The sequence below is a fragment of the Seriola aureovittata genome, chromosome 17 (assembly GCF_021018895.1).
Source record: "Seriola aureovittata isolate HTS-2021-v1 ecotype China chromosome 17, ASM2101889v1, whole genome shotgun sequence".
NCBI lineage: Eukaryota > Metazoa > Chordata > Actinopteri > Carangiformes > Carangidae > Seriola > Seriola aureovittata.
The window spans coordinates 6,411,719-7,531,058 of NC_079380.1; the positions used below are offsets into that span (position 1 = coordinate 6,411,719).

The following is a 1,119,340-nucleotide window of genomic DNA, read 5'->3' on the forward strand; positions in this document are numbered from 1 at the left end:
TGACCCTCATGGTCACATTTGTGGTTTTAATGATAAATTAGATTGCTATGGTCTCCATGGATGTATTAAGGAGAATGATGACACTACAGATATCCATGGAGCCCAGAGGATGAGCCTATAGACTATGGTGATTCCCTGACTTTTACAGTACTAGTACCAGCAGGTCATTGGTTTCACTTATCCTGTGAAATAGTGCAACATTCACTGGATGGATTTTGGCACAGTATTTTTTTTTTTTTTTTTTTAAGTTTTTAGTGATCTCCTGACTTTTCTTTTAGCATCACCACAAGATTGGCTTTTTTGATTTTTAGTAAGATGTCTCAACAGCTGGTGGATGGATAGTCATGAATGCTTGGTGCACATCCATGCCCCCCTCAGGATGAATTATTGTAACCCTGGTGATCCCTAAACTTCAGGTCATCATTAGGCCAAAATTGGAATTTGCTCAATACTTTGGTTAGAAACCAAATATCCGCAAAACTGCTGACATAATTCCCATCAACCTTTGTCTTGTCTTAAGTGCTTTTCAACAAATATGTGCTAACAAGCTAACCTAAGATGTAAAGTTTAGCAATATTACCTACTTAATATCAGCAGTACTGTGAGAATTTTAGCATTTTGTTCAAAACATCTCTGTGCTTCTGTAGTTACAGCCCCAGAAACATTAGCATTAGCATTGTTGTGACGGATGTTTGCAGTGCCTAAGGTTCCGATTTCTTTTCTTTTTTTTTTAGTTCTGCCCTGACGTACACTGACCTTTGGACAAAGTCAACTGCTGTTGACCAGTGAAATGTCAAAACACTTATGTTTCTAATTGTGTTCCTCAATTTCTGTAAGGGTACAGCGATTACCCTCCGTGATGTATTAACTTGGTGAAATATCAGTTTGCAGTGCAAGCTTGAACTGATGAGTTTCTGAATCTACTGTTAGCCTCATAGCACTTTGGATAAAATTTGTGCTGTTTTAGAATTTTTGAGTAGTCACCGTAGACTGTATGGTAGTAACCAACCAAGCTCAAGACCCTTGTTTTTTCTACAGTATTGTGAATTTTCCATCATGTTTTTAATATTCTGACAGTTATTACAATATAATAGTTACATTTGTCTTTTCAAAATATTTCAAAAGAACCTTGTTTTGCTGTAACATAAAATATCCTCATGAATTTATCTGTCATGATGACCAGCACTGATGTCATGCTGCCCTGCCCAACTGTCCTTACGCAAGGCACTTATTTGCACACTCTAAAGATTTAAAATAGATCTAAAATAGATTTAAAATAGATCTTTACTGTGGTGGCTTTCTTCTTCTCTGTACTGTTGGTGACAGGTTTATGGTCAAGCACTGGTCCCTAGGTGGAGGCCGGGGGCAGAGCCAAGCAGCCCCAGCGCAGTAATGATGAGTGACAGCAGCGCCGGTCCAATCAGAGGAGGGACTAAAGCTTTTAATGCTGTCGGAGGCTGCAGCTTCCAGTCTGAGCCACCTGTAGTAGCCTGGTGGACAACACGTCTGTGCTGCACCGTTATATTCACTGTTACAACGTTACACGAGACTTCATCACCGGCTCCCTCAGAAGAACCGGAGACTTGAACCATGTTTCTCAACTGTCTGCGGGTCGCGTGTCTCCTGGCTGCTGTCAGCAGAGGTGAGTGAAGTTTATACTGTGTACTAAGCTGCCAAATCGTTTATAATTGTCTTTCTATCGACACACCACGCGTTTGATTGGGTAATATGACCTGAAGCCTGGAAATACTCTTTTTACTAGTTTAACTGTAGACAACACGGATTAAGTTTTAATTGTACTTTTGCCTCAAACACATTCTAACTACTTATCACTAAATTAATCCATCAAAGTATAAATGTCACTTAAGTAAAAGTAGCCCACAGTTAGTTTTTAATCAGCAAAAGTATACCAAAGTTTAAAAGTAAGTATTCCTTATACAGGAAAATGGACCCTGTGAGGTTTATATATTTTCTACTTATTATATTAATTGAATATCAATATTGATTATTTTTAAACTTATTACTAGCATTTCTATTGCTTCTGTCGTTGCTCAGGTGGAGCTAATTGGAACTACTTTTGGGTATTTTACTCCACACTAGATTTATCTTCATATGTATCATCAACATCATATCTAGCCTATTTTATGTCTGATTTGGCCCCTACACATACCCATCTGTACAACTTAAACCATGGCCCGCAACTCATGAACATATTCTGAAGGTTAATATAGCTTAAGAATTTCTGTAGTGTTTCCTGTAAATAACATAATCATAATATGGAAGTAAATATAGTATATAAAGTAAATTTTACTAGAATTTAATTACTGGCAAAACTATCTATTAGTTTTATTATCTATTATGTTTTAGTTAGTGTCTTATGAGGGGGATGTGGTTTAACAGAAAAGCACACGCAAGAACGTCAGTGCAATTTATTTTATTTAAAAACATTCATAGAAAGTTGATTTGGTTTGTTGATATTATAATGTTGCAACATATCAGACTTTGTCAGGGTTGGGATGATAAAGGGCTGAACTTACTTCCACTAACCTTTATCAAGAAATGGAAAGGCATTCACTGCCTGATATTAACATACTGTACATTATCAAATAAGAACTGAAAACCTAGAAAATGGAATGACATGAACAAAGAATTGATACAAGGTAAAAAAAAAAAAAGAAGAAATAAACAGTTGTGTAAATCATACAAAAACACATCAAGTCATCCACATCCTGTTAGTGAAAACTATCTAGCAGCTATTGTTTAGTCTCTGCCTTACAGGAAAGGGGATTTGCCTTCTGATCCTTAATTAAAGAGGTGTCTTATTCCATTTATTCAAGTTTTTGAAGACACATACATAATTTCTTCTTTTTTTTTCCACTACACATTCGTGGGCGGGGTTTCCCAAGACAGCCTCTACCCCTGACTCACTGGTCCTTCAGTGTGACTCAAAGCTTATGGGCTTGGACAGATGCCAGCAAGGAGGCATTGGTCAAACAACAGTCAGCTCCCTGAAGTGCAGCACACTTCACACACAAAGTTTACTGTGTGTGTGTGTGTGTGTGTGTGTGTGTGTGTGTGTGTGTGTGTGTGTGTGTGTGTGTGTGTGTGTGTGTGTGCATGCGTGTGTGTGCGCATGAGCAGACCCCCTCGACAGCGTGGTGAAGCTGCCTGAGGAATTTTGATGAACCCTCCACTGTACACTGTGTCGCTAAGCTTAGTTGCAGTTAAATCCATTGGTCACCCTTTGGTCACCCTTTGTATTATTTTGTATCATTCTGTTCTCTGCATCTCTTGTGTTTAAGGGAAGATTGAGAGTTGGTCACTGTCATGTGCTGGAGCCTCACTGGAAGCCTGCAGGCTGTTTACATGTTTCCCCTCCTGTCATGTGTCTTGCTTGTATAGAAACACAGAGTCAGAGCTAGATGGAGGAAGGCTGGGAGGTGATGCAGGCTACAGTTTGGGGCATGACTGAGTGTGTCTGAAGTAGCAGTAAAGATTAAAGACCTCTTGAGGGTCGTGATCTTCCTCCCTTGAGTCTGGCGCCACATTTTCTTGTGTACCCTGCAAGAAATCTTCCTGAGAGAAAGGCACAAAGTACATTAAATGCCTGACTCTCTCCTTCCTCTGCTACTGCTTCCCCTCACACCACACACAGTTGTCATATCTCCTCCACATGTCATGTTTTGCTGGCTAGTCATCGTTAGGTCATTATTAGACAATGTAAGATCTGCTAAGGAGTTAACAGACGGTTGTAGGCATGAGAAAGTAGTCAGATTCATGTAGGGCTGCAACTAGGTTTATTTTCATTATCAATTAATCAGATTATTATTTTCTTGATTAATTATTTTTCTCTTCCTCTACCTATACGAAATGTTAAAACCAGTCTAAAATCATAAGATTTTCAATTTACTTCTATATATGACAATGAAAAACTGGCCTATAAACATGAATGTCGTTGACTGACTGAGTGATGAAGTTATGTCATTGGTCAACCGAATGGCATGTGACTGAATGATAAGGTAACACCTTTGATCGGCTGGCCAAGTGTTGGAGTGTCCCCCCTTGGTTGTTGCTCTTTCAAAATGATTTGGCGCAAACAAGTGATGTTCGCAACTTAGCGCCTTTGTTGTTAAATTTACAGACTTTTCAGGCCCCTTCATTGACTTCTTTTCGATAAATCACCTCACGACAAATCTAGCAACTTTTTGTACAAAGCTACTTTCTGTAAAAGAGAGTTGCCAGTATTGCCTCGTGAAAGCGATGTTGGACTTTCCCACCATACCCTCTATGCTGACCGCACGGGATCTGACGTGAATTTTACTTTTTCTGTGAGCGATCATTTTACAAACCAAAATCACAGAACAGCTGCTGGTTTTACTTATTCGTATGGTGATTTTGTCAGATGATGTTGGAGTTATAAAATCAGGATTTTAGTAGTGCAGAGCAGCAGCTTGGAAGTGACTGCTGGTTAACATGTAGACTTAATGGGCCGGGTTTCAGTCATTGATTCATACTTGTTCCTTTGTCTGACAACAGAAGCAGAAAAACATGTAAAAGGGAACAGCTTTATTTGGAAATTCTGCCATATTAAAATACTATATATGTGAGCACAGAGAGTAGGAGAGAATCAAACAGATAAAGGGCAGTAGGAAAGTACTCAAAGAGCTCAGTTTCAATGAAGAGGAGTGCTTGTTTATGTATTACTCAGTTCCACCCCACTGTGTTTCTTTTTGATATTGATTACCGATTTCATCTTCCTCGTTTGACGCCCTCCCATCTGCTGGCACATATTGTTTTGTACATCCACTTTTCATGTACACTTGTTGCTGTTTTTGCTGCCGTTTCTTCCTCTGTCTTTTCTCCTTCTGTCGCTGTGTTCCTGCTCTATCCTGTTGGATTAGACCTGCTCCAGGGCAGTAAATCTCACTCTGTAATTGGAAAGCATGTGCTGGCGGAGCTTTAATTGGATATGATATGTGCAGATGCCCTATGAGTGAGCTCTTGCTCCAGGGAGCCATCTGTTACCTCCGAGTTACAGTATAAGAGCTGTGTTTGCTCAGATACAGAGAGCTCATTTCTGTCAGCTTCCTCCTATTGAGGACGCCCCTTAAATTGGAGACCGTCTGATGACAGAGGAACCAAAGAAACGGACTCACAGTATGACATATAATAGAGAGTGAGATAAGATATATAGTAGCTTCTTTAAATTTGTCTTCTGTGCTACTCTGTGTATCTTCATGTGATTGTAATTGTAAACATCTGTGGTTTTTTTCCCCTGTGCTGAGACGTTTGTGTTGGGCTGCACATGTGTGTGTCAGGCATCACGCCTGTCTCGTCAGCAGCAGGAAGAGCCACAGTCCGGGCCAAGATGATGTTTATGTGACAGTCCAGATGGAAAAGGGCAAAATCCTAGCAGGACAGAGCTTTAATTTTTCTTCATCTTCTTCTTGTATCATTGAGTGATAATATTACTGCGACTAGATGATTGAAGTCAATTTATCAGTTTATCAAACATTTATCAGTCATTCTTTATGCATAATTGCAGATTTTAAAATGTTAATTAAAACTTTCAGAGGGATTGTATCATGAAAATATGATCGTATCATGTTTACTTTTTTATTCACTTTTGCAAGTTAATATTTCCAAGTAAACTGTGATGAAAATAAATAATATCTATTAATAAGTAAAAAATTCATTAATTCTTAAACATGAAGAAATTTGTTTTAACAATGTAATCTAGCTCTACACGTCCACCACAAAAGGCGCGGCTGTGTCCGCAGATCAGGGCTGTTGACATGAGACGCTCAGCCAGATGATGGACTGTTGGTTGATGAAAATAAAAGCTTCCTCTGTGTCCTCACGTGTTGAGCCAACGTAAGATGTGTCTCTTTGATGTGCCAGCCCCCAGGCCAGGTTTCCCCTTAGCAATGGACGCTGTAGGAAACTGAAATGTTTGCATCTCTGTGTGTGTTTGTGTGTGTGTGTGTGTGTGTGTGTGTGTACCGTGAGGTTTGTAATGCAGGGATGGGCACCTTTAAATATTAGGAGCTCATAAAGCAGTATGTTAGAAATGCTCGCTCTCATTAGCTAGCAAGGGGACCCACTGTGTGACCTGTAATTAGCACAGAGCCGTAGTCCAGTATGCCTCCAGCATTCTCTTCTTTGATCAGCGTGTTTCAGATGTCATACTACATGATTTCTGAAACACGGGCACTCCACACAAACACACACACACACACACACACACACACACACATCACTATAGGTCAGCTCTCCACATGACTCCTCTGTCTCCTAATGAGATCCTGCCTTATGCCTCAGGCTCTTCCTGACTGTTGGGTCACAACCTGTCAGCTCACCTCCAGCTCTGTGTGCATTCCTTAATCAGCTCCGTCCTTCTTTCAGTGCTGCTGTCTGTGATAAAGAACTATTACAGGAACATGCTTATAAACTGGAAATATTTCATGGCAGCATTAAGAAACGAGGTGATTGTTTGCCTGCAGGATTCCCTCTGGGAATTAGTATCCTCCAACATGAGTTGTGTCATCAATACAGACAAGGATTTACTCCTAGGGAGTGGCAGCGTGGACAGGAAGTTGAGGATGTGTGTTGGGGGAACTGGATCTGACAGTCACTTCATTAACAGGTACTTCACAGGAGTGCTAGTGTGTTGCATGAATAGAAATCCCCTGAAATGAAGGGCTAGTCTAGCTCTGCCTCTCTCGCTCTCCATTTCTGTTACTCTGTTTCTGTTAGTGATTTGATGTGAGGCAAAGCTTTGACAGGCAGACATCTCCTTGGCAACAGACACACTCCCTCACTGTACTTGTTTGATTTCTACGTCGAGAGAGAAGGGGAACGATAGCAATCGAGAGGCATGGCAGTTTTTAAGTGGCTTCATTACAGTGATAGTTTGTCAAACCAAGTAGCAGTTGTTGAGTAGGACCTAAGAAATAGCTCGCAGTAGGCAAAGCCGGACTTTCTTATCCATATCCTCCTAAGTGTGTGTTCGCAGACCGACCTTAGGCCCACTTGTCACCCTGCCTGACCCAGTCATCCCTTTTGTGTCTGCAGGGGATTATCCGGCTGTAGGTTAAATCCTTAGAGACGAGGCTCCCTGTTAGACATGCATTGCAGAGTGTGCTCTTAATTACGCCACTGTTTCAACTGTCGGTCTGTTTACATTGTTTTATATGGGTTTAATAAACTTTTCCAGCCTCATGGAAACGTCACAATCCCAGGGGACCCACACGCTGTACTAGCTCTGTCAATGTCAAAAAACAAAGGCGTTGTGCTGCTAGCAAACTAAGCATGCTGTGGAAGAAATGCTGTGGTCTGTGGGTAAGCTTAAACACACATTGTTGCAGCTATTGTTGTATCAATCTTTAACTAGGGCATCATAGTTGCTCTGTGAAACTTTGTCGCTGTTGATTCTGTGTGCTTCATTTACGGCTGACATTTCCAAGTAAATGGGAACTGAGAAGCAGCACTGAACTTTTAAGGTGGAAGCACACATTATTTGTGAAAATGGCAGTGGAAGGAGGAACTACAGTGTTCGTTCATGTAAATCAATACACATTTTTCTTTTTTCAAATTTATTAATGAACAAATTGTACAAAATATGTCAAGTACAAAATGTACACATACACATCGATATGAGAGCTGACAACAACAAAGATTCTGAAAAGTATACAAGAAATTATAATTAAAATATTAAATGCACGTCTGAATACATTGATGTATTTATACTTCCAAAAGTATAAAAATAATAAATACCATTACAAAAACATAAAATAGTCAATTTCAAGGGGTTTCGTTGAAAATATTCTTATAATATTCATTATTGTTTATAAGGGACAAGGCTAAATTCCATCAAGAAAAGGGAGAGAGAGAGTTGTGATTTTAAGAATTTCTCTGTATGAATAAAGAATTTTCCAAATAAAATAAAAACTTTACCAACATAGTTAAGAGATTTTTCTCTCTTATTGTCATAATAACATATTATATCTTTTAAAGTCAAACAATGGGACACTTTAGTATTACAAAAATATAAGCATTTAAATCCGACCAAAACTTCATTACAATTTCACATTGTAAAAATGGGTGGGTAAAAGTCTCATCAGCATATTTTCATGGTCTCAGCTGTAACATCCTCTCAGCAACATCAGAACATAAGCAAACCATAATAACTGCTTGTGAAGGCTACATGGAAAGAACTGAGCCTTTACAAGGTCATTGTAGTAGAGTGTAATTGTAAGTGACACTGTAATGCTAACCTCATATTAGAATTTGCATGTAGATGAATCACAAGAATATAGGGAACTTTAGAAATGATATCACACAGAAAACCTCTCAAGTTTGTGTTGCATCGTAGTGGCAGTGCTGACAATATAAGGAATAATTTTGTAATTCCTCCAAACAGCAGCCTCTCTTCCATTGTGTGTTTGCGATGTAAGACTTAATATAGTCTTGGATGTAATAGCCTTATACAAGTTGATATAGATGACATTAGGACCTTTAAAGTGGTAAAAAACTCATCACAATGTCATGGTTATCAAATCTGACATTAACTAATCATCAAGAACCAATGTAACACCTTTAAGTTATCAAATATCTTCCTAAACTTACTGGGGTTTTTTGTAACATGAGGCCTTTATGAACCCTGGGCTTCAATCAATGTTAGCAAGGTTAGTGAGGCTGATTTACCCACATCCTGATTAAAACGATTAAACTGAGATTAGCAAATTAATTACTTCACATTGAATGCTCAGAAATGAATTCAATTCAAGAGCTTTGCATCATGTACCTGCATCTTTCTAAGTAGCTTATTGTTTGAAAGATGTTGCTGGCAGGCTAAAACAAAAGTAGCCTACTTCCATAGGCTACTAGCAGCATTGTAAGGCCATAACCTATAGGCACAGGGATGAATTAAGATAAATGCTAATCTCAACAAGCTAACATGCTCACAATGATAATGCTAACATGTTGATGTTTAGTAGGTCACCATGTTGACTATCTAAGTGTGTTAGCATACTAACATTTGCTAATTAGCACTGAATAATGTAATAATTTACATCTTTAAATCTCCATTTAAATACATTTTGACCTGATGATGGTGCTAAAGAAAAAGTCAGGAGATCAACAAAGAGATTACAGCTCATCTTGACGGGGGCATGGATATTTATACTAAATTTAGTAGTAGTCAACATCTTGATTTTGTGTGTTAGCATGCTACCATTTGCTAAAATTAGAACTAAACACAAAGTACAGGTAAGACTACTGGGGGAAAAATTAAATTTTGAGCACTTGTTTTCAGGATTGGTTTTGAGAGGAAAATAAAATTAATTCATTGGAAAAGCATCCCTCAGATACAACCTATTTTCTCTCTAATTATGATTAGTTTGGGTGTATCACAAACTAGACAAAGAGATAAACTTTCTATTCAGACAGTTATGTGGAGATGAAAGACTTTGATAGGAAAGTGGTTTCTCAACACACACACACAAACACACACACACACACAGAGCTGATAAGGCTCTTTGCCTGAGTTTATGTGTCCACACCATTAGAGTGAATGCTACTCTTGTATGTTGATTGATTGAGTGTATTACAAACTGTATTTTTAAACTGCTGAGGACTTCCACAGGCACAGACACAGGCACCTAGCTACCATAGTAGGCTGGGTCACACACCTCTGATTAATGTACAGGATAGATTGTAAACTGAAACTGGCTGCGCTGTTTCAATACAGCAATAGGAATCTGAGAAATGTGATTTTTGAAATTTTTTGTTAGCTGCAGATAAAACTCATGTGAGATTTTACTTGAATGCAAAGTATGAAGGGATTAAGTGCATGGTGAAACCCTTAACCTTCAGTTCAGTCGTTCATGGGAACACACAAGTCCTTCCAAATGTTAGAGTGGAAAATGTAACTCACAGGGCTAATCAAGGCAGGGTCGACTAGATCTGATTTAAGAGGTTTTTCATTAATCTTGATCTCTGGTCATCCAGTAAGATTAGTCCGTTGGCCTTAAGTCTTAATCTAGATGAGCCAGTCACAAAATGATACATGTGTATTTTACAGCAATGATCTCACGCTATGCTGCTTCACATATAGATGCCTAACTCTGCCACTCCTTTACTTTATGACTGTTAAAAACGTCATCTGAGACTATATGTTTTCCCATCTTCCATTACTTCCTCATGTATCATCGTTGCTTGCTTAATGCCTTGTTCCACTGTCTTAATACAAGGTGGGTATCCATAAAAGTCTGCTGTCACAGGGTGTGTGGAACCTGTGGGGGTTTTTTTATCTCTAAATGAGTCTTGGTTACTAAGTGATAAATACATTAAGTCACACACAGAAAATAATCAAATCATGCTCAGGATCTGATGTTAGTCTTGGTTTTCTCACCACTTCCTTGTGCTATTGAGATGACTTACCGGAGGGAACAGTTTGTGTAAGGCGTCCACTGGCTCTTAGCAGCATGTTCTCTCTCTTCCTGCTGAAAAGGGGCCATGAATGTAATCATTCAATGCATACAGATGAGGAGCTGAGGTAAACAGGCTAAGCCATTATCAAAGACCTCCCACTGTTTGTAGCACTCCTCAAGCTACCCTCTGGCTTCCTCTGTTCCCCTATAAACACAAAGCAGAGAGTGGGAGCAGGCTAAATGGGAACAGGCGTCACGGCAGCACACTGAACAAATAGGAGGCAAATCTTTCTTTCAACGTGGTCAAATTAAGTTCACGGCACTTGTGGCCAACACATCTTGGTGTTGTAAACAGCAGTCACTTACGGTAGCTCTTATCTGCTGAGTCACAGTTCTGTTCTACTTTTTACGCACTTAGGTTTCAATGTTTATTCAAGACACAGCCTTGTTGCCCTCTGTGATAAAGCCTTAAAATCTGTCTTAAAGGTACCTACTAAACCATCAGCCGTTTTACACTTTTATAGAAAATGTTTAACACCAGATGCAAAGTTTGAAATTCACATTTAATTTTATTCACAGTATGCCAATGTAGTCACACAAACTGCTCAAATGAAATGTGTTGATTTTCATAAGATTAGGTGTTCTAAAAAAAACTCTGGAAAAACTAAAGCCAAGGTTTGAAAAGCTGTCATATTGAAAATGAACAACTAACAGCAACATTATCTTATTTGATATCATATTCTTGATATATTTTGTTGAAAAGTGTAAAGAGCCATGTGTATTATAATGGGATAAGTTTGTGGACAGTTTAGTCCACAAACTAAGTTTATTTTCAGAAATGTCATATTACACAACAGACTCACTCTACTTTCCTGTAGAAGGTATGTGATCAAATTGAATTTGAAACATTGAGAACACTTATAATGTAATATAATATTCATGCCTCGAATTTGCTGTGAATGTGAACATATTAAGACAACTACAATGACATGGAATTGCATTGCATAATTAAACTGATAAGCTGTAATGTGGACATTAAACAGCTTCAAGCTGCTATAATCAATACTGAACAGTGGATCAAATGACTGCTTGTATGTGAAAGGTGATTCTTCTAGCGACAGACTCAGAGAATTATCCCTCAGCTCTACAGGGTGTGTTTTAGCATCCTTTAGCTTGTTGTTTCGGTTCACTCTGACTGCTCTCAACAGTGTTATTTCCAGCAGCAACAAGCTCTGATAAAACACTGTACACTACCTGCTTAACACCACAAGGTGGACGGATAAAGTTAGTGATTAGAGGAGCATTTAGCAGCGAAAGAGCCAGATATGTGTCTCTGATGTTGATGGAAGCTAATTATTTTTGTGCTTTTCTTTTGACTGTAGGAACGACAGAAGATAATACCACCACAAATAGTTTCATCAATGAGACATCCACCACTCCTGCAACCTCTTACACAACTGTAACAACAAGCAGCAACACAACAACAACCAGTTTTACATCGCCATTCACTACAGAGAACTTCACAGCTTCAATTACAACTAGAGAAAATGACACGACAGAATATACAACTGCGAAACCATCCATCACCCACGAAGAGACAACTTTCTCCTATTCAAGCACCGACTCCAGGATTACTACAGAAACAGTCAACAGCACCATAACTGACTTCACTGGCAGCTCAACTGAAAATCCATCAGTTCCACCCACTGCTGCAACACCGTCCACCATAAACCCAGAGACAAGCCACCCCACCAACGACAGTGAGACTGCAAATGCCACCACCACACCTGCCCCAGGTCACACACAGACCAGCAATCACACATCAACTACAAGTACACCATTCACACACACTAGCAACGACGCAACTATAAGTACACCGATCACACAAACGAACAACGACGCAACTATAAGTACACCGATCACACAAACGAACAATGACACAACTGTTAGTACACCGATCGCACAAACAAACAACGACACAACTGTTAGTACACCGATCACACAAACGAACAACGACACAACTATTAGTACACCGATCACACAAACAAACAACAACACAACTATATTTACACCGGTCACACAAACGAACAACGACACAACTATTAGTACACCGGTCACACAAACAAACAATGACACAACTGTCAGTACACCGATCGCACAAACAAACAACGACACAACTGTATTTACACCGATCACACAAACAAACAATGACACAACTATATTTACACCGATCACACAAACAAACAATGACACAACTATAAGTACACCGATCGCACAAACAATCAACGACACAACTGTTAGTACACCGATCGCACAAACAAACAACGACACAACTGTCAGTACACCGATCGCACAAACAAACAACGACACAACTGTCAGTACACCGATCGCACAAACAAACAACGACACAACTGTCAGTACACCGATCGCACAAACAAACAACGACACAACTGTCAGTACACCGATCGCACAAACAAACAACGACACAACTGTCAGTACACCGATCGCACAAACAAACAACGACACAACTGTCAGTACACCGATCGCACAAACAAACAACGACACAACTGTTAGTACACCGATCACACAAACAAACGACACAACTGTTAGTACACCGATCACACAAACAAACGACACAACTGTTAGTACACCGATCACACAAACAAACAACGACACAACTGTTAGTACACCGATCACACAAACAAACAACGACACAACTGTTAGTACACCGATCACACAAACAAACAATGACACAACTACTGTTACAGCCATGACACAGCCGAGCAACAGCACAACAGCTCCAGCTCCCACAAACACACAAACCAGCAACAACACAACAACTACAAATCCTGTCACACCAGAAAACTCTACAGCTGTACTAACTACAGCTACACCTACAAACTCTAACTCCACCTCCAGCTCTGTCCCTCCACACACTTTCCCAGGCAGTAGCACCGCACCCCCCACTGGAAATACCACCACCCTTAGTCCCTCAGCAACAACCCCAGGAGGTAGGACTAACAGCATGATGAGTGCTGATGTGTGTTCTTACAAAATTTTATACTATAACATGCAGGTGGGACAGAAATCTGAGTAAAAGTTTTTTTGTGGAAGGTCATAAATGTTAAATCCATCATGTCACATTTATTGTCAAATCTACATTGTTCGCTGTTTTGAAAACTTCTCTATGTTTAGGTGAATAATGGTAATTTTCATCTAATTGTGCTTTATGCATAATATTTTACTGTATTTTACAAGCTATATTGATATTGGCAGTTCTGTCTGTTTAAATGTCCTTGAGCTGATCTTTACATATTTCTTCCTGGTACAGTGACCGGCCACAGTACACAAATCACCACTTTGACTCATTCAACTGAACCAGCTACTGGCAATGGGACCATCCCTTTGACCACCCTGAGGCCAACAGAGATGACCACTCACAACTCCACCACAACAGCCCCACCCACCCCGAGTCCACCAGTCACTGGTCAGTAACTTTCTCTTCAGTGTTTAATCATAGTCCAGTTAAACAATACTGCAGATGATTTATCATCAATCAACTAAATCAGAAAAGCGTAACATGAAAAAAGTAAGTGCTTCATGTTGAAATAGGTGAATTAGTTGCTGAATTTAATTTGGTTTGAATAAAATCCTACGTAAACATGGAGCCATGTTACTAGAGATGATTGTTTTCATCTATTTCATGCTAAAATGGTTAAGAAATGTATTGCACTGGAAGTTAAAGCAGCTATAATCGATATTTTTATAATAACAATGTATCAAATGACAATGCGAAAACAAGGTCACCTACAGAGAATTATCACCTGAATCTGTACTGTTCTCGGCTTTATGGAGCTTTATAGCAAGCTTTAGCTCCTTCTTTAGCTGTCCGGCCCACAGGTTTACTGTTTTGGTTCACTCTCACGAATGAACAAGCTCCAAAAAGCAGAGAGCTGATAGCACACACAGATAGCAGCTAAAAGAGAAGAGAGTGGATATTGGACTTACATTCACCAGGTAGCCAGAAACACAATTCAAAATGAATGATGACGTCGCTTTGTATGCTGAGTGTGTAAATAAATTTAGTTCATCATATAAACTTAAAAAGTAATATGTCAATGTTGTTTGCAACTTTTTTCCACTGCCCCCAGGTGGCCAAAAAAATGGTTATGCCAGGTGTGACAAATGCAGTTCATGTAAGGAAAAAAAAAAACAGTTTGTCGGTTGTTTAATGCATCATTTGACTTTAATCTCTCATCAGTGTGTCCTTTCGTCCCGTGCCCATCTGAAAGCATCTGTCTCAATGGCACTTGTCAGTGTATCTCTGGTAGCTTCCTGCAGGATGGTGCCTGTACAACTGGTAAGAACGTAACAACACTTAATGTCTGGTCAGATGATGAGATCGTAATAGGATGGTGGTATTGAAATCTTTGCTGAAAGACCCTAATTTTCTTCACTCAGCTCAAGTGTTCTCAGGTGATCTTCATTTGACGTCCTTGACATTTCAACCTGAAATGAGCAACAGGTCCTCGGCGATATTCCAGATGACGGCGGCTGACATCTCATCAGCGGTAGGTCCTGAGCTCACAAAGCATGTTGAGTAGTTAAAATAAATGCCCCCTCTCTCACTCATTAAACCACATTTGTCCTGTTTCACAGCTCAAAGATGCCCTCAAAAATCAGCCGGGGTATATACAATCTGATGTTGTGCAACTTCAGTGAGTACTTTCTCTTTCTTTCTCTGCTGCACAAACACATTATGTCACAGGTTACAGAAGATTTTTAATCTCTTTTGGTGCTTCTCTATAATCCTCTAGACCAGGAAGTGTACAAGCAACTGTGAATAACATCTTTAAAAACACCAACGCCACTCAAGAGTCTGTTGATCAAGCCATTGGTGAAGCTATAGCCAACTCAGCCTCCAATGGATTATTGATTAATGCTACATTTAAATGTAAGTGCTGCAAGTACACTAACCAAGTCAAGGGAAGCGTAGCTTGATTTTGGAGGGGAACCTGACATTTATGAGCCACAGGTTATAATATGTTATTTCAAGATGGTTTTAACTCTTACATGTCTTTTATATGCACTCTGTCATAGGTAATAACCTGTGTGAGCAGGAGCCGTTACCTTGTGATGTCTCCACTGCAGTGTGCAAAATTACAGATGGCAAGCCTGTTTGTTCCTGCAAAGATGGCTACATCTCCAACATATATTCAGAGAAAATCTGCAGAGGTAAAATCAACTGTTCAATATTCTTTATTTATCTCCTTTATCACCACTAGTGTAAAGTCTGAGTAATGCTCTAGTAATTATGTCATGCCTTTTACATTTTAAAATTCTTTATTGTGCTCTGCTGCTATAAGAACAGACGACCCACAGCGTCTGATTGAAAATTTCCCAGCTGAGCTACATTCAAGAGAACTGTAACAAAAACCTCTTATCCTGGCTGAAATACTTGAGTGTGAGAATGAGGGGGAGAAACAACAGGGAGCGAGACTGCAAGACAAGGTCAAGAGCTGTAGCCTTTTCTCCACGCCGACCTTGACCCTTACTTCATTTATCTCTTAAATTTATTTCTTTTTAACGGGGTTGTTTCCCTGGAAACGAGTGGAAGAATCACAGCTTTCTCTCTGTGTGGAGGGATGTGGCCAAGGAGATCAGCTGTAGGAATAGCCAATAAAGAATAAGACCTTTAGCGTCAGACATTATAATGTATATAGTTCCTATCCCAGGAAAAATATAATATGTGCTTGTTTGAAAAGGTCATCATGCAGCCTCCATATGAAGAGGCCCTCATTGTGCTCATGTTATATGTGTAATCAGGCATACAGTACGTCTCTCTCTACCGTGACTGAGTCTGAAACTCGAGCTTGTTATGTTCTCATTTCTGTCTCCGGGCGCAGGACGTTTGTTTGTTTCAGTTATTGTGTTTCTGTTTCTAGCTTGTCCAAGTGGGCAGAGGTCGGTGGGAGACACGTGCCAACCGTGAGTACACACATGTTTAATTTGGTGCACAGGGTGAGTTTTAGATGTCAGCTGTGAGGTGTCTGTACATTACTGTGTGTATGGGAAGTTACTGGCTTCCCCAATTAAACTCTGTTAAGATGCTCCAGGTCAACCATAAAAAATAAATCTCATTGTGTTTAACTGCTCTTTTTTTCTTCCAGTTGTGCATTTGGATACAGTGGCTTCAATTGCAATGACTGTGAGTAACAAAACTGTTTTAAAGGCAAAGTTATGTGGCAGCAGTAGTAACAAGTATGAACTGAGTTGCTTAAATTCATTATATGTCTTAAATTATGTCTTTGCAGCATCTCTGCTGGCAGTGGTGGTCATCTCCTGTGTGCTGGGAGGAGTTCTTCTCATCCTGATCCTGGCTTTGCTAATATACTGCTGCTGGTGAGAACATTACCAGCACCAGCCCTAGAGTTTATTTATTTTTAAATGTAAAACTGGGATAGGTTTTGTTGAATTTAGAGGTTAGACACATAGGATCATTTATATACTTCTATTTCAACATGTAGCTCAGACCTGTGAAATATAATCACTGAAATGGTGTTGAAGCAGCTGTTAAATGTGAAAAAGTCACAGTTTTCAACCAGATTCAACCCGGTTTTAACTTAGATATCTTTTCACCTGCAAATCATTAAATTAATACTTAGTGGGAAGTTAAAGAGTAAGGCCAGTGATATTCAATATTTTCTTACTCAATCTCACAAAATATTAAACCAACAATGTATTTGTCCGTCTTTTAGTACTTTACTACTGACCTACCCTGTCTCTGACACTCAGCCCCAAGCCTGTTTGCTCCCACTGATGATGTAAATCTTTAAAAACAGGAGACAAATAGTTTATATTTTATAAAAGGCTCAGTAATTTCTTAACAGCTGGACACTATAGCTTTTAGCAAATGTTACCCAAACATGAGTAAATAGTGCATTTGTTGGAACATGTCACTCAGTTTTAGTTTTTAACTATTGAGCTACAAAAAACAACAACTTTCATTTTCCTCTCTCTGTTGTCTGTATTTCAGGAGGAGATCCTCAAAGAGCAAGCCAGACGACAGCAGCAGTCCGTACTCATCAGGTGACTTAAACCAGCCCTGGCCCACAGGCATCACCCCCATCCCTCGTGCCACCACTAACTGGGAATCAGCTCCTTCCATGGAGATGACAGAGGGGGGCAGCACTCGAACCTTGGTGGACAAAAAGCATCAAAGCAATGGATTGGTGAGTTATCACAGATGTTCTTCTGTTGTCTCAGTCGTCTGATTGACTTACCACTTATCCTCAGACTAACAGTCTTGCATAGTGTTGATTATCCACAAAATTAACCCTTAACTTTCCCAGTGTTTCCCCACCATCTTGATCCAGATTGAACCTGGTTACTAACGTTAAACCCACACTGTAAGCACAGATTTGATAATTTGCAGGGGTAAACATCTAGGTCGAGGTTAAAATCATGCTAAATTAGCTTGAAAAATAGTTTTTTTAGCTTCTGTTTAACTGTTATTTCTATGTAATTTCAATGACTATGTTTCAATGTGTAGGTCGGACTTGCCAAACACTGAAACAGACTTTTAAATGCTTTTCTATCAAATTTAGCTTCGATTTAACCCTCAACAACTAGATGTTTATTGACCTGCAAATCATCAAATCCATGACCATCCTGTATCACTTCAGAGGAGAGTTTAACCCAATCATTCAGAATGTAAATGTAGTGCTAGCACGTAGCTCCCTCCCATGCTCCTGGCTTTGCCTGACTCCCAGTGTGTTGATTTAGGGGTTTCAACCGAAGCAGAGAGGATGGAAAAAGGTAAGGCACGGCTTTGCTTTTTAGATTCTGATTTGCCTTGATACTCCATACTGATGATTTAGACGGGCCACTGTGAAAATCACGCTGGTGGGATTTACAGGTGTTGGGAAGCTTCATGAGAGATCTGTGATTGTTGTGGAAGGCAGCATGCTCTCATCTTCATGTTAAATCTAGTGAGTGACAGTTCAAAGAAACTCAGCTGATGCTAGTTTGGGGATAGTCATGAATAATTCTTCACTGCACATTGATGACTGTGGTTACTGTCGATGCGTACTTGGCTTTTGTCTGTGTTTGTGTGTGAATGTGTGAAGTCCCTACATCTAAAAGACACTAATGCACTGACTGCTTTCACTGACATTTCAGTCCGGATCGTACGATCTCGATCCAGATGCAATGAAGACCTTCAAAGGTAAAAATCCGTCCCGTTACTCCTACCTGGTTCAAGGCCATGAGAACCCCTACTTCTTACCAGGGGATGAGAAGAAAAACTGACATCTGGCCATCTGGGGGTGAAATCCATGTAGTGAGAGTGAGTGAGAAACGATGGATCAAAAAGAAGTCACTGATTGGAAACTCAACCAGGACCAGGTTATTTATACTTTTTTGAACTTGCTTGGATTCACGGCAAATCACAAAGAACATTCCTTAACTGGGAAGCAGCCACCAAAGAGATTCATTCATGAGCAGGAACATTTTTTTTAAAGTGAGATTGTACATCATGTCTGTTCTTGCTCATTATAACCAGTAGATGTCACTGTTGCTCAATATAATCTACATAAATGTCCTCCTGTTTTTTTTCAAAAGTACATTTGACTTTTTTATGCTTTAAAGAAATCATTTTGTAGTCTTTTAAAATGAAGCTTCTTATATTGCTAATTGCACTAAGTGTGTGTTACGTTTACCACCTGTTTCTTCTGAAATCAACAGTAAATTGAATGTGGGCTTTCTGGGGCTACTAGATATTTTTTTTCAGGATATGATTATTTTTACGACGATAAATCTTGAATGACTAACGGGGCTGGATCCCTGGTTCGGGGTATTTTTAAAGGGATTTATATTGTAGCTGTCTGAAGCTGAGTACTTTCTGTATTATTTGAAGCTGTACTTGCAAAATGTGCCTGTTATTATGGTCTGATGACATATAGGAAACATTATGCAAAGCTGGTGATAAAGCCTGCCTCCTGGATGTGCCAATTATCACTTGTATACATTTCTTCTAAGAACATATATATATATATATATATATATATATATATATTTATCCTTGTGTGTCAGAGACTGTGCACTATTTTATAAGTGTGTAAAGTTTTTGTAAATAATTTTGGCAGAGAATGTTTGAGTGTGTGTATGCAATGGAAATAAATTACTTTAAATAAAGCTTTGTGTCAGATCATTGATGGATGCAGTGAGTGTGAATACCTTATATAAGCACTTAAACAGCTTTTTCAGCCAATAATTCAAACTCTTGTGCCTTTCTCAGTGTTTTACAGCTTATTTGTGTCATTAAACAAATGTATGTGGAGGTAATCTGAATTCATATGACTTTTATTGTCATATAAAAACTTAAAAGTGTCTGTAATTCTAAACCAATCTAAATGTGCGAGAGGACTAAGACATTCAGATCCATCACTGATTAATTGCATACTGTGTTATATAGCCCTGCTTAACTAGTGTGGTGACCTAAAAGCTGCTTGAAGATGCAGACACTAAAGACACAGGTTCAGAGGATCTGATCTACATTAGGAAAAGATCACTGTTTAAGCTGTTGAAGATTTTTTTTTCAGTTGAATGCCTTCTGTTCATTCTTTATAGCGTGTGATGTTTTTTGTTTTTTTATTTTTCCTCTTTTTTTAAATTTTTACTTCTGTATTCAGACCTGTTATTCTTGTTTTGTTTTTTTTTTATAATTGGGGCATCTTGTGTTCTCCTCTGAGGACATACTGTACATCATTTAGACTTTTTTGGAAAACTTTCTTTTTTTGCAGGTTTGTTTATATGTCCATCAAAATGTAACTAAAATATATATTCATTTATTTCTCTAGCAGTGACATTAATCAGCATCACTGTAAATGTGCCAGTGTTAGAAAAGATTCATTTTCAGATGGAGTTCCTTGGCCAGATGTGAAATTAGTTTAAAATAATAGTAAAGCATTTGCACATGTAAATCTTTACAGAAATGTTGGCAAAACACGAAGCAGCTGAACAGAAAATAAAAAGCTAAATGGAATAAGACAAGTGACACAGTAGGGACTGTACAATGCAAGCAGTTGCAACAAATACATGTTAAGCAGGTAAAACCCGTATCACAGTAGTAGGAGAAGAACAACAGAGGAGATGTGACAAACACACACAACAAACCAAGCAAATGAGAAAAGAAAAGGCAAGCAGGCAGTCACTAGATATGATGACAGGTCTTTTTAACCATTACATGTAAAGGAACAGAGAGTTACTTTGTGTTCTCTGATTTGATTTGCTGTGTTGATTTTGCAATACACACCAGTATTATTCAAACTGAATAATATCTAAGTATTGGTGCACTTCATTATGCATTCAACAGCTGCAGAAGGCCTTTGGGACTAGCTGCATGGCCACATGAATCACAGTGTTAATGGGATTATTCTTGGAGATGGAGCTGATGTTGATTGTGTGTTCTACCTAGAAACACTCAATCTCCTTGCCCAGTGTGCAGCACTTTTTCACCCTGAGTGACGAGGTGTTTGAAAGCCACAGAAGTTTTATGTTGGTGTTTGGGTAAAACTTGGCTGGCGGCGTTGCCGAGGCATTACGGTTCAAGAGTCTACTCCTCACAGGCTCTTTAAAACTTGGATTTGGTGTGCTCGGAGGATAAATCTGGCTTTGCCAGGCCTTAATCTTGGGCACTGGGTCACTGGAACAGACTGAGACTGGCATACAGGGGGTACAAATCAGATGCATATGTGGCGCGTTGGTTTATATTTGCATGTGTAGAGTAAACATGTCTGTTGCGTGTGTAGCTTCATGATCTGTGGCTTAATATCAATGCCAGTTGCAGGGCTGGATTTTAACTCTCATCTGTCTGTGAGTAAGATAACACACGGGAACATAGACTTGTCTGCATCCAGCCACAACATCTGTGTCAGCTTTTACTTTTACCCTTACCTAGTTTAGGTAATTTGATGAAGAAAATTAAAGCTCATTCTCATCTCTAATTCTTTTCTGTGTTCTGTGTTTGATCAAATCACTTTGTGCTTGCAAACATTTACCATTTATTTAACCCAGTCTGAACGCGTCATTGTATCAGTTTGACTTGAGGGCTGTAGACACTGTCATGGCAGAAGATGTACTGCACCTGTTTTTGTAGACTAGATGTTGATTGTGATGTTGTATCAACACTAATATCTAATGCTAATATCTGGATAAAACTGGATACACCGGATAAACTTAAAACTGCATCATGGTCAAGATAAAAATCAAAACACGGTATTTCCAGTTTTTTGGGGGGATTTTGAAGATACAACGTTTCCATCTGACGACAGTAAAATTCAAATATTCAATGTGTGAGGAGCTGAATTCCCATTAACTTGATTAATATTCTACACTTTACTTTGTACTTTGTCTGTCCTGCACACCTGTCTCTGTTAGCCAAAGCAGTGCTTCTCGTCTGTGGAGGAATGCATCGTATTTTGTACCCATTACCAAGCCTGCCAAGTCCTGACTCTGCCTGCTGCAGCGCATCCCATAAGCCCACAGGCTCAGCTGACTGATCGATAGACCACTTAGCGGCCGTGAGCTACACATCCCAGTCATTTGACCCGCTGGAGCTGTGGGAATGAGCACACAATCAAATGAGCATCGAGCCACTGAGACAAATGTGCTGGACCGCCAACTTGAGGAACTTCCTCTTCCTTGAGAGGCAGGAATACAGATACAGTACTCTGCAGACCAGGCCTGTTTCACTACACGGTTATAAATATGTGTCCTATAAGGACTTACACATAAGTTGGCATTAATGTAGTAAATAAAGTAACATAAGAGAAGGTTCTGGTTCTTTCAAATCTTTCTCTAAACATAATAAATAATCACAAGTCAAAAGAGCACCAATCAAAGTCATAAGAGAAAAGAATCTTCTAAGAGTTTATTCTAGCTTTACCACGACTGTTTAGGTTTTTAATTACATTTGAGTGACAGTGGCCAGGAACAACCAAATCAACCCCCGTGACTGTCTTGAGATTCTGCTATTCAAATATTGTGAAATCCTAATATCCTCCCCATAGAAGAAGAAACCTCTCATTTACTGTAAAATAACCAAAACTGTTAAAAATGGTTTTTAGGGCAATCAAATGTGACAGACACACAGTTCAATACAGGAAAACATGTTACATGTGATGAGCTTCAGCTGTCAAGAACAACTCAAAACCTGAAAGAACTGAACCAATTATATAACTTTATATATAGTCAGTTGGTGACTACTCATAACATCCAATTTAACGAGACAAACTTTATTTCCAAATTCATAAACTTGGCAAGTCTTATCTGGGGATATTATAGTGAAGGTCTGATCTTTAGTTCTGGGACATCACACAGACAGACTGCAGCATATGAGGCAGACTGAGGCAGAGATTAGAGGCGTTTTAACTGCAGCGGATGGAGACAATAGTTTGCAAACACTCAAGTTTACAATCCACGATTGCCAACAAAACAATCTGATAAATTCCTGCCAAAAGTCCCACAAAGGAAGCTGAAGCCACCTGCTCTGGTATTTTATTGCAGTTGAATGAGTAGAAACCCTTCTCTCTTATTCTCTCTGGCTTTCTCTCTCCCTCCCTTCCTCTGTCTCTATTAAGTCACACAGAAGGCTGTAATTCACTTTCACTAATGCAGCTCTGCAGAAGCCAGTGAAGTACATAAAATTCTGAAACATTTCCCAGCAACCTTAGAGGTCTCAGCTAACAGCTGCCAAAAAAAACCTCCTCAGTCCTCCTTGGCCTCACACCTCCTTTATAGAGTTATGGCCGGAGATGTAATGGAGGTTAAAACCATTTCAACTTGGCTCCCCAATCATTTTTATTTGCAAAAAGGGTTTCTGAGGTTTATCTGATTTTTTTTACTGTGAAGAATTAAGAGATTACATGTGATTATTCTGAAATTATATTTAAACTCTAGATAGTTTAAATACCTTTTGATTTTCTACTATAATTTTCCACTTAATACATCTCCATCTTGGGATCTTCTTAAATGCTGTATCGTGTATCACTTTCTGCTTAGCAGCAGCGGCACAGTTTTAAAGTCATAACATAAAGAAAAATATCAAGACTAAAATAAAAGACCTGATATTCTTTGATAATAAATGCAAAATGTTTATTTGGCCTGAATTTATTACATTGAACTTTGCATCTCTTTACAAATATTTTGCATCTTTTCAATTGTTTTGTGTCTCTTTGTTTTTGTGTTTCTTTGTGGTCACTTTGTGGTAATTTTCCATCTTTGTGGTCTTTTTGTGTCTCTTTGTGGTGCTGCCTGACAGTTGTATTAAAAGTAAAATATCATCATTATGATAAGGTAAGAAACAAGCTAAATAGTTCCAAAATATGCAGTCAAGCTTGTTTTCAATCACTTCGCTCCATCAAAGAGACCTAATAATGTGATTGGCTACAACCTGATTTGTTATCCTCCCATCTGCCCTGTCGTTTTCTCAGTCAGTTGAGTGCAGAGCGCAGTTGGAGGCCTTGGAGGAGCCTGAGTGCCAGCAGATAATGCAGAGAAGGCCAGACAGACAGTCATGATGATGACTCTTGGAGGCTGAGAGAACAGTGAGAAAGACGTGGCGCCGGGCAGGCATTAGTCTGAGAGGACATTAAGGCTCCTGCTTCCAGACAAAAGATCTGATGAAAGGGAGAACAGTAAATATGATTACACTTCATATCGTAGAGAGAGGTGATACCTTCATCTCTCTCTCCATTAATCCTCCTCTACTTACAGGTCAAGGGCAAACTAAACTGGAGCCTTAGAAACCAGGTGGACAAAAAAAACAAAAATCTAAACAGAAATACCTTTGTGTTTTCTTATTTTTTTGGCTTGTGGCTCTTTCAAATGAAGCACTGTTTTGTTAGTGTGGATGTGGGTTGTGAGTAGTTTAACCAAACAATGATTTGTCTTTCTTTGATTTTCTCTTTCTTATCCTTCACTTGCATCTTATCCTCATGTCTTAGTCCCTCTGGGTGACTTGAGGAAGAGATGCCATCATCTTCTGTCGACCAAACATCATTTATTACACAACAGTTAGTTCCGACCAAGTAATTTGATTGGACGAGAGTCATTCCATGAGTGCTGATATAGGGGAATTGGGACATTTAACTATATGTATCACTCCGCTTCACACGTGTTCTGTTAACCGTTAATCAGCGTTACCCTAACCATCGCCAGGTATCTTAGAGTCTAACAAACTTTGCAAAGATATTTCCAGAAGTAACCTTTGAATTAAATTGTGTATGGTCATCAGAAGAGGATGAAAGGAAGAAGCCTGGATTCTTCAGCGCACAGGTGTATTCATATAACATCGTCAGGTCAGGAAAATATTTGTGTTACTTAGCAGCAGTTCAGTACCAGTCCAGTTGTGGAACTATTTGTGTTGGCGTAGCCAAATTAATGATAAAATAAACGAACAAATTATCATCTGTTGTTACTTATTTAACTAATATTGCGCTCGTGGAACTGTTGGATAAAAGCAATATTACACGAGAGGGAATGATGTACTGAATATCAGCACGGCTGTGATTGTATTCGGTACTCGTTCTGCGGCTTCGTACATACAACCGAACCACAGCCGTGCTGATATTCAGTACATCACTCCCTCAGTACATCACTCCCTCTCGTGTGATATTGTTTATATATATATATATACACACACACACACACACACACACACACACACACACACACACACACACACACAAATATATATGCATATATGTATACTGGGTTGGGATGAGGAAAACAAACAGTTATAAGCTTAAAAGGTTTGTGTAAAAATGTTTAAAAAACAAGAAATGTATAATGTCTCATTGACATTAACTGACACATTAAAGTACATAAAAAAATTGTAGAACTGATTTAGTAGAATGTATTGTTTAGGGAAAGTGGGAATGATCCCATGTCAGAATATTCTTTCTATGTGACCCACCTCTTATTTCTACCTGATTTTCAACCTTATTGACACCATTAAATAGTTTTTACTGCTGAAAGACAACAGTTACCCTTGATACAGGTTAAAATGGGAAAATAACAGATCATGAAAAGAAAAATCTTTCTGATGCATAGTGAAGATTTCATGTTTTCTTTATCAATCAGACTACACTTAACACAGATCCACGTGAAATAAGATAATGAGAAGCACCCTCTCTCTCCCTCTCCAGCCCCTCTATTGGCTCATGGAGTTTCCCACCTCTACCAGTCACCTGACCTTCTCTCCCCTGATCACCTGATCCTCATTACCTTACTGCCCTCTCCTCCATGTTGACCTGCCTTCGAGTCAAGAAATTGTAAGCCTGTTTGATTTCAGTGAAGTCCTTTAAACTCTGGTTCTTCTTCCTTGTTGCTGTGACATTTTAGACTGCTGTGTGCACACACTGATCTGCCCGCTAATGTTTATTTTATTTATCTGGCTGTTTTTGTGCCTCATGTCTGAGCCAGTAATTCATGCAGCTCTTGGTGGGAGGGGAAGTGGTGCAGATCTGAATCATCTTCAATTTAAGGTAGATTTTTAAGAAGTCATAGATACCAGATTGGGTTTCTTCTGGGCAAATACTAGCATTTAGTTCCTGAAGTCAATCCTGTGAATTACAAAATATAATGTACTTTCATTGATTAACTAAAGCAAAGTTAGTTTATTCCTTAAATACTGTGGACACATTCCTTCTTCACTGTAGTCTAATTATAAACAACTGAAACTTCTTTCCAGGGCAGATTGAGACTTTCACAATCTTGCTCATGGACAGTTTGTTTCTGTGAGATATGAAAATGCGGATGCACTAATTTGTAGTCACTAAGATTAAACTGATAATTTCCTGAGATAGGATAGCCTCCTTAATTACCATGCCAGAGGGAAAAAACATCCTGAGAGTACACAGTATATCCTCTTAAAAGCTATTATCCTTTTCTATCATTTCTATAAATGTCTCAGAGCGAAAATATTTTTTGGCTAAGCAACTGAATTTTGTTTCCGCATTTTGTTGGCCATGAGAAATTGATAGGCATGTTTTCCCTGTTGCAGCTTCACTGCAAAAACTAAAAAAAAGAGAAGAAGAAATATCTTGTCAAACAACAAAAAAGCATATACTGGCTTGATTTGAGATGTTTACTTAGATTAGTCTTTTTTCTGTGTCTTTTGAGAATAAAATGTTCTATCCAAGGTGTTTCACAACATCTCTAACATTGCAGGGAGGTGATTCATTGCAGCCCTCCATTATTTAAAGTATGTGTTTTTATCTGAATTCAGTAATGTCCACTTTTACAAAAATGAATGTTCAGAGTCAAGGGCATAAGTTTGGTCTCAACATTGATAGGGACACAAGGATCCTGCGACTCCTCCAAAACAAAGAGATTGACTTTTTAATGCTGTCAACCAAATGGTTTATTGACATATGAGATTTGAATTTACATTCAGAAATGTCCATACGCAAATGTAATATGTACATGTGTTGAATTTCTATATATGACATATATATGGTATGGTATAAAAGTCACAGTATAGTAAGGCATAACAACGTCATATTAATGATGCATAAAAATTTCATAGTAAAATTAGCTTAACAAAATCATAGTATAGTAAGGCATAAAAATTCATATTATAGTAAGAGATAAAAATGTCATAGTGTAGAAAGGCATAAAACGTCAAAATATGGTAAGGCATAAAAAAGTCATAGTATAGTGAGGCTGAAATGTCATACTATAGTAAGACACACAAAGCCATAGTATAGTAAGGCATAAAAAGTAAAAAAAAACATCCAGTATAGTAAGGCATAAAAATATAGTATAACAAAGCATAGAAGTAAAAAAAAAGTAGGCAAACAGTAAGGCAAAAAAAGTCATAGTATTAAGTTATTTAAACATCATAGTATAGTAAGGCATAAAAACGACATAGTATAGAAATGCATAAAAAGTTATTAAAACGTCATAGTATAGTAAGGCATAGAAACGACATAGTATAGTAAGGCATAGAAACGTCATAGTATAGTAAGGCATAAAAAGTCATTACAACATCATAGTATAGGAAGGCATAAAAACGTCATAATATAGCAAGGCATCAAAACAACATAGTATAGTAAGGCATAAAAAGACCTAAAAATTTAATAGTATAGTAAGGCATAAAAAGTGATAAAAACATCATAGTATAGTAGGGCATAAAAACGACAGTATATTAAGGCATAAAAGGCATAAAAACAACATAGTATAGTAAGGTATAAAACATCATAAAAACATAAGGCATAAAAAGTTATTTAAACATCATAGTATAGTAAGGCATAAAAACAACAGTATGTTAAGGCATGAAAGGCATTATAGTAAGGCATAAAATGCATAAAAATGACATAGTATAGTAAGGCATAAAAGGTTATTAAAACACCATAGTATAGTGAGGAATAAAAAGTCATTAAGACGTCATAATATAGTAAGGCATAAAAATGACATAGTATAGTAAGGCATAAAAGGCAAAAAAAAGGCAGAGTATAGTACGTCATAAAAGGCATAAAAACAACACAGTATAGTAAGGGATAAAGAGTAAAAAAATGACAGAGTATAGTAAGGCATAAAAAGCCATAAAAACAACATTGTATAGTAAGGCATAAAAACTCCTAAAAATGTCATAGTATAGTAAGTCATAAAAACGACATAGTATAGTACTTCATAAAAGTCATAAAAAGGACAAAGTACAGCAAGGCATAAAAAGTCATAAAAATGACATAGTATAGTACGTCATAAAAGGCATAAAAACAACACAGTATAGTAAGGCATAAAAACTCCTAAAAACGTCATAATATAGTAAGTCATAAAAATGACATAGTATAGTAAGGCATAAATACGACATAGTATAGTACGTCATAAAAGGCATAAAGACAAAAAAAAAGGAAATAGTATAGTAAGGCTTAAAAAGTCATAAAAAGAACATAGTACAGCAAGGCATAAAAAGTCATAAAAATGACATAGTATAGTAAGGCATAAAAAGTCATAAAAACAACATGGTATAGTAAGGCATAAAAACGACATAGTATAGTACGTCATAAAAGTCATAAAATTGATATAGTACAGCAAGGCATAAAAAGTCATAAAAATGACATAGTATAGCAAGGCATAAAAAGTCATAAAAACAACATAGTATAGTAAGCCATAAAAAGTCATAAAAACGACATAGTATAGTAAGCCATAAAAGGCATAGAAATGTCATCGTATAGTTAGACATAAAGAGTAAAAAAACCCCCAACATAGTATAGTAAGCCATAAAAGGCATAAAGACGTTATGGTATAGTAAGGCATAAAACGTAACGACAAAACAACATAGTACAGTAAGGAAAAAAAACTCCCAAAACGTCATAGTATAGTCAGGCATAAAAACAACATAGTATAGTAAGCCATAAAAGGCATAAAAACGGCATAGTAGAGTAAGGCATAAAAAGTCATTAAAAAGTCACAGTATAGTAAGGCATAAAAATGTCATAGTATAAAGAGGCAGAAAAGGCCTAAAAAGTAATAGTAATATAATAAAAATGACATAGTATATTAAGGCATAAATGGCATAAAATCGACATAGTATAGTAAGACATAAAAAGTGATAAAAATGACACAATATAGTAAGACATAAAAAGTGTTAAAAACGACATAAAATAGTAAGGCATATAAACGACATAGTATAGTAAGCCATAAAAAGGCATAAAAACGACATAGTATAGAAATGCATAAAAAGTTATTAAAACGTCATAGTATAGTAAGGCATAGAAACGACATAGTATAGTTAGGCATAAAAAGACATAAAACTTCATAGTATAGTAGGCCATAAAAATTACAGTTTATTAAGGCATAAAAGGCATAAAAACAAAATAGTATAGTAAGGTTTAAAACATCATAAAAACGACATAGTATAGTAAATCATAAAAAGTTATTAAAACATCATAGTATAGTAAGGCATAAAAACAACAAAGTATAGCTAGGCATAAAAAGTCATAAAATTGACATAGTATCGTAAGGCATAAAAAGTCAAACAAACAACATAAAAAGTCATAAAAACGTCATAGTATACTACGATGAAGTATAGTAAGACATAACAAGTGATAAAAACGACAATGTAGTAAGGCATGAAAAGTGTTAAAAACGACATAGTATAGTGAAGCATAAAAAGTCATAAAAACGAAATAATATAATAAGGCATAAAAACGACATAGTATAGTACGTCATGAAAAAGCATAAAAATGTCATAGTATTGTAAGGCATACAAACGACATAGTATAGTAAGGAATAAAAACTCACAAAAACGTCATAATATAGTCAGGCATAAAAACAACATAGTATAGGAAGGCATAAAAAGTCATAAAAACGACAGAGTATAGTAAGGCCTAAAAGGCATAAAAACGGCATAGTATAGTAAGGCATAAAAAGTCATTAAAAAGTCACAGTATAGTAAGGCATAAAAATGTCATATTAATGATGCATAAAAATTTCATAGTAAAATTAGCTTAACAAAATCATTGTATAGTAAGGCATAAAATGTCATAGTATAGTAAGGCACACAAAGCCATAGTATAGTAAGGCATAAAAAGTAAAAAAAAACGTCCTAGTATAGTAAGGCATAAAAATATAGTATAACAAAGCATAAAAATAAAAAACAATTAATATACAGTAAGGCAAAAAAAGTCATAGTATAGTAAGGCAAAAAAAGTTATATTGATATATATAACAACGACATAGTATAGTGAGGCATAAAAATTCATAAAAACGTCATAGTATAGTAAGACATCAAAACAACATAGTATAGTAAGGCATAAAAAGACCTAAAAATTTAATAGTATAGTAAGACATAAAAAGTGATAAAAACATCATAGTATAGTAGGGCATAAAAACGAGATAGTATATTAAGGCATAAAAGGCATAAAAACGACATAGTATAGTAAGGCATGCAACTTTATTAAAAAATCATAGTATAGTGAGGAATAAAAAGTCAGTAAGACGTCATAATATAGTAAGGCATAAAAACGACATAGTATAGTAAGGCATAAAAGGCATAAAAATGACAGTATAGTAAGGCATAAAAACGACAGTATAGTAAGGCATAAAAACGACATGTATAGTACGTCATAAAAGGCATAAAAACAACACAGTATAGTAAGGGATAAAGAGTAAAAAAAAAAGACATAGTATAGTAAGGCATAAAAAGTCATAAAAACGACATAGTATAGTAAGGCATAAAAGGCATAAAAACGGCATAGTATAGGAAGCCATAAAAACGTCATAGTTTAGCAAGGCATCAAAACGGCATAGTATAGTAAGGCATAAAAAGTCATAAAAATGACATAGTATAGTAAGGCATAAATGGCATAAAAACATCATAGTATAGTAAGGCATAAAAAATGATAAAAATGTCATAGTATAGTAAGGCATAAAATCGACATTGTATAGTAAGACATAAAAAGTGATAAAAAAATCATAGTATAGTAAGGCATAAAAGGCATAAAAATGACACAGTGTCGTAAGGCATACAAACAACATAGTAAAGTAAGGTTTAAAACATTATAAAAACGACATAGTATAGTAAATCATAAAAAGTTATTAAAACATCATAGTATAATAAGGCATAAAAACAACATAGTATAGGAAGCCATAAAAACGTCATAGTATAGCAAGGCATCAAAACGACATAGTATAGTAAAACATAAAAATTCATAAAAACGTCATAGTATTGTAAGGCATAAAAAGTCATAAAAACGACATAGTATAGTAGGGCATAAAAAATGATAATAATGTCATAGTATAGTAAGGCATAAATAATATAATAAGGCATAAAAACGACATAGTATAGTTAGGCATAAAAGGCATAAAAATGACACAGTGTCGTAAGGCATACAAACGACATATTATAGTAAGGCATAAAAAGTGTTAAAAACAACATAGTATAGTGAGGCATAAAAAGTCATTAAAACGAAATAATGTAATAAGGCATAAAAACGACATAGTATAGTGAGGCATAAAAAGTCATAAAAATGCGAAGTATATTAAGGCATAAATGGCATAAAAACGTCATAGTATAGTAAGGCATAAAAAGTGATTAAAACATCATAGTATAGTAAGGGATAAAAACAACATAGTATAGCTAGGCATAAAAAGTCATAAAAATGACATAGTATATTAAGGCATAAATGGCATAAAAGCGTCACAGTATAGTAAGGCATAAAAAGTTATTAATACATCATAGTAGAGTAAGGCATAAAAGGCATAAAAACGACATAGTATACTAAGGCATAAAAAGTCATAAAAACGTCATAGTATACTACGATGTAGTATAATAAGACATAAAAAGTGATAAAAACGACAATATAGTAAGGCATAAAAAGTGTTAAAAACGACATAGTATAGTGAGGCATAAAAAGTCATTAAAACGAAATAATGTAATAAGGCATGAAAACGACATAGTATAGTGAGGCATAAAAATTCATAAAAATGTCATAGTATAGTAAGGCATAAAAGGCATAAAAATGACACAGTGTCGTAAGGCATACAAACGACATAGTATAGTAAGGCATAAAAGGCATGAAAACGACATAGTATAGTAAGACATAAAGAGTCATAAAAACGTCATAGTATACTACGATGTAGTTTAGTAAGACATAAAAAGTGATAAAAACGACAATATAGTAAGGCATAAAAAGTGTTAAAAACGACATAGTATAGTGAGGCATAAAAAGTCATTAAAACGAAATAATGTAATAAGGCATAAAAACGACATAGTATAGTGAGGCATAAAAAGTCATAAAAATGCGAAGTATATTAAGGCATAAATGGCATAAAAACGTCATAGTATAGTAACGCATAAAAAGTGATAAAAACATCATAGTATAGTAAGGCATAAAAGGCATAAAAATGACACAGTGTCGTAAGGCATACAAACGACATAGTATATTAAGGCATAAAAAGTCATAAAAATGCGAAGTATATTAAGGCATAAATGGCATAAAAACGTCATAGTATAGTAACACATAAAAAGTGATAAAAACGACAATATAGTAAGGCATAAAAGTCATAAAAACGACATAGTATTGTTAGGCATAAAAAGTCATAAAACGACATAGTATAGTAAGCCATAAAAAGTCATAAAAATGACATAGTATAGTAAGGCATAAAAGGCATAAAAACGGCATAGTATAGGAAGCCATAAAAACGTCATAGTATAGCAAGGCATCAAAACGACATAGTATAGTAAGGCATAAAAGGCATAAAAATGACACAGTGTCGTAAGGCATACAAACGACATAGTATAGTAAGGCATAAAAAGTCATAAAATCGTCATAGTATACTACGATGTAGTATAGTAACACATAAAAAGTGATAAAAACGACAATATAGTAAGGCATAAAAGTCATAAAAACGACATAGTATTGTTAGGCATAAAAAGTCATAAAACGACATAGTATAGTAAGCCATAAAAAGTCATAAAAATGACATAGTATAGTAAGGCATAAAAGGCATAAAAACGACATAGTATAGGAAGCCATAAAAACGTCATAGTATAGCAAGGCATCAAAACGGCATAGTATAGTAAGGCATAAAAAGACACAAAAACTTCATAGTATAGTAAGGCATAAAAAGTCAAACAAACAACATATAAAGCCATAAAACTTCATAGTATAGTAAGGCATAAAAAGTCATAAAAACGACATAGTACAGCAAGGCATAAAAAGTCATAAAACGACATAGTATAGTAAGCCATAAAAAGTCATAAAAATGACATAGTATAGTAAGGCATAAAAGGCATAAAAATGTCATAGTATAGCAAGGCATCAAAACGACATAGTATAGTAAGCCATCAAAGGCATAAAGACGTCATAGTATAGTAAGGCATAAAAAGTAACGAAAAAACAATATAGTACAGTAAGGAATAAAAACTCCCAAAACATCATAGTATAGTAAGGCATAAAAAGTGATAAAAACATCATAGTATAGTAGGGCATAAAAATGACAGTTTATTAAGGCATAAAAACAAAATAGTATAGTAAGGTTTAAAACATAATTAAAATGACATAGTATAGTAAATCATAAAAAAGTTATTAAAACATCATAGTATATTAAGGCATAAAAACAACATAGTATAGTACGTGATAAAAGTCATAAGAACGACATAGTACAGCAAGGCATAAAAAGTCATAAAAACAACATAGTATAGTAAGCCATAAAAAGTCATAAAAATGACATAGTATAGTAAGGCATAAAAAGGGCATAGTTTGGTAAGGCATTAAAACGACATAGTAAAGTAAGGCAAAAAAAAGGCATGAAAACAACATAGTATAGCTAGGCATAAAAAGTCATAAAAATGACATAGTATATTAAGGCATAAATGGCATAAAAACATCATAGTACAGTAAGGTATAAAAAGTGATAAAAACATCTTAGTATAGTAAGGCATAAAAGGCATAAAAATGACACAGTGTCGTAAGGCATACAAACGACATAGTATAGTAAGGCATAAAAGGCATAAAAACGACATAGTATAGTAAGGCATAAAAAGTCATAAAAACGTCATAGTATACTATCATGTATTATAGTAAGACATAAGAAGTGATAAAAACGACAATATAGTAAGGCATAAAAAGTCATAAAAACGACATAGTATTGTTAGGCATAAAAAGTCATAAAACGACATAGTATTGTAAGCCATAAAAAGTCATAAAAATGACATAGTATAGTAAGGCATAAAAGGCATAAAAACGGCATAGTATTGGAAGCCATAAAAACGTCATAGTATACTACGATGTATTATAGTAACACATAAAAAGTGATAAAAACGACAATATAGTAAGGCATAAAAAGTCATTAAAACGAAATAATATAATCAGGCATAAAAACGACATAGTATTGTAAGGCATAAAAAGTCATAAAAACGACATAGTATAGTAAGGCATTAAAGGCATAAAAACGGCATAGTATAGGAAGCCATAAAAACGTCATAGTATAGCAAGGCATCAAAACGGCATAGTATTGTTAGGCATAAAAAGTCATAAAACGACATAGTATAGTAAGCCATAAAAAGTCATAAAAATGACATAGTATAGTAAGGCATAAAAGGCATAAAAACGGCATAGTATAGGAAGCCATAAAAACGTCATAGTTTAGCAAGGCATCAAAACGGCATAGTATAGTAAGGCATAAAAAGTCATAAAAATGACATAGTATAGTAAGGCATAAATGGCATAAAAACATCATAGTATAGTAAGGCATAAAAAATGATAAAAATGTCATAGTATAGTAAGGCATAAAATCGACATTGTATAGTAAGACATAAAAAGTGATAAAAAAATCATAGTATAGTAAGGCATAAAAGGCATAAAAATGACACAGTGTCGTAAGGCATACAAACAACATAGTATAGTAAGGCATAAAAGGCATAAAAACAACATAGTATATTAAGGCATAAATGGCATAAAAACGTCATAGTATAGTAAGGCATAAAAAGTGATAAAAACATCATAGTATAGTAAGGCATAAATAGTCATAAAATCGTCATAGTATACTACGATGTAGTATAGTAACACATAAAAAGTGATAAAAACGACAATATAGTAAGGCATAAAAGTCATAAAAACGACATAGTATTGTTAGGCATAAAAAGTCATAAAACGACATAGTATAGTAAGCCATAAAAAGTCATAAAAATGACATAGTATAGTAAGGCATAAAAGGCATAAAAACGACATAGTATAGGAAGCCATAAAAACGTCATAGTATAGCAAGGCATCAAAACGGCATAGTATAGTAAGGCATAAAAAGACACAAAAACTTCATAGTATAGTAAGGCATAAAAAGTCAAACAAACAACATATAAAGCCATAAAAACTTCATAGTATAGTAAGGCATAAAAAGTCATAAAAACGACATAGTACAGCAAGGCATAAAAAGTCATAAAACGACATAGTATAGTAAGCCATAAAAAGTCATAAAAATGACATAGTATAGTAAGGCATAAAAAATGATAAAAATGTCATAGTATAGTAAGGCATAAAATCGACATTGTATAGTAAGACATAAAAAGTGATAAAAAAATCATAGTATAGTAAGGCATAAAAGGCATAAAAATGACACAGTGTCGTAAGGCATACAAACAACATAGTATAGTAAGGCATAAAAGGCATAAAAACAACATAGTATAGTAAGGCATAAAAAGTCATAAAAACGTCATAGTATACTACGATGTATTATAGTAACACATAAAAAGTGATAAAAACGACAATATAGTAAGGCATAAAAAGTCATTAAAACGAAATAATATAATCAGGCATAAAAACGACATAGTATTGTAAGGCATAAAAAGTCATAAAAACGACATAGTATAGTAAGGCATTAAAGGCATAAAAACGGCATAGTATAGGAAGCCATAAAAACCTCATAGTATAGCAAGGCATCAAAACGACATAGTATAGTAAAACATAAAAATTCATAAAAACGTCATAGTATTGTAAGGCATAAAAAGTCATAAAAACGACATAGTATAGTAAAACATAAAAATTCATAAAAACGTCATAGTATTGTAAGGCATAAAAAGTCATAAAAACGACATAGTATAGTAGAGCATAAAAAATGATAACAACGTCATAGTATAGTAAGGCATAAATAATATAATAAGGCATAAAAACGACATAGTATAGTAAGGCATAAAAATTCATAAAAATGTCATAGTATTGTAAGGCATGAAAAGCCATAAAAACGACATAGTATAGTAGGGCATAAAAAGTGATAAAAACATCTTAGTATAGTAAGGCATAAAAGGCATAAAAATGACACAGTGTCGTAAGGCATACAAACGACATAGTATAGTAAGGCATAAAAGGCATAAAAACGACATAGTATAGTAAGGCATAAAGAGTCATAAAGACGTCATAGTATACTACAATGTAGTATAGTAAGACATAAAAAGTGATAAAAAACGACAATATAGTAAGGCATAAAAAGTGATAAAAACATCATAGTATAGTAGGGCATAAAAATGACATTTTATTAAGGCATAAAAGGCATAAAAAGAAAATAGTACAGTAAGGTTTAAAACATCATAAAAACGACATAGTATAGTAAATCATAAAAAGTTATTAAAACATCATAGTATAGTAAGGGATAAAAACAACATAGTATAGCTAGGCATAAAAAGTCATAAAAATGACATAGTATATTAAGGCATAAATGACATAAAAACGTCACAGTATAGTAAGGCATAAAAAGTTATTAATACATCATAGTAGAGTAAGGCATAAAAGGCATAAAAACGACATAGTATAGTAAGGCATAAAGAGTCATAAAGACGTCATAGTATACTACAATGTAGTATAGTAAGACATAAAAAGTGATAAAAAACGACAATATAGTAAGGCATAAAAAGTGATAAAAACATCATAGTATAGTAGGGCATAAAAATGACATTTTATTAAGGCATAAAAGGCATAAAAAGAAAATAGTACAGTAAGGTTTAAAACATCATAAAAACGACATAGTATAGTAAATCATAAAAAGTTATTAAAACATCATAGTATAGTAAGGGATAAAAACAACATAGTATAGCTAGGCATAAAAAGTCATAAAAATGACATAGTATATTAAGGCATAAATGGCATAAAAGCGTCACAGTATAGTAAGGCATAAAAAGTTATTAATACATCATAGTAGAGTAAGGCATAAAAGGCATAAAAACGACATAGTATACTAAGGCATAAAAAGTCATAAAAACGTCATAGTATACTACGATGTAGTATAATAAGACATAAAAAGTGATAAAAACGACAATATAGTAAGGCATAAAAAGTGTTAAAAACGACATAGTATAGTGAGGCATAAAAAGTCATTAAAACGAAATAATGTAATAAGGCATGAAAACGACATAGTATAGTGAGGCATAAAAATTCATAAAAATGTCATAGTATAGTAAGGCATAAAAGGCATAAAAATGACACAGTGTCGTAAGGCATACAAACGACATAGTATAGTAAGGCATAAAAGGCATGAAAACGACATAGTATAGTAAAACATAAAGAATCATAAAAACGTCATAGTATACTATGATGTAGTATAGTAAGACATAAAAAGTGATAAAAACGACAATATAGTAAGGCATAAAAAGTGTTAAAAACGACATAGTATAGTGAAGCATAAAAAGTCATTAAAACGAAATAATGTAATAAGGCATAAAAACGACATAGTATAGTGAGGCATAAAAATTCATAAAAATGTCATAGTATAGTAAGGCATAAAAGGCATAAAAATGACACAGTGTTGTAAGGCATACAAACGACATAGTATAGTAAGGCATAAAAGGCATGAAAACACCATAGTATACTACGATGTAGTATAGTAAGACATAAAAAGTGATAAAAACGACAATATAGTAAGGCATAAAAAGTGTTAAAAACGACATAGTATAGTGAGGCATGAAAAGTCATTAAAACGAAATAATATAATAAGGCATAAAAACGACATAGTATAGTGAGGCATAAAAATTTATAAAAACGTCATAGTATTGTAAGGCATAAAAAGTCATAAAAACGACATAGTATAGTAGGGCATAAAAAATGATAAAAACGTCATAGTATAGTAAGGCATAAAAGGCATAAAAACGACATAGTATAGTAAGGCATAAAGAGTCATAAAAACGTCATAGTATACTACGATGTAGTATAATAAGACATAAAAAGTGATGAAAACGACAATATAGTAAGGCATAAAAATTCATAAAAACGACATAGTATAGTATGGCATAAAAAGTCATTAAAACGACAAAGTACATCAAGGCATAAAAAGTCATAAAACGACATAGTATAGTAAGACATAAAAAGTCATAAAAATGACATAATATAGTAAGGCATAAAAGGCATAAAAATGACATAGTATAAGTAGGGCATAAAAATGACAGTTTATTAAGGCATAAAAGGCATAAAAACAAAATAGTATAGTAAGGTTTAAAACATAATTAAAATGACATAGTATAGTAAATCATAAAAAGTTATTAAAACATCATAGTATATTAAGGCATAAAAACAACATAGTATAGTACGTGATAAAAGTCATAAAAACAACATAGTATAGTAAACCATGAAAAGTCATAAAAATGACATAGTATAGTAAGGCATAAAAACGGCATAGTTTGGTAAGGCATTAAAACGACATAGTAAAGTAACGCAAAAAAAGGCATGAAAACAACATAGTATAGCTAGGCATAAAAAGTCATAAAAATGACATAGTATATTAAGGCATAAAAAGTCATAAAACGACATAGTATAGTAAGCCATAAAGAGTCATAAAAATGACATAGTATAGTAAGGCATAAAAAGCATAAAAACGGCATAGTATAGGAAGCTATAAAAACATCATAGTATAGCAAGGCATCAAAACGACATAGTATAGTAAGGCATAAAAAGACAAAAACTTCATAGTATCGTAAGGCATAAAAAGTCAAACAAACAACATATAAAGCCATAAAAACTTCATAGTATAGTAAGGCATAAAAGGCATAAAAACGTCATAGTATAGTAAGCCATAAAAAGTCATAAAAACGACAAAGTACATCAAGGCATAAAAAGTCATAAAACGACATAGTATAGTAAGCCATATAAAGCCATAAAAACTTCATAGTATAGTAAGCCATAAAAAGTCATAAAAACGACAAAGTACATCAAGGCATAAAAAGTCATAAAACGACATAGTATAGTAAGCCATAAAAAGTCATAAAAATGACATAGTATAGTAAGGCATAAAAGGCATAAAAATGTCATAGTATAGCAAGGCATCAAAACGACAGTATAGTGAGGCATAAAAACAACATAGTATAGGAAGGCATAAAAAGTCATTAAAAAGTCACAGTATAGTAAGGCATAAAAATGTCATAGTATAAAGAGGCAAAAAAGGCATAAAAATGACACGTACAGTAAGGCCTAAAAAGTCATAAAAACGTCATTGTTCGGTAAGGCATTAAAACGACATAGTAAAGTAAGGCAAAAAAAATGCATGAAAACAACATAGTATAGCTAGGCATAAAAAGTCATTAAAACGATATAGTATAGCAAGGCATAAATGGCATAAAAACGTCATATTATAGTAAGGCATAAAAAGTTATTAAAACATCATAGTATAGTAAGCTATAAAAGGAATAAAAATGACACAGTATAGTAAGGCATAAAAAGTTATTAAAACATCATAGTATAGTAAGCTATAAAAGGAATAAAAATGACACAGTATAGTAAGGCATAAAAAGTTATTAAAATGTCATAGTATAGTAAGGCATAAAAGGCATAAAAAGTCAAACAAACAACATAAAAAGTCATAAAAACGTCATAGTATAGTAAGGAAGAAAAAGTTATAAAAAAGTCATAATATCGTAAGTCATAAAAACGACATAGTATATTGAGGCATAAAAAGTCATTAAAACGAAATAATATAATAAGGCATAAAAACGGCATAGTATAGGAAGCTATAAAAACATCATAGTATAGCAAGGCATCAAAACGACATAGTATAGTAAGGCATAAAAAGACACAAAAAGTCAAAAAAATGACTAAGTTTAGTAAGGAATAAAAAATCATAAAAACTTCATATTATATCAAGGCATAAAAGGCATAAAAACAACATTGAATAGTAAGGCATAAAACATCATAAATACAACAGTATAGTAAGGCATAAAAACGACATAGTATAATAAGGCAAAAAAGGCATAAAAATGACATAGTATAGTAAAGCATAAAAACGACGTCGTATTGTAAGACATCAAAAGTCATAAAAACGACATAGTATTGTAAGGTATAAAATCGTCATAATATAGTGAGGAACAAAAAAGTAATAGTATAGTAAGACATAAAAACGTCATAGTATAGTAAGGGATAAAAACGTCATAGTGTAGAAAGGCATAAAAACGTCATAATATAGTAAGGCATTAAAAAGTAATAGTATAGTAAAGCATAAAATGTCATAGTATAGTAAGGCAAAAAAAGGCATAGTATAGTAAGGCTTAAAAATGTCATAGTAAAGAGAGGCATCAATAGTCATAGTACAGTAAGGCATTAAAAAGTTATAGTATAGTATGGCATAAAAACATCATAGTATAGTAAGGCATAAAAAGTCATAGTATTGTAAGTCAAAAGATTTCATAATATAGTAAGGCATAAAATGTCATAGCATAGAAAGTAAAAAAAAAAAGCCATAGTATAGTAAGGTATAAGAAATGTCATAGTACAGTAAGGCATAAGAAAAAGTCACAGTATAATAAGGCATAAAATGTCATAGTGACATTTTCATGGGACTTTACAACAGAATGATAGAAGTGTGAACAAGTTCAGTCAAATATTGGTAGCGACAATTCTGTCCTCCCAAAATATTGCTATGGACATGTCCGTACCATCCATATGCAAACCTATGCCTTGTTCAGAGTATCATATGAGCACAGCAAGAGTGTAAGGTAGAAAAAAACAAACATATTTCAAGCACTAAGTGCACAGGATTCATCACAGGATGAATGAGAGAAGAGATGCCAGAGGGAATGACATGAAACAAAGTGAAAGAGGTGTAGACTTATTTCAGTACAGGCCATGTCTGGCCTCTGCTGCTGTTTGAATAGTAAGTTAACACTTAGTAACTTAACACTTAGTACAGAGTAATGGCCCACAGAGTCTCGTCCGTGTGCCCTATAATCTGATGTCAGTTCTGTGCTGAATGCACGCACAGACGCACGCACGCACACAGATTTTTGGGGTCAGGAGACAGCATGGACCTCCTGCTCATCAGGTCAGCCTTTCCTGCCCCCCACAGGAGGAGGTTAGCAGATGCCTCTGAATCAATTTGGCCAAAGACCCATAACAACCTCTGATGTAATTAATGGGGATGTTTGGAGTGGAGATGCTCCCTCTGTCCAGCTGACCTGCTGTCACTGCTCTGCTATGACTGTAACAGGTCAGGACTCAGTTTTGTAAAATTTATTAATAAGGTTGATTTACAGGTTCGGCATATATTAATTAGCATTTCTATAAATGTGAAAAAATCTCTTAACTGCCCAGATATCACCTGAACATCCTGGGATATGTGAAAATTGATGTAAAATATGTTTACATGTATAAATGCTGTCATAATCTCCACGGTAAAAGATCAGTGACTAAATGTAAAATCCTGACTTAGTAATAGAAATAAAGTGTGTAAAATCTGCAGCTGGTGAATAAATACAATTTTAAACAAAAATCAATGAGATACTGTAAATATTATTGTCAGCAGAAAAGAGCATCTTGCACATTGACTAAATATTTACTCAAATGAGATAAGATAGCTTTCCCTTTGAATGTGACCCTGATCATTACAAATACATTAACATACATTACATTAATTAATACATTACCCACATTAATACATTGTTAAGCTCATATACATAAGGCTTGTTTTGATTTTAGCTTCATGAAAATGGGTGCAACTCATGTTTTGATGCAAAAATGTTTCAAGCAATAATACTTTTTTTCTTCTTTAAATCAATTTCCACAACATAGCAGACTGACTTTTACAATGTTATATTATATTTAGTTATTTGCACGTTTAGTGAAAGTTGATCCTTTTGTTTTAACATGCTTTGACATTTGACCTGTTAATGATAGTATTTATAGGTCCTGGTCACAATTTTGTAACCCACTATCTATAAGAAATAAGCATTATCTGATTAACTGAGCAGTTTGGGGATTCTGATGCTCTTATTCTGCATTTGATTTGACTCTAGCATGTGCACACACATCTCTATGAAGAATAGTAACACGTGGATTGTCTCTGAATTCACTTTAATTAAATGAAATCACATATGTCTGCATGTGTATGGCATGTCTTTGAATCTGGGGGTTTGTGGCACTCCAGAGATGAGGTAAAGGGGGGACACGCAGGCACTGGAAACGCCTACAATTACCATGTGAATGAAGGAGTGGAGTGAAGGGGTGTTTGTCTGTGTGAGGGGGGTTAACTCGTCGTCATTAAGATGTTGTGTGGCCGCTGTGTGCGCTACATGAGGGCAGACAAAGAGCAAGCAGCTGCTCTGGAGCTGGATGTGGGCTGCCACAACCTCAGCTTCAGTCCTGCCCGGCTCAGGGAGGAGGGGGAGGGGAGCGCTGTATCAGAGGCAGCCTATCATATCCAATTAACCACCACAACATGTTAGAGAGGAATCCAGCCAAAATGAAGGACTTAAAAAAAAGAAGATCCTCACTAACAGTGGTCATATCTGTAGCATCTCATAGCTCCAGTTTGTGCCTCTCATCACTAAACTGGAGTCACAGAGGCATCCATTTTTCTGCAAGGTAGATCCCAGATCTGCAGAAAAACCAGGAAGGTCATTCCAACATTTAATCATTTGTCTCAAAAGATAATCTGCTACACAATAAAGACTTTAAGCTGCAACTCCATTCCCTAATGTAAACAAAGATCAAAACCTGAAGGAGTATCTGCGTGTTTGATATGCACAATACAAAAATGCTTGCTTGCTATCATTTGCTAACTAGTTGCTAACTGTGAATGTCATTTGGTGTTCAACATGTAGCGTACGGTGGCTTTAAGGACTTGAAATGTGGTTGAAGCTGAACCAAAACTTAAATAATAAAACTCTAAAAACAAAACAAAAAGATGCTGAAACATTCAGTAAGAAAACATAACTGCATAACTGTAAGCAACTCCTGTCAATCATTTGATGCATTGTAGTTTTGAAACTACTGATTAGTACAGCTTTAATGTGTTTCATATTGTATTTTTTCATGAATGAATGCATGTTGCCATATTTTCTCATGTTGTACTTAAGTAGCAAGTAGATATGTCTTTGTTTGACTTCGAAAAAAGAGTCTGAAGTTTAGAAATGAGTAAAAAATGTTTTTTGGTTTTTTTCATGCAGATAGACAGAAGAGTTTTTGTGGATCCTGGAAACACCTTCTAACCTCCAGTAAGTGATGTTAATGACCCTCTAGGTTTCTACAAGATCGCCCTGGTTTATTTTACAGTAAAATAGATGCTTAGCTCTGTGACTATAGAAGCACAAACTCAGGCTACAGTATAAATGACAAAATCTCAGCCCTTCTTCATCCACTGATGTTGTGGACAGAGAGAGCATCAGAGATGTAAAGGGAGGAGGATGGTAAGGGGAGGGGCTGACAGAGGCACAGAGAGAGAGAAAGAAAGAGAGAGTGGAGGAGGCGGACACTCAGCGGCAGCAGGTTTGTGAGAGCAGCAGCCGGAGGAGGAGGAGGAAGAAGGAAGGAGGAGAAGGAGGAGGAATCAGAGCGAGAGAAACAGTGTGGCTGCAGTCAGGAGGGACACAAACACTGGGAGAGAGACACAGAGAGAGAGAGAGAGAGAGAGAGAGGAGGAGATACAGAGAGAGAAGAGAAGGTAAGAAGGCAGATGTTGCTCATTTTATCTCGGCATTAGTCTTTCTGTTGTGAGTGTGGAGACGGTATCAGCTGGAGGACAGGATGCTCTGCTCTCCACTGTGTGTTTTCCTTTTATTCATCCGTCTGCCAGCTGACGGCATGCTGTACGAGGCGAGCATTGTAGCACTGCAGAGTGATGCGGAGAGATGGAGGAGAGAGGGAGGGAGGGAGGGAGCGAGGGCCGGCATTACGCTCTACAGACATGAGGAAGTAAGAATAGAGAGAATGGGAGAAAGAGGAGTGGAACTAGAAAGAGATAATAGACATCTGCCTCTGCTTTGCTGTGTAGCAGTGAGGGGGTGGGTCTAGGGGGATTTGGGAGAGGGGCTCAGCATTTGAGTGACGGTGTGCAGGAGTGTGTCAGCTGTCAACATCAGTAGTTTCCCTCCATGTTGGAGATGATATAAGTTTCTGTCTGACCACACCCTCTGTTCGCTCCTGTGACATGAAATTAGATAATGGGTGGTTTTGTGGTCGCGTTAGTGTGAGGGTGTAAGTATGGGAAATGTGTGTGTGTGTGTGTGTATGTGTGTGTGAGTGCATCTGCGTGTGAAAGGCATGTTGGATGCTGGCCAAACATGCTTAGTGTTGCCTCCCATTACTGTCAGGGCAGTGGATTAGCTGTGTGTGAGCAGCGTTCATTCTGGAGACAGCGAGTCAAAGAGACGTTTGATCATGTTCTGACCAAGATGTTAAGATGTTGTCACTCAGCTGTGTGTGTAGACACTTGCATAGATATACCACCCATCAGTGTGCGTGTATGTGTGTGTCTGCCTCTGTCTGTACATGCAGAACACATGAAAAATGTTGTGGTACATGAAGCTGCAGCTAAATACTCAGCCTTCTGCTCCTGGCATCAATCCCTAGTTCATATTCTCCACTTTCGCCCTTTGGTGAATGATACAGAAATAATACCCTCCACCATATTGTAAAAGCACGTACTGTAGCTCAGTGTGTGTGTGTGTGTGTGTGTGTGGTCCTGAAGGAGGGACAGGAGCAGGGTTGCCCCTCGTCGTCTGGCAAAGTGAAACAGTCAGCCCTCTAAAAGGCAGCCTGTTTAGAACAGCTTGACCGAGCATTTGTTGTTTTAGTGTCTGGATGCCAAGGCATTTTCTCAGCCTGGTAGACAATACATTTTCATTAAGAGCTGTTACGTTCAAGAGGGTGTTTCTAATGATCCCTATACCCTCACAGGCATCACCATAACTACTCCAGATGGCACATTTTGTGTTGTTACGTCCTCAGACATACGTAAAAGGCTGTGGCATATTCTTTTCACATAAACAATGATAAATAGCACCACAAAATGACGACCTACCTCTGTATGTGATGGAAACACGGAGAGAGGGGACATCTGATGACAGATGACAAAGAGACATGTTTAGTGGTCGTCTGTGTTTCCACCTGTGAGTGTGAATGTACAAGCCCCTTTCTTAACCAATTTGTCACTTAGGACTTTGAATTTGTCAGTACTTTTCAAAAACCTCTCACATGACGTGACTATCCCATTCCAGACTATTCTGCCTCCTCTGTGGTTAAGGTCTAATTAAGCTTAAATCAGCTAAAACTACTTTATGGATAGGAAAGGATCACCATCTTTCAGAGCACAGGATGTGAACCCCAGCTTCTTATACGTCCCAGTCTTTTTTGTGAAAGGTCTTGTGGAGCAACCTAACACTACAGTACTACGTCTTTTCGCATGACCTTAAGAGATCACTGGACTGGAAAATGTCACACTGGTCATTCTAAGTGAAATGTTGTTTTTGTAGTGAGAACAGTTTTGAGACAATACATACAAAATGTTTTATTATGTCATGTCCCAAATTTTCACATAAAATTAGAAATAAAATGGCAGCAGTAGCACAATCAGCTAGGACTGAAACGATCAGTCAGTTGTCAATTGATTTCTCCACTGCATCCCAGCCTCACGTATCCCAGCAGCCCTGTCAGAAGAACTCATCAACACCACCTGTCATTCCCCACGTGTGTTCTAGTGATTATTGTTACAATATTATTTTTATACAGTTAAGCTGTCAATTATTAGGTTGAGTTGGAATTTGCATTTGAACTCACCACTTGGAGGAGGGACAGAAACTGGACATTTCAAGCATTTGTCCAGAACTTTTATCAGTTTCAGCTGCTTAATCATTTTAGCTTTATTCTAGTTTTCACTTAATCTCCACACCTGGTGCTCAGGTGTTAAACCTATCTCAGTGTATGGATTCTTTTTTCTTTTTTCAATGAAATCATAATTTCAATTCTTCATATCACCCTCTAAAAACAGCAGATGCATCTGTGGTTGGGAAACACCAGGTTACTCAACTAACAGAAATTAATCAAACTGTTTTGATAATCAATTAATTGTTTACGTTCTTTATAAAGTAAACGTGTCCAACTTTCTTGGTTTCAGATTCTGTTATGTGAGGATTTGGTACTTTTCTATTTATCATTGTGAACTGAATACCTTTGAGGTGGTTCAAAACAACTAGAAGAAGACTTAGAGGAACGCTGACCTCCACCAAGGCCAATGTAAAACCAAATCGCAAATTGGTTCAGCACAGACATCCTGCTGACACATAAACAGACACATATGAAAACCTAACCGCCATGGTGGAGGAAATTAATCACACAATTAATCAACAAATCAATCGATGATGAAAACAGTCGTTTTCAACATCATTCTTTGAGGAGAGAGGAAAACTCCCACCCTGGAGAGTTTTATAACCCTGTTCAGTGTCATCACATCAGTGGCTGAAGTATCTTTAGAGGCTCTTACTGGCAGAGGATTTACTGGATGAGGCATCAAAGAGACTCTGGGAGACCTGATGAAACTCTTGGCAGTGTGTTGATGGCTGTGAGGGCCAACCACTGTCCTGCTGAACCTGCTGACGTCACACCACCTCCAGGGCTCGTGACAGAAAGCAGGCGAATAAAGGGCTTTCGGACAAGCTGGAGTGTGACGAAGAAAAAGATGAACCAGGAAGAGAAAGAATGTGGACTGAAACAGAGGAGTGGGCTGTAGTAGGAGGAGCACAGAGACAGGATGTCTGAGTGTGTTTGTTCTGTGTTCATTTGAGTTCAGCACTGAGTCCAAACTGCTTATCTATTTATGGGCGAGCGCATCAGTGTCTGGATGAACAACACTGAGAATTATATTCAGTGTTATTATGTTTCTAAATCTCTTATTTAACACTGGATCATGTTATTAATGCAGTAACATTAACAACACGTAATGCATTTTAGCTAAATGTGTCTGGATGGATGTTACATGATGAAGGCTGTTGTCTGATCAGCTGATTTCTGAGCTCTCTGTGACCTCAGCAGGGCTCCATCATGTTTGTGTGATCTGCAGCTAAGCTCTTGACTAGATTTGAACCAAAAACGTCATTTTTGTTGGGACGAAATACAAAAAGCGTGATGTCTATGTCTATTTCTGGGTCTGTGACGTTGGCTGATTTGATGTTTGTGGTCGTGTTTTTGTGGTGACGTGTGACAGCAGGAGTCTGGTGCTCTCTGAAGAACTTGGACATACTGTATTTGTGCAGGTTTTCTGTGAGTCGTAAAACCTTGATGTCAAGTTTAGAACGTGCTGATACAAATTTTGTTAACTTATTTAAAGTGGACATTTCTGCATATACTGGAGCAAAGATGGGGCTGCTATGGCTGTGGGACTAGTTTGCCAACACATTTGTACCAATACATATAGCGGCAGTGCACAATAGTTCTGTGAGCTTGGAGGATCTGCTAATGGTTTTATACCCAGTGAAAACTCTTGGTTGTCAAGCATACAAAGATTAAACTAAAATATTGGGTTGAAAGCTGCAGACCGTGGTGTTGATTCGCTAGTTTTAGCTTAAAATGTGCATTGCTTTAAACATCTTAACCGAACAAAATATTTGACCAAAAGTCAATTATTCAGTGGAACTGGCAAAAACAGTGGATTCACTTGTGGAGGAGAAGTAAATCTGCACTGACCTTCTGCGCTGAGCTCAAGGTTTGATGATGTGCAAATTTGTGCCATTTAACAATTTCAAACTGTTGTGCCATTGCTGACCTTTTGGGCAAAAGGACCATCCACTGTTATGTCTCACCTGACTGCAAATACCTGTACATTATCTCGAATTAACTGGGTTAACATTGTCATAACAGTAAAACTCAGCACAGTCAATATTATCATTAGGCAAAGTGATATTTAGTATTCTGTGTTATATTAGACTATTTTGTGTGTATATACAAATCTTAATGTTAATACATAGATAGGAAACTGAAATTACAGACCAATCCTAAATGCCCCATGGGTGCCACTTAGAGGTGCTCCCATAATACTTCTCTTTGCTGACCTCGCTATGTCGATCTGTGAGAGCAGCTCAGCAGATTATGTCTGAACTGCTGCAGAAGGATGATGTTATGAACCACGCACACTTTTGATTGTCTAAAAGCTGCAATTTCTAAACACATCCATCTCTAGTTTAATTATCCGGAGAAATATCATTTGGCTGCAATTTTCAGTTAATTAATCTTAGACTGATGGACTTGTCTTTTCCTGCTGAATGGCTTTTGTTTCTTCAAGCTGATTTTGACATCATCTGTGATGGGAGTAACAAAGGAGCTGATGATGTGAAGAAGGAGGATGATGATGATGACGATGAAGAGATTTTTCTAATCCTCTAAGAAAGGGACACAGTCATGTTACATATTACATGCCTTTGAAACCATGAGACACTAAAATTCTCAACTCAGTTAAATCTGTCATTTGGGGAAGTTTCTTCTATGAAGTGAAACCCAGAGTCACATAGCGTGGTCCTCATAAGTCATCATCGGCCCTTTCTACAGACAGGCCTCCAGGTCTCCGGTCCATTGATGCAGTTTAATTCTAAATAGACAGATTTATTCTTAAAATTATGACAATTTTGATATTTCCTATTTATTCTGAAGTTAGAGGGAAGGGTGGGTCCCTATATCCCATTACTGGTTTGTGGAAAATGTTGTCATAATTATATATTTATAATTATATATATATGTGTTTACATTTTGGCAAACTGGCAACATAAAAAGTTTGCTGAATTAGCTATTAGCAGTTCCTGTTTGCAGTTTACCCATTGATGAACAGAGAGCTATCACTCAATTACTGAAAAAAACCTAAAATCATAACGATTTTGAGGCAAGTCCTGGAGTTATTAGGAGTGCCTTTTCTTGTCATTTCTAAGTGTGCGTATGGATTTTTAATTGCAACAGACATCGGAGAAAGGTATCCTCTGAAAGTGAATTCACGCTGAACATAAAAATTATATAACTGAGAAAGAGGCTGTAAGTAATCAGTGGCTGCAAACTGTGACTTCATACCTGTTCTGTATGTAAGCTCTTATCAAAAAGTAATACTGTAATTCATAGGTGTCAGAAATTGAAACAAAGAAGGAAAGAATATAAAGAAAGACATTTATTGAAAAGCTCAAATTTGTAATAACCATCTCTGCACTCCCTTTATAGTGAATCCCAGTCCATTAACACCATGTCTTCAATATAAATCAACTCTTTGCACATTACAAAGCGCCATTACATTTTTATTTGCCCATTAATTCTCCTCGTCTACAAGTTATATTAGTCAGAAGAAGGTGGGAGGAAATGAGAGGAAACTTTCAAAGGGTTTCTTTGCTGAAGGTGGTTGTTTGTGATATAAGAAAAAAAATCATCAGTGAAGAGTGAATATTTATCTAAAGTACAGAATGAAGCTCTTTATCATTTCCAAAGACACTGTATTGATAATGATACCCCCCCTGAGTTAAATATAGTGAGGTTATATGAAGAAAATCCCAGCTGACACTTGAGAATAAAGAGCTTGTCTCTTGTGTGTTGATCCGACTGATTCTCCTGTGCTGCCTCCCCCCTCCTGCACGATTTGTTCATCTTCTCCCCATCCTTCTTTCTCCCTCAGTAATATCCTTTCTGTTCATTATTCATGAGCTCATTGCTGTCTCTTTCTGTGTCTCTGCGGTGGTTAATCATATTCTTATTGTGAACCATCAAAGCACACGGATATGTTTGAGAAATGCTTTAGGAAGAGAGAGAAAATTGCAATCTTGCAATGAAGATACATTAGGCTGGAAGCTGAGCTGACACAATGTAGGATTCCTCGTCGATGGGTTCACACAGAGACAAAATAAGAGCTCAGGTTTTTTTTTTTGGCAAGTGTAATAAGTGAAAACCCCTGAATGTGAATAAGAAACCAGGCCTCAAAGACACAAAATGAAAGAAGAACTCTGCAACATGTTGTCAAAATAAAGTCAGCTTTGGTATTTTTGTCCGGAAACAGTAAGATGTGAAGGTGCAGGATGCTGTATATCATTGTAACAACAGCACTGATGAAGACGATCTGATTTTAAGTTGAGGATTCAGACTATACAGTTCGTTCATGTTGCTTCCCCTCTGTCCTCATTCAGGAAGTCTTCACTTGCTGCTGAGCATATCGAGGTTGATGTTTTTAGGTTAGAGATCCTAAGAATACAATTCTGCACTGATAATGCAGTTAACCTAAATCCTATTTAATATCTCCATTAAACAATTCCTAAGACAACCGTTTAATGCTAAATATATGTTAAATTATTATAATTATAATTAATTAAACTATATAATATGCGGGTGGCTTTACTTAACATGCACAGCAGCACTTTGAGCTAAACGCTGACATCAGTATGCTAACATTCTTAAAAAGACAATGTTAATGTACTGATGTTAAGTAGGAATAATGTTTGCCATGTCCACCAAGATAGTTTAGCATGTAAGAACGCTAACATATGCTAATTAGTAGTAAGCACAAATGTCATTGGTTTTGCAGGCATTTGGTCATAAACCAAAGAACTGGATAATGGAGCTGAATGAGACAATTCATCCTGAGGGGATCATGAATGTCTGAATAAAATTTAATAGCAAACCATCTAGTAGCTGAAACTTGTCTGGACTAAATGCATCACAATCATGCCACACTGCTAATTTGGATAAAAAACAGGTGGTTCAAATAATATCTTGATAATTACAATACTGTAGATCTGATTATATTTTAGCTTGTTAATAAATGTTTTATTGCAATTATCAAATTACTTTAAATTTAAAAAAGAAAAAAAAGAAAAAGCTCAGCACAGCCATTTATGTAGGAATTTCTGCTTTCCTCCTACTCAGGAAAGTTCCCTAGTTCCTGTCACTCGACTTTATGGACTGTGTGTGATAATGAAACATTACGAACCATTTTGTTATCAGCTCCATCCATTCCCCCCCCCCCCCTTTGTCATCTTCCACTGTGTAGTCTTTACCTCATTTCTAATCCCAGATCTGCTGTTCCTCACCTGTCCTCTAGCTGCCTCTACAGAGTCTGCTGCTCCTGTACATCACCTGATCCAATCACCTGCCTGCACAGCTGCTTCATATCAGTCATTAGCCCCAAAGTGGACTGGATAGCGTGTCTTAACTTTGCAGCCTTGCTCCTGCTCTGATGAACCCTCTGCCAGTTTGCTGACACCTGCTTTTCTACATTAGCGCTTTAGTCTTCTACCTGCTCTTGCTGCCTTCACGCTGCTGAATGTAAGCTTGACTTTAGCTCCTGGTTGTAATATTGGAAACTGGCTAACATGCTATGCTAACAGTTCAGAGGTCAGTTCAGTGTCTTCATCAGGCGGTGCCAGTGTGGAAAAGTAATTTTGATCTTTTCTTTGCTTTTTTTAGAAAGGATCACTTGTTTCATGTTGAGCTTTATTCTCCTTTTGTAATGAGTCAGTGTGTACAGATTAATTTGAATTGTTCTTGCACAGTGGTTGCTTATAAACCTGCTCAAATATTACCAAAGTAGAAGAAGAAGAACAAGGAAACACTATAAACACCTCTGTGCTCAGGATTTCTGTTGAATGTATGCAGATATTTTTTTTAATATAAACTTTAGAGTCTCTGTGGAAGGTGGTAATACACCAAAAAGATGCATCATCATGGCAGTGTGGACACTGTGAAACAGCCCTGTACTAAATATATCCCTTGTGAAGCTTATGTTTATTTTACATGTACAGTACAAAGCAGACAAGCAAACTACTGCCAGACAAGTTGAGCAATTGGGCCTTTGCCCTTTTTCCAAACACTCTGAATATAATTTCTGTCAATATTTCACCAGAGTAAACAGGTAGGTGTTGGATGATTATATAATACAGTATTTAGATGTCACATTTTTGAAGAATGACTGTAAACCAGCCCATGTTTACTTACTGATTTATTCCATATTTCTTGACACAAACAAGAAAGGGAAATCAAACAGTCTGACACTCCTGCCCCTAAATGTTTACAACATTACAGTAAATCCAAATATGATAATGCTTGATAGAATTCTTGTGAAAATGCTAATACTCCTCATTGCAGCTTATTGTTTTGGCTTTGTTGCTTTGTTACATGATGTAGTCTGTGGTTTATGTTATTGACTCCTGTTTCCAGTGGGAGGATGTATGGAGAATATCGAGTGCAGTGACAGGGATATTGATCTGTAGGGCCTGTGGTAATCCAGCAGTCTGTGCAGTGCTCCTGATGACTGTAGTCACTCAGTCTGTCAGTATATATGAATATACACACTTACCGGCCTTTTTATCAGGTACACCTGTAAAAGCTAATGTGATCCAATACAACAGGTCTGACTTAAATTCCACCTTTGCAAAGATAATGTTCAGCTTTGATTGACACTGTCCTACAGGTATGAATTTAACTACATGTTTATATTGAAGCTGTAGTTCGCAGTGAACTGCATCATACTGAGAAGTGTTTCTAATTTTTGGCCCACTCTATTTTATAAACACGAGGGCTGAAGAATATAAGAAACACATTTCAATATAATTCAATCCAGTTCAACACCACCGCAAACTACAACCTCTATAATAAACACAGCTGAATGAACTCTTCTTGGACAGTTTACAAAAAAAAACTGACCATTATAAGCTGTGTTAGTGTAGAATTAATGTCTGAGCTGTTACTGGATTCCATTATATTGCATTATAAGTGTGTCTGATACAAATCAACTTGTTTAAAATTTTACTAACTAACCTGCATTCTTTCTTGCTACTAGCACTGATCTGCTTGTGTTTCAATATACTGACACTGAAACAAGGAAAAACTCTGCCTTGTATTGAGATATTGTATGTAACATAATCTCACCCCATTGGTTGATGTTTTTTCTTTTTCAAATTGATTGAGTGTAAAAGTCAATATGAATGTTTGTTTGTTTTTTTTTTTGCTACATATTATTCCTTGTATGAGCTCATTGCACAAAACTCAATCACATCAATCAGTCATTAATCCCTTTGAGCATAAATAAGTGAATGCAGCTCAATTATTGAGTAAAGCAGAGAAAAAAGATCAACAACTCAACAAACACTGTGTATACTACATAGTTACATTCACACAGGCTAATGAACAGTCATGTGGAAGGCGGCCTCTGTCCTGTCAGTGCTTTAGTTCTTTCATGCAGGTTTGTGCCAGAGTAGCCCACTCTCCTCTCTCACACACCAACACCAAGCTTAGTGGGCCTGGTGAGAGTCGGTGTGATTAATAGTACCAGCAGTGATTGTTTATCTTACTAGCACGGCTCTATAATGCAAACAGACTTGCTCATACACACCTACACTTTCACAGAGGAGGTAACTGCCCTGCAAAATGGAAAATGCAGCCTGGATTTATGGCATGAAGCGTACAAGGAGATGATATACGGCTGTAATTACTGTACATGGGTCTCTGGATGCCTTTAAATCAGTTCTACACGCTCACAAAAACACACCAGTTCCTTTTCTTCTTTTTTTTTTTTTTTGCTGTTCTTGTGTAGAGGCAATTGTTTTTTAGAAACAGAAAGCATCAGTGAACACGTTGATTGTAATTTGTCTCTTGTCTCCCCATCCCAGGTTTCCCCTCCTCACCTCACTGACCCATGAAAGAAGCCATGCCGGTGCTCACAGCAGGAGCGGGTGAGACGAGTTGGCACAGATGCTTCACACATACTGTTCATACTGCTGGATGATGGTGTGCTCCATCTGCTCGCGTTAATGTACACAATGGTTTTCTTATTCCCCTCCTCTGTAGGGCTTCATGAGACGTTGGCCCTGCTGACCTCTCAGCTGCGGCCCGATGCCAACCACAAAGAGGACATGGTGTTCCTCAAAGATGTCTTCAGTGAGAGGAGCCTGGGATACCTGATGAAGGTGAGGAAATCTTATTACTACTGAAACTGAGTCTTATTCCACAAGTAACCATTAATATTTACATTTAGATGCAGTTTGGATCTTTGCGCTGTTAAATTTTGGAACATTTTTGCTTGAAAAAGAAGGTTCAGATTTGATTGTGCCTCATGTCTTGAAAATCTAAATCTTTTTTTAACCCTCCTGTTATGTTCGTTTCTCAGGAACAGCAAAGATGTTCCCGGGTCAATTTGACCCGGGGCATGTTTAATTATCCAGAAGGGTCAGAAACCAAAAAATCCCAATAAACATTGTTTATATCTCATTATTAACTCCATTACTAACCATTTCAATCAATATTTAGTGTAATGGTGTTCTTTACCTCTCACAGATCATGGTTCAATGAGGATAATTCACTCGTTTTTCATTAAAAATGCAAGTTAAAACTTTTTTTAATGTACTTTGGAAAGACCTACATATAAAATACAAGAGTTTTACGTGACATTAATTTTTTTTAAATTTTATTTTACATTTTTTAATTTTTTTATGGAGTGATGTTGATAAATTAACACGAGACACCTCTTCTGTTCATCCAGTGTGACATTAGGGCCTGTGTTATAGAGTAGTGGAAGTTGCTCTACCCACTTGTCCTACACTGTCCTGATAGCTGCCAGCTTGTCTCTTGTCTCTCTCCCATCTGACAGCCCTTGTCTCTCGATTATCAAATCGGATTACTCTGGAGAAAATATGAAAAGTCTCCAGAGACATTGTGGCAATAATGAAATATAGCCCTGCCTGTCTCTGCATCCCACAGACTGGCTGTTAATTCACCCTTTGACTTATAGACCCCAGCCAGGATGAGGACCCCCAGATATGCATGTAAATGCATTTTATCCTGTTCCTTCCACTTTCATTTCGAGAACGATTTTCTGTATTGAGTTGGGCATGACCAGCTCAAAAGCTGACTTGATGTCTGTCACACGAGTCACTGTCATCCTAGTGGGCCCTGGCACTGTCTTTATTATGTTTTCTGCAGACAGTTTTGCCTGAAGTATATTTGGGGATGAAGACCACTGCATTTCACCATTTTTTGATGTGAATGTCTTGCTTGGAGGAATATGAATAGCAGTTTCCTCATTTGGTTCATAATCAGAATCATCAGACTCAGAATTGACCTCAAGATGGTCTTCATCTTCAGACACATCCTCCTCTATTTCACTGTCATGATCAAAGATGAGTTCCAGAGCCTCCAGGGTTGTCACCTGTTTACCTCTGCTGCTCATTTTGTAAAGCTCTGACAGAGAGTATATCATATGTAGCTGCAGAGTGTAATGTTGGTAGGACTCCCTTGCAGAGAATATTTATATGTTTTGCCCCTCCCCTGCTGAGTGTCCACTCAATGTGGGTGGAGTTTGCCCACGGCAACAGAAAAGGTTCCCGTCAAAAGTCATAACAACACCTGCATTCTCGCACTTTACAGATGAGGTCAAGAGAATAGGGAGAGTGTGTGTGTGTGTGTGTGTGTGTGTGTGTGTGTGTGTGTGTGTGTGTGTGTGTGTGTGTGTGTGTGTGTGTGTGTGAGATTGGGGTGAAATATGTCTTACAGTTGCAAAGAAACAAATAGTATTTGACACTTTTGACCCCTTTTAGCCTCCACTTTGACTGCCGGGTCAAATTGACCCGAACAGTATCTATGTAATATAAACATGCAGGGGGGGGTTGCAAATATTCGAAATGAACCATTTTAATTTTATATGTTGACTACACTTATTAAGCCAAGCAGAAGAAGTTTCATACCCAAAAAATACTTTTAACTATTTTTTTTTTACATCTTTTAACTTTAAAACGGGTCAATTTGACCCGCAACATAACAGGAGGGTTAAAATCTAGCCTGTTTCCTTAAGTGACAGGACAGAAATCAGGTCATTTGAGTTTTCTGGTCTGTTGGCAGGACATCATTTGTCACTGCCATCTAAAACTGTCACAAATGACTGCCACAAAAATGACTCACTGTTTTGATTTTGTTTTCTGAACTGCCACCACCATGATTAAAGTTTGGTAAAGTGTGGGCAAGTAAACTTGGCTATTGCTCAGGAAAGATCAGAGTTGTTGGAATGAAATAGGATGCAAACAACAGTCTGTTTGTGACACAACCATCCATGTCTCAGCCTCATGCTTTTTCAGTCATTATTACAGTCATTATTTTCATGGTAACGAGAGGCTGCTTGCCAGCAAATATAAAAATAAGCCATATGTGATACTGGGCAACTGGCATCATGCAGAAACGTAAGGTTTAGAAATGAAAAACTATCAAAAGAATCTAGCTGCTGGGTTTATTTTAATAAGAACTGTACTGTGTGTCAGGTGAGCAACAATGTATTCATCCTCTGTGCAGTGGATGAAGTGTTGTTGTTGTATATTTCCCTTTGACTCATACCGAAATATTAAATGAAGTCCCTAGTAGATATTTTGAATAGAGAGAATAATCCAGATTGTCTCCATGGGGTACAGAAGATGAATCCTAATGACTTTACTGATTCCCTGATAAAAGTGTCTAGACTTGGATGCATATGTACATTATTCTTTGCTTGACCTTTACAGTTTTCCAGAATGGTGCACTCCTTTATGAAACCGTCTCCCCTAATGAACTAGATTTGTTTTTGTCACAGATCCATGAGAAGCTGAGACAGTATGAGAGACAGAGTCCAACACCTGTCCTCCACAGTGCCTCTTCTCTGGCAGAGGATGTAAGTTCATCACACACACTCACAGTAAATGATTTTTCCACTTGGGCCCAGAAGTCAGTCACAATGAGTTAGCTCCCACAGAGAAGCAGTGCAGGTATCAAAAGTGAATTTTAATGTCCTCAAAGTGCTGAATCATCCCGATGCTCATTTAATGAAACTCCATATCCTGGTGCTCTCTCGCTCCCACCAGTTATCAGTGCGGGAAACTGCTGACCTTAGCTGCTCGCTACTTATCTCCCCCTGCGTGCATGTCTGTGTCTCTCTCTCTGCATTTATTCTAAACTGTAGCTTGCATTCCCGGTATCCACACACACAGGTTCACGTCAGGTCAGGACTCATGGTTCGTGTGTGTCTGTGTGCGTGTGTGTTGTGATCTGTAGGTGGCAGAGGAGCTGCAGAGTGGACCAATGAGCACTGAGGAGAAGGAGCTTCTGCACTTGCTGACATCGCCTCATCTCAAGGTGAACACACTTTGTAGCCGTCAGTCCTACAGTGTTACTTTGTAGGAAAATTTTAAAACATGAAAAACTGCGGGCTATCTGGAATAAGAACCAGAAACAGAGACATATAGCGAACAGCCACAATAAGTTGCCACCAATCCAAAGAACATTCTTGCTCAGAACATGAAGAGCTCGTGTTTCACTAATTCACATTAGAGTGCATCCATGTGGCCGTTTCATTTGCTCTGACATCAGACTGTAAACTCATGTCTGAAGCTGTTTGCAGATTGTGGCAGACGTCAGGGTGCTCTGTCTGCTCCCCGGCAGCCCAACGTCAGCATTGTAATCTCAGCACGTCGCTTTTATGTCCCATCAGGCTGTTCTTTCAGTGCACGACACTGTGGCTCAGAAGAACTTCGACCCCGTGCTGCCGCCGCTGCCGGATGACTTCGAGGACGAGCTGGAGGAGGAGTCGGTGAAGATTGTCAGGCTGGTGAAGAACAAGGAGCCTCTGGTGAGTTGTGACAGAAAGATGAGAGTGGAAATGAAAATTTAGGAGTCTGCAGGAGAACAGGGTGGGAGAGACCGGGATTATGGGACCGAGGCCTTTGTGCTTTTCTGTTAATGATCTTACTCATTTGTCTGTACTCCAGGGAGCCACCATCAGGCGGGATGAAGCCACCGGGGCGGTGATCGTGGCTCGGATCATGAGAGGAGGTGCAGCTGATCGAAGTGGTAAATTGTGCTGCTTCTTGTTTGTTACTCTGTAGTTTTTACAAACCTTGTCACATGGCAAGTCTGCCAGTAGCTGTAGGTGGACTGGAACCTGGGAACTGGAACACAGACAAGTGAAATGAACCAAAAAGGTTGCATGATGATTGCAAGATAAATTCCAGACAAAGCTGTGTTTATTTTTTATCTTTTCATGAATCTTTTATTCATGAAGTACCGTATGATTTTACCTTCCCAGGTCTATAAACATTTTTCAAATAAAGAAGTCGGAGCAGAGACTTTTAATGACCTGCCCTCCTCTCTGTGACCCCACCCCTCTAAGAAGTATTTGCTACTAAATATTTGATAAAATTTTCAGATATTTTTCGTGTTTTAACACTGTAATTTTGTTTGCTAATGCTGTTTAAAATCCTCTCCTCCAATAGCATGGGAATGAGGGCGCTGAGTAAAACGCACTGGCATTGCCTCATTTAATCCCTTGAGGTTTTGCAGAGGAGATGCTGAACAGGAGAAAACATAATTGGCCACATCAAAGTGATGGTGGAGAAAAGAACAGCATATTTAATGACTTATCACAGCACAAACTATTATCATATTACAAATGAACTGAAAAATATGCAATATGTGAATATGCACCATTAATCAAAAGTTTCTCATCATCAAACATTTACTCTTGTCCAGAGGTCAGCAACTTTCTGAGTTGTTGAGTCTTTTGAGCAGGTGTCAGGTGAATTGAAGTGAAGTGAAGTGTCAGTAATGTTTTTAAGCTGAAAACAATGGGTGAGCAAAAAAACCCCCAAAGAAACCACTAACATTTCTACCATGTTTGTGTAACTTGTTTGTGTTCTGTAACTTTGGCTGATTATCTCTTCTACTCATTCTGACTTTTGGTTGTAAAATTTAAAGAGACAATGCACCCTATGATGAGGCATCACAAGTAGATTTTATTTTCAATGAAGTGGTCACAAGAATGTTAATGTTAATTATTATGGTTAAAAATTAGTTTTGGAGACATTTAGCTGTTGTGTAACAGTTTAAAGAAGCAGGAAAGAATCAAGGATGACAAGCAAAAACGTTCCCAGCATGGATATGAGCCAGGACGTTGCAGTAATGTAGCACAGCCCCGAGACAAACTGAGCCACCATGACGCCCTGAGAGACCTCCTGAGTTTTACAGCAGTGTGATGGCATTTGTCTTCTTGCAGCCAGTGAAAATGAGCCAAACTGTTTCCTGAAAAAATACATACGAGTGGGATAACAAATCAAAACCTGATACTCTAATGAAAGTGGGATCAAAGCCTGAGTGTGAGAGAGATGCATTGTGGCAGCAGCAGAAGAAAAATGACAGTAGTGGTGTGGCTGCTGCTGAAACTCAAAGCTCTCAACGAGTTGCCAGAGAGTCAATCAAAATGATATAGACTCCTTTCATGAGCGTTACCATAGAAATATTAGCCACACGCAGGTGTGTGCGTGCCCGTGTGTGTGTGTTATTTGGCAGTAGAAACATGCATGCTGCGAAAGTAAACCAATCACTGTCCGCATCCATTAATCGTTACCATCTCCCTCCATTTTCTTGCTGTGTCAAATGATGGAAAAAGCTCTCGTCCGTGTGGAGACAGAGGCTGTAGACAGATTTGAGAAGTGGCCTCAGGCGTGTGTGTGTGTGTGTCTGGTAGATGCATACATTATATGAATGCACCTATGTGGTTCTCCCTCCTGAAGGAAAAGGCGTATTGATCTCACTCCTCTCAGCCTTTGGTTTCATTGTTGTGGCTGTAGCTAAACGGATCACAGCTGAGGATGGAGGCAGCCTGTATCAGTGGATCAGACAGCAATACTGTTGTTAAGATACGACTGATAAACCCCACAGACCAGGGACGCTTGGTGAAGCCTCTTTGATTGTCATTGATGTCTCTGCCCCACAATCTGTGTCTTCATGCTATCTCCTCTCCTCGCAGGTTTGGTCCATGTTGGAGATGAACTCAGGGAGGTGAACGGAGTCTCGGTAATCCACAAGAGACCAGATGAGATCAGTCAGCTGCTGGTAAGATAGACGTTACTACTGTACACTCTATAATTAGTGACACTGGTGTAATTAGAGAAATACACAAGTACAATTACAATATTTCATATTGCATTTTTGGACTGTTACTTGCTTAAAGTTCAGCCTATAATTATAATTTGAAGAAATGTTATATTGAAATGGAAACGATTACACACTTGCTTACCTGTGCAAAATTTTTTTAAAGACAGTTTTACAGGTTTTATTTCTACATACACAAGAAATATGAACAGTGAAATTCAGTGTGGCACGCTCATTAACTCTGTGCTAAAAGACTAGAGTGAAAAATAAATAGCAGTCCCAGAATTATAAAGGGTAAAAACTCAAAGATAAACCATAAATATAGGTAAAATGTTTACTATTGTAAACTCCTATTTTGTGCCCACACCATTAAAACCTACGTAACATAAATGTCTAAACTCAGTGAACAATTTGCCCCAGTCAGCAGCTGCACACTGGAAGTCTACAACCAAAACCACTGAGATATTCTGAAAAGCACTCTATAATATCTTACATCAACTCTATGATGATGTTCTCATGTACTTTTACACTCACAGCACATGCACAGCCTGTAGGGCTGAAATTAAAACAATTCTCTAGGATGATGATGAGTAGTAGTAGTGAATCCTCACCCAACACGTTCTGTCCATCTTTTTTTAATTTGCAAACAGTCTTCACTGATAGTACATTAAAAGTCAAATCCACGTCAGAGTGCCTTTAATCCAAGAATATCCTGTGTTTGTCTTTAATTTGAGACTCACGACCTCCTCTCTACTAATTCCTCTTGTCTATTTGTGATATAGTCCCAGTCCCAGGGCTCCATCACTCTAAAGATAATCCCTGCCATTAAGGAGGAGGACCGACTGAAGGAGAGCAAGGTGAGATGGAGCAGGAGTGCGACGGGAAAACAATAGATCACAGAGTGGTTGGAGCCTTTCGGGTGTTATTCCAGATTATTTTTTGACATAAACAGCTGATTAAAGATAGCAGTTTAATTTCTGATCATCACCATGTTTATGCAAATCTCCAAGGCAGACAAGACGGATCAACAACTTCACTCCTGTTTATTTACAAAAATAAGTATCTACACAGGGTGCCTTTTTGTTTTCCACAATTCTCACACAGCCAACACATTTGCTTCCAGGTCTATATGAGAGCCTTGTTTGACTACATCCCATTGGAGGACAAGGCCACGCCGTGTCAAGAGGCGGGACTTCCCTTCAAACGGGGAGACATCCTGCAGGTCGTGACCCAGGACGACCCCACATGGTGGCAGGCCAAACGAGTGGGAGACAGCAACCTGCGGGCCGGACTCATCCCCTCCAAACAGTTCCAGGAGAGGTGAGGTCAAATCATGTGCCTGTGCTGTTTAACTGAACTCCCTGTGGTGTAAACTAATCAGCATCAGGACTGAATGATTCACCCATATGCTGCCGATATTTATGTCATCCAGCCATTTGTAATCTTTTAAATCCACATTCATGTGTTCCACTTTGAGGGGTCAACTATGATTAGATGGAGCATCAAAGCAGTGTGGAAAAAAAATAAATCAAAACACAGCCTTGAACAGGCGCACGCTGATACAGTAAGTGTCATAATCCGTTAGTAAGATGATCTCAGCTGGCTGGGAGATCCCTGCCAAACACTGCCGCGCCTGTAGGATTAATACCCACAGTTTGAACACAGAGAGAGACACAGGTCAGAGGAGTAACCGAGCTCTGAGAAGCTTTTTTTATTTGTTAAATTAAGGTTTACGATGAAATAACATAGATAGGGGTTAGGAGAGACACAAAGCTATCACAATGGGGCATAGAATGACGACAAAAAGTCTGTGCGTAGGAGCCCAATGTCTTATAATCCATCCATGTGCGTTTTATGTTCCTCTGAATTTAATGTGTAAATCTTTTATTCTACCTGTCTGTCATTTCCTCCTTACCTTTCACTCACTGTTTATTTCTTTCCTGATGATCCTCTTCCTGCCTTCGTCCTCTCTGGCTCTCTCTGCACATTCCTCCAGGCGACTGGCCTACAGGATGAAAATGGGCACGCTCCCGAATCCAAAATCCCCTAAAAAGCCTGTCTGTAAGTTTCTGCTTCCCAGGATTCCACTGCATCCTAAGCATCATCTCATAATTACAGTTTACTACCTGCAGCATCTCTCACTATCAGCTCTCATTTCTCCACTAATGCACTCAGTCACTCTCATTATAGGACAATAAATCCTCCAGTGGATAAATGCAGCAATGTTTTCATTGACATTTATTGACCTTTTTTGCTGGTAATTGGCGTTCTCGGAGGCATTAGTATTCATTGTCCGTCCTCGCCATACGGCTGTGTAGACGTGTTTTTAAAGGGATGAGAAGGAGAGAGATGGAGGGGCACAGAGACGGAGGGAGGGATCACAAATATGAATTAATCTCTTTCATGTTTAGTCCATCTGGTCAGCGAGTGGGCTGTGAGTTCAGTTTATATAGATCCAGACATCGTTGCAACAGGCGCCCACTGAGAACCAAAGCCTCATCAATACATTACAGCTTCTCACTTTCTCACTTGATACCATAGGGGCGGCGTGTAAACAGTCAGGTGAGTGGCTAATGTGAGTGGTGGCTCTTCGTGGTTCATAAGCTGCAGGCGATCCGATTAGGCCTGAGCCACGGGGCGACAACAAGAGCTTAGCAACATGGCAGCTAGCCCTGCTTTGCCACGCAGCAGCGAGCCTGCGGGGACTATTCTGCCTCCCTCCACGCTCCTCCAGCTCTCTGATTAATTCCCCTGAATCCCAGTGGGGCCTTTAAATGTGGGTCTCCCCCTGTCTCATCAGTGACGTCATTCTGACAACTGCAGAATCTATAAATCCTCGAGCCCAGCTTTCACAAAATTTCCAAATTTCTTATGTCATTTACACAAAATAACTTGTCCTTTAACCTACTGTGATGATAATGTGTCACGCTTTGTTCTTCTTTGTTGCACACGGTGTCAGATGACCAAGGATGTGATAAAGGTGGGTACATGTGCAGCCACAAACAAGCTTCATCCAGAACACACAAAGAAACATCCACACACACTAGAAAAATGTTAATGGAGGCCTGTGTGTGTGTGTGTGTGTGTGTGTGTGTGTGTGTGTGTGTGTGTGTGTGTGTGTGTGTGTGTGTGTGTGTGTGTGTGTGTGTGTGTGTATATAGCTTGCATGTGTGCTAGTGTGGTGTGTGCATTTGGGATTTTTACTGCTTCCAGCTTAATTCCTTCCCTCCTGCTGTTAGTGTACCAGAGCAGAATAGAGATTCTGTGTGTGTCAGTGTGTGTGTGTTATACCTGGTGATGTGCAGGCAGAATAACATCCCTGGGGATTTGAGTCCAACCAAGCAGAGGTTGTTAAAGATAACAATAGCTCCTTTTTCGGTCTGCGTCATCCTCAGTCCATTGTTCTGTTGTTTTTCATCCTCATCTTCCTCTTCTTTTCTGCTGTGTTTTCAGACATCGTTTTAATGTTGTTTTATTCCGTTTCTGTTCTGCGATTTTTTTTCCACCCATGGTTTGTCTGTTTTCTAAAATCAGAACATCGTCACAGTCTTATTTTGTTTTGGAATTATGGATTTGTAGGTTTGTGTATGTGATGCAGTTTCTGTCTCAGCTGTGCAACAACAGGGAGGTCAGGTTTGTTTACATGTGTGTGGGTCACAGAGACTTGGCTCACAGCTGGCTCCCTTCCAGATGGAGAGCCTCGCCGCCTCCTCTCTCCTCTCCTCTTTTATCCTCTCCGATCTTCATCAAGCCTTTGTTAGTGGCTGTTGCCTCCAGCAGCGTTCCTTCATTATCTCTTGGCTGCCTCCCGCTGTCTGCCTGCCTGCTGCCTGCCGGCCCCGCCTGCCCTCTCCAGCGCCCATAGTCCACCCGCCCTGCTCTTTAACTCTTCCACCTCCCCTACTCCTTGACTCTTCCAGGTCTCTTACCCTGTGCTTACCCCCTCTTTTCCCTGCTTGCCTCCCTACAGAGGACTGTGACTGTGAGGGCTATTTCAATGGACAGTACATAGGTGAGAGCGTGAACATCTTTCTCCACCTCCTTCTCCCTATCTGCTATTTGCCTGTTGCAGCCTGGCTATGTGCTGGTTCCCTGGTTGCCCTGGGCGGGGCGTCAAACTGACTGCTTGTAGGGTTGACCCGTCTGGTGCTGGGGTTGAGGGATTAGAGAAAGGGTGAGGGTTTCGAAGGATAAAGAGATGGGATCAAACACAATGCCATAAGAGGGAAATCAGAGAGACGGGTGATGATTCACAATTAACCTGTGCCAGGCGAAGGGAAGACATTCAGATGTAGGGAAAACAAACCTTGTTGCAGTGTTTGTACAAAACGTGAAAGGAAAACGAAGTAGAAAAAACTGTGTAGGAAGTGTCGTCTCACACTTCTGCAGGTGCCAGTAATTAGAGTATAATTAGAGTTAACAGACGAGTTAAAGTGTCAGACATTAAAGTACAGAGGCCATAAAGACTTAGACAGTGTCACATATAAAATGATGATGATTTGGTTAGTAGAGAATTTGTGCTGGTTAAGAGAGTGTAATTTTTTTCTAATTTTCAAGTAAGGAAACAAAGAGACAGTCACACATCAAATAACTGCAAACATGAACACAGCGGGTCAGCTGAACGTGACAAAACTATTCCTATTTTATTACCCAATGAGTTTTTCCCAGGAACTATGGACCTGTAAAATAAATCATTACCAAATCAAATCACAGTGATGGTAAAATGTATTTAGGTAGCCAGGGATTTTATGTCGTGATAACAGGCTGTGCTGAATTCAAATTGGGGTGGAGGGAATATGTTAGTCCCCTTTATCCTCAACCCCTCTCCAGCCTTCCACTGACCTCCCCTTCCTCGCCCTTTTCAGCCCAACCTGACCCCCATTTTTCTCCCTCACATCCTGCGAGCTGCTGGAATGACGATGAGTTCAAGGAACGATCTAAACTCACCGAAAGCTTGACAGCACCTCCTCACTGTAACACAAAATACATTTTTTTAAAAACCGTATTTGTGCTTACTATGTTGCACTCTGCTTGGAGCTGTAAAACCTTTCCCCCTTACCATCCCTCCACCCACCTCCTCCACCCAGCAGTGTTTGGATCCTCCTCAACCTGCCTCTCTCCCGTCCTGCATCTAACTAACTGCCCCTGCTGCTGTGGCCAGTGCACTGCTTCCCCCTTTCCCAAAACACCCCCCTCCTCTCCCCCTCATGAGGGCCCCGCTGCGTTGTTGGACGCATTGCACACTCAACCAGGCACGTTTGCTGCTCGTTCACCCTGTGATGGAGGTGTGAGGCTGGGTTGTGTGATGCTCTAACGCCAGTTATAGTCTCTCCTAAGTGTAAAGCAGTGGCGCCCTCCTGTGGCCAGGTGTTTTCCTGGGAATTTTATTCAGGTACAGTGCCCGGCTCATTCCCGCAGGTACACACCACTGATAAGGGGGGATACAGACAGGCCTGGTCATGGGAGACCCTCATTTGCAGTCACTCTCTGCCATTGATGCGGCGTTTCCCAGGGCCAGGATGCCTGTCTGTCCCGCCTCAGCACTCTAGCCTCGTTTAAAGCAGCATGCCTTGTTTGGAACATAATGTTGGAAAATGTTGTTTATCTTGGGTCACTGAACTTCTGAAATAATCATCACTTAAAAAATTGAATACAAAGTATATTTTGCTTAAAAAGGTTTTAAACATATTTTCTGTCAGCTGCATGTGATCCAGTTTTCGGTTGAAGCATGATGTCTAATGGCTCCAAGTTCAGCTAATATCTGTCACTATCAAGTATTTACAGTTCAAATAAGAGTGAGCTATTTTCATCCATGTGCACTGTTTACAAAGTTTTTTTTTTTAATGCATGATTGTCAATGAGTTGATCTTAACTTTATTAAAACCATGTTCGCTCACTGCAATTATCTAATACATTTTTTAAAAAGTATATCTGCATCCTGGCAGTGAAGTAGTGCACTCCTGTGTTATGTAACCTTGTGTAAATGATTTAATGGCTCATGGCATCTGACCCAACACCTTGGTTTTCTGTTCCTTCTTCCCTCCTTTCTCTGGCCTCACTGTAGCTGGTTTACGGAGGAGTTTCCGGCTGAGTCGTAAGGACAGGCAAGGATCATCAGGAGAGGGCTCTGATCCCGGAGACCCCGACTTCATGACTTACGAAGAGGTGACCCGCTACCAGCAGAGGCCCAATGAGAGGCCTCGCCTGGTGGTTCTGATCGGTAGGACTGAGCCACTGAAACACACAAACGTTCTCCTAAGATCATAGTGACATCTGCTGGATTAAAGCATGTGCTACAAGAAACTGATGATCCAGTATCAACAGCTTTATCAACATGATGATAGACTACATTTATTTCTCTCCTTTAAACACACAACTTGCTCCCATAGGTTCCCTCGGAGCACGAATCAATGAACTCAAACAGCGGGTGATTGCTGAAAACCCACATCGTTATGCAGTAGCTGTACCACGTGAGTCGCTCTTCTCAGCAATAACACACAACGAATCTATCAATTAACCAACATTATTGTAAGCCAGTTTAATCACATACAACTAACTCCTCTTGTACGTTCCCACAGACACCACCAGGCCCAAGAAACCTCATGAGAAAGAAGGCGTGGAGTACCACTTTGTCACAAAACAGCAATTTGATGCAGATGCTTTGAACAACAAGTATGTTAACACTCATACATGTAGATGTTGTGTAAACATCTGATCTGTTTCCTGGTGAAGTTTAGAGGTTTACTGCTTCTCTTCAGGTTCATAGAGCACGGGGAATACAAAGAGAACCAGTACGGCACCAGTATAGAGGCGATCCGCTCCGTACAGGCCAAGAAGATGTGTATAGTGGATGTGCAGCCTGAGGTAGGAGTCATGTAACCCCGCTTTCTTCATATACATCCACTATCTATCATGTCAGAGTACAGATCCTGGAGGCAGTCACATCAGATCTGATCATAATGTGGAGAGTCTGATACATGGCTGTTGGCTTTGTCCTGTCATGTTTGCCTTCTGACTTGTATTTTTCTCTTTCCTCTACTGTGTCACCACTTCAGGCCCTGAGGAGGCTGCGGACAGCAGAGTTTAAGCCCTACGTAATATTTGTCAAACCTCGTGTTCCTGAGAGCAGACGCCGCCGCAGTGCTGCCACTTCGCCAGGAGGGGGAGAGCATGGCCGCGTAACAGTGAGTCCTGTTTTCTCTTATCAGTAATGGCCGTGTCCCAGCTCAAGGCTTTTCTGAATGTGGCCTAGGGGGACACACATCTTTTGCAGCTCTTAATATTCTGCAAGCCATTATCCACTAGTAATTCTTGTTCACTGTTTAATGGAGCAGTCTGACGATTCTTGCCAACTCGTTAAGTATGGAAATATGCAACCACTACATAATGATGAGGTAAATAAGCGCAGCTGGCAGATTATTAGGAACGCCAAGCTAAACCAATGCTGTCGAATACAACAGTCTTCTTCTATTAAGGTTGTAATGTTCAGTTTGTGTTGAAACTGTTTGCATCGATTCAACTGCTGTTGAACTGTATTACATGATACAGAGAGGTAGGTTTGCTATATAGCTTTACCTTTATTGATATAAATGGGGTGGACAAAGTAATAGAAACACTGGTCCGTATAATGCAATACAGTTCAACAAAAAGTCAACATAACTTTCATGAAGGAGGACTTATTGCAGGAGTGTATCAGACTGCATTATTTTTAGCTCGATATACCCAATTATCTGACAACTGGATTTATTACATGAATTTATTACATAGTTTGTTTGTCTAGGACACATTTCACCAATCTTGCAACATGCAAGCTGTGATTTGCAGCTTGAGATAATTTCCCCACATTTATCTAATCAAAACAAACATGTTTCCTGAAACACAGGCTCTGAAATGTATCTGTAATTTGCAGGTGACAATTATTTGTGAAAGCAGCTGGTTGTTTAGTTAGACTCTGATTTGTACAAATGTGAGCACTAAGAAGGGCCACATGATTCACAGGCTGGATCATTGCAGGTTTCTGCCTTCAGGTCCTCCATAGGACTCGATCGAGACAGCCTCAGTATATGTGTGTGTCTCCATATAAATCCCTTCATTTTATTTTTTGCAACAGGACGAGGACCTGCAGGAGATGCGTCAGTCTGCCATTCAGATCGACCAGCAGTATGGACACCTGGTGGACCGGGTCCTGATCAAGGAGGACTCGGCCAGTGCCTGTGCAGAACTGCGAGGTATTCTGGAAAGGCTGGAGCGAGAATCCTTCTGGGTGCCTCTCTGCTGGGTGCGGACCTAAAGATACCTACCTACCTACCCCCACCCCACATGCATCTTCCAGAGGAACTTCACAGCCCACCCACCCAAATCCTGCACAAGTCCCTCTCCTCATGAGCTGACCCCCCTCGTCCCCCCGGAGTCAGACAGCCATTAACTGCAGCACCAAAGGGAGAGGATGATGTCAGAGGAAGACCTCATTGTCTGGGGTGTTGCCGCAGATGGACAGCTCAGTTTATTGTCACTTCCTCAATGATCGCTCCTTTCTCGTGTCATATTTATTCAGGTTTTCTTTGAATTTATTTGACTTCAAACACAGGGAACAGAAGAAAGTTTGTGGTTTAACAAGTGTTTTATTCCTCACACTGTCACGCTCTCGAGCTGCATTGTTCAGAGTGTGTCAGGTTTGGGATCCCACTCACAGGATTGCTCAGTCAGTCAGCTTTATTGTGACTCCTGTTGGAGTACCTTCAGTAGCATGTTTTTTAGTTTTACAGTTTTAATGCCAACTGCAGAATGCTTCCTTGTTAATTCTTACTGCTCATGCATCCTGTACAGTATAAGAACCAATCCAACAGGAGAAATTAACATGAATTTAAGGGAATGCTGTTCAACACAAATGTGTTCTTTTTGCTAAACCATTACTATAATTTCCACACATGGACAGAAAAAAAAAAACAAAAAGATCCAAATAGAATGTGAGAATTTTATTTTCTACAGAACAGTTTGTTTTTAGGAAACGCATGACAACTGGTTATTTAATCTCAGATGTAAATATTGTAAATGTTACTCCTCGTGTGCCAACGAAAGATCTCGTAGCACTTCAATGCAACCTGTTTACCTTCAGTCCCGTGTGTTAAACAATGCTGTGCACAAAGTCTGTGTGGATGGATGTCACAGTGTATGTACACATACACCAACATGTAATGCTACTTTTATGTACAAGAATGGGTTTTGTACAGTTTCCTTGCACATGTGTTTTTTAGACAGAAGAAGATGGTACTAGTTGTTTTCTTCGAGAATCAGGGTTTTGTGTTGTCGAACTGGAGACGTAATATCCACAGATTTCAAATTAGAATTACATGATAAATCTGCAAACTATTTTGATAACTGGTTAATTGTTTATATATTATTAATTGTTCTGGTTACAACTTCTCAATTCTTTTTTTCATTCTTCGCAATAGTAAACTAAAAGTTCTGAAGTGTCACAAAACTATTTATTTGTAGACTCTATTTTCTGACATTGTACAGAGAGAGAAGTAGTAGTAAAATATTTGGTCAAATAATGAAAATAACTTAGTCACAGCCTTATTTCAAATTAAAGACCTGGCCCTGAGATTATATAAATATGATGTCATCTAGCATTAACAGTGGCAAAATACTTTTTAGGTTACAGGATAGGTTTAAATTTGCCACATATGCGAATTGAAAGAGTTCTTGGTTGTAGCTGTCTCTTCTCCCTCCACTGATTGTGAAAAAATCCCTCCCTTGAGAGCAGGAAAAAAAACTGTCTCGCTCCATATTCAGTTTTCTTTTATTAAGACAGATGATGTTTCGAGATTCAAGATTCACTCTTTAAGAAGGCCTCAGGGCCGAAAAGACCATCTGTCTTATACCATAAGAGGGGATTTTGTACTAAAAAGACAGTTACTTTGGAAGAGAATGACTCATTTTTTTGTACTCAGACTGCTCAAGCTGATATTGGCTTCAGCTGAACTTAATCATTTTTACACAGAATGAGGACTGTGGATTTTTGTCTCCCATCACTTATATCAAAATCACTTCACAAAGGAATCTTTCACAACCAGTGTGGAGAGGACAAATGATATGGTACAGCGACCAGAGCTTTGTCTTTGGCCTATTACTATTATATCAGGATAGACTTGGAAAAATGTGAACCTATCCTTTAATGACAAATCACATCAATAAGGAAATACAGGCTTATGTCACAGGTGACTAGAAAACGAGTGATCTATACAGGTTGACCAGATTTTGGATAACCTATCACTCCTACACTGGCATCTGATTGAATATGTGAGTGTGTGTGGTGAAAATTAAGCAGCTTCCAGATCCCTTCTGTTCTTTGTTAAAACATGCAATGTCTTCTTGATCTTTTTATGTGCTGTATGAACCCAGAATGTTGAGTTTGTAATGTGACATGTACAAAGTGCCATAATAAAGCTAGCTGAATCAAACTTGTGTTTCTTGAAAATAATTTTCCCCAAAAAAATCCAAAGGCAATGTTTACTTCTACTTATGAAAGCCAGCAGCTTGCTCTAACATTATGATGTGTGTGTTTACCTCTCAGCTGTTGTTGGCTCCCTTGCAGTTCATTTAAGTGCATCTAAAAACACTGCCAGCAGTCCTCGGCTTTGGTCCACAACAGCACATCACATCTCTATTCCATCAGTGTTGTTTTCCAGATGGTTTGCACTGGGGAGAGATTGTCACAGTGATGGATCAGTTGAAAGCAAATCTAAGTTGTGGAAAAGAATTTAAAAGCACCACAGAGAAATCTGAGAGCTACAACTCAAACTTTAATTTCTTCAGTGGTGGTGGAAAACACTTGCTCTCATAGTAACTGAAGAAGTCAAATATAGTATTTTTGATCAAGTACCTCAAAACTAATGATGTGACTGCAGCGTGAGAATATTTTTAAAACAATTAAAAAACACCAGTAGATAATATAAGATTATGCTGCTGTTCTCTGGTTTACATCACTTTAAACTGAATATCTTTGGGTTTTGACATTTGGTGATGTCACTTTGAAATTTAACAGGCCGAATGATTATTTTTATTAATTTAAATAGATTAATTGACAAGGAAAACAATGTTAGATGCAGCTCTAATTTTTAGGATGATCTTATCTTTTACATATAAAAACTTGTTACTGGTAACCATTGCTTTCTAATAAATCTGAAGTACAATATTTCTTTCTTAAACATAGGGAAGTATAAAGTACAATACATGGAAAATACTCAACCACCTCAAACTTGCACTTAAGTACAGTACTTGAGTACTGAAAGAGTTTTCTTTAAAGATCAATAACAGTCCATTTCCAGCTGATCATGGAAAACATGTAGATCTGTATGACTGCTGCATTCACAGTTATGACTGATGTAACATCACCAGAAAAAAAAGGTTGTTAGTCCCTGTGTTTAAAAACTTGTCACTGATCACAGCTGATTCAAATTGTGTGTTTTGAAATTTACTTTTGGCTCACAGATGTGCGATGCATTTAAGATGAATCCAAATATTACAACAAAAATTGCACAGAGCAAAATAGTAAGAAACATAATTAAAACTGTTCCCTGTGGAGTCGGACAACTTTTTCCTGTTTATGACTTTCCTGTGGCGAACACCTTTTTGGATTCTGCACTAATTCTTCATTACCATCCCCATGTAAGTCTGTAATTGAAAAAAGATAGGAAGCCCATTATTCTGCCTGTGTAGTGCAGGTTTTGGGTAAGTTTTGTGAGGGTTCATCATCAACTCACTCTCTCTCTTGCTCATATGCAATTACCTCTGTGAGCATCCTGCGACTCCTGAGACTGCTGGCACAGCCAATTAAACTGGGTAACAATCATTATAATTAGAGAAGCTGCTCCGCTGAGAAAACAGAACTATGTTAGGGTGAAGGTGTGCTGAGGCTGCACACAGATCCACTGACATTCATTATGGACAAACAAAATATGCTGTTATTCACTGGCTCAGCGGTTAATATGCAGGCCACATAGTCTTATACCTGCCAAAGAGAAACTACCACACACATCTGTGATCTGGTTATAGAAGCTGCCCCACACCGTCAGCCCATTTCTCAAAACAATTATAACAGTTTAAATGCTGATAAAAAAAGATTCGATCTGCTTTTTCCTCAATTATACCACTAAGTCCCAGGAGTCTGGCAGCGCTGGCTCGGTGCTCAAAAAAACAAAATAATTGCATTAATTAATCAATATATGTAATTACTTTCCAAAGCTATATCACAGTTTTAACTTTTGTTTATTTGGTACTAACTTTTTAATGGTGCAACCTATAGTGGAGGCTCTTTATTCTACCTTAAAAGGTATAGTTCAGAATATTTTGGAAATAACAGTTATATTTATTTGCTTTCCTACAAAGATTAAGATAAAAAGATCAATATCAATTTCATGTCACCACTTTAAACACAGAGCCAGAGACAGGATGTGTTTTGCCTAAATGGGGAAACAGATGCTTCTATTTATTGTGAAAAAAATACACCTACCAACAACTATAAAGCCGGCTTCCAGTACTAGCACCATTAATGTTGTTTGTTTCACCTGTACATCAACAGAAATGCTCTGAGAGGGACTAGCCTATACTTAGGCACAGGAGCATTTGAACTAAATGCTAACATCAGCAGGCTGATGGGAATGGCAGTTTCTCAGGTCATAAACCAAAGAACTGAACAAATGAAAATTTTGAACCTGATGATGGCACTGGATGAAAAGTCGAAGGACAGCCGAATCAATACCAAACCAAATGATCATCATCAGTTCACCCTGAAGGGTAACATGAATCTCTGTATCAAATTTCATGGCAATCCATTTAATAGCTACTGGGACCTTTTCATTAAGAATTACTAAAGTGTGGTGCAAAAGAAAAACACCATTGGATCACCATCATCATTAGGGTTCAATGTCTGGGAAGCATCAAGAAATTTGTCAGACGTGAATCTCTAAAATCACAAATTTTACATTTCATACACTTAAGATACAATGAGACAGAGCTGAGCTATGTAGTTGCCCCCCCACTACCTACAGTCTTTAAACAATATAAAGTAGCCTAAACATGCCCTGAATCAAGCTTTGTACTTATCACACAGTCTAGGTTGCGTCTCTTGAGCCAGGGTCGTAACAATGTCAAATCTATAACTACAATTATCTTTTTAGTGAGACTTTAGCTAAAAGAGACTGGGCTAATGCAGCTCAAAAGCACAGACTATTTAACATAGATTTTACGTGATTCATATTCTTAGTCAGTAGAAAATCAGCACTTGCCATCCTTGTGCACACTGAGGTTTATGAAGTAGGTTTGTTCAAGTGACAAGACAGGTGAGGACAAACACAGAAATTGTTAAAGCACAGTGGAACCAGGGACTTGTAATTAGGCTTAAACATAATGATTAATAATCTAAGATTTGGGTTTGGATTCTCTTTGATTGCTTTTTAGAATATTTTAAAACAGTGTAAACCTAATTAACTGAGGGCATAGAGGTTTAACATGTCCATATATTTAATATTTAAGAGAGACTGAAGTAGTGATAGTGTGTGTTTTGAGCCATGGAGAGTAGATAAATAAGAAAAAGTGATAGAACATAAACCTTGTCCGAGAAGAGCCTTTGAACTCATTTGGGCCTTAGAGGCGGCATTAATGATGATGATATATTGAGCTATAATTGAATCTGAATTTAAATTACGGTTATATGGTATTTGGCACAGTAGCAGCTCTGTATGAGCCAGACTGGATTTAAGTCAGGTTTAGGGCTGTAGCTGAAGATACAAGGAATTCAGAGAACAGCTGTCATGCTGGAGATGGATGCGATGACCTTAAGATTATAGAGGATGAACTTCACACTCATTTTCCTATTTGAATTGTGGGGTTGAAATGCAAATCGGAGAGAAAAATGTGTTTGTTAAGTGAAGCGCGAGAGTTAAGAGAAATAACCTTTAACAAAGAGCAGATTAGCGAAAGCTGACCTCTATAAATTATCACAGGAAGGGACAAGGTGATTCTGGTGATGTCTACGAGCAGTGTGCTTCGCATTTCTCATTGCTGGATTTAAAATCCAATTATCTGAAATTATTGTCTGACATTTATACATTTTCTAAAGCACAGAAAACATAACCTACCTGTTATGTTGTTTTTCTCTGTGTGGATGCTTGATTTGTTGAGTAAACAGCAATATTTTGTCATAAGTCAAGCCGACATCCATCTGCTTCCTTTGTTTGTTTGCTCTCTTCGATCTGAAGCTAATGATGACAGGTGTTGCCAATGAGTTGATTAGTCAGCTGCAGAGTGACACACATTAGTCCAGGGATTCACGGATCATGTCTGCTTTGGAGGAAGAACACAAGAGCTGCTGCCAGATTTTGTGATTATATTCACAAGTTAATAATCTGCATATCTTTTTTAATTCCATTTGGAGCCATCAGCTGGTCTAACAGAAAATCAGATAACAAACCCACATGTGCATTCACATGACCACCCTTACATCCTGACACAGTCACATACTGTAAGCAGGGGCTTCAAACTCCTGGATGCCTTACAGTAAAGCACTTATATCCACAATATGGCCAAAAGTATGTGGACATCAATATACTGTTGTGTAATTTTTATGTGGGGCTGTTTTGATCCAATTAAGGGAAATCTTCAACTCCATATTATCCTAAAGATATTCATAATGTAAAACCTAATTTTGGACACTAGTTGTAACTGGTATTTTTTCTGTTGAAGCTATTTAATGTATTTACAGTCATGGATTACGTCTCAATATAATTTTCCTATAACAATTTTTTTCTTCAAAATAAAATGTTATTGTCAGTGGTGGAAAAGAAGGTGAGATGGACTATTTAACTAGTATTTATCTTTTCCAGGATTATATTATATGTATTGTATAATCTGTTGTAGTTAATGAAGGTGTGAAGGTCTGTAAAGGTTGTTCAAGCTAGTACATGCTACACGGTATGCATCATGCTGGTGTCTATGACTCTGCGGACACAGAACAATACAAAGAACTTTGTTCTTGCACCACGGTACTCCATGATCTGATTCAACTTTGGAGCATCTTGCTGCATAAACTTGCATATTAATGAGGGAACACTGGTCTGCCACAAATTGCTATAATTCATTCACACTTAAAACTAACAAGCTCTCACTTTCTCTTTCTCTCTGCAGCTGGTTCAAAATGCAGCAACAGGAATTTGAACTAATTCAAGGAAATATGATCACATCACCCAAATCACAGTCTGCGGTCCTCTGGCACGGATCTCCTGGATGTTGGATTAAGATTGGTAACTATAGGAAACAGAGCTGTTGCTGTCAAAACTCCCAGACTCTGGAACACTCTGCCAGAGGAATTAAGATTCACCACCTCTTCTCACACTACAGACAAGTATTTTCATATTAACAGGCTACAACTTACTGTCATTTAATGTGTTGAGCTCATTTTATACTTATTGTGCCTGCATTTTCCTTTTGAAAACGATAACTCCAGAACAATATACCTAGTAGAAAATTCATATCTACACCACAGGTACCCTATGTGGAGTAGAGTAGATGATGTGGTTAGCTTTTGGTTCCTTGCCACATAAATTTACATATTAATGAGGTAAACAGATTTTTTTTTTTCTGTTAACATTCTTGATGACAAACTAGTCAAGTAAGCAAATGTGTTGTTTTATCATGGAGAGCATGGCGGGATAAAAGTGCCTTTTACTTTTACTTCTTATAGTGTCGTTTGAAAGCGTCTAAAGAGTCTAATTCTGATTTATATAAATTTACGGTGTCCTGTAAGATCATGTGGGCCAGGGATAATTGTATTTTGTGACATTCATCCAATCATCAGTAAAAACCTCCTCCAAGTAAAGACCAGCTCCTGTCTTCAGCCTTGATTGTTTGTTTCGCTGCAGAGCAGAGACAATTTGGGATGAACTTAACCAGCTCTTGTAGCTGAATAGGAGCAAATCCCTGCAGAAGAATGGAAGCTGTTATAGCAGCAGATCAAAGCCTAGAGTTTTAGAATGAGATGTCAAGCAATCACACATGGGTAAATAATTAGAGTGTCTACATATAACATAATCAAACTAGGACATATGCAACTGAGGTGCCAGGTGTATTATGGGTGAATTTTGAATTCTTAGTCCATTAAACTGCATTACTTTTTTTTTATTATTACCAAACTGGACTTGTCATGGCATTAATATAAATGTTTATATAGCCACTTCATACTGTCATCAGAGGTAAGGATGAGACAGTGGAGAACATTAGAGTGGTCATATCAAATGAGTTTGTCTATGACCACTAGATGGCACAAGCAGAACACAACACTGTGCATTGTGGGACAGATATTTTTTGGCAGTTGAAGTTGAAGATGATTTCACCCTAAAAATGTTTCCTGATGATAATGTTAACGTCCTAATTCTAATTGCTCTCAGAGCCATGTCACAGGCGACTTTGTTGTGCTGTGCGATATGAGATGAAATAAAAAGCGGGTAAATACATATTTCTCAGGAGTGATACTGATAAAGGCCAAATGTTATTGAGTCAGACCTCAACATCTGGTCATGATAACACACAGCTCTGGTTTGTGTCTCCACTATCAAGAAATCTAATCCAATCTGTCCCGCCTCTTAGGTACTATACAGCATGAAGGCCACACACTAATCTCCCCAGATGACTTTTTTCATAATGTATCTTGTACTGAGTGGATTTCTCAGTGATGGATGAGCCAGAGAACAAATGATTGCAATCGTGGAAGCTCTTCTCTAAAGGTTTCCCTCACATCCTCAGTTTCATTGCTTTGGCCCAGATCTTCCCCTGCAGATAGTGTTATCTATCACAGTTTAGCACAATAGATTTTACTGAGGAGCACACACACATACAATAATACACAACCAGACAGGAACACACATGCACACACTCATTTCCCAACCTCCTTCAGCATTATGACTGTGATTGCTTCTCTTATTATTCATTTGTCAATTCTAATATAATTCAAAATGTAAAGCCCATGTAAGTTTTTTATTTGCACTGGGAAGATTGAGTTTAGATTCTATTTCTTGAGAAAGTTTTTGTATTTCCTGCTCTACACCTGTTGCATCAGTAGATATGATACACAAGGATTTTCATGGTCTCTTATTGAGGTTTTGATTTTAAAATATAATATTGGATATTTTTTAGCTTTGCAAGCAGCTCTAAGGATGGCCGTGTCAGTCAGTGTTTAAACTGATATATCTCTACAACTATTGAATGGATTGCCGTGAAGCTTACACTTGTTCATGTTCGCCTTAAGATGAATAGTAATAACTTAATACCCAACAACACTGATATGATTCTGTGTTGCTGAACTGGTTGCAGAATGGTGCAGCTCTAAAACCTTGTTTCCATGCTACCTCAATACTATCCATCCACAGGCTGCTGCTATAATCTAAACACATAGCCAAAAAGTGCAGGATGTAGCTCACTATAGAGGAAATAGTAAACACTATGACATGAAATGTTAAATGTTGTTTATTGGCCCAGACCAGATAATCAAACTTTGAGACTGATGTTGTTCCAAGACTGATTCTCTTTATTGATCAGTTCATTGATCTGTCTGTTCTCTGCCGATGAAACGGTGTGCTATTTAGTGAAATCAGATAATCAGTTTCTGTATCGTTTCCGTTGCTGTATAGTTTCTTACCATGGTCACACAGCAAACTGCAGCCACAAGTTGAAGAAGTGGAACTGTCATCAACTCAGATGGCAGTGACAGTTCAGTCTCCTTGTCACTGCTGTTGACCTTGGCGCCGTATTTACACTGTGTCTCGCTGTCTAAACGTATGAGTCTTGTTCTCAGCACTGTAGACTGTAGTTAAACTGGGACCTGATTGGAGATGCAACTGTAATTTTGTTGCCATTAACAATGAAAATAAAACTGTCAATTAACAAACCTTTCTCTGAAAACGTAGGTGTTCATACACTACTCAACTGTTTTCCCAATTACATTGTGGTGGCAACATAATAATTGTGGATTATGTATTATTTTTGAATGAATGAAAAGCAACAGTCAATGTACCATAGACTCTGTGATATCATCCACAGGTTTATGAAGAGCGGTTTTGAAGCTCGGAGTGGGCTCATCTGCGAACACCATCTTGGCGGTGCCTGACTTGGCCTAACCCTATTCCAAAATGGGCAAAGAGGTGGGGCGTGTGTGGAGCTGAGACCTCAGTGCATGCTGGTTTGTGGCAAGCCTACGGTCACGCTCCTGCCACTCAAAGCGACCCACCCTCAATTATAGATAACTTTAATCCTTAATAAAATGTAAACGGGTAAGTTACATAAAAATTCTCCTCCCATGCAGTTGTCATGAAGGAAGAAATTAGCTATAGAGACCAAAACTGCTTCTTGTACCAGGCTGTAAACCTGTGTTTTTCTGCTGTAAAGTTGGACATTTTAACATGGGAGTCTATGGGGACTGACTTGCTTTTGGAGTCAGCCTCAAGTGGTCATTAGAGGAACATTTTGGCACTTCCATGTTGGTTTTATTTCTTAGCCCCAGAGGTTGCCGCTTGGTATATACTGGCTGCAGACCTCTAAATGTATTTCAAGTTTTCCAGTATTGAGTGTTGTGCTCCTCTTGGGCTATAAGAGTTTAGGGCACACTATCATGATATGCCGGTATCAAGTGGAAATCAAAGAAAATGCATCCGAAATTTAAGTAGCAGGCTAGATAATGCTGATACTTCATAAAAACAAGACGTGTTCTTACTAAACTTACTGTGATAATAGTGTTGATGCTACAAGTCTATTTTTACAGTAAAATATACAATAAAACTCTAACTTCTAACTTGGATGCATGTTGTAGCAAAATGCATAGGCAGCAGGAATCCACAGTAATATCCACAGGTTGACAGGCTAACAAGCTTTGAGTCTACTGTCTGACTTTGGTACATGAACAGACCTGGCGAGCCCGGAAGCCCCCAGTTTTTCTCTTCCGCATTCTTTGGTGTAGAGTTTGCAGTTTGACATATACAGGAAGTATTGAGGGCAGCTAGTCTGTATGAGAGGAGGTGTTAGCATCAGCTGAGTCGAGGCAAGTTTTTGCGGCTTTGTAGTAATGAACAGTGTCAGCAGTGAGTGAAAGTCCTGAGGGGAAAACATGATACAGTCAGTCACCACCTGCACTGCTTAAAACTACACTTAGTACTCAAGTGAGTTTTTTAACACTATTTAGGGCTGTAAAACTTTAATTTATGTGGCTGGCAGTTTGGTGACAGATAAAAGAGTATGGAAGAAGGTAAAAGCTTGACGCACCTTAAAGTGCGGGCATATGACTCTTTCCAGGGAACAATATGTACCAATGTAAACTTGATTCATATCAGACTCAAAAATACCAGGAGAAACTATTTGGTTTTTCATTTTAGGTGTGTTCACATCCCAATCTCATCTGTGGTTAGATTTAGGCACTAAGGTTAAGGCTAAGGTTAGGCAAAGATCTTGGTTCTGGTTAAATGTAAGTAAACATGTTGTGTTTGAGGTGAGCTGAGGTGTGGTCTACAAAGTTGGCAATAATTCCATGTGATCTTTAGCAAGGAGTCATGTCGAGATGAGTAATTTAAAATCCGTCACCTCAAAATGCCAGAAGTTTTTAAATCTTAATCTGACCAACCAGATTTTATAAAACATATTCATGAGCCAAGTTTAAGTCAGAATCCGAAAGTAGGCTTCCACTGTGCACATGAACACCGCCCAACCCACACTGCTTTCTAACTTAAGTTTCAAAGTCTTCCTGTAAATCTCTTTAAGGGAATTTGTACGGGGCTTTAGCTCATCAGACCATGATGATTTGTGAGACATGTGGGATGTTACCGCCTTGTTTCAGTAATTATCACGGCACACACTCCCAGAATCCCTGATACGTTTGTGTAACTGTCCTGAAGAACCTCAGGAATGTTGACACACGACTTGTTGAGAGAGCTCTTCAGAATAACACTGATTTCCTGGGGGCTCATTAGGAGCTCATGAAAAGAGCACCCTGATGAGTCTGTGGCTTGTTATTAAATTAGTAATCAACTCTCTTAAGCAATAAACACAGTCAACAGGTAATTAAATGAGATTCAGCCCCAGGTAGAAGCCAGTGAGTGTATATGTAAAATAAATGATGCAGTCATTTTTGATGCTCCGTCATATTGGCTTGGCTGAGCATTTTTAGAGCCCCTGTTACTCTAATGTGGAGAAGAACAAACATAACTATCAAGTACTTTCAAGTTAAATCTAGTAAATAGACTCTCTTCCAGTGCTATCACAGATCATATTCAGTCAGATAAAGTCAACAGCCCATCTCTAAACCTGGGGCCTGTTGAGTTAAAAATTCAATTATGTTCCCAATATTGCTTTTGTGAGATAAAATTTGCACAGGTGTTAATAGCAGATCTCAAGGTTAAATGCATTGTCAACGAATGTGGCCTGATTGAGGTGAAAGTCTCCAGAGACCAAGCTGAAAAGACCCACTGTGAGATTGTACTGAGGATTAAACAAATTTAACGGAAAACCCACTGTTCCTACTTTGTCAATGACTGGAGCAGATGTTGAAAAAAAAAAGAAAATGAAACCCTGGTTTCAATCTCTCTCCTTGTTATGTTCAGTACTTTCTTCATTCAGCTCTCTGTTGGATTCTTACTGTCAATGTACGACTGTGTCTTTGTTCAAATTCCAATTGTCTTTCATTTTGTTTTTAATCTGCTCACTCTGCACTAACTGCCTTTGTCTAACATGAGTGCGAGCGTGTGGTGCCTGATTAACTGTGAATGCTGAGCAGATTAAATCAAGCTGGCTTCAAATCCCGCTTTATGTTCTGTTCTTTTACTGATGAACACAGTGTCTGTATTTATGGGGGGCTGAAATAACTTTATATAACTGAAATTCTAAGTGTAAAAAGACTAAGGTTTAAGCCTGTTTGAAGAAATCCATAATTTGCCAACTAACCATCCAAAATGGTATAGAATATTAAATATCAGATAAATATATTTTCAGGGGCGATCCAAATATTTTTACACAAATATTTTGGTGAAGATTGAATGAAATATGGAGAATTCAAAATGGCCAAAAATAATTTCAAGCAGAAAGTTATAAAAATTTCAATTTAAATCAAGGAAAGGAAACCAGGAAGAAATGGTGTGCTTCTTTGCCCCAAGGCAGTAAAATCTGCTCCATATGTCTTCTTTGGCCCGAGGCCAAACTTTCCAACTTATTTAAATTGAATAAATTATGTTGTTTCTGAGTTAACCTGACATCAAACAAATGATCTGAACAGATAACCTCCTCCATAGCCAACAATGACCTGCCTAACATTTAATAAAAAAGTTGAGCTCATAATGAAATAGTGTTACATTAGAGGGGCTGTATGTATGTCTTCTCTGCCCCCAACTCCTCTGTGAACTTCTGCACGCTACCTGGAAACCCTCACTTCCTCATAGAAACATCTTTTGGTCTGAACCCATGCCCTGTCTCACTCTGATCATCCTCCCAACAAGTTCCAGGGAAGCGACCAGGACACCTGGACACTTCTCTAACATCGGTTTAGATAGTCTTTATAAATCTATATTTGTGCCTTATTGTAGATTTAGTCTCTAACGTAAGCACAGGGGCCGAAAATGAGATAAAGAGATTTTTGTCCATGCCTTCTTCAGCATTTAGCTTCAGACTTGCCACCTCTTCACTTTATCACACAACCACAAAACAACTTGTGAAAAAAGGAGAAAAGGAACAGATAAACCCCTCTCTCCTTTAGAAAGACACGCCAAGCACAAAGCCATCACAAGCACAAATTTAAGTTTAAACTTTTGTGTCAACAGTTGATCCTTTTTAGAAAGAAAATGGAGTGATACAGACTTTCATTGAAGAGCTTCTTTTGTGCTACTGAATCGATGAAGGCAGATTCTGGAGTAGCAAAATTACACCCTTTAAAGTCCTTTGTAGCTATCAACACAAAATTAAAAGGTTAAAAACACTAATGCTAGATGACTGATACACACTGAAAAAGGCAGAGTCAATCTATCTGCATTTTACTCTCCTGTTTTAACACAAAAACTGAAAAAATAAAATTACAAGAGCAGACTCTTTTGCTACTTGCTGGACTATGAAATGAGTACACAGAACAGCTCTGTTTTTGGCACAACATCCTTCTCCTCTTGTTCTTGCATACGAAATTGATTCATGCAGCAGTTAAATGCACTGAAGTATTTGATCTTATTGTTTCTACAATGCTTTTTTAAGTACTTGTGCAACCTCTGCTGTGAGTGACTTTTCACTCTACCAAGGCAATCAGTATGTTTACAATGAGTTGCTGATGCACTATGGCTGACCTGCAGGCAATTTCCAATACCTAAATATCTGTTAAATGAACTGAAACTGAACTGATGTTGAACCCCAGCCTGCAGCAGCTCTCAGATAAGAGTCTCTGGCAATGAGCAGAATATTAATACAAGAAGACCAAATCCAGGGCTCCCTTTACACAACAGTAAACTTAAAAAAATGCTGAAATGCTCTGAAGATACAATAAATTGAAACTCCCTATGAGGATAATCCACACTCAGCCAATAGTGCATCCATTACTACTGTCATTCTTGTTTCTACTTTTAAGGAAATCCTGAAGTTGAATATCATCCGTTTCCTTTAGAGCATTCTTTCATTCACAAGTAATATGAATTGAGAATGTCTGAGCTGGAGGAGAAAGCATTATTAAACTGAATTAATGAAACAATTGTGGAGCCAGAGACAGGGCAGACATAGCACTTTGAGTTCTACCACTAAATGCTACCACTGCTGGATTTTCTTATAAGTAGCAACGCTTAATAAAACCTGACTAGCACACTAAATCAGGTTTCAAGCAGATTTTTCCGCTGCTGTGACATAGCTCCTCTATTGTCCAAACTGCTGTAATCACTTGAGGCTGACTAGGGGAACACTTCAGCCGATATTAAGAGCATGTTGCACGGATGTCAGAGGGAAATTGCACCTTGCCAAGCTACTGTACATTTGATGCAGAATGGCTTGCCATTCTCTTGTTCTTTCTTCAGGAGTTGTCAGGCACTTTCTGGCAACTCATTCTCTGCACTCTTTCCAGCTCCAACTTATAAATGTTGACAATGTCCCAGAGTCAGTTCAGAGGTCACAACACGTCAACTGAGGATGACTGCAAGCCCACGGCCATACTGCATCAGCACACTACCACGAATTCATTTTATAGAAAACATCAAAATATTTTGACTTTGGTAAGATTTACACAAATAAGTTCTGACCTTGAATGGATTATGTTCAGGCCACAAACCAAAGCAATCTTCTAGTAGTCATGGATCTAAAATTGAAAGCAGCTACAATCAATAATTTTATATTAGATCATATCAGATCAATAGATCATATAACTTCTTATATGTAAAAGGGGTCATTTTAATGACTTTGGTGATCCCTTAACTTTTCATCAAGCACCACCACTAAGTTAAAATTTCAATACTTTGGTTTTTGATAAAATACCTGTAACAGTAATGATATACCCATCAGCCTCAGCTTTACTGCGTTTTAGTGCCAGTTAGCAAATGTTAGCATGCTTACATGCTAAACTAAGTGAACATGTCAACATGGTAAATATTATACCTACTAAACATCAGCATAGTCATTGTGAGAATGTTAGCATGGCGGTGTTAGCACTTAGCTCAAAACATGGCTGCTTTTGGCTGTAGACTCACTCCTGCTCAATTGCCTTTTTGTATATCACCTTGTGTTTTTTTTGTTTTTTTTTTAATATCATGTCTAACATGCACGCACTTTGAATTACCGTCGTGTTGAAATGTACAAGTCGACCTGCCTTGCTTAGCCTTGCCACAACAGGACGCCACCGCTGCAAAACAACTTTTTCATTTAATTGTTTCACATTAAAAACACACACTGTATGCTGCATCACAAAATGAGAAAATGCTGTTCTGCTATAACAATTGAAGCCAAAGTAGAGAGAAGAATCAGCCAGTGTTGCTGCCGCTAAGAGAAGTGAGACACGTTTGTCTCACATCCCTGCAGGTTGGCTGAGGATTGTGTTTGTCTGAAGCCACAACATGAGATAGTACACAGAGACAGCAGGTTGAGCCACAGATGGGAAATCATAATTCAAACAGTCTGACAAATCACTTGAATTCATTCCTACCTGTAACGTACATTACCATGATGACAGAGACCATGCTAGGATGATCATGGACTAGAAATAGAAAACTCTGATAACACTATATCATCCAAATGGTCTCACACAAGCTTTTGGTGTAAAGCCATATATATGTAACTGTTGTTTCTGAGGACACTGAAGGTTCAGTTAAACCTGCACTGAAAAGGTGGTGCTCTTAGCAAAGTGTGTCGTTCATTTTTAGCAAGACATTCAACTACCCCAAGACGCTACTGCCTGCTAGATAACATTCTCACCTATAGATTGAGTAACATTATGAAGAAATGTGACAGATATGTAGTCACGTCTGGACCAGGAGTTGATGTTTCACCAAAGTTCTTTTAAATTAGATTTGCTTCAGGCATGTCTGCGTGGTACCCGTTTTTATGAGAAAAAACACTGATATTTACACCATAACACAGCAGACCCTGTATCCTAAAATAAAACAAATAAAAAATGTATCCTGGCTGAACCCTCCTCATGGTGCTTTTGTAGTCATTTTTATAATGAAAATTGTTTAAAATTGTCAAGCCTGGGGATGTTTTGTTGGTGCAGGACAACATAAGGCCATCCTTGATAAAATGATAATATCTGTCCAAACTATCACCCTGAAATTATCTTAATGAAATAATGGGTTAACAACACCATGGGTATATTCATTCACCACAGATTTTTTGTACAAGACTTGTCGTCTGGCAGGCAAATAAATTCAGAATCTTCCCTGACTTAGCTGGGTGCTGTGGTGAGGTGCAGCAGCCAGATGCCAGTCAGTTACTCACATAAATTAACAGTAAGAGTATGACATCCCTTTAAAGATGTCTGCAGAGAACAGCTTAGCACCCTGGGAGTCACGTAGCAAACATGCCTTTAGTAAACTGATTAAACTGAAACCGACAGGTGAAAAAATATGCAAAATGCAAGCTGCAAAATTTTCAGATTTCACTCTGTTTTTTCAATAAACAAAGTAAAATGTTTAGGTATTTTTTTTCCTAAGTAATGCTCACACTTCACCAACCCCTTCTATCCCAAGATAATTAACTAAAAAATGATAAACTGCTCATTAGAATAGATTTTCAAAGATGGATTGGTCACATCTGAACTATGATCTTAAACAACCAATAGTTCAATCTGTACATTCGAAGTTCGATATCTCACCTGGGCCCTTGTTACAGGCCTGTCCTGCAGACAGAGAGACAAATGGCACACATGTACAGTAAAGCAACACTGCAGTCCAGCGTATGCATCAGCAAAGAGAGCAAGATAGATCGACGCATGCAGTTTGGACAGTTCAAAACCAATTTTGTACAGTTCATTTGGCAGTGAGCGACATATGAATGTGTTTGTTACACGGATATGCTGCACAGGGATCAGCCCCCTTTTTGGGTAGTTCCATCACTGAGTCAGATTTTCTGTCTGCGTGTATGTGGAGACTCAGACCCCACTGCAGGTCTGGCACAGTGGAGGCCACCCTCCCACTACAGTACAATGCAGGGTGACAGAGAGGGCCGATAAGTCCAGCCGACAGCTCCTTTATCCCCATTAGTGCCTCAGACAGGGTGGTGTGACAGAGCACAGCGCCGTCCTTAGACCAAGCCCTGTTCTTGTCCTGGTGTCCTCCCCACCCCTGTTAAGTTCCTGCATGGTGCCCCTCAAGGAGGATGTAGCGCCACCCAGTGGAGGAGGCAGCCTCTGGATTTGTGTGGCTCTGAGGGTAAGGGGGAGGGCCTCAGCAGGCAATCTCCTCCAGGGTGCCCAGCGTTGTCTGCAGGGGGACTGTCACAGTGTGGCTGATCGACTCTGAGTGGTTTGCCACCGGGTCACAGGAACTCTGGGAAAAAAGGTTGAAAGAGTTTTAGTACTTGCCACATCTAAGTACTCTTATTTGTGGTGACTGCTTTGGCTGGCAAGCTAGCCACTAACATGCTAAGTAGCACTAAACAAAACAGGTGAATAGTGTGCAGGACAAAGAACATCAACATAGAAAGCTTAAAAAGCTGCCACGTTTTTATCAGTGCCACATTTCGACCTGCAAGGTCTTTGTCAGGTTAAACTGATAATTAATGATAATGTGAATCATCGCTTGCAGCTCGAAATGTTGCACGAATAAAAACTTAGGAGCTTGGAAGTTTCGGTGTGCAGACAGCCTTTCCTTTTCCAACATGCTAGCACTACCAAACCACAATACAAGTTGTTATGGATAATAAGTTAGCAGAGTTTATTCATGGGATGAATTCTCACCACTGACTTTGATGGAGCAGTTTATATTCAGGCCAAACTCAGGTCTGACACAGCTAATATGGTATAGCAGCTTCCTGCATGTTTTTGCATGTTGCATGACTCTGCGCCTCATGCCAGTGCAACAGCTTCATTCACGCTTCATTATCAGTGGCTCATTCATCTGATGCTGCTTCGCTACCAGCTGATTAGCGACGTCCATAATATACGTAAGGTGTAAGCAGTGACCTTTGCAACCTGGCACATATCATTGACTATTCTGCAGATGCTGTCATGCAAATGCAGTTTGCTGCTGCAGTGCCCTGCACCATCCCAGCCACTTCCTTAGACCCCTAGTTTTTGGTTTTGCTGATTTAACTAAGATGTGATGTTCACATGTTCATGTGCTGCTCAGATTCATTGAAAGCCCTCAAAGACCAGAGCTTGGCTATTGGCTGCTGTTGCTCTTAAATTTTTCTAGGGTGCTTGTTCCACATGCTTGTGTGGAGGGGGTACGGATGGGACAAGGTTTGATATGCATGATCAGAGTGAGTGAAATTACACTGAACCTACACACTCCACTTACACAGAGCACTCTATGAAGAAGATTGACAAATGAAAGATTAAAGGCTGCTCTTACCACATCCTCTCCATGACTCTCCTCCTCCTCCTCTCTGCTCAGTAAATCCAGTAGTCTGTCTTTAACCACCTGTGGATCAGGAAATGTCAGAAACTTCATTCAGTCCGTTATAGAAGAAACCCATGAACTCCTCTTGTAATTACTGGCTGTGCAGGAGCATTTGACTTCAAAGTAATAAGTAATTAGGTGGAAAATGTGGCAACAAACTACACCATAATAATTATTTCAGCATGAAAGCTCTTAAAAGTTGCTGTAGAATTGCTTATGTAAGCAACACAAGGTTTTCTTATCCCCATTACTTCACTATTTGCCATTAAAATGGAAAAAAGAATCTAATGAAAATTACTTTTCCTGTGTATTTCTAACACCCCGGAGGGGCGGGGGGCAAACACTATTATGTGCTTGTCAGAATCCTGTGCAGCTGAAAGCAGCATTAGAAGCTCTGAAGAGGGGCACACAGTAGTGGAAAAGTACCATCACACAGTCCTTCATCTCAGTCTGTTCTGCAGTAAATCTAACTCTTTATCTGCCTTTTATATCTGTGACATTATTTCTGTTGCCAGTTTTCATTGTCAGTGCTCTAACTCTTGAGTTAACACTGAAATACCAGATCCAAGAGCTGTTAAAGTTTATTGCACTGAAAACACAGTGAGAGGCTGCAGAGGAGTGATGAGTGGGAGTAATTAGCTGCTGCAACAGCAACTTGAGACTGACCTCATAAGCATAGTCAAACAGCTCGAGGATGGTGAGGATGCTGGCTCCAATGAACAGACCCATCTGACCCCCAATATCACCTGTGGAAGGCCACAGCCAGAGTCACACAAAGAGAAGTAGAAAGAGAAAACCAAGAAAAATATATTTTTACCAAGGTCAAGGAAAATACTTGATTCTGATCAGTGGGAAGGAATCTGTTAAATTTAAATGGCAGTACATCTCAAACATAATTACGGTCTACTACCTAACCCGCATTCAGGGTCAGTGTGCTACATTCAGTAGGAAACTACAGGTAAATGAATTACAATGAATGACAAAAAATGACTATTGATGACTATCCCTATCACTTCCTAGTTTGCCTGTGGTTAGCTGCCATGTAATGCAGTAATAGATCCATAACTTTGAAAAGAGCATCAGATGAAACACAGCACAGTAGTTTATAATATACTGAAACAAGGGAACAAGTGTTGTGTTTATAAGTCATTGTGCTGAAAACAATCCATCTTTTGTTGTATAAAAAATACAGCTTTCACTTCACAAAATAATCCACCAGGAGTCTGTGGTATGCACGTGTTTGATTTGCCAGTGCAAAGCTTTTCTGAATTCATTTTTTTTTTTTTTTTTTACTGGATCAACATTTCCACTCCCCCATCCCCATTAATGGAGAGACCCTATTCAAATGAATGAGGAGTTTGCATTTTTTCCCACCGTGCTAATACAAATCCACCTGAACCTGATTCAAAACTCTCTGCACTTTGCTGAGTTTACTTGGTTCAGGTCAGGCAGAAATCACACACTCGATTTGCATTATTGCTTATTATTACATACATACAGCTTAACAATTACAGGACCCATGAATCACATTTGGCAATTTTCATTTAGCAATGTTGGCAATTTTAGCACATCCATGTCACTCCCAGAAGATTTAAAAACTGCTGCTGCTTGTGGGCATGAGGACATCACTGCTTGTCTCAATGAATCGGTCAATATTAAAACAAGTGACAGCATCAGACTCAAAAATGAAAACAAGCGAATGAAATATCTCTTTATATTTAGTTAAAGCTTGTGTAGAGGCTAATTCCTGCACTTTACCTTTATTTATGCTGTAATCTATAAAGAAGTGTCATATTGAGCTTGTTGCCAGTAAAATCAGTCCATTTCATTAGCGTCAACATTTTGTCGAAGGCTTATCACACACTGTAATGGCATAATCAGTAGGTTACAAAACGTAAATGGCTGTATCTGATATCGACAGAATCCAGGTTTCGAAAATGAAGGATAACAATGAGTAAAACCTACCCAGCAAGCCTGCAACCTCATAGGCTTTCTTCTGTTCAATGGTTTCGTAGTTCAATGCCTCAAAGAACACATCCAACACCAAGATGTTGTCTCTGCAAAAGGCAAAATTGGGCATTTGTATTAATGAATCCCACACTGGGCAGTCAAACTACACAATCAGCACAATCAGTCCATCCATTTCCAACAGAGCGGAGAAACCAGGGAAGCTCGACCACTGTGTGGGAGGACAACACACTTGTTGCAACAGCTCAGCTTTTCACAGCCAACCAGCTCTTTTAAACCATCATTTAATCGACTATAGGAAACAATGTGGGCATTTAAGAGGCTCAGTGGTTTGTGCTGTTGTCTGGCAGAGAGGAGGCTCTGAGCTACAGCAGTCCTCACTGTGTCATGTTTTTCCCTTTCACAGTGTGTTTCCTGTGCTCATCAGGTAGACTGGAAACTCTAAATTGTGGGTTGCTGAAAATGATAAGGCTGATGGCTTGCTGCCTTGGTGTATTGACAATGAATGAATATGATAAGAAAAAAAAGTCTGAAGAGTGGTCAGCTTCTTTCACTGGGTTCGTTCACATGTTTTATCTCTCAAATCTCTTTTTCCTTCTTCTAAAATTTCATTCTAAAAATGAAATAAGAAAAAATAAGAAATGCTATTCTGATTCATGAAATGTGTGCAGGCCACTGATTTGCTTTTACTCACCTCCACAGAGTCTCATTGTGAACTAGGACTGTTCTTAAATTGATCAAGCATTCCAGGTGTACTGTTTTGCACGAACTGAGTATTCTGGTGTTTTACCATCATCACTTGTGGTTATTTTTTGGCCAAGAACATAATGAGAACTTAAAGCAAAATGAGAGTTTTTGCTATGAGTCTATGTGTGGTAGCAAATGGTAATTTTTACCTGCGAACATTTAGGAAAAAAATTATGTATAAAGTCAATTTATTCATTTATTTATGAAGTTGTTTTTATCTTATGTCACAAAAGTAGCACATAGGCCATTTTATTTATAATTCTAACCATGCAAGCAGCACCACAGCATCATCTTCCTGTTCAAGATTTTAATACAGTAACTGTAACTAAATTCAGTGTCTTGCACCGCCTGCTGGTGCAGTCAACATAACGACAAGGAGATGAGGAAAGCCAGCTACTTACGTGATGTACTTCTCCGTCTTGTTGAACTTCTTCTGCAGGTAGCGGGCCGAGGTCTTGCTGGGGATTTTGACCATAGACAGCTCTTTGTTGTAGCGGGTCATGTTGCACGGTGTCCTGCACATGCAGTTACTGCTCTCCACAGCCGACAGTTTAGCTTCACACAGGAATGGGTGATGGAGAGGAGAGGAGCGTAAAATTGGGGGGGGGGGGAATGGAACGACGCGTGGGAGGATGGGTTGAAGATGATGTACACAAGGGAGAAATGCTCTTTTAGATAAAAAGTGAGACTTTTTTTGAGAGTTAAAAGGCAGTAAATAAATGAGCCAAACTTGCTCATAACTACCCACATAGTGTTTATTTTCTGAGTCTCACAAAGTCACTTACAAAATATCCTGTTATAAGTGTGAGTCCTAAGTATTTTGCTCTTACTTGGGTGTGAAGTTCCTGATGTGGTTATGAATATTTGACTGAAAATGTGTTTGACTAAGGCCTTCAGCCCTGTGATAAGTCAGTCTTCCCTTTTATTTGGAGAACCTGCTGCAGTAATGCAGTAATGCAATAAAAAGGGCAGGAGGAGAATCACCTGAGCAAATAAAACAATCCACGTATTAGATTAATACGTAGCTTGTTTAATGTTTGAAGCATAAGATATGAAAAAGATCAAATATGATAAGGTCAGCAGGTATTGAACTACCTGACAAAAATGCATTACTTTGATATTTTTATATATTTACAAATATTACAGTGCTGTCAAAAATTAAATTAAAGAATTCAAAATATGTGAAGGTCATTGCAAAGTCACTATAAGCCTCTAGACACTTTAAATCTGTCTAAAAATGAAAACATAATTAATCAATTAGTCGACTTATGAAGAATTAATCAACTACAATTTTGATAACAAATTGTTTTTTAAATAATTTATGAAGCAAAAATGCTGACGAGTTGCTGGTTTTGGCCTCTCACATGTGAGGATTTGCTGTTTTTCTCTGTTTTATATCATCATATTTTTATTGGTTTTTGGACTGCTGGCCGGAAAAAAAACATTTAAAGAGGTGACTTTGAACTGGAAAGTGCATCTGAGATTTTACATTATTTTCTGACATTTTACGGACTAAATGACCATTCAGAGTTCAAAAATTCTAATTACATTTTTTATAACTTTCTTTTACCCTTTTTCCTTTATTTTTCTCAACAAAGCTAAAACATTATGTTAAATTGTGACAATGGTTCAAGGCACTCACCACATCTACAGTAATTACTACAATTATCTACATTTTTGTGTGCATGTTAGTGCAGGATGTACACTAACACTTATTGCACTCAATCTAAAGTACAGGTCTGAGCCTCTGTGTGCTTAGAGTATTACACTTGCATGTCTTCTGAGAACTGCAGGAAAATGTATCTGGCATCTCTTTTCTTACTCTGACTGAAAACTGAGGTCACACACACTGTACTTACGAACAAGGGTGTGCAAATAACACACACAATTGCTCACATAGCCCCACTCATGCTGCATCTTAAGTAAAGCAGATGTTTACTCTATACAAGCTCTAATGACAGTATAAGTAAATGTCATTGACGCAGAGGAGAGGATGTGAAGCACCAAATACAAACATGGCCCCAAGCAGCATCTGCAAAACAGCCTTTACCCTGACAGAGACAGTCCTGATACAGAAATGCCATGCTCTATTCACAGCTCTGCTTTGGCAGTTTGACTCAGAGGAAAAAAAAACACTGGATGGTTTTTGTTTTAAGCCCACAGCCTCCTACACAGTCTCCTACATCTCTCAGAGTGACGGTAATATTAAGGGACACAAGCTTGTCAAACATAGCTCCATCAAAAGCTTCTCTGACATCGAGGCCGCTCACACGCCTCACAAATCACTTTCTTAAACTAAAATTTTTAAGTTCCAAACTTTAAAATCGATCTGATTTAATTTCACCAGAGATTACCTTATCTACCTTACCTTATATCCTTTCTCACTACCAACAAACTTCTCTCTTTGGACTTAAAAATCTTCTTCACATTTTAAATCTCCCAATGGAGCCAAACTCATAGTCTCAGAATGAAAAGCAAAGGAGAAGTTAATGTTATCAGACTTATTTCTCACTTAGACAGCTCAGTGGCAAACCCGCAGATCACAGAGCATGAGGCAGCTATCCCCAACGGTGCACTAATAGCCGGCAGGGCCACATACTCACGTAATTGCAAGAGGAAATTCAATATGGCTTCTCAGTGGTCTCCTATTTTTATTCAAATGAGATGTTATTTGATATACGGGAGCAAGGACTCATGCATTCAAATGATTGATTTCTTTCTCTAATCCTCTCACCTTTGTCCACCTCCCTCACTCTTTTTCACTTTCACACATTTAAATCTAAAAGACCAAATTAGCATAATACATTTCTTCCTCTTTTCGTATTTTCTAAATGTTAATGCATAGCTAGTTTTTAATACTATGTGATATAAAGTATAAATACATATCTTTCTGACAGAAGGATAACTAATGTAACCGCTTCTTTAATACAGTTTTGGCAGGTTGAATCTCTTGCTCAGCAGCTATAAGAGAAATTGGAAACGATTGTGTTTTCTGTCTGCATGTGTAATTATAAACCATCTTTGTTTCCTCAGAAGAAATCGACTAGATAAGCAAATTGTTCTCAGTCAGCAGATGCAGCTGTCTCCTATTAAGAAATATTTTCAGTGCCGTCTGCAAAACTTGAGTGACACAGTTACAGCGAGAGAAAAACCCAATCAAACTTTGCCGTGTGAAATCTCCTCTGATGGGTATAGCAAATTGGCACTGGATTTAAAACTAGAATTCATTTGCATTCAATGATCCAAGCTGAGTGAGTGTGTGTGTTGGGACTGTGAAAGCCTTACTGTTCCAGAAATGAAGCCAATTACAGGAAAGAGAGAGGTAACAAGCTGTCTGAAATAAGCACCAAAGCTTTCCACACTGCTCATGCATCATACAGTGCAACTTGTGGTTTCAAGTGCATGTTAATGACACATTGGTGAGCTATACTGAATGCTCTTATGGCGTGGAAGAGTGCATCCTTGATGCTGATTGCCTGATTGTTGCCCTTGGCTACATGTTTTTGTACCTTTCTGGCTTTCAAGAAATAACTTTCCTCAGGGTGGGGGAAGAGGGGGCTGAGAAGAGAGACTGGTGTGGGAGGAGAGAAAGTTTTACTGAACTGTAATTCCCACTGGCCAACAGCTGAGGTTGATAAAGGTCATACATTACTTAGTATGCTTTTAAATCAACTTGTTATTTCTGTATTATTTATGTTTTTATTGACTTTGGGCTTTTATTTCTCAAAAATGCTGATTATATTACATTCAGTATTGTTAACAGTGGGTTTACTTATTCACAGTATTGACTATAATTTTTGAATTACTATGCAAGAAAATAAATTCATTTTATGCAGTGCTCTTTAGTTGCAAAACTCTACCACTGCTACCACTTAGGTTGCTAAATGGGTATAATTCTCAAAGGGTTGGTGCACCGAAAGCAAAAAACCTATTTTCTCAATTACCTCACTTAATCTATCAGACGGTTGTGGTTTTATTTGCCAAGACTTTGAGTTGTTCGTTTTTTAAAGTTGTGCCTCCAATGCAATACAATGAAAGTGGATGAAATTTATTTTGTTGTTCACGTGAGCCTGTTTTGATCTGTGAAAAACCTTCCCGGACCTGATGCGCAAAATGAATTCTCAAAGAGAGAACCCACCTGAAAGGAAATAGACCCAGTCTGAAAATATCTGAGGATCATTACAGTTGGATTTCTAGTCGATGCTTAAGAGAGGTAAATTTAAGAGATTATTAAGAGAGTCAAATTTATATACAGTCTATGGTCAATGCGACAGTTGGTTGAACACATACTCATAGTAACCTTGTCTCATTTTTGAATAAAAGACTTTCGCTGTGTTTCTCTGTGACACCAATGTGTTGTTCAATTTCGGAGGAGGTGCACGTGAGCGATGCCCTAATCTACAGGGTAATCTTGGAAATAACTCACATAGCTGCCATAACCATGATGTACCCCCTTTACGCAGACATATACATCCAACTTTAATCTGATCCAAAATGTTTACACCCTTCATAAAACAGATTTTCCTCCTGCAGTTATTATGACACACCCTGTAATCTGAGCTCACAGTAAATCCACTTGACACGTGTAATAGAGCAAACCCAAGCTGATGAGACTGAATATAATTTGGACATTTCTTGTTCTTGTTACTCTAGACATTCATTTCCATATTAGACACTGTAAACAGTCTTTGGCATTTTTATAGAAGGATTTTTTAACATCAAATTTTTAAATGCTTTTTGTGAGCCAACCCTTTTTATGTGTCACTGTCACCCAATGCATGCTGGGATAAGCTCCAGCCTTCCTTATGCCCCTCAACATGACATTGAAATATTCAATAGTGAGAAAACACCTCTTTATGATCTTGCTGCTTTGGAAGGCTAAACTTTTGACTTTTAACCACTTTCCCAGGAATTTAAGCTTGATAAAATCACAATGAATCTGCCTCATCTGACTTTCATGAGTCTCTCAAGTGTTTGGCTACAGCACAAGGTAAATATTGCACTGGTATTACGGCAGTTTCATAAAAAATCAAAACAAAGAAAATCAATTTTATATCTTAAAACAGCACAACCAGCCAACATTTAATACAACTGCCAAAGTTGATATAAAATCTTGAATTTGAAGGAATGAGTCAAGCCTGTATAATTTACCTCTATGCAGGAAATATGACCCATTATATATCTGACCATTCACCCATTAAATTAAACTCTAACAATGCAGTCCCTGTCTGCTCCGATGTTGGTTACTGACTTGATGAGGTCTACTCCCACAAGGGGAAATATTGAGATGAACCCTGTTCTCTTGATGAATCAAAAAGTAAAGTAGTGACACATACATTGAAACTTGACCAGCTGTGTGCCTGCAGAGCCTACATGCTGCATTTTAAATGAAGTCCAATGACAGACAGCGTCTATCACCTGTTACCAAAGTAAAGTTTTTTTCTCACCGCAGTGCTTTGGCATTCATGATAAAATACTTGAAATAAGCTTGAAAGGGCTCTTAAATTGAACCCTTTCAAGCTTAAAATTCTCTCTGGTGTCGATGTTGCTCATCTTTAAAGCAGGTTTAGCAGTAAAGCTCTGAATCAAAAAAAAAAGCAAATCCTTTGCCTAGGCAAATAACGATATGTAAACCAGACTACAGTAAGTATATGTCATCTTGACTCATGCTCATGGGATTGGGTGTATATGCGGACTTACCAAGGGCAGGCTCAGCACAGTCTTTGTACTGCTCAGGCGTGCAGTACGGAGCATCACCTAGGGACAGTTTGAATGAAACACATTAGAGGAGGAAACTGGTCAGTGGCGGTGTTTAAACATTAACACTCTTGGAAGACTCTATAAACAAGTGTTAAAAGTGAGATGAATCAACAAACAATATGTGAGGCGCATCACCAGTTTCCTGCCAGATGCATAATCCCAGGGCTAATTTAAATGCCAACACCTAATCCAGTATTGACTTGTCGTGAGGCCTCTCGATGCTGTTTAATCTCACATAAAATACTGCAACCTTGCTGAAAACTTCTGTTGATAAATGCATGGTCAATACACCACCAAACACTGAAGTCGGACCAGCGGGGATTCTTACCGGGCATGTGCACCATCCTGCAGTTGCAGTTCTCCACAATGTAGCGCGTTTCACAGTCGATCCTACAGGCTGTTACACTGTAGGCCTCGAAAAAGCCAGACTCCAGAGCCTTCGACTCGCACTCTCCCCACGGGGGAGGCAGGTAGGTAAGCTATAGGTGTTACAAAAAGGAGGTGAGGGATTAGTGGGGCCTTGAGGAAGATATTTTCTCTCATACACATTCACACCAAGTTTTCTGCAGTGTCCACAGTGACTTCTTACGACCTTTTAATATCACATAGAAAGTAATCTAATACCTGTTTCACTGTCAAAGGAATGATGGCAGGTATAACAAGCTCCATGTAACAATAATACTGAGTGATTTAATAAATCAACTAACCTGAACAACCAAAAATGGATACATTAACCAATTAGAAAATAATCAACTTAAAATAATTAAAGTTTTTGCTAAAATTGACATATGCCCATTATTAGTTACTAGCAAGATTAAATAGTCTTCTGCGTGGACAATCTGCTGCTGCACAAGTTTACCTTGTATCGCAACAGCCTGCAACTATATTCAAAACAAGTTATTCAGTTGTACACTAATGGTACTGTCTACAGCCCGCACGAAACAAAATCAAGACCTTTGTCTTGTCTTTTTCAGACCTTTTAAGGGCTCATTTTGAGCACACACACATAGAGACAAAATCCATGTACCAAGTTCAAAATGTGGACAGATCCTGACTGCAGCTTTCCAAAACATGTTCCCAAGTCCTTGACACTCAGCCAGTACAGAGAAGAGGAAGAGCCTCACAACAAACCAGGCGGTGCGGAAAACAATTCAACAGATAGCCAGACTCTGTCGGAAAAATCCCATAACACCCAGCAATGGGAGCACAAAAACTCCAAATGTTCACCTCCTGCTCCTGCAGCTCTGAAGACTGGAGCAGCAGATGAGAGACAGGGGATACCAGGCTGAGCAGCGTGGAGGCCCATCTGCTCCACAACACAGGCTGCGCGCTCTACCCGCGCTCTCAGTATCGATCACATGCCACCCTCTGGTCCCCAGATCCCTTCACCGTCATCCCAGTGCATCCCAAGTGAGGCTGCTTTGCTGCCAAAAGAGCATTTCTTTTTGGATGAAGCAAAACAGAACATCTTGCCAGGTGAAATTTGGCCACAGTTTGCTTGTTAGTACTGACAACATTTGAAGCCCTGCCCCTCCTATCAGCTCGTTGTTGTTTCTCTGCTTCGAGGGTGTTCGATGCTCAAGGTCTGTACAGTCACTTCACCAACACTTCAAACAATAAGTTCAAACACAATCCAAACAGAAATCTAGTGTGCTAAACATTTCTGCATCCAAAGACCTCTGGCCATTTTAGCTATAATGTCTCCTGTCACAATTAAGCATGCCATCCCTGATGCCAGCACAAGTGCGAGCAATGAACACTGACACCTGACGCTATTAATTTAATTAGGAACTTATGAAAGGTGCTTCTCTGCAATCCTCAACCTTTAAATTCACCTTCACAATCTCAGCTAATCTTCACCTCTGGTCTAATTAAAGTCAACTGTGGCCAATTCGAGATCTGATTATTTCTCTGTAATCAGATTGAGGTGCTCAATACCACTTTTCACTATGTTGAGACCTGCTGACCTGATTATGTCAGTCTAATAAGAGCAGAGACCTGTGCCCCACTCAGTATGTTATTAATCAGCGTTCCATTTCCCTGTTATACTGAATCAAGGTTAAGCTTTATAATTTGGTCAGCAAGGGACACTGTCAAAAAAAAGTTGGATTTGGGAACAGGGTGCATTTAATAAGGTCACGGTATTAACACTGGTTGGGTGAAATGGAGATTTTGGAGTCAAGGCTGGAGCTGAGCCTCAACATCACATCAGTGCACCCGGGCCCCACTGAGCTAAACTCAAAGACTCTGAGCTTGAATCAAGATGCAGCAACGGAATGACGGTATAATGAAGACTTTTTTTTTTAATCCTTGGGAAGAATGACTCTCAGCTAAGGGAACACCATGCCCCTTTAGCTTCAGTCAAAAGCCCACAGAAGGGCAATTTCAATGTCTGGAGAGCTTAAATTTAAAATTGCCTGCCTGTGTGTGAGGACTGATTCAGCCTTTACCATAGGCTGTGTACTTTGTGCCTTTAGCTCACTTGATTAAGCCGCTTTGATCTGGGCCCAATATTATTAGCCAAAATGAGTTCATTTAAACTCTTTGTCAAAGTCATTTTCACAGGCAGACTGATATGATATGGTATCCATTATAAAGATCCACTAATCACCAGGTTTTTTTTTACACACTCCACAAGGCCCCATCCCAAATCTTCGCCCTAGATACTCTACCCAGTCATCATTATCCTGATTGTTTTTGGACATATTTGAAAGTGCCCTCTGGGTTTCCACAGAGGAGGAAGAAGCTTGAAGAGACAGGTGGGAGCTTCTCACAGTAGGAGGGTTTTTCCCAGACTTTTGGTACAAAGTGCAGTTCTGCATTAATTAGCTGGAGCTAAATTTGCAGCGTCTCCCACTGTGTGAGCTTGTGGAGAGGGGTAGTGTTTTCGCAGCAGGCAGGCAGATGAGGGCCTGTCTTCACCCTGCCAGTCACAGAACAGAGCTGACAGATAAGCAGAGACAGAAACCCTGGAGGCTCATTACCCAGGAGGCCTAACCATCTCTGGATAGATCTCCTCTTCTCCTTCCTGCCAAACGCTGAGGTGACTCTCTGTGTTGAAGCACCACACGGAGCTGTGATGTAGTGAGATGAGGTTTCAGCTGAATTTTGCTGAAAAAAACTTCCTAAAATTCAAATCAAACTCCTTTTTTATTCGCTATTTCAGTCGCTCTGTGTCAGTACATTTGCATGCACCATTACCTAGAAAAACCAGGGAATCTCATCTGTAAGCCATGCTTTTTATTTATTTGACCTATATTAGCAATGACAAACAAACACAACATGTGTCTTTATTTTTTACAAATAGACTTAAAACTTAAACTCCTACAGGCTAATTTATGTAGTTTCAATTTTAGTCTGACTGAACTAATTCAGATTGAATTATTTCAATACGAGGGTGCATCTTTATATGTACTGATCTGTTCTTTCATCCAACGGTCCTGCTGTCATGGTTACAGTCTCCCTTTCTGAAGCATGGTCTGCAGTCTTTGTTATATGCATGCATATCCTACTTATAAAAAGCCAATTTCATGTTTGTAGGTTAGATAAGGAAGAAACTTTAGCAGGAAAGTGGGCATGTGTTTTTTGTTTATATTGAGATTTACAGACAAAAAAAGCAAATTACAGTTGGACCTGAGATCACATGCCCATTATTTTTGCTTCATGTCCCAAAACTCGGCTGTTATGGTTTTACCAGCACCAACTAAAAGCTCTAAAAAACAGACTGTGCTCTACCTTCCCAGCACCAAATGGCAGACAAACACAGTTAGTAACTAGCTGGTGGAGCATCTAGGTTCTAAAAAGCCAGGTATTATTTAGTAGAATTATATTTGCCAGGTGATCAGAAACACAACTCATTGCTCTGTATCTGCTGGACGAGTATGTGTTTGCTGACAAATTCACATAAATCAACTTAAAATGTGATAAAATGCCAGTGCTGCCCTCTAAGCTTGCTTCTGTTGCAAGTGTCAAAAAAATGAGTTACTGCAGGTTGAAGTGCATGTAAACACTGACTGACAGCCATTGGTTACCAAAGAAAAACAAATATCATTGATATTCCAGAAACAGAGGCCATTTTAAAGATGAGACGGCAATGAATTTATCTTGACAGAAATCTGTCTTCCCAGAAAAGAGCAATCCGGTCAACTCCCACTGCTCAGACAGACAATGCATTTTCAAAAGCTTGACTTAGAGGCAGGAAAACAGAAAGAGGTAAAAGAAAAACAAAGAAATATAGAGATGAAAAGTGACAAAGGGAGACAGAACTAATAACCCTTTGTAAAACTGACACGACAGAAAAGGAGTCACAATAAAAAGACATTCAGCTTGGGACTGTGGAAACACCCTCAGTGGTTTGTTCAACTTAAACCAAAATAATGAAAAAGAGAAGAAGTCGAAAAACAGCCTTGTGAAGTGGGAGCCTCTGGGGACAGAGAGAAGGCTATTTGCATCAAATATCTGTTATGACTGTATATATCTATGAGGCCTGCAGCATTTAATATTGGCCTTGTGTGATGGAACAATGCTTCAGTATGATTGAGTGGGCAGAGTTTGAGTGAAGCACCTCTCTACCAGCAAGGTCAAAGCCACTGACAGAGGGAGAAGTTATCATTTGTCAGTCAACAATCACTAAGGGACCACAGAGGCCAATTGAGGGCCCAGAGGGGGCTGAGACACACATGCAGTAACAAAGCCATCCACACACACACTCACACAAATACATGGAGAAAAATCCCACCATGCCTGTTATGGCAACTTATTTATGACAGGTTTTTTTTTCTCTGAGCGATAAGCTGAACATGCGGATTAGAAAAGAAAAACAGCACAAGGAAGAGAAATGAAAAAAAAAAAAAAAAGCTATTAACTGTGTATCGGCGGAAGTCAGGGACACTTACCCTCTGCTCCTGTGTGGCTACAAAAGTCTGGAAGCCGGGGGCCACGCCAAAGCCCAGCTCATGAACAAACGGGGGCTCCGCCTGGCTGTGGATCTGCACCCGCACACCTGCCTCAAAGGCTGTATCCTCTGGAAAGGAGACAAATAGAAAGGCCCAATAAGCTGATTTATTAGGTCAATAAACAAACAGAGATGTGCAAAAAATAAAAAAATGTAAATGTCTTTGGCTTTTTGACTTGTTCTGCCTAGGGAAAGGAGAAGGAAAAAACTCAACACAGAAAAATTTTACATTCAACATTTTACACTCAACACATGCGTTTTTAACTCAACAGAGTTAAAAACTGAGTTTCTTGCTTGAAACAACCATTTAGAAATCAATTTCAGGCTTTTGGCTCAAAGCCTCAGGCTTTTAAGACCGTCTTTGTCATAAGAGACATTCTGTCCCCCATTTGTCTTGACATTAAACACAGGTAGAGATGAAGGCTTGGTGCTGACTCCAGAGATGAAAGGACCTTTTTCCTGTCGGTCATAGCACTTGTATGCACACACATGCACAGGCAAGGACATAAAGAGCCGTAATATTTATGGGAGGAGAGAGAGCTGTCTTTGTAGAAATCGATAGGAGTTCTCTCTCCATGTCTTCACATTCAGTGGTGTGCTCCGGGACATTCAGTCAAGGCTTTCCACTGTCAGTCGACTACCCCAACACCCTGGGGCACTCTGCAGCCAAGACATCAGAGCCTTTCAGCATGGCCAGCCTTGCAAATGAACACGAACACGAACACACACACACACGAACACACGAACACACACACACACACACACACACACACACACACACACACACACACACACACACACACACACACACACACACACACACACACACACACACACACACACACACACACACACACACACACAGTATCCCACTACTATGATACGTTCATCAGTCAAACATCTGCAGTGGCTGATACGGCGACAGCTTGGCTGCATTCACATTAAAGAATAGATGCAGGAATCAAACATGCTTTATTTAGCTGTGTGTGGTTGCTGTGGCTTTGAAAGAACATCACTGTGAAAAAGTACAGTAAGTGTGTGTGTGTGTGTTTGTAAAAGGCAAAAATAGAAAAAAAGGACATTGGCTGCTTGAGGGAGATAATCAGAGTCCATGTCTGTGAGTGTGTCAGAAATAGGAAGTGTATATGCATAAATTTGTATCGTGTTTTTGAGGATGTGTGTGTCAGAGAGAGAGAAACTATGTTTGTGAATAATAATGACACATCGCTGACTCTGTGTTCATATGTGTGTGTGGGGAAGTTAATCATTTTTTGTCCTATGCTGTGCAGTGGCCGTTCTGTCCTGTAATATATAGTATCATGTCCTGTGTAATGAAGGTCTTGTACTGGCATGTGGCTGACAGGTTTTATGTCCTTTATGTCTCATCCTACACTGTCCATCTCTCTAACTTACCATTTGTAGTGTGTCCATTGTACCATTAAGAAGCTATACCTTTTGTGTATATAGGAAATACATATTTTGACTGGATTCACATCATTTACACACAAAAAGGAAACTGCATCACAAAATTTTCCCAAGGTATTATATAGTGTATGGCTAAATATTTCACTGTGTAACACCTTCGTCCAAACTGTGGACATTAACCTGTAGCTATAACAGCTTCCTCTCTTTCCATCTTCTGGATCCTGACTGCAGGGATTTGTTCAGCCACAAGAACATTAGTGAGGTGGCCCAGTGCTGTTGGGTGATAAGGCCTGGCTCACAGTCAGTGTTTATCCCAAAGGTGTGGGATGTGGTTGAGGTAAGGACAGGGTTGTCCACATACTTTTGGCCACAAAGACAGGTTACATCCAATCAAAAAGGCCAGATAAGATCATGTTAGGCTAAAGTTAAGCACTTCCCCCTCAACAAGATTTTAGGCTAAATTCAGATCATAAACCTGCCAATTTGGCTGTACTTTAGTGAAGCAGACTAAAGTGGCCTAAACAGATACAATATAGACAAAATCAGGTTAAATCACACTAGGATTAAAAAAGTCATTTCTTTATGGATGTGGCTTTGTGCTGCTAAAACAGGAAAGGGCCTTCCCCAAACTGTTGCCACATATCTGCAAGCACATTATATTCCAAAGTATCTTTTTATGCAGCAGCATGAAGATTTTCATTAATTTCAATTTATTGCGTTCATCACATACATACAAATGCACATTCCTGGTGGATTACTTTGTAACACGAATGCCACATTTGTACTACTAAAGAAAATATAGTTGCCACCACTGACAACTTTCCATCATTGTATTGAGTATTTACAAACTGCCGTGCAGAGTTTAGGTGTCTGAGAAGCCTTTAAACACATTAATCTGTAACTCAAACTGAACTTCCAGGATTGTATTTTATTGTCTCACTTGTGCCTTAAGCAACATGCCCCCCAACAACGCTGCCCCTAGTGTTGTTTTAACGCAGGGTTGTGTTTGGTCTAAATGCCCACAAAGGGTCTAGACTAAACCACGTAAAAGTGCCCTAGACCAAAAGTACACAAAAATACATGTAGAGGTGCATCCCTCATTTGTCATTTGACGACAATTCCACTGCCATTTGATCATAAGTGGATATAAAATGTGAAATCACAGCTATATGTGTTTATTGTAGTTGTTGGATAAATGCTCCATTAGCAGCCATAGCACAGCTAGATCTTACATAATTAGCCACTGTTATCCAAAAACTATTAAAAACACATTAAAAAAGCAATACCGTTGTGCTGGGTGACATATTCCTTCATTACAATGAACATTAAACAGCATAAACAAGGAACTGCATCCCTGAGCCTGCACAGCACAGCCTGTACATTGTGGAAATAGAGACAGTAACTACACTGGCTGTTCATTGTGATAAAGAAATGTCGCCCAATGCGTCTGTGCGGCTATTTAGTCTGTCTTTAATGGTATTTGTAGGAAAAATGAGTTCTATAACATGGAGGTAAGAGTTATGAGGCTGCGGCTACATGTGCGATACTTATCAGTGGCAGAAATTCACATTGTTGTTTTGGAATGTGTTGGTAATAACAAAAAGACAAAATAACAACAGCTTTAGCATTTAACTTAAAATGTTTGTGTATTTAGGTGAAAGTTCACAATATACAGTTTTCTGTAATTACATTCTTGGTAAACATAGCTTTGCTGCTCTTGGTAACTATTTAACAGCACTAATATGTTTACTGCTTCAACTAACCCTTCTGTGTTGCACATAAATATGTATCTATTTGCTCAGCTGTTGTGTGTTTGTGCATTTATCAACCAAATCACTTGCTGTAACACAAACATCCACTTGCTAAATTATTGGCTGAATATATGTTGGACTTGATGTCAGATGCTTGAGGTGAATATTGATTAGTATTAGAACATCTGAAAAGAGACAGAACATGACTTCAAGCAGAAACATGTCTTTTTTCCAGCCAACATCCGCTGCATTTAAAAGGTTTTTTTTATTAATAATGGCGACATTCAAAAATGGCACAATAATGTGTGAAAATGTATTTTGCAATAAATATGCTTTGAAAATACTATGAACTGTTATTTATACTTAGAACAACACCACATGTGACAGGAAGAAGAACAAGCAACTACAGACAAAACACAACTGGTGTACAGCACAAGATGAAGCAGACAAGAACTCATAGGGGACAAAAGTCAGTACTGGAAGTCTTCACAGGTTCTTCACAAGACTTGATCTGGGTCTTGAACTGGGATGGGTCAAAATTCAGTCTAATCCGACAGGGTAAGATCTAATTCTGTTGTAGTGGGTTTTACAAGAAGTTTCAAGGCGAAACAAACTAGTTTCTACGATGTGTCATTTTACATCAGCGGAGAGCAAAAGTGGTTGTAGGTGTTAGCTGCCACATGGCTACACTCAAAGGCGCCTTTCCTGGGAGGCATTCATAGTGTTGCACTCAGTTGACGAAACATGAACAGACAGAGGTAGGTCTGTACATACGAAGAGCATTTGAGAGAGAAGTTTGCTTGTTTGTTACTGTTTACTTTCTCATCTTCGTACACCTGGACATCTGAGGCGGGCGTCAATGTCGGATTGTTGCTTTTAGAAAGTAACACAAAATGTCAGACAAGGCACCCCGAGGTATTTTGGTCAGAGAGGTGTTGGGGGAAGGGGGTTTCAAATGCTGTTACTGCTGCTTGTTATTTTTCATTGTATCGTGCTGCTGCCAGTGTTAATTTTGTCTCTCTGTTTGGGCCTACTCAGATCGACCATATTTTGGAGTGGCTCTAATAATTCTTGGGTTTATTTTACACATCCTCTGACTATAAATGTATTTTGGATTGTGTCTCTGTTTTTCAAACTTAATGTATGCATGTCAGTAGTTTTTTTTTTTTATGTAAATTTGGGTTGGGAAACGATATTCAGTTTCTTATCACATCAGACAAAGAAAAGCAGCAAATCCTCAGTTGACAAGCTGAAACCAACTGATCAATAATCTACAAATTGTTTCAGCTACATTTTCCCGCATTACACTGGCTTGTTATACTCAAGCCAGATGACCAAATGGATGTTTATACACAGGGGACACATGAGACAATAATCTCTTACTGAGAGTGAAAATGAGATGTGTGTGTGTGTGTGTGTGTGTGTGTTTGCACACTATATCTGTCTGAACAAACAATGAGAATGAGTGTATGTGTGTGTGAGAGAGTTAGAGATCAGATCAAAAGGGGCTCGCTGTGCTTGTTTGCGCTCCAGTCAGTTCAACTTTCCTTATCAAAAAATGATTAAGAAGATTTTGGATAACCATGTTTGTTATATCTGACCAGAGCTGGAGCAGAATCAAAGATAGCTCCATAGATTTGTAGTTACTATGTATTTCATCACCACTATCACACTCATTTAACTTGGAATGACTCAACAATATAAGAGAGGCGGACTAAATTAGGATGCTATCAGCACCCACAATCACAACTTAGATCTCGCTGCTTTGTATAACAGTGAATGAATTCAGGTGGTGTTCTGCTTTCACCTCCATTCTCCTTCAGCATTTCAAGTGATTGCACATTTTGTTCTGGAAAAACATGATAGGGAGAGACAATTGACTGGGGTAAATGAGAAAATGTAGATGCCTTTATATTTAAAATGAAATTGTAAAATAGTCACGTATTATCAGACATTTCTTCGTACTTGTTGGAGAGATAGTGTGAGGTAATGTGCATTCTTGTTTAGGCACCTCTGTGGAGCACATGCACTTCCTCTCCACCTGTCTGCCAACTACATGTCTGTCAATAAAACCACGTCTCCATCTCACATTTGTCCACTTGTTATCACAGTCAGGACGGGGGTGTCAGGCTTCATGAGGGGTCTATATTATCTTTTTAATGTGAGAGTGTAGGGGCAAAACATGTTTAGCAAGCTGAAGGTAAATTTGTTACTACTTTGTTGCTACTTTTTTAAGGTTAGGCTGATGTTAGCATTTAGCTCAAAGAAGCACTGCACCTAAGTACAGCCTCTCATAGCTGCTAACATGTCTGTAAACTCTTAATGTGGATTTCTGTAACTGATCTTTTCACTATAGTATTAACATCCTTTCTTCTGTGCACTTCATTTGTGCACATTTTAGCCAGCTTTCTGCTGTGTTTAACTATTGCTTTATAAAACTACTTATAATATTTTTCACAGAAAACCTTGAGTGTAAGGACTAAACATGCCCACACTTGAGTTTTACGGTTCATTTTTGACCTTATAAAATCTCACAACAAGGTCTCTTCAGTGGCTGGTCTGGAGTTTTTGATCAATATCAGATGATGTTCATCAGCCCATAAGTTTCCCAGTCGTCATGGAAACGTAAATGTTATCATTTCCATGTGTTCTCAGCACTTTAAGGACTTCTCGTCAATACTTATGCTGTCCTGTTTAGTCATTCCCTGATTACTCTGCTTCTCTACACTTCTGCATTGTCCTATTTTAATGTAGCAATTCAGACATTATTCTTCAAACTTACATTAGGCAGAGTTTTTAATCTAAAAGTATACACCAATCTCAGCCTAATTTACAAACTGAGGCAAACTGCAACACAGAAACTGTCCCATCATGCTGAGCTAAAATGTTTTATTTGCCCTGTTTACACAAAATATTATCATTCTAATTTTGCTGTTGGGTGTAAATTTACTTTGTGCAGCCATAGAGAAAAATCACAATTTACAACAAGAATGACAATGAAAGACAATGTCCTCTAAACTGCACTGCAGTCACTCTGATACTGCAGCTGAATCTCCAGCGAAAATGTAACCAACACCAGCAATAATTAAAGAAACATAACGTCTGGATACTGACATACTTGGAAACTACACAGTAAGCAATTACTGCTCTCATTTGTCCTCACCAATGTAAGAACTTTCTGGTGCGACAACTTTAAGTTTTCAAGAAGTGAATGCAAAAGTTTGCCACCTATATACATAGACATGAACATCACACTGACCTACCATTGCAAAGAGAAATGACGTGAAAGTAGAAAAGATAAAAGGATCAAGGACTTTTTCCTCTTCCACTTTGCACTCGGTTTAACCTGTTGCTGAACAAACATCGTTCTGCTCCTTCCGGGCGCTTCTCAGAGTGCTCTTCACCATCGCTCTGATTTAATAACTGCAGACTCAAAGAGTGCAGAGACATGCCGAAATTTTAGCACTGCACTCAAATGCTTATTGTGCTCCACTTGCTTGTTTCCCACATAAAATGGGAGCTAAAATGAGAGATGAGAGATGCTACATTGATGGAAAACAGAAGGATGCAGACAGCACAGACTGGTGACGAGTCCCACTACTGTTTACCTAAACTGCTTTGGCTGCAAATGAAATAAAGCACGACAGCTTTGTTTGAAAGAAAAAAAATACATACAGGTGATGTGAGGATATCAACTGAAAAACTAGAATTACTACCTTGTGGTTGTTTGTCTCTACCAACCAGCCAAGTAGCAGGAAATATGGTCATTATCTCCCTTTGCTGAGTTACAGCATTGAATAATGGCAGGTGTTTTTGCTGAACATTATGATGTCACAGTTGACCTTTGATTATTTGCATATAAAATGATATCACTTCATCATTTTATTCTATTAGACATTTGTGTGAAATTGTGTCATAATAAGTACATGAATTCATGAGTTATGGCCGGAAATGAGATTTGTCAGGTCACAGTGACCTTGACCTTTGACCTTTAACCACCAAATTCTGATCAGTTAATCCAATTGACTCCAACTGAACATTTGCACCAAATTTGAAAAAAATCCCTCAAGGCATTACTGAGATTAAGCAGTAGTAGTTTGCCAGAATGGGACTAACGTACGGACAGGCGGACAACCTGAAAACATAACGCCTACGGCCCTGACTGTCACAGATGCAGAGGTATAATAATTCAGATGAAAATTTAGTGCAAAGTAAAACAGCAATAAACAAGAGAGAAACAACCAAATCTAAGTTAAGTGAGAAATAGACACTTAAAAAAAACTTGATGTAAAATGCTTTTCTCACATTCTCAGAAAGGAGATAAAAAATAGTTCAATAACTCCATAACTCTTTGCATCTCTCCCATTCAGACACAGTGGATGAGCAGAATGTAATTGGTTGCTTACTCTGAAATGTCAGGTTTAGAGTACTGATTCGATCTAAAACAAAACTCTCTGATGTGTATGATTAAAAAAATAAAAAAGATGTTAGTCTCTGATAGAAGAAGAAATGGGACTTGAATGTCATCGCAGTTTCATAGGCTGGGACGTGTTTGAAGGGTTTTTCACCACTGCAAACATTTTGTAGCTCTGCTGCTGAAGGGAAACATGTGGTGGGTGCTGAGTGACTAAACAGACTACTTTGATCCAAGCTGCCTGACGAATCATATATTGCAAAAGGCCTGTCCAACTCTCAAACTTCAGATGACTTTTCAAAAAAAGGTCAATGTGTAGCAGGAGTTGAACTAATTATTCGAAATTGAAGATGTGAAAGTCTGTGTGCCAAGTTCACAGCTGGTAGGAAGAATTCTTAGCTTACATAATAAAAACTGTTTCTCCACCTCCATGTGCTGGCGGCTATTTTTATTTAATTTTAAATTACTATTCTGAGCTTTACTGAATTTAGCAAACACAAAAGCATGAGGATTGTGTCTGCGATTGAAGCTCAGTGAGGCAACATGCTTTCACAAAGATGCAGCAGGCATCTGTGGAACCAAAGCTTACAATTTCCAGCCCTCCTCCATCTTAGTTGCATTCATACAGGAACTGAAAGAAAAAACACTTGTTGGCAAACGATGGTTTGATTCAAAGTCCCCATCACTTAGGTTGATTTCCTGGGGGCCCTCCATGAAAATATCAATTGGTATCCAAGTGTGCTTGATAAAATATCATCAGGTCAGCGAGCATATAGACAGAAATAACAGACAGACACATCCAATCCACTTATTATTTCCATCCGTGAGCAGTTTGGTCAGCAACACAGTGAGGAGGAGGCTGGGTATCCAGGCAACAGGCCATCTGTTTTCTCCCACCACTCAAACTTATATCCATCTTGTCCATTTTTCATACCATGAAACGTGTTGTTTTTTAAATTTTTGTCCATCATGATAAGTGAGGAGGAGTGTCATGGCTGCCCTGCAGCTCCCTGGGCAGAGCAGTGTGCTAATAGAACCCCAGAGACAGACCTGATGGCCTCTGGATGATGGACAATAAGAGAAGCCACAGATGGATAGAGAAAATGTAATTGGTGGAGGGAGATGGGGGAAGAGAGTGTGCAGAGCGTGCCCCTCATGCCTGCACAGTGAAAGAGACCTGGCTCAGTTAAGGAGACAGTGTGCTCCCCACTGAGGCTGACTCAGCTCATCTGGGCTAATTAAACCACACAGGGATAAACAAGGGCACTGGAAACTGGAGCCTGCTGGGAGAGCCTGCTCCACATGCTGTCAGGGTGGTGGCTGGAGAACAGCCTGTTCAAACAGAAATGAAACCAAGAGGTGTTCAGGACAGAGGGCTGTGGGACCTGCTGTCCACAGAAGAACACACGTGGGAGTGATAGGACGCGGGCTTTTTGATGATGGATCTTCTTTAAATTTGAGCCCAGAGTAAATAATGTCCATCTGCTGGGCAGCTCATAGCTTGGCTAGATGCTCTGGGAACTCCCCTGTCTGCCTTCCACTCGGTTCAGACGTGACTCGGCCATTCAATGAGCTTCACTGTGGAACCACTCAGGCAGCCGCCTTCCCTAAAATACTCAATCGAAACCACTAACAAGATCTCTAATACACATCAATATGGGGGATATTTTAGAGTTACGCTACTCTATAACAAAGATCATCAAAGAGGCTTCAGTGCTCGACCTGAAAGGGTTTTGAATATGCATTATGGTCACTGAAACGTCTGTGTTCTCTAAGAATCTCCAAAAATCACAGCCACTCAGAACTGGTTGTGCAGATATTGCCAATTTTCATATCATATTCATCATATTCAGAGTGAATACAACAGTAGAATATACATGAAGTCCACAGTCATTGTAATAAGAAGTGCCTGGAGTGGACTGTAAAAGGTCCCAGTGCTCTAAAAATAAGCATTTTGTTGTGGGCAAATACTTGAGTATTAGACCAAGTATACACTGTGATACTTTACAAAAGATACTACTGGTGGGAGCAGTCATGAAAACACAACACTGCTTTGTAATAGCAGCTGTTACACAGTATTAACAATAGTGTTTCACTGATGATCATCTCGCATATCGTGAAGCGCTACACTCAATTTTCTACAGCTTTATTTATTCAAAATTTAATACGTTTTTCTGGGTGTGAAACTGTCCCCAAAGTGATATCATCAGGGGGGCACTCAATCATTTTTGTGTTAATTATGGCAAAATTAAATAATCTGAATGAAAAATACTCATGGCTCAAAGGCTCAGTGTGGGACACAACTAGGGAAATAAAGTTTTAAATACTTTATTTGATTTTCATCGTCTCAGACTCACTTTGCACTAGATATTTCTTCCCTTTTTCTTAGGATCTATATTTCCTCCACATGCTAATGCACTTAAAATAGGAGGAGGGCAAAAAGAAAGAAGAAGGCGGAAGTGTTTGAAACCACTGTGGTAAATAAGGTTTTGCAGCCGGTGCAATAGTATCTTTCATGTGATATTACATAATAACATAGTATTTGTAGGAATGAGAAAAGGAGGCTCATTGGATTTAAACATTATGCAGCTCTGTATGGATCTACTTGGCGTACTGTATACAATCCACCACCATCAAGTAGTCAAAAACAGTCCCTCTGTGTAGCACAATATTACTGGTACAGGGATCATAAACTGTAGAGAAAGAATACATGTAGTGAAGACTATATTACACTACTACTAGTGAATGGCTTCATAGGAATAAAAAAATGTTTTAATCACGTTTGATCTGTTTAAAGTCAGTCACACAGGTGAGCATGTTGTCAGGCTTACCTGTGTCCCCCCACACTGGCAGGTACTCGTCCTGCTGGATGTCCAGCATTATCTCCAGGCCATTTCCTGTCCCTCCCTTCATGGTGGTGCGGAGCGTCTTCCCCTCCTCTGCAGCGTTGAACACATAGCACTTGCCATACCTGGTGAACACCTGAGAAGAAAGGACAAAATTGTAAAGGTAACATTGCACTAGATACACTTGAAAGCTGCACAATGATCGGACTATAGTTTCATGTTTCCATGTCTTAACCCTTTCTAAATTATATATCAGTGTTCGTCTCTTTTGTATTTTGCTTTTGAACCGAAGCAGTTTTCACTTTATTTTCCCCCATGTGTGATGGTTTTCAAAATGCAGCATAACATATTCATGATGCGTCAGATTCTAGTCTAGTCTAATCTAGTTTACCTGGTTTTTATTGAAACCATGATACAATGACCTGAATTATTTCTGATACTCTAAACTTGATAATTGATAGGAAGGTGCGAGGCCTTTTCCCATCATTTCTAAGCAGATTCCTGGATATTTGTGCTCAGCGGACAGAGAACACAGATATCACTAGAAAAAGTCTGTTGCACTGATTGCTGTAGAATGGGGGTTATGTCTGAGTGCCCAGGTTTGACTGAGTGCTGGCTCTGAAAATAACTTTTGACCCAAATTACTTCAATTGGGTTGAAAGGGTTAAAGTCATTTTCATGTGATCACACTGGCAGTGATGGGAGTTTTTTTTCTTTTATTTCACAAGGCGCACACACACACACACACACACACACACACACACACATACACGGAGAGAGACCCTGATGGGCTGCAGGTTTTTCTGTGAAGTGTGTCTTAAGTCTGGTGATAAATGCAGGCTGCCAGGGAGCCACTCTCTTTCATTCACACATTATCTTACTTTCTTTCTGCAGGAGCCTTCAGCTTCTTAATTGTGCACAGCTTTTATTTGGTAAAGCCAAGCAAGAGTAAAGCCCACAGAAAAGACCAAGTCAAAAAACAGGCAATTTCCCATTTAATCTCTTAAAAGCAGAGAGCACCTTGCCATTACTCTCCCACACTTTAAAAAGGTTATAAGCAAAAACTGCAAACATTCTCTATTCCCTCCGTGCTGTGTTTGTGTTAACAATATATGACACACTCCTATTAGAGGTACAGCATCTTCTTCCACTAATGTCTCTGTCCCACCATCATCTCTCCAAGACTCACCAAATGGCTTTGAGGCATTTACAAACAAAAGTTGACTTAAAATTGCAGAGTGCAGTTTATTTGAGATGTACAGACAGGTGACAAAGGAAAAACCAACACAAAGTATCTCAGGAAGATGTTAAGCTACCACGTGCCTCCAGAACAGCTTCATTGTTCCACATTGATTCTCCAAGTCTACTGGAGGGATGAACACAAATCTTCCAAAAGACGTTCCCTCATTTGGTGATTTGATGATGGTGGTGGAGAGTGCTGTCCAACACGTCAGTCCAAAATCTCCCATTGATGTTCAATTGGGTTGAGATCTGGTGACTGTGAAGGCCTTAGCATATGATTTACATCATTTTCAGACTCATCAAACCATTCAGTTAGCACTGGTGCCCTATGGATGGGGGGATTTGTCATAATAAAGGAGACCACGTCCATCAGGTGATCACTCAGAACAACTCTGTATTGATTTGCAGTGGCCCCTCCCTCTAAGGGGACAAGTGGACCCAAACCATGCCAGCAAAATGCCCCTCACAGCATAACAGAGCCACCGGATCCCCTCACTGTAGGCCATATCACTTTTTCCACATCTCTGACCGAGACCAGTCTCTGCGGTTTATGTACCACTGCACTCTCCAACACTTTCACATTCATCATGAGTGGTATATGCACTGAGATCGTACTATCATATCCCTCTCTGTTGACGGACTGTTCTTGACAGTCTGATTACATCCTGTGTTGACATTCTCAGTCATCTGAGGAAGATATCTCACTCGTGCACGAACATCACGGTCATCCAGTGTGCGCTGCTGAACACAATTTTTGAACCTTTTTTCTGGTGTCTTTCCCATAGATTTAAATACAGATGCTGAAATGTGTTGAAACACCAGCCAGCTGAGCAGCCTTTGTGACTGAAGCTCCTGCCATCCAACAATGAGCCCTCTTTCAAAGTCACTTAGATCTTTTCCTTGGCTGGGTCTGCTCAGCATTTTCATACCTGTTACAGAGCATGATCATGTGGAAGCATCTCCACTCGTTACGTTTCTCCACTTATTTATTCAGGTTTTTCCATTAATTTATCACCAGTGTGTGTAGATGAGACTGTCGTTGTGACTACCATCCACTTTAATGATGTAATGACTGACTGATAGGAAGTGACTGATGGAAACAGTTTAATAAACCAAGAGCAGCAATACTCTCTGGACCCCTATCAGCAACATCAATATGATGTTCTAATATCATTTATAGCTTTCAATCTATGACATATTGTGACTGTATGATCGCTGCGTCACACTGTTGACTGTTAGCGGAAATATACACTAACATTGTGATGCGGTGCTGTAATCTAATCACTTACTCCTGGTAATAATATGATTTACTGTACACCCAGTTGCCAATTCGTTAGATACACCTAGCCAAAATGAAACCAAACTAAAACAACAGTCTCGCAATAAATCTTACCCTCATGAAGCTCATAATGTTGATTAAATTTTATAATAATTTCGGAGGCTGTAATTAGTGGTGTTATTGGGTTGTCTTGCATTGTACTAAGAAGTGTTTGCAATATTTTGTCCTCGATGTTTATACTAAATATTAAAGCTCTTATTATAACCCAATACAGTACAACAGCACTACAAAATGTAGCCTCTTAAATAAACATACCGTTTAATTAAACAAACAGTCTCAATAAAAAATGATCATCATAACCTTAATGAAGGTCAGATTTATTGTAGGACTGCTGTATTAGATTGCATTAGTGTTAGCTAGGTGTATCTAGTAAACTGCCAACTGAGTGTAAATCCTTATATTATTCATGAATGAGGACAAATGCATTTAATGCAAATGTAATTTGATGTAGAATGCTTTGCAATCACAATGTGAATAGATAGATCACATCTGGAAGCGGTCAGCTCACTTGGTAACTGGATCTCCGTCAGGTGAAAATTACATCAGGACAGTTAGAATACTTTCTTAAGAAACAAACGTGCCAACAAGGTGACAGGTTCACCTCTGCCTTTTCCTGCTATCTCAAGCTGCCAGTGGAAAAGCTGCAGATGACCGCATCCTCTACAAAGGAAGAATAAGAAGAGCCCATACAGCAGCTTTGCTTTGGAGGACTCTTGAGGAACAGCTATGAGCTCAGCTACGACTAGCACTCACAAGCGTCTCCAAGCTTCTTACATTGAGTAACATTTACCAAGTTAGCAAAGATACCTGTAGGTAGCCTTTTGCCATCTACGTCAGTGTTTGTTAACCATCAGCCCAGCTTAATCAATATGCACATATAGGTTTGATCACAATGTGGGCAGAATCAACATAATGATAATGCAGAGCAAAGGCATGTGATCATATGTGATTGTCCAGATAACAACCAGATGCAGCCAGCGCTTCAATGTAATTACTACTTTCTGAATTATAAACGACATTCGTGTCAACAAGTCACAATTATGACTTGGGTTTGTCCCACTAAACAATACAACAGTGCACGGAAAAACAAACAATGGATGTCTCATGTCTGTTATTTGAGGTTTTTAAATGCAAATTCAATAGATATGGTGCAATGTACAGCTCAACAAAACCAACTTTACAACCATACAACATTCCTGAGTTGACCGATGATGAGAACGCTCTCAACTCAAAAAAATGTGGATACTTGTCTTCTTCGGTGTTATCAGCATCAGGCTTCTGGGGCTTTAGGCGGGAATGTTTTCTGACTAGCTCCTAATCTTTCTGACAGAGGATAAAATCTACAGCTAATCATCACAAAATATAAGTAATTCCTGATCACCTCCAACCCCTGCTGCTGCCATTGTGTGGATCTAGAGAAAGTGAGGTGCGGTATTGGGTAATGTCCTCTTGTATACAAACTCAGTCAGTCCTCTGCAGCCTTCTTTTGGCATGGAGCGCGCACGCTCCACTGGCACAGCATGCAATCAATGTTGCTTCTGCTCAGCTGTCAGGCTCACACAGCAGCGGTAACAACAAAAGGTAACGTACAAACAAATGTCCCACTAGTGACAGTGCCCCTCAATTTGAGAACCACTGGTTTATTGAGTAATGTTAGAGAAGCAAACCCTGACTGCTGTGGTCTCTGCTGCTGGTCCTGCAACATCTAGAGCCATCCTGAATGTTAGCAATAACACCTGTGTCCTTCCCACTATGACAGGTTGAATTGTCTGCTGTGGAAATGTCTGCTGTGGAAAAGGCCTATGGAATGAAAACATGGTATCCATTGCAGGGACTTTCTGTAACAGTCCCACAATTTGATCTATCATTACTTAAACATGCACAGATGTTTTGTAGATTTACAGATGTGCAACATTATGCCTGTCTGTGATTATGCAAATTAAAGATACGTGTCTGAAATCACAATTTACTGTTCATTTAAACTATTGTCTGACACATCTTGTGTTTATAAGCTTGTAAGCTTTATATAAGAAAAGAAAGATCTTTGACCACTGTCTGTTTTTACAGCATGTTCATTCCTGTAAATGAAACCTCAAAGGTTTTTCACTCATGGATTGTAACAACTGTAATAGCACTGGCATCAGTAAATATGAATGTGAAAGAAGACATGAAATCCAAAGGTTGTGATGTTGAAGTGTGTTTGTGTGTCTTCACCAACTACACGCTGTAACTGCATTGTTCTCATAAATTCAGATATAGTGGAAAAACTGTGTTTGGCTCTAGGTTCAAGCAGCTACTTCCTCTCACATCCAGACAATAGGAACAAAGCAGCAGACAGTATTCTGCTCCTCGTCTCGGGGGTGTGCCACATAGCTGTCATAATTCACCCGCAGTCTGAAGGGCCTGACTGTTATATAACTTATTCTAAATATTAAAAGTCTTTGTGTCTCAGTTTTATCGTTTGTTTACCATGATGAACTCCACAAATTGAAGTTGAAACTCAAGAGTTAAACTCTTGATTTAAATGTCACGAGGATGAATAGTGGGCCAATAAATGCAGTACTTACAGCGTAAGATAATAAACCAAATAATAGTTGTGAAATTCACCAGAGTACTGTATGGATGATTTTGAAATGGAAATACTGCAGCTGGACTTTTCATCTGCTGATTTTGCAAACAGCATTTGATCAAAAGCTTACATGCTATTTACAGACTTATATGCCAAAGCCAAACAGCCACCATACAAGCACTGATTGCTCACGTTAAACCTAAGAGATACAAGGTCTTCAAGGTCACACATATCCATTTGTTACACAGGAGTACTCAAGGCTCATCAGAAGAAAAAAAAAAAGGTGCACGCTCCATGTGCACTGACCTCAGCCCCAGATGGTTTGGGCTTTGCCCCAGACCTTGTCGACTCCTAGAGACACCCCCTGCTTGTCATCTCTCTCCTCATCCCACATGACCTTAACACAGCAGTAGGCTTGTTGAACACAGCTGTTTGTCTCATATGTGAACTGGGTGAGAAATGTTGATTGTGATCATTATAATTATCACTTAAGAAAGATCTTGAGGCACTCCACTCGGCACACAGCAGGATCTGTGCCTCTTACACAAGAAAATACTATCTTATTTTTTGCCTGCACTGCATTGTGGTCTATCAAGGCTAGTGTTAGTGGAGATTATTATTAATCTCTGCCTCTTTTGAACTAAATGTTCTCCCTTGACTGTTCGGGACTCTGAGAAAAGAAAAGAAACATTTTGTCTTCAATTTTGTGGGGAAGGAATCAGACGATGTTTTTTATTGTTGAAAAAGCCAACAAAATGGAAAGGAGCGCAGACTACCAGTAGCTGGTTTTTCTGCTGGAGTGTTTTAAGATGGATTTTTCATTTCATGCTCCTCCTCCTTTATTGACACTGGCCTTCTCATGGATGGTTTACCAACATGATTGATCGACGAGCTAACGCAACACTGCCACAGAGGTGGTGCAAATCGGAAGAATATGAAGTACCACATTACAGGTTCATTCACCTTTGCAAAACAGAGGTGCTCCCGACAGATATGTATCTGCACAAAATAAATGACACACTAGGAGTTGCTGGAGCATAGTGAAGCGAACAGCAGATAAATATTCATGGCACCATCACTCCTCCTTTTTACAGCTATGTGGTGTTCTTTTGTGAATTATTCTGCACTCACACAGACTTCTTAGCACAGAGAGGAGAAACAATACAGAGGTCCCATAAAGTCGTGGTCCAATATACAACACTCATTTCTTAAGATCCAGCAATTGAACTTTTCTTGAATGGAAGCATTTTCAAATGATGCCTCAGATGAACTTCATTTACGCAGCTGTTCAAACCCGCCAGAGATCGAGGTATCCCATTTAACTCTCTTTGGTTAATTGGTCAGAGACTGTAGCATAAGGTGTAGCAGTCATTTGCTGAATATGTTTGTGTGTGTGACGAGAGCACAGATTGAACCTAATATTCTGCCAATGATTGCTGTTTTTTTCTTTCTTTTATTAGCAATTGGCTCCCAACTCTCCACTGTCAGTAGCTCTCTTGCCCCTGGCTTTCTTATATAGGGAAGAATTGCTTTCAGGGGGACAGTGCTCCCCTCTCTTTCACTCCTTTTGTCAAGACTGATGATGTTTGACAGACAGGACTAGGCCGGGTCAACATCCCATTAGACCTCAGCCAGAAAGGCTCCTCTTCAGCCACAGGATGACAAAGACATTAACAAAACCTTGACAGAGGGGCTCTGTTATTTTGCAAATCCTTGCTGCTGACCCTGTCTCTGTCTCCTCCTCTTTCTCACTTCCCTGCTCATCTGCAGCCTCAGGTAGAGCTGTCAGATGGGAAAAGGTAATGAGTTCTCAAGCCTGTCTAGAAATGTAGAGTAGTGCTAGAAACGCTGCCCTATCTGAAAAATGTGTATTGGAGAAAAGATTTATCAGCTCTCATTCAAGAAGTATAGTAATATAATCTATAATCTCCTCTTCTTTTGTTAGAGCTGCACTACTAAATATTTTTATGTGAACAAAAGCTCAGACCACTACACACAGTGCAACTATTGCTTCTAGTTGCATACCCACAAAGAATTATCACCCAACTCTGCAGTAGCAGAGCTGTTTTCAGGAAAAAGAACTCTACAAGCCAACTGTACGCTACCTGCTCAGCACCAAACTGAAGCCAGACAAAGTTAGCAACTAGCTGGTGAACACAGTGGAGCTGGTGTTGCTGGATGTGTAGATGTGCAATTGCTTGCTTAAATGTTAGCATGAATTTTTGGGAATGTATAAATTTATGCTAAAACAAAAATTTAAATTCAAAACAAAACAAAACAAAAATAGTTTAACTTTTCCTGCCTTGTGGCAAAAAAATAAAAAGTTTAAATCCATGTTAGGGCTACTATGTGCTGCTCCTGTCTGTTCTTGTTGTTGCATTTTTAATTGAGTCAGGGTATTGTATAACATGTCAGAGAAGTCAAACTCTCTTGCTGCCAACATCACATTAGCTTCCTCCATCCAAGCCAGAGGCCAGAGAGCCGACCTGCAAACAAGAGCACGTGCAGCCCAGCTGCCAATTAAAATGCCTTTTGACCAACAAAACATGTCTTGTTACTATTCTCGACTGCGAGTGTGAATGTCTGGAAACACAGAGCTGCAAACAAGGCACAACCTTGCCTGTTCCCTGTGTAATGCCTCCCACAGAGTGGGAGTCAAAGATGACATAGCCATTAGCGTGTATTCCTGTCATGATCAAAGGTCAGTTGTTAATGCCAACCGCCCACAATTCAGATCCTTAAGCATGTTCCAGGGTAATGCAATTGAAAATATACAGTATGTTCAAATGAGCTGGGAAAAACTGTGCCCTATCAAGCAATGGTTTTAATCAATGTTCCTCTAGATATCTGACCTTGACTAACGAAAGCTCTTCATTTGGGATTCTCACAGACCATTCTGACTTCATCTTGCTTTCTTGTATACAATCCTATTTTCTTATCACTGCTTTGCAAATGGCTGGCTGACGTGCTGCCAAAAAACAGGCAGATTTTTTGCTCCAGAAAGAGGATGCTATCTCGTCTTTATTTTGTGCTCCCGTTCCCACTGGCCCCTTACTTATCTCCTTCTGCCCATGTAGTGTCCAGGCCATCAAAACACCCTGAAGTGCACCATTATATCTATAAATCCCGCTTTCAGTCTTACTGACACAGCAAAGCTGTATCACCACAAGAATAGCTTTGCCATATCTGCTGTTTTGGCCGCTGTTCAAACATCTTTTTCATTATTTGAGTTGATTCAATGATGCTGACAAAACTGCCTCTTTAAAATAAATAAACAGATGATGGCTGCTTTGCATTTGTAATATTACAGTCTGTTTGAAATTGGACGTAGTCTCCTGAAGAGCTTGTTCATCAGGTACTGCATGCTGACTTGGCTATTACTTTTTGTCAGCTGTGGTGTTCATGCACCGTTATGAAACACTGACATACCTTTCCACAAGACTTAAGGAAGAGGACGTGAAATCTGTGTTCATTTTTTGCTGGATGACATCCACCATCACCCCTCATGTATTTTTCCATTACAGAATAAGCACGTAATAAGACACCTCTCTCCCTCATCCCATTTGCATTGCAGGCAGTCGGTACATAAAGTGAAAAGCGCTGAAGAGTAAATTGAAATGTTAAGCGTAACAGTCAGCCAACCAGTTATATCAGTTCTTATGGAGCGCTTGTGATCTGGTGGTATTGTTTGACAAATCAATATCAATATTCAGGTTTTATCATAGAACCAAAGCAAAATGGGAGGCTATGGGTTAAGGGAGAAGGGAAAGAGAGAGGACTCTTATCCTCAAGGCTTACTGAGAAAAGACGAGAAGAGTAAAGTTTATGAAAAAGGTCTTTGAGTTGCAAGGTGTGCACTTTCTCAGCTGCCTCCTCGGCAGCGGCGGCAGCAGTTAAAATGGTTGTACTGCTGTGGGGATAAATAATGCAGAGGGCTGCTGCGTTAGCGACAGGGTTGGCACTGAGTTTGAGAAAGGAGGGGTTTAAACACACACACACACAAATATATATCCACCTCAGTCGTCATTATGGCTTCATGCACGTCACCCCCCACAACCGACTTCCCATGCAACTTAAACACCCTCACATCCCAAAACATATTTCATGTCACATTAAACAAATTCCAACATTTATGTGACGTGTAAGGAGTTTTATGGATAGTATTTATCATTGCAACCTAATGTAATTTTGCCATGCCAGTCAATAATATTTTATTTACAAGACAGCACATAAGTGTGGCGGGGCTGTGATATGACACAAAGGATTGCAGTCACTGCTGCCAGCAATATATTTATGCTCTGGGTGAGGAGGGAAAAGGGAGAGTGAAAGATGAGGATAAAAAGAGACCAGAGAGAGATTAAAAAAAAAAGAGAGAGAGAGGAGGGACATAGAGAAAGTGAGAAATTAACCAGGAATCAAAAGACCAAAATACCTCTTTAGTGAAAATTCATCCCTGTGGATGAATTCTGACCAGGATTATTCTCTTTAGAGTGGATTGTGTGTTTAAGAATTTAAGAATTGACTTAATGGAGTTTACACGAAGTGCAGTCACAGAAAAAGAGTAGCTTTCACCTCTGCTAGAAAGCCCTGATCGATTACAATGCTGCTTTTGGTCAGTTCAGTTTAGCCTTTCAGTCCGATTTCTTGTCTCATCCCCCATATCTGAGGCTCGTTATCAAAAACCTTTCATCTTTTGCTCTTCACATATCATTTATAATAAAAGAATCTTAAACGAGATATTTCTCAAGTTTACTGGCTTTCAAGAATCAGCTTCTCTTGGGTTTCATGTCGGACCCATTATGAGGCTGTAAGTAGAGGATACTGTCAACCCGAGAACATGCAGCATAAGCTGAGAGGATCAGGGTGTTGCATCGTAATCCATCAGAGGCTCCTAGCTGTCCAACATGCAAAGGCCTTTCCTATCATCTCCAAAGATTCCTTAAAGGAATAGCCCAAATTTCTGGAAGTGTGATTATTTGCTTTTTTCCCAAAAGTAACATGACAGAAGAAGATTTATATAGACCTTATGTCTGAGTGGCACAAGACTCAGGATGAGGTTTGCCTCTCTCAGCATAAAGACTGGAGGCAGGAAAAAGCCTGCTCTCTCTGAGTGAAATAACATGTCTACCAACACCACTAAAACTGTTTTATTGTTATGATGTGTTTTTCAGTTGTAGACCAGGGTGTGTGTAGGAAATAACTGGTCATCACTTACAAAAGGGGACTGGTCTGACTTGTTCTTAGTAGGGATACACTCATCTAACTTTTTCTCTGTCTGCTCGCAGGGGAGATGCTAGGGGAGCAGTGGTACTACACCAAAATGCCCCCAAATGGTAAATGTTATGATTTGTTGTTTTGGACTCTGCAACAATTTGGAACTTTCCAGTTTTTATCAAGAGAAGAACAGCCCATAGCAGGTGAGGTCTACCAGCCAGAATGCTGCTATCACCTCCAGCCCGGTAGGAGGATGACACATCTGGTTGGTGAAACAAAGGGAAACAAATGTCACTCATGAGGAACATACATGACCATTCTCATGTCAAACATGTGTCACGCCAGGCCTGGCTCCTAGGCTGGAGGCCCCTTAGGTGGAATATAATTTCTCGGGTCGGCAGATATGTGGTCAGGCACAAGTTTTGGTGTTGGTCTCCGTGGAACAACGGTGCCAAAGCTGGCCAAACCTGACAACCTCACTGTGATAACACGACTTCAGGATGCTGTGAAGTCAATTCTTTGGACTGTTGTTCACCTAGAAATAGTGGCAACTCATAACTCCCACTAACTCTGTTTATTTATTAAATAAATGAAACAAAACATGTTTATTAGTCAACCTTAAAGGCATCAGTGTGTGTATTTTTTTTTCCCCTCTGATACTAATCCTTAGCCTTGGTGGGAAACCCAATAAACATATGCCCCCAAAACTATTCTTTAAAGCCAAAAATCACCTTGAGCTGGACAATCTTCCCTTTGGTTTGAAAGAAAATTCGTCAGTGTCTTCCTGTTCAGTATTCTACAGCAAATGTTAAAAGTTTGCCGAGTAAGCTCCATAGATTCCAAGGCAGCATGTCTCTGTTGAGAACAGAAATGTGTATTAAAATGTATTTATTTTAGGACTCTGTGCCCTTTGCCATTACATTCCTCTCTTTATTATAGTGTGAGCTCCTCGAGGTCCACAGGTTCAAGCGATGCCTTGGAAAGACATCAAATAGAAGAAAAGTTACTTTGGGTCAAACATCTTGTACTCTCTGAATAATAATTGTATCACTCTCCTTCCCTTCAACCATCCTCTCTTCTTGCAGTTAGTGGAGGAAATTTAAATATTAAAATGACATGTTCTCTCACTCTCCCATCTCTCCAGGCATGTCAGTCATGTCAGTGCGCAGAGTGTGTCCAGATATAGCTATGGCCTACAAGCTGTCACCCCACACTCATCAATCACATCACACACACCCAGTCATTATTTTTAATAAGTCACCTCTCGCTGATGGCCGGTGGGGCTCTATCATACCCGTCACAGTCTGGTTGTCTCTGCCGGGGCTGATGCAAGGCTGAGTAATGGGCCAGATCACCAACAGGAAACCACCTCATTTGACTGGATGACATGTCTCGTCTTCCTCACATTGGTATGTGAAGAGGATGCGAGTTCTGAGAGGCTGCTAAGATGTCCTTAATGCACTGTCAAGATTGTATTTGTTGTGATCCTTGGGAGAGGGTAGTAATTTCAAGATGAATCATCTCAAAGGAGTCTGCAATCAACACAATTTCAAGGCACGCTAGCAGTGGATGGCTATGTTGGTCAGTCTCTCTTCTACACTGAAAAATTTCTCAAATTACTAGATGGATTGCCATTAAAATTTGTACCTAGAGGATGAATCATACAAACTTTGCTGATCCCCTGACTTTTCCTGTAGCGTCACCAGCACGTTCACTTTTGTAACTCAAGAGGAAATGTCTGAACAACTGTTGGATGGGTTTCCATGAAATTTGGTACAGACAGTCATGTCCACCTGGGGATAAACTGTTAAAAAAAAAACAAAAAAACTTTGTGATCCTTTGACTTTCCTCCAGCTCCATAATCAGATTAAATTTCTAATTTGCCCAATCTTTGTTTTATGAGCAAATATCTGCATAACTGATGACATTAATTAATTAATTAATCACCCTCAGTTGTAGCTTGTGTTTATTGCTAAATAGCAAGTGTTAGCATGCTTACATGCTTAACTAAGATTTTGAACATGGTAAACATTATATACACTAAACATCACCATGTTAGCATTGTAATTGTGAGCATGTTAGTATGCTGATGCATTTAGCCCCAAGTACCTCTGAACCCATGTGTAGCCCCTCAGAGCCACTGACATGACTGTGGACTATTACTCTTGTTTAAATGATAAACCAATCTTTTCCCCATAAAGCATTTTACTCTACTAAAATTATTGTTTTCCAGCAAGTATTGAAAATGTCCATATATAAGCTGTAATGACAATGTGCAAAAGATTTTTTCTGCTCCCTTGCTGCATTCATTATTTATAAAATGGAAAACAGGAGAAAGGAAGGAACCATACCTGGGTATCTATAGGTGCTTAAATTAATACTTTTGCCTGTGATAAACCTTGCAGAATTGTGGTAGTAATGTGTAAATTTCACCTTGAATCATTTTGCATTTTGCATTTCCTGTGAAGATACAGGTGAAAAATTGTAATTCCCTGTGGAAAATATCTTACACTTTCTATTTTATCTTATTCATGGTGGAACAGAAATACAGCAGACGCACATGAACAACTGAGAGAGTCAACTTTTTCTATAAGAAGCTTGGGTAGTCGCTCTCTGAAGCAATATTTTATCTTGACATTGTGACAAGGTGGTGTTTTTCACTCAAAAAGTAAAAGATAAAGCAACAGCAGGCCAAAAGAAGATAAATAAAGCCTTTGTTTAGGAAGTAACTCAGTAGCCAAGTTTTGCCCTTGTGTAAGTGACTCTCCCTCATGAATTAGTGATTTTGGCTTAGTGTGTTTGGAAATTAGGTAGAATAACCCTGAGATAATAACACAATGTAATATACTGACCTGACAGCAGCTTGCAGCCATGCTGGGGGCAGCATTTCATATCTGCTGTGCAACAGAGTCACTGGTTCATGAAATAACATCGACAGAAATTAAATAACCACTAATCACAGAGATTGCTAATGATTTTTGGTCCACAGTTTAAAAGCTTGTGTGCATATGACAGTAATCAAGAGAGAAGGACAAGAGAAGGTGTGTGTATCACCAAATTTGTGTTTATCTTTATTATTGCCAGTCAAGAAATAGAATGCATGGAAATAAGTTATCAGAGTTTAAGCTGGAAAAGGGGAATGCCAAATCAGTTTTCAACTACCACACTTCTCTGGTGATGTTTTGACTTTTTGTTTCAGTCAGATTAAATAAACAGGAAGAGCACCAGAAATAGGAGGATTCCCTGGTGTATAGGAGATCATGTTGAATGCCCGCTATGCGAAACTATAATTACCACAACATTAGCAAAAAATAATAATCAACCACACGCCAACACCATCTATTATTTGCAAGTTAGTAGCCAGGCAATTGGGCGTTTCCACATAGCAACTTAATCAGCATGTGAATTAACATAAATATAAAGTTGTCTGGAGGGAAGAGGGGCACTTAAAATGCAGCTGAAAAACAGGGAGGTTTTTTCTTAGATCCTACACAATAAAAATCAACTGAATAAAATGAAGACTAAGTTCTTTGTGATTTCATTCATAATGTCCGGGGCTATGATATAAAGGCTGAAATGTATTATTTCAGCTCTAGAGAGCTTGACATCCACCTTTGTTCATTTACTCTGTATCACAGTCCATCACAGTCCATCACGGATTTGACTTTATTTTGTGATAAATATGAACAGTAGATTTTTGCCACAGCAGCACAGCCTGACTCCCAATGACATGGACCCCAGAAAAGAACTCATCAAATATACAGTAGAGATTTTATACAAGCACTAAGTCCATATACCTGCTTCAAATGTACATGACATGACTGTGAATCACTGAATCTCTTATGTCTCACTCACTAGACTCAGACAACTTGTAGTTCAATTCACAGCTGTCCCCAGAAACAACATATTGAAGAGCAGTATGCTCCTTTGGGATGAAATGAAAAATCTATGTCTTTTGACTCTCACTACTCTGTCTGTAGCCTTTAGAGGTGGCTCTGCCATCTACCCTGAACAGAGGCAGCATTCAGCTCAGATTTTTGGTCGTTACAATGGATTCCAATAGTGGCAGCAGAATACAACACTCCTGCTGCATAATTAAAGTCTGCAGCATAATTAAAACAACTTATTTAAACCAATGGAAAAGCAGGGGGCTCATGGACACAAAACAAAACATGTTTCTGCTACTGAGCTTCACAGGATTGTTCAAAAGGACTGAGAAAGAAAACGCTTGTCTGCCATTCTTTAGTAAAAAATAATTAATGGACAGTGGAGAATTGGATTATGATGCAGGAATGATCTGACAAATTTTGGCACACCAAAGCCTATATATGCTTTTTTAGTGATTTTAAGACGTTTGGTGTGGTCCTCTCTGACACAGCTGAAAACTGCCCAGCCAATCAGAGCTTTGTAGGCAGGATTAAGGACACGGAAAAAAGGCCACAAAAACACAGACAAACATAGACTGTATCAACAAAGCTGTACAGGTTATTGTAAGTTTTCTTACAGAAATAATGACTTAGAAATCTATTTCATTGCAGACATCCGCAGCTTATGTGTGAAAATTACATCAACGGGAAGGATACTCACTAATGATTGGTTGGTGAAAACAGAACAAGGCTAACATGAACACAATGCCAGATTGATCAATGATGTAAATGTATGTAATGTTGAGGCTGAACACAGCCTATGTTTTCCATGAAGGTGCAAACTAAAAACTCTGCAGAGCTACAGTGTGTTTCCAGCTGTACAAAGTGTTTCATGCTCAAACGACAGATTTCAGGTGGAGTTTTATGTTAAGCAAGGCTACTGTCTGCTGGGTAAGCCGTGGATTATCACAAGTCATATACTGCTTTTACTGTCGCAGAGAACTCTTTGATATTCATATAGAAGATCAAAGGAGAAGGACACTCAGAAGATACAGTATGTCTGTCTGTGAGGTTGGTGCTCTTGCTAATCCCTGCACTCATAAATGTGGGGACCTGTGTGTGTTGAGCATAAACCATGCCCTGTTGTTGAGGGCAGGCAGCAAGAGGAGCATGTGATTTGCATAGCAGTGAAATAACAATATGGCAATGGGTCCCCGCTTCTGTACAGATATTATTACAGCAGCAGTGAAATGACAAGTGACATGAGCAGCTAAAGCATAATTGTAGAGCCATCTGCAGAAATGAATATAGCTGATCTTGCATTTCCAATATGTCAAAAGTGTGTGATGTCTCCTTCCATTATGATCCATCACACGGGAGTTCTCACGGTGGAAGCCATGGCTCCCTGTGAATTCATGGCAGAGCAGAGGAAAAAAAAAAATCGGATAATGACTGCATTGTCTCATTCAGCTGCATGAAATTGGTTAAAGTGATAGAAAATAGATGAACAGTAACAGTAGGAATCACTGGGAACAGATATGCCAAATATATAAAAAGACTTTCCCCTCAGTTTGTCAAATTCACATGCAGGGAATAGAGCGAGTGGGCGGAGGAGCACAGAGATGTGAAATCTGATTAAATTATTGCCAGCAGTCTCCATGCGCTGTGTGTGTACATGAGTGTGCGTTTTCTGTATAGAGTATTGGCAATAAGAGCCCCAAATTGCCTAAAAAACATCCAATCAACAGACTACCAGTAATTTTGTGTATTTGAAGAACTCCTGTGTGTGTATATCCTGCCTCATAATTGGATGGAATTACACTGGTTAACGTTAACTTGTATCGCTAATCTCTCTTCTTCCATCAGCTCACAAGATTTCCATCACAGTGTTTTTTTTTAGACTCACATGGGGCTCAAGCCATGGCGCTTCCGCTTAGGTCCAAATCATCCAATTACATCAAATCCATACATGTGTGAAGAGTCCATTGGGTACCTAATCATAAACATGTACTCATGTTTTACCCAACTCACGTTTCAATACCTCTGTCCTACTAAGAAAGAACTTATGTAACTAACTGACCATGAGACACAGGGACACAGGCTGTTTGTTTTGGCTATTTACTCTCTCACCAGGTCACCCTGTCCATCTTATCTCCTGAGGGACCCCACTATAACCTTGGTTGCTGCAGCTACTGCTGATGGGAATGAGCCAGCTGAATTCTATCAGACAGTTATCCTGGAGACAGACAAAAAGCCATTGTTTTTAGGGCCTACTTATAAGACTTATTAGCCTAATATTAACTTAAAACCTAAAGAAAGAAAAATGTTGTTGAGTTAGAAAGCATAATTGCATTTATAGAAAACAGCAATCAAGAGTACAAGTTAGTTTAGTTATGCAGACAATTAGCTGGTTAAATAAGCAATAATGATATGTCCTGATATGTTGCAAGTTAGAAAACTTATTAATATTGAGAACCTGTTTTAAATTAGATTCCAAATTTATAAGAAGGATACAAATATCAATCTGGCTAGCAAGCCAAGAGTAGTGGCTGACACTTCACTAATACAGTAAAATGTAATAACTGCTTTTTGTGAATGTATGGGGATAAGCCTATCTAAAAGTAGAAAAAGTAAAACACATTTAAAATGATCATCTTGCACGCAGTGAGATTCAGCATTTTTTAATTTTCTTTATCTAGACCTGATACACAAAACACCTTGTTATCTATGACAGATCTTTAGATTGTGGGAACCTCAATCTAAAATATGTGGGTTTTTTGAAGTTCTTTCTACCGTTTCCTTCAGGTTTCTATCAAGTGATACCAATCATTGAACTAAAATTTGTTATGAGAAAAACTGTAAGATCTGTTTAAAGAGACATTCAGGTCGAAAATCCTGCTTGTACTCTCACCCAGTTCTTATGCGTCTACACCCTGTAATGTAAAGCGCTTCACTTACTGGGTGGTGATTTCATGGTCTGGAACCAGACTGAAGTCCTCCCACATCAGGAAACCAATTTTAAAGGGAGATATCCAGAGAAATAATTAACCACGACAATGTGAGGCAGCTACATCTGGTCCAATCTGTTCATGCCAGCATGAAAACTATTGGCTCAGTCCACTCCACTGTGATTGATTAGACTGTGCTGTAACAATAATGTCTTCAAAACAACATCAAACAACACTTACAACCACAAAGCTCATGATGTCTATGTTCCTATGTCTGCATGTACCATTGCAGCTTCACCCTGCATCATGGTTTTGTTTTTAGAGCCTTTGGTAACGCTGATCTGTCGTGTAGTTACATCAGGAATAAATCAATATGTCACAATATGTCCTGTGACATTATCAGCTGTTGGACAGAAAAGGACAAGCTCCTACATATCCCATTTTATGAAAAATATAAAAAATCTTATCAGTCCCAGAAAATGTCAACAACTGGGCAAGTACTCCCTTGGCTTGCACCTCCTTCACAAAGGAAGCTGACAAATGTCAGGCCTTCAATCACAAGCTGCTGGCCTTTCCAAAACTTAAGTGGCCAGAACACTGGTTTCACCTCAAAAAGAAAAGAGGATGAAAAAGGAGGAGAATGGAGAGAATCACAGGGACAAACAGTCTGTCACCTTCAGTAAATCACCTTCACTAAATGAAGCAGTCATCACAGAACATTACCTCATTCAAATCAAGGACAAACACTGATTTTTAATGTAATCTGTCTGATTACCTACCCACGCCCTCCCACCCTTATACACACGCACACACGCACACACACACACACACACAAAGGTATTGATTCTCCTCTTTTTGTTTTCCTGATGGCTGAACTTGAGTCAGCGGCTGAGTCCGTACTGCAGCAACAGAAAGTCATAAGGCTTCTCCCCAAAAGACATGTGAATGCTCAGAGGTGGAGAGCAAGTCCATCTGTTCATGTACACGTCCATCTGTTCCACAGATTCATCCTCTCCATCTACATTACCATTTACACCATTTATATCATACACTATACGTGAGCTCCAATAAACAAACCAAAGTAGTCTGTATGCCAAACTGAAAACCTGAGGTCATGGTTTCTCAATGCTTTGGCCTGTGAACTCTATTTTGAAGAGACTGGATTATTTCAGCTGTGGCTTTCCTACCTACAACTCTGGCCTCTTCCTACTTGGACTTTTCCCAGCAGACATTTTGAATAGATGCTGTTGCTGTACACTGATCTGCATCAGCAGTGTAAAAAAGCTTCTACAGTGAAAGTGTATAAAATGATAAAGGTCTGTTTGCATCTCGAGACTTAATGCGCTTGGTGCATTTTCATTTCATCTGTATGATCCCACTAAATGTGGATAGCTCCAAACACTTCTTAAAAGTTGATGTTAAACTTTCTTCTTGACCGTATCTGCTGAGGAAGATCATGTGTGAATTTCCAGCTCCTCAGAAACACTGATGAGTATTGAATTGTGTCTATAAACTATTTTTCACTTGCTTTATGATTTCAAATTTTTTCCTTAAAAACACAAATATAAGCAGAAAAGATTATTGGAAGTATCCCAGTAGTTTACAGCTAAACACCAGCTCATTTTTTTTTTTTAGAAAACTATGAGGAAAGTGTCCAACAAATAACATAACACTAAACAAGAGTGTGGTTTCAACAGAAGATCACATTGCATGAAAAAATAAATCAAGTCAATATGTAAATCATATTACATGTGTTGAAACTGCTGGTGAGTTGCTGCTATCTTTAGCAAGAACATTTGTTAAATGTTATGTCATGAGTAAATACGGAGGCTCTGGGTTTCCATTTCATATAGCCAGTAGATTTTTGATATGCATTGTGAATTGGCCAGTGCAGCATTTGTCAATGGTATGGTATAACACTCCACATATCTTCCCTCCACCGAGCCTTTATCATCATCAGCAGGTGTGCCAGTGGGATTCCTCACACTAACATTCATAATGCCTCTGCAAAGCTCAGGCGAAGCAGGAAAAATGGTTGGCTGTAGCACATAACCAGACGCATTTCTAGAGGGGGAATAATAACAATAAATAAGTAAATAACCTGACAGCTGCTGGCTGATATTGACATATATATTGTTGTCTCATGCATGTGGGCAGACCAGTGGCTCACTGCGAGGAATAATGATCTATTGGAAAAGAAAATGATTAATGACCTTTCCACTACTGACACAGTATGCAGCACAACTGTGGTTGCCTATCTACATTAATTGTAAAATTTAAAGGGTACATGCAGCTGTGTGGGATGAGAGTACTGTATGAATATTTAGTATGGTGTGTCTGTGCATGTGTATGTGTGGATGCAACAAGTCAGCGTGCCATTTGCCTGAGATTACAAATGGAAAACAAGTGTCCAGGCCTTCCTAGTGATAAATGAAAGCGTATGAAACAAGATTTTGGCTCCAACAGAGCAGACTCTCATTTGTAATATAAACACTTAAATAAGTTGATAACGCCAGAGGACAAATTATTCTCACAAGTGAATAGAGTGCTCGAACTGTTCATTTGGCACAACGCACAAATGTGAGCCATGTCTACTGCAGGTCTTAGAGATAATGTCAACTCATTATTTTTTCTTTCTCTGTATTTTTTTCAGTTCATTTCTCTCTGTCTTGCAGTCTTATCATTACTCATTAAAATGGCCCTCATTTAAGGAGCAAACCTGTGTTGTAATGCCTTACACACACCACACACACCACACACACCACACACACACACACACACACACACACACACACACACACACACACACACACACACACACACACACACACACACACACACACACACACACAGAGTGCAGTCCATTTCATTAATCATGTTATCTCTTGGATACTGGCTCATAACTAACAGTAATTACCTGATTGTATGATAAAGGAAACAAAACTGGGTGATGTAAGTGTCAAAATACAAGGTGTTGGGAGAGAGCCTGTAGGAAAACATTAGTGCACCTATTAAATGACTACTGTTTACCGCAATGAAAATCCATCACACATTTTTTTTAGCTAGCTTCTGGGCTGATTGTAAAAGATATATTATAAAGATGGCAGCCAAAGCCTGTAAATTTCCAGCTTTAGGTAGAACAACAAGAGGATAATCATGAGACCAGCACCTGTATAGAAGAATAAAAATAGGGTCAAACTGTTTATTTTATTAGGTTAAAGGCTTAAGGACAGAAGATGGAAGTACTCAATAGAGAACTGTACATGAAGACATGATTCATTTACAACTAGGTTCATGTCGATCTAATAAGGTGTTTTTGCTTTTTTTCAACAAATCCTCCAAATTAAACAATAAAATATGTTGTAAGACGATGCCATATCAAAGAACGCATAGAAGTATCAAAAGGGCCAAACCACTGTTGAAAAATACATTTGTTTGACAGTGTTTTTACAATGATTTGCCATTGTACAAACAACTAATCAAATGGTCACTGTTAACTGCACTGTATAAGTTTAGGGACTGTTCATGGTTTGGGTACTAAGTACTCAGTTAAGGTTAGTGGACCTCTGTCATCATGGTTACAATAATAAACGAACAAGCGCTGACTGATGACGTTGAACAGAAAACAAACAGCGAGCTCAGTGTAACTTTCTGACATTTCTTTTTCTCCCATCCATCCACTCCAACCTCCTCTCTAGAACAACTTTACCAAACTTCCTTCTTTGCTACTGTCACTTGAACATAAACATGTCATTTTCGAGATTGGCTGACGACCTTCAAAGCTTTATACTTAAAGCCAACACAGATTAAAAGTCCTTAAATTATTCCATGACTGATGACAGAGCATCAGAAGAAGCTAATAAATGGACCTTGAGTTGGAATTGTTTTGTATAATATTGTATACAACATGTTTTGAAAGTAGATATACCATTGGATGGTGCAAAATTTGCAACAATACTGCATCTGAAATCTGTATACTCCCTGGCTGAACTATCTGCAACTGAGTTGCATTGTGGGTAATATAGGCACAAGGTTTTGACAAGGAAGCAGAATGAAATGTGGAATAAAAAGACATTATTTTTGGCTCTGCTGCATCAATTTTGATTTTTTTTGTGTTTAACTGTCCATCATGACACCACATTGCTATAGTGCAATGCTAAATATGCCAGAGTACTATTTTACCTAAGTAGTTTCAGCTAAATAATTTAATGTTCAGTAGTCTGTACAGAACAGGTGTTCCTGGAAACAGGAAAAATAATTAATATTACAGCAATGTATTAATAATGCACAGTATATAAAAATGTATACCATCTTCAAAACACCTCATACATTCACAGCACCACCTTCAGCTTCATTAATAAAGAAAAAGTCAAGTAGCTGAATTTGCCTTCAGCTATGTCGTCATTCTCAGCCTCCACTCACTCTCACACTCTGCTGTAACTGCCCAAAGAGAGAGTGCTTGATGAGGCATTTCAGCCTGAGCAAGAGAACCGGCATGTCCCATGGAGCCCAGACAGGATGGGAGGTACACTGAAAGCCTTTTCACAGCCTTTTCAGAAACTCTCCTCCAATAGGTTTTATGCATAAGGAAAACACCCCTCACTAAATGTTCATCTTTGCTAATGTGTACCTGCGGGAAGTTGTGCTGAAGTGAAACCCTGAAGTGATAAGAACTGCTGATCCACTTCTCGCTTCCTTTGCTTGTATCCCATTAGGGAGTGTCCTTCAATTTGCCCAGTTATCTCCGCAGGGACCACACTAACAGCCTGCTTTCAACCTCTGAGAGTGGTAACAGGAAACTCTTAAGCCAGCTCGGATGTTTGGCCTTATTGGAACATGTATCTTACAAGCAGGTAACCCTCCAGTCTAACGCCCCCAGTCCCAAAATTTATGTCCGCATGAGGAAACAAAGCAGACTTTAATGTTGTCCTGCAGATCCCCATTAACATACATTTTTTTGTTATAATCACAACCACTGATTTGCATCGTTTTAAACTGCATTCATGAGGCACTTTATCCATCCTATCCAATCCCATAACACATAAAGAGTTTTTCTACACCTGATTTGCATATTTCTCATCCGACCTTCATCCATGAAAAGAAAATATAAGTCAGTATCATAGAACGCTACATATTCATGGTGTATACTACTCAATGGCAGGAATGCTAAAGCCAATCACTGCACTTTAATAACACAGATGTAGCATCATTTCAATCATTCAATTATTGCCACAAATGCAATCCATCATATTCAGTGTTTGTTTGTTTGTGTTAACATTCAAACCGGCTCATGAAGTGTATGTGTTAAAACAACTTAAAGTGATTTGAGTATTTGAGGTGGATTAATTATCATTTTCTCCTCAATGGAAATCAAAAATGTTTTTGATTCAACAAACATGACTCACCTCACTTTGACATTATGGCAGCATGTAGATTAGAAAAACCTCCTGCATATTTCTAATATCTGCTACAGAGTACACTCATGAAAGATGCTTTAAAGTTGTGCTTTTATTTAAATTGAACAATTAAATACATATTGTGAAATAATATATCTCTATAGCAACACATAATTTCTAAAACTACTGGATGTTGATATTACTTTTATAGCCAATAAGGTCTGAGAGGTATGTCTCTCTCATGCCAAGAAATATGTAATAGAAAAAACATCTACACATTAACAATCTCTTACATTGGTTCCCAGTCTCACGATACTGTAGATGTCAGATTGTCAAGCTCACGGCAGGATTTAGTTACACTTTCTGGACAACTCTCACTGTAGCAGCTGGTAATTACTCACGCTGGAAATTAAATTGCAGTATTAAGTGGTATTATTGTTAGATGGTGGGCAGGATGTTGATGGGATGTTCTAAATTTACCCTGCTACTTCAATAACACTACAACCACCAGACCCAAGCAGGAGGCCATTCAGTTAATCAATCCACCATTGATTGCTTCTCCCAGAAAGGAAGTGCACTCTCCGTTTTTAAGCCGAGGCGAAAAAACAGCTTACGTGTAATTCACCACCATAAAGAGTAAAATGAATGAAACAAGGTAAATCAGGACAGATGTCTGAAGGGACTTTATATGCTTTATTTAAAGGACATGAGAGCCCAGAATAACTTTGTGCTGATGGTTAGTAGCTCCAGATTACATTAAGGTGTATTTCATTTCTTTGAAACACACATTTTTACGTGTGTGATTCAGCTGTGATGATGCCGGGGTGTTTAACATATAGAGTAAAGAAGCGGACAGAGACACAAATGCAGACAGGTGGACAGGCAGTAGGAGCTTGCAGTAAATAGAGGAAGAAGGACAGTGTCGCGGTAAATAATGATCTTGGGGAGCTTTCCACATCCCTGATCCTTCCTGTGTTTAGAGAGGTCAGTCGCCCACTGGGCCGCAGGCTAATTGACTTTTAATTAGCGTCTGATCAAGCACACATGCAGGCAGGCTGATGTACACACAAACTGTGCTGCCTGCATGATGGAGGGGAAATGAGAGGTTATGACTAAACGTCCTTCACCATCAAGTAGGTGAGTTACTGTACTATATCCCCACAACAATCAACTGTGTAAAGCATCTGTAGAGGGTTTGGTGACACTTACAATACAGCCAGTAATTGACAATGTAATTTTGTTTTGTGATTCAGGCACCAATAAAGTTCTACTTTCCTACTGGTATTTAAATGTTAGTAGAGTGGAAGAAAATAGGGCTGTGGGGAACAAAGGAGTAATTGGGCAGTTTAGAGGAAAGACAAAATAATTAATATTAAAATTTGTGGAAAATGGTATTAATAACCTGTTTCTTAATGCGCTATTCAATAGTAAACAGGGGAGAACAACAACACATTTCATTACAGCCTGTGTATCTGGTTCATGTGATGTCAAATACACATTAAAGTTTCACTTACTAACAAACATTATTGCAGTGTTTACAAGAAAATACAATGTATATATATATATATATATATAAAACTATGTCAGAATAACGTCATGAATGAGGCATCTGGCTACAATCACAACATGACTTGATATTTAAATCTTTGTGGAAAATAAATGACCTTGTACAATGTTACTTTTAACAACCATGCACTGTGTTCCAGGAATTCTGGGGATTACTAAAACATGGACTTTGCACCTTGTCACACAGTAACCATTTTTTCTCTTCTCCTTGGCCTCTCAATAGAACGGAAACAGCAAGGATTTTGTCGGCAGGAGTGCAAAATGAACCATCAATTGTTGATAGTCATATATTTAAGAAATCTTGCAGGTTTATGTCGCATTAGAGGCGCCACTTAAATGTTGATGATTTGAATTGTCAATCATGGAGCACCCAGGTTCCAAGCTTGTGTTGTCAGTCACTTTTAATTTCTGTTTTGTTGCTGCACATAAAACTAAAACTAAAAAACCAAACTACAGACCTAGTCTCAAAAAACATAGCTGTCAATATATCTATAAGGTAATTGTACATCTGTACAAAGCTTGTCAGGTGCCTCATGAATCAGAGTGCTATGATGTGAATAGAAAAAATGCCTTCACAAGTATTTGCATGTTCCTTCATCTTATAATGTACATTTATGTCTTATGCATGTGAATGCTTCCATTTTCCGTGTGATATACAGTATATACTGCCATTGCATTTATTACATTTTTGTGACAGTTTTTTCTATAATTGTGTCCACACCATTTCAATCAATGAGGCTAGGTTAAATAACAGAAACACCTTTGTGTTAAAAGGAAACAAAAACCACATCCTCCTGAATATTATAACCTTCATAACAGAGGCTTCATCACAGGACTGCTGTATTAGCCTGCATTAGTTTTTGCTAGGTTTACCTAATAAACTGGCCACTGAGTGTCATTATATATAAAGTAATTAAGAAATTACATCTTTTTTTAAAGCAAACCCTGCCGTGGAGGTGAATAAATACTATTAAACAAAAATGTAAATATAATTCAAAATCAACTCGTGTCATAGATCTGTGTTGCCTCAGGTTTTGAAAATGCTGTTTGTGTCATTTCATGCCTGTTTGATATGAATATAAATTTATGATGTATAAATGTCATAGATGATGTCCAACAGGCAAAGCTGAGATCATTTTGGATTGGGCAGAAAACTAAACTATGCACACATTAAAAACACATTTTTCTCACTATCACTTGCTGCTTCCATTTACCATCCACATCTCCTCACTCCTCCATTTCTCCCTCTTGTCACTCTACCATCTCTGTCTTTACTCTCTCATCTCTCTCTGCCCCCCCCCCCCCCCCCCCCCCCCCCCCCATTTCTACCTAAGGCCTTGAGAGCAGTGCCAGTTCTGTATATTAATGTTTAATGTAAGGATTGTATGGCTTTCTGATGGCAGTGAAAAGCCTGCCTGTCCTACATGTACTGTACGTTCACTAGTGACAGCGCCTCCAGCAACTCCAGCACCAGAGAAAAGACAAAGAGTTAACAAGAGAGTGACATAAAGGGAGGATAGGGTAAATATCTAGTGAAATTATGGACTCAATCTATCCTATAGAAGACAAAACACGGTTCACAATAAAACCAGCCTTGTATAAATATACTCCCATCACAAAATGAGACATTCAAGGAAATAAAAAGAGGGTTAAAGCTCTTGTGTTTGTCTCCTGCAGAACAAAATGAGGGCTCAGTGGTTTACACAAGGAAATTAAATCTGTGAGCGTCTGTCACAGCCAGGTACCTCTGTGGGCGTAGATGAATCTGAGTCTGATGTGTTGTGATTGTACTGTCCTATGAGGTGAATGTCAATAAGCATAGTGGTCTCTCAATGTGAGTGGTGCACCTTGGGCAGCAGTGTCATTGACATTTAGCTTTGACAGGGATAAAAACCCAGCTGCTCGACGACTGATGATACAGGCCTGCAGTGAAGACTGAGAAATCAGTCCAGTCTCCTGTCTGATTGGGCTTATTGTGCACAGAGAGCACATCAGGTGACAGGGCAGTGAGGAGGCACAGCAGATAATATGAGGCAAGATTAATATCTGCTGTGCCACTAAGTCACTATGACCCTAAATTAGTGTGCAGCTCACAGAACTGTGATGTCCATAAATGGTTTGTGTGAATATTTTCAAACAAACTACACGCTGAATGACTCTGATATCAGAAACATCAACATGAAAAACAATTTTTCTCGATTTGACAGAAGTCATTCGAGGTGTAATTTCCACTGGGGATGTATCACCTTTGTCTGCTACAGCATACTAACAGCATAGAATATGAACCGATGCATTAGAAAATACCTGGCTCGTTGATGAAAAGAAAAAATGATAAATAAATAATAACACAAGGACAGAGGTCAGCTATGACTGTTTGAAATTCAATTGCATGCACCACTAACAGTGAGTGGAAGCTAAAGTTTACGCTTTGTAGAAACCCAATAATAGATTCAGCATAATAAACCAGTTCACTTTTGAAATCTGGGTCAATTCTGAATTAATTTGGCAACTATGGTGCATATTTTGTTCCCAATTGCAACCATAAAACATCCGCCATACCAAACTCAAGTTAAAATTAGAGCTGCTACAATTAGTCAATGTAGCAATTTGTCGATCAACAGAAAATGAATTAGCAACTATTTTAATAATTATATATGTATTTTATGCATAAAATATTTCCTGGTTCTTCTCAAATGTGAGGATTTGCAGTTTTTCTTTGTGGCACTTGTTAAAAAACTGAATATTTTTTGAGGTTTCAGGCTGTTGGTTGGATAAAATATGACATTTAAAGATGTTATCTGGAAATAATAACAGACATTTTTCTCTATTTTCAGACATACTACGGACAAAAAAATTGGTTGATTAATTGAGTATCAGATTCAAACATAGAACTAAATGGGAGTCCTCTCAGAAAAAGGACGACAGGTTGTTTTTGCAAGTAGCTTCTTACAAATCATAGTTACATCTTATTGTTGGTATACCTCTAGCAGCTGTAGTAATTATGACGGGAGCAAAGGAGAGTCAGGTGATGTCTTCATATCAGAGATCGGGGACAAAAGACTTTATATGGATGTTAGGGTTGGAAGACCTGTTGGGTTTTGAGAAGGGAGAGTTTTCTGTCACCTTATGATTTAAATGAAACCCTTGTCTAAAAGAATACATTTTTTCCTTTCAGCAATTCAAATGTGATCACTAGTGCAAATTCTAGAATCACTTATACAATTGCTCTGCTATGGTTTGGTTTTCAAATTACTTTCAGATGTTGTACAAGACTTGAATATGATCAAACACATTTCTCATACTCAGCAGACGGGTACCCTGTACTGATTGCAGAATCACCGAAGAAACAAACACCTTTTCTCAATCTCCACATTTATGTGCAAAAGCAATTTTCTCACATCAAACCATCTGCTATTTCACAAGGAGAGCTGATGCAGAGTGAGATAAACTGGAGAGGGGGAAATGAGACAGAAATCTAACACTCTTTTTTTACCTTGAGAAGAAGAAGTGTCTAGGTGTGAGGTCTTTTAAGGAGGAAGTAAAAGTCCTCTGGGGGAGTTGTCAAAATGTGCAACAAAGCCCAAGACAACTCTGCTGAGCTATTCCAATCTAGATATGGGCAATATTCAACACGCATCACGAAACAGCTTTACATGGGTAAACGCAGGGTAAACACAGGTACAGCCTGATGTGAGGAAACAAGCTCCTCTGAATCCCCGCCAACTATGAAGTGGCAGCCTCATATCTTTCAGATAGCCACCTTGGCTCCCAGTGGAATGAATCCTTTGAATGGTCCATTAAATCATTAAAACAACCTCCTATTCAGAGACCCCTGCTGCATATGTTATTAACTACACACTCTCACACACAACACAAAACCTCCCTCACAGGAACACTCGAAACCCATAACAGAAAAATTTGAGAAGATAAAAGGGGCTCCAATGTTACCAAAACACACTGAAAATTCAACCCGAAATTCCCAACTCACATCAAATCATCACATTGCCTCTTTCTTGCAGCATTTCTTTGAACATCCAATAATGAAGTCATCTTTTCATTTCACAGACTGAAGGGATCTGTCAATGCACTTGACATGATGATGCCGCCCTGTGAAATTGATACAATGCAGAATTGACCCATATAGATAAGAGAAAACGGCACACACACACAAAAAGATTCTGCATCTACAGTGAGTCAACCTGAGGCTTTTTGTGTGCAATGCTGTCTTCTGTGCTCAGGCTTCATTCCCTATAAGCAGATGGATGGTCAAAGTCAAAGCAGCTGAATATTGTGGTCTTGCTTTGTCCTCCGGCCTCACATCTGTTCATTTTGTCCCTCCGCTTATTGCATTTCTTTTTAGATTGAGTGCTATTGCTTTACAGTGGCAGTGGGGGTTGTATATATTTTTTTTTTTACTGCTACATGAGCCTCAATAAATGTGGGGATTCCTTTTATATAATCCCAAGAAGACTTTAAACTGCGTTGTAGATTTCTAAAAGTGAAGTGCTATATAACTCCATAACTGTTTGTTTTTGTTTTTTTAGCAGAACTTGCAGTTTTTATGCAGTTTGATCTCTTGCAAGTCATAAGATGTAGTTTGTATATTTTTCAAACAGCGGAAAATGTAACCTAAGGTCTGATTTTTATTCCTCACGTTTCTTTTCTGTGTCTGGCACACACGCCTCCTCTGCCACCACTTCCCTCCTCATGCTTCCCGTCAGTCATGCTGTGTACAACCACACAGAAATCAAATATAAATAAAATATATCCTTTCTCTCCTCAAACCGCTCTGGATGTGTTCTCCTATTTCTCAAGTGTCTGGATGTCTGGGCCTGTTCTGTACCCACAATTCAGCCTGCCTCATTGAATAGCCAAGCAGTCACAAATTGTTCCTCAAATTATGGGTGACAGCAGACTGTTGGCTGGAGGCGACTGGAAACAGTCTGAAGCAGGCTGGATGGAGTTTTACATCCTTCAAACATTAGGATACATGAAGGCCATAACTGAGCATTAAATTATTCAACAAACTTCATTTGGGGATCAAACATTAAGGTTGCATTGAGTCTTCAACGCGTTTTTTACCACAAAGCAAGAGACAGGATGAGAAAATATTGAGTCATTGACATTCAATGACATTCTTTAACTCGATAACAGTGAAGCGACCCACTTTAACTGACAAAACTGCAACTAAGTTTTTTTTTCTTCTTCTGTTTATGTCCTCATTCGGCGACTCAGGACTAAAATGACTTAATAAATCCTGACATGATTTCACAGTGTTTATGTAGATATTGAGGACAAAATATGTCAGGCACATCAGTCTACATACAGAATGTGATCAAAATGCTAAATTACCTCTTTAAAGTCATCTAATTTTTCTTCATCTCAATTATTATTCCAAGTGTTTCTATGTTGCACCCAGAGGGTTCGACTGACAGTTTGAACCGCAGCACTGAGGCCACAGTGTCAGGCAGCTCAGTCTTTCTTGTAACGACAAAACTCTTAAGTTTGATACCCCTGCTGCTCGGGGCGACTGTCATCATGCTGTCATCCACTCCACCACTGTCCTCTGCAATACCTTCTGCATCTCTCCCCTTCTCTTGTCTTTGTTGTGGGGAGGAAGGATTTAAGAAGGTTTGCTGGGTTTTGGAGCTCAGACAGATTTGACATTTGAGAAAGGAAAACAATTCTGAATCCGAAACAACAGATGATGAAAAGCTGGGGGAGCTGAGAGCAGCTCAGTATCAACGTTTACTCTGCAGACACATATACATGGCTGTATGTAAATATATATACTTGCACACTTCATCCAGGGGTTTATGTATAAAGGGATTTGGTATGGCGGCTGGGAGAGCACACAGTGCAACTTTAGAAAACACAATCTAATTAAGAAAACATCTGCAATCTACACGGGTAAAGTAAGAAACACAAATTCAGCAATATGGCAAAACATACACAACATAAAGACGTACAGAAATGCTGCAAGTTACACACAACAGCCTTACAAGAGACAAAACACAACAGAAGTTTTCAGGGGACATTAAAAAACTGATGAACAAGCTAGTACTTAATAGAAAGGCCTTTTTGAATCTGTGTTTTTGTCTGAATTTGGGAAACATCTTTCACAGCGCTGTTCCAGTTCAAAGTCTGCCTCGAGTCAAGTACGGTCCAAATGACTTGCAGTGTTCTTGCTCCACCTGTTTTATGGAGCACACTCTGGTAGCTTGTGTGAACATGGGGAAGCATTTCATGTCAACCAGTGGACATACGCTGCCAGGCTCAAAACTGTTATATATCGAGTAAGAGCGATCTTCTAACTGCACCTCACTGTCTAACTAAGTTATTTTTTCGTTCTGAAAAAATCCATTAGTGGACCTTAGAGTTGAGACTGTTTGGTCACAGTAAATGTAATCACCAGGGCTGGGCTGAGCTGATCCCAATCGCAAATTGATCGGACTGCACCTTCCTGTCCTCAAGCGTTTGGACTCCTGCGTTAAACTTGCCATGTTCAGACTCCCAAGTACACAAGCCTGAACTTGACATACTCTGTATTGATAAATGTCTAAAAGCTAATACTGCCACTAATATCTGAATCATGCATTCAGAATGCTGAAACTACACAAAAAATGTTAGCTGCAACTCTTCTGCTAGAGTTTTTACCTATTTGCAGGTATTTTCTTAAGTAAGTAAGAATTAAATATTACCACATTAGGTAACTGGTAGTAGTCAGTAGTCTATCACAATGTTGTTTATGAGGCTAATAATCAGTCCCTAATGTATCAAACTGGAAGATATTTTGTAATTTCTATGCTCCAAATGACTGAGTTTACAGTGTCAAATGTCCAATTGTTTTTGTCAGGGGTTTTGGAATTAATTGCTGTAAGTAATTTATAAAAATTGAGTTGTAAAAAAACTGTTAGAGGGTATTTCTGTCACAAACAACTAGCCTGAGCATTAGATATCAATGAAGATGAGTATGTGAAGGACTATTTCTCCTGCTAGTCACAATCACACTCCAAGAGTGCAGGTCATAAAGGCGTCATAAAGTGTTATACAGTGGTTCATTGTTTAGCTACAATTATGACAGATGGCGTCCAGCTGGAGCCGTCGTTATTCCATGTTGCTGTGGTAACCAAGGTCAGACAGATAAGGGAAAAAGCACAACTGGCTAAATCCAGCTCCAGACAGGGAGGAATTAAGTGAGGCAAAGGGCATGAAATACGTAGCAGTAGGTAGGTGGGACACGTGACTATGTTCAGGATAAAGTGACCAACAGAATCTTCAAACATACTGTGAGGTTCGGAAATGTGTTGAAACCATGTGATACATCTTCTGAAAATGTATGTGCCATTACTCTGATCTACTTGTAGGTGTTGTACTCCTCATCTTTTTCTCCTTGGTGCGCATCTAGCTTTCAATAAATACTTCTGCCTGAGTCATCTGAATCTGACTGTCTTTTCTTCAGCTCACACAAATTTCCACCACAATTTGATGTCACGAGCAGGATCTTAACAAACAAGGCAGGTAAGTGAAAATTTACAGCTTTCCTTTGCTTTTCCCTTACCAGGTCTGTGTTTGTCGAGATCATAAAGAAATTGTGTATAAGTCCTGCGAGTGGCAATGAACACCTAAGGCTTAGCAGGAAGATTCCTTCACAGAATGCATTTCTGCAACAGTTTTTTTCCCCTCAACTTGGTAACCAAACTGTTTGAGGCTTGATTTTTCCTTGACTTTATAAAAAAAAGGTTCTGAATTGGATTATTTTTATCCCAAGAGTGGTGTTGATTGGTAAATTTGTGAAGCGTTCTTTTAATTTGACCAAAAAAAAGAAGAAATTGTGGGGATTTGAAAGAGGAGGACTTGGAGCCATGCTACAGTTTCTGAGAAAATGGCAAAGTATGGCATAGAAAGGATTGTATTTTTCATATCTCAACAACAGCACTGCTGTTGTGTAACACTGACAAAGAATATCTTACAGCACTCTAACCTTTCAGTCTGAGTTGAGCTTTGAGACAAAAGGTCATGTAGAGTGCATAAGTTCACCTTCACTTACTTTCATGATTATTTTGCTCTTTGACGATACTTTATCTGCTCCCAATCTCCTTTCTCTACTAGGAATTACTTTTGCTTCATGTCACCATTTCACTCCTATCATGTCTGCACTTGTGTACCTCCCTCCATCTTATCTAAACATTTGTTCCAGCGACTGGAAAACACTCACAGTGTAAGAGATGGTGTGTTGATGCAAGTTTGTGTCATTTAAATGATGAGAAAAAAGTAGATGACAAGCGAGCAGTGATGTCTCAGTGGTGAGGGTGGAGCACATGAAGACAAGATGAGGTGAAAAGCTGATGGAAAAGTCACATTAATACCTGAGTGGATTCTGAATCAGAAACTCTGGCAGGGAGATGAAGGGAAGTAGAGCTAAATATAAACCGAAGGATGAGAGGAATCCTATAAAAATGAATAGTATAGGAGGGAGAATGACAGAAGACAGAGGGGCAGAGCTTGAGAGTGACAAAGGCGGGAGTCATGGTGTATAAATAAATGGGTGATTCATTCAGCTGAAGCAGTGTTTAGTCTATTTGATCCAGTCCTCATTAAGGTCGTAATTGATTTTCACTGAAGCACAAAGTCATCGGCTGACCTGTTCATTTACTTGATATAACCACTTTAACCTCAGCAATCTGCATGTGGCTTAAACATAAAAGGTGATGGCGAGTCAATTGTGTGTGGTCTGAGTACACGATGAGGCTGTAGATGCAGTGATTTGAAGTCTGGAGGGTGATGGGCCTATAACAGCTCTGTTTCTCTCTTCACTCTGAACAAACTGAAGATATGTAGCTATCACCATGCTCCCAAACCTCCCCTCAAACCTCTCACCTCTGTGTGACAGCTGATGAAAATAAAGAAATGCAAATATGAAAGAGGAAAAAGGATCAAATCCTTTTTTTTCCCAGCCATTTTCTTCATCATAGCTTCTCTTTGTTTCCTATCACCACTGAATAAGGTTTTCATTGTCTTGTTCTGCTACTCTCACTGCAATAACCTCAACTGCTGAGATAAGTCACGAATGCTCACTTCCATGTTAATTAATGCTTTGCTGCAGCAAATGTTTCCCTTACAAATCACAGATCTGCAATTTCAAATTAATCCATTAGTCAATCAACAGTAAATGAATCAACAACTATTTTGATAATTGAATAATTGTTTTAGTCATTTTTAAGCAAAGCTGAATATAAATGTGAGGGTTTGATGCTTAGTACGTCATACATGCTATTAACTAATCATCAATAAAGTTTCAACACCAAGCCCCAGTCTCAAGAGGACGTCACTTGTCTTCATCATCCAGCAGTAGGCATACAACTGGGCACATATCTGTATTAAATTTATCCAATAAAAAAAAATTGAACCACAGTTTTGATTGTTACTTAGCAAATTACGTGCAGGAGTTTGAACAGGTGAGCACAGTCAACATCTGCTGTTTAAGATTTTGAAAGCGGGCTTAATGTTACACCAGCTACCACTGCTTCTTCAATATCTTTGGTGATAAAATACCTGTCTGTGACTTACAGCTTCCTATAGTATTTAGATGAAATTTCTTTAGCCTCCTGTTACCTCTGATTTTCTTCTGGGAAGTTTGGATATTAAGTATGCCTGAAAACAAGACTGTTCTCACCCAAAGAGTAACACCATTGGTGTTTGGTTGAAATGCTGACACTAATATGTGCCCTATTTCCTGTCAACACACAACTGCTCATGAAAATCAATTGCATGTATTTAATTTTTCCATTTCAAGTATAAAAAATATCAATGCATCACCTTGTCACACTTTTTTGCTGATTTTTGGACTCCATTGTATGTACAGAAGGAGTTATTGTCCATCGGAACACTTGTCTAAATATCCCACTCTCTCAAGTGTCCTTCTCTCACTTTTCTCATACGGCCAATATGAAAGTGCAGCTGTATTCAAAGAGTCAAACCTTTTTCAGCACGTATTCTCTCACAGCTTTTCATCTTCCCTTTATCTGCCCAATTTAATTAGAAGTCTTTCGTCTCTCGTGGTCCTTTCTGCCTCGCCTCTTTCATCTCCTGTCCAACACAGATCAATTCTTCATGGCGCACATCCCCAATCCCTGTTGATGCTGTCAGCCTTTCTCAGAAGCACAGAGGGCCAGAGAGCCACCACGAAGTTCACACATCCCAAAACACCACAAGACCTTGTAACAACCCTCACGATCGATCAGTCACACAGCTTTTTGTGTTTTCTTTAAACACTGTTCTCTCCTGTTTTCTTTTTTTTTTGCTTTTTTTTTTTTTTTTTTGCTTTTAATGTCGTTTCAGTTCAGATGCACCTTCAGAGAAGAGAAACAAAAGAGAATGGCTCTACTCAAAGTCACCACGTTGCCTGTGGCATGTTGCATTACTGATGAATAATTTCTAAATCATATGGAGCAGTTCTCTGCAGAGGAAGTATAATGGTCTTATCCTTAGTAGCAAGGTGAAGGAGGCAATCAGGGAGACAAGAGGCATCAGTGAAGGATGTGTACAGTAAGTCTGGAGAAAAAAAATGAATATGTGATACAGAGAGAGAATACAGGAAAAAGAAAAAAGGAGCTAGTGGGAGATTAATGGAAAGAGGAACATTCAAATCATTAATGCACCATGTGTATAATGTGAATGTGGCTCCCATACTGTTTCTACCCTCGAGCTAAGTGAATCCATTTGTTGGATTTGTATTGTTAAATGTGATTTGAATCCATGTGATTCATGACCACTAGAATCCCACTGGTGATTAACTAGTATGAGCCCTTACAGGTCAGGGTGAGAAAGTGTCTGTTTAAGCCATTAGTTGTATAATTAATCAGGGCACATTCATGTTATCACGGCAGTCTGCATTACAGCACAGGGTCTAACAACCCAGCCACAGGGGGAACATAGTATAATTGCAGTAATCCTTACGTTGTTTCCCTTAATTACTGTAATGTGATTTGATGCAAATCACTGCGTTTCGTCATACCACATTTCAGTAATCAACATACATTGAGCTTTGTTCCTGCAGTCACGCTCGCAAAGTGGCTTGCAATTAAATGTTTCCTTTCCTGGTGAGATTACATTATAAACAGTCCACTCTTTTCCGTCCAGCACCCACAGCGAATAGAGCAAAGCAAAGCGCGGCTATCTATCCATCGATTGCCTCCATCTGTGTCGGAGCCAGCCGCTGAGCCTGGGCTCCAGCTGGAGGGGACGTTGCTAAGCCAGAACAGTGGGAGCAGAGAGTGCAGGCAGCAGCAGCAACCAAAGGCGTAAGTGACCCTGAGAGGCGTGGGGAGAATCGGGTGTGTGCTGTGTGTGAGGGAAGAGAGCTGGCTGCTATTATTCCTGCTGGATTAGCATCTGACAACCAGCACCTTCAGATCCTCTGTCAAAAAAGAGTAGGCCTCCAGCTGAGGCAGAAATGGCCATGACATAAAGTCCAGCCATCGCCGACATCAAAACACACGTAAACACATAGAGGAGTGGAAGGTTATGACAAGACAATCTTAGGGCCCCGAGAGCCTTTCACCACCCTCCACTCTATGACAGTAGAGTGTGTGTGGGTGTGGGTGTGTGTTTGTGTGTACTTTAGGTGTGTGGGCTTTTGCCAGCCAGCATTGAGAGCTCAGCTGCCCACAACACAGGATGAAAAACTAATGATGTCTTAGTCAGACTAAGCCGTAATCCCCATTGACATTTCTGAGTGGAATTGTTTTTGTCGTCCAGCTTTAATGAAAGTGTTGAAGGGGAGGATTTTCTTCCTGGTCGGCTCCAATTACAACTACAAGGACACAACAAGCATGACTAAAACAGAGGTCAGACCTTGCCTGTGAAATTCTGCAGTTTCATTGTAAGTGATTAACAAAAAGAAATGGGTCAGTGTGGAAAAATCTCCCAACCTTTCCTGTACACCAAACACTGCTGACTTGCCAGGAAGTAAAAAATGATTTAAATAGTTCTGACAGTGGTAATTAAAACAAAAGATTTGGACCTTCCAGAGTACACTACAGGCTCATAAATTACCATAGGGCTGAATCTTTGACTTCATGACACTGTCTCAAACAAAAGTTATCGAAAGAAAATTAAAGGTCTGCACACAGTAGCTCCCTTATGCAGTTTTAATGAGATATCCACCAGCTACATGCTCTTCTTCAGCCTGGTCTGAAGTCTGGAGAACATGTATCTCGAAACGTCACTGGTGGATATCTCATTAAAACTGCATAAGGGAGCTACTGTGAGTCCGAATCTTTTGTTTTCCTTCATTTTTATTCACATTGTTTCATTATTTTAGCACCCATTGTGTTTTAAGGAATGTGCACATCTACTATACTAGAATAGTATACTAGAATGCATTGTAGTATTCAAGCTGCACAGCGCATCAATATATGTGATTTGATATGTGACAACAGTAGATATTTTTTGGGGATTTGGTAATTTTCATTTCATGATTTGTGTGTTCTTGATCATAATTACAACATTGTTATTCCTATTTAAGTTACCAGGTCTGCAGTAATAAGGATTTTCTTTTGTCGAAAATGTCTCATGTTTATAAAAGCAGTCTGAAAATAGTAATCCCCAAAATAGCATCATATTACTATTACATACTCTATATACTGTACATGCATTATTAAGGCGTTCGATAAAAAATAAAAATACTGCATTACGGCATTTGATTTTGGCACTGTCATCATGACCTCTGTTTTATTTATTGAGGTCATGTCAAATTTTTCAGTTTATACTGTATGTCTACCCCTATACTTTCTGTAGTCAATAAATGTACACATTGTAGTTGTTTTCAATATTTTAAGGGTAAGAAGAGTTAAAAAAGAATTATATATTTTTTCGAACACCATAATGTACACAAAACTGCTTCTGTTCACGTTCAGGAGGTGCTCTCAGAAAAGATGAGTCTTCAAGAGATTCTTGAAGATAGAGAGGCACGCTCCTGCTCTGATAGGATTGAGTAGCTTGTTTGTCTGAGAAGAGCTGGTCATCAAACATGACACCAAGGTTTTTTGTGACCTCGGCTGGGGTAAGAGATGAAGAGGCGACTTTGATATTGATATCATGATGTAGAGAGTGATTGGCCAGGATGAATAGAAGTTCAGTCTTAGAGAGATTTAGTTGAAGGTGGTGTTCTTTCATCCATGAAGATATGTCAGAGAGGTAGGCCGAGAGCCGTGCAGAGACCATGGTGTCGTCCGGTGGGAACGACAGGTATAGTCAAGTGGATAATTGGACCCAAAGAGGAGAGGTCCCAGTACCGATCCTTGGGGCACTCCTGTGGGGAGGGGATGGTATAAGGATGTTTGTCCTTGCCATGACACACTGAAGGAGTTTGCCCGAAATGCCCAAGATGGAGATAACGGACAGCAGGATGCGGTGGTTCACTGTATCACAGGCTGCTGAGAGGTTCAGTGAGTTAAGAACCGAGGACTGACTGCAGCTTCAGCTGCCCTTAGGGCTTCTGTCACGGAAAACAGAGCCATCTCAGTGGAGTGGCCGCTCTAAAAGCCCGGCTGATTTGGATCAAGGAGGTTATTCCTTTAATTCACACAGCTACCGCATGACACATCATATATAACATTATCATGCCAGAACAAACTGACCAGTCCCAATAGTTTTGATGAATTCAGACAGCTTGTTCATAAAAGCTCTGACTGACTGTGGGCTAACAAAGACAGCATGTCCATTCAGTGTATTTTGTGAAATCATTCTTGACCCACAGAGAGTACTGAAACAAGTGGCAGTGGATTATCCTGACATATATAAAGATACGTTATTGTTAGTCTAGAAACTGCATTCAGTGCTCACATCAGCTTGACGAGAAAATGCTAATTTCACTGCTTCTATTTTAAAACAATGAGTGCAGTTCTGAATAAAGGAATCCATCATTTCAGAAAAATAAAATCTACGTAGTTTGATGAAAAATTACTACTGGAGACAGCTAAATGCAGTCTTCTGCAAAGTCCTTTTCACACAAAATAGCCCTTTTATTGAGGACAGAGCTAACTGTGTTCTTAAATATTGACTGATTAATTTCAAGAAGCCAGAATTTTTTCCTGTGTGGTTATGAAGAAATTTGGAATCAAACTCCTCTCATATTTAGAGTAGTTTGCTAAGCACTGCTTTAAACCAACACAATCTTGTCTGAAATGCTGAGACTGGAGATTGTGGTTTCTGGGCTATTTTATCATTCTTCTTCAAACTCCACTCTATAAAAATGACTGCTGGACTTCCCTACTATGTATATATATATTACATATTACAAATTCCCAGCACCCAAGTACAGAGTTGTGTATCAAATGGCTTCAAGCATAATCACTCTCTCACACACACACTTCCAAAAAGCAGTAATGATATCCACAATTCCTCGTCCTTTTCTTGACTGCTAATACAGAACAGAAACTAATACAAGCCTTTGTAAACAATAATACAGAAAAACTCATTCCTCAACAGTGAGAGAATATTACATACAAACAGTGACATCAGTGTAAGTGTTGTGACTTTTTTTAATGCACAAAGGAGAAAATATCTGCCAGAGCTAATTACTCTTTTTACTGTGCAAGAACTAAAGTCAGAATTTAACTTGAATCAAGAGGAGAAATTACTTTGATTGTTATTAAATTGTTGCGAATATAACACTAACGTTTTAATGATTCAATTCTAATACTGTTCAGTCCTGCAAAATTATGACTACTGTGCTCCTTGGACCAACATAAATTATTTGTGGGACCCTGTGACCACTGGTATTACTGCCAGTGTCCTCAGTGGAAACAAACAAACAAGCTTCTTTTTCATCAGAAAACAACTGGGCACACAGCCTGACACAGTAGGAAACTGCTGGCAGCAACAAAAGAAGAAAATCAAGCTCATTTAGACAAACTCGGCATTGGGAATAATTTTGTCTTTTGTGTTGCTATTGCCACCAAACCCTGTGTAAAGATACAGAACTCTTTTGTCATTATAGGCTCCTGTTTGAATTTTGCTAGTCTTGGAGGTATATGCAGTCAACCTACAGCTTTTAACACCACAGTAAGCTGGAACCTGCTAGTTACAGTACTAGTTATGGGATGAGGCTTGCGTTCGAATGAGTTTTGGATTCGGTTGATAAAATATACAGAGTTGCCAAGCTCTCTTATACAGTCTTTTGTCTCTATTTCCAAATTGTTGAGGCGCTCCTCCCCAGGAGGCACAGGAGAGCTTAGAAGGGAGGCAAAGATACTGCATGGGGTGAAGCTGACAGGTGTATGCCTAGTTACTGTAGTTTGGTCATTGGCATGTTAATCAGTACAGTCAGCAGCTGGAGCAATTTTTGAATCCAAATGAGCAATAAGGGATTTGAAAGAATTCAGAATTAAATGGATTTGATCCTGGTCTCATGTTTACTGGGAGACCAGTGCAAGTGATACTAGTTCCCAGTGTTAAAACCTTTTTTTTTATTTCAAGGCTGAAACTTTCACACAAAGTAATTAAAAAACAATATAAGTCTCTATGAAATGACTCTAAAACTGTCTTCTTGGAGCAAGAGGTTTTATTATTTTGTGAGTGTGCATTAAAGTTGAGGCACCAATATTAATGTATCTTCTGAAAACAAACAGTGTCTAAGCAGCTTATTATTTCAGAGTTTGAGCATAAGAACTCGTTTAAGAAGCAGATAAAGAACCGGAAAATGGACAAAAAACAAGGGGGATATTGATGATAGTTGCCTGCATTGTTGGTCTTTGTTGATAGTGTATACACATATTTATCTTGAGGTGTAATTGAACGGGTCCAAAGCTTGTGTTTTTTCCAGCACAGGGGGTTAAAAGACTGTAGAGAAACCTCTGTGATATACATCAGGAGAAAAAGGGAGCGACATGGTTCTAGCTGGCAGGCAGCAGGAAAGAGAGACAGAATGGAAACACATGAAGGCTGAGTTCCTGCCTCATTCACAGAGCACAGGAGGAGGTCTGTTCACAGGTTTCCTTTCTTTTACTTCTGTGAATCCTCTGAAATAATTCACACTGGATTCGTATATGTAAGGTTTGTGAGAAAAAATACCTTTGCTCAGTAATTTCTAAACTAATGATTTCACCAGCAGCAGCAGCAGCATAACAGCCTCATGTGCATGGATGCAACAATCCAACCTGCAACAGAATCAATGGAGTAGCAAACGAGCTCAGTAATAAATTCTTCTCTACTTGGTAAAAAGAGGTCCTAAAAGACCAAAATACTGCTAAGAAGCAAAGCGGGGGGAAAAGAGAAACAGTCCAGTGCAGATATGAACTACCACATACAGTATATACTGAAATATGACAGAGCAGCCTGCAGCGACTCAGCAGCTCAACATTTGTTGCTCTTTTGTCGCAGACTTTTGTTTTCTTTTCTCTTCAGAGCTCCAGTTCAGCTTTTTTTATTTTGAAGCTGTCAATAGTTCAGCTCTCGTCCTAAATCATTTGTCAAATACAGCTATTACTGACGCACAAACTCTGAAGACACACTCAGAGATGCACTACCGCTCAAACTGACGCCAACAGACACACTTATCAGAATCAAAACAGCTTGATCGTTATATTTGGATTCCTTGTTTTGTCTTTGGAACCTCCCTCAACCCATTTTTATTTGTCTCTTCTCCCATTTTTCTCCACTTCTCTTCCACACTTTTATAACTGCCACGCAGTTTGAAGATTAGAAAATGACGATCATGGGCGCCCTGGTGGCTCACCCGGTGGAGCGTGTACCACATGGGCTTAATCCTAACCGCAGCGGCCATGGGTTCGAGTCTGAATTGTAGCCCTTTGCTGCATGTCATTCTCACTCTCCCTCTCTGACTGTCCTGTCTGTCTCTCACTTCACTATGTGAATAAAAGCAAAAATGCCTGGAAAAATAACTAAAAAAAAAAAGAAAAGAAAATGATGCTTATTATGTCCATGTGTTAGAGGTTCTTCACAAATCCGAACTTTCCACCAGATTCAAAAAAGACCAGTGGAAAACCTACCCAAACCTGATGTTCATTAATCAAGCAAAAATACCAAACATTTCATGATTTCCTGCTTCTTACATGTGAGATTTTGCTTGTTTCTCTTCTCTTAAATGATAATAAATTGAATATTTTTGCATTTTGGATCCCTGGTCAGGCAAAAAAAAAAAAAAAGTCATCTGAAGATGTTGCCATGGAGTCTGGCAAATTGTGATGTGCAGTCTGCATTATTTTCAGACGTTTTATAGATCAAAAAGTCAATAGATTAATTGATGAAATAAACACCAAATGAATTGATGAAAAAAGGTTAGTCGCACCCCCAAACACCAACACAGGAAACAGCACGTCATCAATTAACCAGTAGCTGTGACTGAAAGGATGAGCAGTACATGTACTTTTCCCCTCCACTGCACAGTTCACAGTCTCTGTCTTACCTCAACTAGAATTACTGCTTTGCAGTTATGCACCTCTGCCAACCCACTCAACGAAGCATAAAAACTTTTTTACGATATTTTTAGATCTTATTGAACTGCTGCCGAATCCACAAATTTTTTTAATGAACAAATTAAAAATGCACATAAAAACAAGTTGATGGAATTCCACCTTATGTTAATGCCGTAATTTAATTGCCAAAAAGCCCCAAATGACAATCTATGTAAGCCAGTGTCTGCTCTTAGCCAGAGATTATTAATGCGTTTAGAGAAGCACCAACCTTTAACTCATTGTACTGCAAGTGAGCAGTTTGTTTTTATAGTTCAGCAAGGCCACCAGAGTGGTAAATGGATCATTTGATCCAAATACCACCAGAGTGGTAAATGGATCCATAACTTACAAATAACAAGGTATAAAAAACAAGTAGGTTATACCTCATATTTCAATCTGTCAGACACATATCTAATTAACAAGCCTCATCTATGCTGCCGATTTCATTTTCATGTTGTAGGTACGGATTTTGAACAATTAATAGGCTCCCACTCAAAACTACTTCTGACTTCTCAGCCAACATAAAGTGCAGATCTCAGTTCAATCTTTGACTTATTATTGACCTTTGTTACAATTGCTGGAAGCTGAATCAAAATGAGCAATAGGGGATTTAAAGGAATTCAGAATTGTTAAATGGATTTGATCCTGGTCTCATGTTTACTGGGAGACCAGTGCAAGTGATACTAGTTCCCAGTGTTAAAACCTTTTTTTTTATTTCAAGGCTGAAACTTTCACACAAAGTAATTAAAAAACAATATAAGTCTCTATGAAATGACTCTAAAACTGTCTTCTTGGAGCAAGAGGTTTTATTATTTTGTGAGTGTGCATTAAAGTTGAGGCACCAATATTAATGTATCTTCTGAAAACAAACAGTGTCTAAGCAGCTTATTATTTCAGAGTTTGAGCATAAGAACTCGTTTAAGAAGCAGATTAAGAACCGGAAAATGGACAAAAAACAAGGGGGATATTGATGATAGTTGCCTGCATTGTTGATCTTTGTTGATAGTGTATATACATGTTTATCTTGAGGTGAATTGAACGGGTCCAAAGCTTGTGTTTTTTCCAGCACAGGGGGTTAAAAAACTGTAGAGAAACCTCTGTGATATACATCAGGAGAAAAAGGGAGCGACATGGTTCTAGCTGGCAGGCAGCAGGAAAGAGAGACAGAATGGAAACACATGAAGGCTGAGTTCCTGCCTCATTCACAGAGCACAGGAGGAGGTCTGTTCACAGGTTTCCTTTCTTTTACTTCTGTGAATTCTCTGAAATAATTCACACTGGATTCGTATATGTAAGGTTTGTGAGAAAAAATACCTTTGCTCAGTAATTTCTAAACTAATGATTTCACCAGCAGCAGCAGCAGCATAACACCAGCCTCATGTGCATGGATGCAACAATCCAACCTGCAACAGAATCAATGGAGTAGCAAACGAGCTCAGTAATAAATTCTTCTCTACTTGGTAAAAAGAGGTCCTAAAAGACCAAAATACTGCTAAGAAGCAAAGCGGGGGGAAAAAAGAAACAGTCCAGTGCAGATATGAACTACCACATACAGTATATACTGAAATATGACAGAGCAGCCTGCAGCGACTCAGCAGCTCAACATTTGTTGCTCTTTTGTCGCAGACTTTTGTTTTTTTTTCTCTTCAGTGCTCCAGTTCAGCTTTTTTTATTTTGAAGCTGTCAATAGTTCAGCTCTCGTCCTAAATCATTTGTCAAATACAGCTATTACTGACGCACAAACTCTGAAGACACACTCAGAGATGCACTACCGCTCAAACTGACGCCAACAGACACACTTATCAGAATCAAAACAGCTTGATCGTTATATTTGGATTCCTTGTTTTGTCTTTGGAACCTCCCTCGACCCATTTTTATTTGTCTCTTCTCCCATTTTTCTCCACTTCTCTTCCACACTTTTAAAACTGCCACGCAGTTTGAAGATTAGAAAATTATGATCATTATGTCCATGTGTTAGAGGGTCCCAACTTTCCAGCTGATTCAAAAGAGATCAGTGGAACACCTACCCAAACCTGATGTTCATTAAGTAACACACAAAACAGACCTGATGTACAACAGATTTGAGGAAAGTCAAGACAAATATAAATAGACCCAAGATAATTAGATCCAAAAAGACAGAAAACACCAACACCCCTAAAACAATTAGATTAGAATGATTGAGCTATTGGTCAATCCTTTCACCAAGTGTGGTAAAAATTGGTTCAGTACTTTTGGTGTAATCCTGTTGAAAAACAAGCAATCAAACAAGCCAGAATGCCACACAGTAGATCACATACCTCCACCAAGGCCAAACTATTCTACACATGATTACGATCTGGATCTGCACCAAATTGTATAAAGTCATAGATCTCCACACCATAAATAAATTGTATAATCATGCAGAAAAACAAACAAACGAACCAACAGAGACATGGGTGAAAACATAACCTCCTTGTAAGAGGTGAAAATGGTTAGTTGCACCCCCAAACACCAATACAGGAAACAGCACGTCATCAATTAACCAGCAGCTGTAACTGAAGGGTGAAAGTACATGTACTTTTCCCCTGCACTGCACAGTTCACAGTCTCTGTCTTATCTCAACTAGCATTACCACCTCGTGGTTGTCCTCTGCCAAGCTGCAGTATACATCCATGTCTGTCATATATGTAGTGAAGTAAGTAGGTAAGTAAAACTTTACTTATAGAGCACCTTTTTGAAAACCAGGGTTACAAGGTGCTGTACAGTAAAAACATTTAAGAAATACATAAAAACATGAGATATTTTGTCATAATTAGCATATGAGTTTTTTGGTCATGGCCAAAAATGTGCTTTGTGAGTGACCTTGGCCTTTGAATACTAAATTCTAATCAAGCCATCCTTGTCTTCCAAGCGGACATTTGTGCCGGATGTAATGAAATTCCCTCTGGGTGTTCCTGATAAATCATATTCAAAACAATGGGACAGACACGAGGTCGCAATTATCTCAGTGACCATCAACCACCAGACGGTCCAGGCAACCTGAAAACATAATGGCCCCAGGCAGCTGTTACTGGAGCAGAGGCATAAAAAACACACATTTCTGCTGTGATGATTATGAGGCACCCTGTAGGTTAAGCTGGTCGAGAATCTACCTAGATGAACTGGGGTATTAAAAGTACTGAAACATGGGACAACACAACAATAGCTTACCTGACCTTACTGGGCTAAATATAATTTAGACTTGGCTATGACTTTAGTCCCCGGTCCTGTCTTGATTTATAGGAACTGAAAGGACCCATTGAGATCTCTACCATATGCGAGGAAGGGTTTTATTACTCTGAAATACGCCTCTCAGGCAAGACGTCTTTTTCCTTCTTATAAATTTCTCCTCCATGACCCCGACTTTCTCACTTAAACATTAGTGTTTGTCTGGTGGAGCCTGTTGGGGGCTGTACACAGCCTTGGTATAATTGCTGCCAAAGACGTTCAGTTCAACCTTAACCCTAATGTGATGGGAGACCTGGACTTTGAACCAGCATCTGAAGGCTGCATCTCAGGCTGCTGTGTATATTTAGACCAACTGCATTTGTCTTGTAAAATTCATTGATTCAGCCTGTAGTGAGGCAGTAGGACCTTTCTCTTGATCTCTTAGCATGTTTTTCATGTTGTTGTTGAAAAGCCATTTGGGAAATGTCCTGGCTCTATTTTACTGCTGCAGCTTTCAATTTGACCTTCTCGTGACATTATGAAAATATACAATTTAAAAGGCCTCCACTATAGTAATGACACAACAAACTACTCTCACAGATTTCTTTGTTACATAGCCCCTACACTGGCAGCTTTCCTCCTTTTTCATTTCATTTCGTTGTATAAACAATCAACATCTTTTAATAACTTAGTTCTTCCCTAAATAACATACCTAATTTCACATTTTGCCATTTCCTATATTAATATTAACAAGGTCTTTAAGGAGCTCATATCACCATAAGAAGAAGAAGAAGAAGAAGAGGTCACAACAGGCAGTTCATTAGGCATCAACATGTGCCAGTGTTGGAAACTTCAGCCAGAGAAAAAAGAGATTTCTCCCAACCTGGATTTAATATTCCTGTGCTCATGTACACAAGCGAAATGGGTGACAGTAACGGCTGGTTTGAAAGTAACTAGCCAGGCGTGTGCCATGAATTTTGGTTCCAGAAATGTGGAGGTGTGGAGAGGAGGAGCTGAGGAAAATATCCTGACACAGATGAGGCTGTGTAAAATCTGGAAAGCCTCAACTAGGAGGGAATGTCTCTTCCTCTAAGTGGAGATTAAAGAGGAACAACTAAAAAAATGGTACAAAAAATATAGGGAATCTGAGACAAAAAGGGAGTTTCATGAAAACAGAAGTCAAGTTTGTTAAATCGTAGTTTCCACAGTTCAGGCAGGGATAAGAGAAAATGCTGGCTTGAGGAAATAAGTCCAGCAGCAGGGGACAGGATCTGGCTGGAGCTGGAACAGCAGGGCACACCAGGTCTAATCTTTACTTTGTACAAAATTCAGCACTACTCTCCTAAACCCAGTTTTTTCAGGTCCAGGTGAGCTGAGACAACTTAACTCTAACTCCATATGTTAAAAAGACATAGGAAAAGTAAATCGTAAATTCTAAAGAGAGGCAGAGATCAAATGTAACACCTAAAATAGAACTACAAGACGATTTAACACGAATCTGAATTTGAAATAGCTGAAATGAAGCCCTCTGTACACTCATATCTAAACCAAACATAGAAAAAAAACATAAAAAGTAAAAGGAAGAACAATCACTTTGCATGAAAACAGCCACCTAATTGGCTACTTGTTGAATTCAATTAAATCAAAAGCACCTTTCACCAGCTAAACATACATATAATATGAAGTTTACATGACATGTTAATCACCATATTGTCACCATATGCAGACACAAGCAGGAGAGCAGTAAACCTCTAAATGTACTCCTGCCTTTTTATTCAGTGTTTCACTCGGTGCTTGATTGGACGCTGTAACTGGAAACGGATGGTTTGACATACTTCTGAAACTGAAATTATGCTGGCATGTTTTTTGAAGAAGTATTCTAAAGCTTCGGAGACTACATTATTCCCTTGCAGCGTTGCGTGGTCTGACACTTTTGTATTTGTAGGATGGTGACAGAAAGTGAGACACCGCTGTGCGCTAGCTTGTAGCATTTTAATGAAGCCGGAGAAGACAGCAAGCTCTGAGACGAGTTCGGTGTATCATGGCTGATGTGAGAACCCGTGTCAATCTTTAATTCTATTATCTCATGCAGTTTTAAACATGACAGATCTTTCAGAGTGATCGCTTATTTCTGGTGCCATCTGAGGCCAGGTGAGGTGAAGTGGCAATATGAACTATGAGTGTATGAAAAAAGTGGGGATGCTGTCGCCCAGTCCAGTCCAGTCAGTTATCATACTGTTCAAGTAGTTAGTAATATAATGCAAGTGTACTGTAAGCAATGCGATCTGATGTCTTAGTTTTATCTTGTTCTTGGATACAATTCATCTAATTTCCATTGTTTCATTTTGTGCACAACTATATAAAGAGGAACTGCTTCAAAAAAAACCATAAACTACATAGTGAGCAGCAAGAATAAGTGTTAGAGGCTTTTTTAATTTTCATAATGAAATAGAATATAATGCTACAGCTGAGCAGCCAATTATATACAAAAGAATACAAAAGAGATTATAAGCATAAAAATCAAGGCAGTTGCTTGCAGTTTTAGAAATACTGAGATTATGATTCAAACATCCTCCAGCACAGCCCCTTCCCCTAAAGAAATATTTGATTATTCACCAGAAAATTGAGAATATATTAATTTTTTCACACAATATTTGTCCATTTAATCCCTCTATGATGGTCTAGTAGCTGTCAAAGAAGTCGTGGGGGCGGGGAGAGATACTAAAATTCTTTTATATTTTATTCTAACAGAACTCATTTTTTTTCACATTTAAAGATACTGACACTAATGGTAAAAATACCATGTGTAATTTATACGTTATTATGGATGGTTAACTCCTTCTCTGGCCATTAAAACCTCCAAATCTCTAGAAATAAATGCTCAGGGCATCGCCTCTGTGTCATAAGTGGTAGCTACAACTATGATAATAATTCATTATCTCTTACTCTGGCAAAAAGGTGGAAAGGTGAGAGGAAAGTGTCTGTAGAAATAACTGTGGCAGAATTCAGATATGAAGCCAATACACTGTTGCTTAAATTGTGGTGCTGTGGAAATCATGGAAATTGTGGTTAACTGTCTGCACACCTGCTAATGTCAGATGCCCTGTGCGAGTCACAGTTGTCCATTTAAACTACAAGCCTGTTTGATGCTTTACCTGAGTGTCTGATTTGCATAATCCCGGCCTGAAGAGTGAGGCCAATAAGCTTTTAGGCTGAGGTTGTGAGTTTGTGGCAGTCAGCAGTTTTGTCCCAGAGGCATGCTGGTTATGTTCTGTGGGCAAACATAAAAGCCCAGACAGGACCGATAATGGCTTAACAGGCCTGCTGAGGGACAGTCTTTGCACGCACACTCACTGAAACAAGAGAGGAAGAAAAACAGCAATGAGAATCTGAGTCAAAGTGTATAAAAAGTCAAGATTACTCTGTCTAGTTTCAGAGTGCTGATTCGTCAGTCTGGGAGTATTCGGGCTTATCGGCCCTGCCGTTCACTCAGCGATTTGTCGACACAAACAGCTCCCTTCAAAAGGAAGCAAGCTGCAAACTTTTAAGGAGATGAGATTGTAAAGCTAATAGCCTCAAGCCTCAAGCAGACAAGTGAAGACAGAAGCAGGCAAGATTCCTCAGACAATTTCGCTATCAAATATCTATATGTGTCTGATTCCGTTCTGCTGTTCCTCTAGAAAGTGATCAGAGGCAGGGGATTGCAGTTTCTCTCCCTCTGGTCTCAGTCTCTGGCCTGTCCGAGAGCAGCAGGCCCTGACCTCTGCTGTCAACCAAGTGCTGTGCTGCCAACTGAGGAGGCGGGTAATAAAGTAAACAGCATAGAGAGACTCTCATACATATTGGAACGCACCAGGAATGTCCAATGAACACCTAACTCACACATTTACAGTCAGGAACAAATGCCTAACAAAACCAATAAGCAAATACACCTATGGCTTAATGCTGTTAAAACACCAAGATAGTAGGATCCCCAATAAAAACTAAATATACTTTAATGTCAGGACAGTCATCCAATGCAACAAATGAGGAAATATAATTTACACAATTTATATTAAAACTCAATTTATTCCACTGAAAGATGTTTTGCAAAATTATATATATGCATTTTGCTACATCTCTATTTATATGATACAGTATATGGCCTTAAGTTTGTACCTTTTCTAATGTCTGGGCTCAGCTGCCTAAGCCACTGCCATTGCTAACAGAAGGATAAAAGCAAGCATAATCTTTAATGGCAATAAGTCATACTGTAGACCTCAGTTCCACTGTCACTGGAAGCCATCTTTCCGAGAAGCCCATTTGTTACATTTTTTCTAGTTTTGCCCCTGTCAACTTCAAGGACTGTTATTGTGACGTGGAAATGACTAGGAGCATCAACAGTTAAGCCATGAAGCAGTATGCCACACAAGCTCACAGAACGGAATTGTAGAGTCTTCAAGTCCAAAGCGTGTAAAAAATAATTTGTCCTCAGTTGCAGCACCTACTACCAAGTTCCAAACTGCCTCAAAAAACGATATCAGCACAAAAAGTGCTCGTTGGGAGCCTCACGACCTGGGTTTCCATGACCACGGAGCAGCCAGACAAGCCTAGGACCACTGTAAGCGATGCCAAGTGTTACCATTGGATTGAAGGAGGGAACAGGTGTTTTTTGAAGTTATGAATCAAAATTTCTTATCTGGCTGCCTGATAGACGATTATGGGTTTAGTGGATGCCAGGAGAATACCACCTTTCGTGAAAGAGGAATAATGGTCTGGGGGCTGTTTTTCATGGTTTGGGCTTCCCAGTTTGGTGTTGAAGAATTTATTAAATCTATCCAACAACTTTGAGATTAACTGGAACGCTGATTGTGAGCCAGGCCTTATCCACCAACAACAGGGTTCGACCTTACTAGGGGCGTCGATATTTATCAGTATTATAACTGTGATATTTAAAAAATTAAATATTGATCTCGTGTCAATAATACACATATAATATCATGATGACAGATGTTAAGCATTATGGATCATCTGTTTATCGGTTCATTTAGTTGCTTTTTCACTATCCATTAAGTGTAATTGTTCTTTTTGTTTCTGTTCAGGTGTCCACATACTTTTGGGCATTTATAGATGTTAGAAGAATATTATTATTCAAACCATATTTTGATTTCAATCATATCGTCCCAACAGTACGACTGTAAATTTCTACATTTTCCTAACTTCTCATTGCTTTTGCTATTTGTCAGTATACAGTAGCTCAGAGGGTTTTGCTTCCAAAAAACAGACACACCAGATGAAGAAGAGAAGAATGAGTTGCTACTGACATAGAAAGAAAGAGATAAGGAAGTCCTCAGAGAAAATGGATGATTCAAATTACACAGACAAGCAGGTCTATTAATATGGAAGAAGAGGAGTTTTTTCTGACACTGTGCCCCCACTAAAAATGTTGTATCTATCTGATGCAGCCAGCCAAATTCACACATAAACACACATACAGAATGCGTAGACCTCCCTGGTGATTAGTGGTTGCCATGGTCCTATGTGCATACAAGTCGGTGCGTACTGTAAACACACAGCACATCACTGCATGAAGCCAGGAAGGCCTTTGATGTTTCTGCTGCAGTGGTGCTCAATGTGACCTCAATCCACATCTTTCATTGTAACTGAGGGGAATACTGGGGCATTCATTATCCCCCCGCCTCACCCTTTCTATCTGAAACTACTCACACTACGCAAGTGTGAAAGTGAGAGCAGCGCTTTCTTATGTATCACCTGCACACACACAAAACATGCACTGCCTTCACATACATGCACACACACCGGGATATAAAAAAGTTGAGATGCACCTGAGGGTCTTCAACGTAAGCCCATGGCTCAGCATCTAGCCAGGAGTTATTTTTTCTTCAATTCTGTTTTCTCCACATCAAAAGCTTTAAAATCTGATGACAAGTAGTGTCAAGGCAGTTCCAACTCAGGTGCCTCTCAACTCTCTTAGTCAAAGGATCTCTATCTCACTCATTCCCCCCTTTTTTCTCTTTTACTTTGTAATATAGACTCCACTCTGAAACCATGACAGCTGCAAAAAGGGGAGAAACAAAATAAATCACTGTGTCTCACAGATTTGTAGCTGCAGCACTCATGATAAGGTGACCTGACTATGATTTATTTCATATTTGCTTCCTGGCTAGCATTAAACCAGAAGAAGAGTCACAGTAAAACTGCTCCAGCTCAGGGTGTTTCCTCCACCCGCTGACAGACTGACTGATCATTTTTAACAAACATCTGCTTCGATCTGCTTGAATAATAAAAGACCAAACAGAAAACATTGTACTGCAGGGTATGAATAAATAAAACGTCAGGAAAACTGAGGGGGCAAAATAAAGCCAGAGTGAGTGAAGGGAACGTGAGAGGGGGCCACAAGGCAAAGCAGCTCAGACAGTCAGCGAGGGGAGAGATGATAATGATGAGCCCTGAGACTGGTGACTATTTTAAGACTTCCTAAAAGTGAAATGACAGCTTCAACAGACTGGAATATGATTGGCTTTACATGAGCACAGTTTAATTCACTGGTCTGCTGAACACTGGATGATGCCTGCAACGCCTGCATTTAGAAAATTCATAGACAGTGTTAGGGAAGCAAACAATGATTGTTTTTATTATTAATTTATCTGATCCTTTTTTTTCATAATTCCTCAATTAAACCTTTAAGAAAATGTCTATCCCAGTTTCCATGAGCCCAAGGTGGCATCTTCAAATTGCTTTGTCTGATCCAGACAGATTCAGTTTAATATCGCATAAGACAAATAAAGCTGCTCACGTCTGAGAAGTCTGAAACAGCTCATTTTTGGCAGTTTTGCTTTAAAAAAGGTTAATTTTCTGTCAGTTTACGGGTTAATTAATCAACTAATCATTTCACTTCCAGATTGTACAGTCTGATCACAATCACCTGTTGAAAAAGTGTGTTAATAAAAAGTGAGTTAATAAAATATATTTTATTGGCTGCTGACTCAGCCACTCCTATTTAAGATGGCTCCTTTTCGCTGGAGAACCATTTGCCTGATGAAGGCCTAAGGCCGAAATGTCACAATAAATTGTTTGCTGCAAGTCAGACAGTGTGCGGGACTGAAAACAAATGAATGTACGTGAATGCCCACATACTTTTGGCCATATAGTACATACAAAGCAACGATCCATGATATGAATCTCTGACAGCAGATTTTGTCGTCTCATGAAGGCATGGCTCTGCACATCTAAAATCTTTGGCCTCATTTTTCCAGTGGACGTCACACTTTATGTAATGTGTTCTGACAAGAGCGCCACACCCTCTGGCTTCACACACTATATGCTGCTGAGAGGCATGCCAAGCTTTCGATCCACAACACACATGCACGCATGCACGCACACGCGCACACACACACACACACACACACACACACACACACACACACACACACACACACACACACACACACTCCCATCACTACCAGCAGCAGATCCGGCAATCACGTCACGCCCCGCCAAGGAGGCACGAGCTGAGTGACGACAGACTGAGAATGACAAACAGGCTGTAAAACAGTTTCATCAAAAATAGAACGAGAGGAGATCTGCAACAGATCTTTCAGCACCAAACTCAAGCGAGGATTTACAGCTGCGAACTGAGACTGAGGATTTAACAGTAATGCAAAAGGTTTAAGTCTGGTTGTTTGGTCGAGATGCCCATGTCCATGTTGGTTACATCCAGAAATAAACACAATGTCCCTTTGCTGTTAGTCACATCTCTCTAAGTGGAGAAGACGATGACAAATCATGCAACAACTGTAACTCACAGTGGGAACAGAGAAAGGAAAAGGCTTTGATTTCAGATTGGGTTCCTGTCTGCTCTTTGCCCCCGTCTGGTCTCTGTTATCTGAAAATGTTACTTTAAAGAAGCTGAAAGAAAGTGCTTGACCTGCTTCTAAACCAGACGAAAGGATAACGTGCTTGATGTCTAGAGTGAATACTGAGCTAATCAGAAAAAAACTACTTCTGAGGAGACTAGAGGAGAGCTTGTGCTTGGGAAGAATTCTTTACAAATTTAGACCCTATCATGATGGATTCCCAGCTGCGACTATACTTCATCACCAGCCTTGGGAGTCATGCAGTCATCTCTTGGTTTCATGGTATCATACAACAGAATGGTATTGCTTTCACTGGACCATGTAACCATTTAAAAAATATTATAACCTTTATATTTTATCGTGATAAAAAGAAATCCAATTAAAAAGCAAGCAATGATGTTGCTAGGAAACACACTGCCAACTTCCCCTTTCTCAAGTCCACATAGTGTTAGCAGCCAACCATTTGTGATTTAAGTTGCATGTCCCTATTATTCTACATTTGAGTCCATGATGCTGTTGAGTTTATACTCCACTCAGAAATTGGAAAGTAGATTGTCAAACTTGCTAATGTGAGCACTATATCACTGAATGACTATATGTCACTTTTGATTTATATTATTTCAACACCTGCTGAGTGGGGGTCTATCTAGCGTTGAGTCACAGAGTAATAGAGAAACTGCTAAAGTCAAGGATTTCAGTGATGGGTAATTGCGCGCGAAGCAATTTCTTTGCAAAAATAAATGTTTATTTAAGTTCAAGGTGCTCAACAGCTTGATATTAGAGAAGCTTGTGGCTGAATGCCAACTAACAATATGAGTAAAAATAGATCTGATTATAGTACATCAGTGGGGAGCAAAGGGAGTTTCAGTGAATTAAACCTATGAATGTAAAACTCAAAAGGTTAATACAAGCCATACAGAGGAAAAGGCACCTCATTTTAATATCACAAAAACAAAGCAGCTCCCTCCCTACTTTAACAACCAGGTGCAGAATGAAACTCCTATAAAACCCGCCTGTGCAGCTTTTCTGGGCTGTTACATAAAACCCTGATAAATCACAAATATGGCAGCATGAGTAATAAACTCATCAGCAACTGCTTCTTATTTACCGGGGGGGCTTATTCCCATCCCATAATTAAATTTTTTATGCTGTATGTGTGTGTATGTGGCTGCAGCAGTGAGCTGCACGGTGTCAGTAAACCTTTAAGCCGAGTGGAATCACAAAGGTCCTCTTATTGCAACCGTCATGGTTTTACATTCAAACCAACATTATAGCAGCTGACATGAGGTACAGTTAGTCCACATGGATCAACATCTGAATACACTGGAGACAGATGTGAGTTTGTTGTTCTCTGTGCTCTTTTTTTTTTTTACTCCATCTCAAAAGTTTTGTTGGTGTAACGTAGGTCAAGCTGATGCAGAACTCGTGCTACTGCCAAAAACAAGAGCGAGAGGTGGTTTTGTGCTGCAGTGGACAAGCTGAGCGGAGATAAGTGAATCACAAGGGTGTTGGTCAGGTCTGGCCTGTGGCCTTAGAAGCAGCAGTCATCTCGGTCTGAAGCCTCTGGAGACAAGGACTGTTTGTCCGGCACGCTGCCGCCGACACACACCACGGCCCGCTTGGCTGCCACACAGGAGCACAGTCCCCTCAGTGGATGTTCCTGACAGCTGAGGCTTATCTCCAACTCAAGACAAATGATTAGCCTTTTTATAGCTAATTGGCTTCTGTAGTTTAAAATCCTGCAACACGATAAAGGAGATAAATAGATATGAAAATACAAATCCAAGCAGTTGAAATTAATTGTTGGCATGCTCAGGTTTAGTGAGAGAACTGACTGAGAGCTGATTCAAGCCTCTTGGGAGGAAAGGCAAAGATATCCTGCCGCAGGGGAAATCGCTTTGGGAGGGCTTCTGGAATGGACTTCGCCGTGGGCTGCGAACTATAACACACTAAATTTTACTTCCAACTAAAATTGAGTAGCTGTGGGCACCAGAACTATGCTACCATGAGCTCAGGAACACTGCCACCAGGAGCTGAATTCACAAGTCCAAAATGATTTGCCTCTTCTCTAATTCACTGTACAACTCATTTTATTTTATATTTTCATATTTTTACCCTGCTCTCCTCCCTTATTGTCATCTCCTGGCCTTTTCCTACACTTTTGCAACCGCAGCACTTGTTTCACCATCTTTAATCTAGGGATTTGTTAATTATTAATCTATTATGACAAGGACAATAACCTTGAGCAACATTTGAGATGCTAACAGGAGCACAGTGTTTTTTTTTCTTCTTTTTTTAAAGCAAGAACTATTTTGGATTTAAAAAATGCAAGCAGAGAGGATGAGAGAGGGCGATTGTAACTTGCTTTTTAGACTTTTCAGAGGGTTTCAAAGTGTAATGTATGGCTCAGTGGCTCCATCTTCCCACTTGGCTAGAACAGAGCACTTCAAGCCCAACTGTGATGGAGACAAAGGTCAGTGCTCAGCAGGTCAGGACTGGGTGGCTGGTCAGGGTTGAGAGGGGCACCGAGGAAGAAACAGTCACTTCCCAGCAATACTTTATACAGCTGCAGCTTTATCACACACTAAACAGACGATCAAAAATGAAAAAAGGTATTTGGTTTGAATGGGTTTATAGTGTATGTGATTCAAAATTACTGCAGCGTGAAGGTCTTGGGGGTTTTCCAGATAATCCGGGAAAATCCGGAAATAATAAACAAGACTGACAGCCAAAACAGAAATATCATGCCTGATTTAAAGCAACTGAGTGAAAAATAACAGCAGCATAAAAGTGATAAAAATGCACTGAAGTTTTCAAAATGAGCTTTAGATATATGAAAATAAATTCCCAGCTGCAAAGATAAAGTGGAAAACTTCTAAAGCTACTTAAGTTCTTAGAGGCAGAGAAATAAATCATACATTGCACCTTGTCCCTGAGGACCTGCACTAAAGGAAGGAGACTATGTGCCATTATTATGATTACATCAGTCAAATGTATGAGAGAGGGTCTGTGATTAGCACTTTGGTTACCTCTGGTCTCTAATACAGCTCTTTCATGGAATAAAAAAGAATAGACCAACTTTTATTAGCTTTATATGAAATGTACCTTTGTTACTGTGTTTCTCAACAGAGCTCTTTTATAAATAAGGATGTTTCAAGAAGTTTTTCTGTATCAAATAAAAGTTAATGAATATTTCCTCATTGAATTAATGTAGCTCGTTTCATTCAATCAGTGCAATTTGTTAGAAAAGGAAGCGCCAGAGTCTGATCATTGCAGCACATTGAGGCAAGTCATAACCGTTACTGGGAAACAAGGGCAGGAGCCAATCATTATGACAGTCGTGGACCTGTAGGGTGTGTTGACAAGAAAATCTGAAAAACAGCACGCATGGTATGAAACTGTGTCATGCTCCCTTGTGCTCTGTTCCAGCGTTCACGTCATTGTTTATTAGATTGCAAAGCCGGACATGATACGCACTGCAAATTACCACAGGACCCCTGATAAATCCTACAGATAGGATCACATCGGACACATTGCTGGATGCATAACAATGACTGTTGGTGTATAGGTGCAGTCTATTGACTCAACCTTGAAGCAGCTTGTCTGCTTTCTGCAAATAAGGATGAAAATTCTTTTCCCATGATACTCTGAGCATGTCCTGCTGAATGGCCTAAACAAAAAATTGGTCTGCATATTTATGCTAGAACCCTCAGGAGTTCTTTATTTGTGTTCCCCGGGGAATTGCCAGTTATGATAGGCAGCGCATGACATTATGATGCCTCAAATAGATAATGATTATAAAAGCCTGCTAAAATCACCAGTCCGCAAATGCTTTGCAGTGTGTTTATGGATGTATTTAATTTCTCATGAGACTTTTAAACACTTTTAAGCAAGATTTATATTTCCCGCTGTGTTCAAGCCAATCTTAACATTTGGCTAATTAGAAGTGTGTTTGAGGAATGGCAGGTGGTTGAATAGGAGGTCTGCTGCCAGGTGACTCGACATCTCCCAGGACGACATACTGGGAACGGATCATAAAGGGTAAACATAATAGCTGCTATTTCCCCGGCTGAATAAAACGTGTTATCTGGGCCATTCAGCTTCATACTGCTTCCTTGCGTTTGAGAGGTTGTACGGGTCTGTTGAACAGATGAGTTAAGGCTCTGCATCTGGAAAAGGGGATATAAGTTACAGCAGTAATCAACTTGGAGAGACGGGTTGTTTTCTGTGACGAATGTCTGAACACGTGCCACAGAGTCAGTATATGACTTCCATGTGTCTTGTTAATGAGAGTGGTGAGACAAGAAAGCAGGCCTTCACCAGGAGTTATGGAGACGGATTTCCCAGCCCATCTGCATTAATGGATACAAAAACATAACACTCCACCAAAAATGATTACCTTCCTACACGTCAGCACTGAAAATTAATGCTGCACATACAGATACAGCAATCATTTTAAGCACATTCTATATCTATTTTTGTCGCGAGCTCTTTCCCAAAATAAATCACTGAAATTGTACAAAATCATTATTATAGCTCTATGTGAACAAAGACTGAAATCACTGATGCACCATCTCAACCTTTTATATTATGCAGCCCATCTGTTGCTCGATGGAGCCGGTGATGACATTAGATTAAAGGTTTACTTATTGATATCAGAGGGGGGGGATGTATTCACACCCCCATCCCTGCTTCAACTAGCTGGTGTGTCACTGAATATGACAGAGCGGCACACACACATGAATATGCACACATGTCGAAGTGCACACAATCACACTAGGCTGGTGCATTAATTATACTAAAATCATGGTCTCATTTTTCAAACAGATTTGTTTTATAAACAACACTGATTAATGCGGATTTGCATAAAAACAACATCCTTCTTACTGGCAGGTGCTGGTGTGACAAATAAATGTGACCACACAACATACAGCACATAGGCAACAAGCACACTAGATGTCAGTCGGGGTAATGAGGACAGGCGAAGTAAAACTTTGGAGATACAAATATTAGCATTTTGTAAATAGATGAAAATTTTTTTTTATCAAAACTAACTAACTTGAAATTTTTGGTCTTTTGGGGGGGGTTTCAAGACAGCAGAAAAGAAGCACCACAAATTTCTGTGACTGAAAAAAATCACCAGAAAACACAATATGAGGATGTGTGAAGTCTAACAAAATGGACACCTGCTCATGTAAAGAATCTTAAAGAAATTTTTACTCATCACTTGCTTATAACTTCCCAAAAAACATGGTTAAAAAAGGAAAAAGGATTTGCATATGTTAATGTATATGTGTGTGTATTTTTTTTTTTTTAAAATGGTTTCTAAATCCCAATTGGCTGACTTTAATCTTGATTTTACAAGGAGCAATACTGTATTAACTTTGCTCCACCCATATTGTTCTTGCCAGAGACAAATTACAGGAGCAGTTTCTGTTTACAGGGATCGTGTGAGGTAAAATCATGTAACCTTCATTATTGGCTTTTCAAATTACTTGATTTAATATTACTGCAAATACTCATAAATCACATAAATAAATAATAAAAACAAATGTAACTCACCATACACAAAATCATTTAGGCTTAAAACAGAAAGACACGGCAAGACACAATCACCTGTCAAAAGACCTTACAACAGCCCAATTAATCAGTTTGCAGAATTTTATTCTCATAATGATTTTCTGCTTTTCTTTCTTCATCACATGAGCTGACTGATCTGTTGGCAATACTGAGCTCCTACGTCAGTAGTCACACAGGAGCCAGAAACAAAACTTAGTTCAATGCACAAAACTACAGAACAGAAACACTTTGTGCCTTTCCAAATGAGACTCAAATTATGGCAGGACCAACAAGTGCACTGAAAAACTGTAAGTAGTTGGGCATCTTATTATTACCAACTAGTGCGTGAAAATTCATACACTTAAGTGCTCCAGAAAGGATTAAAATCACCGACCGGCACATGTATTATTAATATCACCAATTCCTACAGAGAAATAAATCCCATCTGAATGGGGCCAAAAAGTCTCGAGTGACATTCATGATCTCAATTCTAAACAAAGAAATTATGAGAACTGTGCAGCACTAACTCATTATATGCAGGGTATGTGGAGAACTATATTCTTTCATATGTGCAAAAATGCTCCTTTTCCATGTTCCATTTCCTTTTCCACAGTCGAGTCTAATGCAACCCAAGGTGAATTATTTACCACCACATTCTTCCAGCCACATCACAAAACCTGATTAATGGCCTAGGTCCTGAGGCACTTATGCACTGCCAATGTAATTATTAAAGAGGAGAGCACCTTGTTAACTACTGACATCCACCAAATTTAATAACTATAACTAAATGAATGAGGTAAAAATATTTAGCAATTTAGTTCAGCATTCTCTGTTGTTTAATGACATCTAACAGATAGGAGCATGTTAGGACACTGTGCCCTTGATTTAAAAACACAAAATAGAGCAAAATTTCTACCTACAAAACAATGTGAAATTCTAGTTTTATGCAGCTGATGATGTCAGGAGATGAAGATAAAAGCACAGTGAACAGTGAAGCAGTGAAACCGTGGCTACAGTTTACCAGCAACCCCTATGAGACTATAAAAAACAGAAACCGAAATGATTGGAATATATAAAATATTCAGAAAAAAATGCACTTTTCTTAAATCCTTCGAGGGGAAAACATTGTCAACTTTGAAAGGATAGAGTCTAAAAACCTGAATCTAAAAACTAAGACTTTAGCCTCCATATAATAGCTATTTCAAAAGCTTGTCAAGCTCAGCTACAATGACCCTTCTCACCTCTGAGCAGTCTAAAGGCTCAATCAGTTCATTTACTGCATCTCTTCTTCACTTCCCCTCAAGTCCATTTGTCTGACATCTCCAGCTCTGTCAGAAGGGATTGAGTTTTGATCTCTGAGTTTTCAAGATCAACTCATAGAAACAATCTTGTCTGGAGTCTCTTGTTTGCCATTGATTTTATATTATATGTCCCACCATCCATGTTTGATATAATACTACACTATCATACTACAAACTGCAGAATTGTTCTGTACTTGGGGTACTGGGGCTCAATGGTAACAGCGTGGTAACAGGCTACATTCTGGCAACATGTTATTGGTCAGTGCTAACATATAGGACTGGAGCATGCTATTTTTACTGAGGCTAAAGTTGGTCTTTTGTTTTGGAGGTATCTTAGCATGAATTGCTAAAGAAGTAAAGAATTTGACCACTTGAATTGCATTATACTGACAAGTGTCTGACTGGTCAATTTACACAATGCAAATAAAGGTAGGCTTTAAATAACAGAAACATCTTTCTGTACAATGTAACACAGCTCAACAGCACCACAAACTAGAACCTCCAAAATGATCATACAGCTGAATCAACACGTTTCTGAAACAGTTTCAAGAAAAACTGAGAATTATCATCTCCATGAAGGTAGAGCTCCACTGCAGGACTGCTGTATCAGGCCACATTAGTTTAAGCTAAGTGTACCTAATAAACTGAGTACATGTAACCATGTATAATGGCAAACTTTTTTACAGTTCTGTTTCTGTACAGAATAAACAAAAAACAAGGCATTGGGTGTTCTAGCTCTTGAGATGCTGGCAGATTTCGTGACCTTCAGAGTTGAGACAGAGCCAGGCTAGCTGTTTTCCCCATGTTTACAGTCTTTGTGCTAAGCTAAGCTACTGGCTGTATGAGAGTGGTATGAATGTTCTCAACTAACAAGCAATTCAGCATACTTCCCAACATGTTTAATACTTTTTAAGTGGTTATGGTTAGTAAAAAGGTGAATGTTAATGCAGGCTTGTTTTGCGAGGTGACCTCAGACAATGCTCAACACCTACTAACCCAACCTCAATACCTTAACTTTCCACCTCGCTAGATATCGTAAAGGGCAAACTGCTTACTGCATTGCTGCGGATCGTTGACATCGGACATATCGCTCTGTATCGCCCACCTTCCCACACCTACACAAGTTGGATCAGCGCAGCCACAATGGGAGGGAGAGAGATTTAGCAGCAGAGTTTCTCTCTGATCACTCTGATGTGGTCCAGAGAGGCTTGAGTGAGGACAGAGGCTTAGCACAGCAATACTGCCCCATGTTACAGCGCCACAGGCCTGCTGGGAGGTCGAAGAGATGCCATGGCCCACAGCTCCACAGGCATGATAGGAAGGCTTGGGGAATACTGTGATGTTTGGACACGACTGACAAAATACCACCTGTCATACATTCACAATCCAGAAACATGCTGACCATTTGTGATGCTAACTCCAGCTGACAGACAGAGGGGAAGAGACACAGGTAACATATGAGAAAGAAAATCAGAATTTAAAAATGGAACTAAAGAGGGAAAAGGTGCGAAAAGTCAGCCTCAAAAGGATTGGAACAGGAACTGAAATACACGCTGCTGTCTTTCTGGCTATAAGGAACTGTGGTTTCTTCTTTCTTATAAGAAAATAATGGATTTATTTTCCTGAAAGCTGTGATTTCAACAGAAATATGACAGATGACACCTTCAATCAGCACGCCTGCTTTTATCATATCATTAAGGATGGGAGGGGAAGTGTTTAATAGTTGGCACAGCTTTCTGACATACCCGTTAATTGTTCGCTCATTTAAGGTATTTTTCATCTGCTTCATTACTGGAAGTAAGTGTCATTTATTCTCTGCTAATTATCAGGCACAGAATACGTTTAATACAGCCCATGTCACCAGCTCTACAGTGAAACACAAATTGGATCAAACTTTAATTTGTTAGCTGCTGATGAATACACATTGCAGAAATAGATTAGTGCTCTGCTGTTGCCAGGGACAATACACAATGGGACCTCAAATTCCACCAGAGAAAGATTTAATCATTTATACTTTTCATTCATAATTAAAAAAGGAAGTTGTGTTATTTTTTATTAAAACACTTATTTTTTTCTTCAATTTAAATGGGGAAAAACAGCTTCAAAATATAGACATAAAAATATAAAGTCACATATTTTAATAAAACATTCTGTTCAAACGAAAAATGGAAAAACTTTTACTTTTCTCTACTTTTAGGTGTGAAACAAGAGCGACAAAAGACAGAGTTTTAACTCCTAAACCATTATTAAAACATCATATGCGTAGTCTTTCATTAAATTATCTTTTGTTATATAGTCAGACAGTATCAGGTCCTGCTGCATGAGAGCAATCAGTGTAAAATGCAATCACGGGCACAGCAAATGATGGATTGTCAAAGCTGCTTTCAGCTGTCATCTGCTAAAGGAGCTGTGAAATCAAGCCAATGTATAATCGTACTGTGTTTTATCTGCTGGTTTAGAATTTATGCAGACTACCCTTTTAATCCTTCGACCAGGGAAATTTATTTCAAAGAGGGAGAGAGAAAAATGTGGAATACACAGCACCATCCGTGCATATATTTTAAAACATGTCTTATCATTTTAAATTTACACCCCCACGCACTAACCCGCTCCCATGCTGATTCAAGTCAAACCTCGAACCATCTGCAGAGTCTACTGGGGTTGATAACCCATCACTTCCCAGCAACTGGCAGAGAGGTGACGTGCAGCAGAATATTTTTGAGAGAATGAGCTGGAAAGAAAATGGCCGTTCTCAGGAGGAGAGTACTTATACACGAACAACCTGAACCACCATGGGCAGGTGCATTACTCACCACAACATTGTACGTTTCCACTGGCAACATCACGGAGTACAGAAAAGTGGAGTAGACAAAACATGAATCCAGTGAGGTTTTCATGTTGCCCAACGGCGATGGTAACATGGCAAAGGGAGATTTTCATTTTGCATGCTTGACTTTGAAAATGTGAATCTTTCCTCTGGTCACCAATGATTACAGAAAAACGTTTGATACAGCTGGGTTAAGCCACTAGAGGCTTTGGCCAGTCCTGTGGCCTCCCTCCAGGACTCATCTCAATGTCATACAGCCTCCGTGATTCGTGCTCCAGGGCGCTCTACTCTTTCTGCCTCTTATTGCGTTTGGTTAAAGTGTTTAAAAAGCTGTCATCATCACTAAGGATGGCTCCAGCTTGTCCTTCCCGTCCTCTATCCAAGCAGATTCCCTAGAGGCCAGAACCACCTGTCCTTCTGAAGGACAGCTAGGCCTCTGCTAAACACTGCTGTCAGGAACCTCGTCCTATTTGCGAATCGCAACGCCTTGGGGGAAGTGAAGAGGTGATGAGGACGAAGGACTGAAATACTGAGTGAAGGAAGGAGATAGTGGTGAACACCGTCCTTCTGCTACAGGAACCAAAAAGGCACAGTAGTAGTTACTAATCACTGCAGGGTTTAAACTGGCCTTTGAAAATGGCCCACTGTGGAGAATTTGGCAGCTTTTCTAGAAAAGTGAAGCTTTAAAACCAGCAAGTAAAGCATGCTTTGAGCAAATGACCAACTACCAATACCAAATACCAGATACACTGTCATTAAAAATATATACAGGTCAGTGGCATTTTTCTATCTGGTTATTTATTACCTGTACAGTTTACAGCATGTGCAACTGACAGGGACAACTTCTATTCTTTTGTGGTTTCAAATCTTAAATATTTCACTTAGCTATACTCAAAATGACAAATGACAATGTGAAAACAATGTGACAATGTGAAAGGGGGTGTTTGTAGTAATGCACCTATAGAAAGTTATCACCTGAATCTGCAGCTTGCCTGAAACTTTAAAGAGTTTCATAGTTATTTTCCACAACTTTACTGTTCTGGTTCACTCTCACTGCTCATATAGCGTCACTTTTCACCCACAACAGGCAGCTTTTTCAAAGCTGTAAAAACCATTGTACACTCACTGCTTCTCACCAAATGTCATTCAGACAGACGCATTTGGAGACCAGCTGGTGAACATATTGGAGAATTTGGCAGTTAAAGAGCAGATATTTTCCTTGCTGAGTCGGTAGAGACCAAAAACGGAGCTAAGGGGCCCAGGATGGTTTTGAATTTGGTATTTTGAGCTACATTTATAAAAATTTAGTTGACTTTGATCTTACAAATGTAGTGGTAGTCAATGTATGATGGGCCAATCCAGGGAGAGAATTTATTACAGTTGGATTTTTCTGGAGCTTGGACTCAAATCAGCAATGGGAAATAGTAGTTGTGCACACACTGCCTGTGTGTGGGCTTAAGTGGAATGATTGATTGAAAGATTCAGACACATAAACTATTTTACTCACAACGCACACCACGAGTCTTAGTTTACTGACTGGTTCGTTGAGGAGTCGCTGGGGCTCAATCAATTCTTCATGTATATTTTACAGATGCTCTTTTAACAAAGACTTACTTGCAGCTACCCGTCGGTGGGTGAAATGAGGCAGAGGAATCTATTTAAATTTTAAATTTTAGGGTTTTTCTGCTGATGTGGATGTATCCACCAGCATTGAGTTGAGTGTTATTAACTTTTCACTCAGGAGCCACGGTATGCTTTGGTTCTGCTGCTGATGAAGATTTAATGCCTTTCAAAGGGTAAAAAACAAAAAATGGATGCCTGAATACCATCTGTTGAGGACAGTAATGATAGCAGAAACGCATTTTGCCACTCTGGCATTGGATAGAGTTTGTGTGAAGAGTACATTGCTTGGAGAGAATGATTACAGCCTGACAACACAGAGACATTGTCATGAATGCCAACAACACCCTGCCTGTGAATCTTTTACATGTTCAGCCGCATCTCTACATTTCACATTATGAGTGTGCACTTGTGCAGTATATAGTCTTGTAATTTATACTGTACTGTGTTTAGCCTGCATAAATGTATTCATAACTAATGGTGGGCCTGACTGTATCCTATGTCTGTGTCTGCAAAAGCGAGACACAGACGGAAAACTGCACAAACACTTCCATCTTGCCAAGTCTGACACCAATCCCTGCCAGTCTAGCGAGCTTCCCCTGCCTTATTTCTGAGCATACAGTATCTACTTTTACCTGTATGCTTGTTTGTTTTTTCCTCACACACTGTACCCTTCTATATTTACACAGTCTGCATAAATCTTGCTCAGGAATGCGGGTGGATAGATGGGTTGCACAACACAGGTTTAATTTATTTAGCTTTGTAACTTTTTTCTGTTTATAATGAGACGAAGGAGAAGGAGATCTCTCCATCCGGAGAACGGAAACCTCAATAAACGGTGAAATCTTTTTACTTCTTCTTTGGAGTTGTTTAGATTTTCTCAGTTATCCTGGCTGCTTTTTTGTCTCCCACACATGTTCTGACCCACACAAATACAGCACGGTACAGCAGGGGATGTGCTAATAACAGTCCATATTTCCCTTTGCCTGTGAAAGAGAGACCATAGGGGTTTGAGTAATGAGCTAGTGCCACCTGTGCCCACAATGCTAGGAGGACGTGGACTATAATGCTGATGAGCTTCTGAGGGCCAGTGTGCTATTGTGCTCCTGTGTTCTCCCCCTTCACATGTCTATCCATCTTGGAAATGCTTCTCACCAGAACTTTGCATTTACCATTTGAATGGACACTGTAAGGGAAAGAGCATTGATGGGAATAGAGGTCCTAGGTCTAATTTACTGAGGAGGGCAGTGTGGGAGCATATTCACCATGCTTCAATGCTAACATGGACTTTCTCACAACATCTTTCAGTCTGGGTCAGTCAGGTTGGGAATGAAAAAAGGCTTTCAAATTGCTGGACTAAGAGAGCAGAAATTAACCTTAGGAGACTGCTGCAACACTTTTAATAAGACCACAAACAAAGTTGCTAGGATGACTCAGGTTTTTACAACCTGGGTACCAGTTTCATAACTGTACAAGTACCCAGCTTTTACAAAACGTCCACTTTCATTCCATGCGTGAAAAATTCTTATGAAAAGACCATATCGAACAAGGAACTGATTCAAAGTACTGCCTATTGTTCAAAACTGATTAAAAACACATCAGCGAGCCACACACTGTTTCACTGGCTGACATCATTAAAATGAACACACACACACACACTGCTGTAAAAACTCAGTAAAGCATCAAATATGTATCAATCTGCTGCTGAAAATAGTTCCCTACAAACGCACTATTTACTCCAGTTTGAGACAGTTGCCCAGCTCTCTTTTAAAAAAAAAAAAAAGGAAAAAGAAAAAGGAAAAAGAAAAAGAAGAAACCAGCTGTTTTCATTTACTTACTTGATGTGAGTGGCACAGACATGGTAGGTATGTCCTGTACTGAGAGAGGGACTAACAGATTGTTGGTTTTGGAATTTATTGACAACAACAAGCCTCTGAGCTGCCTCACACCTTGCTTCTCACTAAAGCATGAAATTCAATAATTACTTAACCTTAGAGATTCCATATGTTCACTCTCATCTTTATAGAACTATATTTAGGTACTATGCAGCTTTTAAAACAGGGTGAAGCTATTAAGCTAAACTCTGTCATTCACATTAAACATTTTACCAACTAATGATTTTATGACTCTTTTAAATGACTTTGAGAATTCATTTTGTTACTTGTTTGTTGTTTATCTCACTTTATGTTTGTTATTTGGTAAACTAAAGGGATCTAAATGGGGCCTTGTGAGAAAGTAAATTGACTAAATGTGAATTAATACTGCTACTGCATTCAGTTTTATTTTATTTCCCAGAAAGTAGTGTTCAGATAATAAGAAATGAGAACTGAAGACAGATTGTCTTAATGTTTGTGTTGCTTGCCCAAATGGACATCATCCTAGCAAAGCCACTGCATCTCCAGATCTTACCAAAAGAGCTGCTGACCACAGAAATGATAGCCAATATTATAAAACTAAGACAACAAAGTTTTATCCCTGCTTTTGCATAGGCTGATACCAATTGCAGTGTTAATATCCACTGACTGCCTAGGCCCTAATAGCACCAACACACTTTACTGAGTTAATAATGTCCTTCTGAGGCAGAACAAACAGAATCAATAAATATATATATATATATATATGTATATATATATACTGTATATTCTCTAGCAAAGTAAGACAGGAGTACAAGGTGATTTCTTAGTAATTAAGTCTGTCTGACATTTTGGGGAAATCTACTGAATATTTAATCTGCCACCCACTGTAGATGTAAACAATGGAAATTATTCACGTTTATATATTTATATATACAACAGCATATGGGTGAGAAGGTAAAGCTGAATTAAAGTGTGCTGTCAGATAGATGGGATGAATTGCCGGGAATTGCTCCTTGTGTTTCCATTATTCATAAAGGTATTCACGTCTGAAGGAGAGGCACAAACAACACAGAGACATTCAGTGTGTTAAATTATTGACAGTACTTCAAGATGTCAAAGAGGTTTCTCTCTTTGATATTGTTCAGGTTAAATCTGGCAAGCCACTGTCTTCTTTGACTCTTGATGCCCTCTCCTTTTCCTGGTTGTTTACCTTTTTTCCTTCCTAAATCCACCTCATCTCCTCTCAGCGTTCCCTCTAACAAGATGGACTTGGCCCCATCTTCCAGAGAGAGGTAAAATAATGAAGGTTCACTGAAGTTGCTAAAGAAAAAAGGGAATTGCATTCTGATTCATATAAGTTACTCTAATTTAATGGCGTGTAAGATGAACAAATACACACTCGTTGCTATGCTCACTTCACAATATATAGCCTGCTGTATTAAACTTCCGTTCCTCTTCAGCTGCTTCAGCTGACGGATCCAAAAGGTGAGGTGAGAATCCAATACTGAGCTCCTGACATGTGGAAAAGCAACAAAATTATGGATTAAGTCAGACATCAATAACATCCAGTTAAACACAACTGACCTACCAACAGGTCAGGAAAGGTCATAGGGGATGCACCATTGGTCTTTGGTTCATAGTGGAAAATGTGGACGTGTATGTGCATGTGTAGTGTGTATGAGTATGAGTATGTGAGTATGGTGCTATGTGCTGGCTAAAACAGTATCAATAGAACCAGGTTTCATCAAAGATGCACAACCTTAAAACAGACTGTCGGGAGAATATGCTTCTGTTGATTCCTCCTTCAAAGCACAGTCTAGTGAGATTCAAGTGAGAACAAACATCTACAGGCTGCTTTAAGTCTGTTTATATTCGCCTCTGCTGTGGTCGGACACTCTCACAGCATTCAGATCTACAGCAACAGTTCTAGGCTAAAGGAAGTTGCACACCTGCTCACGCACACACACCTGTGAGCCGTCGAGCAGCACACAGCCTCGCACAGCTCACCACTGAGCAACTTGATTGAGGTAGCTGGGGATTAAGTGCTTGCTGGAAGGCACAAAGGCAGCAGTAATTGAAAGGGGACAGTGGGTTATGGCTGCACTCTTTCTCTCACCTTAAGACTCTTTCCTAATTTGAAGTTGGAAAAGAAAACTAGTGGCGCGTAAAGGAAATGCTATCTGTTTTCGACAGATAGCACAAGAAAACATAAAAATTCTGCCAGCAGGTACATTTCCTGGGTGAAATAGTAGCAGCATCTCATGCAAGAATCTGATAAAAACATGGAAAATACGATGAAATGGCTGCTTCGTTTTGCTGCGCACTGCCGAGGTGGCTGACACCAGCACCATTAAGACTCACGAGTATTCAGATGCAATCAGCTGCTGCTGTAAATGCATGCCATGCATGTTGGGGAACATAGTGTAATAAAGAAGATGCACAGCAAGGTGAGATTCAAACAGCACAGGTTATATCTATAACATGGCTGAATGTGCTGTTTTTTTGGAGGTAACCTGTGGCTTCTGATGCCGAGCTGTAGTTTGGCCTGAGCTCGACTAATCTCTGCAGACTTCCACCTACGCACCACACTGTATAATGCCTGACCCAGAGAAGGAAGGTCGAAATCAAGTACAGTAAGTTGGTCATACGTCATGTGAGCTCTAATAACCGAAGGGGACTGCAATACCCTGACAATCTTATATGTGAAAACAGAAGTCTAGAAAGTGTGTGGGATGTAATGAATTGTAAAGATGTTCTTGGCCTGTTTCCAGTGCATTAGAAAATGGATTATAACTTTCACCAAAGCCAAATGAATTGCTGTATACTAACCCCTTAATACTTCTGCAAACAAGCTTTTATAGAAGACTGTAGAGTTAGTGCAAATACATGAAAAAAGCATGAAAAAGTGTGATGCTTGGGCTCTTGTAAGTAAGACATCATGTATTGCAGAAGTTGGCGACATCATTTTGTGTGTGTGTGTTTAAGGCTGTGGGCTGATTGCTGTCCTGTCACATGATTAGGGACACCTATGAGGAGAGCCAGACAGAGCCACTATCACACAGTGGGAAGCTCATATTAGTGTCATTGCTGCACCTGCTGGTGACTGATCCTTCAAACAAATCCTGTCGACATAGCCAGTGTTCCCTGCCCCTGTGCTTTCCTTCGAGCATTAACAGGCGGTGCAGTGCTTCTCACACACACAGGCTATTGATGACCACCCAAATACATTTTGAGTAGTTTTAACAAAAGCAGGTTCATAATGATGGCTTGTCATCATTGGGGTGTTCAAGTATATACCATTGTCCAATAAACTGAAAGGCACCAGTGTTTCGACAAACAGTCCAGGCTTTCTGCCAGTGTATTCCATGCTGGGCTTGGAATACACCCCACCCTCCACCAGACCCCCAGGCCTAACAACGTTTGAAGCAGAAACCCTGCAGTGCTGTGATCACTCCACTGTAAAAAACAATAACTTGTAATATAAAAAATATAAGTGGTTTACTGTAAAATTTAGAGTTAACTGAACCAGAACTGAGTAGTTTGTTCAGTTTATTAGTTGCTCTAATGTAACAGTCACTGAGTCAAATTAACTGAATTTAAAATAATTTGGAGCAGGTGTTTTCAAACTGGGAGGGAGACGAGGGGACACGAGGCAAAGATACTGTATGAGGTGAAAGATACAGGTGCATGTGGGTGTTCTAAAAACAACAGGAAGGTAGTTATTTGAGTTGGATGTGACACACAGCCCATGGAGGTAGTTAAGCTACTTTAAGACCTTAGTGCCTTAAAAGCTGCAATTGGTGTTGAAAATCACACTCCATCTCTGAGTCATAACTCAGTCCAAATATACAGACATGATTAAAATATTTTTAGAGTGTCAGACACTTCATGACAATATCATGATCTGAAATATCCAAAGCAAATAGATGAGTCAACAGCAGTGGCGGCTGCTGGTCTTATAATGAGGGGAAGCTCATTTTCGGCCTACATCAAAAAATGTGTCCGTTTATTTATATGTAAATTCGCAGAGTGACAGAAGAGAGTCGCCAAACACAACGCTAGTCGTTTTTAACAAAGACAAAGTCTCTGAGGATCAGTAACGTCTCCAGATCAACTCCGAACAACGGAATGAAAAACTTGAAAACTGCTCCTGTGGATGCTTATACTTCAAGATCGCTGATTCGCTCATTTCGCTGTCAATCAAAAAGGGACTCAGCCTCAGACAGATCATCCAATCATCATGCAGAAGCCGAGCGTCCGGGCCAGCCCACTGTCCCATAGACCCCCAGAGACGCTGAGCGTCCGATGGGCGGGACAAAGCCCAGCATTTATCCAATGACCGTCTAGTTTCGCTGCAGTGGAACAACCCACTCTATGCTTCCCCATTGAAGTCAGTAGACGCTCGGCGTCTACACTGTGTAAAGCTCTGTGGCGCTGCGGAGATGAATGAGAAGAAGTCGTATCGGTTACCTGTGATAAGTAGCTGATTCTGAACAAAAGATGAACGTGTTCTAGCGCATATTTAGTCAATGAAATGTACACAAAACAGTACATATTTGACCACTTATTTTGTTGACATTTTAGGGGAAGCTGAGCTTCCTTTGCAGTCTTAGAGCAATCGCCATTGGTCAACAGGTTATTCCAGTGGCAGTTGTCATTGGTACAGTGCAAACAGGAACTATTAATTTAGCATATTTTTTAATGGAGAGACTGATCTTGCAGGCACAGATCTGACCGTTTGCAGCTGCCTTCACATCAATACCCGTACTTTTGTATGTGTATGATACCTCTGGCTGAAGTGAATTATGAAGAACTGACTAAAGCGCAGTTGTTGAGGTAAAAACCTGCTGTATCTTCATCATGGTTTGCTGTAATTTTGATCAGACAGGGTTCAAATATTAAAAGATTCCACTGAGTAATTTCATTGACATTAGGAAAAAAGGAAGGAACTTATGCTGTATTCATGTCATGTTGGATTTATGCAATTTTCTCAGAGCTTCTCACCTAAAGGGCATTCACGTTTCCAACTCAACATTATTACTGGGAAATAGATTTTTCTGCCTGAAAACCTAACAAATATAGATGCCTTACACCAGATCATATTTCAACATAATTAAACCCCAAATTTAATGGCTGTTGTGTTGTTATGTCTATGCACAATATTTTAAACCCCACACGATCAACTCTATAATTACACAAGTCGTTAACATGGGAATCTTTACAATTGTTCCCACATGACATGCATGCAGCATTGACTCAAATACTATGCATGCTGGAAAGTGTGCTAATGAGCTAACAATATTTTTAAGAGCTAAGTAAATGATATGCTTGATATCTAATCAACTCATTATTTTAAGTTACGAGTGGATGTTTATGGTGACCAAGTTGGCGAAGTGAACATGCAAAAATATGATATAACATTATCATTAGCACAGTTAGCTCTGACAGCAAGCTGGTCACAGTCACATAATGCTTGTGGTGTGGCAATGAGCTGATATGTTCTACTGTGGAGACAGCTCAAAGGACTGGACTGAACTGTCTCTATGAACCTTTTGATTGCACTTTATTTTACACTTCAAAGAACAACTGGAGGTGAGTTTAACAGCAGTGCAATGTAATACAATCAACTACAACCGCCCTGCAACAAATCTTAACTTTGTAAAGCTTACATCTTTTGAGTTTTTGTTGACTTTGTGTATATAATATACAGACTTTTGTTGATTTGTTGAATGTTTTATTGTTGTAGTGTTTGATCAAGTGTACTACACTGAAGGCGGTTTGTTATATTTCAGCCATTAGCATTTACATCCTTGCTCCCTTGATTCCTCACAATACAGAGACAATTCTTCAGGTGGGTGTTTATTGCCCAAAGGTCCTAAGAGTAAAAATAGATTTGTATCGAGGGTCTATTAGTATGCATATCTTCAAAACAGAGTGTGTTTGTATGTGTGTGAGGGAGATGAGATGAAACAGTGTATTTTGAGACTTAAGGTCAAGCAAGCCATACACACACACTTTTCAAATACTGCAGTAATTGCTTCTGTCACCGTCATCACTTGCGTCTTGCAGAAAAACTTAACACACAAATGTTTTTTTTCTTTACAACATTACTGTAACTTATGCATGTCCCTCATAAGAAGCAGGTACAGATTGGATACAGCTTCAGCTAATGGTATTCATGGAAGAGAACAGCATCCATTAGTTTTCTATTTCAAACACTAACCTTTTACGAGTCCTGGGCTTTATGCATTGAGGTGACCTTATGAATACTAACCATGTATAATCTTTTCATCTGCATTCAAGGCTTGCATTACACCAGGATATTAAGGTGACTGTTCGCTATAGCCGACGGCATGCTGTCACACAGCTATCGGATGCAAGCTGCATCCATTGGCTGTGGCATATCAATGACCAGCACCATGGTCATTCACAGTAAGACACAGTACTGTTATGGTTTTTAATATAAGCTGGACGTTGGAGCTGGAGCTCATGGAATCACTTGAGCGATTTGTTCTGATGAGGGAAATTAGATTGGGGATGCGGGGCATGGTTAACACAGGCCACCTGTGTTAATGAGATTGCTTTGGTTGGAGCTGCAGCTTCCACATGACTCCCTCTCGTTTATTTCCAGCAAGATCAATAGATTATGGCCTTCGTTTACAGAATCCTACTGAAAAGGTCAATAACAAACGATAGCACAAGAGACAGGCATTATTACCTGGATGTGCTTAAAACTCAATCAGCAGCACCTCCAGACTTAGTGGGGATTGGCCAGGCTTTGTGGACGGCTTCACAGGGGCATCTGCAAATAAGTCTCAGTCAGTCTCCTCATTGAATTTACAGGGTTGATGCAGAACATAAGATAGAAAGAGTCAGCAGGTGGTGCAGATTTTGCACTTATCCCAAAGCACTGACAGTAAAACTGCAAATGCTTATAGCTGCAGAAGGAAAATAATACCATGAGAAGTGTACGTCTGCTGGATAAACAAAGCATGGAAAAATCTATGATGTTCATACACCAATCATATCCTATAGAGTAGATGGTGCCATTTTTAATTAATTAACCTTTGACCCTAAGCGAGTTACACAGCTAACCGCTCAATAAACAGGTCTTTACCGTTCTTTAGGTAATATGATGTGATTGTAAATTCAAGAGTACAGCAAATATTTGTTTTTTAATCTTGCATTTGAGCAACCTCAACTTTACTTTGCATTTAATTAACTTTTCAGTTAAATGTCATTGTATTAATATATTCCTGCCTGCACAAATTGCCTCTTGGGTTCATGTGATGAACTTGTAAGCCATATCAACGAGCACAGCTTGCATATTTACACATCTGGCAGAGAGAGAACAACATTAGCATTAATTTGGAGTTGGGATTCTGACCACCTCATCAATTAAGTATTTTATTATAATTATATTATATTATAATATTCAATATCCTTTTCACTCCTGGGGGAACTATCTATCTGTTTTGTTGCTGTATCCTCCACTATAGTGTGCTGAGAGTGCACCAGAACAGTAAAGCTGTGGTCTGTAAACCAAAACAATTTGCCAAAAGACACTAGAACACTTTGTAGAGCTGAGGGAAACTGCACAGTCGGATGATAATTCATCAACACAAGCGATTCCTTTCACATACAAGAATCCATTGGTAATATAAAAAATGATTATAGCGGCTTTAATAAAAACCCCAAAGATTAATAACACTAAATCTAACACACGGTATTGTTCCAACATTATTCACAAATTGAAAACATATCTGAACAAACGTGTTCAAGTCAAACCCATGAGAGTGGAGCAGCATTATTGTGCCTCTGCAGTTATGAGATTTCTCTGGAGATAGATTTGATACATTACAGTGGTCAAGCGAAGAGGTTCACAATTTTTTCATCCCGTGCCTGGAGTGTGATTAGGTGCTTCCCTCCAACTCTGAGCACTGTTTAATTTGTCATTGCAGGCGCAGTTATCTAGTCCTCGATAGGGCTCTGAAAAGGTAGGTGGAGATGTGTATCTGCTCCACAGAGAAAGAGGCTTAGAGCTAGCTGTAGTTTGATAAGGTATCACTTACATTTTTACGTGGAAGTTTGGCTTTTGGTGTTTCTCCAGCTCTGTCATCCCCTACAGTTCAGTTGGGACTAGCTGTAGGGCGGCTGAGAGTATATCAGCACTGGAGATGTGGAAGCAAAATAGACCACCATAAACTACAGCACAAAGCTAATAGATTTATTGATTAGACAGCCTTCCCCTAGTTCCCATTCAGTGTGAGACAGTAGATTCAGCGCATGAGATCCTGCTACTGCAGGAGGTTGGCCAGAATTATGGGACCCATTTGTATTCCCAACCAGACCAATGAACCAGATGCCTTGTCTCTATACCATCTCTCACCCCCCACCACTAGCTGTACCTTGCTCTTCCACTCACCTCCAACCACCCGTTGCTTGACATTTCAAAGCATCCTCTGTTATCCTCAGCCTGTAATGAGCAGATTCTACTAAAACTGGATAATTTCTCACTTATTCTCCAAGACAATCATGCATGCAGAGATACAACTTTGAACAAACACACAAGACTAGGATTGCAGTGTTTATTTACTCGCAAATCTATGTGCATGTGTTCCCTATCCCTCCCTTTAATCTGGTTGTTGCTGTTGCATCCTTTTCAGTCTAAGAGTGACAGTGCTCTAAATGCAGTGATAATGAATAGGCCTCAGGGAGTCTTTGCTGGCTAGCAGCAGCAGGCTAATGAGATTAGCAAAACCACTGAGGGCCCGTTAACGGCATGAGGCCCCCTATGAGGTAGAGCAAGATGAGAAAGACGGCAGGACTGGGGCATCAATGTGGCTCTGATCTGCAGAGTAAAGCTGACAACATCCAACACACTGTCCATGTACCAACCAAAATCTAAATTAAAAAATTGGAGAGACTCACTCACCTCAGTCTTTGCCCCCTTTTAAAATGACAATCACAATCAGATTGTAAAAACTGGTTGTTTGAAGTTGGTCTCAGAGGACAATTTTCCCTCCATCAGAAGCAGCTTGAGTCATGCTTACACAATGTCCAGACATATGAAATGCCAGAAAATCATTCAGCTACTACACTCAAATGTACATAAACAGCTTACATGTTCAAACTCATTTCACAATACAAGCTTCACATTCATAGCACTGATTATATGAGTGAATCAAGCCCCCATCAACACATAACCTCAACATAAAACCTGACCTGTGAATAATGAGGCAACAAAGCAGTCACATTAACAAACCTTTCCAACTTTTCAACAAAACTGACTATAAATTCAACAAAGAAGGAATATGTTTCTCTCCGCACTGAAATCAGTCTGCCTGCATCAAAACATAGTTAATGGATACTGCTTTGAGGACATGGTTCTGATCAAGGACTTCATTAGCACAGCAGTGGGCTGATGAATCTTGTCCTGTTTCTGACAGAAAACGGCCAAAGAGACAAAACAAGGTGGACAAAAAGAGCAGCTTCACCAAATAGAGCCGGAAAAACTAATGAAACTCATCCAGTTTGCAAAAAATCATGTACGCATCAACAACTGCGGACCATGAGCTTGCAAGACTAATAAAAACACCAGTATGTGATTTTATACAGGGCAATTTAGGAAAAGAAGGGGAGTGCTTTTATGCTTGGCTGAGTGCTGACTTGTCAGCATTGTAATCATGATCTCTTCAAATGGCAAACCCAAGTTTTTATTTTCAACACTGCAGGTTGTACTGCATATTATGTTGGGCATTCGAGAGGTTAAATTTGATTTGATAAAAGACACCAAAACATATGCAATTCACCTCCGCCTTGTTCACTGTCTCAAAATGGAGAATGATTTTCTGTTTATGCAATTCAAATCCATGAAGAGAAAAGAGACCGGGAAAAAGAGAGAAATGGATAATGCAGGAAAAAGCAGCCTCTTCTGTTTTCGGTGCCACAATCTTTCTACTTGTAGCTATAACTTACCCTTATGAAACTGGGGGTGACTAGAATGGACTTTTCTTTTGATCCCTTTATGAAGCCCCTGCCAATCTGACATTATTGGTGTGTGGTATGACTAAGTGAGTATTAAAGTTATAACACTCCAGATTTCAGTTCTGGTTGATTTGGCTACACCTGTGGTTAATGGCACATGTTCCACTGAAAAGGACGCGTGTTAACCACTCGAGACAGCAAACTGGCATGAGAATAAGAACGCATATCTGTTTACAGCACAGACAAAGGGTTCATTGCAAATAAAGGAGAGTCAATAATGTTGTTTGACAAAGTAATACTGAGCTCTGGTAGAGTACTTGTTTTAACAATGCACTGCTATGACACTGTCGGTCTCACAGTGGACAGTTTGAAAAAAAGGATCAAAATTGATAGAACAGAACCAGAGATATTGTCTTTTTCATTCCACACATTCTTTTTCCTTGTCAAAACTTGGTGCGTACATTTCACACACACAACTCGACCACTGATAATTCGGTCAGAGATTCAGATGTATTAGGCAAGTAGCAACCACTGTAGCACAGAGGCACTAGCATCAGGTGTAGATGAGGAGTGGTTTATAAAGGTCTAGTAAACTCACTTCTTTCTAATTCCACACTGCTCATATTTTTTTTTCATTTTCAAACCTGTAGTCCTCAGCCCCAACCGATGCTGACTCAAGTGACATCACTTGAGCCAGCATTTTAAGGCAACTTATCGGACTTCACACAGCTCCCTGGGGAGCCAAAAATGGCTTTACATTACTTTTTTCACATATGCAGCGGTACTCGACAAGACCTGTAAGCAGGCTTTAATGTGTGGGGAAAAGAGTTCCCCTTTAATGACTTGAACGCATATATTTAGCATGGATTAGCAATTTAAATCCAGTGCGGGAATGACAAACTCCACCACTAACAATGAAGGCAGCAACTAACAATGCAAATACAATGAATGATTAAGGTTGAACAAAGTGTCTATAAATATTATCAAAAGTAGGGTTTTATGAACACTTCAACAAATGTAACTTTAAAAATTGTGAAAAAGGAGGGCAAGAAGCTGCACAGCAGCAACACAAACATAACAAAGAAGTGATACACAAACCACCATGCGCAACCTTTGCACACGAGTACTTGTCTGGCATTTCTCATTTCCCCTCCAGTCAGTCTCTGACTGAGGCCACAGCAGAAAGAGCAAAAAGAACACAAATTAAATAAGAAAAAGAAAAAAGTTTAAAAGACAGTTTGAGCTTCTGCATTACCGCAGAGAAAACATCTGCCACGATTCTGGCGTGCCAAGGGTGTGCACAATGAAGAGTGGGCACACAAATCCCCAAACCCACAACCACCCACCCAGAAAAAAAGACAGATATGAGAGCGATCAGACACAGATGCAGTAAACTCCTCTGGGGGGTTGCACAGTGCTTTAAAAGAAACTTTTTGATATGGGGGGTTGGTAGTTATGCCTAGCCACAAGCTCATATGTAGCCCATTTCACTCATATTATGTTATGACCATGACTGATTTTGATACCATATTTCAAACTGTTCACTACTCAGCAAAAAATGTATGCCTGTGTTATCCTTATTACACCAGCATTCATTTAACAAGGGCTCTGATTGTGATTTAATAATTACTCTGTGCAGTAACAGAGCTACTGAGTGTTAGTAACAGTCAGCTATAACAGGAAGTTATGATAGTGTGTACACCATATTTTTACACTTGTTTTTACAGCCCTATAATGTTGCCATTTAAGCAGATGTGGCACAGGAAAATACCCACCTGGGATATAATGAAATGAAGCAATATGTTTTGGCATGATGCAAATATTTGCAACTTTTACACTGCAGTTGATGTTTAGACCGGGATAATTGACAGTAAAAACAACATGTTAAGAGATGAAAATATGAGAGGAGATACTGTGTTTCTTCTGCTGACAGACTTGGCATAATGCTTCTAGAAAACACAACAGAAGAAGTTGGACTTACAGAGGAGAAGTTGTGAGCTCCGCAGGGCTCTCCTCTGTATTTGCATGAGAGAAGCATGTCATCCAGTTGGTGGCTCAGTCTGTCCATAAACTCCAGGTTGGTTCCCTCAAAGTTTCTGGGAGGCAGAAAGAGCCTGAAGTCTGACAGCTTTCTGAACCAGGCCCGACGGTCTTCCTGAAGCAAGTCCAGTACCATGGGCCTCACTGTCCGGTTAGCCAGCAGTAGGCCCAACCAGTGGCCGGCGAAATACAAGTCACTCTTGGTGAGCTTATAGAGGCGGATAGGGTTGTTGTTACAGATAGTGACTGTGGGGAAGGCTAGTTCTTTGGCCCACTCAGTGTGGACTCGTGTGTATGTGGGGAAGGAAAGCCAGTGGAGTAGACGGTTGGAGGACCAGGATAAAAGCAGCCCCAGGGAGGTGCAGAGAGCCAGCAGCCAGAAGGCCCTGCGGCCCACTGAGCCACCAGGGACACAAACATGCCTCAGGCCGTGCAGGCGTGTCCTTGACAGCAGTGTAGAAGTGACCTGAGCCAGAGTTGGCTTTGTAGGGCGCCGCTGACAACCCTTTCTGATCATGGCTGGAGATCCCCGCCGGAGACAGCGCCCCTCCAGGGCCATAGCTGCCCACACCGCTCCTACAGCCGCGGGAAAGGCTTCATTTCCAGGCCAGGCCTCAAGGGCTGGGGCCCACATGTAGCTCCAGGATAAATCCACTACTGTAATCCACACCTGGATATGTGTTTGGTCTTACGAATACTAATGACTCATGCAGTCTTAACCGTAAATATACTGTACTGTATTCACAAGCAGAGGTCCCCTCGTGGAAAGCAGCTGTTTTGAAATCGTCTTCTCCTGGTGGTGCAGGAGCTCTGATGAACAGCTACTTGTTGGTCATCTCTCCTGGTCTCTTGATCTGAGTGTGCTCCAAAGATCCAACTCAGCAGGGGAGGAAGAAAAAAAAAAAATCAGCTAGGCAAATGTGCTCCAAGCAAGGTGGCTTCTACATGAGCGACTCCAGCATCCACAGTTAGTGTGACAGTGAACAAGAGAGGATGAGACAGAGAGAGCGAAGGCAAGAAGAAGAGGGAGGGGAAGAGAGAGGGAGAGAGGAGGACAGAATACAAAATACCAAGGGCTGAGCAGAGAGGACAAAAAAAAAAAAAAAAAAACACAAGTGAAAGAAAGGAATGTAATTAAAATAATGAGACGACAGTGGAAGGAATTGGTTGGCGTGGTGCAGTCTGTCAGTAGAGAGCTTGCCTTGTTCCAGCGCTGTGGTTTTTCTTCTTCTGAGTTACGTGTGTGTTTTTTGGCTTCACTGCCTTGCAGAGGCATTCGGCAGCCAGAGGCAGCAATCAGTTCCTTGTCAGTATTAAGTGCAAGCTTTAATTGAATTCACAAAAGTCTCCCATGCTCATTTGCTTTCTGTTCCACTTTGCGGTCTCACTTTTGATGCTTTGACTTCCTCGTGATGTCACTGGTCTTCTCCTGGTCTCCCCCCCGACTTGGCTTTAAACAGTGTTATTAGGTCCTGCGGGTAACCACGGGGTAGCTTCATCTTATGGCAGACCTGCTTCTCAGCAGCACAGCCACAGTGAGAAACATGCTACAATACACTTTCACATGGAGAAGGAGGCACTCACGCGCATACACGGACATACACTCTCAGCGGTTTCCTGCGGGAAACCAGACCAGAGATAATCTGTTCTGTCACACTCTGATCTCAACATCTCCTCCCCCCTTTTTCTGTCTCCTGTTATTCTCTTTTCTTCTTCTTCCTCCTCACTTTTTTTCACCACCACTCAAAGACAGCATCTCTAATCTCAATATTTCTCTCATGTCTCCACTCCTCCTTCTAAAAATACTCTCTCCAAATCAAATCCATCCCTTGCCCTCATGCTCCTCCTCCTCCTCCTCTTCGCTTTTGTGTCAGTCAAGATTCATAAGCTCGACCTCCTGTCAGGCTCCTTCTCCTCTTTCTCCTCCTCCTTTTCTTCTTTTCCACTTTGTGCACGCACTCCCTCGCTTCGCTCCTCCGTCAAGGAAGGCTCCTCTGTGCGCTTTCCTCCCCCTGTGTCCTTGTCAGTTTCATCCAGCTTTCTCCCTCTCCCTGCTCCGAGTGACTTCTTTCCCCTCAGAGATCTCTCTCCGTTTCCCCCCCCTCCTCCCTCTCTCGTGGTTTCTCGCGTTTTGCTCCGGTTTTTCAGGCAGCCTGTCCTCCCGTTGCACCTCTTCTTCTCCTCCTCCTGCGCCACAGCTCTGTCCACGCAGCCGGTGAGCCCGTCACTGATGAGAGCGCCTGTCTCTCTCTGTACTAACTCGCACCGTCCTTTGCCCCCCCTCTGTTTGTCTGCTGCTGCTGCCAAGCCACAGCGCTACAGTGCAATGAGAAACTGCTGGGTGCATGTTCGAAAAGGTTTGTGTGCAGCACTGAACAACAGCTCGACATGAGCTCTCCACTGTAGTTTCAACTAGAGTCCAGTTTTGTATCTTGTACTTCTTATCGCCGTAATGGAGATTTGAAATTAGTTTGGGACAAACTGTATGTGAATAAAAGAGGGTGGAGATATTATTGTAAATTAAGGACACTATTCAGATGTAGAGTAATTAATCCAAGCTCCTTTTTTTTTTTAATGAAAATTTAGTTTCCACAGCAAAGAATACAGTGATTTTAATTTTATTCTCAGACAAATTTGACTTATTTGGTTTTTCCTATATTTTAGGCCAGTTTTCGTTTTAGTATCTTTTAGTATCAGTTTGGCCACTTTTGATTTTCTTTCTTTTAATTACCACTTACTTGTAAGCACTAATTGTCCTCCAAGCATTCTTTGATGAGTACCGTTAGCATGTTTACAGGTTTTGTTCTCATCACGTGAAATTATTATTATTCTTTTTTTTTAAATTTCACCTCATTTTTAATTTTGGATGTAGACAAACTGATGTACTGGTTTTTGACTAGCAACCAACCAATAAGTAAACCCAGGCTAATATTATCTGCCTTAACCCATTTATACCGGATGCTGCGTAGCGCCCTTCCCGCCGGTTGGTGCGTAGCGCAGCATTGTTGATTCCTCGTCATTTTCATGATATATTTTTACATATTTTACATATTTATATGCTGCATGCGTCATGAAAATGACGAGGAATCAAAAATGTTGCGCTACGCAGCACCCGGTATAAATGGGTTAAGCATTGTTGCCATTACATAGTAGTTTACACACCAGGGGGCACTGACAAGTTGATTTTGTCGCTTGCTACATTGTAAGTCACAATTACTAACCAAATGTAAACAAATTTAGGGAATCCATCCATCTATTTTTTTTTTCTGTTTTTGTGGTTTATGTGCAAAAAAATCTCAAATATCGATATCACTGAACTGCAAAAATCACATTTGTTGGGCTCAGTGTTTGACAACATTCAACAATATTTTTGAATGTTTTGTTTTTTTAAATTGGTCACAAAAATGATTAATTTGAGAGCATACATTTTTTTTCCCCCCTGCCTGTCCACGCTAACCTCTGGAGACTCATCTCAAAACATCCGGACAACAGATCCATTTTTCCTAAAAACATAAAGACCCTCATTATACTGTGATATACTGTAAAATGTTGTCACTGGAAAGCATTTACTATTCTTCAAGAGAACAATGTTCAAAACACCATCCATTTAAACTATACAAATGTAGAAAAGAAGAAAATTACAAAAAGGAAAGCAGGCAAAAATTACTGCCAGCCACTACAATTTCTCATATTTTATCTTCCCTAAAACGTGGATTAGAGTAGTATTTCAGTCTTGCAATGGTTCTGTGTAAATACATTAAACACCCACACAACAACAACTCTTAGGTAATCTGTGCAAGGACAATAACCTTTTACCTGATTTCTCATTGAAACCCGCTTTTTGCACCATTTTTCGCTGCTTTAATCACACATGGTCTGTCAATATCACATTAGCCAACAATCTGTCCGACACAATCATGTTACATTGGCTTTTTCAGCTTTTTCAACACGAAGCGTCTGAGCCAATCCGACATAAGTGCTCTCGTTCACTCAATAATTTTTAATAGAATTCAAGGTTTCACTCATTAGTGTTTATCAGTGTTCTTCTGCTAGTTACAGAGCAGACCATATTCTCTCAGTATGATGAAGAGGCGTATTTTTTATTTCATTGAATTTTTTTAAATTTCTTAATTGAGGTCCCCTAAGCTGCTCTAAGAGACAGAATAAAACAGAAAATATGAATCCAAACCCAGAATACCTTCCCTGTAATTTCTCACAGGCTGCAGTGTGGCAGCTCTGAATCATTATCACATCATCAGATAATTTTCGCACTTGTACTGTATATGTCATGAGTCACAGAGGCTAACCTAATTATTACACAGTTTTGGGATAACACAGGACGGGATTAATACCTAATTTGCTGCAAGATCAACTCAGAGTGCGGGCTTGACATTACGTTGACTTGAATACACGTTGCTTTTTTTTATTGTTTGGCTGGATGGATGTTCAGCAACGCTGCTTGACAACTCCCTGTGATCTCATCTTTGAATATGTGATGAAAAGACATTTTTATCGTGGGAGCTATAAAGCCCACACACGAGCCCCAAGAAACCTTTCACTCTGTCAAAAGAAATTAACGTTGGAACCCAAAATGGCAAGTGCATGCATGCATTCACATTGTACACACACACACACATACAGACACACACAATGCGACCCATCTTTCACGAACAGCCAAACCAAGACTGTGAAAATGTTGAGAGAGTAAAACTCATCCATGTATAATGCATAACCGGCCAAAATACAAAGAACAGGAGCTCAGTATTGAAATGTCAAATGCATGGCCATACACTTACTCCTCTAACACCTACTGTATTCTACAGTGAGACACACGCACGCACGCACGCACGCACGCACGCACGCACGCACGCACGCACACACACACACACACACACACACACACACACACACACACACACACACACACACACACACACACACACACACACACACACACACACACAGCCTAGAGTCAGAGGCAGTCTTCCAGAGCCTGGATCCACAGGCTGAATAATTAGCTTGGAGCCATAAAAAGGGTTTCTCAGACCAGCAATGCAGTCAGTGTAAAGAACAGCTCAAAGGCTCAACATATCCAATTTGCAATTCTAAAACATAAGGGAAATCACTGATTAATTAGGGACACAGCCAACCCAAAAATCAGATACAATTACACAGCATTGTATAGCTGCAAGGACATGGCATGCATTTCCTATTAAATATTCCTGTACACTTTTATCAACAACATTGTCTGAGATCAAAGGACACGTAGCGGTAAACTGGACGTGACAGAGCAGCCTGTAAATATAACCCACAATTAAACATTCATAGATTCGTGTTAATGAAGCCCAGAATGTTTCGGAGAATGCCAGATTAAAATCGCTTAATAACACAAAAGTGTAAAACTTGCGCTGAGAACACAGAAGAAAGCAGTTGTACATGATTCATAGGGATGCAAGCGTCAAATTGGCCTTGTGTGTGAAAACACAGGTGAGGCCGTGACACTGACAGGCAGATGAAAGATGAGGGAGGTGAACAAAAACAGTGTATCTTGCGGCGGGTTGCCATTTATCAAAGCCCCAGCTTGATTTAAAATGACAGTGATGGCAGGCAAAGCAATCAATGGCTTTTCTCTGCTTTATGAGTTTTCTAATATGACTGCAGTAACACTTGACAACTGGGGGGGGGGGGGGGTTTTACATTGGGGAGGCAGCTTCACCTTCTGCCTTCCCCTTGAACTCATGGGTTTTTAAATGAATAGAAAGGATAAATCCGTGGGCAGCTACTGATTAACTCAAAAGATTGATAGTCTCGTGGAAGCTGCTCATTTAATCGTCATCACATTTAATAGTTGTTATCAGAGTTCATAGAATAATCTAGAGATGGTTTCCTTTGTGATGAGGCAGTGGAGGTTTGCTGGGGCCTGTCTATCATCTTTTCAATCGTTGTCACTGATGAGAACATGTTGAGCTGCGGTGCTCATTTGTGACCAGAACACTGGCTCTGCTGCAATCATTAGCACCTCACCTACTAGTGGGTTTATCAAAGAATGCATATATTCAGGCAAAGACACTGAATACCACACTGTTCACCAGCATTGTTTAAGTTTCTGCTCAAGATTTAACCTTAAATCAACTCCTGGCTTTGCATGAACATAAAAAATCTCTTTGATGTAGCTGATGCAGGCAGAACTGTCCTGCTACATTTTCCCTCTGTCGAAGAGCATGTCTTGAGATTGAAGGCAGTTTAAGGTTAAACCTGCTCAATACTTTTGTTAAGTTTTGTGAAAAAAGACTCTTTATCTATTGTAACCCTTACAGTCCCTCTCTACAAAACAAACAGTTATGTTTACACTCAGTGTTTCCCACCAAAACACTTCCAACAAACCTGCCCAATACTTTTCCTGCCTCATAAAACATTAAGCCAGTTTTTATTAATGCTTTAAAATCTGCATTGTTTATTTACGTCCATGTAGCTAGCAGTCTTCTTCTTCCTTTGCTTTGGTGTGGTGTGTTGCTACATTTTTTGCTCACATTAATGCTACCAGTTGTCAAACGATGGAAAAACAAGGCCACACTCGTAAAAAATATTGCTCCAGAGCACAACTACTGTTCAAAAACACCAGATGGTACCTTCAAAGCACCATTAAATTATTATTTTTTTGCCACTTGGGTGCAGCATAACAAGCTGAATATACAACACTAACATATTATCATCCTATAAAGTTGTTATGATGTATTTGCAAACTATTGCTTTGCGTGTCTGTCAGTTTGACAAATCTAAGTCCAATATTCACTTTCATTCTGCTCTATTTTGGTACCCACCAACTCCTGAGGCAAATGTCTGGCGCATTAGTTTGCTATGCTAGTCGTTAACTTTGCCTCCTGTCTGCTGCTGGGAAGGTTGAGCAGAGTGGATTTTTAGCTTTTTGCTGAAAACAGCTGCCTTTTGGGGCTAAAAATGAGCTTCAGGACTGAAACAAACACTACATTTTCAAGCCAGGAGAATTTTGCTGTAATGCTCCAGAGCTTGATCTGAGAGGAACCTGGGTGATAATTTTCTTTACTGCAGGTGACATCTTTTACATTTGACATAAATAAATAGGCCATTGCTGCTTTACGAACAAAATTAAGCTGCAATGCTGCTGTTTTCATAACAATGAGATTTTAGTGTGCTGCTTATTATCTGTGGGGGAGTTCACATTTCTCAGTCACCTTTCTCATCGAAGTCTCCCACTGCAGCTAGAAAAGGGAGAAAACATGACAAAATCACAGAAATGAAGTTGTATCACAGATCAGATTACAGACATTACCCTTGGTATTCACCTGTGTACTCATTATGATTGTAAAGTTTCTAACACTCTGATTCACACGCACAACAACAAGAGAGTTCATTCTACCTGTAGACTGCAGCGCTGACAATTCTGTTGGGGCAGGAGGTGACATGACTCAAAGGAAATTACTAAAAACCCTCTGCAGGTAGAACTAAACATTTAACCGTGCTCAGCTGAGCTCTAATTTTGCCTCCAGCAGGAAGGGAACAAACCCCCACTGAGGTAAGAAGAAACTGCAGGGGGACTGGTGTACTTAGTTGGAAAGAACACTTTTATTTCATGACTTGATTTGAATGACAGCGGGTGAATGGAGATTTCCTGTCTGTCCTGTGGCTGACCTCAGCAGCTCTCTAAACACAGCTCAACTTGTACAGTAAGGGTCAAGCTACAATTAAATGACATTAAATTACACAAAGCTTTAATGATCTCTGTGGGGATTTGGGATCGAGAGGAGAATATAACTAAGAACTTTGAGGTATATACAGTCTAGAGGGTAATGAATAGAAGCATAATTTAAGAAAAACAAATAAAAAAAATGAAAATGAAAATAATAAAAAAGAATTAATGAAAAACAGTTTTCAATTCAGCTTACAAGTCTAAAATTATTGTCCTCAACAATTAGAGTGACATAATTAAGGGAAATAATTGAGGATTAGTAGCTCATCACCAACTAATAAAGAGCAGATTCACTTTTCAGCCAAATGAATAGAGGTGAAAGGGAAATCACTCCAGCCCTGCTGGCTTGAGGGTCCCTGGAGGCCACACAATGCTGCAGCTGCTGATCCTGCAATATTACCACAACAAACTGTTAAATGTGATATTGACATGTTTCTTTTTAATTAATGTGATTAACAAACACAAAAAGTGGCTCAAGCTCAATAAAAGTGGTTTACTGATATTGTGAAATGTTGACTGCCTTGTCGGGTTACACTTTACATTATGGTATAACAGCACATCGCACTTCACACATGTAGGTTATGGCCTTTAACATTCAATCATGTTGTTTTACTTGGGTATGGAAACATTTTTTTTAAAATTGGAATTCATCTTAATTGACTTCTTCTAAAAAATAATAAAATAATGACTAAAAATGTTACAAAAACAGTAATTTGAGTTTTACGCATGATTAAAAGAGTACTTAATTTCTATAATGTTCTCAGGACTCACGATGGATAATTAAAAAAATTGATGCAGCAGAACTACAGATATCTTTTTCATTCCATGCACTCTTCTTCCTTGTCAAAACCTGATGTGTGCTTTGCCCACAATGCAACTCAAGGGCTGAGAGTCTGATCAGTGATGAATTGTGTAATGGTAGTAGCTAATGAAGCCTCTAGCTGCTAGCCTTAAGCAGAAAGGAGGGGTGGGCTACAGAAAACTGGTTAAGCTCATTTCTTTCTAACCCCACACCAACAAATTTTGAACTTGCAGTCCTCAGCACCAACTGGCACTCACTCGAGTGACATCACTTGAGGCAATTTATCACATTTTGCACAGCTCTCTCTGGAGCCACAAAAAGCGTTATACAAAAGCAAACTGTGTTCTTATAGTTTTTCATCTCTTGCTTTGATACTTCTATTTTATGGTCGACTTAGCATACTGTATGTTCATGCTGCTCCACTTTTTTTTTATCAAACTGCCACCACTTTTATGATTTAAAGACAATAGGGAGCAGCTTTGGATCAGGCCCCACATCTGGCTCAACACAGAAAGAGCAGAAGGCCTTTTAAAGTTTGAAGAGCAACTAATTATGACAAAAAAGGTTTAACATGATGTGTGAATGGAGGCCCAGTGCCCCCAAGTAAGTGTGTCTTTGTTTTGATAACCGAAAAATCAGTGTGTTGTTTATCCAGCTGGATTCCCATCCCTATTATTGTAACATCAGCTCTGGTTAAACTAATAATCTTCCCCAGCTGACACTACCTAAACACTCTCTGACAGTTTGGCAGCGTCCCAGCCACACTCTGCACACACACTCCTGCCCTTTACAGCTCCCCTTGGCCATTTGCTCACTTTCCAAACCCTGGTAACGATTCAGTCAACCAACTGACCTCTGAAAACTAGTGCCACACAATGTATGTTTCAAACATGAAACAGAGATGTTTCAGACCAAAACCTCAGCGCCTTTAACACTAAATATAATAAGAGTTGCCTCCTCGCACATCCAGACAGAGACAGAGCAGATGACCATCCCACTGGAGCTGAAAATTCAATATTCACTGTCATATTTTTGTGAGTGTCCAGTTTTCAGTCTAAAATACTTGACTTCCTCCACCAGATACTGGTTTTATCTGTTTACCATTGTTATTATTTTTCATTTATTTATTAATTTGTTTTACAGCTGAAATGATTAGTCAATTAATTAATTGATCGCTAAAATATGAATCTGCAACTATTTTGCTAATTGTCTAGATGCAGTGCATTCAGAAAGTATTCAGACCCATTCACTTTTCCAGTTTGTTATGTTGCAGTCTTATGCTAAAGTTATTTCAATTCATTTTTTGTCATCAATCTACACTCAATACTCCATAATCACAAAGCAAAAACAGAATTTCAGAGATGTTTGCTAATTTATTAAAAAGGAAAACCTGAAATATGACATTGACATGAATATTAAGACGCTTTGCTCTGACACTCGAAATTAAGCACCGCCTATTTCTCTGGATTATCTTGGAGATGTTTCTACACCTTGACTGAAGTCCACCTGTGGTAAATTTAACTGATATATACAGTCTCACGGCTGAAAATGCATATCAAAACCAAGCCACGAGGAGGAAGGAATCTGCAGAGCTCAGAGACAGGATTGTGTTGAGGCACAGATCTGTGGAAGCTACCAAAGAAATTCTGTTGCACTGAAGGTTCCCAGGAGCACAGTGGCCTCCATCATTCTTAAATGGAAGAAGTTTGGAACAACCAGGACTCTTCTTAGAACTGGCTGCCTGGCCAAAACGAGCAATCGAGGGAGAAGGGCAATGGTAAGAGCGATGACAAAGAGGGGGTCACTCTGGATGAGCTCCAGAGATCCTGGGTGGAGATGGGAGAAACTTCCGGAAGGACAACCATCACTGAAGGACTCCACCAATCAGAGTAGCCAGACGGAGGCCTCTCCTCAGTGCGAGAAACAAGATTCTCTGGTCTGATGAAACCAAGATTAAACTGTTTGGTCTTAGTTCTCGGGGTCATGTCTGGAGGAAATCATGCAGCACTCATCACCTGCCCAATACCATCCCAACAGTGAAGCATGGTGGTGGTAGCATCATGCTGTCGGGGTGTTTTTCAGTGGCAAGGACAGGGAGACTAGTCAGGGTTTAGGGAAACCGGAACAGAGCGAACGTGAGCTTGCAGAGAAGAACGGCAGAAAATTCCCCAATCCAGGTGTGCAAATATTGTTGAATCATACCCAAGAACAATTGAGGTTGTAATTACTGCCAAAGGTGCTTCAACTAAGTACTAATGCCTAAGCGATTTAAGGATAAAGCTGCAACATAAAAAAATGTGAAAAAAGTTTAGGGGTCTGAATACTTTCTTAATGCACTGTAAATGTCATTTTTTAACCACAATACAAAAACTGAATTGTAATGACTTAATCATTTTCTTTGTCTTATGTGTTAACAAACAAATAATTTGGGTTTTTGCTCAAACAAAACAGGCAACTTTAAGACGTCACTTAAAGATTTAGGAAAATGTGACAGACATTTTTCACCATTTTCTGAAATTTAATAGATCAAACTATGGAACGATTCATTGAGAGAATTACTGGCAAATTAATCGCAAATGCAAATGATCGCTGCAAATGAAAATACCGTTTGCTTGTACTACTAACTGTATTCATGAACTCACAGCTGCAGCTTGTCAGCTTTAACAAGCATGAAAACGCCCTTTATGTGAAAAAGCTTCTTACGTTTGTTAGACTCAGTACTTATCAGCTAAATTCTTGTTGTACAAATATAGCACTTGGTAAGGGGCAGCATGTGGATTCTCTTAGCTCAGACGGCTGACTGCTCATGTGAGACATCACTTTACTGCTGCTACACTGGGAAGACTCAGCTCCTGCTGCATCTGAAGATTGAAGATTGTCAGGGAAGCCATTTTGTGCCACTTATAGGACGACACTGGAAGGGTGCAGAGGATTTTGTTCAGTAAATAGAAACTGAAATTTGTAGCGTAGTTCATTTCTGACTGGGATTAATTAATAAACTACATCACAACTAGCTGCTATCACAGTAATGTACATGCAACTGACCAACATGCTCAGTTTTTTTGAAGAAAATTTTCCTGAAAATATGTTTGTGGTTAAATACAATTAGCATCCAGGTGCTAATGTGTCATAATTTGCTAATGTGTGTGTATTTCTGTCATCGCGTTTAGCTTCCTTCTATTATTATTTCTTATTATAGCAAGGTCTCCAAGGAAATAGCAGCTCCAGTTGGACTAACATGCATGTTGTGAAAACCGTGGCTATATTGAAAAGTCTTCACTGTTCTATGATTTACATGCTACTTTGTCTTTATCAAGAATCAGAACTAATTTGACTTAAAATGAACCTGTCCTGATCTACTTTCAGAATAATAAAAGAAAGGCTAAATAAAATCTCAACGAGGGAATAGAAAGCTCAGAGCCGAGACTGCCACAACAGTTCCAGCTAATGATGCTATTAGTGCTTCGGAGCAGCACAATCAATCAGAGAAGTGATTAGCATGAGCATGTACAGAGAGCCGGGCCATTAGTCAGATGTGCTGTATATAACCTTCAAGACTCTACTCAGCCACCGGGCTCGCGCCTGCACACTAGGAAAGAGCGTACCACAGTGTACAGTGAGTCGTTTTGGTGTGGGTGGTAATCTGTGTTCTTTACATTCTTCAGGAGAGAGTAAACCACATCCACATTCAGGTAGAGAGCAGAGAAAGTAAGGAACATAGGTTAAGGTGTTGGAAAAGCATGTGTTTGAATGAAATACATATTTATATGACTCGAGCAATGGGAATGTTTTTCTATCTGCAGTAATATGAGATGGATTAAAGAAGTGTTAACTGCTGAATAAAAGCTTTCTGCTGTATAATGAAGAAACGAAAAAATTGTTCAATGAGAGGATACAATCGGGAAAGAGCAACACACTGAGCTAACGCTGAGCAAGGCCAGACGAGGGTGCTGAGGTGAAGCAAGTGACCGAACAAAGAGGGACAGCCATGAAGCTGCTGTTTAAATGTAACCATGGGAATTTTAACACAGTTTGTCCTGTGCTCTGTCATCTGGGTTTCAGGCTCTCAAAATAAATCATTTTATAATGAGCTGTAACCTCTTTGAGCAAGACGTTCTCTGGATTTAAAGTAAAGGCTCCAAAGGGAACAGTGTCAGGCAGATGACGTGTCTGACAGGGTAAATGTCACTGAGCAGACTTTGTTAATTTTGATCAAATGGGGAATTAATAAATTTCAAAATATTCACAGGCATCATAAAACATTGATTACTTCATTATTAATACAATTTTAATGACGCAGGAATTATGAGACTCAGAAAGATGAAATGTGCCAAAGTCAGCAGGCCATTGGATGAATTTATGTGAAACACAAATGAATCCATCAGACATTCATGTTTCCAGCTATAGTTTACATTCAAAGCTACAGGTGTGTGTACTGAGAGGCAAAACACAGACAAACAGAGAGAGTGTGAAACTAGCATTGCATTCAATTCCCACTTACACACAAGCATCAAAAAAGAATGTGTCTGAATGTAAAATCAGGAGTGGCAAGTGGCAAAAACCTTGTCTGAACAATACTACTTGACCGAGGGAGAATGTACTTGAAGGAACATTTGAAGGGAAGCTTATCCGACAAGAAAATACCAGTGTTGCTTAGGTTTTTGACTCTATTATTGTCTCATTTTGCACCTTCATCAATGTTTAATAGCTATAGTCAATAGATTGTATCAAATTACAAAGCTCAAATTTCAAAGAGCCTCTTAACTGACATTAAATGTAATCACTGAAATAGTTGTTTCTTTGATCTTGAGCTATTATTAGCTATATAAATTAATTTTAAAACTTATGAATTAAGTCACTAGGGCAAGATTGTAATGTCAGTCACGCAGACGTGAACATTTTCCTTCGAGACCGCACTATATAAAAAAAAATGAATTTCTCCTCAAACTGCAACTAGCTTCCATCTTTAAAGTAAAAATGAATGGTGTAAGTTTTTTCTGTCAGCATCTGTCTAATGATCCTCAAAACAGCTGAAGGTTCTTGCATCCTCCTAATCTCTAGACTGGGCTGCAGTAATAGTGTACATCATTACATCACATGCACACTCATGATGAGTGGATGCTTCTCAGAGAGAAGGAGGAAAGGGAACAGGATGAGAACTGTGGAGGACGTCCAATGGGAGGCCTGCGTCTAGATGTTTCCCCGCGGAAATGTTGACCCTTCTGGGAATCTGCTTTTAGCGAGGTGCAAGAAGAAGATTGCCCTGGCACAGCACTGTAAATGCTCCCATGAATTAAAGATGAGCTCAAGTTATTCTTCTGGCTTGGACTGACTGGAACAGATTTCCAATTTGCATTTTATTTGAAAGCCTGTGACCATCACATCCTTTGATTTGCAGGATCATTCATGACAAATCTATGGTTAGGTCTCAGGGCCACTTTGGTAGTAAAATGAGAACCTTTTAAAGTGAAACAAAATTAACATGAAAAAAATGATAAAATAAGGATATGTGGTGCAGAGGGGAACAAACAACCCCTGACATGGTTTAAACTACAGAGGTTTACAAAAGTGATCTCCAATCTCCTTCCATGACAATCTCAGGCAACGCCACTTTACCCCACACCTTTTGCAACAAAACCCATTACAGTCAATTCCCCAGGGTGGGACTTTCCTCACAACAACTCTCCTGTCTTGTGAAGCGATTTGTATGAAAGTTGAGCCAAAGCAAGGTGTTGCCACATTCATTACAAGTGTGCAACCAACACTGCTGTTTGAGCAGCGAATGAGTTTAACGTCAGACGGTCACACGTTTCAAGGCCACCATCTTCTCTCCCTAGTGCAGCTGTCACATATAAAAGGGGGCTGAGCGTGACCTGAGAAAGTATCTAGAAGGCAGATATGGTAAGGTAAGTATGACAAGCAAAAACCTGTTGAATGGGTGTTTACGTAATGCAACTGTTTCTCTGTCGCTATAAAAGAAAGACTAATCCTCGGTGAGCAGATTCATTTATGACACCGAAACCATTTTGTGTATATACTTAAAAGTTGTCCAGCTGAGTAAGTGGTTCACATAATCTGAATAGTCAATCAGGAAATGTTCCATCATCTTACCTTTCAGTGATTAGCCTATAACTACAGTACAATACCTGAAGGCTATGTTGTCCCAAAGTAGACAGAAAATGAGAAGTGCTATTTTAACCTGGAATCTGTCTATTATGCTAAAAGAAACATCAAGAGCTGTTTCAGGTCCAGAGCCTTTAAGCTGAATGTTCTTTATCCGGACCCAGCAGGGGGAAAAAGGAAGCAAACCTGAAAGAAAAATGTGGCTCTCCATGTCGTGCCCAGCCAGGTCCTTTGTTATGCTGACAGTGAAGACACCTTGCAAACCCACGAACTGGCAAGCTCTTTCAGCACACTCCATTCAAACTGGCAGCAACAGTTCCTAACAAGAAACGAAATGTTAGAGCCACTAGGGGTTGCCTAACAATAAAACGTAACCATGAGTCTTAATAAGCTCGGCTTGTTTTTCACGGGACAGTCTCTGTGGCAGTGGAAACAGTCTAGTTGCTTAGGCCAAGAAAAGCAGCCTGCTCCAGTGTGACCAGTTATAAACCGGGACCTGCTGAAGGTTATCATGTCAGTGTCACAGCAGGAGCTTTGGTCATCACGCTTAAAGAGCCCAAGATGCCATATAGCCACATGAATAGGTTTGTCTTGATGACCTGAGCATTGTTTATGTAAAGTTTGGTACACGGTCTTAAAGAAACCTGCCAGAAATCATTGTCACACTGATGTAAGGGTTGTCAAGTTTCTGAATGCACTCAAATTCACATTTTATTTCCACCGCTCCACTACTCACAACCACCATCAAAGTCCCTCAGTGGTGAAAAAATATTTCAACCAGCAGGTGGTGCGTCCTTGCTAACAAGGACATGCTGACACGCAGAGGATTAATACCAACTCCACACCAGCACAGACATACAAGTATGTACTGTATACACAAGTCTCTTGACAGAAAACAGTCTGATGTGTGCTTTTCGGATAAGTGTCTGTGTGTAAACAGTGATTATTGTCTACTCAAAGAGTGCAAAGAGATAGAACATGCAGCTGATGAAAACAGCATCACGAACTCTCAGGCAAACACTCAAGTACCACATCCCTCAATTAATTTACAGATAGAGCAGGCGCTGTGAGATGCATGTTAGAAATATGTAAAATGTTATTTCTCTTTTTATTTTTTCTCCACTTGCCCCCCCGAGCCCTTATCTCTGTTGTTGCCTTGACTTTTACATATACAGTAGAGATTGTTCGATTGGTAGGTCAGACATACTGGCACAGGACATAGCAGTAATGCGATTTGTTGAAGGTTACATTCATTAGATGTACACCACCACATGATCTTTTAAAGTTGAAAATAGAAAGAGGAAATCTGTTGCTGTGAAAGAAAAATGCCCACTGTCTATTGCCTCCATTTCCTCTGACCTTTTATCTAAACAGTTAGTGATCTACAGCATTTTATTTTGCTGCAAAGTTGATGCATCTCAGACAAGTGCACAATTCTGGCAAAGAAGTCTTAACAGTGTTGGAAATTAATAGGCAGTCTGGGTGCTTCATGAAGCAAACAGCTGATGATTTCAACATTAAATACTACATATAACTGGAGGTTGCATGTACATTTATGCATGTATTTAGGACTGAGAAGCAAAAAGGAGGCAGCAAGATAAGAGATAAGCTTCAAGTAAATGTCAACAAAGCTCAATAAAAGACAGCATTTCTTGTAATGACATGTAGTCATGTCAGTAAAGGTCAGTGCTGAGTAAAGCACAAATTATTATCTTTAAAGGTACAATGTGTAAGATCTGGCCAGAGTTTTAGTTAAAAATGTTCAAAAAATGAACGAACACTATCAACAGTACATGAAGGAGCCACAGTGATGATATCATGACCAAATGACCATGCTAACCAACTAGCTGCATCCCGCACCGTGTTGTAATACCACTTTGTGGCACTAGATGCTGTATGAGTCATTGTAGCGTCTAGTCTGCCCTCAGTCCCACGAAGAATAAGAGCTTTCTCTTGAGCTTGAAGTTACACTACAGCAAAGATCCTTTCTCTACTGTCTCTGGCTACAGCTCCCGACTACAAAAAAAAAGCTCACAGAAACACAGTGATGGCCTAAGCTCCTGGAAAAGGATCTTTATCTCCATCCCAAAGGAATGCTCTCAACAAGAAACCACATTCAACGGCAAAGAGAAGAAGCAAAACATGAGTAAATCTTGGTGTGGTTTCCCACCGCTGGAGACAGCTCTGGGCGAGTGAAGAGATGCGGTTTGATGCCAAGCTCGCAACTTTTCTTTTAGACTGATCAGTAACATCTAATGTTGGTCGTTAACGAAAAGTATCATTAGTGCAACTAATGACAAATCGTACCGAAAAACATTTAAAGGGGCATAAATGTATGATATTCATGTTGTCGACAGACGTTTTAGCGGTTTAGTAGAATTTACCCTGTCCCTATCGGCAGCTGTCCAGCTAGTTACGTCAGTAACTTCTTTATTATGACAGTACATTAAGATTGTATGGATCCACTAGACCGAGTGAATACATGTCGACCGGTTCACCATATTGTAACCACTTTACATTGCTGTTACGAGATCAGGCAGGATTGAAAGTTCACTTGGCCTATACATTTCAGAGGAGATTTCAGCACACCTCTATCTCGGCGGGTTCAGTATCTGCTTCTTCCCCTCAGCTGTCACCCTGTACCACTTGTCTATACCACCGTGATTCTATCAGACCTGCTGTGTTTTCCCCTATGTACATTTTGTGGTGGCGGACTGGCCAAAATTGTAGAGGAAACAGTGGAACAATAGCGTATACATGCTGCTGATTCATAATAATGAATATTTATACCAATTATACCACTGCCTATATTGGTTATGTATTTCACAGTATATCCCTATTTGTACTACTCTCTATTGCTTATTGGTTATATAGTGTGTACATTGTATTCTTATCATACCTTTAGTTGTTTACTCTTCATTTCCTTGCATTTACATTTCATAATATTCATACTGTTATTAGTGCACACATTGTGTATATATCAGTATATTCATGCCAATATCAATACTGTAGTTATTTTAGCATATTCATATATATCCTCACTATTTATGACACACACACACAACAGACCTGACATGTTTGAATATGAAGAACTATCACGTTTATCTGTATCAGGACCAGAATTCCAGTCCAGTCATCCCCAGTGAGGGACCAGCACCCTGCTTTTTCTTCTGCGTCTGGCCTCATCAATCATCAACAACCACATTACAGTAACGCCTTGGAGTATTATCCCTGCACAGAACAGATGCTGTCTATACTGTGATCTTTTGCACATCCTGCTCAGCAGAAGTTTTGGCAACACTTTTGTACAAAGCTATAGTCTTTATTGTAGTAACTTTTTCATTGTTTTATTTTTTTTATATGTGTATCTGTGTATATTTATCTTCTTGACTGTTGCAGTTTTTTACATTTTTATTGTTATTTCCAGTAAATACACCAAGCCAAATATCTTGTAAGTAAAAACCTACCTGGCAATAAACCTTATTTTCTGATTCTGCCTTTGTGATGATGTCATCATCCCTTCCGCGTGCTGCTATACCTTGACACCCATGTGTCATGCAGTATCCCCTTGCTTTCATTTTTTTTATAGGTAAATAAAACAACACTGTTTGTATTATAAGTATTCATAATTTGTTTCAGTGCTTTTAACAATTTTAACAATATCAACAATAAATACGCATATAAATAATAAATAATAAGGAACATAGGGAAAACAACAATACGATTAACTGGTCAGTGGTGAAGAAGAAAAATGCTGCCCCCTATGGAGGTGGAGCAAGTAGCACGATCTTACACATTACGTAAGTAACATTACCCGGACCTTCGTTATCACGGTTACAATAAAAAACTCACGGAGTGTACCAGACCTTTGTCGTCATAGTTACAACTAGCAGAAACTTCAAACTGGAAATGAACAGTTGTACCCGTGTCAGAGATCTGTGTTTTGTGGACCCACCCTAACCACCTCCTCCTCACATGGACTTTATCGCTCTATATACATCAACTGACTTCCGCCTCCTTTCAAAATTACTACAATTGGTCTTTGCCTAACAAAAAAATTATAATCATAATAAACTGCTTGCACAGACGACCTTTTTTTTTTTTTTTTTTCAGGAGGACAATCTCAAATTTATAGTTTAACACAGGCAGCAGCTTTATTAATTACAGCGCTAAATAAAATATGAACTTAAAATTTTTTTTGCATTAATCCAGATAAAGCTCAAAATATTTTTTCCCCAACCACATGAGCCTTGAATTTATGACCACTCAGATTGTACACGTAGACTGTACATACCTACATATGGGATGTTGACTCTCACTTTTTTCACAGATAGGTGTCATATAATATATTCAATTCCAGATTGAGTAATCGCACAGAGAAATCTATTATAATGGCCCAAATATTTCACAAGCCTGATTATAAGAAAACATTAACTACTTCCATTAAAGCATAACATAGCAATTCCCATATGCAGTATTTGTAGCTTGTCTATCAGTCACACTCCTCTATCAGACTCTTAGTCTTTTTGAGCTTCTCACAATCTGTGACACCAGCAGTTCTTAGCTGCTTGACAGAAGGTTCGGACCCTGGTGTGTTTCCCCAGTCGATGTAGGGAGACACTTCCAACTCGGTGCCACTCATCAGGAATTGATTTCCTCTGTGGCAGTAAAATGTGATACACAAGCTGCCAGAACCTCCTGTGTGGTTAACTGGACTTTATATGCACTATTCGAGCAAAAGAAACTTTGGATTTGGAGAAACTAGCCTAACAACAATTAGTCAACAAATGACCCGTATCTATCTTTTTCAAATGTACTTTCAAAAAAAAAAATTCTCTTATATTCGGGCAAAGATGGCATTCTACAGTGTTTTCAGAATGCCATCTTGACCATGTAGCTCCATGAATTTTTCATTCACGCATGAAATTCATAGATACTAAATGAAAAAACATGCAGTTTCCAACTATGTCTGTCCAGAGTCGAATATAATATAATATAATGTAATGTTATGTTATTATATATATTATATAATACCGGTATATGATATATTAACCTTTTGGATACAAAATGTCACCATTCTAGAGTTATGGCCAAAACCCTGTTATGTGAGGTAACATTGACCTTGACCACTGACCACCAAAATCGAATCCGTTCATCCTTGAGTCCAAGTGAATGTTTGGACCAAATTGAAAGAAATCCCCTCAAGGTGTCACTGAAATATCGTATTCAAAAGAATGGGATGGACAGATGGGTAACCTGAAAACATAATAACCCTGGCCGTGGCTGTCGTTAGCACGGAGGCATATAAAAGATTGATCATTGACTGTCAGATGAATAATCAATTAAGCTATTACTCATGCCCATTCTTAGTATGGAGATTAATTAACTTTTGTTTATCCATCTATTTATTTGTTGTTTGTTACTGGTCTGATCTACATTTTTTAAGCAACAACCATGACAGACTGTCAAAAACTATGAAGAACATTATTAAGTCACTGCATTCATTTATTTAAAAATAACATTTCAACTCCTACGTACAATGATTATGAAGTAGCTGGGCTGTGGTGCTGCTAGGAGTGAATAATGATGAAATAATTATCTCTGAAGAGGGATATACCTCCGGGTTTCATATAAATGACTACATTAACACTATGGAGTACAGACCACTGCAGGTCCCTCAGCAGATCTAAGCTTTATAACTCTTTGGAATAATCTTTAACAGGCAAGAAACATGCTATGATCTGGAAACATTACCGTACCACAACATAGCCTCAAAGAGCAAAGACATCTCATCAGCATCTAAACAACAGAACACAGGCATGGGGTTTAGAGGAAGCTGTTTCAGCTGCTGTTTGTTTTGTGGCAGGGTGCAAATGACAAACTGCTCGGCAGCTTAGCAGCCTGATTTCTGAACCACTGTGGTTGAGATGATGTTGTCTTGCAGGGGGAATACTGATGGAAAGTTTAAACTATGACTGATGTGCTTTTAAATGTCTGTACAGTTTGTAGGTTTGTATGGAAAAAATATACTGTGTGTACTGCAGACTTGTGAAACAGCTGCATTTATTTTGAAATGTTGAAAATTAAGTAAACTAACTAAAAACTAATTTCCTTTTTTCTCTTTTAAATTTTTGAATTGAAAAATGCATTAAACATCTTCATGAGTCAAATGAGTCCAGAGAGAACTATTTTCAGGGGAGCTAAGTTAAGCTGTTACTGTGCTGAACCAGATGCATGGAGGTGGGGGGCCCATTTTCATTTCTTGTCAGGCGGCTGAGAATCCTTAGTGGCACTCCTGGAAATGGCATAACATAAAACAAAAAAAATCAAAGAAATGGAAGCTCCGAACACACTCAGGCTCTTTCATCTCGGTCCAATAGACCATGTGTAAAAACCAAAAAAATCCTCTCAAAGTCAATTTGAGCACACATGATGGCATTTTAGACATTTAGGTGTAAACGCTGCCAAAGAAGGATTTTCTTTTGTACACAACTTTAGCTTCTGTATATTTTTCCAACTAATTTTAACTGGAACAAAAAAGAATTTTGAGCCAATAATGAAACAAAAAACATGCAGATGAGTTATTGTACATGAAACCGCACATGGTGCCAGAGCATGTGTGAGTGACAATGAACTCAAGCTTAAGTTAATCAGTCTCACTCCTGCACTCTTTTGCAGCTTGCTGGGGCCCTTTCAGAGCTCAAGTGTGGGCGTGTTTGTTCATACCCTAAAGGGTCCTCACCAAACTCGTCAACACACAGAGCACAAAAACATCCCCTGAAATCTGCAGTGATGATGATCAAAGCACGGCATGCAAACAAAATACCACTTCGCTGCCTTTAGTACATCATAAATTCTTTCTTATGGTCCTATCTGCTCTCCAGTTGGACCACAGTGACCCTCAGACTGGCTGCACCTTTCTCAATCCTCTGTGGTCAAGTATGGACCAACAAAACAAAAGGACGATGAGTGCAAATCAAGCAAGGTGCGAGACAATAAATGATGTCATGAGTAAAAAGAAAATACACTCTGAAGCCTCTATTAACCTTCTGGCATTTACTGAAACCACCATTTACAGTTAATTTATTCATGCATTTTAAAGAGAATCCTGCAGAGCAGATAACGTTTTCTAGTGATGCATTGATGATTGATTGATGATTGAAGATAAGATTTCGATTTAAATTAATGAAAAAACAAATCCAGGAGCAGCTGATATGCACAGATGAATGATCAGCAACTGAGACAGGATCAGTTTTTGTTTTTTTTTCATTAATCCTGTGAGGCAGACTGCAAGCGAGCCTTTGTGTGACTATGTTATAACTGAACTGTGTTTAGACTGATTGGTTTTGCCTGTTTCCACCCACAATGACTTGCTATTTATAAGAGGAAATTCACAGCAGCAAAAGATTTTCTCACCTACAACATACTGAAGTGATGTGATGAGATGTGTGTTTCAATTAATGGCCTGATGTTAAGAGAAGACAGTGGCAAATACGTGACATTGTTCTTAACATAATATAATTATATACATCACAAAAAAGGAGCTGAGTTACTCCCTTTTGGCTCCCTTTCCCTCCCTTCTGTTTCATTTGCTTTCCTTTTTTTATTCTTTTGAGCAGCTCAAGTCTCCCATTATGGTCCAAGATTAAAATAAGGTTTATAAGTAACTTTTGTGGAGCACTATATTCCTAAATATAATCTTAATTTTGTTTTTAAATTAAAACCATTACTTTGGAGATGTAGAAAAATGAGGAGGAACACTGGTGTACTACAAAGAAAGCTCAGCAAGAAAGCAAAAACTATTTCGAATGAGATAAATGTATGCTCTTTCAACTTCAATAAAGAGTTTTGTCTTTTTTTTATGTATATCCACCTAACTTGACTTGCTCTAATTTTATTTGTATATTTCCCCTGAGATGATCTGTGTCCTCAAAAACCTTTAGGCGGACTACCTACTTTTAATTCAGCTGGCACGCAATCATGCGACTGCATGCCAGAAAAAACACATAAGTGTTAAAATTTTGTCAGTGAAGTCATTTCCAAGTCTGACAAAAAAACATTGAGTATTCCCAGTGACTAAACTTGAAGTGGGCGTGGAAGAAAAGCTTTTAGTGATCCAACAACCACCTGCTGAGACACATATTTTTAAAACTGCTTCATTCTCTTTCGTCCATGCTCCATCCTCATAATCCTAATGATCTCTAAACGCATGGCAATTTGACGATCTGACTCACATGACCTGTTCTAATCACCATAATGTTAAAAAAATTAGTCATACAAATTCTTTCCTTCATTTTAAGTTTTGTGAGTGTAGACATCTCCCTCCTGTGAGGACAGAGGCAGTAATCTTATCTTTGATCTACTAAAAGCAGTTTTCTCTAATGGGTGCACCATTTTCTGACCCAGACCTCCATTCGCCTCAAAGGAAGCAGATCTGCCTTTCACATGTCTTCTCTTTCAGATATGATGTCACTTTTCATCTCCTGGAACAGCACATAATGAAATGCCTTCAGAAGGGGGATAGAAGGGGGCCTCTGCTAATATGGGGGCACCCAGTGGCTAAAAGGGAGTCTTAATGAGCAGGCCTGTAATCCACACATACACACAGTGGTCCTCCTTGACTTGGTTTTTGTTAGCCTTCACTTCAAATTAGCACCCTTCTTTATCATGGAACAGGCTTGGAGGAAGCTATGGATACAGCCTTCAATCTAAACCTTACAACATAGCCTCATTTGATTCTTTATGTCTCACCACAGTGCTCTATTATAAATACTGACAGTTGGCGCACAAAGATTGTCCAGTGACCCGTTACAGAGGCTGAACCATAAAAGGATAGCCTGCTGTTTAATGTGAATCCACACATCGAGAGAAAACTGCGATCCACCTGTTCCACCAGTATTCATGTTGGTGTCTGTGTTTCAAATGGTAATCTGAGCTCATTTCCTGATTTCAAAAGGACATGTCCACTCTGATGACATTGACACCTGCTGGATGAAAGCAACACGGACTGTTGGACTGACAGAAGCTAATTTTGTGCTCATATACTGTGGGCGTAGATTATAGCTTTACTATTACAGTATTTCTGTGGCAAATATCAATACTGATATTACAGGTGGCCTCTAAGTACAGTGGTCCCAGCCAAAACACATTGAAACCTTTAGTTTTGTGTGTGTCTTATAATCTTCCTCAATCTTCCTCATAAAACATTTGTAAACCAGATTTTTAGGGTTAAATCCAACAATCCACCACTTTAAATCCACCAATGTTTATATTCATGTTTACTAGGTTGCATTATTCTTCTCCTCTGCCTTTGCTGGTGCATTGCTGCATGTCTTGGACCATTAATGCCAACTATAGATCAGTGTAATAGCAGGAAACCGTTGGCAGGAATGTCTAACTTCTCACATGCATGTTCAGCCTCGTGCATGTGCACAAGGCAAACAAAATGTGGACCCTCTCATACAAAATACAGCTCCATAGTGCTACTAGACGTCAAAAACTCCACAGGTTATTTGTACGAGTTAAAAAAGAATCTGAAAGCAATATATCAGGCAATATTCTAAACTGAATGTCTTTATTTTTGATGTGGATGCTTTAAATATGGTTATTAATCATAACTGAAATTCAAACTTGTCAGTGCTCTCTAGTGGACAAACTATGTAATGGCAACACTGTTTCTATCCACCTTTGAGATTTCTGTACAGATTGTTTTGTTCCTGGCAGTCAGACTGATTTAATGGTCTGGCTGTGGTGTGGATAAGAGGAAAGACATAAGGAAGAGTCCCACTTACTTATTTATATATATAAAATATGATCTATTGTAGTTTGTGCTTTTGCAGAGTTTTGGGAGTAAAGCTGAGTTTACTGGGCCACAATTTAATAAACACAAGGTCAAACACCTTTCTACCCTCAGTGTTTCTCACCAAAACACACTATGTGTATCCTTCAGTGCATTCCCTTTATATTTGCAACGCCTGATGTTATGTTTTGAAACTTGGATTACTTACATTGCTTGAGGTCTTTTTCTTCTCCTCTGTTACTGGTACATTATTAGATTTTATAATATATAAATAATAATAACAATGCCAAATGTTGCGATATGTATGTATTTGCATGAAAAGTGAAGGCTGTTACACAGCTTTTCATTTCATTGACCAGTTTTTGAGTTTCCACACTACAAATTTGCATTGCTTCCCTCGGCAGTCACTAGTAAATGTGTATCGGATCAATTACATGCTGTTGCTGTGTATGTGTGTCCTTGTGGAAGTGCTAGTAAGGCATGTGATATGTAGAACGATGCAAGGATGAGCTTATGGAAATATTGCACTAGAGCCCTACTAGAGACACTGCCTTCACATTAAAGTTTTCTTTGACAGCACTTGTAAATAACGAAACAAGAGAGGAGACTGGGGGTGGTGTGTTTTCCCAGGCATACATTTCTGCATTCATTGTCAAGCAGCTGGATCGCAGAATTTCTTTGAATATTGTGACTAAAATCCAATTTTTATTTATTCATTTATTTTTTTTAATCTTTATTAGCTTCTGCTTTGCAGTTGTAAACCCATGGGGGACTATGACATTACTTAAAAAACATTGTCTGCATGGCAATTTCATATAGAGGGAACAGACTTCATCAGGTTAACATCAGAACATTACAGCCTATGTAAACATCTATGCAGCAGTCTCCACCTCGTACCAAATGATAACTGTCACTTTAAATCACTTTAGCTGGACATTTGATAACTCCTCTCCTGCATTTACTTACAAGTGTTTAAGTGATGGTATGATGATGAGAGTGTGTGTGTGTTCAAATACCTCAAAACACACTTCAAACCCAGTACTATCATCACTGTATTACACTGCAAGTAACCACAGCAACAGTCTTGAAGCAATGTCCTATGTACATTAGTTAATGTTAAACCCACTAGTTGCCAATACAATCACACTCCCTGTTTTATCCAAAAGAAGTATACAACGGAATATTCTCAGCTCAGCTGTGTGTAAGTGGCCATGATATAAAGTACTATAATGCACTCTGAGACCTTACATTATATAAAATAATGGATCCCCACTAATGTAATGTATGGCATGTTGTTGGGCATTATCATTTATGAGCCTCTAATGTGTTTCACCACACATAAACAGATGCAGTAAATATGGTTGAAAATCTATTTTGACAAAGAAAAAAGCTTTAGGCAATGGCAACGTCTTATTGGGTTTCACACCAATCAGTCTGTTTGCTTTATCACTCATACCTGCATACTTTCCTCACATAAATGTATTCTCTTACTGAAATTAAATGTCCATTCTTTTTCAGTGTGATATACTGCCCAGAGCGTCCTGCCACTAATCTAAATGAACATTATGCCGATGTAGCATCATCTGTTGAAATGAACATATATTGAACCTCAGTTTAGTGTGATTCCTCTAACCTGGGAAAATGTAATGTGCCCTGTGAAATTAAGCTCCACTGATATTTATTCATGTCCATGTTACTTTGCATATTAAAAGGACAGGTGTTAGATGTTCAACTCTAATTACAAATAGCAATTATGGTCCTATTATGGAAAAGCCACATAGAAGTTCACATATAGTAGTATCAAAGCTAATTATTGCCCTACTTTCCTCACAGAGAATACTAATCCCTCCAATCCTGGGAGGATTTGTGCATCTATACTAAATATTAAGGCTTCACTGGTAATGGAGAACCAGTGAAAGAGAAGATGACAGAAGGAATTTTCCATTTTAGGGCCAAGGTGTTGACTTAATTTAGACTGAGTACAAGTAAAGCTAATTTGAGAAAGGATGTGTCCAGAAGTGCCAGAGCCTACCTGGACTGACTTCAGGCTCTGACCTGGCAAAGTACAAATTCCTCCCAAGAGGTTTGTGTGCAAGACAAGGAGCTTCTCTAAAGTGGAAACTGATGTAAGGTGAAGAAATACAGATGCGTGTTAGGTGCCCTACAAAACATGTTTTATCATCAAACTTCCCCCAAGGGAAAACAAGATCCTCAGAAACAGGAGCTCCATCAGTAGAAAGGTGACAATGATGCAGAATTAATGGTGCAAACGAAGAGAGTATAGCAGAGTCTCTTTCTATCTGCCTATACTGACACACACATAAACACACAGCTGCTGACAGAGCATATGCAGCCATACCTTTCTTGCATTTCAAGTCAATACTGTGAGATTAATAAAGGGAGAGAAATGGTTTAGTCATCAAAGTAAGGTGGCCTCGTTTCCTAAGAGTGCACTGTACAGAATTCTGAATTACTTTCACAAGCAGCGGTCCTGCCTCTTTGATCTCATCGTTACAGGCAGAGGAGCCGAGACTCTGCATTTAATCATCTTTTTTTAATAAAAAAGGAAGAAAATTGATAGGGTGTGCCAGTCACCCCCAAGGGGGAACTCAATTGATTGAGAGAATGTAATCCGTGGTTACATTTACAAGTGTGAAAGGAAAGTATTGCATTGTAGGTGGCAGCGTGTGCTCTACCTTGTGAAAATTACCTTCACCAAGTGGAGGAAAAAAGTAATATGGTGCACAGCGAAAAATATGTTGACTTCTATATGTTGAACATGGGACTGGAGACTCAGGAGAACAAGATTAAAAAGGGTGATTATCTATTCAAGAAGCCCTAATGCTAATGAGGAAGGCTCAGCAATTAAACTGGAAATTTGTTGAGAGCAACTCAAAGGGCAGAGTTAAATGATGCCATATACAGACTGACAGAAGTTTAGTCAAAGAGCTCATGGGTAGCATTTATGTAGAAACTACTGACTAGAATTCTCAAGCAGGCAACACGTAATTTTCCCTAATTGCGGAGTCATCTTCATAATCTCTCAAGCATTTTATTAAATTTTCAAGTTAAAAATTAGTGCCCGGTTATTGTATTTAACTAAAAGAAAAACATACCAAATTGTAATTACATGTCCTGCATTCGAAATTTTATATTAAAGTGTCAATACAGAAAGTACTGAATATGCATTGTGGCTGCATTCATACTGTTATGTTGATATAACAATACTGTTTTGCTCTACCTGATGATTTAATGTGTGAGGACCATTTAATGTTGCAATTGGTTGGGACTAAGCACATTTGAACTATATAATATACTGTTGACTTGTTTGATCTATAACAATGCATTGTACATTTTGTATGTAAATCTTAGTCTGCAAAGAAATGATAAATGTCAAACAAATACAGAAGAGTAAAAAGTTCAATGTCTGCCTCTGAAATATACAGTTGTATAGTCGTAAAGTAGCATAAAATAAATACTCAAGTATGATACAAATAAGAAAACACTGTACTTAAGTACAGTACTTGAAAAGATATTCTTAGACACTTTCACCCACTGTACATGTGGTAACTTCGTCTACGCATTAGGTGATTATTTCCATGTTTTGATTGTGTTTTAGAAATTGTTTTAAATGTGTGACATGAACATCACTGAGCAGAGTCAATGTGGACGCTAACAGGAGGATTCACAGTTTGCTGTCACGCTTGCATTGTGCAGCAAGTGTAGACTTTACTTAAGCATCACCAGAAGACTGAACCATATGTGCCTGCAATCTGTTATTGTTGGCCTACAGCAAACACTATACCAACTTCTGAAAAAAAAAACTTTTTTCTGATAATATTAAAATCTGTCAGTTATACAAGGAGGTCCTGCTGTTGTTGTCTAAAACAATTATACTCAAGTTTTGTGTCTTGGTGCAATTTTTGGTTGTCCAATTAGACACTTTACAGATTCCAATTAATGATTCATCATAAAGTAGAATGCCTGAAAAGAAAAAAGAAAATCTGTGTATAGCTGCATTGCAAAAATTTGAATGAGAAATATTACTCTGCTCTAGGCCTTCAGTACCTGACACTTTTTTTTTTTAAAGCTCACAGGCAAATGAAGACATTCTGATATGTGTTGGAATTATGTGTCAGTCACACACAAAGAAAGAAACAATGGATGACAGTAGGTGGGAGACACAGAGGGAGAACTGAGAACAAGAAAACAGGATTACTTTAAAAAAACATCTCAGTCTGATATTTAGAGCCATTACGCCATCATTCTATCTTTTCCCATCATAATGATTGAGACTGACCAGTTTCTCTTCTTGTCTGAAATGTCAAATTCTTACAACAATTACACCCCAAAAACATCACCCAAAAGCACTCAAATGTCTATTTGACATGAGAAGACATATCATGAAAAATGATAAATGCATGTGAGTCCCTTTGTATTGATTCTGACAAATATTTACTGAAATCCATGATACTGAAATTTACAGTAGCCCATATGTTTTTAGCTGCTAAGAGAGCAAAATGCTCATTGCAGAGGTCTAATATTATTTTTTTAAGCACAACAATGAAAAAAAAACAAACAACAATATTCATTGAATGCCGCCTGAGGACGCCATCAGGCTTCAAATGTGTTTCTGAGCAGCTGCCTACTACTGTCTAATACGCTTTGTGTTTCCTTTGCCTTTTGAGCATATTAAACATATTTTTTCAATTCTCGGCTTCAAACAGCTCCACTCCTCTTTTTCTGTGTGGATCACTGTTGAAACATACAGTAATACTGTAAACTAGACACTGGTGTTTCAAAGAGTTTAGTGCCACCTCATAGTGACATTGCAAATACCTGACTATGACTTGGATGGCCGTAGTGCTCTTTGGAGAATATCCGGAGAACAAATGAAATCTAAAAGCCAGTCGGCTGACAGCCACATGGCTTCCCACTGGCACAGGCAAACTGCTTACCAAGACTTTAGTCAAAATCAATCAATTCAATGCAAAAAGGCAAAAAGATTAGGCCAAGTGGTAGCTTAGAGTGGTATTTTAATCAGTTGAATGATGAATTATGCTGCCATTGTCTGGAGGAAACGTAGCGTAGTGATGAAGAAAATGGGCCACTTTTTCAGCTCACATACTAGCAGTGGTTCCTGATTTGGAGGTCAGAACCCCTTCAACCGGTCACAATATAAATCTGACGGGTTGAGTGATGATTAACGGAGAAAGAATATTAAAAATAATTTCCTGCTACTCAGATTTAGATTCTTTTTTTCCCTGGTGTTTCTCTGACCTTTGCTTTATCTTGGTGAAATCCTGGAGAGACTTATTTCTTCCGGCTTCTAACAGTAATTCAGATGTAACAGTCTCAGAGATTTAGAGGAGATAATCATTCTCTGCTTTGGCCGTGAACAATTCAAAAAAAAGTATGCAGCCTGTGATCAGGGGTCACAAGCCGATACTGCTTCATTTTAAAAGATAAAGCTGGTGATACTCTATATTTCATCTTGTTGTCAACAAATTTCACGCAAACACCAAAACAAGAGGGACTGATTGATCTTTCTAACAAGGACTTCCTGAGGAATTAGAGGCTAATGTAGCTGATATAACATTCACAAGCAATTAAAAACACATCAGTAAACCGCATCGTTGCACTGGCTGACATGTTAGATGTACAACTGAATGTGGGCACACTGTTTATTCTGTAATCCCACATACACCCTCATGCTAGTGTAAAAGCTCACTGGAGCTCAAAATGTGTGTTAATCCGCCACTAAAAATAGTTCCAAACAAAATCACTGTTATGTTTTGAGAAACATTTGGTAAAAACTACCAATCCCAGCTGTATTTGGAAATTACTGAGCCTTTTTTTTTTTTTTTTTTTTTTAAAAAGACTCCCTGAAGCCAGAATTCAGCTCTACAGCATGAATTGATATCTTGTGTAAGTGTAAGGCCTGGGGGCAAATTAGGGAGGAGAAAGAAGGGAGTAAGAGAGAAAAGAAGATACACATATTTCTAATATGGTCTCTGTAATCTTAATCTTCTCTGTATTGTTATCCTCTATGGTATATTAACAAAAAAATCAGCGGCTCACAGGGCAACACCCACGCCATTCCTTATCAACCCAAATCAAGTAACTGAGATCTTGAAGACATTTTCTCCATTAGAGGTCTGGGAGTGTAGGATCGACCAACTGAAGCGAGGCGAGGATCACGGCTGAGCGCAGGGGCATTACCGTGTGGTGGGAGGCACACTGGGAGGCTGTAGTACGGAGCTCTGGAGGACAAATAAGACTGACACGCTTCAGTACCTCTGCTCCCATATGGTCAACTCTGAATGTGTGTGGATAGAGATCATATATATCTGCAAATAATGGCAAGGTCATCAATGACACTCTTCTCCCAATTACAGGATCTGTCTGTTGAAGCTTTAGTATGTTCTACTGCTCATATCAGACCACTTACAGAGAGCATACCAGCCTAAACTAAAAAAGAAAAAAAAACCTAAATAACAAGTCATTTGTGCTTCATATATGAGATCCATTTATGTGTAATTTTCAAAAAGTATCCCAAAGAGTGCTCTTTTGAAAGACTCTGTGGTCTTAGAAAGCTGAAAAGATACAGAAGAGAACAAAATAGTCTACAACGGGAGCATGTAATTCAATGGTTACCATAACGTATTAAATGTATCTTACATTGATTCCATCAGAATTATCCTTTTTTTTAGGGCCATTCCCCTCCATTAAGGGGTATTACTATGTGCATGATGTAAACTCTGCCTCTTTTTAACTCTCCCTGGAACTGGAGCAACCTTAACAGCCTCCCTTGCTGGAAGTATAAGCGTATGGTTCTGATAAAAGGAATTACTGAAAATAAGTGGTAGTTGTTTGTGTGGTTTTTTTAATCTTTTGCCTTACTACAGTCAAAAATAAGCCCCTCATGTAAGACTGAACAATATTATGGCAGATATTGCGATTGCGATATGAGTCACAATTTCAGTTGGAGTGATTGTTTTTGTATTTCATTTTCAATTACATTTTTTTTAAATGATGATGATGTAAATTTTTTTTGGAGTTGGTACCAAACAAACATGTTCCCTTATGTCTGGACAATATGATTTGTAGGCCGGGTTGTCTCTGTAGCACCACAACGCTTATGGTGTTAACAATGCACAACATGTTGTGACATATTTTACCTTTATCAAAAGAATTGCAGCTCCTGCTATTTGGATATTGCACTTGGTCATATTGCGATTTCGATTATATTTCAATCAATCGTGCAGCCCTACCCTCATGTCATCAGGCTGTGGTGGATTTTCAGCTGAAACACTGAATCCAAACACAGGAAAGAAAGCATATACAATACTCACACAAAGTTGGCATATATAGTAGTATAGTATAATGATAGTCAGTCTAACCCTCTTATATATCAGCTTATGTTTACAACCAATAGCAAACAACTACAAGACAGACATATACATATCTACTACTAATTTATATGTCCTAGAAAACAAGAAACCTAAAGTAACATAAAGATTCCATGTGCAGCTCTTAACAACTTTAAACATAAATAGGATCAGAACAGTGGGCTTAACAAAAGCAGCTTCACTTCTAATAATATAATCATCACAATCACAAGAGAAACTCATGACTGAGTGAATAGTCAACTAATGACTCTACTTCCATATATTGGTATTGAAAATGATAAACCAATCACTTAGTCTTCTATTACTTTCACAAGACATTGCCTCCACCTGGGAAATTTAGAGGCCTGCAGGGAAATTTGTAGATGTTGAAAATGCATAGCGGTGAGCAGCAAAGAGCAAAAGAGCTAATGACTGTAACAGCTGTTGGGGCTGCCAGTCCGAGTGGCACTTTTCTGCTCAGTTGGATCCATTTTCAAGTGAAGGGCTCTGGGTGCTCAGTTTTACAATGCCCAGACTCGCTACGCCTGGAGATGATAATGGAGCAACATATGCATACATGCAAATTGTTGTGTAGCGAGATCACCGCCATTAAGCAACAACAGCAGTTGTAATATTTCCAAAATCAAGCTTAGCTCTGAGCAAAGTCACAAATTACAGTCCTAACTTGACATTGACAAGAGAGTATTATCACTGGCTATAGAGGTAAGTCTTTGAATTTATTGTCCTGTCTGTTGTTACCCTTCAAACCACAAGAACGAGGATGTCATTCCAGGGTAGGCAAACACTATCAATTTAGGATACGACAGGGCATAAATCAAAGTAACAGTCCACACGACTCTACTAAATGACAGTACTAAATGTCTACTTTTCTGCTGTATATAATTTAATGGCTTTACATTTTTGTGATTCGAAGAATGACCCATCATTTTAGTTTTATCATTTACTGCTCTGCACACCCACTGACCAGTAGATCTTTCCCACCAAGATTAGTAGCAAAACTGAAGAGCTATCCTAAGCATCTGCTATAAATCCACAATGAAAGAGACATTATTGAACTTATGAGCTGTGGAAGGTACAGTATAAAAACACTGTTTAAGACCACAATGTTACAACTGGTAACAGTAGGGGGCCAAAGGTAATTATCAATAATGTCACTGTAAATGACTTTTACAAGAAATGGAAGAAAACAGGCCATATTGAGGATCTTATGAATCCAATGAATCTAAAACTTGATTTTGTGTCAAAAAGTTCAGACATTATTGATGTAAAACTTTTTATAGCAGTGCCATAATTGTAACATTTAATTAATTGAAGGTTTTAATCCTAGAACCCTAGGTGACATCAATTATTTCTGACACTTTGGGTTGCTTTGAGTTTTATAGCTCCTGAACTCCAAATACAATCAGTGGAGTAGGAATAAGAAGTATTATATAAGGAGTATTGCAAAAATTACAATGGGGACACCTACACAAAACATAGAATCAGGGACTTGCGCAGACATTGCATGACTGAGCACATGTACAGTAGCAATTCCTTCTGAAAGGTGATGGAGCGGCCAGAATAGTCCCTGTTTTCCTGCCCTGGAGTTCTTTGTTTCCTCACTGCAGAGACATGGCATTGTTTGAAGTTGATGGATGAGTCTCTTTGTCCTCTTCATTAAGAGGCTTGGTTCACCCAGCAGCTATGTAAATCACTGGGGTTACCTCACCCCAGCATCTCTATGCTAACTGCTCTAAGGTAAAAATGATTGGTTCATTATTTTGACACATCTACTGCAGCATGTTTCTGTCAATATTGTCTTTTGAACTATTGACCAGGATCAGCATGACTTCAGGCTAGAATGACTTGAGGTCATTCCCCAGATTTGAATTATCATAGGTAATTACACCCAGGCAGTGTTTTGATTACTGTGGACTGGAATACGAAACAAATGTGAAAAGTTGACAATGTAAAGTAGTCTCATATGTTTTGATTTCTAGTCATCTACAGCATAAGTTGTTCCTGTCTTCACACCCAGTAAGATGCCGCTTTTCACAACAGATGCACCAAAATGTATGCAGCCATCCAGCAGAGGAAATTATACATAAAATCCCCAAACTGATATCAGCTCCTGTTTGATTCAATCAGTAGAACTAAACTGTGGGAATGCTGAAATACAAAATGCAGTCAATTTTTTATCAAAGACACAAAACTATAAGGAAAAAGGTGAAGAAAATATATGCTGTGCATGATTAGCTGGCTGGATAGAGTCTTGCTGCAGAATTAGATCCCAGTCATGCAATGTACACATTTAACTCCTTACAGCCACACAGACAAGACAGTTTAACACTTTTGAGAAGTGCCTACCATTGGACAACAGGCCACCACTGAATAGGAGCACCATTTCATGACCTTCAACCTCATTCAACGTAAGTACAAAAGCTGCCACTTTTTATACGTATAGCTGAAAGAAACCATCAAGAAGAAATTAACTACAAAACTTCTCAGTATCTCAAAGTTGCTCAAACCCCTAAGACAGATAGATATACAGATATACAGATATACAGATAGATAGATAGATAGATAGATAGATAGATAGATAGATAGATAGATAGATAGATAGATAGATAGATAGATAGATAGATAGATATTGTATTAATCCCCTAGGGGAAGTTCATGTGTCCAGTAGCTCATTGCTGATAATAATAATAAATAAACAATAATAATTAGATTAGTCCACATCCTTTGGCTGAGGCGTTGTATAGCCTGATGGCAGTAGGAATAAAGGATCTCCTGAACCTCTCTGTTGTGCAGTGCAGTGAGATGAGGCATTTGCCGTAGCTGCTTCTCTGTCAGAACTCTGTCTGCCAGAATGTTGTGGAGAGGATGGTTGGTATTGTCCAAGGTGGCCTCCATCTTACATTGAACACAACCTCCTGAGTGAGGCCAGACTCCTGACAAGCACAGACCCAGACTTTTTTACCAGCTTGTCCAGTCTCTTTGTGTTCATGTTGGACATGCTGCCGCCCCAGCAGACTACAGCGTGAAAAAAGTACACTGGCCACCACTGACTGATAAAACATGTGCAGCATTTCACTGTAGACGTCAAAGGACCTGAGCTTCCTGAGGAAAAAGAGCAGGCTCTGCCCCTTCCGGTAGATGGCATCCGTGTTCAGGGACCAGTCCAGTTTAAATGGATGGTAATGGTCTTGCAGTTATATAGCGCTTTTCTAGTCTTACTGACCACTCAAAGCGCTCTACAATACTTGCCACATTAACCCATTCATTCACACATTCATACATCACACTCATACGCACCACCTTCTAATTAGTGGACGACCTGCTCCACCTCCTGAGCCACACCCACCCCAGTTTATTGTCCCGGTGCACACCTAGGTATCTATAAGTGTGCACCACTTCAATGTCCTTCCCTCTAATGTTGGCTGGCTGGGCCTAGACCTCTGAAAGTCGATGACCATCTCCTTGGTCATGGAGGTGTTCAGAAGGAGGCAGTTCTTGTCGCTCCAATCACTGAAGGCCATCCTCAGATCCCTGTACTCCTCTTCCCGCCCGTTCATGATACACGCCACAATAGCTGTGTCATCCGATTATTTCTGGATGTGGCAGGACTCAGAGTTGTATTTAAAGTCAGCCATATACAGGGTGAACAGGAACAGAGCCAGAACAGTCCCCTGTGCTGCTCATCACTGTCCCTAAGACACAGTTACCCAGCCTGATTTACTGTGGTCGTCTTGTCAGGTAATCAACAATCCAGGACGTGAAGCACAGATCCACCCCCATCTCTTCAGCTTGTCTTTAAGGATGGGGGGGGTTGGATGGTGTTAAATGCAGTTGGAAAATCAAAGAACATAATCCTCATGTAACCACCTGGCTCATCCAACTAAGAATGGGCCCGGTGGAGCATGTGAAGGACGGCATCATCCACTCCAATATGTTAGTGCATATATATATTCTCTAATCACAAAAGCATAAAATCAGTACCAAACTTTAAATACAATACAATACATACAATTCTCCATTTTAAACTGACACATTTAGTTAGTGTCATGCACATGTGCCTAGCCCACATAGAATATATAGAGATGTTCATGAACATTGTAAACAAAAAACTTTGCCTTCTGTCCCAAGAGAATCAGCCACACAAAAAGGTTTCCTTCCAGAAACACAGCTCATGTTTCTTATAATGATTCATTCAGAAGAACTCATCAGAAATTGAGGACATTTTACTAAATTTTGTAACCCTTAAATCATCATAATAAGAGCAATAAAACTGAAAAAGGACTTCATCTTAACTCTTTTCTCTTCAGGGAGACTAATAAACCTGCCGGTTTCTATGGCTAATAGATCTTGAACTTTTGGCCAAACTCTGCTTCATAAGAATCTACATTGTAGTTGATTTTCATCAGACTGTATGTTCTAAATATTTTAAAACCCAATTAGTACAAGTATAGGTCCTTCGTGGAGCTCTTAAAACTCAGAGTAAGACTCACATGGGACTCGCTGATGATAAAAAAAGGCACTCACTGGTCAAACGCAGCGAATGACTATTTTCATATCCTCTGGCTCTGCACTAGTTCAGTCTTTCTTGTCAGAGGTCATGAGTAGGATATCCTTATTCCTTGCTCTCAGCATCCCTCTGTGTGCAAAGATCTCTCTCCTGGGTGACCGTTCTGCTCTTCATATCACACAGCACTCTGAACCATGTATTTCTATAGTACTAACAGTGACTAATAAAGTCATATTGCTCAATTTAAAAGATCCGTCTGAAACAGTTTTCCCCTCAGTATCTCAGGAGCTGACTCCTCATCACCCTAATCACTAGTTTGGACCTTAACAAACATAACACTTGCCATACAATTATCAGCAGCTATCATCTGTCTTATTTCCCTTAATGTCCCTCCTTTTTATTTTTTCATTCTTATTGTCTTGCTGAGCAATACCTACCACTTTGTGTTAAGGCTGTTGCTCTCACTAATGACTCCATAGTGATAATATTAAATATTGCCCTATTCTGATTCACCTACAGGGTTTTTAATGTGTGACTGCTCTCTTAAAGTTTACTGAAAGCGTTTGTTTGAAAACTGCACAGCAAAAAACAAAAACTGAATGTGTAGATAACAGGTTGTAGAATGATAATCAATATCATGTGTGTATTTGAGAAGTGATGTCTGTTGTGTGTGAGGTTGTGAACACAGGGGAGCGGGTCCAGCCAGAAATGAGCTTATTGACTGTCACTGTGGTTGATCTGAAGGAGAGATAACATTCGCTAAGCCCTGAGGTCGCTGCTGCCACCGGGAGGTAGGTGAGAGTGCTCTGGCTGTCAAGATGCCCAGTTCTGTCCTACTGTGTCAGTCAGGTGTGTGTCTGAGACAGGGAGCAGTGTCAGAAATTACCGCTCTAGCTCACCTGCTTAGGGCTGTTGCACTGAAATAAAAAAAAAAACCTGCCATGAAAAAATAATGTACAATAAGTAATGTGAAGTTTGACAGAAATATATTTCACCCACAGAGTTTTTAAATGCAATTTTCTGAATAGAATGAATTCCTTCAACAAAGAAACAACTGAGATCAATTGGTTTCACTGAATACTCAGAATCAAGTATGTAACCTGTCATGAATTTTCTTTTGAAAAGGGAATAACATTGAATTTGAACCAATGTTCAATGTAATCTTCTGTCAGTGGATACAAGGAGAAAATGCTCACACTTGTGTATTTCAAAGCTTTGCAGACTGTATACAACCAAGGGACTCAATGTAAATGTCCCCATCTCACAAAGTCGTCAGATAACCTTTATTGCTCACAGTCTATGTATGTTAGCCATGATACCCACAATCCACTGATTTACATAGCAGAGGGGAAAACCCAAAGAAACAGAGAAAGGCATAAGATTGTTGTTGTCAATTGTGAATTAAATCTGTAATCAGAACAATATCAGCCAAATAAATACCCAATTTGACAGACATAGGAAATATAGAGTGAAAATGAGCATTAGCCATGAATGTTTATGTTGTGTAATTCATCATAGTGGAAAATAAATACATTACTGTCAAATTATTATTGGTTTTCCAGTTAATATAATTTATTTCTATTCATGTTCCATAAAATTTGTGAAAGTAATTTTCTGTGTTGAGGCATTGTCATCTCGACATTTATTACTACAGCTATATAACTACAGCTCGTTTTAAGCTATTCCTCAACCAACACATGTAAATACGGGTCAGGCATCTCACGTACAACAGCGGCTACTGAAAAAGATACTAGGTGAAACATTACATTCAGCTACATTTATAAACAACCACAGATCCAACCCAAAAAGAATGAAATAATAAAATAAATTCTCCCTTTGCACTCCTGTGCCTCAAGCCTGCATGTTAGTGTGTGTGACCCACCCCCTCCTGCAGGCTCACTATGTTCCCCCATCACAAAACTGCATCAAGACATCCACAACATCCCCACTCTGAAAAATGAAAAATGTTGGACGATTATGAAAAGCACTGCCTGACATTTACATTTTATTTGCAGTCTTTAAACTGCACAGTGGTGTCACAACATAGGTAAGTGGTTCCAAAAACCTCACTATTAACATAAGAAGGTAACAGTAACATTATCAGAGTAGAAGCCAAGTTATGCTAGTATTAGAAGCTAATAACAGCTAACTGGCTAGCTCCTCTTGGTTGTAAGGATGTTCCTGAAGCCATGCACTGTTTTATTTCATTTAAGTGTTCATTCAGAGTTAATGACAACTCAGAGAGATGACAATGACCTAGAGGCCAAGGTAAATTATATCCAGCTGGCAGTATTTTAGAGAAAAATGTATTTTCCTAAGGGAATGACTGAAAGGTTCCCTAGCATTTCACTGTTTACTAGTGTTAGTGAAGTACAGGTCACATTTTTAGTCACACTTTCAGTATACAAAAAAGTAAAAATATGAAATATAATTCTGGCTGAATTGAATCACGTCATATCGGCTTTAAACTGCAGTGAATTGTATCAGTTCATGGGCCGTGTACAGTATCTAGATATGCATCAAATCATCGGAGAAGGAGAGGTTCACACCCCTATAGTCTACTGAAATTTAAGGTACTACAATCACCTTATCTGGCATTGTGAGCAAAGCCAGACATACAAAAATAAATGTCACATCTAATCCGACATATGATATCAGTTGGATGTCATGAGGTCAAAAGGGAAAAAAAGTGTTTGTGACAAGACATGCACTCAGTTTTTTTCACTACTTATTTACAACAAACTGCAGAATGACTCCATTCATTTATCCTCTGTTCCTCCGATTCACATATTCTTGTTCATTTGACTCCTCTTTAAACGATTTCCTGCCCAAAAAGTACAAGAACCATTGTTAGAAAATGCCAAGGTGATTTATAATTTTGCATGTCGCAAATGCATTTGGCCTTCTCATTTTATTTGCCTGGGTTGGACTGTAATCACATCATTCCATTCGACCCTATAATCTGCGTATTTTCAAGAGTTGGAGGCTGTGTAATTTAGCTTCTTTGTTATACACACATAGAAGATAATATCTTGGTTTTTAATCACAGACCAAAGTGAGATGTTAAGCCGTCAGTGAAAGACGATGGGCGATAAAACTACACATCCATCGCACGGCAAACCATCACAGTCAAACACAATTAATTTCCAGAATGTGCTGTGTAGTTTGCATTAGTGCTGATATAGTGGGTGGGAGCAACCGAGACGAGCGATTAGACACGGGTAATATTCTCTTCGTAAGTCACGGTGTTAAAAGAGGGTGGTCTGATATCTGTGTCACAGAGAACTGCAGCTGACAGTGGCAACAGAAGAAAGCTAATGAGTGTGGAGATTATGGCGCAATTAATAAACAGCTATTATAAACATGCCACCACAATTAACATATAATTTTATCAATAGCAATAAGAAATTAAGTTTCAGTAAGAGACAACAAAGTCTGAGATTCAAACAGTAATAGTTGTCAGTGATTGAAGGTGGTCATGTCATGGAAGAGAAGTTGTAGTGTATTAATTAAAAAAATAATTAAAAAAAGGTTTTCTGGATAGCAATGAGTTTTTTTTTTAACCATCTCATAAAAGGAAAACAAGAATTTATATGACTTGCAAAGCAACATAATGATAAATAATTTATATGGAAGCAACCATAAAAATATATGAAAGAACCTAGTGAATGATGGATGAGCCAATGTACAGGATATGTCTGGACAGCATGTCAACAGATAAAAAACAGAGACAAACACACCGGCAAACTATGATTTGGTTTCCATATATTTTCAACCTTTTATGACTGACAGATCCTGTGAGTAAAAAATATCAGCCCAACAACCTAAGAAAAGGTTACAGAAAACAGAGGCAGAACAGAGTAGAGAGCATGCAGCAGCATTGTAAATGAAATGGAAACCTACTAAACAGAAGAGAACAGAGGCTGCCTGTCTCACCAGCTGAACACAAATGTAATCATAAGCTTGAATGTAAAATTGACACCAACCATCCAGCAATAACTTAACTATGTCGACTCTAATCACAACACTGCGAAAAATAGTTACATGTTACCTAGTACTACATTGGACAAACTGGGAAATAAATCTACAACTAATTAGTGACAGACATTAAGAGACCAAGATCTGTTGCCTCATTCATTAAACGATTCAATTAAAATATCTGGAAAACATCCATCTTAGTGTAAAAGATTCAGTCAACATCTGCAAGCTTCTGTTACATCCAACTAAATGGGGTCAATGCCAATTCCCATTTCAAGTGAATGCAACATAAAAAACATACAAAGGGATGTAGTCCGTCACAGTTAATGTGCTCCCAATGTAAATACTGAAATAAAAGTCTTCTACCTCTTCTGTCATTAGTCTCTGTCATCTTTCATCCACCAAGACTACTAAGTTACATTTAAACCTACAATAGCTGGTGCAACAGAGTGCAGAGCGTTGTCCAAGGTGCTGATTCTTATGTAACTGCTAGACAAGAGAGCTGTATATGGGTCTGTCACTACATATAACAGAAGTAGTCCACACAACTGTCCAAGGTGCTGATTCTGACACAGCTAAGTACAGCAGACCACACTTTTGTGGTCATTACGTAAGTTTACTATATGTCACACTGTGCAGTGTCCTGGTTCGCACTGAGTCAGGATGTATATCAATTTGAGCCATGTCACATGTTGGAATGATCATCAGCTTTTGTCATTCATCTGTACTATTTATTATTATGTCATATTTCAGTACATCAGAGCCATCTATACTAATGATATACCAAAATAAGCAGCAGAGAATATATGGAGGGATTAATTAACTGACAGTGATTCATTCATTTAAATTGACATTATCGCATTATGAGACGTTGACCTTCCTAGCTGCTGTAGCTAGTAGTAGTTACAGTGTTTGTTACAGGTCTGCCGGTCCAGACTGAAACAAACCAAAAAGGATTTAATAGTCTCCTTCTTGAGCAATCCACTGTTGAAACAATCCCAGTGAGTAATTCCTCCCGATAGCTCGCTATCGGATTCAGAAACATTTACATAACACTTTTTAATATCTTGTATGACCTTTTTTGAGGAAATTGAATTCAATGCTTTTTAAGACTTTTCAAGACCTGCAGATACAATGTTTTGTAACAATCAATAGCATATGCTGAATACTGACAGAGGACAGAGGAAAATGTGGCTCAATTTGTAGTTTCTATCTGAGTTGTAGAGAACAACAAAAAGGAGAAGATGTTTTCGAACAAGCACATTTCTTCCTAATGTCATTTCTCTCATCTGTGAATTTCTCAGGTGAAACATCCCTGTAACTATAATTTCTACAAAAGATATTTCTGCTGGAGGGAACAGAGACACTCTGATTGAACCAGATTCTCAGTCATCTACATTATTCTTAGTTTAAATTCAGCCTCAATCTACTGAGAATACACATGGAATTACTTCTATGTGAGATCGTCCAAAACTACACAGCTTTGGGACCTGATGAAGTAAGACCTATTTGTTAGATCTAAGCCACAGGGAAAGTCTATTTGTGTGAAAAAAGCCCCCGGTGTGGTGGAGGCATGGCTGTCAGCATATAAATCATTCTAGCCTTGTTGTGCTCTGATTGTTTACACCTATTGTGTTACATTTAAAACTGTGTGTAGCGAGAAGGTAAACATGTTTCATTGTTAGTTTAGACTCTGCTATCTGTCATTGTTTCAGTGGTGTAAGAGCGCTATCCATGCTGTTTATTCGTGCCCTGCCCTTTCAGCAGCAGGAGTTGTTGTTCACATTTTCTTGCTGGATACTATAATAACAGGCTTACACAAACTTTTGGCTTTGAATCATCTCTTCTGTTTGGTCCAGAATTTCAAATTCTGCAGAGAGAAAATACTTAGGCAGAAAAACACAGTGAGTGGGAATTCTTTCCATCAGTACTTATTTTGGCCTGAAATTCAGAATATAGAAAGTAACCCAACTGCCACCGAACACGTCAACCCAATATGTAAAATAGTTAAAACACTGTAAAACACTAATGAGGAGTCAGAGGCATATTTAGGTTCAATGTTGAATCTCACACCTTCGAGTCCATAACAGATAGCAGAAAAACATGACATTTTAATTCTTGGACTGACCCCAACAAAGTCTGGGGCAAACAGTCTGTTTTTAAATATTGGGGCAGGACCTGAAGTCTGCAGTTAATGCTCTGAAGTCTACAAACTGAACGTAATCGGTTCTGCTGAAAACATGAGCTATAATTACTTCAGAGAACTCAAGAGAGCTAGATTAATTACTACTGAACACATTTAGTTGCTCTTACTGATGAAGGTGATGTAATTTTGGTTTCTGGTTTGTGGTTAGAGGTGAGCAGGCCATTTTGCATCTGAGAGGAACAAATATGCAGTCCCTCTCGATGCAGTTTATCATTCTGGACTTAGGTTCATAAAAAGTTGGATGGCAGTCATTGGCAGTGAGAAGAGAACAGCACTGCATTCTATTTATTTACAAAGCACTTCTTGGCAAACTTCCTGGGCATCTTACATGTCTTTTTAACTATAGATCAATGTCACACTGCACTAGGTCCCAAGACTTTTTGGTCCTTGAAAATCAGCATGTTAATACTGAGATTGGGAAACTGGGTCTACACTTGAATCAAGTGGAACAATCTGCAGAAGCTTGTAAAATTACACAAGCTAATCCCTTTTAATCAATTTAAATCCCTCTTGACTGACACAGAGCACTGTGAATGCATGTATTTTTCATTGAAGTGATGTTGTCCCTTATGTTCATGTCCTTGGCCTGTTTGCTGTATAATTTGTTAACTTTCCTGTGCTTTAATTGTTTTATATGTACTGTGATCAGGGCGTCCTTGTAAAAGAGAGCTTGTTCTGATTTGGCCCTCCCTGTTCAAACAAGGGTCATAATAATAACAATGTTTCGGTTTAATTCACACTTGTTGACAGGCTGCCTGCAGTGTTAATGCGAGTGTCATGAAATCTGGAAAAATAAAAGCCTGTTTGTAGTTGTAAATTTAAGATATGTAAACATGAAAGATTTTTTTATTTTAGGTAAGACTATCTAACATGAAGTATTTGATTATTCAGCATGTTAACCTTGAACCTTTTCCACTATCGTATTAGATTATTTCGGAGAGGGGTGGAAATGTTTTACATCCTATTTTCAATGATGCTGCAGTCATAATGATGATGACTGTGTCCACGGCAATAAACAGTGAACTAGGAAATTAAGGGAAAGCACTGTGTGTGAAAGTCATACTGCTACAGATCCAGCATAACTGAGGAAAGTCTTCGTGCCTTGAGTTTTTATTTTGACCATACTTCATGCATATACATTCTCACCTTGAATAGAAATACAAAAATACAAAGGTTTAATGGCACACTCAAAAGCTCTGCACTCAGCTCCCTGAGTAGGCAAGAAGCTGAATCTTTCAGCGGCCCTCCTCTGGTGCTACTTTCTTCTTTGAATGAGTCGTCTATGATCTCAGGTTTGTCGCTCAAAAAAAAAAAAAAAAAAAATGGTGTTGCAGCTGTCATTGTATTTGTCGGGAACAACATGTTTCCACCCGGCTTGGGAGGTATCAAGGTGACAGCGAAATCCACATTTACTGAGCTGAGTATATATTAGTTGTCCTGCCCATGTGGCTGCTGTGCATCAGACCAACATTAATTTACCTTTCGATAGTTGTTGCTTTTCAAAACTGAACTCTCAGCAGAGGATTAGAAATTTCATATCAACTGTTATTGTTGTGGTCCATGGTTGTTTAGATGCCCTGTGGTGACTCAGAAACCTCTCAACCGTTTCTCTTTGAAGCTGTATCAAGAGGAGGTTTATCCAACAAACACCGGGAAGACAGACATGATATCCCTCCTCACCTTTATAGCCTGAAATGACCTATTTGTCAGCACCGCCATACAGACATGTTGCTTCCTTGTCATCCTAGCTTCTGATCCCTGGGGTCGGCTGCTTGTGTGTCTGCCTACACGCTTCAGTGATTAACTGTCGAAAGCCTGCCAAATGGATTTAATTACATCCTGCTGACACTATTTTTCAATATCTGCCATCAACCTGCTTCACTGCATAATGCTTTCATACATTCTACAGTGGCAAGAAAGGTATGTGAACCTTTTGGAATTTCATGGTTTTCTGAGTAAATTTGTCATAAAATCTGATCTGATATTCATCTAAGTCAAGGGTATTGACAAATATAATGTGTCTTAAATAATACCACAAAAAAAATTGATCTTTCATGTCTTTATTGAGAATAACCAAAAAATCCTCATAGTGCTTGTGGAAAAAAAATGTGAACCCTTGAATTAATGACCTCAAAAAAGCTAATTGGTGTCAGGTTTTAGCATACCTGGAGTCTCGTTAAGACAATGAGTTTGGGGGTGTGGACTAAAGCTACTTTGACTGATAAAAACCCCTCAAACTTTTGGAGCTTGTTTTGCAAAAGAAGAACACGTTTATGTGAGCCATGCCTCGCCAAAAAGAGCTTTCAGAGGATCTACAATCAAGAATTGTTGATTTACATAAAGCTGGCAAGGGTTACAAAGTGATTTCAAAGACTTTAGAAATTCACCAGTCTACAGTTAGGCAAACAATCTACAAATGGAGACACTTTGGGACTGTTGCTACTCTACCAAGAAGTGGACGCCCAGTCAAAATGACACCAAGAGCACAACGAAGACTCATCAATGAGGTGAAGAAACAACCCCGAATAACAGCCAAAGATTTGAAGGCATCATTAGAACTGGCTAACATCTCTGTTCATGAGTCTACAATACGTAAACATTGAACAAGCAGGGTATCTACGGCATGACACCACGAAGGAAGCCACTGCTTACTAAAAAGAACATTTCTGCACGCCTGAAGTTTGCAAAAGAGCACATTGACACTCCACAGCGGTATTGGCAAAATGTTTTGTGGACTGATGAAACTAAGATTGAACTATTTGGAAAAAACACCCAGCATTACATCTGGCGTAGAAAGGGCTCGGCATATCGTCATGAAAACATCACCCCAACCGTAAAGTATGGTGGAGGAAACCTCATGATTTGGGCCTGCTTTGCTGCATCAGGGCCTGGCCAGCTTGCAATCATTGAGGGGAACATGAATTCCCAAATTTATTAGATTAGATTAGATTAGATTAACTTTATTTATCCCACAACTGGGAAATTCATTTACCACAGCAGAAAATAAACATCTATAGAATAAAACATTTATGGAAATATACAACAAAAATATACCAAATATACACTAATAAATACAATATACACAATACACACGATATGTACATGAAAAAGTGCAAGTTTGCACATGGTCAGGAAGAGCAGGAGTTGTGGAGTCAGACAGCTGCTGGAATAAAGGACCTGTGGAACCTCTCCTTCTTACAGCGAGAATGTAAAAGTCTGCTGCTGAAGAAGCTACTCAGAGACCCTACAGTGTCATGCAGAGAATATCAGAGAATTCTTCAGGATAATCTGAGAATGTCTGTACATCAGCTGAAACTCTCTAGAAAGTGGGTGATGCAACAGGACAACGACCCAAAACACCGGAGCAAGTCCACAACAGAATGGTTCCAGAAAAACAAAATCCGCCTTTTGGAGTGGCCAAGTCAGAGCCCAGACCTCAACCCAACAGAAATGCTATGGATTGACTTGAAGAGAGCCATACACATGAGACGTCCAAAGAATATGGCAGAGCTCAAGCAGTTCTGCCAGGAAGAATGGGCAAAAATTCCTCCTCAATGATGTGCAGTTCTGATCCAGAGCTACAGGAAGCGCCTGGTTGAGGTTATTGCTGCTAAGGGGGGGTCAACCAGTTATTAATTCTAAGGGTTCACTTACTTTTTCCACTGCCATTTTGAATGTTGAATGACTGTGTTCAATAAAGACATAAAAGATCAGATTTTTTCTTGTGTTATTATTTTAGACACATTATATTTGTCAATACCCTCAACTTAGATGAAGATCAGATCAGATTTTATGACAAATTTATTCAGAAAACCATGACATCTTGCCACTGTAAATGAGCTCTCATCAACACAGGCTGTGCCAATGAACAAACACTGCACCACTCGTTGCTACTTGTACTTATTCCTCTGAGCAACTTCAATAATTGAAGGCAAACTAAATATTTTTATCAACTTATCTTTTTTCATCTGGACTACAGTGGCTGGACAGTAACATGTTTCAGTAACAAAATTGGCTTGAGGGGGGCAAAGATTTTGAGTGCAATTGTGCGGCACCATATAACCCTTCCACTACCTCACCTGTGTGGCGGCATGGTGCACTGGCTGCTTGTAAAGTACACTGATCAGCCACAACACTGAAACCAGTTACCTGTTTTAATGTTGTGGCTGATCGGTGTATATCTCATCTTATTTCTATATTTTCACAGGTGTCATTATGATGCACCGGGCACCAGATCAGCTTCAGCACGAGTCTGTGCAGCTCCAGCCTCCAGTGACTACATTCAGTACATAAAAGAAGAGGGCAAGATAGGGCAAGGCCACAGCAGAACCAGACCAGGTTTCATTTCACACATCACTGACCAATACAGCGACACTAAACAAAAAATGTCCATGAGGCTGGAGAAGCTTCAAATTGTCAGTCTATGGCCTTAAAATATAGGACAACTTCTGGAAACAGCAACAAGGGATGATAATACTTAAACAGCTTCACGAGAAAAGTGAATACATTGATGGATGTATACATCTCTGATCAAGGGGAGGACGAAATGTTTACCGGAGCATACAAAGGCAAACCACTGAGGCTATAAATTTTGTGTAATGTGTGTGATAACACATACTTGTCAACTCTGTGTGTTCTTCTGTTTGTTACATTTGAGCCTTGATACAGGGATTTCTGAAGAGAATCTTCTCTTTTTACATTTTGGCTTAATAATACTCTAATAACTACTCTAATACTACTACAATACAAAATTACAAATGTAAAATGCTTCAGTCAAAATATAGTCACAAGAGTCAAATATACTCATGTGGAGAGACAAGATGCTCTCAACTCTACAACAATGACCTCAAGGGTAAATATAATCATATATCGAGGACCTGTCTTTCTAATTTAGTGGTTTTCAAGTTTTACTCTAATTCAACGGTTGTCTGATAAACTGATATGCATTCAGATTTGCTAAGACAGGTTTAAATATTAGTAAGTAACCTGGTATTTTGTATGTGATAACCATTCATAATTTTTCAATTTTTCAAAGTGTCAAATACACAGTGTGTTTAGGAAATCACAGGAAAATGGAAATGTTGAATGTCAAGGTAAACCTTGCCTGCACTCTGCTAACCACTAACAGCAGAACAGACTGTTGTCATACAATATGGGATACTTGTAAGGTGGTGGATTATCACAAGTGATTATTTGCATGTAACTGAAGAAAATTAAACAGCATTTTTTTCCATGCTACAGCATACATATCTGCCCTTTAACTGCATGTCCTGTACTCTCCTTTGAGTAAACAATAGTACTCAAAGATGAAGGTAAGAAACTTGTATGTCATATTTTTGGTTTTGCAATATGTTTTTTTTCTCACCGATCCCCTGCCAGCTCCACAGTCAATCAAACACACACCTCCAGAGACTGAGAGGGAACAAAACATTTCTGAACATTTAACAAAAGACATTATCTTTGTGTTATTAAAAAAAAAAGAAAAAGATTAACAGCACATTTAAATTCAATTTTAGCACTATTCTTCACTGCAAAAAGAATACTGTCTATGGACTAACAATAACCACGCTTTCTCTCATTAAGAAGAAGCAGGAATGAACTTTGAACCTCAACACAATACAGTGCTTTAAGCATTCCCCATGCTGTTAAAATCACTGTGAGTGAAGAATTCCTTCAGTCAAGTGAAAAAAATCTATATAAATATAAGACATCAGTGAAATTATTGTAGCTGATGTGGAGCACCAGAGGTCTGATGTGGAATAATCAGACCCACTTATACACACCAGTTCACAGACAACAGCTACCTCAGAGATGGAGGACAGACAGTGAAATGCTGAGGTCTGTAAATCAAGGAGGTTAGCGTGAAACAGATGGAAGCATGTCTATTATGTTCCCTTAATTGACAGAGGTATTAAAACCACCTTCTGCCAGATGAAAAATTCTTCTTGATGATTTAAATCTCCCTGATTCATTTGGCGAAAGAGAAATCCCATTTTGGGCTTTACAAACACAGATGCACAAATGCAACACACAAACGGACACACACACCTGGATGTGAGCAGCGGAACAACATGAGGGAGGCAGTGACAGAGCTGCGGGTCTGTGGAGCTCCTCAGGGACTCTGATACTGTTCAAACACAAAGACAGATGGGGAGGGATGTGAGGAGGGGTCGTCATTATCAAGCTGCACTCACAGAGCACTCAACAAAACTTTTTAACTCCTACTCAAGAAAATACATTCCTGTTGTGTTAGCTACAAACACACTCCTACATGTTAAAGTGCCATCCCTTGGGAACGCATCCAAGGCATATAGAGAATATTAGCAGCTGAGAGTGCTCATGTTTTACTGCATGAAAGTGAAAGATAAGATAAACCACTGGAGGCAAAGTCATTAACACAAGCCCCTTTAAAACGCTTTTGCTAGCAGATGCTCACCCTCAACTTCAGACGAGCATCTAGTCACCACTGATCTATCTGACACCAGCCAACTAACCACGCTGAAATCCAGTCTTATCCTCAAAGCACTTCAAAGCTGAGCATGAGCGTGTGGTCTGCATTATGCTCGTGCTTTCTACAGATCTCATTTACATTGGTTTTGAAGCATAAAACACTAAATCCAAACATTTGTCTGAGATGATTTGTTTTCAAAAGCTGTCCTCGTTTTGCTTTCATGTTTGATGTAAGTACAGGAATTCTTCTTGATGGATAATACAACCATCCAACTGAGCCCAAGCTAAGCTAAATATCTGAATATTTATTCCTGAAAATTACATTTGAACGTATGAGGGTTATACTATATTCAGGAACATACTGTAAATATATATACGTATGTGTGTATATGTGTATATACTGTACATTGTACAGAATATATTGTATTTGAAAGGCATGGCTACTGGATCTAGTGTTACAGAGTTCGCTTCTTACTATGAGCCACATCATCCTACATGAGCATATGTTCTCCAAAAGTTTAAACAGTAAGAGATTTCTGTATCTTGTTTTCTCTCTCTTTTCTCACTGGTTTGAAGGAGAGATAATAACTAACAATGTTTTTTCCCCACCAAACTTAAACTATGTTGCGTATTTAGTCATTAAAACTTAATGCTATAGACAAACAATGTTTGAAACCAGGTTCTCAGGGTCTTTAAGAGAGGATTGTGTTATGGATTGGTTTTAGCTTTAATGGGACAAACCTGTAGACTAGCTGAAAGCTACAAATATTCATGAAAAAGGCCAGCAGTGACTGGATTAGAATACTTAATATTAGAATCTTTACATATCATACACTATTTGATTTTATTTGCCAACTGTCAACACCAACTGAATCAGACTGGATCAGACCCGGTCCTATCAGTTGTCGCGCTCAAATCATATTCATAATCTAGGCTAGAAAGTTTCTAGCTGTCTGTTTACTGTGTATCTGTTCTATAACCATTTCTAACATCACGTTTTCCAAACAAACTTCTGACACACGTATTTACTGCAGAAATCGATCGGAAAGACTCATCTGTCAAATAGCCAGGAGTTACAGAGTTACATCATGTCATGTGAAAAGATGGCGGGCCCAAAAAGACAAGACTTAAAAATGCTAACAAAGACAGAAAATCTTTCCAAGTTCCCAAAATCGACCAATTTTAAGAGCTTGACATGAGAGTGAGTGTGAGAGACTGAAAACAGACTGAAGGACTGCCTATAACCAGAGCTACTGTACTACTCAACTGAATAACCGGGTCATATTGATTTTTTCTGAAATGGCAACACTGAGTTAAAAAGAATTGCTAATTGTACTGTAGGTTATCATGTTACCTGTATCTTAATTTACAGTTAAATACAGTGGCTGCATGAAGTAGTTTATTTTGCTTGACTGACAAACATTATTTTTATGCCTATCTGACAATACTTTTTGTCCAGGTCATTAAAATTCAAATGAAGTACAATACAGTATTTCTGCCTACCTTGTTACACTTAACGCATCCCTAACCATCAGAAAAACTTTATTCAAAAACAGGTATCACAAAAGGAAAGGTTGTGCTATATTCAGGATTATCTTGTATTCAGACCAAGGACTATGGGTGTAGCTGCTTCAATGCGTACAATATGAACTGTAGTTGTGTAGCTGTTTTGTCAAACAGACATGTCATCTTCTTTTTCCATGCTCAGTGGTTGACTAAAATATATGGAGGTGTGATAGCAGTATGACCACCTGTGTAATGGAAAAAAGAGTTTATGTACAAACCATTCAATTTTAAAAGCATAACTGGAATTCAGCACATTTGTCCTCTGCATGTTTTTTTTTTTTCCCCAGTGAAAAATTATAAACAGTTCCTTGGTGGAAATCTTCTCTCTGTGGTGGTCTTTGTTTAACTTACACTCATTTCACTAAATTACACATTGCCATCTGCTCCCTGGATCCAGGACATACTTTGGTGTGATCGGCTATTCGCTGCACATAGATCAATCTGGAAAAAAATTCTCAGAATGAACACATTAGGAAGGCGCAACACAAAGATCTTCTGTCTCTGTAGCCAAGGAGAAATGAAAGCAAGCCAGTTTAGTCGATCATTTATGCAAGTTTCTGTTGGTTCGTTTCAGTGGGCCGTTAACCCTTCTTGAATAATGTAGCCTACAGTGCCATGCTTTTCTGAAAACTGGCATGAGTCCACTGTCTCCCTCACTGTGAATAAACTGTGTCAGTCTGGCAGACCTCCAAAACTCCTCCACCGAAATGTAAGGGAGTGAACTGGGAGGAAAAAAGGAGGACAAAAAGACGCTAAATTAAGTATAAATAACATAAAATATATCCCGATTCACCTTAGTTAGTTTCGGCATTTCTTAAACAACTCATTCTATTCCCATTGTATTCAGATGTGGTCATGTCCCAGCTGCATATTCTGATTGATACCCAGCCTTGCAGCAGTGAATGAACCCATGCAAAGTAACGGCCATGTCTCAGCTGGGGATACAAGTGTGTCGTGCAGTAGCTCTGACATGTGGAAAAAGAAAAAAGAAAATCCAGCTAACACAACACAGTGCCATAGTTTGGGTATTCATGCTGGCTAACATGATGGCCACTGACCTGACAGTGGATGAAAGCCTTGGGGCTGGAGTCAAGTACACACCCCCACTCGGCCTCATTATGTAGAGCTGTCAGTGTTGACTTCAGCTCGCTAATACAGTACTGCAAAGGAAACAGGGAGCAAACTATTTGTCCTCAGACCTGACCTCAGTAAGATGCGCGAGAAACACCGTTCAATCTTCCAGCCTCCTCTTCTCTCCTTGGGCAGTCTAATTAATTCAGAGTTAGGAATTAATTAAAATGTTCACCCATCTGTGTAGGGAACCGTTACATACAGAACTACACTGGCAATGTCCAAAGCATTCACAAAAATGTCAAACTCAGTTCTTCAAGGACTTAACGTCCATCTACTAAAAAATCTAAGGATGACACCTAACACTGGCTGGGGAGCTAATTAAATCTTAAAATGTTTACAATGCCAAAATAATAAGACTTCTTCCAAAGAATGAAATGGAAAAATAGACCCAATTAAAATGATTATTAAGAAGATATTAGTCTCTTGGTTATTTGGCATATCTTTTTATATTCTGACTTGAGATGTGAGAATAATGACTATAATCAAAGCCAATGTATGTTCAGAGTAAATGTTTGAAGGCAACATCATGTATCCAGGTCAAGTTCATCCACATTGTGAAGAAAACACACATCAGGGATAAAATTGTGTCAGCAAATGTCAGAAATCATTTCAACACTATTAGGTACTCTTTTTAGATCCCCCAAACCTGATTATCATTTCTTTGATTTTCTGACAAGTCTAAATCTTGGAAATAATTATTCTGACGTTGGAACTATACCACCTGAATTTTAAAACCTTTACTAATAATTACTAACAAACCGATGATGGGAGGATATATTTTTCTCAAATGTAAATTTAAACACAAACTGTTCAGCAAAAATAGTCAAAGTCCACTTATTTATCTTTTACTGGAGTTTTATCTGCATCGCATGGGCTTCATAAGCAGATTATTAGTTGAGCCATTTGACCTGTTATCACATAACCAAAGAGCCATACACGCTGTAGATAAACAGGTAGATAGATACATATTTTATTTATCCCCTAGGGGAAATTCATGTAGGTCATATGATGACAACGGGCCATCTCCAGCCACTAATGAAGACAGTGAGATGTGGTTGAAAGCTCCAGAAAAAGCTAGTAAATGTTATGGTAGAAATCTTTTTCCTTTCATGACTAAATGAAATGAAATGTCTTTTAAATCATTTCTTAAAACTGAGCTTTTAAAAAGCCTTTTATTAATGTTTTCCCCAAAGTATTTTTAATGTTCCACTTTGTTTTATTTATGTATTTTACTGTTCTTATTTTATTGTATTAAGGGTGTTTTATTCTACTTTATTCCCCTGCACTTATATTTGTTGGATTTTATATAGTTGTGGTGCAGATTTGTTTTAATTTTGTTTTTGCTAGCTTACATAAAGCACAAATCTTATGTTATGTAATTTTCATCAGCTGATTATCGTGTTGATTTACTGATTAATTATTTGGTCTATAAAATGGTGAAGGTGGCAGATCAGAATCTAAAGGTATTCAGCTTCCAGTCATTTTTGCTTAGAAAAAAATGACAAACCACTCAAACTAATTTTCTGTTGTTCAACTTACTTGCTAATTGACCGCCTATTTAAGCTCTTCAAGATTTTCTGAACAAGAGATAGTTAACAATACATATAACTTGCAAAACAAAGTCATAATTTCACAGGCAGAAAACAGAAAATGGCTCAATCACAATCAAGATAAACCATTAGACAAACATTTCAGACAGCAGTCACTTTCCGTTGAGTGAAGTCCTTTTTAAGGACCGAGCCTGATTTGTATCGAAGAAACTCCCTCAAGTGTCTGCCTCCATGACAAGCCTTCCTCAAAGTGTCAGGCATGAAGCAGCTGAATCTCCTTGGGAAAGGTTTGAAAGGTTTACATACACTGAGAAGAAAAATTATTGGGGGGGTGTGAAAGGGCGTTGGGGGCTGAATTGTGACTGAAATGTGTGTTGTGTGTGTTTGTATGTGTGTGTGTGTGTGTGTGTCACGGCACAAAACGTCCTTGAATTAATCAAAACTATAGTCTTGGCTTTTAACCACTGCTCTGTGCCCACTCAGTGTTAACTGGGTGATTTGGTGATTTGAGAGTGACAGGTTCAAAACTTTGCTTTCTTATGTTGCTTCACTTTGACTCATTGTCAATTACTTTGCGTTTATTTTCTGTTCACTTTGTGCAATTATGTTTATTACTTTCATCTTTGAATTAGCCTTGGTGTCCTTTCTTCTTCCAACACATTTTGTCTGATTTCTTTGTTGTGTGGGTTCCTCCCATCAAAGGAATATCTGTAATTTTCCTCTGAACCAGTGCAAGCTGAGGACATTTCTGTAGGCAGCCTGGGTTCTTTTTATACTCCAGTGTTCCAGTAAATTAGAAAGACATACAGCATGTTTTTAACCAACAACAGTTGTTAGTGTATGTGTGGGTTTGGACATTAAACTGGACCTCACAGGGGTGGATATGGATCAGGAGGCAGAGCACGTCTTACAAAAAATCATAGGGTTGACGGTTCAATCCCTAGCTCCTCCTGTCCAAATGTTGAAGCGTCCATTACATGGCCGCTCACTGCCATCAGTGTGTGTGTGTGTGTGTGTGTGTGTGTGTGTGTGTGTGTGTGTGTGTGTGTGTGTGTGTGTGTGTGTGTGTGTTTGTGTGTGAATTGTAGCACTTTGGATTAATGTACTATGTAAATGCAGCTGTTAACTACTAATTTTAGCCATTTCACAAAGTATGCCATTAAATGTTACAGTTAAAGTTGGTAAAGCTTTGTAAAGATTCAGGGCCTGGGTTAGGTGAAAGCTCCAATGAAATGGTGTCCTTCCTTATGTGATATGATTAGGCTTTAGACTATGAGGATTCACGTTTTGGTCGAAGCAAATGGGCAGTCAATTGCTAAGAGAGAGACGTTGTAATTTCATCTTTTTAAATACACCGTCCCACTCGTGGGATGCTTTGGCCTTGGCAGCACAGTTGTAAGTGTGTTTCAGACTCAGTCTTTACACAACCATGACAAAATATACATTATTAGAAAGACTACTGATTCTATCAGCATTAAGTATTTTAGGGTCACTGCAACAGCTATTGACACAAACCTGGTTCAGAGCAGTGTTCTCCACACAAAAAATACTACACTTCAAGCTTTATATTCACTTTGATTTTTATGCCAAAAAAAGGCAGGGAAAAAAAAGCTAGTGAAGATGCAGTGTATACCAGGAGCGTAGAGTTTTCCAGGATATTCAGGTGTTCAGTTCATGGAATCTTTAAGTTCAGGGTTAGAGTCAGATTAAGGTAAGGATGTTCAGCATGTAGTGGTTAGGGTTAAGTAAGTCCTACAAATTAATTGACAAAATACACTGTTTGTCTGTGCCTCCTACAACATCATATGAAAGTGTTTTTTGATTTGACACCACCATTGACAAGACAACATCTTTTGTCTGTGCCTTATAGAACCATTATTAATCACTCTTGGAAAAATAAATCTGTTTCATGATCCTACTATGGTTAAGGTTTGGTTGAGTTTAGGGACAAAAAAAGAACACATTTAAGTTTAGGGAAAGATCACGGTTTGGTTTAAAATATGTACATTGTTAAGGTTAGAGAACCTTCATCATCATGGTTACAATCATATCCACTCGGTTAGGTGAGGGAGTGATTGAGGTTGTGGTAAGAAGAAACCAATGCTGACTGTCAGTGGGAAACGGAAAACCAACAGCGGTCTCCACCCACTCCCTCCATGGACTTTGTGTCTCTACAATAATATATAACGATAACATTATCTGACTTTCTCTAGACAAGACTCCTATTTCCTCAAGCCACTAGAGGGATGTTTTACTTGAACATAAACATATGTTGTTTTTGTGGACTTGCTGAAATGATTGATGCTGTCATTTTTCTTGGGAGCACAGTCTGAGTTAAGGTTCAAATGAGTCCATAGAGAATGAAGTCGATGTAATGTAAGTAACAAAAACAAGTTTCTGTGTGTGTTCATGAGTCTGTGTGTTTGCATTAGCCCAGTGATTATAATTATGGCAAACACAGTTAACTCTGGCGTAATGGCTTAATTCAAAGCAGCTTCCCGGCAAAATTAAAAAGCCACCATTAAGGTAGACAGTGCAAAAACAAAACTGCCTAGTGTGGCAGAACAGTTAACAGCCTGAACACCGCTGATCAGTGTCATCATACAGTCTGTATGGTAAAGTCTCTGCTATTTTGCAATGTATTTTCACTGCTGTTTTATCATTTGGACACAACATTTTACCCTTGACCTTGAGAGAGCATCCTATAAAAGATAAAATAAAATTCAAAAGGCATTTCAATAGAACAGTATTGTGTGAATTAGTGTATTGCTATAGATTGGAGATGTCAGTTGATTAAGAGCTGCTCTAAAATGCAGAAAAAGACTCTCTTCTGCACCATAAACTCTGGTTTACCTCTTCACAGTGTTATTCTGTCCTCCACCCAAAGCATGCCCCCCCCCCCAATATAATTAAGTAGGCATGAAAAAAGAAAAAGTACATTGCAGTCAACTTTTATAACTTACATAAACTACTGCGATGTATTCATGTGCTACATCTGTGTGACAGATGTACTTGTTCCATATAAACCCACAGGTACTTAGTGTTCACAGGATTACAAGTTGTAAACACAAAATCAGCTTGGGAGTTATTTATAGAGGCTCGTATCCAGAGTTGAGATAAATGGGTGCAGTGGGATTTATCAGCAAAACTGTGCACGTTGACGTTCAGACTTCAGCTGTGGTGCACAGAAGCTTATGTTAGTGCTCAGCAGCTCCCATGGGCAGTGCAGAGTTTCCCAAAGAAGCATTCTTAATGTAAGGTACTTGGATGAAAGCTGTTCTATGATAAAAAATTTTGAATAAAACTTTGGATAAGACCTTACTTGACCTAATTAAACTGACCTGAACATTAACTTTACAACCTCTTAGGGCCCAACTTGTCCAAATTAAACAGGATAAGGTGTTATTCTATGTTTCTTATTGTCAAAGAAAATCTGATGAAAAGACAAAAAACAACAATGTATTTGTCCATCTCTTATTTCTTTTCAACTTCTTTATGCCTGGCGTTTCACAGGCTCAAGAGCACAAAGTGTTCTGGACATTTTCAGGCGAAAACAAACATGAGGAAAAATAAACCCATCAAAATAGCACACTATCGCACAATGAGTAACAACATTTTCAAAGAGCCATCAAACTCAATCTGTGTCAAGCCTATGCATGACTGGCCTCCCCCTACTGGTGTTGTGGAGTTTCTAGTCTAAAAGGCTAACAGTGACTGACAACACCCCCTGATTATTTCATCACTGAGTAAGGTGTGCTGAATATAGCACTGACTACAAAAGCAGCAGCCTCTCAGCAAGTCAGTGGACTAGTTCCCCACTTGTAGCCAAAATATCTCCTAACTCCATCTACAGTGCTCTGAGATAAAGATGAACAAGTTTAGAGACAACGACAAACTCCTGGAGTTTATCAACAGTGTGTCTCTCTTTGTTGGTTTGCTTAAGCTTCGTATTGTCACACAATGAAAAAATTAGGTCATTATGACCAAACAAAAAAATAAATAAATAAAAAAAATAAACAAAACAAAACTTATTAATCATTAATTTCACTGTTGAATAAACAAAGTGAGATTACCATGCCCAAACTGTCAAGACGCGCTGGTGTCTGCAGAGCTGCACATTAGTTTTAATGAATTAACGAGCCAAGAAAGAAGATGTTCCACTCAGACAGCACAACAGTGACTCATGTATAATTGATGAGTGACTCATTGTATGGAGTCTTATGTTGGGGACCGGTTGGTGTTATCAGTTGGGAGTGCCAATGCAAATGTTCAGCAGGGATAAGATGCTCATGTGGTTTGCTCCCACTTTGTGAGTCCTGGGACTGTAAGAGAAACCATGCAGGGATTATGTGCATTTTGGCTCCATGTTTGTTCTGACATTTATGATTGTTGTTTCCTAATAATATCAGTTTCTGGCATCTGAATGAGAGTAGTGCTCTGATGTAATGCTCACTCTGTCATCCCTGGTGCCTAAGGAGCCTTCACACATTGTCAAACCTTTTACACCTACTTCTCTGTATAAATACCACATGCAACTTTAGGGTAAACAGCCGCGGTCCACCTTCGTAAATCAGTTAAAGATGTCACGTAAAGCTGCTGCCAGCCTGTTTTAAAAACAATTTTGGCTTATTCTCAAGGAATTCTGAGTGCAGTGCTGAATGCAAATGCCACTACATCCACTGTGAGTGTTGATCTGTCATTATACAGCAGAAGGTGTAGTTTGAAATAACTGAAATAACACTAACAACAGATCCACCACCAAAGCTTTAATACAGAGGAAATGAGTGCCAGAGGGTTTCCAAAATGAGTGATCACATCCTTTAAAAATATTCCATCCATCATCTCTAAAAGCACTTATCCTCGACAACAACAACAACAGAGTCAGAAAATATTTAATTTTACATTATTCATGTCTCTTTCCCAAATCTATACAACCTCAGTGATAATCGCAGATTCTGACAAAGTATAGCTGCAGTAAATCAGGTCAGTACATGAATAAATGATAATGGTAAATTTTCTTTCCCAATTTACGTGGAAGGGACATAAATACACACATTTATTTTATTTATTTATTTAAGAAGATTATCTATGTTGTGCACATACAGAAAACTGCAATTACCATAATAATTAGTGTTAACATCTTTTATGGATTAACTAAACCTGTATGATATGGAAAAACATTAGCAGGAACATGTGTTTTTTTTAGGTCCTTGTGCAGTCAGGGAGGTGATTCAGAGAATAGATTTATTTCCAAGTGACCTGGAAATGAGTCATCTTGATATCATATTGGTCTATCTAGCCTGGTGTGAAAAGGCAACAACAACAGATAAAGGAGGCAAGTCCACATGTAAAATCTCTAGCTAACCAGATGATGTTGTTAACCAACTCCAGGATATGGAGCAGTACTATTGGGTCACAGAGCTGCCATATTATCTGTGACAACACACCAATGTTGGAACCAACGGTAGCTGCTGTCTGATTTGTAAATCTGCAATATCTTAATTATTCCAGTAGTAACAACTATTTTCTCTGTCTGGATTTCTACGAAAAGCTGTTCTTTCAGAGCTGACTGGGCTTCATTTCTGCAAAGACGTTCTTCCAATGTGTATTCTAATTCCAGAGCCAAATAACATTTTAATTGACTTTTTGGTTTCATTTCACCAATCTATCAAATAGGTTTTTCCTTCTGGATGCTAATCTGGCTTATTATAATAATTTTCTATACTCACTATACATATATATGTATATGTATGAATGTAATAACCATTTCAATAACCATCAATATCCATGTCTTTCAATGGATCCACAGCATATGTTGAATTATGCAACATGCTGCTACAATGACAGAGGGGCTGACTAAGCTGCAACAAGGAAGTTCAAAGTTGAGTGCAACACTGTGCAAAGGTCTGACAGTCTGTCCTGTTAGACAACACTTCAGTCAGTGCTGCACTACTGTAGGCGACAGAGCAGTAAAGGCTAATAGACATCACTTTAACAGTCAAAACAAAACAGGGAAATTTGGACGTCAAAGACAACTGGGTGTTGCACTTGCATGTTCTCTATTATTTTAATGTCTTCAGTTGGTGCAGGTGGTCACACTAAGTTGCACTAAATTGTACTAATCCCTCTAATGTATTTTATGCCGGTTCCACTTTGATTACACATTCTGTAACCACTGCACAAATTTGAATACAGATAAAAAGTTGCCTAATGTGATTAAGGCAATGATTCAGTTGTGATTCAGTTTATACTTGCTAAGGGTTTCTCATGGTTTGTACTAAAAATCTGGGTTCACAGCTACTTTACGGCTAAATGATTTTCATTGTCATTGTCAAATCTGCACAGCAATGTAAAGGCAGACGGACGGACATCTGCAGCTTGTAATTTGAGAAATGTACTGCTCATTTTAGAAGTGCCATGTAGTCATACAATTTCAGTACTAAGATTATTTCTGTGTAGACAGCAGCAGACTGTAGCAAAGTAACAAATCACAAACAAATGTCGTGCTTTCATTCAATAAGGCCACCTAATTGGAGGTTAGGATTGTGTATTTTTCAGTGTCAGTACAAAAGCAAATCCACTCCCCAGTCAAAACTCAAAGCTTATTGGGGTGCAACAACTCCATGACTAGCTCCGCTGCTCAACTCCACTGCTTTTTTTCCCCAAAGAGTCTCCTGAAATTATTTTATTTGATAAATCATTTATTATTTTTTCATGGCATTGGGAAAGGCCATGGACATAATGTAATAATTATGTTATGATGGCCTTCCAGAAATATATTATATTATATATATATTTTTTTTTTTTTCAGGCAGAATTGTTTGTGGATTTAATAGGGAAACAGTTTTAAAACTATTTAGTTATATACTTTATTGGATAAGGTTCATTTGTAGATTCTAACAGCTGTCATCTAGTTGGGAAATAAGGAAAGAATACAGTGCTTATGACTGCCACCTGCCCATCAGGGGATGTGTAAGAAGTCTCCACAGACTTTGGCCTTAATTAATACACACAACATATACATTCCAAAGTTACATTGTCCACTTCAAATTGTTAAACGTGGCTTAATTTGACTTCTGAGAAGCATTATAATGAGTCTCCATCCTTTCTGCTGCACACAGCAATGTCGTGCACTCCAAACAGGCAGGTGGTGCAGAGGAAAAACTGGTGCCTATCACAACATAAAACTGGGTTCAATCATTTTAACTCACTCTTTCACCTCTCAACAAAAGGTAATCTGCTTTTTATATGTGTTGTATTAATATTTTCTTTGGCTCCTTGTTTATTCTAAAAGTTTTTTTGTTTTTTTTAAGCCATGTGTTTATATACATTATTGAATTTTTATCTCACACTATATGTGAGGTCAGACATGCTAATTGAACACCAAATAGTCAAGATGTCTACATGCAAAATACAGTCCGAGCTGGAAAAAGGAGAAAACCATTTCACACCATTCTCTTGAATTAGTTTCAACTGTTAAAGCCTGCCGTCAGTCCTCTCTCCATTGGGCTTAATGGGGAGTTAATCAATTTGTTGACTCCACTATAGCACTGAGAGGAGCCTCATATTTAACAGAACACTGAGCAACTATCAGAGCATGAACAATTATGTACACATCCTGTAGAGAGCACCATAAGTTCTTCAAGCAGTTTCTAAGGAAATCTGCTTATAGCTACAATGAAAAATAATGTGTTTTCTTAAGAAAAATGTCTTACTAGTGATTTATTGCTAAATACTAATCAATGCCAAGCTAAGGACATAAACATAAGCTATTTTGAAGTCATGAACAACCACTGTTTGACAAATCGGGATAAATAGCTGCTGGTGCTCTCATTAAAGAGTAATTTCACCTTTGCTTTTGACCTTTTTAAGACAGTAATTATAACACAAAGTGAAACAACAGAAAAGCCACAGCAGGTTGACTGTTTTGTTAGGCTGATTACACACCAGAACAGAAAATTGTTTGATGGAAGAAACACAGATCGAGATTTAGATTGAGAGTTTATTGTTTCTTGTTTTACTTTATAGCCTTGTGTATAAATTGTCAGATGCTAAACTGTCTTTCTAAAATGCCACTGCAATTTAATATATGTGGGAAGGACAAAGTGACAATTGAAAGTTTGTATTTCAGAACACAAAAGTGCTATTAGAAGACAAGATCTAACTTCAACTGTAACAAAACAAATTTTCAGTATAAACCTTAAAGGCACTAAGGCATTTAATTGCCATAAATGAGGCGGCAATCAGGATACATTGCTTATGAAACAAAAAGCAGTTTAAATACATAAATTAGAGTTTCACTGGAATTTAGTTCATTGTTTGTTCTTTTCTCGTTTGATTTGTTTAGATTTTAACTGTTGTTGTTACAATGGGAAAAGCAAATATGGGTAACAATACAGGTGATGGCCTGATTGGTGAATGATGACATTATCCTATGGAATTCCTTGCATCATGTTGTAAAACATATCTAAATTGGTTTTTGACTCATTATTCCTGTTTGGCCGCTGATGAAGGCGTAAACTGAAACATCAGGCTTTCATTCAGTGTACTGCCGTTTGAACAAAGGAGGTATCTAATAATAGTATGTTTATCCATGTAAATATGTAAAATACAAACACAGATGATTCTGATGGGAATTTAATTTAAGAGGATTTATACAGTGGCTGTGATGACACGTCAGAGAATAAATGTACGTAAAGTATTTAATTCTGGATCAAGACGTTAGACAGACCAACAGGGCTAAAAATGTCAAGGCTAACTGGGGATACGATAGGTAAGTCAGGCCCGTTAGTTAGTCATAAAACAGGGGGGAAAAAAAAGAAAAAACAATAATTAAATGACTATTTATCCACCATTTAAATTGGTCTGGCAAACTTTAAAACTCATGAAACTTTAAATGTAGTATAGAGCAAAGGCTGTTTCTGCAAGATCAAGTGCTGCTGACTTATGTCTTGCAACATGTCTGTAAGGTCTATTAAATGATTGAATCATACAAATAAGAGATCCCTTACGAATATGTCTTGTTATTTCATTGATTGACTGCTTTTGCTTATCATGAACCAGACTTTGTTTGTCTGGCTCTACCTTATCACCACAGCCCTGCCTGACAAGAGTAAGTGTCTGATGTCTGTGAAGATACTGATATAAATATATATAGATATATATGGAATTGATGTTAGGATTTTTTTCCAAATTATAGAAACACTATTTCATCAAATATATGTTGTGTCTCACTGAACATTTTAGAAGGACTTATCACTTTAGCAGAGCACAGCCAAGATAAGTGAGACAAAAACAAAAAAAATGCTTTGGAATACAAATTGACATGGAAGATGGAGTGAACAAAAGCATTCCAACTAAAGAGGGATACAGCCTCAGTTTATGTTTTAAATACCTTTTCTTAATTTTATGAAGAGTCTCATCCCAATCTCTTATTGTGTCACTCCTTTGAAAAATAGCTGGAAAAGAAGCTAAATACAACTCTGTGAATACTTAGGGCCTTTTGTTACAGGAATATGATAAATTTTCAGTCTGAAATATACTGTAGGCGAGCTATGAAACAAAGCTAAGGTAGTGAAAAACAAATGTTGATTGCATGTCCAGAAATTCAAATTACCATTTGCAAATCCAACAAAATCCCTCAATCCACTGCTTTAGACATATTGTATTTAAATCTACAGAACAGCCAGTGCATGAAGTACGTAAGTTAACATCAAAGAACTGAGGATTTGAGTAATGATGTGAGCCACCTTTTTATTTCTCCCCTCATTTAGTTAAATGCTGGCCTGTGCAGTAAACAGAGACCATCCCCCACAGGCTTTTAAGATCATAAAACTGGCACCAACAAAGCCCAGTGTGCTCCATCTGCCTATCAGCTGAAAGCACTCAGTTTGTGAGTCCTAAATGTGGCTTCCATCCAGCAGGATGAATAGAAACAACAGTAGATTAAATTTATGTACGTACACCTTTCAGAATAGGATTAGCTGAAAGACAGTGACAGCCCCCACAGGACACCATCTCAGTTCATTTAAAACTTGTGGAAATCTTTTTTACTATGAATGGATATTGGAATGTGTCAGTGTTCCTTGAATATAAGAACCATGTTGAAGGGACATATTGAACCTTTCTACTGGCAAAAAATATTTGTAACGATGAGGTATAATGAATACTTGTCTTAATTCTTTGTGTTCTATTTGGTGGATAACCATGCTCCAAGTTTCTGAACTACAACTCCGATGTTGCTTTGGGGGATGTAAACAGGAAGTGTTGCCTTGGACTCTGAGTTAGCTGTGGGCTACAACTTGAGTCCTGGGTTGTGGTCGAAAAGTCTTCTTTGCCTAGGGAGGTTCCTAAATGAATGAAATGACCTGGAAGTATCTAAGCAGCAGCAATGATAAGAGCTGGTCCAATTCTCTAAATGATAAAGAAAGGAGCTTATGTGCTTCCTATCTTATCTCCTTTAGCATAGGAAACACTGGACCTTCCTTTACGAAAGGAAAGGAGAAAATGGTGTCCCAAAATTCCTTGCGGTTTGTGGTTTCTGACACAATCCAAAACTTACAAAAATCCTTACATGAGCAACTGAGCTCCAAATACTTAGATATGGATTTCTTCTCTTCAAATCCAGTTAGAAGTCATAATGAAGAACAAGCATATTGGATTTATAGTTAACAATATCATCATCATAACAAAATACTTGTTTCACTAACTCCCCTCCCATTGTGAAAATGAAATACAAATAAATTTTCTCTAATTAAATGTATAAAAATCAGGAAAACTCTACAGTATATACTTATATCTGAATTCTGATCCCTCACTCTCACTCAGTTCCTTGTTTTAATTATCTTAATGGCTCAACTTTCTCTACTTGTGTATTCCTTTCACGTTATCTTATTTTGACATTTAAATCCTGTTTGTTTTGTTTTTGTGATTAGGAAAGGAGTATTTATCATCCATAAATAAAGTCATAAAGTCACTCCTTCTGAATTCTTTCCCTCACATCTTTTCTTGACCTCATGATGTTTTCCATTGAGGTCAAGGAAAAGTGGATAGGAAAGGAGCTGATTTTGAGTGCTCGATTGCAGCCCTGCTTTTATTTCGGCCTGTATTTGTTTACACATTCACAAACTGACATCATTAAAAGTATGCTGAGTTAGCCATTACCAGTTCCTGTTTAATGTGAATAATTTGATACTCGAGAAAACTTAAAAACCCAGGTAAGTTCTGGAACATTAAAGGCATCTTTTTTTCTAAGATTTATGGACGTTTTTTCATAAAACATATTGGATATAATCTATATCCTTGAAAGTATACATCACACTGAATCTAAAGCTATGTGTATGTCTGTGTGTTAAGATTTACTGAATTATGTCTTTGACAAGGAGTGTGACTTTTGATGCAGATAGCAATTGGCAGATGGCAGATGGCAAATCACTAAGGTTCTTTAAAGTATCATCGGCTACGTGTCACACCCTCTGCTGCAGCTCCAACTGCTGCCCATGTTGGTAACTGGGACAAATCAATAGGCAAAATTCAACAACTTTCTGTTTTTAAAACATCGGCATGCACCTATCCCTTTCACCTCATGCAGTATCTTTACCTCACATCCTAAACTCTTGCTTCACACTTTGAATACTTCTGCTATAGATGACAAAAAAGTAAATGCAGAACTAACAAGCAGTTAAATACTTTACATCTTACAACAGGGAAAGTACTAAAGCTCTATTCATTGTAATGCTGCTATGTGATTCAATATGTTTCTATTTTATGACTTTTTGTAGGATATCTATTGTTATAGAATTTTTTTTAGAGGTGGCAAATGAATGGTGCCTTTAAATATGCTTCCATTTGCCTGAGGTATTTAACCCTGAACTTTAGTCTCCATGTAGACTTTGAAAAGAAAACAAGGGCATTAGTTATGAACATTTAAACAGCGCTACAATTAATGTTTTAGTACAAGGGTAAAGCGTAAATTATTGATTTAACTATTGCACAGCACCAAAAGATTCCTTAGCTATTTATTTTGGTCAATTCATAAAAGCCTTTTACTTAAGGTATTTCGTTTACTTGTAAGAACAGTATGTTGTGTTGTGTTGTATGCTATCTGGTGGAGCTTTGGGGTTATCCTTCTGTGTAGCTGGAGAACCAATGTAAGTTTAGATCGTTGTGCTGTACATAATTGGGCCCATTGTGCGTTCTACACTTGTAGTTACTGTGGTTGGTCTATTGTTTATTTGCAACAGACCATCATGCACTGAAAATGGCTTGGCTGGCAAGATCACAAAATACAAATTTATCCAGCTTTTGAAAAGGAGGTGATTACTGACTTACACAATAATTTTATAACAGAAGCAACAGTGTTGTTAAATGTATTAATTCTGCAACTGGACTGCAAATGAATTGCTGGATCACAAAATATGAATTTGTCTAAGATTACTGAAAAGGAGCACTCCATTTCTGTCTTAAAAGGATAGTTTGGGTATTTGACGTGGGTTTGTGTGAGGTCCTCAAAAACATATTTTGGCCACTTTTTAAAAAATGCCAACTGAAAAAAGTTAATATCAGTTGAAGTGGACACAATATTGTGAATATGTTGACCTCTTTATCTTGCCGTCAAACAGCCCTTTCCTTTGGGGACTACATTTTGTGAGCTATTGAACTACATATTCCTACATGTAAGCGCACCTAAGCCACGCAATGTATATACCACAAGCCTTATCCACAGCAGTACATCACTCATGATTCATGTTGTCCTGTTCAAGTCACTTCTGTATCCTCATGCAAACACACCTAACAACAGACACGTTTCCTTCATTTGGCTGGAAACACAGCAGCCATTATAACAATCTCATTATTACAGAGCCTGACAAAACAAAGCACCATTGCACAATATCATAGAACAATTATTGTACAATTCAATTACAAGTGGATACTTGTGCTTAATGCATATTGCACCTCTTAAAATCAAGATTTAACATCAATTAGCACGTTCTAAAACTATAATTCGAATTTTGCTACTTGCTAAAAATTTGTCTTTGATTTTTACATGTATTTATGTTTTAAACAGTACAACCACTTAGAAAAACCTTTCCATGCCTTTCTCTGTCTGGGTTTAGCTGAAAAGTGTAACTCCGGTTCACATTACATCAGAGATGATAGAGCATATTTGTTTTACATTGTTGTTGTTGTTGTTGTAGTGATGATATCACTGACCGAACAGGTAACATCAATGAAAATAACACTGGCACAGTGAGCCAAATAGGTGCAAGCAGATAAAGTCGATCAAAATCAGAGTATGAGGAGCATTTGGAACTGAGATTAGTGGACCATTTTAGTGCAGATCACCAAAAAGAGGTATACATACATTCAAATTCATTAAAGCTAAGTCAAAATAAGATTCAGGAATGTATATAAGACCTTACAAAACCTTACTGACCCTGTAATGTCAGTGCAGGCTGAGATCGGGATCATTGCAGGCATGAGGGTAACCAGCTAAAGCAGCGTAAGATTTTAATGTAAGAGAGGGGCCGCCTGGTCTATCAGAGAGGCAAAGGACCAGTGTTATTGGGATTTGGCACTGTGATGACTCTCTAACCGGATGGCAATTATCAGAATAGAGGCAGGATACAGACAGAAGGGGGACACAAGGGCAAAAGTAAAAGATATAAACATTGCAGATTTATCTGGTCTGTGCTGTCTGCGTTCTGATAAGAGAATGGTATTGATATTTCGGCCTATTCTTATTACCAACTCAAGACTGATGAACAATTACTGACAAGCAAAAGAGCCACATGTCATAATTGCCTTCTCACACAACAAATAACAGTTATTAGCAGTTAGAAAGGAATAGCTTCAGGATGTGCTGGACATAATCATTAGGTTTACTTGACAGCTGCCCTGCTCTGCCTCAGAAAACACACAAAAAAATCAACATAATCTACTTTTTCTGACCACAATATGATTTCCTACATCATCATAAATATTCATATTCTAAACCAATTTGTGACACTTTGATACATCTTATTTGGTTCATTTTGGGAATTGAAGGGAGATTGTAATGGCTGGGCAAGAAACATCTTATTCCTTAATGTCATCGCCGCATGTATAAAGTGATACACACAATTTCAGTGATCAAGAATCTGTTGAAAAACATCAAAGTTAATTAAAGATGTAAAAGATTTGCAAAAAATGTGTCTAAATATATATACACATTTATATATTTTTTTTCCCTCATCAATCCAAAACTAAATTTTGGCAAAAATATTTTTGCACATTTATTTAAAAAGAAAACTGAAATATCCCATTGACATAAGTACTCAGACCCTTTGCTCTGACACTTCAAATGTAGCTGAGGTGCTTACCATTTCTCTGGATCCTCTTTGATATGTTTCTACACCTTGATTGGAGTCTACCTGTGGTAAATTCAATTGATTAGACATGATTTGGAAAGGCAAGCACCTGTCTATACAAGGCCTCAAAGCTGATGATGCAAAAACCAAGTCATGAGAAGGAAGGAACCTGCAGAGCTCAGAGACAGGATTGTGTCAAGGCACAGATCTGGGGAAGGCTACCAAAAAATTCTGCTGCACTAAAGATTCCCAGGAGCACAGTGGCCATAATAAAAAAGAAGTTTGGAACAACCTTCCTATAACTGGCCGCCAGGCCAAAATGAGCAATCGAGGGAGAAGGGCCTTGGTAAGAGTGATGACTAAGAACACGATGGTCACTCTGGATGAGGTCCGGACATCCCATGTGGAGATGGGAGAAACTTCCAGAAGGGTTAGGGTCACTGCAGGACTCCACCTATCTGCGCTTTATGTCAGAGTAGCCAGACAGAAGATTCTCTGGTCTGATGAAACCTAGATTAAACTGTTTGATCAAAATCGGATCGTTCAACTGAAGATCAATTTTAATCGGAGAATCAATTCTTTCAACCCAGCCCTATTGAATACCTATGTCAATGTGATATTTCAGTTATGAGTTATTGAATGTAGATGTATAGATTTATTTACTTTTGCATAAAGCTACAACATAACATAATGTGAAAATGACCCATGTTTATATACACTGCTCAAAAAAATGAAGGGAACACTTAATCATCACAGTATAACACAAAGTCAGTTAAACTTCAGGGATATCAATCTGTCCATTTGCGAAGCACAAGTGATTGTGAATCAATTTCACCTGCTTTGTTGCAAATGAAAGTGACAACAGGTGCAATGGAGAGGCAAGACAACCCCCAAAAAGGGAATTAGTTTACATGTGGTGGCCACAGACAGACTGCTCTCTCCTGATCCTTCCTGACTGATTCTTCTCTAGTTTTGTGTTTTGCTAGTGTCCTTGTCACTGCTGGTAGCATGAGGCGGTACCTGCAGCCCCAATCAGGTTGTACAGGTAGTCCAGCTCCAGGATGGCACATCCATACGTGTGGTCACAAGAAGGTTTGCTGTGTCTCCCGGCACTGTCTCAAGAGCATGGAGGAGATACCCGGAGACCGGCCATAACACGAGGAGAGGTGGCCTTAGACCGGTATCAACCCAGCAGCAGGACCAGTACCTGCTCCCTTGTGCGAGGAGGAATAGGAAGAGCACTGCCAGAGCCCTATAACATGACCTCCAGCAGGCTGTCGGTGTGCATGTTTCTGACCAAACTGTCAGAAACAAATTCATGAGGGTGGCATGAGCGCCCGACGTCCTCCAGTGAGACCTGTGCTCACAGCCCACATTCAGCTCGATTGGCATTCACCATTGGCACCCTGTGCTCTTCACAGATGAGAGTAGGTTCATACTGAGCTCATGTGACAGGCATGAAAGAGTAGGCAAAATCTCCAGTTTGTAACAATAAGACTCTGCCTATTGAGATTGATTTTTTCTTATATATGAAAAGTAACTCCATCAGGAAAAGATTATCACTAAGGTGTGAATCCTGGCCTCTCTGTGCCGTGGATGAACACACACACACACACACACACACACACACACACACACACACACACACATTATATATTATTATATATATATATATATATATATATATATATATATGAAGGGCTGTCCGTAATGTTCTAATACTTCATGTTTAACTATCAGCTCCAAACACTTAAGTATCTCAGGGAGAAAAAGTGTCTAATAAATCTATGAATTAATGTCATTTCTGATATTGTGAGAGAAAGCCTCTGGATCTTTGGGGTTTTAACAACTTGCACTAAATTTCCCACAAAGTTTCAATGTTATTTAGAGCTGCACTTTGAGGAAGCTGTGGATTCAGTTCGCTTAATCTTGCTGTTCATAAACAACCCTTAAATTTGTTTACCAGTGTGTCAGGGGGTATCATCATCTTGGAATGTGGGAACATCAAAAGCGAAGAGTGTTTGTACCTTAGGTGCAATTCTTTCTGTCTGTAAAATGATGTTACATCACCAAGCCGAGCAGCCATCAGATAAAATGATGAGGCACCGCATGCCATTACTGATTTTGCACCATGTTAAACAGTCTGATGCAGATAGTGTGAGTTAAAGGTGTGATTTTACTTTTAATAAAACTCATACAAAAGTCAGTATACTGTGTCTTTCCAATGAGTTTTGAGTCTTGAGTTTTGTGCTACTTATACCAGGGACAATATATTATGGTGTCTATTTTCTGTATATTTAATGACAATTTGTCTATGGCTCATTTGTTACAGTGTTTTTTCTTTTCTTTTTGTTCGTTTTTTTGGCATTTTGGCTATATTTTATGGAAAAAGTAACAATACAGGCATAAAATTGAGACCATTAGGACACTTGACAACCCTTGTGGCTTAGGTTTTAAGGTCTTTTGTGTCTGTTTCTCTTCTCACATTGCAATGCACAGGTTATTCTAAAGCATTGGCCTCTTTGGAGCTCAGATAGCTCTTTCATCTGTGGAACATAAATGCCTGTGCCAAATCTCATGGCAAACCAACTAAATATTGTTGAGATATTTCCGGTAGTATTGCTACAATGCCAATTATTCATCAGATATAATAATATCATGAAATAATCATAAAATGATTATCAGACCTCATTAAACTCAGAAAGATGCTGCTGGCATTCACGCAATGTGACATGAATCACCAGCATAGATACTTTTGAAATTGTAATTTTAAAAAGTAAATTATTTACTAACACACATGACCATCTGAGCTCTGTTTTAGCCTGTCTGCATTGATGTTGAGGTGCACCTCTAGACATTAATATTAATAAGCTTTTTCACAGAGTGAGTACAGTCATCACAAATTCATCAAGGGGACCTAACAAACTGAGATTTTGTTCCCTCCAGCCTTTTGGAGCTGACATTTCCTCTCTGAGGGAGATGTAATCCAGGTCAGCTCACAGCAACTGCCTGAAAATACAGGACACCACTGGGATCCAAAGAGACATTCTCTCCACAGTAATGGGCGAGGGGAGGGGAGCAACATTTCTACCCATCTCTGAACTACACGCCCTGATGAACAAACCATTTCCAACCAACTTATCTATCTGCAAATGTATTTTTCAGCCAAAGAGACGACTAACGCCGCAACACATAATAGCTTGAGACATGTCTGGACAGGACTGGTAAGAGCTCAATGATGGGTGATACTTTGAACATTTAGTACTTCGGAAAGGTCAAAGAAAAATGTGAGAAATGGTGATGTGCACATGTCGTACAGTATATGTAATAAAACTTAACAAAAGATCTTTTCTCCTCCCCCTGCAGAAGATATTCAGACAAGCATACAAACAAGAGTGAAAAACTCCTACTCAGCCTTTTGTTTGCCACTTTTTAATGTGAGGCACTGAATCAAAGACATAATTCTGTGCCAGTGTATTCAGAAGCCTGTTAATATTTTTACCCCGAAAATAAGGGAGCTATTTTTTTTGGTTGCAATTAACATTTCAGTGACTCATTGTAGTGTAATCAATAGCCATTTTTACACAGAGATCCCGCTATGTTGCCATTAAGAAGACCCTCCATTATGCCACCTTTACTTGTTTACATCAAACAAAGCTGACATAATGCTGCCCTCATAAGTGATTTTAGATAACATGCCAGTGTTGCAGAATCAGAGGTGTGACATAACACGATAGAGTGTCAGCATCTGTCCAATGATGCCGGTTCTCCCTTTTACACAGATGTCAATCTGGCTGTGACTTCCTCTGCTGCCAGCATAAAGGTGGAACAACAATCTTTTAGCAGTTACAATTTGATTGATTTATTTTTCTTCCTCATTAGAAATGAAACAGCTGATTCTTACCTTGCTTACTTTATTTACTTCACACCAGGCCTTTATTTTATATGACAGACAGGCCTTTATCTCTCATTCCCCTGTACCCCAGTGAATGCAAACTTAAACTTTCTTTCATGATTACCAACTTCAGTATAATGTCCATTTCCACAACACTAATTTAATAAGTACAGCAAGGGTCAAGTCAGGCGTTCCACTTCACGTTTTTCATTGAATGATGTTAAGCCTCCATGAATTAAAATATATACCTTAATAAGTATGGTGTGTAATAAGTGTGTACATCAGGGAGTGTTGCGTGTTTGTTGATGGTAACTTGAAATTGTTCAGGAGTATGGCAGAGAAGAAATGACTGACATTAACTTCAGTATGACAACATTATTTCTCAAAGCAGAAGAGTGATAAGTATGACATGTCTCTGTTGTTGTACTGATGGAATTAGTGCTGTGGAAATATCCATTATACTTTACCATGTTAGTTGTTGTAGTAGGCTACAGGTAGTATTAACTCCCTCAATGTTTTTTTACCCAGCCTTTACTTATTTGTGCTGGCCACGCTCATGGCTATTATTTGAGAATTTATTTGAATACACATCTTCACATCTTTTCTAAATGTGAATGTTTGCTGTATCCTTCTGACTTCTTCTACCTTTGTCCTCAGGCTCTTGGGACTATACAGGACATTTTTTGAGAACAGGGGCCAGTTTCACAAAGCTATTTTAGACTGGTCTTCTCTCTTAAATTAGTCATATGTAAGTAAGACTGTTTTAGAAAAATAAAGACAGACTTACTTTAAACTAAATGAGGAAAACTGAAAATGAATTAGGAAATCTGTCTGAGAAACACAGACACTGGAGTGTGGAGCAAAGTACTGTTTCACACAACAAAATGACCCACGAGGGGAGAGGCAGCACTGCCAATGTCAGGATGAGGTTAGGCTGAAAGTTTGACTTTTACCAGTTGGTTTATTATACTTTTTATACAGTATATCAGTCTTGTTCAATTAATTCCACCACAGGCTATCATAAGAAATATCAGTGATTAATATTAAAGGTGACAATCCAAACACTAATGAAAAACAAAACCCAAATTAATTCCATATGAAAGAAATTCCAGCCAAATATTCATCATTCATTTCTGACTGCAAATCCCATTTTGGCATTTCATCATTCTTTTGTTTCCAGTGCATGTTTTCCCCTCTCATGCACTCACAAATCCTGCTGTAATGCCAAAATATGAATAGGACGTTACTGGTGTGACAACAGATATTTGGTTATTTAAAAGAAAGCCAAAACAAAAAGTCAGATTTTTAAAAAATAATAATAAAAACATTATTAGAATCTGGGTTTAGCTATTTGAGTCAGGTATAACTGTAGTTCATATGCAGACCTTTAGATAGCTGTTTCAATATTATCTTCCAGCCCTGCAGTCACTGGGGGCGTGGATTGAAACATACTTTGAATGTGACAGTCATTCTAAGTAGCAGGTAAAAGCTGTAGGGCCGAGTAGGTGCAGCTGCTGGAAACATGCATCATAATATGCATCATGAGATGGGAGTGCGTGTATCCCAGATTACCCATTCGACTGGATTAAGTGTTATAGTCATTCCTGCCACTAGAATCTAAAGCAGGAGGCTGTGAGTCTGAGTCCACGAGCTCAGGGTATATTTTTGGAGAACTGATCAAGTAATTGAGCTTTTAATTAACTGTTCTACCACTCTCCAAAATCTGCTGCATTCAAGCTGAATAATGATAGCCTCTGGCCTGACTCTGTCAAAGCCCATACGCACAGTGCCATAAATTCTTAAGCCCTTGTTATTTACATTAACTGCACAGAGGTCTTAATTTGAAACAGACATCTGATTGAAATTATATATTAGAGATGGATGTCTATTCTTTCTCTTTCCTGTTTTATTAGTATACAGTCCTGGTAAAAATTTATTGGACCCCCTGAATTATTTCCAGTACCTAACCCTAGTTCTTCAGAAATAAATGTATAGCCAATTTTGTATAACCAGAATGTTTTAATAAAATAAAATTTAGTTAAAGTTTTTGAAGAAAAAAAAAAAAAAAACTTGCATAATAGTAAAATAATACAAAGACAGAATGTACCCGACACAGTTATTGGCACCCTGTTGATTAATTTAAATTAGTTTCTCAAACAAAGTAAAAAACAAGTAAGACTCATTTTCAGTGCTCCCATGACTCATTCAATGAATGATGGTTATATGCATAAAAAAGGGGGTGATTGTTACCAGTTTCTTTTTATGATGGTGAAGAGAAGAGCGCTGTCTTAGAAAATCAGAGATGATTTTATCAAAAACAAAACAAAAAAACAAAAACAGCATAGATCTTGAAATCCCTATTCCAACAGTTCTTAATGTTATCAAGAAGCTTCACAGTAGGCTGCTTGATTATGGCAGAAATCCTAATCACGATTATTTAGATCAACATTGAGATCACGATTATTCAACACGATTTCTCATTGAGTTTAGAAAAAAACGGGGAAAAAAAACTGATTTCAAAACAAAAAGCGTTGTTAAAGAAGTTAAAGATATCTGGGCGTGGAATACAACCCATTGTTTTCTCTCGATTATCTTGCTTTTATAATCGTTGGAGTCCAAAATCGCAATCGAAAATTAAATTTGATTAATTGCCCACCCCTACTTCACAGTCATTAAGCTGTTAAGACACTTTGAGGGCGTGACACTGAGAAGAAACTCAACGAGATAAGTTTGTGAATATTGTTGCGGATTGTGGAAAAAACACCACACAAGATATTGAAAGAGCTTTGGGTTGGAGCAATCTGGTGTGGTGGTCTGAACCCGTACTATACGTCACACACCAAACCAAGAAGGGCTCCATGGGTGAAAGCCAGGTAGGGCACCACTATATGGGATTATGTTCTATGGACAGATGAAACCAAAGCAGAACTCTTCAGGAATGTAGTGCATGTGTTTGTTTATAAGCAACAGTTACATCCTCTTGATGATGTTATGATGCATAAATTAGTCTTCACTTATGATGTCTTGCTTTAGTAAACAAACTCAATAAGAACTTTAATCTGGCAAACATTGCTCCATTCATTGTGGACTGTGTTTTCTGATTGCCTGTAACAGTCTTAACGTCCATGTGAAGATCCTGTGGGACTCTGCTGCATCACAGTCTTTTATTCTGGAAGCAGTTTTGACATTCATTGGAGAGTCTGCTTTGGGTTCTGATGGTCCAGTGTTAGGTTTTGGCGTGGAAGTTAAAGGTGGGTCTCTGTGTAGAATTTGTGGAGTCTAACCTTGTGTCAGGTGAAGGGATTGTAGGGGTGTGCCCTTGGTTCCCGATTTATACTTTATACTAAACTTCATAATGGGGAATGATTTGGCCCATAATGAAGCCCATAAGGAAAAGAATACCCTTCTCTCAGTAAAACATGATGGAGGTTCTATCATGCTGTGGGCTGCTTTACTGCCTCTGGTAATGAGGCATTGAATGTATCATAAGAATTATGAAATCAGTAGTTTACTATGGCATTTTAGAGCGAAATGTGTTATCCATTGTAAGAAAACTAGGTTTGAAGCAAAAGTCTTGGATCTTTCAGCAGGACAACAACCCAAAGTAGACATTCAGCAGCACAAAAAATGGTTAAAAAGGAAAAGATGGACTGTTTCAAACTGGCCAGCAATGAGTCCTGATGTAAATCTAATTTAAAACATTGGAGAGAGCTGAAATCTGAATTTGCAAAAAGGATTTCTGCAAACTTAAAAGACCTTGAACATATAGCAGTGGAAGAGTGGCATCCTCAGTAGCAAGAGATGCATCTTCACTTTACTTTTAGTAACTAAAACTTTTTACACAGTACTGCACATAGTTGTCATTTAATATGGTAGGTCAATACTTACTGTCAAACTGTCAAACCTCTGTAATCAAAAATATTTGGGTAATATACTATTCCACTCTGGATATTTAATCGATGAAGCTTCATAAAATATTAATAAGTAAGATTAAGAGATGGAATAAATATGAATAGAGTTGTACTGCAGCGTGATTTGGGGTTGCCCATTAGGGAGGAGTAAATGGTGAGAATCCTCTCATTATCCCATTGCCTCCCTCTCCATCTCTGCTCACCGTCAGCATTGTTCAAAAGCCTCCTCTGTTTGAAAACTGGGTTTCTGTGTCTCTTTTTGAAGAGAGGAAGACACATTCCACCACAGAGCTTCCCTTTGAAGATATCTGTTTCATACTGATGTAGTCATTGTACAAGCTCGGCTCTTTCCCTTCACACTTGTTGGACTAATGGTGCCAACTTTCCTTCTCTTCCACAAGAAAATCTGGAGAAGTTCTCTTCTCTTTTTTTGTTTGGATGTCACAGGAGACAGTCTTCCAATTAGATTGCTGACAGCTTCGTAGTGTATGACGGCCCACCAGACTGGTGGTAACAAACGCATTAAGTAAGAATCCCTCCATTTTTTACTTGCATCCCTTTCATTTGTGGTCAGTATAAGCAGGTGAAAAAGGAGAACAGTGACACAAATGTACAAAGAATATTGCTGCATTTGTAAATGCGCTGATAGAAAGTAAACAGAGAGACATCTGTTTATGAATAATGCATGAAGAGATAGATGATACGCATGGCGCACTACACCTACATGTCTTTATTTTTAAAAGCGGAGGCAACTACGCCTTACACATGATTATGCTTGACAAGAAGGTACAATATTGTCTGTGAGTTTACCTCCTGGTAAAACCAGAATCAATTAATCTCTTGAAACAATTACTAATGTCCTATAAATAACATAAGGCTTTTATAGAGTGCAAATTCTTATCAATCCTAGAGAGGTCTAAGCACTGCCTTGGAAAATGAGTCAGTTTCTCATCCCACACAGCTTTAAGGAAGAAAGAAAACATTAGCAGCTATAACATTATCTTACTGTCTACTGCTCTCTCATTATCTGGGTTTAGTAATGTTTGGTCTCACAGCATGTACAGTGTAATATCTGGTTGTGTAATACCACAGGGTAACTAAACACTGGACTAAATGGAAAAAAAAAACAGATATGTAATTTTCACTAAAGGTTTTTTAAGCAAATTTAATACACAAGTAGTCCTACTATTCCTCCAGCTAACATGTGTTTTGTCATAATCTAACTTCGCCCACAAATTTTTCTATTAGCATTTTAATATTAACAGAGTATTACCCTTGCCAGTGAACAATGTCAACAATATTTTCTCAAACATATCACAGACACTTGAGTTTCCTGTCAAGACACATCGGCGAGTAACTCCATTCTGTGTTGGCAAGTCAGGATGCATAAACACTGAAGTGATGTGTAAGGTAATTCGGCGTGAAGTACAGAGCACTCAAGGACACCGACAGTGCACCAATTGGCTTAGTGTCATAACTAGCAGAGGAAAGTCAAAAACAACGTAAAAAATGTTTTCATTTAATCCTCAAAACTTGGCCAAGATCACCGCACCTGATATAAACCTTGTACAACAGATGGCACAAATGTAGAAATGTCACATGCGTATGTTCTATCATCATACTGAATTTCAAACACGTTCTGAGTTCCTGTTAATTAGTTCATGTTAACTGCTTCATTACATGGTTAATATGTTTAGATTTTAACTGCAGAGGTGGGAATCAAGCACAGATGATGTTCAAATAGGTTTTCTATTTTTCTCTCTCCACAAAGGTGACAGTTGTTGAACCTGTTTGACTTGCATGTGTTGACAAACGCTCTAAAATACAGAGCTGACAAGTGACTGTGATTTGCTACCAAATAAGAGCATAACGTTATCTAAGACAAACCGAATGAAAGTAAAGATAACATTGGCATTCATGTTTTAGGCATTCTAGCTGCATGGCTACAGGAATGTCAATGTCAGTCCACACCACTTTGATCCATATTGAAACAACTCAACAACTATTGGATGGATTACCATGAAATGTTCTATGGCTATGGTCTCTGGAGGATCCGGCCTACTGACCTTGGTGATCGCCACCACAATGTTCGGATGGATATCTATGAAATTTCTTTACGATTTTCCATGGGGCCTAATCCCAATGACTTTTGTGCTCCCCTGACTTTTCCTCTAGCAGCAGTTGAAAGTTTACACATTTTCTATAAACAGATTGGCACAACATTTTGCACTCAGTGCCAGCACCACTAGCAAATTTGTCATCACGTCTTGTGTTTCAAGTGTTGGATGAATTGTCGGGGAGACGTTCTGCTTGTTTGTGAATTATGGGGATCCCATGATCCCAATCTCCATTATCAGGTCAACACTTGCCCAATACTTCAGTTTATGACCAAATACCTTCCAAATGAATTATATTTTCATCTTTCCTTCAGCAGTACATTATACTTTGTTTTTACAGTCCTTTACGTAAGCCCTTATATCGATAGACTATTTTTTATAATCTGAATTTGGGGTTGTAACATGTTTATTAGGCATTTTTTTTGTCCTAGCCAATATGGGAAACATACAATATATAGTGTTAGTTATGCTATATGTATGTATATTTACATGATTACACACATGATTTTAATGAGTTTGTGCCTTGGCCCAAAGTAAATTTAGTGGAAAAAAACATGCAACTCACCAACAGTAGCTGCCAATGTAAGCAGCAATGAGGTGAACGGATGTAATCCATGAAAGCGGACATGACGATGGGTGGTACGAGCAGCACCGTGGGCCAATAAAATGCAGATCAAGTTCTGCCCTCTCATGCAACCCAACACATGAACTGAAATATAAGTACTTTGATTTTCTAATTTGCGGTTTGAACAGAACTGATTACCGTTACACAAGCAAGACAACACCCTCTGGCCAATTATTACATAGACAACATGACTGCTAAAAATCAAACACAAACTTTGGCCACAGACTCTTAGTCACTATAAAGCTAAACTTTCTCAGTTTTGATAATCCTCATTTCTTAAACATATCTTCGTGTTTTTAAAAACAACTATTCATAAATATATTTTGTGAATAACTAGGTCATAGCGAATGCCTTAAGCTATCTTCATGTTTTGCCCTGATAATGATCTGTCTTTCACAACTGCCACAAAATGAAGACATGCATACGTCACAGGTGGCCTACAAAATGCAACAAAATGTTTGCTTCTGGAAAATTCACCAGCTTCTCATTGCTGCTGCATAAGCAGGACAGATTTCACTTACAAATTTCATCCACTTCAGTCACACTACAAAAAGTCAATGCTCTCAGCATGATAGCTCCTTAACATTCATTATCCCCTTTATCTCTTTTTGCATTGGAATTCTTTAAACATGAATCAGTACAATACATTCACGAGCTGTGTGAATTTTTGTGTGTAATTGAAAAGCATATCTGAAGCGCTGAAATCTGAACAAAACCAGCTTTGAAAAGCTTGGCTATTGTTTTGAGTAGCATATGTTTTCAGAGTCACAAACAAATAGTTTAGTTGGAATTTAAATGTGTATCTCTATGCAGTAATGCAGCCAGAAAAGCAGCCTTTGAGAGAACAAAGAACAAAGAGATCATGCTGTGAACATGCATAGTGCCATCAGCCAGCAAGGAATTACTCATTTGCTCTCTTTGTACTAAGAGAATTCCCTAATTTTACAGTATTTTGTTGTTTTTTATCATGGATCATTGTCATTTCCGCATCAGAAATAAGTGGTCATGGATTAAGACAATGTTGCCTGTCAGCAGCCAAACCTCACCTGGCAGAGTCTTAACCCCTCTGGTCCACAGTAGAAAAAAACATGTTGCTGGCAGTCTGAGCACAGACGAGGAATCACATACAAATGAAAATGTACATGTAATTTAACACAGAATGAAAACACTTGTCACTGCTGCAGACATCCTCAGTATGCTAGCAGGTATAAACTCTGCACCAGAAATTCTTCTTTCTTTCTTACCTCAGCTTTTCACCAACGGTGAAGTGTGTTTGACAGGTTGCATAATGAAAAGTCACCTGACAGTGGCAAGTGTTTAGACAGATGTAGGTGACGTATTGTCTCAATACTCAGTACTTGCAAACTGTCCTTTACTGGAATGATTCAAAGGTTTTGAAGCTATAAGACATTGCATATTGATGGATTCTGTGCATACACAATACTGGGGCAAACGAGTCTTTGAATGACTGAGGCATTGTTCTTGACCTTGTATTTCAGACTGAACTCCAGCACCAGGCTAAAAACAGCTTTTGTCAACTCTTGTTTTCCCATTGTTTTCTATGCAAATTGCCAGGGGGAAAAACAGCAACAAAGTTGAAAAAAATTAAAATAAAAAAACAACTTGTTTAGCAAATATGATTTCACTTTATAATTAGACTGCATTGCTGTTTCACTTTGCACTACTGTATAGCACAGATTGTAGCCACAACTGTATCACTGTATCACTGTATCAAGAGAGAGTGAGCAAATACCTAAAATTCCTAATATTTTACTGCCTTATGTGCCCATAATATATATAATGTACCATAATATATCACAGAAAATTCACTGCTAAAATTTAAACGGGTAAGAGAAAAAGTATACACATAGATTTGAAAGATGTATTTGAAGTAATTCTTGCATCAAATGCTAATATTAACTTCAGCTTTAAACAACATATATGGCTGGACCGCCTATGGTCAAATGCTTATTTTATAACTTCAACATCATCTGACAAAATCATCAAACACATAAATTAAGACAAAGACTGAGTTGTGATTTCAGCTATATTTACTGTAAAATGATAACTCAGAGAGAAAGTTAGAAGAGACAGAATATCTTTCCTATTTTGTCTATACATAGAGCACAGCCTTCGTCTGGGATCCACAATAGTTTAGCCTTAGTTTACTTCAACTATGTACATGATAGACCTTTACTTAAGGTACGCTTGTATAAGAGGAATGTCTCTATCTCTAACTCCCTTTGTTTAATATGTATAATTGTACAAAGCCTAATTTGTAGTCCCTCCCATTTGTCATGTTAATGCAAAAACCCTTTATTTCTTAACAGGGCTTTTATTGCTGTGCTGCAGTAAGCATATTGTCTAATTTCCGGTTACTGGTGTTTATGTTTTTTTTTTTTACATGTTTTCAGATCTGCTGGCTTCTTTAGCAGTTAGTGATGACTTCTCTCTCTAATGGAGGCAAGGCTCAGTGTATTGGAAGTGCCGCTATGCTTCCCTGCAGTTCCCTGAGCTGCAGGGAAACCAGAGCAGACTACCCATAACAAGAGGTGTAACCTTAAGCTCCCGGTTGACATCCATACACCATCCAGCCATGTACCAGGTTTATATCCAGTCTGTTTGAAAATCTAGTGACAATGCACTAAGTTGACAACACTACAAGCTGTAAACACCCCCCTAATAGAACCTATTTGTGCCAGAAACTCTAACTCAGTGACTTGGCATTTGGCTGACCAATGGTGGAAATATGATCAGTCAGTCAGTCAGATTCTAGATTATAGGGCTGGCCCCACTGTTGTGGTCCAGCTAAAATTTGGTCATGATATTCTGACAACCGACTTGAAGGAATAGTTAAACATTTTGGGAAATATGCTAATCTTTTTTATTTCACTTGATGTGGACATGGCTAGAATCTCTCTTACTGAATGGTTTGTTTGCACAGAGGTTAAACCCACTCAAGTCAGTGATAGAACAACCCAGTGGAATTAGTCAAAAAGTGCTGAATGTGTGATCAGGTGTATGTTTGGAGCTCGACTATGAAGCATGAAGAAGGAGCCTACACAAACACAGCAGGATTATTACTTGTTATATGAGATTTACTGCTTATTCTGCTGAAGAAGACAAAGTAAACCAATAAAAGTAGAAACTGGTCTTTTTGCAGAGATACTCATGACCATAACCTCAGGTACTATAAAACATTATTGCACATATTCCCTCACCGCCACGGAGGCCCGAGAAATAACCAAATATTACACTCATATAACCGGGACACAAATGCCCCAGGACGTGGAACACAATACACTGATGCCATGCTTTAAATGTCCGTGCAGACGGGAATATTACCTTGGGTGCAATGTACCAACAAGCCTGGAAACAGCAATAACAACTCATATGACAGCTTGGGAATTACATCCCATGGATAAATATATGTCATGTTTACTCCTCATCACTGAAATCTTCCTAGTGTTTCCTCCTGTCCATCAAGTCAACACCCAGGAGGTACAAGAAAGGTATGGATGGATGAATATATTCATATCTTAGGTTTTGAACAAACTGTATATCCTCACACATACACACACACAGACAAAAAGGTCTTGGCAGGAACTAGAGAACAGGTGCTTTGCCCAGGGGCAACACTTCCTTCCAAACCCCCGTTGTGATTGTTGTGCTTCTGCTGCCAAAACATCAACCTGGGTAAAAGTGCAAAACAAAAGTTACAATTTTTACTTTTAGGACTACTGATTAGACCTGGTACTGGATTAAATTAACTGTCAAACTAAATTTCTCATTTAGGGTTTCCCCAAAGAAAATGCGTGGCTGAGTTGGTAAACCACCCAAACCATGACCATGAATGAGTTTAATGTGTGAAGTAGCAGCTTTTTGTCCATGAGGGATAATGCTACATTTCATAAAAGTGTATTTATTTTCATATGGTATTAATTCTGCTAATGAATTAAGTTTCTTATCAAATCATACCTCTGGTTCTTGTCATCTTATTTGAGTAAGAATTGAAATTACAATATGATCAAAGCATATCTGCATAGTAAGTTATACAAAAAAAAAGTTAAATTTCAGTGTAGACACTGGAACTAAGAAAGTGCATCAGCACACATATCAAAAAAAATTTAACCAATACCCAGCCCTAGTGTTGATGCATGTGTATGTATTGATATGGGCAGCCAGAAGGTCCAAACTTCACTTTTAGGAATCTAAAGCTTGTAAATTAATCACTGGTACTTGAAATGGGGAACCAATTAAGAACCGTTTCTCAGTATCTAATCTATCTGCACCAATCAGCCTGCGAAAATCTCAAGATCCCCATGGAGAAGCAGGAAGACATGGTTGCAGGTCGGTCTAAGCTACTTTGTTTAGCCTGCTGCTAATGCAACCTACACCTGGATTACAGCACAATGGATGTGAGTATGGTGAATTAACATAAGTAAATATTTGCAACTTTATTATTTTCAAACAATGTTAAAATTACCAAGTGTGCAACATTCAGTTGCCTCCACAAATATGTGTACCCTACAAGCATCAAAAAAGATGGACACATTTCTTTTCCTGGGGCTCCTCATCTATCCATTCTAATGATGTCGTCAGTGTGAGCTGAATCAACATGCAGCCCCGCAGGGCCAAGTCACTTGCTGCTATTCCTCTGCTCCTCATCAGCCTCAATCATCACTGTCACAGTGGGGTTCAACTACAAGCCACACTTTACCAAACAACTTCTCTCAAAAGCCACATTGGCACCAAAGGCATAGCTGTGATGCTTTTAGTGTAAGTGGAAAGCACATAAAGCCTTGGGGCACGGGTAGGCAGGGCTCCTGTTGGAACAGAGGACCAATCTAATCATACCATTTAGTTCAAACGCCAACTCACACTCCTCTTGAGAGTCAGGACGGCAGTGGCTGGAGTATTAGATGCATTTGTTCTCCTTCTCGTGCTCCTCTTCTCTCATTCAGGGCTGTCCCCTGTGGCTCTCTTAATCTACTAAAGAGAAAGCAAGCGATTGGCAGAGCCCCCTACACCTCAGCAAGGATAAGGAAAGAGTGGGATATAGAGTTAGATTTGGAAATTAAAGAGTGGGAGGACAAGAGAGCGAGGAAAACTCATATACGGTCACTGCGGGAGTATGTATTGAATGGCTGCAGTTCCAATGTGCATCACTTCATTAGAGAGCTGATGACTTCTGGAAGCAGCTGAGCTGGAACTTAACCACTTGTGGTTTCATGAGGACCTGGGTTTTTATACAACACACTGGGATCCTTTGAGCACACACACAGCAGCATGCAAATATAAATTTTGTGCAAAACACTTTGTGGTCTGAATGTACTCCTCACATATATTATAATCATTTGAACAACAGCCAGAGCTGAAGCACACTTATTCAGAAATAATTGTTTTCTGGTTTCTGCTCCAAAACACCAGTTTGCAATATGCAAGGACATACAGCATTCAACACTCTGCAGACCAAAACATGGGCTTCTTTATTTTACTCTGCCACAGCTACGAATCTCCATGATTTCTATCCTTTATTTGCTCTAACACCACAGGGAACAGGGAACATTGGACTGGAAGTTTATTTGAGAGAAACAATTTATGGATTTTTTTCGCTCTGTGGCCAAGTTGCAGAACAGTGTGATACCTGTGTAGTTGTGTTTATACGTGTGCTTGTTTGTGGGTTAGAAAGATAGAAGGACAGTAGGTGTTTATGTGTTTAGGTTTGTGTATTTGCATGTTTTAGTGTCCTTTTTTGCATTTAAATAGTAAAACTAAAACAGCTCTGTCCAACTCCTGCTGCTAGAATCATTTCTGAATCACCATCCACCATGACTCATGGTTACATCTCCTCCCAGTATCCCAGCCTCCCCAACTACAGGGCCAGCTATCTGCAGAGATGCTCCTCTAGACTCACTCCAGTTTTCACGACAAATGTGCACCCAGTAAACCAGCAGGCTCTCCATGACACCTACACACACAACTGGATACCACTTTCTAGTCTAAAATGTCTCATGTTTCCTCCTCAGAAAAACATAACAACAATGTGAAGTTTTTCCGTTTTTTTTTCAGCGGCTGCCAGAATGGAAATGCTACCAAATGATTGGACACAGTGCTCCATTTGGTGCAAGCTGCTTTGGTCATGGTAGATAAGGAAGAGTTTAGAGGGAGAGGAGGGAATTTCATCAGCTTCAGGAAGAACACAGACAAAGCATGAATTATTGGAATGATTAATCTTATTAATGTGATTTGATTGTTCTGCACAGTGTAACGTACCAGCGGATCGCTCATGCTCAGACAGACAAATTCTGCTGGCAGAGCAAATGAATTTCCTATGAAAATGAAATCTCTGCAACCACTTCATCAACCAGCGTTGGATCTCATCACAGGAAGTGAAGGAAAACAATAATTGAGACGCAGACAGGCCAAAAATTGCTCATTACTATCTCATTAGCCTCTGGCACAAAGACTGATGTAATGGAAGTCTCACCTGATGCAAGTTAAAGACAATGAGAGTCTGAATGAAGACATTTTATGGAGTATGATATGAAAGACATGAAATGGTCCGAGAAAGACTCATTGCCATTTTTCATTTTAAGAAAAGCTGGACAGAAGCATCAATCCTGATGTAGCACAGATTTTAAAAACCAGTAAAAGAAAATTAGTGGACATTTCAAATTTACTGTAAATGCAAATATTATGAGTAGAAGAAGAAGATGCAAGAAAATTACAAAATTAATAGAGCTGCAGTGAAAGCTCAGATGATGAACAAAGTCAGAAACGTGACAGAAACGTACCATTAACATTTGTCTTGTGTATTAATTTGAGGAACGATAGTATGCTAATCGGATGACAAAGATGTGATGTTTTTGCCACTTTACTGGAATAGAAACTTGAGTGAACAAACATCACATGCTTCATGTACATCATGATTTATTAGTCTGTTTTCATCTCACTTTATTACATTTTCTTTTTCTCCTCCGCCAAGTATAAAAACTATTTGTCATATGTCAACATTTTCAAACTTTGTTTTTCCTGTTTTGTTTTGTTCTTGTTTTTTATACGCAAATTGAAAATGGCATAAAAAAAGGTGGATGGAGATGTGCTTAGTGAAACTTTGAAGTTCACTCATTCAGTATTAGGGTTGGGTTCATGTAGTCGGCTCAATTTTGGATCTGGTTCAGGTCAGAAAAATATCCGGATTCATCTCCGGATTATTAGACCTTTTCTCCTCCCTCTTCACTATTAGTAAAAGAGTAAAAAATATTTAGGTATCATTAGTCTTCTCATTTTAGCCAGCACTGACAGATGTCACTAATTTACATTTATTCTGTAACAGCTTTAATTTTCCTGTTTCTTGCTCTGCAAACTGGTGTGTTTACTCTGCAAAAGATTATTTTTGATTTAAAAGAACACACACACAGTACAACAGCATTAAAACCAGATAATAGAAATAAAACAGATGTTTTAGTAGACAGCAAGAAGGCATAGACTTATACGTGCCCTCTTGACAACTTGAGAAAAAATAAAAGAAGGAAGAAAAGAATTCTACACTAAAATTATAAATAGAACATGTTTTAGCAAATTACAAAGAAAAAAAATGACAATAAAAAAAATAGAACAGAAGTTCACCAAATGAGCAATAATCATGCAAAAAGAAAAAAAATATACAAAAGAAAAGAAAAAATTTGACATAATCAAGAACTAATCAGACAGTAAATTAACACCAACAGTTTCTTAACAATCTGTACTACTTATCTGTGAACAAAAATATCAGAGGAAATACTGGCCAGGTTTTATTTGAAGTGTTTTTAAACTGATCAATTTAATTGCTGTGCAGTGGGATCTTCTGTATTTGAAGCTTTTGAAAAATAGGACACACCTGTTATTTCAATCTGTCAGACACATTTAATCAACACGTCATGTTTTACAATTTGCAGCTACACGATGTCAACATTAATTAGGCTGTCACTGAAACCTGTTCTTTCTAGCTCTGACAGATCAATATGGATCATGAGTTTAAGTTACATATAACTTGAAAATAATGAATTCTTAACATAACTGGATTCAGGGAGAGATTCAAAAGTGGGTGTGGATTTGATGAAATTCTACTGAACAACAACCCTACTCACATATAAATTTGTTGAATCTTTGTTCATGGCTCTAAATTGTCAAAGCCATTAAATTCTCTGCAGTATGAGGAATTATTTATATCTATTGCAGGCTGCACAGCTGAAACTTTTATTACATTCTGTATTATGAGCCTGGGATCAAATTTCTTCCATTTATTTATTTATTAATATTTCAAGTAGTTGTGTCCTTGTACAATGAAAAAGTGAGATTTTGCAGACAGTGGGGTAGAGCACAGCTATCTGCTTTTCAGCCTATAGTAGATCACGATCCTGAGAATGGAGGAGGAGACAGTCAAAGAGAAGAGAAAGAGAGCAAAGGAGGGCATGAGTGGCCTCTTTTCATCTTTGGTTATCTTGAGGCTCCAGAAAACGATAGACAGAAATGAGGCAGGTTTTATGAAACCATATATTTCAAGGGCCGCTCGACATCTAACAGATAGTCTGCTATGCATGAGTAGACAGCGTAATAAAGATAAGGCGTTTTCTTCCAAAGCGGCACAGAGTAACATTTTATTATTTCATCTTTACCTGGATGCCCATTAACTACTGCCAATATGACCGCAGATCTTCTCAAGGTAAATACACAGGATAAACAATTTATATGATAAGAAAGCAAGCACGCAGACACGAAGCAGAGAGGACAAACAGACTTCTTTTTAGAACTATCACCTAAAAAAAAACTTGCCAAGGCACCAAAATGTGAGGTACTCTATCTACTAAACTGTGTTCATCAATAACAAATTCAAGTTGACTGTGTGACTTGGAAAAAAACTTGAACAATTATGAAAATCTAGGACAGGTTAGAGAACAGCTTTGAGAACTTTCCTGTCATCTTTTTTGCAGAACACCGCAGGGATCATCCCTTCTCTTTTCCCCCTTCTGCAAGTAAAGACTAATTCATACTACTGAAATTACTTTGTTTGAAAGGATGTTTTAAATTAGGCTGACTTTGAGGGTATTTAAACATGAACACCTCCAAATATCAGTCTAACCCATCAAGCACAATGCTGGTGAGAGTGAGTTTTCTCCTAGCAGCTCATAAACTCTGCAGACAAGATAACGGCAAAAAAAACCTTTGTCTTTCTTCAGTCCTCAGACAGTATTGTGAAATACTTCAGAAGTTCTTTTTTGCACTTTAGTCGGCAGAATAACAGGAACGAATTGTGTTTGCACAGGAAAATGGTCGAGTTGAGACGAAACGAAGGTTGGCTTTTGTCCCCATGGAGTACACAGACAAAATTAAATGTTCCCACAGCCTCATTCACTGTTCCCCAGTGCACCATCAGTATCACAATATCATCTGATAGGTCGCATTTTTATATTTGTCTGTATGGCTGTACTGTTGTGGGTAAAATCTTTTACTGACACCAAGATTTCCTTTTTAGGCTTTTTACAAAGATTGATTAGTTTGAAGTTTGAGCTGATGAAGTCCTCCTTTTCCTCACCATTTCCAAACTATTGTATACAAAACAGTATAAAACAACACGGTGCCTGACACTGTGTTGTTTTCTGACAGTATTTTCTGACATTTTATAGACTAAACGATTAATTGAGAAAATAATCTACAGATTAATCAATGAAAATAATCATTATTTATTTAGCAGCGATTAACATCACCAATCTATTGTTTTCATATTTTAACTGAAAGCGGCTGGACTGCATCTTTTTGCAGATCAGAAAGTCAACTGAGTGGCAAGTCTGTCTTTGATTAAACAATCTAGCCCAGTGTCACACCATTTTTAGACTAGGAGCTGGCATTCAGCTTGGTAATAGTGGGGTTGAAATAACAAACAGCCGATCTAACTCATTGTGACTGTCTGTTAAGCTCACAAAATTCGAATTGCTTGAGTGTAGAGTGAACAGTGTTCGCTAGTTTCTACTGAATGTGAGAAACATTGCCCGTATTCTCTGTAGGTAAACTGGTTCACTTTGAGCCTGGTTCTATCATTCAGTTTCTTATTTCATCAAGAAGTATTTATAGTAAATACACTACCAATAAAAAGTTTTAGAACACACATTTATATAATTCAGTTTCTCAGTGTTTCTGAAATGTAACCATAGATAGAATTAAAAATTGGAAATTTTAAAAACATGGAATCATGGAATCTTTTAGAACCAAATATAATCTAAATTTCACCCAGTAGCTTGTTCTACAAACAGTACTACTTCCTGCAGTGCAGTATTGTCTGCTGCAGGAAAGCTGTTTACCGTTTTCTTTATTCCTGAAAAAGACCTGTACTCTATGTTTTTTTTTTTTAATAGTGGTACCTATGTACCATTTAAGCTTATTGACCATTTAAGGTTATTCTCTGGACTGGATTGGATTGCTGAAAGTTCAATAAAAGCTGAAAAAATGGGGCGGTTTCTATCCATTTCTATTCTAATTGTCTAGTTTGTTTCTATTCAAGAGTTTACTTTGTATACAAAACATTTAACACGATATTATTGTTTCTGCTGACTGGTTTATAAATAATAAGCCTGGATACTTTTAACACCATATTTAGCTCAGTAAATGTGTTTTTCTAGAAAAGTCCCTGTGAAAGGCCGCACTTCTCCACTGCTTCAGTATGTAATGTTTTCTTAACACAAACAGCTGTCCAAAAGCTCCCTTCAGCTCACCCTGGAGAAACCACAGTAAACCCACCGGTCTGTTACCCACCTGAAGTGAACTTCACAGCTAATAATGAGAGTGCAGCTCTCACTGGTAATGTTACTAGGACTCAATTGCTCAGAGCAATGACCATATGGCCCTGAAATCCCACAGCACCTCCTACAGGAAGCCTTGAGACACAAAGTGCGCGGGTCTTCCAAAATCACAAATCAGGTGAAGAGAGGACTAGCAAAATAGGACTGGTGGAAAGTGGATCATTATACAAAGTGAGATTCAGATGTTGATAATTGTGATCATTGCAAGTTACAGAAAGTGCACCACTTAATGTGCCTTTGATTGGACATGCAGCAAATGCAGACCTTGTAAACAAAAAGCGTTGTGGTGTGTAACCGTTAAATGGTCATTCTGAGATTTGGCAATCAAGGCCATAGTTAGGAACGAGGACAGTGTATTTCTTGTGAATTTGGTGGTTTTAGCACACTGGGAACATTCTATATTTAAAAACTTTAATGTGGTGGGTATTTTATAAGATGATTAGCATATTTTCTAAATGTAACATGTTAAAAGTTTTACTACATTTACTCCAAAATACAATTAATAAATAAACGCATCAGCTCTCCTCCCAAAGAACTCAACCCCTGCCAGTGTGGAGAAGACAGCAATAGCATTTATGGTATATGTTGTAGAAATAAAAATTTACAGAAAGCATAATTTAATAGGTGACTGAATAAATCAAGTATGTAAAATCTATATCATTTAAAAATGAGGCCGTCTTTTTGGTATTCGTCTTCTGCTGTGTTCAATAGTTGCTTCAAGCAAACAAACACTTTAGGTAAGAATATTGTTACATGTAACACAGGTGAAGAACTAAAAACTAACTAAAAAACTGTAACTAACATACTGCCAAGAACTATGAAAAGATAGGTTCACATAAAACAATAATATATATATATATATTTCTTTTTTTTAACTTTTCTCCTGAGAAAGATATCTGCCTCTTCCACTATGTTCCATCTGTTAGTCGCTATCTTTATCTATCTTTGGTTTGGTGCTGGGCAGTTAGTGTACAGTGGGTTTATCAGAGCTTTTTCACTGAAAATAGATGCCTGCTCTGACTGGAAACAAAGAGTGAGAGTGAACTCAAACAGTTGTGGGATGTAAAACCGAAATGATGAGCTGAAAGATGCTAAAATTCTCCATAGAGCTGAGGGGAACTGCAGATTCAGGTGATAAGTCTCCATTGATTTATCACTACGATGTAGGCTATAGGCTAACTTTCCCATTACACTAAGTATTTTTATTATCGAATATTTTTTCTGATTGTTTTCTTGATTAATCAATTAGAAAATTGTGAAAGCTTACCGTTATAATTTCCCGCAGCCCAAGACAATTTTTTACTCAACCTACAGTACAAACTCCAAGGACATTAATGTATCTCTCTCACACACACACACACACACACACACACACACACACACACACACACACACACACACACACACACACACACACACACACAAAAAGAAAATCCTTAAATCCTCATGCGAAAATAGAACTGGTGAATATTTGACATTTTTGCTTTAAAATTTACTAAATGAGTAATCGTTCATCAAAATAGGTGACGGTGAATTTTCTGTCCTTCCACTAACCAATTAATCGAATATTTGTTGCAGCTATAAATATTGTCACTTGTTATTGTAAAAATATTGAGTAGTGCAGCTTTAAAGTAATGCCAAATATTTATAACACAAGATAGGAATAAACATGTGTTTAGTGAAAAAACACTGAATATGATAATCAAAGAGCTATGAAACTACAGAGAAACTGTACAATGTACATTATGTGATACAGTGACTATACTGCTTAAAAACAACATCAGCTACTGTGTCTGTAGAATCTTTTGAATTTCTTTCATATCTGCAGACTAATCGGCTCTCCAGCAGTTGGATCCATTAGAGTAAATGACCTTTAGCAGGCAGAAGCTCTGATACAGGTTCTCATTGTTATTATAATTAGCTCTGACTCTGACAGTGAACATGAGCACTGATTAGACCGAACAACACAGCTTTGAACTCGGTTTAAGGTTTTGTGCAAATTAGCAACCTTGAAAACCTTTAACTTTCTGCCGGGAACACGGGGAATATCACTGAGAGAGAAAGAGAGAGAGACTGTTTTCAATGCCAGAACTTTGCCTCGACTCTGGTATGAAAAAGTTTTCCTGACGCCAATTTAAACTGCTGTCAATTTTTTTTTTTTTTTTTTTACTTTTTTGCACAAGAACAACTATTACTGGATAAACTAAACACAGACATTTATTTAAAACATTATCCAGAAAAACAGAAGTCAACAACAGGTCAGCTCTTAAGGCAAGTGAAGGCCCTGAACCAATTTCAGTTTACAAGCAGTATCCGTTATGCACCATGCGAGCTGGGAAAGAGCAATTACTTCAAACATCTTTGTCGCAGTTCCTCCTGCCGTAATGGTACCCGACATCACGTAGAGGCAGCTGCATGTTGTGACGGGGTTAAACTAATGTCCTGAACGTGATGCAGTCCTACCTGCTGCCAGATTACAACTGACAGAACCGCCTAACAAGTTAATAAACAAGCAGAATTGATCTCCCTGCTTTGCTACTTCAACACTGCTCGACTAATCCAAGGTATCTACATGGTTTAAAATACAACCTTCCCAATTATTTTTTTATGCAGTTAACGAGTCAAGGCCCTGTCAAGTCTTGTTACTGTGCTGCTGTGCTTTGAAACACGTCTCAAGTTCCTTATACCTGACAGTCACTGTCAGAGACTGTTTCAGGAGCATAGCCTCAACAAGGACAATGCCAGCAAACACAGGGGGCACAAAGGCAAATGGCAGGTGTTAATAAGTGGATATCAATACTGACAGGTTCATACACACACAGAGACACATACAAAACTGTTGAGACTCCCCCAACCACCTATGCACCACAGTTGACTTTGAACCAAATTCACCCCTGAGCTATGACAATGAGAGGGATCATGGGGGAGGATTGACAAAAGCAAATGTTTACTCTCCGTCTCCTGAATAAAGAGCTGCTTAATCTGATGAAACCCTAAGACATACAGCACACACACACACACACACACACACACACACACAGAGCATCTCCCTCCTCTCTTCTAGCAGTGAATGTTTCACTCTTGACTATGCTATACCATCTAGTGGAACACTCTGGTAGAGCAAGCGGATGAGCGAGCAGAGCAGCTGAGGATGAGATCTCAGTATCGATCAGAAGCACCACACTGACATCAAGCTGTGACTGTGTGTCTTGGAGAAAACCCTCTCCCCACTGCTCTCTCTTCATGGAGAGGTTAAGGTGGACACAGTGTCTGAGCAGGACGATCGACTGTGAACCTGCTACTGTGAGCAGGATGAAGTCCATTAATGGGCTGCAAGCAAATATCTGCCAGGTTTGACTGAGATGAAATATTGTACTGTGAAAACATCAACACACCATTTAGCAGTGGAGTAAACACAATGTTCAGTTACTGAACACTGCGTTAAATATTAATTCTTATACAGAACACATTAAAGCTAATGCAAGGCCGTCCGTCTGTGTGATTCCTGTCAACAGACACTTCAAACACCACCAGGGGGAGCAGTGATCAGATGTGACATGCTGAAAAAGTGCAAATTCTCGCCATTCTACATAGATTATCTATCCTGTGGAGACATGGGGAGGATAGGAGATGTTTGCTGAGTGCATAAAAGATGTGGGAGTTCAGACAACAGAAGTGCTGGGTCATGTCACAAGAAACTACCAACTGCCTCGACAGTGAAAACCACTTTAAAGGATTGTTTCTCCTAGTCCCAGTAAAACCCAAATTCCATAATCTTACAGTCACACTTGTTTTTCTAGTTTGTGTCACTGCCTCTGAAGTGTGCACTGCATGATAACATACCCCAGTGACATAGCAGCTGACTGCTATGCCAAGATATCAACTGTTTTTCTAATTAATATTAGATTTGTGAGGTTTAAAAAAAAAATGGATCCAGGCATGAGCCATAAAGCTACACCGCTTTAGAAAGAAGATAAAACCCAACTGAATTTGTGAAATCAAATCCAAAGCTTAAAATTGAAGGAACATCAATATTAATCCTCTCTTCAGAGTCTGTCAGTCTGCAAGAAACAGCTATCCCTTCAATTTTGCTCCTAACCCTCTCATTTACTCACATATTTTTCACTTTTAGATCAATTTTCACTTCTGTATAAATGGACAGATTACACATCTCACAAAGGTCTATCTTTTGTCGCAGCCACGATTTGTAACAGCTGCCTCACTGGCAGACCAAGTCTGCTTCAATAAAATATCCAAGCGAGTGAAGTCATGGTGGGATTATTATGTTTTTCATTTTCTTGTTTCTGCCTCTCACAGAGGATGACATGATTATGCCCTGTTGTCATACTAGATTACATCTTATTTATTTTCTGGTGTCCTTAAATGCATTGCTAAAACATGTAGAAACTCATTCATTTCCCCACTACATGAATAAACCAATGACTTATAACCTTGAAGCCCAAACACAGATAGAAAGCATTGTGTTTCCTCAGTGCACTGTACATGTACAAGCATGTTTGAGTGACTGAGTGATAAGGTCTTAGACTGCTCTGGGCTAAGTGTCCAGTCCAGTCCAGTCTAGTCTGGCCTGGCCCAGTTCTAAATATCTGCCCAACCAATGCTGTGAGAGGAAAGCTCTGCTGCTGGAAGAGCATCCCACACAGCTCCACAGCCAGAGGAGGCAGACTGTGAGTAATACTTTAAAACAGAGCACTTACCTAAGACAGGCAGCCAAAAGAGCCGGAGGGGAGGTGGTAGGGCCCAGAGGAAAACCATGATTTGGGAGTGGGCCCACAGGGAAGGTGACCCAGCAGGAAGTAGGGTATGGAGGACAGTCCACCCAGTGGAGAAAGAGAGAAAGAGAGAGAGAGAGAGAGAGAGAGAGAGAGAGAGAGAGAGAGAGGGAGAGAGAGAGAGAGAGAGAGAGGGAGAGAGAAAGAAAGAAAGAAAGAAAGATTTACAATGAATCCAAAAACACATACTATCATTTGTACTAAATATTTAGGTACAAAAGCATCACTAGTACACACATTTTCAGTCAATGAATCAGTTAGTCGATAGACACAAAATCAATTTTGGCTGTTTTCCTCAACAGAAAAACAAGACATTTGAACACAGGCTCTTGGTGTCTGGGGAGTTGTAATGAGCTATTTCCACAATTTGTTGAATTTTTATGGACTAAATGATTAATCTGTTAACTAAAAAGATAACATTATTAATAATGAAGAATATAATTGTCAGCTACAGCCAAATCTGATTCAGTTTAAATTAAAAAATGTAACCACCATGAAAAGCATCCCATTCCCGGTGACTGAAACCTAGTAGATTGATTGAATTTGTTCAAAGGAAATTCTGGTGTAATTTATGAGCACAAATGAAACAACAGAAAATACTAGGACTGCAACTAACAATTACTTTTGTTATCTATTATTCTGATGATTTGTTTGATTAACTGATTAATTGTTTAGACTATGAAACGTTAAAAATGCCCATCACAAATTTGCAGAGCCCAATTGTCTTGTTTTATTTGACCACAACTCCAAATACACAAAAATAATTGGGAGGCTGAAATGAGAGAATATTTGCCATTGTGTCATTATTTTGCTTGTCAATCAACTATTCAATAAATTGACTATTCCCTTCAGCTCTGCAAGATACAAATTGCTTCATAGACAGCAGCAGGTGAGCATCCTGTCCAAAGACAGCTGAACAGGATTATTTTGCCTCTCGATCACAGTTGATGTAATGTTTTCAACACAAAAAATATGCCTCAGTTTATATCAAGTTGAGTCTTAGTCAATTTTTATTTGTATAGCGCAAATTCACAACACATGGTGTTTCTGCCTCTGCATATGTATAAAATAAAACGTGCAAGAAATGAATGTTGTGGCGAGCTGGGAGTCGCAGATAAAAAGAACCACTGAAGTGACAATCAGCTTGAACAGAAAATTGGTACACCATCAAAACCGCAACAATCCCATCTTTGCATTCATATTAGAAAGAACTTAACATGCTAAACATACATAAACTATTTGTTACTTTGAGAGTACGTACTGTAATAGCCAAGGTATTAAAATCATGAGGGACAATGACAAGTTGTACCCTTTAATACTGCAAGCAAAAAAAAATCCAGTGAATTATTCAGGGATTTCATTTTGGTTGGTGCTTTTATTGTGAAGTAATCAAAAAAAAAAAAAAAGGGAATATTGTTTTATAAGAATGTATAAAAGCTGTTTTACAAATCAGCTCAAGGTATAATCATGGCATTTATCAACCATCTGTACTGCACGTTTCTCCATTCGTAATTTTATTTTACAACCACATGAACCACCTCCACAGGAGAAATGCATGAGGCACTATCTTTTATTAATTTACACGAAGCTAACATTCCTGAGCTCTCGGACAGTTTCTGACGTTCATGCCAACAGTATAAGAGCATGCTTTATGGATCCTTAAATTATTATCACTGTGAAAGCATAATACAGGTTCAAATATGTTAAAGGCGAGCTATAGTATCTTGGTTAACAGATAAGGTTCAGAAACCATTTGAGAAAGACCTGGAGATGAAGAGTCAGTGCTTTCAATTTATGCGGCAGCCTTGACTAAAAAGAAACCAGAGTCTCAAAGCAAATCTAGATAGAGAGGGGGGAGATGTGAGACAGTAGGTAACAGAGCATGAATTACATAATCAAACTCCAGGCAATATTTGTTCAAAATCAGTCAGCATCCAGCTCCATTATAATGAAAATTATAAAACAAGATCTAATAAAATGAAAGCTGGACATAAGGGATGCAAAAAAAACTGTTTAATCTATTCCCCAAAACATCGTCATTAAATAATAAAATAAACAAAGTGTTTTCAACTGAATATCGAACCTCTCCTCTGCTTGTGCTAGGACACATCCCTACCTGACCGTGACTGGTTGAGCTCTCTGTCTCCACTTGTATGACTCAGATGCCCAACATCATTATTGAGCAAATACAGCCCAATGCATCATAAAAAAATACATATATATTGGTGTCTGCATATGTGTCGACCAATAAGTAACAACAAATACAGAAATGCCAAAAGATATGCTTAAGGTTATAAAGAGAATGTCTTGTCATTACACAATTATTCCACCAGGGGGCATCTTAAATTCTTAAATAACCCAAGTGAAGAGATTCTTTGCTAATTAGCACAACACACAAGGTACAGCTGAGGCTGACAGGAATGTTAAGTTTGCAGGTATTTGTTCATCAACCCAAATATTAAACACATCAAAATTGGGACCTGATGGTGGCGCTAGATGAGAGGTTAGGGGATCGACAAACTGTTTGCAATTCATTAAACTCAATAAACATATGGCCTCTTTTTCAGTGGAGGTTGCTGATATACTTATACACACAAACACACAGACACATCCTTTTAACAGTGTTGACAAACAGTTGAACCTGAAGTGGTGATAGCTGGGAGAAGATGCCTCAGCAACTTGTAGCTGCAGTGACACAATGGGCCACTTTAAGGAGGACTTTCAAATCTCTGTCCTGAGCCCATAGAGTATGATCTAACAATATTATTAGGTTGTGTTGTTCCCAAGGTAACGGTCCCTGCTTCTCCTGCTGTGTGCTGAGTAGCTGCACCATTTGGCAGAGCAGATTTGGCTGGGGAACAGGACACGAGGAAATGACAGAAATACTTGTCCAACCAAGGCAGAGACGTAGGGGTCCAGATAATTCTTTTAGTGGGAGCAGGACTTTGCAGGGTATTTGACTTACACTGTTGATAAAAAAAAAGTACTTTGCCAGTGCCAGACGGAACAGCTGGACTTTAAAGCTGCAGTGCTTTTGAAACAGTAGAAAAAAGACATACTGACAGAGGCTAATTCTCTTTGTATGAGACAGCGGTGCATAGGGACTAAGTGAGTATTATGATAAATGACAAAAATGTCTTAAAAAATCAAATTAAACAGTGCATCTCTCACGTTTTCAGCCGTGCTCTGAGGCATCACTGTAGAGAGGGAGAGTGATTACAGATGAGAGGGATTGGCTCTCCTTGTCTCGTTTTTAATTGCCTCCCCCAGTTTAATAGGAACCATCTATCACTCTCCGCAGCCTGTGGAAATTCTCACGCCTCTGAGGAAGCGAGCAGTTAATACTTCTCACAGCACAACATCCACTAGTCAGTCATCCCGGAAGCACGCACACATACACAGGTCTGACCTAACTGCTGTCACACAGGATCATCTCTTCCTGCGTTTCAACCGTTTCCCTTCAGATGTGAGAACAGGGGTGATAAAGCAGAGAGGGGAGGGCTGATTTTTAAGAGACATCTTTACTTCTCAAGAGGTTGATGGGAATCTCTGTCACAACCGCACTGCTACCAATCTATTACATACTGCACCCAATACCTCTGTGACAATACAGTGTTTTATCACATATATTAAATGTGTACAAGACCATCAAACAACCTCTGCAGTAACAAGTCCATCCAGATCTGATGTCTGACTTTAAACCCAGCAGTAATTTATTTCTCAAAAGCCTGATGGAGTACACAGACGGGCAGCTAGATGGTTGTATTTTTTTGTTTAATTTTAAATTGTTGTAATGGACCTCAGAGTGCAGAGTGTACTTTTTCAAAATATTCTGAAGATGCTCACATATGACAGAGTCTGAACAATATATCAGGCAATAGTGGCTTCTTACAGATCAATACTGACACATTCTATGTAAGCAGGTATGAAACTTCAAACTGCAGGACGTGTGTGTTTAAATGTTGGTGTCATATTCGCTGGCTTGTGAAAAAGAATGTGTGTTATGTTCATTCAGTTGTTCATTTATAGATTTGTCCCACACAGCACATTACCACATTCTTTGCTGTTAAAATAGCCTTTATTATTATTATTTGTTTTTTAAAAAAATAATAAAAAAAAATTCAAATGTGGAAAGGCTGTGAAGTTGCCTTTTTATTTTTTAAAGTTATAGAGGCAGCATTTTCTGTATATTTGATCCTTTGTTTTCATTCAAGTTAAATGTGTACACATATTTGTTCTTATGTTTTTATTTATAGTTATCTATTTTTATAGTTATTTTATTTAATTTCCAGTGAAGTTTACCGTTTCAGTGCATTGATGTAATTTTAGACAATAAAGTTTAGTGTTAAACTGTAAAATATACTGCTTTCATTACATATCTTTTTCACAAGTGTGATCTGTGCGATATATCAGCAGATATATCGATATCGGAATTTTTTTACTCCCTAATATTTGCATCGGCCCCAACAATCCAATATCGGTCGGGGTCTACGCTGTATGTTATGTTTAATATTTAATATTCTACACACAGTTCCCCTTGAATTAAACTGACATATTTGGTATTTTTGAGAATGTTTAAACTTGAGGAGAAACTTCAGTGGTTTGAACAAATTCCGGCTGGGTTAGGGTTTCTCTGCTAACAAACAAATATCTAATGTCTAACCTGATGGGTGCAGCTTCTGCACACTGAATTACAGTAGGTCTACACTCAACCTGAGTGTTTGTGTGGTGTCTCTGAGTACTCGTCCCTCTGTGGGTTCATGTATGTCCTTGGATTGCTCTCTACATTGATCTGGGGGGCCAGAAGATGTAAAGTCATGCAGCACTGTCGCCAGTGTCAGCAGTGAGTGTTAATACCTATTTACTTCCACTTGTGTGGAACAAATCCCTCTGTACATTCCCGGGCCATTAAGATGAATCACAGACTTGTCCACACAAACAGCAGGTTGTCACAACAGGCTGAGCAATGATGTCCTAACAGGCTATCAAAGCCAGAACAAAGAACAAGCAACGGGGCTGTGAAAACCCCAATTCATTATACAAGAAGCTGCACAATACAGCTGAAGAAAATGGCTACAAGTCAGAACATCTTATAACATGAGACTGAGGGATGGCAGCAGTTTAAAGGACATTTAGGGGGTACAGCCAGTACCAGATCCCTTTGCTTTATCAACACTATTGCCAAACCTCTCTTCAGCCAAGGACATGGTAGTATGAATGATATCAAAGGCTCAGCCTCTTTCATTATCAAAGAAAAGATGCTCTCAAAAAAGTATTGAGTACAGCTACAACATTTCGACATTTAATCTTCATTGCACTCATCACGCTGGGGGGCATAACAACAGAAGAATGATTGCAATAAAAACATCTCCTGGATAAGAAAATTATACTATATAGCGTATACTGTTTTATTATCACTATATAATATTTACTGTCAATAAATTGCTAAGAACCAATTACATCATAAAAACAAAAGTGATTTCTGACCAATCATATAGCAGTCTTTGAGGAACAGAGAAGCCACTTCCTAAATTGGGCACAGTGGGGTTGTTTATGAACGCCTAATATTAAATTATTTACAATGTTTACAACATAAAATCCATACCATTTACAGCTGACAATCAATAAATAGGATGCATTTCAATATAGCAGCCACTAAATAAGCATTTAATATTTAATTGTCTCTTTTATTGCGTTTTTAGAAACTAAGTATATGGGCCACTATATGGGACTATTGCCAGCTTTCTATAACTTACTATAACTATATAGTATATGTTTATACTTACCATAACTATATATATCATATATATCATATAATGAGTAGTACGATACCCACAGTTCTTTTGTAAGTAAAGCAAAGTGAATGTAAATTGTTTGAGAGACAAGAAGTTCACTAAAAAGCACTTTATTAAAAGCCAAGAGACCTTAACTTTAGTTTTGTAGCTGAGATTACTTCTCTCTAAGAGATAGGTTATTATGCTAAACACTATTTTTATTCTCACTTCTGACACTTGGCTGTCCCTGGATGACAACACTGAAATGGAAAATAAACTTTTAAGCATTTTGTGATGAGCCAACGGTTTAATTTGTTTCACCATGAGGTGATGTTAATGATTACGACACACACGAGACTTTACATCTTCCCCAGACACAAACCAAACTTTGTTTACATGAAAGAATGTGCCATACATGAAATTGTAAAAAAAATAAATAAAAAATAAAATACTGGCAGAGGGTTTAGTGCTCTCTGAAGGATGACTTGCATCAATCTAACTCGCATCAAAGTCAAGTAGCAGTTTAGCAAACTCAGCTGCCGCCCACCTCCTCCTACTACAAGCCCAAATTCATGCAGTGACTGATCTCATTTCCTTTAAAATAAACGGGCTGGATGTTAACTGCAGACTGATGCAGGTGTATACTTAACTCTGCATATCAGCTGTGATGACAATGACCAAACATTTTAAATCACCCTGTGGACAAATTGATTGCAGGCTTCCACTATTTGGGGACAGAAGCAATGAATGCTACAGAATATAAACCACAGAGGTACTGAAGTGTCAAAGAGAGATGAAATGGGCTCTGAAACTGCGTCATAACAATATCATTCACAGTCATTTACTGAGGAGAGACTTGACAGCATAATACCACTAATCACACAGCTTATTGCCGACAAATGAATAAAACCTTCCACTCTGCATTCATGCAACCATCACAATATCACCAACCTCCCACCTACTGTAATGCATGCCCATCTACACTCACGCACATACACACGGAATTTACAGCATAAAATGAGAAAAAGTTTGTTTTTTTTTTCCTTTATAGAGACTACCGAACCCTCCGCTCTACTGATCCCATAGATGCAGATGAAAAGGTTTAAGTGAAAATAGTTCCACTTCTTTTTGAATTCTTGCTAATCAAGACTCATTTGTTAAACACATTCACTGGGAATTATACTGTATAATTCATTATGAGAAAAGCCTCTCATCTGCTGGCATGAAAGGCACAGCTCTACATTCTTTCACTGACTGACAGAAAATCAGACAGAAGCTGAATAAAGCTAATTTAAAATAAAAAAAGGGAAAAGTTCAGATCCAGCAAGGACATGCTCAGTCTTTCAGAAGTAACAGCAACACATAATATACACTATTTCTCCTCCACAGGAAGGTTTTGATATTAGTTTTTTTCTTTTTCCTTCCTACCCAAAATCTAGCCACAATCACAGGCAGAGTGAAAAGAGAAGGGCGACAGACAATCCCTGAAAACAGGATCTCTCCTGGAAGTTATTCATAGTGATCCACTTGGTTGTATACACGAAAAGTGACAGAAATTGTTGTTTAAAAAACTGAGACTGATTGTCTGAATGTCGGTTTTTAGATATAGTCCCCCTAGTGCCAATGGTAAATAGGTGTGTGGGAGCAGAGCAGCAGGTGTGCGGATGAGCAGTTCTGAAGAAGCATACTGGCAGCTGCAAAGCTGACACTGCCATATTTGATGGCACCATATAAAAGATTCTGAGGTAGTCTCACCCATATGAGCAATAAATGTTTACATCCTGGCGAAAGAGGCGAAATGTTGCTTCAGATCTTGTGTCTTTCTCAATATATTCAAAAGCCAAAGGATGTGCTTTTAGCTTTGCTACCAGTTTGTCCCAGTGGCCAACTGCAAAACTGCAGAAAAAAAAGACCCCTGTGGCCCACATTCTCTCGGTAGGCTGCCACTAAAAAACATTTGTTGTTAAAATTGTTGGTAGAACACTGCGAACTACAAACATGGTCAATGCTGATAACTTTTTCTATTGTTAATTTTTAAAGATTTGAGATTTAATGTTTGTAAAACTTTCCCAGAGTGTGAAGAAGCTATTTTATGTGTGTGAAGTCATTCCAATGTAAAGTTTATGGGGCATGCTGGTGGCACCAGGGAGAGACACTAATAAACAGGAATACTAATAAACACTGAAGTAAATGTGGGGGAGAAAACACTTTTTGGTGTATGAATGCGATGAGATGTTTTTATTGGAATTGAATGGGAAACATCTCAGAGTCTGGTATCCAGTTCTCATAATGAATCCATGGCTGCCACTGAGCATTGTGCAGAGCGCCCTGCCATACCATCACTTGGACTGCTTGATTTTCAAATGTGTTGGAGAGGTGGGGCCGGCTAAAAGTCAGATTCATTATTCTCTGGATTCTTTAAATCCAAATGTCTAATTTTGTCAAAATATAATAATATTCAGAGTGGCTGTGTTCTCTTTTTTTAGCAAATTTATTTAAAAGAAACAAATTTTGTTCCATTTGGCTTTTAAAACTTCTGGTAAGAAGACAAGAGCCATCATCGCTGAACCTTGTTTAGTTCCTGTTGTTTTCTAGGAAAATAACACTGGTAACTGTGCAGTTTATTTACTTTCGTACCAAAAGGTCACTCTATAAATGACTCATAGGAGAGTTTGAAGGTTTCTGAACATACAGTCGACTGATTTAAGCTATTTGTACAAATGATCGGTGATCATTTTCTCAAGAGGACAGTCTCTTGTCTCTATTGCAGTTATGTGATGACAGAGCCAATTACAGAAAACACATGAAAGAACAGTTGTGTATTGAGCACAAATTACGAATTATTTCCTCTCGAGACCCTACTGTAGTGAACCTTAATAATGTTGCAGACTCTTACCCAGAGCAGTAGATCAGTGTGTGCCGGTGGGAGGATGTTAAGAGGATCCTCTCACCTCTAGACACGCACGCACGCACACGCACATGCACGCGCGCACGCACACGCACACGCACACATGCATACAGCAGCAGTGTGTAGCGAGTTGTGAGCCTCTTTAATCTGTTACTGCATCCTCTCTGGACCACTCTGTCAGCACAGGAGGAGGAAAAGAGCAGGATTACGACTCAGAGCCTCTCAATTTATTAGAGCTCTGCTGACTCCTGATACTTGACTCCGGTATTCCAGTTCACCCCAATGCAAATCGGCTCCCAACGAGACAAGACAAGGCATCAGCTGCTGGGAAAGTGCAGCTTATGATGCACAGCACTCAAAAAGCAATAGAGATGACATGAGGAAAAGTTGATGCAGGGAGGACAGATGCGGAGATTTAAGAGAAAGGTTGACTACAAGAAGGGGGGATGAGGAGGGGAATGGCTGACCAGACAGGTTAGTTATGTTTTCACCTCTGTGTGTGTGTGTTTTGCAGGATTGCACAAAAAGCACTGAATCGATCTGCACCAAACTTTGTGGAGGGATGGAGCATGGGCCAGGGAAGATCCCAATAAATTTTGGTGCTATTTCCAGGCTTTTTTCACTTTCTCACCAACAATGAGACATTGAGCATTTTTGCAACATTTTCATCAGTTTCTCTGGAAATAATGTTTGCATCTTTGTATAAAAAGTCTGACATATTTATGGTGTTGAGATCTATGACTTTTTACAATTTGGTGCAGATCCAGATAATAATCTGGATCTGACAGGTGTGTAGGATTGGCCTTGGCAGAGGTATGTGCTCTACTGAGTGCCATTCTAGTATTTTATGTTACTAAGACATTGTCGGAGTTGTTAGCAGATGTTACTTCATCATTTCAAGCAGGGGCCATTAAGGCTGGGATGATTTTCAGGCCATTCACATGTCACAGTATTGCTTTACAGCTCACTTTGCAGCTGCTTTCTGCTTAAGTTATCTCCTCCTCTGCTCAATCTCTCTGACACACTGTGGAGAGAGAGTCATGTCAAGTGTAAAACACCTTGAGCTGCTCATCTGAATTATGGTGTTTGTAAAAGCTGACTCCGATCCAACAACATAAACCAAGATCCCTCTATCAGTCTACAGCGGGTACAGTCCACCTGTGAAATTTAATTAAACTGTAAACTAGTTGTAGTGACCCCATCAAAGCAGGAAAAGGACATTTAGCTACAAAAGGTACAAACGGAAGAGTTTTGTACTATATCCCAAAGGTTTTCAATAGAGCTAATACTGTCAATCAATTAACAGTTGGCCCTATCACAGATATATCGGTATCGGCTCATATATTCTCCGATATGTGCCGATATGAATAATTTTATTAAGAAGCAATATTGCAGTGGAAATGCTCAGGCTCTAGTTTTCAATGTGTTGTAGATTGAATTCACATTGAATTCACTGATTAAGCAACAAGGGAATTTTTCTTCCATAGACTTTTTTTTAATCATAGTCAAAGTCTGTTTTTTAATATCTAGTGTTACATTCATATTGTACGCTACCTGCCTAGTAGTGTAGTTTATGCATCAATAACAGACAATGTAATCTCTTTGTAGCAGAGAACCACTATTTTGTTCATTGCTCATATTGTCTTTGGTCACATCTAAGTGACATCTTGGCTACCTGGCTACATGTTGCCCGTAGTAAATTCCATTAATCGCAAGCTCTGAAAACAATCTCTAACTTAGTTTGTATAAACATTGAACCATCCTTAAACTAACACTGTTAATCATTCTGAGAGCACCACTCAGCCTGGGAGCAAATGTTACTTGATAGGCTTAAAATGAGAAGAAATGTCCCCAAAAACATCAATGTCCAAGTTAATTATGAATAATCTGTACATGTCCTGACTGTAACAGGATTGTCTAGCAAATGCTCATATATCAACCTAACATACCTGTGCAGGTAATTACAGTGTTGACTGAGAGGAGGGGGTAATTTTGTTAGTTACTGTACATGTTTAGTTTAAATTTTAAACATTACAAACTGATCAAAATAAATGTAATTTTATTAAACATAATTTCACAGTATATTATTCTCGACTAAATTGAAATGTTCAACAGAGAGAAGATGAATGATTTTTCATTAGACTGACTAAAGCGTTAAAAAATAATAAATAAAAATTGAAATTTAAGTGATGAATGCATTTTGGTTTAAGAAAGTAGGAGTATTACACATTTGTATTTCCTTTTATTGCATATCATAATTTAAAAATAACCCTTGTTTGAGCTTATTGCACACAGTTATCTAGTTATCTAGGAGTTCTTTAAATTTCCACTTTTGTTCCCTAAGGACTTGCAAATAAAAAAGCATAAATCTATTGTAAAATTAAACATTTGCTGTTATTTTTCATTCAAACAAGCTTCAGCACATGCCACATATTAGTTGCATTTGCATATACAAATAATGTATAATTGTATTTCTAAATATTAGCACACACATTTTAGCTTAACTTGGATACTGAATAGGTACAATGGCAGATGCCGGTCAGTGCCTTCATTTTACAAATCATGTAGCCATTAGCAGTCCACACAACACTCACTATACATGTAGTGACTGCAACACACACTGTCTGTCTCTACTGCTTCAGGACTGCCTCCCAGGCAATGAATAAGTTCACTTTTAATTATACCAAATGGATTTTTTATAACTTGAATTTATGGGGCCCTTGGATTTAAGTGTTTCATTCCCAGCAGCTTTACTTTACTATTACCCTTCTTTGCTGCTCATCATAAAAACCCAAATCCCTTTTTCTGACTTTAAACCCATTGACTACATATTTCTTCACAATAATTGAGGTAAACATCAGGGTGGTAATTTAAACAGGCACTATAAAGTTTATCTTTATGGTACCATCCTTTCACAACACTGGCAGTCATGAATGCATGTAAGGGAAAATAAAGAACGCATCTTTGAGGATTCAAGGGCATGGTCAAATGGCTGTTAATAGTCAAGAAAGTCAAGAAGCTCCAGATGTGAGCTTGTGGCTGTCAGAAAATAGAAACCTTCAAAGACTTTGTATAACACAGGAGGAAAAGTAACAGTAACTTGACAACCAGAATGCACTGATGAGCACTCTTGAGAAGTCACTCATGTCAGCCTGCAGAAAACCAGTGACAGTTATCCATCCTCCTGTCACTGAGTGGAGGGGTGTTAGGATTGACATACTAACTCAAAGCCTGTGTGCTTTTTGAACACGTTATCGACAAAAATGACACCAGGAGAGATCAGATCAAGTCCTGAGTTGGGCATAATAAAAAAACAGCACAACTGGACAGATAGGGTTAATGGTATACCCAATCCTCAGTCACTGCATCAGCGAGATGTGTCATCATATTGTCTCATTACAGTCTGTTCAGAGGCATTTACCAGGCCAACACGCTTTCAGGGAAAAAAACACTTTAAAAGTCCATTTCAATAGAAAATTAATTAACCAGCATCTTAAAGGCACAATTTGAATTAAATTTAAAACTGTTTTTAAATTAGCAAATTACCCAGGCAGCCTCTATTGAATTATGTAAGTATGACAATGTAACCCCTCAAAATGATTTTCTCCTCAGACAAAAGCAGTACAGACACTTAAACACTTAATCAACAACAACTCTTAAGCAACGTCCAAAAAGCACTCATGTATCAAAGCACCAATCAGTGAGGTCTAGAGAAAGGTTTTGCTTTATGAGAATTCCAATCAGGTTGAGGTCTCTCCCTGGACTATTTTCATTACGCACAGGAGTAAAGTTAAATTTTAAACTTGTTCAGTTCACTTGTCATTATTATTGATTACTGAGTCTGTGAAAAGACTTGTATTATATCATCAGCAGCTAAAGCAAAAAGAAAAATAGTAGTGTCATCAAGGTTAGCTTGGGCTTGGAGGCATGGAATTTGAAAGACATCTCAGCAATATCACACAAGAGGGATTGTTGTTGTACTGAATATCAGCACGGCTGTGATTCTGTCGTACATGTACAAGGCTGCAGGCCGAGTACCGAAGTACCAAACAGTTCTACAAGCACCATATTTAATCAAATAAGCAACAACAGATTATGATTTGTGATTTTATTTTAACATTTATTTGGCCACGCCAACACAAATAGTTCCACAACTGAACTGGCACTGAACTGATGCTAAGCAACACATAAACATTTTCTTGACCTGACAATGTTATATGAGCACACCTGGAGGTGTGCGCCTAAGTATACAGGCATCTTCCTTCCATCCTCTTGATAACCATACATCATTTAATTCAAATGTTATTTCTGGAAATATTTTCATCTTTGCAAAGTTTGTTACAATCTAAGATAAATAATGACCTTTGTAACACTAATTAACGGTTAATAGAACACCTGTGAAGTGGAGTGATACATGTAGCTAAAAGTCCCAATGCTGTTGTACTCTACATCAGCACTCATGGAATGACTCTCATCCAATCAATTAGCTGGGACTAACTGTTGTATAATGGCTATAATGGCTATAACTTACAAAAGATGCTATGGTGGTTGTAATATATAAATACTGAAGCTATACCTACACCAAAGCTCACCTGATAGGGAGCAGTAGATGGCTCTGTTTTGGCCCATAACTGCTTTCTTCTTCAGAAGATGATGGTATAGTATATTCAATATACTTCTAATTCCCCATACTCTGATATACTTGTCTTTTTTTAAACCCCACTTTTGTTTTATTTCAGTCTCATCCACACTTCGGGTTCAGAGGTGTCAAATAAGCAACTGACTGGCTTAACGTAGACTCTCTTGCACCACTGAATCCTGTAAGAACAAACCACTGGTGTCAGCACAAACTTGTTAAGGTCTGAAGCCAAAACCATAAATCACATCTCCATGGCTTCTCGATCTTGGTTTTGTTTAGTTTTTTGCGGTGTTGTGGCCGATGGAAACCAGTCCTGTGTAAACTCAATCAAACTCAGAAGTTCTTTCATTTTTTTTCCACAAGGCTCTCTTTCTCTTCGCTTGTCTAAATTTTAGTCTTAACCCAGGTGGCTTAGTAGAAAGAATACACTCCACTGTTCAATAAACAGAAAATCATATTGATTTGGAAAGGGCTTTTATCTAATCCTCACACAATTGCCTTTAATAAAAGACACCCATTCTTGCGAGCAAAACTGAGGAAGAAAGAAAAGAAGATAGAAAAAGGCGCTGCAGCAGCAAGTAATTTATCACCTCTGCAGCACTTTGTCGGTGAGACGTCTGGTGTCCCTGAATGTTAACTACAACAATACAGTACACAGGCACTAAGGAGAAACGCCAAGGTTACATTAACTTCGGCTTTGTTCACCACTAATCCCGTCTTAACTTGTTTCTAGAGGCAACATGGCACCACTCTCACTCTGAAAGCTGTGATACATCCAGAGGTCAGAGAGTCGAGACTACAGGAGAGGGTGAAAATATGTACGCAGCTTGCAGCCTCCTACAGTCAATTGGCCATGAATGCTTCTTATTGCATTCTGCTCTCTTTCTAAACTACAGCCTGGTTTCACCTGTGCTTGACAGCTGCAGCTTTTCAGGAGATTATTGTGGCACCAAGCAGCTCTGTCAAGAATGTCTTAATGAAGCTCTTAATTAAATCAAAACTCCATGAATATACTGCGATAATTAACATTTTCATGTTAATGGTTTTGCACAGTGAATCTTTGGAGAATCAAAGGATACAAGGGTCACATCAAAAATAGCAGTAACAAGACTGCTGTGAAAAGTGCTCATATACAGTCAATAAACAGTATGTCTTTTTTAAATACACCAATTTATCTTCATGTTTAAAAACTGATATTCTGTAAGAATGAATAAAGAGTTCTATGTCTCTTCTAAAAAAAAAACCCCAAAAAAACAAAATAGAACTGAAAAAATAGATAATTGGGAAAATTAATTAGTAGCTATAATTTGGTTTTAACCAAAACATGACGATAGCACCCTTGAACCTTTTGTCTCACATTTGATAGATTAAAACATTTAACTGATTAATTGAGAAAATAATCTGCAGATTAGTTGATAATGAAAATGAAACCACAAAAACCAAACACAACAATCACAGTTTTGATTGAACTTATCTTCTTTTTGTTTGATAGGTTTTTTAAGTCTACAGGTAGACCCAGTACTTTTATACAATGTTATGTAATGTTTGGCAGAATTTATCATTAATCTAATTTCTTGTTAGTTTTGTGCAAATGACATTTGTAATAGAGATGCATTGTAGGACTGTAGCACAGCCATTGTCTGTTTTCTTGTTGATGCTATTATATTGATTGTTTTGTGTCACTTGGATTAGTTTATTATCATCACTATTATTTATGTATCTATTTTTGTTTAAATTTGTGTTAATTTCAACACTCAAATGAGATGATAAATCTCTTAGGGTTTGTCCTCAAATAAAAAATTTAAATAAATAAAATGAACAAAACTGACAACAAGAAGGAGAGTTTTCCTGTATCAGAGGTGACATTCACTGGTCGGACGTTTGAGCAACCAAATTGACCTATAAATCCAAACAGTAGAGCGCTGGGACTCTGACATCTCATTTCAACATAAATCTACCAATATCAGGTTTTCATTTCACACCAGGAGACAGTGTCAGACCACAGTGGAATGATTACTGTGATCAGCCAATCGGACTTAAAATGATAGTAAACATGCTCACAGATAATAATGACATTCTGACATTTAATAAAAGACCAATATCATCCTGATATTAAAGTAAACTGCTTTTTGATTCTAAAATTGACCCAAGTGTGGTGAAGCTTTTTGTTTTATTAAATGTGATAAAAACATAATTTCACAATCAGTAAGCCCTTATCAAAATTAATATTCAATGCTAATTTTGAAACATTCAGATATGATACAAAAACTGGTTGTCTATACTGGCCTCTCTGAGTTTTTCAGCGCAGCAATTCAAGAAATCTACTTTATAGCACAAATATACAGCGATGAGCCAAAACATTCTGACCATTCACAGATGAGACAAATATCGTTGATTATCTCTTAACAGTGGCACATGTAACAGTCTGGGATATACTGAGCAGTTGATTCTCAAAACCAAAGTGTTGGATGCAAAAGAAATGGGCAGGTGTAAAGATCTGAGTGACTTTGACAAGAGACAAATCTTTATGGTCAGAAGACTGGATCAGAGCATCTCTGAAACGGCAAGGCTTGTGGGGTGCTCCCAGTCAGCAGTGGTGACAGTGGTGACCAACAGCAGTCTGAGGAATAACAAACCACGAACCGGCAACTGGGTGTTGGGCACCCAAGGCTCATTGATGCATGAGGGCAAAGAAGGCTACCACGCTTGGTCCAAACTGACAGAAGGGCTACTATGGCACTAGTTGCAGAAAATTTTAATGACAGTTGTGGGAGGAACGTGTCAACACAACAACACACAGTGCATTGCACACTGCTGCATATGGGGCTATGTAGGCACAGACTGGTCATGATGTTCCAGCTAATCACTGTATTGCCTTATTCTGTGAGTGTTTGGTTTAGAAAGAGTCCTGAATATAGAAAAATTCACTTCCCACACGTTTAACCTCATTGGAAAACCATCTTTGACCAAATGTTTTTTTTCAACATAAGTATTTTTTTTCTTTTTTGGATCAATACCACTATTGTGAGATAAAAGAAATCATCTCAACTATACTTCTGAAATGTTTGCCATTTTTGTGAAGATATCTCAAACTATCAATGCTATACTATATGTTCCAAATTATTAAAACTATTACCCACAGCACCTTGTAATATAGGGATGAGGGTGGCATTGTTACTTTCTTACATTGATACAACCCTACAGTGATATGGTCTCTTCCTGTCAGAGTCAGCCTTGCCTCCAGCTGCTTGACTCAGACTTTCTTCTACACTGCAGGAGAATTGAAAAAAGATGACAAAGAAAGATATTTCAGAATAAAAAAAGGGTACTGGTCAATGTGGCCAGCACCATCTTGGCTCTCGGGTCTGGAAATGACTGGGCATGGTGTCACACACAAAGACAGATAGATGGGGCTCAGATTCTGTATTGTGTGCTCTCAAAGACGACCAGTCAGAGCAGTAAGAGCTGAATCACTAGGCTGGAGCCCAGTTGCCAGACCATCATATATTTCTGTCAGTGTCCAGGACTTTTTTTTTTTTTTCCCCAGAAATTCATGCTTCTACACAGAACAACCAGAGGGCAAAGAATTTGAACACAACTACAAAAACACCAGGATATGTCGAGATGACATGATCTGAAAAGACTGACATGAGCTCGTACTCTAAAATGTTATTTTAAAGCTCATTAGACTTCTGAAAAATTGGTGTCTGTATGTGAACACTTTGTAACTGCAGTTTACAATGATTTTCATTATTAATTAAGCTTCCAATTACTTTCTCCATTAGTCTATAACATGTCAAAACTACAATCACCACCTCATGGTTGTATGCCTCCAGTCCAGTAGTAGTTAGTAAGTGTGTGTGAATTCTTGAGTTATGGCCAAAAATGTGTGTTGTGAGGTCACAGTGACCTTGCCATTTGACATTTTACCACCAAAATGAGATATTGCATTCACAAAAATGTAATGGACGGATGGACAACTCCACAACTAGACATGAAACGGTATAGAAATTTTGGATCACAATTATAGTGACCAAAATTATCACAGTTATCAGTATTATCACGGTCTTGGAAATGTTCAAACAGTAATAAAACACAACCTGAAATCATTTCACCAAGTGAATGTTTGCATTTAAACATTAAAATAACATGTCCAACACATCTATGTCATAAGGGACCAGTAGCAGTACTGGGTTTGCCTGCCGCTTGCCCACTCTGTAAACAAGGGAATACCAAATTTTCATGCTGCCTTCCAGAGACATACACTGTAGACCTGTCACCTGTCCAGCACGGTGTTGTTACACCAGAAACACCACGGCCACACTGCGCTCGGGGATGACACTGAGCTGCAGCCCTTTTCAAAAACTCACTATCACCAACCAAAGCATCTCACACAGAGGCTAAACAGGTACAGCTTGCCATTTCTCTCCTGTGTCTGTGGTCATGTGACATCACTCCGATGTGAAAGGCTCCTTTCAGTCAATCGCCTTTTTAACAGGCTTAGTCGCTTCTGAAAAACCTGCTTATACCCACTAACTGTGGTGTAAAAAGGTTTTAGAAGGCTGAAAAATCTCTGCAGAAGTGCTGTCACTGCCTTCCACCATGTTTTGACTGACACATAACAAACCCGCGTCACTTGAGTGCCTGCTTCTGGGAGGCTGTTGCTGGTTGATGCTGCAGAGAACTAACATGAGTCAAATTAACCACAGTCATTAACCATGTTAATCGGCCTTTGTTATAGTGACTTCTTGGTCCGTTTATCCTGAGCAACAGTCAAAAACCCAAATATTTTATTTACCATCATATATGACAAAGAAAAGCAGCAAATGTTAGTTACTTGTGCTTAAGAAATTACTGAAATGACTTTTTTCAATCAGTGATTAAAATTAAAGATTGAGATTCAAATCCTTTCATATTGACATCTAGGGTTTGATTCTGGCTGTTTATCTCTTATCATCATCCCTTTCTACTCTTCAATAAAGATAAACAGAAATTGCAGCACTAGTATGAGATGTTGTAAACCAACCACAATGATAAGGCTTAGGAAGGCCCATTATATAGGCCTATTCATTCCCTTACATTTTACTGCACTATCTTCTGAGGCACTCCCTCTACTTCCTACACCACTGATGTCACTGAACATAATCCCTGCTTTGCAAATTAGTTAGGTATAATTATCAGCTGTAGTCTTAGAGCTCATCAAATCATCACCATATCATGGTCTGTCGCGCATGTTACTGCAGCTCCTCATGACCCTTGTTTGAACTCTACTTATACACACTCTGCTGAGCCGCCTCCATGCTGGCCATATATAACACCCGCTGGGTTCAATTTGCACTGCGAAATTATGTGACTCACTAGGCTAAAGAAATCAACAACCAATACCGCTCGGGATATCTTTGTCTTTCATTCAGGCGTCCAGGAATAAAGTTAAAAACCAGAAAAATCAGAGAAAATCAAAGTTTGTGGTTTACAAAATATCATTCTGCCCACAGCTCTGTGAACAACCTTTCTAATGACATGAATGATTGTGTTTCTGCTCAATTCAATAGAACATCTCTGACTGTATGCAGACTTATTTCATCAGTACAGCTAAACAGAAAACATTTTTTGGCAGACATTTGCTGCTTGGCATTGACTGGTGGCTAAGTCTATGCACTAGATGCCAACTCTAGCAGCAGCTAAGTCTGGTTGAGCGTCTGTCAGATTTCACCTGCTGTTACCACAGAGACGGAGATGATCTGTGTTCCACTGCAATTAAAACAAGACTAATGGGTTCTTTTCAGCTGTTTGTGACTCTCAATTTACTGTTTTCAGACTGGGTGAGATCAGGTGGACACTTAACAGTGGGGATCACTGATGGACAATAGAAAAAAAATAGCTGAACACCTGCAAAGTGCAAAAGTCTGAGAGCTGCTCTGTGTTCCCACAAAAATTTAAAAAAATTAATGAGAACAGATTAGAAACAAGATCAGAACCAGTCTGTCTGTACAAACAGTTTCCTCCAGAATAGTGAATAAGTGCATATCCAGCTCTCTCATCACAGGTCAGCCATCATTACTAGGAGGCCTGGAACCTGCCCAGGTACTAGGGGAGTTTGGCCTGGCTGCTGTCACTGCAAGGCAAGCAGAATCTGGCAGGGCTTCAGTTACTCCCCCCACCCACAATGTTTCTCCCAGGCAGAGCAATGACACACAGGGATCTGCCGACAATCTGTTGACTGGCTGGCAGGGATCAGTGGAAAACCCAATCACTCCCTGCTGTCCCATCATGCATCAGTACCCGTCAATGGGGGGTTCGGGGACACTCCAAACCTGTGCAGTACCACCAGAGAGTTTGATTCCGCATTGTGGCATCTACAAGGCAGACACCTAGTTTTCTAACAGTATCAATTAGAATGGATCAAACCAAATTATGGATGAAGTAATATACAGAGATTTAAAAGATGAGTCATTTAATTGATTAGTCAACTGACAGATAATTTTAATATAATTTTATATAATTTTCAAGCAATCATGCTAAAATATTCACTGGTTGCAGTTTCTCAAATGTGAATGGTTTCTTCCTCTGTTTGTTAACTAGGGCTTGGGGAACTTATACTGTACACCTTTAAGTAAATTGTTTAGTCTATGACAGTGAAAAATGTTATACACAGTCTCAAACAGTTCAATGTGACATATTCACATTCCTCATTTTGTTCCACTAACTCTCCAAAAGCTATTACATTAACAATGTATAATACAGACAATATACAATAATATATACAATAAAGTATATACAATATACAATAAACAATAATAATATATAAAACAGAGAAACAGCAGCCAGTCCTCACATTTGAGAATCTAACATCAATGAAGTTTTGGTATTGATAAAGCACTTCAATTAATCAATTAAATTGCTAAAAATAGTAAATTTTCTATCAATTAAAAGTCACTGACTATAGTACATTAAAAAAGCTATATACACTACTAGGAACACCGTAGTAATACTGGATGTAGCACATTCACTGAACTCAGTCATTTTCAGAAAACCAATTTGAGACGACCTTTGCTATGTGACATGGTGCATTATCATGTTTTTCTTCTTACCACTTATTCTAGCCTTTCCTTCAGCTCCAAGCAGTGCCCATTGGGTTTTGGTTACTGCTACTTGCAGATGCAGTTGTGGAAGCCTTATGAAAGTTGTCAACAGAGTGGGTGTCGAGAAAGTGAGAAAATATGGGCACAGATAAACCCCCCTCAGCAGATTAATGCAAAAACAGCTTTCTAATGTGAAACTCTGCACAAACTCTACTCTGCAGAGCGAAGGCCAAACATCCAATTGAAGTTCCAAAAACCAAAATACATTTTATTATAGACAAAACATATCTGAGGCACTACCACTATGGCCAACACATTATCATTTTTTCTGTCATAGAAAGAAGAAAAATTAATTATATAGGAAACACAGAGAGAACAACCTCAGTATCAGCATCTAATTTCCCCCACACATCATGTATGAATATATTTTAGGCAAAAAAAAACAAGTCACATAGAAACAACTGCTTTCACATGCATTACCATTTATATTGCATTTGCAAAAATATAGCATTTCCTATTGTTTTATTGTCACAAACTATTACCACAGTTTAAAAAAAGCTTGATGAAATAGCTCTGCATGCACTTCTCGGTAATGACAAATTATCTAGGATAGTAAACTAAGCATTCTGTGTTTCGACCATGTTTACGTGACAGAATATCGTCACCTTCCTAAAATAATGGCCTAAGTCATGTTTTGACAAAAATGTTTTTTTTGCCTAAATCACCCCCTCATGATGCTGGCCACCTCTGGTAAAATCGCCTGAATCCTCAGTTGAGGGGAACATGCAATTCTACCCCCGGTTGTATAATGGCCTATGTCAAAAGTGTGACTCTTTTGTTGAGTTTTTTGTGTTTCCTGAAAAACCTGAAAAAATGACTTAGGCCATTATTTTAAGAGGGTGTCGATATGCAAAGTCAGACAGAACAGCACCAGAGCAGCATGCTCTCTCAGCAATTTAAGTGTGGTGTTAGACACTGTACTTTCCTAATGTGTGCTTCAGTAATTAGGCAATAAAAGAGAAAATATCCTCTGAAGACGGTCGACAGATATGCTCTCAATGTTTCACACATTAAAACCGTTTAGTCTATCTTACTATGTTAGACTTACTTGTACATATTGCATGTGGAATCCACAAATTTGTGTAATGCTACATTTACACATACAGTATGATGTATGCATCACTGCAAATTCAAATTCCCAAATAATCACAGGCAGGCTGTAACATATGTGGTCAGACACACAGAAGAAGAGATAAACCCTCTCACACAGAGCCGATGCCCAAAACAACGCAGCTCCATCTGCTTCAGATTCTGTCAAGCTTTCCTTCTTTCTCTACAGTGACCAGTGTTCATTAAAAATCTCCATCCACATAGCCTTTCTAGGTCCATTACAGGAATGAGGAATAAGGTAATATTGCACAGAAATGAGCATGCAGGCCTTGAGTAAATGACTGCTTCCAGCCACTGGTATTTCAGAATCATATTTCAGACACCCAGCAACGACTCTCTGCCTGTGATGCCCTCTTACTACAACTACACCCTCTAAAAGGTCAATTACCGACACAAGTGCAAAAAGTTGAATGGGCACTCATCACTCACGAAATAAATGAAGTGTTGAAAAGAGAGCTCAACTTTTTTACAGTGCACACCGTTAGGCAACTTTTAATGTTGCCACTAGAATAGGACAGTCACAGTTAATCACATTTTACTGTCAATTTCTATGCAGTATGGCAGCACATTCCAGAAAGGAGACAATAAGAATAAAAGGTTATTTGGGAAATTTTTCTGGGTCATAACAATGAACATAACAATAAAACAGAGCCACTATGAAGGTTGTAACCTCACACAAATAGGTTCACAAAGTTAGCTTTCAATTGTTAAACAAGGAGACAGAACACCTGATTATTTATAACATTTTGAGGAAAATGTGTCTGTGTTTTAAAGCAAACTGTTTGTGTGTTGGGGTTTTATGTCAAAAATATGTATTTTTAATGTCCTTTAAAAAATTTCATCCATGGCAATCCCCATTCATTTGTTGATTAAATTACATGTTATAGTGCACAATCCACACCTGGAGCATAGAAATAAAAACACAGCAATTTGACTGGACAGCGGTAGGCTCAGGTGTGAACAGAGGAGGGAGGTATAGAGGTGAAAGATGTGACACAAACACATGAACAGGTGCAAGAAAATGAGGCCTGTCCAGACAGGAAATACACCAGTTTTAGTTACACAAAATTACATGTGGGATGAAGGAGAAAATGTAGAAATTCAACAGAGATGAGACAAATCAGATAGGAAGAGAATTAGAAGAGAATGGCAGCTTTTAATGAGGGAGAGGAGAGTGAATGAAGACATGCAGAGGAAAAGAAGAATATGGATGTGATAAGAACTGATGTGTTTAATAATGTTGTAACCGGACAATTTCTTAATCTGCCCTTTGCTTTTGATTCCCTGCTCAATTGTGTGCTCCATCACCTCTGAAGTCTTCATTGAAAAAACGAACCTAGCGCTTCATGCTGTACATGATAACCGTATTGTGTGGATTTATACATATTATCCATCATGTCCTGTGTGACAAAACTGTCGATAAAAATAAAGATCACATCTATCAAAGGAATACCAGAATCGGTCGGAACTATGAGACTATGGTGATTTTCAGCTGGGAAAACTAACAACTGGGAAATTATGTGAATTTTTTCATTTCTTATTCATGAAGAGAACTACAGGTGATTATCTTTGCCATACAAAAATGAGTTTAACGTTTTAGCCAGATCACATTGAGTTTGTAGGATTCACAGCATAATTTTATTCCTCTTTTCCTCTCACTTGTTTAACTTAGCGTCAGTCTAATATCACTTAGCCTCTGTTTACACATTCTGACTATAGGACTGGAGAGGCAACAGGAGGCCAGTCAAGTAAATTGAAGCCTGATATGCTTGCTGCCAATGCCCACAAGGAGTGAAAGACTAATCATTAGCTAGGCTTGATTACCAACTAGGCCAAGTGGGCAACTGCTCTTGGGTCCCAGACCTCCAGGGGCCCCAGAGGTACCCTAGGTACACTGTGGTTTGATAATGTCTTTACTTTCAATTAAGTACATTATCTGCATTTTTATATATATCTTTATTATAGCTTTGGTGATGTGTCCAATTCAGATTTCTGACAAAATCATCCCTTTAGTTTACACTGTGCTCACGTTACTTTTTTGTGTAAAAAGCTCAAATAAAACCTCTGAGTTCTGTTCTTTAAGTAAGGAAATGTCATTAAAAATCCCATTGGCCTTAATATTTATGCTCATAACTAAAAATCGAAACTTAGACCACAGCTTTTCTCAACCGTTTGTTGTGTGGCTCACTTCATATATTTAGTAAGGAAGGCAGTTTTTTTGAAAAACAATCGAATATTGTTGCATATTCAATATTTGTTTTTAGTGGCCTAACATACACCATGACTTTGGCTCTCGATTTCATCAAATTACCAAAAACTAACTGATGTACAGGCAAGGTGGTATAATATAGGAGCATAGAGCAGAATAGGAGAGCTGTTTGGTTTCTCGGTCTCTTGGGTCCAACAGCTAAGTTTTGGAATGAAGAAGTTTCATCTTAAAGCCAATAGCCTCTGGTGCATAGGATCAACCAACCAACAGCAGTTATTTTGATACCCACAGAAAATGGAGGCACAAAGTTGTTTTCCACTAATCCACTAATAAATGAGCTTCAACATAACGGAGGGAAAATTGATCAATGCTGCCAACGGCTTCCCAATTCTTTTCAACACAACTTTAACAAGATACCAGGGACTTGGATCAGAAAAACAATTCTTGCAAACAGATAGCTAGGGAAATGAAATACTTCTCTGGCAACAACAACAACAGACGGAAAGTATGTAAATTACATGGCTTAATGCAAGCACGGCCAAAATCTTCAGACTGACAAGGAGAAGAAAAAGTCTACCACTTCTGAATCTGCATTTGTGACCGTATTTTTAGCCAGAAAAACTGTGCAGCTTTGGCTCTGCCCCGATGGCTACCTCTATCATTTTCTTTTTTTTTTTTTTTTTAAGTAGGAGTAGTTCCTGTGGCTGACTAATGTTTGCTCTTTGTAACTCAAAGCTGTTCCTTGTGGTCCAGTGAACAATCTTCCAACCTTCAACAGAACTCATATGAATACTCTGCTGTGATAAAACCTTTTCAAACACAAAGCTCTTGCTGCAAATACTGTCACAAATGTGACACAGGAGCAGCATTACTGTTGTAGCACAGCAGAAAATACTCCTCTCCAGTGTTATTACCATAATAGAGAATATTCGTACATTTTACATTACACCGAGACACTGAAATAACAGCCTTTCTTGTACTATATAGAGTTGGTGGATGCATTGAGATAAAGGTTAGGCTTAAACAACTGTAAATGGAAAAAAGAATAGATAGTTCCTCCTTTGAAAAGTCTCTATGCAGGGGGCGTCGTGTAGCGTAGTGGTTTAAGCAGGCGCCCCATGTGTAGAGGCTACAGTCCTCGCTGCAGTTGGCCCCGGTTCAACGGCCTTTCTCTGCATGTCATTCCCCCTCTCTCTGCCTACCCGTTTCCTGTCACTCTCCACTGTGCTGTCCATTAAAGGCATAAAAAGCCCAAAAAAATATACTTAAAAAAAAAAAGAAAAGTCTCTATGCAGTACCTTCATAATCTGGAAAATACAGTTGCATACACAGTAGACAATGTGCAATGAGGATGAAGCAGAAGTCAGCTTTAGATAAGCTCAGTACACTACAGAGCAAGAACTCTAACAAAGCTGAGAAAAACACTGACAACAGCCATCCCATCAACAAATCTGTCTATGTGTAGGAAGAGGAGTTTTGTATGTGTAGGAGCTTCTGGCAGCAAGAGACCAGTTTTCTGTCATGTTCATGTTGGGAACTCTTTACTGTCTTAGTAGGAACAATCCTCTTATGCTTGGCCAAGGCTTCTTTACAGCTTCTCCCTATGAGAACAAGGAGCTAGTGGGGGATTGCTGAGTCACCTCTAGACCTAGATCTAGACCTCTATCATAGCTCACATGATTGTAGAGCTGTCCAAGGGTGTAACATTATTTTAAATATTGTGAAGGTTGCAATACAAAAGATCTGAAAAGTAGTGCAAAGGTATAAGAAGCCCCAGTGGATCGCTATCTTGAACATTTATTTTATACAGCAGCTATGTTTTCTAAGGTGTCTAAGTTTTTCAGACCACTGTTATATCAATGGAAACATTGAATCATCATCTTTAGCCCTATTTGGACAGGATTTATTTGGAGTGATTTTAACATTACTTGCCCTTGTTGGTGATTTTAATCCTGTCCATAGTGCATATGTGGGTAATAATTAATTACAACTGCAATTACCTGCTGTTTTTTTTAGCAAACTTTCTGGTCCTCATGTAGTTTAAATCCTGTCCAACAGTTTTTTCTTCTACTGTTTTTCTCATTTTAATCAGCTCAATGTGAAATTTGACTTTTTTGTGAAAAGTCAAAAATATTTTTGCTAATGGAAACGTACTAACATCAACATATAGGCATGTTTGGGAATGAATAGGACAATAGAAAAAGTGAAACCCATCAGTAGGGCAAGCTTCTGTGAAAGCTCATCAAATGGGCTATTCTGTGTGTTTTAAGATGACACTTGGACTCACAGACAAGTGTTTGATATGATTAATATAAAAACCATGTTTATTTTGAAAGCTGTAGAAGGAGTGCACAGCTTGCTTGCCTCATTAAGTGCTGTTTTGTGTGAGTTCTTGTTTCCTTGAATCTCTTCAACAGAGATGCCAAAGCAAACTTAGCACAACCCATAGAGTCACATTTGCCACATTAATGGGAAATATGTCAGACTGAAATGAACCAGATTTATCCTTTTAATATCCTGGCCAAGCTTTCTGTTGTGGAATTACAAAGACCAGTTTATTCTACAGATATGTTTATGCTTCATAGGCTTCAGCTGCTGTACGCCTGTCTAAACACAGGTTTGCACGGACCTTCTGACTGGGGAAGATCAGGAACAATGACACAACGACTGCATCAGTGCATAAAAGACAAGCTTGAAGTGAACAGACATGGATTTTCTGTTTTCTCCCATTCTGTATTCAGGAGTTCTACAGACCCTCTGGCCCAAACAAACCTGCATGTTTGATGTCTGGCCCACATTGTAAGACAAATGTGATGAAATGCTGCCTCACAACAATCTATGATGTCTATTAAAAACAGCTCATTATCACTTTACTTTTAAAAACAATCTTAAAGAAGGAAAGACACAGAGAAAGAAAGAAAAACAAAGACCATTGTCCTGGAAACAGGAAAGCTGTCAAATATTTCAAATATCAAACATCATCTCTTTAAAGTGTGTTTATTGTTATGCAACTGTAATATCATTATGTTGCTATGCATCTTCAGGATCAATATTATGATCATTCTGACACACACTGTTTGACACACTGTTTTGCAGCACAGCTCATCAGCTCTGTCACTTACATAAAACTGTTAGATCCTCTCTGATTATTGTATCTGAAATTAAAGGCACATCTATAATAGCAAAATATCAGCAAAATGTCAACTGTTCTTTTACAGATTCACAACAATAAAAAACTGCTTTGTCCTCCACAGGTCAATTTCATGAAATGTATCTGAAAATAAGTCTTGGATGGATTCCTGACAATTATCCTATTCAGCAATTTTTTACACAAACGAAATCAAGTCACTGCTCGTGTGTATTGTATTTATGTAAAAGGGATTATGTTGCCTGCTGATCTTAATATTGTTAATAATAATAATGATCAAACATAAGTAGTACAATAACACTACAAAGGATCGTAAACATGGAGTCATGGATGACATCTATTCTAACATGAAAACTTATAGAAAATGAGCACACACAACACACACGCGACCCACGGCAACTCGATTACAAATGGGAAACAGGTGCCTTGAAACACCTGAATGACACTTTGCCAGATAAATCAACTCATGTCATCATTCATTCACGTCTCATTTGAAAATCAAACAAATGCTGAAAAAATGTCTGCATTATCTGCCCAATTGCAGTTCCTTTTGTTGTTTCTGCTTCCTTCCATACTCAGGCTGCCATCTGTTCGCTGAATCCCTGAAGATTAATATGGATAAATCCATAAATCCACCATAGCACTATGCTCATATTTGTTTACTGTTCATCTCTGTAATTTGCTTGTTTACATTAGGCATAAGTGCTTGAAACGGGCCAGTATGGTGTTGTGGCACATTAGATGCCTCTCTGAGTGGTGTTACTTAGAATTCAATACAGTACAGTTTGTCCATTTATTCATTATATGAGATATCAGTAAATGAGGGGAGAAAGAAGTGGGGAAAGATATGGAGCGAAAGTTCATGTCCAAACATGACCAAATAGTCTCTGCAACCGGAGACGGTGCACCTCCTTGTTGCCACCTTGAACTCTATGCCAACAGGGCTCCCAAGTCTTCTGACTTTCAACTGAATGTAGATGCTAATGGCGTTGTTTTTGTAAATGTCGGCCCAAAGAGGTCTATGGGTCAGTACAGGGCCTGTCAGGTTTGGAGGGAAAGTTTTTTCAAAACCTGTGTCCATGAATAATTGCTTGTGCTTCATATTATCAATTCATATCCTCAAACTGATCATTCTTGTAAATGATGCTCTGAAATGCCATATGTGCTTGTTACACAGGCTGTTGGTTTTGAGTTATTCAGATTCAAGCACTGGGTATCATCAATATCAGTCTATCAGACCGGTAGAGACCACTAAAGAGATCCAGGCTATATATCAAAACATGACCAAATAGTCTCTGTAACTGTTGTGGATTTGGTCACAGTTCTTTGTCGGTCGAGGGCTGTTTCTGTCAGTGTCACAACTAATCCTGCCTCTAAAAAAAAAAAAAAAAATCTCATCCACCTTACATCCAAAGTGTTTTTTCCACCAATAGGACGTCTTGGAACGTACCACTAGAGCCTCTGACCAATCCCATCAGCCTCAGAGGGCCTTGCGTCTCTATGGCTCTGCTGGATCACATTAACATCATACACATCGAGGCTGACAGGTCAGCAGAGCCGGGAGAAAACCAGCAGAGAGTGGAGGGACTTTATGAAGTGTGAGGACACAGATGCACCTTCAGTCCCATCGTGGACACACAGAGAGTTGTGTCCAGTAATGCTGACATTTTTACCAGTGATCCCCCAGTTAGTTCTTCTGCCTTTACTGTCATTTCATCTGAATCTGCTCAAACCTAAAAATGCCTGCTGTGCTTCTTTGTGGTTAAGTGTTCGTATTGTGAGGTCTGTCAGCCCGTCAGTGGCCAAGAATATTTTAAAGTTCAGAGCCAGGCCCTCTCCTGCTCTCTACATATGCAGCTTTCACCGGTTTGAGTCTGGTTTTGCAGCAGTGTGTGGGCATGGAGAGCAGCCTCACAGCGGGTCTTGGATAGTGCTTCCAGCTGCTTTAAACAGTGTGAAAAACCCATCAAGTTTCCATTAACCTCACAGCCCCTCTGTTTGGACTGGGGTGAGGTGGCGAAGACAGAGGGCCACAAAGATCAAACACAAAACACTTTGAAGAAGATCGAAACGGCTGGAGTGCCATTAGTAAGATTATTGTCATTATAATATAATTATCATGAAACATGGTGACTAATTGGTCTTCACAGCATGCCATTTCTGGAAAGTGTGTGTTTGCGTGTGTGTGAGAGAAAATTATTATGCAATTATTACTGCATAAGAATTCTGTGATCACAGAAATGCTGATTGGTCAATATGGCCCTGACTATATCATCCATATTTTTCTGTATATAACAAAAATTTAGTATACAAATGTATATACTGTATAACTGCAAATGTAGGCTTGCACTGGCTTTTTGTTCCCTCCTACTATCCTATGAATATGCGCAATCAAATTTTTAAAAGTTTCCCTCTGTTTTGATGAGAAAAGATTCATATACTGTAGCTAACATTGTGATGATGATGTATCACATCTAAATTGAAGTGAATAAAATGGATATATGTAGCTATAAAAATGTAATATTTTATAAATTTTCTATTATACAACTCAGGGATTTTAGAATCAATTTATAAATCTTGTTCCAATGAATAAAATGAGACAGACAATCTAAAGCAGTTTACTACAAATTTAAAAGGACTGCTTGTGTTATAATAGTTCCCTGACAATATGGCAGAGTTATCTGACAATGCTGCAGGGAAGGAAGCACCATATGGATTCCAAATCTCGTTTCAGCCATTTTCCTAAATGCTATTACAAAAATTATCAAAATTTAGGATTTATAATCCACTTTGAGATTTTCAGATTTCTGAAATAAGACATTTTTTCAAGTGTAATTTGGCAGCATATTTGTGATGTCATATTTCTATCTGTGGTCTTTACCCTTATCTCCGTGGTGTTCTTATTTATTCATTGCTTTTTTGCCATTTAACTGTAAGTGCATGTTCTAACATTTTCTGTAATTCAAGACCTTGTGATTTCCTCACCTTCTAGCAGTCATCCTCAGCTCCTCCTCCTCCCAATGTTCCTGATCATCAACTGATCATCACCCGACTGCACATCACCTATCAGTCACCTAGTATATTTACATGTACTCCAGCAGCTCATCTACAGCCTCTGTGTCCAGCACCACTTTTGCCTGCCTGCCTGCTAATGAGCCCAGCCCTGTTTTGGTTTCTGGCTGCCTGCTCCCTTTCTGGGCTTGTTTTCCTCAACTACATACCTGTTGCTGACCTTGTTTTTAAATATGAAAACAGCCTTTTAACCACAGCTGCTCTGCCTGCGTCTGGCTTTCGAATCCACACAACACTAACCAGATTTGTTACAACTGTTAGCATGGTAATGATTGTCTGGATTTGGTGCCAGCTTTTAATTAACACAGCTGCTGATCATTTTTGATAATGCATTCCACCTTCGCCCACTCTGTATTCCCTGAGTGCATTGCAGTCACACAGAAAATGCACTGTCACTCCTTGTGCACACTCCACACTTGACTGCACTTTGAGTTCAGTGTCTTGATTCATGAAAACGGGGCCCAGAGGATAGATACAATGTCAGATATTGTCCTGTACAATCTTGTAGGTACTGCATTCAGATTCTCTCTCTGTGTTTTGAGTCAGTTTGCTCCCCAACATAGAGCAAACATCTTCCACTCTCTCTCATCTTCTTTGGGTCTATATGGTAATGAAGTGCAGTGCAACACACTCTGACTGTGGGAAGTTGTCAAAGCTCATGCCTTTTCTAAGCTCATTTTAATAACGTCTTACTTGTCTCCGCCACTACTAAATTCTTATTTAGTGCGGCAACTAAAAAGCAGAACATAAATGTGGTTGTCAGTGTGCTGGCATTGCCTCTCACATGTGTCACCTTATCAGCAAGAATATTTCACCTAGACCTACTTCAGCAGTCTGTAAGCCAGTCTGTGTGAGGCAAGGCAACATATTTCAAACCATAAAGAATAGCGCCACTAACAGATAAAGTGCACAATTTTCGTCTGGAATCAGCTTTCCACTGAGTACTGTCACTTCACAGGTATAAAACAAGCAGGCATGAAGGTAACCAATTATTCTCAGTTTTAACAAACAGGAAATAGTGTGTGCTTTGTGTGTGCTTCATGTGCATGTATCTATGAGTACTGACTGAAAATGAGACGTACAAAGGATGAGAATTTGAACAGCCACAGTCAGTTAATTAAGTATTTATGTCCGCTGTCATCTCTGCAAGGATGTGAACCAGGCACATTTACATAACAAGCACACTATGTTGTCAGAGTATGATTACAATAAGAAGAATTAGTCGAGATCACATAGTATTCCTTTTGATGTGTCATATAAAATGGATTCCTTCTTATCTCTGGGACAGGTATGATGTGTTCTGTAATTGACTTGAATAGTTTGGGTTAAATTATGCATGACTGTTGCATCTATGGATACACTAAAAAATGCATGAAAATTGAAATCTAAATTTCTTACCAGGTTAGATGGATATCACCTTATTATGCCTGCCTGAGCTTAAATTAGCTTGCGAGAAATTTTGTTGTGCTTAAAGGAGATTGACACCTTCTGTTAATGCTGGATAAACAATGGAGCACCTGCAGTGAAATCCCAGAGCTAGAGACAGTTTGATAAAATAGGCATGGAGCTCTTTTCTTAAGGTAATGAATTTCACCAAAAGACATTAAAACTCCAGACAGTCCCTATCAGAGGGATTTTTTTTTTCATTTCCAATGTCGCCCTGAGAGAAAAATGGAGGGGAGAGTGACAATAGGAAACAAGTAATGACCGCTGTAAGTGTGTGCCAAAGTGACTGCCAAGAGGGATTTCTCTGGCCTTTATTATTACGAGAAAATTAGCTTCAGCCATTGGTGCCTGTCTCTGGTAGTTATCAAATTTGGGTTACCTTGAAAATCTCCTGTTTTCTAGACATGAAGCAAGCACTGAACAATTACTACATCCCTCATTTCTTACAGTGAAGCTCCTGAAAATAAATACAATAAAACTTCTTCCCTCAACCCAGACAAAACCAAAACATACACATACATTTTCAGAAATATGACAACACGATAAATTGTCAATGATAAATTTAGCCTCATTTTGTTATTCAGTCACTCTAAAAACTGCACAAAATTATTAAAACAAAAACATGCATAACTTCATACACATTGACAGGTTTATTGAAAGCTATATTGCACGCTCTCGAGAGAACTGCACCCTTAATCACATTGTTACCGCGACAAAGACATTTTAATCTTTAGCCCGTCTGTCCCATAATAACTAATGGAACTAAAGATGCATTGCCACAAACAAAATTGCAGTCTGTTGAGGAACTGCAGATAGGTGAGGTGGCAGACAGGATGTACTCGAGATCAACAAACAGGCAGGCGGTTCTTCAGAGAAAAACAGACAAGACAGATATTAAAGGGGAAAAAATCTGACAGAAGCTGATGACAAAGTGCCACTTCAGCCAAGAATAATAGCCAGTTTATGTTTCACTTCATGTTGTGCAGAATATCACCTTTAGTTTAAGCTAATTACCTCCCTCCTGACTTCACTAACGAGCTAACAACAGTAAAACAGCAAGCCTGTGCAGAACAAGGCAATGAGCAAAAAATAAATTATTCATTACTTACATAAAGCACAGGTGATTGGACTGGAGAGTTGAGGCAAAATTTGACAGTTTCCTAAAGTGCTGCTTGTTTTTTTTTTTTAAAGTTAAACAAAGACCAAATGATGCACTCAACCAATCAAGCACAAAATGGGTTCACGCTGATGTTAAATAAATAAGAAGTGTTCATTTAGACTGTACGGCCTATTTGAATTAGCATCTGTCTCTAATAATTGCCAGACCATAATTATTGAAATTAAAAGTGTGGTCTGGCGTTGAGAATTCCTTGAGGCACCATGAAGTTTTTTTCCTTTTCTACATCCTTTTAGTATTTTGTGACTTGATCGAAAAGAGACAAAAGAAAGAAACAAAACAAATATTTTTCTGTACAAAAACATATAGGCTATAGTCACATGGACAGAATTAATATGGGAAACTATTTATTATCAATAGCACTGCTTCATATTGAGAATTGAGATTATTAGAAACAAATTTCAATACAATGTAGTTAGAGCTGAAACGATTAACTGATTAATCAATAAACAACAATCAACTAATCGTTTTGGTTGTTTTTCAAGCAAAAAGTAAAGGCAAAAAAAAGTAAAACATTCTCTACACCTCTTCTCAGGTTCCAGTATGAACATCTTTAGTTTTTGGACTTCTGGTCACACAACAAGATATGTGAAGATGCCATCTGGAAGTTGTGAATGGCATTATTTTTTGATTATTTTTGACATTTCATACAAAAAACAATTAATCAATTATCCATCCATCCGTTAGCTGTACCGCTTATCTGTATAGGGTCGCGGGGGGCTGCAGCCAATCCCAGCTGACAGTGGGCAAGGGCGAGGTACACAGGCGCCAGTCTAGGGGCTGACATATAGATACAAACAACAACTCACACTCATATTCACACCTATGGGCCCTCTAGAGTCACCAATTAACCTAACCTGCATGTCATTGGACTGTGGGAGGAAGGCAGAGTACCCAGAGAGAACCCATGCTGGCCAATTAATCAATAATGAAATGAATAATGAATACTTAAAACTACTTCTTAAAATGTTATTTTAGTGGTGACCAGTCTTAGCCATTGATAAGACTTTTATTTAACACTGCCTTTTCATGGCGGGTTTTCTCAAAATGTGCAGCTTAGTTTAAAGAATCGTTGCTCTGTCTATGGCAAAGTTTGTTTGATTGTCTTTTACCTGTATCCATCAATAAATTATAGAAGGAGAAGAGGCTGAAGAACATGTATAATACAGAAGAAGAAGCAGAAGAAGAAGTGTTTCTTTTCTTTAGCCTTCATTGGACAAAACAATACAACACCTGTCAGTATTAAGCAATACCATTCAACAGCATCACTGCAACCTCCAAAATGATGATGCAGTTGAATCAACACCTCTCTGAAACTGTTACAACAAAAACTGAACATTATAACCTACATCAGGGAGGATTTATTGCAGGACTGTTGTATTAGACTGCATAGTTTTAGCTAAGTGTAACTAATACGCAGGCATCTGAGTGTTTTTTTTTTTTTTATCACAGGCTTACTATTTTTGGGATGACTTAATAATAACCAAAGCTGTCTAGTGTCTAAGGTGAGGTTTTTTGGTTATGGTGGAGAAAGGTGAGAGCGTTTCTCAGTTTAGCAGTTTTATAAAATCCTCCCCATTAATGCAGTGTCCTCCACAGTTCTGATTCGGACATCATACAGAGTGACACACAACAAAAACAGGGCCATCAAAGCCAGTGAATGAAGTGATAGTGAGGATCGGTTTGGGATTATGTGTATAGTTTCCTTTTAATAGGAACCCCATGCACTGCCAGTGTGCCAGACAACAATTACAGCCCCACTAAAGTCCCAGCATGTTCCACTTTAGGCTCTTAAAAACAGCTTTTTTTTTTACTTAACAGTAGATGTTTCTTAATGTAAAATATCTCAGAAAAGTAGCTTAATATAATATATTTAATATATATAAAATAAGTTACTTTTTCTGAGTAGGATGTCAGGTGATTATTTACAGTATCAATCAATCTACAGATTGTTCTCCCAAATAATCCATTTATCACTTGCTATATAATGTCAGAGATTGGTAAAAAGGCACCTGTTGCAATTTCCAAAGTTTGTGTCTTCAAATGTGATGTTTTGTCTAAACAATAAAATCCAGAGGTATCCAGTTTACCATCATATGTGACCAAAAAATATTACGCTTGAGAAGCTGAAATCAGGGAATGTTTGATATTGTTAATCAAAACCTGCTAAAACTGATTAATTTTCTGTTGTGTAGCTTGCAACTTTCACTTGTGTAGTTGTGTAGTACTTCAAAAGTGTAGTGTTTCTAAACTACATCCAAGTAACTTGAGCTGCACTACCTACACTTTCAAAATAGTGCGCACCACCAACAGTGTGGATCTTTGATTGGAGACAAAACCACAAATTATCAAAGCAAGAAGCATAAACACTTACTTGAGCATATGAGATCTTGTCCACTGATCAAACTAACTATACAATCTTCACATCCATATTTGCTTTAATCAATTTTGGTTTTATCTGCATTTATAAGTGCAAAACAGCACAGCGTTTAATTATACTGTACGGCTTGTTTAACATGTGTTGGCAGTAGATGGTGTAAAACTGATCACAATAACAAAGAAAATCTGTTTTTAATGAAAGACCTTGGGAAGGTCCTATTCTGACATTGTGCATCATTTGGGTGCAATGCAGGTGGCACCAGACAAAAGCTCTTATTAAATCATCAAAGTGTGGGACATTTGTTGAGAAGACAAGGGCACAGCCTGCACAAACTACAGCTCTCGGTGGGAAAACAGCTTTTGTAATAATCCAAACACATTTATCTAAAAAGGTCAGGCCCTCGAATACTACAGTGTGGGTGGTTCAGCCCTAAAGAGAAATTAATAATCTTTAAAATACCCTTGATGCGGTCACATTGTTGAAGTAGCATGAACAGAGTAGAACTTGTAAAACCAAGAGTTTACCATTAATACCCTTTAGAAGATAGCAACAGGTAAAGATATCATCAAATTGGTCCAGAGCTGTTAAATGTAAAAGACTTCGCTACATAGAAAATTGTCTTTGTTTCAACCTCCTCCTTTTCATCTAAAAAAATATAACATAAACATAAACTATCAATTCATCTTTTTCAGCGCAGCATCCACAGATGCAGAGCTTTACCCCTTTTCTAAACGTTTGCCCTATAATAAGATAGCTAAAGCTGATGCATGGTGGGGTCAGATAGTTAGGTGAGATCCACGAAAAGGATGAATTAGATAACTACACTGAGCCTTCCCATTTTCTGTTGCACAGTGGAGCTGGCACATTTGCTTGGGAGGGTTTTCTTTTCAGCTGTTACCTCTCAACAAAAAACAAACTGCCAAATCCGCCCACACAGCAGCACAGTCAGAGAGAAAATGAATCTGGGCGAGCCTTTTCCCGCTGCTTTCAGGGCGGTGAGAGCCGGATTTACAGTCAGGCATTAGGAGCACAGACACCTTGACAGGCTGGAGGCGCCGGATAGGGAGCATGCTGCTGATTCCACAGTGTGACTGATGCCCTGCAGTCGCTCAGATCCGCCCCGAGAGTCTCATCTCAAAACGCTCTGCCTGCTGAGAGCCAGTGTTGCACAGGGACTGATCAGGAGGCCCGCCTCATAACAGGTTGTATTATAGCTCTGCCATGTTTGCAGTCTACAAAGGGGGTGAAAACAGCACTTGCCGCAACAAATCCCCACTGAAACAGGTGTGTTTGTGTGTTCTGGGTGTGTGTTGGTGGGGTTAAATTGAGATATCAAAGGACCCAAAGTCTAAGAGGTTTGACATTATCTACCAGCCATACTTTGAAAGAGACAGAATCAAAGAAAAACAGAAACATGAGAGAAAAACAGAGGATGAGAAAAAAATACAGAAACAAGCATTTAGTGGTTAGGGCAGGTCATTCCATCAAGGCTAAGAAAAATAGTTAAATTTTGCTTTTTCAAAGGTTTTGAAACCCCTGGGCAATTTATATATTTCATTGACTTTTGAAGCAAAAATAAGAAAATACAACCTCTGCAGCAAACAAACATTAAAAAGTTTGGGCTCCTTATTAAGTCAAAACTTCACAACCCCCCCCCCCCCTTTTTACCAGCTGTTAAGCATGGGTATGGAAACATTCTGCTTTGGGGTTACGTGGCAGCCAGTGGCACAGGAAACATTGCACAGCGAGAGGAAAGAATAGGTTCTATTAAATATCAGGACATTTTGGATGCCGCGAGGTGTGGGTAACCCACTGAGCCCATGTCAAAGTGTCCTTGGGTAAGATACTGAACCCAAAATCACTCCTGATGTATCATCAGTGTGTGTCTGTGTGTGTGATAGAAAAGCACTGTATGAATGTGGGATCTACAGGAAGAGTCGGTGAAAATTCTTAAATTAAGAATAGAAACACTAGTGGCTGGCTACAGAGTTTGCTTGTTGTGATATTTACTAGAAGGGGGTTACTGAATTAGTAGGCTGTCCAATCGCACAGGCCACAATTACTGTTTAATTCTTTTTATTTTTCTATTTATTTAAGTTCATGAAATAAAAAGTAACAGTGCATTAACATTTGAAGAAATTATCATTTGTGTCTGTTGGCTGCAGGGGTTGTATTTATTTCTCTTCACTTCAAACACCAACAAAATATGTAATTTTTCTGGGGGTTCCCAAACCTTTTCTTACAACTGTATATAGTGGGCTGATGTGAGCATCATCGCACATTGAAAATAAGGATACTGTAGGAACCAAGCACTGGTCTTATCTTAGTACCAGTTCCTGATTAATCCTAACCAAAATATTGAAAAGCTCTTAGGCAGTAATGCTGTCAGTTAGGGGTGGGATCAATATCTACAGTCCAGTACCAATACTGTGAATAGGAGAGATGCATCAGTGTGATCGGCTATGATCAGTGACCGGCTGATCAGTCTCATATATACTGTATATATGATTCTGTGTACAATTGTGTTGTGGATATGTTTATATTCTGTGGACAGATGGTTCAGTTAGATTGCTCAGAAGACTAAGCTCACTTTAGCAAAGACAAATGAAAACACAGCTAACATTTAGTGCATGTAAAAAACAGTTACAAGTTGCTGTTACAAGTAACTAACAAGCCCTTAGTTCTTAGTTTTAAACTACGTAAAAATACTCTGCTCTGATTAATATTTTGTTTAACATGGTTTTCCCACATAAGTGAAAATCAAAAACTGGGGCTGGAAGCTCATCTACTCTTACTTCGTCACTGAGAAATCTGGATCAGGCTGGTCAGGATGATTAGCGGAGGAAATATCAGAGACACTCAGCCACATGTTTGAGCCTCAGTCAGACCCAGACTCAGGAGTTTCTGAGGAGTTTGTTGTGACCAAATCAGCAACTAGAAGACCTATCAGAGTGGTTAGCGTAATTAATTGTTTATGTTGTTTGTTAGTTTGTAACTGGCAGAGGCTGACACACTTTGTTAGTGGATGTTCTTAAGAAAACTCGCCCTCTGTACCAACAAGGTTTCAGTGACCTGTGAAAGAGACGAGAGAGTATCATGATGGTTATTGTTAGAGGAAACATCAGAGAAACTCAGCCACATGTTTGAGCCTCAGACAGACTCATATGAGGACTCTGTTGTGACTAAAATCTGTGACTAACAGACGGTTAGCGTAGTAAGCATCTTTTATTTGTTCATGCTGTTTGTTAGCTCACAACTGGCAGTGGCTGGCCCAGTGTTAGTGGTTGTGCTAAAGTAAACTCTCACTCTCTGTACTGAAAAGGTTTCAGGTTTATTTTGCTCCGTCCCTCATCCCCACAAGTTGACAGGATTGGTTCCATAGTTATATGATGTGTGAATCCCTGGCTGCCTAAATCTGTTTTTATGAGACTGTCATTGGTTCAATGCAGTCCCAAGGTGGAGATATGCAGTCATGGCGTTGACTGCTTATTTCACTCATTATATGTCTTGTATAAAAATAAAAAATTCATATGGACATGTTAACAAGGTTAAACACCTGATTTTCTTCAGAGGGGGTCTTTAATTTAAGGGAGCACCAACCACCCACATCAGAGTAAATACTAAAAAAGCTTCACTAGATACAGAAAAGTACAAAACTGACATCCAACAAACAACATGCACTGTCTTTTCCCAAATATTCCCTATTTAATAAAAGTGGATAGTTAAACATATTCAAATGACTGAATCTGTAGCAGGACCCCAGCCCCATACAAATAATACCAATTCAGAAAATAATTCAGTTACATCTTAGCCTATTAATTGTGTGTGATTAAATGTTGTCATTTATGCAAATTTACTGATTTGAAGCACACAAACCAAAATTATTATTACTTCATTAACATCAGGACAATTTTATTTATTACTTTGACTGAGTTAACAATGGAAAAAATATATGGCCAAACATCAGAGAGGAAATATAAATGCATTCGGTATCTTCACAATTAATACTAGGGGTGCAACTAATGATTATTTTCATTATCAATTATTTTGTATCATTTTCTAAATTAATTGATCTTTTTATCTATAAAATGTCATAATATAGAGAAAAAATCTTCACATTGGAGAAACTGAAAGCAGCTGTTTGGCATTTTTGCTTAAAAACAACTTCTATGAGTAATTGATTATGTTAGTAGTTGCTGATTAATTTACTGTTGATCCACACATTGTTGTAGCTCTAATAAATACAACTAAAATATTTTAACTGTACTATAAATATTTCTGTCTAATAAGTATGAGAATTACACAAAACAGACAGAGAAAATATACACTGCAGATAGATCGCCTAACACAATGGTCAGCTGTAGAACTTTGGAATGCAAAAAAATAGATTTTAGTGAGTTGAAATATTATGATGGAAGTTACATCAGATGTGCTGCCAAGGACTTCTAACAGAACTGTGGAGGACTGGTGCTATCTGGCTGTCTACAGAGGGTGAGGTTGAAATTAGGGGGTTGTGTCTGTGTGGATTGTACTGCTGAGATATTCAGCATCAAAGTGTTAACATCCCAGCCAATACTGGCAAATCAGTTAAATCTATATTTGTTGTTCAACCAGGCCCGTTTCCCCGTGGGATACTGCAAGAAACAAATCCTGAAACAATACAGCAACAATAGCAAGATTAATACTTTTTAAGAGGGCCTCATCTGAGATAAAACATCATGCTTAAATCAGGGCTGGAAGCTCAGTCCTTGGATACACATAATATACGGTATAATTTTAGTGGGCTTTTACCAAAAACATAAAAAAGAAATGACAATAAGCAAAAATCAAGACAATGAAGGATGTCTGTTCCATTATCAGTGCCTATGAATCAGAAGAGGAAGGAAGGAGGAGATTCCAAAACCAAAAATAATCCAAGGTTTACTTTATGGCCACTAGTTTTATTTATTTCAACTTGGTTTCTGAGAAATTACATTTTCTTTCATTTTGACCTCTGCCTCCAGTAATGAATTCTTAAGTAAGTTAAGGTTTGTTGCTTGATAGAGGTATGCACATTCTCAAAGTTAAACATTTGCTGCATTCTTGGAGGACCGACAACACATGGACTGTGTTATTTTGACAGTAATGACCCAGCTTAGTTGCTGTGATTAGTTGCATGGGCACAAATTAATGTATTCTTTTGCCAGTCAGAGGCAAAAATCAGAGCAATAGCAAATTCAAAATACTTCTTAGTTATCATTTGAGAACAAAACCCGATTTAAGATGTGGGTTATGTTGTTTTCTCAACACCATTGTGTTAAGCTTCCACCCACAGTAAGAGATGAACATAACAGAATCGGTGATTGGATGTCTCTTGTTGAAGTGCACCTTAGGAATCGTAGTTAACATCTACCTCACAGTTGTTGTTCATAAGCTATTTTTTTTCCTTTGAATTGTCATCAGAAAAACAGACTTAAATCTGCAATTACTGATTTTTTTTTTGGCCAGTTGCTGGCATTGGAAACTAGTTGTGGGGACAACATTGACATATCGTCACATTTCAAGGCTGATACGTTAAAATTGTTAGCAAACTCTTTCTAATTTACACATTCAGCAGTTGCAGAGTAATATTTGTATTTATCTGAAGTCATGTTTATGTCCTAATGAATGCAAGAATTATCAGGCTCTTACCTGCTAAATGCTCCAACATGTTCACCAGCTTGTCTCTAACTGTGTCTGTTTGCTATTTGGTGCTGAGCAGGTAGTGTACAGTGGGTTGTAAAGCTTCTCTGTAACAGCTGCCTTCTGCAGCCTGAAAACCAGTCTATGAGAGCAGTGAGAGTTAGAGAGAACAGTAAAAATGTGGGACAGACAGCTAAACAATGAGCTGAAACTCATTATAAAGTTCTGTAAAGCTGAGGGGAGCTGTAGATTAGGGTGACAACTCTTTGTAGATTCATCACTACAAGCTGGCTATGTCATATTGTCACATTGTTTTCACTGTGAATAGAATATCAATTATAGCCACTTTAATCTTTTGTACTGATGATTTAATAGGGTTTCTTTCTGATCCAACCTGTGAGTCAAGTAAATTTGTCTGTAGAACAAAATAATGGGACTTCCAGAATCAGGAGCCCTCAAGATAGCTCCTCCCACTTTGCAGTTGCATTGCAGTTAGATTTCATGTAGAATTTGGTCCTAAATGTCTGAAAGTCAGTAATGCAGGCTTTCTTTAGTCAGCGAAGATTGGTGAGCTTACGGTGCCATGTCATGATTCATGGTATCATGATTCTCAACAGCTCTATATCAAAGGGAAGGAAATTCATCACTTACATGACTCCATAAAGATAGAAAGTGCTTTGCTTTGATCCATGGGTGAAAGAGCAGTAGCACAAGTTAAGTTGTGTGATGACTTTGCTTAAAATACTGAATATCAAATACTGAAATATGTTAGATACTTAACACTGACATAATACTACAGACACATTAACTGACAGTGGTGGAGAAAAACAGCATAAATGTAAGCAATACTTAAATAGTAGGACTGATTGATGTCAAAGCACTTTTAGATCATTAATGGCTGAAACTTTGCCAAACTGGACCCAGGCAGCAGCAGTTGATTAGTGTCTGTGCCCTTCATCAAACCAGAGAAATGATTATGGTGAAGCAGCAGACAGAGTGGGGTAGTCACTCTGGAGAATACATTAATTTGTGCCCATGCAACTAATCACAGCAACTAAGCTGGGTCATTACTGTCAAAATAACAGTCCATGTGTTGTCAGTCCTCCAAGAATGCAGCAAATGTTTAAATTTGAGAATGTACACACCTCTATCAAGCTTTAACAAACCTTAACTTACTTAAGAATTTATTAGTGGTTTAATGAATCAGTTAACAATTTAGTCCCCAAAAGTGCCCATCAAAAGTTCTGCGACCCCAAAGAGATAAAATTTATAATGATATAAAGAAGAGAAAAGCAGCAAATCCTCGTATTTTAAAATTTGGGACCAGCTTTTTAATTACATTCAACATTTTTACCCAAACATACACACATCAGAGGAAATTTTGGGTTCTTTCTTAAACACACTGGACAACCAACCCAGCAATTATGAGCATTTTTACTTAAGAAAGAACTGAAAGAATTAATAGATAATAAAAATTCTTGCTGGTTGATTTTCAGGTGATTTATCATTTTAAAAATTATATTACTTCAGGCATGATCAGTTCTCCGACAGGTGGTTTGTGTGTCGTTCTATTTCATACACTGTATGTATTGTGAGTGGCTTTAACTGTCATGTGGACGAATGGATGCAGCAAATATCCATCTAATTAAATACCCAATAAACTGAAGTCAACTCAGGCTGACAATAGAGATTTAATAGTGTGATAGAGATATAAAAAAGAAAGAGAGATTACCATAAGACAGGCGTGAATTTTGCAAGCCATTAATGAGACAGGCTGGAGGACTACTAATGACCCTGACAGCTAGTCCAATTAGCCTCAGATTAATTCACTATTAATTTCCACTGCTCTGTTTGCATGCATATGCATGCATACATGCACTAATGAGAGAGCATGGCTCCCCTTACAACTGCATTATTAATCATCATGTGACAAAGATGGGTAGCAGCACCACGTTGAGGAGAATAGCTGTGCTTTATAATGATCAGTCAAATGTGTCACTGGGGCTCACAGGAATAGCTGCAGCCCCCAACCGGGATTCACAGAAATCTGGCAGTAGCCAGCAAAATGACACACACACACACACACACAGACACACACAGACACACACACACACAGACACACACAGACACACACAGACACACACACACACACACTCTCAGCCTGCTGCTCGTGCTCTTTTTTTCAATATCCCATTTACTAGAGTTGTGTAACCATTTGATGCAATAATCTTTTGTGTTCTGATCTGAGTCATACACCCAGTTGAAACTTGAAACAGCCCTCAAAGATGCTGTCGACAGTCAGTTTCCTGCCACGTCTGGGAAGCTGAATTTCCCCGTAAAGGTCTGAGCTTTCTGTTTGTGTTTCACAAGCTTGAGGCTTTGTATGCCACTTATTATTGTCACAGTAATTTCCGATTGTTTCGAAGATGAAAACAACATAAAGTTAACTACTACTGAGTAAAAGAAGGTGTCATTCTCAAATCTTTAATAAATACCCGTTAAAAGATAGAACCCCTTCATTAGGTTCAAAAGTTCTTGATCACTGCTGCACACTGTTTCTACTTCTTTCTTTATTCTAAACAACTAATTATGTCCTTACTTACAGACTTAAGGTCCGAACATTTATTTATATTCTCTGTAGTCTTATGCCTATTTAGGCTTTATTAAAATCTAATTTGTCAAATTGCTGTTTAATATGTCTTATGGCGATTAATACACTCATTATCCCGGACTGCGATCAAGGGAAATCAAGAAGAGAGCACAATGAATTTAGAGAGATGTGTATTCAAATCTTTAAATCATTCCAAGTTAGTATGTAAATCAACAAACTGTTGTGGCAAGTTGTTGATTGAAATGTAACTCCTCTCATATGCACACCTCATCAGTCACAGTTAGTCAGGAGGGAACATAAACAACATGGATAGAACCAAGTGAACCAAATCAAAAAATATATTTCAGGAGTGGAAAACTGGCAGCCAGCTGCTGAAGAGATGTCACAAGAGCACTGAGAAAAGTGAAAAGATGTGAACACAAAATCAAAGGAGGAAAAAATGAAAAGAAAATGAAAAATATGACAGAACACTGGGGAGAAATATCATCCACCACATGCAGTGACTAGTCAGTCAGAGTCTAGATTGGCTGAACTGCAATGCGCTGCATACTGGGAACTAGAATACTGTGAGTAAAACAAATACTATAACTCTACAGCCACACTGGCATTCAGCATGTAAGCTCATTAGTATGCAAACAGCCTAGAAACAGCCATGACTGAAAGAAATCTGGTCACAACTCTGTAAAGTATTTTGTCATAGATTGAAATGTTAAAAAGTGGAAACTCTGACCTGTTACTAGCAGTAGATGAAAAGTCAGTAAATCACCAAGGTTATTGGGGACCATGTATGTTGTTGCCTCATGACATGTTATTGTGAAAGTTAACTCTGGACCAACAGACAAAATAATTTTCATTTTCACCCCTAGAGCCAAAATTACTGACATGGAAAAAAAGAAGCTGATCAACTCTATTTGGATCATTACACTTCAATGCATAAATGTTGCCAAAATACTGTAAAAGAAACGGTGTATTTTCATGATTTCAGAATTCTGAAAACGTATTTTTTCTTCATTTAACTGAAATTTATGTAACATTTCAGCTGCAACTGCACTCTTGGCTTGAATATTGAATGAATGGTGATGAAAGTTTCAGACAGACATTCTTGGTTCACAGAATGTATCCTAATGACCCTGTCTTTTCCATGCATCATGAGCTTTACATTTTCTTTCCCCATAAGGCAGCAGAGAGAGAGGATGGCCTGCATGCCATACTAGGTTCGCACACACTCTAACAGGTGAGCTACCGGGCCCCCAAAGTGGGTGCTACAGTGAAATATCCTGACAGCTATTGCCTTACAGTCTGGTACAGACATTCTTGTTCTGGACTGGAATAATTTTTATAACTTAAGAGATGATAAAACCTCAAGTGGATAAACATATTAACCTTTGTGCTTGGAGGCAACACTGCCACACACAACTCTTAAACATTTGCTCACAACATGATAAACCCTCTTGATCTGGACCTTTACTCTTACACCAGCACATCACCAACATGTTAAGGAGTTTAGTGTTGAGTAACTACAAATCATGTCTTTGTTGTTTGTAATGAAAGGTCTAAATTCAAGAACCAACTGACCAGATTCCATTGTTTTATTTTTGTAATATTTTGTATGTTCACCTTTATTCTGATGATGTTTAATCCTCTTGGTCATAGATGATACCAGTCTAACATAAATATGTGGAGAGATGTTCTGCCATTATTCACATATGATTTAACATTTTTGTGATATTGCAGAGGCGTGCACTCAGTTTTGTTGAATACTGTCCTTCATTAGAGCCACAGGGGATCAATTCCAAACCTTGGACCTCAACCTTTATTCACCTTTGGTTTTCTCAACAAAAGAACAATAGAACCTCACACAGCTTCTAGCATGGCTGTAGACAGCGTGATGTTTTATATTTTTCTCAGTGCAAAATGCCTTGTAAAATAGCATATTGCTAGATAGGTGGATGTTCACAGTGGGAGGTATTCAATGCCAGCACAAAGTCTGAACATCAATCCCAGTACACAAACATATATACGCACAAACTCATTCACACATTTGCAAACGTAAATCTGTCAGTTTACACTTCCTGGGTGAGTTGGTCCTGACATTAATGCACTCACCACATGCATGGAAACACACATGAAACGTGTTCGGGAGGAGAGAAATCATGGAGTAATTATCTTCCCAACATCGGTGTAGAAAAGGTAATTAAAGCTTGAGAGAGTGTGGCTAAGTAGTCAAAGATGTACAGGTGCTGCACCCACAGAGAGGAGACACTGCTGGAGGAGTGTAGCTGCTGTGTCTCATCACAGCAGGAGACCGACAAGTGGAGGAGAGTCAACTTTCCAAAGTGGAAAAACTTGAAAAGAACCTGTTATTGGTCTCCACATTTGGCCTACCTGTTTATGACAAACACAGCAGTCAGATTTCTATTCACTTTGCTCATGAATGCTCTGATGCATTCAGTGCATACCTCGACAGACTGCCAGGCAGGAGAAGAAGGCAGAATACAGTGCATCACACTGTGAGGAGATGCAGCATTTTTCACAAAACCTCCCTTCAATCACTTGGCTAATAATTTTTTTTTTTTTTTTAACTTTGCCAGCTATTAATTCCACCATCTCAACCCCTCTTCTTCTCCCTTTGATGCTGAAACATCTACTAACATTTCCTCTTAGATATTGTCTCTTTACCAGAAGAGATGTTTCTGCCCGCTGTTCAACTCAAAGACAGATTGTGTCGAGTGCTGGTGTCACAAAAACAGTAGTTAGAACAGCAGCAGCATGTACAGACAGTACATGGAAAGGAGAGAATAGTGGGTGGGTGACCAGACAGATGAGAAAAGACCTTAAGAAGAAGAACAAGAGGTTTCATACACACCTCACACATATACAGTACACAGCCCACGGTGATGGCTTTTTTACTTTTGCTGTTCTGGTTTTCACACACAAGAACCTCAAAGTGACATTAATTAGATATTGGAACATTTAAGCCTGCAGTCAATGCTGCAGCCTCGATTTCTAATTATATGTCTGTCTTTGTAGTATACAGAGATTATGGTTGACATTTCAAAAGACTTGAGAATAATGTATTTTCTGATTATTTCAATATCTCTTCTCTCGGGCAGCTCTGCATGAGAACAGCAGGAAGTCCTGACACTGGCTTCCTGTGTGTCCTCAAGTCATTGTTTATAAAATTACATCTCCAGCATCCAGTTGATATGGTAAATCTTAAGGGGTTTGCTGTTATATAGCGCTTTTAACATTCAAAACACTTTCCCTTTAAAAGAAAAAAAAAAAAAGTTCTTTCCAGTGCATCAGGAGAACCTTGAGGTTCAGTGTCACTTCTACATGCGAACAGGAGGCGCTGGACATCAAATTGCCAACACCGCAATAACTTGATGACCGGCTCTACCTGTCCCCATGTATGCTTGTGTGCTCCACCCAAAAATGCAGTGCCACTTTTGATTTAAACATAAAGGTTTTTATGCATGGGTCACTGCTTTGTTAGTATCATGCAGGCACATGTGGACACATATATAAATTTCACATGATCTCAGATTGTTCCACTCATTGGCAGGTGCTGTCAATGAAAAAAGACATGGAGAAATAAGAAGACAGAAAACTGTCTTTGAAAAAAAATTAATAATTCAAAAAATATAAAAATAAAAACATAATAGCATAAAAAGTGTGTGGTCCAAATATTTATTATATATTTATTATTTATTGAAAGCTTGTTTGTTTAAAAATATTTTTCAGTGCAAATAGAACCTTTTTCTGCAGAAATGTTTCCCTTTCCATTCAGATATTATATTATATATATATATATATATATATATATATATATATATATATAAATTTGATTTAAAGGGGCAAAATATGAATAGTAAAGCACCAAGAAATACAGCAGTGCATCAACAAACATGTATGTAAACAATGCAGGTTTCAAAATGTTTAGAGAACATAGTTTGCAAATGTTTTATGAGGGAGGAAAAACATTAAACAAGTTTGTTAGACCTCCCACAGTCACATAGTCTGGTGTGTAACACTGAATGTAAATGTTTTTTTGCTAAGAGAAAAATTCCACAGGGCATCTTTAATCAAAATAGTTATTTTATTTAGTACCCTGTACTTCAAAAGAATTTAAGAGAAAGAAAACTGAATATTTTACGGAAAATGCTAATATTATGTTAGTATAGTGTAAGCTCTTAAAGGTGTAAATGCTACTGTTTACACAGCACAGCTTATACCTAACTGTTTGATAGTGAAGGTATTCTGAGCTAATGTGAAGTGATGCTGTATTTAGGTGACCTGTCCTGTTTAATTTAAGGCAGCTGGATGTAGTTTGGAACTGCTGTAAATTGCTCTATATGATTATTGGAACCATGAATAATCTATATACAGGTAATAACGTTTACTTTAAAGCTTTAATGCTTAGTGAAGTGCACTGAAATGTGTGATATTGACAGCAATGACTGTATTCTGCGGAGAAATGTAAACGACTGGATAGGAATTACTGTATATGATGATTACTTTATTTTGAGGTAAATACGAAGATGCAACCGGGAAGGCAAACAAAGAAACATGTAGCTCCCTTGCCACTGAACAACTCAACTACTTCATAGGATATCATTGTCATTACAGTGTCAACTGTAGGACCCATAACAGCTATATGTATACATGAGCACACCCGATCTGCTGTATGTTACCAACACCTCTTCCTGTGAATATTAACACCCTTATTTAAACAAATATGCACAGCACGCTCTTGCCTGCAACAAAAAAAAGCTTCCCCCTTTCTGGCCTTGAGTTTGATTGGCAACACCAACAATAATCAGTAATTCCCTCTTATCTTTAGCCCTGACCTAACCTTAAAGGCACTGGGCTTGAAATAAGGCAACATCTGGCTGCAGCTCACAAGGTAGAACTTAGCTTTAATGAACATAGATTTTGAAGTTCACTAAAATAAATCTCTATAATGGGAGAATTACATTTCTATGAAGTAAGCATGCAACTTCTGTGAGCATGTTTAATATTTCATTGCTCAGTGCTTGATCGAGTCAAGTCTAATCTTACAGTGTCTAGGCAACTACACTGCTGAAACTAAATTGATGTAAATGAAAAAGCACTCTGAGAATAATTTAGAAATGACTGGAAGATTTGATTTTTATCTACTGCAGCAAATCAACACCAAAGGTCAGCTTAATTAATGTGGAGAATGAGAACATTTATAAAAATCACTTTAATATTGGCAGCACTGAGAGACTCTCAGCAATGTTGAGAAAGTTACATTATTTTCCAAGGAATCACTTCAGCCCTTTAACCACTGTACATTATCACTGTATTTCCTCAAATAAGATATACAAGAAGCAAGAGCAAAAAGAACACAGTCAAATATAATGTCAATTTAACTTTATCCATCAGCAACATGAATTAAATAAATCTGTGATGTTTTGCATGCATGATGCATTTAATGTCACCTGAAGGTAAACTTGATGCACTGCTGCAGGACACAGAATCTGACAGGTCACAGAATATGTTATAACACCATTGGTAGGCTAAGGCCAAACACTCGTCCTGCCCAAGTTATCGAATATGCGTCAAGTTCTTACTTTAACAGGTTAGACAGTACATATTTAAACAAAAGACCTGTCAGTGCTCCCTTGACAACAGCGTCGCTGCATTATTATGTTTCTGTAAACAGTGTACACTTGTGTCTAATGTTATTATTTGTATGTAATAAGTAAAGAGACCTGTATGACAAGAAACAGAAACAAAACAACAGAGGAAAACCTTATTTAAGTAACACATTTTTAAGACAAATATTAGAGAATATTACACATGTACTATATAATACCTACTCTTATTACTGGATTACTTCAGTTCTTTGAGAAGTCCATTAACCCTTTTACATTGTTATTTTACCAAATTGCAAAACCGCCCCCAATGCCCTTGTCACTTCTGCTCCTCATATAAACCTAATTTATTATGGGACAAAATAAAGAGAGTCAGAGTAAAACTACTCCAGCTCTGAAGTGAGTCAACCTGTGGGTGCATTTCACTTCTAGCTGAGAGAATCTGATCTTATTTAGAAACAGAATTAAGTAAAGACATTGCTATGAAAATAGTAGGCAGGGAAACTGGGACAGGGTGACTTTCAAAATAGCGAGTGAGTCGTTCATATCCAGAAAGGCAGAGGAATGAGAACTTTATTGTTCCAGAAGCACTAAATGTGTGCAATGATGGAGCTCCACAATCAACCACGAATTACAGATGCATTCATCTTAGGTGGCAAAGCTTCAGTTATGACTCATAAAAGTGGGGGAGATTTTCTTCTATGGCACTGAGAGAGCGATTCCAGGTAGAGTCATTTGGCTCTGCACAATATGTTATCAGTCAAAACATTAATCTCTCAAATGAGCTGGAATTAGCATTTGAATTAGCCAAGACGTAATGACTGATGGAGAAGAAAGGAACAGATGGAGAGGGAGGATTTAGAGAAACCAGATAGGATCTTAGAGGAAAAAGAGAAAGGCTGAAAAATGAAACACTGAAGCAGAGATTGGAAAATGAAATATAACAATTAAAGCAAGAGTGCTACAGCTTCCCCAGCATGTAATTAATTCATAACACACATTCATATTTAAATGTGTGGTGCAGGTTTCTGACTTTGAGCATGTTTTGTGGATTTATTTGATTGTATGGATATCTGTCAGTGCTCTCCACCTGCGTTAGAGGAAAAAGATGAAATACTTTGTTTTTATTCACAAAGTCCACTGTCACCCAGTGAGCGATGGGAAACTCTGACTTTCATCTGTCATCAATCTGTCCATCTCTGCTGCACTCTCTCTTCCTCTGATGGTCTGTGAAGGTTTGAAGAAAACCCCTCAGTAACACAATTTCTCTGCAGCCTTTCAGTATAAAGCTCAGTCTCTCAAAAGGACCAAAACCAACAACTGAACCAGCCGCGTGTCTATGTGAAAGTACATTGAAGTCCACAATGCTGTATTTTGGCCATGGCCAGTGAGTTGTTGTTAGTTAAAGCTCAGTCACTTTGGCCAGTCCATCTCTCAGTCTCTACTTTCCTTTCAGCTGCATTTCTGTTGTCTGTAATCCTCCTATTGTTAAAACCTGCTATCATACCATTTCTCTGTTATATTACAGACTAGAATGTGCACGGGTACAAAGCAGACAACAATCTAAAATGTAAAATGTGTTTGGTATGTATTTTTCTATTTACTAGGCTTTTTCTCAATTACAGGCTTCTACACCTATTATTTCTATCACGCCTATTGCTGAGGATTGCCATGACTCATATTACATGCTTAGATTCAGATGCTGAAGATACAGAGGAAATGTATTGCATGCACAACTAAAAGAAAAGCCTTCATGTCCGTATGATCTGTGTGCACGTCTGATCTTAAAAGATTATTTGTTTCTATATGATTCATGGTCATTTGGGAGTTATTCAAAGTCCACTTATAAAGTATTTCCCTGGCTCTAATCTGTTTTGATATACTGCAGGAAGCTTTTAGTCCGTCTTGGCAAAGTTAAATGGGCTATAGCATGAACAATATTTTTATTCATTTCTGATTCATAAGTGTACAATGCGTGTAATGAACTGTGCTCCAAGTTTATGTGGAGTAACCTTTTAAAACCCACAAGGCAATATTTACTTTATTATGTTATAGAATATTTATGTAACTGTTACCATGCCCACTGCTTTTCTCAAAGCATTACTTTTGTAAGTTGTACCAATATTTGGCAATGGGTTCCAATTAGGGGTTGACCGATTATCAAATGCAATATTCAGCATTTTTCTGATTATTGGGATCGTTTTTTTTCTTTTTTTTACCAATAGGTTAAAAAATGTACTTTGGCTTTAATACAGTCGCCTGTCCCTGACTGTAGTCACCACTCTGTGGTCTGGAGCAGTGTCCTGCCCACAGCACCATCTGACTGGTTAGATGTTATGAATAACAGCCTATCAACACCAAGGTAAGACAGCAGACGTCACTGAAGTAGTAATAAACATCACAATCCTCTACACTGAAGTTATAACAACACCACACTCTGATGAGCAAGTTCTTTTGTTGATCCAAAACACACCAAGCAGGACAGAAGGTAAGACAAGCCATCGCTAACTGCTAAGCTAAAGCAACCAGCAGATCTGAACAACTGCTAATTAGTGAAAGTCTCTAAAAGGAGCAGAGAGATCCGAGTGCTGGAGCAGAACTAGTGTAAGTTTAAATGTAAAGCAAGTAGTTAGACACTGAGATGAAGAAAACAACAATGTTAACACAATGTTAAGACAGAGCAGCAATAAACGCTACCAGTTATAGAAAACTCATCAACTGGAGATGAGACACTATACTGACTGCAGCATGTCAGTACATGAATGGCCTCTAACTACTGTTACTGATTATCATATTATTATATTATTATACAGACATTTAAATACAGTAGAAGTAAAATTGTAGTGTAAAAGTGTTCTCAGATAAAAGTATGATCCAATAGTTGGTTCAAATTTGGATCCAGTTGTAAGCTGGTAAAATACCCAGATATGCAAGTATCTACCATTGAACATGTACACTGTATTTGGTGACCATCAAATTCTGAGCGCTGTAGCAAACATCAGTAATTTATTTGACTGATATTCGTAATGATCAAATTTAATATAATTTTCACTGTGTTGGTTTCACTTTAGCTTCTACACTTTTCAAGTGACCAAATGCCATTTTCCATTTACCACAAAAGGAAAAATTAGTGTTGATAGTGTTGATGAATGTCACAGAGCAGTGATAAAAAAAATAAAAATACAGTGAAAGCTTTAGCACAGCAGTGTATCCACTGTTTATATTTGATAGTTAATTACCATAGTTTCTCATCGTGTCAGATACGATAAGTGGATTCATAACTAGATTCAGATTCAACAAAATGCTACAGAACCTCACCCCTACCAATACTAAACTGTATGACAAGTAAGTATTGTATGTTTACATCTGTCACAAAATTGTAATTTTCCTTGTTTCTAAAACAGGGTTAAATACATCACTTTTATTCCTCCTCAGCAGAGAACAATCATAACATTGTACACTGTACCTACAGGGGTTTGATACGGCTATTGATCAATGGCAATGACTATACAATTGCTTCATCAAGTAATTTTTGAAAACTGAATTTCTAACCCATATTCTGTTTTGGAACGAAAGTGTCTCTTGTACTGCAGCGATTTTTACCAGCTCATTGGTGGAGAACAGTGCTACAAGCAACTGGCTTCAAAAGACATTTTGTTCTGAAGCCAACAAAGCAAGTCATGGCCCCAGCAGCAGCTCGAAGGATTGCAGTCTTAATTTTCCTGGTTCCAGACTCCAAGCTTTATCTGGTAAAGAGACGAATTAGAGGTCTCGAGGCCAAAAAATGAGTCTTTGTTGCTACTGCTGGGAACTGAAAGGAATGGATAGAGTCCTCCTGTGAGATTCAGAGAGTACTGATGAGTAAAGTGTAAGGTAAAAGAAATAATGCTGAAAGTTTCATTGAAAAAGGAAAAACTGGCAATGCAAAACTTATTTGCAAAGTTTTTAAATTTTAAAAGATGATGAAATACAAAAGCAAATCTTCAGTTCTGACTGAATGTTTTATGAACTGCTTGAAGTCAGTGTGAATGCTGGAGTAGATTCTAGTATTACTACCTGAAGATGGAAGTGAACCCAGCTGTCCAGGTATGAAATTGTCAGCCCCCACCCTTCACTGAGAACATCCAACAGACTGTGTCCCGAAGGTTTAAGTGGAAAAACATTTCCAGCATCTCAGTACATGTGTGACAACGTTTTGTAGCATTTCTGCCTTCACTGGATACATTGCTGTGTAGATGCATTCAGTAAATATGGGGAGAGAGAGTGGGACATGACATACAACACAGTGGCCAGAATCAGCCAGGGATGTGTCTGTATTTTGTATTGCATATAAAATGAGTGAGAAAATATCTATCCAAATTATCTTCATTAGGTGAATAATCCTCAGCAGTTACACACATAAGCACTGATATTATTCATTATTACTATTATGGCTGTGGCTGAAACACCTTAAGAAAGGGCACACATTGTCATTCAGGCAATAAGGTAAAATGACAATCCCACTCACAAAAGCTTGGACTATGACAAAGGGTAAATGAGGGAAAAAACTGCAGATATGCATCATGAATTGAATCTCTTTTCATTGTACATAAATAACACTTTTCCACAAAATCAATGGGCCAACCCCACACTGCCGTAGGATAAGTAAAAGACAATATTAAATTAATAAAGATAAAAGACTGATATTCATCATTTAATCAATATGATCATTCTGGTGTTATGGTATGTGATGACTGATCATACCAAGTTGGACTGAGTCTGTTTCATTCTGTGTTAGGTGTCTGTAGTTGGCAGATAAAATCATGCTGATAATTAGATTATTGATAATATTACAAATGTGTAATTTGTTCAAATTCATCAGAATGCAACCCAGATTATGGATATATAAATCTAGCACGTGTTGTCTTTTATATCTTCTATTTTTTATTGACAGGTCAAAAAGGCAAAGTGAAGCCTGATCTGACGCACCTGTAAAATGTAAATTTTGAATTCAAAAAGGTTGTTTGAATATATTTATTTTTTATATGAATACATTTTTTCCATATTCAAAGAAAAATTTGAATTTTTAAAAGAAATTCTCTTAAAGGGACAGTTTAGGTGATTTGATGTGGGGTTGTGTGAAGTAGTGATGCATAGTCAGTATATTACCTGCAGTAAATTCGGATCAGTGCGCTGCCAGTTAGGAGAGGCAGCAGAGAAAACAGTACACTAGCAGAGCGATGTAATACTGTGTACGGGGTCAGCAGAAAAAACAGACACTTTTAAAAGACGCCCAACAAAACAACCCAATATCCATTTAAATGTACGCTTCATGTAGAGTATTTTCAGCGCGTTCTCTTCATGTCAAAACAGCATTTTCCTTTGGTGCTACATTTTTCCCAACCATTTTCTTTTTACCAGTGTGTGTCTATGTAGTTATGCAGTTGTTGAGTACGACTGTCATTCTGTCTTTTGTAGGGTTCAGTTACTTTTTCAGGTCTGTCCCCAGCTTAAACCACTAGGACAGTATACCAGGTACCGTATTTTTTTTTCATTTTATAAATAAAATCCTCTGCACTGATGGTTCATCATTAATCAAACAGAAAGCATCCCTACTTTCATACATAGTTAAAGACCATGCAGCTGGCTGATATAACTTATAGTACAGATGGGTTTATTTGTCAGATCTACTATGAGGTTTTTTTGGTGTGTGTGTGTGTGTGTGTGTGTTTGTGTGTGTGTGTGTGTCTGTGTGTGTGTGTGTGTGTGTGTGTGTGTGTTATTATATTTTCAATATTAAACAATATCCTTTGCACCCAACAATCCCCTTAATATTCTTATGCCGTACCAACAGTACAGCAGTGCATAATGTTAATCCTGTAATAAACTACATATGGCAGCATGGCTTTTAACTGTAGTGAAATATGGCATTTAATGATATGGTGGGCTGCGACTTCACCCTCAGGGAACACTGCAAATGGCAAAAAAAAAAATAGATATGGAGATGGAACTGAGTAATGCAGGAGATAGAGTAAAGCTCCAGCACCTTTCATATACTGTATACACATACACACACACACACACACACACACACACACACACACAGACACAGACACACACACACACACACACACACACACACAAACACACACAAATCAAAAGAGACATCTTTATTGAGTCCAAGTGGCCAGCTCTTTGCCAGGCAGTAAACTGCCATCTGTCATGGCTGCTGATCAGCCTGCAGTTGCTCCCTGAGATTGAGACGTGTGATACAGTCATGACAATAAAGGTGAGCAAATTGGTTTGATCTGTTCCTCACCATTTCCCTTTAGACCTTTCTGACTGATAAGATCTACCAGCAGCCTGAACCCAAGAAACGTCAACTTTCAAATCCCCTCAGCAACAGAAAACCTGTGGGAGAAAGAGGCTTCATCCACACTACTGCATTTCAGTTTTAAAATGCATCACTTTGGCTAGGTTTCTGCCTGGCATCCACACTACTCCGTAGTTTCGGACCCATTAAAACTTAGACTTTGAAAACACTGTTTTAATTTGAAACCTCGGGGTTGCATTTTAGTCTGCATGGTCAAAAATTGGTCAGTCGCCATTTTAAAACGTCATTTTAAAATGAAAACAGTTTAGTGTGGACGAGGCCAGAGGCAGGGTGAGTAGGCAGGTTACTGGGTTGTGTAATGTGATAAAATATATAAGACTACATTAAAAACATGTCAGTTATTTCCTATTAAGTTGGCAGGAGTATCATTGGTAGCCTTTGAAAGAAAAGATCAAATTGAAATGAGACTGACACAGTTTTTTAGAAGACAGAAATATTTAGAAAGTAGTGATGTATTTGGTTTCCAGGGTGGAAATCCTTGCAAAATTTTCACTTTTGGTCAACGGACGTACTTTCCAGTCAGTTCATTTTCAACATGTCTCATCTTCTCTGTGACTAAGACGGAATCAGTGATCAGAGACATGCATTGCCTCAGAGACTTAACACTGGGATAAATCTCTCAGGATTAAAACTGAAAAAAAAAAGAAAGAAAAAAAAAAAATCACATCACAATGAAGATACATCTTTGAAAAGAAACAGCTTAAATCTCAGCAAATATTCTGAGAACTAACATTTCTAACCCCTTGGGCAAACACTGCACTGTTCTCATCTCAATGAAGATATGAAGTTATCAGTAATTCCCTCACTCCAGACTTCCAGTCGTTCATCCTTGTACAGTAAACAAATACAACCTCTATCACATTCAAAACAAAACAGAGATTTGGTCCTGTTTGTTTCATTAATACCTGATTATTAATATTGTTCAATTCTACCCACTGTGAGTATCCTGTTAACACACTTAAACAGGTATTTGAGTGTGTTTTTCTTATTTGTTTTTTCTGTTTTTTTTTTTTACTTTGAGTTGGAATAGTGTGATGTATAGCAGATAGAAAACACTGCTCAAACATTGCATAAAAAAAGTATTTCAAAGCTTTCAAAGTCAATAACCAAACAAACTTAAGTAGGGTTAGAAAGGATGGGACAACCTTAAGAGCAGACTTATCACTCAAAGGGTTTGTACTACTGATCAGAGGCTGACATTTTTCTGGAATCCTGTGGGATTCCCATGGGTTTGCGACAGACAGGGAAAAAGTCAGTGGGAGGGGGCAGGACAGGAATTGTTACTTCTGCTAAGGAGGTTATGTATTCCCCCATGTTTGTTTATTTTGTCAGCAGGATTACACAAAATGTACTGAACTATTGTGCACCAGACTTGGTAGAGAGATGGGGCATGGGTCAAGGAAGAATCCATTACATGTTGGGACAGATCCATATCATCAGAGGAGTAATGGAGGTTTTATGAGTTTGTCTATAAGAATGCTAGGACTATTCAGAACATACAGATGAATAATAGTATCCCAAAAATCTTTAATATTGCTAAAACAATTTTAAATTAAATGAAAAGCACTAGCCATGGACCACTTTCCCTATTTGAGAAAAAGCAAGTGGCAACCTGCTCAGAACCCAATATCTTGATACTGCATTGCAGTCTGGTCTGATGAGAACACTACTGGGGGGACATTAGTCTGTCTTCACAATCTTCTTCTCTGTTTGATTACAGAACATCGATACAAAATGGTTTGTCTCGAAATATCACCCTGCTCTTTAGTTCTCCAGCAAGACGCCAAAACTTGACATTTACTCTTGATGTTTTAGATCAATAAACACTGAGCTGCTGCTGCATTCTAACTGCTGGAAATATCCCAAAGTGGAACAATGTCTATATTTGGCCCATTATACACAGCAATAACAAAAGCACACCAAGACACAAATATACGGGGCAAGAAATGTCAGATAGAACCCTATTAACTACTTCATAACAGTGTTTATTGGGTGAATTTTTACTTCCTGCAACATAAATCCCTACTAGAACAGGTCAAAAACAATAATGATGACTCTGAGGAAACATGAGAATGAAATTAAATCTCTTCAAAAACCTGTAAAATCTGTTCTCCTGACCTATTCTGATGTTTTTCTTCTCATCTCTCCTCTGAAAATGTGTAGCTTCCCTTCTGATCTCTTCTGACTTCACTCAGACTAACTGAGATCCGTGCCAGGGACACAAAAAGGGACATGTCCAGAATCGTTCTCTAAAACCATCCATTACAAGCTCTGAGGCCTTGATCTCTAACACACATACAAAGAAAAACACAGACAGAGGGAGGAGACAGTTGATAACCTCTGATCCACTCGTTGCCCTTCTCTATAACCTGGATCAACAACAGGCCACAAGGATAACACAAGAGCAGCACAGCAGCTGAACAACAAAATAAGGAAAATGAAAATCTGTCACAGAAAAAGGAGCACACAAAGCCTGGATACATGGTTTCAGATCGCAGTTACAAACTAAGTATAAAAAACATCTCGAACAAAGCTATCATTGCCATTTCTTTCAGTCCCTGTCCACTTGTGCAAGGGGCAGTGAATATTTTCTTTAAACTCATTCAATATATAATGTGTGATTTATGCCTGTAAAGGTACCTCACTGGTCATTGAGTTTGAGAGTTGCTAAATTGGTCCTCTGAGTCACGTCATCCTGAGGACAATAAGGCTGTACAGCATTAGACGGCTCATTTAAATCACTTGGATGAGAAACAATACATGGCCTAAAACCACAGTGAAGATACTGATAATTCACTAGGGGTGTAATGGTATGTGTATTCGTCTCGAACCATCATGGTACAATTCAGTGAGTGAAACATGTAAACATATAAAGCACAGATAGAAGAAAGATATTCAACATCTACCAACTAAGAGATTACTCAAGTAACAATTGCAAAAATCGGATTTGTTTAAAGGAGGTTCCGCTAAATCAAACTTTCATCATAGGTGAACCAGGTGACCAGCCAGGTGACCAGCTGAGCACCAGCTGATAGTATTGTTTTGCTAACCTTCAGTGGTATAACTTCTCACCTTGCTGCAGTGATGTACAGTAGAAGCGTGCTCCAGGGTGTGTCAGTATACACAGAGACACACTTCTGAACACGTGTAACTACACCCCGTGTCAGGTCAACAGATTTCTAACCACAGAAGGCAGCCTGGTGTTTAGGTACCCTTTTAAATTCAGCACTTTGTTAAGTTGAACCTAATTTCTGTGCCAAATGATCACAAACTTAGCTGAACTGTAGCTAAACTACATCAACAGTTTTATAATAAGTTATCACATGACAAGAGACCATTCCATTTCCCATTCACTTGACCAGTATGAGACTTTTGGATCCCACTGTGTGTGTGTGTGTGTGTGTGTGTGTGTGTGTGTGTGTGTGTGTGTGTGTGTGTGTGTAAAGAAAAGAAAGTAAACTTGCTGAGAAGAAAGATGTGCTTTGAATGAAGAGTCCCACTGAGTGCATTTTAACAGTGTATGACAGGCCGTATGACAAATACACATGCAACGTCTGCTGTGCTCCCCTAAACATACGGCCTGTTAATGTAGCAGACATGGCATATTATTACTTCCTCTTTTCTCCCCCACAGAACACCCTCAACCTCCCATCTGCTCACCAGTTCACTCAGGGATGAGGAGACAGAATAGCAACCAGGGAGGAGATTCAAACACAGCAACAAATATGGTCTGCATAGACAACAACACAGCTTAAACTGCTACATGAGTAAACGCTGCATTTATATCATCAAATTAACTCACTTGTTTACTACTTAATCCTGTGAAAGTCGAACAGACGCAGCACAGCATTTAATCAAAGAGGATAAAAATGTCTGTGTGTATCTTCACAGAGCTGTAAATGTGTTTAAAAAGGGCTGCGAAATGTATGTTAAAACATCCACAAACTTATAGGTTTTGCATTGAACTCTTGTCAGTAAATCAAAAATCTTTCTGGCTAAAAATTTAAAGAAACTTCCACCCTCTGACGGACTCACAGTCTGTAACTTATTTTTGGACCCACTTTCACTTTGTGTTTCCGATGTACTTTCACAGTTGTCAAGTAAAATAACAGTTGTCACATCACCAGAGAGCTCAACGCTGTAACATTCACATATGCTTCACATTTGAAGGAAGTGGACAGCAGCCTTTTTTCGGAACTGCTCTACCAGAACAATCCAAGTGTCTAGGGTCATGATATTGACAGAAACCTCTATACAGTACATTTTATGGAAATTTAGTTGCAGTAAGAACATAAACCAGAGAATTAAACACCTCAAAAATGTACTACACTTAAGCAAAAATCCCTCTGACTCAATGCAATAAATCAATCATACAATGACCTAATCCATCCAAAGACACTAAAGGGATAACAGTAGCACTTCTTCTCTGAAACTGACAGTGCACACATTGCTTCTGTGATATAACCTCTCATTCATAACTTTAAGTTATGAATGAGTGCTATATAAAATAGGGCTGCCGCAATTAGTCGGCATAATCGACGACGTGGACTATGAAAATGCATCAACGTCAATATTTAACGTCGACAAATCGTTTCCCATACATACATTGATTTATTTGTTGCGGCCAGTCACTATTGACCGCCATATACTTATTTTCGAAATCATCCATGGTAACACTGCTTCTCTGTCCTCTGCTCTCTGTGAGAGGCAGGGCTGCAGGTACACAGCGCACACACACAGAGACACGGAGCAGACAGCATGGCAGAGGCTGCACTAGACACAGAACCAGGTGAAATAAAGATAACTGAAGAACTGGACTATCACTGAACTTTACTCTAAGTGCAATAAAAAGTAAAAGGCAAATAAGAATGTTATCCAACCACCTGTTCAACAAGCAACAAACAGAAAAGAGATATTCTCTTCTATTTCCTGCGCAGACCCTTGGTGTCTTTTACACAACAACTTGGCGCTGGTTATGCTAACAGCAAACTGTTAACGCTACAACAAAAGTTGTGTGTCTGTGAGTCTAACTGATTTTCTTAGTTTACCACAGATACCACAGAGATTGTTGTAAACTGAGCAACTGGCTGAGACTAACCAGAACAATCAATTCAAATCCTGTACTGAATTTACAATTTTTTTTTTTTTTAAAGGAACAAGTAATTGTCTGAGCTGGATCAATAAGTGTATGGATAAGATAAAGATCAAGTCAGCTGGTTGTGCGATTGTCTGATTTTGGGAGGATGAGCACATCAAAGTTCAAATCCCTCCACTCTAAGTCTTGTCCAACCAGTACTATTTTGTGAGTATTATTTTTTTGGCACTCACAGTCACAAACATGTGAAGGATTACTTACTATGTAAGTGTTGTCTGTTCCTTAGTAGAGGGAGCTTTTTAATGTATTTGTCGTCGTAGCTGATAAATACTCAGATAAATTTACACTGAACAAGTCTTTGAAAAAACATCTAACCCAGAATCTGGGCTTATTGACCATGGCAGAGTGTTACTTAGATTTTCTGGAGGAAATTTAATCAAAAACTGAAGCACAAGACTGATATTTATCACCTATACTTTAACTGAAGCCACATTTTGTCAATACCATCACATATGATGGATATAATGCATTTACACTTAATTATGTATATGTAAATTATTGATTTTTTTCTATTTGTGGAAGCCAAGAAAATAATTCTGCTGGAAAAACTATTTTTTTGAGAAGTTTGAGTGAAATGAAACACAGATTTGTTCGAGAAAACTTGAATTTGCTGGAGTCCAGCAGATTCAATTAAAAAGTATTAGACTCATGTTGGTATTAAAGTCCTCGCTGATCAAACAGTATCTCAGACAACCCGAATCGAGCACATGCAGAGCAAAGGGGGATGGAGAAGAGAAGCAGACTGGACGAAAATCAAAGGCGAGTGTGCCACAAAAATGAAGAATGAGACTGACAAAATGGGCAGAGGCATTGTTTCATGGAGGAAGACCTGACTCCTCTCTTTGTTGGCCACTGTGCTTGCTAGGTCAGTTATAAATAGTACAAGTCTCTACAATTGAGGCTAATCTTTGCAGATGGGATGTGTGCAGCGCAGCGGTGGTAGCAGCAGGGATGAATGTAGTCTCAGGCCACTGCAACAGAGCGTGTAAACCCCTCCTACACAAACAGTCTTTCCCAGAAATGTCAGCTCCTAACAGTTTTCCTTTGAACGGCTCTGTCTTGATTTATCAGTCAATCATTTTGCACTTTGGTTCATATCTCAGTGTGTTCATGCAGGGGTAAATGGAGTTGCTTAGCAACTTCATGCCACACAGCCACCTTCCTGCCTGTTTCTACCCCGTCCAAAAATACCCCCCCCCCATAACCCCTTTTCCCTGATCTCTAGCCAAGCACACATACACATATTATTTAATATTTAGGACCAGCTTGATTCAGTGGTGTTTAGTTTGAATAATGAAAATATGAGAATACATACAGGTATTTCCCAGGAACTCTGGCCATGGTTTCTACCAAGACAATTACAGATGGAATCCCAACATTTTTCCTGTGTGTTGTGTATCTGTGGGCACCTGTAGATTCATGTACTGAAGACTACTACTATGAAGTATGTAGAAGCTCTTCCAAATTTCATTACACTTCCACACAAGTCAATGCTTAATACCAACAAGTTTTCCAAATTAAAAAATAAGTGTCAATGCTCTCTACCATAACACACACTTTTTCTGATATGACACCACTGTAGTGTACATACCTGGCCTGGCATCAGTCACAAGCCATTAAGGAAGTTCATTATAAGAACATGCAGAGTTACGGACCCACAATTGACACTTTTTGACTCTTCCCACCATCAAACTATCAAATTGATAGGAAACAGAGACAAAGGACCCTTATCTCACAAACAGACCATGCTTTTAGCATGTCCGAACGACACCGAACCAGACCAAAGGTCAAAGGGTCAGCTCCAAGGGATCAACCAATGGACACCAGGCAACAGGAGAATATAAGCAAAATCTCCAGTTTGTAACAATAAGATTCTGTCTAATGATATTTGATTGTTTCTTATATAGGACAAGTAACAACAAAAGGATTGATTAACACTAGGGTGTCAATCCTGGCCTCTCTGTGCCATGCATGAACGCACGCACGCACGCACGCACGCACGCACGCACGCACACACACACACACACACACACACACCCCTCCCTTCCTCTGTCCCTCTCTAGATAAGAGTCATAAACTACAACCCACAGTCCAATCCTGGGTAGTGACCAGCAGAACACTCTTCACAGACACAGATCAAAGGATTAATGTAAAATTAAATATATCTAACTGTTCTGTAACTCATGAGATGTTCCTATGCAATAGTTTAATCCCAAACTTTTGTCCCATAGAATGTTTGAAATGTAAAATGTAGATTTTAAGACAATGTCCTTCATGTGACCATACTGTCAGCATCCTTCACACAAGGTAACACACTACATGAAATCCAGAATGTGCATATTATTATTATTACAGTCGAAGAACTGCTGTGTAATCCATATTTATAGACTATTAGCTTTAGGAAATGTTTATATTGTTGTTTGATTAGCTGACCACTTGTATGTATCAAGTTTTCCTTTTTGAAGATTTTGACAACTCATCTGGTCAACGCCAGTCTCCTCTAAAGTTATCCAACCAAAGTTAGAGTTTATTTTGCATCAACCCGCAAGAGACGCCGGCAGATAACATCTGCACGACCGCCTGCAGAGAAGCCGAGCAGAAATCAAGAGTGCCCGAGACAGAAAGTCTCCTAGCAAACTCCACCAGAGCTGAACCGCTGAGACACCGGCAGAATCCGTCATCATGATAACGGGACACGGCTTCCAGGAGAATCCACCTAGATCCCGCGTCTCTGGGGTTACCATGGCAACCACAGCCACCTGGGTTCCAGCCGAGGTGCTTCAGGTACAGCGCAACTCACAGTAGGCCGGTCTTAACACTCTGCTCATAACTGGGTTGATGTCGAAATATAGCAATATTTAATCATCAAACCTAATTCGTAGATGTAGTATCATTAGCTGTACAGCCACAGTGTATAGCCATAACATATTTTCTCCCACCATTGCCAACTCATCACACTGCTCATTTCCTTATTATTTTCATCTTTATGATTATTACACCTTGCGTTTACTCTGTACATAGAAGTTTAGTTAATAAACACCTGTATTTAAACCCATTGGCAATGAAGTAATTCATTGTTGTCCTCCCAGAGGACTGGTGCCCCACCCATTTCAACGAGAGTAAATTCTAAATTATGGCGTTAACGATACACCACTATCAACATGACAACATCATTTCTCTGTTCTGTTACAAATCAATGATGTCACACGTTGTGGTTACAGTTTGATTAGATTTAGACACAAAAGTAACTTGGTAAGGCTTTGGTAAAGCACATGATTTTTGGTTAAAATAAGTTCTTTAACAAGGTCAGGGAACACAAAGGGCAGACTGGCCATCAGGAGTACCTGGAGTTTTCCTAGTGGGTCGCTGGACAATTGGGCCGGCATTTTTGGGGCCATTTTAATATGATGGACTATGGCCGCCCAAATACTTTCATTTACCCCTACCTCGTAGCCAGTTAAATTGAGTCCGCGTGCATCTGCCCCACCCCCATTCCCATCGCTGTTGTCAATCAATCAGACATGTCACATTCTGTGACGAAACACACACCTAGACCCTAGCCCATGTATCATGCATATCTTGTATTAAAATCCTGGATTAAAATTATGCTATGAAACGCAAGGGTTGTGCTGAAAGGTTGAGGGAGAAGGAAAAAAAGTTTCCTGAGGCAGGTGCAGCAAAGTACCTGAGAATTACTGACTTTTTATTTGGTGACAATGCCAGCGAGGCCTGCCCCAGTACTAGCGGTGACATGGGTGAACATGGGCCCAACAAGACAGACAGCAGAGATGAGGCCAACAGCAAAAAATCCAATCAGACTCAGCACAGCCCCAAGAGCCCAGGCAAAGCACCTGTGACATGGTAAAATTGATGATGACAATGCCTATTTGCCTAGCTTGCTTTTTAGTCATATCAGTCACAATTGAGGTAGCTAGCAGTTAAACAAGTATCAATGACACATCATTATGCTGGCTAACTGATTTTGTTTGATTAGCTTAAAGTCTAACCACAAGTCAGATCTTTGTTCCAGGTTTAATGAAACAAAAAATACTGAAATGTTAAATGTTGGCCATTAAATTTCTCAACCTGCTGTAGCTACTGTCTAGTTGAAAATTAGCCTGTTTTATCTGTTACTACCACTAGCACCATGGGTTTAGGAGCTCGAAGCAAACCCTGTCTTGCTTTATTTGCAACCCTTTTCTGACTAGGAATTAGGGATGGGCACATGAAGAAATTTCCTTGATCGATCATAAGGATAGGATTAATGATCAATTATTGATTCATTATTTTTTTTTTTTTATAGTAAAAAATGCCTATGGCAGAAAATACTAAAGAAATTGTCTTTTTCCTCAATTAAATCTTTATTCCAAGAAGAAATTATAGTCCAACAACAATCCTCTTAAACAAGGCAGTTAAAGTTTAATTGGCCCCTGCTGGTTGCTGCCACGTAGTGAAAGTCATTGCATTGCTTCAAGACATACTACACAACACAACGTCATTGATGCACACGTTAGATCGATCAGATTCCACATGATCGACAAACGATCAATTATCGATAATCAATTAATCATGCCCACCCCTACTAGGAATGTATCAAAAATGTTCTCTTAAGTAAAACTTTTACAGCGTAAAAATACTGCCTATACAGCCACTAGGTTTGTATGTACATTATAAATTATTTGTCGTAACAAAGAGTTCAGGTGAGGTGAGAACTTTACTTGAGGAGAGCTAGATAGGTGTTTCTAATTTTGAACATTTTTTTACTTTTACATTTAATTTCCTTGATTGGCTCAATTATCCTTTCCCTCTTGAGAAGAACAGAGATCTCAAAGACATTTTTATAAAAACAGTGTTACTGTGTGTGTGTGTGTGTGTGTGTGTGTGTGTGTGTGTGTGTGTGTGTGATCATATATGCCTGTATGTATATTTTAAGGTGTTAGGTGCAGCGTTTTTCACATCAATAAAACATTGCCATGTTAATTTTGAGACATTAGTATAATTACTGCATGTAAACAAGAGCATTGCCAAGGAGACTGACAGTTTCTACACTGCATGTTAGATGATGTGACACTGGGTCGGATTTGGCAGCAAATGTGCTGAAGTGCTTCATGGCACCAAACAAAGATGAAACTTTCTCACTGTGTCAGATGGTGCAGGGAGTGAAGGGCTGTTAGGGGAAAAAAAACTTATCCTCTTTGGCAAAAGCAAAGAGAAAACTGTTTAAGTGATGACAAAGCAAAATAGAAAACATTATCTTTGTGAGGATAATGAACAGATTTATGCAAAATATAGTTTTAATTATAAAGAAAAGTCAAATTTTTATGTAATTTGAGACAAATTTTCAGATTTCTGGCCAAAAATGTAATCTGTTATGATTATGATAATGTTGCATTCATCAACACAGTTGCTGAAACCTGGTGATATTGCTAAAAAGAAGGCTGAATTAGACAGGCTTCAAAGAGACAACATTTTAGACGGATTATCTAACAAAGTTGTTCTTTCTCTTATTGACAAGAAGCAATAAGATATGGTGAAAATATGGGCTTAATTTAATCTTTTGAATTTGGTTTAGTTACAACTTGGGTGTAAACAGTGAAGCCAGATTACCTAAAACACTTTATATTGGAGTAAAACAGATAGAGGGAACCCACATTTCAGTAAAAATCTGTCATCGTAAAGTAAAGATTCGTTTGCACACTATGGTTATTATAGTAGATCAAAGTTGATCTTTGAAGGTGGTACTACAGTCTTATTTGTTTGCATTGTTTCTGCACAATAAGGAGCTACAGTTAATGTACCAATAAGGTCTTGATGTTTAACCTTTTACATTTAGGTTTTCTATTTAAATTTACCCTTAAGCAACTGCAGAGTTAGATGAATCATTTACTTCACAATGTTTTTCAATATCACATATGGATTCTGTGTTTGCTTATTCCACAACTATTGAAGCTACATGCAGCTAGTATCCAATGGAATATTTAAACCTAGGAGACCATGTATTTATGTCTGCATAACTATGTCAAATGTAAATATCTAACATGTGCTTCCTTCTGAAATGTTTGGTATCTCTGGAAGCCTTAACATCTTGACTACAATTTAAAACAATCCTGTGTTGGTTTTAACAAAGTTTGGCAGTAGAATTTATTGGATCCAAAGGTGAGTGTGGAGTTAAAAACCTTTTAGTTCATACACCAGTGCCTGTGTGCAAGTAAGAAAATATGTAGTAAGAAATATGTTATGATCCCATCTTATGAAATGTACAGGCTTTTTATTTAACTTCTTATATTTTTACTCTATTTTATATCATAAATGCTCACATCATAAAATTGGACACAACAGCAAATAGGACTATAATGAATTTTAACAATTAAAATGAAATAGTACATTTGCTAAAAAGTTGGAAAGGAGTCATGATGACACATGATGAGCCACTGTAATTCAATAACTTCTACTTCAACAACAGAACAGAGTCATAACAGACCAGTCTGATGTGTGCAGGATTGCACAGGATTAATTTGTAACTGCTTGGTGTCATCTGCATGTGATTCAATAGGTAAACGCAGTGGAGAGCCAATAAACACAAATTTTTAGACCAATCTGAAGTCGTCTGCTGCCTTCAAAGTGATTGTTTTCTGTGAATTTGCTTTGTGCTTTTAATTTGCTCTTATTAATAGAATCACCAAGGTGGCAGCAGACTGATGTTACGCAAGAAACAGATGTGGTTCTGAGACGTCTTCTGTCGGCACAAACTAAAAATAGCCAAACAACAGTCAAAATACCAACAACATGCTTTGCGCTACTTCGTCTAAATGAGCCTCTCGTCTGTTTTTACCCATCCTCCCACCTGTGAACCATGCACTCAGGAACAAATACAACACAGACGGGCAAAGTGAATTTCAAGGTTAGGAAATTACCAAACTGCCATTTACGGTGATTTTTGCACTGCCACAAAAATAAGGCCCATTACACTTTACATTCACTCAGCTTAATTAGTGAAACAGTTGGATGGTTACAGCCCTAGTCAACTCAATTATAATAAATTTAATATGGCTGATTCATAAAAACACCCGTAATATAGCATCTCTCAACATGAGGTCAGAGGATACTGAACATCACCTCTGGTAGAAAATGGTCACAGCTGATATAAATTTACAATAATTATGTTGCTTTGGGGAATATGACTAAAGCTAGCAATTGTGGGGGAGTCTAGTCAGAGGGCATACAGAGAATACAGAGAAGATAAGAACATGTTTATATACGATACACGGTAAACTGAAAAAAATATGATGTTGCTTCAGAGCGCATCCCTTCACTTTCCTCAAATTTATGCAGATCTTTCACTATATAAATGGTTGTCTGCCTCCTTGACTGCAAAAAACAGCAATCATCACTCCATGCCCCATGGGCACAAGTGTGTAATGAGAACAGATCTACAGCAATAACACAAAATCTGTGCCTGAGCACACACAGAGAGCTCTGCATGAAGGTTTTCAGCGGCACTTTTTGGTGTGTTTGTATTCGTCTTCCATTTCTCTCTGTGCCAAATGAGGTCATGCAACGTGTGTGGGGGGGACAAGGGGGGGGTGGGGGGGTGAAGTAAGAAATTCAGGATGCAGAAAGATGCTAGGAGAAAACACAGTTTGTCCTCAAAAGGAGTGACAATTTGAATTTCAGATTCACTGTAAAGAGGCAAGTTTTTGATGGGGTGTTGTTGTCATTTGTCATTTTCCTGAAACCATGTCAAACGACCAAGGTCAAAGGAACTTGACTCATCCTCTACCTGGTTAAAATTCCTCACTGTGCGCCTGTTTACTCAATGCCTTTCAGCAAGCTAAATAGAGAGTGGCATCATGGGAACAGTAGTATTCATGGCTTTTCAGAGCTGCAGGTGAATGAAGCTATGGGAATGGGGATAAAAGGGAGAAAGAAAGAAAAGGAAGGAGGTGGAGAAAATTATGCTCCACAACACCACCATGAAAATCTCACAGGACAGCAGCCCAGGAGAGGAGCATGAGATTTAGAAAACGCCCCTGTGCCACCCACTACTGCTTCAGGCTTAGATAAATGAAGGAGGGAGGAGGAGGAGGAGGAGGAGGAGGAGGAGGACAAAGATGAAGGTTGGAGCAAGATGAAAGATGAAAGCCAAGGCACATACCTCACAGGAAGCTCTGCTATCAGATCAGAAAGTAAGTTAATTTACACCTCAGTAAAGTGTACAGATGGAAAATGATGAATTACTGATAGAGTCCCAAGTTGACAGTACAAACCCATGCCTGCTCTCTGTGTTGGTTTGCTGGAACACAGTCGTTATAGCTATGCATCTAATGTTAGCAGCAGAGCATGTCCTGTGTCAGAGCAGCTTAAATTCAAGCCTGAGGCACTGCAGCTCCACTGGTTGTCTGTCCAACCAGCTAACTGACTGCACTCTGGGTCTGAATCACTCACCACAGAGAGCAAAGGGACGAGAACAGGCAGGCTGCAGACCTAGAGGCTCAGACTGGAGGCTAAGAGACTCTTATATGTGATAAGTTGTGGACACCAGTCTCCTGGGTATGTTCATCAAGCCATTTTTGTGAGGAACTCAGCAAGCCACCGACTAGCACTCCAAACATAAAGACTGGGATGAATCGAGGGATGTAAAGTGAAAAAGTACACGGTTCACCAGCAGCAAGATACAGCATGTCAGTCAACACCCTGCTGACAAAGAGAAGCAGAGTTTCTTTACTGTGCAGGTCTTTGGTGACAAAACAGCCCAGACTGTTGATACCTTTAGAGACTCCTCCAAGTGACGATAAGCTCCTCAAAGCCTGGGATAAACAAGGTTATATCACAGATGCATTCAACAAGCGCTGGCTGGGATTCAAGAGTAAGCCCCTGCCGAATGAGTGAACATTTCATGCTACTACTTGAGGCTCATAAATGATACTTTTAATTAATACATTCAAACTGTTTCTCATCTCAAAACCCCTTAGGGTGACACAGAGGTGTGATGTTTAACCTGAAATCATCAACAGCACCTAGAGAGGAGCTGTATAAATATTCAACCCAACCATAACACTGCTAAAAAGCTCATCATAAACTAGAAATGGCAAAACAGGTTGAATTTTTTCATCTGATGCATCTATCAGCAGAACGACACAGGTTCAACACTGTGAAAAACACCTTATAAATCATATGACTGCTTCTTGATCCGCCTTCTGTGTGGTTGGTATTTGTAACTACTTGGTTGAGGTTAAAGAGGGATCTTGGTCATGTTTAAGAGGAAACCATCAATGACTGTTGGTAGGACAAAGGTCTCCACAGTAAAATCCATGCTCTTTGTGACCACAAACCACTCACTATGTCCTCCTCCCCAAGAAGGTTTGTGGCGCAACTACAGCATGCTACTTGTGTCATTGCATCTCAGAGATAATTATATACACGGCCACAAAAGATTGATAGTCAGGAAAATGTAAAAATAGGTTGTTTCAGGTGTTTGTCCAAACAATCAATACCACTATGTCCCAATGAAGGCAGTGAAAAATACCAGAGATTGAAAGTATTCCAATACTTATATGTGCTATATGACTGAGTTCCGAGAGAAAAGTTTTCCAGATAAGAAGCCATTTGCATCCAAGTCAGGTAGAAAACTACTCGGCCAATACCCAAAAATCACACTTATACATTAAGACCATTTGCTGTCAACCACAGTACAGTCAGGCCAAAACAAAAACCAAAGCAAAGCACACAAATGAGAAAGTTGCGACGTATTGCCACTTTCTTTCCTATTAGTAGTAAATTATGTTTTATGTATCTTATTAAATGTTCAAGGTATAGACAAACTAAGATTAAGGATCCTACATAAACGAAGACAATGAGAGATCCTTCAGTGATCTTTACTGAATAGATTTCAATTTGCTTGATTGCTAATGATTGAGCTTCATTATTCACCAGAGTTATTGTATCATTATCTGGGTACAGATTTCATCCAGAACTCCAGAATTATGATTTAATCAATTAATCATCAGTACAATAGAAAAAAGAATGCAGGTTGTCTTCTTCTTCTTCATTACATAATCTACATAATGATGATTGTTAAATGTTGAAGATTTTTTTGGAATTTCATAAAATATCTTCAAATGAAAGATTCTCGAGAAGGAATCAATTGTTGTTTTGTACATTGTTCTGAAAATTGTTTCTAAGGTATTAAAATATTGAATTCCTCTTCTTTCCTCAACGGGGAAGCAGTTAGGTGAAATTATAAATGATTTATTATATCTTTGCTGGATAGCCATTTCTAGACCTGTCATGATAATTGTGTTATCAACGTACAAGATATGGAAATTACCTTGGTCATTTTTGCTAAACTCGATATTGCCCATTATGTTTACATGTGTGCTGGTTTACTAAGAATGTCACCAACATTTTAGCCACATGACGCCACAATAAACAGCATTTCTGGCCAAAGTGGACTTGGTTTCAAAGCAGAATTCAGTCCCACACAGGTCTGGTGAGGGAGCATTTTGGGTTTAAGCCAAATGAGAGAGGAGAACAAGTGTCTCCCATACATATGTTGAAATTGAGTGATTTTATCTAACTGGGTGGGCCACCCAAATAGAGCCACCTTATAACACCTTATTTCACTCTACCGAAAAAAGGCTTCCCATCTTTGATTTTTCAGATTTTGATATCTTCTGGGGTGTGTAGAGGGTAATACTGGAAACTCAACCACGCCTTCAATGCGTCTTTTAAAAACTCACTAATATTCACTAATATTCCTTTAAACAGCCATTCATTGACTTGCTGCCAAAGAATAAGTACACAGAAGATACGTTTTGGCTTGTTCTCCAGGTACATTTTATTAACCCAAGATGCTTTTTAAGATCAGAACATTGCTGCAATATTAAATAAATTCATTAAATTAATATAAATTTTTCATGTGGATAATATATGTATTGCCTGGCTTATTATTAAGGAATTTAAACATTTCATGAAGAATGCCTCTGGGGAATGAATGCCATTAAAAGATGAATGAACTGAGGAGAGAGTATTAATCAACATAATCTTCCCATGTAAGAGAATTTTTCCTCTCCAAGGTTGTAGGACTTTTTCCAATTGTCTCCATTTTCCTTTCTTAATTTATCTTACCTAGATCTTTTAAATTTCCCATATCCATCGGGCAGTTACTCCACTTGACTGAGGCTCGGCAATGTGGGTTGAAATCTGTACCTCTCAATGGTCCTTTCTCTTCACTCACAATAGTGAATTATCAAAGTTTAGCTTTAACTGAGACATTTTAGAACAAGGATTTAAACCAAATATAAGTGCATCTGGCTGCAGAAAAAAAGTTGCATCATCTGCATTTGAACCTTCTGTACATTAATTCTTTCTTATCCTAATAGCGAGAGCAAAGTGTGATAGTAGTCTCAAGTGTTTCATATATATGGGATCTTTATAATGCCCTTCTGGATCTTGCTTGTTTGATGATATTCTCTGAGTGAGAGAACAGTTAAAAGATGCCATCAGAGGTTTTTCAATTTCTATGAAAAGTCTTATAAACCTCAATGGGAATACCAACATACCATCTCAGATGATTTAGCAAAGGTGAAAGAATTGATGACATCTTGGTCGGTGAGGGTTCATCTAATGTAGTGTTTTCCAAGAGAGAGAGAGATAGAGAGAGAGAGATACGTATGGGATGCGTAGCTTTTTCAGCGCAGTAATTAAAAATCCATACCAGCCCTACCAGTGAGACTCTGTGGTTCTTTCTCAAAAGAGAGTGAAGCTTTAAAATTAAGACGCTGCTCCCACAATATTTCCTGTGAAGATGTAATTATAACACCATTTGTGGGATGCAAGTTCAGAATGTTTTTCTTGCTAGAATTGCTGATTTAATCTTAAGAAGGGAGCAGTACATTTCTCCCCTTTCTCCATCCAAATGGCACAACTAGTGATAATACCATTTACATGCTCATAGCATAAATTCCAATTCCAGTTTTTTTTTTGTTTGTTTTTTTTCTACAGAGGGCAGTTACATTTCCTCAAGCCTTCTTACACAGTTCATTTATCTCTTCCATTAAGCCCAATTTGAAAGTCTCCCAGATGTTGTATGGATCAGATGAATTTTTGTTATTTAAAAAAATAAATAAATAAAAAAATACATAAAACTGAAATATAAAACTGAAATCACACTAGCATAAAAGATTCTTTAGTGCTCCTCACTGAACAGTTTTCAGAAATTAATTTGCTGGATTTCTCATTAAATCAGAATCATAAACAAACAGTCACCAGGCAACACTGCAGCTGCTCACTGAATAAACTTCAGCTCATCTCCTCCAGAAAGAAACCAAGCGGAGATACTATGTGTGCAATACCCTATCCTGATGAACATACTTCGCAAAGATATACTGTTACCCAGAAAGTTCTTCTTCCTCTTCTTCTTCTCATAAAATAATGTAACATATCAGTTTGAAGTCTGAGCTGAATGACACCCAAAACCACCCATACATTTCAATTAAAATTAATTAGCTCATTAGTTTGCTTTCAGCTGAAGGGTACAAGTAATTTGGGAAAATGAATGAAAACAATCGCTGACTGTCACCATGAAAGCTTAATATCTTCGCTGTCTTGTACATAATGGTGTTCTACATAGACAGTAGCTATAGAAAGTAAAGAGAGAGAGAAACAGAAAGAAAGATTTGACCAAAGTGCTGGGCTCGTAACTCTGTCTAACTTTCATCACTCACACCTAATTTCAGAAGTTATGTTATAAGTTTTCTTATTACCCCTTTCAAGAAAATAATTTGTCATTCTGCTTGTTAAATTACATGCACTTAAAACCTCAAAATTATCTCATACCTTCACTTCTGTTTATGATCAGGGAAACCCAAGAATAAATAAGTACAATGTTCGTTCTTCATTTTGCTCAATAAAATTAATTTGGAAAGAATATTTTCACCTTGAAAAACTAAATCTGTCTCTCATTTTCCTTTAGGTCAGTTTATATTGAAAGGAAGACAGCCAAAAGAGACATACAGATCAGTGGATCAAGGTGGTATTATAGTTATTAGACAATGCAGCCAGTCATAGTTGGCCGACTTTTCAGGAGCGACATCATTAATAAGTGTAATAAAGTTTGAGAATACCACAAATAGTGGCTTTTATCTACCTAAACGTTAGAGCAAACCAGGCCCTTATTTGAAGATTATACTAAAGACAGACCTTTACTTCTTAACATGTTTTATTTTTGTATTTTTTTATATTTCATTTTTTTTTAACTGCTCCCATTTGTTTCTTACTGCTTTTATCCCATAATGTCTTTGTTTATTTTAATTCTTTTTATCTCTTTCTGTTGCTTATGTTGTTTTGGTGCCTATACCCCCTTTTTATTATTTCTATCCCCTTTAATTGCTTACATCATCTTACATCTTATTTTGGTCCTCCTGGTCTCAATCAGTGTTGTTGGTTTTCTTGTGTTGCTTGTATTGCTTGCTTGGGTTCTTATGGGTTTATATGTTGCTGTTGTTGTTTGGGTTCTTCTGCCATTGTTCTCTTGTATGTTTGTGTATGTTTTATGTCAAAGCACTTAGTAAACCCTTGCTTTTAAAGATGCTATATAAATAAATTGATTATTATTATTATTACTTATTAATCCCAATGTTTTCTACTTTGCCAGTTTTTTTAACTCAACTCTTCCTTTTTTCACATTAAAAGCCTTCCCAAAGTTCAACAGACATCATTTAGCCACTTCTTGGTAGACCTTTAATGATCATGAAGTGTCAAGTTTCATTCAAAGTAGCTTAAAAACAATTGAAAACAGCAAATTGGAAGAGACAGGAATTAGTCAATGAAAACTGTATTAATCAGAGCCATTATAGCACACCATTCGTGATGTTTTTTGCTCAACTTTTAATAGCTTTATTTGTGAAAGCTGGACATAATTTGAATAGAAATTATGGTTTGGGATAGAACAATTCTTTCACAGTGTAAGTTCACTTATTTTAGCCTGAGTCGGGCAAAGAGAGCAAGAACAATGAAAATGCCACGTCTAAATCGGAATCAAATTGCATTCTCATAATTTTAGATGCTTTTAATGTGCACATGAGACCAGAAATTACACACTTACAAGGCAGCCAGGTAATAACCTTTCCAAGCCATTTAACAATTGTGTAACTGAAACTGAAAAACTAATTTGTTCCATTACTTTGACAGTTCTGTTTGATCATGCATACTTCTCCGCAATGCGCTAACTTAATTCTCACCTCTTTGTGTTCAGATGCAATTAGGATTTCCTCAGCACTTTCACAGGCCCAATCATGCAGCCACTAAATTAGAAGAAGTACCAGAGAGCTCCTGTGGATTCCAGCTGTGCCAGTACCAGCACAAAACTGGGCTAAAGTCTCTCTACATCCACTTCATTCGAGCAGCCCAAGGGTTTAAAACTGCAACACCAGTGGCTGAAAGACCAGGATCCCCAAGGTGCCAGACACCCGCACTCAGCAGCAAACAACTTATTAAGGCTCCAGCAAATCAACTTTGATGGCATAAACGCAGAGCGCTTATTGCTTATTGATATATCACACATGAGAGAGGACCTCATCTTTATTAATGGATGTAGAGATCAATCTGCTCAGTGGCAGAGGGAGGGATGAGTGTGTGTTTGCATTTGTGTGTGAATATGTGGGCAGTGTATTTACTAATCGAAAGAAGAATGCACACCTGTGGGTGTGTGTGGATGTACTTGTGCCAGTGTTTTTCAGTATGCATGTGCTTTACATCAGTAATGACATTTGCAGCATGTGTATTGGTGTGTAAGCTACCACACGTTTGTGAGTGTGTCTGTGCAAGGGCTGGAGATTATAACATCAACACTATGAAAATAAAATGGCAACCAGTGCAACAGCCCTGCAATATGACTTTCATGAAACATATTCATAAACAACTAATTAATCGTATCTACACAACATTTGTTTTTCCTACAATATCAGCTCATACCACCCAACCCAAGCATCTCCTTCAGACTTCTGTGGAGTACAGGGATGTCAAGACAGTAACTGTTTTCTCCAAAACATACTTATTATTAAGTATATTTTGTAGGAGAAAGGGTTGGTTGTTGGTATATGACTTTTGTATAATATTATAAATAGTAGATTGCATTTTGTTGTAGTTACTGGGTATTACAAATGAAAATGACTTAAATGTTTGCAAGTAGTATCATCTAGTATGTACACAAAAGAAGAAGAAGTAGGATGGAACTTTGTGGTGTAACAAAGGTAACTGGAAAAAAATCAGACTACAAAGTAAATAGGAACAATGAGACTGTTTGACATCCTGGACAGGCTTTTTGGTGTATATAGGTTGATGGAATGCAGTTTAATTGACATCTATCAGCAAAGGTATTGTATCACTCCCTTTATGTACAAAAACTGTAAAACCAATAGAAGGTGATAATTGCTAATGGTCCATTGCATTTAACTGCTGTTTGTGGTATTGTGTCCACTTGTATGTGGTTTCTATGTGTATGTATACAAACATCAGTGTCCTCATCACTATACCTGTCATCAGTCACACTGGACTCCAGACGGTTCCTTTACCACCTGAAATATGATTTCAACACACAGCTATGATCACTTATAAATCAAACTGAGGACAGAGCAACAGCAATACATAACGGAAAAAGATAGAAAGAGAAAAAAGGGAGGGAGGAGAAAGCCTGCGATGGCATAAATAAAAGATGAGTGGGCGACAGATGAGGAGGAAACATGTAAGACCAGAAGGAGGTACAACTGCTAACCAGTTCTTGTGGGGACAATGACACTGGAATATGAAGAAACGCTGGTTTGGTGGAGGCTGAGACGAGCATATGTTGTACTGAGAATGATCAGTATTGACCCAATAAATGAATATGAGGAGCAGCACTGAGACAGACTGAAGAGTAATTCATTTATTTATTTAGTTAGTTAGTTATTTTTCCTTTTATCAGGAAATCCCATTGAGATTTTAAAAAAAAAAGAAAATCTTTTACAAGAGAGATACCAGGGCAAGACAGCAGCCATGACTCACTCACGTGAGCTTAGTGCTGTCTGTATCTGGAGTTATACATAAACATTGATACTGCCTAATGACACGTCTAATCAAAGAGAGATGAGCAGGAAACACTGTATAAATACAGACATCTAGATATACTGTATGAATGCACAAGCACACATTTATTACTGCCTAAAGCAGCCTATCCGCCTACTGGCTGGCTCTCATATTCAATGGACTTTTGTGTTATTAAATTCCTTGTGTCAGCTCATTTCCTCAATGGCTGCCCACCTCTCCAGGAAATACTCTGTGCCACCTTTAATCTGTACTTCCTGCCACTCACAGGAAGTTCATTTATCTGGAGGCGGGAGAGGAAGACAACAAGCATGATAAGACTCTGGCAGCAGGGCCAGTGCAACAGTGTGTCAAAGAGTGTTTGAGAGGAGAAAAGAGGACGCAAAGAAAACCTATTGAAAAAGCTGTCGTCATGGAGACAAAGCATCTTGGACATGCTGGGATGTAGCCTCCCAAAGAAGCGGTAAAAACAAAAGCTTGCTTACTGTGCAGGCACTAAACATTAACTCCCCACACTGAGTTAGACATAGTGAAGAAGAAGTGGTGTCACCCAGCACTGCACTGAGCCACAATGAGGTGACAGTGGAGAAATAAAAACATCATCTCTTCTCCATCTCCAGAAATAATGTTGTAAACAGTCACTGGTCCAGAGAGACACCTAATCTCAACACAGCAAATGGCAACACAACTCACACCTGAGCTGCTCCGGTGTCCTCGCCTCCACTCTGGTAAACTCTCTGCTCATCTCAGCCTCCCTTCAGTATTCATCATGTGTAAGTAAGTGTGCATTCAATCAAGCCAAGCATGAGCACAGCAGAGGCCCAGGGGCACAAAAGAATATGTTCATGTTTTCAGCATGCTGTGAATAGAAAACACCTGTAGACAGTTGAACATACACGTGTCTAACTATAGACCTCACAATTTCCAAAACATGATCGAGTAGGTTGCACTGGCGACAAGGGTTGTCACCAGAACCGATACTTCGGTACCAAGTTGATGCCACGTGTTTTTTTCGTCGTATTTGTGGCAATAACAAACGGAAGATGGCGACAAGTTCAGGCACACAACTTGGTGTAGCTGACGCACCTCGGCTCGTCGAAAGCAAAAGCCAGAAGAGTTGCGTATGAAAATATTTTGCTTTCGAGGCGGATGATGAGGGGTTGATTATAGACCCGCAAAAGCCTGTGACTTCACCCTTTCCAAACCACAGTTGAAATGCTGTGCAATAAAAATGTATTGCTTATATTTTAGCAAAGTATTGTTTACTTTAAAAACTTGAAGGCTACATGCCACTGTTCTTTTTTTCAGTGTCAAAAGTTGTTTAATTTTATTATTATATCTATTATATGTCCATATTTTTATGTCTCAGAGTATTAAAATGCACTGCAATAAAAAGTTGACTGACTGTATATTTTAATACTTGAGGGCTACATGCCACTGTTCTTTTTTGCAATGTCAATAGTTGTTTTATTTTATCATATCTATTATTTCCAATTTTTTTTTGTCTCAGGGCACTATAGCTGAAAAGCTGTGCAATAAAAAGTTGATTGTTTATATTTTAGCACAGTACTGGGTATTTTAAAAACAAACGCCAACGCAATACCTCAGTTTTAGTGCTATACTGATTAATTAAAGACCTTGTTTAAAGACCAATTTTGTCAGCAAACAATCACATTTGTGAGGCTGCAAATTTTCTTGCTTGAAAACAAAAAACTTTGATAACTGAATTCTTATCAAGATAGTTGGTGATGGACTTTTTTCTTGCAGAATCATAGTATTTGTTTGACTATTATTGTCCACCTGCAGGTAAGTAGTCTTGCAGCGGGGTCTCTTCCAGTTTAGAGCTTATTTGAGATCAAAGCATTTTTGTGAATATTACTGTGCTAGAAATATAATTTTTCAGTACACACCAATGACTGATATCTCAATGATTCAAAACAAATGTTCAGTATAAACTTTTCGAGGTCAAACAAGACAACAAGGTGCGCTGCCCATTTAAAACTGGCAGGAATGGCCTTTCCATGCATGTCCAACTCATAAAGATGTTGAAATCTGTGGCCTCAAAGACTAAAAGAAGGCCCACTGATCACAATCATCATTATTATCATCATTTACGCTATTGAATAATCTATAAAATTATTTTATCTTGAATCAATAAACAATTTGGTCTTTTAAAAGGTTAGAAAATACTGTAAACTATATATGTCAGTTTTCCAGAACTATTATTTTGTCTGACCAAAGAGACATTTAAACCCAGTAATTCTCAGAACTGTTAATCTTCTGTCAATCCATGTTTCAATTACCTGACAATTCATTTCAGCACAGCATTTTGTTTGTTGGTGTATTTTTCCTGGGATCTAATTCAAACTCATCTCTCTGGATGCATCCAACAATATTTCTGCAATCAAACAGGGAAATTGTGTCGAAGAGACAAGCTGTATTTCACTCTTTTTCACTCTGTTTTTCTAAAGTTTGTTGAAAGTCACTCTGAGAAAAGTAGGAAGTCAATAACTATACAATTTAGTCAATGAGGCAGGTTGAGAGAAAGTGCTAAACAAATGCACTGTGTCTTGAACCACAGAAACATTTCTCACTGACAGCATTAATTTGTGCATCTCCATTGATTTTCTGTCTCTCAGCTTTTCAGTAAAAAAGGACAACACAACCTCTGTCAACCTGGAATCTGAAAAGTCTGCTGCTCATCAGATGCATGACCAGTGCATGTTATTTGTATTACATGAAACTAAGTGTCGTCCACCCCTACAGAAAGAGTAACAAAACAACACAACACATTGCAACAAAAACTGCTGTTGTACATTGTCAGTGGAACTAACAAATGAGCACAAAATGTGAAAACTGTCAACTTCTTACATAATGAGACCTGAATATTTCAAAGTAATTGCTTGGTTTCCTCAGTTTCTGGGTATAGTTGCTGTCAATTTCACAGCCACTCGGGTTCATCCCCTTTCTTTCACCACCCCTCCCCTCTGCAAAGGTTTTCTAACCACAGACCTGCTCATAATACCCGACTGCCTGATGGCTTTTTTCATGACCAGCGCTGTGAATGATTTAACATATGCCCAGTCATGTCCTGGAGCAGGGAAAGGGAAGAGAGTAAAATGCAAGTTTCATTACATTTGTGCTGGGCTGTAGGCAAGTAATTACACTCTGGCAACAGCAGATTTTACCTTCTCCTTTGGACGGCCAGGTTGAATGACCATGGTTCTGCACCTACTCAGCAAAAAAGCCTTTATTGTGGAGCGCCTAAGGTGCCACAATAGGTAAGTCCTTTGACTGAAAGTATATCTTAGAGGCCTTTATTGAAAAGGAACTGCAAGTCACTTCAGTGTGATAGCAGAGTAGAATACATAGTGAAAGTCTAAAAGTGCATTGGTGTGATAGAAGATAATGTATTTTCTTTTTGCTTTTGCACAAGGTCAACATGATATCAAACTTCTCAGAAAGATACATCTGCATCTGTCCAAAAGGTTAAAAAGGTCACACCTTGTGTGGGTCAGAACATGTCCAGAAATCATGAATTGGAGAAGATGAAGAACATGAAGTTCATCCACTTCTCCCTCAAGCTAGCAAAAAAATAGTCACATGGATATGTGTACAGCTATTTACAGCAGAATTTTTTTTAAATTTCAGTTAAGTAATAATCCCTTTGCTACATTCTAAATATTACAGTATAAAAATATTAAACAAAACAGTAATATATCTATTCCATTTCCAAGCTAAAATGCTAATCATCACTTAGTTTCAGCGTCTCAAATATGAGGATTAACCATTTTAACATTTACTGACATTTTATAGACAATATAGCAATTAATCAGTTTAATTGAGAAAGTTTAGCTAATTACGCTTTGGCAGCAACCGTAATCAATGGCTGGATTATGTTCAGTGGTAGCTTTTTTTTTTTTTTTTTTGTTGTTGCTTTATTTTTTTTAGATAAAGCACTACATTTATGTAATGCACCAGTCACCAAAAGGGTACTGGGGGTGTATGGTGGCGTACAAAATGACAAATGTCACACCAGAGACCAGGGTTTGCATCTTTTTCCTTTAGTAATACCACAATCTTTCCCTTACCTTAACCAAGTGCTGCCAGTGTCTAAAAATAACCATAAAAAGTTTAATAATGCTGTAGTCACCGAAGGTGGATACTGCACTGCAGGATCGGCTCTTGTTGCAGAAAATATATATGCTGTCTGTGAACATTTTACTGATATGTTCAGTATTTGTGACTTGCAAAATATGTTGATTAACAACATTTCTTTATTATGTTAATGGAGTTGTCGCTATTGCATTTTCTTCAAAATGCATTTGCTGTTGCATATTAGTTGTATATATTATAGGTAGCAAGGTTGAAGTGCCATTGCTCTACCGTATGCAAGTGATCAACAGCCGAGGACAGGGACCCCCACTGAGGTCACAGTATAAATCTGAGATGATTAATAAAGTTTGCAAAGAAAACCAAAACCATTTTCCTGCTCCATTTATTCATGTTTATTTTTGAGGATATTTACATTGGCTTAATGGATAGTTTTGCCTCTTCAAATTAAACAATTTGAAAAAGTAAACTCTCACTCTTTGCTTGCTCGAAGTGCTTACAAGTCAAAGACATGTGTAACCTTTGATGAGGGGATGTGAGTTGACTTTTTATCGTTTTAAAGGGTCACGAGTCAAAAAGGGTGTCAACACTGGCCAGATCCAATAATATAGATCTTCCAAGTACCATTTTTGTGTGTCTAAAGTTAGTTAATGACTCTACAGCTTCCTACATGGAGCCCTGAAGTGATTGTGAGATTTGCTTGGTACTTTTCTGTAAAGTTACAATTCTTCTATATATTACAATAAACAAGCCAAACATAAAGGTAATCTGGCAATGTTGTATTAGTCTATGATAATTAGCATTTCAATTATTTTGGGTCTTTTTTTTCTTGGTTCCTCCGTTGTGAAAACCAGAGAAGAACCAGGCTTAAATCTATCAAAGCGTATAACTTTTTAAAAATAATAAAATGGTTCAAATGCTTGGCAACATTTGGTTAGGAACCTTTTAATCTTCAACAGGCTCAGTATAAACGTCTTGGGGCTAGCCTGTATTACTTTTCTCAAGGGATAAATCTGGTCTGTAAATTTGAGTTAAACACAGACTTAAACCCCATTCGAAGGGGATTAGGTTTCCAGAGAGAGCTGGGTAATGGATATTTGACATGCTCCACAGTAACTAAACTCATCATTCCTGACGGCATTTTAGCCAGTGACAAATTACAAGAGGAAGGTTATAATTGGCCTGGGTATTTTAGAAGAAAATAATATGACCCATATCACCAGCAGCCCCAGATGTCTCCCGAGATGATGAACTTTAAAATATAAGATGTCTGTCTGGGCGAGACATAGACGACTGAGTCTGAAAAGAAACAGTGGGTATTTGGGACTGTAACTTTTACTGGAGTAAGGGGAAGAAATGCACTTTGGAGAGGTTCTGAATCACTGATCAGAGAATATAATATTGAAATCATCCATCTTTCCCTGGAAGAGTCCTGTCAAATAGTAAATCTGTTTTCCCATGCAAATGTGCCAAACAACACACAAACAAATGGCATAAAGAGATGAGAAAAAAAATCTCAGGAGGCGCCCTTATAATAATAATAATAATCTGGTGTGAAAAAGGCTTTACTTGAATAAAGGGGCTGACACTGTTTGACATACTGTCAGTGGTTCGAAAAGAAGAGGTGTTGGACAACTTTCAGTTCAGAGTGTGGCAACATCCTCACTTTTTAGCCACCTACTGATATTTTGTTTTAAACTGCAGAGATGTAATGAAAACAACACCATACACGCATTCACATTTTATGACAGTTACTGCATGTTGTCTCCATAGTCACAGCCCACCTTGGGTGGTGCTAGCGGTACAGGCAGTACAGGTGGTATAGGAGGTATAGGCAGTATAGGAGGTATAGGAGGTATAGGCAGTATAGGAGGTATAGGCAGTATAGGAGGTATAGGAGGTATATGCAGTATAGGCAATATTGGAGGTATAGGCAGTATAGGAGGTATAGGAGGTATAGGCAGTATAGGAGGTATAGGAGGTATAGGCAGTATAGGCAATATAGGAGGTATAAGCAGTATAGGAGGTATAGGAGGTATAGGCAGTATAGGCAATATTGGAGGTATAGGCAGTATAGGAGGTATAGGAGGTATAGGCAATATTGGAGGTATAGGCAGTATAGGAGGTATAGGAGGTATAGGCAATATTGGAGGTATAGGCAGTATAGGAGGTATAGGAGGTATAGGCAGTATAGGAGGTATAGGAGGTATAGGCAATATTGGAGGTATAGGCAGTATAGGAGGTATAGGCAGTACAGGCGCATCTACTACTGCTGAAGCCAGTTTGTTTGAGCATTTGAAGCAGTTTTATAAACAAACAAGTGAAGACTCAGACAGTATATATAGATTTTAAATGTAACTAATGTCTGATTCTTCAGTGGTGTATAATAATTAATTTAGTTTGGGAGTGGTAATGATTTGGGGCTGGTGATGGATGGGTAGAAGGAGGATCTATTGAAAAACAACAACGTGAACTAGTTAATTTTTGGAACTCTGAACTTAGTTCAAAATGTAAAAAAATGAACTATGAACGTGAACTAGTTCATTTTCATCTGTATGAAATGAACTTTGAACTTATTCTTTTTAAGTGTGAACAGGCACACAACTGGTTTTTAATATATAGCATAAATGTTGGTACGTTGAAGCCAAGAAATTAGAGTGGACAGATTAAAGAGTTTGTCAGTTTGTGCTTAGCTGTAAATGATGCACTCACGAAAAGGAGTTGTCCTTCATTTTCATTAAATATGGTAAAACACCATATAGGAATTTAGTGGAATCAATTAATCTATTCCCATTAATTTTGTTAGTTAGTAAAGTTTTGTTAATGTCACATTAATTCCACTCAAAATTACTAGTTTTTATATTTAAATGTCTTCAGAACTTCAGAAAAAATTCTCCACAGACTCCCCTAATTTTTGTAGTTTGTAGAAAACAGACATGATGGAAGATTGCTGTGCGTCTCTAAAACGAGAGATGAAGGTAGTGCTCACCATGATGAAGTTTATGATTGACTTCGGTCCCTACCCACATACACTTACAGCATTGAATGTTGTCTTTGTACCATCACTGATATAAAATGGCTTCAAGGCTCCTGCTGTAAGTTCTTCATGTCAAATGAGGAATCAACTGTTTATTCTGAGAAAATACAAATGCAAAGCAAATCTGTCTGTAACATTTGTCAATGTGACTGAACACATGTCAATTCAACTTATTATCTTAAGTTTTTATCTTATACTACACCTGCTGTCTCTAGTTGAGCGAACTTAACTTGCTTAGGTTTACTATTTCAAATTTCTATTATTTTCTATTCTATTATTTCATTTGTATTTTCAAACTGAGTTCATTTAACTCACATTTTTAGGGGGGCAGAAGTTTTTAACTTGCAGGAATGATTGTAGTTTAGTTACTTAGCAAAGGTAACCATGTTCTTTAACCCAGCAGGATTTTGAGTTTATCTGTCAGTCTGAGGATGAAGTATTCAAAACCTTAATCCCACACAAAGAGCATTTAGATAGAAAACTTTACCTGATTAAGATGGAAGAAAAAAAAAAGGCAAGAAGATGGACTTTTAAGCTGCTTGGTCTGTCTGATCATTCACACAGAAACTAATAAGGGTGAGTGACTCAGAAATGAGTTATCCAGCTGTCTGATGGTAAGGGAGGATTTGTAAACTGCAACTATAACAAGACAATGAGCAGTGGAAAGAACAAGGCAAGAAATATCTACAAACTGAAAAAAGAAATAATATGTGGATATAACTCTTTTTTCATTACTGGGGTACAAAGGCATAAGCGGTGGAAGGGTTGACTCTGTCCGGTACCAAATTGATGCCAAAATTCAGACGATTCTGCTGGTACTTGTTTTTGTTTGTAAATGTCATAGTTACTTGAGATGTGATTTTTCCAGGACTGACGAGGGCAATATGATAAGCGTCCTAGCCTCAAACAACAAAACTCAAAGAGAAGAGGAAAGAAGGCTCAGTAAACAACAACACGTTGAAGGGTAGCAGCAAGTGTGGCAACACGTTCCCCGTGACTTGTGAAAAAAACAAAAGAACACGTCAAGACTTGAGGATGGAGATATTTTGTATTTAGCATAATATTTCAGCAGGGAGAAGTTATAGACAACCAGAAGCCAGTATGCAAACAGTGTTACAGAGCATTTCAAATGAAATGAGGAAACACCTCAAACTTATCTAAGCAGCTCAAAGACAAGCATCTGGATGTGTGCACAGAATTCAGGGCTAGTGGGTTTCAGTTGTCAACATTATATTAACATATCATCAAAATGTTCATGTCATGAAATGTTTCTGTTTTTGCTTGTGCGTTGCAGCAGCTGGTATCTGTTGAAACAATACTCCACACACAACATTCGCAATGGCTAATGTTAGTTTGTTTAACATGATGACTGGATGACCCAGTTCTGACACAGAGGGATTTTTTTATGTCTGAGGTGAGATGGAGTAAAAGAGTGACGGCAAACATATTGGAGTTATGCAGATGTGGTGGGCAGAGGTCAGTTGGCTGGTGAGAGACTAATTATGGCAGAGTGATTTGGACTAATAGGATCTGAGCCTCTGCACTGAGGTCAATTCCTCCGAGGACAGAACGATGATCAGTTCAGAGACCAGATGATACGTCTCCCCGCAGGCAAGCCCGCGTCTCTAATACCATTGCCCAAATGCTTCTCATTTTGTATCCCTCAGTTATCCTTCACTTTCATCACTCTTCTTGTTCTGCTTTTCCAAACCCTCATCCCGTCTTTCTTTCCCTCTCGTTCCTTCTTTCTCCACTTCTCCTCTTTGTGTTGCCTCTCACGCCAGTGGCTGTTGAATTATTGATGGGATGTTGAGCTGGTGAGATTTCTCCTGCTGCGGACTTGTTTGTTGGTCTGGGTTTGTGTTGCTTTCTCTTTCTGTTGTCATGCTGTGTCTGTGTGTGAATGTTTGTGTGTGAATGTAAGTATGCATTTGCGTTTGGGTAATCAAATCTGCTGGTGCATCACCGCAAGACTTTTTAATCAGTGAGTGCTTGTTCTAAACCATCACTGCATTTTGAGGAGCAGAAATGTATGCAGAACATGCACAGAAACGGACGTTCTCCGAATGTGTGCGCACAATCACACACACACACAGGCCTTTGTGTTAGTCATACTAGTCATACACAAGGACAACAACATGATTTATGGTACATGAATACAAAAAGACTTTGTTCTCCTGTGTCATATCAGTGAGTGAGCATTCCAAGACATAAAATTTCCCTCTACTACAACATCCCTGCATCCAGTTCTCCCTCATAAAGGCGACAATCACCATTATTGGCAGGGTTAGTTATATCAACATTCCTTTTAGTGAGTTATGTAAACTACAAAATTCAACTGTTGGCTGTTATTTGGTAAGTGTGCAAACATGCACTGGCAAAAAAAAAGAATGAACAAAACCTTTTCTATGGGACTTTTTCAGGTTTGGGATGTAACAGGCCTGCAATGGTCAAAAATTAACTCTGGTCAAAATAGATGTATTATAACCTTAGACAGTGCTACAAGTTTACTCAATACTGTCTGACAAAGTTTAGTTTGCTTTCACCAGGACAGGCAGTGACTGGGTTCTGCCTCTGGGATTATCACAGCTGAAATTTTTTATTTATTTATTTAAACAGTTCTTTTTGAGATCGGCCAACGGATAATGCCATTATATACTAAATAACAGCCGGAATCCCTCAGTTATACTTTCTAACACATTAAAATCAACATTTTCATAACACTAATCAGGATCAGGAATTTAGAGCAGCTTATACTGTTAGACTGTGAAACTATAACATAAGATAACTTGCCAGTTATCTTTTTGGGTCAAAAAACAGTGAAAAAAGGCCAATCATAATTTCAAAGAGCCCAAGTGATGCCTTAAATATTTTTTTTGTCTGACCAACTCTGCAAACTCAAAGATAGTTTACCTGTGATATGACAAAAAGATGTCATTTGAGAAGCTAGCTTCTGAGAAAACATAATGTTAGCTCAGCATCCAAGGGGGAGGCTGAGAGGTGTCAAGAAGGTTAATTTAAATATCTGATATAAGATAAGATAAGATTAATGTACTTAGTATTACTAAATGTGATCTATAATAAGCAGGTCTGGTTTTCTAGATACAGATGAGTTTTCAAGTTGACTGAAGTTGACTTTAAGCAGAATACTTTAAATATTTGTCAGTGGCACACTTAAACCCTGGTGGGTTCTCCTCTTTTCATCACCTAATTTTTCATCCATGATTTTTTAACTACCTAAAGACTCATTTGTTTAGATCAATTGAAAATGTGTTACATGTCTAATTTAATACTTCTAAAACCAATTTTCATATCAGGTTTATATTATTAAGTAGAGTTCACTAGTTACACGGTTTTCAGAGTTGTTTAAGGTCCCACTTGGATGGAGTAGTGTCACCAACCCACCCCCCAGAAAGGTACTAATGTGCTGAATTGACCGTCTCCCAGACAATCCTGGCTCAAACACTAGCTACTAATTTACAGAACTGTATGAAAATCCTACTCAGTGTACAGATCCAAGTCACCATACAGCCAGTCCCTGGGAAACACTATATTTAACCAGGCTGAGAAAATCAGCTCAGATGTTATTTCCATAGTTGCATTACAAGATGCTACATTTCCATTTACTAAGAAAAACTCTAAATTCCCTCTCTGAATAAATAATGTTTTTCTCTGGATAATTATAACAGCACACAGCGCAGAATATAGTCACATCTTGCCATCAAAGCACTTTGAGGGTTTAATGAAGAGTTTATACTCAAAGTACTCATTTGTACTAAAAAAAACACCCCACACAAAGCAAGTTAATGTATTCAGTTAGCCAAGCACCCCTCTCACGCTGGAGATTTTCATCTATCAGGGAACCCACCTGCATTGTCAGACGCACATTCAGAGCTCTAGTTGATCCAACTGTTGTTTTTACAGCTAAGGCACTTGACATGAATATGCAAGCAATCTGGTCTAAGCTATTTAATTTTTTTTATATCCACAGAAGAGATTTTTTTTTTTGGAAAGATGCTAAAGGGAACTTCAGCTTGAAAGAGACCTTGAAAAATGACGAAGCTCTTGGGAGCCATTTTCCCTTCAGCTACCACCAACAAATTAATTACTCTACACTCTAAATGAAGAGGGCAATAGTAGAGTCTACAGAAGCTAAGAGATGATGGGCCTTATCTTTGGCTGGTGAAAAGAGTTATTAGTGTATAGTGAGAAATCATACTGAGCAGCTTGAAGCTATTATACACTGATAGAGAGACCAAGAAAGAGCCATACATTAATGATTCCAAACCTGTTTCCATCAGCTTCAGTAAGACATCAAATTTTCATCTCTACTTCTTTAACCCTAAGCAACACACAATACACAATGCAAAGTTCAACTGTCAAAAACAGAAGTTTTATGTTTGTAATACGTTTCTTAAGGATGTCCTCTGAAACGAATTGCAGCCTACTAGGCATGCATAGTGACAGGGAAATAGCTCTATATTAGAAAAATACAGCCTTTATGAAGGCTTTCCTTTACTTTATTTTGCATGTGTGTGTGTGTGTGTGCGGGCACGCGCGCGCGCGTGTGTGTGTGTGTGTGTGTGTGCGTGTGTTTGAGCGCATTAAAGTTCAAATGCAGCTTTCAGCCAACAGCAGCTCTTAACAACCATGACTACCTGTATGATGCAGCTTAAAGGTGCACTATGCATTCCTGCATGGTTTGAGCGCGATTTTATTTTTGTCTCAAATCATAGGCATCTCCCCTTGATCCGCTAGCTGCCTGCCCCCTGAATACACTGTGAAAAAGTGCGGTCTCTGGAGACAACACATGCGTCACAAACAGCAAACGAACACTAGGGGCACAGGCTGTGCCCCAAAACATAATAAAACCACGTTCCAGCCAATCACCGACAAAATGGTTGGGGGACGGGAGGGGGTTAGTGTGCGTGCACATATGGGGGGGGGCAGTGAGCAGAGTTGATAGAGTAGCGTGATTATCTGAGAGTAGATAGCTGGACGGCACCGTGAACTAGGTCTAACAACTCAACGATATATTTTGGGAAATGGCCGAGGCACGGACACGACCAAAGAAAAGACGTTCAGATGAATATATGGCGAGGAGGAGAGAAATGGAGAAGGAACAAACGAAGACCCGCATTTATATTGGGGAATTGATTCAAAGGTGGCGAGAACTCCGCCGGCAGGAGGGCTTCCAGTCCGATGCAAACATGGGGGGGAGGGGCGAGCTTGCTCTGTTTTGTTTGGTATTTACTTTGAACGTCAACAGAAGTGACGTCATGCAGGAATGCATAGTGCACCTTTAAGTGCAGTACATACTAAACAAATCCCAAAAGCTCTGTTGACATGGTGATATTATATCACTGATAGCAACAGCTGGTTGTATTTATTTTCTGCACTCATAAGTTCATGTACAGGTTCACTAACTTTAAACGTTAAGCACAGTGCGTTGTGATATCTTCTGACTGGTTCCCTTAGTGATAACACATTGCATAGAAACAGGTAATCGGCTGATCATTACTTTGTCTCCTGATTATTTTTTTCAATCAATCAAATATTCATTTGGACTATGAAAAGTCAGGAAATAGTGAGAAATAACCACCACAATAAGTGACTAATTTCTTTTATATCATGTGTTTGAGAGCCAGTTTTAACAAGTACTTTTCGGCTAACAGCTGGGTCAGAGAAAAACAATGCAACTCTGACATTTCTAGACACAATTCAGCTGCCAATAAGTCAGTTTTAAAGCCCTCTTTTTCTGTGAAAGGAGCAACATAAATCAGTGACCCAAATTGGTGCTTCATTAGCTTCTGTCCATGTACGACCAGAAAACACACCTTTCAAGGTTGACTGCAAATCATGATGTTGTTCACCTGGAATGTAGAAGGAACCAAACAGTCTGTACTGATTTCTGCAAGTTTCGAGGACACCCTCAGTTATAACAGATTATCAAATAGCAGTAGAGCACCAGATAATTGCTCCGCCCAAATCACACAAAAAAAAAACCTGTCTTCAAACGTGAGATAAATTCCCAGCTCTCCAGTGTTCGAAAAGCAAATCCCTTCTCTTTGCTTTGCTGTGTTAGTGAGCGAAACAGAGATTCCCATCCGTAAATTTTAGTGGGTGGCACTAAACCATCATTAGTCGCATTAGAGAAACTTGTGTCTTGTGTTTGCCTGCACTGGTTTTACCATTAAGCTGATTATACGTAAGGCTTTTGGAGACACGTTTATTAATGCTAATAACGCTGGTTGGATTAGGAAGCAATCCAAATCATCTGCTCCATTCTGCTCTGTTTACAATTCTGGGACAGAGACAGACAGTTAGCACAACAGTCGAATCTTTCTCTCTCAGTTTTATGTATTAGAGGTATTCCACACACATCTGACTCTGCATATCGGCTACTTATAACAGCCCTGCTCTTTCTGTAAACAGCAAACAGAAAACCACTCAACTCCACTCTGCATTCAGACTGAGTGGGTTATGTGAGAAAGATGCTTCATCCATCTGTTCTTTAAAATAGGTATGAAATTGTAATAATGTGATGGTCTTTCGACTTTGCAGGGAAACAGTATTATTGCTTCCTGCCACAGAGTTGCGAGAGGCCAGGGTCAACTACAGCACAACAGGAACTGGGTGGACTTGCATAAAAACATTTGAGTAGACCAATAGATCATTTAAAAAAAAAATCAATATACTACAAGGGCTAGAAATCAGACAATTCACACAGATTCACACAGAGATGAATCTAGGCTATAAGCAAAAGTTGACAACTCACCATTTCTGGTAGCACCTAACTTGTAAACCTGCACTGTGATGTACGTAAAGGAACTTTTTAATTTTAAACTTTAACTTTTTAAGCACTTTGGCAGATAAATATGTCCTGGAGATCCTGTACAACCTGCTGTATGTTGAAAATATAGTCATCAAATGCCATTAAAGTGAATATATATAAGTGAAAGGTTATACCTTAAACTTTTGAACAAAATTTAGTCCAGTTTAAACAGGCAAACTAGACATATTTCTGGCCTGTGCTGCACTAACAATAAACTGAGACTGAGAAAGTCAGTAAATAAAAGCCACAAGTCTGCGCTCCATGATATCAATTTTCCAAAATCTCCATTATTATGATATCCTCATGTTTTGAGCAGCTAGCTGTCAAAGCACAACCCAAACAATCTGGTTATATGTGACAATGGCGAGCTGCCACCCCGCATATCTCCTACAAGCAAATTACAACTCTTCCTGGCCAATATTCCACTTTGACAGTATCATGTCTCAGATTTTTATTAAATGATGGATTTCTTCTGAGAAATCCAGGCAGAAAGATGCAGAGATTCCAACTTCCTCTCAGCAGTCATTTCAAAAGACAGTAATGCATTGCAACCTCAGGGTTTGTGTTTAAATACGTTTATAGCAAGGGATTACCTGAGGATGAAGTTTCAATAAACATCAACTGATTAGTTGATCAGTTTTTCAGCAACAAAAGCTCAGACATTTACCTTTAATTATTAAACAAAGACAAAAGGTACAAAGACGACCTGTGCATCAGCGTGTTTCTCAGCTGTGTGACTCAAGTGCTTTTCCAGTAACATACACAAAGAAAACTTAATTATGTGCTTTTCTATGAAAACTGAACATGTGGGAAAATGGAAAACGTGAAAAGAGACAGAGTGTTGCATCAGCATTGGCACTTGAGAAAACAGAGAACCTGTTTTTTCCAATTTCCTGTAAATATTTATTCAGCCACTCATGTTGGATATTGCTTCTGTGTCATTCTGCAGAAATATACCTCAGAAGAAAAAAAAAAAAAAAATCTCTCCTTCCTCTTCTAAAGCTCTGTTTTTTATGGCTAGCACAGGCTATGAATCACAAAACACCTGCAGGCATTTACATACACACGCACGCACACCCATGAAAAAAGATAATCACTCCATCTTCTGCTCACACACTAGCTACCTTGGTCACCATTCAGGCTAATAATCAGATGTCCCTAGTAAACCGTCGCACTCTAATATGCAACCTCAATTTGGGAGACTGAACCCTGTTTACCTGCTCTTGAGTTTACAGTAGCCCTGCAGCTCTAAAAACTCAACTGGTCTTTGTACAGACTGACCGAGTAGTTCTAGAGCTGACAAGGGATCATTTTGACTGTTGGTAAGGCAAGATGAAAAATCAAAGGGTCCCCAAAGAAGAGCTGCAACTATGACTGGTTGGTGTCAGATAAATACAAATATTGCCTAAACTTTAGAGAGCTTCTCAGACTTTATCTTAGAAACTTAAATTCCTTTTTTTTCCACAAGTAGTAAGTATTCTATTCATTACACTACGACAGAAAATAAAGTTTAAGTGTCATTGTAATAACACTGTTTTCACCATATAGAAGTCATACAAACGTACCTTTACCACAATAACAAGCAACAAGTTTAAAATTCAGAATTTAAATTCAGAAGTGAACTACACTCTAAACCTCACTCTGACAGAGTTAACCACACAGTCTCTCTATCAACAGGGGTCAGGCAATAAAACCCCTGTAGAGTTTATCTGTCCGCTATGATTAAACTAAAAAACTAATTTCCTTTCCCACACATAGATGTAACACAAGGTGCTAGCTAGTGATAGGCCATAACCCTGAGATACAATGTTATTAGAGCAATAGCCAGAGTACATCTATGAATTGGTTGTCCTCTCTATTAGTGATTTATTCTGTTTTTAAATCTTAGAAACAAAACACGTGGTCTGGCTGACTTTCATTCATTTGAAGCCTGAATGTGATAATATACCATGAGAGGTTGGTGGGTTTTAGACCGTGGGTGACTGACAGCGTGAACTAAAAGACAGACATAACAGACTTCATAAAGTCAATGCCATTTAGAACAGTCTGGGCTCAATCAGATATGGCTGCCAGTCTCTTACAGCTTCTCGCACCAGATATTTCTTTAGATACTGCTTTTTCATAACAGAAAACTGTAAATCAAACTTTAAAATACATGGGTTTTTTTCTACAGCGATGATAAAAACAAGTACAAGCAAAAGAAAGAAACTGAGTGTGAGCAGATAAAGTCTCATGCTGCCTTTAGCTGAACTGCTTAGACTTAAGTCCTCAAGTCAAGGTACGGATAATTTTAGACAAAGTAAATTACAACACAGAGCAGTGGAACAAACCATGTATCACAAATATAGTCTGATTAAATCATTACAACAAGCAGGAAAACAACAGTTGAGAGTAAAACCAGTGTGTCCCTCCGAACAACTGTAAATTTTCACAAACCAAGGTTCGACAAAAAAGTGAGGCAGACATCAGCTATGGTCCAAAGACACTGTGGCTTGTTTCATTGTTTTCTGTTTTCATTGCTGATTATTCTGCCAATTGATTTTTAAATTAATCTGTTAATCCTTAGGGCAACACCACATCAGAAAACAATAATAGATAACTACCACAATTTCCTAGAGCCCAAGCTGACGCCATAAAATGTCTTGCTTTATCTAAACAATAGTCCAAAAATCCCAATGTTCTCAACAACGACCTAAACAATTAATAGATAACCAAAATGGCTGACAATTTATTCTCTGCTGATTGACTAATTGATAAATCGTTGCAGCTCTAATTTCAATGTAGTGCTATATGTATTAGTGCTGGAACTATTAATCAACAAATTGACCAACCTATCAACTGAAATACAATCTACAACAATTTCAGTAATTGATTAATTGTTTTAGGTATTTATCACAAAAAAAAAAACAAATATCCACTTGTTCCAGTTTCACAAATGTGAAGATGTGTTGCTTTTCTATATTTTATATCTATTTTATATCATTGTAGATTGAATATCTTTGGGTTTTGGGACATCATTTCAAGATGTCACCTTATGTTCAGAGAGATTGTGATGGGCGTTTTTCATTATTTCCTCATTTTTTTACATTTTTTAACCTAACAACTGGACACATCTATAGTAAAATCAATAATGAAATGAATTATTAGATGCAGTCCTAATTTAATACTGACTTAACATTGGTGCAGACTGTCCGGACCCAAGGTCGGATGTGGACTTTGTATGTTCTCCTTGTTTCCTCCAGGTACTCCAGCTTCCTTCCAAAGTCCAAAGGAACGCAGGTTAGGTTAATTGGCGACTCTACATTGCCTGTAGGTGTTAATGTGAGTGTGAATTATTGTTTGAATGCCTAATGTACCCTGCTCAAACCTTAAAAAAACAAACCCAACCCAAAAGTACATGAGCGTAGGCAGGGGTATTTGCAAATTTTTGATATATATATATATATACATAAAGTGTAGGCTAATCAATTAACAATCTAAAGATTAATGAATAGTTTGCACCCAGTACCAAGCGAGGTCCTTTAATCCATTCATGTCCAAAAAAAAGAAGCTTCCATCCTTCCATCCTTTATTTTCTCCTTATCCCTCATACACTCTCTCCCTCTCTCTCTCTCTCCAAAACACAAACACACACACACACACACACACACACACACACACACACACACACACACACACACACACACACACACACACACACACACACACACACACACACACACACACACACACACACACACACACACACACACACACACACACACACACACTGTAGAAACTGTCTGCTGGTCTCCTCCTGTCCTCATTAGTAGGCAAGGCCCCCGTTCTTGTTTGCACACTCCACTGTTCTGACTAAATGAGAAAATTAATGAGCTGGGGTGAGCTACAGGGAACACCACAACCTTCAGAGCACCCTCCCACACACCCACCCACGCAACTCGCGCCCCAACTCTCTGTCCAGCCCTGTTTTACTCCCTCACCTCCCCACTCAGTCTCCTGTTACTGTCTCCCACGTCCTTGTTTAATTTCACGGCGGTGCTGTTGCTGATACCTGTCTTGGCTCTGTAGATTAGGGTTGCAAGGTATACCGGTACCAGTATAGTACCGCGATACTAGAGTTTTGAAAACGGTACTATACCGGCATTTAAAAACAAACGGTACTTTTATTTCATTTTATTGAATGCAAATGAATTGGTAAATTGGAGCCTGTCTCTTTAAGCACAGCGAGGCCAGCGAGTGTGACGTAGTTGCCCGAGAGGATGTAAGCCGCGTCCCACGCGCACTCGCATGCTTAGACTGAGGAGGAGAGAGAAACGACAAGTTGCGTCTTAGACAGACGGAGCGGGTTGAAGAAAATACCGTAGATAGAGATGGCAGCTGCAGAAAAGCCCGTACTTGTGGTCAAAATAGGGGCCCGAAGTTCGGTGTGGAAATATTTCGGGTTCAAACCGAACGATAAAGGCGAGCCACTGAACCCAGAGGCACCGCAGTGCAAGCGGTGCTACAAAGTGTGTCTCGCAGAAGGAGCCAACACTTCAAACCTGTCGAAACATTTAAAGGACAACCATGCGGACTTGTTCCGAGACTTCAGTCAAGAACGACAGGTGATAATGTTGTTCACCTGTTCACTGCACTGTAATGTCAATGAAAGAAGTACAAAGCCCCTCCCAGCCCAGTAGTAAACCTACAGTAGCCTGCAAACAGAGAGCTAAAACATGTCCATGGTTAATAAATACATTAAAAAATATATTTTTAAAAATTAAATTACATTCTTTAAATATTTAAATAACCCATTAAGGCAATACATAATATAATGAAATATTTTTTATAAAAAGTATCGAAAAGTATCGAAAAGTATCGAAATACATATTGGTATCGGTATCGAAACAGAAATTTGGTATCGTGACAACCCTACTGTAGATGAGCCTTTAGTAAACAAAGAAGATGGTGTAAGACTTGACCCATGATTCGCCCATCATTCTCATCCCTCTCACTGTTTGGCCATAGGAACACTACACAAAATTAAGACAAGGGAAAGGGAATACCAATGATCATGGAAAAAAGTGGTGCAGCTGCAGAATTGCTGTTTGATTATAGCGTGCTTTTAATAAAACAGTAAAAGCCCTACAGGCAAGAAGTGCGCACACACAAAAGAGGAATCTTGAAAAGTTAAAATCCTCGAATGCAACTTTGTAAAGGGACTAATTTCCATAAACACACTAACACAATGCAGGTGCATAGAAGCTGAGTCACCTGAATATCTAGACATTATTTACACATTTATGAATAAAAAGAGACAAAGGATATAAATAAGTAGCCACCTGGCAGGAAAACAAGATTAATAATGGATCTGTCTCGTTTATGGGTGCTTTGAAAACGTACGGATGCATGCGCACAGCCACAAACACGCAGACGGTGGCACAAACATTTGTAAGTGAGCTCAAGGGATGTGGGCAACTGATAGAGTGAATAAAGTCTTGTCTGTACTGTCTGCTGGCTCAGCTGAAGTAGATACTTGATTCATTACCTGCCCAGAGCATGACAGAGAAAAACACTCTGCATCTTAGCAGCAAGAAGTTGTCATTCTTCTTTTCTGCCCTTCTCCATCTTTCTCTCCTTCAGTGGAGTACAAAGAGCATGCTGCTGTGGTGGAGGGCAAGAAGTTCACCAATCATCAACTGATTGATTGTTACACCACACTCCTGCTCCATGAAAAATTAAAAAAAAAAATTAAAAATTAGCACTGCACATATGCACATTTACCACAAAAAAAATCTTAGTCATTTTTTAATTTTTACTTTTTTTGTGTCCTTCATTTCCAGCAAAACTAGACAAATACCAACTTCTCAATTAGCTCGTGGTTAATTTATCATGCTTCATCTGCTTATCATTAGTGTACCTTGTCATATTATATTTTTATCTGCTTGTTATTTCGTCATCTGTCCGCTTGTCATTAATCATTATTGCTCGTTATTATTTTATTAGTAGCAGTATTTTTGTCTTTGATTGTTATTAGTTATTATTGACTTTTCTCTCTTAGTTGTTATTACTTCATTTGTTTCGTTTGCAATTGTTTGTATAGTCTGTACTGAATAAGCTACTGGACGTCTCAATTTTTCTTCAGGAGTAATAAAGTATCCATCTATCCATATATCTATCTATCCATCCATCCATCCATCCAACAACTGTGAGATACTTATTCATAAACTTAGTATAAGGCCAACTTTTTATTGTTTCCTGCTGATTCACGACATAAAAATAAGACCCTTTTGCAGGGCTCTCAAATAGGTATTTCATGGCAACATACGTGATTATTATGCTAATTCAGCAGTTTGTAATGCTGCAAAAGTCTCAGCATAAAGATAGCAGGTGCCAGCCTGGTGAAAAGTCAACTTCCTAATCAGGTGATGAAATTTGTAGCTAGAATTACAGGACAACATTTTAAGAAGAAAAAAAAAAGAAAGATGTAATATCAAAAAGTTGTTTCCATTATAATGATGTTAAGACGTTTACTATAAAATACATAATGAGTTACATGGACAACCCATGGGTTAGATTTAGAGCTAAACTGATATAGACAGTAGCAGCAGAGCCACACGACCCTGAATGTGGCTTTTTCTAACATACCCAGTATGCCCACATAATAATGTAGTTAGTTAATAATGTGCGAATTCTGGACTAGGTCCATGTGATTTAACTTCATCACCTGCCCAAGTCTGTTAAGTTTGCCCAAAGACTTGTGACAGTGCTACAACATTACAAGCACACTACAAAAGCAAACTGGGCACTTCTTTCTGAAATGTATATAGGTATTGTAATCCCAATCCTTATTCTAGTTGAGCACATAAGCCATTTTATGTTTTCTTATTGTTCACCCAACAAACAAAAGCAGCCCTTCTTGTTGGTTGCTGTTAGGGTTGCCATCTTCTCCTCAAGCGCACATGTGGATAGCATTTGCACAACCAGACTCCCAATTGTAGTATGTACAGCATACGTGTACGTCTGCTGTCAATATTTAAGTAAGATTGGGTTATATCTGTACGTAGTAAGCTAGTTAGCCAGACATGGTAGCAGCTAACTTTAGAGCAAATAAACACACTGTTTATACATTCATTACACATCTTCTTTTGTTTTGGTTTTGGAAACCTGATCATTGTGATCACAGTGATTTTATCACTTTTACAGGAGCATTCCTGCAGCCAACAAAACTGAGAAAAAAATATTGAAATTATTACTAGTTAGGGATGCCCTGATTGATCGTCCAATTGCCATTCAAAATACCTATCCGGCAGATCAGCATTAATGCTCCTAGTCACACCTTAAAATCAATCACCTCTGGTTAATACTCCAGTGTCTGCAGCTGTGAGAAACACTGTGTGCTATGCAGTGTAGTCCTGCCTCCCACCTTGTTCAGAGCGCTGGTGCACGACAGGCCACCAAACAAAACAACATGTTGGTTGTGTGGAACTTTTATAAAGTCTGTGATACTGATATAACGTACACCATCTGCAATGCATGCCAAAAAATGATCGGTATCGGCTATGGATCGGCTAATCTCACTTATAGATGATCGGTATTGTCAGCAAAAAAACATGATCCCTATTATGAGTATTATGAATTTGTTTGAATATGAATGTTTTGTGTTTGCAAAAACTTTCCCAGAGCTAAGAAAATATATTTTTATGTGCCTGACAGCGAGTAATTTGCATTCAAATGAATGGGAGCTATGCTGCAGTCCAGTATCCAGTTCATGTTATGCATCTACACGAGAAAACCCCAGCATGTCAGGCCTGCCATACATAGTTACAGTATCTTAGCTATGATTTCACAGTAGCTATGCAATCAAACAGTCAATTATGCATAAACAACATAAGAAATTTTTAGTAGTCACGCAATCAAAATAAAGCTCCAAATCCCTCCCATCTCACTCAGATTCTGTTCTTTCCTTTTTCTTCTTCGTCTTTCTGGACTTTGAGGGCTTTGAACCCTCTGCTGCTCCGTTGTTTTCCACATATGAGATTGTATAAATACAGCAAAAAGGAAAGAGCCAGAAGCAACAGTATTAAAAAGCTCCTGTGGTATTTTTTATATTGGTTCTAATAACTGAATGGGTCCAGAGGGAGGCAATGCACCAATGCCAGAGAGCACACCCAGGGTTTTTAATCTTTAGTCTTTAAAATAAATAAACCATGATTGCATCCCTTGCTGTCTTTCCATACAATACAAATGGCCTACAGAAATTGGATCAACTGATATATTAGCTGAGATAAGGTCCTAATACATTTTAAATGCAGGGAGATGATAGTGCAGGGGGGTGGGTATATATATCACCAAAGAGATGGAAGAAGAAAGCTAACTAACTGCAATAGAGGGGCAGTGAGGCAGAACACGGCGCCAAAGCAAACTCAAATTAACTACATGAAATCGACTGTTTGTCTTACATACAACGATTCCTTTGTTCTGTAGCAGTATCTCATTAACAACAGAACCTGAATCCATATTCTAGTTCTGTATTAAGACATGGCCTCAGGGAAGGAACTTGAGGATGCTCAGAGTTGGTAAATAATAGATGCAGTTTAGGGAGTATGAGACTGACACACAGAGTGGATGTGTCAGGAAGTGAAAGGAAGAAAAATGAAAAGATGGTTTGATCAATCACAGAGGGCTGAAAGATGCACTCTCAGTTTTGGGGGCTGTTTCATATCCCTTCTTGAAGCTACTTTTATTTTCAAAAACTGAACATAAAAAGCATCTCATACTTGTTTATCCAAAACCCTCATGAGGGAATGTCATTTGGAACAATACAAGGTTGAAATTATTGGAAAACACCCTCAACACTGGATCAAAGCTCATGCACAAAGTCTTCAAAATCTCTGCCCTGGAGACAGAGATGTATAGGTTTTTTTTCCTTTCGTTTGAATGAATGGTTCTTTGTCTCCTTTGAATGATTATTCATATCCCAAATGAATTCCAACAAAAGTAATTGATTGCAAGATAAAGACAAAGATTCACTTCACAAGAGTTTTAAGATTGTAACATGATATTGCCACATTATTATTTCATTCTGTCTGTAAATAGTTGATTGCAAGTTGGATTTGAATTTTGTATAGGTCTGGCCAATATGTCCATCCTAATAAAAGATAATACTGTACCCCTAAATTAATTCCTCACATTTGGAAACGCAGTAAAATCACAGTCCAACAGGGCAAAACATGACTGGTTGTAAATATGTCAACAGTTTTGCCAGATTATCTAAATTACTTAATTTTAAAAAGGTAAAACTGATAGTGAGCACACTTGATATGTCTTTAATAATCTCTTATTGCATAGAAAAACTGCGCACACACAGCTATTACACACACAGTACATTACGTCAGTTTGAGTAACAATTTTACTGTTCACTTTTGTTTTCTCAACCAAATAATTTAGACTAAACTAAACTAGGATTTGTTTAAAATGTCTCAGAAATTAACTGAGTAAAATCTTATCACAATTAATAGAAACAATATCCAAATCTATGTTTTCTTTGACCTGTGTTACCTTTTTGCACCTTTATTCCTTCAAATTAGCTTCATAATTTCATTACAAGTAAAGCAGTCACACACAGTCATAATTAGTTGACAGGCCTGACTATAGAATCATAATATTGTTTTGGTAGCAGCTGAAAGGTTTCCATGGTACCGAGTATCAAAAAATGTCAAGTACTGAAGGCGGCTTCTACTGATTTGAATAATCAGTCTGGCATTTTCTAACTGATTTTTTAAGCAATGTTCTTGCAATTAGACAATATCTAGGATTTGGGCTTTGGTTTCTTTTGTTAACTCAAATTTTCAAATGATAGGCACCCCACATTTATCACAACCTGTCGCATCCACAGATTTGAGATTTGGAGTGAAAACACAAAAGATACTCAACTGTAACTTTTAAGCATGATGGACCTCTCTCTGCATTGACTGCATTTTTCCCCTTATTACATATTTTAAAGACCTTCAAGATTGAGCAGCTTGCCGACTGCCAGATGTCACTTTATGTGTAATTGGATCCATAAAACCTTGAATGTTAAGGTTACTTCCTCTAGCTGGTTCAGGTTACAGTGTCACACCTAAGGACTCACTTCAAAGAGGACCTGAATTTTTGGGCCTGAATGTGGCTTTGTGATGCCACCAGTTTTTCTTCATCTGCCCAAACAAACCAAACTGAATGAGTAAACATTGTAAGGCAGGTGCAGGGTGAGAAATCACATTAGTGGGTGAAAGGGTAATACTCAGGACAGGGGTTGAAGGATGCCCGACTCTGCTGCACGCTGCAGGCCTGGATCGATTCTCAGACTCAAGCAAAGAGAGGTACAGAATGAGATGGGGAAGACTTCCAGTCGGGCCCTATATCCCTCAGTCCATCAATAGCATTTGTCACCTGTCATGGCCTTGCCCCCACCAACACCCTGTCTTATCCTGAACCTGTTATTCATTCAGTGGTTTCCATACTGGCAGACAAACCTGTCTGCAGCATCTGCCTCTCAACCCTGAGACAAATCACCTGAGAACGTCTGACTGATTGATGGTTTCCTGAGAGCTGCTGAGAGAAGGATCTCCCAAACCTCGTCAACAGCTCAGTGTCAGTTAATCATAATCAGCATTAATATTAAGAGGCAGTGTGTTTAACAGAAAATGTTAAAAACTGACAACCTAGACAAGACTATTTCAGTATGTATTCACCCTGAAGCCTGGGAACACACATTCATTACTTTCTACCCACTCTCTCCACACTTCACAATCTAACACTGCATGACCTATGTCTGATTAAAAGCTTTTTAGCTGGAGAAAAATAGTCAGCTCCAGGTGAATGTGGTGCATATGCTCACACCAGTACAATACCATTCAGTATTCGTCTCATTTAAGCAGAATGCATAGTTAATATTCAAGCATACCATTTATATTCATGTAGTAATGAGAGCAGTACAGGTAGTCATACTGAATTCCAGCGTTTCAAAGACGTATTCACACATTTTATCTGATATATCAAAGTGAGAGGAGACACAGAGGGCCTGAAATGATGAAATGGACAATGAGAGGTAAGTGTCATGGAAGATATGATGAGAAATTGGGAGAGTAATGAAACTGATATGAAAGGATGTATTGTTATAAAAGTGATGAAAGAGAAGAGAAAATATCAAGAGATCTACCAGGATAAATGCTCTGGATACTCGTAGCATGTATGACTTCAATTTGCTCATTTGAACCATTTCTTCATGGGAGACATTTGAACAAAATCTGTTGTCTTTTTTACCTTTAGTGGGAAGCTACACAGCAACATCAGGTTGACAAACATTAGCTTTCAGAGTGGTTGAAAAAAGCAGCAGCTGCATTCTCCAAACAACTCAACAGTTAAAGTAGCTCCTAACTGCCCAAGTTAAGAGAAACTCCAAAAAATTAGGAGCATGTAACAAACCTTAAGACCCTGAAGTTTTTGGTCAAAGACTAACTCATAGTGCTTGATACTAAATCTGACAAACATTATTCATGATGTACTTGATCCAAATACTAAAGGTCCAGGTTTAAAACCATAAAGTAATGTGAAAGGACCAACTAGAGTGAAAAGGTGTCACCCTGTTGGAACCACAGAAAGACTCAAAATCGTACAGTAGTGTCACAGGGTGATGCTTCCCTTACCTCATAAACTAGCTTAGGGCAGAGTACAGACACTAGCGTGCAGAAATACTGAGGATCAGCTCAGGTCATCTAAAACTGTGACTCTGGAACTTGGAATAGCTCAGTCAACTGTTAGAGTTATTGACCAAACCAAAAAAGTTCTCTCCAGATGCCACTTTGTTCAACCGTTCACCAAGTGTGCATAAATAACATTGTAAAAAATACTCACCAAGTGCATAGTGGTAATATAAAAAATAAAAACCTTGTGAATATGGCCCCAGATGTATTATTACTTAGTTACATTAAAGGAAGTCTGTTTAAGAAAAGCTTTGTCTCACTTGCTTTACAAATTCTGAACAATCCCCACATTCTACAAAACCTCAGCGATGGGTAACACAAACCCCATTTGTACTTGGTATTAATAAACATTCCTAATTATCCCAGTAGGCCTTATTCAAAGACCAGTAAGCAAGATTTAAATTTAAAAATAAAATAAGTTATGGCTGATTTCCATTCAGCCGTTCACTCACTGTCACATTGTCATGACTTACTGGGACACTTGAATATAAAAGAACCATTGTTAATATTATTATCAACATCAGTGCTTTTCCTAGTATAACAAGTCAAAATGTCTGCAGTGAAAAAAGTCTATTCTGCCCACTTAATAATGGGATGTCAATATGCGAATTGGGCAGCCAGAGCTGGCAGAGTTGTCAACAAACTTGTCCGAGGTCAGAGGAAATGAAGCTGTTGTATACACTCCACTTGTTTAAGAGGATGCTGAGGATCATCTGTAACTTTTTGATGTGTGGAGTTAGGTGACCTTATAACATGTTGGGCAGATTCTTTTCTTAGGAATATGGCCAAATCTGAGTTGAGTTATTTCGAACTTAAGTGAAGTGCAAATGATGAAAACTAAACATGAGATTCAAAAATATATTCAAACGGATTTGGATGTGATGAGTAAATTTGATAATGTACTTGAATGTAATAAAATGTATTTGAACCAGAACCCTACATATCAGATACAGATCACATGTTAATACCAGATTTAATCGGTCTTTCAGTGGTATCTATCCGTGTAGTATATTGTATAAGACTAGTATTACTCCAAAAAGAAAGAGGTAATGTGACAGTTCCAGAATCTCAGTTTTACTTTAAAACTATCAAGAGGAGCAGGTAGATTAGTCAGCAAACAACAACAAATAAAAATCAGGTGTGCCAGCTGACTGCTCAGTTGCATTAATTAGGTTGAACATCAACATATGTTAACACCCAATGCTTTCAACAGCATGTTAACTTTCAAGGAAGGGTTATGTCTGTTTCTTCAAATTCTTCTTTAAGGATTTATTTGTTTTTTTTCTGCATTTTACTATGTTGTCCATAAATGATTCTCTTTTTTTATGACTAGTCTCCAACTTGAATTGGCAAATACTGTTTGTTGTATTGTTTGCGTTTTTACAGTGTTTTTATAGTGTTTACGTCATTACGTCATGAGGTGTACAGGTTAACAACCTGGAGTTGCTCAAACTGTATACAATTTTCCCCTTCAATGACAATAAACTGTATCTATCTTGTAAGAAATTCCATTTAACCTGTACTCCACAGAAATTTACACTGAATTAGTTCAAGCACCAAAAATAGCAGCTTATTAGAAAAAGCGGGGACCAAAAATACATTCATACAAATCTGACTGTGCTATAACCACCAGACTAAAAGCTGTCAGGGAGCTGTGGTGTTATTAACTGCTAATGTACAAAGGTGTTTACTTTCTTTTGACATTTTGTGGTAGCCTGTATTTTTGTATGTGCATTCTTTTCTTTGTGTCTGAAATGTCACTCCATGTCTTTTTCTTTAGGAGTTTGTTCAACGGCTGAATATATTATTTTGCAAAGCTTCCATAAATAAATGTTATAAATGCATGACAGATGTCCAAATCATTTTCCAAGTCAGGGTTTAACTGAAGTAAATTATGGTAAATATACTCGTTACTGCATTAATGACTATCTCTACTTTGTGATTTCTTTTCTGATTTTGCTGAGCTCAAACAACTCCTAAATACTGAACTGCTTAAAGCACCAAGGAGGTCGTCCTCATCACTGATTGCATGATGAGTTGCTGCCTCAATAAATCAGACGCTAATTTCACACAGATTGTGAACACAAATTGAATCAAAGTGCAGTGCAAATTTCCCCCATGCTTTCATAAACCTGAGTCTCAGTAAAACATGGGCGGAGGTGGAATTACTATAGCAATTATATCAGACAGTAACAAACAGTAAAAGTAATTTTCAAGAATATGTGTTTAATACAAACAAGTTGATTGTTTAATCATTAAAGAATTTAGAAATAAAGACCAAACACTGAATTAACTTGACAACTCTCAAACGTGCTGCACTTTCAGCCACAACCAATAGTGTCATAGAGAGTTGTCCAACAGGTGTCAAATGTAAAACACCTGTTGTGACATTACTGGTTGATGTTTTCATTATGAATATTTGTTATTATCACTTACTATAATAATGGTATGAGATTCAGAAAAACTTCTACAGATCCAACAGAGACAGATTGTGAGCAGCACTACTACTTGACACTGGTTGTATTTCATTCACACAGGTTTTAAGGAAATTCCTAAAATTTCAGAAGAATAAAAAATAAAATAGGTCTAGTGTTTCCATTTACTACTTTTATGTTGTTATTTTCAAGCGGAAAGGCAAGATTACATAATTAATCAAGCACCAGTAACTCTGATAACTTATGACATTGCACTGCTACTTCTCACCTAAGATGGAATTTGTTTTATTTTATTTTTTCTTGTTTTATGAATACATCCATCTGTTCTGATACATGTGTATGTTGTGGCATTTTTTTTAATTAGGTACTTTGGTGATTGGAAACGGAATGACATGTAAGAGCCCAATCAAATTACAATTACTGAAAATAAAAACATACACTCACAAAGCGCTTTATTAGGAACACCTGTACACCTGCTTATTCATGGCATTATCAGTCAGTCGTATGCCAGCAGTGCAATGCATAAAGTCATGGAGATACAGGTCAGGAGCTGCAGTTAATGTTCAAATCAAACATCAGAATGAGGAAAAATTTAATCTCAACCATGGCATGATTGTTGGTGCCAGATGGGCTGGTTTAAGTATTTCTGAAACTGCGAAATTCCTGGGACTTTCACACACAACACTCTAGACTTAACTCAGAATGGTACAAAAAACAAAAATCATCCAGTGAGCAGCAGTTCTGTGGACAGACACACCTTGGTAATGAGAGAAGTCAGAGGAAAATGGCCAGACTGGTTGGAGCTAACAAAAAGACTACAGTATCTCAAATAACCACCCTTTACCATTGTGGTGAGTAGAAAACCTTCTCAAAATCAACAACACATTGAACCTTGAGGTGGATGGTCTACAACAGCAGAAGACCATGTTGGGTTCCACTCCTGTCAGCCAAAAACAGAAACCTGAGGCTGCAGTGAGCACAGGCTCACCAAAACTGGACAGATGAAGACTTGCAAAACATTGCCTGGTCTGATGAATCTGAATTTCTGCTGAGGCACACAGATGGTAGGGTTTCAATTATATGAATCCATGGACTGTATTTGCCTTGTGTCAACAGACCAGTCTAGTAGTAGTTGTGTCATGGTGTGGGAGATAATTTCTCGCCACACTTTGGGCCCTTAAATACCAGTCAATCATTGTTTGAATGCCATAGCCTATTTGAGTAGCGTTGCTAACATATTTCAATTTTTGTCTCATCAGAGCAGAGAATCATATTTCTCATGCTCTCAGAGTCCTTTAGATGTAGTTTGCCAAACTCCAAGCAGGTTGTCTTATGCCTTTTACTCAAAATGGCTTCTATCTAGCCAGCCATAAAGCCCTCATTGATGGAGTACTGCTGAGACGATCGTCCTTTGGGCAAGTTCTCCCATCTCTGCTTCTGAAGCTCTGTTAGAGTGACCATTGGGTTATTTGCCAACTCCCTGACCAAGGCCCTTCTTGCCCAGACAACCAGCTCTAGATCCTGGTGGTTCCAAACTTCTTCCATTTCACAATTATTCAAGCCACTGTGCTTCTTTTATATGCTTGCCCTGATCTATGCCTCATCATAATTTTATCCTAGAGTCCTAGAGAGAGTTCCTTTGAATTCATGGCTTGGTTTGTGTCCTGACATGCAGCATGAATTGTGGGACCATTTATACAGCGGTGTGTGCCTTTCAAAACTATGTCCAATCAATTCAGTATGCCAAAAGTGAAGTCCAATCAAGCTCTAGACACATCTTATAGGATGATTAAAGCAAACAGGATGCACTTGTCCACAACTTGCAGAGGGGAAACATGTTTTCACTTTGCCATTATTGCCTAATAAATGTAGATTGATGGGTGAAAAATTGCCATTTTAAAGCTGCAGCATAATAAAAATGTGCAAAAAGTGACGGGGTCTGAATACTTTCTGAAGCCACTGTATTACTGACTGAGCAACACAAAAAATGACTTTCAAGTCACTCCAATCCAGAACAACTGAAGAGATTACACTACAGAGCTAGACACATTAGGTCTTTTATTATTATAATTATGAGTATGTCCTCAGTTATGTGTAACACTGTGTATACTTGTACTTTTCACTGTAAATTTTGTGGCACTGACCACAGTGACATACAAAACCCTGAACCAAACACAAGATTATAGGTACTCAGTCCACACACTCTCCATCCCTCTCTCTTTCCTGTGGTTTTCTCCTGCCATCTCCTGCTGTTTCAGGCCTCCAGCCCACCAGAGCTGAGAGTGATTGGATCAGACATCAGCATGCCTGCTTCTCACAGCAAAAACGCAGGAAAACACACAGAGGCGCAATGCAGGGATAATCACATACACAACTACGCGCATACACAAGCTGGGAAAACATGTACATACACACACAACTGTATAATGAAAAAGGCATAAATATCCTGTAGATTTAGAGGCTTTTTAGCTGCTTGGTATCACCCTTGGGTAAATCAGCATTCCAGATTTAAATGGGAGTGTTGCCCAATTTAAAAATTCTCCACTGTATTTATATATCCAAAGATAGCCCAGTCAGTGCGAGCATCAAAGCATAGAACAGAAATCGTCACAGTATGAAAACTCAAAGATACTTACTGTATGTAACATTGAATTAGAGACAGACTTTGAGTTTCATGTTATGTTTGCAAGTTCAGTATCATGTCAGCAATATTAGAAATACCGTAGAATCACTGTATCTGTGGCAGGGCTCCAGACTGCAACCCAAATGGTTGCATATGCGACTATTTTTTAAGAGTGTATAAATAAATAATAAAAATAAAATAAATGGTTGCATTCATGCAATTGTTTGATCATTATTCATTAGGCTGTTTTGGTCCCTGCGTGAGCTGCATTGTAGTTGAAATAAGTTTTTTTTCCTTCACTGGATGAGCCAGTCTAACTACCTGGACTCTTTCTGCCTGCACTTACATACACGTGTATGGCGCACTAATGAAACGCACAAAACAATCAATTTAGCAATCAAGTTACCGCGTTCTATAGATAACACGGTCTACAGATGAATAGATAAAGCAATGGAAAAACTGGGCTGGAGCTCTGTGGAGCTGAGCTCTGACTCCTTCAATATCCTATCGTCATATCACACTTTTTTTTTTTTTCTAAATCTCCCAGTAAACGTAATACCTAATGAGTGGGATACACAGTCTCGAACATTGAGAATAGCATCATTTGTCATTCAGTAAAATCATTTTGCTCCATGGTAAGTTTAAGGTCGCATTTGGTTCTCTCCGCCATCGTTATCTATCTAAAGGTAGGCTAAGAGCTTGAGCTTGTGTGTGTGTGTGTGTGTGTGTGTGTGTGTGTGTGTGTGTGTGTGTGTGTTGTGTGTGTGTGTGTGTGTGTGTCTCACTGGAACAACAGCCCGCCCCCCTGCCCTCCGCTCACACAGACAGCAGGCAGGCAGAGAGAGAGAGCAACAGATCTCTCGTCTTCTGTGAGAATAGAGAAAATATATCATACATAGACGGAGTTGGTGAAATAAATGTGCGAGATAACATTTATCTAGCGGAGAAAAAAAAAAAAAAAAAAAAACATGACTGCTCCAGTACCGATAGCAGAACCATTAAGGTCTGAGCTTATTGATACTGCGGTCTTGAATAATGTAGCCTTGGGGCCCATTCAGTACCGGGGCTCAGTACCCATCCCTAATCATGATTCAATAACAGGTTTTTAGGTTAGTATGCCTTTAGAAATATCATGAATGTAATTGTATCTCAATACTGCAATCTAGTGAAATATTTTTAAATTGTTGGTTATCCTATTTAAAGAAAGAGGACGCCTCAGACCTACTCCTTCATGAATAAATGTAATTGCATATGTTGAACAGGCTTAATGTGCACATGGGACTGTCTGCACACAGGAGTCTGAACATCAGAGTACAGATTGTATGCATTACAATAGTCCCTGATCTGAGATAACGTAGGTTAAATGATCTGCTGTGAAAGTTATGATTAGGGCCAGACCGATTAATCGGCCGGCCGATTTAATCGGCCGATTATAGCCATTACAGAATAATCGGTAATCGGCCAAAAGTTGGCCGATTGATGCCGATGTTTACACTTATTTTTCACTAATAAAATCCAGGTAATATGGTATTTTTCTTAGAAATGATGTCCTTGTGTTACGTATCCAGTAGAGGACGCTCCGACTGCTTTCATGTCACGCTTCACAGTCACACGGCATCAGAGTGAAATAGTGAAGACTTAGCCCGGATTTCCACCGGGGCCGTCAGCGGCACGGAACGTCAGCGTTGCGGTTTTGCTCCGTCCTCAGCCCGGCGTCAATCCCCACCGGATGTGTTACGGCAGCGCAGTGCTGCCTTGCGAGCCAGCCGTATTCACGCGAGAATACGGAACGTACGCGAGATCGTTGCTCTTGATACAGTGCAGAGCGGTTGATATTAACAGAGTGGCGACAGCTTTTGATGTCGACACTCTGTTATATCAACCGCTCTGATACATAATGTTGATGTGAAGTTAGATGACGTGCGTGTTTTTTGAAGGGGGGCGGAAGTGTTTTACTTTGATACTGTGTCTGACTTCCTATCTGGTGTGATCTGCTCTGTTGAGCTTGATGCAATTTAGCAACGGGAGCGTCAAAAATGGAACTCCTACAGATTGATAACGCTGCGGCGCGGTGAGCTGCTGCTTGGACGCTGCTGAGACGTTATGCCCCACATAACAAAATACCTCAATCTTTTGCAGTTACTTTTTTATTGTTTGTTTTTAAAGATGTTTACTAAAAAAGTTGTGCTTTTGCACTATAGCCTACCTCTGTTAGATTGGCAATAATAAGAAGAACTCTGGTACTGAGGGGGCATGTGAAAGTAAATGTCTTAATTCATACAGATAGAGGTTTCCTGCCTTTTTGCACATCATATTTTTGATTTATTGATATTATATGTTCAAATTGTTCATATGCTGCTTGTTCTACACACTTTCTGATAATAAAAGCATTTGAAAATAGTAAAATGTTCTCCCTTCAATTTATATCTTTGTAACAAGTGTTTGGAACTATATTCAAGCCATCAAAGACAGGTATTTCGTGGTATCTCCTCCATGCTCTTGAGACGGTGCCGGGAGACACAGCAAAACTTGCGACAGCACGTATGGATGTGTCATCCTTGAGGAGCTGGACTACCTGTGCAACCTGATTGGGGCTGCAGGTACCGCCTCATGCTGCCAGCAGTGACAAGGACACTAGCAAAACACAAACCTAGAGAAGAATCAGTCAGAAAGGAGAAGGAGAGAGCAACTTTCTGTGGCCACCACATGCAAACCCATTCCCTTTTTTCGGGTTGTCTTGCTTTTGCCTCTCCATTGCACCTGTTGTCACTTGGTCATTTGCAACAAAGCAGGTGAAATTGATTCACAATCACGTGTGCTTCCTAAATGGACAGATTGATATCCCTGAAGTTTAACTGACTTTGTGTTATACTGTGATGATTAAGTGTACCCTTCATTTTTTTGGGCAGCGTATAATCAGCAGATGAATTGACAATGAAAATAATTAGTTAGTTAATTGTAGTAATAAACTAAACTGTGTCTGCCTTAGAGATTCCATGAAATCAGTATTTGTACTTTCCCGAGGAACAGTGCATCTTTGAAAAAAGTGCATCTTAGTGACATCTCATCGTGGGTGGTTGTAACTATGACAAACCAACAAAATCAATTTTTCAAAATTTCAACCATACTGGGCACATCCTAGTGGCTCACCTGGTACAACGTGTACCATTTAGGCTTAGTCCTACTGAAGCAGCCTGGGTACCTGCCTGTGGCTCTTTGTTGCATGTCATTCCCTGTCTCTCTCTCTCACTGTCACTATAATACAGAAATTACTTTAAAACAACCATACTGCTTTTCCATTATGATCAAACTCCCCATTCATTGCTTCGCTACATATCACAGCTCTGTCAGATTGTTGGCCCAGCTCTGCACTATCTTTCTAACTTTTTACACAAATGTGTTTTCATATACAGTTATTCTTATATAGTTATATGGTTAAAAGTAAATACACATAATTTACTAATGCAATAAAGTGGATTATTGTGAGGTTAATTTTTACAGAAATAATGATTCAATGCGCCCTTAATGATACATTTTGTTTTGTTGTTCATGGCTCAGTGCAGAAAGTGCATTTGAGGCCCCTGCAGACTCAATGAATTGTGGATTTGGACATGCATGTAGATTTAAGGAATTACATAAATTAAAGGAATGACATATTTTACACTTTTCAGAGATTCAGTCACATTCTCATTTTAGCATTTGAAATTCCTCTGCCATCATCACACATCTCCTGACAAATATATCCAACTTGTCTTTGACCTACACTAGAAAACAGAGATTAGATGGGAGTGTACGAGATCATAAAAATGAATGTAATGGATGCAGTTGCTAGGGATACAGAAGAGGTAAAGCTGCAAAAAAAGGATTTCTGTAGCCTTTTGGTTTTTCACCAAGATGTGAAAACAGTCAGAAAATGAAAGATAAGTCAGTGGTTTCCATTTGGATCTGTGCTCGGATGTTTTAATCGTTACTTACACCGGATCTTAACTGACATTTTCAATCACTACATTTTCACCAAGCAGCTTTCAGCATTGATAATCACTCTGACAGCAAAGCATGTTAGAAAATATGGAAATTTGTGTTTCATAAGACTTTTGCAGCATGAACACAAGCTTTCAGACAGTACATCATCTAATTTCTCTGTATTTTTTTTTTACTGAGGTGTGAAAAAGAAATAACCTTTCAAGAAATTAACTCTCTTACACCTGCTGTAATGTGCCAGTGAATAAGATATCTTAATCCTGTATGTTATGTATTATGCATTATGCAATTTTCTATATAAGTGGTGCCATGGTTTGGCTGGAGCCTCTCCCAAATACGCACACACACACACACACACACACACACACACACACACACACACACACACACACACACACACACACACACACACACACACACACACACACACACACAACCTCCTTAAAATACTAGTGAGTCACTATGTCCTACTCCAATAGTTACATAGAAGCCATTGCTAAGCTGATAATTACTGCATTTCATATTCTGTACATAGTTTATATACATGCTGATGCTTCAGAGACACCCCCACTCTCTCACACACACACAAATTTGACGAGGCTGACTTCTTTTTTTAAAGTTTACCTCTGCTCGACTGCAGTCCACTGGTGGACATATTTGGTCAGAGTGTACAAACTGTCTCACAACACACAGCTGCCAAAACATTGTTCCAACACATCACTTTCCACAAAAGAGACCTCACTTTCAGACATTTTATTCTGGAAATGCAGTTTTAATTTGATCAGAGTATCAATAATTAACGCTTTGAGGCGTTTCTTTCCCCTCTCAGCCTTGCTGTCACACTAAAATGAGATTCTGCCATTGTGCTGCATCTTGCACCACAACAGCCTGCCTTGTGCGTGGTGCAGAAGTATAATTACTAGAATTGGCATCACTGATTAAAAGCTATGGGTGGATGCTTGCACAATCCTCCAAGTCACCATTTAATAGTGTGATTAATTCAGACTAAGATGTGCCGATTTTCAATTCTGTGACCAAAAGACTCCACTGACTGAGGATAAATAGATAGGCACAGTTGGAAAGAGCGTGGCGCATAGAAAATAAGAAATAAAAAGAGAAATAAAAACAAATGTGACGTGGATATGGCCTATTGCTACTATAACATCCAGCTGGGGCCTGAGAGAGTGGCCAGTGGTGTATCTCTTCAGTCTGCTCATTATTATCTTACTCCTGCCTTTCTGTCTGTTTTATTTATCGGTCTACCCCGAGCCCTCCACTGTATCAGGCCCTGGGTGGGTGCTGAGCCGCAGGTGCTAATTGGCAAATGGTCTGATCGTATTCCTGCCTCTGATCCGCCTTTTCGGATTGCGAGTCAGTGCCACTGCCCAAAGCTGATGAGATAGCCACTTGGGCGACTCATGCGACCAGGATCGATCCACACTCTCATTGCTGTGTGTCCCAATTGGTCAGCTAACGTTTATTCACATTTCCGCTGATTTTCACGGATGAGGCAGTGTTGGGATGAGACGGCTACAGTGCGCTTAGCTGCCTGCTGTGTGCTGGATGGGTTACATGGAGAGAGGCTGTGCCTGTTTAAACAACACAGTACCAGTCTACTGAATCACATCACCACTTACAACATCTGAGAGACTGGAGCCTAATGAAAGGCAGTATACAAAAACGTTCTGAAAGGATAATACTGGCATTATACTACACTTATTGTCAACAAATCCTATGAAATTTTTTCAATTCCTTACCATAGCCACGTTTCCACTGGCGGAACTTTACCCAGGAACCAGGGTCTAAATTTAGTTTCAGGGTAATTGATCGACCCCCAAAAAGGTACCTGGTTGGAGGGTAGTTCTTTCCAAAGGTTCAGGAACTTAGGGGTTGTGGTCTGCAGTGCTGAACATTTCTGACTGGTCGAGTCCTCACTGCATTTCATTTCACCCGGGATGTTTAAAAGTCCGCAGCAAGCAAACACATTTTCCACACCGCGAAACACGTCTGGGAGAAGTAAAAGAAACTGAAACAGGACCACAACAACCGAAGTGGCTAGGGTTGCCACCCTTCACGTATAATACACGATCGTACCGTATTTGAAAATAAAATGCTGCGTCCTGTATTGAATGAATACGTGATGCAATTTGTCCTGTATTTTTGTTCATGCTATGTCCTCAAAGTGCTGTGAATAATATAATGTCAAGTAATAATTTTGCATTATCTGGACTTTAGGCCAAGGTGGAAATACAGACAACAGTGGGCCACAGGAACCTTTTAGTTCCTTTTTGGTCAAAACAGGGCTCATGACTGTGGCACTCAGCCCAAAGTTGTTGCTACTGAAAACGTAAATCTTATATAAGGCAAATATATAGTTTGGGGAGAAAAGGGAATACAACATGCAACTAAGCTAGATTCAAAGCACTTGGAGCTACTTATTTGGAACACATTTTCCTGCCCCATCCCACTCAAATAAAAGTACTTGTGTCCCATTCCCTGTCCTGCTCAATCCCACAAGAATGACTCCTGCCCCATCCTGCTCCTCTGTTATTTTTTGAGTTAAAAGACTGTTGGAAACAGCATTTTTTACAGTGTTTTCAACAGGTTGAGAATTTCTTTGTGGTGGTGGGTAGTGCAGCATGTTACCAATGTGCATGCAGACACTCATACAGTTTAGAATGGTGGACTGTAACCTAAATTCTGATGTGTAGCTACAGTTTACAGATGTCCCCTTAACGCCTCACATGCAGACCATCAGTAGGTGCTAGCTGGCGTCTGTGCATAGAGAAGCTTCGAGTCCACACTCATTTACTACAGTGCACAGAACTCAGGCAGGTGTATGGTCAAAAATTAGTTAATTTGATAAGAGTGAAATTAAACGTTCTAATGTAATTTTTATGTGCTGTGCAGTGCAGTGAACAGTCTCTCTAATTTTTGGTGGCAGCACCATGAATTGTCAATCCACATACATCATGCACAGGTCAGGTGGCTGCATGCATCCAACCAGCCAGCAGAGCACACATGAGAGAATAAAAAAATGAATAAAAAACACAACAGGACGGTGGCATTAAGTTCAAAATAAAGAAAGTGGTGTTTATTTATATCGGAACTGCATATCTATGTATAAAGAGTTTTTCTTTTTTCCTGTCCCGCCCCATTCACATTCTGAATAGTGAAATTGACTCCAATCTCGCGTTAATCCCACAGGATTCCCGCGAAGTTTCACTTTTGAAAAAGGCTTATAGACAACACACATTAGTGGCATATGAGGCATGTCAAGCCAAGCATGAACACTTTTCCATTTAAGCCCACACTCATGTCAAGTCTCCAGAAAAGTTAAAAAAAAAATTTTTTTTTTAAATCAAATTTACTTCATCAAATGCATCAAATGATACAATGTTCCAAAACATGACAGGTGTGTTCTTCACTTTCCTAATACAGTTTGATACCTGTTTTTAGCAAACGCTACTCAACCAGGAATAATGCAATAATTTACAAGTAATTACTAATTTCTTGAAGACTATTTCCAGTCATGGACAAATGCATATATTTGGTGCTCTAATGGGTATTTAAGCAGCATGACAATGTATGTAGTGTTGGGTCAAAATTAACTACAGTGTCCATGTATATGGTAGTGAAGGAACATGTCAGCCAGGGCAACGATGCAGGTCGCTGCTGCATTTTGGCTACAGAGACCATACTCTGTTAGTAGGGTCTGTTAATTAAATCAGACCGCTCAGACCCTCTTAACTGCATACTGTTATCAGGAGGGACAACATCACAAGGAAGATGATGTGATCTTGAGCACTAAAAATTGATTGCCATCAGCTTAGTGTTTTTTGGAACTTTTGATGCAGATTTTCAGAAATAGGCATGTGGTCTGCACTGAAAGATCAGGAAAGAGTTATTAATCTTTAAAAGGGAAGACTAGAGGGACAGACTACTTTTGGTAATACGCCATCATCACTTTTCATGTAGTTTTCCCTGGAAGATTGCTTAGTGGAAGGAAAGTTATTTTTGACATTACATCAGTGACCTAGATAAACACCTCTAGATCCTTCACTGTGTTAAAGTATGGACATCTTTGTATTAACTTGTAATACAAAGATGTTGAGTTGTAAGGGACAAGATCAAAAATGTAAGGAAAGGATTAAACGGAGTGTTGAACATCTCTATTGCAACCTGCAATCATTAGCATATCTGGCTAACTACCAATCCAACATTTCTTTGTGGGTTAAAAGTCTCCAATATTTAGTATTTCCCCAGTGTGTAAAGGCTGGTCCTGGATGCTATCAGAGTTCAGGTTAACACACTGTTTACACACAGGCAACGCTATCCGACATATAGTCAAAGGTTTACCAAACTCATCAATTAGTCTTAAACCTAAAAGCATTGTCTATTGGATCATTAAAGGTGAAAACATATACTTTAAAAATGTGTTTAAGCAGCCAATCAGGGTTTTGTTAGCGTGAAATAATTTTCTGATCATACAATTTCCTTATACATATAGGTATAACTAGCTCTATACTGCAATACACAAACAATGCTTATCTCTATTTCCAAGTCTTCTACATGGATCATTCAAAAGTGACCTGGATGACTGAGAATCTTCACAGATATCTTTTTTTATAGGCTAGTAAAAACAAGTTAGCTGGACATACACGAAAGTTAGCTGGAAACACTATTCTGAACTTATTTATGGAACTAACATATAGTAATCAATTAGCTAGCCAGCGACAGTTGTCATTTAAAAAAGTACAGAGGGCTAAAAATGGAAAGCTGCTTTTCTAAAATCAAGGGCCTACTATTCAAAAATAAAGAACATTCCAATGGTAATCTTCCATTGTTTTAAATGTAAACTGCATAATATGTTGTTTGGCATCACAAGGGGACAGGTAGTAGAAGGACACTACATTCCCATACAGGAGCAGCTGCCACATCACAAAATGAACTTCACACGAACGATCACCGCACTGGGATGGAGCAACTGGTGCAGGTGCTGTTGGAGACCCAGAGGGTGCAGCAGGAAACAAATGCAGCCTTGTTGCAGCAGCAAATAAAAGCTAATAAACTGAAGGAACAGGAACTGCTACAATTAACAAGACCAAAGCCGAAAGCAGGGGATTTCATCCCAAAACTTGAAGTGACGGATAATGTGGAAGCTTACCTTCATGCCTTTGAAGCTACGGCTGCCCGGGAAAGGTAGCTGAAAATGCAGTGGGTTGGACTCTTGGCTCCTTTCCTATCGGGTGAGGCACTTGAAGCATTTCAAGAAGAAGCTGATATTGCTCAACACTATGACAAGCTAAAGGCAGAGATTCTGAGCCACAATGGCATTACCAAATTGAACATGGCTCAACATTTTCATAACTGGACTTTCCAAAATGGGCCCTAATCCTAACCCTAACCTGCCCGCCAAAGAGAGTTGTTAGTCAACTAGTACAGCAACGAGGGTTCCTGAACCCTAAGTCCCACTACTGCAATCAATGTGGTGAGTTGGGCCATATCTCCTGGCAATGTGACAAATAGATGAACCAATGCCCACAGCAGAGTCTGCAAGAGCCCACAAGCCCATTTTGCTGCCTTCCTGGGAGAAAGTGGAGACCACCGGCAGACGTGCCCAGTAACTGTGAAGCAGCAGGATGTGGAAGTATTGCGTGATTCTGGAAGTTCCCGGACCCTGGTCCATGTGTCCATGCTGGAGGTGTCTTCCCCTGCTCAAGGTGATCCTGTTCCAGTGGTTTGTGTTCATGCAGACACATGGGAGTACCCCTAAACTGTGGTGAAGCTAACCACAACTAAGGGTTCATCCAATGTCAAGGTGGGAGTAATCAAGACCCTTCCAGTTCCAGTCCTGATTGGTCATGAATGCCCAGCCTTCCCAATGCTGGGGAGGGAAGCTCAAAAGAGACGCAGTCAGGAGCCCCAAAAACGTAAGCCCAAAAATAGTCAAATGAATAAACCCTGGGTTAATCTTACCAAGCCATGCTCTACCCCACCTGTTTTAGCGCAAGGTTTACTGGGGGAATCCAGCGTTTCCGAACCCCTGCCTGGCACGAGTGAAGAGGATGCCTCGGGCCCAGAAGTACCCCAACCTCTCAAAGGTCACTACGGCACAGCGAAGTTACAGTTCCCCACTCTTAGCAATGCTTTAAGAAATGTCCATATCCTAGAGGGAACTTTAGTGAGAACCATAGTAACCCCTTCCTACCCTCATTTCGCAGTAAAAAGGGGCCTCCTGTATCAGGTAGTAAAAAGTAATGATAAAGTCACTGAGCACCTCCTCATGCCCCAGCCTCATCACTCTACAGTTCTGCAGTTAGTACATACTCACTTGATGGGGGTAGAGAAAACAAAAGGAGAGAGTGTTGCAGAGATTCTTTTGGCCAGGAGTTCACAAGGAGATAGAGAACTACTGCCACGGTTGCACTGAAAGCCAGCTCACAGCCCCAAAACAGTCGTACAGAAGTCCCCTTGCCCCTTTGCCAATCATCGAAACTCCCTTTGAGAGGGTAGGGATGGACATTGTAGGCCCCCTCCCCAAGAGTGCACAAGGCCATCAGTACATCTTAGTCATAGTAGACTACGCCACCCAGTACCCGGAAGCTGTCCCTTTAAGAAAGGCCAATGCGAAACAAATGGCAAAGGAACTATTCCTCTTCAGCAGCCGGGTAGGGATCCCAAAAGACATTCTTACCGACCAAGGGACCCCTTTCATGTTCAGGGTCCTCAGGGAGTTATGTGCTCTTTTGTAGGCGAAACAGGTGAGGACCTCGGTGTACCACCACCAGACGGACAGGTTAGTGGAGAGGTTTAACAAGACACTCAAAGCCATGCTGAGGAAGGCCACCAACAAAGACGGAAGGAACTGGGACCAGATTTTTCCCTATCTCCTGTTTGCGGTGAGAGAGGTTCCTCAGTCTTCCACTCGTTTCTCACTCTTTGATCTGTTGTATTCCCACAGACCCAGAGGTCTTCTGGACATAGCAAAGAAAACTTGGGAGGACCTCATCGTACCATGATTGAACATTTGGGGGCAATGCAAGACAGGATGGCCGCTGTGGTTCCCATTGTGAAGGAGCACATGGAGAAAGCACAGCGAGCGTTTCATAACCACCCTTGATCTCACAAAGGGGTATTGGCAGGTTCCCTTGTCTGCAGCAGCAAAGGAGAAAACTGCCTCTGCCTCACCCGGGGGCCTGTGGCAGTACTGAGTGATGCCTTTTGGACTGTCCTGAGCTCCCGCCACCTTCCAGCGCATGATGGATCAGGTACTTTAACCTCATAAAGATTATGCCTCTGCCTATTTAGATGATGTTGTCATCCAGAGTCCAGACTGGGAGAACCACTTACCTCGGGTGCAGAAGGTCATGGAGTCCCAACCAGGCTTGACGGCAAATCCCAAGAAATGTAAGCTGGCCTTCAGTGAAACAAACTATTTGGGATACACCATTGGATGAGGCCTCGTCAAACCCAAGGAGGCGAAACTCCATGCCATCCAGGACTGGCCAAAACCGTCGACCAAGAAGCAGGTGAGATCCTTTTTGGGCCTTGCAAATTATTACCAATGGTTCATCTCTGATTTTTCCATGTTAGCTGCCACTCTCACAGAGCTGACAACCAAGAAACACTCTCGGATGGTGAAATGGACCCCAGAGGCAGAAGAACCCTTTTGCAACGTGAAAAGGGTGCTGGGTTCCAAACCGGACCTCACAGCGCCCAATTTCAGTAAGGAGTTTGTACTCCAGACGGATGCCTCAGAGGTAGGTCTGGGTGCTGTACTGTCTCAGAGCAATGGAGGTGAGGAACATCCAGTTCTTTATTTGAGAATCCAGTTTTCTTACTGTACCAATTCAGTAACCTCAACTTTTATCTATGATATCTCCCCATTTTTCTCATACAGTTTCACAATAATGCTAGGAAATAAAATTTAAAGGCCAACTGCTTCAACCTGTACTGGACATAGTTTAATGTATAGCTGTGCAACTACACATAGTGAGAGCAGAAGATATATAGAAAACCATATGCCATTATAAACTTGAATTATGGCTTTTTTGCACAGTAAATACTCAATAAATAACAATGAATTGAAAACAAGAATAACATAATCTGTAATGAAATCATACCTCTCTGTGACTGTATTGTGTGAGTGAGTTCTACCTACCTTACACTTACCCTATTGATATAGTGTGTGTGTGTGTGTGTGTGTGTGTGTGTGTGTGTGTGTGTGTGTGTGTGTGTGTGTGTGTATGTGTGTATGTGTTCACTCAGATCAATGCACATAAAGGATCACTTGGTTAGTCTTCAAAGATAGCAGCAGGAATAGGTGATGAATTATTCTTGTGTTCCCATGACAGAGCTTGTCTTTCACAGAGACATTACATTAGTGTGAGAGTGTATTTCATATTTTACGGAGACATGTTTGAAGACAAAACAACATACTAGACCCATACTGACATTTAAAATTGAAAAGAAGAGCCACAACTTCTAAAGTTTTGTTATACATGCAATCTATAACTCAAGTAGAAGCTTCTAACAGACTTGCATCCCTCAAGACCTTAAATACTGTATGAGATTATCAGTGAAAATCCGTTGATGTCTTCAGATGTAAAGAAAGCTTCAGGGCACATGAGATTTAAGTTGAAGATTCATACCACATATCTATCAGAATACTGGGATTTTATACCCATCTCATAATTACGTATATATATTTATACACACGTGTGACCAAGACACACCTGTGCTAATATTTCTGTGTGGTTGCTTTACTGAATTGAGATAATTAGCTTAGGGCCAGTTTCCTTAACTACACCTGTCCTACAATACAATACAACAGGTCAAAGGGTGAGAAACGAGTCGAAGACTGAGGAACCTCTCTCAACGCAAACAGGAGATAGGGAAGAATCTGGTCCCAGTTCCTTCCGTCTTTGTTGGTGGCCTTCCTCAGCATGGCTTTGAGTGTCTTGTTAAACCTCTCCACTAACCTGTCCGTCTGGCGGTGGTACACCGAGGTCCTCACCTGTTTCGCCCGCAAAAGAGCACATAACTCCCTGAGGACCCTGGACATGAAAGGGGTCCTTTGGTCGGTAAGAATGTCTTTTGGGATCCCTACCCGGCTGCTGAAGAGGAATAGTTCCTTTGCCATTTGTTTCGCATTGGCCTTTCTTAAAGGGACAGCTTCCGGGTACTGGGTGGCGTAGTCTACTATGACTAAGATGTACTGATGGCCTTGTGCACTCTTGGGGAGGGGGCTTACAATGTCCGTCCCTACTAGAGATCGACCGATATGGTTTTTTCAGGGCCGATACCGATACCGATTATTAGTCGTCAAGGAGGCCGATAACCGATATTTGGAGCCGATATTTTTTTGCAATAAAAGGGAAAATATTGGCGTGAAAATTTGGAATAATGGAAAAATTCCTCTTAACTTTGTTCAAATGCCTTTAATCATATGTTTATTTAACAGCTTTTCAGATTTGCAACATGTTAAAGTTTTTTTTTTCTTAGACAATAGATATCTTTGTTTTAAAATTCTAACAAAAAATGCAGGGAACTCCCAGGCTCAGCAGCATGTCTTATAAAGTTAAATGAAAACTTAAACAAATAAATAGCTCACTAAAGTTTTCTACAGTAAATAAAGTTTTCCAAAATTTCAATATAACTGAAATGTTAATCTTTCACTTATCTTTGTTTTAAGTTCAAACAAAAACAAAAAGTGCAAGGAGTTCCCAGGGTCAGCAGCATCTCTTATAAAGTTAACTGAAAATTTAAATAAATAAATAAATAGTTCCCTGAAGTTTGCAGTTTGAAGAATGCAGTTCATGTAGGCTTTATGATGCAGTTACATTATGTCTTAAGTCTTGAACAGCAATATCCTGCTCCTCTCTACAAGAAACTATCAAATACAGCTTCAGGACACACTTCATCTAACAATATGTCATTTTCTGCTGCTTGGGATCTCTCAATCAACACAGAAAAAGGTAAAGTACTTGGTAGTTAAACAGCCATTATTGCCCTACAGTTTTCTCTCAGACAGACGGTACTTGCTGTCAGTTTCTGCAGCTTCTCATGTGGCTTACACACACACACACACACACACACACACACACACACACACACACACACACACTATTCACTAGCCATCCCCTCAACGTGCTTCCCTGCAATCTCTCTCTCTCTCTGTGTCTCTCTTTCTCACACACACTTCTTACTTTTATAACTATTTCAGTATCAATATTATCAGTAACCTTGTTTCAAGGGATTAAACACTAAATAGCCTAAAGCATCTTCACTTTAATAATCAGTGTTTATCGTAGGAACAGACAGCTGCCGCCAACGTATTGGGCCTCACAGTAACGTTAGTAGTCGTGAGTTGTAGAGTTTCTCATGTGACTTCCACACAAACACACACTATTCTCTACCATAACAGACAGTCTCCCCATTGCTACAGTCTGCTGAGCATCTAGAGCCGCGGACCGATGGGTTAACGTTACGCTAAAAGCTAACCAGCCTTCACCTCGACGGGCTTCCCTGCAATAAAACCGGACATATCGATATTATCAGCAACCTTGTTTCAAGTGATTAACAGGCACGTCTGGAGGGACTGCGAGCAGCAGAGCTGCCGCTTATGTTTATATAACGTTAATGGGCTCACAGTAATCTTACTAGTAGTTGTGAGTTGTAGAGGACTGGGATTTTTATTACAATTTCGGGAAACTCTGCTGCCTTAACTTACCTTCAAAACAAGTATTTGCTCTCCGGACTTTCTCCACCGTGTGTGTAAGGACTGTTCATGCACAGCTTACACTGCTGATTGGCTGTTACCGTGGCTCTGCTTGTAACCAATCAGATGGTGCTGTGGGTGGGACAATGCTGGCGACAGAGTAGTGACAGCAGACAGAGAGACGCGGCTGCATCAGAGCCAAAATAACCCAGTTTCAAATTGATCTCTTATCGGCTGTCGAATTTTAAAAAAGGCCGATGCCGATATGCGTCAAAATGCTGAATATCGGCGGCGATAATCGGCCCGGCCGATAATCGGTCGATCCCTAGTCCCTACCCTCTCAAACGGAGTTTCGATGATTGGCAAAGAGACAAGGGGACTTCTGTACGACTGTTTTGGGGCTATGAACTGGCTTTCAGGGCAACCATTGCAGTAGTTCTCTATCTCCTTGTGAACTCCTGGCCAAAAGAATCTCTGCAACACTCTCCTTTGTTTTCTCTACCACCAAGTGTACTCCCATCAAGTGAGTGTGTACTAACTGCAGAACTGTGGAGTGTTGAGGCTGGGGCACGAGGAGTTGCTCAGTGACTTTATCATTACTTTTTACTACCTGATACAGGAGGCCCCTTTTTAATGCAAAATGAGGGTAGGAAGGGGTTACCGTGGTTCTCACTAAAGTTCCCTCTAGGATCTGGACATTTCTTAAAGCATTGCTAAGAGTGGGGAACTGTAACTTCGCTGTGCCGTAGTGACCTTTGAGAGGTTGGGGTACTTCTGGGCCCGAGGCATCCTCTTCACTCGTGCCAGGCAGGGTTTCGGAATCGCTGGATTCCTCCAGGATTATTTGCTTTTGACAATCTAAAAATAAGAGCAACTGTGGGTGTAAATGATTAGTTTCATTACAGATTATGTTATTCTTCTATTTTCAATTCATTGTTATTTATTGATTATTTACTGTGCAAAAAATCCATAACTCAAGTTTATAACAGCACATGGTTTTCTATTTATCTTCTGCTCTCACTATATGAAGGTGCACAGCTATACATTAAGCTATGTCCAGTACAGGTTGAAGCAGTTGGCCCTCAAATTGTATTTCCTAACATAATTGTGAAACTGTATGAGAAAAATGGGGAGATATCATGGATAAAAGTTGACCAATGGTAAAATTGAATTGGCACAGTAAGAAAACTGGATTCACAAAAGTATAGACTGTCAGATTAGTCACATTATACCCCATTCCTGAAAGAAATAAAGCAATCTTCCTGAGAAGGATCAACATGTCCCCATAGAGAGAACATAGTAATAAATCTAATAACATACACATAGTTCCGTGCAAAAGTTTTAGGTACTGGAGATGTTCAGATTCTTATCCACCACGCAATACCAGGCGTCTGGTTGCTGCCAAATTCATCCTTCAGCATCCTGCAGAAACAACCCCAAACATACAGCCCGAGAACTAGAACATCACGGAGACAGTCTGCGATAACATAAAGAGGAAGAAGACACTATAGACAAGACAACCTATATCCACAGAGGAATTGTGGCTTCTTAAACATTTTTTCAAGATGCTTGGAACAACCTGCCTTGAAAAACTGTGTTCAAGTGTCCCACAGAGAACTTTGTGGTCACATTAAATACTGATCTGATTTAGGGCTTTGTTTCCGTTTACTGCACTTAATATGAAGTTACCTGATAAATGAAACCTATTAGTGCTATTTTTTAGTGGCTTAAACATTTGCAAAGTACTGTATGTATAACACACAGCTGCTCATGTAGGCTTACTGTCACTGTGTTCACACACACAAACAGCGCAGAGCCACCGTGAGCAGCCATAATCAGAGCCCATCCTTGTAGACACTGTGCTCTGGATCAAGGATCGTGGTGACTAAATATTTTCCATCATTGACAGAATTTTTAAATTGATAGAAAAACAGAGGGCCATCCATCATTCTGACAGATTAGAACAGACAGCAAGTTCTAACGCATCACATTCACACAGGCAGAAATGCATCCCTTTTCCATTATACGCACAGAGTACATCGTTGAGATAACTACACTCCCCTGGGAGCAACACGTTTTGCTATTCAGGTCCTGACAGTAGATTATTTTATAATGCATAATTATATTATTGTATTTTATGTTTCAGTTTTTTATAATATAAAGTTATATTAATGTGTTTTATGTTTTAGGTATAAGTGATGCTGCTGTTCAAAGTTGCATTTGTCACATGTCAAGATAAAATGTACAGTAAGCGAGCAGTGAAATGAGGGTTGCACTCATTATCTGGGTAGACCACGGAATACTGCAAAACTGGGAAATAAAAAATAAATCTTAAAAAATAAATACAATGAAAGATATTGCATGTTGTGGAAAATATTGCAATATTCTATATTATCAGTTTGCCTTCAGAACAAAGTTATGGCCATAAGAAGTCTTCTGTCCATGGCAAATAGGAAAAACTTAATGACACCAATCTCTCTCGATGCGTTTGATTATGCTCAAGCTAGCACCCAGTTTAAATCCGTCAACATGACGGACAACTAGAAAGTCTAACACAACCTCTGCTCTGAATGTCCACAGGGCAGGTAAGTGAAAATAATTGCTGGTCTTCATCACATGATGAAGGTCTGAGGTTTAACCAAACTTCTTAAAATCCTCATCTTAACACTTCATCTGTGCAGAGCTTAATTGTTTTATTCCATTAAGCTCCTACAATGTTTAGGCCAGTTTTCTAAAAGTTCATAATTGTGAAAAAGTTAACAAATATTGTTGCACTTGGTGAACAGCAACTGCCATATCAGGTAGGCCTCAGCAGTACCTGATGTAGCGGACACTGGTGGACGCCAGTGACAGGACACAAGATTTATGGTAAGGACACAGGGGTGCTCTGGAGTATATGGAGAGCCTCCCATGTCCACTTTCCCATCATCAAACTATCACCTGGATAGAACACAGGGACGAAATGAGTTCCTCTCACCAATAAACTAGCTTTTAAGATATCATCGGAATTTATGGCTAGTTCATGGAACTCATCCCGAATCAACACTCCTGCAATAAATGGGAGACAACCACAACACTCGCCACAGACTGACACTGAGTTCATGTTGCATCCCTGAGATTCATCTGGGACTGATAGGTGGGTGCCACCTCTTATCAAGTAACAGGAAAAGGAACATTTAACCCCATCAAGGTGCTAAACCATCAGGATTCACACTCTTGACTCATTTCTCTCTCACAAGAGAAAACAAGACTATCACCTTTAACGCCCTTTCATACCCAAAGGGGGGTCTCATGAGGAACCACAGGCCCCCGCCATAAACCATCCTACATTCCAAGCTGGACTGATAACCATTATTCTACATTTGTAAAGCATGATTAAAATGTCATTGAACTGAATGTCCCATCACCAGGTAATTCATGCATTATTACTCTGGAAAGATTTCCATAAAGTATGGTCCAAAATTCATTTCTGTAGCCCAAAAGGAGGCTGAGATATGTTTTAACAGTTCTAAGGTAAATATCCACCACGTTACAATACTGCCATCTAAGGACCACTCTGGCCCCCTTTTTCCTCTAGGGAATTAACTGATAGACAACCTAATACATCACTTTGATATTACTATTTCATGTTGTAACTTTAGCTATATATTTGTGTGGTTACAAATTGTTATCTTTTCTTTAGTCAATATATTCTATGTGTACTATTACCCATGATGATGTTATTAGTTTATTTTGTATATTCCAAACCGTAGCTAGGTAGTTGGTATAGGCTGTTGTCAAAATGAATGGGCCATAGTGGGAGTAGAATACGCAACACTTGCGCGTAAAACCAAATTAAAACAAAATAACTTAAGGTTTTATTTCTCTCTTTCTTTATTGAAACAAAGAAAGAGAAGGAAAACCCAAGGGGTGGCGACAACTGTCAAGCCCCCCCCGGCTACACACCCCCCGAGGATAAAACAGCAGGATCCTCCAGGGCACGCACTTCTTACTTCTTCTTCTCTTACAATCTTAATATTACTGTTACTCTTAAGTTCTTGTCGCTCACTTCGAACTAGCTCACGTTTGTTTCTAGTCTAGACTTTACTTTGTTACTTCGGTACCAACCTCATGTTCTTTATCCTCAATTCTCTTATACTTTTGTGCGCAATTTTTGTCTTTACTACTTCAGCAAGCCAAGCCTTCCAAATTGAATCACACACAGGTGTGTATAAGTAATTTCGTCGTTTTCCTTTTCGACAAATTCAACTTTTGTCTAGAAGATTTTGAAGGTTTTGTGTCGTTTGGCCAACACCAATTCCTTCCAACTTATCTGGCAAATTAAACTAAATACTAGCGTTTATTCCGCCGTCAACCTCCGGCCCTCTGGCTACACACCTCACCAGGACCGGCTGACCAGATCTCGAGAGTGCCTACGGAAGAAAGTCTGCTGGCAGACTGCGCCGACGCTGATCCACCGAGACATCGGCAGAGCCCGTCACCCCTGGCGACGGCCGGCATCTCTGAGAGAAACCCACTTGGAGCGTGGTGTCCCCGTCGCCTAGCAACCTAACTCCGGGGCTCCAGCCAGGATCTCAACAGCGCGCCATAACTCAAAGTAGGCAACTCCATCCTTTGCTCCAAACCGGGTTGATGTCAGAATAATACTAGTCCCAAGCTAATAATTTCCTACCGTTAAAAATAAATGCTATACACATAGCCAAATTCATTCTCTTTCACCATCGCCCAAATTACTGCTAGTTCAGCTGGTAGATATAGGTATTGTTATTTATAGATTCATGTTCATTATCATTGTTTATTGTACTCCTCCTGTGTTTAGTTAGTTTTCAATAATTATTATCAATGTGACCCAGTCGTTGCCCTGTGTTTCTTTGAAGTGAAGATCAGAGATCCCTGTAATCAAGAAATCACAACTTTGGATGTGAGATTAATCAGAATAATCTTTATTTTAATCAAATTGTCCGGCCTGAGGACTGGTGCCCCATTCTTTAACGAGAGCAAAATTTCAAAATGTGGTATTCACGCTACACTGTAGGGTTGTCACGATACCAAATTTCTGTTTCGATACCGATACCAATATGTATTTCGATACTTTTCGATACTTTTCGATACTTTTTGTAAAAAATATTTCATTATATTATGTATTGCCTTAATGGGTTATTTAAATATTTAAAGAATGTAATTTAATTTTTAAAAATATATTTTTTAATGTATTTATTAACCATGGACATGTTTTAGCTCTCTGTTTGCAGGCTACTGTAGGTTTACTACTGGGCTGGGAGGGGCTTTGTACTTCTTTCATTGACATTACAGTGCAGTGAACAGGTGAACAACATTATCACCTGTCGTTCTTGACTGAAGTCTCGGAACAAGTCCGCATGGTTGTCCTTTAAATGTTTCGACAGGTTTGAAGTGTTGGCTCCTTCTGCGAGACACACTTTGTAGCACCGCTTGCACTGCGGTGCCTCTGGGTTCAGTGGCTCGCCTTTATCGTTCGGTTTGAACCCGAAATATTTCCACACCGAACTTCGGGCCCCTATTTTGACCACAAGTACGGGCTTTTCTGCAGCTGCCATCTCTATCTACGGTATTTTCTTCAACCCGCTCCGTCTGTCTAAGACGCGACCTTTCGTTTCTCTCTCCTCCTCAGTCTAAACATGCGAGTGCGCGTGGGACGCGGCTTACATCCTCTCGGGCAACTACGTCACACTCGCTGGCCTCGCTGTGCTTAAAGAGACAGGCTCCAATTTACCAATTCATTTGCATTCAATAAAATGAAATAAAAGTACCGTTTGTTTTTAAATGCCGGTATAGTACCGTTTTCAAAACTCTAGTATCGCGGTACTATACTGGTACCGGTATACCGTGCAACCCTACTACACTGACAATGAAAACTAATGAAGACATGTTGAAAATTTACTCACAAAAACATCTGATAGTACCTGTTCTCCTTTTGTTATACTTGCTATACATTTGTGCAAAATGTATGTTTATCAAGTGATTTTGAGAAGTTTGGGGAATTTGGTGTCAAGAAAGATTAACTATTCATCCATGTCATGTGTTGTATGCAGCCTGCCAGCAATTTCAGCAGTATGGGTTCATCTCCTCGATTCGTCACTATAGCCTTTGGTTTGATGTCATGCAAAAGTGTCCAAAACTTGAAAAACAACCAAAAAAATACCTTCTCTATACTGCATTGCAAAAGACTGAGCATCGCATCACATCACTTCACAGCCAATGAGAGAATATCACCTCTTTTTTTAATAACCTTCCTAGATAAGACTATATCAACAAAACTATACAATTCACAGCTATTCAAAACACTCTACACTTTACTCTAATTTCCTGCTGATAACCAAACTCACCACAGGAACAAAAATCTGAACTCGTATGTTTAAATTTTACATTTAAATTTCAATTATCACCATAACTGTGGTCAATTACCTTGGTTATTTTTATCTCAGGTTGGGAATGACGCACTTATTAAGCTCTAATAAATAAGTTTACTTGGTACTTTCCAAGGAAAAGAAAAACAGAAAAGGTAGGTAAACAGAGCAGTCATTTAGTTAGGTGAGGGGCAACAACGTATCTCTCCTCTTACATCCAAGCAGGGTTAGTTAAACTCTTATGCCTTCCCGTCCAGTACCAGCTTTTCTATAACTACTACACCCTGAGCTTATCTACACAGTTTATGGCTGACTAGACTAACATGACTACCACTAATGCCATAAACTTTTCTGCAGCCTTGTGCTGGTACCCTGCTACAGTAAAACATGGTGAAGGTTCTATCATTCTGTGGGCTGCTTTTCTGCCTCAGGTACTGGAGGCATTGAATGTAACAAAGGAATCATGAAATCACAAGATTACCAAGGCATTTTAGAGTGAAATGTGTTATCCAGTGTCAGAAAACTAGGTCTAAGGCGAAGGTCTTGGGTCTTTCAGCAGGACAACGACCCAAAGCACACATTCAGCAGGACAAAAGAATGGTTGAAAGGGAAAAGATGGACTGTTTTAAACTGGCTAGCAATGTGTCCTGACCTAAATCCCATTTAAAACCTTTAGAGAGAGCTGAAATCTTGAGGAGAGTTTGAGTTCATAGCAATGAAAGAGTGGCAGAAACCACCAGCAGACAGTTGTAAGAATCTTCTAGATGGCTACAAGAAACATTTAGAGGCTGTCTTTGTAGCCAAATAATAGTATGTAGACAGGCTGGTATGAGTACTCACCCAAATGAACAAATGCTTAATTTGATCAAAATCACCAACATAACACAATTAATAAAATGAAATCAAATGAAAAACAAACTTTATATGCATAGAGTTAAAATGCTACATAGTACCTGTGTTTTCACGGTGTGTTTCTCCATTCTGTTTTGTTGAGGTTTGATGTGGTTGTGGTGCAGTAAAAATATTAAATTAGAATAAAATTATTCACTGTCTTTTATACCAACTTTTACAGGCTGCTGGGAAGAACATTTCTACTATTGATGTATTTAGACATGCCTGGTCTGATACACATACTGTATATCAGCATGTACAAAAACTTTTAAAAAAGTAAAAATAATTGGCTGCAAATGACAAGACAGCAGCAACTTCCCTTTCCTATTGGTTGTGCAGGTTGGACTTCAGGTCTGAAACCACTGCATTATACTGGCTGGGTTTTGATTTCGGGTGCATTAATGCAGCTCACTGTTGCTGTTTTTGTTAAACAAGAATATTCAAACAAAAACACATTACAATCTTTACAACTAAATGCATGTCTGTAGATGGATGGAAAAACAAGATCTTTATAAGGGTAGACATTCGTACATACACAACAGACACACAAATTACAAAGCTCTTTCACCACAGATATTTGAGTCTTGGCTCGTCCTGTGAGCCACTTAATTTGATTTAATAAAATTTCATTTTTTTCCCCACAGGGACCAGCATTTAAAAGCATTCCTGTGTACTTGTCCTTGAGACCAGCCAATGCCATCATGGCTTTTAACTGTGGCTACAATCTCCACATTTTTGTTACTCTTTTACCCACAGCACTGGCCTGAGCCTTCAGTTAACCTGCGGGACATCACACAAACATTGCCTTTTCCCCCTGGATATCTTCACTGCCTACAAGTTACACTCTCTGTCCCTGTCAGGTGAACAAATGCCGCTTAACCTCTCAGTCCTTCTCAGTACAATCTTTTTGTTCTAGCCTGATGTTGATGCAGTAGATGCAATTTGAAAGAATGAATCTACAGCATTTTTCCTGCATGTACAGTGTAATAGATATGCCAATTCATTTTGAAAGAGCAAGAACACTGGGCAAACTACAGCTGACCAGTGGTATGACTTCAGTCAGCCACAGACATTTTCGTTTCTAAGGCTGGCCGCATGATTACGGACCACCAAAAATGTATGGTTCTCCTTTAAAACATCAAATGATAGTTTGCTACAGACCAAAGTAGCGCATAGGATTAACAAACTTAGCAATCAAAGCTGAAATGTATCAAAATTTTGCTGGAGCTGATGTTAACGTTTTGGTCTGTATTTGGTCTGCATTATGCCCAATGATTCTGTTTTTTACAGCATCTTGAAAACCAGGACTGTCCCACAAGCAAAACTGCTTATAAAAAAATCCTCCTTCATACCCTGTTCTACCAATCCTCTCACTCCCTTAGCTCATAACTACCTTCTCTGTTCTTTCAGTTCATAACCACCTATTGTGCTAATCCACATTGCCTGCTACAGTTTTTGATAAATGATGGTGCCTGTGGGCTACACCCACATATATGCAAACAAAGGCACACACACATGCATGCATTTACAAGGTGTTCAAGAAAATTAATTTGCATCTACACACTGAAATAATCTGAGACTTTTCGCATCACATTTCCCACTTTTCACAGGCTCTTATACACCTTAACTTAACAGTAGGTTCTGTGTGTTTTTGAATAAAAATAAGTAATCTCACTCCTCCTACGGAACAGTGAGACAAGCATTTATGCAGCCTGATGCGATAATTACCTGCCATCATTTTGGTTAAAGTGAGGTGTACTGATGCAATGGCAGAGGGGAAAAGGTGAAAGGAGAGGATAACAGGTTTATCACCACCACCTGAGTCACTCAGAATAGCCCCCTGAGCCACAGAAGGGAGCTCTTGCAGAGATTTTTCTCATCCCCCGAGCCCCATTTCACTCACATTGCATTTGGTCACTTGTATGTTGTAACAGCATCTCTCTGGTGCTCTGCCTTCCTCTCTTCCCCTTCAACCCTCCACGCCTCTTTCCCTGCTGTCTGCAATCTATCTGTCGCATCTGTTCCCTCCATGTTGATGGCCTCGATGAGTTTCACTGTGATCCCTACCGTAATGATGTCTCTCCATCGCTCTTTCCATCTCCCCTTCACACTCTCAACAGTCTGGGTGTCAGAGTCACGTTGCCATCCTTAATGACAATCTCATTTTTTTCTAAGTTTTGACACCCTAGAGACATAAAGAGCAAGCATGGTCTTCCCAGACACCATGGAAATGCATATTTTTAATATCCGTGCTCTCTAATTGTCTCTGAATGTGCATGTCTTTCATTTTATCTCCCTGTTGCCTAAAGCTAGTTCAGTCTTTGACTGACTAGAATCTATTTGGGGTGAGCGAGACAGCACTTAGGGAATAATTATTATTGCTATTTGCATGAGAATGCCAGAGCCCACAGCATTCCCTTCACATAATGCTAAGATGAGATCAATTGTGGGTTTCTGTTCTATTGATTGTTTCTGATAATGACAAACCATGCAAAGAAACAGTATCAGTCAGCCACACTCCCTGCTGTCTGGTAGTTCTGTCTAATTCCCAAAAAAAAAGGCACAAACAAAGAGAAAACTGAAAACCTAGACCCTTCAATAATTATGTTTTTTCCTCATCTAAATCCCTGTGTATGTCAACCTACATATAGGCTAAATACAGACAGAAGCAAGGTAACTAAGCTATTAATATATCCTGAGGCATCAGGTTATTGAAGGTAATGTTTCTGTATTTGTCAAGTATTCAGATCTATGGATCTTTAAAAAGAAAACTCCATCAGCAGAAATTCCCCAATTTTTTTGTAACAGAGGCTAGATGAGCCTGAAATACAGACTGCATCCACTAATGTCAGAAGAAATCAAAACCATTTTATGAAATAACATTAACTTTCAGGTCAAACAAGCAGAGGCACTAAATCACGAGCAAAAGCCATATACTTAATGAATATTTAATGATGTCAATAACATTTCATAATTTCAGAAATTTTCTGGGGTGACCCCTGATCTTCTTAATTTATCTGCAAATGTTTTCTCACTTGATTCCAGAAGATAAAATCATAAATATAGGTCACTATCAAGATATAAAAATACATCAACAAGTAGATAGATGAAAGATTAGGGCTGGGGCGATGCATAGACGTAATCGATTATGTAAATACGTTGATTTACGTATGGTGCATCATTGCGTCGCAAGGAGGAATTAAGATGGCTGCACCTAGTCAGAGCATGGACTCCACCGAGGACCAAGCTGAAGCAAAAAAACCTTGCCCACGATCATCTAAAGTGTGGGAGTATTTTAAGCAGGGACCGAACAACATGGTGCTCTGCAAGCTCTGCAAATTAGAAATGGCTTATCACAGCAGTACTACTGCCATGCCTGAGCACTTGGAGCGGGGCTTTATTTTGGAAAGACTTTATATCGGACTGTAAAACATAGATTACCAGTTGACACTGGGCTGTTTTTTGAAAGGGAATAATGCCCTGCAGTGCACACTTTGTCATATTTGTTTGTTTTAACCCTCTTAAACCCGTGGGAGCATATACGCTTCCAAATTTCACGTTGTCTGTAGAGCGTCATAGCTCCGCGACTATTTGCGCTAGCAATGTGCTGTTTTTTTCTCCTTAAACTTGAATCAGACATTCCTATTAGCTCCAGTGGGTGAGGTCACAGCCAATCAGAGTGTCTGATTCAGAGGTTTGGCCTGCCTTGGCTTTATACCCAGATTGAATGGGAGCAGTGCTGTTTTACTCTGATATCAAAGTGAAGAGAAGTTGTTTAGAGTTTATTGAAGTGACAGAATAAAGACAGAAGGATGTGACCAGTCACATATTTAGTGCAGCGGAGGATTTGGAGCTGATTTTTTAAGGATCACACAAAAAACGCCCATAAATACTGCTTCAGAGAATGAGCATATCTCATGAACAGATAAAAACAGAAACTTCAAATCACCACTAGAACAACTCAAAGAAATAAATATAATTTTCTGTGTTGAATTTTTTCTTCTTTATTATGGTTTACAGTGTTTTTATCTATAAAATAAGGAAAAAGTCAAGGTTTGTTTTTTGTTTTGTTTTTTGTTTTGTTTTTTGTTTTTGTTTTATGGGCTATTAATCTCTATCATACTGTACTGAAGGTCTTTACTGAGTGACATTTATTATTAGCTGAGGTTATGCTGATTCTAAATATGTGTGGCACTTGGTGAAACTGTTAAAAATGACAAATTTATTATGAAAAACACAAAAGGTATTAAAGAATGAAAATATTAAAATATAAATGACAAGTTTTAAAAATTAATTTCAGCTATATTTGTTGTTATATTAATTGAGTAATAGAAAATAATAGATAATGGTTTTTCCTGCATAGAGAACTGGGAGGCAGCCGCCTCCGTCAAATTTCACGCAGACATAATTAGTTCTTCTAATATGGGAAATAAAGTTAATTCATGTTACCGACAAGATACGGTTAATGTGTTAATACTGAAAGTAGGCCTAGTTCTCAGCCACAAGTGGAAAGTGTCGGTGGAGGAGATGATCAGAGTGTGAGAGGAGTCAAGGCGAGAGTACCAAGTCTTTAGGAGTGTATTAACGAGGGTATTAAAGCCGACACTTACATGATTTTAACAACAGTTTTGTTCCCAGATGTTGTGAGAGGCATAGAGTGAGTGGCTTTGACCTGCAGTGGCTGGAGAGATAATGAAGATATAATTATTGCCCCCCACCCGCCTAATTTTCGGCCAGGAAAAATAATCGAAAGATTAATCAAACAAATAATCTTTAGGTGCAGCCCTAAAGAAGATTTTACCCATATTGTCTGGTTACTCAAACAGTCAGTTCAGTTACTTATAAAAGAGGTAATGTGGTTCCCATGAAGCCAAACAATACAAGCATGCCCCATGGCTAGATGTGTACGTTCACAAACATTTACTCCTCTACTAACACAGAACAGAGAATGACTAATTTCTTCTCAGCTGGCCTGCAGCTCTGTATCTGTAGTGGTATCAAATATTCATTTATATTTATGCACACAGAGCAGGGTTTGGGGCCCCTCTGTAAGTGAACAGATCTGATTATGGTAAGAGTATTAATGGCTCAGACTGACTATGGTGCAGCCAAGAAGCGAGGAAGAGCTCATGTAGCAGGGGAGAGTTGTTAGTACAATGGTGTAAATGCAAAGCAGGGGGAGTCAATACCCATTGCAGCTTTATTAATCCTCTCAACCCTGAAGCTGCAAGATATGGATATGTCTTCCGTGCAGTGACCCCGGACCTCAAGCCTCTGTGTAAGCCGCTACCTCAGCTTTAGAGCTCACAGGTGGAGGTTCATTGAGGAGGGAACTGCAAAGACGTATTTTTGCATTCAGCATTCATTCTCCAACCAATCTGACAACGAAGTGTAATTTTTCCTCGATTCTTACTCGAAGAAAAATTGGCAGACAATGAAAAAAGCCATCAGTTGAGGACCTACTCAACAGTGTGGAGGGATATAATATATATTAACTATGCATAGCTGTCCCTAAGCTGTCTGTGCACACTTACAGTATGTAGTGAAGACTTTGAAGGGATTTAATAAAAAGGTATTAGGTAAGTAGAAGGGAAATATAAGTATAAGGTAAGTATATTTTTTGGCAAAATGTTATTTATCACTATATGTATGACATGTATGATTCCAGTGAGTAATTTCCAGTGAGAAACATGCTGTCTTCACTAAGAGACCTTCAATTGTTGAAAAGATCTTCAACCCGACAGCACAGAAGATATATACAATCACCACAGTTTCAAGGTGGACACCCAAGATTGGTATCACCAAATCATTAACTGACCATATATGAAATATGGTCTCAATCCACCCTCTTTGCTTGAGTTATGGTGTAGATTAATGGCCAGAAAAGCATTTTTGCAGAACATTATGATAGCACAGTAAAGTTGACCTTTGACCTTTTGGATATAAAATGTCATCACTTCATCACTTTATCCCATTGGACATTTGTATGAAATTTTGTCAAAATTAGTGTATGAATTCTTGAGTTCTGGACAAAAACATGTCAGAGCCTTTGACCACCAAAATCTAATCATTTCATGCTCGAGTCCAAGTAAATTAAGCAAATTTGAAGAAATTCCCTCAAGGCAATACTGAGATATTGCATTCACAACATGGGACAAGGGCCAGACAACCTGAAAATATAATGCTTCTGGCCACAGTTGGCATCTGTGCAGTGGCATTAAAATGGAGGATATGCCATGGTAGGGGCAAAGACAAAATAAAAAGAATCTGAAAGAGTATTTGATTTGCAACTTGTGCCAGTTAAAATATTATAGACCAAAGCACAGGGAGGACCTGGTTCTAAGTTGTTGTTTTTTTCATCTTTTCACTTTTTCCATTTTAAGTTTTCAATATTTCATACTATTCATCAATTTTCAGACCTTTTTTATGCCTGGAATCCATTGTCATTGTTTTACATTTATTCTGTGTGAAATATATTCCAGTCAAGGGGATTGTGCTCCGTATCTTCTCTGCTTCTTTTCACACTGTTAAAACAGAAGTTGAATCAGAATATGTAAGGATGTGCGTCATTTAGGCAAAGCAGACAATTCCCTCTACATTTTGCATTGCATGTCTTCCAACAAAAAACATTTTTTTCTTCTCACTTCAGTAGTGTTTTTTGACTTAGACCAACATATACTCTGGCTAAGAATTCATCAAGACAGTGACGGATGTTTGTAAGCAAGTCAGTTTATCAAATCACAGGTGAGATACACACATGCCAAACAAATTGTATGACACTGCAGAAATGGGAGTCAAACAATCAGAGGGTGCACATTTTAAACACTTCAACGCAAAGTCAACACCAAGAACTGACACAAACTGCAAATTCCTGCAAATCATAGATTATTTTTGGCTGGACCTTAACAGCAGGATCAGCCCTATAATCTGGAATGTTCCTGACTGATTGACTGACTGACCATATTTCCAACACTGGTCAGCTGAGTGCCTTGTCACACTGCTTTGGAGTTTCTGGTGAACAGGTTCTACTAGGGGGGTGTTTACAGCCTGCCAACTTAGCGCAAGTCTATTTTTTTTAAACAAGACAAGGTATAAACCTGGTACATGACTGCACTGTGTACGGATGCCAACTAGGGGCTTAGGGCTACACCTCTTTTGACATGAAGTCTACCGAGCTGCTCTGGTTTCCTAGCTGCTCAGGAACTGCAGGGAAGCAGAGGATTGATTCCAATACACTAAGCCTCGCCTCCTTAATGGCAAATATACTACTTTCATTACATTTATTATTATTACTAAAGAAGGCAGATGAATAACTAAACACTAGTTACACCGAACTGAGAGAAAAATTAACCTTAAAACCTGCAGGTTTGCAATGTTCACCCCACTGTGACTTTCGTGTACTGAGATAGCAGACGACAGCCCCCTGTGAGATAATGAGCTCTTATAGTCATGTATGAATCCACTGCACATGATGTCCATGTGTCCCAAGTTAATGCAACCTTTTTTGCAGTACTTAACCTTTCCTCAATTCTAAGCCTCACTTCTCTGTAGAGCGTGGGTATGGACAGAGTCGCATACCTGATTTGCAGTGTCTTGAGCATGTAGCAAAAGCCTTCGTTTTCAGGTCTTTGAATTGGAGCTGCGCTATAAATCGATTTTATTGATTAATTCGAATCTATGGTTTAGGATGATGTTTAAAAATGAAAATCAAATTTCACTTTAACTTGGGTTAATTACAGTATGGAACCAACGCTTCCCTGAGCTTCCATAGTTCATAGTAACATGAGTGCATTTAATCTGTTTTTTTGATTGAAACTGAACTGAACTGATTGAAAAATAGGAATATGAACAAAAGATCAATGAAATAGTAGGCCAGCAAAGATGAAGCAAGAGGATGATGAAATGTCAGACTTAGTTTCAGTCCATCAGGAAAAAAGCACTTCACTAGTGACCTTGTGGAGAGACAGCAAGGGAGCTGAGCCAGCATCAAGCATTTATCACTTCCAGTGTTCAGGACCTGCTATTCATACAGGCCACAAATGTATAGTTAGCAGGAAGACCACTTGAATGGCAAGCTTTTCACACCAGGTCAATAGCAAGCACCATAACTTGCAGGTTCAGTCATAGTTTTAATTGAGTGAAAGTACTGAGAGGGAGCACAAGAAAATCAATATATACATATTGTACGTATATACGTACTGTACTATAGTGGAGAAGGAGGCAAAAAGAAGAGGAGAAACACACACAGCTAAAAAATGCCAGAGGACACACACACACACACACACACACACACACACACACACACACACACACACACACACACACACACACAAGTTTCAATGTTTACTTTTAAATTAAAATAAAATGTTGATTGCATTATTCCCCTGTAATTAAGTAGCAATCATCATCCATTATATGCCATGCCCATTTATTATTGGATTCAAGAGAACGAAAGGCTAATTTTCAACTGATTAATGTACTGGTGGTGGGGGAATATTAGCTTTCTTTTCACTTCCCACGTCCCATTTTCATTCCTATATAGGTACATTTCTGCTATTTCCTCATCTAAATAATCAGACAGAATTGCCATTTCATTTTACACATTCATTGAACCTACATTGTGTTATTGTAGGCTCACTTCTCATTGGGGAAACTTCAACTTTTTCACTTTCAACAAAGAAATATGTTGTTGACATAAAGGTTGTTGTTTCTGTATGCTACTTAGACTTAATACAACTTGCACAGCTGCGTCAGTGGTTATGGATGTGTTTATCAAATTCAAGTTCAATATCCTTCTCCACAACAACATATACAACAGATGAAACACCACTAAAAATAATTAATTAAAAAAAATAAAGTCACTCCAAACAGATTCACACTGGTCAGCCATAGTGATGTCTTGCATTGGTATTGCTGAATATGTTTGAGTGCAATAACTCTGTTTCAATCTTTTCTTTCAACAATATCCTCAATATTACAAAAATAAGGAATTCCCTCACATAACGTACATAGGTTTTATGTTATAGCAACCAGTTTTAGTTATTTCAACTTCATTTCTGAGAAATCATGTTTTATCTGTCATCTGTCACAACCATGACCACTCTTGCTAAGGAGGAGAAGCGAGTCAGTCAGAGAGGCAAATCAGAGCAGCAGTGAATTCAAAAGGTTTGTTGTTGCAAAACAAAAGAGAGCACAATTTTAAGCTTGGTGGTTGGATGCACCTTGGGAGTCACAGTTCATTTCTACCGCAGTGTTTATGTACACAAGCTTGTACCTTTGTCTTTTTTTTTTTTTTTTTTTTCTTCTCAAAGAACCAGATATGTTCTAATGGAGTTGTCAATCATTTGTGCCGATAATTTAACTGGGAGAGTCTTGTGATGATCCAAACCATAAAAGAGCTCCAACTGCAAGTCACATGACATTGTCTATATGAAAAATGGATGGGGTATTTACTCATTTTTTACTTTCTTCTAAACAAATCAAAGATGTGGGCAGCAATTCAGAGGTCTGTAACCATGCTTGGCTTTTTCTCCATCACTTCCACTTTCCCACACTGTCAAAGTGCCTTTCAATTCTTTCATTTATAAATTCTTAAGTCGCAATATCTGGCAAATCATATGTCTGCCTGGGTTCGAGGAACCCTCAGTCCTTGGATGCTGTTCTTTAAATATTACTGCAATCCTGTCATTCTATCTTTCAGACCAAACACTGTGCAACCTTAAACCTCCCCATCACAATGACCTTCAGGAGAGAGTCAACTGAGGTTTTTAATCTTACAGATATGACTCTACTTCACCACCACACGTGTTTAGACTACAGACAGATCCATCCTTATATATTATGGCCCTGTGTTTAATGACAATGTCTTTAAGTCGATGGATTCTACTCGCCAAAGTCTCTTTGATGCTAACCTCAATAAAATTGATTTCTCCTCACTGCAATGAAGATAGAAAATCTGAACAAGGGGAAGAATAGCTAAAAAGTATGGCAGTGTGGTGGCAATGAAACTGGTTATTTTTTCCTATTTCATGTGTGTCAAGGAATTGAATGTGACTGTATAAATGTCATATTGGCGATCATACATGTAAAATAAAGTAAGGGCAGCAGTTAATATCAGGCTTACAGGAAGATTTCGAGTCTCTGAGGATTGTTTCCTGGCAACTGTTTGAGCCATGATGAGTAAATGTTTAGATGTCTTACTCAGGCTGGTTCTGAATGTGTGTGAAGTGACAAGGATTTTGGGATAAAGAAAAGATAATCAGTGATATCTTTCCAAAAGTTTCATCGAATGTAGTTGCTGCAGGTGTGCAAATTTCAGATTCTGTTAATCCCATTTCATACATCAATATACCCAATGAACTTGCTTATCTGGCTTGCCAGTAACATGTACTTCCAGTATTGTTGGGTGGTCTGATGAACTAATGACTGTGCTTAAATTAAAAATCTTATTTGGATAATAGATTGTAAGATAGTTGTTAAAGAAGGATGTCAGTGTTTGGACCATAAATGCTGCTGCTGATCAAGATATTTGTAACAATGAAATGTCCTTGAGGGTGTGGTTATTTCTTGGAAAGCATACCAACCTATTTTTGTAACTGTACTGGGCAGCAAAAAAAACAAATAAACAAACAAACCATTGTGACTGACTAGGCTTCTCAATCATTTTTTAAAAATGGTAGGAAACTGCTCAAAAACTGCTTGAGATTTAATCATTCTTAGCCAGTCCCACACAATAACACAGTAAGTGAACCTACAAGGCTCTGTTGAGAAAAAACAGATAGACTCGCACCTATATCATAGCCAGAGCCATACAGTTTAGTTGCAAACTTTATCTAGAGATTCACTGTTGAAATTACTGTAGTTGCCAGCGTCTGTTCATCATGTATCTTAATCACCTTTTCCTCCTGCTCTGGGTTTATCAGTAAATGCCCTATGACAATGTCTCATGCAGTTTAATGAGTTTTAGCACATTTGCACCAGGAGTCTTGCTTAGAGAAGACATTGGAGACCTCATGTAAATGTAACCTCAAGGTGTAATTGATGTGCATTCTGCTTTCTGAACCATGAAGTATTAACACAGATACAGACCAAACATAGTCTATGTAGGTGCTGATACACATACTTCAGTTCATCTGTTGCAGAGAGCTGAAAATAAAAGGACTGAGAGCTGCGTACAGTTTACAGAAACCACAGTAAGAATTTGGATTTTATTGCATGTATGAGTACTGGAAGGTAAGAACAATTAGACTTGTGAAAACAGCATTAATTTAAACAAGAACCTACTGTTGGCCTTTCACTGCAGCTGGTTAAGATATCATTCAAACTAGGTTTTGCTTAATAAACACACCAACATTCTCATTAGGGGCTTGTACGATCCTTAACAATGACTGCTTTGCTGCATTGTCGTGTGTAACTAACAACTAACAGTGTTAGCAAATTTTGACAAATGTGTTCAGCTCATTTACATAGACCCTTCAACATTTCTGCTGAACTTATGACTCTTAGCTGCTTATTTTCCTTTTGTTTCTGACTGATACTTAAAAAAAAAAAAAATCATCAAAAGACACCATTAAAAATCTGTGAAAGTTGCTTGAGTTGATAATCAGTGCACATGACAATAGCTGACTTTCAGCACTTGTTTAAAACCCTTTTTTTTCCTTCCGCACGCTCATGCAAACACACATGCAAGCAGATGCACACACACAAACACACGCACGCACACACGCACAGATGCTGTGACTGCGAAATGGAGGTTGGAATAATCACATGAACATTGTGCGACAGTATGTTCTACAGCCAAAAAGCAGGAATAAGAAATAATGCATTATTTCACTATAACCTTTTTCTAGATCTCTGCTTTAATTAGCTAGATTATCTGCTTTAGTTTTAAATGTTATGTGCATATTTTTTAACAACAGGTTGTGCAAAAGACAGGTAAGTGCTACAGTTCCTTAGTTGACTATACAGGTTGATAAAAGTCATCAACTATTGAAAAAAACAAGTTGGACTTAGAAATGCAGCAATTAGTTGATAACTTGATTAGATGTTTGAAAAAAAAATGAATTGGCTACTATTTTGAAAGAGTTCTTACAGTCACTTATTTTTTTATTTTTTTTATTTGATGTTTCCAGTTTCTCAAATGTAAATGTACTCTTCATAGTAAACTAACTAACTCTGGATTTTGGACTGTTGAACAGACAAGAAGTAACATTTTCATGATTTTCTTACAAGAAAACAATGTCTATTGTAAATATAAATATATTGTAAAATATACAGTATAGTTTTAATAATAGATTACTCAGATTTCACTGTGTTGCAGGCCAATCTATTAACAAATGTTCAAGTGAAAATGGTATCAACATCACCTGTAGCTGTGTGATAATTAAGGATTGGAGACAGAGGAAAAAAATTCAAAGATCTTGCCAAGGTTTGTCACACGAAATATTGCATTAGAACTGCTTTAGTTAGGCTCATATTATGTTTTCCTTTACAGAACAATTCTAATTACTTCTTATCATCTGAAGCATGCATCTAAAATGATTTACATTCAAAAGCAAACTCAAGATGGAAAATATTAACAGAAACAGAATATAATGCACTACTACATTGTCTTACACCAATTGCTGTGCACAGATTCTACAAGCTTAACAAAAGGCAGCACTCTAGTCTTTCCTCCATTCTCACCACACATTACCGTCTCTACAGTGGGTTCTCGGATGGTTTGGCAGAGAATTGGTGCAAATTAGTGTCTCAATAAACCTTATAAGCTTTACTGAGACTTAGCTTATGACAAATGAGAAAGACGATACGGACATGGCTGATATCCACCATACTAACAAAGGAAAGCTTACACCTGAAACATGTACACACAAGGTGGGAGTGTGTGTTAACAGTTGTCTGATGCTGTTAAAACAAAGCTATAAATATCTGTGCTGAAGTCATCTTTGTGTTTGTATTTAGGGAATGTGTGCAGGTATGTTTCTCTTTCAGGCATTCAGGTACCATAAATATTTTAAACATAAATAAGGAGCTGCTGATGCAGTAACTATTTATTCACCAGGTAAGCTGCCTTCATCAGGGTGTAGAGTAGGGCTTTTAATGTTGTTTACAAATTCTTTGATTTAATCAGTCCAGGTTTCACTGAAAGTTGACAATTTTAGACTGTATTTTATTTTATCCCAAAACCCTAATCTAGAGTGATTCTAGACACACACACACACACAGACACAGACACACACACAGACACACACACACACACACACACACACACACACACACACACACACACACACACACACACACACACACACACACACACACACACACACACACACACACAGGCACAGACACAGACACAGACACAGACACACATAACACTGTACCTCGTTTCTCTGTCACAAACAACCACACAAAGTTTCACTGACTCTTCATCTTCTCCACTCATCCTGCCCTTATCATGCACTCAGCCAGGCGTGAGACGGCACCACTTTGGGTGTCAGCGGCCTTCTTCCAGCCCGATGTAACATTAACACACATGTCCAAACTGAGCTTAACCTGCTTTACTCCACAATCCCCACCTGCCTGCCTGCCAGTCATCCTCACGTCCTGCTGCTCTCCTGCTGTCAGTGCATATTTATAACAAGTTAAACACTACAACTGCCGACCTTCCCGCACCAGGACTGATGCTGACAATGAGCTGGCACATTCACTTCACAGGGCTGCACTCATCTCGTCAGGAACACCAGCCGGTATCACCGCCAGCAGTATGGGAAGAGTTGTTGTAGCATGACATGATAGAGACAGTTACTAATGGTACTAGTCGCCCTATGGTGCCGCATGTGGTATCTCAGGATGGAATTCTGATCCAGATCCGAGGACATACAAGCAAACGTTCCCTGAATAATGAATGGGGAGGGAAACTGAGGCAGCAACTGCCAAAGCAGAACTGAGTGTCAATGCTGAGGAGAGAAAGTAAAGACGGCAGGACTGACACAAACTAAGCATGATATTATTAGACTGAGAAAGACTGAAATGAGGCTAGAGGTAAAGTGAAAAGTGAGAGCAGAATAAAGTTAAATAAATAATTTGTTTTCACTGATGCTATGCTGCTATTTTATGTGTAATTTGCAAAAAAAGGCAATTTTGGCAGGCACTTCTATGTTACTGATTTGCTGATGTAACTGATGTGAATGTTTTCTTTAAAAGTTTCACCATAGGAAAAAAATGTTGTAAAAAAAAAAAAAAAAAAAAAAAGGATTACGCTTGGTAAAATATTCATCCAAGTCAATCCACAAAGCGCACACTGACCTGTTATATATAAAGGTCAGAAGTTCAGATATACAAGGCAGCAACTGAAACAAGGTTTATGTAGCTGGTCTGTGCTTTTTTGCAGAATGCTGAAGGTCTGGACTGGAGGTAAGGTCTGGAGAGATTGTAACAGACAAGAGGACTAGAGTAAACAGTAGATTGAATAATGCAAAGTCTATTCATTCAAATGTTTTAAATTAAAAAAAAAACATTTTAGGATGATAACAACGGGTAAAGATACTGTTGTTCATTCAGGCTTTGCTTTATTCCTCAGTGCAGCTACCAAACCAAAGAAGGAAGCAGTGAAAGCAGATGGAGGTGAGACATTACTAGGTCTCAGTAGAACAAAATTTGAATTCTTAAAACAGCAGTCTCCAACTACACAAGGAGTAAGAAGCACAGTAAAAGGCAGATACCAAATTATTATATTCCTAATCTCTGACAGTACTGACAACAGACAAGAGTGCAACATGGCCACAAGACATGTGTGGTAAATGAAGGATAAGGTTCATATGTAGACTTTTGACTGAAAAGCCATGATATCACACTCCTATGTGGCTTGAAAAAAAAGGCATTAAAGTACTAACTGAAGTAGAAGTAAAGGTAATTTCAAAAAGTAAATTGCAGCATTTCTTTGCAAGATGACAATGAATCCCATCCTTAGACGTAAAGCAGTATCTATTTTTTTTTTTTTTTTTAGTACTTTTGGAGCAGCAGAATTCTATCCACCTTTTCGCATTACATTGCAAGTTTTTGTAGCAAACATGTTAGCAAACACTTGTCAATTAACATACCCAGCAGACAAAGAGCATCATTAGTATTTATTTGGATTCATGTTCATGTCCACCTCACAGGATAAACCCAGTATTGACTCTATTTTTATCAGTTTCTGAAAAAAACATTTCTGGTTCTTAAGATATTGCATGCTCAACTATGTTTACCTGCTAGCTGTTTACTTTGTCTGTTGGTCATTTAAATTTTAGAGCTTTTTTGCTAAGAAAGGCTACCTGCTGCTGACCTGCTGAAAACAAGGTCAATGAGAGCACTATGAGCCCAAACACTACATTTGTGAGCTATGGAACCAAAACTATGAGCTAAAAGACATGGAGTACATGAAGTTAAAGGTGGAGTAAGCAATTCTAATCCAATACACTTTGTCAAATTTAGTGAATATCTCGTCATAGTCTGCTAGTTGTTCATTCTGTGTGTGTGCGCTGAAAAAAAAAAAAGAAAAATCTATTGTTCCTACACAGCTCTGACTCTGTACATGGGAAAAAACAGTGGCTCGAACCAGGACACTCAACACTATCCGGCCAATCAGCAACATGGGCCATTCATGCTTTTGCACAGCACAAGGGAAAGAAAGAGAAAAGAGGGAAAGAGAGGAAATGAGGGAAAGGGGGAAGTAAGAGCAAGAGACAATAACTCCAGCACATACTAAGCAATAGTGTCAATTTAAGTATTACCAGTGGAAGGAGCAGTCCGTCACTGCCAGACTGTGTGGAGTATTGAAAGGGATAGATTGCGACTCCAGACGAGCAGCAAAGGCAAATGTCTACCGGTGGTAGTGTGTACTCCATAACATAATCACATTGTCAAGAAGGAGAAGAAACAGCCAAAGAGGAGAAGGTCAAAAGAAGAAAAATCAACTGCTGTGATCAGGCAAATGTGTACAGCCGCGTTAACATCAGTGAGGCCTTCAAATAGTTTATCCGCGGGGACCAGCCCACTCCCTAAATGGCAGGCACACAGCGAGTGCACAAGAGGTAACGAGACTGATAGGGCCAGTAAAAATTTTGTCAGCCACCTTGGCAATGAATTTTAAACGACACATCCAGTTGAAGCATCCTACCAGTCCTTTGAAATATCTACTAGTGAATGAGAAATCACTAAGAAAGGGTACAATCATGAGCAAACAGCCACAAAGTTCCTCCACCTAAGTCAAACTCACAGCATATACACATAAAAAATATACTTATTAGTTTTTCATGGCTTTTAAAAGTAATCTCTGTCTGTGACTCTATAGTGGTAAACAGTAGTGTGGCAATAATGGGGGCTGAAATGGATGAGTGGTAGGAGGTTCGACTGAAAAAGTAGCTCATTAAAAATAAATGAACCAATAAAACAAAAAACAGAAGAAATTAATGTGAACTAGTTGATTTTTTGGACTGTGAACTTAGTTTAATACATACACTCACCGGTCACTTTATTAGGTAAACCTGTTCAACTGCTAGTTAATGCAACTCAATGCATTTAGGCATGTAGACATGGTCAAGACGATCTGCTGAAGTTCAAGCCGAGCATCAGAATAGGTCAAGAAAGGTGATATAAGTGACTGAACGTGGCATGGTTGTTGGTGCCAGACGGGCTGGTCTAAGTATTTCAGAAACTGCTGATCTACTGGGATTTTCACACACAATCATCTCTAAAGAGAAAGTATCCAGTGAGTAGGGGTTTCACAGAATAGTCGACTAGTCGACTATTCGAATATTACAACCACTAGTCGACACTGTGCATTGCTGTAGACTAATCGTTCATCTGTGATTTTAGCACGGTGCAGTAATAAAGCAGTGGCATCTACAATGCATTCCCAGCAGATATGCAGCTGGGGGCGCTGTGGGTATTTGCTGTTGTAGTTGTAGTTGTTGACAAGTCACATGTGATACTGTTGGGCGCTAAAGCAGCAGAAATGCAGCGAAAACAAGAGGCAGAGAGAAACATGACTGTACGCCCCGATGCTCGACAGTCAACAGTATGGAAATATTTTACCGAAGCAGATAAAACCGTCAGCTGCAATATATGTAAGGCTACTCTAAAGTACCACCAAAGTACCAGCGCTATGCATAACCATTTGAAGCTACACCTGCTCATGGTTACCGCTAACAGCAGCAACAACAAGGAGAAGCGCCAACAGAGTGAACAAAGCAGGCAGACGACAATCGGAGAATTTTCCAAGCGTCCGATCACCGACCACAGAAAAAGGGAAATAACAGGTCTGTTGGTAAATTTCATTGTGCTGTCGCTGGAAGAGAGCAGTCGGTCATGCAGACAAACGGTATCTCCAGGTCAGACAAGCTGCTGGGGATTTAGTCCAATCAGAACGCGGCTCATTTTTAAACAGCCTCTCAGAGCCAATCGAGGGCTCTGGTATTTCACCTACCCCCAGGTTGGTCCCGCCTACACCCTTTACTGGTTGTATGAGACGTTTTTGACGATAATTGATCATTGTTATTGGGTGAAAAAAATATGATAGATCTCCCGCGATTAATCGACTAGTCGACTACTTTTTGGGAGTAGTCAATGACTACTAAAATACAGCACTCGTGAATGCCCTACCAGTGAGCGGCAGTTCTCTGGGCGAAACTGCCTTGTTGATGCCAGAGGTCAGAGGGGAATGGCCATACTGGTTCGAGCTGATAGAAAGGCAACAGTAACTCAAATAACCACTTGTGACAACCAAGGTATGCAGAACAGCATCTCTGAATGCACAACACGTCGAACCTTGAAGCAGAGGAGCTACAGAAGCAGAAGACCACACCGGGTGCCACTCCTGTCAGCTGAGAACAGGAAACTGAGGCTACAATTTGCACGAGTTCACAAACATTGGACAATAGAAGATTGGAAAAACATTGCCTGGTCTGATGAGTCTCGATTTCTACTGCGACATTCAGATGGGAGGGTCATAATTTGGCATAAACAACATGAAAGCATGGATCCATCCTGCCTTGTGTCAATGGTTCAGGCTGGTGGCGGTGTAACGGTGGAGGAGTGGTGGGGGATATGTTCTTGGCACGCTTTGGGCTCCTTAGTACCAACTGAGCATCTTTTAAACGCTGACCATGTCCATCCCTTTATGACCACAGTGTACCCATCTTCTCATGGCTACTTCCAGCAGGATGACACGCCATGTCACAAAGCTCAAATCATCTCAAACTGGTTTCTTGAACATGACAATGAGTTCACTGAACTCAAATGGCTTCCACAGTCACCACATCTCAATCCAATAGAAAAGCTTTGGGATGTGGTGGAACAGGAGATTCGCATCATGGATGTGCAGTCAACAAATCTGCAGCGACTGCATGATGTCATCATGTCAATGTGGACCAAAACCTCTGAGGAATGTTTCCAGTACCTTTCTGAATCTATGCCATTAAGAATTAAGGCAGTTCTGAAGGCAAAAGGGGGTCCAACCCGGTACTAGCAAGGTGTACCTAATAAAGTGGCCGGTGAGTGTATGTGTATGTGTGTATGTATATATATATATATACATATATGTATATATATATATATACATATATGTATATATATATATATATATATATATAATATATATATATATATATATATATACATATATATATATATATATATATATATATATATATATATTATATATATATATATATATATATATACATACACACATACACATACACATACACACACATACACACACAGGTAGTGTATTTATCTGGGCCTAAGATATCATAAAGTCAGCTGACTGCAGAGCTCAACTAAAATTTAAAAGAATTCATCATGTGTTCGGCCTGTCATTCTTCTGGGTGGGATACAGCCCAGAATATGGAGGAAAGAAAAGCCCTGTTTAAACAAAGGAATAGCCGAGAGAGAGAATCAATCCAACTTTGCCCTCGTGGGGCCAATGTCTGTGATTTCCAGTCACGCTGTCCTGCACACATGCGTCATTTTGACAAAAAGAGCGCACATTGTCCTGACACCAATGTAAGATCCTTTCCAGGAGGACAGCAGCCGTACCTGGAGACAGGAGGGTCAGCGCTTGCACGTCAAACTGTTGAAGGGATATCTTGACATTTAAACTTTTAGACTGGTATTTCAACAGACCTAGAAGTCACATTTGAAGGGAAAAAAAATGCATCTCTATGGCAAATTACAGAAGCGCTTCAAAAGTTCTCCATTTTCCAACAAAAAGCAATTGTAGAAAAGCAACCTCTAAACTGTTTGAATGATGAAGCATTTTATCATTTTGTGGAATGTCAAGTCTGACTGATTAATTGACTGAATCATTAAGAAAATGTACTGCAGAAAAACATGCAACAAGTCCTTTCCTACACTCCCAAAATGTGACAAGTGCTTAGCAAACATGACAAAAGACACTGCGGCTCAAAATATCAAGGTATCCATTTATCCAGTGGTCACTTTCCATTAAAGCAGCCTAAATCTCTTTAGCCCAGCAAACAGACCCAGGCCTCAAGCACACAGCTCTCAGGTGACACTGAACGCCGGGATCAAAAGAGCTACTGGGCAGCTTACAAAGATTAAAGATAGACAGACAGGTGGACAAAGGGAAGTCTAAAAGAGTCTGTCAGCCTGTTTAAGGAGGGCAGTCAGCCAGTCAAGTTTGAGCATCTAATGCTCCATACAGACACTGTCTGGTAAATTATGGAGAGGGGAAGAAGGCTGGGATATGAAAGGTAATAGAAAAACAGAGCAGGAGACAGAGAGCACAGGAGGAAGAGTATCACTGCAGACAGCATGAAATCACGATCGACTACTACGGTAATAAAATCCTCAAAGCTGTCTTTATGCTGCAGAGGAATTGTTTATGTAGTCATCATCTATGTTTAGATAGCAGAAAAGCTGATCATAAAACACAATCATGTCACCAAGAGAGGAAAATAAGCAAAGCTGATCATGTGGGGGGGGGTGATAAATGAGGTTCAGCTTCATGTCACGTGCTCAGTGTATTGTACCCTTTGAAATACAAGTGCTTCAAATTGTTACCACTTCTCTCAATACTGCTGTTGTCACCATTTTAATAATTGAGGAAGGTAATGACTTATTTGTTGGACAACTTCTTAATAACCGGTGACTACTTGCATCAGGAAATATATGTTACCAAAGGGTTACCTTAATGTGCCTACTTCCTACATGTTTCTGAGTTTTTATCTGAACAACTTTTCAGTTAGAAACTGCAATGAAATAACAAAATTATTTCTCTTACTCTTTGAATTTGTGAAATTCCAATCCCCACTTTCAGATAGGCAACATACCCTGACATAAACCTGAGGTTGTCTTTAATAAGCTAGAGCTAGAGACACTAGGAGACTTTTCCAGCAAAGATTAAATACCCTGGTCTTAAACTTTCGGTTTTGGATATTACGCTTAGGGCTGCCACTAACAAGTATTTCTCTAACGAATGAATCGAATAGTTGATTAATCTAAACCATTAATTTTTACTAGAAAATCTAAATGACACTGGCATGATCAATAAACCCAGATTCTTCTCAAAGACTTATTCAGTGTAAATTCTCAGGCAGCAGCAGACGACTTTATGAAAGTATTTATCAGCTACAACGACAAATGACATTAAAAAGCTCCGTCTACTAAGGAAGATCCGTCACGTTTGTGGCTGATGTCACTGAGCGCCAAAAGAAATAATAACCACAAAATAGCACTGGTTAAACAAGACTTAGAGTGAAGGGATTTAAACTGCTATGTGCTCATCCTCCCAAAGTCAGACATTAACCATAAACTTAATGATCCAGCTCAGACTATTACTGGTTCTTTTAAAAATAATGTTTAAAAAACAATGAATTCAGAACAGGATTTGAATTGATTGCTCTGGTTAGTCTCAGCCAGTTGCTCAGTTTACAACAATCTGCAACGTTTTAAGATTTGTGGTAAACTAAGAAAATCAGTTAGATTCACATACAGACTGCTTTCGTTGTAGCATTTCCTAACAGTTCACTGTTAGCATAACCAGCGCCAAGTTGTTGTGTAAAAGACAGCAAGGGTCGGCGGAAGAAACAGATGAAAATATCTTTTTGCTGTTTGTTGCATATTGAACAGTTGGTTGAATGAAGTTCTTATTGGCCTTTTACTTTTTATTTCACTAACTTAAAGTTCAGTGATAGTTGCCGTTAACTCCAGTATTTTTCAGTTATCTTTATTTCACCTGGTTCTGTGTCCAGCGCAGCTTCTGTCATGCTCTGTTGTGTGTGTGTGTGTGTGTGTGTGTGTGTGTGTGTGTGTGTGTGTGTGTGTGTGTGTGTGTGTGTGTGTGTACCTGCAGCCCCACCTCTCCCAGAGAGCAGATAGAGCAGACAGCAGAGGACAGAGAAGCAGTGTGACCACAGATTATTTCGAAAATAAAGCCCTAATTATGCTTGAGTATGTTCAGCCAGAATTTTGCATGCACACAGTGAACTGTAAAAGCCATCATCAGTAAAATGCTGAAAACATTAGCCCATACAGTTAGAACTTTGTCACACCCATGAAAAGAGCTGAAATTTCAGCCGCCAGCTGTTGGGACAAACAAAAACACGTGTTGAGTAAACTATGTTCAGGCAGAATATTGTGAAAGCTTAACAAGAAACCTGTTGGGGCCAAAAAACTCTTACACTCTACAGCTGCAAGGAGCATAAACATGTAATGGCAACCTCCAGCAATCACACAAGTACCCACCCACATGATATTTTCCAACAACCAAGACTGAGATTTTATAACTTTCTCACTGAAGCATCAATTTGCTGCGATTTTCTTTAGTTTAATCAACTAAGTACCCTACAATTCTGAAATTTAGTCTTAGTTTTAATGTAATTCAGGGCACAATCACTTCAAAGTAAGTGCTCAGTTAAAGCCATTATAGCTTCAACATATGAAAAATATATACTATATTACAATTTCCAACAATTTGCAGATAGAAGCGGAACCCTGTTTCTTACCTTTTCTTTTCTAAATGCATCCATACTTGAAACCATTAAGTTGAATGGCCTTAGAGCAAGTCCTGCTGCTCTGTAACTGAACTGCAGGGGTTGGTAAACAAAAAAAGGACTTCCTATGCAGATCAATAAAGCATAACATTATCATGATTATGCAAGATACAATTCTTCTTGGAAGCTAACTACTGATTCAAACAGCTCATAATTTTCACTATGTAACAGTTAACTAGCCAGTTCACCTTTGATTTCATAATAATTTGTCAGTATCTGCTGAAAGCAACTGATGGCTAATTCATAGAGCAGCTACAACAGACACACACATGAAAAGCAAGACTGACTGCATGTGACAGCACATTACAACAAAATCCATACACACATGAAAATAAAAACATGCCCTACAGCATATTAAAACACACACTCATGAACAACACGCATACACTCCTTCTCCTCCTCCTCCTCCTCCCGTGGCCAAGATGAAGTAGGTCTCCAGACAGGCTGCTGAGGTAATGGACCGTACTTCTCTCCTCTTCTCTCTTTTCTGGTGTGAATGCCAGCCAACATCCAGACTCAAACCATGACTTCATGTCCCGTCTACTCCTCTCTTCAGTCACTGACAACACTCTCTGTCTCTGCTATAAACCTCTTTTCTGTCTTGCTTAAAACACCAAAAGGTGATCAACTGGGCCAACAAATAAACAGTCATGCACGAGCATAAAGAGGAAGCACCCTGGTGCAGTGTGTGTGTTGGAACGGGCAAATTGTTATATTAAATGACTAACCGGAAAATAATTGCAATAAAATTACTGTTAGGTTAATAAAAAATAAAAAAATCATTAGATTAGTCGAATAATCGAGATTAATCGTTTAAAGAATAATCGTTTGGGACAGCCCTAATCTACACATGCTATATTCTGTATTAATTGTTTTATGACTTCCCAGTAAGCTCAGGCCTCTGCATCGTTTATGCTGCTAAGTCACAACTTACTCAAGTGCAAGACCATGGTTCTATGGCAGCAAGAAAAACATCTTTATAACCTTTTCATGACAAGACCTTTGAAAATGGCTGGAGCAGTTTAGGGTTACGCTAAACTTTCTTATTTTTGGTTGGACACCTAACAAACTAAATTACTCAATCATTTCATCAATCATTGAACCCCCAACTGTCAGTACAGCCAATAAGTCAGTATCAGTGGTTTGAGGATGAGGAAAACCCTTCAGGGAAAATTACTGCTGCTTTAAGCTTCACCACAACAGACACTATATCAACAGCCTACCATAATCCACCACTGCAGCCAGCTGCAGTGTCTACCACATAAGCACTATCCACACTGAGCTGTCTGTCTGTGGCTGCACTCCAGCTTTTCTTCCAAGCTGGTTAAATAGCAAAGGTCGCCGCTGCCTCTCCGGGGTGTTTCAGAGTGGTGGGCTTATGGGGGGCAGTTCCATGCCCTTTAAGAGACTCAGACATCATTCCTGCCAGGAATGTAAAATGCCATGGTAATACCACATAAGTGATTAATACAGTGCAGCCACTAACACCTATTGTGATGCATTGGGCTTTTAAATATTGAGAAATTAATCTGAAGATGATAAAATGCAGTTAGAGAGATGGAGTGACCAGTGGATGAATGGGAGGACAGATTATAAAGAACACAATCCTCCATGATGGGTGACTGACGGTAGTCTTGTGAGGCTCTGCTGGTGAGAGCAAAGCAAATCTAGTCATGCAATGATCAGCCTGTGAAGTGTTAAGGCCACAGGTTGTGTGTAATGGCTAATTGCTGTTGCTGTAAACAGCCAGCACCATAACATTTGCAGTGCTGATACAACAAGGCTTCAGTAAAAGGAAGAGACGAGTGGCTAATTAGTGTCTTTGTGATACAGAGCTCAGGGTCTAGCTGCTATCAGGTTTCACATTAAGGCAGAGTGTGTGATAGGGTCGTCCCTGGCCTGCAGTGCTCCAGGGGTCTTTATATATATAAATGAAGTATGCAGCGAGTGCAGGCCTGGCACACTGAAATGATTCACTCTGGCAGTCACTGATGTGGCTTGTCAGTGCGATCAATCAGTGTTTAATCATGTTTGCAATCACATTCTAAAACAAACACAGGCAAGGGGAAATCTCTAATTCCCATACAAATGACACATGATCTACTTGAACTGACATCTGCACACCTTCTTAAGGCTGGGTGTTATGGTTAAAATCAAAATCACAGTATTTTACCACATAAAAATTATTGGCTGAAGTGATAAGAGACCCAAATCCTGACACATCTCAACTCATGATCAATTTTGATAAATAGATTGCAACCTAAACCATAGTCACAGTCATTAAATGAGACATTAGGCGTCTGCTCTTTTTTCTTTAAAGTTAATGTTCTATTACAAAGTGTATTTTGATGTGATTTTTATTTCTGGCCTACGTCCCCTATTAAAAACTGTGAGAAAATCCCCAATTAAGAGTATTTTCTTCAATATCAGTATATACATGTAGGTCTGGGACAGGTGTGTCAGTTTGGCTTCTTTCATTAAATTAAGAAAAAGGTTTAGCTCTATATTTCCTAAACTCTATATTTCCTAAATTGAGGTGGTATTGGTATAAAACCTAAGAGTATCTAAATATTTCAATTCATATCATATTGGTAATTACGGGTTTTAAAAATATCCAATAAAACAAAATTGACAATATTTATTTCTTACACAAACACTTGAGGATCCTTTACATTTCATTATTTAAGATCTGTGACCAGGGTGTTCTACAGTTCAGAAATAATGTTGTCAGTGCTCTTTGGTGGACATGGCATTTCTGTATGGCATTTCTGTAATGCAATTTCTTGTTAGTTTCCTGTTCTAAACAGAAATTTGCAAAATGATAATGCAGTATTATCATGTCATTTTATGATTTAAGTGAAAGAAGATAAAAGTAAACTACAGTATTTCAGTAGTTGTTACTGACACATGTGGACGCAATCTGAATCCAGACTGTATATTTTGGATTTTTCCCTTCAGCACCACAACCTTCTCACTGATCCACAGTCACACCATATTAACTAGGATGGAGTTGTATTCTGACTACTCAGCATCCTTGCAGAGATACTGGATTGAAAGAATCTCTAAACAGGGTGAAGGCAGGCTATTGTATCATTCACTAGCTCTGCTTGGATGGGAGAATGCTGAATTTGGCTCAAGATGTGCCCTCCTTTTTGGCATCCTTGGAAAAACAAGTGTACCAAAGTGCTTATTTAGGATGAATCATGTCAGGTGGATTGCAGACGTGCTCCCGTATAAGCATAAATTAACAAGATGAGCAGTCTGCACATCTGAGGAGACACATTATACATACATATAGGTGGAAATGCGCACACTGATGCCACTTCCCATTTGTACAGTACTCTGCTCCAGTTCCATCAGTCACATCACACTGACTCCCATGTCCCCACAATCCCCCCTACGGTCATTCATCACAATGTCACTCAAATGCTGACTCGGGTCCCTGGAGTGTCATGGTAATGTTGTCCCTCTGTGTGTGTGTGTACACTGTGTCATGTATGCGTATATTTTGGTGTCTGTGTATGCGTTTGTGTGAATGCAATGAGTGCCTGAGTGCATTCATGCATGCATTTTTTCTATTTTTGGGGACCTGGTGTTTCTTGTTTTGTTTTTTTTTTTCTTTCCTCTCAGAAGGCACCATAGATAGGAAGGTGTGTCGCTGCAGTGACAGAGAGAGAAGAGACACAGCGAGTCAACAGAGAGGAGTGAGGAGAGTCAGGAGGAGCTCAGCAGCAGCAACAGGCAGCGGGCATAGAGGATGACAGTGCCTTCTAGTAGCCTCTCTGTCAACATGATTATATTTGAACCCAGCTTGAGGTCAAAGGCGTGTCAGACAGCTTGCAAGATGGTTACCAAGGGGAGTCAAATAGAGACTCAGTGGGCTACATGGGAAGGCAATGACAGAGCCAGGCTAGCTTGAAGATTCAACAGAATGAAATTATGAAAATCAAACGTTGTCCTGGCAGACATGAGTAGGGAACTGCTCAGTTGTAGCTTTGCTGTGGCTCACTGCAATATGGATCAGAGCTCCAGGGGGAGCATCCATCTGAAGGCATGAATGGAAAATCACTATGGCCAACATGTGATTCACCATTGTTGTTTTTCCCATTGGCATCTGTGCATTGAGCATCTCTCGGGCTGAAACATGAATGTATCAATCCAACAGTAACAAACACAGACCTAGAAGATTTAATGTCTTAGATTACACAATGCTGAGGTGCAATAATGCTGTGGATGTGCTGTTAATGACAAAACAGTCTACTCTGTACAAAATGAAGAGCTCATCAAAGCACATCAGATCCCAGAGCGCTGTTCACGTTGTGCATGCACCACTGGTCAGTTTTGAGGCCGACAAACAAAAAGAACATCTTGTTAACTCTATCAGCTGCAATTTGTGTACGAGCTTTAAATAGAAAGCCAGGCCGCTGTGCATTACATGACCCTGTGCCATGATACGTACTGTACATAATAACTCTGTTCCATAGACCAATGTAACTGAAGGAGAAGTACAAAGCCGACTGTAGCGGTACCAAGAAGCCAGTGGTTTCCACTCATTTCTGTGCAATATTAAAAGCTACTTGAATAATCATAAAGCTTGCTTGAGTTGTGTGTGTGTTGTCTGTCACAATGCTGAGTAGGCTTCATATTTTTGTCATACATAGGGTTGGATTTCATCACGATATGCAGTTGCATTTTGAATCCGACTCCCGTTCAGCAAAATACCTGGATTCAATAGACTATGGTACTATAGATGAAATGATTACTCCAGTTTTCATTTAGTTAATCGATATAAAAACTAATCTGGAACTATTTTGATAATTAATTAACTGTTTCCGTTAAATCTGTTATCATCTCCAAGCAAAAACTGTGAAAACTGCTACACATTCTCAGGTTTCACCTTCTCAAATGACAGGATTTGCTGCTTCTCTTTGTTGTATATAGTCATATACAGAATATTTTTTGTTCAAAACATGACATTTGATTTTTACATTTTTTGACATTACATTGACCAAACGATTAATTATTTAATTAAATAATAATAATGGGCAGAATATATCGATAATGAAAATAACTGTAAGTTGCTGCTAGGCCTGCACGATATGAGGAAAACTTGCAATGTGCAATGACAGTGTTCAATACTGCAATGACATTATGACTTAAATAAACAAATATTGAAATGTGCATAAACAGTTTTGCTGAGTAAAGCTGAATGAGGAACACAGACAATGGTCACTATCGGTCATCTCCTTCGTCCTCCTCCCTCTGCTGGAGGTGCAGGTAACGCTGCTGGGGGGGGGACTGCTGTCTCAGGCTGTAGTTATAGGTTTACAAAAGTTTGTGGTAAATTAAGCTGCAGTCTACACACAGACAGTTTTCCTTTTAGCTTGTTCATAACAGTTTACTATTAGCTTAACTTTGGTACTCTGTACTCGCGTACAATAAACGGATGGAGAAGTTGAAAATGTAGTTCTTCTTCATTTCAAATCTTGTTGAACAGGTGGTGTGATAGAGGACGCTAATCTCACTTTTACACACAAAGGTTGTAATGACACTCACAGTGCTACAACCGTATTTGTTGTAAAAACTTTTCTCCTCACTGGTCTCCACCGCCGCCTCCGTGCTCTGTATGTGTGTGTGTGTGTGTGTGTGTGTGTGTGTGTGTGTGTGTGTGTGTGTGTGTGTGTGTGTGTGTGTGTAGCTCGACACACACAGCAGTTTTTTTTTTTACGGGTCATTTGGCTCAGGCATTGCGCCTTGAAAAGCCTGTGACTGCATAGCGTGTGTAAATGAAATTATTTTTTCTAATTCATCACGTTTCAATCAGTCTTTTGCGATGTGATTATTGCATATGTTCATATGGCGATAACAATGAAAATATGATTCATCTGTCAGCACTAGTTGCTGCCCTTTCTGACTAACACTAAAGAATCTCTAATGCCACTGCTCTAATTTCCCAAATTTTATGTCTAAACCTTAACCTTATTGCATAGAACTCACTGAAATATGTTCAAGTGCAACAGTGCAGGATTGTTGCGGCACTAAAAAGTCAACAGCTTGCCTTAACTGAATGGATATAACCAAAAGCAGACACCCTAAATTTTGCACTACTATTAACATAAAAATGGTATATTGAAACAGTTCATCCCAAAGACCTATCACTTTAACTCCAGTCCACAACCACATTCTTCTCCATCATGTCACGCCCATTTCAGGTGTAGGAATTTCCCAGTTATTGTACTAGTCATATTATTTTGGTATTTTTAGCTCATTAACTTAACAGCCCTCAGGAACCAGGACTTCCAGTATTAAAGTAACTCATGAAAAGTAAGGTGTGAAATGTAAATTCTGCTCATTTCACACAGCTTGTTGCTACACATTGAGAGGCAAATTAAGTTTATTGCTAAAAAGGTGTTGATTACATTAATCTTTGAGTTTTACTTAGTTATAACTACTATTGTTTGTAAATGTTGAAAACTAAACCCATTTAGATTCAATACGGAATTTGATAAGATTCAGATTCAATAAATTCCATTAAACCACAATCTTAGTCATAGTTACACTGTTATTAGAATAAGGTAATGTAGTGCAGTTTTTTCAAAATCAATCTGAACTTAAACAACATTATTAGGCAACAACAATGCAGCACCAACAAAGCTAATGCAGACCTGGTGTTTAGTGAGATGGATTTTCAACTCAAGAGTATGCCAACAATCTTTAACAATAGAACTGCAGAATAAATACATCCTAAACCCTAAAACTGTACAGAATATATTCAAAAATCGTCTGCAGAAATGTATGTATGATTTGTGGTCACGAGGTTAACCTTGCAAACACCCTGGTGTGGTACTCTAAAATACCAGCAACAGGATCCTTCACAAGAGTTTCCAGAGGCATCTTAGAAGATCTTAAAAGTCTTATGACATTTGTTTGTCACTGAAGAAATGACATTGAAATTATAGTCTTTTTATTCACAAGGTCAACAGAAGAGTTTAACTATTCTCTTCTAACTTTTACATGGTGTTCACCTATTCACTGCTGGACTTCATTAAGAATCAGTCAGAAAGTCCAAGTATGCAACAAGTGCCAACACTTGCTCACTATGATCTGCCAAAAAGTGGAGTATTTGTTGAAACATAAAGGCCTTAAATGATCAGCGTGTCAGTTTTACCAGTGCATGAAAATGCACAGCATTTAAACAACATAACACTACTGTTATGTTGCTCTGGTCTATGTCCTCAGGTTTTACAAGCACAGTTTTGACATAGAACAAACGAAATAAGAGGCTGCTACACTCAACGGCAAGCCAAATTAGTTTTCTAATTATTAGAAATTAACACCAGCAAACATCCAAATAATGGTCCATTTGTTTGGCTTTTTTGGCTCTATCAGACAAAGCAGCAGGTTCACAAACATCCTTTGAATGTTCTAAAAGAAAGAAAACTATTTGGCTGGAATGAAGTATGAGGTAGCAGAGGGATTTGGGGTAATTTACTATTCACTATGGCCCAACACAAAACTATTTCTTTCATTAAGTGACTGCAATACTATACACCGGTTGCATAACTGTATGTACCAGTAAACACAATGTTAAGATTTAGGGGCTGAGGATAACAACAAGGTAACAGCAGAGAGCATACAAAGCATCAGAGTCAACCTGTGCAGCCAAACACTAAAGTCCCGAGGAGAAAACACAGCAGGAGACTCCCAGAGTAGAAGCGTGGGAGGGAAAGAGCAGCTATCAGCATATATCAAGTCATTTTACTGGCAAAAAAAAATTATCCATCTCTGGAAACTTGCAAGACTCAGAACACGCAACCCAAACACCTCAGTGCCACAGTCCTTTAAGGGCTGTGAGGCAGCAAAGACACTCTGACCCCACCTGATCTCAGAACAGAGCTGACATTTAAAAAAAAAAGAGTGGACTCACAGTTTTGAAGTCGCTGTGGCTGCATTCCTGGCCTTGGTAGCGGCAGTAGAGCATCATCTCTTTCAGGTCGTGGCCAACCCTCTCGATGAATTCCTTCATGCTGAACGGTGTGGGCTTATATTTGGTGAAGTTGGCTTTTTCCTGCAGGGAAGCCAGCACATCAGGCTCAGCCAGGTGTGGCTGGGGGATTTTCAGGTGCACATCCACCAAGGCCATTAGCTCTCCTGCGTGGTACAGGTCATTGCGCGTGAGGCGGCTGAAGCGGTATGCATTGAGGTTACAAATGGTCACGGCGGGAAAGACCAGGCTGCTCGATACCACGGCATCCACGCTGGTAACGTGAGGATAAGAGAGGAAATAAGCCAGGCGTTCAGCACTCTCCAGGGCTAACAGTCCCAGGCAGGCCAGCAGAGCTGCTGCCCAGAGCAAGCGGCGCACACTGGGCTGACCATAAGGGAAAACATAGCGCAAGCCATGCAGTGTGCTGGCATGAGCAAAGGCCTGCCAGGAGGTGGGGCGCAGGCTTGAGGTCTCCTGGCTCCCCTGACTGCCACAGCTCTCCTTCAGATCCATCATCAGCCCTCCTGCTCCTCAGCCAGGGAGCCCCTGGTGCACTCACACCTGCACAGGCAGAGACGAAATGTCAATAACAAACATAGATTCCACAATCATATCGACGATACTGATAAGATGCAGGAAGAAAGAGAAGAGGAAAATAGTGGCCATTAGGGCAAGAGACAAAGAGGAAAGTAGAAGACAGAAACAGAGACCTGCAGCAAACAATCACAGAAAAAAATAAAAATTGAAAAAACTGCTAATTTAAAGGCAAGCCACAAATGACAAAGAAGAGGAAGTAAACATATGAAGGCAAACCTTGCCACAATCCAAATAACTACTATGGAAAGTAAGAGACAGAGGATTAAGATGCTCCCTCAGGGCATCCCTCTCCATTCCACCTCCACTCTCAATCACTCCCTTGAGCTGAGAGTTACTGTGGCTGCCAGCAGCTCCTACTACACCCCCAACACTCTCACACATATCCACTAAACACACGCTCTACCAAAATCCCAAACTGCTCCCCCACCCCTACCCCCTGCCTCCCCTCCATCCTCTGTCGCCCTCTGTAACTGCTCGATTTCATTGACAAAAATCCCAGAGGTAAGTCCTCTGTGACACCCAGAGCAAGAGGTGAGAGTCATTTAAGCAGCAAGCCAATCAAAGCTGCCTCTGTGTATTTAACGTCCCGACTCATCTCCATTCAAAAACGCACACTCAGGCGGTAACTCAGTCTTCATGCACACACACACACACGGACAAACACACACCCACATGCACATCCAGGTTCCTCAGGATCCCCCATGCCCCAAACTAATGACAAGCCAAAGCACCTCTCTCTCGTTCAGCCTAGCAAGAAGACATCCAGCCGGCGCGAGTGTGTGAGTGTGTTTGTGCGCGTGTGAAAGAGAGAGAGACAGAGCGAGAGAGAGGGGGAGAGAGAGAGAGAGAGAGAGGGCTGTTGATGATCAGAGCCGCTGGTTAGTCTTGCATGCCGATCCAAACTCCTCCCGTTTTCCTCTTCCTCTGGCCAGATACATCCGCTTTCTGTCCTCTTCCCAGCTCATCTGTAGCAGAGACGAACAACAGCGGAGCCGGGAGAGACGAGAGGCGCACACACCAACACACATGCTCGGAGAGAGAGAAAGAGAGAGAGAGTAGAGGGGAGAGAGAGGGAGGGGGGAGAACGAAGATGGGAAGGCGACGCTCTCGCTTGCTCTCTGCACAAGTCTCTTACTGAATATGTTTCCTCCTACAGCACCGCCACCTTCACTCATTTGTCTTTCTGCCTTTGATATTTCCACATCTTGTCATTGCAAACAGGGTGATGGACGGATGCAAAACGGGAGGCTGTCGGAGATAGTAGAGGGGAAAACAGTGGTGGCTCCTTAGTCGAGGAGGGGGGTGTATGTCATGGGAAGTGAAGCAGAAGTAGAGACAGAGGAGTAAAGGCAGGGAGATGTAGGTTGAGAGGAGGGATAAGGACAAAAATAAAATAGAAACACTAAAAAAAGAGTAAGCCAAATTAAGAAGTGTGGTCACACAGGCTGCACGGCAATGTCACATGCACAGATGTATAAGAGAATAACAATACACAGAGTGTTTGTCTCATATAAACAACTGAAATTGTGAACCTGTATCAGTAACTGAAGGCAATTTATCTTTGTGAGTAGCTGTGTTTATCAATCAAGAGAGAGAGAAAACAGCCAGTATGTGACGCTATATGGGAAGACAGGAGGAGGAAAGCAGTGAGAAGAAAACAAAAGAAGGTGTGAGGGGTTAAAAGGTGGTAGGAATAAATCAGGTTCTGTGAGGATTTGTACTGAATGTAAATAGGCCTGTTGTCAACCCAATCTATCACAGTAAATCAGAATGTCACCTCATAATTTTCAGCAAATAAAAGTTATAGAACATAATAAAACAAAACAATCATACTTACCTGTAAGTAAGTTCAAACAATGGTCATGTAGATCATCATTATTATAAGCAATACTAATCGAAAACTACATGCATGCATTACACCTGCTACCTTGGCAACGACACTACTCCCATCTTCTGACCCTTGGTATCATGTCATGCCAACATGCCAGTTAGAGTCTACTATCTGAACATTACTTAAACAAAATTACACCTGTGAGAAACCCTTACCAATAAGCTGGCAGAAATTAAGGTGGTGATGGTCAATTAAGGAATAAGAAATTTACTAACAAACCAACCAACAGCCAGTTAAGGTACTGCACATTTTTTTAAGATTACATTAAAAAGTTTGGTAAAAATGCAGTGTCAGCTGAGAACCTCATCTTCTAAAATTGTTGGGTAATTACTGTATACTTCTAATTAAGTGATTAAAAAGTACTGGGCAGCCCAAATGTAAGTGCCAGTCATAAAAATATGTCTTAATAGCTCTAGGATAAAAACTCATTACTTACGTTTAAGGAGGGTACAGTATAATTAAGGTACTTTATGTTACATCTATTTAGAGCTGCAAGAATCAGTTCATAAAAATAATCCCCAAATAATCCCTGAATAACTGGACAACTGATTACTAGGTTTTTCAAGCAGCTATGCCACAAAAAAAAGAAGCTGTTTCCCGACTCTCAAACATCAGCCTCTGTTTATAATTATCACAAATGCAATATATTGAGGATTTTGACTGTTGGTCACATAAAAGAAGACATTTGAAGACCTGACCAAGGAATCTGAGAAACTTAAATGGATTAATTTATGACATTTTCTCGAATAAACAATTAACAGAGAAAATAAGTGGCACGTTAATGTTAGCTAACTGGTCCTTGCTAAACACCTGGCGCCATGACTGCACCTCTTTTCAAACACTTATAATTAATACTAGTTATGCAAAATATTTTTATTTGTATTTTACAACGACGATATCAAAAGTGCGTTTTATCCCGGTAAAAGTAAAGCGTTTGTTTTGAAGGTTAGCTCACCTGTTGTCATTGCAGACTTCACGGTTGCTACCTCGTTTTAATCCTCCTTCTTATTTTTTTCCAAACAAAAATTAATCCTTCAGTCGTGTACTGTTCTGTTTGGATACTGTTGCGTTGGATAGGCCACTCAAAAGGATTTTAAACCACATTTAAGCTGTCTTTTGTGGGCCTTTGGTCTTCCCCTTCGTCCATGCACGGCTCTTTGCTAAAACTGCCAAAGGCTAAAACTAAACAATATGGCGGTCGGAAATGGCGTACTTTCTTTTCATTGTTGCCAGTTGCAAGAAAAAAGGACAATATAATGTGTTTACGTGTATTTATGTACCCCTGTTGCTTTTTTACAGACATGCCTTCTAGTGTTTTGACTTATTTTATGTTCTACTTTTGTACTTTACGCCTACTGCTGTTTTACCTGAAATATTATATTTTACTTTTGTTAATAAAAAAAGAAGGAAAAAAAAGAATAATAGCATCATTTAATCTCACAAACATAAATGGACAAATTTATCCAGTTATAAATCCCAGAGCAACCAACAAATGTTTGTAAAAGTTTTATTTAAAATAATGCATAAGTGTTACCCATTATATCTTAGATATAAACCACACCAGGATAGCTTGTATGCATTTTGTAAAAACAAAAAATAAATAAAAAGTGATGTGACTTTGATTTGATTTGATTCATTCAAGGTGAATGCACCTACGCTGAAATATTTCAGAGTGACATGACTAACTTTCTTCAAAGAGGAAATATATATAACCTTACAATGGACTTCGTAGATACATTTTTGTTGTTTGCAAAAGGAATCAAGGATAAAAAACGGTGGTATTTCATACATTGTAAATCTGCTTTTGATATTTGGAAAGTTTAAGCACTCAAACCAAAAGTCACACTTCAGTGTAATCAATGCCACCTGTAATACAAATCTTGACACCCTGAAACTTAGTCTGAAGAGCAAAGCCATACATTTTTGGAACTGATTAAACAATGTTATTTAGTGTGAAACATATATAATATGTATGACATCTTTTTTTATTTGTTTTTTTCCTCAGCTGGATATATTTGTTATTCTTTTTTTATTTATCCTTTATTTGACCAGGAAGGCCCCTTTGAGATACAATATCTCCTGTGTCAGGGAGTCCTGAATAGTAGTAATAATAGTCTGAAAATGTCTTCCAAACAATGTCAAATGACCTGTAATAAGACTCCAATGTGATCGTCTGAGCAACAGTCTCTAATGTAAAATTCTGTAATATACAAAAAATAAATAAACATTCACAATAAAAATCGCATTTTATTAGTCAAGAATACCAATAATAACATTTCATTTAATTTTTGTTGTATGATTAATCTGTATTCATCTTAGATAGCTTTTGCCCTTATTGCATCAGAATCAGCTATGTGTTATGTGCATCTTGGGGTATCTGTCCATCTCTTTGCACTTGCAGACCAAGTTCAGCAATTTGCAACAACACAGACATACTAATTAAAAGTAAAGTGTGACTGAATTTGAGAGATACAGTAATGTATTTTTGTCTTTCTGTCAAGAGCACACACACACAGCCTACACCCACACACACTGTCAGTCGATCAGTCTTTCTCCCAAATGAAATTTGCTGTGGTCTCAGACAGCTGCAGGGTTTGCTGGTTTCTTAACAACTTAATTAAGCAAATCTCCCCTTTTCCCACCGAGGTAATGAGCGTAGTTTTACAGGGATTAAACAGTCTCCAGGGTTGAAAATAAGGCTTTATGCTTGAGCAATCTTATCTGGCTTTATCCATCCGGCTAACTTTCCATCCTCGAGATTATTAAAGGAATGAGCCTTGTTAGCCTTACCGTATTTTTCTCTTTTTAATTTGCAAGGTTAATGCTAAAAAGCTTAGTGCAACATTATGAAATGAGTCTATTACATTATTTAATATGAGTTTATTCTTTCTGACATTGGGTAAAGGCATAAATTGACCTTCTTGACTTGGATTAACATCAATAGCTGATAATCACTCATTCAGTTTAGAGGTGTCACAGCAAAGGTTTGCATATAGGTGGGTGAGAAGTTAACGGAAAACCCATGAAAAGTATCATTGTAATCTACCAAGAGCATCGTGAAACTCTACTGAATGGATGAACACCACTCTCCTAGATTATATACAATCATTTGGTGTTTTGATGATGGGCTATCCCATGTGTTCAGTTGGGTTGAGATCTGCTGAGTGCAGAGGCTGCAGCATATGATTCACATTGTTTTCATACACAATCCAGTCACTGACCTCTCTTGCTGTGTGAAGCGTCTCCATTTACTAAGTTTTTCAACTCATTTATTCAGAATCTTCATTTTATGTGTCAACTATCTATATATAAATGGTATGTAAATATATGCACTTGATTATATGAACAGTAGCCTACAGAATACATTAAGGACTATAATAAGGAAACCAATGTGCAATGCAAACCCATTTTCACAGTTTTTTCATGATTTTTCTTCCAATATTCATTCTGGACCTTGGAAACAGCAATTGACAAAACAAAATGAATTCCAGGTCCATTTACTAGCTGTTGTGCTTCCAATCGTAACACAAGCTCTTTACCAGTAAATGTTGTATACAATAATTTTTTTTCCTTTACCTTAGAGACATACTGTATATATCTGTATATATACTGTATATAAGTTCCAACTGACAACCTTTAAGCCTAAATGCATGATTCATTCCTAATGTGCACAGAAAAATAATAACTTTGGAAAATTACATTTTCATCATGATGAAGATAATTTGGTATAACCGAAAGCTCTACAGCACCTACTAAATGGACCTGGAGTTGATATTCTTTTGTTGATCGCCGTTTCAGAGGTCAGGAATGAATGCTGAATTTCATCTTGGTACAAGTTCTAAAAGTGCTTTAACCTTAGAAAGAGCAGCAGACAAAACAACCACACGTCAAGGTCCATTTAGTAGCTGTTCTAGGGCTTTTGATCATAGCACATAATCATGATCAGCAGATGGAGTTTGCCATATTGTCATGGAATCGTAGATGTACAAATTTGCATTCCCAGTTGAAGTCTGAAGTTCATTCTCTACCATGGAGACACATATAACAAACATATATCACAATTGAAAGCTTCAGAACACCTACTAAATGGAGCCTGATGTGAGATTGTTCTCAACTGCTGTTTCCAAGGTTAAGAAATTTAAACCTCTGCAATACAGACAAAGTCTTTGAAGTGCACCAAAAAAAAAAAATCGTGCAATCTGATCAAAGGCTCCAGAAAACATACTAAAAACCTTGAGATGTGATTGTTTTGTAAACCAATGTTTCTTCTGGATTGTGGCTCTTGTTTTATTTACTTGCAGTTGAAGTTTCACTTTCAGACGCATTTCTCTGACTTTTAATACAAAATTGCCAGAAACTGGTAAGGATAAATTTAACTAAACCTGTTACTAATATTAATAAGATAGTCGATGTTTCTTGTTGACTAATGTCGTTTATTGTGAATACACTATGTCCCTGTTTCTTAGCTTCTACTGAGGTAAACTTGGAGAATTCTTCAGCCTTTCGTTGTGAATTTCAACTGCCACTTTCTCCAATTTTCCAACCATTGTGAGTCATCAACAATTCACTTGAGAGATATTATTAAAAAAGACGCCTGTTGGATATTTCAGGCCTTTCTACCCAAATCTCAGAGTTAACGGTTCTTTACATCAGATTAAAAAGCTCTTTCCTCCTGAGTCTCCAAACAAGAATACACCACAGATAAGGATGCCTTTTAAAAAAATATTTTTTGAATTTTTTGGGGGTCAGTAGGCACTTCTTATTCTATACGCATGACAAGCCTGAAAGAGTAATTACACTTTCCGACTATCTTAATGGATTATGAAAAATAATAAGCTCTTACCAGGAGATAATTAGGATGTGTAAGTACCAGAGTTGGCAAGACTGGGCACAGTTGATTATTACCTCTGGCGAGAGGCGATTGAAGTTGAAGGGCAAATTATTCCAGAGTGTGAGCAATAGCTGCAGACGTATTGGAACCGAACCACTTTTGTGAAGGTCTTAATTGGTAGATGTACAGATAAGGAAAGGAGCAACCCCCTCTGCACTCACATACATAAAGATAAGAGCTTTGTTCTGGTTCATTTAAGTTCCCCTCCAATTAGGATTGTTATCACCATGACTCTGAACTGGGTGTTGGATGTCTGTATGCTCTCATAAACCCATGAACTTGACTAATGATGTCCACTAGGACCTGCACAGCCAGGGAGGGTGTTAGATGCTACCCCCTACTGGTATTGGGATTAATATTAGGTTATTTACTACTATGTAGATGTTCTACATCTACAGCAGTGGTTCCTAACTTTTTTGGCTTTGTCTACTTGTGACCCCACATCATAGGTTATGGCCTAAGTGTGGACAACAACTGTTAGCAGTAGAGTGAAAGAGAGTGATTTTTTCTTCTTGGATTATTTCATTTGGTGGATTTTAAAGGCTTGAAGAGGTGACAGTATCTGATATTTCTCAAGAAAATAGCAAGAATCATAGAAATGTTTCAAAAGAAAAAATATTTATGCTACTTAAAATCAGGATCTTGGGGCGTCGTGTAGCGTAGTGGTCTAAGCAGGCGCCCCATGTGTAGAGGCTACAGTCCTCGCTGCAGTTGGCCCCGGTTCGAATCCCGCATCGGACGGCCTTTCGCTGCATGTCATTCCCCCTCTCTCTGCCTCCCCGTTTCCTGTCTCTCTCCACTATACTATCAAATAAAGGCATAAAAAGCCCAAAAAATATACTTTAAAAAAAAAAAAAAAAAAAAAAAATCAGGATCTTATCTCATCTTCACATATTTCCTGTCAATTAGTGGATACTATCACCCCTCGGTCTCTAAAAAAGCATTCAAGAAATACAAATACCACAGGAATTATCACCTCTTGGTTTCGCTGGTAACATATGTAACCTGTGACGAGGGACATGCAAGTGGACATAGCACCATTTTGAGGGGTCACAAGCCAAAAAGGATCTATAGACTCCTTAAGATTTACCTTGGGACTCTTTGTGTTGTCCTCAATCCCTGGTTGGGAACGACTGAGCCACACTACACAGCACAGTTCCTAAGTATATATACAGTGACATGTTTTCTGCTATCTAGATTCTGAACTTCAGTGCACTGGATTTGAAAGTAATCAGTGGTTGTGAGGTTAAAATGCTGACTTTCAGCTTATAACTGAGGGTGTTCACATTGATATTGGGTGAACACTTACTTAAATCCCTACTCTGTAAAGCTCCTCAAACTTAAAAGCTTAGTTCACTCAAATTACAATGAACCCATATTTTCTCACTCACCTCTACTGATATCTAGCGAGAAAAGTGCAGCTTTGGTTTTGAAGTTGCTGCTACAACTCACGTTCAATGGAAGTGAAATGAAATGTGTTTGTGTTGCTGCAAAACATTGAAAATTACATTTTAAAAAATTCAACAGCAACATCTTTTTCCAGAAACAGTGTCCCAGTTACTCTGGACAATCCACTAAACACTCTGTCAACAGTTTCCATTCATCTTCGGTGGAAAGTAGCTTCACTGTAAACTGTTCACAGTGAGGAGTGTAGATTATCCACCAGTCTTTGGAAAGACATGTTGCTGCTGACTTGTTTTAATGTCTTTTCCCAGTCCTTTGCAGAAAACCTGGACGAGTAAAACAAACAGCATCTGCATGGCTAGTTACTGTGAGGAATGAGGGAGAAATTTGTGTGAACTGACCCTTTAATGTAATTCAAATCCATTTCAGGTTAGCAGTGGGGGGGGCTTGTAGCCCTTTACATACAACCCCACCCCCACCCCAACTTTTGAAGCTGTAGAATAAGGACAGACCCACAATTTCAACACTGTTTTCTCTATATGGATGCAAAAGTCGCCTAAGCTGAAAGTCACCACCTTATCCTCATAGCCATTGTCTAATTTAAGATCAATTGTGTTGAAATTTTGAGCCAAAACTGTATAAAATGCATCACTGTGCAAATACTTACAGACTGTACTGTAAACTGTACTTACTTCAGGCACACAGCAAAGAGGAGAAAGCAAGAATTATTCGGGATGACTGCAAATGCACTGTATTTCATCATCCCCATTCTCTTTCTTCTGAACATAAACCAGGAAATTTGCACAGCTGCATCATACACAAAATGACAAAAAGGCTGAGGATTAACCTGAATCTGTTACAGTGTTTGTGAGGCTGGGGTAGTGGAAGAGTCTGGATCTGGGGCTCAGATCCTATTGGGAAAGCCTACATAAGAGCCTGTTAGTCACGGTACAACTCTACCCTGATTCAAGCAGGGCTGGGTAAATACTTTTTGGTCAAGCAAACCACATGGGACTCTAAGACTGCCTCCCTGCAATCCCTGCCCAAAAACCTCTATTACACCTCTTAATGCACAGTAACAAGCTGGGTCACAGTTTATCCACTCCACTCTGACACTCAGATAAACAGACACCAATGAGAGGAGAGGGCAAGGACAAAAACTAACAGGAAAATGAAACAGACAAAGAAGCCTCACCTCACTTTTCATTTAGCATAATTTGCAAATCAATGCTGTGTAGATTAGTCTTCAATTTCAAGGTCAGTGAAGCAAGGGCAACAATGGACGATACACACCCAATCTCAGACTAATTACCAGAATTATCTTTATGAGAATATAAATTGTGGAGCTGAAATGAAACAGGGATGATTTCTGCAGCTTTGTCATTAAATAATGAGCATGTGTTGGCTTTGAGTGACTGCTCCTTATAACACATCAATCATCAATGATGCACAGCGATGAGACAGCAACAACAAATTAACTCAAGACTATACACTGTGGTATTTATGAAACAGGTATTGAACACAGTTGACGTACTAGGAAAACATCTTCCCAGGATGAACTGTTGGCTGTTAGTCAGCCAAGAAATAACTCAAGTCAGTGGAGACAGTCTGTATGTTTCCTGATGTAAAGTTACATCAAAGGCTGTAGGTGTCCTCAGGTAACTCTCCCAGGAGTTCATCCAAGTCATCATCTGCACAACAGACATAGAATGGAGACAGGTGAGAGCATGAAACAACTCACTCCTATTCAACTGCCATGCTAGAAAAACAACCTGTCAGAATTAGTGTTACAAAGTAAGAGTGATTAATGACATCTAAATGAAAATATGTGATGCTAAACATTTACTGAAGACATTACAGAGGTAGCTAGAAACTGAGGGAAGAGAGGTCAGTGGCTGGAAATGAACTGGGGATGTTGCAGTTACGTGGTCTGTTGAGAGTTTAATATCGTTTTGTGTATTAAAATAAGGTACTGCACAGTGTGTCTAACTGAACAATGCTCAGCCACTTCTGTAATTAATCCGCTTTGTAAATCACCATGAAATGCAACAGAATTACTGTTAGGAGATGTCATCCAGACAGCAGAGTAACAGGAGCAAAAATTAAGTTGAGTGTTTTATGAGCAGTGAGGGTCTGGAAAAGATTATTCGGTCAACTGATCAACATAAAAATATTCTGGAACTATATTAATAATCAATTAATTGTTTCAGTCATTTTTTTTATGCCAAACATTTGCTGGGTTCAGCTTCTCAAATATGTGGATCTGCCATCTATCTTTGTTATATATCACTATAAATTTATATGAACTGGTTTTGTTTTTCATAGTATATCATGGTGTATCTCAGTGTACAATGGAATGTTTCGCTACATTGGATTTCGGGCCAGAGAGTCAAATGTCTCAACAGTTTACCATTGCTTCTGTTTTATTCAGAAAAAACAGCGCCTGACACTTGGGAAACTCAGGATGTGACAAGAATTAATGTCTTTCCCTCTCAACAGAAGTATTATTACAGTCAATCTGAGGGGCCCCACCTGCATCCCAGCCTGTGTCCTGTGCTGCTGGATACCCAGCAGGCTCTTGGGGGCCTCTGCTGGAGCTCACTCCAGTGCCAGTTGGAGCTTGAGGTTCTCCGTCTCCCTCTGTGCATTTTTCACCCTTTTCTCCCTCGTCATCCTCCTCGTCAAACACCAGATGCATCCGAGATACCGGCTCCCGGAGGACCGTGGGAGACTGAGAGGATGATGGCAACATCCGCTCCTGGATAGAAAAAAAACAAAACAAAACAAAAAAAACGTTTTGAGGGGACAGCTGACAGGTTGACAGAGCGTTTCTGGATGACGGATTTAATATTTGTTGGAATGCAACTTTGCTATTCTTGTTTTCAGCTGACAATAGTGGGGCTCACCAGGACCAGCGGGGGGAGCTGAGTGGAGGACAGACTGACTCCATCAGGGGCGTAGATCCTCAGCAGGTTGTTGGGTGTCACGTTCAGGTAATGGTTACGATGGGAGGGAGAAAACACACCAACCTGCCCAAAGAGCAAGCGGAGACAAACAGCGTAATCTGAATAAACCCTGTAACCATTATACATTTAGATGAGGTTAAAACACTTAACTGCAGTTTCCAACATGAGTGAAATTAAAGTTTTAAGTGATGGTGGTGTGAGTGAGTTTTACTTGTTTGAGCAGCAGTACGGTTCCAACCTTCAGCTCCTCCACTCTGTCCTCCAGGAGCTGCCGATGTACAGTCCCCTGAATCTCCCCTTCAGTCAAAGATATTAAGGATAACAGAACAATGACAAATAGCTAATCAATGTTTTTGTTTTAACAATGAAAAACACGACACAATGCACTGTGAGAAGTGCTCAGTGACAAACCCAAAGATAAATATCCCCTAACTCTGCTGCTCCCCTCGGAGTGTTTTAGAGTCTTTAGGCTCATTTTGTTTTATAGCCCACTACTTCACTGTTTCACTTCACTCTCACCATTCTCAGTGTCATTTGCCCTCACAGGAGGCAGCTGCTTGCATTAAAAACGCTCTGATAAACCCAGTGTACAGCACATACCCAGCACCAAACAGCAGAGAAGAGGGAATATTGGACTTAGATTGATCAGGTAACCAGAGACATGACTCCAAATGAATGCTAATGTTGCTCCATAACTGATGAATGTGTAAATAACACGTTCACCCTATTGAGTCGAAAAGATGATGTCAACGATGTGTTTAGATTAGAGCTACACAGATAACTCAGTCAGTATTTATTTATTGCAGATACAGTATATCGTATCAGTGTAAACGTTTGCCACTAAGTGACAAGAAAACTGCAAAACAGAAAAGCCAAACTTGGTTTAAGGTCATTTAGAAACTGTCTCACTATTGCATAGCTTGTCCACCTGAGACCACTGACAAAATGATTTATACACTGTAAAATGTCTCACTCAGTGTGTATCCTGCTCCGTATCAAGTCAGTTTGTTTACATTACAATACAAATCATTATCGGATTCTGCTTTTCTGATTAATCATTCAGTCAATTAAAAGTCAGAAAATGCTCATTATAATTTTGACCAGAGTGCCATTATCAAACTACCAAAAATGTTCAATTTATATGAACCAGAGAAAAGCAGCAAATCCTCTTGTTGGAGAAGCTGAACCCAGAAAATGTTTAGCTCTGTGAAGTCTCTATTGATAAATAATGTACATGATTAATCGAATATCAAAATTAAACCCGCTAACCTTTCCAGCACTAGTATACAGTCACCATAGGCTGACAGCAGCTCCAGAGATAACTGCCTGCTGGAGAAAAACCTGCAGAATTTCCAGCAGGTGGGAGGCGAATTACTGACAGAAAGGTCCCTCATGGTGTCAGAAGCACTTAATACTCACCCACTAATGCCAATCAACTGTAACTGAATCACAAGAAGGAAGTCTGGTGTTGAGTACAATATCCACTCCTGAGTGCTGATAATCAGAACACCTTCATTTGGCTGTTTTCTGGGGACCATGGCAACTGGCTAAGCTTAGAGGTGGATCGGACAAAAAGGGTTAAGCCTCGAGACAGAGCGGCAGAGGAAAGGAGTCCGAGGAAAGAAAGGGGCTTGGTGCTGAAGTGGCAGGACAGATGTGAACTGGACTGAATGTGTACTATATGAACATATATATCTGCGTGTGTGTGTGTGTGTGTATAATCAAGCATGTCACAGTGGCTGAACTCTGCTCTCGCACCATGCAGAGCTCAATCAGGCGAGCTCTCGGTGAGCAAAATGTCAAATGTGAAGCAAACAGCTCACAGCTTCTCCACCACCACCTGTCTCTCTCTGTCTTGTATTCACCATTGCTTAACACATTTATTTATTTTTTTTAATTTTCCCTACAGCAGTGCAGTTTATTTGGAGCCTGGGTGTTTTTACCAGCTCCAAGATCTTTCAGTTTCTTTCTCTTATTGCACATTTATACACATTTCAACAATGAGCCTGTGTAATTCTTTTGTGTGTGTGCATGTCCAGTACCTGTTGGGTCTTTAAACACAGCCTTGGCATCAGCATGAGTGTGGATGATGCTCTTCAGAAGCACAGCCATGTTGGGCACTTTGTTTTTTGCCAGCTGTTTCAGTGCAGCCTACATTTATGAGAGAACAAACACACACATTAGCTTCCTTTGTTAATCTGTAATTATTGAAAATTGATTGGCAACTTTTCATTTGTAAAGCAAAAATTTAAGAAAATGTTTGGTTCTAGCTTGACATATGATAGTAAACTGAATATATTGAAATTGGAACTGTTGGTCAGGTAAAACAAGCTATTTCAATCCTTTAGCCTTGGGCTCTGGGACATTATAATGTGATTCTTTTTAAATAACCTCAGACATTTTCCAGACAAAACCACCATTTGATTGATTGTTTATTATGAGAAAATAATCATCAAAACTGATGATTGAATAATTGTTAGCTACAGCTTCAAACCTCTGACACAGTTCGTCTGATCAGCAAAGTCCACTATTTGTAGGATTTGAAAGTTCTTTGTTTTGGTGACGGCTCCAAAAATGAAGCTGTGGTGGTGCTTGAATTTTATTTATGAAACCTAATTCAATAAAAACAAAACAACTACCAATCTCTATCAAAAATTCACATCCAATACATCAACCAATTGAAAATCTTACTCCCCTCACTTCTGGTTTTCACCATCAGTTTAAATGTCACACTCACACAGGGCTGTGGCGATGTACCGATATCACAAATAAACAGCACTGAGCAGTATTTAATGATGGGATCACAGTGTTTCTACGCTGCATTAGGTTTAACATGTTATTGTTCAGCCAACAGAAGCAGGGAGGGCTGTGTGTTAATTTGTTTATTCATGCAAACAGGGATTCTTGGAAGCTGCGGTTCATGTAAACAGCTTAACCTGAATGAGCTTAGCCAGAGTCCTGCCAGTGACTGTGTGCATGTAAATGGAGCCGGTGACAAGCAAGCACGACATTAAACCAACATGTGTAAGTCTCTCACAGCGACTGCCACTCAAGAACACTGATAAGTTATTCCAGAGAGGCCGACACACACAGAAAGAGCAGAATAACAGCAGAGTTTCAATTAGAGTGATTGATGAGTGATCGCACTGTTTATAATTACAAAACACCTCCAGTAGGGCGCCGTCATTTGTCCTGATTATGCCAACAGACCTCCAGCAGCTACACACAGTCTGTTATGATGGAGGATAAAATAAACTGCTTGACCTAAATATCAGCACACGTGTTACAGCGCTTGAGTAAAACAGTTTGAGTAAGACTTTTTTCAGTAGTTTATTCTTGTTACCGAACAACAAAAAAGGTGCGTGATGGCAATGGGAGATCACCTTTCGAAGCACCATGACGACACTGTATGAGTGCAGGAAGCATGACGGGTTCCTCTCATCCAGTCCCATCTCTGCCTTCATCGCCGCCCAGGCACCGCCACTGAACTCCTCTTCCTCAGTTTGTGAGCTGGAAGCCTTTAAAATCAAATCAAAACAGTTCAATCACTCACAAAAAAAAACTATGCTGATGTGATGCTGGTCTTCAGTCTTATGGTGTGCACACCAGGCATTTTATAAGCCATTCCTGTTGCACTGCAGGCTGGACCACTTCAATGCCTGGTTCTGAAGGTACAACAGGCTGGTAAAGAGACAAAAATGCATCCTGAAATGCTTGGAAGATCTAAACCTAATCCTGCCTTCAGGTCATGTCAGAAATATCAAAGTGTGTTGTAAGAACTAAATGATAATTACCATACAAGCGGTCATTTACTGTTTCTCTTGTCACAATATTTTGACAAAAACATCAGTCCTGTGAATGCAAATCCACCCTGTTTTATTTTATGCTCCCTTATCCTATTCAGCACTGCAGATAGATGAAGCCTGTCCCAGTGTGCTCTGGGTGACAGGCAAAGGAGTGGGCCATTGTGCCACTGCCACTCTTCTCTTCCTCTTGGGCACTTGTTCTGATTATAGATAAAAACATAAAAATAAATGTTTCTTTTGTTTCAGAGAACAAGAAAAAAAGAAGTTTCGATTGAATTTCCCAGGAGGAGCTAAAGGCAACACTGAGTGTAGTTCAGTGTTGAGTTTTAGTGTGGGTTAAGTATTGTGTTCTCTCACTTCTGCAATGAGATAAACATTTAATTAATAGATAAGTTGATCAACAGAAAATTAATCTGCATGATTTTAAAAACCAATTAATCCTTTAAGTCATTTTAAAGTAAAAATGCCAATGATTCACTGGCTTCTCAGTCTGGATATTTGCTGCTTTTTTTAGTTTTCTGTGATATCAAATTGAACATTTGGGTTTGGAGCTGTTGATCAGACAAAACAAAGACACTGAAATATGTCAACTGGGGCTTTGGGAAATTTTTCCACTATCCTCTGACATTTCATAAACCAGACAAAGAAAATAATCAATAGATTGTGGTTAGTTGGGAGTTCTAGATTACAGCAGAGCTTTGATTGATGCTCATGCCACATCAAAATATAACAAGTTTTCATGCATTTTGTGCAGGTACTTGTCCCTGTTGCTGGTTTTATTACCTGGCTTGGCAACCGGGCCACAGCACCATGAGCAGGAGTATGAGGAACAGATACCACTATGTCGTCCAGGCTCTGACCCTGTGGCTGAGAGAGAACAATCGAATTAACTTACAGCACAATGGTGGAAAAACAAACAAATAAACAATAGATTTCTTTGACAGTTGTTTAATTTGTACTTAGGTGGCATATCTACAGAGCAACAGCTGACACACAGCAACCAGGTAGATACAAACAGACGGAAGGAATTTCAGCTGCGTGGCAGAGGGAGAGCACCAGCGCTAGGTGTCACTAACCTGCTGCGGCAGGAGTCCAGCGGGGCCGGGGAACCGCCTGGGCCTGCGCCGGTGAGGCTCAGAGCGAGGCCTCTTCTTAGGAGGCTTATTGGAGGCAGATACCAGCTGGACCAGGCGGTTAGTGAGGACCGGTGTGTGAAGAGGATGAGGGCTCAGAGTGGGGGAGCTCACAGAGGAGGAGGAAGGTGCTGGGGAGACTGTCTCAAAGAGGCCACCGGCCCGAGGGGAGGGTCCTGGAGTTGCCCACTGTCTCTGTGGCCTGATGAGTGTCTTGGAAATTGGGCTGGGAGCAGGAGAAGTTGCAGTGAGACCAGGGAAAACACTAGGAATGTGTGGGGAGGCTGATATGAAAGTAGTGCGGGGAGCTGGAGATCGCACATGAGCAGTGGAGAGGGTCCTAGGGGGTAAGCTATGACTAGATGAGCCATACGGTTGGTGTGCAGCCAGAGTCCGTTCAGGTAGTGTTTGAATCCCTCCACAGGTCGGGGGTCGAAGCATTTTGGATGAAGGTGGAGGCTCAACTGTGGGCGCAGGTGGAGCAGGAAGTGGCTGCTCCATCTGGCCATCACACTCATCCAGGTCTGCCAGGTCAACATCCCAATCATCAAAATCATCCGGAGCCACACAGGGCTTGAGCAACCCCCCAGTGTTAGCATGACTCTGTGGTGGTGCAAAGTTAGGCTGAGTATTTTTCAGTGTGGGAGGACAGGGGGGGTGAGGCTGAGGGGTGGAGGACGAGGAAGAAGAGGAGGAGGACAGCTGTCTTAAACCCAGAGCAACAGTTTGTCCAGCAGCAGTGTGCGTGCTGCTTCTTGATGCTGTGCCATTACACAGGGCAGCTGATCTCTCTGCAGTTTGCTGAAGGCGATTTTTCACCGGATCTCTGTGAGCAACAGAGGAGGCACGCAGCGTGCAGGATGACACAGCAGCTGCCACATCGGCTGGTCCAGACGCCGAGCGGACAGGCCAATCTGTCCCGAGCAGGTCCTGGGAAACACACGCACAGTGTGAGACATATTGGACAGAAGGAAGACAATTACGTTACAGACTGTGAGCAGTCCGCACTGACAGTTAAGTAACAGCAGAAATCAGGTGTGTTCGAGTCTGCTGATTATCACCTCATCATCAAAGTCCTCGCCAATGCTGAACAGGCCACTTAACTTACAGGTCTGTAACAAAGGTGACAACACACGTCAGATGCAGTACTATTTAGCAGAAAATGGTCTAATAAAGTAAAACAAACTGTCATACGCTAAAACCTAACGTCTTATTAGCATATGATATGTTAGCCTAGTTAGCTCAAGCTGGTTTTAGTTTTCTGGGTTTGCTCACTTACCATCGCAGTCATGGGATATCACGATGAAAGCCGTGTCTGATCGGTTTGCTTCGCAAGACACCGAGTGCCATTCAGTAACCGCATATAAATATAATTTTCTTGTCTTTTTTAATATACCTTTACTTTGACAAACAAACGCTACTAGCCAACGAGCTAAATTAAAAGTTTTTTTTTTTCTCGGCTGCAGCTCGTTAACGCGCCTCCACGTTCAAATATGACGTAATGACGTAAGAAATGTTTATACAAAGATTGTTAAAGCAGAGCGAGAGGCCAGAGGGTTCACTCCTCAGCACGTCCGTCGCCGCGTCCAAGTCAACAAACTTGAGTCAACAGGAAGAAGTTTGAACGCTTACAATTCCATAACAACTGGGCAAACATCTAGATCAGCTGCTAACGGATCCTGTGGTAAGACTGCTTTGCCCGTGGCTTTTTAGCTTTTAGGATTCCCATGCCATCTTATCTTTTAGGTTAGGCAAGAACTTGTTTTTTGTAAACTATTTATTTTAAATTAAAACTCTAAATCTTTTTTTTTACATCCTGAATAACAATATATCTTAAAATAATCTGTAAGTAATGAAAGGGGTGAATAATTTTCCAAATATACATTAGCCAATATTGTTTTCATATATCAATTTCCTCCAGCAGAAGAAAATGGATGGATAGATGGATGAATTCCCTCCATCCATCTATCAAATCAAACTGTCTTCCTCGCTAATTGTCCACTGTTTCACTCAAAGTTTTTGCATAATTGTTGGCTTTGCATAAATCGGGGATGTTTTCACAATAGCATTTCCTCATTTTGCCTTTTTAAATCGTATGGAAGCTGTTAATGGGTGAAGTTTTGTCAGATATAGTTGCCCTGTATCACCTTTTTCACATTTACAGTATCACATATGCCTAAGAAACAATGTAATACTCTACAACACATTTTAAAAGTTGTGACTGGATCAGGATTTTGTATTTTGACATTTCTTTATTCTTTGGTTTACTTGACTGTTTTAGGGGCTATAAATGCTGGATCAATGCTGTCATCTGGTGGCCAGACTGGATAAGTCAAGTGTCAGCTTGCATTCTGATCTATTAATAACTAGTGCTGAAGTTGTATTTGAGCAACAATCTTGTGACTGCACTCACAGAGAAAGGGCATTTCATGTGGACGTCTTCATGTTAACTTACAAGGGAAACACAACTGATTGCAGTTATGAGAGCTTTTACTTGACCGCTGTGTGGACCCCTGTGATTCACTGCAGTCCCAGTGAAGGGTGAGTAACTGTAGGCTGCCATTTCTGTAAACACTACTGTCCAGAGTGTTGGAAGCAAGACTTGTTGCTTCATCGACTTTAATGTATGGAGTTCCAGCTCAGACCAAAAGGGAAAATTGCATAAAATGGTTTAATTTCTAACCAGTGTTCCTATAAGAAACTAAAGGGAAAAAAAGACATTTCTCTTGTACTGACACTAAGGCGCCATGTCAAAGGACACATTTCCATTCTCGTCTACCTCACTGCGCTCTCTGAGACTGGAGCAGGAGTATCAGGAGTGGCAGGATGCTCGACGAGCATTGGCTCAGAGGAGAGCCCTCACCAGGGCCCCTCTGCCCCGAGCCCCCAGGCCTCCTCCCAGGCAGCAGCGGCTCCAGGAGGTCCGGGCACCCCCACCCCAGGCCCGCTGCAGAGATACGGCCATCCACAATACCTTCATGTTTGGAGACATGAAAGGAGTGTATGCGGTGCTGAAGGACCCAGCAATGGTCAACGCTCTGATGGAGACAGTGCATGAGGAGATGGTGTGGGCTCCAGAGATGGGTAAGACTTTCAACATTTCTTTGTTATTATCTTACATAAATGATTTTAATTACTTGACATCCTTTCTGTTTCTCTGTCAGGCATGTGGACGCTGAGCTCCAAGGTAAAACAAACCTCAGCATTACGTCTGGCTGCCAGCAGAGGACACATAGGATGTGTGGAGGAGCTGCTGTTTCGTGGAGCTGAGGTGAACGCTGACCCTGGAGGCAAGACCGCCCTCCATGATGCCTGCATAGGCGGCTACGCTGCCTGTGTCAGGCTGCTGCTTTCTCATGGAGCAGATCCTGAACTGCTGGCTGCAGATGGCAGCGCTCCTCTTCACTTCTGCACCTCTGCGCAGTCGTTCCAGTGAGTGGTAGAGGAACTGAAATCACTAGCAGCTGACTATTTTTACTGAACATTAATATCAATATTCTGTTCTCTGTTAGGTCCAAGTTGCTCTCAGGGTTCAATGAAGTCCAGTATCAACTTAATTTTTTCTTAAACTGAAAAAATACTCATCTGTAATGGTCACTTCAATTGCCTGTCAAGAATGTAAGAAAATTCAACTTTTCCTAAAGGCTTTGAGAATCACCTCTTTCAAGAAATTACCAAAAGCAGCAGACACAAGAGCGGCCCACTTTTGCAATGAAGATATTGATGCTTGTCCATAGTGTGATCAGAATTTTGTGCACTTCGTTTCAGGTGTGCTGAGTTGCTGTTAGAGGGAGGTGCAGAGGTCAACGTGAGGATGAGGGAGTCGAGGCTCACACCTCTGCACGTGGCGGCTCGGCGAGGCCTGGAGGAGCATGTGGAGCTGTTTCTGAGCCATAGGGCAGATGTGTTGGCCACAAATCAAGAGGGGGAGACCCCTCTGAACGCTGCATGCTCCGGAGCTGAGAGGTCGTCTGAGTCCAGCCGCTACCTCCATGCGATTCAAATGCTGCTAGATGCAGGAGCTGACCCCAGAACTGCAGGCAGAAAGCAGCACACCCCCTTGCACAACGCCTGTGCAAACTGCTGCTCCAGGATTGTCAACGTCCTCTTGCAGCACGGAGCAAAAGCCGATGTCGTAAACTGTGCAGGATACACACCAATGGACTGTCTGTTGCAGGTAGCAGATGTAGAAGTTTACAATCTTTTAAATATAGTCATAAAGTAAAAGTAAAGAGATACATTTATAGCTCCAGCAGAGGTATGAACACTTATTTGCTTGTTCTTTAAGGTGGTGGAAGATTATCCGGACCAGCAACCTGAAACAATAGCACAATCACTTCTGAACCACGGAGCCAAGCCTGTTTCACCAAAGGTTCAGTAAAAATGAAAATAAAAAAACACACTGAGAGAATGTGGTGACCGACACATGTAAAGTCAAGTGTTATCTAATGCGGAGATGGTTGACAGGTGCAAAACTGTGAAAGAAAAGGATGAATTCTCGCACACTGGCTGCTCTGAGTTCATACAACATTTTGCTTGTGCAACTTTGTCCGCAATCACTTTCACAACCTGGAACAACAACATGTTTATAACAAAGCCAAACTTCTAACTGATACAATTAACCAGTCTCACTGGGAATATGTTTGAAAAAATATTATACAAAAATGATAACACCTGTTAATAAGTATATTGATGAAAACTAGGACAACATAATATATTACAGTATAAGAAAGCTATTCCACTAAATATCAAGTAAATAATTCAAACTCAAGACTAATTTGGCCAATATTTTAATGCAGTAATAAAAAGATTTGGATTTATACATTTATATATTATATATATATATAAATGTAATACTGTTAATATGTCCTATCAATCAAGTTAGACAGACAAGGATTACCCCCTGAAATCCTCTCCTTCTTTTAATGTAGTTTGAGTCAACAGTGTTTTCAAATTCAGTGAAATTCTTGCTGTTCTCTGTCGTCTCTACAGATGCTGAAGCAGTGTGTCCTCTCTCCAGCCACTCTGGAGGTGATGCTGAACTCATATACATCTGTCCCTCCCTGTGAATGGATGGACTCTCTATCCGCTGCGATATATGAGGTGAGCTCTCTGCTTCTTCTCTTCTTCTTTATCATCCAGGGTTCTAGTTTTTGTGTTTGTCCCTCTCTGCCTCAGGAGCATCGGCCTTTCTTTAAGTTGGTGCGTGAGCGGAGCGTGCAGCCTCGCTCTCTGCAGCATCTGTGTCGATGTGCCATACGCCTGCACCTCGGAGCCCAGTGTTACTCAGCAGTCAGTAAACTGGACATTCCCAGCTCTGTGAGGGATTATCTGCTGTTGTGTATCGACGGGAGGCTCCAGTGACTTCATGTTGTATACATGATCCAACAGGATGGTGCTGTTTCATAAACATTGTCTGAAATTGACTAATAAAAACCTGATTCTGTTATTTTATTTTTTAAACTAACACTTGTTTTTGCCAACTTTATTATAACTTTAGTCTTATTGATGTTACTTGTTGTTTGGACAATGTATAACTTCAAAAATTACAATATTTCCTTGTGGACTTTCTGGAAGAAAATACAAATAAACTGACGTTTACAACCTGGTTGATTATTATTCATCTTCCATATATTCAGGTTTGGTTTGGTACTTTTTATTTAACATTAATTTTTGCACTAATAATTCACAGTGCTAATAATATAAAGCTTATGATATGCTTTTGTTATTGTCTATACAAGGAAAAAATTAACCCTAACATATTTACTCAAACATTGTACATATATGTGAGATTGAGGTACTTTGAGTTTTTCCATTTAATATTACTGATATTATATGATGCTGATAAATACATTTTTGCTGATAATACTTGTGCACTTTAACTTAGCTTTAATACAGGGTTTATTTGTAATAGTGTTCTTACATTTTGATATTGCTACTCTATTTACTCCATGAATACAACTCGAGGGCTGCTAAAGATAATGGATTGGCTATAACCTTGTAAATAGCTAGTCGATAAAAAACATATTTCCATTGGTCTAGTCTAACACACAAAACTGCTATTACCTTTCTGTGGGTTGTTTACAGTTGTTACTGTATGAGCAGGAGCAACAGAGGCAACCCGTTACCAAAACAAGCGCTCCCTCCCCGGGAGATGACGTCACGCATTCTCCTCAGTGTTTATTATGTGGTATTTGAGTAGCAACTTCTGACTAGCATTCAGCCTCGTTTTCAAACATGCTCTGATTTTCCAGCAGGCAGGTAAGATCATATGGTTTCTATGCTGCAAAACGTCCACACAAATCATCATGCTCGGTTTGTTAAAACCGCTGCGACGAATCAAACCGAGGAGCGAGAGTCGTAAACAGCCGAAGGTCGTTTTTCAGTTAGCAGGGTGGGCTAGCTTACAAGCTAGCTTAGCTGGCTAACTGTTCGGTTGGAACAACGGGTAAACTACAACATAAAAAGTTAGAAGCGCAACAGACGAGCTTTCATAACAGCACACGTTTCCTAAAAGGTTGACTGTCGAGTATAACGACGAACAGGACGGGAGAAAACACAGCTGACACAGGTTTGAGTAGCTGGATGGTTGAACCTAGCATCACAGCTACAAGTAACAGCTGTTGACTAGCCCTTATAGCTGCTGCGGATCTTTATGCAAAGTAGTTTTCACCTTAAACGACTTTGTACTCGGTAATGCCTCATAAAAGATAACCGTCTGCCAGCAATCCTGATTGTAATAAGAACATCTGGCTGTGAACTACTGTCTTTATACTATGTTTTTATGTGAGGAGACAGGCAAACGTGAAGAAAACCGAGGTTTGTGTAATTCATGTTTTTGAGTAAAGTAGCTTTGTCCTCATTATCTCAGTTTGCTCGATCAAAACATAAAAATTTTTACCTGTTGCAAAGTTACAGCTTTTCCCGTAACCCTTTTCCTTCCAAAAACAAAAGAAAAAGGAATCAAAGTTTACATCATCTTTTTTTTTCTACTGTCATTATACACGCCGTGGGTGGGACTTAAGGATAAATATGTACAGGTTATATTGTTATGATTATCTATATTATTTAGAGTTAATCAGTTAACAGTTAAATTAATCAGACTAGTTCGATAATCTTCATCTTTTTGATGGTAAACTAAATATCTTTGGGTTTTGGAGTGCTGGATGGACAGAACTGGCAATTTTAGGTCGCTGCTTTGGGTAATTACACTTGGCCACTTTACTATTTTCTAACAATTAATAGATTAATTGACTCAGATTAATCAATAATGAAATTAATCATCAGTCATAGGGAATGCCTTCTTGGTAAATCCAGTGAATTTGAAAACGTGATGAAACAAGGTATTTTGTCACACATGCGCAAAAATCCTTTGAATCTGGACTTACCATAAAACAGTCCTGTTGCTCACTAATAAACAACATTGTCCACAATGACCTAACACAACCAGAGATAAAGGGGCAAATACCATGGTGTGAATCAGATTGCAACTTCCCTAACAGCTGATACATTTAGTTTGAGTTACAGTACATGTATTGTTATGTATCGCCCAGCCTTGCCATGTTGTTTGTGGTAGGGTTATTTTTATTTATTTTTTATTTTATTTTATTTATAGAGCGCATTTCATGCACAAGGCAGACACAATGCGCTTTACAGCATACAACAAAACAATAAAAAAAAAAAACAATACAAATAGCACAGAGTAGACAAGCGCACACACACACGTTCAATCAAACGCTGTTAAGAGGAGAAAAGTTTTTAACCTATTTTTAAAAAGATTGACTGACGGGGCAGTCTTTACTGCCTCAGGCAAACTGTTCCACCTGCGTGGGGCATAAACAGAAAATGCAGCCTCCCCTTCCTGAGTTTTGGTGCGGGGAATGACTAGTGTACTAGTGTTTGTGGACCTGAGGGATCTTACTGGTGTGTAGGTAATTAGCATGTCTGTTAGGTACTGGGTTAGGGTTAGGAGAGGCTTTAATCTTGCTCAATGTTGGGACGCTGCTTTACAGATTGTAAAGCCCATGTTTTTCTCATGTGTTTGTCTTTATCAGGTGTGGAGGACAGAGATGGCAGTGTGTGCACTGACCATGTTGGATGGGATGGAGGAGGAGGTAACAGCAGCAGGTGGCGTGTTGCTCCTGGTCCTGGCCCTCATCTTGGCTTGGCTCTCCACTCATGTGGCTGATCGGGGAGACCACATACTGGGCACCATCCTCACTGTGGGTGCTCATGCCTCTCTGATCGGACTGGGAGGTCACGACAGCTACGGTGGAGGGTCTCCCAGCACTGACACCCCTGAACAGCAGACTCCTGCACCTTCACAGGAGAACAAGCCAGATGATGGCGAGCAAGGGACTGAGAGAGGAGAGGGGGAGGGAGCAGAGGGTGTTAGGACAGATCTGCTCCTGGACATTCAGAGCAAACAACCGCAGACTGGAGGTCTACATACTTCTGATGAGGAGGATGAAGAAGTTGACGAGGAGGAGGAGGAGGAGTCGTCACTAGAAGAGGAAGATAAAAATGTTATAAAGTCTATGCCAGCTTTGACCAATACCATTTCCACATCCATCACAACTTCTTCTACCACTTCCATTTCTGTCCGACTTAAGTTTTTAAATGACACGGAGGAGGTGGCTGTTGTAGAACCAGAGGATACAGTGGGAGTACTGAAAAGGTTGGTAAACATCCACATATAAACTTCAAGCATTAATCTTAAACATGTCTTTTAATGGCTCTTGTCTCTCACCTCTTTTCCTCTCCAGTAAATACTTCTCAGGTCGGGAGCATCAGATAAAACTGATCTACCAAGGCCAGTTGCTGCAGGATCCCAAGAAGACTCTGTTATCGTTAAACATCACACACAACAGCGTGATCCACTGCCACATCTCCCAGGTTCTGCATGAGGCCAGTGCAGAGGAAGGGGCACAGCCTGGAGCAGGAGTTGGGTCTGGGGTCTCTGGGGGATTCAGAGCTGCAGGTGTGGCCATCAGCACCAGCAGCCTGGTGGTGCCTGTGTTCGTGGTGATACTGGCTGTGGTGTGGTACTTCCGCATCAACTACAGGCAGTTCTTTACAGCTCCTGCGACCATCTCCCTCGTGGGAGTCACTGTTTTCTTCAGCTTTCTGATATTTGGGATGCACAGCCGCTGAAAAGGCAGAGATGGCACACGCTTACAGCTGAATGTTTTGAGGTACAATAAAAATAACTATAGCTGGTGGGTGAGTGTCCAGAGAGACGGACTAATCAAAAAAAGGTCCTCGGTGCAGATACCACAGCTGATAGGAGTGTGAGTGAGTGAGTGTGTGGATGGTTAGGTGAGCCTGTTTGTGCATCTACCAAGATAAAAAAAAAAAGAGTGATTGTACAGTATATATGGGTAAATAATAATCTGCAGTGAGTGAAATTCTGCTTAAACTGAACCATAATTTAGCTTCTCTTCAAACCTGACTTAGTGGTTCACACCATGTTTTAACAGTCTGGCTTTATCTTGTCTGTTTTTCTTGTTGTTAGTCCAGTTTCTGTGTTTTAAAAAACTTAACTGATAGATGCAAGAATCTAAAATCTTTTGGAACCACTCACTGTTGTGCTGTGTGTGCCAGTTTGACTCTTAGTACCATTATTTTGTGTTATATGAATGATTCAAGTTCTTTATAAGCAAATATAAACTATACAGCTGCCTCGGTGCTAGGCTGAAAAGTTCAGATATTTTTGTTGCTCAGCAATGTTGCTATGTAGAAACGGGCTAATTTAAATAATCAGTTAGACGTGACAGAGACTTTTTGAGAAGATATTGTAAATATATTGTGTATTTTCTGTAAATAAAATGATCGAATGAATCAGATGAACCTGCATCTGGCACTTAAAGATTTGGAGGGGGATATCAAACCCTCCTGATTATGCTGGACTGCTCTGGCTTCAGTGATGTCTCAAATTAAAGCATTTCAAACCAAACCTGTTTCACTATCTGTTCATGGTCTAAAGAACTCAGTCTCTGAGTACGCTTTGTGTTTATTTATATACAAACATCAGTATGCATGGCAGTGAAGAAAAATAACCTATGCATCACATTATGTTGAGATACGACAGTCATTCACACATGCACTCATTTGTGCTTGTGCATGAAAATATATTGAAAACCTACAACATTGCATTCTCTGTCATTGCACTCGCACAGATACACAAAGAGCCACAAGAGAACATCAGCTGTTAGCTTCATTCACAAAAGGTGGCTGGAGAATCAGATCATATCTAAGTATCTCAATAACTTCTTTTATCTTTAGTGCACATCACAAGACTACTGCAAAAGACTCAAAAGGGCACAATCAAATTTACTGCAGACCCTGACAAACATGAAAAAGTAGTTAGCCATAGAGGAAATTAAATCATTTCTGAAATGTACAACTGAATGTGCTTGACCTGAGGGAGTGTACAAAAATGATTGGGTTTTTTTTTCATAGAAAGGAAATGTGATGTGGGCTCAGATGGGGGGATATTAATAATCAAACACGTATTTTAAATTTGCTGTAGCATGATATGCTTAAAGAAGAACAGGTTTAGAGATTTCAGCATTGATGGACAACATCAACAAAAAAAACTCCATCTGCAGTCTAAAGGAATAATCTTCTAATGCCCTGGAATTTTTTGTTACCCTATCCACTTGGACCTATGTCTATTCTGTTCTTCAAAACTGACAAACTGATCGTACTATTGAGACATGACTATTGTTCGCTGTATACAGCCAAACACACTTGTATGACCCAGCCTTGTTTTTGATGTCACTATTTGCGCTGTTGTTTGTCTTGTCTCTCAAGAGTAAATGAAAAAAAAAAAAAAAAAATTTTGGAGTGGGAAAATTTAATTCTTTCAAATATTCAATCCCAAAAACAAAACAACTCCCCCTTCTTGTCTTCCCCAAATTATTTTTGTACAGTTCCTAAGTTTTACAATTCACTTCTGAGTCTACAACAAAAACTGCAACAGGAAAGTCTTTGGGTTTGTCAAGCCAATTTATAAAAAAAAAAAAAAAAAGCTCTAAGAAGAAATACTGCATCTCACCTCTAAAGCGTGTAATACATCTTACAACTTTTACACCGGACATTGTTGGTTATAGGCTTACAAGATGCAGACTTACCACCCATGATCATGAATGATAAGCAGAGCTGCAGCACTGATCTACTTATATGTAGAAACTGAGTGAAAATACACAAGCCAATTTTGTACTGAAGAAAGAAAAGAGTTATGGTGGATTCATGATTCAATTTCCATCTCATGTCATACATACATGTACTGTACATGTGCCCTAAAAGCCTATTGGCTAATCAAATATCAAAATCTGCATTTACACACAAATAATATACACATCACTTAATAGGCAGTGACAAATAAAGACTTAAATATATTGTTGATGTAAACAGAAAAAAGTTAAATATTTAAAATGGCACATACTTTCACAAAAATGTCACATTCTAGGATGCATAGTTTTGTGAAAATATAAATGATTACACACATGCACACCCTTTAACCACACACATACACACACAGTACACGAAAAAGTGACGTTCACGCTGAATTTAAGTCAGCATACAGAGGCGCGCGCACACACACATACACACACACAAACTGTGCAATACAATGCTAGAATTAAAAAGCCACTGATGAGTACTCCAGTATACGTGTGTCAAGTGTCAAATTTAAAGCAGTTAAAAGTCCACGCTTCCTCACAACCAAGTTGAAGTGAACACAGAGTCAAAAAAAAGGAGGGACAGGTCACAAGGCCGCAAACAATGACAGAGTACCTGAAGGTTTCAGAAAGCCACATTTAAGATTTCAACTTTTTCATGCCTTTGAGGAAAAGGTCTGGAGCCAAAAAAGCCTTTTTTTTTTTTTTTTTTTTACTGACTATAGGAAATCAGAAGTAGGTGGACAAATCAAGACTGCCAATCGGCCTTTTTAAGAGCAGGTATTTTGACTAGTCACAGCAGGACGAGCACAGGAGTAATTAATTCTGTTGACTAAGGCTGTGTTCCATTTAAGTGTATCAGTACACACATCAGTGAGCAAACATACACACTGACAGAACCCTGAATTTAGGAAGGCTGAAGGCTCTTATTAATATTAACATTATAAATTACACCAGAGGTTTTCCTCCTAAATCGAGTCAAAATTGTTGCTGTGAAAAAGGCCATTCACAGTGTCTCTTCAAGAGAAAAGTAATTTAGCTTTTCCAGCATAAAATGAAATCGAGGTTATTCCTATTATATTGTACAGCTCAGTTTTAATTGTGAATTTGAAAGACAATTCTCTACTTTAGCTGATCAACAGAGACAGATTGTAGTGATCATGTCATTTAATACAAATTCTGGAGCTGCTTCATCTATATGGTCAAAACTATGTGGACACCTCAGTCCACACTCCTTTGTATACATAGTCGGGGGCTGTTTTCATGATTGGAGCCATGTCCGTTACTTACAATCAAAGGTAATCTAAATTTACAACAAAGTGATATTTTGGACAATAATGTGCTTCTGACTTGAGACAGTTTGGGAAAGAATTTTTCCCTGTTTCAAAATGACGAAAGCCTTGAGCACTAAGCCAGGTCCAATAAGAGATGGTTTTCAATTTAGTTTGGTGTGCACAGATCCCTGACCTCAGCCTAATCCAACACTTTCAGGATGAAGTGGAACACAGACTGTGAGCCAGGCCTTATCACCAAACATCAGTGTTGGATCTCACTAATGCTTTTGTGGCTAAATGGGATCATCTCTCTACAGCCAGGTTCTAAAATCTGATGGATAGTTTTCTCAGAAGCGAGGAGGCTGTTATAGCAAACTTCAAAGACGGTGGTTTAGGAAATACGTGTTGAAGAATCACATAAAATGTTCAGCATTCTTTTGGCCATATAGTGCAACAGTGTCAATTGAAATAACTTCTTGGAAGCCTTCCAATCATGTAAAATGTATTACATTGAAACAACATTTCAGATGACCCACAGTATGTTACTGGTGCAAGTTCAACAGAACAACTACAAAAAATGTCACATGAATGCACTGTCACCCTGATATACACCTTAGGGCAACAGCAACTGTCTGTGTTGACCAAACTGTCCAAATTACTGCAAAAGTCAGAAGACTGTTTTAAGACTGAATTTCCCTAATACGTACCTAAGGATGCTCTGACTGGACTCTGTGAATGACCAAACCTTTTCAGACACTGTGTTCAATAAAATGGAGACGCCTTACTTGTTAAGGCAGAATGATTTAAAAACCACTAAAATCAAGTTTAATCCCAACCTGCTCATACCTGTGAATGTAGGTATGAAAGGAAGGACTCGATCCAGAGGAGGCAAACAGGTTGTTGCTAGTTTAAGTCATCATAGATACTTGAAATAGAAGGTGCTGAGAGTTTGGGCCTCTTTTTTTTGGTCGACAAGCTGATATTACTCTGAGAGCTGCTGCTGCTGCCTCCAGTCAGACTTCCTCCTCCTCCGCCACTATTCAAACCGAGAGACGTCCTCTTCTTTTTCTTCGGCTTTCTTGAATCTGAATGGTTGGTGCCTGTGAGAGGGATAAAAAGTAATCTATCCATTGTCTATAAGCTCTATCAATAAATGACTTTCGTATACAATATTATTTCCTTACTGGCTTTAGATGAGGCAGAGTCAGTGGGTGAGATATCAGGGGAGTCTTCCCACTGCAGGCGGCTCATCAGGGTCTGTCCATCTGGAATGTCAAAGCTGTCGTTCTCCGCCACAGTGTCTGCATCTGGCAGCGACGGCCTACCCCAGGAAACGCAGACAAAGCCACACAATGTTAAGACTGGTGAGGACTGCTGAAGATATCCAGCTCACAATTTAACCACAGTAAATATACATGTTTACAATACCATGGCTTTATTAAATATAGGGGCTGTAAAATTTCTATCATCTTTACATCACAAAGTGACCACAGTGTATTTGTAATTGTTAGACAGCGTCATTAATCCACATAGGTTACGCATCAGTTATCAGGTGTCACCTAGACCCACTCACTTCCAATCACATTTGTATTCTACACAGTTTATGTAGTATTTACTTACTACTTGTGATGATTTTGGAAATAATTAACTATAACTTGTCTCTCTAGCTGAAACAATTAGTCAATCAATTTCAAAACCTCTCTGTGATACAAAACAGTTCGCCAGTGAAATGAGAATGAAATCAGCACATTAACTGATTATGAAAACAAGCCCTACTTCTCTCTACTGTGAAACTATGACTTTACTGTTATCAAACACAGATGGGCTGAAGGTATGTGGGGTGAACTGATTTTTTTCTTTGCATAAGGATGCCATTTTGGAATAATAAAAATGCAGACTTTCTGGCAGAAAAAAAAAAAACAAAAAAAAAACAAAAAAAACAATTGAGGATGACTGATAAACATGTTCGATATTATATCACCTTTGATCACCTTTTCAGCCTGCCAGCAGCTAAATATGTTACAGCTGTACAGCAAAACATTCATGTTTGTGAGAGGTCTGTCAATAAGAGTTTGTCAGTGTTAATACATGTATGTAGTTTATTTTTTGTGATAACCCAGAGAGTCATGTTAATTCATTTTTAGCATTTCAAACTAAAATATCAACCATAGGAAAATAAAAACATATGCATAATTGTTTATTAACATTTTTTAAGGCTTGACATATTATATGGAGTCTGTGGGTGAAAGTTGCATGTATGAGTGGCATAAATTATCTGCCCGAATTGTACACATACCACAGAAACCCATTCTGGGCCAGGAAAAACTTCAGTGGTGATCTATGATCTTTAATTTATGATAAAAGGTCACAGAATACTAGGTGCCCCTTCAGCTGAAGTGTACACCTCTGTTAAGGAATATTCACAACCTTTGTCAAAGTGAGTATTCACAACACTGACCACCAGCATTGTTGTGTTGCTGTCTCTGGCCAACCCAACTGATCAGAAACAGTGAACTGTATCAGCAAGCAACTGCACCATGAGGGCCAAAACACGCATTCAAACATGACTTTTGTTAGGTACACTTGCGGGTGGGGTGGGGTGGGGGGTGAGGGGGGGTGAGGAAGGGGACAGGGCACACTCACGCGGACGGCCCCAGGAGGAACACCCTGACGGCCCTCCTCTGTTCGTCCGTGTGCTGGGGACATCGCTGAGACCTGGTGGAACACAAGGTGGCATTATATATCCCTGACTGTCCGCCACACAGCTTCATGATTCACCCTGCCTCTATCGACAGCCACAGGGAGGGAGGGAGGCGGGACGGACTGCTGTGGACACAGTCAGTGACCAATCACATGGGGCAGAGCAGCAACGAGGTGTTAAGGGTAATGAAATGTTAGAAATTGGTCACTGACAAGGTCCTCCATGATCTAATTAAAATTATCTGTGTGTAAATATTGTTGATTCTGAGATCTTTGCAGAATTGAATTTTCATTTTTCAGGGAAAGCAAGTCAATTACTGGTCTAATGAGTTGCCACTTGTGTACCCCTGAGTTAGTCCCAACATACATGATCATTTTCAGAAATACACAGATGAAACTGATCATGTTTCCAGAGTTCACATGCAACCGTGACCTTCAGTTTCAAACAGCATGTCTAAGTGGTTTAGTACTGGACAAGTTTTCATGGCAAAGCTTCACAGAAGGGCCAAACTGAGGGACATAAAGACACTGACCTCAGAATTTGGATAACTAACATGGCAACACCAACACAAGCCGAGGTGGTACAGTACCTGAATCTGTACTGCATTATCCCAGATATTCGCTACACATGAGAAGTTAACCGTTTTCCCAGAGTGGAAAAGTTTTATTACTAGTTCATCTATGTGCCAGCAGATTTACAGTAATTACCTGGTACACATCTTCTTGGTGTGCTCAGAGATCACCCCACATTGCTGTGGAAACAAACACTGTGTTAATGATCAACATCTGCAAAATCAAAAACAGAACAGAAGAAATGAATGAAATAGAAAATCTTTCAACTTAAATGGATCAATAAGGGTTGCTTACTGTTGTTAAAAGGGATCTGACTTCATCAGGGCCTAATGTTTCATAACTGATGCCAGTATTGTAGTTATACTGAAAGACATACAAGTGCCATTATCAATACTGTGCAATGTGTTTACAATACAAAATGGAAGAACATTTTGGTCTTAAAGGCAACAGGAACAGCAAGAAACTTGTCACCTTGTAGGGCTCTGAACTGATGCTGCTCCCAAGCTCACCTGAAAAAAATATAACAGTTATTCCGCTTTACCCATAATGCATACACCATTAAAATGTTAACAAAATGGGACTGTGGGTCAATACATCTGGTACTAGATTTTAGGAATATTACTCTTGCCTTAGACCATGTCATATATCAAAAGAATAATAATCTGTGGGCAGGCTTATTACAAATCCCAGCCTACAAATAAACAGTTTGAATTCCCCCAGCATTGTATAGCATCGATATTTTGGTTCTGGATCAGTAAGTCTAAAAGGAGAACCTTTTGCTTGTATAACTTCTGTCACTGTAATATTGCTGTTTACACTACATTGGCATTAGATACTAGCAGGTGTCCATATTCTACTTCCTGTAACTGAGGAAACTGCACACACACAGAACATTGTGATGCAACACAATAATCAGTCTTCAAGTCTGTTGAACAGACTAGTGAGCAAAACATCCAATAGCAAGTCTAAGGCAGAAACGCTGCAGCCATTTACTCCATATTCAGAAAACAGTGGGGACCAAACCTCTTTGCTAGACTACAAAACTAAATACCTGATAGACTCACCATTTTTGTGTTTAAGAGATTTGGATCTTCTCGGGGAATTTTGATTCTGCATGAAAAAAAAAAAAAAATCCAGATGAAATTAACCTCATTATACACATCAAAACATATATTAATGTACTAAGTGCAAAAGGCTGCAAAAATACCTTATCTGACTTTCTCTTCTTGGCTGTAAAAAAAAAAAAAAAAAACATTTGGTTATTATGTGAAAGTAACCCGGAGTTCTCCTAATAATTTTCTTGCACAGTAAGTATTTTCTGGTACTCACCTTTTTTTTCTGCCCCATACGACCAGTCATTATCATTAAGGTCATCATTGTCTTCCTGATCACTCTCTGATTTGCTCATGTTGTTATTGCTGGCAAGCCTGTTTAAAAGCAGAAAAATAATCTCATTAGATGTTCAGATGTTTTGGATAAATACAACACAAATAAATACATCAGTCCTTCATTGACTTACCTGCGGTTGGCGATACGACTGCTGTTGCGTCCCATACCGAGACATTTCTCCAGGTGTGGGGCAAAGCGAGAAGCTGCTATCAATCTTTTGCAGTTTGGACACTCACACTCTTTGTTCTTCCACTGATTGTATACCTGGCCAAATATGTCCACTCCTGGTTGATCCACAATTTCTTAACAGTAATAAAATATTCTGTAAGCAAACACGCCAAAGACCAATGAGCAGCCAAACAGACCAAAACATACTTAAAGACATGGCACCAACCAAACTCCTTCATGCTCTCTTGGTCCGTTTCATCCAAGAAGAAATAGCCCTGTTTCACAGCACGATGTACTTCAAAACACAGGCCCAAACAGGCATCTTCCACCAGCTCAGAGTAGATGTCATGGACCAAGGCCTACAACATGAAATACATCATTTAATACCAATACATACCTCATCCTAGATTTTAAAACTCTGCAGTTTTGAAGACAGAAAAATGTCAAATTTCACACAATGCCTCACCTCCAGCTTGGTGTTGTCTGGGCCTGACAGGGGCATATCCTCCATTTTCATTTGAAAATCTGTATTGGAAATCTTGATAGCAAGGTAATAAGATGCTGACCTGTGGATTTAGATAACAGAAAACAAAACTGAAGCCCCAATATGGTCAGTGGTTCAACAGGTTAACAGATTTCAAACTGGCAAATCCAATCTGTCAAGGATCCAGTTGATGAGTTAAACTGATTGCAAAATACATACTTTTAAAATAGCTATCAATACTTGCAGATCTGTCTTCATTCTGTTGGAGAGGAAAATATGTGTCAGATATTGGGCATTAATCTATTCTAATTAAAGAATTAAACTAACAATTATTTTCACTATTGATGAATCTACAAATTATTTCTTGATTAGTCGATTAATTGCTTGGTATGTGAAATGGAAGCAAATATCACAAAATTCCCAAGACAAGATCCTAGAGCTCACTGTAACACCCTAAAATGTCTTATTTTGTCCAGCCAATAGTTCAAAAGTCAAATATATTCACTTTGCTAAAACAGTAAAGCAAGAAAACAGGGATGTGTTCCAACTGGAGTAAGAGAATTCGATTTGGGGATATCTTCCTCAAAACGATCGATCAATCATCAAAATTGTTGCAGATAAATTTCCAACTAAACACTGCAGGAAACATCCACCCTGTAGGAACCAGACTCTTAACTGTCGAATAACACCACAGCTAAATGCGTCAGGTGTGATAATTGAGATAAGATGTGTCTTTATTTACACTATATACACCGTTAGAAAAGCTACATTTTAAACAAAAGTCTAGCTAACGTTAATGGACAAAATTAACGACAATATAAATACAGCTAGCGTCAATATCAGTTTGTTAGCAAACTAAACACTCTTAAACGTTGAATGTTACTTTTTATTTTTAGCATTTCCTAGCTAGTCCTGATACTCTACTACTTTGAGATGACGGAAAAGCTTTTGAGACGAAATACTCAGGTACAATGTAGTTAAGACAGTGATGTTAGATTTTAATTTCACCCAAAAACAGTTTCCTCTTACCCTGTCATACCGAAAAGTCAGCCTGAACCAGGCAGTTTCTCTGAAGGAGGCAACATCACCAAGTCAGTCCAAATAAAATACGTTAACACAAAGCCTGGTCTTCAGCTACATCCATCTTTATATCGTAGGTAAAACAAAATCCTCGTTAAATTGATTGTTGTTGCAGCTGTCGGTTAAATTAACGTTAGAAATCCGCTTGACAACGAGGAGGCCAACGGAGCAGCCACAACCAAACACCGAAATAAAACTGACTTCCGGCTTCAACTTTAAAAATAAAAGCCTTTAATGTTAAGCGATTTAGTAGTCCAGTGGCGGAAGTACTCAGATTTTGTACTTGAATAAAAATACATATACCACACTGTGAAATTGCTCCATTTCAAGTCCTGTATTAAAAATATTACTTTAGTAAAAGTATGTCTGAGGGTCAGAAAATGTACGGTATTAAATGTAAAAGTACTGACTGCAGAAAATGCAGTTGGATATTATTACTCATGCATTCATTTGTATGCAGCATTTTACTGTTGCAATTGGTTGAGATGGAGCTTATTTTTAGGGCTGCAATTAATGATTATTTTAATTATTGGATCCTTATCCTGTTTTCTTGAGGCTAGGGTTAGGGTTTGGTTTGTAAAAAATCTGAAAATGGTGTGAAAAAATGATGATGTCTTTTGCGAAATAATTCCTTCAATAATTTTAATAATAGTATCAAATTACTTTTCTGTCAAGTGACTAATTGCATCATATTCTCTTAGGCTCTTCATATATTTTGTGTGTAAAATCCTGATTTGTAAAGTAACTAAAGCAGCTAGATAAATGTAGTGGAGTAAAAAGTACAATATTTACCTCTGAAATGTGGTGGAGTAGAAGAATAAAGTGTCATAAAATGGAAATACCCAAGTCAAGTAAGAGTGGCTCAAATTTGTGCAGTAGGCCTATTTGAATAAATGTACTTAGTTACAGTACATACCACCTAAAGAAGTATTCAAATCACTTACTTAAGTAAAAGTAGCACTACCACACTATAAGAATACTCAATTGAAGTCCTGCGTTCAAAATCTTGCTAATGCAAAAGTAATAGCAACTAAAAATAATTAAAGTATTGACAATAAAACTAATAATGATGCAAAATGGCTCCTGTCAGCAATATATTATTGGGTTCTTGGATAATTCATTATTTTCATATTTATGCATATTACTGTTAAATCATATTGAGACTTTGTCAGTTATCACTAGGGCCTTGTTCCCTCTATATTTAGCCATTCTTTTCCAATAAAACCTGTGGTTTCTAGGCAGCTTGTGTGACGCAGCTTAGACCCTGTCGATAATTTTATTTTGAAGGCATAGTTAGCATGCTTCCGCTATGACTGGCAGACTTGAGGCAGGCCGGGAGGCTTACCTTCCACTTCCGACCCTGATACATGAACGCTAGATCTTCACTCTAATTTGAATCATTTTGTTGAGCCTGAGGTCACCACTACCTATTATACACTCTATAGCCAAAAGTATGTGGACACAGCTACACCCATACGTGACTGTTGAACATGCCTAAACCATGGGCACTAATCAGCTGCTATAACAGCCTCAATTCACTGGTTTCAGGCTTCCATCAGATTTTGGAACCTGGCTGCAGGGATTTGATCATGTCCAGCCATAAGATCATTAGTCAAACTCAATGCTGATGTTAGGTGATAGGCCTGGCTCACTGCCTCTGCTCCTGGTCCTAAAAGTGTTGGATGGGGTTGAGGTCAGTGCTGTGTGGAGGTCAGTCAAGGTTCTCGACAACATACTGGGAAAACCATTTCTGTATGGACCTGGCTTTGTGCACTGGGGCATCATCATGTTGAAACAGTACTGCGAACTGCACACATTGCATAGGGTGCAAGGAGGGTTAATAGGGGCCCATGTATGCCTAGAGGGTTTGAAGCACACTAGGACTGCAATTAATTATTTTCATAGTGGATTCATTTGCTGATTGTTTTCTCAATTCAATTGTTCAACATTTTGGACTATCAAATATCCAAAAAGAATGAAAAAACTCTAAAAACACTATTTGTTTATTTCTATAAACGTTGACCAATTCAAATCATTATTGTGTCTGACTAACCGTCCAAAACCAAAAGCTAATTTAGGTCATCTTTACTTGATAAATGACTTAGATGATTAATCAGTTGTTAAAATTGTTTCCCATTCATTTTCTATTAATTGACAGAGGTGATTAGTCAACCAGTGAGAAACAGTCCCACGCATAATCTGAACCAGTAGGGGTTTGCACATACATTTGGTCACAAAGTTTTTTTTCCCTGCACATCAGCACTGATTCACGGACTGTCTGTATAAGGTTAAAATAGAACACACACTTTTAACTGTTAAAGATCATTTTTATTTGCCCAAATACTTGAACTACAAGGACATAAGAACACCCTCAACTATAGAAAACATCAAATTTTCTCAAATGATCAGCAGTACAAACTTGTAAAGCTTTGCTGTCTTAGATATCTCTATAAACCAACATAAGGGAGAGAACAACAACTAAAACAGGTGAATTGAACCAAAAATTCTCCCCCGTGAGTGAAAGGCTCACTGGCCTCAGAAGTCACAAATGAGGGTTTGCCAAATTAAAAGTACTAACAAAACAATAAGCACTCATTACAAAAAACAGTATTTACAAAAAAATTACAAGTTTTTTTTTTTTTTTTTTTTTTAACCCATATTCCACTGGCAACTCAGTTCCCCAAATCCCTTTTACAAACTCCCATCCATCAATTTCGACAAACACTTTCCTTTTCCCTCCCAAAGTTATTTAAATAGTCCACGCTGGTTTTATTTTAGTTTGTGATGAGATTCATAATGGTCAAAATCAGTCCATTACTGACGGATTATTAATAGTTGCCATGTACTCATCTGTCTGCAGACCCAAAATGACAGTCATGGAATTCCATTTTCAGGTAACAAATGACATGACGGCGCCAAGCAAAAGAATTACTAAAGACCTTTGGAGAGGAAAAGAAATTAACAATTTAACAATATCTACATTCATGGTGTTGGTATGATGTCCCCACACAGGCATACATGCACGCTGCAGTCACATCATGGTACGCAACAAAACAGCAAAAATAGCACACATTAAAGCAAAGAAACACACATACACCCTCATATATACATAGTTCTGTGCATGCATGCACACAAACTCACACAGAGGGACAGATTTACATTAAGTGCACACTTTTTTGGGATAAGCATCAGACTAAAACCCAGACAGATTACAGTCCATACCATTGAAATTTCAAAAGAAAAATAGATGAAACCATACAGTTCCACATCCACAAATGATTCCAGATGGGTCAGAACGCAACTCCTCACAATTAAAACAAAAAACCTATGAACAAGTCAAATAAACCGTAAATGAAATGTAAAACAACGGTTTAGAGAAGGAATATACACCAACTGTATGAGATACTCTTTAAAAACTGTCAGATTGAGCTCTTAATGTAGAAAAAAAGTGATCCCTTCAATGACAAATTGCAAGCACTACACAGTTTGTCACTGTCAGACCAGAACAAACTGAGTCAAACGATTGTTTCAGACTTCTGAATTTATGCACTACAAGACATGTCGGTAAATTTTGATAAATGACAACTCTCAATGACAGACACATGGCAATGGATCCACAGTGCCTATATATGTAATCCACCAACATTTGACCTTTTTGTTTTTCAACACTGAAGCACAGTGGATGTAAGTGTAAGATGTAAGTTTTGTTTTTTTACACTAATGATAAGTGAAAATCTTTAAAAATTAACCTGTATTAAGTGTTAAAATAACATGCAAATAACCAATTACATAGGTATTGAAAGGGTGAGCCAATTGTTTAATAAGACAAAAGTTGTGTGGAGATCACTTGTGTCACGTTTGACCAGTAGACAAACCTCCATCTGGTAGCTCCAACAGCTTATTAGTTAATTTTCTAATAAAAACTACACTGTGACATGAAGGGACATTCCAAATAAACTACAAGTTTACTTAAGGTTCATTCAGGGGAAAGACACAAGAAATAGTTCAAGGGACGGAATAGCCTGCAGACTATAATACGGTCAATTGCTTTTTAGAAAGAAACAGCACCGCTGTAAATCTGCTTAGAGTAGGCCGTTTTGGTGCAAGAAGTGCGGCCAGACTTAAATCCACTAGAGATTGTGTGGAAGGAAATGGAAATTGGTGTTTACTCACAGTCGCTAAACACAACATTGGGCCGTTTTGGAAAAAGAAACGGGGAAAATGCAGCATCTATGTATAGAAAGCTGATCCACACAGAGTGCAGTCTGTAACTGCTGCAAAAGCTGCTTATAACTAAATACTAAAGAGGGTGAATACATATGTAATCAGTTGTCTTGTATTTGGCTTAATCTAGATACTTTAGCTCGTTGCTATTTTACAGCGAGTAAAAACAGGATCAATGCCAGTTTCAGTTCTGCGTGTTCTAATCTGCTGTACTTCTGACTACACCCTACATCACAGCTGGTTGTAGTCACAAGTCCAGCAAATAAGTCAATTTCTAATAAATGTTTCAGTCTTTCTTTCGGTGAATAGTGTCAAAAAGCCTCATTACATCCACTTTGGTTCAACATTGTAAAACAATAAAACATGAAAAGTCAAAAGGGGGGTGAACATTTTATAGGCACTGTCTTTTTTAAATGAAAACACAGGTAAGAAACAAGTTCAGAAATTTTCCAGCAACAAAAAAAAAAAGACATTCATAATGGCTTGTTTTTTTTCCTGAAAAAATACCACCTCTTTAAGAACCAAATGATAAAATCTACATCATAACATGAGAATAGAGAACAAAGCGACAAAATTCTGGAAAAAAATATTAAATGAAACATTCTGAAGAGTGCAATTTTTCAGTGCCCCGCACATCCCCCCTTCCCTAAAGTGATCCCCATAACATGTTCTTTGGCTCCATGAAGCCTGTTCACAACTCATGCCACCTATCTCCAGCTAATTATCAGAATAATAGAAGAAACACTGGAGGGTAATTCATTACCCTGGACATTAAAACTCTAACCTTAAACCACTGAACCTGCAAATCAAGATTGAAACCAGCGGCAGAAATGTTCATGACATCACCAAACCAGTGGGATGCTGTTTTTGGCATAATGTCAGCGGCCCGTGCTGTGAGATGACCATCACAGCGGGGAGGGAATGAAACAGATTTTGGACATAAGGACAGTGTCCCTCCATGAGTACAGATCACCAGCGCAGCAACATAAAGTGGGTGAGTGTGAAATGGATGAGGCAATGCAGGGGCTCCCTCTGGTGGTGGGAGGAGAGCAGGGTTGGCACAGTGGCAGAGCTCCCTGGACTCTTGGCTCAGCTCAGCGCTGCTCAGTTCGTCTCAGGACGACGTCGACCTGATCCATCAGTCCGAATCAGAGTCTGATGTCCCTGGTGAATTCGATTCGCTGCTGCTGTCCTCTGACTTGTTCTCCTTGTCCTCCGCCTCGTCATCATCTTCATCGTCATCTTCCTCCTTCTTCAAAATCGAACAAAAAATAATATTCAGCATAATCAATGTCAGGTCATTACTTCTGTATGTGGCCACTGACAAATGTCACTTACGTCTTCATCGTCGTCCTCATCCTCTTCATCGTCTTCATCATCCTCGCTGGATGAGTCTGCGTCAGAGGAAGCCTTTTCCTGCTCATCGTCATCATCTTCGTCCTCATCGTCCTCTTCCTCGGTGTCCTGTGGACACAGACATTTAACCACATGAAATTGAAAATTGCAGCTGATTTTTGAGTCTAATGACAGAAAACAGAACAATGAGTCGGCACTCACAGATTTCTTGACCTTCGCCTTGGGGCCTCCTGGTTTTGCAGTTGTTCTCCTTTTCTGAAACGTCCGAAGAGATAAACATTCATTTAAATACAAAAAAAGATACAAGAAGTGGAAATATTATAGAGGTACTGTGCTGTAGATTTCTGTTCCAGTAAGTGACACAACAATGTTAACCATGACAGTAAAATAACTGACTTACTTGTGAATTATATTCTTTGTAAGTGTTTCTCTCTTGTGAAGACAAGCTCTGTGGAAGGATGGAAGTGTATGATAAGAAAGATAAAGAAATTAGACATTTCTACATTTTCAGTAGAAAATTCATGGCTTATCCCCCCCCTCAAACAATCAATCCTTACGGCGAGCCACTGTTCCAGTTGGACTTTATACTGCCTCTGCTTTTCCTCAGCGATCTTCTTGTAGCGGTCCTTGTCCTTCAGCGGTAATCTCTGCCAGCGGCTGCCAATCTCAGCCATCCGCTCTTTCATCGGGAGGTGATTCAGCTCTCCATTGGACAGCATCTCCTGAGAGAACTTCTGATAACCGTTTCTAGAGTCAAAAGCAAGGGGAAAAAACACAAAATTTTAGGATTTCAATACTGTACAAACAACAGGCAGCATGGACAAGTTGGATGTGGCAAACTTACGATGGTGGTTTCTTGGGTTCACCCTCAAACTTCATCTTCTTCCCTGAGGCAATGGCAGCAACAGGTGAGCGCATCTCACACAGGTCTCTCTGTTGAGGACAGAAAAGCCAATGGTTAACTCTCACTGGTACTGTATACAGATGTTAGGGACTCCTGCTGGACATTGACAGTGATACCTCATATCTTTTCTGATCCTCTGCTGCCTTTTTGATCCACATGATCTTCTCTTTTTTCTCCATGGTGCTCCAGGTTGCTTCCATTGCTTTCTGTGCCTTCGGCCGATCGTTCTGCAAAACAAGTGGTTCACATTAAATGTAATACAAATTAGTATAACAAATCCTACTGTTAATACTGTGACCTAAAGAGACTGTTTTATATTATATGAAAATATATACAATGCATACATAACTTTTATTCTAGATTTTCGATTATAAACTAGTGTCACAGACTGAACATAACACCTGTCGGTAAAAAGGTAAATACTGTAAACACAGTAAATTAATTCATGCATGGATACCAGTGATCTGCTTAGGTGATACATGTCTTTCATTGTAGAAACCAAGGGTCATGTGTACCTTGAATCTGGCCAGATAATCTCCAATGACACTCTGCTGCCAGATGTCCTGAGCAGTCTTGGGTGGGTCTGGCAGACGACTACGATCTTCCTTCTCCTTCTTCTCTGACTCTGCCTTCAGGACTGTTTCCAAGCGTTTATACTTCTCCTAAATGACCAAGACCATTAAAAAGGTATATTGGAAAATTATATTTCAAACTGCTCTTATCAACATGATTTGGCTCCTGTGATCACTCAACTGACCTTCTTCTTATCTGGCAGTTCATTCCACATGCGCGCCAGCAGTCTCGTGAGTTCACTGTCAGAAAGGTCTGGTCGCTCCTGCTGCAGTTTGGGACGTTTTTCCTCAGAGAAGATGAACATGGCTGAAATGGGCCTTTTGGGTTTCTCTGGATTGGCCTACAGATTTCAAAGCAAAACCAATTTCAGAAAAGGATACTATAACATCTACATCTACATTACATTATTACATAATATGCACAAATTATCTTTAGCTTTTTATGTTTAAGTGACATAACAAAAAAGTCTGTATCTGAGCAAATGTGACGAGTGTAACCACCTCTACAAACTGGGTGGGTGTTGCTGTATACTCAGTCTTACTTTTGCTTTAGGGTTTTTCTTTTTGGCGGCAGGACTGCTGGCTCCACTGCCCCTCTTAAAACCTATCTTATCCTCGCCCAAGACCCGCTGCTGCTCCTCCACTGACAAACTCTACAAACAGCAAAGAAAATATAAATAAGAAACTCTGATGAACTCTTACAGCAAAAACTATAGCACACAAATAGAAACACTCATTGCTGTGATGTGAAAACTCTAAGCACGGCAAAAACACCAGTCAAAAGAGAAATAAAAAATAAGACTTACACTGAGAAATCTGTTCATCTCAATTTCATACTCCTTCTTTCTCTGAAAAAACATTAGATTAAATTATTAAGACTAAGTCGAACAACTTGCTTTTCTTATATAATGTGACTTGATTCTGAACTAACCTGTTCACAGCGTTTCTGATAGCCATCCTTCTCGCCCTGTTTCAGCAGCTTCCACCGCTGGCTACACATCACCATACGCTCTGTGCTGGGTACGTCCTTCATGCTGGACATCAACTCCGCGCAGAACATAGAGTAACCATTTCTGAAAGCATATATACACAGAAAGATTTGTCTAAACAACTCTCACATGGTGGTGTCATGTGTCAAGCATTGTATTCTAGCTCTTAACTCACGGCGGTGGTTTGTCAGGCCGGCCGTCAGATTTGTCCTTCAGGTGCCTCTCGGCCTTGGTCAGGGTGGATTTTGATATAGCCCCTTGGTTCATGTTTAACTCTGGGTGCTGCTGGATGTACTCTCGCATCGTCTCCTAGAATATTAAAAAGAACACAAAGAGTTAAAAACAGTGAAAATGCTTCTAAAGACTCCAAATTTTGTAAGACCCTGATGTAACATATCACCATCATTGTAGTCTCACCTCATACTGTTTCTGCTGCTCCAAGGACTTTGTGATCCATTTGAGTCTTTTTTTGTCAGACAACTGTGTCCACTGTTTGCCAAGACTGTCCTTTATGTCTTTGGTGGTCGCCTGTTGTCAAACAGAGAAAATTAACAACTGTAGGGCCACACAATTAAAGGTTAAGAGGTTGTATTTTGTATGTTGTAAAGGCCTACTTACATCTGGGTGTGTTTTGAGGAAGGCCTTCTTTTCATGGTTGTACCACAGCTGTTGGGGTGTCTTGGGCTTCTCTGGGACATTTGAACCTTTCTTGGTCATGCTCTCCACAAGGTCTGGGTGTTCTTCCCTACATTTATAGATCATAAATCAGCATTTAAGCACAGATATCATTCTTAAATATGCTGCAGGTACACGCCTAATATGCCCAAATAATGCTACATAATACAATTAATGCTACATAATAATGAAGACGTGTAAGTAATCTCACCTGAACTTCATCATACTTTGCACAAATGATTCCTTGTCTCTTAAGAAGTCATCAACATATTTTTTCTGTAGAAAAGAAAAACAATGTTTTTGTTATATGTTTTGAAACTATCAAATAATACCACAGTCAACCTTAAAAGATGTAGTATTTGTTTTTGACGGACCTTCTTTTTGTCAGGCAACTCCCTGTATTTCTTTGAGAGGATTTTAGTCAGATCTAGATTGCTCATCTCAGGGTGCAACTTTGCGTATTTGGCCCTCTTTTCCATGAAGAAGCGAAAGTATGGAGTCAAGGGCTTCTTGGGAAAATCTGGATGTTTCTGTATATCATGGAGAAAAATACTGGCGTGAAAATTCTATTCATAATGTGGTAGTTGTTTGCTTGTCAAGCAAAATGTATGTTTTAACTCACCTTTATTTTCTTGCCCTTGTAGGGGTTCTTGATATAGTCTTGAGCATCAACTATCAGTTCGGTTAGAGTCCTGAACTTTCGAATCTGTGGTTAAAGCAGAAAAATAAAACATTAACTAAATGAAGCACTAAATTTGACATTTAGCAGACAATAAATAAGTGTCATACTAACAACATGAGCTGGCTCACCTCTTTAGAGACTTCCTGCCACTTCTGCTTACACATCTCTGCTGTGTAGGAATTGAATGCCACCTTCTGCCAGTCAAGGTGGGACTCTGATGTTTTGTATTTAGTCAGGTCCTTCTGAGGCAGGGCTACTTTCATGGCCTCCAGCAATTTTAAGAGGTCATCCTGTGCCCAAACTGTTGTGATGCAAACACAACAGAATTTAACCCAAAAATAATAATAGATGAAATGATGAAAACTTACAACAGTCTGCTCTGTTACAACACTAGCTATAGTAAACATTAATACATCAACAGTATAGTTCAGTTTAGGGCTGCAACTATTGATTAGACTGATTATTCTCTTGATTAATTGTTTGATCTATAAGATTTAAGAAAATAGTAACAAATGATCAAATTTTCCATCAAAATCTTCAAAATGTATATTTTGTCTAGTTAACAGAACAAACCCTTTCAATATTCAGTTTTTGATCACATAAGACAAAAATGCAACAAAACCTCACAAGTGAGAAGCTGGAACTGGATATTTTTGCTTGGAAAATGACTTAAATAATTAATCAATTATTAAAATACCTGCCAAGAAAAAGTTTGCCAGTTAATTAATTGATTAATCATTTCAGAAAATAATCAAATATCTATTTCAATATACCTTGGTCTTGGGTGGTTGCCTCCATTTCTCCATTCATTTGTGGTTGTACTGTCTTTTATCTACAAGAGCAACAAAAATCAAGTTGTCAAACATAATCTCTCACAATAACATGATCTTTAATATAGAAACACAATACAATCTTTAATATGCGAGTTCAAACTAAGCTTCTACATCAGAATAGACCATGTTTTTAAATTACAGGATTTTATAATAATTAAAAAAAAAAAATATATATATATATATATATATATATATATATATATACATATATATAAATCTGTTTAATATTCATATGATAAGTTTTGATTTCCTTAAAAAAGTGTTTGTGATGTAAAAGTAAAACCGGTGTTTTCAAGTGGCGGATTTCAAATTTGCCTCTAGATAATGGTTTATGTTCATTACACCGCCCCTTAAACGTTTACGCTACATGGTGAGACATAGGCTATTGCTTGTGACGGCTTCAAATCTCAAATAACACTGCGGAGGGCTTCAACTAGCACAACTAGCTACGACAACAGGAGTCTCCGTCGAGCAAATTTTGCCAGCCGGAATTTGGCGTATTAGTACTGTCCTAATTCCACAACAAAAGTATCGTGGACGCACAAGAGCGACCATTTTCTCGCCCGGTCCGCTCGGTAATGGAGGATTTTCTGTCGGAGTGGAGGTTGGGGAGGATCCACGGAAGGAGGAAGCGAATGGACGTGGACGGACAGGCAGCTGTAGGCGACCAGCTGACCACGGACGGGGGATCTGCTTTCGGTCTCCGACGAAGGGGAATGGTGGCTTGGAAGCACTGCAGCCAAATGCGCCACTCGGTAGAGGCGCCTCATCACCGTTGGATGCGGATCTAGCTCCGCCATGCAAACCTATAATCTTCTCTTCAAATGTTCACTACGGCTGGAGCGAGGAAAACAATATAATATTCGCTTTCAGTTAATAAATTTGCTTCAAGAGTATTTACAGGCCATTTAATTTATGTTTTTGGCGTTTAATGTTGCGATTTTAGAGCAAAACTTGGTGCATTCTTCAGCGAGGCGTAGCCGAGCTGTGCTCCAATGATGGCGGCTGCTCGTTGTTCATCGTGTCCTTGATGGCCCCAGCTCACTGTGGTGTTCACGGTGTGACCTAGCTACATGAGAACTACCGATTTCACCTTTATATAACTAGGAAGCTGATATTACGTACATTTAGAGCCATTAGAACATAAAATATGTTAAATTTCATTATAATTATAACATATGGAGTATAAAAATTGGGAGCTGAGGCATTACATGGCCAAGGACAACTTGGCACGCCAAATGAAGCTTAAATTGGGCATTTATCCTATAAATTTATAGCCATACATTTTTAAAACGTCAGTGTTTAATACAAAACTTTAAGCTTGTTTGTATTTAATAACAATCTCCTACTTCCTATAGGGTAGATCCGGACCACTTAAACAAATCATTTAAAACAGTTGTTCAACAGATAAAATTTTAGCTAGCCTTAAACATAGTTAAATTTATTAAAGACTTAGCCGAGTTTTGGAAAAACTAATTTTAACAATTCGTTACAATGTCCGAGATAAATCTCGTGGTGGTGGGTTGGAAGGAGTTGCGGAGGCACAGGAAGAAAGAAGAAAATGGAAAATGTTTTTAACGGCCAAACGTTACAACCTCGACATTTACTAAATAATTCATTTTAACGGTAGCTGCGACCGGTATCTGTTACAGTATTGCGCGGTTAAACGGTCCCTTAAATTATTAGTCTAAGCTTTAAGGAAACATGTTAACATCCGAGGCTGAGCAGCTTCACTGGCGCGACAAACAGCTCCAGGTCCGCCATGCTTCAGCTCTGCTCTACAAGGAAACCTACCGTGACAAGGTCCAATGGCGCACTGCAAACAGAGAAAACCGAGCTTAAAACTAAGTCCAGGGCGTTGCAGACTCCCTTCCCTCGATCCAAAAGCACATAAGCGAGGACAAGAAGGCGGGTTCTCCGAGCTCGGTCGTCGGTGGTTCTGGGCTAGTCAGTGAGAGAGAGAGGGGGAGAGAGAGGGCGAGTCTCTGCACGGTGAGATATTAAACCGAGATCCCTGATGGCTAACCGAGAGAGGCGGCTGGCTGTTCCGCCAACAGCCGCGTGGAGGTCTCGGCGCGGAAACCACCGCTAATTCCCCCACGCAAATGACCCGGTTACAGCACGAATAGCTGAGTTTCGATGAAGGGAAGTAGCATAACGCACTCGCTGGGTGAAATTTTATGAAAATATCCCCTTTACCTACGGGTCTTTTCCAGTTTCTTCCCCGCTGTAGAGGACAAGAAAATCGGGTATGGCCGACCTCGTCTGTACCCTGCCACAGCGGTTGGTTTGCTTCGCTACTACAAAGAGCCTACCGACCGAGACGGTTTATATATAAAAAAAAAACATACAATAAAGGTGTATTTTGTGGGTTCCAATAGCTTATTCGGGTTTATTTATCGCGTATTTTCGCGGTGTTATGAAACCGAGCGGCTGTTGTGTTGGCTTACCTGTCTCTCGGCGTGAGCCTCGGCGTCGTTGTGGAGGAAGAAGGGGAGGGTTGAACGATAGCCAGCACTGCGCCGTCGGTCCTGGGCTCCAGTCCCCGCAGAGATGGTCCTTCCCCCCCGCCTCCATCTCTCTCGCCGTCTCCCTCCACTCAACGCACAGCAGCTCCTCTCCATCCAACCATTCGCGATGCCGAGACATCCACATTTTTTTCCCGATCTCGCACCGTTATTTCTGAACCCAACCGCGGGCGATTATTTTTTACTCCCGGAGGCCACCCTATCTGATCTCCAGCCGAAGTTTGTAATATTTTCTTAGGTCGCTGAAAGTTTCATGAAAGCCAAAGCTGTGTCAATGGTTGTCTAATTTAATGCAACCGGCTAATCTCACATACTCCCTTAACTTAATGTAATTCACATAAAAAATGTATATTATTTAAGTTTATAATCTTCATGCATCAGTGTCAGATTTCAACTCAAGAGATAATTATCTAATACGTCCACATGGCAGTCTTCTCGTCTTTTCACATTGCCCATTTCTCTTTTACCAAACTGTAAGCGGCTGTTTGACAGCTTCATTTTGGCCCAGCATGTTTTTTCTTTTCAACTCCACCTTGTGTGTTTGTGGGCGGGACCCCCGGCCGTCCAATCCAGTCAGGCCGATTCAGGGAAAACAAATGACTTTCAGGCACTCGGCCTTGTTAAACTGTGCTGCCTTCCCTGGCTGTGGGAAAACTGGTTTAATCGCACAAAAGTAAACAGACATGGAAACTAATTTCCATTTGTAGCCTCTATGCATGGACACTCAAAATATTCAGAATTAAATGAAAATACAAGACGATATAAATAATCTTACGAATAAATAAATAATATACAACTAAACCATGTGACTGAATTTCTATACATGTTTAAAACTCAGCTTATAATTATGAAATGTTATTTTATCCACCCTATTTTCAAAATACCAGTTTACTGTTGGCTGTTTTTATTTCCTTAGGTTTTAATTTAAAGAAAATCCCTTTTTATTTCATAATGTAATTTTGTAAAGTAAAGTCACATTATTAGCTTAGTCATTTTTGTCTTGATTGACAGTGACAGACTTTTTGATGAAAAGTGGCATTAGTGACTACAATGATATTACATTATATTAAGAAATAAAACCTGCTGGAATTGAATAAGAAACACCTTATTATGGAAGCAAACTGGATGAAATAACAATAATGAACTGAGTTTAAGACATGGATTATTTCACAATTTCATGGTTGCACTAGTTTGTCTGTTGTTATTAATATATGGGTATTTATTTTATAATATATATGTGTATTATATAACCTCAGTCGGATTTTTGATGCTTAATCTTTACTTTATCCCTGTGATTTAAATAAAGTAATTACAAAATGTATATATCTGAGTGAATTTTGCCACCTGTAGCTGGAAAAAGCCCCATTCTGTTAAGTTTTGTCCTTTTGCAGTACAGTAAAGTTTCTCATTCTAGACTAAGAGTAGTTAAGAGTATGTCCATGATATAAGAGTACTGAGTGTAGGACTTTACTTAATGACATTGAAGGCAGCATGCAGCTAAGTGGCAGGCATCATGGTCCAACTGAACAGCTTTCCTGTTGCTTGAAGTTGGCTGGAGGTGATATGAAGCTATGATGTTTTCTATTGCACTCATGAAAACAAGCACTTTATAGGCTGTTTTTTTATTTTTAATAAAGTGTAAATCCAAAGCATGTACAGTGTTTCAAGCACACAAACACACGATAACTAAAACAAAAGGCTTAATAAGATACATTTACAAATAAGTTTTCCCCTGATTATATCATCAGTGCAACAGTCAGCTCAAACAATTATATCTCATTATCCGCTATCCACTCATTGCTGCTCATCCCAGTTCATAATCATCAAAGCAATTACACGCTTAAAATCTCAAATTGAAGAGCATTACACATCTTTCCATACACTTTCAAATCAGGTCGACTGAACAGGAAAGACCAAATTGTTCAATAAACCATACACAATACATGAAATGAGGCAAACTTGAATAACACTACTTAAAACATTTTTGATAAAGTTTAGTTGAAAGGCTACTGTATGGAGCAAAGGCAGGGCTGATAGTCCAACAAAAAGTCATTATTTGTGCATGTGTAAAGGGCTGAGTAGATCAACTTTGCTTAACTTAAATAGTGAACATGGGTAGATCTACATGTGGCCGCAGTGGTAATCACTTTAAAGCTATACTGTAGTTAGGCATTTAAAGAAAAAAACAATATTATAAGTGGATTTATCTCAGGTCTTAAAGTTAAAGACCCCTCATTTCCAGAGGATATTTTCCTGAATCAAAATACCACTTAATATTTAAGTAAGTAAAATTACATATACCTTACCTGAAAACAAAAGGGAAGCATTTTAATGATCCCAAAATGAATGCCACATAAACAAGTGAAATATGAAAAGGAAATACGGAAAACAAAAGAACAAAGGACAAGTAGAAATGCATCTTTATGACAATATGGACTGTATATTAGTTTTCTATTGTGGCGACAGACAAAATTTCAGTTGCAGGAATAATGTATGAATTACTAGAAATGAGAGGTAATTTCCTTTAAAGATAAATAATAATAACAGAACAGTTTGAAACTGCAAAGAGTTGTTCATAAATACATATTTTCAAAGACACCTGATATTCAGTTTTCACATAATTACTGGCATTCGAGAACTGAGTTGACTTAAAAGTTTGTGAACTAACTAAATATGAATTGTATGTTGTTGTTTATGGCAGTGGGGACTCATTATACACATCCTCCCCGGGTTCCTCCTCAAATGTCACTTTGGCATCATCTGCATCCAGCTGCAACACAAACACATCCAGTTACAACACAGACACCTAGGGTGAATACAACACATACAGAGAAGTACTTACACATTTCATCTCCATGACAGAGAAGAGCCTGCCGGTCATCAGCATACGCAGAGGGATGGTGAGAATAAGAACAAAAGGCAGAGCCAGAGAGAAGGAACTTATCTTCACCATCCACAGGGCGGCCAGACACAAAATCTGGATCAGAGTGAAGAGATGCATCCGCAGTGTCTTAACCTGCACAAACCACACAGAGGAGGGTGTTAGCAGAGGAACTAAAGACTAACATGAAAATGCACAAAATCTAATGTATATGATCATTTACAGGAATATTGTCGCTGACTAATGTACACTGAAATATGAGGGAAAACAACTATTGAATTGAATTATTGGACAGGCCCACTGGGGACAGAGACAGGAGACATAAAAAGACGCAAAGCAACTACAAAGACGGGCAAAATCATCACAAAGACAGGTAAAATGATCACATCAATCAACCACTGAGACACGAAAGAATCACAGATATCTGAAACAACTGCAAAATGACCACAAACAGCTGAAAAATGTCCACAGAGAGACACAAAATAACCACCGAAAGATGCAAAATGACACACACACAGTCTCTTTGAGTTTAGGTGTCTTGTTCCTATAAAGGAAGGGATGGGGGCGGGGCTTTCGTGTTTGCGGTTTGTGTCATAATCTGTGCGTGGTCTTGTAATCTTTGTCCAGTGAGACTGCCACAGACAAAATAATAAGGACATGCTGAAAATCAGCCACAGACTATAGCCTCCAAAATTAATAAGTACTGAATCAAGCACTGGCAACAAAAACAGAAAACAATAAATTTAAGGATTTTTTTTTGTAGGGCTGTTGTAGTCAATGTATTTTTTTTTTTTGGTTATTTAGTCTATATGACAGCAATGTACTGTATATTAATGATCAGAGTCAGGTAGTAAACTGTGCTTGAGGAAGTTTCATACCCTGGTAGCGTAGGCATCAGAGGGATGGTATTTCTTTGGTGTGATCAGCAGGAGCATCCTGTCCCACATCTGGATTCCACTCAGAGAGGTGATACCCATGTAGAGGAAGATGCCGAACAAGGCTGTCATGGGAATCATCTTCAGTATAGGTTCCATGTAAATAGAAACACCTAGAAATCACAGAAGGAGAATGATGGTTAAAGGAAAAGGGTTGTTTATTCTGACCCTGCTGTTTTTGTGTCAGCACTGTAGAGGGCAGCCCTTACCAACCAGGATGGCCACAAGAATGCCACTGATCCTCTGCTCAACAACCTTCTCAATCTCTGGTTTCGGGCCCTTGGACATGACAGTGAGAGCGTTGGCGTGGGTGACGGATCGCACAGTGGCAGCGCTCAGCCAGGGCACCCCGAAAATAGAGGAGATGCCTCCCATGGTGACCAGGATGAGCAGATCAAAATGGAAACCAGATCCTTTCACCATCTTCCTCTCAGGTTTGCTCACAATCAGGCTGATAATCCATTGAAAGAAACAAAAAAAAATCCTCAAAATATTATCTTTGTTTTGGTTAGCTAATTAGTTTTACGTGAAGTCTGTTGTCATGGCATCATTTATAGTGTCACTCACGTAGTAATCTGGGACTCGAGGAAGATGAGGATGAAGACAAGCAGTGCAGGTACACAGCAGGCAGCCATCATCCAGATTGGGAAGGGCTTATTTTCTCCCATCGGGTTGATGAACCAGCCTCTGGCTTTGGGGTTGGTCACTTCAACACCTTTTGGCACAACCAGTTTCTACAAGCAGACAGGATGATATTCATTCAGAAAGATGCAAGTCAAGGCCTTTAGTAAATACTTCTATAATTTCTGAGCATTGAGGAACAGGGAAATCAGAGAGGATGGTAACCAGGGACATATCATATACAGGATAAAGGAGTGTAGAATTGATTTATCTTCCTTTTTAACATCTCAGTATACACCATGGTAATTACTAACACATGCATATAGGTCATATAGTTCTGTGTGACAACCACCAGATGAAGGTCATAGTTTACCAACCAATGTGTCACCCAAAGTATGGATGGACACTGGAAGTTTGAACAGTGTGCTGATCATGTTATCCACACTCAAGATCCTCTTCATATCATATGAACCAAACTGCATATATGTATTTACACAGGCTACTTAAAAAGGGAATATCGTGATTCATGTTCATGTCTAAGTTTGAGACTGTGACCAAAAAAAATGTAATGGCTCGAAAGTCAATATCTATTTTAAATATTTTTCATTATTCTTGATAACTATATACATATGTGATCCTAATTGCACACTGTATGAGCTTTGACATGTTCTATTAGGGAAAAAAAAGAAAACGATAATTTTTGAGGACATTTTGAGTGGCTTTCACAACACTTACCTGAGTGTAAGCATCCTCAATGCTGATATCCACAGCGATCATGAAGAAAATAGCAATGGGGACACCGAAATCTCCAATCATACGACGGATCTAGTGAGAGAGCAATAGATACAATATGACCAAATTCACAGGCACCTACTTGATGGATTTCTCATTTACAATAATTCAGAGTCTTGTCAAAACTACACCTCCCCTAGGAATAGACAGTTGGTCTTACCGGGCCTGGAAGGTAATGACCATTCTTGAACTGACGGAGGAAGTATGCGATGAAGAAGCAACCAAACATCAGGCACATAGACAGCAGGGCAGTGTTGGGGTAAGGTCTTTCAATCTCTAGCGGATGATAGGATACGTTGCCATCTGGATGGTACTCGATGTGCTCCGTGATGATTGGGTCGAAGGGGTTGTCCACTGTGCTGTTCAGATGTTCGTAGTTCAGGATCAGAGGGTGGGCTTTGAAGATCTGAGCAAGAGGAGGGGAGAGATGTCAGAGGTAGGATAAAAACAGCAAGACAACACATTGAACAGTGATGGCATGGAAATGTGATGTGAAATAGATGGAGGGATGAAGTGAGGAAACCTTGATGAGCTTATTGAAGGTTTCATAGATGAAGATGAGAGAGATGAGGATGGAGAAGATTTCCTGGGTGAAGCGGGAGATGAATCGGACCAGGAAGCTGCCTTCCACGGCCACGATGATCACCACGATCACTATCAGCCACATCCCCACCCAGATACGACCCACAATGTACTCAATGTTTTGGGACTTGCAGAACTAGTATGGAATTAACAAAGGGAAAATGGATGTTAATGAAGAAAACATGGCTTTCCAAAGATTGATTACAGTTGTTTCCACATCTGGCAACTTGTACATACAACATAAAAAGCTTCCTCAAACACCAGCAATGGTCCAGAGAAACCGATGACAAGGACAGGCTGGGCGGCGATGAGACAGAAGATGACACCCTGGATGCTGGTGGAGATCATAAGCTCTGACACGCCCATCATTTTTTCCGTTTTGTCAGCTATGGTCAGACAACAGACAGAATTACCAGAGCTATCAAAGGTCGATGAACTCCTGTAAATGATCTGAGCCTGAGAAATCAGACACATCTTTTTATCTGGGACCCTCTCTTACCCAGAAGTCCTCCAAAAGTGATGGCCGGGGATAGGGCAGCGAAGTAGATGAAGATGACGGCTGCGAGGACCTGAGGGTTCAGAGCATCTGTGTAGTCGCTGATGTAGTGGCGGTAACGACGCTTCATGTCCTTCACCATCCCACCGAAAGGATAGCCAGTACGGGCCAGAGGGTCCTCCCTTGGCCCCTCTGGAGCTTTCTCATCTGGAAAATCAAACAAATCAAACTGACGTTAATATTGATTATGTTAAATCTGCTTAAGATCAGGTTGTTTTATCAGCACTTTTCTCTTTTATCTAGCACATGCTACATTTGTAGATTTGGTCAGGATTTAAAATGTCAGTCTGCACTGTAAGTACTGTACAGTATGCTGACCTTTGACCATGTCACCAAATGCAAGACGAGTGTCATTGGGGCGGAGTCTGTCACACAGCATCTTCCTCTGGAAATTGATGATGGGCTCCAGCATTTCCTTATCTTGGATCTCAGTGGGAGGAATCACAATGCTGCAGTCCATGAAGTCAGCGATGGCATTGGTCAGATCTTTTTCAGTCTGGGCCAAGAAGGCTTCCAGACAGAACACCTGTTAGCAGAGCCATACAGAAACCTTTCATTCACCTGCACCAAACCAATTAGGCTACTTTTCATCAGTGGGGTTGTGTATTCTTATTGCTGAAGCTACATGTCTCTGGGATACTTTTTTCTCTCTCTCCATACTATCTCCTCACCCAGTCAGCCATCAGAGCACCCATGGCTCGCCCACTCTCACTGTAGTCTAGTCCGCTCTGGCTGGGGCCCATCAGGGCAAAGACGAAGCGAACAGGGACAGGAGACTCCAGTGCAGACTCCATCACCACAGAGTCACTCAGCCTGACGAAAGCCACCACTGGTTTCTGCAGGAAGTCCAGGACACCTGTTGGAAACACCAGTTTTTAGCCATATCTGCCCCAGAACTACATACAAAAAACTGGAGACACATAACTGCATCAGAATAACATGATATCATACCTGAGAGGACAATTGAGGCCTCCATGTTGTCAGAGTTGTCCCTCTGCAAAAATAATGATCCAGCAGTACAATACGTGTCAACTCTGATATGTTAATACACAAATATGATATTGATGATTAGCCAAATTATTAAAAGTAGATCAAACTGAATAAAAACTAGAGATTTCTACCTTCTTGGTTACAGAGAAGGTCTGCATCTGAATATCTCCAGAGGGTGTAACCACAGGTCCCTCATTCTGACTGGAAGGACGAATAAAATGAGCGTGAAGTGCATGCTGCAAACATTTTTTCAGCATCATCATCTTGTAGAAAGAGACAGAGAAACGACGGATCCTGTGGGTTACCTGCGTCTCATGAGGAGAGCCCTCAGCAGGCCATCCCTATCACTGGCACGGATCTCACTCTTGTTCAGCAGCTCATCAGCCACCTTCTCAGCCACAGCAGCCAGACTGTTGGCATTCAGGTCCAAAATGACAGCCCCTGAGATCATGTCAGGTCATGTGTTACTGGGGCTTTTAATTTCAGTGGTCATATTCATAGGACCTAAACTTTTAATGTAACGCAAACACTGATTTCAGTTTCATTTAGGGTTCTAAATTCACCTGTAGACATGGTCTTACGGAGCTCGATCAGACTCTTAAAGGTGAGATAGGAGACATGAGAAGGACCCCATTTTCTTGTGGCGGGGTTAAAGTTCTCCTCATAGCCCACCCAGCGGCCAGTCTCCTGCCAGGTGCTGTCCGTGAGCTCATTCAGCTCCACGTAAGCCTGTGGTAATGCAACAAAATTAGTTCATGACAGTGGATGATGGTGATTTATATCAATGAGGTTTTACATTTGATAAAAAGTGTCAACTAACTTGAGCATCCCCTCTTGTGGTGGCATTGGTGTTCAGGTTCATATATGCTGAAATAAAGAGATAAGTGAGTGAGTTGTGCTCAGATTTAAAGAGTCAAATAGCTAACAGCTGCATGCGCTGTCAGGTGAGTTTACCCTCGGAGCCACTGGGGATGACGATGGCCTCCAGAGGTGGCTCATCCTCCTGCCCCTCTTCCTCCCTCCTCCTCTCCAGGTCATAGATGCTGCTTTGGTCTGGTGGAGTCCTAGTGGTAAAACCGAAACAGGAAATAAAATAAGACTATGGATCAGCATCCTACAATTCCACCCCGGATATTACAAACAACAATAATAGAGTAATTCAAGCAATGCAATTCAGCCCTGATAGGGAGAAAACATTTGGGATTTGGAAAATACGTTCTTATAATTATGTCTGTAAGATAAATGGACTTTGAAGCTAGTTAACAAATGCCTTAAGATCAATTCAAGTGAGGGTCTCAGTTTAGCCTAATAAAGATCAACACCATCAAGTTCTGCTGTTACTGCTATTCTGTTCTTGGCCACAAGGGGGCAGTGTTGCACAACCTAATATAACTACTATTGCCTGCTTGAAGTAGTTGGGATGTTGTGCCCTGAGTTTAGACTCTCAGTCAGGCACCTTCACACACAAGCTATTTGTAAAACCCCAGTCTTTTCTGGTAGAGGTTGAGTCTAACCCATACCATGGCCACATTATATGCCACAAACCATAGGGAATTTATCATTTCTTTGGATTCATGTTCTTGGCCTCCTGACAAATGTTAGTCCAATATTCACTCTGTTTTAGCTCTGTTGTGGTCTCCAATTCCTGGGGGAAATAACTGGCTCTTTAGCTGGTAAATGCATCACCAGCTGGTCATTATCTGTGTATACACAGACAGACCTGTCTGCTGTGTGGTACTGGGGCAGTTGGTGCATTTTATCATTTATTTATTTCCAGCTGCAGCAGGCAGTAAAGTTATGGTCTCTAAAACAAACAAACAAAAAAATATAGTTAAAAGAGGGAAAAATGCTCTGTAGATCCAACGGGAACTACAGACTCTTTGTTGGGCCATTACGACATAAGAGCTCTCTCACATTACATACATTTGAGTTATTGTTAAAAATGTTTCAGTGTGAATACACACTGTTGGAGGAATGCAGAGACATCATGCACAGGTAGTTACTGCTCAAACAGGATGACTTCATAGAAGGAAAGAACTCACAGTTGAACTGGAGAGGGGAAGGCTGAGTCATTGTCTTCATATGACATGTCACTGCCCTACACACGAGGAAAGTTGAAAAAGAGTTAATGGATGATGAAGACAAATAGTTATTGCTGCAAGATTTAGGCTACTAAACAAATCAAACTACACTTCGTTTATCAATGTCCAATTTTCCAAGCTCCCTTTTCTATTTGACAGAGGCTTGGAGAACATATATAACAATAAAGAAAGATTTTCAGGGTAAACAGCTGTGGAGCTTTCAATAAATCTTGCAGCATGTTTAAGGCTTAGTGCTCTACATTTTTTTTTATTTTTTATTAAGAGTCAGTATCAGAGTGAAGATGTTAGATTTATAGTGCACATGTAGAAAAAAGACCAACCTCCTCAAAGCTGAAATTGTTTTCCATTGATGTTTCTCAGATGTTGAATTGTCTGTCCTTGAACTCTCAGCTATTTTTGTGCATCCCCTGAGAGAGAAGAAAAAGGAATGAATGAACATAAAAATATAATAATAATATCAGGTAAATCATCATTTTCCTTAACTAATGAGAAATAACTGCTGACTCACTGAGGACATAACGTAATATCAAATCTGTTTTTCCTGTTGAGCTTCATGGGTTTTAACATATTTTTAATGCAAACAGGTGCAGCTACGCCCAAAGCACAGGATTTGTGACAAATATACACCAGAAATCCTACAGTTTTCACCATTATTCTGTGGTCAACCAACTACAGTGTTTGTATGATTTAAGAACAGGTTTCTAAGCCACTGTAGAAACAAATGATGCCTCCTTGAGCCTCTTTAAGGAACTTTTGACAAAGATACCGCCATCTGCCACCACACAGCTGAGTCCGTCTGCAGAGCCACGGCTCAGGACAGATAATCAATCAGCCGTTGAGAATGTGAACTGCGTTAAAATTTCAATAGAAGACGTACAGAGCCTTATCTTTAGGTTACACCCTCCCTCAACCAGACACCTCTGTTCCCTTCAGTTACAGTAAAGTTCAAATATTATGAAGGACATTTAGCTACTGTAAACTGCAGTTATATAAACTGTCAAATTTATGTAAAAAAAAAAGATAATCATATTGATATGCAATACCTAGGCAATCATAATAACGAGTATGTTAACAACTGACCAGAATTAGAATTGGTCAAGAAGCTCAAGAAGCTACAAAGGTCTCATGGTTACACTTTTACTTTACATCTGCACAAAACCAATAAGGAATGGTTAATAATAACGACATGGAAAAACAATTTACAGATATGGCTTGTGCATGAACCGAACTAATTATGCAGATGAATATTAAGGAGGCATTGCTGTTTTGTGGTAACAATTATCCACAATGTAACTCTATGAATACAGATATTTTAGCACAAAACCAAAAACAAGCAGGTGAAATATTAGTAAAAATGGAACGCAAGTTATAAAATTCCTCAGTGGCTGTTGTTTTCCAGAGATGAAAATCCCACTTGACCATGACCTCAAATGATTAAAACAGACATGTTTTTACAGAAAATGCACAACAAACATTTTGTTTGTGAAGGTTAATTTTCCTGTCCAAGAAACAACTTCAACTCAAAAATAATAATTTAAATTTAAATAAAGAATGAGCTCCCGCACTTATCTTGTTAACATGGCAAACACATTAAAGATTGGAATATAATGTTCTCCTATCAGGGTGCATCAGATATCCATCTTGTTTGACCTCTACCCTCTAGTCCAGTGGTGCCATAAAGTGTGTCTGACCCTTGTCCAGAGAAGGTCACACCCCTACCTGCAGGTACTCCCACCTGGTCTCCAGCACTGGAAACAGGACGACCTCTGTTCTGTCAGCCTAGACGAGCCTGGTGATAAAGTGAGCCAAGACAAGTAAAAAAGATGAGTACAGAGAGACAGAATGACAGGAGCAGGAACACCCACAGGAAACTACGTCGACCTGAAGAGGTGCCGTACCCCACAACCCCCTTGGTTGCTCAGCAACCTCTCGGGGTTGGTGGAGATAAGGCCTGTGTGACAGACAAGTAGCCCTATCGGTCAGGGACACCTTGAGACAGGGATATCCCAGCCCTAGTTTGTCTGCTCCGCCCTCTCAGTATGAACTGGGTTCAAGTGTGGACAGGGACCTAAAGGAGAACCTGTGCGGACCTGAAACTCATCATGTCTGGGGGCACATGGGGGGTAAAGAGGGTACGGAAGGGTGAAATGTACAGTATCAGGGGGCAACATCTTACTGCGTCATGTAGTTTATGTGCTGGGGATTCCCTCATGATGTGTGTGTGGGGGGGGGGGGTTCCTTTCCCCTTGATCATCTAGAGGAAAGTGATGTGATAAACTCATTAAACTTTTTTTCACTTCAGCCCTGAAGCTCACTTGGTTTGTCTCTAGTGCATGTGGCATGGTCGCAACAGGGTGAGACATCTCGTCCAGCTGAGTGGAGCTGGATGCTGGTGGCCCAGCCCATGCTGATGACAGATATTGACACGGGGCTGCAGGGCAGACTGGTGACAGAGGAAAACATCAGAGGTTAATAAAACAAAACAAATTGAACAAAGAAATCTGGTTATCAATACTGTTGTCTGAGTTCACAGGCCCTGCAATGGGGCTTTGATTAATCCTTGTACAAATGTGAGCACCATTTTTATGAGGCTGTACTGAGACCTTCCCAAAACATGTGAAGAACTGTCAAGGTGGCCACTAAGTCTTTAAGCTTATGGCATTTAATTGTTTTTGTTTTGTTGCTTCTCCAGAAAGTTATTTCAATTCCGTAGATTTTAGGAACTAACATGAGAATGATTTTTTTTTCTAATGCAGTGAGCAGATACATTTCTTGTATACCTTAAATCACAGTTTGGTAGCAACAAAAAATGACTGAGCAGAAACCAAAAAATCCAGAACACTGTTGATCACTTGAACTCAGTTAATTGCTAATTAATAAAGAGAGCAAAAATTCCCACCAGCTTTGGGAGCAGAATCACTTCTCAAAGTGACCTTTGATTCTTTGCAACAGCTGATAGTGAGGAATATCCAAGCTCTTTTCTGACAGATATCAGTGCAGCATATTCTACATTAGACCAGTGGTTACTCACTCTTGGGGTTCAGGAGGTAGAGCGGGCCCTCGGCCCTTGGCCCCCATGTCCATGTGTTAAAGCAATACAGTCTGCACCCCATGTTGCTCCCAATGGGCAGGCCAGTGCCTTGAATGGCAACTCTGCTGCCACTGTTGCGTGTATGAATGGGTGAACGTGAGGCAGATTGCAAATTGCTTTGTCCTTTAAGGTAGAAAAAAGCACTATATACAGTACACAGACTATTTATCATTTCTCAGCATGGGCCTCAATAAATTACATCTACTGTTAAGCCAAAATTAAACACTATCTGTGGACATGAGTTATGAGCAGTTCAACCCTCTCAGGCTGTTTAACTAGATTTTTTTAAGGCCTGAAGACTTGAAAGTATAAAGTGTTTCATAAGGAACAAAACAAAACGAGAGAAAGGTCAGACTGAAATAAATACAACAATTACAACATAACTGTTATTAGGTATCCCTTGAATCATCTTATGACTCCTCAAATATATCCCCTGAGGACATCCTGGTTGGAGGCCACAGTTGGGGAGAACAGTATTCTGGGTTGGCCTAAAGGATGTTGTACCACAAAACTGGAACCCAAGAAAACACACATGAGTCAGTGTGATCTGTTTTGTCAAAATCTAACATAGCTTCAAAGACAGGCATGAGCAGGACAGACAGTAGCACATGTATGATGATCCCTGAAGGCTGTGGCTCTCACAGACAACAGCCTCCACTCTGTCAGTGAAATCAAACACTATGTTATTGATAAGTGGTTTCAGCCTGCACTTTCAACAAGGCCACATGACTCAGTGAGACATCATGACTTGCTGCATGGATGAATCAATTTGTGTCTGCACATACACGTGCGTCTGTTGTTAAATGCATGTAGAAATGGAGATTTTGTGGAAGTCATGTGAACTCTGAAAACAATTCCACAAAACAAAGGAACCTTTCCTCATCTCTGGTAGATGTTAGTTGTGGGGTCAAACTATACTTTTCCATTTTGTCGTCTAACCTCCAATCTATGTGATTTGAGTTTTAGTCCCCATGAGCTACACAATGAGCCTGAGATGCTGACACTAACATGACTGACATGTTAATGTTGTTTGCTTAAAAGCTTTAAGTACATGTTGATTTTAGGAACAATGCACAGTGCTTACCGTTCAAATAAAGTGCCATCAGTGTCATCACATTCTACCCAAAAAATATTCATGCAGTATATCACATCATCTGTTAAATTATTGATTAAATTTCAACAGATGGTTTGTAAGTGTGGCTATGCGTGAAGAACGTCACAGTAAAATGTTTAAACCAAAAAAAAAAAAAAAACAGCCTAAGAGTCATGCTACATGGTAGTGGTTCCGTAAGACCGTACTGGTAATGTCCTCATGCTAACATGCTCACAATGACCGTGTTAACATGGTGATGTTTAGCAGCTGCAGTGTTTACCATGTACAGCTGAGGCTCTTAGGAATGTCATTAGTTTTACAGAGATGTATAAAACATGTATTTGATCATCAACCAAAACATTGGACAAAATAAAATTTTGACCTGAGGGTGAAAAGTGTTTATCAGAGTTGTTTGAATTTCTCTTGAAGGCACCATGACACAAATTATATCATGTCAATAGAAATCAAAAATCTCAACATGCTCCACATGCTCAACTGCTGCAATCCCGCCATAGTAACAGTTATCACACAAAGAAATTACATACATACACCCCACAGTGAGAGACAGTGGGCCCCTGCTAAAAACAGTGTGGCACAGGACTGTTATCACCAGTGGTGGAAGCTATCTGCCGTGTCCATGTGTCGCAACATACAGTGTAGAGACACTCCCAGTCTCCATATAGCATCTTCATAAGCTTTAGTGTTAACACATTATTTGGGGGAATTTAAAGATAGTAGACTGAAATAAAGACGGTTCCGAACTCTGTTTTGCACAGTGCAAGATTAGAAATAAATGTGTAGAATGACAAAGCATATAATCAACAGAATACCGCATAACAACCCAGTTTAGAAGGATATAACATAAAAGCACCTATATATGAAGCACAAGACATGTGGACAGAGTGTGATTTGGACTTTTACCCAAGTTGGTAAGAACCTGCAACAACAAGAAGATAAGAGATGAGAGGGAAATCTAATTGGCTGAAATACATAATGACATATAAGCCAGTGTTTGTAGCTGATAATGCTGTGGAGTCATCTAAAATGTCAGTCGACCAATCACAAACCACCAAATTCACGTGGCAACGGTATCAATAAAAACTACTCAACCATTCACTGGATGTTTTCATGTTTAGTCGTCTTATAACATTGAATCAAAGTAGATCTATTTAGGCTTTTTCTCACAGAGAAAATAACTTTTAACGTCAAAGTGATCTAAATTCATTAAAAAATATAAAACATCAAATACTTGTTTGCTTAAGTATTCCCCCTCTTACTAATAGGATATGCCTAAATCATCACTGGTGCAGCCAGTTGGTCACATACTTAGTTAAATGGAGATCAGTTGTGTGCAGTCTATTGATTTAAAAGTAAATATAGCCATAACTGGAAGGTAAGACTTCAATACTCTTTAAAGGCACTGGACATTTTCAAACCGCTTACTGGAGGACTGAGTGTAAGGCAGCACACATCGGCTCTATCAGCATTACAACAACCAGGCTGCTGTGAGTTATCACTGAGAGCCAGAGCCAGAGCCAGCACCAAAGACCCACCTAGTTGTAGTGTAACACACCAAACCACACAATGTACCATCCATTAACAAGTAGTAAATGCAGTGTGGGTCATTCCTACTTCATTGCAGCGAAACAGAAAAGTCAGTTTAACCACTATTACAATTCTTTAAGTCAGAATGCTAATACATGTTTATTCTTCATAGACCGGCTGTGATCATATTTTATTTATAATGACATTTATATAATTTCAGTGATGAGATACTAGTGATTCTCACTTTGTATGTGCAATTCCTGAATCTGATTTGTGTGCTCAATGGTCTCTGACCATATACCTAGAGATGTTTCAGCATGTTCTCAGTTGAGAAAAAGCAAAATTACAACAATTTCGAGAGGTTAGTAATGCTTGCAGCATGTATTTGCAATATGAATTGAAACTACAGCACATACTACAAACTCCCCCAAAAATCTTATAACTTTAACTACATAAAACCAATTGACAGAACAACAGAATGCAAAAACAGCCTCAATAGTTGTAGCAGTTTTTTCAGACCACTACATATTCATCTCTTCATTTGAATTCTCTCTGTTCTTGAGTTCAGTGTGGCACCCTCCTCTTTCTGAGCTGGGGGATGCCCAGAGCCAAAAAGCAAAAATGTGACTCTTTCTTGAATTTGGCGCCCCTTAGTGTGAACAGTGAGGCAAGATCCTGCATGACTGTGACTAAATGATACGTTTTTTTTGGTCTGCTCATCATGATAAAGTTCAGCTGCAACCCTTATTTACTCTGTTCTGTAACACTGAAAAGTCATCAAGTGTTTGTTTTTTGTTGGTGTTTCTCCAGCAGTTAATTAGAGTTTTAGTTAAAGATTATATAACAAATTACGGAACAACAGGACTTCAAAGTTTCTCATTTTATTGTCTGAAGTGTCAGTATGTTATGTGTGGAACTTAAATAACTGCCAACACAACAAACAGAAAAACCTGTCTAACCTGTACTACTAATTAGTTGCTAGTTGCTGGTAAACATTACCAAGAGACACATCATGTCAACAGTGCATAATACCCAAAAGAGCAGCTGTGACTCACAATAGCACACCATTACCACACCCACTTAGGAATTTGAAGAAAATACAGTGGTGTTGTTAAACCAGGTAAGAGCTTGGGCAAAGAGTGTAATATTGTACCTTTTGTGTCTGTATGCAACTGTGAGGTAATCATGCATATAGTTTATACAGTGTGTTGAAAACAGGAAAAGACTCTGTGGTGTCATGAAAAAGTGACAAACGAGCAATTAAACAACCATTACCTTTATTCAAAGTCTACAGTTTGGACATCTGAGTTAACAAAGCAAAATGATTAGTGGAAAATGAGCTGACATCAAATCAGAGTGAGCTGACAGACCAGTGGGTGGTGGTCTTCAGAAGCACTGCCGATGGTTGCTCTAGTACAAGTACCAGTTCAAACAACAGAGGAGCTTAAAACCAGAGTCAGACCACACACTCGGCAGAGCTCAGCTGCTCCAAACTATTACAATCACTCATTTAGATGTTTTAACATATTCCAGTTTGAAATGCATAAAGATAGAAAACTATTGTAATCTTAATGTTTCTTTACCTACCACAAATTCTGACATTGTTTAGCACTCCAAGTGTTTGAAATAATTACGAATGCTCATACAAATGCTATAATAACAGGTTATTCAGCATAAACCGGAATTGAGGCAGATATCAAGAGTCTCCCTTTGTGATTAAAATATATGTGCAATTCCTTTGTACTGTCCTTGCATTCACTGAAAAGTGGTAATTGCATCTGAGATCAATAAACTAAAACAACTAAGACATAGAACAAAAAATAAAACAACAATTAGGCAATCAGGCTGTAGGAAAATAAAAGTGAGCTCCCTCCAACTCAAACCCCTCTGCGACATCTTCTCCCCGTCTCTGCTCCTATAAGGAGGGAATTCCAGGAAAGGATTCATCATACCACAACCCTTATTACTTTAGGCCACAGTAATCATTAACAGCCTGGAGCACCACTATGGGAGCGGAGAGAGGAGCCAGACAGCAGAGCAGAGTTTGGTGATATGCATCAGAGAAAGTAGCTAGTGGTCGTAGTGCATCTCTGTTGGATTTGTTCTACCCCAGTCTGTTTTAATAAGGTTGGGGTAAACCAGAGGTGGCATTTGGCAGTTTACAGTTGCACTGGCCTGTCTCGATGCTGCTGATGTTAGAGCAGGACGGAGGGAGGTTTACATGATGACGCATGGTGCGCGGCTTTTGGTGATCTTCTGCACAGGTTTCCCATCTTGGGCACTCTGGACTGCATTCATGACCTGTAGCAGGAAACAGACCAACACAAATCAGAGACTGTTATTGCTGTGGTTTGTATTTTATGGGTATGGGTATAAGTCTATGTTACTCACATCATCCTCATAAGGGAAGCCACCAGTCTCAAGCTTGGAGAAGACCAGCTGCCCATTGATTTCAATCTCGAAGCTGCCTGAGGTACAAAATAAAAGGAGATAAGATTAGATTTCTGGGGTGATCTTTGATCCAGAAATAAATGGCTTCACATAAAGGTCAGACCAGACATACAAATCCTGGATCCAAGTTGAATTATTGCCTCATTGAGTTAAAATAATACTTACCCTGTCTTCCCACGACGCCTGAAACATCCGCTTCGGGAAACTCACCCTTGACAACAGAGGCGAGATCCCGATAGCGGGGCTCGTAACCTCATCCACCACTGTAGGAAAAACAAACACATTTAACATTTAGCAGTCATTGTGTTTCTGAAGCTACAACCAGTGCTGCCCAGTCACCTAAGCTTATCTTAGCTGTGAGCTAATGATGCTAATGCTGGCTAATCTACAGTGATAACCTCCTTTAAAATGAGGCCTATGGGACGAACACAGACACAAGTTGGCTGGAAACTCAACAAAAAGCAAATGAATGTAATAAAACCATATAAGTACCAGTATTCCACTATAATTTTCACCCCCATCGCTGCTGTTGCTCAGGCTTCGTCACAGGCTCCGGGCTCGGTTAAGTGTATGGTGCGTTTGCTGCTTGTATAACGCTGAGCCGGAGAGCGGGGCGGAGTTTAAAGCGTACCACATCAGTCACACCAGCTGACATTTACTCACACCGAAACCAAAGATAAAGTGCAGGCACAAATACCTTAAACTGTTTTACATTTCCTGGAGCAAATTGTCGTTGGTGACACACAGAGGACAGAGGCTTTCTGTAGCTGTCTAACATGAATAGTAATAGTACTGTCACAGCCTCTGACCTAGAGGCTAACAACAAGCAGGGAGACACACGGAACCCAGGCACACTTCACCACTAATTTAATTAACATTGTTGCTATCCATGTTGGCTCCAATAATGTGAGGATAAAGCAGTTATAAATCAAAGCTTAACAAATCTGGCCCATACATTAGCCACATGCTTTTTTTTCTCCCAGTATACACAGACTCTGGCCTATATACAGCACGACTGTCAGATGCCACTTCCACATCTGGATCAGTTCTGGCTCACACACAGAAAATCTTCTGTCTGTCAGACAATAACAGCTGGAATCTGCCCAGATGTGGAAGTATATGGGCAGGACTCTGGCCAAGGACCCAGGAATATGTTGGGCCAGAAGTTTCATTTTGCAGACGTTTGAGTTTGCCAGAGAGATGTGTTTACATCAAGTTATTTCCAGTCAGGGAAATACTCAGTGGGCTGACTTTCAGATTGACAGCCAAGTCTAAAAAGGAGAGACATCCTCCCTCCCACACTGTATTACTCACAATTTCCCTAAATAAATGAAGCACAAAAGTCTAATGATCATTCCTATCACTTGTGGTGAAGTGACTACCACCAAGCGTTCACAGGCCACCAAAATGTTCTATTAAAGAGATTTCTTATTCCAATAAACTCATTATCTACTAGTAGCTCTACAAATTGGCCAATTACTGAAAACTCAACAAGATCCTTAAATTTAGTTTTTATAAATGTCAGATCATTATCTACTGAAGCCTAATGATAAATGATTTCATTCTTCAGCATAATATGGAAATATCAGATATATTTATGGGAAAGACAAACATAGCTTAAACCAAATATTTTCTTATGATTAAACACCAGCAAATAGCCTCCCCACCTGAGTATACCAATGTCCATGTTGCTCTGCTGCTGAAAAAGGTGGGTGTCTTGCCTTAGTCTACAAGTCTATTTCTGATTTAACCTTCAAACAGGATGTTGCTTTTAACTGTTTTGAGGCTCTTGTATAAAAAACCATCTCAATCAGCTACGAATGACTTTGTCCAGGGCAACAGACTCCACCTTGTGGTGCTATTGGTGCCTCATTCCAGATGTTGTGGATCTGGATCATTGTCCTCCAAGATTCCCAGCCTCCTCCTTGTCTTTTTCTTGCTCTGTGTGTTTTTTTCCTTCCTATACATGTGCATGATTATGAAAGAAATGCATTTAATAGTAAAGGTCCCCAGCTATATAAAATATAACAAAATGTGCCTTAGAAAAACAGTCATGTGTAAGCTGATATAGTTACGTATTAGTGGCAATACTGCAATATAAAAATACTCTATAACAAGTAAAAGTCCTGCATTAAAGTATCCAAATTAAAATAGTACAGAAAGTGTTTTATTGTTTTATGTTACATTGAGAATAGTCTGTCAGTGTTTTTACAAAATAAACTGTCTCTATCTGTCTATCTGTGCGTGCGTGTGTGTGTGGTAAATGATAAATGCCTCACACACTCTTTGTGTTTTTCTTCAGAGTGGACTGTTGACCTGCTGTTGAGAGGTGTGGTTCTTACTGTCCACTGCATGTGTTTCTGATTACTCATTACAGACAACCTTCAGACTCATAAACACATAAAACACAAACTACTGCTATCATTCCTTCAGTAGAAAACTTTCTGCTCAAAGAACAAGGAAACACGGACGTGACATGAAGACACAATGTTTATTTTAAAATCGACCAACTTTTAGACAAACACAGAACGTGAGATGGCGACCAGTGAGCTGTCACCGTGTAAGTTTTAATTTCTGATGACCTATAATAACCTCATTACACCCATGATTATGTCTTACTTTTCACTTTTAAAGACACTGTTATGAAAACCCAAATGATCACTTAGTAATAGGAGTCCTCAGTGTCATAATTTTAAATGTCTTAATATTTTTTTACTTTAATTTGGCAATTTTTGTGCATTGTAGTTTTATTGATCAGCCTGTAATTCATTGTCAAATCATTCTTTCAAGTGTGATATGTTTTAAGGATTTAATAATGTTATATTAGATTTTGTTTAATATGTTTAAAATAGAATCTGTTGGGCCTATCATTTACATTTCTCAGGGCTATGACTTTTCTATTTTCATTGTTAAATTATGTGTTGATTATTTTCTCAATTAGTTGTTTAACTGTTTTGTTAATAAATTGTCAGACGATAGTAAAGAAAAGGCCATTAATTAAAGTCAATCTGATATATATATATATATATATATATATATATACATAGAAAACCCAAAGATCCTCAAATTACTTTCATATAAGACCAAGAAAATATTTACATTTCAGAAAGTGGAACAAGTGAAGTTTTGCTTTGAAATTCTTAAGTGATGAATCAATCAGCACAGGTTTCATATTAAAATTCAAACATATTCAATGTGCTATCATAATAAACAAAGAGAACCAAATATTCACATTTAAGAAGCTGAAGCTTGAGCGGTTTTGCCGTTTTTGCTTTAAGATTATTTAATCAATGGATTATTAACAAATTGCTTAATGTTCTGTCAAAGACATTTAAACTCAAACATATTCAGTTTACTATCATAAAAGACAAAAAACACTAGAAAATATTTACATTTAAAGAGCTGACACCAGTGATTTCTTTCTTAAAGATTGAATAAAACATGGATTATCAACACTGTGGCCAATTACATTGACTAATGGATTAATTGAGTAAATGTTTCAGGGTTACATTTTGTTCATTGTTTGCTCATGGTATGAATGCACTTTGATCTGTCCCTGCTCAAATGAGAATGTATCAACCCATTTGAACAAGGAATTTGATTTTAGGTGATGTAGCTTTAATATTAACCTTCTCATCCTTGTGTCCTCTTTTCCTAATTGTGACCTGATGTATTTCTCTTCTTTAGGGGGTGGCTGGTGCACATCACAGTTAAAGATCGTCCTTCTTGGTGGCAGAAACTCTGGAAAGAGCTCTTTGGGAAACTTACTCCTGGGAAAAGAGGAGTTTGTCACCAAAGAGAGGACCTCCTGCTCCCGGAGGCTGGGCATGGTGGCGGGACGGTGGCTCACCGTGGTGGACACTCCCGGCTGGTGGTGCGACTTCAGCGCTCAGGACACATCCGAGCTGGTGAAGAGAGAGATCATGAGTAGCGTCTCTCTATGCTCACCAGGCCCACATGTATTTTTGATCACGGTCAAGGCGAGCTCGGCCTTCTCAGAGAAGCGTCGGCAGGCTGTGGAGGAGCACGTGGCCCTGCTGGGTGAGACGGTGTGGAGTCACTGCATGGTTGTCTTCACCTCTGCTGACAGGTCCAAACACACAGGAGCAGAGGAGCATGTACAAACAGAGGGAAAGGCTGTCCGCTGGCTCAGGGAGAAGTGCAGTCAGAGGTGTCACAGTGTTGTCCTGAGCGATGATCCTGAAATCACAGAGCTGCTCGAGAAGATACAGAAACTTGTCACAGAAAATGGAAACAGAGTGTTTGAAATGCAGGAAAACATTTTACAAGCGACTGCAGAGGAGAAGAGACGAGCGGAGGAGAGAGCTCAGCAGAGGTTTCTGAGGATGAAAAAACACAGAGCTCTCATGCAAGGTGAGATAATTATCATTTTTTAAATGTTTTGCTTCACAAAGACATTTTGTCTCAAACACTGCTGAGTTCTACAATGTCTTTAGATGTTCACTTGATGCTCTTTTCTTTGTTCAGCCATAATTTGCTTTGCTGTTAATGCAAATTCCAGTAGTTACATTTATTTTATTCATACTGTAGCTACATGGAAGTAAAAGATATGCTACGGGCTAAAAATGTATATACAGCTAGTAGGCTCCTCATCAAATCATCATGCTACATAGAAAATATATTGAATGTAAGTCGGAATAAACACTGAAGCAACTTGAAAAAACCTCCCTTTGCTCTGTATTTCCACATTGATTCTTTCAGAGAGGTTGCGACCCATTACCAATATCAGGATTGTGTTGGTGGGAGCAAAGGGTTCTGGGAAGACTTCAGCACTGAATACAATCCTGGGCAGAGACAGCACCCAGCCACTCAGGAGAACAGCTCAGTGTCAGGTTGGAGAAGGAGTGGTGTTTGGGAGACAGCTGACTGTGGTGGACACTCCAGGCTGGTGGATGAACTACTTCCGTGAGGAGAGTACCATCTTTGACCAGAGGGAGCTGGTGGTCAGTTTGTCTTGCTGTCCTCCAGGGCCTCATGTCTTCCTGCTGGTGATCCGTGTGGACAGAGCCTTTACAGAAACCTACAGGAGAGCAGCGCAGCAGCACCTCCAGCTGATCAGTGAGCACATCTGGGGTCGTGTCATCGTGCTGTTTGGTTTCGGGGACTGGCTGGGAGGCACGACCACTGAGCAGTACATAGAGAGCGTGGGAGAGCCTCTGCGGTGGCTCTGTGAAAGATGCGGCAACAGGTATCACATCCTGAACAATAAAACTAAAGGAGATGGATTTCAAGTCAGAGATCTGATTGGTAAGATTGAAGAAATGTTGACTGGGGGCAACAGTTACCAATATTATGAAATAGAGAGGAATGTGATGGAACAGCTGGAGGTGAAGATGAGAGGAGAGAAGGAGAGAGCCAAGGAGAGACTGATGAAGAAGGAGAAACAAAGGCAGATGGCGAGGTCTCAGCTGGGTGAGTTAACCACATTTAAAAGCGATAAGCACTGTCAGCATGACGCTGTTTCACTTATTTAATAAACAATATTTAATTTAACTGATCAGATGTTCTTTTCTGTTTGGATTTGAGGACACAGTTCAACTGGACAAAGTTTGTTTGCCATGTTTCTAATAGAGCTGTCAAACTTCTTTCCAACAGAGAAGCTCAACCCTCTTCCAGAAATGAGGATAGTGCTTGTTGGTGGCAGGAGAACAGGCAAAAGCTCATGTGGAAACACCATCCTGAGCAGAGAGTGCTTCGACACTGACAGCCAAACCACTTCCTGCACTGAAAAACGAGGCAAAATCAGCAGCAAGATGGTTACAGTGCTAGACACACCAGGGTGCTTCTCTGTGACCTCTGACCTCTTCATGGCTCCTTCATCCTGTGCTATCCTTCTAGTTGTTAACATGAGCTCCTCATTCAAAGATACCCACAGGGAAGACTTGGAGAAACAGCTGGAGGCAGGAGGAGGCCAGATGTGGAGAAGAGCTGTGGTCCTGTTCAGCTACGGCGACTGGCTGGGCGACACGAGCATCGAGCAGCGCATCGAGAGTGAAGGCGAGCCGCTGCGGACGCTTGTTGAGAAGTGTGGCAACAGATATCATGTCCTGGACAATAAACACCGGGGGGATGGGGCTCAGGTTAATGAGCTGATTGAACTGATGGAGGAGATGCTGGTTGAAGACAGGCTGGCTCTTCACAGAGGTGACCGTATGTGGAAGCGTGTCTCTGCAGCACAAGAGCAGGAGCCAGACGCAGCGATTCTGTGTAAGAAGGATCTAAATGTGTCCTGTGACTGTGAGTAAACCTAAACTGCTTGTTTTAGAGAAGTGGTTCCAGAGATGGGATTTCCCCAAGGTCACAGGACAAGTCTGAGGGGTCATGAGACAATTCAGAAACAAAACCCCTTTAGTTTTATTGTTAATTACATTTATTTTTCTGAATTTTCTCTAATATTTTATTTTATTTCCTGAGAATTACTGGATCATCTCTTAAGACCACTATCAAAACAATCGCTTATCAAATGACTTGCAATACACATGTGATCAATGACCAAGGATCACAAGAAGATATTACTTCATTTTGAGAGGTCACAAGCCAGAAAGGTTGGGAAATAGTGTCAGAGCATCTGTTTCCTATTGCAGCTCTAAAATTCAGATACAATATAGACACCAAAAGACAAACTCATCGTTTCACTTAACATGATAATGATGTATTTGGAAATATTTCTTTTTTTCTTTTTTATCATGATTTTAAAGAGTCTTATGTTTGTATATATATATATATATTTCTATATATTTGTTGAAGTGAGATATTCAAAAATTAATTTTGTTATCTTATGCTAATTAAAACAGAAGAGAGACAGAGAAGATAATAAATAAATAAAATAAAAATATAGAATAAATCAAATATAATAAATCAGGTGTAAAATCACTGCAGTCTGTATGAAAATATTTCTGTAAATTTCTATAATAATGTGATATTATTCCTGAAAACAAACCGTTAATCCTGCAGATATTTCTGAAAATATCTCTGTTAAAGTTCTCAAATATTCGGATAATTTTCCTGTTAATCTGCTAAAATATTACTGAAAATATTTTTATAACAAATTATAATAACTTTAAAAAAACAAATAAATGATAAATACCAATTATATACAATCATAAATAACTAAATAAAGTGAAAAAAATAGAAAGAGTCCATTTCTGATGCAGCGTTTGAGGTTTTTATTGTGTTTCCACAGACACACGCGCACGCACTTATATTCACTTGTGTAATGTACCTCATGTCGTCCGAGCTCAGATTAGATCCGACGCCTCAGGGTTGAAGAGGCCTGGGCCAGCTTCAGCTCTCTCAACTCTCAGACTTTGACCCTGACTCACCTGCAGCAGGTGGGGCTCAGCTAACAGAGGAGGACACTTTGGGCCTCGTGTACCAAAGCCTTGCGTAGAATTCATACTGAAACGTGGCGTACGCACGAAATTGGAAAGATGCGTACGCACCAAAAAATTCACACGTCTGAAACCGTGCACGCGCAGGATTCTACGCACATTTTCATACAGAATTATTTTTCACGAACTTAATTCACGTTCTCTTGATTGAAATGAGTCAAAAATATTTACAGCAGGAAGTTTTCTTTTTTCCCCCCTTTTTTTTTTCACAGCCATGCTCGTTTCAATAGACTCTCACGTGGAATGAAGCAACGCGACACTATGAGACTATCCAATTCTTTTCCAATTTTACACGTTAGTTTATCAACGAAAGTAAATGACCCACACAGACAAACAATATACATATATATGTATTTATATACACACGTGGTGGTGTGCAGACTAGTTTATTATTCTTTACGATTTCACAGTATTATGAATGAATTGTGGTTTATTTGGTAGTTTTTCCTGGTGTGACTAATTTTACTAATTGCATTAGTTCTGTACAGAAATAGAAGGGCACTATCTGATAGCGGCTACCCATGTCGCCCGTATATAAACCCGCCACTGAACATGGGGAGGGATCAAATAAAATCTGGTTCATGGTTCAAACGAGGATTTAACCCTCTTGGTAAAAGAGAAACAGGTTTATATGTTAGGATGGATGGAGGTGGTTGTTTAAGGATAGGCTGGAATTCTTATGGCTCCCATGAAATCACATCACTGTTATTATTTCCTTTACAGCGACTGAATCGGCTTCTTCCACAACACAAACATCACTACACTGTTGTGGAGGTGCAGGTGCTGATGGTCAGATAGTGGCAGCACCAGTAGTAAGAGCAGGAGGACGGACTGCACTCACCACCCTGGACAGAGACAGCTTCGTGTCCATCTTATCATCGATGCTCTCTGGTGAAAGACGACTGAGGTGGACTGCTGCAGGCCAACAGAGATTAACAGTAAATCTGCCCAGCTGGTTCCCTGCTGATGCTCCTCACAGCAGCCTGACACTGAACGGTGAAAGCCAGGTGCGTCTGTTCTCACCCACACATCCAAAAATGCTTTTGATTTTACCTCCAGCACAAAACAGGATGCTCACAGAGGAAAATGTCATGAATGTTCATTCCCTTTGCCATCCTGCCCTGAGAGAACGGACCCTTAGGAAGCTCACTGAGTCAGGAGGCCTGCAGCAGCTGATTGACCAGTGGGGGGACAGCAGCCTGGAGGAGCTGGAAGCATTTATAGACGCATACTTTGAGATGGTGTGGGAACAAACCATTGGGCCATTCCAGCCGACTGAGCCCGACTCTCCTGCCACAGAGCAGGACACCGCGGTCTGGGAGGCTGGAGAGGAGGAAGTGCTCTCATCCATAGACAGAAAACTCTCAAAGCTGGAGCTCCTTGAGGAGATCAGGAGCGATCTGTCTGAGCTGAGGGAGAGTGTGGAGCACAGCTGGAGGATCATACAGGAACTCAGAGACAAGAGTGAACAAGACCCCAATCACACATGTTGATACAAGAGAAATCAAGAATCAAAGATGGAGGAAGTAAGATAGTATAAATTGTTATTTAACTTTACAGTAAGTACATTTACTCAAGTATTTTACTTGAAGTATTTGCAATCTACTTGAGTAGCCTATTTTCATTCTCTGCCGCTTGTTACTTCTAATCATCAGGTGCATATACTTTTTACTCCACTTCATTTATTTGATAACTGTAGTTTTCTCGCAGATTCGCATTAACACTGCAAAATAGCATGATTTATGATATATTTTATAGGTTAATAAAATAAGATAAAACCTCATTGAACCCTGGTGAGAAATTCACAATGTAGTTAAAACAAGCCCCACACACTGCCAGCTGCAACATTAAAATGATATACACATCAATACATCATTTAACAGTAATATAACATACATTATTATGATTATACTCTTGTACCTTTTGAATGCAGGGTTCTTACTTGTAACAGAATATTTCTGCACTGTGGTTACATTAGTAAAAAAGTCTCAGAACCTCTGTGTAGTTTTGTTATGATATTTCTCCACAAGGGGGCGGTGCTGTATAAGGGTGGGTTTTGCATATTATTGTATCCTTGTGTCCACCGATCCACCACAATACGTTTGTTTTTCTTATACATGTTGAAATAGATTAAGTAAAGTGAGTTTGATGGTTAGTTACTCCATGACTAAACAGTAAAGAATGAAACCAGACTTTGAATTTTCCCCATTTTCTCCAATATGGACCATATACACTAAGGAAAGTTTCCAGAAGTATATGGACACTTAAACATTACACACATATGTGAGGAAATCAGTATTTTTTTTTTTTTTATATTTTTTTTTTGTTGAGATTGCATTAGTTGTTTGTGTGTGACCCAATTCTCAGGCAAAGTTTGAGCTCGTACTAAATGCTGTTTCTAATAATTCTATTATATGAGGAGAAGCAAAACACATTAACACAATGCAGTAAAGCAGAACATCGAAAACAGCCTCAGCACAACCCTGGCATACTTTTAACAGCAATTAGAAATGAGATTATGTGAAGAGTATATGGACACCCGAACATTACACCCATTCGTCTTGTTAAATATGTCATTCCAAAACTGTGGGCATTAATCTGCTGCTGAAACAGTCTCCACTCATGTGGGAAGGTTTTCAAACCTGACTGCAGGGATTTGCTCCCATTTAGTCACAAGAGCATTAGTGCGATTAGCATTAGGCCTGGCTCTCAATCGGCGTTGCAGTTCATCCAAAAGTTTCATCCCAATGGGGTTTGAGGTCCTGGCTCTGTGCAAGTCAGTCAAGTGAGAAAACCATTTCTTTTTTTGACATCCCTGCAGGAAAGGCATGAAAGTAAAAAGCTAAAAGAGTGGAAGGCTAGAGGCCGGTCCATAATTATTCAAAGACCATAAATGTGGTGTGGCATCTTACATAGAGGTTTATCCTCAGCTCAAAATATTGGTAAGTGTCTGTCATATATGATAAATTATTAATATACAGAGATCTTTAAAAGGTTTAGCTGGTACAGTATTTCAAGTGAGAGCCTCAAAATCCGTGAAAACAGAGACTCATTACATGAATTTGCAAACACAGTGTCTGTAGAAGTAACCGAGGATGAGGAACTTAAAAATATGGAGACAGAGGTTATGATCTCATGGAGATCGTCATGTGCAACCCAAGATCGGGTCACAAGTGTCTGACCTCACATTTAGGGTGTCAAAATACCATGTATTGTAATAGTCAAAACACAGCTTTTAGAGGGAATCTGTACAGTCGTACAAGAAGGGAGACACAGGATCAAAAAAAGAAAAAACTTTTTTTATGTTAAAATAGATCACTGTCACCTGTTTACTGCTTGGGTGTAGAAAATAGAGATAGAAAGTAAACTGAAGAATATACACAGAAACTAACTATGGTGTGGATAATTGTTTCTCTGTTAACTCACTCACCTTATATCAAATGATTCCCTACAGCCTGGCAGCTTCTTGCACACTTGATAGATTGATATTAACTGCATTCAGGAGAACTCACATGTGTGCTTTTTCCAGTCTACAGCCAAATACTCTCACCTCCAGGAATCTGACAGAGGTTAAAAACAGGAAGTCAATGAAGCCATTTTCTTTGTAGAGAAAATAGAGAATCTGTGTTTCTTCCATTCAAAGCCTTTTCTTCTCCAGGATTTATCAAGGGCTTTCAAGTGAGTCACACACACACAGACACATAATGCTGCAGAATTCAAAGGCTAATAGCAATATGGCTGAGTAAACACTGTGACAGTCCACTGCTGTCAAGGCCAATCTTTAAGTCCCCACAAAAAAGATTTTTCTGATGTAGGTAAAGTTGCTTGATCAAGTTTCCTGTTCTGGATGTGAAAACTGTGATATATCTGAAATTTGAAAGCATCAATTTTCTATTTTTAGCTATGTCTGTGCTCTGCTCTGATGTGTTCATTCCTCACAAGAAACATCATTGTGTGTCCATCTCTTTTATTAAAGCTGCATTGAGCAACTGCACGTCAGTGACTCCACATGGCGGTGAGAGATAACTGCTTGAAAAATTCAAACCTCAATAACCAGATATCATGTAAAGGTGATGTCAGTGAATTGAACCAAGCTTTACACTTTTGATTTAGCTGAATGAAAAAATACTCATGGGAATGCAAAAATATTACATAGAAAGTTCAACTTTCTAAGTCAAACATAATAAGATACTGAGTCATAAGTATATCTCAACATTTTGGTCAAACTGAGATAGATAGATACTAGGTTCAAATTAAGATATAATAAGAAAAAGTTTGCTAGCAGGTGCTAGCATCTCTATAAGGCACTGAACACACAGCTGTGTTTTGAGCTGAATGCTAACATTAGCATGCTAACACGCTCACAGTAACAGTTGGTAGTGTCTCCAAAAGTTTACATTTTGACTCAGAAAGTCATCATTTTGACAAAGTATCTCTTAATTCTGAGATACTGAGAGTATCTTTATTAAAAATGCAGAGAAACTTTATTTATTTCGGATCTGATACCCTTCTCAACTGTGTGACTGATAGGACAGGCAGATTTGAATGAAATTTGTTTTCTCCGCTTCGTCTGCAGGTGAAATTTTCTTTTCATGGCTCTTATCATCCACAGCGTTGTTTTACTCTGAGAGATAACCCTGGTGTAAAGCTCCCAAAATGCAGTTATAACTGTGGTAGAAAAATCTTAAATGTGGGGATACGGGAAAGGCATGGAAACATTTCGGGGATGGAGTTACTGAGAGCATAATAGCAAAGGAGTGATTTGTAGGCAATCATGGTTTATTCATCTCTGTCAGTCTTCATCCAGAGGCTTTCTCTTCTTGCATTATACCTCTTTGAATATCATTACTCCTTCACCCCCCCTGTCTTATCATCTATCTTCCTTTGTTGTCAACATGTTATTCCTCCACTCTATTCTCCTGCTGCTCATTTTCCCTCTGCCCATTTTCTCTTTCCTATCTCACCACGTCTTTTTCTCTCTGCTGTCCCATGCTTTCTGCAGTTCTTCATCCCACGGTCTCCCCTCCTTCTATCAAATCAAGTCGTGAGTGCTCAGCCCTCCCCTCTCATTAAAAGAGTTCTGCAGCCCAGGAGGAAGCGCAGGAGAAATGGATCTCCCCTCTCTCTCTCTGTCATGGAGGCTGTTCAGGAGACAATTCTGAGCCCACATCCATCTCCATTAGCGAGACAGCGCAGCGACCGGCACGACCCCCCACCCGCCACCCTGTATCACGTTTCACTGCCTGCTATTTTTCCAGGTGGAAAAAGAAAGCCAGGCAGAGAGATGGGCAGGGGCTGGGAACAGCGATGGAGAATAAGGAAGAAGGGGATGATTTAGATCATCCATCCTCCACTTCCCTTCATGCTCTGATACGATGAAGTCCCTGCGGGGCAATGTCTGGGACACGGTACAGTGTTGACCAGTGCACCTCAGCAGGAGGGCTGAACTTGTCTACCCTTCCCGGCCCATAAAGAAAGTCTGCATCATGAACTCCCAACCTCACAGTGATACCGATTTCACGTACAGATTTTGGCTAAAATTGAGGATACAGTACAGAAACAGCTGTATCAGATGATAAGGCCAATCCACCTGAAACAAATCAAGTCAACTCTCATTCAAAGGACAGCTCTGTTATGAGTACTTCACTGATCTAGTTTTGCACTTCAATAACAGTGACTCATCAGACTCATGATTGACAGTTAAAAAAAGGATCAAAATCGAGCTTGGAACCAGAGATACTGTCTTGTCTGTTTTAATTCCACAGATTCTCCTTCTTTAAAACAGGGTTCTTACATTAACCACAATGCAACTTGACCACTGACACTTAATTTGGAGATTCGGATATGTTAGGCTACTAGCGGCTGATGTTGCCTCGAGCTGTTAGCCTCACTGCTTTCTAACTCCTCGCCCTTGTATGTTCAGATCTTCACACAGCTCCCTCTGGAACCTCTAACGGCTTTTTACAGATGTGTTTCACATATGCAGCAGTACTCTGTACCTGTAAACAGACTTTGATGTGTATCATTGGAGTTTCCTGTTAACCTTTTGGGCCAAGTCGGAGCCAAGTCTAAAGTCAAGTGTGAAGTGTGAGGGCAAGGACATTCATCCAACAACTGTTTTTTCTACACAGCTGAGACCAAGTCCTAGCAGTGCACAGGACTAATAATGTTGCAGTATTTTACCAGGTCAACACATAATCCTTGAATGATTTGGCTATTAAATCTGAAGTCAAGTCATAGAGTGAACTCTAAGTCTTAAAGCATCACTCTGTGACTTTATGCAGCAATTGGCTTGGTGTATAGAGTGCAGAATTTGAATTTCTCTCCCAAGGTCCCTTTTTTTTTTCAATCTTTACACACATAGGCTACTTCTCACACTTTTCATGTGTAGTGTGCAACACCATGAATGCCTGTAAAAGAGACTTTCCAAAAGTGTGTGTTATCCCTGTTTGTATGATTCATTGCATCATGGCATCTCTCCTTCTTTCACCCTGTCTTCGACTATGGTCGACACCATGGACTACACACACTTTTAACTCTAGATATGTTCAGACAACATTTTGTATGACCTCTTTTTTGTGATTTAAATGTGACTGTATACTTAAATCTCAGCTATACAGCTCTGGTCCTCATTTTCCAATATCTAGGTATTAATGTGAGTGCTACAATAAGTGGTGTCATTTAAGGACAATAACTGTTAAGCTCTTTATTTCATTCAGTTCATTTAACTCAAAACCAAACCAAGCCAAACATTCGGTTGAAAGATGTAGCTACACGAAGCCTACCTATTGCTGTCTTATTCATTTTTACTGTCTCAGGATTTCATCAGGTCAGACCTTGTGACTTAAATGTTTTTGCTTTTAAATTTCAAGTCAGGTGCCTTGGGATTGATAAAGGTTTTGGAGGAGCTGGAGAATGGAGCTAGGCAGAAAGATGTCTGGGCTCACTTGTGATGGAGAATGAACGAACAGATTGATGGATGGAAATCAAGTCAAGTCTTTATTATTGAGGTCTCAAGTAGGTCCAGTCCCAATGCAGCCAAGTCCAAATCAAGTGCTTATTTATGTCCGACTGAAGTTCAAGTTTCAGCCTTGATTCCAAACCATTATCCATCAAGGAAGCACAGGGTATTAATGCAAGAGCTTCTGACCTCATTGAGACAGCATTACAACGTCATGTTTTAGCTGTGGGAACAATTTCACTTGAATGGTTCAAGAATAGTCTGAATAAGTCCAGACTTCGAGTGTGGAGGTGATGGAGGATTGCATGTCAGAAGTAAATGAGGTACATTTGGCTTTACTGCCACCTGGCCTGGACCAGAACAACTCCACACACACAAACACACACTCTCAGGACTCCCCTCTTCCATCTTCTCAAATTCATGTCTGTCATTGCGCCCCATCAGGATATGCCGGGTCAGGGAAAACCTCAAGGGCAAAGTTCAGGAAACAATTAAGGGAAATAACTGCACACTAGTGGCCCGAATTACAGCTCTATTTTGAATATGTGTCTGTTTCTCAGAAGGTCCCACTCGTTAAATCATTAACCCCACGACTGGAGACCACAAAAGAGGAAAAGCAACACAGTTGTATGTGAAAAATTTAGACAGCATCTGCTTCACAAGTGGCTATTACAAGAACTATTACAGAGAAGGATGAGAGGAGAGTCCCCTGTAAATCAATGGAGGCTTACTGGGTTTGTGGTTTGACCCTGAAGTCCATTTCACCTTCAGACATTTCGCTCCCAACGACAGCCAACGAGGCAGAATGCTTTCACAGCGTTTTATCACTGCAATATGTCAGTAGCACTTAAATAAGATATATATCATAGAGAATCTAAACATCTACACTCTTCCAGCATAACCACTCAGGATTGCACCACAACAGCTCAGCATGAATTGCTGTGGAAATGTGGTTTCAACTTAAACACATATGAGAACATTTAATTGAATGGTTTTCTTTTAACTCTCAGTGTGTTTTCCCAACCAGGAAACCTTAGTCAAGAGGTGAAAAGATGAACTGAGATCAGATCTTTAGCCAAGCTAGCAGTGTGGCTCCAATGATGGCAATGACCGAAATATCTCAACAACTACTGGATGGATTGCTGTGAATTTTTGTACAGACATTCATGGTCCCCGGAGGATAAAGCTTAATGACTTTGGTCATTGAACTTTTCCTGTAAGCACCACCATGAGGTTGACGATGGGATGCATTACCATGATATTTTGCACACTCATGATTCCCTGTGGATAAAGTGTAATAACTTTGATGATCTTCTGACTTTACATCGAGCAGAATATCAGACTTTGACAAAACAGAGCAAAACTAATGACATTCCTGTCAACCTCAGCTATACCTTATGTGTAGAGCTAATTAGCAAATGTTGGCATGCTAACAAGCTAAAGTAAGGTGTTGGTGGGGTTTTCTGAATATCAGAGTCAGAAATCCAACTTCACAGGGCGTTCCAGTAGAAATTTTCCAACATGAAAATTGGAAATTCCAGCTCCCCAGCTTAATCTGAACACACAGTAAGTACAGCCTCACAGAGCTGGTAGCATGGCTGTAGACTCTGTCTTGTTTCAACTTTCAGTGTGTTTTAAGGAGCGTTTCCCAGCCTGGAGGCCCAGTTCAAAGAGTTGATAAATTAATTCAGGTTGAATTTTTCTCTAACCTATATAATACACTGTTTTATCTCTTCAAGTACCTAAATGAACGAATCTCATGAGTGACAGTCGCTTTATGGTTGAAGTACATTAGATCGTAACTACAAACTGAGAAATCGTAAGGAGTTTCATTGCTTCATTTCAAGGTGTTACAAAGCAAAAAGGTTGGGAACCACTGGTTTAGAAGTTATAGGTTTAGTGCACATTTGATTATTTGCTGTATCACATTAACATACTAATAGTTATTTTATACATGGCAAGAGCCATGAATTTTGGCGTTGATACAATCTTTAACATTATATTTGGATGACTGACTTCAATTGTCTGTAGCTATATGATACTGCAGGCAACGGTCTTCTTCCCGAGGTAGAGAATGTATGGTTGAATGGAGGAGCCTGAGCTCTGTGGCTCGAATGACAACAACATTAAAAGGGATGTAAAGAGGTTATTGGGATGCCAGGTGTGTAACGGGAGATCTATGGTGGCACTTGCTGCAAAACAAGATAATGGAATAAACAAGAACAGGAAAGAAAAGCAGTCGAATGAATACAGATTTCATGTTAGAATGATAGTAAATGTATTCATAAAATGCATAGATTCATATATATGCGCACACAAACACATGCATGCATATACAAACACACGCACGCATGCACGCACACACACACACACACAAACACTGTGATGGTTTATTTTGTCTCTGTGTAGAGGATTTCCAGGACATTAGCAGCAGGCCATGCACGCCGGTTGAGTGAGCATGACCGGCCCCCACAAGGTTACGGCCTTTGATCACCACCAATGAGACGAAAAGCACGATGGTATGGAAAATCAACACGACTGCACACCAAACAAACACATACACAGATGCACACAAACATCTCTCAATGCCATGCAGCAATAACATCAAATGCACACATCGTGTAGATTCACATGCACAAAAAAAGTGATTAAGCACCTGTATAAAAGCTTTTATCACTCAATATTATTTAACAGTATTGAGCTGGTTGTGGAAGTCCAGAGCTCAGGAAGATCACATTCTGGAAGTAATGGATGCTTGGAGGAAGGTAGAGGAAGAGGATCAGGTTATCTAAGATTGCTATTCAATACAATCCAACCAGCTAATTGTATTACTCCTCTCTCTATGCCCGGCTGTCAATACTCATCCTCGGGTTGCACTCAGTCAACAGCTCACCTTTTACTACCATCCCCTTTCTCCTGTTCTTTGCTCTTAACACCTCTTTTCATTTGTTTCGATTTATCTCCTGGCCTCTCCTGCATCCTTCTTTTGTCCACATTGTTTTTTCTCTCCTTCCAGGTGCTCAAGAAGTCAAGCATCTGTGGCCTTGATGATCCCAGGATGCTCAAGTAGACCAAAGGAAGACAAACATTAAGACGTTAATGACGTTATGCCTGCATGACACAAAATGTGTGCAAGGCAAGAGAAATGCCAGTGTCTTCGCCTGCAGGGGTATTTTTCAGATGTTTTTTTGCTTCTATTTGTGCAAACAACCAGGATATAATTGCAGTTCTCACATTTGAATATATTTGAATCATTATTTGTGCATCACAACAGTAACCCTATTTATCCACTGAGGTGCTTGATGCACTCTCGAAGAGCAGGGAACAGTGCCTCGATAGACAAGATTTAAAATCACGCCATCAATATTCCATCACCATCACCTTAAGTGAAGCAGCTCATCCATTTGGCTGATTATAGTGGTTAGCTGAAGCGTCACCATGAAGAGGACGGAGAAAAGCAGGTAAGAAAGCAGATAAGAGCTACTTCTCTTGATTACAGTGGCTCATAAATGGTTTTATCGGAGGCAGTGCTACACTTCACTCCAGGGAGGGAGAGTCTGTCTTATTTTATAAAGGATGCTCTCCAAACAATCTTATAAATGTGACTTTATTGTCATTTTCTAGAGCAACAAAATGATTATATTATGATAGACGATAACAAATTGGACAATTATACAATAAAACTTGACTGTTACATTTGAATTACTCCTTATGGATAAATAAAAGGTGAGAACATAAAGAGAGTAGAATCAAGAGGTCATATTTCCCTATTAAAGCATCATTCAGTGGGAGTAGTAGGAGGAGGTTGGGTTGGTGGAGGTGTGCTGAAACTATTATGAGGCTTCATCTGTTTGAGCCGGTCGAATCAAGTGGGCATCACGTAAAGTTAAAGTGTGTTTGGTTCAAAATGACCTCTTTTGTTTCTCCAGACTGTGTTTCATTGCTTTCATCGAGTTCACAAAGACATACTGAGGATCCACTTGATTTGGCTTTTGCTCAACTTTGGATCAGTTTTTGTACAGAACAAAGTGTTTCCGCCATCTCTTACATTAGAATCACTTTATTGAATTTTGAGATATTTTTATGGCCAGCATGAACACGAGCAGTGATTACAGTGACCTTTGACTCTATTAATATAGACTTGGAAGTTAGACTTGGAAAAATGCAAACCTGTTCTTTACCGGGAACAACTGTATTGCAGTGACATCCAGTTGGACTTGACAGTACACGACAAGGAATTATTAAACTATTGAGTGATAAATGGTCAGTTCACACGTCACAAAAGACAAATTTATCCATGTATCTCTAGTGGTGTAGTGGTGGATGTAATTTCTGTTTTATCTACTCAGGTTTTGGTATATCTAGCTAGCTACTCACCCCAATATAATTTGATAAAAAAGTGAATGAATGAATGAATGATGAAGACCAGACCTTTAAGTTTATTTCCTGCCAATGAGCTGAAATAATTTCACTTTTTCCCCATTGAAAAACAATATGTGTCAATTATTGACCTGGATCAAATGTAATTTTTCTGACATTGATTGAATGATCTGTTTATTTCTAACTTCTGACTTGTTTCTAAAGCTGCAGTGGAAACATCTGAACTATGTCACCTTTCCCCCTTGTGCCAAGAAAAATGATTTCAAAACTAAACAATAAAATTAAATGATTGGTTAAAATGGAAATTTTTTGCAGTGAGTGTGTCAGTAAAACGACTTGTATACACTTTCCTGAGCATCACCTGAGTAAATTCTACCTGTCTTTCAGCTTCCGGGTACATCAGGGTCATGTGTTCTGAGGGGGTCACATGTTTTACAACCTGCAGCTTTGGTGCTGCTGCCTCCCCACGCAGTGACAGCAGGGGATCCAAGGGCGAATATGGAAGTGAACACGCTCCGACCACCAGACACGTAAAGACAGAGACAGGGAGAGCACTGATGTTTTTTTTCTTTTTAATGATGTCCAGCTGTCCAGGAATGTAACGGTGCACCTGCTCGATGATACCATCCCTCCTGTGTGTCTCTCTAGTGTTGTCAGGTATGAAAGGATCGGTGTTTAGTGTCTGAGTGTGTTGGGTCACTTCAAACACACTGAACCATCTCATGACCATCTTGTGGCTGTCTGGGAATCCACCCACTCAATCGGGAAACAGGCTTTCTGACTCGATATGGTCATCCTGCACATGTGGCTCAGGGTCATAAGCACCACTCAGATGGGGATGCTTGTGTAGGACTTGTGCCTTAAATTTTAACCTGCCAATACTTTACAGCCGAGTGCACAAAAGCCTGAGTATTAACAGCCCACCAAAACTGATCATGTATAACAGTTAACAGACTTGCCAGATGCTACCTGAACAATAGCTTGTGCATATCTAACAGTATTTATCTAAGATTGATTATAGTCTAAATGATTACTTTAGTACTTCTAATCTCGCTGCATGTGTCCTCAGGAAGTTATTTTAAGATTGAGATAAAGAGAGTTTCTTTGGTGTAAACAGCACATTCCACGTTCAGAAAGTTGGATGCAAAATGTGTTGTTCATTCCAAAACACTCTTATCACATGCGGAAAGAAAGGATAACCTCTGGAGATCTGGTGCGCAGTTGTGCCGTGGTAAATAAACTTCTCACTCTGGTCTACATTATTGTCCTGATTAGAAAAATAACTTCCAATAAAAGACATTAAAGAGAAAATTTATAAATTGAGAAATAGATATTGTATGTAATCAAAACCAGATTTTTAATGAGCTTGCCCAACCCTGCAGCACTAACTTTACTGTGTGAAGCTGGAAAATAAGCCATGGTCTTAATAATGGTCATGGGCCTGGAAGGGTTTTATGCTTGTCACTGGGAATGTATGACACAAGGCAACGAGACTCTGCAGTCGACAGCCTGCTGACACGCTCACTATGAAGATGCTGATGGAGTAAAACACTGATGTTTAGCAGGTGTAACGTTCTGTCACAGCTCAGTAAACTGGACTTAAATGCAGAACACGGAGAGAAAAGTAAAAGGTCAAATGCTTCACCTCCATGAAGATTGTTTGCCCCCCCCAACAATCCAATCATCAGACATACATGTACAAGTGTTTTTTATTTAATTAATTAATCAATTTTTCCTACCATAATACCATCTGCAATTATGATTATTACTCATTTTTTCCTCCCCCTCTCATTTCTTTTTCCTTGATAATCTCTCTCGTCTCTTGTCATATGTTTGGTCCAATCTTTCTCACCATTGTTAAACTTGTCTTCGCTTATTTTGTAATTACTTAATAAGGGTTGAAAAAAGAAGCAAAAGGAAGCAAAGGGGACTATGAGGGGGCAAGGATGTGGTGAAGGTCTGCGTTGGATACAGGAAAGCAGGAATCACAGCAGAACAGATAAAAAGGACCAAAGGCCAAAAAAAAAAAACAGGCAGCCAATCAGGAGAAAAAGGCTGAGACTCTATGACAGAAATGGCACAGTAGACAACATGGAAGGGGGTGAGTGACACTGCACCGATATAAATACTGACTGAGGTAATGAGGGAATGTGGAACAGGTGAGCAGGTGGATGTGGCGAATCAGTTAATGGCGGGAAGGGCTGAGGGTCACAGCAGGGCAGGTGGGAGCGTCAAGATCTGAAAGAACAGGATGAAAAGTCAGGAAAAGGGAATCACCAAGGTTTTTACAGTTCATCCTGAAGGGAACGTGAATGTGTCTACCAAATTTCAGGGCAATCCATCCAACAGTTGTCAAGAGATTTTACTCAAAACCACAAATGTGAACTTATAGAAGAAAAGTCACAGGTTCATCAAAGTCGGTAGGATTTATCCTCTGGAGACCATGAATGTCTGAACCAAATTTCATGGCAGTTTATCCAATAGTTGTTGAGATATCACAGTCTGACTGACTAACAGGCTAACAGCTATTCCTAGAGTCACGCCACTAACATTGTTAAAAGAGAGATTAAAGAGATTAAAAAGCACATTTACATTAATATGGAATGGTACATTCTAATCGCTATGCAATGGTACAGTGGCTTTTTTTAATTTGTAGTTTTATTAATTAAGTTCCTCATTTATTCTTTATTTGCTCCATAGAAACTCCTCAGGAATGTGCGTAATGTATTGTAAGCAGTTATGCTGTTAATTCTACTTCAGCTTTCTGATGTCTGCCTCCAACTTAGTTTCCCGTTTGAGCTTTTGGCTGCAGGTCATCTCTCCTGCTCCTTCACTATGGAGCGCACGTTGGAAGTATACACGACTGAAAACATTGCTTTGAACATCCAAGCACAACAGATGAGCGAGTGACTGCATGATGAAAAGTCTGCAGATTTTGACTCTCTGCTTTGATTTTTTTGCGGAGCTGTGTTTCCAATAAATTGCTCTTGAACTCGGACAAAAAAAATCTGGCTTTGTAAAAACGCATAGTAAACATGAGTCACTGAAGCATATTACCCAGGGGGACAGTTTCTCTTACAAACACGGGAACACACCCTCCTTATGGAAGGAACAGAAGGAGACATTAAGATTCATCCTGTTCGGTGGATGCAAACGGAGTGGAAGTCATTAATTACTCACCTACTGTAATTAGCAGAGGAGTTAATTTTTGCTTAACTAATTCACTTAGTGCTGCTCAGAGTGAAAAGAGATGGTAAAAAAAAAAAGCCATTTACACAGCCTGAAAAATTGTGCAAAAGCTGGCAGACTTCATTTTTCTAAATATATTAGCAGGAAATGTTCATTGCAGGGAAACCACAGGAAGGAGAAACCACCATCGCCATGTTAAAAAAAACCACATTGTTTACAGCTTGAGACAGTCTTGGGTCAAAAAGAGACCGGGAGTTTTTAGTTCAGGATGCACAGCTGGCATTTATAGTATCTGTTTTACATGAATATATGTGATATAGGGGCATATTTTTGTAAAAAGAAAAAAAAAAGCTCTCTGGGTCCTGTAATAATGCTGTAACAAGGTCAGTTAAATATCTCTATGGGATCATCTGCTTAAAAATCCATTCTTATTTTTCTCTTTGAACATCTGATATTTGAGCTTAACATTCAAGACGTAGGCAATCTTTCAGAGTTAACGTTAACCAAGGGAAAAAAAAAACCCAACCATGAATATGACAACATAAAGACAGCCTGCCAGGAGTAAAGTGTACGTTCCCCTCCAGCTTTGGCTCGGCTCCAGCTTTCAGCATGTAGTTTTTGTGGTTTATATTTGCAAACGATTTGTGAAGGGTGAAAGCATCTCCTCCTCTGTGTTGAATGGGAACTATAATTCTTGTTTTTAGATGTGTAACCAGTCACAGGTGATGTCCTATCCCATACTTGGCAGTCTATTCAGAACATGTGGTGTCCACCCTCTCAACTCAATACGCCTCCCCCAAAAGCATGCTGGGACATAACTTCATACAGTGGCTCTCCAACTCTTATATCAGCCCCAGCCTGTCACCTCCACTGCACAAAAAGAGGAAATCACTGCATTTATGTAACATCACACCAGAGTCACACACTGTCTTTAAACTGCAACAGGAGAGGCCTCTTGTCTTGACCAGACTTATCTGTGTCTAAACAGTACTGCAACATCTGTATTTTATAAGATATGCCTTGAAGAGAAGAAATACATTCCCACAGTTTGAATACTTACCGGTTTCCTCTGGATCTCAAGCCACATTAAAAAGAAAGAAAGAAAAGAAGCAGTGTTAACCTAGAGATTATTTGTCTTACTCCTGCAATCAGGATGTGAACGATAGCCAGGGGTGATTGATTATATGGACCGCTTTTATTCTCTACCTGCATGGCCAAAAAACCTACCACGTCAGAGTTCAACCAGACCAGAGCAAGCCAGTCAAGTTTATTTTTATTTATATAGTCCAAAATCACAAATCACATAGAGTACAGTCCTCTGAGTTTTCACTGTTTCATTGTTTCGGCTCCGCGCTCCAGAACATATTGCAACCAAAATGACACAATGGCAATGACTTTCAACTTTAATTTGAAGCTGTTTGAAACTAAATCACAGAAACAGTCCATGAATTGTGGTCAAAAATTGTTCAGCTGATACGACGGATGATGGCGTGGGGTTGAAAATCTACTACACCTTTTCGGGATCTGCAGATAAAGGCAACATAACCAGCTGCCCTCTGATTGGACTCTACCTTGTGATTGGACTGTCATTGTCCAATCAGATTCAGGTGAAAAAAACAGGCAGATTTATTTTTACAGGTTTTCAAATGTTGATTTACAACTACAAACTTATTTGTGAAAATCACTTTACAAGCTCAAAATCATTTTAATACTAATATGGACCCATATACATGTAGGTATGGGGTGTAGTCATGCACAGGATTTACCATTTCTTGCTGGTTGTGGGGTCTGGTAAGGTATGGTACTGACGTAAGGTGGGTTCTGGCATCTCTATGAAAACAAACAATAGTAATTATACTAAATAAAATGACTTTTCATTGCGAGGCAGACACAGACATTTGAGGCTGTTCTTCACAATGCAACACTGAGAAACATTTATTCTAACTTAAAATTTTGTTTGTTCAAGCACAACCACAGAAGGTGACGTTTAATAATACAGCTAACAACAGTTTGAGTTTTAATTATTTGTTTTTTTTGGGCCTTTTATGCCTTTTATTGACAGTGCAGTAGAGAGAGACGGAAATGGGGAAGCAGAGAGAGGGGGAATGACATGCAGCAAAGGGCTTGTCCGATGTGGGACTCGAACCGGGGCCAACTGCTCAACCAACTGAGCTACTCGACACCCCTGAGTTTATATTTTTAAAAAACATCTGCTGTAAAATTTCTCCATATTAAACTGGCTACTGAATTTCACTTGCCATCTTCCCAATCAATAGGATCTCTGATAAGAAAGTAAACTCTAAATCTCAGGATAGAAAACCCTGGGTGACGAATTCCTGCTTTTCTTGAAGTCCGAGTTTGTCTGGAGACCGGTGTGATGAAGAGGAGGAGATCCGAGTATCTTACTCACTGACTGCAGAAAGATTTTAAGTTGCACAAACAAAGAAATGAAAGTTGCACTCAAGTGTGTCGCTGGTGAGAGGGTGTTCGGTTGTTACTGTTAGTAGGCTATAGATAAATAAATGTTATGTTAAGGCAATGTTTTCCCGCCTTGTCTTGCTCACCATAAAAACCTCAGCCGAGTGGCAAGTCCTCTTCATCATCAATTCAAGATTGTTTTTTATCAGTGACCTTGCAGACTGACATGACATTTCCTTTCGCTGACTAATCATATGACTGGAAATGTGATACGTACAGAGAAAAACACAAGTATCCTACCAGGGGCCCTGTCAGCACATATCATTATATCAATAACACTACTAATATACAGCTCACATTCAGAGGACATGTTTCTATTTCTGGCCGTTTCATCTGAGAGTTGTAGTACATCTCTGTTTCACTGTTGCTAGAGTCTGACAATCAGAACAACATGAAGGAGAGTGTTAATAATAATCATTATCATTTTTCGATAGATAAATTGGAGCTTTGAAGCCCGCCATGACTACCCGCACCCCTGGGGTGATTCAGTGGCTTTACTCAGACTCTAGTGATTATAGACAGTAAATACTGGATTCAGAGGACTTAGCATGTGAACACAATATCGAAGAAGGCTGTGCTGATGGAGAAGAGTGCTGTCAGAGTCATCAGAATGGGGGTTAGTCAGAGGTGCTGCAGGGGTGATCTCAAAGGAGGATGTAGGAAGTGGGGAAATTGATGTGTCCTAAGATCAATACTGGAGAGCATTTGGATCTCAACAGTGAAACTAAATCACCCTGTGGCTTCTGCTGCTGCTGCTGCTGCTGCTACTTCAGGAGCATCGGCCTCTGCGTCCCCTGTGGAGAAGGTGGAAGTGGCAGGGTCAAGAGGATCATAGAAGAAGAAATGAGGAAAGGTTTGAAGCAGATAAAGCGGTCCGATTTTTCGGTGACACCAACTGCTTAATCACCACAGTTGTCTTGGATCAATATCCATCAACACTGGTTTTTCCTTAAGTGTAAAGTCTAAGTACCTCAATGAGCATCAAACAGGACAGCGGTGCTTAAACGTGCATTAGCTGTTTCGAAGTGGTCTCACCAAATTTATTATTATCTTGACCCAAGCAGTGTTTAATGGATACATGTGATTCAAACCTCAACAATCCTCATCACTTTCAGCAGGTGTACTGTAGACTACACGATTCAATCATCACACTAAAATGAAAAAAATGAATGTTTTGTTATAAAAAATGATTATATTGAAATGAAATCTAAATCCCCGTGCTTTAAGGACATCCAGTGCTTATCCATGCTGCGGTTTAACACAATAACCTGTGAAACCTGAGATCAGTGAAAATTAAGCCTTTTCACGCGGCACATCTGTCAGCGAAGCGACTTCCCTTGAGGAAAGAACCTCATTCTTCATTGTTAAGCTCAAGATCATCACACCAGTCTGAGTGAGAGCAGCTGATCTGAGCTCAGCTGAGTCGCCCTCTTGTGGTAAAAGATGACCATAGACCTTCTAGTGCCTTAAGCTGTAAACTGACTCAGGTTACCCTATTTACATTTGGATGTTGTAATTAATGACGTTTTAGTCAAGTAAAAACAACAGACATGGAGAGTAAAAAAGTAGGTAGCTCAATAGAAAGAGACACACGGTATGATGAGTGGCCAGAAAAACAGAAACACCTGTTATCTCCTCAGTCCATGAGATTTTTTAAGTTGTCTGTGTGTTGACCCAGTTCTTAGAGCATGTTTGGAGGCTGTGACGCTGTGTGGAGGTCTTGTTTTGGGGTGCAGTAGATGGAAAGGTGTTTCTAATACTGTGACTCCCTCATTTAAATAACATGGAGGAGCAAAGAAATTAGAAACCCACTTCAGCTTAATGCGATCCAACACAGCAATGCCACAAACTACAACCTTTGGCACAGTGTGACGAAGAGACTACATGGTCAAAAGTATGTGGACACTAATATTACAACCATATGTGGTTGTTGAACATGTCATTCTGAAAGCATTAGCATTAATCTGCTGCAGTAACATCCTCCATGGTTCTGATTTCAGTTTTTTTTTGTTTCTACCAGATTTTGGAACCTGGCTGCAGCGGTTTGTTCCCACTCAAGAGCCACAGGAGCATCAGTGAAGTTGGCCACTGATGTTGAGCGATCAGGTGTTGGATGGAGTATGCTAAAAGAGGGGTCTAGAAAGTCTTTCTCAAATTATTTCCACAAAACATTATTGTACAGAATGAGAGAAGTCTACAGGGGAGTTCAATTACTTTTGGCCACATAGAAGACAATAAAGATAGAGAAGGGGGGTGGGGGGTGGGGGGTGGTTAATATTGCTGGATGAGTCAGACATTTATGTGTGTCCCTTATGATAAATATAAATCATTTTTATGCCGCTTTTGCGATCAAGACCTCACGTGAGATTAAAGCAGGAGCGAGAGTTAGAGGGGGGGGGGGGGGGGGCAGGTTGTATAGTCTTACTGCAGGAGTATCAGGGGTAATAAACGGACGTGCCCCCTCTCCTCTCCTCTCCTCCCCCCTCCTCTCCTCTCGTCTCTCGCCTCCTCCGCAGTGCACTTGCAGCTGAGCAGCACTCCGGACAGGACGGTCTCCTCCTCCTCCTCCTGCTCTTCTTCTTCCCTCCGTTTGTGTGTTGGTGAGGTAGTGTGGTGTTGGTGTTGCAGGGGGGTTGCACCGAGAGTCGCATCTGACTCCAGTGTGCGGAGGGTCCCGGACAGACGCGTGATGGTGCGGACTCATTGATAAAAAAATCTGTGCAGCTGGGATTAAAATGAGCACCCCTGCTGAGCGGCTCTCCTCCTCCTCCACATAGCGCTGCTCTCTCTGCTCAAGATCTGTTTCATGTGACTCCAGCAGGCGACGCAGGATGACTACTACCTTATCGCTGGTGATTTTGTGCGCCTTGGTGAGTAGCCTGTACTCTAATATTTGCTGCAATATTCCTTTAATACTGCTAAAATTCTCTAATAGGACTGTTGAGTGAGTGATGAGTTTATAACTCATCTTATGCACTTTGTTATTTTATTTTGAAAGATTTCCTCTCACTGGAGTGTTTCTATATAGTTCCTATAATATTCCTATTGGGGTTTTTAGATTGTGACCATTTATTGCTATAATATTCCTTTAATAATCCTGCAGGGACTTTGTGGTGAGTTTTTCTTGACCCCCAGAGTTCTTTATGGTATCTATAATCTTCTGCGTGATGGCTGTGATATATATTATAGGTGGTTAAATGTGTGGTGTATTGTTGCTGTGGTGTAATGCCATATTCACTGACCAACGTGCTGTTCCGTCCCCTGATAAAACATGCAGGTGCTGCATGTTGCTAAACACCTACTGATTTACATGTGATATTATGCCCAGGTTATATTATATTCCCTCTAGCTCCGCACACACACATGCACACACACACTCACTGTCACCTCCCTCTTGGTTTTCATCCAGGGAGTAAAAGTTAGACCGTGCTGCGAGGATTGCTTTATTGAAAATTGAGATTTCTGCTTCACATTGGGCTGCAGCCAGACATCCAAAAGCTGAAAGGCCCAGACTTTAATAGTATTAATGAGTAGAAGTAATTTATTTCTATTTTCTAGTTTAATTTTGGGGATAATTAGGTCTTAAAATATGAAGAGATAAAGATGCTGCAGCTTATGGAAAAGTAAATGGATTCATTTAATTCTTATCCAACATGAGCTGTAAACTGTAAAACTCGCTGGTTTTGACATAAAACCATGGAGGCTCCTCTGATAATGTGAACAAGTTGATTATGGAGGAGGGCGGTGATAAAGCGCAGAGCTGCAGGGGCACATCCTCCCAGCCCTCTGGTATGTTCACAGCAGCTGGTCTAATTGGGCTGTGCAGCTCAGTCATCATGTGAACAGCCCCTGTATGTGAGGGGACACTCTGTTATGACAGCTGGTTTTAAGGGTGGCGACGGTCGGGTGCACTTTGGTGGAATTAAATTTAGAAATAAACTCTCAGATTGACCATGAAATTGAGTAGAGTACAAACCAAGCATATCACAGCTGGGTCACCGTACGTTTTTTTTTTTTTTTGTGTTCCTGCTGCTGGTGAACAAATTTCCCGCTGAATTTGCCATTAATCTGTGCTTGAGCTGAGTGATACTCCAGGGAGGGGTCACAGGAAAGGGGGCTGGCGCAGCAGTCAGGGACATGAATCTCCCCTCTGTACATACCAGAGGGGACTCTTTTGAGGTTCTGGGCTGCATCCAAAAGTCATTTTTGCAGGCAAAAAAAAAAATGTGACTGTCACCCTCAAAATACACTCAAGAAAAACCGCAAAAATGTTGAGATAACAGATTGTAAAGTCAGAAGAGAAATGCACCCCGAGAGCAAAAAGTGGAACGACAGAGTGGGGGAAATATTGAGCAAGAGTAGGGAGAATGAGAGAGAGAGAGAGCTGATGACTGCTCAGTACATCTGTTTCTGAATGAAAGCAGGGATGGAAGAGAGAGAGTGAGAGAGAAAAAGAGAGAGAATAACAGAAAAGACTGAATTGATGTCTCAGCAAATGTGAATTAAGTAGAAATGAGCTTTTGCCCGTTACATAATATAAGCCACAGGACATGAAAGTGATTCAGTGTAATGATTTTCTTTGTTCAAAAACGTCTGGATATGAATTCCTTTTCTTTAACACTGTTGTATACACACACACACACACACACCAGTGAAACAAGCCTCAGTTCCTTTGCCAGTGAAGCTGCCTGGCATTTATATCAGAGAGCGTAGTGACAAAATGCAAGAAGAGAGGAAGGAGAGAGACAGAGACAGGGTGATAACTGGAGTAGATTAGACAGATTAGACAGGATTATATATTATACATGGTAATACTATGTGTCAGGATGAAAGAGAAATACAGCAAATGCGTGTGTTTACAGTGCTGTGGCTGCGTGCTGCAGGTATTTAGAGTGACATTAGCATATACAAATTAGGACAGCGGGTCTTATGATCTGATGCATACCCAACTTTATTGCCTCAGCTGTGAGTGAAGGTTTGCTCTGTGCATGAGTACATGTAGGTACAAGCTTGTGTGTGGATGTGCCCGTGGTGATCGGAAGCAGAGGCTGACGTTCACAGCTACTCTCACCTTTAGAAAGTAATTAGGACAGGCATGTGTGTAATGTCTTGCACACATGATTTAATGGTTACTGCCTCGTCTGGATGTTGTAGGGTTTACTATTAGAGCTGATGTGCCTTCAGGGGAGCTATTATGGCAGATTGCCTTGTTCAAAGTGTGTCTAATATAGGTGGGGACAACATGATTTATGATGAATTCTGATAGCGGTTGGATTAAGGAACAGGTCAGACACCTGGCAGTAATTTTCATCAATTTGTTTCGCTGTGCATGTTGAAGTCACAGTGGCTCTGAGCTGTGTGTGTTTGTATAAGTTTGTGTGAGCTCTCTGTGAGTGTGCTGCTCTAATGTAGCTACTGTACTGCTGTCCCCCGTGTGCCAGGTGGCGTTAGTGTTGGCGTCTAAGACGGAGCGGGCGGTGCTGCTGACCTGTGACTCCGGCCAGTACACCAACGGTGGAGAATGCTGCTTGGAGTGTCCACCTGGAGAGGGAGTGGTGAAGAAATGTGGTGCTACCCAGACCGTCTGCGCCCAGTGTCTGGACAGTGAGTAGAGCTTTCTTTCTGCATGTGCACTGAACTGATCAAACTCAGTTCAAAAAAAATATTTCAAATAAAGCACCCTTTATACAGGTTTCATAAGCTCCAATTCATGGTTGATAAATGGTAATGCATCATTTATTACCGCTTTAAATATCAATTATAAGCCAGTAATAGAAACAACATCCCTCCAGCTAACCCTGTGAAAAAGCCCTGTGAGGAATCGGGACCACATTCCACTAATTAAAAACTTATTAACATTTACAACTACGGACTTGATTGAATATTGCACGGATCTGTTATTAATGACTTTTTATTATTCATGACTGCAGACTTGATGGCTTATTTGAAAGTGACAGACTATACCAAACAGAAAGACTGAACAGACACCAGCCAAAGGGATTTCTCAAAATCCAACAACCCAAAAGTTGTTTTTTATTAATGACTTATCTTAATTATATTAGAGATTAGTTATAAGTGACTGATAATTATTAATAGAGTGATTACAACTCAGATAATATTTTAGTTACATATTCACAATGCGACTCTAGTTTGGCAAATGATCAATCAATTAATTTTCAGTTTAAAGAACTTTTCCACCTAAATGTTGGCAATAGAGAGATTATGATGAAAGTGTAATATAACAGCAGCTTAAGTCAACAAAGGTTGATTTACTTTAGAAATAAGTAAAATGATCCCTCCTCATTTTCCAACTGCCATGAGGAAAAACAGGATTTTTTATAAACCAGTTTTAAAAAGCTGCCTCATTAATCATTTTACGAGTACCATCAGTTATACAGTATGTTGTGGACATTGTGAGACATCTGAAGTTTGTGCTCCCACCACAATTTGCGGTCTTCAAATCATTGTAAAATTACATTAAAAACACTCAACAGCAACATGTTTCCTCAAACGTAGACCTCACTGTCCTAAAATGTGGTCCCTGAAATCTGCTCAAAGGAAGGTCAAAATATGTTTTGTATTTCAGTGATTTGGGTGAACTGACCCTTTAATGGATGGGAAAATGAACTTTGCACACCAACATCCTAAAACTTGACTTTGCAGAAACTTCATTTCCTGAAATGTGTCAAAACGAAAGAGGATTAAATTCAATCTGGAAACAATCAAAATCAAATATATACACATGTAAACTGCGCGGCTGTCCTCACCACCATTACACACACTGACACCCGATTAATGCAATGTTTCTGCACCGCCATCATCTTTATTTATTTATTCGCATTCACTTTCTCTGCTTTTAATGGCAGCTCGGGTCCTGAACTCCAAACAAAAAAGATCATCAAAGCCAAAACAAACTGGTATTGTCCAATTTGGTCATTTGTATAAAGTGTCTGTTTTCGTTTTATCGAGAGTCCTGAGAAATAAGGCAGGAATTCATATGTTTGATGCTTGTAAGTGGGTCCAAATGTGTTCCCTTACAGCTCTGCTCAGGCTGTGAACCATCAGTGCTCACTCCACAGAGCAGAGCTGGGAGAGGTGCCAACACTGCAACATCACGGAGAGGAAGAAGAAGAAAAATAATAATAAGAAGAAGAGCCAATGCTGCAAACAAATGTGTTCTTCTCAATTCAGGGGCCTTTCTGCGTCACGTCCCTGCAGCTCTCTTTGCCCTTTAAGATGCCGGTCTTTGTCAGAGTGCGAAGGAAACGTCAAAGTATAGGTCACCAGTGTCACCACATAGCGCAGGAGGAGCTGAAGAATTGCGACGACGCAAATGTGTCACACCTGCTGCTCTGAGTGCTACTTTTTCTTACCGTTCAAATGCACATGGTAATTGTGGCATGTGGTGACTGACAGAGCAGAAATCCAAAATGAGCCTTTTTTTTTTTTAAAACACAGAGTCAGAGTGCGCTCTCTGTTCAACATTGATTGATTGCATTAATCCATCTTGACAACATATGTAAACACGAGCAAATGGCGCCTGTAAACAGGAACTGCTGAGTCTTTTAGCACCAAAACTTTCGCTTGTGCAAAAGCAGAACATTCTTTATTAGGGAAATTATGAAATTCTGGAGGGAATGCAGGCATGCTTTTTTAAATTTTTTTTTTTTAATGAATTCTCTGATTATCCTTGAACTTGTGACCTTCTTTGCACAACAGATGCTTATCTCTGTGTTGTGTTATGCTATTAAGAATCTGGTCGATTTCCCCCCTTGGAAGTTTTTTTTCTTTGCCTCGAGGAACTCAAGAGCTCCAGCAATGGGTAGACGGGCAGGGACATGGTTCTTTACCTCTAAAGAGCGACTGGGTTAAAAAAAAAAAAAAAAAAAAAAAAAAGCCACAAAGTACTGCAAGTTAATTTCACATAAACAAACTCTGTCAGACAAAATCAATGTTAGAAAAGATAGAGGCGTAAAAAAATGGGTGTCAGTGCAAAAATAAAAGAGACATAAAGTGGACAATGTAAAAATCCAGCCGCACCAGTAGAAGGAGAGTGAGCAGAGTAATTAATAGTCTTCATCAAACAATGCATATGAAAGACTGGAGCAGGAAATTGGTCGAGTAGAGGTGCCTGGAGTCTGTACAGAACGTCTGGACTTTATCTTTGCTTTGACGTCACAAGGAATTTGTCTTGCACGTCATATTCCTTTTTCATATTCCTGCAGTAAACGGTGGCAGACAATGCATAGATGGTTAACCGCAGCCCCATTTTCCTATAATGTGGTCTGGCCCTTTAGCAATGTAATTTTGATTCTCAGTATTTTTTATTTATTTTTTTTTAGTTTCCCTCATCCCCCACCCCTCCACACCAGCGAATCCCACCAACCCTCGTCGTGTCTCCTCTTTTCTCCATCTTGTGTTCGCTTTTCTCATCCAGTACACCCCACCCACCCACCCACCCACCCACGCCACCACCTTCCCTCCTCCTCCTCCTCCTCCTCCTCCTCCTCCCTGTTGCTATGACTCATCGTCTCTATTAGCGGATAAAACGGTATTAGAGAGCCAGGAACCAAAGGGCACGATCTGCTCATTCATCATGCATACTCTTACATCAATGCATCTTTACCCGTTTGATCCAGCTAATTAAAGCATATTGAAAAGCTGATTGTGCCTCTAACAGTGAACAACTAAAGACGGGCGACAAATTCAAGGAGAAAGTAACCTAACTCTCTATTGGAGGGAAACTCCAAAATTCCTCCAAAAGACATTTGGTATGATTCACATCATTTTCATAACTGTACTTTCTGAAAGTCTGATTGCGTCCTGCGTTGAGAGTCTCAGTCACCTGAGGAAAAGTTGCTCCTCTGTTTTTCCTTACCTATCACACTAACACTCCAGCGTCACGAATGTTTGCTGTCGACCACAATTTCCTATTTACTAACGTCTTTCTCATAGACAGTAAATGCAGATGTCACTATTGAGACATCAGCCAGTTGAGCGGTCTTTGTGACTGAGGCTCCTGCCATCTGTACCCCAACAATCAACCTCTTTCAAAGGCACTTAGATCTTTTGTTCTTACCATCTTGATACAAAACCAGAATCAACAGGGCCTGTTCAGCTTTTTTATATCTACCACAGAGCCTGATTGTGTGGAAGCATCTGTGTTTCTCCAGTCATGCATTAAGGTGTTTCCTTTATAATTTGTCCCCCGTCTGTATCTTGCCCTGCAGAACAGGAACAGCTGATAAACACTCAACACTCAAATATCCCGGAGGTTTCTGCTGCATTTTCATTGGTTTCAATATTGTTTTTGTTTCAACTGATAAAATCTTAATAACCTGCGGCCAACAGGAGATCATACACTAAAACAAGGTAGAGTGGGATTTATATACAATGTTGGAGCGGCCATTGGGAGGATCGGGACTTTTCCCGATGGGCCGGTACGTACATTGGGCTCAATATGAAAAAAAGAGAGAGGGAGAGGGAGAAAGACAGTGTGAGCAAGAGGGAGAGAGATAGAAGTGGCTGTGGTTCTATGTTCTCACTGTTGCTGACTCATTTTACATGAATAAGAAAGTTAAAAAAAATCAAACTGTTCTGGATGAAAAGCTCAGAGAAAACTCCCAGCACAGCTCCCAGTAAGTCCAGTAGTCAAGTTTGCAGCATAAGCAGCAGGCAGAATAGAACAGGAAGCTTAGTAGTCGTGGGCTGTCATATGAAAAGATGTTTCATACAGTTTTTCTTCACAAAATAAATAATGAAATCATCACTGAATCTGTAATTGAATTGAAATGACAATTACATGATATTACTATATTACATTACAAATTATATTAACATAATTTATGTGCAGGTGTTACTATTTTGTGTATACAAATCATCATATGTTTATAGTTAGATGCTGAGACACTGACCTTTCCTGAAAAACTAAAAGTATGAATACATTTTCTAAAGTGCAGAAATGAATAATTGAAGAATAAAATTCAACACATCCATTTCCTGTTTTATGGTAAATATGGGTGAATCTTTATTTACCACAACCCCCCTTAATTCCCCACTTCCTGCCAGTGTAACCCCCCCCCCCCCCCCCGGCCTCTCAATCCTGGTTTGGGATGAGTGCCAGCGTCAGCAGCGCTGAAATATTTATCAGTTGCCTCCACTTTTCTCTGCTGTCATGGGAGACAAGACAACCGGACCTGCCTTACTTAGTGAACCATTCAGAAAAACCTGCCCTGCAAACCGTCTGAAGATCTGAGAGAAAAAAGGCAGAGCATCACGAGTCAGAGTAGTGTTTAAGATGAGCCGTGCTGGCCGACTGGAACGGGGCTCACTGGGGATTTAAAAGAGGAAGGAAAGTAGAATCACAGCCTCGTCTGGAGAGAACCGAAACACAGCAGCAAGAATCGCTTCCAAGTTTGGATCATGAGGGATGAAGAAAAGGGGAAATGGAGATCCTCCTCCGGCAGGTCGTCTGTGGTCGTGTCACAGGAAGTTTCTTCCCTACATGGCGTTCCAGAACAGGTCCTCCAACTTAGATCGCCATATAAGTCGCTTGTCCTACCCTCAGATTCAACCCATAGGAGCGTATCAGAAACACCAGACTTAGTTGTCATGCCTTGATCTGGTTAGGTTTAGGCACAAAAACTACTTGGTTAGATTTAGGAAAGGGTCATGGTTTGAATTAAAATAAATACTTCCTTAGAAGCAGAGCACCTTCGTTGTCATAGTTACTATAATAAACATGTGGTTACGTTTGTGTAATGGTCCTGGTTCGAAGAGTCAGTTTCACACGGGAAAATAACAGAGGTCTGTTGGGTGAAAGTCTGTGTTTTGCTGACCCATCCATCCACCCCAACTTTGTCCTAACATGCCGCTCTATAAACTACGTCATCTAGCTTCCTCCTGCTCCCGTCATAATTGCTACGACCACTGGAGGTCGCCTAACAATAAAATGTAACTATGGGTCGTTATAACCTGCTTGCACAATTAACCTCGCTTGTTACAGGAGGACAGTCTCAACCCTCGGTAATAGCTTCGGTAATATCCTAAAACACCTGTTTCAAATCTGGAGGGAAGCTAAATGGACCAATGAAGCAGGGAGATAATTAAACACAGAAATGTTTCATGTTTAAAAAGATAATAGAAACTGTCACGCAGCTTTCCAAATGTTGATCATTTATCCACAGTCAGCAACGGGTCAGTGGTTCAGGTGGGAAGAAATTGGTGTGTCTGCTGAAATGTGTCTCCTGACATGCTGTGGAGTGGGAGAAATGTCTGGCCTCGCTAAAAGCTTACACCTAAAGTGCTGATTGTGAAGATAATCGGGCAGTTTCAAGGCCATCCAGAGCTACATTATTGATGACGCTAATGGGGCCGAAACACATCAGTGTTTGAAGGGGGGTCTTCACAGGCTGAAGTGACACACTTTAAGTGCATCATTCCCCCATACACAGACACATCTCCCTTTACCGATGATCGTTTTTACTGCCGTACATGAAAACTCTCAACACTGAGCTGCACTGATCATTGTTCATTTGGGGACAATTATAAAGAAGATCATATTTTATTCAAGAAGATACTATCTACCTGACTCTAGATGGCACTGTACTTTCTTCTTGTGCCCCCCCCCCCCCCCAGATGAAAGCAGGAACACATAAATTAGATACACACATGCACAAGCCACACACTTTCATCCTCTGTCTGTTGAACCCAGTGCATATGGTCACATTTAGATGTGTTTACACACAAGGTCTGCAAAAGGGCTCATGCATGCAAGTTAAAAGTAGCGAGGAAGCCTGCGCGCTGTGGGATAATTGAAATGAATGAGGAAGAGAGCTTTGAGCCCGACTGCAAAGAAAACAAAGGCCTCGAGCTCACAAATTCAAATAACCGCTCACCTCAGAGGTCTGTTGTTTGTCTGGATCGTTCAGCCAGTGACACTGTCCTCTATCACTTCTGCCTCCAGACAGGATTAAGAGGAAGGGGTGATGAAAGATAGAGAAAAGAAAAAACCACTGCATCTGATGGCGAATGTGTCATCGCCATCAGGTAACTCCTCAGTTACCTGAGGAGGAAACTGCACTGCATTTCCCCTAACTGTTCCCTTTCCAGTCGCACTTCCTCAACACTTTGATCACTTGGTTTGGACTTGGAAAACCAGACCACCCGCGACGTGAAGGCTGCTTCCGATTGCGTGGTGTCAAACAGCCTCGAGATTCATTCGAGCAAATCGAGCGGTCACTCCTGCAGAGCTTGTTGAGCCGCCTTTCTGCCTACACCCCTACCTGTATCTATCATATCATTACCTCCGTCTGCTCCACTCAGTCTGCCTGTATAATGTGACAGCCTTCATCCTCGGCTTCTTAGCCGTGCTGCTGTTTACAAGGTGGTTAGAGCTTCAGTCTGTGCCAGTGTTTACTTGCCAGTTCCGCTTACAACGCAAAAGCTAGTGCTGGGACATTGCTGCAGGGCTTTTCACACTGACAATATGCTGTTGCTCAACACGACACCCACTAAGCAGTTCACATAGAAAACACACACACACACACACACACACACACACACACACACACACACACACACACACACACACACACACACAGAGAGAGAGACATATGCAAATGCAGATAAGAGTTGTGTGCAAGTCCCACATATTTACAGTCACACCCAGTCCCAACTATTTTTTCACTCTAAAGCAATGAGTGAGTGAGTGAGTGAAACAGGCGATGTTTGGTGTTAATTAAGCACGTCACGTCACTCTAACGCACAGAAGTTAAACAGTTCACAAAGATGTTTTGACATGTGTTCCTCTCTCATAATCATATGTTATGAAATTTTCTTGCTCTGGATGAATGAATGGTGACCTTCCAGCTGCACTTTGCTGCCCCTCTAATGTTTCCTGTATGCAGCAGGGATTAAAACATCACACATGGTGCCGTTTCTGTCTGAACTGCAGCTCTTGCAAGGTGACCGTTCTCATGTTAAGCACGCCACAAAAAATGTAAAATGGGATTTGGAGAACAGTGACGGTGCTTCTGTAGTGAATCGGAGCTGCAGTGTTTTTTTTCTTCCCCCTGTGAGCCTCTCCACTCCACTCCCATCTCATTCATCCACTAAAACACACTCTTAGGACACACACTTACACCCCCCCTCACTGTTCACATAAATCAGCATGCATCCAATTATATCTGAATATTATTCTATATGAACATGCAATATTAATAGATGACTTTGTGCCCCTAGGACCTCTCAGCGTAAGAATAAACTAATTTGAGGTCACTTCCTCAGCGATGAACTCTCCTGAGTCCTCACAATGCAAATGTTCCTGAAGAGCAAATCTGAAGTGTTTGAAGTAATTGAAAAGCAGCAGGCAATTAGTCAGCACGGCTTTTACCTCATTCCCCTTCAACGCTGTTCTCCACTACTCAGCTGTGGTCTGCTATCTCTTTTGCTCACAACCAAAAAATCAATATAATGCAATAGAGTTGTCCTTAAAATGGCTGTCTTTTTGAAACATGCATTGATTATTAAAAAGGCACTATTTTATTTCATTTTTTTTTTTAAATCAGGCCAGAGAGAGGACACAGGCAATTTGCAGAACCACATTTGTCTAGCTCAGCAGTCCACATCTTATGAAGGTTGAGCAAATGGGTGATACAAACCAGAACTAACTTTTTAGCCACACAAGCACTGTGATGCTCCAGATATGATGGATTGCAATGAAAAGCTGTTGGTGGTTGCTTGAGGATATACCCTTTGGTGATCCCCTAACTTTACCTCTAGTGCCACCATGGGGTTTTTAGTGAAATAATTCAACAACTATTAGATGGATCACCCTGAAATTTGGTGTGCACGTTTATGTTCTCCTAAGGATGAATTTAAATAACTTCATTTAATTTCACATCAGCATTGTGTCAAAATATTTTTTATGTCCCACAATTTGGTTTATGACGAAATACCTGCAACTACATACCTGATATCCCCCTTAAGCTTCAGCTGTAGGTTACTTTGTGTGTATGCTAGTGCTAATTAGCAAATGTTAGCATGCTAACATGCTAAACTAAGATTGTGAACATGGTAAATGTTCCCCTGACCTTTCCTGAAACACCAAACACCACGAGTTTGACATTTTTGGCCTGGAGTGAAGTCTTTTGACAACTGTTGGATGTATTGGATGAATAGATGAAATTTGATTGTTTCAGCTCAGAGCACACAGGCTTCAGATGCATGACACAGAGGCAGCAACGAAAAGTTCAAACATTTCACCTTTAGTCAAGGGTAATGTAGAAAAGGGCAGTTAAGGGCATAGGCAAGGGGCAAAGTCAGTACGTGCACCCAAATCCAAAATTATACTAAGATTATACTCTCTGTGTGTGTTTAGATAAGTTTAGATCAAGTAATGTGAATAACGTATTGGAAAACATTAAGCAAACTGAATTAAAGCTTTCCAGAAATGCTACGATTCTGACAAAATGACTCACTGATTCATCTGTATCTCTCTAAAGCATCTAAATGCAACTAAGTCATCGCTTGATGAGTTTTTAAAATCTTTAAACTGTATCACTGTAAGTATGTGGATGCACCTGCACTTCACTCTGTGTGCATGACTGAGATCGAAGCAGTTTACTCAGCACAGCACAAAGACATTGAGATCGATATCGTAATGAGCACAGCAGGCTTTTGACTCGCTCCCCAACAAGAGCACCTTTCTTGCCCTGCAGCACAAATCACTAAGATCCCGGTGGATCAATGTGTCCTCCCTTCCAATGTGCAGTAAACATTATTAATGTCATTAGACTCACTGTTTATCCCCCGTTTATCTCCTCATATGTCCTGCTCTCTCCGTCTTCTAACCTCTTTTTCTCTTCTCCCCCTCTAAAATTTCCTCCTTACTTTTCTGTCTTGTCTCCTTCGACCTGTCCTCTGCTCTGTAGGTGAGACCTTCTCAGAGAACTACAGTCACACAGAGCAGTGCAGGCCATGCACACAATGTACCGGCCTGATGCGGTTAGAGACGCCCTGCACAGACTCCAACGACGCCGTCTGCGTCTGCAACTACAACTTCTTCTTCGACGCGATATCCGGCCGCTGCGAGCCCTGTACAGTGTGCCCTGTAGGAGAGGGCGTGTTTGCTCACTGTGAACACAATCATGACACGGTGTGCGAGGAGTGTGTGGACGATACCTTCTCTGACCGGGAAAGCTCCCTCGAACCCTGCCTGCCCTGCGCCATCTGTGATGACGAAACTGAGATACAGCTGGCCTTGTGCTCGCCAACCCGTGACTCTATCTGCCACAGTAAGTCATCTCCACACTCAAGTCGCCTTCACACCTGGAGGTCAGGTAACTTGATCCACACCATAGAAAAGAACGAGATATATCATTGGTCCATTTCACAAACCAAACTAAGAGCTGTAAACCTGAAGTCATATGACCATCAGTGGGCAGGTTTGGACTCATCATAGATTGTCAGCATCACAGGAAAATTTAAACTATAGCTAAAATGACTAGCTATAGTCAGTGACTGACTGGAAGAAAAGTAATTGTCAGGTTTTACTGACAACTGATTAAGCAGTATTTCTGCAGGCAAAAACATTGTCTGCCGCTTTTCTTTATCTTGAGTGATAGTAAACTGAATAAGATCATTGGATGGACAAAACAAGTAATTTCAAGATGTCAAATTGGGCTTCAGAAACTTGCGATTGTTTCTATCTCCAGCAATTAATTGAATATTTGAAAAAAAAAAATCATACTTGCCACCCAATTAAAACAAAGTTTATTGAAGTGACTGACCACAGTCGTGCTACATTTTACCAGAAATGATGGGTTTATTTATTTTCTCTGGTCTTTACAAAGAGCTGATCTGTTAAATAATGACTGATGGTGAAAACAAAACAGAACTTCTTATACAGTAATATTGTGAAGGTGATAGCTGCTAGTCATGGTCACTACGTTTTCCTTATATTTCAACTACGTCTTTGTTTACCTCTTTTTATCATGTTACCATGGTCACCAGGTAATAACAATACATGAGACTGGTTTCTGACAGTTTCCACAATGGGCAGATGGATCAAGTTAATAGAATTTTAGTTTAGCTTTTGAATTCATTGCAAACACAGTCCTGTCCTACATGATAATAAAGCACCAGTTTTTAAGCTTATACTATGTTGTTTAGTCCAGTTGAATTGGCCTTGTTTTCAGTTAGTTTGGGCAGATCTGAACACAGCAGTCACACTACAACTAGAGGGCATACTCAGCAAGACTGAGCTAAACTGCTCCCCTAGCCCAGTGAGCTTTGCTAGCAGGAGAATGAAGCAAAGCCCGGCCTGGACGAAACAACAAAGCATGTTGCCTTCTTGATACTTGGATAGAGAAGATCTCCAATAGGTGAACATTCTCACGTGGCTTTTACTAATTTACAATTGTGTTTTGCTTATTTACATTTTTTTCTGTGAAAAGAGCCTCAAAACGCAAGAAACTCGCCAACTCATCAACTGATTCGTACCACAGCAAACAAACTATAGGTCTGAAAAGGTCAGTGGAAATGAGAGCCCTCCTTGGTGTGGTTGTTTGGCCCAAATCCGAGTTTAAATGACATGTTCACACCAGCCTTATTAACCAGAACCAAATAGGGAGACACAACAGTTTGTTTGAGCTGCACCAAATATGTTAAATGTGAAAACACCCTTACTAGAGAACAAGAGTTGTCTCGGACCACAAACTGCAACCGGCTGCCAGTAACATCAGAGCTGTGTTAGAGGCATCATATGTGTCTCAGTTATATTTGAACCAGATACCTCGGGGTGACTCTCACATGTGTGTGTAGGAAGAGGCGAGGTCAGAGGTCAGCCCTGGTTAGATTTTCAAATGGCAGCAAGTTGAAAGCTTTATCATTTAAAAGGTCAAAGACTACTACAGTGTCAACACAGAGACAAACACTAATCAGCTCTCCCACAGAGCAGAAGGCAACAGTGGAGGAGCAAAGTCGAGCTATTTGTATCTATGAGGAAAGGCGGCTCGTATACAAGGAAGTTGTAAATTGTCTCGGGTCGGATGAGGCATGAAATCGACCTCATCAGGGGGTTACAAGGCTCAAATCTGGGAGGTATAATGTCGTAGGTGTTATTGCTCTCAGCTTCCTTGCTGAAAATCCTTAAGGCAATCCCAGATAAGTCAGGATTGAACAGAACAGCCTTTTCTCAACAATGGACCCTGATTTCAGAAGAAGTGTGTGGTTCTGGTTTGTTCCTGAGATGCTCTTCTCCTACCATGTGGATTTTTTTTTTATGCAAACTTTGACCAGAGGCACTTTAGTTGCGGAGTGATTAAATGCTTTTAAGCAACCTCTTAATAGCTGGAACATTTGCTAATGTGGGGCCTTTTATTGATCTCTTCTGCATTATCATTTTTAAATGAATATATTAATGACAGTGTTTAATATGAATGTTGGGATTTAGGCTTGAGCTACAATATGTGTCTTTGGAGGACTGACTTGTTCGAGGTTTCAGATATTTTTCATGGCCTCAGAGACCGGCAGGTATTTTGATCTAAGTTAATGAACCTCAAAAATCTGTCAACACCTTGTTGTAGTGCAGTGTTTATGCTAGCACCACAGGGAGGTTGTCAATTCCTCTTTTAATAGACTGTAATAGCACTGACAGGCAGTGGAGAAATGGACTAAGGAAAGATAAGAGTAGGACAGGTAAATGAGGTGGAAGAAGGGCTAATAACATAGATGATGACTTAACACCTTTCCTCCCACAAGCACCAAACACCATCTAAGGTGCTACAAATGAGACCATTCAAAATGTGACCTCTGCTTAGCTCTGTGCTACATTTTAAATTGTGGGCCATCAGGTCAAATTTAGCAAGAAATCTGCCAGACTGGTTCACAACAGTGAGATCATATCATGGCATGAAAGAGTGCTCAGGTGATGTTCTTTCCAGCAAAAAATGAGATAAAGTTTTTGCAGTTTTTAGCCATGCAAGTGGTTTGGCTGATAGCAATTTCAGCCTGTTAGTGGATTCACCTTTTTTGTTCCAAACCAAAATCTCTCAGAAGCTATTGAATTAATTTTTAAGAAACTTTGTACAGACATTCATGGTCCCCAGAGGACGAATCCCTCTGACACAGGTGGCCTCCTGACTTTTTTTTGACTATTGCACTGTGTAATAAAATATTTCAACAACTATTAGATCAGTTGCCATGAAATTTGGCAGAGAAATTCCTCTTCCCTTCAGTATGAATTGTAACAACTTGTGAGCCAAAATCTTCATCTACCGCTACTGTTAGGTCAAAATATCAACATTTGGATTTGTTCAATACTTTTATATACTTTTAATTTAAGGACTAAACTAATGGCACTCCCATTAGCCTATGCTGTATATTTTTTGCTGGGTAGCTAATGTTAGCATGCTAAACTAAGATGGTGAACATTATTACTATCATACCTGTTGAACTTCAGTCTCACCAGTGTCAAAGTTGCTAGTGTGTCTGTCGTTGTTGAAGGTGAAGGTGAAGGCAGTAACAGATGAAACAAACCAACAATCTGTTCTCCTTCTCTCTAACATGAACACATGTTGAAGCAATGTCCACATCTGTGCCGATACTCAAATTTCATACTTGTCAATACTTGCATCATGTGGAAAAGCAGCAAAGGCGTGCGAAAAAATGTCATCCTTGCTGTATTCAAATTTCCTGAATAATACAACAAGTTTGAAGTTGTAATGAGAGCTTGGATGGTCAGAGGGTAGGAATGACTTTTTTTCCCCTGCTTCTTGCCAACTCTGCCTTATTTCTTTTCTCATCAGGCCCCAGATTCCACCCATATCTAAACAAGCGTTATACTGTACAGCAATGTGGTGCAGTCAAGACTTCTGCTGATTCTCAGCAAGCACAGAGGAAGGCATGTTTACTCTGAAAGAACCCTCACGGCTAATGTGACAGGACTGACAGCCATCAAAAGAAAACCGCCCCTTACAACCCCTTAAAGACCCGCAATATGTATTCTAGAAATATCTGATGTACAGTAGTGTACAATACAGCCTTTTGCTGCCCATTTGGCGCCCACCCATGCTGCTGGTCTCACCTTTGACCTGCCTCATCCTGAGCGATGGTACTGTGGTGATGACTGGAGATGGCACGATAAGTGACCTTGTGGGACGCCTGCTTGAAAGAAGAGCCCTGTCATTTAGCACCAGTGGGCCTGTGGGTAATGGCTGCAGTCACGTGTGGTGATGATGATGTTTCCAGGCTTTCCATGGTGGTCTGAGATGACTGTGCATACAGATATGTTTTCTGCAGCAAACAGGAAGCTGTCTCACTGGTATTCTCATCCAGTTTGTGTATTTTATTTATGTGAGGAAAATATATTTTTTTAAATTCCTACCCCGCTGTTTTTCTCTCTCGTCTACATATGGGAAGAAGATATGATTGAGGTATTATCAAATCCCCAAATCCCCAGTTCATATCCAGCTGTCACCAAGTGTCAATTACATGATACAATGACAGAGACAGAAAAAGAGAGAGGAAGAAATAGAGATAAAAACAGACAGAGAGAGCTGCAGCATATGTGCTGTGCTGGTATTCTGTGCTGAGGGGTCGATACGAGTCCTGGGATTTCTTCTGCTCATGCTCAGGTTTCGCTGAGTGACCTCTATGAGCACCCACGCTCGACTACAGGACACACACACACACACACACACACACACACACACACACACACACACACACACACACACACACACACACACACACACACACACACACACACACACACACACACACACACACACACACACGCGCAATCTTTTACAAGCTTAGTCCTCTCCTCCTCCAGACACACAAACACTTTTTTATGAACATCCAAAATCAATTCAGCAGATAGCAGGCTAACATGGCACATGCACACTCATCCCCCTGCCAAATGCGCTTTAACTTCTACATTTTTCATTAAAACCCCAGACACGGCACATGTGTGAACCTCTTTGATCTGAAATTGAAAACACCCACTGCATCTCTTATTGAAGGTCTCTGTCCATTTTGGCCTCAGCAGAGCTTTTCTGAAAAGGTGCTGTTGAGACTTCAGCTGAGTAGATCTGCATTAAACGTGAAGTGCTGAGTGTCTGTTTGAGTGTTTGTCCTCGAGAACAAGAGAGGGAAAGATTAACAAAACAGATAAAGGCAGACTTCTTTTCTTCTTATTACCCCGCTCATACCTCCCTCTCGTCCCCCCTCTGTGCATCTCTTCCCACAGTGGCCCTCGAGTGGCTGGGCTACCGGAGCGGTGGAAGGTGGCCAGTGTGCATTCAGCGCCTTCACCGCTGCAGTATAATTACTCCTGCTAATCAGAGCACTTTACAGCAGCTCCTCTGTTCATCTGCACCCCCCCCCCCACTCTCTCCTAACACTCTGCCTCTCTGTCTGCCTCCCCTCTCCTCTATTAACCCTCCCGAACAGAAGACAGAGCGCTCACTTGAATAATTTGTAGTTTGTGTGTGTGTGTGTGTATGTGTGTGTGATGGATGTGTGCAAGTCAGGCGACAAACACTGAGGAAGATTGAGATAGAGGCCGAGCTGAGACAGAGGGAGAGTGTTTGGCGGCTGATAAAGAGGTCATTGTACATGTGCTGAGCCTGATAGTTGCTCATCTCCACCCTGAACTGGCAGCAGCCAAGACATCAACCTCCACACAGCACCCTGGGGTTAACTTCACCATAAAGACCTCAATGGCTCATAAAAATTAAATCTTTTTTTCCTGCCCCCCTGGTCCACACCCTGCTAATAAACACATCTCCCTGCACACACAACCCCACGCTCATAAAATCCCGGGCTAGTTTTATTCTGTTTCATGAGTGTTTTAAACTCACTGAGGCCAAAATGAAATTGTTAAAGCTCCACCGCCGCCTATAAGCTCCCATTCTGCTCCAGCTGAGGTATGCAGCCTCTGGAGCCCCGCGTTTATCCTTTTGTCTATGGCCAACCCTGCCGTGTTTTTCTGCATCAGCCCGGAGAAAAAGAGGGGGAGTTACAATAAAGATGTAGCGTAGTGTACTTTAGCGGCTGCCGCTCTCTGTGTTGAGTGAGTGTTATGTAAAGTACAGTCCTTGGAGAGCTGTCATCATGGCTCAGACTGAGAGACACAATTTACAGCGGGTCCTGAGGTGTGACTGATGCATTTATACATCTGCATGGAGGGAGAATTCGTTGAACCAAAGAAAGGCGCTCACAGTGGTGTAGAATGACTGATAGCTCAGTGCGATAAAGGGGAGGCTGTAAGGATTGTAAAGGATTCTTTGACGTACTGTATATAAGACCCGCCCGTCTGCACACTTTCACTCACTTTCACACTTTTCATTCACAAGTTATTCTATTTGCGAGCTCGTGTTGCATAGCTAATACCATTAGCCGGCCCTGCATTAGCCGGATGATGTATGGCGTAGCTGAGGAAACCTGACTACATCCCAGGAAAGGTCAAGAGATGCATGTAATACAGACACCCATGTTCCACTCCTCTGAATCCTCCCTCCTTTTAGACCCGAATCAATAGCACAGCTTTAAATAGACCTCTGCATTATTTCTGTGTTTCTAAGTATGGCACGCACATGTGCTGTAGTTTTTCTGTCCATGAAGGATATTTTCTCCCATTTCAGTAAACCAATCTCCCCCTCGGGAGGCAGGAACGCCCCGTCATCACCACGCAGACAGACAGACCAACGTGGACTCCTAATGACCAACAGAAGTTTTTCAAATACGTCCACCTAAGTTGCCCATCGAGGTCCCATCGGACTATTAAAGGGAGTAACCGTGTGTAAATTATGCAACAAATCAATGTGGAGAAACTTGACTATCTGCCACGTCAGTGAAAACAGAATATCTGTGTAGACAGCCTCGGCCCGTGATGGTCCGCTGAATGTCTTTCTTTCTTGTAGACTCTCATCTGACCACATCAGTGGCCACAACAATCAGTAGATCAAATTTTCTTCCCCAAATTCTCCATTTAAAAAATACACTAAATTTATTTACAAGATGATTTGAAACTAATTGTGTCTTAGATCATTTGCTCGTCTGCTTAGTACTAACACTTACATACACCATTAACGAAGCTGAGTTATAGAGGTGATAGCATTTAAATATAATGATATATTGTAGGTTTTGGCTTGATTTATTGCTGCCACTTTAGAAGAGTAGAGGTGAATGAACATTGTGATGCTAAAAGCAATGACAATTACACTTAAACTCCAACAGCAACTTGTCTTTGGTCTTTGTAAGAACAATGTCCTCACACTGTCAACAGTTTTCAGAGAGATTATTTCATCAAGTAGTTCCAATGAAAACTGCGGTTTATTCACAGCAGAAATGTCAGAGGTGGATACCTCACACCCTGGACAAATAAAACTAAAAATATCTGTGTTGCTCGATACCAGAAGAGGTAAATGAGAAAATATGGTATTTATTTATGTATTGTTATTTGGATGAACTGGCCCTTTTAAAATAAGGTAATGTGAACTGTTCTGTAACTTATCAAATCCCCAAATTGTGAATAATTTAGCCATGATTTAACTGAATATACTGTGAATATTAGTGTAGACAGTGTACTAAGAGCAGGTAAGTAGCATTAATATGTACAGTAGCTGTGTAAATTTTTCGAGAAACTCCATGAATCAGCAATTCAGAGTGAAAGCTGAATGAACTTACAATACATGACAAACATTTAGATATACTTTCTGGGTTTATCCATCATGCTTTGGAGGTACACCCCAAAAACAGAACAATTGTAAAGTAGAACAACCCCTAAAGTGTTTGGGCTACAACGTCCCAGTCTTTGGCCTTGAAGGAAGCCTTAGGGGTCTCCACAGGGTTAATCCTGTGAGCGCCAGTATGAAGCTAATGAGGAGCAGCCTGAGGTTCTGCTGGGAATTACAGTCTCAGATCTGAACCGGGCTGCACATTCTCCATCCCCACCAGGCTGCTGAGCTCTGAGGAGTTTTGGTTTTGGCTGGACAGGCCCTCTCCTCGGCTTGCTGTACCGTACCCTGAGGGGGGGAATGATCTGCAGGCTACTCTGTGAGCCTTTCTGCCATCTGACAGAATCACTGCAGTGTTACTTACAGTACTTTTCAAAATAGAAAGCATAAGATGACAGGACCGTAGGAGAGATTTGATGGATGCATTGTGTTTTCAGGACAAGCCATGCCCATCAGAGTGGGCATTGCACTGCTGCAAAGGGGGAAATTACACTGAATCATTAAAGGAGCTCACAAAGAAATAGGAAATAGGACAAATTGTGAAAATTTTCCAGGCTTAGCTGTGATAGAAACCAGACCCATCCAGTAGCACAGAGCTTTCCTGCCTCTCTGGCCTCAGTAAAGGCTACACTCCACATGATGACCTCCCTAAAGCCCCAGACTGTGTTTTCCATGATCCCATATGACCTTAATGTCATGCAATGGGCAGAAATCAAACAGACGGGGATGTGGTGAGAGGAGACCAGGCGCATGGTGTGGGGTGGGCTGGTGGGTGATATTTGCCCCCATCATAGAGGAACATTCCTTTGCTTTTTGCACACAGCAACTGAGCCAGCACCCATCTGTCTATCAGAAACAGCTGCTGCATGTGCGCAGTGTATCAGACATCTGGTTGGGGACTCGGTGCAAACAAGCTCTCAGAGAAGATATGAAAATGTGTCGGCATGGCAGGATTTCTTCTCAGCCAGGATAGCGGTGTGGCTCAAGGGGACAGCAGTGTCTGTCAGTCGGTCCAGACTGAAATAGCTCAACAACTATTGAATGGATTTAAATTTGGTGAAGATATCAATGGTTCCCAGAGGATGAATCCTAATGACTTTGGTGATCCCCTGACTTTTCCTCTCACATGACCATGAGGTAGGCATTTGTGGGTTTGAGTGCAAATAAGCAAATGTTGGCAAGCTGGCAACATGGTAAACTAAAATAGTAAACACCATCTAGTGCGGCTGTAAAGTCTTAACTTTGTTTCTTCCTCAGTTGTATCTAGGTGTGTTTCTTCTCTCATAAAGGCTCATTTCTCTCATCTTCTTCCACACAGATCCTAACCTACCTACAGATATATCTCCCACCTCGGACATGGCTTCATCTCCACCCCCCTTCACCAACTATTTCCCACCGGACGGCTCCGACAGCCCTTTGCCAGGTGGAGAGACGACCACATCGAGCGCTGGCTCTCCTCGCTTCCTTGGCCACGGCCTCAATGAAAACCTCATCCCTATCTACTGCTCCATCCTGGCTGCTGTGGTGGTCGGCCTCGTGGCTTATATTGTCTTTAAGAGGTCAGTTGGATGAAAGACAGAGATGGAAAGCTTGCTCTGTGGCCAAAGACATTGGCACAATTGGGTTTTACACCTCAGCCACGATGTAATCTAGGGCAGAGAGGGTGAACAGTGATAGTAATGGTGGTCTGGTTGGGTGATGTTAGAGTGACAGATGTTGCCCCAGGCTACACAATGGCAGGAAGGTGGCTGGTGAAATATTCAGGCATGCCGTGGTCAAAGGGGTTTTGACCCAGTTTTCAGAGAATCACTCAATAAGCTTTTTTCTAAAAAAAAAAAAAAAAAAGAAAGAAAAAAAAAGAAAGAAAGGTCACACCACTTAATGCATTATAAAGGTCACACACATGAACACATTAGTGAGGACATGCAACCACGCATTCAAGCACTCAGACAGACAGATACAAGCCCAGGCTAGAACACATTTGAAGCAAGTAAACAAGCTCATTAAAGGCATTGATTGTTTGAAAAGTGCCGACCAGGGGAAATTTGAGTGCCAGATTTATCAGCCTACAGACGCACACATCTGGCTAATACTCCTCATGCACAAACAGTCTGCAAATTATGTGCATTTCTTCAACACCCAATATTAAGTAAACATTTAGAGGTGTTAACTGTACTGTACCACTCAGTACCTCATGAATATTTTAATCATTGAGTCACGAGTCATTCATCCTCTGAAGAAAAGCTACAGCAGAGAATCGTTAAGCTTCCCTAATATTTTCTGAGCATCTTATTACAGGTTTCTATTCTATTCTTAGGCTAAAATAATTGATCATTCTCAGGCACACATGCAGTTTACAAGATAATAATGGCAGATTTACCATTGAAATTCACTCTGTAACAATGATTTCGGATAGAAGCAGACAACAGCAGGTTGTCCATTAATGACAGGCGACGCTGAATTGACAACTCTGTTTGGCATTTCATAGTGTTTCCAGCTCACAGATTTCCAAATAGTAATCTTGTAAAGGGTTTTAGCTCTTGATGGCTAAGAACATTATATTGTTCAAATAGCGTGAGGCTAAAGCTACATTTCCCAGGCGAAAGGAAGCATCGTCACTAGTTAATGATCCATGTAGAAGACATGGACATAAAGGAAATACATTGTTCTTGTGTAAACGTATCCAATAAAAAGCAGGACAGAACTGCTAACATTAGCCTTAACTCTTATAGCATCCAGGATGTGCTTCCACATAGTAGAGAAGCACTGCACTGTGTAGATGTGTTTGAGTTTGAACAGGTTAATGCAGGTAGGACATGCTAACGATTGTGGCTTATGCTAGGGCATAAAAACACACAGGTGAATCCATTCCTTACATTTTTGTTCCAGTGTTTGGTTTAGGATATATAGATAAGTGGTTGTTTGCCGACTGAAATTTTAGTTACTACCATCTCTGATCATCCTGCTACATGGAATGAATTTATCACTTGACTGTTATTGTTTTATAGCTCATAACTGCTGTGAAATCGAAAATATCGATAAGTCAGATAGGATCACATGGCATCTCTTCACAGGTGGAACAGCTGCAAGCAGAACAAGCAGGCAGCTAACAACCGCGCGGCTACAAACAACCAGATGGTGACGCCGGAAGGAGAGAAGCTGCACAGCGACAGCGGCATCTCGGTGGACAGTCAGAGTCTGCAGGAGCAGCAGCAGCATCAGCAGCAGCAGCAGCAGCAGCAAGCCCATGCTGAAGTCCAGACTCAGCCCTCACACTCACACACACAGGAACAAATAGGTGAGCCTGAAACTCACTCCTTATTTTAACATTTTCACTTTGTCATTATGAATTACTGAATGAAGGTTGAAGGGGCAATTTTATCCATTTAAAATCAAATCTACAACACAAACTGTGCAAAAAGCGAAGGGGTCTGAATACTTTCTGAAACCACTGTATATTTGTCACAGAAACTCTAACTTAACATGAGGCTTTCAGCCAAGACTGAACATATTCCCCTTTCACACCTTGGTATTGATGCTGCCAAAGAAAGTCACTATCAATTACATCAAGATACTGCAGTGAGATTTGGAGAACCTGTGTAGTAGTTTTTCATCATTGTGCAAACATTTTCCTCAGAGCCAAGACACATTTCTGGGGATTGAGATCAAAAACAAATATATCACCTAGCAGCAGGACTAATACCTCGCTGCCAAGAGCAGATAGGTGAGGCCAAATCTTACATGCATGCATGCATGATGTATTAGACTCCAAGAATGTGGAGATTCTGATTGTGAGGCACTACAGTAACATGAATATGAGGCCTGCACCAAACATTAGATCATTATACCCTCAATATGAGGCTGAGAGATTCAGTGTTGACAGAAGTTTGACACAGTTTCAACCTCAGTCAGTACATATCAGAAGTGTAATGTATAAGGAGGGCAAGAAACTTTATATGTTTGATCTATATTTACCTTTACTACCCTTACCACTCCTCTATTTCTATCTTTGTCTACTGGGGCTCACAAAGTATTTTGGGTGTGGGTCTGTAGGACAGCTTTTACCACATAGTCTGGCAAGCCAGACAAAATCTAAAAGGTTTTGTAAGACGAACTCAGTATATCATGTCGGGCGTGGACGGATAAAACTAACATCATGCACGAGCAATCATAAATTATAATTTACAATGTGCCTAATTTACTTCATGCAGTGCAGTGCATTGAGCGAGATGAACACAGAGGGAGTGTTAAGTTATTTCTTTTCTACAGTTATCTTTAATTGCTACATGAAGACAGAAGAAAACAAACAAACAAAAAATAGCCTAGTTTGTCTCTTGTAATTATTTATATGTTTTTATTTTAAGGATACGTTTGAATTTATTTTTATATTTCTTACACTACTTATTGTCAACAAATCCCATGAAAAGACTGAAACCAACAATTTGTTAATTAATCCCTCAACACTTTTCAGCTTCACTACCCTGCCTGTGGGCTCCAGCCCCAAACCCAATGCTTCCTAGCGAAGATGTAGATCTGTAAAAAGGGGTCACAAATTCACAAATATATAGTTTCATTTTTCTAAATAGGCTCAGTAATTTCCTCAAACAGCTGGGCGGTGCAGTTTTCAGCAAACATTACTCAAATAGGATTAAATTATGCATTTCTTGGGGACTACTTTCAAAAATTGCTGTAGATGTTTACTGTCTCTGAATATTTAAATCATCAATAAATGTGATGTAGGGAGTTCACTCGCCGACAGCTGGGTGCAGGTGCATCAAATAAGGCTGGCTACATGGTGGGGAAGCTGCACTGAGCGCCTGCGAAAAGAGGATAACCTTTAAACAGCCGACTGGAGAGTAAAAGCAAAAGCTGCAGGAGTGAGACGCGACCTCTGCACAACAAAGAGCAGTCTACCCTCCTTCAATACTCACTTACATTAAAGAGATGAAAGCAGCATTCTCACTCGATCTATCGGCATAAACCTGACAGGCTTTTTACCTGAAGAAGAAGTCTCAAGTTCAGTCATGATCTTGTTATCCATTCAACATTCTCTCCCTGGCTCCCTCTTTCTCAGGATTTCATTCTTTCCTTTCTAGGCTTTTTATGTAAAGCCTAAGAAATAGTTATACATGGATAATAATGTGCTAACAAGCCACACAGCTGACAAATCCTCCCTTGAACAATCCGTGGCACTGTGTCTTGTACCAATACCAATTACATTCTAATGAGGCTTGGGAACAGCTTATTTTGTTTTTTGTGTTTTGTTTGAGTCCCTCTTTCCATTCTTTCACTCCACAAATGCAAAGCCCACTGCATGTTGAAGAAAAGAAGGAATTTCTTTTGGGAGGAAGAGCCCGGGATTGGTTCATTGAGAGGATGACTGCCCCGTCAACCCTGCTGCCTCTTTAACTGATTGGCTCATTAGCAGGTGTTACGAGACGGGATCCAGGCCTGGTCTCGCTGCCTTTCAAAACCTGATCCGGCATCGGCGTTTAGCACGTGCTAATTGGCATTAACACTGTCTGCAGGTGCGGAAGCCATTAAAAAAAAAAAAATGCAGCAAATGCTCTCATGCAGGGGGTTGTTGGTTCTTCCACGACCAACCGGGGTATGGTAAAATACACAAGGGGCTGAGAATATGCACAATAAATCCACGATAATCGCAGGGGGTTTCCTGTTTCCAACGAACCATATTTTACTGGCGGCTAAAATAATGGGAACACCTCCAGTCAAAACAAGTCAAATAAGCTTTTAAAACGAGAAACAGAGCAATGAAAATGTCCCGTGTTTTGAGTGACAACATTCAGAGAGGGTTTTCCCTGCGTGAGTCACCGTGGAGGGGTGAGAGCCTCCTACATGAGGGGCGCTCAGCCTCATTTCTGTCTGCTCATCTCCATTAAAAAGAGCCATCTATCTGTGCTGCAACCCTCCCTTCCCCCACAACCTCTTTTGCTGCCTGCTTCCCCTCCTCTGAGTTGTGCATATTGAATGTGTTTAAAATTTAAACAGGACTCTAACCCCTTCACTCACATCTCCTAACTGTGCATCCATGCCCTGTGTTTGACCTCACAGTCTACACAAAATGGAGTCAACGCATCTGTCGGTCAAAAACCAGTCAAAGGAGGCTCGGGGGTTATTGCAAAAATCTAGATTTTCAGTTCAGAACACAATTAATAAGATTGTTATTCATCCGAATAAAGAGTGAAACAGCAGTTTCTCTTCAGCTGAATGTCACAGGGAAATGCTTATTTAAAAAAAAAAAGAAAAAAAAAAAGAGGGTCTTTATTGCAGCACTGCAATCAACCATCATCAGGGGGACGCAGCATAGTTTTACTAAACATTTGTGATTCTGGACAAAAGCCTGAAGGAGCTGCAGGAGCTCAGCAGTATGTTCCTCAGTGTGTAACATTATACTGCTGCGGGTTACAGTGATAATGAGCTGAGTCATGTAACGAATTACTAGCTAATCCAGTTTCAGTGATAGAGGAGGGATGCCTTGTGGCTGGTTGTCATCCTCCCACATTAGGAAGTTTTAATAAACTACTCAGAGTGGATGTATTCCCAGAACTGTTATGAGTTTATCAAGAAGGGCAACAACAACAACATCATTCATATTCAGTGTTTCTTTCACTTGCTCATTTATCTTCATGCTAGCATCTATGGATTAATGAACAGGTCTACAGTTTACAGCCCCATGGGCCCCTGAGGTGACTCAAGGGTCCGGAGTCTCTGTTTGAAGTGACTCTTATTAAACTGTAAAAGAGACATAACATTAGCCAGGCAGCTGGTACAATGGCTAGCTTGGTTAGCAGTCAACTGACAAAAAATGAACAAATCACAAATCAATAATCACAAAACAGTTGTAATGTTGCAACTAGGGCATTTGGGGAGTAGATAAAAGATGTCAATATTTGTTTGATCTGTAGTGGTTGCTATAGCAACAGAAAGTTCAACTCCATCGTAGGCGCTAACAGGGGCTGTGTCCGGGGGCTCGCTGACTCATAATCCATCCATGGATTTTGGGGTTTCAATGGAAAAGTAATAAAATAAGCAGTGCAATGAGGCACTGCCCCCTGGGAGTGATCGAGTAGCGAAATGAGAAACAAGTAATACATTTTTTTAATTAGTAAAACAATCTCATTGTCTCTTTAACCTTTCCCTGGGAGTTCTTGTGATTACTATGAAGCCATCTCAATTCCAATCTCAATCAGCAAATTTCTAAGCTTTACCACGGCTTAGGGTCCAATCAGGGTTGCCCGCATGTGCTGATTAAAAAAGAAAGAAGAAGAAAGAAGTTGGCAACAAAAGCTTTCGCTGCGATTGGGAGTTCACATTTCAGAGTAGACCTGACTCAACTGGTTCAGTGAAAGACAGCTTGTATTGATTCCTGGAATGAGGTTGGACTCTATAAAACATTGGACAGCCATGTGGCTATTATTATCACTGCTGGCTACAAGATGAGGTGCAATGCTCGTTCAGAAACAGTTGCATTGAGGCAAAAGTACAGGTGCAAGCCACTGTGCATGTGCCTGGACTTGTGTGCGTTACAGATGGCTATGCACTGGCCAGCGTCAGTGTGTCTCTGCTCTGTGTCATTGACGATTTCTCTAGAGTGCCTGTTTAAACAGGAAGGAAGAGATAGAGGAGTGCTATGAACTGTGGCTATGACTGGACAGAATCATTGTGGATAGATATGGTGAGCAGAGAGGCTGAGCATGGCTATCTCAGTGTAAATGAAATGTGAAGAGAAGGATGGGTTTTTTGGGAAGGGAAAGGGAATGTAAACAGAGGGAGAGCCTGTGACATTCTACCAAAGAAAGCCCCTCTTCTGAAGCTTCAAAATAAACCCTCTTGGACTACACTTCCCTGGCACAAGGATGCATTGATGAAGACGTGAAAACACCCACCAGACTCGGGGGTCCTCTCAGAAACGCCTCTGCATTCCTGAGGCGTTTCCATGGCTTCCCTCAATTGACAACAGGTTAAGAAGTTTGTGGGAAAAGAGAGCATTTGTCTCCCATCCTCATCCAGCTAATGATTCCAGTTTAACAGGTTTGGATGGGTGAGTGACACCACAGGGCCCCCTGCAGGCAAAAGGGGTTAGAGTATACAAGCATTTTGATGGATAGGTTAAGTTGTAATCTTTGTAGGGAGGGAACTTGCTGAAAAACATTTCCCCATGAATCAGAAACTAATCAAGGTGCCCTTAATCAAAGGACTTCACACTTACTAAAGAGGAGCTGCTCAGTGGGAAACACAAGAGGTGTTGACACAAGTGTGAATATGCATAACTGTGTGAATAAGAAAAAAGGTTCTTGCTCAAAAAAAAAAAAAAAAAAGTACCACCACTGATTTAAATATCACAACAAATCACCTGTCTGTGTTTCTTTTTTACTCTCCCTGCAGTGGTGCGGGTGGATGGTGACCCCCAGTCTGACTCAGCTCCCCCTGAAGTCTGAGGAGGAAAAGGAGGAAGAAGAGGAGGCGTCAGAGCTGAAGACAGGGAGAGGAGAGCAGGGGACCCGAACCGTGGACCAAAAAGAAAGAAGGGGGGGGAAGGGGGGCCAGGGCCACACAGAATGTAAAAACTGACTCCGACTCATATCTGAAGTGGCCACAGAGCAAAGACTTGACTTGCATGGACCTACCAGCACCTTTGGGCTACAGTCTGACTCTTCATCCCTGCATAGAGTCCAACTCTATCAGCGTGCCTGGACACAACTTCTACGGCAATATCAGTCACTACCTGCAGATACATTATCGTAGATATGCCAGTGCATCTCCTATTAACTGAGTAGTCCAGTATCTAATATTGACATATGACATCATTCTCACTAACTGCCAGCTTGTCCTTTGCCCCTTTCTAATCTTTCTATTTTCCCACTAATTCCCACACCCACTTGCCATGATACGTATGTGCCTAAAAGGTAAATAGGCAGGAAGGTTCTCCATTATCTCCTCTTTCTTTTCAGCCTTTTTTTCCTCTCACTTCTTCCTCGGTGGCATCCCACTCTCAGATAATCCGCTCTCCATAGGATTCGCTCTATTAGACCCCCGCCGTCATCTGCGATACAAAAAGCAGCGGGGGAGCTGTGAGTCACACCCAACTTCTTCTGAAGTTTCTTGTTCTTTTCATCATTTAAAGACAGACGCGTTTCATGGCATGCTCTGTTGTAAAACGTTTGTGTCATTGTTTAAGATTGGCTGCACCGACTGATACAAGTGACTCATATTTGTGAAGAAAAAGGTCAATTACCGTGTAGCCCACTTGGTAATCGACCATTTTTTTCTGAGCGAGATGCTTCCTCCTGCACTCCGCAGTCTTCATCCTCCCTGTGACATAGACCTCGTCACAGTGCCTCCCCGGTTTGTGTTTCAGTAATTTTGTGCTTATAATGTAACACACCCAAATGTTTGTCTCCTGTTTATAGAGCATTTACTTTCATTTTGTAGCTTGAGGTACATCGCTGATTCAGCGGGGTGCCTCCACGGCCCTCTGTGGAGCCTGGATGTGCAACAACCTTTCTGGTCTGTGGGGCTCTGCTGACTCACTGCGAATGTGTCCAAGGGGAAGCAACAAAAAAAAAGAAAAAGAAAAAAAGAGGAGCTTTGACGTCACCAGTGACTCAGTGTACAGAGCTAAACTGGCGCTTTAATGAATCTGGGACTGAAAAAATTTGCAAGAAGGGAATCCCATCCATCATAATTTAAGTTTAACTGAGTGGAAAATTGGGACACCCCTCAGAGGCTGACTCTCTTTTTACTATCCCCACCGCCTCCATCTCCACATTCTCACTCTTGCAATCTTGCGTGCGGCTCTGTCTGCGTTATAGAGCCTGATAAACAGTGTTCTGAAGCGCTAATGCATCGTCATTGGTGCTCGTGTCAACACGGGGCCCATTAGAGAGACTTCCTGACAGGCAGGTAGTAATTACCTCAGGGTTTCAGCTTCATTTAGCCTCTGCTCCACTCAGCTCAGCCACCTCTCATCTGGATTAATGCTGCGGACAAGGGAGGGGCAGCGCGGCCCCCTTTGAAGCCTCGACGTAACAGATCCCTTATCCAAGTCCGACACCATTGACATTTACTATATCGCCATGGTGATATAAAAGCACTTAGTCCAGGCTCACTTCTAAGGCTGGTTGGCACCTTTTATCACACAGGACCACTTTTATGTTGCCCCCACTCGCTGCTTGCAGTAAAAGGCAGCCGGTGTAGGTACGTTGTAAAAGAAGTCTACCGTAGCTGATCTAGACTGCGTTTATTCCTGCAGAGGCACCTACCTTCTCAGGGTCCCTCTCATTGTGGTATGACTATGTCAAGAGATCCGTCGAGGATTTCTGTAAACAATCTGTAGATGATTGTGTAGATGTGTGATAGGATAGGTCGAGAGGTATTAAGCAGCTGTTAGGTTCACAAAAGGAGAGTGTAGAAAGATACGGGTTTATATGCCAACATGACCAACATGAGACTGATGAATGAATGATATTGGAAACTCACTTATTTGCTCTATTGATGAGAATCTCTAACTCTCTCTAAGGAAGGAAATAAGTCCACAAACAAATAGTGAGACGTGTTTTCCTCGCCAGCTTGTAGAGTTTAGTGAGCAAAAGATAGATAAGAAATGTCAGAGCGGAGACAAAGGAAATCATTATATCCTGAGTGATGCGGCCTGGATCGGTCACATGGTCTCCAACACCTCGAGACGGTGAAACTTTCTCATCTTTTCACATGTGATTCAGTCTAACAAGTAAAACTCTGCTGTATTTTGCTCACATCTCATATGGGCATGTGGTGTGGACACGTGACCACACACACAGACACACACAGACACACACACACACACTACAGTGGATGATTCACTCCTCTATTGAGAGAGCCAGTATGATTCATCCTGATCCTGGCTGTGGCAGTGACATTAAAGCAGACTCTGCTACAGTATGAGTGACCAGAGTGTTGATTTAAAGATAAAAAAAGAAAGAAAAACCCAACATACTCCTCAGCTCCTTTTGCCCCTGAGGCTCCATAAGCCCTCCAGCAGCACACTCATCTACCCTGAACCGACTTATTCTCTTTCTCTAGCAGCTTGTGAAGTGAGACACACAATGTAAAGAATGTACAACCTGAACATATGCAAGACACATTCAAGGATAAAGTTTAGGTTTGCCCTCGTTCTGTTGTTGTAAAATTGTTTTTTTCTTTACACTTTCCTGTTTGTTTGTATTATGAATAGTATTACACTTTTGGAATCAGTATTTTTTCTAACTGATATGTTATTTTGTAGCACTTATTAGATGTAATATGAATGCACTCAAAGAGTGTACCACAGTTCAAGTGCCTGTGTACAGTGTCGGGTCTTTAAGTTCAGAAGTTTGGCTATATTTTTGGCATTTTTCTTTCCTCCACATATTTTATGTTTTTATGTGCATTTCTTTGATATTTTGAGAGCTAATGAAGGTTTTTAGTAAACAGAAGTCAAAGCTTGGAGACGCAAACAAACTGTATAAACCTGGCACCGATATAGACAGGCTGACAGTACAAATAAGTTGCCAGTCAGCTCATACTGTATGTTAACATGCTATAAATGCTGGCAACTAAACAGGTCATGTAGCATTATGAAAACATATACATGCCACCTTAGACTTCTACTCTAAAACTCACATATGCTATTAGTCAATGGAAATCAGCTCTACTGTGCAGATGTCTTGCATGTACAGTAAGTTTCATCATGTATCTCCATGTCAGAGGCACCAGGACGTGTAATTTGCAGTAACATGAAATCTATGGGGAGGTTCACTGTGATTCTCTGTGATATTATTACTACAAACTCGATCAGGACCTGATCCTGAAAAAGCTGAATGTCACCTGTACTGACCTACTAATGTAAAATGCATTGTGTAAATGTGAATTTCTTAGAGTTGATACAAGATACAGAAATACGCTATAAAATGTACAAAAACAAAAATGAGTGCAAATGATATGAACATCCATAATACAATAAACAGAGATGTCATTGCGTTACGTGTCCTCTTTGTCTGTGTAGCTGAACTGGCAGAGAGTGCTTATGTTTGCAAACACACAGTAATCTAATCTGATGTGAAATGCCTTAAAGGAATGGTTTGACATTTTGGGAAATACGCTTCTTCGTCTGTGCAAGCAGGTTATTACCACATCACAGTTACGTTTTATAGTAATTATAACAGGAGTGAAGGAGCAAGTCAGGTGACGTAGTACAGACAACAAAGTTCACAGTAGGAGGAGGTTGGGTCAATAAAACACATGATTTTCACAAAGGTAACTGCTGTTTCTTTCTCACGGTAACGTTTGTTATTGTTACCATGATGACGAAGGTCCGGTATGCCTGTCGAGGGTAGGGACAAACGACCTACATGGCCATTTAAGTTGGAGGTCTCGTCAGCTTATTCACTTCCTGGCAGCACAGTGCTGGTGGTAGCTTCATATTTATAAGACAAACATCATGTAACTTTTGGCAAGAAAGGGAATAAGTCTAAATGTCAGCTATTCCTCCAATGCAATATTAGGTTTAGAATTGATCCATCTAGACATCATGAGACGAACAGAGAAACCTCACCGAGCTTCTACTCTGATAATAATAAAAAGAAACATTTCAAATTATTCCAAAAGCTGACTTTGCAGACCTCAAAATCTCTCCTCAGACCTGATGTTAGGCTTAAGAAATTCAGTTTTAGTATTTTTCTTTTTTCTCTTCACAAAAACACCCACAGGGATTTGTGAAAATGACCTCAAGCAAATGAAAATAAAATGCTGAAACCAGAAAGTATGGAGTGGCAGACCAGCAGCCAAACCACAGTCAAAAGCAGTACCATATGTGAAGGTCCATTGGACCCACAGTGTGTTTCCCTGCAGTCTTATCACCATTTAAGCTTTCTGGGGTCCAGTGGGGGTTTCTCCCTGCTACGTGTCAGAGATGAATCCTCACTGATTTATCCTCCACAGACACAGACATGACATCAGCAGACGACATGAGAGGAGGAAAGTCACCAAAGTATAAATGTTTTTAACAGCACAAAAGTCTAGTTGCTGCAGTTTCTTGTGAAAATATCACAGTTTTAACAAAAGAACTTCAATTTTACTTGATTGATTTTGTGCAACTGGAAAAGCAAAACAAAACAGTCACTGTGTGAAATGTTCATGTGCAGCTCTTCTCCGTCCTTGGCTGGTTTCTATATGAGAGCATGAATGCAGCAAACCAGCCTGAGATGGCGGTGACAGATAGACTGCAGAATTTTAATTTCATCAGCAGGGAGCACTTATATGGAGACACTAATCAAACTACATTTTCTCCCTCTGTCAAGATTAATCAAGACTGCAAGTCAGCTGAAATGACAGAAAAGTCTTAAATAGATAAAAGGAGACAGAGATGCTTAAGAAGCAAAGGACGTATTAAAATATGCTCAGGGCGATAAAACTCAAACACGACCACATCACTGACTCATAGAGAAACATGCAGTCACTTTCAGCTTGAAGGAGATCAACGTCTGTTTTGGTGCTCTTTTATTTATTTATTTTTTATAGGTGTTTTTTTCTAAATCAATGGATTATTGCTTTAACCATGTGAAACATTATTGGCCTCCATCAGCACCTGCTGCACTGAAATCTACATCATGCACCACTATGTGTGATTGGTTTACGACACAGAATTGTTTATGACTAAAAACGCTCTGTCTCTCGGTCGTCACATACTCAGCACCTGGAGGCCTGAATGGAAACGTTTGTGACTTGCTGCTTCATAGAGAACGGCAGCTGTGTTCACCTTAGATCAAAGCAACAACAGAGACTCTCCTATCTAGATAAACTGCCTAAAATCATTATGTTTATATTATGTTATACCTGAGCTCCTGTCTGGTTGTACAACGGCAGAAGTTACATTTTGTTGTTAACACCGCAAAACCTTTTAGGGAATGGACACATTAATGAAGTGACTTTGACACAGGAGACTGCTTTTCACATCTCGACTCCTCCAAATTAAAACATGTTTGAAGCTGTGTCTGGTTTTTCTACATACAGTCCACTGGTCAGTGATGTCACCTATAGATCACCATAGATACCAAGTAAACAAAACAACTTTATCAGCATCCTTTTCCAGAAAGAAGAGAGGCTCACCTGGTAGAGCGCATAGGATTAATCCTGACTGCAGTGGCCATGTGTTCGAGTCCGACCCGCGGCCCTTTGCTGCATGTCATCCCCTCCCCCTCTCCCTGAATTTCCTGTCAATCTCTCACTGTACTGTCAGAATAAAGGCAAAAATGTCCAGAAATATAACTTAAAAAAAAAAGATACCTTACTTCTACCCTTAGTGGAGGCAAGATTTTACAGGAGAAATACACTCAGTGGCCACTTGATTAGGTACACCTGTAAAATGTATTGCAATTCCATACAACTGTGCTGCCATAAAATATACTTTTAAGATGCCTTCAATGTAATGTTTTTATTTACAATGTAAAAAAAGGTTTAATTTAATGATATGTTTTTTTTGTGGTGAACAGCATTATAGTCAGGTGTTTCTAATATTCTGCCTCTGTCTTGTTTGTTAATGGGAAGGACAAAAACTAGAAACACCTCTCCATATAATGAAGTCCAGTACAACAGCACCTTTAACTATGTCCTCGATAATAAACATAATTAAATTTACACATCTGACCCTGTCATCAAAAACATAATAAACTTCATAAAGCTAGAATTTATGGCACAATAGCTGCATTCCATTGCATTCGATTGTACAGGTGTATAAGTGTATAAATGACCATAAATACAGTCTTTTCAGAATATTATCTAGGGAATATAGTTGCTTATTTCAACCTGACAAAAATGTTAAATAATAATAAAAAAAAGGTTTCCAGTACAAGCAACAAATTCTGTGTTCTTCCAACCTCATTTTCGAAACTTCATTTTCAAAACAAGGTAAAGATACAGTAGATCTGTCCCATCTCATGAAGAACCCTCATCATTTTCAAAGTAAATCTGCTGTTGACTTTCACATCCATTTCTTGGCAAAATTTCCAATTGTTCTCCAAAAAAAGAGAGAGAAAAAAATCCAGGAGTAGTATAATCCAGTGGACACAAATCAAAGTTCTGCCATAATCATTAACAATTAAGTGTTGTGAATGCGTAAACATAACCATAGAAAAGTTTAAGCAGCTGCTAGGAATAGATTTTGGTTTTTCAAGAGCAGATACTCTTGACAATTGAATAAACTATCAGTGTCAGTATAAACATTTTACTGACACATTCAGTGTCAACATTTTATGATTGTCAGATACTTTAACTACATGTTTCCTCATGTTAATATAAAAATCTTTCTATTTTAGGTGCCATTAAGGTTCGTCTATAATGTATTTGCTGTTCAAAAACTATCAGTGTCAGTATAAACATTTTACTGACACATTCAGTGTCAACATTTTATGATTGTCAGATACTTTAACTACATGTTTCCTCATGTTAATATAAAAATCTTTCTATTTTAGGTGCCATTAAGGTTCGTCTATAATGTATTTGCTGTTCAAAAAAGTATTATATAGACATAGCTATGAGTTCTCAGTGCAATGAAGCCTTTTTGTTCCATAGTGTTGCTGTATATCCTTCAAAAGTGAGTCACTGTTTGATATCTTTCCTGGTACATATTGAATAATGTTGCTTCACCAGGGGCTCAAAGTGCTTTCTTTCTTTTTTTTATTTTAATTTTCCTTAGAAATTACACACTTTCTCTGTCACTTTCTGCCCTCTTTACCATCTAACAACGTATTCAAAAAAGATGTTCTGGGCACAAAGTGAAGGGTGCATACATTACAGCAATGTTCTCACTCTCACAAAGTTTGAAATGAAAATAAAATCTAACACTGCCCTAAAAATCCATATGCATCTTGATACGAGGCGACAGTCAAGTCATAGATGTGGGCAAACTGAATCCCACTCAGTCGCACTGTAACGTTTCATTAGTCGGCAATGTTGTCTACACTACTTTGTAGCAGAGCAGGAAATAAGCAAACCAGATGCATGAGAATTCATCGAGTTGCATCAGTGCTGGACAGAACCATATGTGAGTTTTTTTTGGGTTTTTTTTTTTGTGAATCTAAGAATGGGGGGGGGTGGGGGGTGGGGGGGGGGTTAAATGAATAGAAGATGTTTATTTAAGAAGTAACGTATCTGGCTGATTTCTGTCATTTGTAGAGCACAACTTTATACCATGAAGCTGACCGCAAGTTTATCTTTTTCCTACCAAAGGTGTCGGTGGTAGTAGAGGTCTGTATACATGTGGGTTAGATTAATGGATTTGTACAGAGTTACAGTATTTGGTACTGTGTGTCACATACAGAGTCGTATTTCCAGACAGAGACAAAACACTTCTTTGTTTCTCTTTGTTTCCAGCTGATGTTCCTCTGAAGTCCCACAGCAACAAGTGCAATGTGATAAATTAAAGTAAGTCTCATTGTTGAGTGTTTGTGGTGGGGTGTGTTTGACTTGGTGGGCTGGTTATCCACCAGAGTGAGGTGTCAAAGGAAGGGTCTCCCACAGCTGGCCACCATCACTCTTAAGTCTATTTCTCCCCCTCTTTCCAGCTTACTTTTTTTTTTTGACTCTTGTTCTTCTTTAAATCATTTGTCCTTATACATGAAGCTGTGACTTGGGACAGGGTGGTCTCCTTACCTCTACACGGGACGCAGGCAGATGGGAAAGGCCGGGGGTTGACTGCTTTGTTTAACTGCTGCTGTGCTGGATGGTTTCCTCATGTGCTCCACACGTTTCTCGCCCTGCAGAGACCTGTGTGAAAACACAGATAAAACAGAAACACAAACACTATAACATGATAGAGATCACAGTGGATGTTTCCAGCGTGGTCTGCAGCTCTGTGTGTGTGTGTGTGTGTGTGTGTGTGTGTGTGTGTGTGTGTGTGTGTGTGGTGTGTGTGTGTGTGTGTTTATGTGCGCATGCATTGTTTTATTCCTCTGTGTCTTGTATATTTATTTGTCAGGTGTTTTGACATCACAACCATTTGGAGCCTGTTGAAAGACTCGCTCCTTCCTCCTCCATGTGGAAAGATGCCATTTTCCAAAAATATCCCCGCTCAGGTTGTCAGCTCACATTGAGCACAGATGTAGATTGACTGAAGCCACAGTCCAAAACATCTCCGTACAGATGTGTGTCAGTGCGCCAGTATTTTGATTTCACTTCAACTTGCTCTGGCTGTACTGAGGAACTCTGTGTTAGATGTGCGACATGTAGTGTTTCATGTTGTAAAAATGAGAACCACATTTCCCTTTTCCCATGAATCACAGTGCTTCCTGTGTCAGGGGATGTAGCTATTTCTCCATCCTCCCTGTTTTCACTGTACCTATGATGAAAAAAGGGAACTAATGTTGGGACTCAGTCATTCAATAGACCAAATGTTTCTTTGCTCCACTGGACAAAGGAATTCACACCCCACAGTTCCTCACGGTTCACACCTGGGGATGACCCTTCCCCCCCATGGACCCCACTGGCCAGCCAGTGTGGGCCAGTGTGTGACATGTAACCCCCTAAGGTGTCACAAACAAAACCAGTCTTCTAGACCCCTTCTCTCTCTCTTCCCTTTTTGGCTTGCTCTGGAGAGCAGCTCCAGCCCTCTCCTCTCGGTTCTTCAAAAGGGCAACAAGGCCCCAGCCCAGGTCAGCTCTGCTACCTGAGAAACTAGCTCTCTCGCCGGCCTGCAACCAGCAGCCTGCAAACACTCTTCTCCTCCACAACAGCGACCTGCTTCGGATTAACTGTGAGTGAACCAAATCCTCTTCAGAATCAGCGGCTACAACACAAGGCCAGCTGATTTTCCAAGCAACAGGAGTCGTAGCAGAGTTAGCATGGAACAGCTAACTCTGTGAGGAGAACAAAGGAGATACCAGCAAGCAACACAGCCAGACAGGACTTTATTCCACCAGGAAACCCCCCAAACTCACTGGATTTTACAAACCACTGGAAAGGACCTCTTTGCTTGTTCCAAGGATCGGGTAACGTTAACGGACTGGGCCTAACCTCTCCCAGCACAGCATAGCACAGCACAGCATAGCTAATCAGCAGAAGCCTTAACTTGTTAATGTACTTGTTGATTGATGTCTTGTTGTTGTAATGTTTGCTTAGGTTGTGGTCAGTCATACAGTTAATCGAGTACTCGTATGTTCACACACATAGCAGTACGTCTCAGTCCTAGAACCTGCATGAAGCTAACCTTCCCCCTCTAACCTGGTACCTTTAGATTACATGAGCTAGGCTAACAAAGAAACTCACACCTCCCCTCTCACACACACACTAGGTGGTCTCAGCGGCCATTTTAGTAGTTTCTTTGTTTACCGCCATCTTTGTAGTCTTCTTTGTTCAGGTCATGTGGTCACAGTGACCACTTTGAGTCGGCCATCTTGCCTTTGTCTGTGTCCCCACAGATACACACAGACATACACACACACACACACACACACACACACACACACACACACACACACACACACACACACACACCTGTATATGCTAGATTAGACATTGTACTTTACTCTGCTCCATTGTAAATAAATGCCTTTTAAGTATAACTAGTGTTGTCTTTAATGTTGCACATGCGTGAATATTGCCAACCTCTACTCGGTAGAATTCCAATCCTTCAACTGTAACTTACTATTGATTTGGTAATTTGGTAATAGTTAGTAAGCTAATGGTTAATCAGAGTTCCAGATTAATGGTAATAAATTGAGACTAAAACCATATTGGCTATTTTGCCTATTAGTTTAGGCTGGTGCCCCGTGAACTTTAATTCATTTTAAAGATATTATTTAATATTAATATTTTTAATATTAATATTTCCTTAATTTGTGATAGCCAATAAATTGATAAACAACCAAAATCTAACACATTTGGTGTCCAGCTCATGAGGTAGAGTACTGTTAACATAATGGTGCCGCCCGTGTGAGGCCGAGTACTAATGATTTCCAGTTACTAATAGAGCTCAGACCCAACATAATGGTGCCCCGTGTGAGGCCGAGTACTGTTGGCAAATATTCATAATTGTGCAATATTAAATTCATAATTTGGCCAAAACCGCAAAGGTTGAAAAATTTTTAGTCCACCACAGGAGTAAACGTCCAGGTGTACTTACAAACAAGTGCACTGTGGTGAGAATTGGTTTACTAATTTTACCTTAAGTAATATTAGACGTCCTCCAGTTATTAATAGCTAACACTTAAGCCTTAGTATCAAGAGCCTGCTATTGTTGCTAACAATTCCAGTTGAGTTTATTCTGTAGGAAATGTAAGAACCTCAGTTCAGCATTTGAATACCACGTGTTCAATGCTATCTAGTAAAGCTGTCAGAATTGCTGCTCCCTTTAACATTAAACACTGTGTGCCGACAGCCCTGTGTAACACAGAGAGCTTATACCTGGCTGTTACTGCCAAGCATTTCAGCCTGAGTAAGAAATAGAGCCTGAGATAGAGCCACAGCGTGCTACCAGCCCTGTGAAACCCAAGTTCTGCACCTAGCTGTTACTGCCTTGCATTACAGCCTGAGTCAACTTGAAGAGATAATCTTTGGACTGTTACTGCCTTGCATCTCAGTCATTGCTTTTTGAAACATTTCTTAAGCAGACAGTAAACCTGCACTTGCCTTTACTGTCCTTAATCTTTATGCCCACTAGTGTAGCTGCCCCTCCTCCACAGGAAGCTACCCCCCATAGTGTAGGCCACTGCATTGTTTAGTTAGGCTAGTGTACTACCAAACTACACTACAAGGTGTCTGCCAGCGCAACACCACAGCCAACTACATTGACTTCTTGTTTTGTGAAAAACTTGTTTAACCTGCCTCCTTCCCAGACACAACAATGGAGAACTCCTGTGTAGAGCAGTTTATTTCTTCCCTAGCACAGAGCCTGAAGCCTGGCTACCTAGAATTTATCAGCAAGTTAAATTCCAGTGAGTGCAGTAAAGAAATAGACTTGCTACTCAGTGACAAAGGTGATGCTCAGACTGCATCCAAAGGCCCATTGTTAAGATGTGTACTGTTGAACTTCCACAGGCAAACCAGCATTTCACTCCAGAGCCAAGCAGCCCTAGAGGAGGAGGTAAAATCGCTTAGAGCTCAAAATGCTTTTCTCCTCCAAGAAGTTAAGGAAGCTAACAAGAAAGCCATGCGCTACTTAGGAGACCTGCATGCAGCAGAGGTAGACCTCTGTTCACACAAGAAAGAATTGTTAAGGGTTAAATCAGAATGCTTTGCTCCACCACGATCGGTCAGTGCTTGTGATTCTGGTTTCTCTGCTTCACACTCTTCCCTTAATGACAGGTTAACTCCGCCTCCACTCAGAGGATGGGGCAAATTCCCAACTGACCCTAAGTCCTGGGAAATGAAGTCAGCTCCTCAACCTCCACTGAGAGACAGAGGTTACACCCACCTGACTTCCCATCTTCCTGAAACTGACAATGAAGAGACAGGTAGTTTATCCGGTAGAGGATATTCATGTTCCCATCAGCCACTGATGCATAACAGTTTCACCTGTGCTCACCCCTCCAACAGAAGGACCAAAACTTTTCCGGACTGTTCAGCCTCCTCTCTGCACCTCCATGAGAGTGATGACTGCTGTTCAGCTCCTTCCTCTAGTCCAGCTAGCATAGTCTCGCCTTCATCAGTAGGGACCTCACAGTGCCCCCGCCTCGAAGCGCTTGAGTTATTAGCAAAGGACATTGAACATTTTGATCCAGACAGCTCTGATCAACATATTGAAAACTACTTTAAGGAGTTAGATCACAACTTAATTGATTTGCCCCATGCAACCCAAAGGGAGAAAACTAAACTTGTGTGGAAGACCAGCTCAAAAGCAGTCCACAAGTTTATGCAATCACTGCCTCCCAGTGTCAGAGATGACTACAAAGAGCTCTGTCAAGCACTGACAGAAGAATTCTCTCCTGCTGCAGATGAGATAGAATCTTTGGTTGCAGCTTCTCAAATCAAACACTCCCGCCATGAACATCCCAATGACTTTTACCAACGTTTGAGGCATGCATATTTTCAGGGTAGGAACACACCAGGCTTAGAGCAGAACTCCACCTTCAAGTCTTTGTTCCTACGAAACCTCCATCCCTGTGTACGCACTCATGTTACACTGATGACGCATCAAGGTAAGCCCACCATGCAGGAAATAAAGAAAATGACAAAAATGGCTTGGGAAACCATGGTCAATTCCAAGGCAAGGGGGAAAACAACTGAGCCTAGCAACTCAAACACCTTAGCGTCACACAGACATGTAACCTCAAAAGATCACCCTCAGAACAGATCGAAGGGGGGTGACAAAAGGCCACATATGGGTGCTGAGCGTAACCGCCACGCCCACCAAGTGCGTAGAGATAGGCACTCCCACAACAGGAGCAGGAGACGGCCTTACGCAGAAATTCTGGCTCAGACACAGGACCAGTCAACACATGGATCAGACAATGACCACGTCATCTCTGACCATGTTAATTCAGACAGTGACAATGCCTCTGAATGTTCTTCCTTCAGCTACTCAAAGTGCTACAGCTTTGTGCCACAGGTTAAAGAAAACTTAAAGCACCGGCGCTCCAGAGTTCGCCGCACTGAGTACTGACAGTAAGTAGGCTCAGGGTACCCTACACTCTTCCAGATGGACACAATGGGTTTGTCAGCAGCAGCAGCAGCAGCAAACTAAATTCTGAATCAAGTCAGATACAAGTTTAGGACACTGCATATACATGGCACACTCACCCAGACACTCCAAATCTTGTCATTCTAGGTGCCACCCTCTATATCTCACCTTAACAAACTAACATCACTGACTTTCCTGTCCTCACTAACACCATGAGTAACTAGGAAACATGTTAGTTGTTTTACACTATTCGATCATTGTGGTTATTATCTGAACTCTGCTTTGTAACCTGATTGTTCTTGCTTAGCCAAGATAGATAGTGCTGACAAATGCCCGGATGTTACCCGTTGAATGAACTGACAAATGGACTATACATTATGCTCTCAGGATGACACGTCAGGTGGCATCCTGACAACAAAGGGGGGACTGTTGGGACTCAGTCATTCAATAGACCAAATGTTTCTTTGCTCCACTGGACAAAGGAATTCACACCCCACAGTTCCTCACGGTTCACACCTGGGGATGACCCTTCCCCCCCATGGACCCCACTGGCCAGCCAGTGTGGGCCAGCGTGTGACATGTAACCCCCTAAGGTGTCACAAACAAAACCAGTCTTCTAGACCCCTTCTCTCTCTCTTCCCTTTTTGGCTTGCTCTGGAGAGCAGCTCCAGCCCTCTCCTCTCGGTTCTTCAAAAGGGCAACAAGGCCCCAGCCCAGGTCAGCTCTGCTACCTGAGAAACTAGCTCTCTCGCCGGCCTGCAACCAGCAGCCTGCAAACACTCTTCTCCTCCACAACAGCGACCTGCTTCGGATTAACTGTGAGTGAACCAAATCCTCTTCAGAATCAGCGGCTACAACACAAGGCCAGCTGATTTTCCAAGCAACAGGAGTCGTAGCAGAGTTAGCATGGAACAGCTAACTCTGTGAGGAGAACAAAGGAGATACCAGCAAGCAACACAGCCAGACAGGACTTTATTCCACCAGGAAACCCCCCAAACTCACTGGATTTTACAAACCACTGGAAAGGACCTCTTTGCTTGTTCCAAGGATCGGGTAACGTTAACGGACTGGGCCTAACCTCTCCCAGCACAGCATAGCACAGCACAGCATAGCTAATCAGCAGAAGCCTTAACTTGTTAATGTACTTGTTGATTGATGTCTTGTTGTTGTAATGTTTGCTTAGGTTGTGGTCAGTCATACAGTTAATCGAGTACTCGTATGTTCACACACATAGCAGTACGTCTCAGTCCTAGAACCTGCATGAAGCTAACCTTCCCCCTCTAACCTGGTACCTTTAGATTACATGAGCTAGGCTAACAAAGAAACTCACACCTCCCCTCTCACACACACACTAGGTGGTCTCAGCGGCCATTTTAGTAGTTTCTTTGTTTACCGCCATCTTTGTAGTCTTCTTTGTTCAGGTCATGTGGTCACAGTGACCACTTTGAGTCGGCCATCTTGCCTTTGTCTGTGTCCCCACAGATACACACAGACATACACACACACACACACACACACACACACACACACACACACACACACACACACACACACACACACACACACACACCTGTATATGCTAGATTAGACATTGTACTTTACTCTGCTCCATTGTAAATAAATGCCTTTTAAGTATAACTAGTGTTGTCTTTAATGTTGCACATGCGTGAATATTGCCAACCTCTACTCGGTAGAATTCCAATCCTTCAACTGTAACTTACTATTGATTTGGTAATTTGGTAATAGTTAGTAAGCTAATGGTTAATCAGAGTTCCAGATTAATGGTAATAAATTGAGACTAAAACCATATTGGCTATTTTGCCTATTAGTTTAGGCTGGTGCCCCGTGAACTTTAATTCATTTTAAAGATATTATTTAATATTAATATTTTTAATATTAATATTTCCTTAATTTGTGATAGCCAATAAATTGATAAACAACCAAAATCTAACACATTTGGTGTCCAGCTCATGAGGTAGAGTACTGTTAACATAATGGTGCCGCCCGTGTGAGGCCGAGTACTAATGATTTCCAGTTACTAATAGAGCTCAGACCCAACACTAATAATAACCCATATGAATTCAGATAAGGCAAACAATATAACATGTCTTTAAAATATGCAGTTGGAATATTGGAAATATAATAACGCAGGGTGTTGAAGGAATACTACAATGAAAATCTGTGTTTTGGTATCAAATAGTGACCACCTGTCGGCTTGAAAGGTTGTTGTGAATGACGGCAGCTCTGGTCAGCTTGGATTTACACAGCATCTATAATGGATTTTAAACAAAACCCAGAGCAGAAAAAAAGGAGCACATCAACACATATCCATAAAAACCTATGAAATTCTTCATGCAACTTAATCCACAAAGAAGCATCTTCTATGTCTCTATCAAGAAATCTCTGAAAACAGTCTGGCGCTGGGTTTTAAGCACAAAAAAATTTCGCTTGGAAAAGATTCTTTTCTTAGTTCAATAAAGAAAAAGTTCATAATATCTTGAAGACACGATGTGTGAACTGCATCTATTGACATTTTACCAAAACCATAGTTTTCCATGATCATAGCCAAAGAGCTTTTGTTACCTTAACAAAAGTCTGGTCTCCTGCATCAAAGCTTTGTACACCCTCCATCCAGCCCCATCACCTCCATATGACTAAATGTAGCACTTTCTTCACTTTCTTAACTGGGGAAAAATAATAGTATTATACAAACGTAATTTATGTGGAAGAATTATACAGATGAATGCAAAACTACACCAGCATTAAGTACTGCAGGGGACTGAAACTGAGACCTGACACTGACTGGTTCTGCCCTATCTCTGAATCGAACCCAACCTTAGACCTGAAGCTGTATTTTTGCTTTTACTCCATCCATTACTGAAAGTTTTCTTGCAACACACTGGCCACACTCACTTTCCTTCTTCCCACAGGCCATTGTGAAACTGCTTGCAACACATGATAAACTGTATATGAACACACAACTGGAACAAAGAGAAGAAAGGGAATATTTCTTAATAAATTACATTTTAAACGTTTTTATTTTATATAAAAAGAATTGGTCTTATCAATAATCTACTTGTTGGATTACAATTCTGTAAATCAGTTCTTTGTTCATCGTTGTTTCCGTTTTAGACAGTTTGGGCGGGTCGGGAACGGAGGCTGTTGTGAGCTTGTAAAGCTCACTGAGACATTATATGTGACATTGAGCAACACAAATAAACTTGACTAACTCTATACTCAACAGAGAATACAACGTCTTCATAAACTCTCCCTTTGTTATGGAGTAGCATTTACTCAAACCACAATAACAGCACTGTTCCCTATGTTTATTTATGACACCCACAGGTAGCGTTCCCTATATGGAACAAACTGTTAAACCACTAGTTTTGTCAAAATATACAAACCAGTTGTTGCTTCACATGGTTCACTGATACCATGTAAAGACAACTGGGTTTTATTTGTAATAGAAAGCAGGCAGAAATGATCAGACAGTGTTAATGTTTGTGAGACACACCTTTTCCTCTGTTTGATTACAAGAAGAGGCATGATTTCTCCCCTCTAATCATCTTGGCTTTTCATCCTGATGAGATGTTGTATATGACAAGCCGATAAACAGCTCACACACAAGAACATACAAACATATATTTAAGCATTTGCATGGACAAATTAAGCCGTTCCCCTGCATACAGACGGTTGTACGAACCACACTTGGCAGCGCGGTTGATGGCTGTTGATGAGTAAACTACCTCGGGGTACTGGGACTGATCAGAGGCATCACACCAGTTTTTTAACATTCTTGATCAAATCTACAAAAACGGGGCAAGGTAAAGTGATCTTACATCGTTGCACTTAACTCGACTTCATTGTTGATATCAGTTACATGTCATGAAACACGCAGTGCAGTTGACCTCCTGCTTTGAAACTCCTCTTAACAAAACAAGAACAAACAAAAATCCGACTTTCAAGTGAAGCGAATGTAAAAATCATGTTTCCCTCATTACTTTGCCATTCTCACCTCGCAATGGACTCTATTTCTGTCAACAACAACGCATTCAGAGATGTGCTTTTCCTGCTCCGGCCTGCTGGTGCAGCTGCAGTGGCCAGATGCTTTCAACTACGCACACATGAGTCAGCAACTGGAGTGTTTCTGAGGAATAAGGAGTTGTAAATATGCAGGGCTACATAATAAGAGAGAAAGAGAGGAAGGGATGTTTTTGGAGACAGAAGACATGGATAGCAGCCAGCAAGGTTGCTATGGCGCCTTCTCTTCAGTGCCAGAGATGCTGGGTCTTGTCGCATTTACACCAAGCAGTATTGTAGTACAGCTCGCTCTGCTCCACAGCACACCTCAGTGCAGCGAATGGACCTGGAAATCAGTTTTATGATAAAGCATTATCTCTTGCATGTGTTAGGGCCGAGACTATTAAACTGAGACAATAAAGTAGGGCTGTCTCACGGTGGGAAGAATTATTTCCATTTCTCTCTGCTCTTCTCTGAATAAACTCTATTTGGGGGAAGTCATCATTCATAAAGGCAGAGAATAGGAGATGGCCTACAGCGACTCGCCTCTGTAAACCAATTTTTAATACCTGAATAGCCAAGCATGCAGAAAATATAGTGGCTCTGCTTTTTAAAATGAGAAAAAACAAACAAATAATGAAAAATCCATGATTTTCAAAGGCCAACTTAAAAAAAATAAAAAAATAAAAATAAAAACAGCATTGTTGGATAATCAAAGGAATTAATAAGCCTAATGTAATATCAGACCAGGAACAAAGAACATGCCTCATACTCATTCAGTTGAATTTCCTGTAGCTCCTGCTAATTAAGGTACTCACACTCTTTTGTCTTGTATTTTTCTCAGCTCTAACATCTCTCCTATGTTACCTCTGCTTCCTTTTGCCTTCCTCGGATTCTCAGTAAGTAACACCAGAGAGAAGACACAGCCATGTGATGGCTCATCAAAAAGATTTACAGGTTCCTTGAGTTGACCATTAGGCTTTTGCTTTTGTTCTCAATGTCTGTTTGATTTTAAATTTATTCCTCTTGCTTTCCATCCTCAACCCTCATTTATTGTTGATTGTCTGTCCGTCCACCACTTTTGTCCAGATTGAAATATCTTAACACCTACTGGATGGATTGTAATGAAATCTCATTCATGGTTGTCGACAATCATTGTACTCTGGGGACCATTGACTTTGGTGACCCCCTGACTTTTCGTCTACTGCCACCATATGGTTGACCTTTTTTGCTTTTAGTAAAATGACAAATATGACATGAACTGAACTGAACCATCATGTCCACAGGATAAACCCAGATGACTTCGGTGATCCCTGACTTTTCCTCTAGTATCAACAGCGGTTCAAACATATACTTGAAGGATTGGCACATAATTTGGTACAGACATTCATGGTTCCATGAAAACACCATGGGTACTGTTTTAGTTAAGCAAGGAAATGACAGTATCATCTAAATATTAAATATAGAGACTGTCCTCCTGTAAAAAACAACCCTACAGGTTGTCTGGACAAGCAGCTTATACCCAGAGTTGTTACAACCTGCTCCTACAGCCTCTAGCAGTGGTAGTAGTAATTATGATGGGAGTGAAGGGGGAGTTAGGTGACATAGTATGTCCACATTAGGAGGAGGTTGGGGTGGATGGATGGATCCGTAAATTATAGTGTACTGATGTGCTCATATGGGTAGTATCAGAGACTACGGACAAGCAACCTATATGGTCCTTTAGGTTGGAGAACTTGTGATAACAGGAAATATTAGGCTACATGCAGAACAGAGGTCATTGATATATGATAATGAAAAAATAAAAGGAGCCAGTATAGTACCATGTGGTGCCCCAGTGTCACATGTATTTTGCTTGGTCATTTTTATCTTAAAAAATGGAATAAGACAGGTGTGATGCACAGACTTTGGTTGACAGCTTTGCATGGTTTGCACACTGCCATAAAGCTTTATGAAATTCAGCTTGGCTCCAGTAATAAAACCATTATACAGGCAAGTAAGTATTTGTTGACTCGAATGGGAAAAATACTGAATTATGTTGAGTAATTGTTTGACTTGTTACAGTAACACTAAACTTATACATTGGATTAAATACCACTTTCTCTGACTTGGAGTGGCTTCAAACTTAACAGACAGAATCTTTAGAAGAAATGAAAGTGAAATGTTTGCAGTTTAAGAACAACGCTCTTTAAAGTGATTCATCACTACTGTTCTTTTTCCTTCCCAAGGTTCTTAGTTTCCAGTTTGAAACATCTCCCATAAAGGTTTTAAATTACAAGTAGTTTTAAGAATTTGACTCTGGAAGTATACTTCTTTGATCTCATGGATTTCTGTAATTCATTTATTTTGAATTTCTGCAAACTTTGCACAGTTCTATAGCCTATGAACGGCATGTGGACAATTCACATGGGCACTGATGACCTGCAAATATAAAATCCAGAACTGAACTGTGCATGTTATCAATATTGTCCGCTTTGTTGATTAGCTGGTGGAGACCAAATCCTCCTGCTGCCATTCAGCTAACCAAGAACGCATGGCAAAAGATGTAATGCAGGAAAAAAACCCAAACACTAAGCAATTGCAGAACCAATATACAGACAGTTTGGTGCTTTAAAATACCCACTCATAGGAATGGAAATAACATGTTTTTTAAATTCAAATCGATCAACCTAAATACATATAGTAAACCAACCACTTGAGAAGGAGGCTGAGGTGATGAAGATACAGTTTGTTGATTTGAACTTCGCACTTCTTACCATTAGTTAGGTCATGTATGAAAGCTCATTACCTGTCATTATGAGCAGACTTTCAGAAAAAAACAAAAAACCCACACATGCATTTTAGCTGACCATTCAGTCAACATCTAATAGATCCTTGACATCTAATGGATAATTACCTCTCATGTGAAAAACCACACAGCAACCACAGTAGCTTTTACAGTTCCGAAAAGCCATGCTGAAACAATGCTGGATTTCACAACACACTTGGCACGTCAACATATTGCCATAAAAAAGCTTTAATTCCCCACTAAAATCCTCTGCTGGCCAATCCCTGATTGCTGAGTCTTCTTAATGAGACATAAAGTGGTGATTAAAACAAAGAGAGACTGCAGGATCCATTATGGGGAGAAAGTACACAGTATAAAGATGAGATTCTGTTTCAAGACTTAGTGGGAATTTTTACCTAAAAAGAAAACACCTCCATACTCGTCACCCTTGTGTCTTTGCAGGAAATGAGAGGTTTCACTCAGAGGACACCCACATACTGTAGGTGAACCCCAGAGCACCGGAGTGAATGTGCAGTCATCAATCAGAGCTCTACAGCTTCATCAACACCGTGAGGATGTGGGTGTGTTGAGAACCAATGGGCCTACAAAGCCCTAGCCTCTCCTTCACTGAAACCTACTGAGGCAAACACAGGCCTTTTGATTCATGGAGCCATGCATTTGACAGTATTTATAACCTGTTACTCGGCCGAAAAAATTAAGTGTCTGTGTCTGTTCACCACATGCTGTGTGGCAGACGGTCGAGGTTTTAAAAGATCAGGTAACAATAAGAGGTGTGTGGCGGCAAAGTAATGAATAGTTCAAGGTATAGAGTAAAAAGGACAATAGAGATTGTGAGTGCAGCAGTCTGAAAACTTGACACAAAGTGTGTCATGTTAAATCCCAGATGAGATCATCAATCAGCGCTGCGGTGTGAGGGGGTCTGACAGCTGCTAATTTAGAGGGAGGGATGAAGGGATAGTCTGAAAGAGAATATAAGTGAGCTGCAACTAAAACTCAGCAGAATATTCTTTTAATATCCATCAATGTCTTGTGTTTTTTCTTTTTTTTCCAGCCCCATCTCCACTGCTGCCTCTTGTCTCTCACAGCGTCACACTGAAGAGTTTCCTTTTGAGGCCTTATCAACACATCTGTCGAGAGAAGTTAGTGTTCCCATCCATTTTTACACTGTGTTTTCCTAAAGTGCCACTGGATCCCTGAACAGCTCTGCTAGTTCTCTGCTTCCCTCCAGGCCTCCCGGAATACAAATCCAGGGTGTGAAACTAAAGACCCCTGATTGACCACCGCCTCATATTAACCTGCCAAGACTCCCTGAACCCCCTGGTCTGATCAGAAAAAGCTTGTGGTGTTACAGCATGGGAACTAATGAATGAGGGACATGCGGCAATGGATTTCACTGTTCCATACAGGCTTTGCATGAACAGGTTGATCTATAAATGGAGTCAATGACCATCTGTTAAGTCACAATTGCCTGTGAAAGTTTGCCGCTCATTGTGGGCTCTCTTAAACATAATCTCTCTTTAACAGGCGAAAAGCTAACAGTTTCCAAATGGCACGACATCGCCACATAATTTCTTTGCAACTGCAATGGTAAACTGTAAATTATTTATTTCATAAAACATTCATGGTACTGTAATCTGATATTACAATAATATGTACAAGCTAGTGTCTGTGCTCTCCTTGGAAAAGCTGTTTCCCATCCATAAACTGCTCCTTAGACACTGGATGAATATATTACTTCTCTATTGACACGTTAATGGCAAAAGTCATCTAAAAGTGACTATGAATAGACCCAGTGTTTTTCTCCCCAAAAAGAAAAACAGAGAATTTGCAAGCTTAGAAGACACATCCAGCAAAGCCGAACCTAAGGAGCATGAACTGAGGCCAGACAATCATTTTCTACTGAGCTGAGGGATTGGGCAAATTTGCAGATGCAGCTGTGCTTGTCGTTAGTCAGCCCACGTGGATCCACTCACCATCTTTATGGAAGTGCTCCTGCTAAATTGTATTATATTAGACTCCAGCGTTCCTCCCTTCCCTTCCTCCCTGGTCTCGCACTCCTTCTCTCCAAGCAGCACTTGGCTGATACTGAGCAGTCAGAGCAGAGCGACTGATTCTTTGGCTTGCATTTCAGGACACACTTTTAGCAACTTCTTGTCTTTGATGCTGGCAGGGGAGCAGGGCTCCTGGACGGACCCAGTGTCTGTATCCAATTAACGGTTGTGAGAGGTTGTAAGGATGAAATAGCAGGTCTCTTTTGTACAGTAAATATGCTGAGATACGCAGAGCACAACAAACGTACAGTTAAGTTGTGCTTAGAGAGAGTCATTAAAACTGCATTATCACACAAAGTGCTGTGAGGAGAGTAACTAAATCAGTACTTGTTAGGTACAGTATATTACAGTGGTGGTATTGGCACACAGTCTAAAATCTACAACAACATAGTGCAGGTTTCATGGGCCACAGAACTTTATTTCAAACGAGGTTGTCAAGGTCAGATTAAACCAACTCTGCGTGAAACAAAGCAAAATCAATAATTACATTTACAAACAAACATTTTAAAGATCTCTGGAGGTAAAAACAACATTAAACCAATGAGAGTAAATGTCTCATGGAAAAAGGAGCACTCAAACATGGAACAACTTCACCACCTTCAAAAGGTGTACGGAGATGGAGCTCAGCCTTAAAGGATCAACGATCCACTTGTAGTGTAAAGAAAAACTTTATGGTGAGACTTAATTGGCTTGTGGCCTTCACCATCTGGGATTTTGGGCTGTCCCACATAAAAGCTATAAAACCGTGAACGTAATGTTGTGAAATTTTTTGTCTTCAATCAAAAGCAGCGGGCCTAGATTTCACCGACACCGGTCCGATTTAGTGCCTGCATCCAAGTTCTGATATGTCTGAGATCTAGGACCCGATCCTCGCAATGTGGCTGTGACCAATGTCTACAAAGCAAATAAACAGCATGAAATGACTCAGAGTGTGCTGGTTACAGTGAACACACTTGTTAAAAACAAACCAAAACCATTGGGGCAAAGACAAAAACACTGTGCCTGCATGCGCATGCCTCAAAGCTGGTAACATATACAGTCTGACAGATTGCTCGCAAGATTCAATTAGACCCATCTTGCATAGTGGGATATCATCTGAATCTGCATGATTATAGTTCATGTAGAGTAGAGTAAGGACCTTTAAAGATGGAGGGGGAAGTGATTTTTTCCAGTAGCTTAAAAAAAAAGCGGCCCACGTCTTACAAACAACCATTTGAGCTTAATTTATATTCAGCACAAACTACAGTAACATTATGTGCTAAGGGCAACATAATGCACCACTAATGCACAACATCATGATAACAGCAATATGTTACTGTCTGCCTTTAAATGTGTCTGCATCGAGATGGGTGGCTTAATGTACTAAAGAGTCACATTGTGCTGGGAGGACTGTAGAGGGCCAGGTTTTACAATGAGCCTCACAGAGCTGGTCCTCCACATGAAAAATGAAGTGACTCATTTATGAGTGCATCTGCTGAAAGGAGTTAATGCATCAGACAGCCGGGGGAAGATCAAAAACAAAGACCTGAGTCCATCACTCCAGGGCCGTCCAGGAGAGTGGACGTGTTCATTATAAATGCCACCCTCAAGATATCACTCGAACACATCACAACGTTAAATGGCTCACCAACATCCCACAGTGAGCTTGGATATAAATGCAAACAGTGCATTAATGGGTTTGGATGAAAGCATCTGCACAGCATAGCGCTCTCTATTTCTGTCGGTAATGAGCTCAGTGATGGCAAAGTTAAGAATGTTAGTTATGTAAACTGCACTGTGGCGTCAGTCAGCTGTTTGCATTACTTTGGGTCTATAATTAGGATGGTGCAGACATTTGATTTGAAAAATAAAAAGGTCACTGAGGATTTAAAGTAATAAACTTTAACCATCTAAAGCCAAAGTCAAACAAAGGCTGATGTTGCAGACTCGTTCATGTTATTCTTTCCAATAACGTCCAACATGTACAATGTGTTGCAGGTGTACGCCATATTCTGTGGTTCAAAGGTTCCTGCGTCCACTGCTGTCATCAGGGCTGATGTATTCTGCAGCTTACAGACAGCAGATGCTCTCCTCTGCATGGTGCCTTTGCTATGGGGCAAGCTCATCCTCACCTTCACATTCATCCACTGACATTGTCCATTGACTCGTGTCAAACCCATGAACCGAACATAATCCAGGTCCAGAAAGAATTGCATTATTTCATGTTGAACTGCCTGCTTTGAATAAGAGTGGCGATGATGTGAAAGATCGTCGACAAATGGTTTGAATTCTTAAAGCTCAGCGAGATATTTTTTTTTTAATGAAAATAAAAATATGAAGCTACTAGTGGGCTCAATGAGGAGAACTGTAAAAGAGGTGTAACCCTCCAAACTGTAATACTTTGGATCCAGTTCAGATGAAATTTTGGGGCCGGTTATAAAATTCTCTCCACCCCACTCTCGTAAACCTACTCTTGTTTACGTTTTTACACAAATTTAAAGTTTTTATACTAATGACAGCAATCTTCCAAGTGAAATGCTTTGCATGTGTAAACTCACTTGGTCTATAAAACCACTACAAAAAAGGTCACTTCCATGCAAAGAAAACTACATTCTCCAAATGTGTCTAAACCTCCTTGGAAAAGTGAAATAGGCAGCGAAAGGTACACCACATGAACCCACTGGATCAGTTCTAATAAAGTAATTTGAGATTTGTAAATTAAAAACTAGGCTCAAAATGTTGGCATTAGGTGGTTTCTTGGTTTTGGAACATTTGAAACTGGGTTTACTGTAATGTGTAAACTTTAACATCATAAAACACACATTACCTGCAATGAACTGCATTGTTAAAGGTCAGGTCCTTTTCCTGATTACACACTCACCCATGGAGATCTTTAATCCAACCACTGTTACAAGGAATATGGCGTTTAAAATTAAATGTGAAAATAGGCTGTTTGTCATCAGTACTGGTTTCATTATTGCCTCAGTTTAACACCATATCAAGCACAGTAAAATCTCCTGACTCTCCTCTTCAAAGGTACGACACTCTGAACCTGCCTGGATGCAATTTTAATTAAATAGTTTCCGAATCGTAAACTTAAGATCTGGTTGAAAACATTCGCGGCATTAGATTAGCGTTAGGTGCAGTCAAAGCTGTCGGCTAACCGCAGGCCTTTCAACTGGTCTGGAGGTAGATTCTTCTTTTACTGCAGATCGGGGAACAGTATGTGAACCCGCAAACGGCTGCACACAGAAGTATTTACTGGAGAAGCCTAATTGACAGAGCACACACACTGCACTTGCTGGGAGGATGTGCAGATGTAATCTTTATTTTTTCAGATAAACATGGTGAATTCTTGAATTTTTGAAGTTTGTAAGGAAAGTCTCTGTTTATTTCTCTTTTCCTCTCTTCCTAACACCTCTCTTTATTCTTTTCTTTCTTTGTCATCCAGCCTTTTCCTCAGCCGCACCTGCGCCTGGTCCTTAAACGAACCCCGTCTCCTCTCCTGCCTGCAGGAGTCGATCAGGTGCCGCTGATTAGCTCGTCGAACGTGAGGGCTGTATAAAGGAACCAGCTGTACAGTTATGATTGTCTTGACAAGGGTTGGAGGTCTAACATAGTGAGACCAAAAGTTGAACAACATGATGAGGCTCAAGCCAGGCTAGAGACCGTTAGCCTGCTAACCTTCGCACTGAACACAAAAGCTACAGCTGAGGCTGATGAAAATGTTTTATGAATTAGTTTTGGAAGCATTTGTAGATGAAAGTATTTGAAATGTTGAAATCTCGACCTGATGGTGGTGCCAAATTAAAGGTGAGGGTGAGATAACCTGTGTGAGATATTTCACTCAAAACCAGAAACGTGAACCTCATGGTGGCGCTAGTGCGATTAATGTATATGCAGAAATGTATGCCAATCAATCAAGTACATATTTCACAAGATGAAAAGCTGCTGGTGGCATCAGAGAATAAGAAAGGGGATCACCAACATCCAATCCTCTCCTCTCACTCTAAAGTAATACTGGTGCACACAGGCACAAAGTACCACACTGAATAAACAAACCAGCATACACATGTGTCTGAACACACGCAGGCAAAGGTCACGCCCTTATGGAACGTATTTGACATGAAATTAGTAAACGAGACCTCCGTCTCGGCTGTGTTGTGACAGTTGAAACAGCACTGGCTGCCTGGATGGGCTGACGTGAGAACAAAACTCAACATAGTCACGGCAGGTGTTTCAGCTCCAGCTGGGGGAGAAAGAAACCAAACCATGTCAGGTGTTGGGCTCAGATGGGCCCAGAAATACCACAACTTTTATCCCCGGTGGAGCCAATTCTTCTTCTACCTAACTGTGAGGTCTCTACTGGGTCCTGCTCCCACTGCTATTATTTTGCACCTGTCAAAATTGATTACACAATGGTTGTAAATAGGCACCAGGTGGCAGGAGGAAGAAGAACATAATCACAACTTTTGAAAAGGTAGTTATGTGAACCAGTTTTTAAATGTGAAGCGTTTGGAGAACCTTGCTTTTCATTTATTGTAAACTAATTTCTCTCTAGTTCTGGTAAGCTCCATTTTTAGAGCATTGTTTGTGTTTTACTCCGCTTCACCAGAATAAAAAGCACATACCAGTATTAGGATGACTCTCCCTTGCCTCACTAAACTGCTAAATTCACTATCTCATTAGGCCAACGGTGCAGAGGCCAGTACACATGTCGTCGGTGTGGTTTGTTTGTGAGCCGGCACTGGGGCTGGAGGTTATTCTCTCAGTGCAAAACGTGCTCTCAGGCCTGTGGAGGGGGGAAATGCAGTGGTGTGGAATAGAGAGCTTTTTAAAAGCCAGTGAATAAAAGCTTTGACATCCCCTCTGCCCTGCGTCCCCGCAGCCGTTCCCTTCCTCTGTTTCCTCCAGCCGCTCTCTCGCCACTGTTTCTACCAGAGCACGCTGAGATGCAGTGAACACAATTAAGCCCGATGTAATGAAATCTCACTGTGCTCTGGTTAATGGCGAACGAGGTCAGCGAGTGGACTGTGTGTGTGTGTGTGTGTAGAGGACTGAAGGACCCGTCTGGCCTTTTCTCGTGTGTTTTTTCAAATGGACCACCAGCCTCACTTTTCTCTATAAAACAAAGTCTACAACATACATATTCAAGTTAAGCATCTGTGCTGAGTGTAGTGTATACAATCCTATAAAAATCTTCCACTTAGATCTGATGTTATCTCTCCAATATAAAATATTTATTTGACAGAGATATTAGAGTGGATCAGAGTGTCCCCCATACCACATTTTCTTGATTAAGCTTATTAAAAAATAGCCGAGTGTTTAGTCTGGCTGATGGACAAAGAGAAGTGATTATATCTCAACCTTTTACATGCTGCCAAGAACAGCTAAGAAATTACTTTGAGTAACAGTTATTGCAAAGTTCTTAATCAAGGTAAAAATCATTTTTCCGCTGCACTTTGAATAATAAATGTAGTTCTGCCAAGTTGCCCGTGCAAGAACAGCCCACTAAAAAACACATTACGCTGAACATAACACTTCATTACACCCTACGCGACCTTATCCAGCAACACCTCGCTGCAGAATCCGATAGATTAAATACTCATTGACATTTAATTCCAGGATCACATCATATAGCAACCTGGAGACCTCCGATCAGTGCAGCGTGAGTCAAAATGCCGTCTCATTATTCTCTGTGCTGTAGATGTCAAGCCCCCCTCCCCCCCCCCCCCCCCCCACACACACACACAGGACTGAGCAACAGTCAGCATGGGGAATCAAACTCCTTCCTCCTTCAAGTGGCTCATGAACACAGTGATCCTGAGCAGTAAATCAGCCAGATAATGAAAAAGGTCCATTCAAGAGGCAGCAGAGGCAGAAGACTGGATTAATGGACCTAATGACGAGGATATGTAGCACAGCAGCACTGGGCAAGTGGCTGGTTTATTAAGGACATAAGGTCATTCTGTATTTTCCAGTCTCTGTGAAAACTGATACATATTCCTGTATTACACCCATAATGCTAAAAAATTTGAACGCGTGTAAGACTGGCCGATTGTCCAGAGGTTCATATTTTGAATGTAGAAACTTACAGTACGAAGTTGTGTTTTTAGTTGGGAGGTTTTTTAGTTTTGTTCTGTGTTAAGGAGGTGATCCTGTTATGGATGGATTGGATGATTCTGCAGGATGGGATCGTTGTCCCCTGCCAACATTTAAATCGATAAAGGTTGAAGATGAAGAGCTGGATTTGAAATATTTAGTCGAACAATTGTGAGACTGAAAACTGTAATGGACAACAAATTCAATTATAGCGATTAAACCCAGAAAATGATGAGATACCTTCAGTGTTTGAAAAGTTTGTACAGTACAGTGACAAGGAATGTGATCAGTTTGTGTGTATATGAGAAAAATTAATGGAAACTCCATAAATAATAATAAAAAAAAAATATCACAAGTTTTCATGCTTGGCAAGTAGAAAAGTTCTTGAAAAAAAAAAAAAAAATTCAACATGGCTTTTTGCCTGTTAGTCACCTAAGCTCAAGCTCCACTGAGGAGATGAAAAGATGAGGAGACTGTATCGTTCCCCAAACATAATACCTGTCATACTTCCATTTCATTTCCCACATGGCTTTTCATTGTTTGATTTGTCTGGCATCTTACAGTAAATTACGTCATCACATTTCACCCTCTTCTTCTACAACAGTTGGACTAACCCTAACCCTGGACTGGAGAATTTACATTTTCTATAACTGCACCTAACGCCAAGAAGGACAAGCATCACCAGTGGAAGAGCAACAGTCTCCATGGGAAGTGACTGATCCAGTGAACAGAAACATGGGGTCCATAGGAGTAAAGGCAGGCAGTTAGCCTAACAGTTGGCACATTAGCCTTAGACAGCTAGTAGGCTTCCTAAGCTACTTAACGAATCACAAAACAGAGTTGTTTTTATCTTCAACACTCCAACCAGAAACTGGTGTGTGTGTGTGTGTGAGATTGTTTCAGTCTTAGGCTACTAACCCTAACCTACTAGGGTTAGGCAAGTACTGGTTATGGTCCAGGAAATGTCTCCAGGAAATGGATGTAAGTCTATGTAATTTCCCCAAATGTGGCCTGTGACGTGTATGTGTGTGTATGTGTGTTTGTGTGTGTGCATGTGTGTGTACTGGGTGGAGGTGATTTATTGTAGCACACCGTTCAGGTCTCTATCCACCCCTCTTTCCTCACCGACCCCTCCCTCCTCATCCTCTCAGACAGCAGTAGTAATGGCCTGGCCATTGGTGACTGGGTCCTCTGGGGTATTAATCAGCTAACTGGCTTCCATGGAGGTGGGTGAGGCTCCTTACACTGATGCACAGGCTTTTTAATCAAAACTTCCTGCACAAATTGCCGTGTGTTTGAAAGACTGATTAAATTACCGCTTTGATACCTTGAAGCCAATTTAGTTCTTCCTGCCAGATCTTGTGTATGTGTATGTGTATGTGTGTGTGTGTGTGTATATATATGTGCAAACAAAGACACATACCAGAGGATACAAGTGAAAAATGCAGAATCAAGCACGTTGACTCACATTGAGAGCTGAACAAAGCCCATAATAAGTAGTTAAAATTTACGATTCAGGAGCATTAATGCGGCACACAATTCAACTTTCTTCTGCTCTCACAACAGACCACAAGGATTGTTCTCCCAGTGGTTCACACGCTGCACTGAAACCACTGCTGGGAATAATGCAGCATTTTCATTTGCTCACTGGAACTTTCAGATGCATAATGCAGACATCCATCTAACAGCTCCAATGCTGGCACCAGCCCAACTTTATCATTATTATTATTATTATTATTATTATTATCATTATTGCCACCTTTACATTGAAAGCCTCACATATGGCTTCACCCAGGAATGATTTGTGTGTCCAGCGTTTCACACTTCAGGGCTCTGAGCACTTAAGCGAAATAATTCAAGGAAATTTTGAAAAACACTCACCTTGGGGATTGAAACCAGCGCTCCAGGATCACATGACACTGCAGAAGCTGTGGGGCAGATGGAGGAGAGGGTGATCATAAGATATGTGATAGGAGCAGGAAACATGGCGTTGGTGTTTGGTTGGTGCTGACTATTGCTTTTTGTGCAGCTGAAATAGTAATTTAAACATTTTTTTTTGCTTTTGTTTAAAAGATAATTCTGAAGTCATTTCAGGGTGAACACCAGATAGTGTGAGATAAGTTGAAGAAGAAAAAAAAAACAGTTGGCAAGCTTCACACCTATCTGGCAACCAAGCAACCTCACACAGAAGCACAAAATGTATTTGCAAATGCAATGTCACCCAGGTCTTGTGTGCAATGTTGAAACTCATCTGTAGTCCATTAAATGGCCCCTTTCAGGAGGAGTGCTTTAGTTTCACGGACAGGTTTTCTGTCAGGCCTTGTTTGCTGTAAACTGACTATTCCCCTTTAAGAATTATACAGATTTTAGCGAACACATTTCAGATATCAATAACGCAGAGAGTGGCCACACTTCCAACAAGCAAATGACGCAGATAAAAAGGATCAAAACCAAATTAGGGGTGAATTCAATCTCTCCTTTAGAAGCACTTTGTACTGCAGGAATCCAGGAAGCACAACACTTAAACAGAGGGGGAGAGTGAGTGAAAGAGTGGCTGATGGAGAGGTAATATAAGAGGAGGGAATGTAGGAAGCACGAAAAACAGTCAGGAGAAGACGGCATACAGCGGAGAGAAGATGCTCCTCTCTCTGTGGAGGACTGTCCGGGTGAATCATGGGGTGGACGAAACGAAACGCTGCTTAAACTAATGGGGAGGGAATTTATGGTAACACTTAAAGAATGAGATCAATATGGAGCAATGCTTCCAGCAGGGAGGTGGAGGAGGAGAGCGCTGGTCCAACAGAGGGTCAATATCAGCCAAACAGGATCAGTTACAGTTCTGTTATGGCAGGGCAGCAGGCAGAGAGGAGGAAAATGAAGAGGTCAATACTAGTTATCTGCGGCCTTGTGACAGGCCGGATCAGTCTCACCATGTAAATGAGCAAACAGTCACTTTACCGTAAGCCCGTCCATCCAGGTGCCTGAATATTTTCTCATTAAGATTATGGCTTCATTTGACTTTGGATTGTTTGGTTCTAATATAAATAATCCTTTTAATTCTTGTTAAATATTAAAAGAGACCACGTCCTGTCTTACGCTGCAAGTCACTGGAGTTTTTCAATATTAAACCAAGGCAATTGCTCCTTAATCTTACTTAGTACTGTGAGAGTCTAAAGATTTCCAAGAGTGGATATTGTAGGAAAGCACATTCATTGTGACGTCAGAGAACATTTTCTGATACATTGGGTGCAGGCCAAATAAGGTTTCCTTGAAAATGTAGCTATTACAAATTCGTAGCGAATAAGCCGGGCCGCCAGTCCCGCCAGGATCTGTTTTCTTTTATTTATTTAATTATTGAACTTGTGGCAGCTTTTGTTTGTACAGATTGTGGTTTATCGTCAAATAATCTATGAAACTGCAGTAACTGGTAAACTGTCAAATTATTTTGCCCGGAATGTGTGGGGTTTCAAAAGGCAATTGCAAAGACAGTTGGAATTGGAAAGCAACCCTGCCATTAAATGTGGATATTGGCTAATTCTGCTAAACTGTAATTAGCTCTACTGGCTCAAAGTCAACATTTCTTTAAATTCATTTCTTTCTACATGATATGTGCATGGAAACTCTGGATGGTTAAGCCCTAGGAAAATACCATGGTTAATAATAACAATAATAATAATAAAGCAACACAAAAACCATATGCTGCAGATTTGTCCAAGATGAACATGATTCCTACTGAGCACTTGACAAATGAGTGTGCAGGCTGATTATAACCACAGCACTAAATGATGCCTCAGGGCTATATACTGTAAATATGAAGGAAATGTCAGCATTGTCTATCTGATTATGTTGTAAAATAAAAGTATTTTTCTAAAGAACTCATAGAGAAGCACATTATACATCAAGAGAAATGTTATCAAATGTTGTACAATATCAAAAATGACGTCAACATGCATCAAGAAAATGCATGGTGAACTGGATTTCACGATGTCAGAAGCCTCTATGTTCCTCAGGGAAATATATTTCAGCATTTGACCACTTTATGAGACCCACAGAAATTTCCAGACACCCAGCACGGAGCAGAAACAAAGTTAAAACCAAACTGTTTTCTCCTTTTAAATGCTAAGTTTATATAATTGCCTTATAAAAGTGGCAGACAGGCCAACGTGCAGCCGGTGGTTACAACTGTGTTAAACCTCAGCTAAAGGCTAAACCTGCTTCATGTCAGAGTCGTACCTTCACCCCCCCGGGGGAGACCCTTCCTTTCTGAATCTGATTTTCTCATGACCCTGAACCGTATTAAAACGCTGCTACAAAATGCTCGCAGGACACAGATCTGAGGGGGCTGAGGAATAAATTTTGTGGGGGATTTATTTCCATTAAAAACAGTTGCACAGGGTGGGGGACTTGCCTCACTCCACAGTGGAATATTCTACTGTTTTTTTTTTTTTTTTAACAATAATTATCCACGTTGTTTCTTTTGATATTCACAGTGAAATGCTTTTTGATTTATGCGTAGCTACAGCGAATATTTCATATACCCAGGCAGTGGGTGGATATTTTTTTGAAGACATCAGACTGTGACATTTAAACACATGGGTTAAAAGCTTTCGACATGAGTGAGCAGCTCTTTCTCGTTTTTTTTTAAAAATTTTTTATTTCCCTCTCCACTCTTTCCCACATTCATGTTCTGCTGTTCTTCCTTTACTCTTCTCACTTCACTCTCTGGACCAAAATTCGGAACTTATTGACACAAAGGCTCAAATCTCAATTGAGGACACTGCAGTCATCACAATGCAAGATCTTCATCCAAAATAAACTTCTATTTTTTCACTGATATTGAAGTTACAACACAAGCTTCGATTGAATGTGAAATATTTTCAAGATTTACTGTGGGAAAATTTAGAGGGCCAGGATAAGATCCAAAACGCTGAAGAAATTCATGAACCGAGTGTCCGTGAGGATATGCGGTGAAAGGAACTGGATTCAGACAGCTGTCGGACATTTTTACTTTTTTTTTTTTTTTATGATTTCAAATGGACCACCAGCCAAGGTGGTAGCTAAGGATTCTGGGTCCCAGACAGAATATTGCTCTACCCCCCTTTTTGCTCTTAACTAAAATAATGCTCCTGGAATTTCTGTGGGTGATCTCCAGCTGTGGGCACCAAGAATCATGACCACCTTTCTTACCACTGCCACCAGCCTCTCTCTCTCTCTGTCTCTGTGTGTGTGTGTGTCTGTGTGTGTGTGTGTGTGATTACCTGCTGGAATCAGGTTTAGCTTGCACATTTTAAAGTGTACTTTCTTTAGAACACAGAGGAGAATTAACAGCCAATTTTAAAGAAGAAAAAGGGATATTCAGAGCTTCTAACTAAGCATTAGATGTATTTTCCTTGAAATCAATGAAAGCAATTTCTGTACACCTCCCTTTTATACGTTCAAATCTCTTTTTGATTCAAATGGCAACGTGAAACGTGATGTCAATGTCATGTCACCACCATGCAATTACTGTACATTAATACCGCTGAGGTCTGGAAACGTGCTGGAGAAAGAATGACCGGCGTGAAGTAAAAGGTGTGAAGAACTAAAGATGTGAACAATATGGCTGCTTTATTTCCTCAGGTTTCAGCAACAGCTTCAAATGTTTGCACTCAACGGGTCACATGAAAAGAAAAGACCCAAGGCCATTATTGTGGTAAGGCATGATTGGTTCAATACCTTTTCATTTAGCCTCCTCTTTATATAAACAATTTTAATAATAAGTTCCATTTTCAAGGACCGGTATAGGGCCTTTGAATCTGCTTGTGATCTAGAAGGGAACACTTTAATTTATGAGGTAGTTTGATGAGAGGTCAATGCTTTCCATACATAGAAATAGTAAAAAGTCCAATAAAGTACAATCCAAATTACTATATCGTGTGTAGGTTGGGGAGGCAGGCAGTGGAGCTGGTTGGAAACAGGATGACATATGCCTCGTATCAGAGAGGGGTTACCTGTCTGTCTCTCTGCAGTCTGGAATGTGTTTGGCTTTAGTTTGGGAAGACTGGGACCTGCTGTCGGGGTGATGGAGTATGTTCAGCTCTGGGGGAGGAGATGGTGATGACAGTGTTTAATCCCTCTCCGTGGCACAGGCCTGCTGTCCGCCTCACCACTCCTGTGGTTACAAAAAAAAAAGAAAAAAAAAAAGGATGAATTAGATCAAACTTTTAACCCTGCAACTGAGCATGAAGACGACATGTTTGTGGGGGTAAAATCACTGGAGTGTATGTCTGGACAGTCACCAAGGTTGTGTTCTCATGAGCTCCCAACTACTCCCCTCCATGTACCTTCAGTCTCACTGTACTCCTCCACATGCTCACCAACTCTAATGTGGACCCCTGGTTTCACTCTGCTGTACTGAACAGCTTCATGCCCAGCTGGAGGTATGGCATGCCTGTTTCATTTTAAAGATTCAAACCTCTTATTACAAGGGTTCGGGCCAGTGAGGGGCTGCTCTGGGAAAGCCATTAGGAGGTGTGTGTGAGCTGAGCCAGCCTTGGTGCAGTTACAGTAGTACGGGGCCCTGTCTAATGACTGGAGTGGCCTGTCTTCTACACTGTAATGAAGGCAGGAGCTACTTAATCTTCAGCTTGACTTTATAAGGTGTTCTTTCAACCCCATTGGAGCAGGGATAAGTGTATCAATTCAGAGACAAATCCTTATAAAGAACTGCAGTTTCACTGACAACACACCGAGCAGAGCTGACAGCACACTGGCGCGCGACACTCGACTCAGCTTGTAAGGTCAGACCACTTGTGCCTCCATTATGAAAACGACTTGTTTTATTGTTGCATGAGAGGTTGCATTCCATGGCAACAATGATTGGGCTGTAAATCCACCGATGATGGGAGGAATGGTGAGGCAGCGAGGGCTGGGAAAGGGTATTGGGCGGTGGGTGGGTGGGTGGGTTGCAATTAGAAGAATGAAAGACCACCAGGGCGGCTGCTGCCCAAAGCTCTCAGCTGCCATGTCTTTAAAGAATTCAGAAGAAACTCGCAGCAGTACCAACAGTAGTGACAGTGAGTGAGAGTGAGGGAGGCAGATTGGCAATTTGAGTTGTACAAACATCTTCTATGTGTCAGGGCCGCGCTGCAGACAGAAACGCTCTTAATTGTTGAGCTGAACCTCAGTGGGGAGACTAAGTGACTTTAAGGAGAGTGGCAAACAAACTGTGGTCATCACATACAGAACAATGCACAATTCAGAAACAACTGTCTTATTGTAAACTTTAGTTTGTTTACTGTCATTTAAGTTTATGTAAAAGCATCTCACAAGAACAGGCAGTGTAAGTTTTATCCTCTTAGTGTCATTACAAGTAGGATGAGTTTTTTGGAATTACTTGATTAAAAACCAAAATAATAAATAAAACAATCAATACTTCTTGTGGAAAGTGAGTGTCTTCTGCAGGTTTTTGATTATTCACTTTAAACTTTAATTATAATATTGGATCTCAGCAGTGCTGTGACTTAAACATGGATACTTCCAAGTTATAGCAACAAGGTGTGACCTCATCTCCCAAAGATTGTTTGCAGAGGCAAGATACAAGCATTTAAAATCCCCAAATCTGCAGCTGAACATGTGGAAACAAACATTTTACAAATGAGCTGACATTAAAACGAAAAAGGACAACACAGATAGAGTCATCTTTCCCTCCCCCTTCTTGAATTTCTATGGCAAGGTACAGTCTACATTCATCAACCACACAGAGACAGTAAGTCTCTGCATCAAAAACTGAAAACCACACATGGAGAGCTGGGTGAACGGTCCTCTAGCTGATTGAAACAGATACGTCGCTCCTGAGTCATCCAGGCCATTACAACTTGTTGTTTCCTGCCTTGATTGAAGAAGGACTGAGCAGTATTTTTTAATTCTTCTTCTTTTTAATGATGCTTGTATTGTTTATTCAGCTAATTAGAGTGTTTTTTTTTGGGAGCACTGCCTTCAGTTGAGATTCTCAAAATCTCCTCACTCGAAGCTGCTGTTGACCTTTTCGTTGGGGCGCCATCAGGGGAGCAGAAATCTAAAACGATTAATATGTTTACTTAAACCACCGTGCGCTGATTGATACCTTGATTGATTGAGTTGGGGGCCAATTACATGAATCAAAAGATCACTGCTTTCCAAATAATGTAAACAAGCCATTACCACTGAGTCTTTCCTTCCTTGTAAAGCTCAAGTACAAATACAGGTAGAGCGCCCTCTCACATTTGCAATCCATATCCTGTTGGCTTCCCATTGGTCCAAAGTCTACCTCTGCTCCACAGGCAGCCCCCGATAATGACCTGAGGTGACCTTTCTAATGGGCAAGGGCACTGCAGAATGGACGTAGCCATCGGTTCTCCATCATGTCAGAAGGCAGAGAAAATAAAGAGGAAGGAAGTGACAACTTGGAGAGAGAGTTGATACTTCCCATATGTCAGCGTTACTGGGACGTGGCTCTAATCATGGCATAGCCTGGAGACTTATACGGTAAGACAAACTTTAAAATAAACCAATCACTGGTATTATTCCCATGATGGCTGTTAACCTACACAAAAAAAATGATAGATAAAAAAAAAAGAGACGATTAGATGAGACATCTAACCCTGAGGGAAGAGATCTGAGGTATCACACTTTCAAACATTAGCTCCCAGCTAACAGAAGGCCAAGAAATACACACAATAGAGCTCATTTCAAAAAACCACTTGTATGAGTAGATCTGGTGACTTAAGAGATTTTGTCATTTAGTCGTAGTTGTAACATTGGCACCTGATGTTATATTAAACTGATTCTGCTTTATTTTGTTATGGCTTTGTGATAAAAGCATTGACAACTATAGTAATATATTGTCATTTTAGTCCTCTAACACCATGACTGTCAATGTTCCATTTATTGTAAATTACTGTAAATTTCTATTTGTTACACTTTGGTTACATTTTTGTGAATTAAACTTTCCCACACATTGAGTGGAAGATGTAGCCTTACGTAGCAATTCGGGGGCGTGACTATGCAAATTGTCAAAAAGGTGGCATCCATCACATTAACATAAACAATGTACAACAAGTTTGTGCCTTTTTCAAGGGTTCCTAACACTGGAGCGATCAAACCTCACAGAAAAATGAAGAGATTTGGATAAGCATATGGACATTTCCTTACATGAGGTCAGTTTGTGCAGGTTGAGGGTTGGGTCAACTACTCTCAGCCACAGGAGCTGTGCCGCTGTTCACCAATTTAAAACATCTCATCCTGCGACATCACCCATAAGCATGTGGATGAATTTAAATTTCCTACTGTGTGTGTTTGTGTGTTTGTGGCCCCCGGAGTCAAAACACGAAGCGGCAGACGTCACCACAGTAACACACCAAATTAGAGATGCAACCATCTTGTTAAACACACCCAGGAGCAACACTCGACGAGACAAGAGGTAACCATGCATGCAGATATCATCACAGGAGGACTGCGACGTTTCATGTCAGAAGGAGCGGTTGCAGCGAGCGTGTTTTCACAGCATCAATTCCCTCCCCAGTGAGCCAGAACAAAGAAAACTCCTGTTTAATAAGGAACCACTTATGGGACATGAGTGAGCTCATAGAGACAATTCATAACAAAGCTAGAAATACAGCATCGCTGACATGAGGACTTAATAGAAAAGGGCTAAATTAATTCTACATGTAATGTTGGTGCATCGACCATATGGTGTGTGCAGCAGAAGTCATTATTCATTGTCAATAACCTAACAGCCGTTTTCCCCTGCACTCATAGCTCACAAAGCCATCGCACATCAGTTACAAGCGATATGAGGCTGAACACATGTTGTATGGCTTAAACACTGGACTTATCTCTCTAGCTGTACAACAGTATATCAGTCAAAAATTCACAGTTCAGTGCAATGCTTTGGGACACACATTCTAGCACCAGGCACCTGAAGAGTTAATGTCCACTGGGCTGCATTACCGCTCACTCAGTAGGTTATAACAGTGTTTCCTGGGACCCAGAGCCCATCAAATCTCACCTGTCTGCTGGCTGAGTGAGAAAACCCTTTTAGACCAGGCCTCAGGCTGTCACTGTGGATTGTACAGCCAGGGCAGTGTGTCTGATAGGCACTGGACAGGCTCCCGCCCACCTCCTACAGCCTGGGTAATGGCTCCCCGACCAGGTTTGTTATCCGACTCATCTCCTGCCAGCCAGAGTACATCCACACTGACCGACTGCAGCTTCTCCTCTGTACATATCTGATCACAGTCAATATTAACAATGCTTCATATGAAGGCAAAACAAAATTACAGATAGAATAAAAGAATTTGCACACAGTATTGAAACATCCAGAAGAAGAGATATTAAAATCACACGTGATTCTGGCTAAATGTGGAGGTAAACTTGAGCTCGACAGTTCATTCTTCACCTTGGAAGCAGCTGTTGATGGAACGATCTCATTTACCTGATTGTTCCAGAGCTTGTGGCCACACCACACGTCCTCAGCAGAGTCAGTTTGCTCAGTTGTCATGGTACTGTCCAAAGTACCATTATTCTCGCACTGAGGTGTCTTGGTCCACTTGAAGTCAACCATGAGGTTTTGTCAAATGCAATTCCCAGGTGTTTGAGTCAGAACTTTAATTTATAGCATCATATTAGTTCACTTCAGCTGACTAATAACATCCAGTCACATTCATTCAGGTGTACCCATGATGGCTACTATAACCTGACTCACTACCAGTACTCTGGTCGTAAACCGCATGAGTCGCAGTCCTCTCCACCAAACAACTCCCTCCTTATGTTCTTAGCTTTCTGTATTGTTGACTTTACTGTGATTTTATTTCAGGGAGAATAAGCCACCATTACAACCACGTATCACATAGTTGAAAACTGTATTGTAATCTGTGAGCTGTGTCCAACCAGTTCTGACACATTATGAAATTGTCATTATTATCTATTTCACGGTGCGATTGGTCAGCTCTGTGGAGGTTAGAAAGGAGCCGAGGTCGTGAATGCCTTCCAGGAGAGACTGTAAACGGCCGTGTCCCAATTCAGGGCCCGAATCCCTCCAAAGCTGCATTTGAAGACTGATCACAACAGCTCGACAGGGCTCCTTCCAATGAAACCGAGTCATGCATCCTTCGTCTGGGTAACAAAGGATCTAATTCAATGCGTTCTAGTGATTAATCACTTTTCTATTTTCAAAGGGAATAGGACTCAAATAACGCAAATCAAACAACGGTCAAGGATAAATAGGAAATCCTCCTTAAACAACCGTCTCATTCCGTTCCAGCCAACTTGGTCTATGTAGTCTTCAGAGGCCTCGTCTTCATAGAGCGTGTCCTCCGATCATGTTTCTCCCCTCTCTACGACAGCCAGGCTTTCACCCCGCCTTCAAGTGCAGGTGTTCAGAACAACAACAACAACGACACGGTCGAACAACACGTCGCCAGCGCTCCCTCAGAGAGCAGAACCTTTTCCATAAAATCAAAGTGTATAACCATTTGCTATAAATGACCCTTTCGATACTGCAGGAATAATGTTGGCAGAGCGTAAGTTACGTCCAAACCAGGAAACAGGAAAGGAAAACACAGTTCATGAATCGGGGGAGCGAGCAAGCTGCCAACATGAAATAAAAATTTCATCAATGGCACAAGCACATAGCATAACACCTGAGGGATTCTCATTTAATAGCAGAATATGAGCAATAAATAAGTACATTGTGACTTCTAGCGTGTCAGGCTGTGAGTTATAGCAGTGAGCTGTTAGCAGTGATCTGAGAGAGGCGATCTTGGCGGCATCACACTCAGCGGAGCCCAGTAAACCGTCCTTCCCACAGGCCTGGAGTTTAATGACAGAAGAGGGAGAGGCAGGCCTCACACCTGGACCCCATCCAGAATAACATCCCTCTCTCCTCTCTGGCTGACTGTAAAGACAGGGCTGTCTCTGGAACTGTACACGTGTGTCCATGGTATCACCGTACACCAGCGTGTGGGTGTTTATGGTGCTTCACAGAGCGACATCTGTCAGAGCGAACCCTCGATGAACCACTTTAACTGGCCTTCACTCGTGTTGATGCTCGTGAAGCATCATATCAACAAATGTCGAAAATCTTTGTGTGTGTGAGTGTGTTTATTGTTGAAACCAGAGGTGATGGTTAGTGTGTCGGATGTTTATTTCAGCGACGCTGAGGGTATCCCGCTGCAAAGCGTACGTGTTTATGGAATTTGGACAAAGTTAGCATTGATAGTACTGACGGTGCAAAATTAAACAACAGTCTAATGTGCACACGCACGGACACGGACACACAACTGCCCACACACACACGCACAGACACACAACTGCCCACACACACATGCACGCACGGACACACATGCACGCACGGACACACAACTGCCCACACACGCATGCACATGGACATGCATATGCTACGCTGTCCCTGTTCCTCATTAGTGCTCTGTATCTATTGCAGTTGTCTCATCTCTGTTAAATGGGAATAGAACAAAGCTGAACGAAACACAACTAGCCTGGGAAAATTTAATCAATGTGAACAAATCACTCCCAGAGCTCAACGCTCTCATGATTTACAGCCTGTAAAAGCTCCACTGACAATAAACTGGAGATGCATGCTGTTGACTCATGGATTGTTTTTTTGAGGTTTTCTACCTAAACGTTGTTTGTTTGAACAGAAGAGTACGCACACTCCAGAAAATCACCATAGGTGCCGTAAAATTCCCATTAACCATCTTTTAGCTGCTTTTCAGGGCTGTGATTTTCTGTGATCAGTGGGGATATTATTGATCTCCGTAGGGAGATTCACTCTTCTCTTCCTCACTTCACAGGGAGGTCAAAGGTCAAGGACAACTGGGTAGGATTTAGTCAATTTTATTTAATGGATGGATAACTCAATGTCAACTGTAGATCCACTTAGAGATTAGTTTGGGTTAAGAGACAAAGAAATATGGCTTTCTCTGTTATTAGGATGTCATAAAACAAATCCACTTCAGCCAGTGAAGTGGGCGATATGGAATAAAAATCAATGATGAATATGGACTAATAATTATAAAAGCTGACCAAAGTATCTGTATACTTGACCTCCTCAGGGTGTCTTAACACACAATGAACCGTAACCATTAAGCTTTCTAATACAACTCGATCGTGTTAAGGTGAACCCGATATGTTCAAGCACAATGCAGCATATTTGTTATATTAGAGGAATGCACGTGATCAGGTCTTGACTCATCTGGTTTCCTCAACAAACCTTGGGATGGCTGTATTTAAAGTTCTTGGGATAGTTCCATGTGCAGTCCATTAACACCTCCATATTCCCCCATCACAACCAGCTCTTCTGCACCATAACTCCCAGTTAAGAGACAACTTCGACTGTGGAAACTTACTTGAGAATGTCACCTCCCAGAGAGGAGGCCTCTCAATCTGAAAACACACTTTACAGCACTCGCGTCAGAGTGAACCTTTACAGACTGTCACATGGTAGAGGTCAGACTTTCACTGGGGTCATAGTAACTAAGGTCCTCTAAACTGTGTCACATATATTGGTCCCAGATGATCAAGGTGAGTGATGGATAATTCATCCCACAGGCTCTCTAGAACTTAAGTACAAAAACAAGTTTTCCATTCTCACAATACTGAAAAAAATCTTTTTTTTCTCTTTTTTATAGAAGAATAAAGTTTCATACCCGACTCAGGATATCCACCACACTAATGCAAAATTGATGAAGTTAAATTGTGAAATATTATTAAAATTATACCTTTAGTCTCTTCCGAACACAGTTATGTCATTATTGAGAATGGCCTCATTTGTATTTTTGAATTATGTTATAAATTATGAAGCAACTTTTCCTAAAGCATTTATGATTCAGACTGGATGAATCTCAGCCATATACCGAATTGTAAAATGATTTATTCAACATTGATAAAAAAGCGGAGACCAGACTGCATTTATTGTTCAAAACCCACAAATAAAATTGCTCAGTAGCTTAAAGTGGAGCATACAGGTTGTGGACGTGCACTGATTTACTACACATTCATGCTCAAGCTGACATGCCTCAATTTGATATTGTGCAAACTGCCCAAGAGCAGTGTTGTGCATGAAAAAACTGAACTGAATGAATTACAGAGATTTACAAGTGATTAACGTGAATGTGAGTGGCGTTCACGCTCACGTTTTACGACATGCGGCATGGCCTCTCCATAGACACGGCCCAGCATGGCTGGCTAAATGTAACTCATGCCTGTGATTCTTCAGTGGTGTACAATAATTCATTTAGTTTAGGAGTGGCAATGATTTGGGGCTGGTGATGGATGGGTAGAAGCAGGTTCTATTGAAAAAGAATAGCTACCCTTATTTATAAAAAAAAACAGAATAAATGAACGTGAACTAGTTCATTTTCATCTGTATGAACTGAACTTTGAACTAGTTTTTTTTAAGTGTGAACGGGCACAACCCTGGCCAAGAGTCTGAAGCTAACTTTAAGAAAGGTAAAAAACAGATGATCAAGAAGGAATCGGTCAGCTGTCACCTCACCAGTGTAGTCCAGTGAAAAAGGTCAAGGTTGAAACTGATCTGAACAGAGACCAAGATCCAAGTGGGCATGCAACAACCCAAGGTAGTGCTGTATCACGTCTTCACTAAATCCATAGGAAAACAATGGCTTAATGGACTTTTGCTGTAGATCCTGTGTAAGAAGATCTAGAAATTGTTGAATTCACTTTTTTTGTCTAAAAAAAACCCAAACAACTAAGCACAATAACCTATAACGACAAAGTCAAAACATCATTGACAGAAATTAAAAATCTCTTCAACAATATTCAAACCCTTTATTAGGTCCTTCTTAGAGGCACCTTCCTCAGTAAGTCTCTGAGTGTTGCACAACTGCATTTGCGTCGTTTCTCCTCTTTCAGATTGGATGGGGAGTGTGTGTGTGTGTGTGTGTGTGTGTGTGTGTGTGTGTGTGTGTGTGTGTGTGTGTGTGTGAATAGCGCTCTCATTACTTTCTTTAGCCACTTAAAAAAACCAAGTAAGCCAAATGTGAGTTATTTTCCATTACGGGCCTCTTTAAAGATGATTTCAGGGAATAAAAAAAAAACATTTACAAAAAAGGCAAACCCATAAAGATTTACTTATTAAAAGGCTACTAAACATGCCATCATCAGGAAACATTTCAATGTGAAAAAGACTGAGCCATGTACAGTATTCACACCACTCTATATGTGACAATAAAAGAGGGAAATCTCATTGTTTTACAGTAAACGCCTTTTTTCCCCTGAGAAGTTTCCGTAACAGGATTCACAGGCGCCTTGTTGTTAGTCTGTACAGAGCACTTGTATCTTTGAACATCGTGTTTTTCAAGGGGCTCTGTCTTTGTTGTAATAACTGCTGTCATTAAGACAGAGAGGCTCCTTCTCCGTGTATCCTTGACTGTAATAAGAAGCAGAGGATGGATCTTCAGGACTACAGTTTTGTATGTAGACATGATTCATCACAGACGCAAAAAACACACTCATGGAAAGTGTGCACCAGCCTTCTGACAGAACGACTCTCCTGGGTTCGTGCATCTTCACAGTCAAGTTTCACCACCCAGACAGCAGCTTTCAGCTGGTGGGGGTGGGGTAAAAGAAGGGTACACATTCATCTGCTCCTCAAATGAAGATGTTATAAAAAAAAAAAAAAAAAAAAAAAAAAAGAGAGTAGCACACTCACCCGAGGGATTTCAGACATTTGGACAGAGAAAAGTGGATTGTACACATTAAGAGGCATACTCTTCTTCACTGTGTGCAGCCCATGCGTAGAGTTTTTTTTTTTCTTTTTCTGCTTGTGCTGCACATATATGAGCTCATCACACCGTTGCAGCTCTGAGATACCTCTACTGAAACCTGCTGCCTTCAAGATGGAGCAAGACATAATTGGAATTGACTACATATGAGGGAAATTGAGATGGATTGGGACACAGATCAATATTAGTAAGTGACCGGCTGTGCTGTGCCCCTCCGATGGACCCGTACTCTCTTTCAATTCTTCTCTCTCTCTCTCTCTCTGCGTCCAGCTCTCATTTTCACCACAACATCATAAATCCACTACTTGGTGTCTATATAGGCTCATTAGTGGCTGATGCGGAGGGGGGGTGGGGGTTCTACAGGAGCTGGAGGGGGCAGAAGACATTACAGGAACCACCTGCCTTCTGCCCATCACATCACTCCGCACCCTGCCTCTCACTCATCATACACTCTCTATACCAACCTCAGTACCATCCACTTAAAAGCCCTCTCACTCTCTATATCAGAGATCCACTTTTATAAGATTAAAGTGAGGGAGGCGGACCAGACACCAGCACAGAAGAGATAGATGATGGGGGTGAGGTGGAGGATGTGGTTATCAGGGTGGCTGGGTTCAGAGGAAAGGGGGGTGGGGGGGGGTTGAAGCAACAAAGTCGAGAGTGGTGAGTAACACAGTGGCCTTGGGTGGGCAGCCCTGTCATCTACAATGAGGGTGTGGGCAGTGGCAGAGAAGAGGAATGATGGAGAAAACAAGTGAGACAGAGCAGTGATTCAACAGCAGTAAATGAAATCTTTATGAGGGCTGTGATGTGCTGTGGAGGCTCCTGAAGACAAGATGTCCTCCCGTAATTTTATAGGGATGAAACTGCCCGAGGGTCTCTCTGCTCAGAGTGGAATGTGAGACCCGATGTGTCCCATGAAGAGATTGGTAAAAAGAAACTTTAGTGTCAAAAGTGCATGCTGGATGAAGCATATGGTCCACACATTTTTCAACTGACCATGAAATGTCATTAAACAAAAAAAGGAGAACACGAGTAAACAATAGACATCCCAGGGCTATATATGGACATACGATACTCCAATCACATGAGCAAGAAAACTCATTTTTTAAACTTCTCCAATCCTGTTTGAATTAGCGTAGCAGACTGCAGAAAATGGTGATGATTGCAAAGTGATGAATTATTCATATCTGATAAAAATCGACAGTGACACTTTGATCAAAGACAACACAAAGCCATTACGTACGTTTAACGTCATACGGTCGCCATGTGATTTGAATAAACAAAACCAGCCGTGTGAAGGGGTAAGAAAGGTGAGACTAAATAAACATCTATCTGCAATTGTTTTCCTCCCAAAAGACAGTCACTACAAGTTAAATCCGGGATTTATAATTACTGCAACAGCTCCAACTTTTTCCCCCTCTCGGTGGACATTCTCATCTATCAGTACTGTATCCCACAGTCCAGCTCAGGAGAGGAAGGAAAAACTGGAAAAACATCAATTTTTCCAACCATTCCTTATGGGAGAAAGAATGATGCCATCTCAGTATTGTTCTTAATCCCCCACAAGAGCACTGTTTAGATGGAAACACAGATGTGGTTTCACTCTCTAATGAGTAGCACACACAGACTAACCCGCAGTACACTGAGAGAATATACAACAAGCCTTTAGTGTCTCGTCCCTAAACAGTATCTGCTCTTCAGCATCTGAATTTCAGTGGGTTTAAGATGTTGGGAGAAGTGATTTCGAACAGCTGCAACTGTTTCACAAGCCTCTTCACAGACAGGCAGAATCCTCTGTGGGTAGGTAATGGAAGCTATTCAGAAGCTGTGAGCTATGGACTTATACTGTATTTCATGTTTTGCAGATCCATATGCATCTTCAGTCCGATTTTCACATACTGTATATTGCTCTTTTTCAGTATCTTCAGTTTGTTCTATAGCGGCTGTTTTGCAGTTGCATGCTGCATTTGATGTATTCCATATGTTTCCATGCATTCACTCTAACATGTTACATTTAAACACTACTATTCCTTGTTTTTGCTCTGTATTCTTTACCCTTCTCTAATTTGTGTAACATGCTGTTGTAATGATCCAACATGAGTCGATCAAAATGGCACAAGGCAGCATTTCTTCTTACAAATTTAAGCTTCTTTTCCAACCAGCTCTGCACCACTAGACATCACTCTCACACAAAAGGCATCATTCTCACAGCCGCATCCTGAGGCGTCACATTCATTCTCGTCACCCAATTCACCATCATTGTACTATGGGAGCTTTTATTTATTGTGCACTGTTTTCAAGGGAAAAAAAAAAGAAAAAAAAAAAGATATGAAATGACATTGACATCGACATGTACAAGAACATACTGAGAAAGACCTTTCATCTTTTTGGCTTGTAGGGATGCAGCTGCAGGTCACAGCAGGTCAACCATTATTGTTGAGTCTAAAAGGGCTCAGTGCTATCATAGAGGGTAGTCTTGCACTGTAAAATGTGCAAAGCATGGTCCATAGGAACTAAAACTGATTATTGTAAATACATTGGGCAAAAGTAGTAAATGTACGAGGTTGGAAGAGCTGTAAGGAAAATGGTGAGCTCTGTTGTAGACAAGTAATTTAGACTGATGAGCCTAATTTGCGGTGCAAGAATACATCCTTTCAAGAAGCAGAGCCACCACCAGTGTCATCATATTAAACAGTCAGCTGTCCAGGGTCTTGTGCTAGTGTCCTTTCATCCTCATCCACAGGACCACAGGCAAGGGAGCTGAGAGGCAACAATAACATAACAGCCCAGAGATAAAGCAGCCTAATTCTCGCCGCTGCACAGGTTGGCTGTGATGGACAGTGCCAAGGTGCATGCGGTGCCAGCGCCACACTGTGATGAATGGGTCCTGCGGTGCATCGTGACTCACTCTGCCTCAGGCAGGCACTGTGCCCACACCCACTCCTCCACTCTTGGGTGCTTTTCCTCCTGTTCCTCCTCTCCTGCAGCAGATGAGTCAGAGAGGCTGTTACAGTAGAAGATGGCTGAGCAAGGAGAGGGAATTAATACAAAAAAAAAAAAGAGAGAGAGAGTGAGAAGCCTGCCATTAGGGACCCTCCCTGACACGCACTGATGGCACACTTGATTTAATTTAGGGGTTTTAATCTAAGAAGGGCTCTCCTTTTATATCTCTTTCTCTCTTCTTGGCAGGCGCCGTTTTTGAGCTTTCCAGGGAGCTCTAATTGTTTTAAGCGCTTCCTAGGCAGGTGTCAGCCGTGACGGCCTCGCCATGGAGGAGAAAGGAAGGGTAGTGGGCACAAGCTTGTCTTCTGTGCTTAGGAGAATGAGCTGAATGTGTGTCAGAAAGTGTTATGAACCACGTGAGACGTGAAACATGGGGGGAGGGCTTGGGGACTGTAATGTCTAACACCTGACAACTATTCAAAACAGACCAGCATCAGCCAAGTTGTCCGTTATATTCACAATGCTCTACACACTTGTCCACCTGGCTCTCTCACACACACACACACACACACACACACACACACACACACACACACACACACACACACACACACACACACACACACACACACACACACACACACACACACACACACACACACACACACACACACACACACACACACACACACACACACACACACACACACACACACACACACACAAAAGAGTGTTACCAGGTTGTGGTTTGCTTCGTGACCTTAGTCTTTGCCGTGTCTCTCACTACTGAACAGGTGTTAGATTGCAGGCTGTGGAGACAGTGGGGGTCATGATGAGGAATTTCTCATTTTGCTGGTGATGACTGAATGACAGAGTTGTCCTCTCTGTGACACACTGAGGATATGCCTGAAAAGAAAGGTAGGGCAGTTCCACTGATTCTAATAATATCCAGTGTTGTAACTGGTGATATCCATCAAGGACAACAATGGAATTTAGGTGATTATAGTCACATCCACGAGTCATAACAACCGGTTTTCCACAGCTTAAACAAAATTATATGAATAAAGGACTAAAGGGTAAAAGACTCTGAAGTAGAGAAATCGCAACCACAAACACTGCAACCAGGGTGGGTCTCGTTAGGTTGTATGCCAATCAGCAATTTCTTTAAACCTCATCCAGTGATTCATCACTTTATTAGGTACAGCTGTACAGTTTAACACAATCCAGCACGATATTGAAAGATGGTTCCAATGTTTTACCCTCCCACTTTTACATGAAGTGCATGAATGGGACAGAATATGTTTTATTGCAGGGCTGTCCTATTGGATGCACTACATTGTAAAGTTAATTAACTCATGCATCAGTGTGTTTTATACTGTTTGTTATGTCTCTGTTGGTTAGTTTCAAACTGTGACTTCTGGTTGTATCTGTTGATGCAGTGTGTTGTCATAATTTAAATTCCTACTTATCAATAAATACCTTTGCAGCATTTTGTAAGAGGTCTTTTACAGGTGACATCCAGCAGCAGTCTTGTATGTTATCTCTAATGTCTAGTATCTCATCTCAATTTTTTACTCTCCTATCACATTTCACTAAGATCTCATGCCTCATCTTCTGTGTCTCATCTGTTCTACAGCTCATCTCTCATGCCTTATTTGTCATCTCATCTAACATATCTCATCTGTTACAGCTCAACTTTCACGTCTCATGTTTCATATCTCATCTCAAATATCGTCTAATCTCACATCTCATATCTTGTCCCTGGTGTCTCATCTTTCCCATATCTTATTTCACATCTATAGTGTCTCATCTCAATTCTAATCTCATGTCATATCCAATGTCTCATCACTCATTTATATCTCATCTCTATCCCATAACTCATCTGCCTAATCTCATATCTTATCTAGTATCTCATCATTCACATCATCTTTTATCTGATTCTAATAAATATGTCATCTCCCATATCTTCATTATCTGTTCAATCTATCATCTCTCATGTCTCATCTCACCTATCTCATATTTCCTCTCTATTGTCTCATGTCTAATCATATTTTATGTATCCTCTCATGTCTCATCTCATATTTAATTTCCAATTTCTCATCTCCCATGTCTAATCTCTACTGTCTAATGTCCATAGACATATCTCATCTCTCATGTCAACATTGTATCACTCATGTATCAATTACAATGCCTCCTGTGTCATCCCACTATAATGTCTCATCTCATATATTTCTTCTATGATCTCACGTCACATCTCTCATGGCTCATTTATTTATCATAACTTATCTCTCATGTCTCACCTCATTTCTCATCTCTTACTAAATCCACTTCTCCCGTGTAATTTTTTTTTTTTATCTATAATGTCTCATCTCAAATCTAATGTTTTATCTGATACGTTTCATATATTAACTCACGTCTCATCTGTCAAGTGTCTCATCATATCATCTATCATCGCACACTATATGATTCAAAACCATGGAATTACTGTAATTCGTTAACACCCCAGTCATGACTATTTCTTTATATAAAATGTTCACTCAGAAAAATCCAATTGTTTAAACAGCTCTGTAATTCCCTCATTTACAGCCTATAGCTCAGGCAGCCACCGTAAGAACAGCAAAAAGTCTTACTGAAATTGACAGCCAGACAGGGATAAAGTTAGGTTTCTCCTTTTAAAAGAATCCAGGCAAGACTCGCTAAAGTTGCAGTAATGAGCAATCCATTACCTTTGGTCAGCTCATTAGAGTAGAGCTAACTCTGACGTGGACCCGAGCTTTCATCTGGCTGTTTGTTTAGAGTTTAGTCAGTGTCAGGGGAGCTGGAGTGTTACTGCATGCTGAGCAGAGGTGGTAATTGAGAGTGTGTGTGTGTGTGTGTGTGTGTGTGTGTTCTTGCTCACATGTGCACAACTGATGGAATGAATACTCCATGTGCAATAAAAAGAATGACAAAGTGAGCGTCTCAGTGAGAGTGTGTTTATTTTCCAAGATGTTTGATCCATCATGTTCAATCGAAACCTGCACACCAGCACCGCTCCATCCTCCAATACGTAGAAAAATAAACCTAGAAAAAGAAAAAAAAAATCCTTCCACTTCCTACAGGGCCTTTACATTCTCCACTGACCCATGTCAGAGAGCACCGGGCTCGATTCGAACCTCTTCCTCCCTTCACAGCGGCACCAGATCTACCCTAAATCACAACCCCTGCCCTTGACAGCGTGCGATGGTGCTGAAAACATCTTTCCCAGCTTGTGATTCTGACGGATTAGCCACTGTATAAATCATACGACAAAAGAAAGAAAAATATATGGTAGACAAGAGGGTGTATGTTTCATTAGTTGAACCAAAGCCCCTGGTGAAATGAACCACTTTTTCAATTTCAGAAAAAATCACAGACTTGCTATAAATTACTTCCAAAGATTCAACCCAATCTTTAAAATGGACACCTCCCCCAACACTTCAAGCAGCTGGCTAATTCCTGATGCTCACAATCATAAAAATGAGATATACATCCAGGACATAGGTCAGCATTACATCATCAAAGTCATGCAGGGATTCATTGGCTGTTTGGCCCTTGTCCATAAAACCCAGAGGACCACTGAAAGACCTACAGAGTTGTATCCTGTGAGGTGCTGAGATTTGAGGACTGTGAGTCAACATTAGCAATTCATTTGACACTCGAGAGAATAGTTATAACAGTAAAAATTCTGAAACCTAATAAATAACAATAAGAGATTGCAAATCATCTTGCTTGTGTGTGAGAGTGATTGAGACCAATCAATCCTCCACATACTGGGGCTGTTTCCTGTTATTCTGGTGTTGGTGCATGAGTTAAAGCTGTATGCGAGAGACAGAGAGATGAAGAGATAGATAGTATTTGTGTGTGGGTGCTATAAGCATTCCTGGAGCTATTGCTGAAACTTTAGTGAGACCATCATGAGAGTGAGTGGGAACAGCAGAGGTGCTTATTGGCTAAACTGACGTAGAGAATTGAAGCAGGCTGTTTCTTTAGGGATCAGTTCATTCCCTCCTAGTCCCTGACCGGGCATGAAACACATGGAACCGATAAAAACCTGAGAGTCATACGGTATTGCCGAACAAAATACATGGACTACATGAAGGGAAAAGAGAAACAGAAAAGAGAGATCACGGGGGAGGGAAAGAAGTCCATTATGGTACTTTCAAAATGGTAGGATTGTCTTTCACTGATATCTCACAGCAACAATCGAGTCCATTCTCCTTATCTACCAAGGGAAATAAGATGAAGGAGCCTGTGTGGGGTCAGTGAAAGCATAGCAGCTTCCATAAGGTCAGATAATATTGTATCGCATTTTACACAGAATCAGCCAATGAAAACCTTAAAAAGGCAGAATTTATGAGAATAATAAAAAAAAAAAATCTAAGTAGCTGATTAAAGGGTGCCATAATAAAACTAAAAGCACAATGTACTCCAAGCATTATATAGGTTTTGCAAGCAAAACATGCAACTAATAAAAAATCTATAGGGGAATTCAGCGTATTACTTCACAGAAAAGCTGCCATGCGTTCCCTCTTTCGCCTCTCACCCTTACAACCGTGGTAGAACATATAAATATAAAAGCTCTTCATTGCTCCATATGGCAAACAGTTCAACCAGAGTATGTTTTTGCTGAGTCCAATCAGGCTGATGTAGCTATAGTTTATCTTACCCTGCTTGGACAGAGCTTGCTTTTGTCACAAATGGTGTCCTGATGCTGTCAAGGCAAGAACAGAGAGACATAAAGTTTATTTTACAGGGAGTTGTCGGTACCACCCATCTGACAAGACAGAGGCATCCATCAAATCCACCTCCCACACTCATTTGCGACTTTTCTGGAGTCACATTGATGCGTGGAAGGGCAGAAGGTGGAGATGGGAGCAGAGCTAAAGAACTTTGTCCATGACTGATGTAAACCTGCTCCCTGGTGTGGAGGGAGCTACTGGTCCCGGCTGACAGCTGGTAGTTAACACAGGTATCATCTCTCAGACACTGAACTCAGATCAAACGCGGTGAATGGGGAGCGCCTCCCTGTCCTGACATTGTATTATACAGCCAACAAAAGGACCACACTTAAGCTCAGTCCTGAGGGCTTCAGAGACACAATGGCCTGGGGGGTCATACAAAGCCCAATCATCCTGTTTTTACATTCAAAAGGGGATAAAAGGACTTCCTGTATCAACATTACAATTAGACACAACAGCTGTAGATTGTTCATATTTAAAGGGTTAGTTTTCCTATTTTACTTTTGCAAACACTTTTGGTTTTATTCACCAAAGTTTTGAGTTATCTGATACTTCTGCCACCCTCTGATCTTATATATTTATTTATCATACCCTTACACTCAAAAGCAACTTGTTTTTATCACAAACAATGTCCTGCTCAGGATTATCCACAGTTGTCACTATTAGTGGTTTTCATATTCTTCAGTAGGAAGTTTTTTTTTTTTTTTTTTTTTTTAAAGTATTTCCAGTTTTATGACACCGGGCACCAGAAATTAAAATCAATTCACTCTCGTTGTATTGGGTTGGTGGCTAAAGTCTCCAAGATGAATATCTTAAAAACTTGGCAAACAGAACCTCAACTATCTGTGTGGCTTTTCATGAGGTTTTCTCGGAGGGTAAGTAGAAAAAGATGTTTTTGTTTTTTTTCAGATGTGGGGGAACTGATCCTTTACAAGTGTTTAATATGATTTTTTACCATGACATTATATCATAATAGAGAATTTTTTACTTGTTTGAGTTCCTGTCAAACTTGGCCACCACTTGCATGTTTGCTAAAAAAGTTTTAGCCTTGTGGATGAAACAGATGTGATGGTCACATAGGCTTCTCAGTCTCGCTAATGAAGACTTTTGGAAGATCTTGTACTTGGCATTGAAACCTGCAGGATGAATGTGTGCGTTTGTGTGTGTTTGGGAGGGTTATTTTTTGTATGACATAGACAAAGTGAGAGATAATGTACAGTGAGCTCATTGAGTCAATTTCATGACTATTTGGAAAACAGAGAGCAGCAGTGGAGTGAGGATGATAAGTTGGTGCGCGCTTTAATCCATTGCCCAGCTGCAGGTTTGCTGCTATTGCAGGAGCAGATCTCAATCGATGGCAGCACCCTGGATTAAATTACAAATTGAGTTCAGCGGGGCTGCTTTTCCCCTCTTTATTTCTGCAGTGTCCCCCAGTGAGGCTCCACTGCAGGCTATTTACGGTGCCCTCTTCCTGGGTAAGTTAATAATGTGAGCCCAGCCTGGACGCAGCTCGACACACAGGCCTGCAATGAGTCATTTGGGCTGGAATTGCTCCGACACACCCAATCAATCATGAAGTGGGAAGGGGTCATCCCCAGAGCAGTCCCACCCGTGCACCTCATGGCCTCTCACACCGATCAATACCAGGCATTATTCTGATCATAATTGCATTAGATTTTTCACAGCACGCAGCAGAACGCCGTCCCCCTTGGACCCACTTACTGGCAAGAGCTTTAATACGCTATTGTTGATTCATGTATTTGGCTAAATTGCCTTATTGACCATGCTCATCGACTTTTTATTAATGGATTCAGTCTGTTGCACTTATGGTCAAACGTACAGACTCTCCACAATCAAAACATCTAGTGATTATGAAAATGAGGGATGGGTGGACCCGTGGGGGGCTTTGAACAAAGCCGTGAGTTCAATAAACCTAAGCCACTAAGCCTGCAGGTGACCCAGCAAGAGCCGCTCTAGAGTCCGGAGTAAACAAACTATACATCAACGTCACCACATGAACACACACACACAAATGTTTTGTGGTGCATCTCCATTGTCTTCTGGCAGTGGTATTTTTTAGACGATTGTACTTGTATGTACAGGTGCAGATTTCCTGACGTGGTTAGAGAAACTTACTGCTCAGGCACAGAAGGTGGTGATATTGGCAGTCGATGTGAAAGAAATAAGATTCTTACTGTCATACTGCCAGGATGCTTGAGTGTAATAATGAAAGCATGGTTCATGGTTCAGTGCCCGCTCTGAATCTGATGTGAAAGCAGTTTTTTTTTTTTCTTTTGCGAACCTGTTCTCATAACTGGATGGTAGTAGGTTTGGCTAATGGCTATGTGATGTGTATTTAGGTTATGCGTGGGTGAGGTCCACGGTGAATAGTGAGGGCTACAGACTGCAGCTGTTTATGGGCTCTACCGCAGGAGTCTAATGAGGGAGATGCAGTCAGGGTAATTACACTAAAGGTCGCGTTTCCTCACCATCAGAGTAAAAAGTATAGAGCGAGGGAGCGGCGGTGGGAGTGGAGGTCAGGCATGAGTCGGTGGTGTTTGGCAGAGAAGTGTGAATAAAGTCAGTCGAAGCAGCCAATTTAGCGACCTCTCTTCACAGAGTCTACGCCACAGCCGACCCACGGGCTGCATGAGTTAACCCTGTTGCGCCTTTCTCTTCCTCTCCCTCTGCCAACGCCCACGCTGCCTCCAGACAAGGCCTGGAAATCACATGACAAAACAGGGCTCTCACTCCCTGAAAGGATGTCTGGGGGCTGAAACCACACCAGCCCGCCACAGAGTGGTGGTGAGCGCCACTCTGATCACAAACACAAAGTGATGAAAAGGCACTGTGAAAGCGTGAGAGAGCGGGAGATGCAGCATGAAGAGATCGGTTTGTCCGAGAAATCTGGACTGCGGCTTCTGTTGTGTGCGGAAAACAGAAGGGGATTTTTCACTGTGACAAACAAGCGCAGAGTGGACTCTGTGAGGCTTGTGGTTGTAATCTGTAGATTACAGGACTGTACATACGTTACACAGACATAAGGAGGTCATACACTCTGTCAGCCTGTTTTTTTTTTTTTGCCATGCAAGACATCGAGAGACACTTTCAGATTTCAGTTATGTCTTGTTAATATATATCAGACACATTTTTGAATTGTTGCATCCAAACTGCAACTTCTAAACCCAAAGTTTGACTTCTAGATTCTCTTAACTTGCTAGGTTTATTAGGAATATTTCAGCTGCACTAACTTTTGTGTTTACTTCCAAATCTGTCACCAGATCGCAGTAATTACTTTGGTAAATGTAGTGTTTTCATTAGTGCTAGGAACGATGGGAAAAACTATGGAAATAATTTGTGATGAGCAGGTTTTAATTGTGAAGCAATTTGTAACTTTTCTTTTGAAAAGTTCAGTATCAATAAATTTGTACTTTCCTTCAGCAACCAAACCATTTTAACAAGGCACGCCTGTACTTCATTATGCAATACTGAATCTGTCAAATAATGCAGGAGCTGTGCTGTGAACATGGAACTATAAATCTTTCAACCTGAGCTGCGAATTTTCAAACATCTGCCAAAATCTCATGCTCAAGTGCAGAAAAAATGTATGTGTCATGAGCATTGGTGCACGCTGGGACTGCACTTCGTGTCAGTGAGGTCTGAGGTCGTTGGGAGACTGTGAACTGAGGGGGTGGGAGGACGACAGGACGAAATGTAAGCAATGGGGGAAGACCCACAATCTTCTCAGCTCAACCGCAGCCACAGCCTGCTGTGTTGTCAAAGAACATAAAGACGGGTCAAAGGTCAAATATGGACACATTATGAGCGTAACCCCGAGATCTCCTGAATCAATACGCCTCCCCTATCACATACTTTGATGTTTATCTTAGAGACTCACCATGGAAACCAATAACACGCTGCTTTGTGTAATTGCATGAGAAAACTGGGGGAAAAGTCTGCTGATGGCAGATTATTGAGAACTGGGGGAGGGTAGACTGGAGGTGATAGGGGAGGTGGAGGCAGACAAATTGAGCAGCAATTACAGTAATCATAAGTAGAGATTTTAGTGTTTCATCTGATGACGATAACAAAACCTTGCTATTACACAGCCTGGGACCAGGAGGAGAGGACACATTTGAGAGCGCACCAGGGGAAGAAGAAGAAGAAGAAGAAGAAGAAGAAGAAGAGAGTTCTTTCTGCAGACACGACCACAATGCCCCATTTTCTACCTTTATCAGAGAGACTCAAAGAACACACGATTGTACCTGATCCACAGCTGTAATCATCCCTGTGTGTGTCTTGCGAGTGGAGATCATGACAGACACAGCGATGAGTCACTGCCTGCAATCACAGTCACATACAAAGAATAAGTGAAGAGAGAGAGAGCTGCAGACAGAAACCGGGGTTCCCACCTTTTCCACGCAAATGACGGCACATTGAATTAAACAGGCTGAACGGAAACAGCAAACTAGAATTAACATTTGGTGCACATAAAAAAATTAATGAGGCAGAAAAAATGTTTTATACTTAAAGAAAGTATGAGTAAATACTTACTATATGATGAAGGCTGAGCACAATCAGCACAACAAACTGTTTTGTAGATGGAAATCAGTTCAAACTTGGCTTTGGACCACAAGCAATTGAGATGCATGAGATCTGTAAAATATCAGGTCACTGTGACCCAGAGAAATGATGAATGTACTATTGTTGCACTTGAAATGAACTTGACCGTCAGACGTAATCATACAGTAACGACACAGACACGTTCAAAGCAAAGGAAGTTTGTCTCACACATGTTGCATCATCGTCGTACCTGAGATCAGAAACCGGTATATCATTCATGTTGTTGCTGTGACGTCGTCTAAATGTTGCATCAGAATTGGTGGATCTGGTTTTAATGCACAGAGGATATCTCACAGTAGTACGATAACGTACGATAGCCACTGAATAGTGTTAGTGTTATTGTACTTAAAGGATAGCTTCACAGTAAGTCTGTCTTAAAAAATTAATCAGGTGCATATATAAACACTGAAACAGTTTTTACTCCTTCCTCCTGTTCATCCTGGCCATTCAGAGATACCCTCCTAATGTGCTTTTAACAGAAGTAATGCTGAACAAAGTCCTCCTTCTGTGATAAAAGACAAACCAATACAAGCTTTCAGCAGGATAAGTTATCCAAATTACAGGGGTATTTAACAATTTCACACTGTTTTAGTAAGAAAATTCCTTCATCATGTTTCCTATGACAGTTTTCTTGCTGAGCTGCAGTGGAGGGATAGTAACGAGGGAAATTTGTACAAAAAAGACATTAAAATTGAAAGATATCAAGTTGATTTGACTAATACAGACTGTGGAGGCCTCGGCTATTAGCTTCAGATAAACTTTTGAAGACATTTTTGAAGACATGCACCTACACTGGAACCTCATTAGGAAGGAATTTCTTAATGGCCAGTCCAGTATTAATAGGAGGAAAGATTAGAGCGATATTTAATTTTCTGCCAGTAGGGATCTCTCTATCAAAACAATAACAAAAGACGGAATTTGGTCACGCAGTGAAGTAGAGTGAGATCATTGGAGTTGTCGCCTTCACCATCATCGCAGTCAGCTAGTCCTTGATAGGATTCCTTCAGTGTTAATCATTCAGGAGGTTTTTCCCGGCAGCCGAATTATCTGCAGAGGTTACCTCCTGTTCAGAACAAACTGACCCGATGATTTAATCCAGTAAAAACAGCAGATTCACTTAAAAAAAAAAAAAAATCAGTGTTTCTCCAACACTGTTGGATGGGTTGCAGGGGCAGTGAGCAAACGTTTGTTCAGCTATAGTGATAACTTAAGATCCAGACCTGTGATGACGAGATTCCTTCTTCTGGTTAAAATATATAACTCAAAATAACCAAGATCTAAAAAGTGTATCATAAAGATGTGGCTGAAAACTGGATAAAAAGTCTATTTTGACCACCTCTGGCACACAAGTACAGCGCTGACGCACGCACAGAGAAGATGAGATGCCATTGACAGGCAACCAAATGAAACGGAACATTACCTTGATTAAAATTACGTATTCCTCTCGGTTTGAAAATCGCTAGAAGCGTCTGAGATAATGTTGGTACACAGCTCAACAAAATATACAACACAGGTCTAATGGGTTTTAGACATTTTAATGTGGAAAAGTTACATTCTACCTTTTTAAAGTTTACAATGTTTGTTCTTGAGGCTGAGCTCAGTGTACCAAACACTGCCTCTCACATTAGCGCCTGCAATGATCTAATTGGACCTTGTAGGTTACATTAAACACATGAGGGGAGGCGCTGGCACGCACGCACACACACACACACACACACACACACACACACACACACACACACACACACACGCAACTTAACATGGTCACGCTCCAACAAATCTCCCCCTCACAATCCTCCCCGTGCCACCGCACACACTCAAACACACGTCCTGATGTAGAAAAGCTCACCACACATACGGATACACTTAGACTGCAGTGGACAGACACATACACACACAGGAGCGAGTTCTAGTGGGAATCGATAGAGTATGATATTACAGTAAAACATTACCTTGATATGTTAATATCATATGATGGATTATGCAGTTATGTTGACATTTTCTTGACTAATAGAAGATGACCCTAACTGCTACATGATGCAGGAGACGAGAACTGCAGTGTCTGAGAGGATTTGAATTGCATCAACTAATCCAATAACTGCTTTAAGTATATTTGAGATTAATGCCTCAGATATAAGTTTTGGAGAATGTTAAATGATGATAAGTATTATAGCATCAACTGAAAAGTGTAGATTATATAATTTGCATGCATACTGTAGAGCACACAGAAACAGAAACAGACCCTGAATACCATTTAATACTATCACTAAAAGAATTTAGGAGCAGCCTTATTGGTATCATGCCACCCTACACCACATGCTGTGCAACTGGCTTCTCCTGATGTGATTATAAAGCCACGATAACATCCAGCACTCAGTGCGCTGAGTACTTCATGCATGAACATGTGTATGGCACGCTCCGCTGGCTCACTGTAGCCCAGATGGATCTTTCTAATTACCATTGATTAACACGCAGAGCCGAACCTCAGGAGACCACCCAACACGGCCAACGCCGCGGAGCCGGTAGCTGCAGTGGAGGGAATCTGCAGGCTGCAGGGTGTAATGTTTCGGCCTCCAGCAGCAGTGGTCTGAATCACAGTCGTACCCCCTCAAACCACCAGTGACAACCGTTTACATACCAACCACATCGGCCGCCATATCAAACGCACATGTTCAACCTGGACGGCTGGCTGTTGTGACAACCAGCAGATGTGTTGTATGGGAAAATGGCTGCGGGTAACGACGCAAGTCTATGGATTTAGGTTGAAATAGAAGGCAGGGTTTGACTTCTGCCTCCGTGTGTTTGACCTTAATTTTTTTTTTTCTTTTACTCATGCAAGGAAGGTTAAGTCAGGCTGGTTCACATTCACACAGAAACACAAATTCAGGGCCGGACGCTTCTTAGTGCAGCCACAGACTTCAGTTGATCATTTAGCAGCTCCACCAGAGCAGCGGAGGGTTTAGACGTGTTTTCACACTTGAGCTGATTAGCTGCGTCTCAACTTAGGATCAAATCAGTGGTGGTTTTCTCCCTCGCAAAATTGCTTCCATACTTACTGAAGAAAATTCTCCCAAACCACAGTGTGTTTTTGTATATCACTCCATATCAACAACTCTACTTGTAATTTCAACTTCTAAACATGGAGGAAAGCACAGAGAAAATCTCTGTTTTTTAGTTTCCCCACAGTTGATTTCTTGGTGAGCATCATTTACATTGAGGTGTATTTAAAATCCCCAGAAACTGCACCCAGCTTTATGCTTTGCTCTCCATGCATGGCGAGAGGGGATAGAATATCTCCTCTACGAATGTTGGACTCCATTACATGATGCACAGGCAAGTTACGACTCTGCAGTTCTGTGAAACATTATGAGTGGGGGATGATTTGCTTTACTACCTGTCGCAGACCAAACCACCCAACAAGTCCTCCAACCTGAACAGCCATACAGGTCTTTGTTCCAACCCTCTGATACGACCCATAGGAGTGTTTCCTGGAGTAGTGTCCCTACAGCGGCAGGCAAGCTGGACCCTGGTTGTCGTGGTCACAATAATGAACATGAAGAGTGCTGACAGTTGTTAGGTTTAGGAAAAGATTGTGGTTTGGGTTTAAATAACATTAAATGATCTTGTTGTCATAATTACAATATTAACAACGTGGTTACGTTTATCAAACGGTCATGGATAAAAGAAACAACGTAAACTGCTACTTTCACATGAGAACCGAACACCAGTTTCTTGTGTGAAAGTGTATGTCGCTCTACGTCATCCGACTTTTTCCTTTGCTTCTGTCATTATTACTAAAGCCACTAGATGTTACAACAAAACCTAACTATGGGTCATTATAGCCTGCTGCACGACGACCTAAGGGCTTTTTTTCTTTTTACAGGACGACAGGGCACAAGGACGATTGATAAGGAGTGGAGGTGTACGCTACTCATTCATTTTTCCCTACCTATGTTTGCCCAGAGATTCAGACCCGAAACCATCCAGTTAAGAGCCCACAATTAAAATAAGTCAAATTCTCTAATGCATAATGCAGCAAAGCACTCACTTGATTAGTATTACACTTCAGTAAGACCGGCTCACTATGCATTAAAACAGTCCCTTTTGCATAATTAATGAAGCACTTGGTTCCAAGTACCAATTACAAGGGGTACAATGGCAGAGTCCAATTGAACACTGCAGCCATCTGCTCCAGAGCTCTGCTGCCTAACCAGGAGAGAGGCAGAAATAAAGCTGGAGCAGCCGGCCCACATGCAGACCCAGACCAGCTGTGTCTTTGTCAATACGGAGCTATGAACAGGATGTTTCCGACTCGGATGCAGAGACAGGAGGGAAGAGGAAGAAGAAGAGGAAAACATGATTTGACAAAGAGAGGGAGGACAAGAAAGAGGAAAAAGTTTTGCCCACTTGGAACAATTATTAAAGATTTTAAAAACGCCATAAAGCTGTTGTGTGGTGCATAAATCAAATGAGTGATTTTTTTTTTTTTTTGATTGTACAAACTGCACCATATGAACCACAAAATTTCAAAATCGAAAGTGATGTGTTAGTGAGTTGCATAATTTCCCAGGCTTTCTCAACCCCCTACCAGTGCAATCCATGTCAGAACAAAATAAAGAAAAGAACAAACAATCAAAAGCACCAGCATACAATCAGCCAAAGCACAGGCACAAACACACGACGGAACAATAAGTGATTCTAGGTCAGAACAGATAAGTCTGCTGGTGGTGGAGGGCAGATCACAGACACCCTGATGACGAGATGAACCTGAAAAAACAGAGGTTGAAACCATCGTGTTCCATCACGTCAGAAGAAAGCGTGCAAGAAAATGGGGGGAAATGAAAGCGTGTGGGTCTGTTGGGGTAGATCAGTGTTCGAAGTTGGGGTTGACGGTTGGAATGTGTTTGACAGTAAATCACTTCCTGTGAGGAAAAGTGAAAGCATGAGGGGGTCAGTGGAGAGAGGAGACAGCTGGGAGAGAGGTGGGGCCGAGCAAATCAGAAACATCTTTTGATCACTTCACTTGACAAATGTGAAAAGTTCTCTGTGCCGTAAAGCAAGCGAATGGAACATGATGACGGTGCTGTATATATGACTACATGGGATGATACAGTAGTTTCAATTGAGTTAATTAGCCGTAATCAGTGTTCAGCAGCAAACCTCTTTGTAAGCACATCCATCAAACAGCTACCTGAGTCATAACACTGCTAATCCACCCACAGCCCTGACAGCAGTGAGTTTCAATCAGCGCAGAGACCCAGAAATTAAACAATGGAGCGCATAATATCTATTATTTTGCTGCACCTTGGACTGACTACAAGCTGAGCTCCAATGCCAAGGGCGCCCACAGTAAACAGACCTGCACACAATTGCAACCACCCTAAGCAGAAGTCCGCCATTGTGCAGCGTCAGGTATTTATACCCAAAGTGAGCTTATTATATGGATTACAGAGCAGGATCTATGCTGAGATGATTTTTCAAGACAAACGGCTACACAATAGACGGCGCTGCCAGCCGAGGGTTTTGTTTTCCTTCTCCCTTCATTTTTTTTTGCTCTGTTGAGTCTTGGACGGCCGCCTAGCTCAGTCTAAACAGAAACAGAAGACAGTAATGGAAACTGGCTGCTTTCTCCTAAACAAAGGCGTGAAATGAAAATAGTCTAATGTCTTTTCTGTTTTTTTCACTGGATTTTTTTTTTTTTTAGCATTTCTGATCAAATGCTGACAGAAAAATTTTCACACTCTGTTGTCATAAAATGTGCGTGTGTGCATGTGAATTCTCATCTGTGCATGTGTGTATTGGTTTGGCGTTTGGAGTATGATGTGTATATGCGTGTGTGTGTGTGTGTGTGTGTGTGTGTGTGTGTGTGTAAGATGGAGAGGACCATTAGGTGCTCTAATGCACGTCCTAAACCTATTGTCTCGGTCTGATCATCGTTCACGCTGATAGCCCTCTACAGCAGAACCTTGTGAGCCTTTAAAAACAGATTAATAAAAATAATTTTTTCCCTCCCTCTGACAGCAGCCTGGAAGGCATTACAGCAGGCAGACCCCGGACGATCTCCAGGAGCAGGATTAGCAGCATTAACCAGACAAATTAGGGGCTCTGTGCCTTCACAAAGCCAAAGAGAGAAACTCTCTCCCTGACGTTCATAAACAAATCTCAAGTTGTTAATCTAAATGCTGTCCCACTTTTGAGGCCACCCATGCTCAGTGTGCTCCTATTGGCTGCCCGGCTCAGTATGGTGGAGTCAAGGTCATGTTCACCTATTTTAAGTGATGGAAAAACAAATAGGTGAGTTTAGGAGTATTGAGCAAAAATGGGTGTGAAAATAAACAACAACAACAGACGTTACACGCCTTGGCAGAACAGTGCTGCATTTGAGGCCAAATTGCTCTCTCCCAGTCTTATTTGCTTTATCAGTCAAAGTTTAAAAAACCCTCACAGATGTGGCATTGATAAATTGTAAGCTCAGGGCCATTCTCATTTACATTCGCAATAAAACGACAGCGTGAGTAACGAGAGCTTGTGTTACACCACGTATCAAAGAACATGGCTAATGCCACAACTCCAAGCTCCGCCACTGTGGATTTCTGGCGCCAGAGGAGCAGGAGGTTTGTTTCAGGAAGGTTGTGTTACTGTGGATCACAAGCTGCAGCACCTCTGCACTATCCATCACAGGGCAGGGCAGCGAGGCTGCCAGAGCAGGGCAGAGGCCTCGACCCAGATAACATCAGATAAGAAAGTATAGGAAGTCTCTCTAGTGATGAATCACCCTGATGAAGATATTCCCCTCTACCTTCAGGAGGTGAAGAGAGAGTAGGTGCTGCTTTCTGATCTGTAGATAAAACTTCTCGACTGGTCTCTCCCTGTCTAGCATGCCTCCATTCACCAGTCCATTTATCAAATATAGTGAAGCTATGTGTAAATTTCAGTGGTAGGTTTTTGTAAGCAAAGGGTCTGCTCTGACCTGGTCACTGCTCTCTGTCACATATCTGTGGTTTATATTCACGCTGCACAATTTACTGTTATAATTCCAAACCGTTCACATTCTTATTTCTGTATGTAACTTGTGTCCGATGCCAATATAAACTTACAACGGTTTCATGTGTGCTCAATAACAACTGTAAGTTGTATCCGATTGTTGGATTGTTTCAAACTAAACTGGACCTGAGTGCTGAGAAAACATCTTCAAACAAATGATGAGGCTGTTCATTCAAAGCAAACTGTTGGTTGCAACTCACCAGTACAAATGTGGTGGATTACCCAATCAATCCCTCAACAGTGACCATGACACAAACACATTATATCTCAGCATGTTATGGTAAATGTAACCTCCTCCTCAGATAACAATGAGGTATTTTCCATTTCTTTCTATGTACCCATGCTGCTGCTTCTGCAACAATTCAACCTCCCTTCAGACAATTGCCTGGAGTGAAAAGTTGAATTGAATTTTACCAAATCTAATGACACCACTGACAAATTCCAATTTGAACACTGATGTACAAGTCAGTGGCCTGGATGACTCAGAATCCAATCTTGTCACATTATCCCATGTAGTCTAGACGAGAGTTGAAAAACAGAAGCACGTAAGACCGAATGTCACTCTTTTTAATTAGAAAACAAGGTCTGTCTCCTTGCTACATGTTCACACCTCCTACTTTAAAAATCTGTCATCTGTGATGGCAGTTCACTGCACAAGGTAACAAAACTTGAGAGGGTCGAACTAAAATGGACTAATCATAGAGCTTTCAACACAGTATACTGCAGGTTGATGCTAAACTATGAAACCAAACAAATAATTACACACTGTGCAATACTTATAGGTGAAAATCCCATGCAATATGTCCATGCACAATAATCAGTGATGTTGGACCCAATAGATACTAAATGTCTGTGCTTTGTTCACTGTGTTTTACAAGTTTAGCAAAAAAAAGTTAAGAACCATGAGCCAATATCAGCCCAGTGAGGGCTGGAGTGTAAATTTAGGAGACTTGTGGAAGGATTCAACAAGGTCGTGACAGAGGCTGGTGGACTGGGGTCCACATGATGCATCTCCTGCCAAAGCCAAAGAGTTCTGTTGAGAAAAGGCCGGTCTGCAGCAGTAAACTAGTTCCCTGCCCCGAACGCAATCAAACAATAACTCCAAAGCCACTCCATATTCTTTAAACATAGCCAGACTTCAGCTGATTCTCACTATGAAGAATAATCAATCACACTTGTGAATCACCATCAGCATCATAAGCTCCTAATGGCTCTCAAGGTGACAAAGTGTCTTGCAACAACTTCAACTCCAATCAGACAGCTAGTCACACACAACTTTTTCATTAATCACCACACAGAACTGGTTTAATCAGCAGCGCCGCAGGCCTGCAGTTAGACGACACACACACACACACACACACACACGCGTGCACACGCACACGCACACACACACACACACACACACACACACACACACACACACACACACACACACACACACACACACATTAAAACAAGCAATCATTTCGAAGGGACGGGCCTCTGCTGTTTCTCAAAGTCAGGTTCTCCTCCATCACAAGGAATAGAAGAATCAGTATCTTTGGAACGACATGTATGGTGCAAAAGTTGAAGTATTTCATTTCCTGTCATGTTGCTCAGCAGGTAATCCACCTGTAATCTTGTGTTGAGAGCCATCGGGAGGGCATCGCTGCAGGATCTGGATACAGTCGTCATGCTTGACTTTTCACTTGGAGCTACTTTTATGCCTGTCACGATGTGGAATGCAGACCAGCCCGTCGTTCATGGCATGACCTGTTCTTCTGACCACAGAAAACACTAAAAATAGTGCGGATTATGAATATAAAAAGCTCATAATGATGTAGAATAATACTTGCCCTTTGCTGTATTGATTCCATATCCTCTGTAGCTGCGTGACTGCTGGATTAGCTGTGTTTACCCAGGAAGGGTCTGAGTACAGTTCAAGGGCAAAGGTGTGGAGTTTAAAATAGCTGCCAGATACAGTATACACATGGTCAACATTAGCACTCTGGGAGAAGTGTGTGTGTGTGTGTGTGTGTGTGTGTGTGTGTGTGTATGTGTGTGTGTGTGTGTTAGAGCCAGTCGAATAAAGGAGAAAAGAATTGAGAGTGGAAAAAAGGAGATGATGATGACAATGACGGCAATAATGTCAAAGACGGTTAGAGTTATATTTCTGTGGTTGTATTAGTGCGTGGTTGGAAACGGAATCTGTGCATTGAGTGAAAACACACATATATACATACAAACCCACACACAGAGGCAGAGAGAACCTGGGGATGTTTTGCTGACAGTAAAATCAACAACATGATATTTAAACTTTTACTGGGCAACTTCTCATGGCAGCAGCTACACGAGGAAGTGATGCGTAACTTTCTCAAAAGAGTTTGAACCTCCACAACAATCATGCAATGTTATGTCACTAAACTTCCAACAGTGTGCTGATATGTTTCCCATTATGGTCTGTGTGCTTTGGATGAGTGTTCACAGAAGCAAAATATCTAACACTAAAGGACAGAAGCTTTCTTTGGAGCGAGCATTCACTCACTGACGTTCCGCTGTGTTGATTCCTCACGTTTTCCTGCCACCAATAATACAAAAGCAAAACTTCACTTTGGAAAAAAAGTAACTAACGTTAGCCAAAGAGCATTTCAAGCTATACTATCTTGTGGGGTCAGTCGTTTCGTATTTCTCCACTTTCTTGTTATGTTAAAAGAGAAATTAATTTTTAAAAATACCAATAAGGGAACATAAATCTAATCTATGCCTCTGTCAGATTTTCTTATCATACTTTTAATACAAGGACTAAGTAACTCTGCACAGAAATACAAGAACAACACTGTTTCCTTCCTCATCAGTTCACCACAGGCTTTCAGCACAGTATTTAAGATCCTTTACAAGATTCTAGTTTTAAAACAATTCAGCTGCAAATATTAAAAAGGGCTGCCACGTTGGCCTAATTAGCTAGCTAGCTAGCTGCAGCAAAATTGACAGTCACTGGAAAGAAATGAGAAGCTTGCTTTTGTCTACATTTGTCTAAAATCAAAAACCTGTTCAGAAAATTTTTAAAGATATCAAGCTGAAATTTACGACTATTAAAAATGTCAACTGTATATGTGAAGTTTGAATGGAAAATTGAATGTGCCTAGCATGGGGAGCAATCAGTTTGAAGACCACATTGATGTTAAGATTTAAGCTGATAATTCAGGTATTTCACATAAAGGCCTTTGCTACTGCAGCTTTCTATAGGTCAAACATGGAGAGAACATAAAGCTGTTTAATGGGAAGTTGTTTTGATTATGTGCTGAACCATAAGAATCATCATCTCATCATTGGTTAGTTGCCAAAATCGTGTTGTGGTCCGGGAAGTTGTACAGGCAGATGGAGGACATGTCCTCTCAACCACCCACAACTCCACAGGACTCAGTGCGCAGCATGCTGGGACAAAGCTCTAAGTCCCAACTATTTAGAAAAGCTCAAACAGTTTCTCTTTTTCTCTCTGTGCATTCTCTAACTTTTTTATTTCCAGCTCCTCTTCCCAGCCTTGTTCTGTTTGGCTGCTTCGCCTGCAGAATAAATAAATACACTTCAGCGCTATCGGTTTTCCATACAGCACAGCTCCCCAGGTCGACAGAAACATGTCAAACCGCGCAAATAAATAGCTCCCCTGTAACCCAAATAGTGTAAATGCTCAGATCCTGCGCCCCTGCCTGCTCTCTTCCTGAACATGAGAAGCAGCCTCCCGCTGCCCCCACCTGGGCCTGAGGACAGGAGACTCTGACTGTCCCAAGCACTTGAACACCTCCACTCATGCAGCCACCCATTTCCCATTTCCAGAGCATGACAAGGGGATCCAGTCCCCCCGTACACCCCATCAACTACATGTCAAACAGTGTACAACATCAGTTCAAATAAAACTTTAACGATCCCCACAAGGAATTTGGGTCAATCCAGCAGCAGATAGTGGGACACGGCTAAAAACATGGGGCATATATAACAGCAGAGCAATTGGGATTATTAAACATACACAACTAGTGATTTGAACAGTGAAACAAATAAACTAAACTACATAAAACTGCACAAATTAAAAATATACTGTATATACATGTTGTGAAATATGATGTGCTAATTGGCAGCAAGAAAAACTACACAGCAACAAACAAACTGAAAACACATAAAAAACATGAGAATATATGCAGAATGAAAATGAATATTCACATGCAATGCATGTAAGGAAAAAAACGATTACACCTCATTAAAAATTATTACTCCCACTTTACAGTAATTTGCACTTGCAGAATGTGTAGATTTGCATTAGGGCTACATTTATTAGGTTGTCAGTTTCAGTTTAATGTAAACAAAGTGTGAGTTAAGACAGTAAGAGGAGATTTAGACTCATTCCTGCACACAGACCTTTGACCTCAACTTTTCTTTGACTCTGACCTGCATCTGAACCCACCTTCTCACATCAAGTCACTGCTTTTACCTCTGGGTGCAGCAGTAAACAGAGGGATATTTCCCCTCCCCAGTGATATTCAATAGGTTCAGTGGAGATAGACTGAGGGGCACAGTATTAGAACGCACCAGGCTTAGAGCTGTTTAACTCTTTGACCTCCGCTATATGACCCCAGAGGCCACAGCATGGCAGGTCTGCTCCACTGGACTTCTGTTAGAGAGTGGGATCACTAACCTGCCTAGGGAGGAGTGCTGTGTGTGTGTGTGTGCGCGTGTGTGCGTGTGTAACTATCCAACAGTGGACCTCCCTGTCATTACACACCAACAGTGGACCGGTGAGCCAACAGGGGCCCCCAACAAAACTCCCCGCACCAGTCTTCAAAAGCACTGGACTGCCAATGCAGGTGGGAGCCTGTCTTCCATCTCCACGTTGTAGCAAAATCTTATTCCTCTGATGGTTTTCCATGACATATCCTGCTGCCTCTATGTCACTGGAGGCCAGAGGGGCAGCTGGATTGGTTTTGATGCTCCAGGTACTGATAACAGGCAGGATTTGAACCAGACACTGCACCGCCACTGTAGCTTCACCAAATCCCCTTCAAACATGGAGCTTTTCTCTGAGCACTTCACATTGGGTGTTTTCACTGAGGCCTATAAGGATCAAACTCAAAATCACAGGTGTCCAACCTTATTACCTCGAACCTTTAAATGTTAGTTTGGGTGTTGAACGTCAAAATTTAATGCACCACACTATAAAACCACAACCCTAAAGCTAACAGTCCTATCGCACCAGCAACTTCATCTTTCTCTTATAGCCTTTGAGTCTTTACTCAGGGTGCTGGACTTCTGAATGACGATGAGTGGCTGTTTTACAGACACATGATGTTTTAGTAGATTCTACTATATTAGGATACTACATTAATACCCATTAGGATAAACTGCATATACTTTATATCATTATCAGTAACATACTTTAATGGCTTTGGAGATTATTGTGCCACTGCAGTGCTAATAAAGTGCAACACTACGTGATTATTTTCAGAATATTTGTCAAAGCAAGAAGTTCAACTGTTAAAAACAATATAGTTATTGGATTTTTGAGAGACATCAAGAAAGTCTTTTTATGAGTTATGTCCCAGTCTGTGTTCACCATAGAGCTCCACTGGAGATCCTCTCTATGACAGGCAGACAGTGATCAGGGCTGTAAAGCCCCTCGTGATAATCTTTAAAAGAAAATTACAAAAGCAGTTTTGCATCTACACAATGCAAGGTAAATCAAAATTTTGTACTTCTGTTTTGTTTTTTGAAAATGACTAGAAAGAGTGGTCCACACTTGGTTGTCCATTTAGCATTGAATGTATGCCTGTGTGTGTGTGTGTGTGTGTGTGTGTGTGTGTGTGTGTATGTATGTGTGTGTGTGTGTGTGTGTGTGTGTGTGTGTGTGTGTGTGTGTGTGTGTGTAGGAGAGTAAGAGGGCTCTCCAGTTCAAGCTAAGGAAATGAAAAGTGTTTTCAAATGTTTTCACAAGTTCAGAGGTGTGGGGTGTGGGGATTGGGGCCTTGTTAATCACAACCATACTTCCAACACTTACTTTGACAAAATCCCACACACCTAATGGATAGACACCTACACGCTGGACTACAGTACAATCTGTATTGTATATACCAGTACAAGCTATATAAATGTAGTTTCCCAATGCAAAACTATCACATTACAAATCTGATTTTGATCAAATAAAATAGTCAAAGTAGCTAACTTGGATTTCGTAGCTGGAGCCAGTTTGTGAATTTCTGTAGAGTATCCTGACCAGCAGCATAATGCTACATGCATTTTCTCCATCATGACTCAAACAACTCTGAATCCCATTTATACCAGCATCTAATCCAGCCTTTCTCCTGACTCTTATGAATATTTATGCTTTCCAGTATGTTTAGATTAGAGCCGTACACCGTTATCACTGGAGGCATGTCCGAGTGGTGTAATTGTTTCCATCCACGTTCACGGTGTTTATGTTACAGAGCTTTGCCAGCAAAATAAATGTTGTCTAGACATGTAAACATGGCTGCTAATGGCAACAAGAGAGGCTGTGCAGCAGTGTAATTACATGACTTACGTATACGGCATTATGATAATTTGCATAGGTAATGTAAAGTCAGAAGTTTCAACTAAATTTACTACAACAGTGGACGCCACAATGACCTCTTAGTAACATCTTTTATAGGATTAACTCATAGATTTTCTGTGGTCATAGTCTGTGCTGCAGACAGCCTGAGGCACTTCCATGTTCCTCTCTACATCAGCAGGACTTTCCTGACTCTCCGCAAGCGCTTCATACTATAGCAACTAAATATTACAGTGAAATAGACAGTTCACCTATGCAGACGTGCCTACATATTTACTGTTGCTGCACATTACAAGATGTGTGGTGTAAAATTTATATTTATTCCAGAACTGCACTTAAGTACACTTATGAGAACTTAACTTGTGTATTTCCAGTGTGTGCTACTTCATACTCATACTGCATTTCAGAGGAAAATATTGTACATTTACTTGCCATAAAACTCCTCCCAGTTTGGATTCTTTCAGTGTCAGTCGTTCAGGAGGATTTTACCAGAAGCCAAATTATCCTCAGAGGTCTGCTCGTCTCCAAAACAAATTATAACCATTAAAAGCACCGAATAAAGCAGTTTCCCATGTAAAGTCAATATTTTGTTGACGCTATACGGCGGACACAAGACGTCAGGGAAGGGTTGGGAGCTGAGATTGCCACTAACCTTTGTTTTAATTGTTTCTCTGATAACGTATGAACCAGTCGTTCTGGAGGTTTTTACGGGGAGCCAAATTATCCACGCAGGTCTCCTCCTCTCCATAACAAACAGACCAGGGGATTAAAACCGGTGGAAACAACGAATAAAGCAGTTTCACTTTGAGAATCAGTGATTCGCAGACGGTCTTTGCCAGACAAGACGTCTCCAGCGGCTGGGAGCTGAGCTGCCTAACATTTGTCTGGCTTTTTTCTCTGATAACTTAAGATCCAGACGTCCGATGACTAAAATCCATCATCCAGTTAAAATATATAGTTGAAAACGACCAAGGTGAAAAAAAAAAAGTATCCTAAAAATGTGACTTAAAACTGGATAAAACTCAATTTTGAGCTTCTGGCAGGCAACCACAACGCCAACACATGCACATAGGGGATATCATGATTAAAATCAAGTATTACTTTAGGTTCGAAAAGTGCTGCAAGCATTTGGGATACTGTAAGTACACAACTTAAAAAAAGATATATAACATAGGTTTACATGAACATGAACCTACAGAGGATTATTACTGAAATTTACAGCCACTATTGGCTTTGCAAAGCTCTTCAGTGAGTTTCAGCTCATTGTTTATCTTACAACTTCACTGTTCTGGTTCACTCTCCCCACTCTCATGGCATCGTTCTCAGCTGCAGCAGGCGGCTGTTTCCAGAGAAGAAGCTCTAAAATACCACTGTCCACTCCCTACTCAGCACCGATGCACAGACAGACACAGTGAGAGACCAGCTGGTGAACATGGTGGAGCATTTAGCTGATATTTCCCTCGGGAGCTGATAGAGACCAAAAGCAGAGTCAGACTTGGACTCATATTCACATGGACACAAACTTGATTCCAAATGAATGATAATGTCGTTCTGTAACTACTGCTTTGCTAACAAGTTTGCCCTATCAGCTCAAAAGAATCTTAAAGGTGTAGTCTTAATATTTCAACATGCATTTTCAACAATCATGCAACAGTGGCACCTCTGAGTGAGTATGAATTGGGCATACAGTCAGAAGAAATTACATTTTCTGGCATTTTTACTATATGCCCATGCAAAAATGAGCTTGTTTTTTGGCAGGCCATTGTCCTGCCCTAACTCTGCTGCTCCAACCAGCCCAGCCCCACCCCCACCTTGCCCCCTTTAGTGGCACACCCTCCTCTAAAAGCTTTTTTAATTATGGCAGCCATTAAAGCAGGGCTGGCTCTGTACTCTGACTGATGGTAGTACTGCTCCTCTGAGCCAGCCACATGCTTACATGCACTTATATATGACCACACACATATACATGTACAGTGCATACAAATGCACACACGTAATACACATGCACACGTGAATATGAGACCAGACAACCAAACTGGCTCCAGTGCCATTAAATCTGTCTAATCATCTTTTTTAAGTCTGTGTAAGTGATGGTGGCATGCCCTCATCTACTCCAGAGAGAGATGGAAAGGACAGGAGAGAAGAACAGGAGAGCTCAAGATAAAGAGAAAGGCAGAAAGGAAGACAGAAGAGGGAAAGGGGCAGCAGGGAGCAAAGCTATAAAACACCGTTTCCATGCGTCTCCCTAAAGTGTGGATGTGTCTCTGCTGCTGGATTGTTCACATAAAATACTGTGCTAAAAAATAAATGTAGGGCTAAAGATAGAAAGGGCAGTGCGGCGGACCTGGTGACTCATACGCTGAAAAGAGATAAGTACACTTTCAATTACCGATCTCCAGTCATAAAACAAGAATGAAAATGGTGACATCATGCGCTTGATGAGCTGCACTGCTGTAGCCTGAACGTAACAGGGAAACTAAAAGTTGGCTTCAGTGCCTGAGAGCCAGGCCGCTGAAACAAGATGTATTTGCCTGTAGATGTGTAAGTGTAAGTCTAAGTGCTCCCAGATTAGCTCTACCTGTGTGAATGTGTCTGTGTTTATAGGATCCCAAGGTCATCTGGACTACATAAAACACTAATCCAATTGTCACTGTTCTAAGAGACATATTCGACCCCAGGGCTTCATGGAGTCACACTTGCTTCCTGTTTGGACCAATTGGAAGCCTCCATCTGACAGGCTGCTACAGCCGCTCTCAGGTTACACCGCCTGGGTCTAGGAGCCCCAGTGCTCCCAGGGGTGGTTTTCAGAGGTGTCCATATGTGATGTGTAGGGAGTAGGGTGGGGTTCTGGGAGGGTCATGCAGCCACAGAGCTGCAACCCTACCCACTTCAAAGGGTCCCTGTCCTTCGTATCCCTGCTGCTTTCCTTCCATGGGACCCCCCCCTGACCGGCTGGGCCACCTCACAATGGCCGATGACGCAAAGGCCTTGAAGTCGGACACCTTCCCAGCAGCCCAGCATGATGACCTTCCCTGTGTCTCCGATGCTGAGAGCATCCCAGCTGATGGTTGCTCCACTTTGATCTACTCTTAAAAAAAAAAAAAGTGTAACCAGAGGACTCCACATCAGGACCACCAGACTCCCTCTGATATAACCAAATAGACCATATGGAACAACCTGCTGTGGCTACACTGTCTTTAAAAAGGAACCTCTCACATTATATATACACTTTGAAATATGTTACACAGCTCTCTGTTATCAGGGTGTAGGACAAAAGAGAAGAGTGTACAATGACCACAACAAAGCCTCATCTGTTGTCTGGGTTGTAATTATGCATGTGAGAGGGTCTGCTGACTGATGACCCTTTCAGAGGTGAGATGAAAGATTTTCACTATTTGATGACTTTTAATAGTAGAGGATATATTTGTGTTTTTTAAGTGCATATGTTCCCCCCTTTTTGTATTTTCCTGACAGTTTTTCATTGTAGTCAAAGGATCAAGGTTTAAATTCATATTTTAGAAACATTAACTTTTGATTGATTCTCGTATTGAATGAAAAACAACTTCCACAGAACAAGATATTCCATCATAGCAAATTAGAGTTGCCATTTCATTATGTTAAACATTGTTTCATTACTTTTTTTTACTGCATCCAGTGATAGCACTGCAGCCTGACTATGTAGAATATAGACCAGACTTAGAGGTTAATGGGCCTCAACTCTTAATGCCACTCATATTCGTCTTTAATCTCATACTTTTGAGGTGATGGAAAGCTACACCACCAAAAGGCACCTTCATTAGGGAACACTGGAGCGTGACCTTGTGGCACAGCTTCTATTTTTCTCCGTTGTGTAACCAATACCGACGGCCATCACTCACGCTGATTAAGTAAACCCCAGTGTTAATAGATTTCCTATGGAAGAGCTTCTGACAAAAGTACAAATGTATTCAGGCTGAGCCCCTGAGGCACTCCGCCGTGATACATGGCTCCAGTAAGTGTCCAGGAAATGTTTATGAGCGGACCAACTGGCTTGTTTAAGGTCAAAGGTTATACAAAAAGCCAGATTGGTTTAAACTGTGTCACTCGATAGACACTGGAGAGAGTTTGAATGAATCAACATGCCTCTCAGTGGGAAATCCTAAGCTGGCTCTCTGGGCTCCCTGAGATGTTTATTTTTAGTATCAGAGGGAGGTTAAACAGTACAGGCAGAGCGAAGGTGCCAGAGCTGAAATCTGCTGGTGTTAAGACTGAGTCACTCTCACCCCCCATCATGTCAAAACCCAAACAAACAGCAATGCAGCAGTGAGTCACTAACACCTTTAGACACGCCTGGACCTGACACACGAGCTGTGGACGGGTCAGTGGGCAGAGGCTCACGACTGATCAGACGCACATGAGCAGATGACGATTCATCCGGAATGAAACTGTGAAAATAGAACACAGATTATTACGCAGATCAGGTGTCACCCAATGTAAGCACAGGCCTACTGTACTGTCTCCTTTAATTAAAACCACCTCTCTGCCATTTTGATTTCCTCTCATGACACTTTGCCAGAGAGTCACCACTGTGCAGTTGGAAGTTGTCATACAGTTTGGTGTAAAAAAGAAAAAAGAAAAAAAACAAACTTGTGAAACAGGATGGTTTTAGTCTTGATGAGAAAGCATTTTTGACATTTTTTAATGGGGTTTCAAAGTTTTATGAGAGTGAAAAGGTTTCAGGAATTTTCTTGGCCCACAGAGAAACATGTAACTCTTAACACTTTCTTTTCTGCAATCTCTCCTTTACAGGAAAAAGACAACTATAATTTGTCCTACGTGAAAACAGTGCCGACAACAAAGACAAATAAATATATTTATAATAATAATATTTGGAGTGATAAATCATCAGCTCTGACACTAAATATTAATCAAATCAGACCAGAAGTCTATAGGTTCAGCGGACCTTTAAAACTGGGATGCACAATACACACCAAAAAATAAATTAGTTTGATGGACGAAATAGAGGGAGAGCTTTGCTGCACTACATTTTAACCACTGGTGGGGTAAAAAATAATATTAAGTTTGGCCTGATGGTATTTCCAGACCCGGCCATTTATTATCTAAATCTGTATTGCAGCGACGTCTCACTCTCAGCTTTACAGACTCGCATTTGGCTCATTTATATGAAGCTTTGGCAAAAGTTACATGAAGATCTCCTCTTTAAGATCTCTTCTTTATTCTTCTATTGGTGTATTTTAGATACTTCTTCCTGCTCTAAGCTTTCCGATGCCGTCAAATGTCCTTGCACTCACAAATTCTGACGTCACCAGGTCTGACCAATGATCCCTTTTTTTTTGGATGCAATAGGTCCTTGGATGCTGCTCTTTATTATTACAATCCTGTCATTCTGTCTTTCAGGCCTACTATTTCACAGCCCACCACCTCCCCGTAACTGCCATGACCTCCAGGTTGTTCTGGGAGATTTAAAGAGTGTGGGAGTGTCCACCTGCTGGCTTTACTCCACCACCAGCAGAGTCTGGACTCCAGGGGAATTCTGTCCTATTTGCTTTCTTCATGGGCATATGCTTAACAGAGCTGCTTCACATGTGTAGGTAGAGTCTCCAAAGTCTATGCAAATTCTCTCAAAGACTTTTAGACCTTTATTTGTTTGTACAATTGAAACATAATGGTAAAAGACACGATAAAAAGCCCAACAAATAATTCTGCAGGAGGGAGAAGCTCAGGAGCTTTAAAAGATTACTCACAACAGATCAATTAAATGTAATCAGCATTAGACATCTGATTTTTCTTGTTAAATCATTAGTCTAAGCTGAACTTTGTCAGCCTCAGCTGTACTCAGGCTCAACTGAGTCGAATGCTAAAATGAACAGTTAATGCATGTGTCTCCTCATAAACTATTGAAAAACATATTAACCTAATTCACATAATTTTCATACTCATCAAACCAGTCAATGACCCCTCGTGCCCCAAGTATGGGGGCATAGTCAACCTGGAAAAGACCAAGGGGGGACAACTGGACCCAAACCATGCCAGCAAAATGCCACCCCAGCATAACAGAGCCATCGGTTCCCCTCACTGTAGAGGTCAAGCATTCAGGCCTGTACCGACCTGTTGGTGTTCACCACACATGCACTCGCCCACTCAAGAAAATGACTCATCTGACCATTTCACTTTGCCCAGTGCCTGCGGTTTTTGCACGACTGAACTCTCCAACATGCATTCATCTCTGTAATGAGGGCTTTATGCACTGCAAACCTACTATAATATCCCCCTTTATGTAATTGCCAGTGGACTGTTTTTGACTCAGTCTGATCACATCCTGCATTGACATTCTCAGACACCTGAGGAAATATCTCAGTAATGTAGGAGCAGCACAGTCGTCAAGTGTATGCTGTTGAACACAATTTCTGACGTCCTTCCCACAGATCTAAATGCAGATGCACATGTCCAAAAGCCCATTGCGCATGGCACACAAGAACATATCCAAATATATCTAAAAATGTGCATATCAGTGTGATGTTAAAAGTAATTGACAACTTGATTTAATCGAATATTAAACTGCTCTGCGGCAGCTTACAACAATACACCAACAAATGTATGCCTCTATTGCAACTAACAGGTCCAAAAGCCCATTGCACAAAGCACACAAGAACATCTCCAAATAGCCATCTTTTTCAGCAAAGTTATATCAGTGTGATTGATAACTGAATATTAAACTGCTCAGCGGCAGCTTAAACCAAATAACTTACCCTGAGCTGCAGACAACGTGCTCCAGTAGTTAGAATAATCCAAATGTGGCCATCAGGACGGCCTGGGTCCAGCTCCTCCGGAAGGTGAAGGGACACCATATCAACATGTTTCCCTCTGTTGCTTCTTCATGCAAGCAAAACACACAACCTGACCACACTCCGCTAATGAAGCCCCTTTCCTTTAGCTAACCAAGTTGGTGTAAATGCACGGCTGAACTTTTCTTTCCCAAAACGTCTGGCCGGAAAATCGAAGTTGCGTGGCTGGAGAGGCTCTTCAAATGTGCGGCCATATCAGTCCTAGCCTGACACCTGTTAGCAGCAGGCTCCTCAATGGTGGCGGTGCTATCGCTGATACACGGGCGGGTGGCTGCAGGGGCAGTTTCCGTCTCCAAGGAAAAACAACAACCAAACAATAACGATGCTGGTGGAGCTGCTCTCATGCAAACTTCATTTGTGCTCCCTTTAGCTGGTGGTTTGGCAAAAAAAAACAAAAAACTGTAATAGGCTTTTTATAGCCATTTTGATTTTGTCATTAAATTAGCTATCAATGCTACAGCAGCCGGATGTAAACTTATGAACCCTACCTTAGACTTTACATGACCCGCCCTACGCTGCCTCTGATTGGCTAATGATCGTTGCCCTCGCTGGTTGGATTGGTTAAGTTCAGGCAGAATGGTTAGGGTCAAGGTAAGAAGTCATTCAGAGTAGAACTGGCCGTGTCAACACTATATGAACATTATGCTCGCGCCACCTGCAGCACACCTAGTGGCCAAGAATGCAGATGTCGCTATCACTGTTCCTGTTGAAACACCAGCCAGCTGAGCAGCCTTTGTGACTGAAGCTCCTGGCATCCAACAATGAGCCCTCTTTCAAAGTCACTCAGATCTTTTCCTTTATCCATCTGGATACAAAATCAGAATCAAATGCGCCTAGTCAGCACTTTTATATGTACACCTGTATGGAAACATCTACGCTCGATATGTTTTTCCACCCATCTATTCAGGCTTTTCCTTTACTTTGTCACCTGACCAAAGTGTTGGGCCAACACACTGTCCAACAATCCTCCCCTACAGCCCCCCCACGAGCGTGGCTAAAAAGATTTGGAGGAACATTTGGATGGAACCAGCCTCTGTGTCTGAGTCTCCTTGTCAAGGTCTGGAAGTAATCCACTCCTCTTCAATAAGGAAAAAAAAGAAAGAGAAATTATAAAGCTGACAAGTCCCAAATGTGCATCCCTTCCCTCCTGCAACTAAATTAACCCTCTGTGGTACATTTGGGGGTCCCACAGATCTGAAGGCAGAGCCGGACACAGAATATTCAACTTGTGGGAAAGTTTTTAGTGAAAACAAGAAAGAAAATATACCCAGGCATTAAAAGACAGAGACCATATTCAAACATTAATTATTAACAGTTGATAAGAAAAGATTGGCATCGGCAAAAACTCCAATAACTGGAAAACTATCTACTTTCTCTTCATTTTCTTTGAGAAAAAGGAGAAAATTAAACATAATGAAAAAGGGGATCAGTGCAGGATTAATGGATCCTGAGTGTGTAGACCTCCCCAGAGCTGAAGATTTGACTCTCCTACATCCATCCTGACCTCTTTTCATCTTTCAGTCTACATTTAAAGCTCCGCTCGTCCCTCGAACCCCTATATTTTTTAGTGCCAGCGTCTGTCATCACTCCGACTTCCCTCCTGACCTGTTCTCTTATTGCTCCTGTCCCCGTTCTCAATAAAAACACTGATTGGCAGAGGAGACGACAACCGAGCAGCTCATAGAGATTCAATCAGTCCATTGTTAGCTTCAAGTGCCTTGTTTATTTATTTCTTTAAAGATTAAAGATTAAGAGTGAGGAAGGGAGCGGTGGGAAGAAGCTGGAGGATAGGTTTCTTGACATTAAAGTTGTCCTCTCTTACTGTTACTGCGGTATTCTATTCTTTCAACATACAGATGGTAAATCAGATTGTGTCACACTGAAATAAGATAGAGACTCCAATATGTGCCAGACTTGAAGCTTGATACTATCTGCATGTCCTGAACCAGAAACAGCAGCCAAAAACAGACACTCTCCTTTCAGCTAATGCGCTTCTCACAATAGAGGAAGCTGTTGCAGTGAACAGTGAACACCCTGTTCATGATGTCAGACATCAGTCTACAGTCATGGTTGATGGATTGCTGTTGAAATCCATGCAGCAGGAGTCTGAACAGAGAGATGTCTAATGACTCCAGGGTGTTTCCTTTGATTACAGCACCCCCTAATGGTTGCTGGTGTTCAGAGTTACTGCTCAGCCCTGAGTCACATCTGGATACACGCAGCATTTGCAGTTAAACCTGCACATCTGTATCACACATGAGTTGGCAAAGATATTAATTTGCAAATATAAATATAATCTGCAACATGAGTAAAATGCAAACAAAAGGAAAATCAAGAATTCATTCCCATGAAACATGTTCCTTTAGGCTATTTAAAGGGTGAGTTCACCCAAATGATGAAGAAACATATTTTCACGCTTAACCAGTGGTATCTACATATTTTTGGTTTAATCTTCAATATTTGTCTCAAACATTTCTGCTGCAACCCCAACATGATAAAGGTGAATGAAACTCTGATGGTCCTGCTTAAAGTATTTAAACATTACATTAAAACAAGATTTATTCAGGGGAGGTTCACGGACTGTAATCAGTCATAATTCAGACTGTATGTAGTTTAAAGCTGTCCTGAGGAGTTTACATTTAGTGTTTCTCATCAAGACACTGTGTATCCTTGAGATCATGTTAAATGCATTTCCTTTATAAAACGTGTAAAGTTCATTGTTCAGAAAAGATTCTTTACATGCATATTAAATTGATTACATTACTAGAACTATTGTTTATTGCATTGCCTGCTCATGCACACGTGTCCTTTTGCTCAAGGCACGAGATAAAAAATATATGGCCCTGCTCTTTAAATAACTGCTGAGGTATTTAAAGGGCCAGTTCACCCATGTCATAGGCCAACTTTTCAAAATCAGAGTGTGTTCCATGTTTATAAGAAAAACAATACTGTTGGGCCAAATCAACATTTTTAGAATGTGGAAATTTCTTCTCATTTCACCTCATCTTTAGAGGAAACACGTGTCAAAGTCTGCAGGGAAAAATATGTGGACGCTGGACCTGAATTATGATCCGTGGACAATCCAGAGTAACTGGGACACTCTTTCTGCAAAGGGATGAAGCTGTTCAATTTTAAACTGTAAATGTTCAATGCCACAAACTGAACCAAATTCACTTCCTCTGTTATGACTGATAGAAAACATTTCAGAAACTAATAAACAAATAAAACCAATAGCATCTGAATATTATTACATGTAAGTGAGAAAATAGCTTCACTTGACATTTGGGTGAACTGTCCCAGGAAATGACTTCGGCTACTGAAGCTCAGCCTTCGTCCTGAATGTGCAAAAGTGACAAGAGACACTAGAGGGCAGCAAATGCTCAGTTATAAAGCCTGAAGTCCGGGTCTCTGACATCTCACCAGGCTGTCTGTTGCCTGCAGCTCCTCATTCAAACTGAATTATACTGTGAAATAGGATTACGTGTCAAGCAATGCAATGATTGAGCACAATTGTTGGAGTTTGGCAGGAGAACAGAATAAAAAGGAAATATACAAACACACATTCCTATTTTTCATGCTGATGTGAGTCGTCTGTGAAACAACATTAAGATAAGTCGATCCTGGGTGTCAAATGATGGGTATCTGAGCATCCACAATGCTTTCTTTTTTTTCTCTTTTTTTTTCAAGTGAGTAAAAAATAGCAGCCGCTTGTCTGGCTGCTCCCAAGAGAGTATACAGACTGAGTTATGGCCCTATAATTATGTGCAAGAGTGAAAGTGTGTGTATGAATGAACGTGCTCCGTTTTAAAAGGCGTTTTATTATGGTTGCTGTTTCTTCAGATTGTGGGCTGGGGAGCGGATCTCCCTTTATAGGCTGCCGTTTCCTCTCCCAGAGAGCTCGCTGATACCCTGGGCAACTGAAGAGGCTGGCTTGAATTATACAGAGACACGTTTAGCGTTTGAAATAATCTAATAAAAAGAAACAGGGAGAGAGATCAAGCAACCTCCTAAGTCGATGAGCTCATTCCCATCTTTCATCAGCATCTCCTGCATCATAATGAGCAGGGAATCTGTACGTGTGCACACAGTCCGATGGGTGGAAAAGAGCAGTCGTCTTTAAGACGTCTTCCTGCAGCCAAACTCTTTGATGGTTCAGTCAAACTGGATTGACAGGACTCCCGTCTCCTCCGGTGACCCCCAATCAGCTCTGACCTTGCACCTCCAGGAGTCAGGTCCCTCAGCAAAAAGGCCTGTCGAGCCAATTAACCCCTGAACTCAGATCAATTAACCCTTTTACAGCAGCACAAGCAGATAACACCACATGCATTATTAGCAGATGCAGAAAAACCACCGGATCAAAAGGTTTTAAATATGTTGATCCAAGACAAAATAACGCTGATAGAAAAGGTATTGACCTGGTGACAAAGATACACACAAGGTCTTCTTCTACTTCTTCTGTGGTGCCTGTCAGATAGCTGAGGGCTACAGAGAAAGAAGAGGGAATGGAAAGACAGAGAGAGATGGACACACAGCGGGTGAAGCTCATCTATGAGTCTAATTAAGCAGAAATGGAGCTGTTGGGAGCCAGGGGACCTGCACAGTGATATCTTGCATTTCAGTCCATTAACCTGCTCCTAATGAACTGTGTGTTATTGGGGAATGTCTTTATTAATCACACCCCACTGAGGTGACGGTCACTGGTTCGGCGGTGCTCTCCGTGTACGTCGATACTCTTCAGCAGGGCTCCAGATCACCGCCTGGCCCGAGGGGAGGACGGACAATCTGACAGTAGACATGCATGATGTGACAGCGTGCATGAGGATGAGGCTTGGTGACGAATCCCAAGAGCTGCAAACCTCAGCTGTAACATCCTCACTTGACCGTATGACACAGGAGTTGTTTTTGTTGTGACAAGCGCGGTGTGAAAACAGACCCAGGCTTTCCCAATCAATGACTTTCACCCACCCACAGTGATGATTATATCTAATGAGAGGCTTGGTGATGAGATAGACCCTCGAAGTTGTCAGTGGATTACTGAGGCAGGCTGTTATAGGTTTGAGAAACCAATGTCAGAAATATTAGTAAGGGATTTGAAAGGAGTGAGGAAGCACTCACACAAGTGGAACAGATGTTTATTGTTTTTTTTTTTAAGCTACTGGTTATTTATTCCAATTGCTTCTTGTTTGATTGTATGCAGGATGAATTTGGTGGATGGGATTAGAGAAAGTGGCTGAAAGAGAGAAAAAGGGAGATGCTAGATAGGAGCAGAGAGACAGAAATAAGGGAGGGGGAAGAGAGAGAAGAGGGGAGAGAGGAAAGAGAGTCGTGGTGAGAGAGAAGGGGGAGAGGCGCGCGCGCGCGCACACACACATACACACACACACACACACACAGGGAGAGGGAGCGAGAGAGAGACGGAGGGAGTAGAAACTGTTAAAACGTGTGTGTTCGCTCTTGCCAGTCTCAGCATCGCTCAGTTTCTGCAGGAGGCAGCTGGCTCCATCCCTCCAGGATCTCCACTGGCACCGATGACCACATATGATCTACCCACTTCCCAGTCTACCCATTCACTCTGATTTGGGATCTCTTTATTTTGTTTGCATGGATGATAACAGCCTACCGCAGATGCATGGATTTCTCATACACCAACTAATTTGACTCAAACCCGGGATTGGTGAAAAAACACAGAACAGACAAAAAAAGGGGGGGGGACTCCAGCCGTTTTTAGGTCTGTGGAAGCAGCACTTGAGCCTGCCTTGGACATGGGACCGTGCGTCAGCCGAGAGGGATCCGGTGTCGGAGGAAGAGCATCTTCCTGAAGGAGGAAAAACCCGTGTGAGGGAGTTTTTTAATTTTTGTTTTTGCCACCGGGGAGGGGGGAGCTGTGGGTTTTACGCGCCGGAACGATGCGTCCCAACCGCGGCTTCATCCTGCTCCTCCTCAACGGAACCGCTTGTTTGGTAAGAACATTGTGGGAGTGGGGGAAAGCCACACTGTACTCTTCATGCATCTTGCATCAGATAACCTTACTTTACCCATATAACGCTTCGTACCCGCGTCAGGAGGTGCGGCGAGGTTACTGCACCGCATTTGCACAAAAAAAAACTTCCAAACTCGCAGATTGAAGTCGACAAACAGTGTGTGGACAGACACGAGAGAGCGGTAACCGGGAGCCTCTCGCAGAGATGCAGAGAAAATTCACGCCTACTTTGCTCGGTTTACTTCCAAACGCGTTTCTGCTGACTTCTGGTATTTTCTTTTACTCACTTTATAATTATTAAGACACTAATATTCACTTTGACCCCGCTCGGCTCAGGTACGGCGGGTGCACTATCGCAAATTCCCAGCAGACACTCGTACTGTCAGCGTGCGGAGCGCAACTGTGCCGCCGGTGTTCATTACCAGTCTGGTTTACTCTGCCAGCATTTGGAGCCTAGTTAATGTGTTTAACCCATCATTCATCGCACATTAGTGGCTAGCTTGGAAGAAGGTAGGTGCACGGGGAAGTAATAACTGGAATTAACCTGAATGGGTTAAACTGCAGACAGGTGTAACCTCCACTTTAAGCCAAAGCCCAAAACACAGGAAACACCGACACTGCAAGAAGCGTTTTAGAAAATCATGTAAAAGTCAAAACAGTGTGTCAACTGAAGGGAGTGGGTTTACTTGAAATTAATTAAAAAATACAAAAAATAAAATAAAATAATAATAATAAAAACTCAACATATTCGAGCAGTTACGGTTTTATGACATACATTTGCTACAGTTGCATCATAAACTTTTAGTGTAACGACCATGTGTATGGAGATCTACTGTAGGATCCATAACAGAGGTGGGAATAATTTTTCATGCCAGAAAGATTAGACGAGCAGAGGAGTCCGATATGATTAAATAGAGAATTTATACAGAAGGTGGGGAGCTCATTTTGAAGGGAGAGAAACCTCTTATAACCACTCTGTTCTCTGACTGAGCTAACTATTAAAAAAAAAAAAAAAATCAAGTTATACTAAAGATTTCCAATGTATAATAATTTACCTAAGTAAATTGTGATACCTTCCTAAGGACCCCCACTGACCTGAATTGGCTCTGTCCAGTGTTACATAACCTCACAATCAAATTTGGATCACCCACTCCTCTTTCATGTACGCTTGCAGATTTATTAAAAAGCAGCCTTTAATGAGAAATCAGCTCTTGATTCACATGAGGAAACTTGAAAACATCCTTCTGCTCGGAAACCCCTGGGCTGAGTGGAGCTCACTCATCACAGGGCCCAGGAAATGAGCAAGCTAAAAAAAAACCCCCAAAAACACACACACACACACACACACACAAAAAAAAGTACAGTGAAAATTTTCAAGTGAGGCAGAGTGGCTGTTTGATGCACCCCTTTGTGTCTGCGTCTCCTCAAGGATGACCTTGTGCTTCTCATATTAAGGTATTATTCAGGTGCTCAGAGTAAAGTAAAGGCCCTTTTGGTGATTTGAGGTCTAACACACAGTGGTTATAACTGACTGAACGCACACAGATTTGCTGGTTGAGAGGGAGCTGTTCCAACACATCTGAGAGTGAGGAGACCACACGCTGACTTGAAATATGGGGGATGAGCGCCTTTTCAGCCGAGATACAAGAGTGTGGGATAATAGGCTTAACACTCACTTCTGTGTTGTCTTGGTTCTGGGAGTATTTTGTGAGCTGCAGGGCTGTAGCCTATTGTAACCCAGAAGGTCTGTGGCTAATGATAATGAAATTAATTGGGGCTTTTTTTCCCCCCACTCTCCAGACCATGTATCTATGAAAAACGTACATGACATCCCTCAGCAGGAGATCTTGGGTAATTCATTAAACCCGTGACATTGATAAATTATGGAGCAATTAATAAATTAAGTAACTTTTTTTATTATGCAACAGAGCCGTGATTAATAATCATATAAGCCTACTATGCATTAAAAATTCGATTTGGATGATTTTCTGTTGTAATAGCTCCGCAATTCTCAGACAGGGTTTAGGTCTCGAGGGAGCTTTTGCAAATGGCTACAAATACAGATGACTATTAACACAAGGTGCCACTCCGGTTGTTGTTTATGTGTTGAATGATGGGTTTCAAATGTTAATTATTCTCTGTATTTGAATGGTGGGTGATGAATAATATAAACCATCTCAGTTGTATAATTGACTGCTTGAGAAATTATGTTTATTTTTGGCAGCAGTCTGAGTTATTTCTCATCTGTCTCTCTGCGAGATGACTGGGTTTGTTTCTCTCGGCTAAATGGCTCATGCGCATGTACCAAGAGAATAATCTGTGGGGTGTTTAAGAGGGTGGTTTGATATTTATTGTCCTTTCACTTGTCCTTGTGATCAGCAGCGATGGCAGTCAGTTGTTGCTCGAGCAGAGGCAAGATGTGAAACAGGGCTGCAACGAGGCTGATGATTGTTTTTGTCACTGATTAATCTGCTTTTTATTTTTCTCAGTAAATTGTTAGCATTTCCTTAAGCCCAAGGAGATGTACTCAAATTGTTTTTTTTTTTTTTGTTTAACCAACAGTCCAGTGCCTCAAGATATTCAGTTTAGTGTGAGTATGGAAAAGTTGTCACATTTGAGAATCATTAAATGTTTGGGTTTTTTTTTCCTACTTATTATTCAATTATCAAAATAGTTTCTAGTTTATTTTTCTGTCAATCAACTAGCTGATGAATTACTAACTGCTGAAGCTCTGCTGTGAAAGTTACAGACACTGTAAGGACATAATCCGCGGCTAAACAGAAGCAGCACATGCAAGGTGAACTGAGCTCACTGTAAGCAGAGGAAAGACAGGTGCCTATAGGAGATAAGCTGACACACTGGAAATAGACTGGTACAGGATGGTGTAAAGACAAAGGAAGTGAGAAGAAGTGTAGATAAAGTGCTAAAAAAAAAAAGAATAAGTTAAACATCTGCCTCAGAGGGTTTATACACCTCATTGACAGTCATCACAGATTCTTTCTTCCTTTTGTGGCAAAACATCCAAGAAAAACACACGTTAATCCATGTATAATTACAACTGCAGCACAGGGTTGGCAGTCTGAATCCCCAGACCGAATCTGGGAGGGCTGAGGTGAACAGCGAGTGCTCTCTCCTCCTTCAACAATCTGAATAACTACCAGTAGGAGAATGAAGTGCATTGAACTCAACTGCTCCACTGAACTGCAGCTTCTCTCCCTCCTGCAATTATTCAAGAATCACCCCACTTTTTTTGCAGAAGGGAGATGATACTCTGTGTCGACGTGCTTGGTTAAAGAGTCATTTTAAATAAGGAGCATTTAAAAAAAAAAAAAACATTTTACTCACTCAGCACTCAACAAGGAGACATCAATATTTGCACTTTAATAAACGTGCACACGCATGAAAGAGCTTTTTCATTAAGGAATTCTGACCTTCATCATTGCATGTTGCCGTAACCTTCACGTGGTGAAGATCGCTGGGGGATGCAGGAGCCCGGCTTTTCATACACGCTCGCGTTGAGCTCACAGATGCTCCAATTCACACAAGATTTTTTTTTTTTTGGGAGGGATGAGCCTCAGGTAGCCTCTCTGTGGCAAAGAGAGACAGGACCACATTATACTCCCTCTGATTGCTTTCAGTAGAGACGCAGACACCGGCCATCACGCTTGATAACTGAATTTCACCTCTGTAGCAGAGAACAGAATTTGCAGAGTGAATTTCAGGGCAGACGCTCATGCATATTCCAAGTTTTTACACGCCACGCTCTTCCCTGTGTTGTAGGTAATTTCAAAACAGAGAGAAAACATGACACTTGCATGAATTCACATCCACAAATTAGGACCTCCTGCTGCTGCTGCTGCTGCTGTTTTTTCCATTTCCAAACTTTTACCGTCAACCTCCATTTGACTTTCGCATCAGCGAGGAAACACTTACTTATTTAACATGGCACATCAATTAAAAACAAATTATGTTCTTCCACTGAAAGCTTTACAAAGCCAAAATCCCTTTCATAACAAAGGAGGGATTGTGATTAGACTGTACACCACTGAGCACACACTTGAATCATAACATAGCACACAACAACTGAGACAACAAAAGGTATTATATCCAAGCAGAAAGTGCCTGTAGTTTGGCTGGAGCACCACAAGACAGCAAAGGTGGAACAAACGCACACTGTGCAAACCTGAAGATTTGAAAAGCAGAGGCTGTCTACTAATTCTACCCACATCAGACTTCTCTCTCCATTTTGGCCTGTCATAAGTTCTTAGATTCACGTTTCTTAGATACCTGTCTTCCTCGCGGGGTCGCTGACCTTGTCCACCCAGATACATCCCCGGCTAAGCAGAAATACCACCTTAATCCTGAGAAAACAAGCTGAGGAAAAAATGAAAACTCACTGTCTGATACAGCATATATTGCATGCAGACACAAATGTGAGACAGCAGCAGCAGCAGCAGGGTGAATTCAATTTTTTTTTTTTTTTTTTTGTCTCGCTCCCTTGAGTCTTCCTCTTTGCCATCATTGTTGCAATCTGCATGTCAGAGCTCATAAGCTTACACCCTCGTCCTCCTCCTCCTCCTCCTCACATCCGATACAGGCGCCAGAAACACAAAACTCATCCATGATTGTCAAATCATAAGTGAGGGTTTGACTACGAAACCACAGTGGAAGCAGACAGAGCAGTTTATTGTGCTGATGACATCTGTCCTGTAGTTCCCCCTTTGTGAGTGCATGAAGCATCATAAAGGGATGATCTTTACAGGGACAATTATCAGGTCGCGGCATTTTCAGCATCAGTAGCGAAATAATATGCAGTTGCATTGTTAGCCATTCATCTAGGGGACGAACAATTTCCTGGAGGAGCCCAACATCCCAATGTCACTTGTAACCATTTTTCTTAATTAATTTTATACGTCATTACTTCATCACTGCTTCAGCCTGGATTTTCATGAACTTCAAATACACAATTTAGAATCAGAAATTCTATCGTCACTAATTTTGTGAACTTTTCCCATAGAATTAAAAAAAAAATGTTCAGTGATCCCTACGCTAACCGCTCGTACCCTTTCATTGTGAATCTAGACTAGTAGTAGTTGGTTTGCGCTGGTAATTGCAGGATTGTTGTTCGCCTTAAATGTCTCCTTAAATTTGATGAGTGCTTTTGATGGAAAGTGTTTTCACCTATTTTACTCAGACTTTTTTTTCCCCCTATTTTCTGTTTTGTATAGTCCAGATACACAACCCAACACTGAGCAATCACAAAAAACAATATATAAACATGAAGACAGGGTGGACGTGCAGAGCTGCTGGTGTTATAAAGGATAACCTCTGTAGCGTTCTGCCTGTTGTGTAAAACAGCTTGAGTTGTACACAGCCGCAGTGTGCACCTCTTCCTCCCCTGACCACCCACTGAGGAACCCAGCGAAAGACCCCAGCTCCCCTTCCTCCCTCCCCCACCGTCAGAGCTCCCAGTAGCCCCACAGCACAGACAGGCAGAGAGAGAGAGAGAGAGAGAGACGGAGGGAGAGCACGCTCTCTGACACACTGACAGCCCTTCATCGTGAAGCGCTGAGCTGTCCTGAGACAGAATACGTTTGCTGAAAACCAGCACAATTTATTGTGGCATTGCTCTCTGGGAGACTGCAGGGGAGACAGAGAAGACCCTGGAAGAATATCTGTAGGTTTGTCTGCTGGTTTCGGATAGTGAAGGGTGGATTACAGTGAACAGCTTAAAGAAAAATGACTCGTATCCTTGGGTAGAATGAGTAGGTGTAACTCCCAGGGGATCCAGATAAAGACGCGTTTGAGTCTCACACGGAGGAATAACTAAGGATGGGAAAATCCATGAGAGATTTTAATTTCAGAGAGCTTCTGCTAGTAGAAGTGGCTTTACTGCATCGTGAAAATGCAAACTGTTATGCAAAGTGTCAATATAGAATAAAAATTTCACTGCTTCAAGATCTGAAGGCATCCAAACAACCTTAGAAAAAGGCGATGTGGGACCAGGGGACATGGGTTTACTTGAAGAGGGAACACCAGGCCATCAGCATAGTTTAACGCTTTAGGAAACCGAAGCTTTTGTGATGCCGCAGGCTCCGAGGGTCGTGCTGACCTCATCGTGGTGTGACTGGATCGGCAGGATACCACGCGCCAGAATGAGACCGGGGAGAAGGAGCCCATTTATATTCCCGATTCTCTCACAATCTGTAAACAGTCCGTTCTGCTTGAATGAACATCTAGTGTGCAGTTTACCAGCATGCTGCCCAGTGACGGTACAGTGATTTTCAGGGTCAGAGACAGACATGTCCAGACAAGGCCCACGGAGGGTCTTTATGGGGGTTTCCAATTAAAGCAAGCAGCGCAGCCACAAGGATCAGGGAGTTTGGCTGAATTTGAAAGAAGACTATTTTAAGTACAATGAAGGGATAATAGGAACATTTATTGCAGACCAAAGTGGTTTCTGAATTGAATTGAGAATGCATTGTTATAGGATGTAGGGCAGCAATGACTAGCAATCATTTTAACCTTTATTTCTCTAGGAAACCAGTGTGATGCACTTATGCATGCAGCACTTCACAATCACCCTGTTAACACATACAACCTTTTTCTAAGCTGCTCCCTCTATAGTCAGGTCAGGGTAGAGTTAGGTCGCTGGAGCTACTTGGTTAAGGTTAAGGAAATTGAGATTGTGTGTAATCCATCTGAGATGGACTGCAGTTCACACCTGTTGTCAGGATGTGAATCAAATGTCTCACAACTAAGCACTTGTGATCAGATTTCACTTGCCTGCTAACATTTGGCTTTATCGGTTTGAAACTGCTGCTAAACAGAAAGAACGTTTTGACTAGTTAAGCAGTTTGGTGCTTCACTGAGCTCTGTGGCACATGCAAAAAAAAATTGTGCTGATGCATGCAATCTGCAGAGCTGGACAAAGCTTCAGAGCAATCAGGGGTTTCACAAATGTGCAAACATCTGGCAAACCTCTAAATGTCACTGAAGTCACCCGATGCATTCTCGGTGCCACCACAGCTGCCCACTAATGATCAGAGCCCAAGATTCATTGCCTTTAAGTGCCGCTGTAAGTGTGAACGGAGCCCATTCACATACTCACACACATTCTCAGCTGGGAGCTGCATAGTTAGACCACAGTCTGATTTGGCCACTTAACACCTCCACTGAAGCTATTTAACTGCCTTGCTCAAGAGTGTATGAATAAACAGGAAGGTCTTATTCATTTGCTGTTTCTTTTGCTGGGGATTCAAATAGACAACTTTTCAAGTATTAGTGCTGCGAAGCTCCAGGACAGATTTTCAAAACCCAACAGAAATACTGGCGCATTAAGTCAGACAACAGCTCTTGATAAACTGTTTTTTTTAAATATCTGAACGTCTATGAGACGACTGTAGAGTCCTTCCAGCTTTAACAAGGCAGGTGTGAATACTGTAGCAGCGGCTTTAATCAGCTCTGTCCCATCAGCCCATGCTTTGCTCCCAGCTCTCTGGGGAGGAACAGGGAAGAAACCGTCCCCTGCTACTCCTCTCCACCGTCCTTGCACCGCCAACTTGTCGATATCTTATAATGTAAAAATTTGATAGCCAATTCGGAGCCCGGCTTCTCTCTGAGCATACAAAATGAGCCCAAATCCAGCGGGACAACACAACTGAACCTGTCCAAAATGAGATGGGAAAGTGGATGGAGGATGCAGATAGAAAGAAATGCTCAGGAAAAGAGTGCAGAATAAAAAAACCTTCAGTGTAGCGAGTTTGTTCACCCACTGCAGATCTAAGCTCCAGTGACCCCCGAGAAGCTGGAGTAAATTATTCATTAAGAGTCAAATAGCTTGTTTCTTGTGAAATTACCTTTCTACCCCTTACCTCTTCTTGGATCTACACTAGCCAGAAGAATAATTAGTTATAAGGGCACAGCCATTTTCAGACTTTAATCATGTAACAGAGAAGTCTCCTGCAGTGAACATATTAGATCTGGAGATGGGAAAAAGAGACAGAGAAAAAAGAGAATAAAGCATTGACGAACACTTAAGAAATCTGAGCTGCCTGGGTCTGTAATTAAAAATTGATGTCATATTAGAGATGAAGATTTCAACTCAACAGCCAGAGGAAAATGGAGTGCTTATTGAACTTGTCAGCTCCCCAGGACAAGCACATGCTTTCAGCCCTGCTGGGTGGCTCAACAGGCAGATTCTCTGTATCAATCAATCAATCAATCAATCAATCAATCCATTTATTCTATTCCAGTTCATGCATCCATAAGACCAGCCTCATTCTTCCAGTTTATATTGAAATTTAACCAGTGAATAACCTGAAATAGTTTTTTTTAATATATAGTTTAAGAAACTGCTTAACTTGCTGCTTTCCTGCAGCAGTGGAAGTAAATGAAGCCTTAATAGCTAATATAAATAATTCCTACAGGTTGATGACTTGTCCGTCTGTACAAAGGCAGTGTTGGGACAAACTGTGATACTAAACCCAGTGATGCATTGTAAGGACAATACTGTACTGCAAGAATTAATACTGTATGTTGCTATTATAATGGTGAGAAAAAGGCATGTTACAATTAAAGGAAGACAGACTGGTTGGTCAGGTTCATCCTACAGCAAGATACTGACTGGAAACTTTAGAAGACAGTGGCTTCACATGACGGCAGAGCAGCTCGGGCTCCGGACTCAAACCACATGGAGCTGGTTTGGGGTGAACTGGACAGAGGGTGACAGCCAAGGAAACTAAAAGTGCAACACGTTTGGTGGATCCTCTGCAGCAATGACAAACTTTCAACATAATATTTCACTTCCATTGTAGAGAGAACATCATGAATGAGGCATTAGAGAACTTTCTGTAACAACTGGAAAATTGTGGTGTTTTAAAACTTAATAGTGTGTGTGTGTGTGTGTGTGTGTGTGTGTGTGTGTGTGTGTGTGTGTGTGTGTCACTTTTGGTCTCCACTGGTTCCTGAGGGAAATCTGTAGTATTATTGCTCCAGTTAGTCACTCACTTTGTCTGTCTGGTAGAGTACAGCGGGTTTTCAGATAAATTTTCTGGAAACAGCCGCCTGCTGCAGCCACAGACTCAAAGATGTTAAAACGCTCCATTTTCATTACAGTCATTTTTACAAATGAATTTTTTGATTTATAAAATATCAGAAAAATTGCAAAAAACAATTCCTGTCACAATTGTCTAAAGCCCAGTGTGATGTTTTCAAATTGCTTTTATCCAACCAACAACACAAAAGATTTTCTATTCAACATGACACAAAACAGAGAACAACAACTCCTCCCATTGGAGAAAGTGGGACCAGAGAATTTTTTCCTCGAAAAATGACAACACTGTCATTTGTGCATTTTCAGGAAGTTAAGTCTATTTTGGAACAATAACCTGCGTCTTTGACACACTGGTCTGTCACCAGTCCCCTGCTCCTGAGAGACTTATGGCACGTTTCAGTTAAGTGGCTCCCTCTTCTCTGCGCCATTTCATGGCGACAGTGTGCCTCCGTCACCAGGAGAAAGGGGTTAAAACGGTGTACCTGTCACTGTAACAGGCTGATTATTGCCTGTGGAGCTGGCAGGCTCGTGAGGATCGCTCCCCCTCCCCACAGTCCCTGCTGGGAGAGAGTCCTGGGGCCTGTGCTCACTGAGGCTGAATGACTCACAATTACCACAGCGACGGAGCCTGCAGCCACCTCCCATCCTCTCCAGCCGTTTCACTGACTCACTTAGCGCACATGACAAATGACAAAATCACCCTGAACCTCCGCCCCCTCAATAAGACCTGATTGCCCATCGCCCACACTTTGCCTACAGTACTTAAAGCTGGGATATATCTTGCCAAGCTTCATGAAACAAAACAAACTTAGTCTGGAAGAAACTTCTTCTGGCCTCTCAAAGCAGCGTTTTACTGTATTACACTAAGTAGATGGTTTAACATGCATATAATATGAGCTCGAGAGCAGCACATTGTCCTGGAAATACACTGCTGCTGCAGATTTTTATAACTCATCAAAACTCTTCTTTAATGTCATAACACTGATCACTGAAAAAAACAGACAGCATTTGTTGTGCATCATCAAAGGATGACTCCTCTGACTGTATTTTAAATATGAAAGACAGTGAGTGATATGAACACCCAAAGCAGACAACATCAGTGCTCAACTGTTAACAAAGCAAAGTCTCGCTGTGCCTGCAAAAATTGTGGCCATATCCCACTAAAGTGAAGCAATGCATTAATGTTTTGGCAGAGAGAAAACAATGGTGAACTCTGCGGCCAATTTACACCATTTAGACTTGCTTACATTGCACTAGTCAAAAGTTGGAAGCGTGCTGATAGTTGTATCTTACACCTCATATACTCCCCTAGTTAAATGCAGCGAGAGTTGTTGCAGTATGCAGTTTTTCATAATGGAGCAGAAAAGTAGCCCTTGTTCTAATATTTAATGATAAAAAATGCGTTATGTGCTGCTGTATAATGTGTGACCTCGGTGACCTCAGAGCTGTATCGTTGACCAGTAGGTAAGAATCCTTACCATAGGGCACATTTCTCTGCAAAAATGAAATCACAACGGCATCACGGCTGTTTGGACAACTGCACAGTATGTGTTCTCTTGCTGCAGTAATCATTACAGCTCTGGCTCTGCTTTTTCTCTTCTTTTTTTTCTGGCGCCATATTAAGCTCATTCTAACATTTGTCTTTGACAATGATGCTGCACACTGAATCTGAAACCTCGAGCGGTGCCAGACACTTAAATCTTCTGTTCAACAATAGCACAATGCTCACTTCATCTCTCCTCCTGCAGCCTGGCCTCTCAGGCTCTCTAATGAAGACTGTGCAAGAGAGGGAGGATGCCTTGCTCAATATGTAAGCTACAACAAAGCATTCTGCAATATGTTTTCTCTCAGATATGAGTGTTGGCACCATCTGAGAATTGCTCCAGACAAGCGGGACAGTTTGCAAAATGATCAGGATCTTAAAAGCAAGGGGCAGTTTCAGAGAATTAAAGGATGACATATTTTTCGAGAAGCCTAAAGCGCTTTTTGTAGGACACTGCAGGGGCTCTTAAGTGCTATCTGGGGAGGTAGGCAGAGTGCTACCCTCTGTGCCCAGCAGCCACCGGCTCATTGGAGAAGAGAAATCAAACACAAACTAGTCCTTCAATAGGAGCCATGGGGAATGGTGTATTTGTCATCAAAGTCATCCTGCCTGGCCCCAACTCCCATCTTTCAAAAAAAAAAAAAAAGATACAAAAAGATTAAATCAATATGTCTTCAGCTCTTCCAAATTTTTATTCATTATTAATGAGTTTGTGATTCTCAAAGAAGCTATCAGAACTATCTGGTTCAAGAGGAAGCAGTCCTTGTCAGGGCTGTTATCGGCCCCTGTGGGGAGGCTGAAGGATCTGAGCGGCAGTGTAGCGTAGCAGCAGACAGGTAACTAGAGGAGATGGTGTCTGGCCTCTAACATCCCCATGGGAATAAGGCCAGATTAAGGGAAGAGGGGAGTCCTCTCATCTGAGTCCAAACACCAGACCACAACCACATCAGCGGGAATCCTCGCAAGGCAGTTGAAATGCGATCCACGTCGTTATGAAAGGAAATACATGTTTTTAGAGGGACAGGAAATCAATATCGCTGACTGACTGCGGAGCAAGTGAACAAATCTGAGCGAGCTTGAAAAACCTGCATAAAATGGAATAAAAATGAGTCAGGCTTAATAATCCTGACTAAGCCAGTATAAGGAAGCCCTGGCAGTCAAGACAGTAGATGGATCAGAGCGCAGACAGGGATGCATGCATTATGCATCATTGTAAAATCTCTCTGGGTGGAGCACACACACATAAATAAAAAAAACGTACTCCACCGTTCACATTTGCATCACTTATTGTTCTCGTTTACCACAACTCAAAATTCACAAAATTGTGTGTGTGTGTGTGTGTGTGTGTGTGTGTGTGTGTGTGTGTGTGTGTGTGTGTTCTCCGCTGCCAAATCCAAAGGACATAATAATGCAGAATACTTCCATGGCACATTAGACAAATGCTACCTGTTAATAGATCATTACTGTTGAATAATTACCCGTTACTTTCACTCTCACATTCACACACTCTTCACAAAGCTACTGCTGAGCACAGCAGCACTATCTTATCTCCCTCACTCCTCGCCCCCCTCCCCACTCCTCAGTTGATGTTAACATTTGACAGCTTTGTGTGTGTGCCGATACAGATTTTTGTCTTTAATTAAAACACTGGAAGGACTTAATTGGACATTACACTTGATCCCCCCCCCCCCCCCCCCCCCCGCTTGCCCACCTTCCACTCCTCAAAGACTTTGATCCTCCGACCAAGTCTTTCGAGGCATTAATAAATTCCCCAGTAGTCAGGCTCACACTGCAGTGCTTAAGAAGCAAAAAGCTCACTTTAAAACAGAAAACAAAGCTTAGTACGACGTTCCACTTAAACTTTGTTCCTTTAAGATTTTATATAAGAACAATTTCTCTCCAGTTACATAGATGATCTTCAAGTGACCTTTTCTTAGTTCCAGTGAAAAAGAGATTGCTTGAGAGGAAAACATTAATATCCTTCCTTGGATGAAGTTTTGGCACAGTAGAAAATGAGTGTTTTGTAACTGTGTGCATGAATCCTGCTCCTTTTGCTGCATCCAGACACTTTATAAGTGCATAAATCAACCTCCAACCTCTGTTGTCAGAGAAACCAGTCTAGAAAGCATTTTTTAATGACAGAGCTTCATCGTTTTACAGGATTATAGCCTTTGTGGAAAATTGTCCGCCCTCACAAATATTGATTAGACTGCCCAAGACCACAGCACTAACACACTTTATATGAATTTGGTTTTGGTGTGGATTTTCTGTTTGAATCCGTTCTCTGATCCCTCTGGCCTCACCAGTAGCTCAGAGGAGGCATATGAGCCCATTACAAGTGAGCTTAGGGAATTATGTTGGCTCTGTGAAAACTAGACATAAAGGAGTATTTTCTCTTGCAGCCGAAGTAAACAAAAGAATGTAATAATAGCAATACCTGCAAAATTTCAACCATTTATTTATATATATAACATTGATAGAATGTCACGGTTACTACCACAAGAGGTATGAACTGTAAATTAAGTATCGATTAAACCTTTAATTTGTTTTCTGTCCACGTTTCTTTCTACCTTGCTAATAACTGTCTACTTTCTTTCTCTATTTTCTTCTTCGATCCTCACCTCAAACCCCCTCTCTCCAGGTGGCCCTGGGTCAAGAAGATGACTCCTCCAACCCCAAGAGCTCTTCAGATGACTCCTCTAAGACGGTGGGCCTCCTGACCGGGCAGGCCCCCCTCTCGCCCCTGAGCCGCTGGATGCTTCACAGTAAGAGCAGAGCTGCTAATGCCACCTCTCTGGAGCTGCCCTACCGCTCCCCGGTCCCTTTCTCCAAGCAGGAATTCTCTAAACAGGAGTTCTGGGAGATGTTGGGCAGCGACTTGCTCAAGCCCGACGCCTCCAGCTCTAGGGTCAAACGCCGGCCCATTGTAAAGACCGGCAAGTTCAAGAAGATGTTTGGCTGGGGAGACTTCTATTCCAATATCAAGACGGTGAGGCTTAACCTGCTGATCACCGGCAAGATTGTGGATCACGGTAACGGCACGTTCAGCGTCTACTTCCGCCACAACTCCACGGGGCAGGGCAACATCTCGGTCAGCCTGGTGCCACCCGTCAAGGCGGTGGAGTTTGACCTGGAGCGCCAGAGCGTGGTCTACCCCAAGGACTCCAAGATCTTCAATTGCCGCGTGGACTATGAGAAGGTGGATCGCAGCAAGCGCACCTCGCTGTGCAACTACGACCCGTCCAAGACCTGCTTCCAGGAGCAGATTCAGAGCCACGTGTCCTGGATTTGCTCCAAGCCTTTCAAAGTCATCTGTATCTACATATCCTTCTACAGCACGGACTACCGCCTGGTGCAGAAGGTTTGCCCGGACTACAACTACCATAATGAGATGCCCTACCTGCCCTCGGGCTAGAGGACTTGTAGGGGGGGAGGAGAGGTGGGAGGGGAGAGGATAAGGGGGATGAGTAGGCGTTACTGCAGCACACGAGGAGGAAACCAGGGCTGTGAATCGTCCTTAATGCCAGTGTGGCAGCGAGACATCTTAAAAACACCCCCTCTCTGTAGCCTGCCTATTGCAAGATGTAAAAACATATATGCAAAACACAAACTACAGTATGCAGATGATGAGGCATTGGGAATGCTTAACGGCAGCATTTGTTAACTGGACTGGTAGTAAAACTCAAATACCGCCAACACACACATTCTTACCTCAATCCAGTGTCTAAATGCCAACGTCTCGCCTGCTATTTCTCTCCTCCATTAAGTCATTTGTGAATGTTGTCTGAATGTCCTTTTAATCACCCTTTACAATATTGCTCTTTTGCAAAGTCACAAGGAAAGTCTTTTCAAGTCTTTAAATGCTGTGATATGATTCACTGGAGAGTTGTATTAGAATTCAGACTCCATTACAAACATTATACAGCAGTTTAACAGCGTACACTGTACAGGAAATAATCATGATTTCAAACTTGCCAGAGGGAAGGCAAAGCTTTGTTTTTCTCACAAAGAACAGATGAATGTAAAGTGTAACCAACCACAGGATCATTCAGGTTACACTCCAGGTCTTTTTAAAGGGCACCTTTTTTGTTTTACATGAACTCAACATTTAAAGTTCCTCTTCTGACTCTCTCACACCCTGCCCACATCCCCACATCCCACCATCCCACCATGGAACTGCCACTGTGTTTACCTGCCACATCTAATTACTATATATCCTTCAGTTATGTCACGTCCATTTCAATGACAGAGGAAAAGAGGCAGGAAGAGAAAAAAATAATAACAAGAAAATTTGCAAGAAAAAGCAATTGCTCAACAAAGATTCAGGGCCAGGGCTTAAGACAAGTTCAGTGCGGGGGAAATAACTAGATTCTGCATAGAGACAGGATTGGCCCTCCACACTTAACAGAGAGAGAGAGAGGTGGGGGAGTGAGAGAGGGAGAGACTCAGTGAGCTCTTTTAATTAAAGTGGGGAAGGAGATGTAGAGTATGCAGCTCCGTCTATTGTCCCCTCTGTATGAAAAAGATTACATTTTGTTGCCGTCAGGATTCCTGATTTCACGCCTTGATAACTTTGACTGTGTGAGGGAGATTGCTCTCTCCCGACAAATACTGTGTTCACTAAAGTCGGCCCGTTATCTTGAATAAATGAAAATATTATCATAATAATTACATATAATTTAATCTCCTTTAGAACTAATTAAGGTTTCAACGAGAGGGCGAAATGTATTCCTAAAAATCAAGTCAGCGGGTAGGAGGATAAGAGGACGTTCATGGGGATTGTTGTGTTTTTTTGTGCGGAGCCGGCAGCCAAAGCTCAGCTCAGAGTTAACTGCTCTCATTAAGATAAATGGCCAGTGGCTGGCCCATCTCATGTTGCTCTCACAAACAATATCAGAGGAGAGCAGCGCACGACGGAGCAATGAATTAGGTAACATGACATTTTGTGCGCTGAGAGGTTACCGCCATCCTGCTCGTAAGGACACAATGACTTCTCGGTTCATTAACGCTGAACAGTCACGACAAGTGTGAAGAGCCGTTCGACGGTGATATCAGATAACCGGTTTGACACTAATATACTGTGATATCAGGGATGCGGCCAAGATCTGTGCGTGTGCATGCCTGGCTGAAAGTGTGCAGCGACGTCCCAGGTACAGCAGGTGGTCAGCGGTCACCATGAAGCCCTCCTCCTATGGGGGAGGAGGTGTAGCATAAGGCCAGACATAAATGCATGGCCTTGCCTGCTCTGTGTGAGCCTGGAGAGCAGCAGTAGGAGGGAAAACACAGTCACAGGGCTAAAGATAGTAACAAAGACCTGCAAATCTGCACTTCAAAGCTCTGAGTTTTCAATTTACACTTAAAGAGGAGGGGCAGCTCCTCTCCATATGCAACCAAATCAACTCGTGGCCCACAGCAAATGGCAGCGGTGCACAAACAAGTCTGCAGGGGACAGACAGCTGCACCAGCCACAGCCACCGTACAAGCTGCTCATCTGACTGAGTCGAACCTCTGTCTCCTCTTGCGTTTGACCGTTTTATCACAGCAGATATTTCATACATGCGCAGCTTGTCTGCCTCGCTTGCTGACAGCACACATACAGTGGGCTCCAAAAGTCACAGAAAGTTCTCTTTGAGTTTTGGACCCCCACCCCTTGCATCTGTCTGGCTCCACTCTAACTGTGCTTCGAAGTATCTCCCCATCAAGAATCCTCGGTCAAGAATCCTCACAAGGAGGATTTCCCTAAAGAGTCTACAATCAATCACAGTGCTCATTATGAGCCGTAGAGGCAGATTCTGATTTCTGTCATCGCACTAACAGTCAACACAGTATTGATTTGAAAGCATACAGCCCCAGTGGAAAACATAGATGTTTTGGCAGCAGCTCAATCTAAACGCCTGACACTTGTCTGAAGGTCCTTTTTCCCTGTAGCTCTGGATGAAATGCAAAGTCTCATGTGTGTAGAATCCATCAACCAGCATGAATGAACCACTGCCTCTTGTTCTGTTCATCCATTTTTCCTCATCCTCCAGCTTTCCCTGCCTGCGACTCCTCCATACGTCTGCATGTCACTCAGCCCCGCTGTCTCCACGCTATTCTCCTCTTCCTGTGTGTGACCATAACCTCTCTACCTCCCTTACCCTGGCGTTGAACCCTAAGGCGGGTAGTTCCTCATTGCTGCCCCGCCCGCCCGCCCTCCTGCACACAGCGCCGAGCTGAGCTGGCTAATCTCTGTGAGCTTAACGCCGAGCCAACGGAACATCAGCAGTGAGAACTCCCCTCTCTCCTTGTCTATCTATCTATTTCGCTCTATATCTATATCCCATCAAACAAATGTGTGCGCAGACAGTCTTTAAGATGTGCTGGTTTAGGTATTTTCCTCTCTCCTGTTCAAAGCATCTTACATAAGCCCCTTGGATTGCGAGGACATGAAATCTCCTCAACGGCATGCCAACAGAGTGCCCGACACAGATACGCCCCAGTAACCTCAATACTCCTCTCGCCCTCCTGCAGGACGTCCAGAGAGAAGTTGGATACTCACACATGTTGGAATCAAAGCTGGGCACCGTGAGCCCACAGCATTGAACTCATGTAGAAAAACAAACAAACAAACAAACAAACAAAAAAAAAACAAAAAAAAAAAACAACGACACATGGTGGGCTACCTGTGGAGAATAAGCCCCTTACTCTGCTCCTCACCAATCCTCTCAGATTTACAGCAATACTCTCACTGAGACTCCACCTTCTCCGCCTCTCTGGAGCGAGTTAAAAAATAAAAAATGAAAAAAACAAAACAAAAAACAACGGCTGCTGGACTAAGTTTAAGAGACAGTCGTGTTGCTGCGGGATGGACAGTGTTGTTACGGCAGCAGCCTTACTGTTGAACCATCTAGTGCCAACAGACATGTGGATATTTGGCCTTAGAGACTGCGAGACAACACTGGTCCACTCAGCAAAGAATAGTAACAAAACGCAACTGTCAAAAACATAAATATACATATATATATATAAAGGCTACGAGTCCTCAGATCTGAATAAAGTTGTATTTAAATGTGGGTCATGCAGTGGAGGTCGTCTGTTTTAACTTTTGGTTCCTCACGGTTTTGTTTCTGTATGTCATGTGGATGATATACTGTATGGATGATATGATGGCATTTACTGTGGTTTTGGACATTCTAAAAATCAATAAAGTACACACAAGTACTTGAGCCACGTCAGTTGTAGAGAAACACACCTGCTCTTATATCTGCTTGTGCTTCATGTGTAGGAAGAGTGTGTCAACAGTGCTGAAGTCTCTATTTTCTCCTATTTGCATATCCATACTGTGAGCCGACGGCAAAGGGGGAAGATGTGACAAAAAATGTCTCTGCTGAGGGCTCTTGCAGATATACATACAGAGAGAGAAAGAGGAGGGAAAAGGAGCAGAGGGGGGGAAATGGGGTTGAGAGAGAGAGAGAGAGGGGAAGGAAATGTTTCAGCTGGAATGATGCATGAACACAACGCCATCCTCTAATTAGCCTCTTCTTTCTTTCTCCCCGCTCCTCTCCCTCTCTCTCACTCTCAGTTTCTTTGTTGTGCATCTTTGTGCTCCCCGTTCATTTTAAGATGTAATTGACATTAAATTCATTCTACTTCTTAATTAAATCCCAGACAACTGTTAACGAGGGGATGGGTTCAAACATTCAGCTCACAACATCCCTTTAAACAAGATCGATTAAGGCATGGCTGGCGGCAAAGCCGGGCCCTGCAACCCCCCCACCCCCACGCCCCCTTGTTCCCATAAAAGTGCTGCCTGCCTCAGGATAACCTTGCCGGAGATGATGAAAGGGAAGCAAATAAGTCAACACGGAGACAGAAGAATAGAAATCTAATTTGGAAGAAAGCTGGATTGAGGTTAATGTGAAATCTGTGAGAGCAGGATTCTGGGTCAAACACGCACATGGACGCACATACCGCAACACGTGCACAGACATACACACAGAGAGAGGCTGGAAACTACAGGCAACAACCATTGACAACGGGCATAAGGGTTTACAACAAGTTGTAGAAGAAGAGAAAACAATTCAAGAGTATGAGTTTCTCAGAACGGAAAGGGCATTTCAGCATGAGTAATGAGAAGCTGGACGATAGTCATTTGAGAAAATAACTAGTCATGGCACGAAGAGGCGGGAGAAGGCGTGCGAAGCTTAAAATGATAAATAGACATTTGGAAAAATAACCTTGAGGTATCAAAACGTGCGTCCTGGAAAAAAACAGGCAAAATATGTAACAAGAGAGACTCCTTGTTAGCACTTTGTTTTGAAAAACAAGTCTATCAGGTTTGCAATTTAATCCTGTAGAGTGATAATTATGAGTCATTTTCCTCCATGACATATTACACCACAAAGTGGAGTATTGCTCTGCCGGTAGATATTGCACCCTGCAACATCATCCCTTCACTAACAGTGTTGACAAAGTCGACGCTCAACCACGACGCTCTCATTTCTTCACACTTTGAAATCATCAACGAGGATTAGACCGGTATGCCAGTTTGATGATATACAGAACCAGAGTGCAACTGAGGTTTTATTAAAAAAAAAAAAAAAGAAGAGATTTCATCAGTCATCTGTTACTAATATGATACAAGCTTCTCCCTGACAACAGTCACATTAAATCAGTCTGTGAATCCTGCAATGAGGATAATCTTCCAGGCATCATTTTGTTTTTTAATCTATTTTTGTAATTTCCCCCCCTCATTTAAAGGACTAATTTATCCCCAAACCTGTCCTGGTTTGAATAGGTGTGTTGAGTAAACTTACTAACCCATCTGAAAATTTCATTAGTCTGGGGTTTCAGAGATTTCGGTATCTCATTATGGTGTAAATGGGGTTTAAGAGGCTTTTTCTCCCTGAGAAGAAATGTAAACTCCGGGTGAAACTGAAAGAATATTGGCGTGAGTTGTGCACAAAATCCAGCATACTTTTTTATATAACAAACCTAGTCCATCATTAGTGTCTTTCTAATGTGTTTCCACATCATGGACTGCAGATCTTATAGAAATTGATTAGAGCTTTTGTTACCTGGATACCAACTCCATCCAGATGCAATTTATTATTGTACTTTACCTCGCTGCACTTGCTAAATTCGAATACACTTGATGTTCTTTGATATTCTGGATTGCTTGTCGGGGTGGTCATGGTCACGCTCTTTCTAGGGGCACAAATGTGTAAATGCAAATGTACACATGCACTTGCTGCCTGCACACACGCACACACGTGTACACACACACACACACACACACACACACACACACACACACACACACACACACACACACACACACACACAAAAACAAGCAACCTTAAGTGGTTTCATGCTCCAGCATCCTAATAGTCTCTCTGCCCCGCCTCGCCAATCACGGAGCCCGGAGCAGAGTTGACAAGCAGGTGGGCCAAGTCTCAGCCACAGAGCATCATGAGAGACAGCTTACATCAGACAAGGACAAACACCGGATCAGCCTCTCAACTCCTTTCACGGCGGAGCACTGCATCTGCGATTCCACTGTAATTCTATACTTAGTGGACACACGACGCAGGGCTCATATGCTCGATCAAGGCCATGAGAGAGGCTGGAAAATTATAGTGCGGTGAAGGAGTGAAGGGGTTGAGGAAACGGGGAGGCGGGCGGGGGGGTGGGGGCGATGGAGGCTGTGAGAGCTTGTTGCAAAAGAAAGCACAGATGGCCTCGGGCTACAACATGGTGGTAAGAGGGAAAAAATAACTGAATATACTAATTAGAAGGGCAGGATTTCACACACACCTCCATCAAGTCAACACTCACTACCTCCGCTCGACAAAATATGTTTTAACCATAAATCATTCTTACTCTGAGAAAACATGAGTTTGAAATGGAAATACTGATATCAAAGCTCAGAGGTTTTTTTTTTAACGCTTCACTGCTTCTTGTAACACAATAACACGAGAAGTGGAGTTTGGATTGCAGTAGGTGACAACAAATAGCTTCACACGTCGATGCCAATGCGGAAATTCAAGCTGTGGTGTCTGTGTCTTGCAATGTGGCAGGATTAGCTGGAGGCCATGATGAAGACATTAGGGCCGTGATCTCTGTATTAGACCGAAAAGAGGACATTTCCACTTAACTAAAGGAAGCGACGGAGAGGAGGGGTGATTTAAATTCAGTGACAAGGCTTTAAATACCAGCCAGGGATCACAGTTTTGCCCTTTGGCAAAGTAATTATTCACTCCCTTAGAAGACGATCAGGTGTGGACGTGTGGTTGTGTGGTCGTGTGCGTGCACATGCTTTTGGCGAGTGTGTCGGTATCTGTGTGTATGTCTGTGTGTGTGTGTGTGTGCGTGTGTGTGTTTGGGTGAACCGGGAGGGAATGAGGGAGGTGTGAAATGTTACAGTTTCTCCTCTTTTCATGTAACTGAGAAGTGTTTATGCCAAACTCTTCAGAGGAGAGAGAGGGCGCTCAGCTCAGGGCTCATATCAGGTGATAAGCGTGAGAAGGAAGAGAGAGGGAGACATAAAACAAGAGCTGGTAAAGGTTAGCTTTCCACCTCTCCATCACTGTCTCTCCGCCAGCTTGTTCTCTCCCCCCGTCCATTTCTTCTTTTTTTTTCTTCCCTTTATAACCTTCAGCCAGAAGCAGCGTGATCTTGTGGGGGAGGAGCTCTCTCCCGCTGAGGCCAGACAGAGGCCCAGCCCAGGGGTTGATAGGATGAGACTCTCATTGGGAAACTGTCCTTCAAAAACTGCAGCCTGATGGATTTTTGGTGCCCCGGTGTTGCTTCTATCTTTCCCAACACATCCTCAGTGCTTACTGCTCTCCCTGAAGCTCCCTCTATTGCCCCTAAGTTATCAACAGTCCCAACACACACACACACACATTTCTGCGAGTTTGTTTCTGCTGACAGTCTAGTCCTTAATACTGCAGGGCTGTTGCCTGATAAGTCAAAGACATAGTTGGGGGCCCTGATGCTTCTCGTTATCTTTGGGGCTGTTCACAAGAAACAGCCCACCACCCCCTCTGCACTCACTCACACACACACACACACACACACACACACACACACACACACACACACACACACACACACACACACACACACACACACACACACACACACACACACACACACACACACACACACAGGGTTGTCATGGGAGTGTGTTGGGCTCACATCGTTATCGGCTTACGCTCCTGCATGAGTTCATCACTAACCCAACGATCTGCAGACTCAGCTGCAGACAACACACAACACCTCAATCACTCCTCATTTGCCTCCTCTTGCTTGTCATATTTTACCACTTTTTTTTAAATCTTATTTGAGGAAGAGGAAATAGGGACCGTTCAAGAGAGAATTTATTTTGCTCTGTAAAAAGGTTTTTCTTTTTGAACACTTAAATTCTCTCAAAAGGCTGAGGCCTGTGTCGTGCTGGGCCCAGAGGTGTGCTGAAACCAGGATTGAGCTGCATGCAGGCTTTCAACGGTCACCTCAGCACCTTAGCAGCAGCAAATCTCCCTATGGGCAACAGGTAAAAAAATAAAGCTCCACTCGCATAACACTAAAATGTAGTTGATGGACAAACGAGTTATCAGACTCTCTTTATATGAAATGGAAAAGTTTGGCTATTGTCCCTCTGTAAAATGTCTGAATAAACTTCCTGCTGCAGAGACCTCCTTTTATTGCTTTGAATGAGGTGAAATCGGTGGCGAGGCTTTTCCATTTACAACTCAGTAAAAAGAGAAAGCTACGATGGAGAGCGGGATCATTGCAGGAGGATAATTGGAAGACTAGACTTTAATGTGACCTCTCACTGGCAATGGATGGTCATGTAGCCGCAGTCTGACATTTTAGCGAGTTATAAGAGGTCCACAGGCTGATGTTGATTAATTATTTCACATACAGAGCTGGAATGTTTAAAAGGTGACCAAAGAAGGATAAAAACTCAGTCGGACCTGTTCAGCTCCTCTAATGTAAATGATCTGGAAAATGTGGTGGGAGAAGTATTGTGTTCTTTAAGTAAAAGCAAAACCAAGACGTGAAAATTGCAAGTAAGAGTCCTGCGCTAAACTCCATCGATTTTACACATCATGATTGTTATGTCATTGGCTGCATTATGGGAAACACTGGATCCGGTGTTTTTAGAATTTGGCCCATACCAGAGACTAAATAAAAAATAAGATGAATACTCTGAAAGCTTCAATAAATTCCTTTGAAACAGTGGAGTGTAAAAATAACACTTCGATTTAACAACAGAAACTTGCAGGCTATCTGTGGCACGTGCTCATATGTTACCTGCCGTTTTCCCTTTTAGAGAATCACATTACGTGCGACCCGTGTGATGACGCAGACTGAGCAGGCCTCTCCCAGCAGGAGCTGGTGGGTGGAGTTCGGTCGTCAGGGACGTTCAGCTCACCTGGTCTGGCTGCTCTCTATAAGCTGATGGCAGTCAGCCAGTCTCTCTTCTCTTCCACTTTGGTTTTGTTGTATTTGTACATTAATTTCACTCATGTAAAATAAACGTATTTTTAGCTACAGCCTATGTGCGGTCTCCCCTCTTTTGTCCAGCCTGGAGCAAACCATGAGCACAGAACCTCAAAACTGTATCAAAATACAGAAGTTCCTAAGAATCAAAGGCACAAAAATAATAAATAAATAAATAAAATAATAATCTTCAACCACAATGAACCAACCACAGACATAAGTCCTTTGCAGCACAGAAGTCAGTACCTGAACATGCGTGTTGTATTCTCCACCTGAGCACATATTATCTTAGTATTTACAGCCGGGGTACTTCTACCATCGTGGATATTCTCAGAATGTTCTGTACAATGTGCTGACACTCTGCTCATTTCAGTGATAGATATCTCTATTCAGCAAATATTTTCCTGCTCATTACCTGAAGGATAACGCCAGCTCCGTCTCCTATACCCACTTAGACTCCTGCTTAAAACTGAATTACAGCCTGAACGGAAATCAGCATATACGAGTCCTAAAATCCTTCTGAATGGCTCACGATTTTACTCTAGTACTCCGACCAAACACGGCACACTCGGTGTTTTGTCCTGAGCTCCCAGCGTGACCTCAGCAAGAGCTCGCTTTACAAATCTTGACGCTAGCTGTAAAATACTGCTGTCAGGGAATAACGGCACACCAGGGAGCTGATACCTTTTGCCTTACAATACTGTAATGTGTCGACCTTCACCTTAAAGATTTTAACATACTACTGGAACTTCTATTTTGGCTTTTAAATAATTGGATTATTGAGGTTGCATGGGCCAGGGGATTCTAATTCATCGCTGGATGCCTCCTGCATTATGATGATTAATGGCTGGATCTGCAGAGCCCTCTCATTGGCTCCAGGTTGTCTTTTCAGCCACACATATACACCTCAAATATTTTCCACTGTGATATTTTCAATTCAGAGTCTGTTTTTGAAGATCTAAATCATGGTCAGAGCCCCTCCTCCATACACACACACACACACACACACACACACACACACACACACACACACACACACACACACACACACACACAAACACAAACAATGGAGCTGCCGGGGTAAGGCAGTCCCTTTCACACTGAGGGATTTCTTTCTGCATCAAACAAGTCAGGCAATTGGAATTATGACCAGGGTCAACGCTCCAGATGAAACAACAAGCCTCCCCTCTCCTGCTAAATTCACTTTCCACCCACCCCCGCCTCACCACTGTCCTTGACTCCTCTTGATCCTTTCACCTTGAGGGGGGGAATTGTGTTATTCAGTGCTACAGCTATCACCCTGCAGCCATAACTTTAAGAGCTGACCTTACAGCCTCTTGCAAACATGGTAGCCTGAGCGCTGGCTTATTGATGGAGGCTCTTTAACATGGTTCCTTTGTCTCTGCCTTGGGCATGAGGGAATAAATCAACTTTACCAATGTCTTCTTAATCCCCTTCCTACATCTTGACATCCCAGTAAGAGCTGACGGTTACCCGGGGTCAGGGGCAAAAGGCCTCCCATAGTCACTGTATATACACGCAGTGACATGTCGCTCCTGGAAACTGCCAATCAACTGATGTACAGCACACACACGCACACACATGCACAAGCACACACACACACACACACACACACACACACACACACACACGCACGCACGCACGCACGCACGCGCACACGTCAGATTGAGGTGGAAGGTGGTCGTCTCTCCTGTGACTCCATCTATCACTATTATCATAACCCAGGAGCGAAGCGGCAGGTCACGTTTCATGCACATAAACGCAATCACATGCACATGCACACAAGCGCAAATATAAATTCCTACACGTCTGAAAATAAAGGTTTCTGAGGCCTGAGAACAACAGTCACAGATAGAAACACTTGCAGGCAACTGATAAGGCAGTGGCGGCGTGTGGGTGGAGATTTAGGGAAGGAAGGAGGGTGACTGCGGGAGGGACGTGTGTGGGTGATGTGGGGGAGGGCAGCGCAGGACGAGGGCGGGGAAGTGGATGTTTTATGAGGCCCTTAACATTTACTTCCCCAGCGTTTCAATCCGCCGTGTCTATTAAGGACGGCTGCTCCTCCTACGTGTTCCCCATCCATCAAAGACCAAGAGACATGAGGCCCCACACTGACAGACAGCTCGATATGATGGAGGGAGAGAAAGTCGGCATCAGGCAGGGGAGGGAGAGAAAGTGAAAGTACGGAGAAAATGAATGAGGGAGAGGATGAGAAAAAAAAGGGTCACGAGTGGAACGCTGCAGAAAATACAGTTGCAGCCAGAGAAAGGCTGCGATGGAGAAAACGCTTTCAGGTACAAACAAAACCGTTAAAGACGAGTTCCGCACAAGGAGCTGAAGCAGCATTTTGTCTCAGAATATGCTTTGTTCAAGGTGGGCTGCTGTCCCTTTCACAGACGCGGTCTGAAGCACGACAGACTCTTGTGACTCTGAACAATGGACCAAACACACGCCGCCTGGCGAACAACATTTTGCGAGGAGCAGTGAAGTCAAACAAGCCATAAATAAAAAGAGACCCTGAGAAAATAGATGAGGTCTTCATTCTGTGTGACAGAGTGTATGAGGTGTGTGTGGGTCAGGGAGGTGTCCAGCTCTGTTCAGGGTTTAGTAATACGTGTAACCCCTGCAGGTCACTGCTATTAATTACAAACGTAGCCAGCTACCCTTCCATTAATCTAAATTTAGAGTCTAGACTAAGCTCCCGCTTGATGCTGCCGCTACACAGCGCTGTGCCAGCCAACCAATCACATAATAGATTTTCTGCCCTCTGGCCGACCGAAGACAAGGTCCACTATCTGCAAACTAATCATAGCCACAGTCTGACACTCTCAACCTGCTGGCAGCCAAGGTCAGCGGACCAATGACCACCACAACACACATTTGGGGAGAAAATTGCTGCAAATCACAGTGGGAGACGACGTGAGGCTGAAAACTCTGACCACCTGAAATGCATAAAATCAGGCTCGCTAATGAGTACATGGAGCTAATGATCATTGCAGTGATGAACAGCTGGTTTGAGTTGCTGTTTCGTCTGCCTTCGGCCTTTTATCTTAATCAACGGCACACATATGTGCAGCGATGTTCCCACTCCGAGGCGGCCCCGGCTGGCGCTCACCGACAACGTGCGTAGGTCAGAGAAGGATCCATGGGGAATTTGCGTTACAACAGATCAACAAGGAGAGAGGCGAGAATGAGAGGGTAAATGAGACAGAGATGGAGAGAGGGGAAAAGAAGAAGAGAGTTGCTGAAAGAGACTGAAAGAAAAAGGGAGAGAGGGAAGGAAAGGATGAAGGGGGGTTGGAGGATGGAGGATGGGGGATGGAGGATGGGGGGGTTATACCATCCTGTAACCTTGTGTTCCCCTGGCCATACTGCCCCTGGGCTGCTGTACCCCCCTCTAGCAATTAATCATCTGATACTGAGCTTACTCAACCGACAACCAGCTCCCCCACATCCTAATTAAGCCAGGAGAGGAGAGGAGAGGAGAGGAGAGGAGAGGAGAGGGAGAGGAGAGGCAGAGGCAGAGGCAAAACAGCGACTGAAGGACAATAGATAAAGAAAAAGGATGGTCACTGACAATGCAGAAAAAGAACAGGTACAATAGAGTAAACTGTAAGCCAGTAGCAAATGAGAAAGAAGGCAAAGGGAAGAAATCCAAAACTCCAGGCCAGTGCCTATGGATTGGTAGTGAACATAATGAAAAGCCTGTGCCAGCCTGTGTCGAGGACCATCTATCTACCAGACTGGCGAAGCAGGCACCATGCTGGCGCCAAGGTTATTCTACAAAGCTCAAAGACTGTTTCTGCATGTGTGTGACCGCGTATGTGTGTATGATTGTGAGTGTATGTGTGTGTCTGACAAAATGTGTGTGTGTGTGTGTGTGTGTGTGCAAGTATGTGTTTTATTTCAGTTTTGTGTGTATTGTGAGAAAATGCTGCAAGTTGTGTGAGTACATGTATTCATTCTTGCATGTGTGTGTAACTGGGTGTAGTGTGTGTGTGTGTGTGTGTTTGTGTATTGGAATGTGTGTGTGCATGACTTGTTTTCATTCTGCAGGAGCCTTTTCATCTTTGGTCCAGGATACCGGGAGACTTGATGTCCTCGCTCTTCTTCCTCCTGGCTGAGGCACACTTGCGTTGTCCCGGCCACCTGCCAGCCAATTAGCTGAGCGGGCAGAAGCAGCTGCCCAGTAGCAGGTGGATGTCCATCCCAACATCCCTACCACCTGCTAATGCTAATGGCTCTGATCTTAGGGACCACTGGACTGGGCCACCAGGGGAGGCAGGTCAACTGTGGATAGAAATCACTAAGGCTGAGCTGAACTGAAGCTTTACTGAAGCATGGCACAACCCTCCAGTGGGCATGTTCAGAGAGCAGCATGTACTGTACACTAGTGCAACTGCCTGACTGCTAGAAGACTTTCTGCTGTTCAACAGAATACTTTGGTGAAGTTTGGTTATGAGACCAGTGCGTGTCACCACAAAAATAAAGCCCTGCCTGTCTGTTTACAACCATCTGCTGTCAGACCTGGCTGCAAGGGGGGGTGCACAGGTGATACCAACACCACGCACTTCCATTAATACGAACTTTGAACTGTACACTCCAGTAAAGAAATGGAGGTACAATCCCTTTAAAAAAAACAACAACTTTATTGTTAGTATATTGCCTTAAAACTCAAAGGATGAAGCCCCATGAAAAGATTTGAAGATGTACATCTTTAAAAAAAAAAAAAAAAAAAGGCTCAGTATTTTCCAAACACAGCTGTTCACTGTAGATCTTAGAAATTTTACTCAAGTAGGAGGAGGAGTAAATTCTTCATTTTCTAAATTTTTCAGCTGATTAATATACACACACACACACACACACACAATTGCTATTGAGTACTAAAGACAGTGTATGTGGGATCACAGATAAACTATGGTGGCTCACTGATGTGCTTTTAATGTTATTGGATTACATGGAGCTCTGTGGCTCTGAGGAATTAATAATTATATTGAGCTTTTTGTACACAAACACAACTTGTTAGTATCAATTTGTTGTTGGTTGTGGCCTATTGTTTGGATTTGTTGCCAATAAGAAACATTTAATTTATTGCAGCCTTATCCTTTGAAGCAGGCAGTATATTCTAAATATATTTGTGATAAAACAGAAACCCAGCCAAAGTGTACTTGGCCTGTACTTGTTCTTATCTTTTGACATATAGATCTTTGTGTACGAGGGATGCATATCTGGAAATAATATTGGACTTCCTCTTGAATCTACAAATTTGCACATACTGGTGCTCTTTTGAAAGTATTTCACTTTTCACACACTACCTTTTTGTCTTCTCTGTCTGTGATTGTTTGAGTTAACTTTTTGGTTAATTTTCTTTATTTTCTATTGATGAATTCATTCTGAACAAATAGTTGTTGTCAGTGCCAGAGAGGTTAATTGCCTCACTTCACTTTCTGTACAGGAAAAGATCAGGCTATTGTTTGGGAAGCCACTAAATGTAAGACCGAATGTAAAACCTTCAATGAACTGAGGATAAGTTTTTATATCAGTCAGGACAGACAGTAGCAAAATGAATATTTCTTCATGAAAAAAAATGTGGATTATTACTTCTGAAATATCTTCTGCAGGCGTGCAAATATTTCATGGAGATTTTACGACCATTTTTTCTCTACATTATCCAGTCACTGACACAGATTTAAAGAAAGAACAGTCACATTGCCCCCGAGTCTGACTCTCCACAGCTCAACCTTGTACTCTCCATCGATCCCTCTTTACTCTCCATCACTTTGCACGGTGAATAATTAGCTCGGTCCACAGGTGGGGGCAGTGATGCAGTGGCTTTTAGCGATCAGACCTGAAATAGGCCTGCTCCTCTCCCCCTCGTAAAATGCCCCGACCCTTTTTCACTTTTATAGATGGAGGAGTAATATATGGCTTTATTTACGAGGACAGGCCCTGACAGATTTAATATTTTAATTCGGTTTTATGACCTGAACATAGGGCCGTGCAGGACTCTTTATTAGCCACCGGCATGAATGGACGGAGTGGCGGGGACCACCGGGCGGAGACGGGAGGGCAGGAAGTGACAGATACAGCCATTTCTCATGTATCCCTGCCTAAATACCGAGTATATCTCCACCTGATCTACTCCCTGCCCACACTGCTCCTCCCCTGCATGTCTCTATCATCCGTCTACAGTCCTCCCCCCATCTCCCCTCGACCCATAACTCCAATGAGAAGACATGGCCATGGAGCAGACAGTGCGAGTCTAATAGAGGGGAGATTGATGGTTCAAATGATTCAGGGCTGGTACTGAAGGGAGATTCATGCCCAGTACAACTCCCAGCTATTGGTTTGGAGATTGATGAATCAGAAGATACAGCCCTAAACTTTCCAGGCTTTTCATGGCTTCAGCGATTCCCTGCCAATACTTTGAGAGTTCAGGGTTCAGACTATTAACAGCTGATATTGGAGCCAGGCATGGGAGAGCTGATTGATGAATGTAATGATTCGAACTCTTCTGTGTAGATTGGTGGTCATTCTAAAAGCAGGACTCAAATAGTTTTTCACACTAAAAAAAAAAAATAAATAAAAAAATCCCACACCAATCTGGTACCATGAAAAGTTTGATTACTTTTAATGGAAATCAATAGGGTTTCAGCACTCGCTCTCCAAGAGAATTTTTAATAAAGAGAAATTCATTATTTTACCGTACCACACACACTGCTATAATCTGTCTTAAGAAAAAGAACCAATAACCAAGATGCTTCTAACATGGACACCAATTTTTTTGTTCCAGTTTTGCTGCCAATTGAAGCATTTATCGTTTGACACAAAATTAACTGTCCACAAAGGTTGATTGACTAAAACTTCCAAAACAGAAACTTTGAGAGAAAACTGAGGAGCTCTTCAAAGCGCCATATCCGGTGGGACTCAGAGCAGTTCCCATGGGAACTGGCAAATGAGCGTCTACCCAGCCTCACCCCTCCAGCACAGTGCCGGGAGAACACGGTGATTATCGATCTGTCTGAGGCCCGAACAGCTCAACCAATCAATGGCTCTTTGAGTCCCCCAAGGATTGTGGGATAGAGGAGAAACAGTGTGTGTGTGCGGCGAGGGGGCCGCTGAAGTGGCAGTGCCATAGTGATTTCTGTCCAACACAAATCACCAGCTTAATTGACGGGCTTGAAATTGGTTTAAAAGGCCTGGTGCCCCCCTGCCTTCCTCCTCCCTGGCTGGCATCAAGACAGAGCGCCGTTTACAGGTATTAGTGTCATTATCCCCCCCGGGGACGGAGGTGAAGAGCCGGTCAGGGGCTGAGCAGGCCGGGATAGCAGCTCTTACAACGCTTCACAGCCTGGTAGGGTACAGTTCATACATCTCACATACACTCACTGCCTTAGTCCTGCAAGAGCAAGTGTTACTGTTACTGCTAAGTATGCAAGACTTGTAGCATACTGATTAAAATAACCAAAACACAAATTCACATTTTAAAAATGTATTAATAAGAATTAACAGCAAGTCCTGGCATTTTAGAGTTGATATTTCTGAAACAATCAATTAATTAATCATTAATACAATAGAAAGAAATTAACCTACCAGAGTTTTCATAAACATGTCACTGTTTAATCTCGCTGTGCTCAAATGTGAGGACTTTTATTTTTTCATTTAAATTGGTTTAATATTATTGTATGTGAAAATGTAATTTACTGCCTGTATTATGTTCACTGGTAAAGTGCTACATTGGTGATGGTGCTGAAATAAATAAATATATGTATGTATGTATGCATATATATATATATATATATACACACACACATACATATGTGTGTGTATATGTATGTATATATGTGTGTGTATATGAAACGAACCTATGCAATAACAATTTAATAAGTTATGTATTAATCTTTTGCAATTTACAACTCATATTCAATAACAACATGAATTATGCTAATAAAAACAGGTTGTATTATACTCCTCTAAAAATAGGTTAACAGATTAGAAACATAATTTGAAAGAGTTGGTTTTCATACAACCATTACTCGTGTATTTAAGGCTGATTTCTATCTGTATTGATGCCATTGTACTCAACAAATTAATTGCAGCAATCTGAGAACTCAAACATCGCTAAAAGTAGTCAGACTGGCCCAGATTTATAAGTCAAACAATAATACTTTACTTTCTTTCTTTGTTTTTTTCAACAATGTTAGCCATGGTGATTTGGGAGAAAACATAAAGGCACATGGTGAAATTTCATACTTCCACTTTTTGTTGTAGCAATGGGGCCGTGTTCCCACATCTGAGCAGTTAGTCACTGAGCCAACAGACTTACTAAGTCATCAGGCAGGAACACAGACTTACCAATAAATGCCATTGCTCTTCCTGTGTGTGTTCACTCTGGGGAGAGCAAGGCGCGGTGAGAAACTGATGTTTAGCTGTGGGCCTTCTTCTACACTCAACAAGTCACACACTGATCAAACTGAAGACTACCGATGGGCTCGCCCCCTAGGGCGGGCTAAATAATTAACAGGACTTTAATTACACCTATAAGCGAGCAAATGACCCTGGGCCCCTTGAGAGCTACGGGTGGTGGTGGGAGAGGGATTTGGAAGGAGGGTAGAGGTGTGTATAAATGTGTGTGTGTGTATGTGGATTGGAGTTCTATGATTACAGTTACAAACACGCAGGAGAAAGTGGCCTGATGAGCACATACGGTGGCACAGCCTGGCCAGCTCATTTACTTTGACATTTGAGCAGAGCCATCGCTGCAGGAAGTGTGTGTAAGGAGGCAGATACAGACGCATCTGACTCACAGGACTGACTGACACCCTGAAGTCCATCCGTCTGAGCCCAGGTGAATAAGAGGAGAGAGGCCGATCAATAAGGCAATGGTTTGATAGAGTGTTTGTGAGTGGCTGCATTTCCACCTATTGAGCTTTCTGTGTTTCTAATAAGGGGGAAGATTTATATGGCAGCTGAATAATGACTGAGCATCTGAATGGTGAACTGACACTCACAACCACAATGTGATAAACAGTGGAGTGAACATGTGCTGGGATAATAAAAATGGCACAATACGTAATCCAAATAAAAACCAAAAAGGTCACAAACACTAGTTATAAATGCTGTCTCAGGTCATGTTAAAGAATATAAGTACAGGTTGCAAGGCCAGCTGTTTAGCATTTATAAGCAGTTTACAAATATTTAATAAATGGTTTATAACACAAAAATGTACTTGTAAGCAGCTATAAGGACATTTTAAGTGTTTAATAATGCACACTAATAAACACTTGATCCTGATTATAACCCATTTATTAAGTGTTGATATAATGCTTATAAATGCTAAATTGGGGGGGACTTAAAGTAACATGTCCTTTTTTGTTTTTATCTGTCCATATTATAATGAAAGTCAAGCTGTCATATTCTTATATCTAATGACTGATTGTGAGGGCCTTGCAGATTTACTTGTCTTTTAAAATAAACTGCATGGGGAAACCCTCCTATATTGTCCAATTAGTTCTCCATTTCCTACATCTCCAATTAGGCTCCCTGTAATGTCAGATCTCTCTGCTCTAACTCCACCAAATATTACACGACACAGAGCGTAAGATCTAAAAACGCCATCATTTTCATCAGCCTAATATTGCAGAAATGGGAGTAAGATCATCTTTCTCATTGGTTACAGTGACAGCACTCTTATTTAATCAAATTAAATCTCAAGAAGCGTGTCATGCCACACACCCCCGACACACACACACACACACGTTTCAATCTCCTCACATGCCTGCACACTCAGTTTCTTTCTTTTGCTTCCCAGTGGCACAAGCACTCAGAGATCCAATCAATCACACCTTTTCTCAGACACATGCACACACACTTACACACACACAAATATACACACAGGGCAAAAGGCGCTTAGGTGGACTGGCTCTAAGTTCACTACCTGACCAATGATATCCATCGTCTTACCCATCAACCCCGTGGGTGTGAGCGTGGCATGCAGCGGAATAGATCACCCTCTCTCTCTCTCTCTCTCTCCATTAAGGCAACCGCCGACCCAGACGCATGCGCCTCCTTTTAAATGGTGGTAAAGAGGAAATTAATCTCTCCCTGGGCTGCCGTGGCAGGATATTAATCTAGCAGCTTCACTCATCTTCTCATCTTGTCTCTCTTTGCCTGATAATCCCCTCCTCATCAACAGCATATGCAAACCACAAGTGGACAAAGAGAGTAATTGATTAGGATGTGAAACTCCCCCTCACACCTCACCACTCCTCGTCTTTTTTATTCTTTTATCAATTCCTCTGCCTGTTGTTGCAGGTGTGTAATTTGCCCGTCAATCCTTCATCACTTATAACAATTTTATGTTGTTGTCAAAGGGGAAATCAGTTTAGGATTGGCTACAGCAAAGTTTCCACCTTCAGTTTAGCATCGGTTGTTCAAAAAACGGTGTAATTATTGCTATAATTATGCTAAATGACATTCATAATTAATAACTACATAGAAACCCCTTTCATTGCCCCACTGTACTTGCTTAGTGATCACCATGGACATCTAAAACAACTACTAGACAAAGATAAACATGTTCCCCAAGAATGAGAACGTGTTCCCGTGGGCCAGTCAGAAACTAATAGTTCACCTTGTTTTGATCTGTAATTATAGCTCCCCTCCTGGGCCGATCAATATCAATTTGAAAATTACCACAACACAGCAGTGGGAAAATGTAGCAGAGAGTCAGATATCACAAAACCTAAAAAAAATAAATATCAAGCAAATGATGGTTTACTTAATTTAATTAATTGGAAGAGAAAACTTGGGAAAACTATTAATAGCGCTGCTATCATTCCTCAGTGCATCTTCACACAGTATCTGCCCCCTGGGTATATTAATGGATGTTTCCCCAGAGTAGCTCTCAGCTGAGGAGCTTCCAGTGAGAGCTGATAACACTACATGAATCTTATGTGAGCATTAACCCCTGTACTGCTCGCAGACTTTACACCCGCACGACGTAGCAGGGCCAAGCTGCTATGTAGACCCTTGGGGAGACAAATGGGGCTGATAAAGTTAAGTTCATTATCTGTTACTGACACACTGGTCAGGGGTCAGGCCTAATCTGAGCCCAGAGGAGCCCGGCCACTTGGCCACCGCGCGACCTGGCTCTGTTACAGCCTTTAATCAGATCCAAGGTTAATGTGCTGCCTCTCTATGACAAAAGCAGCGCAGGAAAGGAGAAAGCATCTCCTCGCCTCACGGGCAGAGAAATAAGCACCCACTCGCTCTCCCCGGAGATCCAACACTTAGCCCACACGACTGAGCCATGACTCAGAAGAAAAAGAGCACGCCGCAAAATAAATATCATTAACCCACAATTAAAATCCTGTTCTCTGTCCTGACATCCTTTATTGTTCTCATATCTCTGTCCAATTACAACATGCTGGAGTAATTACGGCTACATTAAAAAGTAATGAAGTTATATGAGCGGGGCTGTTTCCACAGGGCAATCTGACAGAAGGTGGAGAGAGGAAGGAAATCAGTGAAGCTAGTGGAGGAACCTGCTCATCCCTGCACATGAAGTGAAATGTCAACTAGATGATTCTGCAGCACCCAGGAACATCCACAACTCAGCTGATTCTCCCTCGTGGCAAATGGCCATCAATCACTCTGCCTCCCGGGCAGCCATTATTTTTTTGTGTTTTAACTGGTCAACATGATCTTGTAGCCATGGAGACAGGGTCTTGCCCAGAAGGCATGGGATAAAAATGACTGCCTGGTCTTTTTAATGTGTGATAACAGATTTGAGTAAGTAACACCCTCATGCATTGGTCAAGGCTATGGCAGCAGAATTAACAACTCATATTCATATCAGTTCAGTTGGCTCTGTGATTGTGAGCGTTTTAATGTCTAAATCACATTTCCCTCCCTTCCTCTCTCTCTCTGTAGATGTTTACGCATGTTGCTGTGTAAACACACTTGTTTTTGTGTGTGAGAATGGGCGATGAATTGCCTGAGTGAGGCTGTTAAGCGAGGGTCAGAGATGAGAGCAAGGCAATTTGAGGTTGGAAATGAGCGATGTCCTTTCTCATTTGAGCGCCACAGAGGCCGCAGCCTCTCAGACGCCACCTCCTCTTATATGTCAACATGCCCATTTTGCTACAGCTTCCCTCTGTTGTGTTTGTCTCTCAGTACATTGAAGAAAGAGAGAGCAAGGAAGAGAAGAGTGATAAAACAAGTGTGAGCCACAGTGATTTGGAAATGAAATATCAGGGCCGGCCTGTGAAGAGGAGGTAATCTCCCTTTAGAGGAAAAGACAGAAGATGAAAACGACAGCTTGGTGGGGGAGAGAGGGGGAGACGGAGAAGGAGAGGAAGGGAGGAGAGAAAGAAAAGAGGAGGAGAGCGTATTGGGGTGCTGGGATAGATTGAGCTTGTGTCGGAAGTGCTCCACACATGAGTGAAGCTCTGACACTGACACAGCACTGGTCCTGCTGGTCTGAGAGCTACACAGAGACCTGCAGCTCCGAGGGAAACTCTCAGATCCCCGTGGATGGAAGGATGGATGGCTAGATAGAGGGAGGACACATTTCCGGAAAAATAAATAAATAAAAAATGACAGTGGAATGTAAAGGATAAATCAATGAATGAACAGAACAGACTGATGAGTAAAAGAAGAGAGTTTTCGCTGTATTAATTCAAAGTACAGAGAGATTGGACACAAAGATACAAAGCAGAGCAGACAATGACAAAGGTCATCGCTCAGCCAACTGATTGCTACAAATTCTCCACATTAAATGATAAAATACCTCATGTGTAATTGCTCTCCAGAACAGCACATAGTAACATTTTGATCTGATGGCCGTGTAAGCAGGACAACATCATTCATCAATTGCTTTGCCAGTTACAAATCACAGACGCAGAGGGAAATAAATGTTTTCTGATCAGACACAGCTGTGGTTAAGTGTCCACATTGTTGCTGTCGGTTTCCGCTGTTCCTGTGTATTTGCAACAGGTCAGCATGACAAAGCATAAAGAGGGCGAAAAATGCTATTTAATGTTCCTGCCCTAAATTGTACATACATACACAAAACACCTCACATCTGAGGCCAAATGGACCCTTACATTGGCACCGTTTACGCAGGTGTGTTAAATACCAGCAAATTAGTTGTATTGCTGTATTACATATAATTACCTGGCTGGCTTGGGAGCATTTGTTTAATGGGTTAAATGTAATCTTATATGTAACATCTGGACCAATCTGTATTTCTTCATCAGGGGCAAAATCGTTAAGTCACGGGTCTAGCTTTTCCCTGCGCAACTTCACCCACCCAGGAAAACCTTTGATTCGCCACCAACAAAACTCAAATCAAAATTAAAACTTTCTGGATTAAAAAAAAAATAAATCATGCAGTTCTTATAGTACTTTTTAAAAATGTTCCCTATGTAATATGTGTGGAGAATACAAAATTTCTTAAATTTTATTTATTTTGGGTTCACTGCAAGACAATTGTCTAAATGTATTGTGTACTCTAATTTCACCCAATACATTTAAAATCTTTCTGCTCTGAACAGCTTCAACCTTCTTTTATGTGAAATTATTGACCTGAACGCGTTATTCACAGGCCACTGTGTGCAAGTTCAAAAAACAGTTACATAACGGGTTCAATATGTTTTGATTCTGATGTAGTTTTTATGGCAATGTCTACTCTTTGTGGCTTCTGCAGGTTTGTCGGCTCCAGGGTCATCATGGAGGATTGAAACTACATTACTGAGGTATAAATGAGGGACCGTCAGCTAGGCCTGTCTTGGTTGTCCGGCACACCTGCCACCATCTTTTATTATTGAACGTTGTTTGGGATGGAGCAGAAACAATACCTGGCTAACAACACACCAATACAATACAATGAGAGACTTGCAATAACAGCAGCACAGATGATGACAGGGATTGCCAACACAGGTCAACAACAATGGATTCCTTGATAAGCATCAATCAAGCTGCTGGCCCTCTTGGGGCTTTGATCGAGTGGTTGTGTGTTGTTGTTGAGGGGCTGGCTGGGGATGGAGGTTGGCAGGGAACTGATAATGGGCTTCAGTGAATCACAAGAGATGAACCCCCGTTGAGAGATGGAAGAGGAGGAGAAGAGGATGGAGAGGAGAGCAGCAGGGCAGATAACGGAGAAAAGAGAGAAAGAGAAGGATGGAGCGGGCTGGATGAGGAGGGAGTTTCAATTGGGCCCTGACTGCCTCCTCCACCGCCCATTTTCCCCCAGTCCCCTGCTGGATGACCAGCACACAGACAGCCAGGCACCATGACGGACACTCTCCTCCTCTAATGAGTCCCAGTCACAGCTGAACACACCGCTGTGTTTTACAGCACCAACAGAAGGGCCTGCCACCATGAAAAACTGACTGCCTGCTACAGTCACAAACACCACAACAAACAGAGAGTCAAATGAGGTCCTCCTGCAGTAAATCTCCAATATAATTATGTTTGTTTGTGTCTTTGATGCTATGTAAGGACTTTCTTTTAAGCCTCTTGCCATTGTAGGCGACCAGGACACCTGCGGCGTGTTCACAGCATGCACTTGCGCTGCCTTGCTTCTCCCTCTTTGCCACCTGTTCTGTGTTCTTCCCGATTGGAGCCAGCCAAGTGCCTACGCCTGATAACAGCATATCACATAGGCAGGGTCCTTTGGCTCTGGGGAGTGAGAGAGGGAAAGAAAAAAAAAAAAAATCTTGTATCATGGACCGTTCACTCACATTTCACATTCACTAAATCCATTCAGTAATCTCCTTATGCATGTGACATGGCAGTATTAGAGGAGGTTGTTGAGGTAACTGTCAGGGAATTTGATGCAAGCTCCCTTGTCACAGTCACTTTGGCTCACTCCCTTCACTCAGCCTGCCGTGCCCTGAGGGGCCACTGACAAGAGTGGTATCGGCAGGCAGAGGAACAGCGGCGAGGCTATCCTGGAGGGCACTTACTCCAGATACAGGAGTCTGGATGCAAACCTGCCAGTTCACGTTGGAAAGGCATTCGTGCACTGGTATGTGGAAACAGTTTTTGATCAAATAAGTGGCCCTGATTTTGTGGAACCCAAGTCTTTGTTGCCGTATGTATATTGATTTTGTCCATCTTTGATGTGTCAGGCAGGGGGTGAGCAGTAATGTGAAAAATGACCCCCCTCTCTGCCAGGGAGCCAATGAGGCAAGGCCAAAACACAGCAGGGAACTCTGCCATTAAACTGCTGCTCTCTGCCCAGCCACATTATAGTCTATTATTTTTAATCTGCGGTCTCTTGATGCAATTGGCACTTACGAAAAAGGATGCAGCGACCGCAACTCCCATTTTTCTCAACACCCTTTATGGCTCAGGCCCAAAACATACTAACGCACCCGCACACACCGCGCTCCATCTGAATGTATGAGTGTAATCTAGTCCTCACCCAGAGTCTCCTGTGGGTGTCTGCGGTTTGCTGTGCCAGTGAAATGAAAGCAGGCCTCTCTAATAACAGCGAATTTAATACCAGCACTAGTCCCTTAATGAGAGTGCCCTGTGTTTGCTCTAGGCTCATATCCGCAGCACCAGTGGGAGAGGAGGCGAGGAAGGGAGGAAGGAGGGAAATGTAGTTAAAATCTCCCATTAGCATCACCTCCAGGGCAAGCATGCACGCTCCCCAGGCGGTGGTGGTGGTGGTGGTGGTGGGGGCGGCACTCTGCGTGTCGAGCGTGTGGTGGCACGGGGGGCCACAAGATGGCCGTCCTCGCCTCTGCACAGCTGGAATTCCTCCGGATGGAAGTGTGTGCCGCCATTAATAACACACAGAAATTACTGTGGCGCTTATTAGAAAACAGCATGAGACTGGAAAACGGATGACAAACAATCTGCGTCAATAGAGAAGAGGAGCCCTTAAAATGGACGGGAATGATAAATGATGTAAAACAGGAAAATAAATTCAGTGTTCCTCCATAACATTTGATGGCGGGTGAGGACCTAAGAATAAAAGATCAAAGAAGGAAGAGTGTGGGAGTGTGAAATCATTTTGAGAGTGTGCATGTGCATATTTGGTGGGTGTATGTAACATTACATTACATGCAAACATGTGCGAGGAAAAAACACAAGAGGAGGAAAAGGAAAAAAAGCTTGCAGAACAAGGCATAACATCCAGTCAGGTGATAGTAATATTTCCATGATGGTCAAACAATTAGCTAGTAATCCTTTAGCAATTAGCATGTCGGCCATATCAAGGAACAAAACTAAACAAAAACAAACCAGTGCAATCATCTGTGCTTTAATAGTCTTGGTGAGGTCCCCTGAGTGTTTACTAAACAGAGTGATTGCAGTGGAGATTTGAATATTTAATAACAGGAAGAGATTGGAGAGGAGCAGCGTCTGGGGAGAACAACAATCCGTTTGGACTCGCTGGGCAAATGAGGAAAACTAGGCTGAGCTCATTGAGTTTGTCCCCGTGGTATTAATGAATTTTAAATGAATTTTAGGGAATAGCCATAAATACACTTCGAAAACAGTGAGCAGGGAGTGTTTCTCTGCTTCATATGGAGACAGAATATCTGTCTCTTTACAATGAAGGTGCCCTAAAACCACAGCTCTGGGTATTAGGGACCAGACAGACAGATGTAAGACTTATCAGGATTGGAAAACTCTCCGAGGTAGATTTGATAGAGACATTTATTCTCTACCAGCTACAGCAGGAAATTCCTCTCCTCTGGGACACATGTATTTTGAACTCAATATATTTCTCAATCCAACACATCCATCACATTGTGCACTTACAGGGATCAAACCCACCTATACATGTAGATTGGGTTTGTCTCAAAAAAATAAAAAACACCCAAAAAATAAAATATGTACTTGCAGAGTTTTGACTTCAGAGTTCTTTTCACCTACTAAAACATCCAAACACCACCTGTGTACAACCTCAGCAACTGGAGGAGCACCGTGTCTCTTCAACCTCAGTCCAGGGTTGTGCATGTTACCATAGAAACAGTTTGGATATTTTTTTAATTACATGCAATCCAACACACACATGGATCAAAACAAGAAAAGCCCAAATGCCATCATTTTAAATTTTCAAATTAAAACTTTTCAGCGCTTAATAAGTCACTTTACAATATCAAGACTAAGTAAAACCAATATATGGCTCGACCACGTTGTATTTGCATTCTGCCTACTGTCAGCCGGTTTCAGCCCTTTATCTGTTTGCTTCTCTCCCACTCTCCTTGCTCACATATACAGTATTTTAATACAGCTGAATTCACAATAAAGCTGTTCTCATTTACATGTTCTTCTGTTTATGATGTCAGACAACGCAACAAGTATGAAACAGTGACTGAAACACGGCCTAGACGTCAGCTGACAAAATCACTATACACATTAGGTCAAAGACAAAGACTGTGCTGTGCTTTCGGCTATATTATAAAAAGATCACTGAGAGAGAACATTAGAAGCTCATTCATGTCAGCCGCTGTGCAGTCAGCATACAGAGGTGTGCCTGCAGAGGGAAAGCCCGACCTTGTGCTCACAGGGCAGTACTGGCAACTGTCCTCTATAGAAAGTAGCTAATGTTTGTCCAAAAAGTCGCTTGAGTTTCAGTTAAAAAAAAAAAAAAGGTGGTAAATCTAGCGACAAAGGCGCTTAGTTATCAACATTGTTTGCTTGCGCTAAATCATTTTTAAAGCGCAACAACCAATGGCGACAAAAACATGTCAGTGTTTAGACTATAACTTTAGATAACTAAAACATGTATATGCTGCATTAGATGGTTTCATCTGACTTACCCAAGTTTTCCATACAAGATGTAGTGATCTTGTTGATGTATAAAATGCTTGTAGTACCAAAAGAAAAGTACTCATTATACAGAATGGTCTATTTCATATTACTGGAAATTTACTGATGCATTAATGTGTAAGCTTTACATTAAGCTGGTGAAGGTGGGAATGGAAATACAATAAAGTACAAGTAGCTCAGAATTGTACTTAGGTGCAGTACTTGAGTAAATGTATTTAGTTACTGCTTCTAAGAGTAACCCTGGTTGGGATTCACTGGTTTAGATCCATTAAGTCTTTTGGCCTCTCTAACATTCAGAGAAAGCTCACTGCCAAATATGCACCAACAGTGAGTTTTAAATAACACACATTCCAGTAACACTGTTAATTGCAACAGCAAAAACACACTAATGTTGAACACATGAAAACACACGTTACTATATGCACACAGATAAACAAAACACACACATGGAGTGGGTAGATTTCTTGCAAGCTCAGTCCAGGTCTATTAGGCAGGTATCAGCCATTCACTGTGGGCCAGGTCTGGCTGGGCTCCCAGGTTAGAGGACGTCTCCTCCTGGCCCTCTCTTACCATCTGCTCCGTCCAGAAGGCCTGCACCACTGGGGGGAGGAGGGAGGGGCTGGCCCACCAGATACAGCCCAGAGGAGAGGAGAGGGAGGGGGAGGACAGCACTGAGGAGGAGGAGGGAGCAGTTGGAGGGTGGTGTGCTTGGGCTGATGGAGGAGCAGAAAGGGCTGGAGGTGTTCAAAGGGCTGGGTGAGGAGGGTGGAGGAGGTTGTGGCGGGACAGAGAGCAGGATGGAGGAGGGACAGGAGGAGCAGGGCAGGGCTCAGATGCCCTGGGGGGAGGTACAGGGTCGTCTGTTACCTGTCCACCTCTGACCAAAGCCATCTGCTGCAGGGAGAGGGAGAGTAGGCGGGAGGGCAAGGAGCAGAGGCTTGGAAAAGAACTGGTGAAAAGGTGAATTAAAGGTTCTGATGTGAGATCTAAATTTGTGCTGTGCATTTAGGTTTTAATTAGTATTTCATATTGTGCTCAGGCGTGTCCGTTTTTCTAACAAGGCAGGGTAATTCAGAAAGAGAAAGGTAATTGAGAATGGGAAGAAATAATATTAATGATGGATTGAGTGGGTGAAAGTGAGGGAGAGAAAAAGAAATCATTCTTTTCTGCATGGATATGCGAGTTAAATTGGACACTGTGCTTTCGACTGGGCGGATGCAGAGGCTGCTGCTGACGCAGGGAGTTTTGGAAAAATTGGGTTTGAAACAAGAGGGAAATTTCCTCCCAGAGATGAGAGATGGGGCGATATGGAAGAGCTAACACAGGACAAAGAAACAGGTCGGGCACTTCATCTGAACATTACTTTCTCCCCTCTTCCAAATCCCATTTCAAATGAAATATGCCACAGACTTGACAATAGAAATGTATCATAGCATTGCATACGGCGCTTTTGATCTCTCATCCACTGGCATTATGCAACGCAGCAAGGATGCCCAAGGATATAGAGAATGTATATCCTGGCTTGTCTGTCACAGCTATGTCCTCCTTTTGTCGTGCTCAACTGTGGCTCCCTCCAAGCCAAACACAAGGAAACACACTAAGACTCTGGTGAAGGTGAGAGGAAGAGATTCAGCGGGCGAGGCGGTGTTGGGACTCAAAGACGGACAGAGCTTAACAGTAGATTTACACAAAGGGCAACTTGCCCATCAAACACTGAAGAGTTGAAATTTAGAAAAGCTTGATGTCCCTGGACACTGAGATCAGGGTTTTTCTTCCCACTCTCAACACTTTCCTTTCAGTATTTTTACTTTAAAAAGATCTGAAACACTTTTTAAAAAAATGCTGTAAGTCAATGTCAAATATTGTGATATTAACCACCGAAACAAAAATATCTCTGGTGACATAAAATCTTAACAACAATCAAACACAGCATGACTGACAGAGGAAATGCTTGCTAACTTCATAACTACTGAGGTGATTCAAATGACTTTCATCTCCACCACCGATTCAAAATGCAAGCACAGAATTACTGTACAACAATTTATCACATCTTGGCTGCAGACATCATCAAAATTTATCGAGGAGCTGGGAGCGGTCGGAGTTGTGCGCTGCACCTCCGGCCCTGACACAGTGGAGAATGACGGGACTTTCACTCACCAGACAAAAAACGAACGGACATTGATGTTCTTTGAAATAAGCCTCAAGAGCTGCCCATAATAACATCCTTCACCATATTAGCACAAAGACAATTGTAGACAAAAATGGCCACTTCTCAATAGTAACTAGTCAATAACAACTTCTTAATATTATCTACATTTGCTGTTCTAAACACTCAGTGCCTGGTAGTAGTTTCCTGGAAATACTGATGCACTGTATCTGCTGGCAGCAGCATCAGTGGTTTGTTGAAGTACACAAGAAACTCTTCTGCGTTAAGTGGCTATAAAGTGAGTTTAATGTGACTTGCTTGTCACAGAAAATTGCTTCAAAAGTTGCATCTCTTCAAAGACCCACAGAGGCTTATGGATAGGCTCAAACTATTCTGCATTTTTAGCAGCTCAGTTACAAAACAGTGAGGAGTCTCAGCACAACTACAACTTAAAATGAAAAAAGCAATAATGATTGGATTTACATGATGGTATTCATAATTTCTTTATTAGACATTTTCCAGGCTTTATTCTCTAATATGAAAATGAGATATTGTTGTCAGTTATATGTGTATAAAATTATGGGTGATGAAGGTGGGAATTGTGGCCCATGATTTGTAAGAAGATATTTATAAAGGTTGCATCCCTGCTGGACACCAACGGAGATCAGTAAAGGTCATAAATTATTTAATGTTCCATTGAAAAGAAAAATCCACTGAATGCAATTGTTTGTTAATATTGTACAGATGAATTCTATCAGTGCATTTGTAATTAGTCCTTAAAAGGGTAGTGCAGCTGGTCCTGCTGGTCCCCATAATGTGCTTGCCCAAACACACAGAAGTTGAATCAACTTCCTGATAGATGGAGTTGACAGATGAGGGGCCACCAGGCTCCCAGCCGGTGGGCAGTGGCGTTGCCAGGCATGGCTGGTGATATCCGGTTTTTAGCATCTATCCCCTGCCGTGCCACAATTAGCAGTCATTAGCAGCTCTGGGGAACAGAGGGGGGTATGAGGGGTTGGGGAGCGCTGAGGTAGGGGACAGACTCCAACAGCATGGCAAGAGCTAACACTGCTAATAAGGTTTGTGTCTCCATCCCTTGACTCTTTTCAGCCACACCTCCAAAGCAAACGCAGTCAATCTGATGTGGGTGTGTGTGTGTTGTCACGAGCGTGCACAGAGCAGCGTGCAGCAGGCAGCACAACCACAAAATAACCAGGGACATGCACACACAGTCTGTCATGTAAAGATTGAAGCCGATGAGATGGAGTACTTAACACAGTCTAGAAATCCCAGAGGATCAATACTTAGCCAGAGTTATTACTCAGTGTATTACATTTATATTGGCAATGCAGCTCTGAAAAGCCACCCGAGATGAACCACGTGAAATTGATGTCAAAGGTGACTCCACACGAAAGGAGCATAAAAGATAATGTGGAAGCAAAACCAAATAAGAGAGGAATCCAGACAGCAGGTTAGCATCATAAGTACACTAGAGCAAACCCAGATTGCTGTTCTTACAGATAAAGACTAGCTGAATGGCCGCATACAGCAAAGTGAGTCTGAAAATGACATTGATGCATAGAGGGAAGCTGCACAAGAGGAGTGACTTCTCTTTTTTCTGTGGCAGGAGACTGGCAGCTTGTCCTCTGCCGTGGCCCTCCCCGGCTCTCTGAGCGGCGGGACGACACCATCTCATCTCTCCTGCTGTGATTTGTGCGTCCGATCACAGAGGCGCCACTTTTACAGCTGCTATATTGTCAGGGCTAAGCGGGATGTGGCAGTGGAGCCACTGCTGTGTGTATTTCTGTGTGTGTGCGAGCGTGTGTGTAGCTATCTATGAAAGGAAGACATTAATTTGCTGTATCATTTCATGCTGGGACAGTCAACCCCCTCCCCTTCACACTCACACTTTTTTCTGCTCTAAAGCTACAGCTCTATAGCCGGCCTGTCTGCCATAATAAACAGCTCGTGTTGGAGAACTGAATTTAAACCAGGGCCATATCGTATATTTCTGTACATGAGAGGAGGGGGGCTAAGAGAAAAACACATCAATAAAGATGACACCGTTTAAGAGGCAAACAACCTTTACAAAAGAGCGGCGGGTTTAATGGGCTGACCACGTGGCTCATAAACCACAGCTGCATCTGACTGCAACAGAGACCGGAAGCCAGCTTTACTCAAGGCTGCTGCAGAGAAACGTTACCACTCTGGACACAACGCCAGGTGTTTTTACATGAGTCCTTCACAACTGCAAGAAATCACAGAATCTAGACACACCACACGCAGAGCGGTCAGACAGGCTGAAGAAGCGATGTAGGTGGTGTGTGTTGGTGTGTTCAGCTAACAACCACAGCCGATAATCACAATAGCGGAGTGATAGAGTAGCCATTAGAATTTAAAACAAACTTTGTGAGTTTGAACAAGGTTTTGCTGGAGAGCAAAAGTCTGAAACGCCTGGGCCAGTGGCAGATCACTGGGATTTAAGAGGTTCTTGTTCATTAGTCTATTGACTTAGCTATAATATATAAGCAAACCTAGGTTTGGTTAACTAAAAGTACATTCTGTAGGAATCTTGAACTTATTTATATTTGTATTTTAGCTTATTTTTGCATGTGTTAAGTAGCAGAGATAAGACTCTTTGAGGACTCAGTAAAGAAAATGGCACTTTGCATCTCTGACTCAATACCCTCATTATTTCTGTATATCAGAACACTCAATGTGTAATAGCACTTCACCCTAAAGTATCCGCAATGCAGTACAGAAAGAGGCCACTCTACATGATGATGATATATTTTACTACTAATACTAAACTCCAGGAAAATTTCAAACAAAACTGCTTCTTACTTCCCTTAAGATACTGCTACTTAATAATCTTACTCTTGTTATCTGGATGCCCTTTTCACTGCTAAAAATAACAAACCTTGAGGTGAAATCAACTCAGTGTTCATACTGCTGTTTTTAGAAAAACTTCAGTTTTCTTGTCTTTTCATATCGTCCTACATGCAAGACGCTGTCAAGGTGCAGACCTTGCTGCAAAGATAGATAATTCTTATTTAGACACCGATTTCACTAAAATTACCACTAATTACTCCACCATCTCATAATACTATTATTACAGTTATAAACCATAGTAATCGCAGTATAGTAAACCAAGGTATCATGTAAGTGGTTGTAACTTACAACTGTAACACCAGCTTCATTAATCATTTATATTCATTAATTCAAGGTTAATTACTGTTACCAAATGAGTAGAGAGATTGTTGACTTCCTCAGTTACCTTGGCCGGGGTCACCAGCCTTCATCAAACATACATTTGGTGTCTATATCTGTTGAAGACAAACGCCGCTCGGGAATCTTATTAATGCGTGATCAATGTATTAACTGTAATAACTGAATGGGAAACTGTGGCAGTGAAAGAGACACAAAGCCGCTGAAATATCTACTAGTATATCACATCATTGAGATGTAAATCTATGCAAATACATGCAAAACCAGATACTGACCTCAACTCGCCAGACACAAGAGCAGTAAATATCCAGATTTCCAAGTTTTAACCATCTTCTGCTTTGCCACCTGCCAAAAACACTCAACATTTTTTCTCATTAATATGCAAATGTGGGGAATCAGATTTGTGTGTTGGATTGAATTAATCCCTGCCACCCCTTCTGCTTGTGCTGTAATCACAAATTACAGACAGGCATCTGACGGTAGGCTAAAGCCTTGAATCCTGTCAGAGGGTCTTTTACCTCAGGGGAGAAATCCCAATCAACACAACTGGTCAGACACACAGATACTGCAGCAGCATAGTAATTTACCACATCCGCTGTCAGTTTCAAAGGGATATTAATTTTCCCTTTTCTCTTTTCCTTATCTCTCTGTTCTTGTAGCGTCACTGTGGAGCAGCTACAGTAGGCCCACGCCATGGCCAGTTTCCTGACATGTTAATCAGCGGGCAATTTGTTCACATTTAACAAGGGGGATGTTTGAGGAGATAAAATGCCTCAATCCTTTCAAAGCGATTCCTTAAGATTTAGAGTTAATGAGGAGGGTGCATGTGAAAATTCTGAGATCAGAGGGATGCCAATGCTATTCATCCTCCTTTAAACTGACCATATATCACGGTGACATGACCGAACACAAGCTAAATATTGAGATGTAGCTGGTAGTTTCATCCAACTTGGTTTAGTATAGGCAGACAGTGCCGAAGATGTACACAAAACACAACAGGTGAGCGTTAACCATCTTTGTTTTTTCCTGTTTTTTCTTTTTACATGTATGTGTAATGCCCTATTCCAGAAAGCACTCATGTGCAATTAGTTAGCATTGTGCATCCAGTAAAAACCTGCCCCTTGGTTTTTATAGCTGTAATACTATATTGTAATTGCTGTGTGTGCATCTCAGTATATATGCGTGCACATTTCCAGTGGCAAACCTGTTTACGTGTGTAATATTGAATCTTGTGTAAATCCTAATTAAATTCAACATGTGCATTTTGTCTCCTCAGCAGCCTCCACCAGACCCAGATGGTTGCATGATAAAATAATAAAATGACATGAACATCCACCTGTAAGATGAGTGTCAGGTAAGCCGTGCAGACTGCTGAGATATTCATAAGCAGAGTCACGTTGAAGAGGGAAAGTGTGAAGTCCCCCGTGAACAGCATCAGTAGTTACATCTGTGAAAGAGGAGAGGCAACATGAGGGAAAATATCACGGGCTTCATTCAGATGACAAAGGGGGACAGACAATGGGCGTAGCAGCATTATTTCAACTCCCCTCTGACAGTACTCTAATTTAATGAGACACACTGTGAGCGCTCGGGTGAGTCTCTGTCTCACTTTGTCTGGAGCAAGGTCAATCTGCAAACACAAGGGCACGCACAGGAAACAACAACAAAACAAAGCCAGGCCTTGTAAAGAAAAAATGAAAAAGTCGGATTACAAACCACCAACAGTGCAAACAAGAAAAGGCTGCACTGGCAGCCCAGAATATCCCAATAATTAAACTGTAATAGCAGACATGTTGTAAACAATGTTTGCTGTGCAGAGAGTGGTAATAGCATTTTACTGAGGAGAGGACTCGGCCAGATTATTAAACGCTGTTGCTCACCTCCCCCCTGATGTGCTGAGGTGCGACACTGCAAACACTGTTATCATAGTCGCAGTGACGACAGAAAAGCCACAACAACAACGATCTCTTCCAAGCAAACACACACACACTCACACACACAGACTTGGAGAGACTGCAACTCCAGTCTCTTGGCTTCACCACGTCCTTCCTCCCTCCATCTGTCTGTCACCACAGACACACACGCCATTCCAGGCAGCAGTCGCCTGGCAACATGGCTCAGCCTCTGAACATATTTCCCAGTTCGGGTAAGATATACACTTTCAGCTACAGTGTTATTTCATTAGAACAGAGCATGTGGGTTTGTGTTTCTGCATCTCTGTCTCCAGCCACCTGCTTTTATTGGAGCCTGCCCCCGGAGTGTTTGCTGGGGGAATATTAAAGAGACGACTGCCGTTGAACGGGATATTATAACATAATTAGCAGGGGTTCTGGGCTGGCACACCACACGAAAACAGATGGTCTGCTAATTCTATTAGCAGGGCAAAAATGACCGCATAGCTTTTAGCACTGGTAGAGCGCTGTGACCTTCAAGCCCCTGGAAGTGGCCTGGTGCTCAGACCCCCAAACTATTACAAGATACTTTCACTGACCCCAGACACTTTCTATTAGACTTTCTCAGAGTACAATGTACTGAAAAGTCCCATATGATTCAGCTTTCATGTTTTGTTTTCAGATATATGGTGGTTCATATCAGGGTACCACCCTTAAGTATGTTTCACAAAAGGCATAAATGAGCTGAAAAGTTATTTCTTGGATCCATTTGAGGTTAGTGTAGTCTTGTTGGCAGAATAATGCTTCCTGATTCGCAAGAATATGAGCTGCTGTATTCACGTTAGATAATGAATAGAGACTTCTCTGTCTTACATTTGGACATTTTGACCTGTCATTACAAGCAAAGCACAGGTGTTACTAATGACATTAATGATGACTTTTTTCCACGACTAAATGCAATGCAGCCATTAAAGATTAAATATGAATATTTTCCGCGGAAAGAGACAGTGCATAAATCAGTGAGTGGTGCAATAAGTTTGGTGATATAGTAACTAAGGTGACAGGCACAAACTTTCTTCAGCTCATGTGTAATGACTGAGAGGAATCTCACACAACAAACACAAACGCCAGGACACGGGTCACACTATGCGCAGCTATCCCGCCAAACATCCTCAGTGCTGACACAGAGCAAACATCAGAAATAACACACGTAAAATAACAAGCACAGCAGTTTGTAAAATATACTGGAGCAGCTTATTTCTAATGCGCTTACAATCTTCAAATCATACTTCAAAAATACAAACAAAGGCACACACAGTGGTACAGACATTTCAGCAACATATAGATAAAACAGGTGAGACGCAACACCAGTAACATGGCTGTTTCCATAGCTAGAAATTAACCAAAGCCCCATAGGATGTGGTTAGCATAGCAAGGGGTTAGCTTAAGGTGGCTAGCTTAACTGTCGTCAGATAATTTACTTCTTTACTCCGCGAAACACTAACATACTCGGCTACAAACAGCTTCCTGAGCATGTACACACATTCATCTCACACACGCACAGATATGACCCGTTGTCATGGAGGTACTCATACCTGAAATGTGGCAATGTTTGTATTAAAGACGACAAACACAGACTTTCTTCAGCTCAGGTGTGTAATGATTGAAAGGAAGCGATGTGGCCCTTCACATAGCTCCATAGCTCTACACTCCCCCTGCTGGAGACCCCGGCTCTACTCTCGCTAGTGTTAAGTTGACATTAATATGAGATATTAGAAAACATTTTTTTAAATGGTGTGCTCCAGCTGCTGCAACTGACAATAACATTATGACATGAGATATAATAAAAAATGAAAATGCTCAAATACCAGATTATGAAAAGATGATGGAATCAAATGTCACTCTACTACTGGATCTGGCCCAACACTAGAAATATAGTTTAGTCCATCCCTCACACTTGCACATCCTGCAATTGCCTAACTTTGCATTGTGGTAGAAAATACACATTTAACTCAAAAGTATCGTCAAGGATTTTTTATTAACACTGGTGATTCAGTGGTATACAGGTATGCAAAACAAGCTTGACCATCTCAGACAATAAAAAAAAACAAAAAAAAACCCACCATGAAGCAAAGTCCAACAAAATAAAATGAAAAGAAGAAAATATGATAATATTAAATAAATATGCACAAAAAAGGCAAAATGATTAAATAAAATGGATATAAAATTGGTTGAGGCTAGTTTTGTGCATGGTAAAAATGGAAAGAAACAAAACAAAACTATTGGTGTTGCTTTTCATTCGTCATTTTCATTCAATCATATGATTTTTCTTAAATTTTGGACTCTGCAGTTCTCCCATTGTCTAAAAGGTCAGCACTGTCAAGACACACAGATTTGGCTCCATGGGGGAATGCACTGATTGCAGTGATTCCATTGAAGTTTATTTTGGTCTGAAGTGATTGTATTATCAATGATGGCGTGACCAAGTCTGATGGTCAACTTGTAAGCACTCAAAGTTATATTTTAACTGCGCTCAGAAAACATCTTTTAGTGTTTTAGTGCATGTAATAGTGGTGAGTAATTTGAAGTTTCATAATAGGGCCTTTTTTAAAATTTATATAAAAGGGAAGATAATATGTAACCACATGTGTTCATCTATTTAGCATGAAAATTGACAGACACATTACCAACTGTCTTATGCTGGTTTTTAATATATTTCATCTCTAGTCAGTTTAACATATCCATTTTGGCCACAGAAACACTGCGGCTCTGAAATGGTATCAGAGCGTGAACCATAAAAGATATTATATTGTGTTATATTAAAATGATCATCTTTTATTTTTTCATTACAAAACCACATTCATGTTTATGAATTTTCATTAGGATAGTCGGTAGGTTTGATCAAGCCAGGCTGGTTTTTGAAGAGAAAGTATTGAATCAGTAGCTGTGGATCTGAACCTGCTGAATGCCGTTTGACTGGCCACATCCAAACCTCTGCTCTGCCCCGAATACTGAGCAGAGTGTCAGCCGCTGACTGTCATTCTCACACCCACTCACTTTTCATCTTTACCTCAGCCGCAACATTCTCTCTCCCAGGTTTCAATATGCCGTCCTTCATCCTTCATTTCTCTGAAGATTCCATTTACCTTCTCTATATATTTCAGTGACACATTTTTCAGCCCTTTTCGCTTCTTTTTCTTTCAGCACCCCCCGCCCCCTCCATCCCTTCGCTGTCCCTCTCCCACTAAAGCAATCATCCCTCTTCCTTTCTCTCTTTATTTACATGACACCAAGGTTCTCTCAGAGGCAGGTGCCGATGGCAAAAGGCAGGCTTTTACAAAATGGTTCAGGTTTAATATCTTCCTCTTGCTTTTCATCACAACCCAAGAGCTTCATAGCAGAACTAACAGTCCTCTCATAATCGCATTGTCCTTCTGTAAATATCATGGGCCCAGTCTCATCTTTATTTTATTACCACCTCTATCACTAAAGACCCCCAATATCATTTAGGCTTAAGGGTCAGCCAACGCTACTCTCATATCATCCACCCCTGCCCTGCACAAAGTACACCATGTGAAACACACAGGACTTCTTCAGTATAAATCCAAACAACAGTTAGTCTAATAGGCTATTACATTCCTAATCGCAACAATACGTCAGTTAAAATAATATAATCATCCCAATAATCAGGTTAAGGTTTACCTCCAGTAAAAAATAAAAAAAAAAGTATTAAGAAGCCTTACTGATTATAACACAATGATAATGTTTATAACAGAGTTGCACCAATGTGCAATTACAACCTTTTGTTTTGAAATTTTCAATTATTTGAGAATTGTTTCATGACTTGATGGTTGAATGGTTAAAAAAACATGAATTTTTTTTGATCTGCACATTTAAATTGTCCCTAAAAACAGATACAGAAACACTAAATTCTGCTCAGGCATCTGCTCAAGTTAAAAAAAAAAAAAAAGGACTGCAGAAGCACAGTTCTGTGGGCAGGCATGTTCATCTTTCTATGGTAGATGGATTGGATGGTTGGATGGATGGGCTGAGTAGCTGTGGCCCAGCAGGTGGAGCGAGTCGTCTATTAATTTCAGAGTTGGTGGTTCGATTCCAAGCTCAACATAAAGTATTTAAGTGTTCTTCAGCAAAACATTTAACTAATCACTCCAGGTGGTTGGGTCAGTGTCCTGTATGGCAGCCTGTTGCCAGTGTTGTGTGAATGGATGAATGGGAGGTACACTGTTAAGCGCCATGGATAGAAGAGCTATGAAAATGCAGTCCATCATGCAGAAAGAACAGATGACCCAAAATGTACTTCCAGTTACAGCTAGATCAATAAATTACGCAGGTCAATATACATCTGCTGATATCAGCTTATTGCAGATATGGGTGTATATGTCATGTCAGACGATAATTTAGAAAGCTTGACTTGACAATTTTATTTTTCAGTTGAAAAACATATCATTAACAGAATATCAATGTCAGTATCGCCCGCAAAAAAACAGTAACAGTAAAAATACTCCTTATCGAAGTATTATTTAACTATATATTTGTAGCTGACTGGTAGTTTTAAACGATGGAAACATTATAAAACTAATGAACTAAAGTAACTTATTATAAAAAAAAAAATTGTAAAGAGTGCAGGAATATCCCTCTGGTATTCCTGACGTCTACAGACACCAGCTATAGTGAAAGAGGGAAGAAAAAGCCGAGCAGAAGATGTGGATTGTCCTGACATGGAAGATTAATTCAGCAGATGGTTGAAGAAAAAAAAGTGTAAACGCCATCAGTTGGAAGCAGGAAAGAAAAAAAATGTAAATAACTAGGAGGAGTAGGCAGGAAAGATCATCTCCCTGACTGAACTTTCACTAGGTTTCATAAATTAAAGCCACACTCCCAAAGGTAAACTGTGTCTCCAGCCTCAATCTAATGATGGTTTAATTGACACTGACATTCTGTCATCTGGATCATCATCTGTCACGTTATTGAAAAGCAAAGTGACGCTTCATACAGCTGGAGGTGACACTGTTTATGTGATCCAACTCTAAAAGTCATTCAGTAGTCAAACTGCATAATAATGCAGGGATTTTGACATATACTGTACGTCTGCAGACAAACAGTGTATTCATAAGCAGTCCAGCAGTGATTGACTCGTGTAAAAATCAAGACACACAACAATGCACACATGCACACACAAGCTTTACTTTACACTCCTCCCGAACTTCCTCAGAGGCTGAACAGATGTTTTGCCCAACAGAGATCTGAGCTGCATCTTTTCCTCAGCACAGAGGGGAAAAAAGCAGGAGAGAGGAGTTGCAACAAAGCAGAGAATCCCCATCAGACTCCAAGTCAGCTGTTCTAAACAGTCCGTCAACAGCAGCCCTTCACACACTACTTGCTACCTAAAACAGTGTGAACAGAAATCTTTACTTTTGAATAGCACAACATGGACATGTGTCACATGTTTTGCATGTGTACAGTCGTAAGGAATATCTCTGAAGTTCCTTTTTGTAGAGTCTTTCATTATATTCAACCAGCTCAGCCTCCCCCACTGGTTCTGGTTTATAGTGTGCATCATGTCGTCAGCTGTTTATTAATGGATTCCCACTGGAGCAGCACATGCAACTCACAACTCACTGATTGCTGCAGCACAGGAGTGATTCAACCTACTTACTGTGTGGCCAGTTTATGAAAGCTTTCACACTGCTGTTTAATCTTTTCTGGGGACAATTCTGACATGCACAGGCAATTATGTATGTTACGTTGTGTTTGGGATGAGAAGAAGAAGAAATGATGAGTTTGCACGGCTCAACAGACAAAAAAAAAAAAGAGGTGCACTGAAAGAAGCTTCAGCAATTATTTCAAATTAAAAGTCATGAGAAGTTATAGTTTACAGCTTTAATCTATGGTGAAACACTTGTTTCATTTGTTTAAACTCTGCAATTACATACTCCCAATGTGCAGCAATGGACCATTTCTACATGTTGCACAAGGCGTCATGCTCGTAGTCATTAGCTGGAGTGACAGTGCAATGATGATTATTACTCTCATCATGACACACACACCTTTGTGCAGCTACTGTAATTCATTCAAGTATTTATTGGCTTTGGATCTCATGATGATGTGGCTCATTAACACAACACACATTGTCCTGAGTCACTTCTGAAAAAATAAAACAAATCCTGCAAAATGAAATAAAGAAATGTTTTGAGTGTTTGCTGTCATATTGTGCTGCCTCAGTTATAATGATTTTACATGCTGCTTTGTCTATTGAGAGGCATTAGAATATTGTTTTTCATATCAGTTTTATATACTAACAAACGCATATTAGTTTTTTATAAGTGCTCTTAAATATATTCCCCCTTATGTACCTCGTCCAGAAAAAGAAAAACACATGCACGTATCCAAATTATTTTCACATAAAAGCAACTGAAATCAGAAACCACCCCCGTCAGGTCCCTCATGAATGATCTTGTCACTTTTTTTTTAATTGTAATTTAATTGTTGTAATTTTCTCTTAAACATGAACCCAGGATGAAGAGTGAAATAACAGCTGGGAGATCAGGGATTTCTTGGTGGAGTCCATTATAAGGAGATCTGCAATCAGAAGTAAATGGCTGACTGCTTTTATGCTGAGACGTAAAACGCAAAGTTTACACAAACAGTCGGAGAGAGTAACTGGCCCAGTGCAGCAGAGATATTTGTATTTCCCCCGCTGACAAATAACTGCACCGCAGGACCACCCGCCAGAGAGAGGATGAGTGAGAAACAGAGAAAGACAAACTTGCAAAGCCTTACAAGTCAAGATAATTCTCAAGTGCAGTGGGGGGAAATTGGCAGATTGAGGGAGAATAAGTGAGAGAAGCAAAAATCCTTTGCATTTTAATGAAAACTTTGAATTGAACGTAAATAAAGGAAAGACAGTGGTACATAAACAAAAAAAACAAGCAAAACAGCAGCGGCTTCGGGAGGTTTTGATGGAATTTTTAACCAGGCAGGAGTTTGTATGTGTGTGTGTGTCTGTTACACACTCCCAATGAGGAGGATTGACACACAAACTCATCTCACTCAGGTGTGAGGAGAATGTGCAATGACTTTGGCTTGGACCCATCAGCTCACCTGAGTGATCAGGGACTTGAGAAGAGGAGGGCAATCGGCCGTTTGAAGAATTCATGAGGTCCTGACAGAAACGTCTCATAAGCAGCGACTATTTGACAGAGTCAGCTGGACGCAGATATTTTACAACTAATGAAGGGTAATAGCCAAAGTGATGGACCAACATTCCTCACAGTGACCTTTCAGGTGTACACAGGATTGTTTGTGAGTGTGTGTGTGTGTGTGTGTGTGTGTGTGTGTGTGTGTGTGAGTGTGTGTGTGTGTGTGTGTGGAAGGAACAGCACGCCTGATAAAAGCGGATAGAGCGAAGCTTCTTGAAGGACGAGTGACCTCATACATCATGCTGGCATTCCTCTGCACAGTGGTGAAATGAGGGATTTTCTGTCCCACTCCCTTCTGTCCTCACACACACACACTCACACACACACTCACACACACACACACACACACACACACACGCACGCACGCACACGCACGCATGCACGCACCCACACATACACACACACACCTACACACACACATACACACACATACACACACACACACGCTTGTACTTCCATACTTGTTAGGATCCTCACTGACATAACACATTCCCTGGGACCCAAACACCTTTCTAACTCAACCCTTAGCCTTGCTTAAACCCATATCTAACCTTGACCCTAAAGCACAACTGTAGAGCTTCACTACTCATAATTTTCATATGAATGTGAAAGGGATGCTTGTAGTGACAATGATCCGGGTCCAAGTGGATTGGGAGCTTTGGGATACTTGTTTCTTATTTAACTGTTAATGACATGGAGCATTTAGCAGCTGAAGAGCCAAATTTTTCCCTCAGGAGCTGATGGAGACCAAAACAGAGCTAAAAGGAAAGGGAACATTGCTGTGAGCTAAACCTAGCTAAAAATAATACAGTCTAATACAACAGTCCCGCAATAGATACATACATCACATTACAAAAGCTAACTGCTATTTCAATTGTGTCTTTAGTGTCTGCACTTCTCAAAAATATCCTCATTCTCATGGTCTAAGACTCAAGCTGAAAGTCATGAAAGACAGAAGTACAAAGAGACACACACTCGCACACACATACTTCAGACAGGTAGACATACATCCCTAAACCTCAGAAGGTCAAGCTACTGTGGGTTTCTGCCTGTTTCCATGACACTGCACTCAACCTGACTATCAATCAGCAGGCAAACCATACAGGCTACTGTATATGTAAGTTAACAAGTATACACACACACTTGCACACACACTTGCACACACACACACACACACACACACACACACACACACACACACACACAGATGAATGTATTTCCTCTCTCCCCGTGGAAGCTCTGTGTAATATTAGCGTGGCGTGCGGCTATCTGTCAGTAATCTGGAGATGTAGCAGGAAGCTCAGCAGTACCTCATCTGAGCAGAAAACTTGCTGATTAGCGGCGGAATTATCCTATTAACAGAAATGATTTCACAAGCTTCAGCATACAAATGAGTCACTTACAAAAGCTTCATCTGATACTGAGAGCGAAACTTATTAAATCATTTAATTGTGAGATTAAAGTGGGCTAATTTGACAAACCAGCACTAATCACAAATGACAATAGGACATTCTGGAGGCCCGAGCGCGGATTGCAGACTCTGGTTTATTTATATATTTTTAATAAGAGCGACTGGAGGGACAGAAGGGTGTCAGTGCAGGAATGAGATAAAAACAAACAGCTGAAACTGTAATGAGGAAGAGAATGGAAGGACACAATATACAATGAAATGTCTTTGAGGAAGACAGAAAGGAGAGGTGCGTGTGTGTGTGTGTGTGTGTGTGTGTGTTTGTGCGTGTGTGTGTGTGTGTGTGCATGCATGCGTGCGCGCGCGTGTGTTTGGCTGGCCATGGCAGGTCAGAGCTAAGCACTGAGACGATCAGAATGAATGCACAATTGGTGCCTGGTGAAGCGGACACACATGCTCAAAACAACGTGAGACCCAGAGATAACGCTGGAAGTAGCGGACTGTGATTAATCAGTGACAGCTAACCACTAATTACAACCCCCAATCAATTACCTCAACACTCATTATCTAGTCAACACACCACCTGGAGAGCACTAATGCGCTTTACTTGCTGTGGGCAGTATCAGCATATACACTTGTCTTTTGAAAGCACTGACACTGAATGGAAAGCATGAGAGCTGATTTCGTGCAAGAAGGAAATGTGACCAGTGTGTAGTTTGTGTGTGTAATTTTGTGTGTTTTGGGGGATAAATGCATGAGCAAGGCAGCAAGTGAATAATCCCCTATATGTATTAGCATATTGTGTTTTTATAAAGGAAGGTGAACATGTGTGTGGTAAGGGGTGTGGGGGGTGGTGGGGTGGGGGGATCTCTGCAGTGGCCAGAAGCCTCCAGCCTTTGCTTTACATTTCGAGCGAGACTAAAGATTAAAGCTCCTCTCCCAGCAGCTCTCTAACAGAGCACAACCCAATTACACCTCGCCAGACCTGCACCACCAACCAAGGGGGAAGAAAGACAGAGAGAGAGAGAGAGAGACAAGAGAGAATGAAGATGAGGGAGGCTGAAGGGAGGGATGACTGGGTTGCACAAGAAAAGGTAGCAGACTATGTAGGGGGAAAGGACAGCGAAGGAGAGATTGGCCTGAAGGAAGGGTGAGAGTAAGAGGGTGAGAGAAGAGCCGAGTTGGAAGGATGAGTGCAATGCAAAGGGAGGTGTTAAGAACAGAAAGTGAGGGGGGAAATTGGATTGAGAATATCAGAGGCGAGAGGAAAGCAATGTCAGACATCTCCTCAGGGAATCAAATACTGTGTTCAGTTGAAAGGTGCGACTCCAAATGGCAGAAAGAGTTAAAAGTTGAAGAGCTCAGAAGACATGAATCATGCTTCATGACGTTAGGAAGAAGGCAGTTCCCTCAATGTTCAATAGATAACACTGATAACCTCAATAGATAGATTGATAGTTAAATAAAATGTTAATAGTAATGTTAGCATGATAACATGCTAAACTAACAAGGTAAACATGGGAAACATACTAGCATTGTCATTATGTTAGTTAGCATGTTAGCATCCAGCTAAAAGCACCAATTCGGGTACAGCCTCGTAGAGCTGCTAGCATGGCTGTAGCATCCTACAGGGGATTATTAAGTAAAGACTATTTGTGCCTTTTTAGCTGCTCCATCTGTCCATCCATTAGCTGTACTGCTTATTCTTTGAGGGTTTGCAGGGGGCTGGAGCCAGTCCCACCCGACATGAGGCAAGAGGCAGGGTACACTATTCACTCTCACATTCACAAAATTGTAAAATAGAAAAAGTTTGCATCCCTGACAGTAATTTGTAACTTTTGTAAATATTCCCCTTAGTCTTGTTAGACATTTGTTCCGAAAAATTGTGTATTTTTCTTATGAAGGCAAATAGCTGGTCAAAAGTAGAGCAGAAATTACTTCCAACAATTCAGCCAGAGGACATAATTTATGTGGGGAAATCAAACCAAGGTTTATCTTGAATGGAAATTTTTCACACTCTTGTGGCTATATCTCTTTTACTCATTCTGCTCGTGGCTACAACAAGCCAAGCTGACTGAAACAAGTTCTGTCCTCTCATTCTGGAAAAAGTGGAAAATCACTGATTGCAGATGAAGTAATCAAGGCATGGTTAGGGTAAAGGGGAAGGAAAGCAAGTGCTAAGATCAATTCAAACATAGCATCACTAAATAGCTCAGATTGTAGATACAGTATTATGGATTTTTCATCGTACCACCAATCGGATAGGTTTTCCTGCCACTGACCATACACTATTATCTTATGTGGGCCAGTGTGTCAGTATGTCCCTGCAGCAGGTTGCAGACTGCATAGACGAGTGTAGTTTTACAAGGAAAACCAGTCTTATGAAGTTTTAAAGTGCACCCTATAACACAAACACATATCTATCTGTAAATCCTGACCAACAAGTGACTGAAACCTCCTCTTCAATTTTTTGTAAGAGGCCAAAAATGTTCATAATAACTACACAGTTGGTGTTTGGACCTATAAGAGAAAAGTTTGAAGCAACAAAAAATGAAAAGTGTATGTCCGCTGTCTCTCTCAGCTTTACTTCCTTCAGGTGGCAGACAGTCTTTACACATGGTGAGCTGAGTTTATCAGCTCTGCTGTGGGTGACTGATGATGTTGGTTTTTGGAAGCCAACACCGATTCATCCCAAAAGTTGCAAGCTTGCTTCCTTGTGAATTTTGTTCTTGGCAGGATGGAACATCATCTGGACGAACATTTAGATCCCGGGACACTGAGGACATTTTTTTAATACTTGGCCCAGATACTTGAGTCTGGACACAGGTAAGTTTTGTTTTGATTTAGTTTTTACACGCAAGAATCTGTCAAAACTGTGGGTCAATTTTGCGACATATATCCCGGACACCATATATCACCTCCGTCATATACACAGAATTTTCTGTCATTATTTTAACACTGTTAATATAGTGCCTTGTCATGTCATACTACATCGGCGCCTTCAAATAAGACAGAGTTCTCATTTGAGGTATATGACACTGCAGGTTTCCACCAAACCTGCAGCTGGAACTGGGATTGATGAGAGAGGAGTTTCTGGGCCAAGAACCCAAAAGAGTGAGCTAAAAGACACGATGACTTTCAGAGGGTAGCTGCAGAGCTGGTGATAAATCTCCATGGGTTTATCACCATGTGTGAGCCCCTCTCGCATTACACATTTGATTCATTTGATCCATTGTTAATATAAATAGACTCTACAGTCTGTTAGACAGATAAACCAAAGTAATGGATGATGTGATCTGATGATGGTGCTAGATGTACTGTTGTTGAGACCTTTCATGCTAAACCACACATGTTAACCTCATGTCTACCTGGCGACCCGTGTATAAGTCATTAGGATTCATCCTCTGAGGAACAGGAACGTCTGTACCAAATTTGGTGCCAATCCATCGAGTGGATGTTTAATAAGATATTTTACGTACCTGAGCACCATGAACATATGCACAAAATTTGGCAGTTCATCAAATACTTGTTGAGATACTTCAGTCTGGACTAAAGCGGTGAACCAACCAACCAACATCTTCTTCCCTATCCATCAGCATGGCACCATCAGCATGGCTAAAAAGAGCAGACACATGCTGCTTTAAGCATTTCAGTAATTTCTTCATGCCAAACTTTAAACAGACATTTTGTGGTGAACCTTAGACCTGTTTTCTTGACCTTGCCCAAGTATGGTAACAGCTTCCACACACACCAAATGTAATGGCCTCATGTCTGGTACAAACTCTCCATGTGTTAAAACGTCCTCAGACTCTCCACTAAATCCAAATATAATATTCAAACATTCCACCTGTGGAATCAAATCAAACTCCAACACTGAGTGTAAAGGTTTGTCCACCAGACAACTAGTCCAGTGTTGATCATTTAGGAGCAGCAGGATACCCTTTCATATTGTTAGGTGTGTAGTATGCTGCCAATCTATGAGCCTGAGCTTGAATGAAGATCTCTTCCCCTTCCCTCCGTTCCAGTGACAGGTGAGGTAAAAGGCTAAATAAATAAGGCATGGCTGTGAGGGTCGCTGAGCCATGACCTTTCGGCCCATTTGCTTTCGGAGCACAGGAGTGCAGCTTCAGCTAGCCGCTTCCCCCAAAACTCCAGAGGGCGAATTTTAATCAGCGCCGTGCGGATGGCTGAGGCAGTGCATCATGCTTAACGAGGCTAAGAGAGGGCTTTCATTTACCCGTGCACACATAACAAATCGACCACGGTGCTCAGAAGACAGCCCTGTTTCCCCTTTTTCCTGTGCTGTCCTGAAGTGTGTCTCTCATCTTTCTCTCTCCTACTCCACACCCCACCCTGCCTCACACAGAACCTAATTTATAAGGGTTTTACACTGTGGATGTTTCTTTTCACTTTTTTCACTTGAGCACTGTTGTTCTAATTCTTCCGACATTATTCTTATTTCATTTTGTGCACAGGCGAACATTTATCTGGGCAAAGGCTCCATCAGTCTGCTGTATATTTACACCGCTACAGTCAAATGCAATCCAGTCCAGCCGCCCTGCAAAATATCCTACCTCTAATGTACAACATGCATGACACTGAAATTAGTTTAATATTTGTCCAAACCCAAGTTCTCTCTATAGGTCTGTGTGTTTGTTTTTGTTTTTTTACTTGGTCTGAAATATCTCATCAACTACTGAATGGATTGGTGTGAAATCTACAGATATCCATGGTGCCCAGACAATGAATCCTGATAACTCTGGTGATACCCTGGCTTTTCATCTGCCTAAATAAAACCTCACAGAGCCACTAGCATGGCTGTGGACTCTTAGTCCTGTTTGTATATATTGTGTTGTTTTGTCTATTACTTTATTTTTACATTTACTGCTCATTTGACTACTGTCTGTCTGTAAACCATATTGTGCCTTGGGGACATAAAAGCTCTGCTCTGCTTTACATGTCCCTCCCTTCCTCTTTCCTAATGCATGCTCGAATACGCGCAGGCCCCCATTTATTTTACATTCATCTCTCCTTCCATTATACTGTATATCTTCAGTCCTATTTGGACAGGATTAATACTCCAGAGGGAGGTGGGCAGTAAAATGTTTCCCCTGCTACTTCGTAACTGAACTAATATTTCCAGATGTAATTTCAGCCATTGCTGAGGTACAAAAAATCGCTTTTACAAGAGGATATATTGCAAGAAAATCAGCTGATTTAAAATCACTGACCAGAAATAGTTCCCAATAAACAAATGAAGTATAAATGACAATAATGGGGTTTTAACAAAATATGGGAAAATATTAAATGTCACTTATTTGCTTGGGTTTCTTGTGGCCTTGGTCTTTTTTTTTTAACACCATCAAACATCACTCGTTCCTTTCCATGCTACCGCTCTCTCTATCTCTTTCTCTGTTGCAATGAGTGTTGTCCTGATGAGTTCAACTCCATCACTCCTTGGCTCCACAGGACTCATTACGGCAGGCCGGTGGGGAACGTTCTAATAAACAGATGAAGATACACACACACACACACACACACACACACACACACACACACACACACACACACACACAACCTTGAGAAAGATTACACCAGGGACAAGTACAAAATAAAAACCTTTCACTTGATTATTTCAGGGAAAATAAATCACAGCCCTCAGACACACTCCAACCTCAGAGCAAGAAAAATAGTGATACAATAACATCCGCCGTGAGAGCAAACATGCAGCTACAGATAACAGCGCTTGCTTGTTAAGGAAAAAAAATGGACACATGCACATCCAAACGCACACTCCTCTCAAATAATGAAGCACATACACCCGTGCACCTTCCTGTGTTGCACTGTGCACAATAAGTCTTGCTTCATTAAAGCCAAATCTCATCCACTATCAGTTTACAACCACAGAAGTCGTTTGAACCGCCGGGGAAATACAATTCCATTCCGTTTCGGGGTTATCTTAATATATGAGCTTGTCTCCGCCACATTGGTCTGCGGTTATGAGCTGGGCAAACACCCACAGCACCGCAATATTGCACCGGCACATTCACAGGACAGATTGGTGCACACAAAGCAATTAGCAGCTCATATATACCTGCGTAATTGTGTGTGTGTGTGTGTGTGTGTGTGTGTGTGTGTGTGTGTGTGTGTGTGTGTGTGTGTGTGTGTGAGACTCAGCTCCCCTGTCTGGTTCTTTTTCTCCTCTAATTTCTACATCCAGCGTTATTAGCAAACAGTTAATTGTGGATTGCAGTTTGTTTGTGCATATCAACTAATCCTTAAGACAAAGACAATCATCTCAGAACAAGAGATTCTCCTTTCCAAAATGGCAACTCCTAACATTCCCCAGCAGCAACAGTACCACAGCGAGACCAACACCACCACCACCACTACCACCACCACCAATCCTGCTGCTACCGCTGCTGCATTGTCAGAGTAAATAGTTTTATGAGATTTAACTCGCTCGGACACAGTGGAGAAGGAGAAACAAGACAAATGGAGTACAAAGAAGACAAATCTCTCAATGCTGTCAATGTCTGAGGTGCTCCGGCCATCCATCCTCCATTGCTCCTTCATTCACTATCTGTCTGGCCCTATCCCACCTGTATGACACCCGATCACTCTTCATCCCTCTATCCATCCATTACCCCTGTCACTTCATCCATCCATTTCTCTGCCCCAAGGCCTGAGCTCCCCTCACCTGTCACAGACGATACCATCTGAGTGGATTACCTGCGGTATCATGAAGGATATACAGTACGGTCAAATATCTCCTCTCAAAGGTTGCATTATGCTTATGCTGCATTCAGCGGAGATGAGTTGGTGGCTCCACATGATGACAGGGTACCACTTTTTGTAATTAGGCACAGTCCATAAAGTCTTTACAGCTTGTAACTAATGGCTTTATTAATGTTACCAAATCGCTTGAAAATACTTGAGAATTTGATGACATATTAGAAAATGAATACATCATTAATAAACGATATGAGTTTCTCACTTTTAACGATTCAGAATGAAAGTAAGTAATCAATAAAGGCTTCCTCAAGTATAGTCATCCATCAAGTCTGAGTTTATAAATATTAGCACATTGTCAGTAAAGAGAAGCTGGTCTAAATGTTTTTTCCGGCAGATAAGTGGTCAAACCTTTAAAGATGTCCTCATGATGAATCTGTTAAAAGATAAAGTAGATTTTCACCAACCCAATGATTTCTCACAACCTGGCAACCCAAAAGTTGTCCTTATTAATGTCTTATTACTGATCTTTCCGATTAATAAATTAATTATTAACTGTAATTACAGCATTAATTACGATTTCTAAAGCACGCCTCATTAGATGTTGTGATACAATTGATTTACTGAAATGTAAAGCAGCTGTATCAGTATTTTTATATCATATGACCATGTGTTTGTGGAAATTGTTACTTGATGTGACAAACACCAAACTATTCAATTTGGATTTTACAGCCTCCAACTTCACTGCTTTGTTTCTGTCTCATCAGCCCTGTTTCAGGCAGCAGTGAAAAAGCTCTTTACACAACCTGTCCAGCATCAAACAGTGGACAGACAAAGTTAGCTACTCGCTGGTGGACATAGTGGAGGAGGTGGAGACCAAAACAAAACTAATAGGAGAACGCTGGACTTATATGGACACAAACATGACTCCAAATGACTGCTGATGCTAATGCTGCTCTGCATTCCCTAGATGCGCAACTGTTTGCTAATCATAAAAACCTCACAAGGTGACAATGTTTTTGTTTTTTGTTGTGCTGCCCCCAAGTGTCCAAACTCATTTAATAAATGGATTTTTGTCCAGTTGCTTTGAGGCAAGCATGTTAAAAATACAAAGATTCCATTGGGAGCACTTTGAATTTTTGACATGGCAACCTAATAGTTGTTCTTATCAATGTTGTACTGATGATCTATAAAATATTAAGTTAATTAACCATTAATAAGGCATTAGTTGCAACTCATACCTAATTTTTAAAGTATGCCTCATTACGAAGATATGCTGATAATTGCTTTAAGTAAATAAAAAAATATATATATATTGAAGTGAGTATAGTGTATTGAAAAAATCAGCTTATGGTCATAGTGTTGGTCAATTTTCTTGGGACATTCAAGAAAAATTACTACCATATTTATATTCATAGAGATGCTCGAGTCGAGTCTGGGGTGGCGCTGACACCAAAATAGTTGAGGTTTAAATTTCAAGCCCATGAACTCAAAACTTCCACTCCCAGCTCTCCTCAGTGCCATCCTTCCTCTTCCTCCTCCTCCTCTTCCTCCTCCTCCTGCTGGGCAGTGCAGACCAGCAGGCATCAATCTCCAGCTGGCTCTTCCTCCTCTTTAGTGATGGCGGGCTGACACAGATGCAGAGCTTGTCACAGGCTTTCACAGCATTGACCTGCCACACCTTGCTCTCCTCTCTCCCATGAAAGGAGGAGTGAATGATGGGGAGGTGCGGCGGCGGCATGAGAGGAAGAGCGAAGAGGAGGGAGGGTGTGACAGACTCATACAGCATGCATAACAACTGAGTACGCCTCTCCACATGCATCGCTCCATCTATCTCCCCCTGACTGTCTCATCTAAGGCCAGTGGAGACACACAAACACAAACACACACCTTTACAAAGATACAGAAGGTTGGCTGCAAGCTGCTACACAAGCTGACTATCAAAGCCAGGAATAAAATTACAACCTGGTGCCTCAAATTCCAGCTCATATGAAGAGGGTCACACTGACAGGCCCGGCTCCGGTTAACAAAGCCTCCTCCTATCTCAGGGACATTCCTAAAAAAGCACATTGTGCTGACATGCGTGCCCACTCAGCGAGCACCATATGCCTGCAATGTTCGCACGTTTTTCTTTTTCAGCCAGACACACATGCACACACCTTGACCTTTACAGGGAAATTCTCAAACTTAGAAATATTGGCTGGGAGGCTTATTTGAGGGTCATCGTTATCGCATTATAAAGGATACGCTATCAAACCCTGTTCTCCTTTTTCTGGCCTCACATTGATTCTGTAGTCTTGTATCCATGTAGCTGATATCATTTTACACCAATCTGTTCCAAATTAATGATTCCCAGCAAATCAATTTATCATTTTATGTTTTATTGTGATATATATAAATATCCATAAATATGCCCATTAATACACAGTATGTGTGATAGTGATTTCCGTCATATGACCCAGCACTGTAATGGGATATTTTAGGGAGCACTGAGGAGTACAACTTTATTGTCCATCAAGATGGATTGTCTTTGGCAGTTCACACACACACACAGCACATACAAGACACTGACAGTGTGGACAAAATACAGCACACAAATTTAAGCGAATCTCTGACAACTGAGATAATCATCTTCACTATAAGCCCCATTAATAACTTTTTGTATAATATACAGTATTGTCCAGCTGTACTTTTTATTATTGGTGGTCCGGTCTGTCTGATGGCAGATTATAAAATGTCCCCTAAAATATACATTTTTAAAAATGATCTTTGCATTGAACACCTCCATCTTCATGTGTTCAAAATGTGACGCCGCTCAGCACATATGAATGATGTAACTGAATCAACAGTCTACTAGTACTGTATGTGCTCCATCATGAAGCTACAGTATGCTCCCTGCATCAAGAATAACCTTCCCTCAGTTTGATGGGCGTCGGGACAACGCCGGAATATCCCCAAAGAAGGGTGGTCAGGGCTGACTGTTTGATGAGGAGCGATTTGCAGGGCTCAGGAATGAGCTTCCTTAAAGCCCACTAGGCCTCGACTTCAGTCAACACAGAGAAATCCCTGTTAAAATACTGTCCAAGAGAAAGGTCCAACTCTCTCAGAAGTGATTACAACCTGTGTGTTCTCTAAGGAAGCCCACGGCGGACAAGTCAAACAGGCCTGTGGCTATGAGTGAGAGAGGAGTCTACATGCGATACAGCTGGATATGACAGACAGGGGGAACAGCACGTGTGCTGGGCATCGCACTTTGATCATGACAAGATTAATGTTGAAACTGAAACGTGTTATTCATACACACTGATCTGGCAGCAAGTTGAAAGAGGCCACACATTAATGAGTCAGTAACTGACCAAACTGCATAATGAGCAATAATGAAGATATCAAGGATTAAAATGACACCGTCATGCCAGAGAAATTCAATCTGTATTTTACAGGTTGGCCAACACATTGTTTCAGTCATTGGGAATGTTCTGTGATCAACAGGTGAATAAAAAGCTTGTTCCTTAAAGCTGGGCAGACACTGTGTGTTTTTATTCTTCCTCCACGTTGTGTTAACTCACGCTACACATTTTAATCTGCATGGCCTGAACCTATGACTTTTATACTCACACTGTACACATCAACGGACTGGACACGACACGGAGCTCACACTAAACGTCAGCATGGATCGAAGGTCAAAACGACATCCTCATCATCAACAATGTTGACAAAAGAGAGAAAGCTAGTGTTACACTATGAACGGAAAGTAAGGCTGAACGATATTCAAAAAATATCATTGGGATTTTCACATTGCGACTCCTGGCATTTAGATATTGCACTTGGCCATATTGCGATTTCGATAATATTTAGTAACTTCTTTTAAATCACTTCTTAAAACTCATTTTTATAGACTTGCTTTTATGTGATGTTGTCTTTTTATCGTCTTTTTAAATTGTAATTTCATCTTTTATCATCTCCATATCACCCTTTTATTGCTTTTACTGTGTTTGTGTGCATGTGTGTATTTTTATATGACATCTGCTCCCTCTAATTGTCCTTATCTATATTGAATAGATATAACTCTACCTTATTTTTGTCCTGCTTTTGACTATCATTACTTTTGATTTGTTTGTCAAAGCACTTTGTAAAACCTGTTTTTAAAGGTGCTATATAAATAAATTTATCATTATTACTTCAATTAACTGTTCAGCCCTGACGGAAAGTAAGATGGCTGAATGATACAGACAAAATGGTCTGTCTGTTCTGCAGCAAACACTTTTCTATTATAGCAAAAACCGTATAGTTTAAGCCACAACATGTAAAATACTACTCAAAGACAACAACATTAAAACAAGCCCACTACAGTTTGTAATGGCTCTTTAAATAGCAGCCATGTAGGAAATTGGACTGTGGAACTGCTTCAAGTACAAAATAGCCAACCAAAATTTCTGACCTGACAGATATCACCCGAGAGACAGATCATTGATCATTCAGGTCATCAATCAGGTGTCATTACCGCCCTCAAACCACATGTCAAACAGCAGCTGATGAGGCAGAAATTCACCCAAATTCTAAAATTAGTCAGAGGCAACAATTCAGGGTTAAACTCAGGCTTAATCCACAGTGTCTGCCCATTTTAAGACATATGCTACAAACAGAGTACATTAAAACGTGTTCAGATTTGTCTTCTTTCATTCAAACCGAGAATTGTTTATGTTCTAGAAAAATAACACTTTGTACAAACACAATAGTCTTTCACTTTCTGGTTGGTTGATCCTCTTCACTTGTCTTCATGCAAGCACATTTTGGGCTTTAACACTCAAGACACTGTACAAGACAATATGTCACAAGATTGTATTTACAGGGACTCAGCATTGACATTTCCGTTTCAAGCCAGAAGATCATTTCTTTATGTGACTGACTTGCAGACTAATGTTCTTGCTTTTCCAATAGCGTAGAAGATGAAGGATATACGGAATACGTGAGGCTTTGAGCTTGCAATCCATAAATATCCTGGATCAGATCTTATAGATTTCTCCCCATCCCCACCTACAGAGATGTGTAGTACCTCCTCTGTGGCACCAGTCTCTGTTCTGCCCAGCTGAGTAGCTCCCCTAGCCATATCTAGCCAAGTCCTGGGTATCAGTCTTGGGCGTCTCTGGATGCTGTAGGAGTGAGAGGAGGACTGGGAGGGAGGAGCAGTGAGTTTGCTGGTACAGGAAGACACAGCAGGGTCAGGACTGAAGAGTTTCTCCCTGGACCACTAAGACTGTTTGAGGCGTTTCCTCGGGGGACCCAGGAAGGGACACTGGGCCGAGGCCAGGGAGTGATAGGCTTCTGCTACCAGGTGTGGGTGAGAGATCACCATGGACTTCCAGCCTGATGTCTCCATCACGTCAGCTGCATGACTGCAGGGAAAGAGAGGAGACACAGAGGTAAAAAAAAAGTGAGAAAATATTCAAAGGAAACAAACTAAGTGGACAAGCAAATAAAAAAAGCACACAAATAAAACAGTTTCTCAAGAGTTTGGGATTATATGACTCAATCTGTGTGGAGTGCAGCTCTGAGACAGTAAGGATTTGTCATACCAGCTGGCAGAGCTGTTATTTACTTTATATTTTTAAATGTTTAACCCCAAAGGTCATTTCTGAGAGAAAAAACGTCATGCGGCTAAAAAGAAGACATTCAAAGATCATAAATACAGTATGTGGGCAAGTGGTGACAAAGTCTGTTGAGTCATGGTTCTATAGTTCTATCATATCATATCATATCATATCATATCATATCATATCATATCATATCTTATCATATCATATCATATCATATCTTATCTTATCTTATCTTATCTTATCATACCTACTTGAAACCCTACATCACATTGCATAGAGTTATGAGCTGTGAACACGGAGCTGTATGAGCTGTAAATTATGTTTCCTTCACACATTGCTCTTTTTTTTTTGTAAAACTCTAGACAGAGTGTGAGAAAGGTGAGAAAAAAAAAATCTACATAATTTTGTTTTTTATCTCTCCTATATTGTTAATTATTTCCCAACCCATTAGATTTTGTTTGTGACCCCTTAGGACTTCCTGACTTCCCAACATCTACTGAGATTTACTATGAATTACTATTTTGACTTGTTAACCTAACTAATTCTTTTAATACTTTTTTAATACTTTTGTGCTTTTGTAGAGTAGACCTGTCGTGTGTTTCTGATAACTTGAAATTTCGAATGCAAGATTTTTACTTGAAATGTAATGTTTTTACACTGGGCTATTTCTACTTCTACTTCTTTTTATTTATTTTTTTACAATGAATCTCTCTCTGTCTGAAAACAGGAAGTCCTGGTGTCAGTTGATAAACAGTGAGTGAGGTGATATAAGAACAGAAAGCACAAAGCTGGTTATTGTGGAGAAACTACACACAACTACTAATTACTGGATCCTAATTTATCTTTTTTTTTTTTAATCATTTTTGTTTGCCATTATAAATTATAAAATGGGAAATCCTCACACTCTTAAAAATGAATGGAAATTTTAAGCTATATAATTATTTGGATTCCCTGTGGCTGTGCGACTCAAGAGCTTCAGCGATAATGAACTAGTGGAAAACAGAAAGCCCCAAAAAGTTGGACAAATCTTGTAGTTAATTGCTGATGAGTTTTATTCGTGGTGATCATCAGATGTGTGTTTCCACCAACCGACCCTGTGGCAGCACCCTGAGACCCTCAGGGTGCTGGGCTGCACTATCACGCACACCACTGTGTGGCCTTTAATGACATTTTTCATGTTTCACTGTGTGTAAATAAACAACAGCATCTGTGTGTGTGTGTGTGTGTGTGTGTGTGTGTGTGTGTGTGTGTGTGTTTGTGTGTGTTTGTGTGTGTGTTCGTATGTGTTTATGTCTTGGCATGCCTACTCTTACACACAGCAGCTCCAGACCTCCAGCCGACCTCTGACCTTAGTCTCTGTGGAGGAAGTGAACCCCTGCTTACAGTAATGGTCAGTGTGCTGAGGCTGAGGCAAGAGGCCAGCGAAAGGGCATGAGGGAAGCAGTCACAGCAGGAAAGGGAGGAGGAGGAGGAGGAGGAGGGGTGGACCAAGGCAGCAGAGACGAAGACAGCAGCAGTGACAAATAAATAAATAAATGAAAAAACAAGGGAGGTGAGGGAGAGTAATGAAAGAGCAGAGAGAGGGACAGGAGGGGACCGAGGGAGGGTGAGGAGCAGTGATGTGAAGGTAAATTAAAAAGAGGCCAAACTATGACCTCCAGTCAGCAGTAATAATGAGGCAGACCACCACTATTATCAAAAAAGCCTACTTTCAGAAAGGCACTGTTTTTTTCCTGCCTTAAAAAACCTTTGCTTCAATTACTCAAGTTGCGTTTGCACGACTTACTGTGATTTATTCTATGAATTTACTCAAGCCTAAAGATTCATGTTAGGCTAAAAAAAGTGAGTAAACTCTTCTTTTTTTTTAATAAACAAAGTGGATAAAGAGAGTTTGGGTGGCTTGCTCTCTGCTACATCCCTGGAGAGGATGAATAAATGAGAAAGAGGTGGGATAAAGAGGACTCCCATTGTCTCGACTAAATGACTGTAAGCTGCTTGTAAAGACTGGTCTGGAAAGAGGTTGAGGTGCTACTGGGGGGAGGATTATTGGTTCCTCCGTGTCGTCTGTTTTCTATATTCGTCCTCTAAATTGATTTTTGTTTTGTTGCTCTTGTTGCTGTCGATTGTGTCCGCGGGAGGAGGGTTGATAACGCTTTGCTGGCCAGGAGTCCCCCGTGGCCAATTTTCCCACCACCACAACAACGCTGTCGCAAATTAAATTGTCATAACGCCCATAACCACAATTAATGACAGGGATTAGGGGCAGAAATCTGCATTACTGAACACCTTTAGGCTCACACGAGCTCTTAAGCACAGAACAGCAGAGGGAGGAAGGGGAGAAAAGGGAAGGAGAGGGAGGAATAGGAGTGAGGAGAGGAGGGAGGGAGATGGAGCCCCTTCGGGAACAAGGCCAGGAGATGGAGTAAAGCTGCAGAGGGAGGACAGAGGATTGAACAAAGGGATGTAAAATGTGTCTGGCTGTGAGACAGAGAATTCAGACAACAGAGGGAAGTTGATGAGCAATTTATGTAGTGACTGTGAAAAAGCGTTTTGTTTTCAAACACTAGATCAATCACCTCTCCGTGGACATAAATAGCAGTCATTGACGCTAATAGGCCCCATCTTACCTAAACAGGCTGCCTGCAACATGATTAACATCAGCAGTTGAAGTTTTTTACTAAATGGCCCGATATGATACGGCAGCAAAATGGTCTGATCTGGGGATTAAATTAAATTTCCTCTGGAGACAAAAATTGCTCCCACTGAAATGAATGACTTCCTTTGACAAAAAGCTAAGTGTATGAGTGTGTGAAACAGAGGGGAAAAAAATGTTTGCATAAGTGTGGAAGTAGCTCTGCAGATGGATTGATTGAACACACTAGTTGATGAAGTCCACAGCCTGCGTCTTGAGCTGGTCGGCGCTGTGCAGGTCGGCGAGGATGAGGATCTCTGCGGCGTTCTCCACAGACAGACTCGTGCACAGAGCGTCCTCACACATCACCTTCAGCCTCTCCAGAGCGTACTGCCAGTGACAGAGAGCGAGAGAGCGAGAGGAGAAACAACAGGTAAACTAAATTACTTAAACAATGCTGCCACTAGCAACTGTTGTCGCACTGTGTAATGATACGGAAACACAGCATTACTCCACTGCAGCGGCAACAAAGCCTAAATTGAATAAGAAAATATATGGCCAGGAGAAAGAAAAGTGACAGTTATGCAAACAGAGGGGGAGTGATGATGGAGAAGAGGATCACTTGAGAGGTAAAAAATTATTTCCAGTGTGTTTGATTACAAAATTGCAAGGAACAATAATATCATCTCAATTTCATAAACGCATCGAGGAGTTGTAAGAGATCAGCAGAGACTATGGGGGGATTTGCGTCATCACAATTTTTCGATTTAGCACTAATGATGTAAAGGGGCTGATATGAATGAACTTACACTAAGTAGGACTCATGCTGGGCTGTTTAAGAGACGTCTTGTTTTCTGAACTATTGGTTAGAGAAAACATGCTAATTTGGAATTGCAATCAAGCACTTTTCATTCAAGAAGGAAGGATGCAAGTAAGGGGAAGAAACACCAACATACAGTACATAATAATAATAATAATAATAACAGCCTCAGGTCTTCAGGCAGGGAGTCCCAAAGACAAGCTGACAACATTAAAGACACATTTTACGAATGTCACATAAAGTTTAGTTTACTCATTATGAGGAGTGTTACTCAGCAGGTGAAAACAATCGTCTGATGTCTTCTGCAGCTCGAAAGGCAGCTTTCTGAAGTCTGAAAAAATAACGCTGGTGCAACAACATCCCTTTATCACTGGCTAAATCAGTGACTGAAGTGGAAAAGCCTGCTGTTATAGGATGTTATAGGAGATAGTTGTTGTCAAATCTTTTAAACTCTTGACAAGATTACTGCTGTAAACATGCATTAAAAATTAATAAGCTTACTTAATAAGTTAATGAATGGCTGATTCAGTCATAACACACCGGACTAGACCTGCTGTGAGCAATTAAAAAGCACAAATCAAGCTCTACAATGAGCAGCATGACACTATTAACAAAGCACTGGCAAGAAGTTTGAAGAATGTTGGGGAAATAATGAGAGAAAACCCAGAAGAAAGAGAAGAGCAGAGGAGTAATGTGTGTTTAGACGAAGAGACAGGAATCATTGAGTCAGTATAAGGTAAACAGTGTACACCTCCCACAGTAGATGGGTTTAGATTTTCTTTCTAAAGTATGTTCGGATGCGACTGTGCAAGTGTATGTGCTCAGGAGTCGAGCTTCTCGGGTGTATTTTTGGTTTTATTATTATGCATACTGGCTTGTGTGTCAATGTACACAGTAACAGGTGCACACACATCCCCACACACACACCTTGTCAGCTGCAGCCAGCAGGTCATCAGCCATCTTGTCCAGGTTGGGGGCCTTGCCCGTGTAGATGAAGCACATCATTTCTTTGAAGACATCTGGCTCCACGTCATTTATCTCCACACGGTTCTGAACAGGAGGAGAGGACAGGAGAGAATACACAGAGGGTTTAACGAAATAAAAGGCAAAAGAAGAAAAAGACAGATGCTTTGACAATCCATCAAAACCACGCGCAGCAGCAGAGTGTTTTTTTTTTTTTCATTTGAATATCCCAAATTCTACCTGAATTAAACTCACTCACCTTGTTTAGCACACACACAGGGACAGTCAGCCATGCACTGATGCAAAATGTTCCAAGTGCCAAACAAGAAAAAAAAAAAATACTTGAAGGATCCTCTGAACAGTCTGAACACGTTTCAGCAAAACTACATTCTAGTACATTTATTTAATTCTTTTCAGCTGATTCCTGAAAATTAATCCTGAGCATTCATTCCTTGACGGTGCCTGCAGCCAGCAAAGTAGGCTTTATCGCACGCTGGCACAGTGAGGGTAACCTGAACCTTTCCCTCCACACTGAGAGGCAGAACAAAGCAGTAAACCAATTATAACAGCGCTTTATTGTCACCATGGTGACCAGCGGCGTTTTAGCAGGGTCAGGTTGGGTATACCAACAGCTTAGTGCATTTGTGTCAACTCTGACCGCTCAACAGCAGCATAAACACGATGAGAAATAATGGCGGGAACGCGTGAAAGCAGCTGGGCTGAGCTTTCAGCACGGAGTCTGCTACAGTGCCCTTTTACAGGAATTCAGGTAACACACGTAAACATATGAAGGCATGTGAGCACACATAACATCAATCTCTACTATTATTGTAATGCACACAGAATCTGCATGTGCATATTAAAAAGATCTTCATCACAGTCTGTGATTTCTTACTTTTACAGCCTGTTTTCACATACAAATGATGAAAACTTGATGCTAATTTTTGACAGCAAAGTGTGTTGAGAGTTTTAATGAAATAAAGGGAAAAGAGCACCACATAACCACATCGGAGGTCACATGAGAAGAATTAACAGGTCTTCCATCACTACTGTGAAGACGAGCTTTCCACAGAATCTCATAAATCGACAACAGTTGTGTAGTTACAGTATCTGAAGCTCCACTGTATTCACAGAGCAGTCCTCTATTAGAGTGTTTCTTTATGAGCTCATCTGTCTCTCCTCTATAGAGTGCTGCAGAGGAGTGTTAACCCATCTATCTGTTTTCTCTGAATCGTATAGGGACGTGGCCCACCCCTCTCTCCCTCTTTCTGATGAAGACACCCATTTAAACAGCAATTAAGATGCATTTCCTGGCTCTGTGCTTTATAATTTCCCCATTCGAGCTGTGCAGGCATCAATATTCTGCTGACATGACGGCTAAATCACCAAGGTTCAATCTCACCACCTCCTATCACATGAACACAACCAACTGTGGCAATGAGGACTCTCTGCATCACACACACACACACACACGCACGCGCGCGTACGCGCACACACACACACAGACACACACACACAGACACACACACACACACACACACACACACACACACACACACACACACACACACACACACACACACACACACACACACGCACAGACATCACAGAGGACACAGAAGAGAAAAGCCATGATGCACAAACCAAACGCAGTGGTGACATACACACAGATACACTCAGCCACAAAGATAAACTTCTATCTCATGCATCCAGAATATCAACTGCACTCAGGGCAACTAAAAATGAACATGAAGCAGTGGTAAATGCTGGTTTCAAAGAGATCGATTTAAGATACCATATAAGCGGTTTCATGCTACACTACTTGACGCTAAGGTTAAGAAATGTAACAGCAAATCCGTAGATTTATATTCTTGATTGTTTTGCTACTTTTATAATACTTTTACAGAGTAAAGCCAAAATGATCAGCCAGTATTAGCTTATCAAAGATACATTAGTACTAGCCTGTACATTATGTTGGTCAATAAGTAAAGCCTTGGTCCCATCAGGAAGTGACATATCATGTCTTTTGTTCCAGATGTTTGGTGATGTCGTGTCTATTTGCAGGTGTAGTTGTTAAACTACTGTAGCTGCTGAGCTAACAGCTAGTCAGTCACAAAAGCTCTCCAAGCTCTCTACTTTCTATTTCATGTGCTAGGCTGTTTACTCTCTTGTGGCATTTAATCACAGGATATTACATCGTTTCATTCAATAAAGTTATTGAAGGGGCAAACAGCGAGCTAATGAACGTGCTAACTGTCAGTTAGCACACAATGCATTCGAAATATGTATTTGTGCCATCAACTCTTGAATCATAACTGTCTGCAAACCATTCCCCTTTTTATGGAGCAGTTTATACTCAGAGAGAGGAGCGTTAAAGAAAAGTGGATGATACAACACAGCTCATATCCGCTACATCCAAAGGTAACTAAAGATGAACTTGTTTGACATTGAACCCACAAGCAAATCCTCCGATTATTGTGATTCCATTTGATTGAACTGATTTTGGCCCAAAATTTCAGTTGTACAGAAATGTGAATATGTTAGACAATTTATGTTATGTGCTTTTGATATATAATTAGATTTCATCAGCCTCAAATTTCCAGTATTGGGCAGCTTCAAACTTTGGCACCCTCTAGGGACAGCTCCCCCAAAAGAGGCGGAAAGCCTTGCTCCTCCAACCACAATTTCATCCTGGAAACAGTAAGAACACTGAGCCGAAAGCAACACAGACTGGACTAATGTTCAGTGGTATTGTTTCATTTTGTCTACAAACAACACCTTATGGCTTCGGAATAATTTCAAAGCCCAAATAATCAGAGAAATTCTGCACATAGTGGTTTTAAGGAAACCAGATAATAGAGTTGCGGTCAACAAGACATGAAGGAACATGAGCAGACACGCTTTTTGAGAGGTGAGCGCTTCCTGACGCAACAGAGAGAAAGATTAGAATTTAGACATTCAACTCGCCACTGAGGGAACAGGAACAACAGAGTCAAGTGCTCGACTCACCTTCTTGCTCTCCTCCATCTCGTGTTCAAACATGGCACTGAACACCGGCGAGCGAGCTGAGACAGAGAGAGGAACAAAAGACAGAGAGGGGGGGGGTTTGTTATTGTGTGTAATGTTGATACATGGTGAGGTCTCTGATATCCGTTAACAGCCTGCCACAGGGCCGGAGCATATGATTGACAGCTGTGACAGCAGTAGAAGCATCATGTGGAGAAAGCCGACTGCAGCTCCTTCCTGCTGACAGACTCGTGACGACCTCTCAGGTGTGTTTAGCCGGCATTTAATGCTGATAGACTGACATGACTGGAGCTTATTTGGTACATTATTCTTTAATTAAAGTCTGTCTGTCTTCCTGTTTTGACAACATGGTCACCTGTTGCCACTCAAGCATAGACTATTTTAACATGGTAGCATAGAGGGATGATGAGGCTTTTTTCATCAATGAGCACACACAGTTTTTAAAATGAGAACATATGTTTTAAGTGATTTTCACTTAGCTGTTATGTCTTTACAAATCAAAAACTGTTCCGCACTGTATACAAATCCTCTTGAGGCAAGGACAGCTCAGACTATGCTCCAAGGTCCCTCCGAGTAAAAGAAAACGGTAAACAGTGTTTGCAACGCAAATGGTATTTTTATAATCAAATTTTCACCCCGATTTCATACTATTGATTTTATAAAGGAGAAGCAAACACAGATAAATTCAGTTTAGTCAGAAACAGTGGCTGCAAAGTTCTGCAGCCATTGAAATAACAGGGACATAGGGATAATTCTAGTGTTTGTGTTTTGAACTCACTCCACTGCTTTGAAGGCTAAACACAGGCTGTTTTTTTTCTTATTATCACCAGCATGACCCCGGTTGGAGAGGTCATGTTTAATCTCCTGCACAGACCGACGGTGCTCGGTGTCTGATCCAACCACAGCACTTCAAATTACATAAATCAGTCCAATTTCTGTTGCTTGAAATCACTGTTGGATGATAATTCTGCATGCTTAAAATAATCGACACATCTTGTCTCTGTAGTTCTGCTAAGGGCAACAACACAGTGTATTTCTTATCATCCCTGCCGTTACAGTGGTTAGTTTCGGCATTGGCTGAGGCTGAACCTCACAGACGGAGCTGAGGCTGAACTCGATCACCGGTCGGTTATTTACCAGCAGAGGAAGAAAGTGTCTCCACAAAGGTTAGAGCTTGGCCTTCTACTGAGAATCACATATCAACCAGTGTCATTTTCTTTTGATATGTTTCACTTTGTCTGATGATGTGCTCACTGCGTAACACTTTACATTACTGTTCACTAATAAATGCTTAATTAACTAGTGATTAAAATTTAACAAATGTTTAACACATTATTAAGTATGTGTCAAAGTCAGTGATATGCTAATTAATTTAAGTGCTTAATAATGAGTTATTAACTGCAGAGCTAGCTACCCGTTTAATTACTCATTTGGAAACACGGTCTCATCCATCACCCCTCCACGAGCCACAAATAAGTATTAAACTGATAATCAAAGCAAAATGTGGGCATGACTCATTAAGTGAATGAGTAAGTTAACAATGGTGGTTGAAATGTCAGCAGCTGCTGCTGTGGTAGTAACTAAAATAAACAACTAAATAAACAACACAGTATCTGACATCAGGTCCTATCTCATTCAGCTTTCATAAGTGTGTTTACGATGTGCTGCAGCTCAGGGTCAGAGTCATGTACAAGCTTAGGACAGATACAAAATGGCAAAAGTTGAACCTTTGAGTATCAACAAAGCTTTACTTATAAAGAGCCAAAGAGAAGCAAACACACTGGACATGAGCAGCTAACATTCAATGAATGTTTTCATGCAAATCAAATGAGTTGTCCTGATATTTTTAGGGCTAAAAAAAAGGTCCTAATTCCTTTTATTTATGATTATGTAACAAAGTGTATATGAATGTGAAAGTCAGTGTCAGAGGTATAGGCCAGCAGTGAGAAGTTTAAAGTTGTAGAAGATCAAAAATTGAATTGATGTTTAAGATGGTTGAGGTTGTCTAACTATTCAACTGTCAGGCTTGTTTAGAGGATCAGTGAAATAGACATAAAAAAATAACTTTCACACACCTCCATCCTCTCAAGAGGTAAATTGTTTTGTTTACATGGGAGGTGAGGGAAGCTGGCCAGACAACTTAGGTTTTTGTTCAGTTGATAAAACAAGATTTCTAAAAAATAAAAAATCTACTTAACAGAGAAGTAAAAAGAGGGAGTTTGGTTGTCTTTGAAGATCCAGTCCTCCAGATTACAGGGCTTCTAGAAGTCAGAGACAACCAGACTTGTCTAGTTCTTGGTTAATTTCCATAAGCTTCAGTTGTATCGCAAACTATTCATATATTGGTATCAATCCTTTCTTTCGCATGTCAGGCAAAGTCAGCAAAGTTAGTTTGTATTGTTTTTCAATAATGCTTTAATCATGAAGCTAGCTTAGAGATACAGCACTGAAACCAAACTTAGCCCAGGTAGGACTATGAAGACAAACCTACAATAAGTCTGTCTGGTGCAGCTCAGCACTGGTGAGCTCATACTGCAGCAACAAAGGGAAGGGGTGGACGAGAGAGAGACAGAGAGCGAGAGAAGGAGAGGGTGAAGGAAAGTGAAAGGAGGGAGAGGAGAGAGAGGGAGAGAGAGAGAGAGCAGTAGACAGCGATGGGCAGTAAATGGAGCTGAGGAGAGAAAAAGACAAAAGAAATAAAGACTGACAGGAAGAGACGGATATGTGGAGAAAACTCAAGACAGGAGGTGGGATGAGTGACTGGAGGAGGAAAACAGAGGGGAAGAAAGAATGAAAAGGAGAAGATGAAAGAGAAAGGGGAAAGAGGGATATTGAGAAAAGGTAGGAGTGATAGAGAAGAGGGAATAAAGAGAAGGTAAGAGACAGAACGAGAGAAAGACTGGGTGGTACAAAGATCACATGGCCAGTGTGCAGCCAATTTGAGTTGCTCTCCCTCCTTCGTTTGATCCCTCTCTGTCCGTCTCCACGGCGATTAACGGCCGGGAGAGTTGTCACGGGAACAGCCGAGAGGGGGAATAACGAGGAGGAGGGACGTCATCTGGACCAAGTAGAGCAGAGAGAGAGAAAGAGAGAGAAAGAAAGAAGGAGGGAAGGAGAAAGAGAGAGAGAGAGAGAGAGAGAGAGAGGGGAAGACCCCAAACCACAGCAGCACATAATTAAAATGGCTCCTCACACACACATTTCAACAAATCCAATAATGAACAGCCTCTCCTTGCTTCCACAGAGACACACAGTTCACCAGTTCCCTCAAACTTTTCACTATCTGACGCCGGCTGTCATCAAAGTGTCAATATCTGCAACAAGTTGCTGAAAATGCATCATGTTTGTTTGTTTGTGCGAGCGTCTCCATAACCATGTTCGATCGATATGGATTCCTGAAGGCCAAAGAAGACGCACAGGTGCTGTAAGGTGTCAATAGTTGATTCCTGTATGGGTATCGCATATATTCAAATTTAACCATCCCTGTGGCAAGCAGAAATTATTCATTAAAATTAAAAATTTGATGAAGTATTTCCCCCGGAATTTAATTCTTGTCACAGTGGAAAAGCATTTGAAATAGCATTTAGACGGAAACTAAAACTCTGAAATGAAACCCAGGATGATAATGACAAAACTCCACCATGAATAACAACATAAAACCCACCACTTATATTAGTTTGGAAGTGATCTAGTGCGAAAAATATTAGTACCTTAAAATTGTGACATACATGTTTACATTTATTTTAATACTTATATAAATTATACATACAGTGTCTCAGACTTTTGGACCCCACTGTATGTATATTTAGAATTTTTCCGTCTCTACACATATTGTTTGTGTGTATGTAACAAATAAAACTTTTGGGTCAGTCAATAAATCAATTGGAAAAATGGCAAAAAATCATCATCACCAATTACCACTGTCACTAACCCCAATCATCAATATTCCTTTTAGTGAATTATCTGAAAGATATGTGAGGATTTACTTCTGTTTTATATCTTTGTAAACTGGAAACTGAATGGGCAGTTTTCACTATATTCTGACATTTTACAAAACAAGAAATATCAACAGTATATAACTGTACAGTGCTACAGCTCTGTGGTAAACATCTCTATTACTGTGTGTACAGCTCCATTAATGATTCTGTGTGCAGGGGAATAACTGTCAGCATAACATGACAGTTACAACCACCATCTTGGAAATGTTCATATGTTTTAACTCCTTTGAATTTACCAAGATGTGACAACAGAAGTTTGCTGTGCCCGTTCCTTGCTCCCGAAAAGTGTAACAACTTATTAACACATTTGAGTTCATGTTTTACTGCAAACGCGACGTTAAAACAGAGAGAATATTGCTGTGTCCCACCATGACCTTGTCAAGATCACACAGTGACTTGAACGATGAAAAAGTATCCAATTTTCGTAAACATGAGAAAACAGGTCAGCTCTTAGCACCTGAGTATAAAGATTCTATCTGTGTGTTTTTCGAGGTATGATGAATGAAAGGATACCCTCACCTGCCAAGATGGCTTTGTGTGCCTGGAATTTCTGGCCAGCAACACACAGGGAGCAGTCAGTGAATCTCGAGTTTTCCCACAAATCTCCAAGCTCCTCAGCCAGCCTGCAGTCAGGAACCTTCACCATGTTCATTGTGTTCTGTCCTGAGATGTTCACAGAGTCCTGAACCACACTCACCTGGAAACACACACATATACAGAGCACATAAGTACAATTCATCAGTTCGTACGTGTTATTAGTTGGTCTGCATGTTGTAGTTTTAGTGTTTTTTTTTAAAGATGTGAGTGACATAGGAGAGCTTAGATACACAGAGTTATATTTCTACGGTGAACTGTTCCTTTAACACACTCACTGATTCGCACAGTGGCTAATAAATAGCATGCAATGTTCATAAAAAGATAATAAATCAGTCAATCAAACATGCTGTGAATGATTAATGTAGGTTCTCTGCCTCTGTAATCAATACATCAGCCACTCAATATGGGGGCTATTCAAAGGCAACCTATTCTTCCTTCTTTATCCTCTCAGGCTGGCTACACTCTCAAACAAGCCAGAAAATGGGCATTGAAGTCAAATTGGGTGTGTGAGTGTGAGTGTGTGTGTGTGTGTGTGTGTGTGTGTGTGTGTGTGAGTGTGTGTGTGTAAGTGTGTGTGTGTGAATGAGCGTTGTCTGTGTGTCTTCCCTGCTGACTTCACCACCTGTTCCAGACAATGTCAACCAGACTCATTTATCTCTCAACAGGACTCACTGCAAACACACACACACACAGGAACAGGCTCATGAACACAAACACACAACCACACACACTAATTACTAAGTAATTTCCGACTGGCTGGATTGACTGACTTGCAGTTTTATACCTGCTTGCTGTGCCATCTTATCAAACAATAAATTAGCTAGCTATAGCCTGGTTGAGAACATAGTTGGTTAGTTAGCTGGTTCGTTAATTACAATTTGTAATAAAAGTATCATAAGGAAGCATTACACTGAGGCGCTAGTGAAAAAGAAATTTGTCATTGTCTGACAAAATCATCTTACACATAAGTTAAAGACAACAACTGTGATGTGATTTCGGTTATATTTACTTAAAATTATCACTCCGAGAGAGAGTTAGAAGCTCGTTCACATCTGCTGCTGTGTGGTCAAAGGAATGAGTGGCAGAGAGAGGTGTGCCGGCAGACTCTTTAGCTGGAAACTTTTTAGCTAATGTTTGTCCAAAAAGTTGCTAAATTTGTCACAAGGTGCTTTTTTTTTAAAAAAAAGAAGATGCCAAAAGGGGCTGAAAAGTCAGTTAAGGTGCTAAGCTGGCAACACTGTTGGTGCCAAATCATTTTGAAAGAGCAACAACAAATCGGGAAACTATTAACACTCAACGGGCCAACCAATGGTGTAACTTCATCACTCAAGTTACAGACATTCACATCCAGTCAAAAATATTCTGTGTATTTAACAACTGGATGTATCTGATGAATTGTTTCGTCCAGTAACATAAGAGGCTGCAGCTGTGAACGGTTTGATAACTGAAAAATGAAAACGAATCGGTCAAAATGTCAAATGTTTTATGAAGCCAACTGCAAAATCTTGCTGAATAGTAACTGATGTTTTACCTTCTTTCTGGACAATATAATACTGTAAGGATTACAACAATCTAATGTTTTAATAAAGTACAACTTTTAATTAGTGACAATGTAAAGATGTCAACAAAAAACTTTTTAATAAACTTAAGAGACTTTTATAGATTCTTATTTATAGTGTTTTCCATTCATTTAAAATGATTTTTAATGTTTTGACCAACTCTCCCAATATATTATAAAGAGGACTTTTAAAGACAATTATTTTTAAAGGGGTTTTATTTATTACATTGCAGCACGTTGTACGGCATCACAACTTTATCAGAGATAACACCGAAAATACTTGGTGCCAGTCTTTCTTCCCTGTTTTCATTGCTGACAGCTCCTGGACACATTCAGTATACTATTGTTAAGAGAAGGGGAGAAAATCGCCACAACATCCGAGCAAAGTGACCTTGCTGTTAAAGCTTTAGCCAGGACGGCTGACACCCAAACCACCCCCCCCCCAAAAAAAACCAAAAAAAAAAACAGCCAAGTTCTCTCCTCATCCATCCCATCCATCCTTCTGCCCGCTCATTCGTCCAATGCCACATCCATCCAGCTATTCAACTCACACAAAAAGAGTCCTAGAAAAAGAGGAGAAGCACATACAATAGAGAAGTGCGTGGCAAGCAGGAAATTGAATGTCAAGGAGCCTTGTTTGCTCCTGATGGAGGTTTGAGGGTTAGCCTGAAGGGGACAGAAAGACAGAGAGAAAGGGAAAGGGAAAGATAATAAAACAGAAGAGGAGAGTGAGAAAAAGGAGGAGAGGGGAAGATATAGGAATAATAAAAGGCAGAGAGAATACAGATGCAGAGATAACAAGCGACGGACAGACAGAATAGAAAGAGGCCATCACACACAAAGAGGGACGGAGGTGTGAGCGAGCTATTGGTGGGATCTCCAGTTGGAGATGTTCTCTCATGAGCAGCAGCTCATTTCTGGGACAGAAATTACAGGCACACAGTGAGACGAAAATGTGAGTTTTCTATAGAAAGGAGCATTCAAAGTATTCCTGTGTGTGTGTGCGTATGTGTGAGTGTGTGTGAGTGTGTGTGCGTGCGTGTGTGTGTGTGTGTGTGTGTGTGTGTGTGTGACAGTCTGGTTTCCACAGCTGGCTCTATTAATCACACTCCAGGAGGATGCAGGTCTGACTGACTGACGTACATCCATCTCCACACACTCACAGAGGAATGCTCACACACACATTCACATGAGGAAGACACAGTCCCGCGCACAGACTCTGGCATTCATAAAACACTGATTAGCAATACAGAAAGCCTGGGAGAAAAGGAGCTGCTGTGAATAAGGGAGGAGAGGGAGCAAAAACAACAGTGAGAAAAAAAACAGCGGCGAGAGACAGACAGATGGACAAAGAGACAGAGGGCAGAGGACAATGGTTCAGCAAGCTCAAGTTGGAATGAAAAATGGTTTTAGGAAGAGAGGAGGAGGAAGAGAGGGAGAGGAGGAGCTGGAGGTTGGTGAGTCCAGCCCGGTGTCCTGAGTACACACTGAAAAAAATAAACAAGTGCTGAAAAGCGAATTGGAAAGGAAGCCAGAGAGCCTGGTCAATGTGTCTCGGTATAAATAGCCCAATTAGCATGGCGGAGCAGTCACCGGGCTCTCAGAGGCAGCGTGGTAGAGCCGGTCTAATTACTGGATAACTTGACCAATTATTCCACTGTTTAACCAGGCAGAAACTAAATCGCAGCACCTGGTTATTTAGACACACCGGCTGCCCTGACAGTCTTCACGCCATTAGCTGTCATCTTCAGTCATGGTCAACCTCTTCCTCTTTCTCCTTGGATCATCTTCCTCCAAACACTCCTCCTCATACTGGACACGTGGGCAAAGATGTAGTCAATTAACACAACTTTCAGACATTGCCCAAATTTATCATGTTAATTTACTATATACAGCAAAATTAATAACTTATATTCAATCAAATATAATATAAATTAAATTAAACTTGTATAACATTTTAATAAAACTGTCCCTGAAGCATTTACCTATATTTTTAGTATTTATGGTTGGTTGCTTTCTGATGATCACCAAGCAGAAATTTATCCACCTACTTACATTACTTACAGACATTTTTCTTTTATGACAGCTATTGTTCCCTGACCTTAACCAAGTGTTTATTATTGTAACAACAATAATGAAAGTCCCCTAACCTTGATGAGGTTGTTATATTAACCCAAACTATGATCTTTCAGTTGTTTTTGCGCCTAAGCCCAAACAAACCTCATCCATAGCATCATCAGGCCAAAACATGGATTTGACTTGAAGGTTTTGGATGCACAGACAAATGATGATGTCCCGCTGATAGGAGCGTCAGATCAGAAAACACTTATGTACGTCAGTGTAGGCGGCATGGACAAATGCCATATTTGAATTTTCATCACAACCATCAATACAAAGGTGTTGAGGGTTGGTTGTTTGTGTTATTGTTAGTAGAGGAGCTGAGTTGTAAAGCTTCACCTGCTGGAGGTGCTAGACGAAAGGTCATGGGCTAGTTAAAATTCAATGGGTATTTTCCATTGGAAGCATAAATGTGTTTGGTGATCTACCTATTGGCTGAACTTTAATCCAAAAATGGCACTTTGACCTAAAAAAGGACACGAAAAAGCTTGTCCTCTTGCTGATACAATACTGACTGGTGCACAGCAAATTTTAGAGTTTGGTAATTCTTGCATAATTTTGGTTTAATGCTAGTACAACAAGAAATGTAGACTCCCGATTTTTTTAATTACCCGAAATATTAAGATCCTCTCGTGGGGACAAATTTCCACAGCAAATTTTGGGAAAATTCAGTCATTACATTTTAAAGGACCAGTGTGTAGGATTTAGTGGGATCTAGTGATGAGGTTGCAGATTGTAACCAGCTGAATACCCCTCACCTCACCTCTCCCTTTCCCAGCGTGTAGGCAACACTACCGTGTCAAGCAAATTAGAAAGATAAAAGGCCCTCTCTAAAGCCAGTGTTTGGTTTGTCCATTCTGGTACAAAATGGCGGGCTGAAAGAAAACTCATTCCCTATGTAGATATGAAGCTAAGCTAGTTTCTAAGATCCTAAATCCTACACACTGGTCCTTTAAGGTCAATATGAATCATCCTCTGGGGAGTTTAAATGCTCTTGACAAATTTCATGGAAATCTGGCCAGCAATGGTGAAGATATCTTGCTCAGTACTGGTCTGAGTGACCAACTATGTGAATCACTGACTGACTGACTGACTTTCATTTAATCCCCAGTGGTGTTAAAGACGATGATGCCTACAGAAACACATTCTGTATACAACCCTAGGTAAAGAATAATAACAGTAATGAAGAATCATTGCCACTGACAATCATCATTTGTTTTGGTAATTAAGTTCCCAAGATAAGTGCTTACTAATGCGCTCGCCTCCCAGTTAGTTCCTCAGACTCAAGATGGATCTGTCGTAAGCCCCCTCTCAACCCTCCAGGCAACGCAGAGTTAATATTGAGTTTCAGTACCCAGATGATTTATTCATAATGCATCAATCTTTTTCTGCCTATTTATGTGTTTGTTTATGGATTTACAGTGTTTTGCCATGCGTGAAATAGTTTGAAAAAGAAAAAAAAAAATCAAATCAAATGAAATTCATTAAGTTATGGAACACTTGTTCTTTTACCTCCCTCTTCTCATTTTTCAGTCAGTCCTGTGGATTCTCAAACACATAAACATGGGCAGAGATCAGGGACAAACAGCAGACACATGGACAGACACATGCAAAGAGTAAACTCACCTCATCAAACTGCACACACACACACACACACACACACACACACACACACACACACACACACACACACACACACTCACACTCACACTCACAAACACACACACACACACACACACACACACACACACACACACACACACACACACACACACACACACGCACCCTCATGCTTTAAAAATAAATCTTTAAGAGTAATTTCCTTCTTGTTGTTAAATTAGAAAAATACATAATTTGCATAAATATCATTTAAATTTGCACATTGCATAGTTTTACTGACCTGATTTGGGACAGGCTCCCTTCTAATCTGAGGCGTATTGCTGCTGACATTATGGGTAACTAGATGGAAATCAGCATGAGTGCATATCTCTACTAGCTTCATAGAATTGTCAAGATTTGTCAGTCCCACATTTAAGTTTCTTCCAGTTCCCCTTACCACACATTTTCATGACTCAACACATGGCGTTCAAAGTTGAGCAACTTTAAAGCGTTCTCACTCAGTAAAAATTCAGAACGGTTGCAATTCTGTCCCAATACAAGCTTCCAAAAACTGGCATTTATCATACAGCTTAGCTATGAGTAACATGGAAATAAGCACCTGTTTGACTGGGAAATAATGGACAGCTTCCGTTGTTGCCTGCTGACTGACAAGCACAGTGTCTCGTGATCTTACTAGAATCTATTAATACACATTATAAGATAAGATAGATAAGACAAGATGATCCTTTATTAGTCCCACACCGGGGACATTTGCTTGTTACAGCAGCAACGCAGACAACACAAAAGAAATGCAAACTGAAAATATCAAATACTTAAAATGTACAAAAGATCAGTATTAGATGAATAATATAGTATAGCAATGTAGTATGTACAAATAGATGTTAAATATTAAATATGTAAATTTGTTATGTAAATATTGTTAAATATGTGCTTTTGTGACAGACAGTCGACCTTTCCACAGGCACACACACACACACACACACACACACACACACACACACACCAATAGCACTCATGTGAATTGTATTAAATGGGATCGAAAACAAGACCTGATTTGCTGAATTGAGATTCTTAAATCCAAGTTCCTGGAACACCTGCTGCAGCCCACAGTCACTATTTGAATTTTTTTTTTTCAGAAATCCACCCTTTGATGCATTTGCACGACGTTGCTCCCAGTGTTTTGGTGAAATTACAACTTATCTTTCATTCAGCAGCACTCCCATCTGCCTGGACAAAGATTCTACACTATGAAAACAAGAGGCAACCACAACAAACTCAATGGCTAACAGTGATCCGAATCTTGAAAACCTACTGTCAAGCTCTGTGGAGGTAACTATTATAATATTCTATATTCTGTATCTCTCACAACCTAACCTGTGTTCTATCTGCACTGTGTTTCAAATCAATTACCATTTTTGTCCATGGAGTCACTGCTATTTTACCAAAAGCTAATAATAGAAAGGGAACAGAAGTTCAGAGTTCGTGCAGTAATGTATAACGGACATCATCAACTGGAATTCATAGGCATTTGATAGATATTTCACCTGAATCGAATGTTAGACTGTAAACATTGGCTGGACATACTGTATATCACATATTATTATACAGCATACCTGAAGACATAGCAAGGTGAATTTATCTTAGCCATGGAATGAGACAAATGTGACCAGTTTTTAATTTAAACCATGGACACAAACACAACATACGCATAAACACTTTTCATCTACAACAGCTAAATAGATCTGTGATCTTTAAACTTGTCGTCTAAAGCTGCGAGCACAGAACTCATCACCAGCTTTTTATAATGCATGACTCCCCTTCACTCTCCAGCCAGCCAGAGTAAACAGGCTTGATGTCACAGACACACTCTGCAGCTTTCCTTCTCCCTCTCCCTTTGTTATTCATCCTCTCCACCCACTTTTAGATGTTATTGCTCACAAAAATCCAACACATTCAGATCAATGACAGGATATTTTAGCTCGGAGACAGAGGCTGATACATGCATCAGAATTAGCAGCTGCAACGGGTCACTGAACTGATTAAAACTGAGATTAATAACAGAATCTGATGTGGTCCTGACACTAAATTAAACAAACACAGCCATAAATCCAAAAGCTATTACACAATAGTCAAAAATAAACACTTCATTCACAGGAAGACAATAGCTGGAACCCCACCTTCTTTAATAACAGGCTATTCATTTCATGCAAGTTTATAATTATGGTTTTCCAGCCTTCTGCTGCTGCTGGCTGCTTAAGGAGTTAATGGAAGCTCTTATTTTTGCTGTCCTGACAACGCAGTGTTTGGCGAGTCTTTTCTTTGGTGCGTAAAAGGTAATTTATTTTATATTTCTGGTTTGTTTGGAAAAAAAAAAAAAAAAAAGCATGAAACCACTAACGACTGGGTGGTTCGTCTGAGCAGCTGCAGACACCAGACAAAGAACAGTGTGTCACTTAACAGCTCACAACAAATCAAAAACTAAAGCCTGCCAAGTGATCGCCACAAAAACCTCACGAATAGAACTATGACGACAGACTGACAGACAGAGGAAAACTTAGTAGGCAGCACAACCAGCCCCTATTAAAGCTATCATTAAGATTTTTATGATTTCAAACTCTGCTTGTGACACTATTTTTGGTTTATGGCTCTATATAATAGTTTTCATTGTTAGTGGTGGAGCCTGCCATTCCCACGTTGGATTCAAATTATCCACCTACGCATGAGAGATTCACAATAAACGATGCATGCATGTAATTAAGCATTACTGTTTGTAATTTTATCCCATTGATATCAGCGTCACTGTTTACTGTTCTCTCTCTTTACACCGTGTCAGAGCTGTATTAAATTAGTGCTAATGCAAACTGAACATTTCTTACTGCTGCTGCCTCACATTGAGCTGGCCAAACACAGAGTGGCTTTTATTGTGAAGAAATCATAGGAATTTTCATTCATTCACTCATTCATTCATTTTGATCAGATCCGATTTAAACCAACCAACTTTATTATACCCTGCTGTTGTGTTGAAAACACAAAACAAAATAAAGTCACATATGACCGACTGATGCCCCACATACAATGTCCCATTTTGGCAGGACATAAAAAGGCTGATTATGGACTGGACCGAATATAGACCACAGGTGTCACCACATCAACCAGTTATGAAATCATAAGGATTATAACTTTAAATAACTTTTTGAGTCCTGGTACTGCTGAGACCTTAAAAAAAAAAGACAATGAACTAGACTGTCACAATTCTTCACTCAAACTTAATCTTCTCTTAAAGGTACTTATGTAACCTTCAGAAAACCCTTGTTATCAATGACACCACACATACATGAGACTGAACGTGATTGAGCGGCATCATATTGATAGATAACGTAACTAAAGTTATACTGTTATTATAGTTTGATTATAAACTCTATTTGAGACTACAGACTGTATTTGACTCTCCAGTGATAGTACAGCACCAAAATGAAGTGTGGCGGTCTGGCTATGTGAGACTATAGTTCCACTTACGTTATGCTTTTCTGAAATAGCATTTATAAAATGTAATATCGTTATCAGCTATCACGAGATCGGCTAGTGACGTCCATCTAATCCATTCTGGCTGCATGATACAATGACTACATTTATATGATAAATCAACGTTAGCTAGCTAGCTAGCGATATCAATCACTGTTTGTCTAGCTCAACTCTATGGGCTCAGCAATGTCATCAAAGATCAATTTGTTCGATAATAAAGCTAATGGTCAGTGTACTACATGAAATAGTGGACTAGATGGAATATTATTACCAGACTTAATTAAAATAAACCTTCAATAGGCCTTTTATATTGTCAAGTAATGTTACTACACAGAATGTGAATTAACGTTGTGTACAGTGGGTTGAGACTACAGTAATCCTGAACTAACGTCACTGATAAACAGATGATAGGAGTGGGATGAGTAACATTAGACTGGAGATAATGCACATGAAATCTACAAAGCAACAGGTTTTAAAGAACAGAGGTTTGTTTGGTTTTGAGTCCATGTTTCTTCACATAGAAATCACTCAAAGTTATGTAACAATCCGTTCACATAATGGCTATAAAAAAGCGATTAATTCATGTAAATTGCTTCACATTCTTACATATACAGTGGTACCTTTTAGTAATCACACCACTGTATGTGCCTGCTCATATGATACAGTGGTCATTTCTTTTGCTGTGTGGAGGAACACAGCTGTTTGCATCTCAGTGGCTCAGCTCACAGACAAGCGGTCAGCTCACTATTGACACAGAGGTGTTTGGGTGAATCTGCACAGACACAGGCATATTTCATGCATGATTTGAAGTCAAGCTGCTGAACGAGCGTTGAGGCCTGCGCCCCAACTCGCAGCCAAGTGTGTTGTGTCTGGCCAACTTCTGTCTTACACACATGCGCACAGACAGAGGCTTTCCACACACACACGCTCACGCACATGCACTCAGTATTATCACTGGCAGTGAGCATGAGCCTCTGCATGCCGTCTGTGTGCGCCAGCCATTTGGGTTTCCTTTTTAAGTAGTTTTGTTTTCTCTGTTGGAGGATCACAGACACTAAAGTGATAGCTTTGAGACTCCGAGGCCCGAGCTAAAGTGCCTGAAGGAGATGTTTGGACAAACAAAATAAATAAATAAGCAGCAAAAGTTCCCTGTTTGTTCTTTACTCTGGGAGAAGCAAAGGGCTTTTGATGGGATATAAAAAAAAAAAAACCTGTTGATGTGGTGTTGGTGCAAAAGTGTTGCAAAGGCACAATCAATTAAAAGATCTGTTATGGCTCAAAAATGGCTGCCAACAAGCAATCACTGTGAAAATCCCACAGCAGGAGAAGGATCAAGCTTGCATTCTGTTTGCTCATTATGTCTGTACCTCACCTGCAATTAGCATTTTTATGTCCATCTCTTTGATTAGGTCTACAACCTCCTTTTGAAATGATTCAACTGATTTTACCTTTTTCACTTTTGCTCAGGCAAAAACAGAAGATTTTACCTCACTTCCCACAAATGAGGGATTGTTTTTGCCTTCCCCTTTTGCCGACAAAAAACCCAAACTTCTATGTGCATCCTTTCTCCCTCACCCCTGCCTCCCTGTGCCTCTTCCAGCCTCTGCCTCTTTATCCTGTTCTGAGAGCGGTATGTGTGTGTGCATGTTGTTCAGTGTGCAGGGAGGGAGCAGCTGGAGCATCTGCAGTCGTCTCCTCTGACAGCAACACAGCATATGGCAGGGCCCTGTGAAGGATGGGTGCTGTCACCCGGCAAAGTGCTTACCCACCGACAGGAGAGGCAAGCCGCACTAACACCATGAGGAAGAGGAGGAAACAGCTGAACATCAGCACCCCACTCATTTATTCTCCCACCGCCACCTCGCTCCAGGAGGGACACGGTGGAAGAGCCTTAAAGAAAAGACCTCCGACCTGCGAGCAGTGGCCAAGACACCAGTCGCAATGTGTTACAGTAAATCGCATCAAAGATAGTTTATGTGCAGAAGATAAAGCAATCAACATAAAGCAAAACACTGGTTCATCTTCCAATTTGAACTCGCAGGCACTGATGCACTCATCACCCTTTTGTGTCTCACACAGAGGTGTATAACTGGTTACCATACAGTGCATTAATAATAGCTAAAAATGCATAGGCACAGCTTTTTGCCTCTTATTCTGCCCTACACATTACAATTACCACTGAGAGTGACGAGGTTCTTATTTCTCCAAAAAGGACTCATTTCAAAAATCTACATTTAAGGTTTGAAGATGAACAATATCTTATTTTAGATGCAATTTTATCTTGAAGACGGTGAAAAGAAAAATACTCAAAGTTATTAAGACACATAATTCACAATAATTATTAAGTGAATTATTTAAACTTTGATTCTGAGACATCGTGTTTTGTCTGTTATTTTGGGGCAGGTCGGACGGGTCTAAATGCTCCAATGTCCATCAGCCTTTGGTGCCATTGTAATGGAGAAAAAGGCCAAGGTGCGAATCAGAACAGTAGGGAATTCACAATGTTGTTAACTAAAATTGTTGTTGTTAATTAAACGTGGCGACATAGCTACTGAAGTTTATTAGAATTTAAAAGTGATTTAAGTTGCAGGTTGTGTTTTCACTTTTGTCATTACTTTGAGCCTTAGCTTGCGCCTGTCATTAGCAGTAACATTAAGAACCTTGGGAGTCGTAGTTAACTTCTCCCCCACTTTCTGTACACAACATCTAATCATGTAGACTGATGACTGAACTGACTGAACTGATCTCAGACTGATCCAAGTCATCGGTGTGCTTTAACTGTGAGTCATGTTACATTGTCTATGGGAAAAATGAATGGGTTTTAACCTCTGGAAACAGGGGCACCCAAAACAGCTCCTCCCATCTCAAATCTATTGTGTTTCAGTTTGAAATACGTCACGACTTAAGATAAAGACTTTCCACACACACACGCTCACGCACATGCACTCAGTATTATCACTGGCAGTGAGCATGAGCCTCTGCATGCCGTCTGTGTGCGCCAGCCATTTGGGTTTCCTTTTTAAGTAGTTTTGTTTTCTCTGTTGGAGGATCACAGACACTAAAGTGATAGCTTTGAGACTCCGAGGCCCGAGCTAAAGTGCCTGAAGGAGATGTTTGGACAAACAAAATAAATAAATAAGCAGCAAAAGTTCCCTGTTTGTTCTTTACTCTGGGAGAAGCAAAGGGCTTTTGATGGGATATAAAAAAAAAAAAACCTGTTGATGTGGTGTTGGTGCAAAAGTGTTGCAAAGGCACAATCAATTAAAAGATCTGTTATGGCTCAAAAATGGCTGCCAACAAGCAATCACTGTGAAAATCCCACAGCAGGAGAAGGATCAAGCTTGCATTCTGTTTGCTCATTATGTCTGTACCTCACCTGCAATTAGCATTTTTATGTCCATCTCTTTGATTAGGTCTACAACCTCCTTTTGAAATGATTCAACTGATTTTACCTTTTTCACTTTTGCTCAGGCAAAAACAGAAGATTTTACCTCACTTCCCACAAATGAGGGATTGTTTTTGCCTTCCCCTTTTGCCGACAAAAAACCCAAACTTCTATGTGCATCCTTTCTCCCTCACCCCTGCCTCCCTGTGCCTCTTCCAGCCTCTGCCTCTTTATCCTGTTCTGAGAGCGGTATGTGTGTGTGCATGTTGTTCAGTGTGCAGGGAGGGAGCAGCTGGAGCATCTGCAGTCGTCTCCTCTGACAGCAACACAGCATATGGCAGGGCCCTGTGAAGGATGGGTGCTGTCACCCGGCAAAGTGCTTACCCACCGACAGGAGAGGCAAGCCGCACTAACACCATGAGGAAGAGGAGGAAACAGCTGAACATCAGCACCCCACTCATTTATTCTCCCACCGCCACCTCGCTCCAGGAGGGACACGGTGGAAGAGCCTTAAAGAAAAGACCTCCGACCTGCGAGCAGTGGCCAAGACACCAGTCGCAATGTGTTACAGTAAATCGCATCAAAGATAGTTTATGTGCAGAAGATAAAGCAATCAACATAAAGCAAAACACTGGTTCATCTTCCAATTTGAACTCGCAGGCACTGATGCACTCATCACCCTTTTGTGTCTCACACAGAGGTGTATAACTGGTTACCATACAGTGCATTAATAATAGCTAAAAATGCATAGGCACAGCTTTTTGCCTCTTATTCTGCCCTACACATTACAATTACCACTGAGAGTGACGAGGTTCTTATTTCTCCAAAAAGGACTCATTTCAAAAATCTACATTTAAGGTTTGAAGATGAACAATATCTTATTTTAGATGCAATTTTATCTTGAAGACGGTGAAAAGAAAAATACTCAAAGTTATTAAGACACATAATTCACAATAATTATTAAGTGAATTATTTAAACTTTGATTCTGAGACATCGTGTTTTGTCTGTTATTTTGGGGCAGGTCGGACGGGTCTAAATGCTCCAATGTCCATCAGCCTTTGGTGCCATTGTAATGGAGAAAAAGGCCAAGGTGCGAATCAGAACAGTAGGGAATTCACAATGTTGTTAACTAAAATTGTTGTTGTTAATTAAACGTGGCGACATAGCTACTGAAGTTTATTAGAATTTAAAAGTGATTTAAGTTGCAGGTTGTGTTTTCACTTTTGTCATTACTTTGAGCCTTAGCTTGCGCCTGTCATTAGCAGTAACATTAAGAACCTTGGGAGTCGTAGTTAACTTCTCCCCCACTTTCTGTACACAACATCTAATCATGTAGACTGATGACTGAACTGACTGAACTGATCTCAGACTGATCCAAGTCATCGGTGTGCTTTAACTGTGAGTCATGTTACATTGTCTATGGGAAAAATGAATGGGTTTTAACCTCTGGAAACAGGGGCACCCAAAACAGCTCCTCCCATCTCAAATCTATTGTGTTTCAGTTTGAAATACGTCACGACTTAAGATAAAGACTTTCCAACTTCATTAATAAACGTCTGCTGTGCTGTTTAATGAGAAGATACTGTATCAGTAAAAGAAAACCTCTGTTCTTTCCTCTGTAGCACTTCACAGTGATATTTACAGAAGCTGAAAAAAATAAATAAATCACCAAGTGAAAACTGTCTTCACCCCCCCATTACTTCATTTATGTGTAAATCAGACAGCAGCCAAATATGCAGCACTTCTCAAAGGACAATATAATCAATGCCAATCCAGTCATCATCAGTTGTTATTCTTCCTCTGTGTACTGTGGAATGAATCGGGGTGGTTGTTGTAGGGAAGGAATATTTGGCCTGATTGTAGATGAAAGGAAAAAAAAAATCAATGGATTGCAGTTTGGCTGTTACATTTGAATGCTGCTTTTCAAACAGATATTTGGATCACTCATTCTATTCCTGTTCCAAAATTACATATTTTTTTCCCTTTCAAAATGTCCTTTGTCCTATCAAGATATGTGAAGATATGTATATCAAGACAGGTTGAATGCATTTTGTCTGTCATTAAAGTGCAGTGCAGACCAGTGCTAACCAATCATCATGTCCTTTTGTCATCAATCACCTTTTGTCTGCAATCATGACACGCTACGCAATTCTTAATACATCAGTCCCTATTGGGAAAATAGATATACAAGCACCTCTTGAATCTGACAGCAATGTGAAACAGAAAAGGTTGCACAGGTTGGCAATCAATGCCCACAAAAAACAGGGAAAAAGTCAAGGCACTGAAGTTAAAAAGCTTTTATTATAGTGGCTAAATGATTAAAAACAAGTCCAGCACATATCGACCACCCACCTGTCTTCTTTTGTGGACATCAATATATCAGTATGTCTTGAGCTGAGATAAAGACAGATAAAGTATAGCCTATTAATGGCTAAAGCACAGTAATAATTTATAACATATGTTGTGTCTGCATGAGGGATACGGAGAATATCAGAGTCTGTCCTGCTTGTTGCTCCTGAAGCCACAGCAGACTGCAGGGGGAGAGATGGCTTCCTCTGTGAAATGAACCAGACGTGTCCAGCAGCAGTAGCTCTCTGACTTCGGGCCGACTAAAGGTGGACTGCTGTGCTGCTACTGCTTTTCAGCAGCCAATTTAACATGACTGACAGATAAGTTTCACCACAAACTTCTCCCCTCCAAAACAACCCTTTCTTTTGCCTTTAGTCAATCAAAACAGACTTCCAGAGTAGTAACCCTTCCGGTGTCAGTCAACACGAATCTGCCTGCAGACGAATCCTGACAGCACACAGAGTTGTGAAGATTTTCCAGGACCCATTGGATCCATACGCGTGTGTCCGGTATGGAAGACTTTCAGAGCCTCTGCATTAGCATGAACAGCTAGATAGCAACGGTCTGACCTTAGAACAAGACGTTACCTGCGGTGCTGACAGGGAAAAGGAGAGGTGAGGTAAAGAGAGCGAGGATTTAACCTCCTTTACCTCTGTGTCTCATTAGAGGAGGAATGAGAGAAGGTAAAAACACGTCTCATCCACATGAAAACATCCTTTCTCTAACAAAATCAAATCCAAACCATCTTGCCCTTTTGTTTTTTATCCTGTATAATCTTAATATTTCTTCCTTGTCTGCTCTTTACCCCCCCGCTCATTGCCACCCAGCACGCCCCTTTTTCCTGAAAAGGCCTCTTTTCTCACTGAGCCTCCTTCCCTTCCTTCTTTATCGCTCTCTGTCCCTCATGCTCTCTTTTGACAGCCAGCGCAGCACCTTTAATGGGAGCTATCTCCTCATTAAATACCTGCAGGTGTCTACAGCGCTTTGGCAGGGATGGAGAGAGAAAGAGAGATGGAGACAAAGAGAGAGACAAAGAGAGAGAGAGAGAGAGAGAGTGGCAGCTGGTGTTGTTCAGGCCCTCTCCGACATGACATATAGCCAGATTCCCTGTGCTAAATTTGAATTACTAATGTCTCCAGAGGCAACTGAACCAAGCGCAGGGACCAAGGGTCAGGAGAAGAGGTTGAGCCAGTATCCCCCTCCCACAGTGATCTGGATTCTCCTCATAGCCTTTTCGCCTCTTTGACAATCTACTACACAGAGGAAGAAAGACGAGTGACGAAGGAGGGCAAAGAGGGAAGACGTAAAGGTAGAGAGGATGAGCAGAAGGGGGAGACAAGGGACACGGAAGAGAGGTGAAGGTAGAAAGAGGGAAAAAAGTAAGAAACTGTGATGTTCAAAGTAGGAGGCAGCACGAGATTAAAGGAAAAGGGAAAAGAGGGGGAGGAGACTGGGTTTGAATGAGAGATAAGATGGAGGGGAAAAAGAGGAAGTGGAGGAGATGAGAGAAGAGAGAAGAGGGAGAGAGCCGGGCTCTAGGGCAATGGGGTTCTCTCAGATGCAGGACAAGACCATCTGGACGAAAGCGGAGCCAGGTCTCTGACGGTAAACACTGGGCTTCACTTTCACATGGAAAAAGACCAGGAAAAGAGATTCAATCACCCACTCCACACTTTTCTTACCACCATCCTCCCGCCGTACCCCTCCCAATAACTAACTCCAGCCAACTGCCCTGCCCACGTGTTCGTGGAAAAGGAAACCAGACCTCACTACTGGCAATCTCATCGTTTTCTCCACAAAACATCCCTCTTCCAGACTGCCTTTTTTTTCTGTAACACGCTGCCTCCCAGTATGTTTCAGAATTGATTTTAAAGTACTGCTGCCTGTCTATATATCACATCTCTGCTTTAACAATATGAACTCTCTGGACCTCTCAGGTCATCTGGTGCCGTTCTGCTCTCTAAATGTTTCCTGGGTTTAAAAAAAATGGTAAAGCTTAGTTATTATGCCACACACACACAGTCGGTGAAAACTACAACACTACAGGACCTGAGACTGCTTCTAAATCTTAAAAATTACAGAAGATGTTCTCTGTCTCTTCTTATTTATCTACTTTCTACTCTCCTTTAATCCCTTTCTGTTGTACACAGTTTTTATATTAAGCACATTGATTTTTGCTTGTGTATGAAATGTGCTATATGAATCAGCTTTGCCTCGCTTGTTCATCAGCAGAGCTGGCTAATTACCACAGTACAGCAGATATTTACGGGGGAGGAAGTGGCCACCAAGGAGTTGAACCAGCAACCCTAACTCCTCCCCGTCAGGAAGGTGGATGAGAGGATTTTACAAGGTAACTAATCCGTCTTTCTTCCAGCTCATTCAGTCCAGCAAACAGTGTCATCCTCAAAATTACGTCCCAATGAGACACGCCTGCACACACACACACAAACACACAATATATGCATAAGATAACTCCTACACACACACACACACACACACACACACACACACACACACACACACACACACACACACACACACACACACACAACTCTACCCCCATCCCACATTGCTCTGGAGAAGCAGCACTGCCCCTCCTACCCCTCTGTCAATAAGCCCAGTTTGGAAACACTTTAAACAGACTTGCACATTGCTTCACTACAAAAAGGGAAAACTTCAAGACATGCTCTCCTCTATACCCGCAGGGTTAATTAGAATTGTTTTAAACAGCCACTGCCATGCTTTTTAAACATTTATGGGTGCATGCATTACAACTAAGGCATTAACATATCCAGAAAGTTTAACCTCTTCTGTGCACTCTGGCTCCATTATGAGGAGCAGAGGGGAACGGGAGAGAGAGAGGACAGTTGACCTCTGCTGCCCCCTGTGTTGCAGCTGAAAAACAACAAGGGAATTTTCGATGAGGAGCAGCAGCCAGCTTTGGATCAGAGGAATCGGAGCCAAGCCACCATGCAGGCTGAATGACAATCAGCTTGTGTGTTAGTGATGAGAGAGAGATCTAAACCCTGAGGCTATGTAGTACCAATAAAAACATACATTATTCACTAACAGGGACATACGTACGATGAGCAGTAGTGTTGAATAAAAAGATGAGCGAACAGGAATTACAGTTGTGATCACTCCGAGGCAAAACCACCAATACTAACAAGAAATTTAGGTATTTCAACAGCATTCATTATTTTCAGATTGTATTAAAATTCTGAGACCACTCAGACTTTTATTAAAAGTCTGAGTGGTCCATTTTCCCAGCCTCAGACTTTGCATATTCTGGGGTAATCCAAATACTTAACAATATACTATAACAAATAAAATCCAGCATCAGTATGATCCAACAACATTAGGTTATTCACCATAGATGTCTGTATTTGTCTACGATGTTGAAATATTTCATCTGATGAATAATAATTTTGATCCAGCACCACACTTTTGACTGTGGAGCCTGTACTATCAACTTCTATTGGAAAGATTCTGAGTTTAAAAATGAAGACAAATAAACTGAGTTCAGATAGTCAAAACGGTCTCAGCCCTTACCTCACAGAAAAGTGTCAGTTTGTCGTCGGGCAGTAGACCATTGGCCTCATCCAGCAGGAAGTCCCTCCTAATGAACTTTTTGAAACCCCAGTCCTTCCCCTGGACAAAACGGTACGCCCTCTGGCTCTCTGGAAAAAGAAAACACACAAACAAGGTGAAACAAGATTATTTGGAGACTTCTACAATGTGATTAAGCTCTGCATGTGTGAATGTGTGTGCGAAAGAGAAAGTTTATTATGAGTCATGGCTATAAGCAGCGGAGGAACAATGGCGAAAGAGGCTGGGTGCAGGAAGTATTGCCTGCAGGGAGCTTTTAACACTTCAGAAGAAAACAGAATCTCTCTCTCTCTCTCTCCCTCTTTCACTCTCTCTATCCTCTCGCTGCCACATAAAGACTAGTGGTAAACATGAGATAGAACCGCTGTGCCTCTTTGGCCAAGAAGTGAGAAATTGCAGGGATCAAAGCAGTCCAATTATCATGTGTTTATGGAGTGCCAATTATCTCTGACAGTGGCAGGAAGGATTCTGTAACAGTTGCAATATAAAGACACACGAAAGGTGTTGGAGTTCTTGTGTGTACCACAGTCACACTGTGGGGGCGGTCACAGCTATCTACAGTCACCTAACAGTCACAAATACTCACATACAAGGTCAAAAGATAATGGCTCCAGACTATGACTGCTGCAGAGATCAGAGCAAATTAAAGCTAATTGCCAATAGAAGGGAAACACAGCACTAACACATAAATTCAGCAACTAACTGGAGCTCTGTTGGAGGGATGTAACACCATTCTTTGGAGAAATTACATCATTCACCATTTTGTTAATGAGAAGAAAATGCTTCCCGGGACGCTGCTCTGAGTGCGTTCAGTCGAGCCAAGCTTCAGTGACAGACCCTTTCTGTGTGCACAGACATTGTACTGTCTTATCAGGTTCGACATGCATCACCACGACGACAGTAATCGTGTTTCATATTTGATGGGCCTTATCCTGTAAAGGGTTAAATGGCCATACAGGAAGATGAAACCCAAACATAAAAGAACCACTAGAAACCAATTTATTCTTCTGGTCTTTTCATGTCCTCTTCGACGTCATCAAGAACCTTCCAAGGATTACCCATACACAGGATGTTAACATGCATCTGAATGAATGGCTTGTGTTGACACTGAGCTGATTCACAATCCAGGAGCAAATCACTAATTATACACTGAAGATCCATTCAGCGAAATTAAAATGGCTTGTGTACCTACTGCTAAAGTGTAGAAGCGATGTGTCTTCAGTCCTCATACAGTATATCAACTATAAACTGTATGTAAATTAGCATTTGTGCATGGATCCAAGCAGAAAGCAACAGGCAGCTCATCGAGAGGGATATAAGTATTAAGAGGGGTACTGACGTGCCTGGCAAGCTGCGATTTGCAACACATCCAATTCCAAGCTATACATCAGGATTATTTTAATGTACACGTTATCATATTCCTAGAGAAAAAAAAAGCATGGAAATCCAAACAGCTGTATGGGACATGTGCCTGCATGAGAGGCCTGAATGATCATCAAAAGACACCACAGAAAGTCACGTTTTGGCCCCAATTTAACTGACTCAATTCATCCCTTTTTAATGCTTCCAGTTTTTCATTTATGACATTTAAGACTTCTGCAGACAACGTATATCCATTCACAATCGAGATTCAATTCATGTGTTAATGCCAGACGATGAAATATGATAAAGACAACCTTTAAATCTACCGTAAAACCCGGTTAAAGGGCACAAAGTAGTAGAAGACTCCTGTTAAAAGCTGACAGGGCTGGCTTTAAGCTGCTCTGCCACCTCATACCAAGAGGTCATCACTTCTCACACTCATACATGTGCAGTGTGTGAACACTACATGTGTTTAGCCCCAGCAGTTCAAACAGATTTCTCTTCAGGCTGCTCTTGCGTAGAGATCCCAACAGGAGATCTGCTGACAGATCACAGTGGGAAGCGCTAAGATGAAGTGTCAATGCTGATGTAAGATCCTGTGTCAAATCCCCTGTTTGGATCTGAGGGAGCAGGCAGCCAAAAGGGGGATTGGTGGAGGAGTGCAGTGCATATGCAGTTATTCCCACTACTGCTCATGCAGGGGGTCCTTCACTGTAATCCCCTGCCTCTACAGACTGTGTACGCAAAGAAGCTGAGAGGAATCACTGTGCAAACACACACACACACACACACACACACAAGCATGCATGCATGCAAACCATTGCAGAAAAATTACAAATCTATGCAATATGCTTTTGACAGCACTCTATTTTATTCATTGTTCTGCCTCTATGTGTAAAAGAGGGGGAGTGTCGATGTTTCCAAAAAGAGTTTTTTAGACCAAAGATCTCTCAGCCAAGGTTGAGTAGGTCTGAATAGAGAGTCACACTTCTGTGGCTTTGCTACACTGTACTGTTTGTGGGTGGGTGGACACACAGCAATAAAGTTAGCACCTGGATTTCTCTCAGGGGTCTGAAGAAACTCTCTCTGCTGACTTTCTCGCACTCTTTCATGTCCTTTAAACATGTTTGACAAGACCTAGCACTTAAGACACAGAACCTCATTGTGAAGTCCTGTTATTTAGGTAAGAAACGACAACCGCAGTGGTGGGTGAGGACTTCCCCAGTGGAAGTACTGGAATTAAACCTGGGAATGAGGAGGAAGAGGTGAGGAGACGTGTGATGAAATGCTGAAAGAATCACCAGAGGACTAGTGAAAAAGGGAGAGAGAGGTGTGACTTCTTCAGTCCTCACCCCTGACAGTGAAGTGCCTGTGTGTGTGTGTTTCTGTGTGTGAATGTGCACATGCATACAGGCGCTGATGACGAGGGTGAGGGTGTGTGTGTGTGTGTGTGTGTGTGTGTGTGTGTGTGTGTGTGTGTGTGTGTGCTGAGCTCAGCTAATGCCATGCTGCCATCTCCAGTGGGGCATCAGAAACCTGCACTGGCAGAGAATCAACTGCAGGTCAGATATCTGGCGCTCACTCTTTCAGTGAGCTAGCCAAAGTGGGGGGTGCAACCGCTCTGCCAGAATACCAAACAGAGCTGGACAGTGGTGGAGGGGGTCGGTGCCACTGAGATATCCAACAGGAAAAATGTGGCTGATGAAAAAGACTGGTGTGAAAGAAAGACTATCAAGCATATATAGGAGATTGTGTTAAGTGCCACACCACACTTGTGTCGAGGACGTACAGATCTCATTAAAAGAACGAAAGGATGACATCTGTGTGAGAAATCATAGTAAAACATCTATGGGTACCACTCAATAAAGGATAGAGATAATTTTAATGTTTTTACCACGTTGCAATGCACTTTAATAGAGTGATGTTTTTCACCCTGCCAAAAAAAGACTGAAAGTGATGAGGAAGGTGAGAAAAATCAGGTCTGAACTGAAGACAGCGAGGAGAAGAAGACGAGGAAGAAGAAGAAGAAGAGGAAGAAGAAAAGGAAGAAGAAGAGGAAGAGGAAAGTAGGAGTGATGCCAGGCTGTTTAAGTGAGCAGGGCATCCATATTCAGGCAGGAGGCTCAGGGGCACGCCTGGCACACACGACGAGAAGGTCGCCAGCAGACGAGCTGGCATGTAGAAAAATAGCGGCCGACACAGCAGCCAGAGTCAACATCCCCCTTCCTGCGTGTCACTGTCCTTTCTGTCTTTCCTTCACACGTTCAAGTTCAGCAGAATCCCTGCACTAACCACAACTCACCGCCACCAACAGACCACAATCACATCCATTTCCCAAACTCGCAAAACTTATTGACGTGAAAGGGTAATTAGAATCAGCTGAGAACACCTCAGTCTATACAGGTGTATATTTATCTCACTTGTATCAGAGTTTTAAAAGCTAATTTAAAACTATTCCCATCAACCCGCTGATTCACATTGGCCGGCATGAAGCAGACAGATACATATAAACATGACACACAGCCTTTTAGAGAAGAAAATCTAATCCCTATTGAAGATTGAGCTCTGTAAGATAGTGTCAGCACAAACATGTCTATTGACATTCTTTCTACCAATGTCAATACCACAATACCATCTGATTATGTTAAGACTGACCAATAGCTTCTACTCTATTAGCCATGCTCCACTTACCCACACAGAATGCCTGATCACCTCCATCAGTTACTGAGGGCAACAGACTCTGACAAGCTCACACCCAGAGCTTCAATTAACTCGAACCAAAAAACATTGAATCTCCAGCTACAAAATATAGAGGCAGCCCACACCGAAAACCTGCTGTAACTAGACTCTCCGGCCAACTCATACACACATGAGCTCACTTAGCCCTTGGCTACAACACAGCAAAAAAACTATTGTCTGTAGGGGAGACTTAACAAGGAGGCTATTTGAATACAAAACAGCTTGCGGCATAGGATGAGAACTTTCCATCTCTTCTCTCCAAGCTGTCAGAGCAGGAGTCTGCAGGGGGGCAGCTGTTTTCTCTGGCAAAAGAGAGGAGGAAGGAGGGGGTGTCAAGAGACAAGTTACAACCCACCCAACAGCCTCGAAGGAGAGAACCAGCACATTAAGCCAGGGAGAGAAATGATGTGGCCAAGCAGAGAGTACAGGAATACGGTGAGGGGAGGAGGGGCGGAGGGGGTGGCGGGGTGGTGGGATGCCACTGCTGCCTGAATCTATCTCCATTAGCAAGTACGGACCGTCAGAGGCTCCAGATACACAGACACACTCTCTGGTAGGGGGCTCAAGGGATGACTGATGCAGATGGGGAGATTCATCAGATAATGTCGAGTTTTCCAGTCAAAATCTGCTGTGGTGGTACAGCCTTCATATCTTTGACTGTATTTATGCCTCCTCTTCTAAGTGCTGCTGGGGCACTTTGATTCTCAATATGCACACATCAGTCCTCATCTCACCACAAATCAAAATGTATACCTTCTCAGAGTGGGTAAAATCTAACAGTGAGTGTATGGCCAGTGCTTTTCTATTAGTGACAGAGACTGGCTTGTAAGTCGGAGTCTGCCTCATCCAAAAGCTACAAAAATACAGAAATTCAAACACCTAAAAACACAAACCTCCGCTCCTCAGCACTGAGGGTTTCCATCAGTTTTGACATGATAGCAATGTTGCTCTGCTATATTTCAGTACAGCTTGCTCACAGTTTACTGATTACTCACTCATTTCTCTACCAAACTGTTCTGGCTTAAAGAACTCAGACTTAATATGCATTCTATTAAAAATTGTCCCCACAGGGACGGAGTGTATAAGCAAGCCGAGGAGTGACCTGCCACACAAACAGTCTGCAGCCACCCAGCTTTCTTAATTAAGGCACTTTGTTTTTATTTGGCCTTTTTCCTAGAGGCCTGGATTAAATTGGATTTTAAATGATACAGAACCAATAGATCTTTACTGCCATAATCTTAGACAGAGTGCTCACTAAACTGTCACAAATATGCTGGCAGTTGGGTAATTTTCTACTGTGACAGGGTGAGCGAAGTGGAGGGCCCAGGTCTCCCTGGGGGGATCGTAGGGAAGATTGGAGGAGGGCATATGGCAAGAATAGGAAGGGGTGTGCACCGTAGAGCACAGCATTTATAGCTGAAAGCCCCTCGAGACACAAAAAGAGAGGAGGGAAGGAAAATGAGAGCTTCTTCACTCGGCATTCCCCATATTCTGGCCTTTCTGAGGTCATTTAGGGAAGCGGTGCTCACGAAATGGCCAAGCAGTGAAGTCATACACTTCAAAGGTCTGTTTATTACTTATACCACCGGAAAATCCTCTTCACAATACGACACAGCTACCAGCATAAAGAATAATAGCCAGGAGAGAAACCTTTAAGGACAATAACCACAGTGAGGTTCAGTTTTCCTGAGCCTGCTGCTGAGAATTAAGAGGTGGTATCCCGACATTACAGGACAGAAGTGGAATAAAGAGAAGGATAAAAGGAAAATAAAATGACATTATGAATGTGAAAGGCAGGAGAGAGAGATCTGAGTGAGAAAATGAGGGATGGAAAACACACACAGGGGGATGGGGGTGTCAGGTTCACATGGGGGAATGTTTCTTAGCAGGAAAAATGATTTCCCTTTCTACACAACCTGCACCGCAGGGGGTTGTACACAGTTTCAGCGCATACGCCTCCGATTCAAACACACTTCCGCCTCCCACCTCTCCTCTCCTCTCCCCACCTCGCTCCCACCCCATCTTCCCTCCTCCACACTTCCTGTACAGTATGCTGTAGGGTACTAGGAGAGAGGAGGCAGCCAGAAAGCCTGATAACCAGGAAGCGGTCACATCTGGCCCTCACTAATTCAATTCCACACAAGTTTGCTTTTCCTTCCCATAACATAACCTAATTAAAAAAAAGCAGGAATAGGAGGCGCATTCATTTCCAATTCATCAACGGGGAGCGAGGCAGAGGAAGACTTCTAAAAAGGTTGGGTCTTTTTTAATTAAAATCAAAATTGCCCCACGCTACTTTGGATTATATATTTACTAAAAATGAATCCAACCGGCAGTGATTACACAAGCCCATATGGCTATCAATACTTCACATTATTAGACACACTCGGTGTATTAGACACACTCCCCCAACTCCTGCATTTACAAATTTCAGTGCCCTATAGACACAGGTGTGACAGGAGTTTTTCATTTGAAACTTTTACGACCTTGAGACGTTCTCCGTTTTCTGCTGAACACAGACTTCTACGCAGGTTGGCTTTGAATAGTTTTTGAATGCCAACATACTGTATATCCAATGACACGTTAAGGAAATTATTGAAATGAAAAATGAAAATGCCGACTCGTGTTAAGTGTTTCTGAGTGTTGGTTAGCATCAGCTGGGATTGGTTAAGCTCTGACTTACCCATGGCTTTGGTTTCCTCTCCCTTGGCATTGAGGATAGAAAACTTAAACTTGGCGCGCACCTCGCTCTTTGGGCAGCTGACTAAGAGCAAGTAAAGTGACAGATAGTCTTTGCTCTCCTCATCCAGACCTTTAGGATTCACACGCAAACACCTAGAGGGCAGAGAAGGAGGAAATGTGTGAGACAAATAAAGCTAAGGTAATGTGATGCTTGTGTGCAATAATAAGATTATTCTAGAATAACACTCGGGCTATTTGTAAGTATGAATGTATTTCAGACTTATTCTATAGACTGTTTAGGTAAAACAGTCAAATCTATCCACAACGCTTCACCTGTGCCAAAGTGATGATTTCTAGCTCAGCCTGTGAGTCAAAGTGTAGTTCATGATATGATAATATCATGAAATGTTTCCCCCTATAACAATAATATCTCAACATCAGTGAATCTGCAGCACACTCTACTGTATACTACCTGAAACCATGTAAGATATATTAGGATATTTGTTTAAGTGAAGTGGAAAATACAACCTCTTCTTAAAAAGGCTTTTTTTTTTTTTTTTTTTTTCCAAAGCTGGAATCTATTCCCTCCATAATGAAAAGCTTTCAGTCTCACAGAGTTTCACAGACAGCTGAGATGTAGCACTGTGGACCAAAAAGCCAAGAGTCTTTTTAACACTAACATGTGCCAATATTTCATCGTCAAACAGCAATAAACCTGCAAAAGGCTGGACTGCCACAAGCAAAACATTTCACAGCTCAAGCATGTACACGAGGGGGAAGGAAACACCTCTGCTTCAGTAAGGCAACAGAAAGAACCTCAACACTGCTGAACTGCTGTAGTATCAATATGGTGTTGTAACCAAGACTATAACATAACATCAATTATTTGACCCATCTCTGCTTCTGACTAGAAGATGCAGCTTTCTAGCTAACCTCCCTGAACTTCAAATGAGAGGAGAGATTTCTAAATGCATCCACTTTCTTTGTATGTCAGGCACATCGACAATATATCTTAACCAAGCTATTCAGCTAAGATTTGCTGTGTTCAGTGCATCAATACTGCAGCTAAGTCTTAGTCTATTTATGATTACAGAGAGCAGTCTCACAAAAGAGTCCTAGCTTTGCACAATGTATTTGTAACATATGGTTTGTTTGTTGCACATGCTGTTACACGGTTTTAGAGCAGTAAAATGAAACACACGCCCATATGGACAATTACTTAACATGTGAAGTATCTGGAAGCTGGGATTCTGCTAAACCGCATGACACAAAACATTTGCAAAAGTTCTGATCAATCCAGTTAAAAGTCCTGTTCCCCAGACACCTCCTCCAGCTCCTCGAGAGGGGATCCCTGGGTACTGTCAGACCCAGTGGGATAGGTAACCCATCCAGCATGTTTTAGGTCTTCACCATCGTGTCTTCCTTTGTGGGCGTGCTTCCAGAGTGAGGTGTCCAGGAATCATCCTGATCAGGACAAGCCACCTCAACTCCCGCCAGAGCAAACCAGAGCAGACTGAAATCATTGCTCCGACTGAATCTGAGTGTTTACAACTGGCCGGAGCATCTATTCCACCACAGTTGCATAAGCTTTCCATGGAGGGTGAGCTCTGTGACACCTTATGTAGAGTACACATATCCAAAGGCACTGTCCCAGACCTCCGCATGACACTGAGGAGATGCAACAACCAATATCCAGAGCCTTTAGCATTCATTTATCCATTTTCTGCTGCTTATCTAGGTCCATATCCCGGTGGAAGCACACTAAGCAAAGTAACCCGTACGTCCTTCTACCCTGCCACATTGTCCATCTCTTCCTGGGGGATCCCAGGGAGGCATCCGACTCAGATGCCTGCACCATCTCAACTGACTCCTTTCCACGCCACAGAGCAGTGCAGCGCTTTACTCTGCTCTGGAGGGAACTTGGAGTAAAGTTGCTTTTCCATTTCAGGGCAGATCTCATCCACCTCTGGCGCCTTGCCACTGCATACCGCTGTTTTGACTGCCTCAGTGACCTCCGCCTGAAGAAAGGGTCAGGGCTTCCCCAAAGTTTTCTAACTCTGCTTCGTCTACAGAGATGTTTTTCCTGAAGGATAGTTCACTGACTATACATTTAAAAATGTTTCGCTGTCTCAGTATGCTTACATTTATGTTTAACACATGTATCTTGGTATTTACCATGATTTTATTTTGCCTATTACAACGTGAGAAAAAGAAGATGCAGGCAGATTTGACTAAATTCAAGCATGACTAAGAGCTACAAGAATTATTATTCCGAACACACATGCAAGTAAACATCAGTGCTAATACAGACTAGATAAAGGCACATGATACCACTGAAGCAAAAGCATCTGGGTGCTGATGGACGTAACCTCTAGAAAACAATGTTCATCCTCTTAAATGCGACAAGTGGACAAACCTTGAAAGAGTTGTTTCAGAAAATGTTCTCAAAGAACTCCTTCCGATTTCAGCATCTGACAGCTCCAATGAGCAGCCTTCAACTAACCATTTGAGTTTGTCGTTGGCTCCGGAGGAGAAAGTGGAGCTTTTGATGACCTCTCCCATCTCCTCGCGACAGAAGCTGAAGTTGTTGATGGTCCACATGTAGGAGAATTTCACCACTTTGATCTGCAGAGAAAAAGACACAGGAAGGGCTGAAACCAGATCTCTTTATTTATATATTTATCTATTCTATATGGGTAAGTGGTGTTTGGTCAGCCAGGACTTCAAAACCACACATCAAAACTGCCTTTCATCTTAATAAACACTGACAACAAACGAAGGGAAAGAAGAAAGGATATTGTAAAAGCAGCAGCAGAAAAAAAAAAAACAAACAATTTTGCAAGGACGGAGAGAAGATGAAAAAACAGACATCATCAATGACAGACTTTATCTACCTTGGTTTTAACAGGAGATATCTGAAGTGGCAGAGACTATATCATATAGGTAACCTTTAAAACAAAGAAAACAACTAAAATGACGCCAATTTTTGTAGACAAACAAATTATGCTTGTAATACTGAATCAGTCAGGAAAACACAGTGACCGGCTCGTGTCCATTCCGCAGCTCACTGTCACATAAAATAAGGTTTTCTGATTAATCACGTTCATCTACAGCGAGTCTTCTCTGTCTTGGTATTCACATGTAATGCCCACGTCAACAGAGCAAGAGTGGAACAGATTTTCACTCAAAAAAAATCTAACTTTTCTAAGTCTTACTCACAGTCAGCTGACACAACACAAAAAAGTAGATTATTAGCTTCATCCTCTCTTCTGTGTTGCAAGCAGCCCTCAGGCAGCACATCTATCAGTAAGTCAGTCACAGGTACAGTATCTCACCTTGTTTTCAGTGATAATTGTGTGTTTAATCAATACAAGCAATTACACGTTTATTTGCAATATACTGATTACAGCACAGTGCCGGAAGTGAAAGAGTGGAGGAGTGCTGGAAATCAAGCACCATCACAAATTTGTATATGTTATGCAGTCAACACACATCCAGTAGTCAAGCATCCCTCCTCACCTGAGTGTAACACCAGCTCTCAGCCACGGGGCCGCTGGACATTTCCGCCGGGGAGGGGGGGCTCGGGACTCTGGACATCGCCAGCCTTGACGCAGAGAGAAGCTGAACGGGTCCCGAGCACCAGCCAGGTGTTTGGGTGAGGTGGTATTGGGTGTGCAGGGGAGAGTGGAGGGCCAATAATAAGTCAAGCTGGCAGGCTCCTCAGCAACACCTGCCGTACGGAGGGCTGCAGAGAGATGAGGCCAATACCACAGGACGTCCAGACTCCAAAATAGCTACAGGCACCCTATAGAGACACGGAAATACAGTCATTAAAACAACACTGACGCCATACGAGTGAGGTTCATAACTATGAAAGGCTGTGACCTTGTGCGTGTGTGTGTGTGTGTGTGTGTGTGTGTGTCTGTGTGTTTTCTGGTGTGTGTGTCTGTGTTTGTGCTTGTAAAGGCAATACCTAAGTGAATGGAGAGTCTAATTGAGCGGTATTTCCCAGTAAGTATGGGGCTCTGATTTTATTTGTTTCAAAACAGGCTTCAGTATTCAAAGCACAGCAGCAGCGGTGCACTCTGCTTCAGTGAGGGAAGCCATCCTTTATCTGCACGTGGTTTCGTCTGTGTTTTGCTTTAAGAGGAGCAGACTGCTGCGCCAGCCATCTGATTCCAGCCAGGCTGCACCCGTCCACTGTGGCTCTAAGTGAAGGGCAAGACTTAAGACTTTCATCTCAAGCTGCCAGGCTGTACTCATACACACACGCACACACACACACACGCACGCACACACAAGGTCATGCAGTACTTTCAAAAGGCAGTAATGGCTGGGAAAGGTTAAAAATCTTTTTTATAAGCACCCGCTTCATCCTGAAATGGTGCAATCAAGATTTACACTGCAACGGCCACATCACCTCTCAGTTTCTGTTTGTGGCAAAGGGAAACATCCTCATTATTTTTGTCTCATTTTTGTTCCTTTGCTACACAAGCAGCCTCATGGGAAAAATCTTGGTGGAGAAGAATAAAAAATAAAAAAGGCACGAGCGACAGTTTGGTTTCAAAGTTACATTTCTCTACTGAGTAAATCTCTCATTTCCGCTGGTTTCATATCCCCTACTCCTCTCAAGTTCCTCTCCACACATTTCATACCTAAGTTATCACACGGTCTCAGGATCTGGCTTTTCCCACTCAACCTGCACACCCCCACACACACACACACACACACACCCCCGATCTCCTGCCAAAGAAACCCTTCCACTCTGCTGCTTAATTAGTGGCTGATTGAAAGAGAAGTTCAGGACCTGAGAAAACTTGGCAGAAACTGGAGTATCAGACCGAGAGCGCAGAGAGAGACAGAGCGAGAAATGAGAGAAAGGTAAAAAAAAAAAAAACAGTGAGAGAGACCTCTGTCTTCGCAAGTGGATTGGAGACAGGAGAGGCGACACCCAGACCTCGACAACTCCAGACCGAGACAAGGCTTAATTAATGTTTAGAGATAACGCCTGCATCTGATCTTCCTCAATTCAGTGCCCCCTTTTCTTCTTTTGTGCTATTTGTATCTGATGAAAAACACTGGTGGCATTTTCGCTCAGTAAAACAATAAAATATTAATCACAAAAGTTGGGAGAACAAGGCTGCCCTGATTTGCAATTTAAATTACCTGAGACTTCCTGGCAATTAATTATAGTCTATATGAGTGAGTGAGGGCGTGTTCGCATATGTGTGCGTGTACGCATGTGTGTGTGTCATCATCCGGGCTTTGTTTCACAGCTTATCCGAAGCACAATTTACCAAGTGCTTTTCTTGTATCCTGTCCCTTAAAGAGCGCCATGAATGCCAAGTAATCACAGGGAATCAATTTAAGAAAACATGACAACACTGGCAGCACTGCTAACAGCCTCACAGTTTTCTAAATAGACCCAGATGACACCTAACCAGAATAAAGCTAAAGACATTTTTTTTTCATCCTTTTCATGACAAACATCAAGAGCACAGCGGCAGGAGGAGAGCAGCAATAACAGCTCTAAGAGACGGAGGAGATGTGTGCTAATCATCGGACTCCCTCAGCAGAAATGTCTTAAGACAGTTCATTTGTCATGGGAAATCATACGATGACAACGTGAACGGGAAGAATGCCTAATAGGTGATAATTCGCGCAGCACAGAGAAAATAAATATTGTCACATTATAGTGTGTGCCTGGCAGAGATTTACAAAGCCTGTGCCCCCCCATTCCCCACCCCCCACCCCCCAAAGGCAATTAAAAGACAAAGTAAGGAGGTAAGGGAGGTGCTATGCTTCAGATAAGAGTTGAGGTGTTCGTTGCAGCTAGTTGGGCTCTATCAGCACCTTGTACGGCGGATAAAAAAGTAGTAGGAATTTTGATGAGGGTAAAGTTTATGTATAATACAGAAAGAGAGCAAAAAAGTTCTACGCAGTGTACGCCATTATCTCTTCTCCAGCAAATACAGCAAACTGTAGAAGCAGACAACAGCTCATCGTGTCGCATACATGCACACAAAGGCCCCGCAGTGGATACGACACTGCGAAGCCTGTAATGTTCTTCTTGTTGGGATTCAAAACAGTTTCTTAGGGCTGCTGATATATTGAATTAAATTATAGTAGAGCGTGTATTTTTCCTCAAGTCTAAACAGCAACAGAACAGCTTTACAATGATATTTATTACACAGCTATTTCATTTAATTGCATTAGATTCGAGACTGAGTCCACCTTTGTACAAAGAACAACTGATGCAATATCGTGATTTAGTGTAAGACATCAGGCTGCAACTAATGACTTTTATGTTGGGAATTATCTGTATATAATTTGTTTTTATTAATAGTTTGCATGTTTAGTCTATAAAACACCAGATTACAAAAAAGACCATCACAGTATTCCAGAGTCTGAGTTTGTTTTTTTTTTTGACTATACAATGATATAAAACAAAGAAAAATCAACACATCCACACACTTCAGAAACTGGAACTAGAGATTTATTTTCTGCATTTCTACTTAATAAATGACTAGAATGATTAATTAATTATCAGAAATGTTGGTGATGAATTTCTTATCAACTGACTGACTGTTTATTTGGTGATAATTGTTTCAGCAATAACATGACATATGTATATCTTACATTGTCCCTTTTTCACAGCAACCAAAACTTGTTCGCTGATGAAAAATGTCATGTGACATCTTCAAACATGATTTGCATACACCATCGCCAATAAAACAGAAGAAATTACAGTTTGAGCTAAATTTTTATGGCATCACACATTCTCCATCATAAAAAATATAAAACACTTGATTTAAACACAGTTACTTTGACACAATGATAAAGTTTCATTGCGCTCAGAGTCTCACTACCTGCCCTTTTGGCTGAACCGGGACCTTGAAAACCACAGAGCAGTCACCACAAAAGAAAACACATTTGTATGTTTGTGTGTGTGTGTGTTCTCCATATACAATGCAGCAAGTGTGCGAGTATGTAAAGAGGGAGGAAAGGGGGGATGGTGTGGGGGGTATGGGGGGCACCTCAATCCCTCATCTTAGGTCCCATTCCTGCTTTCAGAGAAGGGAGCCAGATGAGGAGAGTGAGACCTGGAGCACATTTATATTCATTACAGAGAGACAGTTTGCTCTCACTCTGCCAGTCCAGCCTCGATCTCTCTCCATCTCTCTGTCACACACCTCAGCCCCACCGGGGAGGAGAGTCTGACAATCCAACAGACAGATAGATTCAACTTCCTCTGTATAAACAACAGCTAAGCGAGGTGATGGCGCATCAGGATGAGAGCTGTGGGACGCCAACTGCCCAGATACTGACCATGCTGTTCCAGCCACACTACATACAGTAACCACAGCACATGCTCATGTTGCACTCTGTGTCAGTTCATCCGCTCATGGTGTAATAACACGTGTGCTGCGACATTATCTCCATCTGTAAATTTTTACATGGCGGTAGCATATATTTCTGCACATATGTTACCTCCATCTGCAAATCTGATAACGTGAACAGCTTACAATGCATATTTATACTGGAGGACACATTTCTGTTCATTTGTTTATCCATCTGTGCTCGTGACAATCTGAATAGCTGGTGATGCACATGTCGCCTGCACAGCCGCCTCGTCCTGCAAGTCTGTCTATGAAGACAATGCATATTTAGCTGGTTTATTTTAAGTATGTCACAATATGTTTCAATATGGCACTGTTATCTTTAGTGTAGTGTCAGATGAGGATCAGCTGTCATTTCTTGTAAGCCTCATCTGTACTTTAAGCTGTACTCAGCTGTGTATTAAGCTGCAAGCAAATTTGCTAATATTAAAATGTCCCAACATGTATGTTAATACGCTCATGCAATTATCACTTTCCTTCTTTCTATTAGCTGGCTAATAGTGATCAAGGCTTATCAATTAACTCAGCAACCTCGGTATAGAAGGCATTCATGTAGAGTGGACTTAATGTTACTGACTTACTGGCCTTCTGTTGGTCTGTTTGCCTTCTTGTCTTCTGTTGAGAGCTGTTCAGCTAACTCTAACTACCTCCATAATGTTTCCTTTTGAAACAGAACTTGAACAAGAACGTCTTCAACAACAGTGCTTGGGCTGCTCACACACATGCACACTTCATGTTAGAGAGTGGCCATAGCCAGACATTGATAAATGGCTGCCAGTCATTCTTGTAGCACATGCTAACATTTTGTCACTGACATTTAGCATGTTGGCATGTATTATTCTTAATGTGTATCTGTAATTGCTTTATTATATTAAGTACTTCTAGATATTTGAAGCAAAATTGCCGGAGATGTGTTAACTGCTCTGGCAATTAGCATGCTTCATGCCATTTCTTCCACAGCATGAGGAATCTCACCTCTGAGGACATAAACTGAACTGATCTTTTTGTGAAATTGTTGAAATTGTTACATCCTACATGTATATAATATTTTTCACTTTTACCCTCTTCAAACTGTCCCGTCTCACACTATGGGATAGTTAGGATCACATTTTAGCTGTTTTTCATTGTATTTTATTGTAGAACACTTTGGTTGTTTTAAATTAGCTTTATAAATAAACTTGATTTGATGATTTGATATAATACATCAATAATATAATATTTTCACAGATCGATATTTCTGTGGCTACACAGAGTCAATTCACTGTAATATTAAACATGTTCTTCAGCGTCCAGCAGTCTGGTGGTTAAGAGGAACACAACAGCTAACTGAACGCAATGTTTCCGGTTCAGTTCCAGCCAGGTACCTTAGTTGCATGTCATACCCCTCTCTCTCCCAGTGTTTCCTGTCAGATCTGTATCATTGCTATCCCAAAAAATAAATAGTCACTTTCAGAATAGTCCTTACTCCTCTGCAAATGTAGGTGTTCCTTTGTTCTGCTATAGCAGATCAGATTTTGTTTATACAATTATGAATTCCAAAGGCACGAAAGGTGTATGTAAAGATGCTGTAAAGAGCACTGTAAAGATGCACACACACAACAGCTGGATTAGTATAAAAAAGTCAAGTTTACCCCAAAAACCCCAGTAACGCCATATGGCGACGACTTGAGGTGACCAGGCCTGCTGTGAAAGAGGAGGTAAAGACTGACAGAAAAGAGAGATGGAAGGCCTTCAGGAATTCATTACAGCTATTGCTCATACTCTCAAAAATAGAAAATAAATTCATTATAAAAAAGAAAAAACAAAAACACACTCTACATGCAAGCACACACACACACACAACAAACGTATCTCCATCTAAATTCCCTTTAACTTGCAAAATGAAAGGGAAACATCAAATACAAAGAACCACCCACTAGCCTCTCCCTTGGGGACCCACTTCCTGCTGGGAGGAGAAGAAAACGGGTGGCACGGTGCTGAGACACCACCACCAGGTGGACAGGGGGTGGAGCTGCATGATTTGACTGCTGCAGAAAAAGCTGCGATACTGGAGTGTTTAGAGGGTCACCTTTGCGCGACAATAGGCAGCGAGTGAAACAGTGAGGAACAGAGACGGGCTGCAGAGTTTAGACAGGCACACTACAAAGATTGAAAACATGCCAAAAAAAGTGAGGCTAAGTGACAGAGTGTTGCAGCTTTGAGCGTATGCATGACGCATTTCTGAACGTAAATCAAATGCCCACATGCTAGCTCACTTTTTCACAGCTTAGAGTCAACCCTGTGCTCTTCTAACAACCCCCCCACCACCACCGCCACCGCCCGCTTCCCCTCAGCTCTGGTGAGAAATCTGACAGAGGGTTAATGAAGCCTGTTCATTATAAGGTCAGATTCCATTAAAGGCAGACAGCAGCTCCAATGAAAGCTTACAGGGAGCATGTGCAGATGTATCTCTGGGATCAGCAAGACTGATCAAGTGAAGTAGCTAAACCCCTTTTTCTAAAAAAAAAATTATACAGAGCTGGCTGGAGATACACTTCCTGTCAAATAAGCACATACACAGGAATCATATGAAGGAAGTGTTTCCAACTGTCTGTTATGAGAGATTCAAGAGTTTTGGCTGCAGACAAGCAGATGGTCATATAGCGCCAAGATGTGTCTGGCATTATTAGCAGGAAAATCCGAACTATATGAGAGGCATCCACAGGTGAGACATAAGGCAGAGGGAAGGAGAACCGTCTCTCAGGTGTGAGCCAAAGACACACACATGTGAATGAGGCTGGATGTGGAACATGTATGATAACATCTGCGGTAGAACAGTGTCTGTCCATGTCGCCAGAGGCACTGCTAAAAGCCCTGACGCTCACTGAGAGAGAGAAAAAGAGGGTGAAAACAGGGATAAGAGAACGCTGGGACAAGCGGGCACACATGCATGACGGGGCTGAGCGCAAGCTCGGCGGCAGGTTGGTTGGGGGGTCCTTGGAGTGTGTCAGATCCAGGGCCGCAGGAGGTGTGATGGATTAAGAGGCACTGGCAGAGACAGAGGCCCTCCCTGAACCGTGGAGCTAACCCCAGTGAAACAACATCACCATCCCTCTGCATATCACTGACGGTGTCTTCTCTCACTATCTCACCTTTTTTTTTTCTTTTTTTTTTAACTCTGTTTTGTTATTTCTGCTGGTTTTAAGCCATCATCTAAATGTCCCATTTTTCTCTGCCCCTCTTAAACCCACAAGATTGCTATAGAGCCAGGCAACCATGCCGATGCCACACTTCTTCCTCACTGCTTTAGCCCCTTGTTTTGATCACATTTCCTAGTTTAGAAGATATAACATTGCGTACTAGTTTGCGCAGCTAAAATATAACAAATCTCACAGAGAAATGGCTTAACCAATATTAATAATGCAAATATCTGTGCACTGATCACTACTATGAGTGCTAATATCAATTAACTTAATATTGGTGTCATCTTTAGCAATAAGCAGTCATAGCACTGATGTTTGGACTACATTTCCCAGAGATCACGCTGCAGCGCTTTGACAGACGACTGACATATGAACATACTGAACAAATGGACTGTTGTACTGAGATTAATGGGAAAAAAAATAACAACCGTGTCCATAATAAACAGTGATAAATAATCACTGCAAATATTAACAATGTGATTACTCTGTAATCCCTTATTTACTCAGAACTGCATGCCACATAACGGACAGTAAACAGTCAAGTCAAGGTGGTATAAGAGTAAAATCGCATCACTACATCATCATTCATCATTTATATTTATATATCATATAGACAATGGCCGACAGTGGCTTGAAGCTATTTGAGCCTGATGTAATGCCAACAAAAGACACGGAAGGATAGAAAATTTTATCAGCATTTGGCCCCTTGCCATCATCCTTTCTTCTACCTCTCTATCTCTCCATCCTTTCTGATCTTCCCTAAATCTCTGCTTTGCTGTGGTGTTACAGAGCTGACCAGCTGCTGTGCAGTGTCTCAGTGCAAAGGTCCGATCCCAAATCCAAACTCAAAGATTCACCTGTATGTAAAAACCAAAGTCAAAATGTTAACATCTGGTCTCTCTCAAGTTCCCATATTTTGCCAGAAAGCTGCCATTTTTTAGTGACTGTTTGATAAATACGTCACTACACACACAAATACTGTTACCGCAATGACTTTCAGTCTCAGTAAATCCTATTACATATGCAAATCAATGTATTTGCATACTCTTCTCCTAATATTTTGCACACTCAGCTAGAAACATCAGATATTACTTATTCAATAAGAGCGGCCTGCGAGAAAAAAAAAAAAAAAAACCTGCACTGCTGTATACTTATATTGGCAGCGGTAACAGTTTTGCATGTGATTAACACACAACCCTTGTACATAAGGCCCCGTGTATGCATATGTGTACATAAACACTGCCATCCTGTGAAAAATCCAGAGTGGAGCTTTAATTCCCACGTGTATAGACCTTCAGTCTGCGCTCCTGCAATCTGTCCTTGCACTCCGCTCCAATGTGATCAATTATCCATCTATACTCACAACACTTATGTGACAAAACCTACACTTTGACACAAGCACAGACACACAAATCCACAGTGAAAATTTGAGACTTGAAGAAATAAAAATGATATACTCTGAGGCAGACATCAAACCAGTGAGCCCATGTAGCCAAGATAACTACAGAGAGGTGCTTTCTAAATGACAAAATGATACCGGCTGCAGCAAATCCACAGCTCTGTCTCACTCTGGGTCTTCTCCTCCAGCACAGAAATCCACTAAAACACAGCAAAGTCTGTCTGAATGTCAAAATAAAAAATCTTTTTTGACAATATATTTCTTCCTTTCCCCGAACTAAGATGATAGAGAATTTCTGCATACTCGCTCCTTTCACCTTCATCCATATGACTGTATTGGATGTGCTCTTACGCGTTACCCTCGCTGTTTATTTTCCGCCCTGCAGAGGCTCTCTGCATGAGGTTTCATTCTCATGAAGTGAGCCGAGCCTGAAGCAAAAGGGAGGAGTGAATGGAGGGAGAGGGCTTTGTTTTGTTACCGCGCTCGGTGCAATGATGCAATTTATAATTAAAATGCAAATAGAATGACAGGGAGTCTCTCTTCACCTTGTTTTCACTTTACTCCAACATTCTCAGGGGAGGCCCATCTCTGCCCAGGATCTATGTATCCAAGCCAGTAAATCAATTTTCATATGAGGCGCTGAAATCAATTTGAGGTTTAGGCTATACAAAATTTTAAGTGCGAGGCACTGCTTAGCTGAGAGAAATCTTAGATGCATGGACAGAAACATCCAGCCCGTAGCTAGAGAACATTTTTCTACTTTGCTATGATGATGTGTGAGGGATTTTTAGAAGCTCACATCCCTGAACTGAAGGCTAAAAGCAATTATTTCTGCAACAAGAAAACACAGGCCTGTCTGACACATACGCCATTGGCCTGTCTCTGTTTTGACTATAGCTTATCACAATAGGTGCCTCAAACATCCCCTAAGCTTCAATCTCAACAAACAACAAAGACAAATGCCATGGAATGAATCATTTGGGGGAGTTTTATTTCAAAAGTGTGCCTGACAGAAAAAACAAGGGGGGGGGTGGGGGGTGGGGAGGAGGCCTTTTTTAGTGGTTGTCCTTCAGTGTGACTTTGTCATGTAACACATTTCCAGCTCAATTATCTGCATCCAGTGGATTTCAAACACATTTAGCAAGGACCAGAGAGCTTGGTAATTAGCAGGAGCCCCGGCTCATAAGGGGTCCAAAAACAAAGCCTGTCTTTAGCTCTATCTTTATCCCCTCCACTTGTCTAATCTCTTCTGATCCTTCTCTTTTCACACTGGGTGTTGGACATCATATATGCACTCAGTCAATACCTTTATATGCTAACAGGTTTCAGCTTTTATGGACCAGAGCGTGACGCAAAATGAGATAGCTGATCCATGAGTGTAGGCTTAGAAAACAAGTCAATCTGACTACAGGATGCCACGTAAAACAAATTTAATTAAATATCAGTTACTTCAGCAAAAAATGTACAAACAGAAATATAGTATGTGTACTCACAGGAAGTTCTCCATAGAGTAGAATACGTGGCACTGTGAACAGATTTCAGCATGTGACAAGATAAAGAAAGAGATATCAAGCTTTACCAACCTCCTAATGCTGCACTGTGTGAACCACGAGGAGTGATGAATCTTTGATGAGGCACACCACCTTTGTTCTTGATACAAAAGCTTAACAAACTATCAGTAACTACAATGAAAGCCAGTCTAATATTTTCCTGTCAAGGAACCACAACTTGTAGTTGTGATGACATTTAACACAGACACAAACACACAAAAAAAAAAAAATCAATCCAATGTTCAAAAGTGCATCATGACATTATTAGAATTCTACACATAAAGGTTAAGACCATGTCAGACTCTGGCCACCAACAACCTCCTCCTCCTCCTCCTCCTCCTGTTTTCCATTTTAATTACAGTTTGAAATCATGTCAGCTTGCTTTGGCACACAAGTGTAGCCTTAGGTAAAACTGCTTTCTGTCTGTCCTCAGATACCTACTAAGCTCATTTCAGCAAGGGACAATCTTAACCCCCCCCCCCCCCTTCACTATTTCACTACACGGTGCTTTGTCAAGAACCGCTCCCTATTTGGTAAAGTGTACTTTACTTACATTCAGCCATTTTATTTCAGTCTGAATTCTATTTCAGCATTTATGTACAATAAAGCCATAAAAACATCTCTCGAAGGAACATAGAATATATAATTCAATGGCTCCCTGTTGTTCTTAAGATGACAGTGTTAATACAAAATAAGTCTGCATTATTGGTGCACGAAATCTCATAATAGAGTAAGCCACAGAGTTTTTAATATGTTTAATATATAGAGAGTAGTGGATGAGTAAATAGGGGAGCGATTGCAGACCCACTGAGTTTTTCCTCCCTCCCCTCACTTTTATCCATTTTCTCCTCGCCATACCCTTCCCTCGCTCCAACAATTATAATGATGAACAGTGCCGGCAGCAGTGCAAGTCACTGAATTTGCGAGATGTCATCTTAGACAGAGGTGGAAGGAGTCGTGTGGGCAAGAGGGGAAAAAAAAAGGGAAAAGGAGGAATGGGGAGGGTAAACTCGGTGTGGATCCATCCCAGTAAAGTCCAGTGTTTGTGGAGGAGAAAACAGAGAATAAAAAAAATGTTTAAATGTATCCTCAAAAAACAGGAAACATGATTGACAACAAGGTGTAGCAGAACGTCCATTTAGCTGTTTAGTGTTCTCTCACATACCCAATGTGTGTCTGTCTCTGGAGACAGAGGAGTGAGCTGGGAAAAACATCAATGAACCAACTATCAGTGAAAAGCAAACATCTCTTTGTGAAGTAGATATGTCTGCCTATTAGCATAAAGTACTTAAAAGCCAAGTGGAGCCACACACACACACACATACACACACACACACACACGAACACACACACACACACACACACACTGAAGAGGAGCCAATTAAGATCAACTGTTCACTTAACTTGTCATACTGTCATATCACTGATCACTGTGTTGAAATAAGGGGATCAAGGGTAATCTAGCGCCATCGGGGGTGGGGGGTGGGGGGTGGGGGTCAAAACTGGCATTGTTCCACACCAACGCGTATCTTCACCTCAGGGAACATTATTCCTGCTTCTTACCAGATGTCACATTTAATGTACCTCTCACTGGAGAAGTTCACATCTGAGTCCGTTGAGCAGTAACAGCTAAAGCAGGGAGCCTTCACGCAGGGTCCTCATAAGCGGTGGTCCTGTGTCATCCGCTCAAGAAAACAGAATCAGTCATTTTAGGAAGGGCCCCGGTATGATATATGTTTACGTTCAAGTCCCAGGCGGCCAGAAGAATTATGACTGTTCATTCGTCGTCTGTCTGTCAGGGGCAGGGGAGAAAATCATGTCTTGTTATCGTCAACACAACGTCAGGCAGTCAAGTCATGACAACAATCATTCCTGAATGACTTTGTTGTTGAAAAGTTCCCTAACTTTAACAAAGTGGTCAGGTTAACTCAACCATAACTCAGTTACTTATTTCAATCCAATCCCTTATCTTTCCCTAAACCTAACCAAACCTTAACCAAACCATAGCACTGTTACATCATAAAGCTGTTTTATTTTTCAACTGTGATTTGAAACAGTTGTGGTAGGTGCAGACAAATGATGTTGTCTGGCCGACAAGGGCATCAGATCAGAGAAGTATTTAGAAGTAGTTAGATGTTAAAAGTGAAAAAAACAAAAACATCACACATACAGGATCTCAAAAGTCAAGTAAATTCTAAAGTGATGTTTGAAATGCTGCAGAATGTAAAATGCAATTAGGTGTGTTTCCATCCGCTCTACTGAGGTGTATAAATTGGCTTTCTGAATGCAGAAACTCAGAGTACACGTCAACAAGAGAAGTGTGAAGTCGTCAGAAACACATAAATGCAAGGCAAGATGTTTTTCTCCTTTGGTGTCTACTGATGTGAGGCCACATTTCATAACACCCAGAGACGAAAACAAAGACACGCACTTAGCAATGATGTAACGCACTAGCTAATGGTTACAAACCCACTGCCATTCTAGATTTAATCTAATGAGTGAACGCGTCTATCTCACTATTTATTCCATAATTTGTCAAGCAGGGAATTCATTTTATCAGAAGGGTTTTCAGTCCTATTCTGCTTCTCTCATTCACCACAGATACAGAACTCACATAAATACTCATACTGTGTGGGAGAGTCTCACAGACCACTGAGGAGATTTGGAGACAGGTGCACACGGTGCTCCCTGTCTTATTGCTTTACTGTTGCTCTTTTCAGTGAGAGGAAGGGAGAGGAAAGGTAGCCGCGCTAATAAGTTCAGTTATATCCAGTGGTTACACTCGGTACGACAAGGGTTACTCCTGTGTGTGCCCCGACGTCACTCTGCCTCCCAATTACCACATTTACACACATATACACACTCACACGCACATTCATTGATATTCAGTGAGAATTTTAAATGCTCTCCATTAAATTCATAAAAGATGGATTTTCTTTTAAAGCCAAAAGTGATCTCCTCACCTTTTATGCACTGTTATCTATACATTAAAGAGCACATACATTATACAGCGAGGGTTGTAAATGAGCCATCTCACTCTGAAAGTGTCAAACCAGAGCTTTGATAATTAAAAAAGAAAAAAAAGAAAAAACCCAGAAATACCAAGGAGACTAAGCACAGAAAAATACTGCTGGTCAGGTGACACTACAAGTAGGAAAAAAAAACAACTTTTAAAATAAAAACATTGTTAAATTTTGCCTGTGCCCACTGCTCACCGTGTTTTCTCCCACTTTTAGCTAATCATGCATAAATTAAAAGTGAAAGTATATTCCAGTTGTGTGGTGTATGGTACGTTAATGTGGTTTCAATGACACTACTATACGTTTTTCATGTTATATCTGTATGGAATTTCCATTTTAGGAAGTATATGGCATTAAATATGCTACAATTTTGATAGTTTCAATATTTACATATAATTTTCAGGTGACATTTTCAATATTCACTCCCAGAGGAACCCAGTTGAGATAGTGGTGGGTGTTGAGTGCCTGCAGTCGTACGTCTCTGTTTAGCTGCTGGCACCTAAATGCCAACCTCCATCCTTACAGGACTGAAGTGGAGAAGACTGCAATGTTGCAGCCACAAGCTGATGCCAGACGACTATGAATGTGTCATATCATCTGTATTAATCAGCCAGCAGTCTGATTTGAGATCAGTTCATTACCTGCACACAGGGGCTCTCAGAAAAGCCAGCATGGAGGAATCAAATCCAAACCCCCACGACACTATTAAGATAACACCCACGAAATACCTGCTGGTGTTAGTAAAGGTGGCGAAACCCTGTCTGTCATCCTCCAAATCCATGCCTTCCTAATTCATGTTAAGGTTATATGTGTTCCCCTCAATATTCTTTGCGGCGCACAGCCTTTTGGAGGGTCATCAGATGGTGTCTGCTGCTGTAGTCGCTTCTGAAAGCAGGAAATGCCAGGCAGATAAAACTGCTATACTACCACAAACACACATACACATACACACAGTGACATTTCAGATTGCCACAGCAAATCTGGGACCGTAACCAACAGTTACGCTCCGAATCCAAGCCTTCTTAATTCATCCCCCTCTCTGTCACTATCTCTGAGAGCACTCCTGCCACTATCAAACTTTTAGCCCTAAAAGCCCACCGTCTCCTATTCTGCCGTTTGAAATTACTCATGTTAACTATTCCACACGTTTTTGTCTAAACGGCTCTGACAAATCACTCACATTGGGCTCCCTTTGGTGGAGACCCCTCCTGAGATTATCACTCTAATGAAGCCATTTAAGTCAGCCAGGCACACCCCGGTCTCTGAACAGCCAGTCAAAAGCACCAGATAGACTTTCTGTGCTCCGGCAGATGCCAAGATGGTGGCAACGACAGGCAGTGACGGACAGAAGGGACAGATGCAGATAAACAGAAAAAGAAAGAGAGGAGAAAAAACCCAACAGTGGGCAGCCAGACAGCATTCATCTTAGGCCATGTGCAAAATATAAAGACACCATAAACACATAAAGATAGTATGAGTTTGTAATAAAGGAGTGGTACAATGAGAAAGAAGGGAGAAAGGCAGGAAGGCAAACAAGCACAAAAGGAGACGGTGATGGGACCTGCTTTTTTCTTACACTGATGTATCCGAACACAAACAAAAACAGGTTTTGTTCACAGAATAATAAGACCAATGAAAAAAAAGATCAAGACAGAAAGAAAGCAAGGAATGTCCTGACAGATGGAAACTGAGAATGCAAGCAAACAAGGAAGACAGTTGTCAAAACAAAGTCCAGTGTCTGTAACTTTACAAAAGCAAGCTGGACTTGTCTTGAAGAACAGGACGAGCTATTTTCTTCAGTCATTCACAGAATACCGCTACGAAGTTGTGACTGTGACATGCAGGTGTGGTCATTTGATGCCATTACGATATCTACAGATAACAGTTTGAGAGACGTTATGGCATGATTTATGTGCAGAGACAAAAAGATAGAGGTAGTGAGGAGGACAGGGAAATGAGGCAATACACAAGTTTTGATATTTACAATAACACATTTTCAATGCTGTGAAAGTCAACATCTCACAGAAAACCTTTCAGGGAGGCACCTGCTGTAGAAAAATAGAACAAAACGTTAACATCCATTTAATCTCCTAAATTTGAGTTGAAGTAATTTGTGCTCATCTGTTTTCAGTGAACAAACAAACACTGAAGCAATTTGGCATTTAATAATAAATTAGGACAGATAGTAAAACAGCAGCATTTTAATGAATGTCTAAATCTGTACCAAGCATTACAGTTATAGTATAATAAGTGAACTCTATGGGTGGAAAGTAAGTATAGTGGAATTGTAATGAAATAGTAATAGAAAAAGAGGTGCGTTATTGGATATCTGAAAAGAGCAGTATCATGCAACAAATATGTATTTTTATCTAGTCGTGCGTTTCACTGAAATTTTACAATGAAAGCAAGAGTTTGGCTGAACTCCATTTAAACTTGATCTGCATAAAAGCAAATAATCAGACAAGGCACACTGAGCAAACTAATTTGCATCCAAGTACACCAATGGATAAGCAGTGATGGTCCACCTAGTGTCCTTGAATGACCACAATTTACTGCTCGACTGACGGCAAACAGCGGCAGTCTGCAGTGTCATGAGAAAAGCAAGAAAACACAAAGGCTGAGTGCAACAAAACAAGAACGGGAGGGAAAACAAAGGAAGGAGGCAGCGCGGGAAAGAGAGCAAACAAGGAGGAAAGGAAGAAAATGAAGATACAGTGGGAAGAAAGGCAAGACTTAGTCGAGAGTCAAGACGTGTGTGGCCCATCAAAAAGGAACCCTACCAGAGGAAAAATATAAATAAAACACAATCATTAACCAGCTCCACCACACTTAACAAGGAGCTCAGAGAAATGAGGGAGGAGGCATAAGAGGAGGGAGCCGCAGGGTTGCCGCAGCAACTGAAATTAGAACCTGGGATAATAAGAGAAATGAAAATGTGTGTGTGGGACGACCCAGGTGAGACAGACAGAGAGAGAAAGGTTCACAGAGAGGATAACACTCATGTTAGCACCACTTATACAACGCTGTGATAAATAAAACGCCTCGATGTGTTTTCTTTCAAAATCTTACAAAGGCATAGCTCATTGAGGAAACTATAAAGGTGCTCTCCTGTGGTGTGACATCATCCAAATAAGAAAAAAACACACACTTCAATCATACAGTGTTCAAAATTATACAACTTCCACTTCCAGTTATTAATCAAGTCAATTTTATTTGTATAGCCTCTAATCACAGTGAGTCTCAGAGGGTTTCTGGACACCCACGCAACAAAAATAAATTAAAATGATGCCTTCCAACCTCAGAACCTCTGAAAATCAGCGAAAACTCCCATAAAAACTTCATTACAAAAAAAACAGAAGAAACCTTTGACAGAGCTACTTATCAGTCAACAACAGACATGATATACAGATAATGATTTTTACAACACTATTATAAATTTGAAGGGACCCATTTCACCACAGCTGACAGACACAAATTTAGCTGTGAGCAGTTATCAAGCACCTTTGGTGTCTGCTTGGAGGTTGCCAAGAGACAGATAATGCCAACTGGAGGCTGGCAGTTTATAAGGTCTGAGTGTTAAGACCTAAAATGTCAATATTGGTCCCAAGGGAGGGAATAATTAAGGCATAAAGATCTAAAAGGCTTGTCACATATGGCTGGCCAGCTGTCACATCTGTCTGTTTATATTCATGCCAGTAACAACCAGGCCTATACTAAAGCAGCAGCAGAGTATGTAATGGCTGAGCATTAAATGTCAGCTGACTGAGCTACAACTAAAGGCTCGCACAAGGATGCGCACGGAATGAGGAGAAGCTTGGCATTTCAAACAATACACCAGCTCCACTTCTCATTTTAGATGCTCACTCCCGAGTGGGTTGTCTCAAAAAGATCTATTCCCTGTGGTTCTACTTCACATATTCCCGGTGCTCGGTGTTATTGGAGGAAGCACGGCGGAACTAAGAGAAGGGAACAGTATTTAAGTGTAAACTATTTAACTCTGCAGAATTCCTGCAGGATGTCAGACTGCCATGTTACACAATTTATGGCAGCAGGGTCTTGCGGTGCCAATCCCTCACACTGGTGGACCTACAGTAAAGGTGTAAACATCTTCTCTGCTTAATGTGTCATTGAGCACGACACTGAGCCATTTGCCATATTTCCAGGGGAACCGTCCTGTGAGATTTTCCTCTCCACAAGATGACAGCAGTGATTTGTTCTAATTACTAAAGCTACCTACACAAGTTCACGCTTGTAGCAAACAACCTTTTGCAGTCATGTGAATAATGTCTGACCTCTCTCAGCAGCAAAGCATGTGTGACTTCCACACTGCACCCTGTCTCCTGCTTGCTTTCTTTTGAACATGACCACAGTCTTTTCCTAATCCAGACCTTAACCATAGAGTTTGTAAATCATAAACCCTCATACAACTTGTTTTTGGGACAGTCATACAAGACACTTTGGAAAGCACTGACAAACAACCTATATTCTCCGTTAGGTAAAAGGACTTGCTGGTCGTGCTTTGGCCAAAGGAAGAGAACATTTCTCTGCAGGGATAACGAAGGTATCACATTTATGGACTTTCAAAACCTTACTCAGCTTGTTTTTGTCCAAATCAGGGGACAAGTTGTTTCTTTGTTGCTTTTATGCATTGGTAGCTTTTATGATATAACCATGGACAACTTTCAATTTAGCTATAATTTATCAACAAAAGCCAAGTGGGAGGAAAATTAGACCAAACAAATCCAATTGCAGTCCATGTCACTTCAGCTGAGCGTTGTGGACTTGCAGTCTTGGTTCTTTGTTTGTGCTGAGCTTTGGAGTTTATAAATGTGCCATGTACTGAAAAGGCATTTCACTGCATCTTGAGTGCAAGTTTGCCCTTGGTTCATTTTGTTATGCTTGGCTTTTCAAGCACGAGTAAGTACCAGCTATCAGATGACAACATCCATCTCCTTACAGCCATAAAACTATTGCAGGGTCACTTCGTGTAAATGAAGGTCTAACTCCTAGAAAGTGCTTTGCAGTTCACTTGAGGTCAACATTTTCAGGCATATCAGTTATTTGATGCCACCTGAGTATAAAAGTCACTACTCTCAACTGTCTTAATGAAAAAACACAAAGTTCAAGGGTTTAAACAAACATCTTCATAACTGACTGGAGAAAACGCACCCGGCTTTAGACTACAACTGGAGCGGATCTCGTGACGTGGGCTGGGGTGGGCGAATACTGTGCATTGGGATTCACAGAGTGTGTGCTAACATAAGAGGCCAAAGTAAAAGAAAAACAATAAAATATATGCTTCAGGGGGGAATTATGAGGGCCTGTGTGTTTCATGCCTCACCCCAAAAACTTCCCTGTGTTAATGAGACGGCCATTAAGCAAGAACATAAAGGGATCCCTGCTGTGTCCTGGTGCTGGTAAGTGTGAGGACGGTGTGTTGGGATGTGGGAGCGTGTGGCAGGCAGCTGGCAGCGTTGACTGACAGTTCAGGTGAGCGGCGTGGTCTGCTCAGGCGCGCAGATCCCGCTCCTCTGACTGATCTGAAGTGGCTTCAATTAACTGGAGCAGCCAAGTGTGAGGGAGGGGACTGAGGGAGGGGACTGAGGGAGGGGGGGGGGGGGGGGGGGGGGGGGCAGGCCCCAGACAAGCCTCCTGACAGATTTTGGAGGGGGAAAGATGAGTGGGGCCCTCTGACAGGTCCTCTAATGCCTGACCAACCTCAACCTTTCTCCATCTCCTCGTAGCTAATTACTAAGTATCCATACGGAGACACTTGTCACTGTGATCACAGCAAATTGGCTATAACTGCAGGGTCAAAGAGGACTGTCTTTCACTCACGTATACAGGCATACACACAGGATACACACACATCTCGACTTGCACAAAAACAAAACTCACACGAGTTTTCATCATTTTCAATACTGAAACTATTTTGAGTTTCCCAGGAGAACAGAAATTAAGTCGCAACCAGAAAATCCAATATCACACACACTGCCTCACACACATCTGCAAAACCATATTCATGTTGATGCTGCATGATGCTCTGTCTGCATGATAATATAGAAAGGGAGGTGATTAAAATATTCCAGCATTTCTCAACAAATCCTACACACAGATTTAATTTTCATGGCTATATACAGCAACACTGACGTTGGAAGACCCTGCCAAAGTGAAATGTTAGTTTCACTTTGAATATATGAAGGTAAATCACAATCCAAACGTGGGAATGCGGAGAATAGATTTGAAACGTGTCCTGAAATTTCTCATTTGCACAAATGGTGTGCTTTAAGTTTAAACCAAACAAACAGCAAACAAAACCCGTACACACCAGCAGGTTATTATGTCACATCAATAATGCATCTATCATGTATTATTTTCTCGTCTCAGCACACACAATAATGCGTGTCTTATGGCCTCTAACTGAATAGAGTGTGCTGTTTTACACTCTATTTGTTCTTGCTTTATGGCCGTCTTGCTGTTTTGCTAGTTTCACATTACCTAATTAACACAGGGAAGTTTTTGAGGTGAGGCATGAAACACACAGGCCCTCATAATTCCCCCTGAAGCATATATTTTATTGTTTTTCTTTACTTTGGCCTCTCATGTTAGCGCATACTCTGTGCCTCAGTCCTCATTTCTAAAAACCTGATCTCCTTCCACTTTTCTCAATTTTTCGTTATTCATTATAACTATGTGCAATTTCAACCTTTAAATGACGACTGAATACTACCTAGAACTTACTTACTCAACTGCAATTTATATGATCAAGTGTCGGCTGCATCCTCTCTTCTCTTGCTACTTGGTATTCCTCCACTGGTAGCCTTTAGGTCTTCGGTCACGTTAATTCTTTTCGAAGGTTTGTGCTTTCAAACCATCTACCTTATTTCTTAACCGTCCAGTTCTTCTTATCCACTGCTTGGCTCCATGCTAGCCATCTGAGAATATCATAGGTATTGGTTTACTCAAAAAGCAAAACAACATGTAGCTTGAGCTTGAAATCAAAAGACTAAAATTATAACTTGCTGACTCATTTTTTTCAGCATCGTGTCTTCCAGAGCAAAAACTGTCTAGAAAACTTATCATGGTAGACTATCAAATACAATGAATTCCATTAAAGTTTCAAAAGAATACAAAATTTCAACAAATTTACTGTAGACCTATAATGGTATTGTCTTTGTATGTGGCCTAATCAGTGCAGAGCACATGGCACCAGGAAGACGGCAATATTTATAAGTAGTTAAAAGTTTGTTTAAGACATAGAACACTTACTTTATTCAACAGGTCTTTGTGGCCTTGAGTTGTGATAATATGGTTTCAAACATTTTCAAGAAAACTAAAAATTCATATATTTAAATTATTGTTGGTAAAATTAAACACACATCATGAGTTAAAACTGCTTCTAACAACCCCCGTTTTCACCCCCCAACCCCCCCACCCCACCCCCACTCCTCCACAGTATGCTTGCCATTTCCCAATATTAGTACAGACCAATGCCCCCCTCTCCCTACCCCAAGATCCTCACCCTATTTGGTACTCACCTAGATCAAAGTCCCTCGCACATCTGTTCCGCTTGCTGCTGCCATGACTAGCCAGCTGGACTCTGTCCGTCAGGTCCCTCTGTCTGTAGGTGTGTCAGTGCTGCGTGTCTATCCCGAGCCTGAGCTCCTTGGCAAGCTGCAAACGCAAACAGCGGAAAGAATCAACAAGACTGTAGTTGTGAGAGCGAGCGTGGGTGTGAGCCAGTGCCTTATCATATTCTTGCAAGAGACTCCTTGTCAAGTTGACTGTTTGTGTGTGCATCTGTTAGGTAGGAGACTTGAATGCAGAATATTTTTTTGAGATTTGAGAGTGTGTGTGAGCTTGCGTGTGTCTGCGTGACAAGATATTACAAAGACACATGTTTTACAAAGACTGTAGTGAGGTTTACACAGCGAGGCGGAACAAAGTGGGACAGCGGCCCTCCTTACGTAATTACACCCAGCATTAAAACACTAATCCAAATACAAACTGTACAGTTGCAAGAAAAGTATGTGAACCCTGTGGAATTAAATGATTTTTTCCATTAACTGGTGATAAAATGTGATCTGATCTTTATCTACGTCACAAGTAAAGACTAACACAATAAGCTAATAACACACAATTATAATTTCTTGTGTCTTTATTGAATACAGGCGTTAAACATTCACAGTTCTGGTGGAAAAAGTAAGTGAACCATTGAGTTTGAGGAATTGTAGACCATTCTTCCTACAGAGTTGCTTCAGCTCAGACATATTCTCAGGATGTCTGGTGCGAGCAGCTCTCTTCTGGTCATTCCACAGCATCTCTACTGGATTATGGTCTGGGCTCTGACTGGGCTGCTCCAACAGGTGGATTTTCTATGCTTGAAGTCATTCTGTTGAAGATTTACTTTGATGTTTAGGGTCATTGTCCTGCCTCAGCAGGTGGACAGCCACCCTGACATTATCCTGTAAGATACGTTGATAAACTTGGGAATTCATTTTGCCCTCGATGATGTTGAGCTGTCCAGGTCCAAAGGCAGCAAAGCTCCAAATCATGATGCTCCTCCACCGTAAATCTCCTTTGGGATGATGTCTTCATGCCGGTATGGAGTGCCCTTTTTACACCACACATACTGCTGCATGCACAAACAATTCAACCTTAGTTTCATCAGTCCACAAAACATTTTCCCAGTAGTGTTGTGGAGTGTCAAGCTGCTCTTTGGCAAACAGCGGGTGCAGTGATGTTTTTATTTGATGTTTTACTGGGCTCCTCGCAACCATGCAACAACGCAACCACGCAATCAAGATTTGTGTACGATAGACAGAGATGTTAAGCAGCTGCAATGATTCCTTTAAGGCTTTAGCTGTTACTCTGAGGTTCATTTTTACCTCACTAAACATCTGTATCGTGCCTTTGCAGTTACCTTAACTGGACGCCCTCTTCTGCGGAGAGTAGCCACAGAACTAAATCATTCCATTTATAGTTTGTCTGACTGTGGACTGATGAGTATCTCAACTCTGTGAGTAACTTTGTAATTAACCATTCTTGATCATAAGTGATCTGAGATTTATTGTGAGGCCTGGTTCACACCAGCAGACACTACTTGTGAATAAGAGGAAACTCAAAATGTTTGAATGTTTTTGATTAAGTCAAAGTATCTCTCACCCACACTCCAATCTGGTTTCATTGGTTGGACTCCAAGTTTTCTATCTCCTGACTCCATTGAGCTTTTGTTGATGTCATTAGCTGAGGGGTTCATTTACTTTTTCAAGCCTACCCTGTGAATGTTTGAACGGTTCATTTAATATGGACAAGAACAATGTTATTAGTTAAAACAGCTTTGTCTGTACAGTTTGTTCATAACTGTAACTCATCTGATGATATTTTAAGGCAAATTTATACACACATTCAAGGTTTATTGCGTTCTTAATACTTCTTGAGTATACTCTGACCCATAAATATAGATAAAAATCTTTGTGGATATAATTTTGATGTATGTATTGCATGTTAATGGGATATATAAAGGGCCCACAGAGACCCCAATAACAGTACAACCATCTGACAGAATAGACCCACGGTGGCACTCAACTCCGGCATAGAGGTTTGCTCTGGCTGTCTCATTAAAATCCTCCAACTCTAATTCCCTTTCAAATACCACCTCTATCTAAATAAACATGACCGAATACACTTACTCATACTCCACAGGCCTGCCAACCACAGGCGAGCAGAGAGATTTCAAAGAGCCGGCTGGTTGTGTTTGGCCAAGTGTTATTCTAGAAAGGTTTGTGGATGGTAACAAAATGTCTAAAGCTAAACAGCCACACTGATGCTCTCTGGGCTCATACCACAGCCAATCCATAAAGATGCCTGACATTTAAGACATTTAAACAGAAAAAAAAGATGATTGATTCCAGTCAATTTTCTTTTATACCCAGCTCATAAAGTACAAAGCTTTATTAGTTTTAAAACAGCCACGAATGACCTGAAACTATGGCGATAGCTACAGAAATGTGAGTCCCAAGTTTCCTCAGAAGTGAAATAAATTTTGACTCTTAACACTAAAGGCTGACTTACATTTGGCCCAGATATACTGTGCAAAGAATAGGCCATGTTTTACGCTGCGGTTCTTTGTATTCACGACCAGTATGCAAACTGCCTGTGGGCTTTTACCTCAGAGAGAGAAGAGATGATCTACATGAATGAATGAAATATCTTAAGACCCGCATGTTTACACATACATACCAAGGAAATGTCAATCAGATGCAAAATGCAGCAGTTGAGCCCTGAAAGAAATGTCAAAAAGCTAGCCTGACTCTGATGTGTGTATGGGCCCAGCACCGTTTGATCAATAGCTCACCTGAAATGAATATGTGATCATGCGCTCTGTCTCAAAGCGGACATGCACTCCAAACCTGACAAGAAAACAGACGCAACCCAGACAGGCCTCATTTCAACAATCTATTAAATACCAACCTAGTTTGACGAGTGTGGCCTGACCATCCCACCTAACAACTCCTCAGTAAGTCAAATTAACATTTTTGTTGCTTTCCGTTTGTGCAATTTAAAAGGCAAAGTTGAGACTAGGTAACTTCAGTGATCCCTGTTTCTCTTGGTCTTAACATCACTTCTAGTTTTCATCATTACAGATTACAGAACGCAGACTGTAGCTCATTACACCATGGTTACAGAGGATATTGTTTTTTTTTCAGAAGACTTCACAGCTTTGGCAGAGAAACCTCATCACTGCTCGACATTAATAGCTGTCAAGCAAGCTTAAGTTTATAGCTCCTGCAATAAGAAAAGTCAGTGTCAGTGGTGAAGCTAGTGCTGAAACAACTATAGTATTAATTATTTTTATTAATCTCAATTGTTTCAATAATTATTTGCTTCATGTGTTTATAAAGCAGGAGCTCAAATTGGGTCCGACTTCTCAAAAGTGAGTATTTACTGCTTGTTTCTCTTTTATATTATTGTCAACTGATTACCTCTGGTTTTGAAATGAACAAAACAAAAAAGCTTTTTGAAGACGTCACCTTCAAAAAGACTGATTACTTGCAGTAGTAATTTCTCACTTTTATCTTTCTTTTACATTTTATACACTAAATGGTTAATTTACCTATCCAAAAAGTATAATTAATGAAAATAATCATTACCTGCAGCCAAAGTCAGAGATCCACAATTGTGATGAATCAGATCTTTTAGAACAAGTTCTCTCTCAAGTTCACGATCACCACTCTCATAGTGTTGTTTTAGACCAGCTGTTTTCAAAGCTACTCTCATTCTAGAAACCCGCTGTACATGACATTTTTAGCACCAAATTGCATACAGACAAAGTTAGCTGCTAACACGTGAACACAGTGGAGCATTTAGCAGCTAAAGAGCCAGATATTTCCTTCAGAGGTTGGTGGGGACCAAACCAGGGCTAAAAGAAAATTGAATATTGGACATGAGGCCACCAGGAGGACAGAGACATGACTCTAATTAATGCTAATATTGCTCTCTGTCTGCTGGATATGTAAATAGGCAACTATTGGCTGACAAGTTTGCCATGACAACATAACAGGTGATATTAAGTTGTTCATGCTGTGTTCACCACTTGTTTCCACTGCCTCCATGTGGGCTGTTATTGCAGAATAATCGCTTCTTTCTGCTCTAATGTTATCATGATAGAATGATCAGCACAGTACTACTCTACTAAACATGGTTGTTGTTTTGCAGTCTATACTTTCTGTGTCCAATATTCACGCTGCTCAGAGGTATGGTACTGCGTTTTGACCACAGGAAATGAGGTATGACCTGGAGTTTGTAACAAGCCCATCAACAGTTTGAATAAGCAGGATGGGACCCGACCTTCATGCCCTTCCTGTCATCTCCGTCCCGAGTCATTTTGCCCTCCTGTGACTCCGCCAGTCTCAAGTGGTCAGTTAAGACGGGGACAGATGACAATAGACAATCTAACCAGTGATACCACCGACGCCTGATGGGTCGACCCCAGCAATGTCTGAGCATCGCGACGCCGGGTGGTTTGACGGTTAAAAAAGCAAAAGAAGGATACTGCTGCCAGACAGGAAGGTGGGAAACTAAAAATACAAGAGCAGGGAAAATAGAATGCAGAAAAATGAAGAGCTGACAAGACACAGAAGGGGGAGAGGCTGGATGAAGGATAGGTCAATGTACAACGGGCTGATGAAATAGAGCGAGAAAGACAGAGGGAGAAAGAAGTGGAACAGCAGCTCAAACAAGAGTCAAGAAACAGAGGAACAAGAAGATGAGACAAATTAAGTAGAGGGCAAGGCAGACAGGGACACAATGAGATGGGGATAGCCCAAAAATGAAAAAAAAACTGTCAGTCCCCATTCTCTCCTTGAAAGAGGAGAGAATTAAGGTGGAAGAAGACAGGCTCGTTCCTCTCTGTCTCGCCACTCCTAAAACCTGCGCAGACTTAAAAAGACCAATATGTAGAAAGGAACAAAACGCCAGGGGGGTTACATCAAGCGCTTGACTACGTTCAAAAAGAGCCACAGAGGAAGAATAACTGACACAATTAAGAGCATAACTGTCATCACAGCCAATCAACCCAGTGCTGCCCACACACGGGCACAGAGCAATAGCCCAATCATGACGAGGGATGAAGGGCTGCTAATTCCCCCAAGCAATTCAGCACTGACTGCTAACAGTGAATACCAGATACCTTAAAGGCTTAAAGGCTCGTAGGCTCGACATCATCGTAATGCAACAGAAACAAGAGACACATGTACCAAAATCATTCCATCACAACACGTTCCTGCCTCATTTGCATCCTGAGAGGAAAGCTGACATTTAAATATAATCCTGCTGACATGCAAACTAAGTGCAGCCAATTCCATAACGCACATGCGCATCAGAAAACAGAATGATGTGTGAATCTGAAACCAATCACAGGTGAACACATACTCTCTCTCAGTAAAATACAGACCAAATTTAATAATGACTTCTCAAGCTCCTTCACTGTGACATTTCCTCTTCTATTTCTCCATCTTTTACAGCTAACATTCATTTCTCTTTTTCCCCCACTACCGCCTGCCCACCCTCACTCAGTTTTTCATTCTAAATCCACTTCTCTGCCTCCATCTTTTTCCCTCTCCATCCAAAACAACAGCCATTGCAGAAAGAGGGCCATCAATCTTATTCAATGAGACCAGAGTGTGAGAGAGTGCCAAGGCTACAGCAGATTACTATCTCTCCTTACCTCCACTCAACACGGATAACATATAGGAGGAGAGGATGGGCAGACGGAGAGGGAGGGAGGGCGGAGAGCAAGTCAAAGAAACAATCTTAGATAGCAGACGGACGCAATAGATCTTAAAAGCCTAAAACAAACTTCCACCCCTGTCAACAGTGGAGGCTTGTCAAGTAAAGAAGCACAGCAGCTGAATTTAAAATGACTAATCCTAACTGGCAACTTCAAACCTGACCCTTGATTTATTCTTCCACACAAAGTTCTGCTGATGGAAAGATGGGCTACACTTGAGCTCTGCTGAAAGCAGCTGGCTCTGGTGGAGGATTGTAATCAGTCATCAGTCATTATTATAAATTTTTTTTTATAATCAACAAATCTATTATTTTTATTAATCTATTGATTGATTTATTCTATCTTTCTATTATTGATCATCTTGATCTGTAAAATATCAAAAAAAAAATATTGAAAAAGTTCTAGGTGACCAAAAATGTTTTGCTTGATAAAAAACTTAAAGGATTAATCGACTATCAATAATGTTGCTACTTCATTTTTGTATTGTTATCATTGTGTTTGCAGTCCAGTGTTTCTGCTCTTACAGAAACACTGTTGTTGTTGTTGGTGAGGTGTGGTGAAGTATCGCAATGCACCCATCACTTGTGGTTCGTTTCATATGTAATGTAACTACTGTTCCTGCGTTGGCAAGTTTACACACATTAGTCAACTATAACTGATTACACAACCAAATGTTGGAACTTCAGGAACAGTTTCATCATGTCAACAATGTTACCAGCAAGCATTCATTTCCAGCAGTCACTGTGGATGCAGCAGTCCAAGTTTAATAGAGTGACTTTGTCATCTGATTTTTCAAAGGCATCACAAATAACGAAAGTGTCAGAAGAGTGAACGATGAATGAAAGGATGTTTTGCTGCCTTTTACCTTTACTAGTTAACCACTGCTAGGTAGAAAAAAATCATTTAATTCACTGTGCTGTTCAGAGGCTAACGGCAGCTAACAACAACTTTTAAGGTGGAATGTTTTCTTTGTGTTACTCAATGTATGAACAGGGTAATATGACTGAGAGTAATATGAAAATGAATAGCTTTGAACCAGAACCTACAATATTTGGATAAAGATGCTTGTGAGAAATAAGGTGTGCCAAATTGAGTTGGCTACAGCAGTTATTTCAACATGCCAAACTGCATAGACATAAGTATTGGCTCAGCCTCGGTAACAGGAGATACCCAATATTAAAGGACTCGGATCGTGATCAGGGCCAAAAAAACTTGATCAGGACCCTAGTTACAGCATTAATGTTAAAAAGCTACATTTGATATAATCCGCATGTTTGACATTTTAACAGCTGAGCGTCTGTCAGCTCTGGCTAAAAATGAGAAGCTTAAAAAGGGTGAAAAGAGACAGGGGTTTACTGAGAGACTGATGTTAGCATCAAAGCTTAGTGAATCTGGGTGTTTTGTTAAATGGGAACTGGATCCAGAATAGATCCCAACTTTACTGACTGTTTCAGGACGAACATGTATGTGCATGAATGTAAAGGAGATGGGGAACATGATGGAGCAGCTGATGTTTATTTACTTGAAAAAAAGACAACCTAAGCAAACAGTTGGTATAGTGCATATGTGAATGTGTGTGAAAGTGTTATCCTTTACAGCTTCATGATATTTAAAAACTTTCACACTAAAAGTGTGTGAGCACGAGTGTGACGAAGCATTGACACTCACAAAGGTGGAAAAGCCACAGCTGTGACCGTGCGGCCGAGAGGGGTTTTTAACGAGCCGCCTCACTGCCTTGTGTGTTACAGTGGCAATAATCCACACACACACACATACACACACACACACACACACACACACACACACACACACACACACACACACACACACACACACACACACACACACCATGTATCACCAGCAAATCCAAGGCCAAGTGTGTAATTCTGAGGAAAGCCCGTGAGAGAAAGAGATGGGATACATGGGAGAGTGTGGAGGAGAGATTTTGCATAGAAAATTCTCCTGTTAGCAGCTAACACAAGTATGGTGGAGCAAAGGCTCTGTGATCTCCTATTACTTATACAACATAGTCTTCTCAAGCAATGTGCATCGTGTTTAATCCAAGGACACAACAAGACAACCAAGCCAGCTCTGACAGCTACTTCCACAATTGAACATGATAGGGCTAATCGCTATGCAGCTTTCTCACTGAGGAGAACCTTCATGGGGGAGTTTTGTCAGGCATAATAAGCTCTCCTTGCATTGTCACAGCTCTGTTGAGGAGGAAGGTTAAACTTAGAGCTGTCCATAAAGCTGTCTGGCTGGGGATCAGTGCAGTGTGGCTTCTGTTGGGCCGCTGGGTGACAAAATGACAAAGAGGAGGAGGTGGAGGAGGAGGCAGCAAAGGGGCTCAGACCGCCCCTAAAGACTTTGACACTAACATAATCACTGATAATTGATTCGGCTGGTGAGGAAGGTGTTACATTAAAGGATGAAAACGACAGTGGTGGTGGCAGCACGGCGCTGAGGTTTAATGGGAGCTGATGGGGCCGACACTGCCTGTCACACGCCATCTAATCACACATGAAGAGAAGATTCTGAAGACGTACACATATCATCAAATCACTATCAGCCCCAGACCCATTCAGCATCCTCTAAGGGGCTTTGATCAGCAGAGGACCAAGAAAAGCGAGGGGGCACACGGGGCCAAGGACAGCAGAGAGACGGAGTGTGAAGACGTAAAGATAGAAGAAGAAGACAGACGTCCTTCACCGTTGCAGGATAGCCCTGAGACATCCGATGGGACAGAAACAGCACGGCTTGAATTTCAGTGCACGAATACTGGTATTCTGCATAATTTCATCAGTTCCAGCAAATCTAACACTTATAATGGGGGAAATCACAAACACATTTACATCAATGTCTAAGAATGTTCAGCCAACATTTGCAGAATGCGGGACGACACACCGGAAGAGCTAAATCAGACGGACAGACTTCCACCCTCATCAACACACTTGGCGAGCTGTCTCTCCTTCTCTCTGCAAGGCTACAAACCCCCTCTGCTGTTGAATTTGAAGATGGACCGATGGCTCAAACTTAAATCTACATCATCTATAATGGAATCTGGTCAGAAAAAAATACAACCTGAAAGGACCATCGCAAACAGCCATGCCGCTGATGTCAGCGTTAATAACGTTAATCCTCAGGATCCTCAGACAGGTAAAGGTAACGTTACACAGGTGAGGCAGCAGTCCAAAGACAACTTTCAGGATAACTCAAAACATATCCATGGCTCAAACTTAACAACAGTGAAATGAGCTGCTTGATTTGTAAAAAGTACATCGCTGTTCCTTTTACCAGCCAATGTTACAAAACGTCAACTTGAAGTCACCAGTCATTCATAAATTCACAGAGTAACACAAACCTCACCAATATGATGCTCTTTTCAAAGCTTGGCCAAGAGCAGCTTCAGTTTTTTTGTTACAACATGGAAAGACATGAGGCGGAGGAAACAGAGTGCAAGGACAGAACACAGCATGGAGACAAGGTCAAGTCAAGGAGAGCAACAAAATGCAGTCTGAGGTAAGAATAGGACATGAGACATGTAATTCTGACATGTCTGCGAATATTCGCATATGCATTCGCATATTGAGTATAACCTGGGCCATAACCTTGTCCAATACAATAATAATAATTTAGCATGAATTCTACCATTATGTGATTTAATTCAAAATTAAATATACCTTATACTGGGTTCTGAGATGCTCCAGCCTTTGTTTAATTTGGCGAACGCAGTTTTCAGATGCAAAGACTGGACTCAGTGATGCACTGAAATAAATCTGAAATGATTATTATTATTTACATGATGAACAATTGACTAAGTCATTTATCAAGCAATATTGTCAAAGATTACCTAGTCGCATCCTCTTAAATATTCAGATTTGCTGGTTTTCTCTGTTTATATCACTGAATATTGAATATCTTTGGGTTTTGGGCTGTTGACAAAACAAGACAATTGAAAGCGTCTCCTTGGGCTTTAGGAAATTACTGTTTTCTCATATGCAGATTGATTGATAATGAAAATAATCATGGTGAACTAGCAAATGGCAATGAATAAAATCATTAGATGAAAAAACAGAAGCAAAGGAAACAGCCAAGATTCACAAGATTCTTGGAACAACTTACCTGCAAAGCACATTGAAAAACTGTGCACAAGTGTACCTGTGCACCAGACAACTGGTGCTGTTTTAAGGCAATGAGTGGTCAAACCAAATTTTGATTTGATTCAGGTTTTTACATTTTAACTCTTTTAACTTTAACTTTGCATGAAGTAAATGATAAATAAATGAAATAAAATATTTTCCTGCTATTTTTTTTTTTTTAAATCCCCACATTTGTTTTAGTACCTGCTACTTTTGCACATTGTTATATACAGTATACACATATTTTAGTGAAAATGTTGCAGCCTGTACAACATGTTCAGAAGTGAATGTATTTGTTATTATCTGTATATCTGCGTCATGCTTGAAATAATGAAATGGAGTATAGTGTAGCGGAAATCTGAAACAAGTTGTCTTTGAAGTTTATCAAAACCTTTGCAAAGGGACCGCTGCTGTACAGAAACAGAGGGGGTAATATTTTCACACTAGAGCGCTCTCTTCTGACCATGCCCTGCCAAAAAAGAAAAAAAAAACTCCATACAAAGTAACAGCTAGGCAGCATCAGGTGCTGTCACATCCTTGGGAAACAGCAGGAGAGTTATCAGGAAGGACGGAGGTAAGTTTCTACTGTAGAGAACATTCAAGTTTTTAAAAGAGTGGTTTACAGAGATATTTCTGAGGGTTAAATGTGAATAATTTCTTACATTAGTACATGAGTACATTAATTGATAAGAATGTAGGCAGGCATATATAAGGATTTGAATGAATAAAAACTACTACTACTACAAAAACATTCAAGTTAATGTTGTCAGTACTGCATTCACTCAGTTACACGTTACATAAACATTTCCATTACAATAGCAGTCAGCAAATACTGCAGTTACAATTCAGCTAATGCCCTTCTCATTAGCTTATAAAGAAATTACTAACATTATCCTACAATAATCGGCCAGCTGTTTATTATTGTCATTGCCATTCTGTGGGAAAACACTTAAAGGTCTACGCTAATAAATCTGAGGTGCTTCTCATTTTCCAGAGGTAATAAATACATTTTAACCTGTATCACCTGTGCTTTCAGCAGATCCCTGTTTCCTAACATGGCATAACATGGAGCGCCAATTCTAGTCACCCGCACAGCTTTGTTATTAACGTGTAATGGAGACACATGAGGTAAGTCTACTAGCGGTGACTGGGTTGTGCCTATCTGCTGAGTGAACTGATGAAGACGGAGGGTTCCCTGTAGCCTTACAGTCAGAGCGCTGATAAATTGGCCAGCCTCCACCCTCTCCCCTACTGCAGAAAGGATGTGTGTGTGCATGAGAATCAGCATGGACGCCTGCTAGACTGGAATTGACAATATTAAGTGGCAGTGCGACCGATTTCATGAACACAGGGAGGCAGAGAGCACCGAGGAGCAGGAAGGCCTCTATTATGTCACAGAATAGCAGACATAAAAGGAGGAAGTCGAACTATGTGTCCTCCTCTGCAGCACCAAAAGACTCACCTTTCCCAAATTAAAGGTTGCCGAGCACAAGCAGCATGAAACAGACAGACAAATACACATTTCCACCTTGTGCCGAAGACATAAACACACATCGGCTCATGTTGAAAATGGCTGGTGGGAGATCAAAGATTTTAGAGAACCAGAGGAGCTCCTTCAGGTAGACTACGGGGGTCGGATATGTTACAGAGGAACAAGGGAGGAAAGAGAGAGGTTGAGAGGGAAAAAAGGCAAATAAGAAGGGGGAAGAGGAGCAGCGAAAGCCGCAGGCTTAAGACAGTGGGGAGAAAAAAGGAAGACTGGGATGATGACGAGTAAGTGAGAAAATGCAAATGAGAGGCTGCTGAGCAAAAGAGGAAAGAGAGGAGAGAGAATGTGAGAGATTACTATAGGAACTGCTGAAAGAGAATCTGAAGAGCAGAACAAAGCTGACAGCGAAAAAAAGTGTGGCGAGAAGGGGGATCGAGAGCACAGGAGGAAATGGCAACACATGAGACACGATGAGCACATATCATGCAGCCTTTCCGTTCTAAAATGAGCCGTGTGCTTTCACATGTCCTTCATAACGTAGTGCTGACGGCTCCAGACATCACAGCACAATATGTTCAAAGAAATAGGAATGCAGGAGCTACAGAAAATGAAAAGATGAAGAAAGGTATCAAGAAAGAGAGTGAGGTATATTAAAAAGAATGGAGATGGTCCCCAGAGAGGTGGCCCATGGCATCTGTTTGTCACGAGCCAAGACCGCAGAGAGGAGGAAGAGGAGGAGGAGGAGGAAGAGGAGTGTAGGCTGCAGCTCCTCTTCTCAGTCTCCTGGCTGTCCTCCACAGAAGCTGGAGGCTAGACTTAAGCACTGCCAGCAGCCACCAGGGAGAGAGGGGAGGCCTTGGGAAAGGGTCATCCACAATCACCAACAAAACAAAACTCAGGGATGCACATCTGCATCATTAGCAGAGGAGCTCAGAGTCTCCTGATGTCTCCTCACTGCAAAACGGATCCCTCAGAAATGTGGCCACCACAGTCCCTGTGCACACAAACACCCTCTACACAATCGCAATACAGCGATATCAGCCTCCTCTTCATGAATATTCATCTGCCTCATTAGCACTCAAGTGGGGAAACACAGCATATTGCATGAGACTCCCGTTACTTGGAGAGAGAATGAGAGTTGAGAGAGGAGCGGAAAGGCGAAGAAGAGATGGGACACATGGTGACTGTAGAGGAAGCAAAGGGGAAGAGAAACAGAGTAAGAGGCAAAGCCTTCTTTTCATTGCCAGTAAACTTTTTTTTGAGTCTCAAGAGTGAAGAGGGAAAATTTCCCATATTGTTCCGGGAGCTGATACCCTCCTGTCGCTTTTCCTTACGAAACCAGACAAGGGCAGTATGAAAGCAGCGTCAGCAGCAGGGACAGCATAGCGGGAGCACAGACTGGGAATTACAGACCATTTTACCCTGCAAAAGCTCCAGCAATAAAAGCGTAAAAACAGCTGCAATTTCTCTGCTTAATGTCTGGCTGTTCACAATAACTGCTGAACTGTAGGGGATATGTGTGAATACACCTCAACGCAAGCTGGAGCTGTACACATTCATGCAACCCTCACCTTTGTTCAGTAACAAAACACACCGGCACGTACAAACGTACAAAGCCAGACTGCCTAGTACACAGACATTTAGTCTGTCAGTCCACTCAGTCAGACTGTTTCTCTCTGAGCCACTTGCCAACAGGCACATGCGGACAGATACTACCACACATAGAGAGAGGATTATTTTCTCTTTATGTTGTAATGCCAGTGAATCTCTTAACAGGAACTGCCAACAGGGGAAATCTCCCATCCTGCAGCTGTGTCCTCAGAGAGACTCTGGAAACTGTAGAAACAGCAGACTCTATTTCTTTGACTTTTTCTGTGTGGCTTTGGTGACAGAAACAGTTGGCCAGTCAGGGAAGAGGAGATGAGGTAAAGTTGGGCAATGCCACCAGAGTCATTCTGGTCCTTTAAAGGGCACTAGCAAAACCCACAGTTCCATAATTGGACCAGGTCTCAGGAAATCAATACTGCTGCTTACATGAGGGGCCTCCACCAAAGCTTTTTCATATTCCAGCTCCTACACATGGTTTCTAACCAAAAAAATCCCTTCAATTTCAGAACAGTATGAACTATCGATTTCACAGCCACGATTCATACTCTTCCTCCGCCTCCATCTGTCCCCTCTGTTGCCAGTCCCCTACCCTTGACACATAACTTCTTTTCCACTCTACATTAAAGGGAAACAGGAGTGTTTCTGTTCAGGGTGTGGAGTGGTCCTTATCCTTAAACTTCATAAATTGATACCAATCAAACCACTTACAAGTGGCTTCCCATGTCTTTATTTCAACAAGTCCTCCAATCCATACAAGCATGTCGGCTGTTTGTTCCTACCCTCAAATACGACCCAGGAGTGTTTCCTAATATAGTGCCCCATACTGGTGGCAGGAGCAACAAGTCCTCCAACCCTCTGGTACGACCCATAGGAGTGTCTCCTGAAATAGCACCCCTACAGCGGCATGTGTACCGGACCTCGGTTGTCATGGTTACTGTAATAAACACACAACTGTACCGAGAGCGGTGTACTGAAAGTTCCCGTGCTTACTATAATAACGCTAATGGCTTGGTTATGTTTAGACACAAAAACTACTAAGGGTTAGGAAAAGATCATCATTTGAGTTAAAATAAGTACTTCCTCAACATCAGACGATCTTTGTTGTCATGGCTACAATAAGCTACAGCAATGCCTTCAATGTAATTCTTCAAGTAGCTGACAAATATTCAAAACTGACAGTAGGGACTATATTTACTACTCTTTTTAGATGCATTTCAAAACTTTCACTGTTGTTTAACATTGTCTATTCTTTCCTTTTACCTGTTTTCAGTTAGCGCTGCATTTCTTGCACTGAAGGCTTAAATAGTTTAAAGTTTGTAATTATTATTTAGAGCTGCAACTAACAAGTTTTGGCTGGACCAAAACAGCGGGACCAGCCCTATAATCTCGAATGTCCCTGACTGACTGACCATATTCCCACCACTGATCAGCCGAGTGCCTTGGAGTTTCTGGCGCAAACAGGTTCTATTAGTGGGGTGTTTACAGCCTGCAGCGTTGCCAACTGAACACATTGTAACTAGATTCAGAGACTTTTTTTTCAAACAGATAAACCTGGTACATGACTGGACCGTGTACAGATGTCAACTGGGAGCTTAAGGTTACACCTCTTATTACGGGCAGTCTACCGAGCTGCTCTGGTTTCCTGGCTGCTTGGGAATTGCTGGGAAGCAGAGGAGCACTTCCAATACACTAAGCCTCGCCTCTATTATGGCAAAGAAACTACTTTCATTACATGTACAATTGTCCATAAAGGAGGCAGATGAATAATTAAACATAAGACACACCAGGAAGAGAGAGGGTGAGAGAGAGAAAGAAATAAGACATCGGTAACTACTAAAGAAATTAGTAGATCTGAATAGCATGTAAACAACAGAAACACCAGCAACTAGAAATCACACAATACGCTTATTACAGCACAGCAACAAAAGCCCTGTTAAGAAATAAAGGGATTCTGCCGACTGAAGCGATAGAGGGCTTTTAATTTGAAATGTTTGCAATAAGTGTTGAGTTTGTATTAAAACATAATGCAGTAACTTTAACATGGCAAATTAGAACAACTGCAAACAAAAACGAACGTACAACAATATCGCTATGGCCAATTATACATACTAAACAGAGGGAGCTCCCTCTAATACAAGCCTGCCTAAATAAAAGTCGGTTAGATTCTGGAGTTGAGGTAAATAAAGGTTAAACTGTTGCGGGTGCCAGATGCTAGGCTGTGGTCTATGTGAGGGACGAAATAAGAAAGATATTTAGTCTCTTATAACTTTCTCTCTGATTGATCATTTTACAGTAATTAGAGCTAAAATCACTGTCTTCATTTTAATGTTTGAGGATTTTGTCAGACAACGATGTGGTTGTAAAATCAGGATTTGACCATGAGCGGTACAGCCTTTGACATTTTTGCTTTAAAATTGACCTGAGCAATTTACCAATTATCTGACTTTTTGCAGTTATTTATTATCATAATCGTTTATTATCAATTGGAAATCATTATCATTATTATTATTATTATGACTGGAACGGTACATGATTAACTCAATAAGCCACACTGTCTGCAAATGAAACAAACTTTGAAGGAAATGTTTCACAAATTGAAATTTGTAACATGCATGCAACCACTATTCATATATGTGAGTAATTAAGTTCTGTTAGATACAAATCTAGGGTGTTATTGTTATTTTTTTCTCATTTAACATCTAAATTCCAGTTGCTGGCTTCATGGCACACTGTAGTTTTCATCAATTTCCTCAACACACACCCTGGGGATGACAGAACATTCCTACTGCTTTCATTTTAAGTGAAAATTATATCCTTCTCAAATGCAAAATCAAATGATATTTCAGCCACAACAGAGCTGGATCTGGTAATCAAACCATTTGGATGGGTCACCGTTTTCCAGGCTTAAATGCCAAATAATATCTGCAAAACTGGATCTGACTTTTGGGCAGTGACACTTTTAACCAACTGTGTTGTCACTAATTCATATTCAGATGGCTTCCCTGGGTCACAAGTTGTGCTGAGCAGCCTGGCAGAGACCAGGGACCTGACCAGTTCAAATCACAGGACCAAACTCAGCATGCATGCATGATTTAAATACATCTAAATGGCAGATGGCAAGAGAACTGGCTTGTGTCTGGCTCCAAGACAGAAGCAGTGATGTAGGGGAAGCAGAGGATGAGACTGTGTGCTAGAGTGAGAAATGGCTTGGCTTGTCTTTAAGATTACTTTTCCTCTTAAAACATTCACTTCATCTGTGTCACTCCTGCTCCCAACTTGTTATTGGAAAATAGCTCCGTGCAGGAACGTTGGAAAACCATTCGATGCCGGCACTGTCTGCATCAGTCACACGCTGACACGCACATACACACAGAAAATACATTTCATCCTCCATATCCGAAACAGCCAATAGCACTGGCAGGCATTTGCGACCCCAATCCATATTTCAATTTCCCTCCTCTCATGCAAACTAATTCAATACTTGTTGCCTTCCCTCACAAGCGATCAGCAATGTGAGAAATGAGCTTCTTCTTGTGCTGCATCTATAAAAGGCCCAATCAGAAACATTTTTGAGCAGGCCTCCGCCTATATCAATTATGTCTTACTAGGCCTGCACACAGGCAGATCCTTGGAAGTAATGTTTGAGGATGAAAAATATGTAATACAAAGCACAGATCCTTTTTCTCCACATTTCCTGTACTCAGAATCCATTCAGCCCACATTAGCTACATTTAAAACTATATTTTACATCCCATACTGTCGCATAGTGCTCATATCAAGAGCTTAACTACTCATGGTTTTAAAACAGTTAAGTAAGTATTAAGCTAAACAGTGAGATGTAAGTCGAATAAGTAGTTCAGATATGATTTACTCTAATTTGAAATTTGACCCTGAAAGTGGGATTCAGCTTAAAACAAATATCACATATCAGTTTTTTTTTCAACAACATTCATCAGTGCAGTTTTGTGAACTTGTAATAGTCTCTCACAAAGCCAGAGACAGAAATGCCAAAGCTGTAGGCTGTGATGCCATCGGCCAACACTTTCTGGAATCAATCCACCAACACAACTCAGGAGACAGACTGGCCACAGTGACAACCAGCCAAGTTTTGGGGGAATTTACGTATATACGGTTAATCAGGCTCATCAGTGGGGAAAAACTCAGTTAGAGATTCTACAATGGATTTCTGACGAGTGAACCATTTCCAAACACTTTCAGCTCACCAACTTGCATTTGATATATTAACTGCTGTAGAATTTTCCACTCTGACACCACAGAAGAGACTCACATATCTTGACATCTCCCCCCTGTGGCACCATCAACAAAGAAATTTCCCAGTAGCACAGAGAGAAATAAGAAAATGAGTGTAAACAGATACAGCACATAGCTAGCTGGGTGGAGCAGAGTCAAATTGAGAAATGGTGCAGTGCAGAAGTATTTTGTTTGTTAAAATTCTCCATACTCCATATTATTGATCCTTGCATTCTGTCCATATTCTCTTAAAGTACAAACCAACATACCCATACTCATGACTGACAACACCTAGTTAAACACAGGAGTCTGGCTGCACTTTTCCTCACAACTCTTTGCCCATGTGAAAGGAGCAGCAAGCAGGTAATAGCGACAAATATAGGGGCTTAAACGGCGACAGCTTTACGATGCCTGAGTGGCCACTATGACTCCATTCCTGTCAGATTGTATTAGCTTGGCCTCCACCGTGTGTTTCGATTGGCTCTTGGCCTATTCCCAGCAGTTACAGAAGCACCTCCCGTAAATAAACCAAATGGCTGCATCTTGTAGTGTATGAAGGAGGGGGGGGCTCTGGGCAGCTGGGCACTTGTGTGTAAAGAACATCTGACAGAGTGGTTGAATAGTTTAATATACAGCAGCGAGCTGAATGGACACAGTTGACTAGAGGGAGAGCTCGGCACACATCAGTGTAAGAGTTTAAATTTGACTAGTGTTTAAGAAGAATACAAGCAGCCAGGCGAGGAAAGCACTGTTAAATCAAGACAAGTGGTTTCATTCCACTCCACCCACACACACACACACACACACACACACACTCACCACACACACTCCTATAAACAAAAGAAAAAGTGTGTCTTTCTGCCAGCTGCCAGGTGCAAGTCTAAGGAAAGGCCACCTGTCTAATAACCGTTTTTGATGCATACAGCTCAGCAATATGAGACTGAGCATCTGGCCTGTCCCCTCCAAACTGATCTTGTTAACAGCACGAGTGTCGTTGTTCCTCATATAGAAGGGTTCTTCACCTAAATAGGTTTTTCCTCACCAAAAAACATAATTTTGTTTTGATTAATTCAACCAATTAGGGCTTGAGATTGCAATGCAGTTTTTACCACCAACTCTCCACTGTGAGATGTCCGTTGGATGTTTTTATATGGAGCACACAGGATTTATTGCTTGTTGTCCGCCAAAAACCATGGGTGATTTGAACTACTTTAAAACCAAGTCACTTATTCTTTGTAAACCTAATACCCCTAGAGTAAAACACAGTGGATTTGTAAATTCTAGTAACATTTATTAAAAATGCAATGCTTGACATGCTGCAGCTAAATTAGTTTTTTTTTTTATGGCTTTGAAATGGCCTTTGAAAAACAGTGGAAAATAATAAATTTCCTTGCACTGATAAAAAATACTGGACTTTAGCTAAGCATGCTGAAAGAAGAAACGCTGGCAGGGCTGCTCGCACAATGAAACGACAATCAGCTAAATGTTACTTTGAATTTTGAAGAGCAAAATTATATAAAAATACAGAAAAAAGTATTTCCCACTAATCATCAATATCACAATGTTGGAATAAGTGTTACATGTTACTTGCATATGGCTGCCACAAGCCTTTATAGGCATTTGATTGGATTTGTATTTGTTCCTTTTTCAAAGTGGAAAAAAAAAGCACACGTGTAATTAATAAAATCAACAATGGCTCTGCTCCGTGCTCACTGAGCCATGCTAAACGGTAGCATCTATAGAGCTTTATATAAGGGTCACTGAATGGTGTGCATAGCTAGTACTGTACAACCTCCCACAGTAACTCAAACTCTTCCAGCATACCTGACCCTTACACCTAGCCTTGAGGGTGGTGGGCACCCATTTCATTATTGTGGTCAGACAGTTTGTTCAGCTTTGACCTGGAAGTTCAGCCATTACAAACAGTGTTGTCTCTATTATTATTATTATTGTTATTATTATAGTGGTCATCACCCATTTTGTACTGTTTGAAGCTTTACAGAATTTACAGTCTGTGATCTTTATTATTTACGGCAGATAGTGATATCACATCCTGTTTTGCACAGGACTCAGGGTAATTGTTGTTGAACTGTAGGAAACTGTGACTTAGTGATGACAGCTGTAGCAGAACAAAGTTTGCATAATGAACTCAAATCCTACTTGGAAACAGCACAAAGTCATTTTGTTTTGCAGATGGGGCTGTGACTTAATAAAACTTTCAGACCAATATGAGTCATAAACTTGTATGTCAAGAATGCATCTTTACCAGCAGCTAGGTAAAGAATGTGTTTGACAGTAAAATGAGAAAAATGTAAAGCCAGCCAACAAATTATCTTTGAGATTCAAATGTTTTGAATCAAACAAGACTCCCATTCAGTGCATTTCTGAACTCCCACATGCCTCCCTGCTCATGCATACAACTCCAGCACAACTGAGTGGAAAAACACTGTGGGACAAACCAACTGAATTTTTGGCATGCATTTGAGCACGACTTATACAACCACAAACACAAATTAATAAGTAAACACTCTATTATTATTTTTACTATTCCAACAACTTCTTCCTCATTATTTTGAGAATCGCTTTTATTTGCCCTTTCAGGTGACCAGCTAATTTGTTTTGCGAAACACTGTTATACATTCTGTTGCTTATACCACCAATTTACAGTTGACTCATTTGTGAACTGGTCATTTTAATTCTCTACTTTGCTTAGACATTTTACATTTCATGACCTCATATTTTGTCAACTCATTTGTTTTCAGATTTTTTTTAAATGCTTTCAATTGGGGCTGCAAAAAATTATTATTTTTATTCATGATTAATGATCATTTTCAGATTAGTTTCTGAATTAATCAATAAAAAGTTTTGTCAATACAATGTCAACCAAATAGTGGAAAATCCATCCATCCATTATCTATACCGCTTATCATTTTAGGGTCACTGGAGGTTGGAGCTATCCCAGCTGACACTGGGCGAGGGTGGGGTACACCCTGGACAGGTCACCAGTCTATCACAGGGCTGGCATATAGAGACAAACAAGCTTTCTACAGACAATTTAGCTCTAACCTGCATCTCTTTGGACTGTGAGAGGAGGCCGCAGCACCCGGAGGAAACCCACGCAGGCATGAGGAGAACATGCAAACTCCACACAGAAAGGCCGGCAGGTTCAACTCAGAAGCTTCTTGCTGTGAGGCGACAGCTGTGCTAACCACTGTACCACCGTGCCGCCCTATAGTGGAAAATACCTGTTACAATTTGCCCGAGTCAAAGGTGACGTCTTCAAATGTCAAGTGTCCATTTCAAAGAGTATTTTTAAATTTTCAGCATCCTCCATAAGAGAGTGATCTTTTTCAGTTTGATTGAACAACCTCTTTGATTAACCAACGCATTTTATCTTATGGCTTATTCCATTTATTCTAATTAGCCCATTTTTAGGTATCTGAAAAAACAAAGTCTTCGAATCAAACCAATTTTAGCTTTTCTCTTTTTAAAAAACATGCTTCCTCACACCCTACTTTATGAAATAAAGTGAGCATATACTCTACCCAAATCCCAGTCTGTGTTTTCCCCATGAGGATTTTCTGACACAGTCTGCTATTGTTCATACCCACCAGTCTGTTTCCTAATCTACCCGCCCAAACAGCACTGTGTACTCCCATCCTCCCATGTCTCCTGTTGCAGCTGTGGTTGGAGTGAGTATGTCTTATACAGAACTGCAACAATTACTCAATTAATCAATTAGATGATAGGCAGAAAATAAGTCTGGAACACTTTTGATCATTTAAGTCCCTTATCAGTGGTTCCAGCTTCTTCTATGTGATGATTAGCTGCTTTTCTCTCTTTAACATTATAAATTAAATATATTTAGGTGCTTGGACTGGTCGACTGGACAAAACCAGACATTTAAAGTTGAGTGTGAATGTTCTTTCTTTACATTGAAGACAGGGGAAAGGGAAGAAAATTTCTTAACGTCACACGGCTTTTTCTGGAGCTTCTATTAACATCTTACAGTCTTCCTCAGGGAACTTCATTTAAGGGGTTTTGTGCCATTCTCTGACAGCATATAGACTTAACGATTAATCAAGAAAGCAGTCTGCAAATTAATCATAATGAAGATTATCTTCAGTTGCAGCCCTAGTCTTTTATGTGTATTATGTAATTGTGACTTAAATCAGATATTGATCCTGATGACTGAGTCACTGTTCTTTCTCTGCTTAAATAAATAACCCACTTCATCAGTCTGTCTGTGGCTTAAGTCCACTTCATGACCACTTAATTTCCAACGGTGTAGCAGAGGTGACATTAGGATTTCACTCTGCATTGCAGTAGCCTTCCTGCTGGACTCCACTCTCTCTGCTCAGCTGCTGTCTGGCATGGTGCAACCTGCAGCTGTCCTGCACTGCGCATGGAGAAGCAACAGAGGGGGGAAACTATTGTGGTGGTCACTATTTGGCAGGATACTCAGGCTGAGCCGGGGGATATAGCACAACATGTCTTCTTATAGTGGGCTCGTTATTTTGCATGTCCCTGTGGAAATTTAACCACTGATCATTTTTGCCGTGACGTCCACATCCAACCAGCAGACCTCAGTAGGACACATAAAATGACAAAAAAAACAGCCGAAAAGTCTCCCTTACATCTTCGACTCCTCATATATGAAACCTGAGCCGTTACTAACCTGCTAACATTAGCCAGCTAGCGGCTAATATTGAAGCTCTGTAAAAGTGCTGCCAGCGATAAAGCACGCCCAAACTTCAAACGTACGTTAATACGGGAGATATATTATAATATACAAGCAATAAATACGGGAAGAGCGAAATTTATAGCGTTAAAACTCACCTTTGTTTCGCAGTTCCACAAAAGGGATGAAGGATTTTTGACAAGAGCTGTCACAGCACTTCCGGGTGAGACTGTGACGTGTACAGACGCGTAATAAGCATTTGGCCATGCTGGGATTGTTTTGGTTTTGGACTCTGAATGTCTCACTGGAAAAATAAATAAATTTGTGACTTAAATTGCCACTCATCTCTTCCAGGACACTCCCTGTCACTGATATTCCGACTGTGGTTAGTCTATATTTGTGTAGTTTAAGATTACTTGTTCAAGAGCTGATTAAGATGGGACAATTGATCCCCAGGAGGAAAATGTAGCAGGAAATACACCAGAGAGCAGTGGTTATTGGTGGTATTCAGTTCCTTATCCAAAGTAGCAATGCTACACTATAAAAATACTCTCTACTTTAGACACTAACTTTTATACTGTAAAAGTTCTCTGTTTTGTAAAAGTCCGTAAAAGTATTAAAAGTATTAGTTATGTAGCAGTATGGCCCCTGTCAAAGATATAGGCTTTTATAAAATTGATTGATTTATTGGATTTTTGCAGTATTGTTTAAAAAGTAAATATTAATGTACTGTCCTGATGATCATCATCTATACTGTTACCATTGAACGAGGCTACCACACAGATGAAGGGGCCCAAGGGTTCAAGGATCCCTTAGGTCAGAGTGTCTGTTTGAAGTGACTGTTGCCATTTCACTTTGGAAATTCACAGAGCTCAGTTAAAAGTAGAGATCATGTTTGTTTTTTCTGATACTGATCAGAGCTTCTTAATATTGAGTATCAGCCAACCAAATCCAATCCAATATTATTACTGACGCTACATTAAAATTTTATTTTTACCAACAGTGGCAGAGAGGTTCTGGTCCACCTGCACAATGTTACTGAAAGAGACACATAATAATCATAAATTAACGGATATAAGACAGACAGACAGACAGACACACAGTCAGACAGACAGACATGTAAATAATAGTGAATAACAATAACCCTTTCTGCTGTTATTGTTCCAACAAAAACAACCTTAGCAGTGTCAAACATACTGTAAGAATCCTGGAATTAACTGATATTCAGAAGCAGAGAAATTCACAGGAGGAATTATAGAAAATTCAAAAAATTAGTGTCTTTACTCAAAAAGCAGGAGGTCATACACAGGTGGTCAATCCAGCACTGGCAAACAATAGCAGGCAGGAAGCAGACAAAAATCTGAAAAAACAAGTAACAAAGCAAAGTAACAAACCATGAAGGTGAACACAAGGAGCAGCAAATACAAACTGGCAGAGAGCAAAGGGAACAATGAAGTTGGACTGACAGGAAACACAGAGGGCAGGTAAGTAGGTGGGAACCAGGTGAGGGTGATCAAGGGAGCAGGAGGCACACAAGGGCAGGAACTGAAAGCACAGGAGAAGTGAGTGATATCTTTAGGTTCCTGACTTCTCAGACTTCAACAGCAGAACCCTCCACCATATTAAGACAATGTAGAGCCCTTTTCAGCAGGGGCTTTTTTTTTACACAGCGTGACACTATGTGTAGATGTATGGGTGTGTGTATATGTGTGTACATGTGTATTTATGTGGGTATCCAGTACAAGTAGAACTATAAACATATAGGTCAACTCTATGTTGTGTCATAGTGTGTATCTTTATGTTTTTAATGTGAAAACAAATGTCCCTTCTTGTCAAATAAAGACCATCTATCTATTTGGGAACTCTCAGTTTACTTTGTTTTAGAATAACTAATAATTAATAGTTAATTTGAAATTTAAGTGATCTTGTTACTCAAATGTATACATGAGCTTGTATAAAATTTGATATTTCTTATTATGTGGTGTACAAAATGCAGCCAGACATCAATGTTGAAGCCACATCTAAAAGTAAAGATAAGTCTGTCTGTATTACAGCATGCAGCACTTTCCTTTGAGTCCGGGTTATTAGTGATTTACATTATGTCTTCAATAAAAAAAATTTCTTTATCACAGGTAATCGCTTGACTTTATTTCCAGAACTCTGATCATTCTTAGCATACATTCAGGATTTTTTTTTTTTTTTCACCCTATTAAATGCAGGAACTTTGCCACATGTGTGGTCTTTGTGAATTATTGCCCTCAGTAAAGTGGGTCGTCCCAGCAGGAAATAGATTCAAGCAAGATTAGTGGGTATACAGGAGATAATGCTTCAAGCAATTAAAAAACATACTGAGAGTAATGTAAAATATAAATTAGTGTACAGTCTCTTTGTGTAGATTTGCAGCTTTACTGGGCTGATGATATGACAGGAAAAGATGTGCTATAATATGATTACGATTCTGATGCCAGCATCAAAATTGGCTATGAAATAAATGGTGTGCAGCCCTGTTTATGTTGCAGATGTGTAGGCAGTGTTGCAGATATTAAGTCACCACATGTGGGTAGCTGCCCATGTAGGGTATGTTGGCAATTTCGCAGTGTTATAAGAATATCGTAATATGATTTTCCCTTTTGAAGATTTAAATCACATTCATCCAACTTCAACAAAAGCACTTGGGATGCACTATGATTTTTGCTGTGATGCTCATCCAAAAGGTTGTCTGGTGGGATATTTAGTTTAAGGCAAAGCAAATTAGAAAGATAAACAAAAAAAATCTGGCAATTGAATAAAGCAGAGAAGAAAAAAGTTGTTATGACACCTGGATTGTTTTCCTCTCGAGAATGTTTGATCTCTTGAGGGAAACAATGCTGCAGTGGTAATATTCATACGCTCCTTTCACAGGTGGAATTTGCTCATCTGTTGTGTGAAACAGTCCACGTCCCCACAGTTCTGAATTATATACATCACGTGTTGACATTCTGTATTGCTTCTCTGCTATTGTAAATAATAAAAAATCCAAATTTCTTTTTTTTTCCCTGTTTGTTGTTGTTTAATGTACAGTGCATCCCTACATGATTCATAATGTGGAATTTTCCCAGGCGGTGGGATGTTCCAGTACATGAAATTGTATTACTGTGTGACAATCCCAGCTTACTCCACAGGTCTGGCACCGTGTTCAGCCATGGCTCAGCTCCTCAGAGTTCTATGCAATTATAAATAAATAAGCATGTGGACGGGAAGAAGAGAGGGCCCTATGGGGACAAGCTGAGAGAAAATAGAGTAAGTTTAATTAAAGCTGCAAACTGCACTCCCACACACAGATACACAGAGACACACACAGTAATATAGGAAAACCAATACACTTATAAGTGTTTCTGTGTGTGTGTGTGTGTGTGTGTGTGTGTGTGTGTGTGTGTGTGTGTGTGTGTGTGTCTACGCGTGTGCACACTTCATTTGACATTGTGCAACTATACAAAAGAGAAAATTGTGCGAGTGTACATACGCTGTGCATGTATCCACGTGCACGTGCTTGCTTATGTGCTTGCAGCCAGTCAAACCAATACAAGAGGAAGGGAAATGTGAGTGTAGAGTAATCCCATGTTGTGTTCAGATAAGGTTCTCTAATATTCTCCATCACACAGTTTTTGGTGTTTTACCTTCCTGATAACAGAGCTGAAGGTATTTTGTCTCTTCCTGTATTTCACTTCCAGTAACCCAGCTATCACACCCTCTGCACAGTAAAATGATTTGGTGTATGCCGCTATGTTTTTGTTACATTATTTTCCACAAAATGATTGAACTGCCAGTCTCCTCGTAATTACCTAAGGGGTGCAGGCAAAGGCACAGCCAGTAAAAGGCTGATGAGGGAGTATTGAATTTGCACTTCAATTAGAGTGCTTATAAAGTGTGGATTACACAAGGACTCCAGGGCCACAGCTCTCACTCAATTACCACAGTGCACTATGGGAGGAGGGACAGTAGCCTTTGCAGTGGACAGTGAAGGCATCGGGGTAAAGGAGCAAGGTGGCGGAAGAAGACAAAGAAGAAAAAGTAAGAGGAGTCGAATGTTCGTGCGGCGTGAGCCAAGTCTTTAATCGGGGTGGATCCATGCAAAGACAAGGGCAGAGAAAAGGATTAAATGAGGAGAAACAAATGGAGAGAGATCCATCCATGTGTGACTCAGGTCTCCCTCCCCAAGTTCTGGCCTTGGATTCAACAAGGACATCTGAAAACACGCCGCCATTTGAGTTATTAAACTTCTGTGACGCTGCGCAGCGTAGCACTATACCCCGATTTGAAATTCCTGTGCGTGTGCATTCATTTCCATTTTGTGTGTTGTTTAAACACGTCTCCTTCAAGTTGAAGAGGGTGTACAGAGGAATCTGTTCAAAAGGAAGCAAAAAAAAACAAAAAACAACCTCAACAATGTGTCTGTGTCCCTGAGTAAATTCTCAAATGGATTATTGAGCCAATGAGTGAAAATCACCAGCCATTTAGAGTGGATTTGTCTGCGAGGCAGCGATAAACGACAGCTCGCCTTTCTGCGGCTTAGCTCCTTGATTCTGAGAAGGAGATGCTTGAAGGACATGCTTTTAGAGTAAACAGGCCAATGGCAGTGAAGAAGAAAAAAAGGAACATTTCAATTTGATTGCAGGGCTAAACATATAAAGACACAGTGAGATGATATGAATGTGAATTATTAATTGTTATAGACCTTTATGGAGCGTTCTTGGTGTTTAATTACTGGTTTTGATGTTAGCCCGAGGCGCAGTGAGATTTGAAAGATTTCAAAGTGAAAATATGCAGAGCAGAATCATAGAAGAGAAGGAGGGTTTTACTATCTTCTGTCAAACTCTAAAATCCCTTTTACATTATAATGTAAGTTATATAAAGTTACATAAGGTGACTGCACAAACATAGCATGACTGGAGAGGTTACCTGAATTCAATCTGACAGTGTTATAAGATGTAACTGGCAGTTACATGAAGGCAGAACTGGTGCTATTTGTATACGTGGATGAACAAATAAAGGAAACCCTAATAGCTTACTGCTAAGAGGGATTTTATATCAGCACGTACCTTTAATCTCCCAGACTCCAGCACTTTTCCTGTCTGTTTAGATCATCTCCTTCCCCTCTACCTTTCTCTCCCTCAGTCCCTCTCTCTCTCTCATTGCTACTGTCAACAAAGAATGTGCAGGCTTCCCACAGGCCCTAAAGGAATCTCTCACACTACACTCACATAATCACTTCAGACCCGGCTGTTTAGGCCGACATCTCCGCTGGGACTCACCAGCCGCTCGCTGCAGGCCAAATCAGACCACTGAGTAAAAAAAAAAAAAAAAATCAACTGCAACAGTGAAACAAAGAAGTGCAAGTCAGACAGAAGAGCGTGACCAGTCTGAGAACATCAAGGACTTGTCTTCTGGTGGCTGAATGTCATACTCTCTTCCTTCAGTAATGGGATGATTTGGTGCCCTCCTGTATGAAAATGATAGACTTTAAGAGTCTTCCTTTGAGCACACAATACACACCCACACATTGTGTGTGAACAGGGAGTGCATGCATTTATGTGTGTCAATATGTGTGTGTGAAGTTGTGTGTGTGTGTGTGTGTGTGTGTGTGTGTGTGTGTGTGTGTGTGTGTGTGTGTGTGTGTGTGTGTGTGTGTGTGGCAGGTCAAGCGTGACTCTTTGACTGCCATAAGCCCAGTTTAAATTCCATCATCCTTTCCAAAGACCAAATGGGATCCAGAGCTTCATCTACTTATATCAAAGAAGCTGGATTTAATGACATGTTTAATGACTCCTTACATTGGCAAATGGGCTTTATTTGAAATCTCCAGTGCTGTCAGAAAAAAAAGCCTTTTCTCCTCCAATTAGAGGCATCCTTTGGAAGACAGACTCGCTGCTCTGAACGAGGATTTTTTTTTGTAAGATGGAGAAAGAGGAGCTGTTGACGCTTAGTCCCTTGCTAATATCAGACTCGAGCAGGCTGGAAATGAAGTCAAATATCAAGGTGGAAATATATTTTTAACAATGGCAGGCAGCGACTGAAGCCTCTTGGGAATTGATAGCTTATGAAAAAGAGTGTTGAATCCATCTGCCACATTAGACTCAAGATCTCCCCCTTTGTATTAAATGATATCTTCAGTTGACTTTCCACTCCATTTCTTTTCTTAGTTGAATTGTTTTTACTCATTTTTCATGTTTTGTTATTTTTGAATTTTGGTTACAAGCGTTGATGACAACAAGGGTTAACATTGACATGTTAATGATGGTTTTATGTCAGCAATAAATGCTGCACTGAAAAATTGCACAGTTGCAGATGTGCTCCTCTGAATTAGGCAAATTGTGATGTTGAAAGTAGCACATCCTTGCCGGCAGCATAGTTTGCCTCAGTGAACCAAATTATTAATATCTTAATTAACAACTCCAATATGAAAAGTATGAGACACATAACCAGAATGAAAGATGCTTGTTTTTCTCAGGCTGTCAGAGGCTGAGCTGTGCAGCTCAATTTGACTGACTCCAAAAGCCAATTCCCCTCCAGCACTGACTTGCATAGCAACATTTGCATCGTAAAGGGTTATATAGAGGCTGAGAGGTTTTCTGGATAAAAAAAAAAAAAAAATTTGTGAAATACTACATGTGAAGACACAAGCGCACATTAAGGTACAAAGTCTTGAATGTTTTTTTATGCTGCAACTTGTTTCAATATGAAATTGCTGAATCAAAGATCAAAGACTCTAGAAATTTGGTAATGTTGTTCCATGAAACTGGGGGACTCAAAAGAGAGACATTAAATGAAGAATGGTCCAAACTGAAGCTGCAAAGGGACAGAGTTTGACGTGGCCATTCACATATATGGACCCAAACACTAGAGGTGCAACACGATGCCGTCCAATGTGAATGGAACCTCCAAATAGCAGCCTGACCCCTCCCCGGCAAATCAAATCAAAGGTTTTGCAACATCACAACACAAGGACTTCATGCAAACTTCCTCTGACGTGTTTGAGAGACAAGCTTGGACCAACCAATCAGAAGGTCCAGCTAAATGATGTAAAACCACTTCAGACTGTGTCATGTGAGACACAGCAGTAAATGTCTTTCCCAGTCAATATGATATTTAGACAATGCATGGAAACGTGATGAAATGAGTGAAATGAATGAATGAATTGGCATAAAAACTCTTAACTGTCATAGACAGAAAACAAGGGCAGATCCTGACCAGGCCCAGGTTCACTGACCACAAACAAGGACAACACTAAAAAATGTTTTCAAATTTCAATTAGCTAAATGGAAAAATTGAAAATACTCCATTATATATCAACATATCACAACCTGAGGGACAGTGGATGACCTGGACACAAACACACACACACACACACAAATTACATACTGTAAATATATAATTGATATATACATGTATATTGATCTTGGTCTTGTTTGTTGTATTTTGGAAATTGTATTTTGATGCTTTGGCGACATTGTCTTTCTAAAAGTTTCATGCCAATAAAGCACAATTGAATTGAATTGAATTAAATTGAATTGAACTGGTAACACACTTCCAACACTGTTTGAAGCTACAATTGATAATAAAAAGCAAAATCAGTGGACCAGTGTAGGATTCAATACATTTCCTCCCAAGAGGCCTTTCTCTGTGTCTTTCAAACTGCCGTCATTAACTTCAGCTAAAGTCGTTTCTGAGACAGAGAGGACACTGGCTGTCTGTCAAGGCCTTGGCTCCGTCTCAAACATGTTGCACTATTACTCTGTTTCTTATTCAGAAGATAAACAAGGACATGAGACAAAACAGCAGAAAAGTCATGGCACGAAGAACAAACCGAGCAGCGTTCGCCAACACTACACTCCATTTGTCATTTCATTTAACCACTTCATCTCCATCTCGGGGGTGTAATTGTGAAGGTGTCCACCTGTTAGATGCAATTTTCTGCCCACTAACCAGCAGATAAAGCACAGTGGAGTTGCTCAAAACAGTGCACTGTTTTCCTGACACAGCTGGGGCATAATGACCTCATGCCACAGGTCGAAACATGTTTCTGTCCTCCACCCTGCGCAAATGAGGCTGCCTCTGGTCATTAGGGAACCAGCGTTTTAAAAACACAGAAAAACAACCAGCGCTGTGGCCATTAAAGATGCCATCGACTTTTTAATTAAGTCTCATAAAGGGCCTATCAGTGTGAGGGCGGTAATGTACGACGGCGTAAAGCCAATCCCATCCCATTTCTGTGTTCTTTGAGGCTTTAACAGATCTGTTCTCATTTCACGCTATTAGAGAAGGTCTGGGACTGTAACACTTAACATCTCAGCAGTCTCGGGCCTAATTTCTCATCATGTGCCATAATCCAATTCCACCATTTCATATCGTGGCGAAGAAAGTTTACTTGTACAGCATCTTTGAAACACAAAGGTAATATAAAGTGAGAAAAGGCTTTAAGTCGACATAAAAAGACAAAGAGCATGAAATTAATCAAAAATAATAGAAATTTCAATAAAAACCAGCAGCAAAAGAAAAAGGCTTTTAGTCGAGACCTCACATCATGCAAAGGTTTCATTCCAGATGTTTGGTGTATCCACTATAAAGGCTTTTGTTTTTTTATGGAAACCAGCCCAGGACAACCTGAGACAGGTTTTGAGGGTTTGCAGGTTTTCTTTGGGTTAATAAAACAAACTTAACTGGACACTTCCATCCATATTCCCTGTGTGTGATAAAGGTGCCTTTCCATTTAAAGTTACAGTAGCTCTACTGTTCTTCCTTTGAACCATACTCTGTGGTATGAGATTCTTTTTGTCATGAAGCCTTCATACAATCTGGAAATAATACCTGTTTAACTCCGACCTCTTAGGCTCCTGAAACTCACCCATGTTTTTTATTCCAAATGTTTACATAAGTAGAATTGTATATATATATATATATATATATTACTTTAGTCACTATAGTCTTTTATGCAATGGTTTGACTTACTTTAAAGTGATTTCTTAAATTCAAGAGCAAAATAAGGATAAAACCTTAAATACTTTACTGAACATTTTAAGGAAACCTTCAAGATGAAATTAAGGGTGTTTTGTGCAACTGTTTTTTTTTTGGTTTTTTTTTTTTATAACTGTTTTATATAAGGAAACAGTAACTCAGACTGTAAGGGAAATCTTACCTAAAGGTTTTTTGTGCAATGGTTTTACTAACTTTAATTGATTTCTTAAATATAAGACCAAAATAAGGACAAAATCTTAAATAGTTAAGTAAACATTTTTGTCACGCTGTGGGTAAGGCCTGACCCAAATGCAGCCAACACATGTGGATGAAGTGCAAAAAAGTTTATTAACTGAAGAACTTACAAAACTGGTGAACCAACAGAACAGTATACCGAAGCACGAGGGCACACAAGGAACAACAACCGGAGACACAGGGGATACCACAGCCGACATGAACAGACAACATGAACAGACCAAGGACAAACCAGACATGAACAGACAAACCAACACAGACAAAGAGGAGCACAGAGACTATATAGACACAAGGGAGGCTAGGGTGATTGAACACAGGTGAAACACATTAGGGCGGGGCAGACAATCACCAAACAGAAAAACGGGACCAGGAAGTAAAAACATTGAGACACACAAGGAAACCAACTACAAAATGAAACAGATTTAATGGAGGAGGTCCAAGTTTGGACAAAATCCAAAACAAAGTCAAACATAAAATGTCTGCCATGGCAAACCATGACAATTATAATATCAGTCATTTGACATACAGGTAGTCTGTACTGATCTGAGAACTGTAGTATTGTGCTTTGCTTTCTTAGAGTGAGTAAGAACTCCAGCAATAGCTATCTGGCGCTCTTTTGTTGAGACCTGTGAAGACACCACTTCTTACACGTCCAAGTCTAACTTGGACATGAATAATTCCAAATGTGCTTCATTTTCATGGTTATATTCTTGATTTCGTTGCTAAATTTTTAGTTTGAGTCCATTATTGAAGCTTTCTCACTTGCTTTTTTTTGCATTCAGTCTAATTAGTTTTCCAGCATGGTGCAGCTGATAAGTCATATCTGTTTTTGCAAAAAAGAGTACAGTATTTGTGTATTTGTGTCAGAGAAACATGAGAGAGAGGGAAAAAAAGAGATCAGGACAAAATGAATGCATGACCTGGATTGACTACTTCAGACTCCCCCGACCACCAAACGCACTTTGAATCCCTCCTTTGATTCCCTCTGTAGAGGAATCTTCCAGAAGGAGGGAAGGAGGTGCTGTTGGAGAACCTTCACTCACCTCACACAGGGGGCAGGTCATAGTGACCTCAAATCTCCACACATAAACTTCTGAACAGCACTGGGGCTAGCAGAGTGCAATAACAAGACCGACCTCCTTATCTCCAGTTGGCACAAGATGCCGTATCTAATACTACGTCCAGAAGATCCTTGACAGGCAGAAACTTTATTCATGGGAAAAGTGTTGTGGAGCAGAACTACTGCAAGGAAATCCCAGTCAGGAACTGGGTTGGATTCACTGTAAGATTTCCAAGATGCAATTATCTGATATCACGTCAGCCTGGCAGCATATATACTGTAAATGCTACACATTCTAACTTTAAATATGATTATAAGCTTCAAATTTACCTTAGGTTTTATTTTTTAGTAAGCAACTCCTGTGGGAAATTCAAAAGAATTGTTTGTAGACACAATTTTGCTCACGCTAACACTTGCTAACAACGCTAACAATGCTCATGTTGATAAATTTGGTCACATGATATTAGCTGTTCCAGCAGTGCAGTAACAGCATAAAGCCAAAATGATTGAATTGATCATCAACCTGGAATTTCCAATCTCCAGTTTATTCATCTTCACAACTGTGACAATGATATTGCTGTATTAATGTAGTGCTGCCACTCCCACTGACAATCCTCACAACCAGTCTGCAGTCGGGTTCTCTTCACAGGTCTTCTCAGTTTTGAGGAAGCAGGACCTAAGTCGGAGGAGTTCCAAATTCTGTTCAGTCTAATCGGGTCAAGTAGCGTCTCGTTTTCCTGCCACAGGTCTCATGTCCAACACCTGAGTGGATCTGAATGGTCCTAAGCGTACGCAGTATCAGTTCCCTTCATGTGGTACATGACAATCCCCTGCAGGCTTTTATTGTCTATCTGTAGCCCAGCTGGCTACCAAATGTTTTATTGTGGGTGCACAAAGCAAAAATAAGACTTTCAGTTATTTATATATTTCTTATTTATAGTCTTTGAAGCATATGAACAAATTATTTTAGGTACTGGGACGTTCCTTTCATTCGTAGGACATTACTATTATATTGCTGCTCTTGTCCACCACGGCTGCTTGCTAATTTCTCTAATTAATTGATGTTGCGTCATGCTGCTGCCGGTGTTGATATTCTGTCTCAGTTAGGGTCTGTTTGTGTGGATTGCATTTTGGATTGGGTCTAATTGAGTCTAATTATGCTTGAGTCTATTCAGATTGGGTCTAGCTGTTATTTTTCGAAAATTGATTAATGCACTGGGCTCAGGTAGGTTTTCCACAGGTACATTTTGGACAACTGTAAACTACCTGGGTGGGGAGAACTTGCTGAGAAACCTAGTAGAGAAGAAAGCTTGCAAGCCAAAGAGATGCATATATTTTCCTTTGGAGTTTGCCAACCAAAACTGGGCTGAAACCCAAACAAATACTGGACTTATATTTGACAGATGGCAAGAAAGAACTCTCCAATAGGATGTAGCTGTGTCTAAATAATGCTGTAGTTCTCACATCTCACAACTGTAACCTTGTAACCTTAACTGTAACTGAACCCTTGAATGTAGTATACTGCAGCAAGACAGTCGGGTTGTTTTGGTCTAATGTGAACAGAATAAATGAGTAAAGAGCCTTTTTTTTTACACATTAAGTATTGCTGACACAGATCTGGGTTGCATGTATGCAGGAAATAATGTGTGATGGTATAAAAACTAAATCTCGGTCATGACTTTTGACCTCTGCAACTCATTAAAAGTGGTGTTTTCTTTGCAGCGTAGAGCATGTAAATAGATTTTCACTGCTTTGATGAACACATGCTGATAAGCTCTTCTAACCTTACTGCAGTAAAAGGAAGTCAAGCTTGTGTTTTGTGTTTTGTAGACAGAGTACAGAGCTTCTTTTCTTCTTCAACACATTGTGCAGCTCCACTAATCAAAGACCTTAAGTCGGGTCCCGGACATTATCTTCAACCAACTGCATAAAGGCAGGAGAAAGAAGGTAATGGGGTTAGCAATATAAATCAGCGCACAAGAAACTCTATTATTGGTAAAGTAATGGGACCGACGTTGTTTGTAAGCTTCAGCCGTTTGCTTAATTGCAGATCTACGAGCAACTCTGGCTCTCATTTACATATGTAAATTCTAAGCAGGCCAGCAGAGCTGTTCTTGGCAATGCTTCTGTTTGCCTGCAAGGAGAAAAAAGGGGCTGTGCGGCGAGAGAAATAGGGAGAGAGATAAACAAACAGATGGAAACTAAAATAGAAAACGGAGATGGAAGGGATCGTTTAAGAAGTGATGAGAAGAGACCAAGGCAGGGCTCTTGGGTGAGGTGGCGGTCGAGCAGAGGTGGTGGGTGGATGGTGAGGAGGAGGGCTTTGTCAACACAAGAAACTCAAGACTTCACCTGAACACACAGCAACTGTCTCTACGTTCCCCCTGCATATGGCAGCAGTCAGGACAAGTAAATTAAAAGACATGTAGGTTAAACCTGAGAGCGCCCCTACAGGTTGTCTGACAGTTGCGAGCGTCCTTAGGGCAAATTCCCCGCTAAGTTCAAGGACTCTCAGACTCACACTGATGTACGCAGATGTGCACAGATGTTGCTGTGCCTGGGATTGTGATCTGCTAGCATTAGAGGCACTGTGTGTTACTAATTCATATAGACAGCTGGGGACAGTAGGAGCAGGTCCCCAGTGGATTACCCGCTTCCAGACAGCATGCCATCAGCTAATATAGCCAGTGCATGTGAGCAGAGGAGTGTGGAGCCAGGTAATAGTAGAACTGAGGAAGAAGGCACTTGTCTCACAGCCCATAAATGAGAGAGCAGAGATTTTTGCAGCCAGACACACTTTGATCCTCATTGTTCCAGTGAGATGCCGGTGAACAGTGAGAGCAAGCCAACACGGGAACACGCAGAAAGAAAAAGAGTTCAAAGTTGAAATTCACCCATCTGAAAGAGAAGCAAAAACAAGCTTTGTTTAAAGGAATATTTGGCAACACTGTCACAGCAATAAATACTTGTCTTTCTCTTCTCTATCCACGTTTATGAGTAGCAATCTCTATGCCTGATTATATCAATCAGCAAGAGATGATATAACATAAAAGTGAGTCAACCTATTCCCAGTTCATGAATATGCATTAACTCTTCCAATCATCCAGCGTCTGTTTAGGGGGGGTGACTCTGTTGTGCAGGAATTTATGCATTTTACATTTACTGTACAGTTGTTGACTGAAATATAATTAAAGAAGAACTGGATACATTACTGTAGCACTGCTGAACCTACAGTATAATCCACAGCATCTGACTAAGAGGTGATTACCACCAAAATAAAATGATCTTGCATGTTTCCATTTTAATTGCAAAGGTGTGTGTTTAAATAATGTTGAAGCTGGTAAACATGATGTGCTGAAGACCAAAGATAGAAACCAATGGATGTCTCTCAGCGAGCTTTGTAAAATAATCATGGTGTTACTTGAAGCAGCATCCAGATACGCTGCAGATTGGAGGAATGAAAGCCAGTTACTGATATACAATTAATGTGACTTGGCAGCAGAGCAGTCTGGTGTCTCTGGTCAATCTCTCTCACTCCCACTCTTTGCCACTTTCACACACGTGCACGCACATACACACAGACAAAAGCCAGGAGAAAATTCAATAAAATTCATTGCCACGTCTCCACGTATTCCCAATTTGCTCTCCTCCTGTTGACAGACTCCTCCTCTCTCCTTCTGCTGATCTTGAGGCTGTCCTAATTCATAGATCCTCCCGAGGAACCATCAAAGTGCGACCTACTGTATTATGCTTCTTTCTCCTGCTTTACCCTTTCATTGTATCCCTGCGTGTGCACATGTGCACTCACGCACGTTTACACATTTGGTGCAAGGAATGCCCATTATGGTGGTGGTTGAGTAACGGTGCAGAAATTAATCCTGCTCCCAGATGGTCAAGCTTATAGTGTGAGTTTGTGGATGTGTGTCTTTGCACATTCTTTTTTAATATCTCACCGCCTCTTATCCTCAATCTAACTAAAGCTTTTATGTTTGGACCTCTGTGTGGGAAAATTAACCATGAGCTGGTTACACAGGGGCATGATGTATTTAAAGGTGGAACAAAAGAGTTTTACTGCATGTATGTGAAAGAGGAACTCCAGTTCCACTAAGTCTCATTAGTGTTGTGGAGTATTATTACTACATATATGAAAAAAGTTGTATAAAGCCTTTTGTGGCTCCAGAGGGAGCTACGCAAAATCTGATAAATTGGCTCAAGTGATGTCACTTGAGTTAGCGTTGGTTGAATCCGACAATGAAGATATCTGGTGGTGTGGAGTTAGGAAGACGTGAGTTTAGCACACCTCCCTAGCCTACTGCTCATGTCTACATCAGCTACCACTAGAATAACACACACGAATCTCTGAGCCTTGACAAGGAAGAAGAATATGGCAAATTAAAGAGATGATTGTTGTGTCCCAATTCAGGGGCCACATCCTTTAAAGGACGGAGAATATCGAAAAGGTCGAAGTTAGATGCAGCAATCTGGCCTACCTAGGATTTCTGCTTTGCGTCACCAGCTGTGTGCTGTTAGCTGTGCAACTGAGCTGAAGCCCAATACTTACATTTAAAAATGTGTCTGTTGGCATTGTGTGCTCTCATATTATTTTCATTACCAGCATGCAATGAATCTTGGGATAGGTTGGGCCACAAAGGATCCACCTGTTGGATCTTCTTTTATAAAACTGCCCATTGTAAGTCAGACAATTTTGTAGAAGTGCAAAGCTAAATCTGGGTTCTGTTGCTCTAAGGCTAAAACTGAGGCACATTTTCACCTTGCTGTTTTTAATCTGAAATGGAAAAATATCAGCTTCAGCACCAAGGACAGCTCCACTGTGCAATTTGTCAAATGCCAGCATCCGAAGAAAATTAGGATTTCCTTTTTTCTTTTTTTTTCATCCAGCATTTTATCGGGTCACAGTTAGGCTACAACCAGCATGTTAGGCTTCCACAGACAAATGTGGGTCTTTGAACGCCTACAAAAACACATTCCCTCTCTGAATCAATAATCCAATATGTTCAGTCAGAGATAACAGATGATCAGAAGATAGGTACTACGTGGTGCCAAGAGGCGCCTCCATCATGCCTGGCTCACACATTTCAAGTAAAGAGAGGACCCGCCAAAAAGCATCTCAAGGGACTGCCAATCACCTCGAGGAATGATAATACCGGAGACAAATGAAGGCAATAACTAGCAATGGGATTAGACCTCTTATAAAAGTGTGAAAGAGGGAGATTTGGGACATTTGTCTCCTCCACTACAGTGCAAATATGGCAGCGTAGTGCAGTGCAGTGACAGCAATGTGAGACAGTTTTGATGGGCCAGATTTAGCCGCAATTATCGTGTTGCATTTTTTGTGTGTATGCCTATTAAATGTATGTTTAGCAAACTAAAACCAGGCTGAAAATTTAAATTGGTCCATTTTTGAGCTCTAGATTAAGACTGTCTCTAGGTCAACCTTTGGATTTACATTAAAATCTGCATTATGATAATAATGCCATTCCTGGCTGTGCTTTCTATACTGACCATTAAATATCTGAACAAGAAAAATTATATCCCCTATCAATTATAAATATCCAGCCTTTTTTTAAACATATACTGTATGTACACTTTATTATGGCCTTCACAGAAAAGTTTTACCCAAAGCTTTTATCTAAACCAATGTCACCATTAACTGATGTCTATATGAGCCTCCATTGTTTATGCAGTTGGCATTGTTGGCAACATTGGCTTATTGTCTATCGGTAGAACCTGGTTGTATTACACATCTGTCATATCTGAAACGCTCTCAGGCTTCTGAAGCAAACTTTCCCCTCCAACAGTCAGCCCAGTTACCTGCAGGAGAAATCGGATGCTCTGGAGCATCTATAATAGTACTGTGTGCTCATAGAGGTGTGTTATCACACCTTGAAATACATATTTCCACCTCATTTCTGGATGTGAGAGCCTGTCATGTATCATTTATTAGTATAGTGAATATCATTCAAGGTTTTTGAAACTCTTATGATTAATTGGGAGAATGAACAAAATAATCAAAATGTTTTTGAGCCATTAATTTGAGTTAATCATGCTGTGCATTTCTTTTCCACTTTTTCTCTGTCTGTCACATAAAATGTTAATTTTCGTATGTAGCTATAAATCTGGTTTATGAACTACTATTATACTAAACTGCAATGAAAGGCACTGTAATAAGCCATGATGAATTTATAAATACAATACATATATGAAGACATGTTTGCATATCAAAACACCTTCTTCCTTCAGCATGGCCTTTGAGTCATTGTGGGAAGGAAACCATCCTTTTCGCAACTTAATGCATCTCATGAAATAACATATCAAGGCTTTGTCAACAAACAACCTGGGTCATCAAACAGAACCCAACCGCACATCTATTAAGGCTAATCATCATGAATGGATGGACATCAGGGTCCATGGAGAGCTGAGATTAAACCCAGCAGGCAGCGGAGGCAAACAAGACATGGAACTGGAGCTAATACACAGACAAAAACAAATCATAAGCAATATTATTTTTGTACTGATCACTTATTCATCTCTTTACGTGACTGCTGAGATTTTTGAATGATGAATTTACATTTGCACGGACAAGCTGTTTATAACCAGTGAAAGTACACTATGTCTTGACTTCGAATATAAAAGTTAAGCATGTATTGTCAATCTTTTTAATTTATACTTGTGATGTTGAAGCAAGTTTGCATTTCACATGTTGTTATGGCAGCAATATATAGGACCTAATTTGCATGTTATTTTGGGTAAGCCTACCACCAACTGCTGTTCCCTTTAAAACTCATTCAAAGATTACAGGAGATATGGAGCGTGCTTTTAAATTGGATTCATCTTCTTTTGAAGGGAATAAAGCTCAAGGGATGTTATTCACAGGCAAAGTAGTGGTAAAGACCATAAACAAACACATTCATCAGAAGAATACTTTCAAGATGAAGACGATATGTGGATTAAAACAAGTTTGACCACAATGTAAGCTCAGTAATAATAAGAACATACTGTATAATGTAGATCCGCAGTTGTTCCAAAATGTCAAAATAGAGTGGTTGAGTGGTGTAACCAAGAAAGTCTAGTGGAGTTATCTCCTGCTCTGCTTTGGACCTCCTTTAATCATCATATTAATCAGCACTGTTTGTCTGTTTATGGCAGAACTCTAAAGGATAGAATAAAATGCAGTTGTTCAATGTGTCGAGATTCAGTTATGTCGCTCTGCTGCACAGTTTGCATGTTAGTTCATAAAACAGCGGCTACATTAATATTACATTTAAATTTTTGCCACCTATCTAATGTGGTTAGTGAGTGAGATGTCAAGCTGCACCCACCCAATACCCCTGTTATGATGGTCACTGTAATTATAAATCTACAAGCTGCACTTTGCCCTTTTGGTTTTATTGTTTGTCTGCACTTTAAAAGAACGTTAAATCTGACACGAATCTGATTAAATGTAACAGTGAGGGTTATAATTATGTTGCGGGACAGAAGAAAAGCTCTCCAGTAGGCTAATGTGCCTGCGGTTGCTGCTCACTTGACTTCAGATGGGAGCCAGTAGGCCTAATTGGCTGCATACAGCCTAATAAGACTTGCTGGATTGTCTTGCTTAACATTTTATCCCCATCCTTGTATCAATTTTCAACTAAATTAGCCTGGTCCACCAGAGATACAGCAGATTCAGCCAGGGTGGGGGTGGGGACTGCTGTCTGACTGCTTGTCGCACTTCACTTCGCCATCACAGTTTTCCCAGTCTGCCACAGTGAAGACTGCATATGTGTCAGTCAGAGGCAGGACAGTAAATACTGAGTCCTGTGATGTTAAACCTTTCCTGCATGTGTATTCGTGCATTGAGGTCCAGCATCATTCCAGTGACATGTTCCTGCCCCCCCACCCCCCCAAGCCCGAGGTGATTTCATTGCTGCAGGGCCCCTCTCCACATTGTGTGTGCCTGGGAGATCGTTGCACAGACTTGCACAGATTTTTTAAAGCTCTGCAGTGAAGTAAGCAATGACATTTAAAAAATACTATGTTGGCAAAAACTGGGAAAATAAGGCCCAGGGGGAAATAGATTCAATAAAACTTGGATGACAACAAGGTCAAGAGACGCGTTAACAGAGTTAATTTTACAAAATCTGTGTCGACCTCTTTTAAATCATTCATCTCAAAACAAAGTGTTGTGGATGTTTCACATATTTTATCTGTTACAGATCAAATATTTTGTCTTTAACTGCAACATACTTTGGCAAAACTTTCCATACTTCCCAGTAAAACTCTCCACAAATTCCCCAATATGTTTCTTTGGGTTTTTTTTTTTTCAAAATTTGCATTTTCACCTTATTCAAAAATGAAAAGACTCAAAAACCAACAGAACAGTGAGTAAAAGACACTTTTGCATTATTTATTAGTTAGTTCGTTAGTTGTTGTTTTTTTTGTTTGTTTGTTTTTTTTTTTTTTACAAAATTTGGAAAACACAGCCACAGATAAGAGCCAATGGAACAAAACAAGCTTGTGGACGGCCTAAAGCACTCACCGTTTGCAGTGACCCCCGGATAAAGTCCGGCTCTGTTCTTTTGTGTTCTGCATTTTTCTCTCCTTATTTCCTGCCACTTCTCTGTCATTGACTTTTTTGTATAAAGTATAAAATACCCCAGAAATAAAAATAGCCCCTCAATCTCTTTCACAATCCTGCTCTGACACGTCTATATCAACTATAAAACTTGTACGGTTGGCCAGATTTCCCTCTGTGCCTAATGACTGAATATACAATATAGGTTTAGGTGCTTAACTTGCAGCCTCTTTTTCATCCCTCACATTTCAGTTGCCTCAAAGTATAAAAATCCTTTTCTAATTGGTCCTTTGTTTACATCCCTCTGTCGACTCACTCTTCATTTTTGCTGTCATTGATTTAGTATTGAATTGTGCAACTGTAGACTGAAGACGGCAGCAGTAGTAGAACTGTGCAGGCAGTGGAGTCAGATCCTTGATCAGAATAGTGTAATGTACTCGAGTGCACAGAAACTTGAGTACTCGTGATTTTCCTGGAGATCCTCTGAAGTACAAAAATGGCTACGTAAAAGTAAGGAATAAAAGGAGTTTAGAGGACGGAGGGATGAGTGTTGAAAATGGATGAGAGGAAGGGAAGAAGAGACTGTGAGCTGTGTGAGCTGTGTGAGCTGTGTGAGCTGTGATGACGAGGAGAAAGGAAAGTTGCCTTGGCTGTGGGCAGATGCTGGTTGCAGTGCCAGCTGGTGGGGGGTGGGCCCACCTGTCTCTGGTTCTCCCTGTCTCCCTCCTCTCTGCTGTGGAGAAAGCGACAGATGGAGTCCGAAGGTTCTGCTCCGGTCCCCGCACTGTTTCTTCAGTCCGGCTCTCTCCGGCCTCTCTGAGGGCACCGTGCCAGGGGAACATGGGGGCTGCGCCCGGCCCCCAGCCCTCCACCGCCACAAGGGTCAACTGCTTACAGAGTGGGGTCGCCCTGCCGCCTCCCTCTCCCATAAACCCACTGCTGCCTCCCTGTGGATGTAAGCAACAACTGCATCTTCTCTCTGAAGTCCTGGCTGAGCGGAGGCATTTCTTCACTCAGACAAAACATGTCCTCTCAAGGTCTCTCAGCAACACCAGCTCTGAAATCATCAAAACTGGAGGATTCATGTAAGCTCATTTAGGAGAGGTAGGGAGGGAGAGTGAGAGAAAGGTGCCAAATTGGAAATGTTGAACAAGTGAATTTATACCATCCCTAAGGAGTGCTTTGGTTGCATGGTGATGCATGTGGACTATGTGACAGCATGTTAAGGAGAGGATTGTGATGTAAGGTGCAGGGTTAAAGGGTTGTGTCACAACCTCAAAGCGCTGAAGTCCATCACAGGGTGGCCTGGTGACCTTTATATCTCTAGTTTTGTGATGAATCAATGCATGAGCTCTCTGAAGACCCACAGCGAGCTCATTAGGGATCCTATAAGGAGCGAGCCACCCGGACTAGTTGTTCTCTTGGACCTCCTATTAACCTGCTGCTATTTGTTTGTAACGATCCACACAGCGCTCGTTAAAAGGAGCTCATCCAAATAAAAGAAAAAAGAGAAAATTCAAAATGCTGTCCTTATATAAGCTCCGTCAGACCTCCTATCTATTCTCTATTATCTCTGGGTAGATTAATAAATTCTTCCCTGCTTGGGTTTTACCAGAATCAGCCTTGATATTTGTGGGTGTCTGTGTTCATTAGCGGTCGAGCTGAATTATGACTAAAGTCCTCTCTCCAAAAGCAGCAGCATAACTGGGCTGTTTCTCCTCCCAGCAGCCCACACTGCTCCCAGAGGTACCTTTAGAGCACATTAATGGATTCTCTACTATTCAGGAAGAAAGTTATGGTTGTAGCAAAAGCCTCCTCTCAGCGATAAAGAAATGGGACCAAATCCCAAGGTACTTATCGATATTTAAATAACAGACTTCTTAGATCTGGTCTTTTACTGTAAATGAGAGACACTGGCTTTCTCCAGGCCGGACCTCCAAATAGTGGACGATTCAAAGACGACCCAGGGCTCAAATGGAGAGCCAAATTCCTTAACAGCTCTCTGATGAACTGCAGGGTATCATGGGGTATCACAAGAGGGAAAAGTCCAAGAGGTTTCTTGCACTGGCTTTTAGGTTTCTCATAAAGCCTTGCGGTATGGTGATACATTGATTTAATGGAAATTATCTGGAGATTTTCCCTCTGCACGAAAAAAGAAATTACTTTTCCACCAGCCCAAAGAATTCAGCTGTGAAAATATAAAGACTGGGGGATGTGTAAAGCCAGTCAGTCGACCAGTATGGTATTATCTGGGCCGACAAAGCTTCCCAATTATCACCGAACATGAAATGAATCTAAAGAGACCAATTTTCACCAAATAATCAAGCCATTATCATTCATGACTCAATCACAGTGGAAATTACCAGGTCTCTGCTTGTGCCCAGCAGCACAGAAGAAGAAAGACCAGACATGTGAGGAAACAAAGGGATGATAATGGAGCCCGAACCAGTTTGTAGCTCCAGTGGGACCAGTGTTCATGTGTGTCACTTGGGTTTGGCGAGATGTGGGCGCTCTGCCATACCTGAGCCTGATTGAGTGCAAATTAGATCTTGTTTCATCATTTGAATGGTAGGCAAAGAATGAGCAGAAATGGCCGACAATCTATTTGGAGGCAATATCTGAAAAGAAAATCATATCAGGAGAGTATTCAGGCACCATGTCCCCTCTGAGCTGAGAGCATTTGGTGTGTTACATCTAATATTTTATCCCAATGACAAAAAAGTAGCATCTTATTGTTTTGGCTGTCATTGTTCCACTTTGTCTCCAAAATATAAGGTTGATAAAAGCAGATCTGGAAGTTTCGCTTACGATTGATGGTAGACGTTTGTGTGAGCAGATGCCCGTAAAAGTGGTGTTTGGAGTTAAGTGTTGGTTGAGGTGTGTTTGTCTAGCCTGGTGAAGGAGTGATGCAAGTGAAAGACACTGAGGTGATGGTGGACAGGGCATGGAGGATGGTTCTGCATCAACTTCCCAACTAACTTTTATTTGTCAGTTTTCCAGATACAAAGGATTCAATGTATTTCCCAAACTGTGAATATGTTAACTTTTATTCCTTTTCTTGTCAAGAGTTAAATGAGAAGATTGATACCACTCGTGGACTGTATGTGTTTGTTTGACTTCTTGAAGTCTTGTCGTCAATGTGAAGTTGCCAGACAAACAGTGGAGGGTTCAGGAATTGCTCCCAGCCAAGAATGTCTGGCACATAATCCCTGAGCTAAAGACCTGTAACACCACAACATGTCATTTTTACACTTTGGTTTTTGTACAGACTGAACAAATGAGATGAAATGTGTTAATTAGTGAGCTTTAGAGTTGGCACAAAGGCTTACCTTTTAGAAAAAATATAGCTGAATCTGACTAAACCAATAATTGTCAAGTGCACATCAGGGTTGAGAGGTAGACTCACTGCAGAAAGATTTTTACCACAGACAATAATTCATCCACCTGGTTGAAACATTAACGCATATAATCCATTAAAAGTCAATTTTTGCATCAAGGATATTAGTGTCCAGCTGTTTTCTCCACTGTTGCTCATCATGAACACCAAAGCTTTTGGTTCAGGCAGTTTGACTCCCAGGTACAGCTTCCAATTTCATTTCTGCTCTCCTGTGTACAGATCAAAACTATTAATTGAAATAGTTCTCATTCAGGCGAAGAAATGGTGTGGTTGATGGGGTAGTTTGTGGTGTGTTCGGAGGTGTAGTTCGTGGTGTGATTGGTGGGGTAGTTTGTGGTGTGTTTGGTGGGGTAGTTTGTGGTGTGTTTGGTGGGGTAGTTTTTGGTGTGGTTGGTGGGGTAGTTTTTGGTGTGATTGGTGGGGTAGTTTTTGGTGTGATTGGTGGGGTAGTTCGTGGTGTGATTGGTGGGGTAGTTTGTGGTGTGATTGGTGGGGTAGTTTGTGGTGTGGTTGGTGCTGTGTGTGGATGCTGTTTAGATAGCCTGTGGATGGAGTCTGGTTGCTGGTGTCAGCGCGGCTCTGATCAGCTGTTGGCAGGAGGATGAGCGGGCGGTCTCTCCCCGCGGCGGCACCCCGGGTCGAAAGCCGGTTTGAAGTTTAATGATGCCAGCTGCCAGCTCCACCAGGCTGTGAGCGCTAACGAGCTGGCACTGGTGGCGGACTGAGCCACGGCGGCAGCACCTGGAAATGTAGCACACGTTGCAGAGGGGCGGGGCTCCGCCGGGGCTGTTGAGGGGCCTGCTGGAGACCCAGGACGGCACCGAGAGGCCCGCATCTCTTTGAAGAGCGCCCCAATTTCCATATTTCATTACACACTGCTGACTGACAAGGCCCAGCCAGATGTTCTATTTTCAGCTATTTAAATTTTGACCTGCTTTCCTACCATGGATGCAAAAAGAAAAAAAATGTAATCAAAACACAGATGCCAAGGATGATGGGAACTTGGATCGGGTGTGTCTGCTAGTTTTTGTTCACATTCTTCATGTCTTTATATCCTCATACAGTGTTGACAGTAATCACACATTAAATGTTGCTCTTTAACTTCCATAGCCAATCCTTTTTCATTACAGACCGTCGGTTGACAGTCTATCCTGAGGGGTTCACTGTCTTACTCAAGGACACTTTAACAAGTCACACTGGTTGTTTCAGGGATCAAACCTGAGACCTTGTATTTATGAGACAGTCTCTAAGCATCCAGCCAGCCCAGCGCTGAATCGGCTCCCAAAGTGAGTGATGCATGTTCTGAAACACCTAAAGCATGCTCGCACAGCGCCTCTGTCCCTGAGATATCGGCTATGATTAATTCCTGTGGTATTCCTGTTGAAATGGCTGTTAAATTGCAGCGTCCTTACTCAATCCCTCATGCAAAAATACATCGACAACCCTGACCTTTTTGTGCATCTGCTGCAAATGGCACTTTGTCATCCTGAGTGAGCAAGCTCAAGGATCAATGTGGTTTTGTTGGAATAAAACTTCCTCGACAAACCCCCCTGTCTGCTGGCTGTGTGTGTGTGTGTGTGTGTGTGTGTGTGTGTGTGTGTGTGTGTATGTGTATGTGTGTGTGTGTGTGTGTGTGTGTGTGTGCGTGTGCGTGTGCGTGTGCGTGTGTGTGTGTGTGCGTGTGCGTGCGTGTGTGTGAGTGTGTGTGTTTGTCCATGTCTGCGCTTCATGAAAGTAAAACTCTTGAATGAGGAGGAAGGAGGAAAAACAAAGGATGAATCTGGGGTGAAACACAGCAAGAACAAGTGGAGAGCAGTTCTGAGTTGAACACCGAATGGCAAGAAATGAGAGGTGCTCTCTCTGTGAGAATCAGAGGGAGAAGGGCTTTCACTCATTACTCAACACAGCTCACAGCAGGGGAGAGAAAGCAGTTTATTCCTTCAGTAATCGGTCTGTGAATCTGAGTGTCTGTGTATGTGTTTGACTGAGTGAAAATACAGAGGTAATTGAGAGTTAACTAAGGCATTACAGGGGCAATACTGACACAGAGATACAAATTGATAAAAGATATCACTGTGTTTTTTCTGTACGTTTTTCTGCCCAACATGATGGTGTTTAAATTATCTGTATAATAGAAATCTAAAGAGGGAGTATTTATGTGTAGCAAACATATAGAACTTTTCTATTCTGTGTTTAATTGACAGAGAACATGTGAAAGGGTTTTTATCATCTGCAATAACAACAGGAGTGAGAAAGATAATGTGACACAGTGTTTTAGTGTTCAGTGATAAAAGGAGTTTAAGTGTAGGAGATAACACTAACTAACAACCTGGGGTATATAATAACAGGATAAGCTTATTTGCTGTTGGTAGTGTATTGTGAGGTGAAAAGAGTTCTGGTAAGACTATCTATTTCAGTGTGTTTGATTAAAATTTTAAAGGACCTATATTGTATAAAGGTAGATTTCCATGTCTATTTTGATTATAATGCAGGTCTAGGTTATTAACACTGTGAAAATATCAAAGCGCTCACTCCAAAGAGAAATGCACACAGCCTGTATTTAGAACCTGAACCTTAAAACAAGCCGTCAGGATTTCTGTAACTTTGTGATGTCACACAAAAGCAGTCACCACTCTCAGTCATGCCCAAAGCCCCCCATGAGCGGCTCAGAGCCTCCTCTCTTCTGATTGGTTCACCAACCTGTATTTACCAGAGCTCCAGAGAGAAGCCTGAGAGAGGAGATATAAAACTACACTGAGATGGTTTTTGGTGCTTAAAACTACAATTATATCTTCTCATGGATCAACACTTCAAATAAAACATGTAAAGTGTAAAATATGGGACCTTTAAAATGAATGTCCTAAAACTCTGAACATCTAAAAAACATTAAAATTAAGATTTAAATAAATTCATTATAAATATACGGAACTATAGATTGAAACAATTTGTAATTAGTCTTCGAAAGAGCTCATTTTACCACCGTGAAAACTGCACTAGTCAACATTTTCAAATTTGTTTCATTTGCTATTTCTGCATAATCTTCATGACTGATAGTTAAGATAGTCTAAGTAAAAATACTTGAAAAGTCAAGGTGCTGATGGAGTTAGTCAGTGATGCATAAACTTTATGTACATTTCATGTTCGTTACATGTGAATATGAAATCACTACAGCCTTGTGCCATATCATGCATGACAATAATATGTTGTTTTTTTCACATCAATACAACTTAGAAATCAAGACATCTGTGTGTGTATGTGGATGTAAGATGAAGCAGGTGTATCAGGTTTATTCATCATTCCTTCTCACACAAATACTATGAAGATGTTTTGTTATTCTGAATGGTGCAGGAGTCTTTGCACTCCCCCTGCCTCTGGACTACCTGACCTTTGGCATGACCTTTAGAAGACAATTTGAAGCCCCAGCAATCGCCACGCGCCTTGGCCCACAATATTTTCCCTCATTATTTTTTCAATGTTACCTTTGCAGCGTGGCAGAAAAGAGCTGGATTCAACAGCTGGGTCAAGGGTCAAGAGAAGGAGGGTAAAAATGCAGGTCAGCTTGGCTCTACAGTTGTGTTTTGCCGCCTTCCTCAGAGAATTCACTGCTACAAAGCCATTTGAACTCTGAACCCTCCAGCTGTCTGTCAAACGTTGACCCTCAGTGTTGACTGTTATCTGTTTTGACAATTAGGAAAGTGCCACAGCCATCAATAATGGACTGGGCAGTGGCTACAGAGCTTTAATGTCAGGCAACAAAACATCAAACATGTGTACTGAATATCAATTTTCCCTGTATTTTGATAAAACAATTATCCCGAGTCAACTTTCTAATTGTAAAACCAAATAAAGGTGCTCTTTAACGTGAGATGACTCTTCAATCTAAAATGCCTCATCTTGATATCTGGCTCTAATAGTCTGTCCACCCCTTTGATCGAGACTTCTATATTTAAAATATTGATTGCCTGCTGGGAAATCATAGACAATCAGAGTTCCCAGAGGATGGATGCAAGGATGATTGTAAAGTCAGGACAAGAAAAATGTAAAGGCATTTATTTTTCAGATGTAGCAATATTGACTTACAAAATCATTGATGCAAAAACTGTAAACATTTAAAAGTGTTAGAAAGTATATGAAATCCCTATTTCGCAAAAGTATTTTAACAGTCTTGACCTTCTGTACTGTACGGACCCTGAATGACAAACTCAGGACTGCATGTAACTTCCAAAGCAGATGTTTGTTTTTGCAGTTAAGCTGGTCATTTAGGAAGTACACCAGCTGTTACTGGTTTAATACACTAAATTCAGCTGAATCTTAACTGATCACTTTCTGCATTCCCAGATTATTTTTGCTTGATTGAAGTAATTCATTCTGCACAGACAGAAGGTTTATAACACCTGGCTCTACAGTGGCAGTGTCAAATAAGGCGGAAAGAGTTTTTTTTTAGATCTGAGGCTGATTCATTTTCTTTTTTTTTTTCTCCCTCTATCATTCAGCCACCAGTGATTGCTCTCCAGCCACACAGCACGCCGCTCGCTTTCATTTTGCTCCCATTAAGCTGAAATTCACAGGTTACATCAACAAATAAATGAGCTCAGGAAAATAAAGGCATTTTGTGTTATTTCCATTATAACTTATTTGAAATGATAGTAATTACTCTGGGGGTAGGGTGGGGAGCCTGAGTGCTCAGAGTCAACAAGGTGAACATGCTGAAACAATTGAAATGTTCCAAAATTAAGCGCCGTTACATGCTGTGCCAGAAGTTAATTTTCATTTCCTCAGGTGAAAAGAAAAAAGAGATACACATGCGAAGCGTTCAAGCCATGGAGAGGCTGGGTGAAGATTTAGACGTGGGCTTCTATTCAAATATGAAGGTCTCCTTGACATTTTCTGCTCTGCGTTGGCTGCTCATCCTTGTCGCGTTTCTCCAAGCTGCAGACGGAAAAGCGCGACCTGTTGACATTTACAAACTCATCTGGCTGAGAGCGATGGCATTCTATAAGGAGAAACACCTCCGAATGTCCCACCACAGAGTCCTGGTTCCTCTGCTCCGTGTTGCGCATGAACATGTTATTGCTTAAAACAAACATTAGTCACCCTTTGCAGAGGGAGAGAGAGACAGACATGTTTTATCTCACTCTTCCCTTTAACTTCTATGGCTAGAGCATTTCCTTTAAGCTTGGAAAACTATGCAGAAGTGGCACTGGGCAGCCCGTAGACCTCATCAACTTCACCAAATACTGGTCGGGTTTGACCACTGCAACTTCTGGACTGCCACAGCTGCCACCAGAGGGAGCTCACTGTTCAATTGTGACCAGGTTAAAGTCTGCCCCGTCCATGCCGATAACGTTCTGGATCGCAGCCAAGAATAGTGTGCCACATGATTCACCAGCAGCTGGGTTAAGGCAGGACAAAGGTGAAATGAGGTGAAAGCGAAGCCCAAATAGTGACAGCCAAGCAGGACACAACTGTAAATGGAGTGTGGAAGGTGTTCTGAGTGGTAATGCAAATAAGTATGTGTGATATGCTTTTGAAAAGTGACAATAATGACTCAAGATCGAGGACAGGGAAAACAAAGTGCTCACACAAACCTCAATGAATGAAACTTTTTTTTTCTCTGTATGGAGGAGAAAAGACTCCTTCACTTTATTGAGAGCCACTGCAAATGAGATTTAAGAAACAAGATTTCAAAAAGCCAATGGGATGCAATGAGAAACTTAAATATGACTCATTGTGCAGGTTTAGCTTCTGCATCACTCAGGTTCCTGAAGAAAAGTTCAAAACGGCGCTGTGCGGATCAGCTCATCTTTGTGCTTTTGGTGCAGCAGATTTGATATTTAGAAGTCAGGACGATCCTTCTTCAGCTTGCTGTAGTCCATGTTGACTGTGAAAAACTGAGAATACATACACATTTTAGCTCCTGTGCAAACAGTTACTTTACAGAAGAATGCCCTGGTAGCAAAGAGTAAGTTCAGGTGACTTGGCAAAGCATATTGCCGCAGCTTCCCTCCATGTTACAGCATCCTTCAATTTCATAAAATATTATATAAAAATCTTGTAAAAAAGTAAATAGTTGTCTCTGAACACTACAATTCATTTGCCTTGATTTTGTCTTCTGGAAACTCCTTCTGTTGTTACTTTTGATCAAGTGTGAACAGTTAATGACTTCATCGGATTTGTTACTACAAGGCAGCGTTAACCAGATTATGTAATTTGATTAATCCAACTAAAGGAATAATCCATGGCTCAGCGACAAGTCTGGCAAAGATCCATACTATAATCCCTGAATATAACCACCTACACTGTCAGTAACAACTTCAGCACAGAGATGAGTGCAATCAATGCTGTGTGGCGACATGATTTGCTGAGAAAGAGAGAGAGACACACACACACACCTTGTACTGATCATTTGGGCCCAGTTTGTTCCAGGGCTCTGGGTTGTTCTTGCGGTCCCAGCTACAGAGGAGAAAATAGTTAAACATTATGAGAGATTCTGAAGAACAGAGGTATTCATGGCCATTATTAACATATATATATATATATGACAATAACTGAACTGCAACATTGTCAGTGTCTCTACACATCATCTTCAGATCTCATTACTCAAAAAGAAAAAGAAAGAAAATACAAGAAAGTCATGACTGGAGTCATTACCAAACGTCTGGGTTTCTCAAGGCCAGACGAGCGAGGTATGTCATGGACATGGTTACTCCTCCACCGATGAAGATGAAGAGAGGGATGAGCTGAGAGTGACAGACAGGAATTCAAGAAGTCTGCATCAACATGAGGGCAAACTACCACAGCTCAAGGTAGAACTATATAAGTAAACACACTGAGACTGCTGACAAACATAAACACTCATCATTTTCCGGTGCGACCTTCAACTGATGCTATATTTACAATTTTCTTTCGCAGCCTCTTGACTTGTTTCGCGTATCCAAGTCAAATGACAAGAGTGTGTGTGGCTTAGAAAATATGAAGCTTTAGTACGAGTTAACATAAACATACAGCTTGCTAACGCTAACCAGACAGCTAGTAGCTGCTATTTCCAGCACAGCATACCCTCTCCTTGACAATATCATCAGCTGTTATAGTATTTGAATGAAGCCGTGACCTGATCTGACTCTTAAGCACCAACAGTCAAAAGTATTGCCACATATGGCACTGGGTTGTATACATTACTCAACACTTGTTAGAGATTAAAGTAAACAGTGAAGCATGTCCGTATATTTGACAGAGTTTCTCAAAGTCAGCGCGGTCAAAGTCAGAGCACTAGCTAGCTGAAGCTAGCAACGCTAACTTGTTTAGCTAAGCTAAGTTAGCTACAAAAATTCTCTTAAGGTCCGAGTTCAGAACAAGCTCTGTAAATGAATCTTTATTGAATATAACTAGATTATACTTACTGCTGGGTGGCTTCTAAGCTGTTTGCGGACTGTGGCGAGCATTTTTGACGTGTGCGAGAGCTGATTTAACGCAGTTTGTACAGAAATAAACGGATTACCAACAGACTTGCCAAAACGTTGCGGAATTTAATCTGCGAGATTGGGCGGAAGAAAGGCCGAGGAACCAAATATAGGAAGCTACGCATACTGCCTGACCAACAGCGGCAGAAACACATCATTATTAATTATTATGTTTAGTATGTAAGGCATTTATGTCACACTACATGTAAGAAAAACTAAATCATTTATTATCGTTTCATTAATATGCAGCTGTGTGGCTTCAGCCTTTATTTCCGCACAGTATTTTATTCTGGCAAAGCAAAAGTCTTTCACAACCAAAAACAAAATCAATCCTTACACCATTATTAATCGTTTTATTGTTTTCATTAACGAATGTATATATATATATATATATGTGTGTGTATGGTGTAATATGTGTATTCAATCCTGTTTCACATACTGTAGCAATCATGGATTATACAATCGAGTTGTAGTATTTTATTTAATAAATAAAATGTGTAAAAGTCTTTATGGATATATATTACCGATCGATATTAATGTGAGTGACCTGATGGAGATAACAGAAACAGTTTACTGCTCCAGTCTCTGTCAGTGTGAAAAGCTGAACGGTCTGAACCTTAATGTGGCAGCAGGTGGTGCTGTTCTCCTTAATCAGACAAACCACATTAATTTACAAGAAATTCAACCAGTTCCTCAAGTACTGGATGAAGTAGAGGATGTCCTTCTACTTTATCTGTTTTAGAGATGTTTTTTTTCTGTTTCTCTCTGAAAAATCAGATTTTTAGGCGCCTCATATCTAAGAGTCTTTCATTTTGTTGGTAATGGAGGTGCTGATTCATTGCAGTTGGGCTACTTGGGAAATTATCTTTAAAATCCATTGTGCTTAGGCACAGTTAAACACTTGAAAATGCGTTTAAATACTCTTATTTTAAGCAGCCAAGACCAGTGGTGGAAGTACTCAGTGCTTTACTTCCACTTAAGTAAATGTATCATTACCACAGTAATACTCTGAAATACCCTCCATTTAAAAAGTAAAAGTACAAAAGTATTTGCATCAAACTTAAAGTTCAGTTTGTACTTATTATGCATAATGGCCCATTTCAGAATAATAAATATTGTATTATTTGATTCAAATTATTGATGCGTTAATGGGGCTAATTTTAACTACTTTATGTACTGCCAGATGCTAAATCCATAATGTGTTATCATTTTATTGAGGATTATATTTTATATTTAGAATCTGCATGTGCAAATTAAATATTAGCTAACACTGTCAAATAAATGTAGTGGAGTGAAAAGTACAATATTTCCCTCTGAATTTTTAGTGGAGTAGAAGTATAAAGTAACATAAAATGGAAATACTTAAGTACAAGTACCTCAAACTTGTACAGTACTAGAATAAATGTACATGGTTACTTTCCACCACTGGCCAACACAGACAAGACTTTTAAAAACGAGATATTATACATGTTAGTTGTAATTTTTTCCGCTCAAAAATGAAAACTTACTAACTGATGTGAACCAATCAAGTGAAGTCTGTGAAATGAAATGAAAATCACCATGAAATATCACAATTTCCCTTTTATGGCAAGTTATTTTCAAACTTTTAAAAAATAAAAGTAAAAACAATTCAATTGCAAGATTGGACATAACACAACAGGCTACATACATTCATTCATTCATTCATTCATTTTCTACCGCTTATCCTGTAGTAGGGTCGCGGGGGGGCTGGAGCCTATCCCAGCATCTTTTCGGGCGAGAGGCGGGGTACGCCCTGAACAGGTCGCCAGTCCATCGCAGGGCAAACACATAGAGACAGACAACCATTCACACTCACAGCCACACCTATGGTCAATTTAGAGTATCCAATTAGCCTAGTCCCCATTTGCATGTCTTTGGACCGTGGGAGGAAGCCGGAGTACCCGGAGAGAACCCACACTTGTATTGTAGGCTACATACAATCGTTTATATTTTATAAATGGCATGATACTTGGCCAAATGTTTGCCAAGAAATAAACTACATATGTGATAATAACACATATTCAAGCAATAGTTTGTAAACCAAGCCTTGTTTGTTGGTAAGTTCATGAGTTAAATGTTGAAATGCATTTCTTAGGCTCGGCTTGGTTTATCTTCCATCTGAGGGAGGTGAACTGGTTTCAGAAACAATAAGGACTTGTCTAAATACAGTATTCATTCATTCATAATTTGATCCCTAGTAAAACATTCTCTTCATTATATCGACAGTACACAACAGAAAACTACGATGACTTTTTAAATACAGTTAAGTTAAAAATCTGACTGTACTTGAACAAATCATAGGCACATACAGTATGCCTGCACAAGATGTCTTATGAAAATAAGATACTGGCTATAGAGTGTTTGCATTTATTTTGCAATGTATCCGTCTCTCTCTGTGCACCAGATGTTTTAGTGCGTCGTCTTCTTGGGGGTCTTGCCAAATTTAGCATCAAATCCGAGACCTAAAGAGAGAAAACCACAGATGTGATTAAGGAGCAAAGGAAAACCTCGGCATCTTAACAGACACTATTGTACACTCTGGAGATCACCAACAGAATCACCAGCATTACCAATAAAAACATAAAAAATATGAACGCTCTGGCATCTTCTCTAACTATGTCAGCGTTAATTTACTGTCTCCCCTGCAGCTATACTCCCACTGCATAATTTACCAGTCAACCAAATGGTTTGCGTGGGAAGCCTAAGTATTCCCCAGTTGGACCTAATTGTTTGTTATAACAAACACATACAGTAACTGTCTCAGGCTACAGCTGTTGATGGTTTCAGTCATGTTCTGGCAGGCGTTTGATAGTGTTATAATCTGTCACCAATTTTACAGTGATGCAGTGCATTCATGAGAAAAATGTGACACATTTGAATAAAGGCAGGAGGAAAGAGAGTGTTAATTCTCACCAAGGAAAACTAGGATGGTGCCAACCCACTGCATTGTACTCATGACGTTGCCAAACAGAATTACAGAGCCAAGGATTGTGAAGAACTTCCTCGTGGTGGTGACGATGGAGCAGGTCAGAGGCCCAAAGTATACCACCGTCATAAAGATGAAGGTCTGGTGAAGGATTAGAAAAAATACTCAAAGGTTGTAATATGAATACCCACTGTTAAGATGCTTGTCTTCTCTAAACATTCGTTCCAAAGCTTTTCTTTTATTTCCTCTCACAATGCAACACAACATTACACTTCCCATTACTTCACCGACCACATCAGTCCTTCCATCATACACCCACCTGGCCTAAGGCACTGGTCAGTCCAAAGAGAAGAATATTATAGAGGATGCTGGGGTGGCGTTCAGTAAAACTCAGGAACTCCCACACCTCCCCTGTCCACAACACAGCTGAGAGCAGAGAAGAAGAAAGCAGCAACAGAAAAAGAAAATAACAATGTCATCTCAAAAACAGAAATCGGTAATTGATATTAATGTCACATGTACTGCCTTAGTTGCCTTGTCCTTGACACTCGTGCTGAGAAAATCAGATCACAGCATTTACAGTGTGGGCACATGGCACCACCAAGTGGTTTAATACAGTCATAACAATCAGATGAAGCCTTGGTGTGGGGGTGTCATGGGTCCGTAGGAGTGGAGGAATAAGAATACCTTTGTATCTTGGGAAACAGCAGCACTTCAAAGATAGTGAAGGCAGATTTCTAATAAAGGTAGCAGCGGCGTACCACAGACTAAATTTTCCACAGACAGCTAAAAGCATTTTAATACAGTCGAGAACTGACACTTATGAAAAACAAATATTGCATTTTGTAATGTAATATGACCTATGAAAGTGGGAAGCAGATGTTGAGGAGAGATGGAAACAAACTCAGAGATAGCAGGCAATACCAATTAATTTGTTTAAGGAATGATAAAAGTCCCTTAGTTCTCATACTGGCTTTGACCTTTTGATCTTTATCATACAACCCATTAGTGCCTAACCTTAGTAAGCCCCTCATTATATTGCATTTGTTTTATGTGGCTTACTCTCCTGCATATTATACCAACCTCCTCACAGAGCCGAGGGCTTTGAGGTGCAGGATTCCTTATCTAGAAAGATAACGCTGAAAACTTTGCCTTGACTGAATTAATGAGTTTTTTCCTCCTGAGAGAACAGGGTTCACCTTTTCTTTTACATATTGGTTTCTGTTTGGGTTCTTTACTTATTAGGTTTGCCATTAGCCACTGCATCACAGCAGTTATTTGTCCTGGAGTCTTTTTTTAAGAATTTATTGTGACATTACAAAATCAACGCAACTAATAATAATATAACCTTTTAAGAATGCATTTTAACCACCATGTTATAATTCAGTTGTTCATACTAAAACACCTTAAGGTGAAATGAGATATTGCTGCAGTTTGATAAACTGTTGAGTGGAAAAGCATCTCAAGGAAACCAGAACGATAACAAAATAAGACCTCTAACTATGTTAAAGACTGGACGACTTCTTTTGGATCCTCATTAAAGGTGTTTTAAAGACCCTCTCCAATGAAAATCAAGTTTTTAACCTTGTTAACATGTCCATATTATGTTTTTATATAATACATGACATATCATGAGTGAAATAAGCAGTCAACGCCATGACTGCGTATCTCCACCTTGGAAATGCAGTGAACCAATGACAGTCTCATAAAAACAGATTCAGACAGCCAGGGATTCACACGTCATATAATCTAAGGAACCAATCTTGTCAACTTGTGGGGATGAGGGACGGAGCAAAATAAACCTGAAACCTTTTCAGTACAGAGAGTGAGAGTTTACTTTAGCACAACCACTAACACTGGGTCAGCCACTACCAGTTGTGAGCTAACAAACAAATAAAAGATGGTAAGTACACTAACCGTTCTGATACGTCTGCTAATCACCTATGTTTGGTCACAACAGACTCCTCATCAGAGTCTGACTGAAGCTCAAATATGTGTCTGAGTCTCTCTGATGTTTCCTCTAACACTAACCATCATTATACGCTCTGCTCTTCCACCGGTCACTGAAACAGTACACAAAGCGAGAGTTTGCATTAGCACAACCACTAACACTCTGTCAGCCACTGCCAGTTACAAGCTTACAAACAACATAAACAATTAATTACGCTAACTACTCTGATAGGTCTTCTAGCAGGGTTTTTCCTTCATAGAGAATTGCGAGGCGGCAGCCTCCATTAAATTTCGTGGCGCCTCCGCTTCCTGACAAAATTCTAGTACTTGTTTTCTCTGTGGATTTGAATCAGTACGGGATACAATTTGTCCCGTATTTTCGTTCATGTTATGTCCTCAAAGTGCTGTGAATAATGTAATGTCAAGTAAAACCAAACCAGTTGCCACCTTTTTTCACATAAAAGGTGGCAACCCTACAGATGAATATCATCTCTTTTACATCCAAGCACACCCAGCTTCTTGAAAAGTTTCCCTAGAGTAACGTTACATCCCTTCATATGTTTATTTTTTTGCAGAAATGTCTCAAATCACAGATTATTTAAAAAAATAGAATTAGCAAGGAGGAGAATCGCGAGGACAGGTGAAACAGTGCAGAGTGCAGACATCATTAGTTCTTCTAATATGGGAAATAAAGTTAATTCATGTTACTGACAAGATACGGTTAATGTGTCTGGACTGAAAGTAGGTCTAGTTCTCGCCACAAGTAGAAGATGAGAGGATCAGAGCGCGAGAGAGGAGTCAAAGCGAGAGTACCAAGTCTTTGTACGAGTTGTACGGCTTAGTACCACCCCCGCCTAATTTTCTGCCAGAAAAAACCCTGTCTAGTCGCTGATTTTGGTCACACCAAACTCCTCAGAAACTCCTGAGTCTGGGTCTGACTGAGGCTCAAACATGTGGCTGAGTCTCTCTGATATTTCCTCCGCTAATCATCCTGACCCAGATTTCTCAGTGACGAAGTAAGAGTAGATGAAAGTATTTTTACATAGTTAAAACATGTCTGGAGAGGAACGTTAAGACATTTTAAAGAGCCACAGATAAGTAACTGTAAAACGGAGGAATACTCTGTATACTGTATAATGTGGCATTGGTAAACATCTAAACAGGTTAAATGACAGTTAGGTAGATAAGCAACTATGTGCCATGGAGTATCAGAATATACAACCACTACACCAGTAAAATGTGAAAATGACATTGGTTTGCAATATTTTTCAGTTTGAATGATTTTATAGGTGTTTTAATTTCATCAAACATTTTATTATGAAAACATCAGTGCAAAAGTAGCACTAATCCTTTGGTTTCAGCATTTTCTGAGAATTATTCAGAGAGAAAGGCAACAGGATGTTCATTGCACTAGTGTTTGGTTCATTCTGCTACACTTTGGCAGGACTGAACCATACCAAGGTGATCTTGCTCATTAGGTTCTCCTCTCTGGCTGCAGGTGTGCCAGTCACTGAAATGTCCTGATGTAGAGTTGGTTGGAAAAACACTCCATCAACTCAATGGCACATATTCGTTTGGATGAAAAGTTTGGCAGAGAGCTGGAATGACTCACCTAGTCCCAGCACCAAAGTGGACCACATGTTGATGTTCAGCATCATGTGGTTGGCACTGGTCTGGAAGCGAGCCCTCATGTGGTCCTGGGCCACGCCAGTCAAACCGTCCAATGTCAGAGAGACCAGCTATGACACACGAAGACACACCACCAGGCCATGAGACAAATGTCATGGAAATGCCACAGTAACCATGGATACAGAAAGGAGACACAGATAGATCTGCAATAACATGACAATAAATGAAGTGAAATGGATGGACTATAAATATATGTTATCTCACCAGCAGAATCTCTCCAAAGCCAAAAACATGGTCATCTGCAACAGCTGAACTCTTGTTGGGTTTGTAGAGAAACAGAGCCACACCGCTCACAATCAGCAGCACACACAGGTACTTAGCCAGTGGGTACTTCTTCCTCAGTATTGTAACTCCAAGGATCATCACTGGAACAACACAACAACAACAACATGATGGATCACTTTAAGCCGTGCATACCAGTGTAACATGCCTGTGGTGTTAATCTCACCCCTGGATGCAATATCAGGGCTTCACCCCCTGAGAGTGGAACATATGGATGGTGAAAAAAAATGTGTGTATGTGTGTGTAACAACAGATAACAAGCTGTGAGTGGTGACATATAACCTTCATGTACAAACAGAACAAACTCTAACCTGCAGCAACTTTGCTCTGAACTCCACACATCTTGAAACAATCTGTTTACTCTATATGTCCTGGATCAGTTCAGAAAGATAACAGAATCTCTCGTGTTTGTCAAGGACCATATACACATGGGTTACTTAACTTTGTATATATGTACATTAGCACAGTACATTATGAGACCTGGCAGCTCACGAGTTTGTCAGAAATCAGACATTTGTCTTAAAGGGCATTTGAACATTATAAGACTAACTTTATCCCCAGACTGCCACCAAAAAAAATATGTCACAGAGAAATACAGGAAGAAACCTCAGGAAATGCACGTGTTCATTTTTTACAAAGAGCAAACATAACCTCAGACATCAGTTTATTATCAGATTTTGTTGGTGATATCCTGTGCAGGTATGTAAGAGATATGCAGGCAGAAAGCAAGACACAAACCAAAGTGATTTCATAAGATTTACCTGGTATGGGCTTGCAGGATTTTCCCAGCACCTATCACAAGAAAAAGATGAGTTTCAGGATATGATCGCACTAAGCAGCTGCAATGATACAACATCCCAAGAAATCATGTTAACCATCTAACTTTGCCCCATCTAAAAGGGCAGACTCACCTGTGTGGGGTAGTTGACATATTGAAGGGCAGAGTTACTGGACACCATGGCTCCAAGATAAGAGAGGGAACACAGTCCATAGAGCCAGTTCTTGGTGTGATCTGGTTTTGAGCCCTCAAAAAACTGGATCACTGATGAAAAGGAGAAAGAGGTTTTTATTAAAAGGAATCCACAACAATATAATAAATTTACAACTTCAGAAATATGTGTTAGATGTTTTTTTTTTTATATATATATATATATGTTTTTTTTGTCTCCTCTGCACAACACAGACTCACAAATCTTAGCAAACAGAGCATTGATAATGCACTGGATGAAGACCAATGTCCGGGCGAATCTGAACTTCTCCTTCTTGTCTCCTTGACCATATTCACCTCGAGTGCTGGAAAAGTCAGAGAAACAACACTGATTTGAACGCGACAGATCACAGACAATGAACTTGAAACTGAAGTACTCCTCACTTGCCTTCTTGGCAGGAGCATGGCAAGTGAGGTTAAAGAGTGGATTGATTTCATCAGTCTCCCAGCTGTGAAAAGGCCATTTATAAAGGAGAGGCCATAATGCATTAAATTACAACTGACAGGCTCGGGTGGTGGAGGTGGTGCTGGTGACATTTTGTTAGAGGACCAATACTTTTCCGGTTGTGTCAGTTTGGAACTGTAATCAAGAACTCACAGAAAACTGTGATGTCAATATTATTTGACGACAATATGTAACAGAAGTTGTATTCAATTATTGAATTAATTAAATACAATTATTCAGGTTGTGAAAAGGCTGCTTCACCAGAGACACCAAGTCATTTTGGAACCAGATATGATCCCTGTCCCCTCTAGTGACTTAGGCAACAACATACCATCTGTGTCATGCCTCAGTATGTGGTATGCAATAGAGGCTGAGCTCCCCTTACTTCATTTACTCTTTCTAGAGAGAACCACAAGTAACCATTACGATTTGCTGTTTTTTTTTACAGATCTATTTGAGCAAAATATGAAAGATAATGTTTGTTTTAGACATATAATAAAAGTATTATTCCATCTATGAGGGATAATGACATGACATTTACAGACAATTAGAAATAGAGAGTACCTAGGTTTTAGGGGACAATACAATGCATTTTTAATAACACACTGTCACCAAACTCCATTCAAAAATCTGCTAATTTAAAGTGTAATCGATGTTGCCTTTCGCATCGGTAGGAGCAGATTTGCATAATATATAACGAATAGTTCGGACACTATAGCTCATTGTGTACTCTATGGTGTTTCATGTGCACCTATACCAATTGGAAAAGTTGTATTAATTAGAAAAGGTAGCATTTTTTTCGAGGTGCGCTCTCAATGGGTAAGTCAGCATTAAATAAGCAGATTTTTTAAAAGAGTTTGGCACTGGACACAACGACATCTGCTTCGGAGTTTAACTGTTACTTACATCGTCTCTTGTAATATTCCGTAATAAAAGTAACACACAAAAACTCCGAGGAAACAAACAATGAACCGTATCCGCATACTGTCCCACGGCGAGGTGGGTTTCCCTGCTCCCTTTCCTGCAGCCATGCTGTCGTCCCCCAGACCCGGTATGGCAACCGACACCGCTCCGCTCCCCGCGCCCCTCACACCGACGTCCCGCTCCACTATAGCCGATGTCACGAGCCCGGAAATGGTGCTCGCGTTTTAATGTTGGCCGTGGATTTGGTAAAAGCTGAAGGTTTTGCTGATGGATATCACCAAACCCTTTTGTGGACAGTGAGTGTTATTTCTCAAAGCTTGCTAACGGTATCTTGAATTGTCTGGAGATATCAAGTCATTATTGTTTATTTTGCATCATTCCAGTGACTCTCCAGCGTCCGACAGTCCAACTCTCTGCTCCGGGACAGCTGTAGCATCAACAGCATCCCATTCCCGCATGTACAGGTGAACTGTCAGGTGGATTTAGGTCGAGTTTTCATTCAGAAATCAGACCTATAATTAGAGAAAAAATTATAGGTAGCGTCAGGAAAATGGGTTTTGTGAAAGGACCCCAAAGGTGTCAGCAGCCACGCCTGAACTGTTAGATTTACATTCGTGGATTAAATCACGGACACTAATGCATTGTGGTGTGTTTGATGTAACCGCGTCAGCCAAAAAACGCAACATGAAATGTGAATTATTATAATTAAAACTGAGTTTTTTTTGGGTCGTGTTTTGTGATACAGCAGTTGTAAAGACAACTATTCAAAAATGTGAGGTCCTTTCCTAAAAATGTCGCGTGCCTTTTAGTCGTCCTAGGATGTGGATTAAATTCATTGGTCCATGTAAGGCAGTAGAGATCCACCGTGGGCCAATCAGAAAGTAGATTTGAATTGAAAAAGGAGGTGCTTATGTTTAAAAACCACAAATCCACGTGTCAAAAGCAGGCACAACAACAAAAAAAAAAAAACACAGAAATAAAAGTAATATAAAAAAAATATTTCAACGCCCAGAAAATTGGTTCTTTTATTTTCTTTACAATAGCAACAGCACACTAAACATTCTTAACTGTTATCACCCTTAAAAAGTAAGAAAAGGGCTTATAATCAGGTCTGAGAAAACACAGAGCTGAGAAATAATACTAATTGTTCATTAGCATCTGCTTATTCTATGATATTTTTACTGTAGGTCATGTTATTAATCAGTGTTGCATAGGATAATGCTGACAAAAACAGTGTTTTATCCATTTGAACAATAACTCAAACATCAGGGAATCATCTTCTTCCACATCAAAATGAATCTTGAAACATTAACAGGGTCCAATGAGGCTCAGATTGAACAAAAACTCAGTGTGACCCACTCAAGATCTTAGAAGCAGTTTGGTTAGAACAATGCCCACTGAAGGCAAGTAAAGCTAATAAAACACCCATTCCTGCCTTTAAACCACCAAAGCATACACAGAAATATATGTCAATTTCTTTAGTGAATACAAAAACAGTATCACCATACTCATAACTTCCTTACAAAGATACAAAAATATATATCTTGCTAGAAATACATTTGTAGAAAAGTAGGCCACTGTAAACTACAGCCCAAAAATATTTCTCTTCAACCAAAAGATTTTATGAAATTTCAAGAAAAAACCCATCACATGAATTCTCTCAAATTAAGCTGAAACTTCATCCATGCGGGATCTAAGCGCTTGAGTTTTCGACTCTGAATGATCTTATTTTGACATTTAAATCATCCCTAGCAGACTGCAGTCTTTGTCTAATAATGTAAAAATGAACAAAGTCAAAAACTAAGTCATTTGTAAAATTTTTCCAGCATTTGTCAACATTTCCACATCTTAGGTCCTGTGGTCTAATCCATAGCCAATATTGGAAAAAACTAGGACAATTCAAGTGCTGTTGAAGTAAATATCAGCTGAATCCACACATCCTGCAGTTGGAAATCATCAGTGAAGCAGCCAGATTTTTAGGCTAAATTTTTCTCTAAAGTACGATGACAACATATGCTTCCAGTCTCAAAGTCTCTTATTTTGATCACAGTCATAATGGCATGTTACAGCAGTGATGAGCCAGGTGAGCACAGGTATCTGTTGGCACCCTGCGTGTAAAACACATCCAGTTTCTCCAGGTCCTGGCAGTGCAGTGTGGTTTAGTCCTGACGGGCTCTGCTCAGATATCCACCTACTGCATGCCCAGGTGCCTGGTGGGAGAGGCTTGACCTGGGCAGCCAGTGACAGGAGACACTGACAGGCCACGGAAGAGGAGGTCCATGGAGGGCAGGAGGGGCTTCAGAAGACTGACAGGGCAGAAAGCAGAGCCTCCATGGGGGGTAAAGTTGACTTTATTGGGGTCAGGGCAGGATGGCTGGAGGAGAGGCTCATCCTGACAAGCAGACCTGGATGCACAGATGGAGAGAGTAATGGGGTTAATAGTGTTTTTCAGACAAAGCGCTTTTCAAATTGTTGTTTCAGATTGCAGTCGACAACTTTTGTAACTTAAGCTTAAGCCTTTTTTCCATTTTTTTCTTCACATGACTACTCCAGTTACTTTTTGTGTGCAGACAAGTGCAATGCCTTCAAGAAGAGACTGTTAGCCCCATTTGAATGACTCATTGTGTCTCAGCCCTCTATCGCAGCAGGCGTTTTACCCCCTTCAACTGTGGCTATTCAGAGCAGCTATAAACACTTTTGCCTTGAGACGTGATTACCCAACATGTCACAGGAACTAGTTAGTTTCAAGCATGAGCAGGCTTTTACTGGCATGAACTTTAGGATCCTGGATCATCAATGGCCCTGAACACAACAGTGTTGCATGTTGATACATTTATAACATCACAATACCAATCACTATATGTGCCCATGTTCATATAACCCAAATGTAAAATGGATTGCTGACCTATTAACAGTGGTTTGAGTGATAATGATGACAATAATAATAATAATAATAACATTAACAATAACAACAACAACAATAATAATAATAATAATAATAATAATAATACTTATATAGCCCTTATCAAGCTTAAATACAAAGTGTTTTCTAAGTAAAAATAGATTAAGTAATAAAATCTGAAACCCATGTAAGCTTCCCTAGTAGGTAAAACAAAGTTTAGGAATATGAGAGCATATTAAAACTGCACTGAGCCCATACATAAACAAATGGATGTGCAAGTGCAATAAAAGAGAAATAAGTTCTCACGTGTAGATAAAATACAGTTTATGTTTACCTATATTCATTCAGCTTTGCTGTGCTTGTTTTTAGCTGTATGTCTTTCTATCCATCTCCTGCAAACTGTTTTTGAAACTGTGTGTAGGTCCACAGAGAGTAACGAATAACCAAATTCAGATTCCTTGTATGTGTACACACATTTGGCCAATAAAGCAAATTGTGAGTCTGATCTTTGCCATGCTATGTTATATCCAGCTAGTTACATATCAGGTCAAAATTTGTTTTACTGTCAGCACATGAGGGTGATTCTGGTGGGGTCCCAAAGTAAAGTTTTCCCCTGAGGCCCCCCAGCAGCTTGTTCCAGCTATACATGATGTTCTGGTCCATGAAGTGATACTTACATTGCCTCCTCACATACTCGAATCCGCTCACAGCCTTCTGGTGGTTCGCGCTGGAAGGAGTAGGTTTTGTTAGGACGAGGGGACGTGGAGCAGGGCTGCAGCAGAGGAGGCTCCAGTGCAAATGAAGGAAGCAGTGTAGATGGAGAGGGACACAGGGTCTCACAGTTCACTGGCTCTGTACGCAGGGTCAGAAATATCCAAATATTTTTAATAATACCTCAAATAAATTCAGCACTCAAGAGAATCTCCAAATTAATTAAATCACAGCGTTGTCTAACCTGGCTCTCCCATTGGGCAGGGAGACTGTGACGGAGACAAAAGCAGTGGGTTCAAGACACAAGGGGAATTTGGGGGTGACAGAAGTGACGGATCTAGAGGACAGGGGGACTGAGAAGGAGAGAGGAGGGAAGGATCCAGGGGCCCCGGGGAGGGCTCACTCTGAGAGCCACTACTGCATCTCTGGGCAGGGACAGGAGCTCTGTGGCCGTCTGGGATGTCCAAAATCTGTAATATTCAGGCGGAAACAAGTAAAGTGGTCAGACAACGCAGATAAAGAAACAAAAGCAAAGAGTGAGGGAAGGTACAAGCAGGTAAAACTAGGAGGCAGATAATTTCTCTACTGGCTTAACTAATATTTCATATTTAGAATTATTTTAAAGGTCTCATATTGTATAAAGTGAGATTTACATGTTTACTTTGATTATAAAGCAGGTCTAGGTTCTATATTAATACTGGGAAAGTATCAAAGCGCTCAGTCCACAGAGAAATGCAAACAGCCTGTATTCAGAAACTGAGCCTTAAAACAACACGTCAGGACTTCTGTAACTTTGTGATGTCACAACAAAGCAGTCACCACTTTCAGCCACGCCCCAAGCCCCACCCATCTGGACCCACCATTCAACCTTGCAGGATTTGGTTTCTCTGGGTGTTTAACTGAAATCTGATATATTTTTATTTGATCATTCAGAAAGAAGTCAGCCAATCAAAACAGAGGATCAGACCCTCCTCTCTTCTGATTGGTTCACAGACCTGTTGTTATTAGAGCTCCAGAGAGAAGCCTAAGAGAGGAGATGTAAAACTATACTGAAATGATTTTTGGTTCTTATAACCATAAATATATCTTCTTATGGATCAACACTTCAAATAAAACATTGAAATGTGTAAAAAAATATGGGACCTTTAAGTGTTTTAATGCTTATGTCAATGGTATTGCACGTTGATCAGTGGCCTAACCTCATGCTGATCGTCTGGTTTCTCAGACACAAACACCTCCTCCAGCTCCAGGTTGAGGCCTTCAACACTTCGTCGAAGTCGGGGGGCGAGTCTGTTCAGCGGCATCAGGGGTATTGTCTGAGAAAGAACAAGTAAAATATGAAAATATTTAGAGGGTATCTGTGATTGATTGCGCACTTACAGTAACTATGTTTCTTTACTTCAACAAAATTGTGTTTCTGGTGTCTGTTCTATACTGTTTCAATGGCACGATATGATATTCTGGTTTCAAATTGTCCTTCTGTGACAGCATGGCAGTAACACAGGAGCTTTGATGACAGCCATTCCTAAGAAAAGCACCAGTGTTTTTTTATATCCCTGTTGCTGAGCTCTGCCTAGCCTGCCTGTGAAAGCAAGTGTGGTGTCTGTGGTATTCATGAAAACTTTGTTGTCTGTGTCTTTAACTCACATATCCTCAAAGGAAAAAGAGCAACGGACTACCTGAGTGATGCCTGCCGCATGACCCGCTGGCAAGGGATGGTGCGGGGGCTCGCACCCCGCCGAGGGAGGGGCATGGCGGGAGCGCTTCTGCAACTGGTGCCTCAGCTTGGCCACCTGAGGGCAGAGTGGAGAGAAAAAAATGATTCAGGTGTCGCTATAATTCATTCTGAAAGGGAGCGGTTGCTCATTTTCCCCTCTGGGGCCCTGAAAGTTTTGTGGTATCAGTGGAAAGCTGCAGAGTAAAGGGTGTGAGTATGAGCGAGAAACAGAACAACTCATTAATGAACTGCGATAATGATGAACTGAAATACTTGCCTCTCTCAGGTGTTCTGCACTGCCCCACGACGCTGAGCGCTTGTGTCCGCCAACACTTCTCCTTCCCTGGGTCTCCTCTGCCCATGAACTTGGAGTCTTTAAAACAAATATGACAATGTGGTGAATAAAGAGTCCAGTGTTTTGTCGATCAAACTTCTCTGTGGTAGAAAATTGCCTTTTTTTTGGCAGGAACTCTGGCTGTCAGCGGGGTTGACCTTTGACAGGCTTCTTGTATTTTCTGTTAAACCCAGTGAACTCCAATCAACACTACAACTTGAGAGCACAACACTGTAGAACAGCCCCACAGCTGTCTCGCACACCTGCCCCTCAACAGCTGTACAGAGGAAGGCAAAGAGAAAACCACTCTGAGCTGCACAACAGCCCCGCTTCCACAAACATAAGAAAACATCCAAACCACATCAATGTAAAGACTATAAATACAGATCTACTATCAGCATTCAACACATCAGCGCACACACACACAAACATTATATCACGCAGTTGTGCCGTTATTCACAAAGTCACACACTGTAGAGGAAAAACAAACGAACACAAACAGCCAGCAGGGAGACTTTTATGTGCACGTCTTTTGTCAATCACAACTCCACAACATCCTACTACGCTTGTACCGATTTCTTCACATTGACTCTTGATCTTCTACCAGTTGGAGTCTGGTTGGCCGCTGCCGGTTGTTGGTTGGGTGCAGACGACTGGCAATTCATCATCAACAGGTGAAACCCAGGTGGAGTTGACCAACAGGATCAGATACTCGCAGTTCTGGTGCCTCCACCGCCTCCTCAGCCTCAACTGCTTCACACGCTTGCAAACAATCTGATCCACTCACTGGTGTCCATGATATTCATGAGGCAGCTAACATTACACACAGTCATTTAGCTCTCACTGCCCGCAGCACGGCTATGTCATGGCTTTCCGTCCCCGAAATACAACCTGTTCCTTAAGCGTCGGCACCACAACTCAGAGAAATCTTACTGGAGCCATTAGCTGCCTGCAGGATGGCGCCGACTACATCTCCTCCCCATGCCCGGTCCACTCATATGTAGTCAGTCATCGCCGGGCTAAATAAGTCAGAACGCAGCATGAGTCAGACATACAGTGACATCGGTGTAGAGTTACAGCTGCCGCCAACACCCCCCACCCCCCACCCCCCTCCCATCATCCAACACCAACAACCCCACCCTCCCCAAAACATGACCAGGGGGGATCATGGGACACAGAGCTATAAAAAGACTCAAAGGTAGTGGAGCATTTGGTCTGCATGGCTAATGTTTCCAGCTTGAGCGATTCATTAACGTTTTCCTAATTCCTGCTTGGAACACGATAACAGAAACAGAGCTGCAAATGATGATTATCTTCACTATCAGTTGATCGATTAGTTATAATTTTGATTAACTGATCCATTTATCAGTTTGTTAAATTTCAAAACGTTGTGTAAAATTTACCAAAGCCGGAGGTCAAATCTTCACATTGACTGGTTTGTACTACCAGTGGTTCAAAAGGTATTCGATGTACAATCATATAAAACAAATAAAGCAGCAAATCATCATCTTTAAGGAGCTGGAGGCACAGAATTTATTTATTTTTCTCCTATATCTCAACAACTATTAAATGGATTGCCATGAAACTGTAGGGACAAGATGAATCCCACTGACTTTGGTCATTTTCTGACTTTCCTTTGGTGCCAGCATGAGGTTCACATTTGTGTTTTTTTAGTTGTTGGAAACTTTGTACACGCATTCACACCCCCCTCAAGATGTGTTGTAGTGACTTCGGTGATCTCCTGATCGTTATTTAACGCCTCAATCAAAATTTCAACTCGTCCACTACTTTGGTTTATGAATTTTCTGTTGATTGATTAACTTATAAACTGATTAATCGCTTCAGCATTAAGCTAGAACAACAGCAATCTAGTGGTGCCTCCTCTTGTTTGTTTTGATTCAAGCTTTGTGCCTGTGTTTTGTGTTGTTTTGCATTGCATACTATATAAAGTTGTTATAATATTATTTGGTCCACACTCTGCACATATCTACAGAAATACAGTGTAGTTAAAGAAACACAGTTTTAATGTAGTAATTTTAGAATCTCAAGAAATACCAATACTAATCCACATCAGTGAGTTTTCATCAGGGTTGACAAAGTGCCTGATGAGGAGTGAAAGAACAGCGAACAATCAGTTATATCATCTGAAGTAACGCAGAGGAACCATGGCAGAAGGAGCTGCTGGGTGGGGTGGTGGTGTGCATGTGAGTGTGTGTGTGTGTGTGTGTGTGGTTGAGGCGAGTGCTGGGGGATGGGGTGTCTGTATAATGAGGTCAGGCGGGGTCTGTTCCTCACAATGGAGGCAAAGGGGGTTCGTTCGGGCTTAAACTGTGTCAGGAGCGAAGACGAGGCTGCGGAGCTTGGTGATGTTAGTCGGGGGCTTTGTGCACTAGTTAGGAGCAGATACAGTCGAGGGGGGAGCGAGGCAAGAACAGCAGACTTTAAAGAAGAACAAAAACGACTATTTCCAGTTGGCTGCCTTCCACTCGCAGCGTCGAACTGGAACCACCAGACACCTGCAGTGCCAACATCAGATATGTGGTGCTGTGCAGAAATCCTTCACATACAAGAGAAGCTGAGCAGAGAAACATTTGGTGTCGCCTGTTTTCTGCAACATGAAGCAACAGGTTTTAAGGGAGATATGTTCTTACACCACCAGTTGCATTGGTATAGCAGACTGCCATTTGTCTCGACCCAGTCTTCTTTCATTACAGTAATTACACCAGAGTATCACAACTACTTTAGCACTATCATGACATATTGATATTCACCTGTGTGGCTTTGTCATTGACACAGGTAACGGCCGTGCTCTCTGCCTCTTTGGGCCACTGTCCCTGCAGATACGGTCCAACGATGGCATCCAAAGAGAGAGTTCTGCGGATGGTGGGTTTCGGAGGACGAGCCGTGGTCCTGTCTGCTTTTGGGAACAGACATAACATACATTAAGTCAGATAGCATGTCAGGCCTTTACTCAGTACATATAAAAACTATTTCTGTCTCACAGAAGTAATAAGAACCTATGCTATTATGAGTGATCACGTTTAGCTAGTAGTAACTCTGCATGTGACTTGTGCGTGTATACAAACTGTCTTTAATAGGCCAAACAGTATTTTAACACCAGTGGTAGTTGTTCACAAAATTGCTCCCAGGCTTCCTCCCCACCAATAAGCATGCAGTGTATAAAGTTATGTGAGTGTAAGTGTGTGTGTGTGTGTGTGTGTGTGTGTGTGTGTGTGTGTGTGTGTGTGTGTGTGTGTGTGTGTGTGTGTGTGTGTATGTGTGTGTGCATGTTGGCAGCTCATTGTAATCTCTGGCAGGTGTGGACCATGCCTTTGACCTGGAGCAAAGCCATCCGACTGCACAACATGGGCAACAGTCACCACAGGCAACAAGTTTATCTACCACCAAGCTAGAAGCACACACACACACACACACACACACACACACACACAGTATGTTGTCATCAGCCCAGGTTGCAGGGCAGACAGGATGTATAAATAAACAACCACTACATGCAGATGTGACTTTCATGGATACAATTAAAAAACAACAGAACCAAAGTAAAACAAAGAGGCCTTTAAAGCTGCTGCTGTGTTAGCACCAAGCATGCAGCAGAGTTCCCACAGGTCAGAGTGCAAAGGGGCGACTGAGTGTCCAAATAACATTATGAGAACAGTGTTATGTTTCAGGGTTTGCAGCCCTCATTGTTGACTTAACTTTCTCATAGCACATTGGAAATGTACTTTTTAGACCACAAATCAAGAAAAGAGCTGGAGCTCATGTAGTTAGCTGGGTTATTATTCCAGTTAGCATGACATCTGAATAATATCACTTGTAGTCATCAAATCAAGACTATTTTTACTATAGTATACAATAATAGTTGTTCTACTTTGATCAAATGAAGTGTGCTGTAAATGATTAATGTATCATGTTGAACCCAACTAACAATGATGTGAATCACCCGTTAATCTGTTAGTTATTTTCTTGATTATACAATCAGTTGTTTTGTTTTAAAATATCCACCACAAAGGGCCCACCACAATTTCACAGACCCCCATTTTTTTTGTCCAACCCAACAGTCCAAAACTTACAAATATTCAACTTCACAAGTAAATGAGACAGAGACGTGCAGAAATTCCCCACAGTGGAAACGCTGGAACCAGAAGATGTTTGAAAGTTTTGCTTGAAAAATGATTCAAACGATGAATCGATAATCAGACTTGTTACTGTTTCATTCATCATTTGTTTCAGCACTACTTTCCTCTGTGACACAATGAAGAGAAGGTGATGGGATCCATTTTGTTGCGGTACAATCTTGATCCTAAACAGCAAACGTTAAAAGCCCTGACCATTGGCAGCGTCATTTAAAAGGCTGATAATGATGAGAATGTGACCCCAAACTAAATGTTCAACTTTGGTGCACAAGAGAGTGAGTGCGGATCTGAGCCCCCTCCTCCTGAGTGTGTATTTACCCGTCTTGACCTCCCTGCACAGGAGAGCGGAGCCCCTCTGGAGCTGGTATGGGACTGTGGCTTTGAGGGGCTGCAGGCTGGGGTTGCTGCACCCCCGAGGCGCTCCTCCACTTCTGCCCGACATCCCCCTACTCTGCTCCCACGGCCGAGCTCCGCTTATGAAAACACACACACGCACGCACGCACGCACGGCTTTTGCCTTTCTCCTTTCCCGTCGTCCACTACAAATCTGCGGCGGCGCGGCGCTGGTTTTTTCTTTTCTCTCTCTCTCTCTCTCTCTCTCGCTCTCTCTCTCTCTCTCTGACCACATTCAATTGATCCAGAGTGATGATCCACAGCTCTGATCGGGCCTCTGGGTGGGCACCCTGCTTGAGCTTTCTTTTGTGATGATGACCATGATTCTTGTTGCCTCTTCCAAGTTGAAAAAAGTCGAGCTGAGTTCAACAAATCACAGTAAACCGCGTATGATCCCTCATGTTGTAGTGAGAGGAGGACACGGGCTGCGGACGCTACACGATCCTCTCACACATTTCTGCTTGTGTGTCTCTTGTGTGAGAAGTGACAACACAACAGCTCAACCTGTGCAACTATCTCGTGCGGGCTGCACTTCCAAGGGCGATCTGGTTGGTTGCGGCAGAATTACTACTGAGCACTTATTGGTCTTCACATCCATCTGTCTCCTGAAGGGAAAGCCCCCCCTCCAAAAAAACTTAAAAAGTTCCCACCCACAGATTTTTTTTTTTTTCTTTCACTATGTAGGGTATGTCCCCTTCACCTCCTCCCCCTCAAACCCACATCCAAATCCTTGGTCTTTTCAAAGTGTGTGTGTGTGTGTGTGTGTGTGTGTGTGTGTGTGTGTGTGTGTGTGTGTGGTTGTGTGTGGTCGCCAAAGTGTGGTTCCGGGACCTCCAAAGGTCACTCAAGAGGCTCAGAGGGTCCGGAACAGTTTGAGTATATTTCTGATATATTTATGAGACTGGCAGAAACCTGGTCATCCACCTCAAGGAGCATTTAGTTGTAGTTATTACGAGCAAATAACAACCAACCAGAAGCCTTTCATATCAATCATATAAACAAATTAAACTTATAATAGTTTGGTATTTTCCATAAGGTTTGCCACCAAATCCCTCCCAATATATTTGTGCCTAGTTCCTCACACATACGATCACTATGAGTTTTTAACCTGCTTAGTTATTATTAAATGTGCTGAGTGCACTACTCACAGGTGTTTTTTTGTATAGGTCACACTTTAAACAAGACAGTCTACTCAGATTTATTTTCATTACTGCAAAAATAAACAACCTTAATTTGAGTATTGATATGCTTTATAATGTATTTTCCTTGTGCAGTGCAAATGGAGTGCCATGTGTTTTATGAACAATAATGAGTGCTGAAAACCCCCCTTTACATTTTTCACTAATACTGTGATGTATTTTTTCCTACTAGGCACCCACCTAGCTCTGTTAACCCAGTCACAGAAGCAAAGTCTAGCTCTGTGAATATTGTCTACATAATGACTGAATGGCTTCAAGAAAATGGCTTCTCTATCAAGCTCCATGTCGTATCACTGTAATAGCATATAGCTCTCAAGTGTAATTCAGAAGACCCTGCAGGCAGCAGGGTATATTGCAGGCATGATGTTCCTGCCAACAATACAAAATCTACAGAAAGCTCCATTGTTACAGTGTTATAAGCAAACTTTGAATCTGGTGTGCACAGATGAGGACCGCAGTCTATGTGAAATGACATGAGAAAAAAAATGAATCCAGTGGGTGTGTTAATGTTTCATAAACTCTATATTTAACAGCCATTTTGGTGACATGAATAAAGCTCCTCTCGTGCTATCTCCTGGGGGGGATGTGGTGCTCTCTGAAAAAAAGCTGTGGCTAAGAAAGTGAAAGGAGTGAGCCAGATCTCCTGTGAACAATGTGATCTAGTCAGATATCTACGCTGCAGTGAGAGAAAAAAACATCTGTATCAAAGGAGGGATCACAATCAGTCAGCGGCAGCTCACAAAAGACTGAAAAGGCCCTCCATTAAAAAGCTTCCTTTGTCAGTTACTATTACAGTTTTCTCCCATCCTTTATCAGGTAGGTCAGAAGTCAGGGTCAGATATTAAACAGCAGTCATGGAAGTGGTGGGAGTTCAGAATCTGCATCATATGCAGGTTAAATGAAATGTTATGGAAGCAGTCGTCCATCTGGAGGAATCATTTGTACAGTCCTACCCGGCCAAGTTCATTATAATAAGATTTATTTTATTTTATAATCAGCTACCCATGATTTTCCTTGTTCTTAGGAAATAATGAACGTTTGGGGCATTCATGCAGTTAGAACATTAAACCACAAGATGGAGCCAGACTACATGTATCCATGCACCCAGATGCCTCAATGACTTATCTCCATAAACCTCCTACAACTAACCATCACTCTCCATACATCACTGATATACACAAACAGACAGGCATTCATGGAAAAAGGCAGTTTATTGCAACAAAAAACAAATAAAACAACCCAGTGAACTGTGTATGTGTAAAAAGAACATACTGCTGTATTGGCTTAAATTAGATAAATTAACATATGCAGTAGCTTAAGATTTGATAGAATAAATAAATAGCTGCACAGATTTAGACATACTGTAGCAGTTTGTGGTGTTTGATGACTCAAGCGGGAATGATATCATCAGATAACATTCAGTCAAACTCATAAAACACACTGCTATGTCACTAGTAGGACAGAATGTAAGAACCCATCCTCTACTTCCTATGGATAATCTTTATCTCTTAAAATGATCATCACATCTCTCTTTGTTAGTGACTGCATTCAAAGAGCTGCAAGTGCTGTTTTGGTTACAAGAAAACAGGGGGGGAAAGTACAGGCCAAAGGAGCACTAATGGATACTGACACTCAAATAAATAAGGAGCAAGATGAGAAAACAATTGAAGGAAATAAGTTGATGCTTTGGAGAAGGTACGACAGAGGAATTGTACGATCTTGGATGAAGGGATTGACAGATAGTACAAAGTGGTGGTGGGAGAGTGTGAGAGCGTAGTCGAGCGGATAAGGCAAGGAGAAGGGAAAGAACCAAAATAGATGGATCTCTTCAGCTTAATGATGACTTCACTCTCATGTGTACAAAAATCCAGATGATGGTGTCATGACTTTTCCCGTTGTCTTCTCATGGGGCTGGACGGATGGTGGGAGCGGGGTTACGGTCAGGTGTTTGGGCATGGTCAATGCAGCATCACCAGGCAGACAGGCTGGGGGTTAAATCTCGGTCGTGGTTGGTTTGGAGCTCCTAGCTGGGAGAGAGCGCGGGGCTGGGTTCAGTGCTGATGTTGACCAAACACTCGCTGGACTTGAGGCTGGCCAGGGACTTGGAGCTCGGCAAAGACGCCAGAGAGCCACACAGACCCAGCATGGAGGGAGTGTTATCTTTTCCTACAGGGGCAAAACAGAGAAAAAAAAAAAACACAATAAAATCCGCTTATGATCATGCATAGCTCAAGCTGCCCACATGGAACGCCATAAACAGACATCAAGCCTGCCTTTGTATGAGTATGTATATGTGCATGTGCATGGGAGGCTGCCACTGAAAGGCTTTTATGCAGCCGGGAAAAACACAAACATATTCCTACTCCAGCAGAACTAACTTTAGTGCTGTGCTAGAGTGATGAAAATAAAGCAGTCCTTCTTTTAAATGTACTCTGTAGTGACTAAGAAATTATTTATATTTGTATAAAATGGCCATCTTGTCCAACAAAATGAATTAACCCAACATGAGTAAATGCAAGTTTTGACTTTCCCCCTGAATTTTATGATGGTGTGACAGCAACTTAAAATCTGTGAGCTTAATATCAGCACGACAAACTACTGCACGTTTTACTGTATAAGCTACAATAAATATGTTGTGATGCGTTTAAATGGCGCTTAAAAAGTCACTCTACCTGCTGAAGTCCAGGCAGCATCTCCGTTCTGTCTCTCTTCAGTCTTCTGAGAGTCAGAGTTCAGACTGACTTCAGCAGAAAGCTGCTCCAAACTGTGGAAACTCCTCCTGCATGGACAAAAATACCATCATGGCACAAATAAATACTAGGTTGTGGGTCTTCTTTCTACAGTATGAGTGAGTTCATTTCCAGTAGGAATCAAAGTTAGGCTTTATCGTGTTGTCTTCGAGCCATTCTGCACATGTGAGTTTACCTGCGGAACAGTTTGACATCGCCCTGGTTGTTTGTGATGGTGGACCACTGGTTGACCAGCGGGATGGAGAGGTCTTTAGCCAGGTGGGAGGTATCACAGGGCATGAGGGCAGAGCTGGATGAATCAAAGAGAAAAAAGGATCAATTTTAGAAGAAACATTTTTCATTTTAGTGGGCAAATATGACATGAACATCAAAAAAATTTCCTATGAAAGTCAATGACTCACTTTTTTGTGTGAATTAAGTTCAGTATTTTCTGAAGTCCTTAATATTACTCTTACTTAAATATACACACCGTGATGTAGTTACAACAACCAATCATACCCCCCGTCCCACAGTTTCTAAACATAGTCTGAAACTCAACACAGTTCATAGCTGAGCTTAAAAACATCAAGTGCATCGATTGCCCCTTTTTTATTGTATCATTGTACAGTTGAAACTTCAGTAGAGTGTTCAGCGTGTCAGAGTAAAACATGTCACCTCTGTGTGTATTGCATCATCATCTGGCATCATCAAAAATTACATCATCAAAAATTACATCTGCAAAAATTATATCTGCAAAAGGTTTTTAGATTAACAATTTATTTCTACTAAGGAAAAATATCCATAGAAACAACAACTGTTCCTCATTATAAGGTTATTTTAAAATTGCAATTGTAACTCCTCATTAAACCCCCGCTACATATACATGTACTTCATCATGATGCAAAGCTAACATATGTTTGTGAGAGGAAATGTAAACGTAATCCAAACTGGATCTGCAATGATAACGTCTGGAGCACATGGTTAAAATTGGAACTTTTTATGAGGTCGATGCGATCCAGAGTGTGTTCCTGCGCTTCCTTACAGTTGTGCCTGCAGCTCCAGCACGATGGCCTCCAGCTCCTTCTTCTCCTGTTGGCCTTGCACTGTCAGCTCCTCTACCTTGGCTCTCAGACGCTTGTTCTCGGTCTCCACGTTCTTCAGCTGTGACTCCCGCAGACGCACCAGCTCCTCCAGGTAACCCTGCACACCACGCAGATAAAGGAAAGATCGATTTATGTGTTGAAGAATCTAAACAACATTAACTTGGTTTTAGAGGTTGTTGTGAGTCACCTTCTGGGCGTAGACGATCTTAAACCTCTGCTCCATCTTGCGACACTTGTTGCTCCAGCTCTCCTCGTCAGTCACCAGGGGGATGTAGGGATGCTCTGGGACACTCTCCTCACTGTTACTGCTGTCCACACTGCGGCGGTCCTCCTCATCACTCAGGTAGTCATAACTACAGAACAGAGAAGCAGAAGGCTTAGAGTAGCACTTCCACACATGCAATAATAAAGGTGAAGTGACAAGATGGGCTGGGTCAGTCTCACCTCTGCGTGAACTTCAGGTAGGGTGTGTAGTCAATCACAGCTGGAGATTTCCCGTCCAGAGTCTCCCCCTTCAAGCAAAAACTGCACAGAAACAGAGACAAAAAAAAAAACTAACTTTTTATGAAGATTGGTGATTCGATGGGTGTGTATGTGTATGATCCATCAGTAAATATCTATGTATTGAAACACGGTATAGAAGCCAACTATTCAAAAATATTGGTTCTACTAATCGGTACCTGGAGTGGATATTTTTCAAAAATGGCCACTTTCACACTGCACGTTTCAGTCATGCTTTCACTTTCACAACTGATGCACATGAGAGAGCACATTTACATCTTTTCACAATGTATTATTCATGAATACATACTATGTACTAATATCTTAACAGATTTATTAAACATAGGGGGTGAGACCCCAGACAAGGTCACAAAAGATTACATATTGTTAGTTATTTCATATAATTTTATTTTTGAAACATATAAAAATAGGTTTGAAATAGCTCATTATTTTTAATATACTCGTATTGTAAAATAGGATATGCTATACTCAAATTCATGTTACATCTTCAAGACTCTTTAATTCCTAAATATTTGGCCTGAAAATAATGTAACAGGCCATAAAAAGTTATGGAAATATGGTTGCTATAACTGTGTTGATTTAAAAAGCCTGAGGTCTACTGGTGTATGAACTTATATATTGACACACGCTGTATATCAGCAGTGTATGTCTTCACCTGAAATCAATGGCACTCAGTCCGATCAGCATGCCGGTCAGAACTGTGGCCTCCTCTCTCAGCATAATGGCTCCATCGTCATAGAACCTCCTGTCAGGTAAAGAGGTGGTTAACATATCTGAACTTTCAGACATGACAGTGATACAAGAGTCAATCTACCTGCAGCCAGTTAATGACTCAGTTTATAGCACAGTTGATGTTCTGAACATCTGTAGCAGGCATGTACTTTCCTCTAGTGCAATGAAAGTGATGTCTTTTACTTTTACACAAGCGTTATTAATATGAGCCAGCCAACACGGAGACATACAATGCATCCTTGCATCCTTGAAATGTATGGATTGTCCCTTTAAATCATTAGTCTGACCTGGTTGTTCTTGTGTCCCTCAGAGCAGTGGACACATATTCGGACAGACGCTTCTCCATCAGCGCCACTCGAATCCACGCCCGGCCCTGTAGCACAACGAAAGAAGTGAGTAGGAACAGAGGGCTTTCTTTGGTGCTCTCTAAAGCAATACCCCCCCCCCCACACACACACACACACACACACACACCCCACATACTCACACTGCCACACACACACACACACACACACACACAACACACACACACACACACACCACATACTCACACTGCCACACACACACACACACACACACACACACACCCCACATACTCACGCTGCCACACACACACACACACACACACACACCCAAATCAATTTTGTGCATATAAATGTCCTTGCCTTGGCTCGTGATGTACTGATGTTCTCTATGTTTTCAATGCTAGCGATGCAGTTGTTCTGCACCTTGCTGCACGCCAGCCGGATATATTCCCAGAAACTGCGCTGTCCATCTGAACTGAACCAGCTTCCTGAACCTGGTCCAAGATTTAAACACAGCAGTGAATCACTTCTGCTCTGGCAGGCAGCAGCCCACACTGTCAGCATGCAGCCATGGCAACATTAAAGCTGAGCGTATAATCATACCTGCTTTTGGCTTTTTGATAATAATATCACTTTGTGTCTATAGATAATGCCTGCTGTATAATATATGAAATAAATTTCTATTCGAGTTGTATATTAACCAACTTTTCACTGTCTGACATCCAAAGTCATATTAACTGATTTGTCCATCTTTTCCTGTGCTATATGTTACCTGCATTGTTACCTTTGAAGCGGTGGCTGAGGATGTGCTCTAAAATGGAGGCAAAGTTAATAAATTCCTCGGATGAGTCATCTATGGGCTCTGCTGTGTACTTTTCTAGGAGAGTCTTTACAGAGAATCTGAAATAGAAGCACAGAGAGAAAGTGGAATTAGAAAAACACCAGAACACAAGTGCAATGAAAAAAAAAAAAAAGCTACTTCACAAATGTGAAGAGTTTGAACTTTCAGTTGGGTGCCTGCGGCACAAGCCACTAAAATGCAGCGGCGTACTGTATCCAAGCAGACAAATGTACTACTGTATTTGAACCCTGCAACAACAGCTGGAGGAGGGTTTTTTCTCTTTTTTGGAACCACGCCATCTTATCATACTGAGGTCACCCCAATTGTCTTGTGTACTGCACAATGTACCCTTCAGTGCTTTGGCAGTGTTATCATGAAAACAATACAATTAATCCCCTGTCTTTTCAGCCTTTGTGCATGCTGCGCTTCCAGGTCCTTTTGGGTCTTGTCCCTCTGGGGCACCGGCCAGAATCAAAGAATGATCAAATAATTCCCTCCCCCTCATCTATACATGGTGGTCTGATCTATTTAGGGCAGATGCTGCTGCTGCAGCTTTCGTTTGGCTTTTGACCTCACACGCTCACCCTGCTGCACAACAGGAAAGAAGCTACGCAGCTTGCATGTTAGGAGCCGGCATTCAGGCACGGGCTCAGGCTGACTGCCTCTGCTTCGATGGGCAACACTAGCATCACCGAGGGCAAGACTGCCCTGGCACTGGGAAGCACCTCCATAGCCAGGGGAAAAACTACCGTCTCCATGGGCAAGTCCTCCATCTTCAGGGGTGTGACCACCACCTCCATGGGAGACTCTACCATTCAGAGGCAAAAGACGACTGTTGCTCTGGGACGGGCCAGCTTCAGCCGGGGAACCACAACCACCTCCTTCCGCAAAGCCTTGACGTCCAAGCGCAGGAACACCTAGATGGAAAGGACCCCTGAACCCAGGGCTAAGACACCCAAAGCATCCAAGCAGCCCAAAAAAGACTCTAACAATGAGTGGAAAACCACATTCTCGTCAAGCAAGACCTCCTTCACCAAAGGCAGGGTTTCGATCCTGAGGACTAAGTACGCCATCTCCTGGGGTAAATCCTCGATCTCCTGGAGCAGAACCACCATTACTTTGGGCAACACCAGCATAGCGGTGGGCAAAACATCTGTTACAAGAGGGGAGACTACGAGCTCTCTCGCCACTCTGACATTCACTCATGGGACCAAGTCCGTGTCTGTGGTCAAAACCACCCTCATCAGGGGCAAAGAAACGCACAGCAACATCTACTGGGATTTTCACACATGAATCCTTCACACACTTAAAAACCTAAGGATATGCCTATCTGGTCAGTTTTGGCAGGTTAGTAGTATAACAGTCAATAAAACAGAGCTGCTATGTTTGTGATCAATGTGGTCGATAAGGCAGGACATTATTCTGGTATCACCTGTCTGCACAAAGTACAAGAGCCGATTCTCAAGTAAGAAAGTGCTAAGTGAGTTACAGATCTAACGGGTTTGAAATCAAGAGCCATGCTGAGCGTGTTATGCAAATGTGACGGCGATGAGACGATGGTTTATGGTGTGTCAACTTGGCAGGGAGGGCAAGTGTGAAACAGTCGTGTGTGATGTATGTGGAGACACAAGAGAGTGTGTGTGCTTTACATCAGCAATATTCTCCTGTATATTGTGCATGTATGGTCATCAACATGTCTACATCTTTGGTATAAACGTGGTATACTTGTGCATGCTGATAAGATCTGATCTGCACTGCCATAACTATTCTGCCACAGAAAACTGTACAAGCTGACTGATGTAACAGTGCTTATAAAAGTAACATGTCTAAACACTGCTTGGCTTGATTGTTTTGTATGTAGAGCTGACTTTTTATGGGATGTTCAATTATCCTTGACATAAAATGGAAAAAAAAAATACAGACTCAATTGCTGGAATGAGTTTTAAGTAGTTCAACAAGGACACAAATGGATAATAAAGAGCAACTGAAGGGGACCACACCTATATTTCAGATGGAGGGACAGCACAAATACAGGATGGGTCTAATCAAAGCCTAAAACACATGTGGAGAACATGAAGACATTCATCCTGTCTCTTATCAAATCTGACACCATGCGACTCATTTCACATATGGTATACGCAGCCGTACACAGAGGGAATGTCTTACAATCAGAGGCTATAGGGAACAATGGCTCAGAAGAAAGTGATGTCACCGCAGATTGTCCCCTTTGCAACAATGTGTCCTTCAACTGTCCGGTGTCGTCGTGGCGGTGGGACAATCGCTCCACTGTCCAAGTCTCCCCAGATAGGCTGTGGCCACCTACGGCTGCCTCTGTCCATTCACAGGGACACATGGGTGGTATGTGGCCTTCCAGAGCCCACGTCGACCAGCTCAACGAAGGCATTATGCGACACGGGGGTCGCGCTATCCACGCTTAGCATTCTGGTCTTCTCTGGATCATAGCTCATGTTACTATTACCCCTGAGGTCTTGCAGAGCAGGTTGTGCTGCATGAGTGTGCGATGCTTTGTGTCGAGTGAGCCCCGAACCCCGCTGTCGAATCTGGGTCAGGAAGACGAGCTTCTCCTCAATGGGCAACACCAGCTTCACCGAGGGGAAGACGGCCTTAACCCTGGGCAACACCAGCATAAAGAGGGGGAAGACCAAGCTTGCCATGGGGAACTCCTCCATCACCAGGGGCAGGAGCACGACATCTCTGGGCTCCTCCACCATCACCAGTGGGAAAACCAAGATCTCCCTGGGTGGTGCCTCCTTCAGCAGAGGCACCACCACCACCTCTTTTCGGAAAGCCATCTTCCCCAAGCGCAAGACGCTCTAGATGAGAGGGGACCGCGTCGCAGGGGGGGGGGACTGGCACAAAATGTCACAAGAAAACAGCACCATCACAGAGAACATACGGACACCACTTCAGCATCTGCACAGGCTCTGTTCCAACTGAGAGCGAAAACTGGATTAAATTTACTTTTGGAGCTTTGACTTGTTATGGCCATGCCGGATTTATCAAGGACACAGGTCAGTGGCATTTAACTGATAATGTTTTCTGCAAAGACCAAGTAGCTCAGTCAAGGTTTCAGTGTATAATAGAGCTCAAGGGTGTAAGGTTGGGCTCCTGCAAGTATGTGCTCTACTCCACCATGAAACAACAAAATCCACTTGGCAGGTGACGCCAGTTTGCTTGCGAGCACAAATCTTGTGTGTTGGGGCAGGTATTTGACTGCTACATTAGACCACAGGCATTATTTTGACATGACTCTGTCTTAGGGAATCCCATTAGAGAAGAAGTTTTGTTAGATACGACTTTGTAGAGAAATGTACTATTCTGTCTAGAATTCAAGAGGGGTAGTGAAAGTGGATGGTGAAACAAGGTTAAAAATGGTCACAGATTAGATTTCCTGTTTGCACAGACTTCCTATGACAGAAAATTATATGAGATCAAGCAATTCCTCATTATGTAGCGTGCCAAACCCGTGGAAAACCAACAAGTGCCCCCAGTGGTTCCCAGTTTGTTGATGTGATAGCATTTAAAATCATAACAGAAGGAAGTCACCAATTGCAAAAGGCTTCTCTGACCTGATAAAGTGACAGCGTTATCTCAAAAGGAACATTACAGCTGATGATTGTAAATTAACTGAAGTCCTTTGATCTGAAGGGGAATCACTGGCGTGCCTTAAATGCAAATGGATGGAGTGGAATAGCAACATGCTCTTGGTACGATTTGACACTGAAAAACAACTGCAGGGCCTTCTGACAAGCTTCTTTTGTGCCCCCTCTCACTCAGCCTGGATCTCCGCCAAGCCCACTCTCAGCTCTCTTTAAAAGCCCTCTTGTTCTCCTCTCTAGCCCCTCTACTGTACTTACACAAGAGTGTTTGATCTGCAGCACCACCTAGCATAACCAAAACTGCATTTATCGGCCTAACCTAAAAACACAAAGCTTCACACTAACTCGCTCAGCTTTCATTTTTCCTTTTATCCTCACTCCCTCATAAACATTTCCGTGACTCCTTTCTCTTTCTCTCTCTCCTTATTTCTGTCTCTCTCTTTAGTCCTGGCATAACCAGCAGGATCAGATGACACAGGTGGACTCCTCACTGGCCGCAGCATTGTGTAACACCAGCCAGTGCTGTGTTTATCGTCCTGGACTGTTGGGGGAGAAGTCCTGTCCTGTCCTGGATCAGCACATACAGCCCAGAGAAAGAATGCCTTGTGCTCCGATGAATATTAAGATAAGAATCATAATTTGGGCCAAATCCAAATAGACTAAAAGGTGTAAAAAAAAAAAAAAAAAAACTGAAACTACAGCAGGGTGTGTCTCTCTCTCACCCATCCCCTCTGTGAGCAAGTGTCCAGGGAAAGTGTTTTATGGTCAGAGGAGGTGTAGCGGGATCAGGGTGAAAGAGGGACAGTAAGGGTGTTGGTCTGAGAAGCAGTGAGAGTGTAAATCAGGTGTTTGAGCATGGCAGGGGGGGTAGAAAAAGAGGAACAACAGGGTCTCATGGTAAAATTGGTGGTGAGAGAGTAGGCTGATCTGCTGATGAGAGATGCTCAAATGTTTAGTCAAACCTGTAGAAACTTCTGCTGTAATTTCACATACTTGACAGTGTTGCAGGAAATCTGGGAAAATGCAAAAGGCGGCTGCACAGAAACTCAATGTTATTCCAGACTCAAAGATTTGTTGACTTTTCCTATTATTTCTTCAAAAATTGAACTGAGAGAGGTTTGAAAGTGGCACAATATGATGCAACTACTTCTCAGAATAGAAAACAAAGAACTGCCCACTTGCAGAAGCATGTCCAAATGTGAATATGTATTTGTGTTTACTAGAGTACAGAACATTGCATTCCCTCCTCCTGAGCCACGCCCCGGAAGAGCTCAAACCTCTGCCAAGATGCAGCACATCAAACTCCCCTCCTTTCCCTCCCTGGTCCTCTTGTTTACGGGAAGCAGCTCCAGGGCTAACACCTTACATCAGACCTTGTCAAGTCTCACTCATCTTATCTATGTTTTCTTAGGTTCACCGTGTCCACATCAACATGTTCCTCCAGTCACGGATGACAGCAGCGTGACAGCTCTTAGCCAGACTGAACCAGAAAAACAGTACTTTTTCTTACATTTTTTTTTTTTTTACATTTTTACTTTAGAATGCAACATGAGGCCTGTAAACAAACCGTTTTCCGCCTGCTGATCTCCACCATTTTGTTCAATTCAGTTCAGATAAACAAAGTTAACCTACAGCTGCATGAAAATTCCCACTGACTGCAGAAAGGCTCAGTCCTGCCGTGTTAAGATAAAACCTGTTGCTAGTGGCAACAGCACAGAGATACAGTTGATCACAACGACACTGCTGTCACAGTGGACAAGATAAATATCACCAAGTCTGTTGAGAACCATTAAAATTAAATTCCTCAGCCTTCATCTGAAGGCTGACATAAGCCTCTGCAGGGTGAACCTTTTTGGGCTATGAAATCATTTGGATAAACTCAAATATGTCCTATAAGTTGCAAAGTTTTCACCTGAACACAACAAGAAGTTTTTTTGCCATCATTATTTTGAATCACGAGTCATGGATTGAGTTTATTTACAGATTATGTTACTGTAACCCCTCGAGTCCCTGACACAGGCCTCATGCAGAAACTGTTCCCTGTGGTGGTGCAAATGTTTGATCAGGTTTTCTTTTATTATCCACACTTGTCCATTGCTGTACATATGTGTCTCTAATTAAAAATGGTTTCATTCTGTTCTGTATGACACTGTAAACATGGCACTGAAACACTCAGTAGACACTAGGTAAGTTTGTATGCCTGATACTGGCGACCCACATTATGCCAGATCAAGTAAAATACACTTTTAAAAAGGACTGTGATGACAGGTTGTCTGTCTGTTGTGATCACAGGTGATAGACAGTGTTGAGGAACATTAGACAACAACATGTGAATTTCTTGGCCCCTAAAAAAGAAACAGAAACAGTCCCTTTTTTTGGAGTCCCAAAAAATGGCATAACTTCATCAAATGAACTGTTTGGGAATTGAAAACGTTAATCTCTGTGTGCTGATTGTATGTTAAACATGTATGAAGGAAGAAGAGGTCAGATTTTATACATATATACATGTGTATTAGGGGAAAATAAAAAGCTTGGCTTGGTGTACTAATCAAGCACTAACGTCAGTTTAGCTACTGTAGCCAGGCAACAGTTCATGCTCTGGAAGTAGCTGTGCCTCAGTCAGCATGACAAGGCCTGGATCCGGGATACTGTATCCTGACGCCCAGCCTGCTTTGATGCACAGCCAGAGGGTCACTGCTGATTCAGACTCTCCCTCCTATTCGACTGTACGTTCACAACAACCTATGACTACTTGAATCAACTCTGACCAGAATGACATCAAGAAGAACAACGTAAAAGGAGAAGGATGAGATGCAGACCAGGCAGCTACGCAGACAAGCCTGGAAGAAAGAGCCCTCGAAGTGAACCTAATCATTGTTATGTTGTTCATTAGAAAATGAAAAGAAACTGTGTAGTAAGCATTACTGATGGAAAGCTGTTTGAGATTTAGTTCTGTCTTGTCCTGTGTGTTTGTCATTAAAACGCTTAAATGATTAAATCGGTCTTAGCAGTCAGGCCAGACTGAAAACAACAGTGTTGTTGTGCCTTCACTAATCTCTCTCTGTTGTAAGTCCACTGTGAGAACTTTTCTTTCTTTGCAGGTATGCTGTGTGTGAGGTTGTGTTCATTGTATGTGTCACTAAAATGCAGAAAGAACCTTGGACAGAAAGGTACTGGAATAAAAACGCTTGATTGTGTGTCAATTTCAGAGTCACATTCTTTGTGTCTTTTTAATATTTTTTCTTTTGATGGGGGGGGGGGGGGGGGGGGGGGGATTCATTGTGAGTAAGGCCAAACACAAAGACCATGAAGAAGAGAGTGAGATGTGGATGTATGATGTCACTTTTATAGAGCTCCTGCAGACTCTACACAATAATTATGTGCCTGTCTGCAATACCATTTATGACTACCGTCAATTTTCAATTCAAGTCCAGAGTAATGTTATAATAAATTTTACGATACAACTATAAAACTATCAAAACTATCAAAGTAAAGTTAGAATTATCCTCAAAAGTTTCTGGTGATGTCAATGAATGTAAAAATTCAGTAAAGCAGGATAAGGTCACTATAAATTTGATACATCATATAGAGCTGAAATGATCAGTTGACTGCCAGAAAAATAATCAAAGATTTGGGTAACTGACCAACTGCAAGCAAAAATGTTCTTATTTCAGTTTCTAGCATTTAATATTTGTCTTCTATGGTAGTAGTTTGAAGATTTCACCTCAAGCTCTATGAACTGGGATTTATATTTTTCTATATTTTCTGAGATTTTATAGACATGAATATAAGCAGTTAATTGAGAAAATAATCAGAGATTAACTGCTAACAAAAATCATTCATCACATAAACTGCAGTCCTAATAGAAAAGGTGCATTTTCAGGGTTGGAGTATTGTAGCGTTATCAGTTTCTGAAAATAATTTGTACAGCACTGGGACAATAATGATGAATATATATTTTCTAGCACACCATTCATGCAGCTTATGTGCAACTGAATACCTGTAGTAATCCTGCAGATAATATCAACGGAAAATCCTAAAAAGTTACTCAGTATCCCTGTTACTATAAGACACCATCAGATTATCAATACAAAACAATAATTTATGTATATCCTTTTTATATATTGCCTGTTGAGGAACACTATAATATAAAATGGTAAAACATCATCACAAATACAGTGTTACTGACTAAGAGGCAGTTTAGACTAAAATAATACTTATAGTAGTTATACGACATTGATAATCTTATGAGATTTAAAAGAAAAAAGAAAAAGAAAAGCTTATTAAGGTTACTGTATCATAAACTGGTGTCATATTCATTATGAAATATTACAAAAATAATATAAAGATTTTTTGTTTATTTAACTGTCACAAAATAAATCTGAGGGGTGACAAGATGATTAAAAGGCTAAGAGAAAAAGCCACATATTTTATATCTTAGACAAAATTACGCTGAATTTTTCAATTAGTCTTTTCTTAGTTAGCTTTTCTTGTAAAATGCTGGATACCTTCACATCTTTGGGGCCCCAGAAAATCATTCAAATTAAAAAAAAGAGAATCACTCTTTGGTTGAACCATTTATCATTTATATTAACACTCAGGCTTTAAGCTATGATTCAGGGTCACAACCACTTTCATTTTAGGAGTTCAAAAGCCATAAAAGGTTGGAATCTCCGACATTGTATGTAAAAGTAGCTTCATCACTCCCCGTAACATTTCAAAACTGGATCCAAGAGAAGTCGACATCTGAACTGTGTGGATATTTTACATAAAAATACACATGTTGTGAAGTTGAAGACCTCTCATCAGCAGAGTTCAGAATCTTTATTCTCTGACAGTTAAATTGATGGATGGCGAACTCTCTGATGCACAGATACTCTCATCCATAACCTCTCTGAACAATGTACAAGACAGTGACTTATAGGAACCATATAAAACTACGCATCACAGTCCATCAGCACTCTGTAGGCTGAGGACCACTGATGGGGGGAGGAGTCCTTGCGCTGCTCCCAGTGTCCTTGTCCCATACAAGCACTCAACCTGACTGTGATGGCGAAGGAAACCTGCTGTTTACTGTTGAATTTTCTCTCCAACTCTATTCCAGGGTCAACAATATTAACCATCTTATCTCGTTTTTTATCCTTTGAAGCTGCGTTTACCACTATAGACAAGAATCAAGCAGGTGTCTCGGCCTGTTAAAAATAAAAGAGACTTTCCTATAAGAGATTTCAGAGGGATATTATATAAATATCACAGCGAATGTTTGATCTTTGAAGGAATGGCACAGCAAAGAGCATTCAGGAAATGCAAAGGTTGATATAAAACACTATATTAAAGAAAGAGGTAATAGATTTTTTTTCTCTCATCTACACAACCGGGTGTGATCTGGCAGTGGTATGTGAACGCACCTGCCTCCTCTTCATCCTTAGCCTTTCTATGTCCATTATTCTGCTTCTATTTCCCATCTATTTTATTGCTTCACCTCAGGAATCAGAGCAGGGGTGATTCCATTGTGGTCATACAATTATATTTGAGAAGTGAGCAGCATGCAGGGGCTGGCATTTGCAGATAAATACAGCATGTCGATGGTGTCGTGATGTGATGTATACCTGCAAACCGTGATGAGGTTTTTTCGCTCCACGCCGACGCTCCGAGCAGACGCCTTTTTCGATGTCAGACCCATAGCCATTGCTGTCTGAATGCAGCCCGACTCCATCCAGCGGCGGCCCCGGGGCCTCTTCGGGATCCGTGCCCAGGCCAGGACCCCTCCCTCGGTGGGCCCTGTGTCCTCCAAACACCCGCTGTCCTCTGCGGGGAGCCACGGATGCTGCCTCAGCTGCTGGAGGAGAAGGACAGGACACAACCGACCAGCGGCAAGTTAGACACGATTAAACGTGCAACTTCCGGTCGGAAACCTTTAAAATAAAATAACTGCCACTTCTTGTGCTTATTGCCGAATAATGATACTTTTATTTCCATCTTTATTTCCTGTTTTAGTCAGTGCACGTCATGCACTTGGCACAGCTGAGAGACCAAGATAAATGGCATTCAAGATGTAAATAGGCTACAACTTCAAAACACCATCAAATATATGTCAGTTTATAGTTGCTTCCGTAAATTACTTTTTTCTGAATATATGGTTTTGTCTTTATCTGCTTATATTCACAACAGACGTATTGATGAATACATCATGTTTTGATCGGTTAGGAAACTAGCATATTAAAAAGTCAAGAACCACAAGAAATGTTCCCAAGTTTTTCAACCGTGTGAATTCTTTTATGGATCCCTTCACAATCTCTCCAAAAGAAAAGCATTATGAAGCACATGTAAGGTTTTTAGAAGTACAAAATCGACACATTCTTATGAGAATATTTTACTGTATTCATGTCAAATTGGTTCTAGCTTTAGAGTAATTTAATTATGGCAGCAGTGATTGTCATGTTGGTCAATACGGAACAACTAACCACGTTTGACTCCTGGACAGTAGAGGGCGCTGTGGCGACGGCGGTTATTTAGATCCTGGTGGCAAGATGGCGGAGTCCGAAGAGCCCAAAGCGGGTTCTTGCACTTTTCTGTTCAAAAAATCTACAAAAAAATTCTCCGGGCGAAAGAGAAAAGCAAGCGACAGCGATAAAGGTAATAATTGCTCCTTCAGTTAACGACTCCAACTTTGAAATTACATTATACCCTGTGCTAGGGACGTCGTGGCTGTGTCAACTGTCATGAAACGTCTGACTAGCTGTGGTTTCTGTGAGTTCTTGTCTTCGTTGGATGTTTTTAATAATGATCGTGATAATTCGAGCCAAATACGTTACTAACGACAGAAATACGAGAGCAACTCTGTGAACTGTGGGTAGTCTGAGAAATTTTGTTTAAGCCAGTTCCCTCGTGTATGCTGCGTTTTGGCTCCTTCGGAATTTTGAGGGTTTGGGAAACCTGCATCTTCTCCTTATCCAGTTTGTTCAAATGCCGTTTAACAAACCTATGTTGTACACTCACCTAGCTCTTTATTAGGAACACTACAGTGGATTACACTACACTAATTGAAGTGCACTGAACTCATTATCATGTTTATGAAACCAGTTTGAGACGACTTTTGTTTTATGACACGGAGCATTGTCATGCCATTAGAAGATAGTTAATTGTGGTCATAAAGGGATGCACAAGGCATCCACATCCACACCAGTACACCACCACCAGCAGCAGCCTGGGCTATATCTGCATGATTGGATAATTGCATAAATAAGAAAGTGTACAGGTGTTCTTAATAAAGTTCTGGCTGAGTGTATAAATGTATATGTAATACAGAGCTTGTCAGATAAATAGTGGATTCAACATGTTGGAGCCCATCATCCTGACTTAAAGACGAGATGCAATGAAATAAGTTCCGCTTGTTTTTTCAGATGGCAACAGTGACGAGGACCAGAGCTCTGTTGTCAGAAGAGAAAAGAAAGACACTCGAGTCAACCCTATGATTCAAAAGGTGCCATAGTAATATTAATAACATGATACTTTTAAATTCTTTTTGAGTGTAATAGTGAAATAAACATGACTCTTGTCTTGCCCCTGTCCAGACAAAGAAAGTGGAAAGAGATGCTGTATCTTCCAGTGAAAGTGAAGAAGACAAAGAAGACAAGAAGGTCACTGTTGCCTACAAGTCCACACGATCAGCAGTGAGTTGAGACTCCTTTTTTTTTTTATCACATTTTGATGGGGTTCCAGGAAGAAAGGTTTAAACCCCCTGGTCAGGAAAAATGAACATGAAACACTTGTCACCTTGCTGTGAAGTCACAATCTCTTTGCTTGATGGAGGTACTGAAGAATTCCTCATTCTCCACCATTCTGCCAATCTTGTCCAAAACAGAAACCAGAGGGACCAGACGACATGGGTGCAACTGCTACGTATCAGCTGGATACAGAGAGAGACAAGGATGCTCAGGCCATTTTTGAGAGGAGTCAGAAAATCCAAGAGGTAGAAATTAGATGATCTGAGTTGTGTAACATTAAGATTAACATTTTTTCTCAAAGTTATTATTTAATATACAAGTTTGAAGTGTTTCTTAGTACAGCTTTGTTTTTTGTTTAGTTTTTTGATAAATACACTTTATTGGCATTCCAGTAGCTCGGTGTTCCATTCAATTCATTATTATTATCAAATAACATCGCTCAATTCTGAATCTTGTATAACTGCACCAAGTCATATGTGAAATTTCAAATAGTGTTTAGATTTTTTTCACCAAACCTTTGCAAAAATGTAAAAGCATCTGCTTAAATGTTAAATTATGCACGTTATTGTTATTTTTTCTGCCAAATAATGTTGAAGTTTCCCTTACCCCTTTTCCCCCTTCAACAGGAGCTGACGGGTAAAGAGGACGATAGAATCTACCGCGGCATCAACAATTACCAAAAATTCATCAAGCCCAAAGATACCACAATGGGCAATGCCTCCTCTGGCATGGTCAGGTGAGTAGTAAAGTGACACATATTCATCACATGCTGTCATAAGACATGAATGGTGAATGCTAATATCAATCATCATTGATTCATATCATTTTCTTCAACCTTTCAACAGAAAAGGACCAATCCGAGCCCCTGAACACCTGAGAGCCACGGTCAGGTGGGACTACCAGCCGGACATCTGCAAAGACTATAAGGAGACTGGTTTCTGTGGTTTTGGAGGTGGATACTATATTTTTACTATTAAAATATCAAAGTATTCTGTTGAATAACTAACTTTTTCTCAATCTTGACCCTTCACGTCAGTTTTTCCTGTTCTTCTCTTCTGCTTTTAGACAGCTGTAAGTTCCTTCACGACAGGTCAGACTACAAACATGGCTGGCAGATCGAGAGGGAGCTAGAGGAGGGCAGATACGGCGCCAATGGTGAGTTGAAGAGGGGGATTTCATGTCATTTTTTTTTTTTGTTTTGTTTTGTTTTTTGTTTCTGCATCTGCATTTCTTGAACAATGCTATGGTTTCCTCTAGATGACGAGAACTACGAGGTGAGCAGTGACGACGAGGATATGCCCTTTAAGTGCTTCATCTGCAGGGAATCTTTTAAGAATCCTATCGTCACAAAGTAAGTTTCTTCCTCTGTATTTTCTCCTCTGCTTCTTCACCACGCAGAGCTTTGTTTATCACCAGTTGCAGTTTGTTAACCAGTCAAATGTCTCCCAGGTGCAAGCACTATTTTTGTGAGGCCTGTGCTCTTCAGCATTACCGTAAGTCCAAGCGCTGCTATGTGTGCAACACGCAAACCAACGGTGTCTTCAACCCCGCTAAAGGTAAGATACTGAACCCCACTTTGCCCCTGATGGCTGTTCCATCAGTGTATGAATGTGTGAGTGAATGGGTGAATGTGGCAAGTGTTGCCAAAGCGCTTTGAGTGGTCAGTAAGACTAGAAAAGCGTTATATAAGTGCAAGTCCATTTACCATTTAAGCGGTCTGTCTCAAGACCTTGGAGTCGGAGCAAATAAATTTCTTCTAAGGAATTGATGGGATGATTGTAAGTTAAAGATTCCTCTTAGTCATGTTTTCTATTATTTTCACTTTATTCCAGAGTTGATGGCGAAGATGGAGAAACATCATGCCGCAACAGACCAACCACCATCAGATGAGGACGATTAGCAACATCTGAACCTTTTCAACCCTCCCCTTATGTGTTTGTCCATGTAAATTTTGAATAAAATAACTTTTTTAGAAGGTTCACTGACTCACTGTGTGCTACCATCAAGTTAAAACATTAAACTGAACAATGTTTATTGTTAAAGGTCAAGTTTGACATTTGCAACACTTTGCTTTGTCCTCACTTTCAAATACATGCAGACAAAACAAGCACCAATGTAACATTCACTTTTGACATAAGTAACATCACGCCCAGAGTAAGTTGAAGGAAATGCAAACTTGTATGCTCTGAAAGTTAAACTAAACAGGTGTTGTTCTTAACCTCTGCGCAGCAAAAGTGATGTGTAAAGCATGAGATGTAGTTTACACTGTAACAGAGGCAGAGAGCCAAGAGAAGCATATACATGCTGTTCGAAACCTTCATCTGGTGTGGAGGGCTAAATGAGTCAGCTGTGAGGACTGGTGTGCAACCTCAGTGGTCTCACTGAGCAGATGGGCCACATACAGCGGCAATGTTCCAACAAGAGGTAGAGAGTCCCCTCTGAATATTTAGTAGCGGCTTCCCACTGATCCGTTTCATGAGAATCTTCAGGTTAAGGCTACATCTCCATCCATAAACCCTCCTCTGACCTCTCAGCATGAGGAAGAGAGGGGTGCTGTTGTGTTTGGCTCCAGGGGGATTTGTTGTGTGTAACTACAATCTGTAAACGGGTGTGTGTGTTTTAAGAGAGAGAGGCCATCAGTGCAGTGCAAACGTCTGTGCATATCTAGAGACCAAAAGCGTGCAAGAGACATCAAAAAGAGGCAAGATGGCTGCTGGCTTTTAACCTCTGTCTGACAACAGCAACTCCTTTAAGTTTGACAGTTGTATTATTTACAAGGGGACCATTACAAAAACAAATTTTGTCCTGTCTGTTCAGAGGGTTTCCCATTATGATCCTACAAGTGTCTCCCCACTGAGTCCTCCACTGTCAGAAGTCCCAGTCGTCCACCTCCAGGTGGCTGAGACCAGACTCCAGACTGGCCAGTCCAGAGGGAGAGTCCTGTGGCTGGGAGCTGTCGAAGCTGGTGATGGGTGACACGGGCCGCAGCAGCTCAGGCAGCGCTTCTGAGGGTTGGCGTTTGATCTGAGAGAGAGAGAGAAAATAAGAAACTTTAAATGTCATTGGTATTTATCACACAGTGGACTTTTTTTTTTTTTTAGTTACTAAGTTAAGAAGGTTGTCCCAGGTGTCAAGAATGACTTAAGCAACACAAAAATGAAGAAAAACTGTTTTCATAAGTGATAATACCTGGGTTCTTCTGATATTTTACGCACCTGTTTGAAGAAGGGGTGATTTATGAGAGTGGTGGCAGACGGTCTGATGGAAAACAACAGGAAAAAATTAGTGTCTTGAAACCTTAAAAGATTTTGTAACGTGCGCTGTACAGTATTGAAGCGTGCAGGAAGAAAAACTCCAACCTCTTTTCTGGGTCTCGCTGTAGACACAGCTCAACAAAGGCGTGGAAGTGCGGGGAGAACGTTCGGTTGTAGGGGTGTCCTCCTGATGAGGAGGAAGGCTCTCCGTTGGAGTGTCTGATCCCTCCGGCTCCCGGACCCTCACAGATCCCAGAGTCGGCCCCAGAGCGAGACGGTTTCATGGACAGCTCATCTGGTGGAATAGTGGTGGTGTCCAGCAAACATGGCACCGTGCCATTTAGCTTCTCCAGCAGCATCTGTGGAAATAAGGAGAGGAGGTGGGAGGAGTTAGATTATCTTATAAAAGTTTATTGACTTTTACTGTGATGTTTATGAAAAAGCTGGCCCATTCATCAATGTGCAGTTTTTCTAGCTCAATCTTACCACTGTGCAAATAACAATCAAAATAACTGTGAAATGGACTGATCAAGTATTCCTTTTACACTCAATCACCTGTGTAGCTGGCATATCTTTGAAGGGGACATGTCCATTTGCCAGTTCACAGGCTGTGATGCCGAGGCTGTAGATGTCTGACCGAGAGTCGTAGCCCTGCAGGTTCTGAGAAAAACATTCCGATATCAAATTATCCATTAGTGTCTGTTTCATCAAGACCTTATTTCTAATTCCTTCTAATTTTACAGCATGAAGAAATATAATCCTAAAACCTTTTTACACAGAAATGCTGCTCTTAAGAAGACCTTTGATTATGCCGCCTTCACTTGTTTACATTGGATCAAACAATATGCCGCCCTCATGAGTGATTTTAGATAGCACGCCGACATTCTGGAATCAGAGGTGTGACGTGTAACAACAGCATCAGCGTCAATCTGGCTCTTTGACTTTCTCCGCATAAAAAGGTAGAACAACAATGACCCCCCCCCCCCCATTCCACGTTTGTTCCTTTTATACTGAACAGCAAAGTGAAATAAAGGCCCAACTTTCTCGCCTTGAACAGGCTGTGTACAAGTTGCTGCAGAACAGCATTTCCAAAACCTGTGGACTATGGTCGAAGACACAACATCATACGATGCTACAGTGTGGAGAAATGCAGTACCTGTTGCAGCACTTCAGGGCTGAGCCAAGGCAGCACCTTGACGCTGTACTGAGGAAAGTCATGAACAACTTTGGCCCTCTGCCCGTGACGGATCAGACTGAAGATACTCCGCAGACCTGACATGCAAACCTGTCCGTCTGCTGAGATCAATACGTGGCTGGCTTTCACACTCCTGCACAGAACCAGACACGATCAAGACAATGAATATCTCACTGACCTGTATTTACAAGTAAGGTTAGACTGGTATACGGTTATCAATATCGTCAATTTACTAAAACCTAATGCAAGTATAGGCCCAGAGACCAGCACAAAAGAAGATATAATGAAGGGCATATTGTGTAAGACATGCACACTGGTTTCTCCATTTTCCCCAACTATGACACATATAAGTCACATGGAGTATTTCCATGGAGTTGTTTTGTTTTTTGATCTGGCATGACAGGTATGTGTGATACAAGAAGACATGTCTCCCTCGAGTCTAGTAGTGTGTCTTACCGGTGCACATATCCCATGTGGTGGATGTATTGAAGAGCTTTTAGCATGCCCAGTAAAATGTAGGAGATGGTCAGCTCGCTCATACCATCAGTGAAATGTGTGCAGATCAGATCTCTGGCCGACCCTGATAAATGATCAAAACACAGATCATCATGATGCAGAAGCTTTCCTCTATTAATACACACTGCTTAAAAAACATTTTTAACATAGTTGTATAATAAGACACAGTGACAGTTTCTTACCATAAGCCATGAAGGGGGTGATGACCCACAGTTCATTTTCAGCTATAAAGACACTCTTGTAGGGTAGAATACTGGGGTGGTGAAACAACTTTGACACATGGAGTTCACCCTGAGAGGCAGAGGAGAGGAAATTATATCTTATTATGTCAAGACGACAGGCAGAGGAGATGATTCTGAATCTAATTTGGCACTGAGGGCCAAGCAGTGGAGACAGGGAAGTTAATTAGAACACACACACACACACACACACACACACACACACACACACACACACACACACACACACACACACACACACACACACACACACACACACACACACACACACACACACACACACACACACACACACACACGGGTTACATAAGGATTCCAAATGAAGCAGAGATATGAAATAAAGGGGAGTTTTGTTCACTAACAGGAGACATGCAATAACTACAGGGGAGCTGAATGGTGCAGACTGATACACACCTGCAGGTATGTAACCATGTCATTAGTGCATGACTCCAAGTCAATCCGTCGGATAGCTACATGTATCCCTGTGGGTCTATATCGAGCCAGGTTCACAGTCATCAAGTCGTCCAAGCCCCGGCCTAAAACACACACACACACACACAACAAAGACCTTATATATACCTCATGTGACTGTTAAACAAGTGTCCTTTACTCCTTGGTTTTTGATGTAAAATAACAAACAAATGAAAGAAAGATATATTGAAGACTTTGCTTTCTTTGTTTTTTAATACAATGGCGCAGTGAATTTGTTTTCTAAAAACAAAATGTCACTGCTAGTAAAACAAAAAAAAAAAAAAATGGAGTCAAACTTCAGTGTGTCTTGAAATCAACAGAAGCAGCATGCTTTGCCTTTACATACCGATAACAGTGAGGAGCTCGTATGAGCTGCTGTCGGGGAGGAAGCTGCCCATGGTGTCCCGACGAGGGAGCGAGGTCAGACTCTCCTGACTGTCCTCATGGGCCTGAAGGCGGAGGAGAAGAAACAGAGCGGATGAAGATCGGTTGTGACGCTGACTTGGTTTTTTTTAGAGTGTGGGGTTGTGCCTGCAGTGACTACCAGAGGCTTGGTCATATGTGTGATATCTGTTAAAAGATCACCAAAGTGTTATCAAGGTGTGTTAGCATGACCTGTGGCACTTGTCAAAAAAAAAAAAAACAGAAATTAGAAGACATTAGTAGCACGTACTGGCACTCAAACCATCACCAGCAAAATATTTTAAAACTACACAGGTGTCTACTGTAGGTGTAGTAACTAAAACATATTAAAATACAACAGTATAACTAAATATAAAACAGTGCGTATTATTTCAATAGTATAAGACATTTACAGTGAATCGATAATTGTTGAACAACAATGTGGTTTGTCCTTGAGGAAGTACAGTTTCTATAATGTTGTGTACTGACAGAATAAATACCAAACCACAAAGTGTGATCTACACATTGTGTATGTCTTCCTGCCTTTAGTTAGAAATTCTTTTAGACTTGTGCATCAGGAACACACATAAGAAAAAGTTATTATTCTTGGCAGTGAGGACTCCTGAATTCCATCAATTTCTTGACATTCAAATGATGGAAATGGACATACTGCAGTAGCAATCTGTAGAGGCAAATGAAGGCAAGCTGTATAAATACTTGGATTGTTTCCATGGTGACCAGAACGAAGACATACAGTCAGAATTAGAGTAGTGCACTTCCTTGAGCATAATTGTTTCCTCCAGGTCAAGATCAATATCAATATCAGAGACACACACACACACCTCTGAAAATATCCTCACGGATAAAACCAGGAGCTGTTCCATGTGTGGTCAGCTCCACATAGTGCCCTCTGCCACACATAAGCTTAACACACTTTCAATTAAAACTGGCATGATAGCAAAGTCAAGCATGCCATGGCAGCCGTCAGTTGAGGGAACATCAGTAAACGTTGATCTAATCACATGGGGTACACACGAGACTGCCAATGTGATCAGATTCAGAAGGGGTCGCCGTGCATCGCTAAAGCTGAACACATGGAACTCCACCCATCTACAGCCTGCAGGGACACACACAGTGGCTGTGACGCTACAGCAGTTCACCAACAAGCCGTCAACACAGACAGGCAGTGTCAAAACGCAAACACTGAGTACTCACAACACAACATATTCTGCGAAAGGAAATCAGACTTTTAGTGAGGCAACTTAAAAACACCAAAATCCAAACAGAGCAGTTGCCTGAAGCGCAGCATGTTAACAGCACACTATAGACTCAGACAGGACCGTTTAGATTGGCTGTACGAGAGGATTATTTGACCTCCAACACTATTGTTTCCCTGTCCTCTCCAACAGAAGCCCTGGTGGGTGGGGTGAAATGGCCCTCTGAGCTGCGAGCATGTACAGCATGTACCACTGAGCACTCATGCAAAAATGTGCAAAGCCTAAGGGGTTTGTGGATTCCTCTATATTTAAATCACACAGACATGCCGCACGCACATACACAAAGGGCAAATGGGGGATGATGATGCAGTGACAGGAGTACCACACTTACTTTCCTGTGAGAGAGTCCCTGAGCTTGCTCTGGGGTAGAAAAACCACATCAATGACATAAAGACATGTACACACACACACACACACACACACACACACACACACACACACAAGAGAAGGATCTGTGTTTAGAGCAGCTCTTGAACTGGGAAGCAGCCTCTGGTAGTGGGAGTTTGATGCATGCTGCAGAATCTCATTGATGACCTTTTCTATTTTCTCTATCACTAACATCATTTTTCTAAAACATCAGCTTTGCCTTTTAATGCGAAACTGCACCACAACAGCAAAAATGAACTTTTACCCCAGCTTACATCTGCATGAAAACCTTAAATATTTCCCATCAAAGCAAATGAAAAAAAAAAAAAGAATAATAATCCAGCTAAACCCAGCAGGTTCTTTCCAAATATTATGTAAGGCAATGGGAACAGAGCACAGGCAAAACAGAAACGATACACTTGAACAAACATGCAACATTAAGCAATGATCAGCCACCAAGAAAATGAAAATGAGGCAAAGATTGAGAAGAAAAAAAGCATAATCCACTCCTTCTATAAAACGTATTATTACTGTGGAGAAATAAGGCGTTTTAAAAGACATACAAACCACTGGTGCACAGCCATAAACAAATTGTCTCTTAGCTTCATTACACCTTGAAAAGCGTCATTTACAACTCACAAACTACAGTCCCTTTCACTCTACTTTCACATATATAGAATACTTGTTATATATTTGTTATCAAAACCGTCTGCTCTCTCCAGTCGTGAAGTGACTGCTGGAAATATCACAGAAAAAATAAAATCACTGCCATGAGTCATAGTGGGGAGCTACCACTACATGTAGCTTCTGACTAATAAGCAATTTTGGCAAGAAATCTACAAACAAGTTCAAACGGTCTAGCCCATTTCGAAAATAACATGGATATTATAACACTGAAACTTTCAGACCTCGAGGCCTTTTTTTTTTTTTTTTAATGAGTATGATTTCAGGAAAACATTTTTGCTCAGAACTGTTCTTGCTTACTTTACTAAAAATACAACCCATCAAATCAGTCCTACAGGACTGGAGAGATTCATGACTAGAAGATAGGTGGTTCAGGTCAAAGACTGCTGTGAAAAACTAAGCAGGTAGAAGTGAATAAGAACCTCCCTCATTTAATTCAAAAGCTATCAGCAAGACATTTAACCTCCAGCTCTGTAGCTATCAGTGGATGCAGTACTATGATTAAAAAAACATTCCAGCTAACTTAACTGTCCTTGGATGAATATTAGAAGTATTACCATCCTGACCTTCATTATGCCAACAGTATAGATTTACCCTGAGCTGTCTGCAGGCCTGGCACTGGCCTGAACTACTGCAAACATTTCTTCACTTATATGGTAAAATAATCATCTGTGGTAAAATAATATTACTTACATACTGCAGGTGAAAGGAAGTTAAGGCCAGTGGTTTTTGTTATTTTTAGTGGCACACTCGCTTTGCACTACTTCAGCATATTAATGTAACTGATGCATGTATGTAAACATGTCACTTGGGCAGAACTGAGATAAACTGGGAGTGAGTGGGCAAGTCTGATATTCTGGTATTGCTGCTGCCATATAGAGTTCAGTGTATCAAACCTCTGGGCTCTGATTAACTAAAACTGTGGATCATGCAGCCAGCTGACAACACTATGCATGTTTCTTGAACCACCGGTTAAATTAACTGAATTACATGTTTGAACTTTAAAGACGATGTAGCCCCTGTTAAGAATTTAAAAGTTGTGAATCCTGCAAAACCAGGAACGCCCTGATGACTAATAGCAAATAACCATAATGATTTCAGCATGAGAGAGTGCTTTCAAAAAGTCTCCTTGCAATTAATAAAAACTTTTCTGTCGGCTTTACTTTGCTAAAAATAAAGTGGGCAAATGGACTTAATAAAAAGGGAACTAAATTGCATTCCTTGTCCTTATCCTGTAGTACTAACTTTATATACCTTATGTTTGTAAATTAGGTTGTATTAGCGTGGCTGTACATGTAACTGATCATTTGGATTAATCTTGGACTGCCAACTGGTGCTGTTCTGCAAACCATAATACCATGAGATACACCAGCCCACACCAAAACGTGCATATGCTTTTTCGTAATTGCAACTGATGTGCGAGGTTTTACCAGTTATCAGCTCACGTTTATAGTAATTTAATTCTAGCAGAAGTGCAACAGTAAACTCTGAAAATTAGCATATGCTGGCTAAAACCTAACTGCTCTCTCAAAACTTGGTACAACTTGTATCTACTGCATATCTGGCATGCCAAAAATTATGATTAAACACATTTGCTTTATTGGACAGTTAATTGTGATTTTAAACACAACAAATATGTCCACAAGAGGGATAGTCATATTTAGGTATAAAGGCAAATAAAAATATTTGACAGCAAAAACAAGTACATAATTTTTCCACACGCAAGATTAACACATCAGACTAAATAAAATCATAAGAAGCATTAAATAAAATGGCACAAACTTTTTGTATGTGACAAGCCCACATGAAGACATTAATTAAAGTTATTTTGCTTGTGCCTCCTGAGAAATTATTGTAGCAAACAGAAACAATGAGTCAATAGCGCTCAAGACAGGTAACAGAAGCTGTATTTTTCTTTCTTTCTTTCATAATTGTAATTCAAGGATGACATCTGGAAGCAGAGCAAAGCAACTACTCACTTCGAGCAAAGCTTCATCTAGAACTGAATGTGGTTTTCTATTTGTGCTGAAGGCCCTAGTGTGTAAGCAGTGGCTTGGGAATGTTGAACCCTTTCGTTGCAAGTTGGTTTGCCTTGGACCTCACCTCCAAATATCTCCAAATCCCGCAGGCTCTCCACACTCAATTTCTCAGATACCCAACGCTGACAGACACAGGGTTAATAAAAGACATGGAAAAAAAAGAGAGAATGCAAGGAAGAATAAGGAAAGGTTCCAGAGAAACAAACATATTTAAAGCTGTTGAATAAAGACAGTTCATGCTGATGGTCTAATTATTGCTTTAAAAGATTTCTGTTGCTTGTGTGGAAGAGAAAGTCATAGAAAGTGCCATTTTTAAAAAAGGCTAGCGATTTCATGCAGCCTTTCATGTCTGTAAGCAGTGGTGGGTCAATAGACAGACTGGTCTCTGTAAGAGCTTTATAAATATAACTGCACATAATTGTCTTATGATAACAATAGTGTCTGGCTGCTTGCAGTGAGATCTATCATAGATGTGGTTATAGACCAATTTCCCTTACAGGGATTAAGCCTTCTTCTGGACCAAACATATCAATTAAACACATATGAGTACTGTAGATTAAATTCTAGGTCTTGGATTAGATTTAATCCTTGTCTGGGAAACTAGCCCTGTAAGCCTATGTCTAAAAAAGGACGTACTTGGCAAACACTTACAAGAAAAGACATGGATCCTCTTGAGAGTGTTACATATGACGCTGAAAACACAGTCTGGAAAAATCTGTGGATAAAGGTGAAAAAAAAAAAACTGTGAAAGAGAAGATGTCTCTCTTTGGTCTCCCCCTGCTAGAGTGATTTAGAATAGAATAGAATAGAATAGATCTTAAGTGTCATTGTTAAAAGACCACAAAAGTCAGTTTAGCAGCTCTGTCAATGTGCATAAGCAAAACACATACATATTTATGAGTGTATATACTGTATATCTATATATGTATGTAAAAGTATTTTATGTACTGTATGAGCCTTTTAAGTCTGCTTCTGCTATGCATCACTCAACGCAGCACGATGTTGTCTTTTTAGCCCATATTTCTGTTAATATTTGCCATGTCATTACTTTGCATGTCTTGTATTATGTGTGTCCGTGTTGTTTGTCTTAAATAATAAAATAAAATTTGAATATAATAGTGGCCTGATATATTTATTTTATAAATTATATTTATATATCTATAATAATATTCTATTCTCTTTTTACTATTGCTCTGTGTGCTTATAAATTATCTCAATACCTTTGTAATTTTAATTTTATATTCTTATATTATATTAATTCTATATTCTACTTATATTCTGAGTGGCTTTGTTACATCTGTCCAGAAAGTACAGATTAGAAATGGCCTCTTCCCTAACTCTGGCGCATTTACTGCAATCTTTACTTATATGCACAATCCATGTTAAATAAACCAATAAATGAAAAACAAATAAACAAAAGTCACATGTAGTTGGTCTACAATGCTCATTATCAATACTACACTTAAGAATTCTATCAGAATACTTACAATTACCTGAAGAATAGCATACATCTGTAGAACATAAATCATATTTGAAGGTTTAAGTGGCATTACATGAAAGGAATTTTTTTTTGGCACATTACCAAACGTGTTAAATTGCCTCGCCTCATGAATGCTATGAATATTAGTTATTACTTCTAATGATTATTAAACCTTGAAAAGCAGAGTAAAGTCTGGCAGCCACATGATCTCTCGGTAGTTAGTGCTGCCTTTAATGATGATATCTTCATTGATGCTGATATTTTTAGGTTGAAACTAATCAACATTCACGCTTGAATATTGGCGGTTGTTATGCAAACACATATACTGAATTCCAGAGATTGAAAACGAAGTAGTTTGAACAGTCCAAGAAAAAAAACACTTCAATAAACTAAAATCAGATTGGTCTAAAACATAGCTCATTTCTTGCTAATGGCTCGCTAATGTTGCCATGATGGAGGGCGCAGGCTAGCACTAGTAAATTACCGTTAGCTACGACAGCTACCATGACTTATTTTAACAAGAAAATGCATTATTTTTAATGTCTTAGTAACTTACCGATATGAGGTTTAGAACAGCAATTCCTGGTTGCAGTATTATTATATTCTAAGACAACTTATTTAGCTGCCCATCCTCTCCAGCGGAATGTTTTTGACAGCTCTCCACTACGCTATCTTGGCTGACCGTAGTGTCGCGCACGAACGACGACATACTTATGGAGGAACTTTGCGCGGGCTGATGACGTAGGCATCGCTTCTTCTAATGACAACACAGACAGGAGCTTTTACTGTCGCCACAAACAGGTAAATACTCACTGTTGGCCACCTTTACAAAATTATCCATACAATCAGTCAACGAAAAATGTTGTGGTGTACTCCTCAGGGTTATAAAACGCACCCTAACTAAGCCACATTCACGACCAAGTTTCGACCCTAGCCTCGCACCTACCTCGGCCTCATTTTGCGGCCTTGAGCTAATGCTAGCGTTAGGTATACAAAAATCATAGCTTGTGTTAATATATTATGAAATTGCTGTAATGCAAAGTAACTGCCATGGACCAGCAGCTAAATCCTAAAAAACCTGCTTTGTACCGTCGTATTTTGTAAATAGCTAACTAGCTTCATGTTAACGCCTTGAGGTCAGTTTCTCAGCCTGATACCGTCCTCCCCTAGGGAACCCCATAGAAAATATGCCTGATAATTATAGTATTGCTTTTTAGCAGACATACGTGCCTCAATGGACATTAATGAAAGTGTCTTACGAATTGCGAGTATTTATGGCAATATTCGTCTTATGTTTAACCTGCACAGCTACGTAGATACGTTGCTATATTTTGTTTACTTAGCTGATGCTGGTTAAGATAACGTTACTGCGGAGGAGTCCCCGTCAATAAAAGCGAAGTATCTAACACCCTGTTCAGACCTGGCACTAACATGCGTCTTCAGTGATCCGATCACAAGTGGTCAGCTCTAAGTACGTCAGTTAAATGCCTCTCCACATGATTGACCACTTGTGATCGGATCTCACTTCCCCACTTTATTTGCAAATAAACAGATATGCGTTGTTGTTTTTAGCCATTGTCAGACCTTCAGTAAACAAAGTGGAATGTAAGTTACCTGCACGTCCCCAGTTTTAATACCGCTTGGTCGCCCATACCCACCATCTCAGAATATTCTCGCATGACTGCCAGTCATCCAGGACCCATGTCCCTTACATTGGTAACTTCCGTTACTTTGTTTATTTTAAAATGAACTAAACAAAAAACGATTTCACTAGAGAAGTGAATGGCCATCAGGGCTACTCATTACTACTTGGTCTTAAGACTAACAGTTGGTCTTATCACATGCATCACATTTTTTTAATGAGATTTGGGTTAATTACAAAGGGATTTTGACACTTTAAAGACTTGTTTTCCCTTTTGTTTACAGAACACAGTCATGAACTGGAGCAAAGGTGGTCCAGGTGTGAAGCGAGGGTTTGGGTTTGGAGGATTTTCTCTTGCAGGAAAAAAAGAGGAACCTCAACTTCCTCAAAAATCCCACACATCATTCGGCCCCACCGGATCAGGTGCGGGATATGGGAAGAACCAGCAGCTCCCATCGTTCTACAAAATTGGGACAAAAAGGGCAAACTTTGATGAGGAAAATGCGTGAGTATTACATCTCTCCCATACAAAGCCATGCATTTATACATAGGTTTAGTTCAACCCTAAGGAAACTTATCAGTGTGTAATGTGATTTGTGGTATTGAATGAATATAAAACTGCATCTTTGTCATTTTCAACAAGGTATTTTGAAGATGATGAAGAGGAGTCCAGCAGCAATGTGGATCTGCCATACATTCCTGCAGAGAATTCACCCACACGGCAGCAGATGCAGTCTGGTGGCGGCTCAGACAGTGAGGATGACCCACTGGATGCCTTCATGGCGGAGGTTGAGGTGAGAAGAGAATTGCACAAACTTTGCACAGTTTATATTTCCAAATGCATAATCTGCTGTTTTCTATTAAAAAAAAAATGTTTTTCTCAGAACCAAGCAGCTAAGGATATGAGGAAACTAGAGGAAAAGGAAAAGGAGAAAAAGTCAGCCAAGTAAGTTATTTTTAATTTGTTTGATTTTTTTTTTTTTTTTAGTCACTTCTAATGTCCTTTACGTAGGTGTTTAAATTTAAATTTGGCCAGAAGGACAAAAAGGATTGCCCACAACTGAATTAAAATTTTGTGAGCAAAACTATAAGCCCACTAATTTGAGATATTCATACTGTTTTTTTGTTTGTTTTTTTTAAACTCCTGTACTATTCACTGCTTTTGCAAAGGTCATGAATTACCATTATCAATTGGCTTAATGCAGAAATTACATCTTTAGTGTTTCCAGTTACTGGCACAAAGAATGGCACATACAACTGTGTGTTTTTGCTGATAATAGATATTAGTACTAGATATCATCAGGTAAGCAAAGTGACCTTAGTCATAGTGGGGTGTGGGCTGTCTTGAGTGTATGAACGAGCCGCAGGGAAGTTTTTTTTCTCCGCTTGTCATTTCAGGGGTATTCGTGATGACATTGAAGAAGAAGATGAACAAGTGAGTGAGCCCTCCAAAGTTTTTAATCCACTACATTGCTGATCAGAGAGATGTCCAGACCAAACATTCCTCTCCCCTCTCTATTCTCATAAAGTGTTCCCCTCTGTCTGACCATGCAGGTTCCATATTTAGGGTCATCACGATGGAGACAATTTTCTTGTGTAGCTTATTCTTGTTGTTTTAGAAAGTGTGGAAAAAGCATGTTTAATTGTTAATTTATGTCAGCAAGTGATGGAATAGTTGATATCAGATTGTGATCAGTAATTTATCCTTTTGTTACAAAGCTGAATGTGTCTTCAGGTATACAGTGAGTCTCTTTGGTCTTGGTGCCTGGATGCTGTGGTAAGCAGCAATCTGGCTCAATTTTTCACATGAAGTGCTATGCTCTCTGCAGGAAGCCTACTTCCGCTACATGGCAGAGAATCCCACAGCCGGCCTGACTCAGGAGGAAGAGGAGGAGAACATTGACTATGACAGTGACGGGAACCCAATCGCCACTGCCACCAAGAAAATCATCATGCCGCTTCCTCCTATCGACCACTCTGAGGTGCAGCTGACAATGCTGATTAAACACAGACAGTTCAAAAGTGTTGTCTCAAATATAGATCAGCATGTTATATACTGTATTTATCACGTGTTATATGAACTATTTTATTGTGATTATTGCAACCTGTTTTGTCTTCTTTCATAGATTGATTACTCACCCTTTGAGAAAAACTTCTACAATGAGCACGAGGAGCTCAGCAACCTGACTGGAACTCAAGTGTTGGAGTTAAGGCAGAAACTGAACTTGCGGGTAAGACCACGATTCACTTCATGCACGCTAGTATATATAAATGTAACATTGCTGAAGTGACATACATGTGACAGTTATTACTCTTGATGATGATAATAATAAAAATAGTTTATCAAAGGCACCTGTGGCCTATAGAATAAAACGGTTCACATATAATACAGCCAGTACAGAAGATAAGATAAACTGTTGTGTTCTTCATCATCATTGTTATTAATGTGTTTTTCCTGCTTATTTTTTCTTCCTCAGGTATCTGGTGCTGCCCCTCCAAAACCTTGTACCAGCTTTGCCCACTTCAGCTTTGATGAGCAGCTAATGCACCAAATCCGCAAGTCTGAGTACACTCAACCCACACCTATTCAGTGCCAGGTATAGTGCAAGTGTATCTTAAGGTAGCAACATAAATCAGTATTAAATGTTTTTTTTAATGGTGATTTAGACTTTTTGTTTATTTTTGTGCTGAATCTTTGGTGTAGGGCGTGCCTATAGCTCTGTCCGGACGTGACATGATTGGGATTGCAAAAACTGGCAGTGGCAAAACTGCAGCTTTTATCTGGCCAATGCTTGTTCATATCATGGACCAAAAGGAGTTGGAAGCAGGAGAGGGGCCCATCGCAGTTATCGTGTGTCCCACCAGAGAGCTTTGTCAGCAGGTAAGAAATGGGAAGAGATTTGAGTAAGTTTATGTGAGATTAATAAGAGGTTATCCGTTGCCGTATTAACAATAACACTTTGTTGGTGCACTAACGTGTGTCCCTTTAAATGTTCACCAGATCCATGCGGAATGTAAGCGCTTTGGGAAAGCCTACTCATTGCGTTCTGTGGCAGTTTATGGAGGAGGCAGCATGTGGGAGCAGGCCAAGGCTCTGCAGGAGGGGGCAGAGATCGTGGTGTGCACTCCGGTAAGAGAAGGGACTACCAACTTTTGTCTTTTACCTTGCTCCTATAAAGAATATTCACATTCCACTGCTGCAACAAACAAAAGGTTTACTTCTAATGTGTGTTTGCACAGGGTCGTCTGATTGACCATGTGAAAAAGAAGGCCACGTCCCTGCAGAGAGTGACATACCTGGTGTTTGATGAGGCAGATCGCATGTTTGATATGGGCTTTGGTGGGTTGGAATGATCAGTTCTGTCACAAAGACGATGTTAAACATGTTTTATGCACTGCAGCTTATTTGTCTTTTCCCTTTCAGAATATCAGGTTAGATCTATTGCTAGCCATGTTCGCCCAGACAGACAGAGTGAGTGGGTTTCCTTAAGTATTAAGACAATTTTTCATTGTCATAAGTTGCGAGGCTTAAGAACGTTTTTTAAAACTTTTCATATGATTTCCTTCACAGCTCTTCTGTTCAGTGCCACTTTTCGAAAGAAGATAGAGAGGCTGGCCAGAGACATCTTGATAGATCCTATCCGTGTGGTGCAGGGAGACATTGGAGAGGTACATGGCATCACACATCGGTCAACACAAAATCAGCTTTTACATTTAGAACTGGAGCTACACAAGGAGACCAATATGTTTTCAAAGACACAAAATATATGGAATTATAAATTCAAGAACACAGAATTTTCAAATACACTTAAATTGTTCTAATGTTCTGTGTTTCCTCTCTTGGCCAGGCCAATGAAGATGTGACCCAGGTCGTGGAGTTGCTGCCCAGTGGGACGGATAAATGGGCCTGGCTGACCCGGCGGCTGGTCGAGTTCACCTCTTCTGGCTCAGTCCTCATCTTCGTCACCAAGAAGGCAAATTGTGAAGAACTGGCCACTAATCTGACGCAGGAGGGCTACAGCATTGGGCTCCTGCATGGAGATATGGACCAGAGTGAGAGGAACAAGGTCATTAGTGACTTTAAGAAGAAGAATTTGCCCGTTCTGGTTGCTACTGATGTAGCTGGTGAGTACAAAACAAGGCGGTGATGGAGATGGGAGAGGTTTTCTACATTCCATATCCTTCCGTCTTTGTCAGTTTATGTTTGAACATCCACATGAACCTATTTGTGTCTCATTTCAAACATTTGCTCTGTGAAGGAACAGTTAAGTCAAACAAAGTTTATAGTATAAGCTATTTGCTGTTTTTATTCTTCCCCAGCTCGTGGTCTGGACATCCCGTCCATTCGCACAGTGGTGAACTACGATGTGGCACGAGACATTGACACACACACTCACAGGATCGGTCGAACTGGCCGTGCTGGAGAGAAGGGCGTAGCTTACACTCTGCTCACCAACAAAGACACTACATTCGCTGGAGACCTTGTGAGAAATCTGGAAGGAGCTAATCAATCTGTTTCTAAAGAACTGATGGATTTGGCCATGCAGGTGAGAATCAGAAAAGGTTTATAGCAACCAGTCTAAACATTTTGCTTTCTGGAGTGGAGTTTAACTTTTTTCTCTTCACGTTTTTTCTTCCCCAGAATCCATGGTTTAGGAAATCCAGATTCAAGGGCGGTAAAGGAAAGAAGCTGAATATTGGTGGAGGTGGTCTGGGTTACAGAGAGAGACCAGGCCTGGGGGCTGAAAGTTCTGTGAGTTACTGATAACTAGACTGTGACTAGACTTCATGATCATAATGATTACTACGTGCTTTAAAATAAGGAGCAAAACGGAGAAGAAATTCAGAGAGAGATGAGTAACGCTCTGTTGTGTTGGCAGGATCGCACCAGCAGCAGCAGCAGCAGCAGCAGCAGCTTGTTGTCTTCCACTTGTAGCTATGAGGGCTACAGCAAACCAGCTACTGGGGCGATGGGAGACCGCATGTCCGCAATGAAACAAGCCTTCCAGGTAGATTTCTCTCTTTGCCACCAAGTGTATGATGCAGTTATTTGATAGAATTTCATACTGTGTATATTTTCGGTTCTGCTCTCTTACATTCACACTGATGATAGACTTTGTATGTGTGCTGTAAGTTATTCTCTCTTCTTCTTTTTTTTTTAAAACACCATTAATTTATACATTAACTTAATATTTCTTTTAGCCAGTTGTAAATACTGCACTTGAAGCAGATTATTAAAAAAAAAAAAAAAAATTAGAAGATGAATTGGTTAAGAATGACGTCTTTTCCAAACGGCAGCAAAGTGACTTTTCAAATGTAAAAATTTAAAACCTGGCCAGGAGGATTAACAGTCCTATCTCCACCCTGCAGATATATTTTGGTCATTTTCTGTTATGAGACAGTAAAATCCTGACTTTGAAGTTTCATCACACCTTGTTTTGCCTCCAGGCAGCTAATATCTTCTTCTCAATGTTTCCTTTTCCTCTTCTTCTAGGCTCAGTATAAGAGCCACTTTGTGGCTGCGTCCAGCGGCCCTCCTAAGCTCAGCACCAAGTCTAACAGCTCGTCAGGCTGGACGAGTGCCGGCAGTCTGAGCTCAGTGCCCACAGAGGCTGCCAATGGCTCAGAGAGGTCCCACTCTGCCACCTTGTCAATGTCCAGCTTCACCAGCGCCGGCTCCCTGAGCTCAGTGCCCACCAGTCAAACCAGTTCACAGCACAGCTACCCTCCGCCTGCACCTCCCTCACAGAGAGACAGCTCACGGGACAGACATGGCGATGACCGGGGGAGGCATGGGGACAGTTACCACCGCCACAGTGACAGGAGCGACCGGCACAGCGGTGAGGACCGCTACAGTGAAAGAGATCGCCATGGAGACAGAGACCGTGACCGCCACGGGGAACGGGATCGCTACAGCAGCAGCCGCCACGGCGACAGTCGCAATGGAGATGGAAGCAGGAGGGACAGAGATGATCGAAGAAGTGACAGGGATGGGGGAGACAGGGGGAGTGGGGAGGGGAGGGACAGAGGAGATGATAGCTTTGCTGTTCCTGAACCACCAAAACGTAGAAAGAGCAGGTGGGACAACTAAAGAAAAAAATAAACACATCAGTAGAATAATATGTGCAACCAACTGCTCCATGACAAACTTGTCTGTGTAGGCAGATAGCAGAGCATATCAGAGAGTGATACAAGCACAGGGATGGAGGGGGGGTTTTGTGGACTCTAAATAAATGGGAAGTGTATTGACGCTACTGTCATCTTGGCTCAGAACTCATGATTTGGTCAGAGCGCAACAGAGTGTGTCAGACAGGTCAACAAAAGCAGCTCAGAGACAGCCACTGTACATACACCATTAAGACTGTTGTTATTGTAAGTCAATAGGATCAAGCAATAGAGCTTTAATGAATCTTTATTGTAAGTAAACAATTCAAAGTTAGGATGTGTTGGTTGTTGTCTTGTTTCTACTCACTGAGCTCCTAACATGCTTTTGTGCTTGCAAACCTGACGCATTTATCTTTTCCTAACGGATCTTTGCCAAGTGTGTTTGTGTGTTTGCTTTTTGTTCATCTACAAAGCTAACTCTGAAAACTCTTTGCATCTTTGAAGGCGCTCAGTGATGATTCACAGTCACACAAGTACATGTCAAAAACTGTATAGCTCTTTTTGTGTCTTGTATTCAAGTTTTAGTGAAGTGCCTTCCCTTGGCATTTAGTCTGTCTTATGCTTTTGAAATGTTTTTCAGGAAGATGCATTTGTTTGTTTGAGAGAGGGATTTCAAGTGTTCATTCACAAATGGAAAATGTGAAGTTTTGATTAAAAAGACTCCTTTGGCATCTATTTTTGTATGTTTTCTATGACGATCAATCTGTGCCGCCCATTCTGTTTTACCACTGAAAACAAATGTACAGGTGTTGCTCTCACTTCAGCCTTTGATATTGTTTATAAGTCTACATGAAATTCATGAGGCAGAGCAACAGACATGCTGACTGCTTTAAAAATGCACTGGGACTATCTTGTCTGAATAACACATTTTTTAACAATAGTTGTACCTGTTGTAATCAATACACCAATAATGAGCTATCAATATAGATGTAGATGTATCAGTGTCTTCACAAATACAACGCAGTGTTATAGTTTCTCACTGTGACCAGTGGAGGGTTGTGAACTCGTGTCATGACAGACATATTTTGCTTTGTGGCTGTGTTGCAGCCAGTTGCAGAAGAAATGTGGATGTGGAAAACTTGATTGCACTAAATATCAGCATATTCTGGATCCAAAAGTCAGTCAAGAAAGTGAAACTGCAAACAGGCTGGCTTTACAACAAGACAATGGTCCAAAGGCAGATCTCATAATCCACCATGTGCTACCTCAAGTAACAAGCTGAAGCTTTTGGAATGACCCTGAGAGTCCCCTGAGCTGAACCCAAGACGTTATAAGTTAAAAGTTGATTGATAAAAAGCCTATAAAGACTTTCCTGAACATCACTGAGATTCGGTGGGTTGATCTTCAACATGCCTTACAAGGCACCCTACTTAGTACTGACTTAGTCGGGTGTCCAAACTTGTGCACATGCCACAATTAGTTTAATTTCTTTTATTAAGTTCATGAAATAAAAAGTAACCGTGAATTAACATTTGAGGAAAGGCTTTTTTTTATGTCTGCTGTTTGCTGCAGGGAGTATATTTACTTCTTGTCAAAGTTCAGGTGCCCATATGAACATTGAAAGGCATTTTTCTTGCTTCAGTCATTCTTGCCATTAAAAGATTCCTTTCTAATGCACTTTCAGTTTAAGTGATGGGGTACAAAATCAAGTGCTGTGCAAAAATACATTCAAAAGTTTATGTGAAGCTACGATGAGAATTCAGCAGTCTGAGTTACACAAATCAAGTGGGCATCTTCGACAGTTAAAGCTGTTTTAGTACAAGATTCACACCTTTATGTTTCCTGCAAATATGTTTACATTTTGAGCTCCAGCACATTGATAGTTCCATAAAGAGGGAATTTTGTTCTAAAACACTTTAACTTTGGAAGAATATATTTGATTAATTTGAATGGCTAAAGCCCCATATTGGCTTCAGATAAACTTTTGAATACATTTTTTGCTCAAGGACTGTGCATTTTGTCCATCATCATCTACAATGAAAACCAAAGTGACCTCTTAATGTATGAACAGGAGGAATGATTACATCAAGCATAGCGTTCATTGTTTCATTACCTCGTAGAAATAGAAATCGTGAACCTACCCTTTGAATCTCTTTAAATAAAGTTATTGTAGAAGGATAATATTTACGTAAAAGCTTGAAAGTGTCATCCTTGTTCTAGACGTAGTACTGATTTATCCGACAACCCATGAATGCATCGGGAGCAGATGAGAACCAATAGCGTGCGACATCCTGCCGAAGAAAAAAACGTTCTGTTGAAAAACCGAGATCAGGGGCGAAGCAGAGGGTAGAAACTCACCGGCACCGGGGCCAGCGTCTGCAACAAAGCCTCCCAGAAAAGTGGATGAGAGGGCCGATATCTACGTCCAGCCACTGAGTGAACAGACTCTGCGTTTTTCAGCCAGTGTGTCGCAGACAAGAAGCGCAGATGGTGAGTGCTTTTGCTCGGCTGTTGTGTGTCTGCAGCCTCCCCTCCCTCCGCTGCTCTCCTCCCGGCTCCTCTTTTTTTTTTGTGAGATGAGGTGAGGTGATGATGTCTGTCCACTCGCCAAGGTTTAGCTAACCAGGAGTCGGTTTTGTTGTGTAAGCCACGGCATTAATCTTGGATTTAAATGCAGTATTTAGGCATCAGAGGAGATTTTGTTTATTTAAAGGATATTCAATCGCCCGCCATCGTGTTCCTCCAAATGCTAGCAATGTGCTGGTTGTTCTAACGTCTATTAGTTAGCTAGCTTGATGGCTAATTAATATTAACAAAACTATGTGATTTAAACGTATTGAATAATACATTTAACTCACATTATCCGTGCTAGTTTGAACACCTATCTTTCGTACTGACGGTCCATTTAAAATTCCCTCCATATTAGATTTGTAAATTCATTTGTGGTTTAATTTTATGTGGCGTTTTTTGTTTTGTTTGAGCAGCAGTTAGCAGGCATAGCAGATAAATGTGTGTATTTGCTGATGAGGATTACCGCTGGCCTGTTATGTGGTAAATGTAGTAAATCAAGTCCACACAGCCAGGTATTTTGTAAAAAGAATTTGCAAATGATTTAACTGTAGAAACCATAAACAGTTATAATTTAGCAAATAAACAATTAGATAAAAGCAGAAGACACTGTTAAAGACTGCTGTATGTAATCAACAGTACGATTATTACAATAGAGGTGGGAAGTTTAAGGTGCACTCTGATCAAAAGATATTCCTATATTGATCTCCTTTAGTATGTTTGCATGCAACTCAATGTCCTAGTTTTGAGTCTTACCCCAGTGTTGATGTATTTTGGGATATATTTACAGGTAGTATGAAAAACCTGGTTATTCATATTCTTGTGTACATGATCGTGACAATCCAGGTTTCCGGTCTTGTCTGTGCAAGTGTGTCATGATTCCTCCTCAACATCTCAGCCGCTCAGTCATTTTATGTACCAATGGATAATGATCAGAAACCTGGATGAAGTATTTACCTGCCACAATAGGTCTTGGTTTCTTTCTGGAATATATAGGTTTCTCCAAAAGTAGCTTGCATGTAACCACACTCATTTAAACTTGAAACTAAATGGTCCATTAAATATCCACAGCAGCTTACAGCTGCTGTCATTGTCAGATGACTAATTCCTGACTGGATTTTCAGCATTAGATGAGAGTCTACAGCAGGTGGAAGAAAACATGCATTTTACCCTTTATACAAATTTCTTGCCTGTGTTTGTTTTGTCAAGTAGTTTACAAGCTGCTCTGTGGTCTGGTAAAACCACTTTTTATCCGTCCAGGGCACCACATCCACAGCAGTCTGTTATTATAACCCTGGCATATGGCGACAAGGCTTAAGTAAGTATATGGTCAGTTTCATTTCCTGCTTGTCAGTGGACTCCTTGACTGTAATTTCAGTCAGAGTTGACGGTACAGATTGACACCCTACTCAGTTGGCTGATTTACATCAGTATGCTGTGGGATTTGAGAGGCTGTTGTTGCAATTTGACTGACTTGTTTGTCCAAAAATAAATAAATAATGCGGATTTAGACAAAGCACATTACACAAAGCTGGACTAATAACATTTATATTGTTTGGCCATGTGGTCATCAGTCAAACAATTACCATTAATGGCATGAAAACCTGATTTGTTGGGCATGTCAGAAGTGCCATATGTTGGGAAGGGAGGGTGTTTGCTTGCTGTCAGATGTTCAGAGCAGTATTAAATGGGTCACCAGCAGGTCCAAGCCATAGAGCTGCAGGCAAAAGTGCTTAGAAAAATTGTAACTAGCAGCATACCTGTTCAATTATTTCCCATTTTCAATCATATATTGTGTTAGAGTTATAGATGGCTTTGAAAATGAGGAACATAATCAGGGTGGTTGTGTGAAGGAAGGAACATAGAACCTTTTTTTCAGGCCTTGAAAAGGGTTGGATATTTTTTTTTCAGTGTGATTTAGTGCTTTTAAGGGATAGTGGGATTTTAAGGAACATGATTCATACTTTTGCAGATTGCTCGCTATGTCTTCATATTTAATGATGTGTGCTGCACGTGGACGTTGCAGTTTTGCAAGTCAAATCATGAAGATATTTATGTTATGTTATGTGAAGAAGAGGTCAATATTTTTCACAGTACATGCATGCATCCTTTTAAACCGTTCAAATGTTGATTTAAAAAAAAAGTTATCTTTTATAGTTTGCCTCTTTTTTCTTCTCCTCTGGGGAATACAAATGTCACTTTAGACTCTATAAACCTGTACGGAAGTATTATGGCTCAGACATTGGAGGCAAAGACTTAACACATTCCTTTCACCTTGATTTGTTTCATTTATTTCAATTCATTAACATGGTTCACTGCGGCCTACAGAAAAATCAGATCTCAGACAGATTGTTTGTAATATATGTTTTAGCCAATACAACTATAAATCAGTGACAGTGAGATGACAAAAGCCAATTTTCAGTAAATTGCTGCAGAGGAAGATAAGAAACTCAGAGACATTGTGATCATATCTTTTCTCAATTTTTTTTCCTTTCTCTTTAGTGCTGTCGAAACTCCTCCAAATGCCATTTGCAGTTCTGTGTAACTCTTTTCAGTAGTAAATGTACTTTTGATTTAAACAACTCACATTTCTCTGTGTCTCAGATGTCTTTAATGTAGGTTATCTGGTTTACCACAGGGCAGACTGCTCAGAAATAGTCTTGTGTTTCCCACAGCATCAGTCAGCAGCAGACATCCAACAAGTCACATTCTGAAGTCTCTTGAGCTCTTTGGGAAATCTGTGCACTGAAACTTAAGAGATCCATATTTAATTTTTGGGAAATTACTACTTAAGAGGCCTTATGTGGAAAAATGGTCATTGTGTCATTGTCCCAGGCGACTGTCTCCATCCGCAGTTAAGAAGCTTTGAGTGTGTGATGGAAATTTGTTGTGATGGCAAAGCAGACATTTGCATGTGAGTTTTTTTTTTTTTTTTTTTTTTTTTCAAGACAGGATAGGGCATGTTGTCTTGAATTCCAGTCCTGAGGGAGAATTTGGTTGTGAAATATTTCGTCCTCACCAGTCCATGATAACATCTGATCAATGGGAACACTTGAGGCTGTGTCTTCAAAACCTTTCAGAGAGGTTGCATGCGGCAGCGAGTGGCCTCTCGCTTTTGTCAAGTCAATACAGATTCCAGGTCCTCGACACATTCTTTAACAGGCTGCCGCTTGTTTTGTTCTTCTTCTTCTGCAGTTTTAAGAGGAAAATATAAACAGACCAGCTGCTACCAACCACGAACATGACAGACTTGACCCCCATGTGGTTCAGGAGCACAGGACAAAAATGAGAGATGTAGCATCAGTAAGAGACACTGTGCTTTGTTGTTGGCTTTGATTTATGATTTCATCAGTAGTATCTGATTTTATGAATAAAAGATAGTCCAGGACCATGTTTTAGCCCGGTATTAAAGAGATCTCTGACACAATTATCAGAGGATTTGAGTGATTTTAATTGTGCTCCGAGGCAGCTTCTTCAATGGAGTGACAAAGTGAACACTGAGGCCTTTTTCTTTTTTTTTTTTTTAACATGATTAGAAAGACATTACAGTTCTGAACCTTAGGTCAAGTGAGCAAAAGTTGCTGACTACTATTTGAAAGTGAAATCTCACTTTTTTTTTTCTATGTGAAAGGAAAGCCTGCTTCTCAGAAAAGATACATGCAAATGATGCATGGTACAACGAAAAGCTTTAGTTCTTCTTTGAATCAACAGAACCACAAAGAAAACTTCATAAATACTGTTTGTAGAGCTGAAACAATGAGGTAATTAATTGATTTAGTTAAATAAACAGCTGCTATTTTATCTTTTTTTTTTTTTTTTTTTTTTTTTTTTTTTAAACATATCTGCCAATCATCCCCTGGCTGCTACTTTCCAATGTAAGGATTTGTTGCTTTTCATATCACTGTTAACTGAATATCTTCTGGTTTTGGACTGTTGGACAGACAAATCAAGACATTTGAAGATGTTATCTTGTGCTTCGGGAAATTATACCAGGCATTTATCACTAGTTTTCACATTTTATAACAAAATGATTTGTCCATTAATTGAGAACATTAAAAAAAAATCTGTAATTGCAGCCCTAATTTCTCCACCTTTTTCAAGATGGCCAGTCTTTGAGTGCTTGTCATTCTGCATTCATAGAGCAGCTGCATGTTTGGTTAAGTCTTTCAGAAGTTTTATCTGGACCTCAGCAGCCACCACAGACAGGAAGTGAAAAAACAAGTGTCTGTCAGTGCACTAAAGAGACAAGCAGACATTCAAAACCCTTTGTCGTGAAACAGCAGAATGCCCCGTCATGTTCCCATTGCATGCAGGAAGTTCAAAAAGGGAAGAGAAGTAGTGGCTGACCAAACACCCCAACACTCTCCCAGATGTGATTACTCTGCAGACTGGTGAACCTCCATCTGACGGATCAGACAGTTTGGTCCTGCTTTCATCAGTTCCCCAAACCTCATGTTCTGATAATACTCAGTTTTCCATCACAGGGATTTTTTTTTGTACAAACCCCAGACTTGAGTGTTTTTTTTGTTGTTGTTGTGTGTTTGTTTTTTTGTCTTATCAGTCATCTTGTCCACATAACTTGCTGGTCTTGTCATGTTAAGAGTTACTGATTGAAGGTTGCTGTCAAGAACAGGCTATATATCTTCCCTGCGGCAGCAGTTTTAGTTGTTGGATCAGCGCCAATGCCTTGCAGGTCCAGAAAATGCAATCCACAGTTAGATGGTGTCTGCAAAAAAAAAAAAAAAAAAAAATCTTAACATTGCAAGTACTGAACTGGAAAATGTTGTTTGTTATGATTAGTTTAACATCAAACTGCTTGACAACTCATAGATAGGCTTATTAACATTGTTTTAATGTGTTTAAAGGATGAAGTTCTTCACATTTGTTCAGTCGCCCCCCACCCCGTCCCAAACGATTTAACAATGTCTAAATATAAGAAATGAGAGAGTGTGAGCCCTGTTTTGGATTAATAACATAAGACATTTGTTAACATAGCGCCTGCCTTCCCTTCTAGGGGCCTGTTGCAGTGAATCGTGCACCACGGTGTGTATTCAATGATGATCAAGTGCAAGGGGGGTTTCTTTATAGTGCTGATGGAAAGAATATAATAAAGAGGAGATACTACTTGTAATTTGAACTCGTTCCCCCTTTATGATATTCTTCAGAGTAGCTGGTCTAAATGTGATTTATATCAGCAGATATCTCCTGTAAGAACTGTAATTTGCAGTTTGTAGTTTTGCTGTCTTCCATAACAATGAATGACTTAAACATATTTTGAGGTTGCATGTTTTTGTAAACTACATCCTCAAAATTTTATTATTCTATTACATCCTTCCCTGATTTTTTTTTTTTTTTTTGAAAGAATAAGATTAGACTTGAGGGGGGTTGCTTAACTCTTGTGTCACATAGGTAGTCTGTTCCCTGGGGGAAAAAAATGGGATGTGTGTTTCCTTAGTGTCCAGCTGAAGTTGCACAGTAGCAAATAATTAAAGGAAAACTTTGACATTTGCTCAATGTACTTTGTTTGCTTGTTTGCCAAGAGTTAGATGAGAAGATTGCTATCCCTCTTGTGACCAGCAGCCGGTTAGCTTAGCTTAACATAAAAACTGAAACAAGGGGAAGCAACTAACATGGTACTGTCAAAGAGTAATAAAACCCACCTACCAAGCACATTTAAAGCTCAGTAATGACCTATTTATAGCTTGTAAAAATGTCATGTATAAATTGGTATTGATTTTCTCATCGAACCCTTGGAAAGAAAGTAAATGAGTGTACTTTCTAAAACTAGTCCTCATAAACAAATACAAAGAGAAATGTATACAAATATATACAAAGAGGCTCCTGGGTGATTGCAACATAAAAAAAAAAGGCACACAGGCGTGCATGTGCAGGTGTGATTTAAAACCAAAGCGAGGACTCGGTGTGAGGGATTGATGCTGTGAGGTAAGAGTTGAAACTCTGTTGCAAGGATTTCCCCACTCGTGTGAAAGTGGTCTTTGTTTGGTAAGATACAACTCTCCAGCTGGCTCTAGCTTCTCACTCACTGGTATGTCAAATCGCTTCACAGTTAAAACAGTGTTGGGCGTAGCAGAGCTAATTACTTGCACAACAGACCTTCTGTATTTGTGTTTTACATTGAGCACCTTGTCCTGTGCTCATGAGGCCTTTCTTTTCCCACCACTCCAAGAGGTGGACTAATTAGTAATTTGTGAGTTGTATGTTTCTGAATATCATGGTTCTCCAGTAGTTCATTCACTCTGCACCCTAAAGCTTTCATACAGGCCACGTGGTCGGTAGCTGTCACTTACTGGGATGGAAGTCAGTTAGGAGTTGAGCTGCTGCTGCTGGGGCTCTGTAAGACAGAGGAAACTAGACATGTCATAACAACTTCCTGCCACGTTTGTGCTGTTTGGTGGCTTTTGAGACTCATGTACATATAAGGTAAAAGAAGACAAGATGGCACAAGCTAATCTGTAGTCTTCCAGGATGCCTGTGTATGTGTGTGTCAGTGTGTGTGTTTGGAATGCATGCCTACCCCCTAACATAGTAACTAATCTCGCAGCGTTGTTTTTATCAAGAAAAACATTGGCAGTTCTGTGCTTTCACTCAGATCAGTTTTCCTTTTTTGGCCACGTTGATTTCATGATTTCATCTGTACAAATGCAGTTGTTGACCTCATTATCATGCTCTTACAGCCTCGCACTGAGGTAAACCCTCTCTACAGGCGAACCTTACACATTCAAACACACACAGTTTTCAACAGTGTAAAATAATTTTGAGTCATGTTTCTCAGCAGCTGAACTGCAGCAACAGGAAGTGGTTGCAGCCTGCTAGATCACCACCAGCAAAGTGTGAGCTGTTAGCAGCAACATTAACTGAACTCAAGAGGATCAGGGATGAGGAGGAGACAGATTTGATTGCATCTACAGGAAGCTGCATGGCCTCACTTAATGAGACAATTATTTCTAAAGCATGTCATCCGGTTCTCGTAAGTGCAGACAACACCCATACTGTTCATCCCACTCTGTTGTTGCTTTAATGCACCACTCAACAAAGTCAAAAATAGTACGCAAATCACAACACAAGAGGCAGCATTCGTGCTGGTGTAGATTGCTTATCAAAGAGGGCCACTTTAATTGTTCTAGATGAGCTCACAATGTGCAGATAAGGAAAGGTGAAATGACAATATATACATACACAGTAAGATGATATAAATTTGTGAACCCATATTGTTTATATTGTGGGAGCAAGGACTTTAATATCTCTGGATGTATTTGGTTGAGAGCAATGTTGCACACACGTGAGCAGGACTTGTTTGTCCGCATGAGTTTTGTGGTTAATGCTCAATGAAAATTTTGCACTGGTCATGGCATGGCATTTTTTGAAGAGGAACTGGCCACATGCTTAACTTCAGTACTTCTTATTAACCACATTTGGGCAATAATTGGTATTTTTTTCCCATGAGAAAGTTACAAAGACTTATGCAATATTGGATTTTTATTTGCTTTTTTTTCTGTTTGATTATTATGTCATACATAGATATCATGATACAAGGTTACTTGTACTGTGATGGAAGATTTTACCCCAATTTCCTGACCATTTTAGTATTTTAGCACGACATACTTATTGATCTCAATTCACGTCAATGTTTTTATGAGAGACATGGATGCACATACAGTACCTCATGCTGCCATGACTGTGGCAGCCAACTTGATTATTTTTATTCATACAAAGCAAGACATTTTGAAAGTCACAGAGTATGCAGCAGTTGTCTGTGACGCCAAAGCTCTCCCTCTCTTCGTAAGTCTGGTCGCAACCCCACAATCCCCCTTCATCCACCCCTTTCTCCAGCTCCAGCCAAACTGCCTTACATAACAGGGTTTTAGCAGAGTATGCAGTGGACTTTTCCCCCTGCCTAAACAGAGGTTGCCCTTCTTCCCTGCACACTGGCTTTTCCATGGCAGTCACTGTGTACGCGGCTGAATGTCTCTCTGTCTGTTTATTATCCGCTTGAACTACCTGTAAGTCCTGCTTAAAGATGAAGCTGTGCTTGTTGCTGCCAAGGACCGGCTGCAACACTCCAGAGGCCAGATACTGTCATTACTACTGTGTATCTTCCTCCAGATTGAGATAATGCAAGCTTTTCTCTGTCCACTTAACCTTCTCAATGCCCCGGGAGTCTTTCAGTTCATCGGCGGCAACCAAATCGCAATTATATGACAAAAACATCGACACGTACAGCCTGCAGAGAAATGTGGTGACCTGTGTTGAATGGCAGCCAGAAAATTAAAGAGTAAACCTACAATTGCTCCTGATTGTAGGGTTGAGTGGAAGAAATACCTCATTACATGCATGGATTAAAAAGCTGCAAAAACATGCAGTAATTTCAAAGATAAAGACTGGCAGAATAGGTGTCGGCCATGATGTTTCACTGAGACATCTCCTACTGTTTAGTTAGAGATTTGTGAAGTTTCTCAACTGGAAAGCTGGTTCTGGGTTGTTCTGCTATGTTGAGGGCAGCTTCATGCAGTGTGTCCCACAGCTCGGCTCACATGACCAGACAGAAGGCACCTGATCCTCTCCCAGGGGTGCAAAGAGACAGATGGAGCGAATAAAGGGGGGGGGGGGGGGGAGAGAGATCAGATTGACAATACTAACACACTGGTAAAGGTAATAAGAGGACAGTACAAAATGCATCCTTGTGAAGTTCTTCTGTTGCTTGTAATCTGATCGTCAGATATCTGCTGCTGGTTTCACCCAATGTTTGTTGTTTCACTTTAGAGCATAACAGCTGTCTGTACACACATTGAAATACATTTGCTTATGTGTTAATTTGTTTTTCTATGCATTCCCAGGACACCAGAAGCACTGAAGAGAAACCTGTCCAGCGATCTAAAGTAAATATACATTGTCTGTGTGTGTGTGTGTGTCTCTCTCTCTCTCTCTGTCTCTCTGTCTCTCTCATATCCCTTGTTCACGCTCCTCTGTTCATCTGTGTGTGTTGTTCTTGCCCCGCTTCACTTTCATCAGCCTTTGATCTCAGAAGAGAGCAGAGGAAGTCTGTCTTGCGTTTTGAGTCTCTTGTAAAAACTAGCTTTCATGTTGCTAAAGATCAAGGCCATCACCTCCTGTTTGTGTATCTGATAGTAAACCTGTATATTTATGTGCTCAGTCCTTCAGCTTTAAGACTCAAAAGGAAGTCTGCTCATCATGTGAGAAGACGGTCTACCCAATGGAGAGATTGGTTGCCAACAACCTGGTCTTCCATTCAGCCTGCTTCTGCTGCAAGCACTGCAACGCCAAACTCAGGTGACTACATACAGTTCATCGTTTCCATGTGTGTTTTACTTGACTTTTTTTCTTCTCCTGACTCCTTTTGGTTTGTATGTAACTGTGTAATTCCACTTTTTCCGACAGCCTTGGCACCTTTGCAGCTCTTCAAGGTGAATTTTACTGCAAACCCCATTTCCAACAGCTGTTCAAGAGCAAAGGCAACTACGACGAGGGCTTCGGACGCAAACAGCACAAAGAGCTCTGGGCGTCCAAGGAGACAGACAATATAACAAAGACGGCATAATCATGTCTCCCTGTGTCCCATCCCAGCCCTTCCTCTTCCTTTGCCTCCTCCTAACACCTCCAATACATCACAATGAACACAAGCCTCATAAGCTGGGCCTCTGTTAAGTCACCCACACACTCACTTGCTTTTGAAATGCCATCAGAACAGATACATGCACAAAACAGCTAGGAAGTGACTGGCCAGTCTTAATCCATACCACTTAAAAATTAATTTTAGGGATATTATTTGGGTTTGATTTTATTGATATCTGTATTTTCCTAATTTTATTTTCCAATTTCCCATTCGGAATTGGTAGTTGATTGTGACCAAAAACCTTCTCTGGTATGGGGAGTATTATAATAATAATAATAATAATAATTAGTTATGTTTTTCTTTTTTATTCTCTTAATAAATTTGCACCCTTTCTTTTTGGAATATGTGAACTGTATGCTCAGGCAAACATATCAGAGGGGTTACAGCGCATCCATGATTTGCAGCAGAGCATACACTCAGGTCAATTTTCACCCAAGGATTTTAGCAAGACACAAATCAAAATAATAGTCCTCAGTATTGTGACTTTGCTGTCAGAGACAATTTTGTCTGTTGGTCAGGTTTCATATATTTGAGGAACAAACAGGGTACAGAGTACTGTAAAACAACGCGCACATCAGCAACAGCTCACCTCTCGTGTTTTTTGATTGCTTTGGTTTTCTCATCGTTCGCATCATCCCACAGTTTGTTCTCATTTCAACGACCAGTTTGAGTCTTATCGTTGCATGTTGGTATGACTGGGTCTTAACAGCCTTATCTTATGACTGTATCGATCTTTTGTGTTGTGAATGGTTTTATTTCTCATTGATGCTTAGTGAATCACTTTTTAAAGTTTTTTTTTTTTTTTTTTTTAGAAGCGTTTGAGTTTGGATTTGATTGATGTCATGGCATAGGTTGATCCTCTTTGAGCTTTTACGGTCAAAATTTAAATGGAATTCTCAAGTTGTGTTTTGTATACTATCTGTACATAGAGGTATAGTTTGTGATTAGTGAACATTCCCCCTCCTCATACTGTCTTGCACATGCGACCACACATGATCACCAGACAAGATGTTGATAATCACAGGGAAACTTAGGCCTCGTCCTGTAAACATCCTTCTCTAAAACATTTAAGCGGAGCTGTAAACGTGGTTAAATTGATTACTTCACTTATAGTTCTGTGCCACAAATGAGGATGTTGATGGACAGAGCTTAAGCCTTGCAGGACACCACACAATTTTGTCCCTTCACTTCACACTTGTCAGTTCTTAGCGTCTTGTGATGAGTTCCCTCCTGCTGTATTTGAGTGTGTTCTTATAACTTGATAGTTTTTATGGGGACATAGACAGATCCAATCGAATCATAGTGTCTTGAACATCCATCATTATTCGTTCCCCCCCAAGTCCCACCTAGTAAGCGTGGGCAGATTTCCTTTTTAAATAAATGCCTTCCTATTCTCATCTCATGTCTTATTTGCTAAATACATCTTAGCACCTGGACCTATTTCTTATTATTGAATTTACCATAGGTGGCTGATGGAGGGTTTGTCACAATATTGGTCCCCTCGTGCTCCTGCATGTTGCATGCAAAACCCAGTGCGGAGCACCCCCTGCTGGGGAAAGTGTGACAGTAGTGTCTAGCGTGAAAGGATGAAAAAAATAACTTTGCCCAAGAACTTCTCAACAAAGCCTTTATTTGAAGTTTTTAAATGCGTTGCCTCAGTCTGCGGTGCAGCTACTGCACTCCAGCCACTTTTGATGTTATTTAATTGCAACACCTAAGAGAAATGAATCCAGTTAAGCAAGATTTCCACAACTGCATTTCATTCTATATGACGAATGAGTCTAAAGCCATTCAAATATCTAATTTTAGGAAATATCTGAATACCACTGAGACTTGACTGACACTTGAATGACACAAAGTACTCTTTGTGACTGAAGGTTTACTGTGAATTTAAGCATGCTGTGCAGAATAGAAAGCTAAACTTAACAGATGGATATTTGCTACTTTTTTAAAAGAGAAGCCTTAGAAATAAATAGCTGATCGTATTGCTTTTTCAAACAAGACCTTTTGAGTGCACAGATCTTTACAAAGAAATCTCCTCATCATTCCTTTTCAAAAACAGACCTGCTTACTCGAATCCCACTCTTTAACATAGAAATACTTCATTCAACCAGCAGCCATTTTTCCTATCTAACCACTTTTTATCCACATATAATGTACAATAATTCAAATTCTACTGTGCGTTACTGTAAATTTTATATTTTCCTTTTTTTTTCATTTTAAAACGGTCCTCCTGATTCCTGAGAATGCTTTAAAATCAAGAGTATTGTATCTAGAAATACTGTCTGTCATTCTCCGTTAGCAGTTCGCCAAGGTACAGCTGCAAAATCTGTGAATTGCAACTTCTAAGTGTAACAGAGCAGACAAGGTACACTTTACACTGGTGCCAAGAGGCTCAGGTGAATGATTGCAGTGTAACGTTTTAAATGTTAAATCTGTGAGTCATTTCATTTTTGTGCTAAACTTGATGTGGACTTACTTTTCAATGCTGTTGTCATTGAGACATTTTAAATGTATGCATCGTTGAAAATGTATTCTGTATTGCAGATTTGACGTGTGGATTGAGGTGGCCTTACAGCAAAAGGACGCTTGGACTGTGTTTGCAGTCTTTCTCCTCCATTCTCCCTTCTCTCTATTACTTAGTTGTGGTATAGAAGATTTTAAAATGTAAGCGCCCCCTTTCTGCGCCAATACACACAATCATTTTGTGCATTTCTTTCATTTCTTTTTTGTTTTTTACATGCTTTTGGAGAAAAAATAAAATGCTGGTGTTGATTTAATGTAGTGACTTCAGTGTGTTATTTGTGTAAAGATGGCTAGATCCTTAAATACCACAGAGGTTAATGACTGAACGCCTTCACTCAAGGACACCAAAAATTTCAATTATTGTATTATTAAATTACTATTGAGTAATGAAATGGTCATTTTCTGCAAAAATATCAATTATGACTATTTTTCCTATTCCCTGTTTTTTTTCCATCAATAGTTTAAGTACATTGCGCTCACAGTATTTGAGGACTTTCATTGAAGTAACATTTTTCATTCCGGACTTTTACTTCTAAGGGTGTATTTATATGCATTTATTGTATAATTGCCACTTTTACTTAATCTGTCCAATTATCTGGATACTTCGTCCACCACTAGTGACATGTAGGCCTAATGAAGTTGAGAAAAAGTGAAAAATACTCACGTAATATATACAGTAATGAAGAATTGCATTTAAATCCAGTTAGTAAATGTACTTGTATACATTTCACCATTAGTGGGATTAAAGGGGCTTCTTGACTATGACTAACTGCCAAAAAGCAGTGTTTGGATGCGGAGACAGCCGATTAAGGGCTGAAATTCCGATTTTCCGGCAGTTTGGAATGCGGCATCAGTCTGATCTACGTCACTGCTGGTCCGCCCCTTTAATAATATTGGGCGCGCTCTCGTGGGAAGACTTCCACCGAGTAACAGCGCGTTCCCGCGGCTGCACGGCGCTAATTTGGATAGTTTAGTAATCAGAAATCCCCCTGGGAATAAATCCATGTCCTTACGTACGTTTGGACGACGGAGAGTCAAGCATTTGGAAAACATGGATACAACCTTGGAGTACAGTTTTCATGACTTGTTGGAAGCATAAAAGCGGGTTCCGGTGGCGATATTTTTCTGTCAGGAAGTTTGACGTATTCGGTTAAAGATTATTTCTTGCTTTGTTTTGGTAGGTGAAAGTTGTGGACTGTGGTTGGTTATAGACTTCGTGCGACAACTCTGTGACTGCGACGCTGATAAAAGACTGTTCTCTTGACATAAAAGTTTGGTTTTCATGTGAATGCTCCAGGAACCGTAGTTTAAGAGTCTGACGCTGTGCGAAGTCTAAACATCGTTGGAGTTTATCCAACTTCGCGTCACATAACGAATCAACTTTCTTTGTGTAACAAACCTACATAGGTAGTGATTATTTTCTGCAAATGTCATTTTGGTCGTCTTTTCCTGCAAGTCTGAATTATGTCGCTCTCTGAATCAAATTCCTCTGTACTTTTGTTATAGGTCAGACATAGGCCTTTCGTATATGATTATGTTTAGATCCGAACTCATGTTGCAATGCGATGCAGTTATATCCAGTGCAATTATAAAAGTAAAGATCTTTCCAGCCTAGAATATTTTGGTCTCAAACCTGGCAACACAGAGGGAAAATCTGCAAACTTAGCAGGAAGAGAGGCCATCAAAATCACGGAAATCGTACGGTCTTTTCCTCTGGCGACCTGTTACTCATAAATGGATTTCATACAAGCCATACGGTTATTGTTACACCTTGTTTGGTAGTTTTCTGGTCACATTTAACACTGTTATTGGATACATCTCTGTGTCCCACGAGCCTGAAGCGCTGACGTCTAACGTGACTTCTGAAAATGTTTTGGAAATTTGAGTTTTCCAAAGACCCGAGGCTGCAGCGGAGCAGAAGTTTGTCTTTGTGCCACAGCTGGAGCGGTCTGATGTAGGCTTTTCCATCGGAACATTTTCTGTGCAGAACTCACAGCTGTTTGATGTGACCCTGTTTGTTTTCACAACCTGGAAGTATCCGTTTGTGTGTTTGCTCCAACTTTCCGTTGAAGAAGACGAGTCCCCGTTACCTGGGGGGGTCAGCCCCGCCATGGTGGCCTCAAACACACACACACTCACCGGTGTGTCGGTCTGACTGAGGACACCGATGGGCATGAGCAACGGGTGGACCGACTGCGTCATCTCTGCCGCGAGACACCGGTGACCGGAGTCGGCTCCCTGCGGGATAAGCCTGGTCCTGTCCTTACCGAGGTCGTCAAGGCGACAGGTGAGGATGTGAGCTGTGCACGTGACAGGCATGACAGGCATATGATGAGTGAATTGTGCTGCATTCGTGTCATATCGAAAAAGTAAGCCTTCTGCTTGAAAACAGCTGGAGCCAGGATGTTTTTTTAAATACTGGGGTCATGAGTCCAAATCTCCCAGTGCAACAGATGTACACAAACAAAGTATGCAAAATACTTTTAGGGAGGCAAAAAAATAATTTCTCAACATAAAGGTTTATATTCAGTTGACAGTTTAACAGGCTAGTAAATCATAAATAAATCTAAATCATCCCTGCATGAAAGTTAGAGGCAAATGTTTTTACTGAAATTGTTGTAGAGAGGTGTTGATTCAACTAATACATTAGATAATTTTGTCGGTTGTAGTTTGTGGTGTTGTTGAACTGTATTACGTAATACATATTGGTGTTTCTGTTATTTAGTCTACCCTCAGTGATACAAACAGGGTGGTCAAAATAATAAAAGCACTCGTCCTTATAAAGCAATACAGTTCATGAGCACCATAAACTGGAAATTCAAAAATGACCATGAAGTTGCATCAACCCCCCTTTTTGAAACAGTTTCAACACAAACTAAACATTATAACTATCATGGAGGATGAGTTATTGCAGGACTATTGTATTAGATGGCATTCGTTTTAGCTCTCTGTGCCTTATAAACTACCAACTGAGTGTATAATTCAGATGGGGAATACTGGATCCTTTATTTATTTATTTTTTCTGACCTTAAAGTGGTCAGATTTGAATAGAACAGATTGAAGTATGGGTCACAGAAGGTCCTCGTTGTCTTTTATCTTTCTTTATCTGAACATGCAGTATAAGCAGCATTTCCAAAACTCACACTGAGTATGCATGTTGTGATTGAACATTTGTCTTATTTGTCTTTTGCTTATCTTTCAAAATTTTTTTTGAATGTATCTGTATGCATTTAGACACTACAAAGGCACATTTGAAACTTTAGCCAAGGCAAGTCCTAGCAGCTTGTTGAGATTGCAGTAATATTTAAATGTGGTGGGTTACCCTGAATCCAAAGCACATGTGCACCTGAAACAGGAGAGACATCAGGCCGGGGGATTTTGCTATGAAGCCCTCAGGCCAGATGCATCACTGGCCAGAGACAGAGTGAGGACTGTGGCTGGGAAAAACAGCCTCAGACTAAACACCTCTCAAAGCAGACAGAGAGGAGAGGGGGGAGGAAAATCCATGTAAATCCTGCAAGTCCTGGAAATGTGATACAAGGAAAATAAAGCGGGCACAGCTGACTGGACTGGTAGAGCGCAACCTCCTTCTACATTGAATTCTCCACATTCCACTTGGGAGGTAATTAAAATCAGCAGAAGCAGGAGAGAGAAGAGGGTAGTTGGGGGATTTGACATAGAGGTTAGTTGGTGTGTTGTTTACTACCCGTTGAGATACACAATTTAAGCTTACACGGTGCTGGATCCAGCACCAGATCCTGTTTCCGCAGGACCGGAGAACATTTCGATAGAGAGGAGATGGTGGTTCTGTGTTACCTGAAGTGACTGTATATTCATGCAGCTACTGGGGGAACTGCACACCTCATAAACTCCATGCTATTTCATGCCATAAGCATGAAGCTCACAGGGTTGAAGGACAAAAGTCTTTGGCACTTACTCCGCTGGCAGGGGAACATGCAAGCGGCGGAAGCTTGAAAGCAACGTGGCAACGCTCTGCCGACCACAGACGGACGTGCCCGACATTCCTGTGGGTGATTATTACCCAGAAATCCACTGGGTCAGTGAGTTGCCTCAGGTGCTGATGGTGCCCATTTCATGCACAGAAGTAGTTTCCCGCTCTCTTTGCTGATCTTCTCACTGTGTAAATCAAAACCTCAGACAACTGCAGCCTCCTCTGGAGGCTCCATCCTCAGACACTTTTCATACCAGTGTCTGGTATTGTTTGTTGTCCTGTTTTCTTTGTCATAGTCATACACTAGTCACTGGTTCTCTAGGCATACCAAGTTCCTAACCACACAGCTCTGTAGATTGATTGACCTGCTACAATGTATTTCTGAGCAAAGTAAAGCACAAGTCAAGGTGAAGGACTTGCTATGTTTACATCTTTCTCTTTTCCATGATTTTTGAACCTGTCATGGGAAATAATTGACCAGTGGTTTCTGCTAGAGGCTAATCTTGTATGAAAGTGACATAATTTGCCCTATCAATGCTACTCAGACAGATAAACACATACATGTAATTGTTTAATCATTCTCTGTGGCTTATGGTCAGACTAAATTTTTAATTATCATCCTGGCATGATTAAAACATATGCTGTGCCCTAACAGTGATAGTTATAGTAGAGGATCAAGCAATCCGATTCACCAGAACAATATCTGTGCCGATATTGATCTTGTTAAGCGGATCAAATATCGTCCATGTGTGACAGATCCACGCTGTATTCAGTTTGTTTGTCAAAGTTCCTGTCTTCAAGTTACCGTACATAAAAAGGTTTTTCCAAGGAGCGTTATGTGTTTTTATAGGTTTTAAATGTTTGAAAAAGAGGGCACTGGTGTCGGATCAAATTCTGTATCAGCAGATACCTGAGTTAAGGAACTGGAATAAGGATGATAAAGTCAGATCAGTGCATCCCTGCGTCGCTGATTTGATTAGTAAGTGATTGGGTTTTGTTCCCAGTTCTACGCTTTTGTTAAAAGTAAAGTCAGTCATATCTACTTTACCAAGAAATATTCATCCATAATCTAATGTATTTGTGAAAACTAAATTCATGTTAAAAGATCTCAAAGTTACAAGAACAAAAAGTCAAAAAGTCCTGTTTTGTTCGTCTTGGTTGAATTAGTTTAAATTCCTCGGTTTATTGGTACAAATTTGAGGGAAACCCTCTCCATTGAAGGAAATGCCTCAGTTTATAATGCTGTTGACGCCTTGAACGGGGCAGATAATATTGCCCGGTTAACATCAACAATGGAGTTATAACACAGCTGAGTTCGGTTTCTGCAGCTCGTGCAATCAGAGAAGTTTAAAGCTGGTAGATATTTAAAATGGCAGAAAAAAACATTCTTCTCGTATGAACTGTGCCAGACTGATCTCTGCCAGTGTAGCTGGAGTTTCAGCCGTTTTCAATTGTCATTCTTTCTCATGGGCAAAAAACGCACACAACACACATTCTCACATGCACTGCATTCACTCAGGCCTTCAGTCAGAAAAACCTTCAGGTCTGCAAGGAATCAAACATGAAAAAAGGCTTGTGCTTTAAATGAAAATGAGGTTCTCTGTTTAACGTCACATTAAAACATGATATTGTGTAATTCAATTACAGAGATACCATGTAGTAAGGGCACAGCCTCTTTGTCATGCCAGCCTTCATCCAAACACTGCAGTTCATACTGTGATTCTTTTTTTTCTGATGACTCTCATGTTTCCCACTAAGGTGACTTTTTATGGACTGAGGTATTTCCATACTGACAGGTTTTGTGAGACTAGCTGATAACCTTGGTCATGTCATCTCCTGTCTGACTCAGAGAGTCACATTCTGATGCTCTGTCTCCAAGCAGCAAAATATTAACAAGAACAATGCCAGCCTCAGTTATTACAAGCTTATTACTAATTGGTTTCTGTTTTCATCACTACAGGCCGTGGCACAGCAGACACAAGTTTTCTGAAGACTGGCTTTGTAGACCACGTACGCAACGTCGCCACAATGAGTGAGTCTTCTAAACCCTGATGTTAGGCAGACATTTAGTGCACGGTTTCCTTGCAGCGTGAGATAAAAACAGACACACACACACACACACACACACACTCACACCAAACACCATCCCTGAGGCCAAAGCCTGTGCGAGCTGCTGCTGCTCCAGACGCTGTCGAGTGAAGGATTGGTTTTCAGTGTTGTGGAGATGGGGGTCTGGTTCTCTCCGCTGCCCTGGGGCCGTGTGATGTCTGTCCAAGCTACACAAGGAGAATATTTTCTCTTCGTGACTTCGTCCAGCCCAGGCAGAGCTCGCCTTGAAATCAAACGTGGGAATAGGCATATCAAAAACACTGCAGTCCTTTCCTGACTCTAATGCCATGTCACAGGATAGTCTCAATATGGCTGTAGTTAAAGATGACTAATTGTCTCCACACACCTTTTTATTACAGAGCTAAGTGCGAAGGGCTCGTATCTCTATCTCTTTCTCTCTTCCTGTCATACATACACACTCACACCATCCATTTTCCAAACTGCACTCTAATCGTGTATTTTTCCCAACTTGTTATCCTCTCCAGATGAGAGACAGGCTCTCCACTCCATAATGAAGGACCTGGTTGCCCTTCAGATGACGCGGCGCCAGCCTGTGTTGTCATATGACAACAGCAAACCCAAGACACCGGCTCAGACCAACAGACAGGTACAGAACCAACCAGTGCATCACAATTTAGCTCTAAAGAAAGAATGGCTGATTTCTAGATGGCTTAGAAGATAAAGCTAATTTAAAGTTGTCTTTATGAACCAGGATTTGAACCCTGGTTTCACATAAGGTAGAAAACTTAGTGATAAGACTCAGTGACAATCAAGACCTACCTCAGTGTAGAGCCTTGATTGTCACAGAGTCTTGGTCTTCTCCATGTAAATACAGTATGAAAGTTAAGTTTAAAAACAACTGAAGTGGTTTCAGAAGTGTAGTTGTGAAGAGGTGAAAGATCCTGAAAGATCTCAGGTTCAACCCCACAGATGTCTCTCCATGAGCCTTGTGTTTTGTTGAAGTGTCCCTCAGCAATATAGGAGTGTCTGCTGACCGTCAAAATAAAAGCTTAAATAAAAGTCCTGAATAGAAATGTGATAAACGTAGCTGGCTTCTGTCCACAGCACAAATCTTCAACTCTCCATTTAAACACAGCTGTAAATTCGACAGCCTTTAAGTTGTGACCTGTATGAATGAGTCATGAGGTTCTCAAATGCTGACAGAGTATTTCTTTATCTTCATGACTATGGGTGTGTCAGCCATAGAATATTTTATTATTGACAACTGGTATAATAAAACACCATGTAACTGGGTATCACCCACTCAGGTATATTCTCATTGCTTATAGTATTATAGCTGGACCACACAGTTACCTCATTTAGCATAATGACAGATGATTTTGAGAAGTAACCACCCACAACTATGGTTCTCATTCAGCTGAAATAGATTAAATCCAGTTATTTTCAACTGCTTCTCTAAAAATATATTCTGCTTGTGTGGAAAAGTGGCCAGTAGACCACCCACCCTCGTATATGACCAGTATCATTGAGCTGCAGCTGCAGAGAATAACCAATGCAGACAACTCATGGACAAGGTAAAACCAGGGATGACCCCCCCCCCCTTCCTGGGAAGATAGTCTCCACCATTTTCCCAACTCAATAACGTAGTTTGCATTTGTTATGAGAGGATGTGGGTTTTCAGAAGTGATGATGCAACGAAAAAAGTACAAAGTGATGTGTTTTTCCATTAAACAATCTTTGTGTAAGACCCACAGGGGAAGACATCACATATGCAAGTTGGGCTTAAAGTACTGCAGCTCCCACTAGTCAAACTATTTGAGTTGTGTTCTTTTGGAAAAAACACTTATCTGACAGTTATGTTTATGGTAAAATAATTCAAATATCAGCCCAGTCTTTCTCGTGTGATGAACTCTGATGACCTCCTTTGTCCACCTCTTGAACTTCCTGTTTCTGCTTTGCCCCCAGGACGATGTCAGGATAAAGTTTGAGTTCTCGGGAGAGAGAAGGTAAGTTTATTTTGGGCTTTATTTGCATGCATGCTGTGTGTGTTGTGAAGGTATTCTACATACATGTATACATCCATATGCAAGTGAGAGTGAGCATAAACAATCCCCAAACACACTCTCTCACATGCTGCTCTTGTCACATGTTCCAGTTCATGAGAAAGAGCACATCTCAGAGTCCAACACTCACTCCAGCACTTAATTCAGACTGGTATGTGAGCTGGATAATATGAGGAAAGGACTGTGGTTAGCCTGTGGCTGCCAGTACAAACCACAGATATGCAAGGTGTACTTAGAGGAATCTGCACTCATTAAACACAGCAGCCTGTGTGTATTTTGCTTGCACGTGTGCAAGTGACTCAAAAGCAGTTTCCCTAGCAGCCAGTTCATCTCTCTCATAGTCTATGGATCTGTGTGATTTTTCTGTTTTGATGTGTAGGATCCTGATGTTCGGGCGGCCTGTGCAGTTCGAGGAAATCCAGCAGAAAGTTAAGAGTGTCTTTGGGCAGCAGTTAGACCTGCATTATATGAACAACGAGGTAAAGTGAAGACTCTCCCCACTCACTCAGCTCTCTCTCTGTCTTAGACACTTATTGTTTATTGTGTATGTGTGCAAACATGTCAGTTATTGATTATAATTTTTATTTTATCATTTTCTCTGTTAATCAGTGAACTGTTTATCCTATGAGATGGCTAATAAAATGTAGGGATTAAATAGATTTTGCGTTGTAAAACTGTAAACACTGTTAATTGTTCCAATTTCCTTCAACCCAAGACAACAGTCTAAATGATGTCAATCAATTAAGAAAATAGCTGCTGATTAATCAACTAATTAAGCTCCACAGACATTTCTGACCATGTTTGTGTGTACATATATGCTTTCTGTGTGTTTCCGTATCTGATGTATCGACAGAACATTTGTGCAGCCGTCGTATGCTTGTGAACCCTGGTTTGTGTTTGTTTACATGTATTGTTGATTTTGTGTGAGTGTTAATGTGATTGTCTTGTTTCCTGGCAGTTGTCCATCCCTCTGCGAGGTCAGGACGACCTGGACAAGGCGATCGACCTGCTGGACCGAAGCTCCAACATGAAGAGTATCAGGATCCTGCTGCTCACTCAGGAGCACAGCAATGTGAGACACACACACACAGGGCGTGCATTTACAGCGTACCATTTCTTCATCACAGAGCCATATTGTGAAAAAAATCAAGGTTCCTCATTTATTTCCATTACTGGATTGCTGACATGGAGCCGTGGTTTCATCACGTGTTGTGGTCGTGTTTAAACCTCTTGTCGTCCTCTCCTGTCTCCACCTCTAGGCCTCCTCCCCCTCCCACCATGCGCCATGTAAACAGGTGAGGATCAAGTCCTCCCAGTCCACAGGAGACGTCAGCACGGTGTACCAAGCCGCTGAGCCCAGAGGGCGCCACCTATCAACCGGTACATATCTTCAACTGCAATTCAAAGTCCTCTCTAATCTTATCTGCAACATGCAACAACATGGCTCACACACTGTGTCCAAGTAGGAAAAGTAAAAGTTCTTAGAAGCCTCAATGTTCTGTAAATATTCATCTATGAGTAGCTGTCATGTCATTGTGCCTCTGCCGCTTCTTTTTTGCTACCTCAATTTCCCTTTCTGTCGCCTTCGCTCTCTCTGGCTGTTCTTTCTTTGGCTTCCCCTTCTAGCAATGGGTCCTCTTCCTTTTCCTGTTCACCATCACTAGACGATGCCTGCTGGACAGCAGCCAATCAGATTATGGAGCTCTATTAGTGTGGTGGACCAGTGGCCTGGTTTAGGATCTTTTTTTTTTTTCCTCTGGAGCAGGGGGTCACAGTGGCTGCAGAGCGGCTTGAGATCTGGACTTCATAACAGCAGCAGCCCCTAAACACTAAACCCAGTTCTCAGCTGTTAAATCAGAATGCCTTTCATGACGACCGTATCACAAAAGCTGTTGCGTGGGTGTGTGTTTGAGTTGCATGAGTGTTGTCTACTAACTACTGCATGGCTGCTTTTGTTCTGTCGGCGCTCCCTGGAAAAAATTGAAAATAAATCTGAACACAGAAGAAAACATTATGCAAAGTAGCATTTACCACATTGCCATTTAATCAACTGATGTACCTGAAGCATATTGTTGCTGACACTTTCATACACTTTCCAGTCCTCAGGCCTGTAAAGTCCAAAAATTGTTTTAAATTCCTATTTTTTGTATATCTAATCTTTTCCTTTATGCTCATAACTGCTGTCTAATCCCAGGTTCTCAGAACACGGGGCGTAGCTCACCGCCTCCTGGCTATGTGCCTGAGCGCCAGCAGAGGATCGCCCGCCAAGGCTCTTACACCAGCATAAACAGTGAGGGGGAGTTCATCCCTGAGACCAGCGATCAGTGTGTGAGTCAGAGCTTCACAGTTAATGGGGAAAATCCAATGCTTGTGGTGTGTTTGTGAACTCAGACTATTAAGATTTGTTCACATAAGCAACTCAGCTCCAACAGCTTGAATCAAGACCTTTTCTGATTTCTGAAGTTGTTTTGCTCATTAAAAATGTTATGAGCACTGGAAGTATCTTGGCTGTTGTTCTGGGATTTTGGATACATTTTTGTGAATGATTAAGGTTATGAAGAAGCAGAATTAATCTCCAGAATTAAAAAGCTTATTTAGTAATATTGGGTTCATGCTCCAAAAAGTTTCTTCTTCTTTACACAAAGCACATGCGCACACTCTTCATCCATTTTCCATTATGCCCTACACAGGTGCTGGATCCCTGGAGCAGTGCAGAGAACTCAGTCTCTGGAAGTTGTCAGTCTCTGGACAGCAACTCAGACAGGTGAAGAACAAATCCTGCCTGCACAGGAACTCATTACGTGTTTTATTTTTCCATCACATCTTTGCAATCAGTGGTTGCTTTTTCCGTTTATTTTCAAAACCCAAAAAACTGTTTGATGTAAATACCCAAATACAGTCTGATGACATGGCAGTTGTACTTCGAGAGCATCTGTCACACTTCTTTCCTCCTTGTCTTCTCTCACAGCCCCTCGCTGAGGAAGTCTCGCATGCACAGAGCCAAAAGTTACCCTGATAACCGTCAGGAGTGCTCAGGTGAGAGCAGTCACAAGAAAAGATGCTTCCCACACCCTTCAAGTTTCCCAGTAATGATGCGAGAACATTGCGTTAATGCAGCACTTTTACATCACCACGCTCAGATTTCTGTAACACCACTAGGACACCATGGAAGATTTCTACGTTGGCTGCAATTTGTGAGAAATGAATTCCTGGTGGCCATTCCTGTAAAAAACCGAGGTTACAACATAACTGATTTGATAAAGAATCCACTCTTTATAGTCAGTGTTTTCTTGTAGTGACCACAGAACTTATACAAATTGTGTTGACCAGCTGAAAGCTTATGTATTTGCAAGTTAAGTATAAGCTGTAAGGGAGACTAATAGAGTCGCTCACATGAATGCTGTATAACTCAGTATGCAGATGAGCTAAACTGTGGTTGAATCACAGAATAATCCTGCTGACCTTTGACTTGTGGATATTTGCTTTCAGACAGGGAGAATCATGTGTATGACAGGGTAGCGGGAAAGGGAGGCACCTATCCTCGTAGGTACCATGTCTCCCTGCATCATAAGGACCACAGTGAAGGTGAGATGTCTCCATTCTCTCTCTCTCTCTCTCTCTCTCTCTCTCTCTCTCTCTCTCTCTCTCTCTCTCTCTCTCTCTCTCTCTCTCTCTCTCTCTCTCTCTCTCTCTCTCTCATGTGGCATTAAACTCAGCCAGCCTCTTTCTCGATCTCCCCCAGGGCGTCGAACATTTCCACGGATCCGTCGCCCCCAGGGAAACCTGTTCACCCTCGTGCCTTCACGCCGGTCACTCAATGGCAGCGAGGAGAGTCTGGGCAGCTGGCAGCTAGTCGACGCCCAGGGCAGGCTCCGCCCTCAGGATCGCTCTGTTGCCCATAAGTGTGAGTGTTGATTTTAGAAAACACACTTCACTATTTAGGATAACATGAACTCTTAAGAGATAAATAGATGATGCTTTGCAGGGTTCAAGGGCCAAAACCAATGCTGGTGTTTTTTTAATTGAAGTGTCTGATAATCAGCTACCACCAGATTTCACTTTTAGCAGGATGAAAAAAAAAGTATTAAAAAGGGTGGGTCAGTAAAGTTTGTGAAAGAAACCCAGAGCAGTAAATATTAAAAGTAAAAATGACCATGTAAGCTACTGTGCCTCATTAAAAATGCACATCAACTCAGGTTAAAGGATAAGGACTTACTGTGTCCTGGGACATGTTCAGCCTAGCTAAAGCCGGGAAGCTGGGAGAAACTTAGCTTGTGACCAATGTGTGTTGAAGGGTAAAAGTGAAAATATTTCCTTTGTAATTCTGTAATGTTTTTTTTTTTTTTTTACTTTTTCATGTTACTTTTTCACTTTTTCATCTCTTTCCTGTCATATGTAAGGCATGTTGTATATTTCATGTAAAGCATAAATGAACGTGTGTGTGTGTGTGTGTGTGTGTGTGTGTGTGTGTGTGTGTGTGTGTTTTGTTTTTTGTTTTTCTCAGCTCCCAGCGCTCCAGTGACGTGGCGGCGCGGGAAGCTCCTGGGCCAGGGAGCGTTTGGACGGGTTTACCTGTGTTACGATGTCGACACTGGGAGAGAGCTGGCTGCCAAGCAAGTCCACTTTGATCCTGACAGTCCAGAGACCAGTAAGGTGAGAGTCTAACTAGTTACCATCACATAGAGAGTCCAGTTATCCTTGTTTTCACAGAGACAGCATATGCAGTTTCTCTTTTTGATTCCCTGCTTCATTTATATAAAAATATTTATTGCTCACACCACGTACACAACGTTTACCTCTTGTCAGGAAATGGCATCTATCATTGCCTCACTATTTTGACAGTATGACTCATGTCTTGAAACTTTGCAGTGAGATATTAAACATTACTTCGTTGATTAATAACAAATCACCAAGAAATACCTCATCGGTTGTGCATGTTTATCTGTTCAGGCCATTATGCTGGAATGCAGGTAGTTTGTATTAACTGACTGAGCCTGGGATTAATGAATTAACCGTGTTAAACGAAACATCTTTGCCTCAGTTTTAGGTCAGGAGTTAAAACCATAAACTTTATTTTATCCTCTGACACGGAAAACGGCATAATCAATGTGCAGGAAAAAAATTCACTAATTCATAACAAGTAGAATTGTATTGAAGAGGTTATCTTTACTCCCTCCACCCCCTCTTCCCCATTTTAATGTCTTTTCCTGTCCGCCACAGAGAAAACATGCACTGTCACTTCCTGTATCTGTGTCAGAGCCAAGTGTTGTGGTGGTAGTGGAGGGTGACAGGTCAGCGTTGCCATGGCCTTCCATCACCCCTTCACACACACACTCCTCTCCCACCCCCAGATGTGAATCAGTTGTTTCTTTTAAACCAGCTTCTGTTCTGGGACTTTGGGATTACTTTGTGTGTCTCTGACTTCCCCCTCTCTCCCCCTCTCTCCCCCTCTCTCTGCTTCTCTCTGCCTCTCTCTGCCTCTCTGTGCCTCTCTCTGTTGTTGCCTCACTCTCTGAAGTAAACACAGGAACTTCTTTTGGGGAACTGAACTGTTGGCTTTTATTTACTCTCTGCTTTAGGTTTCACTTTTGGCAGACTCCACACACAGTCATAAATGACTGTTTGTCATCCCTGTGTTTATGGTTACATTTGTTTGTCATCAGTGGTAACAGATACGAGAGAGCCTGCAGGGATTAGACATATTTGAAACATGTATTTTGTTTGCAAATGAAAACAGATGCACTGTTCAAACATGACAGCTTTCATATTTAATCTCTGAGCTGTTGCGTTTGAATGTTCAGTGTGTAATTTCCTTGCATCTCGATGTGTCTGTGCAGGAGGTCAGCGCTCTGGAGTGTGAAATCCAGTTGCTGAAAAATCTGCATCACGAGCGCATCGTTCAGTACTACGGCTGTCTGAGGGATCACAATGAGAAGACCCTCACTATTTTCATGGAGTACATGCCGGGGGTGAGTCCCAGCAGCTCTCATGTCACAGGGTCAACCGGGGCTCAGAACAAATGGTTGAAATCTAAAAATCAATTCCCTCAAGCTAACATTTCCTATGACTTAATGTTTTAACATAAAAGGATTTTAGGTGTTCAGAAAAGTGTTTCCTGTGTTCTCCCTGAAATTATTCATAAGTTTTAAAGAGGAGAAACACTTCTGGCTCTTCCCAGCAACAGGAACTTCCAGGAATAATTTAAGGAATTGATGAATTTCACACGAACTGCATTTCAGTTTAGTTCCTAGGCCAAAGTTACAGTGTGTAGCCAACTTCTGTACTTGTCTATAAATAGCAACATAAAGAGACCATTATACTAATACAGTAAAAAACCTAGAAAAAAAGACTCAGCACTTTGTTAAACCAGTAGTCAGCTGGTTTCCCTGGAGTTCATGGATAACTAATCATAGAGCAGATCATTGCTGCTTTGTCTCTGCCTTTCTGGCATCAGTTTACGTGTCATACAAATGTGTTAAACTGATTACAGCTCTTCAGATGTTGTGGAAACACAAACACAAGTGTGTGAAATTTTACTCCCTGATTTAGTTTTTCAGTTTTGCTCCCAGGATCACAGACCTCTTTCAGTTTCCAGATTTTAGGCCAGCTCCTTTACTCCCTGTGTCTGTGGTTTGTGGTTTTTAAACAAGCATGTCTTCACAGTCCGTTAGTTGTTGCACTGTCATCTCAAAGCGTGTTTGCTTTCTTTATATCAGGGATCGGTCAAGGACCAGCTGAAAGCCTATGGCGCCCTGACAGAAAATGTGACCCGGAAGTACACGAGACAGATCCTGGAGGGCATGTCCTATCTGCACAGCAACATGATCGTACACAGGGACATCAAAGGTAGTCCTGTTTAACTACACAGGCCCGAGCAGTATACTGTTTAAACAGCAGATAAATGTTTAGACAGTGTTTTGGTATGGAGATGTTTGGGTCTTAACCATCTGTGGTAGATGATAGCTGAGATAAAATATTTACGTGTCCCATGTGTGACTCTGGCTCTCAGGTGCCAACATCCTGCGGGATTCAGCGGGCAACGTGAAGCTCGGAGATTTCGGTGCCAGCAAGAGGCTTCAGACCATCTGCATGTCTGGCACCGGCATCCGCTCGGTGACCGGCACCCCCTACTGGATGAGCCCGGAGGTGATCAGTGGCGAGGGCTACGGCAGGAAGGCTGATGTCTGGTAATACACAGCAGTTTCATTTAAACTTTGATCCCAGTTCATCATACAACTGCATAGATGTCTGGCTTCATCTATATTACTATTGGTTGTTTCTAAATTGAAATTATTGCTAGTAGTTTTCTACATTTTAATCCAGTCTGAATTGATTTACAAAACCAGGGTGCAAATGATTATATTTTTGGCCTCTTTAGCAAATAGGTTTTTTTGATAATAAGAAGCTGATGTATACTGAGTTTGAGTGACAGGAAGGATGCATGCCTTAATTGCCTTTTTAAAAGCTGTGGAGCAGATTTCACAAATTTATCAATGAGGACATATGTACAAAAAAGATATAAATTTAATGTTTTTTTAATCGCTGTTTATTGCATTGTTTAAGTGATGAGCATACAAAAAAAACAACATATACAAACGCCCCCGCCCCCCCACATACAAAATAAGTAAATATTTGAATAAGATAAAATAAAAATACAGCAAGTAAAATATATTTTACAATATAAAAATAGGGGGGGAAAGGATATAAGTTCAGGAGAGACTATCAGATATAAATGGATTCTTAACGGGATTTAGAAGGTGACAAATGTGCTACTCTGAGAATCTACTGCCACAAACAATGAAGCATGTGTTACTGCAAGGGAATGTAATACCTGATCATGCTGCTGGAGTGAAACTAGACAACTGTGACTGACATGCACAAACACAGACATCATGGCTTTTCATACTTTAAGTACAAGCAACGTCCTGATAGGAAGTGTGTTTTTACCAACTGCTTTAACTCTCTCAGTAAAAATACTTCAGTTCGAAGCAGGGAAAAAGGATACGTACATGCACTGACTGGGTAGAAATACCTCCATTCAGCAAGATGGTTGTGAATAGGATCCCAGGAGCTGACGGGACGAGACATGTGGATGTTTGAAAGAAGAGAAAACGCCAACTTATTACTCTTAAAGAGACAGAAGCGCAGTGATCTTTTTAATAAAGTGTGGAGCCCGCTGTATGTATCCCGGTACCTACCACACTCTCCCACACAGTGTAGTCAACATTCTCTTATGCAATCTGATTGGACGGTGACCCCAGGCTCAGTGATGTGATTGGCTGAAGGCCAGTCAGACAGGTCGTAACAGAGGTTGGTATGTTCCAGGTTCTCAGCCCGGGCTGGAGGGGGAGTAATGCTGCCAGGAGGGCTTGTACCTCCCCAAACAGGTGGAGGAGGCCCTGTGCAGACAGCAAGTGTGAAAGTTTCCATTCAAAACATTCCTTCAAAGCTTTAGTGTCGAGTAGCTGAGACATGATATGTGGTGTTTGTTTCAGCTTGTAATGTGACTCAACCTACAGATTAAACTGAAGCCAACCTAATCATGCATGTCTTTTACAGGAGCCTTGGTTGTACAGTGGTGGAGATGCTGACAGAAAAGCCTCCCTGGGCTGAATATGAGGCCATGGCAGCCATATTCAAGATCGCCACCCAGCCCACAAACCCACTGTTACCCTCGCACACCTCTGACCAGGCACGGGACTTTATCCGGTGCATTTTTGTGGAGGCCAAACACAGGCCGAGTGCTGAGGAGCTGCTCAGACATCCCTTCTCGCAGATTCTGTGCTGAAACCTGCCTGGTTTCTGAACTTTAACCACAGAGCGGCACAGTAGCCTCAGCAGTATCTGTAGCTTCCACAACAGAAGACCGGACGTCGAACTGGCCTGGATGTCAGTGTTAAACCCACTGACCTTCAGCCACCGTGCAGATGCTTCAAGGGAAGAGTCCGAGTCCACTCACACAAATCCAAAGAAGCGACAGTTTGACAGCTGCAGTCAACGCAGTGCTTTGAAGACCAATGCTCATACAGCAGTCACCACCAGGGGGAAACAAAACACAGGTTAAGTATCTGGTGGGGTGTTCATCTCTGTCAGATACAAACACATAGATGCGCCGCACTCCAGCATCATTGAGTCAGAGCTCATGCACCGGTTGTGTCTTTATAAAGTATTAACTCCTGTGTTTACATTCACTTGTTGGGCAGTTTTGAGAAATGCCAGGAAGCTCCAAGTGTTTGACTTTTAAATATTTAGCTGAGCAACATTTTAAAGCTACAGCAGGCCTAAAGCTCAAGTTTGCTCAGTGGATGTTGAACTCCACTGGTGCACTACAGTGTTAATTGGACAAGTTGTTCTCTCTCTTTTTTTCCCAACTTTGGCAACTTTTGCAACTTGCAACTACTTCCTGTTTCTGTTCCTGCTTTGGAACAAAGAAAACTCCACCCTTACAGTTGTAACTCTGTTAAAAGCTATTTAAGCTACCTGAGATGCACTTTGCATCTCTGGCTGCATGTGTGTGTAGTCTCAGTAAAACACAGATGGAGTGATATCACGTGGAGTTACGTGTAGAGTAGCTACACTGGAGTTTAATGGAAAAAAATAATGTTCAGCTATAGAAAGCTTCAGTAGTGAATGAGCTGATTCATGTTTTGGTTTCATCCCCTCAGAAGACAAAGGACATTGTTTAGCAATCCAAGCCAAAAACACAAACTTCTCCACTGTCAGTGGTCTCAATAGACCATAATGCACTGCAGCTGCTAGCTCCAGTCTGTGGCTCTCATGTGTAGTCTTACCATTACAGGTACAGATCTAAGTATTTGTTTCTTTGAAAGATAATTACAAAGCGATCTTTGAAAAGCTCAGGTTGTGTTTGACAACACTTACCAGTGCTCTGAAGGTATTTCAAGAATTCTTCAAGATTTTTTTTTTAACCATCTGGATGAAAAAATATTCTGTCTGGTGGATGATTAAAGAAAAATAAGAGAGGGAGATTTTTTAACACGCTTCTTAAGTTGCAACTGTTTTTCTTTTTCAGGTAACTAGAAATGATACACACACATCCTCGCTCTTTTTGTACAACACAAGAAAAATATGAACACATTATGTATAAATTAGGAAAAGACATGTCATTTCCATCCGTCATCTTTCCTTTGGATCAGAAAACAGTCGCAACCTGGAAAACAGGTTAAAATCTTTGTAATTGTGCAGCAAAGATAATATTTTTTCCTGGCAATTTTCAAAAATTGCCAGCAATTTATTTTTCAGTGAAACAGGTGCTTCACACTGTGACTTGAATGTAATAGTAATGAATGAGAGGCACAAACTGGGGCTGTGCAGCTATTATACCTCTTCATCTTTCTCCAAAGAAAATAAAACTCTCTCCACTGTCACTATCATGAGTGCAGTTTTTCCTAATATGTTAAAGTAACCAGATAAGTCTGGAGCTGCTTTAATGCATTTTGGAAAAGAATCAGTGCAATTCAGTACAGCATAAAGCATGAGGATGTCATGTAATAGTAAGAGGAACTGAGTGTGGATTTTTCCTCTTTAAAGTGACCTTCCTCTGTCTTGTTCGACCTGTTGCTTCAGTGTGACTTATCCTTCTGCCTGCCATCTTTCTCCTGCAGCTTCTCTGCATCACAAGTGTTCTCAGCCTACAAAATGCCAAAAAGGGACACATAAAGGACTATGGTATGGACATGGTATCAGTTATTTGTGAGAGGGAAGCAGACAGTGCTTTTTATGGTCAGAAAAAAGTACAAATTAAAGTCTTTAATATGTGACTTTTGTTGCCTTCGCCTAAGATCATACTGTCCATGTGTGTCTCGCCCAAACATCCCTGACGGAGAAGCCTTAAGGATCAATTTTGAATCAGATGCACTTTTATGTGAAATGAATGTTTTGTTCTCTTTACCAAATTTGATTTAGTTTTTTGTTTTTTGTTTTTTGTTTTTTTACTTCAAATGTGAAAAAAAAAGAATTTGTTTCACTTTTATTTATATCCCCATGTCCATTCCAATTAGATTTTATAAGCAAATATATATGTAAAAATATATTTTTTATATTTAGACTGTGTCAAATCGAATGATACTTTCAGGACATAGTGTCGTTAAAAGTAAATTGTTGAAAGCAGCTGGTTTTGCAGACATTACAGAATTGGGGTTTATAAATGAAAAATGGATGGAAAACGAACTCTGGCGGCCTGGTTCTTGTTCCAGCTCAAAAAAAAAAATTCCACGCATCCTTAGCTATACATTTAGATGACAGTATTACCTGACAGGTTATGGAAACTCTGCATCATTTGGCCATAGAACTTTGAACATCTATGAGGTTTCATGAATGAAACCTTTAAAGGATTAATTTACAAAAGAAACTGCTGGGAATATTTTTGTGTGTGATCTCAGTGCTATTAAAACATAATTAAAGGGTGTGTGTGAGCCAAAGACGAGCAGGAGTGGAGCCAGTGCTGGATGTCAGAGTTCGCTCTTCAACCCAGACGACGACTTTGTTTATCCCAGGGTTCAGACAACGAGTCCAGTATTAAATGATTTTCAGGGCGCAGGGCTTGCTGCTGCCTTAATGCTAATACAACAATATTTCTGTGGGCTGCTACACGCTAAAGGCAGCTAGAATATGTTCAGTGTGGAAAAAGATGTGGTTCCAAGAAAAAGGGCCCTGGGATAAGCAAATGAAATCAAACTAGTTGGTAGAAATCTGTATATATAAATGTATGATTATGTATCATGACAGGACTTGCAGTGCAAAGTCTAATTGTATCAGATTTATTTTACAGCAAAAAAAGAATAGTATGTTAAATGACAGTGTGTGTATATATATATATATATTATATATATATATATATATATATACACACACACACACACACACACACACACGCACACACACACACACACAAATGGCATGGCCTCTCTTCAAAACAAATAAATTGTTTTTAAGAATCATGTCCGATTGTTTTTTTGTTAGTGTGTTTACATGCGTAGGAGGACAGTTCTGGCTTGTCCAGACTGAGGGAGTCCAGTAAATGAAAGGACACAGGAGGCTGAGCTCATTGTTGGCCGTAGGAAGCTACTTGATTAATGCACTCGTTTTTCCTCTTTCTCTCTCATTTTGTTTCTTCCTCTCTTTTTGCTCTGTCGCTCTTCTCATGATGAAAAACAGGAGGCAGACAGGAAGAGGAGATTTCTGCAACCGTGTCTGGCTGTGAGATGTGAGAACAGATTGTGTGGAACAAAGGGCCTTTTTCTTGCAATGGTGTGACACAGAGATGCATTGCTTTTGACATGTTGGATTTATATTCCCTCAATGAATTGATTCACTTTAGTTTGCCCTCTTTTTATGCCTCCATGCCAGCAACGGCCACAGCCGGAGGCATTATGTTTTCAGGTTGACTGTCCATCCATCCCATTCTTGTGTATGCCGTATCTCACTAACACCCTGTGCGAATTTCTTCAAATTTGGTACAAATGATTTTTTTGGGACTCAAGGATGAACTGATTTTGTTTTGGTGGTCAAAGGTCAAAGGTCAAGGCCATGGTGACCTCAAAATCTAGTGAACACAATATATCAGGAACCCCCGGAGAGAATTACATTACATCTGGCACAAACATTTACTTGGATTCAAGGATGAACTGATTCGAATTTGGGCAAAGGTCAAGGTCACTGTGACCTCACAAAACACTTTTTTGATCATAACTCAAGACTACATACGTAAATATGACAATTTAACACCGGCTACTACTATAAAATTATGATGCTCAAAGGTCAAAGGTCAACTTCACTGTGATGTTATTCAAAGCTGTAACTCAGGAAGCAGAGATTGAGATCCATATTTCCTGCAACTTGACTGGTCGGCGGACGCAGAAAACAGCAAGGTGGTAATTCTAGTTTTTCAGTGGTAACATGGAAAAGTTAAAGACCTGATAACATGGTTATAGTGGATAATACTTTCCTTGTATTTTGCTTCTCAAATTCATCTAAACTTTGTCTAAGTTAACTCAAAGCACTACTCTGCCGAGGTACAGCCTCACCAAGCTGCTATGACTTTTGCCTCTGAGTCTTGTTAAGTGAAACTCTCTGATTTCTGGCATATGATCAGTCACATTTAAAGATTTGATGGCCAGTAGTATGAGTATCAATAATCAAACAGCTATGTGGATTGAATAGTTTACGGCCTGGGTTTGTATCTCTGCAAGCTGTGCTTATTATGGGATGTATTTGTGTGGTATGCAGATCTGTCTGTGTGGTATATTTGGGCCCCCAGCATTCCTGCTGACAGGCAGACTGGAGCTTCGGGCCTGAACCGGCTCTCCACTGGCCCTCTTTGTGGCTGCACTCTGTTTGGACCTAGTGGTGCTGAGTCATATAGCCGGCCTGTCTGTTCCAGTTAAGCCCCCTGATTTTCATCACAGCCCATTCCCATGAGTCCTTGCTGCTTCACTACCACCCAAGCATTCAGCTGTGTTGTTTGTGCATGTGATGTCTCTCACCTGTGTTGTTCAGAAAGTCAGCACCTGTGACAAAGGAAGTATTCAGATCCTTTAGTAAGTAAAACCAGCAATACCATGCACTGTAAAAAACAAAACTCCATTACATGTAAAAGTCCTGCATTGAGACATGTTATTTAAGTAAAAATACACTAATATTATCAAATCCACTCAAAGGCCCTTTACTCCCGCACAGGTGTTTTCACTTATTCTTTGTAATTAGAGTAGAATTAGATTGGGACGATGCTAGACTCATGCGAGGTCACCAAACTTCATTGTGTAACCTCTCCCACCTTAAGAGGTGCAGCAGGAGGGTCAGACATCTGGCAAATAAGTGAAAACAGCAGTGTGAGTGCACCATTAAAGAAAAAAGTGGCATGAAATTAAAATTCAGTACATGCACAAATATGTACCTGCACCTGAGTAGATACAGCTTAGGTACATCCAACAACTGGTTTGCACAAATGAGCTCCAAAATGCCAAGTGCTATGCATTGTGCTATTATTTGTAAACATTACTTTACAAACTCAAAATCATTTGGACCCTAATTTCAGCCTATATAGGTGTCGGGGGATGAGTGTTGCACATTCAGTAATTGTATTGTCAGAACCAGACTCCGATGAGGAGTCCGTTGCACACCGAAATCGGCGATTAGCAGACGTATCAGAACGGTTGGCGTAGTTAGCATCTTTTATTTGTTTGTTGTTTGTTTATATTGTCGCAACTGGCGGTAGCTGTCACAGTGTTAGTGGTTGTGTTAATGCAAACTCTCGCTCTCAGTACGGACAAGGTTTCAGGTTTATTTTGCTCCGCCCCTCGTCCCCACAGGTTGACGGGATTGGTTCCTTAGGTATGTTACGTATGAATCCCTGGCTGTCTGAATCTGCTTTTATGAGACTGTCATTGGTTCATGCAGTTGTGAGGTGGAAATTCGCAGTCATAGTGTTGACTGCTTATTTCACTCATGATACGTCACATCATATGGACAAACTTGATTTTGTCTTTAACAAGAGAGAAGTGAGATATCCTGAGACGACTTTTACTCAGGCATAATAAGTTGGGGTGGACCAAGACTGCTGAGAACGTTTGAGGAAGAAGGTTTAACTTTCGATAAATGTTGTTTTCTAACGGTCACGTGGATCATTTGGATTATTTCGGTGATGATCAGGGACTAAGCACCACCAGCCAAACAAGTAATTATTTCCAAAACTCCACTTTTTTTTTTTTTTATTAAATCATGCAGTTTCCAAAATCATTTTCACACATACCAATAAAGTGGTGATCGTTTCAATATTGGATACCAGACAACGTCGTCTGTGTTTCAAGAAAACCTGCAACACTTTCTCTCTAAATGTTGATCACTTCAAGCTTTTTGGCATCATGTTTTTGTGAAAGTGTCCTTTCTCCTGCTTCCTTTGTTCTGTCTGTTTTTACTCCTCCAACAGTGCAATTTGTAGATACTCTTGCAAATGAAAAGTAACACAGTGGCTGAAAATAATCCTGTTTCTTTTAGTACAGGCCTTAGGAGTAAACTTTGAGATGTGTTTCAGAAAGCCAATGTTAAAACCAAGAGTTATTGTTCTTGATTAAGGCCTGCCCCTCGTTTAATTTACACCCTGTCCAGGAGAGACATCCTTGATGTAGTGACGAAGGTGGAGCTGAAACAGTATTTCCAGCTCGTTGGTCAGGATTCACTTTGGTATGTGGCCATGTACATTCATCCATCAGCAGGGTTGAAGGATGGTAGCGGAGAGGTTCACACTGGGGATTCTGGGAGTAAAATGCCAGAGCACAAAGCGAGCGTTGAGTTTTACTCTGTCAAACGTTTAGCTGGCAGCCATGATGCCTTGGCCTGAGATCAGTCTGGGTCCAGAAAGCATTAAGATTCTGCCCCGCACCCCTTTCCCCTGTAAGTCCAGCAAATGAGAGGGTCTCCTCATGTTCGACACATGAATCAGCTGTTTGACTTGGCCCTCCTCTGACTCCAGCAGCAGGGAGGGTTGGAGAGGGAGAGGTCTGGACCGCCCCTCTCCCCTCTCTCTCCGTGTGGATGTTTAATCTTCAGGACATATTACCTCAGTGACCAGATCTGAGGCAACGGCCGTGATTGTCTGAAAAATCCAGAGGGCCCTAAACAATTAGTGTCACCTTAATGATGCAACCTTGCCATTAATCCTTAGAGACGGAGCCTTTTAAATCAACAAATCTCTGCCAGACTTACAGTGTGCCATCTTGTTTAACCTCTATTAACCGAGACCAATTGGAATTCAAGACACTGTGTTGTTGTTTTCTTCTTCAAAAGCAACAACACTCAGAAGCCAGATAGTAGAGTCACCCAGGGCTTTATTCACTGCCTCCCAGTACCACCGGTTTCCACTCCCTGTGATTTGATGACCCAGTAACAAAGAGGACCTTTATATCCTGCTGCTGTTGTGATTTCACTACCTGTAGCAACAAGGCAGTTAAATGACTGTGCCAGTGTTTCTGCACATTTTAATTCCAAATAATGTAGGAATTAAACTTTACATTTTTGCTGGAAACTTTTCAAATGCATGTTGTAGCTACAGTTGTGGAGTTTCCTGCCGTTTCCCACTAACAGGCAACCATTGATTTCCATTCATATCTGGAAAGCTTTATGTTTCATAATCCATCACAGTGACTGTTACATCTGGTTTATTTCTGGTCAAAGTTACATTTATTGTTCCTTGTGAAATACATTGGAAAAAATTGATCCCAAAACACAAAAGGATGGTTTGCAACATTATTAAGTGTGATGTAAAGTTTATGGAGCCTGACAAATAAATAGGAACACTGAGTTGAAAAATAAAATGAGCTAGATAAATAGATAGAATACAATAGAGGAGTAATTTTATCAACTGATTTGAGGTTTGAGGAATTGATTAGAGGATAAAGGAAAAGTATAAAGGTGTATATTTATTTTTACATCAATTTTTATTATATAACAGTTAATATTTATTGATGTTTTTAGCAATATTTTTTTAGCTCCATAAAAGTAAACATTCTTCGAGTGAATAAGCTAAATGTGAAGTAAAGCACAGTGTCTTTAAGAATATAATTGTTGTGACGGCAGTTATGTCGAAGGACTTTTCATTTTTCATTCTTGTCTTCAGGGAAGAACACTTGCAGACAGACGGTCACAATCTCATCTCCACAAGTCACATCATCTTCAAAAAGAAGTCGGAGAAAGATCAGCTGAAGTGCTCTGACGTAGCCGGCCCTGCCGTCGTCAAGGTAATGGATGAAAATGGTTTTGTAATGCAGCCTCTGTTAGTCCTCCTAGAGTTCAGATTAGGTCTGAACCCCCACCTCCCTCCACAGAACCCACTCTCCCCCGCCTCTACCATCCATCTGTCTTTGGAGCCAATAAGATGTCTAATCACCCAAACATAGTGAACACCCCAGAGTCCTTCAGTCTCGCTGGAGTCTTGGCTACTTTCTAGTTCTGCTATAGTAGAAGTGTGCATGTGCTCCTGCTGCATCATGGTCAAACAAATGTACAAATGAGTACATAAACACATAAACGTGTCTTGTCCACAGAGTACAGCCGACTTCCTGGTTATAAAATCGTGTATATGATCCACATTTCGTAACTGTTGTTGCTTACATTGTATAAATCAGTGTGAGCCTGCTGTATCTATTTCATATGAGCAGCCTCACATTTATCTTGTGAATCAACTGCACAAAGTACAGCTTCACTACTACAAGCTACATGTTTTCACAGTCTAACTTTTGAGGTAATGCCAGTTGCCTACTGTGACCATGGTGTATGGAAAGTGTTCCCAAATAATAAACTAAATATGGAATAATACTATGTGGGATTTGGATCCATGAACCACAATGTCTGGGCTACAATTACCTGGGGATCATTTTCGCATCTCTCTTTCATTTCCTGTCAGCTCACTACTCTTTCTGTTAAAGCCTTAAAATGTCCCCCCCAATATACTTGGCATATGACATAATTCCTTGGAAATGAATTGACTCTCATCTGTTTATTTGACCAAAACAGTAATACTGACAGATGTGATTTTAATTAAAGATTAAACAAATTTTATGATAAATTATTCCCGTTAGAGTAAGCAGGTATTTATTGAACGATCATAAGCTGTTACGTCCTTGTTATGTAACTGTGTCATGCACTGTGATCCAAAGAGGAGCGACAACAGCTCTGAGGTTTTGTCTTACATGTTGTTTTTGTCCCCTCACACAGTGGGACCCAAAGTACTTTTATTAAATCCTGCAGGTTTATGTGTTGGACTCTATATCCTACATGTGCCACATTTAATATCTTACTCTTTATCTGAGTATTATTCATCCGCGTATCTCTCAATCTGCTGGTACTTTCTCTGATTAGAGTGAAGATCTCTTTGTTCGATCAAACTCTGTTTCTGTTTTTGTGAAAGCGCATGTGTGGTCAGGTTGAATTGGTGGCCAGACCCTGTCACACAAATTCCTTTTCATTCAGTTGGTACAGAAAGAAAGAGAGAAAGACAAAAAGGGGTGAAAGTAAGAGTGAGACAGGGAGTGAGTCAGAGGCCGGGGAGGAGGGAGGAGAGAGGAGAGGGGGAGAAAGCCAAGAAGCATTTGTAGTTGAGTGGACGAGCACAGACAATCCCTGGCGCACAGCTTTTTGAGTGTCATGTAAACCACCCCTTCGCTCTCCCTTTTTTGTCCCATTCACTGCCTGCCACCCTCCCTTCTCTCTGCCCCACCCTGTGGCCTCTCTGCTTTGCACTTGGGGGGTTCTCTTGCCTCTATAAAAGCTCTGTTTGTGCCCCGAGTGAGCTTCAGTCCCCATCATGGAGAGTCAGAGAGTCCAGTCCTCGTACAGGAAGCGTTTCGGGCCTCAGGGCTCCAGTGCCTCAGGAGTCAGACTTGGGAGCCTTCCTTCCAGCCGCTTCTCCTGGCATGGCAGCCCTCGCAACCTCACCCACTCCAGCCCCGTATCCAGGATCTCCCTGGGCTCGACCAACGCCGCCTTTCTCCTGGGGAGCCCCGGGGACCGACTGGACTTCTCAGCTGACTCCCTGATGAAGGCCCAATACAAGGAGACTCGCACCAATGAGAAGGTGGAGATGATGGGCCTGAATGACCGATTTGCCAGCTACATAGAGAAGGTGCGCCTGCTGGAGCAGCAGAACAAGGTTTTGGTGGCAGAACTGAACCAGCTGAAGGGGAAGGAGCCCAGCCGCCTTGGAGACATCTACCAGGAGGAGATGAGAGAGCTGCGACGGCAGGTGGACGGTCTCACTGCTGGCAAAGCTCGGCTGGAGATAGAGAGGGACAATCTGGCTGCAGATGTGGGAACCCTCAAGCAGAGGTAGGAGTAAACAGGGCGGGACTCCTGTGGGTTGATGTGATGCACACAGTGGTAAAATCTATCTTCTGTCTCTTCTTCGCTGTTAGTGTTTTACAAATTGGCAAGAATAATTTCTATTTAGCTTATTTGTACTTTTTGCTGATAAAAGTAGTGACACTTATGTTAAAGTTAACATTCATCAAAACTATTACACAGTAAGTTTCCTTGGAAAATAATATAATCTGAGATAAAGTATAAATGCAGAAAGATTCTTGGACAATTTTTTTTATATGTTAAGAATAGAAATAGACACAAACAATTCATTAAGGCTACAAACTATGACCAATGAGCTTATTAACATAAAGACAAAGTTTAAATTATCCAATCAAAAGACAGAGGAGGAGCTCTACCCTCCTTCTTCTGTGTACATGGGTTTTATACACTGACTTTCTAGTTTCAGCTTCCACTCTAGTGTGATTTTTCATACTCTAGTTTTACGAGGGTTTTGCATCTTGTCGGTTCAAAGCAAAGTAGCACCACCTATAAAATGTAAATCACCGTCACTGGTTTCTCACACATGTGTAGACAACAGGCTTTGTTTAACTTGGCTCTGGCTCAGTGTTGGTACTGTGCATTGGTTGTTTTTGGGATTTTGTCAAATACCAGAGGAAGAAAGATTCATTCAGTTAGACTAGCTTTGAAGTCTCTCAGAGTAAAATAAGACAGGTTTGTTGCATAGCTGAATGTTTTCTTTTTAAATTACAAATGCATTTATATGCAGATTTGGTTTGTCTCTGATTGGTTGGAATGCAGACCACTGTGCTCTGCCCTAGCTTTACTCCTGGATCCCTCTTTACAAACTTGATCCTGACTGAACCCCTCGTCGCATTGAGTGTGGAGGAATGAGGCTAACACAATGGTAGCCCTTCACAAAAGGAGCAGACAGCCAGGCAGATGTTCTCTTGTCTCCTGTTACTCCAAAACAACTATTCCCTCCAGTTGCATATCCAGCGTTTTTCACCTAAGGTGCACAAGTGGCGTGAATCTATAATTTAATTTAGTCGAGGAAGTGAGTGATTGAACGACCCTGAAAGTTTACTTCAGACGCCTTTCTGGCCTCTGATTACCACGCAGCTGCTGGTCCTCTCAAAGGACGCAGAGTGAATAGTGATGGTTGTGGCTGAGAAGGTCAAAGGTCACCACTTTTGTGCTTCCTACTTCTCTCCTCGAACCGATCTATTCAGCAAACTCTGCGTGACACTGTACAGATGTTACTCCAAGTCAGAGAATTTATGTTTCCATGACTCTGTGTGTATGGCAGATGGATTGCAGGGTGCTGTGTGTCTGTGTGAGAGGCTGGGCGTGTATATCCTTGTTGTGTGTGTGTGTGTGTGTGTGTGTGTGTGGGGTGTGGGGTGTGTGTGGGGGGGGGGTGCGTGTGTGTGTATATGTGTGTGTGAGCTCCATCCCGTGGGAAAGGCCTCTGGCTGTTATATTGGAGTGAATGTGTAATGATGCGTAAGCTGCCCTTTCAGCTGAGCCCCCGTCGTCCCCTGCAGCACGGGGAGCAGCTCTGAAGTTCACAGTAAAATCTGATCAAAATGCTTGAAGTATGTTTTCAGTCCTCACAGTTTGACTCTTTATTATACAGAAAAGTCTCATTTGAATTTCAGAATACTGTACATTTGTTTCTCATGAAGGAGGCGGCCAGAAAAAAGCTAAAACTGTTTTAGAGTTTATGTTAATTAAAAATGTCCCAAAGAATTGAGTTATATATAGTATAGGTAACAATGAATATAGGAATTATTAAGTTTTAGAATTAGTTTCAACAGAACAAATGCACATAACAAACATAAAAAAAGACTTTGGATATTGTAGTCATTTGAAAAATCTTGCTAATTATGTGAACAAATAAACTACAAAAAACTGGAATATTGTTCACGGGATTTTTCATGAACATTGGCAGAGAAATAAGTTGTTGTTGTTGTTGTTGTTGTTGTTGTTGTTGTTGTTGTGTGTGTTTGTGTGTGTGTGGGTGTGTGTGTTTGTGTTTGTGGGCCAGGTGTTTCTGATGTTGTGGGGACCTAAGTCTGTTTATGGGGACTTGTCTTCCACATGGGGACAAAAAGCAAGTCTACATAATGTAAATCATTACATTTTTAAAGTGAGAAGTTAAAGACATGTTGTAAAGTTAGAGTAAGGGTTAGGGTTAGAGGTAGTAGTAGTTACAGTTACAGTTAGAGTAAGTCTCCAGGAAATGAATGTAAGTCAATATAATGTCTTCTATCTTCATTTCAAGCTTTTATTCCTTCTTGTGATTTACTCAGGTTGCAAGATGAGCTTGGCCTCCGACAGGATGCAGAGAACAATCTGAATGCCTTCAGACAGGTAATTCTGCTTCCTGGAGTCATGATCTAAATAGTTTAGACATTCAATATATCTGACTGTCCGTGCTCATTCCTCTACGTGCCTCTTTGTTTGCATATAGGATGTGGATGAGGCATCTCTAAACCGAGTCCAGCTGGAGAGGAAGATCGATGCCCTGCAGGATGAGATAGACTTCCTGAAGAAGACTCATGAGGAGGTAAGAATAAAACTAAAAGAAGACGGATCGTGAGTGAACTTTAACTATAATTACTGTTAATTAACATAATATAAACAATCAATTTCTTTAATCACATCTGTGTAACGCATTTAAATGTTTACTCTGGTCTTAACCTTTTTTCCAATACCCTGTCCCGACCTCAGGAGCTACGTGAGCTACAGGATCAGATCATGGCCCACCAGGTGCATGTTGACGTGGATGTGTCCAAACCAGACCTGACTGCTGCTCTGAGAGACATCAGGGTCCAATATGAAACCATGGCCTCTTCAAACATGCAGGAGACAGAGGACTGGTACCGATCCAAGGTCAGAAGATAGATATATAGATATCAGATATGCCTTTTATGAAGTATATAGCACTGAGAAGTCGAGTGATACAGCATCAAATAACATTAGATACAATAGTAACAGTTAAATGAGGAGACTCATATATATATATATATATATATATATATATATATATATATATATATATAGCAAAGGACATCGCACAGACTTAGAGGCTGATGGACTGTTGTCTTTGCACACAGTTTGCTGACCTGACAGATGCAGCCAATCGAAACGCTGAAGCCTTGCGCCAAGCCAAGCAGGAGGCAAACGAATATCGCCGCCAGATCCAAGTGGTGACCTGTGACCTGGAAGCTCTCCGTGGGACAGTAAGTCCTCCAAACCACAGAAAAGACCGTGTGAAACATTGCCACTGTATTATCTGATCATTCGTTTCCAATCAGTGTCTGCCATCTGTGATGAGACATGATTCTTCTTCTTCTGTTTCATATTCAGTTACATTTTGTGATTCAAATGAGAGAATTTGACCCCGTAAGATTACAGTGCAGTCAGAGGGCAGTAACACAGTGGCTCTATCACAGTAGATCTGAGGATGTTTACATCCACATCAGGTGAGCAGTGTAACAAGTTGCTGTTGGGACCAAACTACCCCAATAAAACTTTTATGTTTTTTGATAATCAGTCATGCATTTGTATCTTTAGTATAGAGGTATAAAAATTCACAGATATCATTTTACTAGTTTGAGCACAACCACAAAAGGTGATTGATCAGCTGGTTCTATAGTGATGACACCACCTTACATGACTTGGTGGTAACTTTAAGACATGCTAATGGACTATAATTAGCCTTATGCTAGCTGCCATGTAAGGATCATTGTCCAGTTGCAGTGTTCAAAAATTGGGAAACTATAAAATAGGTTTGCAAGTCCTGCACTGTTCAGTGAACATCTTCAAACAACCTTAAAGCTGACTCTAACCTTGTGATCACCACTGTGCTGGAGAGCCACAAGTAGGAGAAGCAACTGTGCTAATACTCATGGTAAAAAGCAGTAACAGAAATTATAGAAGCAGCAGCAGAAGAAGAAGGCTGACCGAAAAAGTAGTTGCAGCAACAGTGGTAGTTACGGGTAGATTTGCAGTACCAGGGGTAGTAGTAACAATAGTAGTGACAGAGGACGCAGTAATGGAAGCAGTAAAACTAAAATTGTTAGTGTTGGCAGCAGAATCTGAGTAGAACATCAAGTGAAACTCAGTCAAATACAGCAGAGGCTGGTTGCTGGTGTTCATTACTGGATTTTCAGCTCATCACTCACGTCTTGTTTCTCCTCCTTCAGAACGAGTCTCTGGAACGTCAGCTCCGGGAGATGGAGGACCGCTTCGCCATGGATAGCACTGGTTACCAGGATTCGGTGGGCCGTCTGGAGGAAGAGATCCAGGCGCTGAAGGAGGAGATGGCGAGGCACCTGCAGGAGTACCAGGACCTCCTCAACGTCAAGCTGGCCCTGGATATTGAGATTGCCACCTACAGGAAGCTGCTGGAGGGAGAGGAGAGCAGGTGAGCCAGAGCCTGGTGGGACTGGTTGGATATGACACAAGCACCGAATGTAAACAAGTATATATGATATTGTGGTTCCTTATCTGTTTCCTCCAGGATCACTATTCCAGTTCAGAGCTTTTCCAACCTGCAGTTTAGAGGTCAGTATCAATTGTGACCCATGTCTTTTCTTCCCCTTATTGATCGAGCTGCTTTTGTTTTTACATACAATTTGAAAGGGGATCAAAATCAGTACAATCAGTTTATCTGGATAATATTTGTTCGTAGAAAAGTAGAAATTCTGGTTTGATGGTGAGACTATAGAAAAGGTTGGGGGTTGGTAAAAACAGTAGGAAATTCTGTCATTAGTTTTCCTGATATATTGTGATAAAAATAAGTCTTGGTGAACTGGAAATTTTAGCCCAATAGGGGGAAAAAATGAAGCCTAACTATCCTCTGGACACCATTAATACCCATAAGAATTGTCATAGCTACCCAGATGTGGTGACTGTCCAGATGTCCCCTCAATGTTATATTTTGGAAAACTGGATATTCTGGCCTTTCTTGCTGGATTCCCAAGGGGGTGACTCTTACATCCTCATCCTTTTAACACATTGTAATTACTGTATGTGATAGCACTTGAAGGCACAGTAAAATGACCTTTAAGCAGAAGATAATAAACGACCATCCACTGCACTGCAATGAATGTTCCCCTTTTCTCTCTCACTCCGTCTGTTCATACTCTAGAAACTAATCTGGACACCAAAACCCCAGAGGCCCACGTGAAGAGGAGCATCCTGGTTCGAACTGTGGAGACCAGAGATGGGGAGGTATGCGCTTTCACAGAACAACACTCACAGTGAAGCAGGCCAATCTGCACATTGCACCTCTTACCCAATCCCTCTGGAGGGCAATGTTGAACCCTTCTGCAGGTTTTCACAATCATTCACTGTGGCTCTCCACACCTGATGCCTTGTTAGACTAATACAAAAACTCACCAGAGATTTGTTTTTTTTTTTTAAACTCTGATCTCTTGTTTTTTTTTTTTCCAGATCATTAAGGAATCAACCACTGAACACAAAGATCTTCCTTAAAGTTTTACAACCAGCTCTCCCATCTCATCCTCAGTCAAAATATGAGGATTTTGAATTACATTTTTTTTAAATTTCCAAACCCCAAAGCAGTCATTACATCATTTAATTTTTCTCTACATTCATCGTCATCATTAGATTAATCTGTCCACTGTCCTACAACCATATCATAACCGTAAGATACTCTGAGACTTCATCGCTACAATTTCTGCCAAAAACATCCATGTTTAACTTTTTGTACAGCTCCACTGTTAGCTTGAGTTGGCTCTAGGCCGTAACAACTACAGGAATTGACCGGTAATCTGTTTAATTCTAACTCAGACTGACAGACCAGATTTTTAACATTGTTTCAGATTAGCTGCCATAGAGGAGGCCTTGAAATGTAGCCGTCGTGTTCAGCTAATATGTAGCGTGGTGGAGGTTGACATGTGGTTATTGTGTATGTGAAATTTTGCAAGGGAAGTACAAGAAGGAGTCGGGGGTTTGCAGATGTTAGAATTGGATTTAGGTAGGGGGACGAGAGACTTGTGTATGTTAGAGCAGCTTTTGGCAGGATGACAGGTGAATCTGGGCGCATTTTTAAACCTCGACTGGTGCTATCTTACATTTCATTCCTTTGCAGCGGCAGCCATCTCTGCTTAGGTGTCGCCTCATGTATTAAAGGTCCTGCACACGTGCAAAAGTGTTTTCAAATAGTCTCTCTTGTTACTGATTAGACCTGTTCTCTGGTTTGAATTGGACAGCGATATGCTGGGATTTGTCTGAGATCCGCTGCGGCCGCTCTGAATGTGTAGACACTGTGGCCAGGAACTGACTTTACAGATAGGTGCAGTGTTCTGCATGTAACTTAGTCTGACACAGAGAAAGTCCACTAAGCAAAGCCTGACAGCCCACAAGAACAGAGCAGGGTTCATTTGCATAATCAGACATACAGAGATGGTGAAAGGCAATAAAGGAGAAATCACTGCAGAGTCCAAAATGACACTAAAAGCATTCCAATTGTCTTGCAAATTTTTCTGCAAAATTGCAGTGATCCATTTATCTCACCTGTAAAAGCCTTTGCCTGAATTCTCTCTGAATCTCTTTGAGCAATCAATTTATATTCATTGATCAAAGTCCTGAGAAGAAGTCTGATCAGCAGAATAAGTGGGAACAACTGAGTGTGTAGGGCCATTAAAGTTTCCTACATGAATTTACCTCGACTCTTCTGCAGCCTTTTTTATCCACCACACATTCAGTCGGTGGCATATTCTGTCTCTTGAACACAACCTGATAACAGACATCATCATTTTTTGACACCAGAACGTGTCTGGGTATTCCCATTTGTCGAGCAGAGGTGACAGGGACGGAGGCTGGGTTGGAAGTGGTGTTTGGAAGCTGACTCGACCTTTGCCCTCCAGCTTCCAGTTAATCCACCAACCTCTCTCCTCCAAATTCACCAGCCAGTTTCTCTAGTGTTTGACTGATAGCAGAGCGAGACACGAGGCGGAGGACAGTGCTGGGAAGATAACCTGCAACAGAAATGGACCAGGAACCCTTGTGGAGGACGTTGGGGTAAAGGAGGCTGCATCTAAGGATGGATGGATGGACGTCACATCTCAAAACTGTAAACCAAGCAGCTTTGTGATTTTCTTTTTTTTTTTTTTGGGAGGCCCTGCCGACTGTAGCCGTGCCGACAGGTCCTGTCGCTCATGAGTGGTGCTACGCTGAAGCCGCCTGTCTCTGTGCTCATCGCCAAGGACACACTGATGCGTGTTCTCATGTGCCTCCCACCTTCTCCCCTCCTCACCTTCCACCACACAACCCCTCCTCCCCCCATTAACATGCAGCCCGCTCTTGTATTCTTTTTTGTTTTGTTTTGTTTTGTTTGGGTTTTTTTTTAGTGTTGATTTAAATAGAAATTCTGACTTTTGTAGCAAAGATGCAGCTTTTTTCAGAACAAACCTTTGCAGACGTGAATATAACATTAGTTTTGACCAATGCTGTAAACCATGACATCATGTTAACTTAACAACAATAAAACATTTTCTTTGTTAGAATTGATGCCTCTTGTTTTGTTTAATATATTTCAAAATGGTTGCTCCGATTTAACACTGACACAGTACATCATCATCTTTTCTATCTGCTGACAGTTAAGGGTATTAGAGGGCTGACAGAAGCAGACAGGCACTGTTCATCATAACTGATTGTTCCTGCCATTAGGCAAGCTGTACCGCCAAGCAGATGGGTTCACTTCCTTTAATGTCACAGCTCATTATGAGTGTTACTGTATGTCCGGGCAGAGAGGTACTTGTGGCCAAAAATAGTGTCGCCTGCGATGCAAATAAACACCTGCACTTGATGGATTGATTTTAATGAGAGGGAAGGAGGAAAATATTTCAAGGGATCGTAATCTAGGAATTCAATTCATCCTGTCCTCATACTCACTTTGGAGTTTGGTGTGGTTTGTTTGAGAGTGATGAAAGAATAGGTTCACACATTTTCAAGTGTGTCTTAAACCAGCGATCAGGTTCAGCATATGTGCACTGAAACAGTCCTCCTGTTCATGGTGTCCATTAAAAGATCACTTCCTAATGGTAAGTGATGGTGGGAAAAAAACTCACTGTCCATATTCATGAGTTATCCATCCACTGCAGGTCAGCAAAAAACACTAAGAGGGATTGTTTTACTTAAAAGACTTGATTTGATTACCTCTGCTAAGTTCAAATAATCCATTTGAAGCATGTTAATAAGAGCTAGCATGGGAGGGATGATTACAGCAACCAAAAACTGGTTCAGTGTAAATGCGGGTATGTGACTACAGAGTTGAAATAATACACAACACGTCTTACATTTTCCGTTACTCATATCCTTTTTAAGAGCTGTTTGAGTCTCCAAATCTTCTCGGGGGCTGCTTGATGATTGCAATAACAGAAATTTCTCCCAGTTAGGAAAAAGCTTGAACAAAATGACTCTGGCTGTGTCGTAGTCAGAATCCAGTATGGTGACTGTACAGCTTGTGTGGATTCAAGCAGCATTTAAGTGCCATATGCTGTGAAAAATCTTTTTGATAATGGAAAATTAATTGAAAAAAAGAGTTGGAAAAGGACTGGCTCAGAGCATGAGTGGCTCAGAGTATCGTCTAAATGAAGGCTCACTGCACAGAGTGAACATTTGTATTGATTCTGTGGGTTAAATAGAAGCATGAAGAGGAATAGAGGGGCAGTTGTAATCTAACAAACAGATAAACAGCATATATTGAGCACAGATCTCCTCCTCAGGCGGAATAAAGAGCTCATATGTTAGATCATGTCCTTTTTTTTTTTTTAAGTTATATTTTTGGGCATTTTTGCCTTTATTTTTGATAGTGCGGTGAGATAGACAGGAAAGTCAGGGAGAGAGACTGAGGGGATGACATGCAGCAAAGGGCCATGGGTCAGATTTGAACCCCCCCCCATGTTTCTGCTGTGTGAACCCGTCTCTTGTTTCTTCTTTGTCTCCGGTTTGTTTCTGTTTGTCTGTGATTGGTGGGCGTGGGCGTTACAGCTCCAATCCACACTTCCACCCTTGCACCTGTTCCTGATCAGCTCATCACATCACCAACACTCTGCAGTGTATAAAGACCGGCTCTTCACTCCACTCTTTCAGCCAACCTTTGCCCAGAGAAATCTTGTTTTTTTTTCTCTTTAATCTCATTAATTCCAGTTTACCTGTCCCTCAGGTCCACTCTCGCTCGCCTGTCCCATGTCCTGACTCATCCAGCTCACTGGTTTGTCTACAAAGGACAGCACAAGGTCCCTCTGCACTCAGCCTCAGCCTGGCCCAGTCCCTTGTCCTGCTCTCCAGCCCGAACCCTGAATCAGACATATACTACTGCTTGGCCCACAGCCTTGATGACATGTGGCACTAGTCGCAAATCATGCCTCTGTAGATAAACATGTTCTCCTCTCATTTTCCTTTGGAGTGGTGTGTGTGTGTGTGTGTGTGTGTGTGTGTGTGTGTGTGTGTGTGTGTGTGTGTGTGTGTGTTTTGAGGAGTGGCTCAGTGTGTGTACAGTACAGTACGTATCTCTTTTGCCTGGCTCTTATCAGGGGAATGGAGGTTCTCAGGTCTGCACTGAAGGTGACCCTGAGTTGAAGGAATTCCAGGCAGATAAAACTCTCTGACATCTGGCTCTGAAACACTTTCCCATCCAGTCCTGTTCCACACGGCTTTGAAGGGGTGAAAGGTGACAGAGATGGGCATTTTTAAGTTCATTATCTTTCCATAGTCGGTGCGAGGCAACAACAGCTGTCATGTAAGCGCTAGAAAACATGAAGAGCACGCGGTCTTGTTAGAAAATGCCAACCCTTTTGGTTGAAATACACAAGCGCAGACAATACATCCAGCGGATGTGCACATGACTGAAAATTTTTACGTAGTTTTCTTCCAGCAAGACATTCCTTACTTCCTTAAGGAATGCTGGTGTTGGGTCTCATTGGTGCAGCAAACAATTCCAACATAGTAGAAAGCACATACCACCACCAAGGCAGTATATATATTGTAACGCTAATGGAAAAACATCAAACATTTTAAAGCTGCATCTGAGCTGAACCTGCATCAAAATACATCACAGCTTTACTGAGGAGTAGTTTAGACATAAACCGATTAATCACATGACAGAGAACAACTTTTTTGACAAGTTTTCATTCACTTTATATAATTTTTGTGCAAATGTCAAACATCAAGTTTCTCAGTTGTGGGTTGTGCTACTTTTGGCTGTATAAATGGGTATAAATCAGTGGGGTTTGTGCCATTGCTGTGGACAAAACCAGCAGCTTGAGGACATAAAATTGAAGTTCATGATAAATTGATTTATCGAATGATAAAAGGAGACAAACTGATAATAAAAACAATGCCCATAATATACAGTATGAAAGAAAAATTTGGGATTTTCCAAATTTGATAATTTGATTAATGGTTATGGACAATTAGTTATGCCCTGTCTTCATAGTGTTTCTCAGTACTCTTGATGACCTACTGATGCAGATCCGCACCAAAAACCCATCGCCGAAATCAACGGACATCTGTGTGGTTAGTATACTTCACGTTTTTGAGACATCCTGCTGACCAATAATCACACAATAAACAGACAAGGTAAGGTTCTCATATGTGTAAATAGCAGGTATGACAAACTAACATGTGCCTTCTGTCGTGCACATTCCTGTCTCACTTGGCTCTCACACCAAAGGGTCATGGGAAGGCATGTGTGCTCCTGGGTTAATTTTAGCCCTCATTTCATCAAGGCCATTGAGACAAAACGCAGACCAACCACCTCAGTCGGTCTACCAAACCTTGAACCCACTCCCCCTCTGATCTCCAAACACCCTTTACGGACTGAACCACTGTATCAGCGAGCATGTGCTCATACAAAATACTTTTCTTTGGACAAAGTGGAGCGATGACTTCTCAGATGTGTAGGTCACCAACCTGCCAGCTCAGCAGGTCATGAATGGTCTCCTAATGGTCTGTTTTGATGATTTAAATAAAGATAGGTCACATCTTAGACTCTGTAGAGCTCAGATATCCTATGGAACTAGAATGGGACTTGGTAGCACACATACCTCCACTAAGGCCAAACATTTTCTTCCCCCAGATCCAGATTGTATTTCAGAAGTTATACAAAGTCATAGATGTCGATATATTTAGATCAAGATACAAACGTGATTTCCTGAGACATTGACGAAAACGCCCTATCTCGCAATGTTACAGCAAGTGATAACAAACTCCAAGATCTGCCCCTTTAACTGGAACTGTCCTTCCCTGACCTGATCACCATCCCTCCATCACGTTTGTAAATGAGTGATTCAGTTCTGTAGTTTTTGTTTAATCCTGCTGATAAATAAACAAACAAACCAACAGAGATGGATGAAATCATCCTTGGCAGAGGTAATATATATCATTAAGTTTTTTAGATTAAGTCAAAGGAATAAGTGCAGGTGTGTGTACCCACCAAGAGGCTGACCTGTAAATACCACTCAGCATTCATCAATCAGACTCAGTTGGTCAATGAAACTTCTCTATGTTGTTTAACAAAACTAACAATGCTCAGTGTGTCTCAAGAAGACACTTGGAGCCTCTCCAGGTGACTTTTAAGTGGGCACGTAAATGAAACTCTGGCCTGAATGTCGGCTCTGTCTCAGAGTTCACTGCTGGTACCTGTTTGGGCGCAGGGAGAAGAGACTGGAATCCAGGTGAAAACACAATTGATCAAAATTGTATCACAAGTCCCAAGTCTGACTTTGTCACATATGTAATGCAGATTGAGTCAGGTCACTCAGGTCCACTGCAGTTTGCATGTCTGCCTGTGCTACAGTAAAATCTAGACAGCAAATTGCCCGTCTCACAGTCTCAGGCCTAGCAGAGCACCTCATCGCCTCACCAGACTGTACAACCATGATTTATTTTCCTTTTTCATTTTTGACCCTTTTTTGGGTCTGTTTCTGCTTTATTGGCACTTCTCCAGCTCATCAGTGCGAGTGATTCATAATGTTGTAACGAAAGAAAAGAAGGAATATCATAGTGCATCCTTTTGTGTCACTGAAAGTAAATCTAAAAAACACAGACACACTCCTTAAACATACAAACTGAAATTGTTTATTTTTTTAAAGATTTAAAGGGGACGCCAGACTAACACACACACACACACACACACACACACACACACATACAACCGTACAACACAAGAGTGTCATTTCAAAGCTTATCATGGCTATAGTGTGATGGCAGTCACAGAGAAAGAGGATGCTGCTATTTTGAGCACAGAGACTTGTGATGTCGAATAAGCAGAGTAGAGCGATGGGGGTCTGCACTCTGTCAGTGTCAGACCACTGTCAAGTCATCCACACTGCAATAAACACAACTTCAGTAGATGGATTCCAAAATAAAACAAGAAATACTTTCTATTTAACTATTGGCTCATGCAAAGTCTCCAAATCCTAATATATCCTAATAAATATTGTGCCTCAAAATCCTTGACTGTGAAATTTGTTGTTTTCTTATTTTATAACTCTTAAATGCATAGGCCTATTTTTAGATACCATCCTATGCAATCCTAAAATATCTTGAGCTTGATCTTGATAATTGAAATTTTGGGGAATTTGAGAGAAATTTCAGGCAACTATAACAAAAACCGGGCAGTGTATCTTTTTAAATACTTGCCTCTTTACTATATAAATATAAAAAAGAGATATAAAAGATATAAAATCTTGTTATTTAAAAAAAAAAAATTTGGTCGCACCAATAGCAAATTTAGGGACTATGAAAAATAATTTCTGGGTGAAGAATTTGAATTTAAAATAAAACTGAAATGATAAGTTAATTCATTGGAAGAAAAAAAAAACAGCATCTAAAAGCAAAGTGGAATAAAAGCCAAATATGATTGGGTTCATGCTTCTAAAATGTGAGCATTTCCTGTTTTACTCTGCTTTAAACTGAATATCTTGATTTTGTTTTCATAGATTAAACGATTAATTAACTGTTTAGCATAATCATTAACTGATAAAAGAAACAATTGTTGGTTGCAGCTGTAATGCATATAACATTTATTTTATATGGTATTTGGGGGGCACTGTAACAAATTTTGAGACTAGCCTATATCAAATAAATAATCTGGGTTTACCACACCAAATTGGCGGAGGGGTTACCATGGCTAGACGAAGACCTATTAACTCATAAATCTGCTACCAAGCCTCTGGAGAGATCTAGAAACAAACTTCACCTTAAGCATGTTTCCGGGGAATGAAATAGACTTTATTTTGAAAGACTAATTAAACCTCACTTCCACTTTGTCCTTGCTCACTCAGGCTGACTTGCCGCTGCTTACAACCGCTCTTGTCGAGCCGGGGGGCGGTGGAAGGGGAGTGGATCCAGGGAATCTGGCTAATAGGCGCTTCTTCTCCGACATCCTTATCGTGCAGTGTCCAAACTTGAGGGAGAATCCTGCGATTATAAAACACACCGAGAGATCTCTGCGCTCTGCTGCTGCTGCTGCTGCTGCTGTTCACAACTTCTTTTCCCAAATACAGGTTCCCCCCAGGACCTCAAATCGTGGGAACTATGTACTATGCACTGTTTGTTTTTCTTTTTGAAGGTTAAATGATGTTGCATATGGCTTTTGCAGTATTTTAGTCTACTTTTCTTCACATTTTCCAGCGTGCAACATCCTGCATCTGCTATCGCCCTGGCAACCAGACCTCCTTTCTGTCATCCTCCTGCGCTTCACCCCTCACCATCAGCATCAGCCTGCGAGGAACAAAAGCCCGCTTTTTACGCTCGTCCTCCAAGTGGAAGCAGATTCTTTTTTTTTCTTTTTTTTCTGACCCTTTTAAACCTCTTTTCTAATTTGTTTATTTTAATTTTAAAATATATATATATAGTAAGGTTCATGTGTCGGAGAGGTCGTTTCTCTCAGCACCAAAATGCCTGTGAGACGCGGTCATGTTGCGCTCCAGAACACCTACCTGGACACTATCATCAGGAAATTCGACGAGCAAAGTAAGTGCACATGAAATGAGTGAAGTTATGACCATGTGTTGTTTAACCAATGAAAGCAACAACAACAGGAAAACGTTGAAGATATCCTACATATTGATAACGATAGATAGATGTTGAATATGATATAATGTATATAACATGCCTCTAGTTAGTCGGATTAAAGGTGTTAGCCTCAAACAGATGTGGAAAGAAAGGTTTTAGTAGCTCCTGTTTTTGGAGTTTGTGACAGCATATGGTTGTCATCAGGAGGAATAATGAGCTCTGCAGAAAGAAATGTACCTCATGATAGTTAAGATAGAGCATTGTGGCCTGTATGTTGCAGTGTTGGGTGTACTTTTACATAAATGAATGGGTTCAACCTTTTTATTTTGGTTGTTAAGTGTAATTTTATTCGTGAATTTCTTTTGTTCATTTGAGTTAGTGACATTATAGCTTATAATTTTGTCTAGTTTTATTGTGTTGGATATTATTTGGGCTCTTTCACTCAGGCTGCTGGAGCCTGAGCAGGTGGCAGACCGACAGGCTTTTCATGTTACATTGAACTGCCTTATCTAATTTGTATCAGGGATGCTGACAGACCCCTGCTGCTCCTTTTATGTTTGAGGCACCTGTATGTAACTGCACCTGCATGTGTGTTTGTGAGTGCTCACATGATGCCTTACATTATGTTCCATTAGCCCTCCGTCTGCAAAGACAGACATTTAGGAAGAAAAAAGACTCCCTTCTCCTGCAACCTCTAAGGCCTATCCTTTGTGTATCTTTTGCACATCCCGCATTGTACATCAGTCAGTCACGTCTCTGTTAATATCATTCGTAGAATAAAGAAGCTACACAACACACCCAATGTATAAAAAGAAATACATTGTCTGCTCTTCAGTCTACCTTTCAAGTCAGTCTTTCTCCTTCCTCTTGTCACATTTCCCCCCTTAAAGCACACTTTATCTCACGGTGGATCACTTAGAGTGTAGACTGGATGTGTAAGGTCCTGATCAGATACTGAGCAAACATGGAGAAATAGTTGAATGTCAATTTGCATTAGTCTGATAAGATCTGGGGCCAATGCTTGTAAATGCGGTCCTCCACGGAGAAAGAATCGATTATGTAATCCCTCTACTGTATGTCCCCAAATGTGTGTGTGTGCACGCGCAGCCACGTGCACGACCAGGTGAGTGCACGTGCCACAGTGGTGCTGCTTAGCAACGGTGTGACGATCAGTGTTTTCGCTGTGAGCCCCAGATAATGACTTTGGACAGGATGTGCTTTCCACCAGAGGAGCTCACCCATTTACTTTAAAGAGAGGGACAGAGAGAAAAGTCCCTTCCTCTCATCTGTGTGGGCAGCAAACAGGGAGAGCTGTTTAACCCAGTTCCACCACAGGATAATAAAAGGGCCATTCAGAGGCTGCAGAGGTTATGTATGTACTTTTCATTTACCTCATTGAACTCCTCCATTAGCAGCCTTCGAACAAAACTGTCCTAATTCACTTTCACGGCGGACAGTGTTTTTGGCATCGTGGCTGTGCCACATACATTACTATCATCAATAACAGGATCTGTATGGTATATCAGCTTGGAATTACTGTTAAGGATTTTTTATTTCTGAGTGCAAAGTAACTCTGAGATACTCCGTTTGACAGTCCAGGAATAACCATTACTGTTGTACCTGACACTGTTCAGCCACAGTTTCCCACAGGGTGAGAGATTATTGGTGGTGGCTGACCCCCGAGGGAGGGTCATCTGCTGGTGGGAAGATACATCAGAGTCCACTGATAAACAACCCATTCGTTCGCTAACATCCCAATTTGTAATGAATACAAACATATAAAAATGTAATTTGGCTGTAGGCAAACGTGTGGGCTGCCCAAGTAGACTCCATATGTGGAAACACTACATTAAAATATAAAGCATTAAAAAAAACACATAAAACAGAACAGTAAATACACACAAAACAAAGTATAAATACATTAAAAAACATTAAAAACCCACAATCAATGATAATAACATCAAATAAATAATAACAACAACAGTATAGCAGTATAAAAATATGGGGAAATAATTAAACCCCTTGGCAAACGTGAATAATTCCAGATTAATTTAACAATGGCAGCTAAAATTTTACAGACTAATCCTGACAGACGTCAACCACCTGTAAATTCCCACAAGTTACAAGAGAGCAGGCGTGACGCCACAGAAGCTCTTATCTTAAAGTGCCCACCTGCTCCTCTTCAGTCCCTGGGGGGAAATTGTGACGCTAATAGCATTAGCGCCATGGAAAGGTGGAGTTCATTAGTTCCACTTCAGCTGATTGTGGAGTGCAGAGGAGGAAGCTTGTTCATTATCATGGCAGACCTCATCAGATACAAAGACATGCAGAAGACGAACACCCTGTACTTTATTGTATTTGATTAAATCTTAAAACAGTGTAATTGTAAATACATTGTAAATACTTTAAAATGAGAAAATTGAAGTAAGGAATAGGTAAACACAAAAAGTGTTTTGTTTATTTATTTACTTTTTTATAAGTAGCTGGATCTAATGGGATCACTTTTTTAGGAACCTGTACTTCCCCACAAAGCCAGACAGTAGTAAGTACATATTCAGACTTCTTGACATTTGTTTTACGATGTAAAATATTATTGTGCCATAGAAATGTATCATTTAAGAGAGGAAAGCATGTAAAGTTTGCAGAGCTTCAAAAAAGCAATGAAAACCACATGGTTAATTTAATGGTGCTATATTTATGTTTTTGCTGTTGCTACGTAGCCACCATTAGCATTAACAGCTGTTTTACTTACATGTCTAGAAGAAACCTCACGACTTTAACATCAAACTTAAATCTTTTATTTGCCAAGAGCATTCTCCAGCGGTGGAAAGCAGCCAATTTTCAAATCACTTTCCGATCACTTCTTTTATTCTGCTGAAGTTAGCATGCTAACAGCCAGCCCTTACACTTACGGTACCTTTTAAGCCAAGCTAACTGGATAGCCACAGTGAGCTAAAGTTACATTTATCTACTCTGTCCTACTTCTTTCCTGTTACAGAAAAATCAACTTTAACGATCCAAAATCTTAATAATTCAGTTTTGTTATCCCTTATAAATTAAGCAGCAGCCAAATCTAACCATGATACAACCTAACCCTAAAAGTTTGAGGTTATTTTTCCTCTATCATTAAGACTGTGTGTTCAAAATGCTTAATTCATTCAATTAAGGCATTCAATTTGCAATTTATCTATCAGTTACATGGTTTGGCTAACCAGCCTTTCTCAAGTCCATTCTTATGCTACTGTCCCACAATTAAATGTCTTAATGTTTATGCCATTTGATAAAGCCCCTACACAGTGTGTAAACTGCTCTGTGCTTTGGTATGTTTCCAGTCAGATAAATTTCATTTGTTCTGCCTTTGTCCTGTCATGTACCAGATGTTTTCAGCCATAGTTAATAGTGATCACAATTTGTGCCGTATTTTAGAAATTTTAGCTTATTAATTGGATCAATATTGTTTATATTGGTATTGGTGCATTTGTCAGCCAATACCACTGACATATCTGTACCTAAACGTTGACGTGTCCGGGTTAGTTTGGTCACAATTAAAAAACAAATGGCCTAATCAAAAATGTTTGTTCATGTTATGTATTTAAGTAACAAAATGAATATTGCTTATCACCATTTGACTTTTTTAACTTTTACATGTATTACCTGTATTGGTTGGGCAATAATTTACAGTGTTCATTGCTTTGGGTTAGGGTTAACAAAAGAAATGCTTAAATATATTTTGTTTCGATAGAAAATATATATTGTTTCCTTTTAATATTCGAGTAAGAAACAAGTTTCAACAAATTAGTTTCTGATGTTACTTTATAACTTAAACCCACAGTCACTGTCAATATTTCAACTTTTATTTCTTGCCTTCTAAACCAAGATATGAGAGAAATCTTCTGTCGCTCTTCAGATCGCAAATTTCTGATCGCCAATGCCCAGATGAAGAACTGTGGAATCATCTACTGCAACGAGGGCTTCTGCCAGATGTTTGGTTTCACCAGGGCGGAGATCATGCAGCAGCCATGCACCTGCCAGTTCTTGGTGGGGCCTGGCACCATGAAGAGCGCCCTGGCCCAGCTGGCACAGGCACTGCTCGGCTCTGAGGAGCGCAAGGTGGAGATCCTGTACTACGCTAAGGAAGGTAAGACACAGGGGGAAAGGAGAGGAAAGGTGAAACATAGGGGAGGAGGGAAATGAAAACATTCAAAATCCCTGTCAGCTTGTTTGCAACCTCAGGTCGCTGAGTGGGAGCCTTCTGGTCATCACAAAGTCTGACCTGTTGGACAGCTTGACTGTTATTAAAATGCACCATAATCATCCATATGTTCCACCATTTTACCCTCCAGCTGTTGTTTTTACCAATCGCTGCTTAATTTCTGGAATATGACTTTAATCATAAAAATGAAATGCGTCTAACCTGATCGATCCATAAGAAAGTAATTTTAGTCTCACATCCTGTGTGGCAGCCTTCATAGTGAGCTGCCATGTTTTTGGGGGATTTTTTTGCAAACCACTACGGTCTTGAAAATCAGTCATCGTGGTCGAATCAGTGTTTTGTAATCAGGCTTTAAATCACATAGTGGGTTCTTGGCACCGAGTCACCTCCCCAGTGAGACCAGGCAGGCAGACTCAGCATCATATTCTTAATCTGGTCTTAAAACCTGTTCCTCTTTTCCTCTTCTGCCATATTGATTTGTTGGTTGAACCGAAATCCGTTCTCGTCTTCATCTCCTTTATCATTCTGTCTCATTCTTTCTTCCAAATCCTCATATTTATCTTTAGTGCACAACTTTGATCTTGAAAAGTTATGTGCAAACAAAAGTAGAATTAAGAGATGGTGGTACTAAAATTATAATGAGAGAACTGAGTGTGAAAACGTAAAGAAATAACACAGCAATTCAGACTTTTAAACTTTTGATCCCTAGTTGATATATTGGCATTTGACTGAGTGTTCGCTCCTCTTAAAGCTTCATGTCTTCTTGACTCTCTGACTTAATCCTAGTGGTTCCACCAGTTGCAGGCCAACCCGTGTGGAGGTGTGCGTCTCACCTCCTTGATTTCTTTCACCTGTGAATTCCTTGTTCACCTGTTTATCCACCACTGAGGCAGAAACACATGATGGAGGCGAGCAAACACACCAGGCTCAGGACGATCACAGTCACCCACCATAAACCCAAACACGTTTACTCTCTACATACATACACAGACATACACACACACACACACACATGTCTTTTGTTACTTTGGCCGTTTGGGCATGAGGAGTGCAGTCTAGAGAGCTGTTGTCATGGAAATGTGATCAGCATGCCAGCTCAAATCCACTAAGCATCTATTTGTTTTGTCTCTTGCTTCCTACTGTGCTCCCAATCTGAACAGGCAGAAAAATTTCCGAACAAGTGGATACAATGATTCAGAACAAGTCTCTCACAGGCTGCTTTTCTTTTCTTTACCTCCGGACTAAATTCCTGTTCAGAGGATGAATAGGACTGAATGCAGGCACTCAGTGTGTGTAGATGTTTGTTCCTCAGATGTTTGTTCTTCTGTGTGTGGTTGTGTGTGTGTGTGTGTGTGTGTGTGTGTGTGTTTTTCCGATCTGCCCTGTCCCCCATATCTATTTTTAGACCACACTGATTGCAGTGTGAAGTTAGACCTGACAGAAGTGTTGCTCATTTAGCCTTTTTTAGCTTTCAGTGTCCCTCCTTTTTATCCTCCAGTTCTCTCTCTCTCTCTTTCTCTTTCTCCCTCCTGTGGTGTTCTCCCTCATGGTCACCCTCAAAGTCCTGACCTCATAAAAACAGATCAGATGTTGAAAGAGGATTTTTGAAAGGGGGTATAGCTCAGTGGTAGAGCATTTGACTGCAGATCAAGAGGTCCCCGGTTCAAATCCGAGTGCCCCCTGTTTATCTATTAATGTTTCTTTCTCTTTCTTTCTAAAGGGACCTGCAGACCCTGCCTGGTGGATATTGTGCCTGTGAAAAATGAGGAGGGCATTGTCATCATGTTCATCCTCGACTTCCAGGAGTTAATCGATCCTTCGCTCAAAAAATCAGGCCTCAGGCAGAGAGTAACCCAAGGATGGATTTACTGTAAAGTCTTTAACATTTACATTAATTACGTTACATTAATTGATGTCACATGTCATCGTAGTGGTCAATGTTGACATTTTCTGTATAAACTAAACCAGATACATGCACAAAAACAACGCCCTCTCTGATGCAGTAAAAAAAAAAAAAAAAAAAAACATTTTAGTAATACAAAATAAGTTTTGAAAACAACTGAGCTGAACACAGAGTTTCCCCTTCAGGTCAGAATCGCAGGCTGAAGATGAGGCTGCCCGTGCTGCGGTCCATGCGACGACCTTCACTTTCCAAAGATCAGTTTGAAGGAGTCGTGGTGGACTACCTGCAGGTGAGGTGGTGTACACTCACTTACACAGTCTCACACACACACACACACACACACAAATATAAATATACACATAAAAACGATGATCATGCGTTGCAATATTCATGCCTTACACTTTGCTGCAGTTCACACTCACATGTGACAGTGGTTCCTGACATCTGGACGAACAAATCACACTACATATCTGCAAAGCGCTCACTAACAAAAGATTATGCATGCGCTGCCTCTAAACTGACTCAACTGCTCTTCACACATGCATGAAGAGCACAAAACAAGCAAACTTGCTCCACTCAAATTATTTAGTGACAACAAACTCCCTCTCTCTCTACACAGAGAGAATTGTTTGAATTTTCAGGACTGAGGGAAGAATGAGGGGAAAAAATGTCTTTCTGGTCTCAGAATCTTCCCTCACTTCTGTCCCTTGTGTTTTGATGAATTACAGCTTGTGAGAAAAAATTTCCTAAAAGTATCCATACCTGACACAGGAACTGCACTGGGCCAAACCAGGCCCCCGATTTACATGTTGAAATTGTTTGGCCTGGATAAGACATTCCTTTCTGCTGCAGACCTACCTTGTATTTCATGTAGATGAGTATGGCCCATTTCAGAAAATAAATCAATAAGACAGGATAAAAGTGTATGTTATATATTCCCTTTTGTGTATTTATTTTCTTAAATCTTCTGTTATGCATCTTCAGACCAACCATAAACACCTGTTAGAATGAAATGCAACAGACACTTTTATTTTTTATTTTTGCTCTCTTTCCTTGACAGCCAAACAGCGAGGAGGTCCCTCTGAAAGAGTTTCGGATCCCGTCCAAGGAGAGCTGCATGCAGTCTGAGACAGAGGCTCTGATAGAGCAGGACCTGGATCCTCCCTCTCCTGCAGCCCAGTTGTCCGCCAAGCGAAGATCCCTGCTGACGGACCGACTGGACCCCGGGATCGGCTTCCCTCGGGGGACTTTACCTCGGAGCTGTTCCCAGGACAGCGTCCGCAGCCTCCGACGTGCCTCATCACTGGACGACATCGATGGCATCAGGGCAGATTGGAACAGTCGACCTGGAGACCCCCGCGCTAACAGCAGTGAGTGTCTGAGTGTGGCACTGGGAGCACCTCAGAGGGAATTTGTGGTTAAGATAGAGAATTATTAGTGGTAGTATTAGGTTATCATTGTTGCATTGTCTCTCCAAGCAGCTAAAAGATGTTTACAATACACATTTCCTTCATATTTGTGAAATATAAAATGTTTTAACATTTTATTTTTCCCAGTTCAACTTGACTTACTATGAAGAATTACAACAAAGGTGCCATATTATCCACATGTTTTGGTTGGTTCGGTTACATAATTTCTGTCTCAAATAAGAAATAAGCTAATTGTAGGAATAAGTGACATAGGCAATTTAATTTTGATACAAATATATCTTGATATTTAGTATTTTCAATACATATATGAGATACAGTATTGTTGTTCTCATATGATTACATCATTAAACAACAGTTAGTAGTACTGATATATTGCCAGTCCAAGCTTCTAACTGACTGATTGTTTACTTCCTCTGAATGCACATCAGCTCTTCTCTGTTCATAATAAACAAGTGGCAACATAGAATGAGGCGGAAAGCAAAAGGGTTTAAGAGAGATGTCTTCATTTTGGCACAACAGAAAATGATAAACATACATCACCCTCGAAAATCATGGTGTTTTGGTTCATCACTGTTTTGTGTGTAAACTGATCATTTTCACGTGGAGGACACCTCAGAGAACGTTATCGTTATTATTATAATACCATGGCCACTTACCAAGAGAACTGCAATTGTCATTGATTATAGGTTGCTTGTGTGTAATGGATACATTTTTTTTTTTAATTACATAACATTAAGCGTCAGTATTTTTGCTATGGTTACATGCAGTTCAATGTTAATTCGTATTAGCTTAACAGACACCTGCTAGCTGATAAAAGCAAATATTTCACAGGGTCCGGGTGTAATATTTGTTGCAGCACTGAAAACACGTCAAACAAAAACTCAGATGTAAAGATCTATGAAAACTACAAGCAGCTCATGATAGATTTCCCACCTCGATTCACTGTGAGAAACTTAACTGTTGTGTCAGACAGAAAGAGACAGATCTCAGACCTTTTCTCTGACATTCATAACATACAGAGCATCGCTCTGAGCACGTGCAGCTGCCTGATGGTTGTTCCAGCAGAGACACACTAATCAATCCCTCTGTCAGTGTGTGTGTGTGTGTGTGATTGTGTATGTGTGTGTGGGGGGGTTTGTAGTCCATTTGTGTTAAAATTGCTCATCATTGCACATCTGTCCTCCTCTTCTCTTCTTCTCTCGGGGGAAATATTTTGTGAGGAAACTATTTTTTTAAATACAGGATACAGTTTCCAATCACACTCTAGTTTCTCACCCTGTCTGTCACATTTTAGCCATATTTGTATGTCCATCTGTGTCTTTGAGGCTGAGAGGACATGCAGTCTGTCCTGTTGAGGCCAAGAAATAATGATTGAACAAAAAACTATTATCTGCACCAACTAGGAACAAAAAAAAAAAATTATATTATCATTCAAATTCATTTTCAGACATATATAATTTTTCCTGATCTCTCTAATTTTGAGTCTTAATCGCCAACATTGCTGCTGTCTGCTGCAGATTTGAAGCCCAGCACTCTGAACTCAACGTCGGACTCGGATTTGATGAGACACCGGACCATCGGCCGCATCCCTCAGGTTACCCTCACCTTCAGCTCAGATCGAATGAGACCTCCTTCGCCCACAGAGATCGAAATCATCGCACCGAGCAAGATAAAAGACCGCACCCAGAACGTCACCGAGAAGGTCACTCAGGTCACACAGGTAAGACAAGTCCTTCGTCATCTCAGTAAAAAAAGAGAGATGATGAATCCCTTTTTTCTTTCTCTCTTTCCTTCTGGTCAGTCATTCTGTGGTCACCGATACTGGGGTGTTAAATTTGGTATTCCTTCCTGTTGCTTACTTATAGCTTTTTCTGTATATTCCGTATTATAACCTCTTGTTTTGTAAATGCAACGATGGAGCAACTGTGGCTCAGTAGGTAGAACAGGTCGTCCTCTTATCAGAAGGTCAGTGGTTTGATCCCCGGCTCTTCCTGGCCGCAGGCAAGATACCGAACCCCGCGTTGCCCCTGTTCCAAAAGTGTATGGGTGTGATGTATGAATGTGTTAGTGAATAGGTGAATGTGGCATATTGTAAAGCGCTTTGAGTGGTCAATAAGACTAGAAAAGTGCTATATAAGTGCAGTCCATGTAATGATGGCTGAAGCTCTTCAAGCAACAATCACCACCAACCGCTCTCGGCAAGAAACCACGTTCACCGGCAAAGAAAACGTACAAATCGCCCCTTTAAGGATTTTTGTAATGGATGAATCGATTTTTGCAATGTGGGATTGATATTATTGGATAACTTCAAGTTAATGTCAGCCTCATATTGAGAGACTGTGGTCTCACAATAACTTTGTCTGCTAGCTTTTGGCTGCATTGTCATGCTGCTAATTGGGAAAACACATAATACCAATCATATCATGTTCCCACTGCTGTCATCCTGTTTGGTGCGTTCAGGTTGTCAGCCATTGTTTCACATCACTGTCTCTGCAGACAAAGATGTCTATATTGTCTATAAATGGTGTTTGCTTCTGGCTCACTGAAGACGCAAAAAGACATCAGCAGTCACCGGTGGAAAGTATGACAGAATAGTCTCACCTGAGGTGCGACATTTATGGCACCAGCAACAGAACACACCCATCAGCCACCTGTCATCCCACCACGGTGTCTCTGCGCTCTGCTGGCACACCGTTATCTCACACACACAACAATGGAAGAATGTAAAAATACTGCTTTGCAACTAAAGTTTCTGACTTGAAAAGTAATTAGGTATTATGTGAAAGTAAAATTAGATCACCAGTAACATATTCTCAGATATTAAAAGTAAAATGAAAATTCTGAAAATTAGAGATAATTAAATAATAAAGAGAAGTTTTGATATTTTTCCTGCTTTCAGATCAATCGAAGCATTGCATGCTGCTCTGCATAATGAGAAAATGCTCTAAAAACCCTTATGATAAAGTCTAATGTCAGTGGGTTTTCCAAAACAAAATAACTTAGCAGAAGCCGATAAATAAAAAGATAAATATTTATTGGAGAAAGTAGTCGGAGCACTTCAACATTGTATATTTATTGGAGAAAATAGTCGGAGCACTTCAACATTGTATCCAATGTAATTGTACATTACTGGACTGAATAAATGTATTTACGTTATACGTCAAAACAAACTAACACTTACAAACAAAGTGATGGAATGGAAAGGCCTGTCTGGTCCAGGGCACAGCTGGCAGTCAATCACTGTGGGGCTCCCTCGGTGCATCACATTAACCCAGTTTATCTGTGGGGCTTCCACAAAGGTCAGATGACTGTCTTTCCAACCAGCCTGAGCCAAAGAGCTTGTGTTTTTGGGCCAGTTTGTCTGTTTGTTTGTGTGGCTGACTGTCCGTCAGCTTGTTATTTCACAGGATATCTCAAAAACTCCCAGAGCATTTTTGCAAGAAGCAGGTTGAGTGAATTATCTGGAGGACTGTGCTGAATCAAATTTGGGACATGGACTGAATTAAAAAGACTTCCATGTTTTACTCAGCAAAGTAATCCAGATAACCCACTAACCAGATTCTTTGAAGAAGTCCTTGAATGCTCAAGTATTTCCCTTCGCCAAATGCTTTCTATTTAATTTTAATCTTAGTCTTGTGCAGATTAACACACCTGTTTATTATCCTACTTTTGGGTCCTACATTTGCATCATATTAGCCCAGTACTGTTCCCTTATATGACTGCTGTGTGACTGGATGCTGTTGCCTTGGTGGTGGTGGTGGTGGTGGTGAGATCTCACTTGTTCACAGCAGGAGGGAGAGTGGTATCGACAGCCGGCTATGACTCAGTGCACAATGTGGAAGCAATGTGGCTTCTGTGGCCCAGGAAAAACCGACGGGACGAGCAGAAGGCCTCCTGGAAGTTATCTTGTTATCTTGACTCTGCTGACGTCGTTTAGGAGAAAAAATGAGCGTTCCTCAGTGTTAGTATTGCAGTGGAGTGTTTGTCTGCTGCTCAGCAGGGTATGACTTACAGCTATCTGTCTCTGGTATGTCCCCTGTTGACAGACCACACACGATCTTCCTCAGGCCTTATACATCTTAGAAACAGTTTAGTCCAGTGTTGAGACTTTAAATCTTGTTTTTAGTAAAGACAAAGACAAACTTTCCACTTGTGGGTTCATCTGACTACTTTTCCCAGATATTTTGTCTCGTTTGATGGAAAGCACAATACTGGATAGAGTATTCGTATTCATCTTAGTGTGATGTGTACTGTATGTAGTAGTACGCACTGGAGGATTTCAGTTTCCCCATCGCACATGTGTAAGTTATATATTAGTTATATAACTTATATATTGGACCACGACTGGTTCCAAATAGTTGTGATTTCACAAAATCCAACTCGTGCACATCTTAAACTCACAAAGACAGACTTTGACTACGGCATAGATATAAGAAATAATCAGACTTCAGATGGACGTCTGAATTCATCCGTGGCACAAAGCAGTTTAGTTCTTGTCTATCTTAAGCCGTACTGTGGTACTATGATTTCTGGGTAAATTAAGACTTTTTTCAAAATAAAAAAAATGGCAGGCCGAGGAACTCCATCCAAATACGCAGGAAATGTTTGTCTTTTGGAAGAATTCAACAGTTAGAAGGATGTACTGAAACAAGAAAAACAAAACCTCTTATTGTTCTCTCTGTAACAATGTTAGCAAACCACAAATTGTGAACCATGTTTTCCAGTTTTTTATTCATTGCTGCTACTGGTCAGCGCAGGTGTCATTGATTGTTACCATGGTAACATTGGTCTTAGGCCTGAGTTAGCCTGGAGGTAAGGTGTCTAATGTTTTTGGCTTAAACTTAGTCAGTCTTCAGTGTGAATCAGTCTTACTTGCATTAGACTAATCTACAAGCAAATTTAAGACTCGTCTGAAATATCTTTGTGAAACAGACCTCAGATTTAAGCCTTCTAGTGTCAGACTCTGCAAATATATAATTCTTCCCAGTGAAGCTCAAACATCCAAGTGAAGTAACAGTAAGCAAAACACATTTTTGAATGGAAACTTTTTGTTGTGTCGTATCTGCTTGACCATGTGCACAGATCTGTTTTTTTTTCATTGCAAATAAACCAGGGATATAAACACTAAAATCTTAAACTTTAATAAACTGTCTAGACATTAAATAAATATAGTTATTTAGTAAGAAGGTACCAAAACAGAAATGTGTTTAAACTGTTTTTGATATTACTGAGGTATTGTTGTATCTGCTGTAAGTGATGTCAGTATAGATGGTAGCTAGGCAGCACAGAGGAGGGGGGGGGGGGGGGGGGGGACGACTTAGTTGAGTGTGTGAGGATGCATATGGAGATTGCATTGCTGTGTGTGGGGATCACAGACTGTCTGTGGGAGTGCAGAGGGGTTCTGGTGAGATGTAGTTATGAAAGCGAGTAAAAAGGGCGGCAGCTGTGAGGCTATTGAGCTGCACTCGTTGGCTTGACGCTGCCTGTGACCTTGGCCTCTGGAGCTAATGGAAGTGGAGGGCAGTGTGCGTGCTCTCTGTGTATCTGTCAACCCTCCAACTGCCCTTTAAATCACAGCCCTCCCCCCCCCCCCCCCCCCCCAGCCGTCTTCATACTGGTGCCAGTTTTAGTTTCTGTCCAGCTTGAATTTACTCGCAGTGGTATCATAGTCACGGGTTGTAGATGAATGTCAGGCCTCACAGGTCAGGTTTTAGGTCACAGCAATCGTTACATGTGGGAGCAGCGGATCAATTACAACACCAAGAGCAAGTTTTCTACAGATTTATCACGTCGCTAATTTTAAATAAATCTCTAAACATATGTCTTCTTTTCTTCTGGTTGTGTTTCGTTATACAATAAAAACTTTCGTTGTCCCGCCTAATTGGATTTCGATTGGCACCTTACAAAAAGGGAAATGAAGGTTGTCATTGATCGTTGTTCATATTGATTTGTCTGCATAACATGAAGCACACAATGTGATTGACTAGACTGCAGCTTGTAAAAGACAGATAATTGTAGAAAAGCACACTGTAACTCCTAGTGTGTGTGTGTGTGTGTGTGTGTATTTTGGCAAAGCAGAAGTGTGTTTATGTGGTGCCCCCTGGCTTTGAATGAGCTTACAACAGGGAGAAAGTAGAAGTAGAAATCTGGGTTTAGTTTACATTTTTAAGTTTGAGCATTTTAGTCCACTTTAACTGTGTGTGTTGAAGTGTTTGTGTTAAGCAGGTTCATATTCAAACCTATAACACGTTCATTAGAGATTTGATGACAGTCTTTATTTTTGGGTGACAACGACGGGTGTGTTTGAGACAGTACGAGTCCATCAAAATAAATTGATAAACAAGTTGTCTGATTCTTCTCTAATACAATATATCAAAATATTTATTTCTACAAATATTTCTGGCTAAATGGGAGGATATGATACGGATATTGTTTCGATTTTTGTAAATAAATTTGGGCAAAAAAAAAACCACCCAAAACATGCATGATGGTACTAAAATATTACAGCTATGGCTTAAGTTTGACCAAAAAAAAGTACAATATATTGTCAATTTGTTTTTTCCGTTTAAGATAATACCCTTAATGACTTTGAACAACTTACAGGACATCACGTCTTCAGAAACAAAATCATACGAATTTAAATACACCTCGTTTAGTCAGAATTTAGACAAGACTTAAGACTCAAAGAGGATGAATTAAATAAACTTGGTTGCAGGGTAAACACATTAAAATATTTAGATACTTGTTTTCTCATTGTTGAGCATAAATCAGGCGTCCCACATAGTCAACAAAGAGTCTTAAAGGAAAATTAAAACCGGTATTTTTCTTTCTCGTAGAACTCAAAGCATCTTTTATCTCAACAAATTGTTTTGTTGTTGCATTATGAATGTTTAGCAGGGCCTGCTTTGACTTTGCACAGTTGTTGCTGGTTGAGTACCAGTGGAGGTGGGGGATGCCGTCATTCATACAGCCTCTGGACAGTTTTTTTCATGTGTTTGAAAGAGGATCCTGCAGTGAGGGCTGGGCTACAGGCAGGGAGGATGAACGAGGGAGCAGGAGGGAGGGAGATACAGACGGATAGATAGAGGTTGCCATCTCCCTCTCTCTCTCTTGCTCTCTCTCATAGTCTTAGTCTTCTCCCGTTGTTTACCCTGTGGCGGGCTTCAGCATGAGCTTCAAGCAGAAACTTCAGCCTGTGAGTGTTTCAGCCTTACTGGGTCTCTCACGTCCCCTTGTGTCCTCTTCCAACTCTTCAGCTCTACCTCCCTGTTTGTTTGCCACCGGCGTCCTTTTTCCTTTCCTTCTTCACCCCCACCGTCTTCATCCTCCTTCTCACCCTTCCTTTTTACTAGCTGTAGCTCCACAGGTGAGCAACATCAGCTTTATCCAGGTAAAGCTGATGCCATGTCACCTTGCTATGACAAGGTCCTGTTTATGGACACTTGCCCCAAACTTGATTTTGCTCTCACAGCATTTTGTATTTGAGTTGAGTGATGGTGTTTGAAGTACAGAATTAGGTGTTGTGCTTATGTTTAGAGTGGAATAAGACAGGATTAGGATGCACGGTCTGAATAGTTTAATGTCGTGTTCACTGCGGTTGTCTTCGGATGGAATATACAGGGAAAAGCAAAGACAAGCAACAGAAACAAGTTATATGTGATGGATTTTGCATTTTGCATAGTGGCTTTTTTTTTCAAAACTGAGAATAAAAGTAGGATTTTTTCTTTTCATTGCAGGTAAATACCATTCGTAATGTGTGATTATTTACTACATAACAAATAATGTCCTAGAAGCAGCTCACAGCAGCAGTTTTATGTATTTCACACTCTCTTTCATGATTTATTTGCTGTTCAGTCTTTAAGCTTCCCTTGTACTTAACCTCTCCGCTGTCTTTTGAATCTAATAAATATGAAAATGTATAAACAGTGAACTCTTCCTTTCATAATTATAAAGTCAGAGTAGCAACAGAGAGCTGTTGCGTGCAAACTAGAGGTGGCAGTTCATTATGAAACAGAGCTGTGGACAACATCAATACTTTAAAATGTTTTGGATGAGTGAACCTCGCTCATGTGTTTACATTCTCATTACTGTGTTGTCTTTCTACATCTGTTCAGCTGCGATGGTCAGTGGCTGATACGCAAAAGAGAGCCGCAGGTTGTTGTGTTAGAGGGATTCAATAAATATTGCAGGGTTTTCCACCTTCGCCCCATTTCCAAAACACTGTACGCTGTCTATTGGTCATAAAAACAGATTTGAGGAGCAAGAGCAGAGGCAAACATCCGTCTGTCGTTACAGGGCATTGCATGCTATAATGGAAAACTATACAGGCTTGGGTTATTCCCAGTGAAGATCTTACTTCCCCCTTTCTTTTTTCCTGTCTTACTTTCTTTCTTTTTTTAACCAAATATGGCCACACACATTTAGTAGCTTTTTTAAATGTAGTACTTTGTCCTTAAGAAGCCATTTACTTGCTGGCCCCTGTTTTAGCCTTAGCTGCAGTAGTGGAAAGAAACAGCATTTTTGTTCGGTGGGAGGAGGGGATCTAAATAGTCAATACCATGCTAAACTTAACTTGTGGTCCCTGTGTGAGTTTATTAGAGTGTTTGGTTGTAGAGCCACTGCAGCCACAAGTCCATCTTCTTTTGTCATGCTGACTATGACCAAGGTAATGCAAACTAAAATGCAAATGAGGGTCTAAAAACTGGAGGACTTTGAGGAGATGTAAGGACAACAATGCACTGAGAGCATTTTTTACTAGTTGTTAATGCAGATATGGATGACAGCAACGGGGCATCAGAAAAATACATCTGTTAGAGACCGATCACTGTTAAATCAGCCAGCCCAAGTCCTGACATTGTAGTTAACAAGAATTAACTGAAATCACTCCTACGTAGTGTGCAATCAATGACAGCACTTATTCTGGTCCACAATTGACCAGAACTCTGGCAGTTGGGGTCATATGGTCTAGATACAATGGGGATCACATGGTGAGGCAGAGGCAGGTAAGGCTGCTTTAAAAAGAACAGCTAGAGCTGTGACTTAGTGAAAGTGCCTGTGGAGAGAGGACAGAGCTGCACAGGGACCCTGTTAGATCTAGGTGGGAGGTTTTTCTGTAAGAAGGTGATGCAGCAGAGGAGGTGGCCGCTGCACAGCAGGCAGGTAGGGCTGCAGAGGGTTTGGAGGAGCCTTCCCTGCTGCTGTGGTCGCCACCAGGATAAGAACCAGGACATGGAGGCTCTTATTGTCGTGCCGGTCAGTGGGATCTTTGTACTCATCGCTTAATTCACAAATATCTTACTGTTTTTGCGTTGGTCTGCCTGTTAATGCAAATAGTGGTGGTGGCAATACTGGGTGGAGAGTTGCATGTTGGTTTTTTTTTTTTTTGCTTTGTTAAAGGAAGGAGCTGTTTCTGTTCTGCACTAAAACATTTGCATATTGAGAAACTAAGTGTGTGGACATGTTGGTATTAGAGGGCTGTGATATTTTATTCTGCCAAATTTGGTGAGAATTTTTTTGAGGTGGTTGTTACTTACCTTTAGGTGCAGAATGTTATGAAGGAAAGTCTGATTGGCTGTGACACGCAGTGTGTAGTGTGAAGACACAAAGCGTGAGCAGCACTAATTTATGCATACACATTTTCCCTGCTCAAATTAAGAGCTATTTTAATATCAGGATATTTTTAATCTGGATATTTCTTTGTTGCCTCACTTTAAGTGATAGAACATCTTACATTTTGGTGCCTGGTTTGATTTATCCTGGATATTTTTTCTTTTTTTATATCTGTGCATGAAAAGGGAAGCGTTCACATGCACAGCTTTACCTACAAAGTTGGCGATGTAGTCTATTATCTGCTCTGATCTAGACCAGCGCCACACGAACCTTAGGCAAGCACTGCTGGTGACAATCAGTTAACATTTCCTGTTTTCTTCAGCTTAAAATGTTTTTGCTGGAAGGCTTTTATTCTGAAGCAGCTCCAGTAAGTGAGTTTGCATACATGCTACATATCAACGTGACAACATGAACGTAACACTGTTCTTTTCTCCCAAAGAGTTGGTCAACGAAAACACTTTAATATGCACTTCTGTGAATATGCCTGTAAGTCATAGTAAGCCACTGCCATTCAGAGATGAGAAGTTAGAGTTGCTCTAATGCGCTTGGGCTGGTTTGTTTTGCGTAGGAGATTTAGAAAATACTAAATAGCAACAGCTCTCTGTTTACCAGTGACTTATAAGTGATATAAAAGTGAAAAAGTGGAGTGTAAATTACGGCACAGGTCATGAATATTAAACCTCATGAAGAATTAAACTGGCTGAAAAATTTTAACTCCTAAAAAATTAAACCTGAAGTTATATTTGGTTAATGGCATTTAAATAATAATGATAATTAGAAGTTATCGATCTACAGGCCAATTATTAAACTTTTCCCTGCTGTTTTATTCTTTCTGGATAATGGTAGTCACCTGCTCTCTCTCATCATAGCGTTTGCTTAAGTGTCAGAATTTTCCATCTCATAACAGATACATCAATGAATGGAGCCACCTGTTATCCTGTTTGAAGTATAGGCTTCATGAAGTAACTTCGAGTGAAGTAAACTTTATGGTTATGTTTCTCACTGTCCTTCCTTCATTATTGATAACATCTTCTCCATCTCTTCCCTATGTTGTCAGGTGTTGTCCCTTGGTGCTGACGTGCTGCCAGAGTACAAGCTCCAGGCCCCACGCATCCATAAATGGACCATCCTTCACTACAGCCCCTTCAAAGCGGTGTGGGACTGGGTCATCCTGCTGCTGGTCATCTACACCGCCGTCTTCACGCCATACTCGGCCGCCTTCCTTCTCAACGAGGTGGAGGACGAGCGGAGGAGAACCTGCGGCTACACCTGCAACCCGCTCAACGTGGTGGACCTGGTGGTGGACGTCATGTTCATCGTGGACATCCTCATCAACTTCAGGACCACCTACGTCAACCAAAACGACGAGGTGGTCAGCCACCCGGGACACATCGCGCAGCACTACTTCAAGGGCTGGTTCCTCATCGACATCGTGGCCGCCATCCCCTTCGACCTGCTCATATTCCGCTCTGGGTCAGAGGAGGTGAGACGGAGGATGTCAGCAGCCTCGCAATAATGATTAATTTTTACTGACAAATTTTTCCTGGCCCAGTGTTGTCTGACGAAGTGAAAAAGAGTTATTTCACAACAGGAACAAAGGTCAAAGATTGGTTGTTACATATGACAAATAACATTAGTGATGGTTCAGTTCCATTTAAGTATCACTGTAGATGATGCAGGTGAGAAAAAAAACAAACTTCAAGCAAACGAAAGGGGGGCACACAGGTCGCGGGGTCATCTTTCCATCCAGAAGAGGTTATAAACTTTTAAGACTAAGAGTATTGTTCACAAAAGGCCAGTCTGTGGGTTACTAGTGGCAGGCTTACCAAAATTAGAGCTAAAGAGTTGGCAAACATCTGTTTTATCTCAGTTGGAACAATTAACCTGGATGTGTGGAACAGATCCATTATGGTCATGTTCCTGGAAATGTGTGTTTTTTTACAAAACTGACTCAGTCCTGTGTATCGATATTAGTGCCTATAGGCAGCTGTGGTGGTAACTATATGTTTACTCAGGTGTGTTTTGGTACAGATTTAAGAAGCATCCACTTAAATACAGAAGCAACATTTTGGGCTACTTCATTTTTCATAGGAAAATATTGTACTTTTACTCCACTATATTTTTTTATTTAAATTAGTTACAATTTTCTTTGCAGATTAAGATCTTAAATAAGTTAGACACATACTGTATGATCAATATTCAACATGGAAAAATATGATTAGCTCTAGCGCTAATTTAAGAAGTTCATTCAGAAATCAAATTCAGTGAGCACTGGAAATCTTCTGCAAAGAGCAAAGATGTAATTCTGAGGATCCCAAAGCGGACACACCCCTCACCTCAGCTGCGCCTTGAGATTCTGTCTGAATATCATGAATTCTGTCATGAATATCACAAACAGGATCAGAGACAAGGGGACAACCTTGGCGGAGTCTAACATTCACTGAAAACACGTATTCAGTGAATGTACTCTCGCAAGGGTAAAGAGCCAGTCCACTGTTCAACGGCCAGGAAGGAATCCGCATTGCTCCTTCTGATTCTTAGGTTCAACAATCGGTCAGAGCCTCCTTAGAGTAAACAGGCATATCTCATCCACACCTGGGGCCTTGCCGCCAAGGAGCTTCTTGACTGCCTCAGCGAGCTCTGCCAGGGCTATGTATGAGACTTCCCCCGAGTCTTCAGACTCTGCCTCCTCCACGTAGGGCATGTGAGCCGGGTTCAGGAGTTCCTCAAAATATTCTTCCCACCGCCCAACAACATCTCCAGTCCGGGTCTGCAGTTCTCCTCCCCGACTGAACACAGCCTGGGTCAAACCCTGTTTCCCCTTCCTGAGTTGCTGAACGGTTTGCCAGAACTTCCTTGAGACAAAAACAAAAGTCCTCCTTCATAGCCTCCCCAAAATCCTCCCACACATTTATTTATATTACTTAAATTGACATAGTGAGGTTTACAATGATATATTGAGGGGGACAACCCTCTGGAAGAAGATTTCTGCCCTGTCCTTTTCCATGCTACAACATTTCAAAATGGGCGTCAGCAGAGATCATAGACTGAGAAGATGTCTCCACTCCTGTTCAGCCTTAGACTGATGTTGGTGAATCATAACGAACCAATGATAGTTTTATCTTGAAAGAACAAGGCAGTTGCATCTAGTGGGTCGAGTGTGGAAGATACACACTGCACGGACACATTAGGGTGGATCAGGTGTGTAAAATAGACATTGCCACAATGTGATTATAGCTTAATGGACATTTTCAGTATTACGAAATGAAGCAACTTGCTGGAAACCAGTAAAATACAGATTAAAGGTAAATTTGAATGCAGTGCTTGTTCTTGCATTTTCAACACTTTTCACTACAAGTCTGTCTCAGCCTGTCTCTAGCTCTGCCTGGAGACAGCACAGGTAAAAAGTTCAGAAGCCCACATTTTAAAAAAGCAACATTAGTATCCTGTATGAAATTACAACCAGACACCGGATGTATGCTAATTGTGCTACATTACTGCAAAAACTCATTTTAGATGACAGCAGTGTAAACAGGATTTAATATCAATTATTTATTAGACACACAGGATCAAAAAGAGAGTCTGCACACCTGATGAGTTGTGTTTTTGCATTATTGTCCAATAATTTGATGGGTCCTCTTTTATTTTGATTAATAAAAAACACATTTAATTGATTTCATATCTGCAGCAAAATATTCAGTTCAGGACTCAGTGATTCATAGACTGTGTCACTGGTTTGAGCATTTTTTACTGGCTGCCACTGACATGAGGTGTGCTCTCTCTCCACCAGCCTCAGACAACTACTCTGATTGGATTACTGAAGACAGCCAGGCTGCTGAGGTTGGTACGAGTGGCCAGGAAGTTGGACCGTTACTCAGAATACGGAGCTGCTGTCCTTTTCCTCCTCATGTGCACCTTCGCCCTCATCGCTCATTGGCTGGCCTGTATCTGGTACGCCATCGGCAACGTGGAGCGCACCAGCTCTGCGCGCATAGGAGCCATGAAGATCGGCTGGCTGGACAACCTGGCTGAACAGATCGGTAAACAGTACAACGACAGCGACGCAGCTTCAGGCCCCTCCATCAAGGACAAGTACGTTACAGCCCTGTACTTCACCTTCAGCAGTCTGACCAGTGTGGGCTTTGGGAACGTCTCACCCAACACCAACCCAGAGAAGATCTTCTCCATCTGTGTCATGCTCATTGGCTGTGAGTAGAGTGGGAGTGAGTCTGAAATCTGAATCCTTTTAGGGTGAGCACTCTCTAGAGCAAATACAATACCTTAAGTTTTAAAGCAGGTATAGTTATAGTGAATGTGAAAACCTCTGTCAATTCTGCTTGTGATGGAACAGCTAATGGCCAATATTTCAAATCTTCAATCTTTACATAGTTGGTGTTTTCACGCAAAAGAAAAAAGAAACATTCTCTGTTTCCCTAAACTTATCTTTTTCTACAGCTGAAAAACGTGTAAATCTGCATTAACATGGGACATTAATATGAGTGGAATATGATCATAGGTTTAATTCAGTTCAATTACAGGTGCAATCTTAAAATGAGGAATTTATTTATGAAAACATTATTAGATAGTTGGATTCATTCAAAAACAAATATGGCAGGTTTAAGAGACTTTTATGCAGCTTTGCTCAGTGACGATGATGATAACATAACCATCCATTTGCTCTTACATATTATCAGTCTAAAGCAAGTGTGTCAGATTGTGTTTGAAAGAGGATCTTGCTGTTTTTGATCGCTTGTAATATTGACCTTCCCTCAATTTTTCAATTTGTTTTAAAGGCATTCATACATACAATTTTGGAATCATCACTTCCTCCCCTCACAAGCTCATATAGTATGAACCATTTGTCCACCAGGAGAGAATTAACCTGCAGTATTTCTGTCCTCTGTCCCTTGCAGCTCTGATGTATGCCAGTATCTTCGGTAATGTGTCAGCCATTATTCAGAGACTGTACTCAGGCACTGCCCGCTACCACACCCAGATGCTGAGGGTCAAAGAGTTCATACGGTTCCACCAGATCCCCGGAGGCCTGAGACAGAGGCTGGAGGAGTACTTCCAACATGCCTGGTCCTACACCAACGGCATCGACATGAACGCTGTAAGTCACAAGGAAATTCATACACGGGTTCACAGGAGGCGTGCTCTCTAGGTTTGGGATGAGGGTGATGGCTAGACAGACTTTTTTTTTTGTTATTTTTTGTTAAATAGATGTTGAGACGGTTCAGAAAGATTAAGTCTTTGCTGTATGCTTTTATACAAAAATGTTCAATTTTCACATTTTCAGCCCCAACCTTCACCCTTTCTTATCTTTATTTGTCTTTTCCTCCTCCTCTGTCTCCTCCTTTTCTCTCATACACACGCAAGTCATGCAATTCTCACCACCCAGCTGGGAGCTGATATACAAACAGGGGAGGGAGGGGGGGAGGGAGGGAGGGAGGGACACAGGCATTACATGGAGGTAAACAATAGCCATTGCATAGTGATAACGAAAGCTTCCATTTTGAGGACTGCAAGTGTAAGGGGGTATAGCTCAGTGGTAGAGCATTTGACTGCAGATCAAGAGGTCCCCAGTTCAAATCTGGGTGCCCCCTGTCCTAAACACCATGTGGATCTTTTGTCTATATAATCGCAAACTACAACTGCTGTACTATAATGAGAAGAGCTGGTGATACATGTTTAATTTCTGCATAAAATTCTCTATTTTTTATGAAATGAACTTTCAAACAACCTGCCACTATCAGCCTGATTTTTTGGATTTATACATGCTTGTCTGAGGATAAAATGAAACATCAATGGCCTTCAGCTGGGGGGTATAGCTCAGTGGTGAGATCACTGAAGATCAAGGTGGCCTCAGTTCAACCCTGGGTGCCCTCCTTTTATTCAAACATACAAATGAGATTGTCCACCGGGGATGCTCCATTTGGAGACCCAGTTTTCAGCGATGATGTGCGTCATATCACTGCTTGGGCTTGGGCTCCAAACAGCAATGGAGCATGACGCAGCCAGAGAGCAGCATTAGCGCCTGCCAATTCAATGTGAGAATAGATAATCACTTGGAGCAGCTGTCCTGTGTGCCCCACCTGCATCAATCTTCTCCCACCCCGCAGGTTCTCTTTTATTCACCTTTCACTTCCATTTGGCATTTTCCATTTTTAGACTACTTGGTTTTAAAGCTACAGGAAAAATGGGTGCACAATGAAGGAAGAAAAGCATGGAGAATTATTTAAATTGACCTTATGCCCTCTGTTGCCCTGCAGGTTCTGAAGGGTTTCCCTGAGTGTCTGCAGGCTGACATCTGCCTCCATTTGAACCGCAGCTTGCTGCAGAACTGCAAAGCCTTTCGAGGTGCCAACAAAGGCTGCCTGCGGGCTTTAGCCATGCGATTCAAGACCACCCACGCCCCACCAGGTGACACTCTGGTCCACAGTGGGGACATTCTCACCGCCCTCTACTTCATTTCCAGAGGCTCCATAGAGATCCTCAGGGACGACGTGGTGGTGGCCATACTGGGTGAGCTACAAGCCACGATGAAGGTCTTACTTTGTCTTTTTTTCCACTGTGGATGCAAATCAATGACAGTTATTTGATGAAATTAAAATATAGTTTATAAAAAAAAAAAATCAATAATAATGACTAACACCCACTGCAAATAATCATGAAAAACTGTACAATGCAGAAAAGGAGGTAAATCTTTGCATCTGTGAATCTGAAACCACTAAAAGTTGCTATACTAACATTTAACTGACATTTTGTTATTTTTCTTTTGTAACCTTTTCTGTCTGCTCGTTCTGTCATCCTGTTGTCTCTTTCCCACAAAGCTAGAGCGACAACTCTTGTCCTTTACACACACACACACACACACATGCACGCGCACACACGCACACACACTTCTCTATGTGTTGTGTTGCCAGAGGTGTTTGGGCACAGCTCCACTTCCATTCCACAGCGGCATTGATCATCAATAGGGCCAGCACTCAGAGCCAGGCTGTATAGGTCATTTTTTTTCAGCTGTGTTTGAGAGGACCATTAATGTGCAGCGCTGGTGAGGATCTGTGTCGCTGCAGTGCTTTGTTTTTCATTTGTTTTGGATGAGATTCATCCATCAGATTGTTGTTAGTAAATTGTTTTCACTATTATTTGCAGTGGCTGACTCACTTGGCCCAACATCTATTGATTAACTTTTAGCCATCCCCCATAATTCTTTTTTCTTTTTCCTGTGGTTTCTCCAGGAAAGAATGACATCTTCGGTGAGCCCATCAGTCTGTACGGAAGACCAGGGAAGTCCAGCGCTGACGTCAGGGCTTTGACCTACTGCGACCTTCACAAGATCCTGAGAGACGACCTGCTGGAAGTGTTGGACATGTATCCCGACTTTTCGGACATGTTCTGGAACAACTTGGAGATCACCTTCATCCTGAGAGATGTGAGTGCCACCAGAGGGCGCTTTCACACATTGCATTTAAAACATCATCCTATCAGTGATAGCCTTTTTTCATAATCAGTGTTTGTTTGTCTTAAGGCCTAAGAAAACCTTTTTTAACCAGTTATCTCACATGGAAATTCTTTAGGATGTTACAAATTAAGACAATTTAAATGTACATACGGTATATTTATATGTTTAGTATTATAATATATGATATATAATATTTAGCACAGTACATATGCAGTATTTTGTATACATTCAAGATTTCTCACCAAACCTACAGTATGTATCCCTCACGCCTTACAGACACACTGAATTCATTTCCTACCTCATAAATCATTCGTAACGTCGCTTTTAAATGTCTGAAAACATATATTTTTCCCTTACTGCCTTTTTCTTCTGCTCTTAAACTATTACATAGCTGCCTACCAAATGTCTCTCGCCTTGCTGCACACACCACAAGGGATAAAAAAAATTACAATGTAAAGAATTGATTTAGATTGTCTCATCTGATTTCCATCTGTAGATTTTATGTTATACATACTTCTGCATGTTGGTGTGATCTTCTCATTTGATCCACAGCAAATACTTCTATAGAATTATGAAATTCTTTAGATTTTAGTCACCATTATACCAACTTTAAAGGATAAGTCAAGTAATAATCTATATTTTTCTTGCTGTGAACAAACGTTATTTTCAGTCCTCATGCATGTAAATACGAGGGTGAATATAGATTAATCTGCCACTGAAATAATTTCAGTGAGACTCAGTATTTTGTCCTGATGAGTGACATTTGTAGAAATTCTTATTCGTAACAGTGCGATTAGATTTATAATAATAGATTTATAATATATAATTGTATTTGTCACTCCAAGAATAGATATTTCCTTTAAGCATGAGAACTGGTGTGTATCTTTGAATTACTGACGCTGATATGTATCAGGCAGATAGAATAAACCAGCCAACCCCGAGCAGGGACTCTGAATGTGGCTACCGCCGGGCGAGGCATCGGAGAAGCTCCCTGCGGCGTCGCAACCGGCCAGGTGAGTGAGGGGCAGGGCTTAAGTCGGTAAACACATTTCCATGTGTTTCTGTTGGATGTCTAATCTCGGTATATTCTTTTTCCTGGCTGTCCTTTGACTCCGTCTGTGCAGATGGGATGGACCGTGAGGACTCTTACCCCGATCAGTCCTGTCCAATGGCAAACCACCACCGGGCCACGATGGCGGGATCCCACTGGGAAGATCTTTGCAGCAGCGCTAGTATCTGTTCACAGTCGAGTGATGAGGAGATGAAGCCCATGGGACACAGCAAAGGGGAGCTATACCCCCCCGGAGGTGACACCAGAGACTACCCCCCAGCAGTGGTCAACATCCTGCCTCACAGTGGACCCTCAGCTGGGATGGGACCACCTGTTGACCTTGGAGGACCGCCATTCTCAGGTAAAGACTTTACATACAATCCCTTCATCCGTCATGTCTGGACAGTCTCCGCTAGGCTCAATGGAGCATTAAATCTTTTCAAATCACAACTCCATCTCTGCCCTTTTCAGAGTTTGTACTTGAGATTCTTTACCTGCCAAATACGGTTTACTAGGCTGCATTTTTTCCAACACATGTGTTTAATTAAGCAAGAGAAGATTTAATAAACTCCCAAATTTTATGTAAAAATCTGAGCCACTCTTTTTGAATACAGTGATCACATGTAAATTCCATTTGATGACACAAAGGAGTGAAATTAAGAGGAAGCACTCGTGAGTTCAGTCTTCTTCTTTAATCTCTTTGAATCATTGTGAGGTTTGGGGTCTGATTTGTGACGGGTAGAGTTTTAGTTGATTCATCAAACCTTGGTGCAACAAGGTCACAGGATTTAACTTCAAGTCCTGAGTCCAAATGTAAATCAATGTTATAAATGCAAATAAAAACTAAACTGAAAATGTAACAAACCTAATCTGAAAATGAAACTAAAAGAACACAAAAGTCATTGTTTACATTTATGAGAATAGGATACAGTTTGTATTACACATATAAAAATATCCGTTCTGTCACCCTTCAAAATCCGGCCCTACTAGCAATAGTAGAACTAGAACTGAACCAAAAAAAAAAACATTTGCAAAAACTAACTAACTAAACCAAATTTAGAATAAAAATGAGAAACTATAATAATATAAAAACTAAACTAGTACTGAACTTATGTCCAGTGTATTTCATGATTTTCTTGAATCACTGAAAATAAATGTTTCAGAAATTAAATAAGGCTTGCTGTCCTTCTGCACAGCAGCAGCACCTATCAGCATGTCAGGCCTGTATGGATACTGGCCAGGCCGCAGAGCCAGCCAGTTCTCAGAGAGCCAGAGGCGGGCGTCATCAGTGAGGGCCAGTTTCCACCCATCACCGTGCGCTGAGGACCGGCCCAGCGAGCTGGAGTCCAGACTGGAGCTGCTGCAGTCCCAGTTAAACCGGTGAGTCAGTTTTATCTTTCAGTGTTAAAGACTTAAGTTAAAAGAGGGGGCACCCGGATTTGAACCGGGGACCTCTTGATCTGCAGTCAAATGCTCTACCACTGAGCTATACCCCCTTACAATTGTGTGTATTCAACATGGAATCTTTCGTTATCACTGTGCAATGGCTATTGTTTACCTCCACGTCATGCCTCTGTCGCTTCCTCCCTCCCTCCCCTGTTTGTATATCAGCTCCCAGCTGGGTGGTGAGAATTGCATGACTTGCGTGTGCATGAGAGAAAAGGAGGAGACAGAGGAGGAGGGAAAGACAAATAAAGATAAGAAAGTGTGTGTGTGGGGGGGGGGGCTGAAAATGTAGGAAGATTATCTGTAAAGTCAAATGTACTTCCTTTAACTGCCTGGCTGCTTATATGTGCGCAAGAGAGAGAGAGAGAGAGACTATAGAGAGAGCAAGAGAGAAGCCTAGTGGACATTTTTGAAAGAGCAGATGACTTTTTATAAAAACATTATGAAGCTCTCCATCCATCCTTAAAACAGAATTAAAAACAGTTTGTGTGTTTTCTCATCATGAAGATAAATTCCTGATGTCTCCCTTCACCCTTTGGCAGGCTGGAGACCCGTATGACAGCAGATATCAACGTGATCCTGCAGCTCCTCCAGAGGCAGATGGCCCCGGTGCCTCCAGCCTACAGCGCCGTGTCCCCGAGCCCTCATCCGCCTCACCCCACCACCTTGTACAGCACAGGAGCACCCACAATTCATACTGTCCCCCCAGTACAGCCAGCACAGATCGACAGCACTGCCTCACTGCTACAGGTGTTGTGTTTGAGTATACACACATACAGTTATCACAAGTATGATGCTCGGTACTCATGGCTTTTTGGGCCCCTGTGGCACTAATTCCAGTAACATCCATTTTATGATTAACATCAAAATTGTGAATGTAAATCAGTAAAAATCAAGTTGAAACAAGTTGAGGTGAAACAATTAATTGAGACAATCGAACACGAATGAGCACATATGACAACAGGCCTGTAAATCTTCAAAAATGTGTTGAAATGGTTTTGACTGTCAAGAATGAATTTCTCTGGTGGTAAAAAATGTGATAATGGATCGAGGAATAACTTAAATGTCAGAGGAGCATTTTCCTTTCACACTTTGTCAATGAATTCATCATAATCAGTGTCTTATATTTTCTGTTCTTAGAAAAAGATCACACATGACATTTAAAAGATATAGACATGGACATTAAAAGTGGGGAATTATCTTTCAAAATCTTATGACTCCTTACTGGAGGATCATAAAATTTCCTAATACATTTAAAATGATACTCTGACAACAGTGGTTCCCAACATGTGGGCCGCAAAGGTATTGCAAGTGGGCCGACAAATCATTTGCAAATCAGTAGAATGTTATAAAAAAATTTGAAGTGAAATTTAAAAATTTTTCAACATTCAACTTATTCACTTTTTTAATTTTATCATGATGTGCTTTGTCAAGTCCCTACATATGCAGTATCTAGTCCTGCCTGAACGAATCCCTCTTTTGTCCTTCCAGAGTCCAGACTCTGACTTCAAGCACAAATCCAAGGACTCGCTGTCCAGCGGGATCCACCTCACTGTGGCCTCTGATGACACCATGTCAATGTCACCAGAGGCGGACCCACCACATCTGCCCTCTGTGAACCTCACCCCTCCTCAGTTGTCAGTGGTCCAAGAGCCTCCTGGACTGTTATGTGGCAGCCAGCGCTTCCCCTCCCTCCCTGAGCACCTGGAGACCTCCACAGAAATGCAGGAGATCCAGAGGCACGTCTCCGACCCTGTCTTGCCAGGCAGCTAGAATACCAGTCACCACCACCCAAAAGCCTGGTGCTTTTGGACGGGACGGCCATATGTTACCAAGATTGTTACTTCCTTCTCCCTCCCTTTAAAATCTCCTCTGTCCCGTTCACGCCACCAAGGGTTCAGAGTGCCTCCTGTTTCTTACAGGCTCAACGGTGCCCTCACAGGCTGCTGTGGTTTTGTGCTCCAGCATCCCTTCACCCCTGAGGTCCTGTGCAATGAAGAGATCACTCCATCCAGCTGGGCGGGAAAATTGTGAAATTGTGAAACATGAGTTGAGAGCAAGCACACAGACACATACATGCGTCAAGCAGTCGACTGTGTTTCCTCGAAGAGAGGTGAAACGCCAAGGACTACTAATATGTTTCACGTGTGAAGAATTATCTGCATTCACTTTGTATAAGAATTGCACATTTAGAGTGTAGAAAAATTTTAATCATTTATTTGGGACTGAAATTATTTTCATAATATTAGAGATGTATTGGTTACATTAAGAGCCATACGTCAAGTAAATGTCATAACTATGAGTGTAAAAAGTTATAGATTCCCTGTTGTTTTGGTGTATGTTGAAAACAAATATCAAAAGGCAAACCGTAACTGTCTGGCACACTGAAGGAAGGCTGCTCAAGGTTCATGGCAGTGTTGGGAAAAAAAATGACAAGTGAAGTGTAATTTTCATCTCATATTTCATGTTCTGACATTTTGACATGAATCAACAGTGCTGGTTAAGTGTGATATTGGATCATGAGAAGGTATTTACAACGTACACAATCAAGCAGAGCAGAAAAACCTAATAGTTTCTTGTACATGAACACGTAGATCTTAGAGTTTTGTTTTGATCACGGCTGCTTTGCTTGGTTTCCCCCCTGTTTCTTTTTCTGTTCAAATGTGTCAACTGTTTCTGTGGCATGGTCACATGGTTTCATAATGTACCAGATGTGTTTATTTGAAAGTGCCAACATTAGGGGAGCTCTCCCGTTTCGTCTTGACTCACAGTGGGTAGGCTGTGACATTTAAAACTGCTGAAGGTTGTGGATTGTAACTGTCAGTCCCACACACAGACACAGAGACGACGTCTCGAGGCATCCTACGTTAACATGATTTCACAGTTCCAACCATGAGGTGAATGTAATGCCTTTTAAGCATTTACAATTATATATATATATATATATAATGTTTCTTGAAACACAAATTCCTGTTATTTATCTATTTTAGATTAAAGACACTGCAGACTTACACTGGAAGTCCAAACTGGTTTTATTTTCCAAATGTTGACTCTTACACAACATGTAATGTAACATAAAATGTAATGTCACATAAAGTGCAGAGGAAACACTGAAGGACTGATGGATGACTGAGGATGCATTCAGTGACAGACCTGCAGAGTTAGACCAGGACTGGTTGTGATGCCTGAAGCAGCAGCTGCATTTAATTCAAGTAGACAAACGAGCATTCATCACATGGTGCATTATTTACTGAAGATGTCATAGATGAGGTAAGTACTAGTCTGAGGTGCTATACTTGTGTATGTAAATTTGATGTTGATGTTGTACAGGTAAATACACTCACCAAGTACTTTATTAGGAACACCTGTGCACCTCTTTATTCATGCATTCATCCAATCAGCCAATCATGTGGCAGCAGTGCAGAGCATGGCATGCAGATACAGGTGAGAAGCTTTAGTTCATGTTCACAGAAAACATCAGAACGAGAGAAAGAATGTTATCTGAGTGAGTTTGACCGTGGCATGATTGTTGGTGCCAGATGGGCTGGTTTTTGTTTTTTTCTTAAACTGCTGATCTCCTGGGATTTTCATGCACAACAGTCTCTAGAGTTTTTACTTAGAATGGTACAAAAACAAAAAGTGGACAGTTGAAGACTGGAGAACTGTAGCCTGGTCTGATGAAGCTCAGTTTCTGCTGAGACACGCAGATGGTAGAGCCAGAGTTTGGCACCAGCAGCATGACGCCATGGACCCATCCTTCCTTGTGTCAACAGCCCAGGCTGGTGGTGGTGTAATGTAATGTAATGAAATGTTGTGGGGGATGTTTTCTTTCTTGACACACTTTGGGTCCTTAATACCAATCAATTATAGTCTGAAGGCATGTCTATCTTGAGTGTTGTTGCTGCGCATGTGCCACGATTTACTGGTTGACAATGAGTTCAGTGAACTTCACGGGTCTCCCTAGTCACCCAGCTCTGACTCCAGTACAACACCTTAAACACGTGGTCGAACAGGAGATTGGCAGCATGAACAAATCTGCAGAAATGTGATGCAATCATGTCGACATGGAGCAGAATCTGAGGAATGCTTCCAACATCTTTTGCCACGGCGACTTGAGAGTATTTTAAGAGCAAAGGGAGGAATGAGCCGGTATTTGTATTAATAGTGTCTCATAAAGTGCACAGTGAGTGTATTGTATTTTTTTACTCCATTTAATTTAACAGTTATCTGTCAAACTTCTGCTGAACACATACAATAAGACTTTTTTTTTTTTTTTTTTTAAAGTTACATTTACCAACAGGAGAACTTAAAACTGGGCCCACCTTAATTGGATATAATTCAATAATGAGTGGAGATGATACTTCCAGGATCTTTTGCTGATAGTAGGCCACTCATACACATTTACTTAAGTCAAATTTTCAATACAGGACTTGTGAACTTGTGAGGGAATATTTTACATGGTTGCAGTTTGCATTTCATTCAGCCGATCAGACACTGATGGCAGAAACCTCCCCTGCAAGGTGCCTGACTATTGGGACCAATTTAGGGCTCTGAAGATGCAGTTATCAGTGTAGACAGAATAGAGAAGAAGGGTCAGTCCTTTAAATGAGCAGAGGTGGTACATTTACTCAAGTACTGTCCTTAAGTACAATTTTGAGGTACTTGTACTTTACATGAGTGTTTCCACTTTGTGCTACTTTCTACTTTTACTTCACTAAAATCCAGAGGAAAATTGAGATACACATTAAAATTCTATAAACAATTTTTTTTTTTTTTTAGCTTGTGACTCCATACAAAAAAAGAAGTGTATTGTCACTAAACTTCTTAGATGACTCATTCAATTAACTGTTTGAAGCCAAAGAACATTATATTATTATTTAAAAAAAAAAAAAAAAAAAGATCATAGAATATTCCAAAAAATGAATTCAAATTTGTGTTGCAGAACTGTTTTCTTTTTTCCCCTCCCATGAATCATCTCACAGCTCAGTGGTGAAGCATTTGACTGCAGATCAAGAGATCTCATGTATAAATCCATGTGTCCTGTTTTTATATTTATCCTTTGGTCACATAAAGGTGAGAATACTGTTAACTCCCAACATTAGAGGAACTTTAACCCACTTGTATCTTCACAAAATCAAGCAATAACAAGTGTGTTCCTAAGACATGGAGGAATACAATTTATTAGAGCAAATTCAATAATAAACTTTATGAAAAAAGCTACAACATGAACACTTGGCTTACCAACATTGTAGGTTGATATATTTATATGTATGTACATTTTGCCTTGTAATGGCATGCTACAAGGACATGACCCTTTAATTATTGAAAACAGGTAAAAGAGAGGCAGACACAGACACAGTCAGAAAGTTGTTTCACTCTCTTCTCATTTCACAACTCACTCTAACACAAAGAAAAAAACTCAGCTTTCCAAGCACAATCTTCTACAAATAAAAAGAAGAGAATAATTAGGGAGCTAAAAGGCTGAACAACATTGCTCTGGTAGGTTCTCAGTGTTGCTGTACAAGGCTGCCTCACAGCATCAACAGCCAAACTTAAACACGCTACATGATGACAGACAGCACAGCAGTGACAATATGAAGCCCTCTCAGGTTATTTTACAATTTTTAAAAGTTGCACAGGTCACATTTTGAGCCTGAATACAATTATTTGGAGAGGACACTGGACACACACCCATTTAAAAATTCAAATTGCCACAGGAGTAAACAAGACTGTAATATACTGATATTTCAATCAGCAATAATATGGTACGAGTCCACAAGAAGGCTACGACAAATTCTGACATATCAGAGAGGTCATCGTCTGCCACCTAAAGCAGTTTGTATCAACCTTTACAAATCCAACAGATGAAACACCTAAACCCTTCATGATAATCTCACATCTGGCTGAAATCACACCAAGTATAAAAATCTGATTTTCAAAGACAACAGCTCAGAGTTCGAAGCTTCCTATAGCTGCTGTGCAGATGATGAACACTACCTTGTGAGCAAAATAAATAAGAGCTGAAACACGTTTAATAGAAGAAGAATGGAGTAAAGACATGGAAGAAAATGTAAACCAGGTTATTGTGGAGTAGGTGTGTGTGATACTCCAAACACGTTCAGACAGTTCACTCGTGACCTCATCCTCGTCTTGAAAGCAGTGGGATGAGGGGGAAAAAAATTAAGTCCAAATCTGAAACAACAACACTCCTTCTCCTCTTCATCCAAGTGTCCATAGCTTTAGACACGCAGGATCTCCAGGCAGTTATTGTAGCAGATGGCGATCCAGTCCGGCTGTGTGGACGCCCACTGCACATTGTTAATCTCCCCTTCAGCGGTGTAGGCCAGGATGGGATCTTCAATGGCCCGTGGCATCTGCTGGATGTCCCATATCAGGGCCTGGTGGTCGTCAGCTGAGGGGAAAAAGACATTATGAGACCGTTTTGAGAAATATTTGAGACTGGAGGAGCAGGTAACGTGGGAAATTCAGTTCATCAGACATGGAAATGCCTGTCTTTACTTCAGACCTCTGGGGAAAAAAACATCAGCTTTCTCGATAATTTGAATGAGGCCGATCTGCTGACACAGAGAAGGTGTCACACGGACGGCTGCAGCAGAAAATGTAGGCTTGTCTGACAAATAGTTTGACTCAACTTTAGCCACACTGTCATTTTATTATCACATAGATCTGGCAATAATCATTGGAAAAGGTGTTAGATTCGTGCTGCATTGGCCAATGAAATACATACAATCAACATTCCAGGTTGATGGACTCATTCATCTGATGGTCCACCTGGACTTCCTGGATTGTATTTTACATCTCATCAGTCCAGCACCTAAAGCAACATGCCCCCAACCAATGCAGCCTCTTGCTGTCGGTCTGAACATCTCCTTACCTGCAGTGCAGATGTGACATGAGGAGTGGGGGGCCCAGGCGATGCCATTAACACAGGCGCGATGGTTGTTCAGCCGAGCCACTGGTGTGCAAGGTACACGTACATCCAGGATGACGACCTGTTACAGAGATATTAATGATAGATTGAAACAGAAAGTTATTACATCATCTTCCTCTAGTGAACAGATTTTGCCCAGCTTTCATGGACTTGTAAATGTTCAAATTTCCATTTTTTGAGTGCTGAGGACAATGTTTACATGTGTTAATTAAAACAGATTTAATTGGTCATCAAGATTAATACCAGTGAGAATATTTTGTCAAGAGTCAAGAATTAACTTTCACTCCCAACTTCTAACCCAGCATGAACAAGAAGGGCTAAAAATAAAAGAAAAGAAAATTTAAACATCTCCAATTCCTTGAAAATTGGGAAACTCAATTTGCTGAGGAAGAATGTGTGATTAGATCAAAAGCTGCGGAGCACCTACTTGAGGTGAGATTGTTTTGTAGATTAATGTTGGAAATTAACAAAAACAGAAGAAACATTCAATTCTCATTATTTACAACGAATAATAAAGTGTCCATGAAATTCACATGGTACTGTAAAGGGTTTTCAGTAATACATGTCAACTCAAACCACTTCATGGATACATAGAGTTGAAACCTGCCATTGGCTTTCCAGTCTCAATCTTAATACAAAAAGCTGCAGAGAGAAAAGGCTACTGGCTGGAAGTAATCCACAGTACACTGACCTCCATGCCGTCCATGGCCATTGTGGCCAGGTAATTAGGGTCCTGCTTGTTCCAGCAGAGGCGGAGCAGCGGGTGGTGCTGCGGGTCTTCATAGATTATTGTGCTGTGTTCCAGGTGCCGGAGGTCAAACATGCGGACGGACCCATCAGCTCCCACAGAGGCAAACATATCTCTACCACCTCCTGCACGGCTGAATGCAATGTCATACACCTGTAAAGACACATTAATACATTAAATTAAATATTCTCTTAGACTGTGCGCACAACTATAGAGGGCGTGATTCTGCAGAGCAGACGCAAAGAGACCTCTTTGTCATGAGCGATCAGCTGGGTCTTCACATGTCCAGAGACCAGGTTCACTCGTCCTAGCACCTGACCGGTCTCCAGCCCCCAGATAGTGCAGGTTGTGTCAATGCTGGAAGTTCCTGCAAAAAGAACCAACACCATAGAAACTCAAACTTCACACATGAAGGAACAACTAAGTCCAATTTATAGCTTTCTTATTATGGGCCATATTGTGTATTTCCTACCCAGCAGATTGGGATCAACTTCATTCCAGTCAAAGGAGGTGAGGGGCGCACAGAAGTCTGAGTTCTTGTTGTTGTTCAGCAAACATTCAAGACGTGTTTCTGTGTCACTGACCTGCAAGACAAATGCAAAGGAATTTGGCAGTGAGCAGACTTCCATACTCAAGCCAATGTGACCATGTCACTGCTGCCAGCTGGCAAGGCTGAAGCAGTAAACAAATTAAACTTATACCCAAACCACTGACTACTTCATGTTTAGACAACTACTGAGTATGGCAGATAATTGACAGATTTTTTTGTCTCTTGAAACTGTAGCTCACAGGGACACAAAAGAAAGAATTTGGAATATTTTATTCATCTATTTTTAGCTGTTGCCAAAAAAAATCCCATGAGAAGCCCAAAGCCAACACAGTCTTAGTCTCTCTCCATATTTTGTGAGTTTCCTACCCTGTGAGTCTGAAGACATCAATCTATAACAATGTGTCACATATATAGGGTTCAGTTTTTTCAAGGTTCAGGAAATTCCTGAAACAGCTGGGCACTATAGTTGTTAGCAACTTTTACTTACTTTGAAAAAAGGTTACACAATGCATTTAGTGGGGAAAATTTTCAGCAGCTGGATGGTGTATGGGAGAATAAATCAAAATTAATTACAGTGCCCATATTCAAGGTAATGAAGGAGTGTGTGCAATGTTGTGCTTTAAATAGGTTTTGAAAAAATTGGAGGTCTGTTGCACACAGGCAGCTTTAGCTATACAGACAATACTGTTTAGTAGGGTCAGAATCGGTGCGTGTTGGGGCCAGTCTTTGTGTGGATTGATGAACATAAGTGAACACATATGAGCAGATATCCTACCCTCCAAATGCGCAGGTAGTCTCCACTGGTGGCCAGCAGGTCCGGGTAAACCCCCTTGGTGTCAGGGATCCACATGATCTTGGTGGTGGGGTAAGGGTGATCAAATGTGTTCCTGCAGACAAACTCTGAGCTCTCCTCCTCCAGACCCACCAGCTGAACCTGTGCAGCATCAAACACATTACCTGTTATTTCCACACTGCCCAACTCACAGTTTACAGTGCAACATGGACTGGAAACATCATTAGCTATATATGGTGTTATTACGTGATTTGTAATAACATACAAAGCATGCCTGCTGTATATTTGCACAGAAATACTTTTGTACTTTAGCGTTATTGGGGAATGAAAACAAAACTGTGATTTGATGCTGCGCATGACGACTAGCATTAGCATTAGCTCGCTAACGTTACCATATTTAGCCTTGGCTAATAAATAGCCACAGCCACACACCACCCACCTTGTTGTTGTATTCCTCCACAAAGCTCCCAAGTGCCAGCCGAAAGCGTTTGTCTGGACGGACGCTCCAGTTCATCGCATAAACCGTCCATGGCGCCTCGTATTTGTAGATTTCTTTTCTTTTGCCGTGAAGCGACATCCTCCCGAGCGGCAGCTAGCACGCTAGCGTTGGCTAACTACGAAATAAGTAGACTTAAAAGCAAACTATTACCAGTTCCTTTAACTTACGAGGACAAATGTCAGCATGGGTGGTGATGAAGCTCATTTAATTAAGCAAATCTTGTTTAAGAGCAAGATTTCTCACCACTTTACTTAACAAAGAGTAGCATTACTCCGTTACGACCTAACGAACTGTCAAGGTAAACAGAATTCAAGAGACTTCCGGTTATTTTTAAAAAAAAATAAAATAAAAATTTCCTAAAAGTACGTTCCTATTTTAAAATGAATGTAGTCTAAACAAATCGATAATAATAATAATAATAATAATAAAAATAATGAAAAATAATAATAAAAAAAATAATAATAATAAAGAAATATGTGTCTATAACATTCATAAATCCAGATTAATTAATAATCTGGATTTATGAATGTTGATTTATGAATGTTGAAGTTCAGACGTTTCTAATAATTCTGTCCATAAAACAAGAACACAATCAAATTTCCAGATGACTACTGCCCGAAATGTGTAGGTGATAATAACCTTTTTTTAATAATAGGACTAAAAACACAACTCATAGGATACGTTTATCCAGTGCCCATCTTTGAAGCTATAGAGTTTATGTTTTATTTTTAAAGTGAATTGTCACCTATTGTGAAAGCAGTGAAACTTTCACAACCAACAATCTCGTTCTTGTTGCAAACCAGGACACCACATGAATAGTCGCCTTATAGGCGCAATGATATCAACACAATTACCTACTGTAAAACATGTTATTAAGTGTTATCAAATCTGGTTTAACACTAGGTGTTATGAGTACATTATCATGTGTGTTTTTGCCCTCCAGTGGTCAGTGCGAAACTCATCTTTTGTGTAGTTTGCGTTTTATTTTGAATACTTGAACCGGAAAAATACTATGCCATCATGTCTAACTTGACCAACAGTTATAGTTACTCACTGTGACCACTAGAGGGAAGAAATCATCAGGTTTATACAATAAACCCACCTTTTTACAGAGAGTTGGAAACTCTCTACAGAACTTTTTCTCTATTATTTTATATCTGTTTAGTTTTAATGACGCAGAACCCTATTTCTACGATTGTAAGGTTATAATCAATATCAAATAATGACAGAAACAAATCGATGCAAAATAAGGACTGTTAACTAAACAACCCCCTCGTTACGTAATACCATTTCTGAACATTCATTTATTAATCTTTACTTCGTTACAAATCAGTCATGCATTAGAGAAATCATTTAATCTTGTAAATCCTCTGACTCTTATTTTTTGTAATTTGAAATGTTAATTGAACCTTTTGACTGAGTTTGTGAGTGAACTATTTATAATATAAGCATGGGCATGTACTGTAGGTATAGGTTTGAATAATAATGCAAACGTACATAGTGACATATTAAAGTATATGCGAGCAAAATGTGTAATATAAACACACTATACAGTGAAACTGAAGAAAATATCGTTTTTTATAATATTTTATAATATTTTTTATATTGTAACGTAATATAAAAGTGAAACCTTAACTATTATTTTTTTCGTTGTAATACCCACCATCATGTCATTGTGTCATTTTTTTATTATGTGCTATTATTACTTTACTTGTCCTCTTATTTTAAGTTGAATATTATACATTTTCCTCTGTATTTGTGGCTCTCATATACTCCGTTTTTAAGTAGCGTCATATTTTAAGATGTCTGTTTGAACTTTGGTATACATTAAGTTTATTAAAATGTTTTTAAAAAGAATTATTTAAGACGCCAAATGGTTTACACATTTCAACGCTATATTTTTAAAATAAAAAATTTCATACAAATATTTATATTTGCTGTTTTAAAATTATCGCAATTATAGTTACGTACTGTAACTACTGGGGGGCAGCGAAATCTCATAATCACCATGATAATCACACGTTTGACAACCGTAAAAGCAGACAAAATTAGCATAAAAGTATTTCCGGTGAAAAACATTAAAAATAAAACTTTTAAGTTAAGATGGAGTGACGCAGCGAGGCTGTGGTCACGTGTTCTCAGCTGTGTAGAATGGAGACGTCGATTCTTCTTGACGCGATGCTTTTACTTTGAAAGGTTGATCCTGTGTCGAGTAGTCTTCTGTTTAAGGACAGTTCAGGTCACTTCAGCTCAACCAGCGTTACATTTATTGTCTGTATTTTGTCAAGGTAAGTGGTTACATTCATTTTGCTCATCTTTTTGTTTTTTAAAATGTTCCACTTTCCGAGTTGTGTTAAAGAGAAAACAGGCTACCTTCCGTTCAGGCTCATAGGTTGGTTGCTGGCAACAAGGTGCCATGCTAGTTAGCCACCGTTAGCATGCTAATGCCAGATTTGCTAAACAGCTAATAATATAGTGAGTGAGTGCTGGGGGATGGGTCGGGCAGTGTGATATGATTACGGGTTGTGGTTTAATCCTATATGTGTCATTAGGTAAGTATACAATGTTAGTTTTGGCTGAAGTTCCACGAAAGAAACGCAGTAAGCCAAACGTGTCGCAAAGGTTGGCTCGTTGGCTAAAGTTATTTGTGCTAGCGGCAGGTTTCTAGTTGGATTTACCGGATTCAACCACATACGGTACGGCTACTTTAGTCTGAGCTTAACCCGTACATAGCCCCAGCAGTGCCACACTATGTCCCCAAATGCTTGACTTTGGTTTGTTGTAGATTTATCATTTTTAACCACAATGACAAAGTGACAACGCTGGAAATTACTTTTCATTCAAACAACGTTAAGACGTTTCACTGTTCACACTAGAGCTCCTTTTATTCCTTAGTCATTGTTTTCTACTTCGTTTCGGTCCACAGAGATTTTCGTGTCTTTTGGGATTTATCACGTGAATACCCACTGTGTGAGCAGGGACTGGTGGTTACTGTATTAGCGACCAGTTTAACCTGGACTCACAGTTTAACCGTTACTCCTAGGGGGCCAGTTTGTTAACTGTTTTACAAGGTACCTTGAAGTGATGAAATTATCACTGCATTTCATAGGCCTATATCCTTCAGAGTCCTCAAAGGCACTGTAATGTTAAGGCAATCCTTAAGGCAAGTTGCAACATATACTATAGTTGACAAATTTCTGGTTTGACTTCTTCACCTTTGACTTCCTATTTTTGAAAGGATGTGTCAGAAGTTTTCCCGACTATTGTCTACCATTTGTATTGTGCATGTTAAACTATTGTGTTTGACCTTCCCTGTCACCCTTTAAGCCACCCTTATTTTCATGTTTTCCAGTCTTCTGCATCAACACTTTCTCACTCTGCTTTTCCCCATTCATGCAGGTCCCACCATGCGAAGTGCGTATCTCCTCCTGATACCTGCACTGCTGCTCTTCCTTGCCTTTCCTGTATCCAGGGGGCGTTATAATGATGACTTTGATGATGGCGAGGACCTAGCAGACTTCGATGACAATGATTTTGCTGAGTTTGAGGACATGAATGATGATCCAGCAGCTGAGACGGAGACTGCCCCTCCACCTCGTGTCTCACAGTCCTCGCAGCCTGACGAGGATGAAGATGAAGATGAAGCTACTGTGGAGCTGGAGGATGGCCAAGATGGTTTTGATGACTCAGAGACACAGGTGCATTGCCTTTCCATCACTGTTTGCATCTTAATTTTGAGCACTATTTATTGCATTTAACTAATTTATAAAGAATCTCTAGTAAAGCTAATTCAATTAAATTTTTTCAAAGGATCAAGACATGTACAGCAAATATGACCAGGAGGAGTTTGAAGGGATTGGCGACATGGAGAAGACAAGCATGAAGGACCCCCTCATAATTCACACGGTAAAGCAGGCTTATTGCTAAAATCTTTCACACGTTGTCTTCTGCTGAGAGGGATCTGCCTGTTGGTTCAATAGGATTCATGTAACATAAGCCCCTTTTCCACAGGTCAAAAAACCTGCTAAGACCTGCTAACACCAGGCTTCTGTGAGCAATGGGAAAGGGTACCATCATGAACGCTGATGGTACCCTTTCCCATTGCTCACAGAAGCCTGGTGTTAGCAGGTCAAACTTATTAGTTCTGGCTCCGACCGACTGCCCGTGTTAAAGGGGTCAATCGGTTTTAATTAGCGAGTTTACCCACTTTTAAATAACCTGCTTATACCCATTAATTTTGATGGAATAATGGTATTACATTAACCTTTGCCATGGAAGTTCAACAGTGGCAACACTGAAACTGTAGCCTTCCACAACTGACTGATACTGATAACCACCTACTGTTTCTCTGCAGGTTCCTGCACATCTGCAGAACAGTTGGGAGAGTTACTATATGGAGATCCTGATGGTGACGGGCCTGTTGGCCTACATCATGAACTATATCATTGGGAAGAACAAGAACAGCCGCCTTGCACAGGCCTGGTTTAACTCACACAGAGAACTTCTAGAGAGCAACTTTGCACTAGTGGGTGAGTTCCTCCACCTCTGTGTTGTCTGTTGTGTATATCAGCAGTGTATGAAATACGACTCATGTGTCTGTTCTTTTGTCCCTGGTAGGGCTGGGCGACAAAACGCTAGCAATAATTATCGCAAAATTATTTTCCTTGATAGAAACATTAAAAATGTTCGATAAGTGTTCAATATAATTAACTTCCATGTTTATAGCACGCCCACGAATGAATCACGAACAGCCAATCATGTCGCAGGAATAGAGGTCTGCATTGTGCAAGTTAGAAAATCACGGTGAGAGGTATAGATACAGGCTAGTATGTGATATTATTTACAGACGCACGCAGTGACTGATGGGCTTGAAGTTGGAGCGGAGTAAGCAAATAAGGCAAAATCAGCGACACCAAAGAAAAAGCAGAATGCAGCTCGAAGGATGAAGATATCGTCGACAAGAAAAGGCCACTCAACTTCAGTAGTTTGGAGATATTTTGGCTGTTTACAGTCTGACAAAAAACAGAGCAATGTGCACCGCACACTGTGGTGGACACACGTTCCATCAAAGACAGGCAAAAATCAGGCTTTAAACCTGAAAGAAATCACAATGTGGCATTTATCGTGATAAATATTGATATTGACTGATATGACATTTTTTTATCATGATAACAGTTTTGGCCATATCGCCCAGCCCTAGTCCCTGGTCATAATCAAATGGATGGAATGATGGCAGTCTGTGCGAGTTAGATCATTTGTTAATTGTCAGTCATTTGTATGTGAAGGTGATGATGGCACCAGTAAAGAAGCAGTGAGCACTGGGAAACTGAATCAGGAAAATGAACACATCTACAACCTGTGGTGCTCTGGACGTGTGTGCTGTGAAGGCATGCTGATCCAACTTAAGGTATTGACACTGTGTTATGATATGTTGGTGTGTTGTTGTCAGTGCATTGTGTTAAATATAGAGTCACATAATATATTTTGTTTTACTCCAGTTTCTTAAGAGGCAAGACCTGCTTAATGTTCTGGCCAGGATGATGAGGCCTGCCTGTGACCAAGTGGTATGTACCTGTCAAGTAGTAATTTGAAGTACCGGACTATATACGTAGTATTGCAGTTAGTCTTTTTCTAACCCACAGCATCTGTCTGTTGGTTTGTAGCAAATCAAAGTGACTCTTAATGATGAGGACATGGACACTTTTGTGTTTGCTGTGGGCACCAAGAAGGCCATGGCCAGACTTCAGAAGGAGATGCAGGACCTGGTAAATATCCTCTACAACCTAAGCTACATTTGATGTATAATTGTTTCTACACAAATAGATGTATTTATTTATTTATGTTCTAGTTGTATTATACAGTATTACTCACACATCATTTTAATTTTGTTGTGTCTTATTCTTTTACCTGGTTGTCATTAATGCTCAAACATCAGCTATGATTTTTCTTCTTTTTCCACAGAGTGAGTTCTGCGGTGACAAGCCTAAGTCTGGGGCCAAGTATGGGCTCCCAGACTCCCTGGCTATTCTTAGTGAGATGGGCGAGGTCACAGATGGGGTGATGGACAACAAGGTGAAGTCTGGCTTTTTTACTCTTATCTCACTTACAGTATTATTATAAAAAGTAAGTGCAAAGTCTCTGAACACCTTTGCCTTTGGATCTGTTTTTTGTATTTTTCAGATGGTACATTATATCACCAACCATGCTGACAAGATTGAGTCCATCCATTTCTCGGACCAATTTTCTGGTCCAAAAGTTATGCAAGAGTACGAATTTACTTTGTGTTTTTAATCTTTCACATGCAAATTATTAAGCATTTTCTTATTTTCTATGTGGTACTAACACTTCCTATGTCGTCTTTTAGGGAGGGTCAGCCCTTAAAGCTGCCTGAGACCAAGAAGACACTGCTGTTTACATTTAATGGTGAGCATTTCTTCTCTACTATTTTCCTAAAAATCTTGGCTATACCCCATAATTTGATTTAACTAATGTGTTTTATGTATACTGTGTGTGTGTGTGTGTGTGTGTGTGTGTGTGTGTGTGTGTGTGTGTGTGTGTGTGTGTGTGTGTGTGTGTGTGTGTGTGTGTGTGTGTGTGTGTGTGTGTGTGTGTGTGTGTGTGTGTGTGTGTGTAGTGCCTGGTATGGGCAACACCTCTCCCAAAGACATGGACACTCTGCTTCCTCTCATGAACATGGTGATCTACAGCATTGACAAAGTCAAGAAACTCCGTTTGAACAGAGAGGTGAGCAGGATTCAAATGCTCTGGTGGCTCATAGTACACCCAAACTATCACCCACTTATTTGGGGGTTTTACATGGAAGCTTGAAGTGAAGCTATGTGTGACTTTGTTCTTCCTGTCCATTCAGGGCAAACAGAAAGCTGACAGAAACCGTGCCCGTGTAGAGGAGAACTTCCTGAAGCAGACTCACGCTCAGCGCCAGGAGGCGGCTCAGACTCGCCGGGAGGAGAAGAAGAGAGCTGAGAAGGAGAGGATCATGAATGAGGAGGACCCTGAGAGACAACGGCGTCTGGAGGTCTGAAATAGAAATTGAACATATAAACCCCTCGAAAAGACGTTTAAAGGAATAGTTTGACATTGTGGGAATTATTATTCACTCTCCTACTGAGAGTTAGATGGATGGCAAACTATACCTTTTTTATAAAGAAAACCATAGAATTAAGCATAGAGGTATCATTCTCACTGTTAAGTTTTGTGTCTCAGATGTTTAATTTTCTCTTTCAGGAAGCAGCTCAACGACGCGAGCAGAAGAAGATTGAGAAGAAGCAGATGAAGATGAAGCAGATCAAAGTTAAAGCCATGTGAAACACTACCACAAGGTTAGGGGATACAAGCACACGTGAAAGCAGTGCTCAGTTAAGTCTTCTCCAGCTTCTCTCCACCACAGCTCTGGTTCAGTCGCTCCAGCTCCAAACTGACATCTTGTACCTCCGGGTGTGTCAAGCTTAGCTGTTTGTGTCACCACCTGCTCCATTTGGTGTGGCTAAACCTTAATGACTGTGAGTGAACTGCCTGTGTCAATTGAGAGGGACTTTTTCACCATCAAATCTGTCTCCACATCATGCAGGATTTTTTTTTTTTCTCTCTAAATCTGTCTTCTTCTAAACAAAACTGTTGCAGCTCAGTGAGCTTTTTAAACTGAATCTGCTGGGAAAGAACACACTAATTGGTGGTATTGAGCCACATTTTAAAAAGAATGAAAACATTGCAGTTTCATTGCAGTTTCATTTATTACCATTAATATAATCTTAAATGATACGATCAAGAAAATTTTATCTCATCTGCATATGAGTTAGGTTTCTTGCAGGCTGTTTGTAATGAATATCTGAGCAAACATAATAAAGTGCACTGGAGTCTGTTGGAAAAACTGTGTCCGTTTTTTGTTTAATAGTAAATTACCAGTAATTGGTTAGATGATAGGTACAAAAATATATAGGGTCATAGAATAGTAGTGTACAACATAGAGACTGATACATCGACCTCTTAGTATCAGTAGTTGAAAGAGTGAGGGTCTATAACAAGCATCAGAATGGGTGAGGCTGCATGCTAAATTTAACTTATAGATTGTGTCAGCAGTCTGGAAACTAGATTTGGTTATAACAGTGTGGTCCTCTCTTGACAAGCTGAAATAGATAATAACCCTGTCTAGTCAGAAGCCTTTTATGGTGTAAGTCTGATATGAGAAAACCTGTGATCTCAATGGGAAATATGAAAATATAACATTTATTTATTTATTTATTTGTGATTTGTCCACAGTATCTTAAATGATGAAATCCTTTAACAAAATAGTCTCAGACATAACCAAGCAATTTAATGAACTCACTCAACAAAAGCTAAACTTATGTTTGTTTATGTTTAGCCAAACCCCACTGATATAAATGAGGTGGACAAAATAACAGTGTTATATAATGCAGTTCATAAGCACAACAAACTACATCCTTAAAAGTCAATGCATTTATTGCATTGTCTTACCACAATTACTCATATTTAGTGTTTATACATTACTTCATTTCTGTCAAGCTTCCTGCAGCGTTGAGTCAGTCTCCTCATGGGTTTCACTTAGCTTTTATCTCACCTGTTATTCTGGTTAACCTGTATGTGATTTTACTGAAAAATATAACAAAAGTAAAAGATTGCCACCATTTGAAATAAAAAATACTGAAACACTTTGGCCAAGTACATAATTTAAAGGCACTCTCTTGTGAACTCAGTTGTTCCACATTTTAGATTTTTGCATTTTATTGATCCATTTTCTGAGTTTTCTTCTATTCTGTACCACTCACCACTCAAAATTGCAAATTCAGTCACAAAATTTTATGAATCATCTCCAGCAAATTAATCTATGTTGTTTATTATTTCTTGGTGCACTCTGTAGATCACTTTAGTGATGGAAAATTTTGAAAAACTGTGTCAATTGGTGCCACATATGTTTATTTTGGTCCATTCTCTGAATCCAATAGACAGTAGCCAAACACAAAAGTCTACTGTAGGTCAACTGGAAAGGTGGATGTAGTAGTGTAGTGGTGGAGCTCAATGACTTTATTTAAGTACAATTTTGAAATAGTTGTACTTTACTAGTATTTTTTAAGAGGCGAATACTGTACAATTTGCTCCCCTACATTTGTTTGGCATCTGTAGTTACAGGATGCATTGCAGACTTTACATATAAAAGTTTATAAAACAGAATTAATATTTTTATGATTAAGCTGTCCAACAGTATATACACTGGTTAAAAATCAGCTCCAGCTTGGCCAGCTACAACATTAAATTAGTGCTCACACGTTTATGAATCAGTAATAGCAATACATTAATAAAATGTGTTAATAAAATACTGGCAGAAGCCATTTTCCTATATAATGACTACTTGTACTTTTGATACTTTAAGTGCATTTTGTTGATAATACCTATGTATTTTTATTTGATTAAAATATTGTACTTATGATGGAGTATTGTCACACTATATTGCTACTTTTACCTAAAGAATCTGAATACATCTTCCACCATTGCAACAATCATGTCTAGTCTGTTATAATATCTATAATAATACAGAAAATTATAATTATTATCATTATCTGAATAATAAAGGATTCGATTAACTGTTATGTCTGAAGCATATTAAGTATTAAAACAGTACTAATTGGTTAATAAATGTGATCAAATATTATTTTGTGTTAGCTGATCTGTCACAGATCAGCCTTTAGGGGGCGCTTTGACCACTTGTCTTAGTTTGGGTTTGTATGAGCAGATTCAAACATATTTTTCATCTAAAGAAGTTACACCATTAATAAAAATAGTTATAAATTCGCATAAATTATTTTCTTTTTGGAAACATTTATGATGTTTTCAGTGATTTATACCGATATGGGGTTATTTTTTCAGTAACCTGTGTTGAAGAAAGTGCCGATCAGAAATCATAGGCTGCATTCGCGCACACTGATGGAGAACAGGCGAGGCTTTCAGGTTGGTTACGCGATGGCCGCTCTCTCATCAATATTTGGGTTTTAACGCGAAAACAATGGCTTCGTCGCTTGGAGAGGCGTGTTGTTGTCTGTACTAACTATCGGAATGATAGCGGCATTGTTTTAGCTGGACGGTTTTGCTTTAACGCAAGGTCGGACATGTCCCGTTTCTGTTAGGGACTCAGTGTTTTTCTTGTTCGTCTCCCGGGCCTGGCCGCAGCTGCCTACACTGTAGCGGCGGTTTGCTACTTTCGGGTGAGCGGGCAGTAGCTCTCGAAGAGGTGGGGTCTGAGTTTATGCGAACATGGAGCAAAACAAGTCAGTAGAATCGTGAGGAGAGATGCATAACATTAATGCCACTCATAAAATTATATGCATACGGACTGAGGGTCAACAAGATCAGAGTTTTGTCTCCTAACTTGGTCTTCTTGCTAGTTAGCATTAGCCAACGGTAGCGTTAACTTGCTCTGGCTAAGGCGACATGGCATAAGTAATTTAACATTTGTTCACGTTATTTAACGCAAGAACTATCGATGATGCTGCTGTAATGTAATAATTCGGAACCCGAATTAGTGAGCCTTAAATGTGAAATCTGTGTTGACGTTGGTAAACGGTTTCTTGGCATTTTGTTGGTGCACGTTAGCCTTTGCTAACAGCAGGTTGCTAGCTGAACTAACTGGTCAGTGACGTAACGCTGCTCATTGTTTTGACAGCACGCAGCATCCTATCCGAGGAGAATTATCCTGTTAAATTAATTTTTCTGCTACCTGGAAAATTGCTATAGCCAGTTTCTAGTCGTAGAAGTTAATGTTTGGCTATCTGATGTGACGCAGCTCATCGTTCTGTTAGGTTAGCATACAAATTGCCTCCTGCCAGCGGCCAAATCATACTTTATCTGTAATTACTGCAGTATTTCATATCAGTGTAGCTTCATTGCGCATCTAATTTGTTAAAGCTTTGCTTTTGTTTTGATGGTTCTGAGGTGGTTTTTATACCCACACAGTGGCTCGTGCATGGTCTAAAATTATGATGTTCCTTTGACTCTCAGTTGTAGGATGGATCCAGACAGTGGGGCAGAAACACAAAAGGCTGTCAGTTTGCAGTGGAAGAGCTACAAACTCGTCCAGGATCCTGCTATTAGACGGGTTGCACAGAAAATCTACAGATATGATGGAGTGCATTTCAGTGTGCCAGTGAGTTTATTTACAGTTTTTTTTTTAAAAATCTCTATAACTTGTATGTGTGCTTAAAAAGTATCTTCAAACTGCAACCTGTATAATTTTCCAAGGACTCTGGATTTCCTCCTGTGGGTGAACTGCGGGACCCTAGACCCCGGAGGCTATGGTCTAGGTATACAGAACTGTCCTTGCCAGTGCCGAAGTTTAAGGTAAGAATAGCTAGTCAACATTCAATTCACATATCCCTGTTGCTTAATTTCTTAGAATGACTAGGTTTTATCCCCGATATTATCATTTTTATTTTTCATTACAGCTTGATGAGTTCTATGTGGGTCCCATACCCCTCAAAGAGGTGACCTTTGCTAGACTCAATGACAACATCAAGGAGCCTTTCTTGGCAGAAATGTGTGCCAAGTTTGGTGAGGTGGAGGAGATGGAGATCCTGTTTCATCCCAAAACCAGGAAGCATTTGGGCCTGGCCAGGGTGTTGTTCACCAGTACCAGAGGAGCCAAGGACACAGTGAAGCATCTGCACAACACCTCTGTCATGGGCAACATCATTCATGCTCAGCTGGATATAAAGGGTAGGCTAATGCACCTAATCTGAGGCATCTTTAAGGTATAAGTCTGTTGTGAGTCACCAGTTATTTCAATGATGCTTCAAACAATTTTGGATGATGTCTGATTTTTGGTTTAGGTTTTGGTTAGAAAACTGTGTTTATGTCTATCAAAACACACTGAAATACTCTGACCTGTAAATACAAATTGAAATATTATATGAGGCCAGTTAAAAATGAATTTATAAAGTGCATATCGAACCACAAAATACCCAGAGAGAGCATACTTCCACAAGGTTGCACAACCCTCTAAATTTTTTTTTGTTATAACTAAAAAGGTTAGGACATTCTCACTCTGCTGCTCGATCTGTATATGCACAAAACACAAAGTGAAATACCCCATAAGGTGTATCTATATGGTGTATATATGTGCCAGCTTTTTATTTCATTCAAGGAAGAGTGAAAGTTCATGAGAAAATAGTGGAAATGTTTACTTATATCATTAAATATCCTGCACTTTATCCAAATTTGCACCAAGAGTGAATCACAATGTTCTTCCCAGAACTCTCCATAAACTTTAGTTGAAATCTGTAAACAAGTTTGTGAGATGTGCTGCTAATTAATAAATAGACCAACAAGCAACAACAACAACAACAACAGTCTCTTGGTGGTAGTTAAGCCTTGTTTGTGTTGAAAACCTCATAAGTAGATGCAGTTACATGTATGTTGAGCTCATTTCACAGTCTGTATTAATCTTTCTGTGATTTTTGTTTCTTATCCAGGCCAGCAGAGGCAGAAGTATTATGACCTGATAGTAAATGGGTCCTACACTCCTCAGACAGTGCCCCTGGGAGGCAAGGCTTTGACAGACAGGCTCCAGCCTCAGGCCCCAACACAGCCGCAGCCTGACACGGTATTTTATAATTGTCACTTCAATTATTCAATGATCATATAAAATTAATATGTGAATAGTTATTAAAATTCATTTCAGCGTCTTATTAACATTATTATTAGTTGCACACTCTGTGAGTCAGTAAAAGTGTAGTTATGGCAAAGACAGTTGCCTAATTTACTCAATTTGATATATTTGGCCTTTTCTGCACAGTCATCAGAAATCAGGAGGAGGCTCTCTAGTGAGCTTGTGGTTTTGGCAGCAGGGGTACAGGCCCTCACATCAGGAAGCATTACCCCTTGCTCTGTGGACACTGGCTTCAGTGAGCAGCGTCTGGACACGCCCCCCTCTTCCATGGCAGGCCCTTACACCCCAGGCTCCTCTGCGTCGTCTCAGGGTGGTGGAGGAACACCTTATAGCTCTAGAACTGGGACTCCTTTCTCACAAGACTCGGGCTATACCGGCGGCAGGTTTGTTGTTGATATTTAGCGTATCATTATTATAATTTATATTTATTTATTCACATGAATCCTATATAAAGACATTCACATCCAAATATTACCATTGCTTCTATGGAGTTTATATCATGAGGCAAATTCAGGTCCCTTGGTCAAGGCTGAGACATTTTGCATCATCTGTACAATATCAAATCATAGGTTATGAGACCTCAAGAGATCCTTTCACCAATCATGTATGTTATTAATTTATCAGTGCTGTATTAATAACTGCTAATAACATATATACTACTGTGAAAATGTAGGTATAACTTCTCATACCTTATCTATGAATTTGTACAGAAACATTTGTAATCAAATAAAAGTTTTCTCAGCTCACACAGCGAGAGGAATTGCTCCCGGGCTATGTGCAGTTGTTATGTAGCACAGACTGAATGTTTGGACAATGGACCAACGTTTGCTCTCATTACATTACAATAAAAGTATTTTGACACTAAATATGTCCTGCATAGAATGTTCTGATGGTACAACTTAGAGTATCTCTGCTGAATGAACATAAGTTATTTAATATAATGAAAAAGTACATTTTGGGGTTTGTGCTTTTGATTATTTAGCTGAACTGGTAGTTGGAGGTAAAGTGGGAGTCAAAGGCTATAGTAGCATGTTTGTGAATGTTAATCATGCTTAGGTCAACAAAATAATAATTCAATTTCAGAATTTCCTCTTTTGTCTCTTGCAGGCATACTGGCTACAACACTGGCACTTTGGGCAGCGGCTACCCTCCCCAGGACATGTTACCTTCCTCCTCCTCATCCTCTGCAGTCTCATCTACTGTTGGAGGATACAAAGTGTCTCGCTACTCTGAGGATGCACAGGAACCTTCAGTGTATCATCGAGGTCGCCCTATGTACCCCCCAGCCACATCATACCGTCCCAATGAGCCACCGTGCTATCCCCCATACCCAAATGTTGGGGGACCTGGGCCACACATGGCACACCACTCCTCAATGCCTCCACCACCCCTTGCCGCCCAATATGAACAGCCTCCAATGTCAGACAGGGACCGGGACCGTGACAGAGACTCAGGGGGGCGCTACGGGCCAGGGGGGATTGGCTCCAGAAGGTCATCTTACCACCACCAGCAGGACACAAACTCTTCCTCGAAGTACCATTCCCATCACTCTCATCATCACTCAGATCGCAGGGATGACAGGGGGTACCGGCGAGACAGTTTGGGCTCCCGGTCAGGTGATCATAGCCACCAGAGACACCGCAACCACCACCATTCTCATAACCACCATGGCAGCAGTAGCCGCAGGAGGAGCAGCCATGACCGGGACAGAGACAGAGATCGAGACAGAGACCGAGATAGAGACAGGGACAGAGACAGTGACTACTCCAACAGCTCTGACCCCAGATACAATTCCAACTCCTACCGCTCTTCCTCCAACAGCATGTCCCCCCCCCCCTCCTCTTACTCTGCATACTCTTCCTCTAAAGAGCCTGTCCCAGCCCCTCCTCAGGGATTGGACGTTTCCACCCGTCAAGGGGGAACAAACCTGGCAGAGAGAGGCTCTCTACCCTCGGTTGGTGCTGACAAAGACTATCATGCTGGTCACCACAGTGCTCTGCCTCCACCTCCACCACCGCCACCGCCCCTTCCACCAGCCTCTGTAATAGCAGCGGCTGTAGCTGAGACACTTGGAACAATGGATTTCAGCCAGGATAGTCCGGCCAGAGAAGAGCAGTGGACAAAGCCCAAACGCCGTCCCAGCACTCCACCCGCACCTCCGAAAACGCCCCCTCCTTCCTCCCCTCCCCACCCCTCCATCACTTCCTCCTCTACCTCGCCTTCCTCCACCTCACTCCCCCATCACCTCCCCTCTTCCTCCAGCTCCCCACCGCCTCCCCAACGTGACTCTTCTTCACCAGAGCCAGATTCCACCAATGAGAGTTTACCGTTTGTCTACCACAGCAGCAGCCTCGACTCTCGAATTGAGATGCTCCTAAAGGAACAGAAGGCTAAATTTTCTTTCCTTGCCTCTGATGAGGAAGATGAGGAAGATAGGAAAGAGGAAAAGCAGAGGGGCACACGTGGAGACAGAGGAGACCGACGAGGTGGGTCAGGTGATGTAACAGTAGAGCACACAGGTGGTAATCAGGTGGGCGACAATGGGGATAAGGACCACAGGAGGAAAGGCGAAAGAGACAGAGATGGGCACAGAGGAAGGAAACGGGGAAAGGGAGGAGAGGGTAGGAAGAGTCCCACTGTACTTAATGCAGCCACACCATCCTCTTCCACCTATTCTCCGCACATCCCACCACCAGAGGAACCCCAGCCCCAGATTGGCATCGCTGGCCCTGGAGCTTTGCAGGAGGAATCTTCACAGGCTGGATCTGCTGATACACGGAGCAGGATAGGAGCACACACGCCACCTTATAATGGGCAGAGTCAGGTAAGATTAGTAGCACATAATGAAACTTCAGGATTCAAACTATTGGGTCTCAACTGCATCATGCTGATAAATGAAATGTAGTTGGTTCTTATACTGTTGCCAAGCAGTGCTAATGTTGTATGTAGGCATATAGACAGCTTCTATAGAGCCTTGATATTTAATCTCTTGAAATGCTTGAGGGTGCAACCAGTCTGGGGCAAAAGTTCACAGAATTCAAAAATCATCTTGTTAATTTTTTATTTTTAATAAATGATCGAAACTGTCGAAGACACACACGAACGTTTCAGGGTCTGCCATCCTCAGCGTGTGTGTGTTATCCAATATTATCAGTGATAATGTTGGCCACAATTCACATGCTGGTATGTGAGTTGTTGTTTTTTTGTAGTGGGTAAAATTAGTGTGAAGCTCATTGCTGTGGTAAAAGCAACTAAAAAATAAACAAACTATAAAAAATTTTCATGTATGTTAAATATGAAAATTACATTTTTGTAAATGGAAAGATTATTATCATTTTTATAATTATTATTAGAAATGTACACACACACACAAAAAAAGAAAATGCACATACGAGTCTGCAAACAAAATCAAAAATACTCTGCATCCTGGGTACAAACAGGATATAAAAACATAATATGTATGTTTTGTATTGTGTTTTTTTTTTTGGTTTTTGTTATTTGTTTTTGTAGTTAAAGCATAAATGCGCTGTTATGGTCTCTGGTTCTCAGGGATTTCCCAACTTACAACAGTAAACTCTCTGTTTTCTTTCAGTCCTCCCCTCATTCCTCAGGGGAAGACATGGAGATATCAGACGAGGAGGAGGAGGAGACCCCCATAACAACAGTGACCACCCACCAGCCCTCAGTCACCTCAGGTTCCTCACCCTCTTCATCCCAGGCTGCGATACCTTCACAAACAGCTGACCCTTCATCTTCACCCCCACCCATCTCTGACTCTGCACAGCACTTTGGCACCTCCATGCACCCTCCCATGCCCTCCTACCCTCCTCATTTGCCTCCTCCTCCTCCCCCTGGTTATTCCCTCCAGCCCCCACCTCCTCCAGGGATCCCTCCCATTCCCCACATGGAGCTGCACCCTGAGTATCCTCCTCCCATGCCCCACCACATGTATGACTATGCCACCTCCATGGAGTTGATGAACCAGTACAGTGGTGGGGCTCCTATGTCCTTCCAAATGCAGACCCACATGCTTAGTCGTCTACACCAGCTGCGCATGTCGTCATCCAACGGCACCCCAGGCCCTGGTGAGGCGGCCACTGCTGACTATACCTCCTACCATCTCCACTCTATGCCGCCACCCCACACACACCACCCTTACATGGACCAAGAGGGGAGCGGGGCAGGCGCTCATTACGACCAGGACCACCGCTACATGCCCCCTCACATGCCCTACCCCTACCCTGACCCCCACAGCACTCAGATACCTCCCCCTCCACACCATGGCATCCCGCCTCCCCATACGGCCTGGCCGCCGCATATCTTACCACCACACTACCCCTCTTACATGCCACCACCTGGCTATGGCACCATGCTGCCCGGGGATGGAGATGAGTACAGGGCTCCAGGGGAGCAGATGCCCATCCTGGCTGAGAATCCACATGAGGCCACAGTGCAGATGGTCCTGGCCACTCTGATCCAGGAAATGAAAAACATCATGCAGAGGGACCTGAACCGCAAGATGGTGGAGAACGTTGCCTTTGCCACCTTTGATGAGTGGTGGGAGAGGAAAGAGACCAAGGCCAAGGTAAGGAAGAGAACTCACAACAAAGTGCTGTTGCTGTTTTGGTTTTTGTGTGTAAGAAACTGAATTATCCACATTTTGTTGATATATTAAAACATGTTTTGTTTTATTAAAATCTAAACACTTTATTAAACTAAATATATTGACAAATTTTCTTTACTTCAAGCCTATTCTATGATTAAATGAAGAGTTAGAATCAACTTCCTTACTAGTCCCCGTGAACTTTGTTGCTACAAATTGTGCTTTCTTCATTTTCAGTCTAAAAATATGTTACTGCATCTCATTGTCCTATAACTACCAAGAAGATGTTGATGAAAAGGCAGTTTAAACCTTCCTTCCTCATTCTCAGTAGTTAGCAGTTATGCCTGTGTCAACTATATTGATGAGAAACCATTGTCAATACTGTTAATAGGAAGGTGGAATAAAAACAAAGATCAGCGGTCTATGATTGATCATTTTAAATTGTAAATGTTTTCCATTTCCAGCCTTTCCAGACAATGGTCAGAGGGGTGTCTGCCTTACGGGATGATGAGAAAAAAGAGGAAAAGGTCAATCGCCCGCGGGAGCCTCTCACGTCTCTTGTGGATTGGGCAAAGAGTGGTGGCATGGAGGGCTTTGCTCTCCGAGGAGCATTAAGACTACCTTCCTTCAAGGTAAAAGCACAACACTGCAACAAACTTTGGACAGCATCTCTGTATTTGACAGCGAGCAATGTGATTTGATAAATGAATACACTTACATCTACACCTCTGATTACATACACACACTGTCAAGTGTCACTTTTATAGTTACTGTACCAAGAAATCTATCATCATCATTGAACCGTTGTTTTTTCCTTTGCATTTTAAAAGACGACACTACTTGATTTACTGGTCCTGAATTAGACTCCAGTCTACAACTCCAGTATAATTATCTTTATGTTCACAATGATTTTGATTTTAGTCTACTACAAAAATATGGGGGAAAATGCAGTATTGTTTGGTATTGTCTTAGATTTTGTGATGTAAGCATATACTAGGGGTCAAAAAGGCCTGAATTGTTAAAGTCCATTCTTGCTCGTATTTCATTGATTTATAAAAATATATTCCTGGTTTTCCTTGTACAGGTGAAGAGGAAAGAACCTCAGGAGCTTGGAGAGGGAGACATGAAAAGGCCACGACCTTCAACCCCACCTGATGAGGATGATGAAGGTTTGCTGAATGGTTGTTGGAAAGTTTTTAAAGATGGGTTGGGCTAATAGGCCTGCTGCATATAACTCTGGATATATAACTATTGTCTTGTTTCTAGCTGCTGATGGGAGAATGCCAGAAGCGGACAGGCACAGAGCTGAAAGGGACAACAAGAGGAGAAAAAAGAAGCCAAGAAATCGCAAACCATGGGAGCTCGACAGTGAGGGAGAGGAAACGTCAGATGGATCCTCAACCGAAAAGGTTTGGGGACCCATTATATGAATTGACATCAGTGGTTGGTTAAATGGCATGCAAGTAGCTAGATTTTTTAAATTTGCCTTGTGTTAACAATTTGATATTACCACATTTGATAGTATCATGTTGTTCTCACTCTTACTATTAGCTAGATGGCAGCATTTCACAGTGAATTTTTTTTTGTGTTGTAACCACAATCCTTCTTTCATGTGTAGGAGGATGAGGAGGAAGAAGAAAGTGAAAAGGAGTCTGATGGTAAATCACAATCAGTAATCTCTTTACTGTTTTTATTTGTTTAAATTCAGTTAAGGTAGTTGTTATACCTAACACCCTTTTATTTAATTATTTATTTATTTATTTATTTATTTTTTAGATGATGCCCTTAGCGCTGATAGTGATGATGAGAGTCTCTCCTCATCCTCTGAGGGCTCTTCCTCTTCAGCATCCTCATCTTCGTCTTCCTCTGAGGATGAGGATGAAGAGGAAGGAGAGAGGGCCGAGAGTGAAGGACCAGACACCATGGATGAGTCAACCATGGACAGCACAACAGAGAAAGATCACAGGTATAAAGTTCTGTGTTATCTTTCAACAGTACTGAAGGAGAGTTGGCCTCAGAAATGCATTTTTTCAGCAATTAAATGTTTAACTTTTAACCGTGTTATTATTATTGGCTCCAATTTACTCTGTTATTTTTCTCAGGGGAAATAACGCGACTGCTGTTCCAAAGGCAGAGATCAAAACAGGTTAGTTGAAAACCCCTCTTCAACAAGCGCAAATGAAACAAATACAAAAAAAAGAGATCATCGTGAAACCACAATGTGAACATGTTAACCATTAAAGGAAGATTTTGACTTAATTTTTGAGTTTATCAAGGGACTTTAGCTTCACTGTTTGGACTTGCTATAGCTGATGAAACCTGCTGTTTCCTCACAGTGGCAAATAGCACAACAATTTTTAAATCTACTGCATTATGTTTATTTTGGATCTATATTTCTAACCTTTCATGTTTCTCTCAGGTGAAGCCAAGGACAGCAAGACAGGTGCAACAACAGCACCTACCAAGCGGCCTCCATCACCACCATACCCGCGTCCTTCGTCCCCTATTGTTCTTGTGCCCCCTCTCAAGAAACGCAGGAAAACAGTCTCGTTCTCCACAGATGAGAATGACGGCAAAACGCAGCTGTCACATGCACCACTATCCCCATCTCCCTCACAAGTGGCGGGTGAATCTCCCCTCCTCTCTCCCGGCAGACCACCAGACTTCCCTGTCACTACTGCCTCATCTCGTCCCACTCAGGGCATCCAGCTACTCCCCTTTGCTTCAAAACCAGGTGAAGGCAATGCCCTCATTGTGCCCCCACCTGGACGGACTCAAGATTCTGATGAATCCAAAAAGGGACCCCCTGTCTCTCCCCAGACCACCCCTGTCAAATCCCCTAGCAAAAGGGGTGCAGGCAAAGACTCCCCCAAATCTCCTGCCCCTCCTGTCATGGTGTGCCGCACTGTGCAGAACCTGCCGTTGGATCATGCTTCTATGTGCAGGATGGCTTTTGAGGAGGCCCCTCCTCCACCTCCTGTTAATAAACGGTCCAGAGGCAGACCTCGAACGACCAGCTTGTCTGCCTCGTCCTGTCACTCCCTCAGAGAGGAAGATGAGGATGAGGAAGAAAGTGAGCAGAGGTTAAGGCTCAGAGAGCAGCTGGGGGCATCCAGCCTCCTGCAGCTGGCCTCAGCCTCAACCACTGACCTGTCTGTGCTGGCTGATGTAGCCTTGAAAATGGACCCTGATGCAGGGGACTCAGAGGAGACGGAGACATCTGATGAGGCAGAGGAGCAGAAGATGGAAGAAGATCTTTTCTCCCCAGAGTCACTGGCCCTGGTTATGAGCCCAGAGGGTGTAGTTGTCTTTATGGAGCACAACTACTGCAAACCCCCTGTTCTCTCAGTGCCACCCAGTACCAAAAGGACTTCCTCCAGACAAGACTCTTCTGTCTTGCTGCCAGCAGACCTCAACACTATTTCTGGGGTGCTTGAGGCACCAGAGGAGGTCATTGGAGAGGCACTACCATCCAGGGGAGACACAGGAGAATATTTGTCTGCAGTGGGAGAACCTTGTGAATCTGAGGATGTGGGCCAGGCTGCAGCTGTGCCTCCATCATCAAAGAAGAAGAGCATGATTCCCAAAGGTTTTGAACTGGATAAGGAGGAGAGCAAAAAGAGGAGAAGAAAAGACAAAGAAAACCTTGAGGTTCATCACACAAAAAAACAGGAGCAGCCAGGCAAGAAACAGAAGAAACGGAAACTAGAGGTGCGTGGGACTTGTCTTGTGTGTTCCTGTAAATGTTGATGTCTCAACCATGAACAGGGTGTCGAAAGCAACAATGTTTCACAGTGATACTGTAGACACATGACTCATATGTAGGTTAAAATTTTAGCTTTCTGCTTTGTCATAATATGGGTATCAGGTTCATCTGCAGGTAAGGAAATAAAAAGCCTTTATTGTCTCTGTGTCCTGCAAATCCACACAAACTATTATATTGAAATATGTACATGTACAAACATTCCACAGAACTATAATAAATGTAGATTTAATTTTAAAAAGGTTAAAAAAAAAAACAGTCATGACCACATGTTTTAGAGGATAGAGGATGTTTTTGGAGGAGCAGACAGAGGGGCACAGATGTTGACCTTGGCAACCCTCCACAATAACATTTATCAGAGTCAACTCATCAACACAGACCTAGTGACGTTGCCTCTGTGTTTTAAATAACACATTTAGTTAGTTAGTGTTTATAAAACATTGAGCTGTCTCCAGGTTCCCAGCAACCAGCGTAAACCACAGTCCTATGCTTGTGTTTGACCCATTTGGCTGTTTTTCACTCAGAGGCATTCATTTTAAATTGATTACTGTAAAAATCTCTCATCCGCTGAGGTTATGGTTATGGTTTTCTAACAGGTTATGATTTAAACAGTAGCCTGCCTCACTAAATGTTTGGTATTTGCTGAAAAAACAGAACCTGTGCTTGCTTCTCATTAAAGTTAATGTCTTATTTCATAAGAATGTAGTGACCTTGCTTACATATATTTAGATAAATCTGTCAAAATAGAATAAACTCACTTAAGATTTAGCCATAGGCCCCTATTTTTTTGGACCAGGTGACTGAAACTGTCCAATAAATAAGATACCTGTCATGTGACTATGTCCATGTGATTTAATATGCACAATATATCAGCGTACACCTTAAATAGACAAGAAACTAAAAGCCAACATTAAGAGTTGTTTTTTGCTTTAATCTGGACCAAGGAGAAGGAACTGTATGTGAACACAGGCTTTGTGCTGGAAGATTGTTATGTTCATTCACAGTTCGCTCACAGTAATATTCCTCTTCTTCTGCACAGGACTCAGACTTTGAGGAAGATGTGGATGTGGAGGAGCTTGAGTCTGGGGAGCTTTCCAGCTCAGACACAGAGGATGAGGTGGTGAGGAAGAGTGAGCGCCTCTTTTTGCAGGAGGCAGGGGTAACGTCGTCCCAGCGTTGGCCAAAACCTGTCCCAGCACCTGAGCCTCCAGCCATGAAGTTTGACAACCGTAGTGAGTTTGAGCAGATGACCATCCTGTATGACATCTGGAACTCTGGTCTGGATGGTGAAGACTTGATGTTACTGAAGAAGACTTATGAGAAGCTGCTACAGGACGACCACAGCTCTGATTGGCTCAATGATACTCACTGGGTCAACCACACTAATATCCTTTTCAATGACTGCCCTATGCATTAAATATGTCTGTGTGAATGCCATGGAAATTAACCACAGTTACTCATGTCCAAAAGATCTATGGCTATTTTCAATCAATAAGCCCAAATATGAATGTTTTTAAATGGGTAAAGATTATGTCTTCATGTCATTGTCTGGTATCCTTTTATTGTCCTTGACCTTTGAGCTCCACTAACCAATTTGCCGAACCCTCGGCGTAAGAAGAAGAATGCAGATGGACAGCTTCGTGAGCATGTGACTGGTTGTGCAAGGAGCGAGGGGTACTACGCCATCAGCCGGAAGGAGAAGGACGTCTATCTGGACCTGGACCTGCCTGAGCAGGTCATACGGGAAGTGGAGAATGTCGACACCTCGGTAGGATACACGCACCTTCCTTCTCTGACTATCTTGCAGTGTTACACCAATTCTTTTTTTTTATCTATACCATGTTTGTGTTGGAGGAATTTCTTTTGGGTGGGTGGGTTTTTGGGTTGGTAGGTAGGTAGATACTTTATTTATCCCCTAGGGGAAATTCATGTGTCTATTAGCTCATTGTCGATGATAATGATAATAATAATAATAACAATAATAATAATAAGAGCAGTTGATAATAAATAAACAATAATAATTAGATTAGTCCACTTCTTTTGGCTGAGGTGATGTATAGTCTGATGGCAGTGGGAACAAAGGATCTCCTGAACCTCTCTGTTCTGCAGCGCAGTGAGATGAGACATTTGCTGCAGCTGTAGCTGCTTCTCTATCCTGCCAGAATGTTGTGGAGAGGATGGTTGGTATTTTCTAAGATGCCTGCCAAGCACAGACCCAGCCTTTTTTACCAGCTTGTCCAGTCTCTTTGTGTTCATGTTGGACATGCTGCCGCCCCAGCAGACTGCAGCATAAGTTTGATTAGTGTAATTCTTATCCGGTAGTTTAAACTGAGCAGCAGACTCAGGTATTTAGACTCAACTTATTGAAATAATGTTCAGCATTAATCCTGATAATACTGGAAAGGCTTGTGTGCTTGGTTGTTCACAAAAAGTGTTGAAGACAGGATAAAATGCAGCCTTAAAGTGAACCTGTAAATGTACTGTGCGCCTGAGACAAACACGTTTAACAAATTAAACCCCACTGAAATAATATTGCATATGTTTGACAGTTGTTCTGGAAGTAAGGCAGTTATCATTCTGTGGAAAATTGCGGCAAAGTTCGCAAGCAATCCAAATATGGTTCCAGAAGTTTGCTGAATATCATTGTTACAGATACAGTTGATTTTTCCCCCTAGGAATTTATTTGGTAGGAATGTAAGCACTTTGGTCCACAGTCACTTGGCTCAGATGAACTGGTCATTTTTGGAGCTGAGGTTGTGAGGATTTCCAAATGGTACAAATGGAAGTTGTTGGATGTGTGGAGCATTGATGTGGCTTTCTCTTACATTAAGCACTGAACCTCTTTTCTGAAATGGAGCCCTCAGTTCAGACCCTGTACCCATATACCCCTATAGAGGATTTTCTTGAGATGGTTTAAATGCATCAGGTTATTAATAGATTCACATTTTCAGTTATTGTCAGTTAAAACAATATCTATATATCTATATATTTTTAATTCAAAGTATTCAAAAAAGTTTGTGTTCTTATATTCATTTTAAATGTTAATTGATTATTGATTAACAGATTATAATTTTTTTTGAAGCAGAGCTGCATCTCAGCAAGAAATGTGCTATACACATAAAGTCATTATAAAGGAAAATGTAATGTCATTGAAAAAATGAAATAATTGAATGTGTGAAACTATGTTAAAGTTGGCCTGAACTCTTCGGAGTGAAACTGTTCTGAGAGATGGCCGACAGATGTTGCAACTGTTTTGCAAAAAACCCTGTTGGTTTTAATAGCAGGAGAACTAGTGCATACAATCATGTTTTCCCCATCATAGATAAAACCAAATCTGTACCCTTGACTTTATCTATTCTTTTTTTGCTGGGTGATCTGTGCCAAGGACAGGGCCAAAACCGCCTGCCACCGGATTTAATTTACAAACGGCACATTTTGAATGGAGGGTAGCTGCAACCATGCAACCTAAATGTTTTGGGTGAATGCAGGGTTTCAATTACATACATTCAAAATGCAAAGAGACATGGACTGTTCACCTGTAATTTAATCCATATATTTTTTTGTCATTTAAAAAAATGCTGATAAGGCAGCAAGAAGGTTGCTAAGAATTATTAGGGACATAAGCATTATCTTCTTATTATCAGCAATAAGGCATGAGCTACAAATGGGCTATAAAGGCCATTGACTACACAGGTAATACTTCTAGGATAAATTCATCATTGAGTTTGATTTCTCTGTGGGAAGAATTGGTAAAAACAAAACACAACAGCAAAAACAACAGGCACTTACGGTATCTTGAAAACATGATATGAATAAGGCAGGTTCAGGACTAAAGACAGTGCTCCTTTGTTGTAAAATAATGTACGTGAGAAGCCTCAGTAACTTCTGAAACATTATTCTGCCATAGGTAAAATCAAGCCTGTACTCTTGACTCCCCCAAAGAGAGGGTCAGTGCCTCCAAACTTCCTGCCACTGAATTGCATTTACAAACAGCACATTGTGAAACAAGCAACCAAAATAATGTTGACCCCACAAATCCCAGGCCCACAAAATCCACCGGGTTCAAAAGCTTCTTGTCCCTGACAATATAAAGTATTATTTAATGTCAAACTCACTGCTACATATGCATACCTTGTTCTAGCATAATTTAGTGTATAAATAGCCTCAGTGACACACACACACTTTCAACCATCCCATATGCTATTTCAGCTGTCATTTTGCTATTTTCAGCATTGATTCATTCTTTGTCTCGTTAACATTTGTCCCTCTTTTGAATTGAATTGATGTTTATTTGGTCACATCAGGAGTTACACCCTCCATGTGACATATTGAATTTATGATGATTTTTTATGTGATTCACCATTGATGGTTTCCATAGTTTCCATATTACTTACACACTGCCAGATGTTTTGTTAGGAATGGTAGGGATACTTGGACATAAAGTTCATCTGCAAACAGCTACTGATATTTGGTGTTGGTGGTTTATGAAGGGAAAATCAGCATACTTTGCTTTTGTTGCTATGCAATGGTCGGATTTGGAATTAATGCGTTTTCCATTCTTGCTTTCCACTGTATCACTGTCACCATGGAGAAAAACATAATTCACTAGATTCAAGGGACAAGCTTCAGATTTTTCATTACCCAAGGCTTGCTTAGATGTAACCTTGGTGTTTTTAGAGATACAGTGGTACAAACTTGGCACAAAATTAAATGTAACTTGACACCATATCAGTCTTGGATCTCATCAAACACATCAAAGCCGGTACGAACAAAACAGTCCAGCAGCTTTGAGGTGTCAACACTGTTCTGAGTAGAGTCTGCACCTTTTCGTGGGTACACAGTGATGTGGTTTAGTCTACCTGGTGGTCTAACTATGGAGGAGTAAACAGTAGTAATGTTTCAAAGCACATTGGTGGTGTTCGTCAGAAAGGCTTCAGGTGGTATGTTGCTGATAAACACTAAGTCTTTGTTGATTATACAGCTGTTCAGGTTGACTATTACCAACTTTGAATGTCACGCTCTTTCCCCTCAGAGAGTCAAGTTAATGTCCCAGTGTTTGGCATACATGAATCAGTCTCGACTATCAAAACGAACAAAAGAAGCAATTGTTAACTGTGTTTTGACTTGGTTTCATCTGTTGCACAAATGAGTCATGGTCTTTCTATGACTTTTAGATGGCCCTGCCGGCTACAACCAGAATCACCTTTCTTCACTGGCTGCAAACCATGCAATCTAAATGTTTTCAACAAATAATAATATAATAATAATAAACTTTATTTATATAGCATCTTTCAAAACCAAGTTACAAAGTGCTTTAAAATTAAACATAATAACAATAAAAACAATAGTAAAACATAAAGCAAATAATTAAGATCCCAAACATTAATAAAAAATGGTTAAAGTTACACCAAAGCCAGCGGTTAAGAAAAAGCCAAACAATAAAAGTATGTCTTATAATAGATTTAAAAGTGGCTACTGAGTTTGCCTGCCTGAGATCTCCAGACAGTGAATTCCACGGCCTTGGGGCCTGAACTGCAAAGGCTCGGTCACCTTTGACCAGTTGAGATTTAGGAACCACTAGTAGTATCTTGTTGAAAGATCTCGGGCAGCGGTCAGGCTCATAGTGAGTCAGCAGCTTGCAGATGTAGGCTGGAACCTGACCATGTAAAGCTTTAAAAAACAAGCAATAAAATTTCAAAATCATAATTTGGTCACTTCTAAATAGAGGGTTATGACTACATACATGCAAAATGCAAACAGACAGATAGTTCACGTGTAAATTAATCCATATATTTTCATGCCTCTGTGCCAGCGACTGCCAGGGCTGGAGGCATAATATTTTGGCTTCTTCGTACGTTCGTCCAATTCTCGCGAATATGATATCTCAGTAATGCCTTGAGGGAATTAACTAAAATTACTTTAATTTAGTACAAACATTCGCTTGGAAAAGGATGAACTGATTCGAAAATGGTGGTCAAAGTTCAAGTTCAATAATTCATACACCAATTAAGACACAATATAAGACAAATGACCATAAAAAATGACGAGATGACATTTTCTATCCAAATGGTCAACTTCACTTTTACGTCATGTGACATCAGTGTTCTGCAAAAATACTTCTGGCCATTTTTCAATGCTGTAACTTAAGAACCAGAGATTGTGATCATACTTCCTGCAACGTCATTGGTAGGCAGAGGCATACAACCCCTAGACAGTAATTCCAGTCTGCTACATCTCATTTTGTCTGCCTGACTAATGAATCCTTCCTAAGGCAGCCACAACCAGACTCACCCTTCTTTGCCGGCTGCAAACCTGCATCCTAAATGTTTTGACCAAATGCAGGGTTTTTGACCACATACTTTCAAAATGCAAATAGACACAGACTGTTGACTTGTAATTTAACCCATATATTCTTTGTTATTTAAACAATATTATATATTAAACTTGCACTTTTTCATGTACATATCGTCTGTATTGTGTATGTTGTATTTATTAGTGTATATTTGGTATATTTTTGTTGTATATTTCCATAGATGTTTATTCTATAGATGTTTATTTTTCTGCTGTGGTAAATGAATTTCCCAGTTGTGGGATAAATAAAGTTAATCTAATCTAATCTAATCTAATCTAAAAAAAAAGCTGATATGGCTGAATCAAAGTACATAAGAATTATTAGGGACATAAGCATTATCTTTTTATTGTCAGCAATAACCATGAGCTATAAAAGCCATTGACTACACAGGTAATACTTGTAATAAATTCATCAGTGAGTTAGATCTCTCTAGGGGATAAATTGATTCCAAAAAAAAAAATGCAACAACAAATCAACAGGCACTTACGGTATCATGGCATGAGAAGCCTCAGTAACTTCTGAAATGTTATTTCATATATTTGTCTTCATGATTTGTTTGTACTGAACAGTGTTAGTTTTAACTTTAGCTTCCTTTTTGTGTTGACATCTTGATTTGAGTTGTTTTTGGTGCTTTGTAGGCTTTTTTTTTTTTTTAAAGGTTTGTTTGATTAAAGGCAACTTGTAATAATTACTGATATCATGTAGAAAACACAGAGAAGCTCAAATCATAGTCTCCAGAATACATACTCTGCGTTTGTTGATTGTGTGGTTGTGCCTAAATCTACTTTAGCATGCATTGTAGAAACAGAGGATTAATGTGCCTCTGTCCTTCCACTTGCCTCTGACTCAATCTTATCTGCCTTGTTAGTCAGTGGTTCCCCAATGAACTCATTCACTACCTAGCCTTTGTCTGTTAAGGTCGAAGGGCATTGCTGGTTCAATTTACTCCAATTGAAGGTCACATGGTCACATATTACTGTGTTAATTGCGCCTTAAAAACTAAAAATTGTGCTGTCTGTTTCTTGCCAGGGAGTGAACCGGGTGCTATCAGAGAGACGCTCTGAGCAGCGCCGACTCCTCACCGTCATTGGCACCACGGCTGTCATGGACTCCGACCTGCTGAAACTCAACCAGCTTAAGGTACAGCCAATGACAATCATGCTACCTCATGTGTTCACTCAATTACATGCACATGGTACAGTTTTACACATTATTCTAAATTAGAGTGTCATTATTCTTCACATAAAGTCCTTGACAGTTTTGAAAGTAGACACTAGCATGTGCCAATATCAAAATTTCACACTTCAATTATCATACAATATTTTCCCAATAATCCTTTTAGAAAAAGATGAAATCTTCACAAAGCAGTGAAAAATACTTTAATTTATATCAAAGGGTACTGTGCAGTCCTCAGAAAAATTAAGTTTATGTCACTGCCTTTACTTTTATTTCTCTCTAAAAGACTTCGCTGACCAAATAATACTCCCCGCTCTAGTCTTATTATAATATTTTTGTATTTTATATATATTTTCAATGTTTTTAGGGCCCCTCTTCCATTAACATCCAAGGAAAAGCATATTGCTCAGCAGCAAGGCACACAAAATCCAGAGAAAACACTGCCATTCAAAAACACTGGGAGCAGGTGTAAACCACTTACTTTGTCAACTGTTGGTCCCAACAGCTTTAAAGCTGTCTTGGAAAATCAGTCTTGATGTCTCTGCTTACCAGCAACACTGTAAAGAAGGGTGGTGGTGAAATTGTTAGGTTGTGGTCAAGTCTATAGGTAGTGGCTGTTTTCACAATATGTTTGCAAACTGGATTACTAACAATGCATATTTTTAAATTAGCATTTTCTACTTACATATGCTGTAAAATGTATGTGTAAGCTGATTTTATTATTAAGGTGGCCTTTTTTCAGATTGAATGATCAAATGTTGAATCACTAAGTGTTTTGCTGTTTTGGGCAAAGACCCAACCTTTTAATGCTTTGCCTCTTTTTCTATAAACTTACTGAAACTTGTACACTTGTTTATCTTCTCTGATAAACCACAGTGAGGAGCCTTGTTCATGCCTGGAGCTTAACCCAATAATTATCTGAGGACTCTTGCTTTATAAATTTTATGAATCTACCGAGACAATTGTTAGAGCGAGTCTTTTTCGTCCTCATGCAGTTCCGTAAGAAGAAGCTTCGTTTTGGACGCAGCAGGATCCACGAGTGGGGCCTGTTTGCCATGGAGCCCATTGCTGCTGATGAGATGGTCATCGAGTATGTGGGTCAAAACATCAGACAGGTACAATTTCAAGAAATATTTCATTCCATTTCTATCTATAAAATCAGTAAGTTGTGCATAATACATCTGGAAGCATCCCATTGAGAATTGTTATTATTGGTGCATTATAATATAAAGCCCTGTTAATATGACAGTTACTCATACACCCCTTCACCTTTTCAGATACCTGTGTGTTGTGGTTGGTGTGTTAACACAGTATCAGTGAGGACATTTTTGTGTGTTGTATATCCAGATGGTGGCTGACAATCGAGAGAAGCGGTACGCGCAGCAGGGCATTGGGAGCAGCTACTTGTTCAGAGTGGACCACGACACAATTATAGATGCCACCAAGTGTGGTAACCTGGCACGATTCATCAACCACTGCTGCACTGTGAGTGTGAACATCCTCAGTCAATACTTGTCCATGTGTTGATATGGGTGACAGCCAACTATGCTAGTTTTTTTGCACTGTATTTGTAGAGCTGTTCCTTATGAGTCTCTCACTTTCCGTTTCTTCCAGCCAAACTGCTACGCTAAGGTTATCACCATAGAGTCCCAGAAAAAGATTGTGATCTACTCAAAGCAGGCCATTGCTGTCAACGAAGAAATCACCTACGACTATAAATTCCCTCTGGAGGACAACAAGATCCCTTGCCTTTGTGGAACAGAGAACTGCCGTGGGACACTGAACTAGTGGACGCAGTTCTCATCCTCACTTGCCAATGGCCATCCAGACCGGCCACCCCTCCTGGTTTGTCCTCCCTCAGAGTGTACAATGTACAACCCCCCCCCCCCCCCCCCCCCGCCTCTCCTCCGGACGGCCTTGCAGCCGTCTTCACAATACCCGGGAAACAGAGACGCACACAATTGCACTTTGACGCACACTTCATTCACTTGGCAGTTTCACAACCCAGTGTGTGCTGGTTTGTGTAACCTGGCATTTGAATAATAAGAGGGGGCCTCTGCTTCAGCATTAGCTCTTCTGTGGCAGTATTGTTAGACTTGATTGGGTAATATGTTCCAACCAAGTTGTCCCATGCAGCCAGGCATGAAAGGTCTTTCAATTTCCATGCCAATATCCGTTTGAAGGAAGAAAATGAAAACTGAAAAAAACAAAAAAAAACAAAAAACAATACAAAGGTATTTTATGTCTACATCAGCTCACGTAATCTGCAGCCTGGGATCACTCTTCCGGTGTCAAATCCCTCCCTGTACCAACCCACCCCACAGATCCGCACACAGACGCACAGGAATATCAGACAAATTCAGGGTTTTTAAAAGCGCTTGTTAAGGGCGCACTTTTCAGATGACAACCTTCAGTCAATTTGGTCTTCAGTTATGCAAGATTTCCAAGTGTGAAGATTGTTTTGGAGCTTTTTTTTTTATTTTATTTCATAGTATTATAATAATATTACTATTGCTGTTATTAACGGTATTGTTATTTAGTTGCATTAGCTGTAAGTATCTTACAGTGAAATGAGTTTCAGTGTACCCACCCACTGTCCTCAGTGGCTTGTGATTCACCAGCCCTATAAAACTGTTGTTTCCCTTCACTGTGCGTTACTTGATACCTGATTTGCCACAACCATCTGTCTGGATTAGAGTAAAGTCCTTTGAACTACTGTTTTTAGCCCAACGTGAAATTATATATGTCAGTTAAGTTCTGGCTAAAAATGTGTTATTTTTACATGGCTGCTGAATTTTGTCTGCAGGATCAGCACAACAGAAATTGGCCTGTTTTTTGTTTTTATTTTCTTTTGGGGTTTTGTGGCTATTTTTCGTCTTTGAGCTAACAAAGTCAACAAAAGGTCTTGCGAGTAGGACTCATTGAGTGATTGTTTGATAGGATCTGTTTCTTTCCGTCTGTTTGTTTGTATTTAGTTGTTCCTTCCGCAGTATCCTTATGTCTTGTTTACCCGCCAGATTCAGATTCCTATTTTAAGAGGGTGAAAACATTTTCTGCGAGCTCTTCATTCTTCAGCCATTAACGCAAAGATGATCACCAAACTCCTGCAGGTCCTGGTATAAAATGTCTGGTCACTGTTTAACTAAGTCACTGTGTGTGCTACAGATGTTTTTAGAAGGCACATTTATTTCATAAGGTCAGCACTCTTTAAAGGTTTAGTTTCCCTTTTCCTTTCCAGTATGCATTAGTATGTGTTCATTTGAGAGTGTGTTCACCCCAAAACATCCCTCCCTGCAAAATGTATGAGCTTAAGGCAAACAAATGTCCTGCTTACTATCTGTTTGCAGTGTAGATGGGTGGAAGGTATAAACTGTGTGCCTGTTAGATAAAGCCTCAGTAGGTTTGCGATACGCTGCACACAGACGGATGTCTTTGGCCCTTGTGTTGTCTCTGTTTTTCATATGGCTATGGCCGTCCAAAGTTTAACTTTCATTTTGAACTTTTAACTAGCAGACGACTCTTTTTATTTCGTTCCCTCCCAAACAGGAAAATGTGTAAGATATTTCTTGTTGTAATGAAAGCCTTTCAGTACAAACCAACCCTCTTTACTACAGGATAAAAATATGAAAGGAAAAAAAAAATCAAAGAAGTACATGTAAATATTGTAGAGGTGTTTGTTTCTCGTAGAAACACACTGATTCCAAGCTGTAAATATGTTGTTCCTTTTCCTCTCTCCATGAGGAGGAAACATGTACATACCTTCCATTCATTTATTTTTTATTGTTTTTCCTTTTAATTTGATGATTATTTTAATATTATTTGCAATATTTCTCTTGTATTAATGCGTTGGACCCTTTATTAATGGTGCATTAAAATATTTTTTAAATAAATAAAAACCTCTAGTTTTTCTTAAATAACTATTAGTGTCCTACTCTTAAAGTAGAGGTTTAGGATTATGTAGACAATGATTAGTGTTTGTCTGAAGGATCCTGACTGCCAGCTTTTACATTCTAGAAGCTACATAAATAACTAGCTGAGTTGAGACAACAGGAAGTTGTGTAGCGGAAATCAATGCACCTGCAACTTTGACATTTCCCGTTGAGGAGTGTGAGAGGAAGCATTTGAAATCTGAATTTTAAAAAAAGACTAACATTTCGCAAGTGATCCGATGACGACAAAGGAGGAGGGATGGGCAGATGGTGTCATGAGCTGATAAATCTCTGACAAGTCTTTGCTCTGTGTAACTCATTCTATTCAAATCAGCTAGAATGGATATAGACTAACATTTCCTTTTTACCAAGTGAACTCATGAGCTGGAAATGGCACTTTACGTGTTTGTAGGAAACGCCATTTATAAAAGTTCCTCTGAGTAAAAAGAAGGCTGGTATAAACTGGTAATAGCAGGATGTCGCTTGCCGGTGTGTGACGTTACAAACCAAAAGTACTGGAACACCACAGTTCAACCCAACATTGCTTTATTGTCTCAGAGGGTGACAGTAATTGTTCACAGATTCTTTTGTCAAAAACCCACAGCCTCACTGACCTTGTCATATTGTTCCATGAAATCTTTCGTGATAGTAGTTTTTGATTTAATGCAGAATGAGTTGCAGAAATGGGAGGATAACCTTTTTTTAGAGCCGTATTTCTGATCAGTTAAAGGGGAATTCTTCTGAGTTTATTTACAGGTGTTTACAGGAGTGTTACTGCATAAGTGAAACAGTTGTATATAGCCTTTTATGGCTCCAGAGGGAGCTGTGTAATCTGATAAACCGTCCAATGTGACGCCACATTTGTCAGCAAGTCTGGGAAAATAAAAAAAAAAAACAGGTTGCAGAGTTAGAAAGAGATACATTTTTGTTAAAAAAAAACAAAAAAACATTTATGGTCCCCAGAAGAGAAATTCTAAGCATTCGAGCAATATTTATCATTATCACTGTGAACATGTACACAGTCTTGCAGAGCCTCTAGTGTGACTGTAAGTGGGTTTTAACCTTGTTTAAACAGGTGCTGGAGCATGTACTCCTTCCAATGATCTGAAAGCATGAAAATCCCCAAGGTTTGTGAGCTTACTATAAAGTTAAATCATCATATCCTGCTTCCAATTTTACATGATGCAACAAAAACAAGGATTGAAGTTTGACCGATTTTTCTCAGTTCAGATCCAAAGATAATGACCAACAGCCTTGACAGTGAATTTGGCTGCAGTGCAAGGACTGTGAGTAACCTTTAAACTGTGGGGTTATCTCTAGTTGTACGTGTAGTTGTGCGACAGTGAACTCAGTCCAACTCTAGATACATTTATTCTTCCAAAACACTAAATTAACTAAATTTAATTATTTAATAAGTCAAACGGAGAAGGCATTTTGAATGTACACATGAAACACATGAAACTAAAATGTATTTTGAGAAACACGTTAGTTTTACATCTCAGAATATTTTAGACCTAAAGGTGAATGTCATGCAGGTACATAATTACAGACACACCAAATTGGACTGAATTAAACCTGTTGTATTATTTATATTATACAGTATATTTAAACCATCGAGCCCCTGAAGTCCCAGTAGATGATACTATTCCTAGATCAAATTAACATTTTGTTCTCACAAGATAGAACAGACAATTTGGGGGGGAGCATCAGAGGTGACACCACTATAAATACAGTTTCAACGTGATATATATATATATATATATATATGCTCTCAGATCCGTACACAGTGGATGTATTAATAAATACATACGTGACTCTGCATTCATCCCAATGACAGCTGCTTACTCAGTGTGTATCCTTAAATAGCTGCTTCCATTTTTGCATATATTTCCGTCCGTAGGTTCACTTACAAATAAATTACAAAAGGTAAGGAGATCACCAACGTATTTAAGAAGTTGTAATTAAAGCCATAATTACTTTTCAGCATACTGTAATTAGACGTCTGTACCTCCTCTTCTGTTTTCACACTTAAGAACATCTAGCCTGTGTACGGAGGCGTGGATGAAGAGTGTGCTGATTCCCGTGAAGGGAGAGCTGCAGGAAGGTGGCCTGATTTTCAAATTCTTTTTTCTTTCCTTTTTTTTCTCTTGATTTCTGCCCACCCCAGCTTTAATTGAGTGAAAAAGATCTTTGGTGTAACTGTTTGACTAACTAATCTTCTGGAAAGAAGAAACAGACAATCTGGACTATGGTCCATTTACAGTATAAATAACTCATTTATTAACAACAGAGACAAGAGGAGGTGCACAGGCCTAGTTTCCTCTCAGACCACTTGAAAAAGAACTTGTAGCCTATCAGCTTTAATGTTTTAAGAGAAAGTGAGAAAATCATTGCCATTTATTCATTGGTCAGAAACATTTATAACTTTATTACTAAATAGAAAAGATAAACACCAGTTAGTAGGACCTTAAAATCAATGGTAGACACATGTAAATACCATAATGTAAAAATACCTTTCAAAACGTAATAGTTCTGCTTTGAAAAATATTCTCAATTAAAGGTATCCAGTGACCTCCGGACCAAGTTGCCAGTTATGCTAAGTATGCACACTTCATCCATCCCATCTTGAGTGTCAGATGGGGACACTTCAAGTAAACAGCAGCTCCTTGAAATGCTCCTCCTTCAGCATCGACAGCTGCCTAGTTTCCCTGAGAAGTTGAAGCTGCTTCAGAAAAAAGATGCCAAATCAGAAAAAAAAGCCTCTGCTGCTCCCAAGCATTTTCCTCAAGATTTTCACCTATACCCAATCCAGCTGTTTAGGACCATGATCAATCCTGTTCATACTGGTACTTAAATCAGTGTTGTTACTACTGGCATTTGAATGTAGGAAGCCTGTATTGGAACTAAACAAGACGATGGAAACATGCAAGTGGCCATTTTAGTTGAAAGGAGGAATAAATGAAACTTCATATTTGTGTTAAAAACCTTGTTTTTATGTAATTCTTGTGTAATTAAAGAGTAATAGTTTAAGTTTCACAAATCAACAAACATTAATGAAATGTGCAGGAGAAAATATCCTACAATATGAAGAGCTTACATTTGACATGAACCACATGTAGGCAAGCTACAGTCACACTACAGCTACTTATTAAAATGTCTTATAGCCTACTTACATTTATTATTTCCTAGTTCAAGGACATACAGTATAAAATGGGTGGATCATTTTTTATAATGTTTTTTCATAATTTATTCAGGTGGGCAGTCTCAGACTTTTGGAGCGAACTGTATAAAGTGTTAACACATATTGAAAGGCTTTGGGATGGATCTATAATTACTTACTTATAATTACTTAAAAATATTCATTTTGTGTACATATATTACATTTGCGTATGCAGTCCACAATATTTTACATGCGTTAAGCTGTTTGGTTTGTAGTCACTTGATAAGCTCATTTTACTACAAACTGTTGTGAAGTTTAATCTAATGCATCATATTTTATAGATTGATAATTAGAATCATCAGCAAAATAACCAGTAACTGTAACTATCAAAGAAATGTAGTGGAGTACAAAGTAAAATGGAGTAGAAGTATAAAGTAGCAGAAAAATACGAATACTTCAAACTAAATACAGTAGGGAGAGTGGGGTAAGTAGTGCCATTTTTTACTTAAAGTGCCTTTAAAGCAAGACGATTACAGCAATGCCTCCAACTAAAATATGTACATATAGTTTAGGATGTTGTGCATCCCTGGGAACAATCACTTTGGATCTTAAATAAACTGTTTGAGAAATATAGCTTTAGAAAAAAAAGTGGTCTTGTGGCACAACTTGCCCCCGGTGCAGGGTAAGTTGTGCCATTAGAGAGAATACACTGGGGTAAATTGTGCCATTGATAATTGAAGTAAAACAGATCAGTTTAGTCTCACAAACGATAATGCTATATAAAAGCAAGACAAGTTCAATACAAAATTAGTTATTTAACGTTTATTTAACAAACAAGGCCTGACATGAACTTAAACAAGACATGAACACACCTAGACTCAGAGCAACACACTCAGAACAAAATAAAAAATCCAAAATAAAACCCTAATCATGCAAATTATCTGCATCTGAATCTCTTCACAGAACCGGCCTACTACTGAACATCCCGCTTTTCAATGCTGCATGGAAATGTGAACTTGTGCTCCCTTCTAGCAGTACCACCAAGTTTTTGTGGTGTGGGTAGTTTCTTGAGCACATCACCTTTAGGGATGACTCCTTCATCATTCTCTCTAAATGTGAAGATGGGCTTTCCATCAACAGACCTCTTACAACTTTGCTTCAGAAACTTTTCACTGATCTCATCACCTTCAACATTCTCCACCAATCCAACATAGTTATAGGATTTGGATTTTTTTACCTGCAAACCTCACAATGACAAAGTTACCAGCAGACAGATCCTTGTCACCATCATCATCATCATCATCATCATCACTGGACATCTGAACTCTCATAATCAGTGGCATCGCTAAGTGGAATCGGAAAGTCACTCTCCTCTGAGCTACTGGAGGAGTTGAAACCCTCTCTGTCTTCCGTTTGTATTCACGTGGCATGATGGATTTTGGTCTAAAATTAAGAATGTCACATAGTTTTAGTGATCAAATGAAAGAATACAATGTACAATAACAATAAAATACAATAAAGTAATATATAGTAAATAATCATAAGTTGGGGTAACCCAGGCCCTTTGGCACAAATTACCCCAAGCCCACCATTGTGAAATAAATGCATCCCCTAGCTGTTTTGAGCTTGCATCATGCTAACTGTATAGACTCATGGTGTAGCTTACTAAAGCATTAAAACATGTGTGAATTGTTTTCAAAGTTATCTATAATTGTTCAAACACAGCAATCAAATCAGCAAAAACCATGATCACAGAAAATTTACTTTGGAGGGCAAAAAATAGTTTTTTGAACTTAAATGTGCTTACCTCTCAAGCCATGTGTCTCCCCTCTTTGCAGGATGAGTGAAATAGATGCCTCTTCAAAAATATGTGGTCACATGACCAACTTCTTCTATGGTTTTCTAGATAACAGGGGTGGCACTACTTGCCCCTTGGCACTAATTGCCCCCACTCTCCCCTACCGGTCAAAAGTTAGTATGCAGGTTTGTGTTTTAATAAAGTTGAGTAGAAAAAAAAAGAAAAAAAAAAAAAAAAAGAAAGAAGTTCTTAAATGGCCCGACGCTCCGCGCAGAGAGCAGAGAGCTGAACCAGACACCGTCGCTGCACCACAGCCTCTCAGCATGTCTGACACACAGCGAGGCGCAGTGTATCTGATCACCGGAGGTTGCGGCTTCCTCGGGAGGCACATGCTGAGGGTTTTACTGGAGAACGAGGACAAAGTGGAGGAGGTCCGGGTGTTTGACAAACACGTAGACACGAGTTTAACTGGACTGAGCAAAGGTAAGACCTGCCGGAGGCGGTTGTTCGTGACGATGTGGTGTTTTCGTTTAAAATACGAATTTGAATTTTGAAATCGGCTAAATTACAGTTATATCCCACGTCTATTTTAAGACATGACCCAAGCCGTTTCACATTTCATGAGTTTTTCTTACCCCGGCCTCTGAATGTGGGACCTTTTTTATGGAGCTCCTGCTTTAATTTTACTTAAGCCTTTAAAGATCGTTGTCAACATCCAACATCTGATTGAAGAGGACCGTAACGTCACCTTTTAAAAACATTATTAATTCCCAGTAATTAATGGCCTGGGATAAAACTTTACTCTGCATTTTTGTATAGTAATATCAGTGTTGTTTTTAGTAGCCATTTGCATGTTTTGTCCCTGACTCTCTTCAGCAGTGTTTATTTTACAGCCTTATATTGCGTTAGATTTTGGTCTACTGATGCCCCCTTCTTTATTAATAACTCTACTTTGTATGAGTTTAAGTTTATTCACATATCACTCATGTCTTATCTCAAAATGATGAAGACAAGTTTATTTGCTCTTGGCCAGCAAGTAAGAAGTGCAACATATGAATAGAAAAATGTCATATTTTACTAGGTTTTTTATTAGTGTGAGACAGTGGTGGGGTGTTTAAGTAAATCTGCACTTGGGAAAATAAATACTGTGTAGCCTGACATTTTGTTCCCCTCCCATGGTCACTGGGTCAGCCTGCAGTGAAGACACTCGGGCTGTGAATCCAGGATGGCCAACTCCCTACTTTTCCTGTGGCGGGATAAAGATGTTGTAACTTGTCACTGTGTACTTTGCAAATGTTGTCATCACCTTTTGGATGACATTAGCATTGGGCAAAGGTTTGTGTGTTTTCCTTGGAACCACAGTTTTAATCTTACGTGGTTCACATGCCATCTGTGCTTGACATTATACTTCAATTACTGAGAGACATTTACATTTTGTTTCCCTCCCATGCTCCTCCGGTCAGCCTGCACTGATTCAATTAACCAGAAGCTAAAGCATGTAATAAATTATACAGTAATTCACTGTATAATTAAAGTAAACTGCATTCAACGGCAGTTAACCTTTTCCCTCAGGAAAATGCACTCAACCTCAGATGATATGTCTGTCCTGAAGTAGAAAACACTTTGTTCATCTGAGATGTCTGCATGGTTTGTGTTTCCACTAATTTGAATTAGACGGAGCACCTGTAATGAAATACCTCCCGTCTGTGCTTAGTGAGCTTGCAAACAGAAATGCAAACTTGAGAAGACCTCTGACTCTACGTTCAAAAGTCCACTCCCTTTACAAGCCATCTGCAGGACATCTTTCGTCATCTATCAGCATTTCAAGGACACTGCATGACAGCTAGATAAATCACCGGTACATGACCTTCATATAAGATAACGAGACATCACAAATGTCCATGAATAATATGTCTAGTTTGAGCAACAGTTGGGCGTGATGATGATGATATATGCCACAAGATGATTTTACAATATTGTGCCTGCCAAGCTAATGTGCATCTTTTTGCTTTAGGACATTTTTGTCAGTTGCAAATTTGACACATTTTGGCTTTTTCCATCAATATGATAAGGTTTCCAGATAATTAACAGTATCAGAATTTCAAAAATGTGTTAGGTTTTAATATACAAGTATACTTATAACAGAAGAAGACCTGTTTCTTTTGTTTTTAAATGCTTTTTAGAGATTTTAAGAACGCAGTCATGATGCTGGATCACACACAGAACCACATTTTGCCTCTTCCTGTTTTTCCTTCAGAGGCGACAAAGGTGGTGGTCATTCAGGGGGATATCACAGACTACAGCAGCGTGTTGGAGGCCTCCCGTGGGGCTGATGTCATCATCCACACGGCCAGCTTGGTGGACGTTTGGCACAGGATCCCAGAAACCGTTATCTACTCAGTCAACGTCACGGGTGAGTCCTCAAGGGGGTGGTGACCGAAATGATAACAAGGGAAAGGGATGGGACCTAATGAGAGATACAGAGGAAATCCACACCTTCTCCTGTTTTTGACGCTTTTCAAGGACTCGTATCCCCCGTGATTTCAGTAGATGTGGAGGTGATAGGGTAAGGCTGACACATCACATCATATCTTTTCGCTGGAGTTGAGACTTCCCATTTCTGGTGTGACAGGGATTTCATCTTGATACTCAGATGTGGGTAAAGAGCAGGTTTTAATTAAATTTTCTATATTTAAATTCTTCACAAATGTAGTTTTGTAAAATGATGGTTTATTTAAAGCATCACAGTTTGTCTTAAATTGAGGGAGTGTGGTTGGTCATTCGTCTCTAAACTGCCTAATCCTATAATGAGGGTTTCAGTGGTGAGATCAAGTGTCACATGAATGTTTGAGAGGCTGTTTTTCACCTTGATAACAGTTAGTCTCTCAGGCAAACATCAAATGTTTTTATTTCAGCAATAAAAAAAGTCAAATGCAAACAAGTTTAATGAGTCACAGGCAGGGTTAGCACAACATATCTGTATTGGCCTTATCTTGAATGTGAGCCACAAGAGTTTTCCTCCCTTTTGGGGGACGTGGAGTTAAGGCAGTAATTCTGGCATTTACTGTAAGTGTAAATACGACTAAATATATTCAGCTGAAGACTTGGTGACTAAATCTCTTTAGCGCTTGTGAGTATTGTGTCGGGTGCAATGAATTTTAGAGTGGTTTGTGTAGGTGGCTGAGTCAGAGAGAAAGAGAGCATGTGTGTGTGTCATGAATAGAGTTCATTTTAGCTGGAACAAACTATTGTTTTGACTCCATATTGTCTCGGTGACAAACAAAAAACTGTATGTGAAACACACTTAATGAAGTTGTAGTGACTCAGTGTCATTACCACAGACTTAAACAAAACAACACGAACAGCTTGTAGCACAGAAGGAATCAGTAAGTGACACATAAGTATCATGCAAACATCAGGTAGAAGCCCGACGTAATAAATGACCCCCCTTCCCTCGACTGTTTAGCACATAGTAGCTCTGTACTCCTTAAGTATGTATTAACTTAGTTCGTCTTTCAGTACTTTCTTACATTTGCACTCATCACCACACAGCCCCAAACCCATTTGTTCCTACTGTTGATGCAAGTCACAAATACACAGTTTTATTGTTTTTAAAAGGCTCAGTCATTTCTGTACACAGTACTGTAGTACAACTGTAGCTTTTAGCGAACAGGAAGAATTGTTTTCTGGGGACTACTTTTGGTGCTCTAGGGAGTATTTTGGGAAGCAGGATGGCATAAGCAGGATTGATTCAAAATATACAACTTTGGTTGTTTTCATGCTAACAAAGAAACCTGTCATCAAGTACAATGCTTTGGCTCATTGATGTGTTTGTGATGACAGTTTTTGGACAACAATGGAGCTCAATGGCACAAAGGAATAAGATATATCAGGCTTTGGACACTCAGGCAATGTCTATGAGTCTAATCATTGTTGGGTGTGGCATTTGAATGCGATTTGTAGACAGTAAGACAAACAGGAAATATTCCCAACCTAGTTTAAAACACATTCAGGAAATTCTGGAGTTTATTTGTTTGAATTCCTGAAATCGCTTTGGCCATGAGCTGAATGTGCTTAAAGAAATAATACTTAACTGACCTCTACTGCACTGAAGAGAAGAGGGTGGATCAGTTTAGATTCCACTAGTTGAGAAATATTACAAGAATTTAAAACTGTTCTCCCTGTGTGAGTCTCAAAGAGTTTTCATGCCTTGATCACTGGATGTTTCACAGTACTCTAAACTCCCTCTCCTCCAGACACACACACAAAATCTCTCTCTACTTCCCAAAATTTGTACAAATTGCAGGTGGGGGACAGTTAACTCAGTTATAGAGTTGAAATCATTAACTGTACCTTTTAATATCAGGTAGAGTTTACCTTACTGATGACATGCAAGAGTCTGTGTATTCTGGCTTTCAGCTAGAACACAAACCGGAGATTTTAACCCCCTGTGAGCCATTGTGCTGCCTGAGATCTAGTCACGACACTTCTGAAGGAAGAAGGTGGCCAAGATTTAGCCTGCAGAGCCTCCATACACTTAAGCGCGCCTTCAAGACCACTTTGATTTTTCAAACCTTAAGACAACATTAGAAAGTACTTTATCGAGGGCTTTCTATAGCTGCAATGCAGTCATGTTGATTTTTATTATTTACTTAGGTTTAATGTTTTCATTTCTGAAATTTCCTTCCCATGTAAGCCGCATGTCTCTAGGGATCACAATGCCAGTCGGTCGGCCCACCACTTTTGTCCCGACAGAAATATCTCAACAGCTATTGGATGGACTGCCATGAAATGTTGTACAGACATTCATGGTTAGCAGAGATTTTATCTTTGTGACTTGCTACACTTTTTCTCAAGCACTACCAGCACGTCAACATTTTCACTTACCCAGCAAATAACTCAACATTTTGAAGATAACTTGCCATGACTTTTGGTACACGTATTCATGCCCTCTATAGGATGAATTGTAATCACTTTGGTGTTCCCCTAAATTCATTTCATGCTATTAGGTCAAAATTAAATAACATTTTTTTTTTTTTTGTTAGCATCGTTGTTATGAATATGTTAGCATGCTGGCATGAGCATTTAGCTCAAACCTGTAAATCAGGTTCACACTGCTGCTTCATGGTTATAAGATGTGCCCAACAGTAAATTAAAGCATGAATGATTTATCCATCCGTCCTAACGTTGTATTCCCTTTTTGTACTGCATGTCCACTAATAAAGACCAGGTTTTAATGGAGGAAAGAAAAAACATGTTTTCATCAGATGAACAGAACACACATGGGCCACTTTTAAGTGAATTGTGGTCATTTTGTTATGTCCCCAATTACAAAATAAGAACTTTCATTTCTCTCAAATTCATCTGAAACTGTGCACATACCGGACTCTGAAGAGATCCAACTGTGTCACTGATTTTGACACGGTTGGATCTCTTCAGAGTCCGGTGATCCAACTGTGTCAAAATCAGTCATGTGGCTTTTTGAAGATTGAATTTTATTGGGTAACATAAGTTTCTCAATCTAATTTATGAAACCCCAGCATCCTCCACCTCTTAAATTACAACGTTTTCTCTCCCACCAGGAACGAAAAATGTGATCAATGCCTGTGTGGAGTGCGGTATCCAGTGCCTGGTATACACCAGCAGCATGGAAGTGATTGGTCCCAATGTCAATGGAGACGCCTTTCTGAGGTGAAGCTATAAAACATCATTTCTGTGTTATTTGTCTGTGAGCCTTTGTCTGTTGTATTCTGCTAGCCAAGTGACTGAGTGCCCAAGTATTTCTCCCAGTGAGCCCACAAGGTTGTTATTTTCTGTCCCATGTTGAGAAATGCTTTGGCACTTTCAGTCTTGAATTCCTTCTTTCTTCTGCTCTTGAATGCACCATCTTGTACAGAGGAGATATGATCGGGTGGAGACAAAAAGACATTGAGCAGGAGCCAGTCTCCACATTCAGGCTTTTTATCTGTCCCGTAAATAAATCACTCCTGATATTTTCCAACCGTAGTGTTCTGCCTGAGTATGTATGGTATTTCAAAGATGTTATGTAATGTTGCTGCAGCCACACTTAGCAACATGTCAGGAGCTCAAACAACAAATATGTTAAACAAGCTTTAATGACCTTATGTAATGACAGTCCTGATGCTAAGTGTCGGTTATTACCTGTAACTTAAGCTAATGAATGACTTAGCATGATTAAACAACACTCACCTGCCAGTAACTATTTACTGTTAAATAAGACGTCTTGGAAACAACTGGTGCACTGTTAATACAACCAGTTTTAGTGCTGTACTCTCAGATGTACAAATGAACACTGTAGCCTGATTTCCACCGGTGAGAGGCGGTAACTGCTGCACCAGCTGTCCACTGTTGCGGAAAAAGTGTGTTTCTGGCTGTGGTGACGTCTGCACTGTTCTTTCCTCAATACAAGTGGAGTGTTTTGGTGCACGGATGCACAGAAGCAACAAAAACAATCATGCAAAGATAAAATAAGATGACAAGAAGATAGACGGAGGTACATGATTATATTTATACAAATATTCTGTCTCCAAGCACTGTGTTTATTAAGTGTGGGTATCGGGAACATTTTGACACACAGTGAGTCTATTCACAGATATGTGTCTGTTATAGGAGTCAGTTTTGCATTGAGCTCGACAGTATCTCTAACACTGTTTTCGCTTGTTTTAGTCCATTTACTACAAATATGTTACATTTATTTTACTAAAATGTTCAAAGCTAAAAGATTAGGGGACATATTCTCAGTCTGGGTACCGACATACTGGGTACTGGGTAATGTCTCGGTCTGGATACTGATATCATTCAGTGGTGCGTGGGAGGATTCCTTTGATGTGCCGTCAATATGGATTGTGAAATAAAAGCTGCACTTGCCTTTTTTCCCCCAAAGTGCTGATGCTTTTCTCATAGTCTTATCACCCTGATACAGACTATCTCTCTGGCTCTGTCCACACACGCTGCTTCTCCACAGCATCAGTGTTGTCAGCCCTCAGCTGCATGCGCTGCTTCTTTGACTGCCATCTCTCATCTCATCTCTTTGCTCCTCATCCCGCTCTTTTGGGTGGGGCATGCTGGTTGAAAGCGCTCCACAGGTGTGGATGAATTGGTCTTGATGAGTCAGTTAGGGAGATGCAGGTGTGCAAACAAGAGGGAGACACGTCAAACAAAGCACTGATGGAAAATCAAACCAAAACAACACAGTCTGATGTTCTACATTTTCAATATGTTTTTATTTTTCACTACTCTCTAATGATTTTCTGGACTTAATAATATAAAAATAAAATAAAATATCTAGCACATATATCACATAATAGTCTGTCAATGTAACTACTTACTGTTGCATTTATAGATTAGATGCAGATAAAAAGAATTTTAAAATAATTATTTTAGGCCCTTAGATATTAAACACACTGAAAAATCTAAAATGCCAACATGTTCTGTGAAAGATTAGTTAGGAGTTCTTCAAACTAAAATATGTAGGTACATGTTTGTTGATAATTACAATATGCAAAAACAGTCATATCCTTTACCGAGAGGAAGAGACATGCTTCATAAATGCCAAAGACAGGAGATAATAAAATATGAAGTGGCAAATTTCCAGCGTCCACCTAACATGAGCCGGGATCCTGACATTGTTTCAGATGGTGGTTGTGTGTGTGTGTGTGTGTGTGTTTGTGTGTGTTTGTTTGTGGGTTTTTTTTCCAATTTGAGTGCATGTGTAAGTTTGCACGTACACTCCCCTCCAAAAGTATTGGAACAGTGAGGCCAATTCTTTTATTTTTGCTGTAGACTGAAAACATTTGGGTTTGACATCAAAAGATGAATATGAGACAAGAGATCAACATTTCAGCTTTTATTTCCAGGTATTTACATCTGGATCTGATTCACAACTTAGAAGACAGCATTATTTGTAACGGAACACCAAATATTTAGGTGAGCAAAAGTATTGGAATAGAAAGACTTAAAATAGATTAAAGTGAATAAGACTTAATATTTATTTGCAAATCCTTTGCTTGCAATAACTGCATCAAGCCTGTGGCCCATTGACATCACCAAACTTTTGCATTCTTCTTTTGTGATGCTTTTCCAGGCTTTCACCGCAGCTTCTTTCAGTTGTTGTTTGTTTTGGGGGGTTCCTCCCTTCAGTCTCTTCTTTAGCAGGTAAAATGCAAGAATTATTACTAATTGATTTTCCATCTTCTCTCAGCTTCACAATTGCTTTTTTTTTCACCCATAGACAGCTCTCTTTTTTCCTCTAACTATAAATGCTATATATAAAAACTATAAAATCTGAAACTGAGTGGAGACATTCAGTGCTATTTATTGTTTGAATAATCAAGTAATAGGACACACCTGGGCAACAATACACACCTGTCAGTCACATGTTCAAATACTTTTGCTCACATGAAAAATGGGTGTGTTCAAAACAAAAGGTGCTGTCTTCTAAGTTGTGTATCAAATCCAGATGTAAATACCTGGAAATAAAAGCTGAAATGTTGATCTCTTGTCTCATATTCATCTTTAGGTGTCAAACCCAAATGTTTTCAGTCTACAGCAAAAATAAAGGAATTGGCCTCACTGCTCTAATACTTTTGGAGGGGCATGTAGCTACAGCTGCACTTCAAAACAATTTTTGGCATTCTTTCTCCGTTCACAGTTCACAGAGTAAGTCACGAAAATAAGAGCTGTGCAAGGGGAGATGTGGCACAGTCACTTTAGAGGTCATTTTAACTTTTTACTTCCTAACCCTTTATCGCTCACACTGTCTGTGGGTTATTTGGCCTGAGTAGACAACATTCCTCTCCAACGTATGGCAAGGTCAAGAAAAACAATCCCGAATACCTCCCCTGACTCTTTGATTTCTTCTCTTCTACAGGGGCAACGAAGACACACCTTACGACGTGAAACACACTATGGCCTACCCCAAGAGCAAGGCAAAGGCAGAGAAAATTGTCCTTGAAGCCAATGGCACAGAGGTACTTAATGTTTTACGATCTTCAATCCACAGATAAATGATTAATGGCGTCTGCTGCTTTCATTGTGAGGCAAATTCTGTAATCTCACAGTTTTATTCCTCACATTCATATTCTTATTTTTCCAAACTAAATCACAGTGATGCAGATTTAAAAGCACATTGAAATGAAATAAGAATGAAACTTTCACAATACAATGGAAATGATAACAGCTGTAGAGACAGAATAGCAGTCATATATGTGTTTATATGCATTACTGTATATTACTGGGGACAATAATGCTGAATTTTAGAGTCTTCATATTATCATAACCTTTTAGACTGGTTAACACATTCAGAAAGCTATGGCTGTTTGTTTTATTGCCCTCATATCCCTGGTTAGATTCCAGAAATACAATAAAAGGAATTTCCTGTGAGACTTTGTGCCACAAAATGCCAGCTCATCCTCTCGAGGCCTTCCTGTGGTGTCTCTCCTGCTGTTCACAGTCCAAACCCACAGAACATACCCTTTAACCCCTTCCGTGTACTTGTTTTGAAGTTGTGTCGGCCTCCCTATCTGATTCCTAACACCGAATTCTGGTTGTGTCTCCTGTCCAGTTGAAAGGTGGAAAGTGTTTGTACACATGCTCTCTAAGGCCGACAGGGATTTACGGTGAGGGGCACGAGCTGATTAAGGACTTCTACAAACAGGGTGTTGAAAGGGGAGGCATAATTATCGGGGGCGTCCCAGATAACACTGAACATGGGCGAGTCTATGCAGGTGAGTCTAAAATGACTTATATCCTACTAATGCAACCACAACTTTACGTCAGAATTTCTTGAACATAGCCTGAGAATACCAACTTCTGCTCTATTTTAACCTTGAAAGTGATTAATTCAGACTATAAAGAAGAACAAGATAAAAGCCCAGTGTAATGACTTCTACTCAGACCGGGACTAAAAGCAGAAACACAGATGTCATGCACACACTTGATCGCAAAAAAAAAGATGTCATGTACACACTTGATCGCAAAAAAAAAGATGTCATGCACACACTTCCTCTGAAATTAACAGTTCAGACCATAACTATTTGACAAGAAGTCTGTGTAAGAAAGCACAGACACTGTAACATCAAAAGAGCTGATCTAGATTTCTTGGTTATGATATTATGATAACCAAGAAATCTACATCTCCTTCCAGACATGATGATGACATCTTTGATTAATCTTGATTGGTCTGGTTTCAGCAGTGATGAGTCTTTGTTACTCAGTCATGGTATCAGCCGTTGCTTATGACCAAATTAGCTTTCATGTATCAATGGCTGATACTTAAGGCAGGCTTAATAGATACAGACATTATAGAACTGGAAGTTACTGTATACATTACAATCTACGGGTCGGCTACTATACTTAATAATAAAAGTATATACAGTTCATAAATGTTGATGATGCAGGTTCACTAGTAGTACATTAGACACTGTAGATCTTAGATAGTTGTAGCTTGTGCTCGGCTGACGTTAAAGATGATGTCAGTGTAATGTGGTTACAGATGTGAAGCAACTAAGCACATTTACTGAGACAATTCTGATGTGCTAGTACTTGACTTACTAACTCCACTATATTTTATTGGGAAATCTCTTCTTTTTCTTTTTTTTTTCAGAATATTTTATATCCACCATCGGTTATTGGCTAGAAGACTCTTTTCAATTTCCAAATTTAGGATTTTTTTTTTTTTTTTTCAGAATACCCAAATCTGTTATTGATACATGACTGTCTGAAAATTTGGGGATATGAAATGAACAGGTACATGTTCATTCATCAATAATTTGGCACTGACAGAAATCATTCTTCAGACTCATAATTTTTCTTTTAGTGCTCAAGAACATTTCACTTTTTACTGCTTAGTGCTTCCACTAAGGTAAATATTTGCTCCATCCATCATTCAGTCTGATATTCACTCACTTGTTTGTGTGCTAGGCAATGTGGCCTGGATGCATGTGCTTGCAGCACGAGCTCTGAGGGAGCGCCCGCAGACGGTCGGAGGGGAGGCTTTCTTCTGCTATGATGACTCACCCTACAAGAGCTACGAGGATTTCAACATGCAGTTCCTGTCCACATTTAACTTTCGAAGGGTCCGCATGCCCTTACTGGTGCTCTGGTTCCTGGCCATGGCGAATGACCTGCTCCGCTGGATAGTGAGCCCCATATATAACTACACGCCGTTGCTAAACCGTTACACCTTGGCCGTGGCTTGTACCTCCTTCACGGTGGGTACAGACAAAGCCCAACGTTACTTCCAGTACCGCCCCTTGTATGACTGGGATCAATGTCGAGCCCGCACGCAGAAATGGGTTGACACATTCCCAGTGGAAAAGCCCAAAGACACCTAATGTGACCTCAAGTATGGTAATACACATCAGAAGCTGCTATGAAGACTCAGAAGACACAAGCTTTATATGAAAAAAAGGAGTAACATGTTATTAGTTAACAGTATAAAAGTCTTTTAATAAACAATTAATTATTCAATTGCAGATTAAAAAGCACTTTTTCGCTCTCTAAAGCAGGTGGCTAAGGGGTGCCTTGTACCACTAACTGAAGAATATTCTTGACAAAGTATTTATCGTATAATCTTGTTGAAATGTAGTTGAATTTCAATTGTCTCAGACCTGCACGTAATTTAGGATCAGTCATAAGTTAAGCCTATAATGACAATTATTATTATTGTATTGAACTTTTCAACACAGAAGTTCCCAAGAGAACCATGAAATGGTCTGAACAAAGAGACGTTAAATGGTGTAATGAGGGGAAGAGGCAATATCAAACATGGAATTGTCGCTATGAAAATGTGCTTTTTAAAAATAGGGTTTCAGAAGTCTTATTTTGAAATATGACACTGATTCTGTCTGTATTGGCTTCATTCCAAATGCATTGGGTACTGACTTAAAAAGTCTGTTATTACTGCATTTGTTATGTATGAGTAATACGTCTACAACAGCATAGCATTTATAGCTTAGTTATAAATAAAACACAATGAAATTATTTGTTCAGATAAAGCGCAGACGTTAACAGCCTTGTTAAAGAATGTATTCAGTATTGTATTCCATTGGGAGTCCTTTGTTGTTTTGTTGGTACAACCACCAAAGAATTGTGCCTCTTGTTAAGACAGTCCTGTAGAATTTACATATTATATATTTATAAATTATGACCAATGTAAACACAATTTACAAGCAGTATATTGACTTTAGACCTTTATTTTATGAATGTATATTATTGATAGCAGTGTTTTATGCTGCATAATTTAAAAAAGAGTTAAATGCCTTTTCTGAGATTACTGAATCTTTTATGAGGTTCAGAAACATATCCTGTTTAGTTTTCTTAATTTTTTTGTAATTTTAAATAAAGATTTATCATATTCTACTTTGTTGTGTTTTTGTATTTGATTCACATTACAGGAAGACAGTGCATATCCCATCTTTTATTATGATCATAATGTGCAGTATATGTCATAAGGAAAGTCTTTACTGCCTAGACACATGACTCATAACCTTAAATCATATTTTGGTTTTCAGTTTTGTTTTTTTTGTTTTTTTTTATGCACGTGTTTTAGTATTTCCACTTGGTGATTGGTAGTTATTCACCTCTAGATTTCCATGGAGATGATGAATGTTGTTTATCCACAATACTAAGGGCTGTGCCCCTTTCTGTAGTCTTGTGGAAACTTGTCCTCAGACTCCATAACAACCAGTTGGCTAGCATTGTTTTGTATGAGTAAGATGAAGTATATGGGAGTTCCCTTACAAAATAACTTGAAATTACTCCAGTCTGCTGGGGTGTCCCCATTTCTGTGGTTTTCCATAGCGATCCTCATAACATTTACATGCCTGCTAGTATGAAAATGAAAGTCTCCCAAACAAAACCTCTAATTCTCTCAGCAAACAAAACAAAACAATCTGAAACTGTGGACTTTTGTTACAGTGAAAATATTACTGATTAGGCTGCTAACATAGTTTTACAGCATAGTATTGTCGAACACTACATAATATGATAGATTAGATATGTTTGGTCTGACTCACTATATGATATAACATTTGTGAGCATGCAGGGCTCGTAGTGTATCTAATGGAAGGTGTGTGTGTGTGTGTGCTGTACACCAGAGGAGTGAGGTAATTTTGGCCAGTCGTCACTGGGGGACACACCTTTAAAGACCTGTTTGAGGGTTGACACTTGGGTTTAGGGTTAAAGTCAGAATTAGGTTAGAGTTAGGGTAAGGCTTGAGGTTAAAAGTGTAGTTGTGATGGTTCAAGAGGTTAGAGAATGCATTATAATGTCGTCACAACGATATGAGTGCAAAAGTGTGTGTGTTTGGTTGTTTGTGTGCGGGTGTGGATCTGTTAAACAGATGTGTTTTGGTGGATCACCACATCCCTCAGAAATGTCTATAAAACGCTTGTAATTAAAGAGGACTGTGCCATCTACTGGTGCAACAAAAACACACCACAAGCGAAATATTTTATTTTACTCATAGGTGTTTTTATCATTAGATTGTACTAATTTACCCCTAGTCATTTTTAACTCGGGAAATATCTTGTTTTAAGAAACTACTTTGTAACTCCTCAGTAAAAAAACGTAATAAAGTACGTAAGTAAAGAGTGCTTTACAGATTAATATTTTGATGACCAAATAAATAATAAATGTGTGTGACTGTGATCAAATTAAGTTGGATTGTATTTAAAGTAATATCGAGAAACAGTATCCTTTGAGTGTACAATGCCATGTTTTCCTGCTGTGGAAGGGAGGCTCCTGTGCAGATGCGTGCGTGTCCCCGACAACTCTGACGGGAACACGCACGTAGCTGTCAGTAGGAAATGCAGGCGGTTGGTGCTGGATGTACCCCTGCCGCTGTGCTTGGATAAATTAAACAAAGAAAGTCCCTTCTGTTACAGAATGAAAACTGTTACTTAGACGATTGCTTGAATTTGGTGGTCGCAGCGACTCCGCATGTCTAACCGAGGTAACGGAGACATCCAGCTAGCTGGCTAGGCTAACAGAAACAGAACACTATCAGCGCTAATGCTTATAGTAACATCAGGCTAAAATAAGCTAACTTAGCTAGCTGGTAACTTAGCTAGCTAGCTCGCCGATAGCAGGACTTTTGCTCTTCCAGATCCTCACACCGTTCAGCGGCTCCTGCCCCGTCTCGCTCTTTCGTGTTTCAGTTTCACGGAGGAGGTTGCGGAACCGGAGCTGTGGCGGGGCGACGTGTGGACAGGAACCCCCTGGCTACCCAGGCGGACGATTCACAGTGACACGCCGGTCTTGGGTGAGTTAAGAAAGCGGAGTTGAAGTTGTAGTTGACCGGGGCAGCGGGGTGGACAAGGCCGTGGACGCTGCTCGGCCGGGGCCTGGCAGACAGGGAGGGTGTTGACTATTAGCTATTAGTAAACCATTTCTCCTGTTTGCTGAATAGGGAAGTTAAGACGCTTCGAGAGAGGCCTCTAAAGAGGCTGTGACAACAAAGTGGCCGGTGTTATTAGCGTTAGCATATAACCGGTAGCTGTCTGAAAGCACCACTACAGACATTAACCTGCTTTATCAGCAAAATACTGGATCACCATGGTTTTCCGGGGCGCTTTGTTTATAACGTTAAATGCCAGTGCACTGGTCCAGCTCTAAAAGAAACTATTAATGCAGTTCTGTCACTCTGGCTAGCTCGCTGTTAAAGTATTAATGAGGTAAAGCGAAAAATTTTAGTTGTTGGTGTAAGCTTTTTGATTTTTTTAGTGTGATATCTGCTGAAAGTTGAGTGCTTTTCTATATTAAACTTGCAAAATTACACATTTACCATCGTAAAGTCATTTTACTGCACGTTATAGTCTTCTGTCTGTGTGTGGCAAAAAGGGAAATGTAGCTTTACACAGTTATTGTTGTCAATAGTTTTATCATTGTTTGCAGAATCAATGTATCAAAGTGCCACATTTGACAGTACAAATAAAAACAACTGTAGAAGGGTTTGGAGATGAGAAGAACTGCATATTTGTGTGTGTATGTCTGCACACGGCATCCCAGAAATTTCCATAATGTCAAAATATAGTTCACTTTTTCAGCTGCTTCTCCAATCCAATTCTCTCATTCAATTTTAAGAAGAGGAACTCTGTGCTAATGCTGCATAGAAAATGGTTAGAATTCTGTTTTTCATAAACACTTCACTCCACATTTGTGTTTAGTGTTGACATTTAGCAGGGTCATGACTTGTTGTTGAGATGATTTGTATTTCCATCCGCCCCAAAAATGATGAAGAGATTGTTAATGATCCAAACGGCTAATGGTTTTGTTTATTACTACAGTTATGACTGAATGAATAACTGCCTTTAGGATAGAGAAAACTCACCTCTGTCATTTTTGCTCTATTTCTAAAGGAGAGATCAGAGTGGAACCATGGCCGAACTCTCCACCTTATCCCCATCACCACCTGCACTAGGTGATCCTCATGCAGCTCCCTCCATCCCTCCGTCCTCATCAGCGCTCCCTGCTCCCAACAGCCCTGCTCTAGAGTCTTTACCCAAGTCTGCCCTCTATAATGACAAAGCTTTGACTGGAAACGCTTCTGCAGCACGGTCAGGGGGTTCACCCTTGACTCCCCATCCACCCTTGAGTCCTCCTAAAATCACTGCTGAGACCCCCCTCCCATTATTGGTACATGAAGCTACTCCACAGAGAGGGGAATCGACAGGGAAGGATGTAGAAACTGGAGCTGTTACTAAGCTGGAGACAATGTCCATTGGCCCAGCTGCTGCAGAGCTCCTGAATACTGAAACAGAGATCCCCTCAAGTGAGCCATCGGCTCAGAGTGAAGTGCAGCAGGCATCCCCTTCTCCTGATCTCAATCCTGGTCCTAATCTTTACCCCAATGTACGTGTTACCCACAACCCAAATCCTGTCATGGATGGTGGTCAGTTTACAGCAGGCCAACCCCAAGCCAGTGCAGGTTCCGATCCCACACCTGCTCCTCCAGCATCCACTGATACGGCAGCATCAGCTACAGATGAAGAGGAGAAACCTCAGCCACTTCAACAAGCACAAAACCCTCAAAGTCAGCCTCCCCCTCTGTCCCCAAAGCCTGGCGCTCCCAACGAACCAGGGAAAGCAGAACTGCCCAGCACCCCCACCAGAGCCGAACACCCGAGCCCTACTGTCCCACTGATCCATGAGCCGGCCTGTGCCCTCCCGCTGCACAACCCCAACCCCCGTCCGGCCCCAGATACCCTCAGCTACCTGGAGTCAGCCAGCCTTATGTCAGGGACATTGGAGTCTCTGTCTGGGCTTGGAGAGGATGGGAGCTCTATTGGCTCAGACTCGGAGATCAACGGCCTGACTGTCAGACGCACTGATAAATATGGCTTCCTAGGTGGGAGTCAGTACAGTGAAGGCTGGTAAGCATTAGGACATTAACTTCTCATTCACACTCCTCACCAATACACAGAATATTGATTGTGTCTACTGTTTGATTTCATTATGTTTAACAGCTAAGACCAAGATATTCTGACATTAGAGACACATATTCAGCATAGCTGTATGATGGAAGGAAAGAAGAGAAGTTTCTATGCAGACAGGTCACTGTTTGTAACATTATACAACATTAGATCATGTCATGACCAGAGAATTGGTTTACACAGATGAATGTAAATCCTGCCTGACTATCTTCCTTTTAGTCGGCCAATTCGCCTTCCCTGAACATCTTATTCACTCTTTCATCCATCTGCCCCAAAGATATCTGTATGTCTTCTTGGTCTCACCCTCTCTTTCCCGTCTTCCTCTCCTCCTCAGCAACTCTAAACATATCTGTCTGTCCTTTATCTCTCCTTGATCTGACTCAGATAATGCTGAGAGCGTTTTTTGTGACTCAATATGTACTGACTGTGTGTCTTGGTGGTATCACCTCTCACACCCATCTGCTCGTTTCCTGTCTTTTTTTTTTGCTTCAGATTTGCTTCTACTTTTCTGACAAGCTAATTGCTCTCCCACTGTTGAATAATTGAAATTTTATTGATCAGTTGTGGCACTGGCAGTGCATTCTGGTCAATGCGAAGGATGTTCTGTGTCTGAGCGATTCAGCGCTATGTTTTGCAAATGAATGAAAGAGAGAGAGTGAGGTAATCCACTTGATTCATTATTGATATATTCTTTAAACACATCACAGTGCTATATTTAGGAAGATGAAAAGAAGAAGACTACTTCCAAGTTCTGTCAGCAATGGTGTAATTTTATATTACTCATTATTACAGTGACAAGGAAGTTCGAGTTGAAGTTGCCAGACAGAGGGAGATGAAATGGATTGATATGTTCAACAACTGGGATAAATGGGTAAAACATCGCTTCCAGAAGGTATGCACGGCAGCCATTCAGATATTTGTTGTTGTTGGATTTATACTTAATTAGAGATTAGAAGTACAAATGAATGGCAGTGTTTCAATGTGTTTTAGATGTACTTGGATTATACTTTTACACTTGACATCATGTTATAGCCAATGCCCTGTGTATCTGTTTGTTCGTTATAGGTGAAGCTGCGCTGCAGGAAGGGCATTCCATCTTCTCTCAGAGCCAAAGCCTGGCAGCTGCTGTCCAATAGCCAAGACCTCCTAGAAGCCAACAGAGGGAAATTCGAGGTATCAGTGTGACCATATTATCTTTTCTTTTTTTTATTTACATTTTTAAATTAAAGAGGCTGAATTGTTAAACAATAAACAACGTTTAGGATGCAGTCATCAATTCAAACAGAGAAATACACAGGTACAGGTCAGTATGTGAGGATTCAGGCAAAGTTGCCTTCTGGTATTTAAGAAAATAGGAGAAACAAGGAAGAATGTAACAATTAGAGTAACAATCCCATTACACCCAATACTTTTCACCCATGTCTTTCTGTAGACGATGGGAATAAGTCCCCTCAATATGGAGCATAAATGGTCGACAGTGTCTCTTAGAAGCCACTATTTAGAAATATTCTTAATACTTGCAGCCACGAGGATCTTCAGGATCTTTAAGACCTTAAGACACATCTCCAACTGTTACCATATTGTCAACAACACTAATGTCAAAAAACCACAAAGAGCAGAGAGATATGTTTTTTAAATTTTCATAGTCTTGAAAATACTTTTAAAGCCAGTTCACCACAAATGCACTGACATGTAAATATGAAAATTTAGTGTGTTTTTTTTTTTTTTTTTTCTCTCTAAAAATCTGCTCTCTAAATTCTTTACCCTCTCTCTCTCTCCATATAAACTTGGTTGTTGCTGGTTTGAGAATATTTAAGGGTTGTGAAGAAGCTACAGTAGTCTGATTGAGTAACTGGCTCAAAGTAGGGACCATTGTAAAGGGACGTGGTGGCTGAGTAGGGCAATTTGAGCTCCAGGGGTGCTAAAGGGGCGCAGGCGCAGACCTAGCGAGCTGTAAGCCTCTTATCAGAACCGGTAATCCTGCTTGTCAGAGCTCTGCCCCCATGTCAACACTGGAGGGGGGTCTGGCCTCAGCTGGGTCTGGGTCCAAGCACTCAGCTTAGTATTGTTTATGTTGTCTGAGGAAGAATTTCTGTTCTACCTTCTCATTTTTATTTCATTGTTCCATCTCTCCAATGTGGTTTCATGCAGGACTTTGCAATCCAATCCACTTTAATGGCTAATTTAGAAAATGAGTTACTGAGAATTTATCTGAAACTTGTCTCTTATTTTTCCACTGAAGGAGCTGGAGAGAGAGCAGGGAGAGGCTAAATGGCTGGACATTATAGAGAAGGATCTTCACAGACAGTTTCCCTTCCATGAGATGTTTGCTGCTCGTGGTGGCCACGGGTAAAAAAACACACACACACACACACACACACACACACACACACACACACACACACACACACACACTCTCAGTCTATTTTACATAAAAAATAAACAGACGTTTCTCACAAAAGTAACATCTGCACATGAATACAAGCCACTAGTCAAATATTACTAGCAGACAATGTTTTGATCTTGGACAGATCTTTATCAATTCAATGTCTGTCTGTAAATCACAGTATGTATAAAAATATAATAGTATATATATTTTTAATTGGTTAAGTGATTGCGATAAAGCATCAAGATTTTTAAGTGTTTTTAGTGGCATTTGTTTGCAGTAGACTGGACTTTTTTTTTCACTCAGATTTCTGTGAGTTTGATTTCCATTCATGAGTCAAAGGAAGGTGCATGAACTGGTTAAGGGTTTTAGTCGATTTTGCCACTGGATAATTCTGGAGTTTGTTCTTGCAGGCAACAGGATCTGTACCGGATCCTGAAAGCCTACACCATCTACCGGCCTGATGAGGGATACTGCCAGGCTCAGGCTCCCGTGGCTGCAGTGCTGCTCATGCATATGCCTGCTGAGGTGAGGGGCTGAGCTGGTGGGGGACAGATTCTCACTGGGTCTATCTAATCTATCTAGTGATGTATCAGTATTACTAAGGTAATAATTACTGACTGATAACTATTCAAAGCTTTGTAAATACTTGGCCCGATATTGAGTTGTGGTGAAATTCTGTTACCACCTATGGACTAGAATGAAGAGAGAAAGACATTAAGCACCTTATAGTTTACTTAACACCTGAACACGCATCACACAAGACTGTAAAATAGGTCAGACACCCACGTAAGATTGTACATGAGACAAGGATTTCCAACTTGAAGATGACACATCTCTGAGATGCATATTACAAGCTCCAGTTTAAAAACATTTGCATAGAAATGATGTATGTTTTGTGTTTATCCCTCCTCACCTGAAAAAGAGAGTCCTGCACGAGAAAAAAGAGAGTGGGCGAGTGTAAGAAAGTGAAACAAAACTGAAAATGAACTTTATTCGGTTCTTATTTCATCTATGTTACTTTCTAAATTAAAAATAGTAGCAGATAGTCAACAGCAGTCTGGTGACACTGCTGACACTCCAGTGACCAGACTGTTACAGCTGAATGATACTCAAGTAGCAGTGTGTTAATTTTAATGACATATAAATACAGTTGCTGTAGTTTATGTCTTAAATTAAGTCTGCTTTTATCTACTGAAAGTGTTTCAAAGTTTCACTTGCATTGGTTTTCCGTTTAACAAGACAGGGCATATATTACTTTCTTATGATAATGAAGTAGCTATGTCAATCAGCTTAAGAGGCTTAGTATTAATAAAATACTGATTAAATAATAATAAGAGCGTGGCTTGTCAAACTATTTTATTGTGTTGAGAAAATAGACGCTAAGAGAGTAGCTGATGGTGAAATGATTTGGGGATCACATGTTTATATGATTCAGTCCAGTTGATTTTATTGGTCTTTCTTATACCACATTGTTCATCTTAATGTTTAATGCTTCAGCTCTAAATAGACAACCCGCAAAGTTGAAAGGTCACTACATCACAATACAACCAGGGCATCAGTTGCTCACAACAAACACAGGAAGAAGGAAGAGTGAGGAGATTTACTCAATGATTAATGTGCATATTGTTCTATTTTTAAAAGAGCCTCAAAAAGAAGCAGGAAATAAAAGCGGGACTGTGCATCATCCTACTGCTTTCTGGTAACATTAAAGGAAGAGTGAGTAATAACTGGAGAAGGACTGTTGATATCTCAACTCAACAGCAAAACAAATACACCCCAGCGTCAAGACAATGACACAGTGTTAGAATCCATAGCATCTTATACATCATGGATGCTCTTTCTCTTAGGTGAAGCAAAACAAACCTTATAATAAAAAACATCATCAAACAACCTCATGCATACTAACATCCAAAACACAACCCAGTAAAAAACTAGTGAGAGTTAGTTGTTTAGATTGTTTTTACAAAACTGTGGTGACAGAAGAGAGGACTGTAGTTTTGTAGCTAATGTTAACGCAGCTCGTCGCCAATGTCACGCCGGTGTCACGCCGCCACTGGTAGACATGTCTTCCATGCACTCGAAAATGCAGCTGGTCTCTCTGCCGGTCTCTTGCCTGCAGTCCCCATCAATCCTATTTAAAACTCAACATGGTCTGGCAGTGACGGAAGGGTAGACTGCTCCTCCTCCTTCCCCATGTAATCCTTAAATTGGCACTACCCGTTAGCGTGTGTCAGATTCATCATCTCCCACTGCCCCCTTTACCCCCATCTCCCCTCTTCCCTTGTCTTGTGCATGACCACAAATGCCCCCTGTCGCTGATTGGCTCGAATAGTGTTGTGTGTCACTTCCCATTTACAGAGCCAGGGCTGTGCAGGAACACCCAAAAAAAAATTTTCAACAAAGATATTCACTAAATTTGACAATAAGCGTATCGGATCAGAATCGCTTACTCCATCTTTAAACATTTGCAGTTGTTTGCAAATCTAAACTGCTTTTGCTTCTCTTTCACAGCAAGCTTTTTGGTGCCTCGTCCAGATATGCGAGAAGTTTCTCCCTGGCTACTACAGCGCTGGGCTGGTGAGTGACTGAACGAACTCCTACCTGTCTTTGTCAGAGCTTCATGTCAGTTTTTTCAGCTTTTTCATTTCTGTCTTTCAGGAAGCGATCCAGCTGGATGGCGAGATCTTCTTCTCCCTGTTGCGGCGCACGTGTCCAATGGCATACCGTCACCTTAAGAAGTTCAAGATTGACCCGATTCTCTACATGACTGAGTGGTTCATGTGTATCTTCTCGCGCACCTTACCATGGGCCTCTGTACTGCGTGTATGGGACATGTTCTTCTGTGAAGGTATCCTTCATATCCACACGCTTCATAGCCATCTCTCAATCTCTCTCATTTGTGAGTTTTCTCTGTCTCAAAATGTTTATATTTGTTTGAGAATGTAAGTCTCTGGTTGCAGGAGTGAAAATAGTGTTTCGTGTGGGCCTGGTGCTACTGAAACAAATGCTTGGCTCTGTGGATAAACTTAGAGAACTTCAGGGCATGTATGAAACCATGGAGCGTCTGAGAAACATTTCACCTGACACTATCAGAGAGGACATATTGGTACAGGAGGTGGGTATTTCTTTCTCAGACATGCACACAAGTAAAATCTGCTTCTGTTTTTACTCAGAGACACGAGTTATGAGTCACTTTGTCCCGTAGTGCCCGATCTAGTAATCCTCACTTCCTCTGTCTGTCTCACCCTTGTCTGATGTCGTCCAGATTATTACGCTCCCAGTGACAGAGGCGCTCATAGAGAGGGAGTGCAGCATCCAAGTGAGGAAGTGGAGGGAGTCCAGAGGTGAGCTGACACATCAGCCGGGCCGCCGGCTCCATGGTACGAGAGCCATCTATGAGTACAAACGACGCGCTGCCGCCATCAGCTCCGGCGGCAGCTTCTCCTTCCTGGGAAGCCCGATCCCTCCCCCGGGACCACTCAGGGCCTCTTCCAGCCTCCTGTCACTCCCTGGCTTCCGCAAGTCTAAGGTTCCTTTCCACTCCCACACCAAGAAGGGCTCCTTCTCAGGGCCGTCAGGAATGGAGAGCCTGCCGCTTCAGTCGTCACCTGCAGTAACATCAAGCCCGGGCCGAGGCCCCAGCCATAAGCCCCCCATTCCCCCAGGGGCAGGGCAGAGGTCACCAGCACCTCATGTTCAGAGCCCCTTGGTGGGGAGTGCGGCCGGCTTATCACGCGGGCCCGCTCCGCCCTCAGAAGGCACTTCAGCACAGGGACAGCCTGCAGCTTCAGCCCCAGTGCAAAACACACCACCACCCAGCGCTCTATCCCCCTCACCCAAAATCGTCTCTGAGCAAATTACTCCAACGATCCCCTCTCCTACTGCAAACAACGCCCCTCTGCCCCCATGTCCAGATTCAAAGAAAGAAGCGGTGCCAGCGGCTGATGCCACAACTGGAGAGGAAGAAGGAAAGAAGAAGAAGAAAAGCAGAGAAGACAAGAAGAAGGAAAAGGAAGATGAGAAGAAAAAACTGAAGGAAAAGAAGGAAAAGGAAAAGGCTGAGAAAGAGAGGCTGAAGAGGGAGAAAGAGAAGCTAGAAAAAGAGAAGAAGAAAGGGGGTAAGAAAAAGGACAAAGGGGGAGGAGAGGCTGAAGACAAAAATGGAGCTGCAGCAGCGAGAGATTCGGCCTAGTTTTCCACCCCATCATTCCAGGATAATGAAAAGGGACGCTGAACAAAAAAAGAGGTCAGGGGAACAAAAGACCCCCAGAAACAGAGAGTGATTAATATAAAAAAATGGGATGGCTTTCTGTATAATGCATCATTTCAAAGACTTAATGTAGTCCCAGGACTATGGTGGAGAAAACTGGATCATGGTTTTAATAGCACCTCGGGGAGCTTTTTGCCCCTCGCTCTATGCTTTCTTTTTCACCAAGTTTTATTAAGATGGGACAAATTTCCTTTTTCAACTGGAGCACAGGCTGTGAATCTGAATAATTTTTCAGAGGTCATTCACAGTCATTATCTCTTTTAGTTTTTTTTTTTTTTTTTAATTCTTTTTTTTTCTCTCATTTTTATTATTTTTAATCAGATTGATCGCAGTGGTTAGAGAAACATCGACCCAAGGGATTGTTGAACCGAACGTTGTCAGAAATAGTTACGGTGCCATAGAGTGTGTAAATAAAAAGTCTACCTAAAGTACATAGGATGTTGTTAGCACTCCACACACCCGTCGGATTATCTGGATGACTGGAAAAAGAAAAAAGAAAACCCTTGGAAGTCGTCTCGAATGCAGGCACTGAAGACAGAAATGTTAGTAATGTTGTTGAGGATGTATTTATTGTCATGTTAAATGTTGTGAGTGAGTGTGTGCCTTAGTAGTGATAGTGAAATGTGTTACTGTTCTATGTGTGGCCTCCCGGTTTTCAGTTTCCCTTTGCCTGCTTAGAATCATTGAATCCTTTCTGTGGTTCTTCCCAAACCTTAACTTTCTCCTGTCATTGGACTAAATCTAACTAGTGACTGACAAAAAGAGGGAGAAAATTAAAAGTACACCCAGACACCATGAAGTGGTAGTTATTTTTAATATTTCATTTATGTGTGTGTTTTGTTTTGTTTTTTTGTCTCTTGACAAAACACACAGGGAGATTTTTGTTTTTATTTAAGGCCCCAATTTCATTTTTTTTTTGTGTCTGAGGTTGATTTTTGCAAAAAAAAAAAAAAAAAAAATGGGCCAACACCCAGCAGTGACCGTACACGAGTCCTGCAGACCAAATGTCCATCTGTACAAATTAGTATTATTTTGCTTTCAACGAACAAAATCGTATATGCATGTATTTAGCCAAATTTCAATATGGGTAAGAGCTTAAGTTCGTCAACCCATTAGAATGTGATTTCAACTATCTTAAGTGAATGAAGGATGATTTTTGCACTTGTGATTTTGTCACAAAGCACCACTGAAGTTGCCCTCTCCGTTAGCATAGTGACGTAGAACACGAGAGTCTCAGCTGGCCGGTTTCACAGTTTGAAAGCTGCGCCTCGAGGACCTATAGGAAGCCACTTGACTGGAGGTGCCAGGTGTGCCAATGTAGCATTAACCTCTGATCTTTGACCTTCGGGCTCTGATGTATTTATGTATAAAGTGGTTAATTTAATCAAATATAGTATATTATGAATTATTATTATTATTATTATTATTTTGGATCTGAGTATTTTTCTATGTGAGTAAGAGACACCTGGCTGACTGGAATGATGGCCGACTACACGGTGTAGTTGCAGGGGGATCATTTAAAGTGTTTATTTTTGATTTCTCTTTTTCTTTTGCACGTTAAGTCCTCTGCTTCTACACGAACAAACGCGATGCATGTCTGTGCTATTGTTTAAGTTAACTGTCATTGTTGCTTTGGTCAGCTGAGGTTCACGAGTCTCCAGTTTACTGAAGTGCAGTATTAAACCAACTTGAGTGCAAAAAATGGATCTCTAACAGAACAAACCGTGAGATGAGTGACACAGACAGAACACTTTGGGAGTTGAAGGTCTTAATCGTACTGTATAATATACTAAGAGGTGATTTTTGAGCTTTGAATAGTTCTTTAATTGAAGATCTTAAGTATGTCTGTCTCACCAGGTTGTGTTGTAACATTCATAATGGCTTATGGACTAACTCCCTAACCTATTTACACTCAGTGTCTTGTACTGTAATATATTTATGCATACGTTGAACGGCACTGAACCCCATCAGTATACGATGAATAGTGCCAGGTAGTTAGCGTAAAACTATTTGATGGCAAAAAACATTGATGCTCTTTAACTGTACTGTTTTCATAGTTAAAGGATTAGAGGGACTTGCGTGTAATTGTAGCCAACATGTCCTCCCATAGTCACTGTTTTTCACTTATTTCAAGTCTTTACATGGCTGTCATTGAAATGTATAAATATCACACACTCACTCCCTCCTCTATCTTGACGCCAGTGCATCTCTACGCACAGATTAGTGTAGTGTTAGTGAGGGAAATCTGAACACATCTATGCAAACCTTCCTCCATCATGACTGATAGTGTGTGGTGACAGCAGCACTGATTTCTCCTCTGATTGTGATGATCACATGGGTACCATGGGAAAAAATGAATTTTGTGCTTTGGTAGGTTTTTTTTTTTTTTTTTTCTTCTGAGCACACTTTCAGGCCCGTGGACTACAATACTTTATGAGCAATACGTCCTCGCAGCTCATGTCTTGAAAATAACATCATTTCTCTCATTGTTCAGAGGTGCTCGAGATGTCGCGATGATCGAATTCATCTCCTGCTAGCTTGTGATTTCCTCCTGTGGAATCGGCACTTAGCTCTGCAATATTGAGGACGAATCAAGAAATCCACTTCTATCAGGTCCTTTAGTGCATTTCCGCATTGATCCTGAAATCGTCGCTCTTGATTTCAGTTGATTGGGAATGACCCTACTGATGCAAACATCGACAAAAGCATTTCAGCTGTTTCTTTTCCTCCCCATGCCGTTAATGTCTGTTGTGTTTTTAAGTTTACATGTCAGTCTCTCTCTGGCGAAAGTGAAAATAAAAATCATAGCTAATTGAATTCATTCCTTCGGATCTACAACTGATGTATTTAATTGATGATGATAATGACATTTGTGATGAGTAATAAACCATAATATATTAAATCGTCAGTAATTTTGTCCTTGATATGGAGGATGTCTTGTTTACGTATGAAAATCCTGATGGTTTAATAACAATAGTGATGAGCTGTGTTGTCTTAGAAACATTATGAATTTTGGGCTCAGCTGCCACTGCTATAATGGGTGGTTTGGTCATTTATTCACTATTAATGCAGCAATATCCTGTAGGTGCTGATCTGCATGGGTTAGATTTACCTCTGAGGCTCCTGTCTGTACATGCAGGTCCAAAAAGCTCCACTAGGTGTCACTAGATGTGCATTCATGAGGGATGTCTGCTCCCTCAAAACCCTGTCCCGCAGAGGCACTGAACAGAGACACTATTGTACAAAAGGAAAGAGGTTTTATTCACAGTTTGTCCCTTTTATTCATTACAGAGGAAAGGCAAGGAAGAGTCCAGTCACTCGAGTTGAGACAGCTTATGATTTAATGGTTGCAGGAAGGAGCGGAGAGAAAGAAATCGAAGACTTGAATGTTTTCTTTCGTCCCTTTGTCTCCGCTCCGTCCCTTATTTTTTTCAAGAACTTTTCAAGGGGAAAAAAGGTTGTCTTCACTTTAAGGAAGCAACTTTTTCCTCTCTAACCTGCCAGCAGTCTCCCTCCTCTCACCTCTTTTTCCCCCCTCCCAACAGGACATCTTCAAAATTTGGAATGAAGCCCTTGTCATTTGTGCACTCCCACAGCAGAGGGACACATTTCATTCATACAAACACCTCAGAGGGCTGAAGTGACAGGACAGACAGAGATGTGGAGGTGAGAAGACAGACGATGTTTGCAAGCAAAGAAAAGATGTTTGAGAAAAGCTTTTGAATGGAAATGATGTTACAGGATAATTTTATTGGAAATCATCCCTATTCCCCATAAGCAAACATAGACATCCCATGGACATCGGCCGTCTCCTGTGTCATTGTGACAAGTCTTTGGTTTGAGATTGAGCGGCTGAGCACATGGGTTAACACAGAACGTGAGCAGGGAGGAAGAGGAGGAAAGAAAAGGGCAGGGAAGGCAGAATAGCAAAGGGATTTCTGTCTTTCTTGTCTTCGTGCTTTCTCTTTACTCCTCCTTCTCCTCTCCGTGTGTGATGACGTAGCAGATGTTCTTGTAGTCTACGTTGCCGGCAACATCTGGGGGGAAGGCGGCCCACATGTTCTTAATCTGAGGGAGAAAAGGAAGGTTGGAAAAAATCAGCATGGAAAAATCCTGCTGATACTCTTTAAAGGAATACATCATGTTTTTGAGATATTGGTCAAGTTCTCCCCTGACTGAAGTTTACACCTTTATGTCAATTTTTACATAATGCCTCATTTTAAATCCAGTTTAAACTTTTAAATTTAAACAGTTTTTGACAAATAAAAATCTTTTGTTCAGGTAACATACGCCGCACGATCCGAAACGTTTTAAACAATGGATGGACGTAGTGGGGGACATACAGCACGTGATAGAATAAGGGCAGACCAGACAATGGAAGAAATACAACACCGATGCTGTCTCTTAGCTAATGTAGACATAAAAACAGTAGATCAAGAAGTGTATACCCCACTTAGTTCCTGTGCTTTGTTGACATGTTTTCACTTTTTTCAGTAAAATTGTTTCAAATAAAAGAAAATCTAGTCTGAGTTGAGAGTCATGGGCCAGTTTGCCAAAAACCATAAAATACTCTTCTAACAGGTCGGTGACTTTACCTCCTCTGGGGTGAACCTGTCGCACTGAGTGGTCAGGAGCTCCTCGAGGCTGCAACAGGCAAACAGGCAGATTTTAATCAAAATCAAATTCTTCCTATTTGAGCAGGTGCTTATAGTAAAATGATAAAATTAAAAAAAAAAAGTGCTCACAATTCCTTCTTGATGGATCCAGTACCCTCGGGGTCCAGGACCTTGAAGGAACTAAGAATAACGTCCTCGGGATCAGCACCTGACGGGAACAGGAGGACATTATGAGTAAAAATCTTGCATTCATTCTGAAAAGTAGAGAGGCGTACGCAGCAAAGTGCTCAATATACACAATGCCCACAATCAGTGCTATATTATCATATTATTGGATAGTTATGGTTGATATATTCATATTTTTACATAAAAATGTATTTAAATGTTGCACTTGGTCGAGGTGGTGCTACTTAATATACTGTTAACAATGCATCATACAGTGTGTTATAAGCTGACCATATGTTTTGTTTGTAAAAATCTTGCAAAGTAACTCGTACCTGTGGCTGGTAAGTAAAATGCAGTGGATTAAAAAGTACAGTTCTCCCCTCAGTATAAGGGGAGAACGGTCTATAGAGATATAAACCGACAACACTCAAGGAAAGAAGGAGCGCCAACAAAATTAAACCTAAGCACAGTGTTTGAGTAGGTGTAACGACGTGGGGGTGAGTGCTGGTAAGAAATGTGATGCCCACCCTTCAGCTTCTCTCCGAACATGGTGAGGAAGACGGTGAAGTTGATGGGGCCGCTGGCCTCCTTGATCATGGCCTCCAGCTCCTCATTCTTCACATTCAACTGGCCTGAACAGCACAGACGTTGGGATTAGGACGGGAGACCATGCAACACATATTCACACATACTCAACACAGACGTCTAATCCAGACTCACCCATTGAGGCCAGCACGTCCCTCAGGTCATCTTTGCTGATGATACCGTCTCTGTTCTGGTCAATGATTGTGAAGGCCTAAAACAAAAAGGCTTGGTTTACTACTCGAAGGACGCACTTAAGATAGATTGGGAGAGGGTGTCCGACAGGCTGAGACCTCTTCACACTTTTAAGGACTCCTCAGTCAACAGTTTGTCCATTACAGCGGCAGCTGGCGAGTATCTTTGACACAGCGCTGTGCAAATGTTGTCAGAGGATATTGTGTAGGAAAAAAGCTGCACCCAAAAAGTCAGACCCGACTGTGGTGGCCTTGGGGGCTGTGGGGGTGTTGACTGGGTCGGGGTGCTTAAGGTGGCCCCCAGTTTTTTCTTACATGTTAATTTGGGAAAGTGTCATTAGGGAACAGCTGTCTGAGCTGCTCACCCTCTACAACTTGCGTCTATGAAACTTAAGATGACCTCTTGGACTTGAACTTGAACCTAGCCACCGACCTTTCTCGTCACCTTCTCTCCCTCTCTTTCACACACTCACTTCCTTTGCTTTGACAGATAAAAACACACACACACACACACCCCCCCTGGCTGTTATTTTTTCCATCTGTGCAATGCGTTAAGATCATCCTAATCATCATGCCATACATTCCCTAAGTGGCACTCAAGAAGCCTGTATCACTTATCACAGGAGGAATGTTTCCTCTATTCAGAGCACATACGCCTTGACAACGCACTGAAAACACAGACACCATCATTATCCAATCTCTTGACAGCACACCCCTATAAAATCCCATCTCCCTGACCTTTCTGAACTGCGGCACACACCCTTCACACCTCACTCTTACACCTAGTGGCTCTCAGTTTCTGTGCTTAACGGCCATCTTGAGATGGAGAACTCTTAACGGGGTCTGAAAACAGCAAATCTTCAAATGTGCAAACAGCGTTATGACCTTTTTCTCTCTCTTTTCCGCGTTATAATAACACCTGTGGTCCAGTTGTTCTAACTGGCCTCCCAGCCTTCAGCAAGAGACTTAAGGAGATGTCTGAGTGACAGCTGGGTGGGGGGGGTCAAAGGTGAACAAAATGTGGGGAGAGTCAGATGGTGTCAGAAATTTCAGAGCTCCTCCAAATGACATTCTTGTGCTTATTAAATTGTCAGGGGAGAAGGGGGGGGTTGCACGCAAAATAGCAACTGCTGTGAAAATGGATCCGAGAGCCGCTCAACCAAACCCTAATTTCAGTCACAGTCTCGAAGAAATTAAACTGAAATCAAACTAAGAATCTTTATCAGTGAACCAGAGGCAACACAGACGTCTAATCCCTCCCGACGCTGAAATGAATGATGTTCATACAGTCGAAAGAGGAGCTTCCTTCAGGGATGGAGTATCAAACCAAACCTCACCTCCTTGTACTCCTGAATCTGGCTCTGCTCAAACATGGAGAACACATTGGAGGAGCCTCCGTCTCCTGCTGCCTGCCTCCTCTTGGCCTTCTTTGGTGCCTGGGGAACAAACACATGGGTGAAATTTTAAACACATTTGGCTAAAACCCAGCGGTGATGTTTGTGAGTCTTTTACGGGCAGTGGCTCCCAACCTTTTTGACTTTGTTAGACCTTAAAATTAAGCCGTGTCTACTTGCATATCTCCTCCAAAACATCTTTCATTTTCATTGTTTCATTATTGTTAGACTCCTGAAAACTAAAAACAAGCATTAGAGGAAAGTTTGTGCAGCAGAACGATATTTGTTTCTTATTTCTTGTCCCATCGAGCATTTCATGATCCCTCAGATTTATCTTGTGACCCCCTTGGAAAGGTCCTGATGCCCAGGTTGAGAACCACTACTCCACGTTAGTAAAGAAATTTATGATCTGACTATTAATATGACATGCATGCACACACAAGTGAGGTTTTTTTGCATCCTTTTCCTTAATGTGTCCCTGCAGATGTTTGAGTTTGGCATGCAGTTTGGAGTGGATTATGTAAAACTATAATTTAGCAACACCATGTTAGTGCACAGCCATCCTTAGAACTGCATCAGCAAGATCTGCAGTTATCAACAAAAAAAAATCCACCAAAATGTCCAAAACTCTTGATGCACTAAAAGTAACGGCAAATGCTCTCATCTTTCTGCTAAGATTATTTCAAGCTTAGATTTTTTTTTTAAAAAAGCATCAAAAAGCAGAGTTAATCCAAAGAGCTGCTTTGATTCCCCCTGCAGATATTTCCAACAGCAGCGTGCAGAGATGTGGGAACCCTGGTACTCACCATCTTGAGACGGTATGAGTGGAGGTTTGGATGATCAAGAAAGAGAAGACAGTGTGAAGCCGCGTTATACGTATATCCCCGGGGGTTTATATACCCCTTCACAGGCCAATCTAACTTTAGCCGCAGACTCAAGTTTGGATGGCGATAAAAAAAAAAGAGGGAGAGAGAGAGAGAGGATGGTCAAGGATGAAAAGTGAAGGAGACAGAAAGGCAGGACAGTGTATCACCTTACAGGAGATCAGAAATAGACACAGGAGTCTTGGAATTAAGTAAACCTGATAGCTGAGGGACCATGCTGCAGGTTTGCAGTCCCACGTGGACTAATAAGGACATTCGGGACATAGATGCTTGTTGGACCGCTGGACACTGGCTCTCCACCCTCCTTCTGTCCACCTCCATCTGCCTGCATAGAGACACAGTGGCCACTCGCTGACTTTATTTTTGGTTTGTGATGTCCATTGCGATATTACAGACTAAGATACAAGTATTCTATATCGTCAGCCACTGATGCAGCTTTTACCCTGTATGTGCACAGCCCGCCTTTCTTTTTTTAAGTCGGGACAAAGTTATGATGCTAATGTCAAATCTGGGATTTTCCCAAAGAAGTTGTAATGACTGGGACCCTGTAAGAGGGAGAAAAATGTACTTTTGCATGTGTCATTCCTTAAATGAATTAACAAAATGAATTTAAATATCTTGTCACATAATAAAAAACATGGAAGAGGAAAGGATTTTTGTTTACCTTTGAAAGCTGTGCGAGGAAATACTGGAGTAAAATAGAAAAATCATTTTTTATCTTTGTATCTGTGCATGTGCAAGTATATTTGTATAAATTCACATATATCTCTCCTGGCTTTCCTGCTGCATTAATGTACAGTAACTATTTGTTGGGTTTCACTGTATTAAGGACACATCTTTATTCATTTATATATTTTTCCTTTTTTTGTTTCTTTTTTAAAACGTTGTCTTACTCTATTCTCATGATGAATTTGCGGTTACAAACAAATATGGACATAATTAATGAATTACAATAAAGTGTAAAAGAAAAAAATACTTTATGTTAGCTTTCAAGAAATTATTAATGACCCTCTTTAAGCTTTTGATTAACTGCAGTGAATTAAGAATAATGTTCTGTGTTTTTACACCTGTCGCTCAACTAAAAATACTTCTTTTTTTTTGCTTCCTTTTGCATTGTTGTCATTATTGTCATCACTTTAGACTGTGAAGCAAAAATAGATAAAGGAAATTATATGTAAAAACCACTCCCAAAAAACTACAGAATAGCTCATTTAGAAGATACAAGATCACAAATTTAAAAAAAAGTCCTCAGATCTTAGAATAAATAATAGTAAAAGTACTGATACAATAATGCCAATACAATTACAAGGAAAATCCCTACTAAGTGACAGATGTTGTATCTGTAAAATGCACTTTTGTGACAAGTACCTTGTCATAAAAGTGCCTTTTTTAAAGTATTAGAGGAAAAAGCACTTGATCTGCAGTAAAATGACTTCTATGACAGATATATATCATTATTTGATTCTTATACATCAATGTGTGAGCAGCACTTTACTGTTGCACCGGGTCAAGGTGGAGCCAGTTATGGTGGAACAGTTAAGAAGTTAAGTCCAGTGGTTGTAAACCAAGGGGTCGGGCCCCCTCTAAAGGGACATGAGATAAATCTGAGCGGTCCTGAGATGACTGATGGGGCTGGAGAGAGGAAAAAGCAGAGTTCTGTGACATGTCTTGTTTCAGTTTTTTCAGTATGAGCCTTGTTGTCAGCGTTACATGAACGACAACATGCCAGACAAGTGAAAGCACCGTTAACCTCTGGCTTCACTCCTGCTTTCTCATCACTACCAAGGTGTGCGTCTGGTGATTGGCCTCAGTCATGAACACTTTCCCACCTGTTTTCCTCGCCCCCCCCCCTCTCACACACACACACCCCTCTTTCACACCATCTACCCCTCATACCCCCCCTTAAATATACGGGGATTACTTGGCAGGGTGATGGCAGCAGACATTCCCAGAAGAATATAAAGGGGACAGCTGAGGGCGACCAAAATAGCTAAATAAACTTGAGCGTCTGCCAGTGTGCCGGGCCCCGAGAGCAAAATGCTTTCCTTCATTTGTTTTGTCAGGTTTTATATCCAAATTTACCTCAGAGATAATCTGTTTTCATTTCACTAACAACTTTGTTAATCTCATCTATTGGATGAATTTATTTTTGTTCTCTGGTCGTGACTGTTTGTGTTTCCACTGGTCTCCTCTCCCTGACAGTCTGATGGTCAGCGATGAGTCACGTCTCTGCTCTTAACTGGTTTCCACTCCGCCGGTAATTTGGATTAGACAGACATTTGTTTATCTTGGGTGTTCAGGACATCCAGAGCCTGACGCTAGCTGTCAGTCCTGTCCATGTGTTCCCGTTGACCTTTGACCTGTGGTTCACTTGATTATCACCACCTTGTTTAGGAATGAAATGTGTCACACCATATGTTTCGACTGTCATTTTTACTTTTAAGGAGGAGGTTTAGGTTAGACTCAAGCTGGATGATCACTTTACTGAACTAAACACTTTCATTTAAGACTAAATTTTTCATTTGTTGAAATAAGAATCAGCATTTTTGGCAGATTTTCTCCTCTCGTTTCTACATTGTAGTATGTCATTCCTAAAAGTGTGAGAATAAGCTGTGACATCTCAAACTCTTCACAGATGTGTCAGCTGCTGCAGTTCACTGGAAAAAAACAAAATGGCCCCTCTTTACAATGTCTTTCATCGCTGCTATGTTGAGGAAGTGTTTGTATACAGATGTTTGTACATTGCAAGGGCCACCGCTGTAACGTGAAACCTCTTGCCACGCTCCTCGGAAGCCATCTATCATTTTTTAGATGATTGGTATGTGTGTCTGTAGGGTTTGGAATGTGGAGAAGTTCCCAGCTTGACTTATGCAGGAAGATGTCAGAGTTTGTAATGTTATACTCTGGTGTGTTTGATCACCTGCCAACCTCAGGTTGCCCTGTTTTGTTATTTGATTCCATCCAGGATTGTGTTACGCCAATCACCATATGTTAAATTTTAGGTTTAAATGCAGGTCAGGTCTGGTGGGATTGAACTTGAAAGAGAAATGGTGGCTGAATAAACAGTTTAGTTAAAAAGTGAATTACATTTACACACTAATACATTTTTGTCATTAAGGATGTTGCTTTGTCTAATTGACACAGTGGATTTAATAAAAATACAGGTCAGACGTGTCATGTTGTAATGTTCCCTGTAAATGATTGGATAATTCAATTAAACACTTAATTTTCCAAAACAGCCTTTTTTGTCTTTTGCATATTTCCATAAATGATCTTCCTATTTCTATGTAAATCACAGAGCTATGATTGAAGTCTGTCTCCAGTTTCAGCACACTGTGCCTGCAGCACCCTCTGCTGTTTACCTTCCTACACACTGATTATTTGCCATGGGAGCAAAGTGACATCCCAGCTTTCATTGTTCTATGTTTTCCACAATTTTGTATTCTAAGGAGCTTTAGATAAAACAATCCTGACCACTCTGTGACCATCTCACACAGATTCTTTATCAGCTTCAAGGATTCTGCTGAACAGAATTATGCCTAAGACAAGATCCCATTTCTTCATGACTGAAAAATAAACAAATTCTCACTACAGCCTAATTCCCCTTTGTAGTTCTAGTAGTAATATTTCTTTCTTTATGATCTGCACCAGAGACCAAAGTTGTGTCGTGCATTTTTGCATCAGCATCTTATTTTGTATCACAGATCTGGTGCTGGGTATTGATTTGTAAACTAACTCATTCTGAGAGCCGTTAGTAATGAATTAATGATGGCTGAATTACATTTAGCTGCCTTGAGTTCAGGGTCTTGGTATTGTTCATGTTGGCTCAAAATGTCTGCTGTGGGAAAGGCCACATGTCTCTTAGTTATTCCCAAATGTTTTTACTGCACTCCTACTAAAAAAATAGGGTTGCATGTTAACATGTACCAACTAACTGATTATGAGACATTAAAGTCAACAGACCAATTTTATTTTTTCATGCAATGAAAATATATAATACTCTTTGCTTAATACTGTATCTTAAAGCCTTTTTATGCCATGGATGAATTTAATTGCAGCACATGTGAATATTCAATTGCTCCGGTAACTGTTATGCATAAACACAGGTGTAACTGATCAAATTAATCATGAGTGAATTCCATTCAGCTGTGTCAGCGTCAGTAAGCTGGTCCTGGTGCACGCCGCCACAGCCATGTCCTGCTGGGACACTTGAATGGAACAGAGCCATTGTTAAAGTTATTAGTGACACCTGTGTTTTTCCTACTATGACAAGTCAAAGTGCTGCGAGTAGAGCCTATCTGCACACCGCTCAATGTCCACAAGGTGCAGATGTGCAGACAGCAGCGGTCTCTGTTTGTTCCTCATTGCGTACCATGGACACTGTGAGGCCGTCGTGGCTCAGGCAAATAAACAGAATAGAAATGGTTGAAGCTGATCATGTGAAACAGAGGTACTTTTAGCACATTTACAGGTGGCTGGGCCTCAAACGCTAACACTTCAGGTTCAGTTCCTATTTGACACACACAAGTCACTCCAGCTCAGTTCCTCTTTTTTTCACCCCAGGTTGATGAGATCTCCGTCACTGTGCTGCTCCTCTTCTGCCCGTCGACTCCTCAGCCATTCCTCTCTCGCCTTCTTCACCTCCTGGCCATAATAATCATGAAGTTTGCTGAAGTCCTCAAGTGGATCAAAACCCACCAAAGGCCATTCGCCATACAGAGGCGCCGGTCCATTAAGTGGTGTGACGAGAGCATTTCTCTTGGGCCACAGTTTAGGTGACTTTTTTGCTCTAGTGGGTATTGAATGTGCTTGTAAAACAGTGCTGGCACTGAGGCTTCTGCTCTCCCTCACCACGGCTGTTGGCCCCTGCACAGGGAAGAGGAAGCTGGTTGTGGACTGTTTGAGGGCCCTGGCAGAGGAGCTGTGATGGGAGTCACCAGAGCTTTGTTGCTGTTTAGCCTCTGCAAGGGGAAAAAAAACGCAGAGTAAAAAAAGCCAATTAAAGACAAACATTAAAAGGCTCAAAAGAAATTCATGAACTTTAGCCTGTAGAAATAGGTATGAGGACAACAACACTAACACACCTTCATACTGCCTCCCCAGGTCTCTGACCAGCAGGGAGAGGTAACAGTGATTGGCTGACAGCAGAGCTTTCACCCAGCTCTCCTGAGTCTGATGATCCACCGCTGCAAATCTGTAGGTTTTGAGCCCGGGCCCCTCGAACACCAGGGAAAAGGCAAACCGTCCATCAGACTCCGAGTGTCTCACTGCACACCCCTCCAGCACAATGACGCCCAGCAGGTGTCGGTCAGCTGGGCGCTCCTGGTAGAAAAGCAGGTTTGCTTTCAGGACGAACCACCGCCGCTGGTAGGTGGCATTTCTCTCTTTCTATAAAGACATGTGTCAGTGTAAAGTAGGATTATTGCACTTATTTGCACTCATACGGGAAGATTCAGTAATTTCATATTGTCAGTGATCCGTGTTTTCCCACACCTTCTTGTAGAGATATCCCTCTTTATCTACTGGAGAGGTGCATGATAGGTAATGGGTCAAAATCTTCTCATGGAGCTTCATCCCAACACCTGAAGATGAGAAACTGCTTTTACATTTAGAAGACATTTACTGTGGTGGAAAATAACTCAACTATTGTACTTACATATTCCCATTCTATGGGAGTCTCATTTGTTGTGTGTTTTACATTATTTACATTGAGTAAAAGTGTACTGAGTTTAACTAAATATTTCACCTTTATGCTACTTTTATACTCTTATACTTCTCTGCAATTCAGAGGAAAGCTTGTTCTTTTGTACTCCTCTACATTTATCTGACAGGTGTGACAGGTTACTTTTCCGATTTGAATTTTAAAAACACTACATGATAAACTTACGAAATACAATACCGTTTAGTTTTAAAGATCAACCCAGTGGTTTCCAACCTTTTTAGTTTGTGTCAGTTCACAAAATAAGATTTTTCTATTCAAGGCACTTGTCAAGTTTCAGATGTCTATGAGTTGTTCCACCAAAGACGAATTTCTCCTCCTAAACTTCTCAAATTATTTTATCTAAATAATTGTACAAGATCTAAAGGGGTAAAATTATCCAATATTTCACTAGAGCAGCAAAGTTTAGACAAAGTCCAAAACTTGCCCCTCACATTCATCTTGTGACTCTTTGGAGGGCCTTGACCCCTAGGTTGGGAACCACTGGACCAAACTAGTATATAAAGAAGTTAAAACTAGCCGCACTTTACAACGGTGAAATTCAACTAATGGATTCATGCATTAGTATTAAAAATGTAATATGATAATTGATAATGTATCAGTCACAAGGGACATTTTACTGCAGAACAGGTGCTTTAACTTTTGATAATGGAGCATGTTTACATTAACATATTGGTACTTTTAATAAAGTAAATGCACTGAATTCTTCTACTTTCACTATTCACTTCAGTAGATCTTTATTATCATTATTATTAAGAAGAGGAAGATATAAGACGACACTGATATGAATATTAGTAACCTCCAAGTTATCATCACTATGCTTAAGGTTTAAAGCAGCTGTCAGCGTCACCCCAAGTAGATAGATAGATAGATAGATAGATAGATAGATAGATAGATAGATAGATAGATAGATAGATAGATAGATAGATAGATCGATAGATAGATAGATAGATAGACTTACCTCTGCTGTATGTTGAATCCTTCACAGTCACCTTCTCACAGCCTTTACATTCTTTTACATTTACAGATATTTTCTACTGGTCCTCATCGTTCCTAAACATGGAGTCAGTTGTTTTCCCTCAGTTCGACACATCTAGATTCAGACAATGCCTGTATATATAGTTTCAGGTTACTACCACTGGTTCACCCTCGGGTACGAGAGGACGAGTGTTGAAATATAAATAACTCGACCCACTTCCTGGTAACAAAATCCTGACACATTATATTCTCTCTCCTCTACGCTTGAGCCTACCTTGAGCTGAAGGGTCACACACAGCAGCTGAAACCCCCTCCCTGACAAGAGCTGCTACCTGGAAGTGAGATGCTAGATGTTGAGTTTGAGGTCTGATGCATCTTCCTCAGCTCTCTCACTTCTGCATTTTGTGTCACTTTTTATTCTAAGCTCTGATGATGTGTAGATCAAATGTCCCTTGGTAGTTGGTTGATTCTTCATGGAAAAGTACAAAGCTTCTTTTTAAAAATAGTGAATATTTGTTAGTGACAGTATAATTTTTGAACAAGAAAAATGCTGGTATCAATTACATGTAAAACCAGATAGATATCTTGAAAATGACCTCTTAAAAATGTCCCTCTCCATTTCTAAACTTGTTGTGTCTATTCTTGGCAAGCACTTATCCTTTTTATCCTAATGGACCTCAAGGAATTCTGAATCTAAAAGAGGCCAAAGTGTTAAGACTTACAAGGCCTTATATACTGCAAGGCTCATCCTATACAGCACATCTCCACTGTCTGTGCCCAAATCAAACTTGAGTCAAGTTATAGCAACAGCAAAACCCTCAGTGCAAAAACTCAAAGTTAAAGTTTTAAATTATAAATGTATTAAAACCAAATTCTCTTTAAGTTTTATTTTTTTTATATTTTACTCTGTGTTGTAGTGCAGTTATGTTTTAACCTCACTTTTATTAACCTCACTATTATTTCTACTTTTATTCAATATTATCTGGTATTTTTTCTTTATGTATTTGTTAAGCACCTTGAAAAACTTGTTTTTTTTTTTAATTGCTACATTAATTGTTACTGTTATTATTATTATTATTATTATTATTATTTAATTTACTCAAGCGATTTAAGTTTCTGCTTGAAATCCTATCCCCACTCCTCACCACGTGGTGGCGGTAAAGCGTCGTTGTGTGTCAACTGTTATTGACGTTTGAAAAAAGGGGAAGAAGAAGGAAAACAAGCGAAGAAGAAACGAAAACGAACGTCGCCTGAATAATTTCAGCAGGTTTTGATACATTTTACCGCTAAAAATCACTTTAATAACCTGGTTTGTGTATTTTCACACTCGTGTTGTGCAAAAGTTAGACTGGATCAATTAACTAAATGTTATCCCACTTCTATCCACATTTTGGATTCTGACGAATGCCTTAGTTATTCTGCATGCGCTGTTGTTGGCTAACATTTTTAGCAACAAAGCTAAGTCCTGTGTAACCGCTCATTCTCGTGACGTTACAAGAATATTCCCTGTGAACGTTTCATAAATAAAGGTACTTACTAATGCTACAGCTCACCTTAAGTTGCATTAGGAGAATCAAAGAGTCGCTGTCTTGCCTCCTGTAGCACCATGCCGAAAAGGAAAGTAACATTTGAGGACGGGATCGGGGAGTTGGATCTGGAAGACGACCTCCCCAACAAAAAGGTAACACTCTCCCGTTCAGGTTATGGTGTAGGAAGGAGACACTGCTGTGGTGTCAGAGTGGTTTAGTAATGTTATAATAATAAACACACAGACGCAAGAGTTATTATGTTAGTATGTTTGATATGTCAAGCAGTACACATCCATTTGCAATAAATAGAAAATACATTTTACAGCGAGGTTGCTGCAACACTGGTTTGGCAGCTTCTTTTCTTGGTTTACTGTATACATATATTTTTCTGGTATGATCTTGCACACAAATGTATTTCCATTAGTAAAACTCCAGTCTTCTAGTAACATCTGACCAATAAACCTACCTAGATAGTCAGTTAGGGCTTCAAAAATGTAACTAGCAACAGTAATTTAACAATTAAATGGTCGCAGTTGATTTCACTATCAAGGAACATTATATAGCTCCCAAGGTTCTACTTGCATGCTTTGAACATATGCACAATCCGTTCTTTCATGTTGTTTAAGGGGTGCACCTGAGTTTAACTTAAAAGGGCAGAAATACACTTACCCTGTATTACTTGAGAAGTTAAATGCTATTATATGTAATATTATTTTTTCTTTCACTGGTGAAGAGCTGTGAGGTTGCCAGTGGTCCAGGCTCCAGGTTCAAGGGTAAACATTCCCTTGATAGTGATGAAGAGGATGAACCGGAAGACACAAACAGCAGCAAATACGATATTCTGGCCAGCGATGATGTGGATGGTCTGTCTTGTTGGTTATTTGAACTGTAACTTTCAACAATTTCATATATTTATTGTGGCATATTTATTTGTTCTTGACATCGTCACTGCTTCATATATGTGTCACAAGTCTATCAAGATTGTATTTTGCCTTGACATGGAGTATCAGTAATTATGTCATCTAAGATCATGCTAATTTTGTTTTCAGGGCAAGAGGGAGCAACAATCGACTTTGATGAGGGAGTTTCTATTACACCTTTCAACCTGGATGAAGAGATGCAGGAAGGACACTTTGACTCAGAGGGAAACTATTTCATCAAAAAGGAACAACAGATTAGAGACAACTGGCTTGACAACATCGACTGGGTAATGGAATTTTAGGTGCTTTTGCTTCATGTTTGAAAACTTTTCTAGCAATATGCAATAATATAAGTTACTTCTTCTAGGTGAGAATAAAAGAACAACCTTTCAAACAAAAGAAGAAAGGTCTTGGAGCCAAACGAACACGCAGAGCCGGCGATGAGGATGAGGCTGAGGAAGAGAAACAGAGAGAAGAGAAGCAGGCAGACCGAGAAACTGAAGAAGAAGAGGAGGAGACGGAGCCTGCTGAGGACCCCCTGGCATCCTACACACAGCACCAACTCACAGAAGCTGTGATCGAACTGTTGCTACCTGGGGAAACAGTTGCCAGAGCGCTCCGCAGACTAGGAGGTCTTGGAGGACGGAAGAAGGGAAAGCTGAGGGAAGAGAGTGAACCCACAGAAGAGACCAAAAGGGATGCAGAAAAGCTTGATAGGCTCACAGCACTCGCTGACAGACTGGTTGGATCTGGGATGTTTGAAATCTATCAGCAAACATATGAAAAACTGGCCTACTTAATGAAGCGCATGAGCAGCAAGAAACCAGCTGTGGGGCAGAAGTCCAGTGGTGCTGGTGATAATGAAGAAGATGAACTTGACATGTTTGCAGATAAATTTGACGAGACACATAGTGGCCGATCAGAGGATAAAGAGGATGAAGAAAACAAAAGAGGTTTCTTTGTGTTACTTCTGTATGATTCTCTTCAATATCATATATAGTTTTGATTTTTTTTAATCCAAATTTTTCTTTCCTCAGTGAGTGATGAAGTGATGTGGCAGTACAAATGGGAAAATGAGGATAATTCAGAAATCTATGGCCCTTCACCAGTCAGCAGATGCAGGTACTCTCTCTCATCAATTTAAATAGTTTCTTGAGTTTGTAGGTGATAAAAAGAAAGGAAAAACTGGAGTGTATCATTCCTTTGTGGAAAACAGTTTTATTAAGTCACTCATCAAGCAAAGACACTAAAAAAAAAAACATCATTCAATATTGCATGTTGTTTTTATTACACTACTGTTATACATGTAGGTGACACATTGGACCAATTGGCAAGAAACCCTGTGGCACTGACTTATGCAAACAGAACAATAGACAGTAGGCATTGGAATCAGTCCTATGACTTCATTGTTTTTTGAGTTGATTTTCTGGTTTTGTGAGCAAATTGATCAGAGCAAACTTCAGAGTTAGTTCCATCAGCTTCAGGCTGTTGTTGGGAGAGGTTTGGGGGATGGGGCACCAAAGCCACTGGATCAATAGAAACAAGTATGGGTTTATGTCTCAAAACCACTAGGTCCAGTTAATTTGGTAAATTAGTAGGAATGTTATGATTACTGAATTTCATATGCACAAATGCACCAATTGAAGAATTTGCTTGTCTTACAATACTGTTCAACAACAGCACACTCAAAAATGAAGTGAATTTAATTGAATATGTGTACTGATATATTTGCATTCACTTGATTGTGACACTTGTTAAGTTTGAATGCATTGTTTTTTTCAAAACAGAATATGTTTGTTGGAATTAATTTGTATGTAATTTGGCTTGGGCAGCGCAGTGATGCAGTGATTAGCACTCTCACGGCCTCGGCTGGCCGGGGTCTTTCTGTGCCTGTGTGGGTTTCCCCCCCACAGTTCAAACACATGCAGGTTAGGTTAATTGGCTTGTCTCTATATGTCAGCCCTGTGATAGACTGGCGACTTGTGGAGGGTGTACACTCCCTCTCGCCCACTGTCAACTGGGATTAGCTCCAGCCCCCCTGCGACCATCAGGAGGATAAGCATAAGTATAGCTAATGGATTGATAGAAAACATAAAACGCAAACATAAATGAGAAAGGAAGAAAATTGTAGGATGTAATTCTGGCAAGGGCTCAGATCAAAAGGGATAAATTCTTATAAAGCTTAAATATTTGATGGTTGCTTAAAGCTTTTATGTCTTTCGCCATATCAGGCATATATGTCTGTTTTAAAGTATACTCAAGTTTATGCAAAACCTTATAATCTGTACACATTAAAAATCAACTTTACATATCCATTTACATAAATTTTGTTTGTTTTTCTCAGACAGACTAATGTGCCTTCAAACATATTCGTAAATCCCGTTATTTTAGATTACTAGATTATTGTATTGCAGGCAGGTTCTACCTTTAATCTCAGTCTGACCAGGTGGGCTTTAATCTTCTTGTCTGTTTTCCAGGATTGGGTGGATGAAGGCTACTTCAGCACTGGTGTTTACTGCAGGAGGGTGGACCAGGAGGGATCTCAGTTCTACAACTCCAAGAGACTAGACTTTGAGCTTTATACATGATTTGTGTCCAGCATCAAACCACCTCATCCATCACAATCAATTTGGATGACAGATCTGTCGTTTTAACAGGGGCTTTGTTTTCTGTACATTGTTTTTAAATAAATGACTCATGTATGTGGTGTTGCTATCAACCATTTTGTTTTTTTTTCTGAGGTTCATTTCAAGGCACATTGATTTCATTCTAATAATGTAGTGAAGTTTATACGGCCATTTGATCAGGCAGTCACTGTCACAGTGATATTTGATAGAATTATTAGAATTGTCTGAGTATTTTACACTTGGGTACTTACATTGGTAAGAGGGAAAGATACTACTATATTAACCTGCCTATTCAGCCACCTTTTGCAGTATGTTTTCAGTAGAGTAGAATGTGCAGATGGTTAGGATCACATTTCTTACATCTTCAGGTATTCAAAGTTACATACCACTGGTAGTTATTAGATTATAACTACTGTACTTTGCATGTAGTGACTGATACATCAGTGTTACCTCCCAGGATTTTAAGAATATACATTATTATGTTATAAAATATTGAGCCATTTCCAATGTATACTCTTTAAAAGTATTCTTTGAATATAAGATCAACATACATAATACAATCTGGACATGTTTCATTTATAAAAGTGGTCAGACATAACACAAGATGCTGATAAATGGCAGTACAATTCAGAGATTATTTGATCAAAGAAAAATAGGCAGCTATTTTGATAATTTATGAATCATTTAAATAATTGTTCAAGCAGAATGTCAACTATTTGATTCTATATATATGTAATAAAAAGATTAGTAGAAAATATAAGTGAATATTTGTTGACATTTGATGACCACTAAATGCTTTGGGATATTGTTATGTTTTAAACAAGATAAGTCTATAACGCTAACAATTAAAACTACCTTTTTTTAAAAAAAATCCCATTAGACTTATGGAATGATAAAATTGTTCGTGTTGTTGTAAAATGCTTTTGTTTATAATATGACCATGACCACATTAACCTCCTATGGGGCTCCAGGGCAAAAATGTGTTGTTGGCTCCTATTGACGCCCACTGTGGCAATTTTATTATTTCGCCAGACACCCAGAAACCAACCATTACTCTAGAACATAAATTATTAATTGATTCATTGATTAATGGATTGACAGAAAATTAAGTCGTGATAATTGATTTGACTTAAATTGACTTGCTTAAGTCACTTTTTCAGCAATTCTCAGGTATCTCAGGCATTTTCCACTACAGTCTGTTATGTTACATTGAACTAGAAGGGCACTCAAAGAGTGCACACCTCTGCCAAGGTCAAGGTCAAATAACATGCATCAGATTTCAGAGACAAAAAAAATCAAATTGAGAGTAAATGATCCAAATCAGTCCCAAAATTGAATGGATTCTTCCCTGGCCCATGCTCCATCCCTCCACCAATTAGGTTTGGTGCTAATCAGTTCAATATTATATGCGTAATCCTGTTGAAAAACTGACTGGGTGAAAACCTCCTTGGCAGAGATTATCAATTGATAATTAAGGAAAAAAATGATCAGACCTATTCATAATGAAAATAACATTACAGTAGTTTTTTGGGGGTGTTACTTGACATTCAATAAAAAATGAAAGCAATTTTATAAAACCCAATTTTACAACAAACAACCACAATGCACGAACAGTTTAGGTGTTAGGATTTTGACACAAGCACAGTCTACAGTATGGACGATAGCTGATATTGTACTTCAGTGGTTCAAATTTGAAACAAATTTGTTAAGTCAAATAATGTAGACGCAAATTTTATAGTAGTAGTAGTAGTGGTGGTAGTAGTAGTAGTAGTAGTAGTAGTAGTAGTAGTAGTAGTAAACCTGGAGATCTGGGTCTCTGGGCAGTTACCTGCTGTGCCCAGTTGGTAACCCAGCCTCGAATTTAACTCTTACTTTTTTCACTTAATAAAATCTAGGTCTTTTTACAGACTGAGTCAACCGAGGACATAAAAGAAACTATAGCTTTTATGAGCCGTTTGTCTTCGCGCTCCTATTGGCTGACCTCACCCTATGACACCTAAATTCTTCTCTAATTGGCTAGATTTCAACAGGCGGAAAGCGAACTCGTGCTGTGATTGGATGGTCCGTCCGTCTAGTTGTTGGATTTGTAAAAACGGATACATCTGAGAGTCGCTGTAGGGCGCCGTCGGACATGTCTTGTTTACGGTGAGGTTTGAACACTACCCCCCGGGTTGATCATAACGTTTCAGGTAAGTTTGTTTAGTGTGATTCACCTATAATATCTGTATGCGACTTAACTACGACCTGAGGTTATGTTCAGTTACCCCCGAAAGAGAGCTTGAATGTTCAGAGATATGACAGCTCCCGGCTACGGCTACTACCTGGTACAGAAACTGTATGTTACACACTATGAATATCGGCGTTAGCGAAACCATGCAGTGTTGACGGCATTACACGAAAGCTCTGCTAGCTAAATAAAATATACAACACACGCTAATTTTATGATAGCCACTGTCCAATATACATTATCGTTACCTAATGTTAACTTACGTTTGCTCATTTATAAAAGTTTGAATATGAGAGAGTGTCAATTCCAGCAAGTAGACCACGATCAGTTTTGATCAGACCACCGCTTCCATTTGATTGTAAACATTAACTGAAATTAATTCGTATTTAAGTTACTGACTGTAGCTAACTTTACGCAAATGGACTATAGTGCAGGTGAACTGATGCCAACGACAATGACAGAGCCCATAAAATTCAAAACGTGAGTTTTACGATATTGCCTCTAACTGAATTATTATTGATATTGATCGTAAGGGCGTATATCGGTTTATATTACTGTTTCACTCTAGAGGACCGTGATTAAAGCATCATACTATCCAATCCATCCAATAATATCGGCCACACTTAAGTTTAATTAATTCCATTTCATACTAATAGCGTCAATTAAATATTGGGTTGCAAACAGGAGGTAACTCTTTTTTACAAGATACGGAAACCTTTTATTAACTATGAAAGACTTTAAACTTCACCAGATTGACTGTGCATGTATGTATATCTATATCCAATCTAAGTCAAATTCCCCAGAAATACCGCTTAACTGTTGTATAATCCACTAAGTGATTATTTTAATCGTACTTAGAATAGTCTCTTCGATTTTTTCCAGCTTTAGTCACATAACATTTAATTTCGAACCGTTGGCTGGACAAAACAAGATATTTGGAGATGTCTCATTGGGTTTAAAAAAATTGTGATGGCCACATTTCACCATTTTTTAAAAATATTTTATATAACAACTTATTAATCAAGAAAATAATCAAGATTTCAAACAACAATAAAAATATTTATTAGTTGAAGCTCCAGTTGTTTTACATGTGAATGTTCAAATATGAAAAATAAAGTATAAAGAAAAAATCCTGTTACTGTTCTTCATTTCAGAATAAACCTCCATCCCGGAGATTATAAAAGTAAGTGAAGCTTTACTTTTAAGACCTATTTTAAATTGCTTTCATATTGATATGAAACCCTGCATGTTTTTTTTTTTTCCATTGTTGTTATTTACAGAGAAGGCCACACAAGGAGGCAGAGAGAGAGAGAGCAAGGGGATGTTGACTTATCCCTCTGACTCGCTCCCTCAGATAGTTTGTCCAATGGATGAAGATGCTATTCCCCCAAACCCTTTCTGTAGTGCACCTCTCCTCCCCTTTTCCTCCATCACTCCCAGGTATAGTTGTCCCAGCACCTCTTGGTTTGTTTTGCTGTTGGTGTATTTTCCCCGCCTTGCTTTTTGTCCTCTTTCTTTCTTTTTTTGCACTGATGGGGTTAGGACTTGGAGACATGCCATTGAATTTTTGCCAATATCTGAGGAATTTCCACATCAAGTGGAGATACAGTAGAGATATTAGGAAAATGTATTTCATAGCAATAGCTTTATGTGTCTTCTTTGATCCTTTTGTGTTTTTCTGGTGTACTGCTATGCGTGCTGTGGTGCAGATTTAGATGTCTGCAAAACACTGGTTTTGGAACTAGAGATGGGGATTGATAAGATTTTATTGATCCGAATGTCATTATCAATTCTGCTTATCAGTCCAATTCTTTATCAATTCCCTTAACGATTCATGACCAATTTTAGGCCTACACAGGTTTGCTGCATCGACGCAACTGTTTTGTTATCTTTGAGTCTCAACACACTTTAGAAATGAAATATGGGGGGGGTGGAACCAATCCCAGCTGACATTGGGTGAGGGCAGGGTCCGCCCTGGACAGGTCACCAGTCTATCACAGGGCTGACATACAGAAACAAACAACCAATCACAGTCACATTCACACAAATCAACCTAACCTGCATGTCTTTGGTCTGTGGGAGGAAGCCGGAGTACCCGTAGAGAACCCATGCAGACACGGGGAGAACATGCAAACTCCACACAGCAAAGGCCCCAGCCGACTGGCATAGATATTATCAATTGTCATATTTTTTCTGATATTGCACTGTTGGAGAGGTAGTCTATAGCGTGCATCCCTTAGACTTACTGCACAGCCTGCACATAAAACAAAAAATGCTGGACATCCGCTAAACTGATTGTTGAAACTTTCACAGCTGTGCAAATGATGGACTGTCTGGGCACAGAAGAAGTGGTCGCATTCAAGGGATCAGAGCTCAAACATCTAAAAAGCAGAGAAACACATACAGCAGGGCGCCTCAGAAACCATCCAGACACAATCCGTCCCCCACCAAGAGACAAGGAGAAAGTGGAAGCATGGTAAAAATTTAACTTCAAAAATCTTATTCACAATTTCTTGACTTGACTGAAATGGGTCAATGCTCATGCAGCGCCTGTGCATGTCTCTGATTTTTTTAGGTGCAAGTGTCACAGTCCAAGCAGCCGAGAGTTGAAAGCACTCATGTACATGAGAAACAAAACAAGGTCAGTTTTACCTTTCCTTGCTCTAGACGTTCTCTCACTCAACCCTCCATGTCTCTGTTGGCCTCTAAATCTCCTTACAGTCTGTCTGCATGCCCTTGATGGTGTTTTTCATGTAGTAAAGCTGTCAATGTCTAATCTGTTGGTGCAGCAGCTGTAATGTTGGGTTATGTATGGCAACATTGGAGATCAGTACAGTGAACGGGGTGTGAGGGTTAATTGAGTGATTTAATCCTCCTTCACGGTCTGCTGCATCTGACAGAAAAAGTAATCGAGTGACTTAATGTGACCCACTAATGCACAGACTGCAAATATTAGAGAATGTAATGTATATTCATTGTGTGCTCTTTCCTTGTCGGGCAGAATTGTTGAGGGGAACTAGTACCAGTGTTTCAGAAGCTTCACAAATCACTCATTAATCAAGTAAAATGGCTGTAATGATTACCAAACTGAGGACCACTCATTTGAATAGAGGTTTTCTAAAACTCCCTCATTATTTGACCAAATCTTTTGAAAAATAAATGTTCTTAAAAACTCAAATTGTGGAAGCAAGCAGCTGAAATGGGTTTTATTGATAGGGTGGCTGGGCTCAGCCTTAGAGATAGGGTGAGGAGCTCGGACATCCAGAGGGAGCTCGGAGTAGAGTTGCTGCTCCTTCACATCGAAAGGAGCCAGCTGAGGTGGTTTGGGCATCTGATAAGGATGTCCCCTGGGTGCCTTCCTATGGAGATATTCCAGGCATGTCCAACTGGGAGGAGACTGCAGGGTAGACCCACACTCACTGGAGGGATTACATATCCCATGTGGAAATAGTTAAATTGACAAAAATGGGAGAGTTCTGTGTACAAATTCACACTAATCATTAATGTGTACAGCTTTGTTTAAATTTCGTAAAAGAAGCTTGGAAAATGAAAAGATAATGCTGTGTTTTCTTGTTGGTTGGATCAGCAGCCCAGGTGATATCAATACTTTTACCAAACACTGCTAACGTTCCTTATAACAACTGTAAAATGTTTGTGTTTACTTTGCAGGATGGACTTGAATTTAGCTTTTCAGGAGAGTGCCAAAATAAGTAAGTGTGTGACAGCTAATCATTTAGTCAATATGGAAGTGTTTATTTTCTTTTATTTATGTGGAAAAGGTGCTCACAGAATCATTCTTTTTATCATTTGTAATAACAGTGAATAGGAAACTGTATTTAAAGTGCAGTCATGACTATGAGCAGCCGTGGAGTCTGTGGTGTAGGCATGGTTTGAATAGTTTTCCATATGACCTACAATACCAAGTGGAAAGGGGGGCACAGATATTTTCTATGGTTTCCATGAACAGGGAACCAGTGAGTGTTAAGATGCCAGATACAAGATCTTGTATCAGTATATCAATGCCTTCATGAGAAATGTATATGTAATTGTATTTATTTGACATAATCACAGTGTTTCTGCCTTGAAATATGTGCTTGAAAGTCTAATTTCCCTTTTCTGCTTTTATTATAGGCAAAAGGACCAGAAAAACCCCTGCCAAAAACCAGACGTATCTGCTGCAGAAGATGTAGTGGAGCAGGTGGCTGACAGTACCACACAGAATCTTGACACCACTAATTCTGACATGGATGGATGCGGGGGCTTGGCTGTTGGACATGCTGTTGAAAATGCATCTGTCCTGGGATGGGTGATTGGCCCGTTGTGTCAGTCATTCAAGTCGAAGATGGCCAGCTTCACAGAGATTGTCATGAGTCCTGTTAAACTCTTCAGAGCTACTAGTCCTCCACCGTCCATGGACTATCCAGACAAAGTCACAGAGTGTGAGCCACAGGCCGATGGAAAATCTGATGTTGAACCAAACAATATGTTTCAGCCAGTTAGAAGCTCACAGATTGAGAATGGGGATCAAAAGGCTGAAGATAATAAGCAGAGGATTAGTGATGTAGAACGTGCACAAGACTCAAATACTGATGTTCTTAAATATTCTAAAAAACTTGTGTTTGACATGGAGTCAACACACAGCTCTGAACAGACAGATGAATGTGGAATAACTCAGAGGGAAAAAAACTCACCTGATTCTGTGCCTTTGCAAGACAGTCCCTCACGCTGTATCGTCCCTAAACAAGTTTCAAGCTCTTTTGGGTCAGTTATGAGGTCCTCTATACTGTTACAGCCCTATCACAATTTAAGTGCCTCACATGATTTCAAGTTGAAGAGTCCCAGTGCAGTGGAGGAGCAAGGCAAGCAGACTGTCCGTCTGACAACACTGCCAAGAAAACGTACAGGAAATAGATCAAAATTAAAGAAAGTTATTTCTAAGCCTCTTATATCTGAAGTGAAAAAGGAAGAGTCTGACCCAGAGATCAGTGAGGAGCAGTTTTCTCAGAGGAACTCAGGCAAATCAAACAAAGCCAAGTCAAGTGATGCTGGCAAAACTAAGTCGTTGTCTTCAGTCTGTTACACAGACTGTCTTCAGCCTAATGGTGGTGGTGGTGGTGATGATGATGATGATGATGATGATGATGATGATGATGATGATGATGATGGCAAGAAAAATGAAAGCAGCTTGGTGAGACAAAGCCTCCAGAACAGTGCTACTGGGAGGACACTGAAGCCCACTTCTCAGCAGCTGGGGCAGCTAAACCCTGACACTTCTTCAGCAGCAGGTCTTGGGAGATCAAGGAGGGGGATGAAACTGTCCTGTCATTCCCAAGAATTGGCAAAGAGGAAAAAACTGACAGGAAATATATCCACAGAGGATACACAAAACAAAGAGTTATTAAACGTGGCTTCAGATAGTGGGCTAAGACCACAAAGAAAGGAAGTTGTGTCAACAAATGATGTAGACATTGAAGAAACGCTGAAGCCTCCTAGAAAAAAACAGCCCGTTTCAACAAGAACAAATAGAAAAGGAAAAAGTGGACAAGAAATATTTCCAGAAGTGTTAAACACACAGACTGAAAGTTCCCCTGATGCCATGTTGATTTGCTCACTGGATAAAAGCAGCGGTGTGACAGAGAACAACCAAAAGAGCAGCAGCAAGACAAAGCCTAGTGGTTCATGCAAAAGACTTAAAGCAAGAACAGGTCTTGGTAAACCTGATGTAAACATTGACAGTATGGATCTGGAAAACACCGTGGCATACAGTTCTACCAAAAAACCAGCCCAGCAGCAGCCGTTGTCAGAAGCTCTTGTCCGTCCTGATATAAAGCAGCTCCACAGCACAATCAAGTGCAGGAATATAAACAAGAAACCATTAAAACGGAAATTGACAGACCGTGCGAGTTCTTTGACGGACTCGGACAGCTCTCTCGTTTCTACCACATCAGTTCTATCGATGAAGCCATTAGAACCCACACCCACCGATTTGAACATAGCTCCGTCTGTTCAGAGAGAGGAGAACTTGAAATCAGAACTGAACCAGCCATCCAAGAGATCCAAAAAGGGTTGTAGAGGTGCTGTTAGATCTTCTGACTCAGGCGCGACTCAGGAGACAAAGCACTGTATCAATAACCTTCATTTGATAACCAAAGAAAACCGGTCTAAAGAAGGCAAAGGTAAAATCTCAATGGACCCTGTATATTTTGAAATAATACCTTTTGAAAGCAATCACCCACCTGCTCATTCACCTCCCCTACGTCTTTTAGAGTGTTATGTACAATTAAATAAGCAGGTCGAACATGAAGAACAAAAGAGTAATATTCCTGTGGCAGGTGAGGTATTTCCCACTGACCCCGAAGCAGGTAATCACAGCAGCGTCAGTCTCTCTCGGCTAAGGGCTAGCACAAGAACAGTTAACATTAAGCCAAGGAGAGCAGATAAAGAAAGGAGACGGTGCAGAGGTCTGCATAGAGGGACACATAATGATGAAGAAATGACAAACTCAATCACTATGGAAGATGCAGATCTGGCTACAGTAAGTACTCGCTCAACAGAAAATGGTTTTTCAAGGCGCCTCTTGCGTAGCTACTCATGCCCAGAGATCCCCTATCTGGGCTCCCATGACACACCCTGGACTTCTCTGCTGCCTTCTCCACACCACAGCAGGACTCGCACATCACACCAGCACAAGCCTTCGCATACTCATTTTGTCCCTCCTGCCCACAAATCCCTCCGTCGGGCTCGTCGACACACAGTCTGCAGCGTGGAGGTGGAGCGGGAGATAGCTCCTCTGTGTCTTCGTAAGGAGGTGTACCCAACCAGAAGATCCGCCCCTTATGATGTCACCCAGCACTTGTCCCCTGGTCTTGCACTTTCTCCCAGCACTTCCCTCTCATTGCTGGCGTCCTGTTTCCTTTCAAGCCCCCTGGCTTTTCTTTCCAAGAAAGTTGACAGCAGAGGAGCTGCTGCCAGCCCCAGCACTTCCAGTCATGTTTCCTCTCCCACCTCCTCCTCTTCTTTGACACCTCCAAAGAGCTCCATATGGCACCTTTCAGGATTCCTCCAAAGTAGTGACTCCTCTCGTGCAACCTCAGATTCTAGTTGCAGGTAACACACTTCTTTAATCTGTAAAATTGATATTTCATATTTCAAAATGCCCGCGATGTGTCAGAAGTGTGCTCAAAATAAATCTTGGTTTATTTGCAGTGGGAATCCCTTGGAGTGTGAGATTGAGAGAAGACAACAGAGTGAGGAGGAGGAGGATGGTGAAGACACAAGCTCATCCAGTCAGGAGTATGAAGATGTTGCATTGAGAGAGGAGAAGGCTCTGTCTGATTCTGAAATCAAGGTATACATTATTTTACATAAGTGTAATAACTTCTCATACTAACGTTGTGGCAATATGTTGTGATTGTGTATAATCTTTATATTGCATCCTTGTTGATTTCTGGGTCCTGTTCTTCAAATGTGGTTTAACTAATCCAGGCTAACAGGCTGTATTTAGGCTAAAATACACCTGTTCATTCTAATCCAGCTAATTTGTTTCTTTGAACGCAGTTTGAAGATTGATTTATCTTGAGTAGAGTTGAAACCGTGATCATTAATTACAGTGTTTTCACACTTTCATCACTGACCACATTCACTGTAACATCTAAAGTTTAACAGAGTACAAGTGATGCTGGTGCATGTATGGTGAGGTTCTACCCAATAGAGACTTATGTGATAATCATAAACCTAAGAAAATGAAACCTTTTTAAAACCTTTTAAAAACCCTATAAACAATTTTCAGCAAAGTGAGTTCTGCATTTAATCATTTAATTGAAAATTTTTCCTTTTCCTCGCAGTATCTCAAAATCTGGATTGGTTCTTACTTTTAGCACACAAACCTTTATTTTATTTTTATTGTATTTTATATTTGTATTTGATCATGTGTAAGTATAATTACATCGACACATAACAATTTCTCAATAATCTGCATTTTCTCATCTAAAATCATATTTATATCAACATTCATTCATTTTTCTCAGAAAAGGAACCATTTGTATCTTAATATTAGTTCACACATCTTTGTCCTGACGCAGGCAGCAGGTGATTCATAAAGATATTCTCTTTTGTAACGCATCATATTATGTTGTTGAACAACAGTTTGCAACAGAGGCTTCTGCAGGGTGAAAATTCACAATAATTTACTGAAAATTATTCAGCCTCCTTAAAAACTGATTTATTCCCATTATTTATCAGCAGCTTCTAATTTTCTTGTTCTTCATCACAGGTAGTGCAGAAGAATGAGGAACGAGGGAAGGTGTCATCCATCAGAATTCGGAAAACTTTACCCAAACCTCAGACCAACCTGACACCCATGGGCCTGCCCAAACCCATCAGGTATGTTCTCCATATACTGGACATAATAGTAAGCATTAGAGTTCATTCTTTAACTTTAGAACACAATGAGTGGGACAAAATAATCGTATTTAGGTCTACTCTGTTCTGGGATTTCAACTTTACATTTGCGTATTCTCATTATTCTTAAAGGCAAGATGAAAGACGAACTCAATGTCTCACTTAAATTTGTCTTTGTTACAGCTATGATAGCTGTCAGGAAGCTCATACTCATCTTAGTTGCTCCAACATCTCTGTTTGCACTACAATTAATGTTGCATTTCTGCCCGCAGAAGGGTTGACGGCCTCATTGTTGACATAAAAAAAAAAAATTAACAAGTGAACAAATAAAGTAGAAGTCTGTTGATGTTCGTCTTCCCTCGCCATAAGTACAATGAGCAAGTTCAAGTAGAAAGTCAGTGTTAGCTTGGGGCTAATATGGTACAGAAAACTCTGTAAACAAGCTAACCATGGCAAATTCTGAAGTGAGCAAGATAAACCATCATAATTCCTTTGTGTCATAATTCACACGCAGCAAATTGACAGGAAATCTGAGGCTGATACCCAACCACTGGCTCAAATTCAAAGTGTGCAGAGGTTAATAAGGTCTTTATAGCTGCAGCCTCTTGTGCTTTGGATGTTTGATCATATGAAGTAAAACAAACCATGTAACACTCATGAAGAAGTTACTCTTCTGCTGCATATTAGATAAGCATATGAAAGTACAACCAATTCTTCTGGATTGATCAATACTGTTGTCCTTTTAACACTGTCTGATCAATATTCAGACTGATTATAACGTTCTCCTCTTGTTATGTTTCACTACAGGCTGAAAAAGAAGGACTTCAGTTTGGAAGAAATTTACACCAATAAGAATTTCAGCAAACCCCCTGAAAGGTAAGGTCAACATTACACAGGTGCAAAATTTAGATGCATGTAAAACTAACTTTATCTGTGGCCCTGTACTGTGTTTCTGGACATGAAATTAAATCTTCAACAAGTGGAGCCATTTGTTGCCTTTAAAAATAATGAATCAGACATGTGATAAATATAAGTAAACCTAAGCTTAATTACTCAATATGCAAATGTAGGAGATGGCAGACAAAATGTATCCACATAAAGGGCTCGGGTGCAGGTTACTGTTTAAACTTTATCTACACTGGCAGCCCCCAAATTAAACTGATGGATGGATGAAAAAGGGAGACAAATGCTGTGTCCCAATTCCAAACTACACACTAATGGTATACGGTTCTTTTTTTAAACATTTATTTACGCAGGGAAATTTCAGAACCCATGTGTTTTTCACAGGAATGACCTGACCCCACTCATACAGATACACAGTTTGGGTGTACTTCATTTTATTCCAGTGTGCCCACACTATAAGGGTGGGCTATCTGGCCAAATGATCATTTGACAGTCTTTTTGGGTAGAATGGCAATCCATGATCAGAATCAGAATCACAATCTGCATCCTGTTTCCAATCTGATTTTATTCTGAAGTCTTTGACCCTTCTTTCGGATGTTTCTTGCTTGCCACTACTCTTTGCCCAGGGGGCCAGTTGCACAAGTTTGACACTCGGTGAATGACACTGCACACAATTGATAGATGGGCATGAAATACTTTACCAATAATCGACTGGAAAAATCCTGTAGCATAAAACCACAGAGCAATCATTAACTGCAAAGGAGCTGGAAGAGTACAGCTGAGGAAAGTGGAATGATCCAGCTCCAGACGGTCGGACAAATCATAAATTGACTGCCAATCAAGTCTATAGAGCAAGATCAATTCCTCGTCGTTGAGGGCATCCATCACTTTCTTCAGATCGTGGAAAACTCTTGTGGGGATATGTCTATTCTCCTCATTTATCACCATAAACTCACCCATGCTGCGGTTAAGATACAATCAGAGATACTTTAAGTTCTTTTCCTTTGTTTGGTTGCCTACATGTTCTGTGCAGCGGCTTAACTGACTTTAAGTGACTCGTCAAGTATAAAGCCAAGATAAGGAGAAAACCTTAAATACTTAAGTCAACATTTTAAGGAAACCTTAAGGAAACGACTTAAGGGTGTTTTGTGCAACAGTTTTTACTTTAAGGAAATCTTAAGTTGGACTCAATTTAAGAAATCTTAACTTAAGATGCTTTGTGCAACTGGCCCCAGAATCCTGTCTTCTGTTTACAAATTGTGTCACAACCAATCTCAATCTGAACTTTTGAAATTAAATATCTAAATATAGCAGCTTTTAATGATGTGATCTGTACAATTCATCTGAAAAGTAGATCATGAGCCAAAGTAAGAACGTCCGCGTTATGAGATCGTCAGATCGCCCACCCCTAACACATTGTATACTCAAAACCTGCTTAGATTTAGTACACAGTGTGTTTACGGGACATCGCTACAGCTTCAACATCCTCAGACTGTTGTTGCTAGTGGAGCAAAAAAAAAAAAAACCAAGGAACAGTCAACTGATATTTAGGTCACTGTGCTCTGTACTGGGAATGAAGAGGTGGCATCTGGTCATCTTTAGTAATAACTGACTGGAACATGTTGCACATCTTTCAGCCGGCTGGAGACCATCTTCGAGGTGCCTCTCAGTCGCCGCAATGGTTCTGAGTCCTGCTTTGGTCAGAGACGCGTCAAGCGATTTCTAGAGTTCTTGGAGGTCGGTGAGGCCAGAAAAATCAAGAAGCCGCTTGTTGGTGTCGGAAAGGCGGGTGTTTCATCCTCCAGGACGAGACGTGGGGGCTTCGCTAAAGACGAACCATCGCTCAGCGTGCAGGATGTGGACTCGCTGCTCTGTGCCAAGCTCGATCAGCTCAAGTTGTGGCTGATTCATGATCAGAAAGACAGTTGACAGTTGCCTTTAAGTCATTAAAAAAAAACAAAAAAAACGCTGCATTGCTGTTCATAAAACTATTTTTAATGTATGAACATGAAGATTCACATTAGAGTCTTCTAGCTCTTTTTTTTGTCATCACAATCATTGTATAAATGTTATGGTGACAAGTTATTATTGAAAAATTACATTTTCAGTCTGTTGCATTTGTATCCTGCAAGTTGAAGAACATATATACACATTACACCATAGCACCATAAATGTATTTCATCCTAGAAGTTTTGTTATAAACATATTGGTTAAATGATTTATACATTAAGATGTTTTTTTTATCATCCCAGCACTCAAAGTCCTGCCATCCATTTTCCCTGTCAGCCATTTTCCGTCCGCAAAAGCTGAACCTGTCTTGAAACAAAAGTTGACGTCCTTGATTTAACCACTTGTACAGTATCAAGTTCTTCAGATTACATCTCATTTCTGATGCGCTGTATGATTTGACAGGAAGCTGTGTATTAGAGAAGTGGTAGTGACCTTGCAGCATCATCATAAGTTATTTATAAAGGCAGCTATTTTTTACTAAATGCTGATTATAACTTTAAAACATGCCAGCAAGAGATTTGTGTTCACTACAACCAAGTTTCTGTCTATGAAGTTTATGTACAGTGAAGTGCGTCTGCAAACAGCATGGACTGTGTAAATCATTCTGTCCAGCTCAGGGCAGATACTGTTCAATTTTTTTGTTAAATTTTAATGGCTGAAGAGGTTTTTGTTGAACAAAATGTAACATAGAAACAATGCAGCACTCAAGAGACAATTTCTAATCAAGAGTGAAAGTGTCCAGACTCCACTGCTGGTTGTCTTTTTATTACCTGTGGTTCTCTTGGGATTATTTTGTGGTGTCTATATTTGTATTGCAAAAGTAACTTCTTGATAAACTGTCTGTACGTTTTTGTTTTTTGCCAAATTTTTTAATGAGGTTGCCTTTTGTTTTTTTTCATGAGGAATGTCAAAGTGTTTCAAGCAACTCAAAGCACAAAAGTTTTTTGTCATTTTATTATAAAAATTGCTTATGTTACACATTTGTATAAAAGTGCTACAAATTGATACATGACATTAATAAAGATAATATGGTAACAATTCAGTAATTGATAAGAGAATGTTGGCACAACAAGGATCTCATAATGTTCTGATGAAGCACTGCCAAGATCACTGCCGTGCCATTACATTCCCAGTACAGACCCAATCCTTCACTGACAGGTTGCTACGTTTTAGATTCACAGATTGACTAATTTATTAACTTTTGTGGTATAAACAAGTATCTAAAAATTTGTATGTTAAATATGTCATGGCAATAAAGGTGCAAAAATACGAAGGATTGGGTCATTACTGGGGAATGACCGCTCTAATCTGCTCTTAATATATAATGTGTATGTGTCATGTTGTGTGATGTTTCAAACTATTGGTAATGCTGGATTTTCTATGGTCATTTAGATTTAGAACTGTCCATATGTTTATATATTGTTAAATAAATATTACAGCGTATAAGAAAACATGTAAAAGTTAAGACTTTTAATACTATTTTTTTGAGTGGTTCTTTGTATAAAAAAATGTTAATGCTTAAGAAGAAATAGAAAAGTGTAAACTGAGAAAGCAGCACAGGAAAAGCCAAAGCATTGTTTCATGTAACTACCAGTTTCTTCATATCTTCATGGGTTTTTAGTCATTGATAAGCAGCTTTGTACTGTCCACAGTCTGTCTCCATAAACATCCAAAATCTGAGGAGCCACTTCGTTAGCTGCTTTCTGCAGAGGTTTATCAAAGTTGATCAGTTTTTCAGAGTGGCAAGATATGAGAACAGTGCCATCAGCACGGGGATTAAAGCCAGAAGGGAAACCCACACCACAATAGAGATGATGCCAAATTTTCTTGCACGTTGTGAAAACTTGGTCATTGACTCTGGATCTGTTGCTGTCTCAGCCTGTTGAAGCAAAGAATTAAGGGTCAAATCAGGAAAAGAAATACATGAATTCATAACTGAACTCATACCACCGACAATAAGCAATAATCTAGATTGTTATTTAGTCTAGTTCTGTGATTACTTTGACCTCCTTGCTGTTGAGTGCTCTGGACCACACTGCTGTGTATGTAGAAAATAACTGCAGACTCAACTGTTTCTCCCTTTAAATATTCTTTTCTTCTGATCTTATTACTGCCAAATATATAGAAAAATACCTTTCCTGAGGTTTGCACATTCCATTTAGGTAGAAAGAAAATAAAAAAGTGCTCTGTAAAAAGGGCTGTCAACACCAATGACAGATAAAAAACATGCAAATTCATTGTTTTAAACCAGCTGTTTTACAGCTGGGGTCTCTGAGAGCCCCGAACAGATGTAATATACAGATACTGTGAGGTAGCAGCTTCATTATTCATCATTACTAGATAACACTGAATTCACCAACAGAAACTATTTTGTCTTGTCTTGATTAAACAAGTTTAGAGGCGACAGCTCGACTTTGGAATGTGCAGCTTTATTTTTTGGCAAATACCTTGACTGAATTTATCAGAGCTGTGATTCCGATGCAAGTGATCCCGCAGATGATGCTGCCGATTGCCAGTTTCCTGTGGTACTTGTCATCCCTGCAGAACGGAGGATGCTGTCCAAGGCTGCTGGCTATTTGAATGCAGGTGTCACCTGACCCTGCTGTGGTGGTCAGTGGCAATGCTTCACCCTTTGTAACAGTCGTGTGAGGTGGGTTAGACATATCTGCAAAACATAACATGTTTAAGACTTTAATCTCTGTAATCTCTCTTTTAATGTGCAAAAGAGTTTTACACAACAGGTTTGTGTTTTGTCTGCGTTGCCACTGTACAGTTTCAACTTTGTTCATACTTGATATATTGTTTTTTTTTTCCATGACAAATGGACTTCATAGGAGCTGGTTTCACTTCTTATCTGAGGACAAACCCTGCTTAGGTAAATATTTACTTAATTACACTTAAAATCAATTTAGTATTCCAGGTCTTTTCAGAATACAGTTCAGACTTCATGGGTCAGGAGATCTCAAGGATGTTTTGTGTCTCATTGACTTCTCTCTCTTGACTTGGATTGTGTTTGATCTATTGTGTTCTATTTATGCTCCTGCTCACATGCTGAAAATTACTGACATCACCTCCATTCAACGTCACAGTGACGGAGTCTTATCAAACCTGAGTACTGCTGTGTACGACTGATGTCACTCTGTCAAAGCACTGCCCAGGCACCCTTTGTTTCTTGGACCCACTATGGGAACACACCTGGATCCATTCAAGCATAATCTAGGTGCCAACGCGACCTTAAGGGAGTATCAGTGGTTTGAAAATGATCTCTAATCTTATTCTTGTGAAAAATGCTATTATTTCCTTTTACTGGCTCCCCACATGGTGAGTGCTGCTGCTTTGATTTGTGAAGAAAGAAACAGAAAGATGAAAGATGTGTGACCTGTGTTTAGCTTTTGGTCGTTGTATACAGCACTGTGCAAGAAAACGTCAGCTTAAAGAATTTAAAAGAAAGATTTCTAAACATGTCCTTCAAAGTATCTAGACATAGTTCGTTGTCTTTAGTGAGTGTAGCAATGTCTCCAGGAATTGGGTATTTCCAACATGAAAAAACAGAAAGTACCCTGTGAATGGCATAACATGGGGCACAGGTCAAAGTGTTTCCCTGTTAACCTTACAAAAACAAAAAGCCAGAAAAACTTGTAGGATTGCACTTTAAAAAACCCACAAACCTCGTGGTTGACTGAGAGTTGTCATGGAGAAGTGAAAACATAAAATGTGATTTATCTAATCTCTGATTTGATCAAAGCACATGCCGGCATACCCTGCATATCTATCGGCATGAGCAGAGAGCTGGACTGAGGGAACAGCAGAATGTTACACAGGCCTGTGAATCATTGTAGAGAGAAACTAGCAGAGAGAGCTGACTGACTAGGAAAGTTTCTGTTCTGTACATACACACAACTGAAAACACAATCTTAAAGATCTAAAACAAAAGGGAAAGTAAAACATGATATAAGAATGTGAATATCAAATTGAGCAGATATTACAGTTTATACATAATTAAACCTGATTTAAGGGCTCAATTATTACTTTAAAGAACAAACCTGATCAAATTTTAGAGTCACTGTTTTGAATCCACTCCTCAGTCTTAATACACTCCTTTAGTGAAACTCCTTGGTTTGTCCGGTGTGTTACTCAGAGTATATTACAGTCCCAGTGAGAAGGAAGGCAGGTGTATTTTCTTCTTGTCTCCTTAACAGTAATCCATTTTAAGGAGACACCTGCCACATGAAGCTTTTTCCTGTCACACACCAGCCCTGTCACTGTCGACCTGTTCCTGTGAAAGTCCCAGTGCAGTATAAGTTGTTGAATGACAGGGTTTGAGAACTAGGAGTGAAACTGTATGAAACTTCCACGCCCATTTTACTCTTTTCCTCCCACACATACTTTTGTCAAACCCTTTGTTCACCTGGTTATATTAGGTCTCATATTCATTCTGCTCCTTGTGTTTGCAGGTCTGACTTCCTCCCTCCCCTTATTAGTCAGTGTGACTGTCTTTCCCTCGCTACATTCCACAGGAGCTGGGAAGGTGTGTCAGCACTTGTCTTGCCTTGGGCTGAAACAGCCACACATTCCTGGTAACGTCACTGTTTTCTAAATTCATCTCGGTGGAGATAACAACATTTCATTGTCTTTTTGTGCATAACAACAGAAACACTCCCTGCATCTTATATCACTTTGAAAGATACACTTGTGTGTTGGACCTTGACTAGAGGGTCAGATCAGGCCTCTTCTTGTGCTTAAGCATTTCTAGTCTTCAGTCGTCCCTTTGCTCTATCACCCAGGGATAAGAAGTGCAGTATTTACTGCCCCTGCCTCAGTGATTGATGAATACCTGAATGCATTTTTTCAGGGCTGACGCCACCCACTGAACCAACCCGTGGACAGCTGGATCTTCCCTCATGATGAGTAAGAGCGTGAGAGGGATCTATTGTGGTTTTTCATCCAATTGAACTGGTTTCTACATCACACACTGATTATTATTCATCCTATCAGAACCATTCCTCTCTGTTTTGTCACCCATGGAACCACAGAGAAAATTTCATGTTTTTTTTATTTAACTGCAGGTGCATGTGAAACCCCAGTGATTTGGTATCTTCTACTTTGGTTATGATCCATTTTGGAAATAAAAAGATGTTTGACTGGTCAATACAAAACAATGGAGAATGTTTTTAAATGCTTTCATCCTGATTATGTTAATTCCCAGCATGGTCACCTCCCAACTTCTATGTCTTTTAGTTCAAAGACCAAACAAATCGAACTCACATGAAAACATACAAGTAACTCAAGCAAACAAGTGAATTTTGGGCCTCAGACAAGATCATTTGCTAATGAATAGTAATAACTTTTGTGATCCACCACCAACACTTTTATGATCACAAACCTGGACAATGAATGACATCCCCATCAGCCTCAACTGTACTCACTTAAAGATTATGAGCATGCTAACATGGTAAATATTATATATCTATTTTTCTACTTACTTCTATTTTAGTATTTTTTATTTTGATCTTTGTATTTTTATTTATTTTTATTTTATTCAACTTTTTCTGTTTGACACAACATTTCATATTTTCATTCATGTTTTTATATCTGTTTGACTTGACTGGAGATGCAATGTTGTTGTTACAAATAATAATGAAGAGATATTTCAAAACTGGTACTCATTTTTTTTTCAGTGATACTCATTTTTATGATGCACACATATTACTATACAAGGTCACAGTTTCTTGTACAATAAAATGTGTTGCAGGAATAATATCAGTGCGTCACTCTGTATCGGGGCTCCGCCTTCAACTCTCAATCCACCAATCAGTTATCGCCAAACCTCGAGGCTGAAATAACACGGAAGCACCACAAAGAAAACAGGACACGTCGTTGTGGGTGCGATAACACGTCTGTGCAGCCAAAATGGACTAGTATTAAATATATTCCAATACATTTCAGACTGTACTGTTGTTCCGTTTGTTAGTTTAGTCACCGTCCATGTGTTTTTGGCCTCAAGCAGCCTGAATGGAGAACGACAGTGGTGTGGTTTTGGCCACAGAGAGATACGGCAGTGCAGAGTCCTGGAAGTATTTTGCAAGGGATGGAGTGGTGGAAAGAAGGAGGGATGGCAGCGAGGGTGAATCCAGAGGAAACTCTATTGTTGGGGTTTTTAAAGTAAGGATTTTCTACATTTCCACTTAGCAGCATTGCATGTTAACTCACTGTCATGAGCTGATGATTTTAACTTTTAATTTCAGAGTGTGTTTCTGCCTCAAGGCTATCCAGAGAGTGTCAGTGATGATTACCTGCAGTATCAGTTTTGGGATACAGTGCAGGTACAGTAGAAGAAACCAAAACCAATGGAGATCATCACCATCCCCATCAGACTGAAACTCTCCATTCACACTCCTCTCTCTCACTCAGGCTTTCTCCAGCTCACTGTCAGGGACTCTGGCCACTCAGGCCTCTCTCAGAGGAGTCGGAGTTGGAAACCAAGAGGCAACAGTGGCTGCAGCCACAGTCACCTGGTTATTAAGAGGTGATCCTTAAAAAAAACAACAAAAAAAACAAACACCAAAATGACGTTACTCTTGTATCATTAGTGCAACTTGTGAAATTATGTTTTCGCCTGCAGATGGAACTGGTATGTTGGGAAGAATCCTCTTCGCCTGGCGGAAAGGGTGGGCTCATATTTGTGTCTTTATTGAGGCGAATAAAAGTAATTTTTCCCACTTTATTCATGTTTCTATTTCACTGATGGTTATTCCTTTGTATGATCAATTTCTTTGTCTCTGTCACAGGACAAAACTGGACTCTGAGGCCAAAAAATGGAGGTATGAACTACGCACAGGTACTAAATTTTGAAGATTTGGTGAGTCTAAACATACAATTAACACACATATTAAAACCTTTTTCCTTTTTTAAAATTTCTTTCAAGGATGTTTGCCGATGTTCTCAATGACATGGCCATGTTCATGGAGATATTGGCTCCACACTTTCCTGCTTGCTTCACCTTGATTGTGTGTACTGCAGGGGTATTCAAGGTAAAAATAACATAACTACCTTAAGTCAGCTGTGATAAAAATTTAAAGCTAAATTCACAAAGCTAAATAAGCAGTAAGTAACTGAACCTATGTAATTTAGTATGTCAGAAATGACCCTTTCTTTAAATCTGACCTGTTAGGAGTAAACAGAATCAGAGAACAGAAAAAATTACCTTCTGCTACACAAATTATGTTTAATTTTTTTATTTTTTTTTATTTGTTTTTTATGCTCATGAATAACTGGATAACAGAAACCATTGACCTGAACTTTGAGGCCTGATAACTGGACTGAATTTGCATTTTATGTCAATTCCTTCAATTATTATCAAATCAAAGACAAAACTGTGATTCACAAGTTTACTGAACTGAGTTTGGCACTGTTATGTGTGTTTGTCTTCTCCAGTCCATTGTCGGAGTGGCAGGCGGAGCGACCAGAGCTGCTCTGACTGTTCATCAGGCTCGCAGAGACAACATGGCTGACATCTCTGCCAAAGATGGCAGTCAGGTACTTGCTTTTTTTGACCTACGACTTTTTATTTTTACCCGTTTCTGTTTCTCATGGAGCAGTCCACAGTGAACAGTGATATCTAGTAAATAAGACAGTGTTCATGTTCTCTTCAACATTTAGATTATGCAACGAATAAGTAGTAAACTGTAATATGATGGTCATTATGAGGGCAGATACCCTGTATAGAGCATTTTGCTGTGTCTTATTCCATTATACATAAAGAAGTACAATAGGACTTTTTCACAGCAAACATGTCAAGTAGAAAAGGTGTTATTCATGACATTGATGATGAACTCATGTAGTTAACTTTCAGCTGTGCTTTTCCTACTGTGACATGTCGAAATGCTGTTAAACTGCCTGTGGTGACAGATGTTTTAACACTGATGGTTTCTGAGTTTTAATAATAAATATTTAAATAAATCTACAAATTCATCAAAACATGTCTTTTATTTTCCACAGGAGACTTTAGTGAATTTGGCTGGACTGCTGATCAGTTTGATTCTCATCCCCCTTATCACTGATAATCCTGTGTAAGTGATGTTATATCAAACATATATAAGTTAGGCTGTGTCTCTGCCATTTGCCATTCTGAATGTGCAATACTCAAACTGTTAACTGTTGTACTTCAGCCTATATAAACCTCTGTAAGACATCTTTACAAAAGGTGTATTTTATACATTGCTTATTTATGGTCTACATTATATAGGGACATCTTTTGTATAGTGTATATCTTGTCATTTTAATTTAATACTATATTGTATGTATGTACAAGAATTACATTCATTAGATTCCTGTGGTGACCATACAGATGACAATTAACTTGACCTTGAAATTAAACTTTTAGTTATTTGAGGAGTCTGTTGTGTCTTTGAGGTCGCCCACCTCCAATTTCATTCTCTCTGTCTCTCCCTCAGACTGACTCTCAGCCTCTTCTTCCTCTTCACCATGCTCCACCTCTTTGCCAATTACAAGGCTGTGCGTTCGGTTGTCATGGAAACCTTCAATGAGGCGCGGCTTTCGATCGTGTTACAGCAATACCTGAGAGACAAACGAATCCTGAGTCCACTTGAGGCCAATCAGAGAGAGCCAGTTTTCTTGGGTAAAGAAAAATCATAAGTTTAAGTAGTTTTCTTGGCTGTTCGAGGGATCTCATTGGAGTTGCATTGACGGTTGTAATATATTGATTTGGTGCATTCAAAATTGTGAAATGTTGTCCAGAATTTACGAAAACGGCGCCAATCAGACTCGGAGTGAGGCTACAGGAGGTTGTGCAAAGGTAATTAAATATACCATATTTGCTTGTATGATGAAAAATTACACTCTTCTCTAAAATGAACTCTGCTTATTTTGTAGCCCGGAGGAACTTCAGTTGACTTTGAAGAACAACAACATGCCTTACATCTTAGGAGTGAGAAACGGTATGTCAGCCTGAGAAGAGTTCTCCCTCTACATAATAACAGTGTGTTTAAGAGCAACATTCAATGTCTTTAACTCAGCTGTCTACCTCCCAGGGTGCATTTGTGTTTGTTTGGGACCAAAAGCATCAGTACATGATGAAATCAGAGTGATGTGCCAGGCTGTGTGGGTCAGCAGCACGATGAGCCCTCCAGCTCACACAGAACCCACTACACAACAGCAGCAAAGTGAGCCCTTGCCTTCATTCATTTAATTAATAGTGTTGCTTAAATATTACACTCTTTAAAACACTGTAAACTTGTATTCTTTAAAAGGTCACTGGGAAATGGTGCATGAGAGCCACAAACTGATGGACACAATTTTCAATCCATTTCTCAAAGGTGAGCCCACATAAACCTGTTCTAACATACAAATCATCAGCTTTATCTTGTGATTTTTTTTTTTTTTATCAACAAAAGCATGATTTTTGCTAATATAATTTCCAGGTGTGGAAGCTGCAGGATGGGACACAAAACGAACTCTGCTGGACTGGGATGAATGGAGGGTTGAGTGGAAATCTAAAAGCAACTGAGCTTCTCATTGTTTATATCACATTGTTTAACATTTATTAAACAATGACATTTTTAAGAACCCCTTGTTTGATTCATTTTGTGTTCAAATCTTAATAGGGATGATAGAAGGAAATCAAAAAAAAAAATCTATATTTTGTACAGGAACATTAAGATTAAAAATACAAAACTGGAGAATCTGTGAGCAAATATCATTATTAAAATTATTTGATTGACATGTAAAAAACAAAAACAAGAAAAAATTGCATTCACTGTAGGACGGGGGCGCTATTGGACATTCACAAACAATTAACACACCACGAAGAAGAACCTAAGCAAACTATGCTTGTGTCAAGGTAGCCACATTCTGTAGGGTAAATGCGGAAAATAAGTAATTAGGCTTAGTGGGTATAAGTAATAATTGGCGTTGAATGTAGTTTTATTGCGAGGGTTTAATACTTAAATAAAAACATACTTGTGTACTGCTGAATGCAATAAAAGTATTTAAGATTTTTGCACAACGGAAAGCTTTCAAACATGTCATGAGGCTTATTTTGAAAATTCTAACCGGATGTAGATTTATTGTAGCTAGTTTGACCGTTCGTTCAAACAACGCTAAACATCAAAATCGGCCCGAAATTGTGTAGAAAATGGGAAGGTATAAATGTGCCTACAACTGTGAAAGCTCCAGCGATCCAGAAGTGAAGTTTTTTAAGTGAGTATTCAATATCAGTAATAATTTCTCACCCCAAACCAGGAAATAGTTAGCTAGCTGATTTGTGAAGTAATTGTTAAGCTAGCAACAAATATAAGCATTAGTTAGTGTTTTTCAGCAGGTATCAGCGTTTTATGTAACCACGAATTTAAGAAAATGTCGTGAAAACTTACTTAATTTAGTCTCTCTGTATGTGTTGAGTTCATTTGCATAGCCTGGGTGATGCAGGACAAACTGCATGTAACTGCTGGTACAGTATATATTAAAGGAAGTGAACCTCAACTCACTGTTGTTTTCATCAGAATCCAGGAAACAGAAATAAAGGCATAGTTGTATAGTCAAAATGAATTCTCAGTGCATTAAAACATATAACAACGCTCTTACAGGAGAGAATCATTTTCATTTTTCGGCTGCCTGATTTAAAGAAGATGAAATGGATGAAATCATGACAAAATATGTTCATCACTTGCTACAACTGTATCACAAGATGTTTTTCATTCTAGTGTGAGCAGCTGACTCAAATGATGGGGTAGTGCTGGTATACATGAGAGATTATCACAATATCACATCAGGTCCAAAACATCTATTATTTACCAATTTTTGCAGCCTCTTAATGGCAAACTGTGTTTTGTGTGATGTTAAAATTGACTGCTTGTTTTACACACAACACACCAGGCGACACCACAGTGGATTGTACGTATCTAATGTAAGATAGGGATTTCCGAAGAAGCCTTGAGTTTTACCATGAACAATTATTGCTAATGAGAACAAGTAGGCATTTTTTCTTTTAATGTCAGTATTCTTATATCAATGTTGTATTTACTCCACACATGAGATAATGGTACATATAAGGGTTAAAACTTGGCCTTAGACTTGTTTAAATGAGTTGTGTGTTACGACAGGTTTCCACTTTACAATCCCCGAAAACTCAAGAAATGGCTTGTCAACATGAAGTTGAAGGACTGGACTCCGTCCCGCTTTTCTGTGCTGTGCGTCAATCATTTTGAGGAGCAATACATTGACAGAACAGGCAAATGTGTGAAACTCAGAGAAGATGCAGTTCCCACCATGTTTTCATCCCCCGATGAGACACAGAAAAGGAAGGTTTGTATTAGGTAACTCAGCATCAGTGGACCATTTGAAAAAAAAAAATGCATCTGCTCCTTTGTGTGGGAAAAGTAGTTTTGAGCAAGTCTGCTCCCAGGTCATCTATATTTGGCAGTAAAGTAAAACTAAACTAAACTCTTTGATAGGCCAGTGTCTTCCTTAGAAATCCTCTTCATCTGTTTGTGATAATTCAATAAAGTAAATGTCTCATATGCAACTACTGTCACTGTCTCCCTGATGTAGGCTTCCATCAAACCAAGAAGTAAGAGACACAAGGTGAGAGCATCCTGTAATGGTATTTCACTGTTAAATTCTGTGATTCAGTTGTCATTTGTGGCTGTTTTCATAAGCAAGTTGGTCTATTTTCTCTAAAGTTATAAAACTGTAACATAAATGCTGTCTTTATTCAAGCTATTATACAGACTCCATGGTGCTAAACATAATCAATACAAACTTCCAAACATTCATTGTGTTGTTTCTTTGTGTTCTCAACCCAGCCACATGGTAAAGCCTCACAGATGAGTCCAGCTCAGTCTCCGACAACCTCTCCTGCCACAGCGAAGCGAAACGTTCAAAACAAAGAGACCAGCCAGACAGAGCCAGAGCCTGCACGGTATGGTATTTCTAAACAGAGAAGCTTTGCCTTAGCCCTCCACTGTTTTATTTTACACCTGCTTTACTTTCATTTAGTCAGTTTTCCATTTAGAACAAGCCGTAGTTCAACAAAAGTAATGGTTAATAATAAATCGGCACATATGATCCAAAAATGTCACAGGAAAAATATAGAAAAGTAGTAAAGTAGTGCAGATTTTTTCTTACTAAATCATACTGACTCCACAATCTAAACCAGTGGATATTCTGCTTCTGTTCAGTGCACTGTATGTAGTGAAATGAGATGGTTACTCAGTACACAAAGAACAACATTACATATTTACATTACATGTGTACATTTAGATTACAGGTTCTGCCTTCATGTCATCAATCATCACATGAGGGATTTTTGTTGTGTTAGTTCAAATGAACAAAAAGAAATATTGCAGTCCATTCAGTTCTTCCAAGAAAACTTTGGGGTAGATACAGAAGAAGCTGTGTCAGTTGTGGCATGACATCCGTGGTAACCCTTAAAATATTTATATAAATATTAAATATTTATATTTATGATGCTGGGGTCAGTGAGACCCTGACGTTTGACCGGTATGAAAACAAGAACTAATAATGAGATGTCTATAAATACCTACTGTACTTCGTGCTGGAAATGTGGAAGTATGTGTGGTGGCAACTTCTGCGCTTTGCGTTTAGGTTTTTTCAGTACAGACGTAATCATTTTGGTCATTCAGAGAAGCAAACGTCTCCAGGGTTTTTCTGATGATGCAGAATAAGCTTGAGGACTCCAGCTGTTTCCTGTTGTGCTCTGCCTGAGGCCATGACTCCTCTCTGAGAAGTCTGGGTGTGTAGTCTGCTTCAGATATGCCAGACATAAATGGTCTTATCCATCGCACAGATATGCAGGTGTCGTATAAGGGGGGTTCTGCATTGGGTCTTACTGCAGAGCGGGCTGATGGCGTGTTGGTATTGATGTAGCTGATGCCATCTGATGGTAAATCAGAACCAGGAGCTGAAGTTTCCTGTAAAAGATAAAAAATCGAAAAAATGACGGATGCAATAAAGTATTGTAAATGTTAATCAAAGCCTGAACTGAGCTCCTCTCACAATGGGGATCGAATAACTGCATCCAGGTCAGGATCCATTATCGCTCCACTGCTCCCTGGATCTGTACGTGTCTTGTAGCTTTCTCTGGAAGTCAAAGCCAGGTTCGAGGCCAAGCTCACTGGCTAGCAGAGCAACACGACTGTCGTTGGTACACACTTGTTGGTGCCACAATGTAGGTCAGTAGTTGATAAGAAATCGGATTTTTTAACATTTGGGTTTTTTCCTCTTTTAATGTGTTGATATTTTCTGTTTCTATGGTCAGAGACAAAGACTCAAAAAAATCGGACAAATGGAGGATCATAGTAGATGAAGGGCTGATGAAAATTGAGTCATTTCCTCATTTCTTCCATGGAGATTACTGTGTACCACAGGTAAGAGGTATTACTAAATTATGGCAATTGTGGTACAACTTTGGGCAAATCAACTTGCCTTTTTTGTCAAATGTTCAGTATCAAATACTGTAACTTCATATTTGTATCTATATTGTCCATTTGTCACTGACAGGATATTCAGTGGGCTCCAGATGATGATTTCAGTGTAAGTAGTTGACATGATTTTAAACTTTTAAATGACTATATTTTCACTTTCACACTCTGACCTCTGTGTTGTGATGTATTTTAATCAAATGGTTTTCTGTAATTTCCACAGACAGAATGTAAAGATCGTGAAAACCTAATAGAGGTAGGTCTGTAGCCTGTATGAAAACCTTAACTATATTAAATACAATCAGCAAAAACTGGGATTATTAGTGGATCACATCGTATGATGACATGATATAATGTGATTGCAGGTGAAAGAACCATGGCAGTGGCTTGGTCTGGATGTCAGAGGACCCCTGCCCCAAACACTGAATGGACACAAATACATTTTGACTGTGACGGATTATTACTCCAAGTGGGTGGAAGCTGTGCCCATGCAGTCGTGCCTCCCTCCGCATGTGGCAAAACACATCGTGGACATCATCGCCCACTTTGGATACCCGTTCAGAATCCTCTCAAGACTGCCTCATGACATAGTCCACAAAGTGAGTGTATGGCCGACCGAACCATTCATATTGTTATTGAGAACTTAAGTTACTTCCCCTTTCCTAGTTAATCTTTGTTTCACAGGCTAGCTAAGAAAACTACAACTCCCACGAGGCACTAACAACATGCTAATGGCTTATGCTGTATTTATGTCATAGTAGAGTTATTGTTATTTCCAGTTTCTGTCCTGGTAAAATAGAGTTTGTATCAACAGCAAAGTCAGACTTAAGACTGGGAAACGTACAAGCTATTTTTCCAGTCATCCATCCCATATGATGTGGACACAGCATACGACTTGTGAGATTTGTTGTTATTGAATGCTACAGGACAAATAATTTTCATTTTTTATCTTGGTTAAAATAAATGAATACACAGATTTTACACTCCAGTATGACAGTAGACAAAACAAAAAGCTTAGAATATGGTCTGAAACCCCCAGGAATAGATGTCATCTATTAGAAAGACTTTTTAGAAACGTTCTGAGGTGGTGGAACTTAATGATAATAATAAATTATAAATAAATTATGATAATATTGTGTCCTAATCAGCCAGTGTCTCACATAAATAACGTATCTCCATTCTAGATCAACAGAGAGCTAAAAGATCAGCTGAAGGTCACCATCGCTCTCGTCGTCTATCATCAGCAGACCGGCACTGCAGATTTGATCACACAGCAGCTCATTGACAGGTGTGTGTTTATAGTTTACAGCAAAGTACACCCCTGTGCAGTGTTACTAAACATGTTAAATGATTGAAAACTTTGCCATCTTGCAATAATTGTATAATTTTAAGTTTAAGTGAAGTTTAACCTCAATACAACAAAAGTGAGCACACCTGGTTTGTGTCTGCTGTGACATGGCTCCACATGGTAAAGAGCTGCCTGAACAAATGAGAATTGTGACACTTCATAAAGATGTGAGTGGGTACAAGAGCATCAGTGGGAAAAGCCATACTACCAGTAACAGAAGGTGCAGTGGTCATCCTCAAAAAAAGATGCCACACACAATTCCCTATTTACGCACGTTTGCATTAAAAAACAGATGAGTAGGTGCTTCTGACCTGGCACAAGTAATATCTGTGGAAAGAGTGACTCATCAGAAAGTATGAAGGACATTGCATCGATTTATCCTCTATGTACGGCGTCCAAGGAGAAAACCATTACTCAAAAAAACAGCACAAAAAGATTTAACTTTGCCAGTAACATGAAAATAGGCCCAATGAATACTGGCAGCACATTATTTTCTCTTTCTATTCTCCAAAATAAATTTGTTTGGATCAGATGGAGTCCAGTATGTTTGGTGGGTATCTGGCCTAGTTTTTAAAGATGAAAAAAGGAGAGAACTATGGCCTGGCCAAGTATTTTCCCTGATTTGAACCCTATAGAAAACCTTTGGAGTATTTTAAAGTGGAAAGTAGAGCAGCAAAAGCCCTCCAGCAGAGAGCAGCTGAAATGAATTGTCCATGAAGAACGGCAGAACATCTCTCCGCACATTTGTGTTAGACTGGTATCATCCATGTTCAGGCTGATCAAATCTGTCTCCAAAAATGAAAGTCCCAGAGAATATTTATTCTCATATTAATAAATCAGTCTTGCACTGATGCATCTCACTGTTCTGAATTGACAAAATATTGGCCAGTTAGCAAAAGAAATATGAAAAAACCACAGGTCAAGTGTATGTAACAGCCGTAGCTCTTCTGTGAAGTGTAATCTGGTGGTTTTAAATTGCTACATGCGTTTCAGGAAACCTGTGTAATTGGCCTTCAAGTGAATACTGTATTTTTTTCTAATTGCTGCTTCCCAACAGGATGGTTAGTGATCTAATACAAGAGCATGCGGCTGACTGGGACGTCTACCTGCCTGCCAAAGTTTTCAGTCTGTGTTTCAAAGAGCATTCAAAGACCAAGGAGAGGCCTTTTTCAATGCTCTGCTGTGGAGGACTGGAGCCTGTCCAGTCCCCCAGAGGACTTAATGTAGGTGTAGGTTTAGAAAATTTTGAGTTTTGATGATCCTTTGTCTTATGGAAGCTGTAAAATGACTCTTGTGTTCTTGCCTCTCTCTTCCACAGTATGCTTATTCCAAGATCCGAGAAAGTGCTTTTGTGGTTAGATAGGTGTTTATCGGGTGAGTTGAATGTATATTAAGGTTTTGTGTGCAAGTACATGTCATACTTTAATACAATATTCTACATTTGAATGGGGTTGTGGAATTTGTGGAATATCTTGTCACCTTTAAAGATGTTTTCCAGTAAATCAGTGAATTTGAAAACGATCTCAGAGAAGTTTGAGTAAATCATGTAACAGTAACATTATTATTTTGCAGGTCAATGAAAGTGGATACCAAACTGGACTCTGGGAGGAAGAATATTTTTCAGTCATGAAAGTATTCTGACTTAGTCGAAGATTGTCATGCAAAAGTGGTATTGTACTTCACTTCATTGCCACAATATGGAAACATGAGAACCCTGGTAGTTTGCTGAAGATGAGGACTTTGCTGACTGCACAGATTTTGGAGATGAGACTGCAAACGTTTGTAGCATCTTCTACAGGACGCATTAAAATTGTTTGTTCATCAAGTCAGTAAAAGGCCATTTTCAGTTCAGTTTTGTATCAAATTTTTGGATGTGAAATTGTATATCTGTTGTTGATATTGTACCACAATGAACTGTCTCAGAGTGTACAAAATGCAGTAGAATGAGTTAAATGCAGTGTGGTACCAGAATGGAAGTCAGGATCAGGTCAGGACAGTCCATGGAAAAGTGATGTAAGTTTGGGCTTGAGGCATCTGAGTCTGATGGACAACATTTGGTTTTTACATTAGGATTTGTTTGTCTCTTGTGAGTTGGCGTCCTGTTTCAAGTGCCCCCAAGTGGTATTTCTTGAGAAAGTATGAGTCAGTGTTAGTCCAGCCAGTTCAGTTAATATGAGCTGGCAAATTTAAGGCTGTTTTTTGTTGTTGCTTTTTTTTCCCCCATAAAATGTAAAATATGTCAATAAACTAGCTTTTGAAAATAATGAGAAATGAGACAAAAATATTTGTCTAATCGTTGTGCATTGAAGATCAAGTATTTTGTCAGCACCATGTCTTGTTTCCACCTTAAAACAAATTCAGGAAGTGCAAATATGTCAGACGTTACACATGATCAGTCATATGCAGTATGTAGAGCATCAGTAGTATGAGAATTACATCTGTTATGACAGCGTTGCATCTGCACTTGCACCTGCACCTGGTGTCAACTTATGAAATACAGCCTGTGTTTACAGATTGTGTTCAAGTAGAACTACCACAGTAATTTGCATTCTTTCATACAAAATGTCAAATAGGACAACAGCACAGTTTCAAGAGCGTGTTTACATTTGCTACACATGACAACTTGAATACATTAAAAAAAAAAAAAATCAATGAAACAAACAAAAACAATTGAAGTGAATGTTAAACTTGTTCTCTATCACGTATTTGTGGCTGCTGCTGACGACCCGACTAAACCACTAAATCATAAACATCGTGAGAGAAAAAAACAAATTGTGATCGTAAACGTCTTATGACACCTGATTTGTTCTGTATGTGTCTCAGCTGTGGGTTCAGCTGTCCCACTCACTGCGGTGACAGCTGCTGTCAGACTGAAAGGAGGAAATTAAGTCTTATCATACAAAAGACCCAGCTAGTGAAAAGAAACACACCTGTTTGTTTCACCAGGGAGGGCAACACAATGTTTGTTAATAATGATGAGGCTCCGTTCAGTTCATTGTGGAATTACAGGCTTTGATCCGACAAAAATGTTCTATGGCTGAATCCAAATAAAGGATTGAAGCCCCGTGAGAAACCACAGTAGTGTCACAAATACATTCTTTGTTTATCGTGTGAGGATATTTTTGATTGTTGGAACAAGAACACATAATTGTAAGTTGTACAAGTTAACTGTAAAGACTTCGCCATGCTAAGTGGAATGCTTTCTCATTTTTCTTATAGCCATCACAAGAAATCATTTAAATGGATCATCAATGCCCCAAAGGTTTGCACAAAATTGGTAAAACTGCATTTTCTTTCTATATAACGTTTGGGCATCATATTTAATAAAGTCTTTTGAGGAATGTAATTGTTCTAAATTTTTGTTTTCTCTCTCATGTCTGTCAAGCCTTGTTTTGTTGTGTTATAATGATGTGTCTTCTTATCTAACTATGTGACACATCACACAGACAGTACGCGACCATACTGAACAGAGATCTATTGGAAAAAAGAAATAACGTATCTCAAGAAACTATAAAAAGTGTATTATACTGAAACATACTACAGTAATAGTAATTGTGCTTTCAACCACATGACCTTAGTTAAAAACAGTAAAGCGACACACCAACGTTCTTGGTTTTACTCCATATGAGGGAAAATGCTCAATTTTAAAAGCCACATTACAATATGTTGCTGACTTCTGACAGTATCATAACCGATCATAACGATACAGCGCCACTGACTCGCTGAATAAAGCCGGGGCGCTGCCCCCTGGTGGATGATCCAGGAGCCGCAGCTGTCTCTGATGCCGCTGTGAGCTCACTGTTGTCGCTGTGCAGTGGAGGCGTTTTTTTTTTCTGAGTGCAGCCTACCGCAAGAAATGGTGAGTGAGGAAAACAGATACAGCTCATACCGTAACGGCCTATTGACTGAGCAAAGCCTACTTAAATTAGTCATTAAATCCTTCTCTGGGCGTTGAAATGTGTGCTGTCAGTAGGTGAACTAAGCTTGTCACAAAAAACGACCATCCAAAAGCTTATGCCTTTGTTTAGCTAACCATTGCTATCGTGGGTTAGCATCCCAGCGTTGGTTAACGTCAACACACCAGCTCACGCTAGCTGAACATGGCATTACAAAAGCTCGAGCAGGGTTGGCGAAGAGGGGTCCAGATAAAAGGACATAGAAAATAACCTTGTTCTGGATAAGTGACAGCTCTACCAACAAACTTTGTTTTTTGACAAATGGATAGCTAGCCGCGAGGAAGCTAACTAGCTAAAGTTGTCATTAGCTGCTGTAGCTCGGCTAATGTTATCGTCTGAGAAACAACTTAGATTAAAAGGCTTGGGTAGTGTTAACAGTTAAATGTAGCGATTAACTGTTTGACAAGTGTTGAGTACTTAGTAGCTAACTTTTCCATGCCCTATTGATTGAGGAAGCTACTGTAGCTAACAGTTGGCTGAACGGCTACCTTTGGCTAGTTGCCACAGCTAAGCTATCACGCCATGACGCTAGCAAGCAGCTGCTGCACTGTTGGTCTTAAAACGCCAAGGTGTGGAGGTTGGTGTAACGTTAAGGAGGGCTGTTTGCTCCTTAACGAACTCCCTAAACTGCTGCCAGTGCCAGCTTCACCACGATTGCTGCCGTACAGCCCCATCCTGTTTTACCTGCCTAATACAGGCAGTTTAAGTCTATGAACACAGTTATCTACTATCTAATTTGGTTTAGCTTTTGTCAGTAGTAGTAGTTAATCTAATTTGAAAAGTACATGGATCCACTACTGATGCAAATGAAGCATCAGTAGCAGATCCATGTACTTTTAGAGTTTCACTTGACTTAACATCAGTCATGTCGTCTGTATTTTCTTGGGATATTCCACCAAATTATTAAGAACTTTGTGTTAGACCGATTTTGATGTGGCGGCTCTGTGATGAATGTACTAAATACTACTACTACTACACCATTTTATTGTGATTTTTTTAAAAAACAAAACAAAAAAAAACTTATAATAAGTAGCACATTATCCCTATGCTTTTGCTTCAGTTGTTCAGTATTTACAAGTGAAAAATTCTCTATCTGGTGATGGAAGCTGATGTTTGGTTTTACCATTGAGATAAGCAGTAGTTGGTAGATTATCAATTATTTGTCCTCACACTACAATGCTCTATTCATCAGCAGGGTAAATGAGTTTGAAATAGGCAATGGGAGGTCATCCTAGATACATGACATCTTGGTTGTTTTTCTATCTTTGGAATAATCTGATTAAAACCCATGAATGAGTTGTTTCAGGGTGAAATGTGCCTCCAGAGGTTTACAGCATCATGTTTGAGAAAGCAGCATTTACAAGGTCAACAATGTTTTTCTAATGTGATTCAGTGTCTCATTTCCACTCTTTCCTCTGTGCTTTCAGGATGTGTTTCTAATGATCCGACGTCACAAGACGACCATCTTCACAGATGCCAAAGAGTCTACCACAGTCTATGAACTGAAGCGCATAGTGGAAGGCATTTTAAAGAGGCCACCTGAAGATCAGAGGCTTTATAAGGTGAAATAAATGACCTGATACATCTTACAGTTTGTCTGTGATGGCAGGGTCGGTACAGCCAATAAACTATCTTCCAGTACTGAAGGAAAACACGAGGCACATTATCAGTTATTTTTAAATTATCGTAACAGTTTAGAGAGCAACTTTGCTCTATCAGTCATATAAGATTGAACTGTAATTACCTGTCACTCAAAACACTATTTCTTTGGGGTCAAGTGTATGATTAGTGAAATGACCATTTACAGAACCATGTGTATGTAATAAACAGGTTCTTGGTTTGTTGTTGTTGTTGTTCATACCGGCTTGTTGGTGTAACATGTTCATGTAAGTTTAGAGCAATATAAGAATTCATATTTTTGCTAAAGCACTTTGTGATCGAGGTGAGTGTAGGGGTGGGTAATATTAAAATATACACTGTGAGACTGTAAATTTGTTTATGTTCCAAGAATTAGCTGTACCATTCAGAGCTGCAGTGATTAGTCTATTAATTGTTAAGTCAATTGACAGAAATTTAATCAGCAGCAAATGATAGTCAGTTAATTGTTTTCAAGCTGAAATGGCATTCTCTGGTCTCAGCTTTTTAAGTATCAGGATCTTTCTTTTTTGGCAGTAAACTGAATATTCTTAGGTTTTGGATTATTGGTCAGACAAAACAAGCAAATTGAAGACCTTATTCATAATTATTTTTATTCATCTTTTTTTTTATTTAACATTGTATAAACTAAGTGATAATACCATTTATGAAGTTGTTATCTCTTTAACTGGTTGTATTAGACCAGACTATTGTGTCAATTTGTGTGAAATGTTACAATGAGCAGGACCTCTGTTGGGTGTTTCTTTCATCAGTATGGGGAAGTATGTTGGTTTATTTGGCCAGTGGATTAATTACATGAGAGATAGACATGCCTGTCTCATTATTTTATCTATAATGAGTTTCTCAATTCATTTTCCAGAAAGTTTGTAATTTTATATCGTAATGTATATGTTGTAATTTGAAATTACATGTGATAGAGAACTTCATCCAAATCATTCACCCTGAGCCGAATGCAAAGCTTGAACTATTTCTCATCTGAATCCTTTAATTTAACAAGATTCTTTGTCTTAACTTAACTGACACTGAATACACCTTAAACTTTCTGGCTTAGAGAAACACAATAGTCTTCATACGAGAGTGCACCAATTTCACCTTGTAACAAATCTTAATGCACTGGCAATTTGGTCTCCTAAATCTCTACAGACACATTGAACATATCTCTGAGAGGTACACAGTGATAATGTGCACTTTGTTCAGTGAGACAAAAACATTTGGTGCGTGAACAGCTGGCTCTACAGTACTTTGTTCATTTTCTTCACCAGGATGACGTGCTGCTTAACGACGGTCAAACTCTTGGCAATTGTGGCTTCACAAATCAAACAGCCCGACCTCAGGCCCCAGCCACGGTGGGATTAGCTTTCCGTCTGGGTGGTAAGTATTTCACACTTAGATCAAACCAATTTTATTCATAGTCACTGCACCAATCATTCACTTTTTATTTCATGCCACAGTTTTAAGAGCTCTTAATTTTGCTCTGGTTTACTTTCTGTGTCATGTATCTTCTCTCTCTTTTCACTGTCGTCACTTCCTGTCATTCTCCCAGATGATTCATTTGAGCAGCTGAGGATCGAGCCCTTCTCCACTCCCCCAGAGCTCCCTGACGTCATGAAGCCCCAGGACTCGGGCAGCACAGCCAACGAGCAGGCTGTACAGTGAGGCAGTAGGCGGGGAAAGGAGAGGGACGCACAGGGGGTCTGAGGGAGGACGCACGGGGGGGTGGGAGGGGTTGAATTTTGGGAATTGATGCCTCAGCGGGTGAGTTTTACCTTGCCTGTCTTCAGCTGGGCATAAACAATTACAAACACGGATTCCCCTTGTTGTAAATGTGAGGGCGGGTGCTTCAAAGTGGTTCATTTGTCCTGAAATCGGAGTACGCATGCTAAATTGATACTTTCACACAAGACCCTTCAGAGATACCTGACGGACTTGTCATGACACTGTCAGTCATCCATGGGATTGGTAAAGGCTGAACATAAAGAATTGTACCTCGTATTTAATGAATTCTAGTCTTTATTTGAGGTAAGGCTAATGCAACCTTACTTGTGTTTTTTATTTTGCTGGCTTAAATGTGGGAGTTGATAAGGTGTGACATTTTTAGGCTTTTATGTTTGTGTGTTTCTTTATTAAACTATTACTAGGATTTAACATGTTTTTGGTCTTTGGCCTGGATATGTGTTGCAACAATAGCTAGGAGTTTGTGAATTTCTAAGTTACTATCTGTATTTCAAGAACTTTTGAACAATATGAATCTGAAATAAAATAGATTCACTTGTTGGCAGATCTGGCATTAAGGTGAGGATTTCTTGGTACTTTATCTCTCAGTAGTTGTAGTTTTCATACTTTAGCTGCTCACAGGTGTTACTGAGACTGAATGCGCTCAGTTGTGGGTATCTACAACACATTTAATGCTGGCATGGGCCTGGTGTTGAAAACGAAATGAGCGACAGGCATAGCAGCAAAAATAATGATTATTGATTAATTTATATTACTAACAGAGGTGGGAACTAACCAACTTTCCTCTCCAGTGTTTGATTGTAGCCCATGAAATCATGGAGATGTTGGTGAGGTCTTGCTAATTTCAATCATTGGGCCTAATTGTTTATAGTAAACATAAAACATTTTAACGTTAAACAGATAGTTTGTTGTGTGATGAGTTATGGAACTGTGTCTGTGAAAGGTGGGCTGCACACTTGACCCTCCATTATCACCAGTATCACTGCCCATTTAGTTTTAGTTCATGCTGCAACTTGTGTTGTGTTATACACCATTAATACCTTAATAAACATTGTTTTCCTAAAAGTAAGAGAGGAATAGAAATGAACTCTTCTGCACAACAAATCATCAAATTAAAAGTGTATAAAAATGGGTCTCACGATCTAGAAAGCTACAATTAAAAACAATAGTCCGCCATTATTTAGCACAGGAAAGGATATTCTGACTTGGGGGTGTTGAATGAAATAGCAAAACAAAAAGCATTTGCAAATTGAGGCTGTTAAACAGTGGGACATGATCAAAGTTGCACTTGTAACTGATTTGACATTAAAGCAACTGTTTTTCACCCTTGTGCACTGTGGTGTTTTTGTATGATTGTGTAGTCAATGGTGAATATGTTGATACAGTACTGTCATTTTGTGCACAGGAATACAAACGATTATTAATATTACATTACAGTAACTGTCTGTTGAGCTAAATCTTTAACATAAATACATATTTACATCGAACCATATGAGATGATTTGTAGTATTAAAGTGTTTACATTTGTAAGGCCTTTGTGTTCTGCTAATGTTTATCAGCTTATATTAGGATAACTACTAATAATAGCCAACTACATGCAAAGATGTGAGATATAGATGTAATAAAGATGTATGTCTTAATCAATAATTTTGCCAATAAAATAAAAAATGATAAATGCCCATCACAATATCGCAGAACCCAAGTCGACGTTTTAGAATTCCTTGTTTTGTCCAACCCACAGTCCTAATATGAAAGATATTAAATTTACTTGATAAATGACTAATTTTCTGTCGGTCGACCAATTAATTAAACTAAATGTTGCAGTTCTAAACTCGCTATTTATTGTGTAAAAGGGCTGCTTAACAATCTAATCATTTATCAACACTACGACCTTGCAAACGTCATGAGTGAACTGCTCACTGTTCCTAAACACATCTCTGTTTCTCTGAACTTTCAGCCGGCACTTAAACGCACCATACTTTAGCTAGTCGGCTAGCAGTTTGCTAGCAGCAACAGTCGTCCACGCCTTGTGTCTGTGCAGCTACGAATGACTTGATAACTGCGACTATCTAAGTTATCCTTCACCAGCACAGATGGACGTCGGTGAACATGTTCTGTCGGCGGGCAGAGCCGTGCTGGACATGGTGGAGCTAGAGTGGCAGCCTCTGTCCCCGGGCGAGCTGGAGCAGCGGCTGGACCAGGCGGTGGAAGAGATCCTGGAGGCTGACCTGATAGCACAACTTAAATCTCAGCGTCCCCCGACGTTGTACGTACAATTACTGCAGAGCCAACCTAACATGGGGCCTCAGGTTTTACACACAGCAACAGCAGCATGTAGTCCCCCAGAGGAAGACACAGCAGAGTCCCAGGAACAGCTGGATACCGTGGACAGTGCAGCACTGAAGGTGACTTCAATCATCCTGTCCTCTAACATATCTCAGGCTCTTATAGTTTTAAAATCGTCTAATAATCTGTCAAAGAGAGTAGGTAAAAGTAATCTGGGACCATTTGTTTACAATGCACACACACACACACACACACACACACACATATATATATATATATATATATATATATATATATGTGTGTGATTTGAGGAATTGTTTACTATATATATATATATATAGTAAACAATTCCTCAAATCTTATTCATTTCATTGTAGCTACTTGTTTCCACTATTCACACCCGTTGAAAAATGGAAAAACCAAATATGTTACAATTTTCAATAAAATAATAAAGGATGCAATTAGGGTTGCAACTAACAACTGTTTTCTTTATCGTTCTCTTCGATTAATAGATTAGTTGTTGTTTTTATCTAAGAAAAGTCCAACATGACAATTTCACAGGTCCAACCAACAGTTAAAAACACAAATATAGTCAGATAACAATGATCTAAACCGAGAAAAACTGAAAATCTTCACATTTAAGAGGCTGGAACCAGAGAATTTTTAGAAAAATTAGGTTGAAATGTGAGTCAAACGATTAATCAATTATCCAGAGAGTTGCCAAATAATTTTCTGTTGACAGACTAATTGATTAATCAAGTAATTTTTTCAGCTTTTAAATATAATAATACTGGAGCTTTTGCCAGCCCCTAGATTTGCCATAAATTTCACCTGATATACCCATTGAATCTGCTGAGTTTAATGTTGGCTACTGTAACATGATTTTTAAAATTTTTTGTCTAACCAGTGCATCACAGACCTGCTTCAGAGCTCCAAATCCCGGACTAGAATGGCCGGTCGGGCTCGTTTATCTCTGTCCCACACCGTCCTTCTGTCCCTCACCCTGCTCTCCGAGCGCGTCAGCTACCGCTCTGTGTCCCGCCGCTTCCACCTGGAGAAAGGAAACATCCACAGGATCTTCTTTTCTTTCTGTGAGCGCGTCAACATGCTGGAGGAGAGGCTAATCAGGTGGCCAGTCGGTGGGTTGATTACAGTGTTCTTCTTGTGGGAGATTTGTTGGATGATCAGTACAATGTTCTAAGTGATTTGAGTACAAAAATTGGGGTTGAAAATGATAATGGTGGTGATATTTTCTCTCTATTCTCCAGGTGAAGAGGTGGTAGAGTCTCTTTTCCCACTTTACAGTCCAGAGAAGGGGCAGGGGGACGAGGAAGAAAGTGTTCCCCAGGTCTTGGGAGTGTTGGGACACACCCAGATCCCTATCCGCCTGCCTATAGGGAAACATGATGTGGAGAGCACAGTGCCTGAGGTGAAGAAGATGAAGAAGGAGGCCCATCCTGACTCCTGGTTAAACCTTGAGCTTTTATGTAACCGTAGAGGCCAGTTCCTACACTGCAGAATCAGTAAAGGGTCAGACGTGGACAGAGGCAGCGCTCTTAGAGACAAACTTAAACAGCATCCTGAACTGATGCCTCCTGGCTCCTGCCTCGTAGCCAGAGCTGGCTACCCGCTCACTGCTCAGATTTTAACTCCATACATAGCAAATCATGGACTGAGAGAAGAGCTCTTCAACAAAATGCTGGAGGAGCATTTTCAAATCCTGGATCAGGCCGTTTCCAGCCTGAGAGCCAGATTTCAGAGGCTTAGGTATCTGGATATCGGGAACTATGATCGAGCCAGAGCCGTTGTGCTGACAGCGTGTGTGTTGCACAATTTGTTTTTGGACATGGGACAAGTGGTTCAAGGAGAAGTTAAGAAAGAGGAAGCGGTAACCCAGGAGGGAGAGGGGGAGGTGAATGATGAGGGTGTAAGTAGACGTGACGCCATCTCGGATTTGTTGGTGAAAAACTTTGAATCAGGAAGCACGTGATGTGATGATGTCTGTTAGAGATAGAGATTTAGAAGATGTAAATAAAGGTTTATTTTAACAAAAATCTCCAACTGCCTGGGTCTATCCGTACACACACACACACACACACACCCACGTAACAGGGATAGGTTTGCTTTTGAAGATTTTACATTGTGTAAACAGAAACAGTTTCCGCTATGAATATGGTAATGCAGTTATTACTGTGGCTTATCATAATGGTGATGACAAATGATGAGACTGTATGGTGTTTAGTTTTCCAGAACATTTTCACCTCATTTTACTTTGGTTTGTTTTGGGTTTTTTTCTGACGTGGATGAGGCCTTTGTTCTGATAATACACTGTAGATGTGGTTACTGTCTTAACAACAGTTGTACTACTCGTGCCCCTCGTCATCAGAGTAGAAGTACACACCACAACCTATAAAACGTGTCTGTGATAGCAGTATACTGGTAAGGAACACAAATAATATCCACACAACAGCTTTGATTTCTAACAAGTGAGATTGTTTCCAGGCTCTTAGAAAGTGTGAAGGGGTCAAAAGGAACAATTTACAAATATGTAAATGGAGCTGTGAAAATATTATCAAAGGTAGTATTTATTGCAGGTTGTTTAGTGGATCACATTACATTGTGAAGTTGTTCATATTATCTAATAAACAAAGTGTATTTCATTAGTACATTAACATAGCACCAGCATGCCTATGAATACAGTTATTGATACCAAATAAAAATAATAACTATCATTATAAATATCTGTATTGTCTTAACTCAAAAATATAAAATTTTAGTCTATGACCTCTCGATTATCATGATCATATCATTGATCATTTCTGTTAGCTTGTTTCTGATTATTTCAGTTTGTGCACTTATGGTACCTCCATAAAAAAATAAGATTTTCCACTTGTGCATAGGTACAGAGATGGTAGGATGCTTGTATTCATGTAGTTTGTGTGTGATATTTCAGGTTTTCTTACTCTCCAAACTCAGCCAGCCTTTATTAACTATTCTATTTTAGTATAAAAATAAGTGAGGATTATATCTATTGGGATATAAACAGAAAAGAACAATTTTAAGGACGTGATATGTGAGTATATCTCTGTCTCATATGTCTCCTCTGAACTCATACGTTTTCACCTATTCTGAAATGTGTTATGTTTAGCTCTACAGAACACAGACTGGCCAAACTACTCTATAAACTGCAACGGTACAAATGTGCCAACATGACCAATCTAAAAACATATGCTAAAAACATACTCAAACAGTTCCCTCTGTTCAGTATCAAAAGTTTTTGGTAAGAAGTTCACATCCACTTCACGTCTCTTCAGGCCTAATGAACATCCTTTGATGTCTGTGTGCTGTTCTTCTGAGCCAGGTTGGAGATGGCCTGGGCCAGGTTGTTGATGGCCTCTATCTTCCTCTCCTCCAGGGCTTTCTGTTGGGCCCACATGTTCATCTTCCTCTCTTGCAGCTCCATGTACAGCTGCATGACGTCCTGTGGAGGCCGGGCAGGGCAGGGAGTGGCTGTTGCAGGAGGTGTGGGGAGGATAGGGGTAAACCTCTTGCTGGCTATGGCCTTGCCCACTTTCGTCCCGCTGAGCTTGGCTCTGCGCTGGGCTTCGATCTCCTCCCTGCTCTTGCCCAGAACTTCATGCATGGTTTTGAAGAACTCCCAGTGAACACTGGCCGCCCCCAGCCTCTTGGCCCTCTCTGCATTCTTCCTGTACGTGGCCAACATGTTTCTCCACTTGAGATCACACTCGTATGCCTTCACAGTGACATCTGTGACCTCTGACTCCCTTAGTTTGGCATTCACCTTCTCTGCCACCATCTCCCATAGTTTCTTTTTCTTGCAAACTGGCTGGTCAAAAGCCTGATCCATTTCCAGTCGGGTGTTGATAAGGTGCCATGTAGCCTGCAGTGTCCAGATAAATTCTAGAGAGGAAAACAAAGGTGACTCATGTCAATGTTGTTCACATATTTATGACCTTGCCCCAAACATGTGGCTTTATTTTGAAAGTTCAATCATTTCATTTGACACAGTATGTATTAATGGAACACCTATTTAAAGCCATATGTTACCAGATGATTTCTAATTGTGATTCATGTAGCTGACATCGTGTAAATGACGGTTTATGACAGTATAATGAGTGCAATAGGCAGATACTGCGCACTCATCAGGCCCTCCTCGCATCATGCGATGACTGGATGAAGCCAGTTTAACTTCAAACTGCGAGTACTAACCTGCTTTGGTTTTATCGGCGTCCACACTGGACACGACCGTTTCCTTTCCTTCCACTCCAGTACTCTGTATGACAATTGTTTCGATTACCTCCATGACGTTAAACCACAACCATTACAGTTAAACTTGTTATTTATCTACCGTGGAATTTAACAACATCTCAGAGACACCGATGCAATTTCTCGCATCGTGTAAAACGATGACTAAAACAACGTCACTTAAAAGCATGGGAAGTGTAGTCCATTTTAGTTGATACAAATAGGCTTTTGAGTATTCGGGTCTACTAACTGAACTACAATCCCTGAACGCTGCTAGCCGTTTAAGGCACGCCACCATTTTTCACTGTCAAGGGGAACGTAGTTTTTTAAGAGCAGAAATGTATTACGACAGTTAACAGGCAGCAAAATTTGAACTACAAGTCCCATGATATATCTTACCGACACACCCCTTCACTCCCTGCTCCCTCCCTCAACCGTCCCTGTTTTGTTGTTTGGCTAAAGATGGCGTTAGCGGCTAACATAGGCGTTTGCATTTTGTTTCACAAAAATTATTCGGCCAGTGGTAACAAAACATTGATCAAATAGAGCTTTAATTCGTCCTTTGATGTGCAAAAATACGTTACATTGAGAATATACACGTCCATTACGTAGAATAACGCTTGTTCGGCCTTCTTCACGATGTAGGCCTGTTTTGCAGGGAGTAGACCGGAGCTGCTGGAACTCAATCTCCCGTCAGCGACTGCGGCGTCAGGTGGTACAACTTTACTTTTTCATGCTGGTATCTGTAGTTTTCTGACCGCGCCAGAATGTGATTTTTGCGGAAACTTTGAAGAAAAAAAGAATGAACTCATTAAGAGCACATTTTCACCAGTTGAGCAATTAGCTAACAATTTAAAGAGAAATGACATGTTACTAAATTTTTCAGTATTTCCCTGGGTGCGTCCAGTCATGCTCCACAGAGTGTATAGTATCTGGTTGAACTGAGAGGAGGAAAGTTAAGATAAGTGAACCGTCGCTTAACATTCAGAGGGACCATGGCTGCAAAACCTGCGCAAGGTGACTGGAAACAATCTCGAGCACCCTCCAAAGAAGGACACTCAGCATCACCAGAGTCTTCTCTGACCTGGTGCTTGGCTCATCTTTCTAAGCCTGGATCATCTGAACATCACGGGCATGGCAAGGGAGACACAAGCGGTGGCAGAGAAATGGACAAGAGGTCCAGAGTCTCTCAGTGGCGAGCTCTGGTTGCTATCCGCACGCAGCACATCAAGGGTGACAAGGCTGGTATTGCCAGATTCAGAACTCAAGGTGGTCTCCGGCCCCTGCTGGACCTGCTTAAACACCCAGAGTGCTCCAGGAAAACACTGGACCTGGCGCTGAGCATCCTGGCCAACTGCTGCACTGAGCTGGAGACACGTATAGAGGTGAAATTAATAAAATAAGAAGGCATTGAAAGCTTATTTGATTAATTCAGTCATTGAAATTGCTCACATTTTAAATGTTTTCTACTTTAGATTCGTAAGCTTGATGGAATAAATGTTGTAGGTATGTGATATTACACATTCTTATGAAGAATTTATTCTATAATTTGAAAAAATAATTTTTTATCAGATATTATATTTAAAAAAAAAAAAAAGTGCCTCATTGCATCTAGTCTTAAACATTTCTTGACTGTCTTAGTGGGGATCCTGAAGAGAAATGTGGCCCTGGAGACTGTCCAGAACCGAGCAGCCCGGGCTTTGGGGAATTTGGCCATGGATCCAGAGAGTTCTGCCCTCATTCATTCTGCTGGTAAGTCTGAAACGCCAGTATGTTAGTGTTAGCGAGTGGGTTAGCTGACATGTGCCTTAATTGGACATTGATTTTTTTTTTCTTTCATTCTCTTTTTTCACACAGGTGGTGTTCCTCTCCTCCTCCTCTGTGTGTCTCTTTCCTCTGCCCCATCCTCCCCCACTGCTGCTCCACCCAAAGACCTATGTCCTAAACTGGAGTGCGCTCAGTCAGCTGCACGGGCCCTCCTCTACCTCTCCGATACTCCCTCTAACCGCCTGTCACTGCTCACCCAAGGGACATTATCAGCCCTTGCCCCTCTCATTGCTCCAGAATATCCCCAGGGACTGAGGCGGGCGGCACTCAGGACCATCCACGAGCTGACGCGGGGCTGTGGTGTCGAATGTGCCAGGGAGGTGTCCCGTTCTGGGGTCCTCGCGCAACTCAGTGTCATGGCGTCAGGGGAGTCTGGTAAACCTTTTGAAGAGCTGGCACTGAAAACTCTGGCCAACATGTGCTCCCAAGGCTGCCTGCGCCCTTTGGTGGGGTCACTGGGCGTCATTCAGAAGTTCACAGAGGAAGTGAAAAGGGACCTGCTCAAATCTGGAGTCTTCCTCAAGGCGCTGTGCTTGTGCTGTAAGGAGGCGGTCAACCGGGCCAAGGTGAAGGAGAGTGGTGGACTGGAGGTGCTCATAGGCTTTTTGTCAGCCCATCAGAGTCATCCGCTTTCCCGGCTAGCCATTCTGGCCTGTGTGGACTTTGTTTTTGATGAATCTGCCATGGAGCAGTTGCAAGAATTAGGGCTGGTCCCTCTGCTTGTTGCACGACTAGTTGAGCTCACCAGAGGAGAGGAACAATCTGCTGAGAAGATGGATGTGAGCATCACATCGAGCATGTCTCCCACTGAGCTGCTGCCCTCATCGTGTTTTGAATCCTTTGACTTTCCCCCTCCTGAAGGCTACAAGAAGGAAGAAGGTAGTCGGGAGCAAAGTCTAGGTTCATCAAGCTTTCAAAGTCTCAGGTATGGAAAATGAAATGCGCAGCTTATTTTGTGAACGATTTTATTGTTCTACTTCTCTATTGTTTATCTACATCTTTAGCGCTCTCTCTCTCTCTCTCCCTCCCTCCTTCCCTCCCTCCAGGTCCTGGTTGGTGTCTGAGGGATTGATCTCTTCTGAGGGGGACCTGCTGGATTCCTCTGGTGTTGACGGGGAATGGGGGGGTCTTCAGATCCCAGCATCTTCATCCCCTCAAACCTCATCACCGAACGCTGATTCCAGTTCTGTTAAAATCTCTTCTTCGTCCAGCCCTACTCTCTCTTCTGCTTCTAAAAAAGCAGCTCAGCCTTCCCCTGTGACCTCTTCAGCCCAGCTCCAACCGTCATCCCCGAAGAAAGTCACTGATCCACCTCCCTCTAGTCCTCAGCCCTCCAGTGCAGTCACACCCCAGAATCAGCCCAGTTCCTCCACTGTGTCCTCTCCCACTAAAACAGCCCAAACACCCGTGTCTCCGTCAAAGTTCTCATCCCCTCACAGAAGGAGGCAGCGGGCCCATTCAGCAGCTGCTTTGACTAAGGTCACTCTTGACACCCCTCCTTCTGCGCCCCGCCAGATGGCTTACCACCACCCTTACCACCCTGAACCCTGGACGCCAGAGTCGCCCATCCTGCTGCTGCTGTCGCGCTTCTCCCACGCCACTGACCCAAGCGCTGCTCTGGTCAGCTCAGGCGTCATGTCCGGCTTGCTCTATTACCTCACCCAGCACCAGGACCCCAGCAGCAGGTGCTTCAGAATGCTTTGCCGACTGAGTTGCAACCCAAACTGTTTGCAGGCGCTGGTCCGAACGGGCTCGGTGGCATTGATTCGCCACCATCTCTGCCAGAGAGAGGGAGGGTTCGAGGGAGAGGAGAGGCAGACAGACCGAGTGAAAGCCAAAATTAAACAACTTGGTAAGAGATTAACTTAACAAGGGTTGCATGTTGATCTGATCTGTTATTATAATGTACAGCAAATTATTGGTTAAATTCTTCTGACTAGAGTCACAGTGTTTCTGACCTGCTGTTACCGAGTACTGCTGCAAGGCTAGTCCTCTGTTTTTGTGTAATTTTAAAATCTGTTTACCTCACTATGTTGAACTCATTGCAATCATGTTTACGTAAGGAAACATGAGGATAGCTGTTGCATTAAAAAGTGTGTCTGCGACCCGCTGTAACTGATAGTGCAAACACTGAATTTTCTAATGACATTGACAAATGAACTACATTTGATGTGGACCAGTCAGATCTGGCCAATACTCGATACTCTTACTAAAGTCAGTTTCACAGCCATCGTAGCAGATTGGTGCATCCCTACTTATGAATAGATTAATGTTTGTAAATTAGCTTTTGTGTGGTCAAACCTTAAATCTGGTCGTTTTCATTTCCTACCTGAGCAGTTTATAACCGTATGCTGACTCTCTGTGTGCAGGTGTTGCACTTCTCAATAATCTGCGTGTCCAGTGTGAGTCTGGATTTGGCTCTGGGGTTCTTGCACATGTGATGCTGTCAGGCTCTGAGTCAGACAAGATGAACTGTGCGCTGTCACTGCCATTAATCAGCAGGTGAGTAGTAGATTTATATGAATATGAGCTTAGTAATCGTGAAATTTTCAAAACTGAAAAACTTAAAATGCTGGAATTCCACGAAATGTCTTTTTACATTTGCTGAGCTTAAGAAAGTTGTTGTTGTGCCATTTCTATGAGGAATTACGAATCCTATTAAAATCATCTTAACATATTGTTAAAATCTTTATGTTGTTGAGTGCATGTTTTTGTATTTACTTCTGCCATTACAATGGTAGTAAATAGTCTTAGATTTATTTTGATGGAACTTGCAAACAGTTCATATTCATATTCATATTTCAAACCCTCCTTTTCTTCAACAGCAACAAGTCCCTATTGAAGAAGCTTCTTCTGGACAGTGGTGGGCTACTCTTGGCTCTGCAGCCACTTGGTTGCGATGATGATGATGTGAATGAGGACAACCCTGCTGAATGTGGAAGGTTGCTTTCTGACTTGTTTAATTCGCCACTCCCAGGCCTGACCTCTCAGCTCCACTCACTGTACCTCTCTCTCCTGATTGGATGCCTGTCTACCCTGACGGGTAGCATTAAAACTGAGCTTAACAAAAAACATCCACATCCAAAACAGCCAGTCGGTAAAATTGGCAGAGTTTCGCCCCCTCCCTCAAAAAAGCCTCGGCTAGCAGACGTATGTCCTTATGGCCTCTCGAACTTTGACCTCCTCTTGCTGCTGGACGACGGGACTCAGGTCCCCGCCAACAGGGAGGCTGTGGCTGGGGTGGATGAGACAGACGGGGTCGGCTCTGAATACTTTAGGGCTCTGTTGAGAGGTGGATTTGGTGAAGCTCAGGGTAATGCAGAAGAAGCCATCCACATCAAAGATGTTAGCACGGGTATGTTACTACCGGTGCTGCATTACCTGCATGGATGTCGCTTCACCAAGGACCAAGAAACAACAAAGGAAAAGGATGAAGGAGAGGGGGAAGGAGGGAAGTGCCCGATTTTGGACTCACTGGTCCTTGAAGGACTGAGTATCTGCCCAAAGGAGACAGAGGAGCGCTCAAGAGAAGAGTTAGCTTTCCAGAAAACACCTTTAGGTGAAGTGATGATTGGAGCGTGCCGATTTTTGGTGACTGAGCTACAGAGAGAGTTGGAGGATCTCTGTGTGTCTCTTCTTCTGTCCTGCTCCTCCAAGGCTGCTAGTAGAGCTGCATCAGCTCCCACAGAAGACAACACTGAAAAGGCCGCATCTAAAATGGACCAAGAGTGCCTGGAGTCTGCCGAGGAGAACCTGGCTAATCGAACATCTGAGCTAGAGCTGACTGGTGTTGAGATGCAAACAGAAAATTTACAAGGACAGACAAAGCAACCAAACAGTTCCCCACAGAAAACACACAGTAAGAAAACCTCTCCCACTGGAACAGTTCAAAAAGTCAACAGAGGCCTCAATACAGCTCCCGACCAGAAGGCGGTCAACAGTGTCACTTCAGTTTCCAAATCCAGCTGTGCATCAGGTGTGGACAAATCACTCGATCCAGAAGAGTTGAGGTTAAGATCAAAGGACCTGATTAAAGGTTCAGCAAAGCTTCTGAAATCAGCAGCTCAGGACTCCTCTTCTTCCTCACAAGAAGGTGCAGGTGGTGGGGCTCTGGCTGTGCTCCTCCCGCAGGTATACTGGTTTTCCCAGCGCTACAGTTATCCGGCACTGGGTCGAGCCTGCCTGTCTCTGCTGCTGGGCTGTCAGGACTGTCCTCGCCCCTTCTTGTCCTCCTCCCTTGCTGGGGATTGCCTTCGCAGACTAGCCAGAGGGGCCGACTGCGTGGAGGCTCTGAAACAGGATCTACTAAGTTTGGCCACAGTATCTCTGAGTTGAGCAAGGAGCGTGTTAGAGTGGAGTGAGTGGTGGCATGAATTCAGAGGGCGTAGATGAAGTGAGAGTCGACTTGATATGAGCTTCTAGAAAAGTTGCCATTGTGTTAATCTTATCAAATAATAGGATAGTACAAGTGCAGGTTATAATCACAACACGATTATCTGAAAAACATGCTGTATGAATTTCTTCAGTACTAACAGAACTGACTGCTGATTTATTTTCATAATTTGGAAACATACATTTTTATTCAGTTTTACTGTAAATTGATATAAACTGTAGCCCGTCCCAGCATGACACAATTTTGTTATCATTTACTGTTGTTGGATTAACTCCTAATGACAATTGTATTGTGATTGTTTTAATTTAATTTAATTTTTATTTTGGGGGGAAAAGTCTAAACAAATGTCTACAGTGCATTTGATAAATGTCATTTAGCTGGAAGTACTGGAATTATCAGGGTTGGTCAAGGAGCCAGTTGTTTATTTTGTACATAGAGATAATATGGAATAGCAGATATACAGTGTATAGGATTCACCTGACCCATATAAATTTATGCCACTGAATATATTGTTGGAGCATCATTTTGCCTTCGGTTTCTTATTGTTGGAGTGTGATTGTGTATGCAGAATGGCTTTAGTGAATGTCAGTGGGTCATATTGCCTCAGTTGCGCAACAAGGAGGGAAATAGCTGTTTATTGGACACTTGCAGTCCCATTTTTGAATTTCCACTTGGCATGCTAATGCTACTAAATGTTAGCATTTTAAAGGTCATGGCTGTGGCTGGTAATGTTCTATATCTTTCATATTGTCAGCAAATTGCATGAAAGGCCAAAACCAGCGCTGTCTGTCCGCCTCTCAGCGCTGTCCCACTTCTTTAAAAATTGAATTTCCTTAAACACCAGGGCAAACAGACTCAAACAAGAGTAAATAGTGCATTTGTTTGGGACTATTTTTAAAGGTGGTTTAATACAAATTTTTGCTTTAGTGAGTACTTCCTGCAGCAGGATGGTGTCTGCGCAAATGACTCCAATAAACTATGGTGCCCATGTTTACTGTAATAAAAAAAATGTCTCCAAGTGCAATTGTGTGGCACGTGGAAGTGATTTTCATAGTCTGGGCTCTGTGGAAAAGACGTTTTTGCAATATCAGATTCACAATATTTGTTAAAAGGATAATTTAATTGTTGGTTTTGGTCTTTTCATGGGATTTGTTGGAAATGAGAAAAATATAGAACATTACCAGACTAATGCTTTAAAGCCAATATATGCAGCACATGAGCATTTTCTGACTTTGCCAACCCCTAGTGGTAGTTTCAAATAAGGCATCATTGGAGACAGCAGTGTCTTCTGCTATAACACTTGAAACAGATGAGCCTGTTCTAATGTAATGAGATGTAAAACCACTCTTGTCTCAGAAAAACATTTTGATATAAATTAAATTGAGCAATACTCTTGATTAAAATAATGAAAAGGGACTCATTCAAACACAGCATAAAGTGGTTTTATTCCTGTCTGGGTGAACTGCTTAATGGCGGTACTGCTTGGCCCCTCGGTCCGTATAGTTAAGGCAAGTACACCGCAGACAGTTTTTTAAAGCATGCAGCAGAAATGTGACGGATCCTCTCAGTGATCGATGCGCTCGTAGCCATTAGGCAGGGGGTTGGTGTGAGGGTTGTGGAATAGAGTGTGGTTTCCATCGCCCCATGGAAATTTCTGTAAGGAGATATGTCAATGTATCAGTAAAGCACAAGTGGGTAAAAAGTATTTATATTCACCCCAGATCATTTCCTTATTTTTGGAGTAAATCATGCTGGAAATGTAAGAGAATAGGGGTGCAGGTGACTCGAGACTCACCTTGGTGCGAATACGCAAGTGAGGATACGGTATGAATTCTGGCTGTTCATGTGAATGCGCCCGGCCCTTCAGGTGAGCATTGAGCCAGCAGACACTGACACCAGGTAAGGCCAACACGAAGCTCAGGATCTTCCAAGTCTTTGCTGTGGGAAACACAATCAGTGAAAGTACACTAAAGAGCCTGGCAATATCTAAAGGGGCCTTATCGGTAATAAAACATGCAAGATCAACAAGAAGATCATAAATGTGCAGGCTGGCTGCCAGCTCTGCAGATGTTTCAGTCAGTAAAAAGACTCAAACAACATGGTAGTGCATGCATGACTTGGTGGTGCTGGTTCATGCAGAAAGTCTGAATCTGGAGGCTTTGATGCATGTTGCTTGTGTTTGGTTCAGAGAGTCAGTGAAGACACACTGACCTTTTCCCTCATGGCTTGAATGTGACGCAGCAGCCAAAACCCGACGAGCGGCCGAGCCAACTGGAGACAGAGACATCTGTAGAGGACGAAATAGAAGAATGAAAGTTTGATTGCACGTTGAGGTATAGCTACAGTTACAAATATCCCACCTGAATACACATACTAACATGTTGAATGTGATAAGAGACTGACAATATGCAAAAAAGTAAAAGTATGATTCAAGTTTACACTTGTTAATTTTCATGTCAAATAGCCTTCAAAAGCTTCATGCAGAGCCAAAACACAACAGATCAATGCTAAAATAATCAAATATCAACTGAAGGGAACTTCTGTGCACTGACTCCATAATATTTATATCTAGGGTTGAGGCAAGGCCCACTAGTGTTGCTGTGTATCACGAGTGGTGGTAACTCTCCTCTAGCTAAAATCCAAGAAAATCAGGTGTAAACTTACTTTACTTAAGGCAGGCAGTGCTCAGTATGTTTGTTATCCTCTTATTTTTCCGCCGAATCCTCCTTAATGCTTGTTTGTCCTTCAGTCTGTCCTGAGCTGAACTCAGTGTGTCAGGCTCCTCCCCATTTCAATCTGTGCCTGCGCCAGCAAACATAGTTTATATTTGGGCAAGTGCAAGGCGGGTTGATGTGTGACGAAGAGGTGGGTGGGGGGGTGGGGGGGTGTTTGTGCCGTGGACGCACTATACAAAGACTAAAAAAAGGACAGAGGGCTGATAAATCCTCATTAATGGAGAGGGCCTTATCGGTGTGTTAGCTGCCATTTTTGGTTTCAGTTGGAGAGCAGCGGTGAAAGACAGTCCTCACAGTCACACTGAAAACACCTGTCGCTCAGTTGTCATTTGTCAGAGTTGCAAAATATCTTTCTTTTTTTTTTTCCATTTTGGAATTCATTCATATTGATGTATGGTGGCCCTGAGGGTCAAAACCCAACATTTCACTAAACTCAACAACATTGTGGCTGAGGAGGTAGAATAGGTCATTCACTAATTGAAAGCTCTGTGCTTTGTTTTTAGACAGGAACTCTGCATGAATATGTGAGTGAATGTGGCTTGTAGTGAAGTCGTTGATAAGACCAGAAAGGCGCTTTATGAGTACAGTCCATTTACATTTCATAAAACACAACTGGCCTTCTGTCTTTCCCTCCTTCCCTGTGTTTCCTACTGTTCTTCCTCTCCCTTGTGTTCCTCATTTGTCCCCAGTTTGTCTCTCTCCCTATGCGTGTGTGTGCTTGGTGTGTGTGTTTGTGCTGGGTGAGGTGATCCAGTTTCCTTCGACCACCAATCCACTTGTGCACCTGAGATCCATCCACTCATCAATGCCAGCAGTATAAATACCCCGGCTCTACGCTCCAGTCTCCACCAGATCGCTCAGTTCGTCAAAGAGGTACAAACCCTACGACCTGCGCTTCAGGTACTGGTTCAATCGTTTTGTAGGGAATGTTTGATATTGATGCCAGAGACACTCCTCATGAACTCATCTTTGTTGATGAAGTGGGTTTTTAATGTTACCGAAAAAGGAGAAGGGAGAGGAACCTCAATGACCAAGACCCCCACATCCGTGTTCACCTCCTCCGGGCCGAGGAGCAGGCTTGTTTAGATATCATGGTTGAGGCTTGCCAGGGATGGATAAGACATACAAGGCTGTTTTCTTTAATATATGCTTTGATGTTGATGAGATTCTCTGGCCTGACTGACCGCAGAGTCAGGAAGCTGAGGAAGGAGAAATGTGATTTCTTTCTTTGTTACCTCCGTCACCCGTGTTTGTTTGTTTGTTTGTTTGTTTGTTTGTTTATCAACAGGATTACGGGAAAAAGTGCTGAACCGATTTGTAACAAACCTTGCAAGATTGGGCAATTTTTGACACCTAAGTCAATTTCTCAGGAGATGATGTATTGATCTTGATGTAAAAATTAAGACATTCAATTTAATTTGGTGCTCACACAGATAATAATCTGGCTCTGACAGACGTGTACGATTGTTGGGCCCTGGCAAGAGGTATGTGCTCAACTGAGTTTTATTTTTTCATTGGTTCATTACATTGGTAAATACATGGAAGTTATTTTACTGTATTCTACGTCCTTTTTATCAGTTGCGTTTGTTTTCTTTTACAGTACATTTACTTTTTCACTCAATTTCAGTGAATTTTACTGCAGTACATTGAGGAATTAAACATACCTGTGTCGTGCAAAGCAGCAGGGCTTTTAAGGAGGAGGGCCTTAAAGAGACAGGGGCTTAAATCAAGTGTTTCAGATAGAAGGTGGAAATAGGTGCTGCAGAAATGTACAGTAAACAGTAAAATAATGTGTTCTTTGATTTGCCCAAATGAAAGTGTGAACTATCCACCAGATGGAGTAGTGTTGCTATGAGTAAACTCTTAGAAACGCTCCCTTTAGATTCATGTCCTGTTGTAATTTGGATTACACAGGCTCGCTTCTGCAGTGGGGTTCATTAGTTTGGACTGCTGTAGTGACCCTATTTAACCTTTAAAATTAAATTGTGTCATACATTTTGATTTGGGCTGATTTACCTACAGAGCCTGGGTATTGAATAGTGTTAAATTTTAAGGAGCAAAGTGCATTTTACAACTTTTCAAAGTCTGAAAATGTCATTTTCAGCATTTATTGTTTGGCAAAAAAAGTAGATTTCCATACTATCTTCAGACTATTATCCTATAAATATCTTGACCAATGGCAGTGTCTTGAGTGTTTTGTGATTTCCACACTGTTAGTAATGCCTTTGTCGTCTCAGTCTGAGCAGATTCAGGCTGCAGTGCAAACAGCAGCCAGAGCCAGCGGTGATGTCAGCCAGTCATACAAGCAGCCAGTCTGAACGTCTAGGACTTGTGTTATTGTGGGCAGATGTGAAACAGCGTCTCAGTTTGAGGGCTCTGTGCACAGACATGTACTGGCAGAAAGACATGCAGAGGTACAATATGCATGTGCTGCAGGTGTGCTGCTGGAGCTGGTGAGACCAAAACGTCAAGTCCTCCGTCCATTTTAGGAGATTTTTACAACTGAAATCAGTGTGTGTGTGTGTGTGTGTGTGTGTGTGTGTGTGTGTGTGTGTGTGTGTGTGTGTGTGTGTGCTTTGCAATATTCTGACCAGAATATAATGAATCTGGTTATTTCTTTGCACGTTATACTTTTTTTTAAATGATAGTACAATCTGAATGATGAGGTGTTGTTTTCTTTAACTTTTCATACCGTCCACGCCTCCAATGTCCACAGCTTCCTCCTGAGCTGAGTGTCTCTCCAGTATTGAACACAGCGGCTCTTTTGTTGGCAGGATGATGGGCAGCCTCATGCAGAATGAACTGAATCCAACAGGTTTTCCACCTGAACCTGATGAAGAACAGCACTTCCATCAGCGGGCGTGGACTTTATACACATGCAACAGCTGGAGGAAACACTGTAGACTCAACACAGCAAAGTGCACAGGACAGACACACAGAATGATGTGTAAATAAAAAGGTGGGTAATCATAAAGTAAATACACATTTATATATTTTTAATGGTATTATGTTTTGCTTTTCCTGACGATATCTATTTGTAGTCAGTTTGACATCAATTATACGTATTTTAATTTGACACAATAAGGGATTTAAATCATTCTAAAATGTGGGTAAACTGTTTCGCAAATAAAAAAGGCGTGTAAACTAAGTTCTGACGGGTTTACCCTCCACAGCATCCCTTAACACCCACACATCCCTGTCTGTATATACGTGATGCCAAGAGAAAGACAACTGTGGACTGTGTGCAATGCAGTAAGTGTGTGTGATGTTGGATAGGGGTGAAAGCAGCCTGTGCCAGTTGTAACAGTCTGTCCTGTGCTTTCCCTCGTAAAGCTGTGTGGTTCTCGCTGTGCCCTCACCATATTCCTGCGTTTCAGAGGATCTCACATCTTGGCGCTTTATCAGGTGGGATTGTTGCAAACCCAATCCCAACTATATGTTCTTCTCGAATTCAAAAAGTCTTTATTAATCAGCCGTTCTTTTATTTTTTTTTTATCTCCTTGTAGACGCTTCAACATAGAAGCTCCATTCAGACTTCAAAATATCCAGTTCACTTTAAATGTATATTTCAATCAACGTTTTTCTGACCTTTTTGCGAATGAAACAACTTCTACTCATTCATATTTTCAGCCAGAAACTCCATCCAAAAGTCAAAATGTTCAGAAAGTTTCCCCCATTCATAGTTTTTACACACTGACAATTCGATGTGCAGGAAGATAGCAGTCGAAACATGTCAAGGTAAAATACACCTTAAAAGCACTTGTCTATCGATAAGAAAAAAGCATAAATAAGTTCAGTGAAGACATAATGAACCTTTTTGGAATAATGGCACTTCAAGTTTCATGAACGTTACTGGAACTTTTCAAATTTTGACATTAGTGCGTATGAGGCGGAAAGTTGGAACACCAGTGGAAAACCAGCAACAGAGTTCAACTGAAACCAGCCGCTGGTGACAAACTAAAACTGGTGGCACAATGATCTGAAAGTCATGTTTTCATCCAAGGCTTGTGCATGATTTACTGAGAAGAACTTTGTCTAATACGAGCTAATCTGTAGAGAACGAAAATGTGGTGGTGTGAAAACCTGTATGATAGAGGAATGACTTTACTACAGGCCTGAGTGTGGATGGGACCCTGGCTGCATTCAGACACTTGAACAAACTGTGAGGAGTCAGAATCCATCATCAATATTATTCCAGTTGGACTGAGACAACAGAGTGGCGTGATGGCCTGCATTTCTCTCCAGTGGAAACTCCCATACACTGTCCACCACGTCATCTGGTCCTGTGCATACAGAGGAGAAGCTGGGCAGAGAGTTCAGTGTCTAATACCTGCAGTGTAAATGTTGACTCACAGTCTCACTGTCTTATCAGTCTCTTCATCACGATATCAATATCAAAATTGCCGCTTCATCTCTTCCCTTACCCAAGGTCGCGAGAAAACCTGGGTGTCATGTTTGATGATGAAGGAATGTTGTCTGGCGTTGCCATCCCTGCACACAAGACAATCTCAGTCCAGACTGTTCTTGTCTGTGGTTCCACGATGGTGGAACAAGCTACGGATCGTTATCAGAGCAGGGCGTCCCTCTCTATCTTCAAGAATCTCTTGAAGACTCATCTCTTCAGAGAGCACCTCCTCTCCTAACACCTCTAACACCCTGACATGTCTAACTAGCACTTACTATGCACTTTCGGTGCACCTCTTTACCTGACCTCCTGGCACCTATTGAAATGATGTAGTACTTAGTTCTTAAACCAGGGTCTCCTACTGCAGTGAAGCTTTAGTGATGTCTTTCAATTGTAAGTCTCTCTGGGTTAAGGATAAGGCTGAGCTTATTTTGTAGTTTTTTAAATTCTGTGAACAAAGCTTCTGTATAGCTCCAGCCACATATAACTTATCATGCCATTGCCTTTCGAAGAGTATTTAAAAGCACATAAATGAGCCGTGCAATAAATTATTTGATTATTTTCTTTTTTGGGGGTTTTATCGATCATATTTATTTAATAAAAAGGTAATATATCACACCAGCTCTGTCCTTTAATAGGCCTAACTGTTGCCTCTGTGCCCAGCCTCTGGAGAAAGATGCTGTACATCAATAAAATGAACCCTGACAGGCCATTCTTTTTTCACACCTCACATTTGGAGTGATGTCAGTGAGGTGCACCAGCTGGTTTGCTTCACTGTCTCCTTCCACTTCCAGCTCTTTCGTCTGACTTCATCCTTAAGGCAATTAATTTCCCCATGCAACACCTTCCAGCTCATTGCACTCTTGGCTCCTTTTGTCCAAAAATCCAATGTTAAGTTCTGGCTAAGAAGATATTCTGAATGATGATAATAATAATTAATAATAGACTCCCCAATTGAGTAAATTTCCTATCTATAATATCTTTAAAACCAAAACATACTGTTTTGGCTGGAGATTGTTGTAACATGTTACAACTGTCACCACTCTCTGACCTAACCTGCTCAGCCAGTCGCAGGTTCGGCTGAAACACCTACATGAACATTTGTTCCAGCACAGTCACTCTGTAGGTCTTTGTGTTCTTCCCCCAATTTGGATACGGTACATGGACCTGAACACTAACATTTGCCCCCTTGGAGGTGGCCCAAAGTGTCTTACAAGTTGGAAGAAGAAGGAGAACATCAACCCTCCAATAAACACAGCTGTTCCAGTCCCAGACAGTGAAGAAAAAATTACGAGAAAATCCAAGATGAAACACCCAAGGAGGGTGAAATTGATCATCTTTACCAGCATGACGGTGTTTATTTTACCAGGATGAACCTGTTCATGAAGCTGTGCAAGTTTGGAGAGTCCGTGGAGATGCACAGGTTATGCACATAGCTCTATATGCTGTATATCTTTGTATTTACACATTCGACAGCCGAATGAAGTATCTTTATTTTGAGTGCGGAGATTTTTACATACAGTAAATGAACGTCCATTACATCGAAGTCTTTGCCAGAGAAGCCCACACAATGCTGATTAAGCTGATCAGCAGCAGGTAAATCTCTCTGTATTTCAGTTTACCAGTTTTAAATCTGTTTGTGGCGACATTTCTGTGCTGGAGTACCAGTGGCAACGCTTTTACGTCAAGCAGCATGGTTAAGAGGCGAGAAGCCGTATCAATGTAGGCTACGACAACGAGGAATATGGCGGAACCTATGGTGGACAAACCAAGAAAGCGTCCAAGAAAAGTTTCTGATGCTCCAGATAAAAAAGAAACTTGATGTTCAAGGATTAGTCTAAAAAAAAAGAAAGTGATCAATGGTGAAAACAAAACACGGATTTTCATTGGTGTGGCTTTTCCTCGTTGAAGAGCCATGAAAGATGAGAAGAGGCTGAGGGCAGACATGGATGAGACTTACTGGTAAGTGTTATGTCTTTCATTCCTCAAAAACCCCAACGCCAGCCCTGGGATGTGGGCTGGTGCGTCATCAAAGTGGGCCGACGATGCATTTCTTTGTCACTCTCTTTGTTCCAAGCTGAGTTAGCTCAGTATTTGGGTAATTACTCTCACTGCCAGAAGAGGGAGACGAAGGTTCCTCACTGCAGGTTAAAATGTTTTTATGGAAGCTAATCTAGACCTGCTGTGTCCCATTTCAGGGACATCCTTTGGAGGACGCAGTCCATGAAGGTGTGGCCCTTTGTAGCTGCTTTAGACCGCGAAGGCTGAACCAAAAGAAGTCTGAACTATGGCCTCTGAATTGGGACACAGCCACTGTGCTCCTGTAGCACAGTGCCCTAGTCTGCGTTCATGCTCTCATTAGTGGTTTCATACTTCCTGTGGAACATTGTAATTTATTTTAAGTAAAGCTGGAACAATGAAGCACGCGGCAGCAGCAACTGGTATTGAGCTATATATTAAATATGACCATTTTATTGTGAAGCTGGATGATAACCAATCTTCCAGAGAAGCAGCCCCTCACTGGCTTGGTAGTGGTGGTGTAGCAAGTAAAGAGACTTGTTCCCAATACAATAGTGGCGCCAGTACTCTAAGCTAACTCTTTAACATAAACTGACAGCTTGGCTCCATGTTAACATTTTAGCACACAATAAGTCTTTACTGACAGTTTTTCCCAATATTACCCAGAAAAGAAAATGATCACTTTTATTAGCCTTAAAGCTAAATGGGAAGTAGCTCTGTCCAATCTGCCGCGCTTCATTGGTATCTAAAACTATAATCTAAAGCTTAGCATAACGGTTACCATAGTCTTATTAATGACTGCATTTAAATTGCCTTATTCATAGATTTGAATGGAATATATGAAAACATTTAGACAAAATATACATTACATTTCATTTTCTGAATACTTCTTTCCTTGTCTGACACGTAGGATCACTGTGCTATATGACTACGGTCAATTTGGATCAACATGCACATGAATACACATATTTGCTCCTAAACATGAGGCAAATGTATTTATATCAGTATCACATATTTCTATTCTGTTGCAAAAAAATGACTTTTGAAACACACTGACTAGTAAGTGTAAATGCTTTAATTGGTGATAAAGTAATCTGCATGTAGTAATTTCTGGAAATCTACTGACAGGCTATTATAACCATTAACCAGCCTATTAGGTCAAGGTCAGCACAGTGTCCTCACTTTAGAGATCATTTTCTCCTTTTTCATCCTTCAAGGACACATAAGGACAGCACACGAGCACACACACAATGTCATTTATATGTATGTGTACATTGGGGCACACAGTGTTTCTAATATGATAGACCACAGTGAAACTGCCATCCAGATGTGTCTCCACAGACACAGCTCTCCCTGTTCTCATACTGTTCTCTATAGTAAATGAGCCAACACTGTCTGCACCACCTCTGACAACCATCAGCTCTTCTTTTCAAAGTTTTGACATCTCGTCTTGAAAAATTGACACTTTCCTAATGGATCTGTTTTTTTTTTTTTTTTTCATTATTTAATAAGGGACCTCTCAAACATGCAGACGGATAAATGTTTAGAGGTGAATCATGGGTGATGGAGCCCTGAGTCAGACGTGGGTTCTGTTATTGTCTTATGCTCAGTACCACCAGGGAAGACGATGCGGTGGTCTACACATGTGACTTCAGTTTTCCTCAGGTGGCATAAAAGCTTTCACAGCATAACCATCGTATGTTGTTCTCCAGTCAGACGTTTGCATTGAGTGCTGCCGTCCCTGAGGTTAAGACATAAACTTAAACATTACGTTTAGAACAGGGGACCTCCCACACTATACAATATGAAGATCCTGGAGCTCGGAGCCCATAGCACCATGGGCTAATGCTTCTTGTGCACAGTCTCAGCGGACTGCAGTAACACATGAGACCCTTACAACACTCTTCTGTACAAAGTGACGCAAACCCCTTCAAAATGATGTTTTAATTGAGGTGGTAGCATTGAGTATTATTTCCACAGCAGTACAGTGTGTGTGTGTGTGCATGTGTGTGTTTCCACTTAAACATTTATTGTTGCATGTTTTTCACCAAATTGTACCGTGGCTGGTTCAGTTACCCCCCAACACACATACACAAAAATGGTGTAATATTTACTCTGTAATTTCCAGAGTACTTTATTCACCAGGATATTTATGCTACTTAAACAGACTCCTTTTCCATTCTTATTTATAGGATGTGTAATGTTTATTCTGTTAACAAAAACAGGTCTGTTGTTAAACAGGATTATTTAAGTTATTGACGCAGGTGCGTTTGTTTGAGTTCAACCCGTCTGTCAAAAGCTAATTTTCTTACAAAAAGTCATAATTGTTTCTGTCTTCGTTTGCATTTTGCACAAGTTTAATATTGGGCAAGGTCTGTGTTTGTAAGTGTGTGTGTGTGTGTGTGTGTGTGTGTGTGTGTGTGTGTGTGTGTGTGAGAGCGAGAGTTTATGTACAGGAGGTCATCATGCTTCATAGAGAACTGCTGTTGCTGATGCTTTTCCATCATGACACGTTTGTAATTATGAAGAAAAACACTGTTTTGTGTGTTTGGAGATCTTCTGCTGAGGCGCTGCAGGAAAAGCACCCTGATATGGGGCATCACCACGCCAGACCATAGGGCCCTACAGAGAGTGGTGCACCATCAGGCCGACGCTCCTCACCGTGCAGGACTTACACACCACAAGGCTGCAGAACAAGAGGATCCTCGCCACCCCAGCATCAAACCATCAGCTTCTGCACTCAGGCAAATACCTCAGTGGCCACAAGCACTGAGAGAAAGAAAAAGCCGGATGGTGAACTCTGCTCATGAACTGCTTGTGTGTCTTTTTGTTAACAGAGCCTCAAGTGGCAGCAAAGCCAGACAGACACTTCGGGTGTTTGCTCTTGAGCGCTGTGTTCAATGAAAAGAATTTCCTTTCTGGCTCTTATTGAAGTCTGCTGAACCCACACTTGTTACTCTGACAGAAAGCATTTGATCTATATCCACTAACACAGTCATGGAAAGACTGAGACGAAATATAAGAGAAATGTCTGACTTATCCTTTCAGGAAAATGTGTATGATACTATGATAAACCATTAGCTGGAACTCAATCTGGCACATCTCATAATTTCTATGTGCTACATGCAGAGCACAGAGATGCTTAAGAGAAGGTGTGAATTCTCAGGTGCAGGAGAAAATACAT

At 40.2% G+C, this 1,119,340-nt stretch overlaps 41 protein-coding genes, 6 long non-coding RNA genes and 3 other non-coding genes across 80 annotated transcripts; 28 read left to right on the plus strand and 22 right to left on the minus strand.

Annotated features, from left to right (window-relative positions):
• The first annotated feature begins 1,463 nt into the window (after positions 1–1,463).
• On the plus strand, positions 1,464–19,644 carry si:ch211-198m17.1 (mucin-2). Of its 2 annotated transcripts, XM_056402258.1 has the most exons (14): positions 1,464–1,642; positions 11,816–13,444; positions 13,765–13,920; positions 14,695–14,793; positions 14,895–15,004; positions 15,093–15,151; positions 15,251–15,387; positions 15,534–15,668; positions 16,379–16,421; positions 16,604–16,641; positions 16,748–16,835; positions 17,470–17,665; positions 18,219–18,251; positions 18,615–19,644. In XM_056402258.1, the coding sequence occupies exons 1-14, from the start codon at positions 1,591–1,593 to the stop codon at positions 18,741–18,743; spliced, it is 2,904 nt and encodes a 967-aa protein (XP_056258233.1). In that variant the 5' UTR covers positions 1,464–1,590; the 3' UTR covers positions 18,744–19,644. The 2 variants fall into 2 exon arrangements, with proteins under 2 accessions (XP_056258233.1, XP_056258234.1); XM_056402259.1 differs by lacking the exon at positions 18,219–18,251 and having other exon boundaries at positions 1,465–1,642.
• Positions 19,645–23,563: 3,919 nt separating this feature from the next.
• On the minus strand, positions 23,564–24,463 carry LOC130185745 (uncharacterized). 2 transcript variants are annotated; one of them, XR_008830195.1, is made up of 2 exons: positions 24,281–24,463; positions 23,564–24,112 (listed from the first exon to the last, which is right to left on the minus strand). It is a non-coding gene; the product is annotated as an uncharacterized LOC130185745 (long non-coding RNA). The 2 variants fall into 2 exon arrangements; XR_008830196.1 differs by having other exon boundaries at positions 24,208–24,463.
• A 133-nt stretch (positions 24,464–24,596) lies between these two features.
• LOC130184506 (uncharacterized) lies at positions 24,597–43,425 on the plus strand. Its single transcript, XR_008830017.1, has 3 exons — positions 24,597–24,793; positions 25,643–25,768; positions 43,357–43,425. It is a non-coding gene; the product is annotated as an uncharacterized LOC130184506 (long non-coding RNA).
• Positions 43,426–43,650: 225 nt separating this feature from the next.
• mpp3a (MAGUK p55 scaffold protein 3a) lies at positions 43,651–70,542 on the plus strand. 4 transcript variants are annotated; one of them, XM_056401771.1, is made up of 20 exons: positions 43,651–43,850; positions 53,806–53,868; positions 53,984–54,102; positions 56,748–56,825; positions 57,206–57,286; positions 57,642–57,779; positions 57,919–58,000; positions 59,955–60,040; positions 60,862–60,936; positions 61,203–61,399; positions 62,076–62,140; positions 63,039–63,059; positions 64,050–64,091; positions 65,406–65,471; positions 66,144–66,299; positions 66,469–66,549; positions 66,658–66,751; positions 66,838–66,943; positions 67,135–67,263; positions 68,190–70,542. In XM_056401771.1, exons 2-20 carry the CDS (start codon positions 53,832–53,834, stop codon positions 68,367–68,369), a joined length of 1,833 nt encoding a protein of 610 aa, XP_056257746.1. In that variant the 5' UTR covers positions 43,651–43,850; positions 53,806–53,831; the 3' UTR covers positions 68,370–70,542. The 4 variants fall into 4 exon arrangements, with proteins under 4 accessions (XP_056257746.1, XP_056257749.1, XP_056257748.1 ...); XM_056401774.1 differs by lacking the exon at positions 65,406–65,471; XM_056401773.1 differs by lacking the exon at positions 64,050–64,091.
• A 13,428-nt stretch (positions 70,543–83,970) lies between these two features.
• Positions 83,971–443,540, minus strand: asic2 (acid-sensing (proton-gated) ion channel 2). Of its 3 annotated transcripts, none has more exons than XM_056401474.1 (11): positions 443,310–443,540; positions 441,922–442,542; positions 111,034–111,184; positions 100,554–100,681; positions 95,987–96,137; positions 95,599–95,655; positions 90,300–90,453; positions 89,149–89,240; positions 87,850–87,929; positions 87,136–87,204; positions 83,971–86,109 (listed from the first exon to the last, which is right to left on the minus strand). In XM_056401474.1, the coding sequence occupies exons 2-11, from the start codon at positions 442,495–442,497 to the stop codon at positions 86,008–86,010; spliced, it is 1,560 nt and encodes a 519-aa protein (XP_056257449.1). In that variant the 5' UTR covers positions 442,498–442,542; positions 443,310–443,540; the 3' UTR covers positions 83,971–86,007. The 3 variants fall into 3 exon arrangements, with proteins under 3 accessions (XP_056257449.1, XP_056257451.1, XP_056257448.1); XM_056401476.1 differs by lacking the exon at positions 443,310–443,540 and adding an exon at positions 442,795–442,901; XM_056401473.1 differs by lacking the exons at positions 441,922–442,542; positions 443,310–443,540 and adding an exon at positions 188,842–192,983.
• Positions 443,541–450,978: 7,438 nt separating this feature from the next.
• Positions 450,979–460,131, minus strand: hrob (homologous recombination factor with OB-fold). Its single transcript, XM_056400665.1, has 10 exons — positions 459,949–460,131; positions 459,731–459,781; positions 458,613–459,599; positions 458,320–458,403; positions 457,114–457,248; positions 455,773–455,881; positions 453,942–454,027; positions 453,671–453,793; positions 453,297–453,522; positions 450,979–452,455 (listed from the first exon to the last, which is right to left on the minus strand). The coding sequence occupies exons 1-10, from the start codon at positions 459,958–459,960 to the stop codon at positions 452,400–452,402; spliced, it is 1,869 nt and encodes a 622-aa protein (XP_056256640.1). The 5' UTR covers positions 459,961–460,131; the 3' UTR covers positions 450,979–452,399.
• Positions 460,132–460,225: 94 nt separating this feature from the next.
• On the plus strand, positions 460,226–464,277 carry asb16 (ankyrin repeat and SOCS box containing 16). Of its 4 annotated transcripts, none has more exons than XM_056400668.1 (7): positions 460,226–460,353; positions 460,951–461,753; positions 461,834–462,101; positions 462,438–462,846; positions 462,958–463,041; positions 463,662–463,772; positions 463,848–464,277. In XM_056400668.1, the coding sequence occupies exons 2-7, from the start codon at positions 461,417–461,419 to the stop codon at positions 464,031–464,033; spliced, it is 1,395 nt and encodes a 464-aa protein (XP_056256643.1). In that variant the 5' UTR covers positions 460,226–460,353; positions 460,951–461,416; the 3' UTR covers positions 464,034–464,277. The 4 variants fall into 4 exon arrangements, with proteins under 4 accessions (XP_056256643.1, XP_056256642.1, XP_056256645.1 ...); XM_056400667.1 differs by having other exon boundaries at positions 460,951–461,210; positions 461,412–461,753; positions 463,662–464,277; XM_056400670.1 differs by having other exon boundaries at positions 460,951–461,210; positions 461,426–461,753; positions 463,662–464,277.
• Positions 464,278–464,772: 495 nt separating this feature from the next.
• On the plus strand, positions 464,773–468,624 carry tmub2 (transmembrane and ubiquitin-like domain containing 2). Its single transcript, XM_056400674.1, has 3 exons — positions 464,773–464,930; positions 466,724–467,346; positions 467,435–468,624. Exons 2-3 carry the CDS (start codon positions 466,739–466,741, stop codon positions 467,820–467,822), a joined length of 996 nt encoding a protein of 331 aa, XP_056256649.1. The 5' UTR covers positions 464,773–464,930; positions 466,724–466,738; the 3' UTR covers positions 467,823–468,624.
• Positions 468,625–468,669: 45 nt separating this feature from the next.
• atxn7l3a (ataxin 7 like 3a) lies at positions 468,670–477,711 on the minus strand. Of its 3 annotated transcripts, XM_056400672.1 has the most exons (14): positions 477,470–477,711; positions 476,660–476,699; positions 476,423–476,522; positions 476,183–476,315; positions 475,919–476,090; positions 475,729–475,826; positions 475,607–475,629; positions 475,464–475,509; positions 474,871–474,908; positions 474,694–474,762; positions 474,535–474,578; positions 473,770–473,841; positions 472,311–472,447; positions 468,670–472,226 (listed from the first exon to the last, which is right to left on the minus strand). In XM_056400672.1, exons 3-14 carry the CDS (start codon positions 476,471–476,473, stop codon positions 472,030–472,032), a joined length of 1,080 nt encoding a protein of 359 aa, XP_056256647.1. In that variant the 5' UTR covers positions 476,474–476,522; positions 476,660–476,699; positions 477,470–477,711; the 3' UTR covers positions 468,670–472,029. The 3 variants fall into 3 exon arrangements, with proteins under 3 accessions (XP_056256647.1, XP_056256646.1, XP_056256648.1); XM_056400671.1 differs by lacking the exon at positions 476,660–476,699; XM_056400673.1 differs by lacking the exons at positions 473,770–473,841; positions 476,660–476,699.
• Positions 477,712–479,826: 2,115 nt separating this feature from the next.
• Positions 479,827–491,743, minus strand: ubtf (upstream binding transcription factor). Of its 2 annotated transcripts, none has more exons than XM_056402672.1 (21): positions 490,206–491,743; positions 487,696–487,754; positions 487,051–487,223; positions 486,863–486,946; positions 486,615–486,770; positions 486,452–486,516; positions 486,184–486,310; positions 485,983–486,093; positions 485,741–485,874; positions 485,508–485,649; positions 485,383–485,424; positions 485,119–485,229; positions 484,762–484,917; positions 484,520–484,666; positions 484,121–484,231; positions 483,945–484,033; positions 483,658–483,847; positions 483,501–483,548; positions 483,302–483,355; positions 483,083–483,208; positions 479,827–482,996 (listed from the first exon to the last, which is right to left on the minus strand). In XM_056402672.1, the coding sequence occupies exons 2-21, from the start codon at positions 487,730–487,732 to the stop codon at positions 482,883–482,885; spliced, it is 2,217 nt and encodes a 738-aa protein (XP_056258647.1). In that variant the 5' UTR covers positions 487,733–487,754; positions 490,206–491,743; the 3' UTR covers positions 479,827–482,882. The 2 variants fall into 2 exon arrangements, with proteins under 2 accessions (XP_056258647.1, XP_056258646.1); XM_056402671.1 differs by lacking the exon at positions 490,206–491,743 and adding an exon at positions 489,550–489,914.
• A 146-nt stretch (positions 491,744–491,889) lies between these two features.
• Positions 491,890–501,591, minus strand: slc4a1a (solute carrier family 4 member 1a (Diego blood group)). 2 transcript variants are annotated; one of them, XM_056402668.1, is made up of 21 exons: positions 501,462–501,591; positions 500,063–500,149; positions 499,683–499,738; positions 498,595–498,704; positions 498,461–498,507; positions 498,204–498,369; positions 497,946–498,081; positions 497,772–497,841; positions 497,602–497,644; positions 497,322–497,506; positions 496,969–497,176; positions 496,594–496,797; positions 496,332–496,480; positions 496,036–496,230; positions 495,673–495,918; positions 495,456–495,545; positions 494,667–494,833; positions 494,309–494,550; positions 494,043–494,212; positions 493,126–493,299; positions 491,890–493,053 (listed from the first exon to the last, which is right to left on the minus strand). In XM_056402668.1, the coding sequence occupies exons 2-21, from the start codon at positions 500,087–500,089 to the stop codon at positions 492,976–492,978; spliced, it is 2,763 nt and encodes a 920-aa protein (XP_056258643.1). In that variant the 5' UTR covers positions 500,090–500,149; positions 501,462–501,591; the 3' UTR covers positions 491,890–492,975. The 2 variants fall into 2 exon arrangements, with proteins under 2 accessions (XP_056258643.1, XP_056258644.1); XM_056402669.1 differs by having other exon boundaries at positions 501,478–501,544.
• A 5,140-nt stretch (positions 501,592–506,731) lies between these two features.
• On the minus strand, positions 506,732–508,570 carry LOC130185135 (migration and invasion enhancer 1-like). Its single transcript, XM_056401429.1, has 4 exons — positions 508,415–508,570; positions 508,088–508,185; positions 507,863–507,939; positions 506,732–507,772 (listed from the first exon to the last, which is right to left on the minus strand). Exons 1-4 carry the CDS (start codon positions 508,441–508,443, stop codon positions 507,689–507,691), a joined length of 288 nt encoding a protein of 95 aa, XP_056257404.1. The 5' UTR covers positions 508,444–508,570; the 3' UTR covers positions 506,732–507,688.
• A 2,451-nt stretch (positions 508,571–511,021) lies between these two features.
• si:ch211-214j24.15 (GTPase IMAP family member 8) lies at positions 511,022–517,692 on the plus strand. Its single transcript, XM_056401885.1, has 4 exons — positions 511,022–512,296; positions 512,645–513,355; positions 513,539–514,180; positions 516,058–517,692. Exons 1-4 carry the CDS (start codon positions 511,591–511,593, stop codon positions 516,825–516,827), a joined length of 2,829 nt encoding a protein of 942 aa, XP_056257860.1. The 5' UTR covers positions 511,022–511,590; the 3' UTR covers positions 516,828–517,692.
• A 10,481-nt stretch (positions 517,693–528,173) lies between these two features.
• LOC130185300 (uncharacterized) lies at positions 528,174–640,268 on the minus strand. Its single transcript, XR_008830138.1, has 5 exons — positions 640,134–640,268; positions 597,667–597,827; positions 593,558–593,604; positions 571,774–571,887; positions 528,174–528,913 (listed from the first exon to the last, which is right to left on the minus strand). It is a non-coding gene; the product is annotated as an uncharacterized LOC130185300 (long non-coding RNA).
• On the plus strand, positions 534,847–567,103 carry ngfra (nerve growth factor receptor a (TNFR superfamily, member 16)). Its single transcript, XM_056401681.1, has 6 exons — positions 534,847–535,212; positions 537,784–537,946; positions 547,276–547,638; positions 556,406–556,646; positions 558,162–558,385; positions 563,494–567,103. The coding sequence occupies exons 1-6, from the start codon at positions 535,174–535,176 to the stop codon at positions 563,544–563,546; spliced, it is 1,083 nt and encodes a 360-aa protein (XP_056257656.1). The 5' UTR covers positions 534,847–535,173; the 3' UTR covers positions 563,547–567,103.
• A 5,298-nt stretch (positions 640,269–645,566) lies between the features above and the next one.
• On the plus strand, positions 645,567–664,007 carry LOC130185844 (neurexophilin-1). The gene is made up of 2 exons (XM_056402551.1): positions 645,567–646,189; positions 659,449–664,007. The coding sequence occupies exons 1-2, from the start codon at positions 646,136–646,138 to the stop codon at positions 660,220–660,222; spliced, it is 828 nt and encodes a 275-aa protein (XP_056258526.1). The 5' UTR covers positions 645,567–646,135; the 3' UTR covers positions 660,223–664,007.
• Positions 664,008–683,107: 19,100 nt separating this feature from the next.
• LOC130184643 (uncharacterized) lies at positions 683,108–696,081 on the minus strand. 2 transcript variants are annotated; one of them, XR_008830033.1, is made up of 3 exons: positions 695,975–696,081; positions 693,824–693,934; positions 683,108–684,002 (listed from the first exon to the last, which is right to left on the minus strand). It is a non-coding gene; the product is annotated as an uncharacterized LOC130184643 (long non-coding RNA). The 2 variants fall into 2 exon arrangements; XR_008830034.1 differs by lacking the exon at positions 683,108–684,002 and adding an exon at positions 689,783–690,247.
• A 16,022-nt stretch (positions 696,082–712,103) lies between these two features.
• spop (speckle type BTB/POZ protein) lies at positions 712,104–798,552 on the minus strand. 3 transcript variants are annotated; one of them, XM_056401463.1, is made up of 13 exons: positions 798,487–798,551; positions 796,714–796,876; positions 776,405–776,540; positions 775,612–775,801; positions 755,835–756,120; positions 754,819–754,940; positions 752,317–752,468; positions 745,476–745,603; positions 727,293–727,470; positions 722,758–722,813; positions 719,713–719,835; positions 718,213–718,355; positions 712,104–715,132 (listed from the first exon to the last, which is right to left on the minus strand). In XM_056401463.1, the coding sequence occupies exons 5-13, from the start codon at positions 755,910–755,912 to the stop codon at positions 714,988–714,990; spliced, it is 1,125 nt and encodes a 374-aa protein (XP_056257438.1). In that variant the 5' UTR covers positions 755,913–756,120; positions 775,612–775,801; positions 776,405–776,540; positions 796,714–796,876; positions 798,487–798,551; the 3' UTR covers positions 712,104–714,987. The 3 variants fall into 3 exon arrangements, with proteins under 3 accessions (XP_056257438.1, XP_056257436.1, XP_056257437.1); XM_056401461.1 differs by lacking the exon at positions 775,612–775,801; XM_056401462.1 differs by lacking the exons at positions 775,612–775,801; positions 796,714–796,876 and having other exon boundaries at positions 798,487–798,552.
• Positions 798,553–824,639: 26,087 nt separating this feature from the next.
• Positions 824,640–828,166, minus strand: ndufa4a (NDUFA4 mitochondrial complex associated a). The gene is made up of 4 exons (XM_056401039.1): positions 828,007–828,166; positions 827,258–827,346; positions 826,999–827,059; positions 824,640–826,497 (listed from the first exon to the last, which is right to left on the minus strand). The coding sequence occupies exons 1-4, from the start codon at positions 828,046–828,048 to the stop codon at positions 826,441–826,443; spliced, it is 249 nt and encodes an 82-aa protein (XP_056257014.1). The 5' UTR covers positions 828,049–828,166; the 3' UTR covers positions 824,640–826,440.
• Positions 828,167–829,632: 1,466 nt separating this feature from the next.
• On the minus strand, positions 829,633–837,849 carry slc35b1 (solute carrier family 35 member B1). The gene is made up of 9 exons (XM_056401038.1): positions 837,274–837,849; positions 836,124–836,227; positions 835,846–835,976; positions 835,696–835,726; positions 834,857–835,017; positions 834,576–834,702; positions 831,333–831,439; positions 831,001–831,154; positions 829,633–830,549 (listed from the first exon to the last, which is right to left on the minus strand). The coding sequence occupies exons 1-9, from the start codon at positions 837,396–837,398 to the stop codon at positions 830,497–830,499; spliced, it is 993 nt and encodes a 330-aa protein (XP_056257013.1). The 5' UTR covers positions 837,399–837,849; the 3' UTR covers positions 829,633–830,496.
• A 441-nt stretch (positions 837,850–838,290) lies between these two features.
• fam117aa (family with sequence similarity 117 member Aa) lies at positions 838,291–847,994 on the minus strand. 3 transcript variants are annotated; one of them, XM_056401035.1, is made up of 8 exons: positions 847,428–847,994; positions 845,727–845,872; positions 842,899–842,994; positions 842,584–842,697; positions 842,104–842,220; positions 841,149–841,374; positions 840,871–841,045; positions 838,291–839,696 (listed from the first exon to the last, which is right to left on the minus strand). In XM_056401035.1, the coding sequence occupies exons 1-8, from the start codon at positions 847,735–847,737 to the stop codon at positions 839,483–839,485; spliced, it is 1,398 nt and encodes a 465-aa protein (XP_056257010.1). In that variant the 5' UTR covers positions 847,738–847,994; the 3' UTR covers positions 838,291–839,482. The 3 variants fall into 3 exon arrangements, with proteins under 3 accessions (XP_056257010.1, XP_056257011.1, XP_056257012.1); XM_056401036.1 differs by having other exon boundaries at positions 845,727–845,869; positions 847,428–847,993; XM_056401037.1 differs by lacking the exon at positions 847,428–847,994 and adding an exon at positions 847,047–847,209.
• Positions 847,995–849,893: 1,899 nt separating this feature from the next.
• Positions 849,894–864,445, minus strand: rundc3aa (RUN domain containing 3Aa). Of its 2 annotated transcripts, none has more exons than XM_056402006.1 (11): positions 864,163–864,445; positions 854,865–854,992; positions 854,453–854,586; positions 854,075–854,160; positions 853,711–853,800; positions 852,978–853,058; positions 852,721–852,886; positions 852,473–852,630; positions 851,627–851,740; positions 851,374–851,480; positions 849,894–850,867 (listed from the first exon to the last, which is right to left on the minus strand). In XM_056402006.1, the coding sequence occupies exons 1-11, from the start codon at positions 864,267–864,269 to the stop codon at positions 850,725–850,727; spliced, it is 1,314 nt and encodes a 437-aa protein (XP_056257981.1). In that variant the 5' UTR covers positions 864,270–864,445; the 3' UTR covers positions 849,894–850,724. The 2 variants fall into 2 exon arrangements, with proteins under 2 accessions (XP_056257981.1, XP_056257982.1); XM_056402007.1 differs by having other exon boundaries at positions 854,877–854,992; positions 864,163–864,444.
• On the plus strand, positions 855,859–861,750 carry LOC130185514 (uncharacterized). Of its 2 annotated transcripts, none has more exons than XR_008830167.1 (2): positions 855,859–856,280; positions 858,999–861,750. It is a non-coding gene; the product is annotated as an uncharacterized LOC130185514 (long non-coding RNA). The 2 variants fall into 2 exon arrangements; XR_008830166.1 differs by lacking the exon at positions 855,859–856,280 and adding an exon at positions 857,769–857,965.
• Positions 864,446–865,045: 600 nt separating the features above from the next.
• rnf113a (ring finger protein 113A) lies at positions 865,046–868,259 on the plus strand. Its single transcript, XM_056402013.1, has 10 exons — positions 865,046–865,189; positions 865,957–866,036; positions 866,128–866,226; positions 866,418–866,525; positions 866,907–867,016; positions 867,126–867,232; positions 867,346–867,435; positions 867,538–867,631; positions 867,730–867,836; positions 868,113–868,259. The coding sequence occupies exons 1-10, from the start codon at positions 865,084–865,086 to the stop codon at positions 868,178–868,180; spliced, it is 969 nt and encodes a 322-aa protein (XP_056257988.1). The 5' UTR covers positions 865,046–865,083; the 3' UTR covers positions 868,181–868,259.
• A 28-nt stretch (positions 868,260–868,287) lies between these two features.
• strada (STE20 related adaptor alpha) lies at positions 868,288–878,899 on the minus strand. Of its 4 annotated transcripts, XM_056402008.1 has the most exons (13): positions 878,760–878,899; positions 877,375–877,438; positions 876,788–876,845; positions 873,966–873,994; positions 872,302–872,404; positions 871,899–872,020; positions 871,428–871,536; positions 871,186–871,309; positions 870,691–870,862; positions 870,090–870,194; positions 869,640–869,893; positions 869,496–869,538; positions 868,288–869,304 (listed from the first exon to the last, which is right to left on the minus strand). In XM_056402008.1, the coding sequence occupies exons 2-13, from the start codon at positions 877,384–877,386 to the stop codon at positions 869,149–869,151; spliced, it is 1,287 nt and encodes a 428-aa protein (XP_056257983.1). In that variant the 5' UTR covers positions 877,387–877,438; positions 878,760–878,899; the 3' UTR covers positions 868,288–869,148. The 4 variants fall into 4 exon arrangements, with proteins under 4 accessions (XP_056257983.1, XP_056257985.1, XP_056257984.1 ...); XM_056402010.1 differs by lacking the exon at positions 873,966–873,994 and having other exon boundaries at positions 878,760–878,776; XM_056402009.1 differs by lacking the exons at positions 873,966–873,994; positions 876,788–876,845 and having other exon boundaries at positions 878,760–878,898.
• Positions 878,900–878,925: 26 nt separating this feature from the next.
• ddx42 (DEAD (Asp-Glu-Ala-Asp) box helicase 42) lies at positions 878,926–886,685 on the plus strand. Of its 2 annotated transcripts, XM_056402004.1 has the most exons (18): positions 878,926–879,004; positions 880,130–880,350; positions 880,489–880,639; positions 880,730–880,791; positions 881,244–881,280; positions 881,675–881,827; positions 881,972–882,076; positions 882,323–882,442; positions 882,550–882,726; positions 882,847–882,975; positions 883,086–883,185; positions 883,270–883,317; positions 883,417–883,514; positions 883,694–883,970; positions 884,166–884,392; positions 884,488–884,598; positions 884,726–884,854; positions 885,340–886,685. In XM_056402004.1, exons 2-18 carry the CDS (start codon positions 880,139–880,141, stop codon positions 885,934–885,936), a joined length of 2,733 nt encoding a protein of 910 aa, XP_056257979.1. In that variant the 5' UTR covers positions 878,926–879,004; positions 880,130–880,138; the 3' UTR covers positions 885,937–886,685. The 2 variants fall into 2 exon arrangements, with proteins under 2 accessions (XP_056257979.1, XP_056257980.1); XM_056402005.1 differs by lacking the exons at positions 878,926–879,004; positions 880,130–880,350; positions 881,244–881,280 and having other exon boundaries at positions 880,565–880,639.
• A 1,563-nt stretch (positions 886,686–888,248) lies between these two features.
• On the plus strand, positions 888,249–900,950 carry limd2 (LIM domain containing 2). The gene is made up of 4 exons (XM_056402058.1): positions 888,249–888,440; positions 897,374–897,415; positions 897,691–897,827; positions 897,936–900,950. The coding sequence occupies exons 1-4, from the start codon at positions 888,438–888,440 to the stop codon at positions 898,093–898,095; spliced, it is 342 nt and encodes a 113-aa protein (XP_056258033.1). The 5' UTR covers positions 888,249–888,437; the 3' UTR covers positions 898,096–900,950.
• Positions 900,951–902,785: 1,835 nt separating this feature from the next.
• Positions 902,786–920,672, plus strand: map3k3 (mitogen-activated protein kinase kinase kinase 3). The gene is made up of 17 exons (XM_056402231.1): positions 902,786–902,983; positions 906,609–906,680; positions 907,243–907,364; positions 908,684–908,724; positions 909,161–909,260; positions 909,740–909,853; positions 910,041–910,161; positions 910,976–911,109; positions 911,472–911,545; positions 911,750–911,817; positions 912,271–912,366; positions 912,524–912,685; positions 913,286–913,434; positions 914,619–914,750; positions 915,498–915,627; positions 915,791–915,968; positions 917,341–920,672. Exons 2-17 carry the CDS (start codon positions 906,677–906,679, stop codon positions 917,567–917,569), a joined length of 1,854 nt encoding a protein of 617 aa, XP_056258206.1. The 5' UTR covers positions 902,786–902,983; positions 906,609–906,676; the 3' UTR covers positions 917,570–920,672.
• A 6,280-nt stretch (positions 920,673–926,952) lies between these two features.
• Positions 926,953–935,156, plus strand: gfap (glial fibrillary acidic protein). The gene is made up of 9 exons (XM_056402357.1): positions 926,953–927,621; positions 929,928–929,988; positions 930,089–930,184; positions 930,349–930,510; positions 930,735–930,860; positions 931,827–932,047; positions 932,144–932,187; positions 932,774–932,856; positions 933,079–935,156. The coding sequence occupies exons 1-9, from the start codon at positions 927,101–927,103 to the stop codon at positions 933,118–933,120; spliced, it is 1,356 nt and encodes a 451-aa protein (XP_056258332.1). The 5' UTR covers positions 926,953–927,100; the 3' UTR covers positions 933,121–935,156.
• Positions 935,157–940,946: 5,790 nt separating this feature from the next.
• Positions 940,947–972,148, plus strand: kcnh6a (potassium voltage-gated channel, subfamily H (eag-related), member 6a). Of its 4 annotated transcripts, none has more exons than XM_056401465.1 (16): positions 940,947–941,631; positions 945,581–945,811; positions 947,607–947,756; positions 947,975–948,078; positions 948,850–949,159; positions 950,737–950,939; positions 959,886–960,311; positions 962,619–963,036; positions 963,742–963,941; positions 965,101–965,353; positions 966,073–966,266; positions 967,210–967,309; positions 967,421–967,708; positions 968,547–968,727; positions 969,336–969,543; positions 970,285–972,148. In XM_056401465.1, the coding sequence occupies exons 1-16, from the start codon at positions 941,556–941,558 to the stop codon at positions 970,564–970,566; spliced, it is 3,624 nt and encodes a 1,207-aa protein (XP_056257440.1). In that variant the 5' UTR covers positions 940,947–941,555; the 3' UTR covers positions 970,567–972,148. The 4 variants fall into 4 exon arrangements, with proteins under 4 accessions (XP_056257440.1, XP_056257439.1, XP_056257442.1 ...); XM_056401464.1 differs by having other exon boundaries at positions 940,948–941,631; positions 968,544–968,727; XM_056401467.1 differs by lacking the exon at positions 940,947–941,631 and adding an exon at positions 943,933–944,215 and having other exon boundaries at positions 945,551–945,811; positions 968,544–968,727.
• trnac-gca (transfer RNA cysteine (anticodon GCA)) lies at positions 947,497–947,568 on the plus strand. The gene has a single exon. It is a non-coding gene; the product is annotated as a tRNA-Cys (tRNA).
• Positions 964,363–964,434, plus strand: trnac-gca (transfer RNA cysteine (anticodon GCA)). Its single transcript has one exon. It is a non-coding gene; the product is annotated as a tRNA-Cys (tRNA).
• Positions 968,772–968,843, minus strand: trnac-gca (transfer RNA cysteine (anticodon GCA)). The gene has a single exon. It is a non-coding gene; the product is annotated as a tRNA-Cys (tRNA).
• A 1,798-nt stretch (positions 972,149–973,946) lies between the features above and the next one.
• Positions 973,947–978,643, minus strand: dcaf7 (ddb1 and cul4 associated factor 7). Its single transcript, XM_056401469.1, has 7 exons — positions 978,276–978,643; positions 977,819–977,977; positions 976,966–977,077; positions 976,742–976,860; positions 976,437–976,646; positions 975,689–975,806; positions 973,947–975,205 (listed from the first exon to the last, which is right to left on the minus strand). Exons 1-7 carry the CDS (start codon positions 978,411–978,413, stop codon positions 975,033–975,035), a joined length of 1,029 nt encoding a protein of 342 aa, XP_056257444.1. The 5' UTR covers positions 978,414–978,643; the 3' UTR covers positions 973,947–975,032.
• Positions 978,644–980,517: 1,874 nt separating this feature from the next.
• ccdc47 (coiled-coil domain containing 47) lies at positions 980,518–986,223 on the plus strand. The gene is made up of 13 exons (XM_056400880.1): positions 980,518–980,623; positions 981,735–982,033; positions 982,146–982,241; positions 982,690–982,864; positions 983,621–983,742; positions 983,834–983,899; positions 983,999–984,100; positions 984,297–984,407; positions 984,516–984,601; positions 984,700–984,758; positions 984,970–985,079; positions 985,204–985,371; positions 985,581–986,223. Exons 2-13 carry the CDS (start codon positions 981,743–981,745, stop codon positions 985,659–985,661), a joined length of 1,467 nt encoding a protein of 488 aa, XP_056256855.1. The 5' UTR covers positions 980,518–980,623; positions 981,735–981,742; the 3' UTR covers positions 985,662–986,223.
• A 2,060-nt stretch (positions 986,224–988,283) lies between these two features.
• On the plus strand, positions 988,284–1,010,819 carry setd1a (SET domain containing 1A, histone lysine methyltransferase). 2 transcript variants are annotated; one of them, XM_056400879.1, is made up of 21 exons: positions 988,284–988,316; positions 989,364–989,508; positions 989,604–989,702; positions 989,807–990,077; positions 990,833–990,963; positions 991,156–991,412; positions 992,137–993,853; positions 994,622–995,614; positions 996,097–996,264; positions 996,717–996,801; positions 996,899–997,041; positions 997,251–997,290; positions 997,409–997,598; positions 997,735–997,778; positions 998,052–999,343; positions 1,000,435–1,000,780; positions 1,000,982–1,001,163; positions 1,006,777–1,006,887; positions 1,007,919–1,008,038; positions 1,008,271–1,008,408; positions 1,008,538–1,010,819. In XM_056400879.1, the coding sequence occupies exons 2-21, from the start codon at positions 989,371–989,373 to the stop codon at positions 1,008,709–1,008,711; spliced, it is 6,639 nt and encodes a 2,212-aa protein (XP_056256854.1). In that variant the 5' UTR covers positions 988,284–988,316; positions 989,364–989,370; the 3' UTR covers positions 1,008,712–1,010,819. The 2 variants fall into 2 exon arrangements, with proteins under 2 accessions (XP_056256854.1, XP_056256853.1); XM_056400878.1 differs by lacking the exon at positions 988,284–988,316 and adding an exon at positions 988,340–988,596.
• A 5,255-nt stretch (positions 1,010,820–1,016,074) lies between these two features.
• hsd3b7 (hydroxy-delta-5-steroid dehydrogenase, 3 beta- and steroid delta-isomerase) lies at positions 1,016,075–1,028,191 on the plus strand. The gene is made up of 6 exons (XM_056401988.1): positions 1,016,075–1,016,293; positions 1,018,068–1,018,223; positions 1,021,393–1,021,501; positions 1,024,701–1,024,800; positions 1,025,394–1,025,556; positions 1,026,752–1,028,191. The coding sequence occupies exons 1-6, from the start codon at positions 1,016,134–1,016,136 to the stop codon at positions 1,027,162–1,027,164; spliced, it is 1,101 nt and encodes a 366-aa protein (XP_056257963.1). The 5' UTR covers positions 1,016,075–1,016,133; the 3' UTR covers positions 1,027,165–1,028,191.
• Positions 1,028,192–1,029,623: 1,432 nt separating this feature from the next.
• LOC130184895 (TBC1 domain family member 10A-like) lies at positions 1,029,624–1,041,825 on the plus strand. 2 transcript variants are annotated; one of them, XM_056400998.1, is made up of 11 exons: positions 1,029,626–1,029,785; positions 1,029,991–1,030,094; positions 1,031,191–1,032,204; positions 1,033,057–1,033,156; positions 1,033,330–1,033,437; positions 1,034,507–1,034,613; positions 1,035,064–1,035,178; positions 1,037,165–1,037,230; positions 1,037,312–1,037,501; positions 1,037,614–1,037,768; positions 1,037,919–1,041,825. In XM_056400998.1, the coding sequence occupies exons 3-11, from the start codon at positions 1,031,210–1,031,212 to the stop codon at positions 1,038,843–1,038,845; spliced, it is 2,763 nt and encodes a 920-aa protein (XP_056256973.1). In that variant the 5' UTR covers positions 1,029,626–1,029,785; positions 1,029,991–1,030,094; positions 1,031,191–1,031,209; the 3' UTR covers positions 1,038,846–1,041,825. The 2 variants fall into 2 exon arrangements, with proteins under 2 accessions (XP_056256972.1, XP_056256973.1); XM_056400997.1 differs by having other exon boundaries at positions 1,029,624–1,030,094.
• An 828-nt stretch (positions 1,041,826–1,042,653) lies between these two features.
• On the minus strand, positions 1,042,654–1,047,104 carry mylpfa (myosin light chain, phosphorylatable, fast skeletal muscle a). The gene is made up of 8 exons (XM_056401000.1): positions 1,046,956–1,047,104; positions 1,046,681–1,046,807; positions 1,045,818–1,045,916; positions 1,044,425–1,044,500; positions 1,044,232–1,044,336; positions 1,043,669–1,043,747; positions 1,043,519–1,043,567; positions 1,042,654–1,042,991 (listed from the first exon to the last, which is right to left on the minus strand). Exons 1-8 carry the CDS (start codon positions 1,047,087–1,047,089, stop codon positions 1,042,890–1,042,892), a joined length of 771 nt encoding a protein of 256 aa, XP_056256975.1. The 5' UTR covers positions 1,047,090–1,047,104; the 3' UTR covers positions 1,042,654–1,042,889.
• A 3,602-nt stretch (positions 1,047,105–1,050,706) lies between these two features.
• On the minus strand, positions 1,050,707–1,053,786 carry pheta2 (PH domain containing endocytic trafficking adaptor 2). The gene is made up of 4 exons (XM_056402089.1): positions 1,053,439–1,053,786; positions 1,052,252–1,052,340; positions 1,051,843–1,052,146; positions 1,050,707–1,051,719 (listed from the first exon to the last, which is right to left on the minus strand). Exons 2-4 carry the CDS (start codon positions 1,052,330–1,052,332, stop codon positions 1,051,313–1,051,315), a joined length of 792 nt encoding a protein of 263 aa, XP_056258064.1. The 5' UTR covers positions 1,052,333–1,052,340; positions 1,053,439–1,053,786; the 3' UTR covers positions 1,050,707–1,051,312.
• An 876-nt stretch (positions 1,053,787–1,054,662) lies between these two features.
• Positions 1,054,663–1,058,623, plus strand: cd2bp2 (CD2 (cytoplasmic tail) binding protein 2). Its single transcript, XM_056402090.1, is given in 7 exon segments — positions 1,054,663–1,055,136; positions 1,055,718–1,055,847; positions 1,056,034–1,056,191; positions 1,056,272–1,056,857; positions 1,056,942–1,056,998; positions 1,057,001–1,057,026; positions 1,058,382–1,058,623. Coding segments are annotated over 7 exon segments (1,143 nt in total). The 5' UTR covers positions 1,054,663–1,055,061; the 3' UTR covers positions 1,058,493–1,058,623.
• A 1,978-nt stretch (positions 1,058,624–1,060,601) lies between these two features.
• prr14 (proline rich 14) lies at positions 1,060,602–1,073,531 on the plus strand. Its single transcript, XM_056400721.1, has 11 exons — positions 1,060,602–1,060,720; positions 1,061,913–1,061,941; positions 1,062,039–1,062,198; positions 1,063,072–1,063,234; positions 1,063,334–1,063,399; positions 1,064,428–1,064,468; positions 1,064,890–1,067,865; positions 1,067,965–1,068,106; positions 1,069,031–1,069,140; positions 1,069,966–1,070,034; positions 1,071,699–1,073,531. The coding sequence occupies exons 3-11, from the start codon at positions 1,062,080–1,062,082 to the stop codon at positions 1,071,988–1,071,990; spliced, it is 3,978 nt and encodes a 1,325-aa protein (XP_056256696.1). The 5' UTR covers positions 1,060,602–1,060,720; positions 1,061,913–1,061,941; positions 1,062,039–1,062,079; the 3' UTR covers positions 1,071,991–1,073,531.
• Positions 1,073,532–1,073,682: 151 nt separating this feature from the next.
• LOC130184687 (uncharacterized) lies at positions 1,073,683–1,076,537 on the minus strand. The gene is made up of 3 exons (XR_008830042.1): positions 1,076,115–1,076,537; positions 1,074,519–1,074,736; positions 1,073,683–1,073,950 (listed from the first exon to the last, which is right to left on the minus strand). It is a non-coding gene; the product is annotated as an uncharacterized LOC130184687 (long non-coding RNA).
• A 1,361-nt stretch (positions 1,076,538–1,077,898) lies between these two features.
• rusf1 (RUS family member 1) lies at positions 1,077,899–1,081,656 on the plus strand. The gene is made up of 14 exons (XM_056400722.1): positions 1,077,899–1,078,233; positions 1,078,317–1,078,394; positions 1,078,483–1,078,597; positions 1,078,694–1,078,739; positions 1,078,860–1,078,892; positions 1,078,997–1,079,102; positions 1,079,506–1,079,607; positions 1,080,070–1,080,140; positions 1,080,525–1,080,709; positions 1,080,829–1,080,886; positions 1,080,964–1,081,028; positions 1,081,122–1,081,253; positions 1,081,341–1,081,406; positions 1,081,512–1,081,656. The coding sequence occupies exons 1-14, from the start codon at positions 1,078,084–1,078,086 to the stop codon at positions 1,081,595–1,081,597; spliced, it is 1,293 nt and encodes a 430-aa protein (XP_056256697.1). The 5' UTR covers positions 1,077,899–1,078,083; the 3' UTR covers positions 1,081,598–1,081,656.
• A 310-nt stretch (positions 1,081,657–1,081,966) lies between these two features.
• On the plus strand, positions 1,081,967–1,089,150 carry zgc:153292 (uncharacterized protein LOC100003014 homolog). The gene is made up of 12 exons (XM_056400723.1): positions 1,081,967–1,082,289; positions 1,083,192–1,083,393; positions 1,083,640–1,083,672; positions 1,083,894–1,084,009; positions 1,085,369–1,085,477; positions 1,085,611–1,085,643; positions 1,085,755–1,085,787; positions 1,085,897–1,086,130; positions 1,086,716–1,086,819; positions 1,087,937–1,088,102; positions 1,088,198–1,088,253; positions 1,088,452–1,089,150. The coding sequence occupies exons 1-11, from the start codon at positions 1,082,225–1,082,227 to the stop codon at positions 1,088,240–1,088,242; spliced, it is 1,140 nt and encodes a 379-aa protein (XP_056256698.1). The 5' UTR covers positions 1,081,967–1,082,224; the 3' UTR covers positions 1,088,243–1,088,253; positions 1,088,452–1,089,150.
• Positions 1,089,151–1,090,650: 1,500 nt separating this feature from the next.
• elob (elongin B) lies at positions 1,090,651–1,095,549 on the plus strand. The gene is made up of 4 exons (XM_056400718.1): positions 1,090,651–1,090,738; positions 1,092,263–1,092,397; positions 1,093,754–1,093,862; positions 1,094,035–1,095,549. The coding sequence occupies exons 1-4, from the start codon at positions 1,090,736–1,090,738 to the stop codon at positions 1,094,145–1,094,147; spliced, it is 360 nt and encodes a 119-aa protein (XP_056256693.1). The 5' UTR covers positions 1,090,651–1,090,735; the 3' UTR covers positions 1,094,148–1,095,549.
• Positions 1,095,550–1,096,062: 513 nt separating this feature from the next.
• Positions 1,096,063–1,099,486, plus strand: LOC130184680 (uncharacterized). Its single transcript, XM_056400716.1, has 3 exons — positions 1,096,063–1,096,630; positions 1,097,419–1,097,650; positions 1,097,780–1,099,486. Exons 1-3 carry the CDS (start codon positions 1,096,319–1,096,321, stop codon positions 1,098,499–1,098,501), a joined length of 1,266 nt encoding a protein of 421 aa, XP_056256691.1. The 5' UTR covers positions 1,096,063–1,096,318; the 3' UTR covers positions 1,098,502–1,099,486.
• On the minus strand, positions 1,099,079–1,100,947 carry si:dkey-66i24.7 (uncharacterized). Its single transcript, XM_056400717.1, has 2 exons — positions 1,100,742–1,100,947; positions 1,099,079–1,100,432 (listed from the first exon to the last, which is right to left on the minus strand). Exons 1-2 carry the CDS (start codon positions 1,100,833–1,100,835, stop codon positions 1,099,828–1,099,830), a joined length of 699 nt encoding a protein of 232 aa, XP_056256692.1. The 5' UTR covers positions 1,100,836–1,100,947; the 3' UTR covers positions 1,099,079–1,099,827.
• A 240-nt stretch (positions 1,100,948–1,101,187) lies between these two features.
• armc5 (armadillo repeat containing 5) lies at positions 1,101,188–1,108,273 on the plus strand. The gene is made up of 8 exons (XM_056400715.1): positions 1,101,188–1,101,489; positions 1,101,664–1,102,162; positions 1,102,253–1,102,283; positions 1,102,419–1,102,529; positions 1,102,635–1,103,529; positions 1,103,651–1,104,456; positions 1,104,974–1,105,106; positions 1,105,430–1,108,273. Exons 2-8 carry the CDS (start codon positions 1,101,773–1,101,775, stop codon positions 1,106,937–1,106,939), a joined length of 3,876 nt encoding a protein of 1,291 aa, XP_056256690.1. The 5' UTR covers positions 1,101,188–1,101,489; positions 1,101,664–1,101,772; the 3' UTR covers positions 1,106,940–1,108,273.
• A 150-nt stretch (positions 1,108,274–1,108,423) lies between these two features.
• On the minus strand, positions 1,108,424–1,109,814 carry LOC130184683 (cytochrome c oxidase subunit 6A, mitochondrial). The gene is made up of 4 exons (XM_056400720.1): positions 1,109,662–1,109,814; positions 1,109,209–1,109,284; positions 1,108,793–1,108,935; positions 1,108,424–1,108,651 (listed from the first exon to the last, which is right to left on the minus strand). The coding sequence occupies exons 2-4, from the start codon at positions 1,109,282–1,109,284 to the stop codon at positions 1,108,562–1,108,564; spliced, it is 309 nt and encodes a 102-aa protein (XP_056256695.1). The 5' UTR covers positions 1,109,662–1,109,814; the 3' UTR covers positions 1,108,424–1,108,561.
• Between the last annotated feature and the right edge of the window lie 9,526 nt (positions 1,109,815–1,119,340).

What these genes read in the sequence shown, in the direction of transcription:
- LOC130184895 (XM_056400997.1), top strand. Translation starts at nt 1,031,210, where the DNA reads ATGGCCGAACTCTCCACCTTATCCCCATCACCACCTGCACTAGGTGAT. An exon ending in AGTCAGTACAGTGAAGGCTG is followed by an intron (nt 1,032,205 to 1,033,056) that starts GTAAGCATTAGG and finishes TCATTATTACAG; the next exon opens with TGACAAGGAAGTTCGAGTTG. An exon ending in GGACATGTTCTTCTGTGAAG is followed by an intron (nt 1,037,502 to 1,037,613) that starts GTATCCTTCATA and finishes CTCTGGTTGCAG; the next exon opens with GAGTGAAAATAGTGTTTCGT.
- rnf113a (XM_056402013.1), top strand. Translation starts at nt 865,084, where the DNA reads ATGGCGGAGTCCGAAGAGCCCAAAGCGGGTTCTTGCACTTTTCTGTTC. An exon ending in ACAAGTCCACACGATCAGCA is followed by an intron (nt 866,227 to 866,417) that starts GTGAGTTGAGAC and finishes TGTCCAAAACAG; the next exon opens with AAACCAGAGGGACCAGACGA. An exon ending in TGGTTTCTGTGGTTTTGGAG is followed by an intron (nt 867,233 to 867,345) that starts GTGGATACTATA and finishes TTCTGCTTTTAG; the next exon opens with ACAGCTGTAAGTTCCTTCAC.
- si:dkey-66i24.7 (XM_056400717.1), bottom strand. Translation starts at nt 1,100,835, where the DNA reads ATGGAGGTAATCGAAACAATTGTCATACAGAGTACTGGAGTGGAAGGA. An exon ending in CGCCGATAAAACCAAAGCAG is followed by an intron (nt 1,100,433 to 1,100,741) that starts GTTAGTACTCGC and finishes TTTCCTCTCTAG; the next exon opens with AATTTATCTGGACACTGCAG.
- setd1a (XM_056400879.1), top strand. Translation starts at nt 989,371, where the DNA reads ATGGATCCAGACAGTGGGGCAGAAACACAAAAGGCTGTCAGTTTGCAG. An exon ending in TGCCAGTGCCGAAGTTTAAG is followed by an intron (nt 989,703 to 989,806) that starts GTAAGAATAGCT and finishes TTTTCATTACAG; the next exon opens with CTTGATGAGTTCTATGTGGG. An exon ending in TGGGTCAAAACATCAGACAG is followed by an intron (nt 1,008,039 to 1,008,270) that starts GTACAATTTCAA and finishes TTGTATATCCAG; the next exon opens with ATGGTGGCTGACAATCGAGA.
- hrob (XM_056400665.1), bottom strand. An exon ending in TGTGTTTAAAGACCCAACAG is followed by an intron (nt 454,028 to 455,772) that starts GTACTGGACATG and finishes CTTTGACTGAAG; the next exon opens with GGGAGATTCAGGGGACTGTA. An exon ending in CCGTACTGCTGCTCAAACAA is followed by an intron (nt 453,794 to 453,941) that starts GTAAAACTCACT and finishes CTCTTTGGGCAG; the next exon opens with GTTGGTGTGTTTTCTCCCTC.
- LOC130184683 (XM_056400720.1), bottom strand. Translation starts at nt 1,109,284, where the DNA reads ATGTCTCTGTCTCCAGTTGGCTCGGCCGCTCGTCGGGTTTTGGCTGCT. An exon ending in TTCAAGCCATGAGGGAAAAG is followed by an intron (nt 1,108,936 to 1,109,208) that starts GTCAGTGTGTCT and finishes TGTTTCCCACAG; the next exon opens with CAAAGACTTGGAAGATCCTG. An exon ending in ACTTGCGTATTCGCACCAAG is followed by an intron (nt 1,108,652 to 1,108,792) that starts GTGAGTCTCGAG and finishes ATCTCCTTACAG; the next exon opens with AAATTTCCATGGGGCGATGG.
- prr14 (XM_056400721.1), top strand. Translation starts at nt 1,062,080, where the DNA reads ATGTTGACTTATCCCTCTGACTCGCTCCCTCAGATAGTTTGTCCAATG. An exon ending in TTTTCCTCCATCACTCCCAG is followed by an intron (nt 1,062,199 to 1,063,071) that starts GTATAGTTGTCC and finishes AAACTTTCACAG; the next exon opens with CTGTGCAAATGATGGACTGT. An exon ending in AAGGAGAAAGTGGAAGCATG is followed by an intron (nt 1,063,235 to 1,063,333) that starts GTAAAAATTTAA and finishes TGATTTTTTTAG; the next exon opens with GTGCAAGTGTCACAGTCCAA.
- mpp3a (XM_056401771.1), top strand. Translation starts at nt 53,832, where the DNA reads ATGAAAGAAGCCATGCCGGTGCTCACAGCAGGAGCGG. An exon ending in AGGTGCAGCTGATCGAAGTG is followed by an intron (nt 58,001 to 59,954) that starts GTAAATTGTGCT and finishes CTCTCCTCGCAG; the next exon opens with GTTTGGTCCATGTTGGAGAT. An exon ending in GAGAGCATGGCCGCGTAACA is followed by an intron (nt 67,264 to 68,189) that starts GTGAGTCCTGTT and finishes TTTTTGCAACAG; the next exon opens with GACGAGGACCTGCAGGAGAT.
- gfap (XM_056402357.1), top strand. Translation starts at nt 927,101, where the DNA reads ATGGAGAGTCAGAGAGTCCAGTCCTCGTACAGGAAGCGTTTCGGGCCT. An exon ending in AGGACTGGTACCGATCCAAG is followed by an intron (nt 930,511 to 930,734) that starts GTCAGAAGATAG and finishes CTTTGCACACAG; the next exon opens with TTTGCTGACCTGACAGATGC. An exon ending in TGGAGACCAGAGATGGGGAG is followed by an intron (nt 932,857 to 933,078) that starts GTATGCGCTTTC and finishes TTTTTTTTCCAG; the next exon opens with ATCATTAAGGAATCAACCAC.
- slc4a1a (XM_056402668.1), bottom strand. Translation starts at nt 500,089, where the DNA reads ATGGAAAACAATTTCAGCTTTGAGGAG. An exon ending in TTGAGGAAGCTTTTTATGTT is followed by an intron (nt 496,231 to 496,331) that starts GTATGTACAAGT and finishes ATTCCATACTAG; the next exon opens with TTCTGCAAGTCCCAAAACAT. An exon ending in CTGTCATGGAGATGAAATGT is followed by an intron (nt 493,054 to 493,125) that starts GTAAGTACTTCT and finishes TTTGTGTTGCAG; the next exon opens with CTGGATGCAGATGATGCCAA.
- rusf1 (XM_056400722.1), top strand. Translation starts at nt 1,078,084, where the DNA reads ATGGAGAACGACAGTGGTGTGGTTTTGGCCACAGAGAGATACGGCAGT. An exon ending in CTATTGTTGGGGTTTTTAAA is followed by an intron (nt 1,078,234 to 1,078,316) that starts GTAAGGATTTTC and finishes TTTTAATTTCAG; the next exon opens with AGTGTGTTTCTGCCTCAAGG. An exon ending in CTTATCACTGATAATCCTGT is followed by an intron (nt 1,080,141 to 1,080,524) that starts GTAAGTGATGTT and finishes TCTCTCCCTCAG; the next exon opens with ACTGACTCTCAGCCTCTTCT.
- pheta2 (XM_056402089.1), bottom strand. Translation starts at nt 1,052,332, where the DNA reads ATGAAGCTCCATGAGAAGATTTTGACCCATTACCTATCATGCACCTCT. An exon ending in AGGGATATCTCTACAAGAAG is followed by an intron (nt 1,052,147 to 1,052,251) that starts GTGTGGGAAAAC and finishes ATGTCTTTATAG; the next exon opens with AAAGAGAGAAATGCCACCTA. An exon ending in CCTGGGGAGGCAGTATGAAG is followed by an intron (nt 1,051,720 to 1,051,842) that starts GTGTGTTAGTGT and finishes TTCCCCTTGCAG; the next exon opens with AGGCTAAACAGCAACAAAGC.
- ngfra (XM_056401681.1), top strand. Translation starts at nt 535,174, where the DNA reads ATGACTACTACCTTATCGCTGGTGATTTTGTGCGCCTTG. An exon ending in TGGTGATTTTGTGCGCCTTG is followed by an intron (nt 535,213 to 537,783) that starts GTGAGTAGCCTG and finishes CCCGTGTGCCAG; the next exon opens with GTGGCGTTAGTGTTGGCGTC. An exon ending in ACACACACAGGAACAAATAG is followed by an intron (nt 558,386 to 563,493) that starts GTGAGCCTGAAA and finishes CTCTCCCTGCAG; the next exon opens with TGGTGCGGGTGGATGGTGAC.
- strada (XM_056402008.1), bottom strand. An exon ending in GGATTTGGAGATATTTGGAG is followed by an intron (nt 873,995 to 876,787) that starts GTGAGGTCCAAG and finishes TTTCTACCCCAG; the next exon opens with AGCAAGCTCAGGGACTCTCT. An exon ending in CACCCCCTTCATGGCTTATG is followed by an intron (nt 871,310 to 871,427) that starts GTAAGAAACTGT and finishes ATCATTTATCAG; the next exon opens with GGTCGGCCAGAGATCTGATC.
- dcaf7 (XM_056401469.1), bottom strand. Translation starts at nt 978,413, where the DNA reads ATGTCGCTTCACGGCAAAAGAAAAGAAATCTACAAATACGAGGCGCCA. An exon ending in ACTACCTGCGCATTTGGAGG is followed by an intron (nt 977,078 to 977,818) that starts GTAGGATATCTG and finishes TTTGTCTTGCAG; the next exon opens with GTCAGTGACACAGAAACACG. An exon ending in TGATCGCTCATGACAAAGAG is followed by an intron (nt 976,647 to 976,741) that starts GTCTCTTTGCGT and finishes GTGTCTTTACAG; the next exon opens with GTGTATGACATTGCATTCAG.
- ubtf (XM_056402672.1), bottom strand. Translation starts at nt 487,732, where the DNA reads ATGAATGGAGAAATGGAGGCAACCACCCAAGACCAAG. An exon ending in CGGCCTGACAAACCACCGCC is followed by an intron (nt 485,650 to 485,740) that starts GTGAGTTAAGAG and finishes ATATGCTTTCAG; the next exon opens with AAATGGTTACTCTATGTTCT. An exon ending in AGAAAAACCCTAAAGCAAAA is followed by an intron (nt 484,918 to 485,118) that starts GTAAGACTGAGT and finishes TGAAATCTGTAG; the next exon opens with GCCAATCCAGAGAAACCCAA.
- ddx42 (XM_056402004.1), top strand. Translation starts at nt 880,139, where the DNA reads ATGAACTGGAGCAAAGGTGGTCCAGGTGTGAAGCGAGGGTTTGGGTTT. An exon ending in CTCCTATCGACCACTCTGAG is followed by an intron (nt 881,828 to 881,971) that starts GTGCAGCTGACA and finishes CTTCTTTCATAG; the next exon opens with ATTGATTACTCACCCTTTGA. An exon ending in AGATCGTGGTGTGCACTCCG is followed by an intron (nt 882,976 to 883,085) that starts GTAAGAGAAGGG and finishes GTGTTTGCACAG; the next exon opens with GGTCGTCTGATTGACCATGT.
- kcnh6a (XM_056401464.1), top strand. Translation starts at nt 941,556, where the DNA reads ATGCCTGTGAGACGCGGTCATGTTGCGCTCCAGAACACCTACCTGGAC. An exon ending in ACGGCATCGACATGAACGCT is followed by an intron (nt 963,942 to 965,100) that starts GTAAGTCACAAG and finishes GTTGCCCTGCAG; the next exon opens with GTTCTGAAGGGTTTCCCTGA. An exon ending in CGTGGTGGTGGCCATACTGG is followed by an intron (nt 965,354 to 966,072) that starts GTGAGCTACAAG and finishes TGGTTTCTCCAG; the next exon opens with GAAAGAATGACATCTTCGGT.
- armc5 (XM_056400715.1), top strand. Translation starts at nt 1,101,773, where the DNA reads ATGGCTGCAAAACCTGCGCAAGGTGACTGGAAACAATCTCGAGCACCC. An exon ending in TCAAGCTTTCAAAGTCTCAG is followed by an intron (nt 1,103,530 to 1,103,650) that starts GTATGGAAAATG and finishes CCCTCCCTCCAG; the next exon opens with GTCCTGGTTGGTGTCTGAGG. An exon ending in AGCCAAAATTAAACAACTTG is followed by an intron (nt 1,104,457 to 1,104,973) that starts GTAAGAGATTAA and finishes CTCTGTGTGCAG; the next exon opens with GTGTTGCACTTCTCAATAAT.
- slc35b1 (XM_056401038.1), bottom strand. Translation starts at nt 837,398, where the DNA reads ATGGCTGCAGGAAAGGGAGCAGGGAAACCCACCTCGCCGTGGGACAGT. An exon ending in ATGTCAACTACCCCACACAG is followed by an intron (nt 835,727 to 835,845) that starts GTGAGTCTGCCC and finishes TTCTTGTGATAG; the next exon opens with GTGCTGGGAAAATCCTGCAA. An exon ending in GCTTTGGAGAGATTCTGCTG is followed by an intron (nt 834,703 to 834,856) that starts GTGAGATAACAT and finishes CGTGTGTCATAG; the next exon opens with CTGGTCTCTCTGACATTGGA.
- map3k3 (XM_056402231.1), top strand. An exon ending in AGGGCGCCACCTATCAACCG is followed by an intron (nt 910,162 to 910,975) that starts GTACATATCTTC and finishes GTCTAATCCCAG; the next exon opens with GTTCTCAGAACACGGGGCGT. An exon ending in TCGCTCTGTTGCCCATAAGT is followed by an intron (nt 912,686 to 913,285) that starts GTGAGTGTTGAT and finishes TGTTTTTCTCAG; the next exon opens with CTCCCAGCGCTCCAGTGACG.
- limd2 (XM_056402058.1), top strand. An exon ending in AACCTGTCCAGCGATCTAAA is followed by an intron (nt 897,416 to 897,690) that starts GTAAATATACAT and finishes TTATGTGCTCAG; the next exon opens with TCCTTCAGCTTTAAGACTCA. An exon ending in CACTGCAACGCCAAACTCAG is followed by an intron (nt 897,828 to 897,935) that starts GTGACTACATAC and finishes TTTTTCCGACAG; the next exon opens with CCTTGGCACCTTTGCAGCTC.
- asic2 (XM_056401473.1), bottom strand. Translation starts at nt 189,534, where the DNA reads ATGTGGGCCCCAGCCCTTGAGGCCTGGCCTGGAAATGAAGCCTTTCCC. An exon ending in CAGGATGGTGCACATGCCCG is followed by an intron (nt 95,656 to 95,986) that starts GTAAGAATCCCC and finishes AACTGTCCCTAG; the next exon opens with GTGATGCTCCGTACTGCACG. An exon ending in AGAGTCATGGAGAGGATGTG is followed by an intron (nt 86,110 to 87,135) that starts GTAAGAGCAGCC and finishes CTTTTTTCCCAG; the next exon opens with AGTTCCTGTGACCCGGTGGC.
- tmub2 (XM_056400674.1), top strand. Translation starts at nt 466,739, where the DNA reads ATGGCAGTGTGTGCACTGACCATGTTGGATGGGATGGAGGAGGAGGTA. An exon ending in ACAGTGGGAGTACTGAAAAG is followed by an intron (nt 467,347 to 467,434) that starts GTTGGTAAACAT and finishes TTTCCTCTCCAG; the next exon opens with TAAATACTTCTCAGGTCGGG.
- ccdc47 (XM_056400880.1), top strand. Translation starts at nt 981,743, where the DNA reads ATGCGAAGTGCGTATCTCCTCCTGATACCTGCACTGCTGCTCTTCCTT. An exon ending in TTGATGACTCAGAGACACAG is followed by an intron (nt 982,034 to 982,145) that starts GTGCATTGCCTT and finishes ATTTTTTCAAAG; the next exon opens with GATCAAGACATGTACAGCAA. An exon ending in GAGCAACTTTGCACTAGTGG is followed by an intron (nt 982,865 to 983,620) that starts GTGAGTTCCTCC and finishes TTGTATGTGAAG; the next exon opens with GTGATGATGGCACCAGTAAA.
- atxn7l3a (XM_056400671.1), bottom strand. An exon ending in GTATGGGGCAGAAAAAAAAG is followed by an intron (nt 475,630 to 475,728) that starts GTGAGTACCAGA and finishes TTTTTTTTACAG; the next exon opens with CCAAGAAGAGAAAGTCAGAT. An exon ending in TCAGTTCAGAGCCCTACAAG is followed by an intron (nt 474,763 to 474,870) that starts GTGACAAGTTTC and finishes TATGTCTTTCAG; the next exon opens with TATAACTACAATACTGGCAT.
- LOC130184680 (XM_056400716.1), top strand. Translation starts at nt 1,096,319, where the DNA reads ATGGACGTCGGTGAACATGTTCTGTCGGCGGGCAGAGCCGTGCTGGAC. An exon ending in TGGACAGTGCAGCACTGAAG is followed by an intron (nt 1,096,631 to 1,097,418) that starts GTGACTTCAATC and finishes TTGTCTAACCAG; the next exon opens with TGCATCACAGACCTGCTTCA. An exon ending in GCTAATCAGGTGGCCAGTCG is followed by an intron (nt 1,097,651 to 1,097,779) that starts GTGGGTTGATTA and finishes TCTATTCTCCAG; the next exon opens with GTGAAGAGGTGGTAGAGTCT.
- spop (XM_056401462.1), bottom strand. Translation starts at nt 755,912, where the DNA reads ATGTCCAGAGTCCCGAGCCCCCCCTCCCCGGCGGAAATGTCCAGCGGC. An exon ending in AACTGACACTTTTCTGTGAG is followed by an intron (nt 727,471 to 745,475) that starts GTAAGGGCTGAG and finishes GTGTGTTTCCAG; the next exon opens with GTGAGTGTGGTTCAGGACTC. An exon ending in ACACAAAGCCATCTTGGCAG is followed by an intron (nt 722,814 to 727,292) that starts GTGAGGGTATCC and finishes TCTCTGTCTCAG; the next exon opens with CTCGCTCGCCGGTGTTCAGT.
- asb16 (XM_056400666.1), top strand. Translation starts at nt 461,417, where the DNA reads ATGTCAAAGGACACATTTCCATTCTCGTCTACCTCACTGCGCTCTCTG. An exon ending in ACCTCTGCGCAGTCGTTCCA is followed by an intron (nt 462,102 to 462,437) that starts GTGAGTGGTAGA and finishes ACTTCGTTTCAG; the next exon opens with GTGTGCTGAGTTGCTGTTAG. An exon ending in CAATGGACTGTCTGTTGCAG is followed by an intron (nt 462,847 to 462,957) that starts GTAGCAGATGTA and finishes TTGTTCTTTAAG; the next exon opens with GTGGTGGAAGATTATCCGGA.
- fam117aa (XM_056401035.1), bottom strand. Translation starts at nt 847,737, where the DNA reads ATGTGGTCAGAGAGAGAGAGAGAGAGCGAGAGAGAGAGAGAGAGAGAG. An exon ending in ATGCGGCAGGCATCACTCAG is followed by an intron (nt 842,221 to 842,583) that starts GTAGTCCGTTGC and finishes GTTCTTTCTCAG; the next exon opens with ACAATACCCCTGATGCCGCT. An exon ending in CGAGTATGTGAGGAGGCAAT is followed by an intron (nt 839,697 to 840,870) that starts GTAAGTATCACT and finishes CTGTGCATCCAG; the next exon opens with GTCTGCTTGTCAGGATGAGC.
- LOC130185844 (XM_056402551.1), top strand. Translation starts at nt 646,136, where the DNA reads ATGCGTCCCAACCGCGGCTTCATCCTGCTCCTCCTCAACGGAACCGCT. An exon ending in TCAACGGAACCGCTTGTTTG is followed by an intron (nt 646,190 to 659,448) that starts GTAAGAACATTG and finishes CCCTCTCTCCAG; the next exon opens with GTGGCCCTGGGTCAAGAAGA.
- mylpfa (XM_056401000.1), bottom strand. Translation starts at nt 1,047,089, where the DNA reads ATGCAGGCAGATGGAGGTGGACAGAAGGAGGGTGGAGAGCCAGTGTCC. An exon ending in GTTCGGAGAGAAGCTGAAGG is followed by an intron (nt 1,043,748 to 1,044,231) that starts GTGGGCATCACA and finishes TGTTCCCGTCAG; the next exon opens with GTGCTGATCCCGAGGACGTT. An exon ending in ACAGGTTCACCCCAGAGGAG is followed by an intron (nt 1,042,992 to 1,043,518) that starts GTAAAGTCACCG and finishes TTTCTCCCTCAG; the next exon opens with ATTAAGAACATGTGGGCCGC.
- elob (XM_056400718.1), top strand. An exon ending in AAGATCAGAGGCTTTATAAG is followed by an intron (nt 1,092,398 to 1,093,753) that starts GTGAAATAAATG and finishes TTTCTTCACCAG; the next exon opens with GATGACGTGCTGCTTAACGA. An exon ending in ATTAGCTTTCCGTCTGGGTG is followed by an intron (nt 1,093,863 to 1,094,034) that starts GTAAGTATTTCA and finishes TCATTCTCCCAG; the next exon opens with ATGATTCATTTGAGCAGCTG.
- ndufa4a (XM_056401039.1), bottom strand. Translation starts at nt 828,048, where the DNA reads ATGCTCGCCACAGTCCGCAAACAGCTTAGAAGCCACCCAGCA. An exon ending in AGCTTAGAAGCCACCCAGCA is followed by an intron (nt 827,347 to 828,006) that starts GTAAGTATAATC and finishes TGTCACTCTCAG; the next exon opens with CTCATCCCTCTCTTCATCTT. An exon ending in GCCCAAATGATCAGTACAAG is followed by an intron (nt 826,498 to 826,998) that starts GTGTGTGTGTGT and finishes ATGTATTCTCAG; the next exon opens with TTTTTCACAGTCAACATGGA.
- si:ch211-214j24.15 (XM_056401885.1), top strand. Translation starts at nt 511,591, where the DNA reads ATGTATTTCTCTTCTTTAGGGGGTGGCTGGTGCACATCACAGTTAAAG. An exon ending in ACACAGAGCTCTCATGCAAG is followed by an intron (nt 512,297 to 512,644) that starts GTGAGATAATTA and finishes TGATTCTTTCAG; the next exon opens with AGAGGTTGCGACCCATTACC. An exon ending in GATGGCGAGGTCTCAGCTGG is followed by an intron (nt 513,356 to 513,538) that starts GTGAGTTAACCA and finishes TCTTTCCAACAG; the next exon opens with AGAAGCTCAACCCTCTTCCA.
- si:ch211-198m17.1 (XM_056402258.1), top strand. Translation starts at nt 1,591, where the DNA reads ATGTTTCTCAACTGTCTGCGGGTCGCGTGTCTCCTGGCTGCTGTCAGC. An exon ending in CTCAGCAACAACCCCAGGAG is followed by an intron (nt 13,445 to 13,764) that starts GTAGGACTAACA and finishes TTCCTGGTACAG; the next exon opens with TGACCGGCCACAGTACACAA. An exon ending in CGGCTGACATCTCATCAGCG is followed by an intron (nt 15,005 to 15,092) that starts GTAGGTCCTGAG and finishes CCTGTTTCACAG; the next exon opens with CTCAAAGATGCCCTCAAAAA.
- hsd3b7 (XM_056401988.1), top strand. Translation starts at nt 1,016,134, where the DNA reads ATGTCTGACACACAGCGAGGCGCAGTGTATCTGATCACCGGAGGTTGC. An exon ending in CTACTCAGTCAACGTCACGG is followed by an intron (nt 1,018,224 to 1,021,392) that starts GTGAGTCCTCAA and finishes CTCTCCCACCAG; the next exon opens with GAACGAAAAATGTGATCAAT. An exon ending in AATGGAGACGCCTTTCTGAG is followed by an intron (nt 1,021,502 to 1,024,700) that starts GTGAAGCTATAA and finishes TCTCTTCTACAG; the next exon opens with GGGCAACGAAGACACACCTT.
- zgc:153292 (XM_056400723.1), top strand. Translation starts at nt 1,082,225, where the DNA reads ATGGGAAGGTATAAATGTGCCTACAACTGTGAAAGCTCCAGCGATCCA. An exon ending in GAGATTACTGTGTACCACAG is followed by an intron (nt 1,085,478 to 1,085,610) that starts GTAAGAGGTATT and finishes TGTCACTGACAG; the next exon opens with GATATTCAGTGGGCTCCAGA. An exon ending in CTCATGACATAGTCCACAAA is followed by an intron (nt 1,086,131 to 1,086,715) that starts GTGAGTGTATGG and finishes TCTCCATTCTAG; the next exon opens with ATCAACAGAGAGCTAAAAGA.
- rundc3aa (XM_056402006.1), bottom strand. Translation starts at nt 864,269, where the DNA reads ATGGAGTCGGGCTGCATTCAGACAGCAATGGCTATGGGTCTGACATCG. An exon ending in CTTCAAAGGTAACAATGCAG is followed by an intron (nt 854,587 to 854,864) that starts GTAACATATAGC and finishes ATCTTGGACCAG; the next exon opens with GTTCAGGAAGCTGGTTCAGT. An exon ending in TACCTGAAGTTCACGCAGAG is followed by an intron (nt 852,887 to 852,977) that starts GTGAGACTGACC and finishes TCTGTTCTGTAG; the next exon opens with TTATGACTACCTGAGTGATG.